We start from the raw sequence: 1,153,433 nt of genomic DNA on the forward strand, positions 1-1,153,433 counted from the left end.
CCAAAAATCAATCAAGTTGGTACTGGAAAATTATATTGATAGTTATCAGAAAAGTAAAATCAGTGCCTTTCACATCCTCCCCAGCAATAAATGATACTATGATTCTACACGTCTAAAAAACATACTTCTAAAAAGAAATCAGGGGAAAAATAACCTTAAATACCTCCCAAATCCCATTATTCATGACTTTATCATTAGTACCTATAGTTTTTAAAATGCATGTGAGAACATAGTCATGTGCTCACTAAAAACGTTAACATCGTTCTGACCAAAGTAATTTCATGATGCACCTACCAGAACCACCCAAAGCCATACACACCAAATCTACTAAGGATAATGTGCTAATAGTTTCCATCTGCCTCCTCGAAATTTTCAATACAATATTAATTTTACATATATTTATCAATAATATTTTTCAGTGGGAAATATTTAAATCAATGAGTTGGCATTAAGTTATCCAGACTAATTAACCATATGTAGTGAAACTAATATACTCTCCAAGCACTCAAACTGAAGTGATAAATTCTTTTAAAAGGATAATCTGAAATTATAAATTTCTTATGTATTACACCCAGAAGACTCAAATACTACTGACTATCCTTACAAATGTTTGTGTCAGAATTCTGAAAACCCCTAATAAATGCCATTACTTTAAAATATTAGTAAAATGTTACAATCAGCAATTCTGAAAACTAGTAATTAAAACCATTAAAGCATAACACTGACCTAACAGGACAAGAATTTTATTTTTGTAATCTTTATTAATATATGATCATCCCCCTAGGGTCACAACTGCTAGCCTTTTAAAACAAGTTTCAAAGGCAATTTTACAGTTCATTTAATACCACACATTCCTACAACCTTAGCCACTTTAGAAAACAAAGGAAAAATTGCTTCAAAAATGCAGCCTTAGAAATGTTACTGTAATTAAGAGCAGCTCTACATTAGCTCCTTCCATAATCAACCAGTGTGTCTTAGATTGCCATGTATATCTTGATTGTGACATGCAAAATGGGTTCTGCTTTGGGAACTGGCTAATTGGCATGCAGATTTCTGCAGAGATCCACAGTCCCAAAGACAAAACAGAGGAAATAAACATTCTAGGGCTGACTCACACAACATATACTTGAGAGAAGAAACCCTTCACAATAGTGGATATGGGAAAAGGGAAAAGGACAAGTGACCAAGTACTCAGACTCTCAGCCCACCACTATATAAATTTAACAGCATTCAAATGGTTATTAGCCCCCATGTGTGACAAGACACATTCTCAAAGTGGAAAAGGAGTTAAACTGATTCAGACCATTGGCAATGGTCTTGCATATGATGCCATTGTAATTCAAGTTCATCTTCAACCATTTAAAATTTTTAAGAATGTATTCCAAGGTAAGAATTCATTTCAAACCTACTTTAATAAATTACACATGCACTAATTTGCGTGTATATATTTTCTATCTGTCATTTGAAAGCATTTTAAACCTCTTTTGATAATGAAAAAGAATAGCCATGTTGAAATTAGTAACTTTAGACAAACTGTCACTGACTTTTATGTATTATTGATCAAGAAAAAGTAGCCCAGATCTTTAACTTTGAATGAACTGATAAAAACATGTCAGGACACCTTTGAGAAATTTGTCCTTGCTACCTGACCACCTTTCTATTTTCTGCAGTGAATTCATAAGAAGGGAGTATTTTTAACAAAGTAGTATACCCAGTGCTTTGAAATGAAAAAGTGACCTAAAGCCTATTTCGGTAAAGGCAGAACACAAATGAACTTTCAGGTCAAAATTAGCGTCTGCCAAAGTGGAGATTAAGTGAAACTGGATACAATTAATCCCAATTAGTTAGCATTAAAAGCACTAGGGGAAGACATGTCACAGAAAACTAAAGAATTAAAAATGGAATGTGTACTTGGATCATCTGTAGTCTATAATTCTATAAGAGTTGCTAGAATTCAAACATTTTTAAATAATATTTCTGGTAAACTCAAATTCAAAATATAATTAATACCCAGGATTCCTCCTTCTCCAAAGAAGAAATTAAACTAATTCGGTAATTTGTTCTCTGAGATACTCTGCAAATTCCAATTCACAAGAAGTATACAAAATAGGGTAATAATAAAAGGTGTTTATAGATGAATAGCTACAATAATTCCAATTTTTGCTACCTCAGCAAGGTACTGTACATATACCACATCAATATAATAGAAATGGCACGGTTTCTGAGGACACGTTCCACATTTTATTTACATTTTAAGACTAACTTTAATCTCAAAATCACATATCCATACACCTATTTCCTTTTTTTGTTGATTTCACTTAAATGCATGGTTTGTCAAACAAAGACTGTAAACAAATATTTACCATGTCTGTTACATGTAACACACAGGAACGGCTTTTAACAGATACTCATCGGCCTCCCCCACGACATTTTTTTATCATAAATACAGGTATCAAAACAATCCTGAACATATTTTTGATACTACTAGTAGTCAGCACCCACACCGCTTCAAAAATTAACACAATTTGTGACAAGATTCATTGTACCTGCTACTTTAGACAATTTCAACTTGAAGCTCTTTCGCTAAGCAAGATGGATAAAGCATGCCATTTCTGTTTTTCCTTCTTGAGATTTTTTTACTTTTCAGAAACACACATGCTTCCACAGCATCTGACTCTTCTCTCCATGCTTTCATCTTGTAAACCTGAATTCTATTTTGAGTACTCCAGGTTTATGCTTAAATGACAGTGCCTTAACAAGAGAAAAAAAATGGTGCTGCATTTTTCCTCCTGTAAGCTGAAAACATAATGGTGTACATATATTAAATATATTCTTACAAATGTCCAGGTCATGTTTACCAGCTGGAATTCTTTTACTTAATGTGTGGGTATTTTGCATCGTGATATTTAATCAAGACATTAACATGAGTAGAAGGCTGTTGATTTAAGACAAGTTTGAGATCCACTAAAATTAATTGTTGTATGTTTGTCCTTCTGGTGGCTGTGGAAGCTTCATATTTTCTTTGGACATCATTAGACGTCTTAGCTCTTGAAGTACAACTTTAATGCTATATGAGTTTTGCCATTTTGCTAACACTGGTATGCTCCGTGCATCCACCTGAAATGGGGGGAAAAGAGCAAAATTAACTACGAAATTTAAAGTACTATGGCACCGACTTACTATACATACTTCTATAAGAAGTGCTTTTAAAATTCATAGCCTGGCTCTACTTTCACAAAAGAAACACTATGACACTACAAGTTCATAATACAGGAAAAATAATCCTTTTGTAACAGGTATTTCCTAAAAATTTGTCTTTTTTGTGTGTATGCTTTTTTATATCTTACACTAAACATGTAGTGAACTTTGGACAACAGACATAAACAAATGTTACATTAAATAACTACACTGTAAACATAGTTGCCAAATCCTTCTTGATGAGACAACGTCTGAAGGTTCCTCTCCATTTCCAATGCCACTACCCAGAATCTGGGTAATTATCTCCACTGGAATTTAGAAAAGAGCTGTTAAACTGATCTCTGCTTTTGGATTTTTCTTATCAATGTCTTCTCTGCACTATACTAAATTAACCTTCCACTGTAGAAGACTGACAGAATGGGGCTGGAGCAACTTCAAAGCCTAATTCCCAGGTAACTGACATCACATGACCTGGCTGGCCATTCCCCAGAAAACCCCACTCACAGGCATGTTTGTTTGTTTGTTTTTAAGTTTATTTATGTATTTTGAGAGAAACAGAGACAGCATGAGTGGAAGAGGGGCAGAGAGACAGAGGGGGTGGGGGGGAATATGAATCCCAAATGGGCTCCAATGCTGTCAGCACAGAGCCCGACATGGGGCTTGAACTCAGGAGACCATGAGATCACGACCTGAGCCGAAACCAAGAGTCGGATGCTTAACTGACTGAGCCGCCCAGGGGTCCCTCAGGGTTTTTTCTTTATCTGACCTCAAAAGTCACCCACTGAGTACTGCATATTCCTCCTCCCACCCACATCCACACCTACCCCAGGCATTTTTCAAAAATAATCAGTGTCAATTGTTTTAACATCTCTGCTGCCTGGGGAGACAGTAACAGGTCAAACAGGAAGGTGTTCAAAACATTTCAGAGGAATAATTGGGAAATGAGATGTCCACAGGGGCTTTGAAAAGTTCCAACATATGCCTGTGAATCTAGAAGACCACACATGTACAGAATTGTACAAGGGCTCAACAGAAGAATTGATATGCTCTCACCTGTGGCTGACCTTGAGCAACACATAATAAAGATTACAAAGTAGGATTTATCCCAGAACTGTAAGTTGGCTCTGGATTTTAAAAAGCCAGTCAACATAATATACGATATTAACAGAATAGAGAACAAAAATCATAATTATTTCAATAAGCATAAGAAAGCATCTGATAAAAATCCAACAACTTTTCTGATAAAAAACACTCAACAAACCAGGAACAGAAGGGAACTTCCTCAACTTCATAAAGGGCATCTCTAAAAACCTCTAGTTAACATATTTAATCATCACCGCTATTCAAGATTGTACTGGAGGTTTCAGCCAGGCAATCAAGCAAGAAAATGAAATGAGACATCAGATTGAAAAGAATGACTAAATCAATCTCCATTTGCAGATGACATGATCTTGTATACAGAAAATCCTAAGGTATCCGTTAAAGAAACTAGTAGAGCTAATAAACAAATACAGCAAAGCTACAGGATACATGATCAATTTATAAAACCATGTTTGTAGGGGCACCTGGGTGACTCAATTGGTTGAGTGTCCGACTCTTGATTTAGGCTCAGATCATGATCTCAGGGTCAAGGGATCAAGCCCACACCAGCTCCATGCTGAGTCTGGAACCTGCTTGAGATTCTCCCTCGGCCCCTCTCCCCCAGTCTCTCTCTCTTTTTAAAATAAAAAATCAATTAATTTTAAAAAACCCACGTATGTATACTTGCAATAAACAATCTGGAAATTAAGACAACGATGCCATTTATAATTGGGTAAGAATAAAATACATAGGTATAAATTTAACAAAAGAAGCGTAAGACTCATATAACGAAACTATAAATTACTGTTAAAAAAAAAAAAGACCTAAATAAATGGAAAGACATCCCCCATACATGGATCAGAAGACCTAATATTGCTAAGATGACAATACTCTTTAATGTAGTCTACAGATTTAATAAAGGCCCTATCAAAATTTCAACTACATGAGTTTTTTTTGTTTGTTTTGTGTTTTTGTAGAAATGAACAAGATTATTCTAAAATTTATGTGGAAATGTAAGGAACACAGAATAGCTAAAACAAAAAAAAATAACAAAGGTTTTCCAATGTTAAAACTTACTACCAAGGCAGTTATCAAGAAGGGTGGTGCTTACTTACATAAGGATGAACATCACATCAATGGAATACAATGGAGAGCAGAAAAGTCAAGTAATCTTTTGACAAGAGTGCCAGGAATACATATACAATGGGAAAAGGATAGCCTCCTCAATAAATGGTGTTGGGACAAATAGATATCGACAAGCAAATGAATGAAGTTGAGCCCTTAACTCACATCACACACAAAAATGAACTCATACACATAAATTAAGAGCTAAACCTATTTAAAAAAAAAAAAACCTCTTAGAAGAAAACAGGAGTAAATCTTCATTACATTGGATTTGGTAATGGTTTCTTTAATATCTACTGCCATAAACACATTCAACAAAAAGATAAATTGGCTACATCAAAACTTAAAATTCTGAATTGCAAAACATAACCATCAAGAAAGCATAGACAATCCACAGAATGAGAGGAAATACTTGCAAATCATATATTTCATAAGGGGCTCTCATTCTATATATAAAGAACTCATACAACTCAGTAATAAAACGCCAAATATCTCTCAATTAAAATGTGAACAAAAGCATATTTGTGGCAGACAGCTGTTACAAACTGTGTTCTCCCCAAATCCATACGTTGAAACTCTAAGACCATAGGGATGATATTAGGAGCTGAGATCTTTGGGAAGTAATTAGGTTTAGATGACATCATAAGGGTAGAGCTCCATGATGGGATTAGTGTCCTTTTTAAGAAGAGAAAAACTAGAGCTTGCTCTCTCCTTCAAGAAAGGGACAGTAAGATGTTAGTCATCTACAATTCAGAATGAAGGTCCTCACCAGAACCCAACCTTGCTGACAATACTGATCTCAGGTTTCTCGGCCTCCAGAACTGTAAGAAATAAATTTCTGTTACTGAAACCACCCAGTCTATGGTATTTTTGTTATGTCAACCCAAACTGCCAAAAATCTTCCAAATCCCAATATTCATGTCCTATATAATCCTTTCCTTTGAGTATGGTGGACCAGACTTTATGACTTGCTTTATGAAGAGAATGTTGGGATGTTTATTTCCGATATTAAGTTACAAAAATACAGTGATTTCACCTTGTTCTTTCTTGCTTTCACTCACTTGCTTCACAGACAGAAGTCAGCTGCCATGTTCCAAACTGCTCTGTTCCACCCTGTCAAGGAACTGAGGGTGGTGTCTGGGAAACAGTATGCAAGAAACTGAGGCCCTCAGTACAAAAACCCAAAAAGAAATGAATCCTGCCAACAACCACATAAGTGAGGTTAGACTGGATGCTTCCTTAGTTGATCTTCACATGAGACCATGGCACAGGCTGACATCTTGATTGCAACCCTGGGAGAGTCCCTGAGCCATAGGACCCAGCAAAGCTGTACCTACATTCTTAGCCCACAGAAACTATGAGATAATTAATCTGTTGTTTTAAACCACTTAAATTTAAAAAAAAAAAAAAAAAAGGCCCTGAATAGACATTTTTCCAAAGAAGATACGCAAATTACCAATAAATATGTGAAAAGATGCTCAACATCATTAGCTTAATCCAGGAATTGCAAATCAAAACCACAATGAAATACCACTCCACGCCCACTTTGGATGGCTATAATCAAAAAGACACAGTAACAGGTGTTGACAAGGATGTGGAAAAGTTGAAACCCACACACACTGTTGGAAAGAATGCAAAATGTTATGTCCATTTTGAAAACCAGTCTGGGAGAAGGGCCAACATGGCGGAACAGGAACAGCATGGAAGGTTTTTTTAAATCTCTCGTCCCTGAAATGCAGGCAGATCAACACTAAACACCTAGAAAACTGATTTGAGGATTAACACAACAATCTGCACAACCTGAACGACAGAACTCAGCAGGAACATGGCACAGAGAGGTGAACTGGGAGAGAGAGAAGCCGTGGAGGGCAGAGAGCTGTTTTTGCTTGCAGAGAGAGGAAGGAGACAGGGGAGAGAGTACAGGAAAAGCACTCCTCCCCTGGCAAAGCAGCTGGAGAGAAAAAGGAAGAGTGGAAACAGCCACAGGGACTGAACAAAAAAGGAAGAAAGGAGAAAGAAGAAAGTTTAAATTCCATTAAGATACTATAAACAGGGGGGGTGGTGTAGAGTCTGAAATTCCACAGATTGATACCTGGCAGTGCTCTGGTGGGAAAGGCAAATCCCTGGGAGCAGAGAGCAAGGTCCTCGGGGTCCTCGGGCCGCATGGAGGCAGACATTTCCCCTGCTGGGAGGGCATTTGGTGGAAGCAGTGTGCCCCCCACCTCCAACCCGCAACAGGCAAAGGTCCCAGCAGACCCTGAAGAACAGCCACATTCACTGGTGTTGGAGCGAGGATGTTAAGGGTGAAGCCTGGCACCAGATGTGTGTTGTGATTTGCCATAATCCCTGAAATGCTGCTGCTACACAATCACACCACTTCTGGGGTGGACTGGCGCGCCGCCACAGTCTCTGGGCATCGGCAGCAACACAGTCTTGCGAACATTCCTGGGGGCGGGCTGGCACCCAGCCATATCTCCATGAGACCCTCCCCTACAGAGTCAGAACAGGTAAAAGCTACAGTCTCTCAGAAGTGAAGGGTTGGGAAACAAAGACGCACCTGAGATACAACTCAGGAGGAAGGTGCCACCTGGCAGCCTGAAAGCTTAGTCACAGACAGTGTAAAAGCAAAGAGTGGTTGGAAGCAAGAAACAAAGGAGGGGTGCTTGATTGCCAGTCGGGGAGACCACAGAGCTCTGATACTAGAGCATGGGTAGCTAGGTGACACCATTTTTGTCCATCCCATGCAGGCACATACATGCCTATACATGCCACAAAAATCAATGCAGTATGCTAAGCAGTGCCACCTAGTGGAAAATGGAGCTGTTACACTAAGCCCCACCCAACTGGGACAACCTTGCTCTTGAGGACCACAAGTCCCTCCATCTGCTTGGCTTACACACTATAAAGTGCTTCACAGTTTGACTTCTAGGGGAAACTAGATGTAATTTCAATCATATTTGATTCTGTTCACTGGGCCATCATTCAATTTTTTTTTTTCCTTTTCTTATTCTTGGGCATAGAGAGAGAAAAAATTTACTTGTATTTTCCATTTTTATTAAAAGATTTTTCTTTAATTTTTATCCACTGTATTTTTTACTGTCCTGTAAAATCTTTACAATCTATTTCCTTCCATCATTTCATTTTATTCTATTTTATTGTATTCATTTTTTCAAATTTTCAAACGTTTTCCTTTTTTCTTTTCCCTTTCCTTATCTTTCCCTTTTTCCTCTAATCTATCAAATTTCTTTCAACAACCAGAACAAAACACGTCTAGGATCTAGCATCCTTTATTTGATTTTTTTGTGTTGTTTTAATTTTTTTTTTTTTACTTTATTCCTTTTCTTTCTTCAAAAGGACAAAATGAAGGAATACACCCCAAAAGAAAGAACAGGAAAATGATCGCCAGGGATGTAATCAACACAGATACAAGCAAGACGTCTGAATCAGAATTTAGAATCATGGTAATAAGAATACTACCTGGGGTTGAAAACAGATTAGAATCCGTTTCTGTGGAGATAAAAGAAATAAAAGCTAGTTCAGTGTGAAATAAAAAATGTTGCAACTGAGCTGCAATCTTGAATGGATACCACGGCAGCAAGGATGGATGAGGCAGAGCAGCGAATAAGCGATAAAGGACAAACTTAGAATAGTGAAGCAGAAAAAAAGAGGGAGAAGAAGGCAAAAGAGCATGATATAAGAATTAAGAGAACTCACTCATTACAAAGGACTAACATCAGAATCATAGGGACCCCAGAAGATGGAGAGAGAGAGAAAAGGGTAGACGGGTTTTGTAACCAAATCATAGCAGAAAACTTTCCTAACCCGGGGAAAGATACAGACATGAAAATCCAGGAAGTACAGAGAACTCCCATTAGATCCAATAAAATCGGACCATCAACAATCATAGTCAAATTCACAAAATAGGCAAGGAAAGAATCATGAAAACAGCAAGGGAAAAAGAGTTCATAACCTACAAGGGAAGACAGATCAGGTTTGCAGCAGACCTATCCACAGAAACATGGCAGGGCAGAAAGGAGTGGCAGGATATATTCAATGTGCTGAATCGGAAAAAAATGCAGCCAAGAATTCTTTATACAGGAAGACTGTCATTCAAAATAGGAGTAGAGATTAAAAGTTTCCCAAACAAAAATTAAAGGAGTTCATGACAACTAAACCAGCCCTGCGAGAAATTTTAAGGAGGACTCTCTGAGGGGAGAAAAGATGAAAAAGAGAAAAAGAAAAAAAACCAAAAGACCAAAGCAACAAAGACTAGAAAGGACCAGAACACACCACCAGAAATTACAATTCTACAGGCAACATAATGGCAATAAATTCATATCTTTCAGTACTCACTCTAAACGCCAATTGACTAAACACTCCAATCAAAACACATAGGGTAACAGAATGGATAAAAAAATAAGATCCATCTATATGTAGTTTACAAGAGACCCATTTTATTTATTTTTTAATTTATTTATTATTTATTATTGAGAGACAGAGACAAGCGACGCATTTTAGACCTATGACACCTTTAGATTGAAAACAAGGGGATGGAGAAGCATCTATCATGCTAATGGTTGCCAGAAGAAAATCAGAGGCTCTATACTTATTTCAGACAATCTAGATTTTAAAATAAAGACTGTAACAAGGGATGAAGAGCATTATATGATAATTAAGGCGTCTATCCACCAAGAAGATCTAACAATTATAAACATTTATGCTCCAAACATGGAGGCACTCAAATATGTAAATTAATTAGTCACAAACATAAACTCATTGATAATAATACCATAATAGTAGGAGACATCAACACCCCACATACAGCAATGGGCAGATCATCTAAACAGAAAATCAACATTGAAACAATGGCTTTGAATGACACACTGGACCAGATGGACTTAACAGATTTATACAGAACATTTCATCCTAAAGCAGCAGAAAATACATTCTTCTCCATTGCACATGGAACATTCTACAAAACAGATCATACTGGGACATAAATCGGCCTTCAACAATTACAAAAAGATCAAGATCATACTGTGCGTATTTTCAGACCACAACACTATGAAACTTGGTATCAACCACAAAAAAAATTTGGAAAGATAACAAATACTTGAAGACTAAAGACCATCCTACTAAAGAACGAAGTTAACCAAAAAGTTAAAGAGGAAATTAAAAAGCACATGGAAGCCAATGAAAATGATAACAACACAGCCCAAAACCTCTGGGACACAGCAAAGGCGGTCATAAGAGATTAAGTATATAGCAATCCAGGCTTTCCTAAAGAAGGAACAAAGGTCTCAGATATACAACCTAACCCTATACCGTAAAGAGCTGGAAAAAGAACAGCAAATAAAACCCAAAACCAGCAGAAGACAGGAAATAATAAAGATTAGAGAAGAAAGCAATGCTATTGACACAAAAAAACAGTATAACAGATCAATGAAACCAGAAGCTGGTTCTTTCAAAGAATTAACAAAATTGATAACCCCCAGGTGAGTCTGATCAAAATGAAAAAGGAAAGGACCCAAATAAATAAAAACAAGATTGAAGGAGGAAAGATCACAACGAACATGGCAGAAACACAAACAATAAGAGATTATGAGCAATTATATGCAAATAAATAGGCAATCAGGAAGAAATAGACAAATTCATAAAAACATATAAACTACCAAAACTAAACAGGAAGAAATAGAAAATCTGAACAGACCCATAACCAGTAAAGAAATTGAATTAGTAATCAAAAATCTCCCCGAAAAGCAAGATTCAGGGGCGACTGGCTACCAGGCGAATTCTACCAAACATTTAAAGAAGAGTTAACACCTATTCATTTAAAGCTGTTCCAGAAAAAATAAAGGAAAACTTCCAAACTCATTCTATGAAGCCAGCATTACCTTGATTCCAAAACAGAAGACCTCAACAAGATATTAGCCAACGGTATCCACCAATACATTAAAAAAAATTATTCAACACGACCAAGTGGGATTTATACCTGGGATTCAGAGCTGGCTCAGTATCTGCAAATCAATCAATGTGATACATCATATTAATAAAAGAAAGGATAAGAACACATAAACCTCTCAATAAACGCAGAGAAAGCATTTGACAAAATACAGCATCCTTTCTTGATAAAAACCCTTAAGAAAGTAGGGAGAGAAGGATCATACCTCGAGATCATAAAAGCCATATATGAAAGACCCAGTGCTAATATCATCCTCAATGGGGAAAAACTGAGAGCTTTCCCCCTAAGGTCAGGAACAAGACAGGGATGTCCACTCTCACCAATGTTATTCAACATAGTATCCAAAGTCTTAGCCTCAGCAATCAGACAACACAAAGGAATAAAAGACATCCAAATCAGCCAGGAGGAGGTCAAACTTTCACTCTTCACAGATGACATGATACTCTATATGGAAAACCCAAAAGATTCCACCAAAAAACTGCTACAACTGATCCATGAATTCAGCAACATCACAGGATACAAAATCAATGCACAGAAATCGATGGCATTCCTATACATCAAAAATGAAGCAACGGAAAGGGAAATCAAGGATTCGATCCCATTTACAATTGCACCAAAACCATAAAATACATAGGAATAAATCTAACCAAAGAGATGAAAACTCTATACACTGAAAATTATAGAAAGCTTATGAAACAAACTGAAAAAGACATGAAAAAAGGAAAAATATTCCACGCTCCTGGATTGGAAGAACAAATATATGTAAGATGTTAATACTACCCAAAGCAATCTACATATTCAATGCAATCCCTATCAAATAATACCAGCATTCTTCACAGAGCTAGAACAAACAATCCTAAAACTTGTATGGAACCAGAAAAAAAACCCAAATAGCTAAAGCAATCTTGAAAAAAAAACCCGAAGCTGGAGGCATCACAATCCTGGGCTTCACAATGTATTACAAAGCTGTAATCATCAAGACAGTATGGTTCTGGCACAAAAACAGATACTCATATCAATGGAACATAAGAGAAAACTCAGAAATGTGCCAACAAATGTATGGCCAACTAATCTCTGACAAAGCAGGAACAAATATCCAATGGAATAAAGTCTCTTCAGCAAATGGTACTTAGAAAACTGGCCAGCAACATGAAGAAAAATGAACCTGGACCACTTTCTTACACCATACACAAAAAGTCAAAATGGATGAAGGACCTAAACATAAGACAGGAAGCCATCAAAATCCTCAAGGAGAAAGCAGGCAAAAATCTCTCTGACCTTGGCCGCAGCAACTTCTTACTCAACATAGTTCCAGGGGCAACACGTCTAAAAGGCATCCAATGGAATGGGAGAAGATATTTGCAAATGACATATCAGATAAAAGGTTAGTATCCAAAATCTGTAAAGAATTTTATCAAACTCAATACCCAGAAAACAACCCAGTGAAGAAATGGGCAAAAGACACGAATAGGCATTCTCCAAAGATATCCAGATGGCCAACCAACACATGAAAAAATGTTCAACATCACTCATCATCAGGGAAATACAAATCAAAACCATAATGAGATATCACCTCACACCAATCAGAATGGCTAACATTAACAACTCCGGCAAGAACAGATGCTGGTGAGGATGGAGAAAGAGGATCTCTTTTGCACTGCTGGTAGCAATGCAAACTGGTGCAGCCACTCTGGAAAACAGTATGGAGGTTCTTCCAAAAATTAAAAATAGAACTACCCTACAACCCAGCAATTGCAGAACTAGTTATTTATCCAAGGGATACAGGTATACTGTTTCAAAGGGGCACATGCACCCAAATGTATACATAGCAGCACTATCAACAATACCCAAAGTATGGAAAGAGCCCAAATGTCCATCAACAGATGAATGGATAAAGAAGATGTGGTGTGTGTGTGTGTGTGTGTGTGTGTGTGTGTGTGTATACATACCTATATATATATGTATGTGTGTGTGTGTATATATATACATACCTATATATATATATATATATATATAGGTACGTATACATACACACATACATACAATGGAGTATTACTCAGCAATCAAAAAGAATGAAATCTTGCTATCTGCAACTACATGGATGGAACTAGAGGGTATTATGCTAAGCGTAATTAGTCAGAGAAATACAAGTATCATATGACTTCACTCATATGAAGAAATTTAAGATAGAAAACAGATGAACATAAGGGAAGGGAAGCAAAAATATAAGAACAGGGAGGGGGATAAAACATAGGAGACTCTTAAATATAGAGAACAAACACAGGGTTGCTGGAGGGGTTGTGGGAAGGGGATGGGCTAAATGCATAAGGGGCATTAAGGAATCTACTCCGTGAAATCATTGTTGCACTATATGCTAATTTGGATGTAAATTTAAAAATTAATTAATTAACTTTTAAAAAAAGAAAGAAAGAAACACAGTCTGGCCATACCTCAAAAAGTTAAACATAGAGCCACCATATGACCCAGCAATTACAATCCTAGGTATACATCCAATAGAAATGAAAGTTTTAACCATACAACCTTGTACACAAATTTTTGCTGCAGCATTATTCATGACAGCAAAAAGTAGAAAAACCCAAATGTCTATCAGGCGATGAATGGATTAACAAAATGTATAGACAGATTTATATAATGAAATTATTATTCAGCAATAAAATGTTATAAAAGTTACAAAGTACTGATACATGCTATAATATGGATGAACCTTGACAACATGTTAAGTGAAAGAAGCTAGTTGCCAAAAAACACATATTATGATTTCATTTATATGAAAAGTCCAGAATAGGCAAATCTATAAAGACAGAAAGATTAATGGTTGTTTAGGGTATGGGACGGTGGAATAGGAAGTGACAACCAATGGGTAGGGGGTTTCCTTTGAGAGGGACAAAAATATTCTAAAACTCGACTGTGGTAATGGGTCCACAACCCAATGAAAACTAAAACACCACTTAAGTATATACACTTTGAATGAACTGTACGGTATGCAAATTATATCACAATAAACTGCTTAAAATAGAAGAGGAAAATAATTTTCAAATAATTCTCTTACAAGTAACTGAAGCAATAAGAAGAATGTTATAACGTTAAGATGTACTTAAAGGGCTTCCTCTAATGATTTAACTTCAGCAGTAGCAAGCCCCTTAGCCTGTTTTAAATAGAGTCCACTAGCAAATAAGAGTTTTCAAGTGGAGAGAATACCAAGCTTTTCCCAAAGCAGAAACAAACACTTCTAGCTGTAAAGTTACATGATAGTTAAATAAACATAAGCAATTGCAACTCCTGTGAAATACCAACAGGGTACGTACACACACACACACACACACACACACACACACACACAATGGGGAAAAGAAGATGAAGAAGAGAGAGGAGGAAGAAAAGAACATGGGAAAATAAATATCATGTCAGAACAAATCTTCATCTTATCATTCTATAATATACAATAACTTCCAAAACTTGAGACTTCACAGCATAAAGCACTACAATTTGTGCTTTCCTGTGCTAACCACCCGTAAGGAATAATTTTGCCTTGTTGTATTACATAAACATAAACCAAAATTACTAAAGCAACACTCAAAATTCATCAGGTACTTAACCTCAAAATGATATAAAATTATTCTGGCACATGACCAATGGTCAGTGTGAAGTTCTGGGCATCTATTTACTAGTTATGAATGTAGTATTTTAAATTCTTAAATATCCATCAAGAGAAAAACTGATGTCCAGTGTACTCACCCTATTTCTAACCTTCTATATACACAACCTATGCTCTAATAATTAAAATAATTATTTCTTTTTCTTTTCAAATCCCCATCCCAGGTTGGCCATATGAGCATTGGTGAGAACGTACGATCACAGGATACTGTTACACACAGCTAGCAGGACAGATGCAGATACAACCCTGTGGAGAGTAGCTGGCAATTTTCAATCAAGTTGAAGGCAAGCCCTACACTTCAGCACACATTCCACTTCTAGGTGGATGTCCTGGAGCAGTGCTATGTTCCATGGAACAGAGTACGTTCCATGGAATGACGCCATGCCTTGAGCTAATTTTTTACTGGTCCACCACAAGACAGACACAGAAATGTGTTTCAAGATTTCTATGGTAATTTGACAGAGAAATTCTTGTTTTTTTTGTTTTTTTTTTTTTTTTTTAAATTTTTTTTTTTTTTTCAACGTTTATTTATTTTTGTGACAGAGAGAGACAGAGCATGAACGGGGGAGGGGCAGAGAGAGAGGGAGACACAGAATCGAAAACAGGCTCCAGGCTCTGAGCCATCAGCCCAGAGCCTGACGCGGGGCTCGAACTCACGGACCGCGAGATCGTGACCTGGCTGAAATCGGACGCTCAACCGACTGCGCCAGCCAGGCGCCCCGAGAAATTCTTGTTTTAAAAACCTGAGCTTATACAGTAAAACCTTGGCTTTTGAGCCTAAATCGTTCCGGAAACATGCTTGTAATCCAAAGCAATTGTATATCAGAGCAAAGTTCCCATAAGAAATAATGGAAACTCAGATGATTCACTCCACAATCTAAAAATATTCACATAAAAATGATTACAACAATATAATATGAAATAATAAAGAAAATACAAAATATAAATGAAAATAAACAAATTAACCTGCACTTACCTTTGAAAACCTTCGTGGCTGATGTGAGGGAGACAAGAGAGGAGGGTTACTGTGTAGGACAACCTTCACTATCACTAACTGATGTTGACTATAGTACAGTATTAATAAACTCTTATCATTTACTGTATTTAATGTAACTGGCAAAAAGGCAGCAGAGGAAAGGGTCTGTATCTGCAGGCAGCCTGACCTAGAATGAAGCAACGCATTCCTAAGCTTACTCTTGTCTGGAAAAGCAAAGGACTGTCCACAGGTGCCAAAGTGACAAAAAGACACTAGTGCCAATTGTGGGCACCTTCCAACATTCTGAAAAATCACTGATTTCTGCCAAACACCGCGGCCTGAGACCAAGCATCTGAGCATGGGAGATGATCACCCACAATCCCGCAGAGAAAGAGAGAGAGAGAGTGAGAGTGAGAGAGAGAGGGAGAGAGAGAAGAGAAAGAGAGAAAAGAACCATGGCTCAGTGGTGATCATATGACGTTCAATGTCACATAATACCCGTATTGCAAGACATCAATCATTTATCACGTTATGATTTATTAGAAACGTTTGCTCGTAGGGGCGCCTGGGTGGCGCAGTCGGTTAAGCGCCCGACTTCAGCCAGGTCACGATCTCGCGGTCCGTGAGTTCGAGCCCCGCGTCAGGCTCTGGGCTGACGGCTCAGAGCCTGGAGCCTGTTTCCGATTCTGTGTCTCCCTCTCTCTCTGCCCCTCCCCTGTTCATGCTCTGTCTCTCTCTGTCCCAAAAATAAATAAACATTGAAAAAAAAAAAATTTAAAAAAGAAACGTTTGCTCGTCTTGCAGAACACTTGCAGAACAAGTTACTCACAATCCAAGGTTTTACTGTATTTTCTTTTTTATTTCATTTTCTTAGTAATTTTTATTGTATTTTACACAAGTACTGATCTACAACATATTGGATACCAACAAACCAACCATTAAACACTCAAGTCTTAAGAAACACTGCCCTAGGGTAGAAGAATACTTATATAAGAATGTCCATTGTAGCAATCTTTTCAGTGAAAACTGAAAACGGCCTAAATGCCCAGCAAGTGAAAAACAGAGTATTAAAAGGAACAATCTAATTTAAATGACTCAACACGGATGAAACTCAAAACTCTGACGTGATTCCACACAAAAGTAATACAATATAGAGGTATACACACACGTGCATAGTTAAAGCATAACAATCATGCATGGAAATGATAAACATCAAATTCAAGATGAGATTACTTCGGAGGAAAGTAGAAGGGGAAACTGGGGAAAGGTACACAGAGTTAACTACTTATAATGTAGTCTTTCTTTTAAAAAAGGCTATTACAAACAAGACCAAAATGCTAAGACGTGACAAGGGAAAATGGACGATGTTGGTTATATCACTTTTCTAAAATTTGTCTATGTATCAAAAATATTTCTTTTAAAAACACCAAAAATGAAAACAAAGAGAAAAGTAGTAATAAATTAATAGAAACTGCTACAAAAGGAAAAGATTATCAGAGTAAAAAAAGGGACAGAATTCAAGAAAAGACTTTTTGAAGAAAGTGACTTTTACACAGAAAAGGGAAGGATCTGTAAGGATTAGCCAGAGTGGGGGAGATGTCCAGACAGGAAGAACAGTGCACTGATCCTGAGGCAAAATGAAAGGCATGCAGGGCAGTGTAGACCCTGTGAGTCCCAATGAACCATGGCAAAAAGCATGCACATTGTGGTTGAAGTCATTAAAGGATCTTAAAGCACAGAAGTGACGTAACACAATTTGTATTTTAGAAAGATCCTTCTGGGATACATGACCCCAATGTTTATAGCAGCACTATCAACAATACCCAAAGTATGGAAAGAGCCCAAATGTCCATCGATGGATGAATGAATAAAGAAGATGTGGTCTATATATACAATGGAATATTACTCGGCAATCAAAAAGAAGGAAATCTTGCCATTTGCAACTATGAGGATAGAACTGGAAGGTATTATGCTAAGTGAAATTAGTCAAAGACAAAATCATATGACTTCACTCAGATGAGGACTTTAAGAGACAAAACAGATGAACATAAGGGAAGGGAAACAAAAATAATATAAAAACAGGGAGGGGGGACAAAACAGATGAGATTCATAAATATGGAAACAAACTGAGGATTACTGGAGGGGTTGTGGGAGGGGGGGATGGGCTAAATGGGTAAGGGGCATTAAGGAATCATTGTTGCACTATATGCTAACTAATTTGGATGTAAATTTTTAAAACTAAAAAGAAATTAAAAAAAAGAAATTCCCTAAACAATATCCTTCTGTATGTTCAAAATGTTTTATAATCCTGCTTCTATCACATCTCTTAATATTATTTATCATAGAAATACTTAAGTATGCACACTGTAATTTCTAGAATAACCACTGAAAAAACAAAAATAGAATGAAAAATTTTGAGAACCATTTCAAAAGCAGAAAAGCAGCAAAAACCACATGGAAAATGAGAAACCACAAAATAAAATGATTCATTAAACCTAAACATATCAATAGTATATTAAATGTAAAGGGACTAAATAGTCCCAATAAATTACAAAGACTGACAGACTGACAGGAAGGACTCTCAGAACCCAGCTTTTAGGTGGCATGCATCAGATAGGGAGATTTGTAAGTGACCAGCAGGTTCAGAGCTGAGACTTCCAATGACCTGTCCACCTTCTTCCTGTCAGGGTCATGCTTTCTTCTAGCACATCCAGCAGGGAAGCACTTGCCATTGTGGGGCCTAGCTGTGGGTCTGCATACTAGACTGAGTTGGGGGCTAGAGGGCTAGTTCTGTGTGTCCAGGGTTCAATTTGTTACCAGAGGGAATTACAAATGTGAAACAGATGAAATATGGAATAAATCCTACTGTGATGAAATAGTGTGTTGGTATAAACTCACAGTTTTTAACAGATGATAGGTAAGGCAGGTATATAAATAGATAAATAGGAAGGAAAGAGGGAGGGAGGCTAGGTATACACACATGATACATTGGGTAAGATAAAAAAAAAGTATATAAAAGAATATTTTTAAGATGTTAATTACTACTAGTGAGGAAAAGGAATACAGGAATAGGATGAGAAGGAGCACACAAGAAGTTAAGGACATTGATAACATTCTATTTCCTAAGATGGATGATGTTCATTTTATTATTATTGTGTTATTACACTTTCTAACATGTATTTTGCATGTGAGTGTACTCTCAACATGGCATATCAAGAGCCTGGATTTAGAAGTCTTAACATGAGCCCTAACAACCTAATCATAATGGAAATTCAGCCTTCCCACTAACTTCCAGGTAGAGCATGTCATTTTGGTTTATTTGCTTTAAACACACAACAATGCTCAACCATGACTATTTGTTCTAATACAGACGCACTTGTTCCTCAAAGCCTCCCCTTCATGAATATTCATTTTTTTAATCTCACCAAATGTACCTTAACCTTAAAGAAAAATAACAAAGAGAATGTTATCTTTTTACCAAATAAGGATTCAACTCAAATATGACTACTGAAGCAATTAATAAACCCTGAGAGAACTGTTGTCATCACATCTATCTAGGCTGGTACATAAAGGTTTTTTAAGGACAGATTGATTTATAAGAGAAAAACAAGACATATTTCTTTTAGACTTCCAACTAAACAAAGGTCTGTTTTATATTTTAACTTTCTTCTGACTATATATTATTTTATAAAAATAAAATGACTATTTTACTTACCATTCCACTGGAATTATTAATTCCATTCATATTAATTTTGGTTACAAATCTAACTGATGGAGGAGCTTCTGGGTATTTAGGTCCACATTCTACTTTCAGGCTATATATTCTGTTTTCATAATTTGTCTGGAAGGCAAAAATAATAATATTCAACTGCTAATGAAGAGGAAAGGTACAATATTAATGTATTTGATATTACTTTATGATCAATAATTTATATTTTTGTACATTCACATTTACATGATAAGCTAACCAGCTACAGATTTCACTTACCCAAACCGATCCACAACTTCCTTTCCCTTAAGTAAGAGCTATTCCCAAGTGGAGGTCAGAGCTGGGATACTAAACTACTGTAATTTAAAATGTATGCAACAATCTTGTATATATATTACTAATTATTTCAACACTTTGAAAAGAAACACCTGTATAAAAGTCAACCAAGGTTAACCGCACAAATCCATTAACACGCCCAGCAGTTTGGATGTGTACAGTAAGGACTAACATCACGGAGATCGCAAGGAAATCATCCAGTCTGTGGTACTCAATCTGGATGAACAGTAACCTATCTACAAGACTTACATTAACAAGTAAGAATAATAGGGCCGCCTGGGTGGCTCGGTTGCTTAAGCGCCCAACTCTGGTTTTGGCTCAGGTCATGATCTCACAGTTTGTGGGTTTGAGGCGCAGGTCAGGCCCCATGCTGCCAGAGCAGAACCTGCTTGGAATTCTCTCTCTCTGCCCCTCCCTGCTCACTCTGTCTCTCTCAAAATAAAAAAAATAAACATTAATAAATAAATAACAAAAATAATAGTAATAGCCCCCAACAAACTCTATAATGTTAAATATACTCAACGTATATGGGAACAACCAGAACTCTCACACTTTACTGGGAGTAGAGGGTGGTATAACCATTTAGGAAACAAACTGGCATTTTCTTATAAAGATAAATAAGTGTGTACCTACCTACCCTATGATGTAACAATTCCATTCCTAGACATTTTATCCAAAAAAAATGGAAACAAGCATGTTCTCAAAAGACTTTTAAAAGACTGTTCATCGGGGCGCCTGGGTGGCGCAGTCGGTTAAGCGTCCGACTTCAGCCAGGTCACGATCTCGCGGTCCGTGAGTTCGAGCCCCGCATCGGGCTCTGGGCTGATGGCTCAGAGCCTGGAGCCTGCTTCCGATTCTGTGTCTCCCTCTCTCTCTGCCCCTCCCCCGTTCATGCTCTGTCTCTCTCTGTCCCAAAAATAAATAAAAAACGTTGAAAAAAAAAAAAATTTTTAAAAGACTGTTCATAGCAGCTTTATTTCAAATAGCCTACTATCAAATAGTAGATAAAATCCAAATACCATGAACACAGTGAAAAATACATTATGGTACAAATCCATACAGTAAAATACTACTCAGTAACATAAATATTAAGAACCATAAATAAAAAGAACCGCTACCACTACTGTGTGGAACAACACAACTAAATCTCTGAGACATCGTGCTGAGTCGAAATAAGCAGACCAGTAAATACACACACTGCATGATTCCACTTACACGAAATTCTACCACATGCAAAACTGCTCCAGGCTGGGTGGGGGTGAGAAAGGGCACACGTGACTGAACTGTTCTATATCTAGACAGGAGCATAGGCAACAAGGTGTATTTGTGGAAACTCGTGGTGAGATTTGTGCATTTCATTGTATGTAAATTATACCCAACTTTTTAAAATTAAATTAAAAAACTCTAAACCAGCGTTTTAGAGTAAACATCATCTTAACTTTGGACCAAGGTCTAATTTAATCACTCCCATTAAAAAAAACAAAAACAAAAAAAAACAGCCACATCTTTCTGTCATCCAATCAATAGCAAAATACAAAAAGGGGAAAAAGGGGCGCCTGGGTGGCGCAGTCGGTTAAGCGTCCGACTTCAGCCAGGTCACGATCTCGCGGTTCGGGAGTTCGAGCCCCGCGTCGGGCTCTGGGCTGATGGCTCGGAGCCTGGAGCCTGTTTCCGATTCTGTGTCTCCCTCTCTCTCTGCCCCTCCCCCGTTCATGCTCTGTCTCTCTCTGTCCCAAAAATAAAATAAAAAACGTTGAAAAAAAAAAAATTTTAAAAGGGGAAAAAAAGGAATATTTACAAAATATGTACTATAGTCAGGTACCTTCCTATTGTCTAATTATTAAGTCATTTAATTCTCCAAACTAAATGGGCAAAGCAGATCCATTTACACATAAGGAAAACTTGGAAAAGTTACTAAATCTCTAATGCTAAAAAAATATTGCTTCAGAAAATTTAAAACACATATATGGAAAAACAAAATTGCTGATTATATAAATCCAAAGTACTAGAATAACATAAAAAAAATCAGGGATGTTAATAATGTATTAAAAAAATTAAAAACCCCTAACCAAGTAACAGTATGGTAAGGCAAAATTTTCCCATTATGCTGGTTAGATGTGGATACCTGAAGCTGGGGACAAACTGCTCTAAATATGGCACCTCCTAAAGAGAAAACAATTAAGGGGAGACAGTAACTCCTGCAGGTTTTATTACAAGGCAACTGAATGAGTGCACAAGTACTCACCCTCACTGGGTCTCAGTGAAGGAGGAAGGCGGGAGATGGTGACAGAAGGCAGAAAGATCATTGGCTGGCCGGAAAGATGCTGTGCCTTTGTAAGGTGCTCCCCTCTTGCCCCTTCCTGGCTTCCAAAGAAAGTAAGAAGAGGCTCCAACACCACTACCCTGAGAAAGGGGAAGGCCCAGGGTGCCTGGGTGGCTCAGTTGGTTAAGTGCCTGACTTCAGCTCAGGTCATGATCTTGAGGTTTGTAAGTCTGAGCCTTGCATGGGGCTCTGTGCTGAGAGCCCAGAGCAGGGAACCTGCTTTGGATTCTGTGTTTCCCTCTCTCTCTGTACCTCCCCTGCTTGTAATGTCTCTCTCTCTCTCTCTCTCTCTCTCTCTCTCTCTCTCTCAAAAACAAATAAAAGTCCAAAAAATTAAAAAAAAATAAAAGAAATAAAAGAAAGAAAAGGAAGGAAGGAAGGAAGGAAGGAAGGAAGGAAGGAAGGAAGGAAGGAAGGAAGGAAGAGAGGGAAGGCGGGAGGGAGGGAGGGGAAGGCCCAGTGACCAGCCGTCCAGCATGTCCAGTGGCCCAATGGCAGCATTGTGTCTACACAGCTCTTTTGAGCAAACCAAACCCACCCCCGCAAGCTAGAGCAGGCTTCACTATGCACTGGACACAGCCTGGACACAGAGAGGCTTCCTGCAATTCGGTGACACCAGGAAAGGCAGCTAGTCTGCATGTGAGATCAACTGGGAGCTGCTCTTCCATATTCGGGAACTATGCTCCAGGCCGGTCCACAAAATCACTGAGGAAACTCACACACAAGCTCTAAAACATTCCTAAAGTTTAAAGTCCATTGGAGGTAGTGGCTGGAGAAAAACTAAATCTAAATTTCAAACTTATACTCTAGTATAAATAAATATAGTAGATATCTAGTAAATAAATATACTACATACAGTAAATATCTAGTATATATAAATATAAATTTATACTCTACTCAAGTTCAGACTGTCAAATCTTCAAACTATTCATTAAGAATGTTGTTCATAAATTAGGGGGCGCCTGGGTGGCTCAGTTGGTTAAGCATCTAACTCTTGGTTTTGTCTCAGGTCATGATCTCACAGTTTCAAGCCCAATGTCGGGCTCCGTGCTGGCAGCACAGAGCCTGCTTAGGATTCTCTCTCTCCCTCCTCCCTCACTCCCTCCCCCACTCACACTCTCTGTCTTTCCCAAAGTAAATACATAAAAACTTAATTAAAAAAAAAAGTTCATAAACTAAAGTCCTTTCTTTTTTAACCAAACAGACCATGTTAATAATGTTCACAAGCAGTGAAAATCAAGGTTCTCATTACAAATACCAAGTTATAAAAAAACACATCAAGAATCTTAACCATCAAATTACATTTCCTTCCTCAAATATCTTACGGGAAAACCAAAGCAGAAGAAGGAAATAGGAGTTTGTCAGGTTAGTAGTGTGCTCAAATTCTGCAAAGAAATACCAGAAAATATAAAACATATGGTGATTCACTCTCTAAAGTTAACACTGCTGATTACTTGATCCATTTTTCTTTTGTAAAAATCAAGAGGCAATCTAAACTCCACCCAAAAGCAAAACAATTGAAATGCTCTCATCAGGTAGCCAATAGCATATAAAACCAAAGACTAAAAAAGAAAACCTTCAAACGGGTGCTCTTTGCAGAAGTCAAAAACATTATGGAATACATATTTCAAAGACTCACTGCCAGGAGTGCAGTAAATGGGATCTTTGAGTAAGGAATGCAACGTGGAAAAATATTTCCCAGTCTGGAAAAGATTTTGAGTAAAAATAAAACTTCTTAAGCTTGAGAAAGACCTAAATAAAATGAAACACAACGGGTCTGTTGCCAACAATGCTAGAAAATATACAAAAAGCATAGACTTTTCTCTGTATTTTATAAATGAAAAAATTGAGGCCTATAGTATATACAAGACAAGTCACATGTCAAGAGGGCAAACAGCAGTGTGCATTCAATACAAACCAATTTAGAAACCCTTGGTTACACCTTGGTTACACACATAGCGAGCGGGTTAGTAACAGGTTATGTCAAAATATACTGTTTGCTCTTCCCAAGTAACCCCTCCATTTCCTCACCTTTTCTCCTCTCTATCTGGAATGTTCTCCATCCCCATCACCACCTTCTGAAATCCTACCAGTCAGTCCTTTAAGGCTCATTCCAAAGGCAACTTCCTCCACTGTTCAGCCTTCCTCAATTATTCCAGCTAGAAGAAACATATTCTAAAGTCCCGTAGTGAACTTTCTCTGCCATATTTAGAATCTGTCATTTGTAATTATTTTTTCTTCTCTGCTCAACTGCAAACACCTTGACGGCAATGACCGTATCAGTATTTTCCCCCCAGTCCTCCACAAAATCAAGCATTATACCCTACACACAGGAAGCATCTCGATAAATGTATACAAAATGAATTAAAAGGGAGGAATTGTTTCAGTTAAAAGTGATAATTACTTTAATATCAATATTAAATAAAATAGTTACTCTAAAATGACAATAATATTAATAGAAAAAAATATAATTTATAGCACTGACCCTTGGTGGCCCAATAATCATGCCTGTCCACCTTGTAAGTGTCATATCTTCATCATCTTCAAGGCCCCAGCTAACCGTACCATCGCCTACTCCTTTTTGTCCTTCTTCAAGTTCTTCCAACAAGCGAAAATTACGAGGAACTTTAACTCCTATACAAAAGAATGTAAATGTAAAAAGCCCATAATTACAAGAGTTGCATATATTCAAATTGAGCTTTTTCCAGTTTAAACTTTACAAATTATTTCCCAAAATGCCAAATTCCCTTTAAGCATTCTCCCCCAGAAAACGCTCAATCTAAAACCACTCAAAATGAAAACCCTGAAGAAAACACCGTAACCAATATTAGCTGCAGCATAGAACATGTAGATAAATTCCTAACAAATCAATGTTATCCTGGCATAAATCAGTCATAAGGAAATCATTATAAAATGAATATTTTCCATAACTGAGATTTCTGTTCCAAGCCTAGAACACTTCATCAAGTAAATAGGCAGGACCAGAAAGTTCAAATTCATTAACATGTCCTCTCTAATGCTTTTTAAATAACAAAATTATGTTCCATCTTTAAAAAAGCACTAGAGGGCACAATTTTTTTCAAGAATGCTGAAGCAGCCCCATCCATGGCCCCCAGTCAGTCTCCTTTCTTGTCCTCATCCCTAACTAGAGGGTCTTACCTCTCCCCATGTCAGCATGGGGTGTCATCATCCCTTGGGGAGCTCCTTGATTTGAGAATAACTCTCCTTATGGATATAGCAGTTTCCTAGGACCCGCCCTTCACCTCTGGGCCCAACCCAGCAAATTTTGCACGATCCACTAGCCCTTCTCATACCTCCCCCTCTTTAGACTTCATCACCCCTACTTTATTTCTAAAATCTTAACACAGAAGTTTGCCTCTCTGCCCAGAACCTAGCATTTCACAGTTCTCACTCCTTCGTCCTCAACAGACCTGGTCTTTGCCACCATTGTGACTTCCAACCCCTGGAATCCAACCATGATTCTTCCAACTGACCACAACCTTTCTTACAATTACTGGTCTCACGTCTCCAAAGAACGGACCTTGTGGTCTTTCATGTTCTCAAAAGCATCTAGATTGAAACATCCCCCAGCCCCACCACACAAGTCTTGAAAAACATTAGGTAAATGCCCTCAGAAGCCTCTCTTTGGCTCTAGAGCTTGTGCACATGTGGCCGTGCACTCTCTCTCTCATGCATGCACACACACGATTATGATTTTTTTTTGGGGGGGGGGGGTGGGATGACATCTCTTCTAAAGTGGCCATCAGCGGGGCGCCTGGGTGGCGCAGTCGGTTGAGCGTCCGACTTCAGCCAGGTCACGATCTCGCGGTCCGTGAGTTCGAGCCCCGCGTCGGGCTCTGGGCTGAAGGCTCAGAGCCTGGAGCCTGTTTCCGATTCTGTGTCTCCCTCTCTCTCTGCCCCTCGCCCATTCATGCTCTCTCTCTCTCTGTCCCAAAAATAAATAAACGTTGAAAAAAAAAAAATTTAAAAAAAATAAATAAATAAAGTGGCCATCATTTTGTATAACTTCTCTCTTGGTGAAACCAAAACATCTTTCACTTACTAATTGACAGTAACCCTTCTGGACATGTAACGAAAAAGCAATAAAAATACTGTAAATTAAAAGAACACTAGCCATTTTGTGCTTCATGAAAAAATGCTTGAAAATCTTGGGCCACAGAAATACAGAGCTTTTACAAATCACCAAAAAAAAAAAAAAAAAAAAAAACAAAAAACACAAAAATAGCCATTATTACAACTACTATGATTATTAAAACCATTTGTTGAGCATATATTGTGTTCTATTTTAAATAAATCATCCCCTTTAATCCTAAAAGCACCCATTTTACAGTTGTGGAAACTGGGCTATGAAGAAGTTATGTCACACAGCTGTAAGAGGCAGATCCAGTACTGAAGTCCAGTTTTCTAGACCAAAGTCACTTTTACATCAAGTCACACAGCAGTACAAACTACACAAGTGGCATATCCTGTCACAGATCTAGAAATCAGACTGCCCAGGTCCAGATCTGCTAACCACTTAACATGTGACTCCCAGCCCTGCTTTCTCACCCGTAAAACTGAGGTAACAATAGTTCCTACCTCACAGAATCACTGTGAAAATTAAACAAGGTAATCCACCTTAAACACAATAAATGTTGACTATGATGACCATTTTAGTGTTTGTATTAGATGGAATTACATAAAACTTCCATTAGCCTCCATCTATGCTACGTGAGAATAAAAGCTCTTTATTCTTTAAAAGAATAATATTCTATATATGAGAATATATTCTATGTATTAGAATATACTTTATGAAATGATATATATACTCTATAAAAGCTCTAAAAACTGTAGGGTGGCCCCTAGAAATTTTACCCTAAGCTGTTAGTTTCTATTCACCTAACATCGGGACAGCTGCTATTTTCCTGTAGCTTATACAGTCATGACCTCCACAATGCATTGCTACTGAACTCCTTTTTAAAATAACCTTAAATCAGCTTGATTATCCTTGCCATTTAAAGCCATTCCCCAAGAATTATTCTAAAAAAAATTTTTTTTTGATGTTTTTATTTATTTTTGACACAGAGAGAGACAGAGCATGAGCAGGGGAGGGGCAGAGAGAGAGGGAGACACAGAATCTGAAGCAGGCTCCAGGCTCCTAGCTGTCAGCACAGAGCCCGACGCGGTGCTTGAACTCAGGAACCGCAAGATCATGACCTGAGCTGAAGTCGGACATTTAACCGAACTGAGCCACCCACACGCCCCTCCCCAAGAATTATTCTAAATTTGCATTGAATTCTGTTGCTGATTTATAAACAATTCAATCAAGTGACCTTTATGAGCATCCAAAACTACAAAGGGAACTAGAAAATTAAGGTTTCTTCTTATATAAGTGCCGTAAAAGTGATAAAGATAGTTACTACTAAACTTTTCACCATTTCTTTATATTGCATTTTGGGAAAATAATTGTAAGACTAATAGATAATTACTGATAGTACTAACATTTAAAAAATTATAGCAGCTAAGACGATTTTGCTTTTAAAGTATAAGACAAAAAAATACAAGATTAACACTGAGTCATATTTTCAAATTCAGGGTTAGAGTACGCTGGTTTTATTTCAACCAACCACTAATATCTGTGAGGAAATAAAAGCCACAAGGTGGGGATGTTACTCCATGAAAATTGAAGTATTTACGTAGACTGCCCTCTGGATCTCTTGCCATATATGAGCCTTTTTCTATAGTTCTACTTGTCTTTTTCCTGTATGTCTGTGTGTGTTATTAAGTTTAAACTATTTTGTTCTGTTAGTCTTGAATCTTCATTAAAAGAAAAAAAAAAAAGTCACCCATAAATCCATCCTTCCTAGCTGAAGCTTTTAAAATGATGTCAATTTTTGGTCCAGAAGAATACCAAAGATCATCCAGTCCAAAACCTAATACTTTAGAGGAAATAAAATTATCACCAGTAAAAGTGGAGTGATAATCCTAAAGTCACTTAACTATTAATTGACAAACCAAGTCAAAAACCTCTAGGCTTCTCCACTAATCTAGTTTCTTCTTTAGTATGTTACAATGAACCTATACTCCTGGGAAATAAGACCAAAAATAATGACATTCATAACCAAAACTCTGAATGCAAACAAATACATTCTAGAAAAATGCTTCCAGTTTTAAATGTGAAAGATATCAAATTGCACATCACTTGCCTTTAATTCCCATGATACCAAAAATAAAGGCATAAAGACTGCCAAATAAAGCCCAGAATGAATCTTGTCATGCAATGTTTATTAAGAAAAAAGATTTCCCAACTTTAACTCATACATTTTGACCTTTTTCAAGTTACAAGGAAAAAAAGGCTAAGAACTTGAATAGTAATAAATCTATCCAATCAGCCATACAAACATGAGAAACAACAGCAAAGCAAATTTACTATCAGTTTGCAATTAATCATCTAAATTAAGTAAGTTCTACCACAAAAAAAAGACAAGAGGTGGTATAGTTTTAGAGAGGGCAGTATAAATTCCAGTTCTACCTGATGGTGAACATTCTAAGATGTACAAAAGCCCCTAAAATTCAAAAAATAATTATTGTTACCATTTTAGTGTATTTCTCTTCAGATTATTTTCCATACAAAATATATGTCTTCCATGCTTTTTTCCCCAAAATGAGTTCATGCCTCAAAGTTTTGTAACTTCCTTTTCCCCCACCTACGAACTTATTTCTGTGGCAAACATAATCAGGTGCCATCTTAAAATGCCCCAATGAATAATATTAGTCTTGCTTGGGGGGCAGGAATAGGAAGACTTGACTAGGGGAATCATCACCTACTCAAAACTTAAAGGAGGGGTGCCTGGGTGGCTCGGTCGGTTGGGCGTCCGACTTCGGCTCAGGTCATGATCTCACCGTCCATGGGTTCAAGCCCTACATCGGGCTCTGTGCTGAAAGCTCGGAGCCCGTTGCATGCTTTAGATTCTGTCTCCCTCTCTCTCTGCCCCTCCCCCACTCAAGCTCTGTCTCTGTCTCTCTCAAAAATAAACATTACAAAAAAAATTTTTTTAATTAAAGGAAAATATCTGTAGAAATGGAATAAACGTTTTCTGTTTTATGTGCTTTTCAACCCTCCTCTAGCTGATCCTCACAAACACCCAGGTCCCAGGTTGGCTATGGGTCCCCTCCCCTCACCCCACTACCCAGAGGGTCTACAAGGTTCAGGAAGAGAGTGTATGGGGCATGTGTGCTGCGGGATGTGGCCAAGGCTGCTTACGTGTCCCCTGCAGAGTCCTTGGGCAGGGATTTCAACAAACATGAGTGGACACACTGTTAAGATGGCACTCATGAAAAGCCCCACCTTTGATTTTAGTTCTCTGATTGTGCACCCCCCCTGGGAGTTCTGAGTTCTCAACCCCCAACAAGCTGACTTGATTAAAAATAACATATTTACTGAGCACCTCCCATGAGACAAACATTTGCTAAAAGCTTTACAGGCAGAAGTCCTTCATTAAATCACCTCGTAAGCTGATATAACATCACCATTTCACTAGATAAGAAAATTAAGGCTTAAATTATTAGGCTGAAGCTTATAAAATCAAAGTACAGTTATTCAGGCATCTTTTTAACCAGAAGAAAGAGAAATCTCATAAAATTCAATCTAATTACATGGCGAGTAAGTCAGGGTTGAAGCTCTTAGCCAGTATTCTCCACTGCCTACTCATGGAACCTACCAGTCCCGAATGGAGCTCCTTTCCCTACCTCCTGCTAATTTGTCCCCAATCCATGCAAATCTAATAGGGATGAGGGACACATCTTGACCAAGTATGTAAGCAACTCTGATCAAATACATACTGTTCTGAACTCCATTAAAAGGACTCTTCCCAGGGGTGCCGGGTATCTCAACCAGGTAAGCACCAATCCTTGATTTGGGCTCAGGTATTGATCTCATGGTTCGTGAGATTGAGCCCCACTTCCAGTTCTGCGCTGACAGCACGGGGCCTGCCTAGGATTCTCTCCCTCTCTCTCTGTCCCTCCTCCGCTCACGCAGGGCCTGCTCGCTCCTTCTCTCTCTCTCTCTCAAAATAAATACACATTACGGAAAAAAAATCTCTCTGTATGTCACATACTAGGCATGCTCAAAGCAAAATACTCCTATCCAGGGAAATAACATAGCACTTTATATTTTTCAAGTTACTTTCTCATACTGCCACCTATCTGAATATAAAAAAAGTCTTTTTGAGGTACGATGGGCAGCTATACCCACATTTTACAAAGACCAAAGACATAAAGTAACTTATTCAAGACCACTGCAAGCTAGTAGCTTACTCAAAACTAAAATTCAGCTTTCCCAACACAGGTACAAACTGTCACCGTACACTGTATCTCAAAAGCCATAAAACTTTCTTCATTTTTATTCTTTTAGAGTGAGCCCAATGTGGGGCTTGAACTCACGACCCTGAGATCAAGAGTCACATGCTCTACCAACTGAGCCACCAGGCACCCCAGAATCCAGAAAACAAAAAACAAAGCAAGGGGTGCCTGGGTTGAGGGCATCAGTCAGTTGAATGTCTGACTCTTGGTTTTGGCTCGGGTCATGATCCCAGGGGGTCGTGGGATCAAGCCCTGCATCCAGCTCAGCACTGAGTGTGGAGATCCCCTCTCTCCTTCTTCCCCTCTCCCTACTTGTGCTCTCTCTCCCTTTCTAAAATTAAAAAAAAAAAAAAAAAATTAAAATTAAAGCCCCATGGATTAAAAAAAAATGTAGGGAGATTACAGAATATGTACAACTTAAAATAAAATACATATTTTCCAAACACGACTCGTTGTTGAAATTTGCCACAAGCAAAAATATTGTAAAGGAAGTGTTAAAATTTAAGTCCAAGAAATTTATGGTTTTGCAGTGCTTAAAATCATATATTAATAAAAACATTTATAAAAGCTCTCTGAATAATACTTCACAATTTTCCATAAATTTAAGAGTCAGATATTTGTTGAGTTTTAACATTATTATCTATCTTAATGGGACAAAAAATTATGAAAACACCATGTAGAGAAACACACATAAAACAGCAAAGTATCAGGAGACCTATATTCTGTCATCCATTCACTATTGTATTAATTCATGCCTTCACTCAATAATCATCTGACTGCTACCAGATGCAGTTACTATAATAGACACTTGAAACCAGGAGACTAATAGCTTAGTTTGCTCTCAAGAAGTTTACGAACTAGGACAGGAAGATGATTAAAGAGACAGCACAATACAATGTGAAAAATCCTCTGGAATTATCTAGAAAGGACAACTTACCCCAAAAGAAGGGACAAGGAAAGTCTCCTAAAAGAAGAAACTCACCAGATGCACCATAAAGAACAGAAACCATCCAGGGTGAAGAATGGGTGAAAATATGTAAGTCATCAGTGGAGAAAAATTACAAAATATAAGTAAAGAACATCAAAAACCTGAATAAATAAAGCAATCAGCCTACATGACAAACTTATTGCAAAGGTTAAGTACTCAAATTAATCTAGAGATTCTTTCCATGTAAACTGAAATTCAAATAGCATTGTTCCTGGAACTTGACAAACAGTCCTAATATTCTTCTGGCAAGAGTTTGGAGAAAATTTTTAAAGAAAAAGAAAACAGAAGGAATAATTTCCCTAGATATTAAGATTTTCTCATCAGCCAAAGAAACTAACATAATGTGAAATTAGACTAACAGACTAATGGGGAGGAGCCCCAAAACAGATACATGCACATATGAACAGGATATATATACTCTGAAAACTACAGAAGACTTATGAGAGAAACTGAAGAGGGCACAAAACAGTGGAAAAGCATTCCAGGCTCATGGGCTGAAAAAATGAACACTGTTAAAATGCCTATACTACCCAAAGCAATCTACACATTTAATGCAATCTCTATCAAAGTAACACCAGCATTTTTCACAGAACTAGAACAATCCTAAAATTTGTATGAAACCACAAAAGACCCCAAATAGCCAAAGCAATCCTGAAAAAGCAAAACAAAGCTGGAAACATCACAATTCCAAATTCCAAGCTGTATTACAAAGCTGTAGTCATCAAGATAGTATGGTACTGTCACAAAAACAGACACATAGATCAATGGAACAGAATAGAAAACCCAGAAATGGACCCACAACTATATGGTCGACTCATCTTTGACAAAGCAGGAAAGGACATCCAATGGAAAAAAGACCATCTCTTCAACAAATGGTGTTGGGAAAACTGTACAGCAATATGCAGAAAAATGAACCTGGACCACTTTCTTACACCATACACAAAAATAAATTCAAAATGGATGAAGGAACTAAGCATGAAACAGGAAACCATCAAAATTCTACAGAAGAACACAGGCGGCAACCTCTTTGACCTCAGTTGCAGCAACTTCTTACTAGACACATCATCAAAGGCAAGGGAAACAAAAGCAAAACTGAACTATTGGGACTTCAGGATAAAAAGCTTCTGCACAGCAAAGGTAACAATCAACAAAACTAAAAGGCAGCCTTTGGAATGGGAGATACTTGCGAATGGCATATCTCATAAAGGGTTAGTATCCAAAATCTATAAAAAACTTATGAAACTCAACACCCAAAAAACCCAGTTAAGAAATGGGCAGAAGAGATGAATAGACATTTTTCCAAAGAAGACAACCAGATGGCAACAGACACATGAAAACATGCTCAACATCATTCATCATCAGGGAAATATAAATCAATACCAAGATGAGACACCACCCCCTGCCTGTCAGAATGGCTAAAATCAACAACAAAGGAAACAACAGATGTTAGTGAGGATGCGGAGAAAGGGGAACCCTCTTCCACTGTTGGTGGGAATGCAAAGTGGTGCAGCCACTCTGGAAAACAGTATGGATGTTCCTCAAAAAGTCAAAAATAGAACTACCCTACAATCCAGCAATGGCACTACTAGGTATTTACCCAAAAGATACAAAAAAAGCAGATTCAGAGAGGTACTGCACCCCTGTGTTTATAGCAGCACTATCGACAATAGCCAAACTATGGAAAGAGCCCAAAACTCCAACGACTGATAAATAGATAAAGAAAATGTGGTATAAATATATATAAGGGAATATTACTCTGCTATCAAAAAAGTGACATCTTGCCATTTGCAATGATGTGGATGGAGCTAGAATGTATCATGCTAAGGGAAATAAGTCAGTCAGAGAAAGGGAAATATATGATTTCACTCATGTGGAATCTAAGAAACAAAACAGATGAACAGAAAGGTTAGAAGGAAAGAGGGGGCAGGAAACAAGGGTGGTGGCGGGGGGGGGGGGCAGGAAACAAGGCTCTGAGCTGTCAGCAGAGCCCGATGCCCACAGTTTGTTCTCTATCATTAAGAATCTCTTAGTGGCTCAGTCAGTTAAGGATCCAATTTTGGCTCAGGTCATAAAAAATTCTTAATGATAGAGAACAAATTGTGGATTGATTGGGTAGATGGGTGATGGGTGTTAAGGAGGGTACTTGTGATGAGCACGGGGTGTTGTATGTAGTGATGAATCACTGAATTCTACTCCTGAAACCAATATACTGCACTGTATATTAACTAAATAAGAATTTAAATAAAAATTTCAAAAAAATAAAAAAACAAAATTATTATTAAGCCTGCTAATATCAATAACCAGTTCCTTGAACAAGCAGTAAATGGCCACACACATATTTATGACAATAAATGAATTATACATATTTAGACATGAAATACAAATGATAAAACAAGCAAAAAAACTAATAAGAAAATTTGTAAAAAAAAAAAAATGCACACTGAAAAATGATGAAATTATACACTCCTCAAAATTTAACTTAAAACATGCTAAACACAATGCTGGTAGAATTATGGGAAATTTTCATTTATACATAATTATACATTCCTGGAAATCAATTCCATATTGCTCAAGAGGTAATCTGATAAAATATAACAAGAATTTTTTATTCATATTTTCTGACTTCAAATTCCACTTTGTGAAATTCACCCTCAAGGAGTGTGGACTGCCTCCAAACAGCTATGAACAATTTTTCTCCATCCAGGCACAGCCCCCTACCCCATCAAGGGATAGAGACTATCTCCCATCCCCTTGAATCCGGTATGGCCTTGCCACTTATTTTGACAGAATATGGTAGAAGCGATGCTGGTGCAGTTGTGGGAGGCCTGGTAGCTTCTGTTTAGCTCTCTTGGGAGCCAACCACCAATTACGACACTACTAGGATATGAAGAAGTCAACCAGGCCAGAGAATGGCCACTCCTAATTGAATCAAGGCACCTGGGCAACAGGCCCAGCCCATCATCATGTGAGACCAGCAGAACCACCTCGTCGATGAGAAATCATGAGAAAGAATGAATCACTGTTTGAAGCCACTAAGTTTTGAAGTGATTTGCTGTTTAAGGACAAAGATGAGAAGGGCAGGTGGAAAAGTAGTTTAGAAGTGCAAAAACTCAAATTGGCATATATTCAGGTAACTACATCATACATTTAAAATATTATATAAAATCATTTCCAAATTCATGAATTATATCCCACAGCGAACATCATCTTTAATGGGGAAAAACTGAGAGCTTTCCCCCTGAGGTCAGGAACAAGACAAAGATGCCCACTCTCACCACTGTTATTTAACATAGTACTGGAAGTCCTAACCACAGCATTCAGACAACAAAAGGAAATGAAAGGCAACCAAATTGGAAAGGAAGAAATAAAACTTTCATTATTTGCAGATGACATGATACTCTGTCGAGACAACCCGAAAGACTCCACCAAAAAACTGCTAGAACCAATACATGAATTTAGTAATGTCACAAGAAACAAAATCAACGTACAGAAATCTGTTGCATTTCTATACACCAATAATGAAGCGGCAGAAACAGAAATTAAGAAAACAATCCCATTTACAACTGCACCAAAAATAAGATACCTAAGAATAAACCTAACCACAAAGGTGAAAGACCCGTACTCTGAAAACTATAAAACACTGATGAAAAAAACTGAAGATGGCACAAAGAAACAGAAAGACATCCCATGCTCATGGATTGGAAGAACAAACACTGTTAAAATGTCCATACTACCCAAAGCAGTCTACGTGCAATCACTATCAAAATACCAACAGCATTTTTCATGGAATTAGAACAAACAATTCTGAAATGTGTATGGAACCACAAAAGACCCTGAATAGCCAAAGCAATCTTGAAAAAGAGAAACAAAACTGGAGGAATCACAATTTCAGTTTTCAAGTTATATTACAAAACTATAGTAATCAAAAACAGTATGGTACTGGCACTAAAAATAGACACAGATTAATCCACCAAAATTAGAAAAACAGAAATAAACCCACAACTATATGGTCATTTCATCTTTGACAAAGCAGGAAAGAATATCCAATGAAAAAAAGTCCCTTCCAGAAATGGTGCTGGGAAAACTAGACAGCAACATGCATAAGAAAGATATTAGACCACTTTCTTACACCATACACAAAAATAATTTCAAAATAGATTCAAGACCTAAATGTGACACCTGAACCCATAAAAATCCCAAAAGAGAACACAGGTAGTAACTTCTCTGACATCGGCTGTAGCACCTTTTTTCTAGATATGTCTCCTCAGGCAAGGGACATAAAAGCAAAAACTATTGGGACAACATCAAAATAAAAACCTTCTATGCACAAAGGAAACAATCAACAAAATTAAAGGCAACCTATGGAATGGGAGAAAATATGTGCAAATGGCGTAACCAATGTTAGGACCCAAAATATACAAAATAACTTACAAAACTCAACACCCAAAAAACAAATACAGTAAAACCTTGGAATGCGAGTAACTTGTTCTGCAAAGTGTTTTGCAAGACCAGAAAACATTTCTAATAAATTTTAATTTGATAAATGAGCAATGTCTTGCAATACAAGTAGTACATGACACTGAACGTCACATAATCAATCACAATTGAGCCAATGGTTCTTGAAATTTGCTTTGATATATGAAGACTTTGGATTACAAGCATCTTTCCAGAAGGAATTATGCTTGTAAACCAAGACTTTTCTGTAATCCAATTTAAAAATGGACAGAAGAGGGTGCCTGAATGGCTCAGTCAGTTAAGCTTACAACTCTTGATTTCGGCTCAGATCGTGATCCTGCGGTTGGTGGGACGGAGCCCAAGTCAGTGCAGAGCCTGCTTGAGATTCTCTCTCTTCCCTTCCCCCACACTCTCTCTCTCAAAATAAATAAACTTAGACAAAAATGGATAGAAGACATGAAGAGATATTTCTCCAAAGAAAACATACAGATGGGCAACAGATACATGAAAAGATGCTCAAAAATCACTTACCATCAGGAAAATACAAATCAGAAGTACAATTAGATATCACCTCACACCTGTCAGAATGGCCAAAATTGGCAACAAAAGAAACAGGTGTTGATAAGGATATGGTGAAAAACTCTCTTGCACTGTTGGTGGGAATACAGACTGCTGCAGCCACTCTGGAAAACAGTACAGATGTTCCTCTAAAAGTTAAAAATAGAACTACGCTATGATCAGCAATTACACAACTGGGTATTTACCCAAAGAATACAAAAACACTAATTCAAAGGGATACACGCACCCCTATGTTTATGGCATCATTATTTACAACAGCTGCGATATGGAAGTAGCCCAAGTATCCATCGATTGATAAATGGATAAAGAAAATGTAAAAGAGAGACAGAGAGAGGTAATGTGAAATTATCCAGCCATAAAAAAGAAGTCTTGCCATTTGCAAAAACGTGGAGCCACAGAGTATTATGCTAAGCAAAACAAGTCAAAGAAAGACAAATAACATATGATTTCACTTATTAGTGGAATTAAGAGGCAAACAAGCAGGGGAGCCTGGGTAGCTCAGTCGGTTAAGCCTCCGGCTTTGGCTCAGGTCATGATCTCATGGTTCGTGGGTCTGAGCCCCGAGTCAGGCTCTGTGCTGGCAGCTCAGAGCCTAGAGCCTGCTTCAGAGTCTGTGTCTCCCTCTCTCTCTCTCTGCCCCTCCCCCCTTTCTCTCTCTCTCTCTCAAAAATAAATATTTTTTTTTTAAAAAACAAGAAACAAACAAGCAAATGGGAAGTAAAAAGGAGAGAGAAACCAAGAAACAAGAGAATCAAGTTCTCTTAACTATAGAGAACAAACTGATCGTTACCAGATGGGAGGTGGGTGTGGGATGGGTGAAGTAAGTGATGGGGATTAAGGAGTGCACTTGTCGTGATGAGCACCAAGTGACACTTGGAACTGTTGAATCACTACATTGTACACCTGAAGCTAATACAACACCGTATGTTTACTAACTGGAATTAAAACAAAAACTTAAAAAAAATAAAGTACATGAATTATATTAACTGTATAAACAAAAAAACAAATCTAGTAACACATACACATTGCTAATATTTAACAGAAACTTTCATATGTTCATCAACATGGACCCAAAGATAGGCTACAACTGGGGCTTTAAATTCACTAGGCCTTTTTACCTTACAATGTTATTAACAGCAGAATACTTTAGAAAAGTAAATGAAATCATCCAGTGTGATCACTTTACTAACCTGTATTTTGTACGAGGTATACTTACTGTCTCTTCCAGGCAACCATCAGTGGAATTCCTAGCTGCGTAGGCCTCACCATTCATTATCTCTGACCATCCATTCAGCAAAGGAACAAATCTGACTGAATCATTAATCCTTATTCACACTTCTTTGCTCAGGAAAACCCATCCCACAATTGTAAATGGGCCTATAAACCCCACTAGCTTTTCAAAACCAACAATCACAACCCACTATAAATACTATCAACAAGAATGATGTCAAAAAGATCAAGAATACAGAATTACTGACATCAAGGCATATAAATTACATTTAGAACACTTCAGAACTGAATATTCATCAGACAGTATGAGCTGACACAAATACTGATTTAATATTAAAAATATTTACAGATAAGTCTCAGAAATAATCAAAATATTCTGTTTAGTTTTTGAGAGAGAGGGAGGGAGAGAAATTATCCCAAGCAGTCTCCACACTGCCAGCACAGAGTCCGAGCAGGGCTAGAACTCACAAACCATGAGATCATGACCTGAGCCGAAATCAAAAGTTAGATGCTTAACCTACTGAGCCACCCAGGCGACCCAAAAATAAGAATATTCTTTTGTTGAAATAAAGACTTATCATGTACAGTAATTTTAACTTTTGTCTCTATTTCAAGAAACTGCAGGAGATTAAAAATGATTTCACTAAAGGGGAGGAACCAAGATGGCGGAGCACCATGGAAGTTTTTTTTGCGTCTCACATCCATGAAATACAGCCAGATCAACATGAAACCATCCTGTACACTTAGAAAACTGATTTCAGGATTAACACAACAATCTGCACAACCTGAACCACAGAACTCAGCAAGTATGTGGTGCAGAAGTGAACTGGGGGAGAGAGAAGCCACGGAGGGCAGGGAGCTGTTTTTGCTTGTGGAGAAAGGACAGAGACGGGCAGAGAGTACGGGAAAAGCACCCCTCCCCCCAAAAGCAGCTGGAGAGAAAGTGGAAAATTGGAAAAACAGCCACAGGGAATGAACTAAAATGGGAGAACAGAGAAAGGAGAGGGTTTAAATTCCACTAAGACTATATAAACAGAGAGAGCGCAGAGTCTGAAACTCCGCAGCTCCATACGTGCCAATGCTCTGGTGGGAAGGGGAAATCCCCAGAAGCAGAGTGAGGTCCAAGAGTCTTCGGGCCACACAGGGAGAGGCAGTTCCCCTGCTGGGAAGACATTTGGTAGAGGCTTTACAACCCCTGAACAGGCAAAGGTGCCAGCAGACCCCGGAGAACAACCACATTCGCTGGTGCTGAAACAAGGTCAGTAAGAGTGAAGCCAGGTGCCAGATGTGTGTTGAGATTTGTCACAATCCCTGAAACGCTACCACTACACGATCGCGTGAACATTTCCTGGGGCAGGCAGGCACCCAGCCGCAGTCTCTGGGCATCAGCAGCAGCACAGTCCCGAGAACGTTCCTGGGTGCGGCCAGCACCCAGCCACTGCTCAGTGAGACCCGCCCCCAGAAAGTTTGAGCAGGACAAAGCCACAGTCCCTCAGAAGTGAGGGGTCGGGAAACACAGCCTACTCAGACGTAAAATTCAGGAGGGAGGTGCCACCTAGCAACCTGAGAGCTTGGTCACGGACAATTTAAAAGCAGGGAGTAGACAAACGCTGGAAACAAAGGACGCGTGCCTGACTGCTGATCATGGAGAACAGCATTCAGATACTAGAGACTAGGTAGCTGGGTGACGCCATTTTCACCCCTCCCGTGCATGCACAAAAACACCTACAAGCGGCACAATACACCTCAGTAAGCTAAGCAGCGCCATCTAGTGGAGAACAGAGCCGTTTCACTAAGCTGTGCCCAACTAGACCAACGTCACTCTTCAGGAACAACAGAAGTCTCTCTGCCTGCTTAGTTTACAGACTATAAATTGCTTCATGGTTTGACTTCTAGGGGAAAACGGTGTAATTTCAATCTTATTTCATTTGTCCATCTATTAAATTTTCTTTTTTCTCTCTCTCTTTCATTTCTTCTTTTTCTTAAATATAGAAAGAGACAAAATTTTTTATTTTCAATTTTTATTAAAAATATTTTTTTTCTACTATACCGTTTACTTTTTGGCAATTTTCCCAAATTCTATTTTGCTTCCATCATTTCACTTTATTTCATTGTATTCATTTTTCAAATTTTCAACGTTTTCCTTTTTTTCCCTTTTTTCCCTTTTTTCTCTAATCTATCAAGCTCCTTTCAACCACCAGACCAAAACACACCTAGGATCTAGCATAATTTACTTGATTTTTGTGTGTATGCATGTTGTTTTTAATTTTTTAATTTTAATATTTTTGTCATTACTTCCTTTTCTTCCTTCAAAATGATGAAATGAAGGAATTCACCCCAAAAGAAAGAGCAGGAAGAAACAACAGCCAGGGACTTAACCAACACAGCTACAAGCAAGATATCTGAACCAGAATTTAGAATCACAATAATAAGAATGCTAGCGGGGGTCGAAAATAGATTAGAATCACTCTCTGCGGAGATAAAAGAAATAAAAGCTAGTCAAGATGAAATAAAAACTGATATAACTTAGCTGCAATCTTAAATGGATGCCACGGCAGCAAGGATGGATGTGGCAGAGCACTGAATCAGCGATATGGAGGACAAACTTATGGAGAATACTGAAGCAGAAAAAAAGAGGGAGACTAAGCCAAAAGAGCATAATTTAAGAATTAGAGAAATCAGGGGTGCCAGGGTGGCTCAGTCAGTTGGGTGTCCGACTTTGGCTCAGGTCATGATCTCATGGTTCGTAAGTTTGAGCCCCGTGTCGGGCTCTGTGCTGACGGCTAGGAGCCTGGAGCCTGCTTCGGATTCTGTGTGCTCCTCTCTCTCTGTTCCTCTCCCACTCGCTCGCTCTCTCTCTCTCTCAAAAATAAAGATTAAAAAAAATTTTTAAAGAAAAAAAGAATTAGAGAAATCAGTGACTCATTAAAAAGGAACATCAGAATCATAGGGGTCCCAGAAGATGAAGAGAGAGAAAAAGGGTTAGAAGGGTTATGTGAGCAAATCATAGCGGAAAACTTTCCTAACCCAGGAAAAGACACAGACATGAAAATCCAGGAAGCACAGAGGACTCCCATTAGATTCAACAAAAACCAACCATCAGCAAGGCATATCACAGTCAAATTCACAAAATACTCAGGTAAGGAAAGAATCATGAAAGCAACAAGGGAAAAACAGTCCTTAACCTACAAGGGAAGACAGATCAGGTTTGCAGCAGACCTATCCAAAGAAACTTGGCAGGCCAGAAAGGAGTAGCAGGTTATATTAAATGTGCTGAATCGGAAAAATATGCAGCCAAGAATTTTTTATCTAGCAAAGCTGTCATTCAAAATAGAAGGAGAAATTAAAAGTCTCCCAGACAAACAAAAGTTAAAGCAATTGGTGACCACTAAACCAGCCCTGCAAGAAATTTTAAAGGAGACTCTCTGAGGGGAGAAAAGATGGGGAAAAAAAGAGAGAGACAGAAAGAGACCAAAAGAAACAAAGACCAGAAAGAAACAGAACACCACCAGAAACTCCAACTCTACAAGAAACATAATGGCAATAAACTCGTATCTTTAGGTACTCACTCTAAACGTCAATGGACAAAATGCTCCAATCAAAACAATGGATAATAACACAATGGATAATAAACTAAGATCCATCTATATGCTGCTTACGAGAGACCCATTTTAGACCAAAAGACACCTTCAGATTGAAAGTAAGGGGATCAAGAACCATCTATCATGCTAATGGTCAACAAAAGAAAGCTAGAGTAGCCGTACTTCTATCACTCTTAAAAATAAAGAGATGAAGAAGGGCATTACATCATAATTAAGAGGTCTATCCACCAAGAAGACCCAACAATTGTAAACATTTATGCTCCAAATGTGAAAGCACACAAATACTTATAAATCCATTAATCACAAACACAAAGAAACCCATTGATAATAATACCATAATAGTAGGGGACCTAATACCCCACTTACAACAATTGACAGATCATCTGAACAGAAAATCAACAAGGAAACAATGGCTTTGAATGACACACGGACCAGATGGACTTAACAGATATATACAGAACATTTCACCCTAAAGCAATGGAATACACATTCTTCTCAAGTGCACATGGAACATTCTCCAGAAAAGATCATATACTGGTACACAAATCAACCCTCAACAAGTACAAAAGATCAAGATCACACCATGCATATTTTCAGACCACAACACTAAGAAACTCAAAATCAACTACAAGAAAAAATTTGGAAAGATAACAAATATTTGGAGACTAAAGACCATCTTACTAAAGAATGATTGGGCTAACCAAGAAGTTAAAGAGGAAATTAAAAAGCACATGGGGGTCGCCTGGATGGCTCAGTCTGTTGAGCTTCTGACTTCGGCTCAGGTCATGATCTCGCAGTCTGTGAGTTCAAGCCCCGTGTCGGGCTCTGTGCTGGGACAGCTCAGGGCGTGGAGCCTGCATCGGATTCTGTGTCTCCCTCTCTGTTTGCCCCTCCCCACTCATGCTCTGCCTCTGTCAAAAATAAACAAACATTAAAAAAAAAAAAGCACATGGAAGCCAATGAAAATAATAACACCACAGCCCAAAACCTCTGGGACACAGCAAAGGCGGTCATAAGAGATAAGTATATAGCAATCCAGGCCTTCCTAAAGAAGAAACAAAAGTCTCAGATACACAACCTAACCTTACACCTTAAAGAGCTGGAAGAACAGCAAATGAAACCCAAAACCAGCAGAAGACAGGAAATAATAAAGATTAGAGCAGAAAGCAATGCTATTGAAACCAAAAAAACTGTAGAATAGATCACTGAAACCAGAAGCTGGTTCTTTCAAGAATTAACAAAACTGATAAACTCCAAGTGAGTCTGATCAAAAAGAAAAAGGAAAGGACCCAAATAAATAAAATCAAGAATGAAAAAGGAGAGATCACAACCAACAGAGCAGAAATAAAATCAGTAAGAGAATATTGTGAGCAATTATACGCCAATAAAATGGGCAGTCTGGAAGATACGGACAAATTCCTAGAAACATATAAACTACCAAAACTAAGAAAGAAATAGAAAATTTGAAGAGACCCACAACCAGTAAAAAATTCAAATCAGTAATCAAAAATGACCCAAAAAACAAGAGTCAAAGCCAGATGGTGTTCCAGGCGAATTCTACCAAACATTTAAGGAAGAGTTAACACCTATTCACTTGAAGCTGTTCCAAAAAATAGAAATGGAAAGAAAACTTCCAAATTCTTTCTATGAAGGCAGCATGAGCTTGATTCCAAAACCAGACAAAGACCCCACTAAAAAGAACTACAGAGCAATTTCCCTGATGAACATGGACGTAAAAATCCTCAACAAGATATTAGCCAATGGTATCCACCAATACATTAAAAAAAATTACTCACCACAAGCAACTGGGATTTATACCTGATATCCAGGGCTGGTTCAATATCCGCAAAACAATCAATGTGATACATCACATCAATAAAAGAAAGGACAAGAACCACAAGATCTTCTCAATAGATGCAGAGAAAGCATTTGACAAAATACAGCATCCTTTCTTGGAAAAAAAAAAAAAAAACAACCCTTAAGAAAGTACGGAGAGAAGGATCATACCTCGAGATCATAAAAGCCATATGAAGGACCCAGTGCTAATATCATCCTCAATGGGGAAAAACTGAAAGCTTTCCCCCTAAGGTCAGGAACAAGACGGGGATGTCCACTCTCGCCACTGTTATTTAACATAGTATCCAAAGTATTAGCCTCAGACAACACAAAGGAATAAAAGACATCTAAATCAGCCAGGAAGAGGTCAAACTTTCAGTCTTCACAGATGACATGATACTCTATATGGAAAACCCAAAAGATTCCACCAAAAAAACTACTAGAACCAATTGATGAATTCAGCAACATCACAGGATATAAAATCAATGCACAGAAATCGATGGCATTCCTATACATCAAAAATGAAGCAACAGAGGGGCGCCTGGGTGGCTCAGTCGGTTAAGCATCCGACTTTGGCTCAGGTCATGATCTCACAGTTTGTGAGTTCAAGCCCTGCGTTGGGCTCTGTGCTGACAGCTCAGAGCCTGGAGCCTGCTTTGTGGATTCTGTCTCCTGCTCTCTCTGCCTCTCCCCCGCTCATCTCTGTCTCTCTCTCAAAAATAAATAAAACATTAAAAAAAATTTTTTTTAATTTAAAAAAAAAAAAAAGCAACAGAAAGGGAAATCAAGGATTCAATCCCATTTACAATTGTACCAAAACCATAAAATACGTAGGAATAAATCTAACCAAAGAGGTGAAAAATCTATACACTGAAAACTATAGAAAGCTTATGAAAGAAATTGAAGACACAAAAAAAGGAAAAATATTCCATGCTCCTGGATAGGAAGAACAAATATTAAAATGTCAATACTACCCAAAACAATCTACATATTCAATGCAATATCTATCAAAATAACACCAGCATTCTTCAGAGAGCTAGAAAAAACAATCCTAAAATTTGTATGGAACCAGAAAAGACCCTGAATAGCCAAAGCAATCTTGAAAAAGAAAACCAAAGCAGGAGGCATCACAATTCTGGACTTCAAGCTGTATTACAAAGCTGTAATTATCAAGACAGTATGGTACTGGCACAAGAACAGATCAATGGAAAAGAATACAGAACCCAGAAATGGACCCACAAACGTATGGCCAACTAATCTTTGACAAAGCAGGAAAGAATATCCAGTGGAATAAAGACAGTCTCTTCAGCAAGTGGTGCTGGGAAAACTGGTCAGTGACATGCAGAAAAATGAACCTGGACCACTTTCTTACACCATACACAAAAATAAACTCAAAATGGATGAAAGACCTAAACGTAAGATAAGACAGGAAGCCATCAAAATCCTCGAGGAGAAAGCAGGCAAAAACCTCTCTGACCTTGGCTGCAGCAACTTCTTCCTCAACACATCTCCGGAGGCAAGGGAAACAAAAGTAAAAATGAACTATGAGGACCTCATCAAAATAAAAACTTCTGCACAGCAAACAATCAGCAAAACTAAAAGGCAACCAATGGAATAGGAGAAGATATATGCAAATGACATATCAGATAAAGAGTAACTTTCCAAAATCTATAAATAACTTATCAAACTCAACACCCAAAAAACCAATAATCCAGTGAAGAAATGGGTGAAAGACATGAAGAGACACTTCTCCAAAGAAGACATCCAGATGGCCAACCGACACATGAAAAAATCTCCACATCATTCATCATCAGAGAAATACAAATCAAAACCACACTGAGATACCACCTCACACCTGTCAGAATGGCTAACATTAACAAGTCAGGCAACAGATGCTGGCGAGGAGGATGCGGAGAAAGAGGATCTCTTGCACTCCTGGTGGGAAATGCAAACTGGTGCGGCCACTCTGGAAAACAGTACGGAGGTTCCTCAAAAAATTAAAAATAGAACTACCTACGCTACGACACAGCAATTGCATTATTAGGTATTTATCCAAGGGATACAGGTATGCTGTTTCAAAGGAACACATGCATCCCAATGTTTACTGTAGCACTATCAACAATAGCCAACGTATGGAAAGAGCCCAAATTCCCATCAATGGATAAATGGCTAAAGAAGAAGTGGTGTATATATATACAATGGCGTATTACTCAGCAGTCAAAAAGAATGAAATCTTGCCATTTGCAACTACCTGGACGGAGGGTATTATGCTAAGCGAAATTTGTCAGTCAGAGAAAGACAAATATCATATGACTTCACTCATATAAGGACTTTAAGATACAAAACAGATGAACATAAGGGAAGGGAAACAAAAATATTATAAAAACAGGGAGGGGGACAAAACATAAGAGACTCTTAAATATGGAGAACAAACAGAGGGTTACTGGAGGGACTGTGGGAAGCGAGATGGGCTAAATGGGTAAGGGGCATTAAGGAATCTACTCGTGAAATCATTGTTGCACTATATGCTAATGTGGATATAAATTAAAAAAAATAATAAATTTAATTTTAAAAAATTACTTCACTAGAATATACTTAAGAAATGAGAACATATTGGGGCGCCTCGATGGCTCAGTTGATTCAGTGTCTGACTTCGGCTCAGGTCATGATCTTGCAGTCCATGAGTTCGAGCTCTTGCATCAGGCTCTATGTTGACAGTTCAGAGCCTAGAATCTGCTTCAGATTCTCTGTCTCCCTCTCTCTCTGCCCCTCCCCTTCTCATGCTCTGTGTCTCTGTCTCAAAAAGAAAATAAACATTTAAAAAAAACTTTTTCAATAAATAAACATTAAAAAAAATTCCTTTCAGGGCACCTTGGTGGCTCAGTTGGTAAACATCAGACTTCAGCTCAGGTCATGATCTCATGGTTTCTGAGTTGGAGGCCCGCATCAGCCTGTGTGCTGACAGCTCAGAGCCTGGATCGAGCTTCAGATTCTGTATCTTCCTCTCTGCTCTTCCCCTGCTCGTGTGCTCTTGCTCTCTCTCTCTCTAATATAAATACACATTTTTAAAAATTTTTTTTAATTTTTTTTTAAAGAAATGAGAACACATGTTAACATATTTGTAGAACCTTGTACTTTAAAATCTGGTATATATTCACCTCACTAAATGTTTTATAATAGACTTTAAATATTTTCTTTCATCAAATCTAAGATAGCATAAACTATATGATGAACCATTATTAAGAAACTAAAGGTGAGGGGCGCCTGGGTGGCGCAGTCGGTTAAGCGTCCGACTTCAGCCAGGTCACGATCTCGCGGTCCGTGAGTTCGAGCCCCGCGTCGGGCTCTGGGCTGGTGGCTCGGAGCCTGGAGCCTGTTTCCGATTCTGTGTCTCCCTCTCTCTCTGCCCCTCCCCCGTTCATGCTCTGTCTCTCTCTGTCCCAAAAATAAATAAAAACGTTGAAAAAAAAAAATTTAAAAAAAAAAAAAAAGAAACTAAAGGTGAGACTGGATGGCTCAGGTGGTTAAATGTGTGACTCTTGATTTCACAATCGTGATTTCACAGTTGTGAGATCAAGCCTCTCTCTCTCAAAACAAATAAATAAAACTTAAAAAAAAAAAAACCTCTCTCCCTTTCCCTCTGCTCCTCTCCCACTTGTACTCACCCTCTCTCTCAAAAAATAAATTTTTCTTAAAAGTTTATTTCTTCACTTTCAGAGAAAGGGGGCAGGCAAACAGGGAAGGGACAGAGAGAGAGGGAGAGGAAGATTCCCAAGTAGGCTCCATGCTGTCAGCGCAGAGCCCGACAAGGAGTGTGATCTCACAAACCGTGAGATCATGACCTGAGCCGAATCAAGAGTCTGACGCTTCACTGACTGAACTACCCAGGTGTCCTGATAAATAATTTTTCTTTAAGTAAAAAATACTACCATTAAACTATATGACATATATCTATTTCGGACATTAAAATGTGTCTTAGAAGTGATGAAACATGGTAAATAAAAACATCTGAAAAAATTTCATATCAAATATTTTACATCTGAAGCATCTCTACTATACCTTCAAATACAGGTGGAAAAACTTCTGGAATACAGACTCTGTCAGTGAAGACAACCATGAAAGCAGATACATTCAAGATTCAAATACAATGCAGTGAGTTATTAGAGAAGTCTTTGCTCAGATACACTATAGATAGCTCAGTAAGATAGGTAAACCAAGGGAGAATATATTAGTTACTTAATATTCTCCAGGAAAGCAGCTAACAATGTTTATTCCAGAAGTAGGAAAGGACATTTTCTTTAGAATAAACTAAGAAGTGGAGATCCAACAAGGTGGAGCAGCAGGGGGACCCGAAGTGCCCTCGTCCCTCAAACACAGCAGTGTTGAGGCCAAAGGACTTTGAATTCCAAGAGTCCGGGCTCCAGAGTGACAAAGACGTCTCTGGGGGCCCACGGGGACAGACTGGCAGGCCACAGGTAGGCGAGTGCGAACTGCAAGATTAACCAAATCGCACAGGCACGGAGGGGCGGGATCCCCTTCTGCAGAGAGACAAAGGAAGAGGAACGGAGGCTGCAGAAGCACAGGAGTGTATCTGGGGGAGAGAAAAACCACCGACCCGGCGACAAAGACCCAACCCCTGACTGCGGGGCCTCCTCCGGACTGGGGCCGGCCGCCCTGCCCTGTTCGTGCACCTGGGGAGAGGGGGGCCAGCCCGGGGCTCGGGAACTAGTTCGGAAGCCCAGTCTGCGGTGGAAGAGAGCGGTCCCCTGCCCTGGAGTGCCGTGGGAAGAAGGGGCTTAGCCGTTCAAAGGCAAGCAGCTCTGCCTGCGACCGCCAGCCAGAAGCCATGTATCAGGCCATGTATCGGGCCAAAAGCCGGGTGCAGGGAGCGGGCTCCTTGAAGACATCAGCATGTGAATCCCAGCCGAGCACCAGGGGGGCACGGGAGTCGTCTGAGCGGGACAAACCGCCTGGACGGAGCCCGCGGCACTGCGACGATGGCCTGAACAGAGTGGTGTGGGACACCCAGTCCGTGGAGGAGTCGCCATTTTTCCCCCCCATCACCAAGCTGGGGCCTCAGGGAAGGGACAGCGGGACCCGCCACACCAAACTACGCCCCTCCGCACACCCCTCCGCGTGTGCTAAGCTAACTGTGGTTCTCCTGGAGCTATATTGACGCTGATGAACCAGACGGCCCCTCCTCCAAACCAGCACTGCCACCGCTTCCAAGGCACCCAGTGGTTTTACATTTATTCATTTAATTATTGGACAATTAATATTATATATATATATATATATATATATATATATATATATATATTTCCTTCCTTTTCTCCTTCTTATTTCTTCCCTTCTCTAGTCTGGTTATTCTGGTTGTTGGTTTGTTTGAGCAGACACCTTCAATCTATCGCCTTACGCCTGTTCTACACCTCCTTCTGTATTTCCCCTCTCCCTTCCCCGCCTTTCTCTCTCTCTGCATTAAGCCGTTTAGTTTCTCTGCCTGGTCAATTCTGTTTTCCTTTCTTTTTCCCTGCCCCTCATGTCTCTCTTTGTAAGGGATAAGTCCTCTTCTATCAAGAACAGCCTCACCCTATTTGTTGTTCTGCTATAGCTGGTGTTTTGGGTTTTTTTCTGTTTTGTTTATTTGTTTTCTTTTCCAGGACTACTTCCACGAACAACTCAAAGCACACCTGGTGGAGGGTCCAAACCATCACTCCGAGTAGGGAGATAAAGCAGCCAGAGTCAAAACAACAGAGACCAAGTAACACACTCTAAAAAACAGCCCCTGAAGGGCCAGGCCCTGGACAGCGTTACGACCCCTCTTTAATACAGTAGTGTTCGCAGGAGCAGGACATGCAACAAGCTTTTAAAACACATAAGGGACAGAAAACTAGCCAAAATGACAAAACGGAAGAATTCTCCTCAAAAGAAATTCCAGGAAGAAATGACAGCTAAAGAATGACCAAAACAGATATAAACAATATAACTGAACAAGAATTTAGAATACTAGTCATAAGATTAATCACTGGGCTTGAAAAAAGCATACAAGACAGCAGAGAATCCACTGCTGCAGAGACCAAGAAACTAAAAAATAGTCATGATGAATTAAAAAATGCTGTAAATGAGGTGCAAAGTGAACTAGAGGCAGTGACAGCGAGGACTGAAAAGGCAGAGGGGAAAATAAGTGATATGGAAGATAAAATTATGGAAAAATATGAAGCTGAGAAAAAGAGATAAAAAACTTCTGGACCACGAAGGGAGAATTAAGAGAACTAAGGGATTCAATGAAACGTAATAATGTCTGTATCATACGAGTTCCAGAAGACCAGAGAGAAAAAGGGGCAAAAGGTGTACTTAAAGAAATGACAGCTGAGAACTTCCCCAATCTGGAGAAGGAAACAGACATTGAAATCCAGGAGGCACAGAGAACTCCCTTCAGGCATAACAGGAATTGATCTTCTGCATGACACATCACAGTGAAACTGGCAAAACACAGAGAATTCTGAAAGCAGCTAGGGACAAATGGGCCTTAACCTACAAGGACAGACACATAAAGGTAGTAGCAGACCTATCTACTGAAACTTGGCAGGCCAGAAAGGAGTGGCAGGAAATTTTCAATGTACTAAGCAGGAAAACTATGCAGCCAAGAATCCTTTATCCAGCAAGCCTGTCATTCAGAATAGACAGAGAGATAAAGGTTTTCCCAAACAAAACTGAAGGAGTTCACCACCACTAAACCAGCCCTACAAGAGATCCTAAGGGGGACTCTGTGAGTGGAATGTTGCAAAGACCACAAAGGACCAGGGACCTCACTACAGGGATGAAAGCTACAGATAACACAACAACTCCAAATCCCTATCTTTCAATAACAACACTGAATGTAAATGGACTAAATGCTCCAATCAAAAGACATAGGGTATCAGAATGGATAAAAAAAACAAGACCCATCTATTTGCTGTCTACAAGAGACCCATTTTAGACCTGAAGACACCTTCAGATTGCAAGTGAGGGGATGGAGATCTATCATGCTACTGGAAGTCAAAAGAAAACTGGAGTAGCCATACTTATATCAGACAAACTAGATTTTAAACTAAATGCCATAACAAGAGATGAAGAAGGGCATCAGATAATAATTATGGGGTCTATCTATCAAGAAGAGCTAACAATTTTAAATGTCTATGCAATGAATTCGGAAGCACCCAAATATATAAAACAACTACTCACAAATGTAAGCAATCTTATTGGTAAGAATGTGGTAATTGCAGGGGACTTTAATACTCCACTTACAACAATGGACAGACCATCTAGACAGAAAATTCAAAAAAGAAACAATGGCCCTGAAGGGTACACTGGACCAAATAGACTTGACAGATATATTCAGAACTTTTCATCTTAAAGCAGAGTACACATTCTTCTCGAGTGCATGTGGACCATTCTCCAAGATAGATCACATACTGGGTCACAAAACAGCCCCCAATAAATATACAAGAATTGAGATCATACCATGCACACTCTCAGATCACAATGCTATGAAACTTGAAATCAACCACAGGAAAAAGTTTGGAAAACCTCCAAATGCATGGAGGTTAAAGAACATCCTACTAAAGAATGAATGGGTCAACCAGGCAATTGAAAAAATTAAAAAATATATGGAAACAAATGAATATGAAAACATGACAGTCCAAACCCTTTGGGATGCAGCAAAGGCAGTCCTAAGGGGAAAATACATTGCAATCCAGGCCTATCTTAAGAAACAAGAAATATCCCAAATACAAAATCTAACACTACAGGGGCGCCTGGGTGGCGCAGTCGGTTAAGCGTCCGACTTCAGCCAGGTCACGATCTCGCAGTCCGTGAGTTCGAGCCCCGCGTCAGGCTCTGGGCTGATGGCTCAGAGCCTGAAGCCTGTTTCCGATTCTGTGTCTCCCTCTCTCTGCCCCTCCCCCGTTCATGCTCTGTCTCTCTCTGTCCCAAATAAATAAACGTTGAAAAAAAAAATTAAAAAAAACAAAACAAAAAACAAAATCTAACACTACACCTAACAAGAAGCAGAACAACAAAGGAACCCCAAGACCGGAGGAAGACGAGAAATATTAAAGATCAGAGCAGAAATAAACAATATAGAATCCAAAAAAAAACAGAACAGATTGATGAAACTTAGAGCTGGTTTTTTGAAAAAAAAAAATGATAAGCCCCTAGCCAGACTTCTCGAAAAGAAAAGAGAGGACCAGGGTACCTGGGTGGTTCAGTCGGTTAAGCATCTGAGCCATGACTCTGGCTCAGGTCATGATCTCGCGGTTCATGGGTTTAAGCCCCACATTGGGCTCTGTGCTGACAGCTCGGAGTCTGGAGCCTGTTTGGCATTCTGTGTCTCCTTCTCTCCCTGCCCCTCCCCTGCCTGCACTCCATCTCTCTCTCAAAAATAAACATTAAAAAAGAGAGAGAGAGAGGACCCAAATAGATAAAATCACAAATGAAAATGGACTTATTACAACCAATCCCTCAGAGATACAAACAATTATCAGAGACTACTATGAAAAACTGCATGCCAAACAGGGCAACTTGGAAGAAACGGACAAATTCTTAAGACACCCACACACTACCGAAACTCAAACGGGAAGAAATAGAAAATTTGAACAGACCCATAACTAGTAAAGAAATTTAATCAGTAATCAAAAATCTCCCAACAAATAAGACTCCTGGGCCAGATGGCTTTCCAGGGGAATTCTACCAGATGTTTAAAGCAGAATTAATACCTATTCTTCTCAAGCCGTTCCAAAAAACAGAAACAGAAGGAAAACTTCCAGAATCATTCTATGAAGCCAGCATTACCTTGATTCCCAAACCAGACAGAGACCCCACAAAAAAGGGGAATTACAGGCCAACATCCCAATATATATAATTCAACAGCATATAAAATGAATTATTCACCATGATCAAGTGGGATTCATTCCTGGGCTGCAGGGCTGGTTCAATATTCGCAAATCAATCAATGTGATACATCACATTAATAAAAGAAAGGATAAGAACCACATGACCCTGTCAATAGATGCAGAAAAAGCATTTGAAAAATACAGCATCCTTTCTTAATAAAAACCCTCAAGAAAGCTGGAATAGAAGAAACACACCTAAAAATCATAAAAGCCATATACAGAAAGCCCAGAGCTGACGTCATCTTCAATGGGAAAAAACTGAGAGCTTTCCCCCTGAGATCAGGAATACAACAGGGATGTCCACTCTCACCGCTACTGTTTAACATAGTGTCAGAAGTCCTAGCATCAGCAATCAGACAACAAAAGGAAATCAAAGGCATCAAAATTGGCAAAGATGAAGTCAAGCTTTCATTTTTCACAGGAGACATGATACTCTACGTGGAAAACCCAAACAACTCCATCAGAAGGCTGCTAAAACTGATACATGAATTCAGCAAAGTTGCAGCATACAAAGTCAATGTACAGAAATCAGTTGCATTCTTATACACTAATAATGAAGCAACAGAAAGAAAAATCAACAAAGTGATCCCATTTACAATTGCACCAAGAACCATAAAATACCAAGGAATAAGCCTAACCAAAGATGTAAAAGATCTATATGCTGAAAACTACAGAAAATGTATGAAGGAAATTGAAGAAGACACAAAGAAATGGAAAAACATTTTATATTCGTGGATTGGAAGAATAAATATCATTAAAATGTCAATACTACCCAAAGCAATCTACACATTCAGTGCAATCCCAATCAAAATTGCACCAGCATTCTACTCAGAGCTAGAACAAACAATCCTAAAATTTGCATGGAACCACAAAAGACCCCAAATTAATTATTGGGGTACTACTGAAAAAGAAAAAGTACTATTGGAAAAGAAAACCAAAGCGGGAGGCATCACAATCCCAGAGTTTAGCCTCTACTACGAAGCTACAATCATCAAGACAGTATGGTACTGCCACAAAAACAGACACATAGGCCAATGGAATAGAATAGAGAACCCAGAATTGGATACACAAATGTATGGCCAACTAATCTTTGACAAAGCAGGAAAGGGTAGCCAATGGAAAAAGACAGTCTCTTTAACAAATGGTACTGGGAGAACTGGCCATCAACCTGCAGAAGAATGAATTTAGACCACTTTCTTACACCATTCACAAAAATAAACTCAAAATGGATGAAAGACCTAAATGTGAGACAGGAAACCATCAAATCCCTAGAGGAGAAAACAGGCAACAACCTCTTTGACCTCAGTTGCAGCAATTTCTTGCTCAACACATCTCCAAAGGTAAGGGAATTAAAAGCAAAAATCAACTATTGGGACCTCATCAAGATAAAAAGCTTCTACACTGCAAAGGAAACAATCACCAAAACTAAAAGGCAACCAACGGAATGGGAGAAGATATTTGCAAATGACATATCAGATAAAGGGTTAGTATCCAAAATCTATAAAGAACTTACCAAACTCTACACCCAAAAAAACAAATACTCCAGTGAAGAAATGGGCAGAAGACATGAATAGACACTTTTCTAAAGAAGACATGCAGACGGCCAACAGACACATGAAAAGATGCTCAACGTCACTCATCATGAGGGAAATACAAATCAAAACCAAACTGAGATACAACCTCACACCAGTCAGGCTGGCTAAAATGAACTAATCAGGAAACAACAGATGCTGGCAAGGATGTGAAGAAACAGGAACCCTCTTGCACTGTTGGTGGGAATGCAAACTGGTGCGGCCACTCTGGAAAACAGTGTGGTGGTTCCTCAAAAAATTAAAACTAGATCTACCCTATGACCTAGCAATAGCACTGCTAGGAATTTACCCAAGAGATACAGGATGCATAGGGGCACTTGTACCCCAATGTTTATAGCAGCACTTTCAACAATAGCCAAATTAGGAAGGAGCCTTAAAGCTCATCAACTGAACAAAAGATAAAGAAGACGTGGTTTATATATACAATTGACTACTACTTGGCAACGAGAAAAATGAAATCATGCCATTTGCAGCAACGTGGATGGAACTAGAAGGTATTATCCTAACTGAAATAAGTCCAGTCAGAGAAAGACAGAGACCATGTTTTCACTCCTATGTGGATCTTGAGAAACTTAAGAGAAGACCATGGGAGAAGGGGGGAAAAAATAAAAGAATCATTAAGGGAATCATTAATCAATAAAAGAATCATTAAGAATCATTTGCCTGCAACACCAAATTTGTGCTCACAAAAAAATCTGTGTAAACGTATAATGAGATTTAGCTATTAATATCAATTTTCTTGAGGCGCCTTGGTGGCTCAGTTGGTTAAGCATATGACTTTGGCCCAGGTCATGATCGTAAAGGTTCAAGAGTTGAAGCCCTGCATTGCCTCTCTGCTGTCAGCACACAGTCTACTTCAGAATCTCTGTCCTCTCTCTCTGTCCCTCCCCCACTCCTGTCATGCTCACACTCTCTCAAAAATAAACATTTAAAAAACACACATATCAGTGTTCTTAAATTTTTTGTTATTCTTTCAACGCAATCATTTACATCTTAAAACATGTAGTGTTAAGTACTTACAATGTCATTAGACCCTATGAACTGTCTTCTCTTCATCCTAATGGTATTTATTTATGAAATCACATTGTTAGGTTCCCACAAAATGAAAGCAAACAACGTTTATACAGTGCAATACAGAACCAGTTATCAAAGAACCTGAAATCAAGAAACTACCTCTGGACTCAACATCTAGCTAAGTAATCTTGAGAAAGTCATTTCCTATCTAAATTTCCATAGCTCATCTATAAAGTGAAGCCTAGATGATCCATAATGTGCTTTCCATTACAATTATTATTTCAACATATGTAAAGACCTACACAGGCTTTCTCTCCTGTGATCCGAAACTTTGCTGAGTTCTAACTTAAACTGAATATAACATTTGCTTTTATACAAATCAGCTACGACTTTGTAAAGAAGAATAAATCACTCCCAAACCCAGTCCTACAACTGTAGGACTTTCTTACCATATTATCTCAAAGATTTATTTATAAAAACATCTCGGGGCGCCTGGGTGGCTCAGTCGGTTAAACGTCCGACTTTGGCTCAGGTTATGATCTCGCTGTTCATGAGTTAGAGCTCCGCAATGGGCTCTGTGCTGACAGCTTGGACCCTGGAGCCTACTTCGGATTCTGTGTCTCCCTCTCTCTCTGCCCCTCCCCCACTCATGCTCTGTCTCTCTCTCTCTCTAATATAAAACACAGAAAAAATTTATTTATATAAAACATTCATTCCTTTTAAAAAAGTCCAATACACTTGAAATAAACTTTTGAACACTGAACTTTATTCCATTTATTCTAGTCTACAAGCCTCACATATCCACTTTGAAGTTTTGTGTCAAACAGCTCCCCAAGTAATCGGTCAAGTGGATGTTTCCACTAAGGATAATCTTTCCTTTTCATAGTTTCCATTTGTATGGCTTTCAGTCAGCATGGTTTAAATACTACCAGTCCCCCAACATCACGGATGAAGCTTCAGTTAGCACAGTCCCCTAACCATGAGTAATCACATTAAGTACAAATTCTGTTGCAAGCTCCCCAGTCCACAAATCACTATGTAAATAATAGGTGAGCATCCTAACCAGTGGCCAATCGCTTCACATCTTTCAAAGTCAGTTGGTGATGGGTCCCTGCACATCTGTGAGTCACATACAGACAGCAAAGCTCATAGTAGTGTGCCGGTAGTAAACCCATGTGACATTCTATAAAAATAGCCAGAAAAACAAATTAGCCAACAAAGATCAAAGTGCAGCAAAGAAAAAACTGGTAACACTGATGTGAAATGTGAATCAAATGTAAATGCAGTTATAGAAAAAAACACGCAACTGGAAGTGTTGGGAAGACTCTAGATGAGCAAACACTCAAACTGTGTGAATGGGGGCTTATGGATGTAAATGAGGAAGGCAGTTACAAGAAAAGGATGGCCATGTTCCACACGAAGTGAAAAACTTCACAATAAAGGAAATCTGAGATTATTTCCAACATCGAAAGCACAAAGGATAAAATACTGGAAGTGATTCAAACTGAGGAGTACGACAATTATCAAAGCACAGAAAAGATGCTTGCTCCACATCGTAAGTGTACGATGAGAAGAAAAAGTCAAGCATTGTTCAAACTACTCTTGACAAATTTTTTACAAATAAAACATTCCAATTCTTAACGTCTCGTTTTTAAATTACAGTACTGAACAAATATTAGTTTTACTATTTTTTTTCATTTTCCTAAATACTTATAACCACAAAGAGTTTTTAATATCTAAGCAAACATTTTCAAAGGTCACGGACTAACAGTTTTTCTTAGTAAGACTGCTTTGAACAGTCTCAGTCTGCATGGTCATTTTTACCATCCTGCAGTATTGTGCAAAGGGATGAATGCACGTACAGCAAAGGCTGTACGATTTAATCATATTGTCAAAAACAAACATGTATCAAGAGGATCCAGGTTGCTAACAGACACAGAAAAATCTATCAAGCCAGTTATTAAAGTCTCAAGAGGGAAATGTACTAGACTACTACAATTTGGCTCTTATATTGTCCAGGTCCCGGGTTCTATGTTATGATTTACACACCACGCACACCTCTTCTGATGCCACTCCCAAGTTCTGCCTGCATATGATCATCTTGAAGATAGGGAAAACAAAATCATGTGGTCCAAGCTTTCACAGAAGGGATGGGGAAAGCAAGGTTTAAGAGATTCAGCGGCAGGCCTAGCATGCCACACTAATCTGTCCGAGGCAGCAGCGGAATTAAAGCACTGCTAATCCAGTTCTTGTTCCAGTATGCACAATGCTGCCCACTTCTGAAGAAGGTAGTAAGTTTTACTCATCGTTTCGTTTTTCAACCTTATGGCTTACACAGACCTACTATCAAAGACAAAAATATTCCGTTCTTTTCTGAGTCTCTCGTTATTTAAAGATATTTTACAATCATCTGCATTCAGAGATTAGAACCCCACTAGTGTAACTCAAGTGATGAAAAATTTTATTTTTTTTCCTTTTTTATTTTTTATTTATCTTTTTAATATAATTTATTGTCAAGTTAGCCAACATACAGTGTGCTCTTGGTTTCGGGGACAGATTCCCAAGATTCATCACTTACACAACACCCAGTGCTCATCCCAACAAGTACCCTCCTCAATGCCCATCACCCATTTCCCCCTCTCCTACGCCCCCATCAACCCTGTTTGTTCTCTGTATTTAAGAGTCTCTTATGGGTTTGTCTCCCTCTCTGTTTGAAACTATTTTTCCCCTTCCCTTCTCCCATTGGTCTTAAGTTTCTCAAGTTCCATATATGAGCGAAAACATATCTTTCTGTGACTTATTTCACTTAACATAATACCCTCCGGTTCCATCCACGTTGTTGCAAATGGCAGGATTTCATTCTTTCTCGTTACCAAGTGGTATTCCATTGTATATATAAACCACAACTTCTTTAAGTGATAAGAAATTTTAAATTTTCATTTAACAATGTATCCTGGATGGGATCCTGAGACAGAAAATGAACATCAGGTACTCCCATGTACAATCTTCTCTGTACTATCTTCACAACTTTACTGCAAAATTAAAATTATCCTAAAATTTTAAATTTATTTTTTAAGAAAGTGTGGCACGTGCTTTTTCATCTAACAGTAACTCTTTTATTAGTAGTGGGATCTAATTAAATTTTTGAATCAAAGGTACTAAATGTACTAATAAATTTCTATTCCTTAAAGTAGTGGTTCTTAAGCCATGTCCAGTGAAATCCTCTTGACCTCCAAAGGTGACTCTGCCTCTTGGAAACGGGGGAGCTAGCCAGTGGGTCTCCACCACAGCCCAACTTCCATCCACAAGAAACATCTAAGTGTGAAACAAAGATTCTGCTAGAAAGAGAAGTGTGAAAGCCACTCTCAAGCCTAAAAGGGAGTAAGATTCATGATTGAGGAATATTTCAAACTGCACAGTTCCTCATAACAGAAAGAACACAAGACTGAGAACAAAATATAAACAAAAACGCATATTTTAACCTTGAATCCATCACTAACCAACTGTATAAAATCTTATAATATTTTAGCCATCATTTTTCTCGTCTGCAAAATAAGAAGACCAAGGGCACCTGGGTGGATCAGTCAGCTGAGCGTCCAACTCTTGATTTTGGCTCAGGTTATGATCCCAGGGTCCCAGGATTGAGCCCCCATCGGGCTCTGCACAGAGCATGGAGCCTGCTTAAGATTCTCTCTCTCTTCCAGGGCACCTGGGTGGTTCAGTCGGTTAAGCGTCCAACTTCAGCTCAGGCCATGATCTCATGTCAGCTGTGCTGACAGCTCAGAGCCTGGAGCCTCTTTAGGATTCTGTATCTCCCTCTCTCTCTGTCCCTCTCCCACTCATGCTGTCTCTATCTCTCATAAATAAATAAACTTTAAAAAAAATATTTTTTAATAAAACTTAAAAAGAAAGAATCTCTCTCTTCCCCTCTGCGCCCTCCCCTCTTACATAAAAGAGGATCAAATGGTATGGCAAAGTATGTTTCAGCTTAAAAATCTCAGGCTAGCTGGAATTTTTTCTCCCCAATTTTTCTTCTAGTAAGAGGAAGGATAAAAGTATATGACTTAGATAATGTACATTAAAATATAATGCCTTAATAAGGATCAAAAATATTTGTCAGCTATCTCTTCTTTTTAGCCTAGCAAATAACTATTTTTATCAAGATTATTTCGTCTTAAATAAAAAACATGTATATTATTCTTTAATGATTTTTTTTCAAAGTTTATTTTTTTCTTATAATCTCTATGCCCAAAATTGGGCTCGAACCCACAACCCCTAGATCAAGAATCCCATGCTCCTCAGAATGAGCCAGCCAAGCACCCCAAAACATGTACATTACATGACCTAGCTCATCTCATTTTAAATTTTAAGCTATATTTATTTCACAAATATACAGGTACTATTTCCCCACAAAGAATACAAAAGTATAGCTAACAGAAAGTATAATTTAAAAAGTCCAAAGCTGCTTCTGCACTCGTCTTCCTCTCAGTTCAACAATACTGTGAATTATGTAAGGCATACAAAATGAATAAACAGAATACTGAAATTGACCAAGACAAGTTTTGAGCAATAGTTTCAAAATAAATTTCATTGAAAAAACTTCAAATGCCTAAAATACATCCTTATTAGTTATGCTAAGGTATCATATTTCATAAATCTGAAAACAGGATGAAAATATAACAATTGTGATGATGAAATATAAACTAGAAAATACAGGCTTCCAAAGTATAAGGAAATGTGCCAACAATCAGCAACATCTTTATAACTTATATTCGACTTCTGTAAAAGATAACTGAAAGTGGATAACGAAAAGTATCTGCCACCAGTAACAACTAATATTTGTTCTTTTCAAAATATTTCCACACTCTCATATGTATAATGTTGGGGGGGGAACATGTTTAAATAAACAATGCAATCCACAAAATGAAAACTATCAAATTAAAATGTACCATTTTATTACTAAATTTTCAAGAACCCATAGTACCAAGCACAACAAGAGGGATATGGCCCGATTCGCAAGCACGCTGGATTTCCGACAGCAAGTACAATAAAGTTGTAACACTAAAATCTCATTTTTAAAATAATCCTTTTTACTAATACCTCAAGTATGCCGAAATACTCCCCAACGCTAAAACTGGTAAAGATCCTATCACCTATGACACCTGTACACATTAAAGATTAGACTTAAAAGACATAACTTTCCATTAAAATGTATATTGAATGTATCCCAAGGTATAACCTTACAAATTCCAATAACATATACTGCAACCTTCCACTTTTTAGCACATATACATTTAAAATTTTGTTTTATTATGCAATGATGGCATGAAATATTAAATCACACTGTTCTATAGCCTGGTTTCAATTGTAATTAGGAGAAATGAAAGATCAGACGTTAAGTAGTAAAACTTAACATTTTCATTTTAACATATCGTAAAATGGTTAAGTTTCGAAAATCTCAGTATTAATATTTAACTTCAAAGTCTGTGCTCGTTGGACACCAAACACTGTACTCAGTACGAAGAGAGGAGTTGAACAGTCTAAGAAACAAACCACTTCTTAAATTGGCGTTTTCTTGCTCTATGGTTTTATTTTTCTTGCACTACACTTTTGCCCTTAAATGAATAAAAATAACAACACGTATTCAGCCAGGTAAGAATGATCATCATTTCTCCCTTATTACAAACAGCAACAGTCCTCTTAGTCCTCTCCTCCTCCACCCATATAAAGGCAAGTCCAACAGAACGGGACCCCCCTCGATCCAGGACGCCCCTTACCCGAAACCCTTCCGTGCCCGAGGTTGACACTGCCCACCTTGGGCCTCCTCTCCTCCCTCCCACACTGCCCTCCGCTCAGCGATCTGACCCGCACCCGCTAGCCCCTGCGTGTACGCCCGCGCCGGAGCCACCCCGCCCCCAGCTCGCCGGCGCGCGGCCGACGCGCAAGCACGACCCGCCACCCCCGACGGCCGCCCCGGGCCCTCGGCGCCGGCGCCCGACCCGCCCAGACCCTCCCAGCTCCCGGGCTTCGCTCCACGGGTAGCACGGTGTCCGAGAAGGCGCACTCTGGATTCTCCCACACGATCAGTGCCCGGCCGCCAGCAGCAGGCGGAGGGGCAGAGCCGGGTTGGAGTGGGAAAGCAGGCAGCCCAGCCCGGGAACCGACCTGTGGAGACCGCCATCTTCTCCTGCAGCCCGACGCAGCCGCCTGCACGCACAGCGACGTAACGCGCCACTTCCGGGAGCGCGCCGCCCCGCCCCCCGCCCCGCGGCTTCCCGGCCTACGTCACCATAGGCTCCGCCCCCGTCGGCAAACGCTCTAGCCACCTAGCCCAAGGGCGTACAGGGCCTTGCTGTGGTCTGGATGTCTTCCTAAGATTATACGTGGATTCAAAGCAAAACTTAAAGTTCATTAGGAGACCGAGTTGTGGCGGTCACCATAATGTAAAGCAAAAAGACAACGGGAAATCTTTTTTTTTTTAAGGCATGTTCTGTGAAGGGAGGGGGAAAAAAAATTTTTTTTTTTTTAAATAATTTATTAAAAGGTGTGTGCAGGGGCGCCTGGGTGGCGCAGTCGGTTAAGCGTCCGACTTCAGCCAGGTCACGATCTCGCGGTCCGTGAGTTCGAGCCCCGCGTCAGGCTCTGGGCTGATGGCTCAGAGCCTGGAGCCTGTTTCCGATTCTGTGTCTCCCTCTCTCTCTGCCCCTCCCCCGTTCATGCTCTGTCTCTCTCTGTCCCAAAAATAAATAAAACGTTGAAAAAAAAATTAAAAAAAAAAAAAAAAAAAAAAGGCGTGTGCAGGGGTGCCTGGGTGGCTCAGTCGGTTGAGCGTCCGACTTCGGCTCAGGTCACGATCTCGCGGTCCGTGAGTTCGAGCCCCGCGTCGGGCTCTGGGCTGATGGCTCAGAGCCTGGAGCCTGCTTCTGATTCTGTGTCTCCTTCTCTCTCTGCCCCTCCCCCGTTCATGCTCTGTCTCTCTCTGTCTCAAAAATAAATAAATGTTAAAAAAAAATTTTTTTAAATAAAAAAAAATAATAATAAAATAAAATAAAATAAAATAAAAGGCGTGTGCAGCGAGGCTTCAGTCCCAAATACGGCAGGCATGTGTCCTAATAGTTCGTAGGTGATGTGCTGTAAGGAAGACCGCGCAGGTTTGCAAAACCTTAATATGTTAGCCAATATATATATAGAGAGAGAGAGAGAGAGAGAACATAAACAATGTTTTATATTGACTAAATATTGAAACTATTTATTTTGATATTGAATTAAGTGAAGTATACTATTAAAAGTCATAACTAGGGGCGCCTGGGTGGCTCAGTGGGTTAAGCCTCCAACTTCGGCTCAGGACATGGTCTCACGTTTTGTGAGTTCAAGCCCCACTCCCCCTACCCCTGTCTCTCAAAAATAAGTGTAAAAAAAAAAAATTAAGTCATAACTAAATAGGGCATTGGCAATTCTCTGTTTAAAAATGATTCAGAGGGGTTGGACAAAAAAATCGAAAGAACCCCTTGGAATTAAATGAATTTATATCATTCATACTTTTGAGATAATGCATGGTAATGAAACATTAAAATATTTATCTAAGTCTGAAAAGTTATTTCAAAATCGTATAAAATAAAATTTGTAAGTAGTTAGAAAGCACCATGTGTTTCAAAAAACAAAGATTTTGCATCCTTAGTTTTCAGTAGAGCGGCACAGTAGAACTATGTTGCCATCTAGTATTGTGTAACTATCATGGCTCTAAATACCTGTCTCACAAATATAGGTAGTAATATTTCATACTATCATCCCCATTTTATAGGAAATGAAAATAAACCCCAAAGAACTTAAATGACTTTCCTAAGAATGTAAATCTACCAGTAGTTACAAGAAAGCTGGAATTCTGATGAAGTCTGATTGCCAAGTCAATGTTCTTTTCATTCCTGGTTGCCCTTAAAATGCTGGGCCTAAGAGTAAATGCTGATTCTGCTATAGTAGTGGGTGTGTGAAGTTTTTACTTTTAGTGGTCCTTAGTTCTTTCCATCCCACATACTTGTTTACCCCATCTATTACATGTTCTGAAACTTTGGGAAGAGAAAGACCCTATTCTTAGTTTTTGAACTTGGAGTGCCAGCTGCTCTTTCTTCCTTGTCAGTCCCAGTTCTGTCCTCTAATATGAAGTGATGCTAGGCAGCATTAAGTTAGTGTTAGTTTCACTCTCTGTGCTAGGCAAACCTCCAGGATGGCTCCCAATGATCCCCTCCTGGTGTTCCTGCCCTTGTTTTTTATAATCCCCTTGCCTTTTGTGGGTTTACTAACTGGCTTTCAAAGAACAAAATAAGACAGAAGTGCTGGGATATCACTTTGGAGATTATGTTTTAGAAAGACGAGATTCCAACTGCAGCACTCATTCTCGCTTCCCCCAAAGGTAGCCAGCTCCCACACACAAGACCACCCTACAGAGAAGCCCAGGCAGCAAGGAACTGATATCAGCTTCTGGCAAAACAGCCTTGGAGGAAGTTAGGCCCACAGTTCAACAGCCGTGAAGAACCGAACTCTGTCGACAAACGTGGGGGTGAACTTGAAAGCAGACTTTGCCCTGGTCAAGTCTTTAGATGATACAGTAGTCCTGGCCAGCACCTTCATTGCCTCTCCGCTAGGATGCCCAGATTCCTGACCCACAGAAAATAAGATAACAAATGTTTGCTGTTTTAAGCCACTAAGTTTTGGGACAATTTGTTGTGTGGCAATAGGAAACTAATAACATTCACCCTGCTTATTCTGTTAACTATTCTTAAAACATTGTTTGAATAACCGTTACCATACATTTTTCACAAATGTCCACTTACATTTGGATGTTGATGAACTTCTGCTGACATATATTTACCATCTTATTAGGCCAGAGAGATGGATAATGGCAAAATTAAATAGTCCTCCTCACAACAGAATCAAAATTAACAACTAGCAAAACATTGACCAAATTCAATTTTACTCAGGAAATGTTTAACTCTTAAAATATGTAAATATTGCTTCACATTTTGTAAACAAGACTTGCAAAGCCAATAGCAGTCCTGCCGTCTCTATTGTTAATTGAAGAATAAATTGCAATACATGGGAGGAAGTCAGATATTGTGTAACTTGAAAACAAAAATGCTCAATTTTTGCCTATTCGCAATAGTGTATAAAGCAACAAGCCTCAATGACAACCGGGGAAAAAATTACCTCAAATTTCTTAGGAACCAAAATGGAAGAAAATAGAAAAGAAAAATAAATGAAAGAAGAATAAAATCAAATTTTTAAAAATGGACTCATCTAATAGAACATTGATCAATATGGAAATGAAATTGAAGGAAGAAGCAAATCAAAAGGTAGTCTGGAGTGTTAGAAACAGTCAAAGAACAGCTGTGCAAGCAAAGTCTGGCGTTTGTAGGGTACCAGCATGAGGCAGGAAGCAGCATGAAGGGCTCAAGGACAGAGGAGAGGCAGGAAAGGCCAAGGAAAGCAACAGGTGCAGTTTTCCCCATCACCTACCCACCACAGTTCACTCAGGCCCACAGCGTGCAATGGAGAAATGATGGATTTGGAACCAGAGAGATCTCAGTCCAACCTCTTGTTCACCTTGTGACCTTAGAAGATACGTTTAATCTTGTAATCTCCAATTTCCCACCAGTGAAATGGAGGTAATGTTAGAATTTGTACTTAACATATTAAACATAGTGTCTGGCCCCATTAAATGTGCACAACAAATGGTTGCCATTATGATGATGACACCATCAGAGAAAATTATTCTTTTTACTAGTAGGCAAATCATTTTTTTGAAAAAAAAAATTTTAATGTTTATTTATTTTTGAGACAGAAAGAGACAGAGCATGAGTAGGGGAGGGGCAGAGAGAGGGAGACACAGAATCCGAAGCAGGCTCCAGGCTCTGAGCTGTCAGCACAGAGCCCGACGCGGGGCTCAAACCCATGAACCGTGAGATCATGACCTGAGCCGAAGTCAGATGCTTAACCGACTGAGCCACCCAGGCACCCCAGGCGAATCATTTTTATAGGCATTTTGTGTTTTCCTCTGGCTCTGGCTGTGAAGAAACTCAAAACCAAATCTGTAGCACATCTTTAATAAATGTTTATGGTATATAATGTATGCGCTGACCTCACCAATCAATTCACTTTGCGTTCTTATTTCTCCCTTATCACACTTCACACTTATTTGATTCCTTATCGTGGTATTTAATATATCTCTGTAAGCTACCACAAATTCTCATTCTTTAGAAAGAAGGACAGTATTAACAAATGATAAGTTAGCTATTTATAGGCTTTTGATTTCTATATAACCACTGGATAACTGGTATGTGTCGTTTCCTAATCCCTCCTTAAAATGCCCAATCATGTGCTCTAGTGAAAGACACCCTAAACTGTTCCTTGAACAAAAGTGGTTCAGCTACAACAGTTAAACCACCTCCTTCCAGCTAGGGGTAGTATATGAATCAAGGGTGTCCATTCTGTAGACTGGCCTATGTGACGATCTGTCACAACAAACATCTTTGTCAAACATGAACATCTCTCTCTGTCTCTATTTTTTTTAAGTTTATGTATTTATTTTAAGAGAGAGAGTGAATGCACATGAGTGCACCCACACATGAGCAGGGGAGGAGCAGAGAGAGGGAGAGACAGAATCCCAAGCAAGCTCTGCACAGTTAGTTCAGATCCCAATGCAGGGCTCAACCTCATGAACCACAAGATCACAACCTGAGCTGAAATCAAGAGTCAAACTCTGAACCAACTGAGCCACCCAGGCACCTCCTCTCTCTCTCTCTCTCTCTCTCTCTCTCTCTCTCTCTCTCTCTCTCTCTCTTCCTATCGCTATCTCTCTCCCCATCTGTCCAAGAACATGCAGAAAACACAGCCATGGATGGAAGCAGAAAGAAACGAATGACATACAAGAAGACACATAGACACAAAGTCACAGAATCCCTTTAATGGCAATTTGAAAGCATTAAGGTGACAGGTCCTTAGATCCATGCTGGGTCCCTCTAGTTGCCAAAATAACTGTTCCTCTTCTTCCAACAGTAGAGGTACAACTCCCATGAGGTTTCTGCCTCCCTTAGTGTCTGTGGTGGGTAGTCTGAGACAACCCATGATCCCACCTTCTGGTGTTCATTCCTTAGTGTTATCCCATCCCCTTGAGCTTAAACAGGACCTATGGCTTCCTTTTTTTCAAGCTTTATTGAGGTGTTACTGATAAATTAAAAACGTGTACATTTAAAGTGTACACGATGTGGGGCGCCTGGGTGGCGCAGTCGGTTAAGCGTCCGACTTCAGCCAGGTCACGATCTCGCGGTCCGTGAGTTCGAGCCCCGCGTCGGGCTCTGGGCTGATGGCTCAGAGCCTGGAGCCTGTTTCCGATTCTGTGTCTCCCTCTCTCTCTGCCCCTCGCCCGTTCATGCTCTGTCTCTCTCTGTCCCAAAAATAAATAAACGTTGAAAAAAAAATTTTAAAGTGTACACGATGTTTTGATATATTTATGTATGTGAAATGATTGCCACAATCCATCACCCACATAGTTCCCCTTTGTGTGTGTGTGTGTGTGTGTGTGTGTGTGTGTGTGTGTGTGTGGTGAGAACACTTAAGATGAACTCTTTTTAGCAAATTTCAGGTGTATGATACATTACTATTAACTATAGTCATCGTGCTGCACACCGGGTCTACAGAACTTACTCATCCTATTACTGAAAGTCTGTAACCTTTGATGAGCATTTCCCCACTACCCCTCCATCCCAGCCCCTGCCAATCACCATTTACTCTCTATTACTATGATTTTTGTCAATACTTCACACAGAATTGAGATCATACAAAATGTTTTTCTGTGTCTGGTTTATTCCATTTAGCGTAACGTCCCTTAGGTTCATCAGTGTTATCAGAAAACGCAGGATTTTCCTCGTTTTTTTTTTTGAAGAAGAAAAGTATTCCACTGTAGGTATACACACCGCATTTTCTTTGTTTGTTAATGAACGCTTAGATTGTTTACATGTACTGGCTACTGGTAATAATGCTGCAGCGAACGTGGAAGTGCAGATATTATTTAAGATGGTCATTTTATTTCCTTTGGGTATGTACCCAGAAGTGGGACTGCTGAATCATATGGTAGTTCTATTTTTAATTTTTTGAACAACCTGTATATTGTTTTCTATAGTGGCTGCACTGGAACTTGTCTTTAATCGTTAGAGAATATGGTGAAATGATGGGATGTTACCTATGCAATTATGATACCTACAATTGTGATGATCGTCTTACAAGGAAGCTTTTTCCTTTGCTAGATTCGAAAAAGCAAGCTTCACTTTTGAGAGGGCCATGTGTCAAGAAACTGAGGGCCACCTCTGGCTTATAGCCACCAATAAACTGAGGCCCTCAGTCTGATGGTGAGCAAGAAACTGAATGCTGCTAACAACCACATACACCTGGAGGCAGCTCCCTCCCCCATCAAGCCATGAAATGAGACCACAGACCCCGAACTGACACATAGATTGAAGCTATGCAGAGCACCCAGTTGGGCCATGCCCCAGCTGTGAAAAAATAAATATGTGTGTTTAAGCCACCAAATTTGTGATAATTAGTTATACAGCAATAAAAACTAATACCATATCTTTATATAAAGTCCCTGTGATTTGGCAAAGCCTGAGGGAGTCTTTTTTTTTTTTTTTGAAAGGAGCCTGACATAATAACCCAACTGGAATTTCTTACCACTGTGGAGGGGAAAAAAAAAAAAAAAACCTAATATCATCAAATTATTAAATACAGTTTCCCCAAACTTGTTTTCTTAATTTCTACCAACCTTAGCATTATATTGCATACCTAGATTGCAACAGCCTCTCAGCTGAACTATCCTAAAAGTCAATATTTCTTAAGCATTGCTTTTATTCTATCCTTTCTAGTGGAGAAAATCTACATTTGCCCCCTTTTGCTTCCCACTGGGCTGGCAATGAGTTTCATATTTATTGTCATTTCTAAGAAATTCATAATGGCTACCTGAAGAGCTATTTGGAGAATTCTAAGCCTAGCAGAAAAAGAAGTGCTGTCATCAAAACTGGAAGTCTGCCTTAGGAAGTTACAGCAAACAACTGTCCACTTAACAACCAGGCCAAGGATATCAAGCCCAAATACCATTGCCTGGCCTTCACAAACTTCCAAAATCCAGCCTCCACTGACGTCTCCTAAATTATTTCTCATCGCTCTCCAATGGACACCTTGCACTTTAATCAAACCATCTCTCAGGTATGCTACTGCTATGTGCTAATGGCCACTTTCATGGTTGTATCTCTACCTTAGGATTCCCCTCTCTCCTCTACCTTTCAATTTCTTGTCCTTCCTTAGGCCAAATTCAAATTCTACTTTCCTGAATCCTTTCTTGATTAATTTTTCTTGTCCCTTCATTAAACTGCTCTGCCTCTTTTCGTCTGTACTAGGGAGGCAGTAAAGGAAAATGCAGACATGTTCTGTCTGCAACATAAAAGATCCAATTGAAGCCAACTAACTTGTTGATTCAGGAAGTTGTAAGGCCTCAAAAACCAATACATTCATAGACTTTATCACAAGTAGGAAGCTCAGTACCTGTGACTGAAACACACTTATGCACATATATACATGTAAAACCTCATTATTCATTCTGGGAGTATTTCTTTCTTCTCAACATTGTAATGCTATCACCTCTGTGTTGCCCTTTTGTAGCTGGGCTTTTTTTCCCCCTTGTTTGGGACAAATTTCAACCATTTATTTTAAAAAATCTTTTTTGATGTTTATGTTTGAGAGAGAGAAACAGCATGAATGGGGAGAGGGAGGGACAGAGACAGACAGAGACACAGAATCAGAAACAGGCTCCAGGCTCTGAGCTGTCAGCACAGAGCCCGACGTGGCTCTCAAACCCACGGACTATGAGATCATGACCTGAGCTGAAGTCAGACACTGAACTGACTGAGCCACCCAGGCGCCCCACAGATTTCAACCACTTAAAGTCTTTGCTCCAAAGCTTACCTTTCTCCACTGTTGTTATCTTTTCCCTTAAAGGCCTTCCAATATTGAAATGCTGTCCAATTATGGAATTTGATGGTCAATTGCCAGCGCTCATCCTACTTGACCTGTATGTAGATGATAACATAATTAACTATTATGTTATCTGGGGATTAATTTTTTCATTTGGCTTCAAACTCACCACACTTTCCTGGTATTTTAAGGGTAACTGTGATTCGTTTTAATCAGATATGGTAAGACACATAGGTACAGAAATGACTCTCATGAAGGAAGAAATCTGTTATACTCAAAGTTCCCTAGGAAAAGTAGGCATGGTATACCATTTTGGGCCACATGGGGAAGCACCAGGGTCAGTTAGGAGGCAGAGTAGCTGAGGGGGTAGTGTAGGAAAGAATCTTTACTGTGGATTCCACAAGAAAGAATGGAAAAGGCAGGATAAGCAGGCTGAGGATTGGCTAATCTAAATAACAGTGGGTTCCAGGACATTAATCCTTCGCTCGGGAGTGATTAAGGCAAGGAATAGTGATCCAGAGTGTGAGAGCATGATAAAGGAGGTGATGGAGGTGTAAACTCTGGATGGCTTGGTTTGCTTTTGAAAGGCACAATCTCCAGAGAGGCATTTACCATTTTTAGGAATTGGCTAACCCTGTAGGAGCTATACCTCAGGTCCTAGCAAAGACAAAGGATATCAAAGCATCAAAATACAGAAAATAGGAGCACTTGGGTGGCTCAGTTGGTTAAGCATCCAACTTCGGCTCAGGTCATGATATCATGGGTCGTGAGTTCAAGCCCCGCATCGGGCTCTGTGCTGACAGCTCAGAGCCTGGAGCCTGCTTTGGATTCTGGGTCTCCCTGTCTCTCTGCCCCTTCCCATTCTTGCTCTGTCTCTGTCTCTCTCTGTCTCTCTGTCTCTCTCAAAAATGAATAAACATTACGGTGTGCCTGGGTGGCTCTGTCGGTTAAGCATCTGACTTCAGCTCAGGTCATGATCTCACAGTCCGTGAGTTTGAGCCCCGCATTGAGCTCTGTGCTGACAGCTCAGAGCCTAGAGCCTGCTTCAGATTCTGTGTCTCCCTCTCTCTCTGCCCATCCCCTGTTCATACTGTGTCTCTCTCTGTCTCAAAAATAAATAAAAACATTAAAAAAAATTTTTAATAAAAAAACGAATAAACATTTAAAAAAACATTAAAAATACAGAAAATAAGATATGGTTAATACTCCTCATCTTCCTCCTTCATCACTGGCCATTCCTTCTGAGTCTCCTTTTCTGATTTTTCCTTTTCTGTATGAATCAGAGCATTGAGGGCTAGTTCTCAGTCCTTGGAAGTTTTTTTCTCTCCACATTCACTTAGCAATCACATCTAAGTTCATGATTTTAAGTGGTGTCTATATGCTCTGACTCCAAAAAGTTTTTCATTTCTCCTTCTCTTACATCATGTATTCAGTCCATCTGGAAGATCTGCTGGCCTTACCTTCCAAATATATCTGAAATGCTACACTCTTAATGGTGTCCACTTTTCCTGCCCTGCTGTAAGCCTCCATTATCTCTCACCCGGTTTATTCCAAGAGCCTCTGTGCTGCTACCTACCCTTACTCCAAATAGCTCATTCTTACCATAGTAGCTAGTTATCATTTTAAAGTATAAATCAGATTAAATTATTCCTCTGCTCAAAAGTGTCCACGGATTCCCAAAATCTGTGGAGACTGAACAACATACTTCTAAATAACACAAGTTAAAGAAGTAATCTCAACATAAAACTATAAATAATTTGAAATAAATGAAAACACAACTTATTTGTGGGATCCCTTATTTGTGGGATACAGTAAAAGCAGTGCTTGGAGGTAAATTTATAGCATTGAAAAATGTATTAGAGAAGAAGAGACCTAAACTCAGTAACCTAAGCTCCCATCTTATGAAACCAGAAAAAGAAGAGCAAATTAAATCCAAAGTAAGCAGAAGAAATAAAAATAAAAATTAGAGCATAAACCAATGAAATTGAAAATAAGAAATCAATAGACAAAATCAACAAACCCAAAAGCTGGTTCTTTGAAAAGATCAATAAAATCAATAAGCCTCTAGCCAGACTAGCTAATACAAAAAGAGAAAGAGAACACAAATCACTATTATCAGAAATGGACATTAAAAGTATAATAAAAAAAATACTAAGATTAACTCTATGCCCCAAATTCAACAACTAATTCCCTGAAAGACACAATCTGCCAAACTCACAGAAGAAGAAATAGACAATATAAAGAGGTCTAGATCTATCTTCCAAAACAGAAAGCACCAAGTCCAGATGGGTTCAATGGTAAATCCGATCAAACTTTTAAGAAACAGGGGGTACCTGGGTGGCTCAGTCAGTTAAGCATCCAACTTCGGCTCAGGTTGTGATCTCATGGTTTGTGGGTTCGAGTCCCACATCAGGCCCTGTGCTGACAGCTTGAAGCCTGGAGCCTGCTTCGGATTCTGTGTTTCCCTCTCTCTCTCTGCCCCTGCCCTGCTCATGCTCTGTCTCTCTCTGTCTCAAAAATAAATAAACATTAAAAAAAAAAAAAAACATTTAAGAAACAATTTATACCAATTCTCTACAATCTCTTTCAGAAGATAGAATGGAGGGAATACTTCTTATTTCATTCTATGAGGCCAGCATTATCCTAATACCAAAACCAGATAAAGACATTACAAGAGAAGAAAACTACAAACCAATATGCCTTTTTAACATAAATGCAAAATTTTAGCAAATAGAATCCAACCATGTATAAAAAGAATTACACAATAACTAAGTGGGATTTATCTCAGGAATGCAAAGCTATTTCAATATTCAAAATTCAATGAAAGTAATCCATCACATGAACAGGCTAAAAGGAAAAGCATATGATCATATCAATAGATGCAGAAAAGCATTTGATAAAATTCAACAATCATTCATGATAAAAACTGTAAGTAAAATAGGAATAGAGGGGAATTTCCTTGACTTGATAAAGAATATCTACAAAAAACCAACAGCTGACCTGATACTTAATGGTGACCAGCTGTAAGATTTTCTACTAAGATCAAGAATAAGACAAGGATCCCTTCCCCACCACTCCTCCTCAACATTGTACTGGAGAAGAAAGAAACAAACTGTTTGCCAAAGACCTAATTGTTTATGTAGAAAATCTGAAAAAACAACAAAAAAATATGAAGCTAACAAGGTTGCAGGATAAAAGGTTAATGTACAGAGGTCAATCATTTTCCTAAATAACAGCAATGATCAAGTGGAACTTGAAATTAAAAACACAATACCTTTTACATAAGCACCCTAAAAATTAAATCAAGTATAAATCTAACAAACTGTGTATAAGATCTATATGAGTAAATTTAAAAAACTCTGATGAACAAAATCAAAGAAGAACTGAATAAATGGAGAGATATTCCATATTCAAGGGTAGGAAAACTCAATATTGTGAAGATGTCAGTTCTTCCCAACTTCATGTATAGATTCAATGCAATCTCAGTCAAAATCCCAGTAAGTTACTTTATGGATATGGATAAACTGATTCTAAAGTTTATGTGGAAAGGGGCACCTGGGTCACTCAGTTGGTTGAGCATTCAACTCTTGGTTTTGGCTCAGGTCATGATCTCATGGTTTGTGAGATCCAGCCCCATGTCAGACTCTGCACTGACAGCACAGAGCCTGCTTGGGATTCTCTCTCCCCCTCTCTCTTTGCCTCTCTCTCTCTGAAAATAAATAAATAAACATTTTTTAAAAATAAAGTTTATGTGGAAAGACAAAAAAAAAAAATAAAACAAACCAGAATAGCCAACACAATATTAAAGGGGAAAAACAGGGGCACCTGGGTGGCTGTCAGTTAAGGGTTCAGCTCTTGATTTTGGCTCAGGTCATGATCTCACAATTCATGGAATAGAGCCCCACATCAGGCTCTGTGCTGATGGTATGGAACCTGTTGGGATTCTCCCTCTCCCTTTCTATCTGCCCCTCCCTGCTCTCTCGCGCTCTGTCTCTCTCTCTCTCTTCATCTCAAAATAAATAAACTTTAAGAAAAAATAAAAGCAGGGGCGTCTGTGTGGCTCAGTCAGTTAAACATCCAACTCTTGATCTTGGCTCAGGTAATAATCTCGTAGTTTGTGAGTTCAAGCCCCATGTCAGGCTCCACTCTGACGGAGTAGAGCCTGCTTCGAATTCTGTGTCTCCTCTCTCTCTCTCTCTCTGTTCCTCCCCTACTTTTATGCTCTTCCTCAAAATAAATAAATACTTTAAAAAAAATTAATTAAAAATTTAATTATTTAAAAGCAAAAAATTAAAGGAGAAACAGTTGGAAAACTGACACTACTCAACTTCAAGTCTTACTACTAAGCTACAGTAATCAGGATAGTGTTGTATTGGTGAAAGAATAAATAAATACATCAATAGAACATACCAGAGAACCCAGAAATAGATCTATATAAATATAGGCAACTGTCTTTGGTAAACAGCAGAGGCAATACACTGGAACAAAGATAGTTTTTTTCAACAAATGATACTTGAACAATTCATATCCACATGCAAAAAAAAGAAAAAGAATCTAGACACATATGTACATCCTTCACGGAAATTAACTCAGTATGGATCATAGACTAAGATATAAAATGCAACACTATAAAACTCCTAGAAGATAACAGGAGAAAATTTAGATGACCTTGGGTTTGGCAATGAATTTTTAGATATGACACAGAAGGAATGATCCATTAAAGAAACAAATAACAAGCTGGAGTTCATTAACATTAAAATTTTCTGCTGTTTGAAAGACACCATCAAGAGAATGAAAAGACAAGCCACCTACTGTGAGATATACTTGCAAAAGACACATCTGTTAAGGACTGTTATTCAAAATATAAAAAGAACTTCTAGAACTCTACAAAAAGAAAACAACCGACCCAATTTAAAAATGGGTGAAAGACCTTAACAGATATCTTACCATAAAAGATATACAGATAGCAAATAAGCATATGAAAAGATACTCCACATCACATGCCCTCAGGGAAATGCAAATTAAAACAATGATAAGATATCACTATATACCTATTAGAGTGGTAAAAAAATCTGGAACACTGACAATACCAAATACTGATGAGGATGTAGAACAACATGGCTCTCATTCATGGCTGGTGGGAATGCCAAACAGCAAGACCCCTGTGGAAGTCAATTTGGTGGTTTCTTACAAAACTATTATATGGTATATTCTTACCATATAATAGGCAGCTGTGCTTCTTGCTACTTACCCAAAGGAGTTGAAAACTTACATCCACACAAAGACCTGCATGTGAATATTTACAGCAATTTTGTTCATAGTTGCCAAAACTTGGATGCAACCAAGAAGTGCTTTAGTAGAGAATTGGATGAACTATGATACATCCAGACAATGGAATATTGTCCAGCACTAAAAAAGAAATGAGCTATCAAATCATGAAAAGACATGGAGAAAATTTAAATACTAAATAAAAGAAACCAATCTGAAGAGGCTACATGTTGTATGACATTCTGGAAAAGTCAAAATCACGGAGACAGTAAAAAGATCAGTGGTTGCCAGAGATTACGGAAGAGGAGGGATGAATAGACAGAGTACAGAGGATTTTTAAGACAGTGAAAATACTTTGTGTGATACTATAATGGTGGATACATGTCATTTACATATTTGCCCAAATCTATAGAAGGTACACCAATAGTAAACCCTAATGTAAACTATGGATTTTGGGTGATTATGATGTAACAATGTGGGTTTATCAATTGTAAAAAAATGTACCAGTCTGGTGGGGGATGTTGATAATGGGAGAGGCTAGGTGTGTTTAGGGGCAGGGAAGATATATGGGAAACTCAATTTTGCTGTGAACCTATGCTGGGGGAAAAAAAAAAAAGAGGTCTATTTTTTAAAAAGTCCTCTGGTGGCTTCCATTTTACTCATGTTCTTGCACTGCCAGCATTCTTGAAATGGGCCTAGAAAGCTCTATATGGTCTGTTCCCATGCCTAACCCATTATCTCCCACCCTCATCTACTCCTCTCCTGTTTGCTCTTTTATATCCAACCCATGGGCTTCCTCACTGTCCCTAAAACAACGTAGATTCCAGGGTCTTTTCACTGGCCATTGAGTCCACTTGTCTTTTCTCCCTGTCCTTATCAGCTGGGTATCAGCCCTGCCCATTGTCTCTTGGCAGTACCTCTGGCCAAAGTCCATAAACGTTCACCCATTATCAGTCACAATGATCAGATCCATCACCTGGGATCTGGACAGGGATTATTGCTGACTATGTTCCGTTAAGGGAAACTCCCACAGGAAAGTCTACGCATTTTTGCTGCTCATTCTAAACACCCTTGGATGTTGAGGTTTTTTTCTGAAGAGTCCACACATGACAAAGCTGTTAGGGGAAAGTAGAGTCATTCTTGACCATCTACTGAGAGGTGATTATTCAAACCCAGAACCCTGAAAATAAGCATTTTCACCACAATGCCAAGGTTAAACTGCATAGCACTCTCAGTTCTCCTTCTCTCATCTGATAGAATACTGATTGATCGTCACAGTGTTAAGTCCAAATTCAGCGGTCCATTCTTCTTCCTCCTCATATTCAGCATCTGAAGTATTCTTAAACCTAAATAAACAAGAGATGATGAAACCCAAGATAATACAGATTTTGTTGTTACTCTCTTGTTGTTTTTGTTGTTGTTGTTTTCTCACTATGTAAGGGAATTCTTAGGAATAGAGGTAATTTTTGAAGTTTTCAATTCCTTAGCTGGGAAGAATGGATGGCTACTGAAATAACATGAACTAAAAGTATGCTAAAAGTAGGGGGCTGACTCAGTTAAGGCTACACAGAATTCACTGAGAGGGAGGGTCTGACAAAAAAACCATTTCCTACATATCCAAATTCCATTTTTTTAAGAAAAGAGACAACGACATTAAATATTTCTTAATAATTCTAGTGTAATAACTTATTTATAACTTTATCACTTTAACACATACACTTTTGGTTCTTGTATGTCTTTCACATGAACATGTTTTCTTATTGCCATAGATTATTTGCCACTTCCAATAAAAATATTTTTCCATTCAGTCTTCATAGATACAAGTCTAAAAGCTTTAAAATACATATCACATTATCAAGCCATTCTCTTAATGTTTCAGATTTGTCAGCTGCTTCCAATATTCACTATTGTTGACAAGTCTTTAGTCAGCACATTTTGCTTATTTTGAACCATTACAACAGGATACATTTTTAGGAATGTAATAGTTGGATCAGATAATACAACCTACATAGCTCTGCCTATATAATTGACATTAGATATTAAAATTTTAATTGTATGTTGCTACAAAGAGCTGCGGTATGGCAGTCTGTGCCAATATAGTCATCATAAAATAATTCAGTGAGCTTAACAACACATAGTACATTCTAAGATTTTTATTCTCCACAAATTCTCAAATTTCTGAGTGTGTTATAAAGAAGAAATACTTTAAATTATTAATTTGATTATAAGTCAAAATTTTAAGTGACTAGAATGCCTCAATATTTTCAATAAACAAGGCTTCTATGCTTCTCTCATTTAAATTAAGCTGATAAAATCTATAGTTGGAGATCTTGGTTTGGAAAGTAACCTGACTGATTGAAGATGACTCCGTCATTCCTATCAAGTTTTCCATCTCTCTGCATTATGTTAGGTTTTTATTTCCTCCTTTAAAATTATTTATTTTAACCAGCAGAACATACTTGAAATCCAGACCTGACAACAAGATTTTACATATAGGACCCTTTTCAGAAAAGTCTTATCACCAAAATGCATCCTGAGGACCCAGTACATTTATTAACTTCTAATTACCACAAACATGGGCACTCCTTCCCTGGTTGAGCAAATCAAAGGATTGTGTACTAGGTCATGATCAGGGAAATCAGAGGACTGGTTGGCTGTGTTTCACAAGGGAAAACCTCCCTAGAATGTTAGTAGAAAACAAAGTGTGCTACATAGCAGATGATTATAGTGACACTTCTCATACAGTATCTAAGTGGTATCATTTCGGGTGCACTGTGAACACTCAGAGAATGCTTAGCAGTGTGTCCAGAAACATAAATAAGTCTACTATTTGTAAATAATTTTCCAATAACATGATTTTTTATTTTATTTTTTTAATTTTTTTAACGTTTTTTTATTTATTTTTGAGACAGGGAGAGACAGAGCATGAACAGGGGAGGGTCAGAGAGAGGGAGACACAGAATCCGAAACAGACTCCAGGCTCTGAGCTGTCAGCACAGAGCCTGACGCGGGGCTCGAACTCACGGACCACGAGATCATGACCTGAGCTGAAGTCGGCCGCTTAACCGACTGAGCCACCCAGGCGCCCCTAACATGATTTTTTAAATGGACCTTTGGTGCCTTCTGGCCATAAGATTATCTTGCCTTTAATTAGACAATTGTTGGTTGGGGCACCCAGCTGGTTCAGTCAGTAGAGCATTCAACTCTTGATCTCAGGGTCGTGAGTTTGAGCTCTATGTTGGGCATAAAAAATTAAAGGGACGCCTGGGTGGTTCAGTTGATTGAGTGTCTGACTCCTGATTTCAGCTCAGATCATGATCCCAGGGTTGTGAGATCGAGCCCTGTGTTGGGCTCTGCACTGAGCATGGAGCCTCCTTATGATTCTGTCCCTCTCTCTCTGCCCCTCTCCCCTGCTCAAAATCGTGCCCTATCTCTAAAACAAAGTTTTCTAAAAATTTAGAAAAAGAATTAATCCAAGCCACTTATGAGTAAATTAGTCTAGGTCTATGTGAGAAATAAGCCCACTGACCCAATAAAATAAGGGATGTGGAGACTAGGAACACAGTGAAGTGAGGCTTTAATCAACATTCTTGCCGAGAGCGTGTGATGGACAGGCACACTGGGGACAGTTACAGCAGGCAATTTATCTCTTAGAATGCAAGTCTCCCCCCCATTCCTCATTGGCTGAGCACTACAGAGGCAAGTCCCTCCCCTGGTTCCTCATTGGCTGAGCACTACAGAGGTTACAGCCTTACCCAGAAGTCCCCTAAGCCCATGTAAGGTACAAAGTAATCTGATTGGGACAAATATACATTCCTTGAGGTGACACAGGGACTTCAGCTCTTTGGTGCATGCTCATTTCAAAGCCCGCAAAAATAAGCCCACAAAATGGAGAGGAGAAGAAGAACCAGCAAGTGAACTGTCTAAGGGTTTGGGACACTCATTCTCCATTGTTGGGGTGGGGGTGGGGTGTTATACACATCTCCAATAGGTTGTAAACCTATTGTTAACTAGACCACACAGCTTTTATTTGGTATTTCTGAAAATGAATCATCTCACTTCTCACAGTCTATACTAGAAAGACTATTGTACTATTAATAAAGTGTGAAGATTACTAATTTAATATTTTCTCTACAAGTATTTATTGAGTTCTTACTATTTTTATTAATAAATAATATTGTAGGAAAGAAAATTAAAGAATAAGAAAATTTAAAAAATTTTTTTGCCTGAGGAGTTCCCAGCTCTGAGATAAGAACAGACGACATGTGAAAATAAAGATATTAGAAAACAATTTTCACATACTAATAATACCATTCAAAAATATTAGCACTCAAACCTAAGGTACATAATTTTAGGTGCATAGACCTGAAGTATATAATGATACTTTCCCCCTTCCTGGCAAATTCCTTCAGAATGTACTATTATAAAATTTTTTTTTAATGTTTATTTATTTTTGAGACCAAGAGAGACAGAGCATGAATGGGGGTGGGTCAGAGAGAGGGAGACAGAATCTGAAACAAGCTCCAGGCTCTGAGCTGTCAGCACAGAGCCTGACACGGGGCTCAAACTCACAGACCGTGAGATCATGACCCGAGCCAAAGTCAGATGCTTAACCGAATGAGCCACCCAGGCGCCCCCAAGAATGTACTATTATATAACATCACCAAAAGCTCTTGGCATGGTAGGGCTCCTCAGTGGAAACAGTGAGCCTGTTAAAGCTACATCTTGTCTTTGTTTCCAGTTCCTGGCCCAGAGCTTCAAACATTCTTGGAATTTCCAGCACGTTAGGAGTGCCTTTGCTATGTTAATGAGGTTACTCCCAACCTCTGGGGAGGGAAGGGAGGCTGGAGACTGAGTTCAATCTTATGTCCAATTGCTTAGTCAATTATGCCAATATAATGGAACCTTGATAAAAATCTCTGGACATGAGACTCCATGGAGACTCCTAGTTGGTGAACACATTGGTGTAATGGAGGATACGATGCCTAGACTCCATGAGGGGAGGACATGGAAGCTCTGCTCTGCCACCTCCCCAGACCTTGCCATATGTGTGTCTTCATTCGACTGTTACTATCTGTATCATTTGCCAGAGTTCTCCAGGGAAACAGAACCAATAGGATGTTTATACAGGGAGAAAGATATTCGTTATAAAGAATCGGCTTACACGGTTATGGAGGCTAAGAAGTCCCAAGGTCTGAGTCAGCAAGCTGGAGGCACAGGAGAGCCAATGATGTAAGTTCCAGTGCGAAGGCTAGCAGACCCAGAAAGAACTGATGTGTCAGTTCAAGTCTGCAGGCTGCAAAAGACCAATGTCCCGGTTCAAAGCAATCTGGAAGAAGGAGCTCCCTCTTACTCATGGGAGGTCCACCAGTGAGTTCTATTCAGGCCTTCAACTGATTGGATGTGGCTGAGGGAGAACAGAAGACATGACCCCAAAGTATGCCAATTTGGCATGTGAATAATTTTGAGCTGAAGGCAGTGAGGATCCAGTCGACTCAAGAAACACATTTACCTCTCTATATACTACCTAAAAGATTTCAGATAGTGGGGCTGGCTCAGGAAGAGAGCTATTATCAGATAACTGTAATCTGAATGACTTGTGCATATGGCAAATCACGCATGTAATTATTATACACCTGTTCTTCTTATCAGCCTGTGAATCACCTCCTCTTCTTTGAAGCTCCAGGCCCCTATCTCATCCCTTCGCTCAGGATGGTATAGAAGCCTCAACTCCTCAACCTGCCCTTGAGTTTCATATTACTATGGGTTTCCCAAATGTATGAAATTAAATCTGGTTTTCTCCTATTAAACTGTCCTATGTCGATTCGATTATTAGAGCAGCCAAAGAACATAGAAGGGTAGAAGGAGGGGTGCCTGGGTGGCTCAGTCAGTTAAGCATCTAACCTCTCAGCTCAGGTCACGATCTCACGGTTTGTGGGTTCAAGTCGCATGTCAGGCTCTGTGCTGACAGCTCAGAGCCTGAAGCCTGCTTCAGATTCCGTGTCTCCCTTTCTCTCTCTGCTGCTCCCCCACTGTCTCTCCCTCTCTTTTTCTCTCCCAAAAAAACACATTAAAAAAATTAATAAGAAGGATAGGAGGAAAAATATTCCTTCCCTACAGAGCCTACTCACAGTAGGGAGAGCAACCTGCTTTACTCAGTCTAACAATGAATACATTAATCATTAATCTTATCCAGAAACACCCTCACAGACACATCCTCAATAACGTGTAACTAAATATCTGAACACCCATGGCTTAGTCAAGTTGATAACATAATATTAACTCTCACGGTATTCTTGGTAATGAAACTGCAATCATAAGAATAGCACTTTTCGTGAGTTCTGTGAGCAGCTCTGGTGAATCATAAAGCCTGAAAGGATTGAAGGAAAACCCACATTTATAACTGCTTGTAGGAAGTGCAGGTGGCCTCCAAGGCTCAAAGGTGGCGTCTCAAGTGGAGACAGTTTTGTCACAGGCTTTGTCTTTCACCTGTGGGATCTGTGCTAAGTCTGGTAGTTAGTACCAGAACTGCACTGCAGTCCCCCCAGATGGAGTGGAAACATAGCATTTCGGAATTTGTAGCAAGGTGGGCAGAAGTGCGAGAGGCTTGGGGACACCCACAGGTTGCAAACGACGTCTGAAATGGAAGCGGTCTTGTTGTGAGGTCTGTGTTAACTCTGGGTAGTTAGTGTCAGAGTTGAATTGAATTGTGGGACACCCAGTTGGTGTCAGAGGTGGTGTTTGAACACTGGTAGTCTGCAACAACCCTTTTTGTATAGTCCTAGTCACTCGTCAAAAGACAAGGCATGCTTAGTGCTGATCACACCTTGGTGTTTTCAGCTTTATGGTAGATCGTTAAGTCATCTTCCATGGAGTCACCTCCAGCAGCAATAATGACCATACACTAAGAACACTGCAACATGACATCACCCTGAAATGTGGTGTTGCAAGGGTAGTATTGTAAAAAAGATCTTTTGGTGGGCCAGAAGTACAAGAAATGATATTCCAAAATCTCACATAGGCATTTGTCACTGTCAATATATCTAGACCCTTGCATCCTCTTTGTAAGTTTGGTTGCATTTATAAGTAAATTTAAGTATTCAAGTGACTCTATAATGGCAAGAATAGCTACATCACCAACGAAAATCATAGTGTATGTCCAGTTAAATTATCTCTTTTATTTTTGAATGGCTAATACTTTCCCAGTGTTCACAATTGAACTATAAGAAACTATAGCAAAAAGTCTTACTTCCATCTGTGTACCATCTGCCCCATCAACTCTCCGAGTAACCACTTTTATTAGGTTTTTATATATCCTTCCAGAGATTTCTTATGCATTGTAGCAAATTAGAATGTAGATTCTTACTCCTCCCCAGCGTTTTTTATACACAGGGAGGATAATTAAATACATTATGTTAGACCTTGCTTTTTCTTCTTAGCAATATTTCCTAGAGGTCTTTCCATGTAAGTACATTGAGAGCTGCCTCATTCTTTTTTATAGTATTATTTACATAATGTTCCATTGTATGGATATATATAATTTATTTAATCAGTTTCTACTAATGTGTATTTGGGTTGTTTTTAATTTTTTGCAGTTGTAAGCAATATACAATAATCTTGTATATAAGTCCTTTCTTATGTCTGCAAGTATTTAGACAAAATAGTTTTGTGCAAACAGTCACAGTGATACATTATGGCAAGTTACACCGTAACAATTATTGACCACTAATAGTTGCTTCAGGTCTCAGGACAAGCAGTTAGTAAAATATTTTAAGAAGGAGGAAAATAAGATTCTGAGAAGTCAAGGTGTCTCCCTAGGATGCTGAGCAGTTCTACAGCCCAGTCACCACCTCCTGATTCCAATGTCTGAATTCCTTGTTATGGAAGGCGATTTCCGTTTGTGTCCCATCACTCAGAAATCCTTTCCAGTTAAGCCTGGAAGCCTCATCAAGTCTAGTGATGGATTATGTTTTCAGAATCTAATCAGACAAAAAATCTTGGCAATACTTCATGTTTCAAATTTTGCACATTCTATGCTTTTCAAATGCTCTCTTACACAAAATTTTAATTCCTCTTTATTTTCAAACCTTCTGTTAAACTGGTTCCCCTGTAGGAAGAACACTCTGGGGAAGAGTGTGGGGGAAAAAAAACCCAAAACATGTTTTTGCAATATATCCTTTGGTAATGTTTGAAATTTTAAACCAGATATTACCTTGTTCTGTTCTCTTTTCTTTTCTTTTCAAATGCTGTCAATTTTACTTATTTTTGAAAGAGAAAGAGACAGAGCAGGAGTGAGGAAGGGGCAGAGAGAGAGGGAGACACAGAATCTGAAGCAGGCTCCAGGCTCTGAGCTGTCAGCACAGAGCCCGATGTGGGCTTTGAACCCATGAACTGTGAGATCATGACCTGAGCCAAAGTCAGACACTTAACCAACTGAGCCCCCAGGTGCCCCTATCTTGTACTTACAAAAAATAATTTTAATAGGCAAATAAAATTGCTCCCAAAATCTTTTCTTTAAACTACAGCTATCCCAGGAAGTATTTCCAACTAATCACACATGGCCACTTTCAAACTCCTCCCCCACTACTTACCATCTGTATACATGATGTTTGTTATTCAGCAGGATATGGAAAATCATTTTTGAATCTTCCTGTTTAATCCCCAAAGTCTTTTGATTTCCTTTCCAAAAAAAAATCTATTCTAAATAAGGTCACGTGCACCAATACTGGGAGTTAGAATTTGGACACAAACCAACCCACAATGGCATGTATTCATTATTTTATAATCTTTTTCTTTCTTTTTTTAAATTTTCTTTTTTTTTTAAGTTTTATCTATTTATTTAGAGAGAGAGAGTGCAAGCAAGCGGAGGAGTGGCAGAGAGACAGAGGGAGAGAGAATCCCAAGCAGGCTCCACACGGTCAGTTCAGAGCCCAATGCAGGGCTCAAACCCACAAACCATGAGATCATGGCCTAAGCTGAAATCGAGAGTCAGACGCTCAACTGATTGAGCCACCCAGACGCCCCTATGACTTTTTCTTAATAGAAAAGTAAAAAGTTAATTGTAGAAAGGTTAAAAATAAGTAAAATTGTATAAAATATGTCTGGAAGAATACATAAAAATATGGCAACCTTGCTCAGCTCCTAGGAAGGGAGCCGGAGGGACAAGAATAAGAGAAAGACTTTTCACTGTGTGTCATTTTATATCCTTAGTGTGTTTCACTATATGCATGCATTCCCTAATCAAAAATATAGTTTAAGTATCTTTAAAAGGTAATGCGAATAGGGGCACCTGGGTGGCTCAGTCGGTTGAGCGTCTGACTTCAGCCAGGTCACGATCTCGCGGTCCGTGAGTTCGAGACCCGCGTCGGGCTCTGGGCTGATGGCTCAGAGCCTGGAGCCTGTTTCTGATTCTGTGTCTCCCTCTCTCTCTGCCCCTCCCCTGTTCATGCTCTGTCTCTCTCTGTCCCAAAAATAAATAAACATTGAAAAAAAATTAAAAAAAAAAAAGGTAATGCGAATAAAGAGGAAAAGTAAAATTACCTATAATTCCAGAGACCACCCTGTATCATTTTTAGATGCATCCTTTTCAGTATTTTTCTCTGTGTGTATGTGCATGTGCAGCATGGAGCCCAATGTGGGGCCTGAACTCATGACCCTGAGATCAAGGCCAGAACTGAGATCAAGAGTTGGGCGCTTGGGGTACCTGGGTGGTTCAGTTGGTTAAGCATCAGACTCTTGATTTCGGCTCAGGTCACGATCTCACGGTCGTGAGCCCAATATTGGAACGTGCTTGGGATTCTCCACACTGCCATCTCTCCCTGAGCCCCTCCCCGCTGCTCTCAAAAAGAAAAAAACAAAAGAGTTAGACACTTAACCAAATGATCCACCCAGGTACCCCTAAGATGCATAAGTTTCATCACGTGCAAATAAGTGTCCTGGGAGATCATCTTCCTGACATGATGGTGAAGAGCAATCACTTATCAAACTCTTACTCGGTACCAATCAGTACTTTATATACATCATCATTTCTACCTGTGCAGGTAAATTTTCCGATCTGCTGGTGGGCTAGGTGGGTACTGGCAGTGGATACCTCTTGTTTTCCTTCAAGCATCCATCTCCGTTCCGGTCACAGCACCCTGCTTTTCCTCTGGAGAAAGACCTCTGCCCCGCTCTCAGTCTGACTTGCAGGCAAGGCTGTGCCTACTTCACCAAGACTTAGGTAGACAAGGGACTGAAGCTGGGGCACCCGCATATTCCAGCCACCCACTGTGAATGGGTACAGAAAGTTCTAACTGTGAAAGGAAGTCTGTCTTTGGGGTTGGTGACTTCTGTGGTAGCCACCTAGCCTCCACCCCCAGAGAACCTGCCTGAACAGAGGAGACCACAGAAAGCAAAGCTGTGCAATAGAGACAGAAGCCAACCACATCAGTAGGCCTCTACACCTGGCCAAGACTGAAACCCATACGCCCATAAACATTCTAGTTATGCAAGCCATATATTTCCTTTTTTTAAGCCAATTTATGCCAGGTTTTTTCCTTTGCCAACTAATTTGGTAGCATTACCTCTATTCTACATATGAGAAAACTGGGGCATGGAGGGGTCAAGTAATTTGCCCAAGACCATACAGCTTTCAGGTAGTAAAGCCAGACTTAAACCTGGGCCTGACTACCTGAATGTTTAAAGCAATATACTATATCGTGAACAAGTGTACCTACCAGTGCCTCCGTTCATAAGATACAAACAGGTTTCATTGCTTTGTGGAAAGGCAATTTAAGTGGCTCTGTATAAATGAGCCGATTTTCTCACCTGTTCTGTGCAGGTGACCTCATTTAGACACATTTTCCCAGAGCAAATCAATAAGACTACTTATTCCACAAAATAATGCAGTAATACAAGAACACTTTCTAAATAATCACAGCTAGAACACCACATTCTTTATAAAACCAAACGCAAGTTTTAAGATACAGAGTGTCTTTTCTAGGTTTTACCAGCACCAAAGGACAGAAGACTGGAACTCTCTTAATAATGAAATTGAAGTGGGGGCGCCTGGGTGGCTCAGTCGGTTAAGCGTCCGACTTCGGCTCAGGTCATGATCTCACTGTTCGTGAGTTCAAGCCCCGCATCTGGCTCTGTGCCGACAGCTCAGAGCCTGGAGCCTGCTTCAGATTCTTCATCTCCCTCTCTCTCTGCCCCCTCTTGCTCATACCCTGTGTCTCTCAAAAATAAATAAACGTTAAAAAAAAAAAAGAGAATGTCTAGTAAAAGTGACTTCATAGGCAAATATAAAAGCCAGTAATATTGACATTTTAGTCTGTAACTTCACTTTTTATTTTCTACAGGATTTTAAAGAGAAACGCTTACAAATTACATATCTACGTCATTGGGCACGCAGCGTATGAAAATAGAATTTGTGACATCAATAACATAGAGGAGGGAATGGAGACATGTAGAGTTTCCGTATGTGAACAAAGTTGGAATTGATTTAAAGTAGACTGTTACAACTTTAGGATGATATATGTAAGCCCATTATAACCCAAACAAAATATATCTATATAATATACACAAAAGAAAATGAGAACAACAACAACAACACAAAAATCAACTGAACTCAAAAGAAGGAAGTAATAGAGGAAATGAGAGGCAAAAGCTGTAAGACAAAAAAAAAACAAACAGCAAATGGCAGAAGTAAGTTCTTCCTCATCACAAATTGCTTTAGGGGCGCCCGGCTGGCTCAGCCAGTGGAATGTGCAACGCTTCATCCCAGGGTCATGAGTTTGAGTGCCACTTTGGGTGTAGAGATTATTTCAAAATAAAATCTTTTTAAAAAATAAATTTAAAAAAGGAATTACTTTAAATTTAGATTAAATTCTCCAATCCAAAGCAGAGATCAGAAGAATGGATTTTTAAAAACACAACAGCCTTATTTGAGGTCTAAAGATACAAATAAGGGGCACTTGTCTGGCTCAGTCAGTAGTGCGTGTGCCTCTTGATCTCAGGATTTTAAGTTTGAGCTCCATGTGAGCTGTGGAGATTACTTGAAAATAAATCTTTAAAATACATGCATACATACATGTATACGTACATACAGAATACATTAATAAATTGGAAGCAGAAGGATGGAAAAAGATATTCCATGCAAATAGTAACCAAAAGAACTGGGATAGCTATAGTAACATCAGACAAAATTGATTAAAATTTTTTAAAAAAATTTTTAAAAATTTAAAAAATTTAAAAATTAAAAAAACTTAAAAAAAAATTAAAAAAAAATTTTTTTTAATTTTTAAAAATTATTTATTTTTGAAAGAGAGAGAAAGAGAGAGAGAGCACAAGCAGGGTAAGGGCAGAGAGAGACACACACACAGAATCCAAAGCAGACTCCAGGCTCTGAGCTGTCAGCACAGAGTCTGATGTGGAGCTCCAACTCACAGGCAGTGAGATCGTGACCTGAGCCAAAGTTAGACGCTTTGACCAAATGAGCCACCCAGGCGCCCCAGACAAAATTGATTTTAAGTCAAAAGCTGTTACAAGAGACAATGGATATAATATATTGATAAAAAGATAAATTCACCAAAAGATATAACAATTACAGACATATATGCACTGTCTTAGTTTCTTCAGGTTACTATAACAGTATATCACAGAATGGATGGCTGATATACAACAGAAATTTATTTCTCAAAGTTCTGGAGGCTGGAGAGTCCAAGATCAAGATGTTGGCAAATTTGACGCATAGCAAAATCTTGCTTCCTGGTTCATATATGACCATCTTGTTCCTGTGTCTTCATGTGACGGAAAGGTCAAGGGAACTCTCCGGGTCATTTTTCATAAGGGCACTAACCACATTGCCCCGTCTCCTTCTACCATCACATTGGGGGTTAGGTTTCAACATGCAGATTTGGGGGGAACACAAACATTCAGTGTATAGCATTCACCAAAAATTAAAGTTCACAAATACATGAACCAAATACTGACAGAACTGAAGGGAGAAAAAGACTGTCAAAGGACATAGACAAAGACAAGAGAGAATCTTGAAAGCAGAAATACAAGCATACCTCAGAGACATCGCAGGTTTGATTCCAGATCACCACAATAAAGCCAAATAGTTTTTCTGTTTGTTTCTTGGTGCATATAAAAGTTACGTTTACACTCTACTATAGTCTATTAAGTGTACAACAGCATTATGTCTAAGAAAAATTTCTCTGTAGCATGTGATGCTATTTGATAGCATTTTACCCACAGTAGAACTCCTTTCAAAATTGGAGTGAATCCTCTCAAACCCTACTGCTTCTTTATCAAGTAAGTTTATGTAATATTCTAAAACATTTCTTGTTGTTTCAGCAATCTTAACAGCAAACAGCATCTTCACCAGGAGTAGTTTCCACTGCAAGAAACCAGTTGCTTTGCTCATCCCTAAGAAGCAACCCCTCATCCGTGAAAGTTTTGCCAGGAGATTGCAGCCATTCAGTCACATCTTCAGGCTCCACTTCCAATTCTAGTCCTCTTGCTGTTTATACCTCACCTGCAATTTCTTCCTCCACTTGAACCCCTCAAAGTCATCCATGAGGATCGGAATCAACTTCTTCCAAAATCCTGCTCATGTTGATATTTTGGACTCTTCCGTGAATCCTGAATGTTCTTAATGGCATCTAGAATGGTGAATTTTTTCTGGGTTTTCAATTTACTTTGCCCAGATTCATCGGAGGAATCATTCTCTGTGGCATCTATAGCTTTATGAAATGTATTTCTTAAATAAAAAGACTTGAAAGTCAAGGCACCCGGCTGGTTCCATGGAGCATGTGACTCTTGATCTCGAGGTCGTGAGTTCAAGCCCCACATTGGGAATAAAGCTTATTTATTTTTTTTTATTTTTTTCAAAAAAAATCCCTAAATTTTTATTTTTGGGATAGAGAGAGACAGAGCATGAACGGGGGAGGGGCAGAGAGAGAGGGAGACACAGAATCGGAAACAGGCTCCAGGCTCTGCGCCATCAGCCCAGAGCCCGACGCGGGGCTCGAACTCACGGACCGCGAGATCGTGACCTGGCTGAAGTCGGACGCTCAACCGACTGCGCCACCCAGGCGCCCCAAAGCTTTTTTTTTTTTTTTTTTTTTAAAAAGACTTGAAAGTCAAATTTACTCTTGGATCCATTAACTGAAGAACGGATGTTGCGTTAACAGGCATGAAAACACACAATGTCATGGTACCTCTCCGTCAGAGCTCTTGGGTGATCAGGTGCATTGTCACTGAGCCATCATATTTTGAAAGGAATCTTAGTTTCTGAGCAGTAGGTCTCAACAAATACCACAAGCACTAGAATCATCACTTTGGGCATTACATTTTCAACATAGGAATTTGAGGAGGAGATAAATATTCTAAACACAGCCATTGAAGAGTTGGATGAGGACCTCAACCATCCCAGGGAATTCGGATTTTATTAACAAGGTTGTGAGAACTGTTGAAGGACTGTAAGTGAGCTAGTCACATACACAAAAAGATGTTTCTGCAGGCCAGGGATGACGCCTTTTCCTCAGAGGTAGGAGGAGTGTGCAGCTGACCAGGAAGCCATGTACGTCTGCCTAGATGCCTCACCTCTCTCAGACTGCTCAAGCTGCGATTTCTGCCTTCCAGAGTAGTCTGACAATTCAGAGGCACAGGGCACTGCCTCAAAGTGGCGTTAGAGTTGGACACAGTGGGGGAAAAAATTCTGTTTTGCCGTTTCTTGACATACGTTTTATTTTAAGTTTATCTGAGAGCTTTCATGTCTTCATATGCAGGAGACACAAGATGTAAAAATGAAATATTATTTTAATCAACCATGCTTATCAACACCATGAATTAGTCTTTTCCTGGTGGATAAAGTTCTATTGTTTTTTTCATAACAGCTACTAATTAAGCAATAGAATAATTTAACATGACAGTAAATTTTTCATCCTAAGAGAATCATTAATATGTAAAATCAGTTTGAAAAGTACCTAGAACTCCACGTTCATAGCCTATTTCATTAAAATGTCTGTTCTTTGTCCATAAGAACTAGAGTTTGTATATGATTATCTACAATCTGGAAATCAGATATTGAGAATTAGTAAGCAAGTTGTTTAACATACTTGAAAATTGGCTCACCCAGCATTTTTTCCTCTGAAGCCTTACTAACTTATAAACTCATACAAAGTAAAATTTCACATTTGATAGTGGTTTGATGTATAACCCTTTAGAAATATTTTGCATTTTGACAGCAAACTTCAATGTTAAACTCTAGGCACGAATGATTTCATAATGTTAGGATCTGTGACAAAGCCACGGAGAGAATTATTTGGGTCATAAGGCAAAATTGTTATAAATGTTTGTAGATGTTTATTGAATAAGCAAACAAGTATATACTACATCTGGTTCTAAAGCTTTTTTTTTTCTATGTTTGTCCATAATTTTTATTTCTTTACCTACCTTTATTTTATCCTTTTTTTTTTTAATTTCCAAGAGTCTCATGAGAAACAGACATTAAATTTTAATCTTCAGTCAAATATTGCTTTGCTGTAATAGTACCAAAAGCTGTGAGGAGGAGTGTTTGCTAATTAGTTATTTAATTCTCTAGAGCTTTTAGCCCTTTCCAAAGTTCTATGATTCAGCAGGGAAGAGACTTTAAAATACAGCTTTGCTGAGCTTAAGTTGACCATGTGGTCTCTCAAATGTTCGGAATGTCTCTGATAACAAAGAAGTAAACTAACTATAATGTTCAGGAAATCTTTTGCTGTAACCCTGTTTTTAATAATCACATCAGATAGCTTATAGACATTGTCATGACAGATGGTATATGCAATTTTCAAACTGATTTAAAAATTTTTAATTAACTATGATATTACAGTATACTCTTCCAACTAAGGACTGTTTTCGTTTTTTAAGATGGTGCATTCAAGTTTCTTAGCGCTGAAAGACATCAGAAGGCATACTTTCCTTTTGAAATCCCATTAAAAGAGCAGGGAGTCCGTGCTAGGAGAAGTAACAGGGCATCTGAGGGCATCTGAGACTTGAATTTTATCAGCAGCAAATGTCTTCTAATTAGAAATTTCAATCTAAAGGCTGATGCTATTTTATTGATGCAAAGGAAGGGGGCCCATCTAGTCTAACTGCTCTCAGGTGGTAACATAGCGTTGAACATATAAAAATTCCTTTGGAAACTTCCTTTATCTCAACTCCCCCAAGATATATGCAGGCAATCATACCCCAAGCTTATGGTCCCCGATAGACATCTAAAGGGTCTCATGACTGAGGTTTTACTAAACAATAATAAATGGCATGTTTCTAACAGCACCTAGCCTCTCAAGGTCCTGGAAACCTTGCTTCCAAAATTCCTCAGAGACTTATTCTATCCCTAATCCTCTCTAAACCTGAGTATATATAATCAGTTACGCATCACAAGCCCAGTGCAGCTCTTTTCGCCCACAGGTCCTGTCCCTGTACTTTAATAAAATTACCTTTTTGCACCAAAGATGTTTTCAAGAATTCTTTCTTGTCCATCGGCTCCAGACCACCCCACCATCACCCCAAAAGCCCATCACTCTGCACTGTCAGCGCAGAGACTGATGTGCGGCTAGAACTCACAAACCTCGAGATCGTGACCTGAGCCAAAACCAAGAGTCGGATGCTCGACTGACTGAGCCACCCAGGTGCCACTTAACTTTTTCTCAAAGAGCAAATTATGTGAGCCTCTAATTAATATGTGGAAATAAATGAAGGCCACCCGAATGAGAAAAGCTAGGGCTATTTATTCATAGCTTGGTATGTTGCAAGGGAGTCAGCTGCTGTCACTTTCAATACTTTCTTTTGTCAGAGACTCAAAGCCAGGTAAAGGAGTGGGCAAGTTTTATAGTGGAAAAAAGTGAAGGTTCCTATGCCCTGATTATTGGTGATAGGACACTGTAACAGGGCTGTGATGGGTTAAAGGAATGTGTTTGACTTTCTCCTGTAGATCCTCTGTAGGGACGGATACTAGGGAAGCTGGCCATTTTGGACTGTTAGGGAAGCTTAGCCACCTAGATTGTCACTAGAGATAGAAATCTGACATTCTGCAGGTCTTACAGCACTCGGGCTTCCTGGGCTGTTTATTGTAGATGAAGGACTGGTTTCCTGCACAGGTTCTTGCAGGTTATGGGTCAAAGTTGTACTTTTATATATAGTCTAGCTGTTGTCCCTCTGTATATTCAGTCTCTCAAATAATATTAAAATAAAGGTATATTCTGTTGCACAGAAGTACATGTTTAAAACATTTTGTTCTGAAAATGCAGTCATCACTATCCGAAGAATTAGGTCAACATACAGAGTTCAAAGGATAAACACCCATGATTTTTCTTTTCTTTCCTTTTTAATTTTTTTTTTAAAGTTTATTTATTTTGAGAAAGGGAGAGAGAGAGAGCATGAGCAGGGGAGGGGCAGAGAGAGGGAGAGAGAATCCTAAGCAGGTGCTACACGGTAAGTGCAGAGGGTGGTCGAACTCCAGAGCCGTGAGATCAGGACCTGAGCCGAAACCAAGAGTGAGATGCCCAACCAACTGAGCCGCCCAGGCACCCCCCCTTTCCTTTTTAAAAATTCCGCATGTGAGATCATACAATATTTGTCTTTCTCTGCTTCACTTAACTTTATGCCCTCAAGTCCATCCATGTGGCTGCAGATGGCAGAATTTCCTTATTTTTACAGCTGAGTAACATTCCATTGTATGCGTACCAGACATCTTCTTTATCCATGCACATGTCGATAGATGCTAGGTTGTTTCGATGTCTTGGCTGTTGTAGGTCACGCTATGAGCAGGGGACCCAGGAGATTTCATAAATTGCTGAATGAGCCATAGGCTCCCAGAAGCAGAGAGGGGTCAGATCCAGTAGTGTATTAACTATGAATGATTAGGAGTTTCTGTTTTAATTAGAATCAGAAACCTTGGAAAGGTTTTAAGAAATGAGATGCCAATTTGTATGGCACAGTAATGTGATTTGTTTTAAAAAGATCAATTCCAGTATTAAAGGGTAAATGGGATCATGTGTGCAGCTTACTCACAACATTTGATAGGAAACAGCACTTAGATACCCCAGATTATCTCCCCACAGGATACTTAGAATTACTAGGGGAAAAAAAAATAGTAATTTACAATGAAGAAACCTGGCGGACACCACTTTATTCAAGTGATCAAGGCTAACCATCAGTAAAGGATCAGGCTTACGACCCTCCTGATATGATGCACTGAGGTCACAACGTTCCTTCTGTGGTTCCTGTCAGAAATGGATACCCAGAATCTAATCACAAAGACATCAGACAAACACAAATTGAGGGGCATTTTAAAAAGAACTGGTTTGTACTCTTTAAAAATGTCAAGGTTTTGAAAAGAGAAATAACCGAGAAATACTCCAGACTGAAGGAGATGAGACATTGAAAGGAAATACAACTTATGAACCTGTAACAGAAATAGGTATTTTTTACTTTTACTCCGAAAAACATGATTGTGACCACTGATGAAATTTAAACATTTGTAGATTAGGTAATAGTGTTCATGTTTATTATTTATTTATTTTTAAAGTTTATTTACTTTGAGAGACAGAAAGCGAGCAAGCAGGAGAGACAGAGAGAGAGAGAGAGAGAGGAGAGAAGATCCCAAGCAGGCTCTGTGCTGCCAGCTCAGAGCCTAACGCAGGGTTCGAACTCCTGTGAGGTCAGGACCTGAGCCGAGATGGAGAGTCAGACGCTTAACTGAGCCACCCAGGTGCCTCTACAGTATTCATTTTTAAAATTATGTTATGAAATTGTTCTGAGGTTACATGAGGCAATGTCATTGTTTTTAGGCTATATGTGGTTTTTAGGAGGTTTTTAGAGGTAAAGAGGCATCCTCTCTGTAACTTACTCTCAAATGATTAAAAAAACATTTATAGAGAATGATAAAAGCAGACTTGATAATATGTTAACATTAAAGGAATTTGAGTGAAGAATATATAGGAATTATTTTTACTATTCTTACAACTTTTGTGTAAATCTGAAATATATTTCAAGAAGTTTTAAAAATTGGATTGAGGCATTTTAAGAAATTATCTTAGATTTAGTAAGTAACAGCACTCTCTTAAAGGACATATGTCCTGACCTGTGTGCTAAGAGTCATTAAGTTCTGATTTCTTCATTCTTATTAAATTTTGACTCCTTTGGATGGAATTGGTTATATTTATGATGTATAATGGAAGGAGAATGGCATGTGTATATTTGCATAAATCAAATAAAGCCACTCTAACCAGCAAGTTTGGATATCTTCCAGGGTCAAAATCAGAGAGAATTCAAGTGGAATATATTGTACTGTCATGTTTTTAAAAACAAAACAAAACAAAACATACACATTCATAGGAATTAAGCTGAAACTGTATTGTCCTAGTTAGAAAAACCCACATTGTCCTTATTTTGTTCACAGTAACAGTACTGAGCATTTATGGCGCTAGTGTCCTATGCACTGCACGTTGGCAGTAAGCCATGGGCCAGGATTTGAGCCTGGCAGCCTGTGCTCTCTTAAACCATCTGATATAAAAAGAAGACGCTCTTCAGTCCAAGGCAGCGTTTCTCGACCTTTCCTTCCCCATACTCGTGAGGGGTATGATGTGCTGCAGCTGAGTCATGAGGCACACCTCCCAGGAGCACCTGTCAGAATTCAGGGGGGCAGAGCTCTAAGTTAGCACATCCTCTTATTCTTCCACTCTACATCCTAAGAGTTCACAGATTTCGAGAATGTCCTCTGGTAAGCATTGCACAGAGGTTGTCGCCATTCCTGCTTTCAGAGACCTACAGACCATTGGAAAGTCATAGATGCAAATAAGAAATTCACTGAAATAAACTTAAATTAACTATGATGGAACCAGCCAGCAACAGGATATCCACATTTTCGTTCAGCTAAAATTCCCTTAAAATCAAACTATGTATATATTTCATTTACATTGTATATAATTTCCATCTTGGTATTGAATGACAAGGTTTAGAAAAAAAATCACTAATGTATAAACTCCAGGGAGAAAAACGTTAAGTCAACAACTATTTGAGTATACATTATTTCCCAAGCAATTTCAGGTACTACAAATACACATTATTCAATTTCAAATATGGCTTCCAGTATTCTAGTCATTGCTGTAGACTAAGAATTTGGAGAAAGAACCTGCCTTCATTTCCTGTACCAATTCTAACTCTACAGAAATGAATAAAGGAATCAGCTCTGGAACTTTATGAACCTTGATTTCTAGCTATGTAGTAGCAGCAATGTAATGTTTTTAATTAGTTTACAGTTGTGCAAGGGACTCATTTCTTTGTGACTTTATTCTGTATGCAATTTAGGGAAAAAGTCAAGAGCTCTTTCTCAGCGGCCATGGGACAGTTTGCTACTGCTTTCAGGTAACTGCCTCACAAGACTCTACATAATGTAGTTTCCATAATGATGATGTATGCTATTTACAGCATGTCAGTGGCAAGCTCAAATACAGCCTAAGAACCAGTTATCTCTGAGTAACTCAAGGGATGTGAATAAAACACTTCTAGTCTGAATAACACGTGGTGACAAGAACACAGTTTAACAGATTCAAGCTTCTCAGGAAAGCATTTAAGACGTACGTATCACGTGACGGGCAAGGGGGAAACTTCTCCGCCTGGTTTGAGAAGAGTAAGCAGCATGTCCAAAAGCCCTGAACCGTTCCAAACCTGAGCAATAATAGCCAGAGTGTGGCATAGTTACATAAAGTGAAATTTGGAAAGTCTGAAGCCTTGACTGTAATTCCAGCTTCATCTCTTGCTTTGTGTCTTCAGGCAAGAGATAAGGCTTCTTGCTTCCTTCATCTATAAAAGATTGAGCCTACGGAGTGGATGAGGATTACATACAAAAGGGTGTCCTACACAGGTGAATTCCTTGAGGAAACCTCACTAGTAAGGTCACTTGGCGGGCGGTTGACCTGGGTCCTGTGTTGACGCCCCAACCTAACCACTGCCTCCTTCAACATTGGAGGTGTTTTGCAAACCTGGCAAGAACAGCACAAATAAGAATGCCGACTCACAAAAAAAAGTTTGATGAAAATGGCCTCCAGGCGGAAGGCGGCGCGCGAAAGCACCTGGAGCCGAGGCCGCGGCCGGCCGTGGGAGGGAAGCGGTGGCGGGGCAGGCCGCGGCCATGGGAGGGAAGCGGCCGCGGGGTTCGCCATGCGACGGCCCTGACCTGGCTGGGCACCGGCGGCTCCAAAGCCCGGGGGCCTGAGGCCCTTCGCCTCGGCGGCGGGGGGTGGAGGCGGAGCCCCGGGGTCGGCAGTCGCTGAGCAAGCTTTGGTGCGGCCGCGAGGCCGCGTCCGGTCCCCCTTCGCATTTAGGCGCCACGGCTCCAAGTTCTGTGATGAGGAAGGGGAACGGCTCACGAGGAGACAATCGTCACCAGGACCGGGCAGAAGCGGGCCAAGCCGAGGCGGGTACATAAGAACCTGCTTCCTCAGGGCCTCGTGAAGCTGGATCCTCCCCGCGTCCACGTGGATTTTCCTGGGATCCTCTATGAGGTGTGAGCCTGGGGAGTGGCAGGGGTAAGCACTCCCTACCCCAGGAAGAAACCCCCAGGCTCGAGGAGTGGCTTCCAGTAAGGAACGTAAGCTGGGGCCCCGACCCCGAATAAACCGCATTGGCCGGGAACCTTCAGTTGTGAGCCGGGCGGTCCTGCAACGTTGGTTGGGTGTTGGTTTGTAAGTGGACAAGAGGTGTCTGGTGTCTGGCGGGGGCTAATGGCAGAGTTACCAGCCCACCTTGCCCAGCAATCCCCACAAGGAGCACGGCAGGGCATAGGCCGGTCAGTGACATATGCCGGGTCAGTGACGCCTCCTTCCTGCACCCTTGCCTGGTCTGCTTTCTTCCAAGCTGGCCCAGGGCCCAGCCCCGCTAGGGGCTACTGCACTTTACGAGCAAGATCTGCCTTCCTCCAGCCCCTGGGCTGTGGGAATTGTATTCAGGTGGGCACTTCTTGCCCTCATTTCCCTTACCGCCGTGTTTGCTACCTTGACGACTCCTGTGTTGGACAGAGGTTGGGGGCAGGGCAAGCCTGATTCTTCCTGCCTACCTGCTCATCTGTTCCCACTCCCAGATGGATGGGCAGTTGGCCAGCTGTTTGTAGAAGATGGGACTGGTGTAGAATTCTCCCTCCACCCAGGGTTGGGCTGATTCCTCCCCACTGCAACGAAGTCTTTCCCCCAGAGCCCCGTCCCCCCTCCCCCCAGGGCTGGTGCCAAAAGCTGTAAGGAGCCCACCACCCCTTCCCGTAAGTATACCCATCCCTTCAAGATCGGTCAAGGGAAGGTACTGGAGCCCCTGGGTAGGGACAGAAGGGAGAGATCAACCATAAAAGAATACTTAAAAGGTGAAAGTTTGTAAATAGTCTAGTCCATGACGTTGGGGCAGAGTCTGATTTCTACTTCTAAATGATTTTTTTTAATCCCTAACTGTGCAAGCTCTGTGCTTTTAAGAGTGTGGGAAATGGCTTGAGAAGGGTGGCCCCCACTCTAAGAAGCCTGTTGTGTTGTTTAGTTTCAATAAGATTATTTGTAGACCCTGCAAAAAAAAAAAAAAAAAAAAAAAAAGCCTCCAAATATCATTCCAAGGTTAACATTTTAATGCTATTTAGCCATTCATTTGGACCTATCATTTTCTTTGCATTCTGTATTAATGAATGTTGATCCTACATTATAAAAAGAAGGCCTACTCATACAACAATTTAGGTTTTTCATGGATTATTTATTATAATCCTATTTCCATATAAGACTTCAGCTTATGGTGGTTTTGTAAGAATGCCTGTGAGGATTGAAATAAATTTTAAATACAACAGAACTTATATCATAGGGATTTCTTTTATGACTTCTAAAGCACTATCATGAATTTCCATGAATAGAGTGTTTACTAAAGCTTTTTTTCCTGATGAAAAATTATACCAGGTAACCCAGTATTACTTACTCAATCATTTATTTAGGAAAAAGTTTACAGATTAGGATAAAGTAGAAATTAACCTAGAACCTAACCATTTCCAACCATCTTATTTTTTTTTATCATATGGGAGCCATGAGAACAAGCCTCTGGAAGGAATGACACTTGAGAGTTTTAACAGGGAGAAAGGCTCTGGTCCTTCATTACCTTACACTGAATGATATGCCCTGGCTAAGTTTTATCTCATATTGCAAAAACCTCAAGCATATTCCCTGATTCCCTTAGGAAATCCAGCACTGACATCCTGTGATATATATAAATACAGATTAAAAATCCTGGTGCTATAATAATGGCACTTACAATACCTTTTACTGTACGTTTGTCAATTGGCACAGAAATTTTACTTATAATGTTAAACAAGCGAAAACACACACTTCACTATGAAAACTGAATCCAGGTTAGAAAATTTTTATGGAGCCAAAAAGATGACTTTAAGGAATCTATTTCCACTGACGGCAGCAGTGGCAGCTGACTGGCCCCTATGCTGTACACATATGCAAGCAAGTGCAACGACCAAGTGCAGACAAGCCACAAACAGCGCTGTCCCGGAGAGCTTCAGAGCAAGCGGACGGTTTTGCCAGTTACTGTCAAGAAGTCGTCATCAGCCAAGGCACGCAGGGCTTCTTCAAACATATCTTTGGTAATCGCCTTTGGGGAAGAGATGAAAACAATTATTTTACATGTCACGTACTCCTTACCTGTAGAGATACAATGATTTCAATTTTTTTTTAATGTCTTTTATTTATTTATTCATTTATTTATTTATTTTTAATGTTTATTTATTTTTGAGGGAGACAAAGACAGAATGCGAGTGGGTTAGGAGCAGAGAGAGAGGGAGACACAGAATCCGAAGCAGGCTCCAGGCTCTGAGCTGTCAGCACAGAGCCTGACGTGGGGCTCGAACTCACAAGCCATGAGATCATGACCTGAGCCGAAGTCGGACGCTCAACCGACTGAGCCACCCAGGTGCCCCTTAAATGTTTATTTTTGAGAGAGAGGGAGAGATTGAGTGGGGAGGGGCAGAGAGGGAGACACAGAATCCAAAGCGGGCTCCAGGCTCTAAACGGTCAGCATAGAGCTTGACGTGGGGCTTGAACTCTTGAGCCCTGAGATCATGACCTGAATCAAAGTCGGACGCTTATCTGATTGAGCCACCAGGAACCCCTACGATGATTTCAATGTTGAAGAACTACTAGTCTCTTTCCTTTCTGATGGCTGTATACATTCCTTAGGTTCTTTTTTCTTTTTTTTTAATTTTTAAAAAAATTTTACTTTTTGATAGACAGCGAGCAGGGAAGGGGCAGAGAGAGAGGGAGAGAATCCCAAGCAGGCTCCACAAACCATGAGATCATGACCTGAGCCAAAACCAAGAGTCCGATGCTTAACCAACTGAGCCACCCAGGTGCCCCTACATTCCTTAGGTTCTAACTCAGGACGGGCAACTATTTCCCGTAGAGGGCCAGATGGCAATACACAGGCTTGACATCTGCCCATATGATGTAGAAATTACTCAACTCTGCCCCTGTGGTGCCAATGTAGCCGAAGATACACAAGTGAAGAAGCATGATGAAAGCAGGCAAAGGGCTGGACTTGGACCCTGGAGTTCTTTTCACTGGACAACTCAACTCTACTTACATCAGGGAACCTGAGCATTTCATCATTAAATTAAGATGCAAGACTGTTAACACTATGTACAATAGCAAAACACTGCAAACATCCTAAATGTCCGACAACTGGTTAAGTAAACGATGGAATAGGCATAAATTTTATGATTATTTCTTGATGGGTTTATGGATGATTTTACTTTTTAAAATATCATATCTACATTTAAGAAAAAAAATTTAAAAAAAACCCTAAAAGCAGTATTAAAGAAAAAAAAAAGAAAAACTCTATTAAGCAAAAAATTAAACACTTACTATGTCAGATTGTCCACGGATATCTTCAAAAAGTTGCTGATATTTTAGAGCTGGTGTTTTGCCCTTAGATAAAATAAGTCTTTTCAATGCTTCAGCTAATTCTTCTTTCCGTTTACGAGAGGTGGCACTCATTCCTGATTTAAAAGAAATTAATGAAAATATTTCTGCTACAGGGAAGTGAAATATTTCAAATTTCCATAAGTATTTTAGTAGTATTGCCACAAAAAGGTTAGGGGACAGTTGGGTGAATGCCAAAATATATTCAACATTGTGAGTTCTGAATTCTCTGTTGTTTCCAATTTTCTATAAGTGAGTAGCCGTTAGTTTCCACTAAAACACTGTCCATATAATCTGAAAGGCAAGCAGTGCTCATTAAGAAATGAATTACTTCTTTAAAATGGGCTAACACAGGTGCCTACAGAACAGAATCCCTGTGAAATTAGATACAACACTGTGTGCATGCACATGTGCTAGTGCATTTTTTTCTCGGAAGTTAGTGTATATTTTTCTCACAATTTCTAATATATTCTCAAAGAGGCCCTGATCTGAAAAAGGTTAAGAACCCCTGCTGCTTCAAGCGATTTGTTAGCTCAAATGTGAAATACTAATTACGTGTACGCTCAGTGCACACAGACCTGTAGTTAGAATGGAGATGTCCACAATGCCCGTCCGGGGGTCGGTGGCAGACTGCTTTAGAGCTTCCCGATGGAGGCGCTTTGCTTCTTCAACATCAATTGCTTCAACTTTGTTTGAAAATCGTACTTTAGCATGGGCTTCTGCTAACCGAATTAATGATTCCAGCTGTCGAGGGTATGCGGAAACCATTCCTCGGCTGCTGCCAATCTTTCTCATGTCTACATAAGCCTAGTGTAGACAGGAAAAAAAACCCCAAAACTCCTTTTAACAATAACCTTACTTTCGTGGTTGAACTTTGAACAGTTAATATTCTGTTAAATAAACTACCAGCTGCCAGGTGCAGCACCGAGGGGAATTAAAATCAGATCTAGCCATGGCCCTTGAAGCTAGCTCAGCAAGAAGGTGGTATCTGATGTAGCTGTGAAGAATGGGAGCGGGCAGTGGGGTGCCTAAGGGTTGGCACTCAGGGGACACAGTGTACTGGGGGTAAAGCACAGGCCACAATTACAGCAGAGGACTAATCAGGGTGCCTGTCTGAAAAAGATGCTCAAGGCACCGTCTCTGATTTACGCCCCTGCTGAGGGTTCATTTAATGAGCAAGGCGGGCAGACTACTGGGATAATGTTACAAAGGTGAGTTGTATTAAACTCACATTTTTATGACATAATTTTATTTCTTTTTGAGCAACCCTCAAGTATATGATACAAATGGAAAATTATGCATCACTTATAACTTTCATTGAAGCATTTTTCGGGGGTTTAGGATATACAGCCCATCAAAGCACGAGGAACCTTCCTAATATCATAAATAACTTATCTATCATTATGCATTGTATACATGTGAAAGGACACTGAAAAGTGAACATCAGATACTTGCAATTCATTTTATGTTTTAGAAACAAGCAAATGGAAGCTCAGAGAAATTAGATGACTTCTCCAGAGTTACAAAGTTAGTAAGCAGTATCTCTTGTACTTCAAATCAGGTATTCTGATCTTAAATTCACTGTGCTTACAAATATTTAATTACGGAAAGGTTTTACAACATATACAAATGAATCCTTTCCCCCCTTTTACCTTCAGAAAAGTTAATTTTGCAACACAGGAGGAAAAATGAGTTATAGAAAATAGTATGTCATTAACTAAATTACTGTTCTAAAGGAGATGACCAGCCAATTCCATTGATGCAACCGGCTACCAGCTCGACAGACACATTTTCAGGGTTTTAACAGGGACCTGTGTTACCTCGATGAGAGCCTGGCTGGCTTCCTGGCTCAGCCGAGGCACGACCGCGCCGTGGGCGTAAGCGATGTAGTCCTTCAGCACTGCCATGTCCATGAACTCCTCTTCCACTTGTTCCTCACTCTGGTAGTACAGAGACACAAGATGGTGAGCCAGACGCCTGTCGTATGCTTCGTCCTGAGGGTCCAGCATGAGGAAGATCAAATCAAACCTGAGAAAATATTGTGAAAAAAACCTGTTTTCCTGCTCGGGACACCGACGTACCCACAAATTTAAATTTGCTCCCGAGCCACGTAGACACGCAAAGCGTGTGCGCATGTAGTCAGGGTTGCCAAGGGACAATTAAGGGTCTGCTGTCCCGTGGTCCGGTGAGCCTTCAGTTCAACCCCTTCTCCCTGTTCTGGCCCCAGCAGGTGCCTGTTCTTCTGGCCCTTAGCTCTGCCCAGGAAAAGGCTTGTCACCAAACAGCCGAGTCAAAGAAGTACAATTCCTCCAAGGGAAATGTTATGGTAATTTGGAAGACTGGAAGATTTAAAGGAAAATGCAAAACAAACAAACAGAACAAAACAACTTTGGTTAGAAAAAAAAAGTCTAGGGGCACCTGGGTGGCTCAGTCGGTTAAGTGTCCAACTCCTGATTTTGGCTGAGGTCATAATCTCACAATTTGTGGGTTCAAGCCCCACATCGGGCTCTGCACTGATAGTACAGGGCTTGCTTGAGATTTTCTCTCCTCTTGTACCCTTCCCCCAAATAAATAAATAAACTTAAAAAAAAAAAGTTGAGTAATTAAAATCTCAAAATCCATTTATGAAATACATCAATACTTGTAGTAAGGGGGTTGAGAAAAAGCATGGACCACAGAACTCCACTTTCACAAATTTAATTTTTCAGAACCTTATCTGTCACGTGAAGCCATTCCCTGTACTTAATATTATATAGTGGCTTTAAGACTGAGATGAGCAGTGACTGATGGACAGGTATCTTGAGTGACGTCAAGGTGAAATGTCCCAATAGTTTCAATGTTAAGATGCCACTCGCAGCTGAGTAGAGAAGCACAGTCCTTGCCACGAAAACACTGACCAACCATATTAGAAAACTTTGCATTAGAATGAAGAATTTGATACTAGTAGCTGCTGAATGCTATTATTATTATTATTACCATTACTATTATTATTGTTATTTATTTAGAGAGAGAGTATACACAAAGGTGGGGAGAGGGGCAGAGGGACAGGAAAGAGAATCCTAAGCAGGCTCCATGCTCAGTGCAGAGCCCAATGCGGGGCTCGATCCCATGACCCTGGGATCATGACCTGAACTGAAATCAAGAGTTGGACGCTTCACCGACTGAGCCACCCAGGCGCCCCTATTATTTTATCTCACCCTGAAAATTCTACAAATGAGCAAAGTAAGAACATCTCTTTTATGTTCTCATACCTTGATAATAATGTGTGAGGCAGCTGGATATTTTCAATGGTAGTTTTTTTTGGATTCCATTGAGACTCAATAGGATTTGCTGCTGCCAGGATAGACGTGCGTGCATTGAGCTGGCAAATGATCCCAGCCTGTCAGAGAAAACAGTGCAGTTAGAAGCTTCACCCTAACGCTGGCAGGAACAGTGTGAGCGATTTTCCGCTGGCACGCCCTCTGCCATGTACCCACTGTCACCAACAGCCATGCAACAGCACCTTGTAAGGGTGATGTCAGCAGATCCACCTGGGACAATCCCATCCTCAGATTCATGCCAAGAACAGAGTTTTAGATAAATGCAAGCCGTAACTGCATTTTTGTCACAAACTAAACCCCTTGCAGGACATTTTGGACAAACTCAAGTTCTACAAATTCCACACATTAGTGAGCCAGTACAGCAAACAAAAGATGATCTTGCGGAAAATACTTTTTCAAAAGCATTTAGCTGACACCTAGCAGGAAAAGTACTGGAAAGTATTCACGAGTTTCCCAAAGTTCTAGATTTCTAAGTGTACCCACGTTAAGCATGCAGAACGGGCCTCACCTTTGCAATGGAAAGAGTCTGCTGTTCCATGACTTCGTGTAGTACTGATCTCGTACTTTCATTCATCTTGTCAAACTCATCAATACAGCAGATACCATTGTCACTCAGAACAAGGGCACCAGTCTGCAAGACAAGCTGCCTCGTCTCAGGGTCTTTCATCACGTATGCGGTGAGGCCAACTGCACTGGAGCCTTTCCCAGACGTGTACTGGCCCCTGGGGACCAGATTGTACACATACTGCAGCAGCTGAGACTTGCTGGTACCAGGGTCACCACACAGCAGGATGTTGATCTCAGCACGAAATTTGCCTCTGCCTGTGTGACTAAAATCCTTTCTTGTTCCACCAAAGAGCTGAAGCAAGATTCCCTAAACAAACATGTTAAACATTCACTTACTACATAGTAACTGAGATCCAGTATAAGCGTTAGTGGGATTTTCTTACTCTGTGAATACAAAAATCACAATTAAGAAATTAAAGGAAGGTGGAAACGACACAACAGTGCTTTAAATGATCACTAACCAATTTGTATAGAAGCACATGCCACTGTGCCAGAATAGTGGCCATGCAAATCCCTATTCTGACCCCATCTGGTTATGTTGAGAAACATCCAAGTTCAACATAGACATGAGGAAAGGGACAATGATGCTGTGATTCTTGTCGACCAATAACTAAATCAGACTGCGAGCACCTGCTCTGTGGAACAGGCAACAACTCTTATCCTTTATGGGCTGGGGGGCAGGGGGGATGTTTATACCTTTTGATCTCAAAGAACTACAAATCCTGATCAAAGTTAAAAATCCATTGTTACCTTCTTTATATCTTCGTGTTCATAAATGCTTGGAGCCAAGGCTGAAGCAAGTCTCTCATAAATGTCTGGTTTTCTGGAAAGTTCCTTAAGCAACTCCACACGCTTCTCTGAAAACAGTTTCTGCTCTGCTTCTTCATCAAGGCCATGTAGACGTTTTGCATCAGTTTTCCGATAGTGAATGACATCAATGTGGGTTTTGTAGACAGACTTCACATTACTCACACGTGAGTTGACTCGAATAGGAACAGCTCGATAGATGCCTGAGGACACAACCAAGACACCTGCTTTTATCTTCTCCTCAATGGCTCATAAACCAGCATGGACAACAGCGAGCACCGCAGAGATCTGACGGCTGGCAGGGGAAGTGAGCCTCCACGCACACTGCCTTCGCGGCCCTCCTAGAATCAAGGGCTCAGGCCTTTGCTACAAAGCTCCCCACTGAAGGGGGCAAGGCAAGTTGGGAAGAACACAGGTTTTTGAAAAAAGCAGACCCAAAAATGTGTTCATCTGTGACTGTTAGCTCTATGACCTTGAGCACCTATCTGAGTATAACCACTGCATACAATCATCCTGAGATTAAATGAAATTATTTTGCTTTTAACACAATGCTGGCTGATGGCTGTGTTCTGTAAATAGTATTCTGAAATAGTTATTTTCATTTCTCTTAAGCTTAGTGTACTGAATCTGCTTAATAATTATTTGACAAAGTACTATTATTTAGAACAAAGTCCTAAAATCCTGTACCAAAAATTTGGAAAGAAAGGAAATCCTAAAAGCTCTTTTACAAATTACTCAACAATTACTTAGACATGACAGCCTACAGAGTCAAAGGTGAAGATATGATATAGGAAAAATAAAAGTGTTTCTAGGTGAATGGCCATGCCCCAGTGTGCTTCTTAAATATAATTTAAGAACATTAGAGGTAAATGAACAATCAGCACTTCAAACATACCAACTCATTTGTTCTTTAAGAAGTGTTTCCCGGGGTGCCTGGGTGGCTCAGTTGGTTAAGCATCCAACTACAGCTCAGGTCATGATCTCATGGTTTGTGAGTTTGAGTCCTGTGTCAGGCTCTGTGCTGACAGCTCAGAGCCTGGAACCTGTTTCGGATTCTGTGACTCCCTCTCTCTGCCCCTCCCTCACTTGTGCTCTGTCTCTATCAAAAATAGATAAACGTATTAAAAAAAAAAAAAAAAAAAAAAAAAAAAAAAAGAAGTTTCCCAACCTGATAGGTCTGTTTATGTTTCTTGACTTTCAAGCTAGAAGGCTTGGACTCCGGGACAATCCACTTTCCTGCTGCTTGAGGAGCAAGCATCTGTGCCCTCTACCAACAGCCTTCACGACAAGCCTCCATAGATTGCTGGTCCTTCTGTTTATTAGCAGGTCACGTAATTCTTTTTCAAGACGTAAAAACCAATTTGAATGCAGTATTCTGAGACTACACACCCTTCTTCAGGCAAGCCAGATTAGGGATGGATGATGATTTAAAGTGGTCTAGTTATCTCTACTGGTGCTTGCAGGGATTCACTGCCTTAGAACAGAACAATACTTACTTTACATTCATACGGTGCTTTCCACAGCACCCCCCCCCCCAATACATTCACCTGTATCATCACATTAATTCCACTTGGAGGTTGAGGAAATTAAAATAGCAGACTAAATACTTTACCAAAGATTTCAAAGCAGTAGGGGCAGAACTAGTCATCCACATTGTTATCAGGTTGCCAGGGACAATGCTGGGCTTCATACCGGGAGACACGAGATGAGAAGTCCTAACTCACTGAACACAACCCAGAGGCTGCCCTGGGAGCCATGGCCACTCCCTGGACTTAGTCCCCTCACTGCCCTCAATGAAGAACTGTGCTTGCTGTCCAAACACACCCCCTTTGAGAAACCAGGTGCTCATGCTGCTCGGAAGCAGAGAAAAACTGGCATGTGTGCGTGGCGCAGTGACATAGCACTCTCGTGGCCAGAAGAGGGGAGGAGCCCTGTGCCACAAATTAGAACCTCAGCTACAGTGATCTGCAAGTCTCAGTGTCCACTCCCTCCAAAAATATCACGTGACTCGTGCGTGGAAGCAAAGTGCTCTGACCCATTCTTCTCTATGACAGGTGAGTGTTAACCCTTGGCTGTGCATTTGGGAAATAAGTAGCAAATTACTTAAAATTCCAGAGTTGGTGAGTGCTGTTTCCTGGAGCTGCTCGTATGATTTCAATCTTAGCAACACCAGCCTTGTCTGAGCCGTTTTCTCAAGATACCAACACTATCAAGTCAAAATACACTCACAGCTCTGGAACACAGAGATGTCAAAAGCAAGCAACTGCAAGGACAATGACTGGAAAGGTTCTATCCTGCTAGGTAGAAAGGTGATTAAAGCAGGACTCATTTCCTCAAGACTCGAATGACTCCTGCAGGCAGGACCAAGCCAGAGGACTAAAAAGTGTCAAAAAAACAAAAACAAAAAAAAACAAGACAGACTTCTCTCATTAATACAATTTACGTTCTTACCTGTAACGTTCACTCGGTCTCCAGGCTGAACCTTGTCAACAAGATCATTGTGAGCAAAAAGGATGACAGTGTGAGGCGTCTGCCCTGCAGGCATATCTTCAGGAGACTCTTGAAGTTTGATCTGAAAGAGCAGTAGAAACCGAAATCTCAACAAATGACAAGCATAATTTGCACAAAACTGCCAGAGATAACTACTTTTGATGTTTACCGTGTTTTTTTTTGTTTTTTTTTTTTAATTTTTTTTTTTTTTCAACGTTTATTTATTTTTGGGACAGAGAGAGACAGAGCATGAACGGGGGAGGGGCAGAGAGAGAGGGAGACACAGAATCGGAAACAGGCTCCAGGCTCTGAGCCATCAGCCCAGAGCCCGACGCGGGGCTCGAACTCACGGACCACGAGATCGTGACCTGGCTGAAGTCGGAGGCTTAACCGACTGCGCCACCCAGGCGCCCCTACCGTGTTTGTTTTTAAAACACCATTCTTTGCTTTTATCTCCAGATAGCTAACATTTTCTTAAAAGCTTTTCATGTGACACGATCACATTTTTGGAAGGATATTGTTTATTTACACATTACCCTAGTTGGGGGAAGTGTCTGGTGACTTGTCACCATTTTTTTTTTTTTTTTTGCCATTTCAAGGTTGTAGTCGATATTTCTTGGTTTAAATGTCTGCCTATATTTCTAGTTACGTTTTGAGAAATGACTTCTAATAGATTTCCTAGGTGGAGAAGTACACTTTTCAGATTCATGGTTAAGCACTTCTGTGCATCTCTGCTAGTCACAAATACTTGCCTATTTACTCATCTAAGAGGTATTGGCTGAGTACCTGCCATGTGCTGGACCCTGGTTCTAGGTACTGGAGACTGCAGTGAATGAAGTTCCCTCCCTCAGAGTGGAGGACAGACAATACACAAACATACAAGTGAGTACGTAACATCTGACAGTGACAAATCCAACAGACAGAAGAAAATACAGAGTAAGGAGCACAGGTGGTGGGGGTGAAGAGACGCTTTTTGTAAAGCAAGGCTAGGGAAGGCCTTTCTCAGATCAAGCAACCTCTAGGCAGAGGTGTAAGGATGTTAGAGAGGAAGCCACGTGTTCTGAATGGTAAGAACATTCACTGCAAAGGTCCTGAGGCAAACTTATGCTTGGCTGAGGAAGGAAATGGTTGTATAAGGAAATGGTTGTATAAGGAAATGGTTGAGACGCTGTCACTGAGGTCTGTGGGTACACAAAGTGTGTTGTGGTGATGTGGGGCCACATAGTTTAGAGGCTACTCTAAGACATTAAAGGTTTTATTTCAAGTCAGTTTGGGAATCTTTAAAGCATTCTAAAAATACTAAAGCACCTAGGGAGCAGGGTTGCCAAATTTTTATCTCCAACTCAGCACCACGCTGGCATTGAGTTGAGGTATATTTGCTTATATTAGATAAAAATTTACCAATATTCACCAACATTAAACATTTCTATCTTAATTTTCAATTCTTTGGTTAGTAAAAAGTTGAACACTTTTTCACATTTGCTAGTATTTTTCTCACTGACTCCCCATACAGGAAATTACCTTTTGTAGTATTTTGAACACATTCTCTACTTAAATTTTTAAAACTTGTTTAAATATTGTTTTTTTTTTTCTTTTTTAACCATGTTCTTTCTTTTTTTTTAAATCTTTTTTTTTTTTAAACGTTTATTTATTTTTGAGACAGAGAGAGACAGAGCATGAACGGGGGAGGAGCAGAGAGAGAGGGAGACACAGAATCGGAAGCAGGCTCCAGGCTCTGAGCCATCAGCCCAGAGCCTGATGCGGGGCTCGAACTCACAGACCGCGAGATCGTGACCTGGCTGAAGTCGGACGCTTAACCGACTGCGCCACCCAGGCGCCCCAAAAGTTGTTTAAATATTGTAACAACAACAACAAAAAAACAGTCCTTGACCCTGTGTGTGCCTTTATACCATCATAATCGTAGCAAATAAATTATTTTGCCTTTTCCTACTTATTTGTAAGTCATCTTAATAACTTCACCTTAAAATGTCTAGGATTAAAGAGGCAAAAGGCCAAACTTCCTTTATAATAAAATCTGTGAGAAAAACTTTAGAAAACCTGTCAATTCATTCTGTACCACTGGCACAGCCGAAAAATGACAAAATCAAACCAAATAATGTTTACCAATCTTTTAAAAAAGATTTTTTAAGTAACCTGTATACCCAACGTGGGGCTCAAACTTACAACACTGAGATCAAGAGTCACATGCTCTACTGACCGAGCCAGCCACAAGCTCGGTTTTTACTGATCTTGGAACACTGCCATCCCAAAGCTGAAGGCTTAAGTTTCAAGTACCCAGCCCAAAACCCTGTAACAAAATCTAGTGTCAAAGAAGGAATGAAATAGCTGGATTCCATTTAGGAAGCCAGGTTTTAGAGCCTTACTAACGGACGTGTTAAATTTGGCTTTTTGAGGATCCAGAGATGTAGAACAAACATGCCAAAGGGGCCTCCCAGGGCCCCAAGAAAGCACACACCATCTGCTTGTCGGAGAACACAGAGCGATTATGGATCAGTGCCATGCTGTGGGTGGTGTGGCAACGCTCACAGACGGAGGGCTCAGCGATGCGACCACGGTCAATCTCCACCCGGGTTGTGTGGGCGCACACTTGGCACTGGAAGAAAGCTTCTTGCATCTCTGGAATCAGCTGGGATGTCCTGATTACCATGCCACTGATGGCGATGAGCTGGTCGATGTCTGCAAGGGGTTGGGGAGAGAGATCAGCTTGTCCATCAGCCACTGTCCACAGCCCAGCCAGACGTGGTCTTCCCTGAGCTATACGCCTGCCAGGGCAGGTCTGGGCATGCTGTGAAGCCCAGGAGAATGCTACTGGGAGATGCAGAGGTAGCTGGGGATGGCTGGGGTCGCAGACAGGTGCTGTGGCCAGGGCACAAATGTTTCACTGGGTACCCTCAGGTCTGGCTTGGGATGCCCTTCCTGTGTTGTCTTCCTTCTTCTCTGCTCTGATGGACCTCTGGCCCTATGTCCCAGGGCCCCGTCTCCAACAGGCCTCTACCACGTCCCTGCTCGTCTGCCTCTTGTTCTGCTCCACCTTCCGATTTTGGATTAGAAGGTTTACACTTTTGCCTCCTTTGTGCCACGGCCCCCCACCTCACTCACTGTATCTGTAGAAGTCCTGCTGTGTCATTTTATGTGAAAAGCATGGGCCCTGGAGCCAGATGATCAGGACTGAGAACCTGTGTGACCTTGAGGATATCCTTAGCCACTCTGTGCCTATCTACACATGGCAGTGAGGATGGCACCTACCTTATGAAGTTGTTGAAGATTAACAGCCTGCATACATCAAGCTTAATAAGAACAGTACGTTGCAGTAATAAGCACTATAAAACTTAGGCAATCTTTACTGCCATTTATACAAGAAAGCTCTTATACAGAATATTTTTCACTCTTGTTCCTAGTTCCTCTACAATTTGGGCCTTCCCTGGCAAAACTTTTACCCAACTAATTCCCACTGGTGGTTCCAAATGAGTAACACTGTTATCTGTAGTCAATAGAACTCAGCCCATAGTCAGCCACTGGTGGCCGTGTAGATTCTTTTAGCCTTCCAGTACTTACTAATGATTCATGAGGTCTTTCGCACTTGGCCCAGTCCTCCCTTCCACCTACTTACAAATCTTCCTTTCTTTTTTTACCTTAGGTTTTTTACCTACCAATCCTTTTACCTTAACAAGTAACCTCTGTAACTAGTTACACAGATAAACGTAGAAGTTAGAACACTTTTGAAATTAGTTGAGTATCTGGCAATTCCTCTTCCTCCAAAACTGTGATAATCTTCTATCTTACCCCGAATTCTTCATGTACCAGCGCTCTGCCTCTGGAAACTTAACTGTAGCACTCTTACTCAAACAGCCTCCTACTTCCTTCTGCGTCACCACTGAATGGCCGATCATAGCAGTGAGGTCAGGAACCAATTTCATGATACACATATACGTATATATATTCCTTTAATCAATAGTGAACTCCAACACTTGCTTGCTTATTGGCCGTTGTATTTTCTTTTACCGATATTTGTGTCTTTTGCATGTTCGCCTACAGGGGTATTTACTCATTCTCCATACTTTATACACCTCAATTTTTACACATGGCAAATACTATATTTGTCCTGTATTTTCACTCCTATGGCCACTGTCCAGCTTAGGACCCTGCTGTTCCACACTGGAGCTACTGTTAACATCTCCTAACTGAATTTCAACATACCTTGCACACCAGACCGACCCACCATAAACTTCTCAAGAGTGCAAAAGCCTTCTTGCTTTCTCCTGAAAAAGTATCAATGGCTCCCTATTGACTTTGGAGTAAAAATCTGTATTAAATTGGAATTCCAAGTTCTTCAGGACCCAGGCTTTCCAGCCCTCACACAAACATTAACTCCCTGCTTCAGCCAGCATTTGCTATTCATGCTCAGCTCTGGTTCACTTCTGCCTACATCCCCCTTTGTGCTGTATCGTGATTCCTTCATGCTTGCTTTCCAAATCCTTACTATAACCCAAATTTCTCTCTCAACATGAACTCTTTCCACCTGGGCCTAGAACTCCTGCCCTCCCTCAGCTGAGACATCTCCTGCACTGATCTCCTGTTCTACATTTTTCTTTTATTACTTTCGGAACTAGAGTTCTTTCCTAAGCTCCAAGGCAGGGATCATATTTTGCATTTGTTTTCTACAGTGATTTTGAAAAAAGTGCTTATTTAGTAACTGTGAAATTTATATTTGGGCAAGTTCTTCTTAAGATAGACAGTTGTCAAGAGTTATAACATTTTTTATGTAATTTCAGTTAAGTTAAAAAAAGGTACAGTGGGTTCAAAGGTGTATAAGGTAAATGAATTTGCCACATAGTCAATTTATAATCCATTATCATCACTATCACATACACCAACTCTTTTAAAGTTCCTTGATAGTGAAATAAGATTTTGTTTATGTATTTTCTTATTAAAAACATTACCTTCTGGATTCAGGTTTCTCATATTTTTTGTCTTCAGTGCGTTGAATGGTCTTACTTGAATCTGATGTTCTAAGATTGAGTCAGGGTAACGGTCAAAGAAGATCTCATTGACAGCCATGTCAAAGGTTGGGATAACTTCCTATAATACATAGAAAAAAATACATAGAAACAAAGGTATGTTTATATTTCCATCTTAGAATTAAATACAAAAAATAGACCATTTCATATTGGCAATATAAAAACAAACACACAGCATAATCCAAAAATATCACCTGTATATAATCACAACATGCATTTTACAAAACCTTGGGTACATTGAGACTGAGCTATCTCACCTTTGCATATTCTCATTTGGGTTAAGTGTGACCACGCATATGAAATCTTCACAATGTACTGCCTCGTCTTAGGCTTTTAATTAGTAACAAAAGGATTTTAAACTTTTGTGTCTTATTATTTTCCCCATAACGATACCAGAATAAATAAATCATAATTACCGCAAATTTGTTAACATTTGTTTTCCATTTTACAGGTGAAAAATCAGCCTCTGAGAGGCTAGAGAACTTGACCAAAGTCACACAGCTATTATGTAGCAAGATCAAGATATAAAACCAAGTCAGCTTGCCCCAAAACTACAATCATAATCAATATAGCTCAGGGGCCCCTGGGCAGCTCAGCTGGTTAAGCGTTCAACTTTGGCTCAGGTCATGATCTCGCGGTTTATGAGTTGAGCCCTGCATCAGGCTCTGTGCTGATGGCTCAGAGCCTGCTTTGGATTCTGTGTCTCCCCCCCTTTCCGCCCCTCATGCTCGTGCTCTTTCAATAATAAATAAACGTTAAAAAGAAAAAATCAACATAGCTGACACTTCAATAAAATCTGACCTAAAGCTTCAAAAAAAGTTAACATAATCTGTTACAGATGGCACAAATATGTAATGCATTTATTTATAAAATATTTTCACTTAAGATCATTTATTTCATCCAACCCAAGGAGCTATCAATTTTAAGATTCACCATTATTTTATATACTGTTAAATATTGCCAATTAAACTATGACATGCCACTAACAATAATACATATCCCTATTTTGGAAAGGTAAAAGTATGAGAAAAATGTTCATCTTAAAGGAGAAGAAACATGATTTTCTTAAGTTTTTGTGCTCTGGAAGCCCATTTTGGAGACCCATGAAATTCAGCTATTAAAAAATCCTCTAGATATTCTGGATGTTTACTGTAGTTCATCAAGGTCAAAATCAAATTCTTACCTGTGGGTAGCAGATGAGCTGTCTGTATAGATTTTTGTCAAATGATTTTATGTGTTCACAGTTTACATTTAAAAATGGCTCCCCAATGACATTAATCTAGAAAAGAAGACAAGTTATGTTCTGCTAACTGTTTTAAAATACATAATTTGAATTTATAAGACTATTTGATTACCTCTCCAAGTCGCTGCATGTACAGAGGTTCCGTAATATCTATGCCAATATTTTCTTCTTCTTTAGCCAGAGGGTCAATAAAACGCTGAAGGAACCTCTTGATGTAGAGAGAAAAACATGAAATCTGATGCATTTAGGAATAAGCAACTACTCAAAATGCAAAAAATTATGAGCCCATCACTATTTGGAGGCATATGTATTCTTATACAGCCAAGTGTTATGGCTACTTATAGTTCATAAACTCTTTCTCCCAGCACTTTCAGAGCCATATTAAAGTACAGCTTACCTGAAAATTTTCTTTGCATGTTGCTACATTTACATCTGTTCCCCAAATCACAAGCTTTTGGCCTAGAGACTGCTCACTCGCCACTATATCTTCTGTTGCTGGCTATACACAAAAACACCATAGAACAATGTTAATGGGGAATTACCCATCCCATGTCCCCCAAAACCTCTATCAGAAAACCGTACTGTGTACTCACCACATCGGACTGCAAATCCACCTGCAGGCCTTTCCGAGCAGACCCCAGGTCAGGCCTCTGCCTCACAGGCGTGCCTCTAATAGCACTCCTTGGGGTTCCCTCTACCCGAGAGCTGGGAGTGCCATATGTCAGTGGTGAACTAACGTCAAAGTCAAGGGGTATTGCTACAAAAACAAAGTTTGACAATCTACAATAAAATTCTGGTAGCCTATCAAATAAAAAACTAGAGCATGTTATTGGTTGATCTAAGTCATCTAAACACAATAGCAAATAACGTTCCTTGCGACCTGAAGTGATGAAGATCCCAGGACTATTAAACCTTCTAGTAAAAAAGCACCAAAACTTTCTTTGTCTGCTCATGAAGCCCTAACACCTACTATCTTGTACTCTTGCTGAACATACAGTTACATTAACCACCCGTTAACAAACCAGCACATCTGACCAGCAGAAGCATCATCATATATTAACCACAGTATAACTTAGAACGCCAGAAACACACTTGAAGAATGTATCTGAGCAGGGCTGGAAAATAACGTGTCCTGAGCGGCAGGGCTCTGCAGGTCAGCTCCAGGCGAGGTCGGCATAGGCTGCAGCTCTCCTGTAGAGGTAGAATCTTCGCCTCTACGTCTCTGATACGGTGATGACCTGGCATCCTCACTTCGAGCTTGTGACATACAAAACAGAAAAGATGGCCATTAATTCTCACGTTTGGTCTTCCTCGAGTTCCATCAAATCTTTTGGGAACAAGCAACAAACCAAACAAAAAGGAGACAAATGGGCATGGACATATTTACAAATAAAAAACAGCTTGGCAAGGGTGGAAATGAAGGCCCAGCGCTGCCTGCCCCACAAACAAAGTGCCTGCACACTAGAACTGGCAGAACACCGGGCAAAGGGCTCGCAGTCCGCCCATCTTACTCCATGCCAAGACTTAAAGACACCGCTCCGAAACTGAAACCCGCGGGGCCCTGCGCACAGACCAGGGCGGCGGGAAAAGGCCAAAAGAGAGGCCAGGGTAATGCGGCGAGCCCGACCCACGGGAAGGGACTTACGCGTCTGCGCGGGAGTGATTCGCCCGCGCCGGCTGCCGCGGCGGCTCGGGGTGGACGCCGGGGACGACATGGTGCTCGGGGTACCTGCGCAACGAAAAGGGAGGTTCACGCCGCGTCCGCCTCCGGTTTTCCCCTTCCCCACCGCACAGACAACCGCGCTGGACACCGCGCCGCACCGCCCCCGCCCTCTAGCTGCTGCTGGGGAAGCGCGGCCACCTTCGAGGCGCGCAGGGGTCCCAGACGCACCTGGAGGCTAGTGTCCCGAAACCACGGGGGCTGGGCCTAGATTTCGCGCCAGCGGCACTGTCGTCCACGCCCTCGGCGGTGCGCCACCAATCACAGAGGCGCCCATGTATGGCCCCGCCTCCGGGAGACGCCACTGCGCACCTACAGGGGAGATTGAGCAGCCTCCCTCGGCGCCTCACGGCAACAGACTCAAGCCTCGCTCGGTGCCGCCCCCTCCGTTTAGGTGGTCTGACCCCCTAGAGACGGCGTTTTCGCGGGAAAACTGGGGTGTCCGGCCAGACCAGGTTTACGGAGGGGTTTTTCTACACTGTAGTGTTGGCTAAGAATGTTTTTCTGTGTCCGTTAGGCACTTCATTTTTAAAGACATTACACATGCATTTTTCACTCTTTATCAAGGGACAACTTTGTCGATCTTGACCCAAGCCTCTAGCTTGTTTTTTCTTTTTCCTGCCTTTGATTGACCCCAAGTCACCAACATTCCGCCCCATTTATTTCGAGGCCAAATTGTTGAATTCCTGTTTCTCCCTAGGCTTCGATGTAAGCGTCCTAAGTGTATTGTGTGTAACACATTCGTTGGCTTTCTAATATCTTAATTCACATCTAAGCGGCTCTTCTTCCAAAAAAGTCTCCATTCAAGGTCTCCCCCAAGAGCCCAGTCACTGCGAGCCCCGCCTCTGCCCCGGAAACCCCAGCCCCGAACCCGTGAGCCCCGCCTCCGAGCCCCGTGGCATCTCGGGATCCCGGCAGAGGTTGCGCACGCGCAGTGCCGGGTTTGGGCATCATGGCTGACTCCGGGTTAGGCGTGCAGGGCTCCCTACTGCAGCTGCAGAAGTCCTTGTCTGCCGGGGACCGCTGCAGCGCCGCGATGGCCAGTTACCAGCTGATCCGGGGCCTGGGGCAGGAGTGCGTGCTGAGCTCCGGCCCCTCAGTGCTGGGTGGGTACTGTCCCGGCCGTGCCGAGGGGGGCGCAGACGCGCGTGCGCGTTTGGGGTTGCTGGAGCCCGACAGCCTAGCGTTTCTCCCGCCGTGGGTGCATATAGCGGTATTTTGAAGTCCAGCCTTTTGATTCTGGATTGTCGGAATTTCTGTGGAAATTTTTGTGGAAAAAAAGTGACTTGTCATGCGGCTTTTTTTTTTGTTAGGAAAGATGTTTTAAAAGTAAAGTTGGTGAAAATGCCTTAAGTTTAGCAATCCTTACTATGCAAAGTGGGCAGAGAGAACCAAAGGAAAGTATTTTCCTTCACCTTAAACGCACCTAAACCCTCCAGTACCTTTCTCATACCCTCAGGTTTGAAACCTCAGAAGGAAGGTTCCTACTTTTGAGAAGCATTGCAGAAATGTAACCGAAAAGTCACATCTTTGTGAGCAATCTCTGAGTGAGAACTTTTTGTTCCTTTGTAGTAAAAGTGCTTCTTTTCAGCACTTTAAAAATATATCATTGCTTGAAAACTTACGATGCTATCTAATACCTATCTATTGCCAAGGGTGTATTATCAGCGTGAAAGTAAATTTTAAAAACTAACCTGTAAATGTTTTCTAGTCTCAGCGTTTCTAAGTTAGAATTCCTTTTTCATTCCTTTAGTTAACTTGTTGATAAAGCCGTTCCAAGTTTATTCTGAATATTTAGTATGTGTTCTTTTACGTGAGAGACTATAGGGGAGTGTATTAGTTTTCTCTTGTTGCGGTAACAAATACTACAAGCTTAGTGGTTTAGGTTTGTTAATCTTACAATTCTGTAGTTGGAAGCCTAACATGGGTTCACCAAATTAAAACCCAGGCATCAGGCAGGGTCATGTGGAATTCATTTCCTTTTTCATTCAGGTTAGCACAATTCTGTTCTTGCAATTGCAGGGCTAAGGTCCCTTTTTCCTTCCTGATGTTCCCTGCTTGTAGAAACCACCCACATTTCTTGGATCATGGCTTCCATCTTCAAAGCCAGCAACCATGGGTCCAGGAACCCCTGTGCTTGAAATCTCTCTTCTCTCCTGCCCCCCTCTTTCCAACACTCTTCTTTCTCTCTCCTCCACTGTTAAGGGCCCGTGTGATAATATTGGGCCCACGGATAATCCAGGATAATTTCCCCTCTTTAAAGTCAGCGATGAGCAACTTTAATTCCATTTGCAACCTTAATTTCCTTTGGCCATGTAAAGTTAGCGTATTCACAGGTGTGACGTTGGGATTAGGGCTCAAGTATCTTTGGAGCCATTATTCTGCCTGTGTCATCTCAATGGAATATCATCTAGAATTTCCTGTTTTCTTTATTTAAATACAGCATCCTTAAGTTAGTGTTTAATTGTTTATAAGGCTGAATTGAGAAATATGCAACCCATTTAGGGTGGGTTTATGGAGTGCTTTTTGGCAACTCTCTTACCTTACTTGTTTTTTTTTGTCCAGCATTACAGACTTCCTTAGTTTTTTCCAAAGATTTCGGTTTGCTTGTATTTGTTCGGAAATCACTTAGCATTGATGAAGTAAGTTGAAGATCTTTATTTTCCTTTTCGTGTGTATTCCTAAATGTTGGAGTGACTCTTCTTCTTACCCATATTTACTATATTTTTTACAGTTTCGTGATTGTAGAGAAGAAGTCCTAAAATTTTTATGTGTTTTCTTAGAAAAAATTGGCCAGAAGATCACACCTTATTCTCTTGATATTAAGGTAAGGAGAAAAAACATATGTCAATATTGATTGTAATTTATGGTGTAAGTTGAACTTGAGTTTGTATTTTATTCTTGTCTTTCTCATCGAGGAGTTTACTTATTGTGCATGATTGTGTTAGAAATGAAGCGGGTTATTCTTTTTAGATTTAATAAGCTAAGACCCTAATCAAAAACTACTTTGATTTGTGGCATATAAGGTAAATAATGTCTTTTATAAAAAGTCATACATAATAAATTTGGTTTTTTGAATTGTGGGTAGATTTCAAAACACTTTAAAAAACAATTTTAAAGAATTCTCCCTCTGGGTAAGATTCATATTTCATGTAGTTCGTGTGTTCCCTTTGGCCATAGTCTGAAAAGTTTGCCTTTTGCCTCCGATTTTCTTCCAACCTGCCTTCCTCAGGTTTCCTAGTGATTTACTATGGAGCTAGTAATCATAAATTAAGTTGTTAATTTTCTTTCTCAGACTTGTTTGCACTTTCAACAAGTGCCAAGGTAAGTTGTTTTTAGTTGGTCCTGAATTGCCTTTAGTTCTTGGATATTCTAAGATTTGAAGTATTCAATCTGGAGGTAATTTATAAGAAGTTATTTTATTAATTATAGTTGAGTCTAATATATAAAGTAATCATCAGTCTTTTTTTTTTTTTTTAATAGGTTTTAATTTTATTCTCTTTGGATTTCTAGTCTTGCTGGTTTAGAATCCTAACACAGTTGACCCATGAACCTGGGGGCTTCCGGGCATTGACCCCTCCCCCATCCTCCTGCATGCAGTTGAAAATCCATGTGTTTGACTTTTGACTCCCCCAAAACTTAACTACCGCTAGCTAGCGTACTGTTGACTGGAAGCTTTACTGATAAACATAAATAGTTGATTAACACAAATTGTGTATGTTATATTCTTATAATTGAGTAATAAAGAGAAAAAATATTACTGAAAAAATTATAAGAGAAAATACATTTACAGTACTATACTCTATCAAAGAAAATCTGGGTATAAATGGACCTACACACTACACAGTTCAAGCCTGTGTTGTTTAAGAGTCACTGTGTTTTAAAAAAATTACCTCAGTATAGGAATAACCAACGTTTGTAGTGTGCTTCATAGTTTACAGAGTTCTTTAATGTACAGTTTGTCTTACTTAATTTTACCAAAACTCTATGAGGTAGGTATTTTTAATCACTCTAGCTTACAAATGAGACTTAGAAGTTGAGAAACTCACCCAAAACTTGGAGCCAGATGGCCTCTGTCCAGAGTGCCTGCTGGTTTTGTGAGACTGAGCTGTCCTCCTATGGAGTCCCAACCATTCTTCTCTGGATTGCTTTAGTTACCTTTTAAAATTTTTCATGCTTGCTTTCTTGACATATGACAAGTGCAATGGGAGGTGTGCAAGAAAGTGTAACTTTTTTTTTGTTTTTGATCTTGCTGAGATGTTCATTTACTTTGTGTTTTTGTGATTGTTGACATCATTACCATTGCATACTGCATAAATACCTTCAGTAATTAAAAAAATTTTTTTAAATATTTTTATTTATTTTTGAGACAGAGACAGAGCATGAGCAGGGGAGGGGCAGAGAGAGAGGGAGACACAGAATCTGAAGCAGGCTCCAGGCTCTGAGCCATCAGCACAGAACCCGACACGGGGCTCGAACTCACAGACTGTGAGATCATGACCTGAGCTGAAGTCGGATGCTTAACCGACTGAGCCACCCAGGCGCCCTCTTCAGTAATTTTTAGTCTATATGTTTATATACTCTAATATATTTTAAATAACTGAATGCTAAATTATAGTATGTCATGTTGGTATTGCTCCTCTCAGAAGTGTAGTTTTAGCTCTTGGGAGGTTTTCTAAGAAATAGAATCTTATTGATGACTTTGGTATGTCTCTTTTTAACACCTAGAATACTTGTACCAGTGTTTACACAAAAGATAAAGCTGCTAAATGTAGAATCCCAGCCCTGGATCTTCTCATTAAGGTAATTTTATTATTTCTAGGTATGTATGTTTTGTATTATACATATAACTTAAAAAGCAGAAAATTAGAGTTTTAAATTGTGTTTGGGTGAGAGATGTTGGAGGCTAGGCTTTGGTCACATTGATGTATGGACAAGATTTTCCAACTGTCACCTGGTAATTCCTTGGCCTTTTGCTCTCAGACTCTTCTGGAAAGTAGTGGAAGGACTGGGTTGTGAGGGGAATTAAGAGGACAAGTAAGCAAGGAATTTACTGCTCCTCTGTTAACTCTCATCACCCTGCCTCTTAAAACTTAATGTTACAAAAAGTTGCTGGAATTTGCATCATTTGTCGTTCTGAGTTCTTTCCTAAACCTTACCTTGAAAATGGGTCTATACGTTGTATTTAAGTGCTTCTTGGGGCTTACTCTCACCTGTTTCTCTCTCAGATGCATCTCTTGTTTTGCATCTCTATTTGAGAATTTGGGTCTTGTTAGTCCTTCCCTTAAGTGCCCTTAGAACCTTATGGTTCTAACCATAGTATTGGTTTCTTGGGAAGGTAAAATAAAGTCTACACCCTCTTCCCCTTGGTAATCCTTGTGTTCTTCTACCACCCACCTCTTAAATAATCAGGCTACATAGGTGTCTTGAGAGGCCAAGGAAGTCCCCTAGAGGCACGTGACTTTGGAGCTTTGTTGTGTAGAAACAGTGCAGTACAGGAAGCTTTGTCATTATTTTCCTGTTTAGACAATGCTGGTTTGTATCATTTTAGTTACTTCGGACTTTAAGAAGTTCGAGACTCATGGATGAATTTGGAATTGGAGAGTTATTTAGCAAATTCTATGGAGAACTTGCATCAAAAACAAAAATACAGGATACAGGTGAGGTGCATTTAAATGTTATTTTTAAGTATTTTGACAAATTGATGTTAAAAAAATCAGTGTAAAAACTAGGATTTCTCAACGAAAGCACTTATATGTTTCACAGGTGAATCCTTTTTGTTGAAAACAAACCCAAATGAAAGCAAACAAACATGTGAAGTCTTCTGCTTATAAAAGTTTAATCTTTACAAAATGATTTCTTAAGTAGATTCCACAATTCCACACCCGATATTGGGCTTGAACTCATGACCCTGAGGTTAAGAGTCACACCTCAGTCAGACCCTGAGGTTAAGAGTCATGTATTGACTGAGCCAGCTAGGCACTCCATGAAATAATTTCTTTAAAATAGAAAACTCACAACACGTGTCAAATGTGACTTATAATAGTAGCTTGGCATAAAATTATCAGGGAAGGTTCTAGTACATAAAACTATATTTTTATGTCTTATTATAAAATTACTTTTGAACTAAACGTCTTCTTTTGTTATTCATACATTTTTGTTTAATTTATGTAAATGTAATTTTAGGTCTTCATTTATCTAAAATTTATTTTTTAGTTTTAGAAAAAATATATGAGCTCCTAGGAGTATTAGGGGAAGTTCATCCTAGTGAGATGATAAATAATTCGGAAAACCTGTTCCGGGCTTTTCTGGGTGAACTTAAGACCCAGGTATGACAAACTTTATGCTATTCTGATTCCATAGATTTGATTGTGTTTTTCTCTTTTAATGGTATCTTTTTTTAAAACTCTCCTTCTAGATGACATCAGCACTAAGAGAGCCCAAACTGCCTGTTCTGGCAGGGTGTCTGAAGGGATTGTCTTCACTCATGTGTAACTTTACCAAATCCATGGAGGAAGGTATTGATTGACTTCACTTGATTTTCTTCCTTAGTTCAAAAACTATAATTCTAAAATGGATTGCATGTTTCGTTTTTGGAACCTTTAAACCAATTGTGGATTCACATGCAGTTTGGAGAAATAATACAGAGAAGTTCCATTTGTTCCTTACCCACTTTCTACTTTTGTAACTAGTGATGACCTCTTCTATAACTAGTACAAATAAACACAACCAGGATATTGACATTGATAAATCTACCAACCTTATTCACATTTCACTAGTTTTAGGTGCACACCTTTGCATGTGTGTATTTCATTCTAGGCAGTTTTATCATGTATACATTTGTGTATGCACCACCACAGGCAAGGTACTGAACAGGCTCACCATAAGGAGTCTTTCTGCTACCTTTTCATAGCCATAGCTACCTCTCTTCCCCACCTCCACCCCAAAACCACTACTTTTTGACTATTGTGATTAATGCTGCCGGAAAATGGGCATGCCAATATCTGTTGGAGTCCCTGCTTTCATTTTTTTTGGAATTTCTGGATCATATTGTAATTCTATGTTTAATTTTTTGTCATACGGTTTTCCACAGCAGCTGCAACTGTTTTGTATTCCCACCAGCAATGCATAAGGGTTCCAGTTACTCCTTATCTTTGCCAGTACTTGATATTTTCTGTTTTTTTTTTTTTTTTTAATTTTTTTTTTTCAACGTTTATTTATTTTTGGGACAGAGAGAGACAGAGCATGAACGGGGGAGGGGCAGAGAGAGAGGGAGACACAGAATCGGAAACAGGCTCCAGGCTGTGAGCCATCAGCCCAGAGCCTGATGCGGGGCTCGAACTCACGGACCGCGAGATCGTGACCTGGCTGAAGCCGGACGCTTAACCGACTGCGCCACCCAGGCACCCCAGATGTTTTCTGTTTTTGATAATAGCCTTCAAAATGTGAAGCAGTAGCATTGTGGTTTTCATTTGCATTTCCCTTATGACTGGCAATGTTGAATGGCTTTTCATGTGCTTCTTGGCTATTTATATATTTTCTTTGAAGAGATGTGCATTTAAGTTCTCTGCCTGTTTTTTAGTTGGGTTGTTTGACTTTTTGTTGTTGAATTGTTGAAGTTCTTTATGTATATGTATCAAGTCCTTACCAAATACATGATTTGCACGTATTTTCTCCCATCTTATGGGTTGCCCTGTGTCCTTTGATGTGTAAAAGTTTTTTATTTTGATGAAGTCCAGTTTATCTGTTTTTAATTTTGTTGCTTGTGCTTTTATCATGTCCATGAAATTGCCATATTCACTGTTGAATTGTTTTTGTGCCTTCATAAAAAGTCCTTGGGCACATATGTGCGAGTCTGTTCTATTGGTCTATGTATGTATCCTTCTGCCAAAACCACGCTGTCGTTCGTTCATTCATTCATTCATTCATTCAGAGCCTGGCATAGGGGTGAGGGGCAGCAAGACAGGAGAGAGAGAAAATCCCAAGCAGGCTCTGTGCTGTCAGTGCAGAGCCTGACGTAGGGCTGCATCTCACAAACCATAAGATCAAGACCTGGGCCGAAAGTTTGGACTCTCACCCAACTGAGCCACCGAGGTGCCCCCATGCTGTCTTTTTGACTGTGACTCTATAGTAAGCCTTAATGTAAAGTCTTCCCATTTTATTTTTCTTTTTCAAAATCATTTTAGTATTTTAAGTGCTGTGCTTTTCCATGTAAATTCTGGAATAAGTGTGTGGATTGGATTTGCTTGGATTTTGATGGTCATTGCATTCAATCTGTATATTAATCTGGAGAGAATTGACATCTTTGCTATGTTGAATTTTCCAATCCATGAACATAATTTCTCTCTCCATTTATTTTAGGTCTTTGATTTCTTCCATCAGCATTTTGTAATTCTTGGGATGCAGATACTTCCTTATCAATTTTAAAGTCTGTTTAATATATTTTTCTTTATAGCTATCGATAATGTTTCCTTGTAGTATCAACATGAAAGGTTTGGAGGGTAATCTATCTTGGATAGCATTATATGCACTACGAAATTCATTTCTTTTTTTTTTTTTTTCAACGTTTATTTATTTTTGGGACAGAGAGAGACAGAGCATGAACGGGGGAGGGAGAGAGAGGGAGACACAGAATCGGAAACAGGCTCCAGGCTCTGAGCCATCAGCCCAGAGCCTGACGCGGGGCTCGAACTCACGGACCGCGAGATCGTGACCTGGCTGAAGTTGGACGCTTAACCGACTGCGCCACACAGGCGCCCCGAAATTCATTTCTTTTTAAAAAGCAAATGAAACTTTTAACGCTAAGAACAATTACCAAATTCTTCTATCTCCTGTGCGTTGCTTTTATTAGGTTGGAACATGAAATTCTGGTTGTCTCCAATATTTTTATATTTCAGTATCTAATGAGTTTTGATCTACAAAAACAGCAATTTCATGTTTTAATGTAATATTTTTACTCACCCCTTTCTTGCTTCTTACCAGGGATGTTGTAGTAGCTCTATGATATTTCTCTTCCTTTATTTTCTCACTTTTCTGTCCCATATTCTGTTGCCAGCTTCCCATTCATCAGGTTCTTGCTCACAAGTCACCCATTTGAAGCCCTTATGATGCCCCTGAGATGAGTCACTTTCTCTGGCTTCTATATTCTCTATAGAATATTCCTCTATGTTTTTCTATGTTCTCCTATTATAGCACTTCCTGTGAGGTATTTTTTAATTTTTTTTCAACGTTTATTCATCTTTGAGAGATGGAGAGAGACAGGCATGAGTGGGGCCGGGGCAGAGAGAGAGAGGGGGACACAGAATCTGAAGCAGATGCCAGGCTCTGAGCTGTCAGCACAGAGCCTGATGCGGGGCTGGAACCCACGGACTGCAAGATCATGCCCTAAGCCACCCAGGTGCCCCTTATGAGGTATTTTTAATTTATCAGGTTATATGTTTGTTTTTGCCACTTGATACTGGCGGGTAATGTTGCTGAATTGTCTTTGTACTTGATTGGTATATTGATTGATATTCAGTGAACACATGCAGGTTAAGAAAAATAACAGTGCTTATTGCTCATTTACCATATGTTAGAATAGTTGCAAGGAAAATTCCGGTAATAACTCTCTAAGATAGACAGTCATATTCTGTTTTCTAAATTAGGAAGCTAGAACTGAGACAGGTTGCTCGCCCAGAGTAACACAACTGATGCAATAACAGAGTAATGGCTCCCAAAGATGTCCTCATTCTGAACCCCTGAAGCCTCTAGAAAGGAGGCTGACACCCTGATTTTATCTCAGTGAGACCCGTTTCAGAATTCTCATCTCCAGAACTGTACAGTAACCAATTTGTATTTTTAAAGCCACTCTGTGATAGTTAGTTGCAGCAGCAATAGAGTATATAACCAATAAGTGGCAAAACTGTGATTTAAGCCTTGGTCTGAGGCTGTAATTTATAGTTTTTCTGTCATGCCATGATCATGTGACTTCAAGCACTAAATGCTAATACTAATGTTTTCATTAGTACGTGTTTCCTGGGTGCCTTCTATCTAAAGAGTAATGAATTAGATGTGTTGGATGTAGTGATCAGAATTACCAGGTTCCTTCCATCATTAGCTCAGTCAAGTAGAGGAAACAGACCTTAAACAGCTGAAAAAGCTATTACAGATTTCAGGGTTTAATCATGCAAACAGGTTGGGTACAGTGAATAGGAATATCAGAGTGTGGAGAGGGTGGAAGATGTACCCAGCTTGCTGGTTCTTTCTGAGGAGACAACCAGAAGCTAAGGCCTAAGGCCAAGCTAAACTGTGGCAAGGAGCCAGCTGGGAAAGAGCTCAAAAGAGCATTCCAGGCAGAGGGACCAGCAGGTAACCAGGCCTCCAGTCTGGCCAGCGCACAGTGGTCAGAGGGGTTCAAGAGAGTTGGCGTGTCTGTAGCTCGGTGGCACACAAAGAGTGCCTGGAGGAAAGATGGCACAGGACGTAAGGTCAGTGGATGAGGCCTCCTGAGCTGGAATTTCACTCCAGATGGAAGGGGAAGCCATGTTTTTTCTCTAGTGAATAGGTATGAGCTAGTTGGTGTTTTAGAAAGGTCTACTTGACTGCTGCCATTGTATGTGAGATTTGTTTTAGTGTAGGATTAACAGACTTTGCTCTTGAGTGTCGCTGCAGTGGTGACTAAGCTGGGCGGGATGGGAGAGGATGGGTTTCAGGCAAAAATCTGGCTTGTTTGGGACATGTGTGACATGTTATGGCACATCTCAGATGTTAAGTGTGCAGTTGTAAGACTGAATCTTGTAGGAGAAATTAGACATCGATATATAAATTTGGAAGTCTTCAGCTTAGAGGTAATATGTGAGGCTGTGAGTGTGGGCCAGATCACCTAGGGAGTGGGTGCAGGTCACAGATGTAAGGTGCTTTGCCCTGGGAGGAGTCTGAATGCTAAGAGCTGCAGAGTGGACCCAGCTCAACAAGGGCAGCTTCAGTTGAGTGTCAGGACAGGCCAGACAGAGCAGTGTCAGGGTTAATAGGGTAAAGACAAGGTTGGAATGGAAGGGAGGAAGTGGAGGCTCTCTGCAGAAAACCCTTTAGCGAAATCTTAACAACAGAGACCAAAGAAATGTGGTACAGCTGATGGGAGACATGGTGGTAAGAGAGGGTTTTTAGAAATAGATGCCAGAGTTTATACGCTTACATTCTAGCAGAAAAGGGAGAAACAACACGTATTCATCAACACATGAATGGATAAACAAATGTGGCATATGCACACAACAGAATATCAGTCAGCCTTTAAAAAAAGGAAATTGGGGCTCCTGGGTGGCTCAGTTGGCTGAGTGTCTGACTTCGGCTCAGGTCACGATCTCACGGGTTGTGGGTTTGAGCCCCGCGTCGGGCTCTGTGCTGACAGCTCAGAGCCTGGAGCCTACTTCGGATTCTGTGTCTCCCTCTCTTTCTGCCCCTCCTCCACTCTCACTCTGTCTTTCAAAAATAATTAAATGTATAAAAAAATTAAAAAAAAGAAATACTATCCCATACTACAGCATGTGAACTTGACATTACATTAGGTGAGGTAAGCCAGTCACAAAGGTATAAATACTGTATGAGGTAGCAGGGACAGGGACGTTCATAAAGTAGAATTGAGGTTACCCGGGGCTGGGGGGCAGGGGAGTCCGTCTCTAACAGGTACATCCTTTCTGTAGGGGATGATGAAAACATTTTGGGTGTAGATAATGGTGGTGAGTACACAACAATGTGAATGTATTTGATGCCCCTGAATGGTACACTTACACATAGTTAACATGGTAAGTACTGTTACATATATTTGACTACAACAAAAACATAAATACAAGAGCATGCTTGTAGAGGGAGTGGTCTGCCAGAAAGCAGAGATGGAGGGGCACTTGCGTGGCTCAGTCAGTTGAGTGTCCGACTCTTGATACCTGCTCAGGTCATGATCTCAACGGTTTGTGAGTTCGAGCCCCGAGTGGGAAACTGCGCTAACGGCGTGGAGCTTGCTTGGGATTCTGTGTCTCCCTCTCTCTCTGCCCTTCTTCTGTACTCAGTTGCTCCTTCTCAAAGTAAATAAATAAACTTAAAAAAAAAACAAAAGCAGAGGTGGACACAGGAGAGTGGACTGTGGGAGGCAGAGCCTGGAGGTGGTGTCCATTCCTGCTCCTTAGAACTTAGGCCCTTCCATCCCTGGGCCTCACTGTGTTCACCTGAGTCTATACATTCTACACCAACTGTGCGCTGACAAGTGCCTGGTATCTTGAATCTGCACATCTCTGTTTACACGGTTACTTTCTATTAGAATGACCTTTTTTACCATGAGTTTCCATTCTTTTAGGCCCAGCTCAAGTGCTGCCTTGTCTGTAAACCCTGTCTTGCATCCTCACACCCAGAAGAAATCTCTCCTTGTACTGAATTCCAAAGGAACTTTTAAAATATCTCTTTTCTGGCATTATCCTACAGATATGATGTTTCTGTCCTCTTAAACCCTCTCTGACCCCTTCTCCGTCTATTTTCTGTCACAGTTGGGCTCTGTTTTCAAATGTATCAGTCCTGTCCATCAAAGCAAACACTTTTTGAGTGTCTCTGGTTTGCAAGTCACTGTTACAAAGGCAGAGAACTTAGTGATGAGAAAAGCATGGTATCTGGACAGCTGCGGTGAATACTGGTGGGAGACAGTTAAATAATTGTGACGTCCATCAGGTCAGGATAAGAGCTTTGGGTTATACTTGGGCACCTGTTTTGTCGTCTCTTTTAGGTGATAAGTTTGCTAAGGTCAAAGATCATATTTTATTCATATTTGTAATGTATACAACGTGCTGAATGAATGCCTGGGAGTACTGGGAGGATGATCATGTGTGTGGCCTTATGTAATCCTCCATACAACTCTCAAAGAAGCTATACAGTGTCCCTTTTTATAGATAAGAAAACTGAGGCTCTGAGAGATTACCTAACAGAGCTTGTAAGTGATGAGTTGGAATTGAAACCCGTGTCGTGAGTCCACATTTTCTTCATATTTCACTGCAGTAATAACTGTTGCAGCCGTAGCTTACAGCTCACCAGCTGCAATGAATGATAGCAGACAGGATTCCTTAATTCAGGCTGCCTGAAACAAATTCAGGCTGTCTGAAACAAAGCTGTTGGTTGTAAAGTGTTTCCAGGTTTGTCAGATGATGCTGTTGGGATTTGTAACAGTCTTCTTTCTGTTTTTACCCAGACCCCCAGACTTCAAGGGAGATTTTTGATTTTACATTAAAGGCAATCCGTCCTCAGGTAGGATTAATATTACTCCAATTCTTCCATAACTGAGACTTGTGATTGTTAAACATTGATGGTAATTTTTTTTTTAATAGATTGATCTGAAGAGATATGCTGTACCCTTAGGTAAGATTGTGTAATTAATAACGTGGAATATTAGAGATTATTAAGTTAATGTCTTGAGTAAACTTTTGCTTAAACTGTGCGTGAAAGTAAGTATGTGATGTTTCACATGCGGTTACTTACAGGGAGGCTTTTGGTGACTTTTGTTTTTAGCACACAAACTCCAGTTAGATGGTCACACTTAGATTACATGATTTTAAAAAAAATTGCTTTAGAACACCTTTCAGAGGATCCAGATTGTTTGGTTCTGACTTTATCTAAATAAACCCTGATCCTACTTCTGAACTTTATTTGGGGGCGGGCGGGGGGGGGTCATTGGCCTGTTGATTCAAATGGACGTTGGCAGCATTAGAACTCTGATTAGGATCTGTAGGTTATTGTAAAGATAGTGGATCTTCATGAACAGTTTTAGTTTTGACATATACCTGAAGCTTTCTTAGTTTTTTTGTTCTGCCTTTGTTGTTCTTTTTTTAAATATAATGGTTTTTGCAATTGCAGCTGGCTTATGCTTGTTTACCCTGCATGCATCTCAGTTTAGCACCTGCCTCCTGGACAACTACATTTCTGTATTTGAAGTATTGTCAAAATGGTGTAGCCATACGAATGGAGAAATAAAAAAAGCTGCACATTCAGCTCTGGAATCTTTTCTGAAACAGGTATTCATTCAACTTTTGTTTAAAGATATTTTCTTCCATGCAAAAAATTAAATTCCAATCTTGTGCATGCACATTTGAAAAATGAAGACAGGTTATTTTTTAGCTCCTGTAGTATTTAAATAAAAAAGCCTGGTTATTAATCAGCTGCATGGGTGGCAGCAGGACTGAGAGATAGAAGATACCAGATCTGATCACAGCCTCAGAGCGAAGACTGGGAGGCCTAATGGACATAAAAGTGGCAAAGAGGAGGTGGAAGGAAGAAGGACTGGAAGGTCACGGATCCTCTGAGTCAGGTTGGGGTGAGAAAACATATTTCCTTAGAGGTGAGGGCCAGCTGTCAATGTTAAGATGTTTGTGTTGGTTTCACATTACTTCAAACAAGGAGAGTCCATTTGCCCTTATATATTTTCTGTCTAGATAGGATTGATTGTAGAATTGAGCCTGCAAATTTGGAAACATGTTGGCTAGGGAGAATGTGCTATGGCTCTCAGCATCCAGAGGTGTCTAGAAATACCTGCTGTTCAGGCCAGGTGTTACAGATTTAGACTGCTTGGGTGGGCTGTGATGGAAAACTCTGAAGATTCACCAAAAGTTTTCTTTGGAGCAATGTTGTAAATGGTAGTTAAATTTGCAAGCTAGTCCATGAAGACCTACCTGAAATGTGGCACAGACAGTATCCTGTTGTAGGGATATAATAGTCTGTTTACAGACACTCTGGTTGTTTCCATTTAGGGGTCCTTTTAAATAAAACAGTTAAGAACATTTGTGACCAAGTGTTTTTGTGGACATACGCTTTCACTTCTCTTGAGTGAAAACCTAGAAGCAAGATTGCTGGGTCGTGTGGGAGGTAGATATGAAACAGTAAGAAACTGCTAAACTCTTTTCAAACTGGTTGTGCCATTTTATATTCCCAGCAGCAATGCGTGGGAGTTCCTGTCAGCCCATATCCTAATCAACACAGGGTTTTGGTGGTCTTTTCAATTTTAGCACTTCTCATGGGTGTATGATATTGCCTTACTGTGGTTACAAATTTGAGTTTCTATGGTGACTGTTGATAATGATGTTCTTTTCCTGTAATTACTAGCCATTCTTTTTTTTTTAATTTTTAAATTTTTTTAATACACATCCAAGTTAGTTAGCATATAGTGCAACAATGATTTCAGGAGTAGATTCTTTAAGCCCCTTACCCATTTAGCCCATCTCCCCTCCTACAACCCCTCCAGCTACCCTCTGTTTGTTCTCTATATTTAAGGGTCTTTTATGTTTTGTCCCCCTCCCTGTTTTTATATTATTTTTGCTTCCTTTCTCTTCTGTTTGTCTGTTTTGTATCTTAAATTCCTCATATGAGTGAAGTCATTATGATATTTATCTTTCACTAATTTCACTTAGCATAATACCCTCTAGTTCCATCCACATAGTTGCAAATGGCAAGATTTCATTCTTTTTGATTGCCGGAAAAATGCTGGTATTATTTTGATAGGGATTGCAGCCATTCTTATATCTTATGAGATACTCAGATTATTTCGCTCATTTTAAAATTAGATTGTATGTCTTTTTATAAATGAGTTGTAAGAGTTCTCTACATCATTTGATACAAGTCCTTTTCTAAAAGTATTGCAAATAATTTCTGTGGCTTGGCTTTTCATTTTCTTAGCATCTTTGAAAGAGCAAATGTTTTAAAGTTTACATCCAGTTTACCAGTTTTCCAATTTTTTTATTAAAAAAATTATTTTTAATGTTTATTCATTTTTTTTTAGTGGGGGAGAGAGAGAGGCAGAGAGACAGAGATAGAGTGTGAGCAGGGGAGGGGTAGAGAGAGAAGGAGAAGTTGTTGAAGCAGGCTCCAGGCTCTGAGCTGTCAGCACAGAGCCTGATGCAGGGTTTGAACTCATGAACTGTTAGATCATGACCTGAGCCAAGTTGGGTGCTTGACCAACTGAGCCACCCAGGTGCCCCTACATTTTTTAATTTAAACATTACTTCTGAGGGAAAGAAATTTTTCAATAGCTTTATGTAAAGTTTTTATGAAAAACATTATAAGATAGTAGCATATAAGTATAAAAAAAATGTAGAAGGGTACAAACAACATTTAAAATATCCTGAAATCCTACCATTAAGAAAAAAATCACGATTTCAGTGGCACTGCTTCTAAACCTTCCCCTCCCTTTCTCTGTCCCTCACTCTCTCCTTCTCTTTCTTCTCCCTTAACCTTCTTTCATTCCCCTTCTTCCCAGGGGGAAGGTAGGGGGATAAAAGAAGAGAGATATCTTGACCAAAAGGAATATTCATAATTTCTGTGACCTTAAGGTTTTCTGCTATGTTGTGTGTGTTTCCCTGATAGCACAATGAAATCTACATGATTAACTTATAATGGCAACATAGTTGATATATATAATTGTATTTATGTTTAAGTTAGAGTTCCATTTATCCTCTACTGTTGGATAATTGTTTGCAACTTTTTGCTACTGTATCAGAAAATAATTGGATAATAATGTATAAAAAGGATGTTTGCTGAAAGCATAATAATAAATTAGAAAGTTTTAAAAAAATTTTTATTTAAATTCTAATTAGTTAATATATAGTGTAATGATGGTTTCAGGAGTAGAATTCAGTGATTCATCACTTATGTGTAACACCCAGTACTCATCATAAGTGACCTCCTTAACCCCTCCCCCATCCACCTCCCTCCGTCAACCCTCAGTTTGTTCTCTATGGTTGAGTCTCTTATGGTTTGTTTCCCTATTTTTTTAATCTTTTTTTTTTCCTTTCCCATATGTTCATAGGTTTTGTTTCTCAAATTGTCCACATGAGTGAAATCATATGCTATTTGTTTTTCTCACTTATTTTGCATAGCATAAGATACTCTAACTTCATCCACGGTGTTGCAAATGGCAAGGTTTCATTCTTTTTGATGACCGAGTAATATTCCACAGTATATATACCCCACATCTTCTTTATTCGTCAGTTGGTGGACATTTGGGCTTTTTCCATAGTTCGGCTATTGTTGATAGTGCTGCTGTAACCGTCGGGGTGCATGTACCCCTCTGAATCTGTATTTTTGTATCTTTTGGCCAATACCTGGTAGTGCAATTGCTGGATTGTAGGGTTCTATTTTTAACTTTTTGAAGAGCCTCCATACTGTTTTCCAGAATGGCTGTACCAGTTTTCATTCCCATCCATGGTGTAAGAGGTTTCCCCTTTCTCGACATCCTTGCTAACATCTGTTGTTTCCTGTGTTGTTAGCCATTCTGACAGGTGTGAGGTGGTATCTCATTGTGGTTTTGATTTGATTTGTATTTCCCTGATGATGAGTGATGTGGAGCATCTTTTCATGTATCTGTTAGCCATCTAGATGTCATTGGAAAAAAGTCTATGTCTTCCACCCATTTTTTACTGGATTGTTTGTTTTTTGGATGTTGAATTTGATAAGTTCTTCATAGATTTTGGATACTCGGCCTGTATCAGATATGCCAGTGGCAAATATCTTCTCCCATTCCATCGGCTGCCTTTTAGTTTTGTTGATTCTTTACGGTGCAGAAGCTTTTTATCTTGATGAAGTCTCAGTTCATTTTTGCTTTTGTAGAAGCAGTGTATAAATGTGAAAACATTAAAATATATTCATAAAGTGAAAAAGTATTTGTTTACTTCTTGACGGAACATGTTCTTTTTAAAAAAAAATTTTTTTTAATGTTTATTTTTGATAGAACATGAGTGGGGGGATGGGGCAGAGAGAAAGGGAGACACAGAATCGGAAGTAGGCTCCAGGCTCTGAGCTGTGCACATAGAGCCTGATCCAGGGCTTGAACTCCCACACCATGAGATCAGAGGAACATGTCCTTGATGTGCGTGAAGAAGGAAATTCTGAGGTAGTATATGTGATATCCCATTCTTCTAAAATAAACTGTTTTGTGTGGGATTGGGGTGTGTGTTGGTAGTTTGGCAATGGAAGTGTGGATACCTGTTTTCTGCTTCTGATAATTATCTAGATTCTCTCTGTTCTTGTCTTGGACAGTCTTTGTGTTGAAATTAGGAATGCTTTCTTGAATACCTGTGTTAGTTCTTGCATTTAGGTTACTGTCCCTTGGTAGATGGAGATCTACTTGCTTCTCAGAGTACTTTTTCCCCTTGCCTCACCCAATTCAAGCTTCAGTGTATAGCTTATTTTTTTGAAAGGTGAGTTACACATGTGTAACACAGTGTAACACACTGTGAGTTACACATGAGGTCTAACTAGGCCTCCTGCTACATTGGGAGACCTAAATGCAAAACCTTGTTTTTGTGCATATGGCTTTCTACATTTGCCTGATCATCTTCGGTCCCTTTCTGTAGGAACAATGTGTCCTGTATAATAAAGCCTTGTTTAAAGAGAGTGTCTTTTCTGAACTTGATGCAGACTAAGCAGATTAGAGCAGTAGTCCTTTGTCAGTAAAAGCAATTGTGTAGAATTACAACAACATATTGATAATATCTAGTTCAACAATCTACCCTTTTTACGTTTTTATAGATTCTTATTCTTTTGTTTTGCTGTTAAATATTCCTAAAAAGTAAATATTATGCCGTTGCAGATTTCTTTTATGGTGGCAAAAGATGCAGAAATGCATAAGGATAAACTGCAGTACTTTATGGAGCAATTCTATGGAATCATCAGGAACACGGATTCAAACAGCAAGGATTTATCCATTGCAATTCGTGGATATGGACTTTTTGCAGGAGTATGGCCCATTAATTTACTCTGATCTTTTTATTTTCATTTGAGTGTTTAAAGGAATATAATTTATTGTGTTTTTGAACAGCGTCTCACACTTGTGACAGTATTGTTACTTGCTTTGTTGTTAACTTGATTTTTCAGTGCCAACTATGTACTAGGATTTTGTGCACATATTACCTCAAATTCTCATAACTCTCCTATAAGCTTTTAGGAGTATCATTCCACTTTACAGATGAGGAAACAGACCCACAGGAATTAGGTAACTTGTCAAAGGACATAGTAATTGACAGAGCTATGATATAAATTGAAGTCATTTTTTCAGTTACGCTATGCTGCCTGTTATTTATGAAGTAAAATTTTAATTGCTGTTACACAGTGTTTTAGAAAGGTTCTTATGACAGGAGTGTATTTAAGAATATTGATGGTAACTATAGTTATTTCCCTCTTAGTGGATCTCTATGACTTCTACTTTATAGAGAAAACGGCTTGCTACCTCTCTTTCTACAGATCTGCCCAATCAGTGTCTTCTCTTTTTCAGGGAAGGAGAGTCCCTCTTCCCAGCTTTCTACTCTTACTACTCATTCCATTTCTGATAATTTCCTCACTTGCTTCCAAATCACCTTTCCTCCTCTTGCTTTGTTTAAATCTTCATTTCCATTTGTCTCTGTTGGGTCCTTTAAATATATTTAGGGCAGAAGAACCTGTATGTGAAGAGGCTCAGATGTAAATGAAAACAAGGAATTTTTTTTTTTTTTTTTTTTTTTTTTGAGAGAGTTTTGCATGCATGTACATGCGTGAGCAGGGCAGGGGAAGAGGGAGAAAGAGAGAGAATGTTAAGCAGGCTCTATGCCCAGTGCAGAGCCTGACTCAGGGCTCGATCCCACCACTGTGGGATCATGACCTGAGCCAAAATCGAGAGTTAGGTGCTCAATCCCGACTGAGCCACCCAGGCACGCCAAGAACATGGAATTTTCAACTTTATACACTGTGGTCTGACCAACTTCAACTTGTTCACTGTGGTTAGATACGTTCACAGTGTAGCTGGAGCGTGATAGTCAAGAATGAAGGGAGAGGGACTCCACAGAGATGAACTAGTCAGATCCTCAGGGAAGCTAGATTAGGTCTGAAGTCCAAAGAGGCCTTTGAAAAATCTGAAGCTCGATAGTAGCATTATCAGACTTGTGAGTGACACAGGTGGCTCCAGATGTAGTGTGCAGCACGGTGTAGTAGTGAATTCCAGCTTTGTGTTTACTTCTCAGTCTCCCCTTCTAGGTGGCCAGCCTCACGGTGCAGAGACCACATCTTACTGGTCTTTGGTAGCTGCCATCTAAGCAATATCTAGGATAGTCGACAATCAGTAGATGTTTTGTGTATAAATAAATATTTAGAGTGACAGATTATTTTTAAAAGCATCTTTATGAGATATATTTTATAACTGTGTTTCATCTCCATTAAAAAGTTTGTTGATATTCAGTTTATAATCACATGGTTTAACATGATACTTTAAATCTTATTATTTTGACATTGACGAGATTGATAGACTTTTGTTTACCTTTCTGAAAGCCTTGCAAGGTTATAAATGCAAAAGATGTTGACTTCATGTATGTAGAGCTCATTCAGCGGTGCAAACAGCTGTTCCTCACCCAGACAGACACTGTTGATGACCACATTTACCACATGCCAAGTTTCCTCCAGTCTGTTGGAAGTGTTTTGCTTTACCTTGATACAGTAAGTGAAATTAATTAAACTGAGCACTATTTTAATTAGTTAATCTCAGTTCTTCAGATAATTCGATGGTGTCATAGGAATTGTATGCATTCAGTATAGGCACTGTTGTGATCAAGACATTTTTAATTAGTATTTTGTGTTAATTACTGTCATGAAGCTTGACTTCTTGTTATCCAAAGCAGGAAAATTTGTTATTTGTTCCATTTTTATAAAAAGATTAAGATTGCTGCTTGGGGTAGTTTGCACCGTAAGTATCAGACAGTTTTACTCTTGATTTTTTTAGGCAGTCACAGTGTTAAGCTTATTAGTAGATTAGGTATAAACCAGGTTTTTCATTTATCTAACATGTGTCTACTTGAGTTGTAATTATTTTAGATATTTATATCATTCCTATATTTATTTATTTCCTTCTCTAACTTTTAGTTTGCTTTCCATTTCTGCTAGGTTCCTGAGGTGTATACTCCAGTTCTGGAACATCTCATTGTGGCACAGATAGACAGTTTCCCACAATATAGTCCGAAAATGCAGTCAGTGTGTTGTAAAGCCATAGTAAAAGTTTTCCTAGCCTTGGTGGGGAAAGGACCAGTTCTCTGGAATTGCATCAGTACTGTGGGTGAGTTTGGAACTCACCCTTGTTTTTATGATGATGAATGATGAATACCTAGCATGTTGTTTGATGTAGATATCTTTTGTATCTTTTGATGCCTGTTGGGGAACTAATGTTTTGGTGGATCAAAATCTCCTTTTTCATCCTTTTTTTTTGAATCTTTTTTTTCTCCCTTTTGCTCCTGAATCTTAATGGTCTAAAATTTTACACTGCGGATATTAATAGACTTGAGAGGGAAAATTGAGAGGTGTGGTTATGTTTAGTAAAATAGTGGCTGTCATTTTCACTGAGTGGGTGTACTTTTTGATGTTTCCTTCATTTTTGTTTTCATTTTGTTTTTTTCAGTGCATCAGGGTTTAATCAGAATATGTTCTAAGCCTGTGATCCTTCAAAAGGTAAAGTCTGAATCTAATGTTTTGAAAATTAGTCTTTTGTCACTGAAAGTTAGAAGTGATGCTGGGATTTTTAGTCTGTAAATATACAAAAATGGCCTTTTTAGTTATCAGCCATGCCTTGCATTGTGAAAAGTGTAGGACATAATGCCTCTATAGTTTTTCAGGTGAATAAATTCATAAGTTATGGGACATCCTTAAATGTAACTTTACTGTCATGTACACATTTTTACAAGAAGGGGGTGGCTTCTCTTGAAACTCTGAGACAGAATGCTTAGGCGTATCATGGGAGACATATCTTAATTGCTTGAAGTTGTAGGAAATAGGAGGAGGTGGGAGATGGACCTGAGTAGGAAAATGAGACAAATGACCCCTCGCAGATTCCTTGGGCATTGTTTTGAGATATTTTTTAATTCATCACTATTTTAGTCCCAGTTAGAAAAATCATGATTTTTTTTTTTTTTTAGCTTGCTTTCTTATTATGCTTTCATGCTATACTATCTTTCTCAATCAAATTAGTATCTGACTAGTGAATGTTTTAGCTTAGGCAGTTCTGAAAATCAGAACATTCTGGCAGCCATGCTTATTTTGTGAATCCACCAGTAAATATTGGTTTGTTGTCTTCCTGCCCAGGGTGCTGAATCTGAATCTGAAGACTATCGTGCATCAGGGGAAGTTAGAACTGGCAAATGGAAAGTGCCCACGTATAAAGATTATTTGGATCTTTTTAGAAGTCTCCTGAGTTGTGACCAGATGATGGTAAAAATGACTCATTTAAAACCATGAAAGTATTCTAATTCTTCTTTATTAGTCTCCATACTTTTACCCTTAAGACTTGCTAATTTCAGAATTATGTTTTACTAACTATTCAGTTGTTTTATTGCTAAAGTACTTCATGTAATAAAAAATTAAAGTGGTATCAGGAACAAAATCATAGAACTCATATAAACTTAATAATTGCCATAGCTGAGTCCTTATTTCATCTGTGAGTAGCCAGTGTAGTATGTTTGATGCTAAATTATTTTTCCTGACAGATCAGCCTCTCAGGTAGCAAAAGTGTAACAGTATTATCACCATGGAAGAGCTATTCTCTTTTTATTTGTTAAAGATGAAGATTTAAAAAAAAGATGAAGAGAAATGTCACTGACTCAGTAGTGTGAAGGCAATTGGTATATGGTTTTTTACGTCATTTATGATTAGAATAATGCCTCTTGCTTAATGTTTCTGATAGATGTTTCTCTAATGTCTCCTTTAAGCCAGGTTCTGGCCACCATTTCAGCATAGACTTTGACAAAGCATTATACCCTAGGAAAAACAATTTGTGTCCATAGATAATTTCTGTTCTCCTATCTTAGGAGTTTTTAGTTGTTTTCTTACTGAAGTAAAATAGTATAGCAGTGTTAGTACTTTTACCTACGATATTTCTTTTTTATATATGATGTTCTTTTATATACAATGTTCTTTTTTATATATGATGTTTTGTGGTTAAGTTCCATAGAATATTTGCCTGAGTAAAGGCAGAGTCATTGGCCTATTTTTTGGAATAGTAGAATAGTTTCACTTAAAAAAAATGTTTACTTATTTATTTTGAGAGAGAGAGAGAGAGAGAGAGAGCAAGCAGGGAAGAGGCAAAGAGATGGAGAGAGAGAGAGAATTCCCAAGCAGCCTTTGTCTGCCAGTGCAGAGCTGACATGGGGCTTGAACCAATGAATTGTGAGATCGTGACCTGAGCCGAGACCAAGAGTTGGATGCTCAACCAACTGAGCCACCCAGGTGCACCAGAATAGTTTCACTTTTAAAGAAATGATAAATTGTATTTTTAAGTCCATTCTGAGGATAGGTGTGCATTTATCCACGTGTATGTATGCTTGTATGTGTGTATATACAGATATGTTTGTAAGCATGCTTATTTACACACATATATATAAATGTACATACATGTGTATTTGTACAAACGTGTATGTAATATATGTGTGTGTGTATATATACCTAAGTGTTTTTACACACATGCATTAGGTGGGATAAATGCTTTGATGAGGATTGGCCTAAATCTTCTCATTTGCCACTTTGTACTTAGTAAGTATCTGTTACATGTATGGGTTAAGTCCTATCTGACTGAAATGATACTGTCCTAATAATTTAGGAAAGTGTCTACATTTTGCAGCTGAAAACTTCCAGGTAAATCTCCAGTTTACACAGAAGTTGCTATAATATCTGAATATGCAAGTACACATGTGCTTTGTAATTTAATATGGATACTGCTACCTTTTTGCATAAAATTTTGAAGCTTATTTTCTTTATTTTAAAGGATTTTCTTTTAGCAGATGAAGTATTTCTCTTTGTGAATTCCTCCCTTCAAAGTCTGAATCGTTTGCTATATGATGAATTTGTCAAATCAGTTTTGAAGATTATTGAGAAACTGGATCTTACACTAGAAAAACAGAATGTTGGGGGACATGAGGTTAGAAGTTTTTGTCAGTAATAATTTTGCATCATTTTTATAGCAGCTCTTTGTATGTAAACATCCAGGGGAAAATAGCACATTTGTAGAATATTGTAGGAAATTGATTTCTGCAGCATTCATGTGTGTCATTGATGCTTTGCTAACTGAATAGCTCAGTGTGTAGAAAATGTTATCTCTAGATTGTTCAAAAAGTAATTTATATGTTTAATATTTCAAAACCATTTATTTTAAAAAAATTGTTTCCTAGGCTTGTTACTCATTTCTTAGCAATAGTAAAGAGTCAGATCTTACTTTGTGTAGGGGTGACTTACTATAGTAGGATAGGGAAACCTGGGATTCTTCTTGTTTATAGCTAAGGAAACGCTGAACTCTGGGTTCAAGGTTAAATGTGTTCTTGAGAGATAGTAGAATATAGGCAATAGGGAGAAAAGGAAAATACACCCTCCCTTTTTCCTGTACTCAGATTTCCTGGCCTGTGTGAAAAATAAGTCATGGTTTAAGGTTGCCAGCTAGAAGCCACTGTGCTCTTATCTGAGGGTGTGTTTTAGGAAAGCACGATGGGAATGACACTAGTGTCAAAGGACTTGAGTTCCAGTGGAAAATACTAATTTGCTTTTCAGCCCAGGGATTTTTTTCTGCGACTAGATTCTGCTCGTTAGTGCATACGTACTTGCACTGTAATACCATGAAGTTAGACAAAAGATAGTGGAGTGATTATGCAGAGGATAGATAAAGGAAGCAGTAACTGTATTGCATTTGCATTGTTCTGTTTTTTATGCTGGTTGATGGGAACAGCAGTATTTTTCATGCTTTGCGTGTGTCTAAAATAATTTCATTGAAAAACTTGCCAACAGGGACTTCTAGAACTATGTCCTCCCAACAAACCTGCTTTTTAGGACTTGCATCTTTGTCACTTTTGTTGTCTTCAGTGGCTTCCCTTGTACTTCCTTTCTCTTCTTGTTTTCTCTCTTCTGTTTCCTGCCCTTTTTACTTCACCTCCAGCAGGGCAGTGGTCACCTCTGCGACCATTTCCCATGTAAACCTAGAATTCACCCTAATCCTCCTTTATAGCTTCCAGTGTGTATTTCTGACTGCTTGTTTTACATTTCCACCTGAGTTTGATGACACATAGTCTGTTCATAGTGAGTTGCTGTTACTTAATACTTTTAATGATTCCTGTTTCTCAGTTTGAAACCTCAAAGTCCTTATGGACACGTTCTAATGTTCTGAACTTGTACCTCTGTCAAGGCATCATTGCTAGTTCCTTCAAGAAGGTATAGCCCTCCCTCTTCATATTTTTGTATTCGTACTATTCTTTTATCACTTCACTTTGTCACTTCCTTTGTCTTTTTCTTTAATGTTTTTGAGCTTTGTCATCTTTATTAAATTGTAAACTTTATTAAATTGTATTACTTGTAATTGAGGACCCATATATGCCTTTCTCACTTTGATAAAGTCTTTGGATACATCTACTTTCAAGGATGAAAACGAAGCTACTGGTGTTTGGGTGATCCCGACCTCTGATCCAGCTGCTAACTTGCATCCTGCTAAACCCAAAGATTTTTCAGCTTTCATTAACCTGGTGGAAATTTGCAGGTATTTAAAAACATTCTAATTATTTAACGGTGGAAATCACCAGCTATTGGCTGTAATATAGGAAAAACACTTCTATGGATGTATGAGATGAAAAAGTAAAAGACTTAAAATCTAAAATTGCTTATATGAATCTTTATATCTAAATGTACCAGCTTAGAATTATCGTCGTTTTCTGTTTAAAAGATCCTCAGGTAGGGAGGGGTGTCTGGGTGGCTCAGTCAGTTAAGTATCTGACATTTGATTTCGGCTCGGGTCATGATCTCATGGTTCCTGGGATCAAGCCCCATGCTGGGCTGTGCACTAAAAGCGTGGAGCCTGCTTGGGATTCTCTCTCCCTCTCTTGCTGCCCCTACTCTGTGCTTGCTTGTGCACATGCTCTCTCTCTGTCTCTCTCAAAATAAATAAATAAACTTAAAAAAAGATATCCTTGGGAAAAGAGGAACATGAAAATGTTTACATAATGGAATCATATACCTTTTTGATTATATCCCTTATAATTTTGAAGCAGAATAAAAATATTATGATAAAAACTTCTACATTAAGCTTTTAATTTGTTTTTACAGAGAGATTCTTCCTGAGAAACATGTAGAATTTTTTGAGCCATGGGTATATTCATTTGCATATGAATTAATTTTGCAGTCTACACGGTTGCCTCTCATCAGTGGTTTTTACAAATTGCTTTCTGTTGCTGTGAGAAATGCCAAGAAAATAAAATATTTTAAGGTGAGTGTTTTTTTTGTGCGGAAATGAATATTCCTGCGTTTTTTAGGTTGCACGAGTGTGTATAAGTGCATTATAAAATCGTATAGTATATTGCAGTTTTAAAGTCTCATTTTCTGTGCTTTTAAAAATAGTGTGAGTGGCAATTGGATGACACTGTAAAAAAAGTTAATGGTATTTTCTGCTCTGCTTTACAAGCATCTGGCTGATAAGGTTAGATTACCAGAGGTTCCCAAAGTGTGGTCCTAGGACCAGCAGCATCAGCATTACCTGAGAAATCTGTGCCCTCTCCAGACTTAGCTAATCAGAAACTCTGGGCAAGGCCGCACAGTCTGTGCTAGTAGACCACCCAGGTGATCTGGTGGCTAGTGACATTTGAGAATAACTAGGTTAGTGCACCTAATGCTCCAGTTTATCCTGAGCAGTCCAATCGGTTGATCACAGGGTGGGCAGGGTCTCTCGGTTTGTAGGTGTATGTACTGGAAGACAGGAAAGGGAAAGGGGAAGTGGACTTACCCAGGCCTCTGGCTTTTGACTAGTCATTCACCTGTTACCTTAACGTTTTGTTTCTCTCTGGCCTCTGCCTAAAGTGTTATCAGAGCTGGGTTTTTTTCCCCCTCCGCGCAAGACGTTGGCAAAGTGAAAATGGATTCACTCCTTAGAAGTAAGACTGAGGGGCCCCTGGGTGGCTCAGTCGGCTGAGTGTTCCACTTGGGCCCAGGTCATGATCTCACGGTTCATGAGTTCGAGCCCTGCGTTGAGCCATGTGCTGACAGCTCAGAGCCTGGTTCTGATTCTGTGTCTCCCTCTCTGCCCCTCCCTGGCTTGTGGTCTCTCTCTTTCTCCCTCTCTCTCAAAAATAAATAAACATTAAAAAAAAAAAAAAAGGAAGTAAGACTGGGAACTGCTAGATTAGGACACAGAATTACATGATGTTGTTCACTTTACTAATTTACTGCTTTATTCAACAGGGAGTTGGGCTAAAGAGTCAGATACAGTCTCCTGAGGACCCAGAAAAGTATTCTTGCTTTGCTTTGTTTGCAAAATTTGGTAAAGAGGTAATTTTTAAATGATTTATCCAGTGTTTTCATGGGCTATTTAAAAATGAAAGTATGTTGATAAAAAAGTCTTAGTGATCATAAATTATCTAATGACTTAAAAATTGGTTTGCTTAATCCAGATTGGGATTAAGGGATTAGGAAGCACTAACAGAGGAAATCATTGTATTTCAAAAGTCCCTTGAGTTTTCATTAAATAGTTTGTATGATGTCAACTCAAAACTAATGGATTCTTTAGCTCTCCATATAATGAGAATTAAGTACTTCAACAGATGAATTTTTCCTGGAGATCAGTGCTTACTTTGTAAATGACAGTAGCCATATCATATAAAAGCTGCGCGATCAATTTTTGTGTTTGAGAATAAGGGTAAATATTTTTTAGTTGATTCTCAGATTATAGGCTCTATTCAGGTACACAGCTCCGTCTTTTTCTTTTTCTTTTTTGTTAAGGTTTCAGTTAAAATGAAGCAATACAAAGATGAACTTTTGGCCTCCTGTTTGACCTTTATTCTGTCCCTGCCACATGACATCATTGAACTTGATATTAGAGCCTATGTTCCTGCATTGCAGGTAAATACATTGTCTTAAGCAAATCCATTTTTTTTCCCACATAATGTTATGTTTTCTAGAAAACATGGAACTGTCAAGGTCTTGCCACTATAGTTATAGCAGGTGCTTACCCATCAGACACCCCTGGTTCAAGTTGTACTTCTGCCACTTAGTAGCCTTGGGACTTGGGACACTTGGCTTGGCCTCTCAGAACTTCCCTGACAGGTGGATGTGAAGATTAAACTTTCCTTGTGTTGAAAGTTTGCAGTAGAACACCAGCTACATAGACTGGTGGTGCTCCTTTTCCCAGGAATGACCTTGGATGCCCCTACTTAACTCCAGCAGTATCTGTCAGTAGAAAGGCTTATTCACTAGAAACCACAACTAATTGGTGGTTTTTTCTTTAAATGTTAAATTCCCTGTGTTTCAGTTTACCTTGTTTGTATTGATATGTAGATGGCTTTTAAACTGGGCCTGAGCTATCCCCCACTGGCAGAAGTAGGCCTGAATGCCCTAGAAGAATGGTCGGTTTACATCTGCAAACATGTAATTCAGCCCTATTATAAAGACATTTTACCCAGCCTTGATGGATATCTGAAAATTTCAGCCTTATCAGGTAAGGTTTGGAAGAATTGTGATTTGTATCTTAAATAAAATGGCAATGTAATAACTTTAGTAAGACTATTTGTATTTCTGCAACTTCTGTAATTTGAGCCTAACGTATTCAAAATATGTTTGATTGAGATTTTTGTAATATTCCCAATTTAGTCAATATAATTGGGACATAAGAAAATACTTGAGATATTAAACCTTGTTTTCATTTTATTCACTTATATCCTACCAAGATTTATAAAATCTTCAAGGGCAAAACTCTAATATATTGAACTCCTTATAAATCCTAATACACTGCCTTGCAAATAAATAAATAGTTAAATAAGTAGGGATTAAAACTATGAAAATTTAACAGTAATTTTATATTTTGTTAATTTTTATTGGTTTTCCAAATATAATTGATGAAACACTAATGTTAGCCAGTTAAGAAGAATTGCCATAGTCGGTTTGGGAAAAGATTCAAAGGAAAAAAATGATTGGGCCAGGCAAAAGTGTGACCAGTCGAGAAAAGTAGTAATTAGAGTTCAGGGGAACAGATTTACTTGAACCAGAATGAACATGGGCACTGTTCTTAGATGGAGCAAAAAGAAAGATTCAGACTGGAGAAAGTGAAACATTGCTAAGACTTTACAAGTTAGTGTCATGAAAAATTAAGTGAATTAAGTATTAAATTTGTAAAATTTTATCTACATGAACTGTTTTATTATTCAACTTAAGTATTGTTGATTTGGAAATAGTAAGTGAAAGTTGTGTGACACATTTTGTTCACTAAGTCGGTTTTTCTGACACCCTTGATGTATATTCAGAGTGCAAGAAGAGTCACAATTTTGGGAGATTTTTCTGTAAATGTTAGCAATAACAAGCTTATTTAGAGACAAAAAAAAGTAAATTAATGTTTATAGGTTACTTAGGCTTTTAAAATTGGGGCGCCTGGGTGGCGCAGTTGGTTAAGCGTCCGACTTCAGCCAGGTCACGATCTCGCGGTCCGTGAGTTCGAGCCCCGCATCGGGCTCTGGGCTGATGGCTCAGAGCCTGGAGCCTGTTTCCGATTCTGTGTCTCCCTCTCTCTCTGCCCCTCCCCCGTTCATGCTCTGTCTCTCTCTGTCCCAAAAAAAATAAATAAAAACGTGGAGAAAAAAAAAAAAATTAAAATTCACATCATATAAGGATTGCTGTATTTGAGTAGATCACTAAAAAACATGGACTTAGTTAAAAAAAATGAAGATATCTAATAGCAAATACCTTGTTGGTACTTTTTGTTTTCTAGAATTTAGTTCTGTCAATTAGCTCATTGAAAAGAATTATGTCGGGGCTCCTGGGTGGCTCAGTTGGTTAAGCATCCAGCTTAAGCTCAGGTCATGATCTTGTGGTCTGTGAGTTCGAGCCCTGCGTCGAGCTCTGTGCTGACAGCTCAGAGCCTGGAGCCTGCTTTGGATTGTGTGTCTCCCTCTCTCTCTCTGCCCCTCTTCCACTCATGCCTCTGTGTGTGTCTCTCTCTCTCAAAAGTAAATAAAATTTTTTTAAAGAATAAAAAAAGAAAAGATTTATGTTTTTTAAAAAATTATAAGGGAAAGTACTGTGATTATTTTTTTAAATTGTTTTGAGAGAGAGCATGTGTGCACACAGGCATGCAAGCAGGGGGGGGGGGGAGAGAGAATATTAAACGGGTTCCACACCTACCACGGAGCCTGAAGTTCACGACCACGAGATCATGACCTGAGCTTGGACTCAGGAGTTGGACACTTAACTGAGCCACCAATGCACCTTGATACTGTGATTCTTTTAAGCAAAAGGCTATTGCTATTCATAAATATGTGTACTTTAGACAATTAGAAGATAGGGAAAAACAGAGAGTAGGTAAAGCAAATAATAAAAGAAAATCCATAAACTTAAAGACAACTCCTATTTTTAGTAATGTTTTATTTGAAATTATATCAGACTTTCAGGACAGTTGCACTAATAGTGAAAGGAACTCCTGTATACTCTATGCAGATTCCACAAGTAAGGTTTTGTTCCCTGTTTTATTGTTGCATGTATTCTCCTTATATTAGGTGATAATATGTGTGTGTATTTATACATGACATTTTTTTCTGAACCTTTTATAAGTTGCAGACATCATGGATGTTTATGCCTAAATGTTGCAATGTGTATTTCTTAAGAGTGAGGACATTATTTCATACAACCATGGTATCATTATCAAAATCAGGAAGAATAACAGATACGGTATTTTTTTCTAATCTATAATCCATATGTAGATTTCAGTTGTCCCATTAATTTCTTTTATAGCTATACTTTTCCTGATACAGTATTCAATCTAGGACTATGTGTTGGATTTAATTATCATAATGCCTTAGCTTTCTTTAATGTGGGTAGCTCTTCAGCCTGTCTTAGTTCTCATGTGTGGGCTTGTCTGTTTTCTCATGATGAGGTTCAGGGATGCTATTTTGGCAGAAACACTCAGAACTGATGCCATGGCCTCCTCATAGCATCATGATAGTAATTGGTGCCATTACCAGTTATGTTCATTTTGACAGTTTGGTTAGTGAGTTTCTGCTCCACCTTTATGTAACCCTAAAGTTATAGTTTTACCTTTGTGGGAGTTAGTCATTTGAAATCCTCTTCCTTTCTTCTCCTAAAGTATTCAGTCCTAAGGCCTTTAGGCAGCACAGAGCAAGTTAGGTGTTAGGGTAGCAGTGGTCGTCCCCAGGAACATAAGGGGGGCAACTTGGAGGGGCAGCCTGGCATGGAGCTGGAGCAGGGTGGGGGGTTCCCGCATGTTGGGCTTCATAGGGTGTGGGAGGTCAAGGCGGGATGGGGAAGGTGACATATGGGTGATTGATCAAATAAATAAATGAAGGTTATTGGAAGCTAGATTTCTCTTTGTTAGAGAAGGGAGTTACAAATAGAGAAAGAGAAAACTAAAGTGAACCCTATGGTATTGGATAGTAAATGGATATATTGGTGTGAGATCATGGTACTTCCTCTTTCCCTCTCCCCGTCTTTTTCTCTGCCTTTCTTCCTCTCTGTCTCTCTCGCTCACACACACAGACACTTATATACATACATACATATGGGTAAATTAAGGTAAAAATAGAGACGACAGAATGAGTCAAGAGTTGGGTAAAAATAGAGATGACAGAGTGTGTGTGTGTGCGCGCATGCACGCATGTATTCCAAATCAGTCCATTGAAAGGGCCTGCTTTGGAATAGTGATGAACAAACCTAATAGTAATGAACAAACCTAGTGCCCAGATCATGGTTTCTAAATGTCATTTTACATTGAAAGGAACCAGAACTCCTTGGAGAGATGACTGGCTCCAGCCTGGGACAGGGAAAATACAAGATGAACCTAGAATGTTATATTTTCTGAGACATCAGGAAATTAAGAAGATGTTCAAAGAATGATAGAGAAATGTTACAGGCAAAATTGGGGATAATTTGGATCAGCAAAAAAAGATAATCATGGGAGGATCAAGACAGTAGAGTAGGAGAATCCTGAGCACACCTCCTTCTGTGAACACACGAAGGCTACAACTACATATAGAGCAACTCTCGCTCACAATGACCTGAGGCTAACAAAAGAGCTCTTTTGTGGCTAAAGATCAAGAAAAAGCCACATTGAGACACATAGAAAGGGCAGAGATGCAGACTGTTGAGACCCTTACCCCTAGTGCAGTGACCCACAGCAGGAGGGTTATCACAGGCATGGAGGAGTGAAGGATTCAGGCCACATTGGGGACCTGTATCAGGAAGATGAGCCCCATAACATATGGCTTTGAAAACCAGTGAGACTTAATTCTGGAAGAGCTGGAGGGCTGTGGAAAACCAAGACTGCATTCTTTTTTTTTTTTTTTTTGATTTAACTTTATTTTTTATTTTTTAAAATTTACATCCAGATTAGTTAGTATACAGTGAAGCAATGATTTCAGTAGATTCCTTAATGCCCCTTACCCATTTAGCCCATCCCCCCTCCCACAACCCCTCCAGCAATCCTCAGTTTGTTCTCCATATTTATGAGTCTCTTGTTCTGTCCCCCTCCCTGTTTTTATATTATTTTTGTTTCCCTTCCCTTATGTTCATCTGTTTTGTATCTTAAAGTCCTCATATGAGTGAAGTCATATGATTATGTTTTTCTCTGACTAATTTCACTTAGCATAATACCCTCCAGTTCCATCCACATAGTGGCAAGTGGCAAGATTTCATTCTTTTTGATTGCTGAGTAGTACTCCATTGTATATATAGACCACAGCTTCTTTATCCATTCATCCATCGATGGACATTTGGGCTCTTTCCATACTTTGGCTATTGTCGATAGTGCTGCTATAAACTTGGGGGTGCATGTGTCCCTTCGAAACAGCACACCTGTATCCCTTGGATAAATGCCTAGTAGTGCAATTGCTGGGTCGTAGGGTAGTTCTATTTTTAGTTTTTTTGAAGGCCCTCCATACTGTTTTCCAGAGTGGCTGCACCAGCTTGCATCCCACCAACAGTGCAAAAGAGATCCTCTTTCTCCGCATCCTCGCCAACCTCTGTTGTTCCCTGAGTTAATGTTAGCCATTCTGACAGGCGTAAGGTGGTATCTCATTGTGGTTTTGATTTGTATTTCCCTGATGATGAGTGATGTGGAGCCTTTTTTCATGTGTCGGTTGGCCATCTGGATGTCTTCTTTGGAGAAGTGTCTATTTATGTCTTTTGCCCATTTCTTCACTGGATTACTTGTTTTATGGGTGTTGAGTTTGATAAGTTCTTTGTAGATTTTGGATACTAACCCTTTATCTGATATGTCATTTGCAGTTATCTTCTCCCATTCCATCAGTTGCCTTTTAGTTTTGCTGATTGTTTCCTTTGCTGTGCAGAAGTTTTTTATTTTGATGAGGTCCCAGTAGTTCATTTTTGCTTTTGTTTCCCTTGCCTCCAGAGACATGTTGAGTAAGAAATTGCTGCGGGCGAGATCAAAGAGGTTTTTGCCTGCTTTCTCCTTTTTTTTTTTCTTAATGTTTATTTTTATTTTTGAGAAGGAGAGAAAGTGCGTGAACAGGGGAGGGGCAGAGAGAGAGGGAGACACAGAATCTGAAGCAGGCTCCAGGCCCTGAGCTGTCAGCAGAGTCCAACGTGGGCGTCCGACCACAAACCATAAGATCATGACCTGAGCCAAAGTTGGGCGCTTAGCTGACTGAGCCACCCAGGTACCCCAAGACTGTACTCTTAAAGGGCCTATGCAGAAACTTACTCACTCTGAGACTAAACAAGGAGGCAACAGTTTGAAAAGCACCTGGGCCACATATGAGGGAGATTTATTGACTGATTTTAGAGTGTGCCAGAGGGGCAGTGCTGTTAGTAACTTTCTATGGGAATAGAAGTGTTGATGGATGCCGGGTCTGACGCCTTGTCTGTCTTGCAACACTCATGCCACCCCGGTGTTCCCTGCAAACCACCTTTGTGCGACCTACCCACCTCAGCAGGCACCATTCCAAAATGGCTCCCACCCTGCTGTACTGGCTGGTGGCCTTGATCCCACCCTAAACAGATGCAACTCCACCACATCCTGTGGGCAGCCTCAGCCAGGACTGCCCCCCACCCATCAGCTTCTGCCCTGTGGGGGCAGCCCAACCACCAGTGTACCTAGAACAATCACAGCTGGGCTTCAGAGCCAGCAGATTAGATGATACAGAAGAATGGATCAGTGACTGGAAGACAGAGTGGTGGAAGTTACCCAAATGAAACAGGAAAAAGAAAAATGAATTTTTACAATTAGAATAGATTAAGGGCCCTTTGGGACAACATCATGCATACTATCATTGGCATTATGGGAGTCCAGAAGAAGTAGACAAAAGAGCAGAAATTTTACTTGAATAAATAATGGCTGAGTACTCTCCTAACCGGGGGAAGGAAATGAATATCCAGGTACAGGAAGCACAGAGAGTTCCAAACAACATGAACCCAAAGAGGTCCATATCAAGCCACATAATTAGAATGGCAAAAAATAAAGGTAAAATCTAAAAGCAGCAAAAGAAAAGCAACTAATTATATGCAAGGAAAGCCCCATAAGGCTCTGCGCTGATTTTTCAGCAGAAACTTTGCAGGCCAGAAGAGTGGCATGATATATTCAAAGTGATGAAAGGGGAAAAAAACCCTAAAATCAAGAGCACCCTTCCCAGCAAAGTTATCATTCAGAATTAAAGGAGAGAGAGTGTCCCAAACTAAAGGAGTTCATCACCATTAAACAGGCCTTATAAAAGAGACTTCTTTAAGATGAAAGGAAAGGGTATTAATTAGTAGCAAAAAAATGTAAAAAGTATAAATCTTCCTGATCAAGGTAAATACATAGTGAAGATAGTGGATTAATTGCTTTTAAAGTTTATATGTAGGTTAAAAAACAAAAGTAAAATCAGTGATATCTACGATAATTAGTTAAGGGGTACGCAAAAGAAAGATAAAACATGTCGGGGGAGTAAAAATATGGCACTTTTAGAATATGTTTAGATTTCAGTAATGATTAACTTAAAATAGAATGCTGTATATGTAGGGTATTATATATGAAACTCACGGTAACCAGAATTCAAAATCCTGTAATAGGTATGTAAAAAATAAAGAGAAAAGAATCTAAATATTAACACTAAAGAAAGTCATCAAATCACAAGGGAGGAGAACAAGAGAAGAGGAATGGAACAAGAAGAACTAAAACACATCTAGAAAACAATGAACAAAATGGCAATAAGTGCATACCTATCAATAATTAAATGTAAGTGGACTAAATGCTCCAATCAAAAGACAAAGGGTGAATGGATTAAAAAACTAAATTAAGACCCATTAATATGCTGCCGGTAATGACTCATGTCAGACCAGAAGACAAAAAGACACATACAGACTGAAAGTGAAGGAGTGGAAGATATTCTATGCAAATGGAAATGAAGAAGAAAAAAAGCCAGGGTAGCAGTACTTATTTCAGACAAAATAAACTTTGTTTTAATTATATCTTTAAAAATTTTTACTTTTTGTCTCTTTTATGTGAGGCACAATAGTCTTAAAAATAAAGACTATAACAAGAGACAGGCTAACTGGATAATGATAAAGGGATGAATTCAATAAGGGCACATAATAGTTGAAAGTATCTGTGCACTCAGTATATGAGCACCTAAATATGTAAAGCAAATATTTACAGACAAAAGGAGAAATAATAATACTAGGGGATTTACTTTAACACCCTACTTACATCAATGGATAAATCGTTTAGATAGAAAATCAGAAAGGAAACAGTGGCCTTCAGTGACACACTGGGCCAGATGGACTTAACAGATATGTACAGAACATTCCATCCAAAACCAGCAGAATATGTGTTGTTTTCAAGTGCATGTGGAGTATTCTCTAAGACATTCTTTAGGACAGATCATGTGTTAGGCCACAAAACAAATCTCAGTAAAGGTAAGAAGACTGAAGTTGTATCAAGCATCTTTTCTTACCACAATAGTACAAAACTAGAACTCAATTACAAGGAAAAAGAATTGGAATAGACAAACACGTGGAGGCTAAACAACATGCTCCTAAACAACTAATGAGTCCATAAAGAAAGCAAAGAGAAAATTAAAAAATATACTTTGAGACAAATGAAAATGGAAATACAACATTCCAAAGTCTATGGGACACAATAAAAACAGTTCTAAGAGGGAAATTTATAGCAACATAGGCCAGCCTCAGAATACAAGGATAATCTCAAACAATCTAACCTACACCTAAAGGAACTAGAAAGAGAAAAGCAAAGCACAAAGTTAGTGAAAGGGATAAGGATCAGACCAGAAATAATTGGAACAGACCAAAAAAAAAAAAAAAAATCAATGAAACAGAGCTGGTTCTTTGGACACTTTAAAAAAAAAGAAAAAAGATAAATCTTTAGCTAGACTCATTAAGAGCCCAAATCAAATCCATAATAAAAGAGAAGCTATAACTAATACCACAAAAATTTTACAAGGGATTATGAGAGACTACTACAAATAATTATATGCCAATAACTGGACAACCTAGTAGAAATAGATAAATTCTAGAAACATGTTGAGGTGCCTGGGTGGCTCAGTCGGTTGAGTGTCCGACTTCAGCTCAGGCCATGATGTCACGGTCTGTGGGTTCGAGCCCTGCATTGGGCTCTGTGCTCACAGCTCGGAGCCTGGAGCCTGCTTCAGATTCTGCGTGTCCTCTCTCTGCCCCTCCCCTGCTTGCATTCTGTCTCTCTCTCTCTCTCTCTCAAAAATAAATAAACATTAAAAAAAAATTTTTTTTAAATTCTAGAAACCTGCAATCATCCAAGACTGAATTAGGAAAAACTAGAAAACCTGAACAGACCTATTACTAGTAATGAAATTGAATTGGTAATCAAAAACCCCCCTCACAAACAAATGTCTGGAACCAGATGGCTTCACAGGTGAATTCTACCTCACTTTTAAAGAAAAGTTAATACCTATCCTCAGACTGTTTCAAAAATTGAAGAAGAAGGAATGCGTTGAGATTAATTCTGTAAGGCCAGCATTGCTCTGATACCACAACCAAAGACACTACAAAAGAAGGAAATTACAGGTCAGTGTCCGTGATGAACATAGACACCAAAACCCTCATCAAAATATTAACAAACTGAATTCAAAATACATTAAAAGGATCATACACAGGGATCAAATGGGATTTATTCCAGGGATGCAAGGATGGTTCACCATCCACAGATCAATCAATGTGATACACTCCATTAACCAAACGAAGGATAAAAATCATAAGATCATCTTAATAGATAATAGAAAAAACATTGGACACAATTCATCTGTTTTTGATAAAAAATCTCAAGAAAGTGGGTATAGAGACCTATCAACATAATAAAGTCTGTGTATGACAAAGTCACAGCTAATCTACTCAATGGTGAAAAGCTGAAAGCTTTTCCTCTAAGATCAGCAACAAGACAAGGAGGATGTCAACTCTTACCACTTTTATTCAACATAGTACTGAAGTCCTAGCCAGAACAATTAGATCTAAAAATAAAAAGGCATCCAAATTGGTAAGAAGTAAAACAAAACTGTCACTATTTGTAGATGATGTGATAGGAAATCCTAAAGATGCCACTAGAAACAAAAATAAATTCTGGGGCCCCTGGTGGCTCAGTCAGTTGAGCATCCAACTTTGGCTCAGGTCACAATGTCACAGTTCGTGAGTTCAAGCACCACGTCGGGCTCTGTGCTGACAGCTCAGAGCCTGAAGCCTGCTTCGGATTCTGTGTCTCCCTCTCTCTCTGCCCCTAACCCATTCACATTCTGTCTCTGTCTCTCAAAAATAAACAAACATTAAAAAAAATTTTTTAAAAATCAATAAATTCATTAAAGTTGCAGGATTAAAACTAATATATGGAAATCTGTTGCATTTCTGTATACTAATAATGAACTGTCAGAGGAATTAAGAAAATTCCATTTACAATTGAATCAAAAAGAGTAAAATATTTTGGAGTAAACTTAACCACAGCGGTGAAAGACCTGTACTCTGAAAACTATATGACGTTGATGAAAGAAATTAAAGATGACACAAGCAAATGGAAAGATGTACCCTGCTTATGGTTTGGAAAAATTAGTATTGTTAAAATGTCCATACTATTAAAAGCAATCCATAGATTCCGTGCAATCCCTATCAAAATACCAATGGCACTTTCACAGAGCTAGAACAAAGAATCCTAAAATTTGTATGAACCACAAAAGACCACAAATGGCCAAAGCTATCTTGAGAAAGAAGGACAAAGCTCGAGGTAGAATATATAATGGGGAAAGGACAGTCTGTTTGATAAATGTTATTGGGAAAATTGGAGAACTGCATGTAAAAGAATGAAACTGGATCATTTTCTTACACCATACACAAAAATAAAATCGATTAAAGACCTGAATATAGACCTGAATTCATAAAATGCCTAAGAAGTAAACATATGTAGTAAATTCTTGGACATTAAACACTTTTTTTTCCTGTGCCCTCAGGCAAGGACAAAAAAATAAGCACAACCTTAAAGAAGCAGTTCGTCTCAGGGAGTTCATAAAATCACTGTTCAAAGTAACACTAACATCTTAGGTGGCATGCATGTTAACGTGATCTTCAATTCAGTAAGTCTTAAAAAAAATAGTATTTGCTTTTACTATGGTAACTATTACTAGTTCAAACCCACATAAGCAAAGATATGTGGGGTCTTACTAAGACCCAGTTGTGAAAAGTGTTCTAGACACCAAAAAGCCCAAGACTGTGCTTTGTGAGAAAACTGTCCTTAAGAGAGAAGCATACCCCAAATTGTATTTCTGCAGTATTGCTTCTACAGTAGCTTCAACAGCTTATCGAATATAACTTACTACCAAACAAATTTCTTTTTTACCAAGAAAACTCAGAGTGGATAATTGAGAATTGTCTTCCATACTCACGGACTTCTCAAACTCAGTTTGTGAGCACACATGACACCATTGTCTTCAGCCATGTCCATCCCTATACAACTCCAATTGGCAGCATATACACATTCATTAACATGACCCCGAGGTCCTTTCTTGTTATATCCTATAAACACAAACAAAAGCACACAAACTTAAAAGTGATGCTGACTGATCCTCGTTTCAGAGATTTTATTTTACTGAGTAATTATCTGCATGTGTAGTGATTTTCTATTAATTCACTCAGTCCAAGGTTTCAAGTTGCCTAAAGAGCTTAGAAGTTATCTTCCAGGGGCGCCTGGGTGGCGCAGTCGGTTAAGCGTCTGATTTCAGCCAGGTCACGATCTCGCGGTCCGTGAGTTCGAGCCCCGCGTCAGGCTCTGGGCTGATGGCTGAGAGCCTGGAGCCTGTTTCCGATTCTGTGTCTCCCTCTCTCTCTGCCCCTCCCCCGTTCATGCTCTGTCTCTCTCTGTCCCAAAAATAAATAAATGTTGAAAAAAAAATTAAAAAAAAAAAAAAGTTATCTTCCAGCTGCTGTCATGCTACAAAACATAAGTATTGGGGAAATAAAAAGTTTGTCCAAATCATGGTTCAGGTTTAGTTGTACATAAATTTATAATGTTTTTCATAACTTAAAATTTACATAGGACTGTTTGTGATAATGAGAAAGTTCTCGAGGTAGATGGTGGTGATGATTAGGCAACATTGTGAATGTAGTTAGTGCCACTTAAATGTACACATAAAAATGGTTGAAAGAATACATTTTATGTTATGTGTCTTATATGGCAATAAAAAATGTTATGAGAAGTATGTTAGCACATTGGCTTAGTAAGCCTGAATAAGTATAGGGAATAACAAGCCCAAGTACAGTAATGTACACTTGTATTGTAATTAACACTAATAGATAAAAAGACATGTTTAAAATTTAAACCAAGCATCCAAGTCTTGATTTTGGCTCACGCCATAATCCTAGGATTGTGGGATTGAGCCCCGCATGGATCCTGCTTGAGATTCTCCCTCTGCCCCTTCCCCACTCTCGCATGCGCTCTCTCTCAAATAAAAAAAAAAAAAGTTAAAAATAAAATTAAACTTAAAATTATTAAACTTGTCTCATTTAACAAAGATATGCCTTAGTTATGTAATATGGATTCCTGAAATGTTTCTGCGTTAGTTTCTCTTTTTTTTTTTAGTATGGTGCATCTAAAGCATTATAGTAAACGTTGAAAGCATTTTCAGAGAATTATAGGAACATTCATTTTATATTTTATATGTACGAGGCCCAACAGAGCTCCTTGAAGATACTTTATAATCTAATCTATTAATACCTTTCAGATACAGGAGAATATTATGCACTTTAGGAGAAGTAAAGGCCTTTGTCAGTTCAGGCACATCGCTACAACAACAGATGGAGAGCATAGTGCTTTAGATCTGCAATTTGAGTCCTAGCTCCAGAGACACAATAGTAAGGTAAAACATTGACCAATTCAGATATCAAAGAGCTCTTGTTCCCATTGTACAAAATTCTGAATTAGTCTGAGCTCAAAAAACAAACAAATCCTCTTTTCATCTCTGGCCCATCAGAGAGTAGATCTCTAACATCTGTACACAAAAGGTCACCAAATGGTCAGCAAACAAATTCTTAGTTATTGCTACCACCCATGGAGACTTGCTTCTTGGGCATAAGCAAACCAAAAGCACAAAATTATAGAGAGGGAAACTAGACAAAGTAGAGGTAAGGTTTTTTGTCGTTTAGGTTTCATTTCTGGAGCCAAGAAAAGACGTGCTGGGATTAAATCACCTGTGAGGTGTCTTCCAACGAAGATAGCTTACTTGGCTCTGTCAGCCAATCTTCTGGGCATCTGCAGAACTCATGAAAAATAACTTTATAGCTTTACAATTAGGGCTCTACACTGGTAATAAAGTGTACATGTGTCAAAGAATTTATTTAACTCAGTAGTTAATAAAGGCATTGGTAAAATGTTATAACTGGCTTCTATACCCTGAATCGAATCACAAGAAAACATTAGACAAATCCAAATAAAGGAACAGTATACAAAATCCCTGGCATATAATTTTTTGAGTGTTCATTAAATTCAAAGGAAGACTAAATTGTTTCAGTTTAAAGGTTACTAAAAAGACAGGACAGCTAAATATGACGTGTGGTTTTGAATAAAGACATTATTAAGCTCAATGCTGGAACCTGAGTGGGGCTGAAGGTTAATTGTGGGTCATGTCTCAAGATAATGTCCTAATTTGGATAGTTGCAATGACTGTCATGTAGGAGAATGTCCTTGTATCAAACATAGCTAAAGTATTGAGGAGTGGTGGGGCATCAGGCTGGTAACTTACTCTTAAATGGTTCAGGAAAGAAAAGTATGTTTTTTCCATACTTCAAAATTTTCTCTAAGTTTGTAATCATTTTTAAAAAATTTTATGGAGAGATACTTCACAACTGTAAATATTCTTGCTCCTCACGAGTATCCCTTGATTATTCTTCCTGAATCTCTTACTACTGTGATGGTTGGAAAATAGTGATTTTCTGACTCCATCATTCCATCATACTAGTTGGCATTCTATTGTAAGAAGTTACTTCATTTTCTCACTTCTTTATATTAGTAGGAACTTGTGGATTCTTATTTTTCCAGTGGCTCTAGTCTTTTATCTTTGTTTTTCATTTTTATGCTCAGATTGTTCCAGATTTGGCTTCCATATAAGGAGTGGGAATTGGCTGCTTCAAGCAGCTCCTTCCTAGAACCAAAAAGGTGATTCAGGCTCCTCTTATAAATATAGGTCTACCCAATGTCTGGAGTTAGCCACTTCTTCAAGGAACCATGTTTCTTTTAGTAGACAATGATATTTAAAACCAGGACAACATTATTAATTATTTTTGTTGTAGAAACTTAATATTTTAATCATAATTAAAATTAGGATTTTAATGTCTCTATTTGGCAGTATTCTGTGTACTCCCTAGTGTGCATCAAATAAATGAGTGGATGCTATTTGAAATTTATTTTTGTTTACTGTTGATAGATGAGACCAAGAACTGGGAAGTGTCAGCACTTTCTCGGGCTGCCCAGAAAGGATTTAATAAAGTTGTGTTAAAGCATCTGAAAAAGACAAAGAACATTTCATTGGTAAGAAATCCTTTGTATATTCTTTACCTTAAACAATGGAGAGATCAGATTCTAAACTTATGAAGAGTAAAAATCTTTGTTTAAAATGTTAGTTATTCTTATCTATAAAGTAGAGAACAGTATAGAAATAGTTTCAGTGTATTTTTAGCCATAAAAATGTAAGAAATATTAACTATCTGGTTTATTGTCTTGATTGTGTTTTCTTGTTTTCTTTACCTTCAAATATATTTAGTGGCTGAAAGAAAGTAATATGGATCATCTTCAGTAAGCAATCATAATATCGATATTATGGATATGTAAGATTGATTCATTTAGGCCTTAAATATATTTTTTTGTCAAGTTTAATTGATGCCAGGGTTTATGTTTTTTTGGTGATGATTTCTTGAGATTAGGTTTTTGAGATGTGGCTTATGATGTAATAGGAAACAAAGAATAAAGAGAGAAAAGGGACTATAGAGAAAATACCTATTTTAGGTATGGAGTGAAAATTAAAATTTGAAAAACTTTTAATGTCTAGAACTGATAATGTAAGCTCTAGGGTAAATTCCTCCACCTCGTTATTTTTGACAGCTTTTGATTGAGACACTGCGTAGAACTGGAGATGGCTGCCTAAAATATTTAAATTCTTTTATCGCATATAAATAAAACAAAATAAAATTACTTGAGCATATTTCTGGTTTTACAAATAAAACTTCTTTACAGATATACAATTTCTCATTAGGAGAGTGGTTCTTGATGTGAGGACTCTGTGGGTTCCAGGGTGCAAGGCCAAAGCTATTTTTACTCATTGACATTTGCACTATGGTGTAATGACGGGTAACACTGTTCATTCCTAAGCACTTTATTAAATCTTGACCCTTGAACACATGTCTTCTTAATGTTCTGTGTGATGAAACAGAAAGTGTGCATAAAGCAGTCTGTTGCATAGTGCAGTGTGGCAGTTGTCTTTAGGAAAAGCACTTTGTGATGTTTTGAGCTGTGAGCTAAAGTAGGCACTTTTTCAGGAACACCATTTTTACTTGAAAGAACAACTGACAAACTGTGGCTGTTCGGTATTTGGCAGAGATTTTATCTAAAATAGAGCGAGACTGTCACTTCAAAGAAAACATCTGAGAGTATTTGTTGCCAATGATAAAATTGTAAGGTTTTAAACAAAAATTAAATTTTGGAAAACTTGAAACCGTCACCGTGAACTTGACAGCTTTTTAATACTTAAAGAGTTTTCTGATAATATTGTTGATATTAACCAATGTGATTTTTTTGCATATATAATGAAATGTGTCAACATTTGTAAGATCTGCATAACCCAGTAAACCAGTATTTTCACATCACCCAGTACATTATGTTACCAAGTCATGCATAGGTAAAAAAAATCCACTTGAAGTGCAGGATAGACCAGTGGATTTTAATATAACAGACTACATCAAATTCATTGGTAAGGTTTCAGATTCCACATTGTAACTAAGAAATAACCGGGGCGGGGGGGGGGGGGGGTGCGTCTGGGTGGCTCAGTCAATTGAGCGTCTGATTCTTGGTTTCAGCCTAGGTCATGATCTCACGGTTCATGACTTCCAGCCCCGCATCAGGCTCTGTGCTGACCATGCAGAGACTGCTTGGGATTCTCTCTCTCTCTTTCCCTCTCTCTCTGCCCCTCCTCTGCTCATTCTCTCCCTCTTTCAAAGTAAATAAGCTTAAAAGAATTTAAAAAAAAGGAGAAATTTTGACTTGTTCAATTTGTATCAAGCTGTTATCTAAAAAGACTATGAAAACACTCCTCCATCTTACAAGTGTGGCCTAACAACATATCACTATAGTTGTTTCCTAGTGAGACACACAGTAAAGAGATTTGCACAAGTGTGAAACAGTGTCACCTTCCTGAGGTTTTTTGTTTTATTTGGAAAATGTAATTACTTTTCCTAAAAATATGTCATTTGTTAACATGTAATGGGTTTCAGTGGGGGTTTTTTTGTTTGTCTATTTGTTTTGCTTATTTACTTTGAGACAGAGAGAGAGGATGCGAGCAGGGGAGGGGCACAGAGAGGGAGAGAGAGCATCACCAGCAGGCTCCACGCTGTCAGCACAGAGTCCAACGTGGGGCTGGATCTCACAAACTGAGATCATGACCTGAGCCGAAATCAGGAGTCAGACTTTCAACCAGCTGAGCCACCCAGGCACCCCTGGGTTTTGTATTTTTAAATAAAACAATAAATAATTTCAAGGTTTTAACTCCTAGTAGGAGAAATTATCAATAAACGTGACCCACTTAAACAAAAGTCCTTTGGGGATCCTCAGTATTTTTTAAGGGTGTAAAGGATCCTGCCAAAACTTTGTGACCACTGGCCTTGGAAATGGACATCTGACTGCAAAACTGGAAAAGATGTGACTTCTTTCCATGAATTTGCAGTAATATTTACAGCAGTACTGTATAGGATATAATGAACCATTGAAAGAAATTAATAACAGAGAGGGTCATAAAATCGTTTTTTTTCTTCTCATAATTCTCTTAATCTTTAATTCCGTTATCATCACATGTGTATTATTGTTCAAATTTGCAGAATGAAGTACTGTCCTTAGAAGAAATAAGGATTAGAGTAGTACAAATGCTTGGCTTTCTGGGAGGACAAATAAACAAAAATCTCCTAACAGGTAAACTTTCCTTTAAAATAAATTTATCTCTGTAGATGTATTTGTACTTTGAGTATATACAGATCATGGTATATTTTAGTATTTGCTCCTATATGTGATTTATATATTTTCAAGTGAGATTACAAAGAATAATATTTTGCCAAATGAAATGTTTTGACAATACCCATGCAATCTGGATAACTCAATACTCGTTGACAAGATGTTCTAGTCTGGTTTGTTAAACACATTTTCCATTTCGAAACAGAATCTAATGTGACACTTTTAATATTATACATTGTGTCAGGAATTCAAAGTTAATCTTTGAAACTTCTGATGTTCTTAATATTTGGATATTTATTTAGAGTGTTTTTTTTCTATCAGAATCAGCATTTTAGATTACTAAAAATTCATCTGTATTTTTAGTTTTGATCTTTCATATTAAGTATACTAATGACTTTTGGTTATTTAGGAAGTTAGAACCTACATTGGGAAAATAAATGTTTACAAAGGGGAGATTTTTATTGTTCATTTATCATTTTTCCACATAACACCTAAAATAATTCTTACTAAAAATGGAAACTAAACATTCCGGACTATTAAACTTGCTTAAAAATAATTTTACTTTAAATCAAAGTTAAAAATAGTATGTCAGTGATAATGTAATGGCATGTACATGTCTGAAGTAAAAACAAAAAAGGAAAGATGAATGATGTGTTAAAAGTATAAAAGCATTCTACTTTCACTAATGAATTGTAGAGCAATTGATGTTAGAAAGATTTTGAATGAAAACATGCTCTTCCTGATTTTTTTTAACAGCCACATCCTCAGATGAAATGAAGAAGAAATATGTGGCATGGGACAGAGAAAAAAGACTCAGTTTTGCAGTACCATTTATAGAAATGAAGCCTGTCATTTATCTGGATGTGTTCTTGCCTCGGGTCACAGAGTTAGCTCTTTCAGCTAGTGACAGACAAACTAAAGTACTTTCATTTTTTATTATTTTATTTATAATCTATGCTTTTTAAGACCTGTATTTGTTTGGAAATAGATAATATATTTCAGACATCCCAATATTATTAATTCTGTATATTCTGTAATATAGCAGTTAGTGACCTAATTATCAGAAGTAGATGTTACTAATAAAAAATAGACGTAAATCTTAGTAGATAATAACCTGGCAAAACACTAATATACCAAAAAACTGTCTAGAATAGAAAATGCAGTACAAAGGGTACTTAAAACTTATTTCCAATTTGTGCACCATTATTATCACCTTAACTTGGGAGGTTAGAAACAGATAATCTCAAGTTTTTATGAAATTCATTTGTAAATTTCCAAAAAATGTTTTAAAAATATATTTACTAAAAGTGAAGGTTAAAAATGTGCTGACAAATGAAGTAAAGTTCTGTGATAATGGTAGCAATGAAACATATTTCTTTGAAGGTACCATTCCCAGTTTGTCTAAATCGTTTAAGTTTTCATTCTTACCTCTTGGATGCAGATCAAAGTGCACAGAAGCATTAGTTTTATGCAAGAAGTGCTGCTTCCAGTTAATTTATATTTGGGAATGATAGTTACCTGCTACAGAAGTTTTTGTTTTTAAAGGGCTAAGTTGAGTAACATTTCAAAATATTCTTCTCTTGTAAACCTGGAAACTTAAACTTGTTGAACTCCTGGCTTGTTTTAGGTTGCAGCTTGTGAACTTTTACACAGCATAGTTATGTTTATGTTGGGAAAAGCCACTCAGATGCCTGAAAGTGGTCAGGGTTTCCCACCCATGTACCAGCTCTACAAGCGAACTTTCCCTGTGCTACTTCAACTTGCATGTGATGTAGACCAGGTAAGTGAGTGACATTGAATCTGGCACAGTTGCAAAGCTTAAAAAAGTTGGATCTTGTTCAGTGATCATCAAAGCTTGCTGCGGGTTGGAATACCCTGGGGATCTTAACATAAATGCCGCTGCCTGGCCGCTGCCCCTTGTAACTGTGATTTAATTCTTCAGGGGTATGACCTGGGGATCAGGACTTTTAAAAGCTCTCCTGGTGATTTTTAATGTGCCACAGTTTGGGAATGAATCACTGATCTAGTTTATAGTTGCTGATAGTATAGGCATCTAAAGCTGAATTTGCAGTCTGCCCTCATGTAGGGACTTAACAGTCTCTAGGAATGAAGAAGAGACAAGTAACCATGTACAAGAGTGGAAATAATGACAAGTGGCCTCTTTCTGATGACTTTGTGGCAAATTCTCCATTGCTGCATGAAGCAGGAAAAAGTAGAATTCTCAGTTCATTTCATGAAGCTACGATATCTTCGGTACCAGGATGCACACACAAAAGAGGAAGCTAAATGAAAGATCATTTATTAAAAACAAGAAAACTCATTTCTAAATATAATGGAAAATTCTTCAACATATATGAATGAATACAATCCAGCAATGTATTCAAATGTGCTGTGATTAAATAGGATGTTTGGTTAAAATTGGAAATTTACCATAGAAACGGATTTCAGAAGCAGTGATTCCCTCCATAGAACCCTCAAAGGTGTTTGTCCTGCTGAAACTATTAGTAGTTTAGTGTTCTCTTTAATATGAAAAGAATGTCTCCCTGAATTCTAGAGTTGAATCATCCCCAGGCATGAAGCACTAATGCCGCCTTGTGCCCGGGCCAGGATAGAAGCCCAAGGTGTGAAGTGAGTTGGCCTGTTGAAGGGCAGTGCCTGCAGTGTGGAGTGGTTGCTCAGTATTGCTTCATGTGCATTCAGTTAGTTATTTGCAGTGGTTAGTATTTGGGCCTCTCACCAGGCCGTGAGTTCCCTGAGGGCAAGGGCATTAGAAAGGAAGAAGAGATTATTATTTTGAATGTAATTTTTTTTAAACCTGGAAAGTCCAAGAGTGTCAACCGATAAACTGTAGGAATTAACAAAGGAAGAAACTGACGAATTACAAAACAAAATTCTCATATATCAGTGTTCTCATTTATCTTAAATATTAGGATTGATCACTTTGAAAATAGGTCTACAGTATCTTACTCATAGCAGTATCAAAAATATATATAAAATGTCTATAAATGAACTTTAATATGTCAGGTAAATATATGTTTTATGAATACAAAATGAGCATGCTCTGTATCTGAGATAGAAGAATCAGTATTGAAAAAACACCAGCTGTTCCCTGATCAGTAAGTGTGGTACCATTCCAGCAGAAAGCTCATAATTAATTTCATTTTGAACCTAAAAAGTAATCTGAAAGAATAATTGCTTGAGCCTCACCAAGAACAATTTTGAAAGGGTAGAGTAGTGAAGGAAGTCTTGCTTTAGCAGATGCTAAAGCCATGTTATTTATAATAGGGTTGAGCTAGGCAGAGATAGACCAGTGGGAGGGTCTTGTGGCTGCCAAGTGGGTTCATGTGTGTACATCAAAATTGTATATATGGTAGAAGAGGCTTTTAAGTTAGAAGTGGATCATTTAATAAATAATCTTAGGCCAGTCAACTAACCTGAAAAATTAATTCAAATTAAGAGAAGGATAAACAAACTATGAATATATTACAGAAAAATGTAATTAGTTACAGCATGCTGTCTGTCCATGTGTATCTTTGGATTGGAATGGTCTTTTTCATGATAAAATATGTTTTTTAATATAGAAACACATGAAACTAAAAGTGAACCTCCATCTCATCACCCCTTTCCCAGTCTTATTTCTCTGGAAAATCTACTTTATCCTCTATTGAAAATTTCCTGAACATATGCCCAGATCTTTGTGAAAATACGTTTTTACAAATGTGCATATATGCTTTACTTATAAAAAGGATCATAGCATTCAGAAACTCTTTATGTACAGGATGTGATTTCTGCTACTCGGATGGATTTTATTATCGTTACAGTGTAGACAGCCTTCCATGCCTTTCCCTAAAGTTTTGCGTAGAAGTGGAGATTTTCCGACAAAATACAGAAAGCAGATATATAGAAAAAAATGTTAATGTCTTGATAGTTTTGACTTTATAAATGTTTAAAAATACTGAATGGCACAAAACTCACAATTGTAATGTATACATAATGTGGGGAATTTTTTTGTAACATTCTACTGAAGATACAAAAGATTTAAAAATGAGCAAATAGGTAAAGAACAAAAATAGGCAGCTTATAAATGAAGAGATACATATGGCCAATGAAATATATTTTAAAATATTCAATCATTTTAGTAAATAAGGAAATTAAAATTAAAATGCTATTATTTTCAGCTGTTGTAAAATATTTTAAAAATTGACAATGGTAAGTGTTGCCAAGCATGATGGAAAGGACCTTGGGAGTTGTGGCTGTAGAGAATGTGGGTGGGCACAGGTTCTCTGTGAGCAGAACAAAACGCTGGGTGACCTGCAGCCCTGGTCAAGCACTTTCCTGACTAGAGATGTGCTCAGACCAGTGTATATTGGACTTTGCCATGATTTCTTTAGAACAGTCACAAATTAGAAATGCCTGCATCTCTAGGGGCACCTTGATGGCTCAGTCAGTTGCGCGTCCGACGTCGGCTCAGGTCATGGTCTTGTGGTTTGAGTTCGAGCCCTGTGTCGGGCTCTGTGCTGACAGCTCAGAGCCTGAATCTGCTCTGGATTCTGTGTCTCCCTCTCTTTCTGCCCCTTCCCTGCTCGCACTTTCTCTCAAAGTAAATAAACGTTAAAAAAAAAAAAAGAAAAATACCTGCATTTCTAATAATAGGATTTGGGCAACTGGTCATGGTATGTCTATATAAAAGATACCAGATAGCTAGTAAAAATGCTGTTATAGCTTATATATTTATACAAAAATATTCAACATTAAGAGGAAAAGTGGTTATAAAAATGTGTATTTTTTTTTTTTTTTGGGACAGAGAGAGACAGAGCATGAACGGGGGAGGGGCAGAGAGAGAGGGAGACACAGAATCGGAAACAGGCTCCAGGCTCCGAGCCATCAGCCCAGAGCCTGACGCGGGGCTCGAACTCACGGACCGCGAGATCGTGACCTGGCTGAAGTCGGACGCTTAACCGACTACGCCACCCAGGCGCCCCAAAAATGTGTATTATTTTTTAAGTGTGCATATACATATATTTAAATGTGTTTAAAAAATTATTTTGAAAGTTAACAGTGATACTGAATGTTCACAGTGGTTACCTTTGGGATATAGGGTTGCAGATGGATAGTTTTCTACATTTTCTATAATTTGTGTAAGGTGTGTGTACATATGTGTTGTATGCATGTGTCTACGCATATATATGTACACACAGACACATATATATGATTTTGTGAATAATTGTGTGAATTCATATGTAGTATGAATAAGAGTGTATAATTCTTTTGGGGAAAAAAAAATAATGCTTTAAGACCAGTTAAACTTTCAAACTGAAAGAAAGGTAAGAGCTTTTACTTTGATTAATCCTTAAAATGGCTTCAAAGGTTAGAAAGCTATTCTTTTGGGGAAAAGTATCCAAGTGCAAGAGGACTCTGTGTTTAGTCTGAATCCCAAGACATTTCACCTGATTTTTGGCCTGGTATACACACCAGTGTGCTTCATTCTTGAGCTCAGTGTCAGTGGGGGAGATAAAACTCCCCTAGATTTCTTGGTATTCTGTAGGAGCCTTAGTATTTTGAGACACAGAAATGTTTAGGATATAAAGATAGGGAATGTTTGCCTTCACTTCTGCTATAAACTTTTTACTTTTCATGTATAATGAGGATCTGATGTGTAACCGTTTGTCTAGGTAATTGCTGTGTTCCAAAAAGATAAGAATACTTCTTTTATCTCCCCAAGATGTTCACATGGTCACACCAGATGAGGCCACTGGGTTAAGTTCCCCAGGTTCCAGGAAGATAAGTACTGTCTCCCTGGTTATTTCCCTTCAGAAGGAAGGAGTCCAGGCCTGTCAGACTCCTTGGATTGTAAAAGCCAGGGACCCACGAGGCTCTCTGCCCCTGGAGAAACTCTGTTTATATTCTAGAACGTTGGAGTAAGAACCCAGGGTCCTTTCCATCCCAGCTCCAAGTAGTAAAGATTTTACTCCTTCTTTTTTGGCAGGATGGGAGAGGTGCTTTTTTCTCCCGTATCTCTTCTGTGAAATAGGTTTTGAAGTTTGTCTGTGTAGGGCATTGATCTGATTTACTTTTGTCACCACAAGGGTGTGAATCAGGATGTAGGGAGTAACATGATCATTATTTGCTTTGTAGCTGAATAATGATAATGTCTCTGATCCAGAATACCTTGTATGCATGTTTAGGATCAAATAAAGATAAATATTAAAAAAACAACAATATCTGCCTCCATATTAGAAGAACAGTAAGTTTTAATATGCATATTTTTCTCTGCTGGATTCTAGGAAAAAGAGAAAAAGCTAGAAAGAGCATGTTCCTCATTGAATTTTAACAAGAAAACTAATAAAAAACCATAGGAGTATTATCACTTAATTTTTCCTGTCATTTAAACAGAACTCTATCCAATGTAAAATTACTTTAACATGAAGAAAGTAAACTCTAATGGTATTGTTTCTTTAGGTGACGAGGCAACTATATGAGCCACTAGTTATGCAACTGATTCACTGGTTCACTAACAATAAGAAATTTGAAAGTCAGGATACTGTCGCCTTATTAGAAACAATATTGGTGAGTAATGGTTGATTCTTTTCCTGATGTTTGCATTGTCTAGTTATATGTGATCTATGTTTATAGTTTTATTTATTTATTTATTTTGATAGAGAGAGAGAGAATGAGTGAGTGTAGGGGGGAGGGGAGAGAGAATCCCAAGCAGGCTCTGCACTATCAGTGTGGAGCCTGACATGGGACTTGATCTCATGAACTGTTGAGATCATGACCTGAGCTGAAGTTGGGCGCTTAACCAACTGAGCTACCCAGGCACCCTTACTTGATCTACATTTAGAACTTTAAGAAAAGTTACCTGTCCAAATATCAAAATGTAGCAGATAGTTAGGTCATATTGTCTTTTTTCTTTTGTTTTAGCGAATAGGTGAAATGACATTTTAACAGACAGGATGCTGTAATTATTTACTGAAGTGTTGCTTTTATTTTTTATTTATTTATTTATTTTTTAAGTTTTTTTTTTAATGTTTATTTATTTTTGAGAGAGAATGAGTAGAGGAGGAGGGGCAGAGAGAGAGGGAAACACAGAATCCAAAGTGGGATCCAGGCTCGGAGCTGTCAGCATATAACCCCACGTGGGGCTCAAACTCATGGACCATGAGATCATGACCTGAGCCAAAGTTGTACGCTTAACCAACTGAGCCACCCAGGTGCCCCTACTGAAGTGTTACTTTTAAATATTTGCAAGCAGTGTGCACATCTTTTTGTTCTGTCCTCTTTTTTTTGGAGAATAGTTATAAATTGAGAAAGTTCATCTAGATTAAGGCTGTGTGTGTATGTGTGTGTGTGTGTGTGTGTATGTGTGTGTAGAATAGGAGTGAGTAAGAATGTGCTTGGACTTTCATTAGAGTTGCAGAACGCTCTTTTTAAAAAAACATCTGTAGTACAGTAATTAAGAGTAAAGGCAATTTGTTTGAGCTTATCCAGTTTTCTCCTGCATTCAGATTCAACAAGTGAGGAACCTTAGAAACAGTGGCCATTTCCAACAACTGTCCTGAGATTGTAGAGGTAGAATCATTAGGATTGATCACTGGTTCACTGAAGACAGAAGCAGGGAGGTCAGCTTAAAGCCTTAGTGTCATTCGACACTGATTTTATTACAGTTTTCTGAGTTTTTGCAAATAAGTTTACTTTGATTCCTTTAAATGTCATTTTACTTGATTTTTACCTGTTACTTCATCCCTGATTTGGTCTCGTTGTATACTGACTCTGGAATCAGAAGCCCCAGTTAAATGCATAGCAAGTTTGTCCAAACAGAAGTTGTGTGTTCCTTGCACGGGAGCATATTGTGAGGCGGCCTGGGAAGACACGCTGTGCAGAGCAGCAGAACACATGCTCCAGATCCCCCAGGACAGTCCTGATGGTACCGTCCTGATGACAGTCCTGTTGTGTGTGTAATTACAATAGGGCTCTTCCCACTCTTAGAGTTACCCTATGTGGATGCTGTGTTGTGGTAGTGGAGTTACTGAACATTTTGAATTAGGATAGTGACCTGATGTCTGTGGTTTAATTCCCTACAGTGTCTACCAGAGAATCCTGCCTAGAATAAATACGTTTAGGTAAATTTAACTTGTGGCTTATTTGCAATTCAGATGGATTTATTCTAATGTTTCCATTCTGAAGTTTCTTTCTTAGTTGTTTCTCTTCCCCTCTTGATCATCGAAGGGGGCTTAAGTAAGGGTTTCAGAAAGAAATCAGATAAGGTCATGATAATGTAAAGTAAGATAGGTGAGAAAAGGAAAGGTAAAGGAGGAAATGTGAAGTTGGTATAACACTCAAGTGAAAGCATGTCTATAGGTTTCCCGGTAAGAATTGCTAATTCCCTGATATCAGCACATGCATTACTCACCACTGCTCTGAGAAGCAATAAATATCACCTCTTCACATTTCCACAGTTAATTGCTTCTTGAATTCTAATAAGCACTGTAATCAGAGATTTTGCATGTAGCAAATAACTGGGGGTGTTAGGTAGAAGAACTCCCTTATTTCAGTGTTCAATGTAGTTTTTCAAGTTAGATCTTTCCTATACATATCTAAGAGGGAATTATGTCTAGAGGGAAATAAAAATATTCAAATTTCCTTAGCTGTTTTTTTCAGGTATTTAGAGACTATGCCTTTTATGGAGACTGCTTTTACAGAAAGTTATATTTTCAGACCACATCTCCATCTGATTTTTATGTAGCATTACAATTCCCTTGAAACCTAGAGGGATCTTACTTTCTTTAACCTCTGTAAAGCATCACAGATACTGTTATGAGGCAAAGTCAGCAACAAAAACTCTTAGGATGTAGCCTTTGGGTTTCTTCAGGGAAAGGAGAGACTGTTTTGTTGCTACATAATTAAAATATTGTCTCCTTTTTTCATGGATTTATCAGTTTGTTTAAAGGAAAGTGTTTTCATTTCGTCCAAAAGACATTGTTATTAGAGTCTAGATTCTAGACAGATTGGTTTTCTAGTGCTTATTTTTTCTTGAGTAGTGCTCTAAATGAATTTTCACCCAGAGCAGACCAGGGTGTTCAGTTGTTGTATACGTTTTGTTGTAGGATGGAATTGTAGACCCTGTTGACAGTACTTTAAGAGATTTTTGTGGCCGGTGTATTCGTGAATTCCTCAAATGGTCCATTAAGCAGACAACACCGCAGCAGCAGGAAAAAAGTCCAGTAAACACCAAGTCACTTTTCAAGCGACTGTACAGCTTTGCACTTCACCCCAATGCTTTCAAGAGGCTAGGAGCATCACTGGCCTTTAATAATATCTACAGAGAATTCAGGTAAGTAAGCCATGTGACAGGGAAGAGTATAAAAAAGTTCTTTAAATTTTTAGTAGTGATTTTGAAAAGTGACTGGTGTTTATGTATCAATGTATTCATATATCAAACATTTAGTTAATTATGTGTCAGATGCTGTGCTGTTTTCTGGGGATTAAAAAATGAATTGAAATGCAGTTTGCATTCAGGAAGCTCAGAAACTACTGAGAAATACATACAAATACATACGTACAGCAATACGTACATACAGAAATACATGCAAACAGCAGTCTTGTAAATGCAAAAGAAGACAATCCAGGGTCTTTTGGAGCACAGAAGAGGAGTATCTAATCCAACTTGAGTAGCTTAAAGAAGTCTTCCTATAGCATTTATACTTAGATGAAACTTAAAGGATAAATGGGAATCAGCCAGAGCATTTCATATCAAAGGGATGGGGTAGAGAGAAGAAATAGGGTGGTATATAAGGAGATGAAGACATTTTATATTTCTCAACTGTGGAGTTTGAAGTTTGGAAGGGAATATAGTGAGACTGGCCAGGAGCCTTGGTTTGTAGAGTTAAAAAACGTAGGTCACTTCTAGTGACAACAAGTCCTTGGAGCAGAGAGCTGCATGGTTAAATTTCCTTCTAAAATTCACCTGCCCATAGCTATATGGAGAGTGGATCTAAGTGACATAAAATGGGGCCAGGACACCAGAGAAGGGGATGTTTCAAGAAGTCCAAGAAAAAGATCATTCGTCCCTGACCTAAGGTTGTAGTAGCGTTTATTCATTCATCTATTATTACTTACTAAGAATATTGTATGCTAGTGATGTAAAGACATAGCTAGTGATATGCTATGCTAGTGATATAAAGACATAGCCATTCATGAGGGTTGCATTTGAAAAAAGAGGTAGATAATAATTAATCACATAATTATAAACTTGTTGCTGAAGTCAGTTCTTTTAAGTAGTGGTAGATGATTACTACATAATCTTATAATGAAGAACCTAGCTTTGTTTGGTCCAGATTGCTTCTCTCAGGAAATGGCAGTTAAGATATGAGGGAAGCAATTGTAAAAATAAGATAGATGATAGAGGTAGAGACATGATGGATATAGATGGATGAATAGGAATCTCTGTTTGTGTTTATGTGCACATGCACACTTATATGAAAATTGACTAGAGTTTGAAGCCACTAGGTGATTTTTATCATTTTAAACTGTGAAGTCTATAGGTACAGAAGAGCGTTTAAAAATAAGTGTGAATCTATCACTATTTTCAGACGACATGATACTCTATATAGAAAACCCTAAAGACCACCAAAAAACTATTAGAGCTAATAAATGAATTCAGTAAAGTTGCAGGATACAAAATTGATATACAAAAATCTGTTGCATTTCTATACTTCAGTAACCACTTACCAGGAAGTGAAATTAAGAAAACAATCCCGTTTATAATTGCATCAAAAAGAATAAAATACCTAGGCATAAATTTAACCAAGGAAATGTAAGACCACAGAAAACCGTAAGACGTTGGTGGCAGCAACTGAAGAACACACAAATAAATGGAAAGATATAGCATGTTCATGGATTGGAAGGATTTATATTGTTAAAATGTTCATACTCCCCAAAGCAATCAATATTTAGTGCAATCCCTATCAAAATTCTAGTGTCATTTTTCACAGAAACCAAACAAATGATCCTAAAATTTGTGTGGAACCACAAAATACATTGAGGAGCCAAAGCACTCTTGAGAAAAAACAAAGCTGGAGGCGTCATGCTGCCTGGTTTCAGACTATACTACAAAAGCTGTAGTAATCAAAGCAGTGTGGTATTGGCATAAAACAGAAAGATCAATGCAACAGAATAGAGAGCCTAGAAATAAACACAGGTAATCATGGTCAATTAATTTTGACACAGGAGCCACGAATAAACAGTGGGAAAAGGAGAGTCTCTTCAGTATATGTTGGTGTTGGGGAAACAGGACAACTGCATGCAAAAGAATGAAACTAGACTGTTATCTTACACCATACACAAACATTAACTCAAAATGGATTAAAGACTTGAATGTAAGACCTGAAACCATAAAATTCCTGGAAGAAAACATAGGTGGGTAAGCTGTTTGACGCCAGTTTTGGCTCTGACTCCAAAAGCAAATGCAACAAGTGCAAAAATAAACATGTGGGACTACATCAAGTAAGCTCTTGACAGGAAACCATCAATAAAATTAAAAGGCAACAAAATGTGCTCCGTATCACTAATCATCAGGGAATGCAAATTAAAACCACAATGAGATATCACTTTACACCTGTTAAAATGGCTACTATGAAAAAGACAAGTAACAAGTGTTAGGAAGGATGTAGAGAAAGGGGAACTCTTGTGCACTGCTGGTAGGAATGTAAATTAGCATAACGACTATGGAAGACAGTATGGAGGTTCCTCAATAAGAATAGAAGTACCATATGATCCAACAATTCCACTTTTGGGTATTTATCCAAAGGAAATGAAACACAAATTCAAAAAGATATATGCACTCCTATGATTATTGCAGCATTATTTAAATTAGCTGAGATATGAAAACAGCCTAAGTGACCAACATGGATGAATGGATAAAGAAAATGTGGTAAATGGATATGATGGAGTATTATTCAACCATAAAGAAGAATGAATTCTTGCCATCTGCGAAAACATGGATGGACCTTGAGGGCATTATGTTAAGTGAAATAAGTCAGACAGAGAAAGACAAATACCATATGATCTTACTTATTTGTAAAATCTAAAAAAAAAAAAAAAAAAAGGACAAGCTCATGCAGTTGGTGGTTGCCACAGGCCAGGAAGAGGGGTAGGCAAAATGGATGATAGAGGTCAAAAGGTACAAACTTCAGTTATAGAGGCATACCTCATTTTATTGTGCTTTGTTTTATTGCTCTTTACAGATACTGCATTTTTTAGAAATTGAGTTTAACTATTGGCTCTATTTTTCCAACAACATTTATTTATTTTGTGTCTCTAAGTCATGTTTTAGAAATTCTCATGTTATTCAAACTTTTTCATTTTTCCTGTATTTGGCATGGTGATCTCTGATTGATGATCTTTGATGTAACTATTGTAATTGTTTTGGGGTGGCAAGAACTGCCATATAAGACAACTTAATTGATAAAGTTGTCTGTGTTCTGACAGCTTCACCAACTGGCTGTTCCCCCATTTCTCTCCCCCTCCTTGGGCCTCTGTATTCCCTGTGACACAACAATATTGAAATTAGGCCACTTAATAACTCTATAATGGCCTCTAAGTGTTCAAGTGAAAGGAAGAGTTGCATGTCCCTTGATTTAACTCAAAAGTTAGAAATCATTAAGCCTAGTGAGGAAGGCCTATCAAAAGTCAAGATAGGCTGACAGCTAGGCCTCTTACACCTGTTAGACAAGTAGTGAATGCCAAGGAAATGTTCTTGAAGGAAATTAAAGCTGCCACTTCTGTGAACACTTGGATGATAAGAAAGTGAACTCGGGTTATTGCTGATATGGAGAAGGTTTAGTGGTCTGGATAGAAGATCAAACCAGCCACAAAACTCCCTTAAGCCAAAGCCTAATCCAGAGCAAGGCACACTCTCTTCAGTTCTGTGAAGGCTAAGAGAGGTGAGGAAGCTACAGAAGAAAAGTCTAAGCTAGCAGAGCGTTTGTGAGGTTTAAGGAAAGAAGCCATCTTCATAACATTAAAGTGCCAGATGAAGCAGCAAGTGCTGATAAGTTATCCAGAAGATCTGGCTAAGATAATGAAGATGCCCACGCTAAACAACAGATTTTCAATGAAGATGAAACAGCCTTCTATTGGAAGAAGGTGCCATCTAGGACTTCTGTAGCTAGAGAGGAGTCAATGCCTGGCTTCAAACAACAGGCTGACTCTCCTGTTAGGGGCTAACCTAGCTGGTGACTAAGTTAGAGCCAGTGCTGATTTACCATTCCAAAAATCATAGGGCCTTGCAGAGTTAGGCTAAATCTACTCTTACCTGTGCTCTCTAAATGGAACAGCAAAACCTGGATGCCAACACATCTGTTCACAATCTGGCTACTGAATGTTTCAAGTCCACTGTTGAGACCTACTGCTCAGAAACAGATTCCTTTCAAAATATTACTGCTCAGTGACCATGCACCTGGTCACCCAAGAGCTCTGATGGAGAGGCACCATGAGATTATATGTTTTCATGACAGCCACACAATATCCATTCTGCAGTTAATGGATCAAAGAGTAATTTTGACTTTCAAGCCTTTTTTTTTTTAAAAAGCTTTATGCCCAGTTTGGGGCTTGAACTCCCAACCCTGAGATCAAGAGTCACATGCTCCATTGAGCCATCCAGGTGTCCTGACTTTTTATTTAAGAAATAGATTTCATAAGGCTATAGATGTCATAGAGAGTGATTTGTCTGATGAATCTGGGCAAAGTAAATTGAAAGCCTGGAAAGAATTCACTATTAGTGAATTCGCATTGCTTTATTAAGAACATTCGCAATTCTTGGGAAGAGGTGAAAATATCAACACTCATAGGAGTTTGGAAAAAGTTGGTTCCAGCCCTCATGGATGAGTTTGAGGGGTTCAGGACTTCACTGGAAGAAGTAACTGGATGTGATAGAAATAGCAAGAGAACTAGAATTAGAAGTGGAGCCAGAAGATGTGACTGAATTGTTGCAATCTCATGATCAAACTTGAATGGATGAGGAGTTGCATCTTAGGGATGAGCACAGAAAGTGGTTTCTTGAGATGGAATCTCTTCCTGGTGAAGATGCTGTGAAGATTGTTGAAATGACAACAAAGGATTTAGAATATGACATACACTTAGTTGATAAAATAACAGGCTTTGAGAGGATTGGTTCCAGTTTTGAAAGAGGTCCAACTACCTCTTTCAAACAGCATCACATGCTACAGAGAAATTGTGTCTGAAATGAAGAGTTAATCGATGCAGCAAACTTCATTGTTGTCTTATATGAAGAAATTGTCATAGTCACCCAGCCATGAGCAGCCGTGACCATGACCCTGACTGTAGCAGTCAACACTGAGACAAGACCCTCTACCAGCAAAGTAATTATGACTTGCTGAAAACTCAGAAGATGGTTAGCATTTTTTAGCAATAAAGTATTTTTAATTAAGTTATGTACAATTTTTTAGACACAACACTATTGTGCTCTTAATATATAGTACAGTATGAACATAACTTCATATGCCCTGGTGAACCAAAAAATTCACTTTACTCCCTTTATTGAGATCATTGCTTTCTTTTGGTTGCCTGGAATCAAACTCATAATACCTGTGAGGTGCCATACTGTAGAGTATGGTGACCATAGTTAATAATACTGTATTGCATATTTCAAAGTTGCTAGGAGAGTAGATTTTAAATGTGCACGTCACAAGGAAAAAGACTTTGTATGTTATGGATGTTAACTAGACTTACTGTGGTGATCATATTGTAATATACACAAATCTGGAGTCATTATGTTGTGCTCCTAGAAGTAATATAATGTTGTATGTCAGTTATGCCTTACTTAAAAAAACTGTGTAAGTTTGTTGAATAATAATAAAGCAAGTTCTTGTATACTCCTACCTAGGTTAAGAAATAGAGTATTTTCAGAATTTTATACCCTCCTCTGCACTGAACTAATCATTCTTCCTTTATATTACTTATTCCCCTTTCTTTTTTGTTTCATTTTGTGTGTATGTGCCCTAACGGATATACTCTTGCATTTTGAAAAGCTGTGAAGGTCAGTGTTTTCATTGTTAGGTGAAGTATCCTGGGATAATCCGCTCTGTGGAGACTAGTTGGCTGTAGCTCCATGAGAGATTACAGGAGCCCATTCCAAGGAAACAGAGTGACAAGGTTCATGTCAGTTTTAGAAAGCACAGCTCTCCCGAATGGTGTGAAGTAGACCGCTAGCTGACATCAGGGAGAAATATCATCTGAGGGTGTGGACTGCCCTTGAATTGCAGCATCTCACTTCCCAGGAGTCCATCCCCCATATGTTAGGAGCATGTCAAAGCAAAATTCTCTTGTGGGATAAATGAGCACTGTCAGCTGATCCAGGCTGAAATTGGACAGAAGAACTTCACCTGATCATGGCAGGCCAGGTTAAGAGTGGAATTTGGGCCATATTCCTTCCAGGTTGAAAACCCATAGGCGCGCCTGGGTGGCTCAGTCAGTTAAGCGTCCGACTTCAGCTCAGGTCGTGATCGCGCGGTTTGTGAGTTTGAGCCCCGCACCGGGCTCTGTGCTGACAGCTCAGAGCCTGGAGCCTGCTTCAGATTCTGTGTCTCCCCCTCTCTCTGCCCCTTTCCTGCTCATGCTCTGTGTCTCTCTGTCTCTCAATAATAAATAAACGTTAAAAAAAAAAAGAAAAAAAAAAAAAGAAAAACCCAGAATAATGGTGTTTTGGTGGAGATGGCCGTTAACCAGTCTCTTTCTTGGGTCTCATGTCTGAATCAACTTGTGTCTCCTCTTGAATATCCCCTTTACTTCTTTCCTGTGTTTGATCTTTTGTTTTCTTTTCCTCTGTTGTCTTCTTTTTTGGATATTCTCATTTGTTGGATCACATTCCAAGAGGCTTTTTGAGAGAGGTACATGAGAGACAAATTTTTTGAGACCTTGCATGTTGAGTAATATAAAAACAAGTTCTGTCTCCTTTCTGCATGCTGGTAAACTGTTTTGCACACCTTTCTTTGGAAGCACAGTTCTGAGTTATCATTTTGTCATGCCATTTCTCTACTTACCTACTTTTACCTCATGTTGATACCTAAGATCAAAGCTATTGAACTCAGCCCGGCCTTCCAAGACCTCCCCAACTTTTTCAGTGTCATCCCCAAACTGCTGTTCCAAATGAACCTCTTTACTTACAGTTCTGCTCATTTGCTTGCTGTTTCCTGTGTTTTCCATCTTGCTTCCACGTCTTTGCCCCATAGCATACATTTATTGGTACTGTCCTTTATTTTCAGTGTCAGGTCTGGGTGTGCAACACTGGGGGAGATGTGGAGCTTGTAGAGTTCTGACGGGCCCTGCCCCTCCTAGGATTCAAACTTGAAGGAAGGAAGGGAGGGAGGGAGGGAGGGAGGGAGGGAGGGAGGGAGGGAGGGAGGGAGGAAGGAAAGAAAGAAACGAGTTCAGTACTCCTGCCAAACCAAACACCAGTTAGTAATTCTTACTGTAAGGGTTCCATCTTCTAGCACCTCGCTCCAGTTCGTTTGCTCCAGGAACGCGCTTCTTCCCAGTGGGCGGTACAGTGACCCAGCACTTCATCACACAAGTAGAACTTGCAATTCATACTTTTCTCTGAACTCCTCTAAGATTTAGTGCCTAGCCCTGTCACTTGATACTGAATCATTTACTGTCCTGTGTTATTAAGGGACAAAATTTCCAGGGAGAGATCTGGCCTCTGCCTTTCACCCGCCCATGAGTTTACCCTTTATAAGAAGATGGTCCACAGACACTGTTGACTGAATTAATTATTTCCATTTGCCTGACGTGGTTCTAAAAGGCTTAGTGTTTACTGTTGATGTTAACTTACTTTTGGGTTGGATGAGAGCTTTTGAAATTCTTTGATTTTGAAAGAATGTGGATATGGTATGAGATCTTCTTTTCTATTAATTTTAATGAGGTGTGTGGAAGTGTGGTCAGAACAGTGGTTCCAAGGTTATGTGCTATGAGCAGTTCCACAGATGGAAGGGTACTTGTATGCAGAGAAAAAGCCAGTACCGCGTCTTTTGGTTTATGTAGTTTTTGATCTGCTCTTGAGGAAGTTTTCTTCTTTGAAAAGCATTTGTTGTCACAGGTTTTAAAACATTTGAGCCATTTTTTTAAAGACAAATTTAATTTGTGTATTTTTTTGGTAACACTTTTTTCCTTTGTCACTTCTGCTTTATTGTTTTTCCTAGAATATTGAAGTTCAGTACTCTTTATTTTACAGGGAAGAAGAATCTCTAGTAGAACAGTTTGTGTTCGAAGCATTGGTTATATATCTGGAAAGTCTGGCCTTAGCACACACAGATGAGAAATCCTTAGGTAGGTCTTACCTGAGCTTTTTGTTTGCATGCCACTTGTTAGCCTGACAAGTTTTCAAGAGCTTTTCCATTCAGGAGTTAAGCCTCAGGTAGTTCTTCATAAGATGATGCTTTTTTTCCTCCCGTCTCCTCATTTAGGATGATAAGTGTGAAGGGGGGATATGCCCCTCCAGTACCTCTAATGCAGTTTGTGTAAGTCTTCAATGCTCACCGCCTCTAAGACTCACCTTGTGCCCTTGGTGGCCACTGAGCTTCTCCCCTGGCTGGTCAGAGATCCCACCCAGGGCAGGTGGGACAGTTTTATTGTGCAGCTCCAACGAAGCCAACCAGTTACTATGATGACACAAAATGTGAGAATATACGATTGCACCATGTAAAGAAAGCTGGTTGTAATAGCCACTGAAAAGGGGAATATAGATCTCATTACAAGAATGTGATAAAGCTATTTCTACCATAATTAAGAAATAATGTAAAATAGTCAGAAATAGACTTACTATGAGAGTAATAGATGGTCGTTTTTACAATTATATTCTGTCCTGTAGTCAGTATGAGTATTGTGGAATTTCTGGGCTGGAAGGCTTCTTAGACATCTTACCAGAGAACGTAAGTGACTGCTGTAGCTTACATAGCTGTGTGTGACAGAACTTCTCTTTGACTTACTCAGATTTTATTTTCTGTTGTTTTCTGTTTTTTTGAAAGACAGGTTGAGCTCTATTATCCTTCATGTTGATAGCCTGCTATGGGTAAAAATGCTTAAAATTTGGCCCTTGCGATCAAAGAGCTTAAAATTGCTCTGTTTATCTTGACATCTTATATAGGTGTATTTGTCAACAAGTGAAACTTGACTCTTAAAAATCACTGTCATGTTTTCAAAGCATAGAAAGAAAACCTTTTCTTAGTAATAGAACTCAGGTTGGGTAAGGCTCCTTTCCTAAATAACCCAAGATGTTTGTGAATGGTTTTACTCATTTGCTTTGATTCTCCTTCAGCGCCTGTATTATTAAGCTATAATACAAGTGGGGTTTTTTTTTTTATTTAAAAAAATTTTTTTTTTAATGTTTACTTTTGAGGGAGAGAGTGTGAGTGGGGGAGGGTCAGAGAGAGAGGGAGACACAGAATCCAAAGCAGTCTCCAGGCTCTGAGCTGTCAGCACAGAGCCCGACACGGGGCTCGAACCCACGTGAGATCATGACCTGAGCCGAAGCCGCATGCCTAACCAACTGAGCCACCCAGGTGCCCCTAAGCTATAATATGGTTTAAACTACATACAAAGAAGGCAAGGTCAAGGAATTTATAACCCCTAAATAATAGCCTTAAGTTGAGGTACACAGGATCTGGCCTGGCATGTGGATTTTGTAATGCCTGTACAGTCCTCCACCTCAGATCCATTATGTGAGTCTGTGCTTTGACTGGCTGAGGGCTGCTGGAACAGTTTCTTAGTAGGTACAGTGTTGCTGTGTGTGAGTGTGTTTGTGTGTTTGTGCATGTGCACTATACTCTCCTGCAGTCTTAAATGTGGGTTTCGGTTTTGTTTGGGGACAGTGAAAGTTGTTTATTTAAATTTTGTTTTCTGAGGGATGAAACGATATTAACTCTATTGTAAAATTACCTTTTTAGTTAAAAAATTAGGTCGATAAATGTATAATACCAATTTATTAACAATAACCAGCTATATAACTCCTTTGGAAATCTATTTTTATACTCGAGAACAGGTACAATTCAGCAGTGTTGTGATGCCATTGATCACCTGAGGCGTATCATTGAAAAGAAGCATGTATCTTTAAACAAAGTTAAAAAAAGACGTAGGCCACGGTAGGTGATATTGCTTCCTTTTTAAATTTTTTTTCCAGCATAAAACTAATTCTCAGTTAACGAAAGAAAATCTGGAAGGAATGTGTGGAAGCATAGAGAATTTAAGGAATGTGGAAATGTGGAATGTGTGGAAATAGGTGTAGTCAATTTCTAGGACACTAAAAACTTTGTGTTTGAAAATGCTTGGTTTAAGGTATAAACTTGTAACTGAAACATTTATTTTGAGTACAGATTTGGTGTGGAATTAACTTGACTAGAAAATGCATGAACTATTGTAGAGTAAATTTGAAATATAAGAACTGAAATATTGAAATGGTAGCATTTTAACAGTCATCGAAATTTAGAATTATGAAATGAAGCTACCTAAAGCTAAGACTGGCTTATTAACCAGTGGTAGCCAGTCTTCTCTCTTTCCATTCTAGCAAGGTCTCCCATCAGGATGGGATGTGCCATGCATCAGCCCCTCTAGATCTGTGGATCTGTGTGGGGTGTCCGGGATGTCCACTGGCTGCTACCACTGTGTAGAAGTATTGGCACATGTAAATTGGATATTAGTATTTCCTCTGTTGTTTTAAAATTGATTCTTTCAGATCCTGTTGTTAACTTTTGACCTCTCTAGATCATTGGTTCTCAATCTGAAGCAGTGATCAGAATTACTTGAATGTTTTGTTAAAACACAAGTTGCTGGGCCCTGGCCCCAGAATCTTCCAGCAGGTCCGGAACAGGGCCAGTAATTTGCATTTCTGCCAAGTTTACAGATATATTGATGCAGCCAGGTCAGGGGCCACAATTTGAGACGCACTACTTTAGGTCTCAGATCCCCTTTTGTTTTAAGGTACAATTGAAAAGGAAACATGAAAATATTGGTGCTGTTGTTTTAAGAAATGTTTTTTAAATTTTTTCCTCAAAAAAAATTGAAGGTAAGCAGCATTTAGGACCTATTTAACCTGTGCCATTTTGATTGTATGCTAATGATAATACATTAAAAATAAATTGAATGCCTTTTGATGAGGTTTCTACATGTATTAGTATGGCAAAATTGAGTTTATGATTTCTAGATTCTTGGGTTAGCTAAATGCTAAATGTTGGGGCATGCATTAAATATAGTGTGTCATCTCCACATAGAGGATTTCCACCCGCGGCATCATTGTGTTTACTAGATGTGGTCCACTGGCTGTTAGCCCACTGTGGGAGGCCCCAGACGGAATGTCGACACAAATCCATAGAACTGTTTTATAAATTCGTTCCTTTACTGCCAGGTATTGTGATCTTTAAGTCTTATAAATTATGGGTTTTGCTTTTAGCAGTTGTTTAGAGATGTGTACTTATTTAAAATGTAAGCTTTCCATTATTCAGATGAAAGTAACAAATGTTCCTAATAAAAAGATAAGTATGTTCAATAACCATTATGGATCGTTTGCATGGTAAAGGGTAAACTATGGGCTGTACGTTTCACAAAGATTTACAGAAAGAAAGAAAAAAATGCTAATTTGATGTCAAATGATACAAAGGAAATAAATTTAGAACATCCCAGTATCTTTTTTATTCTACTACATTTTTGCTTTTCTATCTCATTTAAAAGAAATGAAGAAGAGTTGGATAACCATTGCGGTTGTCAACATGATATTCAGTTAAGATTTAGAAATTTTATTTATAGTTAATGAAATACTGCAATGCTTTTATTTCACCATGTGATTAATGAGAAATTGTTAGACTCCTAAATCTGAATGATCTCAGATTACTGTGAGATTAAAGGAAAGCAATGAGCTTGTGCTTATTAAATAACTATTACACTCAGTCATTAAATTGTACTTATAGTCTTGAAATAATTACTAAATTTCTTAGGAATAAATGTATTGTTCTGTTTTCTCCAGTAAGTCCAAACCGAGGTTTGGGAGCGTGGGTGTAGGGAAGCTGTGCCTCAGGACAGACCCAGGCCCTGGCTTCCCCCTGTAGAGTGCACTGTGCACGAGTCCAGAACCAAGATGTGCTGTGGTGTGTGTGTCTGGATAAGAAAAGTGATAGTGCACTACAAGTCATGAGAAAGAGCCGGTCTTTTTAGAAAATGGGGTAGAGTACTACTTTGGGGCTTTTTCCTCATGGAAGAAGAGGTGAAAATTACTTGGTATAGTTCTAAAACTTAGAAGATTATACATTTTTTATACTATGGAATATATTATGTTATATACTATAGATTTATATAGCATATATTACAATTCTATTTGTACTACATATAGTATTTGGTATACAAACATGTAGTATATATTTGCTTATTGCCTCTAGTTAACAAAGTTTCTTTTTTTTTTTTTAAGTTTATTTTGAGAGAGAGAGAGAGAGAGAGAGAGAGAGCATGACTAGAGGAGGGGCAGAGAGAGAGGGAGAGAGAGAATCCCAAGAAGGCTCCATGCTATCAGTGCAGATCCTGATGTGGGGCTTGAACTCACAAACTGCAAGATCTTGACCTGAACCGAAACCAAGAGTTGGCCACCCAGGTGCCCCTGCAAAGTTAGTTTTCTTACGTTGTCATTGTCACAACAGTCCTGTAAAGTCCATGAAGATTGGATGAGGTGGAGGGGTGGGGCATGTTTTCCTTATTTTTCAAGGAAACTTCAGCCCAGATATTATGTCAGTGGAACTAGTTGGCAGACCCGTCCTCCCTCCAGGTTGGGTCTCTGGCTCTCCTGTAGCCCACACGATTTCCAGTGACATCAGCTTGACTGATCCCATACATTTCTGTTGTTCTTAACTGCCTACAACAGGGACCTCACATATTTTCACTGAAGTAAGTGGAGCTCTGCCTCTCAGAATTGTTTCCGTTACACAAAGCATGCCAAGTAGTAGGTGAACCTTGGCCTATTGCTGACATATACTTTGCATAAAAGCGATGAGCATTCCTTGGCCTATCTCCTCTGTGCCCTCCACCTGTGCAGTAGTGCTTCCACCTCTCTCTCTGCTATATTTAACTCCTAGTGGTGTTTTCGGTTTTTGTGAAGGTTTTTTAAAATTCCAGTTAGTTAACATACAGTGTTGTATTAGTTTCAGGTGAATAATATAGGGATTCAACACTTCTATATGTTACCTGGTGCTCAGCAAGCCAAGTATACTCCTTACCCGCCACCTGTTTAACTGATCCTCCCTCCCCACTTCTGTCTGGTAACGTTTGTTCTCTGTAGTTAAGAGTCTGTTTCTTGGTTTGCTTCTCTTTTTTTCTCCCCTGTGTTTATTTGTTTTGTTTCTTAAATTCGACACTTGAGGGAGATCATATGGTATTTATCTTTCTCTGACTTACTTCACTTGGCATAATAGTCTCTAGCTGCGTCCATCTCATTGTAAATGGCAAGATTTCATTCTTTTTTGTGACTGAATAATATTGATACCACAATTGCTTGCTTATCCATTCATCAACCAGTGGACACTTGGGCTGCTTCCATATCTTGGCTGTTGTCAGTAAAGCCGCCTCCAGTGATTTTTAAGGGACAGTGTTAAGTGTCTCTTTATTGATTGATTGGTTGGTTGATTGACTGAGAGAGTGATGCAGTGGGGGCAGAGCAGAGGGAGAGAGAGAATCTCAAGCAGGCTTCACACTCAGTGTGGAGCCCGATGCGGGGCTCGATCCCATGACCGTCAGATCATGCATGATCTGAGACAAAATCAAGAGTCAGCTGAGCCACTCTTTAGTGCCCTACAGGAGTACACTGTCACCAGGTGTGCTAGGTAATGACATGTGCAGGCATGTCCCTATGACATGTGTCAGGGGCTTCTGACTTCTGATGTTCATGTTGGATGGAAAGCCAGGGTCACAGCAGCTATAGTTTTGAGGAGGAGACTGAGGAGGCAGGGATCTGGGACAATTCCCAGCAGTCGGAATATGCTTTCCCAGGCCCATCCATTCTCTGTGTTCCCTTGTCCTCTCCTTTCTCTATGCCTGCCTGTCTTTCTCTGTCCTTCCTGTACTTTCTCTTCTATGACTCTTAGCTAGCGTGTGAGAGAGAACTTAAATATTATTTTTACCCATTATTAGTTTTATTTTCTTTGTCAGTTTTTAGTGAAAATAATGGAAAGTTTGATGTTTCTGTCTAAAACAAACCCTGAAAACATGATATTGAATCTTTGCTTATATAGCTAATAGGTATTTTTTTTAGCACAATAGGGAAACTGTTTCTTACTACATCAGAAATACTTTATTGTTTTGCATTCTTCCTTAACTTCATTAGAATCAGGATGATTTGACCTTTTGAGAGTCCCTGATTTCAGAGCATGGAAAATAAAATTTAATGTTCTTTCATTTTCAGTTTAGAAAATGATTGATACCTGAAAGAAAAGATGTCTTTTAAAACAAATAATTTGAGTCTTTTATTTAGCAAAAACTGCCCTTACTGTGTGATATTATAAGCACTTTTTCAAATATTAACTACTTCACTAATCTTTGAAGGAACCTCAAATGTAAATATTGTTAAGATGAGAAAACCGAGACACAAGAGAGGCAAGGTCCACACAGCCAGGAAGTAGGATAGGAACTTGAGAGTGGCAGTGCTCTTTTTTTTTTATTCTTTAAATTACTCCTGAGAAAAGGGACAATAGTTTTCAAGAAAAAAGGCAAGGGAAAGGATAGGACATTTATAGCTGTGCAAATGGTATCCAGCCATTTTTATAATGTTTAAAATAACTGAAGAGAATGGCTTTGGTGGAAAGACCTTGGCAGTAATTACAGTGAACCAAGTTATGATTACTATGGTTAAAAAAAAAAAGATTATCCCTTATCATTCTGAAATGTTACTGCTCTGGTAGATGCTTCATATGGGACTTTTATGGAAACTATATTTGAAATACTCTGATATTGCCAGCCTGGTTCTGCTCTGGTTCTTTTTGTTAACATATCCTACTTAATTTTAGCTTTATTATTGTTTATTGTTATTATTATTTATTACAGTGATTAATTTTAATCATGTGAAAGTCATTTGTATGTGTGTTTTAATCTTGTTTCTTTCTTAAGGCAACAAATCACCTTCTTTGTGGCTGAAAGAGATTCTCAAGAGCAAAGATCCTTCCTTTCTCATAAACATGTTTGAGGGGGGTGGAGGAGGCTGTGGTCGGCCGTCAGGCATCCTTGCTCAGCCCACCCTCTTCCATCTGCAAGGGCCGTTCAGCCTGCGAGCTGCCCTGCAGTGGATGGACATGCTTCTGGCGGCGCTGGAGTGCTACAACACCTTCACTGAGAAGAAAACCCTCGAAGCACCTGAGGTCCTGGGTGGGTAACACCTATGCACGTTGCTGCGGTCCAGTTCTGCCCGGAGCCATTCCGGGCAAAAGTGCAGCGGGGTCTTTGACTGACAGATGCCCCTGTCAGCATCATAGTTAACAAGGGCGATAAGAGGAGCGTTTATTCAGTCGCTGCGTTATCCTTTAAGCTCACGTGAGGGCGAGAGTCTGGTGCACGCGACTGAGGCCGTGGACACCTGTCTGGCGTCTGTACTTCTTTTGTGTCCTGAACAGGTTCTTGATGGCCCTCTTACCAAGTGGCCTTTTGAGGCTGTCGTTTGCTTTAGCACATTACAGGAGTTCTTCCTGGGCACCTGGCTGGCTCAGTCAACAGAGCATGTGACTCTTCGTCCCGGGGTTGTAGGTTCGAGCCCCTTTTGGGTGTAGAGATTACTTAAAAATAAAATATTTTAAAAAAAAGTGTTTATCGGGGCGCCTGGGTGGCTCAGTCGGTTAAGCGTCTGACTTCAGCTCTGGTCATGATCTCACTGTCTGTGAGTTCGAGCCCCACATCAGGCTCTGTGCTGACAGCTCAGAGCCTGGAGCCTGCTTCAGATTCTGTGTCTCTCCCTCCCTCTGCCCCTCCCCTGCTCATGCTCTCAGTCTGTCTCAAAAATAAATAAAAACATTAAAAAAATTTTTTTTAAAAAGTGTTGATAAAATAAAAGAGTTCCTCCTAACATGAGGCTCTGTGATCTTATGTTTCTGAGTAGCATGTCTTCATTTTTCTTGCATTTTCCTATTCCTTAGTGTTTTTACTGTAGTATGATGATAACAGTGTTGTTTGCAAAGGATAGAATGCAGGGTGGAGTGTTTGGTGTGCTCCTTGGCCCGTGCTGGGAAGAAGGAGATGGCAGCCTCCGTCCTTCACGTGATCTAAACGGGACCTGGGAAAGCAGGGGGTGGTTCCTGGGAGGTGCATCTCTGAGAATACAGCATTTGGAGCCAACCGTAGCTGACAAATGCGCTCTAGGCTTCGAGGTTCTCTGAGCAGGCTGTTCGGGGTGTCCACCGAAAATCCTCTCTCATGGGCTAAATATCCAGCTTGCCACTCAGAACATGATATGTTATTTCAATGATTTTCAGTGTAGACAGAGCATCCATTCTGGTAGTGGTGCTGGTTGGCTAAAGGAACTACCAGTCTCTCTTTAATTCTGTCAGAGGTGAGGTCTGTGTCTTGGGGATTTGGGAAAAAGAACCAGGTTGTCTTGTTGTCTTTCTTTTAGCTTGAGAAAGTTGGAACCAAACATGGTGGGGTGTGTGTAATGTGTGTGCATGCACACACACTGGGGTTCCGGAAAACAGATTTTATACCATTTTGAGAAGATCTGACTCTCTAGTATGGGATTCTGCATGATTCTAGTAGGGGATTCTCAGAGGGATAGGTCAGAAAAGTTCTGAAACTTTAAAAATAGCAATAGTAGCTATTCAGTTGCAAATAGTACCTTAAATTTGTTGTTGTTTTATTTTATTTTATTTTTTTTTAACGTTTATTTTACTTTTGAGACAGAGACAGAGCATGAATGGGGGAGGGTCAGAGAGAGAGGGAGACACAGAATCGGAAGCAGGCTCCAGGCTCTGAGCCGTCAGCACAGAGCCCGACCCGGGGCTCGAACTCACGGACCGTGAGATCATGACCTGAGCCGAAGTCGGACGCTCAACCGACTGAGCCACCCAGGCGCCCCCTAAATTTGTTGTTTTAAGAGATCTCGTATATCATTTTGAAAATTTAAGAAAACAAAAAAAAGTATAGGAAATATGTAAAACCTAATTGCATTCCCTAGTGACAGACACTAAGTTTAGTGTCTACTTTTTAAAACTTTTTCTATGTGTATAATATATATATTTAAAAATTTTTTTATTTTTTAACATAATGGGTCATATGCATGCTTTGCTATAATTTGATTTTTAAAATGAAACTTAACTTTAAAAAAAGTTTTTTTTAATGTTTATTTATTTTTGAGAGAGACAGAGACAGAATGTGAGTGGGTTAGGGGGAGAGAGACAGGGAGACACAGAATCTGAAGCAGACTCCAGGTTTGAGCCCGATGCAGGGCTCGAACTCACTTGCTGTGAGATCATGACCTGAGCTGAAGTTGGACGCTCAACCGACTGAGCCACCCAGGTGCCCTGAAACTTAACTTTTAAACAGAAAGTTAACATACTGGATGTCTTTTTATGGCAGTGTATATACCTTGAACTAATTTAAATGACCGCGTAATACTAAATAATGCAAATGTGTCACAATTAAGCAGTCTTCAAACTGTTTTATTTATTTACCTTGTGAGGAGTGGGAGACATTAAAAACAACATACCTTCTTTCAAACTTGACCAAAAAAAATCCTCTTTGCTTTAAGTAATTGAAAAAATTAATTTCTGGTGTGTGTCGTAAATGTGGGCATTTAACATAAAATTGTTAACATTACTTAAAAAATGTATTCAGTGGAGGCTAACTACTGTAGAGATTTTTTGTTTAACATCTTTATTTTATTTAATTGCTTTAAAATAGTTTTTTATGGCAATTTTGCAAAGCTCCTGAATTATTATTACTATTCCATACCCTTCACATTTTTTATCCTAAGTATCATGTTATTATGCTTATGTTTTTATTTACTTATAACTCTACGTCTTTGCAACAAAACGGTCTACCTGTTACAAGTTTCTTCTGTGTTGGGTTATCGTGGCCTTTGTTATTAGGGCACATTTTGTGTATTACCACCATAACAATATAAATATAATGTTTTGATAAATAATTATTATATATAAGAAGTAAAATTATATGGTTAGAATTTTGTTTTTGTTTTGTATAGGTTTTACTAAGAAAAACTTAACTAAATGAGTGCCATATTTGAATAATGCTAAACTGTTCATTTTTTTTTTCACATTTAACATACCTGTTAATTAGAATGTGTCATACAGCACATTGTTCGTTGAATTTAAGGCTATTTGGTGTTTGAGAATGAGATTCTTAATATATTTTCTCTCATTTCTTTTGAATAGATAGTGACCTGTCATCAGAATTATTTTTAATGATCTGTCAAGTTGGCAATTTGATGAACTAAAATTTTATGAAAACAAAGAATTGGAAACCCTTAGACTTATAAAAGGATTTCTTACTCGTCCTTGTCTTTGCTCTCTCTTTCAACATGTACACCACTTTTTAAAATTGTCCCTTTGTTTGGGAGGTCTTTACACCTGGTATAAAAACTACAGTGGGACTGAGGAGAGGAGAAGGGTGTTTTACCTTCCTTCCTGTAAGCAAGACTGGGGTGATCATAAAAGGAGTGGAGATGGGAGAGGAGAGCCAGCACCTTTGTGTTTTCAGAACGGCGACTTTTATGAAAAAGTCCGTTTGGGAGTTCATGCAGTTGTTCCCATAAAAAGACCACTGCCGTGATTTGTCTCTCTTGCCCCTTTGAAGGATATTTAGGTTGTTTCTGTTGTCTCATTATTAAAAGCTGCTAAAATGAAAATCCTTACAAGCACATCTTTATAATTCTGCCATTATTTCATTAGGATAAAATTTTGATGCTGGATCAAAGCATATGAGCTTTTTAAACATTTGATAGAAATTGTCATAATCTTCTAAAAGCTTTGTAAGTTTGAATTTTGACTAAATGTATATCATGCCTATACTTAAAGAAGGAATTTTACGTTAATTTTAGTGGATTTGGAAAGAAGCATATGTTAATATTTGAGTGTAATTTTTATTTCTAGGTACTGAAACACTGTCTTCGCTTTGGAAAGCAGTGACTTTCTTTTTAGAAAGCATTGCTATGCATGATATTACGGCAGCAGAAAAGTGCTTTGGCACTGGGGCAGTAGGTCACAGACCCAGCCCCCAAGAGGGAGAAAGATACAATTACAGCAAATGCACAATTGTGGTCCGGATTATGGAATTCACCACAACACTGCTCAGCATCTCCCCAGAAGGCTGGAAGGTAGGGTCACTGGCTGCTGGTCTTTTAGTTTGAGGTCAGCACCTGGCACTGGAAGAATACTTTCCGGTACCTATTAAGAGTGGTTTTGGCTTCCTTAGAAGTTCCCATTGCTGTAGGAGTTATGTGTTCTCGAAAGTAATAAAATGCAGCGTTTTTATCTTACTGTGTGAATAAAGTACAAAATAGTTTCTCTAAATGTTCTATTGGATATTGCAGTTTATGCTATGATCGATCAAACATTTGCCTTAGGAAATGTACATTAGCAAATATTTGTAAATGTATCTGTGAAGCTTATTATATAAACAAAGTCCAGTCCATCCAGTTAATACATACTGAGTGCCTACTGTATGCAAGGCTGTCTGCAGGTACAGCATTGCCCTAAACCAGGAGCCATAGAACTATGGTCCACAGCCCACTTCCCACTTGCTGCCTGCTTTTGTAAGGAAGGTTTTATTGGAACACATCCGAGTCCATTTGTCCATGTATTGTCCATGGCTGCTTTCATATTATAATGGCAGTTCGTTAAGTAGTTGCGGTGGAGACCATTGGGTCCACAAATCCTAAAACATTTATTGTCTGACCCTTTACAGAGAAAGTTTGACAACCCCTGCTTCAGCCAGGCAAAAATTCCCAGCTTCATGGACCTTACACTAGTGAAAATCTAAATGCTGACTCATGGATGTGTTTTTATTCAAATCATCTTTTGCAGCTCCTTGAGAAGGATTTATGTAATAACACAAACCTTATGAAACTCTTGGTGAAAACCCTATGTGAGCCCTCAAGCATAGGTTTCAATATCGGTGATGTCCTAGTTATGAATCGTCTTCCTGATGTTTGTGTGGACCTGATGAAAGCACTAAAGAAGTCCCCGTACAAAGACATCCTGGAGATGCACCTCAAGGAAGAACTAACAGCACAGAGGTGGGCATTCAGATCGTGCTTGGGATCAGTGTTGTGCACTTTAAGGTTGCAGCGTATTCTGGCAGCCACACGTGTGGCTGCTGTAGTCCCATTTCCTAAAGTAAAGGATCTCATCAGTGGGGTGTTTGACGCAGAGAATCTCATTAGTTGTTTGAAAATCATCTATTTAACAAATGCCTCCCCTTCGCCTTATGGTAAGCAAGTCTCAGGTGTGGCTCAGCCCCATGTTGATTTCCATGGCTGGATTAGTGCCTGGGCCCCTTGTTCAGTGTTAACCTGTGTTTGCTTTCCCAGGTCACGTAATGAATTTGAGTGTTAGGCAGTTAACACATTTATAACAGAACACACACGGTTTTTTGGTGTATCCTGCTAATTTGGTGAGCTAGCACTCATCTAGTTTCTTTTTGTTTTTCTCACATGGCAGCATTGAGGAGCTTTGTGCCGTTGATCTGTATGGCCCTGATGCTTCTGTGGATAGGGCCAAGCTGGCTTCTGTCGTGTCGGCTTGTAAACAACTTCACAGAGCTGGTTTTTTGCATGTTGTCTTACCATTTCAGGTAAACAGAGCCAATGCGTTTTTACGTTTCTCTTAGTTGATTAACATAAGCAGTCCATTTCCTTGTATATATGTGTGTTTCACACATCCTGTATGTATGGGATATGCTGAAATGGGAATTACATAATGACTTGTTCCAGACGTGCTGACTTAGAGTACAGATATACAAATTTATAAGTGTAAAATGAAAATAAGGACATGTGTATTTCCCACAGCCTTCTGAAGAACTTTGGAGACTGCTATTGTGCCCTGTGGCTAGGCAATATAAATGAAAAAATATAACATGCAAAGCAAAGTTGAGTGAAAATTTTCCTGACAATTAGAAGGTAGTTGTCACTGTTAATGACCATGGATATTTTTAATTAATGAAAGGTATGAAATTGTGTGTTTTTATAAAATATCCTAGTGCTGGATGTTTTAGTATTGACTTTATTTTAGTCTGCAGATCAGTATTCTGTTGGCACAAAACTTCTTTCCCTGGTTTATAAAAGCATTGCACCTGGGGACGAACGACAGTGCCTTCCTTCACTAGACCCCAGTTGTAAGCGACTAGCTGGCGGACTTCTGGAGTTGGCCTTTGCTTTTGGAGTACAGGTAGGAACAGCAGCTGCACGCTGTGCTATCCTGCTGATGGAAATATATAGCTCATTCGTAACATGTTTCTAAAAACAGGAATTTAGTTGGAATTTAGTTAAGTTCTTAGCTCCATAAGTACTGTAATAGATTTACATGATCTGACTTAACTTTCTAAAAGGTTTTTTAGATAAAAGAAATAGGATAAGATTCTTCTTAAACTGGGGTTTTGTCCCACTTTGTTTCCAAAAAGACTTTAGAGGGCAGAGAACATTTTGTGTCTATAAAGCTGGACTGTTAACACAGTGGCTTCCTCTTCCCCTGTCCTTAGTGATCTTCAGATGGCTGATTTGGGAGCACCCCTGGAGCATAATTCCAGAGGCACCACAGAAAGATATCTTCATGGCTTTTTGAACCATATAGGGCTGGCCTCAAACAGTCTCTGCTGTAGCTGAGATCTGTTGACCAGGCCTATGTGTTCATTCCTTCCAATCTGTCCTCCCTTCTCCTGTAGCCGAAAGCTCTTCTTTGCCCCTTTGTTCACTTAATGTCAACAAGTTACGTATTTAAATCGTCTAAAAGTACTCTTACTATCCTGTCTCCTCAAAGAAACAACAAGATTCTCTGGGAATTTGGGGGAAACATGAGTCAGGGAAGATTTCTTTCCCAAAATGAAACCTAGAAAGTACAGGGTCATTGAAATGCATATAATTCAGACTTGAACCTAGACCTTCAAATATGAGGTTCTCTTTAGACCTTACCGTGTGATTTTCCACTCTCAAAGTTAGCAGCTTCCCAGGAGTCTTTCTATAGCAGGTAAGATACATACTCTTATCATCGTACCTTTCCTTGCTTCTTCACAGTGCGAGCACCTTGTGAATCTTCTCCTGGATACAGCAGTGTTGTCTCTGCCACCCTCAGGAGTGTCCCAGAGAAACATGGCCAGCTTCTGTCACGGGGAGTATTTTTATAGCTTGTTCTCAGAGACCGTCAACGCTGAATTGTTGAAAAATTTAGATCTTGCAGTATTGGAACTCCTGAAATCGTCTGTGGATAATCCCAAAATGGTAATGAAATTTTTATTTTTTATCTTTATTATTTTTACTATTTTTTCTTGTAGCGAGAATTACCATCAAACTCCACACATTGGTCCAGAGACCCTTGTGGTGTTAGCTAAAGACTTGCTCCTGTAGCACACTACCTGCACTTGTGAGTTCTTTGTGGAATTTTTATTTAAATGAAGTATATTTTCTTATATAATGCTTATAAAAAGATTGCCATGTTCTTGAAAAATGTCATTAGAACAAAACAGGATCTCTTCCTGGAAGGTTTAAAACTTTTGCCAGTGTTTGAAAACAAAATCAAAGGGAAGAAAACACAGCTTTTATGAACAGTTAATAATGTTAAATGGATGTTGAAACGTGGATTATTGTTTCTAATCTCTCATTCCCCCAGAATTTCTAGGCCTAATATTACAAGGCACAGCTATGTAGGATGTTGACTTTTGTGAAGAAATGGCGTTGGAGCTCCTAAGCCCATCGTGAGGCCTGAGCCCGCCTTTGTGTTTGCACCAGCCGCCAGTTGGTCCTGTACATTCAGTCTCCTTTCTATAGTTATGGTCCTTTCACAGGTTGGCACAGAGAGCCATCATTTCCTGTGCGATCCTACTGTAGCCCACTAGGCCCCCTCACATTGAACCTTGGAGCTCAGTGTTTAGTATATGTTGACTTTGGTTTGTTAAACTTGTAAAATTTTTAAATTTAACCCATCCTGTAGACAGTCAGGAACTGGGAACTATTGGGAATGGCCATTTTAAGGGAGAGTACATAATTTCCTATTGAATTAAGCTTTTATTCCAAACAGTGTTTGTCTGTTGTAGGAGAGTACTTTGTGTCAGATTGTACTAGGTATTTATGTTTTTTAAAGTTAGAAATGAACTTTTAATAAGTAGAACATTTTGATCTCCGAAGCTATTGAGGCTTCTGGTGAAGGTGATGGATAAAAGCCGTACACATTTATCTCCACTTCCTCCTCAGCTCCCTCTAAAGTGACAGAAATGGGTTTGTGGTTTTTCTTTTTTTTAAACACAGTCTTAAAAGACACAGATTAAAGGAGAAAAGAGAAGAGAGACAACACTTTGGAAGCTATTTCTAGCAAAAGGGCAAGTCGTAACAGACTTTGGGATCCAAGAAAGTTGCAGTATGACATAGCAGTGGGGAGACAGACAGCTGATCTGTGCTGTAGAGCCTAGGCTTTCTTGGGTCTGGCAATAGAGTCCCAGGCCTCCAGAGTACCAAGAGCAGGATGTGAAGGAGAGGCCAAAGAGGGGAGGACTGTGTGAAAGGTAGCTGTCCCCTGCCCCCCTGCCAGGTTACCTGGCCTTGCCTTGTCCTCAGGGGATTGATCCTTCCCCACTTGAGGACACTCGGGGCAGCCAGATTTCTACAAGGGATAGGTGTCTCTGTGCTGGGGCACCCTAGGCAGAGCTGAGTGGAGGATGTCTTTTTTGTTGTTTATTAGGGAAAGACCTGTAATTAAGAGTAGAGTCATGTTCTGTATGTAACACCAGTATTAGAGTAATGAGGTAAAGTTTGAAATACTTGGCACCATACGAAAAACATTTTATTATTCCACAAGTGAAAACTCTGTTTTGTATTTTAATCTCTCAAGTTTAATGTCAGTTCTCGAACTCTTCTGACCTTTGTCTCCCACTAGTATTTTTTTCTTTTTTTAACATTCACTTATTTTTGAAAGAGAGAGAAAGGACAAACAGGGAGGGGCAGAGGGAGAGGGAGACAGAGGATCCGAAGCAGGCTCCTTGCTGGCAGTGGAGAGCCCAATGTGGGGCTTGAACTCATGAACCGCAATATCATGACTTGAGCCAAAGTTGGATGCTTAACTGACTGAGCCACCCAGGTGCCCCTCCCACTAGTATTTTTGAACAACCAAAATGTTTCTGGTGTGTGCTGATGTTTTGTATTTTGCTCATTTTTCTGTTGGGGTGAACCTTCTTATTAGTTTTTAAGGGGTTTTTGTATATTAAGGATAGTAGACCTTTTCGCAAAAGTCCTTTTTCCTACTGGCCATTAATCTTTCAATCTTACTTGGAGTGTTTGTTCTCTACAGAAGTATTTAATTTATTATAATTAAATTTATTAATCTTCTTTTCTGAAAAGCACCAGTCTGTTCTGTGTATCTTTGAGTTCTATTTTGTAGATTCCACGTATAAGTGATATCTTTTTTTTAATCTTTTTTTTTTTAATCATTTTTTTTTTTTATCTTTCTCTGTAGGACCTATTTCACTTAGCGTATTGTCATCAGGGTCCACCCCATGTTGTGACAATTGGCAGAATTTTCTTTTTTTTAGTGGCTGAATAATATTCCATTGTATATGTATATGCCATATCTTCTTTATTCATCTGTTGGTTGGCACTTAGATTGTGTCCATGTCTTTGGCTATTGTACATAATGCTGCACTGAACATGGGGGTGCAGATATGTTTTCTAGGTTGTGGTTTCCTTTTCTTCAGATGTATACCCAGAAGTAGAATTGCTGGATCAAATCATACTTCTATTTTTAATTTTTGGAGGGACTGTCACACTGTATTCCATAGCAGCTGCACCAGTTTGCATTCCCAACAACAGTGCACAAGAGTTTTTCTTCATATCCTCGCCAACACTTTTGTCTTTTTGATGCTAGCTGTTCTTACAGGGATGAGATGATATTTCATTTACATTTTCCTGGTGATTTTGATGCTGAGCACCTTTTCATATACCTTTTGACTATCTGTCTTGTTTGGAGAAATGTCTAATTCAGTTCCTCTGCCCATTTTTAAATCAGATTGTTTAATTTTTTGCTGTTTAGTTGTAGGAATCCTTCATGTATTTTGGATATTAACCCTTATCAGATGCATGATTTGCAGATATTTCCTCCCATTTTATAGCTTGCCTTTTCATTTTGTTGATGATTTCTTTTGTGTGCAGAAGCTTTATAGTTTGAATGTAGTTCCACTTGTTTATTTTTGCTATTGTTGCCTTTGCTTTTCATGTCAGATCCAAAAAAAATCATTGCCAAGACCAAAGTCAAATAGCTTATGCCCTAAATTTTCTTCCAGGAATTTTATGGCTTCATATCTTAAGTTCACGTCTTTAACACATTTTGTCTTGATTTTTCTGTATGGTGTAAAATATGTGGTAAGTTTCATTCTTTTACATGTTGCTGTTTAGTTTTCCCATCACCATTTATTGAAGAGAGTATCCTTTTTCCATTGTATCTTCTTAGCTCCTTTGTCCGTCATCATCGTATGGCTCCTTGCACATGTTCGTTCCTGGCCTCTCTATTCTGTTCCATTGACCTATGTTTTTATGCCAATACTATACTGTTTTGATTACAGCATAATGCCTCCAGCATTGTTGTTCTTTCTCAAGATTGCTTTGGTTATTCAGGGTCTTTTGTGCTTCCATACAAATGTTAGGATTGTTTTATTTTTGTGAAAAATGCCATTGGAATTTTGATAGGGATTGTATTGAGTCTGTAGATTGCTTTGAATGGCATCAACATTTTATCAGTATTATTTTATTCCATGAGCATGAATATCCTTCCATTTATTTGTATCTTCAGTTTTTTTTAATCAATGTGTTCTAGTTTACATCGTATAGGTTTTCAACCTCCTTGGTTAAATTTATTCCGGGCGCCCGGGTGGCGCAGTCGGTTAAGCGTCCGACTTCAGCCAGGTCACGATCTTGCGGTCCGTGAGTTCGAGCCCCGCGTCGGGCTCTGGGCTGATCGCTCAGAGGCTGGAGCCTGTTTCCGATTCTGTGTCTCCCTCTCTCTCTGCCCCTCGCCCGTTCATGCTCTGTCTCTCTCTGTCCCAAAAATAAATAAACGTTGAAAAAAAATTTTTTTTTAATTTATTCGTAAGTATTTTATTGTTTTAGTAAATGCTTATATATTCATTTTTGAGAGACAGAGCACGTGTGTGCATCTGCAGGTGGGAGAGGGGAAGACAGAGAGGGAGAGAGAGAATCCCAAGCAGGCTTTGCATTGTCAGTGCAGAGCCCAACACGGGGCTCGATCTTGCAAACCATGAGATCGTGACGTGAGCTGAAATCAAGAGTCAGACTCTTAACGGACTGAGCCACCCAGGCACCCCAAGGTATTTTATTCTTTGTGATGCAATTGTAAATGGGATTGTTTTCTAAATTTCACTTTCTGAGAGTTGGTTATTAGTGTATAGAAACGCAGCAGATTTTTGTATATTGGTTTTGTATCCTATAACTCTACTGAATTTGTTGAGTAGTTTTAACAGGTTTTTTGGTGGAGTCTTTAGGGTTTCCTATATATAGTATCATGCCATCTGCAAATAGACATAGTATTACTACTTCCTTTCTGTTTTTGATGCCTTTTATTCCATTTTCTTGTCTGATAGCTCTGGGTAGGACTTCCAGTACTGTGGTGAATAAAAGTGAGAGTAGACATCTTTTCTTGTTTCTGACTGTAGGGAAAAAGCTCTTCAGTTTTTCACTATTGAGTATGATGTCAGCTGTACATTTGTCATATATGGTCTTTATTATGTTGAAGCATGTTCTCTCTGTACCCAATTGTTGAGTTTTTTAAAAAATTTTTTTAGTGTTTTTATTTATTTTTGAGAGAGAGAGAGAGCGCGCACACATGAGCTGGGGAGGGACAGAGAGAGGGGGAGACACAGAATCCGAAGCAGGCTCCAGGCTCTGAGCCGTCAGCATATACCCTGACACAGGGCTTGAACTCACAAGCCATGAGATCATGACCTGAGCTGAAATCAGACTCTTAACTGACTGAGCCACCCAGGTGCCCCCAGTTTGTTGAGTTTTAATCATGAGTAGTTGTTGAATTTTATCAAATGTTTTTTCTGCATCTATTAAGATGAGTATATGCTTTTCATTCTTTATTTTGTTAATGTAGCTTATCACACCAATTGATTTGTGGATGTTGAACATCCTGGCATCCCTGAAATAAACCCCGCTTGATCATGGTATATGATCCTTTTAAAGTATCGTTGAATTTGATTTGCTGATATTTTGTTAAGGAATTTTACATCTATGTTCATCAGGGATACTCTCCTGTAATTTTCTTTTCTTGTAGTTTCCTTATCTGGTTTTGGTACCAGGGTCATGCTGGCCTCAAAGAATAAGTATGGAAGTGTTGTCTTATCTTCTAGCTTTTTTAGAAGAGTTCGAGAAGGATTGGTGTTAGTTCCTCCTTAAATGTTTGGTAGAATATACCAGTAAAGCCATTCTGCTCTAGACATTTGTTTGTTGGGAGGTTTTTGATTATTAATCCTACCTCCTTACTATTAATTGGTTTGTTCAGATTATCTTCCCATGATTCAATCCTGGAAAGTTGTATGTTTCTAGGGTATCCATTTCTTCTAGGTTGTCCCATTTGTTGGTGATTGTTCATAGTGGTCTCTTATGATGCTTTGTATATCTTTGGTGTAGGAATACCTTCTTGAAACAAGGAAGTTGAGTGAAAACCTCCTTGAAGTCTGAATTTTGAGGCTATTAGCTCTTTCCCCCCAGTTTGGCTCCCAGAATATGGTCAATTAGGTATATACCTTCAGGCAGGGTATCAGAATATTTTGACAAGCCTAAGAGAAAATAAAGATTAAGTATCATCATTGCCCAGCCAGATCAACCTACAGAGATCTTTACTGCCAGTGAACCCTGCCCACTGCACAGTACCTGTAGCCAGTTCCTCAATATTTGTCGACAGCCAAGGAGCACCAGCCTTTGAGGAAATGGATTTTAAAAGGGAGAGGCAACTAAAAAGCCACTTGACACAGAGACTGTTCAGTGAGATAGAAATGTAAAGAGAAAAGAACCTCAGAAAGATGAGACAGTGCATTGACAAAATAAGAATTGGTACTGAAAAGAACACCATACAAAAAAAACTTTTGGGAATTAAGCATAGGCATCAGAAATTAAAAATGAAATGGGTTTGGAAGATAAAATTTAGGAACTCTCAGAGAGAATAAAGTAAAAAGACAAAACAGAAAATAGTAGAGAGAATGTTGGGATCCATCGATAAGGTGTAACACCAGGACCTCCACCCCAGAGGGAAGACAGGCCCAAGGAAAGGCCTTTATGCATAACACAGCTCAGGAGAATGTGCCCAAATTGAAGGCCTTGAGTCTCCAGATGGGAAAGGGCCATTGAATATCCAGCACAGCGTATGAAAGCAGCTCCACATGGAGTAAATTTCTTGAAAATTCAGAACCCAGGGGTTCACCATGAGAAAAGATTCTAAAAAGTTTCTGCAGGAGACAACCTGATTACATTTAAAGGGATCAAGAGATCAGATGCCGTTTGTCTTTCCAACTGCAAAGAGGACACTGGAAGACTGTAAGCCAAATTTCTTTCACAACTCAGCGAAGAAGATTCCAACCTGGAGTTCTGGCCTGGAATCTGGCCAAACCATCAGTCATATGTGAGAGTTGAATGCAGATGTTTCAGATGTGCCAGATCTCAAGGAATCTTCTCTCCCCTGCACTCTCATCAGTCAGTCAAGAAAGAGGAAGATGTTGGATCTGGGAAGTTGGCTCAAACACAGAGAAGGGGACCAGTCTCCTGGAGGATGCTGAGGTGACACCCAAAGAACAGTGACCTTAGACATTCCAGAGTGGGAGCTGTGCTGCCACTGAGATGGAGCTGATAGACTTCTTGTTGTGTGTAGATGTCTTGAGGAGGTTTCATTAATTTGGGAGAATTTGATGACAAATAATGATAGGCACATTGAAAACAGGAAAGAAAGCAGGGAAATATTAACTTCAGGGAGATCAAAATGTTGTGCAAAATGTTTACATTGTCGTAATGATAAGAATATTGAATAGTAATCTAACCAAAATTAGGATGTCACTATTGGGAAGGTGGTGGGACAGGAAATGTGTGCGTGCAAGCCTGTTGTGTATGCTTCTGTGCATGTACATATGCAACAGAAGAGCGCTAATTCTTCCTCTCATCGAGAATGCCCCCAGCTAAGAAAACAAGAGACAGGATGAGCATGATTTCATAAAGGAGACCACCTGATGCTTTTGTGGGAAAATTTACATGTTAAGTTGCTCTTCTCAAATCTGAGGAGTTGTGAAATAAACAGCTGTTATAGAAATAGTATCTTTATTTCCCAAGAATAGCTTTGAACCGAAAGTAAATTTTGTTCTATACCTGCCAGTCTTGATGTTGAGGATTTTTCTTCAAGCACCATGCGCTTGTTTCAGGTGAGCGCCATTTTGAATGGTATGTTAGATCAGAGCTTCAGGGATCGAGCCAGCCAGAGACACCAAGGACTGAAACTTGCGAGTACAATTCTGCATAACTGGAAGAAGTGGGACTCGTGGTGGGCCAAAGATTCTGCTCCTGAAAGTAAAACGGCAGTGCTGACCTTACTGGCAAAAATTTTGCAGGTATCTTGAGAAACCTATTAAAAATGCAGTTGTTTTGGAATCTCTAAGTTGTATCTTTAAAAATTTGATGGAGGTTTCTTAAGAGCTCATTGGTTTGATAAATAAAAAGTATTTTTATTGGATAGTTGCTGATTACATTTTATACTTTTTTCCTTTCTGATACTTTATCTTATACGTTATCTTTTCAGCGTTTTTGCATATGTCATCTTGCCAGATAGATTCAAAATATTTCAGGATAAGAATTGTTAAAATATTATTGAAGCCCAAGAACAAATTTATAGGTTATTTCTGAAGTTAAAAAACTTGGAAAACGTGTTAAAAGAAATTAGAGGCATAATATAGAAATGTATCATGTTTTTATTTACCCTCCTTTAGATTGATTCATCTTTTAATACAAATCACAGTGCATTCCCTGAAGTTTTTACAACATATGCTAGTCTACTTGGTGATTCAAAGTTGGGTTTACATTTAAAGGTAAGTGGTGAAAAAGATTTTTCTTTTAGATTACATTCTCCATTATTTTCCCATTTTATATTTTTGCATATCTGTGATATTTTCTGTTTTTTATTATGGCAAATTTCAAACATACTCAAAAGCAGAGAATAACCCCTACATACCGGTCATTCAGCCTCAATAGCCGTCTGTCTATGGCCATCTCTCTTCAACTATGCAGTCACTCCCATCCTTGAAGGAAACCCCTGGTACCATTTTATCTGATCTGTGCATACTTTTATATGTCTCTAAAAGATAAATATAATCACAATGAGCTTACCATACTTAGAAAAATTAACATTTATCTTTGCATATGTATGATTTAAATTGGCTTTTTTGAGAATTGCTGTATTAGCAAATGACAGAATTTAAACTATTACTCAATTATTTTTCTATTAATAAATATATCTTGGTAATTTTTAGGGTCAAAAACTTAATATTATAATTTTGAAGTCCTATAATAATTAGATTTTATGCTCTAATAAAATGTGGCCTTAATGAAAGCCATCTTTTTACTACGTCATGAAGATGTTTCTTTTGGAATTTTCTGTTTCATGATTAATCAAATTTCTCATTTCTCAATATGAGAGTCTGAGAACTTACTTTCCACACAAGGGAGATAGAAAACAGCATCTAGTTTCTCCTAGTTTCTTTAACTTTTATTATGAAGTTCTGAATTAGTCCTGTGAAGGAATACTTATAAATTACCTCATAGGTGTTCGGGATGTACTTTCCACACCAAACTTTTCCAGTTTATCTCTACTAGAGTCTATATTTGTAGAAGGAAAAATCACACACAGAGTCATATACAGTATCCTGTTTAATTACACATTAATTAAATTAACATTGGCCTGAGTTGGCCCACTGGCCTCTAGAGTAGAAGCTGAGATACAGCATCACCTTCAGGTTGGTCTTCAATGTAATCTAGAAGGTATTCTGAAGTCATTCATTGAATCCACACAGTGCTTTATTTGCAAAACCTTGAGAAAGCAGTAATTTTATTTATTCTGTAGGATTCGTAAGCACCAACTGGTGCAGTTTCATATGTCTGCGTTGCTCCCACAGGGTCAAGCTGTAATTCTTCTTCCATTCTTTACCAATCTTACTGGAAGCAGTCTTGAGGACCTTAAGCATGTTCTGGAAAAGCTTATTGTTTCTAATTTCCCCATGAAGTCTGAAGAATTTCCCCCGGGAACTCTGCGTTACAATAATTATGTAGATTGCATGAAAAAGGTTAGTTTTTAGTAGTACTAAGTAAAATTAAAACAATGCTTTTCTGTTACATTTCTTGATGAAAAGAAGTGAAATATTCTGAGTCAGAGAAGTATTCTAACTGTAAGAATTCAGTTCAGTTCATTTTGAAAGCTGGGTAGCTGTGGAAGCAGGTGCATATCCAAATCTTTCAGAATTCATCCTCCTCCCATTTTAATTTGAAATATTTTATGCAGAAAAATATTGTGAAGTATTTTATGCATAATATATACTTTTAGAAAAATAATGCCAAAGAGCTAAGAAATGGAATATTACCAATATGGTTCAATTTCTAAAATTTAATTAAGTAGTGATTATTTGAAAATTTAATTAGTTAGTGATTATCACCTATATTATTTAATGTACAGCTGAAGGTCTCTAAAATATCAGTGGCTTAAACAAGGTGGTGGATTATTTGTTTCTCCTGTATAGTACTAGATTGTTGTTTTTTTCAGCAACTAGATACAGGTTTCCCTTGCTATCCAAAAGTAGAGCATTTCTGTGAAAGCTTTTATAAGCCTGAATGGCATAAAGCAAAGAAGCATTTGCCATTAACTTATATGGAAATTTTTTGAGCATTCCTAGACCCAAAAAATATCGTCTCTTAGGTGCTTCTCATACCAAAGGACACATCTTGTGTAGAATAAATTGAGATAAAGCACAGATGCCCACAGACACAGTTACTTCACAGCTACGGCAGTTTGATGCTGACTGAGATGCTAGCATAGTTCTTGGGGAAAGAGCTTGGTGGTGCTGCTCTCATTACTCAGGGTATATGCTGCCTGTATAACAGCTTACTGCAAAACAAATGCAGAATGCTATTTTTGCTTTTTTTTTTTTTTTTTTTTTTCATAAAAGCAAAAATCCTCTGGATTTCTTCAGTTAGTGAAAATAAGTTCTAATATAGGTCTTTCATAAGAGCAAGGTGGTATATCGCAAACTTTTGAAAAGCAGATGATATGGGTACTTGACTGGAACTTGGATTCAACCCATAAAAAATTAAGAGAATGACCATTGGAGGGTGGATAGTGGTCTGCCATACTTGTGATGGATTGAGCCCTGGGCTAATGTCTGAATACTCAAAAATGATGAAGATATTATCTTAGAGTAAAACAAGGAAGAAACTGAAAGAAACAGATGATTCAAATACACTAATGCTAAGGTAGAGATAAACATAGGGTATAGGTGTGGCAGATTATATTTTCCAAAGATGACTGTACCAATATATTTTGTCCCACATGTTCTTTTTACGGTGTGACTCTTCCATTGAGAGACAAAGTCTAATTTTCCCCCTGTGGATATGGGTTGGCCTTGAAGACTCACTTAAAACAAAACAAACAAAAATGCAGTGGAAGTGTTGCTATGTGACTTCCAAGGCTAGTCACAAAAGGCTTAATACTTTTCTCTTGACTCTGTCTTTCTTGGATTTCTTATCTGTGGGACCCATCACCATCCTGTAAGGAAGCAAAGTAGCTACATGGAAAGGCTATTTTACAAACACCATCCATCCACCCAGATGGGTCTGTTTTATATAATTTTCCCCAAACATACAGAAAAATGGAAAGAACAGTCAAGCATCTGTATAACCATCTTTTGTCATTTTGTCATACTTGCTTTATCTGTATATGTATGCATGTGGTATGTTAGTTACTGAAATATTTGCAGGTTAGTTTCAGATATCAAGATACTTCACCCCTAAATACCTCAGCATACATGTTCTAAGAATAATAATAATAAGGCACAATAATGTTTTTATACCTAAGAAAATTAGCCCTCCTCTGACACTATGTGTTATGTAGTGCGTATTCACATTTCTTTAAACGTTCCCATGTTTAGCTGTTTTTTTTCAAACCAGTACCTAATTAATGATTGCATCAAATTGTCATGTCTCTAATATCTTTTAATCTAGAACTAGTTCACCCCATCCCTTTTATTTTTCCATGACATTGTGTTTTTGGAGGAAACTTGATATACTTGAAAACTTGATACTCTTGAATACTTCTCTTGGATGTTGTCCCCTGTTTGATTGTTTCCATGAGATGTTCTTTAACTTGTCCACCATCCCCTGTATTTCCTCTGAACTAGAAGTTAGGCTTAATCTGTGGTCATGAGATTCAGGTTAATCTTTTTGGCAACAGTAGCGTATCAGGAGGCAAATACTGTCATTGTCCCACTGGTAGTGGCCTCAAATCTGGAGGCCTGGTTAAAGTGGTGACTGCCTCATCTCTCTTGAATGGTGCATTTCTGCAATTAGCAGATCATTGATGTAGTGATACCATCTAAGTATCCAGTTCCCAAGCAGTCTGTTACCTAATGATTATTGCATCCATATTACTTTCTCTTAATGTAAATGCTCTAATATAAATATAAGTGCAGTCACTAAACATTTGAAGAAAACTTCCAGCCTAAAAAGATGTAAACCAACAGGAAGAAGGAACTGAGAGGGAACTGAGTCAACAAAGGGAGATGGGAGATGAGAACATATAAAAGAAACTGTAAGAGTAATTTCAGAGAGGAGAGAAGGTATTGTGTCCATGAAGTAGAACAAGTAAGTGCTCTTGGAAATTAAATATATAAAAGCAAAATTAAAAAAAAAAAAACAACTTTGCAAAACAGAAGATAAAATTGAGGACATTTCCCAGAAAGTAGAACAAACGGATGTCAAGATGAAAGATGGGAGAGTAGAGATGAGAACATTGGGTGAGTAGCTAGAACAGCTGCTGTGCGATGAAGGTCATGTGGAAAAGACACAGGTCTCCAAACTGAAAAAGCCCCAGAGTACCTGGAATGGTGAAGACAAAGTCCTCAGTGAAGGCACATCATCGTGGAGTTTCAGAATCTGGGTTCAGATCTTTAGAAGATCCTGACCGCTCGAAGAGGGAAACATATCTGCAAAACCTTAAAAGGATCAAAACTCAAATATTTATTAAACATTTATTATGTGCCAGGTATTCATTATAGCTGCAGAAATGGTGGAAGTATTAGCATTTGTTAATTCTTTGTGAAAGTCTGTTTTAATTTTGTTAGAACTGTTCAAAACAAAAATAAAAACCCAAGGAAATTATTATTATTGTTGTTTCTTCTAGTTCCTAGATGCATTGGAATTATCTCAAAGTCCTATACTGTTGCAGTTAATGACAGAAATTCTTTGTCGGGAACAGCAACATGTTATGGAAGAATTATTTCAATCTACTTTCAAAAAGATTGCTGGAAAGTAAGTCATAGTATTCTAGTCTGGGACCCCAGGAACCATATACATTTTATTTCTTTGGGAAATTATCTTCTCTGTTCCAAAAAAAGGTTGAGTGGCAATTGCAGTCAACTCTTACAACTAAATTTTATTTTGTTTTTCTTGGAGGAAAAAAGAACTTATTGTGAGAATTTTAAGCACAGTCAAAGCTAAAGGGTAAGACTGTAACTGAGCATCCAAATCAAACACACTCCAGCATTTTCCGGCCTCATCACCCCTGTTTTAGCCTCTTTTCTCTTGTGCTGTAGTTATTGTAACAAAGCAGATCCCTGATGTCATTTCACCTCTAATAACTTCTGCATGTATATTTAAAATTATACTGTTATTCTTGGGTTGCTATATAGTACTGTTATCAACGGAGAAAAATTATCAGTAATTCTGTTTTCAGATTTCTCCAGTTGTCTTAAATGCTCTAGACTGTTGGATTATCTTTTTACATGGCATTTCACTGTTGTATCTCAGTCTGTCTTCATCTAGAACAGTCCCCTACCCTCTTATTTTTTTGTTGTTGTTAAAGAAACCTGGACACTTGGCCTACACGGTTAGTTACATCCTCGATTTACCTGATTTTTGTCTCTGTTCTTTTCATTTAACTCGTTCCTCTAACCCCGGTTTCCTGTAAGTGGAAAGTTAGGTCTAAAAGCTTAGTTAGATTCAGGTTCAAGTTTTGGCAAGATTACTTAATAGTGGATGCTTTGTATTTCGTGTTCATGGCATTTGGCACATGGTGTGAAGTGGTCTTAATTTTAACGATGCTAAGATTAATCAGTTAATGTTTGGCGTGGGCTTTTCCTGAGGTTCTAGCATCCATTTATGATAGTTGCCCCAAATCATTTATTTTATCAGGAGTTGCAAATGGTCATTTAAAAAATCCTTTTATTCCTTCTAAATTTAAGAGCTAGAATTATGTTGTAATGAACTTGCCTTTATTACTAGGACTATTTGGTTACCCAAATATAGTTTTTGTGTTGTAGGAAATCACAGTGGACAAAATGGAACAAATTTGATCATTAATTTTTTAATTAATTTTTAAAGTTAGGGCTTGACGCTGTGGCTACTTCTAATTGTGGCCAGTGAGTCTTTTTTTAAAAAATTTTTTTTAACGCTTGTTTGTTTATTTCTGAGAGACAGAGATAGCGTGAACAGGGGAGGGGCAGAGAGAGAGAGAGAGAGGGAGACACAGAATCTGAAGCAGACTCCAGGCTCTGAGCTGTCAGCACAGAGCCCGATGCAGGGCTTGAACTCATGAACCGCAAGATCATGACCTGAAATGAAGTCGCATCCTTAACTGACTGAACCACCCAGGTGCCCTGTTTTGTTTTGTTTTGTTTTTTTATCAACATTATTTATATTGATTTGTAAACATCCATGGTATTTTATCTTACTGAGTTGTATTTTACATATCATAAAATTCACCTATTTTAAGTATAGAATTCAGTGATTTTTAGTTACTTTACTGAGTGGTACAGCCATCACTACAGAATAATTTCATCCTCTTGATAACATCCTATATTAACTCACATTTCCATTCCCAGCCCCAGGCAATCACTAATCTACTTTCAGTCTTTATAACTTTGCCTTTTCTGGACATTTCATATAAATAATCATAGAATATGTGATCTCTTATGTCTGGCTTTTTTTTTTCTAGCAAGTTTTTGAGGTTCGTGATGTAGCGTGAATCAACAATTCATTCCTTTTTATTGACATTTTAAAAAACCATAACTAACCAACTATAGAACATTCTATACAATGGGAGAATACACATTCTTTTGAGCACATATGGAAGCCATAAAACAAGTTGTAATAAATTTAAAAGGAATGAAATCTTACAAAGTATGTTCTCCATCCATAATGAAGTTATTTATATGTTAATAATGGAAGAAAACACTTCTAAATAACCAACTAATTAATACATTTGTAAGTAGCCCTTGGGTCAGAGAAGAAATTACGAGTGAAATCAGATATTTGATCTGATATTTGATCAGATCAGATCTGAGCTGATATTTGATCAAATCAGAATTTGATCTGAATGAAATACGAATAAAGCATATCCAAATATATGAGATAGAACTAAAACAGTGCCTAGAGAGGAATTTGTATTTTTTAATACCTGTATTATAAAATAAGAAAAAGTTACAGAGAGGGAAGGAGGCAAACCATAAGAGACTCTTAAATACTGAGAACAAACTGAGGATTGATGGGGGGTGGGGGAGAGGAGAAAGTGGGTGATGGGTAGGGAGGAGGGCACTTGTTGGGATGAGCACTGGGTGTTGTATGGAAACCAATTTGATAATAAATTATATTTAATAATTAAAAAAAGAGAAAATAAGAAATATCCTAAATCAGTAATATAAACCTGTACCTTAAAATCAAGAAAAAGAAAGCTAAACTGAAGAGAAGCAAAAGGAAGAAATAATAAACATTAGAGTGAAAATTAATGAAATCGAAATTAGAAAAATGGTGGAGAAAAATCAGTGAAACTGAAATTTGTTCTTTGAAAAGGTAAATGAAGAACCGGTAGCTAGACAAACTAGGAGTAACAAAGAAGGTACAGTTCATGAAAATTAGGAAGGAAAGAGGGAGTGTTACCACTGACCTGTCAGAAGTTAAAAAGATTATAGGGAACTATGAATAACATTATGCTAACAAATTCAACTTAACTAAAATGGGCAAATTCCTAAAAAGTCACAAAATACCAAAGTGACTCAAGAAGAAATAGAAAATCTGAATATAACCTTTAGTAAGTAAATAAATAGAATTAAAATCTTCTCACAAAAAGAAAAGAATAAAATCTCACAAGGGAAAGCCCAGACCCAGATAGCTTCACTGGTGAATTTTCATCAAATATTTAAAGAAAAAATATCAACACTTGATAAACTCCTCAGAAAATACAGAAGAAAGGAATCCTTCTCACCTTATCCTATGAGGCTAGTATCACACAGATAAAGCCAGAAAGAAACATTGCAAGAAACCTATAGACCAGAATCCTTTGTGAATATAGACACACAAATTTTCAAAAATGTATTAGAAAAACACATCCAGCCAAGGGAACCACCTGGGTGGCACAGTCGGTTAAGCGTCTGACTTAGGCTCAGGTCATGATCTCACTGTTTGTGAGTTCGAGCCCCATGTTGGGCTCTGTGCTGACAGCTCAGAGCCTGGAGCCTGCTTCGGATTCTGTGTCTCCCTCTCTCTCTCTACCCTGTCCCCATCAGATTCTGTCTTTCAAAAATTTAAAAAAACAAAACAAAACACATTCAACAACATATAAATATTACACACTGTTGCTAATTGGGATTTGTCCTAGGAATGCAAAACTAATTTAACATCTGAGAATCAATGAATAGTATATAGTATATTAAAAGAATAAAGGACAGAAATCACATTCCCATTTTAGTGGATGCAGATAAATTTGTGACAAAGCCCAACATCCATTCATGATGAAAAGGACAAAAGGTCATCTATGAAAAACCAACAGCCAACAGAATATTTAATAGTAAAAGACTGAATGCTTTCCCCCTAAGTCTGAGAACAAGGCAAGGATGTGTACTCTTTTCAGTTCAACACAGTACTGGAGGTTCTGGCCAGTGCAGTCAGGAAAGAGAAAGAAATAAAAGGCAACTAGATTGGAAAGAAAGAAGCAAAACTGTCCTTATTCACAGATGGCATGAGGGAGAGAATCCTAAGATCTACAAAAAGCTTTCAGAACTAATAAGCAATTATAGGAAGTTTGTAGGATACCAGATCAATGTTCAGAAATCAACTTTTCTGTATATGAGCTGAGAACATTTCAAAGCTATAACTAGGAATATAATTGTTTTCTTAATAGGATCATAAAAACAAAGTAATAAATTTAGTAATAAATTTAACAAAAGCGCAAGACCTGTGCACTAAAAATTATAGTCCACTGCTGAGGGAAATAAAAAAATAAAGATTTAAATAAATGGAGAGCCATCCCATGTTCATGAATTTGAAGATTCAACATTTGTTAACATGGCAATTCTGTTAACTTGATATATAAATTTAATGTGAACGCTGTCAAAATTCCAGCAAGACTTTTGTGTGTGTGTGTGCAATTTAAAATTTTCATTTTAATTATAATTTACTTAGAATATACTCTCTGTGAGTTTTGTGTTCCTAAATCATTTGGTAAAGTTTTCTTCAATACGTAGCTGTTATACCAATTAGTTAGGTATGCTTATTTTAATTATCAGATTTTAGAAATGTTTATGTTTTTTCTTTTGATTTAATTTTCTTTTTGAACATGTAAAACATTTACATGATTTGAAGGTCATATCTGTATAACGAACTATATTCAGGAGTCTTATTTCTGTCTCTGTCCCCTCTCTTATTCCTTTTCATCTCCCTTTTTTTCCATCTCATGTCTTCTACAGATCACTACATGTTGGTACCAAGAGATCTTCTTCAATCCTTTTTTATTTAAATAACTGTATAATTATTCACTATAGCATACTATTTTGAAGCAGCCCCCTTGGGCTCAGTCTTTTGCTGTTAAAAATAATGTCACAGTGAATAGCCACGTGTATATGTCATTTTGTATTTTGCCAGTATGTCTTTGGAGTGGATTCCTTATACGTAATTCAAAAATTAAATGCATTTGTAATCTTGCTAGCTTTTACCACATCCCTTATTTTGAGGCTGTGATTATTTACATTCCCTCGACAATGTATGAGAGTGTCTGTCTCATCACAGTCTTGCCAACAGAGTATATTGTCAAACACTTGGATTTTTTTCCAATTATATAGGTGAGAGGGGATCTCTCAGTGTTGTTTTAGTTTATATTTCTCTTATTATGAGTGAAATAGAGCATATACTCATATATTTAGAGCTCATTTGCATTTATTTTAAGTAAACTATCTGCTGGCCCATTTTTTGTTACCAGATTTTTGCTCTTTTTCCTTTTCTTTCCCTGCTCCTCTTTTTAACTTTCTGTGTAATAGTTTTAGGGCTGTGCATCTCTGTTGTGCTCAGTATCAGGAAGCTCTTCAGAAGAATTTAAATCTAAGACCGTGCCCAAATAAATGTTACAGAAGCCCATGTAGCATCTGTCCTGCAGCCTTACAGTTTTGTGACTGAATTACCTTCATCTAATATTTTTACTCTGGTTCCTATTTACCTTCGGAGTATCAGGATTTTAGAACCGGAAAAAGATTTTAATAATCATTTAGTCCTAACCTCACATTTTTATAGGTGAAGAAACTAACTGTATTCTTAGTTTATAGATTTATAGACAGAATCTTATAGATGATCATTCAAGTATCTTTCATTCCAGATAAGAACATAAAGGGCCAGATGAATGTATCTCTGTATAGGAAATATGAATGGCAGTTTGTTACTAGGAAGAGACTAGAATTTGTAAATTATGATCCATGAGATTCAAATTCTGGAATTGTGATCATCTTCAGGCCTGAGACTCTCCCATAGCCTCAGCTGTTTTCTAAACAACATCAGATTTGAAAGTAAATGAAAACTGTTCTTAATGCCTAAATTTGGCATGAAGATTTCTGGGGATGAGTATAATAATAATGATTTATGTACAGATGTTTCTTGTTTTTCATGGTGTGTATATATATATATGTATATATGTATATATATACATATATATATATAATCTTTAAAGTTATTTTTTTAATTTGTAGTCATTGGTATTTATTTTGCTTGTTTTATGTGTGGGCACTCAAAATATTTGTTCAAAGCAGGGATGTTCATATAATTTTCTTTTTTTCTTAGGAGTTCATGTGTCACACAATTAGCCCTTTTGGAAAGTGTGTACAGAATGTTCAGGAGGGATGACCTACTTTCAAATGTCACTCGCCAAGCATTTGTAGATCGCTGCCTTCTCACTCTGCTGTGGCACTGTAGCCCGAATGCCTTGATAGAATTCTTTAGCAAAATTGTGGTGGATGCCATTGATGTGTTGAAGTCTAGATTTACAAAGGTATTGTACATCTGTTATTAAATGTACTATTAAAATTTTTTTAGTGTTTCATTTATTATTCTTGAGAGTAAGACAGAGTGTGAGCAGGGGAGGGAGAGAGAAAGAGAGGGAGACACAGAATCTGAAGCAGGCTCCGTTCTCTGAGCTGTCAGTACAGAGCCTGATGTGGGGCTCAAACTTATGAACCGTGAGATCGTGTCCTAAGCTGAAGTTGGACACTTAACCAACTGAGCCACCCAGGCGCCCCTTAAATTGACTATTAATAAGAATTGATAAATCTCCTTGGCTGGTGTTCTTAAAAACTTCCATATGTTCAGTCAGAAGATCTCTGTTGCTCAAGGAGCATTACTTCAACAGTTTGGTAACAACTTGTAGTTACATGGGATCTGCGTTAGTTTCCTGAGGGTGCTATAACAAATAACCGCCACCATGGTGTAGAACAACAAAAACTTATCCTCTCATAGTTCTGCAGGCCAGAAATCAGTTTCCTTGGGCTGAAATCAAGGTGTTGCAAGGCTCCGGAGGCCCTAAAGGAAAATCCGTTCTTTGCCTCTTCCAGCTTCTGGCAGCTGCCAGCATTCCGTGGCTTGTGGCCACATCACTCCTCTCCCTCCTTCTGTGGTCACATTACCTCCTCCTTGTCCGTCTAATTTCTCTCTGCATGTGTTGTATTGAGGGCCCACTTGGATGATCTCCCCATCTCAAGATCCTTTACTTGATTTCATCTGTATAGTTCTTTTTTGTCATGTAAGGTAACATTCATGGTTTCAGTGATTAAAATGTGGGTATTTGTATGTGGATATTATTCAGCCAAATACAGTCCACCTGCACCAAATGTTCCCTCTTGCAAAATACATTTATCCCATCCCAACATCCCCCAAAGTCTAAATGCATTATAGCATCAACTTTTAAGTCCAAGGTTGCATCTGAATATCATCAGCTCAGAGTCCTTTTTCATCATTCAAATCATATGAATCAGGTATGGGTGGGATTCTGGGTATGATCCATCATGGGGCAAAATTCTTTCCATTTGTGGACCTGTGAAACTAGGAAACAAATTATTTGTTTTTCTTGCCTGTAGAATTCAGGGATTATAACAGCCTTTTTTCATTTCATTTTGTCTCTGTCCCTTTCAGTCCAAGCTGGTGGTGTTTCTTCTGGTATGACATTCTCAAAAACTGCAGCTCTCCTATGTATGCCTTAGAGGTTTACTAACAGGAGAGTCCTCCACAGATCTTTGCTGGATAATTCCATCTCTGTTCCTGGTTCTGATGAAATAATTGAGGGCATCCATGAGTCCCATGCTTAATTTCTTTAGCAGTAGTCCAAGATTGTCCAGCTACACCCTTGTTGTCTTTGGAGCCACTTTTTTAACAGTGAATCTCCTAATGTTAGCATCTTTTACAGTCTGGACAAGCTGAGAATTTCTCAAATCAAGTTTTGGTTCTTTTTGCCCAGCAGTTCCTAACTCAATTTATCTCTTGCCCCTCACATTTTATTTTAAGCAGCAAAGAAGAAAGGGGGTAGCACCTTCTAAAAATTTGCTTGGAAATTTTTAGTTAAATATTCAAGTGCATGGCTTGTAAGTTCTGCTGTGTGTGCAGCCATAGAACACTATTTAGCTAAGTTTTCTGCCACTGTATTACAAGGATCTCCTTTCCTTCAGTGTCAAAAAATATGTTCTTTATTTCCTTCTGAGACCTCACCGGCAGCTACTTTAACATCCATATTTATACCAAAGATGTGTTTATGATGATTGAGATGTTCCCTAAGACAATTTGGTTTTGCTAGTATGCTTTTTCACTTCCTTCTGAGCCCTCACCAGCAATGCCTTCAGTGCTGGTATTTCTACCAGCAGTCTCTGCAGGCAGTTTAGGCTTTTTCTGTCATGCATGGCAAATTTCAGCCTCTACCCATCATCCAATTCCAAAGTCACTTTCATATTTTTGGCATTTGTTACAGGAGATTAAACTCTTAATGCCAAAATGTGTGTTGTTTCCTGAATCTTCAAGTAATAAATTACCATAAGCTTGGTGGCTTAGAACAACAGAGATTTATTCTCTCCCAGTTTTGGAGGCCAGAAGTCCAAAATTAGTTTTACTGACCTAAATTTATGGTGTTGTCATGGCCACGCTTGCCCCTGTGGCTCTGAGTGTCTACTTCCTGTCTCCTCCAGCTTCTGGTGGCTGCTGGCATTCCTTGTATGTGGCTGTGTCACTCTGACCTCTAATTCTGTCATCACATTGCCTTTTCCTTTCTGTCTCATCCCTTTATGTATCCTCTTATACGGTTACATATGATTTCATCTAGGGCCCACATGACCAATCCAAAATTGTCGCCCAATCTCAAGATCCTTAACTTAATCACATTTGCAAAGTCCTTTTTTTGCCTTATGAGAACTCATAGGTTCTGGGAGTTAGGACTTGGATACCTTTAGGAAATACCATAAATAGTTGAAAATCTTGTTTTTTAATACATTGAAGTTTCACCTGTTGTCATCATGACTTTGATAAGATTTTGTGTAAAAGTCCTATATTGATGCCCTAAGTTCTCTATTTGGATATTATGTGTTATTTCCTGCCACATTCAACGTAACACATCAATATACCCATGTTTCTGACCCTTGGCAGTCTCCTATTGAAGTGATTCAACATGTTTGTTAAAATTATTTTCTATGTAAAGAGCATTGAGTATTAAATTGAACATTTGATATATTAAAAAACTATTTTTCTTGTTTGATGAGACCAAAGACAATTACTTGTTACTTTTCCTTAGCTAAATGAATCTACCTTTGATACTCAAATCACCAAGAAGATGGGCTGTTACAAGATCCTAGATGTGATGTATTCTCGTCTTCCAAAAGATGATGTTCACTCGAAGGAGTCTAAAATTAATCAGGTTTTCCATGGCTCATGTGTTACAGAAGGAAGTGAACTTACAAAGACACTTATTAAGTAAGATTTTTAGTTAATTTGGGGTTGTATTTGATTCGTTAATATTTTTGATGCATGTATTTTATGCATGTATATAATGTGAATAAATGTTTATTTAAATATGAGTTTTTATGGTTTTCTTGTTTTTTTTTTCTTGTGCACAAACTACTTAGGTGTACTTTAATTTAGCAGGTTGTGGGTAACGTGTTTTATCCTATACTCATCTTTTATAAGGAATAAAACTTCTTTTCTTTTATTGTTTTTTTCTACCATTTTCCTCCCTTAATAGGTTGATATATTTTTAGTGGCATGATTTACAGCACGAAGGGATTTATGTATTATATTTTTCCTGACCTCCATTTGAAATTAAAGGAATATTGCATGTTTAAGCAGGTTTTCTGTAAAATACAAAGCAGTCCAATACATTTTCTCTAAAAGTGGCCTTCTCATGAAGTTCCGTCTTAGTTAATATTGACACAGACATTGCCAGGCCTCATTTGCCTTTCCCAAGCAAGCTGTTCCGTACTGTCCTCTTACCCTCACCCTTCTTTTACCTCCTCGGGGAATGATGTGCCCGGCATCCATTCATCTGCACTAACAAGAGACTTGGGCGTCCTGTTTTATTTCCCTTCATCTTCATCTCTCTGGCCTGCATGTCCACCCTGTCAGTCATCACATCTGGCGGGGGTTATCTCCTCAGCACTCCCAAGACTGGTGCCCTTTTCTCATCCTCCTTCCTTCACCTAGCGTTATAGCGTCTGGTGTTCTTTGGGGAACCACTGCAGTGTAGTCTCCTTCTCCGTTATTCTCCCCGCTCCTGGGCTTGTCTCTATCAGTTTTGTCTGTGCTGCTGCTAGTCTGATAATACCTCTGCAGTGTGAACCTGATTGTTTCATCCTCCTACCTGATGAAACACTTCAAAAGAACCTCATCTTCAGTAACAGGGACCAGCAAACTTTTCCTGTAAACGTCCCACTCGATAGTAACTATTTTCAGGTTTGCAGGCTATATGGTCTCTTGCAACTACTGCAGTGTACTGGGAAAGCAGTCATAAACAATGTGGAAACGAAGGGGCATGGCTGTGTTCTGACAACACTGTTTTCAAAAGTAGTTGGCCATCTGGGCATTGTTTGGAGATCGCATTGTGCAGAATGCACTCCAGGCTCCTTAGCATGGCAGGCGAGCTCTTCCGGGAACGCCCGCCTCTCCACCTTCGGCTCACTGCCAGGCACTGCCAGTTCCCACCTCATCTTCTGAACACGCAGTGTGGCTTATGCCTTGCTGGAAGTGACACTCTTCTCTCTGCTCATAATCTTCACATAACTTAGAAATCAAAATTCGGTTCCGATAATTTCTCTTAAAACTTCGTTGGCTCCTTCGCCTGGGTTACTGTCCATCTTCCTTGTTTCCATGTCTTAACTTACCGTGCTTGTTGCTGTTGCTGTGCATACCACAGTGTGGTGAAATCCCTAGGCACTGTCTTCCCTCGAGGTGTGCATGAATATAGTGACTTACTTGACTTTTATTTTTGGTACCTGGTACTGTGCTGGGCACAAACCTGACACTCGGAAAAGGCTAAACTGAATTGAGATCCTGTTGTCGGGCATTGTTGGGCTCTAGGGATGATTTCCCTGTTAGGTGAATTGATTTTTCACCTGGATCTACTCTGCAGATTGTGCTATGATGCATTTACAGAGAACATGGCGGGTGAGAATCAGTTGCTAGAGAGGAGAAGACTGTATCATTGTGCTGCGTACAACTGTGCCATTTCTGTTATCTGCTGTGTCTTCACCGAATTAAAATTTTACCAAGGTTTTCTGTTGAGTGAAAAACCTGAAAAGGTAGGCTTCTGAAATTTTCACTGTGCTGCCATTGTAGGATTGCAAGTTAGATTATATGAATTAAAATTGTATCATAATTTGCACCTTCTTATAATATTAAAGATGTAGTTCTTTGAGTTCTGTATGTATATATTTTAAAGCCAAAATGCTTCCCCATGAATTATAAGTAGCTTTAACTCTATAGTAGCATCAGCAATAACAATTTCCACTATTCAGATATTTTTATTACGACTTTTTGGACTTACAGAACTTGCTTATTTTTGAAAATCTGATTGACCTGAAACGCTGCTACACATTTCCTGTAGAAGTTGAGGTGAGTCAAATTTTTAATGGTGTTCCTAAGTTTAAAAAATTTACCAAGAGCTTATAGAAGAAAAAGCAATATGTTATGATGAACAAAAACTCCCAGTATCAAGTCTGCTTTGAACTATAAAATCTGGTAGTTTAATGTAGCTCAGCCTCTCAGGCACCTATAAAAACATGATCATAACTCGACTTTTGCTCTTTTAGCTAGGAAAGGATAGAAAATGGCAATAAAAGGAGCTGGGAGGACATATGCCAGCAGTGTTTTGCTGAGTTAATTTATCTGTTCTGTGAAATTGAGATCCATCCAGATACAGAATTATAACGCTCTGGCCCTGCTTGGGTGATTTGGCAGGATAATGGGGGTGCTGTGAGCTGACGTCATGTGGATAAGTGGAAAACTTGCTGTGGCAAACGTGACAAGCTTGACTTTAGCCAAGCTGAGTTTGACACGCCAACCTCAGCGATTGGTAGGAGATTGTCACTGCAGCTTTTCACAGCCCATTGGAAATGGGAATTGGGCGGGCAGAGTGCCAGAGCTCTGGGTTGTCTGGGTCAGGAACTCATTCATGTTCACCTGCCTAGCTGCTGACCTCGACCACATCTAAGTCGTTCATGAGTTCATGTAAATGGTTGCTTCCTGCCTTGTGCCCTTTTGGAACAAGACTGGGAACTTTTCTCAAGGTGTAACACTGTTCAAAGAACTAAAAATCCAAAAAATAATAGCACTAGTGTATTAAGCATTCAGACACTTGGTATATGTCACTTCTAAACTTTGCAACAGCACTGTGAGGTGCTATGATATACCATAACCATGCAGTTGAGGAAACTGAGCTCGTAAGTAAAGTACAGACTGTTAGTAATTTGGGCCTGTGGCTGCCACATCTTAGCCCACCTGGGTCCCCAAGCAATTTGGCAAAAAAATTATTTTTGCAGGTTGGCAAAGTTTTATTTATTTTTAAATGCTTATTTATTCATTTTGAGAGAGAGAGGGAGCACGAGCAGGGGCACAGAGAGAGAGTCCCAAGCAGGCTCTGCACTATCAGCACAGAGCCCGACTCGGGGCTTGATCTCAGGAACCGCAAGATTATGACCTCAGCTAAAATTGAGTTGGATGCTTACCCAGCTGAGCATCCAGGTGCCTCAAAAAATTAATTTTTAAACAAGACTTTTATCAAATTTAAAAGCATTAAAAAATATCCACAAAGAAATACAGGTAAGTGCCCTTAAGGAGTGCTTTTCCCACAGATTCTCACAGAACCCCACTGAGGCAATTGCTACTAAACTAGAAAATCGTGATCAGGATTTTACAAAGTTTTAAGTGGTGTATTTGTTTTGCCTCATAGGTTCCTATGGAAAGAAGGAAAAAGTACATTGAAATTAGGAAAGAAGCCAGGGAAGCAGGAAATGGGGATTCAGGTAGGTTGTTTTTAAAAGATGAGAAAGATTCTAATAGTTGGTATTTGTTACGTAAATAAAAAATATTTTAAGTACACCAAAACATTGAAATAGAGTTTGAAAAGGTTTTATGTGGCAAGTAGAATTTTACTTTGAAAGAAATTTAATCAGCTAAACTTTTACCTATGTAGAAAGATCTCAGAATGGCCAAAGAGGGCTGAGAAATGGTATGCTTTTTCTTAAAAGTGCAGGATTGGTTGATAGTTATCTATGTTTGTATATGGATTATGTCTGTATGTTGTTTAAATACATTCAAGAATCTGTGTTAAAATACAGATCTCATCCTGCCATTCCTCTGCTCCAAACCTCTGTCAACTCCCACTTCCCTGAAGACAGAGCTGCCTAAGACCCCTGACCCACCTGCTGCCCCCCTGCTACTCTCCTGCTCACTCTGCTCCAGTAGCACTGCCCCCCTGCCTGTACCTATAGGCACCAGGCTCCTTTTGGCCCCAGGGCATTTGCACATGATGTTTCCTCAGCCTAGAATAATCTTGGTCCCAGATATCAGCGTTTTGTTTAATGCCAGCCTTTGAAGGAAGTTGTCTGGCTTCCTGTTATAAAATTATCTGTCTCTTGCTCCACATGCTCCTTGTTTCATTTTTTTGCTTAATTTTTCTTCATACCTTTTTTTTTTTCCTGACTTGAGGATAAATTTTGGACCAGTTTTGTAAATTCTTTACATTTGTGAATTGGTTGTTTTTCAGTAGTATCTTTTCCCACATTTATGTTAGACTTTTTATGCAGAATGTACCCCGTCAAAATTTTAACTGCAAAGAAATTCTGTTAACATCATATTCAAAAATTGTATGTGGTTTAACTTAATTTTTTTGTCCATGACAGTATAGAATAACTGCTCACTAATGACAAAAGCAGGAGGAGGTGTCTTTTCCCCATTTCCTTTTTGCTTTGTTAATCTGGATTATCAGTGGAGAATCACAGGATTGATAAAAGCCTTAGTTAACACAGTCTTTTAATTTTATTAATATCATTTGAGCTTAGAGAAATACATTTTTTACTAATTTGAATAAATGTATTTTGTTCTTTATATCTTAGGTGGCCCTCATTATATATCTTCCTTGTCGTATTTGGCAGACAGCAGCCTGAGTGAGGAAATGAGTCAATTTGATTTCTCAACTGGAGTTCAGAGCTATTCATACGGTTCCCAAGACCCTAAATCTACCACTGGTCATTTTCGGAGACGGGTGATCACATGTCACATATTAAAAAATATCGTTGGCATTTATAAAGGAATGGGGCTTCATACTTGGGGGAAACTAGTTCTGTGTCAGTAGTCCTCAGAGAATAGCGTGCAGAGAATTTTCCAAGATCTGAGTCCCAGCTTTCCATCCCCTAGACTCAGCAATTGGATTTTGTCAGTACAGGAAAGAAAGCTGTCTGCAAGGGCTGATTCACAGTAACCAGTCTCCATGAGATTACTGTTTTAAATCAGAACTGCCTTTAAGGGTTTCCAGTGAGAAAGACGACTACCATACTCAGAGGTCTTGCTGGTATGACTGTTGCATTCTCTCTCTACAGAAAACGAAGAAGCTGTTTGAATATTTGATGTTATCTAACTGAGATAACTGAATGCATCTGTATTCACAAATAATAGCTTGACCTCATAAACAGACAGGAAACTTATAGGTAGACAGACACCTGTGCACCTACACAGACACACACATGTGTACATATGTGTAAAAGCATGAGTTCCACAGATACATCTGATTCCTGTCCAGGGTTCATTCAAGTTTTTTCCCTTTCCAGTTTCTTTGATATGCACTAACTTCTTTCTCTCAACCCTTTTTCTTTCCTCCATACTGATGTCCTCCCAGAGTGGGTCCTGACCCACAGGCGGGCACCTCACTCTTTCCTTCTCCATCCCCAGACATTGCCAGGCAGCTCTTGCCCCCTCTGGTCTGCCCAGCGGCTTTTTGCCCGAAGAGGGTGGGAGCAGTGCAGCGTTTTTGAAGTTGAATTTGTCTGTACCTTACGTTGCCTCTTGGGTTGGCTTCTCTCTTTTTTAATGACTGTTTCAAAGAGGAGCCATTCATTAGTTCTTTCACCTAGATTATGTCATACATCTCTGCTGGGCAATAAAAGAGTGTGACTTTGTTCTGTTATGGCTACACTGGCTAGTGAGACTCCTCTTTTGTGAACAAAAGAGGCATCTTGGGTTCAATCCTCGTGCCTTCAGTTTGATCGCATGACTGAGTCCTAGTTCAGATGTATCTAGTCCTTGTGAGCAGCATCTTGATATACAATAATTTTTACTGAAAAACCTGTTGAGTAGATCTGAATGCAGTCAAATATTGTAACTCCTTTGACACCTTACCAGGTATGTGGAAAAAGGGACATTAAGATTATTCTAATTGATTTTTGTGGCTGATTGAATGTGGTTTTTTCTTGTCTCTTATAAACCTGATAGTGTGTAAAATTTACTGTTTCAGTGCTCATTTAGCACTGTTCCTAGTAGAACATAACATCACTTCCTGTCATTTCTAAAACCCCCAGTTTATAGAAATTATCCATTGTCTTTGGGAGGAAAGAGACCATACCCACAATGGTTGTAAGAAGACTCCTTTTCCAAATACTGTACATCTTTGGGAAGTGATGTTCTGAAATAGTTCCTGCTACCAGGGCAGACAGAATTACAGAATTATGTAGGGCCATTTTATTCCTCTTTCTACTCAGTTTCTGTAAGTACTTTAACTGTCTAAAAATTTCTTCTTGGGATTTCTCAAATCTTTCTTTTCTGAAAATTATCTTCCTGGGAAATATCCAGATAAATTGTTCAGCTCTGTGTGTGTGTGTGTGTGTGTGTGTGTGTGTGTGTGTGTGTGTGTGTAAAATTTACTATGTATATAAAACCTCAATTCATTACATTTATAAAATAATTATCTCTGCCATAATTTCTAAGAGAATTTTAGGGTCAACAGTGGTTTAAAAATTTTGTTCTTTTATTAAAGTATCAAAGAAAATTAAGGACTTTATGAAGTTTTTCAGAGAAAAACTCATTTTCAGTTTACTGAGAAAAGAAATGTTGGTAAAAGTTTATCTTAAAATTATGTGTCAGTAGCTCCACTTTCTCCATAACATGGCAACTAAGAATCATGGAGACTATTGTTCTCAAGATATTGAGCATTCTTGGGCCTCCTAGACAGAAACATTTGGAAAGATCTTTGTGTTTGTACAAAGCAACACATGTCTGCATGGATGCTATAACCTGAGTATGACCCCCAAGGAGATCTCTCCCCATGAGGAGATCAGAGGAGAATTATGTATCTATAACTTAAGGAAGATATGAGGTCCTGTAATTTTTTCTAAGTTGTTTAATAAGAAAACCTAATAAGTATATTTAATATTATTACCCAAGTATCGTTGTTACCTAAGTGTGTGTTTTGTGATATTGCCCCCAAAGTCAGAATATCACATGCACTGAAATTTTATTATTTTTAATTTTTTATTTATTTTAGAGAGAGAGAGAGCACAAGTGGGGGAGAGGGGCAGAGGGAGAGAGCGATAGAATCCCAAGCAGGTTCTACACTCAGTGTGGAGCCTGACAGAGGGCTTGATCCCATGACCCTGGGATCATGACCTGAGCTGAAATCAAGAGTTGGATGCTCAACCAACTGGCCCACCGACCCAGAGGCCCCTGTATACTAATCTAACAGTGTACTCTGCATCATCAGGTTCTTCCCTTTTCCTAGGATTATAAAGATCCCGTGATCCAAGATGCTGTCCTGGAGTTAGAAATGGATGAGCTTAATCAGCACGAATGTATGGCAACCATGACAGCCCTGATTAAGCACATGCAAAGAAATCAGATCCTACCTAAAAGAGAAGAGGTTTGTTTCTGCTAATCTGATGGTGTCTCATTTAATACTGTTTATTGCTATCACAGTAAGAATGAACACTTAATGTCAAATACCAAATTCTGTATCTAATAAACGTGATTTTTGTTGCTTGTGTGTTAAATTTTTTAAACAATTTTAATGTTTGTTTATTTATTTTGAGAGAGACCAGGGGAGGGGCAGAAAGAGAGAGGGAGAGAGAGAATCCTAAGCAGGCTCCATGCTGTCAGCACAGAGCCAGACATGGGGCTTGATCTAACGAACCCTGAGATCATGACCTGAGCTGAAGTCAAGAGTCAGATGCTTGACTGACTGAGCCGCCCAGGAGCCTTTTGTTACTCGTCTCTTATTTTGTCATCTCATGATATCAAAGTGTGAAGTTATTTTATTCCACTTTTTAAGGTAACTTTGAATGGATTATTTCAGGGTTCAGTGCCAAGCAGTCTTCCCCCTTGGATGAAATTTCTTCATGACAAACTAGGAAATCCATCAGTATCATTAAATATCCGTCTCTTCTTAGCCAAGCTTGTTATTAATACAGAAGAGGTAAGTAATTTATTATTTCTTTAAAAATTCTTTGCAGTTTTATGTATGTACTTAAAACTCTTAATAAAGAAATGATGTAAAGGAACAGAGCATGACGTTTTTGTTCTCTGAACAAATTTGTTCAACATCAATCTTTTAATCATTTTTTCAACTTGAAAATTAAATTTTATTGTGTTAGAAATGATCTTTTTATAAAGCACATGTGTTGGCACTTTCTAATGGGTTCCAGCCTAATTAGTTTATAGGAGCAAAAATGGTGAAAATATTCCTATTAATGATATTTGAAAAAGACCTGACTTTTAGATAATTGCTGAATTTATCAGTTGGTTTATGTATAGCACCACATCAGGGGAGACCTCTTCCACCGGTGGCAGTTAGGGAAGAGAGCCCTTGAGTGATGTGAAAAGTGCAGTGGGAATTTATATTCTGTGTATAAAGAACACTGTGGACAGAGACGGCATCTGACAGAGCCAGGCATGTCTCCATTGACAGCACAGACCATGGGCACATGGTCCAGAGAAGTGTGGCCACATGGCTTGGGTGGGTGAGCTAGGCCAGGTCATCAGGATTCATGTAGAGGGTGCAGCTCATTTGTTGAGCAGTAAGGAGCCACTGATGGGTGCCAGGTGGAATGATGTGATCCACGTTGCTCCATACAAAGTCCTTTTAGGCAGCACTGCAAATTGAGGGGCTGCAGCAGGGCCTGTGTTCCCCAGGGTCACACCTGATTTCTAGCTCCCAGGGCTGCTGTAACAGTGGAACCACAGACCGGGTGGCTTAAACAACAGAAACTGATTGCCTCGTGGTTCTGAAAGCCAGAAGCCTGAGATCAAGGTGTTGGTGAGGATGGTTCCTTTTGAGGGCTGGGATTGAGAATCTGTTCCAGGCCTCTCTTCCAGTTTATGGTGGCCTCAGGCATTTTTTTTTTTTTCAGCACATAGATGCTGTTTTTCTTGAGTCTTCACATTGGCTTTCCTCTTTGCATCTGTCTCAGTATGTACAAATTTTCCCTTTTTTTTTTTAAATTTTTTTTTCAACGTTTTTATTTATTTATGGGACAGACAGAGACAGAGCATGAACGGGGGAGGGGCAGAGAGAGAGGGAGACACAGCATCGGAAACAGGCTCCAGGCTCCGAGCCATCAGCCCAGAGCCTGACGCGGGGCTCGAACTCACGGACCGTGAGATCGTGACCTGGCTGAAGTCGGACGCTTAACCGACTGTGCCACCCAGGCGCCCCAAATTTTCCCTTTTAATAAGGATATTGTCATTGGATTAGAGCCCATCCTAATGACCTCTCATAACTTGATAATCTTCAGAGACCCTATTTCTAAATCAGGTCACATTTATAGATGTTGAGAATTAGTACTTCAGTATCCTTTTGGAAGACACAGAACAACCCATAACGCTTGGGGTCACATGTAATTTCTAGCTCATGTTCCTGAGTGCTGACTTGATGGCTACCAGAAAGGGAGCTGGTGTCTTTATTTCTGGGTCATTTCTTGGTAGCCTGGGAGTGGGTAAGCAGGTTGACAAGGAAGCATGCTGAACTTGTTCACACATGTGGATGTGAGTTGCCTCTGAGACATCACTGAGAGATTTCCTGGGGTGTTGTGCATGACGGGGGCTCAGGAGTGACTAGGGGAATGGTTTGCAAAAGATGTTCCAGAGGCTCCATTGTCTTACAGAAGAAAAGATTAGAACTTGCGTTTACATTTATTATTAAAATTTCAACATTTATTTATTTTCTTTATTGATATATTTTTAAGTTTTTATTTAGATTCCAATTAGCATACAGTGTAATATTAGTTTCAAGTGTAGAATTTAGTGATTCAGCACTTAAATACAGCACCCAGTGCTCATCACAAGGGCCCTCCTTAATACCCTTCACCTATTTAACCCATCCTCCCCCACCCCCCCAACTTCCCCTCTGGTAACCCTCAGTTTCTTCTCTGTAGTTAAGAGTCTATTTCTTGGTTTCTTCCCTTTACCACCCCCCAAGTTTTGTGTGTTTTTTTTTCTTAAATTCCACACATGAGTGAAATCATATGGCATATATCTTTCTCTGACTAAATTATTTCACTTAGCATATTACTCTCTAGCTCCGTCCCCATTGTTGTAAATGGCAAGATTTCATTCTTTTTTATAGGTGAGTTTTATACACACACACACACACACACACACACACACACACCCCATCTTCTTTACCCATTCATCAATTGATGGACACTTGAGCTGCATGTATTTCTTGGCTGTTGCAGATAATGCTGCTAGAAACATCAGCGTGCACGTATCCCTTTGTTTGGGTTTTTTTTTTTGTTTTTGGTTTTGTTGTCTTAAGTAGGCTTCAAACCCATTGTGGAGCCCAGTGCGGGGCTTGAACTCATGACCCTGAGGGTCAAGACTTGAACCAAGATCAAAAGTCAGATGCTTAACCAACTGAGCCACCCAGGAGTGCCTGCATATATCCCTTTGATTTAGTGTTTTCATATTCTTTAGTTAAATACCCAGTAGTGCAATTGCTGGATCATAGGGTAGTTAGTTCTATTTTTAATATTTTGAGGAACCTCCATACTGTTTTCCAGAGTGGCTGCACCAGTTTGCATTCCCACCAAAAGTGTAAGAGAGTTCCCCTTGCTCCCCATCCTCTCCAACATTTGTTTCCTTGTTGTTGTTTTTTAATGTTTATTTATTTATTTATTTGAGAGAGAGAGAGAGCATGTGTGAGCTGGGGAGAGGGAATCCTAAGCAGGCTTTGTGCTGTCAGCTCAGAGGCAGACATGGGACTCGATCCCACGAACCGTGAGATCATGATCTGAGCTGAAACCAAGAGTCAGACTCTTAACCAACAGAGCCACCCAGGCACCCCTCTGTGTTGTTAACTTTAGCCACTATGACTGGTGTGAGGTGATATGTCATTGTAGTTTTGACTTGTACTTCCCTGATTGATGAGTGATGTTGAGCATCTTTTCATGTGTCTGCTGGTCTTCTGTAGATTTCCTTGGGAAAAAAAGCCTATTCATGTCTTCTGTCTATTTTTTAACTGGCTTATTGTTTTTTTGGGTGAATTTGAGAAGTTCTTATAGACTTTGGATTCTAGCCCTTTATCAGATAAGTCATTTGCAAACCTCCATTCTGGAGGTTGCCTTTTAGGCATAGGTTGCCTCAACAAAGCTAAAAGGCAACCTTTGGAATGGGAGATAATTGTAAATGACATAGCTGGTATCTAAAGTCTATAAAGAACTTCTCAAAAAACAACCCATTTCAGAAGTGGGCAGAAGACATGAATAGACACTTTTCCAAAGAAGACATCCAAAAGGCTTTTTAGTTCTGTCGATTGTTACCTTCACCGTGCAGCAGCTTTTTTTATTTCAATGAAGTCCCTGTACATTTTTGCTTTTGTTTCCCTTGCCTCTGGAGATAATATCTAGTAAGAAGTTCCTATGGCCGATGTCAGAGGTTACTGCCTATGTTCTCCTCCAGGATTTTAATGGTTTCCTGTCTCACATTTATGTCTTATATCCATTTTGAGTTCCATTTTTGTGTATGGTGTAAGAAAGTGGTCCAGTTTCATTCTTCTGCATGTTGCTGTCCAGTTTTCCCAGCACCATTTTTTTAAGAGACAGTCTTTTTCCTATTGAATATTCTTGCCTCCTTTGTCAAAGATTAGTTCGCCATATACTTGTGGGTTCATTTCTGGGTTTTCTATTCTGTTCCATTGATCTTTGTGTCTGTTTTTGTGCCAGTACCATACTGTGTTAATCACTCTTTCTTTGCAATACAACTTGAAGTCCAAAATTATGATGCCTCTAGCTTTGCTTTTCTTTTTTACAGATTGTTTTGGCTATTCAGGGACTTTTGTAGTTCCATACAGATTTTAGGATTATTTGTTCTAGCTCTGTGAAGAACACTGGTGTTATTTTGTTAGGGATTGCATTGAATGTATAGATCGCTTTGGGTAGTAACGATATTTTAACACTGTTTGTTCTTCCTATCCATGAGCATGGGTGGAATGTTTTTCCATTTCTTTGTGTCTTCCTCAGTTTCTTTCATTAAGTTTTATAGTTTTCAGAGTACAGATCTTTTCCCTCTTTGGTTAGGTTTATTCCTGGGTATCTTGTGGGTTTTGGTACAATTGTGAGTGGGGTCAATTGCTTGATTTCTCTTTCTGCAAGTTCATTATTGGTGTATAGAAATGTAACCGGTTTCTGCACATTGATTTTGTATCCTGTGACTTTACTGAATTCATTTATCAGTTCTAGCAGTTTTTTTGGTGGAGTCTTTTGTGTTTTCTATGTAGAGTATCATGTCATCTGCAAATAGTGAAAGTTTGACTTCTTCCTTGGCTGATTTGGATGCCTTTTATTTGTTTGTGTTGTTTGAGTGCTATGGTTAGGACATTCAGTACTATGTTAAATAACAGTGGTCAGAGTAGACATCACTATCTTTTTCCTGAACATAGAGGAAAAGCTCTCAGTTTTTACCCATTGAGGATAATATTAGCTGTGGGTTTTTCATGTATGGCCTTTATTATGTTGATGTATGTTTCCTCTAACTCTACTTTGTTGAGTTTTTGTCATGAATGGATGTTGTACTTTGTCCAGTGCTTTTCTGCATCTATTCAAAGGATCATATGGTTCTTATCCTTCCCTTCATTAATGTGATGTATTACATTGATTGAGTTGTGAAAATTGAACCACCCTTGCAGCCCAGTTATAAATTTCATTTGATTGTGATGAATCACAATTTTATTGTATTGTTGGATTCAGTTTCCTGATATTTTATTGAGTATTTTTGCATCCATGTTTATCAGGGTATTGCCTTTTAGTTCTCTTTTTTAATGGAATCTTTTTCTGGTTTCAGTTAAAAATTTCAACTTTTAAACTTATTCATTTATCATACAGATCTTCCTTGACTTATGATAAAGTTATATCCCAATAAACCCAGCATAAGTTGAAGCTATCATAAGTCGATAATGCATGTAGTACACCTACCTTGCTGAATGAACATCATAGCTTAGATTCACCTACCTTAAACATGCTCAGAGTGTTTATGTCCATCTGTAGTTGGGTAATATCATCTAACAAAAGCCCATTTTATAATGAGGTGCTGAATATCTCATGTAATTTATTCAGTGCTGTGCTGAAAGTGAAAGCCAGAGTGGATGTATGGGTACAGGATGGTTTTAAGTGTATCAGTTGCTCACCCTCGTGATAGCATAGCTGACGGGGAGCTATGGTGCAGGTGCCGCTGCCCCTGCTCAGCGTCTTGGGGCTATCATCCCACACACTGCTGGCCCAGAAGGTAAAAGTTCAAAGTACAGTTTCTACTGAAAGTGTGTGGCTTTCACAGCATGATTAAGTCCAAAAATCTTAAGTTGAACCATTGGAAGTCAGGTACTGTCTGTAGTTTAATAATAAAGAAGTTTGTGGAGATCGGAGGAAGATGGCGGTATAGGAGGACTCTGGGCTCACTGCGTCCTGCTGATCACTTAGATTCCACCCACACTTGCCTAAATAACCCAGAAAACCGCCAGAAGACTAGCAGAACGGAGTCTCCAGAGCCAGGCGCAGACGAGACGCCCACGGAAGAGGGTAGGAAGGGCGGAGAGGCGGTGCACGCTCCATGGACTGGCGGGAGGGAGCCGGGGCGGAGGGGTGGCCCGCTGGCCAAGCAGAGACCCCGAGTCTGGCTGGCAAAAGTGAAAGGGCCGGATGGAGTGTGTTCCGACAGCAAGAGGGACTTGACATCTGGAAGGTTATAAGCTAACAGCTCTGCTAGGAGAGCAGGAAGGTTGGAGGACAACGGAAGGGAGAGTGGCTGAGCCCTGTGACTACAGAGCTCAGTTTGGCGGGGAACAAAGGCCCTTGCCAGCGCCATCTCCCTCGCCCATCCCCCTCGCCCATCCCCCAGCCAAAATCCCAAAGGGAACCAGTTCCTGCCAGGGAACTTGCTGGCACCATGCAAACACCCAACGCTGTGCTTCTGCGGATCCATCCCTCCGGAGGGTCTGACTCCCTCCCGGTGCCGCAGGGCCCCTCCGGAAACGGATCTCCGAAGGAAAAGCGAGCTGAGCCTCCCCCTCCCGCCCCTGTGCACCTTGCCGATCCACCCCAGCTAATACGCCAGATCCCCAGCACCACAAGCCTGGCAGTGTGCAAGTAGCCCAGACGGGCCACGCCACCCCACAGTGAATCCCGCCCCTAGGAGAGGGGAAGAGAAGGTACACACCAGTCTGACTGTGGCCCCATTGGTGGGCTGGGGACAGACATTGGGTCTGACTGCGGCCCCACCCACCAACGCAAGTTATTCAAGATGGCACAGGGGAAGTGCCCCACAGTTCTGCACCACTCCAGGGACTATCCAAAATGAGGAAACGGAAGAATTCCCCTCAAAAGAATCTCCAGTAAATAACGACAGCTAATGAACTGATCAAAAAGGATTTAAACAATATAACAGAAAGTGAATTTAGAATAATAGTCATAAAATTAATCGCTGGGCTTGAAAACAGTATAAAGGACAGCAGAGAATCTATTGCTACAGAGATCAAGGGACTAAGGAACAGCCAGGAGGAGCTAAAAAATGCTATAAATGAGCTGCAAAATAAAATGGAGACCACCACAGCTCAGATTGAAGAGGCAGAGGAGAGAATAGGGGAACTAGAAGATAAATTTATAAAAAAAGAAGAAGCTGAGAAAAAGATAAAAAAAATCCAGGAGTATGAGGGGAAAATTAGAGAACTAAGTGATGCACTAAAGAGAAATAATCTATGCATAATTGGTATCCCAGAGGAGGAAGAGAGAGGGAAAGGTGCTGAAGGTGTACTTGAAGAAATAATAACCGAGAACTTCCCTGATCTGGGGAAGGAAAAAGGCATTGAAATCCAAGAGGCACAGAGAACTCCCTTCAGATGTAATTTGAATGGATCTTCTGCACAACATATCATAGGGAAACTGGCAACATACAAGGATTAAGAGAAAATTCTGAAAGCAGCTGGGGATAAACGTGCTCCAACATATAAAGGGAGACCAATAAGACTCGTGACCGATCTCTCTACTGAAACTTGGCAGGCCAGAAAGGAATGGCAGGAAATCTTCAATGTGATGAACAGAAAAAGTATGCAGCCGAGAATCCTCTATCCAGCAAGTCTGTCATTTAGAATAGAAGGAGAGATAAAGGTCTTCCCAAACAAACAAAAACTGAAGGAATTCGTCACCACTAAACCAGCCCTACAAGAGATCCTAAGGGGGATCCTGTGAGACAAAGTACCAGAGACATCGCTACAAGCATGTGGGAATGCAAACTGGTGCAGCCACTCTGGAAAACAGTGTGGAGGTTCCTCAAAAAATTAAAAATAGACCTACCCTATGACCCAGCAATAGCACTGCTAGAAATTTACCCAAGGGATACTGGAGTACTGATGCATAGGGGCACTTGTACCCCAATGTTTATAGCAGCACTCTCAACAATAGCCAAATTGTGGAAAGAGCCTAAATGTCCATCAACTGATGAATGGATAAAGAAATTGTGGTTTATATACAGAATGGAGTACTACGTGGCAATGAGAAAGAATGAAATATGGCCCTTTGTAGCAACATGGATGGGACTGGAGAGTGTTATGCTAAGTGAAATAAGCCATACAGAGAAAGACAGATACCATATGTTTTCACTCTTATGTGGATTCTGAGAAACTTAACAGAAGACCATGGGGGAGGGGAAGGAAAAAAAAGAAGAGGTTAGAGTGGGAGAGAGCCAAAGCATAAGAGACTCTTAAAAACTGAGAACAAACTGAGGGCTGATGGGGGGTGGGAGGGATGGGTGGGTGGGTGATGGGTATTGAGGAGGGCACCTTTTGGGATGAGTACTGGGTGTTGTATGGAAACCAATTTGACGATAAATTTCATATATTGAAAAAAAATAAAAAATAAAAAAAAATTAAAGAAGAAAAAAATAAAACTATACAACAACAACAAAAAAATAACGAAGTTTTTGTTTGTAATTTATAAATAAATCAATACATACATGGAGAGTGTTCGAACTTTTTTTTACTTATGGGGTGTATAAACAAAGATTTGAGACCACACAGATTTAAGCTGTGAGAGTAGTCCCTGAGGAAACATATTTAATAAAAACAAAGTGGCGAAAGTTAAGAAGATAGGTAGCTTGAATTATATCTTAATCTGTTCGTTTGCATCAAAATAGCATTATCGTGTAGTTTCTAAAATAAACTAAATTGAATTTAGAATATGGGTACATTTTCTTTAGATTTCAGAGGTCTTGAGAAAATGAAGTCAATAACACAATGACTTCTATAAGAAATGAAAGAACATTAGCCACATGCATCTACCTAATTTTTATATTCTCGTTTTTCATATACTCTATGCATTTGCATAAAATAACAGTTCTCTAGAGCTGCATACTATTCAGATAGGATGAGATTGATAAAGAGTACTTTCATTTTGATTTTTAAGAGCATAGTTATATCAGGTTTTCAACAAAGAAAAGATCAGAAGTCCATTTCTCTTGAATTGTGGTTTCAAGGACCCATGAGGAGAGAATTCAACAGAGAATCTGATCTGATGAAGCAGGGTACTTGTTGGAATTTACATCTGTTTTGGATTTAGGTCAAATCATAATATTAAATTTTAGCTGATGGAGGATATGTTCCTAAATTAATAATTTGGTTATTCAAAATAATTGTTTTGCTGTTTGACTTTTAAATTCTCTTCCAGGTCTTTCGCCCTTATGCGAAGTATTGGCTCAGCCCCTTGCTGCAGCTGGTGGTTTCTGAAAACAATGGAGGAGAAGGAATTCACTACATGGTGGTCGAGATAGTGGTGACTCTTCTTTCATGGACAGGAATAGCTACTCCTGTGGTAAGAATGGACACGTCTTTTATGGAGTGCTATGTCAGTCTCTTGCTGATATCATAAACAAATTGATGACAGATAATCCAAGCTCCTCTTAATGACTTAAGAGTCACCATTTTTAACATTAATCGTCATATTGCTGTGGTGCTGTTATACTAAATGGCTTCATACTGCTTCAGGTCTGTTTTCTTAGATTTCTGATTTCTTAGATTTCTTTTGATAATGCCTCTGACTTTGCTTTTATTTTTAAGCTATCAGGTATTTATTTTGTTTGTTGCTTTTATTTGCTAGGACCTTGGAAACTAGACTAATGATTTCTTAAAAAATAAGTGTGAAATAAATGTCAGTAGACCCTGAATATTAGGTCTTGAAAACTTCTGTTGTAACTAAAGTCCGTGGATGTTTTGGCATTTGTTTTGCCAGCTTACTTATTTCCCTAGTATTGACATGGGCCCATTAATGGTTGAAATTGCCAAAAAAGTAACCACCAGGTGAATGATACTGTGTCACCCTGAGGCAGTCTCCTGGCTTCCACCAGTACAGATTTGTGTGCTCTGGAGCTTTGCCATTCACATAAAAACATTAGCACTAATAAGGTATAAGAGTTTTCATGTAGTAATATTCTGAGAACATTCCTTACTAAACATAATATATGGACATAGAGCTTTTACATGCGTTTATATCTGGATGTGCCTGTCTTATTTCACAGTAAACCAAATTTAGATTTCTTAGCTTTAAGGTGATAAATGTTTTCATGTTATTAAGCAGAGTAAAATTATTTTAGTATTTAGTTTAACTTAGGAACCATTGGGAAAGATTGAGTTAAATGTCCGGTGCATGGCTGAGTTTGAGAGAGCCAAACTGCTAGGTGTCAGAATAGCTGCATAAAGCAATGAGTCAAAGTAAGAATCAAGTGAAGCCTTTTGTCACTTGCGGTAGAAGCTAAAGCCAGAGGAAGTGGACTCCCCTTGTCCATTTCCCCCATGGAACATTGCAACTTAGTCTGGTCGAGGGTCAGGTGGTTTAGCACAGATCTGGGGGGTCATCTCACTGTTGAGGGACCCCTGAATTAAAGGCTCCAGCAGTTTTATGGGACCATAAAAGGAGTCAGAAGAACAGTGTTTTCACAGTCGCCCTTCCTCTTATAAGGAGCTCTCTCAGCAGAGAAGCCTGGAGAAGATGAAGAGAAATGAAGGTGCCGGGGTTACGAGTACAAATATGTGACAAGCATGACCAGTCTGGGGGGTGGAGGGTGGATGGCTAAGGGTGACTGTATCTACCCTTGGAGACTGCAGAGCCCTGGCTGTGTTCCAGCCTGGTGCCAGAGGGCAGCTTGCCCATAAGGCCTGCCAGCAAAGCCTTTGTCATTGCCTGTGGTTGTCCTTGAAAAATCACACATAGGTTTTACACCAGAAGCTTCAGTATACTGGCAGGTTTCTTTTATAAATGGACTGTTGGATTAAAAAAATGCTTTTCCAGAGTGGAATGCTACATATTAATACAGAATTTCTATACCTTTTTAGGGGGTCCCTAAAGATGAAGTGTTAGCAAATCGATTGCTTCATTTCCTAATGAAACATGTTTTTCATCAAAAAAGAGCTGTGTTTAGACATAACCTTGAAATTATAAAAACCCTTGTTGAATGCTGGAAGGATTGTTTATCTCTCCCTTACAGGTACAAATTTACTACATTTTGCAGTATTGCTTAGACATTTTTAAAATGTAGCATGTTGTAAATGGTGATTACAGTGAAGTTTACTTGAAATGATAGAAGGAATATAATTTGAAATTGAATCATTTGTAAGGGTACAATATTGCTGCTAGTACAATCCTAGCCTCCAAAGTTTGACGAAGCACCTCTGTGCGGGTCATTGCCTCCAGGTGGTCTGCTCCGTCTCCCAGCTCACCTCTGGCCCAGCAGACACTGGGCATATGGGGTACACTCTGCCCTTCATTGTCCCAGCGCAGGGGTAAACTGTCGGACTGTGCAGCCTGTGGCAAGCTATAACTTTCCAAAGGTTTCAGAATCAACTAACAGAGAATTGGGGCAAATAGATCATAAGAAATACAGACTTGCTAGAATAACTTGAATGTATACAAACAGGGTATTAGCAAGAAGGGTGTTAGTCGTGGGGAAAGATAAAGTATTTCTCACCCTGCAAATTATCTTCTTGCTGTGCTTATTTTATCATATGATAATCTGTATTTGTCCTTTATGCTTATGTTTCAGGTTAATATTTGAAAAGTTTTCCAGTAAAGATCCTAATTCCAAAGACAATTCAGTAGGAATTCAATTATTAGGCATTATAATGGCCAATAACTTGCCCCCCTATGACCCAAAATGTGGCATAGAGAGCATAAAGTGAGTATCAGGGGAGTTTTGCTTTGCTTCTTTCTTAGATTAAAGTATATGTGAATTGGATTGATGGACTGGAGTATGGTCTAATTTTTTCATAAGTTTATTCATTTTGAGAGAGTGCATGTGCGAGTATGAGAGGGGCAAAGAGATAAGGAAAGAGAGAGAGAATCCCGAACAGGCTCCACACTGTCAGCGCAGAGCCTGATGTGGGACTAAAACCCGTGAACCATGAGCCCGATGTGGGGCTCAAACCCACAAACCGTGAGATTGTGACCTGAGCTGGAACCAAGAGTCCGACGTTTAACCAACTGAGCCACCCAGGTGCACCTAGTTTTTATAAATTTAAAGACCTAGACCCATGTTAAAAATATTTCTACCAGAATTTAGTAAGTTGGGCTTAGAGGTCTTTTGGGAGAAGAAATATGTTAATGGAATGAATGAGGGAAGTTAAGTTTTTCAAAATTAGTATTTTTTTTTCAATTGTGTTTCACCAAATAGGTGTTAGGTATTTTCTTTCTTATTTTCTACAACTGCATTTTCAGCATTTGCCCCCAAAACAGCATGAGCTCTGTGGGACCATTCATGACAGGATCATGGATGGATGCCTGGGCCCTGGTGCTGCCCTGTCGCTGTGCTTTTTGCCTCAGCTGCAGCCCCTGCTCCCTCCGTCGGGGCCTTTTGTGGGTGGGGGTGAACGCAGCCCGGCGTCTGGAGGGAGGGCGCTAGTGAGCTAATCCTCTACCATCACTGACCGGTACTTCATTGTCCTACTGTGTTAGGAGTTCTGAAAAGTCAGCATTCACATTATGGTGACTGTAGATTTCAGCATGTCCCTTCCAAGCTTTTCCCGTTTCTTTGGAAGTGTCTCACTCCGTCTGGTCGGTCCTCCTGTGTTAGCCTCCTGGCACCAGTTCCTCCATTTGCCTGCTATCATAGACAAACAGGTGGCTCCATGAAGATTCCATGGGAAATAGTTTGCTTTTAGATGAGTTACTTTTTTTGAGCTTTGATTCCCCCAGTGACAAGCGTATAGAGCTTCTCTGGAACTGGAAGCTAACATTCTGTGGCCTACAGAGCCTGGAAGCGTGGACTGGTGCTCACTCTCCTTCTCATTTATTGTCCTCCTCTTGTCACAGCAGTCAGGAGGTGTCAGGAAGTCATGAGGCTTTCAAGGGGTGTCAGTAAGTCATGATCTTGGTTAGTATCTTTTTTTTCACTGCAGTGTTTTTTATAGTATCCAGCATCGTGTTTTGCTTTGACTACAGCAGGTCCTGTGTGATTGAACTGTGGACTTCCATGTGCCTTCCTGGTCATGATGTCAGAGCCTTAAGTACATCTTGATATATGTTTTCACACAAATAATTTGGATCATGTTCTATGTTTAGTATTTTCTCAATTTATGCTCTTAATATGGCATGAGGAGCAAAGTTGTTATATTTTTATGTCAACAGAATGTATTATTTGATGCATATTTTCTGTATTTGTTACAGATACTTTCAAGCTTTGGTCACTAACATGTCTTTTGTAAAATATAAAGAGGTGTATGCAGCAGCCGCAGAAGTTCTAGGACTTATTCTTCAATATGTTACCAAGAAAGAAAATGTAAGTGTGTTATACAATTTTAAATAAATAGTGCTTTTTCAGTTTTGATTTTTTCTAACACTTGTTATTTATATCCTCTATACTGTAACAAACCAGAGTGGGCATTCTGCATTTATTAATACTTGGCTTTTTCCTAGCGTATATAGTGCTCAATTTTTTTAAAGAGGACATAGGATTTTTAAAACACTTGGAAACTTGGTAAACATTTAAAGATGGGTAACTTAATTATATTGTGAAAGCCAGGAAAGGATTATTTAACCAGCTTTCATTCCTCTGAAAGTAGTGTCAGGGTTTCTTTTGGAGCAAATTATTCTGGTGGATACTTGCTATGGTTAGGGCTATGTTAACTAATAAAATACTCCATTTCCAATCTGGGACGTAATATAGTTATCAGACAGGACAGGGCACTTGTGGGAGCCTTTCTCAGTCTTGGGAGCCCTGCCCACTTTCCAGGATTGTTAGAAGAACCCAACTGAATCTTTCAGTGCAGTGTACGTTCAGAGTACTACAGGTCTCCATAGAATGTAATTATTACAGATGTATGTAAATTACATGTTCTAACTTACTTGAAAGTAGGGTAGTGGAGTGATGCTTCCTGCTACACTGCTGTTCTCCTGTGGTTGGTTAGTGAGGGGCTGTGTGTTTTGGAGCCTCCAAAACCGCTGTCACTCATTGTGATGATCCCTTCTTGCCAGGTCTCGTTGCAGTGACACAGTTGATCATTCCTCCTGATTCCCTTTGTCACTGCTTCTAGGACACTCTCTTGGCTCTCTTCCTATTTTCCTGGCTGTTTCCCTTCCTTAGCTTCATGTTTCCCGGCTACCTCTCCAGCTCTGATGTTGGTCCTCTTCTTCCTTGCTCCCCTGCCAACCATCTAGCCTCCTGGCTTTGAAAACTGCCTATGTGTTCATGATTCCCAACTTCCTATCTCCAGTCCACTTCCTCTCCTGAAAGAAAAGGTGGAGAGTGGAGAGTGGGCTACTTTCACTGTCTGAGTGGATGAGGAGTAAAGGATTAGGGAAGTTGGGAGGTCCCGAGGGCACCCAGAGTACCCCAACACAGTGTATTGGGCCCCTGCCCATTTTGTCAGTTAGGTATCTATTTGGGTTTAAATTTTTTTTCTAATGCTTATTTATTTATTTTTGAGAAAGATGGAGGCAGAATGTTCATGGGTTAGGGGCAGAGAGAGAGGGAGAAACAGAATCTGAAGCCCGCTCCAGGCTCCGAGCTCTCAGTACAGAGTCTGACGCGTGGCTCGATCTCACGAACTGTGAGATCACCACCTGAGCTGAAGTCGGACGCTCAACCAGCCGAGCCACCCAGGCACCTCAGGTATCTATTTGGGTTTAAAAGAAAATTAAATGAAGGGAAATAGACCCACTTGGGGAGGTCAGTCTTCGCTTATAATTTATTTTAGGAATTACCAGCTATTTTTGTAAAATAATTTTTTTTTTTGAGAGAGAGTGTGCGCAAGTGGGGAGGGGCAGAGAGAGAGAATCTTAAGCAGGCTCTACACTGTCAGTGCAGAGCCTGACATGCAGGGTTCAATCACAGCGACCCTGAGATCATGACCTGAGCCAAAATCAAGAGTTGTACACTTAACTGACTGAGCCACCCAGGCACGCTTAAAAATTTTAAATTCCGAATTACCTTATTTTTACATGATTCTAATATCCTTAGATGTTGGGTTTCAATTTACATAGTATGCTAAGTTTTCAGCACAGATGGAACAAATTACAGTAGATCCCAAGTTTAATGTCTCTTCACTTAAATTTCAAGTTAGTGGTAATGATAAACACTTTGGTTTTACATTGTTCTTTTCTGAATATAAAATGGTATTGATTTAGTGTAGAAATTAGAAGAACAGAGTAAAATATAAAGAAGTTGGTGAGAATCAGTCCTATTCCAACCACTGAATTGCTCTTGGCACCTGAGAGGTAGTCTCCAGTTGTCAGTATATATGTGCATGCGTTTGTCTTCTGTTGGTTACCTGTATTATAATGTTGGTTATGTATGTTGGTCAGTTACATATGTTGGTTATCTTATTGGCTGGTTCTGGGCTCTGGGGGTGTAGCCAGAGCAGTCCTGGCCACCCGCCCTTCTCAGGAAGCTAACATTTGATGAAGAGAAGCAGACAATACATAGACAAATCGGTCATCATTGATAGTAGTACATGATAAAGAGAAAACAGGATATAGGGAGGTAGACAATGGTGAAGGTGGCTTTTTAGATAAAGTTGCCTGAAAATTCTGGTTTGTGTGAATATTTGACCAGGTATGTGAACACTGGCATCATAAAATGTATTTACACAGCGTTTGATCACTGATTTTAGTTCAGCTTCTCAAATGACTTTTTAGCAATATTTTGGGTGTGAAAAGGAAGCACCAATCTTTATCAGCCTGCCATCTGACAAGAGCTAGATGCCACCAGTGGTGACAGCACAGAGCAGTCATGGCTATGGCCTGGCCTGCCTGAACTCACAGCCCCAGAGCCTCTTGTGTCCAGTGGTTAATGTGCACACTCCTGGCACTGTACCTTGTGAACACCTTTACCTTGTAGGTGATAGCATTGGACATCTTCCATGGGTTCAATTAACTATTTAAGACAAACCTGTTTTCAGTAACTAACGTAAGTTTCGCATTTGTGTATTTGACAAGAAACTTAATTTTTCAGATACTGGAAGATTTGGTGTATGAACTGATTGTAAAACAGTTGAAGCAACATCAAAATACGATGGAGGACAAATTTATTGTGTGCTTGAACAAAGCTGTGAAGAACTTTCCTCCTCTTGCCGATAGGTAGGATATCAGTCATGGTGGACGTCCTGTTGTGGGAGAGGGTCTGCGACGGCCCTCTCCCTCATTGGCCATGTCCACTGGTTAGGTTCATGAACACTGTGTTCTTCCTGCTGCCCAAATTTCATGGGGTGATGAAGACTCTCTGTCTGGAGGTGGTGCTGTGTCGTGCAGAGGAAATAACAGATCTCTACTTACAGTTAAAGAGCAAGGATTTCATTCAAGTTATGAGATATAGGTGAGTGCAAAGCCAGCCCTGTGTTCTCAGATGCAGCTGGCACATAAAATTTTGATTTGTTCAACTGTGTCCTTCAACTCAGAACTTGTAGGTTTTCATAAAATATGTATTCGTTATATATGACTATGTGTATGTGTACATCTCAAGATAGATAAACTTAAAAATATGTACTTGTTAAATTTTAATCAGAATTAAAAGTGGTGGGGCCTGCCCCTCCTGCCTTCTTTAACCTGGCACCTTGGGGAAGCCACATCTCAAGTGTTACCTAAGGCTCTTCTCAGATTTAAAATGCATGATTTTGAGTTCTGTACCATTTTTTCCAGCTAGGAGGCATCCATTATTTGTTAAAATTGTTCATTTATTTTCAAAATCACATTATACCAGTTTTTAATATTTTTTTTAAAGCCTATTCATCCGTTTTGAGAGAGGGAGTAGGGGAGAGGCAGAGAGAGGGAGAGAGAAAATCCCAAGCAGGTTCCATACTGTCAGCACAGAGCCTGATGTGGGGCTCCATGCAGGGCTCGAACCCATGAACTGTGAGATCAGGACCTGAGCCAAAATCAAGAGTTGGACACCCAACCAACTGAGCCACCCAGGTGCCCCCCATATTATACTATTAAAATAGGTATGAAAAGAGATGCTGTTGCTCACAATATTTTTATTTCTCTGTACTGTTTTCCAGCCTTGTCTGTGGACGTATTTTTTTACATGGGGATAAATTATTGATAAATATAGAGTGTGCCAGTAACAAAGAATATATGTTATGGTGCCGTGATATCCTTCATTAGACATTTACTGAATATCAACTGCATGTGAAGCATTAAGCTGAGAGCTGTAGGAGGAAAAGATACATAAAATAAGGAAATAGACGTGCACCTTATTGGGGGCTCAGACTACCCTTGACTCGTTGTATGACCTGCCAGGTAGCCTGAATAGCACTTGAAATCATTGTTTTAAAATCATGAAATCCTTTATATTTAGTTTATGTTGTTTGACATTTCGGATTTTTAAAAAATGAACTTTTATTTTGGAATGACTTAATATTTACAGAAAAGTTGAAAGACAATACAGAAAATTCCCACATACCCTTAACCCACTTTTTCCATGTCACATAATTGTGGCATATTTGTCAAAACTAAGAAATTAACATTAGTACATTTACTAAACTAGATTTTATTTGGATTTTATCAGTTTTCCCACTAATGTCCTTTTTCCATTCTAGGATCCAATACAGGGTACCATATTGAATTAATTTGTTTATTTTTAATACTGTAGCTCATGATAATTTTTTAAGATGTAATTTTTATATTTCCATTGTAACAAATTTTGAAATACAGAACAGCACAAAGAAGAAAAAGTTACCTGTCACATCTGAAAGTATAATAAAAATTATTAAATTGGTATGTTTTTAAAACCCTCTCTTACTGTAGAGATGATGAAAGACAGAAAGTGTGTTTGGACATAATTTATAAGATGATGGCAAAATTGAAACCAGTAGAACTCCGAGAACTTCTGAATCCTGTTGTAGAATTCATTTCTCATCCTTCTCCAGTGTGTAGGGAACAAATGTATAATATTCTTATGTGGGTTCATGACAATTACCGGTAAGCTCTACATTAATTTTTATATTACTTTTTTCAAGGGAGCATTTGGGTGCCAATAGCAATCTGGAGTAGATTATAATAAGTAATAAAATGTTTAAACATTTTTAAACGTAGGATTATTAATTAAAACAAGTTTATTTTGGTATATTGACATGTATCCTTATTTTAATTCATTTCATGTATTCGTGAGAAATATTCAGAATGTGCAGTTTTTGGTTGAGTTAATACTGTAATTTGTTTTTACAGTTCTCCTTTTAAGATCTGACAAAATTAAGAAAATGAACTCTGTGGGATGTCTTCATCCTATAGGACTGCCACCACAGCACTTCCCATGGGGTCTGAGTCCATCCTAGGACCTCTTAGCGTTCCCAGGGAACCCCTGCAGCCCTACTCCCATTACCCACCCCCCCCCACGCTGTCCTGTGCACGTGAGCCCTGTCACACTGTAGGAAGGGTGATGACAGTCACCTGGATGGGCTTGCAGAGGCACCAAAGGAAGGTGTCAGGGTATGTCCGTATGAGGGTAGGTTTTGCTATGGTTTGGGAAGTTAAAGTTCCACGGGAAAAGCCAGATTATTTTACTTTAATCTGGTTGGTGTTATGACGGTTGAACAAAAGTGGTAAGAAGACAATATTAATGTTTTGTCATTTTGTTATTTTTCTCAGAGGTCCAGAAAGTCAAGCAGATGAGGACTCCAGGGAAATATTTAAGTTGGCAAAAGATGTGTTGATTCAAGGGTTGATCGATGAGAACGTTGGGCTTCAGTATGTGTTCCTCGAATAATAAGGCCAAGACAAATAAATTAGGGATGTTTCTTTCTAGACTAGCATTGAGTATTTGTCCACAGTTTTAGAATTATATTTATAGTATTAGCATTTTCTATGCTTTCTGCATTCATGATGTTTAATAAAAATGTATTTTGAATCACATTAAGACTTAAAAATTCTGACAAGTGATTTTAATAAAAAATTCTTGAAAAACTGTGGGTAAAGCTCTCTCTGCTCACACAGTGAATTAAAGTTTCAAAATAAAAAAATCTTTAATGCTGATTATTATGTTTCTCATTTAACTCATGGTTGAGATCACACCATACATATTAATATTGAATGAAATGTTTGAAACTTCAGAAGTAGGAGGAAACTATAATGATTATATAGGAAAATACAAATGACGATTGTTTTTCTCTAAAATGTCTATTCTAAATTTTATGAGTGTTTTGTTAAGTACTAATTATAAAAGAAGGGTCATAAGCTTTTTGTATGATTCTGTATATCAATTAATTTTCCATTCTGTCACAATTTTAAACTCATTTTTGCTTTTCAAATTACATTTGGATTTCATAAGCATTCATAAATTGTAAAGCCTAACCTGGCTCTTAACTAGTTTAAGTTTTGAATATTTTATGGCACTAATTTTTGGAGTGAATTGTTTTAGCAAGACAGTGAAGGATTTTATATAATTTCTTAAGGTGTTTTCTCAGTTTCAAAATAGCTAATATTGTATACTCATCATTGAAAACTTCCCAGATAATAGAGATAAGAATAAAATCATCTAGTTTTTCACTGATGCTGAAGTTTGGAATATTCCCTTCCTTCAGTGCATATTAGTGTTCATAACTCATGTTACACTCTTGATACAATTTTGAATGTGGTTTTCCTCATGTTAAGGTTTATAGGGGTGAAAGACTATCTTCTCGACATGACACCATGTGTAGGGCATTCTTCCTCATTTGACAATATCTGAAAAATCTTTCCTCTCTGCTTTTCAGGTTAATTATCCGAAATTTCTGGAGCCATGAAACTAGATTACCTTCAAATACGTTGGACCGATTGTTGGCACTAAATTCCTTATATTCTCCAAAGATAGAAGTGCATTTTTTAAGTTTAGCAACAGATTTTCTGCTTGAAATGACCAGCATGAGCCCAGATTATCCAAACCCTGTGTTTGAACATCCTCTGTCAGAATGTGAATTTCAGGTGAAGTATTTGTCTCTACAATAATAAATATTATAGGGGCGTCTGGGTGGCTTGGTCGGTTAAGCGTCCGACTTCGGCTCAGGTCATGATCTCACGGTCCGTGAGTTCGAGCCCCGCATCGGGCTCTGTGCTGACAGCTCAGAGCCTGGAGCCTGTTTCAGATTCTGTGTCTCCCTCTCTCTGCCCCTCCCCTGTTCATGCTCTCTCTCTGTCTCAAAAATAAATAAATGTTAAAAAAATAATAATAATAATAAATATTATAAGCTTTTCCTATCTGTTAGTCAGCAAACATTTTCTAATAGAGTTAAACTGGCTGTCTTTGTTTTATTGAGATATAAGTGACATGTTAGTTTCAGGTATACAACATACTGATTTAATATTGGTGTGTACTGTGATGTGATCACCACGATAAGCTTAGCTAACATCCATCACCATGGAGTTACAGACTTTCTTTCCTTGTGACCAGAACTTTTAACATCTTCTCTTTTAGCAACTTTCAAATATACAATACATTATTATTATTATTATTATTATTATTATTATTATTATTAATTACATTATTATAACTACACGTTATATCCCCATGACTCATTTGTTTTTTTAACTGGAAGTGTGTACCTTTTGGCTCCCTTCACCCATGTCCCTTTCCCCATCCTCTGCCTCTGGCAGTCCCCAGTCTGTTCTCTATATGTATCAGTTCAGGCTTTTTGTTTTGTTATTGTTGTTTTTTGGATTCCACATGTAAGTGAGATTCATGTGGTATCTGTCTTGCTCTTTTTGATGTATTTTACTTTGCATAATGCCCTCAAGGTCCATCCATGTTGTCACAGATGGCAAGATTTCCTTCTTTTTTATGGCTCAATAATATTCCATTGTGTGTATGTGTGTATGTATGTATATATATATATATATATATATATATATATATGTACGTACACACGCACATATATGTATCTATGTATGTATACACACGCACACACACACATCACGTCTGTATCCATTCATCCATTGATAGACCACAAAAGTTGCTTCCATGTGTTGGTTATTACTAATAAGCTAGCATAGAGATGCATATATCTTTTCAAGTTAGTGGTTTTTTTACCCAGAAGTAGAATAGTTGGACCTTATGATATTTCTATTTTTAATTTTTTGAGGACTTCTATACTGTTTTCCATAGTGGTTGCACCAATTTACAGTCCCACCAGCAGTGCATGAGGATTCCCTCTTCTCTACATCCTTGCCAACACTTGCTATCCCCTGCGTTTTTGAGCATAGCCATCCTGACAGAAGTGAAGTGATGACTCATTGTGGTTTTGATTTGTGTTTCCCTGGTGATTAGTGATACTGGACTTCTTAGTTTATTTGGAATACTCACACATCCTTTCTGAAACACTTCTCTTTGCTTTAACCTCATCTGCTCACACTCTCTTCACATGCTCACACTTGTCCCCCTTTCAGCCTCCACTTGGATTTTCCTTTCGCCATAATACCATCCCCCTTCCCCATCAGCACCCCCCAATCCATTTGGTAGATGCTAAGGTTGTGCTATCTCTCGGCAGCCTTAATGGCCTGTGATGATTGAAATAATAACAGTTGTGCTCAGTTCGTCTATGCCGAGCCGGGCAGCATAGCCTGACTTCTCAGCTTGCTGCAGCTGTGGTGCCATTATTGGGTGTGGCATTAAGCCATTTCATGCAGAATGTGATGGAGGAGAAAAATGGTTTTCCTCCCCCAATACTAATTAGTATATTCTAATTGGCAAATAATTTATTTAAAATTTTTAAATTTGAAGGGGTTCTTCTTCAGCTGTTTCCCACACAGATATATGAAATTATATACCTGTCTGCTAATGGCACCATTGGATTTTAAATAAAATTATTTCAGTGTTGCTAAAGAAGGACCATGATTTCATTCGGAACTCTCTTACGTGCAGGAATATACCATTGATTCTGACTGGCGTTTCCGAAGTACTGTCCTCACTCCAATGTTTATTGAGACTCAGGCCACCCAAAGTGTTCTCCAGACCCGGACCCAGGAGGGATCCCTCCCAGTTCAAGGAGCGATGGCTAAGCAGATACGGGCCACCCAACAGCAGTATGACTTCACACCTACACAAACTGCAGGTACCTGTCAGCCTGAACACGTGCCTGCTTTGCACCAGGCAGTATGATCTATGGAAGCAGCCTCCACTGCAAGAACATTGGCTGTAAGAGTAGTGAAACAGTAATAGAAAAAAGTGGTAAGAACCACAGAAAAGTCATGTCAGTCAAAGGAGAAAAGGATTGAAGTTCCTAGAGGTGTCAAATTCTTAGAGTTAGAAAGTGGAAGGGGGCCTCTAGGGGTTGGGTGAGAGGCAATAGGGAGCTAGTATTTAAAGGATATGGATTTTAGGGCATCTGGGTGGCTCAGTCAGTTAAGCATCCAACCCTTGATTTTGGCTCAGGTTCATGGTTGTGAGATCGAGCCCCCCATCGGGCTCCAGCTTAAGATTCTCTCTCCGTCTGCCTCTGTATTTCCCCCTTGCAGGCTTGTGAGTACATGCACATGCATTCTCTCTCTCTCTCTCTCTCTCTCTCTCTCTCTCAAAAAAAAAAAAAAAAAAAGATACGGAATTTTGTTTGAGAAAGTGGAAAAGCTCTGGAGGTAAATTGTGGAGATGGTTGCCCAACTGTGTGAATATACCTGATGCCATAGAAATGTACACTTCAAAATGGTTAAAATAGTTAATTTGGTGTTCTCTAAATTTTACCACAATAAAAAAAGTTGAAAAGGATTGTTTTTGACTGGAAAAAGCAAAAGTTACAATACATTTATGTTTTGCTTTGGTTTTGTCCAGAAAAGTCTGTTTAATGCAACAAAATTAAAATCCTTTATCTCAAAAGCAAGTACTGAAGAGCTAAACCAAAATCATTTACTGTGTTTATAGTTATTAAATTTTTCTTTCTTAAATTGTTCACCTGTTTCCTTTGATCAGAAAAGTACAAGTTGTAGAGTAAAACACGTAAATCATTTCAATTTTTTTTTTATTTTTTTTTTTAACATTTATTTATTTTTGAGACAGAGAGAGACAGAGCATGAACAGGGGAGGGGCAGAGAGAGAGGGAGACACAGAATCTGAAACAGGCTCCAGGCTCTGAGCTGTTAGCACAGAGCCCGACGCGGGGCTCGAACTCACGGACCGTGAGATCATGACCTGAGCCGAAGTCGGACGCTCAAATGACCGAGCCACCCAGGCGCCCCGTAAATCATTTCATATAAATATTTCACATTTTTCCTTTATATCAATTTTTTCATGTCTGTTCGTTCTGGAAGTAGGATTGATTTGAATAATTACCATGGATATTTTATGATATTGATGTTAGAAGACATGGATCTTAGTACCTTATAACACAGAAAAGGTGTTACTGCTTGAAGGAGCAGGTGGAGTATTTTCCTGCTTCACAAATGAGGACCCTGAGGCCCAGACACCTGAGCTGCCTCGGGTCGCTCACTAGTAACTGATAGAACTTCTGCCCAGTGTCTCAACCCTGACATGACTGTCTCCCTGGAGGAGCTGTCCCCATTCCTATGGCAGGTGAGCACACAGAGGCCCCAGGTGTCATGCCCAGGATGAGGCACACCTTGTGTCCCACAGTGTGGCTCCCAGTGTGGCAGGTGCAGTGGTGTGGTGTGGGTATGGCAGGTTGTGCAGAGCTGAGCATGCTGTGACATTTGCAGATGGCAGAAGCTCCTTTAATTGGCTGACTGGGAGCAGTATTGACCCGCTGATGGATTATACAGTCTCATCCTCGGATTCCTCATCTTCCTCCTTGCTGTTTGCCCACAAGAAGAGTGAAAAGGCACAGAGATCACCCTTGAAGTTAGTGGGCCCTGATTTTGGGAAAAAAAGACTGGGACTTCCAGGGGACGAGGTGGATAACAAAGCAAAAGGTAAAGTAAGCTTGCTGAAATGTATTTAAAATAAGTTAATGCGGAGGCTTAGATAAAGTGCATTTCTGACTGCATTCACATTTCCTTGTAACCTGTAAATAAAACCATTAAAATTTAATTCAGGGGCATCTGGCTGGGTCAGCGAGTACAGCATGTGACTCTTAATCTTGGGTGTTGTGAGTTTGAGCCCCATGTTGGGGGTAGAGTTTACTTTAAAAAAAAGTAATAATAGTAATAGTAAAATTTAATTTAATAAATGGGCATTTGCCATGTTGAAAGCCTAATTTTAGGTGGACCAGAAAAAGCTATAGAATAAACTGGACTCAGTCTGTTCATGTGGTGACTCTCTGAACATCAGGGCTTGGTAAGGCAACAGGTAGGTGATGCTGAGATGAGGCAGAATTAGCAAGTCTCAGAGAGAGAGTGAGAGAGCACCAGAAAGGACCTGAGGAAGAGGCCACCTTTGGGACTAACCTTGTGGACTTGGGTGTGGGAAGAGGGAGGGTGAACAAGGACCAAGGCAGGAAGTATGGAGCATGTTTGGGAAGTGGAAGGGACCCAGGTCAGCTCGAGAACATGTACTGACTGGCAGGCCCTGTGGCAGTCTGACCAAAGTGGTGGTGTGGGACATGCCCACTGGGAGCATAGAGCAGACAGCTGGGGATATGGAGGCAACCACAGTTGTCTGTAGTGACCCAGACAGACAGCAGGGGTGTCTCCTTAAGGGATGACTCCTTAAGGGGCCCGCATGGAGCAGCATGTGGGTTGCCCGAGGGGGCCTGGGAGGTTGAGGTCACAGGCACCCTCCCGCATACACCCAGGGTCCCAGTGGGGAAGATGAGGGGAGACGCGCCATGGGGGCTGCAGGGAAGTGCTGGCAGAACACGCAGACCCCATGCTGAGGGCCAGGGTTCAAGTCAGCTCTTTGGGAGAAGGGCAGCTCTGGGAGTGAGTGAAAGCCCAGAGGAAGAAGGTGGAGAGACAAAAGGTCCCAACATAGAACCTTGGGCAAATGCCAACCTTATGAATTCAGGTATAAAGAAGTAAAATCAGGAGCAAGGGTAAATTCCTTTCATTTTTAAAAATGTTTTTATTAAGTTTTTGATTTTATTCCAGTGTAGTTGACATACAGTGCTGTATTAATTTCAGGTGTCTACTATAGTGATTCAGCAATTCTGTACATCATTACCCAGTGCTCGTGATGTTTTAAGTACTCTTAATCCCCTTCTCCTGTTTCACCCATTCTCCCCACCTCCCCTCTGATATGCTTTCTTTTATTTAAGATTTATTTTTAAGTAATCTCTACACCCAACTCACCCAAACTCACAACCCCAAGATTAAGAGTTGCATGCCCTAGTGACTGAGCCAGCCAAGTGCCACTGGTATGCTTTATTTTAAATAAGGGTAAATTCGGGGCGCCTGGGTGGCGCAGTCGGTTAAGCGTCCGACTTCAGCCAGGTCACGATCTCGCGGTCCGTGAGTTCGAGCCCCGCGTCAGGCTCTGGGCTGATGGCTCGGAGCCTGGAGCCTGTTTCCGATTCTGTGTCTCCCTCTCTCTCTGCCCCTCCCCCGTTCATGCTCTGTCTCTCTCTGTCCCAAAAATAAATAAACGTTGGAAAAAAAAAAAAATTTAAATAAGGGTAAATTCCTTTTAATGGAATCATAGGAACTGAACACATGCATGAAATGCTTTCCTCGCTTCCAACCACTCTGTTTTGCATTTAGTCGCAAATCTGTAGCCATACACAACTCTCTGGATTGCAGGAGAGCTAAATCCAGCCTTCTTTTGCTTAGCACTCTGGGTTTGAAGGGAGCTCATGAGCGCATTCCTGGTATGCCCTGACCCTGCTCGTCTGCCTCCCACCAGTCTTCTTTCTTTTATATCTTCTTCCTCTGCTGTTTCTTTGCCAAACTGTCTTCCAGCCAGAGTGCATGGCTCTCTGTCCTTCTGTAACTTTGACAATGAAAGCCCCAAAGTTAAAATGAAGTCCCAGAGTGACTGTCACCTTCCCATGGTTCATGAATTGTCTTTCACACCCTTTGTACTTGCTCACCCCAAACCCATGGCCGTGCACCTTCCCATAGGATTGTCGAAGAGGTAGGTGTGCATCTGGGGCAGCCTCCAGTCCTGCTAATGCATGGTGACTGCCTGTGGCCAACTCTGCTGAACGGGCAGGAGGCTCAGGAACAGGGAAATGCTGAGGATGCATAGTCCACAACTCAAGCTGTTGAGCAGTGTTTCCCTGTCTTCACTGACTTTGTATAGAAATTAAGGCGGTAAGAGGTGAAACCTAAGCTTTAAACCATTTTCCTTAAAAGTTTTATATATGAATTTGAAAAAGCTGGAACTGAGTAGGTAAAATGAGTACTATTAGCTGTCCATTTTAACTTGATTAATGTATTTGAATCTCCCCTTGTACCTTTGTTGATGTAAAATATTTTGCACACTGTCTTCTTTGGGGTTTATGTATTTTCTTGCCTAGAGAGGAATATTAGAAATTCATTAAAATATGGTGGGGGCACCTGGATGGTTCAGTCGGTAAAGCACTGGACTCTTGATATTAGCTCAGGTCATGATCTCACTGTTGTGAGATCAAACCCTGCATTGGGCTTTGCACTGACAGCGAGCAGACTGCTTGGGATTCTATGTCTCCCTCTCTTTCTCTGCCCCTCCCCTGCTCACACACTCTCTCAAAATAAAGAAACTTTAAAAAAAAATGGTAAATTAATCCTTATTGTGATACTATTTATTATCCTTAAAACTTAAAAATTTGAAATTGTAACCTAATTAAAATACCATCATTTTCAACCATTATTTTAATTCTTTATTTCAGTTTCCTTTAGTTATTTGTATTAGAGTAATACATGCATGTAGTTTAAAGAGCCAAATACTTTGCCGAAGCTTGTTAGAAGAAATAGTAACCCATTCACTCCTGAAATCATCGTTGTGCTATATGCTAACTAACTTGGAGGTAAATTTAAAAATTAATTAATTAATTAAAAAAAGGAAGAAGGAGAAGAAGAAACAGTAACCATACCCGTTTCCCCAATTCCAGACACAACCACTTACACCCTTCCATAGCTCCGAACACTATTTGCATATTACCACCCTGCCTTTTTCCTCCCGTCCAGTATGAGTCGTTCTCTTTTGGCTTTTGCATTATGGACATCGAGGTCTTGGCTCCAGCTTGTCTGTTACCCCCGTGCACCACACACACGACAGTGAATTCGTCCTGTGCTTTCCTCCTGGAAAGGGTTATGTCTTGGTCTTGGTTTCATCATATTTTCCTCTTATTTTGGCTACATAAATATTATTTGTGTTCAAGCCGTAGTGGTACTATGACTATTTTTCTTGTACAATAATTTTTTCTGGGCATTAATAATTATTTTGGTTTAGATTCCTACATATTTATCACTTGTTTTCCTCTGAATTATCTTTTAATGTGTCCCAACGTATAAATGTTTTATCTTAAAAAAAACCAAAATCTTCCTGGAGCTTTTGGGTTGCCCTGTTCCAGGCTGCTTGCTCTCGGAGTCTGTTCAGCCATGGTCTGGACACCCTGCTCATCCTGAGGGTCTCTTCACCTCTCCTGGATCTGATTCTCCTTCCTTGGTGTGTTCCTCCTTTCTAGTGGATCACCTCCCTGAGTAGCTTCCTGAGAAAAAGGGTCAGAAACAGTAAGCTGTTGGGTCTTTTGGGTTTGTTTTTTTTTTAAGTTTATTTATTTTGAGACAGAGTGTGAGCAGGGCAGGGGCAAGAGAGAGGGAAAATCTCTGTATTGTCAGTGCAGAGCCTGGGGGGCTCAAACTCACTAAACTGTGAGATCTGTCCTGAGCTGAAGTCAAGAGTGGGATGCTCAACTGATTGAGCCACCCAGGCATCCCCCCCCACCCCACCCCCTTCCCCCGCCCCAAGCTGTTTTTGAAGCCTTGATGCCTTACGTTGCTTTTGATCACACTCACCCCTGCTGGGTAATTTAGCCATAGAATTCTGAGTGTGAACATGTAGTCAGGGTTTCCTAGTCCCCAGGGTTGGGTAGGGAAACCTGGTGGCATTCTTTGTGTTGATCCTTTGTAAGAATTGTATCCTTTCTCTGCAGTAGATCTTAAGAGTTTTAGGAAATTTCACAAAAGTGTCCTTTGGTGCATGCAGGTCTGTTTCAGTCCAGTTTTCTGGGCACAAGGAGGGTCTTGTCACATTGCTAACTCATTTTCCAGTTTTGGAATATTTTTTCTTGGATAATTTTGTTGATGATTTCCTCATCCCAGTTTTATATTTGTAATCCTTTTGCTTGGATAGCAGACCTTCTGGATTACCTTGGTAAATTTCTCGTTTTTTTCATTTTGCTTTGTATTCTGGGAAATCACTTCAACCTTACCTTGTAATTCTTGCTTTTAAGTTATGATGTCATATTTTTAGTTTCCATGAGTTTTTTATGTTCCCTGAATGCCCTTCCAGTCCTTGATCCAATGTTGCAATTTCTACTCTTTTTGATAAATGATAAGTTTTTGAAAAATTTTTTTTCCTGGATGGGCTGCTTTCAACGGTTGCTCTTTGCCTATTATTTATTTTCATTTCTGTCTTTCATGTTTGAAGGTTTCCTCACAATGTCTGGTGACTTGGCTTTTCGCTTATATTCCCAGAAGGGGCATTCAAAAGGCATTTGGAATAGCTGCATGTTGGGCGTGTGGAGGTCAGCCTAGACCAGGACGTGGAACCCCCTGATGTGTTGATACTTTGGTCTGTGCTTTTGTGCTGGTGGATTACCCAGAGGCAAAATCTCCAGTCTCTTGCCTGCAGGCTTTAGGCCAGGGTGCCAGCACTCTTGGAGGCCAAGAAGGGGGAGGCACTGCAGGTTCCGGAAGCCCTTGTGGTCGCTGGTGGAGTAGTTGCTCTGCCTGCAGCCATGCCGCCCTGTGCACCCATGGGCCCTGTGTCCTCTCCCAGGCTATCTACCTGCAGCATGGTGGGCAGGGGGTGAGGGCATTGCTTTCTAACCACACCTCCTGCTGTAGCTTCACTTTCCTCCCTTACCCTGGAGGTGCCGGGTGCTGCCAGACCCTGAGCCTTCCAGGTCTTCTCCACTGTCATTGCTTTGTCCCTCGTTCTCTGCATGGTGGCAGTGGGTTCGGCTGCGTAGTTATAACTTTCTATTCTCTAGCTTCCAAAACTGATTAGTGGTCTCCTGTGCTGTTCTCTGTCATTAAAACAAACAAAACAGAACAACTGGATGAAAGTAAAAAATGGAGATAAGCAAACAATTCCACTTTTAGAAGATTCTAGAAAGGAGGTAAAGCCAACTGCGAATTGGCCATCTGTAACAAACCTGCTTTATATTCTTCAGGTACAGACAGTCGGGCAGAAATATTAAGATTACGCAGGCGATTTATAAAGGACCAAGAAAAGCTCAGTTTGATTTATGCCAGAAAAGGTGTTGCTGAACAAAAACGAGAGAAGGTTTGTATCTGTTTTGAGAATTTGGTCAGAAATACTTATTTTATATCAAAGAGTATATACTAAGGAAATAAGCTTCCCATCAGATATTTGTTCCAAAACAAAATTACAGAAGCAGCCACTATATGAATTAAAAGTTCCTCTGAACCAAAGATTAGTCCTCTAACGTAGATGCAAAGGACAGTCATGACTCACTGATGAAGTCACAGGAATCTTGGAATGGGACCTGTGTGGGTAGTCCCATGTGTCTGCGGTATGGTGTGGCTCACAGGCACTGCCGCGACCTCACCTCTGCCCTTTATCTCGGACTCTCACTGCAGTCTGGCTTTGTTCTTCTCTGTGTACAGACTGGCTTTCTCCATGTGGTGGAGACGGACGCAGCCCCCACTCATTCCTGAATCATCTTACAGCTTTAGCCTCTGGGAGGGATTGGCCAGAGCCTTGACCCACCTTTGGTCTGGGGCTACTGTGGAATCAATAAGCTGTAGTGAGAGGGGTGAGGCCACATTACAACCAGCCCCTGTCATGGGGGTGCCTGGATGAAGAGGGAACGGTGAGCCCAGAGAAAGGGGTGGGCAGGTTGGTGGATGGTTCAGGGCTATCTGCTGAAAGCAGGAACTTGAGGACCTTGTGTGGCATGAATTAAACATTTCTCAAAATGTGGAAATAATGAAAGAGGTTGTTTAGCCATAGCTTCAGTATTACTTATAAATCAGTAATTAAGACAGAATTTTCAAGAAAGATGAGATTGTGAGTTAACAAAAAAAACTGGCTTTGTATTAATTCAGTTTAAATCCTCAATCACTTAATTAACTTCCACATCTGAGTATGAAGTGGCCGAATGGTTCCACTATATTGTCTGTGGTAAGAAAATGCACTTTGCATCTTTCTCTTGTCTCTGTAAGTACAGCGATTCTCTTGAAGAGGGTTCAAAATATCAGTGCCCCGGGATCCTCCTACGCTACCTGTCAGTGGCCCCTCCCCACCTGCAGGGCATTCTGCTTCGTCCACTCAGAGAGGTAGCCACTGCCCCTAATTAAACCTGAAACCCAGCTGGGCTTGCCTGAAGGAAGTAAGAGGCAGACTCTGAGCAGAGGGAAGAGAGAAAACCAGTATCATTGGGCAGAAATCACAGGGAGATATTTTGGTCTGACACAAAGAAAGTCCTTTTAATAATCAATAAATGTGGAACGGCCTGCTGTGTGGGGCTGTTCATGCCCTGTGATGCACGTGTTCTCATCTGAAGGGGCTGACCTCTCAGTAAGGATGCGTGGTGGTGATCAGGCATCGGAAGGCCATGCACTTCATTTGTTGGGAGCATTGTGCTCAGTGTCCGGCCCGACTCTGAATGCTAGGGGTACAGAGGTAAATATGATGTAAGCGCTCGCGGGGCTACAGCCCAGCGTGTAAAACAGAACAAGCCCAGAATGAGTTAAGATTATAACAGGTGCGGTGTTGGAAATTAACCAATGTAATGAGCACGTAGGGGAGACTATTAAGAGGAAGTGGGAAAGGAAGCCTCTTTGCAGATGATGTCTGCAGTGGGAACCAAGAGTGAAAAGCTGTGGAAAGACATTTTAGGCAGAGATGAGCAGGTCCCACAGCCCTGTGTGGTGGGGAGTGGGGGTGACTGACTCAAGAGCAGGTGCAAGGTCAGCCTGGCCTGAGCAGGTGAACAGGCGTTGGAGGCTGTGGTGATCTCACTGGGCCTTGGAGCCCAAGATTTTCTTAGAAGAATTAAAAGGAAAAACGAGCTCCTGGGTGGCTCCATCAGTTAAGTGTCCATCTTTGGCTCAGGTCATGATCTCACCGCTCGTGAGTTTGAGCCCTACATGGAGCTCTCTGCTCTCAGCACGGGCCTGCTTCGGACCCTCTCCCTGCCTCTCTCTCTCTCTTTCTCAGAAATAAACATTTTTTTTAAAAAAATAGGAAATACAGCCCCCTGAGATAGCTTTAAAAAGTTTTAATTCAAGTTCTCTGATTTTAGATATTCCCATTACTCTGTGATGCATATTTAATTAATCTTTTTGCTGTTCATTTACCAGTGATTTTTATTTTGGATTTATTGTCTACCATAGATTGGTAAAGCATAGTGACCAAACTGTTTTGGATAAAAATTGTCATCAAGTTCACCTTTATGTTAAGGATCATATTTCATGCACTACTGATTTTTTAAAATAAGAATTCTAATCTTCCTTTTTTGGTTCTAATGATTATAGGAGATCAAGAGTGAGTTAAAAATGAAGCACGAAGCCCAAGTCATTTTGTATAGAAGTTACCGTCAAGGAGACCTTCCTGACATTCAGATTAAATACAGTAGCCTGATCACCCCCTTGCAAGCTGTGGCCCAGGTTGGTCCTTGAATGCTGCATTCTTCTTTTGACAGATAAAAACTATTTAACAGTTCCACGGATCTACTAGGTGTAAGAAAAAATGGCTGCTGCTACTCTGTAACATAACTGAGGTGTTGATTTGTCTTAAACAGTGGATTTGGTTAAAAGACATTGGTCCAAGTCTTGGCCCTAAACCTTCTTCTCGCTGGTGCAACTTACTTCAACTCATCCAGAAGATAGCCCTGCACTTGGGGTCCTTGTCAAGACACTTAATGCTCTGAGCCATAGTGTCTTCATCTGTAAAACCAGGGAGCAAAATCTGTTCTTCTTACCAATAATGTCGGTCAATGAAATAATGTATAAAAAAATTACTATAAACTTTAAAGTGCTAAGCCACTTAAATCATTGCTTACATGGGATCCTTTTGGTATGGGGGGGGCGGGAATCCAGGGAGTATCAGTTTATGGGCGGGATTAGTATTCTTCCTTCTCTGTTAATTTTCTTAATAGTAGAGGATTGGAAATATTTTTCTAAGTCATTAGGGTATAAAAGTATTGAGAGTGAATGAAGTTTCTAGCTGAGTTCTCTGAAAAAAACAGGTATATATTCCCCAAAAGGCCAATTAAGATTCTTTGACTTTTATCAAAATAATTTTTAAAGTTGAAGAGTACTATAATATATATGTGGCATTATGCTAGGTGCTGAAATATAATGCCATAAATTTTATTGTAATTAAATTTTCAGAACTAATGTTGCATATAGTAGGTATGTCTGCATCGCCTTTTATTCTTTTTTAAGCTTTTTATTTAACCTAAATAATTATAGATTGACAGGAATTTGCAAAAATAGTACATATTCCCATGTACCCTTCACCCTCATGGGTGGTATCTTATATAACTGTAATACGTTATTTCGATCTAGAAATTGACGTAGGAACAAGAGTATTGACTGGACTGCATTTTTCCCTGCATTTGTGTGTGCGGGTGCGTGCATGTGTGTAGAGAGACAGAGTCTATGCGATTGTATTATACACGCTGATTCATGTAACTACTGTCACAGAAGAAAGAACCCTTGTTTGTTACAGAGTGCTTTCACATTTCTCTCATTAGATCCTCTCAGTAATTTTGTGACATAAAGGCAGTTGTTAGACACATTTACAGATGAAGAATTGAAGTTAGCAAAGAATGGATGTTATGATTTAAAGCAACATGTCTTGCTGGGTGTGAAACTAAGACAAACCCCAGCCCTGTGTTCTGATTCCCGGCCCCGTGTTTTTCTCCCCGCCACCACTTCCCAGTTTTTCTCGTACCTTGCACACATGCATTCACATCACTGCCTCAGAAGCGGTGCTACCACCTGCTCTCCTGGGCATGGTTTGCACCTGCCCATGTTGGAGAGGTATGTGGTGTGTACGGATGGGAGCAGGTTAAAAGCCTGATGCTGCGTAGAGACCCACGTCCAAGTCAGTTCACCTCATTGGTGCTTGGAAAAAATTAAGATGCTGAATAGTGTTTCAAAAAAAGGACTACATTTTTTCTGTTCTTTGAGGAGGAACGTGTTTCCTATATTTCTCAAATTCCAATACTTTATTTATTCAACACATGTTCTGTATGGAGCATCCTTCTGGATGCCAGGGACTCATCTAAGCACTGAGGTGCAGCTGTGGACAAAACAGATGAGGCTTCCTCTGCTGTCCGGGGGCTCCCCTTCTTCATCATGAGCCTTGCGTGTGAGAGAACTAAAGGGGAGCCTGTAAACCAGCCGGGATGGCACACGTCCAGCAGCAGCATTCTGTTCTCTGAAGATGTTATTTATCTTAATCATCACTGCGTTACTGTAACAGCAGGAGCATCTGGGACTCCCTGGGAAATGAGAGAATTTGTGCATAAGACTCAAGAATTGGGGTTGTAGACCTGGGAGCCTGTCTGCCACGGGTTAGGTGAAAAAAGCAAGTTCGCGAACAGCAGACGTGTGCATGTCCATAAGAGACCAACCTGTGCGGTGGCTGTCTTCATGTAGTAGAATTATGAGTGATACTTTCTTTTTTCCTAATCTGTATTTTCTGAAATTTTACATTGCAACCATACAACTTTCTGTAAGACAAATACATTACTTAAAATAAATAACAAAGAACAGATCAAATTGTACTTTTTATTCAGACAGTTTTATCAAGCAAAATAATTTTTAAATTTTATTCATGCATTCGTGCCTTCATTTAAAAAATATAGACCCTGCATGCCAGGACTGTTCTTAATACTGCTGTCATAGGCACAGATACAGGATAATGTTCCTGTGGTCATGGAGTGTGAGGGTTAATGCCATAAAAGATGCCTTTAAAGGTAGCATGCTTTTAGGGCTGAAGCCACCAAACATGAAAAGCACAAAAATGGCTACTGATGGTTTTTAACAGTTTCAATTGTCATAATGATGGGACTTTGAAATTTTAAGTTGGCATTTTATTTAAGCTTATTGCTTATTCTCTTAAGCTTTGCAGTAATGCTGATGTGAGGATAGTACCTAAAAACCTCACTTAACCTCTCTGAAAGACCTTCCCAATTACGGCACTGATCGCTTGATGTGTATCATCTTGGCTAATCCTCACTACAACCCTGAGATGTGTTGTGTTATGCCCACGTTAAAGATAAGGAATCCAAAGGTCCAGACCCACTCGTGAGTTAAGCTAGGTCTCCGTATGTGATTAAGTCAGCTTATATACTTGTGGGCCCCAAATCCATGGTACCACAGATATATTTGGTTAAATTTCAAATACTCCCCACGTCAGTGCCTGATAAAACTTTCTAAACAAAACTGAGATGTAAATTAGATATGTTTGCAGGAGTTTGTATTTTCAAATAAACTCTGATGGTAGCAGTAATTTCTATAGCATTTTTACTTCAGATCCTAATTTGTCTGTTTTGAATATTTTACAGAGAGACCCAATAATTGCAAAACAGCTCTTTGGCAGCTTGTTTTCTGGAATTATAAAAGAGATGGATAAACACAAGACCATGTCTGAGAAAAACATCATTACTCAAAAGTTGCTCCAGGACTTCAATCGTTTTCTTAACACCACGTTCTCTTTCTTTCCACCTTTTGTTTCTTGTATCCAGGTGAGCGTCTACACATGTGCTTCATAAACTGCATTATCTACTTTGCCATGACCTGACTGTGTCACAATAACTTCATTTGTTCCACAGGCCAAAGCACAAGGTGTTTAACAATTTAGGTGTATTCTGTATGGTTACCTCTTCCCTGATGAGGTGTAATTTATTCGTTTTTTTTGTTTTTTAAACAAACTTATATGGCCACCTGGGTGGCTCAGTCGGTTAAGTGTCCGACTTCTGCTTGGGTCATGGTCTCATAGTCTGTGGGTTCGAGCCCCACGTCGGGCTCTATGCTGACAGCTCAGAGCCTGGAGCCTGCTTCAGATTCTGTGTCTCCCTTTCTCTCTGCTCCTCCCCTGCTCACGCTCTGTCTCTGTCTGTCTGTCTCTCTCTCTCTCTCTCTCTCTCTCTCTCTCCCCCCCTCTCAAAAAAATAAACATTAAAAAAAAAAAAACTTATATATGGCAGGATAATTAGAAATCAACCTTGGTGTAAAATGTTCTGATTTTTAATATGCCAGTCCCTTTAGTGTTTTGGTTAAACCCTGTGTGTTGTTAGTAGTTTTTCCTTAGGTACTATTTCTCCAAATTATTTCCTGCCTCCTGAGTGCCTTTAAGAAATGTGGACTGAGCACATTCCTGACTTTGTTGTAAGTTGTGGGGACAGTGAGTGATGGAAGAAGCACAGATTTCTGCCCTCCTAGAATTACAGTGGGTGACAAACAATAAACAAATACAGAAGATAACATAACATAGTAGTGTCATCGAACTTGAGTACTGCGGGAGTACTAAAGTAATGTAGGGTAGTAATGAAGCAGGGAGGGAGACAGCCTCTTGATCAGGGTGGGGGCTGTGTACTTAGACTGAGTGGTCAGAGAAGTCATGCTAAGGTAATACAGTTTGAGCAGATGTTAATAGAGGCATACTTTGAGTTACTACTTAAACATGCCTATTGGAAGGTTACTTTTTCATATAAGAAATGTTTCCTTTGCCGTTCAAAACACGATCATTACAAATTCCCTAATGGAAAGCCTTTTTTTATTTTTTATTTTTTTAAGTTTATTTATTTTGAGAGAGAGAGGGAGAGAGCAGGGAGGGGCAGAGAGAGAGGGAGATAGACTCTCAAGCAGGCTCTGCACTGAGAGCACAGAGCCCAATGTGGGGCTCAGACTCATAACCCTTGAGATCATGACCTGAGCGAAATCAAGAGTTGGACGCTCAACCGACCGGGCCACGTAGGTACCCCCAACAGAAAACCTTTTCAATTCATTTTAGTATTTTTATAACTAGTAACCTCTCTGGGGTAATTTAAAATACATATATATTCTTGGGGCGCCTGGGTGGTTCAGTTGGTTAAGCATCCGACTCTTGATTTCAGCTCAGGATATAGTCTGATGGTTCATGAGATTGAGCCCTGTGTCAGGCTCTGCACTGAAGGCATGGAACCTGCTGGGGATTCTCCCTCCTTCTCTCTCTGCCCCTTCCCAGCTTGTATGCTCTCTCTCTCAAAGTAAACAAATAAACTTTAAAATAAAATAATGTTATTTAATATTATTTATCAGTAGCTTTGGTTTGCAAACTAATTGGGTAATAATTCCCTGAGATGAAACACTTGGTTTTCCTGTTTTGTTCTTTCTGATGTAGCATGAAACTATTAATATAGTTTCTTTTTATATATTAGTTCTATTTTTATTGGTTTATAATTTACAAGTAGAATTCCTTCATTATTTTCCTCCTGGCTACACTAAAGATAAGATTTGAAAAATTGCATTGAATCAGTCAGTGTTTCAAAAGAAGATTCTCTTTACACTGTATTCTGAAGTGATTTTTTAAAATCTGAATTCCTAGTTTTGTCCCTATATTTCTTTTTAAAAGCTGTTTTTTTCCATTGTTTTTTAAGAGAGTCATTAACCGTCATTAAGGAAATAAATTACTTCTACTCGCTCTAGAGCTTGCAATTTGGCATTGCCTTTGGAAAAAGCAACATGATTGCAAGTTAGTGCCTGCAGTTTGCAGCATTTGCTGTTACGACTTTGTTTGTGGTTCATTTCTGAAACTATGATTTTTTTCCCTCTCTCCATGACATCTTAGCACATTTGGCATGGCATTTATGTGACTTCTTGTTCTAGCAAAGGGTAGGGTCTCTTTGAGATGCCACTGCCCCACCATGACATCTCAGAATGATTTTCTTGTCTGCTGCATATCCTGTATTTGTCAGACTATCCTGATTGTATCCCAGTCAGTGACTGGCAAACAGATGTTAATTTGGTTTAATTTAACAGATGTTAAATACATTTATGCTATTCATCACTTGTTTGAACTTCATATAAAATTTTAACTTTCTTGGGGCGCCTGTGTGGCTCAGTTGGTTGGGCATCTAACTTTGGCTCAGGTCATGATCTCCTGGTTTGTGAGTTTGAGCCCCACATTGGGCTCTGCACGGACAGTGTGGACCCTGCTTGGGATTTTCTTTCTTCCCCTTTTTCTGCCTCTCTCCTGCTTGTTTTCTCTGTCTCTCAAAATAAATAAACTTAAAAAAACTTTTTTTGGCTTTCTTAAATTTTTTTTTTAATGTTTATTTATTTTTGAGACAGAGACAGAGCATGAATGGGGGAGGGTCAGAGAGAGAGGGAGACACAGAAGCAGAAGCAGAAGTGGGCTCCAGGCTCTGAGCCGTCAGCACAGAGCCTGACACGGGGCTCGAACTCATGGAGTGTGAGATCATGACCTGAGCCGAAGTCAGAAGCTCAATCGACTGAGCCACCCAGGCGCCCCTTGGCTTTCTTTACAAAACACCTAATGAGGATATTTTATGTGTAAATCTTTATTTAACAACTATGGAATATTTGAAATGAAGAAATGGCCCTTGCCTTCACCTACTACAGTGAGATAAGAGTCCAAACAAAAAATATTGTTATTAATTCTATTAGGCAGTCATCATTTTACAAATTAGACTTCATTACTTTATTCTCTTTTGGAATTTATAAGAAGTGTAATCAGCTGAAGTTTTTTTGGCTTAGCAAATCACTCTTTAGAAAGTAAAATGATACTGTCAACAAGATTATACAGAAGAGTCAGTCTTCTTGAAAATATACTCGCAGAACTCAACTTAAATTGTGAGAATGCATTTACATATAGAGGAGTAATATCCCAGTAATAGTTGTTTACTTATTTACAACTATTTCACAAAAGACTTCTATTGGCAATGGGAATAAATCTTAATGTCAGGGGCAACATTGTTTACTACAGTGTCTAGAATATAGAAGGCATTCAATAAATATTTATAGAATGAAATGATTCCTTGAAACTTAAAAGTATATTTATTTTAAAATAGTCTTGTGTAACTCAGGGTTTCTCTCTCTAAATTAGCAGATGTTATCTCAAAATCTGACACCTCAACTAAGACTGAGGCTTCGCTGTGTTATTAATTAATTTTATATGGATTTTTTTCCTGTACCACCAGTTCCTTCTAATAGACATTTTTGTTTGCTAGCTTGCTTTGGAGAATCTGTATTCTTTCAAGACCTCTAATGTAGAATTTAAGTTGGCTTAGTTAGACTTAGTAAGTAGTCCATGCATGGCACAGCTGGGAAGAAGGTGGTGTGGATGTGGCTTAGTGGGGACTGTCTTCACTGACTTTTCCAGATACCTGCGTATATGTGCATACACAGACGTACACACCCACACAAGAACTATATGCATACATTCAGCTGTGTTGTTGTTTTTTTTTAATTTTTTTTTGACGTTTATTTATTTTTGAGACAGAGAGAGACAGAGCATGAACGGGGGGAGGGGCAGAGAGAGAAGGAGACACAGAATCGGAAGCAGGCTCCAGGCTCCGAGCCAGCAGCCCAGAGCCTGACGCGGGGCTCGAACTCACGGACCGCGAGATCGTGACCTGAGCTGAAGTCAGACGCCTAACCGACTGAGCCACCCAGGCGCCCCCATTCAGCTGTGTTTTAATGAAGATGCTGCCATACTGTTTTTTTTTTAATCAAATGTATTTTTTTTAAGTTTATTTAATTTTGAGAGAGTGTGTGTGCATGTGCATGTGAGTGGGGGAGGGGTAGAGAGAGAGGGAAAGAGAGCATCCCAAGCAGGCTCCATGGTGTCAGCACACAGTAGAATGGGAAGCTCAATCCCACCAACTGGGAGATCATGACCTGAGCTGAAATTGAAAGTTGGCTGCTCAAATGACTGAGCCACCCAGGTGACCCTGCCATACTATTTATATTGTTCTGCATATTGATTTGTAGTTTATTTTTAATGGTGTATATAGGACTCTCAAATTGAGAGTTACAAAGTAAAGGCCAATATAATTCCTGAAATCCTCTTATTCAATATTATTGTGAATCGGTTAGCCCCTGGGTGGAAGGAGATGGAAAAAAAGATGTTAATTAGAGTAATGGAAATAAGTACCTACTTTCTGGTGTTTGGATATGAAATCTGAAAGCAGTTTCAGCTGCTTTTCTCACCCGTTCAGGCTAAATATTCCTGGAAACTGCAATTGATGCCTAGATATACAGAGTATATAATTTTTCATAATTTGCTAGTACTTTTCTTTAAAGTAATGTCTAAATTGATAGTGTAAAAATCAAAGGTCATTTCCTCCTTTGAGCAAGCTGAATGTTGAGGAAATTTTGTTAATAGAATTACACAGAGAAATTTTCTGGTTCTATCACTACTTACATCAAAATGTTCTTTCATGTTTAGTAAAATGAGTTACTCACTTGTGAAGATACGGTCAAAGTATCACAGCCTAAATAGCTGCATATGTTTGTGGTTTCATAGGAAATCAGTTGCCAACACACAGACTTGCTGAGCCTCAACCCAGCTTCTGTCAGTGCTGGCTGCCTGGCCAGCCTGCAGCAGCCCGTGGGCATCCGCCTCCTTGAAGAGGCCCTGCTCCAGCTGCTACCACCAGAGCCACCTGCCAAGCGGTTTCAGGGGAGGACTCGCCTCTCACCTGATGTCGTCAGATGGATGGAACTTGCTAAGTAAGCTTTGTGATCCACTGTTGGGACAACAGTGAATTTGACTAAAGTAATACACAAAAATTGTTTCATTTTGGCAGAAAATGAGCAAATAAAGTTGATCGTAACACTTCTGTGAAATTTTTTGAAAAATCTCTCTGGCTAAGTACCATTCCATGAGTTAAGAATAGTTGTCACAACAAGGAATGTCTTGCTCCAGGAAAGATTAATTAATTAAACATACACAGTCCTTTTAAAAGGACTCAGGGTGTTAACTACCAAGTTTAGTTTCCTGTAAAGTGTGGCCGTTACTTAGTTTTGTATGTTTTTACTGCTTTACTTAAACGGAATTGAGGATAATTTATTTTCAGCAGGACTCAAACTCTTATATAGACAATTTAATCCAATTACTTTATTTAGGAAAAACAAGTTCCATTTTGTCATTCTATGCCATTTTGCATTAGGTATGTTTTTTTCCTTACTTGTAGTTTCATTATAAAAAAGCCAGTGTCTAATTCTGAGAAGGATGTTAGATTAGGTTAAAATTAAATTTGAACTTATATTTTTAGTGCTGATTTTTAGATCTTCAGGTTCTAGGAAAAAAGAGAATAAAAGTAAACTTGAGGAATCCTTGTACTATTCATATCTTAAATGAGCATTATGTGTGAACAAGACATTATGTCAGGTGCTAAGAAGAATTAAACATATCTCCCAGACTCACAAAAGTAGCCAACCAGTAGGAAATATATGTACTTTCCTGTATAACTAACCATAACATGAAATGGGAGGTGGTGAGATCTCTGAGAGGCAAGACAGAGGGCAGTTCAGAGGGTGCGTCTTGGCTAATACTGCTTCTGTCTAAGGAGCTGTTGTTATCCTGTTCCAGATGTGTAGATGAACAGTCAGTAACAGTTTGTATATTTAATATTTTCAGAGAATGAGAAACTCATGTGTATTTTCTGGGTAAATGAAGCACACAACTTTTAGAGCCTAAACTTTAAACACTGTTTTCTAACTTTATTTAATACTTCTTCATAGTTTACATATAATATTTTACATTCCTTTCAAACAGAGTAGTGAGAACATAATTTTGCCTGTTGATGATTTGGGTCATCATTTTGACCATGTTATAGTGCGTATCATCCTGGGACCATGGGGCCAGTGCAAGGTGGATGTGAGACTAATCTCTTTTCCAGCTACTGAAAAATGTTTGTAATTCTCATCTCCTCTTGAGCTCTTGGACTGTGAGCTGTTGTCCTACCTCCCATCTCCCCACCTCTGCCTCTGACTTGTTACTCATAAGCCTCTATGAGCAGGGCAAAGAGAGGGCCATGTCTACTAGATTTTTATCTAAATTTGGAATCCTTAGGCTCTGAGAGAGCTAAGGGCTTTTTTGATGTAATAAGTACATGAGATTTCATACCTGCGAAAGGACCAAACTGCAGGAAAGCCAAGGAGGAAGCAGTCCTCACTGGCTGGCCAGGTGACTGCAGCATCAGGAAGAGATAACATTTGTGTTGAAACTTAAAAGAGGGGGAAAAAATTGTAGGGGAAGGGAACAAACTTATTAAAAATTTTCTTGAGAATGTCTTAACAGAGGAAGTTTGTTTGAAGGGGTAAAGTAGATTTTTGTTAATGTGAAGAGAAGAATGGGTGCTCAAGTATATAGTAAGGCTGTAAGAAAATTACTTGTCAGTAGAATCAAGATGGCCCATAGAATGTGGATTAAAACATGGCTTTATTAGAACCAGGATTAATTTTTACTCACTCTGGACTCTTGGCTACGTTCCAAATTTTAGGTCTAGACAGGATTTCAAATAGGTCACCCACTGGTATGTGCATTATTACTGTAATGGATTAACACAGAATGGTCTTATTTAATGACACAATTTATCCATTGTAAACTTACAGTATTTTCAGATTTCACTTTAAATGCACTTTAGAATAATCTCTGCTTCCTGTATGACTAAAGTAGTAAAACCTAATGGTAACTTCATAGTGTGTAAGATTTTATATTTATAGAACAAAAATAACATATATCCTTTTTGGCTAAGATAATGTGACATCTGGATTTATTATCATTTCATTAGAATAAAAACTTTAAAAATATTGACGTAGTCATTGATTTGGACTTTCTTTTTGGCTTGTTTTTAGACTGTATAGATCAATTGGAGAATATGACGTCCTCCGTGGTATTTTTAGTAGTGAGATAGGAACAAAGCAAATCACTCAGAATGCGGTATTAGCAGAGGCAAGAAGCGATTACTCTGAAGCTGCTAAACAGTATAATGAGGTAAAACTGATCACTAGCAAATATGCCAGTTGCTTAAGCACTTTTGTTTTCTGATTGGAAAAACTGTTACCTTTAGAATTTAGAGTTTTGTAATGTTTCAACTTTATTCCTTGGTTTTTACACAAAAATTAGTGGGAGAGAATAGTTTCATAATAACAAAATGTGAAATAACTATTGCTTTATCTTTTACTCTTTTTAAGAAAACATCATTGAATAAAGGAGAAAGCATTTCATACCAAATGCTGTAAAACTGTTAAGATGTTATTTCAGTATCTGCTGTTATTATATAATTTCTCTTAGGGTAGATTGTTTTCCTTCAGTAAGTAAAAACTTTATAAAGAGATAGGTAAAAATTGGTTTGGAGATGACTAAGTTCAGCTTTGTACAGTTTGTATTTTGAGTTGCCAGTGGCTATCTAGGTACAGATGTCTAGTAAGTAGCTTAAATTCAGAGTCCATGACCTATGAGATTCTTGAATGAGCAGTCCAGATTGTAAAGTCCTTTGCAATTTTCTGTAAATGTCCTATTTTCTAATTTTCAATCTAAGAGCTCTTTAAGTAGTAAATAATCCACAGTATTGATTCAGATCAAATTTTGGGTCATTCAGAATCTTCAGTTTATTAATTGGCTTCATTGGTAAGTTTCTCAGAGAAATCATTTCCTCTTGGTTTTTATGTTGATTTGTTCCTGTGAGATTTCTTTTGGTTTTTTTTCTTCCATTTAGTGTTACTCTGTTTTCTCTTTTCTCTCCCCTTGTCATAAATTTGAAAATTATTGTCCTTAGCATGAATAGTTTACTACCTATAATACAAATGTTTTCATTTATATTCCTTCCAACTTTTAAAATAAATGTATGAACTTTTCTTCATGAGGCTCTCAATAAACAAGAATGGGTAGATGGTGAGCCTACTGAAGCTGAGAAGGATTTTTGGGAACTTGCATCCCTTGACTGTTACAACCAGCTTGCTGAGTGGAAATCATTGGCATACTGTTCTATAGTCAGCGTTGACAATGAAAACCCTCCAGATCTAAATAAAATGTGGAGTGAACCATTTTATCAGGTGGGTAGAATTACATTTGAAGTCACTGAGATAAATATTATAGATAGCTGTTTTCTAATTAATGAAATTGTTTAAAACTTTTCAAAAACAAGGTAGTAGTTATAAAGCATAGAACATTTGTATAACCTGACTCCCCCCAACAATTCCATAGTATTGTCAAATCTCTTTAGCCATTCTTTTTATCTCTTTTTTTTTTTTTTTCAACGTTTATTCATTTTTGGGACAGAGAGAGACAGAGCATGAACGGGGGAGGGGCAGAGAGAGAGGGAGACACAGAATCGGAAACAGGCTCCAGGCTCTGAGCCGTCAGCCCAGAGCCCGACGCGGGGCTCGAACTCACGGACCGCGAGATCGTGACCTGGCTGAAGTCGGACGCTTAACCGACTGCGCCACCCAGGCGCCCCGTCTTTTTATCTCTTTTTTAGCCACTTTTGGCCACTCCTTTCCAAGTATATGGGATGCATTTAAAAATAAACATTAATATCCATAGTATAACTACATGGAAGAATATTTCTTGGTGTCTCTGCCCTGAGACACAGGATACACATGGGGTAGCCCTTACCCCTGGGGTGACATGGTTCCCCTCTCATGGGATCACCCCAACTCTTGGAGGGAAATGACTCACCTGGTCCCCACAAAGCAACTGTCTTGGCTGTGCTTGTAGATTCCTCACTTGTGTGTAACATCCAAAGATCTTTCAGCTAAAAGTAGCTCCCATTTTCCATAGAACATGTTTCTGTGTATTTTGTGCTTACAAAAATCAGTAATTTTAAGTGAATGTGTCCTAAGAATTGTAGTTTTATGTTGGAAACATCAAACATTGTCACTTTGGATCTAAATCTGGACCTACAAAATTATACTAATGGATATTGTAGTACTAAAATACTCATATTGGCTTTCCGAAGTTACAAGTAGTCTTCTCTTCCTTAGGAGACCTATCTACCTTACATGATCCGCAGCAAGCTGAAGTTACTGCTTCAAGGGGAGGCTGACCAGTCCCTGCTGACATTTATTGATGAGGCTGTGAACAAGGAGGTTCAGAAGGCTCTTATTGAGCTGCATTATAGTCAGGAATTGAGTCTTCTTTACATCTTACAAGACGATGTTGATAGAGCCAAATATTATATTGAAAATTGCATTCAGATTTTTATGCAGGTAATACAGATACACCCATCTGAAATGTACCATTTCTATGATACTTTTAAGTCCATAAACTCATGAACAAAAAAAATCAACACACAAAAAGTTTCTTCTAAAATCTTTTCACTTTGTCCTTTGTCTTAATGCATTTTTTTAAATTTTATTTTTTATTTTTTTTAAATTTACATCTAAATTAGTTAGCATCTAGTGCAACAATGATTTCAGGAGTAGATTCCTTAAGCCCCTTACCCATTTAGCCCATCCCCCTCCCACAACCCCTCTAGTAACCCTCAGTTTGTTCTCCATTATTTATGAGTCTCTTCTGTTTTGTCCCCCTCCATGTTATTATAGTATTTTTGTTTCCCTTCCCTTATGTGCATCTGTTTTGTCTCTTAAAGTCCTCATATGAGTGAAGTCACATGATTTTTGTCTTTCTCTGGCTAATTTCACTTAGCATAATACCCTCTAGTTCCATCCACGTAGTTGCAAATGGCTTAATGCATTTTTAGTCCCTTTTGTTTTTCTGTTTAAGAAGTTCTTTTTTTGTTTTTTTGTTTTTTGCTTTTCCTTGGGTTTTATTTTTTTCTTCCAAGATTTTGTTTAAATTCAAGTTACTTAACACATAGGGTTGTGCTGTTAAAGAACACTTGAGAGTAGACTTTTCATCTAGAGTGGCTGAATGGAAGTTTGGTTGCTTTGTGGAGGGTATGAACTAATCTTCCCTGATCATTTTCCACCATTATACCTTCTTTCCTTTTTGCTTTTATGAGGATCTTCTGATATTTGGTTTTAAAGTCAGTGTCTTTATAGAGCCTATTAATTAACATTTATCATTGGCTGATAATTGATCATAGAAGCATATTCATTCGTTATCGTTATTTTAAAAAATTTTTGAATTTGTTTAGTAGAGGAAGTTTATTGGAGAAGAAGGAGTTGGCTTCTGTAGTTGGCAGTTTTACTTTATAGGATGTTGTGATTTTTAAAAACTGGTGGTCAATAGAGGCAACAGTAGCCCAGTTGTATTGATTTTATTGACTTCATTGAGCCAAAATGTGATTAAAAACCTGAATTATTTAAAAAATTTTAAACCGTTTGTTAATTGCTTCTATGAGCTAATTATTAACTATTCTGAGACACATTTTTGTAATTGATGTAAGGTAGTTGCTATATTTCATGTTTTAGGGAACTGTATTAAAATTTAAAGTAGGAAATTGATTTATAAACAATGTTAAATATCTTTTTTCTAGAATTACTCAAGTATTGACGTTCTCTTACACAGAAGTAGACTCACCAAAGTGCAGTCTGTACAAACTATTATAGAAATTCAGGAGTTCATCAGTTTTATAAGCAAACAAGGTAATTTTTTTAGACTACCTTTTTTTCTCTTATACTTATGGAAAGGTTTTGGTATGATTATTTTGCTTAGTGAAAGTGAAACATGTACTGAATGTGTGGGTTAGAAAATACTTTGAGTTCATGCTGCAAATACATATTTTGAAGTCATTGAAATAAATGTTTAAGATGGACAAGCACTATTCTAGGCACTGGGGATGCAAAGCCAAATAAAACATATTGCCTAGCTTGAAGAAACTTTCAGAAGAGTGGGGTAATCCCCACACGATATGACCCATACTGAGGCAGAGGGATTTCCCATGTCAAATATGTAAAACAGAATCTGCCCTGGACTGAACGGTGCAGGAGGCTCCTGGAGAAACGGCCTGAGTTGATGGTGGAGAAACAGAGGGGCTCACAGAGGACCTTTCTTATCGAAAGCCTGCAGTGTCTCAGAGGGGCTAGAAGTTCAGTGACTGGGTACCACATACCCTGGCCTGAGGGGAGGTGAAGCTCCTGGTGGCAGTGTGCAGACCCTGAAGGTCTTTCTGCTACAAACAAGTGGATTTTATCCTGGCCCCTGTGAGAGGCCACCCAAAGTCAAAGGGAAAGAGTACATCTTTGCAATGGTAATATGTCTTAGTCATAAACTGGAATTTCAACTTGTGTCCTAAATAATTTTAAATAATTGTGAAAGACCCTCTCAGAGTACTGATAAAAATTGATATTCGTATATATCTACAATTAATCATTCTCTGCTTTAAATTTGGAGAATTCTTTTTCAAGCGCATATTATTAATGACAGATCATTCATTAAGTGTTTTCTACTTTCTAGGACGTATGTTAATCTTTTTTTTCTATAATGCATAGTTTTTTTTTTGTTTGTTTTGTTTTTTAATTTTTTTTTTTCAACGTTTATTTATTTTTGGGACAGAGAGAGACAGAGCATGAACGGGGGAGGGGCAGAGAGAGAGGGAGACACAGAATCAGAAACAGGCTCCAGGCTCTGAGCCATCAGCCCAGAGCCTGACGTGGGGCTCGAACTCACAGACCGCGAGATCGTGACCTGGCTGAAGTCGGACGCTTAACAGACTGCGCCACCCAGGCGCCCCTATAATGCATAGTTTTTATGACAGCCTTATGAGAGGTAGATTCCTTGCTTTTTCATTTTATAAATAACTTACCTAAGCTAATATGTGAAAGATTCAGATTTTGAACCCAGGACTGTCTGATTTAAGCTTATGCTCTTAACCACTACTTTCCCACCAGCAGAAAGAAACTAAAGCTTTAAGCATTATCAATGTGAAATTTAAATTTCCTGGGGGTTGTCATGAATCTCTTGAGTCCCGATTGCTTTGGTTATTATTATTACCATGTAACCTTGTACAGGTACCAAGGTCGGAGGCAGTATTTCGTCATTCAACACAATGATGCGTCTCCGGCTTAAGTGATGAAAATTCACAAAAATTGCATAAACTAAGACTATAATATAAGTATCCCTATGCTGATTCAGATCAGATTTTGCCAACAAGAAAATTGGCTGCAGCCCTATGAAAGCTTTTCAGGTTTCGATCCTTTATAGATTTTGGAATTGTAGATGAAAGACTGTGGATCTGTGCTAAATGTAAAAATTGTGTATGTTTATTTCCCCATTTTTACTCTGTGTCTTAAGAAATTGAGTTGTAATGACAAACTGTATTAGGTTTACTATGGTAACTTTGTATTCCTGTTGTGAAAGACAAAACAAAAATTTTTAATTTGGTCAAGAAATTTGAATTAAGTTTTTATTTACTAATGGCAGCCCTACTTTGTAAGTTGCTCTTATCATTGAGCTGTGGATATAGCCATCTTCTAATATTTTTAGGTAATTTATCATCTCAAGCTCCCCTTAGGAGACTTCTAAAAACCTGGACAAACAGATACCCTGATGCTACAATGGATCCAATGAACATCTGGGATGACATCATCACAAATCGGTAAGATGTGATCACTTTTTTTTTTTTAATATTTATTTTTGAGAGAGAGACAGAGTGCGAGTGGGGGAGGGCAGAGAGAAAGGGAGACAGAGTGTCTGACGCAGGCTCCAGGCTCTGAGCTGTCAGCACAGAGCCTGATGCGGGGCTCGAACCCACAAACCATGAGATCATGACCTGAGCCGAAGTCGAACGCTTAACCCACTGAGCCACCCAGGTGCCCCAAGATGTGATCTTTTTGAACTGAATGTGGATTTTTAGGAAATTGCCAGAATGGTTTGTCTCCAAAATGGGTGTTTAGGAAAATGTGGGGTTTGAGCTTAGTGTGTATAGATCAGGCTCATCTTGCTGATTTCTCGTGTAAGTTGTTCTCATACAGCTCTCCATGTCAGCAGTGTGTCCTTTGTCCCAGCTTATCCCCTGCCTGGGAATTGCTGCCCACTGACATTGAATTCATCGTGTGCTGGGAGGTTGATTGCGAACACACTGTTGGCAGTGAGAGAAAGCAGGGGAGCAGCGGGGGCAGTGGTCCACCTGCTTCTGTCTCAGGGCCAAATGTTAGCAACTGAAATGGCAGCAGAGAAAACACTGCTTCGTGATTTGTTACTATTCTAATTTGGATTTTTGACACTTGTGCCTCCTGCCTCTTGACTCTTATTTCATAACTGTATGTATCACTTTACCAGATTTGAGATCATTTTCATACACTCAGCTTTTCCTTGCCCTGTGGAAACCCAGGTAATCCCTGAGGCAGATACTAGCCATGTATTTCAGAGATAAGGCACCAGAATCAGAGAGGTCGTGAATTATTTTGTGCAAGTATGCACAGGAAGTGGGACTCAAGGACTGTGGCCCCGTGTGGTGTTCTTGCCATTATATCCTATTTCCTCTGCTACTACAGGTGTTTTGTTTGGTTTTGTTTTGTTTTTGCTTTTTATTTTTTGTACTTTTTTTTTTTACTCTTTATTTTGAGGTAAGTTCTTATCTATAGAAAAGTTGAAAGAAAAGTAGAACTCCCATGAACTGCGTACCTTTTACACAGTCCAATGTTTTCAAACATTTTTAACACGTTACCACATTAGCTTTTTTATTTTCTCTCCCGACACACACATAATTATGTTCTGAACCATTTGAAGTTAAGGTACATATATGTGTCTCTTTATCAGTGTGCATTTCCTAAGAGAGTATTGTTTTATATAACACCAGTACAATAATAACTTCACTGTTTTCTTTTTTAATACAGCCCCAATTTCAGTTTTGTCAGTTGTCCCATTAGTGTCCTTTGAAGCATTTTCTCCCCTTCTAAGACGATATCCAGCCCATAATCTCATATTGCATTTAATCGATATGTCTTTCTGGCCTCTTAATCTGGAACACTTTCCTAGCCATCTTTTATGACATTGACATTTTAGAGAAATGTTCCTCAGTTTGCGTTTGTATATTCTCACGGTTAGGTTCAGGTGGTACATCCATAGTTAAAATACTACTTAAGTGAAATATTTTCAGGGTATTACATCTAGAAGCAGGATGTACATGTGCTTTTTACTGGTAATAGTAATTTTGATTGCCTGGTTAAAATATTGTCTGGTCTTTCACACGAAAAGATGCTCAATGTTAGTGATCGTCAGGAAAATACAAATCAAAACTACAATGAGATCCTACCTCACACTTGTCGGAATGACTAAAGTCAACAACGCAAGAAACAACAGGGGCTAGTGAGGATGTGGAGAAAGGGGAGCTCTATTACACTGTAGGTAATACACTGCAAACTGGTGCAGCCACTCTGGAAGGCAGTATGAAGGTTCCTAAAAAAGTTAAAAATAGGGGCACCTGGGTGGCTCAGTTGGTTGAGTGTCCAACTTCGGCTCAGGTCATAATCTCACGGTTCATGGGTTCAAGTCCCCCAGCGAGCTCTGTGCTGACATCTCAAGAGCCTGGAGCCTGTTTCATATTCTGTGTCTCCCTCACTCTCTGTCCCATCCCACTCGTGCTGTGTCTCTCTGTCTCTCTCTCTCAAAAATAAAACATTAAAAAAATTATTTAATAAATTAATTAAATAATAAAAATAGAACTGTCCTACAACCCAGCAGTTGCACTACTAGTATTTACCAAAAGGATACAAAAATGGTGATTCGATGGGGCACATGCACCTCAGTGTTTATAGCAGCACTATCAATAATAGCCAAATTATGGAAACAGCTCAAGTATCCATCAACTGATGAATGGATAAAGAAGATGTGGTATATATACACACAATAGACTCAGCCATAATAAGAATGAAATTTGCAACAATATGGATGGAGCTAGAGGATATTATTATGCTAAGCTAAAAAGTCAGTCAGAGAAATACAAATACAAATGATTTCACTCATACATGAAATTTAAGAAACAAAACAAATGATCAAAGGGAAAAAAAAAGAGAGGCAAACCAAGAAACAGACTCTTAACTATTGAGAACAAACTGAATTACCAGAGGGGGTGGTGGGGGGAGCAGGGCATGGGTGAAATAGGTGATGAGGATTGAGGAGGGCACCTGGCTTGATGAGCATGGGGTGTTGTATGGAGGTGTTGAATCACTATACTGTGCACCTGACACTAACATAACACCATATGTTAACTAACTGGAATTAAAGTACAAACTTAAAATACATACATACGTACATACATACGTACATACATACATAATAAAAAATGAGAACTCAGAAAAAATATTATCTGGTGTTCAGTGTATAATGCCTGTTTTTGTTTTAAGCCTGTTTTTTTTTTCTTTGCAACTAACAAAAAGGGTGGGAGAAGCTTTGAAACGTGCATATATCCTGCTTCTCCTAAGACTTAGCCCTCTGTGTTTTGTATCTGTGGATGACTTTTAGCCCAAACCAGTCTTAACAATGATAGTTGCAAGGTGATGATTTTCTAACTCCAGCCCTTGTTCCATATTTATCAGAATACATCTTAGTGTAAGGAAGAGCCTTCCCTTCTCCATCTATTTGTTTATTCATTTACTTGAATTTAGCTATCAATACAGAATCATGGTTTCCAGTTTTACTTAATGGAATGTAATCTGTTGCTATTCTTATTTATTTCATGTTCAAATTGTCTCAGATTTGCCCAGCAGGAGCCCCTCCAAACTGACAGTACAGGCACATCTTGCAAAATTATTCTGCATTTTTTCTAGCAATGTTATAGTCTTAGTTCTTATATTAGGTCTATGATCTAAAGGAAGATAATATTTGTAGATGGTGTGATGTGGGGGTACATATTCTGATGGCTTTTTTGTATGGCTGTCTGGTTGTTTAGTCCCATTTGTTCAAAAGTCTTTTCATAATTGAATTGCCTTGGCACCTTTTTTGAAAATCAATGACCATATATGTGTGGGTCTGGTTTTGAATGCTCTGTGCTATTCCTTATTTATATATACATATATATTTTTTTCATATATCAAACTGTCCTCATTACTGTTGCTCTAAAATAGTCTTGAATCAGATAGGGTGTGTACTCCAATTTTTTCTTTATGAAAATTGCTTTGTCTATTTTAGGTTCTTTGTATTTATATGTACATTTTTAGAATCTGCTTGTCAATTTTATTTATTTATTTTGAGAGAGAAGAAAAGCGAGCATGCGCAGTAGAGGAACAGAGATGGGGAGAGACAGGATCCAAAGCAAGCTCCATGCTGTCAGCGCAGAGCTCAGTGCAGGGCTCAAACTCCTGAACCATGAGATCATGACCTGAGCCGAAATCAAGAGTCAGACACTTAACCTACTGAGCCACTCAGGTGCCCCTCTGCTTGTCCATTGCTGCCAAAAACAAAAACTCAGAGTTTGGGATTTTGTTTTCACTATAGAGCAAGTTTGGGAGTTGCCATCTGGACAGTATAGAGTTCTCTAATATGTATATAGTTCTTCCATTTATCTAGGTTTATTTATTTAGGTTTCTTTTCTTTCTCTTTTTCTTTTCTTTTTCTTTTTTTTTTTTAGTGCCCATCATGATAAGTGTACTTTTAAATTCCCTTTATCTGTTTCACTCATGCCCCCACCTGCCTCCCCTTTGGCAACCACCAGTTTGTTCTCTGTATTTAAGAGTCTGTTTTTGGTCTGGTTTTTCCTTTGTTCATTTGTTTTGTTCCTTAAATTCCACATATGAGTAAAATCATATGGTATTTGTCTTTCTCTGTTTATTTCACTTAGCATTATACTCTCTAGGTCCATCCCTTTTGTTGCAAATGGCAAGATCTCATTCTTTTTTATGGCTGAATAATATTCATTCCATTGTGTGTATATGTGTGTGCGTGTGCACACACACACACACACACACACACACAAACACCACATCTTTATCCATTCATCTATCAGTGGACACTTGGGTTGCTTCCATAGCTTGGCTATTATAAATAATGCTACAATAAACATAGAGGTGCATATATCTTTTCAAATTAGTGTTTTCATTTTCTTCAGATACATACCCAGTAGTGAAGTTGCTGGATCACATGGAAGCTGTATTTTTAATTTTTTGAGGAACCTCCATACTGTTTTCCACAGTGACTGCACCAATTTACATTCCCACCAACAATACATGAGGGTTTCTTTTTCTCCACATTATCACCAATGCTTGTTATTTCTTGTCTTTTTTATTTTAGCCATTCTAACAGGTATAAGGTAATATCTCATTGTGTGTGTTTTTTTTTTAATGTTTACTTTTGAGAGAGAGAGAGAGAGAGAAAGCGTGAGCAGGGGAGGCACAGAGAGAGGGAGACACGGAATCCAAAGCAGGCTCAGGCTGTCAGCCCAGAGCCTGACGCGGAGCTCAAACTCATGAGCTGTGAGATCATGACCTGACCCGAAGTCAGATGCTTAACTGAGTGAGCCACTCAGGTACCCCTGTCGTGGTTTTGATTTGCATTTCCCTGATGATGAGTGATGTTGAGCATCTTTTCATATGTTGGCCATCTGTGTGTCTTCTTTGGAAAAATGTCTATTCAGGTCCTACTCCCATTTTAAAAATCAGATCATTTGCTGTTTTGGTGTTGAATTGTATAAGCTCTTATATATTTTGAGTATTAACTCCTTATTGGATATATCATTTGCAAACATATTCTCCCATTCAGTAGGCTGCCTCTTAGTTTTATTGATTGTTTCCTTTGCTATGTGAAACCTTTTTATTTTGGTGTAGTTCCAGCAGTTTATTTTTTCTTTGGTTTCCCTTGCCAGAGGAGACATATCTAGAAAAATGTTTCTGTGGCTGTTGTAGGAGATATTACTGCCTATGTTTTCTTCTGGGAGTTTTATGGTTTCAGGTCTCAGATTTAGGTCTTTAATCCATTTTGAGTTGACTTTTGTGTATGGTCCAGTTTCATTCTTTTGCATGTAGCTGACCAGTTTTCTCAGCACCATTTGTTGAAGAGACTGTCTTTAACCCATTGTATATTCTTGCCTCCTTTGTCATAGGCTAATTGACCATATGATAAGTGTGAGTTTATTTCTGGACTTACTGTTCTGTTCCATTGATCTGTGTGTCTGTTTTTGTGTCAGTATGATATTGCTTTGATTACTACAGCTTTGTAGTATGGCTTGAAATCTGGGATTGTGATAACTCCACCTTTGTTCTTTCTCAAGGTTTTGAATATTTGGGGTCTTTTGTGGTTCTACAACACATTTTAGTGTTATTTTCCTAGTTCTGTGAAACATGTTGGTATTTAGTTAGGAATTGCGTTAAATCTGTAGATTGCTTTGGGTAGTATGGGGATTATAACAATTTTGTTTCTTCTAATCCATGAACATGGAATATCTTCCATTAGTTTGTGTCATATTCATGTTTTTTAATCAGTGTTTTACAGTTTTCCGAGTAAAGATCTTTCACTGTTTTGGTTAAGTTTATTCCTAGGTATTTTACTCCTTTTGATGCAATTGTAAACAGGATTGTTTCTGTAACTTCTCTTTCTACTACTTCATTATTAGTGTATAGAAACACAACAGGTTTCTGTATATTAATTTTGTTTCCTACAGCTTTACTGAATTTTTTTAATACTGCTAAGAGGGTTTTTTTGATGGCATCTTTATGGTTTTCTATATATGTGTCATGTCTTCTGCAAATAGTGAAAGTTTTACTACTTTAATTGCAATGACTTTTTTTTTTTATGGATGTGTTGGGTGTCTTGTTACATTCATTCCTAGGTATTTTATGTTTTTCAGTACCCTTCCAATTATTTGCTGTTCATATTTTCTGAAAGTTTTATTTTGTTTTAGCATGCATGGGTGTTGAATTTTGTCAAATGCTTTTTCCTGCATCTGTTTGATCATGTGCCTTAGGTATGTAGTCTACAGTTTTGTTCACATCCACTGGTTACTTATTGATTCTTTGTCTGGATGATCTGTCCATTTTTGAATGTGAGACACTAAAGTCTCCAACTATTATTGTCTTGCTGTCTAATTTTTCCATTTAGTGTTTGCTTTATATATTTAGATGCTTCAATGTTAGGTGCACAAATATTTATAATTATTACATCTTCTTATAGGATTGACCACTTTATCATTATATAATGACCTTTTTACCATTTTTAGCTTAAGGTGTATTTTTATTATTTATTTATTTATTATTTATTATTTGTTTGTTTGTTTATTGCTACCATTTGCTTGAAATCATTTTCCATGCCCTCACTCTCAGTGTTGTCTTTATTTTTTTTTAATTAATTAATTAACCTTTTTTAAAACTTATATCCAAGTTAGTTACCATACAGTGGAACAATGATTTCAGGAGTAGATTCCTTAATGCCATTTACCCCATCCCTCCCTTCCATATTTACCCCATCCCTCCCTTCCATAAACCCTCTAGTAACCCTCTGTTTGTTCTCTATATTTAAGAGTCTCTTATGTTTTGTCCCCCTCCCTGTTTTTATATTGTTTTTGCTTTCCTTCCCTTATGTTCATCTGTTTTGTATCTTAAATTCCTCATATGAGTGAAGTCATATGATATTTGTCTTTCTCTCACTGAGTAATTTCGCTTAGCATAATACCCTCTAATTCCATCCACATAGTTGCAAATGGCAAGATTTTATTCTTTTTGATTGCCGAGTAACACTCCATTGTATATAGAGACCACATCTTCTTTATCCATTCATCCATCGATGGACATTTGGGCTCTTTCCATACTTTGGCTAATGTTGACAGAGCTGCTATAAACATTGGGGTGCATGTGCCCCTTTGAAACAGCATACTTGTATCCCTTGGATCAATACCTAGTAGTGCAATTGCTGGGTCATAGGGTAGTTCTATTTTTAATTTTTTGAGGAACCTTAATACTGTTTTCCAGAGTGGCTGCACCAGTCTGCATTGCCACCAGCAGCGCAGAAGAGATCCTTTTTCTCCACATCCTCGCCAACATCTGTTGTTGCTTGAGTTGTTAATGTTAGCCATTCTCAGTGTTGTCTTTAAAGCTAATGTAAATCTCTTAGTCACATATTGGATTTTTGTTTATTTTATCCATTCAGCTGTTCTGTCTTTTGATTGGAGAATTTTATCCATTTACATTTAAAGCAATTATTGATAGGTAAGGACTTATTTTTGCCATTTTGTTGTCTGGCAGTTTTGTAGATCTATTGTTCCTTGCTTCTTGCTGTCTTTTCTGATTTGATGACTGTTTGTACTGATATACTTTGACTTCTTTATCATGATCTTTTATGTACTTACTAAGGCCTTTCCTTTGTGGTTACTATGAGGCTTACATAAAATATCTTATAACACCTTAGTATAAGCTGATAACAACTTTAATGCAATAGCATTTTTAAACTTTATGCTTTTACTTCCCCATGCCCCTCACATATTAGATTGCTGATGTTACAATTTATGTTTTTTTATGTTGTGTTCTAATAGCAGATTCTTGTAGTCAAGGTTATTCTTAATACATTTGTTTTTTAACTTTTAAACTAGCATTATAAGTGAATTATGCACTGTCATTACCATATTAGAGAAACTGACTTGGGCTACATATTTACCATTAACAGTGAGCTTTGTACTAACTTCATATGTTCTCATATTAATTAGCAGTGGTTTATTGCTGCTTGAAAACTCCCTTTATCATTTCTTATAAGCAAGATCTAGTGGTGATGAACTCCCTTAACTTTTGATAGTTCAGGAAGTCTTTATTTCTCCTTTATTTCTGAAGGACAGTTTTGCCAGGTATAGTAATCTTTGGTGACAGTTTTTGTTTCTTTGCTTTTTAAATTTTTTAAAAATGTTTATTCATTTTTGAGAGAGAGAAAGAGAGAGACAGAGTGTGAGCAGGGAGGGGCAGAGAGAGGGGGAGACATAGAATTTGAAGCAGACTCCAGGCTCTGAGCTGACAGCACAGAGCCCAACTGGGGCATGAGCTCATAAACCGCAAGATCATGGCATGAGCCAAAGTCAGACACTTAACCAACTGAGCCACCCAGGTGCCCTGACATGTTTTTCTTTCACTATTTTGAATATATCATCTCATTCTCTTCTGGCCTGAAAAGTTTATTTTGAGAACTCCACCTCTAGTCTTATGGAGGTTACTTTGTATGTGATGTGCCACTTTTCTCTTGTTGCTTTCAAAAGTCTTTGTCTTTGATTTTTGACAATTGAATTATAATGTGTCTTGTGTGGCTTGGTTTGGATTCAACCTGTTTAGGGTGCTTTGGGCCTCATTAATCTGGAAATCCATTTCTCTGCCCAGTTTTGAGAAGTTTTCAGCCATTATTATTTTATTTTATTATTTATTTATTATTATTTTTTTAATATATGAAATTTATTGTCAAATTGGTTTCCATACAACACCCAGTGCTCATCCCAAAAGGTGCCCTCCTCAATACCCATCACCCACCCTCCCCTCCCTCCCACCCCCCATCAACCCTCAGTTTGTTCTCAGTTTTTAACAGTCTCTTATGTTTTGGCTCTCTCCCACTCTAACCTCTTTTTTTTTTTTTTTTTTTCCTTCCCTTCCCCCATGGGTTTCTGTTAAGTTTCTTAGGATCCACATAAGAGTGAAACCATATGGTATCTGTCTTTCTCTGTATGACTTATTTCACTTAGCATCACACTCTCCAGTTCCATCCATGATTATTATTTTAAATATACTTTATGTCCCTTTTCTCCTAGGATTCCCGTAGTGGGTATTATTGTTTCATTTATGTTGTCCCATAGACTCTCTTCACTCATTCTGTTTTTTATTTATTTTATTTTATTTTTACTTATTTTTATTTATTTATTATTTATTCATTTATTTTTGGTCCTCTCACTGGATCATTTCACTGATTATTTCTTCTGCCCAGTTGAGTCTGCTTTTGAAGATTTCTATTGAATTCTTCAATTCAGTCATAGAATTCTTCAGTTCTAGGATTACTGGTTTTTTGTTTTGTTTTATGGTTTCTATTTTTTTTGTCGTTGTTGAACTTGTTATTCATACATTTGTTTTCCTAATTTCGTTTAGTTGTCTGTGTCTCTGTTCTTCTGGTTCACTAAATTTCTATAAAAGTATTTTGAATTCTTTTCCTGATGGTTCATAGATCTCCATATCTTTATTGTCATTCATTATAGCTTTATTATTTTCCTTTTATTGTTTTCCTCTATCTGAGGATACCTTTATTTCACTTTTTTTATTTTCTGTGGATATGAAATTCTGGGTGGATCCCTCCTTCCTCCTCAGCACTATCATTTGGCCTTCATGTTTCTGAAAAGAAAGTCATGATTAATCAAATGGTTGTTCCCCTGTGTTTAATCTATCATACTTTTTGACTGGTTTCAAGATATTTGTTCATTATCCTTGGTAATCAACAGTTTGATTATGATATGTTTAGGTGTAGTTTCCTTTGAAGTTACCTACTTAAGGTTCACTGAGCTGCTCAAATCTACATTTTTGTCACTAAATGTGGAGGCTTTTTGGTTATTGTTTCTTCAAATACTTGAGCTATAATTTTTCTGTCTTTGTAGGGTGCCCATTACACATATATTATGCTTTTTGACATTGTCCCACATATCCCTGAAGCTCCATTCATTTTTTATTCAATCTTTTTTCTCTTTATTCTTCAGATTAAATCATTTCTATTGAACTGTTTTCAAAGTCACTGTCATTTTCCTGTATTTTCTTAATTCCTAAGTCAGTGTAGTGAATCTTTTATTAATTAGTGGATTTTTTGGTTGTAAAATTTACATTTGTCTTTTTTTCATACTTTCTACTGAGATAGCTGCCTTTTCATTATTCATGGTTTTGTTTTGCTCTCTTGGAGCATCATTAAAATAGCTGCTTGATCATTCCAGCGTATGGGTCATCTCAGAGTTGACATCTGTTGTCTGTCTTTTTCACTGACAATGGATACATTTTCCTGGTTCTTTGTATATCAACTAATTTTGGATCTAGAAATTGTTAATATTATCTTGTGTATACTCTAATCCCTTTTATAATTCCCAGGAATAACTGCTTTAGCGAGCAATCAGTGCAGTTAGATTTGGACAGTGGACTCTGTCTTGCCTTCTTGATTCACATCTCAGTTGAGTACTCAAGTCTTTTCTTCACTGTCTCCAGTCAGTGTTGAACATGCATACTTCAGGAGGCAGGCTGAAACTTGTATGGCTTCATATACAGAATTAGAGGATTCTCACTGCAGCCTTTGGTCTGCCTAGGCTCCCTTCTAGGTTTCTCTGGGCACAATACAGCAGGGTTTCTGTCAGAATCTTAGTCACTCAGGCTACCATAGCCCTCAGCAGCTAAGGTTATCCTCAAGGCAAAACCGGAAAAAGAAAGAGAAAACCAGAAACTCATCCAAATGGCAGCACCTTCTCCTAGCTTTGACTTCCCTGCCCATGCTGTGTTTACTTTCCGTGGCTTCAGGTGGTTGTGTTTGGTATTTTATCTAGAGCTTTAATTATCAGCAGAAAGGTGGTCTGTAAGATGTTTACATTGCCATATAAGAGGGGGACTCTTGTTACTTGTGGAAAGATGGTTCTCTCCCTGGTTCTATCCTCCCCAGTCTGATAGAACAACATGTCATACACCACAGCACTTGTCTGCCTTTTTTAATTTGTTTCCTCTATCGGAACTTCCTTACCTCCTCTAATACCTGAAATCTAAATCAAAATCAAAAAATACCTGGCTATTTTTCAAAGCCCAGGAAAAAGTCCATCTCACTTTGTGAAAACGTATCCACCTCCCCTTTTTGCCACCTCACTCCTCCATTTCTGAGAGCCAGAACACTTGACTCATACTAATAGTGTAACATTCATGTTTCATTCATAAATTATTTCCTCAAATGTTTATCAAGTACTTATACAACTTTTGCTTGTTTATTCTTTCAACTAAAACCAGTGAAAGCTTAAAAAGCAGTAGCAACTAAGGGAGCCTGGGTGTCTCAGTCAGTTAAGCATCCGACTCCAGCTCAGGTCATGATCTTGCAGGTCATGAGTTAGAGCCCCACATCAGGCTCTGTGCTGACAGCTCAGAGCCTGGAGCCTGCTTCAGATTCTGTGTCTCCCTCTCTCCCTCTGCCCCTCCCCCGCTTGCATTCTGTCTCAAAAATAAATTAAAACAATTTTTTTTAATTAAAAAAAATTTTTTTTTAAACTGTAGCAGCTCTTGGGAAGGCAGGGACCCTTTTAGATTAGGTAGGGAGCCAGGAACGCAGAAGCAGATGACTAGAAAGACCTGTACGTTGGGAATAACAATAACAACAAAACAAAAGAAAGATGTGTGGGACATGCTAGTCTCTCTGGCTACAGTGTTTCTAAGAAAATTGAAATTAGGGGTGCCTAGGTGGCTCAGTCGTTTAGACATCCAGCTCTGGCCCAGGTCACAATCTTGCAGTTCCTAAGTTCAAGCCCTGTGTCGGGCTCTGTGCTGAAAGCTCAGAGACTGGAGGCTGCTTTAGATTATTCTGTGTCTCCCTCTCTCTCTGCCCCTCCCCCACTTGTGCTCTGTCTCTCTCCCAAAAATAAATAACCATTAAGGAAAAAAAAAGAAAATTGATATTAATCGCTAGATGAACAAAAACTTAATTGATATTGTAGCAGGATTCTCGCAGAGTCGTGACACTGAGGCTTTTCTTTCCAGAAAGCAACTTTATATCTGCCAGCACTGCTCAGTTGGGTTCCTACCCAAAGAACTGAGCCCCGAGTGCCACATAATGTAGTTTTTAATGTATTTTCTACTTCTTTGTCTCCCATATATGGTAACACACAAACATGCAATCTCATTAAGTGGTCTCATGTTACAAGGTCATGAGGGATGCACGCATATAACCAGGTTGCCTTGTGGGTTTTTTTTTTTTTTTTAATGTTTATTAATTTTTGAGAGAGAGAGAGACAGAGTGCGAGTAGGGGAGGAGCAGAGAGAACGGGAGACACAGAATCCAAAGCAGGTTCCAAGCTCTGAGCTGTCAGCAAAGAGCCCGACATGGGGCTTGGACTCATGAACCATGAGATCGTGACCTGAACTGAAGTCGGACGCTTAACTGACTGAGCCACCCAGGTGCCCCTGATTTTTGTTTTTTTCCCTTAGGGAGGGGACCCTATCACATTCCCACCTCTGATGCTTGGACCCCCTCTATTATTTTGGGTCAAAGAGTATCATCTTTGTTTAGAGGTTTATATTTTCATAACATCATTACATGAGTGGCTATGTTTTTTGTTTCAATCATGGCCTCAATGAGACTGGAGACAGACCATGTAACCAGGGGAGCTAGGCAGGGTAGGATTAAGTAACCTCCCAGAATTAGGAGAATAATTTTTATGAGAGTTTTGAGTCCCCCAAAAGTTGAAAATCATCCTCCAAATAACTCCCCGGGGTTTTAACTGTTCTAGGTCTGGATGGGGATATGAGCAATCCTTTTTATTTGATTTGTGATCTTCTCTATGACTTTTTACTCATTATCTATCTGTAGGCAGTAGTTGCTCAGACTAAACTTTCTATACTCTTTTCTCAGAAGCAAGCAGATAATCTAAGGCCAAGAGATTTTGATAGATAGCTTTGCGCATTTTGGTTTGCTGCTTGGCTAGTAAGTTAAGAGCTCTGGCAGTTTTATTGGGTATAATTTTTATAACAGTTACATTAGAATTTCTTAGATGGCAAACTATGAATCAGTTAAGCATGAGGCATATTTTCCAAGAGATCTCAATATCCTTAGTTTCTCTGCAACAAGTCAGAACCACAAACCTACATCTGGTAATTAGTGCTTTAGTCTCTTATCTCGCATGATATCCAGTGAATGTAATCCTAATTTATCATGCAAGCAAAAACTTTAACATTTTACGTTACTAAAGACTTTGAAAGCTATCTTAACAATTACCTATGAAAACTATGAGACAGATAAAGTTAACCATTACTTTAAGTCATTCTTTAGCTGATAAATTGGAACAGAGATAACGAGCTTATTTGACCTTCAGCAAATCTAGGTAGAAAAAAAAATTTTGTAATTAATGTTGATAAAATTGTCTGAAACCAATAAACTTAAATTAGCGTAAACACTGAATACGTTTTACTTGGGTCCATGTAAGACAGTTTGTTCCCCATGGTTAATTTTTACCTAGAGAACTGGTGGGGAAATCTGAAATGGGTGGTCTTTGCTCCACAACTTCTATCTCTAGAGTGGGAGGAGGAGCCAATTATGTAGGCCTCACCCTAGGTGGTGCAGAAATAGGAGGGGGGGGTAGGAAGGGGGTAGGTAGGGTGGTAAGGAAAGGCAGAAGAGACGAGGTGCCAGCAGAAGGAAGAGAAAGAGAATTCCCAGTTTTAAATCTGGTCAGCTCAGACAAAGGAGCAGACTCCAGGTTTCTTTTGTTCTCTTTTCCACTAGTGGAATTAGGCAGTCCATGTCAGTTTGGAGGAGACAAGGAATTTCTCCAAAACAAAGGGAGTTTCAGCAGCTCTTTGGGAATATTCCTTAAAGTCCCTGTTCTGAGGTAGAATAACCAGAGACAGTTGGCTCTAATTATCATAGTCATTGACCCAGGAAATGAATGAGAGACAAGTCCCCACATACAGTCACACAGCAACTCCAAGCCACCACCCTACATTCAGCGCCTGAGAGTTGTGGCTTTGTTCCTCATTCCTATGGAATGATTAGGGCAACTCTGGGAGGTGATCAGGCTCCCCTTCTGCCTCTTAGCGGAGGTCTGCCAGAACGAACCCAGGTTCTTACCAGTCTGATGGGCGGCACTCCCTGAGCTGGTTCTTAGGACTCACGGGTTCCGTTGGTGTACACGGCATCCTCGTCCTGACACACCAGGAGGGCTGGCCTCCTGTGGATCTAGCGGTCTGCTAGCCCCTGGTGAGGCTGCCTCCCCCGGCACTCTGAGGTTCGTATCCCCAGTGGCAGAGGAGGTGGAAACACACCATCTCCAAATCCCGGATGAGCCTCCAAGTAATGTCACGGGATTCTCACACAGGGAGTCGTGACACTGAGGCTTGTCTTTCCAGGAAGCAACTTTATTCATGCTGGCACAGCTCAGTTGGGTTCCTACCCAAAGAACTGAGCCCAGAGTGCCACGTGGTGTAGTTTTTTTATATATTTTCTACTTTATTGTCTCCCATATATGGTAACACACAAACATGTAGTCTGATTAGATTAAGTGGTCTCATGTTACAAGGTCGTGAGGGATGTTGTCATGTACACATATAACCAGGTTGCCTTGTTGTTTGTTTTTTGTTTGTTTTTTCTTAGGGAGGGGACCCTACCACAATATTGATCAGGGATGGATTGTATATGTTAAGGGCCTTTGTCAGTGTTTACTAACATGAAAATAATGAAAATGAAATCACTGGAACAGAGTCAGATATGTAAATTACAATACAAATAAAAATAATTTTGTAGCAATATAGCATTATCTTTTCATATTCCCAGTGATTATAACCTGTTTGCTGCTTTACAATTTTCATCTTTGGGGTAGGACCTTAGATTGGGAGATATGAAAAGGGAAATGGCTTCTGAGCCAACATAGTCATGTCACCCATTCATGGAGAGAACATTGTGCGTTTAAATGCTTTGTTTTGTGGAGGTATATGCAGTAAATGATATCTAGAAAAATATCTTTTAAAGAGTTGGTTAATTAAAAATAGATATTAAATCTGGTGCCTAGAGTGTACATTTACAGTCTAAAAAATGACCAAAAATTTAATAGCTGTAGAATTTCTATTAATACCATCCAGTAGCTTACTGTATGTCCAAGATTTCTTTCATGAATCTATGGCATTAACTCTCACTTTTCTTTGTTTTTTGTAGCTGTTTCTTTCTCAGCAAAATCGAGGAGAAACTTATTCTTCCTCCAGATGATCATAGTATGTCCATGGATGGTGATGGAGATCCCAGTGATGGGATGGAAGTCCAGGAACAGGGAGAAGAGGTCTGTTCTCTGATTAAGAACTGTATGTTTTCTATGAAAATGAAGATGGTAGAAAGTGCAAGAAAGCAGGTGAGTACTCATGTTTGTAGTCCTCTATTTCTTTAAATTAGCTGGTTTTTAAACTTCTCCTTAAAATCTGAAGCTCAAAGATAATTGAGTACTTAGTATTTTTGTTCTCTTTAAAAGAAAGTAAACTTGAAGAAACACTTAAAATTATCCAGAAAGTTCTAAAGTTTATTGCATACTTGTTAATCATTAGAAAATAATTATTTTCTGTTATTAAAAAAAGAAAATAAACCCAATATCAGATTGGATCCTGTTTAACAAGATGAATGTTTGCCAGTTAGTTACAAATTATGTTTAGGTTTATTTCATGGAGATAAAAATATTTATTTATAAAATAAAATATAAAATATATTTAGGTTTATTTTTTGTATATAAAATATTAAATCATATTTTTCATGTACTTAAATCATATTTGAATATACTAGGGGAGCTTACTCTTTTAATGACCCTATATTGATAGATTGCTATTATAAAGCAAAGAATGTTATTCTAGTAGAAATAATTAATATTTCTGTAAGTTTAAGTGCTAGTTTCTCGGTTTTTCTTTGAGATGGGTATTTTATCAGATAGGGATTTGTATATTTCAAATAACAGAAAACCCAACCCAGAGCAGTCTAGGTGAATAAAAGAAATCTGTTAGTTCCTATGAGTAAAGTCTAGAAGATCTGGCTTTCAGATACTCTGAAATATATTGTCAGCAAGGGCCTGCTTTCTCTCCCTCAGTTCTCTCTTCTACCATACTGATTTTGTCGTCAGATTCTTTTTTTTTAAGTTTGTTTATTTTGAGAGAGAGAGAGAGGGAGGGAAGGAGGATGAGAGTGTGCATGAGTGGGGAAGGGTCAGAGAGAGAGGAGAGAGAGCTAATCCCAAGCAGGCTCCTCACTGTCAGCACAGAGTCCGATGCAGGGCTCAATCCCACAAACTGTGAGATCATGATCAGAGCTGAAATCAAGAGTTGGGTGCTTAACTAACTGAGCCACCCAGGCACCCCTGTTCTCAGATTCTTAGGTAGTAAGTCTGTCTAGCAGCCCCAGGCTCACCCTTTGTAGTTGGAAATGGCTGTGGATGTTTCATATCTTCCTTCCTCCATACTACATCTTCTTGGAATTAGAAACAGTTTCTATTTCTTGCAGAAAAAAGGAAGATTCTTTTCATTAGCTCTACTTGCAGCTGGGGCCATCTTCTAAGGCACATGGCTAAAGAGGAGTGCATGTGGCTTCTCAGCAGGAAGTTAGGGTGCTTGGGCCAGATGGAGAGACATGTGTGCTCCCTACTACTGCTCAGACTTCTCCAAACTGGGGGAAGGTTCTGGTGAGAGAGGGGAAGGAAGTGAGCTGCAAGTGCATTACTTAGAAATGTGTAAGAATTACTAAGATGGCTAAAACCCTTCCATGTGGCACGCTGGCTTTTCTTAGCAAGTTGTCAACAATATGTTCCCATATAAATAAGGGCTAGAGAGAGGTAGTACCAGTACCAGCAATATTAGACATGAAGAGAGAAAAATAGTTCTAGTGTGAAGATCACATAAAGCTTTCAGTGCATTTCAGTTTACCTGCCCATGCTCTTTGAAACTCTCCAAAAGTAGCAGAACTGAAATTAGAGTTTTGCCTTTTTTTCATTCCCAAGCACACCATTAGGTGCTGGAGATACTAAATTGAATAAAATATAGACATACAGACGAGCAGTTATAGTACAATAATACTAAAGGACAGTCACATGGGAAGGACACCTGACCCAGCCTTATGGAAACAGAGAAAGCTTCCTGGAGTAGGAGGTCATAGCTAAGTTGGGAATTGAGAGGTGAGATGGGTGGAGGGAATAACAGATAAGACCCAGAAGTGGCTCGGGACAGTTGGTGTTTTGAGTGGAGCAACGGTTGAACTTTAGCCCCTACTTAAAGGCCGTGCTTCTTTGTGCAGGAAGCCCTGGGATCGAGGTGACCAGATATGCAGTTTTAAAACAGTATTCTGATTGTAGTGAGGAGAAAGATTGGAGGAAGGGCAAAGGCTTTGCCCAGTATCAATCCACGTGATTGATACGGGTAGCCAGTCTAGGTTCTCCTCCAAGAAAAAGGAGGAGGCGTGGATGAGGCAGTGTGACTGGTTCTGCTTCCACCTGTGTCATTTGGTGGATGGGGTGCAGGAGGAGGAGTGTTTTGTGTGGCCGATGGTGCATTCATTTCAAGACATCCTGAATTTGTGAGGCATTTAAGACAAGCAAGTTGTGATTTCTATGCGATAATTTGTACGTAGGAAATCTAAAGTTCTGGAGAAAAAGAATTATGCTAGGGGCGCCTGGGTGGCGCAGTCGGTTAAGCGTCCGACTTCAGCCAGGTCACGATCTCGCGGCCCGTGAGTTCGAGCCCCGCGTCAGGCTCTGGGCTGATGGCTCAGAGCCTGGAGCCTGTTTCCGATTCTGTGTCTCCCTCTCTCTCTGCCCCTTCCCCGTTCATGCTCTGTCTCTCTCTGTCCCAAAAATAAATAAACGTTTGAAAAAAAAAAAGAAAAAAGAAAAAGAATTATGCTTCCGATAGAGGTATGATGTGTGACTGGCATGTGGACTGTCTGGAGTGGATATGGCGACCAAGACGAGTTGCCAAAACAGACCTATGGCTCTGGGAGGAGCAAAGGGAGAGGTGCCCACAAAGGAGCTGAAACCAAATGGTGACATTAGATGATGACCCCGAGGGGCTGAGCCCACAGGAAGGGGCAGAAGTCATTACCTGGGAGAGCAAAGGTGTGCAAAGACCAAAGTGCCCTTGCATTGAGGGGAGGCTTGTGTTGACTTTGGTGAGAATCATTTCACGAGAGCAGAAGTCAGATCATAATGGGTGGAAGAAGAGATGAAGGTAGAGATTCAGGGACAGTGAGCGCAGGCTGTCCCTAAGGAGGCCAAGATGCAGAGGAGCCAGTGGGTTCAGGGAGGAGTTTGGTCTTTAGGGTGGAGGTGCCTGAGGGTGTTTAAAGCCTAATGCTAGGGAGAGAGAGGACGTCACTGGGGAAATCGGATTTCTTGTGGAGTTTGCGGGGACAGGATTCAGGCAAAGGTGAGTGGGAGAGCTCATCTGTTCTCTCTGAGAACTGGCCGTGAGGCCCTCTGCAGAGGTTGAGCTGAGGAGAGCTGAGGACAGTGAGAGAGTGGTGGGCTATTGTGGACTGTGGTGGAGGGCCTGGAAAGCCACGGAAGGACTGTTGGGGCACACAGAGAGCCTGGCTACTGTGTCTCTGGTGCATCTGTAAGTGTATAGGAGCGGACGAGGCATGCCCTCGATATACCCAGAGTGTGGTTTTGCCAGGTGGGTGTAACACAGGGACAACGGCTGATGATCTTGCTATGAAAGTGGTGGCTGGCTTAACTGCACATGGAAGGAAGCGGAAGCGGAAAGAAGGCAGGTAAAGTTACCAGAGGTCTTAAGATTATAAAGCAGACATAACAGGAGTTTGGTGAATAGACTGGGTTTGTGGTCATAATGGGGTGATTTGACGTTAGGAATTTGGTGGGGAGGAAGTTGTGAGTAGTGATGAGTAGCACGGTGCGGCTCAGAAACTGTACCCAGCAATGTCTGGGTAAAGGCTACTGTTCCTTCTCTCGTGGTCACCGTCTGGCGAGAGAACAAGAGCTGCACTTTGACCCAACAAAAGTTCAAGGTGGGCAAAGAAAAGAGAGGTCACCATGCTAGGAGAGCCCAGGGAACAAGAGAGATTCTGCCTGGTAAGAGGGCTTCCTGGAGAAGGAGGCATTTGGGCAAGGCTTTATGGAAACAGCAGGGTTTGCACGTGAAGAAAAGAGAAGGATGTTATAGATACAAGATAAATTCAAACAAAATCATGGAGGTGAGAAACTGGGAATTGAAGTCTGCTCTGAACATGTTGACTACGTCAGAAGCTGTTTGGAAGATTGGCTGCTCAGGGAAAAGGCAGAGAGACTGTGAAGTCTCAATGTAGGGAGGAGGTGGTGGGAACGCAGACAGCGTGCGAGATGCTCTGTTAGTGATAGAAGAAGCCCAGAGACGCTGGGAATGATGGAGAAGGTGCAGCTGAGGATGCCTCGGAATTTTAGCCTTTGTGGTTGGAAGGGGGGTAATTACGAAGGCACCAGTTTGAGGAAAATGTCTTTGAACCTTGATAGGGAAGATTTAAAAGACGTTCACACAACAACCAACATTTATACACCAAAATTTAAAAACTCCTGTGCCGTAAATAACACACTACAAAGAGTGATGAGACAACTCCTACAATGTGAGAAAATACTGGGAAATCATATATTTGCTGTGGATCCACTATGCAGAACACCTAACGGACTCTTTATAACTGAACAACAAAAACTCAAACAACCCAACAAAAAAAGGGCAAAGGATCTAAATCGACATTTCTCTAAAGTAGATCCACAGATGGTCAACAAGCACATGAGAAGATGTTCAACATTATTAGTTATTAGGAAAATGCAAATCAAAACCACACAAGACACCACTTCACACCCACTGTAATCAAAGAGACAGTAACAAGTGTTGGTGAAGATGTGGAGAAATTGGAACCCTCATATGCTGATGACAGCGTAAAATGGTGCGGCCGCTGTGGAGAACAGTCTGACAGTTCCTTGAAAAGTTAAACGTAGAGTTAGCATGTGACCCAGCAGTTCCACTCCCAGGAGAAAAGAGAGTGTGTGTCCACACAGAAATCTGTATGCACAGAAATCTGTATGTATCTGTATTCAAGATAGCCAAAAGGTGTAAACAGCCCAAGAATCTATTGGTAGATGAATGGGTAAACAAACTGTTATATTCATGCAGTACAATGTTATTCAGCCATGTGAAGGAATAAAGTACTGATGCAAACTGTAACATGGATGAACCCAGAAAATACTATGCTAAGTGAAAGGAGACAGGTAAAAATCACCACATGTTTTCTGATTTCACTGACATGAAATGTCCAGAATAGGTAAATCCACAGAGACAGAAGTAGATTAGTGGTTTGGCCATGGCCAGGGGGAATGGGGAGCAAATGCTCATGGACAAAGGGTTTCTTTTTGAGTTGATCAGACGTTCTGGAACTGGATAGTGGTGATGGTCGCCCAACTTTGTGAATATACTAAGAGACACAGAATTGTACACTTTAAATGTGAATCTATCCCCACGATGAATAAGAACACATCTACATAATTTAAGGGGAGGAGGGGTTCGCTGCTCTAAGGTGAGTTGTGTCATGCAAAAAGGAAAGCAGGCCAGTTAAAAACTTACATTAAATAGTTTTATTTCTAAGCTACCACCTGTATGTCATCGTATCTCTTTCTCTCTTCTGTAGCACAATTTCTCACTTGCCATGAAGCTACTGAAGGAGCTGCATAGAGACTCCAAAACAAGAGATGGCTGGCAGGTGAAGTGGGTGCACAGCTACTCCCGGCTCAGCCACAGCCGGAGCCGGGCCCAGAGCTGCCCGGAGCAGGTCCTCACGGCGCTGAAAACAGTCTCCTTGCTGGGTACCAGGATGCTCTTCCTACCTAAATACGTGCAGCAGCACTGTTTTATCTTACGTCTCTGTGTCTATGAGAACTCTTCTTTTGCTGCTTTGTCTTATATTTGCGAATTAAATCTTGTGATAATTTTACTAACTCTTTGGAGCCAAGGTAGTTTTTATCTTAGTAATGCTACTGAATGTGGTATTTGGAGATTTTATTTCTTTATCGATCAAATAAAATTGAAATTAAAATTTTTTTCTTTAATACTTATGCAAATTATGAATCTAATAGCTTAATTATTTTGAAAACCTCATTTACTTATAAGAATTGCCTTGTAAAAAGTTGAACATGAACTGCCTTTTTTTCTCTCAGCTCTTCTCTTTTTATAATAACATAGCCTTTAAGGCTGAGGGGAGAAAACCTTTCTCTTTGAGAGTTTTCGATCCACTCCACCTGCTCTGCTGCCCTGTGTCCAAGGGTACATGGCACTGTTTACAATCCGATTCCCAAATCTGACTCTTCAGTAGCACAGGGTGTTATATCAGATATCAGTCTCAGTCAAAATGCAAATAGGGGAAACAGGACTTCCGTTTGATCAGGGTTAGAACATCACCCTTATGATTGCTTAAATATTTTTAGGGTTTTTTGGTGGGGGGAATAGGGGAGAGGAGGAGGAGTTTGCTGATCCTGAGAAAACATTAGTGCTCATAATAATGACCCAGTTTTAGTGTCCTAGGTATGGCGGTGGTTTGTAACAGTCTTGTGAAATAACAGGGCCAGTAATTTTGATTATGTATCTGAGGGAAATCTGGCAGAGAATTTTCATGGACAGATGAACATGGCAGTGTAGTTGACGGGACTTGCTAGGTGACGGCCCTTTCTCTTGCTTGCGTCCCTTCTCACACCTGTGCAAGCTGCAGGCTTGACCAGGGCTAATAAGTTCCTTTCCTAGAACCACACAGTAAGACGTAGAACTAGACCTTTGAATGTAGTAGCATCTGTGGTGTTATCAGCTATAGGCCACATTATCAACTTAAAAATGTACTCTGCGCTATTAAGATACACGCACAAATCACATTAAAAAGAGCCATTTTCTTTATAAGAGAATTTGGTGCCAGTTCTGCATGATTAGAGAATTTGGTGCTTTGACAAAATGCAGAACGATGGTGCTTGAATAAAAGTTTATTCAGCGTTTTAATTGCTTAGCTTCTGTAGGCGTTGATACAGCCACTGCTAACAAAGAACATTTTTCATTAATGTGAATTCAAGAAATTCCCTAACCAATGTTTGAAGTCAGTTTCTTATCCCTTCAAGATTTATTTTACTTTTTTAATAGAAAACAACTTTTGTATGCTATGAATATCTTTTTTTTTTATTTATGGCATTCATTTATTTCTGAGAAAATCATGTGTGTTGTATGTTTTTCATCCAACAGGTGAGAGCATATCAAGTTACTTAAGCAAAAATGTTCTGGCTTTCCATGACCAGAACATTCTCTTGGGTACAACTTACAGAATCATAGCTGATGCTCTCAGCAGGGAACCAACCTGCCTTGCTGAAATCGAGGAAAGCAAGGCTAGAAGAATCTTGGACCTTTCTGGATCCAGTTCAGAGAATACAGACAAGGTAATGAACACAGGAAGAGTGAGCTTGTTATGTTTGTGTGTTGTGTGTCTATAATGTGCAGCCTTCTGGCTACATGAAAGAAATAATGAAGAATGATGATTGCTTTGTGTTTGGAAATATATTTGACAGTTATGCACAGCCAAGTTTCTTATGTGGAAAACTGACATACTCCATGTGTTTCCTGTTTATTTGAACAATACAGACTGTTTTAGTATTAAAAATCAGAAATTTGTGTCAGATTGATGGGAACAGTTCTTCCATGGATTTTTTTAATGAAATTTCACCACCAACCGCCATTCAGACATCCCACTAGCTTGTGGGGCAAACCAGGCTTTTCTGCCCTTTTTTTTTTTTTTTTTTAATTTTTTTTTTTCAACGTTTATTTATTTTTGGGACAGAGAGAGACAGAGCATGAACGGGGGAGGGGCAGAGAGAGAGGGAGACACAGAATCGGAAACAGGCTCCAGGCTCTGAGCCATCAGCCCAGAGCCCGACGCGGGGCTCGAACTCCCGGACCGCGAGATCGTGACCTGGCTGAAGTCGGACGCTTAACCGACTGCGCCACCCAGGCGCCCCGCTGCCCTTTTTTAAGTAGTGTCTGCTTTGCTTAGCTTTTTAAAAATGAATTTGTATTTTCCATAGTTAGCAGCTTCTCATCTCACTGTGCCCATCTCACTTCAGTTGTTAGCCTTGCCTTCTTCCTCCACAGTGTTAGCAATATCTGTGCAGGGTGGTGAGGTTAAAGTACCATCTTCTGTCTCTCCTTCGGACAGGCTATATGACCCCCAGTGACCTTTGGTGCCAGTTCTGCATGACTAGTGGACCATCTGATTTTTAAAAGTACTGAGGATCGTACTGGAATCACTTACTGTTTCACAATCAGGGCAGACAAACTCCCTTTTCCATTTAACCAGCTTTCTGTGATATCTCACGACTCAGAAATCACAAGTAATCTTTCTGTATCATCACAAGTAGAAAGTAGAGTTCTTCGAGAAAACTTCAGCCGTACTCACAGACCTCTGTGAATTCTAGGTGATTGCAGGGCTATACCAGAGAGCATTCCATCACCTTTCTGAGGCCGTACGGACAGCTGAAGAGGAGGCCCAGCCTTCCCTCGAGGGCCAGGGGCCTGTAGCCAGCATGACAGAGGCTTACATGACACTGGTGGATTTCTGTGACCAGCAGCTTCGCAAGGAGGAGGAGAGTGCCTCAGGTGAATCACAGAAGGAAAAGCCATTTAGTTTGTCACACTGTGTTAACCAGTCTTAAGACTTTTGTGGATATTTTAGGTTTCCAGTTTGCTTGTTTGTTTTTAAGTGGCAGTTATTCTGAGAAAAGTCTTGCCCTTTTTTTTCATGTTGATTTATTTTTGAGAGTGCACACACACACACACACACACACACACACACACACACACACGAGTGGGGGAGGGGCAGAGAAAGAGGGGAACAGAGGATCTGAAGTGGGTTCTGCGCTGACATCAGAGAGCCTGACGTGGGGCTCAAACCCACAGGCCTTGAGATCATGACCTGAACCAAGGTTGAACATTAAACTGAGCCACCCAGGTGCCCCAAGGTCTTGTCTTTTTAAGAGGCAGTGACATCTTCAGACAACACAGAGTCTAGCTATCATTTGTCTTTCTGTTTGTTTAGTTTATACTTTCTACATTTTGCTTGTTGCTTTGGTAATATTGGCTACATGGCCTGCCTCTTGCTCCTGAAATAAATTCAGTGACCAGAAGCTGCCCTGTGTTCCCACCCAGCCCAGGAAGCAAACTGCGCTTCATGCAGAATGCATGATCTAACAGAAGAGTAAGGTTCAAGATGGACGCTTTCACATATGGCCCAAAACTACGTCTGGTGTTGGTTGATCTAAATACGTGTGAAAAAGAGAACAGTGACATAATACAAAATATAAACCAAAAAGGGAAATATAGTCATTTGTTAAATTTTACAGTTTATATAAGTGGATATATTGACCATTTTTTCTTCTCTCCTGTCCTTGGTAGTTATTGAGTCTGTAGAACTGCAGATGTATCCAGCCCTTGTGGTGGACAAAATGTTGAAAGCTTTAAAATTGCATTCCAGTGAAGCCAGGCTGAAGTTTCCCAGACTGCTGCAGATTATAGAGCTATATCCTGAGGAGACCCTGAGCCTAATGACAAAAGAGGTTAGTATTTGAATTCTGGTGAAGACAACTTTACAGTACGTGAAGACATGTTTCTGTTTATATTTAAACACGTTAGTATGTGTGGTGCACAAGTTACACTTTTTCCTAACCAGATTGAATTTTACTACATTCCAAAAACATATAGAACTTAAAGTTGTATACAGCTATATAAAAGAGTGTTCACATTTACCAGTTTTCCTTTGTGGGTGTTGATAAGAACACTGTCTGAACAAGGACCCCAGGAAGAGGAGGAGTTATGTTTGGGACAGAGGCGGGAACTTTCTGGAACACAATTTGCTGCCCATAACGAGTAAGCTGTAGTCTGGAACATCTGTTGGTGCCTTATGCTCAGTTTATGATTTATCTCAGGGAGAGGGAGTACATTTCAGCTGGCTTCCCACCCCCGTGACCGTAGTGCCTTCTGGCAGCACCGTGTTCACAGGATCCTGAGTCCTCTGAGCGCGCGGCGAACAGCCAAGGTGCGCGGGCACTCCCCCACACGGTCTGCTCACCATTCGTGTGTCCCATGAAGGCCTCCCCCACAGGTCTGCATCAGCCTGCTGCCTTCCTGTCATAGGGGCCATCTGAAAGACTCCTTAATGACTTTTCTAGATGTTTAACTAGAAAATAGGGCCAGGCTTTGAGTTAATAATATGATAGTTTAAAAAGGGTAGCATAGTACTCTATTAGCTTTACATCGTATATTTTTAAACAATGCTGGTATCTGAGCTGTGGAGACTCCGTGCCTGGCAGGGCTTTATACTACACCCTCTGACCCTCTTGTGGTTGTGGAAGAGTAGGGATTTTTCCAAAAGATCCTAAAAAGGAGATGAAAGTAACTTCAGAAATGTAGTGTATATATATGTGTATGTGTTTTCCTTAAAGACAAATGAAGAAATCATTAAATAAGTTATGATTTTAGTTTTTCCAAAATAATATTTTATTTACATATGATAAAAATAGCATTTCGAATTTGTGAGGAAATAAATGGAATGTTCAGTCAATGTTGTTATGGCACCAGGGATGAGGAGCTAACCGTTATTAAGCACTCCCTGTGGCTATATGGACTGATGCCTTTTATCCCCACACACTTTGCTCTTTCCTCATTTAATAGTTGAAAGGAGGAAGCTTGCCTAGTTCACTCTTACACCAACATTCCAAGTGCATCAGATTTTATCTTAAAACTAGCACATTAAAAAGCATGGGGCGGGGGCAGGGGCGGTGGGGAACATGAGCAAATTTAAAAATGGCCTTGGAGGGGCGCCTGGGTGGCGCAGTCGGTTGAGCGTCCGACTTCAGCCAGGTCACGATCTCGCGGTCCGTGAGTTCGAGCCCCGCGTCAGGCTCTGGGCTGATGGCTCAGAGCCTGGAGCCTGTTTCTGATTCTGTGTCTCCCTCTCTCTCTGCCCCTCCCCCGTTCATGCTCTGTCTCTCTCTGTCCCAAAAATAGATAAACGTTGAAAAAAAAAAAAAAAATTTAAAAATGGCCTTGGAGTGAAGCTATACAAAAACCAGAAGCTATAAAGGAAAATAATCAACACTTCTATCCAGGGGAACAAACAAAAAAAGAGCTGATGTCTGCCTCTATAAAATAAATAGACACTAGAAAATGGTCAGAGGAAACACATGTATGATTAAATATGTAAGGAAAATAAACAGACTGTGTACCCTCACTAATAATGAAATGTGAAAATTAAAATTAGGTATTTTTCACCTCTCAAATTGACAATAAATTTAAAAAACTGATTGTCTCCAGAATTGGAAAAGATTTTGGAGACTAGTCAATCTAATACATTTTTTTAAATTGAAGTTTAAGTTGACATAACAATGTGATATTAGTTTTAGGCATACAGCATAATGATTCAATAATTCTGTGCATTATTCAGTGCTTATCACAATAAGTGTAATTCCCGTATGTCACTATACAGTGTTATTACAGTATTATTGACTGTATTCCCTATGCTATACTTTACTATCCCATGACATACTCTTTTATTTCACATATGAAGAAATTACTTTTATTATGTTAGAATATTCCTTAATGAGCTAGCAATTATTCATGTAAAAGAGAGTTCAGAAAATAAATCCATGACTGTATTAGCTTTGTCCTTGATTAGAGATTTATGAATTATATGCAACATAGTGTTCCCCAGAGTAGGTTACTCTAGAAGTAGTAGTAGAGAAGGTCTAAGAGACTAAACTTGGAAGAGCTTCTCCCTGCTTGTCTTGCTGTTCCAGCTGGACCAGCAGACTTAGGTGCAAGGATGGACGTATTTTTCTCTGTTGAATTTAAAGCTTTACAACAGTTTGGGGTGCTTGGGTTAAGCATCAGTTAGTTAAGCTCAGTCAGTTAAGCATCCGACTTCGGCTCAGGTCGTGATCTCACGGTTCGAGAGTTTGAGCCCTGGGTCAGTCTCTGTGCTGACAGCTCAGAGCCTGGAGCCTGGCCCAGATTCTGTGTCTCCCTCTCTCTCTGCCCCTCCCCCGCTATGCTCTGTCTGTCTCTCTCAAAAGTAAGTAAACATTAAAAAAATAAATATTAAAGCTTTACAATAGTTTGAATGCTCTTTTCTGCATCTATCAGTTCAAAGGCTTTGTTAATTTGGTCAAACGACAAATTGTGAGTCACAAATTCATCAACTTTTACCTTTTTGGACATATATTCACACCAACTTTGGGACACTTTCCACACCCTTCCATCTTCCAAAGGCAGTGCCTTTCCACATGCGGCCTCTTACCAGCTGAAATGGGTGAGTGGCGATTTCTTCACCCAAAGCAGCTACTCCAACTGCTACGCCGATGCCCCAACCTGTGTGGCACGCCTCCAGTGCTGCTCTTGTGACTTCCGGGTTACCAGTACACCCAAAGGCATAGTTCACTCCTCTGCCAGTCATTTCAGTGAACACTTCTTGGATGGGTTTCCCGAAGTCCTGGGGGTCTAGACTCCTTGGCCCTTGTGAATCCCACAAATAACCGCCGATCCAACTCCTCCTAGGCCAAGATGGCACTGTTCATAGCAGCACCATAACCAGTTGAAATGCAATAACTCAGAAGGCAGACGTCATCCAAAGTTGTCGAAGGGTCCATTTTAGTAACAGAGATACCAGCCACAACTGTATTTTCAGAAAACTTGTTGGTTCCCATGTAATGTAAAGTTGTCTTTCCTTTGCAAGTAAATCGGCTAGTAGCACCTGGCATTAATCCTTTTCCTTGAGTAACTCTTGTCTTCTGGCAAAGGTTTGTTTTAGGGTTTAGACAAAATTTGCATTCTCCACACTGTGCAATGTAAGTGGGATAACAGTATCATTGGCCTTCAGCTTCATCACTCCTTCGCCAACACTTTCCACGATTGCAGCACGTTCATGTCCCAAGATCCCTGGAAAACTCCCCTAAGGATCAGCCCCACTCGTAGGCATTGGTGTGGCCAACTGCAGTGGTGATAATCTTAATTTGAACTTCATGAGCCTTTGGGGGTGACACCTCTACGTCTGCTATAGACAGGCTTTTCTGCCTCCCAGGCAACTGCAGTCTTGCACTTGATAACCTGGTTCACCACGTCCTCGGACTCGGGTCAGTGAGGGGCAGGCATCCAGAGTGGGCTGCACGGGGCTGGGGATCTCATTTTATAACTGGAAATTTGTACCTCTTAATCTCCTTCAACTATTTTGCTCATCCTGCCACACCTCTCCCCTTTGGCAACCACTAGTTCTCTGTATTTATGAGTCTGTTTCTGTTTTTTGTTTGTTCATTTATGTTGTTTTTTAGATTCCACGTATATGTAAAAATCATGTAAGTAAAATCTTTGTCTGGCTTACTTCACTTAGCTGTATACCCACTGGGTTCATCTTTGTTGTTGCAAATGGTGAGAATTCATTCTTCATGGCTGAGTGATAACCCATTAAATGCATATATCACATCTCCATTATCCATTCATCTATCAGGGGACACTTGGGTTGCTTCTGTATTTTAGCTATTGTAAATAATGCTGCAATAAACATGAGGGTGCAGATATCGTTTTGAATTAGTGTTTTTGTTTTCTTTGAGTTAATATCCTACAAGTAGAACTACTGGATTGTGTGGTGTTTCTAATTTTAACTTTTTGAGGACCTCCCTACTGTTTTCCATAGTGGAAATTTACATTCCCACCAAATTTACATAGCGGAATTTACATTCCCACCAACATGCAGGAGGGTTCCCTTTTTTCTACATCCTCGCCAACACTTGTTTCTTGTTTTTTTGATACTAGCTATTCTGACTAGCTAGTGAGGTGAGATTTCATTGTGGTTTTGATTTCTGTTTCCCTGTTGATTAGTGATGTTGAACATCTTTTCATGTGTCTGTTGATCATCTGTATGTTTTCTTTGGAAAAATATCTATTCAGCTCTCCTTCCTATTTTTAAAAATGTATTTATTTAAATTCAAGTTAGTTCACATACAGTTGTAGCGGTTTCAGGGGAAGAACCCAGTGATTCATCACTTAAATGTAATACCCAGTGTTCATCCCAACAAATGCCGTCCTTAATGCCCATTGCCCATTTACCCTATCCCCTCACCCACCACCCCTCCAGCAACCCTCAGTTTGTTGTCTGTATTTAGTCTCTTATGGTTTGCCTCCCACTTTGTTTTTCTGTTTTTTACTTCCCTTCCCATATTCTCATGTTTTGTTTTTTTTTAATTCCACATGAGTGAAATCCTATGATATTTGTTTCTCCAACATATTTTGCTCAGCATAATACACTCTAGTTCCATCCACATTGTTGCAAATGGCAAGATTTCATCGCCATTTTGATCCCAAGTAATATTCCATTTTATACATATACCACATCTTTATCCATTCATCAGTCAGTGAACATTTGGGCTTTTTCCATAATTTGTCCATTGTTGATAGTGCTGCTATAAACATTGGGGTGCATGTACCCCTTTGAATCAGCATTTTTGTATCCTTTGGAAAAATACCTAGTAGTGCAATTGCTGAGTCATAGTGTAGTTCTATTTTTAATTTTTTGAGGAATCGCGATATTGTTTTCCAGAGTGGCTGCACCAGTTTGCATTCCCACCAGTAGTGCAAAACAGTTCCCCTTTCTCTACATCCTGCCAAAATCTGTTGTTTCCTGAGTTGTTAATTTTAGCCATTCTGACAGGAGTGGGGTGGAATCTCATTGTGGTTTTAATTTGTATTTCTCTGGTGATGAGTATTGTTGAGCATCTTTTTATGTGTCTGTTAGCCATTTGGGTGTCTTCTTTGGCTGTCTATTCATGCCTTTTGCCCATTTCTGCACTGGATTTTTTTTTTGGGGGGGGGTTGAGTTTGATAAGTTCTTTGTAGATTTTGGGATACTAATCCCTTTATCTAATAGGTCATTTGCAAATATCTTCTCCCATTTCTTGCCTTTTATTTTTGTTGATTGTTTCCTTTGCTTTGCAAAAGCTTTTTATCTTGATGAGGTCCCAATAGTTCATTTTTCCTTTTGTTTCCCTTGCTGCTGGAGATGTGTCTAGTAAGAAGTTGCTGTAGCTGAAGTCAAAAAGGTTGATGCCTGTGTTCTTCTCTAGGATTTTGATGGTTTCCTGTCTCACATTTAGGTCTTTCATCCATTTTGAATTTATTTTTGTGAATGGTGTAAGAAGGTGATCCAAGTTCATTCTTCTGCATGTCACTGCCCAGTTTTCAGCACTGTTTGCTGAAGAGACTGCCTTTTTTCCATTGGGGATTCTTTCCTGCTTTGTCTAAGATTAGTTGGTCATTCGTTTGTGGGCCATTTCTGCATTCTCTGTTCTGTTCCATTGATCTATGTGTCTGTTTTTGTGCTACTACCATATTGTCTTGATGATTACAACTTTGCAATACAGCTTAAAGTCTGGAATTGTAATGCCTCCCACTCTGCTTTTCTTCTTCAACATTACTTGGGCTATTAAGGGTCTTTTCTGGCTCCGTACAAATTTTAGGGTTGTTTGTTCTAGCTCTGTGAAAAATGCTGGTGTTACTTTGATAGGGATTGCACCGAATGTATAGATTGCTTTGAGTAGTATAGACATTTTAACAATATTTCTTCTTCCAATCTATGAGCATGGAATGCTTTTCCATTTCTTTGTGTCTTCTTAAGCTTTTTTTCATAAGCTTTCTATAGTTTTCAGCATACAGCTCTTTTACCTCTTTGGTTAGGTTTATTCCTAGGTATCTTACAGTTCTTTGGTGCAATTGTAAATGGGATCGATTCTTTCTGCTGCTTCATTATTGGTGTGTATTGGTGTGTAGAAATGCAACCACCACCATGGATTTCTATACATTGATTTTATATCCTGTGACTTGCTGAATCATGGATGAGTTCTAGTAGTTTTTTGGTGGAGTCTTTCGGGTTTTCCACATAGAGTATCATGTCATCTGCAAAGAATGAAAGTTTGACTTCTTTGTCAAGAATGAAAGTTTGTCTTTGTGTGCTTTGTCTGCTTTGTATGTCTGCTTTGTATGCTTTGTATGTCTTTATCTTTGACATTCTTTGTCAAAGAATGAAAGTTTGCCAATTTGTATGCTTTTTTATTTCTTTTTGTTGTCCGATTGCTGAGGCTAGGACATCCAGGACTATGTTGAACAACGGTGGTGAGAGTGGACATCCCTGTTGTGTTTCTGACCTTAGGGGGAGAGTCTCGGTTTTCTGAGCTGTGCTGTCCATTTTTTAATCAGATTATTTGGGTTTTTGGTATTGAGTTATAGGAGTTTTCATTACACTTTTAAAAATGAAAATTTGAAAAATCTTTTTGGAGGGAAATCTAGCAACGTTTTTTTACAATTATTAATGTTCACACAGTAGTTTTATCTGTAGGAATTTATCCAGTGGGCACACATAGCACAAGTGATAAACGTGTAGGGATTTCCATTATAGCATTATCTATAATAGAAAAACTTGGAAAATAATGTAAAAATTGATTATATAGCAGTAGTTAAGCAAAATGGAGTACTATATAGCTGTTAAAAGGAATGGGGTGAATCTCTGTCAGACAGTATATGGAGTCTGATTCCATTCAAGTAAAGAAAGAATATGGGTGCACTTGCAGGCAAAACATCCAAAACAGTGGAATGGTTGCCTCACTGGAATAAGAACTGAGAGGACTGAGGGAGAGAAGATGTTTTGTTTTAGACTTATGCCTGTTTTTATACTTCTGTATATAGATACATATTTTTTTATATGAACACATAATACTTTTATAATAAAACTGTTAAATATTTTATTCATCATTAAGTTACACTTCTCTGTGTTTTAGATGTCTTCCATTCCTTGCTGGCAGTTCATTGGCTGGATCAGCCATATGGTGGCCTTACTGGACAAAGAGGAAGCTGTTGCTGTCCAGCGCACTGTGGAAGAAATTGCTGATAACTATCCACAGGCGATTATCTACCCATTTATAATAAGTAGTGAAAGCTATTCCTTCAAAGATACTTCTGCTGGTCATAAGAATAAGGAGTTTGTGGCAAGGTGGGTTGGTTAAATATGATAGGTTATTTTAAAAAGTGTATGGTAGGGGCGCCTGGGTGGCGCAGTCGGTTAAGCGTCCGACTTCAGCCAGGTCACGATCTCGCGGTCCGTGAGTTCGAGCCCCGCGTCAGGCTCTGGGCTGATGGCTCAGAGCCTGGAGCCTGTTTCCGATTCTGTGTCTCCCTCTCTCTCTGCCCCTCCCCCGTTCATGCTCTGTCTCTCTCTGTCCCCAAAATAAATAAACGTTGAAAAAAAAAATTTAAAAAAAAAAAAAAAGTGTATGGTAAAAGCAAACACGTGGGGGCCTTCTAGCTGGCTCAGTCAGGGGAGCATGTGACTCTTGATCTTGGGTGTACAGCTTATGTAAAAAAAAAAAAAAAAAAAAGCGAACACATGGAAGCTTATGTTTGTCTTCAAATTAATTAGAGCCATCCTTGGAGAATAGAAAATCTTAGACATCTGTTTGTTGAATGTGCCTACTCCTGGTATGTTGTTACAGAATTTCTTTCGTTTTTTTTAAATTTTCTTCTTTTTTTAATTTTTTTTTCCAATATTTATTTATTTTTGAGAGACAGAGACAGAGCATGAGTGGGGAGGGGCAGAGAGAGAGGGAGACACAGAATCCAAAGCAGGCTCCAGGCTCTGAGCTGTGAACACAGAGCCCGATGAGGGGCTCGAACCCACAAACTGTGGGATCATGACCTGAGCCGAAGTCAGACACTTAACCGACTGAACCACCCAGGCGCCCCAAATTTTATTTATTTCTTTTGAGAGACAGCGTGCTTGAGTCAGGGGTAGAGGTGGTGGGATGGCAGAGAGAGGGAGAGAGAGAATCCCAAGCAGGCTCCACGTTGTCAAAGTAGAGCCCAATGTGGGGTTAAACTCATGAACCCATGGGATCATGACCTGAGCCAAAATCAAGAGTCAGAAGCTTAACCAACTGAGCCACTCAGGCGTCCCTCTTTCCTTTTTTAATTTTTAAGTGCACTCTATGCCCAGTATGGGGCTCAAATTTACAATGCACAGTCGCATGCTCTACTGACTGAGTCAGCCAGGTACCCCCAAATTCCTTTCTTTTAATGTTTATTTATTTTTGAGAGAGAGGGAGACAGAGCGCCAGTGGGGTAGGACAGAGAGAGTGGGAGACACAGAATCTGAAGTAGGCTTCAGGCTCTGAGCTGTCTGCACTGAGCCTGACACAGGGCTTGAACCCACGAACTGTGAGATCATGACCTGAGCCAAAGTCGGACACCTAACCAACTGAGCCACCCAGGTGCCCCTTTCCTTTTTTAAAATAAATTTCATCTTTGGGGTACCTTAGCTGGCTCAGTCAGTTAAGCATCCGACTCTTGATTTCAGCTCGGGTCTGATCTCACGTTTCATGAGTTCAAGCCCTGCATTGGGCTCTGCACCAATAATTCAGAGCCTGTTTGGGACTCTGTCTCTCTCTCTCTACCCCTCCTGTGCATGTACATACACTGTCTCTCAAAATAAATAAACTTAAAAAAATAAAATATGCTTCATCTTAGAATTTTATTCATGAGACATTCTGTCCTTGTAATAGTTGACAGTAATTTGTTGGTTGAGACTAGATGAGATACTTTTTGAAATCAGTTATTGAAATTATTCTTTAATTCGAAGATTCAGTAGACTGCCTGAAGTGTCATCCTTTTCATTTTTCCATTTGATTTATAAGTGGAGACTGTTGATATAACTAGCAATAGTGGATTACTTTTACAGGGAAACTTGGAAAAGGAATGGTGTTCTAGTTGACATTCTCTGTTACGAGCTTTTTTTTTTGTCATGACCTCATTTGTTTCATTATTTAGAGTGTTTGTTTCTGAGAAGACAAGAGTAAGATACAGCTTTTGTCATGATTTGTGGGTGGGTTGGCTGTGCATATCCCATTTGCCACTGCTGGTGCCCTGCCTACCACCCCCCTACCTGTCTCTCAACACAGTCTACTGCAACATAATTCATTTTTTTTGAAAGAAAGAAAAGAGAAAGGTTTGAAAGTGCGTTGAGAATGTGGCCTTTTCTTTTATAATATAACTTCAGAAACTATATGTATCAGATTATGTGCATCAAAATGTCAGCATCATTGGCAAGGGTATTTGCTTTTACCTTATCTAAGAACCTCATTTCTTGGCACAAAAACAGACACTCAGATCAATGGGACAGAATAGAGAACCCAGAAATGGACCCACAAACATATGTCCAGCTAATGTTTGACAAAGCAGAAAAGAATATCCAATGGAATAAAGACAGTCTCTTCAGCAAGTGGTGCTGGGAAAACTGGACAGCGACATGCAGAAGAATGAACCTGGACCACTTTCTTACACCATACACAAAAGTAAACTCAAAATGGATGAAACACATCAATGTAAGACAGGAAGCCATCAAAATCCTCAAGGAGAAAGCAGGCTAAAACCTCTTTGATCTTGGCCGCAGCAACATCTTACTCAATACATCTCCAGAGGCAAGGGAAACAAAAGCAAAAATGAACTACTGGGACCTCGTCAACAAAAAAAGCTTCTGCTCAGTGAAGGAAACAATCAGCAAAACTAAAAGGCAGCCGACAGAATGGGAGAAGATATTTGAGAATGATGTATCAGATAAAGGGTTAGTATCCAAAATCTATAAAGAACTTTTCAGACTCAACACTCAAAAAACAAATAATCCAGTGCAGAAATGGGCAAAAGACGTGAATAGACACTTCTTCAAAGAAAACATCCAGATGGCCAACCGACACATGAAAAAATGCTCAACATCACTCATCATCAGGGAAATACACACCAAAACCACAATGAGATACCACCTCACACCTGTCAGAATGGCTAACATGAACAACTCAGGCAACAACAGATGCTGGCGAGGAAGATGCAGAGAAAGAGGATCTCTTTTCCTTTGTTGGTGGGAATGCAAATTGGTGCAGCCAACTCTGGAAAACAGTATGTTGGTTCCTCAAAAAATTAAAAATAGAACTACCCTATGACCCAGCAATTGCACTACTAGATATTTATCCAAGGGATACAGGTGTGCTGTTTCAAGGGGCAGATACACCCCCATGTTTATAGAAGCTCTGTCAACAATAGCCAAAACATGGAAAGAGCCCAGATGTCCATCGATGGATGAATGGATAAAGAAGATGTGGTGTATATATACAATGGAGTATTACTCGGCAATCAAAATGAATGAAATCTTGCCATTTGCAACTACATGGATGGAATTAGTGGGTATTATGCTAAGCGAAATTACTCAGCAAAAGACATATCACATGACTTCACTCACATGAGGACTTTAAGATGCAAAACAGATGAACATAAGGCAAGGGAAGCAAAACTAATATAAAAACAGGGAGGGGGACAAAACATTAGAGACCCTTAAATATGGAGAACAAACAGAGGGTTACTGGAGGGGTTGTGGGAGGGTGGATAGGCTAAATGGGTAAGGGGCATTAAGAAATCTACTCCTGAAATCATTGTTGGCACTATATGCTAACTAATTTGGATGTAAATTTAAAAAAAGAAAATTAAAAAAAAAAGAAAAAGAACCTCACTTCTTGATAGAATACATACTTTGTTCTTCATCTAATATTGAACAGAATTTTAAAATTGCTCCTTCCCTAGACTATTTGTGTGTGTGTGTGTGTGTGTGTGTGTGTGTGTGTGTGTGTGTGTAGTTTTATATATAAATATAAGTAATTGTCATATACAAAAACCATAGGCTTTGATCTTTGGAAGATGTTTGATTATCTAAACTTGGTAATTGTTTTATAGGATTAAAATTAAGTTGGATCAAGGAGGAGTGACTCAAGATTTTATTAGTGCCCTAGAGCAGCTCTCTAATCCTGAAATGCTCTTTAAGGTAATGTAATAGCTTCCAGTTCATAAAACATAGAATTTGGATAAAATCTACTTGTAGTCAACTTGATTTTTCCCTTTTTTTTTTTTTTTTTTTTTTTTTTTTCCTGCACAGGACTGGACTGATGATATCAAGGTTGAACTAGCAAAAACCCCTGTTAATAAAAAACACATTGAAAAGATGTATGAAAGAATGTATGCAGCCTTGGGAGACCCAGAGGTTCCAGGCCTTGGAGCTTTCAGAAAGAGGTTCATTCAGGTATGGGTAGTCTGCTTTTATGATAATGGAACCATTGTGAAGATTAGTTTGTACATTTTCTGGCTTGTTAATAATTCTGGTTTTAAAATGTCTGTTGAGTTTGTAACCTTTTCTTTAGATCTGATACTTTCTGTGAGATAGTGATACATGTATTTATGTGAGATGGTGGCAGGTGAGGCAATAGAAAAACCATGGAGTTTTTATTCCATTATTTTCTTCATGCTCAGATTTTTAGATTTGAAGGTTGTGTGTAGTTTAGTAATTATAATTTTCATAATGATGTGTATGTTGGATCAAGAAAATATTTGCATTTTATAGTTGATAACCATTTTGAGCACTTAATATCTGTCCAAGGCATACTCCTGAGTGCTACAGGACATACAAAGAGAAGACAGACCCAGTTCCTGAATTCAAAGGGATTGGCTGACAAATACAGTATATAAAGAACTGTGGCTTGAGGACAAGTGTGGATACATGAGAGCTGTTTCTAAAGTTGCCCTTTAGTTCAGGAAAAGCTCCTGGGAGCCAGTGGAGATCAAAATGAAACTTGAAATGTCCAGATTTCATACTGCCATGCCTTGTGTTTGTTGTTCCCTCTAAGTGGGTTTACCTTCTCTCCCTTGTCCATCTCGAGAACTCACTTTTGAGACTTGACGTATGCATCATTTCTTCTGTAGAGCCTTCCCTGAACCTCCTTCCCGGACAACAATTAGATATTCCTTCTCTGTTGTGTAACACACCTTATGTACACCTTTGTTAGCATTAATCACACTGATTTTTGTTGTAACTTTGGTCAAATTACCTTTGTTTAGTAAACTTTAAAAGCATGTGGAGAAGTCCTGGGACTCATACTGCCAGAGTTCTCAGTTTCAGTCTCTAGTGCAAAGGAGAATCTTTTTATTCATTCATTCATTCATTCATTCATTCATTTATTTAGGACATTTTTTTAAAAGTTTATTTTGAGAGAGAGACAGCATTAGTGGGTAAGGGACAGAGAGAGAGAGAGAGAGAGAGAGAGAGAGAGAATATCATAAGCAGGCTCCGCACTGTCAGCATATAGCCCAATGAGGGACTCGAACCCATGAAACTGCAAGATCACGACCTGAGCTGAAACCAAGAGCCAGATGTTTAACCAACTGAGGCACCCCTAGTGTTTTTTTAAGTAACCGCTTTATTAAGATATAATTCACACACCCTATAATCCATCTATTTAAAGTGTATAATACTGAAGGGGCGCCTGGGTGGTTCGGTCGGTTAAGCATCTGACTTCAACTCCGGTCATGATCTCATGGTTTGTGAGTTCGAGCCCCCCATCAGGCTCCACGCTGACGTTGTGGAGATTGCCTGAGATTCTCTCTTTCTCCCTCTCTCTCTCTGCCCCTCCCCAACTCTCATGCACGCTCTGTCTCTCAAAATAAATAAATAAACTTTAAAAAGCAAAAGGGTACAATACTGTAGTTTTGTTATACTCAGAATTGTGTAAATATCACCACATTTTTGAACATTTTCATCACCCCAAAAAGAAAGCCCATACCTGTTAGCAGGTGCTCCCAATCCCCCACCCCCACCCGCTGCTTCCACTCCCAGGCAACCACCGAAGTGCCTTCTGTTTCTGTGCATTGCCTCTTTTGGACATTTTGTATAAATGGAATCTTACAGTATGTGACTGGCTTCCTTCAGTCAGCATAATGTTTTCAGAGTTCATCCATGCTACAGCATGTGTCAGGACTTCATTCCTTTTTATTGCTGTATGCTATTCCACTGTTAGGGCCTGCCACATTTTCTTTATCCTTTTGTCAGCTGATGCACATTTGGAGTATTTCCACCTCTTAGCTGTTATAAATACTGCTGCCGTGAGTATCTGTGTATGGGTTCTTCTGGGGAGATCCTCAGGAGTAGGAAACCATATTTAATTCTTTCTTTAATTTATGCCTCCTGATTTAGACTTGTGGACAGGGATTTTTCTTTCCGCCTACTAAATACTGCCTGACATGAAACTGGCATCTTGAATTAGATGAATAATTAATATAGTTTTGGTAAGTAGAGATAGATTTTGGTGGGTACTTCCTACTTAGGGTAGTTTTAGTTAATGGTATGAATGTGGGAACGTACAGGACTATCTGTTGCCTGAATGTGACCAGGGATGTATCCTGAAAGTGAAGGTAAAACCCTAACTTCTCTATATTCCATATTATGACATATATTAGGCTCCACATTGTATGAAGTCTGTCTCACAGTACTGAATATGCAAGAGCCTCATAACAGAAAGTATACATACTTTACTTAAAATCAGTGAAGTTTTACTTAAATTAAAAAAGTTTTACTTAAAATTAATGAAGTTTATAGAATTGTAGAATCCTAGATTTGGAAAAGTATTTGTGTTGGTTTTGTCTTAAACCAGTAGTCTGCATGCATTTTCTGTAAAGGTCCAGATTTTCCACTTTCAGGCCATTCCAGACTCATGTTCCAAGCACTCAGATCTGCCACCCTAGTACAAAAGCAGCCCTAGACGGTGTGTAAGTGAATGGATATCGTTGACAGGATCCCAATAAAATTTTGTTTACGAAAACAGGCAGTGGGCTTTGACTTGCAGACTGTAGTTTTTCATGCCTTGTTCTACACAGAGAAGCTAGATCTGAAAAACAGAGACTCGCCCAGTGTCAAATGGAGAGAGTGGCAGAATGGCAACTGACACCAGGTCGCCCAGCGTAGTGGAACCAGTCCATCACCTGGGAGAAGACTTCGTTTCAGCAGTACCGTTCTTCTGCAGCCTTCCCCCATCTGCCCTGCTCTCAGGGTGCTGTGACGCCTGCCCTCACCCCCGTTTGCTGCCTGTCTGTCTCCTCAGTGTGAGAATGTCTGACCTTGTTTATCACCTGTGTCCCCAGTGAAGACTGTGTGTTGTCCCTTGAATTCATGGCCACTTTTCCCTGCGTGCTGGGAAGGCTTTACCCTGGAAGTCTGTTAGGGTGGACCACTTCTTCCCAGCTGCTGCTGAGCACAGCCTCTGCCAACTCTAACCGAGGGAGCGTGTCATAGCGGCAGAAACGAACCTCGATCATTCCTACCAGGCATGATACTTGTTTTGAGGTTGATTTCTAGTACCTTGGAAAACCAGTCTAGAACTTTATGCTTCATACCAAATCAGCATACTATTTGCATTAATTGATTAAAATAATGATCTGTCAAAACAGAATTTCACTTCAGAGGGCATTATGCCATTCACATATGTTGCTGGTACCGATTATGTTTGGGAAATACATAATCTTTCCATGTATTCTAAGAATTGCAGATTGTTTCTATACTTTTAATCTATTTACAGATTAAAGAATAAGTTTGTTTTATAGATGTCAATTTTACTATAATGGATTGTCTTAAAATAGAGCAAATATTTCATTTATACCAGATTTGTGTTTTGGGGTGAGTTTGAAATTTTGTAAAAAATTTCTAATTAAAGACGAGTAGGTAAATCTTGATGACTATTATTAAGTCACTATTAATGATTCTCTTGAGTTTTGGTTTTGTTTTTTTTATTTTATATCAAAAATATAGAGACTATACAATTAGAGACTAATACAAAGAAATATTTGTTAGGTTCCAAGATAAAGGACTTACAATTATTGCTTTTAGAAATATAAATTATCTAAATGTTTGTACTGGTTTATGATCCAGAATAATGGCTTGAAAAACCCTTATTAAGGAAAGGAGTATTTTTATATTTTGTTCTTCAGCTGTGATGAAGAATCATGGGCTTTTCATTTTGATTGAATTACTCTAGTTAGTACCTCATTCCTTCATTTTTAAAAATATTTATTTTTGAGAGAGACAGAGACAGAGTGTGGGTGGGGGAGGGACAGTGGGAGAGGGAGACAGAATTGGAAGCAGGCTCCAGGCTCTGAGCTGTCAGCACATAGCCTGATGCGGGGCTCAAACTCATGAGCTGTGAGATCATGATCTGAGCTGAAGTCTGGTGCTTAACCACCTGAGCCACCCAGGCACCTCAGTACCTCATTCCTAAGTATTCTTCTTGTCATAACGATGTAGACCAGTAACTAGATAATGAACACAAAGAGGTTGAAAGGTTTTTAAGCCCTTATTAGAATTTATGATTAGAATTTATGACTGTAAGTCCCCACTGACGCCTTTCTGTCTTTTCAAAGGAACACAAAGAAACAAACAAAAGACAGGCTTCTCATGTTTAGAGTATTGAAACATTCAAGGAAAGCAAAACTATAAACCTTAAAAACAGAAAAAAAGCCTAAATAATTGGATACTTGTTATAAACATAAGCCTAGAACCTTCCTCAAAGTTTAAACTAAACATTAATATTTAAGGTAAATTATTATTAATTTCAGGCTTTTGGAAAAGAATTTGATAAATACTTTGGAAAAGGAGGTTCTAAGCTACCTGGAATGAAACTCCGTGACTTCACCGACATTACCAACTCACTACTATCTAAAATGTGCAGAGACTCAAAGCCACCTGGGAATCTGAAAGAATGTTCACCCTGGATGAGTGATTTCAAAGTAGAATTCTTGAGAAATGAGCTGGAGATTCCTGGTGAGTTAACCCTTAGGGTGACAAAACTGGACTCTAAGGAGAATAGTAGGGTAGCAAGGACTTTTGATTTCTAAAATAGTAATATTGGGATCTTGATAGTTACCTTGTTTTTTTAAAGAATTTAATAAATTTATTAAGAATTTAAAATTTTGCCATACTTTTTTGTCATTAGGAGAATCTATAATTACTTTGAATTAGGAGTCTACTCCATTAATTAGGAAGCTAACTTCCATTAGTCAAATTGAAAAATAATAGCATTATTTTTAAAAAGTCAGATTTTTTTAAATGACAACTTTCAGTAAAAAATTTTATTGTATAACTTTTTAAAATTAGATCAACAGGTATGTGTTAAAATACAGGGTTCTGTAACAAACTGTACCTAAAGAAAGCTTCTATGGTTTGTCTTAGGTCAGTATGATGGCAAAGGAAAGCCAGTGCCAGAATACCATGCACGAATCACCGGGTTTGATGAGCGGGTAGGTACCGGTGTGTGGATTGCAAGTGTGGTATTTAGTTCTTCAGGTATGAGAATGATGTATTTGTCTTTACCAAACAAAGACAGTTTCCCACCTTGGTTTCAAACGCAGTTTTCTGATCCTATTATTGATCCTATTATTTGCTGAATTTCTTTTTTTTTTTCAATATATGAAATTTATTGTCAAATTGGTTTCCATACAACACCCAGTGCTCATCCCAAAAGGTGCCCTCCTCAATACCCATCACCCATCCTCCCCTCCCTCCCACCCCCCATCAACCCTCAGTTTGTTCTGTTTTTAAGAGTCTCTTATGCTTTGGCTCTCTCCCACTCTAACCTCTTTTTTTTTTTCCTTCCCCTCCCCCATGGGTTTCTGTTAAGTTTCTCAGGATCCACATAAGAGTGAAAACATATGGTATCTGTCTTTCTCTGTATGATTTATTTCACTTAGCATAACACTCTCCAGTTCCATCCATGTTGCTACAAAGGGCCATATTTCATTCTTTATTATTGCCATGTAGTACTCCATTGTGTATATAAACCACAATTTCTTTATCCATTCATCAGTTGATGGACATTTAGGCTCTTTCCATAATTTGGCTATCGCTCAAAGTGCTGCTATAAACATTGGGGTACAAGTGCCCCTATGCATCAGTACTCCTGTATCCCTTGGGTAAATTCCTAGCAGTGCTACTGCTGGGTCATAGGGTACGTCTATTTTTAATTTTTTGAGGAACCTCCACACTGTTTTCCAGAGTGGCTGCACCAATTTGCATTCCCACCAACAATGCAAGAGGGTTCCCGTTTCTCCACATCCTCTCCAGCACCTATAGTCTCCTGATTTGTTCATTTTGGCCACTCTGACTGGCGCCAGCACCATTTGTTGAAGAGACTTTTTTCCATTGGATGTTCTTTCCTGCTTTGTCAAAGATTAGTTGGACATACGTTTGTGGGTCTAGTTCTGGGGTTTCTATTCTATTCCATTGGTCTGTGTGTCTGTTTTTGTGCCAATATCATGCTGTCTTGATGATTACAGCTTTGTAGTAGAGGCTAAAGTCTGGGATTGTGATGCCTCCCGCTTTGGTCTTCTCAAAATTACTTTGGCTATTCGGGGCCTTTTGTGGTTCCATATGAATTTTAGGATTGCTTGTTCTAGTCTCGAGAAGAATGCTGGTGCAATTTTGATTGTGATTGCATTGGATATGTAGCTTTGGGTAGTATTGACATTTTGACAATATTTATTCTTCCAATCCATGAGCATGGTATGTTTTTCCATTTCTTTGTATCTTCTTCAATTTCCTTCATAAGCTTTCTATAGTTTTCAGCATACAGATCTTGTACATCTTTGGTTAGATTTATCCCTAGGTATTTTATGCTTCTTGGTGCAATGCAATTGTGAATGGGATCAGTTTCTTTACTTGTCTTTCTGTTGCTTCATTATTAGTGTATAAGAATGCAACTGATTTCTTCACATTGATTTTGTATCCTGCGACTTTGCTGAATTCATGTATCAGTTCTAGCAGACTTTTGGTGGAGTCTGTTGGATTTTCCATGTATAATATCATATCATCTGCAAAAAGTGAAAGCTTAACTTTATCTTTGCCAATTTTGATGCCTTTGATTTCCTTTGTTGTCTGATTGCTGATGCTAGAACTTGCAGCACTATGTTAAACAACAGTGGTGAGAGTGGACATCCCTGTTGTGTTCCTGGTCTCAGGGAAAAAGCTCTCAGTTTTTCCCCATTGAGGATGATATTAACTGTGGGCTTTTCATAAATGACTTTTATGATGTTTAAGTATGTTCCTTCTATCCCGACTTCCTCGAGGGTTTTTATTAAGAAAGGATGCTGAATTTTGTCAGATGCTTTTTCTGCATTGATTGACGTGATCATATAGTTCTTATCTCTTCTTTTATTAATGTGATGTATCACATTGATTGATTTGCAAATGTTGAACCAGCCCTGCAGCCCAGGAATGAATCCCACTTGATCATGGTGAATAATTCTTTTTATATGCTGTTGAATTCTATTTGCTAGTATCTTATTGAGAATTTTTGCATCCATATTCATCAGAGATATTGGCCTGTAGTTCTCTTTTTTTTGCTGGGTCTCTGTCTGGTTTAGGAATCAGAGTAATACTGGCTTCATAGAATGAGTCTGGAAGTTTTCCTTCCCCTTCTATTTCTTGGAATAGCTTGAGAAGGATAGGTATTATCTCTGCTTTAAACGTCTGGTAGAACTCCCCTGGGAAGCCATCTGGTCCTGGACTCTTATTTGTTGGGAGATTTTTGATGACTGATTCAATTTCTTCTCTGGTTATGGATCTGTTCAAGCTTTCTATTTCCTCCTGTTTGAGTTTTGGAAGTGTGTGGGTGTTTAGGAATTTGTCCATTTCTTCCAGGTTGTCCAGTTTGTTGGCATATAATTTTTCATAGTATTCCCTGATAATTGCTTGTATGTCTGAGGGATTGGTTGTAATAATTCCATTTTCATTCATGATTTTATCTATTTGGGTCATCTCCCTTTTCTTTTTGAGAAGCCTGGCTAGAGGTTTATCAATTTTGTTCATTTTTTCAAAAAACCAACTCTTGGTTTCGTTGATCTACTCTACAGTTTTTTTAGATTCTATATTGCTTATTTCTGCTCTGATCTTTATTATTTCTCTTCTGCTGGGTTTAGGCTGCCTTTGCTGTTCTGCTTCTATTTCCTTTAGGTGTGCTGTTAGATTTTGTATTTGGGATTTTTCTTGTTTCTTGAGATAGGCCTGGATTGCAATGTATTTTCCTCTCAGGACTGCCTTCGCTGCGTCCCAAAGCGTTTGGATTGTTGTATTTTCATTTTCATTTGTTTGCATATATTTTTTAATTCCTTCTCTAATCGCCTGGTTGACCCACTCATTCTTTAGTAGGGTGTTCTTTAACCTCCATGCTTTTGGAGGTTTTCCAGACCTTTTCCTCTGGTTGATTTCAAGCTTCATAGCATTGTGGTCTGAAAGTATGCATGGTATTATCTCAGTTCTTGTATACTTATGAAGGGCTGTTTTGTGACCCAGTATGTGATCTATCTTGGAGAGTGTTCCATGTGCACTCGAGAAGAAAGTATATTCTGTTGTTTTGGGATGCAGAGTTCTAAATATATCTGTCAAGTCCATCTGATCCAATGTATCATTCAGGGCCCTTGTTTCTTTATTGACCGTGTGTCCAGATGATTTATCCATTTCTGTAAGTGGAGTGTTAAAGTCCCCTGCAATTACCACATCCTTATCAATAAGGTTGCTTATGTTTGTGAGTAACTGGTTTATATATTTGGGGGCTCCCGTATTCGGCGCCTAGACATTTATAATTGTTAGCTCTTCCTGATGGATAGACGCTGTAATTATTATATAATGCCCTTCTTCATCTCTTGTTACAGCCTTTATTTTTTTTTTTTCAACATTTATTTATTTTTGGGACAGAGAGAGACACAGCATGAACGGGGGAGGGGCAGAGAGAGAGGGAGACACAGAATCGGAAACAGGCTCCAGGCTCTGAGCCATCAGCCCAGAGCCTGACGCAGGGCTCGAACCCACGGACCGCGAGATCATGACCTGGCTGAAGTCGGACGCTTAACCGACTGCGCCACCCAGGCGCCCCTCTTGTTACAGCCTTTAATTTAAAGTCTAGTTTGTCTGATATAAGTATGGCTACTCCAGCTTTCTTTTGACTTCCAGTGGCATGATAAATAGTTCTCCATCCCCTCACTCTCAATCTGAAGGTGTCCTTAGGTCTAAAATGAGTCTCTTGTAGACAGCAAATAGATGCGTCTTGTTTTTTTTATCCATTCTGATACCCTGTGTCTTTTGGTTGGCGCATTTAGTCCATTTACATTCAGTGTTACTATAGAAAGATATGGGTTTAGAGTCATTGTGATGTTGGTAGGTTTCATGCTTGTAGCAATGTCTCTGGTACTTTGTCTCACAGGATCCCCCTTAGGATCTCTTGTAGGGCTGGTTTAGTGGTGACGAATTCCTTCAGTTTTTGTTTGTTTGGGAAGACCTTTATCTCTCCTTCTATTCTAAATGACAGACTTGCCGGATAGAGGATTCTCGGCTGCATATTTTTTCTGTTCATCACATTGAAGATTTCCTGCCATTCCTTTCTGGCCTGCCAAGTTTCAGTAGAGAGATCCGTCATGAGTCTTATCGGTCTCCCTTTATATGTTAGAGCACGTTTATCCCTAGCTGCTTTCAGAATTTTCTCTTTATCCTTGTATTTTGCCAGTTTCACGATGATATGTCGTGCAGAAGATCGATTCAAATTACGTCTGAAGGGAGTTCTCTGTGCCTCTTGGATTTCAATGCCTGTTTTTTCCTATTATTTCTTCAAGTACACCTTCAGCACCTTTCCCTCTCTCTTCCTCCTCTGGGATACCAATTATGCATAGATTATTTCTCTTTAGTGCATCACTTAGTTCTCTAATTTTCCCTTAATTCCCCTGGATTTTTTTTAATCTCTTTTTCTCAGCTTCTTCTTTTTCCGTAATTTTATCTTCTAGTTCCCCTATTCTCTCCTTTGCCTCTTCAGTCTGAGCCGTGGTGGTCTCCATTTTATTTTGCAGCTCATTTATAGCATTTTTTAGCTCCTCCTGGCTGTTCCTTAGTCCCTTGATCTCCGTAGCAATAGATTCTGTGCTGTCCTTTATACTGTTTTCAAGCCCAGCGATTAATTTTATGACTATTATTCTAAATTCACTTTCTGTTATATTGTTTAAATCCTTTTTGATCAGTTCATTAGCTGTCGTTATTTACTGGAGATTCTTTTGAGGGGAATTCTTCCGTTTCCTCATTTTGGATAGTCCCTGGAGTGGTGCGGGACTGTGGGGCACTTCCCCTGTGCTGTCTTGAATACCTTGCGTTGGTGGGCGGGGCCATAGTCAGACCTGATGTCTGCCCCCAGCCCACCACTGGGGCCACAGTCAGACTGGTGTGTACCTTCTCTTCCCCTCTCCTAGGGGCGGGATTCACTATTGGGTGGCGTGGCCCGTCTGGGCTACTTGCACACTGCCAGGCTTGTGGTGCTGGGGATCTGGTGTATTGGCTGGGGTGGATCGGCAAGGTGCACAGGGGCGGGAGGGGGAGGCTCAGCTCACTTTTCCTTCGGAGATCTGTTTTGGGAGGGGCCCTGCGGCACCGGGAGGGAGTCAGACCCTCCGGAGGGATGGATCCGCAGAAGCACAGCGTTGGGCGTTTGTGCGGTGCAAGCAAGTTCCCTGGCAGGAACCGGTTCCCTTTGGGATTTTGGCTGGGGGATGGGTGAGGGAGATGGTGCTGGCGAGCGCCTTTGTTCCCCGCCAAGCTGAGCTCCGTCGTCCGGGGCTCAACAACTCTCCCTCCCGTTGTCCTCCAGCCCTCCCGTTCTCCGAGCAGAGCTGTTAGCTTATAACCTTCCAGATGTTAAGTCCTGCTTGCTGTCAGAACACTCTCCATCCGGCCCTTCCACTTTTGCCAGCCAGACTCGGGGTCTCTGCTCGGCCGGCAGGCCGCCCCTCCGCCCTGGCTCCCTCCCGCCAGTCCGTGGAGCACGCACCGCCTCACCGCCCTTCCTACCCTCTTCCGTGGGCCTCTCGTCTGCGCTTGGCTCTGGAGGCTCCGTTCTGCTAATCCTCTGGCGGTTTTCTGGCTTATTTAGGCAGATGTGGGTGGAATCTAAGTGATCAGCAGGACATGGTGAGCCCAGCATCCTCCTACACTGCCATATTCTCTCCTGCCTTCCCAACAGTCTACTGAATTTCTTAATATAATGTTTTGGTGTATCAACATCTGTCATATTTAAGAATGTAACAAACTCAAAACGTAAACTGTGTGTATGCATGTGTATGTATGTATCTTCTATAAAATATATGTGGGGTTAGGTTAAGTAATTTTAGGAAGTTAACATGTATATATGTTGCTCATTATTAAGGATATCCACATTTATAAGCAATTAAATGTAGCAAGGAATATGAAGTTCCGGAGGCACAGCAGTAGGGCTTGAACAGGTAACACATCTTTTGCTGGTCCTAGATTCTGTTATTTTTCTGTCGCTTGACTCTGTCTTCAAAGAGAGGTCTCTTTTTGAGGAATGAGTACCAACCAGCCTTACTTTTCCTCTTTTGATAATATGATCGGTTTTTTTGTCAGTTTTTTAGACTGCACCTAAAATATTTTAATAAATCTTAAAGGTAAAAGTAATGGCTTCTATCAGAAAACCGAAGCGCATCATCATCCGAGGCCATGATGAGAAAGAGTACCCCTTCCTTGTCAAGGGGGGTGAAGACCTGCGCCAGGACCAGCGGATTGAGCAGCTCTTCGAGGTCATGAATGTCCTCCTTTCTCAGGATGCTGCCTGTAGCCAGAGAAACATGCAGCTGAAGACCTACCGTGTCATACCCATGACCTCCAGGTGAGACCAGTGCACATGGTCATTCTAGAACAGACTTACATGAACGGAAATTCTGGCACTCAGCCCAATCTCCATTTAAGGTTACAGAGCTGGGCTTGAAAGTCACCTGACAATTCAGTGTTTTATTTAGCGTTCACAAAGAGCTAAACAGAATAATAAGCACTTGTAAACCTCTGCTTTTCAGACTTAATGTGGAGATGGTAAGTGAAGAACTGACATGAAGAAATCTGCTTTTGCTTCTGCAGGACTAGAAAGAACAGTGTGGGTTTGTGTTCATAAACTGTTCATTCTCCTTTTCAGATTAGGACTAATTGAGTGGATTGAAAATACTTTTACCTTGAAGGACCTTCTTTTGAGTCACATGTCACAAGAGGAGAAAGCAGCTTATACAAGGTGACTTAGAGCCCCAATACTCCGTCTTCAGCCCTTCCCTGGGTACTTATGTCCTGCAAGCCTGTTACTCCCCAATCATAATACCTCGGAGTAACGTTGTTTTAGATCACGTTTCCTCTACCTCGTGTTTCCAGTGTCATTTCTGGGCCCTCTTATTTATTTATTTGATTTTTTTTGTTTAATTAATTTTTTGAGAGAGAGATAGAGTGAGAGCAGGGGAGGGGCAGAGAGAGAGAGGGAGAGAGAGAATCCCAAGCAGGCTCTGCTCTGTCAGCACAGAGCCCAGTGCAGGGCTTGAGCTCACAAACTGTGAGATCACGACCTGAACCAAAATCAAGAGTCGGACACTTAACCCACTGAGCCACCCAGGTGCCCCTGGGCACCTTTTCAACTGGGCCTCTGAGCCATACCTTGGCCAGTTGTTTACTCTGCCTCTGGCTGGGTGAATAAACTAAAGGGAGTAGAGGGTTCCAAACAGTAGTTGTGTGCGTTTTACCACAGTGAACCGAAGTATTAGCTTTGCAAACAACAACAAAAAACTCGAAGGAAATAAATAATAAGATTAGCAGCTAACATTTAATTAAAAATTTTCTGCATTCTAGGCAGTATTCTAAGTTCTTAATGTGAATGAAGTCATTTCTTTCTTACAAAAACCTACAAGTTTTTGTTAACACCTCTGTTCAGATAAGGATGTTGAGGCCCAGAGAGGTTATGTAACTAGTCCTAGGCTGCCCAGCATGCAAGTGTGCTAGCTAGAATTATTAGTGAGTAATTCTAGGTTATGATACTGGTAGTTTTTATTTTCTTTATCCTTTCATATTTTCCAAATTGCCTACAATGAACACATGTTTTTTAATCACAAAGGATTGGGTGTTTTTATTTCTGTGAAGAATAAAAAGGACCACATGGAAAGACATTTTGAAGGAGTTGATAAGTTTTGGTGACTAGCTGTATGATGAAGGAAGAGGAAACAGCCATAAATCTGGGCCATTTCTCTTCATTATACCCTTTTCTGTCCTGAAAGTATTTACATAGGAGCAATATTCTCATCAGTCAGAAATGATTTCTGTGCAATTAAGCATATTCTTATTCATACTCTTGCTGTTGTTACATAGGCTTTGTTCACGAACTTTTAATTCCAGTCATTTGAGTCCTTTCCATAGTTGTTTCTGCCTTCCCTGGGAGACAGGGAAACTGATGGACAGTACTTTCCGGGGTCAGGCAGCCCACATCTCACTCCAGTGCCAACTGACAGTGGTCCTAACACATAGTAGGACTCTTGAAAAAGTGACTTGCCTTTCCCTTGGTCCCATGCCTCCATTTCTAAGATGGGATAGTAATGTAAAATACATAAGGTAAACATAGGTATCAATGGAGTTTAAAGTACTCTTCAAATATATACATATATATACATATATGTATATATTTGAAGTATATAAAGTATACTTTAGAAGTATATAAAAGTATATATATAAAGAAGTATATATAAAGAAGTATATAAAATTCCTTCCTGCTACCTTTTTAAAAAAATGTTTTTGATGTTTATTTTTGAAAGAGCACAAGCAAGGGAGGAGCAGAGAGAGGGAGATACAGAGTCTGAAGCAGGCTCCAGGCTCTGAGCTGTCAGCAAGAGCCCAACACAGGGCTCAAACCCACAGACCATGAGATCATGACCTGAGCCGAAGTTGGATGCTTAACTGACTGAGCCACGCAGGCGCGCCTCCCACTGCCTTTGTAAAACAAGGCACTTCCGCCCTCTACTAGTAAAATCGTTGCTATTTTTTTTCTTAATTTATATGTTGCCGTTTCCTGGCCTAAACATCCCATTTGAAACTAGGAGAGAATTTTGATTGAAATGGAGAGCTCTGTTGTGAAATTAACTTAGTAGTAACTCAGAAAAGATTCACCTTAAGTGATTGAAATTCTAAGTAACATATGATATAGTTCTGTCTTCAGATTTCTTTTTAGGAAAACTTAAAGATTTTGACACAACCCCAAAGTGACTGAACGTGCAAAAAACATGTTTCCAACAGCCCAATACTGCGTTTTGCCTGTGAAACATTACTGAAAACAGCTTTGTAAATTCAATTCAAAACCATTGTCATTTAACAAAATACTGTATTGGGGCACCTGGGTGGCTCAGTCGGTAAAGTATCCGACTTTGACTCAGGCCATGATCTCACAGTTCATGGGTTTGAGGTCCATGTCCGGCTCTGTGCTGACAGGGCAGAGCCTGGAGCCTGCTTCAGATTCTGTGTCTCTGTCTCTCTTTGCCCCTCCCCAGCTCACACTCTGTCTTTCTCTCTTTCTCTCTCAAAAATAAACATTAAAAAAGAGGGGGGGCACCTGGGTGGCTCAGTCGGTTAAGCGTCCGACTTTGGCTCAGGTCATGATCTCACAGCTGGTGGGTTCGAGCCCCGCATCGGGCTCTGTGCTGACAGGTCAGAGCTTGGAGCCTGCTTCAGATTCTGTATCTCCCTCTCTCTCTCTGCCTCTTCCCCGCTCGCACTCTGTCTCTCTGTCTCTTAAAAATAAATAAACATTTAAAAAAAATAATAATAATAAAAAAAGAAAATACCTTATTGTATTTAATATTGATTTTGTTTGTATCTGCATACTGGAAATGGCGACAAAAGAGTGTGGCAAGCCAAAAAGAGCCTTATTGTTAAGGCTCTCTTCCACTACCAGATTTTTAGAACTGTATGCCTGGCTCATTAGCACTTACATTTAATTCACCTTGTTCCTCTCTATGTGAGGTGGGAAGTTTATTGTATCTGATCACTTTGTGCCTGAATTTTTGCATAGGAAATAGCTTTTGTCTCTTTCAGAGTAACTAAGAATAAATGACAATATATTGAGATTCTAGATCCAGAGTAACATGGGTTCAGTATTAATATTAAATGTGATTGAAAGTCATATTTATTTCCCTGCCTTTTCACTATTTTTCAATTAATTCTTGGTGATCTTTGCCTCTGAATTTACAATGCTAAATATCTTCCTGCTGCTGGTTCCCTTTTTCCTACTTGTTAGTGATCCCAGAGCACCACCACATGAATATAGAGAATGGCTGGCAAAGATGTCTGGGAAACATGATGTGGGCGCTTACGTGTCAATGTTTAAGTAAGTTTTGTTTTGATTTTCCTTTTTAGTGACTAGTTCGTTCTTCTCAAAGTTGTGTATTTACTTTTGTTTCTTAGAACGTTTTGCTTCCGAGAGATCATCAAAATCTAGCTGTTTGATATTTGAGCTTCAGTGTAAATTATTTCAAATTTTAAATTTCAAGTCATAGGAATTTGTTCTAATTAGGTATTTCCTATTATTAAATCATAGGGCAGCTAGTCGTACTGAAACAGTCACATCTTTTAGAAGAAGGGAAAGTAAAGTGCCAGCTGATCTCTTAAAGTGAGTATCCTTCTGACTTCACAAACTAGCTGGTGGTGTAGCAGAGACTACAGAGATCATGTCTCCCTCCCCCAGGCGGGCCTTTCTGAAGATGAGCACAGGCCCTGAGGCCTTCCTGGCACTCCGCTCCCACTTTGCCACCTCTCATGCTCTTCTGTGCATTAGCCACTGGATCCTGGGCATTGGAGACAGACATCTGAACAACTTCATGGTAAGCATGGAGACAGGCGAAATGATTGGAATCGACTTTGGACATGCATTTGGATCAGCTACTCAGGTATGCTCACTTTGCTCTCATTGTTCTTGCCTGATTCAGAACCATAGTCCTAGGACCTTCTGGAAATGGATAGATTTTAAATCAATTAGATTGATTTGTCATGGTCATTAAATTTGACATTCGTGCAGAATAAAGGATAATCTCAACTTTGTTTTGACCTTGTTCAGACAGGTTATAGAAGGTATGATGATGCTCATTTGTGGAATTTAAGAAATAAAACAGATGAACATATGCAAGGGGGAAAATAAAGAGGGAAGCAAACCATAAGAGACTCTAAAAGACAGAACAAATTGAGGGTTGATGGAAGGAGGTGGGTGAGAGATGGGCTAGATGGGAGGGCATTTGATATGCGCATTGGGTGTTGTATATAAGTGATGAATCACTAAATTCTACTCCTGAAACCAATATTGTACTCTATACTAACCAACTAGAATTTAAATAAAAATTTGAAAAAAGAATATAAACAACAAAAAAAGGTGTGATGAGTTATATAACTAGAGCCAAGAATAAAATGTGTTCCTATTAAAAGGGAAGACTATAAGGTTTTATGAAGCCCCATAATCAAAATGTCTTGCACAAGATGTGATACAAATCTTTTCTCTGACATTAAACCCTGAATATTTTCAGCTGCACTTATAAATCTCTGCAGGCTGTGTGGTCCTACACACACACACAGGTTTGTGCAAAGATGATTGTGTTGGGTACTCTTGGGTGCAGTGGGTTCACATCTGTGCAGCCGATATCATTTCTTACTCACTGTGAACAATAACTATGAGAAGATGCTCTGTGCCTTTTCCCTGAGGTTTCTTTCTAGTTCATAGGTCCTCCTTCTTGTCCATGTTTTTCCCTCCTTAGTTTCTGCCTGTCCCTGAGTTGATGCCTTTTCGTCTGACTCGCCAATTTACCAATCTGATGTTACCAATGAAAGAAGCAGGTGTTATGTGCAGTGTCATGGTGCATGCACTGAGAGCCTTCCGCTCACACTCAGACCTGCTTATCAACACCATGGACGTGTTTGTAAAGGAACCTTCCTTCGACTGGAAAGTAGGGTTATTTGTTCTTTTTACTTTCATTACAACATACCAGTGACTGATCTGGCATCTCCTGTCATATGTTGGAAATGTATCAAATTTTGTTTATTAAAATATTTACATTGTTTTGTGCAGTATTTCTTAAAGTTAACATTTGGGGTCAGTTGACCTATAAACCAGATAAGAGACATAATCGTCATTTGGAGAAAACTGTTGTTTCAAATGAGTATATTTCTAATGAGGAGTTAATGTAGACCTATTGGTGATTTAGGTCTGATTTCTGAGACAACTTTTAGCTTAAAATCTGTTTCATGTGAAGTCTTCCTTGATTATAAAGATACATGATGCTTTCATAAATAGTAAGTCCCAAAAGAATGAAGCTTAGTGATGGCATCCTTGATAGGGATGTCATTGTCCCTGTTAGGTGTATTACTACTATTAGAATGTGTATAAAAAGTTATAAAGCTCCCCCTAGTTATAGATATTTATCTTAAAATCATTATTGGTTCAGTGTTTTAATGTGATCATATATACTGTTATAATAAGCAGAGAACATCATGTTCTTTTCCTTTAGAATTTTGAACAGAAAATGCTAAAAAAAGGAGGATCATGGATTCAAGAAGTAAACGTAACTGAAAAGAATTGGTATCCCCGCCAGAAAATACATTATGCTAAGAGAAAGTTAGCAGGTGCTAATCCGGCAGTTATTACTTGGTAAGATGGTTATTTGTGAACAAAACACCAACATGCTACTATTTACTAAAGAATGACTAACATATAAAGCATGGCTTTATGAAAAAAGCATGGCTTAAGGAGGTGAACTTCTGCAAGGCTGGGCAGGGTCTGTATCTCTGAAGCCTGTGTACTTGGCCTCTGCCCTCTTGGCACAGTCTTCAGGCTTCAAGTCGGTACCTGGAATAACCAGTACCAATGTGAAGAACAGCAGGAGCATTTTTAGGCATTACAATAATATTGGTATGTAAGAGGAGATTTAGATTTTAAAATTGCTTTTGTCCTTTTTAGGAGAAAATATGATCTGGGTTGGCACAGAACACAGATGTGGAGAATCCACGTTGTTGGCAAGAATCCAAATTGAGTTAGCCTTTAGGTTAGCTTCAAAAATTTTCTTGTTGGGACGCCTGGGTGGCTCACTTAAGCATCTGACTCTTGATTTTGTCTCCAGTCATGATCTCGTGGTTCGTGAGTGCATCAGGCTCTGCACTGACAGCTCGAAGCCTGTTTGGGATTCTCTCCTCTCTGCCCCTCCCCAGTCACACGTGCGTGCATGCTCTCCCTCTCTCTCTCTCTCTCTCTCTCTCTCTCTCTCTCTCTCTCTCTGTCTCAAATAAACGTAAAAGAAAATTTTTCTCATTGAGGTCTAAAGCAAATAGAAATTTATAGAGATGTTTCACAAGAGGGATAAAAGTTGGACTTCACAATTAAGTAATAGTAGCTGGCAATCTGTGGTCAGTTGTTTTTTTGACAGGGGTACCAGTGGTCTTTCCAACAAATGGCTCTGGCAGAGGAACAAAAGTTGATCCCTATCCCACACGATACACAAAAATTAATGCAGAATAGATCAGAGACCTAAATGTAAGAGCTAAAACTATAAAAGACTCAGAAGCACAGGGGTAGATCTTCATGACCTGATTTGGCAATGACTTTTGTCATTCTTAAGTATAACACCAAAAAGCACAGCAAAAAAAGAAAAAAAATAGGTAAATTCATATCAGAATTTAAGTTTTGTGCTTCACAGGATACCATCAAGAAAGTAAAGTAAAAAGACAACCCACAGAATGGGAGGAAGTATTTGAAAGTCACAGCTGATACAGGACTTGTATCTAGAATACATTAAAAAAAACTCTTACAACTTAATAAAAAGACAAACACCCCCCTTTAAAAAATGACCAAAGGATTTGAGCAGGCATTTCTGTAAAGAAGGTGTACAAATGGCCAATAAGCATATGGAATGATGCCTGACATTATAGTTATGAGGGAAATGCAGGTGAGGTACCACTTCAGACCAACTAGAATGGCTCTAATAAAAAAGTGGAATATAACCTGTGTTGGGAAACGTGGAGAATTTGGAGCCCTTGTATGTTGCTGATGGGAATGGTAAACGGTGCAGCTGCTATGAACAGTCTGGCATTTCCTCAGAAAGTTAAATATAGAATCACCATTTGGGCTTGTAATTCCAGTCCAGTCTTATGCACACACCAAAGAGAAATGAAAGTATACATTTACACAGAAACTTGCAGTCAGATGTTTACATATATAGATACATATTTATTTCTTTTAGGATTTTTTAGTAGATGAGCTTTGTTTATTTTTTTTTTTTAAATAATCTCTGTGCCCAACATGGGACTCAAACTCATGACCCTGAGATCAAGAGTCACGTGCCCTACCAACTGAGCCAGCCAGGCACCTGTAGACAAATGTTAATAGCAACATTATTTGTGTTCTGTGTTCCTACAAATCCAGTCTCTTGATTTCAAGATCATAAACCACAGAAAATGTTCTATAAGTGATGAGAGGAAACATTTGGATAGGATAGCTAGGAATGCAGGCAACAAAGGAAAAATAATGCATGGTTCATGATTTTGAGTTTGTTTAATCTTTTTTCCAGTGATGAGCTCCTCCTGGGCCATGAGAACGTACTTGCCTTTGCAGATTATGTGGCTGTAGCACGAGGGAACAAAGATCACAACATCCGTGCCCAGCAACCAGAGAGTGGACTGTCAGAAGAGGCTCAAGTGAAGTGCTTGATTGACCAAGCAACAGACCCCAATATCCTTGGCAGAACTTGGATAGGATGGGAGCCCTGGATGTGAAGACTATGGGAGTCAGTGGATAAAAAGCATGAAAGTGTTTAAAGAATCTCAACTCTCACCTACAGCAATCAATGTGCTGATTTTCCTGATGCACTAAAGAAATCTATTTAGTGGTAAAGTCTTGTAGCAGGAGTTTAATCAAGATCATGATGAATAAGTGAATATTGGTATAAATGAATGATTAGATTTTAAACAACGATTAGAATTATAATAGAAAATATACCTAAGCTTGTATAAGTATTAAATCAAGAATATAGCATATTACAAGTGCTATGACTTAGATAAACCAGCTATCTTAATAAATGGTTTAAGTACGAACATCCCATGCAGTGTTGTCGTTAGTAATTTGGCGCATTGGAAGTAACACCCAGAAGACTTCATCACTAAGATTTTACGATACGATGTTACATTATGTTAGCAATACAGGAATAATAAGGAATGGTATGGCTTATAATATTTAGAAATGGTTTCATTTGCTATTTTACGATGTTTTTCTAGTTTTTTTTCTCATTTTATTCTCTTCTTAGACATTTTATGATAGAATTGTTCTCTAGAAGAGAAAGTATTTAGGAGAGAGAAAAACATTGGTCTTAGCACTCACTTTTGCTACGCTGATCCACAACAGGAAGATAGATGAATGTGCTTTGCATCCAGTAGCTTCAGAAATTGCAAGTGTGATGATGGGGTAGCACAGAGCATTGCAGTGGTAGGGGAAAAAAGAAATCCCTATTGGAAATGAATTCCTTATTTGGAGAGAAAACATGCATTTTATTTATTTTTTTAAAAATTTTTTAATGTTTATTTATTTTTGAGAGAGAGAGAGTATGAGCAGGGGAGGGGCAGGGAGAGAGGGAGACACAGAATCCAAAGCAGCTCTAGGCTCTGAGCTGTCAGCCCAGAGCCCGATTCGGCCTTGAACTCACGGACCGTGAGATCATGACTCGAGCTGAAGTCGGACGCTCAACCGACTGAGCCACCCAGGCACCCCAGGGAACATGCATTTTAAAACAGCAAGATCAAATTATGAAACAAAAATGGCTTTCTTTCCTTCATAGAATCACTGCCCCTCCTCTAATCCGGCAAACCCCTGAACTGTTTTCAGGTTGGCTCTGAGCTTTTTGTTACTATTTCTTTAAACATTTATATTTGGAAACTCTTGTTATATAGCTATATATATAGCTCTCAGGCAGTTTCAAAAACAACATGTTCATTTATAAAATGTACTTGACAAAGTCATTCTGATAAATACAGGTTGAATGCATTACGTCATTAAAAATAAACCATTATGGGGGCACCTGGGTGGCTCAGTCAGTTAAGCGTCCAACTTCAGCTCAGGGCATGATCTCTCGGTTTGTGAGTTTGAGCCCCACGTAGGGCTCTGCGCTGACAGCTCAGAGCCTGGAGCCTGCTTTGGATTCTGTCTCCCTGTCTCTCTTCCCCTCCCCTGCTCACGCTCTGTCTCTGCCTGTCTCAAAAATAAATAAACATTAAAAAAAATTTTTTTTTAATAAACCATTATGTTTTCAACAAATGGTGTCAGGTTCAACTAAAGAAATTTCATCTCTAAAGAAAAATAAGTGATCACGTGTGTGAAAAATCCAGTATACACCTGATCTAGTAAATGTTTTTTGCTAAGCACAAAAACAACCAAAACAAACCTACCTTGGTGTTGAGTTGATTCTAATATATTGTTTTCTGTAACAACTAATTAACCATAATATTTGCTTGAGTCCTGATGATGTGAGATATACTCATTAACTAGATTCTCATGTTATGAGAAATTCTGTTTTTTAAGGACTACTTTCATATCAGTAAAAGTTCATTGTTGCAAGATGAGTCCAGTTTCATAGCTGTCTGCTTCAAATTCTATCTGAACCCATGAGAATGTGGTAAAAAGTTACTGTGTGTAGTATTCAGAGACACTTGCACAACCACTGAGGATGGTAAAGGACCTCATTACACACAGGAGACTACATGTCTAACCCATACCTCATCTCCAAACTTCAACCCTATGGTTTTTGCTGAATAAAGATATTTGGTTTGGAAACCAGGAAATAAAAGAAGACATCTGTGCTATTATAAGGAAATATGAATAATATCAATATGAATATTTGGGGGATTTTCTCTACATAAGATCATGTCCTCTGATAATAGATATAGTTTAACTTCTTTTGCAATTTGAGTGTTTTTATTTCTTTTTTCTTGCCTAATTACTCTGGCTAGAACATCCAGTATAATGTTGAATAATGAGCATCCTTCTCTTGTTCCTGATCTTAAGGGGAACATTTTCATCTTTCACCATTGAGTATTGTGTTAGCTGTGGGACATTTACATAAATGTCCCTTTATCATATTGAGAAAGTTCCTTTCTGTTCTTAGTTTGCTGAGGTTTTCATCATCAAATAGTGTTGTTTTGTCAGTGTTTTTTTTGTTTTTTGCATTAATGGAGTTGGACCTGTTTTTTCTTGTCTATGAATGTGTATTAGAATGATTGATATTTAGATGTTGAAACATCTCAGCATTGCTGGGATAAGTCCTTCTTGGCCATGGTGAGTAAGCCTTTTGATATGCTGTTGGGTTCTGTTTGCTGGTAATTTGTTGAGGATTTTTGCATCAGAGTTCATAAGAGATACTGGTCTCTGATGAATGAGTTAGGAAGTTTTCCCTTCTGTGATACCTCCTAGAAGAGTTTGAGCAGGGTTGGTGTTAATTCTTCTGTACGTGTTTTGTAGAATTCACCAGTGAAGTCATCTAGGTGCTGGCCTTCTCTTTGTTGGGAGATTTTTTTTGTATTTATTTTTGTCTTGGTTTTCTTTCTTTCTTTTTTTTTTTCTTAATTGAATACAATACGTTATATTAGTTTCAGGTGTACAATTCTGTACTTTCTGAGTGCTCATTAAGATAAGTGTATTCTTGATCCCTTTTGTCATTTTACCCTCCCCCCAATCCCATCCCCTCTGGCAACCACCAGTTCTCTGTATTTAAGAGTCTGGTTTATTTGCCTTTTTTCTTTTTTTTCTTAAATTCCACGTATGAGTGAAATTATATGGTATTTCTCTTTCTCTGACTGACTTCACTTAGCATTTTACCCTCTAGGTCCATCCATGTTGTTGCAAATGGCAAGATTTTGTTCTTTTTTACAACTGAGTAATATTCCACTGTATATACACCACGTCTTCTTTATCCATTCATCAATCTATGGACACTTGGGCTGCTTCCATATCTTGGCTATTGTAAGTAATGCTGCAATAAACATAGGGGTGCATATATACTTCCAAATTAATGTTTTTGTCTTCTTTAGGTACATACAAGTAGTGGAATTACAGGATCATAGGGTAGTTCTATTTTTAAATTTTTGAGGAAACTCCATACTGTTTTCCACAGTGGCTAGACCAGTTTGCACTCCCACCAACAGTACACAAAGGATCCTTTTCCTCTACATCCTCGCCAACACTTTTTTCTTGTGTTTTTATTTTCGCTGTCCTGACAGGTGTGAGGTGATATCTCATTGTGGTTTTGATTTGCATTTCCATGATGATTAGTGATGTTGAGCATCTTTTCATGTGTCTGTTGTCCATACTTAAGTCTTTTTTGGAAAAATGTCTATTCAGGTCTTCTGCCCATTTTTTAAAAATGTTTATTATTTTGAGAAAGAGAGTATGCGTGAGTTGGGGAAGGGCAAAGAGAGAGAGAGACAGAGACAGAGACAGAGAGAGAAGGAGAAGGCGAGAATCCTAAGCAGGCTCCACACTGTCAGCACAGAGCCCGACATTGGGCAAACTCAGGAACCGTGAGATATGACCTGAACCGAAATCAAGAGTCAGACACTTAACCAACTGAGCCACGTAGGCATCCCTGCCCATTTTTAATTGGATTACTTGGGGTTTTTTGGTGTTGAGTTGTAGGAGTTCTTTATATATTTTGGATATTAACCCCTTATTGGGTATATCATTTGCAAATATCTTCTCCCATTCAGTAGGTTGCCTTTTCCTTATGTTGATTGTTTCCTTTGCTGTGCAAAGCTTTTTATTTTGATGTTTTCCCAACAGTTTATTTTTGCTTTTGTTTTCCTTGCCTCCGGAGACATTTAGAAAAATGTTTCTGTGACATGTCAAAGAGATTACTGCCGATTTTTTTCTGGGAGTTTTATGGTTTCATGTCTGTTGGGAGGTTTTTTATGCTAGTTCAATCCTGTCAGATAATAGGTCTGTTCAGATTTTCTATTTCTTCTTGAGTCAATTATGATAATTTATATGTTTCTAGGAATTTGCCCTTTTGAATTACATTATCTGACATGTTAGTATTTTTATATTTGTAAGATTCATAGTATCCTCACCTTTCTCCATTTCTGATTTTAGTTATTTATGTATTTTTTCCCTTAGTCTAAAGGGTGTATGAATTTCTTTGACATCTTCAAAGCCCCAACTTTTGGTTTTGTTGGTTCTTTGTTATTTTTCTATACTCTATCTGTGCTTTAATCTTTATTATTTCCTTCATTTAGTAGCTTTGGGTTTTGTTTGCTTTTTTTTTTTTTTAAGTTCCTTAAGGTGTGGGCTTTGGTTATTCATTTGCAATCTTTCTTTTTTAACCTAGGTGTGAAATGTGACTATTATGTTTTGGTGTATTGTGTTTTTGTTTTCATTTGTCTCGAGCTATTTTCTAATTTCCCTTGTGATTTCCTTTTTAACTCACTGTTTTAAGAGTGTGTTAATTTCCAAATATTCGGAATTTTCTATTCTTCCTTATTTATTGATTTCTAGCTTCATTGCATTTTTGTCAGAGAAGATACTTTGTAAGATTTCCATCTTTTTCAGTTTACTTAGATTTCTTTGGTGCCTAACATGTGGTCTGTCCTAGAGAATATTCCATGCCTGCTTAGAGGAACGTGCATTCTTCTTTTTATGGGTGGAGTGTTCTATATGTCTGTTAGGTCTAATTGTTTTATAGTGCTGTTCAAGTCTTCAATTTCCTTATTATTCTGCCTAGATGTTCTGTCTCTCCATTGTTGAAATTGGGGTCTTGAGGTCACCAACTGTTATTGTAGGTCTGTTACTCCCTTCAATTCTGTCAGTGTTTGCTTCATATTGGGGGAGGGGGATTGCTTTTTGGTGTGTGTATCTTAATGATTTTGATGGATTGACCTTTTTACTGACATATAGTATGCTTTTTTGGGTCTCTTCTCACAGGTTTTGACTTCAAGTCTATTTTCCGATATTAGTAGCCATGTCAGCTTTCTGTTGGTTACTAGTGCATGGAACATATTTATCCATTCTTTCACTTTCAGTCTGTTTGTGACTTTGGCTCTCAAATGATTCAGTTGGATTGGGGGTTCTGGGAAGATGGTGGCGGAGGAAGACACTGGGCTCACCTCGTCCTGCTGATTGCTTAGATTCCACCCACATCTATCTAAATAACCCAGAAAACCGCCAGAAGACTAGCAGAACAGACTCTCCAGAGCCAAGCGTAGACAAGAGGCCCATGGAAGAGGGTAGGAAGGGCGGAGAGGCGGTGTGTGCTACTCAGACTGGCGGGAGGGAGCCGGGGTGGTAGAGGGGCAGCCCACCTGGCAAGGCAGAGCCCCCAAGTCTGACTTGCAAAGGTGGAGGGGCCAGACTGCGTGAGTTATGACAGCCAGTGGGACTTAACATCTGGAATGTTAAAAGTCAACAGCACTGCCCTCCGTGAGTGGGGAGGGAGAGGGGACGCCAGGAGGGAGAGTTGTTGAGCCCCGGGAGACAGAGATCAGCTTGGCGGGGGAACAAAGGCTCTGGCAAGCACAATCTCCTCCCATCCCCCAGCCGAAATTCCAAAGGGAACCAGTTCCCCTCACTGAACTTGCTTGCACCATGCAAACACCCAATGCTGTGCTTCTATGGATCCATCCTTCCGACAGGCCTGCCTCCCTCCCCATGCTGCAGGGCCCCTCCCGCAGAGGACCACCTATAGCAAAGCTAGTTAGGTCTGCCCCTCCCGCCCTGGTGCACCTTGCAGATCCACCCTGGCTAATAGGCCAGATCCCACTGAAGCAGCACCGCAAGCCTGGCAGTGTGCAAGTAGCCCAGACAGGGGCCACACCACTCCATAGTGAGTCCTGCCCCATGGAGAGGGGAAGGTAAGGTACACATCAGTCTGACTATAGCCCCAGCAGTGAGCTGGGGACAGACATCGGGTCTGTGGCCCCACCCACCAACACAAGTTACTCCGAACAGCACAGGGGAAGTGCCTGCAGTTTGGAGTCACCTCAGGGACTACCCAAAATGATGAAACGGAAGAATTCTCCTCAAAAGAAACTCCAGGAAGTAGCGACAGCTAACGAATTGATCAAAACCAATTTAAGCAATATAATGGAACAAGAATTTAGAATAATGGTCATAAAATTAATCACTGGGCTTGAAAAAATATAGAGGACAGCAGAGAATCTATTGCTACAGAGATCAAGGGACTAAGAAACAGGAGGAGCTAAAAAATGCTATAAATAAGCTGCAAAATAAAATGGAGACAACCACGGCTTGGATTGAAGAGGCAGAGGAGAGAATAGGTGAATTAGAAGATAAAATCATGGAAAAAGAGGAACCTGTGAAAAAAATAAGAAAAATCCAGGAGTATGAGGGGCGAATTAGAGAACTAAGTGATGCAAACAGAACAATATCCGTATCATAGAAATTCCAGAAGAAAAAGAGAGAAAGGGGCTGAAGGTGTACTTGAACAAATCATAGCTGAGAACTTCCCTGATCTGGGGAAGGAAACAGGCATTGAAATCCAAGAGGCACAGATAACTCCCTTCAGACGTAACTTGAATCTATCTTCTGCGTGGCATATCATAGTGAAACTGGCAAAATACAAGGATAAAGAGAGAATTCTGAAAGCAGCTAGGGATAAACTACGCTAACATATAAAGGGAGACCCATAAGACAGACCTATCTACTGAAACTTGGGAGGCCAGAAAGCAATGGCAGGAAATCTTCAATGTGATGAACAGAAAAAAATATCAGCTGAGAATCTTTTATCCAGCAAGTCTGTCATTCAGAATAGAAGGAGAGATAAAGGTCTTCCCAAACAAACAAAAACTGAAGAAGTTCATCACCACTAAACCAGCCCTACAAGAGATCCTAAGGGGGATTCTGTGAGTGAAATGTTGTAAGGACCACAAAGTACCAGAGACATCACTATAAGCATGAAACCTACAGACATCACAATGACTCTAAACCCTTATCTTTCAATAATAACACTGAATGTAAATGGACTAAATGCTCCAACCAAAAGACACAGGGTATTCGAATGGATGAAAAAACAAGACCCAATTATTTGCTGTCTACAAGAGACTCATTTTAGACCTGAGGACGCCTTCAGATCTGAAAGTGAGGGGATGGAGAATTATCTATCATGCTACTGGAAGTCAAAAGAAAGCTGGAGTAGCCATACTTCTACAGACAAACTAGACTTTATATTAAAGGCTATAACAAGAGATGAAGAAGGGCATTGTATAATAATTACCAGGTCTATTTATCAGGAATAGCTAACAATTATAAATGTCTATGTGCCAAATACGGGAGCCCCCAAATATATAAAACAATCACAAACATAAGCAACCTTATTGATAAGAATGTGATAACTGCAGGGGACTTTAATACCCCACTTACAACAATGGATAGATCATCTAGACACAGAATCAATAAAGAAACAAGGGCCCTGAATGATATATTGGAACAGATGGATTTGACAGATATATTTAAAAGTCTGCATCCCAAAGCAACAGAATATACTTTCTTTTCTAGTGCACATGGAACATTCTCCAAGATAGATCACATACTGGGTCACAAAACAGCCCTTCATAAGTATAAAAGGATTGAGATCATACCATGCACACTTTCTGACCACAATGCTATGAAACTTGAAATCAACCACAGGAAAAAGTCTGGAAAACCTCCAAAAGCATGGAGGCTAAAGAACACCCTACTAAAGAATGAATGGGTCAACCAGGCAATTAGAGAAGAAATTTAAAAATGTATGGAAACAAATGAAAATGAAAATACAGCAATCCAAATGCTTTGGGATGCAGCATAGGCAGTCCTGAGAGGAAAATACATTGCAATCCAGGCCTATCTCAAGAAACAAGAAAAATCCCAAATACAGAATCTAACAGCACACCTAAAGGAAATAGAAGCAGAACAGCAAAGACACCCCAAACCCAGCAGCAGAAGAAAAATAATAAAGATCAGAGCAGAAATAAACAATACAGAATCTAGAAAAACCCGTAGAGCAGATCAATGAAACCAAGAGTTGGTTTTTTGGAAAAATAAACAAAATTGATAAACCTCTAGCCAGGCTTCTCAAAAAGAAAAAGGAGATGACCCAAATAGATAAAATCATGAATGAAAATGGAATTGTTACAACCAATCCCTCAGAAACACAAGCAATTATCAGGGAATACTATGAAAAATTATATGCCAACAGTCTGGACAACCTGGAAGAAATGGACAAATTCCTAAGCACCCACACACTTCCAAAACTCAAACAGGAAGAAATAGAAAGCTTGAACAGACCCATAACCAGCGAAGAAATTGAATCAGTCATCAAAAATCTCCCAACAAATAAGAGTCCAGGACCAGATGGCTTCCCTGGGCAATTCTACCAGACATTTAGGCTGAGCTAATACCTATCCTTCTCAAGCTGTTCCAAAAAATAGAAAGGGAAGGAAAACTTCCAGATTCATTCTATGAAGCCAGCATTACTTTGATTCCTAAACCAGACAGAGACCCAGCAAAAAAAAAAAAAAAAAAAAAAAAAAAAAAAAAAAAAAAAAAAAAAAAAAAAAAAGAACTACAGGCCAATATCCCTGATGAATATGGATGCAAAAATTCTCAACAAGACACTAGCAAGTTGAATTCAACAGCATATAAAAAGAATTCTTCACCATGGTCAAGTGGGATTCATTCCTGGGCTGCAGGGCTGGTTCAACATTCACAAATCAATGTGATACATCACATTAATAAAAGATAAGAACCCTATGATCCTGTTACTCGATGCAGAAAAAACATTTGACAAAATTCAGCATCCTTTCTTAATAAAAAAACCCTCGAGAAAGTCGGGATAGAAGGAACATACTTAAACATCATAAAAGCCATTTATGAAAAGCCCACAGATAATATCATCCTCAATGGGGAAAAACTGAGAGCTTTTTCCCTGAGACCAGGAACACGACAGAGATGTCCACTCTCACCGTTGTTGTTTAACATAGTGTTGGAATTTCTAGCATCAGCAATCAGACAACAAAAGGAAATCAGAGGCATCAAAATTGGCAAAGATAAAGTTAAGCTTTCACTTTTTGCAGATGATATATTATACATGGAAAATCCAACAGACTCCACCAAAAGTCTGCTAGAACTGATACATGAATTCAGCAAAGTCGCAGGATACAAAATTAATGTACAGAAATCAGTTGCATTCTTATACACTAATAATGAAGCAACAGAATGACAAAGAAACTGATCCCATTCACAATTGCACCAAGAAGCATAAAATACCTAGGGATAAATCTAACCAAAGATGTACAAGATCTGTATGCTGAAAACTATAGAAATCTTATGAAGGAAATTGAAGAAGATACAAAGAAATGGAAAAGCATTCTGTGCTCATGGATTGGAAGAATAAAAATAGTTAAAAGGTCAATACTACCCAAAGCTATCTACACATTCAATGCAATCCCAATCAAAATTGCACCAGCATTCTTCTCGAAACTAGAACAAGCAATCCTAAAATTCATATGGAACCACAAAAGGCCCTGAATAGCCAAAGTAATTTTGAAGAAGAAGACCAAAGCAGGAGGCATCACAATCCCAGACTTTAGCCTCTACTATAAAGCTGTCATCATCAAGACAGCATGGTATTGGCACAAAAACAGACACAGAGACCAATGGAATAGAATAGAGACTCCAGAATTGGACCCACAAATGTATGGCCAACTCATCTTTGACAAAGCAGGAAAGAATATCCAATGGGAAAAAAGCAGTCTCTTTAACAAATGGTGCTGGGAGAACTGGACAGCAACATGCAGAAGGTTGAAACTAGACCACTTTCTCACACCATTCACAAAAATAAACTCAAAATGGATGAAGGTCCTGAATGTGAGATAGGAAACCATCAAAACCCTAGAGGAGAAAGCAGGAAAACACTTCTCTGACCTCAGCCACAGCAGTCTTACTTGACACATCTCCAAAGGCAAGGGAATTAAGAGCAAAAGTGATTATTGGGACCTCATCAAGATAAAAAGCTTCTGCACTGCAAAGGAAACAATCAACAAAACTAAAAGGCAACCAACAGAATGGGAAAAGATAATTTGCAAATGACATATCAGACAAAGGGCTAGTATCCAAAATCTATAAAGAATTCACCAAACTCCACACCTGAAAAACAAATAATCCAGTGAGGAAATGGGCAGAAGACATGAATAGACACTTCTCTAAAGAAGACATCCAGATGGTCAACAGGCACATGAAAAGATGCTCAATGTCACTCCTCATCAGAGAAATACAAATCAAAACCACACTAAGATATCACCTCATGCCAGTCAGAGTGGCCAAAATGAACAAATCAGGAGACTATAGATGGAAAGGATATGGAGAAACGGGAACCCTCTTGCACTGTTGGTGGGATGCAAACTGGTGTGGCCACTCTGGAAAACAGTGTGGAGGTTCCTCAAAAAAGGAAAAAATAGATGTACCCTATGACCCAGCAGTAGCACTGCTAGGAATTTACCCAAGGGATACAGGAGTACTGATTCATAGGGGCATTTGTACCCCAATGTTTATAGCACTTTCAACAATAGCCAAATTATGGAAAGAGCCTGTGTCCATCAACTGATGAATGGATAAAGAAGTTGTGGTTTATAAATTTTTTTTAATGTTTATTTTTGAGACAGAGAGCATGAACAGGAGAGGGGAAGAGAGAGGGAGACACAGAACCTGAAGCAGGCTCCAGGCTCCTAGCTGTCAGCACAGAACCCGACGCAGGGCTCAAACTCATGGACCGTGAGATCATGACCTGAACCAAAGTTCGATGCTTAACTGGCTGAGCCACCCAGGCGCCCCAAGAAGTTGTGGTTTATATATACGATGGAATACTATTTGTCAATGAGAAAGAATGAAATATGGCCTTTGGTAGCAACATGGATGGAACTGGAGAGTGTTATGCTAAGTAAAAGAAGTCATACAGAGAAAGACAGATAACATAGGTTTTCACTCATATGTGGATCCTGAGAAACTTAAAGGGAAAAAAAAACTAGAGCGGGAGGGAGACAAACCATAAGAGACTCTTAAAAACTGGGAATAAACTGAGGGTTGATGGGGGGGTGGGAGGGAGGAGACAGTGGGTGATGGGCATTGAGGAGGGCACTGTTGGGATGAGCACTGGGTGTTGTATGGAAACCAATTTGACAATAAATTTCATATTTAAAAGATTAAAATGATTCCGTTGTATATAGTATATAATTGGATCATGTTTTTATAATCCATTGTGCCAGTTTCTTTCTTTTAATTAATGAGTGTAATTCATTCACATTTCAAGTGATTAAGAAGCACTTCTGTCGTTTTTCTATTTGATTTCTACAAGTATCATCTTTTTCCCCGAATTCTTCCAGCACTGTTTTCTTTTGTGTTTGATGAATTCTGGTAATGTACTATCTGAATTCCCTCCTTGTTTCCTTTTCTGTCTGTTTTCAAGTTTTTTCTTTGAGGTTATTCTGGTGATTATAATTAGCATCCTAATTTTATAACACGGTTTGACTTAATACTTAGTTTTAATAGTGTACAAAAACTTTGCTCCAGGAAATCTCCATCCTCTCTCCCACTTTGTGTTGTTGTTACAGTTTACATCTTTGTATCTCATATCTCCATTAATTTAGTTTTATTTGTATTATTTTAGGAATTTGTCTTTTAAATTATATAAACACAAACTGGATTTACAAACCAATATTTATGTATATAGTTAACTTTACCAGTGTTTCTTGGTAAGCTTTGTGATCTATTTTTTTTTTCAAAACTGGATATTTCGAATATCATAATGCTGGAAAACTCTTTTTTCTCTCTCCCCAAGGTTTACTGTTTTTGTTTCCTGAAAGCTGAAGTTGTCTAATTTTTTAAAAATTTTATTTTTTTTTGAGTGAGAGAGAAAGAGAGCATGAGTGAGGGAGGGGTAGAGAAAGGAGGGAGAGAGAATCCCAAGCAGTCTCCAGCTCCACGCTGTCAACACAGAGCCTGATGCAGGGCTCAAATTCATGAACTGTGAAATCAAGAGTTGGACGCTTAACTGACTGAGCCACCCACACACCCCTACCAGGAGTCTATTTTTAAAGTGACTTTTCCAAAAACCTTTTTTGTGTTGTTTTGCAGAGATTATATTCCTTGTCATGTGTGATCACCAAACTGTTATACTATTTCAGCAGTGAGCCAATGACAGAGATTTCCTTAAATATCTGTCACTAAATAAATAAATAAATAAATAAATAAATAAATAAATAAATAAAATAAAGGAAAAAACCCTCTCCCATACTTTGCAGGTTGGTTTTGACCTGGGGTACTCTTGAATGTTCAACCAGACTACCCGCAACTCTCCCTTAGCCTTCACCTCCTGATTATGTGGAACCCAAGGACTGGCTAGAGGTATAAGTTTTTTGGTTTTTTTTTTTTTAATGTTTATGTATTTTCAAGAGAGAGGCGGAGCACGAGTTGGGGAGGGGCAGAGAGAGGGAGACACAGAATCCAAAGCAGACTCCAGGCTTGAACCCATGAACCACGAGATCATGACCTGAGCAGAAGTTGGATGCTTAATTGACTGAGCCACCCAAGTGCCCAGAGAGAGAGAAGAGAGAGAGAATCCCAAGCAGTCTCTGAGCTGTCAGTGCAGAACCCAACATGGGGCTCAATCCTATGAATTCCGAGATCATGATCTGAGCTGAAATCACAAGTGGCACACTCAACTGACTGAGCCACCCAGGTGACCCTCTGGCTAGAGGTATATGTCTTAGGTTCTCTCAGGTCTTTTCTGAGCATATGTCAGGGCTTGGCAAGCACAGTGCACTCAGGAGCTCTTCAAAGCCCTTATTCCTCCAAGGATGATCCTTCTCAGCCTCCTCCTATCCAGGCTGTTGTTTCTTTTTGCTAACTGCCCCATTACCCTCCCTGGCTGCAGGTACCCATGGGTAGTATGTCTTTAAATTTGTCTGACACCTCTTGCAACGCTGCTGAGGATGCAAAACAAAGGGAAGTGTCTGTGATGGTCCCTCAGGTCATCACCAGACAGGTCAAATGCGCAACTACAATTGTTTTAGAACAAGGTCCGTGTTGCCACCCCCCACTCCTGACCCCAGCACCAGCAAGCCACATCAAGAACATGGCCTCCTGTCCCTATGGTCACTGCTGAAACCTGGGAAGTGGAGGGTGGTGGGCAGGTAAACAAAGCAGTACAACACTTCCATCCAACTTTCAGTCTCTTCAATGAGTCCTACCTTGATTTCAGTAAGTACTTGATTAGAATCCAGAGTTCCAAAAACCGTTGATTCTGCCTTTTTTTTTTTTTTTTTTTTTTTTTTTTTTTTCAGTTTACCGGTTGCTTCAGTGGAGGTACTGATTCTTGGAGAATTCTTATTTATTTTCCAGGTCGTAACTTGGATTATCTTTTTTTTGCTCCTGGTTATTGGGAATTTCTGCAGTTGAGTTCTTATACGCATCTGTTTTTGAAGACCACTAGGTGAGGAATGAAGATGTATTATAGGAGAGGCCAAACCACAGGTGTTCAGAACTCAGGAAATGAAAGTAATATTTTTATACAAAGATCCATAACGTACAGTGAGAAAACACTACATCAAGGGTAGTCCAGAAGTTACTGCCACTAGGAGAAGTGGCCTGTGACCAGGCCTAGAGGATCAGGATTTGTTCTCTGAATATTTGCTAGCCCTCTAGTAATTCTCTAGAATAACTATAAAACAGTACTGTTCAATACTTATTTTGTGCACTGATGGAAATCTTCTATATCTAGTATGTTAGCCACTAGCCACATGTGGCTCTTGAGCCCTTTATATGTGACTATTGCAACTAATACCTGAATTTTAAATCATTTAATTTAAAGTATAGTCAAGTCTTGTTATTCACAGTGATTAATGTTCTCTAAAGTCACCACAAACACTGATTAGTGAATATGGAGCCATTGTTCCCAGGGGAAATAAATAGGATTAGGTTTCTGTAAGCCACTGGTCAGAACATTTTCATCAAATGATTAGTATACAACTTGCTTTATGTGTGTTTGTATTTAAAGCACTTTACTATTTATTCATCATCATGCTGTACATTATGTCCCCAGGACTGACTTAACTAGAAATTTGTACCTTTTGACCACCTTCATCTCTTTTGTGCACCCTTTACCCCTGCTTCTGGCTACCACCAATCTTCTGTTCTATGTATCTGTGAATTGATTTGTTTTATTTTGTTTTACTTTTTAGATTCCACATATAAGTGAGATCATAGGATATTTGCCTCTGACAGATTTCACTTAGTACAATGCCCTCAAGGTCCATCCATGTTGTTACATATGGCAAGCTTCCATTCTGTTTTATGACTGAATAATATTCCAGTGTGTGTGTGTGTGTGTGTGTATATGTGTGTGTGTGTGTACGTACACACCACTTTTTCTTTATCCATTTGTCCATCAGTGGACACTTAGATTGCTTCCATGTCTTGGCCATTGTAAATAATTCTGCAGTGAACACGGGGGTGTTCATATCTTTTCAAGTTGGTGTTTTATTTCCTTTGGATAAATACCTGGAAGTGGAATTGCCAGATTATATGGTAGTTCTATTTAGTTGTTTTTCATAGTTGCTATAGCAATTTACATTCCCACCAGAAGTACACAATGGTTCTTTTTTCTTCATGTCTTCACCAACACTTGTTTTCTCCCATCTTTTTGATGCTAGCCCTTCAGAGAGGTGTGAAATGATAACTCATTTTGGTTTTGACTTGCATTTCCCTGATGATGAATGATGTTGAGCACCTTTTTTTCATGCGTCTGTTGGCCATCTGTACCTCTTCTTTGGAAAAATGTCTATTCAGTTCCTCTGCTCATTTATAAGTCATGTTTTCTAATTTTTTTCCTGTTCTTTATATACTAACGCCTTATTAGATATATCATTTGCAAATTTTTTCTCCTCTTCTGTGCCTTACCTTTTCATTTCCATAGTTTCATTTCATTTCATTTGCATGGTTTCCTATGCTGTGCAGAAGCTTTTTAGTTTAATGTAATCTCACTTGTTTAATTTTGTTTTCATTACCTTTGTTTTGTTGTCAAATCCAAGAAATCATTGCCAAGAGTGATGGTTGCTTTGTCTTCTTCTAGGAGTTTTATGGCCTTATGTCTTATGTTCAAGTCTTCAGTACATTTTGAGTTGGTTCTTACGTATGGTGTAATGTCGGGTCTGGTTTCATTCTTTTGCATGTAGCTGTTCAGTATTCCCACTATTTATTAAAAAGACTATCCTTTCCCCACTGCATATTCTTTGCTCCTTTGTCATAAATTAATTGACCATATTTGCATGGGTTTATTTTTTGAGCTATTATTTTATTGATTTATGTATCTGTTGTTATGCCATACCATACTTTTTTGATTACTATAGCTTTGTAATATAGTTTGAAATCAGAAAGTGTGATGCCTCCAGCTTTGTTCTTTCTTAAGATAGCTTTGGGCAATCAGGATCTTTTGTGGTTCCATGCAGATTTGAGGACTGTTTGTTCTATTTCTGTGGAAAATACCATTAGAATTTTGGTAGGACTTACATTGAATCTGTAGATTGCCTTGGGAAGTATGGACATTTTAACAATATCAATTCTTATAATCCATGAGCACAGAATGTCTTTCCATTTGGTTGTGTCTTCTTCACTATCTTTCATCAATGTTTTACAGTTGTCAGTGCACAGGTCTTTCACCTCCTTGGTTAAATTTATTCCTAGCCACTTTACCCTTTTTCATGCATTGGTTAATAGGATTATTTACTAAATTTCTCTTTTTGATATTCACTATTTGCCCATAGAAACACAACTGATTTTTGTATATCGATTTTGTATTTTGCAACTTTACTGAACTTATTGATTAGTTCTAAGAGTTTTTCCCTGGAGTCTTTCGGGTTTTCTGTGTACGATAAAGCATCTGCAAATAATAGCAGTTTTACTTTTCTCTTTCTGATTTGGATGCCTTTTTTTTTTCTTGCCTATTTGCTCAGCTAGGATTTCCAATACTATGTTGAATAAAAGTGGCAAGAGTGGGCATCCTTGTTTTTTCCTGATCTTCCAGGAAAAGCTTTCAACTTTTCACCATTGAGGAGGATGGTAGCTGTGAGCTTGTCGTAAATGCCTTTATTATGTTGAGATATGTTCCTTTTATAGCCAGTTTATGATAGTGTGCTTTTTTTTTTTTTGATAAGTGGATATTTAATTTGGTCAAATACCTTTTCTGTATTTCCTGAGATGACTGTATGACTTTTATCCCTTGTTTTGTTAAGGGGGTATATCACATTGATTGATTTGTGGATGTTGAACTATCCTTGCAACCCCGGAATATGTCCCACTTGATCATGGTATATGATCCTTTTCCTCTGTTGTTTAATTTGGTTTGCTAATATTTTGTGGATATTATGGGATATTGGCCCGTAATTTTCTTTTCTTTTGGTGTCATTGTCTGGCTTTGGTATCAGGGTAACGCTGGTTTCATAAAATGAGTTCCCTCCTCTTCTCTATTTTTTGGAAGAGTTCAAGAAGTAATGGTATTAGTTCTTTTCAAATATTTGATAGGATTCACTAGTGAAGCCATCGGTCCTGGACTTCTATTTGTTAGGAGATTTTTGATTAGTGATTCGTTCTCCTTTCTAGTAAGTGATCTGTTCAGATTTTCTGTTTCTTATGATTCAGTTTTGGCAGGTTGTACCTTTTTAGGAATTCATTTCTTCTTGTCTAGTTTACCAGAATATAATTTTTCATAGTGGTCTCATGACCCTTTGTATTTCTGTGGTATCAATTGTAACATTTCTTTCATTTCTGAGTTTATTTGAGTTCTCTGAGGTTTTACTGGTGAATCTTGCTAATGGTTTGTCTATTTATCTTTTTAAAACTCAGTTCTCAGTTTCTTTTATCTTTTCTATTATCTTTTCAGCCTCTGTTTCATCTGTTTCAACTCTGATAAAGACACCCTGTTTAATATATATTTTTTATTCATTAACCTTGAACTCCTAGCCAACAGTACTTTCACTGTGCTTGAACAAAACTGATTTACCACACTTATTTTCTCAAAGCACATCACAGCTTTACTGCACATCAGTACTATGCTTGCAGGTCATTTTAAACAGAAAAAGCACCAACAAAAATTCTAAAAACATCACACTAAATAGACGTCAAAAGGAACTTGTTTACAGTATGAGACAATAACAAGAGGGCAGAACTGTGCCTTACCCAACCTCCACCAGGAACATCCCATCTCACATTTTTTTGCTGCTCCATACATGTCCATGAATGACTACAAAGCATTGTGAATATCAATTTGGGGATTAAACATGAATTTTAGCACGTAGGTGAATTTTTGCAAACACAGAACCTGCAAATAATGAGGATCAAGTATTGTTAATTTAAATAGCTGTATGTGGCTAGTGGCTACTATTCCAGCATGTTCTCTACAATATTTCCCATGACAGGTGCCTCATCTCCTTGTATTGTATTCACTTAAGCTTAAGAACAGTTCTGGAAAAAAATTCTGTTTGGCCACCGGTAGATGATATATGATATCATATTTTGTATATGATATATGATACACTCTTTATGACTGGCTGGTTCTTAAAGGTTGAAAATGAGTAGTAGGTCAATAAGGCTCTGAACTTACTGATTTTACTGAATCCAGGTATTAGTATAACTTTGCCTTTGAGGTGTTTGTCAGGCATTTGAGAATCACGGGAAGAGGGAACATTAGGTATAAACTAGGGTGTTCTCTTGGTTTTCTTGTTTCACCCATTTAGGTTCCTTTTCTTTACCCTTTTGGGTTATTTCTTGATTAAATTGTATTTAGTTTCTTATATTGTGTGACTCTGTTAGCAAAAATAGAATTTGATTATGATTGTTTCAATTACGATTGTTAGGAATGGATGTATTTTACTTAAGAAATGAGATAGAAGGGCACCTGGGTGGCTCAGTCAGTTAAGCATCCAACTCTTGGTTTTGGTTCAGGACATGATCTCATGGTTTCAAGAGTTCGAGCCCCATGTTGGGTTCTGTGCTGACAGTACAGAGCCTGCTTGGAATTCTGTCTTCCTCTCTGCCCCTCCCCCACTCATGCAGTCTCTGTCTCTCTCAGTATAAATAAATAAACTTCAAAAATTTTTTAAAAAATTAGATAGAATAACCCTTTGAAATTCTAACTGTAAAACTAAGATTTATGCCAGTTTCATGACCCTTGCTTCCTTATTGTGATAGGATAAGCAAAAGTCACTAGGTATAAAATTAATCTCTGGCTATGACTTTGAAAGAACTCATTGGAGTTCTACTCTACACCCTCAACTTTTAGTCTGCGTTGCCACATTCCCCAGCTAGTCAGTTAAAAGAAGTGAGAGTGTCACTTCAAATGCTGCCACAGATTTTTCTTGAGTGGGCAAGAGGGCGCACAAAATACTATGGAAGCTGCTGGAGCTAGAAACTTTTACAAGCACAATGCTGACACTTTGCGGAAGACATGATTTTAATTCCTCTGTATCATTCAAATAATTCCCTTTGACTTCATGACCACAGTTGTGTAAATGAATCACTTTTATGTGTGTCAAAGTTGCATTGTCAACAATCCATACCTACCTACCATTCTCAGACTATGATGAACCTACCATTTCTCAGGCTAAAGCCAGCTACCTCCCTATTTGCAAAATAAGAAGGAAGTCTTTCTCATTCTCTTTTTCTCTCTTTCTTTCTAAACACCAAACAGTTATTTTTCTTAACATCAGCTGGAAAGTTTCAAGAGGCATCTTTCTTGGAAAGAGGTACTGCTGATGAGTGCAGAAAGTGGAAAGCTAGTCTCTGGGAGCTGGGAAAGAGAAGTAAGCCGCAGTCGTTCCAGTGGTAGGGAAGAACAGAGGAGGATAAGCTTGGGGCGTGCATTTTTAGGATAAGGCAGATGACACCCAGTCAAGTTTAAGTTACTTTTTGCTGGGATTTTTAGGCCACTTAGAAGCCTCTATTTTGCTTTATTAAAAAGTGGTTTTTGTACTTTTAAGAATCATCTTCTACGTTATTAAATTCTTATTCTTAATTTTTCTTAAACCTCTAAAATGTGATGGTATCCTTCAGTAATCAGGTGCAAAATAAATTTTTTTAAGGTAAAAAGGCAGTTTGATACTGAATCTTCCCTGAGATAACCTGGCAGTTTTCCTCTGCTCAGTTACAGCTTGGTCTCTTGTTGGAGAATTTTATTAAAAAAAATTTTTTTTAATGTTTATTTATTTTTGAGAGAGGGAGAGACAGTGCAAGCTGGGGAGGGGCAGAGAGAGAGAGGGAGACACATCACCCGAAGCAGCTCCAGGCTCTGTCTGAGCGGTCTGCACAGAGCCTGACGCAGGGCTCAAACTCATGAACTGTGAGATCATGACCTGAGCCGAAGTCGGACACTCAACCAACTGAGCCACACAGGCACTCCTTGATGGAGAATTTTAAATGTGAATAGTCAGACCCTCAGTTCCATCCTGCACCTGCCAGGCCCTAGTCAGTCAGTTGTCCTGCACTTGCCAGGCCCTAGTCAGTCAGAGAAGCCAAGGTTTTGCCTTCAGCTGATTTTATTCCTTCATGTGGAAGATGTATTAATTGCTTATATTATGGATAAAATATTGTTTCTAATTAACTGTGGGATTAATTCATACATTAACCTCATAACAATAAACTGAATTTGCTTAAACTCTATTGACACACAAAGTAGTGAATGAAAAATATTATTGTGTTTTTTCTTCTTCGAGGTGAAGAAGAAAACAATGGGTTGAACTGATCAAAAATGAAAATCTTGTGTAGAAAGATGTAGACAACAGAAGGCCAAAGGAGTAAACCATTTGGGTGTTTCCTATTTCGTTATGAGGGAAATCAGATGCAATGGTGGGAAATAAAGTAACTAAAATGAAGCCTGAAGGAAATGTTATAAATTATGGCAGATTTAGTAAATTGGAAAGGTTATATAAATGAGAGGAGGGACAGAACTTGCAGCCAGCACCAACACACTTGCCTCAGAAATCCAGAACCACCCGTGGGCGTGCTGGCCCGGCCCCCTGAGAGTCAGAGTCTCTGAAGGTCCTCCTTCCACCTGAGGACAGAAATTGTTCTTGGCCCCCCTGCCTTGGCGGGGTCTTCTGGGCAAAAAGACCAGAAGCATTTGGAGTAAACCGGGGCAGGACGGTCGTAGCAGTGGTAGTGGGAAGGCCCCGGGGTCGTCCCTCCTCACAGGGTGTTCTCCCCGCGCTGCAGGTGCCATCACCCCGACCCCACCATAACCTCCTCCATCTCCGAGCATACCTCAGACTGCCTGAAGCTTTTGAAGAAAGGACACCACAGGGAGCCCAGTTCAGAGGAAGAGGAAGGTCTGCTCCTTCCACAGTCAGCTGGCTCTCAGGAGTGTGGACCCCACCCTATCCCTGTCTCTAGTGGCTGGAGATGGCTCCGTTGTGTCTCCTTGTGGGAGGCTTACAGACGCCACAGTGCTCCTTGTGCTTGAAGACCGAGCTCCTTGCCTCACCCTGTGCCCCCGGGGCTCTACAGACTCCTGGCTAAGCAGCTGGCCCTTATCTCAGGGGCAGAGCCTGGTAGCTCTGGATAGACACAGTTTCAATCCTCCCAGCTTCAGAAAACACAAACTCCAATTAAAGAAAAAACAACCTAAAGACTTTATTTGGGTTTCATTTGAGAACGAAATATACATTACATATAGTTGTCATGCCTAGTCTATTATGATCTGTGACAGTTTCTCAGACTTGTTTTCATGACCTTGCCCGTTTTGACTAGTACTTGTCAGGCAGTTTTTTTTAAAGTCCTTCAATTTGTGCTGTCTGATGTTTTTCTCATAGTTGCATTGGGATATGGGTTTTGGAGAAGACAACAATGGAGGTGATGTGCCCTTCTCATCCTAGTATATCAGGGCTATGTGACATCACCTGACATCACTGGTGATATTGGTCCTGATCACCTGGTAAGTGGTGCTACCAGCTTCCTCTACCATAGAGTTAATATGTTTCCCTTTCCATACTCAATTCTTTGGAAGGGAAGCATTAAGTCCAGCTCATACTCAAGGGGAAGCTCCTGGTGAGGGGACAATCTATAGATAATATTTCAAATTCTTCAGTGCATCATTCAAGGTTCAAGCCGAAAAACACAACCGGTAAGATATACATGCAGGCACACGTACACACGTACGTATACACATATATGGAGAGAGAGAGATTTACTGCAAGGAATTGCCTTATGTGATGCTGTGGTTCAGCTGGGCAAGTCTGAAATCTGTAGGGCAGCAGTCTGGAAGGACAGCTGGAACTCTCAGGCTTGCAGTGAAGCAGTCCCCATGGACAATCTCTTCTTCAGGGATACCTCTTAATCCTTTCAGCTGATTACCTCAAGCCCACCCAGATTACCAAGGATACTCTCCTTTATTTAAAATCAGTTGATTGTAGTGGTGCCTCGGTGGCTCAGTCGGTTAAATTGTTTGACTTCAGCTCAGGTCATGATCTCACCATTTGTGAGTTCGAGCCCTGCATCAGGCTGTGTGCTAACAACTCAGAGCCTGGAGCCTGCTTCAGATTCTGTGTTTCCCTCTCTGCCCCTCCCCCACTCATGCTCAGCCTCTCTCTCTCTCTCTCTCTCTCTCTCAAAAATAAACATTAAAAAAAATAGGGGCACCTAGGTGGCTTGGTCAGTTAAGCATCCAACTTTGGCTTAGGTCATGATCTCATAGTTTGTGGGTTCAAGCCCTGCCTGGGACTCTGTGCTGACAGCTCGGAGCCTGGACCCTGCTTTGGATGCTGTGTCTCCGTCTCTCTTGTGCTCAGTCTCCCTCTCTCTCAAAAATAAACATTTAAACAAATTTAACTTAAAACTAGTAAGTAAATTGAAGCTAATTTGGATGACTTGGAATTAAAAAAAATTTATTGTAGTAATTAATCTCATCTATAAAATACCTTCACAGCAACACCCAGATAGTGTTTGAATAATCATGAAATATAGCCTAGCCAAGTTTAAACAAAACTGACAATCACATGAGGAAAATTTATCCCTCTTCCTTTATTTATTTTTATATGGGATAATCTATATCAGTGTAGACTTACTGTATGTATTAGGTACTTTGGTGTATAATCTGATACCGTGTCATTGGTTGTTCAAATTCACTTTCTTTCTGTCACTACAAGATGTTCCAGCCTCTTGTGTTTCCTGTTTCTCCAAGGAGCCCTAGTTTCTGTTATTAGAAACCAAGATCTGCGTTGGGGGTACGCTCATTGTTCCTATTGTTCCTAAGAAACACTGATTGGAAGCTGCACATGGAATAAAGTCTATTTCTCAGCATCATTTGCAAGTTTGAGGAAGCATCCTGGCGGGGAGAGGCTTTATCCTCATGCCTCCTTCCTGTAGGCTGTCATACAGAGTCACAGCATGCATCAGGGTGAGAGGGTGCCAAAGGTGGAAGAGAAACAACAGTGATGGCTCCCTTACCATGTAGCACAAAACAGCCCCGAATGACCTATCTCTGGACTTACTTTACACGAGAGAGAAAAAGACATTCAGACTTAACTCAGAGGGACATGGCTCTTTAGGAGGGCAATACCTCAATACAATATAATCTCAGAGCATTCACCTAGTAAAAGCCATGTATGTCAATAAATAATAATACAAAAATATGTTCTATAATTGAGGTATCACACTTGATCTAAGATGAAACTGATTATGAGATGCATCAAAATTTTATATACTCTAAGAAAAACAGGTTTCCAATTAAACAGTAACCTGAAGCTTTCAGTTTTCTTTTTAAAAAAAATTGATTATGTTGGGACGCTTTACTCGTTCAGTCAGTGATGGATCGTGCAACTCTTGATCTCAGAGTTGTGAACTCAAGTTCCACATTGGGTGTAGAGATTACTTAGTAATAAAATCCTTAAAAAAAAATTGACTATGTTTATTTCCTAAAGACTCGTGCTCTCCGTTGTTACATTAATGGCTGAATTATAAGCCTTGTGTGTACTTATGTGTATTTACATTTTTATTGAGAAAGAATCCATGTAACATTAAACTCACCATTTTAACCATTTTAAAGTGTATAATTCAGAGGTATATAGTACATTCACAACGTTATGAAATCATTATACCTAGTTCTAAGTTCTCAACACACCAAAAGGAAACCTCTTTCCAGTAAGCAGCCACTCCCCATCTTGCCCTCCGCCAAGCCCTAACAGCCACTAATGGGCCTCCTGTGACTATGGATTTGCCTCCTCTGGACATTTCAAATACACGGATCATCCCATGTGTGACTTCTGGGGTCTGGCTGTTTTTCCACTGAGCATAATGTCTTCAAGGTTCATCAGTACTTTGTTCCTTTTTGCGGCTGAATAAGATCCCACTGTACTGATACATCAGATTCTGTGTATTCATTCATCTATTGACAGCTGCTTGGGTTGTCATCTTTGGGATATTGTGAATAGTGAACATTTGTGTATCAGTTTTTGTGTGAATGCCTGTTTTTAATTCCTTGGGTGCATACAACCAGTAGTGGGGTTGGTGGATCATGTTTTACTTTCTGAGGAGTTGCCAAAACTGTTCTCTGCAGTTCCTGCACTATTTTACGTTCCCACCAGCAATGTGTGATGTTCTCATTTCCCCACATCCTTATAAACACTTATTTTCCTTTTTTACTCAGTAGACATCCTGGTAAGTGTGAAATGATATCTCATTGTGGTTTTGATTTGCATTTCACTTAATAACACTGAGGTTTTTTGTTTTGTTTTGTTTTGTTTTGTTTTGTTGGCATAAACCTGTTGGCCATTTATAGTCTTCTTTGGAGAAATGTCTACTCAAATTTTTTGCCCATTTTCAAAACCAGGTTTTCAGCTTTTTTTTTTTTTTTTTTTTTTTTTTTTTTTTTTTTTTTTTTTGGAGAGAGAGAGCACGAGTGAGGGGCAGAGAGAGGGAGAGAGAGAGAATCCCACAAAGGGCAGAGAGAGAAGGAGAGAGAGGGAAGGGGGGCTCACTCAAAGTGGGGCTAGAGCTCACCCAAAGTGGGGCTCATGCTTTTATTTTATTTTATTTTATTTTATTTTATATTTGAGAGAGAGAGAGAGAGAGAGAGAGAGGGCACAAGTGAGCAAGGGACAGAGAGGGAGAGAGAGAGAGAGAGTAACAGCTCTTTGTATATTCTGGATGCTAGACCTTTATCAGTTATATGATTTACAAATGTTTTCTCCCATTTTCTGGCTTCTCTTTTCACTGTTTTTCAATGGTGTCCTTTGAAGCACAAAAGTTTTGAATTTTGAGAAAGTTCACTTTAGTTTTGTTTTTTTATATATGGGAAAATATGTTTTTATTTTTTAAGTTTATTTTGAGAGAGAAGGCATGAGTGGGGGGAGGGGTAGAGAGAAGGAGAGACAGAACCCCAAGCAGGCTCTGCACTGTCAGCTCAGAGCCCCATGTAGGGCTTGAACTCAAAACACAAGATCATGACCTGAGCCGAGATCAAGAGTCAAGACACTTAACTGACTGTGCTACTCAGGCGCTCCAGAAAACATCTTTTTTTTTTTTTTAAGTTTATCATTTATTTTGAGAGAAAGAGAGCATGCGTGGGGGAGGGGTGGAGAGAGAGGGAAAGAGAGAATCCTAAGCAGGCTCCACGCTCACTGTATAGAGCCCAACTCAGGACTTGATGCCACAAACCGTGAGATCATGACGGATGTCCAACCAACGGAGCTACCCAGGTGCCCCTATTTTTTTCTTTTATTACTTATACTTCTGATATAAAATCCATTGCCAAATCCAAGGTCATGAAGGTTTTTCCCACATATTTTCTTCTGAACTTAGTTTTGGCCTCGATATTAAGTCTTCTAATCCATGATCACAGGATCTTTCCATTTGTGTCCTCTTTAATTTCTTTTGTCAATGTGTTGTAGTTGTCAGTATATAAGTCTTTCATCTTCTTAGTTACATTTATGTCTGAGTATTTTTTTTTTTTGGTGCTTTCATATATGGGATTGTTTTCTAATTTCCTTTTAAGAGTGTTCATTGTTAGTGTATAGACATGCAATGATTTTGTAAGATGATTTTGTATCCTGCAACTTTACTGAGTTCATTGAATCATTCAAATAGGTTTTTTGTTGGAGTGTTTAGGATTTTCTATATATAACATCAAGTTGTCTGCAAACAGGAACAATTCTTCCTTTACAATTTGGATACTTTTTATTTCTTTTTCTTGAATAATTGTTCAATTGCTCTAACTAGGAATTCTACTACTATATTGAATAAAAGAGGCAGGAACGGGTGGGCATCCTTGTCTTATTCCTGATCTTACAGGAAAGGTTTACAGGATTTCACTGTTCAGTGTGATGTTAGCTGTAGGCACGTCATATATGTCTTTATTATGTTGAAGTACATTCCCTGTATACCTAGTTTGTTGAGAGTTTTTATAATGAAAAGATGTTAAATTTTGTCTATCTTCATCTATTGAGATGATTGTACGATTTTTATCTTTCATGTAGCATATCGCATTAATTGATTTGTGGATGTTAAACCATCCTTGCATCGCTAGAATAGGTCCCACGTGGTCATGGTATACGATCCTTAAAATGTATTGTTGAATTTCGATTGCTAATATCTTGGTGAGCGTTTTGTGTCTGTGTTCATCAGGGATATTGACTTGTAATTTTCTTAAGGTATCTTTGGTTTTCATATAGGGCAATAAAGCTGGCCTTGTAAAATGTGTACAGAAGTATCCCCTCTTACATTTTTTGGAAGCTAAAGAAGGATTGGTAGTAATCCTTCTTTAGATGTTTTGGGAAAGCTCACCAGTGAAACAGTCTAGTCCTGGACTTTTGTTTGTTGGGAGGATTTTGATTAGCGATCCAATCTCCTTGCTAGTAACCTGGTCTCTTCAGATTTTCTGTTTATTGATTCAGTCTTGGTAGGTTTTACACTTCTAGGAATTAATCCATTTCTTGTAGGTTGTCCAGTTTGTTAGCATATAGTTGTTCATAGTCATAATGTCCGTTTCTTCCATTTATGGTTATTTTACCTGAGTCCTCTCTCTTTTCTTCTTGGCAATTAAGTCTAGCTAACAATATGTCTATGTCATTTGTGTTTTCAAAAAACAAGCGTTAGTTTCATTGCTCTTTTCTATTGTGTTTTTAGTCTATATTCCATTTATTTCTGCTCTGATCTTTATTTCCTTCCTTCTGCCAAATTTGGGCTCAGTTCGTTATGCTTTTTTTAGTGCTTTGAGGTGTAAAGTTAAATTGTTTGAGATATACTATAGGCTTTTGCTTTCTGGTTACTATGAGGCTTACATAAAACATTTATAATAGTTTATTTTAAGCTGGCAATAGCTTTGAAAACACACAAAACTTCCCCACCCCCAAATTTTATGATTTGGTGTCACAATTTGCATCTTTTTACATTGTATATCCATTAAATTTATTGTATTTGCAGTTATTGTTTAATACTTTTGTCCCTTAACCTTTATACTAGAGTCATAAATGATTTACCTATTCTTATTACAGCATTAGAGTATTTTGAATTTAACTATATATTTACCTTTACAGATGAGCTTTATATGTTTTCCTGTTAATAATTTAGTGTCCTTTTGTTTCAGTCTGAAGAACTCTCTTTCACATTTCTTTTTTTTTTTTTTTTTTTTTGAGAGAGTCCTCAAGTGAGTGAGGGGGAGAGAGAGAAAGAGAGAGAGAGAGAGAGAAGGAGGGAGGGAGAGAGAGAGAGAGAGAAAGAGAGAAAAGCAGGGCACAAACTCACTGGAAGCGGGGCTTGAGTTCACTTGATGTGGGACTCTAACGAATCATGAGATCATGACCTGAGCCAAAGTCAGATGCTTAACCAACTGAGCTGCCCAAGTGCCCTCCCTTTCACATTTCTGGTAAGGCTGGATCAGTGATGAACTCCTCAGCTTTTGTTTGACTGAAAAACTCTTTATCTCTCCTTCAGTTCTGAAAGACAGCTTTGCTGGGTTGAGTATTTTTGGTTGGCAGTCTCTTTCTTTTAGCACTTTAAATATATCATGCCTCTCCCTTCTGGCCTGCAAGGTTTATCCTGAAAAATCTGCTGATGGTCTTATAGGGGTTCCTTTGTCCTTAATTTTTGACAATTATATTTTGGTGCAGGTTTCTTTGGATTTACCTTATTTGAAACTCTCTGAGCTTTCTGCACCTGAATGTCTGTTTCTTTCCCCAGGTTAGGGAAGTTTTCAGCCATTCTTTCTTTGAATAAGTTTTCTTCTTCTTCTTCTTCTTCTTCTTCTTCTTCTTCTTCTTCTTCTTCATCTCTATTATTCATATAGAGAATAATATGGTTTGTTTGATGGACCCTAAAGCCGTCTTTACGCTTTCATTCTTTTTTTCTTTTTACTCCTCTGGTTGGATAAATTCTACTAACCTGTCTTCAAGTTCACTGATCCTTTTGCTGCTTGATGTAGTCTTCTGTTGAACCCCTCTATTCAATTTTTCAGTTCAGTTATTCTTCACCTCTGTGATTTCTGTTTGGTACTTTAAGTTTTTTTTCTTCTTGTTGAAATTCTCGCTTTGTTCATGTATTGATCTCCTGACCTCAATGAGCATCTTTATGGTCATTATTTTGAATTCTCTATTAGGAAAGTCACTTATTTCCATTTAATTCAGCTACATTTCTGGATATTTATCTTGTTCTTTTGTTTGGAACATATTCCTCTGTTCCTTCATTTTCCTTGACTCTCTGTTGGTTGGTTTCTGTTCATTAGAAAAAAATACCACTTCTCATCATCTTTTTTTTTCTTATAGTGTTTTTTTTTTATTTTATTTTTTATTTTTTAAAATTTAAATCCAAATTAGCATATAGTGAAAGAAAGATTTCAGGAGTAGATTCCTTAATGCCCCTTACCCATTTAGCTTATCCCCCCTCCCACAACCCCTCCAGTAACCCTCAGTTTGTTTTCCATATTTATGAGTCTCTTCTGTTTTGTCCCCCTCCCTGTTTTTATATTATTTTTGTTTCCCTTCCCTTATGTTCATCTGTTTTGTCTCTTAAAGTCCTCATATGAGTGAAGTCTTAGGATTTTTGTCTTTCTCTAATTTCACTTAGCATAATACCCTCTACTTCCATCCACATAGTTGCAAATGGCAAGATTTCATTCTTTTTGATTGACGTGTAATACTCCATTGTAGATATATACCACACCTTCTTTATCCATTCATCCGTCGATGGACATTTGGGCTCCTTCCATACTTTGGCTATTGTTGATAGTGCTGCTATAAACATGGGGGTGCATGTGTCCCTTCGAAACAGCACACCTGTATCCCGTGGATAAAAGCCTAGTAGTGCAATTGCTGGGTCGTAGGGTAGTTCTATTTTTAGTTTTTTGAGGAACCTCCATCCTGTTTTCCAGAGTGGCTGCACCAGCTTGCATTCCCACTCATCATTTAAATAGAATGATTTCATGAAGGAGATGAACCTTAGTGGTCAGGCCACCAGGAGCTACTAATTGTCTTTCAAACTTTTGTGATTGTCCAAGCCTCCTCCTTTTTCTTAGTGGTCCCAGTATTTGAGGATGTGCCAAGATCTGCCAGTGAGAAAATGGGGAGGATTGCAGTCAGCACCTATATTATGCAGCCTGATTAGAAGCTGGATCCTCAGGCAACAGCTAGGAAAATATGTAGTTCAGCATCTTCCAGGAAGAACTGAGAGGTGGGAAATTTGCCTGCTTTCTCTGAGGCAGCTGTATTTGTTGACTGCTCTCTCTTTGCTGAGCCAGGAGTAGGGAACTAGGGTGTTTACCAGCCCAAGCTGCCACTGCCATTCTCTACTATTTGGGTAGACTGTGCCAGACCCTTCAGAACTCCAGGACTGGCGAGTAAGATGTCAGTTCTTTGGGCAGCCAAAGAAAAGTTGGGTGCCGGATGCAAGGATTTCTTTTTCTCTCTAGGAGGAAACTCAGAGCTAGGGTTGTTTTTTTTTTTTTAATCTGTACACTCTGTGCTGAGCAGGGAAGAGGATCAATGGCATCTACCAGCCCACACCATCTGTTCTCCTCAGGCTAAACTGTGCTGGACCTGTCAGAAATCCAAGATTGGCAAGACAGAAGCCAGTTGAATGGAGAGCCTATCAGTAGAGTTTGGGCACTGGATACATGAACTAACTACTCCCTTGGGTGAACCAACTTTCTGGATGAAGCTGGGAGTGAGAAGATCTCTTCTTGATTATATGGTGTGTTAGGGGCAGGATTTCCAGCAAGGTTGTTTAAAATCTCCCTACAGGCTATTGTAAGCTTGGTTTTGTGTTGTTTCACGATGCAGGAGCACCTGGAACATTATTTTCTGATTTTTCACATGAGTTTTCACATTTTCACATAATTTCTCCATGAATTGTCTATGAATTTTGCTGAATCAGTGTATTTCTGGAAGGAAGAAGGGTCCAAGGTTTCCTACTCTGCCATCTTGCTTATGTCCAAAATCCTTCACTTTCTTTCTGATTTTAGTAATTTGAGTCATATTTTTTTCTTCCTTTTCTGGTAATATTAGCTAAATGTTTATCATTTTTGGTTAATCTTTTTAAAGAACCAAGTTCTGGATTTTTTAATTTTCTCAAGTGCTTTTCTGTTCTATATTTTGTTTATATTTGGCTCTAATTTTACTATTTCCTGGCTTCTTCCAGCTTTGGGTTTAGCTTACTCTTCTTTTTTAAGTTTCCTAAGGTGTGAAGTCATTGATTTCAGATCTTTCTTCATTCATTTTTAATGTACACATTTATGGCTATAAATTTACCTCTGAACACTGCTTTCACTATATCCTGTAAGTCTGAGCATCCTGCGTTGTGTTGATTTATGTCTAAGTATTTTCCAATTGTTACTATACTTTCTTCTTTTACCCGTTGATGCTTTAACAGAATGTTGTTTAATTTCCACGTATTTGTGAATATCCCAGGGTGTTGTTGTTGTTATGATTTCTAGCTTCGATTCACTATGCTCAGAGAAGACATTATTATTTCAGTCTTTGAAATATTGAAGTATTTTTATGACCTGACATATTTGTCCTCAAGAGTGTTTCATTAGTACTTGATAAGAATGCTGTTGTTGGGTGGAGTGTTCTGTAGATGCTCTTTAGGTTTAGTTGGTATATATGTCCCTCAAGTAACTATTTGCTTATTGATCTTCCTTCTATATTTCTACTCATTATTAAAGATAAGGCATTTGGTATCCAATTATTATTGCAAAGTTGTTGATTTCTCCCTTCACTTCTGTCAATATTTGCTTGCTATATTTTGGGGCTGTATTGCTTTGTTCATGCATCTTTAAAACTGGTGTATTTTGGGGGTGCATGGGTGGCTCACTTGGTTAAGAGTCCAACTCTTGATCTTGGCTCAAGCCATGATCTCACTGTGAGTTCGAACCCTGCGTTGGGCTCTGGGCTGGCAGTGCAGAGTCTGCTTGGGATTATCTCTCTCTCCCTCTCTGTCTCTGTCCCTCCTTCAATCTCTCTCTTTCAAAATAAATAAATAAACTTAAAAAAATAAAATTGGTATATTTTTTTCTGATGGATTGATCTTTTTAATCCACATTTAAATTTAATGTATTTCTTTGTCTCCTATAACAAGTTTTGACAGTCTGTTTTGTTTGATATTAGAATAAATACCCCAGCTTTTGTTATTATTTGCATAATTTTTGATTAGGAAGCATTTCTGTTATTTTGCTATTTTTTTCTATAAGTTTCATATCTTTGTTGTTACTGAATTCTTTCAACACTGCCTTCTTTTCCTCAAATGATCTTTTTCTAATGTACCATTCCCCCCACCCCATGTGTCATCTTTATTTGTTACATTAAAAAGTTATAAGGTACAAAAAGTGAAATGATTTGGCTAAGGTCACACAAAATTCTCTTTATTTCAGAAAATCTTATTGAGTACAAGATATGCAACCAGAAGAGTTAGAGATACTAAAGGAAAAAGTCTCATAGTCCTTAACTCCTAATGTTTGCATGTATTAAAAGACCAAGTTTTCTTCTGTATTTAAATCTCAAGGTTTACCTGCTGCCTTCCTCTTTTTATTTTATATTTTAAAATTAATACACTTCAATTTTTAAATGTTTATTTTTTTTTTAATTTTTTTTCAACGTTTTTTATTTATTTTTGGGACAGAGAGAGACAGAGCATGAACGGGGGAGGGTCAGAGAGAGGGAGACACAGAATCTGAAACAGGCTCCAGGCTCTGAGCCGTCAGCATAGGGCCCAACGCGGGGCTCGAACTCACGGACCGTGAGATCATGACCTGAGCTGAAGTCGGATGCCCAACCGACTGAGCCACCCAGGCGCCCCTATCATTTCTTCTTATGGTAGGAAAAATTGAGATGTAGTCTCTTACCAAGTTTAATGTTTATAATACAGTTTTGTTGTGTGTAATTCCTGTTCTATGTATCAGATCTCCAGACTTATTTATACCCTAAAACAACATCTCTTCTATTCCCTCATCCCCTTCTCCCTGATAACCATAATTCCGTTTTCTGGTGTGTGTGTGTTCAGTGCTTTTCAGACTGCACCTGTAGGAGATGTCATATGGTATTTGTCTTTCTGTGTCTGACTTATCTCACTTGGCATAATGTCCTTGAGGTCTATCCATGTTGTTGCGAGGGCCAGCTTTCCTTTTATCTCATGGCTGAATAGTGCTCCATTGTCTATATCAACTATGTCTTCCTCATCCACTCATCTGTTAAAGGACACTTAGGTTGTGTCCTATCTTGGCTATTGTGAATAATGCTGCAATAAACATGATGGTGTGTATATCTCTTTGATAACCTGCTTTCATTTCCTTTGGATACATACACAGAAGTAGTACTTCTATTTTTAATTTTTCAGGAAGATACATACTGTTCTCCATGATAGCTGAGCCAGTATATGATCCCACCAACAATGCACAGTGTTCCCTTTTTTTTCCCACATCCTTGCCAACACTTGTATCTCTTGTCTTCTTGATGACAGCCATTTTGACAGGTGTGAGGTGATATCTCATTTTAGTCGTGATTTGCATTTATCTGATGAGTAGTGATGTTGAACACCTTTTAATATACCTGTTGACCATTTGGATGTCTTCTTTGAAAAAATTTGACTATGGTTTCTGTTCTCCATTTTAATCAGATTTTAACATTATTAAGTTGTATGAGATCTTTTTGAATTTTGGATATTAACCCCCTTATCTGATACATGGTTTGCAAAAAAGTGTCTCCAATTCCAGAGTTGCCTTTTCATTTTGTCCACTGTTCCTTTTTCAGTACAGAAGCTTTTAAGTTTGATGTAATTCACTTATGGAAATTTTCCTTTATTTTTTTGTGTGCTTTTGGTGTCATGTCCACAAAAGCATTGTCAAGACTAATGTTGAGGGGCTTCTTTATGTTTTCTTGTAGGAGTTTTATGGTTTCAGGTCTTATGTTTCAGTCTTTGATCCATTTCAAGTTAAGTATTATGAGTGGTATAAGATGGGGGTCCCGTTTCTTTCTTTCTTTCTTTCTTTCTTTCTTTCTTTCTTTCTTTCTGCATATGTTCATTCAGTTTCCCAACACTGTTGAAGAGACAATCCTTTCTCCATTGGACATTCTTGGCTTTCTTATAAATATTAGTTGGCCATTTATGCAAGGGCTTAATTCTGGGGTCTCTATTCTGTTCCATTGGCCCATGTGTCTATTTTTATTACAGTACCATACTGTTTTAATTAGTATAGCTTACTAGTATAGTTTAAATCAGGAAGTGTGATCCTTCTGGGTTTTTATTTCCCCTCATGATTGCTTTAGCTCTTTGGGGTCTTTGCCATACAGAATGCCATTGGAATTTTAATACTGATCATATGGTATGTATAAAGTTGGATATATTAACTTTATCATTGTCATTATTTTAAGATCTATCCAGAATTAAAACATTTTACATCGTATTTTTAAATTTTTATGTATTCTGAGAGAGAGAGAAAGAGAGAGAGAGGGAGAGAAAACAATTGTGTGCACAAGCACAGTGGGAGAAAAGAGAGAGGGAGAGAATCCCAAGTGCAGAGCCTGACAGGGGGCTTGAACTCATGACCATGAGATAATGGCCTAAGCTGAAATTAAGAGTCAGACACTCAACCACCTGAGCCACCCAGGTGCCCCTACATTGTATTTTTTTAACAGAAGTATAGTTAACATACAATATTACATGAGTTTCAGGTGTATAGTATAGTGATTTAACAACTCTGTAAACCACAAGTGTAGCTACAATGTCATCATTAACTATATTCCCTATGCTGTGCCTTTTATCCCCATGGCTTATTCATTCCATAACTGGAAGACTGTATCACTCACTGCCCTTCACCCATTCTGCCCATCTCTCCACCCTTCCCCCTCCCCCCGACAATTATTAGTTTGTTCTCTGTATTTATGTGTCTGTTTCTGCTTTTCATTTGTTTGTTTGTTTAGAATCCACATATAAGTGAAATTATATGGTATTTGTCTTTCTCCAACTTGCTTCACTAATGGTTAAATCATGTTGTTACAAGTGTGGCAACGTCTCATTCATTTTTATCGCTGAGTAATATTGCACTGTGTGTGGTGTGTGCACACGAGCGTGTGGGTACACATCATATCTTCTTTATTCATTTATCGATCAGTGGACACTTGGATTACTTCCATATCTTGGCTACTGAAAATAATGCTGCAATAAACATAAAGATGCATATATCTTTTCAAATTAGTGTTTTTGTTTTCTTTCAGTAAATACCCAGTGGTGGAATGACTGGATCAAATGGTATCTCTATTTTTAGTTTTTGAGGAACCTACATACTGTTTTACACAATAGCTACACCAATTTACATTCCCATGAACAGTGCACAGGGGTTCTTTTTTCTCCAGATCCTCACCAACACTTGTTATTTCTTGTCTTTTTTATTCTAGCCACCCTGACAGGTGTAAGGTGATATTTGCATTTCCCTGATTAGTGATGTTGAGCATCTTTTCATGTGTCTGTTGACCATCCATCCATCTTCTGTGGAAAAGTGTCTATTCACGTCTTCTGCCAATTATTAATCAGATTTTTGGTTTTTTTGTGGGGGGTGTTGAGTTGTATAATTTCTTTATATATTTTGGATATTAACCCCTTATTGTATATATCATTTCTAATATATTCCATTCAGTAGGTTGACTTTTTGCTTTGTGGATAGTTTCCTTTGCTATGTAAAAGCTTTTATTTTGATGGAGTCCCAATAATTTATTTTTGCTTTTGTTTCCCTTGCCTCAGGAGACATATCTAGAAAAACATTTCTATGGTGAATGTCAAAGAAATTACTGCCCATATTTTCTTCTAGGAGTTTTATGGCTTCAGGTCTCATGCTTAGATCTTTAATCCATTTTGGGTTTATTTTTGTGTATGGTGTGACAAAGTAGTCCAGTTTCATTCTTTTGTATGTAGCTGTCCAGTTTTTCCAACACTATTTGTTGAAGAGATTGTCTTTTCCCCCATTGTATATTCTTGCCTCCTTTGTCATAGATTACTTGATTATATAAGCATAGGTTTATTTCTGGGCTCTCTTTTCTGTTCCATTCATCTATGTGTCTTATTTTTGTGCCAGTACCAAAAGCTACTGGGATTTTGATAAGCATTGCATTGAGCGTATAGATGGCTTTGAGTATCATGGAAATTTTAACAATATTAACTCTTCCAGTCCATGAACATGGGCTGTCCCTCTGTTTGTGTCTTCTTTAATTTCTTTCAGCAAATCTTATCATTTTCATTGTATACATGTTTCACTTCCTTGGTTAAATTTATTCCTAGGCGTTTTGTTGTTTTTGATGCTATTGCAAGTGGCATAGTTTTATTTTTTATTTTTTTAGATATTTCATAGTGTATAGAAATGCAATTGATTTCTGTGTATTGATTTTATATTTTTCAACTTTATGGAATTCATGGATTATATACAGCAGTTTTTATTTTTTATTTATTTATTTATTTGTCAACGTTTATTTATATTTTGGACAGAGAGAGACAGAGCATGAACGGGGGAGGGGCAGAGAGAGAGCGAGACACAGAATCGGAAACAGGCTCCAGGCTCTGAGCCATCAGCCCAGAGCCCGACGCGGGGCTCGAACTCACGGACCGCGAGATCGTGACCTGGCTGAAGTCGGACGCTTAACCGACTGCGCCACCCAGGCGCCCCTATATACAGCAGTTTTTAAATTGAGTCTGGGATTTTCAAGATATAAGATCATATCATCTGCAAATGGCCATTTTATTTATTCCTTTGCAATTTGGATGCCTTTTCTTTGCCTTGCCTGATTGCTCTAGCTAGGACTTCCAGTACTATGTTGAATACATGGGGAGAGTGGATACCCTTGTCTTGTTCCTGATCTTAGAGGAAAAGCTTTACATTTTTACCATTGGGTACAATGTTAGCTGTTGGTTTGTTGAGTCTGTTGAGTGTTTTAATTATAAAATGATGTATTTTGTCATATGCTTTATCTCCATCAATTGAGATAATAGTATGACTTTTATTGTTCATTCTATTATTGTGGTATATCACATTTATTGATTTGCATATGTTAAACCACTCCTGCATCCCAGAGGTAAATACTGCTTGGTCATGTAGTAAATCATTTTAATGAGTTCTTGAGGGTTTTTCACTTATGTTTATCAGGGATATTGGCCTGTAGTTGTCTTGTAGTGTCCTTATCTGGCTTTGGTATCAAGTTATTACTGTGGGGGCACCTGGGTGGCTCAGTCAGTTGAGTGTCCGACTTTAGCTCAGGTCATGATCTCACAGCTCGTGGGTTCGAGCCCCGGATTGGGCTCTGTGCTGACAGCTCAGGGCCTGGAGCCTGCTTCAGATTCTGTGTGTGTCTCTCTCTCTCTGCCCCTAACCCACTTGCATCTGTCTCTGTCTCTCTCAAAAAATAAATAAACATTTAAAAAAAAGTTACTACTGTGTATTACTGTTATTACAGAACAAGTTTGGAACTATGCCCTCCTTTTCAATTTTTTGGAAGAGTTTGAAAATGATAGGCATTGAGGAGGGCACTCGTTGGGATGAGCACTGGGTGTTGTATGTAAGCGATGAATCATGGGAATCTACCCCAAAACCAAGAGAACACTGTACACACTGTATGTTAGCTAATTTGACAACAAATTATATTAGAAAAAATAAAATGTAAAAAAAAAAAAGATTTGTGTTAATTACTTAAATGTTTGGTTGAATTCACCAGTGGAGTCATCTGGTTCTGAAGTTTTCTATGTTGGAACAATTTTTATTATTGATTCACTCTTTTTACTCATTATTGGTCTGTTCAGAATTTCTATTTTTTCCTGGTTCAGTATTGGTAGATAGTATGATTCTAGATACTTAATCCATTTCTTCTAGGCTATCAAATTTGTTGGCATATACTTGCCCATAGTGATCACCTATGATCCTATGTATTTCTGTAGTGTCTATTGGAATTCAGTGTCTATTGTAGTGTCTACTGGTTATATTTCTGATTTCATTTATTTCTTCTTTATTTCTTCTCTTTTTTCTTAGTTCCATTAAAGATTTGCGAATTTTGTTTATCTTTTTGAAAAACCAACTCTTATTTTTGTTGATCTTCTATTGTTTTTCTGGTTTCTATTTCACTTATTTTCATTGTGATCTTTATTATTTCCTTTCTTCTGCTAATTTTAGGCTTCATTTGTTCTTTTTCTGATCCTTTGAGGTGTAGAGTGTTTATTTTCAGTCTTTAAAATTTCTTAATATATACACATGTCTCTCAGAACTGCTTTTGCAGCATCTCATAAGTTATGGTTTGTTGTGTTTCCATTTTCATTTGTTTTCAGATATTCTTTGATTTGCATTTTGATTTCTTCTTTGATCAATTGGTTGTTCAGGAGCATACTGTTCAGTTTTAATGTGTTTGTGGGTTTTCCAGCTTTCTTCATGTTGTTGACTTCTCATCTCATATCATTGTGGTTAGAAAAGGTACTTGGTATGATTTCAATCTTAAGTTTCCAAAGACTTGTTTTGTGTCCTATCACATGATCTATCTTCAAGAGTATTCTCTGTGTGCTTGAGAATAATATTCTGCTGTTGAATGGAATGTTCTATAGATGTCTGTTAGGTCCATTTAGTCTAAGGTTTGGTTCAAGTCCATGCTTCCTTGTCAATTTTCTTTCTGGGTGATCTATCCATTTGTTGAAAGTGTGGTATTAAAGTCCCTTATGATTATTATATTCTTGTCTGTTTTCCCCTTTATTTCTGTATTTGCTTAATATATTCAAGTGCTCCCATGTTGGATGCATATATATTTATGATCCCACCTTTCATAGTGTGTTATGTACTTTCATATGTTTTCATGTCACTGATTAATGTCTTTTCATTTTGGCCTGAGGGACTCCTTTCAATCTTTCTTGCAAAGAAGGTATAGTGGTGATGAACTCCCCTCAGCTTTTGTTTTTCTGGGAAAGCTGTTATTTCTCCATATCTGAATGATAACTTGGCAGAGAAAGCATTCTTGGCTGGCACTTTTTATGTTTCTGCCCTTTGCATACGTTATTTCACTCTCCCCTGGCCTGTAAGATTCTGCTGGAAGCCTACTGGAAGTTCTCTTGTAGGTTACATTCTTTTTTTTTTTTTTCTTCTAAATGTTTATTTTTGAGAGAGAGAGAGAGAGAGAGAGCATGTATCCTAGAGAGGCAGAGAGACAGAGAGGGAGAGAGAGAATCCCAAGCAGGCTCAGCACTGTCAGCAGAGTCCAACACAGGGCTCAAACCCATTAGCCATGAGATAATGACCTGAGCCAAAACCAAGAGTTGACGCTTAACAGACTGAGCCTCCCAGGCATCCCTGTAGGTTACATTCATTTTTTTTTCTCTCGCTGCCTTTAAGATTCTTTCTATACCATTGATTTTTGACAGTTTCTTTACAATGTATTTTGGAGAAGGTCCTTGTGCATTGAGATAACAAGATGATCTATTCACTTTGTGGAGTTGTATGTTCAGTTCTACTCAGATTTTGGAAGTTCTCAGCTATTATTTCTCTAAGTAAACTCTGCCCCTTCTCCCTCACTTCTCCTTCTGGCATCCTGATTATTCTGATATTTATCTTTTTGATGGAATCCTATGGTTCATGTAGACTTTCTTCACTCCCTTAAATCTGTTCTTTCATCTCTTCTGTGTTATTTCAAAATTCCTATCATTGAAGTCACTTACTCTTTCTTCCATCTGGTCTGCTTTGCTTCAGAGGCTTTCTATTGCATTCTTCATCTCCTTCATTGAATTCTTCAGCTCAGCCGGTTCTTTTTTTATAATTTCAATCTCCTTGGAAAATAATTCATTTTGATTATATATTTCATTCCTGATTTTATTGAATTGCCTTTCTTAATTTTGTTATAATTTGTTGAGTTTCTTTATAATCACTATTTTGAATTCTTTATACATTAGATTGCAAAATTCCATGCCTTTGAGCTTGGTTGCTAGACAACTGTTGTTTTCTTTTTTAGACGCCATATTTCTTTGATTTTTTTATATTTCTTGTGGCTATGCATTGATACTTTCACATTTAAAGTAGCAGACACCTCCTTAACTCTGTGGTGATTGCCTTTAGCAGATGAGGTGTTATGTTCTCTGGTATTACTGTTATCTGAGTTTTCCTCTGTGTTTGTGAAAGTAAACCTGTTCCACTCTTCTTGCTTTCTTGCCAAATTTTTAAACTTTTATGTCTTCTTTGGTTCTTACCAGTCACCAAGCTGGCTATTGGAAACCTCTCCTTTTTTTCTAGAAGGTGGCGCTATAGTTATAGCTCAAGTTTATAGTTTCTACCTTGCTCATTGACTGTGGCTTGCTTTCTGAGTGTGCTCCCCTGTCTACCAGAGCTTGCTCTCAAGTCATACTGTGGAGTATGCACAAGAAACCAGCAGGAGAGTGGGGGGAGGTGTGTTAGCACTTGGCATGTTGGAGGTGCCCTTGTATCCTATAGGGACATCTCCAGGGGGTGGTACTCCCAGAGGTTACTGAGTGAACTTACTTCTACGTAGAGTCCCTCTAGGGCCTTTGAAATTAATCTGCCTCTTTCCCAATGTCCTCCCTCTCCCCAGTGGTAGAGCTCCCACCTTACTACTCCAGGTACTGTTGGAGACAAAAGGGTTCCTGTCTGCCTAAGGTAATGAGGCATTTATTCACTACCTTCCATTTCTCCCATGGGAGAGGGTGTCTCCACCAGACAAATCAGCCATATTCAGTGTTTCCTTAGGGGAGGGATAGTGTTGGGAAAGTTTCTCCTAGTGCTTCCACTGCAACCATATTTGTATTTTTCCCTCCAATAATGTGCTGGAGTCTCCCTTTAGGAAGGCTGGTGTTCTGCAATTTCTGTCTCATGAGTGAGTGCTTGCATAAGTCAGCACTCACCCAATTTTTGTCTGACAGTGATGGGAAGAGTCCAGGCTGCTTTGCTTGCTTAGCTTGTTCTTCAGCCTGTTTGGAGGTTTGTCTGGTTCTAGTAAGGCTGTGATGGTGAGATGCTTCTTGGGTTCCTTGGGAGTAAGGTACTAAGTCCCAAAAGACCATCAAAGTGCTTTTTGTTTACTTGGGAATGTCTTAATTTCTCCTTCATCTGTGCTGGACATATTCTTTATTGGCATATACTTCTTTTATCATGATGCTCTGGCTTCCATGGTTGCTGAGGTGAAATTGACTATGAACCTTATTGAGAATCACTTGCTTGTGATGAGTCACTTTACTCTTGCTGGTTTCAAGATCCTCTTTGTGTTTGGCTTTCCACAATTTGATGACAGTCTTTCTTGATGTGGATCTCTTTGAGTTTCCACTTGGCATTTGTTGGGCTTGTTGTGTAGACTCAGATCTTTCACAAAATGTGGGAAATTGCTGGTCCTTGTTTCTTCAGATAATCTTTCTACCCCTGCCTCTCCCTCTTCTTCTGGGACTTCCACTGTGCACCTGCTGGTGTTCTTGATGGTGTGCCAAGGCCCCTCAGGTTCTGTTCACTTCTCTTCATTCTTTTATTTTTATGATTCCCTGATCAGATAGTTTCAATTGTCCCATTATTCAAATTTGCTGAGTCTTTTCTTCTGCTTGTTCAGTTCTATTGTAACCCTCTAGTAAAATTTTCACTGAATTTCAGCTTCAGGATTTAGTTCCTTTTTGATCACTTCTGAATCTCTTGATAGTCTCTATTTGGTGATACATTATTCTCCTGGTTTACTTTAGATCTTTGTCCACGGTTTCTCTTAGCTCTTTAAACATTTTTAATACAGGTGATTTATGATTATGATTGAAGTATAGTTGATGTACAATATTATATTAGTTTCAGGGGTCCAACAGTGGTTTGATATTTTTATACATTATGAAATGATCACCATTAATCTATTTAACATCTGTCACCAACAAAGTTACTACTGTATTATTGACTGTATTCCCTATGCTTTATATCCCTAGGACTTATTCATTTTATAACTGGAATTTTATACCCATTAATCCCCTTCACTTATTTCACCTATTCCCCCACATCCCCTTTTGGCAAACATCAGTTTGTATTTATGACTCTGCTCCTGTGTTGTTTGTACATTTGTTTTGTTTTTAAGATTCCACATATGTGTGAAATCTTATGGTATTTATCTTTGTCTAACTTACTTCACTTAGCATAATTCCCTCAAGTTCCATCCATGTTGTCACAGATGGCAAGATGCCATTCTCCTTTATGGCTGAGTAATATTCCATTCCATGTGGAATACACACACACACACACACACAACATTTTCTTTATCCATTCATCTGTTGATGGGCACTTTAAAATTTTTTTGTTCATTTATTTTGAGAGAGACAGAGACAGCATGAGTGGGGGAGGGGCAGAGAGAAAAGGAAAGAGAATCCCAAGCAGGCTCTGTGCTGCCAGCACAGATCCCGATGTGGGGCTTGAACTCATGAAACCATGAGATCATGACCTGAGCAGAAACCAAGAGTTGTAAGCTTAACCGACTGAGCCACCCAGGTGCCCTAGTGATGGACAATTTTAAATCACTTCCATATCTTGGCTCTGCTCACTAATGCTGCAGTGAACATAGGGGTACATTAATTTTTCCAAATTAGTGTTTTTCTTTGGATAAGTACTCATAGGTGGGATTGCTGGATCATACTGCAGTTCTATTTTTAACTTTTGAACAACTTCCATACTGTTTGTACCAGTTTTACATTCCCACCATCAGTACAAGGGTTCCCTTTCCTCCATATCCTTGCCAACCCTTTTATTTCTCGTCTTTTTTGATTTTAGCCATTCTGCCAGATATGAGGTGATATCTTGTGGTTTTGATTTGCATTTCTCTGACGATGAATGATGTTGAGCATCTTTTTATGTGTATGTTGGCCATCTGTATGGGCTTTTTTTGGAAAAATGTCTGAGTCTTATGCCCATCTTTTAATCAGATTGTTTTTTTGGTGTTGATTGGTATGAGTTCTTTATATATTTTATTTTTTTTTTTTTTTTTTTTTTTTTTTTTTTTTTTTTTTTTTTTTTATTTATTTTTGGGACAGAGAGAAACAGAGCATGAACGGGGGAGGGGCAGAGAGAGAGGGAGACACAGCATCGGAAACAGGCTCCAGGCTCCGAGCCATCAGCCCAGAGCCTGACGCGGGGCTCGAACTCACGGACCGCGAGATCGTGACCTGGCTGAAGTCGGACGCTTAACCGACTGCGCCACCCAGGCGCCCCAATTCTTTATATATTTTAGATATTAACCCCCTACTGGATATATTATTTGCATGATCTCCCATTTAGTTCCTTTTTAAAAAAATTTAAGTATGGGAATGCAAGCTGGTGCAGACACCTTGGAAAAAAGTATGGAGGTTCCTCAAAAAACTAAAAATAGAACTACCCTAACCCAGCAATTGCACTACTAGGCATTTATCCACGGGATACAGGTGTGCTGTTTCGAAGGGACACATGCACCCCCATGTTTAGAGCAGCAGCATCAACAATAGCCAAAGTATGGAAAGAGCCCAAATGTCCATCGACGGATGAATGGATAAAGATGTTGTGTATACACACACACACACACACACACACACACACACACAATAGAGTATTGCTTGGCAATCAAAAAGAATGAAATCTTGCCACTTGCAACTATGTGGATGGAACTGGAGGGTATTATGCTAAGTGAAATTAGTCAAAGAAAGACAAAAATCATATGACTTCACTCAGATGAGGTTTTTAAGAGACAAAACAGGTGAACATAAGGGAAGGGAAACAAAAATAATATAAAAACAGGGAGGGGGACAAAACAGAAGAGACTCATAAATATGGAGAATAAACTGGAGGGATTGTGGGAGGGGTGATGGGCTAAATGGGTTAGGGGCACTAAGGAATCTACTCCTGAAATCATTGTTTCACTATATGCTAACTAACTTGGATGTAAATTTTAAAAAATAAAAAATAAAATTAAAAAAATAAAAATAAAAATAAAAATAAAAAAAATTTAAGTAGGCTCTACACCCAGCATGGGGCATGAACTCATGACCCCTAGATCAAGAATTGCATACTCTATCAACTGAGCCAGCTAGATGCCCCTCGGTAGACTTTTTTTTTTTAATTAAGTTTTAAATTAAGTTTTTATTCTAATTCCAGTATAGTTAACATATAGTGCTTATATTAGTTTCAGGTATACAATATAGTGATTCAACACTTCCATACATCGTCCAGTGCTCATCACAGCAAGTGTCCTCCTGAATCCCCATCACCTGTTCCACCCATCCCCTCTCCCACCTCTGCTCTGGTAACCATCATTTTGTTCTCTATAGTTAAGTGTCTGTTTCTTGGTTTGTCTCTTTCTCTTTTTCCTTTGCTTGTTTGTTTTGTTTCTTAAATTCCACATGAGTGAAATTATATGGTATTTGCTTTCCTTAGTTCACTTAGCATTATACTCTCTAGCTCCATCAATGTCCTTGCAAATGGAAAGATTTCATTCTTTTTTTTTATGGCTGAATAATATTCCATTGTGTATATATACCACATCTTCTTTATCCATTTATCTGATGGACATGGCTACTTTCATAATTTGGCTATTGTAAATAATGCTGCTATAAACATAAGGGTGTAGGTATCTGTCTGAATTAATGTTTTTGTGTTCTTTTGGGTGGATGGCACAGTAGCACAATTGCTGGATCATAGGGTGCTTCTGGTTTCAACTTTTTGAGGAACCGCCATACTGTTTTCCAGAGTGGCTGCACCTGTTTGCATTTCTACCAACAGTGTACAAGGGATCCTTTTACTCCACATCTTCGCCAACACTTGTTTCTTCAGCTTTTTATTTTACCCATTCTTACAGGAGTGAGGTGATATCACATTGTAGTTTTGATTTGCATTTCCCTGATGATTTGTGATGTTGAGCATCTTTGCATGTGTCTGTTGGCCATTTGTATGTCTTCTTTGGAGAAATGTCTGTTCATGTCTTCTGCCCATTTTTTCAAATTGGGCTGTTTTATGGGTGTTGAACTGTATAAATTCTTTACATATTTTAGATACTAACCCTTTATTAGATATTTCATTTGCAAAATATCTTTTCCCATTCAAGAGGTTACCTTTTTGTTATTTTCTTTATAAATTTTATTTTAAATATTTATTTTTAAGAGAGCAAGAGCAAGCAAGCATGAGTGGGGGAGGGAGGGGCCGAGAGAGAGGGAGACAGAGAGTCTGAAGCAGGTTCTGTGCTGACAGCAAAGAGCCCAAGGTGGGATTTGAACTCACCAGCTGATTACCTGAACTGAAGTGTGATGCTTTACCGACTGAGCCACTTTTTAGTTTTGTTGACTGCTTCCTTTGCTGTGCAAAAGCTTTGTATTTTGGTGTAGTTCCAATAGTTTTTGCCTTTATTTCCCTTGCCTCAGGAGACGTATCTAGAAAAATGTTGCTACAGCTGATGTCAGAGACATTATTGCTTGTGTTCTCTTCTAGATTTTTATGTTTTCAGGTCTCACATAAGGTCTTTCATCCATTGTGAATGTACTTTTGTGTATGGTATAAGAAGGTGGCCCAGTTTTGTTCTTTTGCATGTTACTGTCCGGTTTTCTCAGCACGATTTGTTGAAGAGACTTTCCCATTAGATAGTCTTTCCTTTTTTGAAGATTAATTGACCATACAATTGTCGGTTTATTTCTGGGCTTACTATTTTGTTTCATTGAACTGTGTGTTGATTTTTGTGCCAGTACCATCCTATTTTGGTCACTACAGCTTTGTCATATAACTTGAAGTCTGGAATTGTGATACCTCCGGTTTTGTTTTTCTCTTTCAAGATTGCTTTGGCTATTCAGGATCTTTTGTGGTTCCATACAGATTATAGAACTGTTTGTTACAGTTCTGTGAAAAATGCTGTTGGTATTTTGATAGGGATTGCATTAAATGTGTAGATTGCTTGGGGTAGTACTGGCATTTTAACTATATTTGTGTTATGCCCAGAATTCGTGATCCCCAAATACCGCCAGGGAGCTGAGTCCGATGCAAAAGCAAAAGAGCCTTTATTCGAGCTAGCTCGAGCTCAATCCCCTACCTGCACCGACGCAGCAGTGAGATACCGGACAGAGAGCGAGTTTCAAAAGGACAAAGGTTTTATAGGGGTCTAGGGGCAGTTGGTGAGGTAATGGCTGTGGCCTCAGCTGATTGGCCGGGGAAGGGTCGGAGTCCTGTTATGCAGGTCGCTGGGCGTGTTTTGATCGGGAAGTTTGAACGGGTGAGCGGGAGGTTACTCAAGGGGAGGAGGCGCGATCTGAGGTTTCTGCGATTTTCCCGGAAAAGGGGTCATGCCGGGGACATAGTCACTCAAGGTGGAGAACACAGAACAAGATGGAGTCGGCCGGCGTAGGCCGCCCTTTCAATTTGTTCTTCCAATTCATGAGCATGGAATGTCTTTCCATTTCTTTGTGCCATCTTCAATTTCTTTCATCAGTGTTTTCTGGTTTTTGGAGTGCAAGTCTTTCACCTCTTTAGTTAGGTTTATTCCCAGGTATCTTATTCTTTTCAGTGCAATTTGTAGCTGGGATTATTTTATTAATTTCTCTTTCTTCATTATTGGAATATAGAAATGCAACAGATTTCTGTATGCTGATTTTATATCCTGTGACTTCCTGAATTCATTTGTCAATTCTAGCAATTTTTGGGTAGAGTCTTTTGGGTTTTTTATATATAGTATCCTGTCATCGGCAAGTAGTGAAAGTTTGACTTCTTAGTGATTCAGTTGGTTTTTATTTGTTTTCATTGATTACTGTGGCTTAGGACTTCCAGCACTATGTTAAATAATAATGGTGAGAGTGGACATCCCTGTCTTATTGCTGGCCTTAAGGGAAAAACTCTCAGTTTCTCCCCACTGTATGATGTTCATTGTGGAGTTTTTCATGTAAGACATTTGTTATGTTCCCCCTAAATCTACTTTGTTGAGGGTTTTTTTAAAAATCATGAATGGATGTACTTTGAAAATGCTTTTTTTTTTTTTGCATCTATTGACATGATCACAAGGTTTTTATCCTGTTCCTGATGTATCATGTTGATTCGTGAATATAGTCTGTTTTAATGGTTACCTTAAATGCCTGAAGCCAATATACGTATACAGATATCTCTGTATATGTACACACACACACACACACACGAAAAAAATACACTTGTAGTTTTTGCAGATTGGTTTGTGTGTTGGGATACCCCTTCAATGCTTAGCTAGGCTTTTTAAAATGAATTCTGCCTCAGCTTTCACTTCCCGAATGAGTGGAGCATGAAGTTCAGCCAGAAGTGAAAGACGGGGGCATTCTTCGGTCCTGCGTATGCAGCCCGTCCGGGGCATGCCTGTGGACTTCCTGATTTCCTGGAATATGCAGGGGCTTTTAAAAGCCCTTTCCCCCCACGTATCTCCTTTCCCAAAGTCTTCTTTCCCCAGGGGTTTGGTCTCCCTTTCACTCGTCTTAGGCTGCTACAGCCAGTAGCTTTGCTCCTACGTGCTTTTGGCAAATGCCCAAAGGCCACCCCTCGCCCCAGTCCCTCAGGGGGTCACGGGACAGATCCACAGCTCGTCAGTCCACGGAGAACAGAGTCTGCATCGCTCCTCCGGCACCAGCAGCCTGCACCAGGAGCTCCCACCGCCGTCTTCACGACCGCCAGCGGCCCGGAGGGTGGGGGACAGCACGCGGGGGATGCAAAATGCCACCACGCTCACTTAGTGGCAGCCGAGCGGCTTCTTCACTGCGCTTTCCTCCTGTACAGGTTTTGGGCCAGATTTTAGACTTCCACGCAAGTTGATTCCGACAGTGCACCAGCTGTTATTGTGGAGGGACAGAGCCCTGGTGCTCCCTACTCCACGACTTTTACACACTTGGCTCCTCTCCTTTTCTTAACATCACCAGGTTGTAGTCCTACGAAGAACTTAGTCTCCTACAGACACTGATTTTAATCTGTGGCACAAATGCATGGGTGAACGGGAAAATACAAGCTGGGTACATTGCTTATGACATTTCTACACTTCACGTTCACCGTTTTCCTCCTCTGAATCACTTTTCAATTCAGTCACTGACGCTTGGGCTTTTTACACGACACTGCTGTCTGTCCCACCGTGAGAGTTGGGACGTGGAATTCCTTGCAAGCTCCACTGTCATCCCCGGGACTTCACCCCCAGCCCGACACCCAGGTACAAGCAATGACGAACCCCCTGACCGACTCGTTGGCCGATGCTGATTGTCATGTGAATCCCAATTTCAAGAAAATAAAAAAAAATACGTGTAACAATTGGCACTATGCGGGATGTACTTTTCCGGGAAACCAGATGAGGCACTGATTAATTTGGCTGAAGTAAGTCACAGAAGGCAACAGAGAGGTGCCGTTCGGGAGGGCTAGAGAGTTGATGGGAGGACGCAGCCAGCCAAGCCATAGAGGACAAGCCCCGTCAGCAGAACCGTCGGCATCACCCGCAGGGGGCCAGGCGGGTCTGGAGGATATTCAGAGTTGAGTCACCGGTCAGTTGCTCGTGGTAGGAAATGGATTGAAAAGAGTGGGCTGTGGAGGGTTCACACTCAGAAAGTGACACACTATTGTCGTAGCAAAGAACTTTTCAGGAGATTCTGAGGAACACAGCGATGTGATGATGTCTTCCTCCTCGAAGCCCTCTTGGAGGCCATGTGCAAAACGGATTGATTTGGGGTGGGCAAGCGCCACCAAGGGGGTGGCTGAGGAGCTGGGTCGTGGCAGGGAGGACAGACAGGTGTGGGCTGACGGCGGGATAAGTCCACAAGAAAACAGGCCGAGAAGGCAAACCGCCTCTCCTCTGTGTTTTTATTACTGGGAACGTGAGCAAATATATGGCAGGTTGGACAAATGAGCAACACAATCTGACATAACCAAATACCTGTTTTCAGCTCTGGCTACTGTGTGATCTGGGGGCTCAGTCACCAGAGGCTGAATGCAGAAATTTTTACCAATTGGGGTCGGTTTTTAATAAATATACAGGACTTAACAGCACCAAGGATGTGACTCCAATTCACACGGACCTTGTGTTTTCATTACTTTAACCCATCTTGCCTTTTCAAACTAATATATATTTGAATGAGTTTTACCCAAAAAAGTCTGTATTTGTAACCTCACTGTTGACTGAGATGAAACGCATGAAAATAGACCAAGAAGTTAAAATTAGTCCTAAGGCAGGTCAACAAAATATCTAATGTGACGGTTGAGAATAATAATCTAAAGAGGGCGCTGAAGTCAACAGTCTGTCTCTCGAAACTTCATTTTTACATTTTTGATAGCACCGCTCCCAGAACATTTGCACTGTTCCAGACTTTAATTTGGAGGAGACCTGTTCTTGGCTCACATCTCGTGCCATACGAAGCACCCCAAAATGATCTCTCATCAGAACCGAGTTATGGTCACTCTGTTATGGATGCGCAGGAGGACTTTCTAATTCTGACAGTGCTCAACAATACTCGAGCATATTTTAAGCATTTTCAGCCTCCTGGCTTTTCTAAAAGGCTGATGTGTTTAGAAAGTCCACAGGGAGGGGACTTCATCGGAAAGTCTCAACTATGCGCAACATAGGAGCACCTTCATAAACACGGGGAACCCAAAGCCTCCACGTTTTGAAGGTGTGCTTTCTTACTTGACGCCCTCATTTGGCCCCTTCTGCTCAGAATACTGAAGACTCGAGAAGGCTCAAGTAATTACTTGAAACAGATCCCTAATGACGAGAAATGAACAGATCGGTATTTATCTTGAATAAATTTATAGTAGAGCTGGGAAAGGGCAGAAAGTGGAGGCATTTAAGAAAGGACTACGAACAACTGTCTTTTTGACAGCCCCTCAACCTACAACTGCTCTATTATTTTTTAAAAAGCCTTCAATTTTCCCTCAAATGTCACAACAAATCCATAGTTTGCTGGTCTATGATCTCTCCCCTTCTCCCTTCTTCTGGAAAAGGGAAGAAAAAAATTTAAATCCAAAAGTTATCATTAGTGCATAATACACTAAAAAAATGTTGGCCTCCCATCCCTTTCAAGCTCAATCCTAATCTGATATGTGAATCGACTAATCACCTCACTGAATTATTTTCATACGAATATGGTTCCTCCATATATTCATTTTACATTCTCTGATTGGAGAGAGCTTCGATAGTGTTTCTATAGGTTCCTAAATAAGAACCGAGACATATGTCTTCAGCTTTTTCTTCGGTTAGGCATGAGCCAACACTATATGTGTCCCTGGGTTTTACCCTTCATAGGAAATCAATCAATAGTGTAACATCATGTGCCCTCTCCAAGTAATTCTAAAGCAACATGTTTGTCCTTGTAGAAAACCTATAAAACATCCATAGTATATCATTAGAAATTACCTCTGGAATTGCCTGCATTAACTCCGGTGCAGTTTTTGGAGCGTTAAAAGTCTGGTGAGTGAGAAGCCGAAGCCAAGCACAGATGTGAGAACGAGGCCACGTTGGAATAAGGTCAGTGATTTAATAAGTGCACTTGCCCAGAAACGCCTGCCCCAAATTGCAGGAAACAACGAACAAAATCAATCCATACCGTCTCTTCATGCATTTTACAGTATGAAGAGCCAGCAACGTAATACGCTGTCAGAGCTGCTCGTGTAAATCTCTTTCTCCTAAAGAACACCCACCCGCTTTAGACTCAGAAGGACTTCTTCTTGGAATACCGGGCACAGAGAAAAGAGCCCGGAACTAAACACAGGACTGGAGCAAGACGCCACCGCCAGATGGCACTGCTTTAGCAGTCCGAGCGTGAACGCCAGGGCGCGGGGAGCTCGCGGAGAGCGCGGGGCCGCGGGACTTTGCGGGGGTCGAGCCGGCCGTCGGGCCCGGCGGGGCCTGCGAGCGCGGCAGCCCCCGGCATTTAGCGCGGCCGGCGGCTCCAACGTGCGTCGGGACTCCTCGTCTCCCGTCTGCTGTGCCCCGCGGTCCCTGCGGCCTGAAGCTCCAGCCGCGACGCCGAGCCTCGACCCCTAGGGCCGACTGGGCCCCGGGAACCCGGGGGAGAAGGGCCAAATTGGGCCCCGGGTTTCCGGAAACGTGCGAAGCCCTCCCCCTCCCCCCCACTGAGCCCTCCTTGCCGCTCGTGGCGCTGACCGGGGTCCCCAGGGCCGGAGCCGTGGCTGGAGAACGCCCCAGCGCTCTGTCCTCGGTCCCGCAGTCGCCCTCCCCCAGCTTGCGCTCCCTCTGACGACGGGAACCGGCCCGGGACGCGCGCGCCGCAGCCAAGTCCTGGTTTTGATTTCACTGCCGCTCCGAAGAGCAAAGAGGCTCCAAACCCAACAAACAGGAAGGAGAGAAGGAGCCGGAGTGCGGGCAGAGGGAGGGCCATTCCCAGCAGAGGCGCTCGGGCCGGGCCGCGGACGGGGAGGAAGTGGCGCCCCTTCCCCTCCCGCGCGGGCCGGGGCGTGGGGGTGGGGGCGGGGGCAACGAGAGGACAGCGGCCGGGGGCGGGTGGGGGGGGGGCTCGGGGGCGGCTCCAGGGCCGGGCAGGGTGCTCGGGGCGGGGTCTCCCTGGGCGCCGCCGCCCGCCGCCCCCCTCCTCCTCCCCTTCCCCGCGGCCCCGGGGCGCCCCCGCGGTTCTGGAGCCGGGGCGGGGCGTGCGCGTCAGCTCGAGCTAGAAAAGGCGGCGGGGCCCGGCCCAGCGAGGTGACAGCCGCGCTCGGACACTGAGGCCGGCCCGACGCCGCCATGAGCGCCGCGCTCTTCAGCCTGGACGGCCCGGCGCGCGGCGCGCCCTGGCCCGCGGAGCCCGCGCCCTTTTACGAGCCGGGCCGGGCGGGCAAGCCAGGCCGCGGGAGCGAGCCGGGGAGCCTGGGCGAGCCGGGCGCCGTAGCCCCCGCCATGTACGACGACGAGAGCGCCATCGACTTCAGCGCCTACATCGACTCCATGGCCGCCGTGCCCACCCTGGAGCTGTGCCACGACGAGCTCTTCGCCGACCTCTTCAACAGCAACCACAAGGCGGGCGCGGCGGCCGCCGCCGCGGGAGCCCTGGAGCTGCTGCCCGGCGGCCTCGCGCGCCCCCACGGCCCGGGCACCGCCGCCCCGCGTCCGCTCAAGCGCGAGCCCGACTGGGGCGACGGCGACGCGCCCGGCTCGCTGCTGCCGGCGCAGGTGGCCGCGTGCGCGCAGACGGTGGTGAGCCTGGCGGCCGCGGCGCAGCCCACGCCGCCCACGTCGCCCGAGCCGCCGCGCGGCAGCCCCGGGCCGAGCCCCGCCCCGGGCCCGGCGCGGGAGAAGAGCGCGGGCAAGAGGGGTCCGGACCGCGGCAGCCCGGAGTACCGGCAGCGGCGCGAGCGCAACAACATCGCCGTGCGCAAGAGCCGCGACAAGGCCAAGCGGCGCAACCAGGAGATGCAGCAGAAGCTGGTGGAGCTGTCGGCCGAAAACGAGAAACTGCACCAGCGCGTGGAGCAGCTCACGCGGGACCTGGCCGGCCTCCGGCAGTTCTTCAAGCAGCTGCCCAGCCCGCCCTTCCTGCCGGCCGCCGGGGCCGCCGACTGCCGGTAACGCGCGGCCCGGGGTGGGGGGGGGGGGGGGCGGGAGAGACTCACCAACGACCGATACCTCAGACCCGACGGGCCCGGGAGCGGAGCGCGCCCCGCCCGGACGCCGCGAGAGCCGCTGGGCGCCGGCCGCAGTGTCTTTGGGACGCGCCCACGGAGGAACCTACGACCTGGACTGAACCACCACTGAACTTCGAGAGAAGCTATACGTGTTTCTTTCCCCTTAAATTATTTTTATAATGGTAGCTTTTCTACATCTTACTCCTGTTGATGCAGCTAAGGTACATTTGTAAAAAAAAAGAAAGAAAAAAAAAAGGAAACAAACTTTTCAGACAAACCCTTTGTATTGTAGATAAGAGGAAAAGACTGAGCATGCTCACTTTTTTATATTAATTTTTACAGCATTTGTAAGAATAAAGAAGCATTTAAAACCACCCCCGATTCCCGTATTCAGTGACTCCTGAATGCTGGTGGCCCCAGGACCTCGCTGGGGAAGGGCACGTTCCAGTGCCAGGCGTGCAGCAAGGCACCGGGGAGGCCGTGGGACTCAGGTGTGTGTCCTTGAGGGGGGACCTGAGCTCCCTAGAAGAGGGGATCTGCTTTGCTCTTTGAAACCTGCCAGAGTCTACCTCCAGATGTTTTGTTTGCTTAAGATCGAGGAAGCACGAATAAAGGAACTCGTGCTAGACTAGTAGCTTTCCGGTGGAAGGTGCTCCCAGAGAAGTTCCGGGACTTGGGGAGGAGGCTGGCGGGATGACCGGTCCTGCAGTTGACTTAGGGGCTCCTCTGTAGGCAAGAGCCCCCCCCCCGGGGCTCCCTAACTTCAGTTGGCTGCTGCAGGGGTGAGGGGAGGGATCCGGCTCTCTGCACAGCATGTCTGTCGTCTTTGGCTTCCATGGGACTTTGCTTTCACTTTCCTCAGTCTTAGGTACAGCTTCCAGTAGGTTTTCCGAGTGGGTGTAAACATAAGATAGTTCTGTGGTAGATGCAAAAGACGGTCAAAAAGCTCCTCAAAAGCAGCAGTCCTGCCGGTCGTTGAAATGTTTCAAAGCTTCATCAGGACAAATCAAGCCGTTCACCTTTCCCCCAATTAAAGCGGGTACTCGGCGCCCTTTCTTGCTCTGGACTGCTAGGTCTATCTTATGTAATTTAACCGTGGCCTATCATGATTGTCTTGTTATAAAGGAGGAAACAAAATCTTTATTGTCTAAAGACAATTTATTCATCATTTCGTGTTAATTTAAATCTCTGCCAACAAAGCCAACAATAACCAATCACTCCTCTTGAGTCTGTAATCTCGGCTCTCTGTGCACAGTACCCAGCATGATTAAACAAGCCTATCGGTATAGCGAGAATCACAGCAGGTAACTTATCTATACTTTAGGAGTAACAGTTTTAAACACTTAAAAATTACAAGTGAGCAGAATTTTTTTCTTGCTGTTTTAATACTGCCTAAGATGAAGTACAAAATGAAGGCCTCAAGCTTAGTTAAGTTTTAATATAACATGTTCCTGAATTTGCACAAAGGTCGTAAAATATAACTGTAGAAAAAAGCATTTTGAGGTATAGTTTACAAAATTATCTTGCTAACATTTGCCCTAGAAAAATCCAAGTTCCATTTCAAGATCATACAGTACACTCACTCTGCCCGTAGTTAACAAATAACTACCCCAACAACCACCACCACCTCTGCTGCATCACAAAGTTCACAGCTCCTGTGGCGACGGGCAGTGTCGGGAAGAGGCTCTTCCTGCAGTCAGGAGCTCAATTTCCTCCAATCCAACGCAGCTAGCCGGGTGGGTGGTTACGGACCGGACAAAACAATTCAACAGCCCCACCTCCTTTCCGAGGACACTCTTCACTTCATAACTCTGCAGTGACAGAAGGCATGCTGGTTAAAGCAAATAGAGCTAGCCCTGGACGTCCTGTTCCCAACAACACAGAACACCAAAGAGCAGAGCAGAAGGTCCTTCCCTTAGTCTGTGACCTTCCACTTTTCAAATGGTGAGAACAACAGGGTGAGGAAGAAAAAAAGTGACAGGCTAGATAAAAGCCCTGCTGATTATGGCAAATGAAGGAGCTCCTGTTTTCTGATCTTTGTTAGTGGATGCAACGACAAGGACGTCCCAGCTGGCTGTCCTCGGAGAGGAACTGGGGACTGACATACAAAGGGATGTGCCCCGGTCTCTAGTGGGAAGGCTGGGGGCAGGGCACGCATCATGCTTGCAGCTGTCTTCCACTTCCTTTGGGACACTTCCCCAATCTAGCAACACTTCTGGTCAAAGGATTGCCTGGTACTTTGCCCCAAACTTCCCTCCTTAACAGGATCCCGTTTTTTCTAGAGTAACTCTTCTCAGGCCAAACATGCAGAAAGCTTTTTCTTCACACTGTTTGTCTGAGGAGTATCTTACAGGCAGGTTTCATCTCTAGATGAGAACTCAGGGCACTGGACAGCATGGGAACCAGATGACTGTGCTAGGAAGGTGTGGCAGGTTTCAAACCTCAGAACACTTTCTTCCAGGGGTTGGGGGAAGTGGGACTGAAAATCAAGAGTGGCTCAAACTCGCTGGGATGAATCCCATCTCTGGCTTCAGCAGAGACGGAAGCCCTGGAAGGTAACAGGTTCTTTCAGAGGCTCCTTTGATGCCACTTGCAGAATGCTATCTGAGGTGCATCACCCCTCCTCTGCGCAAGACCCCTTCACACAAGTCTACAGTAGCTCAGGTCTGTATGTTTTAGCTCACTCCTTCCATCGTTAATGTGTCTTCACGAAGGAGATGGAGGCTGGAGGGCTCTGACAACGTGGCAAAAGTAGGCACATGTCTGTGGCTCCCTGGTGCCCTCCCATCGAAGGTGGGCACCTCACTGCCCTTACCCTGGCTTAGTGACTTAGTGACTACTTCCCACGGAAAGTATGGTGGAAAGGACACTGAGTGGCATCCCCAGCTTGGTCAGGAAGGAGCCCAGCTTCTGCCTACATCTCTTGGGATCCAGACACATATCGTGAGAGAAGCTAGACTGTGTGGCCAGAGCCCGAGAAGGTCCCAGGCAAAGAAGCACAGCAGTCAGTTGGGGACTGAAGGGCGTTTTGTGAGTCCAGCCTAGGCTTTGGGGCACCAACTGATGGCCCGCAGAGCTGTCCTGGCAGAGCCCTATCCAAACTGCAGGTCTGTATGCAGAGTAAGTATGGAGGCCACCTAAGCTTTGGGGTGGTTGGTTTTGAAGCAGTAACATGATGTTCAACCTGGGATCAACCTGGGATGTGAACACTGCTCTACCGCCAGTCCACAAGATAGTTCTGCTCTCCCATCTTTGAAGTAAGGCATATTGCAACACACCCAGCCTATTCAATGTGATCAGTAGTTTTGATTTCTTCAGTGGCTTAATGGAGGGATGGGGGAGTAAGAGTTGCAGTCAAAAGAGGTGAAAAGGGGTCAAAGGGCAGCTCAGTTAGTCAAGTGTCCCAACTCTTGATTTCAGCTCAGGTCCCAAGGTCATGGGATTGAGCCCCACAACAGGCTCTGTGCTGAGTGTGGAGCCTGCTTGAGATTCTCTCTCTCTCTCTCTCTCTCTCTCTGCTCCTCTCCCGCTTGTGCACTCTCTCCCTCTCTAAAACACAAACACAAACAAAAAAAGACAAATGAAGAGGCGGAACTAAAGTCTCTCACTGGACAACCGTGGCTGAGGCCTTCCTCAGCCCCAGCTCATCTGTGCCATTGATGTCAGGTTCGTGGCCCACTGCCTTGATCATTCGTCAAGGACTTGCTATAAACCAAGAGGGGTCTGATCCTGGAGAGATGGCAGAGAACCAGACAGCCGCAGGACTGTGGGGTGTGGAGGGCGCCCATAGGGCCGTGCAGAGTAAGGGGTCGCCATCCCCGGCTGGGAGGACTGAGGTAGGCCGGCTGGGTACTTCTTTGCTGTCTCTCACTACTTGTACATTCGTGCGTGGAGAAGTAGGAGGCCCAGGCACTCCTACACTCACTTAGGTGGAGAATTCTGGCTTGTAAACAAAGTCAGGAACAGATCATTCCTTCTTACCACATCAGATTTGGCAGCGATAGATTATAATAACCACATCATAGTCAATAATAACTGTGTCACTGATAAGTGGAAATCAAATGATAATTATGTTTGGGGGGAATTAAGATGGAAAGGTATAGAACAGTCACACTAGCAAATGCAAGTGCACTGTTCGTATGAACGGACTGAATGTACATATGTGTAAAATGTGTCTGTTTTTAAATTTTTTTTTTTCAACGTTTATTTATTTTTGGGACAGAGAGAGACAGAGCATGAACGGGGGAGGGGCAGAGAGAGAGGGAGACACAGAATCGGAAACAGGCTCCGAGCTTTGAGCCATCAGCCCAGAGCCCGACGCGGGGCTCGAACTCACGGACCGCGAGATCGTGACCTGGCTGAAGTCGGACGCTTAACCGACTGCGCCACCCAGGCGCCCCTATGTCTGTTTTTAAAAGGCGCACTACATTTCCCTTCAACTTTTATTTTTCTGAAAGCTAGGAAACAAACTCCAAATTTCGTATCACTATAATGTGACCTTTGACAACTAACATGTACAACAGCAGCCGCTCCATTTCTCACCTCTGTAGCTTGAACACGTCAAAGTTTTGGTATAAAACTTCACACTCCGGTGTCCTAACCAGAAACAGTACATCTGTTCCAGGGAGTGGAGCTATGGTTCTCATGGAAAGACTAATTTGATTCTTTGGATTTTGGCAAATGTGCATTCTCACCCAGAAAATGGACGGAATCCAGACTGCAAAACTCATGCTCATGTCTCCACAGAGGACCTTCTTACACCCCTCTTCTATCAGCTCCTTGCAGGTCAGATGTAAAGCCCTGATTATCCACTGTGGGTAAAGCTGGGGGAGGGGGAAGGAGCTGACTAAAATGTACCTCCAGGCTTGCAATTTACCCTAATTTTACTGGCGTCAGCTCTGATAATAGAGCACCCAGAAAGGTGACACCCAGGACTGTTGCCACCCTGTGCCCCTCACCCAGTGCAAATGTGCACACGTAGGCACACACAGGTGTGTACACACGCTCAAGCACACCCACAGGCAAACCCACCGGCAAACGCACCCACGCTCAGATACACACACGTTTGCACACACACCCTTGAGCTCTTTATAAGTAGGGTTTTGCCTACAGGTGCCCCGTAGTTGAGAGGTGTGATGTATAAGAGGTACAAGTCAGCCTCACTCAGAAGGAAATCAAGTGAAGAGACAGTTCTGCCAGGGCCTCCTCCTGATCCCCAGGTCCCTACAGAGAGGTTGGGGAGTCAAGAGCAGTGCGTGGCTGAAGGCTTCCCAGGGGGAGCACCAGGCTGCTCTCTGGAGGAGCCTGTGGGGAACCGAAGGGAGAACAGGCCTGAGCCTGGTAGGGCCCAGCCAGGGCCACCTGAGGAACTGCGGGGCAGGTGCTGGGCCTCTGTGCCCATGTGGGCCTGCGGGGAGCCGTGCACCATCCCAAGTGCTGGTTCTTGTTTGCTGAGGCTGTGGGTTGGGGTTCATTCGCTATGTGTTTTCCTTAAGCAGAAGTTTTCCCAACACTTCCCAACTTTTTGCCCAGATAACCTAGATCTGCCACGTTTACACCTGTTTAAAGCCCCCTCCAATCCCATCAGCCTTACCCAGGATCACGCCCTTCTTTCTTTGCCTCACCCACCCCAGAGACTGAGAGATAAGGTGACGAGGAATCAGTCAGCAGGTACTGCTGTCTTGTCACCCAGAAACTTCAGGGGGAACAGAAACATACACACAAGGATCCCTGTCACCCTCCCACACTCTGCTAGGTAGTCACTTCTGGGGATAACAATGTACCCAACGAAGACTGTGGCTGCGGGCCCTGCACTCTCGTTTCTTTAGTGGTAAAATGTGGATTCTGCACTACCGAGATGTTGGGGACGTTAAATAAGGCAAAGGTGTAAGAAAAACGGTGAGCACAGTTGGTGGCCCACTGTAGTTACCGACTCACATTTTACTTGGACACAGTCAGGGAGTACTTGCTCATGAGCCCTCCCATCAGTCCCTACACGTGAAGCAGCCCTTGGGATACAGGTTTGGCGTGGGGCTGGAGGTGTCCCCATGCTGCGCTAGGGAGCTATGCCCCCGCCGGTGCGCTGTATCCCAGGGAGAGAGCCAGAAACTCTCTTTAGGGCTCCACGGGCAGTTCCGCCCTGAAACCTGGTCGGACCAGTGATCCCCTAGGATCCTATTCATGGATTTATCCGCGTCCCAGTTTAGTCCAAACTTTGAGAGCCATGGTTTTGAGGGAGGAGTGTGAATGGCTGCTCCACCTCCTGTGCTGCCGACCTCTGCCCCTCAGGAGGGGCTGGCAGCTGCCGGAGGCAGAAGCCCCTCGCACCTCCAGAGGAGCCCCACATTCTGGCTGCAATCAGAGCTGGAATTTGGCCATGGGATCCCATCAGAAAGTTCTGCAGATGACCAGCCCGCTTTTTGCCACAATCTGCCCAGCTGGCCCAAGTCTGCTACTTGGATGTGGACCCCACCACTGGCCACAGATACCTTTTGTGACCTGGGAACTGTGCCCTGGCACCATTGCAGTGGTCAGTCCCCCGTGCTCTTCTCTGGGGTTCAGTGATTCCACGGGCCACTTGTGGTGCTAGCAGATGGTTTTGACCAGACATGTCTAGGACAGACCTTTCCTGTTTATGAGGGCCAAATTTTACAAGGAAGAAACTGTCTCTAGGCCGTAAGTTATGTATGTTTAGGTGGTGGTTTTCTTGAAGGAGCACACCGCTTTACTAAGCCTCACACCACAGCAACTCTCAGGGCAGGCAAAACGGTTCTGAGAAATAACGGTAATGTTCCAGTTCCTCAGACTCTGGAATACCCAGCAATTAACAAACACAAGATGCGTGCCTCAGATATTCCCGTTCTATTAATGTAAAACCATGGCAGGCCTTGAAGTGTCAACTGTCTTACTAAAATCAAAGCCAGGGAGATAGATTCACGGATCTACTGCAAGACTGGTTAGGAAAGAGCCTCAATCCCGCAAGGGAAAGGTCTCGTGAACAGACACGGCCCTTGTCAGGAAGAGACGGCGGTGTGACGTGCCCACGTCTTGGCCTGCTCCAAACACCGAGGACGCGCACGATTACACTGCGGCACTCCGCTGTGACCGAGAGTGCAGGAGGAGGGGGTCTGCACCTGGGGATGATCCACTGACTCGGGCTGAAGCGCACAGGGCTGGACACCTGGGCTGCGTGTCCCTGGACTCACCCCATCTTCGCAGGCGGCGAACCTCAGGAGCGAAGAAATACTGGCCTGGGACAGCTGCAAGGACAGCGGGGCGGGCGGGTTAGACCCCAGGACGGGTGCCAGTGCTCAGGCCCGCGCCCGGGGTTCGTGTCGAGTCTTCATCTCTCCGGTAGCTTCCCTCTCCGAGTCTTAAGTCCAACGTGACTGTAAGTCACAGACATGGGAAGACAGTGTTCCTGAGGGGGAGCCCTTCCCTCCCCTCCCCCAGGGAAGGAAAAACAGAGGCCGCCCTCCCAGCTGGCGGTGCGGCAGAGGGGCTCCGTGACACAGAGTGGGACGCATGCGAGCACCGCCCGCCTCCTACCTTGACCCTCACTGTGCACTGGGGGCGAGACGGGCAGTCCAGGAACACCTGCAAGTGCCTTCTGAGAAGAGGAGAGATGACCACGCGGGAGCAGTCCCCACAGGAAAAGGCGCCTCTGTTGTTTGGAAACACACAGGGAAGATAGGACTTGGAAAGCACAAATCAGAGGAGTCTAGTGGTAGACAATTTTTTCTAAACACGAGTGTTTGCTGACACAGAAAAGGGGATTTACCCTCAGAAATGAAATTCCTGAAATAGGCCAGAAAAAGCTCCAGGCTCAGCCTGTTCTGAGGGACCAGGGTCAGCCTCCCGCTAAGGGCTGAGTAGGTAACTGATGCCCCAAGGGACGGAAGGGACACGGGCAGGGCAGTCTCATTCGAGCTGGGAGGGGGGGACAGCAAACATCCCACGAAGCCAAGTGGAGGCCCTGGGCTCAGCAAGCAGAGGTCAGGGCTTCCCTTCTGCCTCAACAGGACAACCTCCTCCTTGTCACCAGTAGCTATGCTCCTTACTGCCACCAAGTAAGCCTGTGACTCAAACTCTTCTTGTCTCTTAAATATGATCCAGTAATGACTTGTTTACACCTAAGGCCACCGGCCCAGGAGGCGTCAAGGAGACAGCTGTCCTTTACTTATTAAGAAGCAGAAAAGTAACAATCAGGCCTCCTCCTGTCAGGTGACAAAGTCACCTTGGGAGGCTGGGGAACCGGCTCAGAGAACTACATTGATACCCAACCCCCTGGGGCCCAAGGGAGGGTATGCAGTAACGCTGGTCCAGGGAAGGAATGTCTGTTTACACAGATGTTCGCTGGTCTCTGGAAAAGTCTGTACCCCCGCAGAGGACAAGCTGTAGAGTCACCAAGTTTGTCTCATTCATTCACATTTGCCCTGAGTTTTTCTTTTTACTCCTGACCGAAGATAAAGGAGCTGAGCACAAAACCGGGCTCTTTTCTCTTTGGTGAAGTGCAAGGACCAGCAACACGCCCTGCCATGAGGAAGCAAGCTCACCTTGCACCACGGCCTTCTAGCTGCAGAGCCGCTACTTGGCTTCCGGGTGGGAGTCATGCCTGGGCCCTGGCAGGGGAAGCTGGCCCGAGGCAGCGTGGCACTGGGGCCCTAGGACTGGCTGCGGCTGCCCTGGGGTCTGTCAGGACAGCTGCTGCATGCTTACCTGTCTCCCGGGCTCTGCTCCAGTCTCTCGTTGCCACACAGGTCACAGGTGGGCCATGAGAAAGCCGTGCTCTCATCCACACCAACCACAGTGCCTGGGCCCACGTGAAACAAAGATGGAGTCTCAGGGGCAGTGTCCGCCCTCCCAACTTCTCTCTGTCCCTCAGGCCCTAGATGCTAGTGTGAGGTTCCTCAGGTTGTTCTCTCCCTTGTACGTTTATACAAATGTTCCCAAGCTTTTTATAATTTCCATGTACTGCACAAACAAAACTACAACAATAAAAAGTAAGTTGTTTAAAACTTGCCCATATTACTACCTAACCAAGTATTTCCATTCTGCCTCATTGTTTTCAGTTTTTTTCCAGATGTGTACATACTGAAATCATTACAAGCAAGCTGTCGGGGCAGTGTCTCACACTACTTTGTAGGTTGCTGTAGAGCCGTTGCAAGGACTGTCTTATTTGATATTCCATTTAAGTCACGGTTCCCTCCATACTGGACATACAGGTCTGAGGCAGTGGAAATCTTTCCACGTAAGGTCCTTATTGTACTGAGATCTCTTCCTCAGGCTAGATTCATGGAAGCAGAATCACTCTGTCAAGAGTATGAGTGTTGGAGATACAGAAACACCCTGTTACAAGCTGTCTCCCACAAGGAGGTTCACGGTGATTCACACTGTCACCATCCATTCACAGAGTGTTAGCCTCACCTCAGTATTTGCTTCCTTGGTAAGTATAATGGAATTCCTTATGTTCATTTCTACTTCTTTGGTAAGGAAAGAGAAGTATTCTTATTGGTTTGTTATCCTCTTATGTGATTTCTTTGGTTTCCTTATTTCTTTTGTAACCCAATATTTGTGATTTATTTATTCAACAAACAAATGTGTATACAATGCTACTTAGTGTGGGATATACATGTAGCATGAAATATATAATGATGAATACTGCAATCCCCACTCTTGTGGACTCTCCAGTCTGGTTGAGAAGAGAGATGAACAAATAATGAGAAAAATATGAATATGGGAGAAAACATTCACAAAAACATACCAGATAAAGGACTGTTATCCAAAATATACAAAGAACTCTTACAACTCAACAATAACACAGACAACCCAATTAAAAAATGGGCCTAACACCTTCATAGATACCTCACCAAAAATAATATAAGATGGCAAATAAGTATATGAAAGATGTCAAACATCATATGACCAGGGAAATGCAAATTAAAACAAGGAGAACACAAACACACACACACACAAAATTCCAAATAATCCAATTAAAAACGGGCTGAGGACCTGACTAGATATTTTTCCAAAGAAGACATCAAGATGGCCAACAGACACATGAAAAGATGCTCAACATCACTGACTAAAAGGGAAATACAAATCAGAACAACAAGATATCACCTCATACCTGTTGGGATCGCTAAACTCCGAAAGATAAGAAATAACAAGTGTTGGCAAGCATGTGGAGAAAGGGGAGCCCTCATGTACTGTTGGTGGGGATGCCAATGAGGGCAGCCACTGTATGGAGGTGGCTCAAAAACAGTATGGAGGTTCCTCAAAAAATTGAAAATAAAAATACCATATAATCCAGTAATTCCCCTATTGGGTATTTAACCAAAGAATACAAAAAGACTAATTGGAAGATATATACACTCTGATGCTTATAGTAGCATTATTTACAATAACCAATTTATGGAAGCAGTCCAAGTGTCCCTCTATGGATGAATGGATAAAAACAGATGTGATACATACACACAAACAGGGGAATATTATTCAATCATAAACGAGAATGAGATCTTGCCATGTGCAATAAAAAGGATGGACCTAGAGGGTATTATGCTAAGTGAAATAAGTCAGTCAGAGAAAGAGAAATACCATATGATTTTGCTTATATGTGGAATCTAAAAACCGAAACCACCAACCAAACAAACACAAAGTAGAAACAAACCCATAAATACAGAGAACAAAGTGGTAGTTGCCAGCGGAGAGAGGGGTGGGGGATGGGCAAAATGGGTGAAGTGTTACAGGCTTCCAGTCATGGAATAAATGTTATGAGGAGATGATAATAGAGCTGTATGGTGACAGATGGTAGCTACCCTTGCAGTGAGCACAGCACAATGGATAAAGTTGTCAAATCACGATGTTGTACACTTGAAACTCCTGTAACACTGTGAGTCACCTACACTTCAGTAAGTAAAACAAAACAAAATACCCAACAATGAGATAACACTACGCACCTATTAGACGGGCCAAAATCCAGAACACTGACCCCACCAAATTCTGGTAAGGATATGGAACAATAGGAACTCGCAGTCATGGTCGGTGGCATGCAAAATGGTACAGCTACTTCGGAAGACAGTTTTGGCAATTTCTTGTAAAACCAAACATAGTCTTACCATATGACCCAGCAATTGTGCTTGGTGGTATTCATCCAAAGGAGTTGAAAATTTATGTCCACACAAATACCTGTATACAGATGTTTACAGCAGCTTTCTTCTTCTTCTTCTTTTTTTTAAAGTTTTTATTTATTTATTTTGAGAGAGAGGGAGAGAGAATCCTAAGCAGGCTCCGCAATGTCAGCACAGAGCCCTATGCGGGGCTTGAACTCATGAACCATGAGATCATGACCCGAACCGAAACCAAGAGTTGGACACTTAACCAACTGAGGTTAACCCAGGCGCCCCAGCAGCTTTATTCTTAATTGCCACAACTTGGAAGCAACCAAGATGTCCTTCAGCAGGTGAATGGATAAACTGTGGTACATCCAGACAATGGGATATTATTCAGCACTAAAAAGAAATGAGCTATAATACCATGAAAGCATACATGGAAACGGAATTCATATTGCTTAGTGAAAGAAGCCAGTTTGAAAAAGCCACATACTGCATGATTCTAACTATACAACATTCTGGAAAAAGCAAAACTACACAGACAGTAAAAAGATCAACGGCTGCCATGTGTTAAAGGGGAGGGAGGGTGAATAGGTGGAGCAGAGGATTTTTATGTCAGTGAAACTACTCAGTCTGATACTGTGATAATGGATACATGTTGTACATTTGTCTGAACCCATGGAAGTACAATACCAAGAAGGAACTCTAATGTCAACTCTGGGCTTTGGGTGATTATGATGTGACAATGTAGGCTCATCAACTGCGACAAATTTATCACCCTGGTGGGGGATGTTGATAATGGGGGAGGCAGTGCATGTGCAGGGGCAGGAGGTATGGGGAATCTCTGTAACTTCTGCTCAACTGTGCTGTAAACCTAAAACTGCTCTAAAAATAGTCTATTAAGGGGGTGCCTGGCTGGCTCAGTATGACTCTTGCTCTCAGGGTGGTGAGTTCAAGCCGCACATTGGGCACAGAGCCTACTTAAAATAAATAAATATATAGTACATTCATAAATAAATAAAAATAGTCTATTAAATATTATCATAAAATAAATGCTAAATTGAGAAATGGAAAAGACCCTTGAAGGTAGAGAAGAGAGGCTCTCTAGCTAGCTTGAGGTCAGGGAAGGTTTCCCAAAAGAAGAGACACGAGGTGTGGTTGTAGGTGGGTGACAGGTGCTGGTGGGGCTGGAGGCCAAACAGGCATAAAGGAAAGGCAAATGATATGGCTGAGAGGTTGGGAACCCAAGTCACTCAGGGTCTTGCTAGGGATGTTAGACTTGGAAGGCATGAGAAGTCAGTGAGGAATTTTAAACAGGAGACTGAGATGCTCTAATTGTCTTGAAATGTGAAGCATTATAGATATCATCTAGATACATTAGCAAACCATAGACCATTCTTACTGAAAAGTGGTGAGATTAGACATTAGAAAAGGTGTGACCTAAGTTCCCAGAAAAATAGAAGAATCATCCCTCCTAGTCCTGGAACAAAGATTTTCATTCTCTACTAGAACAAGCATTAGGAGAAACGTATCTGTAGGGGATAAAACAATTGTTACAACTAAGTAGGCTTGATTTATTAAAATGCATTCATGCAAGCCTACTTGAATGACTTTTTAAAAATGAAAATAATAGATCTTGATTTTGAAAAGGCTGTCCCAGCTAATTTCATTGTCCTTGCAAATCTAATCAAGATTGAGTCAAAGGGATAAAAAGTAAAGTCAATAACGGCTTATAATACAGCCGGAAAGGAGTGTTGACCAATTCACAAGAGGCGGAGGCATAAGTAGGGCCAAGCGGGATGAGGGGTTCCCATGCCACGGGTGTGTGTGCCCAGTGCCAGCTGGTTCACAGCAGTACTTGCTAAGTGTATGCTACATGAACTAATTAAAAGAAGACTGCTACCAACGAAAGTTCCTTTGTATCCTAAGATATCTTTGGGTGTTAACTGCACTTACATTTAGATGGGATTAAGCAATTTCCTTCCAGCAGGGAACAAGACACAGTTGAAGAAATGTATTTCATCTGGGGTACACACCACTGGAGATGCCTTCCAGTAACTCGAAATAAATTCCAAGGGATGGCTGGGAAGTGTACTATTAAACTGTTAGCATCTAGAACATTTGCTTAAATGAAAACAAAAGGGAAAAAAAAAACCCATTTTTGTTAGAGTTTGAGGGTTGTAACCATACTCATTGTTTGGCGGCAATGCACTATTAGAAGCTTTTACTTTTTGGGGTGCCTGGGTGGCTCAGCTAGTTAAGCATGGACTCTTGATTCCAGCTCAGGTCTTGATCTCACAGCCCTGAGTTCAAACCCTGCATTGGGCTCGACACTGGGCATGGAGTTTACTTAAAACATAAAATAAAATAAACTTTTTACTTTCCCTATCCTATTTACAGAAATCTCTTGTAATCAGGTTTGGGAAAGGTGTATCACAGATCCATTAAAACATGTTTTCAAAAAGGTTCTTTCACAGGCTCCTTCCTGGGAAGTGCAGTGGCTCCTTTCCAGTAGGGGACAGGGCAGCTACAGGCTCCGGTATTTTCTTCAGTGACTTTCAACTCTCTGGCACACCCTCCTCTCCACTCTTGTTTTCTAATGGACAGAAGCTGGGGCTCAGAAGTGAGGCCAAAGCCTGGTCTGAAGACAGGACTTGGCCACACATTTCCAGGGAAGCAGAGTACAAATCTACCCTTGCTGTGTTGGTGCCCCTGGCAGTGAGCGAGACCACCACCCACTAGCAAGGGGAATATAAACAAGTGCTGAGCAATGCAATGAGATAAAAATCAATGCTGCAAAACTTTTTTATCCTAAAAAAAAGTGAACTGGGAAGAGCCCTTGCATAGTGTGGATGCTGATGATTGGGAAATGAGACCAGAAGGCCTGGCAACCCAAGCACGTCAGTGAGCACTGTCCCCCACGGGGGCTCCATTTTCCAGGAACACTTGAGCAGATGGAGCACTCCCGCAGATGGAGGACTCAAGCAGATGGAGCACTCGTGCAGGTGGAGCACTCACACAAATGGAGGATTTGTGCAGATGGAGCGCTTGTGCATGTGGAGCACTCACCAGATGGAGCACTTGCGCAGATGGAGGACTCATGCAGATGGAGCACTCGTGTAGGTGGAGCACTCGTGTAGATAGATGGAGCACTTGAACAGATGGAGCACTCGTGCAGGTGGAGGATTGAGCAGATGGAGCACTCGTGCAAATGGAGCACTCGAGCAGATGGAGGACGCAAGCAGATGGAGCACTTGTGCAGGTGGAGCACTCATGCAGATAGATGCAGCACTTGTGCAGATGGAGCACTCAAGCAGATGGAGCACCCGTGCAGACAGATGGAGCACTTGTGCAGATGGAGCACTCGTGCTAGTGGAGCACTCGAGCAGATGGAGGACTCTAGCAGATAGATGGAGCACTCGAGCAGATGGAGCACTTGTGCAGGTGGAACACTTGAGAAGATGGCGCACTCGAGTAGATGGAGCACTCGTGCAGGTGGAGCACTCGTGCTGGTGGAGGATTCATGCAGATAGAGCGCTCATGCATGTGGAACACTCCTACAGTTGGAGCACTCGAGCAGATGGAGGACTCGAGCAGACAGATGGAGCACTTGTGCAGGTGGAGATGTTTGTTCTCAGTGAAGGACTAGCTCACAGGGCCATACTCTGACTTTGTTCAAGCTCTACTCGGGGAAAATGCTCGATGTTCTGCAAGGTCCACACCACTGTTGGAGACCCTGATGCCCACCTGATTTAGCTGCTGCAGAGAGCTGTCCACCTCCCAGCACTGACCTCCTGCAGATGGTGAAAGAGCCTGCTTGGAGCTCTCTTTGGACAAGCCATCACTGGACTTTCCAGGACAGGGAAGGGCAGAGTAGAGCAAGGCTGAGTTACGGAGAAAGGGGTGTCTGCTATTGTTACCTCACTGAGTAGTAAGGACTCTAGGCTTGTGTGGCTTTGATTGGAGTCAGATCTGGACAAGTCCACAGCTGGCTGGAAAGCAGGGAAGCCTCTGTGGCCCTTTGTCCATCAGTGGGATCTGTTCACTGCCCCAGCCTCTACCTTACCTGGGCTGTTCCTGCATGGGAGACTGGGCCAATCTTTGCTATTTTGCAGCTGGGGTTTTGTTTTCTCTAAATCCCTAGTTAACTGGTTCTTATCAGGGGATCTGGCAGCTCTGTGATAACAGTGTTTACATATCCACCTGACCCACCCAGAGGCCTGCAGGATACCTTCAGATAGAGATCCACAGGGAACTCTACATTAAAGTGGTGGCATGTGAAGAAAAGGATAAAAGTCAGAAACTGGATCTACATAAACTAAAGGAAGAGCATCAGAGAAGGAATAATAAAAATTAATGTAAAACATAATAGTTTGCTTAGGTCATTAATAACAACAATGTATTCAGTGATTATACCTTATGGATAAGTGAATGTCAGCAATGTTCTAAGGAATGGGAGAGAGGAATTGAGAATATCCTTACAAGATACCTGTACTACCCTTGAAGCAGGATAGTGTTATTTCAAAGTGGACTTGGTTAGTTATAAATATATATTGCAGTATCTAGGGCAACCACTAAGGAATGTTAAAAAAAAAAAAAAAGCAAGCGCCTGGATGGCTCAGTCAGTTAAGCATCCAACTCTTGATTTCAGCTCAGGTCATGACCTGAGAGATCTGTGAGATCAACCCCTCTGCACTGTGCTGTCAGCTCAGAGCCTGCTTGGTATTCTCTCTCTCCTATCTCTCTGCCCTTCCCCCCCACTGTCTCTGTCTCTCTCAAAATAAATAAATAAACATTAAAAAAAAAGAATGTTAAGAAAAGTGTAATCAATATGCTGAGAAAGAGGAGAAAATGGAGTCATAAAATACTCAATTACAATGAGAAAATGCAGGGGCACCTGGGTGGCTCAGTTGGTTAAGCGGCCGACTTCGGCTCAGGTCATGATCTCATGGTCCGTGAGTTCAAGCCCCGCGTCGGGCTCTGTGCTGACAGCTCAGAGCCTGGAGCCTGTTTCAGATTCTGTGTCTCCCTCTCTCTGACCCTCCCCGGTTCATGCTCTGTCTCTCTCTGTCTCAAAAGTAAATAAACGTTAAAAAAAAATAATAATAAATAAATAAATAAAATGAGAAAATGCAGGGGTGCCTGATGGCTCAGTTCATTGAGCAGCTTGATTTTGGCACAGGTCATGATCCCAGGGTCATGGGACTGAGCCACTATGTTGAGCCCCACATCGGGCTTCCCACTGAGCATGAAGCCTGCTTAAGATCCCCTGTCACTCTCCCTCTGCCCCTCTCCCCAGCTCGCACTCTAACGTTAAAAAAATAAAAAAATAAAACAATAAAATGAGATAAAGCAGGAGGGTGGAAGACTAGTTCCCTGAATAGAAAACAATTATAAATACGATAGATATTAATCCAATTATATAAATATTCACTTCATATGTGAATGGTCTAAAAACATAAATTAAAAGAGACCGTCAGAGTGGACAAAAAAACATGAGCTAACTCTGTTGTCTACTTCAACTGTAAAGACACATAGAGATTAAAGTAAAATTATAGAAGAAAGATATACCCTGCTAACACTAATAAGTTAAAATAGGTATATTAATTTTAGACAGAGCAGACTTCAGATCCAGGAAAATGATTAGAGAGAAGACAGAAAAGGCATGAAATAATGATAAAGGGGTCAATTCGCCAAGAAGACATAACAATTCTTAATGTGTATGCACCTAACAACAGACTGTGAAAATATGTGAAGTAAACTGATAAAACTTCAAGGAGAGATAAAGAAACCCGCTATTATATTTTATTTATTATTCTTCAAGACTTCAATACCCTTCTATCAATGACTGAAAGGTCCAAAGGCAGACAATCATAAAGACAGCTGAACTGAACAGCATCATCAATCAATTGGATCTAATTGACATTTATAGAATACTCAATCCAATGACAGCAGAATAAACATTCTTCTCAAGCTCACATGGAATATCCATCAAGACAGACCACAAAGTGGGGCATGAAACACATTTAAAAGTATAGAAATCATATAGAAATCAGGGGGACCTGGGTGGCTCAGTCAGTTGGGTGTCTAACTATTGATTTCAGCTTGGGTCATGATCCCAGGGTCGTGGGATTGAGCCCCACGTTGGGCTCTAGGCTGAGCGTGGAGCCTGCTTAGGATTCTCTCTCTATTCCTCTGTCTCCTCTCCTGCTCATGTGCTCTCTCTCTCAAAAAAGGAAAGAAATCATACTAGGTATGTTCTTAGACCACAACGGAATTAAACAGAAGTCAATAACAGAAAGATAGCTGAAAACCCCCAAATAACTGGAGATTAAACAATACACTTCTAACTCACACATGGGTCAAAGAAGAAATCTCAAGAGAAGTTTTAAAATATTTTCAACTAAATGAAAATTAAAACATATCAAAACTTGTGGGATGTAGCAAAACCAGTGCTTAGAGAGAAATTTATAGCACTCTATGCAGATATAAGAAAATATCTAATATATAGCTTTCATCTTAGGAAAAATAAAAAGAGAAGCAAATTACAACCAAAGCAAAGGGAATATAAGCAATAATGAAAATTAGAAGAGAGATCAATACAATTAAAAACACAAAAGCAAGAAGAGAAATTCAAGAAACCCAAATTTGATCCCTTCAAAAGATTAATAAAAATTATCTGATAAACTTCTAACAGTCTAATCAACAGTACCAGAGACAGAAGAAACAAATTAATTTTATCAGAAATGAAAGAGGGGCCATCATTACTGATCCCATGGACAGTAAAAGGATAATAAAATAATGTTATGAACAACTCTACCCACCCCCCAAATTTGCTAAATTACGTGAAATGGATCAATTTCTTGAAATACACAGTCTATCAAAACTCACACGAGAGGAAACAGATGATCTGAATAAGCTAATCTCTATTAAAGAAGTTGAATAAATAATTCATAATCTTCCAAGACAGAAAATACCAGGACCAGAAGGTTCACAGGCAAATTCTACCAAACTTGTAAGTAAGAAATCATACCAATCCTCTACAATCTCTTCAGAAAATAGAAGCAGAAGGAATATTTCCTAAACTCATTCTATGAAGACAGCATTACCCTAAAATAAAACCAGATAAAGACATTACATGAAAGAAAAATACAGAATAACACCTCTCATGAACATAAATGCAAAGTCCTTAACAAAACGTTAGCAAATCTAATCTATATAAAAAAATATATACCATAACCAAACGTGGGATTTATTCCAGGTATACAAGGCTGGTTCAATATTTTAAAAAATCAATTAATGTAATCTGTCATATTAATGGACTAAAGAAGAAAAATCATATGGTCATATCAAAAGATGTAGAAAAATAACTTGGCAATATCCAACACCCAGCCATGATAAAAACTCTCAGCAATCCAGGAATAGAGAAGATCTTCCTTAACTTGGTAAAGAACACCTACAAAAACCTACAGGTGGAAGAAACCAATAAAGAAGTCATATGTAGGAAACAGTGACTCAAACTTAAATGATTAATATGAGGGAGTCCTAGGACAGTAGTTAAGCAAATAGTTAAGACTGTCTTGGTGGGGGAGAAAGCTCTAGGAGGGAAATTATAAAGGAAAAGGATAACTCCAATGATTTGTCATAATTTTTGGAGATTTGAAAAAAAAAAGTGTGGTACAGGCAATGCAAGGAAAATGAAAGTCAATATAAAATTCCATGAGGCAAACCCCATCAAAAAATCCCTATCAGCATTCTTCACAGAACTAGAACAAACAATCTTAAAATTTGTATGGAGCCAGAAAGAAAAGAAAAGAAAGAAAAAACCAAAGCTGGAGGCATCACAATCCCGGACTTCAAGATGTATTACAAAGTTGTAATCATCAAGACGGTATGATACTGGCACAAGAAAAGGCACTCAGATCAATGGAACAGAATAGAGAACCCAGAAATGGACCCACAAACGTATGGCCAACTAATCTTTGACAAAGCAGGAAATATTCCAGCAGAATAAAGACAGTCTCTTCAGCAAACGGTGCTGGGAAAACTGGACAGTGACATGCAGAAAAATGAACCTGGACCACTTTATAACACCACACACAAAAATAAACTCAAAATGGATTAAAGACCTAAACGTAAGACAGGAAGCCATCAAAATCCGAGAGGAGAAAGCAGGCAAAAACCTCTTTGACTTTGGCCACAGCAACTTCTTACTCAACATGTCTCCAGAGTCAAGGGAAACAAAAACAAAATTGAACTATTGGGACCTCATCAACATAAAAACTTCTGCACAGAGAAGGAAACAATCAGCAAAACTAAAAGGCAACAAATGTAATGGGAGAAGATATTGGCAAATGACATATCAGATAAGGGTTAGTACAAAATCTATAAAGAACTTTTCAAACTCAACACTCAAAAAACAAATAATCCAGTGAAGAAATGGGCAAAAGACATGAATAGACACTTCTCCAAAGAAGACATCCAGATGGCCGACACATGAAAAATCATCATTCATCATCAGAGAAATACAAATCAAAACCACAATGAGATACCACCTCACACCTGTCAGAATGGCTAACATTAACAAGTCAGGCAACAACAGATGTTGGCGAGGATGTGGAGAAAGAGGATCTCTTTTGCACTGCTGGTGGGAATGCAAACTGGTGCAGCCACTCTGGAAAAAAGGATGGAGGTTCCTCAAAAAATTAAAAATAGAACTACCCTACGACCCAGCAATCGCACTACTAGGCATTTATCCACGGGATACAGGTGTGCTGTTTTGAAGGGACTCATGCACCCCAATGTTTATAGCAGCGCCATTAACAATACCCAAAGTACGGAAAGAGACCCAATGTCCATCAACAGATGAATGGATAAAGATGTGGTATATATATATATATATATATATATATATATACACACACACACACACACACACACACACACACACACACAATGGAGTATTACTCGGCAATCAAAAAGAATGAAATCTTGCCATTTGCAACTCCGTGGATGGAATTAGAGGGTATTATGCTAAGCAAAATTACTCAGTGAGAAAAAGACAAATATCATATGACTTCACTCATACGAGGACTTTAAGAGACAAAACAGATGAACATAAAGGAAGGGAAACAAAAATAATATAAAAACAGGGAGGGGGACAAAAGAGACTCATAAATATGGAGAACAAACTGAGGGTTACTGGAGGGGTTGTGGGAGGGGGGATGGGCTAAATGGGGAAGGGGCACTAAGGAATCTACTCCTGAAATCATTGTTGTGCTATATGCTAACTAACTTGTATGTAAATTAAACAAACAAACAAACAAAAAAACCCCAAACAAGGAAACAGAAGTACAGTATACTATTTTCCTATTCAGTGAAAAATATTTATATAATCATAACACTAAAAATACCATTTATTGATTTTCACCTTTGAAAATCTAAAAAAAAAAGCAATCTGTAGACAGTGTTCAAGGCTTAATTATGGTTATAGAAGAGAATATCACCCATCTTTATACTATAAAGTACAGAAACAACTGTAGGAAGGTGGCAAGGAAGAGTGGAATAAAAGAAGCACAAAAGAGCTAATATTTTTTCTTGCAAAGTATGGAATAAAGAGATACTATCTTTACCAGAAAGAATGACAAATAAACAAAACCCCTACAGCTGGTTGACTAAGTAGATGCTTTCCCCTTAAGATCAGGAACAGAGCAAGGAAACCCCCTGGCCCCATGTCTGCTCACTTCTATACTGCGGTTCTAGCTGAAACGGTGCTACAGGCGGTAGCAATTCTTATGGTCTTACAATAATAGGGTCCTGAACAGCTTAAGCAGTGTGGGTGCATGGTGGTTCCCCTCAAATGTGGGGCAGAGAACACCGCTCCCACACCCTTCTCTCTCCTCTGGGCCCCGGACCAATCCTGGGCTCTGAGAGAGGTGAGGGGTGGGAGAACAGGAGCAACCGCTGGAGAGAATGAAGGTGCAAGGGGGGCCTCTGGAGGTGGAGGAGATGTGCCAGCGGTAGCACGCTGTGGGCACAGTGACGAGGACAAATGCGCAGCGCATCTATCTGCTCCGGGGCATACATCTGCAGCGTGCACGGTCCTCACAGCCTGTGTGCCCAGGGGCCCAGCGCAGCCAGCGCTCAGATGCCCCAACAGTCCAGTCAGCCTCTGCAGACTCCCAGCCCTTCCTTACCGGCATGCTTCCAAACAGCCTGCCAGCAACCAACCCTGGCTCTGTACCACAGTCTATCTACAGCGCTCACAGAATTGCTTCATTTAAGACAACTGATCACACAGCCTCCGTGGCTGGCATGACTGGGAATAGCAGAATGAGACAGAAACAGCTCCATCCCAAGAGGTCCCTGACTCCTCCAGCACAGAAAGCTTTTACAACTGCCCTTGGCATCTCCGTGGGTTTTCTATATGGCCTTCATCTGTCTGGAAGGCCTTCCCCAACTCTGCCTGACAAATCCTGACGGTCCCAAGGCCACCCACCCACTGCCTCATGGGCTTTTGCTGTCATCCAGCCCTCCTTGTCAGGGGCGGTCATCCTTCTCCACTAGTCGGTGAGCACTCCAAGCCCCCAAAGCCTCATGTGCATTATCTCGTTTAACCCTCAACAATGCTTTAAGGTGGATTCTATTAGCCCTGTGTTAGGTGACAAAATGGAAGAGTCTGCTTTCTTCGGGACAACCAGGCTATACTGCTCTCATTTCTCACTTTGAATCACAACTTTAGTTATGTTTTGGCCTTAACACTAAAAGAAAATGCACAGAAGAGAAGATCCAAATCGCCTGAACACAATGAACAAGTGCTCAACTTCACAAGCAGGCAGGAGAATGTGAATTAGAGCAACAATGGGATCAGAGATTTTGCTGTTTATAAAAATTATAAAAAGACTCAGGAATCTTATGATGGGCAAGGCTGGTGGGAACAGGTCCTCTTAGAAGGCCTTTTGGAAATAGGAATTTCTGTATATTTTTTGGAAATTAACTTAATATCTTTTAATATTAAGAATACACAAGCCAATTGTGTGGCCACTTTGGAAAACACTTTTGCATTTCTTCAAAAAGGCTAAGCACAGGGTTTCCCATATGACCCAGCAATTCCATCCCTAGATACATACCCAAAATTCGAAAACAGGGGTTCAAACAAAAAACTTGTCCATAAATATTCATAGCGGCACTACTTACAGTAGCCAGAAAGTGGAAATGACCCAATGTCCATCAACTGATGAATGGAAAAAACAAGATGTGGTGCCTCCATACAATGAAACATTCAGTCATAAAAAGAAATAAAGCGCTGACCCCATAGTACATCATGGATAACTTTGAAAACGTTATGCCAAATGAAAGAAGCCAATCATGAAAGACCATACAACGTATGACTTTGTGTATGTGAAATATCCAGAAAAAGCAAACCTATAAAGACGGAAAGTAGATCAGTGTTTTCCTAAGACCAGGGGAAGTGGCTGGGGTGGGAGAGCATAATGGCACTGACAATGGGCATGAGGTTTATTTTGGAATGATGACAGTGCCTTTTTTTTTTTTTTTAATTTTTTTTTTTTTCAACGTTTATTTATTTTTGGGACAGAGAGAGACAGAGCATGAACGGGGGAGGGGCAGAGAGAGAGGGAGACACAGAATCAGAAACAGGCTCCAGGCTCTGAGCCATCAGCCCAGAGCCTGACGCGGGGCTCGAACTCACGGACCGCGAGATCGTGACCTGGCTGAAGTTGGCCGCTCAACCGACTGCGCCACCCAGGCGCCCCTTTTTTTTTTTAAATATGGGTCTCAAACTTACAACCTGGAGATCAGGAGTTACATGCTCTACCGACTGAGCCAGCCAGGTGCCCCAACAATGTTTTAAATTAGATTGTAGTGACAGTTGCATATCTGTGAACATACTAAAACATCTTAAATGAATGAATTGTAGTGATGTAAGTTATACCTCAGTAAAGTTGTTTAAAAAATACACGAACCCTAAGACCCTGAAATCTTTCTGCAAAGAAATCAGTAGGGATTGATGTAAAGTGTGTTTATTTCAGCCTTGTTTATAATTGCAAAAACAGGGGAACATGTTTGATGCCCATCAGTGGAGAGACAGTTTATTCATAGAAGGGAATATTATGCAACAATTAATATCTTGAGTTAGATCTTTATCTACCCATCTGGATGGACATCCCTGCTAGAGTCCTAAGTGAGGAAAGCAAGCGCCAGGATAATGTGTTTTACAAAGTCGTGCAGTCGCACACACTCCCTCCGAAGGGGGCAAACGCATGTGCTCCTGTGTGTACAGAGTGCAGCATGGCAGGTGCACAGTAGGAAATAATTTCTCTTTCTCTTTATTCATCTTTCACTAGTTCCACTGGACAGGCACTACTTTTTTCACTAAAAAATTTAGAAAGTTAAAAAGGAGAATATTAATGCTATGTTGAGCCCCAGACTCACATATCCAATCAGCTACTGAAATGTCTTTTCAGATGGATCAAAACATCTAAACTCGTCAAGACATAGCTAAAATTGTGCTCTCAAAGCTGGCCTCATCTGCCACGTCCGATTCCCTTCAACAGCTCTACTATCACCTTGCGGCCTAAACCGGGATCTCAGACGTCATCAGGTATGTTCCCAGCCTTCATCTGTGCCTTGCTTCCTCTGTACTGAATTCACTACCCAACCTGTCAGTTTCCCCCAACTAAACCCTCTTCCATGTTTACTTCACCTCTTCCCTTATCTCATGCCTTGGGACTGCTGCTTGCCCTCCCACTGGCTATTACCCAAGGCCCTGGCCCTTCCACTCTGCTCTGCAGAGACAAACACTGGATCACCCTCCTGTCAATGACAGAGCACACTCTTGCCAGGGCCACCCACTCGGGCAGTGGTTGGCCTCTCAGCCTAGTCTCCAGTCATTCCCTCCATCCAGATGCCTTTCCGGCCCCCTTCCAAACTCTGTGCTCCCTGACACTGCCCTGTCAGCAGCCTTTACGTGTCCTGGTTTTTTCCCTTCAGACATTCTTCCTGCCTCTACTCCTTCACCTACTTAGCTACTTCCTGCTTCAGATTGCAGCACAAAGCTCCTGTCCTTGGGGCAGCTACAGTGACCTCCCTAACAATGTGAGGTCCCAGCAATCAGTACTTGGAGCACTCTGAACGCTGCAGTTCCAAGTCTGATCGTGTGCATAGCTGACTGATGTCTTTCTATATAGACTGTGAGTCGAAGAGGCAAGAACCTCTTCTGATTTTGTTCCTTATGTATCCAAAGTCTGGAACATGTGAGACAACAATAAATACTTGCTTAATGAATGAGGAAACGAATATGAAGTATGATATTTAACAAAACGTAAATACCATTTCCATTTCCACCAGGATTGACTTGACTACCCACCTTGAACGCTGCAAATGGAGTTGACCTGAGTGACAGAATCCAGTTCATTGAGCTTCACAGGGCTGGTCAGTTCACAGGAGGGAGCACTGGAGGCCATACCCAAAAGGGGCTTTTGAAGCAAAAGGACACTTCGTTCAACACAAACAATCTGACCTGCCGACAGAGACACTTCGGATTATGGAAGCACTGAAGAGAAAGTGAGTTTTCCTCCCAGTGAGGACAGTGTCCTTTGCCAGCCTCCTAAGGCTGTGTGGGCAGAGGGCGCAGTTTTGCGCCCCCTCCCTTGTGTCCTACGACACATGCACTGTGCAGAAAGGAAGTCCTAAAGCCACCAGTGTGCTAAGCTGGAAAAGCACACAAATACTAGATTCAAATTCAATTTGGAAAGGTGAATTTTGTGGTATGCAAATTACACCTCAATCAAATAAAAAATATGTAGTTTAGACAGGATTCTAATTTGATTCCTGGAAAAAAAAAGCTGGTTGATCTAAGCATATATTTATAATGTTCCAGGCATTTGTTTGTTTTAAAAAGTGATGTTTCAGGCAATGGCTTCAGGTGGCTTTTGCACCTGTAAAGTGTGCCACCAAGAGACCATCTTTGAGTGACCAACGGCATCTTTCACAGGAGGTGTCAGCACTAAGCGTTCTAGTTCTGTCCAGGTGGCCATGACAGGGGTCATTTGAAGCCCCAGGCTGGTACCACGGGTCTCTTCCACTCCACACACCACGTCCGCAGTTGGCTTCATGAAGGGACGCAGTTCCAAATAAGTCAGAGGCATTGACAAGCCACAATGCCATTCTGTGGCGTCTATCAGTGGCTGCTGGGTCAAAACTGGGAAGAAGAAAGCATACCCTGGGCTCGGAGAGTGTCCCTGAAGAGGAAGCTGTGAGGGGTAGCCTCGGCGAGCGCTTCCACGACTTCCTGGCTCAGCACACATGAGGGGGCCACACAGACTGGTACAGTTTTGGGGAGGCCAGAGTTATTCTCATCCTGCATCTGCAGGGTGACATCAGTCACCATCAGCCAAATCTCCCTTTGCTGCGGAAGAAGCAAATCATTTAGTTACAATTCAAAGACACAGTCAAGTCTATTAACTTTAATAGCTATTCTAACGTCCAAGACTTAAAAGAAAATTAATGTTTTTAACTTATTTTTTGAGAGAGAGAGCATAAGCAAGAGAGGGGCAGAGAGAGAGGGGACAGAGGATCCGAAGTGAGCCAACAGGCTGACAGCAGTGAGTCCGATGTGGGGCTCGGACTCACGAACTGTGAGGTTATGACCTGAGCCGAATTTGAACGCTAAACCGACAGAGCCACCCAGGCGCCCCTAATATCCAAACTTTTAAAAGCAATAATGTTAGATGATTATTACAACACTATTTTAGATATCATTCCCACAAATGTTTTCAAATATGCAATAGAGTCTGCGTGTCTTGGTCACTAGCAAACAATCTAACCTGATTGACATGGCTGAGCCCTGGGAACCCCAACCCTGTACTTGTTTAAAGGGCTCCTTTGCTGGGATACAGTCTGCCCTTCCTTGGCACTAATGTATTGTCCTTGACCTACTCAGGGAGATTTCACTGCTCTTTTTGTCCAGATCTCATGTTCCCATACCCAGAATGTGAATTACCACACTGTCTTATATTTAGTCCATACACATTCTTCTCTCCTGTTAGATGTAGGTTTCCTAGGGATCAGAGATTGTTATAAACTGAATGTTCACATCCACTCCCACATCCTCAATTCATAAGTTGAATTCCTGACCTCCAGTGTGATCGTAATGGTAGGTGCGGTATTCAGGAGGTAATTAGGTCATGAGGGTGTCACCTTGATGGTGGAATCAGGGTCCTTGTAACACATGAGGCAGTTTGTCTCCTCTCCTGCCTTCCACATTGCGAGGATGCAAAGACATATCCTTTTGTAAATCAACAGGAGGGGCCTCACTGAGAACCTGACCATGTTGGCAATTTGAACTCAGACCTGTGAGAAATGAACTGCTGCTGCTTAATCCATAGCAGCCCAAACTGACTAAGACAGGCATATTTATTACTGCCCTCAGACTTTGCATAGGGCCGTGGTATAAAGCAGGAATAAAATAACTGTTGTATCGGCAAAAATTTTTCTTTTTCTTTTTCTTTTTTATTCTTTCAAGTATATAATAGAATCTATGTGTCTTGGTCACTAGCAAACAATTGGACCTGATAATAATTTTCTTTTTTTTTTAAGTTCATTTATTTTTCAGAGAGAGAGAGAGAGAGAGCCAGAAACAGAGAGAGAAGGGGAGAGAGAGAATTCCAAGCAGGCTCTGCACTATCAGCACAGAGCCCAATATGGGGCTCCAACTCACCAACTGTGAGAATGTGACCTGAGCCGAAATCAAGACTCAGACGCCTAACTGAGTCACCCAGGCACCCCTATAATTTTCTTTCATCTGCAAAAGTTGTAATGTCTTTTAAAGTTCATTATAGTGGTATTCTGCCCTTTACCCTTGGTCAGAGTTTAGGATTTAGTAGATCCAATGAGGCCAAGGATTTGCCTGGGAAGACCCTTGTAGTCAGTAGGGCTGGACCATGACAACCTGTCTGGCTTGAGGTTCAGTTGGTGTTGCTTGCGTGGATTGATGGCATGGTCAGTTTGAGGATTCCATTTGGCTGGTTGACAGGAATGGGCAGAGAAAGTGACTTGCATGGTAGGAGCTGTGGGTTTGGGTCAAGGGGGAGCTCACATGGTTGAAATGCTGATTACACATAGGAAATTAGAGTAAATTATATGGAGGAAAATGAGAGCCAGGTTTCTCACTATTAGATAAGGGAGTTATAAATATGGAAATGGGGAAAACCTAAAGTCAATTCTGTGGTAAGGATCTACAGTTGGAGATATTGGTGTAAAATTAAGATTTCAGATATAGATGGAGAGATGGAAAGAAATACAGATTTATGTGTATGTGTGCATGGGTTTACATACGTAATACTTCCTTGTTCTGTTCACTGAGAGGGTCTGAAGGCAATAACATGCCAGTGGCAATGAGCCCATCTAGTTACCAGACCTTTGTTTAAATGCTGTTTTCCATTAAAATCAACCAGGGTTCCTTGAAGAGATGGCTGTTTCCAGAGCAGAGAAAGCACAAGGTGAGTTGAAACATCTTATTGTGTCAGACAGCAAGCAAGTACTTAAAAGGATACAGGAACATGCCCAAAGGGCACATGAGCCAGCCTGAATCTGGTAAATTTGAACATCCAAATAAACAACAGTAAGATTATAACTCATTGAATAAAAACTGAATTCACTGGTCCATACTGATATAAGTAAGTGAATATATAATTAAATCAAGGAAATAAAAAGCTCCTAAGTATAGCTGAATGCAACTAATAAATATAGAAGGTAAGCTAGAGTTAGAAAACTACCATTAGGTCACTATCAGAGTAATAATTCAGGCCAAGAATCATATGGATATTAAAATGAGTAAAAGTTTGATGAAAATAGGATATTTACATAGTCTCAATGTATCTTCCTACATACAAATATCTTTCCACCCCGTCCCACCCAAATATCTTCCTTTATATGGATCAGATAGTTACTAACTTTAGAGTGGAGAAAACTAGAAAACACCATATTTTTTTTTCAAAAGTTTTTCTCTAAATTCCAGTTAGTTAACATACAGTGTATGTTATTAGTTTCAGGTGTAGAAGTTAGTGGTTCATCACTTCTATATAACACCCAGTGATCATCAAAGTGCCCTCCTTAACACCCATCACCCATTAAGCTCATTCCCTGTCCACCTCCCCTCTAGCAACCCTATTTGTTCTCTATAGTTAAGAGTCTGTTTTCTGGTTTGCCTCTCTCTTTTTTTCCCCCCTTTGCTCATTTGTTTTGTTTCTTAAGTTTCATATATGAGTGAAATCATATGGTCTTTGTCTTTCTCTGACTTATTTCACGTAGCACAATACTCACTAGCTCCATCCATGTCATTGCAAATAGGAAGATTTCTTTTTCACAACTAATATTATATATATCAATCACCTCTTCTTTATCCATTCATTAGTCAGTGGATATTGGGCTATTTTCATAATTTGGCTATTGTTGATAATGCTGCTATAAACATCGGGGTGCATGTGCCCCTTCAAATCTGTATTTTTGTATCCTTTGGATAAATACCTAGTAGTGCAATTGCTGGATTGTAGGGTAGTTCTACTTTTAACTTTTTGAGGAGCCTCCACACTGTTCTCCATAGTTCACCAGTTTGCACGCCCACCAACAGTGCAAAAGGGTTCCCCTTTCTCCACATCCTTGCCAACACTTGTTGTTTCCTGTGTTGTTACTCTTAGCCATTTTGATAGGTGTGAGGTGGTTATCTCATGGTAGTCCTGATTTGTATTTCCCTGATGATGAGTGATTTTGAGCATCTTAGATAACACCATTGTAATCAGCTGATAAAATATTACAGCACTGGGACAAATCAGCTGTGTGCTTTCTGATACGAAGACAGTATTTTTATGTGGTATTCCTGACAAAATGCATAGCTTGAATCTAGTCATGAGCTAACACGAGGTAAATCCAAAGGGAGAGATACTCTAAGTAACTGATCTCTATTCTTCAAATATGTTAAGGTCCTAAAAAATAAGCAAAGATGCAGAAACGTTCTATTTGAAGAGGAAAGAAACATGACAGCTAAGTGCAATGCAAGATCCTGTATTGGACCATGGAATTATAAATGATTTTAGGGGAACAACTAGCAAAATCACATTTTAAAAAATGGTAGATATCTCAGGAAGGGCAAAGATTTCTATAAGATTATCTATAGTTGGGACTTCTTCTGACAGCAAAGATTTTAGATACTCTTTGTAAATACCCTGGATTTGGCTTACTGTCTCTTTTTTAATTTCTTGATGGGCCAAAATTGTCTAACTTCCTTTGAAATTAACTACCAATTTATTGTTACCATTGGGGTTATGAATAAAATCAGTAACAAATAATATCCTCTGTAAAAAGACACAAATAACCAACTAATTGAAAGCTGTACTACCATTATTATTACTAAAATTTTATTAAAAATGGATCTCTTCTGGGGCACCTGGGTGGCTCAGACAGTTAAGTGTTTGACTCCTGATCTTAGTCAAGTCTTGATCTCATGGTTGTGAGTTCAAGCCCCGTGTTGGGTTCCACGCTGGGTGTGAAGCCTACTTAAGAACAACAACAACAAAAAAAGATCTCTTCCACACAAAAATGCCCCATTAATTTTTGACAAAGTTGCAAAAGCAATTCAATGGAGGAAGGACAACCTATCAACAAATAATGCTGGAACACTGGACATCTCTAGGCAAAAAAAAAATGAACTTTGACCTAAACTACACACTTTATTAAAAAACCAACTCAAAAATGCAGCATACTCAAATGTAAAATTATAAATCTTCTGGAAAAGAACATAAAGCATAAATTTGGGGGGTACCTGGGTAGCTCAGTCAGTTGCGCATCTGACTCTTGATTTGGGCTCAGGTCATGATCTCACAGTTCGTGAGATCCAGCCCCATCCTGGGCTCTGTGCTGACAGTGAGAAGTCTGCTTGGGATTCTTTTTGTCTCTCTGCCTCTGCCCCTCCCCCATTCACGTGTGTGTGTGTGTGTGTGTGTGTGTGTGTGTGTGCACGCGCACGTGCGCGCGCACGCTGAGCGCGTGCTCTCTCTTAAAAATAAGTAAACATTTAAAAAAAAAAAGATAAACTTTGGGACCTAAGACTAGGCAAAGAGACTTGACTTGTCTTAGACTTAATGACAAAGGCATGATCCATAAGAGGGAAAGTTAATACATTTGACCACATAAAACTGAAAAACTCTGCTCTGCAAAACCCCTGTTGAAAGGATGAAAACACAGATTATAGACCCTGAGAAATATTGGCAAATCACATATCTGACAAAGGCTTTGTATAGAGATTATATAAAGAACTTAAAAAATTCAGCAGTTATATTTGGAATTTAAGAAACAAAACAGATGAACATATGAAAAGGAGGGACGGGAAGAGAAGAAAGGGAAACATACCACAAGAGACTCTTAACGAGAGAACAAACTGAGGATTGATGGAGGGACATGGGTGGGAGATGGGCTAAATGGGTAATGGGCATTAAGGACTGCACTTGTGATGAGCACTGGGTATTATATGTAAGTGATGAATCACTGAATTCTACTTCTGAAACCAATACTGCAGTGTATGTTATCTAACCAAAATATAAAAAATAAAAATATAAATATAAAAGAAAATGCCATATTGAACAAATAAATAAAAATTCAGCAGTAAACAAATAATCCAAACAGAAAATAGGCAAAAGACATGTATAGACATTTCATCAAAGAAGTTATACAGATGGCAAATAAACACATGAAAAGATGTTCAACATTATTAGTTCTCTGGATGAATCTCTAGAGAATTTTATTAATTGGGGGAAAAATAATCCCAAACAAATAGCTCCCAAAGGAGCTGTTACAGGTTGAATTGTGTCCCTCCAAAAAGATCAGTTGAAGTCCTAACTCTAGTATGTCAGAATGTGATCTAATTTGAAACTAAAGTCTTTATAAATGTAACCAAGTTAAGAGGAGATCATTTCAGTAGGCCCTCATCCAATATGACTGGTGTCCTTAAAAGAAAAGGAAATTTGGATTCTGATAGGCACAGAGGGAAGGCCATGTGAAGACACAGATGGCCATGTGCCTGGGGTGATGCGTGTATGTGCCAAGGATTGCCAGCAAACACCAGAAGCTGGAAGAGGCAAGGAGATTTTCCCTGAAGCCGTCACAGAGAGCATGGCCCTGCTGATACCTTCCTTGATTTCAGACTTTTAGCCTCCAGAAGTGTGAAATGATATATTTCTGTTGTTTTCAGCGATCCAGCTTTTGGTACTTTGTGCAGCTGGCCTAGGAGACATCACTGATATATATTGCGTGGTCTCATTTGTGTAACTATCATGAAATGACCTAATTATGAAGATGACACCAGATTAGTGGCTGATGTCACTTTCTTGGTTAGGGTGTTAAATGGTAGCTACTCTGGGTATGAGAAGTTAGTACAGGGCACGCTACATGGGAGGACACTATTTCTTTGCAGCCTACATGAATCTATAATTACTATTAATCTAAAAGGTTAGAATAATTTTATTCAAAATACAAGTCAAGGGGGCACCTGGCTGGCTAAGTTGGGTAGAGCATGCAACTCTTGATCTCAGGGTTGTAAGTTTGAGCCTAAGTTAGGGGCAGAGATTACTTAAAGATAAAATCATTAAAAAAAAGGTAAATATCTTTTTCACCTGCATGACTTGGCCATTTGTATAATGGAGATACAATAGAATCTTCTTTAAAAACTCAGGTTCTTGCAGCGACTCCTAGTGCCCTTCTTAAAGTCAACCAGCACTGTAATGTACAGGTGACTGGCTGGACCACACTGTGGCCCCAGAACCTAGCTTATTTCAATTCCTCCCCGAGGAAGTTGGTTTCTGGTGATTCTCTGCCCCACAAAAGCAGAACACAGGAGGTACAGAGAATTATAACGCATTGAGGAATCTGTTCCTTTGGGTTCCAAGCCCGTCACCTAAGTACTACCAATCCTTCGGTACATACTCCCACTGAAACCCACGCTTGCTGGCAGGCTGCACCTGTGCTAATGGAAGCCTATTTCTTGGCAGAAAACTCAGGACAGGAGGGTATCAGTGTTCTCAACTGGCCAGAAGGCAAGGCTCCTTCATGCAGTGAGGCAGACGACCTGTAGTTTGTCTCTCTCTGTCCACTGGGGCTAGCAGTGAGACTTAGCTATGGTATATCGGACACCTGCTCTCTTTACTTCCCACCTCTGCTGTCAGCTGGGGCTGTGGGCAGGTGAGCCTCTACGGGCACCAACGTGTGCTATATTGCCCCCGAGGACAGCAGTCTATCTGCAGAGTAAATGGCAGCCGCACAGTGAACCACTGTCTATGACACAGTCATACGACCTGAAATGTGTGTTAGAATAATAGGCAATGTGCCAGGTGCCAAGCATGTCTTAACATACTAAGTGTCCTGCAGACGGTGGGTGGGGGAATTTGCAGTCAGCCTTCGGTTTGCTTCAGGGTTGGAAGGTAAGAGGCACCTCAGGTAACCTGGATATCACCCTCAGTGAGGGCCTGTCGCCCTGCCTGTTGAGCCAAATACTGGGTGGCTCATAGGAAGCACTGTGAATGACTGATGTCAGTCACTCTCTTATTCCTCAGGAGGGGTATCAATTCACTGTCAAATGATTAAGAAGTGAACGGAGAAAAGGAAAACGAGGATTGAACAATGGGATGGTCTGTATTCCTCCGGTGACAGATTTGCATGGATGTTCCTCTCTGAGTTAAGGTCCAGCAGAGGTTTTTTTTTCTGGCAGAACTTACAGCAGGTGTTCCGCTTACCAAAAACATCTCTTTCCCTTTTCTGCTCCTAGCTGATTTGTTGAGTGGCAAGGCGGCAAATGAGCATCTCCCCAGGACTGCCAAAGCCTCCCAGGGGCCACAGGGCTTCCTTCACCTGTCGCTAACTCAGAGCTCCTGGACAGTTCTGGCAGGGGCCGAGCTCAGTCCTGAGAGTCCTCCTTTTCCCCCCTTCCTACGACCTGCCTCTGTGCCAGAAAGGAATGCACAGTGCGGGGCTGAGACCTTCTCAGGCAGGCTATGCCTAGGCTGTTTCACACCCAGGACATACCACACTGGCTGGCAGGCTGCACCTGCACAAGAAATGGATACACTGCTGCCTAGGCTAGGAGCACGCACAACTGCATTTTAAAAACGCTTTTCCATTTTAGCACTCCATTAATTTCTATGAGAGGTTATCCTTTAGCAAACTTTTTAACACCTTATCGGAAAGAGAGAGAGAGGGATCGATTACCTGTGATCTTTGATAAATCACTCTGGCATAGAAACTGCAACGTGTACTGTGGTCATCGGTCTGGAAAGGCATTGAAAATGATTAGAACATGACACAAAACACACACATACAGTGAAAGTAGTTAAAGACCCCATAAACACAGACGATACCTGAAGAATTTCTCTTAAGAAGCGGGTAACTGGAGGTTGGTAAAGCTTAGAAATGCGGTCTTCTTCTATGACATCAATCTGTCCCACACTTGGATGAGCAGAGAGGATGTAACAGAAGCTAGGAGGAGGCACACGAGTTTCTACCTGTTTAAAATGAAGGCAAAGGCAAACATAAGTGTGCTGGTAAAGATTCAAATACATTATTAAAATCTACTCTTTAATATATAGGTATTTATTCACAGATGCATTCTATCTCCCTGGAAGGTTATATAAGAAATTGGTATGTTGTTTATCTCTGGGAACCAACATAAGAACTTTTACACTTTTTGAATTTACTACGGATTCAAGATTTCATTAAAAACAAAAATTCTTCAGGAGTACCTGGGTGGCTCAGGTGGTTAAGCATCCGACTCTAGATTTTGGCTCAGGTCACGATCTCATGGATTGTGAGTTCGAGCCCTGGATCAGGTTCCATGCTGGTAATATGGAGCCTGCTTGGGATTCTCTCTCTCCCCCTCTCTGCCCCTCCCGAGCTCTCTCTCTAAGTAAATAAATAAACTTAAAAAAATTAAATAACAAAAACAAAAACAAACCATTCTTCAGAGTATATCTGAAAACACCATTTAGAAACTTCTTCCTCTTTGAGCGCCTGGGTGGCTCAGTCCGTTAAGTGTCTGACTTCAGCTCAGGTCATGATCTCGAGCCCTGCATCAGGCTCCATAATGACAGCTCAGAGCCTGGAGCCTGCTTCACATTCTGTGTTCCCCCACCCCTCTCTGCCCCTGCCCCACTTATGCTCTCTCTCTCTCTCTCTCTCTCTCTCAAAAAATGAATACACATTAAAAATAAATAAAAAAATAAGTACACTTCTTCCCTTTAAAAAAAATGGGTACTGTTGACAACTGTTTACTGGTCTAGCACACTACAGAGTTATAGTCTTAGCAGTCTGCTAGGAACTCGGCTACCACACAAACAAGACAGCCCCCAGTTTTCAGCTTTCAGAGCTATGGCCCAAAGCAGCCGCTGGCCAGTCTGGTGGATATACCTGAGGATGGTGAAGAAGGGACACATTTTAATCAGTCAGTTTTACTACCTGTGAGCAACTACCATAAACAATTTGATGCAGTAGAAGGGAAGTCCCTGGCTAACCGGGTAGTTGTACCAATACCATGGGTTTTATTTACCACATTATATGAGTTTGTGCTCTAATTGGTAACTGAATGTTGGTTCTAACAGTATCTGGGAGGCAGAGGGGAAAACACCCTGTGTCTTATTTAGTACAAGGCTAAGACCCTAATTATTACAATGGCATGCAGTGGTTGTGGTTTTAAGACATCGTCATAAATTAACCTCAAGAAGAATGGAGTGTGGCATAGCAAAGAAAGCAGCCAGAGGCTGGACTTTAGACTGAGGTGAACTAGTCTGAATCTCTGTCCTCCTGGCTGATAGTCACTGGACCTCGGCTTCTCGGGGATGTGAACTGTGGGTGGGGCCTGACTCAGCACCTGGCATGGTGCAGGTGTCAGTCAGGGGAAGCCCCTCAGATGCTGGCTTACCTCTTCATGGGCTTGGCCACGGCCAGGTGCTTTCAGAGGCATGGCTGGAGGCCACATGGTGTCAATCAAGCTGAAAAGCCCTGCTGTCCTGGGAAAAAAAAAGATGCTGTTGATGGTATTCATCACTTAAGTGCCTGTTCATGATCTGGGTATGTGCAGTTTTGCTTAACAGGTACTATCCCTAATGCCAAGGAGACACCATTCAGGATGTGTGCTGATTCGGATGGGGAAGACACTGTCACACAGAGAAATGGGCCTTTGAAATCGCGCAAGAACAGGAAGGAGTTTGTCCATTACATTGTGATACAGCTCCCCAATCAAGTATTTTTTTTTTTAATTTTTTTTTCAACGTTTATTCATTTTTGGGACAGAGAGAGACAGAGCATGAACGGGGGAGGGGCAGAGAGAGAGGGAGACACAGAATCGGAAACAGGCTCCAGGCTCCGAGCCATCAGCCCAGAGCCCGACGCGGGGCTCGAACTCACGGACCGCGAGATCGTGACCTGGCTGAAGTCGGACGCTTAACCGACTGCGCCACCCAGGCGCCCCTCCAATCAAGTATTGTACAGCCATTGAAGTGGTTACATAGAAGTGTTTAACAAAATGGGAAAATGTTTCTGATACCTTGCTAATGGAAAAGCAGGCAACAAACTATAATGTCTTTCTCTATGTATGTATCTATGCACATACCTGCATGTAATAAGCCAAAAGAAAAGGATACTGAAAGATACACAAATGATTTTAGTGGTTATCTGAGTGCAGCTTAGAAGTAACACTTTCTTCCTTTGGCTTTTATGTGTTTCCTATCTTTTTCCAAATAGGTATGTATTACTCATAAGAAGAAAAATTATCAATAAGCTATCTAAAGTAAAAAAGATAGCCAGACGTACAAGGACAAATATTATATGATTCCACTCATGAGGTTCCTAAAGCAATCAAACTTGTACAAACAGAAAGTGGAATGATGGTTGCTAAGGGCTGAGGGGGTGGGAAACAGGCGGTTAGTGTTGAATGGTCATGGAGTTTTAGTTTGGGAAGATGGAAACATTCTAGAGCTGGAGGGGTGTGATGGATGTTGAACAGTGTGAATGTACTCAATGACACTACTAATGGTTAAGGTGGAAAATTTGTTATTTACATTTTATCACACTAAAAAACCCCCCCGTTTTAGTTGGTATGCATGCACGTGTGCACATACACACACATCTCACAAAGCCTTCTTAGATTTTGCTCTCTCAACAAGATAGAATGCATGTGTGAGTAAATATCTATATATTCTTATTTCTTTCAATGTTTAACAGCAAGTTTTAGGTGCTTAGGATCTAGCAGCTAACAAAACTGAACAACTCAGAACCTGAAGATGAGGGTCTTAGCTTGCACTAGACAACACAAGCACCTCCCCACCCCCTTTGGGTTCCTCAAATTAATTTCAATAGAATCGTAGGGCATGGCCTGTGACAAACACCAAGCTCAATAGCATTCCTGTGAATTTTTAGGTTTTGGGTCAAAATCAAGCAAACAAGTAAGCAAAATGTGGGTAACACATGGTAAAAAGGGATTGCCTGTGAAAATTTACTCTCTCCCTCTCTTGATTAATTCTGAGAAGTACCCTGTTGCAGCTGTCTGTGTGAGTGACGGACAGGGCTGGGGGACCCAGGGCTGCCTAAGGTCAGGAAAAGCTGTCAGGGAAGGTGCAGAGGTAAGCTCATTTGACCTCTCACTGCCCTTCCCCAGGACTAAGGAATGGGGTGGGCCCATGATGTCTCTCCCCGGGGGTGGGTGGGGTGGCAGGAAGGACATGGGACATGGACTTGCCTCTTGCTCTCTGTCTGCCACGTGCCCAGTACTTCCTGCTCCTGGCTTGGCTCCTTTCTTTTCCCGGAGCATGCCACCTGACTCATGTTCCTCTGCCGTCCTCTCACTGTTTGATGTGAGCTCCCCAGTGGGTGGGCATCAATTTGTCCTGGTTGCAGAGAAGTGCCAGCCCAGACAAACTGGTCAAGAGACTTGGCGGATGAGGAACTGACACCCAGCTATCACAAACACCTACATACTTCACTGCAGAAATCAGACCTAACACACTTGATATGCTCATTTCCTATTTGCAGTCTGGAGAAATGCGAGGTTGGCGGGCAAACAGTAATTTTCTACACCAATAAATATGTCCATTTCTCACCTTAGACCTGACTACATTTCAAAGGCAAAGCTAAGACTTTGCTCAAGCCCCTCGTTTACGACGGAGTGGGTACAGCATGGGCCTTGCAACAAGACCTGTCTATTGTTCTAGTTCTGCATTTTATATACTGTGAAACCTTAAGAAAGTTTGCTTAATTCTTGCACCTTCCGTCTCCTCTTCTGTAAAGTTGGGAGAGATCAGTACACACCTGTTGTGTTACTGCAAGGGGTGAAAAACATACTGCGAGTATAGCATCTACTAGGGTTTCTATGCTCAGAATAAGTACTCAACGTGTTGGGCATCTGATGCTCTTGTAATTATTCATGTTGCTAATTGTTTAGGCTATTAGCTTCTTTTTTTTAAAGTTTATTTATTTATTTTTTGAGGGGGGTAGGGGCGAGAGAGAGAGAGAGAGAGACAGAGAGAGAGACAGAGAGACAGAGAGTGTATTCCAAGCAGGCTCCACGCTGAACCCTACGTAGGGCTGGATCTCACGACCCCAAGATCTTGAGCTGAGATCAAGAGTCAGGCACTTAACCGACTAGGCCATCCAAGTGCCCTTAGGCTATTAACTTCTATGCTGTTTTCTGTTCAAAAATTTCCCAGTTGAAGACAAGATTTTAACCCCAGAGTGACCTTCTTTGTGAAGGAACAGAGTCAAATTAAAGGTATGATGAAAAGATGATTCTTTATACAGAACAGGAAAATAACACTTTCCAGAGAGTGACCAAGTGTTTATCGATTTTCCTAAATTTTTAGAGTTTCTGTTGTGTGGAGTCCATAAACTCCAAGAAGACAAGGTTCTATGGTGGGTTAGGGTTGTCACATGCAGCCTACCTGTGGCTTAGCCAGACACACTGGAGTGGGAGACTCTGGAAAACCTGGTGTAAAAGATACATGTAAGATCTGTACAAATGGAAGTTTCTTCAATTTATAACCATGAAGTCCTTTTTGGAAGCAGTGTTCCCTTGGAATTTTCTTTGACAAGTGCTATACTATGAATATAGCCTTAGAAAAGTTCTTTTTGAATTTAATGATGCTTACTTATTTAGAGGATGCTAGTGGCTAATTTTAAAAGTTTGGACCGGTTACACATTTATACTTTAATGCATTAAATAAAAAACTTAGTCTTATAAAAAATCAGCTTCTCTACTGTTTTGAAATATAGATATGATTCAGATGGCTCTGTGAACTAGAGCTTTCGTCTCAGGCAGCACGCACATCCCTCGAAATGACTCCAGCCTCTGACTGGGACAGACTTTGTGCCGAAGCTAACTTTTGGCACACAGTGTATTGTTCTTCTCACTTCAGTCCTTCCCATTCATTTTTGTATCAGGTTTCACTTTGTTGCATAGGAAACTCATTCTTTCTAAAAAGCCATCCCTTTAAAATATGTTTAAAACAACAAACAAATTATCTGATGGGTAGATGCCACCAAAAGTTTATATTTTCATTTTTTTTAAAGTTGTAAAATATATGTTTAATTAAAATAGAGGGGGAAAAGGACACACAGAAAAAGTCATCCAGTTTATGGTAAAAAAATATGAAAAAAAATCTGAAAACATCATTTTGCCAGAATAAATTTCTTAGGATATATCTTAATTTATAGATGGCATAAAGTGAATCTGCAGAAAAATTTGGGTCACATCTCAGAAAACTAGAAAGCTTCCATAGCTATTATTTTATTTATAGCAACAGGGTAGTATTTAAATGGGAAGACATCAAGATATATGCACATATTAAAATTATATTTACCAAAATGCACACTTAAAATGGTTAAAATTGTATTTTGTTATATATATACATGCATATGTATATATATATATATGTATACTCATTTTTCATAAAAAAGTTATATTTACCATGAAAATGAGTACCTAGTATTTTGGCTGAGGATTGTTGACAGCTCATGGAAAGAGTTATACTCCCTTCTATGTGAGATGTGATATAATATGAGCATCCCAAATTCTTTACAGCAGAACACAATTTTTATTTTATTTTTCAATTTAGTTTTTAAACTGTTGGTTTATTTATTTATTTAGCGTGTGCACACTGCGTGCTTGTGGGTGGGAGAGGGGCAGAGAGAGAAAGAGAGAGAGAATCCCAAGCAGGCTGCATGCTGTCAGTGCAGAGCCCAACTTGGGGCTTGATCCCATGAGCCTGATCATGACCTGAGCTGAAATCAAGAGTCAGACGCTTAACCAACTGAGCCTCCCAAGTGCCCTTAAATCTAATTTTTAAAACTGAGATATGTCACATACCAAAAAATTCATCCTTTTAAAGTGTACACTGCATGGTTTTTAGTGTATTCATAGACTTGTGGAACTTTCACCACTGTCTACTTCCAGAATGTTTCCTCACGCCAATACCATCCCAGGTACACCCTGTGCTGTGCCTGTCAGCAGTCACTCTTGCTACAGATCTACTTGCTGTTTTTATGGGCATTGTATACAAATGGAATAATATTAAATGTGGTCTTTTGTGTCTGGCTTCTTTTACTCAGCATCATGTCTTTAAGGTTCATCCATGTTATAGCATGTGTCAGTACTGTATTCCTTTTTTGGCTGAATAATCCATGGTATGGATAAATGACATTTTATTATCCATTCATCAGTTCATGGACATTTGGGTTATTTCCACTTCTCAGCTGTTATGAAAACTGTTGCTATGAACATCCATATACAAATTTCTGTGTGGACACATGTTTTCATTTCTCTTACGCAGATAACCTAGGAGTAATTTGCTGGGTCATACGGTAATTCTGTGTTTAACTTTTTGAATAACTACCTAACTGTGGTGCATAGTGCTGGCACTGCACCATTTTACATCCCAACAATGTGTGGGGTTATAAATCCAATTTGGTTTGTAAGTTATTACACATATTTAAAAAAATTTGGAAACATGAAATTTTATATCTGGAATGATTTATAAAAGAACACTTGGTTTTTTTTATCCTATATTCACTTTTATGCTTTTCGGATGCTTTGAAATTTTTTTTTTTTTTTTTTTTTAATTTTTTTTTTTTTTCAACGTTTATTTATTTTTGGGACAGAGAGAGACAGAGCATGAACGGGGGAGGGGCAGAGAGAGAGGGAGGCACAGAATCAGAAACAGGCTCCAGGCTCTGAGCCATCAGCCCAGAGCCTGATGCGGGGCTCGAACTCACGGACCGCGAGATCGTGACCTGGCTGAAGTCGGACGCTTAACCGACTGCGCCACCCAGGCGCCCCCGGATGCTTTGAAATTTTAACAGAACATATACAACACTTTTATAATCTATTTTGAAAACCAAAAAGCTGGGGCTCTGTTAAAACAGTGGTAACCATGGCACAAGAACAGACACTCAGATCAATGGGACAGAATAGAGAACCCAGAAATGGACCCACAGACATATGGCCAACTAATCTTTGACAAAGCAGGAAAGAATATCCAATGGAATAAAGACAGTCTCTTCAGCAAGCGGTGCTGGGAAAACTGGACAGCGACATGCAGAAGAATGAACCTGGACCACTTTCTTACACCAGACACAAAAATAAACTCAAAATGGATGAAACACCTCAATGTAAGACAGGAAGCCATCAAAATCCTTGAGGAGAAAGTAGGCAAAAACCTCTTTGATCTTGCCCGCAGCAACTTCTTACTCAGCATGTCTCCGGAGGAAAGGGAAACAAAAGCAAAAATGAACTACTGAGACCTCATCAAAATAAAAAGCTTCTACACAGCAAAGGAAACAATCAGCAAAACTAAAAGGCAACTGACAGAATGGGAGAAGATATTTGCAAATGACATATCAGATAAAGGGTTAGTATCCAAAAATCTATAAAGAACTTATCAAACTCAACACCCAAAAAACAAATAATCCAGTGAAGAAATGGGCGAAAGACATGAATAGACACTTCCCCAAGGAAGACATCCAGATGGCCAGCCGACACATGAGAAAATGCTCAACATCACTCATCATCAGGGAAATACAAATCAAAACCACAATGAGATACCAGCTTACACCTGTCAGTATGGCTAACATTAACAACTCAGGCAACAACAGATGTTGGCGAGGAGGATGCGGAGAAAGAGGATCTCTTTTGCATTGTTGGTGGGAATGCAAGCTGGTGCAGTCACTCTGGAAAACAGTATGGAGGTTCCTCAAAAAACTAAAAATAGAACTACCCTACCCAGCAATTGCACTACTAGGCATTTATCCACGGGATACAGGTGTGCTGTTTTGAAGGGACACATGCACCCCATGTTTAGAACGGCACTATCAACAATAGCCAAAGTATGGAAAGAGCCCAAATATCCATTGATGGATGAATGGATAAAGAAGATGTGGTATGTATGTATAATGGAGTATTCCTCAGCAATCAAAGAATGAAATCTTGCCATTTGCAACTATGTTGCAATGGATGGAACTGGAGGGTATTATGCTAAGTGAAATTAGTCAGAGAAAGACAAAAATCATATGACTTCACTCATATGAGGACTTTAAGAGACAAAACAGATGAACATAAGGGAAGGGAAACAAAAATAATGTAAAAACAGGGAGGGGGACAAAACATAAGAGACTCATAAATATGGAGAACAATCAGGGTTGCTGGAGGGGTTGTGGGAGGGGGGATGGGCTACATGGGTAAGGGGCATTAAGGAATCTCCTCCTGAAATCATTGTTTCACTATATGTTAACTAATTTGAATGTAAATTTTAAAAAATAAAAAGTAAAATTAAAAAACAAAACAAAACAACAACAACAACAAAACAGTGGTAACCAATGGAGAGAAGTATCTTAAAGTGAAGAGCACATCATCTTTAGTCTCACACAGGTCTGGTCTGAGCCTAGCTGTGATCCACCCAGCCACGGGATTGTGGACATGTTTCCATGTTTCCATACATTCTGTATGGAATGTATCCTTTGTGCCTGACTGTGGCATAAATGGTAACTGCTATTGCTATTATTGGTGTTTTTAGGTACATTCAAATAAAGTCCCCCAAAAGTAATATAATTTAATTCACCATTACTTATTACTATTTTAAACTATTTAATCAGTAATTCATTTGATTTTTCAAAAAACCTTATTTTGAACTAATTATAGACTCATGGAAAGTAGCAAAGATAGTACAGAGATCCTGTGTGGCCTTCACCCACTTTCTTATAAATAGTCTAGGTGTGTAAAGTACTAGCATAGAATAAACTAATGATACAACTATTCATAATTGCAAAGTATACTCTTTTCCTTTCAAAAAAATTTTTTTTCAAGTTTTATTTTTCATATTTGTGAGAGAGACAGAGACAGAGCATGGGTGGGGGGTGGAAAGGGCAGAGATGGAGACAGAATCTGAAGCAGGATCCAGGCTCTGAGCTGTTAGCACAGAGCCCGACACAGGGCTCGAACTCACCAACTGTGAGATCATGACCTGAGCTGAAGTTGGATGCTTAACTGAGCTACCCAGGCGCCCTCAAGGTATATACTCTTTTCGAAGAGACTTACTCCTATGACCAACAGCATAAGCAGGATGTGGGACCAGAGATTTCCTTTAAAATGGTTTTCAACTCTTCCACTCTCTCTAAAGCAAGCACCAGCCCTAACTGGGACTGGTTACAGTATAAAATGTGCCTTCTTAGATTACTTAGGAAAAAGTTCTTGGAGTGACTCCTTAGGAGAGATACAGTAGAATGAAGAGTATCACACTTTTTAAATCTAATTAAGTTCCCAGAGATTGATTGAAATTTAGGATTGCAATAGAGGTGAAGGTTGTTCAGAAGGGAATACTGCCCCATCATGCCTTGGGCTACACATCTCCAATCCCACCAATGCTGCTGGATATGGGATTTGCTTTGATGGAGTGCTGGAGGCAGAATGGGGTATAGAGAGGACACCTTTCATACATAATGTGGGCAAGTCCTGAAATCTCTCTTGAACTCACTTTCCTCCCTTCTAGGATTTGGTGGTTCTCCAGTTTATAATGCTAGCATTCCTTGCTGACGTGTGTCTCTGCTTGAGAAGGAAATGTGATTCCCAAATCTCCAGTGTTAGGTAAAGGTGAAGTTTGCAGTGGCTGATAGAGGAGTGGGAACAAGATATATGTCCTTTCTATGAAAGTGCCACAGTATGGAGCAGCTAGAAATAGCCGACCATCTATGCTAAACGCCTTCCGCAGAATGATCTATAAGCCTGGCTGACTGAAGACTTCTTCTCATGCTGCAAAGGGCTTTGGGTATTGGTTAAGAAGCAAAGTCACTTATTTCTCAGAATGAAAAAAAAATTCATTTTCTTGCCTATAGTTTGTTGTTTGGGGAATATTCTAGAAACTGTTAAAATCTAAGTAGAAGTACACAAAGGAGTTTCTAGGGGGAGGGGACCAACTTGAGGGCATCTCCAGAAAAAAGTCTCATAAATTTGGCATAAGAATCTGAAACGGTGTCCACACTCGGATGTCTCTCCTGGGGTTAGTAAGAGCCAACGTACCCCATCCTGTGCAAGAATGGTGCATGGAATTGAGTAAGCTATGCATGCTCAGAGAACACCAGTGGGTACATCCACTTAGAGAACTTGTGGCTGAGAAAGGCAGCTCTCCGTGCTCTGGGTCATGTGATGCGCTAAAGAGTCCTGGGGTTAGTCCTGTAGCAGCAACAGCAGGCCCTCTGCCTGGCACTGAAAAGGAGGCTGCGAGAGTAAGGAGGGTGGCTGGGGACGATATCAGAAAGGAATGTCAGAAACATGTACAACTGGAACTGGCGTTCCAGCCTCCAGCCTTAGCATTTGAAACAATGCTAAATTTACATAGTTCCACACAAATTTTATAGATGTTTTGCTGTAGCAAATGAATGACTTCCTCTGGTTTCATTATATCCAATCTTCTTTATTTTGACTAGTAGATAATTAACGCTATCTGGAAAACCAACCACTCGAAGCAAGGGAAACGAAGACGTTCATGGCCTCCAGTCCACTGGAAGAAGGCAAAGGGGGCAGGTTTTCCCCTCTGCATACCAGATTGTTAACTGATACTACCTGCCTGCTTGGCCTGTTTTCTTAGTTATTTTCCCCATCTTATATAGTCTCATCTACATACTACTCCCAAGTGTTCCCTGAGTAATCTAAGACTGCCTGAACCACTTTCTTTTGGGTGCGGATAGAGTGGAATTTGCTCCAGGAGATTTAAACTACAATGGTGATATCAACTATAATAGGAAGGCAACATGTAAGGAAGCAACCTGGTCCACTGAGTTAGTTCATACTTAGGGTTTTTTTTTTTTTGTTTTTTTGTTTTTTTTTTTAAATCAAGCATATATTTTGGGTATAAAATGTTCCTGAAATTTGCCATTGGAAATGGCAATTTTTTCCATTCCTACTATCGGTTGGTGATTTCTCCATAGGTACTATTATAGTAGTACTCAAACTCTGCAACACAGATTATCTGAAAAACGGAATACTTCAGACCCATGTTTCTCAAAGAGGGGCTTGGGGATACCCTTTCAGGTGGCCCACATGGCCAGAACTATTTTCTAAGACCTTATTTTCCTTCAAATACGGTAAATTTTAATCAATATAACCCACACTAAAAGAAAATCTCCTTGGGGTCTCATTAATTTTGAAGAGTATAACAGGCTCCTGAGATCAAGAGGTTGCAACTGTTCTTTAAACCTCAGTGTTGGGGCGCCTGGGTGGCGCAGTCGGTTAAGCGTCCGACTTCAGCCAGGTCACGATCTCGCGGTCCGTGAGTTCGAGCCCCGCGTCGGGCTCTGGGCTGATGGCTCGGAGCCTGGAGCCTGTTTCCGATTCTGTGTCTCCCTCTCTCTCTGCCCCTCCCCCATTCATGCTCTGTCTCTCTCTGTCCCAAAAATAAATAAACGTTGAAAAAAAAATTTTTTTTTAAAAAAATAAAATAAAATAAACCTCAGTGTTGCTCAAGATTGAGTCCACTACCTTCCTGGCATGTCTCTGTCTCCCTGTGTGTGCTGGACGATGGCCGCCCACCATGAGAAGACACAGGCCACACATGTTCCACCTCATAGCACTGGCTCTATGTGCCTGACAATAGGCTTCAGGCATTTCTGGTCAGTTGTATGTTTAGATACAATTTCAATGCAGCCTAAGATATAATTTCTTCCTTTTTCCTGAATCCTTATTAATAGTGCTCAACTTAGACAGGAATATTATTTTCAGTTATAAAGATAACTTTCCACTCTTTATAAAATTAGATCAATGCATCTGGTTACTTGCAAATAATATAACAATTCTTATCACTTTATACTTTCTTGTGGCCCAACACCCAACAAGAATATAGTAGTTCTAGGGGCGCAAGGGTGGCTCATTCGGTTAAGCGTCCGACTTCAGCTCAGGTCATGATCACATTGTCTGTGAGTCTGAGTCCTGCATCAGGCTCTGTGCTGACAGCTCAGAGCCTGGAGCCTGCCTTGGATTCTGTGTCTCCCTCTCTCTCTGCCTCTTACCCACTCGTGCTTGGTCTGTCTCTCTCAAAAATAAAAAAATAAAGAATACAGTAGTTCTAGAAGCAGGCCAATTGGCAGTGTTGAGCCAGACCTATGGGGATCCTGAGGAAGATGTCTTCCTGGGGGGTGGGTGCACACCTGCTCACCCAAGGGAGGAGGCCCTGCACTCCACACTGTGAACATCTTGTCTGTGCCAAAGAGAACAGCAAAGGTGAAGCAGTCTTAACGTGACTACTCCTGCAGGGACCATTGTTAACGTCTGTGCAAGAACACAGGTATGAGAATAGGTAGGGGAATATCACTTGTAGGTGTTCAAAACCACTCTAGAAATCCTGGAAAGGCAACAAATCCTCTTTTTAAAAAAAAATTTTTTTTTTAACAGTTATTCATTCTTCAGAGACAGAGAGACAGAGCATGAGTGGGGGAGAGGCAGAGTGAGAGAGTGAGACACAGAATTCGAAGTAGGGTCCTGGATTCGAGCTGTCAGCACAGAGCCTGATGTGGAGCCTGAACCATGAACCTTGAGATCATGACCTAAGCCGAGGTCGGACGCTCCAACAACTGAGCCACCCAGGTGCCACCAAATCCTCTTTTCTTAGAAAGATATTCCCTCTTGAAAATCCAGATATAAGCATAATAGTAACAGCTACTAATAATTACTTGGTAATTTTACTATGGGCCAAGGACTGTTTTAATATGTAAACATATTTACATATATTAAGTTTCACTTACAACCTTCTTTGTACAGATAAAAATCACAGCAAATTAGGGGCACAAATTAGGGTGACTCAGCTGGTTGAGTCTGACTCTTGGTTTCGGCTCAGGTCATGATCTCACATTAAGTGGGTTCAGGTCCCACGTCGGACTCTGTGCTGACAGTGTGAGCCTGGTTGGGATTCTCTCTCTCCCCGTCTATCTGCCCCTCCCCTGCTCATGCTATCTCTCTCCCTCTCTCCCTCTCTCTCTCAACAGAAATAAACATGAAAAAAATGCCCATGGCACGTCCATGCCACGTCCACCACACTCCAGGGGATGTCACCCCCTGCAGACCACCCACGCCACGCCCACCACACTCCAGGGGATGTCACCCCCTGCAGAGCACCCACGCCATTCCATGGGATGTCACCCCCTGCAGACTACCCATGCCACGCCCACGCCACTCCACAGGAGGTCACCCCCTGCAGATCACCCACGCCACGTCCACCACACTCCACGGGATGTCACCCCCTGCAGAGCACCCACGCCACGCCCACCACACTCCAGGGGATGTCACCCCCTGCAGAGCACCCACGCCACGCCCACCACACTCCAGGGGATGTCACCCCCTGCAGAGCACCCACACCAGCCCACCACACTCCATGGGATGTCACCCCCTGCAGACCACCCACGCCACGCCCACCACACTCCAGGGGATGTCACCCCCTGCAGAGCACCCACACCACGCCCACCACACTCCAGGGGATGTCACCCCCTGCAGACCACCCACGCCACGCCCACCACACTCCAGGGGATGTCACCCCCTGCAGACCACCCACGCCACGCCCACCACACTCCAGGGGATGTCACCCCTTGCAGACCACCCACGCCATGCCCACCACACTCCACGGGATGTCACCCCCTGCAGAGCACCCACGTCAGCCCACCACACTCCACCAGAGCACCCACGCCATGCCCACCACACTCCACGGGATGTCACCCCCTGCAGAGCACCCACGCCATTCTATGGGATGTCACCCCCTGCAGACTACCCATGCCACGCCCACGCCACTCCACCAGAGCACCCACGCCACGCCCACCACATTCCACCAGAGCACCCACGCCACGCCCACCACATTCCACCAGAGCACCCACGCCACGCCCACCACACTCCACCAGAGCACCCACGCCACGCCCACCACACTCCACGGGATGTCACCCCCTGCAGACCACCCACACCACGCCCACCACACTCCACGGGATGTCACCCCCTGCAGAGCACCCACGCAACCCCACCACACTCCATGGGATATCACCCCCTGCAGACCACCCACGCCATGGCCAAACCACTCCGTGGGGAGAGCACAGAAGTTCCAGGCGCCACCACCAACAGCCTGAGGCTGAAGCCAACTCCAGATCAAACCAACCTACCAGGATCTGGTGACATTTAAAACTCTCCCGTGACACGTATGATCTGGGTCAAAGTTACCTCTTGCTCCATAAACACGGGCATCACTGCACCCCAGGAGGTCCTAGAAGTGAGAATGGTAACAGGAGAGCCCTGGGAGACTTGTGCTGGACAGGCTGGGAGGAGGGGTGTGTGCGGACATGCCTGCTGCAGCAACAGAATTAGTCATGTGTCATGTTACAGGTGGTAGGGGACGGGAACAACACAGCCCCTCTCCATAAAGGCAAGTGTGCAAGTCACCTTGCACAGGCCATCTTTCTAGGCATGACTGCTTTTATTTGGTACAAGTGAAAATGCTCGAAGAGAAGAAGGAAATGTTAAACCTTCACTACGTATCTCCTACACCCAAAGTGAATACAGCATAAAAAGTGATTCACTCCCTGTCTTTCTCAGACTGTAGAGGGATCGTCAAGTATCTTCAAGGTTCAATAAGAAGGCTCTTTAAAGATGTGCCTTCGTTGTCTAATACGCTGTTTATGCCTGAGGACAGCTTGCTGCTGGGGTGGCACTGGGGGCACTCAGAGCACTGACCTGGGCAGCAGAGCGGAGCCCAGGAGCCCAGAGCACATCATCGCCACCCCACCTAAACCCCACCTCATCCTCTTTTTTCCAAGGCCTGCTGCCATCTGAAATCAGCTTGCTTATGAACAATTCTCAAATGGAAGCACTGAAGCAACTCGCTGTGTGTGACAGGTGCCAGTGTGCTGTGTGCCTTCCCTATGCAGTACTGGAAAGTGACTGGGGAGGAGTTGGGTGCTCCAGTGAGCACGGGGTGGCCAGACCACATGCCTTTACACCACCATCCAGGCATTAAGTGCGTCTTGGGCACATCCCCATCTGGCTGCTGAGGATTCCGCAGAGGACAGACACATCGGGTCCACTCTCAGGAGGCTGGCTTTCTTGTCTCACAATGCTTCCATTTGAGAATTTTTCATGAGCCCTTGACTTTCCTTTTAAGAAACCTATGGTTTCTGATTTTCTTTTGCCTAATCACACCTATTCATTTAATTAATCCAGTGTCAGACTCTGTGCTAATTATAAATACAGTTTTGACCTAATTTAAGAAGAAAAAAGACTGTCTTCCAGAAGGCAGCTTATGTCCCATTATGTCTTTTTTATGTCACCTTCGTACAGTCAAAAGAGAACTTTGAATGAATTAAACAAGCATTTGTCATGACACTCAAGTGCATTTCCTTGAAAAAGGTTTGATCCACTAGAGAAGACCTTATTAGATGGCCCAGGAGATCCTTAACAAATTGATAGGAGCCATGGAAACCTTGAGATCCTAACAAGATTAGGTAACCGGTGATTTAAAATGTAATGCTGGTAAGATAGTAACATTGGGGAAGTCACTTTGGAAAACAGTTTGGCAGTGACCCAGCAATTCTGATCCTAGGTATCTACCCTAAATAGACTGTGTCCGTGCAAAAACTGTATATGAGTGCTCACAGGGTAAGTCATTATTATTCACGATAGCTAGCAAGTGGAAACAACCCCAATGTCCATCAGTTGGTGAAAACATAAGCAAGTCCGGTATATACATGTAATGGCGTATCCGGCAACCATGAAAGGAAAGAAGCACTGCTACCTGCCACAACGTGGATGACCCTCGAAAACATTATACTAAGTGCAAAAAGCCAGGCACGAAAGGCAACAATACACATGGTTCCATTTGTATGAGGTGTTCAGTATATGCAAATCCATATGGACAGAAGGCAGACGATGTTTGTCAGGGGCTGAGTGGAACAGGAAGTGACTGCTAATGGGTACGGGGTTTCTTTCTGGGGTGTAAAAATGTTCTGAAATTAGACAGTGATGATGCTCACACAGCTTTGTGACTATAAAACCCACTGAATGGTTTACTTTTAGAAGGGTAAGTTTTATGGAGGGTAAACTGGATCTCAATAAAGTTGTTATTTGAAAAGTCTAACTACCTTGAGACAAGGATCTCTAGCAAAGAGACCTTCAACCCTGACCTGAAATATGTCCAGTGTCACACCCCCTTCGGCTCTGCTTAATTATTTTGCTACAAATATCATCTTTCTTTCCTTTACTAGAAGCTCTCAGCCGAGCTGATCCCAAAGCTTCTGGAAAACAAAAGGTTGAGTACTTTTGTAATCAAATAGTGATGCTGTCGTCTTCACTGGAAAGTTTACATGGGACCCACTGAGCAGTATGAGAGCTGGGAGGAAAGAGGAGAGAGACTGGGGAAAGCTAGACAATCCTTCACACCCTTCCTTTACAATGCCCGCTCTTCCTTTTCTAAGTCAAGACAGGCAGGACATGGGGCACTAGCTCCATGTTCCCCCACATGGGTGCCTCCATGTCCCAGGTGAGCCAGGCATGCTGCTGACCCACGGGAGGGAGTCCGTGGCCCTGCACAGGCCCACCCTGAACTCTGGGACAGAAGCTGTAAGTGTGCTGAGGCTAAGGAGAACATTAACATTAGGAAAAAGACATATTTTTCATCTGAGTTTACATACACATCTGTAAAAAGACACGGATAGTTTTCAGAAAAGGTTGTTGTGATTGATGGCTGAATTTCAAGAAGCAATTTCAGATTTAAACCTTCTTTGGTGACGAGAGAGATACTGAAAGTAACAATGCATACTGTATAACAGCTTTTTAGTAATGTCGCTGGGATGGTTGTATTTACTGTGGATGTACCCTAGCTGGGCCTGGACCTCAGCACCTGTACACACATACTTATGTAGCCCTCTAGCTAGTCTCCTGCAGGGACATACCTTTCCCAAGGTCAAGTAGCCAGCAAGGGCATCAAATGGGGCACTTTGACCCCAGACACATTTGTCTACTAAGAATATCCCCAAAATACCTTATAGATGTAGGGAATAACATTTTCCAAGGTTAGTCCACAGAATTTCAGGAAGGTACTTTTCAAACTGTAGATTGTTGGAGAAAGTGAAAAAAGTAAATTAAATACACACCTGAAATTAAGCCTTTTGCTCTACTCCTTTCAATCACTGATTAAACTGCTATGATTATGTAAGATAAATTTATAAATATGGAATGCCTCTTAGTTTATAGGATATCTACTTTTATTAAAAAATGTCCTTGGGCGCCTGGGTGGCGCAGTCGGTTAAGCGTCCGACTTCAGCCAGGTCACGATCTCGCGGTCCGTGAGTTCGAGCCCCGCGTCGGGCTCTGGGCTGATGGCTCAGAGCCTGGAGCCTGTTTCCGATTCTGTGTCTCCCTCTCTCTCTGCCCCTCCCCCGTTCATGCTCTGTCTCTCTCTGTCCCAAAAATAAATGTTGAAAAAAAAAAATTAAAAAAAAAAAATGTCCTTCTCAATCTCTATTCTTTCTTCGAGATTTGGACTATAAAAATATTAACTAATGCAGGGGTGCCCAGGTGGCTCAGTTTGTTAAGCGTCTGACTCTTGATCTCAGTTCAGGTGTTGATCTCAGGGTTATGAGTTCAAGCCCTGTGTTGGGCTCCACACTGGGTGTGGAGCTTACTTAAAAAAAAAAATAGGGGCGCCTGGGTGGCGCAGTCGGTTAAGTGTCCGACTTCAGCCAGGTCACGATCTCGCGGTCCGTGAGTTCGAGCCCCGCGTCAGGCTCTGGGCTGATGGCTCAGAGCCTGGAGCCTGCTTCCGATTCTGTGACTCCCTCTCTCTCTGCTCCTCCCCCCTTCATGCTCTGTCTCTCTCTGTCCCAAAAATAAATAAACGTTGAAAAAAAAAATTAAAAAAAAAAATACACACACACACACACACACACACATTAACTAGCACGGTTTTGTATAGAACAAGTTCTTGCATGTTTCTGGTCTACCTTAGCAGGAAATCATGCACACACACCATTATAAGGGAAATAAAAAATTCCTCCAACATGTTGCTGTCTAGAACTCTGCCAAGTTGTAGGTCTTTCTCATGTCCCAGGTGGTATTTCAAAAGTGTCATGTCATCTACTTATTCACCAGTGTGGAGGCAGGAACACCCACGTTTCCACACAAAATCTGTCAGCCCATATTTTTTGATAGATACACATTTTTTACCAAATATTATCACAAGTGTGCTGACACTTAAATGAAAAACTTGCTTCCTTAGCAATCTATTACCATGACTTTACATATCAAGTGGTCTCCCTTCATATACTCTTTATAAGATTGAAATAATTGACAATGGCATGCCAAATAATGAAGAGGAAAACAACAAAATGCTCTTTACCAAGTGAGTGGGCTCCAACCTAGTTGGTAAATCAATCTGCACTACTGCGTGCACAGTTTCAGGCAGAAAATTATGGTGCTGGAAACACAGAGGTACAGGACCTTTCCCCCACACTACTGGGGCAGGAAGCAATGTAAACCCCCAGTTCTGAAACTGGCATTTCTGAGCATATGTCATTGGAGAGGCAGCCTGCACTGGGGGGCTCTAATGCCTTACCTCCACCCCATTGCATCCAATCACAGACAGTAACTGAGGGTAGGGACGGTGGTTTGTCTGTAATTGTGATGGGCCACACCATCCTGTACCCCTAACTGCAACTCAAGTACAATCAAGCTATGCTTCAGGATGCTGTAACAGAAGCATCAGAACTTGCCTTGGAGCCATTTAAAGATGGGTTTAGGGTAAAATATTTACTCTTGATGAGCTTTAAGTTCCTCATCTGTGAAATGGATAAAATAATATTTGCTTTGAGGGGTTATTTTGAGGATTATACACACTGTGCATATGCAGCATGATATGTGACATACGATAAATGGTAACCCTTGTAATTCTAAACACACATTTGACGTCTTTACATTTCATGGTCTCCCTTGGTGCCTCGGTTAATCTCATTACCCATAAGCAGGTTTCTTGGACCTGGGGGAAGGAGACCCAGCCTCCCACTATGCTAGGGGTGGTCCCAGGAGAGCTAAGGGTCATTCCAAAGTCACTTATGATGCTTCGTGTGGCCCTGCCTGTAAGGTCATGAAAACAAGTCTAGTTACGTGTTCTTGGCCTAAGCAGTTCTGCTTTGGAAAAGCTATCCCAAATTGAAGTGTCATTCATGACTTTGGGGTGTGAAAAGATTTCATAAACAAGTAAAAGAAAGCACTAACCATAAAAGAAAAGATTGAGGACTTTGATAAATTAAGTAATTCAGCTAATAAAAAAGAACAAACAGACATACCACCTATATGACACATCAGTCATGTAGAACCACTGACAGACTCCTATTCAGAATATACAAAGCTCCACACTCCAAAGGGAAAACAAGCAACAGACGGGAAAAGACCAAAGAGGAAACAGGAAGTACCAATAAACATAGCAAAAGTTTCTCAGCCTCAGCAAGTAATCAAGGAATTGCAATTTAAACCACAATCACATTCCACTACAGAGTCATCAAGCTGAAAAATAACAAAGTCTGAAAAAAATCGGGAAAAGACATCTAAAGACACCAAATGATGGAAAGTAAGTAGGGCAGCAGGAATACTTCACAATGCTAACAGGTGAGGAGACTGGAACGCAGGGTGAAGAAGCACCCTCCTCCCCTCTACCTCACCAGGATAGGCACTCACCTGTGCACGAGGACCACATGCCACTGTCTGTAATGTCCAGAAATGCTGAGAATGATTATGTGGCCAAGAGACTGTGGTAAATGCATACGTTTAGAATGAAAATGAACAAGCCAGAGTTGCCTACAATCAATGGATGCATCTTACAAAGTTTATTGGTGTAACCAAGTATCAACAACACACAGGTGCTCAGTGTGAGGGACCCCACCCTGAGTCTGATGGCTGCTGCACATGGCTGTGTCCTGTGGCATCTCTTTGGTGAGTGAAAGAAGCACAACTTAAGAATATACAACTATGGTACCATTTCTATAAAGGTCAGAAATAGGCCAGGCTAACCATATTTTTAAGAATGTATTCAAAACGTCAAAACTATAAAGAAAAACAGAAGAAATCTGAAGAATGAAATGATCTCCAGTGGAGGGACAGGAGATGTCACCAGGATGTCACATCCTGGGGGTGGCTTCTGGACACTGATCATGTTTTGTTCTTGAATTTGGTAGTGGCTTCATGGCTGTGCTTTTTTTTTTTTAAAGTTTTATTTATTTATTTTGAGACAGAGAGAGAGAGAGAGAGAGAGAGAGAGAGAGAGAGATAAAGAGGCAGAGAGAGAGAGGGGGAGAGAGAGAATCCCAAGCCAAATCCACACTGTCAGCGCAGAGTGTGACCAACTTGTGAGATCATGACCTGAGCGAAAATCAAAAGTTGGAAGCTTAACCCACTGAGCCGCCCAGGTGTCCCATGGGTGTGCTTTATAATCACTCTACACTCAGGGTGCCTGGGTGGCTCAGTAGGTTGAGTGTCCGACTTCGGCTCAGGTTGTGATCTCACAGGTCACGACCTCACGGTTCCTGAGTTCGAGCCCAGCATCGGGCTCTGTGCTGACAGCTGTGAGCGTGGAGCCTGCTTCGGATTCTGTGTCTCCTTCTCTCTCTGCCCCTTCCCCGCTCACACATGTGCATGTGCTCTCTCTCTCTCTCAGAATAAATAAATAAACTTAAAAAGATCAATAAAGGAGACATGCATACATACAAGGATGTTTGTTGCAGCATAGCTTTCAAGTGGCAAAAACTGGAAACAGCCTGAATGTCCACAAGGAAAGGGACATCCTCATGAGATTATTAAGTGAAAAAAGCAAGTTCTATCTCCTTATTTAAAGATGTGTTGGGGTGCCTGGGTGGCTCAGTCGGTTAAGCATCCGACTTTGGCTCAGGTCATGATCTTACAGTTGGTGGGTTCGAGGCCTGCGTTGACAGCATGGAGCCTGGAGCCTGCTTCAGATCCTCTGTCTTTCTCTCTCCCCCTCCCCTGTACTCTCTCTCTCTCTCTCTCTCAAAAATAAACATTTAAAAAAACAAAATAAGAAATAAAGATATGTGTACATTCATGAAGAAAGGTGTGGAAGATCACACTCACTGGAATGAATAACAAGAGAAAAGGGAGATTATTAATATCCTTTACACCTTTTATACATTAATTATTTGAACAGCAACAGCTAACAGTGGCTAATATTATTATCTCATCTACAGATAATATTGAAAGTCCTAATGTGAGACTTTTTATAAATGTGTGGTCCAGGCTCAATGGCCTTCATGATGATCCATTCCACTGTTGGCAATTCTAGGAAAGAAGCAAATTCTCTTGCCTGTTTCTAAAATGGTAATGAAAATTACCTTTCTCAGAATTGACGTTTTCATTAATAAATATCCAAGTACCTGAAACAGAAAATCTGTAACTAAACCTGAAGCTTTCAGTGTATTTACTATGGATCTGATACTATTCCTGGTTACTCAAGATAATTCTAGCATAGATAGCTTATTGCTATCATTTAGAGAAAACACTGGAAAACACCAAGAATCTAAATTAATACTAACGTCACTGACGAGAAGTAATCAGATTTCTTATTTAAGGGCCAGGGATTATAACCATACAGCAAATGGGAAATTTACAGAAATGAATTCCCCTAAAACTGGAAGTAATTAAATGTCAGCTGCAGTACCAAAAATGCAGGCTTTGGAATCTGATGAACTGGCTTGAGGCCCAGCTCACATACTTGGAGCCAAATTATTTAATTTCAGTGAGTTTCAGGATCTTCATTGAAAACAGAATATCACCTAATTTGGCAGCTAGTTGGAGGGCTAAGTGAAAGAGCGACCTTAGTGACACTGAAACTTTCCTTTTCACTTTCTTTGCCCCATATTAACAGACAGATATTTTCTTGGCACATTCATAAAGATTTAAGAGTATTCTATCTAAAATTAAAACCTATAAGGGGCGCCTGGCTGGCTCCATCGGAAGAGCATGTGACTCTTGATCTTGGGGTCATGAGTGTGAGCCCCATGTTGGATGTAGAGATTACTTAAAAAAAAAACTTAAAAAATTTTAAAAATAAATAAAATTAAAACCTAAAGATTTTCCAAATCTGAAAAACCAGTTAATGGCAGCATATTTAAACTAAGTATTTTTATTTCACATTTGAGATTAACTTAGGAACACACTCCCACTCAGTTTCTCAAGCATACTGTTACCCATACCCTCATGATAATAACTATTATCACAAGCTATTAACCTGAGAAAGGGGGGTAAATATATATATTGATATGTAAAATGTTTATAGGAGCAAAGAATCCTCAACCATTACTTTGAAACTATGCTGCCAGGAGCCCTAAGGAGATGGGTGGAGGCTTGGTGGCCTTGATCCATCCACTTCCCAGTTTTTAACAAAACAGCTCCCACACAGATTTGTTTTAACACTACTTTAGATTTCTATTTTTTTTAAAAATTCAAAAGTTTGAAAACTACTGGCCTCCCACTATAGAGAATTATGATTTTCGTGAGGAAAAGAACAGCAGGGGGAAGAAAGTGAACTGTTGAGATTTCCATGAGAAGGAATGAATAAACAAAACAAAACAAAACAAAACAAAACAAAACAAAACAAAACTCCTGCCCTTTACTGAATTCTAGACTTATTGTGCTGCAATGCAAATTAACTAGATAAACTGCTAAGCTGGAGGGACAGGTACAAGTTATTTTTATGTTCATGTATCGGCTGATCTTCCTTCTGGTTTCTTTGATCCTTGTTTTAACTAAATCTCTCTGTACTTTTAATTCCACTGGTTTCACTATCCATCCTTTCCCATTATGATGGAGCAACTGACAAGGCCTGGCAATTTCCAACTGGATTTCTCTTCTTTCTTAGAAAAAAGTGGACCACTTCCAACTTCTAATTATCATTCTTCTAAATTACTCTATTGCCTTTCTCTTTCCATTGTGTTTGTAAAAACAAGACAACAAAGTCTTAGATCAATTTAGGCCAGATTTGTACTTTTCAGTTAATTAGAAAAGAAAAAATAAAGTAGGAGGAAGAAGGAAAGGACCCTGTTTATATAGTGTTTTAGAGTGTACAAAACATTTTCATGTACTTTTATGTATTATTTCATAAAGTTAACCTAACAACCTTGGGAAGTAAATGTTATTTATCCTGACTGATAACTAAGGCTAGGATCAGTTTCAATCAATCAGCAAACCCAAGAGCTAATATACAACTCAGATATATTGATTCTGAGACCAGTGCCCTTTATTAACAATTGCCAATTAACAATTGCCAAAAAGTGCCAATTGCCTCTACTCAGTGACCAGCAAAGCTCTTGGAAGTGTGGGTTTTGTTTTTAACAAGCAAGTCGCCTGGCATAGGCCTGGCTGCCATCGTTAAACAATTCCAAGTTAACTTGGTTCTACTCTGTCTCTTGGTTATGGGGGAGCAGGTAGTGAAGTGAAGGACGAAGATCAAAGACCGGTTTGAGAGTACTACTAAAATTTTTGTTTTATATGGCCAAGAAATATTTGTGAATGTCTTGGTTCTGACTTTATCATTTATTTGTCAGGTTTTTATTGAAAACTATGTTAACTGCTACTGAGGACACAAGGAAAAATAACACTTGGCTTCTGAATGGTAGTCTGCTTTTGGTCAAAAGATAATGGGAAAATAAATTTATGGCTGAGAAAATGCTCTCTTATGGGTGTTTGCCTGGAAACCTGATGAACCTGCAAGTCACACCCTGAAGGCCTTCTTGGTTGAAGCCTTCCTACTGACCCAAGCAGATGAGGGGAATATCCACCCAATCCAGCAAAAACCTTATGATACTGTTATCACTTATTTTCATTCTACCTGATAGAATATCTTTGAAGACTGGAACTAGGACACTATCCATGTATACACAGTAAGCTGGTGTGTTAATGGATGGATAAGGGAAGAGAAAGAAACATGTAAAAATATATAGTCAAAACAGAATCTATATCTAATGGACAACATTGTGAATTTATGTTTATTCATAAATCATGTTATTTATGTTTATTACTTATGTTATTTAGAACAGGTTTTCTAAAGACTATTAGGGTAATAATCTTAACAATGGTTAATGCTTGGCCTGTGCAGTTCAAAGAGAATCTCTGGGCACCTGGGTGGTTCAGTTGAGTGCCCAACTCTTGATTTTGGCTCAGGTCATGATCCTAGAGTTGTGGGATCAAGCCCCCATGTAGGGCCCCTAGACTTGTGGGATCAAGCCCCCATGTAGGGTTCCACACTGAGCATGGAGACTGCTTGAGATTCCCTCCATCTGTCCCTCTCTCCCACTCAAGCTCTCTTCCTCTCTAAAAATAAAGAAATAAGTCAAAGAGAATCTCTTAGGTGGGTTGTGGTTGTCATCTTCCTGTGATCAACTTGCCAAGGCTCGATGCAATCTGTTGTTTTTTTCTCTTTGTATGCTTTAATCAATGTCTTGATTTTCACTATCACTGATAATAAAAACAAATTAGAGGAGATAGAAAATAGCTTTCTTACATTAAGGATCTTTCTTTCATTGAAAGACAAAGGAAATTAATGATTTAGAGGAATTTCCATTTTAATAAATCTTTGTCCTAAGTTCCCCAAAATAACAGTTAAGAAATAACTGGCATTCCTTTCTGAGCCCCTACTCCCTAGTTGTGTCTTTTTGAGATATGTGAAATTATGCCCAGAGGTTCCATTTAGAAACCTTCTTCAACTGGACTTAGGAAACATCTGTAACTTTTTTTTTCTTTTTTCTTTTAAAGTAGGCTTCTTGACCAGCATGGAGCCCAACATGGGGCTTGAACTAGTGATCAAGAGTCAGACGTTTAACTGACAGAGCCACCCAGGTGCTCCTTGTACCCATTTTCGTAAGTCAGTATAAGCATTTTTTAGGCAATCAGTTAATTTTTCTTTTTTCCTTTTTAAAAATTGAGGTGGGCGCCTGGGTGGTTCAGTCATTAAGCATCTGACTTCGACTCAGTTCATGATGTGGAACTCATGAGTTCAAGTACCACATTGGGTGAGCTTGAGCCTTGCATTGGATGAGCCCTTCTTCTCTCTCTCTGTGTGTCTCTCTCTGCTCCTTGCTCACTTGCACCTTTTCTCTCCCTCAAAAAAAAATTGAGGTAAAATTCATACAGCATAAAATTAACCGTTTTAAATTACACAATTCATTTACTATATTCTCAATGTGGTGCCACCATCACCTCTATCTAGTTCCAGAATATTTTCACCACCCCTAAAGCACCCCATACCCATGAACAGTCGTTCTCATTCTCTCCTCTACCCAACCTCTGGCAGTCACCAGTCTGCTTTTTGTCTTCAGGGATTTGTCTCTTCTGGGCATGTCATATAAATGGAATCATATAATATGTGTCTGGCTTTTTTTCACCTAGCATGTTTTCAAGGTTCATCCATATTGTACCGTGTGTCAACATTTCATTCTTTTTACTCAGTTTACTTCTGACTCACTAAAAACCCTTTTTGTTTGCCACTTCATTCCTTCTTTGGAATACATGCCTTCCTTTATTTCTAATTATATTTCCTTTTCTTTTTTAAGGCTGGGATCATTTATTTATTTTTTTTTTTATTTTGTGTGTAGTTGACATACAACATTATATTAGTTTCAGGTGTACAACACAGTGATTCAATCTCTCTATATGTGATGCTCAACACAGTTGTGGCTACCTTCTGTCACCATACAACACTATTACAGTCTCATTGACTATATCCCCCATGCCGTGCCTTTATTCCTGTGACTTATTCACTATATAACTAGAAGCCTGTACCTCCACTCCCCTTTACCAATTTTACCCATCTCCCCACCCCTTTTCCCACTGGCAACTGTCAGTTTGTTTTTTGTATATTATAGGGCTGATTCTGCTGTTAGTCTGTTTATTCATTTGTTTTGTTGTTTAGATTCCACATATGAGTGAAATCATATGGTATTTGTCTTTCTGTGTCCGACTTATTTCACTTAGCATAATAGGTCCATCCGTGTTGTCATGAATGAAAAGATTTCACCCTTTAAGCAATATTGAGAAAGAAGAACAAAGCTGGAAATATCAAAGTCCCAGATTTTAAGATATACTACAAAGCTAGCAGTCAAAACAGCACAGTACTAGCACAAAAACAGATACATGGATCAATGGAACAGAACAGAGAGCCTAGAAATAAACCCATGCTTATATGGTCCCATTAATCTATGACAAAGGGGGCAAGACTATACAATGGGGGAAAAGATAGTCTCTTCAATAAATGGTGCTGGACAGCTACATTCAAAAGAATAAAACTGTACCACTTTCTACCATCATACACAAAAATAAACTCAAAATGGATTAAAGATCTACATGTAAGATTTGAAACTATCAAAATCCTAGATAAGAAACAGGCAGTAATTTCTCTGACACTGGCCGTAGCCAACACTTTTCTAGGTATGTTTCCCGAGGCAAGGGAAACAAAAATGAAAAACCATTGGGACTACATCAAAATAGAAAGCTTCTGCATAGCAAAGGGAACTATCCACAAAACAAAAAGGCAACATACTGAATGGGAGAAGATATTTGGAAATGACATGTCCAATAAGAGGCTAAGATCCAAAAATATATAAAGAAGTTATACAACTCAACACCAGAAAAACCAAACAGTCCAATTAAAAAATGGGCAGAAGACCTGAAAAGACATTTTTCTAAGGAAGGCATCCAGATGGCCAACAAACACATGCAAAAATGCTCAACATCACAAATCATCAAAGAAATTCAAATCAAAACTACAATGAGATACCACACCTGTCAGAATGGCTAAAATCAAAAAGATAAGAAATAACATGTTGGCGAGGATGTGGATAAAAAGAAATCCTTGTGCACCACCGATAGAACTATAAATGGGTGTAGTCACTGTGGAAAACAATGTGGAGATTCCTCACAAAATTAAAAATAGAAATACCATATGAATCAATAATTCCACTACCGGGGATTTACCTAAAGAAAACATAAACACTAAAAAGTATATATGTATCCCTATGTCTATTGCAGCATTATTTACAATAGCCAAGATATCTAAGCAATCTAAGGGTCCATCAATAGGAGAATATATAAGGAAGACATATACACACATACATACAGTGGAATATTACACAGGCTTGCGATTCAACTTCTGTGTTTGCACAGGGGTAATGTTTTGGGGATGACATCCAGTTTGTTTCTTTCTGGTAAAGTTCTAGCCTTAGCTGGGTAATACAGGAGAGCTTTGGAGAGTGAATTATAGCTGATATTTTGTCCCAACTTGGACAGGAATTGGGCTTTCGTAAGTACTCACTCACTAAGAGTTACCTAAACTAAGGGGGACCCAAATTCTCAGATGCTCCCAGCTGTTTGCACAGGCAGGCAAAGTCGTGTCTGTGGCTGAGGGCAGTCTTTTGAAGACAGGGACAGATGTGGGCCCACAGATGCAAAAGCACAAAGAAGCTGGGGATGGGGGTGGGGTGGGTACAAAAGAAATGGCCGAAGGGCTTTAAGGGGATCTGGGTTCAATATCAACAGCTGTCTGCTACTTATTTATTAACTCTAATTAAATGATTCTCAGTCATTAAATAATTCATTTAGTGATTCTGATCCATTTTTGTTTTAAAAGAACTGTCAGCAGATATACTGTTCAGATACTGGTTTAAGCCAAGGGCTGCACTACAAGACATCTTTCTCCTTACTATTTCTCAAACACACCATACACACTTCTGTCTCACAGACTTTGTACTTGTTTCTTCAGCTAGGGTCTCACTCCACAGAGTGAGAAAATTAGGACTTTGAGATAGAGAAGTTTGGCTGTTCCACCCAGACCCAGCCTTGCCATCACTGACTAGATGTTGTGTGCCTCTTAACGGGATGCAACACGAAGGACACAACATCCTCAGGGAGTATTCTTGCCCCAAACTATTTAAACAGATTCTCATGAAACCTTTCCTAACTTCCAGTGTACAGTGCAAACATGTTTTGTACAGTCGCTGTTCCTCGGGGACACTGGGTTTGCCCACATATTGATCACTTGCTTTGCTCATCCTCCCTTCCTATACCTCATGCATTCAGTTTCATTTAATTGTATCCTTTGGAATTTTATTATTGGTGCAATGCCCCGTATTCTCCTGGCCTGGGCCAATAAATCCCTTCCTGCTTTTCTTTTTTTTTTTTTTTTTTTTTTTTTTTTTTTTTTTTTCAACGTTTATTTATTTTTGGGACAGAGAGAGACAGAGCATGAACGGGGGAGGGGCAGAGAGAGAGGGAGACACAGAATCGGAAACAGGCTCCAGGCTCTGAGCCATCAGCCCAGAGCCCGATGCGGGGCTCGAACTCACGGACCGCGAGATCGTGACCTGGCTGAAGTCGGACGCTTAACCAACTGCACCACCCAGGCGCCCCTTATTTTTATTTTTCTTAATTAAGCCACTGCCTACTCATGATTATTTAGCTGGTGATAAAAATACACTAAGATTGGATGCATGATACTCTGATCAAGTTACCTTCTTTCTTTTTTAAACTTAAAAAAAATTTTTTTTAATGTATAGTCATTTTTGAGAGACAGAGACAGAGTATGAGCTGGGGAGGGACAGAGAGAGAGAGGGAGACACAGAATCTGAAGGAGGCTCCAGGTTGGTGGGGCTCGACAACGTGGGGCTGGAACCCATGAACCATGAGATCATGACCTGAGCTGAAGTTGGACACTTAACTGACTGAGCCACCCAAGCGTCTCTAAACTTTTTCTTTAGAGAGAGAGAGCATGTGAGCAGGGGAGAGGGGCAGAGGGTGGGAGACAGAGAGAATCTTAAGAAGGCTCCACGCTCAGCATAGAGCCTGACACAGGGCTCAATCCCATGACCCTGGGATCATGACCTGAGCCGAACGAAATCAAGAACTGGATGCTCAATCGACTGAGCCACCCAGGTGCCCTGTGGGTTACCTTTTTCTACACATTTCCTTCTTATACTAAAATGAGAAAGTAGGTCTTCATAAGTTAAACTTTTCAGCTTTTCCTATTTTTTCTGTTATTATGCAAAATGTACTGTACCAAAACTATTTTAACAGATTAAGTTATTAAGTATATAAAGATCTCCTTGTATCAGAATTAATTAATGTGATTACAGCAAAACAACCAAATACATAAGGAAGCAATTCAACAGTGGAAGTCGGAGTCATAAATCTAATTATTTAGGTTTGTGTCATTTGGGATTATAAACTCAGACTTCAAAAAATACCTTTCCTCTAAATAAAAAGGTATGATTTCTATTAATCTTTGATTAGAATCTAATAAAAATAACTGTCAGTTCACAGTAACAAAGACACTCAGAAATAAAGTGATTAAAGCAAATAATAATTAGGAAAAGAGCCTTCATCTTCCTGCAATGTTTCTACTCCAGAGAAAGGTTTTATACAGCCTGTTTTGCATTCCCAAATGCTCTACACTGAAAGTCACAATCTAGATGGTTGGAAACCTTACCTCAGTAGAAGGCCCTACAAGGTTCATTATGCTTATTATGCTCAGCCAAAGATGTATGCTCCATACCTACCAAGTAGATGGCAACTTTGCAAACTAATCTGTAAGAAGATTGTTTAAACAACAGATTCAGTATTTCCTTTAAGGAAAAGATGTTCAAATAGAAAAAGTATCTTTGTGTACAAAGCTAAAAATAAAAGCCTCCCATCCTAACCCTGAAAGGGAAAGCAATCACCTCAAACTTAAAGAGGCTTGAAGGTTATTTGGTGTAGTCATTTCATTTTCAGATGCATCGGGGCCAGGGCTACTGGTATTGGTAGCATAGCCAGGAGCAGAATCCAGGTGTCCTAATTTCCAGTTAAGACTCTTTCCAGTCTATGCAGAATGTCCATTTGGGCACACTCAAACTAGAGAACACCATGGGGACAAAAGAAGAGGGTGTTGGCAGCACAGATATACAAGAAATTCTTTAAGAAATAACATAAAGAAATTCATCAGAACGCAAAAACAACACATACACAATATTAACAACCAAGAAAAGTTGAAGGGGGATATAATCTTTTTTTTTTTAATTTTTTTTAACGTTTATTTATTTTTGAGACAGAGAGGGACAGAGCACGAATGGGGGAGGGACAGAGAGAGAGACACACACAGAATTGGAAGCAGGCTCCAGGCTCTGAGCCATCAGCCCAGAGCCCGACGCGGGGCTCGAACTCATGGACCGCGAGATCGTGACCTGAGCTGAAGTCGGACACTTAACTGACTGAGCCACCCAGGCGCCCCAAAGGGGGGATATAATCTTGAAGAGATCTGCTTACTTGAACTTCTATTTACTATTCTATTGTTGCTTATGCTTCCCTGTACCAATTGTTAAATGGAGACCAAAAATAATCCCACTTTAAAGGACAATAGAAACATTTAATTTTGAATTAAAATACTCATTTCAGGAAACACTGGTAGAGAGAAAACAATAAGGTCTATCGGGAAAACACAAAACATACCATAAACTGATTGAGGGCTTGAACTAAGCACGCTTTTCGTTTATAGGGAGCTTTCTTTTGCTTCTTTGAGCATCACTGGTTTCAAGTACATTCTCTTTCACTGGCATTTTGTTCTCCTTCCAGAAACTTAAGTGACCTCCAGGAACAATTTTATTTTTCAAAATCATGGAAGGATGATTAAGAATGTCCTTTAGAGGAGGGTTTCCAACCACAGCAATTACAAAGAGATTCTGGACAAACCTCAAGGGAAGTGTGTGGCTCTTTAAAAGGGTGGCCTTTTTGAAGAGGGAAAATCAAAGGAAGGGAATTACTACTGAAGTTTCTTACCCAAAGACAGCTCTCACCACCACATATTTCCTGTTAAAGGAGCATCTGAAATGGCTCTTCAGTAATAACCTAACCCAACCCAGTTCACTTGCATTGAATAATCCCTAAGGATTCCCTTCTACTGCACTTCTGTGCACTCTTGGTCACACCCAGCTGGAGGGAAGCGTCTCCACAGTAGACTGAACACCCTGGTGCCAACTGCCCAGACTCACGTCACACTGGAGCTTGACCCCTGGCCCACTGTGTAACCCTAGCCAATCATCCTCACCTCTAAGACAGGAGTGAGAACAGAGTTTTTTCCCTCACTGACTCTTATGAGGACTAGAAAGGATAGGAAAATGAAAGTTTTCCACTTTTCCAATACATGGAAAACTTTTTTCTGTGAAATATTAAGTAATGGACATTCCTAGTCTCCCCATCCTTGATAAAGTATTCTCACAGCACAACCCCACACATGTCTCCTTTGACTTTGTGAGGAGACCACAGGTCTGTGTCCAGAGACTCACAGAGAGCATGATCCTCACCTGTACTGGATGCCAAGTCTTGGGACCAAATGGTCTGCATTTTTCCTGCTAAAATGGAGCTTCAATAATTACCACGTATTATGTGCAAAAATCCAAATCTTGTTTAGGAAAATTCTAGGAGAAACCCAAGCAAACAACTAGTGTCCATTTCACAAATATTTTGAACCTACAATGTGCCTTGAAATGAGCAAGAAATAGCACCTGCCCTAATAAAGCCTAACAGTTGGCAGGCCAATCTGAAATACCGGCTACCAGGCATTTTAATCAATGTCGACTTTTACCAATGTCTATACCATGCAAAGGAGTGTGACAATGACCAAGACAAGGTCTGATGTCTTGCTGTGACTCAGAGCCAGGCACATAGTGCAGGCCAGCTTGGGAGAGCCATCTAAGACTCCTCATATAAATGCTGATGTTTGCATATCATTTCTAAAAAAATGGACACCTTCAAACTTATGCCTATGATGTCACTCTTATTTATGTTAGAGTATACATATGCTCTCTGGTGGGACACAGGTCAGCAGGAATCCCACAGTGCCCTGGGCATGGGCACCGAAGTGAGTATCATGATGACCACTGGGTGCCTTGCTGGAGGAGGTGACCCAGCTGTAACTACTGCAGGAGACAAAGGAGGCAGTGCTGGGTGCGGGTGACAGGAGTCTTCATGAAGGAGCACCTGAAGACTGGCCTGTGAGGGAAAGGTAGGTCTTCAATGAGGCCCAGGAGAAAAGCGAAGCATTCTAGGCATAGGACACGGTGCATGCATGAGTGGTGGGACAAAAGGCTACACATGCAGCTGGTTGGGGACCAGCATGGGGGCTTGTAAAAGGTGTTGGTATCCTGGCTCTGGGGTTAGTATTTGAGCATGTTGACTAGGCTTGGCTTCTGGTATAAAATTTATCAGTGATTAATCTGTTACTTTGAAAACAAAAGTTGACATCTAGACAATAACTATTAATTGGGTCACCTGAGTGGCTCAGTCCGTTAAGTGTCGGACTCTTCATTTCAGCTTAGGTCATGATCTCACGGTTCGTGGCATCAGGCCCCGCATGGGACTCTGCATGGATAGCTTGGAGCTTGGGATTCTCTCTCTCTCTCATTCTCTCTGTCCCCACCCCCGCCCCCCAGCCCAGCCCTACTCATGCTCTGCCACACGAGCATGCTCTCTCCCTCAAAAACAAAAGAAAACGAAACAAAACAAAAAACCAAAAACTTATAAAACAATAACTATTAATTGGATCATTTTCTGAAACGCACCTGCTCACACATAGTGCCCACCTCCTTACTCTATCACAAAAGCTGACGGGACAGCCGTGCTTTCCTGATCTCGGGTCTGGCTTCCAAAGGAGGTAAATGGATATTTAGACAATGGAGCCTGTCTTCTCTCTTCCTCATTCTAGTCCTTAGCCCCAGGCCTTTCCTGTTGTCTTCAGGGTTCTGAAATCTTGACCTGCCCTCTGAGCCCCCTTCAAAGGTGGCAGCTATTAGCCCACAGCTTTCTGTATCAGGCACTTGCCAATTTAGTGCCTGCTTGGGTTACCCCTGGCTCTCTTGCTGGCCCATGAGCTCTTGGAGGGAATGGTCTATTTTTATACCCCTGGTAAAGATGCCTGCAGGTACCAGAAATTCAAGATTAGTTCCTAACTAGTTTTTTGTTCTCTTTCCCCTCAACTGCTACAGACGTTTCTAAATTTGTAGCCCTGCCACAAGCTCTCCTTCTATCTTAAATCCATTAGAGGTACAATAGCAGGATCATCTTAACTCCACTTTCATTTTTATGACCTCTTCTCTCAAAATTTCACAGAGGCCCTAATTCTCTCTTGGATTGATGCAGAATCCCTAATAATAGAACCTAAGGCTTTATCTAGCTGACTTTATACCTTAGTATATTCTGGTTTAGGATAAATCCCAAAAATTTAACACAGAGCTCAGTGCTACCTACAGCCACTAGCCAGGGGCATAGCACCAAGAGGCACTAAATAGTTACAGAATAAATGAGTGAATTATCTTTTCAATAAACCCTCTCATTTCCTATTTTGCAAACATCCTTCCTGATCCTATATATATATATGTCCTCACAGATAACACGTTACCAATTTGAAGACAGCTTTTTTTTTTCCTGGCAGGTCAGAATGTTTAAAGCATTTGTTCTGACTACCTTCTTTCATGAAATCTGACATCAGCCAGTCAGGATCTAGTCACTTAAAACATTAACAGCTTCAATACTTGTGCCCGTCTAGTTTTCTGTTCAGTAGGATGCCAGTCAAGGTCAAAGATCATGCCAGCTGCTTCCTCGTCATTCTGGGCACTAAGGCAGAGTCTTCTGTAAATAGTGAGTACTAAGTGCTCTTATATAAAATTTTCTCTTAAAGGGCCAATCCACAGATCTAAATCAAATAGCACCTATAGGTTAATCATTTTAGATACAGAGAGCTTAATGGGTTTTTAACAAGTTGGGACATAAATATAGCAGGATTTTGAACTGAAAGAACTTTCCCTCCCCCACAAAAAATTTGGCTAGCTATATTTTCCATACCTATAGGGTTAACATATATTTCACAAAATTTCCTTTTCAGTATTGCTCTGTCATATAAAAATAAAAACAGATAATAATCAACAATAAAAAGATAAAGGTCATACATAGAATCATGACATCAAAGTCATGTGACTTTTCAGCTTATTTGACCTACTGAACTGCTGCACAGGCCACGTGGGAAGACAAAGGTCAGGGGACATGCCTTAGGAGAAGAAAGTCACTGGAGAAAGAGCAGGAAGAACTCTGGAGGGGAAGAGAGCATAGGCAGAACTCCACATTCTGCTCAGTGAGCATGCCTCAGCAGGGGTTTTTTTCTTTTTTTTTGAAAATAGTGTTTCTTTCCCTTTAAATTCAGGCTATTTTTCTGATGTCTTTTGCTTTAAGCAGTCAGTATGGGCACACAACTCCAAAAATATGTCAGGGAAGTGCAAAATATATGATTGCTCTGTTTTTGCAAGTCTTCTCAAACGAGGCAGGTAAACAGAGCAGTGTCCCCCCCACACTGGTCCAAAACACGTCTGTGTGACTGGACAGCTCTGAGGCCATCAGTCCCCTTCACAGCCTTGTAGGGGAGTAGTGATTTTCCCCCTCACTGGAAGTATGGATTAGATGAATTCTGGTAGCCAAGATCGAAAAGACTTCATGATTTTTCCCAAAAAGCCCCTATTTTCCAACTGGCAAAAAAGTTATTTTCTGTATTAGGTACTGGAATTATATAATTACAATTAATCATTTTAGCTTCAATTTTGGGAAAAAGTACTTTGTTCAGATTTATGAGAAGTATATTTTGTTAGAGTTTACGAGAGTTGCTATGAAACACAATAATTTGGGGGAAAATAAAAGAGACAATTTGTGCTGATGGGGCCATGGATGGATGACTGACAATGGATGATATCACCAACAGGCAATTATAACATCCAGCATTCCTAAATGATCTAATAATTTGTTTTGAAGAAATATAGCTTCTAAAAGACAATCTAAACATTTATTTGGATAGCTGTGCGTCAAAATAAAATTAAATATAGAAGTAAAGGAATTAATTCCAACCTAAAAAATCAAATATTTAGCCATCAACTGAAAAATGGTATGGGTTCCAAAAGTTTGTAAATGAATTATTTGCCACACTCAGTGTATTTCCTGTGGGAAAAAAAAACACAAACATTTTCTATGGGAATGTTGTAGGTAGTAGTAAGGCTCCCAGTGTGACCCTCAAAGAAGTAGATTAAATATTAGGAACACATATGTAGAGTGTATGTCGTAAAAGAGCATGAACGTTACAGAGCCAAAGACTCCTGGATGGCAGTCCTGGCTCTGTCATTCTCCGGTAGAATGCCACGAGAAGTTGTGTGCTATGTGGTCTCTGGCAAGAAGTCAGCCTCCCAGAGCAGCCTCTGTCTGGCCCGTAGCACACAGGAAACCCGGCCCCTGAGCAAGGCTGCTGCCTCGGAGGGAGGATTTCCTGTGATGGGGACCCCGCTTGTATCCTGGTGTTCTCAGGTGGGAGGCTCACGTGTAGAGTTGACGTCAAGGAAGATTACCTCCCACATGGTCCTGATACCGTTAAGGCTGTCAGGTCCACCTGTGAAGGCAGCGATACCGCTTACTGTAACTGCATAGTCTGTCAGGGGTTTGCAGTTCTCAGACTTAGGACTCAGATGAGGTTCAGCCTTAATAAAGACAAGGTTCATGTGATCCAATTAAACTTTTCACACACACAGATATGCTTTCCAAATGAGCACTGCCCCCCACCCATAAGGAAACTGCATGATAATACAGCCACCCTTTCATAAATAAAAAGAAGCATTTGTTATAAGATAAATCTGCATGCTTCAATAAAATGTTCTCGTATCTATCTAACTAGGGCTTATAGGGGATCTTTCAATGAAATACATGTCTTTTAGAAAAACAAGCTCTTGGGCAGAGCCATCTCTCACCTGCACAGTACCATATGAAAGCCAGAGAGTACACAGAGTCGTGGCCAATGGGAATGCTGACTGCTCACAATTTAGTTATTTTTTAAAAATGTTTATTTATTTTGAGAGGGAGAGCACGCACGCAAATGAGTAGGGAGGGGCAAAGAGAGGGACAGAGAGAATCCCAAGCAGGCTCCACACTGTCAGAGCAGAACCTGACAAGGGGCTTAATCTCACAACTGGGAGATCATGACCTGAGCTGAAATCAAGAATTGGGCACTTAACCAACTGAGCCACCCAGGTGCCCCAAATGCTCACAATTTAGAATGACTGTGACTAGAATGTTCATTATGCAAACCAGTGGAAGATGCTATCCATAACTGCTTTAAAATCAGAATATCATATACTCATAATGGTTTTTTTCTCTCTTTCCCAGATACTGGTATAAGCTCAGATGTTCCTACAATTAGACAAAAAATTAACATCAAAAGAGTTAAAATAACACACTATTCAAGGAAGGAGAGATTATAATAAAATAGAGAAAATCCCAAATTTACTGTTTATACTAATTCTCTATATGATTGAATAGTATGATTAAAAATGTTCCTTCTGTTTCCTAATTCATAGATTTCAGATGATTACTGGAGAAATAATAGCCACAGTTTGGACCAGATCTATGTACCATTCTACCTTGCTTATCCAAAATCATATTTTAAGGTAAGGTACCATGAAACTTAACAGAGAACAAAACTTTCTTACTATGGGAAGCAAAAAGATGTGACAACTTAAAGAGTTTTATTTAAAGCTTATAAACTGCCTGTACACTAAGTTATATTTTCGTTTATATAAACTGGCTCATGCGAAGCTGTTTTATTTCTTAATTAGTATACAGAAAATAAATCTTTATGATTAAAACACATATATATAACATTTTGTATATTCTTGATTTTTAATAAAATTAGGAGTCACTAAACCTGTATAACTGTTTTTGTTGCTAATTATAATTTTTTCCCCTAGAAGTACTTTATGGGCTTTATTCAACTCTGACCTAGTTTTATAGACAAACTCTAGGATCCTGGTTTATTGCCCTTAAAACTAAGAGATAAATCACTAATTAAAGAGCCAGTCATTGCAGCAATTACAGAGGGTCCTCACCTTCCTCTGGTGGCCTTCTGTAGAACCTTCATTCCCATCAGGCTGCAGGATTTCCCTTCCAACTGTTGGTCTTTCAAGATGGCGCCCTCAGAGTATACTTCACTGAACATTCCATAGGCATCTTGCACGAGAAGGCAGACTCTACAAAAGAATATTCACATTTTTTTTTTAGAAGATAGTTTTTGATTCACTACAGAGAATAGGATTCCCTTCTTCTTCACTAGGAATCCATTGAAATCATCTTCCTGAATGGATAAATCAGGGTAAATGAAGTTGAATTCAAACATGCGCTTTTAGATTTGTACTTACAGGTGTTTGGATCCGTATCCACCTCATATGGAAGGAAACAGAATTCTCTTTTGGCATAAAACTAAACCCTAAGCCAAATGTGGTTTAAAAGCACACGAAGAAGATCATCCTTTCAAATAAAATATATTGCCACTGTCCCAAAAAGGGTATCCTTCTTCCCCATTTTTATCTTGCCTTTTATAACAGGAAACATTTATATTTTGCATGGATGCTCAACATTGAAAAACCTTCAGTGTTAACATTATGATGAGAACAGTAAGGGGCTTTCTCTGAGAAAGTACATATTCACAGACATGCATATCCCAGTAGGATAAAAACCAGTATCCTTGCTGGCAGCAACAGAGACATGATGGATATTCAGTGACATGATGGGATTCCCCCCAACTTTTAAGTTCAAAGGGCAGTACTTATAAACACCTCTTTTCTTTTTTCTTAAAAAAATCTCTCTCTCTCTCTCTCTCTCTCTCTCTCTCAAGATGAACAAGCAGGGGACAGAGGTTGAGGGAAAGAGAGAATCTTAAGCAGGTTCCATGCTCAGCAAAGAGCCTGACCTGGAGCTCAATCCCATGACCCTGGAATCATGACCTGAGCTGAAATCAAGAGTCAGATATTCAACTGACTGAGCCACACAGGCATCCCTATAAAAACCTATTTATCACTGAATTTCCAATCCTCTCACTTCATAATTCAGGGAAATGAAGTCTTACTTATTATGATATGAAACATTCTCAGAAAATATTTACTGAAGCCTGAAGAAAATTTAGGTAATAAATAACACCACCAAAGAGAGTGTGAGGAACAAAACTATTTTAAAGATGAGGGTGTACAGGAAAGTGCATGTTGGGTAAGAGAAGATGACAAATGAACAAAGGAACACTAAATATGAAGTAGTGAACTATAAACATGCTTAGAAACTAGGCTTCATGATTAAGTCTCCCCTCTCAGGCCCACAGGGCCCCCTTGGTTCACAAAAAAAGCAAATGGAAATCTTGTGTGAAGGAAACCACCTTTAATTTGATCATTACTTGTCATGGAGTAAAGCCAAATCAAATAAATATGCACTCCAATAAAAATCACCTCATAGGAAACAAACCACTACATGGGAAGAGTAAAAAAAATAATAATAACAATAGACCTCTTGAGAACTTGACATATTAGAATTTAAAGATATGAAGTATGGAATAACTATCTTAAAAAAAGGAAATTCATGAAGATGTAATACAAGACAAAAAGCTGTACAAAATGACTTGGCATGTTTGAAGAATAAAATTAGAACTTTCAAAAAGGAAACACTCCACTTACTGAAATAAAAATGTTATTAAATAGGTGTAAACAAATGGTTACATGTACCTGAAGAGTATGGATATGTGAATTGGGTTACAAATTTGAATAAATTACCTAGAATGTATGTTGAGAGCTGAGATAAAAAATGTGAGAGGCTGGGGCGCCTGGGTGGCGCAGTCGGTTAAGCGTCCGACTTCAGCCAGGTCACGATCTCGCGGTCCGTGAGTTCGAGCCCCGCGTCGGGCTCTGGGCTGATGGCGCAGAGCCTGGAGCCTGTTTCCGATTCTGTGTCTCCCTCTCTCTCTGCCCCTCCCCCGTTCATGCTCTGTCTCTCTCTGTCCCGAAAATAAATAAAAAACGTTGAAAAAAAAATTTTTTTTTTAAAATGTGAGAGGAAAGAGAAGTACAGAGGATAGGATGAGAAAGTCTAACATTTGTCTAATAGGAATTTCAGAAGAACAAGAGAGAGGAAGAAGAAGCAATAGTTTGTAGATTTAGTAACTGGGAAATCTAATGTAAGAAATGAATCCAAAGATCCAGGAAGAAAAACAAATACCAAGCAGTACAACTAAAAGGAAACCCATCCTAGGACACACACTGTAATAAAACTAGAGAATATCAAACACGGTGAAAAGATTCTAAAAGCAAAAAGCATGAAAAGACAGACTATCTACAAAGGAATAAAAATTCGATTTACACCAACCTCCTCAAGAGCAATGAATGAAGCCAGATAACAGTGAAATATTTTAAGAATTCTGGAAGCCATCTCAAAACTGTGTACCTGCAAAACTATCTTTCAAGAATGATGGTAAAATAAAGTCATTTTTAGATAAACACTAGCTACATTTTCCACCTACACAGCCTGAAATATTTACTAGTTACTAAGATAATTACTAAAATAATTTCTAAATTATGTAATTTAGGAAGAAGGACATTATTCTGGAAAAAAGGGTCGAAGATACAAGGACTACTGACCAACAATATAAACAAAACAAACACAGTAGAATAAAATAACACCACCATCAACAACATCAATTAATGTGGGGGAGCTGAAAAATTGGAAATGGAGAGCAAGTAGGTCAAATGGGGTGATGAAGTTCAAATGTTTCCAAGTGCTCATATCACTCACAGCAGGATTAAGATATTAACTCCAGATTTCATTAAATATTTACATCTGGTAAAAATTCAAGGATAACCACCAAAAGAAAAGAAATAGGTGTATAAATTCCGAATTACTAGATGGAAAAAAATGGAATGAGAAATATAGACCAAAAAAAAAAAAAAACCCCAAAACAAACAAACGAGAAACAATACAACCTCAAGAAAATGCACACATAAATGCACCCATAAAAAAAGGGCAGGAAAATGTAAGGTAATAAGTATAATGGTAGACATAAGTCTATGTATATTAGAAATGGAATAAAAATGATTTAAACTTGTCAATTGAAAGGCACAGTTTGTCATGGTCGGTTTGAAGGAAAAAAAATGTTAACAGGAAATCTTCTAAAACACAGAAAGGTTTAAAGGGTGAAAAAAAAATGTTTCAGGTAAATATTAACCAAAAGAAAGCCGAGGCGGTAGTTCTGAGACTTAACTAAATAGATTCTAGGACAGAAAGCATTATTAAGGATAGAGAGGTCACTAATATTGATTTCAAATTTTTTTTTTTTCAACGTTTATTTATTTTTGGGACAGAGAGAGACAGAGCATGAACGGGGGAGGGGCAGAGAGAGAGGGAGACACAGAATCGGAAACAGGCTCCAGGCTCTGAGCCATCAGCCCAGAGCCCGATGCGGGGCTCGAACTCACGGACCGCGAGATCGTGACCTGGCTGAAGTCGGACGCTTAACCGACTGCGCCACCCAGGCGCCCCATTTCAAAAAAAGTTTAATTTCCCAGGAAGGCATATAATTATAAATCTTTATGTTCTCAGCATCAAAATATATAAAGTCACACAACTACAGAGAGAAGTGAACAAACCCAACACCATTGTGGGAGAGTTCAACATACCTCTGCCAAGTATTAAGTCAATCTGAGGAAAAAATTAGTAAAGATTTGGAAAACTTGCATATACCTAAAAAGTTTGATTTGTTGGATAGGCAATCAGAAAAACTTCCCACAATTACAGAAAATGCATTCTCAAGCACACATAGGACATTTATAAAATGTGACCAATTGGCCGAAGACAGGTCTGAATGAATTTCAAAGAGTCAGTATTGTATGGGACACATTGTCTGCCTACAATATAATTAAAAGAGAAACCAAGCGAAAATAGGTATCTTTAAAAATCCTCCATTTGGAAATTTCACAGCATCCTTTTCAACTCATAGGTCAAATATGAAATCACAGTAGAAAAGAGACAGTATTTTGAACTACGGGATAAAAATACCAGACATGCCAAAACTTATGGATTATAATGATGCTTTAGGGAATTTGTAGCTTTAAATATAATAAAACATGATCACTTCTCCTTTTCTATGTAGATCTTTTTTTTTAAATGTTTATTTATTCTGAGAGGGAGAGAAGGAAAACACACACACACACACACACACACACACACACACACACAGAGTGCAAGCAGGGGAGAGGCAGAGAGAGACGGAAACACAGAATGTAGAACAGGTTTCAGGCTCTGAGCTGTCAGCACAGAGCCAAAAAAATCTTTTTTAATGTTTATTTATTTTTGAGAGAGAGATAAAGAGAGAGACAGAGAGAGAGACAGAGAGAGAGACAGAGTGTGAACAGGGGAGGGGAAGAGAGAGGAGACACAGAATCTGAAGCAGGCTCCAAACTCTGAGCTGCCAGCACAGAGCCTGATGTGGGGCTCGAACTCACAGACAGCAAGATTATGACCTGGATCGAAGTCAGAGGTTTAACTGAATGAGCCACCCAGGTGCCTCTTTGAATTAGTTTTCTATGTATTTATCATAAGTTATATACCTCTGTCAACTACCAAAGTGTTCCTTCAGGGTGCTGAACCTTACAGGTACTCTGCCTTGAAAGGGCTCTCCTGGAGCCTCTGCTCCTGGAGCCTCTAGAGTCCAGTCTAGACTGGTTAACATCCACCTGTGGCATGGTAGTTAACCTGGGATCGCTTGTCAGAAAATCTGAGGGATTTCCTTTGCTGCTCTAGCATGTTCAGTGTCGTATTTTCCATATCTTATACCTTCCTTTTTAAACTTTTTTTTAAATGTTTATTTATTTCTAAGAGAGAGAGAGACAGAGTACGAATGGAGAAGGGGCAGAGAGAGACAGAGAGAGAGAGGGATACACAAAATCTGAAGAAGGCTCCGGGCTCTGTGGCTCGAACTCACGAGCCATGAGATCATGACCTGAGCCAAAGTTGGACGCTTAACTGACTGAACCATCCAGGCATCCCTCATATCTTCCTTTTTTAATTGACTGTAAGTTAGTAGGTCACATCTTCTAACTTCCTGAAAAGGGGGGATTGGGAGCTAAAATTTTTTTTTTTAATTTTTAAAAAATATTTATTTTTTTTTTAGAGAGAGAGAGAGACAGAGAGAGCAGGGGAGGGGCAGAGACAGAGGTAGACATAGAATCCAAAGCAGGCTCCAGGCTCTGAGCTGTCAGCACAGAACCTGACATGGGACTTGAACACATGAACTGGGAAATCATGACCTGAGCCGAAGTCAGAGGCTAAACTGACTGAGCCACTGAGGCACCCCAGGGAGCTAAAATTTTTTAAACGTTCATGAAATTTTTGTTAAACTATCCTCAAACTTTATGGGTAGTTTGGCTGAGTATAGATTTCTAGATTGGAAATAATTTTTCCATTCCAAATCCAATACTGCTTGTCTTCCTCCTTTCTATAGGGGAGATGAGCTCTGTTCTAGTTCCCAGGGTGCTGACACTGAATAGTGACAATTCCTCAGTACACTGGGTGAGTGGTATCCTTACTGAGCCCCTTCACAGTGGAATCATATCTACTCTAAGTCATTTCATTGATAATTCTTATTTTTTCTTTTCTCTCATTCTGGTTATTGGACTTCCTGGACAAGTTCTTTAATTTTCTTAACTTTTCTCTCTTATTTTCCACTTCTTTCTGGCAGTTTCTTCAACTTTGGCTTTCAATGCTTCTAATTAGATCTTTCATAATTTCTACTTTTCATATGTTTAAATTCTAACAGTTCTCTTTTAAGCTCTGAAAGATGTTTTCTCGCCCCTTGACAGTGTTCTTTTTTGTTTTATGGTTGCAATATCGTAACTTCATTTAAGAAGCTTTCTTCAGGCCTCTGCTATCTGTTCCTATCTTAGGCCAAGTTCTAACAAGCTTTCTGGATTCTCCCAAAGGGTAGGAAGAGGAACTCATCAACCATGGGTTGAATGAGCTTGGTGATTTTATAGTTGGGGAATCTCAGATGTTAATATCTTTATATCTCCTGTTGATGAGAAAATTCCTCAGAAAAGACTTGTGTTTAAATACCCACTACATACCAGGGTAAGGCAGGAACGACCACTCAACAGTGTAGACTAGGGGGACAGGATATGATCGCTTCCTGGACAGACTTGCAACTAATTGTTCTTCTTATTTTAGTCCTTTTTATCTGCCACAGTGGTAGTAGGAAAATTGGATATGCAAACAAAAATAATCCTTAACCGTTATCTCACATTATACACAAAAATTGACTCAAAATGGATCATATACCCAAATATAAAATCTAGAACTTGAGAAAACACAGGAGAAAAAATTGTTGTTAACCTTGGAGTAGGTAAATACTTCTCAATTAAGACACAAAAACACACATTATAAAAGAAAAAAAATTATTTTGACATTACCAAAATTAAAACTTCTGCTCTTCAAAAGACACCATTAAGAAAATGAATAGGCAAACCATAAGCGCTAAACTGACAAAGAGCTTGTGTCTAGATTTCATAAAGAACTACAGAGCTTATTATTGATAATAATAATATAATAATACTCTATATTACGAGGAATAAAAGAAGACAATCCAATCAAAAATGGGTTAAAGATACAAAATATCATGGGGCACCTGGCTGGCTCAGTTGGTTAAATGTCTGACTTTGGCTCAGGTCATGATCTTGCATTTGTGAGTTCGAGTACCACATCGGGCGCACAGAGTCCGCTTCAGATCTTCTGTCCCTTTCTCTGCTCCTCTGTTGCTCATGCTCTCTCTCAAATAAATAAACATTACAAAAATACAAAATATCATGAATTCCATTTCTATGAAATATCTAGAACGGTTAAATCCATAGAGACAGAACAGAGAATGGTGGTAGCCAGGGGGGTAGGAAGAGACAGAAATAGGGAGTAACTGTTTTATATGTATGGGATTTCCTTTTGGACTGATAAAAATGTTTTCAAACAGAAGGAAATGGTGACTGTATACTACTGTAAGTTTTATATCAGGTGAATCGCACTTCAGTGTAAAACAAACTGGACAAATATGTGAATAAATGCTTCATCAAAGAGTATGGCCAATAAACACATGTGGCCAGTAAACACATAAAAAGATGCAGAACACCATTACTCATAAGGGAAATGCAACTTAAAACCACAATGAGATACCACTCTACCACTATACATACATACATACATACATATATATATATATATATATATATATATATATACTGGAAAGAGGGAAATAAAAAAAGGTTGACGGTATCATGTTTTGTTGAGGACATGGAAGAACTGAAACAATCAGATTTTAGGTGGAAATATGTATGTTAAAGCCACTTTAGAAAAAACTTTGGCAGTTTCTAATAAAGTTAGACATATACTAATCACATGGCTAGTCATTCTACTCTAGGATTTTCCCAAAATAAATAAAATAATATATCTGCACAAAAAAATTACAGATAGGTGTTGATGGTAGCTTCATTAAATAATAGCCCCAAACTGGTAACAAGACAACAGCTGAATGGATAAATAAATTGTGATGTATCTTTATAATGAAATACTACTCAGTAGAGAAAAGAAACAAACACCTGACACAGGGATGAATCTTGAAAACAGTGTGCTGAGTGGAAAAAACATAAAAAACAGTTTATATCAAATTATAGAAAAGGCAAATGACTCTACAGTAACAGCAAACAGATCTGTAGTTGCCTGGAACTGGGGCCAGGCAGGATTGACAGCAGAAGGCATATGGAAACTTTTTGGGGTGATGGAAATAGTCTATGACTTCACTATGAAGTGACTCTACATGGTAAATGTATTTGTCAAAACCCAATGAACTATATGCTTAAATGGGTGCACTCTATTGTATGTATGTAAACTGTATTGCATATAAATTGTACCTTCAAAAAGTTGTTTAAAGGAAAAAAAAAGGGTAGAGGAGACAACTTGAAGAAAATTCCACTGGAGAAACATAGGATAACATAGGATAACATAGGAGAAGAGATTGGAAAACTTATTGTTACCTATGGAAGTTGCTACAGTTCTAACTCATTGTGCTAACAACAGGCAAACAATGAGAAAGAATCAAATGCTTAAAAATCCATTAGAAAAATATTATCCTTTGCAAAGAGGCGTTTCCCCTTGTCATTATGAACTTTCAAAGGAAAACCGATATAACTTAAGCACATGTTTTCTTGTGCATCTTCAACAAATACTGAAAATGATCTCATACATACATACATTTAAATTGACTGCTCTCTGCACTGTTTTTAAAAGTAGGCTTCATGCCCAGCATGGAGTCCAACGTGGGGCTTGAACTCACGACCCTGAGATCAAGACCTGAACTAAGATCAAGAGTCGAACACTTAACCAACTGAGCCACTCAGGCACCCCTGAAAACCACTTGCTTTTAGAGACAACTCTCAGAGTATGAAATTATAAATATATTTGGATATTTTTAAAAAGGAAACAAATACATTATTAGTGTTTCATGAAACAAAACTTAAAATCTTACCTTTTTCATGAAATCTCCATTACAAGGAACCACAAGCAAATTAACTATTAATTCCACTCTGAAAACATTAGGGTTGAAAATGCTCCCGTGTTCTCTATCTGAGCAGGCTCTCAATAAAAACTCTTTCCATGCTTGAGAGATTGAATGAGGCTGTGTTGTGAACACACACACAGCAAACTCACATAATACTTAACTGTATACAGTGTTCACAGAAATATTCAATCACTTATTCACTCACTAGTGAGTTCATTTAAAGCTCACTGAGCTTAAACTTTGTAGGATATGTAAGGAGGGAAGGAGTCAAATAGAAATATACTTGAAAATCAAAAGATTTGAGCAACGTTAACACCTAACACTAATATAATGTATTATGGCTAATTACAGCATTGTCATAGTGTCTATTTAATCCTTCACCTGAGGAAACTAGGCACTGTTGACAGATGAGTAAAGTGAGGCTTAGAATGTTTTTAAAAAACCTAGCCAAGACCGTATGGAGATAACTGAACCAGGTCTTAAATGCAAGGCACTTGATTTGGTATTTTTGTGCCATAATATCACGTTACAGTAACAAGTTGTACGAATGTAGAAGAGTGATTAATTTTGTGGAGTGGAACAGAAGAGAACATCTGAGAGCAACTAGCATTCTAGTTTGCAAGGCAAGCACCAAGAATGCAACAAGGAATTAGCTCACGGCAAACTGCATGATGACACTCCAGAATATCTTAATCTAATCTTTATAGAGAGGCAACGATTTTTCCTACTGCTAAGTCAAACTATTTAAAATATACGTAAATCATATCTAGAAGAACTTTATCCACTCTACAACTTTCAAAAGATACTTTTAAATGTTTTGACAAGAATTATATTAGAATATTAAGGTCAGAATGTAAGGAACTTATGCTAATTATTTTCTAAGTCTGCTAGTGTAATAAAATGAAAAAGAAATACTCTTAAATCACTTGAAAATAATTTTATTAACTGTTTGATACTGTATGACTTTAATCCAAGACCCAAGTGGGAAAGAACACAAGATTACTCTTTCATAATATTATCCTATTTAAAACAGTATGCTATGTGAAAGCAAGGATAAAAGTATACATTTTCGTGTTGAATTTATAATGTCTTTTTTGGTCCACAGACCATTTCCTATCATAACCTTTGGGAGTAAGTGCTTTAATGTTTTGTTTTGTTTTGTTTTTTTCCTCAAAGGTCTATTCACCTTTAAATTTTTTTTTTCAACGTTTTTTATTTATTTTTGGGACAGAGAGAAACAGAGCATGAACGGGGTTGGGGCAGAGAGAGAGAGGGAGATACAGCATCGGAAACGGGCTCCAAGCTCCGAGCCATCAGCCCAGAGCCTGACGCGGGGCTCGAACTCACGGACCGCGAGATCGTGACCTGGCTGAAGTCGGACGCTTAACCGACTGCGCCACCCAGGCGCCCCAAAGGTCTATTCACCTTTAATTACCCCATCACCAACTTGCCTCTCTGTTCCATGTCTAATTAGGGAGGCTAAGGCAGAATCTTGGGGAATCAGGCTCCATTTCCTAAGGAGGAAGTCCTAGACTTCCTGTAAGAGTGGTCCTATACGAGTTCAGTTAATGCCTGCTTGACTATACTGATGTGTCCTGCACAGTTTTGTAAGCATTATTGCTTAATAATATATGCAAAAGTCAAGATGAATATAAAAACTTCCGTGGATCTGCTTTATAAAACTAGAGAGATTTGCTTGTGTTGAGGAGAGAAGAGGAATTAACTAATAATACCTTTTCCTTAAATCTGTTCTGGTATTTGCCTTTATCTCAAATAACCAAGGAATGGTGCTCTTACTCTTCTGCCCTAGAGAAGAGCTATTAATGTTTCCCTTCTCCCTTTTTTCTTCATGCCTGGCCACACACGCTTTCCCGCCTTGCCCTGCTCACTCAGCTGAAGCTCAGGCCTGAGGTGGAGTCACTGTCCTCATTAGTTCAAATGGATTGGAACTGTGGCATTCAACAGTCCAAACCAGAGTTAGCTTATCAGCAGCATACAAAAAATTCCACCCACTCGTTGCCGCTTCCTGCTCAGTAGATACCATCTCCTAAAATCAGTGCTAGTGTGATAGGTCTCAGCAGAGAAGGGCCCCCTCCCTGATCAACTTGTTTTTCCTGACTCACCAGAGATGTTCCCCATGAAGCACATCATGTTTTAAGGGAACACAAATGGCTTCCCAGGGAGGAAAGAAATACCATGTGAGTAACTCTGGGACCTTGAAAAAGTTACTTACTGCATGAACTTGAATTTACTCATCTTAACATGGGAATAAGGGATCCTAATTGAGAGGCTGTTGTGAGCATTAAAACAGTAACACAGGGCTTAGCGCAGTGACTGGCACAAGTAGATCAATTTCTCCTTGGCAGGGTCCTTAGGCAAGTTTTATAATAAGATTTTCCCCATACAGTTCTTGAACATTTTTGTTAGATCTATGCCTATATCACTTGCAATTTTGTTTGCTATTTTAAATGTTTTTTTTTTGTTTGTTTGTTGCTATGTTGCTGGTATACACAAATACAGTTGGAGTTTTATACAGAAAATTTTTGTTAATCCCTCAATCTTACTAATAGTATTTGTGATACTTTTTATGAAGTTTTATGTAATCATGTCCTCTGTGCATTATGACAACTTTGCTTCAGGCTTCCTAACCCTTATGGTTTTTTTTTTTTCTTTTTTTAATTTATCTTTTCTGACTGCACTTTAGGACCTTCAGCACAGTGCTGAAGAGAAGCTAGTGACATTGGCATACTTATTCTGATTTTGAATAAAATGTCTTCAGTGTTTTATAATTAAGAATGATGTTTGGTAGATATCGTTCATCAGGTTAAACATTCGTAGTTTGCTGAAAAATTTTTTAAATCATGCCTGGGTATAGGATCTTATCAAATGCATTTTCCATATTAATTGGAATGACTATATGATTTCATCTCCTCTGATAATGTTGTAAATGACAATTATAGCTTTTTAAGTTAAAGCATTTTTTTTTACTCCTGAGATAAAGCCAAGATCCTATTTGCTATGTTTTGTTTGGGATTTTTCTATGTCCATGAGTGATACTGACCTTTAATTTTACTTTTCATAGTAGATTTAATTTCATTTCTCAAAGCAATTGACTATTTATATTATTTTCGTATGATAAGTTGACAGGGATTGTTTTTTTTTTCCTTAAAAAATCTGTATGAGATTTGAATGATTTATCAAAAGTTTGAAAAAATTTAGTAAATACACACACATACACACACCCCTCATATCTTTATCCATTCATCTATTAATGGACACTTGAACTGCTGCTTCCAGATGAGTAAAGTTTACCAGTCAAATCTGAAACATTTCAGCTACTATTTACTCAGATGGTTTTTCTGCACCCTCCTCCCAACTTTCCTGCCATTCTACCACTCCCATTACATGTATGTCAGTGCACTTAATGGTGTCCCACATCTCTATGAGGTTCTGTTTCATTTTCTTCATTCTTAAAAAAAAATATTTTTAAATGTTTATTTTTTGAGAGAAAGAGACAGAGTGCGAGTGGGTGAGGGGCAGAGAGAGAGGGAGACACAGAATGGGAAGCAGGTTCCAGGCTCTGAGCTGTCAGCACAGAGCCAGATGTGGGGCTCAAACTCACGAACTGCGAGATTATGACCTGGGCTGAAGTCGGATGCTTAACCGACTGAGCCACCCAGGCACCCCTCATTTTCTTCATTCTTTTATTTCCCCTCTAAGGATATTTGCTATTTGGGAGATTTCTATAATCGTACAGAAATGATTTATTTTGGTGTGTCCTGTTTCTTCATAAAGATTGAGTATTTATTAATTTAAAATGTATTTATTTTGAGAAAGTGAGAGCAGAGGGGAAGAGTAGAGGGAGGGAGAGACAGAATCGAGTGGGGCTCAAACTCATGAACTGTGAGATCATGGCCTGAGCAGAGATCAAGAGCCAGACACTTAACCAACTGAGCCAAGATTGAGTTATTTAAAAGTCTTCACAAGTACTCTGAATCTCTAAAATACTCTGTAGTCATAAATTGGAGATTGAGTTTTAACATCCTATTGAAATTACCATACTCTTTTTGGGAAGAATTTTAAATTTGATGAAAGTCTTAAAAATATGTAATGTTTCAGGGCGCCTGGGTGGGTCACTCGGTTGAGTGTCTGACTTCAGCTCAGGTCATGATCTCTCTGTTCCCGAGTTGGAGCCCCGTGTCGGGCTCTGTGCTGACAGCTCAAAGCCTGGAGCCTGTTTTGGATTCTGTGTCTCCCTCTCTCTGTCTCTCTCTGCCCTCCCCCTGCTCACGCTGTCTCTCTCTCTGAAAAATAAATAAACGTTAAAAAAATTTTTAAAATAAAAAGATATGTAATGTTTCACAAAGTTGCATGTCATCTTTGTGCAGAGGCTATAGCAGTTTCTGCGCCATTCCAATTTTAGTGTAAGTGCTGCCAAAGTGAACACTCGACATTTTTCCCCCTCTCTCCTTCACATTGTGCAAGCTCAATTACTCTGGATTCATATTCACAACCTTTCTTCTGTCAGCTCAAATCTACTGCTGAGTCTATCTAGTGAAGTTTTCATTTTGGTTATTACACTTTCTAACTTTAGATTTCCCATGTGGTTCTTTTTTATAGGTTGTATCTTTTTCTTCTGTTTATTTTGAGAGAGAGAGAGCGAGAGAGAGAGAGCATGTGAGTCCAATGGTGGAGAGGCAGAGAAAATGAGGGGGGCGGGGAGAGAGAGAGAGGATCCAAAGCAGGCTCTGCGCTGACAGGAGTGAGTCCAATGTGGGGCTCGAACTCATGAATTGCGAGATCATGACCTGAGCTGAAGTCAGACACTTAAACAACTGAGCCATCCAAGTGTTCCTAGAGTTGTATCTTTTTACTGATTTTTTCCATTTGATTAGACACCGTCAACATTCCACCCTTTAACTCCTGAGGTATGGCTTCCTTGAATTCTCTAAACATATTTATAATGGCTGCTTTGAAATTTTTGTCTGCTGGGGTGCCTGGGTGGCTCAGTCGGTTAAGCAACTGACTTCGGCTCAGGTCATGATCTCACGGTTCATGGGTTTGAGCCCCGAGTTGGGCTCTGTGCTGACAGCTCAGAGCCTGGAGCCTGCTTCAGATTCTATGTCTCCCTCTCTCTCCCCCTCCTCCACTTGTGCTCTCTCTCTCTCTCTCTCTCTCTCTCTCAAAAATAAATAAAATGTAAAAAAAATAAAATAAAAAAAAAGAAATTTTTGTCTGCTAAGTCCAACATGTGGGCCCCTTCAGCTGCCTGCACTTTTTTCCTCCTGTGTATAGGTCACACTTCCTTGTTTCTTCAAAAATCTTGTAATTTTTTGTTGACAACTGAGCATTTTTGACAGTGTATTGTGGCAACTCTAGATATGGATAACTTGCCTACCCCAGGGGGTTGGTACTGTTGTTAATCAGTTATTTAGTGACTTGTCTGAACTTTTTCCTGCAGGCTGCAGTATGTGATGTTCCTGCTCCAATTTTTTTTTTTTTTGTTTGGTTTTAATCTTTTCACATGGTTACCTAGGGGTTGCCCATAGGTCAGCATAAGCTACTTTGAAAGGTTGTGCTTAAGCCCGCTTGGAAGTTAGATTTTTACTCTTTGCCGTTGGGTGTATACACCTTGGAGGTTGCTATCATGGTTCAAGGAGGTAGGATTTTGTGCTCCTGCCTCTCCATCGGCCAGGGCTTGTATTACTCCTTCGGAGTCACTCCTGGGAGGGCATGGCCTTGGGCTGCCAAACTGCCAGGGATGCGTCGCCTTTATTTTAAAGTCTAGCTTTCTAGGAGCTGCTCCTGGGTCAGAGCAGCCTACTGTTCACCTAGTATGGTTGCAGGGGTGCTGAGGCCTGCAGTGCCAGTGAGGCTCGCACTCCAAATCTTCCCTGTGGGTTGCTCTGATTGCTCCTGAGTGGGGGCAGCTGAGCACACCCTTCTTGAGTCTGAAAGTTTTACTGTGATACTAGGAGGGTTCTTCTTGGCTACGTCTTTTCCCTGACGCTCTCTGTTAACACTGCTGATTGCTTGGTCATCTCTTTATTGACACAGTATCACAGGGCTATAGGCAGTCTTGGAATTGCTCTCCACCAAGATCCCCATTACTTTCAACAGCACCCTTGAGCAGAGGATTGTACTCTGTTTCAAAACAGGTCAATTCTCTCAGGCAGTGCCGTAGGGCTCTTCTTCCTTATAACCTCTTGTCCTCTGGGCAGAACCTCTGTGCCACTTCACAGACCCGGGGGTGAGGATGGAGTCCCCTTCTCCTGGAGTTACACTTCGGATCCAGAGTGCGTGTTGGGGTGGGGGTGGGGACACTGATCTGGGGCTGCTTCTCTGCTCCGCTGCCTCTGTCCTATGGGTGAGCTGGGATAGGACAACTGGGCCAGTATTCTTGGCCCACCACACTTGGGGTAGAGCTGCAATGTGGGCTAGGAGATCTCCCACAGTGAAACTGTACCCTAGACTGTGAGCTGAGGGGAGCGGGGGCCTCTTCTTGACTGCAGTCCTGGAGCAGAACCCCAGAACAGTCTTAAGACAACTTGGGCTGGTGGGGGCATGGATCATGTCTCAAGGGCCACAGACTCCTTGTTCTTTCTGACACTTAGTAGACTTTCTTGGTTCTATTGATGGAATGTTTCTCCATTTGCTGTATGCCTTTAGGAAAACTTCCTGAGGCTTTAAGTGATTTTTAAAGTTTTCTCCAGCTAAAATATTTGTTAGGGACAGAATTCACTGTGTCCTCACTCTGCTATTCTGAAGGCAGTCTTCTATTTTTTTCTTCAATTTACATCCAGGAGAAATTATGATCCCATGGATATTTTGCATGTGCTATATAGGAAAGCATAATGGCTCTTTAGCCATTATTTATAAGTTTTGAGAGTATTTGGAAAGTTTCCATCCTAAATTTGCAGACGAGTGTGAGTTGTTCTTTTTTCTTAAAAGACATCTTGATTTGTTTGAACACAATTGCTATGTCAGACAAAAGAAATGCAGTGAGGCACAGAGGTCCACAGAGCCATGATATAAATGTCACAAGATTCTTAATAACAATGGCACTTGTGGGTTTTTCACTGTATACCAAAACAGTGCTCTGGCTTTTGGGTGGCATCTAGTAAATCTATGATCCACTTATTTATGTGCTAAATACAGCAGGACTGCTGCTGGCTCAGGCTGCCTGCAAGGCACTAGGAATCTGGCAATGAGCTACATAGACCCTGCCCTCTGTGCCTCCTTTGGGAAACACCTAATATGCATATAAATATACAATCACAAACTGTGGGAGTGCTAGCAAGGCAATACGCAGAGTGCCTTTAGATACAACTTAGGGTGGGATGGTCTAACCAGGGTGGTCAGGGAAGGTTTCTTAAAAGAGCTGAGTCCTGAAGAAGGATAAGCCAATCATGCAAAAGTTTGAGAGAAGAGGACTTAAAACATAGAAAACAACATATACAAAATCCTGTAATGGGAAAGAGCTTTTCCATGACTACGAAATTGAAAGAAAGCTAGAAAACAAGAAAGAAAAAGAGAGAGAGAGGAAGAAAAAAAAAAAAGAAAGAGAGAAGAGATTAGTAAAGTGGTAAAAAGGGTAAAGACTAATAATTGTGATTTCAATTTGCACTGTTCTTTTTTTTCCAATGCATTATTGTAAATTTAAGTTATATTTATAATCAAAGTTATATTAATAATAAAATTAAAATGTTGACAAGCATTTGTAAAGAGAGGAGAAAATGGGACGGGAAGGAAAGGACCAGGTAGGAGTAGGAAAGAGAGGCATTGACCTAGTGGAGGCGTCTCGTGGTTGGACGTGGCTGGTACCGTGACGCCCAGTAGTGGCTGGAGGCAACGGCCATGTGATGACGGCCTGGTGGAGGCTGACCTGAGAGGAAACCAGGGGTGACAAATGACGGGCATGTGTGCCAGGCAGCACACCTACCTCCTGCCATCAATGAGTCAACAACAGGGTGACACCTGATGGGGTTTGATAAAATCACTGTTTCAGAAACAGAAGTCTTGGCACAGGGTGGAGGATGGCTTGAACGGAGAACTTTGCAGTGACCAGCATGAGGTCACTGCTCTGATCAATGGCAACTGTCTCACAGAAAATAGTGAAGCTGCAAAGTGGTGTTCACGGGCCACGTCCAGCTGGTTGATATGTTTTCTTTGGTTTATATAGTGTTAAAACATTTCTAAATTAGTTAACAGATAACAAAAATTGGGAGATTTTATGCAAACCTCAAATTTCCTGTGGTCTTAAGAAACCTAGAGTCTGGCAACACTGAGTGAACACTCGTGGATGAGGCACCAGCTTGTGAGCTCATCCCATGGGCCCTGGCCCTCACCCTTGATCCCCAACCCTTGTACGACTGCTGTTCTCTCTTGGCCTCTGTCAGCATGTGAGAATGCATTAGAAAAGCATTTCAGGGAGGAGACAGAAGAACATGGTCACGATGATGGGTGAGGGTCAGGGAAGGGTCTACACTAGCCTACGATTTCTTTTTCTTTTTCCTTTCGTTTTTTAATTTATTGACAGAGAGAGTGCGCACATGTAAGCAAGAGCACACGCAAGTGGGGGAGGGGCAGAGGGAAAGGGAAGGGGAGGGAGAGAATCGTAAGTAGGCTCCATGCTCAGCTCAGAGCCTGACTGGGGGCTCACTCTCACGACTGCGACACCATGACTGTGAGATCATGACCATGAGACTGTGACCTGAGCCGAAATCAAGATTTGGATGCTTAACCGACTGAGCTACCCAGGCACCTCTCTCTTGCTTACTCGTTGGTGGCCTTCTCAATTATTTCAGTCTAAGGTATATCAGACCAGCATCGGAGGCATCTGAGCAGACACTGTATCGGCATGTGGTCATGCTCAGAGGGAGAACCAGCTGACACTCGCACTGTTCTTAGTAACGTCTGAAATGCTGTGAGCTCAGCTGCTAGCCAAGCCCCATGGAGATTAGGAGATCGGACATTTTAAAGTGATGTGATGGTCAGTGTTAATAAAACTGGGCTTCCACTTTGGAAAAGCAGGTTGAGTACATCCTTTTGCTTTCCTGCCACAGAATACCCACTGGGCAAGGAAGATGTGCACGATCAGTAATCCCAAATCCGTGCAAGCTAGGGCTCAGGTCTAGGTGACTTTTCATACTCCACGTTATCACTGAGCCTTGAGCACTGCTGGTGGGTACCATACACGGAGCCTGAGGGGGGCATTGCTATTCTTAGCAGCGATAAACTTCCAACAGCAGAGAGAAAATGTGTCACAGGGAGGAAATAGGATGTTAGTGGTTTGAATAAGTGCCTCAGAACTGCATTCATTCCATGAGACAGACTTTGCCATTCAAAATTCTTGGAATAAAAGTCTGGCAAGTGGATGCCACTTATTTAAAATCAATGTTCCACCCATGCCTAAAATGTAGACCCTGATCCCACATGAGATCCTTCCTCTCATTTTCGTGATTGGAAGCACGTGGGGCAGGGGAACGGCAGGTCTGGAGAAGACGGGCTCTCTTTTGAGCTCTGCTGTTGCTGGATGTGGGCCCCCGGCTCTACACGGGTACAATGGAGATTAACTGAAGTCTGCTTCACACCTAGTAAATGCTTGCACCTAATCTGCGCTCAAAATCTTGGTGTCCTTTGCTCGCCAGGCAAATTCACTACTACAAATGCACTTCATGGACAAGATTCTTTTCTCTTATCATGTGCCTGCTCTCCTAAGTCTGTAGTAGGCGTGTGCACCTTGGTGAAGGGGCTTGAGGAAAGTGCACGAGAGCAGCACGGGGGTGCATTATCCCACACAGAAAGGGTGTTGCTACACATGAAACCAACTTGTGCCCGGCCTTGCGATGCTGCCCTGGTCATCCACGGGACAGCAAGAAACAATTGTGAAAATGCCCATGGTCTTCAGCTTGCTCCTGCCCCCCATCAGCCACGCTCCACCCCTCCCAGCTGGGAATATAAGACAGTCAAAAAGTAGTTCAAGAATCTCCCGTTTCAGCCATCAGGAGTCATTCAGCAGGACTTTGATTCTATGCATTTCTGAGCCATGAGGGTGAGGCCAGGACCATGTTGGAAGAACTGACTAAAACGGGTGCCAAATGAAACTACATTCCACTGCGCATTCCCAGCAACATAAAATAATACAGATAAGAGGTTCACTGTTCAATCCCATCCACATCATGTTGGAAGTATAAAAGTCCATTATGGAGTTAATATTTATCTTTAAGAATTTCTTTTCCTTCTCTTACCAGCTTAATGGCACATCACGCCAATTGAGGAATACTTTAAGAATTCTAAAAATTCACATATTGTCAATCTGCAAAAGCAACAGAACAAAGCACTAGGAATAAGGAAAGCAAAACTGTTGTAGAGGGAGTTTCAGAGAGACTGTAATTTAATTATTCTTTGAAGTTTTAAATGTCCCTCCCCCACTTTGGAAAAATATTCATTTTTCCCTTTCTTTTCACTCACTGACTCAGTATCACAGAAACACAAATGAAGAAGAGAGAGAAACAGTAGATTCGTGTGTGTCTGCGCGTGCGTGCGTGTGTGTGTGTACGCATGGACAGTGAGAGGGGAGATTACGTGAACATGTGGGATGTTTGCCCGGGTTATGGGAGCAGTTCTTAGCAGTCCACCAAGAATTCCCGGAATCAGAGTCAGTCCAGCCGCTTTCTTCCAGGTCAGTGTCAACTTAAGCAGCCTCTAAAGATCAACAGGATCTTTCTCTCCACATTATGATTTCTTGCTAAGCCTCTATTTTAAGGAAGAAATGGAAGAAATCGGAGGATGAAGTGAGGGGAAAAAAGCAGGAGAAAGGAAGGGGGAGAGGGAAAAGGGAAGAGAAGGGAGGAGAGAGAAGAAGTGTTTGAACATGAACAGGGGGAGGAAAAGTCACAGCAAGGAGGGAGGGAAGAGGAAGAAAAGGAGGAGAGAGGGACAGCAGAGGGCTGAGTGGGTGGAGGGCCTTTCCCCAGCTCCACCAACCCGCTCGACAGACGGGAAACCAGATACAGCAGGACATTGTGTTCTTCTCCTGAAAAACAACCAGACTGCGCTCCTAAAGTAAACAGTTAATCCTGTTGTTTATCTTTGTAACATGACGAGATGTTAACAGGATGATTTCTACTGCACAGAAATGTGGTTTTTATTCATTTAAAAAATGATATTTTCTCTTTGCTAAAATACAAGTGTGACATACAAACTTTCTAATATCAATGAACGGGAAGGAATAACAATCTCTCTTTGGTAAAAGTGACTTAACTAAAGGATGCCAAAAAAGTCTGAGAAAGGCCTTTTCTTTACTTGCACATCCTATTTATTTTTGGAAAATACTGCATTACTGGAATTAACCAAGCCAAACTAAAACAAAACCTGCTGTAAGCTTGGTCCATCCCGGAGTATGATCTGGGGCATTGCTTGTGGAGATAAGACTATAACTGGGCCAAGACAAGAGTAAGAAGTAACCCTGTTAAAATAACACCAGCATTTTTCACAGAGCTAGAACAAACAATCCTAAAATTTGTATGGAACAAGAAAAGACCTTGAATAGCCAAAGTAATGTTGAAAAAGAAAAGCAAAGCGGGAGGCCTCACAGTTCCAGACTCTAACCTGTATTGCAAATTTCTAACAAGGTAACCATGGATTCACATGCAACTATAAGGTATGCTATCGAGCTCGGATGTACACTTTGCCCAGTCTCCCCCACTAGTGTAGCAGTATACTAGCAAATAATAGTACAACATCACAGCTAGGACACTGACATTGATACAATCCACCAGTCTTATTCAGATTTCAGAAAAACACATTTCACTTGTGCTCGTGTGCACGTGTTCATGTGTGTGTTCAGTGCTCTACAGTTTTACTACATGTTTAGGATCCTATATCCAATACCAGTCAAGACACTGAAGAGTTCCAGGGCACCTGGCTAGTTCAATCAGAAGAACATGAGACTCTTGATCTTGGGGTTGTGAGTTTGAATCCCATGTTGGGTGTAGAGATTGCTTAAATAAATTTAAAAAAACACTAAAAAAAAGACACTGACCAATTCTTTATGCTGCCTTTTATAACCCACTTCCCACTATCTCCCCACCCCCATCCCAACATCTAGACGCTATTAATCTGTCTTCCATTTCTAAAATTCTGCCACTTCAAAAAGTTATAAAAACAGAATTGTCCAGTTCATAGTCATTGGCATTGGATTTTTTTTTCCCCTCAGCACAGTTTCCTGGTGATTAATCCAAGCTATTATGCCTTTCATTTCTATAGCAGTTTTGAGACATAATTAACATACCACAAAATTCACCCTGTTTTTATTAACAGGGCAGAATACATATAGCATAAAATTTACCATTTTAACCATTTTAAGGTGTGCAATTCAGTGGCATTAGGTATAGTCACAATGTTCTGCAACCATCAACACTACCTTATTCCAGGACATTTTCATCACCCCAAAAGGAAATTTCAGTCTACTAAGTAGCCTCCTCATCCTCCCCTCCCCCAAGTACCCAGAGACACGTAATCTCCTTTCTGTCTGTATAGATTTGCCTATTTTGGATACTTCACATGAATGGAATCACACAATATGTGTCCTTTTGTGACTGGCTTCTTTCACCTAGCATAATGTTTTCGAGGATAATCCACATGGTAGCATGTGTCAGTACATCATTCATTTTTGTTGTGGAATAATATTCCATCATATGGATATACCACATTTTTGGGTTGTCTCTATTTTTTTTTTTTTTTTTTTACATTACTGAAATAATGGTGCTATGAACATCTGTGTATAAGTTACATGGATAGAGGTGCCTGGTGACTTAAGGGTTGAGCGTCCAACAACTGATTTGACACAGGTCATGATCTCAGGGTTCATGGAATTGAGCCCTACGCTGGGCTCTGTGCTGGCAGCGAGAGGCCTACTTGGGATTCTCTTTCTCAACTATTTTTAACTTTTTACATTCTATTTTCAACTTTCCTATAGGGGCTACCCCAGTTTGCAATCCCAACAGTACATAAGGTTTCCTTTTCCTCTATACCGTTGCCAATACTTGTTGTTTCTTAGGTTTTTTATTTTAGCCATTCTAACAGGTGTGAGGTGATAGCTCATTGTAGTCTTGATGTGCATTTCCCTGGTTATACAGAAATAAACCCACAACTATATGGTCAATTAATCTTTGAGAAAGGAGGAAAGAATATACAATGGGAAAGAGAGAGTCTCTTTAACAAATGGTATTGGGAAAATTGGACAGTTACCTGCAAAAGAATGAAACTGGTCCACTTTCTTATGCCATACACAAAAATAAACTCCAGATGGTTAAAGACCTAAATGTGAGATCTGAAACCATAAAAATCCCAGAAGAGAGCACAGGCAGTAATTTCTCTGACATGAACAGTAGCAACATTTTTCTAGGTATGTCTCCTGAGGCAAGGGAAACAAAAGCAAAAACAAACTATGCAGACTACATCACAATATAAAGCTTCTGCACAACAAAAGAAGTAATCAACAAAACAACAAGGCAACCTACTGAATGGGAGAAGATATTTGCAAATGACATATCTGATAAAGGGTTAGTACCCAAATATATAAAGAATCGATACAACTTAACACCCAAAAAACAAATAATCCAATTTAAAAATGGGCAGAATACAGGCACAGACATTTCTCCAAAGAAGACAAACAGATGGCCAACAGACACCCACGCCTGGAAGTTTCTTGAGGGCAGGGATCATATTTCTTATCCCCTATGTGCCTAAAACAACTCTTAGCCCAGAGCTTTATACTTTATAGGTGGTCAACATATGCTTGTTACACCAAGTTGAATTAATTGATGAGTATTTATTCAGGCTTTTGGGGATACAAGGTATAAGACTTAGTTCCTACCCTCAGGAACAATAACAGGTATTTAAAATGCTTTATACAGGTAATTCACAAGGTGAGACTTCTACATTGTTCTAACGTACAGGTGTGGGAAGGGAAGTATTAGTATCCTAGTGAAATACTGAATTAGAACAAGATAAATGAAGGAAAGGAGAGAGGGAGGAAGGGAAGGAGGGATCTTAGCTAAGAAAGTTTATTACTCAAAACGTACCGAATTAACCCAGCAGCCCTGGGAAGACTGTGGTTTTGTTTTCTCTCATTAATTCCCCAATTCACTCTCGAATGAGGGGTCATTTGGTATTCCCACTTTTCATGTCTACTCAGCACTGAAACCTAAAGAGACAAGGGTCTGTAACTGAGTATAGAGTAAGGAAAAAGGCACCAAGCAAAGGGCATAGTTTTGGTGGTGCCATAGATAAGTTATAGCATCCCATTGCTTCTTCCAGATCACCAAATAATATTCTCAACCAGCGTTCTGAATGGGGATTAAACCCTAAAACTCTATGGCTGCACTGCAAGTAATAGATAAGGACCCTTCATTGCATCTACAATGGCACTGGTTATGTGCAGTCTTAGGCGAAATGAGAAGACAGTCATTTGAATAAGCTTCAGGGTTCTGTACTCCCAATGAGGGAGCCAGTCTAGAGTAAATGGACCTGGTAGTAAACAGCACTACTGTATAGGGCCTGTTGAAACAATGGGGAACAGAGTTTAATCATCATTCTTAGATGACCTGTTTCTGAGTCAGGGTTTCACATTCTAGGTTGCTAATTGGCCTACAAACCAGTCTTGTCCCATGCAATGGCTTATAAATCATCTGTGTTTATCAAGTACATGGACATATTTTACCTGCTCTGACCCTACCAAATAAAACACAAATTACCTAGGCAAAGGCATACACATAAAGCTTGTTTATTATTTTTTTAAATATCAAAGGAAACTTTCTATTTTTTTCTGCAGTCTTAAGAATACCTGTTCTAGGAACAATATCACTGAGAAAAATATTAAGTTGTTTTAAGATATTTTATAATAAGGTAACTTCAGTTTCAAAGACCAAACCATATTTAGTTTACCATTTTGAGAACAGACAAGGGGTCGTTTTTAGAAGACAACTCTATTACTCAGAGAGAAGGAAGGTTCTCACGCATGAATTTGTTCCATTTCCAGCTCGCCTACCTCAGTCCACAGGACCGCAAGCCACATCAGCTGACATTCCTCCCAGCTTATAAACCAGCTTCAACTTCTCACCTACCCTGGGCACCCAGGACACCCACCACCTACAGGTAGGTGTTCGTTTTGCAATGACTACCATCTATCCTACATCTGTTTGCTCTCCAAACACCAGCTTTTGCATGTAGACCAGCAGACTAGCACACTTTGAAAACTTGGAGCAGTCTCCTCTCATCTGGTAGCCTGCACTGCCCTCTTTCCTGTCAACCTTCTAGAAAGTATGGATGTGCCTCACTTACTCCCATTTACTCACTTCTAATTCACTTTTGTGATAATTTAGAGGCTTTTTGAAACAATCCCAAATTTACTAAAAGTTTTAAATACAGTACAAAGCATGTTTTTTCCCGAATCATTTGGGAGTAAGTTTGTACAAACAAGGACTATATCTTACATAACTGTTATACAACCATCAAGGGGAGGAAATGAATATTGACATATCCCTACACCTAATTCTCAAACCCCACTCATGATTCACCCATTGTTCCAATCATATTCTTTGTAGCAAAAGGAGATAATTCAGAATCATGTATTGCATTCAGTTGTCACGTCTCTTTAATCCTCTGCAACCTGGAAGGGTTTCTCAGTCTTTCTTTGACTTTCATGACCTTGACATTTTTGAAGGATACAGGCCAGTAATTTTATAGTACAGAAGCCTTCCATTTGTGTTTGTCTGATGTTTTGTCATGAGGAGATTTAGCCTATGTATCACTGGTAAGGATGACACAAAATTGGTGCTATGTTCTTCTGAATCATTGGCACACTATTTCAATTTGTTCCAGTACTGATAATGTTCACTTACTACTTAAGATGATGTCTGCCAGGCTTCTCAACTATAGGTTACTTTTCCTTCTGAAATTAAAAAAATATTATGTGGGAGATACTTTGAAAATAAGTAAATATCCTATTCCTTATCAAAATTTTCACTCATTCATTTTTATATATCAGTGTGGACTCATGGATTCGTATACTCTGGGCTGCAATCCGTAACTATCATTTATTTTGATGTTCTAATTGTGCCAGATTTTGCTAGTGGCAGCCTCTTGCAAGCTAGCTCCTGTGTCCTTTTGCCATGTCTCCATCATTCTTTGAGAATGTTCTCACTTTCTGACCTAATGAAATGTTCAAAGCTCATCTTATATTTTCTCTCATCCAAACCTGAAATCAGTGATTTCACCAAGGAGCCCTGGTTTCTTTCAGATATTTAAAAGCTAATATCTGGGTGCTAAATGAGCTCATTGATACTGGAGTATTGCTGCCTCAAGACCTCTTAGTAGAGAGAGCTAGGGAATGTACACACACACACACACACACACGAGTAAAACACATTTACTTCTGTTTACTCATCCATTTATCCATCTTGAAAACTATGAGTTTATACTACAACCAGGTTCATTTTAGTTTTCCCCTTTTCTACATTTGTAACTCAGAGGTACCTCAAATTCAGCACATCTAAAACCAAACATAACTTTTCTAGTTCTCCAAATCTGTTCACCCACCTAATTTCCCATCTCATTTAATACCATTTATCTTGATGCCCAAACCTTAGAATCTTTCTAGGTTCTTCCTTTGCCTCCACCTTCCACATCCAATCATTCACGGAGTCCTGCCTTTTCCATTTCTCGACTATCTCCAGGTGTGCACCGTCTTTTTATCCACCAGCTTGTCTTAACGGATGAGTTAGACTTCTCGCTTTTCACACAGGCATTTGTGGCTACTTCCACTTCCGTACAAAAACTTCCAGGAGGTTTTGTATCACACTCAGAAAAAATACCAAAGGCTTTGCTACTATAGCTTTCCAGACCTTCTCATGACCAGAACCCCTATTCCGTCTGCCTTCATTTACAACGTATGGAAAGCCACACTGGCCTCCTTGCTGCTGTGCAAACATGCTAAGCATGCCCCTGCCTCTCAGCCTTTTGCACTCACCCTCTCTTCCCCTGAACACCTGCATGATTTGTTCTCTCACCTCCTTTGGGATTTTTCTCAAATAGTATCCTCTCAGCAAGGCTTTCCTTGATTCTTATGTAAAAATAGTAACCCCTTGACATTCACTATCCCCTTATCCAACTTTATTTACAGTCATAACCACTACAACTTTCTTATATTGTATCTCTTTGCCTGCTACCAGTCTTCCCCAATGTAACATAAGTTCCTTTAGCACATAGATTTCATAGGTTTTCTTTTTTTTCTTGGTCTCATTTATCGTTGTATCCCTAACATCCAGAACGATGTGTGACACAGAGTAGGTACACAGTAAATATTTGGCGAGTGAACATTTCCTCCTGGTCTTAGTTACACTGCACAGTAGCTTACTATTCTATCATGTAGTATGTCATAATTAAATAATTAATTAATTAATTAATTAAATAAATAAATATAAGGAGAAAAATTCTCCTTATAACGGATGTTTAGGTTGCTTCTTTTTGTCCCCCATTGTAAGGCACTACTATCATGAAGAACATGGTGTGTGAATTTTTTTGTTTGTTTTTCATGAATGAAATTTCTAGGAGTTTTGGGGTAAAAGAGTTTATCATTATTGTCATACGTTATGCACTGCTCTCCAAAATACTTGTAATGTTTACAAATTACAAGAGCAATAATTGTGTATAGAAAGTCCTATAGCTTTTCTAAATAATATATATAATTCAAAACTTTAATTACAGAGGCATGTGACGCAAAGTTTCCGTCCCATTCTTGTCCCCCATTCCCCTAGTCCCCCTATACCCTCACAGATACTCACTGTTGTTTGTTTTCATGTATCCTTCCCCAGTTTCTCTCTCTCCCCCTCTCCTTCCTTCCCTGTCTGTCTCTCCCTGTCTCTTTTATATGCTTCTTTTTATCTATGAACTGTGTGTTCATATCCTTTGCTCATTTTTATGTTGGGTATTGGCTTTTTCTCTATTTCTATGGGCACTCTGCATATTAGAGAAATTGGCTTTGTAATATGGATTGCAAAGATATAGTCCCAATTTGCCATACTTTTGACTTTACCATGCAAATTTAATAGAATTTATTATTATTTTCTTTTGGAGGTTTTGGATGCTAAGCCACAGTTAGAAAAACTTCCACCTCAAGATAACTCTCCTATGATTTCTTCTAGAATGTTTTAGTTTTTATCCTTAGATCTTTGATCCACTTGGAATTTACCCGGGTGTGGGATAAGGGACACAGATCCCATTTTATTTTATTTTTCCAGATGACTCATCTATTGTCCTTATGCCACTTATTGATTAATCTTTTCCCAGTTTTCTGAAATACTTGTATTATTTTCAGAATTCCTACGTATATCTGGGATTTTCTTTTTCTGTTCCATTGGTTTATCTATTACATGAAGGGAGAAAAACCCTTTAATTTTAAAAAGTGGCTTTCATTAAGCAAAGGGAAAAAAAGGTAGACAAATCAAAAAACAGACTCTTAACTATAGGGAACAAACTGATAGTTAATAGAGAGGAGGTGGGGGTGGGGGAAATAGGTAAAGGGGATTAAGAATACACGTACACGTATCTTGTTGATCAGTAAGTAAAATATGGGATTGTTGAATCACGATACTGTGAAATGAATGTTAACTACATTAGAATTCAAAAATTAAAAAAAAATTTAAAAAGAAGTGGCTTTCATGAATTTCTGCTTCTAATAGCCAGATGTTACCCATCTTATGTGTTTTTGTGAAAAGTAAAGGAATTAACTCCTACCTGGGAGTTATTTCCCACCGGACTCTCATGTTCTGGTCTCTCTTCCACTACAAGTTCATAACAAATTTACTTTTTTCAGCTCAGTGTTTAATGGCACCTCTATTTCAAGAAAGCCATACTGAACTCTAGACTCCCATCGCTGAGCCTCCCAAGTGCCCACCACCTCAGTTAACTGACAACCACCAAACCAGTAACCTCACAGTCATCCTCTTTCCCTCTACCACCCCACACCCAGTCATCAGCAAATAACATGCACTCCATCTTTAAAACAGATCCCAACCTTTCAGCTGTCAACACCCCCTCACCAGCACTCTGGTCCAGCCACCAGTCCCACCTGCCTGATTTGCTGACACAACCTCCTAACTTGTTTCCTGTTCCTACTCTTGTGCCTCAACATTCCATTTGATCTAGAGCAGCCAGAGCAATCTTTCCAAAGTACAGATCAGATCACATCAATCCAATCCCATACTTAAAACCTTAAAGTTTCCTCATCACACTTGGCATCAAGCTGCCTGCCTCCCCTCTCTACTCATCTTCTGTCATGGAGCCCGACCGTGAGATCATACATAGACCTGAACCAGAATCAAGGGTTGGGCGCTCAACCGACTGAGCCTCCCAGGTGCCCCCAGCTTGTCTCGACACATTTCTTAATATATGGAATATCTATGCACACTAAGATTTGCTTATCTCAGAAAAATTCTTAAAGTGCACCTCAACTGTGCATAACCACTTTTAGCATCTATTAATTAAATTTCCCTTTTAAATCGCAGCTCAATAGCTGTAGTCTACAGCATAAGAGTTTATAGTTTTAACACTTGTTACCAAGTAAGGTATCCAGTAATTTTGGGACTTTGAATTCTTTTAAAAAGACAGAACACTAAGTTAAAAGATAGAAATCTAGTCTTGCATATTCTGCATTCCGTAGCTACTGGCATTCTAAAATGAAATTTTAAGACTGTGGAGATTTGCTGTTTTCCTATACTTCTTTCACGTATTTTTTTTGCCCTCTTCCTAGTGAGCTCTTTCTAACTCTTTTGGTGGATATGAACGATTCCAGTTGCCTTCTATGGGCCTCCCTAAACTCCAGAGACTGGGAAGCAAACTCTTCGTGTCTGGGGTTCCCCTGTGGCTGAAGTCCCCAGTGTGACTCAGGGCCTGTCAATCAAAGTCAGAAGTGATACCAAGTCCGAGCGCCCGATTCTGCCACTTGTGCCAGCAAGCCTAACAGTGACAAAGCTCTCAGGGATTGACGGATTGCTTTGGAGGGTAAAAGGCAAGAATGTGGCATCTGGCTTGCTGATTCAGCTTGTAGCTCACACAGAGTGGCTCTAGAGGGGGAAGCGGTAGTGAGAGTTTTCTGATAATACAGCCGCCTACTGTTAGCAGTGGCTCTGGAACTGGTACAGAAGCGAAGCACCAGGTACCTGGTTGTAGAAGAGACCGCAGCTCCCACGGTGGCCTGGTTCTTCAGTGTTGCTCTGACAGTCTTTCTTAAAAATCCAGTATCACCTGTTTCTTTAGTTTCCCCAATGATTCCACACACCTTCTGAATCCTTAAATAAATATCTTTCTGCTTGAGTTGGATATAGTAGACTTCTTTGTCACTGAGCCTGACTGATTTTCTCTGATATGTACATTCTACTGAAAAGTGGAATTGGGGGGTGAGGGAACTCTATATATTCTTCTCTGGTAAATCATCAACAACTGAAAAGGCAAGAACAAAATCAGGAACAAAATAAACTTGGTGTTCACTTTAGTAGAAATAGTGTATCTCTTTGAGAGGCAGGTGAAATCAGAAATGAACGATTTCACTTATCTAGCCGAGAAAGCAGACACCTAATTAATTTTTTGGACGTGGGCCTCTTACTATATAATTTTGATGACTTGTAAGAAAAAATCTGCAAGAAAACATTATTTAAAATGTGTGTCAAGAATTAAAGAATTTCTACATGGGAATCCATCCTGAAAAAAATGCCAAAATGAGTGACACACACAAAAAAGGAAGAGTACACTCAGATAATTTCTGTTTCTATTTATTGTTTAGTACAGTTTTGATTAGGCAACCACAACTAAAATGCTCCTCAGCTAAGGATCCCACATTTTCATAAAAACAATTTCTGATGTTAAAAATGCTCTCAGTATTTGATAGCCAGTAGCTAAGAATACCTAGTTCCTATCTGACCAAACAATATTTAAAGAAGTATTTGAGAATGCACATTCTTCCAATACCACAGTCACAGATCATAGAAACTATAGCATCTAGGCACCAGAGACTCATAAACAAATGGTAAACCATTCAGGGGAGCCTTCTTTCAAATAGGGACTTTTCGTGCAGATGACCTCCTGAAATGATTTAGAGCATGTGATAATGCTGGCATGTAAAGAAGACTAACAGAGATGAAGGAGAAGAGAGGCCTCCTGGGGATCAGGAATGGCACAGTCACCGAGGCTCACAGACAGAAGTTCATATACAAGCTCCTCCCGAAATGCTTCATGATGACAGTAAATGGTAAAAGTGCCATTTATGATTGTGGTGATACCAAAAACTCTCTGAGCGACAGGAAAGAAATAATAAATGAGTAAAATAATTTTCAAAAGCTCTATCTATAGAACAATTTTGAGTGAAAGATCTTTTCCTTGGGCTATAGACAATCTGTCCCAGTAGTCAGAGCTACATATCAAACGTTCCAAAACAGAGCATTCCTACTTCCAAAGTCTCTATCTGGCCATGATTACTGAAGCTAGTATCAATTCTATAATGCTTTAAAATGAACTTGTATTTAAGCCATTCTTCAACAAAAGGAACCTGAACTCCTTGGAGAAATGGTTGATTCTTGGACTGAGACAGGAAATGTGCAAGATGAGCCTGAGTATCCTGTGGTGCCAGGAAGTAAGAAAGTACTCATAACAAAGCTGAGAACTCACAAGGACAGGGCTAAGGCAAAGAGACAAGGGAGTAGACCGAAAGAGGTTCAGTGGCAAAAGATGGAAGTTTGAGCAACAGAATAAATCAAACAGTATTGAAACATCACCCAAAGTACAAAATAAACATCACAAGTCCATACTGATAAAAGTAGTTAAAAAAGTGGGGGAGAAGAATTCCAAACAATCATTCTACTACATGGAGGGGGATCAGAAACCTTCCCTTCTTAGGTGTGGGCTACACATAGTGACTTCCTTCCAAAGACTTCATGATGGAAAGGGCACAAAAGTGTAACTTTACAGTGGAGAAACCTGACAAGAATACCTCAGCTAAGTGATCAAGGCCAATATCAACAATTATTAATGTTGACAGTATATGCCATTGACATGGTGTGATAAAAACGTCACTTTACCTCTGTGATCTTCCTCCAAGAACCCCAGTGTAATCATGAGTAATGAACCAGATAAATATCAATTAAGGGGATTCTACAGAATACTTGACCAGTGCTTCTCACAACTATCAAGGTCATCAAACAACAAGAGAAGTCTAAGAAACTGTCACAGCCAAGAGGAGCCTCAGGAGACTGATGACTGATGACTACATGTAATGTATTATTCTGGGCAGGACCCTGGGACAATGAATAATAAATAAAACAATAGGTAAAAACCTAAAAAATGTGAAAAAAGCAAGGATTTCAGATGATTAAAAAAAGCACATTGACATATGCTCAAAAACTAGTCCAGGTCTGTGTCAGATATTAGCCCTAAAGCTGAGGCTTCTGGTAGACATTTGGTGATCAGTACACAGGGAAGGGATAATTCTATCATACTCCAGTTTTATTGAGATATAATTGATATTCAACACTGTATTAGTTAAAAGTGTACAGCATAATGGGATAATATTTTTCTTGACTGGCATGACTATTTTACTATTTTGTCACTAATATGTTTCCAAACTGCTACAATTTCAGATTCAATCTTATTTCTTTATTTTACTTTATTTTTATTTTATTTTTTATTTTTTTTTAATCTTTATGTATTTTTGAGAGAGAGAAAGACAGGGCGTGAGCGGGGGAGGGGCAGAGAGAGAGAGAGAGGGAGACACAGAATCTGAAGCAGGCTCCAGGCTCTGAGCTGTCAGCACAGAGCCTGACACGGAGCTCGAACTCATGGACTGCAAGATCGTGACCTGGGCCCAAGTTGGATGCTCAACTGACTGAGCCACCCAGGCGCCCCTTATTTCTTTTTTAAAAATGTTTATTTATTTATTTTGTGAGAGAGACAGAGAAAGAGAATTCCCAAGCAAGCTTTGCGCTGACTGCATGGAGGCTTCTTGTGATCCTCTCTCTCCCTCTCTCTCTGCCCCTCCCCTGCTTGTGCTCTCTCTCAAAATAAATAAATTAATTTAAAAAAAAAAAGAGTTGGATGCTTAATCGACTGAGCCACCCCAATCTTATTTCTTAGTACAGCATTCATCAATTCCTTAGAAAGCATTTCTGGCTAAATTTCTCTACACAGAGGGAAATCATTCCCTTTGTGGGTGGGTTTTCTTGCCCAAGGCAGCACAGACCGCCGCCAACTATGTCTGTCTGATTTTTACCCACTGGGAAGTAGGTGAGCATGTTAGCTTCCTATTCCCTCCCAGAGGTCAAGGCAGCTTGGCCCAAACGATTTCTTCTTAAAGGTAATCTGTTTTTTTATTTGATGCTTGCTTATAGTTCTTTCACAGTTCTTTTACCTGGGGATAGAGCAAACCTCAGGGTCCTACTCTCAGCTAACATGTTACCTGATGATATACTGTATATGCTTTCTGGGTCAAGGTGTTCAAACTTTTATAGCCAGAAATATAAGAGATTCACAGGAAACTTTAGTTATCCTCATGGATGATAAAACTTTTCCTCTAGCTGTTTGCTACTTCGTTATTCTATTTCTGTGGGACTGACGAACTACAAGCAGAAATCAGAAGCAGTGATCTAGTTGACAAATGTTTTGTGAAACGTAAGTCAGTGAATGTTGCATAGACTAGGTGGTACCCGCACAGGTCCTGGGCCAGGTGAGCGCAGTTCCTTTGGGCTGGTCAAGCGCGGGCCCAGCAGTCAGGCTATCCTCTGGCTCAGGCTAGGGAATGATGCTCAAGGAGAAATAGTGTCTTTAATGAATATTTTTGCTGATTTCAGCGTATATAAAGAGTGCAGGTTTTCCCCTTAGGGACACAGTGAGTCAGAATATGAAGTCTTCTGTCTCACTTTTCTATTTGAAAAAAAAATTCTTTTCTCTTTGCTTTTAAGAGCTGCATCTGGGATCTAGATGAGAATCTAGACTAGACTTGAGATTATTTTTAACTTAAGTTCACTATGCTTTTTTCAAATCATACTATTGTGCCATGTACCCTGAATATGTCTCATACATATTAAGCGATAGTAATGATGAATGCAGTTAGTCAAAAGCACACTCTCTGTCTCCTTCCCCTCTCTTTTCAACCACATTTAGTGAGTGTCTGCCATTCACCAGGCCCTGCTTCCTAGGCTAGGGATGCAAACCTCAATGAAACAAATTTCTTATACTGATGAAGTTTGTAGTCTTGGGAGATCTACAGAAAGATAAACTCAGATTTTATTCTAAAGTAGCTCATATGATATGCCCCAAGTGGGGAAAAGTAAAAAAATACCAAAAATTCCAAAACTTTTAGTTTAAAATTCAACACACAGACATGAATCAGAATGGTTAAATAAAAAAATACTGAAAAAAAAAAACAAAACACCAAAACACCAAATACTGTTCAGGATGCAGAGCAACTGGGCCACTCATACTTTGCTGCTGGGAATGTAAACTGGTCCTCCTACTCTGGAAACATTTTGGCAGTTTCTTACTAAACTAAACGTGTAACTACCTCATGAGTCAGCAACTGCACTTTTGGGCCTTTATCCCAGAGAAACGAAAACTCAGGTTCACACAGAAACCTGTACAGGAATGTTCATAGTCACTTTAATCAGTCCAGCTGTCTTCCAACAGTGGAATGTTAAATCAGACTGTAGTAGGTCTATACCATGGAGCACTACTCAGCAAAAGACAAAAACAAAAACAAATCATTGATACTTGCAGCAACTTGGATGAATCTCTAGGGAATTATGCTGGGTGAAAAAAAGCCAATACCAAAAGGTTATGTAGTGTATATTTATATAGCACTTATACAATATTCTTGAAAGGAGAAAATTAGAGAAATGGAGAATAAGCTTAGTGGTGGCCAGAAGGGTAGGGTACAAGGAAGTACACTGGGAGAAAGGTGGGACAAGAGGGAAGTGGATGTGGTTATAAACAGGCAACAGGAGAGAGCATTGTAGTATTGAAGACGTTTAGTGTCTCAATTGTGGTGGCCCATACATGCACTTATACATGTAATAAAACTGCATAAAACTAAACATACAAACACACATACAAGACAAGTACATTATATCAATGTAATATACTGGTTGTGACATTGTACTATAGTTTCACAAAATGTTAACTACAGGGGAAATGAGGTAAAGGAAGCATGGGGTCTCTCTGTATTATTTCTTACAACTATATGTGACTCTACAACTATCTCAATAAAAATTCTAATTTAAAAAAGACAAAAATGGACTTCAAGTTGTATTACAAAGCTGTAATCATCAAGACAGTATGGCACTGGCACAAAAATAGACACTGAGATCAATGGAACAGAATAGAGAACCCAGAAATGGACTCACAAACCTATGGCCAACTAATCTTTGACAAAGCAGGAAAGAATATCCAATGGAATAAAGACAGTCTCTTCAGCACGTGGTGCTGGGAAAACTGGACAGCGACCTGCAGAAAAATGAACCTGGACCACTTTCTTACACCAGACACAAAAATAAACTCAAAACGGATGAAAGACCTAAATGTAACACAGGAAGCCATCAAAATCCTCGAGGAGAAAGTAGGCAAAAACCTCTTTGATCTTGCCCGCAGCAACTTCTTACTCAGCATGTCTCCGGAGGAAAGGGAAACAAAAGCAAAAATGAACTACTGAGACCTCATCAAAATAAAAAGCTTCTACACAGCAAAGGAAACAATCAGCAAAACTAAAAGGCAACTGACAGAATGGGAGAAGATATTTGCAAATGACATATCAAATAAAGGGTTAGTATGCAAAATCTATAAAGAACTTATCAAACTCAACACCCAAAAAACAATCCAGTGAAGAAATGGGCAAAAGACATGAATAGACACTTCTCCAAAGAAGACATCCAGATGGTCAATCGACACATGAAAAAATGCTCAACATCACTCATCATCAGGGAAATACAAATCAAAACCACACTGAGATACCACCTCACACCCGTCAGAATAGCTAACATTAATAACTCAGGCAACAAGAGATGTTGGTGAGGAACATGTGGAGAAAGAGGATCTCTTTTGCACTCCTGGTGGGAAATGCAAACTGGTGCAGCCACTCTGGAAAACAGTATGGAGGTTCCTCAAAAAATTAAAAATAGAACTACCCTATGACCCAGCATTTGCACTACTAGGTATTGATCCAAGGGATACAGGTATGCTGTTTCGAAGGGGCACATGCACCCCAATGTTTATAGCAGCATTATGAACAATAGCCAAAGTATGGAAAGAGCCCAAATGTCCATCAATGGATGAATGGATAAAGAAGATGTGGTCTATATATACAATGGAGCATTACTCGGCAATCAAAAAGAATGAAATCTTGCCATCTGCAACTATGTGGATGGAACTAGAGGATATTATGCTAAGTGAAATCAGTCAGAGAAAGACAAAAATCATATGACTTCACTCATATGAGGGCTTTAAGAGACAAAACAGATGAACATAAGGGAAGGGAAGCAAAAATAATATAAAAACAGGGACGGGGACAAAACATAAGAGAGTCTTAAATATGGAGAATAAACAGAGGGTTACTGGAGGGGTTCTGGGAGGGGGGGAATGGGCTCAATGGGTAGGGGCATTAAGAAATATACTCCTGAAATCATTGTTGCACTACATGCTAACTAACTTGGATGTAAATTAAAAAAATAAATTAAATAAAACGGTAAAAAAAATAAAAAAGAAAATAAATATTTAATATGTTAGTGACAGTTTTCAAATTTATTGATTTAAGTCTCTCAACAATAAAATTGATCACATTCTTTCAAAAAATAAAAATAAAAATAATAAAAAAGACAAAAACACCAAAAATAACACAGCGTTAAAACTTTACTGAACACCTCTATAGCTTTCACTACCAAAACATGCCTGCGGGCTCTGCGTCAGGCAATAATTAAAATTACTATTGTTTCCATCATACACACATCTACCAACAAGACACAAGAAATAGTGAGATTCAAAGTGAGCATCTGTCCAAGTAGTATCTTTCTACCACAACTTTGATTTGGTAATAAAGCAGGTTTAAGCATCTATAATATTTATAGGGACTTAGAACCCAAGATGCTTATTCACAAAGGACATGATGGAACCTTCCCAGTCATGTCCCTCCATGGTATTACATGAGCTGCTTTCATTTACGGCTCAGGAAGGTCTAGGCGATGTGTCCACATGTCTGAGGTAGAATGTGGACATGTGGACTCATCTCTTTCAGTTTTGACCCAAGTGGTAACACTTTACTCTTAAAATATATGAGTAATAGTTCCATGCAGTGATATCTGACAAGAAGTGATTTCCTTCCATCGTTTTCCTTTTTTTACTTTTCCTCTTTACTTCACACTTGAAATCTACTTTTCCACATCTTTATACCTGTTTTGTTTTTTAAATTATCACTTCCATGTCTAACCTTACAAAGAAAAAAAAACAAACTTTCTACATCATCTCATGCACAATAGGTAGCATGGCATGAAGGCTTAACAACATCAAGTAGTAACACTTGGCCCTATTGGTTCTGTTATCACTCCTTTCCCAACGAAAAACCATCTGAGTCCTTTCACTGCTACTCACACAGCTACGAAAAGCAAGAGGTGTGACACTGAAATGTTCAGTAACGTTTACTTTTTTTCTTCATCAAGCGGTCTGAGCAACATTCTGATTGAAAAGATGACTTTGGTTCAAAAATATGTTTTGGGGGAGGGGCACCTGGGTGGGTCAGTTGGTTAAGTGTCTGACTCTTGATTTCAACTCGGGTCATGATCTCATGGTTTGTGGTTAGAGCCCTGTGTTGGGCTCTGCGCTGGGAGTGCAGAGCCTGCCTCGGATTCTCTCTCCCTCTTTCTCTCTGCCCCTCCCCCACTCTCTCTCTCTCTCAAAAAAAAAATGTTTTAGGGGAGCATGGCTGACTCAGTAGAGCATGTGACTCTTGATCTCAGAGTCATGAGTTCAAGTCCGGTGCTGGACATGGAGCTTAAAAAAATAAAAATGAATAAAAATGTTTTAGACATCATAAGACAGTGTTATTCATATTAATTTTTCCAAACACGGACTGACTGTGACTACAGACTGACTGACTGTTTCAGACACCTGTTTCAACATCCAGGTTCTTTACAAGTGGAGCTGACAGTAAATTACTTGTATTTCAAATAAAAAGTCATAACTTTTGTTTTTTCTATTACCTGTACCAGTGCAGGTTTCCATTCTAGTGAACAAGAATAACCATTCTTATGTTCTAGCCAGTGGTTCTATATGATCACTGTTCAAGGAGCTACAGAATGTGAAACAACTTAGCTGCTATATTTATAAAATCAAATTACTCTATGCCCTTATTTGCTTTAAAGGCTCAAAGTCGGGGCGCCTGGGTGTCTCAGTTGGTTGGGTGTCCAACTTCAGCTCAAGTCATGATCTCATGGTCCAAGAGTTCGAGCCCGGTGTCGGGCTCTGTGCTGACAGCTTGGAGCCTGAAGCCTGCTTCAGATTCTGTGTCTCCCTCTCTCTGACCCTCCCCCATTCATGCTCTGTCTCCTCTGTCTCAAAAATAAACATTAAAAAAAAAATTTTTTTAAAAAAGGCTCAAAGTCAAATGGACCTGGTTTTGAGTTCTACCTTAGCCTGAGACGAGACTTCAGCCTCTTGCCCTTTCAGCAGACTACTGAGCAAGGGGTACACTCACACGCACATCTCCAACTTGCTAGCCTTTTCCATTAGTGCAGTGCTGAGTGCCACCAGCAGGTACTACACGGATAGTTTATGTGCTTTCTTTCATTAGTTCCTCAACAAACAAAGAAAAACACAAGCACTTGGCATATCGTAAATTTCCAACCAAATTATCTTCTCCCCACCCAGTACATAGTCAAATTGAAATGTTGCATAGAATGAATGAAGACAATTATAGTTTGCTGACATTGTTTGGGCTAGGAACAAAATGTTTCATGACCTGAACTTAAAAGAAGTAGTATAAAAAAGCCTAGAAGAGGGGTGGCTGGTTGGCTCAGCTTGGTCATGAATTTGAGCCCCACACTGGGTACAGAGATTACTTAAATAAATAAATAATTTTCAAAAGAGACTAAAAGAAGGGTACCTGGGTGACTCAGCTGGTTAAGCATCGGACTCTTGGTTTTGGCTCAGGTTATGATCTTGCAGTTTCGTGAGTTGGAGCCCCACATTGGGCGTTGAGCTGACAGTGCAGAGCCTGCTTGGGATTCACAGTCTCCCTCTCTCTCTGCCCGTCTCCCACTCACGCTGTTGTCTCTCTCAAAATAAGTAAATAAATTAAAATAAATAAGTAAATAAACAGAAGATAACATACAAAATGATTATACATACGGTGGAATTAGAACAATTTTTCTATTTGTGCAAAATTTGAAACTTTCTATAGTGTCACTATATTGCTTTTATCATTTAAGGTTACACTAAAAATATTAATGGACCAGGCTGTCACTTGCATGGTCTTATTACTTCATGCACAAACAGTGAAAGAGTGCAGTGTTGAGCAATGCCGTTTGTATTTTGAGTTTTGCCAAGCCTAGCCTATGCTTGGGTACCATGTGTTAACTCAAATTTCAGAGCAGGCAAAACTTTGTCGTTCGTTTGAAAAAGATGGTATGGTAGTTCGACTGGGTATTTCACTATCAGTAGAGTCAATCACATTGCAGAACATGTCAAAATGGAATTAAAAGGTAAATAGCTGTTATGGTATGTAATGAAAAAAGTTGTGAGAAAACATTTCCTAACCCCCTGCCATTTTTCTAAAAATAGTCCATTCCAAAGGGTTTAACTCAAAATATGTTCCATTTGGGTGTTGGGGAGGGGGATGTGTGTGCAGAATTCTCTTTTACATCTGTGACTCCTGCAAAAATATCTGGCAGTACATTCAGTTCTGTGTCTTAAAACCTCACAGGGCCAATTTAAAAATAATATTATAAATGCTCATGGTTATCATCACTTAACTAATCTAAAGCAAAAAAAACTGTTGGCCCTTTAGTCTTCTCATATCATCCCAAGGTAACGGCTGAATTCTGGCCTCTGGTCTCATTATTAAGACTTAGTTTGTCACAGAGTAAATTTCATATAAACCAAGGAGCTGTATTTCACTGGCTTTCCAGAAAATAAGCTACAATTATCAATGAAAACTGCATTTTGATTCTCTGAATTTTTGATGAATTGTGAACTCTGAAAAATCAAACAAAAATTATTCGTCAATTCTTCATTCCTTTTTTTTATTAAAAAAATTTTTTTTACATTTATTTATTTTTGAGAGATAGACAGAGTGTGAACAGGAGAGGGGGAGAGAGAGAGGGAGACACAGAATCTGAAGCAGGCTCCAGGCTCTGAGCTGTCAGCACAGAGCCCATACGGGGCTCGAACCCATGAACCGTGATATCATGACCTGAGCCGAAGTCGGAGGCTTAACCGACTGAGCCACCCAGACGCCCCTATTCTTCATTCCTTTTATGTATTCTAAGCAAATAAAATCTAAGTCTGTTTTCGAGACACAAATTTCCTTTTTCACCATTTGCCTGATATATTTATTGTGATGATTTGTGAATCCAGTATTCTTCTGTGCTACTTTTTACTCTAAAAATATGCAGTCACAGTTATGTGCTTTTAAAATTCATTAACTAATTCATGAAGTATGCAATATTAGGAGGTAAGACCCAAGTGATTATAAAGAAATGCCTACATTTTAATTTCAAGAGCTGCTTGTAAATTAATCCTAATACAGGTTTTCCTTAAAATCTGTTGTTATAACTAAATTCAAAGCCTTAAATCAAAGACTGTGTCCTTCATTCTCCCAGTATTACCAGGCCCTGGGGCAGTCGCGGTTCTGGTCTGGAGTCTGCCCCAGGGAGGAGCAGAGACTTGGGCTCATACTTACCCTCTACTACCCAGGACCTACATGAGCTTCAGCAGTTTGAGTGCTGGGAAATTTTGGCACTCTCACTGGGGTGCGCCTTGGTCTCTTTATGGCTCCCTCCCTTCCTATGGAGCCCCTCATTCCTCCTGCCTCCCCCTTCCCTGAGGATGCCTGGGGTTGGTCACATTTTCGCTCTTACTAGTCTGTAGGTCTCCCTTTAAGGTCTCATTTCAGACTATGGCACTGTGTCTTCCTTCCACTGGTTACAGTTTTCTATTTTTTCACTCCGAAGTGCTAATAAATGGACTTGATCTATACTCCACACGAATAAGAACCACATAGGCCACACAGGTTCACCCAAGTGCAGGGGGTTACAGGTCAAGTGACATTTGCTGAATAAGAAATTAGTCATCTTTTCTGTAGAACACTTAGCCCGTACGTACCTCTCAAGGTTGGATATGTGAGCCATGATGACACGTGTAGGTAACTAAGAGAAGCTACATTTCCTCTCAAGTTCTACCCCTCTGGAAAGATCAGGTCTACACTCATCAGAAGGCAGCTCCAAATTGCCCTTGGTAAGTACATTGTTACATGTACAATCAATAATGATATTCCACAGCAATCTAAAGCCCACAAAGCACTTTACACATCTCTTCAACACTATAAAACAATGTGTAAATGTGTAATAAAAATATTGTTCTCTCTGCTTAATAGTGAGAAAACTAAAGCTCAGAAGCAGTAATTAAGCTGCCCCGTGTCATAAGACCATGTGGAGTACCAAAGCTGGCACTGGAATTTAGGGACTTTAAATACAAATGCTATTCTTTCCCACCCCTCTCTATTGCTTTTCTCAGGATGTACATTAAAATGCTTTCATCCATATTTTTATACTATTTACACTTTTTCATCATGTGCTTTCCATTTGCCCTGGTGTGTTCATTCTCTCACTTGCAAACCAGAAGTCCCAATATAAAAGTTGTGATTTTTACCTTACTTTGGTTCACAAATTTGGTATACCCTCTGTATCATTTTGTAGTTCAACATATTTGAGAGACAAAGTATGCAGAGAAATCTCAATGTTTCTAAATGTCACATAATTTTACCATATGGGACAGTAGCTATTTTATCTGAAAATTAATACATTAAGTCCTGTAATTTTACACATTCTTTTCTGTATGTAGTTCGAAAACACATAAGCATATACTTGTACCTTCAAGTATTATTTTGATGTGTAGGGTGGGAAGTTGAAACTGTAGTAAACAGTGGCTGAAAATTCTCTTACCCTTCAAAGGAAATACAAGACATAAAAAATTATCTATTTGTATAGGTCATGGGTTGGCAAACTATGACATATGGGACAAATACTGCCTGTCATCTATCTCTGTAGATAAAATTTTATTGGAACACTGCGATGTTCATCTGTTTACATATTGTGTGTCTATGGCTGCTTTCACACTATAATAGCTGAGTTGAGTAACAGAAACTGTGGTATGGCCTACCAAGCCTAAAATACTGTGTTTGCCAACTCCTGGTCTACATAAATGAAAAAAAAATTTAAGACCTACTGTGTGGCAGGCATCTCATCTTTGTTATCTCATTTAATTTCCTAAATAATCCTGTGGGTTAGGTGATAGCTGAGTACCTATTATCAGAGTAACACATGTAATTACTCAATCTCTAATACTGTCATACTCTCTTCTGGGGAGAAAGAAAGTGGAAGGAGAGAGGGGAAGAATCAAGGACAATTTCTTCTTAGGAGACCTATCCAGGCTGGGATCCTATGAGAGGTGGCTGTATCTCTTCAAACAGCTGCTCACTTAAAGAATCTTAGCCCTCAGGGCGCCTGGGTGGCTCAGTCAGTTGAGTGGCTGAGTTGAGGTCATTATCTCATGGTTCATGGGTTCAAGCCCCATGTTGGGCTCTGTGCTGACAGCTTGGAGCCTGGAGCCTGCTTCAGATTCTGTATCTCCCTCTATCTCTGCTCTTCCCCAGCTTGCCCTGTCTCTCTCTCTCTCTCTCAAAAATAAACGTTAAAAAAAAAAAATCTTAGCTTTCATATTTTCATGACTTCATCATTTAGTGCTTTTCAAAGGTCTAAGCTCATTTTTGCATATAAATTAAGTTTAAAAGGAGGATATATTTTCTACTTTCTAATGAGACTGATCTAGGAAGTAGCTGAGCTCCACAGATTCTCGGCCAGTATTAGAATACTGGCTAAATTGGTTTTTACTTTAATCCCCAAACAAGGTACACATGAATTCAAATAAACACTGTCCATTCAAATGTTTTCCATTTCCCATTTCCATATCTCTAGATAGAAATGAATATATAATTAATAAATATAATGTAAATAATATATATTCATTTCTATTTTATTTCTACAATTCTATATTTAACTTTTTAGAAATCATTTAAATAGAAATATGTATAGATAGACATATATACTTTTTCACTTCTATCTAGCTATTAATGATTCCTAAAAAGTTAAATTTTGCCTTTAGTCAAAGTTCAACTTGTGAAAAGCTAAAGCAATATGAACAGTTCTATTTAACTTATTCAGAAATGGTTGGGTAAATTATTTTCCACCCCCTATAGGATGATGATTACTTGCTGTGACTAGAGGAAAAACAACTTCTCCACCCAATTTTTAAGATGCTGATGGGAAAACATTCTAGCTCTCTTCAAAAGTGTCATCCAAGGAAGCAAAATCTGTGAAGGATGGCTAGTTTAATAGGGAAAGCTATCTATATTTTTGAGTTCCTTGTTTGTTTTCAAGGATGGACCTCAGGGAGTTCCTGCATTTTAACAGAGCCATTCTAAATCACATCCCATGACAGACTGAGTGAGTTCATGTAAACACAGTCAGTGGTATCATGAGTAACAAAATCTGTTTCCATCAGAAGCCCTTTATCCTGCGTAAGAGACCTGTACACTAATAGGCGGCCCAGGCTAACATTAACCAGCTACAGCTGGTTCAATGCTATAAAAAGAACTAATGAAAACACAAACACTAAATCTCTACTCCACTTCAGCCAGGACGTCAAGCCTGCACAAAGACAACCCTTTCCAAATATTCTCTGTGAATGAACTGGCTGGGCCTGGTTTTCTGAAGTTGTTTACTGAACAGTGTGTGCAAGGACTCACTGAGCACTGAGGTGGGGGAGGGCAGGAATCCCATGATCTATTAGTGCAAAAAGCCAACTTTCCAGATGATCTTGGATTTAGTTCTATAATAAACAGGGGGCAGAGAAAATTTTCAACAGCAGGGCTAAAGTACTTTGAGCAATTTCTTAAACACACACACACACACACACACACACACACACAAATACACACTTTGAATACTTAGATTTTTGTTATGAAAATGTATCATTAAAGCTGAGATAAACTGATGCCTTATCAGATATTCTAAATTCTTAAGTAACTGTAAATAATTTCTTATTGAGTTACTTTCCAAGAGGAAGCAATCTTTTGATGAAGAAATTATCACTATTTTAATTATACAAGCTAAAAGGTCCAGACTTTTAGTTAGTGCAAGAAGGGATCATGGTGATTTTCTCCCATCTTGTCATCTCACAAAGGGATCATCTGGGGCTCCGAGGATCCTTAGCCCACCTGCCTTAGACCACACTGCTTGGTGGCATAAAAAACCTGGATATCCTGGCACCCCAAACTGTTTCTCTATTCCATCTTGTGCTACATGTGGCTAAATAAACATAGCCAAGAATAAAATGAACAGAGAGCCTGGCTTACTTCATAACATCATGGGTTTTGACCTGAGTCTTTTAATGTATGAGGTTATTTGCAACATCAACTGAAAATTTAGGGAGTTTCCTTGGCACTTCTTCATGGTCTTGAATAGGCTGAAAGTGTTATTCAATAAACTATTCTGCTGGATAAAAGAGTTTTTGCCTTGGATGTGCAGGGCTGATGCTTGTGCCAGAGGCATTAATCTGCAGTGCAGATGCTAATTCATATGTCATCACCACCCCTCCCCAGAACTCCAGTCCTGTACTTCCATCTGCCTGTGTGACATCCCACTAGGGTGTCCTGTCATCGCCTCCATTTCTACATTCTGCTGAGGCACTCACATGCAGATTAATGTCAGACACCAAACCACAGATCCAGGAAGCTCAGAGAACACCAAGCAGGATAAATGTCAAAAAGCCCACCAAAACCCAAAAAACAAAACCCTAAAACCCTGCACCTCTCCATATTATTTCCAAATCACAGCAAATGAAGATAAAGAAAAAATCCTTAAAAGAGCCAGAGGGGGTAAAAAAATAACTAAATAAAAAATAAAAATTAAAAAAAAAAAACTTTACCTATTGATGAACAAAGCTAAGAATTACACCTAACGTCTACCTGAGAAACTGCTCAAGCAAGAAGAGAGTTAAGTGAAATATTTACAGTGTTGAGAGGAAAAAACCCACCAACCTAGAATTCTGTACTCCGTAAAATTATCCTTCACGAGTGAAGGAGAAATAAGACTTTCTCAAACAAAGAAAAACTGGAGTAATTTGTAGCCAGTAGATCCACCCTGTAAGAAATGGTAAAACAGGTTCTTCAGAAAGAAGGAATATAGGTGGGAAACTTGGATCCTTAAGGAAAGGAAGGAACACCAAGAAAGAAATAAGTTAAAAAAATTATGTTAATTCTTAATTAATCTAACAGATAACAGTGTATTCAAAATAATTACAGCAACAATGTATTCAATTATATATGTTTATATATATATCACATGCATATGTATATATATATATGCTCATGTATGCTTATAGATAAGTGAAGTGAATGACAGCAAAGAAGAATTAGGATTATTTTCTTATGAGGTACTCACACTATCTGTGAAGTGCTCAGAGTTATTTGATAGTAGACTTGTATTTGTTGTAAATGTATACTTCAAATTCTTGGGCTATCACTAAAAAAACTTTTTTAATTAAAAAAAAAGAAGTATAGGGGCGCCTGGGTGGCGCAGTCGGTTAAGCGTCCGACTTCAGCCAGGTCACGATCTCGCGGTCCGTGAGTTCGAGCCCCGCGTCGGGCTCTGGGCTGATGGCTCGGAGCCTGGAGCCTGTTTCCGATTCTGTGTCTCCCTCTCTCTCTGCCCCTCCCCCGTTCATGCTCTGTCTCTCTCTGTCCCAAAAATAAATAAACGTTCAAAAAAAAAAAAATTAAAAAAAAAAAAAAAGAAGTATAACTGGCATGCTAAGAGAAAAAAAGGGAATCATATAAAATGCTCAAATAAAACTACAAAACAGAAAAAAACAATGGATATACTAGATATTAATCCAACTATCACTAATCACTCTGAATGTCAATGGTCTAAGTGCACTAATTAAAAGATTATGAGATTAGATCAAAAGAGATGACCCGACTATAAAAAGAACCCACTTTAGGGGCACCTGGATGGCTCGGTGGGCTAAGCATCTGATACTTGGTGTTGGCTCAGGTCATGATCTCACGGTTTCTTGGGTTCAAGCCCCACGTCAGGCTCCTGCTGGAGGCGTGAAGCCTGCTTGGAATTCTGTTTCCCTCTTTCTCTGCCCCTCCCCCACTCATGCTGTCTCTGTCTCTCAAAATAAATAAATAAGTAAATAAACAAACAAACAAATAAATAAACAAAAAAAAAGAAACGTACCCACTCCAAAAAAAATTTTTTTAACGTTTATTCCTTTTTGAGAGACAGAGACAGAGCATGAGTAGGGGAGGGGCAGAGAGAGAGGGAGACATAGAATCCAATGCAGGCTCCAGGCTGAGCTGTCAGCAGAGCCTGACGCCGGGCTCGAACTCACAAACCGCAAGATCATGACCTGATCCAAAGTCGGACGCTTAACTGACTGAGCCACCCAGGCACCCCAAGAACCCACTTTAAATGTAAAGACACGTATATAAGACAAGATAGACCACAGTCCGGGCTATAAAACACTTTGTAACAAATTTAAAAGAATAGAAACTATGCAGTGTTTGCTCTCAGTGGACTTAAACTACAATTTGGTAACAGATAACTTGAAAATCCAAAAATACATGGAGCTTAAAGAACAAACTTCTTTAAAAAAAATTTTTTTTTTAATGTGTATTTATTTTTGAGAGAGACAGAGTGCGAGCAGGGGAGGGGCAGAGACAGGGGAAGACACAGAATCCGAAGCAGCCTCCAGGCTCTGAGCTGTCAGCACAGAGCCCCATGCGGGACTCACGAACCATGAGATCATGACCTGAGCCAAAATCAGATGCTTAACTGACTGAGCCGCCCAGGCACCTCAAGAACAAACTTCTAAATAACACATGGGTCATAGAAGAAATCCCAAGAGAAATTAAAAAACATTTTTAAATAAATGAAAATGGAAACACAACTTACCAAAATATGTGGGATGCTGCCAAAACAGTACCTAGAGGAAATGTATGCCATTGAATGCATTCGTTAGAAAAAAAGAATAATGTAAAATCTAAGTTTCTACCTTAACAAATTAGAAAAAGAGCACACTAAATACAAAGTAAGCAGAAGAAAGAAAATAATGCAGATGGGAGCAGAAATCAGTGAAATAAAAAACAAACAATCAATAGAACAAAATCAATGGAAACAAAAACTGATCCTTTGAAAAGATCAATAAAGTTGATGAGCCTCTAGCCAGGTTAACTAAGGAAAAAAAGAGAGAGGACACAAATTACTAGTATCAGAAATGAGAGAGGGGATATCATTACAGATCCCAAGGAAATTAAAAGGGTACTAAAGGAATACTGTGAACAACTCTATGCCACAAATTTAATAACCTAGATAAAAAAGACCAATTTCTTGAAAGATACAATCTGCCAAAACTCATACAAGGAGAAACAGATAATCTGAATGGGCCTGTATGTATAAAAGAAACTGAATAAATAATTCATAATCTTTCAAAACAGAAAGCATTCAGGCTCAGCTGGGTTCACTGGTGAATCTGCTCAAACATTTAAGGCAGATATTATACCAATTCTCTATAATCTCTTTCAGAGGACAGAAGCAGGGAGAACACTTCCTATCTCATTCCGTGAGGTCAGCATTACCCTAATACCAAAACTGGACAAAGATATTACAAGAAAGAAAAAATACAAACCAATATATTTCTCTAAGATAGATGCAAAAACCCCCATCAAAATATTAGCAAATCATATCCAACAATGTAGAGCAGGAGTTAAATACCATGATCCCACCAAGTGGGATTTTACCCCAGTTATGCAAGACACTTAGTTCAACATTTGAAAATCAATTAACGCAATCCATTACATCAAGGGACTAAAAAAAGAAAAATGTTATCATATCAATAGATGCAGAATTAGCATTTGACAAAATCTAGCACCCATTCATGATAAAAATTCTCCGTAAAGTAGGAATAGAGTTGAGTTTTCTCAACTTGATAAAAGGGTATCTACAAAAAACCTACAGCTAACATCATACTCAATGCTGAGAAACTAGAAGCTTTCCCACTAAGATCAGGTACAAGGCAAGGACGCCCCCTGTCACCCCTCCTTTTTAACATTTTACTGGAAGTTCTTGCTAATGAAATAATGAAAAAAAAAAAAAAAGAAAGGAAGGAAGGAAGAAAGAAAGAAAGAAAAAAAGAAAAGGAAATAAAACTGGCTTTGTTTATAGATGACGTGATCATCTATGTAGAAAATGTGAATCAACAAAAAGACACCTGGAATTAAGAAGTGATTATAGCAAGCTTGCAGGATGGATACAAGGTTAATATACAAACATTAATTGCTTTCCTATACACCTACAGCAAACAAGTGTAATTTAAAATTAAAAACATTATACCATTTACATTAGCACCCCCCTCAAATGAAAATACCTAGTTGTAATTGTAACTAATTATGCACAAATATACATGAGAAAAACTACAAATCTGTGATGAATGAAATCAAAGAACAATAAATGGAAATTTATTCTACATTCATGGGTAGGGAAATTCAATATTGTCAAGATATCATTTCTTCACAACCTGATCTATAGATTCAAAGCAATCCCAATCAAAAGCCCAACAAGTTATTTTATGGATACTGACAACGTGATTCTAAAGTTTGTATATAAAGGCTAAAGACTTAGAACAGCCAACACAATATTGAAGAACAACAAAGTTGGAGGACTGACAGTAGCCAACTTCAAGACTTTATGATATAAAGATACAGTAATCAACACAGTGTGGAACTGGTGAAAGAACAGACAAATAGATAAACAGAACAGAATGGACAGCTGAGAAACAGACCCCCTATAAACATAGTTAACTTCTCTTTCACAAAGGAACAAAGGCAATACAATGGAGCAGACAGTCTTTACAACAAATGATGCTTGAACAACTGAACATCTACATGCAAAAACAGAATCTAAAAACAGACCTTAAATCCTTCACAAAAGTTAAATTAAAATGGATCCAGATCTAAATGCAAAATGCAAAACTATAAAACTCTTAGAAGATAACATAGAAGAAAACCTAGATGATCTTGGGTTCAGTGATGTCTTTTTAGATACAACACCAAATAAATGATCCATGAAAGATATAATTTATAAGCTGGACTTAATTACAATAAAAAACTTCTGACCTGTGAAAAACAATTTATGAAGAAAATGTGAAGACAAGCCACAGACTATAAGAAAATATGTGTAAAAGATACATCTGACAAAGTAGTCTTATACAAAATTTACAAAGAACTCTTACAAACTCAACAATAAGAACAAAAACAACCTGATTAAAATATGGGCCAAAGACCTTAACAGACACCTCACAGGATAAACACACACACACACAGATGGCAAATAAGCGTATGAAAAGATGCTTCACATCATACGTCATGAAGAAAATACAAATTATAACAGAGATAAGAGGAACCACAAAAGACCCTGAATACCCAAAGCAATCCCAAAAAAGAAAAACAAAACTGGAGGTATCATGATTGTGAATTTCAAGCTATATTACAAAGCTGTAGTCATCAAGACAGTATGGTACTGGCACAAACACAGACACATAGATCAATGGAACAGAATAGAAAACCGAGAAATGGACCCACAACTATATGGTTAACTCATTTTCAACAAAGCAGGAAAGAATATCCAATGGAAAAAAAGACCATCTCTTCAACAAATGGTGTTGGGAAAACTGGATGGTGATATGTGGAAGAATGAAGCTGGACCAGTTTCTTATACCATACAGAAAAATAAATTCAAAATGGATGAAAGACCTAGATGTGAGGCAGAAAACCATTAAAAGCCTAGAGGAGAACACAGGCAGCAACCTCTTTGACCTCAGCAGGAGCAAGTTCTTACGTCGCCAAAGGCAAGGGAAACACAAGCAAACATGAACTACTGGGACTTCATTTAGATAAAAAGTTTCTGTACAGTGAAGGAAACAATCAACAAAACTAAAAGGTAGCCTACGGAATGGGAGAAGATATTTGCAAATGGCATACTTGGATATGGATACTAAATATGGATATTGATACAAAATTGGATACTAACCTAGGAAAGGGTTAGTATCCAAAATCTATAAAGAACTTCCAAACTCAACATCCAAAAAACAAACAATTCAGTTAAGAAATGGGCTGAAGACATGGGTAGACACTTTTCCAAAGAAGACATCCAGACGCCTAACAAACACATGAATGATGCTAACATCACTCATCATCATGGAAATACAAATCAAAACCATGATGAGATACCACCTCACACCTGTAAGAATGGCTACACTTAACAACACAAGAGACAGGTGTTGTGAGGATGCAGAGAAAGGGGAACCCTCTTGCACTGTGGGTGGGAATGCAAACTGGTGCAGTCACTTTGGGGAACAGTATGGAGGTTCCTCAAAAAACTAAAAATAGAACTACCCTATGACCCAGCAATTGCACTATTAGATACTTAACCAAAGGATACAAAAATACAGACTCGAAGGGGTATATACCTCTCCAGAGTTTAGAGAAGAATTATCAACAACAGCCAAACTATAGAGATAGCCCAAATGTCCATCGACTGATGAATGGATAAAGAAGATGTGGTGTGTACACACACACACACACACACACACACACACACACACACACACATTTATTTATTATGGAATATTTCACTCAGCCATCAAAAAGACTGAAATCTTGTCATTTGCAATGATGTGGATGGAGCTAGAATGTATTATGCTAAGCGAATAAGTCAATCAGAGAAAGACAAATACCATATGATTTCATGCGTATGTAGAATTTAAGAAACAAAACACGAGGGGTGCCTGGGTGGCTCAGTCAGTTAGTTAAGTGTCTTGACTTCAGCTCAGGTCATTATCTTGTGGCTCTGTGGGATCAAGCCACATGTGGGACTCTGTGCTGACAGCTCAGAGCCTGGAGCTTGCTTCAGATTCTGTGTCTTCCTCTCTTCTCTGTCCCTCCCTTGCTCTCTCTCTCTCTCTCTCTCTCAAAAATAAACATGAAACAAAATAAAAAAAAAAAAAAGAAAACATGAACATATGGGAAGCGGGGAGAAGAGGACAGAGGGAAACAAACCACAAAAGACTCTTTTAAGGATTGAGAACAAACTGAGGGGTGATGGAGGGACATGGGAGGAAGACGGGCTGGACGGGTGATGAGGATTAAGGAGGGCACTTGTGATGAGCACTGAGTGTTGAATGTCAGCGATGAATCACTGAATTCTATTCCTGAAACAATAATGCACTGTATGTTAAATAACTAAAATTTAGATAAAACCCCTAAACAAAAATAAAATAAAATAAAATAAAATAAAATAAAATAAAATAAAATAAAATAAAATAAAATAAATTAAAATGAAATCAGACACCACTACACACTATTAGAATGGCTAAAATCAGGAACACTGACAAACTTAACGCTAGTGAGGGTGTGCAGCAACAGGAGGTCTCATTCATCGCTGGTGGGAATGTAAAATAGTACGGTTACTTTTCAAAAAATATTTTTCTATTAAACATAACATTGCTGTTACAGTAGGACATTTTACTCCATTGTGTAAGAACTTACTGTAGTCTATGCACACATATTTCACCCGTCTAGGTGGTGTCAGGTGATTCAGTTTGGATGATGTTTTTCTTTGTATGTGGTATAACCTATGTTTATTTGAATATTATTATTATTTTATTTTAGAGAGAGGGAGAGTACAAGTGGGAGAGAGGGGCAGGGAGAGAGAGTGAATCTTAAGCAGACACCATGCTCAATGCAGAGCCTGATGCAGAGCTTGATCCCACAACCCTGGGATCCCCCAGTACAGCTACTTTGGAAAACAGTTTGGCTGTTTCTTAAAAACAATTTTTTTTAATGTTTATTTATTTTTGAGAGACAGAGAGAGACAGAGCATGAATAGGGGAGGGGTAGAGAGAGAGAGGGAAACACAGAATCCAAAGCAGGCTCCAGGCTCTGAGCTATCTGCACAGAGCCCAACACGGGGCTCACACCCATGAGCTGTGAGATCATGAGCTGTGAGATCATGACCTGAGCCGAAGTTGGATGTTTAACCGACTGAGCCACCCAGGCACTCCCAGTTTGGCAGTTTCTTGTAAACCTACCCTGACCATAAGATCTGGCAGTCACACTGCTTGATATTTATCTAAATGAGGTAAAAACTTATGTCTACACTAAAACCTACAAATATTTATAGCAGTTTTATTCATAATTACTGAGACTTGGAAGCAATCATGATATCCTTCAGTAGGTAAATGAGTAAAGTAAACAAACTGTAGTATATCCAGACAATGGAATATAATGAAGCACTAAAAAGAAATGAGCTATCAAGCTATGAAAAGTCACGGAAGAAACTTAAATGCCTGTGACTAAGTGAAAGAAGCCAATCTGAAAAGGCCACAACATGGAGATGGTTAAAAGATTGGTGGGTAGGGCAGGGGACACGAACAGGCAGAGTATAGAGGACTCTCAGAGCAGTGACAATACTCTGCATGATATTATAATGATGCATATTGGTCATTATATGTCCCTCTAATCTCATAGAATATAAAATACCAGTGGCGAACCCTAATGTAAGGTATGAACTTTGAGTGATTATGATGCATCAGTGAGAGTTAATCCTTGGTTAAAAAAAAAAAAAGGTACCATTCTGGCAAGTAATGTTAGTAAGAAGGTATATGAGACCCCTCTGTACTTTCCCCTCAATTTTGCTGTAAACCTAAAGCTGCTCTAAAACAGTAATTCTTAAAAAAGAAAGTGGGGAGGAATAATGTAATTGTCAGATGTTAGAATCAGGATGAAAACATGAACTGATTCATGGGCGGAATCTCCAAAAACAAAATTTAAGAGAGATAAGGTGCTCCAACAGTAACTCCAAAGGCAAGTATAAAGACACTCATCAGCAACCTCAGAGGCTTTAATACAGGGGAAGAAGTAGGATTATAATGAGAACCATGTATCATGTGTGTAATATGCAGCATAGTTAGGGCCATCATGCATAAATAAAAGCAAACAGATTCTACATGACCCAAAGAGGAAGTGTCAGTTTCGAGGGTCAGAAGAGCCAGGAAAAGAGACGTAGCCTCAAGACAGGAAAGAAATTTCTTGGAGTGAGAACTGTACACGCGATGAGTGGCCTGTGTCAGAGTCTGGTGTCTGGCACCCGACGAGTTCAATCCTCTGCTGCAGCCGAGACTCAGCTATCAAACCAGTAACTTGCAACCGGTATCTCAGGGCCAATCTAACTCCAAGATTCCATGATTCTGCAACATTTTTATTAAAAGACATTTAAATCCAGAACACCACATTAAACCAAACCAAGGCTGAAAAATCCTACCACCTGGAAACAAATATTCAGAGGTTCATTGTGTTGAGCTGTACCTTACAGCACATAAAGTGGACTCCAGGACTAAGAATAATTGAAAGTGAGGTTCCGCTATCAACAAAACTTAAAGCTGGCAATCGACTTCTGTTTTAGATCATTTATTATGAGAGTTTTTTTTTTTTTAAATAGGTAATACGTTCTTATTCTCCCTCTTCTCAACCACCTGGTTCTCCTCCCATGGGACAACTAAAGTTACCAGCTTCTTGTGTATACTTCCAGAGATATTTTATGCATCTAAAGCATTTAAATCCATTTTGTGCCCAACCGCTGTTTTAACTAAATGGTAGTATATTTTGTACATTGTTTTGGACTTTGTTCACTTGTTTTAATAGTACACCCTTGAAAATCATTTCATATTAATACATAAAGAGCTTTCACATTCCTTATTTCTAAGTGACAGTATAATATTTCATTTTTGACATGGATACGGTTCCTAAAATAGACTATAATTCCTCATGAATAAAGCTGAAGACCAGTGGAATTAAATAATAACCATTACTTTTATTTTTTAAAAATTTGTTTTGTGATGTTAGATTATTTATTTTGTGCACCTGTGGCAATTACTAAGATCTCAGTGGTGGTATGGATTTGACTCAGCTCTGCAACTGAGCATGGCATGAGGCCTAGAAAATGATATCAAGATCCCAGTAAGGAGTGGGGAGGGCTGAGAGCTGGACATCTGGGCTAGCAGAAACATCAAAGCCTAGGAAGGAAGGAATAAGAGTGTAGAGTAGGGGATGCACCCCTGTCTCTTTGCTTCCTCCCTTTTCCTTTCTCTCCCACGGACCCAGGCCCCTGGGATTATGTTAGATCTGTCTCTGAAGCCAAAAGATGGAGGAGAGAGTTGGCTCTAAGGAGCCAGTGTCTAAGCCAGCTTTGTTGGAGATCCTGTATCATATGAGAAGGGTGAGGAGAGGCCATGACTATTTCCTTTTCCATTTTCTATGAAAGGTGAGAAAACAAAGACCTCTCTCTCTCCCAACTCCTCTGGAGGGCATGAGAGGAGAGGGCATGAGAGGAGAAGGGCTGGAAGCCCTGAGGTCTCCCATGAGGCTGCACATCCCACAGCAAGGACTAAGAGTTTGGATTATATAAACACATTACTGGAAGAGCTCTAAGCCAGGATTAACAAGCACAGCTGGGGCAAGATTGCCCAGAATCTGACTGGGACCCTGGCAGTGAAAGCTGGGACTGTTGAAAACCCAACTTAAGCGTCTGGACTCAAAGAGAGAGTGCAAGGGGCCGAGATAACTGGATACCAGGACAGGCAGTTTGGCAGTGAGGACGAGGGGAAGAGACTCAAGATGCCTGGATCCCTGGAGAGAAGAGGATGAGAACTGGAAGGAGAAACGAGGGCTGGGAGAACCCAGGAGCCTGGGTTCTGGCATAGGAGCAAGTCAGAATTCCAGGATCTCTGTGTACCCTCTCCTTTTCCCTCCATCAGGCAGAAGAGAGGGCAGGAGGGGGCTGGAGAAGGGGTCAAACCATGGGTTTAGTCCCCAAGTAGCCACATGAATACATTCAGGGCCAGACAGACACAGGAATGGTGGGGGAGAGAGGAATTTAGCACTGCATTGACCCTGGAGGGGGCTGGGAGGGGTCAGGAGGCTGGGGAGGGTGCTGGGACTTGGTCCTGGGGTTCTACGACACTGTCCTTTGTTGTGGTCTTGCACACAGCAAGACCACAGCCCTTCTCTTCCTCATCACTCTCCATGGAGCTCACACCAAATGCCCGCGGTTTCTCATGAATGACAGCAGCCTTTGATGGGTGGCGCCCCATGTGCTTGTTGTCCACAGTGTCACTTGTCCATTCTACCATCTTCTCTGGCTTCTGTTTCTGAAGTTTGATGGTTAGGCTCCTGTCCTCTGTCTGTCTCTCTGGCTCAGTTCTCTCAGTGACGGTCGCACTCAGCCGGGCCTCATGGCTAAGACTGAGGAGAGGGCGGAGGGGAAGAAGGGGGTGAGACACCCTTCCCTTTCTCTGTGTCTCTGGGTTTAAGACAGTCGGTAGCGACTCAGAGCAGCAGCCAGGATCCTCCACCTTCTTTCCCCTCACCCTGGGCCTCCGTTTCCCCACCCCCGGGGCTAATCTGTCCAACCTGACTTCCAGCTCCAATAACCATTACCATCAAAGTCAGTTATTTTGTTCTTACCTCAAAGCATACAGCTATCTTTAAAAAAAAAAATTATAATTATACAAAATAATATCTACAGCCTTTTAAAAAATAAGGCCTTGTATAGAGTAATAAATTGCTTCCCAATTCATTATGGGAAGATAACACATTTGTTTATCTTGTTTTTGTAAAACATGTTTTGAAAGTTTAGTCACAAAATTAAATCATGAAAAAATATAGCTCTATGAAGAAAAATTAACTCCTGTTAAAAAAAAAATTGGGGCGCCTGGGTGGCGCAGTCGGTTAAGCGTCCGACTTCAGCCAGGTCACGATCTCGCGGTCCGTGAGTTCGAGCCCCGCGTCAGGCTCTGGGCTGATGGCTCGGAGCCTGGAGCCTGTTTACGATTCTGTGTCTCCCTCTCTCTCTGCCCCTCCCCCGTTCATGCTCTGTCTCTCTCTGTCCCAAAAATAAAAAATAAAAAACGTTGAAAAAAAAAAATTAACTCCTGTTCAGTGTGCAGCCTATCATCCTTGGAAACATTGTATTTTATTCATTTTGAGTTAATGCATGCACCTGAAAAGGAACAACACACTTATAACTCAAATGATTCTAATTTGGAATAAATTCAGTTTGGTTTTCTTTCAAGACTGAATAAAAGCCGCTAAAATGTTTTGAACTAATAGGATGAAGGAAAAGTCTTACAGTGATAGATACAGCTTCTTACAAAAGATAAAGAAATGGAAGCTAGTTCATTAATTAAAGAAAAGAAAAAAACAGGGATGCCTGGATGGTTCAGTCGGTTGGGCGTCTGACTTCAGCTCAGGTCATGATCTTGTGGTCCATGAGTTGGAGCTCCGCGTCGGGCTCTGTGCTGACAGCTCAGAGCCTGGAGCCTGCTTCAGATTTTGTGTCTCCCTCTCTGTCTGCTCCCCCCGCCCCCACTCATGCTCTGTCTCTCTGTCAAAAATAAATAAACATTAAAAAAACAGCTGGACAAATAAACTAGAAATGACACAGGGGAGGGATTCTGATTGAAACACAAACCACAAATATAAAAGCCTGTTAACTCTGCAGTGATCTCTTGACTTTGGAGATTTTCATCCAACACTAAATTTTTACTGCTACTCGGTGACTAAAAATACACCGGGCGGCCTAAAGGCAATTTTTCAGGGCAGCTGCCCTGCAGACTCAGGTGCATCTCTGGCGTGCAGGCCTACAAAGCAGCAACGTAGCTCCAGGAGTGTGCGCACAGCTGCTCCAACAGAGACATGACATTCATTCCAACATAGTATTTCCTATCTCTCAAATGGCATTAAGTAATCTAAGGTTAGTGTGTCATCCAGGGCACGTCTTGATATGGAGGTGACTTCTGCTCATATGTCCTAAAACAACTATATTAGGACAAGAGTTCCAGTTTCCATATTCTCTTTCTTGTAAATGCCATTTTTTTTTTTTTTTAAGTTTTGCACTGCAGTGTGATTTGCCACAATAGGAACTAGATAAAGGTCTGCTAATTGAACAATACCTCTTATCTATTACGCTATTTAACCCATGCAAAAATAGGCCTTATTATTCCCATTTGACATTACCAAAGGGTGATGTTGGGTATTCTGATGTCCAGAATAACGTTCTTCTCACTACACACTTATGTTTAAGGAAGAAATCCCAACCTTATACTTTCAATACAGAAATGAACATGAATAAGAAATGACCTTCAAAGACTTGTCAGAAATTTGGCTTGTATGTTACTTCTCTGATCCTGTAAAAATTACAGACGCTCTTGCTTCAGACTCCCTTAGGTACCAACGAAGGCAGCTATGTATGCTCCAGCTTTGCTCCCAGGACTTTATGAAATGGGTGTTAAAACGTACATTAATTTTTTAAAAAATAACTTCACAGTGTAGAAACCTAACAAACACTAACTCGTTAACAATCAAAGTCAACAACAACAGAGATATGCTGTTGATATCATGTTGTATGTACTCTTCATATGTTCCAACGAAAATGGCACTTTACCTCCATGATCTTCTACCCCCAAACCTACACTGGTGTAAACATCAAAGACACACAAATTAAGGGATATTCTACAAAATACCTGGGCAGAAATCCTCAAAGCTGTCTAGGTCATCAAAAACAAAGACTATCTATAAACTTGACAGTCTAAAGTAGTCTAAGAAGAGATGACAATAACATGTAATGTGGTGTCCTGAATGGGATCCTGGAACGTTAAAACAACAGTGGAGAAAACCTAAAGAAATCGGAATATAGTATGGATTTTAGTTGATATGGTATCAATATATTATAGTAATATTATAGCATATAGTATAGCATAATAAAGTACTTTAATATAGTATGGTAATAATATAATATCAATATTGGTTTAATAAGCGTAAGACTTATTAGTCTTACACACTAATGTAAGATGTTAACAATAGGGAAACTGGGTGTGGGGTATGTGAGAACTCTCTATTACTTTTGTGAATCTAAAATCACTCTAAAATAAAAAGTTTGGGGCGCCTGGGTGGCGCAGTCGGTTAAGCGTCTGACTTCAGCCAGGTCACGATCTCGCGGTCCGGGAGTTCAAGCCCCGCGTCAGGCTCTGGGCTGATGGCTCAGAGCCTGGAGCCTGTTTCCGATTCTGTGTCTCCCTCTCTCTCTGCCCCTCCCCCGTTCATGCTCTGTCTCTCTCTGTCCCAAAAAAAATAAATAAAAACGTTGAAAAAAAAAATTAAAAAAAAAAAAAAATAAAAAGTTTATCAAATCTAATTAAATGCAAAAGCAAAGATACATTTATAAACTCCTATTACAGAAAATACTATTGCAAAGAAGGATCAAGCAGAATGGAACGAGTTCCATAACCTGATGACTCAAAACAGTTATTTTTAATAATTTGGTGATAACACACTCTCTACTAAGAATCATCATATGTAACTAACTTCTCTGATTCTTAACCATATAATAATGCATAATACAAAAAACGTGTTTTAGGCTATGCAGAAGAATTTGACAAAATCTAATGTGCTTTCATGATAAAAACACACAACAAAGTAGGACAGGGAACGTCCTCAACCTGACACAGGGCATTTATAAAAAATAAAAAACAGGGGCGCCTGGGTGGCGCAGTCGGTTAAGCGTCCGACTTCAGCCAGGTCACGATCTCCCGGTCCGTGAGTTCGAGCCCCGCGTCAGGCTCTGGGCTGATGGCTCAGAGCCTGGAGCCTGTTTCCGATTCTGTGTCTCCCTCTCTCTCTGCCCCTCCCCCATTCATGCTCTGTCTCTCTCTGTCCCAAAAATAAATAAACGTTGAAAAAAAAAAAATTTTTAAAAATAAAAAACACATTTACACAATGGTGAAAGACTGAAAGTTTTTCACCCTTAAGGTTGGGAATAAAAAAAAGTGCAGTGTTTACTACTACCATTCAGTGTTATACTAGAAATTCTACTCAGAGCAATTAGTTAAGAAAAAGAAATAAATGGCAAATAATTTGGAAAGGAATAAGTAAAAATATCTCTTCATAGCCATCAGGACAGTTGTTATTTAAAAAAAAGAAAGAAAATAATAAGTGTTCGCAAGGATGTAGAGAAACTGGAACCCTCGGATATAACAGTGGGAACATGGTGTTGGTTCTTCAAAAAGTTAACATAGAATTACCATATGACCCAGCAATTCTACTTTTAGGGATATACCCAAGAGAAGTGAAAAACTTCAAGACAGATGTTCATAGCAGCATCATTCATAATAGCCAAAAAGTAGAAACAACTCAAATATCCACCAGCTGATAAATGGGCAAACAAAATTTGATGTATCTGTATGATGAAATATGATTCAGCCATAAAAAGACATGAAGTACTCATACGTGCTACCACATGAATGAACTTTGAAATCACTATGCTAATTGAAAGACACCAGACACAAAAAGACCACCTATTGTAAGATTCCATTTATTTTTTATTTTTTTATTTTTTTAATTTTTTTTTCAACGTTTATTTATTTTTGGGACAGAGAGAGACAGAGCATGAACGGGGGAGGGGCAGAGAGAGAGGGAGACACAGAATCGGAAACAGGCTCCAGGCTCTGAGCCATCCGCCCAGAGCCTGACGCGGGGCTCGAACTCACGGACCGCGAGATCGTGACCTGGCTGAAGTCAGACGCTTAACCGACTGCGCCACCCAGGCGCCCCTGTAAGATTCCATTTAAATGAAATATCCAGAAAGGTAAATACATAGACACAGAAAGCAGATTAGTGGTTGTCAGGGGCTGGGAGAGGGGTTTATAGGGAGGGACTGCTTAATGGGTACAGGCTTTTCTTTAGCATGATAAAAATGTGTTGGAACTATACAGAAATGGAAGTTGCACAGCACTGTGAAAGTACTAAATACCACTCAAATGTATACTTAAATTTTTTTTTTTAATTTTTAATTTGGGGGGGGTGGGGAGAGGAGTAGAGGAAGGGAGGGAGAGAATCTTAAGCAAGTTCCATACTCAGTGTGGAGCCTGATGAGGGGCTTGGTCCCATGACCCTGGGATCATGACCTGAGCCAAAATCAAGGGAGATGCTCAACTGACTGAGCCACCCAGGCACTTTATTCAACCGTATACTTTAAAGGTTAATTTTATGTTATGTGAATTTCATCTCAATTAAAAAATTTTAAAGAAAAGACAATGTGTGCACACACACAAAATTCATATGTTCTAAACAGGTATTTAGGGAGCCTGTCCCACAGCATCCAGTTTCTCCTCAAGAGGCAGGGACTAGAAATAGTCTCTTCTTTTTCATTTTATTTTTTATTTTATTTTGTTTTTATTTTTTAAGTAGGCTCCATGCCCAACATGGGGCTTGAACTCATGACCCCAAGATCAAGAGTCACATGTTCTATTGACTAAGCCAGCCAGGCTCCCCAAACAGTCTCTTCTTATGTAAACTTCTAAGCATTCATAAGGGGGCATGTATGAACATATATATGAAAATGAGCATAGTTGGTGTTTTTACTAAATGTTAACTGAGCAGGCTTCCCCAAACAGAGGAGATGGTGGAGTCACACTACCCCAGGGTCAGAAAGCCCTCGCAGATGGGATTTCATTGCTCCACCCTGACTCCTCAGGCTGTACTCTCCCCCACTTTCCACCCACCCAAAAGACAGACACCAGATACTCTTCTTTAAGAAGCACCTGGAAGAGGGGCGCCTGAGTGGCTCAGTCAGTTAAGCGTCCAACTTCAGCTCAGGTCATGATCTCCTGGTTCGTGAGTTCAAGCCCCATGAAGCCTGCTTCAGATTCTGTCTCCCTCTCTCTCGGGCCCTCCCCTGCTCATGCTCTGTCTCTCCCTCTCTCTCAAAAATAAATAAACATTAAAAAAAATTAACAACAACAACAAAAAGAACCACCTGGAAGAAACTGCCAGAGAGCCTAGTGTGAGGAATGACACTTGCTACTAAACACAGGTTTCCTCTGTTATCTGGAAGTAGAATGTTCCTATGAAAACCTTCATCAAGTGAAGAAGCAATCACCATTAATTTACATGAAAAATTTCTGAGTGTTCTCAGATGCCCAAAATAACCTCTATTAGGTTTTTTGATACTTTGGACACCTTGCTAAGGGATGCACAAAATACATCACGACAAAGCACAGATGCTCACAGACCCAGTTGGAGGCTATGGTGGCTTGATGTTGAGATGCTGGGTGTAGTTCCGAGGAAGGAGCTGTGCAGTGCCCCTCTTGGGGGGCATGTACTACGTCTAGAAGAGCTAGCTGTAGTACAAACGCTGAAGGCTATTTTTGCTTTTCATTTTCACTTTTTTCCGTAAAAGCGAAATTCCTCTTTTGGATTTCTTTTGGTTAGTAAAAACAGGCACTAAAGTAGGTCTTTTGTAAAAGCAAAGAAAAGCGAGGAATACCTGTATACAGTAACCTTTGTGCAAAGTATTATCATTTCAGGGTATGTCATTCTAATCTTTTCTGAAGAAGATTCCTTAATGAGCAGAATAAAAACTGGATTACTTACATCCAAAAGTTGTAGAGATAAGACTTACTAGTGTCCTTGCTGTCACTGCAGTTTTCCACCATTTTTTTTTTTTTTGGTTTCAAGTTTTTATTTAAATTCTGGTTAGTTAACATAATTTTCTGCTTATCTATAGCTCACATAAAGACAGGCCCACAAGACCTTTGGATTTTCCCCATTCAGTGTCTGTGGTTTTCTTGGATAGCCAGTGTTCTTACATTATAAGTCATCTGGGTGCAAAGATTTGAGGTACAGAGTTGAATAAAATAACTTTTAAGTTTTCCAAAAGTGTGTTTAAATGGTAGAACATCCAGGAGATTAAGACATCCATTCCATTCTTCTTCCCACTCCCAAACATACAAGTAAAGTCTGGTCTTTTTTTTTTTTTGCCTCCCTGCCCCCGCTTCCCTCCCTCACCCCCCCACCCCCTACCCCCCGGAGCTTGGTACATCTGCATCAGATTCCATACCAGGATAGTCATGCACTTAAAGGAAACAAAATGGCAGCCCAGGACACAGCTCACACGGCAGCTGTGAGATCTAAGGCTACTGAAGACCTGTACTAAAAACCTATCCCTGCTGTTTTCCGCTGGATGATTCAGTCTTCTTTTTCGTTTAATTCAAATCATCAGTTCCTTCCTTTTCCGGTAATTCAGTTTTGTTTAATGTCAAAAGGTATGTTTTCATCCTTTCATCTTTTACCCATGGCTGCTTAATTTTTTCTTGACCTCTCTTAGTTCTGCATTAATTGTAACATGCTTTAAACTCTTAAGTCACTGTCAACTGGATTCTTCTCCTTTCTTTGTAAACATTCTCAGTCAAGAGCTGCTAATAGTCCTCCTTTGCGATCTCCTCTTTTCTCCTCCACTTCCCTCCTTCTTTTACACTGACTTAACACTGTACAGGGGCCTCTGGTCCAAGTGTCTCATCTTCTATAAGACTGGTGCAGACCAGACTTCACCTTTTTCCTAAAGCAGAGGATTTCTGGCAATTCTCACTGCACTAGCCTCTTTGTCAGTGTCCTTAGAGAAACAACAGCATTGTAGTACATCTCCCTGGACCAGCACATCCCAAGGAAAGGGGGAGAACACACAACTTCACATCGCCCCCTCAGCTCCTCACTCAGCTACTACTTTGCCCCATCTGCATGTACTTGTTAAGTCTCCACTACATTCATGGTCTGGTACCAAAAGATGATGAGTCACAGTGGTTGATTCCAAAAGGTTAAACAGGAAAAGCAAAATTTAAGGAAATATGTACGAGCTTATTCTGAAGGCACTGACAAGTACCCATGGAGTGTGCAATACCTGACCATTACCGTCACTATGTAATCAAGCACCTGTCTAGATATCTTTATCTGTCGCTCTCTTTTTGTACCTATGCGAATAAATGTGAAGGTTCAGAACATTTATGATATCACTGCCAGGCAAAAAGGTCCAGAAAACAAAACAAAACGAAACAAGGGCACCTGCTCCTATATCACAATGTCTTGCTTGTAAAGCAGGACACTCTTGCCAAGAACTGCTGTGGAGGTTCTGTCTGCTCAGTCTTCTATGGAGCATGGGGTTGATTTGGCGCTAGCTAATTAAAACTGTAGAGCCAGGAAACGAGCACAAGGATGAGCTTGCCAAGACGGCCAGCTGGCTGCCCCAAGGGCCCTGGGCCTGGCAGCAGCTGGAAGACAAGGCAGGAACCGGTCACTCAACAGAGCCAGACAGGGTGGAAAGGGGACAGCGAAGTGCAGCAGCCTAGCGAGAGCCACAGCCAACTTGGATACTGCATCCGATCTCACCTTGTCTGGCTTTGGGCTACAGAGCCACGTGCCGCTGTGTGCTTGCACGTGGCTGCCCCTACAGACTCTGCCAGTCTGTGTTCCATCTCGCATAGTTTTTTATTCTGTCGCCTCAGAAAAGTACATTCCAGAACTGCAATCTAGCTCATAGGAAAGTTCTAGTGCGGCCACAGTACTGCTCCAGATTGCAGCTGCAGGCACGGAAGCGCAGGGGTGCAGACCATTAGAGGTCTCCAGCCTCTCTCAGCAACAAAAATTTCCAGGGAAAGGAGGTCAAGAACAGGCAGAAAATTCCATGCCTTCTGTATAGGGTCACTTTGAAATCATTCTCCATCTTGATGAATAACAGGCACTGGAAAATCACTAAGGCCAGGTTGAGATGCAAACTATGGTTGCACATACCATGTCTGGCTATGAATCTGGAAAATTACTTTAGCTATCTTCATCCTGTATGAAAATTTTATTTTCATGAGTGTCTGTACTCATATCACTAGGCTGTTGTCATTTCTTTTGATCTTTTTCTTCAAGTCTACCAATGATTTAATGTATAAGAAAAGAACATGGAAACTTTCATTTCAATTTCACATTATCAATAAACTCATTAAGGATACATATTCAAGCTATGTCCGTTATAAAGATGAATCAAATGACATGGGTTGGTATTAGAAAATAGTTAAGAACTTAAACATGCTGTTTTCAAATTATCTACAATTCTAATTCTACTCAGAAGCATTTAAAATTTCAGTCAGCTAACAAACCTGACACTCCATCAATAAAATATAAAAGTTTAAAGATGAGATAAAGGATAGAAAAATGGGTCCATTTCTGCCATCTAGAATGCGAGAAGTGACACTCACACAGACATAATACGGTGCCAAAAGTTATCCATGTGAAAAAAAGAGACAGGTATAACAGAAATATACTTAGGAACATACAGAGCAGGAACAGCATATGCAGAAAATGCACTGACGAATACTAACACTACTACACATAATCCTTACCGGCAAGGAATTTACAACCTTATAGTAAAAAGGATGACACATCTGTAACTAACTACAATACAAAAAAAAAAAAAAAAAAAATCATCTCATCCACTATCTATTAGTTTGTGTCCCTCACACTGCTTTAATACTGGATCATTTTCACCATCAAGAATCTGGGATGTTTTTATTTTTTCTTCTTTTTAATGTTTATTTATTTATTTTTGAGAGAGAGAGAGACAGAGACAGAGAGAGAGGCAGAGAGAGAGGGAGCAGGGCTTGAACTCAGGAAGCATGAGATCACCTGAGCCAAGAGTAAGAGTCGAATGCTTACTTGACTGAGCTACCCAGGTGCTCCAGGAGTATGGGATATTTTTAAATGCTCTAGACAAAGACAAAAATATACCAACCATAATTATCAGCACTATCCAGTACTGGACCCAGCATTACAGCAGTTTTTTTGCAAGGTGTTTATTACAGAGGAACTTTTATTCCTCCATCATTTAGAAGGCTGTAGTCACATGTCATATGTATGAATTTACATAAATGTTTGTTTTCTCAAGTAAACGGGCAGCAGCTCCTTGTTTATGAGGGGGTGCGGCAAGGTGGGGTGCAAAAGGTTAGAAGTAAAAACCACCTTCAATCAAGCTTCCCCTATAGCCAAGGCAACAGACTCACTGCTAACAAGAATGCTGATTTGTAATAGGATCTTCTTCGTTTATTTTACGTTTCTATAATTATAACAACATTATTTGTCAGTATTTTACGATCTTTAAGTACTTGCACCTGTTTTTTAAAATTTTTTTATTAAAACTTTTTTTTAAGTTTATTTATTTTGAGAGATAGAGAGCATGCACACATGCGAGCAGGGGAGGGGGAGAGAGAGAGAGAGAGAGAGAGAGAGAGAGAGAGAATGAATCCCAAGGAGGCTCCACACCCAGTGTAGAGCCTGACGCAGGGCTTGATCCCATGAACCTTGAGATTATGACCCTAGCTGAACTCAAGAGCTGGATGTTCAACTGACTGAGCCACCCAAGCACCCCCGCACTTGCTTTTAAAGAGCTAGCAAGCCACTTTCCATTGAGTACTTATTATATTAGAAGCATCAGATTACAACGTAATGCTAAACACATTACATACATGACCTCAGTTAATCTTTATCATGAAGCTGAACTGTGGAAAGTATTATAATTCAAATTTCACAAATAAGGAAACAGAATTTGCCCCAAGTCTCCCTACTTAGTGGCAGAATCAGCATTTGAACCCAGCACCAGTCTGATTCCAGACCGTCTTCTGCTCTTCCCATTAATGGCCTGCCTCTACCTCAATGCAGTTTTAAAAATCTTAATTCCAATATATTTAATGTACAGTGTTATATTAGTTACAGGTGAACAATGTAGAAATTTAACAATTCTATATATTACTCAGTGCTTACCACAATAAGTGGACCTCAATGCATTTTCAAAAGAAAAATGGTACCTGTGTCGAAAGTGATAGCCAGAATGCCCTCCCCGGTTTTGTTATTCTGCTGAATGTTTGACTTTCTCATTCCCTTATGCATCAGAAAGCACTTGCTATCAAAATCCGTCCCTCCTCCCCACACCCCATTCACTCTTCATCTCCCCCCAGCTAGCTTCTAGCCTCACTCCCCTGCATCTCCTGTTCATAAAGTTACATAGGAGCCTCTCAGCAATGCACTACATGTTTTCACTCCTTATTTTATTGGCTTCTCTGCACCACCACTCTTGGCTGTCCACTTGCACATATGGGAAATCCTATATTCTAAGTGCCTGTCACAGTACACTGGGTTTCACTCTTCTATCATTAGCCCTTCCTCTTTAGTCTCCCTTGGCTGGCCCCCTCTTTTACCAGTCCTCCAATGCTATAGGACATGTAAGTCCATGCTATCACTTCTTCTTTTCTTTGTGTCTACCTTTTCCCTAATGCGATCTTATCCACTGCTCTGGCTTTAGAGACTTACTAGCTGTGACACAACATACCTAGAAGAGGTGTGGGGAGGAAGAGCAGGGGGCACCACCTGGGATGAGGGCTGGGGGGATGTGCCTTTCACTGTATGCTGTCTAGTGCCTTTAGCGCAGCACCATGGACAAATATAACCTATTCAAGTTAGCAAATAAAATAAGCATACACACAAAACATACATACTGACCAGCTGTAGGCTGACATGTTTATCTCCAACCTAAAATCCTTCTCTGAATGTGAGATCTTTATATCCAATTTTCTCATCTGACACCTCTCCTTAGATGTCTCAGGAATCTCCAACTAAACAGGCCCCGAACTGAATTCTCAAGCTTCCCTCCAAACCTCTTCTCATCCCAGTTTTTCTCACCTCAGTAAATAGCTCATCATTCCATCAAGCAATCAAATTGGGGATCATTCTTAATATTGCCTTCTACTTCACTCGCCCCACACCCAAGCCACCCCTAAGTCATCACATGCCTCCAGATGGTGACCCTTGTCTCCACTTCTCAGTGTGCCATGTGGGAGTCTGAGACTCTGTAACCTAGGCTCACTTGTACTCCTGCAGTGTGCCTCCTCCTGGTCTCTCAGCTCCCACTGGGGCGTGTTCCATGTGCCTCCCCTGCCCTGACCATTTTCCACCTGGCAGCTAAAGTCGTCTTCAAACCCCGTGAACTGTATTTGGGGTCAGTGGGCAGCCACGGCAACACCACTGCGGACTGTGAGTGCAGCCTACGGCTGGCTTGCCTCTCTGGCTCCCCCACTGGCCCACACACTTGGCCACATCCGCTTCCTTCTTCTGCCTAGGAGATTCCAAAGGTATTCTCTCTTCCACTGTAATTCTCTTCCATCTGGTTTTTACCTAACATCCACTTACCTTTCAGGTGCCACCTGAAATAGTACTGCCTTACAATACCCATCCTTGAATCCTCCCCTGGCCTCCCTCATGGCGTCCTACTTTTCTCACCAGAGCACTTATCACAACTTATAATCATGAATGTATTTGTTTTTAATTGTTCTGTGCAGGACTTCCCGACGGCAATATGCTCCATGAGCATAAGGACAATGTTTGATTTTGTTAATCACTGCAGACTTAGAACCCGTCCTAGGACAATGGTGGATTTTTTTCGCCCTTAGTGAAAAGGAGGAAGAAATGCAGGACAAGAGACGAAAGGAAAGGTCAAAGATGAAAAGAGAAAATAAAATACCAAGATACAGAGAAAGAAAAATGTGCTCTTTCCCTGACTTCAGCTCAATGAATTTCCATACAACTATAATGCACAATAGCTATTAAAACTATAAATGGGAGGGGTGCCTGGGTGGCTCAGTTGTTTAAGCGCCTGACTTTGGCTCAGGTCGTGAGCTGACAGGTCTGTGCTGACAGCTCAGAGCCTGAAGCCTCTTCGGATTCTGTGTCTCCCTCTCTCTCTGCCTCTTCCTCCCTTGCACTCTGTCTCTGTCTCTCTCTCAAAATAAATAAGTAAATAAATAAATAAATAAATAACATTAAAAAAAAAAAAAAGATGTTAAAAAACTGTAAATGGGAGGTTCTGTCCTTCCAGCTTTTTGTCCAAACACAAAACCATTGAGCAAGTTGTTTGAATTAAATACCCTCACAAAAAACTCTCCCATTATCAATATTTCTGTAATGACAGGCAAGAAAAAATGTGCATCTTTAAAGGATAAAATTAAATTACTTGTCCCTAAGTTAAATATCTGAAGGAGAAAGGAAGCCAATGTTTCAGAAAGGGAGAAAGAAAAGCAATGTTTATAATGGCAGCCAACATGGACTGGGAGTGAGGTAACATGGTCCAGATTCTGTTCTGCCATGAGGTAGGCAGTTACTAGGGAATTCACTTACTTTTTCTTTTCCTCAGTTTCCTCCACTATAAGTTATCTGCAAGACCAGTGCTCCCATTCCACTAAAAAAAAAGCCTGTTACTTTATTAGTCATGCATTTATGTAACATTCATTCAATATACAGTGGGTCTAGATAAAGGTGGATCTGGGCTCTGAACAGTCCGCCTAGATCATTGGTTAGGGAGTGCCTTTGAAGTTGGGTTTTTGTTACTATTGATTTTAGTGATTTATAAAACTTAAGTTTGTATTGGTTATTCTGACCTGTAACACTTTGAAAAATCTTGTGGAAGTGTTTTCTTTACTAGCCTGAGTTAAAGGAAGTCATCCAGAGGAACAAGGGACAGGAGGCTCTTAGATGTTATATTTCTGAAGTCTAAAGTATATATTTGATAACGTTTCACAGCTCAGAGGAAATGAGCCTCTTGACTGAATCTATGTGACTCTGTTCAGGACTGATTACCTTCAAATAAATTTCCTTTAATTTCAAAGTTGGCAACAATCTGGGGGTCTGCCATCAGAAGATAAGTTGTTACTGATCTTAGAAAAGTGATACTGCTAAAGTATAGGGAACAGACTGAGACTGACATCTATGATTGAGGTGCTAAGTAAAGTCAGATATAAGACTCATTACAGTGCTCCATGAAGAGTCATCTGACCTCATTTGGGCAGAAAAGGGAAACTTGTTGTGGCAAAATATCTACTATATGTCAGTCATTTCTTTTTCTGCAGGCCTTAATTTCTGGCACTTTACAGAAAACACATAGTGACCAAGATTGTCTTTCAGTTCACTGATAGAAAGATCTTTGGATCTTTGGAGTATAGCAGGTTATGACGAGAGAGCAGACCGGGGGCTGCCTTCAGTGTAAGGTGTCACTGTGCAATTTCCTGTCTGCTGCAGTCATGCCTCTGGACAAACTGACTCCCTGGGTTGCACAGGAGTCCACCCAAAGTTACAGGCAGAAGCTGCAAGTAGAAAAGATAGAAATCTTCCAAGCTATAAACCTAAGTCTTTTTTTTAATGTTTATTTATTTTTGGCAGAGAGAGAGAGAGAGAGAGAGAGACAGACAGACAGAGCATGAGCGGGGCAGGGGCAGAGAGACAGGGAGACCCAGACTCCAAAGCAGGCGTTGCCGGCTCCAGGCTCCGAGCCGTCAGCACAGAGCCCAACGCGGGGCTAAAACCCAGAGACCGCGAGATCATGACCTGAGCCGAAGTCGGACGCTCAACCAACTGAGCCTCCCAGGCGCCCCTAAACCTAAGTTTTTTAATAATGTTTTCTCTTATATACATGTTACATGTGTATAAATTAAAAATTCTACATTAGAAAACATATTGCTAACTGATTCTCCAAAGCAGATATTTTGATGTGCTTTTTAAGTAGATACATTAGCAAAGAATTAGTACAATGTTAAGTATAATTTTACTTCTATATTAATTTTGTGTGTAAACTGGAGCTTGATCATTGTTATAGCATTATGAATCTATAAAACATTAATAATCATTATACAATAGTACCTTTTTGTACCCCAAAGACATCTCAGAAGTCTTGTCCTCAAACCCAAGCTCAGATGCCATGATTTTCTGTCCAAAGGTTCATTTTCCTACACAGTCCAGTCAATTCTCCTCAGGGCTGGGTACTTTTACCACTCCTGCTGCCCAGGGTGACCTGACCCCCCCCACCCCCACCCTCCCCCGTCAGCTTTAAACTAGGCAGAGCTTGGTCTAACTCAATTTTATCCTCTTTCTTTCAGCTCCATACTCTCTGCAACCCTGGCATTTTGGGATTCTGGATCTCATGATGTTATTATTTTTGTCCACCTGTGTAACTGTCAGCAAGTAAGAATCTTTCTGAAGCTCAGTTTCCTCATTTGTGATACGACTAATACCCTGTGCCCTCAGCACCGTACGATCTCAAGTGTGCTGCAGGAAACACAGCGCATACGATGCATATTAATGACATCTGAATAACTGAAGGCTATTTTCTTGTTTCTGAGGTTTATGCCTCGCCTTTTTTCAATCCACAACTGAGCCCAGTGTCATGTGACATGTCCCAGTGTATGTTCTCAGGCACAACCCACAGCATTCATAATGCCAACCACCAGCAGCAATTCACCAGACTTTGGTCTCCAATCCTTCTCTGATGTTCATGCTCAGCAAGTAAAACAAGGAGCTGGAGGGACAGACTTCAAGGTGCCACTCATAATTAAGCAAAGCAAACTCACTGTCACTTTCACCTTGCCTTCTCATCATTGTGATTCAGTCTCAACTGTCCCCAGTCTCCTCTGAGGGTGGTCTGTGTGCTGGGCTGGAGGAGCTTTACCAAGATCATCACTGCCTTGCTTACTCAGTAGTTCCTTCTCCAAAGCCTAACGCTGGATACATTCCATGAAAAAAGCAAAACAAAACAAAACCTATGTCTGATCTCTAACTGGCTCAGATAAAGAGTATAAGACTGGTCTATAGCTATAAGTCATGATAAAAACCTTGAAAATGATAAAATCATTTCACACGCACATATTGCAAACAAAATAAATCTTTTCCTATAAATCCAAAAGAAATGTTCTCTAACTACATCTGAAGGAGACTTTGAAACCCGTAGGACTTTCAAATAAAGTGCCCATCCACCTGAGGAGGATTCATAATTAACAAAGAACTGTTTCCTGTTACTGTCTGAATGGCATCAGAAGGCATTATAAAAATAGGATATTGTTGTAGTTACTATTTCTTCAATATGTGTTTTCTTTTAAAATTAGACAGAAAAGAATGATTGATCAATTGATATCCATTCTTTTAATTTCTATTATGTTGTAAATCCACCTCACTGCTTTGAGGGCAATGTCACATAGAAAGAAATATAATCTCAAAAGGTTATGCCAAGGCTCTGACATAAACTCTTCAGTCAAAGACATGACTACAGCTATTTGAAAAAACACAGGAAGGACCTAAAAACGAGTAGAAAGATGTCATTCCCATAGTTGGTATAAACACAGTACTTTGAATTATAGGTTTGGCTCATGTAGCTAGCTAGCTACACTATATACGAAGGTAGCCACTTGACACATGGGGCTATTAAAGTTAATTAAAATTAAATAAAACTTAAAATTTAGTTCCTCAGTTCCACTAGCCATATTTCAAATACTCAGTAACCATATGTGGTCAGTGGCTACCTCACTGAATAGTACAGATATACAACATTTACATCACTGTAGAAAGTTCTATAGGTTAGAATAGCACTCTCTGAAAGCCACGGATTTACTAACTGCCATTTATTAGGTTTTTAAGATATATAAAACTTGATAGACATTGCAGTGGTCTTTTTAGGTATCATGATCACATATCTTGGCTTTTCTAGAACAATACCAGTATTTCTTGTTTGTATCACTTTCAGTAATATGAACCATTAAAGGTAAAAGTAAATGCAACAAATTAAAGTTTTAGTAGGACTTTTTATATTAAGTAAACAGGGGGATTCCTTTGTTACACCACATGTCCCAAATTTTGATGCAAGAAAAAAACCCAAAAAACCCAAAACTCATGTATATGGTGAATGTAGCCAAGATTTTCTGCTTTCTCTAGGAAGGGTCTCTACTTTCTCTAAGTGACTCTAGCACACATGCCTGTGTCTTGTCACTCACCGAGCTCTGGATGGGTCTGGGCCCGGTGGAACAGCTGAGCCACCTCCCTGCTGATACCTGCAGGGAAGAGAGTAAACTCTTTGTACCACCACTCGGACCTTGACTCCTGACCACGGGGCAGCTCCCTGGCTTTCCACTGCATCCAGAAGAGAGTCCCTCAGGGGAGCTTGAGCTGGGAAGCATTGCTTGGTTTCCTCATGTCCACGGGTGCATTCTGTCCTCATGGTAGTGAGATCACTACACATAACCTGGCCAAGACATGCAAAGGAACAATCTCAGTTTAACTAATAACAGCATGGCACACACCAAGTAATGATATTCTCAGGCAATTCTCTGATGTAACTGTACAACACCAAAGGAATGATGAAGATAAAAGACATGGTGTGTGTCTCTGTGTCTGCCCTGTAACTAATGCTGCTGAGGCGGGCAATGTGAGAAATCACATGGAAACAGCAAAAAGTGTTTCCAGTCAGTGGAAGCACACGTTGTCCTGAGTCTTTGAAAACATGCAGAAAGTCCTGCTATTACAGTACTTCATGGTAATCTAGAAAATTCTTGTATGAGGTAGCAATCGCAGCAGGACAAAGTGAAAAACAAAAAATGACTAGGGTTGAAAAAATAAATCATATTATTAAGTGCTTTTTATATGCAGTGTACTATGCTGGGTACTTTATAGGCTCATGTAGCCTCCCAACAACGCTTTACAATAATATTAAATATTGTAATAAGATAACACTTCTAGAACACATCCCAGGCACTCTTCTTTATGTACTGTGCTTACTTATATAACAAACATATTTAACCTCATAGCCATCCAAGCAGGTAGATTATCATTATTACCATTTTAAAGATAAAAATATTGAGACACAGAAAAATTAAGTATTTCATGAATTTAATATCCTGTAGCTGTTTACAACTATATGTTAAAGCAGTAATACACTTTGAGCCATAAATTAAATTGATTAGAGAGCCCTCCTTTTCCCATAATCCCCTTCATACACTTCTTTTGGTTATCAAAGGGGGAGGATGCTTGACGACATTTACAAACAACATGAAAGTCTGTGTACGTTTCTCTTTCTTATGTCCCCTCACACTACCTGTCAGTCTCAGCCTTCTGTTCGGTGCTAACTCAGCTAACTAGGCGAACCTGAGATGGTACACCTGGCGTCACAGACACTTAGAGCCTGGAATGGTCCCCAGAGTGCCCTTCATGCCTGCTGTAAGGGAAATTTAGGGGCTCCCTAAATTCATCTTGATAAATGATCATGATGGAAAGCCAATAAAATTCCAAAAAGCAATGTATAATCTCAGTGTATAATCTCAAGTTTATGTGGTTCTTTTTGTCCCAAGGGATATAGATACTTAGAAAAAGAAAAACATGTGACTTTTTTCGTATTTAAGAACTTAAAAGCTTAAACAAAATTCTTAGACAATTACAAAATAAGAATTAAAAAAAATGAAAACTCATTTATTTTGACAGATTAGGAGAAAGATTAAAAATGAACAATTAGATGAAATACTGTGAAAGCTCACAGCTAAACACTGAACTACAGCAGGCATAACAATAATAACAAGATGTTTGGGCATATATATTTGCTGAATATCTGAAGGGAAACCAAAGGTAAACATCTTCACTTTCAATTCCAATATTATTACGAAGCATAAAACCTCTAAACCAATGAAAGTTTACCTGGCCTTCAGGAGATTTAATTGTTAGATTCTTAAATATAAACATCTGGGCCAAAGTGATACTTCTTCTTGGAAGGGGTGTGTCCCAACAGTGCACTTCACGTATTATTTTTGAATCTTCTTTGGTGACAATTTTCTGACAAAAGTAAGTATTCAGAATAACAGGGCAACTTCCATTTGGGATAACAAGCTTTTGCCTGGAAAAGAGAAAGAAATATAACAGTTTATTTACCGTGTTGGATTCCCCTCATGTTCTTGCTAAATCAGGAATATAAAGGGCAAAGACTCGCCTGCTATGGAAAGACAAAACTAAGCCAGCCCATTAAGTGACAGCAACAGATGAATGGATAAAGAAGATGTGGTTCATATATACAATGGAATACTACTTAGCCATAAAAAGAATGAGATCTTGCCATTTGTGACATAGACTTAAAGGGTTAAGTGAAATAAGTCAGACAAAGATAGGCAAATACCATATGATCTCACTTATATATGGAATCTAAAAGCAAAAACAAACAAACAAAAACAGAAACAGTCTCATAAATAAAGAGAGCAAACTAGTGGTCATCCGAGGGGATGGGCTTGCAGGGATGGGCAAAATGGGTGAAGGGCATTCAGAGGTACAAACCTGCAGTTATAAAATGAATAAGCCATGGGGATAAGAAGTACAGCATGGGGAACATAGTCAATAACACTGTAAAACTTTGTATGATGGCAGATGGTATCCTATCATGGTAAGCACTGTATAATGTACAGAACTGTCAAATCACAATGTTGCATGCCTGAAACTAACAGGATATTGTATGTTGACTATACTTCAATAAAACAAACAAACAAACAAACAAACAAAAGTGAAACCCACCCTCACACACTGAAGAATGAATGTCAATGGAATGAATTCTACTTTTCCAGTGTAAGTCCTGTGTTGGGATAAGGGGAATGGAAGAAGACCATGTCAGTACCTGGGTTAAAGCTTCCTCAGATCTCCTAGTCTAGTAGGTGATGGCCTTAGGATGCTTCATGAAGAAATTAAGGGAGTAAGCAAAGACTATCAACAGGCTCAAAGAATTTCCCAGACATTAAAAGAAATGCTATTTATAAATAAAACGTTTAGACATTTTGGTGGCTCTAATCTTTCAAAGAACATGACATCAAGTCCCAAAGAAGCTTCCACCTTCACTATCAAATGGAGCACAGTCACAGAAATGCCTCATGTTTAAGTAGAAAAGGAGTCTGGGAACATAAAAGACAAAATTTTCCTGGTTCCATTCAAATACCAGATTTGAGAAGACTCGTCAACGCTCATTCCTCAAAAGAGGTAATGCTGCTACACATCAAGGAAAATTTAGGACTTCCACTTCCACTCCATTTAGGAGCAGACATCTTTTTCTCTAATTTGTCCCATTAAGCACAACTAAAATGCCTGACATTAGATATCAACTAAACATAAGAAGATACTGAGAGGTGGGAAGAAGGCATGCCAGCTAGGCCCTAGAGACCTTGGGACCTAAGGAACAACATACTGGTGAGCTTCTGGGTTTTCTGTTTGTCTCTTATATCCCAGACTTCAAACTGAAGAAGGTGGCAACCTAATACAATGATGCGTACAGATAAAAAAGCCCCTGCAAAAGCTACTCTCTCCAACCAAAGGTAGGGAAGGGGCAGCCTGGTGAGACACAAAATTTTTAGAAAATGACTGTTCTATTCTAGGCAAACATCACAGAAGACCTGTGACTCACTACCACACACATGAGAAAAGGATGAGTGGGGAGCCCTGACTTGCACCCTCATCAGGCTGTAATAAAGTCTCTAAAGCCCAGTTGGGGTAGTGTGAGAGAAGGCAGGATAGAGTGTTGGGACTTCCATCCCTGCAGGCTTATAATAGCCTTCCCTGATCAATCCCCGCCCCTGCAACACACACACACACACACACACACACACACACACACACACACACACACTATGACAGTGGAGACCACCTGGGGGTCTGGACTTCCACTCCCACCTGACATCAGTAACAAGTACCCTTCCCTGCCCCTCTGGTGTACAGTCAGAGTAGGCCCAGCAGAGTGTCAGGACTTTCAACTCCACCCAGTGGTACTGTAGCTACCCTCTATCCTCACATTTTCCTCCAGTGTTATCAGTGGAAACCATGTGGGAAGCAGCACCCCTGGCCCTCCCAGCAAGGGTTATGTCAGCTGAGGTCTAGCAGGAAGCTGGAACTCACATCTGCTCAGCAGTAACAATGAGTTCTTCATCCTTCAAGTATCAATGGGGATCAAGAAGAGAATTTAGACTTTTACCTCCACTTGGCAGTAATAAGCCCCCCACCTCCAGCTCCCTCCACTTTTCTTCTCAGAGCAGTGTCAGAAAAATTCCCCTAAAACAGGTTTAAATAAGATCCAGATTCTCATATCATAATACCTCGATGTACAGGTTACCATCTAAAGTTATTTCTTATACTAAAAACAAGGAAAAAAAATCTCAAAAGAAAAAAACATAATACATGGCAATGCTGAAATGACACCGAAACAGTTTTAGAATTATCTGACAAAGATTCTAAAGCAGCCATTATAAACATGCTTCAGTAAGCAATTATGAACACACATGAGACAAATGAAAAGATAGAAAGTCTCAGCAAAAAATAGGTATTTTTAGAATGGAAATTTTAGAACCAATTAATAAAATAGTGAAAATAAAAACTCAGTGGGTTCAATGGCAGAATGGAGGAAACAGAAAGAAATCAGTGAACTTGAAGATAAAAATAGAAATTAAACAATGTGGACAACAACAATAACAATAATAATAACAAAACCAGAATTAAAAAACAATGAACAGAACCTCAAGATCTGTGGGAAGGAAGAAATAAAAATGGAAAGATACAGGTAAGTACAATAGGCTTTCCTACTCCTGCAGGGTTTTCAAAATTGTATTTATAGTTGAAGCAAAAATTATAACAATGTCTGATATAGTTCTAAATGCATGCAAAACCAATATTTTTAAAAAATTATATTCTAATTAAGAAGAGTTAAAAGGATATAAGAGATAAGGTTTATTATATACTTCATAAAAACTGGCAAAATGTTGACCCAGTAGACTGTGGTAAGTTATATGTATAAAATATAATGCCTAGAGCAATCAATAAAATAGCTGTAAGAAAGATACATACAAAAAAAATATATATAGATCAAAAGAAAATTCTAAAAATTGTTTAGATAACCCATATGAAGCCAGAAAAAAAAAAAACAGAAATGAAAATAAAGAGAATAACATGAAGAATACAAAAAGTAAAAAGGTAGACCTATGTCTTAACATATCAATATTTACACTAAGTATGAATGATCTAAATAAACTAGGTAAAAGACAAGGATTAGCAAACTGGATTAAAAATTATGATCCATCTATATGCTGTCTACAAAAAATTCACTTCAAATATAAAGATACAGGTTGAAGGATGGGGAAAATACATAACATAAACATTAAGAAAAATATGAAAATATAGCAGGGTATCAGATGAAGTCAGTTTTAGAGCAAAGAAAATTATGCAACCAGAGGAACATTACATAATAATAAAAAGGTAAGTCTGCCAAGAAGACACAGCCATCTTAATATGCACCAAACAATGTAGACTCAAAATACATAAAGTAAAAACTGATAAAACTGAAAGGAAAAATGACAAATCCACAATTAGAAATACAGACCACACAGCTGTCTCTCAACATCTGATAAAACAACTGGACAGAATGTCTGTAAAGATACCAAAGAGTAAAAAATACCATCGATCAACAGGATCTGATAGACATTTATAGAGCATTCCACCCAACAACAGCGAAAATACACATTCTTTTACTGAGCCCATAAAACATATTCCAAGAAAAACCATATTATAGGACATAAGACAAACCTGAATGAATTTAAAAGAACTGAAACACAGTAAACTAAAAATCAACAGAAAGAAAAGAGAACTAAGAAATAAAGAAATAAAATAACAAACAGTAATAAAAACAACACACTTCTAAGTCATCCATGGGTCAAAGAGGAAGTGCCAAGGAAATTTTTAAAAAATAATAAAATAAAACATTTAACTGAGTGAAAATGTAACTTTAATATACCAAATTTTGTATGAAACAACTAAAGCAATACTGAGAGGAAATTTTTATAGCAATTAAAGCTTACATTAGAGAAGAGGAAAAATCTCAAATCAGTAAGCTAAGCTCTGAAAAAAATGAGCTTATATGAAAAAAAAAAGACAAAATAAACCCACAGTGGATAGAAGGAAATAAATAATAAAGAACAGAAATAGATGAAATTAAGAATAATAGAAAAAAATGCAATGAAGAGTTGACTTTTTGATATGATTAAAAAAATTAACTGACAAAGGAAAGAACAGAGAAGATATAATCACCAAAATCAAGAATGAAACAGAGGATATCACTACAGACTATGAAGACATCACAAAACTAGTATGAGATTACTATTAACTGCTATATATATGAAATTATCAATAACTTAAATGAAATGGACCAATTCCTCGAAAGCACAAACTACCATAACTCAACCAAAATGAAACAGATGATTTGAACAGACCTATAAACAATAAAGATATGTATATATCTTTTATTACATATATAAATATGTAATTTAAAAAGTCCCAGAAAGATAACTCCAGGTCCAGACAGTTCCACTGGAGAATTTTACCAAATGTGCAAAGAAGAATTAACACCAATTTTATACTATCTTTTCAAAAGGAAAGAACAGAGAAGATATAATCACCAAAATCAAGAATGAAACAGAGGATATCACTATAGACTATGAAGACACCACAGAAGAGGAGGAAACACTGCCCAATTCACCTTATAAAAATAGTACTACTCTAATAAGAAAACCAGATAAAGACAGTACAGAAGAAGGAGAAGGATGAGGAAGAGGAGGAGGGAGAGGAAAAGGAGGAAAAGGAAAAAGAAAAACCACAGACCAACATACCTCAGGAATACAGATGAAAAATCCTTAATGAAATACTAGTAAATAGAATTCAGAAGTAAATGTAAGGATCATACAACATGACAAAGGGGTTAACTCCAGGGATTCAAGTCTCATTTGATATTTGAAAATCACCTCGACCACATTAAAAATGAAAAAAAGTCTTATATTTCTTCAGTAGAAGCAGAAAAACTATTTTACAACATTGAACACTGATTTATAACCAAAAAGTCAGAAAACTAGAAATAGAGTACTCCCTCAGCTAGCATTATAATTAATAGTGATGGAGTGAATGCCTTCCATCTAAGAAGGGAAACAAGGCAAGAATAGTCATTCTATTTTTTCTTTTCTTTTTTTTGTTGTTAAAAAGGGGCCTATGTTCTTTCTTCACACATAGGCCATTGAATACTTTTCACAGCATTTTCCACAAAGAATAAGGGAAATGGAAAAAAAAGAGGTCATGACAATTATTTACATTTTACAAATTGAGGGAAGGAGACTCCCAAGGGCATATGAGGTCACCTTTACCAAAGGTAAAGAAGGAGCAAAATTTATACTCCACCGACTTCTGCTGTGCCGGGTTAATGTTGCAGATCCTCTTACGCCCATAGAATTCAAGTGCCCCCAGCCCCCCCCAGATGGCCAAGGCCTGGGGACTCCAGGACCCACTTGACATTTGTCCCCTTGCTGCTCACTGAGCCCATCATCTACCTCCACCTCCCTACCTATGCCTTGGGACAGTGGAAGGGCCCAGAAGAGAAGATGGCATGGCAGGTGATAATGGATGCAGTTTGGCTACATGGCTATGACTACTACCACAACCTGGCAACTCTCACCCTAGCGTATGAATTCTGAGCCAACCTGCAGACTGCCGCTCCTGCAGAGTAGTAGACTGTGTTGGAGAAGGGGGCCATGTTAGGACCTGAGAGTCCAGGCAGTTCTGGAGGGCAGGCTTGCATGCAGCCCATGCCAGTGGGGTCCTCACCCTTCCATGGCACTCCACTGTGTGCCTCCCATGCAGTGTACCTGGAACACAGTTTCCAGAGGGACCAGCTGACTTTCCTGTGCAGCAGTGGGCCACTGGCTCGCCTGCTCTCACCACTTTTATTCAGAGGGCTGGAAGTTCTTGCCAGTGCAATGAGGCAAGACAGGGGTAGGGGAATGACATACAGAACAAAAAGGAAGAAATAAATCATTCCTTATTTGCAAATGACATGATTGCTTGTGTAGAAAATTACAAGAGAGCAATCGACAGAAAAACTCTAGAATAAGTGTGTTCAGCAAGATTACAGCATATAAAAAATGTATTTCTATATACTATCAATGAGCACGTGGACACCAAAATTGAAAATATAATTCATTTAAAAATGCAAATAATGACAAAAAACATTTCATGTAAATCTAAGAAACATATATATTACTTGTGTGAAGCTATAAAACACTGATAAAATAAATCAAGGATCTCATAGAGACATACCATATTTAGTGGCTCGAAAGACTCAATATCATAAAGATGCCAATTCTCCCCAAAAGGATACATAGGTTTAAAACAATTCCCATTGAAACTCCAGCAAGATTTTTTGCAGATGTACATTAGCTTACTCTCAAATTTATATAGGACATTAGCAAGGTGGCAGAATAGAAGATCACTACTCATATTTCCCCTTAAGAGCAATAATTTGGTAGCCATCTGAGTGTGATAAAAGATATATAATTAGTTTGATTGTGGTAGTTATTTAACAATGTATATAAAATCACCATGTATACACCTTAAATATATACAATTTTTATTACCCATACACCTTAACAAAGTTGGAAAAAAATTTATATGGAAAGGCAAAGGAACTAGGACATCTAAAACAATTTTGAAAAAGAAGAATAGAGTGGGAGGAATTACTCTCTTTACTTTCAAGACTTATTATATAGTTACAATAATCACTACTCTATGATATTGTTGGAGGAATAGACATAGATCAATAAAACATTATAGAGAACCTATTAAGTATACTCCACGCTATACTATATGTAAGTATACAGATACATATACAGATCTGCCCAACTGATTTTTCACAAAAGTGCCAAAGCAATACAATAAAAGAAGTAGACTCTGGATATTCATAGTCAAAAAAAGTATGAGCTTCAAACTAAGTCTCAAACTTTATATAAAATTTAACTCAAAATGGATCATGAACATAAATGTAAACAATAAAGCCATAACACTTTTAGAAAAACATAGGAGAAAATCTTCAGTACCCAGGCTAGGCAAAGTGTACTTAGACTTGAGATAAAAAAAAATTTTTACCCATAAAAAGAAAAAAAAAATTACAAAACTGAACTTCATCAAAGCTAAAATCTTTTGCTTTGAGCAAGACCTTTTTAAGAGGACAAAGAGAGAACCTACAGAGGTAAAATATTTGCAAATCACATATCCAAAGAAGGACTATGACCTAGAATATATAAAGAAATCTGAAAACTCCACAGTGAAAAAATGAACAATCAAATAAAACATGGACAGCTGTCACTAATAGACAATTCACCGAAGATATAAGAATGGCAAATTAGCACATCAAAAGATGTTAAATGTCATTAGCTATTAAGAAAACACACATTAAAACCAGACTTATATAGTACCTCTATACTATCAAAATGGTTAAGACAAAACATAGTGACACCATTGAAAGCAGATGAGAATATAAAGAAACTGAATTGCTCAAACATTGCTGCTGGGAATGTAAAGCTATATTATATAGCCAATCAGAGAAAGGTTGGCAATTTTTAAAAACGCTAAACTTGCAATTACCATACAACCCAGTGCACTCTTGGGCATTTATTGCAGAGAGATGCAAACTTATGTTTATATAAAAACCTATGTAGGCATGTCTGTAGCAGCTGTATTCATAACAGCCCTGACTGGAAACCTAAATATCATCAATGGGTATGAATGGTTAAGCAAACTGTTAAATCCATCCATACCACAGTACTATTCAGCAATAAAAAGGAAGGAAGCACTGATACACATGACAACATGGATAAATCTCCAAGGAATTCTGCTGAGTGAAAATCCCTAAAGCAATACAGAAGACACTGGTGCTTGCTAAGGTTTAGGGGTCTAGTATATTCCCACAAACTCTATCCAAAAATAAATTTGTAATAGTGAGGTTTTAAGCCTATAGGCTATAGGTATGGTAACTCAGAAGTTAAGAAGAAATTGTGAGAGATGGAGAGACAGAGACAGAGCTAGACACATACATGCAAAAAGAGACAGGAGGAAGGGAGGAACAGAGACAGAGACAGTAAGAAGAGGCTGTAAGAAAATTAGAGGGTGGGGGTGGGGTACAGTGTCTTGCACTGTCTGGGTACAAATGCAAATATGCTTCACACAGCCAGATGGATGAAAGATGTCACAAACTTCCAGCTTTTGCTTTCAAGTTAATCTAAAAAAATATGATAAAGTAATATTATTTTAAAAACTAAGTTAAGAAGAAGAACGTGCTAGATAAAGTTTTTCTATTTAGAACCTTTCAGTTTACAGGTAAACATTACCAATATTAGGGGCGCCTGAGTAGTTCAGTTGGTTCAGTGTTCAATTCTCGATTTCGGTTCAGGTCATGATCCCAGGGCCATGGGATCAAGCCCTGCGTAGGGCTCTGTGCTGAGTGTGGAGCCTGCTTAAGATTCTCTCTTTCTCCCTCTGCCCCTCCCCCCAGCTCATGCACACACTCTCTCTCTAAAAAACAAAACATTACCAATATTAGAACTATGTTCTGCTCAATTCAGTCTTGTTTAAGGCCGTTAAAGTTAAACTGAATTAAAAACAGCAAACCACTCCAACTAAGTGAAAGCTTACTTTAGCCTTTCTTCTCTGATACCAATAATCACTACAATTTTCAAAGCTATTTTAATGAGTTCAACCTTCTATTTTTTCTATGTAGCTCAAATCCAAAAAAGGATATCTTCCTTACTTAATATAAGCACTATTTCAAAAGAAGGTTAATTCACTGATTTCGATAGCATTAGATATTCCTTGTCTCCTGGGTAGGACCACATGGTTAATTATGAGTAATTTATCTACAAGGTGGCATAATTCACACACACAATGCAAACCCTAAAAGGACCATTTTTCTGATCTCTTGTTGACAAAGTGAATAAACTCATGCAAGATGCAGGATTATTGCATCAAAATGAATAAAAACAATTAATGTATTTGGCTTAGCCCTCAATACAACTACATTAGATAACTGTACAAATATACCCATGATCTCAAGCATTACATTCTTGGTGTTTTTGCTTACTTTACTCCATTTCCTTCTTATTTATGGGCACATAAATAGAAGAGGCCCTTATTTAAGGGCCTCTTAAAGGTTTCAAATTCCTTGCTAATCACTATTATAAAGCTAGTATTTTTATTAGCTATTAGTTTAACACTCCATATTTTAATATTTACCTAATAGGAACATAGGCCTCTTTAATGCTAATAGTTCCCTTATCCTAATTTTAATGTTTAACATTCAGTTCTACATAAAAATATTCAAAACATATTCTTTTTTTAAAAGTTTATTCTGAGAGAGAGAGTGCGCATGTATGTGCAAGTGCATGGGGGAAGGAACAGAGAGAGAAAGGCAGAGAGACAGACTCAGAGAGAGAGAGAATCCCAAGCAGACTCCATGCTGTCAGCACAGAATCTGCCACGGAGCTTGATCCCATGAACCGTGAGATCATGACCTGAGCCAAAATCAAGAGTTGGATACTTTACTGACTAAGGCACCTACGTGCCCCTCAAAACATATTCTTGATAAAAAAATTAACTTCGAAATTTTGTGATTCGTAGTAAGGTTGACTTGATAGGAATCCTTTTTAGCAATAAAAAATAGAACTCTTTTAGTTTCAAATGGAGTTTGCTGATATGCAACTAACAAAAATAAACATTAAAGTGATGCAGTTGGAAAAAGTGGTATTGTTCTTAATTGTGTATCATTTTGCAATATCACAGCATTTCTGTTTACTCACTCAGCTCTCTACCTTGGTGGCTGGCCCAAAGTCAGATCTTCAAGATTCCCAGGGATGGAGATGATAATATGCAGTGTCCTACTAAACAGGCAGATTTTTAAAAGTTTCAAGAACTTTTTAAAATCATTAAAAAAGATTTACCTGGTAACTATAAATCTGGACTTCTTTTATAATTAAACGAATCACTAAAGATTTAGCAAAAAAAAAAAACAACTCTATTTTGAAATGTGGCTGAGTAATTTTATATTTTCAAAAAGCACTTACATATGTATTTCAAACATTGTTAGCTTTGCTTAAAAGAAGGAAAACCCAAGGCAGAAATAAAGGTCCTTTGGCCCAGCTGTGGGGCTCTGAGAGAGACAAGAACTCAGGCCATGCTATTACAGCACGTGGCCAGCTCATTCAGTCCTGTATCTTCTGCAAGAAAATAGGGGGAGCATTTATACTAATGATGACACAAATGTTTATTTAATAATACATAAAACAAAAATGTTGACTGTACACATTTAGTAAAATTCTTCTTGATTCAAGTTAGTCAAACTGAATTAAGTCTAGGAGAGAAAGGATTTGTAAGGAAATTTAGTTCATTACTTCAAATTACAAATTAAAACCATAGTCCTTAGAAAAGAGAAAGTTTTGGAAAGTCTTCTGAAATAGATAGAACTATTTTTCATTATTGGGGTATAATTGATATATCGTGTTATATTGTTTTAGGTGTACAAAATGAGTCAGGATTTGTATATACTGTGAAATGATCATCACAGTAAGTCTAGTTAACATCCCTCACCATATATAGTTACAAAATTGTTTTTCTTGTGATGAGAACTTTTAAAGTCAACTCTCTTAGCAACGTTCAAATATACAATATTATTAACTATAGTCACCATGATGTACATTACATCTCCAAGACTTGTTTTATTACTGGAAATTTGTGCCTTTTGACCCCCTTCATTCATGTTTCCTGCCCCTACCACCCTGCCTCCGGAAACCACCAATCTGTTTTCTGCATCTATGAGCAGACATGACTAATTTTTTACTAGCATATCACTTGCTTCTTTACAAATAGTACTAAGATTTGAAAATAATTGATTCTCTAAGGTAAACATACTTGAAATCTTGTTCAAATTTCTCATATACTCACAAGTACCCTTTACCTTGCAAAAATAACTATACAGGTAAGCATAATCTAACTAGATCCATAGGATGAAAATTTCTGAATTAGGGAATCTGAATAAGGTTTAAAATGATTTACCATAAAATGGGAGGTCTGAAATTTTAGTTACAGATGTTACTCTGAGGGTCTGGGAAATTAATTCAAATAATAACACACCTTGTAAAATATATTTGGAAGGCTAGTTGATATAGGAAAGACCTTAAAACTCTTATCTAGGTCCATTTGGTTCATTTCACTCTTTTTACTGAATACATTTCATGTGCCAGGTAGTAGGCTAGGGAGCTAGGAATCCAGTCAGAGGTAAGAAAGAAGGCTGAGTGGACGGTTTTACTGCAAAGGAAAAGGGTGTTCCTGAGTTAGGACATGCCAACTCAAACAGGATACTAAGTAAGCCCACTGGGGTTAGGGAAGGCTTCCCAGGAGAGGGAGCCAGGTAAGGGCCGTCGTGGGTCAATGAGGGCAAAAGTGCAAAGAGAGGCACGGAGGCTCCCAGAGGCTGCCCAGTGGCAATGACCACAATTTAATTTCAATGTGGTGAGCAAATATGTCTCACTGCCACATCACTGAGTCTCTGCAAAAAAAATTTACACGTTCAATTTCCTTTACTAGTAGGAAGAAGTTAGAACTTTTCAGTATCTATATCTATGATTCCATCATTATTTCTCTAGGTAGTATGACCTCTTGACTTGTTTTTTAATTTTTTTTTTTTAATTTGAGAGAGAGAGAGAGAGAGAGAGAGAGAGAGAGAGAAAGGGAGAGAGAGCACGTGAGCAAGTGGGGGAGAGGAGCAGAGGGAGAGAGAGAATCCTAAGCAGGATCCATGCTTAGCATGAAGCCCGACTTGGGGCTTGATTCCATGACCCTGGGATCATGACCTGAGCCAAAATAGAGTCCTGCACTGAATCGACTGAGCCACCAGGTGCCCCCAGTTTTGTTTTATACTGCAATCCAATATTAGCTGCTGTAGACCTTACAATCACCTCTTGATGTGTCTGCCACAAATGTTATGTGACAACTAAAAAAGGTTTACAGAGTATGTATGTGTTGAGATTAATATTGTACTATATTTAACTAGTATTTCTAAATATCAAACTGAAAATAAAAACAAACCTAAGTGTTAAACGTCACTTGATAAATCACATATACAATGAATGACACCAGTGAACATTATCATGACACTGGGCTCCCACTGATTTTTCTGTTTAAGGAATTTGAAGAATATGCATTTACTTTCCAATAAACTCTCAGAGCATCCCTGAAATAGTAGCAGAATGGACTAAAATATGGGAGAGTTACACACACAAATGAAACACACAAAAACTAGAAAGTAACAGTCTTCAGTGGAGTCCAAGTACTAAGGTTTCTGGTGTAAATGTCTTTTTCTTTTTAATAGAGAATACTGTATGTATAATAAAAATGACAATTTGTCAAAATGTTTTCTGAAAATAGAAATGGCTGCTCAAACACATATGTTTTACATTAAGAACCATTTCCACTTCTCCTCACCTGAGATTGTTCTATATAGAACTCAAGTAAACAGGAAACAATACTTTTGTTTTTAAATGTCATTGGGACCAGAGAAGGAAAATAAAATGAAAAATCTTTTCATTTTCTATATTGCAAATGTTCACAGTTCTATCAATATCAACACTGACAAAGTGTGAAATACCCTGTAAACAACTTTTCAGGAAGTCTGAGGTTTGTGAGCAATGTTTCTTTTTATTTTCCCACTAGTTATGTGTTCTCAGATTTTTTGCCTCTAGCACCCGATTACATAAAAACTGTGCTTTGCACTGAACATGCTGATAAGGATGATTGTGACTGACACACAATTCCCTTAAAAAGCAAACTCTCTATTCCAAACCATAAAATAACATCAGTTTGCTTGTTTACCATGTAGGAAGAATTCATGCAAATCTGTGGTGGGAGCAAAGTGGATTAATGGGATTAATGCAGTGACCCGAAGAAAACAAAGACAAACAGAATTTCCTCTTCTTTCCCTCCTTATTTTAATGGCTAGCTAGCGAACAAGGTTGGACTAGGAACTACAGTTGCCAGAAAAACATAATGTAGGCTTAATTTTTCTTTTCACTGAAGACATGCTTGGGATAAACCAATCAATTTTGTTTACAGTTTAGTCTCAACTCTAAGCCTCACCCACCCCAGGCCCAAACCTGGCCACTGTACAGTCTTTCTTCCACCACCTGGAGGAGAGGCCGGGTCATGACATGAGGAGTTAAGAGGGCTTAAGGGTGTATGTAGGGCAATACACCAGGAAACGGTAAGTGCAGTAAAACACTCTTCGTGCTACAATAGAAGGAACACTGGCTTCTGCACGGAGGCAGAGGACAGACTTCTCCATATTAATTAAGACCCTTCTAAAATGCTGTCTCTGTGAGAAGTCTTGATGGGCTGGTTCAACAATAACGAAAACAAAACAATGTTTTTTGAATGAATGTCAATCCTTCTCACAGGAGAAGCTGTTCTTTTCTCTGTGCTCTGAGAGTGCTTTTCACACTGGTTTGCTTGTGTCTGTCTCTACAATGAAACCCTCAACTACTAGAATATCTCAGCTGTTTCATTTTTATCTTTGTTTTTTAGTGCCAAACAGTACCTAACATCTGCATGGAACCCAACAGATGTTTTCTAAACTAATGGAAAAATATTTTTTATTCCTATTTATCAGATGTATATATAAAGAAGTGAATGTGCCTTTTACATAGATAATCAGACCTAATATAACTGAGTTCCATGAGCTTTAAAGTGGGATTCTGGGGACTGTACAAATTTAAAATAAGGGCTTGGAAAAATGAAAGCTCTAAGGGGAAGGATCCAGGCCCATGCAAGTCCACTGCATGGCACAGAGTGATGTGAAAGGAAGATACAGGTTTTGGATCTAAGACATCTTAGATTTAAATCCTGGCTTTGCCACTTACTAGCTGTGTGACTGTGGACAAATTCAATCTGTGACTCCGCTTCTATGAAATGAGAGTATTAACAGGAGCTAAAGGTACTCCACAGATTTCTTGTGAGAATGAAATGAATGAACTTCACACCCATAAGGGCTCAGTGGGTGAGGCTGTCAGTGCTGCTGCTGCTTCTGTGGTCTGAGTCTCATCTTCAGTCACTTCACATTAGTCACTGTCTACTGTGCAGCCAAGACTAGGGTTATTTAGTGTCATTTCCAAGGCCTGTTTTCTTTCTCTTCCTAAAGATTAATGAGAATTACAGGCCACTAGCAGCAAAAATTACTTCTCCGTTACCTGCTCACATGTTTATTTGCATAATGCCTTATTTGCTATTGATACTCGCTGCTTAGATTCTGTTGGGTCTTATAACGCTAGCCTAAATTCTTACTTAGTCCTCAGGTCTCTCAGCCTTCACTGTACAGGGTAAATACGACTACCCCAATCTTCAGAGGAGGCTAAGTAACAATCATTTCTATACCACTGGTCCATTCCAGGGCTGAAAAACAAACAAACTGGCTTTAAAGCTAGTCTATTGTTTTTCCAAGATACGAAGCTACCTCTCTGGAACAAGAGTGGGACTCACCACTTCGACAATGGCAAGAAAGGTGTTGCCATTATTCCTGGAGGAATCAAAGCACGAGAAAGGGATGTGACCCGTATCAACATGAGCTGGTTAGCCCAGCCCACAGGATTAGATCAGGCTGACAAGAAAGCATGAAATGGGGCCCCAGGGTGCCTCAGGCGGTTGAGCTTCCGATATTGTTTTCGCCTCAGGTCATGATCTCCCAGTTCATGAGTTCAAGCCCTGATTCTGGCTGGCTCGGTGCTGACAACAAGGAGCCTGTCTGGGATTCTGTCTCCCTCTCTCTCTGCCCTTCCCCAGCTCATGCTCTCTCTCTCAAAAATAAATAAATAAACTTTAAAAAAAAAGCATGAAATTTAGGCGGGACTGTAGGAGATTATACTTCCTGTTCACAGCTATCAAGTGTTGGGCAGTGTGACAAGCTGCAATGGAAGGACTTTAACTGCACAAAGGTCTGGTGATAACAGAACATTTAGACCCACTTTCTACTACACCTGTGCCTATAAAGCCACTGGCCCTTGTAGCCAATCAAATTTAAATAAAATAAAATAAATTTTAAAATGCAATTCCTAAATTGTCTGAGCCACATTTCTAGTATTTTCAGTGTGGCAAGTGACTACCATACTGGACAGCATCAAAAAGAACACTTTTGTTACTGCAGAAAGTTCCACGAAGCTATGTGAGAATTCTGATTTTCAGGATAAACAATAAACCACATACTGTCATTAGTAAATGCTTTTTGATCAATTGATTGATTAATTGGATTTGAAAGGGGCCACTATGCCCCAGTGACTTCTAGGGCTAACTTCACAAGCTTAAGCACCACCCATGCTCCCTGCTGTAGACACCTACACCAGCACATGGGCACTAAATCCAAGTTAGTGACAAGACAATGTTAATTATCTTTATTATGAATTTTTTAAAATAGCAAAATATCCTGCCCACCTTCTTACTCATTTAAAGAGTGAATGGGCACTCTTTCTCTCCACCAAAAATCAGATTTACTTTAAGAAAAATTTAAAAACACAAGTCGCAAGAAATTTCTCTAAGCTGAAGAATTAAGCCAAGTTCAGGAATAAGAAATTTCAGGCTTATACTTTATTTTCCAGTTTTTTATTTGACAAGATTTATCTCCTGTGTTCAAATTCCTTTCTTCTAGCTTCCTACCCAAATCAGACCAAGAAACTGATAAAAAAACGCTGAAGTGGAACACTGATATTTATAACTGTGTGTGCTGTTTTTAAATTCCCAGAATACAGTTTGTCTAATTCTCCTTTTATCCCAATATACACAACATTGAGGAGCAATTTATTTGTTTGAAAGTGAATAGTATAGTAAATAACATTAAAGATGAATTCATACAAGAGTGGTATGAAATATGAGAATAAACTTCCTTTGTAAATCAGAAGTCTACTTCTCTTGGCAAACCCATAAATCTTGTATCATTTCCTTTTTTGAGGCACAGGGTCACTGGGAATGGCAACTTAAAGAAAGAACCACCATGTTTCTAGCAGTGGTTATAAATTTTATGTTCAAGGCACAGATCCCGCACTTTTATTGGTAATGAAAATCCTGCCAGAACTTGACAGAAAATACAAAGAACAAAGCAGGGGGAAAAGCCTGGTTTGAAGTCACACTGGCTTGGTTTTAATTCTAGCTCTGCCACTTATTTCCTATTTTGTCTTAATCAAATTACTCCAATGTCTTGAACTTTAACTTTTTCATATCTAAAATGGGGATCATACATACCCAATGGTGTTACTGTGAGATGAGGTACATATATTCATATATACAAGGCACACATGCAGATACTTACATACAGTGCTTGGCACACACACACTAGCTATTCTTTAAAACACTAGCTAGTATATTACTAGAAACTGACTATTTTCTAGAGGCTCTAGAAGCTAATCTAATTTTTCCAATACAAGACAGGATATCTTAGAAAAATTAAGTTTTCTCTGAGTTATTGTAACATACCCATTTCTATACACAACTGGGTAATTAAAGGTCTTAGAAATGTTCACACAGTTTTACTCAATAAAGTCACTATAAAGAATTTACACTAAAACATTTATGTATAAAATATTAATTACACTCATTTACAATAGGAGAGATATAACAAAAAATCTAAATTTCTAATAAAAAGTAGAAAAATCATGAAAACAGTGATACAAATGATAACATTAAAATTCCTAATTCAAAGGGGTGTCTTTGGGTGGCTCATTCAGGTAAGCGTCTGACTCTTGACTGCGGCTCAGGTCATGATTTATCTCATAGTTCATGGGTTTGAGCCCCACACTGGGCTCCACACTGACAGCAAGACAGCAAGGAGCCTACTTGGGATCCTCTCTCTCTGCCCCTCCCCTGCTCGTGCTCTTTCTTTCTCTATCTCAAAATAAATAAATAAACTTAAAAAAAATCTAATTAAAAAAATACACTTAATGAAATCGTGGGTAAAGCTCTTGTTATACATTTGAATTAGGGAAACAGACTGAAGGGGCGCCTGGGTGGCTCAGTCAGTTAAGCATCTGACTTCGGCTCAGGTCATGATCTCGCGGTCCGTGAGTTCGAGCCCTGCATCGGGCTCTGTGCTGACAGCTCAGAGCCTGGAGCCTGCTTCAGATTCTGTGTCTCCCTCTCTCTCTGCCCTTCCTCCGTTCATGCTCTGTCTCTCTCTGTCTCAAAAATAAATAAACGTTAAAAAAAATTAAAAAAAAAAGAATTGAGTGCATAGCACAGTCTGGAAAGAAAACTGGATACCTTAGTTTCAGTTATGACTGGTCTCTATCTTTAAGGATCATTCTGACACTGGCTGTAAGTCATCTTCTGAATACAAACCTGAATGTATTTGCATGCTTGTCAGCACTACTCCTCCCAGGCCAATCTTAAATCTTTATCTTTTGGTCTTTATCTCTCAGTGTGACTCTAGCACAGAAATTTTCAAACCTTAACATGAATCAGAACCATAAGCTTGTTAAAACACAAATTGTTAACCACACCTCCAAAGTTTCTGATTCAATTGGTCTAGGGTGGGTCCTCTTAGCTGGCATTTTTGACAAGTTCCAAAGTAGTGCTGATGCTGTTGGTCCCACAACCACACGGTGAGGATTACTACTGTAGAAAAACACACTCGACCATTTACACAAGTATCTATGATACACCTCAAGCTTACCCTGACAAAACACCTGCTCAGCTATTAGGACTTGGCATGAGTGACAGGAAGCACTTCTAAGCACTCCTTCTAAGGAGGCTTTCTGGTTTGGCCCGTATTGTAGGAAAGTAGCACTTCCTCCTTTGAGTTCCATCACATCTGGTGGAGCTTTGCAATCATTACAGCTATAGTGTTTTACTGCTTTAACTTGTTGACATGAACAGCTTGGCTTTCTCATCCCCCAATTAACAATAAAGATCTTACTCTATGCCGCAGAATAAAGAGATAAAAATTACACGGTAAGTTCTGGGCCTGCAGCTCAATTACTGCAGAAAAAAACTGCAATCTGATAAACACTTTTCTTCACTTGATTAACGAAGCCTCCTATGCATCTCATCTGCAGTATACAAGTCAACAATATACACATTTTTAGAAACATCCAATACACCATTTCACATTTTTTTTTTCTAGGTATAAACTGTCTATTCAGAGCAGCAGGGTGGGATAGCAGAGAGAACAAAGAATATGAGTCTAGAGATTTGGGTTCAAGTCTCAGTTTTGTCCCGTACAAGACTAATGATCTTGATGATATCACCTAAAATAATAGAATCCATTTTGTCTTGTATACGAGTATAGCAACATTTATGTTAGAGCATAAGGGATACGAAAGTATTTGATATACTAAAATGCTTTATATAAAATGATATTTATTATTCTTCAAAGACCTTGGGTTTATAAAAAAAGTTATTCTAGAAAATTTTCAAAATAGTATCTTCTCCATAACAAACCATTTACAACTATCATTTCAATACAATATCATTTAAACAAAACAATGATCCTTTTTTTTTTTAACTGAAATTGAGAAGTCTTTGGTGTAACATTTTTAATCAGAAATATGTACATTTCTAAACACACAGGTACATCAACTCTAGGATGTCAATAACCACAAACCTCAACTATGGGAACCATCTTCAAGGAACACGGAAACTTAGAAACAAAAAGAAGTGCCAATATCCAAGATAAGCAAGGGGTCAGAGTTGGCGACTGAGTTTTAACTTACACTAATTTTTAGAAGAGCTCTGGGAGGAAGAACATGGCTCAAGGTAGGCTGAGCATTTATTGATTTCACATCAGTAAAAACAGCTAGGCAGTTGTTTGTCTAGTTCTCTAGTTTTTAAACTCAAATTGAGATGAAAAGTTGATTAAAAAAATACTTTATCAGGGCACCGGGGTGGCTCAGTGGTTAAGCGTCCAACTTTGGCTCAGGTCATGATCTCATGGTTTGTGGGTTCAAGCCCTAAGTCGGGCTCTGTGCTGACAGCTCAGAGCCTGGAGCCCGCTTTGGATTCTGTTTCTCCCTCTCTCTCTGCCCCACCCCCGCTTGTGTTCTCTTTCTCTCTCTCTCTCTCTCTCTCAAAATAAACATTTAAAAAATTTTAAAAAAACCCACTTTATCAATAAACATCATAGTAACTATTCACATGAATAATTTAATAATCTGCAAATAGAGTCAGATCACTAAAAATCAACAAAGGCAACAAGGTAACAACATACTTTAAAAGGTGTTAAAAAGGAATTCTAGTAATGGTCACCATATATAATGTAGATCAGCTCAACAGAAGACACAATGTTCATAGGTAAACAAGGTTTTAATGGTTCAATCTTTGATTTCACAAGGAGAAATACTACAGGATTTGAATAGTGTACTGAGAATAGAAAGGGATAAAAGTAAATGAAATGGATGGAAAATTGTTTTCCTAAGATCTACAAAATGTCCCAAATTGAAATTCCAGTTGAAAACGTGTGAAATTCAGACAAAAGGATTCACAGTAAATGGCAATTAAAAGGAATCTGGGAAGACAGTGATCACAAGAGCTGTAAAAGAATCAGTAAAATAAGACCAAGAAATATTGTCCTCAAAAATCATGAAGCCTAGGTTTAATTATTACCACAAACAGGCAAATACTAAGCTTAGTCTAGGTTCAAACAAAACAGACCTCAGTTAAACTAGATAAATGTGCAACTCTGGTTAAAGGACACTGCTTTAAATTATACAAGGAATAAGAATTCGAGATCAAAACTGTGTGTTACAGAGGAAGCATAAGTTCTCTTGAATGGCACAGCTCGCTTACACAAACAAAGAAATTAGGGCAAATAAGGACAGCAGACACCTCACCATGACACATAGCAGCCAGAGCAAAACCATAGCAAGGTGTGTCATACGCTAAAAGCAAAATAATACCCCAAGGTGAGCTTCAACCACCTGTAAGAGAGACACTACCCCAACCAGAGTCGGAAAAACAATTTTTGACCCTGAGAAAGTGAGACTGTGTCCCTGAAAAGGAAAACTTTCTCTGAGACTCTGCAACTATTCCAAGTCCTGGTAAGGACTGACTGGGGGAAGGGAGAAACCTCCCAAGTTTAGTTTCTCCTGACTTGCTTCTAGCAGAGTTGGCCCCTCTGACATGTCCTTCTGAGAGCGGCCTGGCTCTGGCCTCAGATGTCATGTGGTCCCCACAGATGTGGGTGTAGAACAGGGGCTTGTTTGGGCAGACACCACCCTCATGACAGACTCAACACACTGTGACACTCCCAGGTTACCCTGGAGGATTCCTAACCATGCCATATCTGAAGGAGATTTCTCTGTGACTACACCATTACACTGTCAACTCTCCAACCTTGAAGGTTAGCCACGTCAGCTTACAACACAGACTTTTAGTTACCATCACCCGCCTCTGCATCCACCCACACTTCCATGTCTCCCCAGGTGTGAGACTGTTCAGAACTGTGCTGAGCCCTCTAGGGGACAATCAGGACAAGGAGCAACTGGACGGACTGCTCTCAAAAGCTCATCATGTAGAAGCAGCCTCACTTCATAATTTAGGTATCTTATTTTAAATAGAACTTCAGCGGCATCCGGGAGGCTCAGTTAAGTGTCTGATTTCAGCTCAAGTCACGATCTTATGGTTTGTGGGTTCAGGATCAGTGTCGGGCTCTGTGCTGGCAGCTCAGAGCCTGGAGCCTGCTTCGGACTCTGTGTCTCCCTCTGTCTCTGCTCCTCCCCTGCTTGCACTCTCTCTCTGTCTCTCAACAATAAATAAAAATGTCAAAAAATAAAAATAATAAAAAAGAACTTCAAGTCATTTTATACTATCGGCTTATCTGTGCTAAACTTATCTAAATAATTACTGTGAATGGCTTTCTGCTTAGCAAATACAAAATGTTGTTTGTTAATACAAAGACAAAGCCCATAAAAATTCGTTTTCATCAATGATAGAGTCATTTTCTTCTATTCATAGGGTATCAATCATTTAATGCTTTTCTCTTTCCGGATGCTATTTAGTGGGCTTCCTTGAGGGCAGGTAATGGCAAAGCTCTAGCTCCATCAGAGACAGTGAGTCAATGTGTGTTGAGAATATGAGAGAGAAACAGACCCAGCTGAATGGAAGCCTTTTTCATATTCAATTTTTGTCTTTAAAATAGTTCTCATTTGTAAAGCAGATCTCCAAAGAAAAACAATATAGGAATCAATTGTACAAGTGTTTGTACCATACCTTCTTTTACAAGTTTATTACTGATAATATCTACTAACGGAATTCTTGGCCTTATAAAACTTATATACACATAAAGATAAATGTACGTTAAGGTTGTAAACTATCACTATAGTGATATGGTGTATATGTCTATACACTATATAGCTATAGTACTTACAGCTCGGTGAAATTTTTAACAGTAAAGATTATCTAGGTTACCTTTGTCAAAATAAATCAAATAGGTTATTGATACTATATTCTAAATAGTCTGTAGCATTTCTCATGAAAACCAAGTAATATCCAAGTATTTTATATTATTTCAAAGTTTAGACTATTGCAATTACATTCTTCTCAAGGACATTTATTGAGCACATATTATATACAAGAAATTACTTAGTATACCAACAGTTATAAATAATAGGATTAGCTTGATAAAAATTTAGTCTGTTAGGAGAGGGAAAGCATAATAATGTAGATTGTTATTCTGTTTATCATAATCCTGTTTAATAATTATGTTTATTATTACACTTTATATTTTATACATTAATTTAAATGAACACTTTATAAATTACTTTTCCTTAAATGACCTGATATGATTCTTATAACTACCCTGGGAGAAAGCTGACTATACAGAATTATCTTCATTTTAGAAGTGAAGACGGCATGATTTGCATAGCAGATCAGTGTAAAGGCCCAGGACTGACACTAAGGTCTCAGACTCCTAAACTGGTAGTGATGATACTATGATATGACAGCCTATGATGGCAACTAAAGGGAGCTAACCACAGCTAACAATCTATGCTTCCTATGTCCCTGATACCTTCCAACTCATTAACTCCTGTACGCCTCATAGAAGATCCTCTGAAGCAAAGACAAGTAAAGTTAATTGCCTAAAAGTACACAGCTAATAAGCAGTGGACCAAGATTTGAATAGAGGCGGGTAAGGGGCACTAAGGAATCTACTCCTGAAATCACTGTTGCACTATATGCTAATCTGGATGTAAATAAAAAAAAAATGTGAAGCCAAAGATTGATTACTGTCATCCTCATTATAAAGATAAGGGGATGGTCACCCAGAGCTATGCAGTATTTTCTGCAGGTCATACAGGTAAAAAAGGGCTGATCAGGGACCAAAAATGAAAATATTCATGAGGCAAACCATAAGAGACTCTTAAATACAGACAACAAACTGAGGGCTGCTGAAGAAGGGAGTGGGTGGGGGGTGGGGAAAATGGGTGATGGGCATTAAGGAGGGCACCTTTTGGGATGAGCACTGGGTGTCATATGTAAGAGATGAATGACAGGGTTTTACTCCTGAAGCCAAGACTACACTGTATGTTAACTAACTTAAATATAAGTAAAATAAATAAATAAATATAGATAGATTTTTTTTTAATTTATAATTTTATTATTTATTTATTTATTTAAATATGAAATTTATTGTCAAATTGGTTTCCATACAACACCCAGTGCTCATCCCAACAGGTGCCCTCCTCAATTCCCATCACCCACATTCCCCTCCCTCCCACCCCCCATCAACCCTCAGTTTGTTCTTGGTTTTTAAGAGTCTCTTGTGGTTTAGCTCCCTCCCTAACTTTTTTTTCCCCTTCCCCTCCCCCATGGTCTTCTGTTAAGTTTCTCAGGATCCACATAAGAATGAAAACATGGTATCTGTCTTTCTCTGTATGATTTATTTCACTTAGCATAACACTCTCCAGTTCCATCCACGTTGCTACAAAGGGCCATATTTCATTCTTTCTCATTGCCACATAGTACTCCATTGTGTATATAAACCACAATTTCTTTATCCATTCATCAGTTGATGGACATTTAGGCTCTTTCCATAATTCGGCTATTGTTGAGAGTGCTGTTATAAACATTGGGGTACAAGTGCCCCTATGCATCAGTACTCCTGTATCCCTTGGGTAAATTCCTAGTAGTGCTATTTCTGGGTCATAGGGTAGATATATTTTTAATTTTTTTGAGGAACCTCCACACTGTTTTCCAGAGTGGCTGCACCAGTTTGCATTCCCACCAACAGTGTAAGAGGGTTCCTCTTTCTCCACGTCTTCGCCAGCATCTATAGTCTCCTGATTTGTTCATTTTAGCCACTCTGACTGGCATGAGGTGGTATCTGAGTGTGGTTTTGATTTGTATTTCCCTGATGAGGAGCAATGTTGAACATCTTTTCAGGTGTCTATTGGCCATCTGGATGTCTTCTTTTGAGAAGTGTCTATTTATGTCTTCTGCCCATTTCTTCACTGGATTATTTTTCAGGGGTGGAGTTTGGTGAGTTCTTTACAGATTTTGGATATTAGCCCTTTGTCTGATATGTCATTAGCAAATATCTTTTCCCATTCTGTTGGTTGCTTTTTAGTTTTGTTGATTGTTTCCTTTGCAGTGCAGAAGCTTTTTACCTTCATGAGGTCCCAATAGTTCACTTTTGCTTTTAATTCCTCTTTGCCTTTGGGGATGTGTCAAGTAAGAAATTGTTGCGGCTGAGGTCAGAGAGGTGTTTTCCTGCTTTTTCCTCTAGGGTTTTGATGGTTTCCTGTCTCACATTCAGGTCCTTTTCCATTTTGAATTTATTTTTGTGAATGGTGTAAGAAAGTGGTCTAGTTTAATTCTTCTGCCTGTTGCTGTCCAGTTCTCCCAGCACCATTTGTTGAAGAGACTGTCTTTTTTCCATTGGATACTTTCCTGCTTTGTCAAAGATTAGTTTGTCATACTTTGTGGATCTAATTCTGGGGTTTCTATTCTATTCCATTGGTCTATGTGTCTGTTTTTGGGCCAATACCATGCTGTCTTGATGATTACAACTTTGTAGTAGAGGCTAAAGTCTGGGATTGTGATGCCTCCTGCTTTGGTCTTCTTCAAAATTACTTTGGTTATTCGGGGCCTTTTGTGTTTCCATGTGAATTTTAGGATTGCTTGTTCTAGTTTCGAGAAGAATGCTGGTGCAATTTTGATTGGGATTGCATTGAATGTGTAGATAGCTATGGGTAGTATTGACATTTTAACAATATTTATTCTTCCAACCCATGAGCATGGAATGTTTTTCCATTTCTTTATATCTTCTTCAATTTCCTTCATAAGCTTTCTATAGTTTTCAGCATACAGATCTTTTACATCTTTGGTTAGGTTTATTCCTAGGTATTTTATGCTTCTTGGTGCAATTGTGAATGGGATCAGTTTCTTTATTTGTCTTTCTGTTGCTTTATTATTAGTGTATAAGAATGCAACTGATTTCTGTACATTGATTTTGTATCCTGTGACTTTGCTGAATTCATGTATCAGTTCTAGCAGACTTTTGGTGGAGTCTGTTGGGTTTTCCATGTATAACATCATGTCATCTGCAAAAAGTGAAAGCTTGACTTCATCTTTGCCAATTTTGATGCCTTTGATTTCCTTTTGTTGTCTGATTGCTGATGCTAGCACTTCCAACACTATGTTAAACAACAGCGGTGAAAGTGGACATCGCTGTCGTGTTCCTGATCTCAGGGGGAAAGCTCTCAGTTTTTCCCCACTGAGGATGATATTAGCTGTGGGCTTTTCATAAATGGCTTTTATGATGTTTAAGTATGTTCCTTCTATCTAGACTTTCTCGAGGGTTTCTATTAAGAAAGGATGCTGAATTTTCTCAAATGCTTTTTCTGTATCGATTGACAGGATCATATGGTTCTTATCTTTTCTTTTACTAATGTGATGTATCACATTGATTGATTTGCGAATGTTGAACCAGCCCTGCATCCCAGGAATGAATCCCACTTGATCATGGTGAAGAATTCTTTTTATATGCTGTTGAATTCGATTTGCTAGTATCTTACTGAGAATTTTTGCATCCATATTCATCAGGGATATTGGCCTGATGATACAGTTCTAAAAAGAGGTATGGTTCTCTTTTTTTACTGGGTCTCTGTCTGGTTTAGGAATCAAAGTAATACTGGCTTCATAGAATGAGTCTGGAAGTTTTCCTTCCCTTTCTATTTTCTGGAATAGCTTGAGAAGGATAGGTATTATCTCTGCTTTAAATGTCTGGTAGAATTCCCCAGGGAAGCCATCTGGTCCTGGACTCTTATTTGTTAATAAATAAATATTTGCTAATAAATAAATAAATAAATAAATAAATAAATAAATAAATAAATAAATAAATAAATTTGAATAGAGGCAGTGTGACTTGACAACCCATGACCTTAATCATCAGGCTTATTGGCACTTACATATCTTTTTTATAGAAATGTCTAATTTATGGTCTTTGCGTTAAAAAATGGATTGTCTTTTTCATTATTGAATTGTAAGAGCTCTTTGTATACTCCACCTACAAGTCACTGATCAGATATGAGTTGCAAATATTACCTCCCATCTGTGGGTTCACCTTCTTTGCTCCCCCAGCTTTACTGATGTATAAATGAGAAATAAAAACTGCATATATTTAAGGTGTACAACCTGATGTTCTGATATTCATACACATTGTGAAATGATTATCATGGTCAAGCTAATTAGCATATCTATCACCTCACATAATTACCATTTTTTTTTTTTTTTGGTGGTAAGAACACTTAAGATATACTCTTAGCAAATTTCTAGTATATGATATACTATTAACTGTAGTCACCATGCTGTACATAAGGTCTGCAGAATTTATTTATCTTACAGTGGAAGTTTGAATCCTTTGACCAATATCTCCCCATTTCCCCCACTCCCACCTCCTGGTAACCACTCCTCTACTCTGTTTTTTGAGTTTGACATTTTTAGATTCCACATATGAGATCAGATAGCATTTGTCTTTGTGTGTCTGCCTTATGTCACTTAACATAATGTAATTTTCACTTTACTGATAGTGTCTTTTGAAGTACCAAATTTCTTAATTTAGATGATGTGCAATTTATCTTTTTTCTCCTTTTGTTGCTTACGCTTTCAGTGACAGATCTAAGACTCCATTATGAAATCCAAACTTATGAGGATATAGTCCTATCTTTTCTCCAAAGAGTTCTGTACTTTGGCTCTTACACATTTAGGTCTTTGATTCATTTGGAGTTTAAACTTGTAACAACCTAGTTTAACTAATACGAACTTAGTTTCAATATTATACAAACACTCTGCTCCTATACATCTCCGTCTTTTCCCCTTTATATAGCTATTGTCAAAGATCACATCTTCATACATTATATGCCAACTTACAAAGATTTATAGTTATTGGTATATGCATTCGCTTCTAATATAGGAAAAAAAGAGAAATTACAAACAATACCAAAAGTACAGTAACACTGGCTTTTATATTTACCTATGTAGTTACCTTTATCAGTGTTTTTCATTTTCTCTTATGGTTTTTCAAGTTGCTGTGTAATATCCTTTATTTCAGGCTGAAGGAGTACCTTTGGTATTTCTTACAGGGCAAGTCAACTGGTAATGAACTCCCTTACCTTTTGTTTATCTGAAAATGTCTCAATTTGTTCATTCTTAAGGTATAATTTGGCTGAATATACAATATTATTCAACATTTTTTTTCTTTCAGTACTTAAAATATGTTATCCCACTGCTTTCTGGCCAAATGATTTCTGATATGAAATCAGCTCTCAGTCTTACTGAGGATCCCCTACATGATAAGCAACTTCTCTCTTGCTGTTTTAAGAATCCTCTCTTTGCCACTGGGTTTTTGACAATTTGACTATCGTGTGTCCCAGTGTGGATATCTGAGTTTATCCTGCTTGGAGTTCATTGAGCTCTTTAATATGTGTTTGTGTTCCTCAGACTTGAGAAGTTTGGTAATGATTTCTTCAAATATATATATTTTTTGTCCCTTTCATTCTTTTTAACATACATACATACATACATTTATTTATTTATGAGAGAGAGAGACAGAGAGAGAGAGAGAGACAGAGGGAGAGAGAGAGACAGAGAGAGCACAAGTAGGGGAGGGGCAGAGAGAGAAGAGAGAGATCCCAAGCAGGCTCTGAGCTTTCAGTGCAGGGTCCAATGTGGGGCTTGAACTCATCAACTGTGAGATTGTGACCTGAGCCGAAACCAAGAGTCAGATGCTTAACTGACTGAGCCACCCAGGTGCCCCTCCCCTTTCATTCTTTTCCATAGATTTCTATAATTCATTTTCCTTTGTTCTTTTTTCTTTCTGTTCTTCAAGAATGAATAAATTCACTTGCCTTATCTTCAAGTTTGCTGATCTGTTGTCCTATAAGCTCTAATCTGCTGTTTAATTTCTCTAGTGAGTTTTTCAGTTCAGTTTTGTACTTTTCCGCTCTAGAATTTCTGCTTGGTTCCTTTTTATATTTCTACTTATTGACATTCTCATTTTATTCAGACATTGTTTTCCTAAATCCCTTTCTTTGTCATGGTCTTCTTTAGCTCATTGAACATATTTAAGACATTTGATTTAATAATTTTCACTAATTCCAATCTGTGCAGTTCATCAGGAATAGTTTCTTTAAAATTCTTATTTCCTTTGAATAGGCCATACTTTCCTATTTCTTTGTACGTTTTTTAGCTTTTTATTGACAGTTGGATATTTTGAGTATTATGCCATAGTAACTGTATGCTGTACTGCTGTCTGTGCTCTAAACACTTTTCGTCCTCATTTCAGCGTATTGTTAGCATTTCTATCTTGCAGATGAGGAAACTGGACCAAATAAAAAGCCCAGAGAGGTGGGAAATGGTTGATCCAGTACACAAGGCAATTTATCATCATATTCATGCTTTTAACTGCTATACTTTTCATCTAGAACTTCAACAGAGCCTTAAAAATCATAAGTCTGAGTTACTCATTTTGTAAATAAGAAAAGTTCAAGGAAGTTAGTGAACTATCCAAAGGTCAAACAGAGTCTATTAATGGTAGTACATGATTATAACTTGGCTTACTAATTTCCAGCCTTTTTCTAGTATACATCCTTATTTCTCTGAACACCTGGGCATTTGGAGTGTGAATGAAAATGTTTTTCTAGGTAGAAGGATCTCCATAAGCAATGGTAGAGTCCAGAATTAATTGTCTTTAGAAATGTTGCCTATATTCCAAAACCAGCTTGATCCTTACTTCCTCCAGGAAACCTGCTCTCATGAGTTAAGTGCAACCAGAAAAAGGCAGTCCCTACTTTGTCTATATTACCTGCATGGAAATCACTGCTTTATACTACAATTATTTATGTACTTATGTGTTTAAAACCTTTTAAAGAAAAAAGAAGTTGTGTTTTCTATTTATCTGTTCCACATCTTTGCAAATAAAATAGAACAAATATTTGCTGAATAAGTAACAATTAAAACTTTGTATCTAAGACCACAGATTAAATCTACCTAAAATACCACTTCTGTTATGTCACATCTACACTAAGATATCCTTGAAGGCTCCAATACACAGAATAAAAGTCCACAGTCCTTAATGTGGTAGTTGAGCCCATTCAGTCTCCAATAGTAGCTTCCATGGTATTCACGGCTGAAACTTTTAAGTCCTACATTTCTCAGTACCTAATGTGCCTTGCACGTAGCAGATACCTATTGACTAGTTATGAAGTGACAGAGGCTTAAACTATAGTAAATGTGATTTAAAATATATCTAAACAGCAAAAGAATGATTTAATATATGTAACTGTTTTCAGAGACATTTGAAATCTCTTTCCCAGGACATCTTCAAAGATAAAAAAGACATATATCGGCCTCAGCTGACTGTCACCCCTGTCTGGAGACAAGAAGCTGGACTCTACAAGTCCTGTCTACTCTTACAATTCTAGGACTATACACTTAAAATTGCATATTAGCCACTCATTTCCCATATGAAATTTTATGATGTTTTAAACTTTTATACCAATATCTTGTTAACAAAATAAATATTAAACAATTAAGCAATGTGAAAGAATATTATATAAGTATTAAAGCTTTATATAAAGATTAGAATCATACATAAAATGTTTAATAAAATATTACATGAAAAAATAATGTTTCATGGAATGGTTAATTGCAATAGTAAAAAATACAAAGTAGTAAAGATTAGATGAAAACATGACAAAATCTAAATAGTTTTATTATAATAGTGGGATAATTAGGTATCTTTTTCAATTTTAAGTACAAAATCATTTTTTCTGCGTTATATCTATAGTACCAAAAATTCAACAGAGTGGAGGATTAATCATATATAAAGCTAGTATGAAAGTTAAAAGATAAAAGTAGTAAGGGACACCCGGGTGGCTCAGTGGGTTAAGTGTCTGACTCCTGACTTCAGCTCAGGTCATGAACTCAATGGTTTGTAGAGATCAAGCCCCACACTGGGCTCTGCTCTGACAGCACAGAGCCTGCCTGGGAGTCACTCTCCTCTCTTTCTGCCCCTCCCCTGCTCATGTGTGCATGCTCTCGTTCTCAAAATAAGTAAATAAATATTTTAAAAAGACAAAAGTAGTAAAAATAAAATAAAATAATTTATTAAGGGATACACAAGATAAAAGATGTAAATTGTGATATCAAAAACATAAAACAGGGGTAAGGAGAGTAAAAGTGTGGACTCTTAGAATGTCTTCAAAGTCTTTTTTTTTTTTTTTAAGTTTATTTGAGACAGAGAGAGAGCATGAGTAGGGGAGGGGCAGAGAGAGAGAGAGAGAGAGAAAGTCTCAAGCAGCCTCTGCACTGTCACTGCAGAGCCTGATGTAGGGCTTGAACTCATGAACTATGAGATCATGACCTGAGCTGAAGTCCAACACTTAACTGACTGAGCCACACAGGTGCCCCATCTTCAAAATTTTTATCAACTTAAAACACTCTATTACAAAAATGTAAGTTATTATATATACAAAAATACAAAAAATAAAGAGAAATAAATCTAAGCATACCATTACATAAAATCATCAAATCACAATGAGAGCAAGAGAAGAAAAAAGGAACAAATGAAGTATGAAATAACCAAAACAATTAACAAAATTGCAATAAGTACATACCTATTATTAATTAATTTAAATGTAAATGAATGAAATTCTCCAATCAAAAGACATACAGTAGCTTAATGGATTAAAAAAAGAAAAGTCCAATTTATATGCTGCCTACAAGAAACTCTTTTCAGATGTAAGGAAACATACAGACTAAAAGTGAAGGAATGGAGAAAAGATACTAATGCAGATAGAAACTAAAAGAAAGCTAGAGTAACTATACTTCTAGCAGACAAAAGGGACTCAAAAAAAGAAAAGACTGTAATAAGAGAGATTGAAGGACATCCATAATAATAAAGGGGTCAGTCCAACAAGATGATATAACATTTGTAAATATTTATGCACCCCACATAACAGCACCTAAATATATAAAGCACATATAAACAGACCCAAAGGGAGAAACAGAAACATACATTAATAATAAGGGACTTTAGCACCTCAGCTTCATCAATGGATAGATAGATCATGAAGAGAGAAAATCAATAAGGCAATATTGGCTTTAAACCACACTTAGACCAAATGGACTTAACAGATATATATACAGAATATTCCATCCAAGGCAAGAGAATACACGTTGTTCTTTAGCATACATGGAACATTCATCATAACAGATCATATGTTAGGTGACAAACAAGTCTTAATAAATTTATGAAGACTGAAATCATACCAAGCATCTTTTCTGAGCACAATGATATGAAACTAGAAATCAATTACAAGAAAACTGGAAAAAATCAAACATGTGGAGATTAGACAACATGCTACCACAGAAATACAAATGGTCTTAAGAATCTATTAAAAATACCAGTCAACAAATTGGACAACCTATAAGAAATTGATCAATTCCTAGACATATACAACCTACCAAGACTGAACCATGATGAAATAAGGTAATCTGAACGAACCAATTACTAGTACACAGATTGAATCAGTAACCAAAACCCTACAAACAAAAGTCCAGGACCAGACAGCTTTACTGGTGAATTTTACCAAACACTCAAAGAATTCATATCAGTTGTTCTTAAACTCTTCCAAAAATTAGAAGAGGAGGAGACACTTCCATATTTCTTTATAAGGCCAACATTATCTTGATCCCCAAACCAGACAAAGATGCCACAAGAAAAGAAAATCACAGGCCAATATCCCTAATGAACATATTTACAAAAATCCTCAACAAAATACTAGCAAACTGTATGTAACAATACATTAAAAGGATCATGTACCATGATCAAGTGGGATTTATTCTAGGGATGCAAGTATGGTTCAACATCTACAAATCAATTAATGTGACTGAGCCACCCAGGCAGCCCGATGTTTCTTTTTACTGCCCAACGTATGCAAATCACCCAAAGAGCAAATTAGCCTTGGTCATTCGATTTCTTTTACACAAAGGTAATAAACCTAAAATAAAAGAAATTTGTACCCCATTTTACTTAATATTCTGACTATTAAGGACTGCTAAACAAATAAATAGCTTAAGTTGAGCAAGGAAATACTTTTAGAAAATTTATCTGAGAAACGATGAAATAATATATTCATTATATGTGTGCAAAACTATTTGATTTTAAGTCCTTGTATTTAAGAAAAGCACATGGACGCAATGAATTATGAAAATATACTTAACTACCAAATTTGTAGCAAGTAAATATTTGAATGTGATTTCCTAAAAGGATTAAGTCTTAGACCGCATTAAATAGGTATTCCTCCCTCTTATTTCCAACAAGAGCAACTAAAAAAATTTTCAAATAGTAACCACCCAGAAATGTCCCTATTGAAATACCTGACTTGACTTTTGGAAACTTGATCAGTCTCTCACAGAATGAGAAAAAAGTTAGATCAACTTAGAGACAGTGAGCTTCCCAGCTTTAGGAGTGTTATTATAAGACAGATAAGTTTTCAGATAAAGATTTGGGTCTTTCCAGATCCCAAACCTTATTTTCTTGTACCATTACCCCCAGCATGTAACTGTCCTGATTTACTGTGGACAGGAGCCCAAAGGTCACATGGAACCCGAAGGCAGAATAACAAGTGCTGTGTTTTAGTAGAGAGAATATGGGTGTTGGAATAAGAAAGACTTGAGCTTCAAGAAGGCCTGTGTGACCTTGACCCATTTTTCCCTGGACTTTTGTGAGAATTTAATGTAATAACACGTTTAAAAGAACAAAAGATGTAATAGTCTTTGATGAGGACGACTTATTTTTTTCCTTCACTGATGAAGGCGGCATACCAGTACTGTTTCTAATTAGCTCAATGATTCTAAATACCAGGAAGCATATTTGCTAAAAACAAAACAAAAAAAAGTCATAATTCCAAAGAGAGTTGAGAAATTCTCTCTCAACTGCAGTCAGAAACTTTCCTGATAAAATGGACAGAGACTCGATGTGAAGTGCATTCAGACTGGATGGTCAGAGCACAGCTGGAGGGATGGTTTATAAGCAGCAGACGATGGATGGGACTGTGACAAGAGTGCAAATGTTTCCTGCAGCTCGATCCTAAAAACAGGAATATTCTGTAACAAACATAAACACTAAAACAACAACCACGTCAACTTGTCTTAAAACTTTTTTTTCCCCTTTAAACAAATCTCTATACATACATGTATGGGGAAAAATAGAAAAATGGGTTCTTTCTCCTTTGAGATTAAAAAGTGGCAAATACAACATCAAGTCAATTCTGGACTGCATGCTGTCTGCAGCCTTCTGACACCTAGCAGTCACCTGAGATGACAATGGCACAGGTTAGCTTTCTCTTTGCCGACCCCAGGGCCTTCTACTGATGTGGAGGGTCCTCTATATTTGGTCCCAACTAGCTGTCTCAACTGGGGGGTGAGGGTGGAGAGAAAACTGTGTCAGTTCTCTAGGAATGGCTACATTTCCAGATCATGTCAACTGTTCTCATTTTACACCTTAAGAAAATTAAGTGTGAAATTGGCCTCTGCTGAAATGGAGAATTCATAGCCTCGCCCATCATCTGTTACATAGGTAGGATCAATATAAACAAAAGTTATTTAAATTGACTATCCTTTTAAATGTTTATTTATTTTGAGAGACAGAAAGAGAGAGAAAGCAGGAGAGGGGCAGAAAGAGAGAATTCCAATCAAGCACCACACTGCCAGCTCAGAGCCCGATGCAGGCTCGATCTAGTGACCGTCAGATCAGAACCTGAGCCAAAATCAAGTTGGATGCTTACCTGACTGATCTACCCAGGTGCCCTGAGTATCTTTTTTTTTTTTTTTCCCAAAAAATTTTTTAACGTTTATTTATTTTTGAGAGACAGAGAGAGAGAGACAGAGCATGAGCAGGGAGGGGGCAGGGTGAGAGGGAGACACAGAATAGCAGGCTCCAGGCTCTGAGCTGTCAGCACAGAGCCTGACACGGGGCTAGAACTCATGGACCACGAGATCATGACCTGAGCCGAAGTCAGATGCTTAACCGACTGAGCCACCCAGGCGTTCCTGAGTATCTTTTTAAATCAATGGAATATTATGGCATCAATAAGAATGGTCACAAATACAACTCAGAAGAATGGAGAAATGTATTTTATATAATGCCAAAAAGAAAGAGAAGAAAGTTATGTCTAAGGCTGCAGTTAAAAATCTAGGTAAATAGTACTTTCATGGATGTGAGTATTCCAAGATATATAAAAAAAAGAATAGAAGAGAGGAAATAAATATCTTTTTCTGGTTATAAAAGTGATAAATGACCATTAAACGAAGGTTGGAAAAATCAAAAAATTAGAAAGGAGAAAAAAAATCATTAGGCAGACAGCAATGAACACCATAGTATAATTGGTTCTCCTCTTTCTTTGAATTTGTTACACAGTTTTAATCATGCTTCACAAAGAAAAATCAGTATTCTACCTCTTGATATTATTACACAAATATTTATTTATAAGTCTGACCTACAGGATCCCTTCCACATGGCATGAGCAGGAGGTGAACAGATTTCAGAAGAGATGAGTTGAGGGGCCTGCCAGACAGACAGACAGACAGGGTAAGGAACTCACAAAGAGAGATAGGGTGTGGGGCCTACAGGAAAGGCAGGGATGAAGCAGGGGAGAGGCAAAGTTGATCACTGCAACTAGAAAGCAATCCGGAAAAAGCCAATGAATCTAAAAATTAGTTGGTCAGGAATTCACTATGGAGGAATCGATCTCAGAAGATAAGTGCAGCTGAAGATCAGTTGCAATGGGCTGAGAACACAATGTAATTCCGTACATGGTAAGAGAGGCTGCTGCCTGATTTTTCAAGTTGCAAAGGGAAGGGGAGGTAAGAGACACAGCTTGAGGGAATATGGCTCATCAGGAGATGGAGAGAGGGAAGGGCCCCAGGTAAGGGATGGAGCAGGCACTGAGAAGGTCTGGGGATTAAATGTCAGGATGTTTCAGTAATTCTGCCTGGATGCACATGGAAACTCCAAAATAAATGCAATACTTCAATTGAGAAACACTGATATGCTGCCATGCAGATATGTTCAACACTTCATAGATCTTGGTAGTGTAACCAGGGTGCATGTCAGGAGCTTGGTATGAATTTTTGTGCTTTTCAAGTCATTATTAAATTCATAGCAAAGATCTTATGAAGCACTTGTTACATGCCAGGCATTCTGCATGCTTTACCTCAATGAACCATTACGCCCATCCTACAAAGTGGTTGTTGTTAGAATTACAAGTTTAAAGTTGAGGAAACTAAGGTGGAGACATTAATTTCCCAAGACTGCAAAAACAAGAACAGAGAAGCTGGGTTTGAATTAACTCTGCTTTAAGCAATTGAACACTATACCTAGAAGGGACACGTTCCAGGCACAAAAGAATTGACTCCATTTTATTTTACAGCCGAGTCCAAACAGACTGTTTAACGTGAAACACTCATTTCTTTGGAGAAAAACAAACACAGGTACTAGCTTTTAAAGTGGTAAAATATGAGGATCACTGTGGACTTAAGAATGGACAGATCACCCCAAGATAAATATAAAGGGAGAACAGGAAAGCAGTAAGAAAAAAATAAGTGTTTTTTCTGATTATAAAAGTCATATGGTAGCGGGCCTCTGGGTGGCTCAGTCAGTTAAGCCTCTGACTTTTGGTTTGGCTCAGGTCATGATCTCATGTTTCATAAGTTCGAGTCCCATGTCAGGCTCCCGGCTGACAGTGTGGAGCCTGCTTGGGATTCTCTCTCCTTTCTGTGCCCCTCCCCCACTCATGCTCACACATCCTCTATCTCTCTTTCGCAAAACAAACTCACACACAAAAAAAAGTCACACGATAGCCATTATAAATAACTTGGGAAAATCGGAAAAGTAGAAAGAAGAAAAAAAAATCAGGAGGCAGCCAACCACAATGAACATGTTGGTGCAAAGCTGTAATTCTGGTGTAATATGCAGAAGTAATTACATTGGACTTCTTGGACTTTTGTCCCTAAGTAAACCCAAGAAATTTTTGGCAAACTGCCCCTATAGTCTGAACTTCTGGAAGGCTTTTCAGGGAACTGAGAATCCCGAAGGGACTGCCAGACACAAGAGGACAGCTGCAAGTTGGACGAGAGAGGAAGGACATGCTGAGTTGTCTGGCACCTAAAGACCCAAGAATAGAACTTAAGTGGCTTAAGTTCTTGAGGACCTCTAGAAAAGATGCTGCACCCTAAGAATCTGTACAACCTGTGGGGAGAAGCCTTCCCCTTGACACATCCGTACCATGTGTGAAAAGATATATTTGAAAGAACAGTCAAGACCATAAAAATGTCTCACAAGGTAAAAGGATAGCAATTCCCATCAGGAGAGTCGGGTAAATGTCAAGTTTCACATTGACATTTGCATTTTGTAGTTTAAGAAAGAGTTAATACCAGGGAAAATTACAAAATCTCTTTAGTTCAGTCAACAAAAATGACCACTTTTGATAAGATCATCTGAAATTTTAATCAGGTATGGCCTATCAATATAACATAAGCAAGGAAACTTTACCCCTTTAAGACTTAGTATCTGTGTCTATTTTCCCCAAAGGCAATAAGCATTTCACTCTAAATAGATAGCATTGCATTAAATGTTATTCTTATCAGAAGGTGGTCAGGTAGATTACATAAAAGTAAAATCAACAACCAAAGTTTCTGTTTGTATTTGGGAAAGTCAACCTGATTGAAAAGAGAAAGCCTGAATTTGGGTCATAGAAGATACAAGATGTTTCCATACCGAGTCTTTCCCACTAAGACATCCTTCATGATTTATTTCATTTCTTCACAAGGAGAGCAAGATCCTGTGAACATGGCAGCATGTGCTGCTGCCCCGAGTCCCCATCTTTACAGCGCTCCAGACACACACAGAGGATGCTGGTGTGTCAGCCTGTACTGTGTCCCCTGTCTGCTCGAATACCAACCACTGTGTAAAAGCTGGAAGACCTCACCAACTGGCAGTACCAGCCCTCCTTAGGAGAACGTGCAATTGTTTCCCTACCTTGTCATGGACGTTTTACAGGCGGGAAAGCAGAGGCACAGAATGATCAGGTGACTGGCCCACAAGGAGTCCCAGAGCTGTGGAAGGGGACGGGCTCAGGTCGGCGGGGCTGTGCAAAGCATCTGTTTCCAGTGGAATGTATGTGTGAAGTTAAGTGAGATAACCACATGTAGGCAGGGTGCCATTACTTTTTACTTATTTATTTATTTGTTTTTGGTGCTCCACACTCTTTTTATTTTTTTTTTTATATTAAATATGATTTATTGTCAAATTGGTTTCCATACAACACCCGGTGCTCGTTCCAGCAAGTGCCCTCCTCAATGCCCATCACCCATTTCCCCCTCTCCCACCCCCCATCAACCCTCAGTTTGTTCGCAGTATTTAAGACTCTCTTATGGTTTGCCTCCCCAATTACTTTTTAAAAATACATGTAGTTTTAGTTAGCACACTAGAATATAGGTGGAGATAATTAAAAGAAACAAATTTGCTCCGTACTGAATTGTTATTGTTCCAAAAACTATGTAACGTAAAAAATGTCCACTATTTATGTAAGTGACTTTTTCAACTCTTTACACCCAAACTTTATTTTCCTTTTGTGTTACAGAGCAAATTGTTTAAAGGAACACTCCACGATAAAGTAGTGACAAACCAGAAAAATGAGTAAGAGCAAACATTCTTCAAAGACTAAAACAAACCACGTCACCAGCAACCACAAAGGATATTAAAGTCTATGATAAGGGTCTATGATAAGGGTCAGATACTGCCCAAGATATACCAGTGCATATTCACTGGATTGTTACAAGGTTAATGGGGAATTCAAACTTTTCCTCGTGTTTTAAAAACATCAAAGTTTGGGGGCGCCTGGGTGGCGCAGTCGGTTAAGCGTCCGACTTCAGCCAGGTCACGATCTCGCGGTCCGTGAGTTCGAGCCCCGCGTCGGGCTCTGGGCTGATGGCTCGGAGCCTGGAGCCTGTTTCCGATTCTGTGTCTCCCTCTCTCTCTCTGCCCCTCCCCCGTTCATGCTCTCTCTCTGTCCCAAAAATAAATAAAAAAACGTTGAAAAAAAAAAAAATTTAAAAACATCAAAGTTTGTTAATTATCTTGAACTGAGTTTGTAATGACAATAATCATCCGTAAGTTCTGAGTGTAACCTTAACTTGCCCATTACCTACTGGTATCTTACTGGAATTAAGACATTGCATGGGACTTTTCCTCTTTGGGGGGAAAATAATTTGTGTTCAGCTGGAGCTAGGTAAAAGCAGCACTTTTCTGCAATAGAAGCAGCAATGTATAAAACTGGTTCCTTAAATCAATTACAGAACTTAGAAGTTTGGTACATATATAAAAAGATGATAGGTGTCTTTAGTAATACATCAAAGATTCATCAACTTCAAACTGAGATGAACCTATACACAATGTTGGCCAACAACAGAAATTAAGAATTTAAATGGTATCCGTGTAGTGGAGCATTCAGTTTATCTAGGAAGAGTTAAGCCAATACTGGTTTCTGCTCTCCTGGTTATTTGCAATTTAATATAGTAGTGCTAATGCAGCTTAAGATATTTAACCAATGAGAAATATATACATTGAAGACTGTATAACCAGTTTCTGACTTGCCTCCAGTTTAGGAAATAACCAAACACAGTGGACAATCAGCAAAAAAGACATTATCCTTCACTCTCTACCATTCATAATTTCTCTGTGACTGCCCTTTTTATTACGAGTTCATAGCAGAGGATCAGTGGCTGGCCTGCTCTAAGAAGGCATAAAGGCTTAGTTTTTGGTGTTCAGGGATATTTTTCCAATTTATTAAGATGTTCCTGCCCCCAAATACCCAGAGTTCTCTTCTCTTCCCTGTCTCTCTCATTCTTCCCATTCTATGGGGGGACATAGGCCCACAGTATCTGAACTTGGGATTCAAAATTCTTGTTCTCACAGAAATAATGTTATAATGTGGTTAAGAAGAGAAGAAGTTTTGTTATCAGTAAAATGTTACAATACATTAGTGTGAAACAGACTTTTGGGAGCTGGCCTGGGAATGAAGCCATGATTTCTATTACTGTTCTTTGGGCAAATGCAGTCTAAGTTCCAAAAAAAGAAGTTTTGGGAAACAACTCATTCATACTTTATGGGTATATACTTTGGGGTCAGGAAGTAAAAAGTAGAAAGGTCAGGGACATGAGGACACTCTAAACTTAACTAATCTTGGGGCACCTAGGTGGCTCCATCGGTTAAGCATCTGACTTCAGCTCAGGTCATGGTCTTGCAGTTTGTGAGTTTGAGCCCCACATCAGGCTCTGTGCTGACAGCTCAGAGTCTGGAGCCTGCTTTGGTTTCTGTGTCTCCCTCTCTCTCTGCCCCTCCCCCACTTGTGCTCAGTCTCTCTCTCTCTCTCAAAAATAAACATTAAAAAAATGAAAAAACAAACTCACTAATCTTCTTTCCTATCACTATAATTACCTGTGAGAACTTTTAGTCCTAAACATTCACTACAGGTTTATTTTTATTTTTTTAATGTTTATTTATTTTTGAGAGATAGAGATAGACAGAGCATGGGGGGGGGGGGGGGGCGCAGAGTGAGAGGGAGACAGAACCTGAAGCAGGCTCCAGGTTCCTAGCTGTCAGCACAGAGCCCAACACGGGACTCAAACCCGTGAGATCGTGACCTGAGCTGAAGTCGGATGCTCAACTGACTGAGCCACCCAGGCACCCGAACCCCACCCCCCAACCTGGAGGCTTAAATTACAACATGTAGTTTGGGCATTATTTGTATATGTGTATGCAGAGGATCTCATTCTTTAAGTAATGTGAAGGCCAGATATGTTACTATAATATACATGTGTTCCGGAAAACAAAAAGCAGGAATTTTTTCAGTCTAAATATCTAGGCCCCAGATGACAGTTCTAGCTGGTGGGGGGAGGGAGGGCTCACCCTGCAGTTGGAGCAGGAGATCATACCCAGCATCTCCCTTGGAGAAGGAGGCCAGTGAGTGGGCGGAGTGGGTGGAGGCAAGCTGGGAATCAGTGCAGGACAATCATAAGGGCGAGTTAAACCAGTGACTCAGAGAAACAGACCCCCTCCCTGGCCCCCAGGAGCCCATCTGAGGTCAGCGTGCCTTCAGATCACAGTTGTGGCTCTACACTTGAGGTCACTAGGCTTATGGGTTAGTTTTCATTAGCTGTCTCTTTTTTGGCCCAGAAGATATGGAAAGTTATCCCTGACTGACAAAAGATAATGTAACAGAAGTGGGTGTGGCCTTCAAGGAGCTTTAGGCTTCAAGGAGCTTCAAAGACCTTATGTGACCTATATAAGGTCACATAAAAACTCGTTAACATGCCTGAGCCATGTCTACTTGTCTAAGAATTTGGCTTCTACTATTTTATTCAGTTTTCATAACAGTCTTGTCAGGTAGATAAGATACTGTTAACATTCTTACTTGATAGATGAGAACTGTCTACAACAGTTTTGCTGTCAGTGACAGTGTGATGTGCTTTCCATGCTACAGTGATTTTTAGCAAATGTAGTAAAAGCTCACATTCACTGAGTGCCTTGAATACCCAATCCCACAAGAGAGACAGACTATTTATAGCAAAGCACAGATTTCCCTTCATGAGGGAAACCATACCATATAGTCCAAAGAATAAATGTGCCAACTCCCATTCCCAACCATTGTCACCTCCATTAAAATGCAGTGTACACAGAAAGGAATCTGACTCTATTATATTCCAACTGTCAGAGAATTATCGCTGGTGGACAAAATGAAAGGTGAATACACCACATCATTATACGGAGGTGTTGATCTCCCCAGGTCCCGCTGTGCAGTGTGCCTATTTCCCCAAGGAGATTTTAGTGATGTGAGAGACTGGAATCACATCTCCTATGTTTTTTTCACATCTTAGGTATGTAGTAAGTGCTGGAGTCCTAGTTGGCACCCACAGATGCACATCGGAATAATTTTTTCTCAGTTCCTTCAGAAAGTCATTATCCTGGAATTGTGGTTTTACATAATGGAGTACTATGGCTGAATTCATTTCTAACGTGTTTTCTGATTGCTTTTTCCCAAGAGCATACATAGAACCTCTTCTGAAATCTGTGCTTTTAGGGCACTGAAATAATGATCCTGAGTGCAGACTGGGAGAAAACAACAGCAAAGAGTAGATAAAAGATACAATAAAAAGGGAACTGATTATACCACTTGTTATTTATAAGTATTATAGATTTAGGAAAAATCTGACTCAAAGAGGAAGTCTCAAAGGAAATTCAAAAATATGCTCTGCTAAAGGAAAATGAAAATAACTCTACATCAAAATTGGTGGGATGCAGCTAATGCAGTGCTGAGAAGAAATCTTATAGCATTAAATGCATATTTGAGGGAAGTCTCAAATGAATAACCTAAGCTCTCTCATCAATGACCCCATAAAAATAAGAGCAAACTAAACCCAAGCAAGCAGAAAGAAGGAAATAATCTAGATAAGAACAGAAATCAATACAGTTAAAAATTTAAAAAAAATGGAGAAAATCAATGAAATAAAGAACGGGTTCATGGGAAGATCAATAAGATTGACAAACCTCTGGCAAGACCAAGAAACAGAACACACAAATTACCAATTATCAGAAATACAACAGGGCATATAACTACAGACTCTATAGACATCAAAAGAGTAATAAGGGTAGCACATAACTCTACACACATAAATATGACACATGACATGAAATGAACCAATTCCTTGAAAAAAGACAAAAGACCACAACTCATACATTCTGAAATAACAACTATCATTCACATGATACCTGATGTTTTTCAGATTTATCTCCTTGTTTGCATTCATTAGCACTCTTAATCCAGGTATCCAAAAGATCACAAATGGTTGAGCACTCATCTACTCACCCCCATATTTCCTCTTTAACAGTCTTGATCATTTAAAAACAGCAGGTAAGGGGACACCTGGGTGGCTCAGTCGGTTAAGCAACCAATTTCGGCTCGGGTCATGATCTCGCAGTCTGTGGGTTCAAGCCCAGTGGGTTTGAGCCCCATGTCAGGCTCTCTACTGACAGCTCAGACCCTAGAGCCTGCTTTGGATTCTGTGTCTTCCTCTCTCTCTGCTCCTTCCTGGCTAATGCTCTGTTTCTCTCTCTCTCTCAAAAATAAATAAACATTGAAAACAGAAACAACAAAAAAAAAGGTAAGACAGTAATGTTTATAAAAGTTTTCTTTCTTAAGAAATTAAGAAAACTTGCTTCAATTTCCTGTTAAGATTTTCTAGACCTTCATTTGATAAAGTTCCCCAGAATTGGGTGCTTGGTTTCTTTCAGTAAAGATCAGATGTAGGTATGTGATATGTGTGCATGTTTTATAATAATTTTAATTACTGTGAAAATTAGATAAAATTGCTGTTTCAGAATCTTTATTTGAATGTGCAATACTGCCGTATACCTAATTCTGAATGTTGCTAATATTAATATAAAGAAAAATGATTAAGTATAGTATTTAAAAAAAATTCTCCTACTCACTACTACATTTTAAATTGTTTCAAAAACATTTCCCTTCACCATCAGAAGATACGTACAGTCCCGTGGTGATGAGCAGAAGCATCTGAATGAGCTGAAGCCAACTGGGCCACTTTTCCCAACCTATGGAATAGGGGTTCTAACATGTAGGATTATTGGGAAGATTAAACGAGATCATTCATGCAAAGAATTCAGTACAAAGACATAATTATGGTATGTTCTTTTAAGTGTTAATTTAGGGGCGCCTGGGTGGCTCAGTGCATTGGGTGCCCAACTTTGGCTCAGGTGATGATCTCATGGTTCATGAGTTTGAGCCCTGCATGGGGCTCTCTGCTCTTAGTGCAGAGCCCACTTTAGATCCTGGGCCACCCTCTCTTTCTGCCCCTCTCCTGCTCACAGGCACTCTCATTCTGTCTCTCAGAAATAAATAAAAACATCTAAATAAAAATAATTAAAACAAAAAAAGTAAAAGTGTTAATTTAGGGGCGCCTGGGTGGCTCAGTTGGTTAAGCGTCAGATTCTTGATATCGGCTCAGGTCGTGATCTCATGGTTGTGAGATCAAGCCCGTGTCCGGCTCTATGCTGAGTGTGGAGCAAACTCAGGATTCTCTCTCTCTCTCTCTCTCTCTCTCTCTCTCTCTCTCTCTCTCTGCTCTGCCCCTGCTCAGGCTGGTGTGAGCTCTCTCTCTCTCAGAAAAAAAAAAAAATCTTAATTTTGACTCTTGTTTTTCACTGTTAACTAAAATCCGAAAATTTTCCATTATTCATTAATTCACTTCGTAATGATTTCATGAGTACCTACTATTTCCCAGACACAAAGTTTCATAAGGCAATCCCTGACATGAAGTTGCCTACCCTCCAGGGACAGTAAAGGAGGTGGGGGCGGGGGAAGGCGGGGGGAGGAGTAAATTTCCATAGAATATGGCCAATGGTATAGGGTAACATTTGTAAATCATGTAGGTAAGAGGTATGTCTTAGAAGTTCTACGAACTGTTGGTCTTAATGCAGAGTGGAGTTAGAGAAAGTTACCAAAAGGAGTGAAGCCAGACCTCAGCCTTGAAATAAAAAGTAGAATGGTAGGCTGGCTACTGGAGCAGAAGAGTGCTGAGGACTGTTGAAAAGAAGTCAAAATACTTTAGTATATTTTTACAATTATAGTTCTTAAGTACATTTCCTCATAATATGAGCTTTCAAAAAAGTCATCCTATAGTTACAGATACTAATTAGGGATACTTTTAAAAAATAAGATTACAAAGGGGGTACTTGGCTGGCTCAGTTGGTGGAGCATGTGACTCCTGATCTTGGAGTTGTGAGTTCAAGCTCCACATTGGGTGCAGAGTTTACTTAAAAATAAAAATCTTATAAATAATAAATAAATTTAAATAACTCTTCTGTTTTCTTTGCCTTTTCCACTTATTTGACTGTAAAAAGCATATTATGTTTTGGATAATGTCAACACTTACTTTCCTCTGTGCTGTAGGCCAGCTTACCCATTCCCAACCAAATGAAAAATCTAGAGAACAGTTTTATTGACTGTTCCATCAGAAAGTTATGGTCATTGGGGCACCTGGGTGGCTCAGTTGGTTAAGCATCTGACTTCAGCTCAGCTCATGATCTTGCAGTTTGTGGGTTTGAGCCCCGCGCTGGGCTCTGTGCTGATAGCTCAGAGCCTGGAGCCTGCTTTGGATTCGGTGTCTTCCTCTCTCTCTGCCCCTCTCCCGCTCGCATTCTGTCTCTCTCTCTCTCTCTCTCGCTCTCTCTCAAAAATAAACATTAAAAATTTTTTTTAAAAAGAAAATTATGGTCATGAATGAGTCTTATGACTTTTTCATGATATTCTTCATAGAGTGTTTAAAACTCAAACATTATCTCAGTACAGTCCCTCATTCAGTCAAACAGGTTCCAAAGGTATTTTTTGTTTTTGTTTTGTTATGACCTCCTATCAAACATTAACTTGGGGGGGAAATAAAACAGTCAATTTACAGTGATACATTCAGCAAAATTCTTCTTACCCGATTCTTTATTCCATAAACAATTCTCCCTTTTTTTAAAAAAAAAACTTACTCTTTTTCATTTTATTTATTTATTTTTTTTTAATTTTTTTTTTCAACGTTTATTTATTTTTGGGACAGAGAGAGACAGAGCATGAACGGGGGAGGGGCAGAGAGAGAGGGAGACACAGAATCGGAAACAGGCTCCAGGCTCTGAGCCATCAGCCCAGAGCCCGACGCGGGGCTCGAACTCACGGACCGCGAGATCGTGACCTGGCTGAAGTCGGACGCTTAACCGACTGCGCCACCCAGGCGCCCCTCATTTTATTTTTTTAAATAATTTTTTTAATTCAAATATAACCTACAATGTTATATGAGTTTCAGGTGTATAATATAATGACTCAGCAATTCTATACATCATTCCTCAGTGTTCATCACGATAAGTGTCCTTTAATACCCCCTCTAGCTACCAATTGTTTGTTCTCTGCATTTCAGAGTCTGGTTTTTGTTTGTATCTTTTTTGTTTCTTTGTTTTATTTCTTAAATTCTACATATAAGTGAAATTTCTCTGACTTATTTTGCTTAGTATTATACTCTCAGGTCCATCCATGTTGGTATAAATGGCAAGATTTCATGTTTTTATGCTGAGTAATATTTTATCATACACACACACGCACGCGCACACACATCTTCTTTATCCATTCATTCATCAGTTGTTGGACACTCTCCTTCTTAATTCTCGCTCTTTCTCGTCTGTAGAATTTTTTACTTCTTCCTTTAAAACCTGGATTAGGATATGGAGAAAGTTGGTCCAGTACATAGTTAGGCACAGGCAGGGTCCCCACCCTGGAAAGAGAATGCAGCTGCTAACAGGCAGTCCTAACTGGGCTTCAGGTCTGAGCCACTAAAAGACAGCTTCCCTTAGGAAAAAGGGATTCTTAAAGTTTATTTATTTTTGAGAGAGAGACAGAGTCCAAGTAGGGGAGAGGCAGAGAGAGAGGGAGACATAAAATCTGAGGCAAGCTCTAGGCTCCGAGCTGCCAGCACAGAGTCCAATGCAGGGCTTGAACTCACGAACCGTGAGATCATGACCTGAGCTGAAGCCGGACACTTAACTGACTGAGCCAACCAGGTGCCTCAGGAAAAGCGATTCTTAAGTACACTGTCTGTTAAGTACCAAACTCCACTTCTCAGGACTGCTGGATAGGAATCTCCAAGGAGGTTCCACGTACCTGTCATTGCACCTGACTCTTCAGACTTCCAGGAATCAGTTTTTTAAAAAGCAGGGAATTCAGCTAGAACATGGCTCTTGCATTTCATGATTAGTTTCTTATTTCATAATTACTAGAATATACAGCTGAGGTAATGCTTTAGTATACATAAGTTTCTTCAGTTGATTCACAAGTTTAATAGTCTAATGATCACACCCTTCCTCCTGGGGAGGGGGAGAAGAGAGGAGTGTGTGTGGTATGAAGGGGCGAGATCACACAGAGTCTGGGAAGGGAGTAAAGAAAGAGAGGGCTGAGGTTAAAGACAGGACTTCACGATCTTTCTTCCCAGCTTCATGATCACCCTTATTATCTTCTGGTCAATGTCCTGAGCCCTTGATCCTTCCCACAAAGGCCCATAGCCCCCAAGCTTGTTATTGTTTTTGCCCTTATATCTGGGTCCAGCTAGGAAAAAAGTCACATGATGGACAAGGCTGGTAATGTAGTAAAATTACCATCTCTAATCTTAATTGTTTCTTTCATCTCCAGTTAGTCCTCTCTGCAAATCCCACAGGAGGGTTCTATCAGGCTTTGCCACGTCCCTTAAGCTTCTTACCCCATACCTCTAACCCTTTCTTTCTCTCAGCAAGAGCATTGTGCACAATTTTGTAGAGGAAAAAGTGAGGCTTAATTTCCATACTCTAGCACCTGTAAGCTTACCTGGACCTAACCAATCTGCCCATTCACTGAAAAAATATCACTTACAGCAATCATGTTCTAGGCTCTATAACAGCTGCCAGAGATATAAAGATGAATAAAATACAGTATGTGTTCTCAAAAAGTCCAGCCCTCCTGTCCTCCCTCCTCCTGACTTGGAAAAGAGATGGTGTTCTTACCCAAGATGAAATTCCTCAGTGTACCGCTGTCTCTGACCTTCTCTTGTAACTCTGCCTCTTCTCCATGTTCAATCTATTCTTATGCAAAAATGTCTTGCTTTCAGGGAGAAATAAATGTCCATGGTTCTCCAAGTTGAAGAAAAGAAAAAGGTCTTCTTTACTGTGATTTCCACTAGTCATCATCCCATTTGTTAGGTTTCTTCTTAGTCAAGCTTCTTCAACGTTTATTTATTTTTGGGACAGAGAGAGACAGAGCATGAACGGGGGAGGGGCAGAGAGAGAGGGAGACACAGAATTGGAAACAGGCTCCAGGCTCTGAGCCATCAGCCCAGAGCCCGACGCGGGGCTCGAACTCACGGACCGCGAGATCGTGACCTGGCTGAAGTCGGGCGCTTAACCGACTGCGCCACCCAGGCGCCCCTTAGTCAAGCTTCTTGAAAGAATAATTGTTTGCCTCAACCTTCAGTAGTATAGCTTCCCCCAAGCCAGTCCATTAAGACACCTCGCAGTCCAGTCTCTGATGAATCCATGGTGGCTACCTAAAAGGGGCACCGTCTTTTCTTGTTTCGTCTTTCTGTCTGTCGACCACCTTCTTTTCCTGAGACATGGGATGACTATCATCCCCTCTGGTTCCTGCTGCCCCCTAACAGTGGCTCATGTTGAGGGTCTTTCCTTCCTCTTCCCCTTCTGCACAGTTCTCTTGCTTGCGCCCTGCAAGCCTCACTCCACACGATGGTCAACCCCATTTGCTTCTCGGCTCCATCCCTACCTGCTGATCTGCAACTTGGGCCTGGACATTGGGCCTCTACTCTGTCCAAAAATTGATTGTATCATACAAATTACAAGTGAACCTGTCAAAATGGAACTAGACGTTTTCACTGTCTTCAGTATTACCTGTCTTGGTTAACACCCCCCATCAACTTGCAACTGTCTCAGTCAGAATCTGGAAATTGTTTTAGACTCTTTCCTCTTCCCCAACCAAACAACCCTAAGGGAGTATTGTCAACTTTAATCACCTTCCTAAGGCTTCTCTCACAACAGCCTTCTCAGTGGCCACTCTGCCTGCCTCTCACTCCCTCTTGCTGTTGCCAGATGCCTATTGTACTTACAAACCTGTGCTCCTCTTACTCCATCGCTGTTCCAAGCTCCCTCCATCAAAGGGTCAGAGAGCCTGCTGTTGAAATATCACTCAGGTATTTAAGCTGCAGCAAGTCTGCAACAATGGATTCACCTACTTCTTGAAATTCTATCAGTTTTTGCCTCACATGTTTCAAAGGTCTGTCGATCTTTTTTTGGAGAAGTGGCCCATTGATCATTACAAAATGTTCCTCTTTATCCCTGATAATTTTCCTTGCTGTGAAGTCTGCTTTGTCTGAAATTAAAACAGCTACTCCAGCTTTTTTTTGATCACTATTAGCATGGTATAGCTTTTTGGATCTCTTTACTTTTTTAAAATTAAGGTGTAATTGACATATAACATTGTATTAGTTTCAAGTATATAACATAATGATTTGATATTTGCATGCATTGCAAAAAGATCACCACAGTGAGTCTAGTTAACATCTGTCATCATATATAGTTGCAAAAAAATTTTTTTTTCTTGTGATGAGGACTTTTAAGATCTACTCTCTTAGGAACTTACAAATATGCAATATAATATTATTAACTATATTCATCATGCTACACATTATATACTCCTGACTTACTTATATACAAAGTTTGTACCTTTGGACCCCCGGTCACCCATTTTGCTCAACCCTTCTAACTGCCACCCCCCGTCCCCCAGCAACCACTAATCTGTTCTCTGTATCTATGAGCTTAGCTTTTTTTTTTTTTTAATATTACACATTTAAATAAAATCATATAGCATTTGTCTTTTTCTGTCTAATTTCACTTAGCACAATGCCTTCCATGGATAACAAGTCTCATGCATGTTACAAATGGCAGGATTTCATTTTTTGTGGCCGAATAATATTCCATCATATACTTTTTTTGTATCCATCCATCCATCCATCCATCCATCCATCCATCGATGGACACTTAGGGTGTTTCTGTATCTTGGCTATCGTAAATAATGTTGCAATGAACATAGGGGTGCATACATCTTTTTGAATTAGTGTTTTTGCTTCCTTCAGATAAATACTCAGAAGTGGAATTTCTGGGTCATATGGTATTCCCATTATTTTTAATGTTTATTTATTTTGAGAGAGAGAGTTTGTGTGTGAGCATGAGCAGGGGAGGGGCAGAGAGAGAGAATCCCAAGCAGGCTCCATGCTGTCAGTGCAAAGCCCACCTTGGGGTTTGATCTCATGAAACTTGAGATCATCACCTGAGCTAAAATCACGAGTCGGTTGCTCAACCAACTGAGCCACCCAGGTGCCCCATGGAACTCCTATTTATAATTTTTTGAGGACCCTCCATAGTTTTCCACAGCAGCTACAACAATTTACACTCCCACCAATAGTGCCATCCTGTTACTTTAATGTGTTTTTATGTTTAAAGTGAGTGTCTAACAGGTAACGTGGTTGCTTTTTCCACTGTCAGTCACTGCCTTGTAATTGGTGAATTTAAGCCACCAATGTTTAAAGTGAATACTGATACAACAGGATTAATGTCTGCTGTATTTGTTACTGTAATCTATTTATTGCTCTTGTTCTTTGTTCCTATTATTGTCTTACCTACTTTCTGCTTTCTGTGGTTTTAAATGAGTGTTTTTCTTTTCTCTTCTGTTAACATATCAATTATACTTCCTTCTAAAACCTTTTCAGTGGTTGCCCTTGAGCTTGCAATACATATTCCCAACTAATTCAATTCACTTTCAAAAAACACTATATCACTTTATGGGTAGTGCATGCACTTTATATCAAAGTATTCCCAATTCCTCCCTCCCATCCCTTATAATATCGCCGTCACTCATTTTTACATATGCATATATATATATATATATATATATATATATATATATATATACACACACACACACATAAGCTAAAATCACTGGATACATTGTTGCTATTGTTTTGAACAAATGGTTCAAAACATTTAAGAATAAGAAATGTATTTAATTTTACCTTTATTTATTCCTTCTCTAATGCTCTTCCTTTATATAGATCTTCATTTCTGACCTTTCCTTATTTCTAAAGAATTTCTTTTAATATTTCTTAGAAGGCAGTCTATGTTGACAAATTCCTTATTATTTTGTTTGTCTGAGCTATTGTTTCTCTTTTACTTTTTTTTAATTAAAAAAATTTTTTAAAAATATTTATTGATTTTTGAGAGAGAGAGAGAGAGAGAGCGAGCGAGCGAGAGAGCACAAGCAGGGGAGAAGAGAGAGGGGGAGACACAGACTCTGAAGCAGGATCCAGGCTCTGAACTGTCACAGCAGAGCCTGATGTGGGACTCAAACCTACAAACCACGAGACCATGACCTGAGCCAAAGTCGGACATTCAACCAACTGAGCCACCCAGACGCCCCTATTTCTCGTTTACTTCTAAAGAATATTTTAGCTGTATTAAGATCCTACACTGATGCCTTTCTTCCTGTCAATACTTTAAATGTTTCATTACACCCTCTTTTTGCTTGCATCATTTCTTAATAGAGTCTGATGAAATTCTTACCCTTGCTTCTCTGTAGGTAAAATGTTTTTCCCCACCCCTCTGGCTTGTTTCAAGGTATTTTTTTTTTTTTCTGTCTTTGATTTGATTTTCTGCATTTGAATAGGATATGCCTAGGAACAGATTTTATTTATCCTGCTTGATGTTCTCTGAACTCCCTGAATCTGTAGTCTGTTGGCTATCATTAATTTTGGAAAATTCTCAGTCATCACACATAGTCCTTCAAATATTTCTTTCAATCCTTTCTGTCTTTGTTCTCTGGTATTCCCATTATGTGTGTGTCATACCTCTGTGGACCATAACTGGTCCACAGTTCTTAGATATTAAGTTCCCTTCATTCTTTTTTGATTTTTGCATTTCATTTTTAGAAGTTTCTACTGACATTTATTCAGGCTCACTGATTCTTTCCTTGTCCATGTCCGGTGTATTGATGAGCCCATCAAAGGCATTCCTCATTTCTGTTATGTTGTTTTGCACTTCTGGCATTTTCTTTTCATTTGCTTTTGGTTCCTCTGAACAACAGGCAGCTGAATGTACCACTTCCATAAAACATCCAGGCAGGAACCTGTTTTTTTTCTTTTTGTTCATATTCTGCTGCTATATGACAGCTGGCTGGCTTTTATTCAAAAGAAGACAGAAGGATCCCTGTGACCAAAATCTGTGCCTTAAATGTTCTGATTCTTTCCTTAGTACCTAGCAAAGCAGTAGTAAGGCAGCAGGATTGTTGGTTCTGTTAGTAAACTCAAAATGTATTGGTATTTATTCAATTAAACATTCAAATGTCTTCCAGTTATATAAAACTAAGTCTAAAGAAAAGGTAATCCGGCTCTAGTTCACTGGGCCAGACCAGAATTGAATAATAGAATCAGGGCAAGAAGAAACAGATATTCTGCAATGTCACCAGGGTAGGACTGTGCCACTGACCCTCAGGCATCATTTCCACACTCGTTATTTCAGTGCCATGTGGCACTACCTCAGTGGGAGGAAGCAGACCTTGGGAGCAACTACCAGACAGGCCAGCCTTCCTTTCTGCTCATTCTCCAAATTAGGAGGCTCTAAGTGTAACTCAGGAGAATAACTCCAAATATAGGATTCCTAGGGGCACCCAGGCTGGTGCCCTTGTATCCTTCTGGAAATCCATCCTTACGTTCAGTGAAGAAATTATCCTTTCTAATACACATTCTGCCAAGTTTCGTCAGGTGTCGTCATGGAGGTGCCTGAAGTGACAGTGAGTGCACTGAGTCATATTCTTTATTACTCCAGGGATGATTAGCCCCACGGATCCTACCCACCAATCCAGAGGGGAGCCTGCATGAACTGGGGTTCCCTCTAGCACCACTCAGTGGGCGCACTCGGGGTGGACGAACCAGCAGTGCCACAGCCCTGCCTTGTGACCTCTCCTTACACAAGTTCTTTCTTTATACACAAAACTTTGAAGACAGGGAAAACATAAAATCTCCTTCCTACTTTTTCACTGCACTTGTTAGCAAAGCTGAGGTAAGTGGGTGATTCAGCTAATGCGAAAACTACAATGATAAGGAAAAAGACCAGCTTTTGTGTTGTTTGGTTTTGGTTTAGGCTCTCTCCTATTCTGGTAAATGGAATATCAGGATTCTCCACAGAATCATGTGACACAAGGCAGCAAACAGCTGCCCTCTGGCACAGTATGTAAATGAACTCAGTCACCCTCTGGGTTTTCCCCTCTTCTTTCCCTGCTCTTTATGGAGGACACAGAATCATAGGGAGGAACTAGATGAAGTTTGCTCTGTACTTTAAGAGCAGGCAGGAAGCCAAACTGCAAATACAATGACTGGATTCAGTTTTACAAGCAAACACTGGAACTGAATTCACCCTAGTCCGGGAAGAATGCCTCGGATCAGAACTAGCAGGAAATCCAATTCAAAATAGGGTGTGTCATTTTTAATTCACAGTATGGCCTTTACACCTTTAATGAAGTCCTTTGGAAATAAATGCTTCCTTCTGTGAAAGGTCCACACAAAAGCCTAAATTTCACTCAATGTTATCAGAAATGCTGTGCAGGAATGTCTGCATTCCCACAATTCGCACCCTTGGCGGAGACGTTAGCTGTGCTCTCTCTCCTTTGGATACTGATTGTTAGTCTTAGAAGACATTAATGATTACTTAACTATCCCAACTCCCTTCCGACCTCTGACCCCTCTCTTACATCATGTAACTATCAACTCCACTCTTGTTCTCTGGGTCACTTGAATACCTGAATATGAGAACTCTTTGAGATCCTGAGAGAATGAGGACAGTCACATACTTTGGCCCAAACATCTCCTTAAATGTGCCAGGAGGTTTAGAAGCCTGTCTTTTATGCCTCTAGCTGGAGGGGACAGCACTCTGATGAGGGAGGGACAGGAGGGACAAACGCAAATGCCAAGAGCCTGCAGTTCCTGCGGGGGAGCATCAGGAGAGGTCACAACTTCACACCCAGTTATCCATGGTGGGGCCTTACCAACACTGTGGTTACAGGAGCCCACAGGGATTGCTGTCAGGCACGTGAAACAGTGAGCTAAATTCCAGTTACAAACATTTTCATTTGGATGTATAGGAGGAGAGAACAGAAGAAATTAAGTATGAAATAAAAGCTTCGCAAACTTAAAGGTTTTAGTGAGGAATAAGAAGCAAGAAGCTGTGTGTGTGGGGGGGGTGGGGGGTGGTGGTGGTGGATATTTCTAATCCTCACAATGGCATTATTTTATGTGAACTCTTAAACATTTTATGTGATGTAGCCTCAGATGTAGAGTTGCCAGATTTACCAAATAAAATATAGGGTGGCCACTTAAATGTGAATTCTAGATAAATGATGAGTAACTTTTTAGTGTAAGTATGTCCCCTATCTTAACTGAAATTCACATTTACCTGGGTACCCTCTATTTTATTTGGCAATCCTACTCAGGTGTCAATTCTACTGAACTGATCCCTAAAATAACTTGTGTCTCAAAACACAAATAAAAAAATGAGTGCTGGGATTCTAGACCCATTGGTTTGTGAATCAAACCAATGCCAGCAAGTTGTACCTGAGCCTTCATGGTATTCAGCCCAGCTATAATGATTTTCTCCCGGGGATGTGGACAAAGATGGCATGTCTTCACCCAAAGACAGGAAAACAGAGGGGCCCACAGTTCTGTAAAAAGACTTTGCAACAGCTCCTGAATACTAAAATTTTAACACCAGAGAAACTAGGTTATGTAATGGCGTGTACCACACTTCTGTTTTCTTGAGGAAGTTAGCACTTCTTATTGAGAAGGCTGTGGCTTCGTTGTGCTGTTATTACTATTAAAAGAAAACACGTTCTTTTGCATTCTCAGACTACAGAGCAGTATGTAATAAAGAGATAAGAGTGGCAAACCCGGACAAAACGTGTTTTCAATCAGGGATCAAATGCCATCTGTGTTACCAACCAACATGAACACAGATATGCACTGAAGTTAAGAGGGCAGCAGCCCCCTGGAACTGCAGCCTGTACTGCTCTGGACTCCACATAATTTACTGAAGTTGGTGGCTATACGGAGGAATTTCTAGACAGCTCAAGTGTTAAAGTTACACCTTTTAAACCTCTGTATTCAGTTGGTTTTTTCTCCCAAAGCACACACAGTTTTCAAACCTCCATGAACAGCGGGAATGTGACTTGCTCTGTTGTATCAGTTCTCAGTCAACACTGGTTCTGTATTTGGCCACAGAACTGACATTCCAGGCTACAGTCCTATTAAAGACCACCTCTGTGTGATGCCTCAATCTTACTGAGTTGGTTAGGGTCAAACAGAACAAAATAAGTTTTCAGTAAAATGCCAAGAAACTTCACAAAAAGGAAATTAGGTGAACATACACCAAAGTAGTACTAAGTTCAAATTCTAAAACTTTTTTTTTTTAATGTTTATTTATTTTTAAGAGAGCACAAGCAGGGGAGAGGCAGAGAGACGGACACAAAGGAGCTGAAACAGGCTTTGCGCTGACAGCAGCGAGCCTGATGTGGGATTCAAGCTCATAACCGCGAGATCATGACCTGAGCTCAAGTTCGATGCTCAACTGACTGAGCCACCCAGGTGCCCCAGGTTCAAACACTAAAACAAAAATCTCGAGGCACCTGGATGGCTCAGTCAGTTAAGTGTCCAACTTCAGCTCGGGTCATGATCTCACAGCTTGTGACTTTGAGCCCTGCATCCAGCTCTGTGCTGACAGCACAGATCCTGCCTCCCTCTCTCTCTGCCCCTCCCCCGCTCTCTCTTTCAAAAATAAACACACACACAAAAAAGAATTTAAAAAAAAAGAAAATCTTAAAAAAACCCCTAATTCTTAATGTTAAATGTTGCTTTCAAAACAACTGGCAAAAACATCATTACGTTATTGTAGATTTCACACATAATACATATTAAAGAGTTTTGTTAGAAGTAGTAATATGGGGAGCCTGGGTGGCTCAGCTGCTTAAACATCCGACTTCTGCTCAGGTCATGATCTCCTGGTTTGTGAGTTCGAGCCCGGAGTTGGGCTCTGTGCTGACAGCTCAGAGCACGGAGCCTGCTTAAGATCCTGTGTCTCCCTCTCTCTCTGCCCCTCCCCCGCTCACACTCTGTCTCTCTCAAAAATAACAAACATTAAAAAAAAAAAAAGAAAAAAAAAGAAAGAAATAGTAATATTAGGGGCACCTGCCTGGCTCAGTTGGTAGAGCATATGACTCTTGATACTGGGGTCATGAGTTAAAGCCCCATGTTGGGAGTAGAGCTTACTTAAAAAAAGAAAAAAATAGTAAGGAAGAAAAGAAGTAGTTTTAGTACCAGGAGAAAAAAAAAAAATCCATCCCAAAACAAGGATATCCAGTAAATAAAACACTTCTTAGAATTAAAAAATAAAGACAAATCATGTTTTAAAAATTTAATAGTCTCCACTTTTAACTGTCTTTTTGAAAAGAGCAAAGCAATAGAATATGCACAGACAACACAATGATATTTTGTGATTTCTGATATGGACACATTTGTACCCTACCTAACCTCTGCAAATGGGGACAGGGAGAAGTGGGGTGGGGAAAGGGGCACTGTTCAGCCTAAGGTCACTCTAGCAGCCAAGAACAGCAGAACTTCCTCTTTCCCTTTGAACTCACAGGCCCTTGCATTTCCAAGTTGGCTCTGACCAAACCTTTGGTAGCTTTTCCTGCTGCTGACAACCAAATGGGGAAAATAAATGAATTTTAAAATGATTATTGTCTTCACAAATTTGGGGAAAGAAACCATGTAAGGAGAAACACATGTGGGTAAATACAGTCACGTATTATTACGGATGCTGCCGGAACCAGAGAGCCAAAGCACACACTGAATCTAAAACAACGAGGCAGGCGGGAACAGGATGATCCTTTTAGTACTAAAATTCTTTTTCTCCTGCTCATACATTTCTAAGAACTAGGAACATCCTTCATTAACACAAAATACTGCCCTATCTTGCTGATTAGATTAGATTTCCATCTACGAAACCTAACGGGAATGCTTCCAAATAGGAAATGCATCTCTCCTTTATTAGAAAAACAAAAAACGTCTGAGCATTTTTTCTAGTATCCTCCTCACAGGATCTGTCTCTATTTTCTTTATCTACAGCCACCACATTCCATAATACCCAAGAAAGAAATTTCTGGTTTTGATTATTTGTTCTTAAGAAGTAAGTAGTAAGGAAAGGAAGATATGTATAACACAGTTATCACTAGTTTATTAGTCAAAGCAACTTCAATCAAATTTCTACAGTAAAACTGAATGAGGTTATTTTCAACTTTTACTTTGGAACCATCCCGCTAGAAACAAGTCAGGTTTTGATGCCTAAGTGGATTCTATGTGATTTGCCTCTGATTTGACACCCCACTCAGGAGCCTCTCTGGTGGCAGATGACTTGGTTCCAACACTCACTCTTGAAATGCTACACACATGCATTGTCCTCTGACGAAGCGAAGCCTTTTTACTCTTCTTCAGAGCAAGGCCATATCCACATTTATATGGAAGCTGCATTGTACTGCAAGACAAGGTAATGCTGTCCTTTCAAAAGGAAAGTTCTGTAGGCATGACCCTGGAAAATTTTTGAGCCTCATCCCGTTTGTTTACATTTTCTCAGGGTCATTGATACTCTCTCCTGTCATTAACAGACTACAGGAGACTCAAGAAAACTTGAGTAGGTTACCTGTGTGTTAAGCACTAATGCAAGTCTGAGATAAAAGTGGGGTTTTCATCCGAAGTCAGTTAACCAGAATACCATTCTGAAGTCTGATATGCCAGTGCCACACAGCTTTGTTACCTCTACTAGTAGTGGGACATTTAGCAAATTATTTAATCTGACTTCAGCTTCCTCATCTGCAGGTTTAAGATAATAATGCCTCCCTTACACTGTATTAGGGATTAAAAGACCGAATAACCTATACAAAGTATTAAATATGACTAGCGTATTTTTTAAGGAACACATTAAGAATTTTCATGCCATCTGTAGCACACTGTTGGGCTGCCAAAGATTAGATGGAGAGAGACGGGAATCTTCTCAGACCAAGAAGGAAAAAGTCAGAGTGCAAAGATTCTTAAGGTTAAAATTTTAAATGAACAAACAAAACAATCTTGAGCCACACTTCTTGAAACTTGCCTGATACAAGCATAAAATTAAACAATTCAAGTTTTGTTCAGTTTATATCAAATACTCAAAAGTGTAGCAGTTTCAATAGAAGTAAAAGATCAACCAGACAGGTCCCTGCTACCCCTGGGGCTCACTCACACAGGTTAAACTAACCATTAGCAAACTAGGGACTCATCAGTGAGGTAGGTGATCACTAGAATGTTTATAAAACATTTGTCTCCCATGATAGTGAGGCATATCACTTTAAAATTCCTTTTCAGAATATTTCAGGAAAACTGAGAAAGAAAACAAACTAAAAATCAAGTAACAGGATACTCCATATTCATAATCCATGCAATAAGTCTGTATTATCTGCAGTAAAGGTTATACTTTGGTAGCTAACTCTCCTCCTTCCACCAGAATTCAAAATGAATTTGTGCTATACTGAGGGTGCAAGGGTTTAATACAATGGCAAAGGGCAAAGTTAAAAAATCTGTCAGACTGCTTATTGACTAGGTTAGTTGTCTTTGTCTTTGAAACTGATCATATACTTTGGGTTTAATTTTTTAAGATCATGTCCCACAATCAAGCATTTACTTTTAAATTATTCATATACACAAGAAACAAGGCACTAATTTAGGGCAAGGTTTACAGACTACCAACACAATGAAACAAAGCAAATAAATAAATCTTTCAATGTATAGGAATACAGTATGTGATAAGAGAGACATTTAAAATGGGGAGGGATTATTCAGAAAGTGATGCTGATAAAACAATTTGGAAATAAATATGAAAATTGATCCCTACCTCATTTTATACATCAATATACAATGTAGATATATTAGAGTTACCTATAAATAATGAGACCATAAAATTACTAGTAGAGAAATGAGCATTTTGTTGATTTCACTATATCAAGATATCCTCAATTTTCTTTTCTAGTTATTTAATGTCTACACATTGTAGCTTTAGATTAAAAGCTTGGTTTATCCAAGAAAACTAAAATCAGTGAAAGTAAACATAATCATTTTAGATACTTATGAATTTGACATAAATAAAGTAAAAGACTATGCTGTAGCAAGATTAGCTAATTAGAGGAGAACTCATCTCTCTCTCTCTCTGAACCCTTACAGAACAGTGGCCATCGAGGGTGACCTGTGGTCACAGATGTGCACATCACATCAAGTAACTGGTGTTTGTGGTCAAAGGGAGGCCTAGAATTGGAGGAAAGAAGGCTTCATGAGGAACTTCTTGTATGTTTGTCCACACTTTTATTTTGCAGGTAACAGTAACTGTTTACCAGGGATATTTCAGAATTTAAAAGTATATTATGTGTTCAACATCATTAGTCATTAGGGAAATGCAAATCAAAGCCCTGATGGGGGCACCTGGCTGGCTTGGTCAGTTAAGCACTGACTTTGGCTCAGGTCATGATCTCAAAGTTCGTGAGTTTAAGCCTGCGTCAGGCTCTGTGCTGACAACTCAGAGCCTGGAGCCTCCTTCAGATTCTGGGTCTCCCTCTCTCTTGCCCCTCCCCTGCTCACACTTTGTCTCTCTGTCTCAAAAATAAACATTAAAAAATAAAAAATAAACTTTAAATAAACAAACAAAGAAACAAACAAACCATGATGAAATATTGCTTCACACCCATTAGGATGGCTATTAAAAATAAATAACAATAACAAGTGTTGGTGAGGAAATTGAGAAATTGGAACCCTTGTGCATTGCCAATGGGAATATAAAATGATACAGCTGCTATGGAAAAACAGTATGGTGGCTTCTCAAAAAATTAAACATAGAATTACCATATGATCTAGAATTTTCACTCCGAGATATAGATTCAAAAGGATTGAAAGCAGGGATTCAAACAGATACCTGTACACAAATGTTCATAGCAGCATTATTCACAATTGTCAGATGGTGGAAATGACCCAAATATCCATGAGCATATGAATGGATAAACAAAAGGTGGTAGTATGTACATACAATGGCATATTAGTTAGCCTTAAAAAGGAATGAAATTTTGATACATGCTATAACGTGGATGAACTTTGAGGACATTAAGCTAAGTGAAACAAGCCAGACACAAAAGGACAAATACTGTATGATTCTACTTATTGGAGTTACTCAGAAGAGGCAAATTTACAGAGATAGAAGGTATAACAGTGATTATCAGGAGCTGGGGTTGCAGGAGATGTGGGAGAACGGGGAGTTATTGTTTAATGGGGGCAGAGTGTCTGCTTGGGATGATGTAAAAGTTCTGAACGTGAACAGTGGTAATGGTTGCATCATGTGATTAATGTACTTAATGACACTGAATTTACCTAAAAAATTAAAATGGTAAATTTTATGTTATGGACATTTTACCACAATTTTAAAAAGCATATCATGGACTAAGTGTGTACATATGTGAGAGTTTACAGAGTAAAGGATGTATTTCTGCCTCAAAGTAGAGCAACTTCAGGTAAACCAGTCAACAAACATATTAAATATCTACATTTATGAGATATACACTGAAAAATAGTTTAGGTAACTTAGTACCTAGAATAGAATCAAGTAATCGGGAACAAAAGACAAAAACACACTAGAATGACAGACACCACAAAGGTGGTGGCTTTGCGTCACTCCTCGCTGCACAGCGATCAGTTCAAAAGGAGGACATGTGTTCTTCCTTTGGTCAACCTTCTAAAGCAAACATACAGGAAAACAGTGTTTGAAAATAGTGTTCTCTGATTCTCTTACTGCTTGCAGGCAGAGCCATTTAAATTCTTCAGAAGTATAAGAGAAAGGTAGACTTCAGAAATGAAGGGCATCATGGCTTCTTTGAACAGCAGTCGTAAATGTCAGAAACTTGGCATGCTGTTTTGTAAGCTGTATGCACGCACAAAAGGATATGGTTTACAATATATATTTGTATTTACTAACTCTTCCTTTAAAGCAGTCTGAATATCCCTGTCATACACATATTTATATTTCCCTCATCTCCCTCATTAGATTGTTTTCTTAGCATTGCCTACTCAAATTACTTTCAATCATCAACTCTGACAGCTTTGGAATCATATCAAAAGAAACTGATCCCACAGAATTTAGCATAGATTTGAATGTCTTTCTCCTGTATGCCTCATTGTACTCTTAGATTTCTACTGCAGCAACTGTAAAGAAATACTATACATATTTATGGACACATATTCCCTCAAATAGAGTAAAAGGAAATCATCTTTACATCCTCAGCACCCACCCTGGCCTGACACGGAGCAAGTTACTCAGTAAGCATTTATAGAATTTATGGGTGAACACATCTGGGATATATTAATAACTCTATGAGACCAGAGATCACTACAGAAGGTGAATTTTTGTTACAGAAAGCCCCTCTGCCCCAAATCTAGCAGTCGTTTCCATACCAAATGAATGAAATAGAAATTTTAATCAGTAATTTTAGATTTAGGGAATTTAACAAATGTAAAATATCCAAGACAGACCCAGGCACATTAAAGGCAAGAAATCCTAGTTTTTCTCTTAAATCTTGCCAAATGATATTTTTAGTTTTTGGATTTAGGGTTTTCTAACCAAAGACTTTTATAAAAGTATATGGCATATGCGAAGTATATGCATACTATGGGCCTTTATCTGGACCAATCCACTAGCTGCAAGCACCACTGTGACTTACATATTATAGACCCTCAGTTAGTCACCACCCCAGACTGTGGTGCCACAGGGTTCACCCATGGGGCATGAGGCAGAAGAGAACAACAGTAGGTGACTATAGCAAAAAACAACGTGTTTTCCAAATTCTAATAACAGACTGTAGAAACACAGATTTAGACACACACCTAACCCTAGAACTTCTAGTCATTTTAAAGCTATTAGTGAGGATCTTATCCCAAGCAACAGTCTCTCCTCCATCCCCACTCCTACGTCTAAAAATAAAATAGTACATAACAGCGGCATAGTTTGCTTGCTTCAGCCAAGAGCTCAGAAAACCCCCTCAAGCCCTACTGTAGCTGGATCAGTCCATTGTATACTATGAGTCAGCACTTCTCCACATTTCTGGAAATTCCTCACCAGCAACAGGAACCCACAACAGGAAGCCAACTTTCCATTTCAATGTATAACAGGAAGTATTCAAACACATTTCACCTAAACCGGAGAGATGTTGTTAATATAACTGCTGTTACGTCAAAATAATTAAAAATCTACAAAAAGGCATCCGTTTAAAAAATAGTTTTTGTAAATCTGGAAATACAAAGGCACAAATTTTGATTTGCTAAACCAGAAAAATGAATTTGAACAAAGGTACTTAAGTGGATAGAAGACAGGAAAATACAAATTAAGTTTAAAATTTAACTCAATTACTGTCCAATTTTCTGTTGCACGACTCTGGCAAAACCTATGTTTATTATATTAAGAGTCTGCTAAATTTTGTTTTGAAAATCTGGCTTGGCCCGTAATGTGATATACAGAAATAACAATAGAAATGTAAATTATTTTGAGAAAAAAACCCTCTGCAGCAAATACTTTAACAGATACACCTCTCCCCTCAAATAATGGCTTGAAGTTATTCAATTAGCACAAAATACATTAGCAGATTCCAGAGATTTTATGTCTCAGAAGCGACTGTTTAGAAGATTGACAGACTCTAAGATAGCCTGTACATGAAGCTCACGCACCAGGGTGTCTTTTCCTCACTTTGCACTCAGAAAGCTGCTTTCGTGGTTAAAATGTCAGCTACAAGAAGTTGTTTTCAAAATGTAAGTTCAGTAAAAAGCCAAATAGCTCAGCTATTACAGTCATTAATAAATGTATTTAACATTCGTGCAGCATCAGAATGCTAGACATCTGGTTCTAATTTCAATTTTGGCTCAGAATAAAAGCGCCTCCCCCACAATAGTTTGATTATAAACTGTTCTTTTCCTCCTCTCTTTTTTTCCTCTTTGGAAGCTGTTGTCCTTCATTCTTGCTGGAAGCCACCTGACCACTGCCAGGAAGAGGAATGCAAAACATTCCCAGGAGCGGCTGTGACGTCAGCACCACATTCCACCTCTCCGCGGTTAGGGCTGTCGGGAAACTCCAGCCTCTAGCAAAATCCCTCAAATGAGATAACAGCTGAGGCCTGCACTAAATCATACTAAAAACTCCTTAATGTTCTGCTTTAAAGATAGACAGTTAAAGAGAGAATGAGAGAGAGAGACACACAGAAGTAGGAAGGGAGGGAGAGAGAACAGAGCTGGCTTTATAAGGCACGTTTACTGTTAATCTTCAAAACTGTTTATTTGTTCCTTGGGGGAGAAAACAAGGAAAAAATGATTTCACATCAATGTCAGCAGACGGATCACATTAGGCATTAGTGTGTAGACAGGGCAAGATGAACAATAGAATAGTCTGGGCTTCAACTGGTAGACATCTCTCAGTTAACCCCCAAACTGGTTTCCAAAGCCCCTTACAGAACAAAGTCCTGCTGAAAGATGCTTTAGACATATTAAGAAAGTAGTAGATGCATTTTCTTTAAAGATAAATAAGATACAAACTGAAAGATTTAAAAAGTCTAAAGAAAATACAAATATAATCCTCTTACATACAATTTTCATTTGTAATTTCCTAAATTCTGTCAACAAGTGTATTTTAACATACTTACAAATATATTACACATGATGTTCTGTACTCTGCTTTCTGCATATACTGTATCATACATTTTCCCCTGGAATACTATGATCTTCTATACTTTATGAAACTCTAAAACTACAAAGTGCTTCTTGGGGAGGTGAGAGGGCATCTATTACAAAAAAAATTGCACATAACTTTTGTAGTTGTTGCTAAATGATATCCTTAGAATAAGTTTGCAGGTATAGATAACTAAATTATGAAATTTCCAATGGCATTAGCTACATGCTGCCACATTAATTTCCAAAAGAACAATACTCAATTATAAGACAATTGTAAGCTTCCTGTATCCATTGTACTTGTAACTTTGTCAGCATTCATATGTATATGCACAAATAGTTGCAGATATACTTGGCACATAATAATTTGTCAAAGATACTTTATACTTTTCTGATTAATAATGAGACTGAAGAGTCTTCCATGAGCTGAATTTTGGGTAATTTTTGTGATTTGAATTTTTAGAAAAAATGTCACAATTGAAGGTATTATCAAAAAACAAATATTAAATTCATCTAATCCATCAAAATGCTAAATAAAGATACACTGAATTTGGGATCTGAATGACCCATCTATGTAAAGGCAGAATAATTATTCAAGTATAGTTATAAAAGATATTCTTATTATGTCTTTTATGGAAAAGATAATGGAGCAGAGTCACACGCTATGGGTTGGTTGAAAATAAATGCTACCAGTTAGGTTTAAGTTGGTGTGGCAAACATATGAGTCTTGACCTGGTAGATACAATACTCTCTCCCTTAGACAGCAAAGGAAAAGTCCAGAAAACAGCAAAGAATTTCTAGGACAGGCCTAGAATGCCTGTCTAAATGAAGACTGATACTCAAAGAATTTGGTATTATTTTTATGAACAGAAAATAGGAAATCTTTCTAGAGACTGCATGGAAAGATTTATAAACACTGAAGGTATTTACTGCAACCCAGAACTTTATTGGTGATGCTGAGAATGACAGAAGCCATATGTGTGAGAGTAGAGGATATATAGGAAATCTCTGTATCTTCAGATCAATTTTCTGTGCAACCTAAACTGCTCTAAAAAACGGAGTCTATTTTTAAAAAATGGAGTTCTCACTAAAATGGCAGAATTTAAAATCTTTAAAAAGTAAATTTAAATTATTTTTAATGTTTATTTGTTTATTTTGAGAGAGAGAGAGAGAGAGAGAGCGAGCACATGCGTGAACATGCAAAGTGGGGGAGGGGGAGAGAGAGAATCCCAAGCAGGCTCTGCGCTGTCAGTATAGAGCCTGATGTGGGGCTTGAGCCCATGAACTGTGAGATCATGACCTGAGCTGAAATCAAGGGTTGGATGCTTAACTAACTGGGCTACCCAGGAGGTCCAAATTTAAGTTCTTCATAAAAAAATCTTAGGGGCGCCTGGGTGGCTCAGTTGGTTAAGCAAATGACCCTTGATCTCAGCTCAGGTCATGATCTTGGCTCAAGTCATGATCTCAAGGCTCGTTGAGTTCGAGCTGGCTATGGGCTCTGCTGGTGGCTCAGAGCCTGCGTGGGATTCTGTCTCTCCCTTTCTCTGCCCATCCCCTGCTCCTGCAGGCATGCTGTCTCTCAAAATAGATACGTGAACTTAAAAAGGAAAACAGAAAGAAGTATTTAATGATTTATCATTCCTTTCTTTTTCTCATAAGAGCCCTTTGGAGAGTTTTTCACCAAAAAACAGAACTGTGGAGGTGTAGCAAAAATGTTATATCCAAAGTCAGAGTCATTTGAGTTCATTAAAAAAAAAAATCATAAAAAAATACATACATATATAAACAACTGATGAAAACAGCAAATACTGCCTAAAAATGAACCACAACACCCAAGCAGTTGGTACAAGAGACAGCCCTAACATATGTGTCCAGAATCCCATTGTCCTCATTCACCTGGTGTCACAGAGCCCAACCACTGAGGTATTCATGGAGGGCCTTATGAGGACCATGTTTCCAGTGCAAGGAAACAGCCAGGAGTGAGAAAAAGCTACAGCTGGCCTAAGAGAATTTGGAAAAAGTCTTCTCAGAGTTGAAGATGCTGATATATATGAGTTACCTAAGAGCTAACTGCAAGACATGTATGCATTTCACACACATGAAAATTTTTCTTTTTTTCTTTTTGGCTCCCAAACGAAGTTTTTTCTTTTTTTTTTTAAAGCCCCCCCCCCACACACACACACACTACACTAGAGAGAACCAGTGGGGGAGGGACAGAGAGAGAGTGGGGACAGAGGCTCCGTGCTGACAGCAGTGAGCCTGATGCGGGGCTCAAACCCACAAACCACAAGATCATGGCCTGAGCCAAAGTCGGACACTTAACCAACTGAGCCATCCAGGTGCCCCCTCAAAATAAAATTTTAAAGAATAGTTCTGTTATTTACTCCTCCCTCTCTGTTTTTTGAAGGGAATATTACATTCTTTTAAAGGGATGGTCTATTTAATAACAAATGAAGCTTTATATTAACTTAAAAACAACCCAGACTTTTGTTTTTAATTCCAGATAATAAATATCTAGCTACTAAAGGACCAAAATCTTACAATAAAGACCAGAATCTTAAAACTACCAATTCCTAGATGAAAAGTGTTTTTAAGTAGTTGTCAGTAGATGGGCCATTTTAAATCCAATGATACAATGGGAAAAAATACAATTTCCTCACCATCTGAGCACAGTGAGTGGGTCCCCTGCATGCTTACGACTGGGCAGGCTGCTGGCCTCTATCAGGCCCCAGGTCTGTCCTCAGGACTAGTATGAGTTTTCAGCTTTTATTTTGTAGTACTGCTGAAAAATAAATAGGCCTGAGAAATGTTGGGAAGAGAAAGAAAGGCAAGTCTCAAAATTAACACTTAACACGTCCCTATTTGATTCTGAAGTGTTAAAAATAAAGTATAATACTTTAAGAACAATCTATTTTTGGAGTCTCATAGCATTACTTTTCTGTCTTAAATGTTTTCCAGGAAATACAATTTTAAAACCTATTTAAATTATATCTCAAAATAGCTAATTGTGGCATTTGTGCATTAACTCTGTTTTTGTTGTTGTTGCTGTTGTTTTTTGGTTATAGGTTTAAAGGTAACAAACACCTTTCAACCTACATGGAATAAGTGAGTCTTTCTACAATATCATTCCAAATTATAGCAACTTCTATAATTGAATACTTGTTCTGTATATGGCAATATGCTATATCCATAGTTCCTGCTCTTAAGGAGTTAGCAATCTACAAAATAGGAAGATAGGAGAAACCTATGTAACAGCTCTTATATTAGGAGAATATGGCAGATGCTAAATGAGAGACACTAATTAAAAAAAAACAAGCAAACAAATAAAAAAAAAACACAAAACTATAAGGGTTCAAACACTGGGGAGAGCTCATCCAGCTGGAAAGAATCAAGACAGACTTCATGAGGAAGTAGAATTTGAGATGTCTTAAATGAAGAGTTAAGACATTCCAGGAAGAGTGAGGGTTGAAATGCCAGGAATATTGAGTTGGTTCATTAACTGGGCCACAGAATAAGTAACAGAGCAACAGAAATACGCTTTGGAAAAGTTCTATGAGGGAATCATAACTTGTGCACTGAGAAGCATAGTCTATTGTACACTACAACGAACTACCTAAGGATTGTGAGTATATGGGCAGCATGGCCAAAGCTATGTTTCCAAAATTTATATCAGGACTATGGCAATGTCACTGGTAAGATACAAAATGGTTTGAAGAAAACAGGAGTAAAAAGGTAGCAGTGAAAATGAAATAGAAAGAGAACTACAGAGCCATTCTGGAAGGACAGTCTATGAAAGCTTAGGCACTTATTTGTCCCTTATAACTTGGTATGCCATGTTAACCAGATTCTCCTAATCACCAGGAACAAGGAGTAAATTCATTGGGGCTAAAATGCACCATGGCTGACCTATTTCTCAGAGATGAGAGAGCGGACAGATTTTTAAAACTAACCCCTATGTAAAGGTTTTCCTTGGTTTGTTTATTTTGCAAGATACTTGTTTTTATAATTTGGGAAGAATAAAATTAGGTGTGTGGGCAGCATGGGCCACTCTTACCATACCGTGTCCTGTTTCTTTAGTTATCCAGGTTTAGTTACCCAGACTTCATGTATCAAGTTAGGAAGCAAGGGCTCCTGGAGATCTATCCTTGGAACTATCCAGGGAAGGAGTCAGACTGGTTAAAGGTGGAGACCTTGCTACCTCCTAAACTTCCTGGCCTTCTGTGGTCTGGTTTCTTTCAATCATTTTGCAGGTGGTTGTGTGCTATGAGACCTTGATATGGAATTACTTTAAAAAACAAAAGGCTCAATAATAGGCTACCTGAAATCTCAGCATGCCCACATCTCATACCCTTCTGGGAACACTAATATAAACAGCAAAGAACAGCCACTCTGAATAGTTGCCCCAGGGCCTCCATGTTTATATTTAAGTCTCATTCTTTGCTCTCTGAAACTAGGTTCTGTGACTTCCCAAGATAGCCACTCTGCTTCAAAGTTTTATTTGGAAATATTCTCAGACTTTCAGAAAATATGCAAGAACACTCTTGTACTATTGATTATATTTGTGAACGGTGAACCTTTCATCACATTTGCTTTGTCACCTTTTCCAAACACATATGCACCTACATATTACCACTGTGGTTGTTAGTTACTATCATCATTTTGCTGAATGACAGAGAGTAAACTACAGACATCATGGTCATTTAATTAAAAAAAAAATGTTTTTAAAGTGTTAGGTCATAGCAAAATTGAGGGAAAAGTACAGAGATTTTCCATATATGCCCTGCCTCCACACATGCATAGCTTCCCCTGTTATCATCATTCCCCCAACAGGTACATTTATTACAATTGATGAACCCACAATGACACATCATAATTGCCAGAGTCCATAGCTTATAATATGGTTCACTCCTGCTGTTGTATATTCTCTGAGTTTAGACAAACATACAATGAGTGATACATACCCCATCATTACAGTATTATTATACAGAGTATCTTCACTGCCTACAAATTATCTGTGCTTTTCCTCCCTTTTATAACCCTTGACAACCACTGATCTTTTTACTATGTCCCTAGTTTTGTCTTCTCAAGAATGCCATACAGCTAAAATCATACAATGTGTGGCCTTGTCAGATTGATTTCTTTTCCTTAGTCATATGCATTTAAGGTTCCTCCATATCTTTTTATGGCCTGAAAACTCATTTTCTTTTAGTGTTGAATATTATTCCATTTTTTAGATGCACTATAGTTTATCTGTTCACTTACTGAAGGACATCCTGGTTGTTTCCAAGTTTTGGGAATTATGAATAAAGCTGATATAAACATCCATGAGCAGGTGTTTATGTGGACATACGTTTTCATATTTTAATATTTATTTATATGTTTATTTATTTTTGAAGGAGAGAGAGACAGAGTGTGAGTGGGGAAAGGGCAGAGAGAGAAGGAGACACAGAATCCGAAGCAGGCTCCAGGCTTTGAGCACAGAGCCTGAGGTTGGGCTCAAACTTATGAGGTGTGAGATCATGACCTGAAGTCGGACACCCAACTGACTGAGCCACCCAGGTGCCCCTTAAATTTTTTTTTAATGTTTACTAATTCTTGAGGGAGAGAGAGAGAGAGAGAGAGAGAGAGAGAGAGAGAACATGAGTGGGGGAGGGGCAGAGAGAGAGGGAAACAGAATCTGAAGCAGGTTCCAGGCTCTGAGCTGTCAGCATAAAGCAAGATGTGGGGCTGGAACCCACGAACTGTGAGATCATGACTTGAGCCAAAGTCAGACGCTTAACCGACTGAGCCACCCAGGTGCCCCTCTTTTTTTTTTTTTAAGTTTATTTTTATTCTGAGAGACAGACAGCAAGTGGGGGAGGGGCAGAGAGGAGGAGACAGAATCCCAAGCATGCTCTGCCCTGTCAGCCCAGAGCCCAAGGCGGGGCTTGAACTCACAAACGGTGAGATCATGACCTGAGCCAAAGTCAAGAGTCAGACACTTAACTGTCTGAGCCACCCAGGGCCTCATATGTGGATGTATGTTTTCAATTACTTTGGGTAAATACTAAGGAGAACAACTGCTGGACTGTATGGTAAGAGTATTTTAATTTTTATAAGAAATTATTAAAGTGTTCACAGCGGTTGTACCATTCTGCATTTCCACCAGCAACAAATAAGAGTTGCTCCACAGCCTTTCATGTTATCGGTGTTCTAGATTTTGGCCATTCTAATAGGTGTGCAGTGATGTCCCACTGTGATTTTAATTTACATTTTCCTGATGACATATGACGTGGACTGCCATCTGTATATCTTTTCTGATGAGGTGTCTGTTAAAGTCTTTGGCCCATCTTTTAATTGGGTTTTCTTGTTGAGTTTTAAGAGTTTGTTGTATATTTTAGATAACAGTCCTTTATCAGATGTGTCTTTTATTTTTTTTAACTTACATATTTAGAGAGACAGAGAGAGATGGAGAGAGAGAGTCCCAAACAGCAAGCAGTCTCTGCACTCCAGCATGGAGCCCGACATGGGGCTCAAACTCACAAACCGTGAGATCATGACCTCAGCGGAAATCAAAAGTCAGACACTTAACCGACTGAGCCACCCAGGTGCCCCAGATGTATCTTTTGTAAATATTTTCTTCCAATCTGTGGCTTGTCTTCTCCTTCTCTTGATATAGTCTTAGGCAGAACAGAAGTTTTTATTTTTAACGAAGTCCAGTTTATTAATTGTTTCTTTCATGGATCATGCCTTTGATGTTTTATCTAAAAAGTCACTGCCACACTCAAGGCCATTTAGTGTTTCCCCTATATTATCTTCTTGGACTTTTATAATTTTACATTGAACATGTAAGTCTCTGACCATTAAGTTAATTTTGTGAAAAGTATAAGGCATATGTCTAAATACATTTATTTACCTACTTTGCTTGTGGATGTCTGGTTGTTGAAGAATTTATCTTTGGTGCATCATATTGCCTTTGCTCCTCTGACAAAGATCAGTTGATTTTACTTATGTGTGTCTATTTCTGGGCTCTCTATTCCATTCCATTGGATCTATTTTTCTGTTAATTCACTATTACCATATTGGCTTGATTAGTATAGTTTTATAGTAAGTCTTCAAGTTGGATAGCATTAGTCCTCCAATTTTGTTCTCCTTCAATATTGTGTTTGGTATTTTGGGTCTTTTGTCTCTCCATATAAACATTAGAATCAGTTTGTTGAATGATCATTTTATTTTAAATACTTCTGAATGTATTCCCTAAAAACAAGGTCATTCCTTAGAAAACGATGGTACAATGAACACATTCAGGACATTTGACATTGTTATTATAATCTAATATGCAGTCCATATTCAAATTTCACCAAGTATCCCAATAATGTCCTTTAGAGCAATTCTTTTCTAATCTACGATCACAACTGTGGCTAGTAGCAGTATTTTGATACCGAGTGTTGACTCTTTATCTTTTATACATTCAAAACTGTAAGGCTTTTTCTCCCAGCGCACATCTGTCTGGGACGATTGAGCCTTAGGTGACTCGACATCAAGAGGCACTGCATAAGGAGAACAAAGAGCCAATGTCATTGGTCTTCTTCCACCATGTTCTGCCCTGGGGAAAGGGCAGTGCTGGTGCTGGATTTGCCTTGATGGGAGCACTGCACACAGGATTATGAGGTTCATCCTCCACAGCCAGGAGCAGCTAAGCCTATCCTAGGTAAGCAGGACCATCTCACTTAGTCTTACTAACAAATTCACAGCAGTTCCAAAGAGCAATAAAAGCAAAAGACCTCCCCATATTGAGTGCTGTTGAGGGACTGCTTCATTTGCCCTCAAAGTTACTACAGTAGGTCCCCCTTATCCACGGGGTATATCTTCCAAGACCCTAAAGGACACCTGAAACCATGGATAGTACCAAACTCTATATATGCTGTTTTCCCCCATACATATGTAATTATCATAAAATTTAATTTATAAATTAGGCATAGTAAGAGATTAACAATAATAATAAAACAGAACAATTACAACAATATACTGTAATAAAAGTTATATAAATGTGGTCTCTTTCCCTCAAAATATCCTATGCTGTATTCATCCTTTTGCTCATGATGATGAGAGATGATAAAATGCCTCTGTGATGAGCTAAAGTGAGGTGACGAGGAGTGCTTTGTGAAGTAGTGTTAGGCTACTATTCCCTTCTGACAGTAAGTCAGAAAGTGGATCGTCTACTTTTGGATGGGGGTGGACTGTGAATAACTGAAACCACAGAAAGTAAAACAACCAGGGTAGAGCCAGACTACTGTTATTATCGTTGCTACTTTTGTAATTCTATTCGGTTCCTGACTTTGGTGAAGAGAATAGCAGATTCCCCAAGGCAATCCCCAGCTATAGAAATTCATTCTTGAAAACCAGTTGAATCAAATTATTCTACACATGACAATCACAGAAATAGTTTGCTAATTTCACAAAGAAGTACCAGTATTTTTAGTGGGAGGCTCTACATGATGATTTACCAGATTCAAATTTGGTTATCAAAATACCCAAGATAAAACTCCAACTCTATCCTATCTCCATCCCAACACTCTCCTAACCATACTTCCAAGAATGCAAATGAGCCACTTGATTGATCAGAAAGAGGCAAATAGTTTTAGATCATAACTCTATAATTATAATATGCCTTGGCCTTATAGCAGCAGTTATTGATTTAATTTTGGATCACAGACCATTGTGAAAATTGGATAAAGGGACCCTCACCCTAGAAAAAGTAACATACACATGAATTTCACAAATTGTTTTAGAGACAAAAGAGTGGTACTGTTCATCAATTTCCTTGTCTTGTCTTTGGAGTTCAGCTTCTCACTCATGTCCTTTGGGCATCATCTACGTGACCAGCTATCCTAACTGGTCTATTCATTCCTCGAGGCCCACTGCTTTTGGGATGGCAGTTACTCCCAAGGATCAGCACTTGGTACCACACAGAATATTATTCAGGACTTACTAGTGTCAAGAAAAGCAGTTAGCCTGCCTGTTTGGGGTATGGACTGGCTTCATAGCTTATCTGTTATGCTGACATTTCCTATGAACTCTGTTGAATGGCAGGAAGTAAAAAGGATAAGGTTAATATAAGCTAGATGATATAAACTATAAGGACTTTTTAAAAAAGATTTTATTTTTAAGTAATCTCTCCACCCAACTTGAGGATCAAAGTTACAACCCCAAGATCAAGAGTTGCACGCTCTACTGACTGAGCCAGCTAGGTGCCCCAAACTGTGAGGATTTTTAATAGATTTAAGAAAAAAAAAAAAAAAAAGGAGCTAACATTAAAAGAAATAACTGAACAAAGATCTAAAGATATAATACAATCTGTTCAAAAATAAGACAAGCCTGGGGCGCCAGGGTGGCTCAGTCAGTTGAGCGTCTTCTTGATTTCAGCTCTGGTCATGATCCCAGAGAAAGATTCTCTTTATCTCTCCCTCTGCCCCCTCTCCTTGATTCACCCACTCTCTTTCTAAAAAAAAACAAAAAAAAACAAAAAACACAGACAAACCCAAGAATATAATAAAAAGCACACACAAATGCAACAGTGATTTAAAAAAAAAATCAAGTAGTATGGCCTCTTGAACAGGTAAGATCTTTAAGGCTGAGGCAGCCAAAGAACAGCAAAGCTGGACTTGCTACCCTGACCCTGGACAATGTCCCACTGCAAAGGGGCCCTGAGGTCTGTATCCTTGGCAAAAAAGCTCTAGAAGAAGCAGCTTTCACATTCACACATACGTTACCATAAGCCACATATGACATTTGTTTTTAAATACATTTAGTTGTCTTCTCTTTTTATGTTTTCAACATTCATCGCAATCTACAACCTGCTTTCTAAAAAAAAGGAATTATTTATTATCCAATAAACCATCAACCAAATGGAAGTTTTATAGGGTTAGAGATGACATGCTAAGATTTATAGGACTAAGGAAGAAAAGGTGCAAAAAAACTTCCTAAAAAATGGCTTCCCATAAGACTCAGCTGATCAAAGGGGCAAACAAATCCAGAATAGGAAGTTCAGAGGAATCAAGGGGCTGAGCCTTTCTTGATTATTAATCTCTTCATTGTTAGGAAGCATCTTTAAAGTCTATATCTGGGATCAGTGCTCCAGTAGAGCCCAACATAAAACACTCTTAACAACATCTGTCACTTGTAATTGCCTATTCCATTATTCTTTCCCTCACTAGTCAGTAAGGTGCACACCCATGTACCCTATACAGAACAGTTACCCATGAATGTTTGCTGGTCTTGTACACGAGAATGAAAAGCAAAGGCACTAGCAGGAGATGAGAAGTAATAAGAAATTTAAGGACTTACAGGAGCTTGAAGAGAATAAGACTGCCACGGGGTAAAATGAGAGAGGTCAGCAGAGTCAATTAAAGGGTATCTGGGTCTTAGAAACAAATAAATGTCTAAAATAAAATTTCAAAGGGTAAAGGTAAACATGGGATGGAGCTGCAAATTTCAGGTGCCACAGTAATCTGGACGGGCATGAGCAACAGAAGAAAAATGCATAATTTAGATTCAAATATCTGTGTGCCACATTCACCTTGTACATTACATAAACTATAAACTGAGTACTCACATTAAAGGTGACAGACATTGGGCATAAAGAATCACCCCAAAATATTTATCTACACTGAGGAGAGTAATATGATCATTGTTGGTTTCGCTTACATTAAAAGTGACATTGTCATCCATTTGCAATTACTGTTCAAAGGAAGGAAGATCACTGCCATACCTAAAATGTACTTGATATATTAAGAATGAAGAGTAATTTCATGTAGTCCCATTTGTTGATTTTTGCTTTTGCTGTTTGTGCTTCTGGTGTTACATAAAAAAAATCATTGCTGGGGCGCCTGGGTGGCTCAATTGGTTAAGCGTCCAACTTCGGCTCAGGTCATGGTCTCAAGGTTTGTGAGTTTGAGCCCTGCGTTGGGCTCCGTGCTGACAGCTCAGAGCCTGGAGTCTGCTTCAGATTCTGTGTCTCCTCCTCTCTCTGCCCCTCCCATGCTCCTGCTCTGTCTCTCTCTGTCTCTCAATAATAAATAAACGTTTAAAAAAAATTTTTTTTTAAATAATAAAAAAATCATCGGTAAAACCAATGTTGAGATGCTTTTTCCCTATGTTTTCTTCTAGGAGTTTCAGGATACCAGGTCTTTGATACATTTTGAGTCAATTTTTGTGAGTAGCATATGACAGGGGTCCAATTTCACTTTTCTGCATGTGTTATTAACACATTAGCAGTTTTCCTAAAATATTTGTTGAAGAGATTATCCAAACTTAAAGTTTCTGCACACCAACAAAATAAAAGACAACACCTACATAATGGGAGAAAATTTTAGCAAACCATATACTGAATAAGAAGTTAATATTCAAAATACATAGAGAACTCATACAACTCAACAACAAGAAACACCTGATTAAAAATGGACAAAGGAGAGGGGCGCCTGGGTGGCTTAGTCGGTTAAGCATACAACTCTCAATTTCGGCTCAGGTTACGATACAGTTGTGAGATAAAGCCCTGCGTTGGGCTCTGTGCTGGGGTGTGGAGCCTGCTTAAGATTCTCTCTCACTCCCTCTCCCTCTGCCCCTCCCCTGCGTGCACATACTCTCTCCAGCTCTCTCTCTCTCAAAAATAAATAGATAAGTAAATAAATAAATAAATACATAAAATAAAATAAAATGACAGAGGAACTAAATAGAAATTTACATAAAAAGATGCTCAACGTCACTAATCATCACGGAAATGCAACTAAAATACTAAAATGAAATAACACCTCATACCTGTTAGAATGACTATCATTAAGACAAAAGATAACAAGTAATGGATTTAGAGAAAAGGGAACCCTTGTACACTGCTGGTGAAAATGTAAATTGGCTCAGCCACTACGGAATACAATGTGCAGGTCCCTCAAAAATTAAAAATACTTCCACTTTGTAAGCCAGCAATTCTACTTCTAGGTATATACTCCAATGAAATAAAAACAGCATTATGCAGAAATATATGCACGCCCATGTTTATTACAGCATTCACAAAAGCCAATGTATGAAAATAATACATATGCATCTAGATATGTCTATATATATCTACCTCTCCCCCACAAATCTCTCCCTCTCTCTCTTTCTGTATGTATGTGTATATATATGTACATACCCTCTCTCTCTAAATCACACAGAGGACTATTATTCAGTCATGAGAAAGGAAATCCTGCCATTTGTGACAACCATGGATGGACATTGAGGACACTATACTAAAAGAGATAAGTCAGAGAAAGACAAATACTGTATGATAATACGTGGAATCTAAAAAAACCCAAACTCTGTAAAAGCAGAGAGTAAAATAGTGGTTACCAGGGGCTTGAGGGTAGAGGGATAGGAGAGATAGTGTTTAAGGGTACAAACTTGCAATGAGTAGTAAATAAGTCCCAGAGATCTACTGAAGAGTAAAGTGAATATAGACAACAATACTGTATTATGATCATCAAATTTCCCAAGAGACTGATCTTAATTATTGCAACCACAAAAAAGAAAGAATAATTATGTCAGGTGATGTAGGTGCTAACTATTCCAACAATAATCATAATACAAATATATAAATGTATCAACTCAACATGCTGTACATCTTAAATTTATAAATATATTTCAATAAAAAAAGAATGAAAAACTGGGACTAAGAACTCTATTTCCAGAGACTTCCTCTTAACCAACTTCAAATGGTCCTTTTATACATTTTTTAAAAACTCAATTATGTATAGTTAGCCTTGTGGATCATATATTCAGCCCAGTTATTCACATATGCTCGTCTCCCCAAACTGCTTTCTTGCCTCTAACAGTTCCTTTTCACCTTAGGTGAAATATAGGTAGGGCACAAACTATAAAACAGGAAATATGCTAAAGGTCAGAAATTCAGTGGTAAACAAAATTATGCCACTGACAGAACAAACTTCACAACTAGAGGGAGAGAAGAGGCCACATCGTGGAAGTCAGGACTTGCGGATGTGTGATTTCGGGGAGAAAAGAATCACGGGTGCTGCAGAAGGAAGGGAGCCCTCTCAGAGAGAGGCAAGACAAAGAGAGGCAAGACAGAGGCACACACAGCAGATCACACAAGAAAAACACTTCCCCAAAGCCAGTGAGTTGGAAAATGAGAGGGACTGATTGTCGTGAATTTTTACAACGAGCAGGGCTTAAAGACTAGAGTTTTATAGGTCCATGCTGTGGCCAGTGTGGAGCCTGCCTGTGCTGCAGTGCTCCTGTGAAGGAGTCACTGGGAGAGATGATTCTCCCTTTATGGAGCTCAACTGGCAGAGGGGGCACTGCCTTTCAAGGGGCAAAAGAGTGGGCAGGTGTCATTATTCCCCCACCCCCCCTTCCCCTTAGCATAGGCGCAGAGACACCTGCTGAAGGTGGCTAACCTGGTAACTGGTGATTTGCTGTGCTTTACTCCAAACTGCAAGTTCCTGTGCATGGTGCAACTGCACTTCTGGGAAAACCCTGCACCCACCCCAGCACAATGAGACCCTCCTCCAGAAGGCCAGTGTGGGTCCATGCCAGGCCAGCTCCCTAAAGTTTGGAGTTTTAAAACTAAGTCGGTCTGCCTGGGATAAAACACAGGTTGCGCTGTGTGACTAGGCAGGCAGGCAGGCAGACAGCCTGGACACAGACAAGGTGAAGACAGGGATCTGAGGGGCACCTGGAACACATAAGCAGAGATTGTTTGCTCTTCTATTAGAGACTCCCCAACAGCGGCAGGCACAAATTCTCCTTTCTGGGGATGAGGGAGGGCCATTTCCCTTCCCCATCACCCAGCATAAACAGCACAGTGCCCATAGTGGTGGCCTAAACCACTTATACCAAGCCTCACCTCCTTGTGCTCTGCAGGTGCTGCTTTCCTAGAGCTAGTGTGCATGAGAACAAGAGTAGTGGGCCTCTCCCCCAGAAGACCAGCACAAATTCCCCACACACTACAACTACTGCCATAGAGTACTGCAAAGCTTCAGCATCAGTAGAAATAGCATCAGGTCTCTTTTAACATGCAGACTAGAGCACACCTAGTTAAAACTTGCCACACTCTGACCAAGGTCAAACATTCCCCACTACAGGCAAGGAGAAACTCTGAGAGGACTGATTTGAGGGAAAGAGGAGTCAAAACCAACAGTAGCAGACTGCACACAGCATACGCCAGAAACACTTCCTGAAGCCGCAGGCCTGGACAGTATATGACCTTTTTTTCATAGAGCCATTACTCTCAGGAGCAGGAAACATAATAGGCTTTCCTACACAAAGAAGACAGAGACCTACACAAAATGCCAAGATGGAGGGATTCATCGCAAAATAAAGAGGTCACGGCCAGTGATCTAATCGAAACAGATATAAGTAATATGCCTGATACAGAATTTAAAGTAACAATCATAAGAATACTAGCTATCCTTGAGAAAAACATAGAAGACACCAGGGAATCTCTTACCACAGAGATAAAAGACCTAAAAACTTGTCAGACTGAAAAAAAATGCTATAATCAAGATGTGAAAATGACTGGTATAATGACCACAAGGATGGAAGAAGCAGAAGAATGAATCACTGATATAGAAAATAAAATTATAGAAAATAATTAAGTTGAAAAGAAGAGGAGAAGAAAAATACTGGATCACAAATATAGACTCAGGGAACTCGGGGACTCCATAAAGCATAGTAACATTTATATCATAGGAGTTCCAGAAGAGATGGGGGAAAAGGGCAGAAGGTTTACTGAGGAAATTATAGCTAAAAACTTCCCTAATCTTAGGAAGGAAACACATAATCCAAATTTAGGAGGCACAGAGAACTCCCACCAAAATTAACAAAAGCAGGTCAACACCAAGATATACCATAGTTAAATTTACAACATATAGAAATAAGGAAAATAATCCTAAAAGCAACAAGAGAAAAGAAGTCCTTAACTTACAAGGGAAGACAAATAAGGTTAGAAGCAATCTTCTCCACAGAAACTTGGCAGACCAGAAGGGAGTGGCATATATTCAATGTGCTGAATGGGAAAAATATGCAACCAAGAATACTCTCCAGCATGGTTGTTATTCAAAATAGAAGGAGAGATAAAGAGTTTCCCAGACAAACAAAAACTAAAAGATTCCATGACCTAACTAAACCAGCCCTGCAAGAAATATTAAGGGGACTCTTTGAGTGGAAAGAAAGGCTAAAAGAGGCGAAGACTAGAAAGGAACAGAGAAAAACTGCAGAAACGACTTAACAAGTAATATAATGGCACTGAATTCATATCAATAATCGCCCTGAATGTAAATGGAATAAATGCTTCAATCAAAAGACATAGGGTATCAGAATAGATAAAACAAGCAAACAAAAAACTAAAAACTAAAAACAAGACCCATCTATCTGTTGCCTACAAGAGACTTATTTTGGACCTAAAGACACCTGCAGGTTGAAACGATTTATCATACTAATGGACATCAAAAGTAACTGGGAGTAGCCAGATTTATATCAAACAAGATTTTTATTACAGTCTTTATTTTAAAATCTACTATGGCTACTCCAGCTTTCTTTTGGTGACCACTGGCATGACAGATGGCTCTCCACCCCCTTACTTTCAAACTGACGATGTCTTTAGGTCTAAAATGGGTCTCTTGCAACCACATATAGATAGATCTTATTTTCTTATCCATTCTGATAGCTTACGTCTTTTGATTGGAGCATTTAGTCCATTGACATTTTAGAGTGAGTACTGAAAAATATGAATTTATTGCCATTATGTTGTCTGTAGAGTTGGAGTTTCTGGTGGTGTTCTCTGGCCCTTTCTAGTCTTTGTTGCTTTTGGTCTTTTTTGTTTTGTTTTGTCTTTTTTCTCCTCAGAGAGTCCCCCTTAAAATTTCTTGCAAGGCTGGTTTAGTGGTCACAAATCCTTTAGTTTTTGTTTGGGAAACTCTTTATCTTTCCTTCTATTTTAAATAATAGCCTTGCTGGATAAAGAATTTTTGGCTGCATATTTTTCCAATTCAGCATGTTGAATATATCCTGTCACTCCTTTCTGGCCTGGCCAATTTCTGTGGATAGGTCTGCCACAAACCTGATCTGTCTTCCCTTATAGATTAAGGACTTTTTTTTCCCTTGCTGCTTTCATAATTCTTTCCTTCTCTGTGTATTTTGTGAATTTGACTATGATATGCCTTGTTGATTGTTGGTTTTGTTGAATCTAATGGGAGTTCTCTGTGCATCCTGGTTTTGATTCTGTATCTTTCCCTAGGTTAGGAAAATTTTCTATGATTTACTCATATAAACTTTCTTCCCTTTTTTCTCTCTCTTCATCTTCTGGGACTCCTATGATTTGGATGTTACTCCTTTTTAATGAGTCACTGAGTTCTCTAATTCTTGTATAGTGTTCTTTTTCCTTAGATTCCCTCTTTTTTTCTGCTTCATTATTCTCCATAATTTTGTCTTCTATATCACTAATTCGCTGCTCTACTTCATCCAGCCTTGCTGCTGTAGCATCCATTCATGATTGCATCTTAGTTATAGCATTTTTAATTCTGTTCTGACTAGATTTTACTTCTTTTATCTGCGCAGAAAGGGATTCTATGCTTTTTTTCAACCCCAGCTAGTATTATTATCATTATTCTAAATTCTAGTTCAAACATATTGCTTATATCTGTGTTTATTAAGTGTCTGGCTATTATTTCCTCCTGTTTTTTCTTTTTGGGTGAATTCTTTCATTTTGTCATTTTGGAGAAAGAAAAAATTAATAAAGTAAAAAAAAATTAAAAAATTAAAAACAACAAAAAATCAAACAAAGGGAGCTAGATCTAAGTGTGTTTGGACTGGTTGTTGAAAGAAGCTTGATAGAACAGAGGAAAAAAAAGGAAAGAAAAAAATGTTTAACATTAAAAAAAGTATACAATAAAATAGAATAAAATGAAATGAGGAAAGGAAAATAGAATAAAACAACTTACAAAACATATAGTAAAATGTTTTAAAAACTTAAAAAAATGGAAAATAAAAATAAATTTTTCTCTTTCTGTATGGAAGAATAAAAGAAAAACAAAAAACAAAAACAAAAACAAATGAATAGATGGATCAGCGAACAGAATGAAATCTGAACGAAATTACATCCAGTTTCCCTAGAAGTCTAACTATGAGACACTGTATAATCTGTACACTAAATAGGCAGAAAGACTTTTGCTGGTCCTCTAGGGCCTGAGCTTGGTTGGCGCAGTTGGACCAGGCTTGGTGTAACAGATCCATTCTCTGCTAGGTGGCGTTACTTAGCTTACTGTGGTGGACCAGTGTTCACGTGTGCATGTATGCACATGAACGGGAGAGATGAAAATAGCATCACCCAGCTTTCCAGTCTCTGGCACTGGAACTCTGTGCTCTCACCAATCAACAATTAAGCATCCCTCCTTTGTCTCTGGCTTCTGTCCACTCCCTGCTTCTAGACTGTCCACATCCAAGTTGTCAGCGTGTCAGGGGGCACCTCTCTCCTTATGTTATATCTCATATGGGGCTGTGTTTCCAAACCTCCCACTCTGAGAGCCCTGTGGCTTGGACCCACTCTGACTTGCTGAGGGAGTGTCATCCCGGGCAACGGCTGGGTGCCAGCTTGCCCCCAGGAACATTTGAGCGGCCACGCTGTTGCAGAGGTTCAGAGATTGTGGCCAGGTACTTGCCTGCCCCAGGAAAAGTTCATGCGATCATGCAGCAGCAGGGGTTCAGAGATTATGGCAAAACACAACACAGAGGTAGCAACAGGTTTCACTGCACTGTGGCATCTTTGTTCTAATGCCAGCAAATGTGCTGTTCTCTGGGGTCCCCTGGGACCTTTGCCTGTGGGGAGGCCGCACAGTCTCTACCAAATGCCCTCTTATCAGGGGAACGACTTCTCCCCGTGTGGCCTTTGGACCCCTCAGACCTCGTTGCCTGCTCCTGGGGATTTTCTCTTCCCACCAGAGCTGCAGAGCTCAGAAGCTCAGAGCTTCCCATCTGAGCTGCAGAATTTCTGACTCTGCTCTCCCCTGTTTATAGACTATTAATGATATTGAAACCCTCTCCTTTCTCCATTCTTTTTCAGTTCCTTGTGGGTGTTTACACTCTTTCTCTTTCTCTCCAGCTACTTTTGGGGAGGAGTGCTTTTCCTCTACTCTCCCCCCTTTCTCTGTCCTCTCTCCGAAAACTCAGCTCCCTATCCTCTGTGGCTTCTCTCTCCCCCAGTTCATTTCTCTGCGCCATGTACCTGCTGAGTTCTGTGGCTCAAGTTACAGAGATTGTTGTGTTAATCCTCAGATCAATTTTCTAGGTATGCAAAATGGTTTGGTGCCAATCTAGCTGCATTTCAGAGACAAGAGAAGCCAAGAACTTCCATGCTGCTCTGCCATTTTGGTCCCTCCCTTCCAGACAAACAATATTTTAAACCAAAGATTGTAACAACAGATGAAGAACACTAAGGATCTGTCCAACAAGATTTAATGATTGTAAATATTTATCTCCAACCTGAAAGCACTGATGTGTATAAAACAATTAATAACAATCATAAAGGAACTCATTGGTGGGGCACCTGGGTGGCTCAGTTGGTTAAGAATCCAACTCTTGATTTTGACTCAGGTCATGATCTCACATTTCATGAGATCAAGTCGCAGGTGGGTCTCCACACTGAGCGTGGAGCCTACTTGGGATTCTCTCCCCCCCCTCTCTCTGCCTCCCCACCCCCACTCCAATCTCTCTCAAAAATAAATAAATTGATTAAAAAAACCTCATTGGTAGTAACTGGTAATAATATAGCTGGTAATAATTGGTATTAATTGGTAATAATGCATTAAAAGTAGGGGGCTTTAACAGCCCACTTATAGAAATGGACAGATAATCTAAAGCAGAAAAATCAACAAGGAAACAATGGGTTGAACGATATCTGGACCAGATGGACTTAACAGATATATTCAAAACATTTCATACTAACGCAGCAGAATACACATTCTATTCAAGTGCATATGAGACATTTTCCAGAACAGATCACATACTGGGTCACAAATCAGGGCTCAACCTGTACAAAAAGACTGAGATCATAGCGTGCATATTTTCAAACCACATTACTATGAAACTTGAAGTCAACTGCAAGACAAAATTTGGGACGGACAAAAATACATGAAGGTTAAAGAATACCCTACTACACACTGAATGGGTCAACCAGGAAATCAAAAAAGAAACAAAAAAAATACATGGAAACAAATGAAAATGAACACACGACAATCCAAAACCTTTGGGAGGCAGCAAAAGCAGTTATAAGAGGGAAATATATAGCAATACAGGTCTACCTCAAGAAGCAAGAAAAGTCTTGAATATGCAATCTAAACTTACACCTAAATGAGCTAGAAAAAGAACAATAAATGAAGCCTAAAGCCAGAAGAAGTGAAATAATAAAGATTAAAGCAGAAATAAATTAATATAGGGAAAAATACCAAACACATCAGTGAAACCAGAAGTTGGTTCTTTTAGAGAATTAATGAAATTGATAAACTCTAGCAATACTTACCCAAAAGAAAACAGAAAGAACCTAAACAAAATCACAAATGAGTGAGGAGACCACAACCAACACCACAGAATTACAAACTATTATAAGAGAATATTATGAAAAATTATATGCTAACAAATTGAGCAATCTGGAAGAAATGGATAAATTCCTAGAAACATATAAACTACCAAAACTTAAACAGGAAGAAATAAAAAACTTGAATAGACTGGTAACAGCAAAGCAATTGAATCTGTAATAATCTCCCATCAAACAAAAGTCCAAGGCCAGATGGATTCCCAGGGAGATTTTACTAAACATTTTAAGATGTATTAATACGTATTCTTTTCAAACTGTTCCAAAAAATAGAAATGGAAGGAAAACTTCCAAACTCATTCTATGAGGTCAGCATTACCTTGATTCCAAAACCAAACAAAGACTTAACTAAAAAAAAAGAATTACAGGTCAATATGCCTGACGAAAATGAAGCAAATATTCTCGATAAGATATTAGCAAATAGAATCCAACAGTACATTAAAGAATCATTCATGACAATCAAGTGGGACTTATTCCTGGGCTGCAAGGGTGGTTCAATATTTGCAAATCAATCAATGTGATATACCACATTAATAAATGAAAGGGTAAGAACCACATAATGCTCTCAATAAATGCAGAAAAAGCATCTGACAAAGTACAGCATTCATTCTTGATGAAAACCCTGAACAAATTAGGGATAGAGGGAAACACCTCAACATCATAAAGGCCATATACGAAAGTTCCACAGGTAGTATCATCCCCAATTAAGAAAAATGAGCTTTTCCTCTGTAGTCAGGAACAAGATAAAAATGTCCACTCTCACCATTGTTACTTAACATAGTACTGGAAGTCCTAACCTCAGTAATCATACAAGAAAAAGAGAAAAAAAAAAGGTGTTCAACTGACAAAGAAGAAGCCACACTTTCAGTATTTGCAGATGACATCATACTCTATATAGAAAACTTGAAAGACTACACCAAAAAATTGCTAGAACATGGATTCAGCAAAGTCGTAGGATAAAATATCAATGCATAGAAATCTGTCACATTTCTTTAAAAAAAATTTTTTTTAGTATTTACTATTTTTGAGAGAGAGAGAGAGAGAGAGGCAGGGAGACAGAGGTTCTCATGTTGATACTATCTGCTGATAGCAAAGAGCCCGATGCAGGGCTTGAACCCACAAACCGTGAGATCATGACCTGAGCTGAAGTCAGACACTCAACCACTGAGCCACCCAGGCACCCCAGAAATCTGTTGCATATCTATACACTAGTAATGAAGCAGCAGAAAGAGAAATTAAAAGTATCAATCCCATTTATAAATGCACCAAAACCCATAAGAAACCTAGGAGTAAACCTAAACAAAGAGGTAAAAGATTTTTACTCTGAAAATCATAGAACACTGATGAAAGAAACTCAAGATGACATAAAAAAATGGAAAAACATTCTATGCTCATGGATTAGAAGAGCAAATGCTGTTAAAATGTCTATACTACCCAAAGCAATCTACACTTTTAATGCAATCCTTATTAAAATATCACCAGCATTTTTCACAGAGCTAGAACAAACAATCCTAAAATTTGTATGGAACCAGAAAAGACCTCGAATAGCCAAAGTAATGTTGAAAAACAAAAGCAACGCGGGAGGCCTCACAATTCCAGACTTCAAGCTGTATTACAAAGCTGTAGTCACCAAGACGGTATGGTACTGGCACAAAAACACACTCAGATCAATGGAACAGAATAGAGAACCCAGAAATGGACCCACAAACCTATGGCCAACTAATCTTTGATAAAGCAGGAAAGAATATCCAATGGAATAAAGACCGTCTCTTCAGCAAATGGTGCTGGGAAAACTGGACAGCAACAGGCAGAAGAATGAACCTGGACGACTTTCTTACACCATACACAAAATCAACTCAAAATGAATGAAAGACCCAAATGTAAGATAGGAAACAATCAGAATCCTAGAAGAAAAAACAGCAACAACCTCTTTGACCTCAGCCACAGCAACTTCTTACTAGATATTTCTCTGGACGCAAGGGAAACACAATAAAAAATGAACCTACTGGGACTTCATCAAGTGAAGGAAACCATCAACAAATCTAAAAGGCAGCCTATGGAATGGGAGAAGGTATTTGCAAATGACATGTGATAAAGAGCTAGTATCTAAGATGTATAAAGAACTTATCAACTCAATACCCTGAAGCCAAATAACCAAGTTAAGAAATGGGCATAGGACTAGACACTTCCAAAAAAGACATCCAGATAGCTAACAGACGCATGAAAAGATGCTCAACATCACTCATCATCACAGAAATACAAATCAAGATGACAATGAGATATCACTTCATATGTGATGGCTAATATTAACAACACTGGAAACAACAGATGTTGGCGAGGATGTGGAGAAAGGGAAACCTTCTTACACTGTTGGTGGGAATGCAAACTGGTGCAGCCACTCTGGAAAACAGTATGGAGCTTCTTCAAAAAGTTAAAAATAGAACTATCCTACAATCCAGCATCTGTACTACTAGGTACTTAATCAAAGATACAAAAATGTTGATTCGAATGAACACATGCATCCCAATGTTTATAGCAGCAGATCAACAATAGCCAAATTATGGAAAGAATCCAAATATCCATCCATGGATGAGTGGATAAATAAGAGGTTGTGTGTGTATGTGTATACACACACACAATGGAATATAATATATAATGTATGTGTATATATACATATACATACAATGGAATATTAGCCATCAAAACAAAAGAAATCTTGCCATTTGCAGCAATGTGGATGGAACTAGAGTGTACTATGCTAAGCAAAATAAGTCAGTCAGAGATAGAAAAATACCATATGCTTTCATTCACAAGTGGAATTAAAAAAACAAAACAGATGAACCTGGGGGGGGGGGGACAAAGAAAAAGCAGGTAAACCATAAAATAGAAAACTACAGAGAACATAAACCATAAAGCATAAAAATATAGACAACAACAGGGTTGCTGGAAGGAAGGTGGTGGGGGAGTGGGTTGAATGGATGATGGATATTAAAGAGGGCACTTGTTGTGATGAGCAATGAGTGTTATATCTAAGTGATGAATTTCTAAATTCTACTCCTGAAACTAACATCTGGGTGGCTTAATTGATTATGTGTCCAACTCTTGATTTTGGGTCATCATGATCTCAAGGTTGTGAGATCAAGACCCATGTCTGCACTGAGTGTGGAGCCTGCTTAAGATTCTGTCTCCCCAGACTGGAGAGAGGGAAGATGGTGGCGTAGGAGGACGCTGGGCTCACCGCGCGCCCTGCTGATCACTTAGATTCCACCTACACCTGCCTAAATAACCCAGAAAACCACCAGAGGATTAGCAGAACGGAGCCTCCAGAGCCAAGCGCAGACGAGAGGTCCACGGAAGAGGGTAGGAAGGACTGCGAGGCGGTGCGCGCTCCACGGACTGGCGGGAGGGAGCCGGGGCGGAGGGGCGGCTTGCCGGCCAAGCAGAGCCCCCGAGTCTGGCTGGCAAAAGCGGAGGGGCCGGACGGACTGTGTTCCGACAGCAAGCGCGACTTAGCGTCTGGGAGGTCATAAGTTAACAGCTCTGCTCGGAAAGTGGGAAGGCTGGAGGACAAAGGGAAGGAGAGCTGCTGTGCCCCCGGACGACAGAGCTCAGTTTGGTGGGGAACAAAGGCGCTCGCCAGCGCCATCTCCCCCGCCCATCCCCCAGCCAAAATCCCAAAGGGAACCAGTTCCTGCCTGGGAACTTGCTAGCTCCGCGCAAACAACCAACTCTGTGCTTCTGCAGAGCCAAACCTCCGGCAGCGGATCTGACTCCCTCCCGCTGCCACAGGGCCCCTCCTGAAGTGGATCACCTAAGGAGAAGCGAGCTAAGCCTGCCCGTCCTGCCCCCGTGCACCTTGCCTACCCACCCCAGCTAATACGCCAGATCCCCAGCATCACAAGCCTGGCAGTGTGCAAGTAGCCCAGACGGGCCACGCCACCCCACAGTGAATCCTGCCCCTAGGAGAGGGGAAGAGAAGGCACACACCAGTCTGACTGTGGCCCCAGCGGTGGGCTGGAGGCAGACATCAGGTCGGACTGCGGCCCCGCCCACCAACTCCAGTTATACACCACAGCACAGGGGAAGTGCCCTGCAGGTCCTCACCACTCAAGGGACTATCCAAAATGACCAAACGGAAGAATTCCCCTCAGAAGAATCTCCAGGAAATAACAACAGCTAATGAACTGATCAAAAAGGATATATATAACAAAAAAGTGAATTTAGACTAATAGTCATAAAATTAATTGCTGGGTTTGAAAACAGTATAGAGGACAGCAGAGAATCTCTTGCTACAGAGATCAAGGGACTAAGGAACAGTCACGAGGAGCTGAAAAGCACTTTAAACGAAATCCAAAACAAAATGGAAACGACGACAGCTAGGATTGAAGAGGCAGAGGAGAGAATAGGTGAACTAGAAGATAAAGTTATGGAAAAAGAGGAAGCTGAGAAAAAGAGAGATAAAAAAATCCAGGAGTATGAGGGGAAAATTAGAGAACTAAGTGATACACTAAAAAGAAATAATATACGCATAATTGGTATCCCAGAGGAGGAAGAGACAGGGAAAGGTGCTGAAGGGGTACTTGAAGAAATAATAGCTGAGAACTTCCCTGAACTGGGGAAGGAAAAAGGCGTTGAAATCCAAGAGGCACAGAGAACTCCATTCAGACGTAACTTGAATCGATCTTCTGCACGACATATCATAGTGAAACTGGCAAAATACAAGGATAAAGAGAAAATTCTGAAAGCAGCAAGGGGTAAACGTGCCCTCACATATAAAGGGAGACCTATAGACTCGTGACTGATCTCTCTTTTGAAACTTGGCAGGCCAGAAAGAATTGGCACGAGATTTTCAGTGTGCTAAACAGAAAAAATATGCAGCTGAGAATTCTTTATCCAGCAAGTCTGTCATTTAGAATAGTAGGAGAGATAAAGGTCTTCCCAAACAAACAAAAACTGAAGGAATTCGTCACCACTAAACCAGCCCTACAAGAGATCCTAAGGGGGACCCTGTGAGACAAAGTACCAGAGACATCACTACAAGCATAAAACATACAGACATCACAATGACTCTAAACCCGTATCTTTCTATAATAACACTGAATGTAAATGGATTAAATGCGCCAACCAAAAGACACAGGGTATCAGAATGGATAAAAAAACAAGACCCATCTATTTGCTGTCTACAAGAGACTCATTTTAGACCTGAGGACACCTTTAGATTGAGAGTGAGGGGATGGAGAACTATTTATCATGCTACTGGAAGCCAAAAGAAAGCTGGAGTAGCCATACTTATATCAGACAAACTAGACTTTATTTTATTTTTTTTTTAATTTTTTTTTCAACGTTTATTTATTTTTGGGACAGAGAGAGACAGAGCATGAACGGGGGAGGGGCAGAGAGAGAGGGAGACACAGAATCGGAAGCAGGCTCCAGGCTTGGAGCCATCAGCCCGGAGCCCGACGCGGGGCTCGAACTCACGGACCGCGAGATCGTGACCTGGCTGAAGTCGGACGCTTAACCGACTGCGCCACCCAGACGCCCCAAGACAAACTAGACTTTAAATTAAAGGCTGTAACAAGAGATGAAGAAGGGCATTATATAATAATTACAGGGTCTATCCATCAGGAAGAGCTAACAATTATAAATGTCTAGGCGCCGAATACCAGAGCCCCCAAATATATAAAACAATTACTCACAAACATAAGCAACCTTATTGATAAGAATGTGATAATTGCAGGGGACTTTAACACCCCACTTACAGAAATGGATAGATCATCTAGACACACGGTCAATAAAGAAACAAGGGCCCTGAATGAGACATTGGATCAGATGGACTTGACAGATATATTTAGAACTCTGCATCCCAAAGCAACAGAATATACTTTCTTCTCGAGTGCACATGGAACATTCTCCAAGATAGATCATATACTGGGTCACAAAACAGCCCTTCGTAAGTTTACAAGAATTGAAATTATACCATGCATACTTTCAGACCACAATGCTATGAAGCTTGAAATCAACCACAGAAAAAAGTCTGGAAAACCTCCAAAAGCATGGAGGTTAAAGAACACCCTTCTAACGAATGAGTGGGTCAACCAGGCAATTAGAGAAGAAATTAAAAAATAAATGGAAACAAACGAAAATGAAAATACAACAATCCAAATGCTTTGGGACGCAGCGAAGGCAGTCCTGAGAGGAAACTACATTGCAATCCAGGCCTATCTCAAGAAACAAGAAAAATCCCAAATACAAAATCTAACAGCACACCTAAAGGAAATAGAAGCAGAACAGCAAAGGCAGCCTAAACCCAGCAAAAGAAGAGAAATAATAAAGATCAGAGCAGAAATAAACAATATAGAATCTAAAAAAAACTGTAGAGCAGATCAACGAAACCAAGAGTTGGTTTTTTGAAAAAATAAACAAAATTGACAAACCCGTAGCCAGGCTTCTCAAAAAGAAAAGGGAGATGACCCAAACAGATAAAATCATGAATGAAAATGGAATTATTACAACCAATCCCTCAGAGATACAAACAATTATCAGGGAATACTATGAAAAATTATATGCCAACAAATTGGACAACCTGGAAGAAATGGACAAATTCCTGAACACCCACACTCTTCCAAAACTCAATCAGGAGGAAATAGAAAGCTTGAACAGACCCATAACCAGCGAAGAAATTGAATCGGTTATCAAAAATCTCCCAACAAATAAGAGTCCAGGACCAGATGGCTTCCCAGGAGAGTTCCATCAGACATTTAAAGCAGAGATAATACCTATGCTTCTCAAGCTATTCCAAGAAATAGAAGGGGAAGGAAAACTTCCAGACTCATTCTATGAAGCCAGTATTACTTTGATTCCTAAACCAGACAGAGACCCAGTAAAAAAAGAGAACTACAGGCCAATATCCCTGATGAATATGGATGCAAAAATTCTCAGTAAGATACTAGCAAATCGAATTCAACGGCATATAAAAAGAATTATTCACCATGACCAAGTGGGATTCATTCCTGGGATGCAGGGCTGGTTAAACATTCGCAAATCAATCAATGTGATACATCACATTAAGAAAAAAAAAAGATAAGAACTATATGATCACATCAATCGATGCAGAAAAGGCCTTTGACAAAATCCAGCACCCTTTCTTAATAAAAACCCTTGAGAAAGTCGGGATAGAAGGAACATACTTAAAGATCATAAAAGCCATTTATGAAAAGCCCACAGCTAACATCATCCTCAACGGGGAAAAACTGAGAGCTTTTTCCCTGAGATCAGGAACACGACAGGGATGCCCACTCTCACCGCTGTTGTTTAACATAGTGTTGGAAGTTCTAGCATCAGCAATCAGACAACAAAAGGAAATCAAAGGCATCCAAATTGGCAAAGATGAAGTCAAGCTTTCGCTTTTTGCAGATGACATGATATTATACATGGAAAATCCGATAGACTCCACCAAAAGTATGCTAGAACTGATACATGAATTCAGCAAAGTTGCAGGATACAAAATCAATGCACAGAAATCAGTTGCATTCTTATACACTGACAATGAAGCAACAGAAAGACAAATAAAGAAACTGATCCCATTCACAATTGCACCAAGAAGCATAAAATACCTAGGGATAAATCTAACCAAAGATGTATAAGATCTGTATGCTGAAAACTATAGAAAACTTATGAAGGTAATTGAAGATTTAAAGAAATGGAAAGACATTCCCTGTTCATGGATTGGAAGAATAAATATTGTCAAAATGTCAATACTACCCAAATCTATCTACACATTCAATGCAATCCCAATCAAAATTGCACCAGCATTCTTCTCGAAACTAGAACAAGCAATCCTAAAATTCATATGGAACCACAAAAGGCCCCGAATAGCCAAAGTAATTTTGAAGAAGAAGACCAAAGCAGGAGGCATCACAATCCCAGACTTTAGCCTCTACTACAAAGCTGTCATCATCAAGACAGCATGGTATTGGCACAAAAACAGACACATAGACCAATGGAATAGAATAGAAACCCCAGAACTAGACCCACAAACGTATGGCCAACTCATCTTTGACAAAGCAGGAAAGAACATCCAATGGAAAAAAGACAGTCTCTTTAACAAATGGTGCTGGGAGAACTGGACCGCAACATGCAGAAGGTTGAAACTAGACCACTTTCTCACACCATTCACAAAAATAAACTCAAAATGGATAAAGGACCTGAATGTGAGACAGGATACCATCAAAACCTTAGAGGAGAAAGCAGGAAAAGACCTCTCTGACCTCAGCCGTAGCAATCTCTTACTCGACACATCCCCAAAGGCAAGGGAATTAAAAGCAAAAGTGAATTACTGGGACCTTATGAAGATACAAAGCTTCTGTACAGCAAAGGAAACAACCAACACAACTAAAAGGCAACCAACGCAATGGGAAAAGATATTTGCAAATGACATATCGGACAAAGGGCTAGTATCCAAAATCTATAAAGAGCTCACCAAACTCCACACCCGAAAAACAAATAACCCAGTGAAGAAATGGGCAGAAAACATGAATAGACACTTCTCTAAAGAAGACTTCCGGATGGCCAACAGGCACATGAAAAGATGTTCAACGTCGCTCCTTATCAGGGAAATACAAATCAAAACCACACTCAGATATCACCTCACGCCAGTCAGAGTGGCCAAAATGAACAAATCAGAAGAGTATAGATGCTGGAGAGGATGTGGAGAAACGGGAACCCTCTTGCACTGTTGGTGGGAATACAAATTGGTGCAGCCGCTCTGGAAAGCAGTGTGGAGGTTCCTCAGAAAATTAAAAATAGACCTACCCTATGACCCAGCAATAGCACTGCTAGGAATTTATCCAAGGGATACAGGAGTACTGATGCATAGGGGCACTTGTACCCCAATGTTCATAGCAGCACTCTCAACAATAGCCAAATTATGGAAAGAGCCTAAATGTCCATCAACTGATGAATGGATAAAGAAATTGTGGTTTATATACACAATGGAATACTACGTGGCAATGAGGAAAAATGAAATATGGCCTTTTGTAGCAACGTGGATGGAACTGGAGAGTGTGATGCTAAGTGAAATAAGCCATACAGAGAAAGACAGATACCATATGGTTTCACTCTTATGTGGATCCTGAGAAACTTAACAGAAACCCATGGGGGAGGGGAAGGAAAAAAAAAAAAAAAGAGGTTAGAGTGGGAGAGAGCCAAAGCATAAGAGACTGTTAAAAACTGAGAACAAACTGATGGGGGGTGGGAGGGAGGGGAGGGTGGGTGATGGGTATTGAGGAGGGCACCTTTTGGGATGAGCACTGGGTGTTGTATGGAAACCAATTTGACAATAAATTTCATATATTAAAAAAAAAAATTCTGTCTCCCTCCCTCCCATTGCCTCTCCCCTCCACTCAACGTGCTCTTTCTCTCTTCAAAAAAAAAAAAAAAAAAAAAAAAAAAAAATACACTGCCTGTTAACTAACAGGAATTTAAATAAAAACCTGAAAGAAAAAGCAAACAAAAACAATATAATGCCCTAAAGGAGCTTACTGTCTTGAGCACCAGCTTTTGGTGTTCCTTGGGGCCCTGTCCTTAGCCACATGGATGACCTCCACTACCTCCCAGGGATTTATGGCTTCAAATTTCATTTGTAGATAAAACCATCTCCCAGCATTACTTACTAGCTAAAACACTGACCATAAAACATCTCTACTTTTCCTGTTTTCTGGACATCCTCAGTTAAAAAATAATCACTTCTATTGCTTTTATTAGGAAAATTTCAAATATGGAGCAAAGTTGAAATAATCTTACAGGCAATATCTATGTACCCACTGCTTAGACTCCACCATTAACATTTTACCATATTTAACACATCATCAGTTAACTTACCTCTGATGCATTTCAAAATAAATTACAGACATCAGTAAATATCTGTTTCAAATACTTTAGCTTGCATATCACTAATGACATTCAATAGTTTAAAGTTTCTTTAAAGGTAAAATTTACTACAATGCAATGCATAAATTTTAAATGAAACTTCACTGAGTTTTAACACATGGACATGCTTGCATTCTTCAAGCACCTATCAAGGTACAGAACATTTCCACCATCCCCAGAAAACACCCATCAGGCTCTAAGTCCTCCTTTTCACCAGTAATCTTGGAATCTAAGAGCTGTATTACAATTCTCTATTTTTCACTTGGCATATGAAACAAATATCAAATTCGGTTTCCTTAGATTCCTCAATTTCCTCAGATCTCTCTCATAACTAAAACTCCAAATGAAATGTAATGATCAAAAATAGCACTACATCTTACATTAGTCGTAACATCATGATGTTGTTAAAAGGAAGTAAGTGATAGGCACCTGGGTGGCTCAGTCGGACTCCTGATTTTGGCTCATGTCATGAATTTACAGTTCGTGAGTTCAAGCCCCATGTCCCCATTTCGGGTTCTGCACTCACAGCATGAAGCCTGCATGGGATTCTCTCTCTCTCCTTCTCTCTTCCTCTCAAGATAAACGTAACCTTTTCTTTTAAAAAAAGGAAGTCAGAAGATAACAGCACCCAGCACACATTACAGAGCAATGTTCCAAGATAGCTCCAGTGCAGATGATTCTTGTGGTAAAGTCTTTTCTGCAATTACCATGCATCCTGTTCAATAATCCCATGAATGCAGGTGGCTGCAGATCCATCATTGCCAGTCATATTGAATTAACTTTTGCTTTTAATTTTTTTTAATGTTTATTTATTTTTGAGAGACAGAGAGACATAGCACGAACGGGGGAGGGGGAGAGAGAGGGAGGGGGAGTCACAGAATCTGAAGCAGGCTCCAGGCTCCCAGCTGTCAGCACGGAGCCGGACGCGGAGCTCGAACTCACAAGCTGTGAGATCGTGACGTGAGCTGAAGTCAGACGCTTAACCAACTGAGCCACCCATGCGCCCCAACTTTTGCTGTTATAACAAAGATAGGTTGTATTTATCAGCATTCCATTAGAAAGGTACTGACAAGTTTAATAAAATTAGTATTAAAGCCTCTAAAGTTCGGACATCAAATGATCTGGTGAACACTTGAGTAGTTTTCTTCTGACAAACCTGCACCATTCCCAAACAAAAGGATTAATCACTGTGAAGAAATGAAGAGGACTCCTCTCAAATGACTCAGGACTCAGGTATTTGGACCTTTCCTGCTCATTCAGCAAGCATCAGTAACAAGAGACTGAAATCCAAGCTAGACCACATGGGGAAGCACACACAGGCTTCCTGCAGATCAGTGGAAACAGCTAGGACATTGATGGAAGATTGTACGTTTTCAGTTTATGTGAATGAAGCTGTTCACCATTTCAACATTTGATGTCATCCACCAGCTAGACATTCACTGTCTGTCATGCAGAATGCTGGAATTTCTTCCTTTTAAGAGCCACAGAATTCATGGACAAACCATTCACTTTAATAAAATGATGTGTGCTGTTACATACAACATTTCCTACCTTAGGTAATTAAATGAGGACATACTTATTTAATCAAATACTTAACCCACACAGAAAGAGATACATGTTTGTGTGTAAGATACAACATTTAAGCAACTCTATAAACACTGCTTGATAACACAAATAAAATAACCACTTAAATCACCTTCTTCCTCATTTTCTACATTGGATATTAAAATCATCTTGTCTTTTCTTTATATTCACCTCTGTGCCTAGCACAGTGTCTAATACCAAGCAGCTCTCATTAATAGTGAATGGATGTATTTTGATTCCTTAGATAGATGCAAAACAGGCAACTAGTGGTAAAACAAGGGATACATTCTTCAAGATATTTTTTCTTCTGCCCTTTGGCTCAAATGAAAGCTGGTGTCAAATTCATTTTTTACTGTGATTTACTTTACAGTTCAAAGCATAGTGAGACACAATGGTCTGGAATTTGAAATGCCTTTACACCAGGTAGTCAAAACATGCATCATTTTAAAAACACAGAATAGTAAACAATAAAGAAACTATCACAGTCCTCATAGCACTATGGACTTAAACTGTTTTATTAAATGCTGTTCAAGTCTTGAACACAAGCTATTGTTTTTTCTTCTAAGATTTTTTTTAAATTCAAGTGAATTAAAATATAATGTAGTATTAATTTCAAGACTAAAATTTAGTGATTCATCACTTACATATAATACCCAGTGCACATCACAAGTACCCTCTCCTTCCCCCCAACTCAGTAACCCACAGTTTGTTCTCTGGTTAAGTCTCTTATGGTTTCCTTCCCTCTCTGTTTTTACCTTATTTTATTTTTCCTTCCCTTCCCATATGTTCATCTCTTTTGTTTCTTAAATTCCACAGATGACTGAAATCTTATGGTATTTTTTTTATACCTGACTGACTTATTTCGCTCAGCATAATACACTCTAGTTCCATTCACATTATTGCAAGTGGAAAGATTTCATTCTTTTTCATCGCTGAGTAATATTCCATTTCTCCCTATACCACATCTTCTTTATCCATTCATCAATCAATGCACATTTGGGCTCTTTCCAAGATTTAGCTATTGTTGATAGTGCTGCAATAAACACCGGGGTTCATATGCCTCTTCAAATCAGTATTTTTGTATCCTTTAGATAAATACCTAGAAGTGCAATTGCTGGGTCATAGGGTACGTCTATCTTTAACTTTCAAAGGAACCTCCACAGTTTTCCAGAGTGGCATTTCCACCAACAATGTAAGAGGGGTCCCCTTTCTCCGCATTCTCACCCACATCTGTTATTTCCTGTGTTAATTTTAGCTATTATGACATATGTGAGGTGGTATCTCATTTTGCTTGATTTGTATTTCCCTGATGATGAGTGATGGTGAGCATTTTTTCATGTGTGTTAGCTATTAAGAGTATAGATCTTTTTACCTCTTTAGTTAGGCTTATTCCTAGGTATCTTATGGTTTTTGGTGCAATTATACAGGGGAATGATTACTTGATTTCACTTTCTGCTGCTTCATTATTGGTTTATAGAAATGCAATAGATTTCTGTATGTTGATTTTTTTATCCTACAACTTTGCTGAATTCATGTAATGGTTCTAGCAATTTTTTTTGGAGTCTTTTGAGTTTTCCATGTAGAGTACCATGTTGTCTCTAAAGAGTGAAAGTTTAATTTCTTCCTTGCCAAATTCATATGCTTTTTACTTCTTTTTGTTGTCTGATTGATGAGACTAGGACTTCTATCTAGTACTATGTTGAACAACAGTGGTGAGAGTGGACATTCCTGTCGTATTCCTGACCTTAGGGGGCAAGTTCTCTGTTTTTCCTCACTGTGGATATTAGCTCTGGGCCTTTCATATATGGCTTTTATGATATTAGGATATGTTCCCTCTATCCCTATTTTCTTGAGTTTTCTTTTTTCACGAAATGATGCTATACTTTGACAAATGCTTTTTCTGCATCTATTGAGAGAATTATATGGTTCTTACCCTGTCTTTTATTAATGTGGTATATCAGGTTGATTAATTTTCAGATATTGAACCAGTCCTGAGCCCAAGAATAAATCCCACTTGATTGTGGTGAATAATTCTTTTAATGCACTGTTGGATTCTATTTGCTAGTATCTTATTGAGAATTTTTGCTCAATGCTCATCAGGGATATTGGTCTGTAACTCTCCTTTTCAGTGGAGTCTGTCTGGTTTTGGTAATGCTGACTTCACAGAATGAGTTTGGAATTTTTCATTCCAATTCCTTCTGTTTCTGTTTTTTTGGAACAGTTTCAAAAGAATAGGTATTAATTCTTCTTAAATGTCTGGTAGAATTCCCCTGGGAAGCCATCCAACCCTGTACTCATTTGTTAGGAGATTTTTTATCACCATTCAATTTCTTTACTGGTTTTGGGTCTGTTCAAATTTTCTACTTCTTCCTGTTTCAATTTTGGTAGTTTATATGTTTTTAGGAATTTATACATTTCTTCCAGATTATCCATTTTGTTGGCATATAGTTGCTCATAATATTCTCTTATAATTGTATTTCTGCAGTGTTGGTTGCGGTCTCACCTCCTTCATTTGTGATTTTACATATTTGCGTCCTTTCTCTTTTCTTTTTGTTAAGTCTGGCTAGGGCTTTATCAATTTTAATTCTTTCAAGGAACGAGCTCCTAGTTTCACTGATTTGTCCTACTGTTTTTGTTTTTAATCTCTACATTATTTATTTCTATCATTTTGATATCCCTCTCCTTTGGTCTTAGACTTTATGTGCTATTCTTTTTCCAGATCCTTTAGGTGTAAGGTTAGGCTGTACATTTGAGACTTTTCTTCCTTCGTGACATAGGCCTGACTTGCTGTATACTTCCCCGTTACGACCGCTTTTGCTGGATCCTAAAGGTTTTGGACTGTAATGTTTTCATTTTCATTGGCGGCGGCTGCTGCTGCTTTCTCCTCCTCTTCCCCTTCTTCTCTTCCTTCTCCTCCCCATCCCCCTCCTCCTCCTTCTTCTTCTTCTCCTCCTTAGGACTTCTTTAATTTCCCACTTAATCCATTCATTCTTTAGCAGGATGTTCTTTAACCTCTGTGTATTGCTAGTCTTTCCAAATTTTTTCTTGTGGGTGACTTCAAGTTTCATAGTGTTGCAGTCTGCAAATATGCATGGTATCATCTCAATCTTTTTGTACTGGTTGAGGCCTGATTTGTGGCCCAGAATGTGATCTATTCTAGAGAATGTTGCATGTGCACTCAAAAAGAATGTGTATTCTGCTGCTTTAGGGTGAAATGCTCTGAATATATCTGTTTAGTACATCTGATCCAGTGTGTCATTCAAAGTCATTGTTTCCTTTTTGATCTTTGGCTTAGAAGATCTATCCATTGCTGTAAGTGGGATGTTAAAGTCACTTACTATTATTATATTATTATCAATGTTTCTTTAAGTTTGTTATTTCAAAATAATTTTGTAATATGTATTTATTTTTGAGAGAGAGACAGACAGAAAGAGAATGAGAGAGAGCAAAAGCGTGGGAGGGCAGACAGTGAGGGAAACACAGAATCTGAAGCAGGCTCCAGGCTCTCAGCCGTGAGCACAAAGCCCAATGCAGGGCTCGAACTCATGAACTATGAGATCATGACCTGAGCTCAATATGGACACTGAACTGAGTGAGCCACCCAGGCACCCCTCTTTGTTATTAATTGACTTCTATATTTGGCTTTCCCAAGTTGGGGGCATAAATATTTACAATTATTAGATCTTCTTGTTGGATAGACCTTTTGATTATGAAATAGTGCCCTTCTTCATCTCTTATTACAGCCTCATGGGATAGAACCTTAAGGACTTCACTCACAGTGCCCATGTGTTCAGGGTAAACCCAAAATATCTCTTTGAGGACAACTGTGGTTCTGCTGCAGGTATGACCCTATGCCTGCTACCGACTGAATGTCTGTGTCCCCCTCAAATTCACATTTCACATCCTAACGCCCAATGTGATGGTATTTGGAGGTCAGATCTTTGGGGGTCATTATGTCACAGTGGTGGACCCCTTATAGGTGGGATTAGTTAGTGGTCTTATATAAAGGACCCCAAAGGACTCCCTCTCCCCTTTGCCATATGAGGACACTGAAAAGGCACTGTCTGTGAACTAGGAAGCAGGCTCCCACCAGATGCCAGGCCTTGATCCTGGCCTTCCCAAGCTCCAGAAATCTGAGACATAAATTTCTGTTCTTTATAAACCACCCAGATTATGGTAACTTATTATAGAAGCCTGGATGGACTAAGAAAGCACTCTTCTGTACAGAGCCGACTGGGCACTCCATTTAGACACATATCACTTTTAGACTCCTCACTTTCACCAGTCTCAGTTCAGCTGGCTTTTAAAGTATAGATGGCCAATTTCTGCCTAACCAAGAAACAAACAATATCTTGAACCTGTTCCTCATGTCTTCTCTATCTTTGTGAAGGTGCAACCAACTATGCAGTTATAAAAACCCCAAACTTCCAAGCTAAAAAAATTCAATCTCCCTTCTAATCCTTCATCCTCCTGGATGCTCTCAGGACCCAGCTGCTTCTGCCACCACTATTGTCTCAACTAGCTGGCATGTTCACTGCCCTTGACCTGGTCACTGTAAGAGCTTCTTCACTGCTATGCTTGTTTCTAGCCTTGATGCCCTATCCTGCTCCCAACCCATTCTTCACATTTTGAGTGAATTTTCAAAACCACAGACGTAATAATGTAATCTGTGTCCCCTCTGCCCCCCAGACTGAGTCTTGACTTAGCACACAGCACAGGCCCCTCAGACTCTGGGTGTTGACAGTTCTAGCTTCATCCATGGCCACACTCTCTCTTCTCTGTACTGAGCCTCTTTCACTTTCCTCAAATGAGTTATCTTGCTACAAATAGTTTTACTTGCTGTCCCCAATCCTGGCTGGATCCTTCAACTCATTCTTTGCATATCAGCACAGCTCCACCCTCCTGAGGCTGCTTGTGTCAGGGGCTCTCTCTGCCTTCCCAGGTTCCCTGTGTGGTTCTTGGTACTCTCTCCACCCATCCTGCTTTAGCTGGCTGCTTACGGGACTGTCAGCTCCATTAAGGTACTGACATGAGAGTATCCCCTGTACTTGGCACTCTAAAAAACATCTGTTGAATGAAACAAAAGAAAGCAGAACAACTTTAAACTCACTGCCACCTAACAGTTACCAAGAGATAGGCTAAAAGAAATATCTGTTGAGAATTAGCTTTAAGATTTTATTCTTTTATACTTTCCTCTAGATATCCTAAAGAGTACTCCTGGATTAAGTATATGAAGACCACAGGCTTTTTTTTTTTTTTAATCTGTATGTAAAAAGAATCAGGTTAATGTGAATTAGTTTAATGTGAAATAAGTTAATGTGAATAATTAAATAGTTAAATTTCATTAAACATCTATTATACAGACACTGACTCTTTTATTAAATTTAACATACTTGAAATATTTTTATCTTCATTTCACTCAGGAATTATGCTCAGAGATGCTCAAAACATTCCCATGCTAAGACAGCCAATGGACAGTATAAAATCCACAATCTCTTGGAGTAACCTCGAGCCCTTATGCCGGCAGCTTGCACCAACAGATATTAAGAGGAATAATTCCTACTAACCCAGTTGTTATATTTGTTATACTACATTATTTTATTTCTGTATTACAGCTTTGTCCTTATAAGGAAAATGTCCTAAGGTATCACTAGCAGATAATCGTAGTGCTTTTCAAGTGTGCTGGATCCGTTTGCATATACAGCCTTGAGCCTTAACACTGTTTCCTCCTTTACCACTGTTTGCTTGCTTCTCTTCCATGTAGATTTCCATACTTGAAACTTTATATTTTTTAAGCCATCTAAAATCCATTTTGGAATAAGATAGGATATATAAACAAACAAATAAATGTGATTTGCTCACTTACGTCCATGAAGAATGAGAAGTACTGGGCAGAGGTGGTGGTCTAGGGGTAACAAGTCCCTAGGCAGGCAAGTTAAGTGAGGTGCAAAGTGTTTGACAGGCAGAAGAAACAGAAGGCAGTAAGTGGGAAACTTAATAACTCAGAATGTCACTGAATGGAGCTTCCAACTTAACAACTGTAGTTCAACTTCAGTTACTATTTGCTGAGCTTCTGCTACTCACCGGCATCCTTCTGGGTGCCATTTTCATAAACTCCTTGAACAAGCTAGTGACATAGCTATTAATGCTCTGTGTCACAGCTATGCAAAAGAAAAATCATGGCAATCAAAGAGCCTGTCCATGCACATGAAAGTCCTGACTTTTCCAGCTGCTGCCTGAAATTTAGGCTTTCAATTAGCCTGCATTAGGGAGCTGATGGGGCAGGCAATTCATAGTCTTCTGAGTCTGAAAGGCATATGGTCATTTCTCACACTTTTGGGACACTAATGGGTTTTGGCACACCCTCAAAAACTGAAAGCCACTGAAAGCCAACAATGGTGGCTTAGAAATCACAAAAATTTGAGAGATGACTTGGAGCTCAGGCCAGGCTGACTGGCAAAGTACATTTCCATGAGGCCAATTTGTTAAGATTGGGAGGGGTGGCTATTTTATCTACTGCATAGAACCCAACACAGAGAGTCAAGAAAAATGAAGAAATGAAGGATACATTCTAAAACAAAAGAACAAGATAATGTTCCAGAAATTAACCTTAATGAAATTGATATGAGTGACTTATTGACGAGAGTTCAACACAATGGGTATATAGATACTGAGAACAACGCACGAACTGAGTGAGAATTTCAACAAGAGATAGAATATATCTTAAAAGTACCAAACAGACAACAAAAAGCTGAAGGATATAATCACTAAACTGAAAAAATTCACTAAAGGGGTTCAAAGAGTCTAGTTAAAGTGGCAAAAAGGATCAGTGAATTAAAAAACAGAGCAGTGGGGGGTACCTGGGTGGCTTAGTTGGTTGAGCAACCAATACCTGATTTCAGCTCATGTCATGATCTCACGGTTCATGGGTTCAAGCTTTGCATCAGGCTCTGTGCTGGCAGTGCAGAGCCTGCTTGGGATTCCTCTCTCTCTCAAGATAAATAAACTTAAAAAAAAAAAAAAACAGGGCAGTTGGGGTCGGGGTGAGGGGAAAACCAGAATAGTGGAATTTATCCAAATAAAATCACATTGATCCAAATAAAGGAACAGGGGCAGCTGGGTGGCTCAGTCGGTTGAGCAACTGACTTCAGCTCAGGTCATGATCTCACAGTTTGTGAGTTGAAGCCCTGCGTCAGGCTCTGTGGTGACAGCTCAGAGCCTGGAGCCTACTTTGGATTCTGTCTTCCTTTCTCTCTGCCCCTTCTCCGCTCATGCTATGTCATGTCTTTCTCTCTCTCAAAAATAAATAAACATTAAAACAAACAAACAGAGAAACAAAAAGGAAAAAAGAATGAAAAAGAGTAAAGATAGTTTAAGAAACTTCTAGGATACCATCAAGTGGATAACATATGCATAAGAGTAGTCCCAGAGGGAGAAAAGAAAGAAAGAAAGAACAGAAAGTATATTCACAGAAATAATGGCTGACAACTCATCTAACCTGGGGAAGGGAACAAATACCCAGATAAACAAAGCCCAAAAAAATTAAAACAGGATGATCAAAAGAGACACACAATGAGGCACATTATAGTTAAACTGTCAAATGTTAAGGACAAAGAGAATCTTAGGAACAGCCAGAGTAGCATAGTATAGCAAGGAAATCACCCATAAATGGTGTTTTCAACAGAAACCTAGTATGTCAAAAGGGAGTGAATGATATATTCAAAGTGTTGAAATAAAGCAATTGCCAACCAATAATATTCTACTTGTCAAAGTTCTCCTTCAGAACTGAAGGATATTTAGAATTTCCCAGACAAACAAAAGCTGAAGCAGTTCATCACCACTAGACTGGCCTTGTAAGACATAATAAAAGGAATTCTTTAAACTGAAATGAAAGCACTCTAGTTAGTAACATGAAACCATATGAAAGTATAGAATTCAGAGGTAAAAGTCAATATATAGTTAGTTCAAAATAATCTAAAACTAATTATTGTAGATAAATTAGAATTCTAGTACAAAAATTAAAAAAAGTTATTAAAAATACCTACAACTACAGTAATTTGTTAATGGATACACAATATAAGAAGATGCAAACTGTGACATTAAAAGCAAAACTGGAGTGTAAACATTTTCTTTTTCTATATGTTCAAGCTAAGCAGTTATCAACTTAAAATGGACTGTTGTAACCATGACATGTTTATGTAAGCTTCATGGTAACTACAAAACAAAAACCTATAGTTGTTAAACCAAAGGTAAACAGAAAGGGATCAGGACACAATACTGCAGAAAATTATCAAATCACACAGCAGGAGCAAAAGAGGTAGAAAAGAAAAAAGCAGCCTGAAAACAGTGAACCAAAAAGGCAATAGTAACCAATCAAAAATAACTTTGAATGTAAGTGGACTAAATTCTCCAATCCAAAGACCTAGAGTAGCTGATAAAACAAACAAAGAAAAACAAACATCATGTTGTATACAAGAGACCCACTTCAGCTGTAGGAAACAGACTAATGAAGCGATATAAGATGATACTCCATAAAAAATGGAAAGCAAAAGAAACAGGGCTAGCTACACTTACATCAGACAAAAAAGACCTTAAAACCAGAAACTGCAACAAAAGACAAAGAAGGTCATTATATAAGGATAAAGAGGACAATCCAAAAAGAGGATAAAATAATTGTTAATATTTATGCACTTTTATGAGCACCTAAAAATACAATGTAAACATACATTAAACATTAACAGATTGGGGCGCCTGGGTGGCTCAATCGGTTAAGTGTCCGACTTCGGCTCAGGTCATGATCTCGCAGTCTGTGAGTTCGAGCCCCGTGTCGGGCTCTGTGCTGACAGCTCAGAGTCTGGAGCCTGTTTCAGATTCTGTGTCTCCCTCTCTCTGACCCTCCCCCGTTCATGCTCTGTCTCTCTCTGTCTCAAAAATAAATAAACGTTAAAAAAATATATATTAAAAAAAAAAAAACATTAACAGATTATCCAGACAGAAAATCAGTAAGGAAACTTTGCACTTAAATGACGTGTTAGACTAGATGGACCTCAGTATATATAGGATATTCCGTCCAACAGCAGCAGAACACATATTCTTCTCAGGTACATGTGAAACATTCACCAGGACAGATCATATGTTCGGCCACTAAGTATGAAATGATATATAGCATCTTATGATCCTAGAAATCAATTAGAGGAAGAAAGCTGGAAAAATTCACAAAAGTGGAAATTATGGACAACACGCTACTGAATAACCAATGGGTCAAAAAAGATACCAAAGAGAAATTTGAAAAATATCTTGATACAAATGAAAATACAAAACACCAGAACTTAAGAATGCAGCAAAAAAGCACTTCTAAGAGGGAAGTTCAGAGTGTAAATGCCTACATGAGAAAAAAAAAAATCAAATAAACAACCTAACTTTATAACTCAAGGAATTAGGAAAAGAACAAATTAAGCCCAAAATTAGTAGGAGGAAGGAAGCAACAGAGATTACAGCAAAAATAAATGAAATAGAGACTGAAAAGACAATGGAAAAAAAATCAATGAAACTAAGAGCTGTTTTGTTGAAAAGATTTACCTAGATTTATCAAAAGAAACAAAGAGAAAGGAATTAAATAAAATCAAAATAATAAAGTCAGAGATGTTATACAACTGATACCATGCAAATACAAAGCATCGTAAGAGACTACTGTGAACAATTTTATGTCAATGAATAGAACAACATAAAAGAAATGGATACACTTTAGAAATGTGCAACCTACCAAGACTGAATCATAAAGAAACAGAAAATCTGAATAGGCCAATTACTAGTAAGGAGATTGAATCAGTAATTAAAAACATCTAAAACAAAAGTCCAAGACCAGATGGCTTCATGGGTGAATGCTACCAAATATTTAAAGAATCACTACTAACCCTTTTCAAACTCTTCCAAAATATATAAGTGGAGGGAACACCTCCAAATTCAGTATATGTAGCCAGCATTATCCTGATACCAAAATGAGACAAGGACACTACAAGAAAAGAGAATCATAGGCTAATATTACTGATGATCATAGATGCCAAAATCCTCAATAAATATTGGCAAACCCAGTTCAATAATTCATTAAAAGGATCATATGTCATGATCAAGTGGGACTGATTTCAGGAACGCAAGGATGGCTGAACACCCACAAATCAATCAACACCATGCACCACATTTACAAAGGAAGGTGAAAAACTCTTACGATCATCTTAGTAGATGCAGAAAATGAATTTGACAAAATTCCTAATCTATTCATGACAAAAACTCTCAACAGACTGGATATAGAGGGAATGTACCTCAACAAAATAAAGGCCATATATAATAAATAAGCCCATAGCTAACATCATACTTAACAGAGAAAAGCTACAAACTTTCCCCCTAAGATCAGAAACTACTCTCACTAATCTTATTCAACATGTACTAGAATTCCTAATCAGAGCAATTAGGGAAGAAAAAGAAATAAAAGATATCCAAATCAGAAAGGAAAAAGTAAAACTGTCTCTATCTGCAGATGACATGATTTCATATATAGAAAACAGAAAGGATTCCACCAAAAAGACTGTAACGAACTAACAAACAAATGCAGTAAAGTGGCAGTATACAAATCATTATACAAAAATCAGTTAAGTGTTTTACATTAACAACAGTCATTCCAAAAGAGAAATTAAGAAAACAATCCCATTTATAATTGTATCAAAAAATAAAATACCTAGGAAGAAATTTAATGAAAGAGGTGAAAACTCTCTAAACTGAAAACTGTGAGACATTAAAAGAAATTGAGGAATGGGGCGCCTGGGTGGCGCAGTCGGTTAAGCGTCCGACTTCAGCCAGGTCACGATCTCGCGGTTCGTGAGTTCGAGCCCCGTGTCGGGCTCTGTGCTGACAGCTCAGAGCCTGGAGCCTGTTTCCGATTCTGTGTCTCCCTCTCTCTCTGCCCCTCCCCCGTTCATGCTCTGTCTCTCTCTGTCCCAAAAATAAATTAAAAAATGTTGAAAAAAAAATTAAAAAAAAAAAAAAAAGAAATTGAGGAATATACAAATAAATACAAAGATATTCCATGCTCACGGACTGGAATAATTAATATTTTTAAAATGTCGATATTAGCCAAAGCAGTCTATAGATTCAATACAATCCATGTCAAAATTCCAATGACATTTTTCACAGAAAGAGAAAAAAAAAATCTTAAAATTTGTATGAAACCATGAAAGACTCCAAATAGCCAAAGAAAACTGGAGAAAGAACAAAGCTGGAGGCATCACACTCTCTGATTTCAAACTAAATTAAAGCAACAGTGGAAACAGTATGGTATTGGCATAAAAACAGACAAGTAGATCAATGGAACAGAATAGAAAGGCCAGAAATGAACCAAAATTGGACCCCTATCTTACACCATGTTCAAAAATCAACTGGAAATGACTTAAAATTTGAATGTAAGATCTAATACCATAAAACCCTTAGAAGAATAAGATTTGAATATAAGATCTGTTACCGTAAAACTACCACAAAAATGAGTAAGTGGGACCACACCAAACCAAAAAGCTCCTGCACAGCAATGGAAACCATTAACAAAATGAAAAGGGAGGCTACAGAATGGAAGAAAATATTAGCAAATCCCACATCTGATGAGGTGTTAATATGCAAAATATATCACAAACTCCTATAACTCAATAACAACAACAACAACAAAAAAGCAATTAAAAAATGGGCAGAGGAAATAAAGAAACATTTTTCCAATGAAGGCATCCAAATGGCCAAGAGGTATAAAAAGGTGCTGGGCATCACTATTCAAGGGTCCCCTTTCTTCACATCCACACCAGAATTTGTTATCTCTTGTCTTTTTCATGATAACCATTCTAATAGATGGGAGGTGATACCTCACTGTGGTTTTGATTTCACTTCCAGAACATAAAGTTGCTTCCTCAAAGATCTAAAGTAACTTAGCAAATATTAAAGACTTCTTTTCTATAAAAGTGTCTGTGACAGGGGCAGCTGGGTGGCTCAGTTGGTTAAGCTTCACTCTTAATCTCAGCTCAGGTCACGATCTCATGGTTCATGGGTTTGAGCCCATATCAGGCTCTGTGCTGACGGTGCAAAGCCTGCTTGGGATTCTCTCTCTCTGCCCCTCTCCCATTTGCACGCATGTTCTCACTCTGTCTCTCTAAAAATAAATAAATAAACTTTAAAAAAAAGTGCCCATGACACTACTGTAAAAACAATACTAGATACAACTCAAGCAGATCTGAAAGCCAGGAATTTTGAATTTTAATTATAAGCCAGCCACAGATGACTCAGTTGGTTTCATCAAACTATACTTAAATTGTTTAAACTCTGCATTCTCATCTGTAAAGTGAAAGTGAAAATTCTACCCGCATCGCATAAAAAAGAGCAAGTAACAAACTAATTCTCTGTTGGACCGGATTCTCATTTCTTAAATTAAAACAATTATTTCTAAGATCCTTAGGATTCTAGATGCCAGAACAAAATCAAATAGGCATTTATATTTTTTGTTGCCAGGGGACTAAGGTAAACTTCGCAAAGGGAATATAGATTTAGAACTCTGTTTTTACAATTATTGACTTGTCTGAAAGAGAAAATATGCAAAATGGCAACCTGACCTATTTCACAGATCTCCCAAAGGCAAAGAGCTGACCTTCAGTTCCATCGGAAAGAGGCTCAATGCTGAGAATCAGCACTGGCAATGTGATAAAGTGACTGGGGTCGGCATAATCTTTTAGGCATTGACACTCCCACTATTTCACTCTTCGGATTACTCTTGTAAGATTGTATCCCTAAGGATGGTAGCTTCTGTGCCTGGACGCTGCTCTCCAGAGGTGAATTCAGAGGAGGGGAATGACCTCTCCCCTGCTCTGTAGGAGTGGGCATCTTTGCAAATGTGCATGAGTCACTTTTGCAAGTTGCAAGCATTGTACTAAAGAGAAAGGTCCTGTGTTGCCGAATCCAGCCCTTGTCACAAGCACCTGGAGGGTGGAGTGGGTGCAACCTGGCACAAATCCTGGCTCTTCTCCCAGAACCACAACCTGGGACCACAGGCAGGACACAGCCTCAGCTTCCTCCCCTGCAAATGAGGTCGTCTTGCCTCACACAAGGTTAGTGGGCACTAAATGGACTTGTGTGATTGAAGCACCAGCACAGAACCTAGTCTGCACAGGTGCTTAATAAATAAGAGCTACTGCTCTGCACTGGCAGAGACTTTATAGTAGCCACATATGAAACAAGGTCAAGTGGCCAGTTTGTGGGGGTCTCCGGGAACCTGCTCAGGTAATGAAGCCTGTATTAGGCTAAACACACAATTGTTTCTTGGACAAGTGAGTGGAAGGTAAACCTCTTTTACTGAGTGCTAAGGGCCAGCTGTGGCACCAGCTCATATAAATTCCACATAAGTCATCTCCATTAATTCTGTCCACAAGCTTGTGGGTCTTCCGATCAATTTTCTTCACTCAATAAGGAACGCTGATGCTGAAGGGACTTTTCACAGTGTCACCATCTAAGGCCGTGCAAGAGAATGTCTCCTGTAAAATCAACTGGAAGCCCGGTGATCATGCCTGCTTGTACTTACTTTCCTTGTCTGTTTGGCAATAATTTAGCAGGAGAGCTCTATTTTTAAGTGACAACTACCTGTCTCTGCCACTATTCTATACACCATACTACATACTACTGCTGTATACTATGTAATCCCTCTGTCCTATAAGGCTGTGGACAGAGGATGAAAACTTCCTGAGAATTTTTATCTTAGCTGAGGATGAAGATCTACTATGAAAGCACATACTATGAAAGCACTATGTGCTTTCATAGCTGCAAATACTAGTGTACATATCCCCACCCCCACTTCTGCTTCCTCAAAAAATGAGTTGGTTTTCCAATTTCACGGGGATCATGTATGGTCATACAGGTATTGTAAAGCCAATTTCCACTTAGGCTATAAACACCAGCCTTGCACTCAAGACACTCACAGTGAAGAAGGAAAGACAGGTGTACATTGTAGGTGGTTTTTCTATTGAATGTGCTATAATGGAGGCATATGGAAGGAACCATGACGGCACACAAGAGAGAGCTACCAAGTTTGCCTTGAGTTGGGAAAAAGATGGCAAGGAAGGTGCAAAGAAAAAGAGCGGGAGAAGTATGTTTTGTCGTGTACCAGGGGAGTGTGAAAAAACACTCCAGGCAGAAAGGACAGTGCCCACAAAGAGTAGGAAACAGTGTAGATGCTGAGTGACCACAATAAGTCATTATCATTTAGACAGTAAGACCAAAAGCCACCTCTATTCTAACCTTTGTGTTATCTTCTAGGTTACTATGTTGAAAATAATAAAAAAGAAAAATTAAGAAATCCTTCTTTATTCTAGCTGAGGCCTGTATGGGTATAGCATGTTATACTTCTATAATGTAAATACCCAGAAGGTGAAGAACATGAGTGTATCCAAGATGTTTTAAGCAAGAAGAAATCTGTAAACTGTGAAATACATTTTTGTTCATATATATTATTTAACCTGATGGTTGCCAATGTGTTTGTGATTCTGAAAGAATTAGTGTGCTCAGTGGAGTGTTCTTAAAGAGGGACACACACTAGGAGAGCAATGCAGTGACATCTATCACCCCTTCTCTGCACAGGAGCTCGCAGGTGAGTGTACCTTAGTGGCAGGGAACTCAGGGGCCATGCTCACTAACACTCCACCTTTGAAAGACCATGGCCAGAGAGCAGAAATTTTTTAAACAGTGAAACTCTTTGTTTGCTCTTCCAGTCTTTACTTTTGCGATAAAAAGTACTCATGGGCCAATTGGGAGACTGCATTAGATATGAAACATTCCATTCATTCAATAATGTTTAATATTTAACTACAAGTTGATTCCTTTAACTGTAATGTTTTTAACAGGGCTTCAAAGCTAGATCAAATTTGGCTTGTGTCTCGGGCAAGTAGCCACTCAGGTTGCATCAAAGTTACTTATGCTAAGATCAGTGATGTCAAGCCTCTCTGAAGTAAATAAACCTTGCTCTACATAGAAAAAAAAGTACAGAATCCTCTGACTTTAATGCATCACACATTTTCAGAAACAAGTCAATAGTATATCTCATCTCTAGGACTTCATGTAGTTTGCCCCACATGTATATTCTCAGTAGCAGTGCCGTAGTTGATCCTTTGATACTTATATAATATTCTGCAAAATAATTTCACAGTTCTCTATGAAATTTTCACCTGAGTTTTACATGATTTTCATATTCAATCACCACATGAAAGTTGAAGCCTCCAAATCATACAGTTAAACAGCTGACCCCTGAAGAACACAGGTTTGAACTGCAATGGTCCACTTATCCATGGGCTCTTTTCAATAAATATGTTGAAATTTTTTTGGAGATTTGTGACAATTTGAAACAACTTCCAGACAAACCATCTAGCCTGGAAATATCTAAAAACTTAAAAAGGTATGTCATGAATGCATAAAATATATGTAAATATTAGCCTATTTTATCATTTGCTACTGTAAAATATATACAAATCTGGGGCGCCTGGGTGGCGCAGTCGGTTAAGCGTCCGACTTCAGCCAGGTCACGATCTCGCGGTCTGGGAGTTCGAGCCCCGCGTCAGGCTCTGGGCTGATGGCTCAGAGCCTGGAGCCTGTTTCCGATTCTGTGTCTCCCTCTCTCTCTGCCCCTCCCCCATTCATGCTCTGTCTCTCTCTGTCCCAAAAATAAATAAACGTTGAAAAAAAAAATTTTTTTTAAAAAAAAATATATACAAATCTATCACAAAAAGTTAAAACTTATCAAAACACACACACTTTTACAGATTGTACATGGTACCATTCGTAGTTGAAAGAAATGTAAACAGACATAAAGGTGTAGTATTAAGTCATAACTGCGTAAAGTTAACACTAATACATGCTGTTCTACTGTAATAATTTCCCAGCCACCTCCTGTTGCTATCGTGGTGAGCTCAAGAGTGTCCACTTAAAAGGCTGTGTGATGCTAATTACCTGCACATGAGCAGCTGGTATCTCCAGTAAATTGCCGATGGCAGTAAAAAGTGAGCTCTCACAGTTCTCATGTATTTTTCTTCATGGTTAGGGCAATATTGTAAACCTTAAATAACACTAGGAGACCCATAGGAAGTGCTACTAGTGATGTTGGAAGTGCTCCCAAAAAGTAGAGAAAAGTTATGACATTATAAGAAGAAGCTGAATTGCTTGATATGTACCCCAGACTGAGGTCTACAGCTGAGGTAACTCACTATTTTAAGAACTATCGTAAAAAAAAAAGAAATTCATGAAGCTGTCACTGCAGCCATGCCAGTAGGCATGAAAATCTTGTACTTTTTGCAAGACACCTTTCTACCTTATATTGAAAATGCAGTTTTTATGTGAGTGCAGGATTGCTTCAAGATAGGCATGCCTATAAATTCTAATATGACTTGAGAAAAAGTCATTATATGACAACTTAAAGCAAAAGGAAGGTGAACGACCTAAAGCTGGACAATTTAATGCCAGGAAAGAATGGTTCGATAATTTTAGAAAGAGGTTTGGCTTAAAAAAATGTCAAGATCACAAAAGAAGCAGCTTCTGCTGACTAAAAGACAGCAGATGAGTTCTCAGATACCACTAAGAAAATTATCAAGGAGAAAGGATATCTGCCTGAACAGGTTTTTAACACAAAAGTGCCCTATCCTTGGCGGGGGGGAAGCCACCAGGACATTTATTAGTAAGGAAGAGAAGTGAAAACCAGGATTTAAGACAGGAAGGGGCAGGCTAATTCTACTGTTCTGTGCAAATGCAGTCAGGTTTATAATCAGGACTACCTTTATGTATAAAGCTACTAACCCCTGATCTTTGAAGGGAAAAGATAAACACCAGCTGCCAGTCTTTTGGTTGTCCAAGAAGGCCTGGACAATGAACTCGTTTCCTGGATTGGTTCCATTGATGCTGATGTCAGGAAGTACCTTGCCAATAAGGGACTGCCTTTTACAGTTCTTTTCATATTGGAAAATGGCTCTGGCCACCTAGAACCTCATGAGTTCAACAATGAAGGTCTGAAGTAGTCTACTTGTCCGCGTATAATATCTCTAATTCAGCCTCTAGACCCTGAAGTCCTCATGTCCATTAAGTCTCATTACACAGGGTGCTCTATGGAAAGGATTGTCAACACAGTGGAAGAGAACCCCAAAAGAGAGAACATCACGAAAGCCTGTAAGGATGACACCATTGAAGATGCCATCAATGTTAGAGAAAAAGCTATGAAAGCCATCAAGCTGAAACAATTAATTCTTGCTGGAGAAAACTGTATTCAGATGTTGTATATGACTTTACAGGATTTATGACAGAGCCAATCAAGGAAATCATAAAAAAAGATTGTGAATATAGCAAAAAAGGTGAGCAGTGTTAAGGGTTTCAAACTATGGATCTTGGAGAAATTAAAGAGCTAACAGACATGACACCAGAGGAATTAACAGAAGACCTGATGGAAATGAATGATTCCTAATCAGCATCAGATGATAAGGAAGAAGACATAGAAGCAGCAGTGCCTAAAAACAAATTGACATCAAGCAATCTGGCAGAGGATTCTGATTACTCAAGACTACTTTTACAACATGGACCCTTCTATGATACAGGTACTGAAACTAAAGCAAATGGCGGAAGAAGGACTGGCACCGTAGAAAACATTTTTAGAGAAGGAAAAGGCAAAAATGCCCCACGGATAGTATATTTATTTCCACAAAGTTACATTAAGCATGCCTGCCCTTCCCTCTTTCCTTTCCACCTCCTCCACTTCCTTTGCCTCTGCAACGTCTGAGACAGTAAGACCAAACCCTCTTCTTCCTCCTTGGCCTACTCAATGTGAAGAGAATGACAATGAAGACTTTATGATGATCCAGTTCCACTTACCGAATAACAAATGTTCATCATGTTGTATGGTTAATAACCTTAGCTGGTGTGTATGTGTGTATCTTTGTATGAAAATCTATTAAGCATACAAGACATTTTTGTGTCATCATCATCACTACTGCCTAAATACACATTGTGGAGAACATCAACCTGCAAGACTCATATGGAAGAGGAAAGCCTATTCTTACATAGGCATAAAGTGAATGATATTTAATATAAAATTAATAATGTGCTAGTTTTCATACTGCTTTATAACTTTTCTTTCAAAGAATTCTATTACTGTACAGTATGCCTCTTTCTCTAATAATTGGAGATTTCATTTTAGCCTATCATCAGAGGTGAGTTTTTTTTTATAAATGATCACTGTCTCTAATACTGCATTATAAATATGACTATAATATGGTACACCATCAAGATTTTATAAGGATTCACTCACTAGTGTATATAGGCTAGCCTACATGAAGCAATCCTATCCATTATAGTAGGTCACCAAACTGCAATTGTATTGTGGCTTGTTATCAATATGTGAATTGTTAAAACCATAATAAATGTGAATTTTTTCCATATTGTCTTTTCATTTTTGATATTTAGTGTTAGTAAAATGTATAACATCTACAATGTTTTATATCATATAAGACAATATTGATGTAGGTTCTGACAGATGACCCATTTGTAAAAAGATGACTTAAATTTATGGTATTGATAAGTACAATACTATAAATGTATTTTTCTTCTTTATCATTTTTTAATAATATATTCTTTTCTCGGGGTGCCTGGGTGGCTCAGTCGGTTAAGTGTCCAACTTCGGCTTAGGTCATGATCTCGCGGTCTGTGGGTTCAAGCCCTGCATTGGGCTCTGTGCTCACAGTTCAGAGCCTGGAGCCTGCTTCAGATTCTGTGTCTCCTTCTCTCTCTACCCCTCCCCCTCTCACACTCTGTCTCTGTCTCTGTCTCTCAAAAATAAATAAACATTAAAAAAATAAAAAATAATACTTTTCTCTAGCTTACTTTATTATAAAAATATACAGTAAATAATACAACAAACAAAACATTTTAGTTGTTTAAGTTATTGGTAAGGCTTTTGATTAACAGTAGGATATTACTACATAAGTTCTCAGGGAGTCAAGCATGCAGATTTTTGACTGTGTGGGGAGTCGCCCCTAACCCCTTCATTGTTCAAGGGCCAACTCTAATTCAAGAGTCAACATTGTTCAAGGTTTCTGTAGTGTCACAAAGAAACCTAAGTGGAAACAGTGGGATTCATAATGGGCTATTTATCATTTACCCTCAGTCATCTTGTGAAAAGGCACAGATGATATCATCTGTCTCATGTTACAAACAAACGTGATGACATCTCAAAGATATGACCAGAAATGTAGTGTTGGGCTTTAAACTCTGGCAAGTGCAAGCTCAGTACTCTTGCCACCAGCACTCCTTGAATCTAAGGAACTGACATATCTCTTTGTTCCCACAGGCCACTCAACTCAGCAACATTCTCCTGGATCCTGGTCACCACTCCTCTCTCTGCTGCCACCTCATCAATAACACAGTCTATTGCCAGGTCATATCAATTACAAACTCTTCATTAAAGCTTCTTGAGCCTCATGATGGGACTCTGCAGGGTGACAATCCATTATTCCAGTCTCTTCTCAGAGAGGGATAGTGGGGTGGGAGGGGTAAGCCCTGTTCGATATTTGTACCTAAAACAGTACTTGTACAAGCAGTTTTGCAGAGTTCTGCTTTGTGAGACAGAAAAAGGTCTTACCATGGGCTTTTCTCATTGAGCATAAAACTTTATGCTTAAGTTTTTTGGGATAGAAAATGGGGGAAGAAAAAGAGCAACAATCCTGAAGGGCTACTGTGAAATTACATAAGATTCAGGAACTGAGTACTGTACCTGGTATATAATGACCACTTACATAAGTGTTAGCAATGATCATGTTCGTACTATTTATAAGTTAATGATGAATTTGTTGGGACATCACTGGAATTTGGAATCCTATGAACTTATATATTTAGACTTTACAATGAAGGGATTAATTGACCTTAACTCAATGTACACATTCTTAATATTAACATCAAATTAAGTTTTACTAACTACTCTACTTAAGTTGGGTATGTGTGTGTGTGTGTGTGTGTGTGTGTGTGTGTGTGTGTGTGTGTATATATTATATATTTTGTAAATGTTTATTTGTTTTTGAGAGAGGGGGAGAGAGAGATAGAGTATGAGCGGTGGAGGGGCAGAGAGAGGGGAAGATACAGAATCTGAAGCAGGCTCCAGGCTCTGAGCTGTCAGCACAGAGCCAAATGTGGGGTGCAAACTCACAGACCACGAGATCATGACCTGAGCCGAAATCAGATGCCTAACCGAGCCACCGACACGCCTGGATTTATGTATTTTTAGATACAATGTGCCTCCACATCCACATGTAAAATAATTAATTTATGAACTAAAACAAACACTAGAGAATAAGTTAACTCATTTAGCAGTTCTTTTTAAGTTCATTTTTATTGTGGTACAACACGCATGAATGTTACCATTTTAACCATTTTTAGGTGGACAATTCAGTGGCACTAAATATGTGCATACCATATACCATCATAACTATCTACTTCAAGAACTTTATCAAGATCCTAGGGCGCCTGGGTGGCTCAGTCAGTTAAGCGTCCGACTTTCAGCTCAGGTCACGATCTCGCGGTCTTTGAGTCTGAGCCCCACGTCGGGCTCTGGGCTGATGGCTCAGAGCCTGGAGCCTGCTTCCGATTCTGTGTCTCCCTCTCTCTCTGCCCCTCCCCCGTTCATGCTCTGTCTCTCTGTCTCAAAAATAAATAAACGTTAAAAAAAAAATTTAAAAAAAAAAAAAGAACTTTATCAAGATCCCAAACATAAACTCCGTACCTATTAAACAGTAACTCTCCATTCCTCTTACTTCTTGGTAATCCCTATTCTACTTATAGATACTACTCCCTTAGCAAATCTTTTCTCACATTTTGTCAGTTGTCTTTTCACTTTCTTGATACTGTCCTTTGATGCACAATGTTTTTAGCTTTCGATGAAGTTCAATTGATGTATTTTTAAAAAAATTTCCTGTGCTTTTGGTGTCATATCTATGGAATCACTGCCAAATCCAATGTTATGAAGATTTTCCCCTGTATAGTTTTAGCTCTTAAGTTTAGGTCTTTGATTAATTGTTAGTTAATTTTTGTGTACAGCCCAACTTCCTTCTTTTGCATATGGCTATCCAGTTTCCCATCACCATTTGTTGAAAGAATTTAGTACCCTTGTTAGAAATAATTTCACCATATATATACGGGTTTATTTTGGGTGTCTGTATTCTATTCCACTGTTCTCTATCTCTGTCTTAATGCAATACCATACAGTTTTAGTTACCGTAGCTTTGTATTGTTTTCAAATGAGGAAGTGTGAGTTCTTCAATTTTGTTTTCCTTTTTCAAGATTGTTTTGGCTGTTTTGGATTCCTTGATATTCCATATGAATTTTAGGATAGGTTTTCTCCTCCCAGAAAAAAACTGCTTTTGGAATTTTGATAGAAATTATACTAAATCTGTAGATTTCTTTGGGGAGTGTTGTCAATTTAACGATATTAAGGCTTCCAACTCATGAACATGAGATGTTTTCCATTTATTTACGTCTTTCTTAATTTCTTTCAGCAAAGTGGACTGATGTGGGGATCCAACTCAGGAACCATGAGATCATGACCTGAGCCGAAGTTGGATGCTTAACTGAGCCACCCAGGCACCCCTAAATTTCTTTTTTAAATGTGTATGTTTACACTTATGAATTTCTAATGCAGTGTTTTCACATTGTAAGTTTAGGCATGTTTTGTTTTTATTTTCATTTGTCTCAAGGTATCTTCTAATTTCTGTTTGTAATTCCCAGCTTTATTCCATTGTGAACATAAAAGACACTCTGTAACTTGAATCTCCTTAAATTTGGATTTGTGTATTCGTTTCCTAGGGCTACCATAACAAAATATCATAGACTGGGTGGCTTAAAAAATAGAAATTTATTTTCTCATAGTTCTGGATGCTGTAAGTCCAAGATTAAAGTACCAGTAAGTCTGGTTTCTCCGGAGGCCTCTCTCCTTGGGTTTGCAGATGGTCACCTTTTCACTGCATCTTCATAACACTTTCTCTCTGTGTACGTCCATCACTCCTGGCTGTCTTAATACACCATACCTATCACATTGATCTGGGGTCCACCACATGACTTAATTTAACCTTATTATTAGCTCTTAAAGGCCCTATCTCTACTGTCAAATTTTAAGTTGCACAGGAGTGGTTATGAATTTTGGAGGAACACAATTCAGTCCATAACAACTTGCTTTGTGGCCTAACAATATTGTCTAGGTTGAAGAATGTTCTATGTGCACTTAAGAAGAATGTGTGCACTCTGCAGTTTGGGTGTGGTATTCTATATATTAGGTCTAATTGGTTTATTGTGTTGTTCCAGTCCTCTTGTGTCTTATTGATCTTCTGTTCTGTCAATTATTGGAAGTGGGATACTGAAGTATTTTAGGCCTTTTTCTCCCTTCAAAAATTTTCAATTTTGCTTCATATATTTTTGGGGCTACTTTATTAGGTATGTATATGTTTAGAATTGTTACATCTTATTGTATTGAACCTTTTATCAATATATAATATCTGTCTTTGTCTCAGCTTTTTAAAATTTAAAGTCCATCCATTTTGTCTGACAATAATATATCCACTCTTGTTCTCTTTAGTTACAACCTGTATGGAATTTTATATACTTTTTATCCTTTTACTTTCAACCACTTTGTGACCTTATATTTAAATTGAGTCTCTTGTAGACAACATATAGATGGATCCTGTTATTTTTTTTTTGAAATTCAAAAAAAAGTTTTTTTAATAGTTTTTTCCATCCATTTACATTTAATGTGATTATTGATAAAGAAGGATTTATTTTTGCCATCTATGGATTGTTTTTGTATACCTTATTGTTTTTTATTTTTCAGTTCCTTCAACATTTTTTGTATCAAAATATTAATAATTAAATATTAATGTCAATAATATGTATATAATATTTAGTTGATTTTTTTGTAATGTAACATTTTATTTTTTTATTTTTTTTATTTATATATGAAATTTATTGTCAAATTGGTTTCCATACAACACCCAGTGTTCATCCCAAAAGGTGCCCTCCTCAATACCCATCACCCACCCTCTCCTCCCTCCCACCCCCCATCAACCCTTAGTTTGTTCTCAGTTCTCAACAGTCTCTTATGCTTTGGCTCTCTCCCACTCTAACCTCTTTTTTTTTTTCTTCCCCTCCCCCATGGGTTCCTGTTAAGTTTCTCAGGATCCACATAAGAGTGAAACCATATGGTATCTGTCTTTCTCTGTATGGCTTATTTCACTTAGCATCACACTCTCCAGTTCCATCCACGTTGCTACAAAAGGCCATATTTCATTTTTCCTCATTGCCACGTAGTATTCCATTGTGTATATAAACCACAATTTCTTTATCCATTCATCAGTTGATGGACATTTAGGCTCTTTCCATAATTTGGCTATTGTTGAGAGTGCTGCTATGAACATTGGGGTACAAGTGCCCCTATGCATCAGTACTCCTGTGTCCCTTGGATAAATTCCTAGCAGTGCTATTGCTGGGTCATAGGGTAGGTCTATTTTTAATTTTCTGAGGAACCTCCACACTGCTTTCCAGAGCAGCTGCACCAATTTGCATTCCCACCAACAGTGCAAGAGGGTTCCCGTTTCTCCACATCCTCTCCAGCATCTATAGTCTCCTGATTTGTTCATTTTGGCCACTCTGACTGGCGTGAGGTGATACCTGAGTGTGGTTTTGATTTGTATTTCCCTGATAAGGAGCGACGCTGAACATCTTTTCATGTGCCTGTTGGCCATCCGGATGTCTTCTTTAGAGAAGTGTCTATTCATGTTTTCTGCCCATTTCTTCACTGGGTTATTTGCTTTTCGGGTGTGGAGTTTGGTGAGCTCTTTATAGATTTTGGATACTAGCCCTTTGTCCGATATGTCATTTGCAAATATCTTTTCCCATTGCGTTGGTTGCCTTTTAGTTGTGTTGGTTGTTTCCTTTGCTGTGCAGAAGCTTTGTATCTTCATAAGCTCCCAGTAATTCACTTTTGCTTTTAATTCCCTTGCCTTTGGGGATGTGTCGAGTAAGAGATTGCTACGGCTGAGGTCAGAGAGGTCTTTTCCTGCTTTCTCCTCTAAGGTTTTGATGGTTTCCTGTCTCACATTCAGGTCCTTTATCCATTTTGAGTTTATTTTTGTGAATGGTGTGAGAAAGTGGTCTAGTTTCAACCTTCTGCATGTTGCGGTCCAGTTCTCCCAGCACCATTTGTTAAAGAGACTGTCTTTTTTCCATTGGATGTTCTTTCCTGCTTTGTCAAAGATGAGTTGGCCATACGTTTGTGGGTCTAGTTCTGGGGTTTCTATTCTATTCCATTGGTCTATGTGTCTGTTTTTGTGCCAATACCATGCTGTCTTGATGATGACAGCTTTGTAGTAGAGGCTAAAGTCTGGGATTGTGATGCCTCCTGCTTTGGTCTTCTTCTTCAAAATTACTTTGGCTATTCGGGGCCTTTTGTGGTTCCATATGAATTTTAGGATTGCTTGTTCTAGTTTCGAGAAGAATGCTGGTGCAATTTTGATTGGGATTGCATTGAATGTGTAGATAGATTTGGGTAGTATTGACATTTTGACAATATTTATTCTTCCAATCCATGAGCAGGGAATGTCTTTCCATTTCTTTAAATCTTCAATTACCTTCATAAGTTTTCTATAGTTTTCAGCATACAGATCTTGTACATCTTTGGTTAGATTTATCCCTAGGTATTTTATGCTTCTTGGTGCAATTGTGAATGGGATCAGTTTCTTTATTTGTCTTTCTGTTGCTTCATTGTCAGTGTATAAGAATGCAACTGATTTCTGTGCATTGATTTTGTATCCTGCAACTTTGCTGAATTCACGTATCAGTTCTAGCATACTTTTGGTGGAGTCTATCGGATTTTCCATGTATAATATCATGTCATCTGCAAAAAGCGAAAGCTTGACTTCATCTTTGCCAATTTGGATGCCTTTGATTTCCTTTTGTTGTCTGATTGCTGATGCTAGAACTTCCAACACTATGTTAAACAACAGCGGTGAGAGTGGGCATCCCTGTCGTGTTCCTGATCTCAGGGAAAAAGCTCTCAGTTTTTCCCCGTTGAGGATGATGTTAGCTGTGGGCTTTTCATAAATGGCTTTTATGATCTTTAAGTATGTTCCTTCTATCCCGACTTTCTCAAGGGTTTTTATTAAGAAAGGGTGCTGGATTTTGTCAAAGGCCTTTTCTGCATCGATTGACAGGATCATATGGTTTTTCTCTTTTTTTTTGTTAATGTGATGTATCACGTTGATTGATTTGCAAATGTTGAACCAGCCCTGCATCCCAGGAATGAATCCCACTTGATCATGGTGAATAATTCTTTTTATATGCCGTTGAATTCGATTTGCTAGTATCTTACTGAGAATTTTTGCATCCATATTCATCAGGGATATTGGCCTGTAGTTCTCTTTTTTTACTGGGTCTCTGTCTGGTTTAGGAATCAAAGTAATACTGGCTTCATAGAATGAGTCTGGAAGTTTTCCTTCCCCTTCTATTTCTTGGAATAGCTTGAGAAGCATAGGTATTATCTCTGCTTTAAATGTCTGATAGAACTCTCCTGGGAAGCCATCTGGTCCTGGACTCTTATTTGTTGGGAGATTTTTGATAACCGATTCAATTTCTTCGCTGGTTATGGGTCTGTTCAAGCTTTCTATTTCCTCCTGATTGAGTTTTGGAAGAGTGTGGGTGTTCAGGAATTTGTCCATTTCTTCCAGGTTGTCCAATTTGTTGGCATATAATTTTTCATAGTATTCCCTGATAATTGTTTGTATCTCTGAGGGATTGGTTGTAATAATTCCATTTTCATTCATGATTTTATCTATTTGGGTCATCTCCCTTTTCTTTTTGAGAAGCCTGGCTAGAGGTTTGTCAATTTTGTTTATTTTTTCAAAAAACCAACTCTTGGTTTCGTTGATCTGCTCTACAGTTTTTTTAGATTCTATATTGTTTATTTCTGCTCTGATCTTTATTATTTCTCTTCTTCTGCTGTGTTTAGGCTGCCTTGGCTGTTCTGCTTCTATTTCCTTTAGGTGTGCTGTTAGATTTTGTATTTGGGATTTTTCTTGTTTCTTGAGATAGGCCTGGATTGCAATGTAGTTTCCTCTCAGGACTGCCTTCACTGCGTCCCAAAGCGTTTGGATTGTTGTATTTTCATTTTCGTTTGTTTCCATATATTTTTTAATTTCTTCTCTAATTGCCTGGTTGACCCACTCATTCGTTAGAAGGGTGTTCTTTAACCTCCATGCTTTTGGAGGTTTTCCAGACTTTTTTCTGTGGTTGATTTCAAGCTTCATAGCATTGTGGTCTGAAAGTATGCATGGTATGATTTCAATTCTTGTAAACTTATGAAGGGCTGTTTTGTGACCCAGTATATGATCTATCTTGGAGAATGTTCCATGTGCACTCGAGAAGAAAGTATATTTCTGTTGCTTTGGGATGCAGAGTTCTAAATATATCTGTCAAGTCCATCTGATCCAATGTCTCATTCAGGGCCCTTGTTTCTTTATTGACCGTGTGTCTAGATGATCTATCCATTTCTGTAAGTGGGGTGTTAAAGTCCCCTGCAATTACCACATTCTTATCAATAAGGTTGCTTATGTTTATGAGTAATTGTTTTATATATTTGGGCGCTACGGTATTCGGCGCATAGACATTTATAATTGTTAGCTCTTCCTGATGGATAGACCCTGTCACTATTATATAATGTCCTTCTTCATCTCTTGTTACAGCCTTTAATTTAAAGTCTAGTTTGTCTGATAGAAGTATGGCTACTCCAGCTTTCTTTTGGCTTCCAGTAGCATGATAAATAGTTCTCCATCCCCTCACTCTCAATCTAAAGGTGTCCTCAGGTCTAAAATGAGTCTCTTGTAGACAGCAAATAGATGGGTCTTGTTTTTTTATCCATTCTGATACCCTATGTCTTTTGGTTGGCGCATTTAATCCATTTACATTCAGTGTTATTATAGAAAGATATGGGTTTAGAGTCATTGTGATGTCTGTATGTTTTATGCCTGTAGTGATGTCTCTGGTACTTTGTCTCACAGGGTCCCCCTTAGGATCTCTTGTAGGGCTGGTTTAGTGGTGACAAATTCCTTCAGTTTTTGTTTGTTTGGGAAGACCTTTATCTCTCCTTCTATTCTAAATGACAGACTTGCTGGATAAAGGATTCTCGGCTGCATATTTTTTCTGTCTAGCACACTGAAAATCTCGTGCCAATTCTTTCTGGCCTGCCAAGTTTCAAAAGAGAGATCAGTCACGAGTCTTATAGGTCTCCCTTTATATGTGAGGGCACGTTTACCCCTTGCTGCTTTCAGAATTTTCTCTTTATCCTTGTATTTTGCCAGTTTCACTATGATATGTCGTGCAGAAGATCGATTCAAGTTACGTCTGAAGGGAGTTCTCTGTGCCTCTTGGATTTCAATGCCTTTTTCCTTCCCCAGTTCAGGAAAGTTCTCAGCTATTATTTCTTCAAGTACCCCTTCAGCACCTTTCCCTCTCTCTTCCTCCTCTGGGATACCAATTATGCGTATATTATTTCTTTTTAGTGTATCACTTAGTTCTCTAATTTTCCCCTCATACTCCTGGATTTTTTTGTCTCTCTTTCTCTCAGCTTCCTCTTTTTCCATAACTTTATCTTCTAGTTCACCTATTCTTTCCTCTGCCTCTTCAATCCGAGCCGTGGTGGTTTCCATTTTGTTATGCATTTCGTTTAAAGCGTTTTTCAGCTCCTCGTGACTGTTCCTTAGTCCCTTGATCTCTGTAGCAAGAGATTCTCTGCTGTCCTCTATACTGTTTTCAAGCCCAGCGATTAATTTTATGACTATTATTCTAAATTCACTTTCTGTTATATTATTTAAATCCTTTTTGATCAGCTCATTAGCTGTTGTTATTTCCTGGAGATTCTTCTGAGGGGAATTCTTCCGCTTGGTCATTTTGGATAGTCCCTGGCGTGGTGAGGACCTGCAGGGCACTTCCCCTGTGCTGTGGTGTATAACTGGAGTTGGTGGGCGGAGCCGCAGTCAGACCTGATGTCTGCCCCCAGCCCACCGCTGTGTCCACAGTCAGACTGGTGTGTGCCTTCTCTTCCCCTCTCCTAGGGGCGGGATTCACTGTGGGGTGGGGTGGCCTGTCTGGGCTACTTGCACACTGCCAGGCTTGTGATGCTGGGGATCTGGCGTCTTAGCTGGGGTGGGTAGGCAAGGTGCACAGGGGCAGGAGGGGCAGGCTTAGCTTGCTTCTCCTTAGGTGATCCACTTCAGGAGGGGCCCTGTGGCAGCAGGAGGGAGTCAGATCCACTGCCGGAGGTTTGGCTCCGCGGAAGCGCAGAGTTGGGTGTTTGCGAGGAGCGAGCAAGTTCCCTGGCAGGAACTGGTTCTCTTTGGGATTTTGGCTGGGGGATGGGCGGGGGAGATGGCGCTGACGAGCGCCTTTGTTCCCCACCAAACTTAGCTCTGTCGTCCGGGGGCTCAGCAGCTCTCCTTCCCTTTGTCCTCCAGCCTTCCCGCTTTCTGAGCAGAGCTGTTAACTTATGACCTCCCAGACGCTAAGTCGCGCTTGCTGTCGGAACACAGTCCGTCAGGCCCCTCCACTTTTTGCAAGCCAGACTCGGGGGCTCTGCTTGGCCGGCGAGCCGCCCCTCGTCCCGGCTCCCTCCCGCCAGTCCGTGGAGCGCGCACCGCCTCGCCGCCCTTCCTACCCTCTTCCGTGGGCCTCTCATCTATGCCTGGCTCCGGGGACTCCGTTCTGCTAATCCTCTGGCGGTTTTCTGGGTTATTTAGGCAGGTGTAGGTGGAATCTAAGTGATCAGCAGGACGCGAGGTGAGCCCAGCGTCCTCCTACGCCGCCATTTTCCCTCTCTGTAGTGTAACATTTTAATTCCTTTCTTCTTTTCCTTTGTCTCTATTTTTTTATTTTCTTAATGTTTACTTTGCAAATTACAGTTAAAATCTTAAACTTATAACAACCTATTTTGGAAAAGACCAATTAAGTTTCAATAGTATACAAATACTTTGTACCTGTAGTACATCTCCTCCCCTCCCTCTTTACATTATATTGTCACAGATTACATTTTTATACACTGTATTCCCATTAACATAAATTTTAAAATCTTGGTGCATGCATTTTCCTATTAAATCATAGAGAACATTACAAACAATACCAAAAGTACGCTTTTATATTTCCTTTTGTAGTTACCATCACCAGCGTTCACATTTTTCTTAGGTTCAAGTTGCCAAACATTGCAACATGGAGGACTGCCTTTACTATTTCTTGTAGGACAGGTCTATTGGTAATCAACACCCTTGGCTTCTGTTTATCTATAAATGTCTTAATATCTCTTTCATTCTTGAAAGATACTTTTAAAAGACATATAATTTTTCGTTGACAGTTTTGTTTTGTTTTTTTCCTTTCAGGATTTTAAATATGTCATCCAACTCCTTTCTGATACCAATTTTTTTTTTTTAATGAGAAATTATCTCCTAATATTTTTGAGGATCCCTGGTACCTAACAAGTATTTTCTCTCTTGTTTCTCTTTGTCTTTGGATTTTAACAATTTTACTAGAATATGGTTTAGTATGGATCTCTTTCAGTTTATCTATCTTGGGAGACTGTTTAGTTTCTTAGATATGTATATTTATGTTTTTCCTCATGTTTGGAACATTATTGGCCATCATTTCTTCAGATAGTATTTTTTTTTCCATGTTTTCTCTTTCTGTTTTCCTTCTGGTACTCCTATAATACATATGTTCTACATTTGACGGTGTCCTTCAGGTGCCTCAAGCTCTGTTCATTTTTCTGCATTCTTTTTTCTTTCTGTTCCTTGGACTATATAAGTTCAACAGTCTTAACTGCAAGTTCATTGATCTAAACTGTCACCTGTTTAAATATGCTATGGAGGTTCTCTAGTGAGTTTGAAAATTTAAGTTATTGTACTCTCGGTTCCAGAATTTTTTTTGAAAAAAAAATTTTCTATATGTTCACTGAAATTTTCATTTTGTTCATATATTTTCCTTATTTCCTTTAGTTTTCTATCAATGGTTTCCTTTAATTCATTGTACACATTTAAGACAGTTGACTTCACATCTTTGACTAATAATTCCAATGAGTGGGTTTCCTCATTGATGGTTTCTGCCAAATTATTGTTTTTTTTCCATTAACAGGCCATTGTTTCCTGTTTCTTTGTGCGTTTTGTAATTTTTGTTGAGAAGTGGACATTTGAGTATTATTTTGTGGTAAATGTGGAAATTTAATTGTCCTATTCTTCAGGGATTGTTGAACCTTATTTGTCGAGGGCTGGATTAATCTGTTTTGACTTTTCAATATTATTTTTTCAAGATGTGTGTTCCTTGTCATTTGTTGTGTCTGTTTTTTCTGTTCCATTATCTCTGTGGTCAGCTAGTGAACTGATAACGATTTCTTAAATGTTTGGCTCCCAAAAGGGGGAAAGTAGACAAATACTGTCTCCTTAAGTGTCTTGGAAACCACGTCAGCCTATGGAGGTTAAAAAAACATCTACTAACCTCTTTGCCAGTTCCTCAGCAATCAAAAGCAGTTCTCAGCAATCAATACACAGCCCTGATATATTGCCCACCCTGGCTCCAGCATTCTGCACCAGGCTTGTGAAGCTGAGAATGTGGAATGGTAGTGCTACCACTTGAAAGGCTGAAACTCCCCCCAATTTACTCTGTATAAAAGTCTTCCCTGGAGCTACAAGCTTTCAACTAGAATCAGTTCTTACCAGTACACTAGTTGTTTAGGTAGAAGTGTGCTTCCTACTCTACCATTTTTTGAGACATCACTCCCCTTACTTGTTCTCTTGACCCACCTGCTTAGATTAGGAAGAATGTGGTCATTTGTTGCTTACATGATCCCCTCTGTTTTGTTTTCCTCTATTGTAGAACATAATGCGCATTTGCTTATTGCACATTAGTCTCTGAGGAGCCCAACAGTATAGTAACCAGTCCACATTTAAGTAGCCTCTCCCAAAGTTATTCGAATGAAAACCTTTTGGTTATATTCCTACGAAGTGGAATATAATGGAATATAATGGAATCCCATGGAAAAGTGTTCTGTGGTGCACTGCTGATATCTGCTTTACTTCTTTCCTCATATAAGCATAAATGATTGATTTCCTTCTCCTGTTTTAGATTTTCTAGATTACCATCATGGTGTTCATTTTTCTCCCTTTTATCACTGCATTAGTTTTCTATTTATTTGTTTTCAGGACATCCTGTAATTGTGTTGGGAAAAAATTGGCTTTCTGGCTGTCACAACTGAAAGACAGTACCACTCAGTAAACAAACCTTTCATCTTTGGCCTTGCTTTACTCCTAGCAATAAGAGTCAGCCATGTCTTCATTTCAAAGAATCCCAGGTAGCAAATATAAAAGAGAAAAAAGCAGCCGTGAACAAGCCTATGGGCTCTACCTTGGCCCTCTGGCACTTACCAAACATAGGTTACACTGAAAACCCAGACCAGCTGACAGAGTTTCTCTTTTGGCATCATAATCTCTCAGGGCTCTAGCTATTGCTGGTGTCAAGAAGGTACTATGGACTATGCCCCCCAAATCAACCCTGTCTCCCCATTTTACTACATGGTGCCATAACTCACCTCCTCCTCAAACCAAAAACTTAGGAGTCTCCCTTCTTTCTTGACTTTCATATAGCACATCAAACCCATCCGGAAATCCTGTTGCCTCTGACTCCAAAACAGATCCCACATCTGCTGTTTACCATCCCAGTCCAAGTCATCGTCTTTCTCACACTTTAGCTACTTCCAAAGCCTCCAAGATGCCTTTACTCCAGCCTTCTACAGTCAGTCTCCACCAACTTCGAAGTGTGAACCAGATCACATTGCTCCTTTCCAGGATGAAGGAAGGATTCAATATCACCTCTTTTTTTTTGTTTGTTTGTTTTTAATTTTTTTTTTCAAACGTTTATTTATTTTTGGGACAGAGAGAGACAGAGCATGAACGGGGGAGGGGCAGAGAGAGAGGGAGACACAGAATCGGAAACAGGCTCCAGGCTCTGAGCCATCAGCCCAGAGCCCGACGCGGGGCTCCAACTCACAGACCGCGAGATCGTGACCTGGCTGAAGTCGGGCGCTTAACTGACTGCGCCACCCAGGCGCCCCCAGTATCACCTCTTTAACACTGTATCCAGGTTCTCCAACCTCACCTGCTGCTACCTCTGCCTGAGAATTTCCTGAGGCATATATCCCCGCACACACCCTACACCACCATACCATTCTGGCCTCTTGGACTTTGCTCACTCAGTCATTTGCTACTTCAAATGCCCTCACAGTCCTTTCCTTTATTCTTTCCAACTTAGCCTCCATAGCTTGGATAGGGGATCACCAACTCCAGGAAGCTACCCTTGACACTCTCAATCTATATTCTCCCCAGCATGTGGTATACACACACACACACACACATACACACACGCACACGCACACACACACACACACACACACACCCCTCTACTGATCTATCAGTTGTACTGCCCTCCTCACTGTCCTCATATCCCTTGTACAGAGACCTATTGGTATACTTTCTAAAGTCCTTTATAACTTGTTTATATTACCTTTCTCTTCCACCACTGAGTTCCTCAAGGGCAGAGATGATTTGTCATTTTGAATACTGTAACCCCGTCATCCAGCACAAGGCTTATTATAGCATATGTAAACATTCAATAAATGCTTCCTAATGAATGTACAAATCAGCAAAATATACTGATACATCCTGTCATCCAAATAGGGAGTGGGGCATCTAAGTGGCTCAGTCGGTTAAGCCTCAGACTCCTGATTTCAACTCAGGTCATGATCTCAGTTTGTGAGATCAAGCCCTGTGTCAGCCTCTGCACTGACAGCATGAAGCCTACTTGGGAATTTCTCTCTCCCTCTCTGCTCCTCCCCTGTGCTCTTCCTCTCTCTCAAAAAAAAAAATAGACAAATAGGGAGCATAACAAAACTGACAATGTCTTGATGATTATTTAATACTCAACACTAATCAAATATTGAATGTCCTAGCATTCTAGCATAAAATTATGCTAGCATAACAAACCTAGCATAAAACTATGTGCCTAGCATTATTCTAGTCATTGGAAATACTGTAGGAAAAAAAGACTGATTTAAAAGTTTTAGCTAATGTAATAAGACAGAAACAAGAGATATAACTATTAGGAAGGAAACAACAAAAGTATTATCATAAATGATATAACTATAAACAGAAACATTTTACTTTACAAAACAGGCATCAAATTGATAAGAAAGTCTGCAGAACCCCAACAAATGTGAGTAAAAGTTAAGAAAACCAACTCTCAAAAGATAACCTGTCATAATATATATAAGCAAATATAAGATTATCTTTTCTTATATATAAGAAAATATAAGAAAAAGTATTCAATGACCAGCTGCAGATACTCTATGAAGTTTATAAGTAACTGTATCAAGACATTATAGCAGTGAGAGCAACAATGCATACCTTTAACCCACTAAAACAGTTCCTAAAATCCACTCTGAAAAGCAATCTAAAATATATACTAAATTATATATATATGTGTGTGTGTATGTCTATTAAAAATTAATTTGTGTTAGAAAAGAAGTGAATATACACTATATGTTGAGAATATGGAAAAGAATAAAGAAATTATATAACCTATAGTCAGTAAAAATGTTGAGTGTGTATTGACGTGACTGCTGAGAAACCGACAGCATTGGGAACATTTATAACCTTCATAGGTGACTACGGTGACAATATATTGAAGAGCTCAAAACCCACCCATATTCTTTAAACAAGAATTTCCACTTTTAGAAATACTCTAAGAATATAATGAGAATGGAATATAAGCACTTTCATTCAGGTATGGTTTCAAGCTGGGAAACAACTTCCCAAAATAGGAAGCAACCTTAAAATCTCAATAGAAGAGACTATTTAAATTATGACATATACATATAGCGAAGTACAAAGTAGTCATTAAAAATGATGATGTGAGGGGCACCTGGGTGGCTCAGTCGGTTGAGCCTCTGACTCTTGGTTTTGGCTCAGGTCATGATCTCACAGTTCATGAGATGTAGCCCTGCGTCAGGCTCAGCGCTGACAGCATGGACTCTGCTTGGGACTCTCTCTCCCTCTCTCTCCGTCTCTCCACCACCCGCATGCACACACGCTGTCTCTCAAAATAAATAAAAAACATTAAAAAATTAAAAAGAAAGAGACAATGATGTGAATTTACTGATACAGAGAGGTATTCATTATAATGCAGAAAGTAGGATTTCACTCCTTCCCCAGATTATGATGCATATTGTAAGGAAGGACAAAATTATCTGCCACACAGTGCGTTAACAGATATTTTGAATGAGTGAGTGAGTGGGTGTCCCAGGAGGTGTCCTGGTTGTCCCTTGATACACTATCACATATTCAACTTTTTCTGGTGCTCATCCTGGCTTTAGATTTGGTAGTAGGTCATATTCTATCAGCCAGATGAGTTCTACCTCCCTCTTTCTATAACTAGTATCACAGAAAACTCCTTTCTTCACATAAAAAAAAAAAATTCTGTTCAATTTGCTAAAATGTTTCTCTGGAAACATATTGAAACCTTTCAGTTTCCTTTAGCAATAAATTCTGTTGTTCATTAGTTGATAAACTTTAAAACTGTGGTGGGGGCATGAGATTCACTAGACTACTATATTTTTATATGTTTGAGATTTTATACATTCATGACCTTTTTTTTAGAGGTTGCTTCTGGTAATACAATTCTATCACTGTATCATAATACAATTAATCCTAGGCAAGGCATTTTAGTTCTACCTTCATTCCCAGATTTGCTGAGGTAAGATAACAATTACATCTTATGGGAATTCAATACATAGAGAGGGCTCTAAACTCCTTTGGATAAGTAACCATTATTCAACTAAACTCCATTTATTGCTAAAGGACAAATGGAAGTGTCAGAAGTCTACTGATTCTGCTTTTTATAAATTCTTTTTTTAAAACTCTATGCTTTTATTTTTCTTTTTAAGTTTATTTATTTATTTTGAAATAGCGAGCGAATGAGCATGCATGCCTGCGAGCAAGGGGAGGGGCAAAGAGAGAGGGAGGGAGAGAATCCTAAGCAGGCCCCACGCTGTCAGAGCAGAGTCCAACGTGAGGCTTAAGCCCATGAACCATGAGATCATGACCTGAGCTGAAATCAAGAGTCAGACACTTAACCAACTGAGCCACCCAGGCTCCCCTCTACTGATTCTTTTAAAAACTGTTTCCATGTTGAAAACAAGTTTGAATGAACACAAAAGACTTTTAATGGAAAAAGAGCAAACAGGCTACAAGGACAAAATATTAACTCATTAATTAATTTATTTATTTTTAATTAAAAAATTTTTTAACGTTTATTCATTTTTTTGAGACAGAGATGGAGTGTGAGTGGGGAAGGGGCGGAGAGAGAAGGAGACAAAGAATCCGAAGCAGGCACCAGGCTCTGAACCAACAGCAAGAGCCCGATGCGGGGCTCGAAATCACAAACTGTGAGTTCATGGCTTGTGCCGAAGGCAGACATTTAACCGACTGAGCCACCCAGGCGCCCCCAAGGACAAAATATTTATAATGGAAAGTTTCCACTAAAAGAAAAAGACTAGGGGCAGTGGCTTAGTCAGTGACTTAGTCAGTTGAGCATTTGACTTCAGCTCAGGTCATTATCTCGTGGTTTGTGAGTTCAAGCTTCACACTGGGCTCGCTGTTGTCAGCCTGTCAGCGTAGAGCCCACTTTAGGTCCTCTGTCCCTCACGCTCTCTGCCCCTCTCCCACTAATGCGTTCTCTCGCTCTCTATCTTAAAAAAATTATATTAGGGGCGCCTGGGTGGTGCAGTCGGTTAAGCGTCCGACTTCAGCCAGGTCGCGATCTCGTGGTCCGTGAGTTCGAGCCCCGCGTCGGGCTCTGGGCTGATGGCTCGGAGCCTGGAGCCTGTTTCCGATTCTGTGTCTCCCTCTCTCTCTGCCCCTCCCCCGTTCATGCTCTGTCTCTCTCTGTCCCAAAAATAAATAAACGTTGAAAAAAAAAATAAAAAAAAATTATATTAAAAAAAGACGTCATTTTTGTTATTTTGGCTTTTTTTTCTTTAACTATGAGCTATTTTTAAGTGACATCTAGACTAACTTCAGTTAACATTTGGATAAAAGAAATAAATTCTTAATTAAAATGCAGAAACTTCCAAACTATTTAGATAGATGGCCTAAATCACCTATACATGCATATCAATAAACTCATCTTTTAAAACACTTCCCATTCATCTCTCCTCCTAAAGTACCTAAAAAATACTATTATATTTTCTTTAAATTAAAAAAGTATCTTTTTTTTTGGGGAAAAATCTCTATCTATATATAACAAGACATAATACAATTCAGGAAGCTATTTGGAAGGTGGTCAAGTCCTCTTGGAGACATAGAAACAGAGAAATCAGGCGGTTGATCAAATTCACAAAATTGAAATATCCAGCAGAAAAGTGTTAATATTTATGATAGTGTTATCGGCTGAACTGTGTCCCTTCCAAATTCATATGTTGAAGTCCTAACCTCTAGTAGCTTAGAATGTGACTACTTGGAGATAGGGACTTTAAAAAGGTAATTAAGTTAAAATGAGACCATTAGGAAGGACCCTAAGCTAACTAATATCCTTATAATGAGAGGAGATTTGGGTACACAAAGAAACATCAGGGGCATGTGCCCACACAAAGGAAAAACCACTTGAGGACAGAGCAAGAGTGTAGCCATCTACAAGCTAGCGAGAGGCCTCAGTGGAAACCAACTATTGGTACCTTGATATCAAATTTCCAGACTCCAAAACCATGAGAAAATAAGCTTCTGTTGTTTAAACCACCCAATCTGTGGTATTTGCTTTTAGGAGAGCCCTAGAAGCTAATAACAATAGTGTATCAGTTTGTCTGCTGGGTAATGAGGTGGCCAAGGAAGGAGAAGTGGTAATAGTCCTCCTACCCAAGTGACCCAGACTGCTCCTCCTGTCTCAGTGACCCTGATTGCTGTCTTGTGACCTGCTCTCTGCAAAATAACACTGTGATATAGATATTTTTCTATGAGAGGAAATAAAAATCTCTATCACTATGTTAAATTACCATCCATAGCAGAGATGTGCAGAACCTTATTTAATCCACCTCAGCCTAATAGCTATTTAGGCTGGATTTAGATTTTAAGGTTTAAAGCAAAACATTTATGACTATATTTTCTGTACATATTTGAGTATTTTTATAGGATAAAGTGCCAGTGGCAAAAGTTCTGTATCAAAGTGTATTCACATTAACGTTTGTGACATATTGCCAAAGAAGGTACCAAATTACAGTCCCACCAACATTTGGGAATTATCAGTGTTTTATAATTTTCATCAAGGTATCTTACTTTATATATGTGTATATGTGTGTGTGTATATATATATATATATATATATACACACACACATATACACACACACACATACATACATATATAGACACATACATATATATATGTGTATATATGTGTGTGTGTGTGTGTGTGTGTGTGTGTGTGTGTATCTCCTTCTTTTGAGATGGTCATTTTGAGAAAGGTCACAATGACTCCAGAGAAATATATCAAATTATATCTATTTCAGATATTTTCACTTTTATAGAGGTAATAAAATTCTTAGATAGCATTAATATCTGGTACCATTTGGCTTGGATAACAACACAAGCATTCTAAGTTGTCTTCCTAGAGATCAAAATTCATTTTCCATTGGATGGTATAACATGTAAAAACAGTTAGGTCTCATATATTAAAATGGGCAAATGCAGGATTTCATTTCACTCTTATTCTATAATCTACATTCCATTCACAGAGCAAAACTCCTCAAAGAATGAAAACCAAAAACATAACAGAGAAAAAGAAAATATCCAAATCAAGGTTAGAATTAATAATCTCTGCATATAGTACCACACAGGAAATTCCATACAATTTCACACAGAAGATTTCCCCTCAAAGAATGAAAGAAGCAACCACCAAGGCAGCTTCCTCAACAACCCAAAACTAAAAACCTCCCAAAGTCAAATGATAATAACTCATCCACTTATGAGGTCTAAGGAGCCAGTGGGATTTGAAAATTTTTTGTAAATATATTATCTTTGCAGATAATCTTGATTTAATTTTACTTCTCATGAGCCCAAGAAAGTGTCCCAACTTCAATACCTCTAAAACATCTTTCCTAAAGAACATTCACACTTAGACACTAATTTTTTTTTATTAAAAAAGTATCATTTAATAAGTATGTTTTGAAATACATAGAGGTGCACAAAAATATTAGAAGTTGAGGAGGGAGGAGATTAAAAACAAATACCAACTTGCCCTTCCCATCAGAAATGAACTTAGACTTTATTGAAAGCAAAACCTAAATTATACAACGAAGCAAAAACTAGAGTGAGAAAGGAGAAGATGCTGAATGAGAACAGATTTCTGAGGGAAGACAGATTTAAGGTAACCAATTAGCACCCTGGTGCTCTGATACATGCTGCCATTAATTGCATCAGCATGGGGAAGGGAGGAGTATCCTAGCAGAGCCTTACCCAGAGACTGCTTTTAAGTCCTATTCCAGAAATTCATAAATTTAACATGATGTCAATAAATGCTGATGGGACTCCTGAGCGGTCATTTGAAAAAAATTCATTTCCTACTTAACCTATTACATAAATATAAATTCCAGGAGTCAAAGATTTAAATATAAAAAATCTGAAAGCAATTAATCCATAAAGTATTAGAATAAACACAGGAAAAATTTTAATCTCACAGCAAGAAAGTTTTGACTTCTTTACTATCTATGATATAAAATGCAGAAACTACAAAAGATGGATAAATTCAGCCATGGAAAAGCACACTACCCTGCTTTTCAAAAACAAACAAAAAGGGACACCTCCTGCCTAAAAGCTGAAAGACTAATGACAAATGGGGAGAAAACTCATTGTAATGTATACGATTGACAAGGAGCTATTTTTAGCATTTCTCAAGAGTTGATACAAATCGATAAGATGAAGACCAACAATCCAAGAGAAGAAAGGTCTAAAGTCATCAACAAGCATTTCATAGAAAATAATACATAAATGGTTCTTAAGCACAGGGAATGAAGCCCCAAGCTTATATTACAGTAAAAGAAAAAAAGAAATGTAAAAAAAAATTAAAATGATAAATTCCATTTTCTAGTTTTTAAATTGGCGAAGATCAATACAGTAGATTAATAAAAGGAAAATAGGCACTTTATGCACTGCTAGTGGAAATGTAAAATGGCGCCATCTGACAATGTTTCCTAAAGTTAAAGAGGTATATAACCTCTGATCCAGCAATAATACTTACAGAAATTCATCTTATAGCTCTCCCTCACACATGTTGGTAATGATGCAGTACTGTTTGCAATAACCAAATAGGAGGAGCAACAAATATGTCCATCCAAAGGGGCTGATTGAATAATAATGGTATCTTTAATTCAGAAGTCTATGCAAAACGAATGTAACAATTATTTCTATACTAGCATATTGTTACTGAATACTCTCCAACATGCATTTTTAAAATAGAAAAGCATGGTACAAGGGTATTACGGTTGGATACCATTTTTGAAAAAAAAAAAAAAAAAGAATAATGGCAGGAAATACATAAATGAGTTTATATTATATATGCATATGCACACACATACACAAACACCATCTCTGGATGGTGTGTAAGGACTGGTATCAGTGGTTCCTTTGGGTGATGAGAACTGAATGGCTGGGAAACAAATATGGGAAGGACTCACTGTTCACTGCGTATCTTTCAATACCTTTTGAAATCTGTATCATATGTATAAATACCTACTAGAAAAACTAATTAAATGCTTTTTAAATGAAATGAGAGGGGAAAAATCCATACTAAAGACACAGAGATTTGGAGGCACGATGATGCTTTATGGACCTACATAATGATTCTAAGAGTTTATCTGCTTATTTAAGGAAAAGATAAATCAACGTGATGCATCACATCAGCAAGAGAAAGGATAAAAACCATATGTTCATTTCAATACATGCAGAAAAACCATTTGAAAAAGTACAACATCCAGGGCTCCTGGGTGGCTCACTCAGTTAAATGTCCGACTTTGACTCAGGTCATGATTTCATGGTTCGTGAGTTCAAGCCCCCCATCAGGCTCTGTGCTGACAGCTCAGAGCCTGGAGCCTGCTTCAGATTTTCTGTCTCCCTCTCTCTCTTCCCCTCTCCCACTTCTGCTCTCTCTCTCTCAAAAATAAAAAAATTTTAAAAAAATTAAAAAGGAAAAAAAAGAAAAAATACAACATCCATTCATGATAAAAATCCTCAACAAAGTAGGGTTAGAGGGAATATATTTCAACATAATAAAGGTCATCTGAAAACACAGAGCTAACATCCTACTCAATGGTGAAAAACTGAAAGCGTTTCCCTTAAGATCAGGATCAAGAGAAACATGTCCTCACACCACTTTTATTCAACATAGTATTGGAAGTCCTAGCCACAGTAATCAGACAATAAAAAGAAGTAAAGGTCATCCAAATCGGTAAGGAAGAACTAAAACATTCATTATTTGCAGATGGCATGATTCTATGTTTGGAAAACCTTAAAGACTCCATCAAAAAACGACCAGAATTGATAAGTAAATTCAGTAAGCTTGCAGGATACAAAATCAATATACAGAAATCTATCTTATTTCTATGCATTAATAATAAAGTAGCAGAAAGAGAAATTAAGAAACCAATCCCATTTACAATTGCACCCAGAAGAATAAAATACCTGGGAATAAACTTTAACCCAAGAGGTGAATGACCTATACTCTGAAAACTGATGAAAGAAACTGAAATGACACAAAGAAGTGGAAAATATTCTGTGCTCATGGATTGGAAGAACACATATTGTTAAACTGTCGATACTACCCAAAGCAATCTACAGATTTAAGGCAATCCCTATCAAAATATCAACAGCATTTTTCACAGCACTAGAACAAATAATCCTAAAATTTATATGGAACCACAAAAGACCTTTAATAAGCAAAGCAATCTTGAAAAACAAAAAACAAAAAACAAAAAACAACCTGGAGGTATCACTATCCCAGATTTCAAGATATACTATAAAACTATAGTAAATCAAAACAGTATGGTACTGGCACAAACACAGACACGTAAATGAATAAAACAGAATAGAGAGCCCAAAAATGAACCCACGATTATGTGGTCAATTAGTCTACAAAAAAAAGGAGGCAAGAATATGCGATGGGAAAAAGAGAGTTTTTTCCTCATATGGTGTTGGGAAAACTGGACAGCAACATGCAGAAGAATGAAACTAGACCACTTTCTTACAACATACACAAAAATAAACTCCAAATGGATTAATGAACTAAATGTGAGACTAGAACTCACAAAAACCCTAGAAAAGAGCACAGGGAATAATTTCTCTGACATCAGCTATAGTAACATTTTTCAAGATATGTCTCCCAAAGCAAGGGAAACAAAAGCAAAAATAAAACTATTAGGAGTGTATCAAAATAAAAATCCTCTGCACAGCAAAGTAACCAGTCAAAAAACTAAAAGGCAATCTACTGAATGGGAGAAGATATTTGCAAATGACATATTGGATAAAGGGTTAGTATCCAAAATATATAAAGAGCTTATTCAACTCAACACCATAAAAACAAATAATCCAATTAAAAACCAGGCAGAGGACATGAACAGACATTTCTCCAAAGAAGACACACAGATGGCTTACAGACACTTGAACAGATTGCTCATGTAACCATCAGAGAAATGCAAACCGTCTCACCTGTCAGAATGGCTAACACCAACAACACAAGAAACAGATGTCGGTGAGGATGTGGAGAAAAGGGAACCCTCTTTGACTGATGGTGGGAATGCAAACTAGTGCAGCCACAGTGGAAAACAATATGGAGATTCCTCAAAAAATTAAAACAGAATTACCATGGGATCAGGTAATTCCACTACTGGGCATTTACCCAAAGAATATGAAAACACTAATTCAAAAAGATACATGCCACCCCCATGTTTACTGCAGCAGTATTTACAATAGCCAAATTATGGAAGCAGCCTGAGTATCCACTGATAGATGAATGGATAAAGAAGATGTGGTGTATATCTATAATGGAGTATCATTCAGCCATACAAACGATAAAATCTTGCCATGTGCAACAACATGGATGGATCTAGAGGGTATAATGTTAAGCCAAATAAGTCAGTTGGAGAAAGACAAATAAATACCATAGGATTTCACTCATATGTCGAATTTAAGAAATGAAACAAATGAACAAAGAAAAAGAGAAGACAAACAAAAACAGACGCTTAAATGTAGAGAACTGGTGGTTACCTGAGGGGAGGTTGGTGTGGTGATGGGTGAAATAGATGAAGAGGTTTGAGAGTACTCTTATTGTGATGAGCACTGAGTAATGTACAGAATTGTTGACTCACAATATTGCACACCTGAAACTAATATAACATGGTGTGTTAATTATACCGGAATTAAAAAAAAACAAAATTAAATTTAAAAATAATAATAGATATATAAATAAAATAAAGAAAAGCTATAAGGGCAAAAGCTAGGATCCAGAGTCTACTAATGTTTCTAAATTTAGTTCCAAACATAACTATGTTGGAATCTTCTGTGTCTCACTGTAATAAACTCAGCATAGTTGCAATATACATATTTTTGTTGAAATACAATAAATAAAAACAAAAACTGATATATATTGATAAAGAAGATAAAACTAGAATTCACCGTAAAAATCAAATACTCTCAATATCACTAAGTTTTACTATAAGCTTCCAAAAAGAACTTCCAATAAAACAGTCAAAAGAACACAAGAAATTACAGGCACAAGGCCCTAGACAGGAGGAGCACTGTCTAGGACAGTAAAGGACAAATAAAGTAGGAAAAGGACAATAAAGGGCCTGGAAGGGGATACTTTCCAATTTCAGATATGGAACCTAGGGAAAGACTCTTGAGAAGGTGACAGCTGAGTAAATGCCCAGAGAAGATAAGAAAACTGCAGACCATGCAGACACAGGGAGGGGTGGGACAGAGCACCCCAGCACAGGCAGTGGCAAGAATCCAGGCCCCAGGGGGAGAGTTGCATGGTACCTGAGGACCAGGGTGGAGTGTACTGTGGCTAGGATGGAATTGCGGAAGGAGACAGAGATGGGAGATGAGGCCTCAAAGCTCGGGATGGGTTTGTGCATGAGGTGAGCAGACACTGGGGCATGGAGCGCCAAAAAGCGGTATGACAACTTGCATATTCATAGCTTTGCTCCTTCAATCATCTTGAAAGAGACAGAAGGAGGGCAAAGAAGGAAGCAGGGAGATGAGTTAAGAGACTGCAACAACCCAGAGGAGAATGAGTACCTGGAAATGTCCTGACAGTAGAGGTGGCAAGAAGTCCTGGACCCGTGTGCATTTGGAAGTGGAGCTGCAGAAGTGAGGTTACGAGAAAAAGAAGAGTTGAGGACATGTGCATGTACTCAAGAAGGTGGTTTCCATGTCCTGAGATGGGGAAGGGTGAGGAAGAAGAGGGAGGGTTAGGAGCTTGATTCTGCCACGCCATCAGTACTCAAGTAGAGCCATGGCTGTGGCAGTAAGGGGGCTGTGGGATGCTGCTGTGATGAGGAGGTGGAGAGTGGGCTGCAGACAGTTTTAAGAGGCGTCAGTGATCGGCTAGTATTTACAGCAAAAGATGAAATGGAAGGACCAAAGGGGTGAGTGAGGTAGACAGGGAAGAGAAGAGGTCCAGGACGAGTCTGGTAGCACTTTAGTATTGAGAAGCCAGAGGAATGCACGAGGAGGAGCAAGAGTGAGCACTGTACTACAGGGAGACATGATGGCCACACAAGTAACCACGAGAGGAGCAGCGCGGAGGTGGCTGCAGATGCCGGAGGTGTGGTGTGGGGAGTGCTGGGTGGAGAATGGGGGGCAATTTGGCCACAGTGGGAAGAGGCAGTACCGTCAAGATTAATTAAAAATTTTTTTAACATGGTAGAAAAATAATGGCATGGTTTTAGGATGATGAGAAATTTCAGAAAGAAGAGAATTAAGGGCATTATATTCTCGAGTAAGCCGCAGAGAATGACAGTTGGCCATTACGTTATTCACAATATCCTCAAACTGAAGGCACCTAACTATCTGTCAATAGAAGAACAGATGGATATAATTGCATAAATTAATACAATGGAATACTGTCTAGCAATAAAAATGGACAAACCGTTAAATGCCAAGGAAACTGATGAATCTCACAAGCATAATATTAAGTGAAAGTAGTCAGGCAAAAGAGAATGCATATTTTGTGATTACTGTATGGTTCTATTTATATGAAGTTCTCAAACATCTAAAGGAGTCTACTGCATCATAAATCAGGATGATAGTCAACTGGTGTAGGAGGAAAAGAGGGGAAATGAGAGGGGACTGGGGTGGTCCCAGGTGTGCACTGTATTCTATTTCTTGGACTGGACAGCAATTACATAGTCACTTTGTAATTATTTGAAGAAATGTATACTTATAATTTGTATATGACACTGTAGGTGTCTTATACTGTTCAATAAAAGATACATTAAAAAAAAACACAACAAAGCAAAATGAAATAAAATAAAATGTAGGTTACCCTATGATATCCACAGACTGTGGAAGAATTTAAGTAAACACTGAGAACTCACTATGGACACAGTGAAAATAGATCCCTCCTCTGGGAAGGAAGTTTTACTTTAAAGACCTGTAAGTCAACTTCAAACCTAAGAATTTGACAGATGAATGAAACTCTTAAAAATGTGCCAACAAAATTAATAGTTAGTTCTTAAGGCTGCTCAAACATTCTCTCAAAAATAATATGATTTTCTTCTTCTTGTAGTAAAAAATAACACCCTATGGAAAAGAAAGCAAACATGTATCCTTAAAAATATTTCTGACCCATTAATGACCATTTATGTCCTAAAGATTCAAACCCTATTATGTCTTAATTTATGCTTTTTATCCCTTTCAAAGTGACTAGCAAAGAAATATTAATGTGTATTATCATACGGTCACATTAATGCCTCTTACTAAAATTGAATTTCTAAGAAAAAAAAGCCATATTTCTTAATATACCACTTAGAGAGGAATATTGATATGATTGTTTCTCCCTTGCCTCTCTGCCCTTAAATTATAAAAAATTTCCTGCCAAAAGTACAAACAAGCATTCAAAGACAGTTCAGTGCTTCTGTTACATAAAATTGATGTCAAATCCTGGCTTCTTTCTCCTGGTATTTCTCCATAATAAGGTGACAAAAATGTTCATGATAAAAATACATTTTGAGACAAACTCAGTTAGTGACTGCTACAATCAGTTCTTTCTACTCACCAGGGAGGGTAAATATGGATGATGTCTTGGGGATGTCCCCTGAGATGGCAAGCAGTCTCCTTGGTGAACAGCACCTTCAGTCCAGTCCTGGGGGCCTGACCTAGAGATGAGCTGTCGGCTTGCATCCCTGCTAACTGCTCACACATAGCAACTTGGATGGTGCATTCCTCATGCAGCTCTAGAATTTTCACAACTAATATGCCAGACTTTCTACCTAGAAGGTGAAGAAGAAAAAAACAAGCAAAATGAAGTCTAATAAACATAAGGTCCAACTGTGAATAAAATGTCATGAAAAAAAAGAATCACATTAAGATAGCTTTAGGGGCACCCAGGTGGCTCAGTCAGTGAAGCGTTCGGCTTTGGCTCAGGTCATGATCTCACAGTTTGTGAGTTTGAGCCCTGCGTCGGGTTCTGTACTGACAGAGTTTGTCAGGTTCTGTGCTGACAAGTTGGAGCCTGAGGCCTGTTTCAGATTTTTGTGTCTCTGTCTCTCTCTGCCCTTCCCCCACTCTCTCTCTAAAATAAATAAACTTTAAAAAATTAAAAAAAAAATAAGATAGCTTTCTCCACCTATAGAAAATGGTCTGTATACTTTGCAAAGTAGAGAACAGATAGTAACATACTCACTGTGACATCTTTTAATTAAAATTTTATTTTAAGCAACATAAAAGATAGTCTTCCATCATAAAGAAACATTTTTGTACACACAGAAAACTTAGAGCCATCATTTCACACAGCATGGTTTTACGCCAAATCTTGAACTCTTCTGACAACCACAACAAGGGAAGTATGGGCACTTATTGATTCTTCTTTCTTATATGCTCCCTCCACCTCATTACCTGCTTTGACTCTACAGGAGACGGGCTGGTTGCAACTGTTCTAATGATCATAAAGGTTAAAGGGGAGGATTTCTGAGGAATGTTGAACGCTAGGGCGCTAGGGCTTGAGATTCAAATGGGTGGAGGGGCGCCTGGGTGGCTCAGTCCATTAAGTGTCTGACTTCGGCTCAGGTCATGATCCGTGGTTTGTGGGTTCGTGTCCCGCATCCGGTTCTGTGCTGACAGCTCAGAGCCTGGAGACTGCTTTGGCTTCTGTGTCTCCCTCTCTAGGTATACCTCCCCCACTCATGCTCTCTCTCTCTCTTTCTCTCTCTCAAAAGTAAATAAACATTAAAAAAAATTTTAATGGGTAGAATTTGATCTGAATTTAACTACTGATTAATTAAGGTGGCCAAGGGGCGCCTGGGTGGCTCAGTCGGTTAAGCAGCCGACTTCAGCTCAGGTCATGATCTCGCAGTCTGTGAGTTCGAGCCCCACGTTGGGCTCTGTGCTGACAGCTCAGAGCCTGGAGCCTGTTTCAGATTCTGTGTCTCCCTCTCTCTGACCCTCCCCTGTTCATGCTCTGTCTCTCCCTGTCTCAAAAATAAATAAAACATTAAAAAAAATTTTTTTTTAATTAAGTTGGCCAAGTTAGATAACATTTCAACCCCTCCATTTTCCCACGTGTACCTCAAAGAACATTTTTTTTTATTTAAAAAAAAAATTTTTTTTTTAATGTTTATTTATTTTTGAGACAGAGAGAGACAGAGCATGAAAGGGGGAGGGGCAGAGAGAGAGGGAGACACAGAATCGGAAGCAGGCTCCAGGCTCCGAGCCATCAGCCCAGAGCCCGACGCGGGGCTCGAACTCATGGACCGCGAGACCATGACCTGAGCTGAAGTCGGACGCTCAACCGACTGAGCCACCCAGGAGCCCCTCAAAGAACATTTTTAAGAATTCAGCGAGAGAACTGAGGTTGACAGTGTATGTAACCTAAAACCCAGATGTGTCCCAGAAACTGCCACAAGCACCAGGAGACCTAAACAAGGATGCATACCTCAGGACTATTTATAAGAGCAGAAAAGTGTACCGAACACAAATCAACAGGAGGAAGGGTAAACCATGCTGTGTTCATACAACAGAACACCATACAGAACTTAACACTAGTGGGCCAGATGTCTATGTATCAGCATGTAGAGATCTCACAAACGAGAGGGGATAAACAAGATATTCAGAGCATGATACGCATAATGTTATTATTTTTTGAAACATAGAAAACAATAAATTATTGTTGTAGATATATATGTAACACGAGTATATAAATATGGCCAGCAGGATACATAGAAACACATACCTAAGGAGAAAGAAGAGCATTTCACACTTCATATTGTTTCTATTATTAAAAAATATGGGGGCGCCTGGGTGGCTCAGTTGGTTAAGCGTCCGACTTTGGCTCAGGTAATGATCTCACAGTCCGTGAGTTCCAGCCCCGCATTAGGGTCTGTGCCGACAGCTCAGAGCCTGGAGCCGGCTTCGGATTCTGTGTCTCCCTCTCTCTGCCCCTGCCCCACTTGCACTTTGCCTCTCTCTCTCAAAAATGAAATAAAAACATAAAAAAATTTTTTAATGTGAATCAAAAAAAGACCAAAGATTAAAACACGTTATTAATTCTAGGTGGTGAGTACACTTACGTTTTTCTATTTTCTGTTTTTTAATTAAAAAAAATTAAATGAAATAACAAAAGCTAAGTATCTAACATAGTACCTTGCTAATTATATAATAGATACTGATATTAATTTCTTTACCACTTTAGCCAACTGGTTAACAGTGAATAATGAAAATTAATATTTAAATAACATCAAAGTTTTAGTTATATAATTTAATTTCATTTCCATTTCTTTTTCCTCTTCATTTTTCTTCATTTTCCACTCATCCCTAATTTTCCATTCCTTCCTTTCTCTAAGTGTCAGTAACATGTGTTCGCATATTAAGCAAGGCCACATCACTGCTCCAGAGCACTGCCTTCAACTACTGTTTCCTCAGGTATGTACCTATCTTGCTACTATTTCTTAAGGTAAGGAAGGAAACAGAATGGGGGAAGGATGTGAACAAGCACAATGTCAGGCTGGTACTAGTCACTATGGGGGAGGGAAGTGGAGTAATGAAAACAAGTATTACAGAAAGGCACTAAGTAGGAAGTAAGCATTGCACCTCCTCTACCATGATAGTTGTTTCTTTAGTAAAACGTAGCTCATCCTCAGTTGGTGAGCAGGAAAACAATTCAGGATAACATAAGACATCGCTCTGGTGCACACACCATCTTTCCCATGCAGGGCAGCCAGATCACTGGTTGGAGAATTAGGGTCTTCAGCAGCAAAGGGAAATGCCCTAAGTTTAGGGGCTGCATTAATCACAGGAGCATTTGTGGACGTATTTTAAGAATTTTTAAAACTTGGACCTGTGCTCAGAGCTCATCCTCCAAAACTGTGCAGCACGCGTGGCACCTACCCCATCAACCACTGACAACAGTTGCTATTTGGAGCTCCAGGGCCCATGAGATCAGGTGGCCTGGCTCTGTGTGGCTGAGTGTCTGCCATGGCACCCTCCAGCCACGCTCAGTGGCTCGCCTGAGCAACCTGAGTTTTCTCCTCAGGCACTAATTATTGTCTTGTGTGGCTCTAAAAGTGAGATAGGTTTTCAGTAGTCTGCCAAACTCTATAGTCCCTATAAACCTCCAACAGATTTTATAAAGGCAAGACATTACAGAAACACACAGTTATTACCCCCAGGAATACTTACATATCTGAGATGAATCATATTGCTACTAACCACACTCTCTTTGAAGATTTTTATGATAAATCCTGCCAATATTCCTAAAACTATGATTTCTGCTGAAGATTTGGAGCACTAAATGACTTGTAAAATAAACATGTTTCACGGTATTGGCTATCACCACAGCCCGTGAGCTGCAGCACAGAATAAACATATATATATATATATGTATATATATATATATATATACATATATATATATATACCCACTTTTATTTTAGAGAGAGAAAGAGTGCATGAGTGGAGGAGAGGGGCAGAGGGAGAGAGAGAATTAAGCAGCTTCCATGCTCAGTGTGCAGCCTGATGCAAGGTTCAATCCTACAACCCTGGTATCATGACCTGAGCCACAATCAAGAGTAGGATGCTCAACCAACTGAGCCACCCCAAGAGTAAACACACTCAATGGTACTACCACCACAGCCCTGGTGTACTGTGGATGGAATAAAAACGTGTTGCACGGTATCACTATTACCACAGCCACGGTACACTGCAGTATAGACAAAATAGAAAAAACATGCCTTATGGGACCACCAACAGAACCCTGGTGCACTGCAATGTAGAACAAACATGCCAGATGCTATTGACGATCACTCTTGTGCACTGCAGCATAACAGCACTGACTGTCACCCAAATCCTGGTGCACTCCAACAGGCTTGGTGACTTACATACAGGCTTGGAGAAGATGGTGATCAGTGCCATCCTGGATGTACTACGGGGCTCCAATGTTCTCCAAGAAGCACTCTCAAGTCTCTCATATGGAACACTGTCCAATACAGTTTTAGGGACACACCAGCAGCCTACCCTCCCTCAAGAAAATAAGGCAGTGTAATTTCCTCTTTGTGTGAGAGATAAAAAAGCAAAAAGCAACCTAGGACAAATGGTGAATTTGAAACAAGCTTTAAATCTGGGCATAAGAGATACTGGTTTTACAAACAAAGATTATTTTGTAATTAAATGGATGATACATAAAAGGCATTTCTGTGCTGGCAAAGCAAAATTTTCCAAAAATCTGTGAGTCTCAGCCAAAATATAACCTTGTCCAGGAAGGGTTTACTGAATCCCAGCCAGAAGCAACTACTCCTTCCCTTTTGAAACCCTCAAATACCTTATTTATACCTACCTTCTTTTTAAAAGTGTCCTCATTTCTTTCATGTTTATTTATTTATTTTTAAGAGAAAGAGAGAGAGAGAGAGAGCACACAAGTGGAGGAGGGGCAGAGAAAGGGAGGCAGAGAATCCTAAGCAGGCTCTGCGCTGCCAGCACAGAGCCCGATGCAGGGCTTGAACCCATGAACCAAGAGATCACAACCTGAGCCGAAGTCAGACACCCAACACTATCTTCATTTTTAAATAGAGACAGTATTATCCATCCTCAAGAACACTGCAAATATTGAGAGAGGGAACACAGAAAGACCACAGTGCAGGCCCTAGTCCATCACACATGAAACAACAGCAGCCACTGTCACCATGGTCACTGTCATTGTTACTAACTTTTTCCAAGGCATTTTCAAATCTGTTATCATACTTGACCTACAACAACCCTATGAAATAGGTAAGGAAGATATTAATCTCCATTTTTGGCAGATAAGAAAACTGAAAAAGTTACTTGCTCACATGACTTTCTTAAGGTCAGAGAGAATTACTGGTAGGTCGAATCCTAGAAATCGAGTGTTATCGCAAGACATGGACCAAAATTTCTCTCAGGTAAATACTGGTTAAAGATAGGAAATTGTGAGTGATGCTTTTTTCCTAATTTATTATGTTAAAACATGAGACTTATTTAAAATATAAAGAAAGCATAACCAGCTGAGAAATGGTTGCTCTCGCTTTGGCAGGACATGGTCAGAGTGTCAATATTGATTGCTGCACTGTAACTTGTCATAGTTCTAAACACTGAAGAGTACAACAGAGGTCAACTGGAGAGCACAAATGTTAACATAAAACAGCAAAGACTAAATGATTAGGAAACAGGAATAGCAGGTTCATACGGAAGGTATACTACAGGGTCTTGTAAGTTCTATCTGTGTAGGAACAACAGATAAAACAGTTCTTAGTTAAAAATGGAAAATATTTAAGGCTAACATTTGCCAAATGAGTATGTGAAAGAATGAGTTATTTTATCAGCTAACTGCTCTTAAAAGTATTTGGTTTTAAATGACCAAGAGGCCACAAAAGAATCATGTAAATGATATAAGAACAAAATGTATCTGAGACTACTGGACTTATTTGAAATGTACAGGTTGCCAGGGTCCATTTATATACAAGTCAACTCAAATCCTCTTAAGTAGGTTATGTTGATAAGTTAATAAATACTATGATAACTTTCACAAACATTTACACAAGAAATACTATATAAGAAATTAATCAACACTATATAAGTAAGTACCAGGTGAAATAAATTAGTATGTGGGGAGATACTGAAATGATCCTCCTATAGAAGACAGAAGCATCTGTAAGTTTTTCTAAGAGAAATACTTTACATAATATAATGTTGCACTAACTTTAAGTTACTCCATTTAATTATCCAAACATTGGCTACACAGTAATTTGGAATTTCCCCCTATATTATTACCCTGTCTCTCTTCATCTTCATAGATATCCCAATCTATACAGCATCCTGTCCTCACCCATCATGTACATGCACACACAGACACATGCAGACAGACAGACAGACAGACACACACACACACACACACACAGGTTGGGGGGATAGCACAGCAAGGCTCAGGAATGGACATCAGGAGATTTTAATGTCCACCTGCTTCCAATACAGGTAGGACCTCTGTCCTGAACAGATACTCTGATACAGTTACCACTGGCTATGATTATTATAATTCTCCTTGTTGCTCACTCTGGATTACCATGGTATAATCAGTTTACATTTTACTCTTATTAAAGGTATTTTATAGCTTTTCCCCCCCACCCCCCAAAATGATACATACCTCCAGTACCAAAATGGTCTTATGTGGGTGCGTCTGTTAGTTACCTGTGAAATTTTAAATAATACCTTTAACTAATTCTATGTCCTATTCTATCAACTTCTGATATTTATCCAGGAAATCCCAGCCTTATAAAATGAAGGGCTAGAGTCCTAGGAATACATTTGAATGAGAATATCCCTAGCCTCAAGTTCAAATGATCGGCTATAGTACTTCTTATGCTCAGGCCCTCCAAATGCCAAAAGAAACAGGATGGTTTTCTGGTGGCTTTAATATCCCCATTAGAAGTCTCAGCTTTCCCCAAAGGTTCATTCCACCATTTCAGAGAAGAGTCCACTCCTATTTTGGCTAGGACTAAAAGTAGTCTGCTTGACCCTGAATGGCAGCAGATAGGAGATTAAAGAACAATGGTCAGAAAGAAGACAGGTCAAGGCCACTGTGTGAACTTGGGGTATTTCTGGTGACTGTGATCAGAAGAAGCCAATGAGGAAGGCACATAATTTGCTTTGCTGAGAATAGACTGAGGGCAGAAGGGAAGAAGTAGGGAAACCAGTTAGAAGGCTACTGTGGCGGCGTGCCTGGGTGGCTCAGTCGGTTAAGCGTCCAACTTCGGCTCAGGTCATGATCTCACAGTTTGTGAGTTCGAACCCCGTGTCAGGCTCTGTGCTGACAGCTCAGAGCCTGGAGCCTGCTTTGGATTCTGTGTCTCCCTCTCTCTCTGCCCCTCCCCCACTCTCACTTTGTCTCACTCTGTCTCTCAAAAATAAATACACATAAAAAAAATAATAATAAAAAAATAAAAAAAAGAAGGCTACTGTGGCAATCCAGGAGACGTAATAGTAGCTTGGACCTGGGAAGTGGGGACAGAGGTGATAAGAAATGGTTGAAAACTAGACATATTTTGAAGGTAGAGCCACCAAATTTTATTGATGAACTGCAAATGGGAAATGAGAGAAAGCAGTCAAGAAGGACTCCATTGTTTTGGCTTAAGAAAGGGGAAGTACACAGTTAATGTCTACTGAGACAGGCAAGGTTTCTAGATGACCAGGTATCTTTGTGTGTGTGTGTGTGTGTGTGTGTGTGTGTAGGGGGGTGGCCTTAACAGGGGATACTACTGGTAATGAAGATACCAGTTTTGGATATATTAAGACTGAGATGCCTCTTAGCTAATACAATAGCCTGACCTTAACTGACCTCTCCAGTCCAGTACCTGGCCATTCTAACTATTGTACATAAGGCCCACTAGGGTGCTCTTTTAAGTGTAAATTTATCAATTGCCACCATGCTTGAAGCTTTCAATGGCTATCCACTAGAAAAAATCCAAACTACTTTCCATTACATAGAAACACCTTTGTTACCTGTTATTGTTTACTGCTCTAGCCTCAAATTCTCCAGCTTTACTCTAATATCTTTAAATTATTTCTATAATAAGGTAAAAACTAGACCATACGTTTAAGAAAGAGTTGAACTTTCTGAACACAGTTTTCTTTTTCCATCCAGCTGAGTTTATTACTCTCCTTTATGTCATTCTGCTCCTCTTACCAACACTCTCACACATAAAATGGATACTTTTGTCCATTAAACCATAAACTCAGTGCTGTATCAGGATCAGTACCAATAGATATATATGAGCTAAGTGAACCCTAATTCAAACTGATGTCAAGAACTCTGGGGACTGTTTCACTAGCCTTAATTTCACTGCTGACCAAGATGATTTTAACTACTCCACCTTACCTCAACTGGATATGATCTGCACCTAGAGAATGCAAATTAACTGTGATTCAAGTAATGCTCTAAGAAGAAAAATAAACAAACAATACATTCCAAAATCAAATCCAAATGATCTACTTTATCTATTCACTGTATTTTACAAATGCTTTTTTTATGCACTGAAATATGAATTGTATTTGTTTGTATATAATCATACTATCTTTTCTTTTGAGAGATTATAACTATGCCTAATTTTATCAAGGATTCCCAAACACCTAGCAATATTATGCTCCTGTGAGTATTCAGTGAGTGAGACTCTTATTAATTGCAATATCGCATCATTATTAATGTTTGTTAAGTCAAAACTTTAGTTTCTGAGTAAATATTTTGATAAGCTGCCATCAGATTCATTTCATATATAATTTCACAATAAAATTCAGAAAGCCCCAAGCAGGAAGTCTAGGTTACAATACCTAAAAACTAAATTCTGAAGAAATTCACATCTTTATATTATGTAAACAGTACAATTACTTTTTGTTTAAAATTTATGTTCTCCCATAAAATTTTAAGTCATCTGGCAATGATGAACAGACACATTTCTTAACCACAAGTGCTTACTGAACCATAAACAATTGTGCTTTCACTTCTTGATTCTACATTTTTTTTTGCCTTTTCACCCAGTTGAAAATATTCTTTGCCAAAAACCACAATAATCCTAAGCATGAAACAGAAATCTGAAACCCAACTCTAAAAAAAAAAAAAATACAAAAAAAAAGACTAGACAATACTGACCAGGCCATTGGACTATTCACCACAGTCTATAGCGATGAGAACAATCAGAATTTAGCAGGGCACACCGGCCACCTGGGATCACAGTGTCACAGTGCTACCACCAGGAATGTCACTGTGACTTGTTCTGCAGAGGTAGTCTGAACTGTTTAGGAGAGGGTGAAGAGCCAATAGAAGGTCCAGTTTTTAAAGAATCTAAGTAAGAAAAAAGTATACAAAGGTTCCAGGAAGACAAGAGATTCCTAAGCAAAGTTTATACAAAACTGGACAAGAGGGGGTACTCCGAACTGAATGTGTGTCCCCTACAAATTCATATGTTGAAGTCCTAACTCTCAGTTTTGCTGTATTTAGAGATAGGACCTCCAAGAAAGTAATTAAGGTTGAAGGAGTCCACAGGGTGGGGCTCAGATCTGATAGGATTAGTGTCCGTGTAAGAAGAGACACTAGAAATCCCCGTCTCACTGGGAGCAGAGAGAAAAGGCCACAACAGCACACAGCCAGATAGCTGCTGCCTACAAACAAGGAAAAGCAGAGCTGTCACAAGAAACGGACTATGGCGGTATCCTGATCTTGGACTTCCAGCTTCTGTTGTTGTTTAAACCAGACAGTTTATGGTATTTTGTTATGATAGTTCAAGCTGGGTACTGCTCTAACAAATATCTAAAAATGTGGAAGTAGCTTTAGAGCTGGGTAATGGGTAGAGGTTGGAGTTCTGAGGTACCTGCTAGAAATATGGATGTTAAGGGTAATTCTAGTGAGGTGTCAAACAGAAATGAAGAGATGACTGGAAACTGGAGGAAAGGTAATTGCTATGAACAGAATGTTTATATCCCATCAAAATTCATATATTGAGGTCCTAATCCCTAATGGGATGGCATTTGAAGGTGGGGCTTTTGGAAATAATTAACTCATGAGGATGGAGTTTTTATGAATGGGATTAGTCCCTTACAAAGAGAGACACAAGAGAGATGATCTCTCTCTCTCTTCGCCATGTGAGGATACATCAAGAAGGTGGCCATCTACAAACCAAGAAGTTGGTTTTCACCAGGAACCAAATCAACTGGCACCTTGAACTCGGACTTCCCAGCCTCTAGAACTATGAGACTGAAATACCTGTTGTTTAAGCCACCCAGTATATTTTGTTATAATAATCCAAACTGACTAAGACAGCAATTTTGTTATTAAGTGGCAAACAACTTGGCTCAATTGTGTTCTAGGTGTTTTGTAGAAGATGGAACTTGTGAGCAACAAGATTATGGATATTCAGCAGAAATTTGTAACCAAAATGTAAAAGGCAGAGTCTGGGTTCTCCGGACTTCTTAAGAGTAAAATATGGGAGAGAGATGAATTGAAGAAGGAATTGTTAAGCAAAAAGGAAGCAGCACTTCAATACTTGAAAATTCTCAGCTTGCCCACACTGCAAAATATGAGGAAGCATGTTCTAAGAGAACACCAAGGGTGTGGCTAGACTACCACTTGATAAAGAGATTGTGAGATGGACCAGCAAACACAATACCAGTTTGAAGTAAAGGAGAAAGATACCAGAGAGAATGAAGGAAGGCTGCTGGACTTCTTTCATTCTGCAGGACATGACAACAAAGCTATTCTTTTTCTTTTAGTGTTTATTTATTTTTGAGAGAGAGAGAGAGAGAGAGAGAGAGAGAGAGAGAGAGAGAGAGAGAGAGGGCACAGAGGATCTGAAGCAGGCTCTCTGGCTCCGTGCTGACAGCAGGGAACCTGAGGCAGGGCCCTGACCCACGAACTGCTAGACCATGAATGGAGTTCAAGTCCCCAAGTGGGAAGCTTAATGGACTGAAGCACACAGGCGCCCCTAGAGGTATTCTTTTGCAACTGTGCATCATCCATCGAAAAAACGGTAGGACTCCAAAGGCGATTAGGGGACCATCAGGACTGCCACTCACCACAGGCCCTGGGGGGCAGGGTTGATTATTTCTCCTGGGTTTCAAAGGATGGGTCTTTTTGGTTTAGGTGGGCTAAAATGCCCCCTCCTTCCCTCAGTGGTGGAGGTCTCTGCAGAAAGCCATAAGGGTGAAAGGCCCCACAGAGCCATGAGGGTGACACTGACATCTCAGCAGACCTGGAAGACAGATCACTGAACCAAAGGGAATTTTCCTTGAGCCTTATAATCTAATGGAATTTTCCTTGGTTGTTTTTGGACTTATTTGAGACTTATTACCCCTTCCGTCCTTCCTATTTCTTCCTTTTGGAATGGGAATGTCTATCCTATACCTGTCCCAGCATTGTATTTGGAAACACATTGACTTGTCTGGTTTCACAGGCTCATAGCTGTTGAGGAATTATGCCACAAGGCGAATGGTACCTAGTCTCCCACCCACCTCTGATTTAGATGATATATAGATGAGATTTTGGACACTAGACTTTAGAATTGATGCAGGAATGAGTTAAGACTTTCAGGGCTGTTGGGATGAAATGAATTCATTTGCATGTGAGAAGGGCATGAATTTTAGGAGGCTTGGGGCAGAATGCTTTGGACTGAATGTCCCCCCAAATTCATATGTGAAGCCCTAACCCTAATCTCCAGTGTATCTATAATAAGAGATGGTGCTTCTAAGGAAGGAACTAAGGTTAATTGAGGTCATAAAGATGGGGGAGGGGGGGGCTGATTCTTTAGGATTAGTATCCTTATAAGAAGAGACACCAGCAATCTATCTTTCTTCTTGTGCACAAAGAAGTCATGTGAGCATACAGCTAGATGCAGCTGCCTTCAAGCCAGGAAGAGAGCTCTCACTGGAACTGGATCATGTTGGTTGACAACCTAATCTCAGAATTCCAGCTCGAAAACTGTGAAAAGTCAATGTCTGTCGTTTAAGCCGCCCAGTCTGTGGCACTTTGTTATGGCAACCTGAGATGACTGAGACAGGGGCTATTATAGGTTGGCCTTTCCAAGGTGTGAAGTGTATAGGACCACTGAGTGTACATAACTGCTTCCTTCCACTCTGAGTACTCACAAAGCAAGGTCTTCTTTATTAAAAAAAACTTCCTCATTTAAACCACCTTATTTTGTAGCACTGTAGGTAGTATTTTTAGCTTGGAAGATAGGTTTAAACTGGTGTCCAAAAATCACACTGAAAACAACTTTTAAAAGATCATAAGTCTAAAGAGAAAGTACAGAAATATTTAAATATCTCTTTTATAAATGAAACATCAACTGAAAAATAAGTGTGTTGAGAAAAATTTTAAAAATTATAAAATAGTAAATTACTAATTGTGGACGATTAGAAAAGTGCTCCAGAGATTCAGGGGTTCATACCCACCCTCCTCTAAACAGTCCTGAAGAAGGCCCGAAGTGCACATGCATCTGCACAGAACAGCACACCCTCTGCATGTGGAAATACTATAAATCTGTGTGGCACAAAGAGCTGAAAATACAATCAAGGGTGCCTCTACTGCCATGTTATTTTTGATATTTATTCCAATATCAACCTTCAACCCTCGCCCCTTCTGTTGTTAAACTCTTCATAAAAGATATTCTAATGAACAACCTCTAATTCATTAGTCAAGTCACTTTAAGTTACAGCAAAATGGGCAAAATCTATAATTAGCCAGAGCTGTGCATGTCCCAATAGCAGTACAACAAATTCACAACTACTAAACAAAAGTAGGTATTTTAGTCATGTGTGCTATCTCTTTTCAACAACATTGTAACAAACACTAACAGGGAAGGGGGAAGGAAAGGAGAAGGGAAATCAGCTTAAGGAATAAAATGAGATGATGTCAGGAAAGTGCCTCTCTTGAAAGGCAGGCAGTAAGAGACCAGGGAGTTCTAATCACAGAAAAAGTGCGAGGGAAGTAAAACACTTAAAGGGACTACTTAGCAAAAAACGCCTGGAGTGTCTGTACATGGGAACACCATACAAGACAAGGTAAAACAGCAAAACAGAGTTTTAAAAGTAGAAAGAACGTAAGGTCTAGCAAAGTCCACTCTTATCAGTAAAGAAAGTGAGGCACAGATCACATGACTCACGTATGCTTTTGGCTCTGGCAGAGCTGGGACCAAAACCAACATCTCCCGACTAGGACCATGTTTGCACTCAGATGTCATGTAATGTGTTTAAATTCACCACTGACATCTACAACACTTCCTGAGATAGCAGGCACTCCTCAGAGAGGGTAGGTAAGGCCTGTACATCTTTGCAGCACTTTGCTCGCTACTATTTACTTATACTTTGTATAATTACAGTATAACAGGATACTGGAGGTAAAATTACACACAAAGACAGAAAAGTGTATTAGGCCCAGTTACCAAACATTTCATGAAGGATATAACTGACCTTTGAAGGAGGGACTCAGTGTTGTGCACATGCGTGGGGTAGCACATAAACAGGACAGTGGGAAATGAGTCTACCATTGGGTAGGCTGGGCACATGACCAAGAATACCACACAAGACAGCTTAAAGGTGGCGAACATTTATTCCAAGGACAAGTGGCAGTGAAAAGAAACCTTTTATTTATTTATTTATTTATTTATTCAATATATGAAGTTTATTGTCAAATTGGTTTCCATACAACACCCAGTGCTTATCCCAAAAGGTGCCCTCCAAAAGAAACCTTTTAAAGCAGAAGAGTGAAATTATCAGATTTGCCTCTTTAGGATGATGACCCTGATAGACTGAAAATGAGGAAAGGTCAGTGGCAGGGAGACCAGAAGGAGACTGACACAATCATCCAGGCACAAGGGAATTTGAGCCTGAATAGTAGCAGATGGGATAAATGAAGAGATGTGACTTGAGAGATAGTTGTGAGGCAGAATCACCAGAATCTAGGGTTGAGATGGACTGAAAACATGCATAAGAAAGTCCAAGTGAAGACTGCTCAATTAATGGACCAGGAGTGCAAGTACTAGGGCATGCTGGGTCTATGGGACCTGCAGGATTCCTAGGTGCCAGTAGGGCCAGGGCTGGGCCAAGAAAGGCAGCAAACCTGGAGTTACCAAACCTCCAGGCAGTCCTGGGGGAGACAGCATGAAGAACTTTGATTGCCCACAAAAGGCACATAGGACAGGAAGAGGGCCAGGACAGAAGCCTAAGGAGGCTGAAGTTGCACACAAAAAAAGAGTTCAGCAAAGAACCAAGAAGGCACATGAACACGGGAAGGGGCAATCCATGAGGGAGCACTGTTCTTCTTAAGGGAAGGGTGACCAGCTGTGTGAGCACTGCAGGAAGACAGCAACTAATGGAAATGAAGCATCACTGGGATGAAAAGTGATGTGAAAGTAGGCCTCCTGACTACTCTTTTTTTTTTCTTTTAATGTTTATTTTGAGAGAGAGAGAGTATGTGTGTGGGTGTGTGTGTGTGTGCGCGCGCACAAGCAGGGGAGGGGCAGAGAGAGGGAGAGAGGATCCCAAGCAGGCTCCATGCTGAGCATAGCCCAACACAGGGCCCAATCCCAGGAACTGTGAGATCATGAGCTACAATTGAGAGTCGGACACTTAACCGACTGAGCCACCCAGGTGCCCCTGCTGGTTACTCTTTTAAATCACTATCAAAGTACAAAAGCACAACTTCCAATTTTTACAACTTTACAAGGCATTTTACTAATCCAAGAACTTGTTTATTCAGTTTGCAGGCTGAAAAGGTTCTTATTTGGTCACAGAAAAATTTACAACTGCATCTGTTCAGAAAGATACATAGGACTGTGTGATAAGCCCATTGTTAGAGCACCTTCTTTAAGTAAGATTCACACCACATGGGCTGCCAAGAGCAGTGCCACCTGTCCTGCCAACTTATTCCTCCTTGGCAGTCTCTACCGAAAGATGAGGAAAAGTCAAGTTTGGGCTTGTACTTTGAAACAGGCTTCTCCAGGCAATAGGATCCTAAGTGAAAAACCTATAATCCCTTTGAAAATAAAAATGAGCTGAAGAAATTTGGAAAACTAGATTGGTAGAAAGGTTAAGATGACATAAACAAGATTTCACAGCATGGATACATGCCAGTAGGATACTGAACTAGGATACAGGGTAAAAATGACAATTGGTTCGAGCAAGCCAATGAAAATGTTGCCTTGCCAATGACAATACTTTCCTAATGGTTGAAATCAGGGTTTTTAAGATGTACATAATGTTCTTCATTGACAAGGTCCCAATTTAACACTATGAATTAATTTTTATTTATTGAACCACATATGGAATTCAACAGGAAACATGTTTTACACTATATAATTCATTTAGAATGGGCTAACTGTGCAGTCTTATTTTTGGATAACTTACAACAGAAAACAGAAATAAAGATTCTTTTAAACCTCAGGCCAATGAGTAAACAATCTTAAAACGGTAAACTACTGTTTTTCTTTTCATATAAAAAGAAGTGGAGATTAAGTAAATCTACAGGGAACCCAAAAGCATCACTGAATTCTGCTGTGTCACCAAACCACATTTTATAGATTTTTTTATGTATAAAAAGTCACAAAAAATTATTTACTTCTATTAAATATGGTAAAAATGGATGTGGCAGAAGCAGCCAAGGTGTGACAGATACATTAGCCAGAAATCTGAATTTGGTATTAAGCATTCCTTCCTCTATTTCTCAGATACCATCATTTATTTTTAATAAAGTTATGAAATAACTTGACAACATGAAAGTTAAATATGAACTCTTTACTTCTCTGGTAACTTACACTTAAAATGATTATTGGAAATTATAGTTACTTAGGACATGAAATCACAGCTTTAACAGTAGACAAACTAACATCATAGTTTGTTTCCTAACCTAACTCAGCAAAGAGTATTCCTGTGAATTCTTCTTGAACATCATGGCAAAGAACCATATTAAATACCACGACTACACTAAAATGTGGGTAGGGATTGAAAAGAGAAGAAAAAAATAAAGCTTAAACATGTAATTGGCCTTCTGGTTTTATTGGCTAGAGGGAAGCTGGAGATAATCCAGAGACAGCTCCCTTGACCCCAAAGGAAAGGGGAAGTTAAGAAATGGAACTGCAGCAAACCCTCTCCAGCCAAACTGGACTTGACCCATACTGAGTAGGTCATAGTAGTGTTCCTTCAATTGAAACTAGGGTGGTAAATAAGGTAGATCGGGAGTTTAAGAAAAAAACTCAAAGGACTTTTTAAAGACTCTGAACTATAAAACTAACAACTCTTCAATCCATGTCGTTCTCATCTTGTAAATTTTTTTTTATGTTTACTTTAGAGAGAGAGAGAAAAACAGAGTTCGAGTGGGGGAGGGGCAGAGAGAGAGGGAGACAGAATCCCAAGCAGGCTCCAGGCTCTGAGTTGTCAGCAAGTCGGATGCTCAACCAACTGAGCCACCCAGGCACCCTTCATCTTGTAAATCTAAATAAACATACAGTGTTTTATAAACCTGTCCTATTATACCAAAAATCTCTTATGTCCCCACAGAAACAAAACATTTAAAAGGTATAAAATACTGCTCCAAATCGGACAAATTAAAGTAACAGCTCACCATAGCTCTCTTTCCTAACTTTAAAAACACAACTCTAAGATACTTAGATTAAACCACATGTATTTCCAACAATTATTTTTCATCTAAATAGAGGGCTCTTAGTTTACCAATCAATTTGCTATACTAGAAATAATCAGCCTAACATTTTCGACCCCAAGTTTCTTTAATTGTGAGAAAATATTGTATCAAAGCAATTAGATAAGCCTTTTGGATACACATATCAACAAAGGAACCTTGGCTCTTCTTACTGCTCACACCACTATTTCCAAATAGAAGATATTGGCCCTGACATTCCTTCTTCCTCTCTTGACCACTCAAGGGTGAGTCTGAAAAATGACCTCATTTTCAGGGGTTCCCCAGCCTCAGAAGGGTCCCTTGAAAGCAATGAGAAAGAGGCAGGGGCCAGATTTCTGGCTGCCTGTTCCCAACAAGGCCGATGGGACCCCACTTCTCAAGTCATGCAGCCACCACTCCTGGGATTGGCTATAGGGACCCTGGGGGCAGTGGGTGGCCTCAGGGTCAGTGTTCTCCCAGTCTCAGCCATCCTTTGCATCAGGAGCACAGAAATGCCTATGTGAGGTTTGTGCAGGTAACAAGGAGAGCTCCAGGGGGAGTGCCTAATGGGAACTTATGGTGGCATCAGAGATTACAAAACCAAGCCTTTGAGAATGTTCACTGCTGATCATGCTCAAGGACAAAGAACAGCTTGTACTCTGCATTTTGAAAAACTGTCTCACTGGAAAAACCAGTCTCAATAAATTATTGAATTGTTCACCTCCTGACACAATGATACACATTTTAGGAGTTCATAAGTAAAATCTAAGGTGCTATTTGCTACTTCACATTTTTCTCCCTTCTTCTTTAAAAAAAATTTTTTTATCGTTTATTTATTTTTGAGAGAGAGTGAGAGAGAGAGAGACAGAGAGCGAGCGCACACACGCACAAGCCAGGAAGGGGCAGAGAGAGAGAAGGACACAGAACCCAAAACAGGCTCCAGGCTCTGAGCCATCGGCACAGAGCCCAATGTGGGGCTTGAACCCACAAACTGCAAGATCATGACCTGAGCTGGAGTCGGACACCTCGATTGAGCCACCCAGGTGTCCCCTCCCTTCTTTAATTATAAAAACAATGTATGTGATTTTGACAATTTTTTTCTTCTATAAAAGAAATATTTAAAAAGAAACCTTGTCCTGGGATGCCTGAGTGGCTCAGTCAGTTAAGTGGCAGACTCTTGATTTCTGCTCAGGTCATAATCTCACGGTTCATGAGAGGGAGCCCCCTGTTGGACTTCATGCTGACAGTGCACGGAGCCTGCTTCTGATTCTCTAACTCTCTCTCTTTCCCTCCCCCACTCATGCTTGCTCTCTCTCAAAATAAATAAACAAACATAAAAATTTTCAAGAAAAACAAAAGAAAGAAACCCTGCCCAATATCTTTTCCAATGTCAACCTTTGTTAATGGTTTTCTACAATTTATTTAATAATATTGACTAATACTTCCAAACTGTTATACAATGTGAAGAAAGCCTAAAAGCATTAGTTACAATTGCCTCAGAGCACTATCTGGAGTACTTTATTATAGTTAATCATCAGTATAAGGAATAATATATGGTTTCTTTCAATTTCTCTTGAAATTGTATACATAAATATTCTTCAAGGAGTAATTCATTGTAATCATTCTCCACTACAATTCCTAAGGAGTAACACACTATTCCCTTTGGTTTTGTTTCTTTTGTCTGACTTTCCAAAAAGCACTTCAGTAAGTAAAATTTTACAGACATTATTAACACATCTTCAAATGTAAAATTAGGTTTTCTTCCTTCTAAAGAATAAAGCTTTACTATGTTAAGTAAGGAAACAAGAAAAAATTAATTACAATGCTATGACAGGGTCACATAGCTGTGTCAGTGACAGTAGCATATTTGTTGCTTAAAAAGTCTGAATGAGGGCGCCTGGGTGGCACAGTCGGTTAAGCCAGGTCACAATCTCACAGTCCGTGAGTTCGAGCCCCGCGTCAGGCTCTGGGCTGATGGCTCAGAGCCTGGAGCCTGTTTCCGATTCTGTGTCTCCCTCTCTCTCTGCCCCTCCCCTGTTCATGCTCTGTCTCTCTCTGTCCCAAAAATAAATAAACGTTGAAAAAAAAATTTAAAAAAAAAAGTCTGAATGAATCAAAGAAAAAAGAGACAAAGTAAAACAAAACATCAAATATTATGACTACCTGCCATAAAAAAATGAAAAGATATAAGGCACCAATTTATACTGTCTTCCTCTAGTGAGTAAAAAAAAAAAACTTTTGAATTAATAGAAAACCATCAATTTCCATTCTCTGAGTAATGGTGGTTATAGTGGTACTTGCATTTTTAGAATTTTTTTTTAATGTTTATTCATTTGTGTCTGAGAGAGATACAGAGTGTGAGTGGGAGAGGGGCAGAGAGAGGAGACACAGAATCGGAAGCATGGTTCAGGCTCTGAGCTGTCATCACAGAGCTCAGTGAGGGGCTCAAACCCATGAACTGTGAGATCATGACCTGAGCTGATGTCAGATGCTTAACCGACTGAGACACCTAGGTAACCCAGTGGTACTTGCTTTATATGTACGTTAAGCTGCATATCTACATTTTTTGTTCTTTTTTCTTTGTGTTATATTTCAACACAAAATATAATTTCAGAAAAGCAAATATTCTCATAGTAAAGGCATTTAAAATAACAATTCTGTTGCATCCTGGATTTTACAAAGGTTTAAATTGTACTTTTATATTTCATTGCCTGAATATAATATATGGCAAATAAATTGCCTTTTATTGGACTTCAGTAATAATCTAAAAAAATTTTTCAATTATAATGATTTTGCACAAAAGGAAAAACACTTAAAATATGGGCCATTCAGGCCAACAGGTACATGAAAACATGCACAACATCACTAATCACTCGGGAAATAAAAATCAAAAGCACAGTGACAGATCACTTTACACCTTTTTGAATGGCTAGCATCAAAAAGAATAACAACCAACAAATGCTGGCAAGGATGTGGAGAAAAGGAACACTTTGTGTACTGTTGGTGGGAATGCAAATTGGTATAACTACTGTGGAAAACAGTATGGAGGTTCCTCAAAAAATTAAAAACAGAAGTACCATACCACCCAGCAATTCCACTTCTAGGAGTTTATTCAAGAAAGTGAAAAACTAATTTCAAAGGTATCTGCACCCCCATGTTCACAGCAGCATTATTTACAATAGCCAAGATATGGAAACTACCAAAGGGTCCATCAACAGATGAATGAAGAAAATATGGTATACATATATAAATATATATTATTGATATTATATTATATCATATCATATTATATAAATTATATGTATTTATATATACATATATATTTATAGTAACTATATATAGTATATATATATTATTATTATATACTATATATAGTATATATATATTATATAGTAAATATATATATACTATATATATAGTAAATATATATACATATATATTTATAGTAACTATATATTTTTATATATGGTATATATAGCATTTAATATATATAATATATATGCATTTATGTATATTTATATATAGTATACATATAGTATTTAATATGTATATTTATGCATTACATACATATATATGTATATAAATGCAATGGAATACTATCCAGCTATAATAAGGAAATATCTTGTCATTTGTGACAACATGGATGGACCTTGAGGGTATTATGCTAAGTGAAATAAGTCAAAGAAAGAAAAAATACTGTATGATCTCATTAACACGTAGAATTAAAAAACAAAACAAAACAACCACCCCCACAAAATTTATAGAAAAGGAGATCAGATGTGATTCCCAGAGGTGGAGGGAAGCAAGTGTGGGGGGATGAGGGGAGAGAATTGGATGAAGATTATCAAAAGGCATAAACTTTCAGTTATAAGATAAATTAGTAGTAGGGATGTAACCTACAACATGGTGACTATAGCTAATGCTGGAGTCCTAAGAGTTCTCATCACAAGAAGAAAATAGTTTTTCTTTTTCTTTTCTTTTTTTTTTATATCTATATGAGATGATGGATGTTAACTACACTTATCTTGGAATCACTTTATATTTGCATGTCAAATATTTATGCAGTATACCTTAAACTTATACAGTGCTTTTCTCAAAACTGGGGAAAAATAGAAACAGGAAAAAAAATGGGCTGAGAAAAAATCTCCGTTAAATAAAATATAAGTTTTCTGGAAAACATTAATGAATAACAAAACCTGCAATGTTTCATAACTCATTAGCTATCTTCCTTTGATATTCTGTCCTAGAACCTAGACAGAGGCTATAGGTACCCCCTGTAAACCTGAAGCTATCTTCCATGGCCTGTCCAGTGTGGTGCCCACCCTAAACCCTCCACAAGTCCTTCAGTATGCCAACCTGCACCTATATTCTTTCTTTGCATATCATCTATCTAGTTAGTAAAATAGAAGTTCCATAATTGCAGTGACCAGATTTTGCTTATTCATGGTGCACAGTGTGTGGTGCACGGCAGTTCCTTAATAAGCAGGTATTGAATTAGTAAACAGTTACGTGTGTAGCTCCTCATCCGTGACCTCTCTTGCCACCATCCTGTTTCCACCACCAGATTCTAAACACCAGTAAAGCAGCAGTTTGGGAAAAGGACATATATTTCATATAACTAAAATCAACACAGAAATATAGACACACAAAAAATTTTCCTCCGCATAAACGACGTACATGACAATTTTATAGAAGAAGACACTAAATAGGGACACCTGGGTGGCTTAGTCGGTTCAGTGCCTGACTCTTGATCTCAGCTCTGGTCATGATCTCATCAGGTCATGATCTCAAGGTTTGTGGGATTAAGCCCCAAGTCGGGCTCGTGCTGCCAGCATCAAGACTGCTTGGGATTCTCTCTCTTGCTCTCTCTCTGCCCCTCCTCCACTTGCTGTCTCTCAAAGTAAATAAATAAATTTTAAATAAAAGAAAAAGGGGGGTGCCTGGGTGGTTTCAGTAGGTTAAATGTCTGACTTCAGCTCAGGTCATGAACTCGCAATCTGTGAGTTCAAGCCCCACATCGGGCTCTGGGCTGACAGCTCAGAGCCTGGAGCCTGCTTTGGATTCTGTGTCTCCCTCTCCCTCTCTACCCCTCCCCACTCCCACTCTGTCTCTCTCTCTCTTAAACATAAATAAACATTTAAAAAAATGTTTTTTAAAAAGAAAAAGACACTAAATATTACTTGGTTGTTTACTTTCTATAATACAACTTAAAGGAGAATCAATGTTTTTTAATTAGCTAACTGAAGTGACCTCAAACATCTAAAAAAAAAAAAAAAAAAGAAGGCCTTTTGTTTAACAATAGGCAGTGAAAAACAGAATTTAGAAGAGTAGCAGCCCTGTCTCCCACCCCCAAATCAGCTTCTTCATTTAACAAACAATTTCTAATTTTATGGACTAACAGCAGAACATTCTGGTTCCTTTTGTGGTCTAGGAGGCACAGTGCGGCTCTGGTGGAATGAAGTGTGTGTGTACTGCCTCACTCAGTGTCTGGAAGGGAGGAGCATTCAGCGGGAGCCATCATCTGTATTATCTGCATCAGTCTGAACTGTCTTCCTTATTTGCATCATCTCTGAAAAATTTCCAAGTCTAACATTCAGAAATCCAAGAAGAAATAATAAATGGCAGATTTCCCCCCCTAAATACAGAGACTAGTTTTTGGAGGAGAAAGGAAAAAACCCGTAAAAAAATAACAGAACTGGGGTGCGCCTGGGTGGCTCAGTCTGTTAAGCATCTGACTTTGGCTCTGATTGTGATCTTGAGGTTCATGAGTTCGAGCCCTGAATCAGGCTGGGCTCTCTTCTGTCAGCTCAGAACCCACTTCACATCCTCTGTACCCCCCTCTGTCACTCTCCCACTTGTGTGCTCTCTCTCAAAAATAAATAAACATTAAAAACAACAACAACAAAACCTTTGATGGGGACATGTATCATAAAATGTGGCACTGGAGGGACGCCTGGGTGGCTCAGTCGCTTGAGCGTCCAACTTCAGCTCAGGTCATGATCTCACAGTTCATGAGTTCAAGCCCCCGCGTTGGGCTCTGTGTTGACAGCTCAGAGACTGGAGCCTGCTTCGGATTCTGTGTCTCCCTTTCTCTCTGTCCCTCTCCCCCTCATGCTCTGTCTCCTTCTCTCAAAAATAAATATTTAAAAAAAAATTTTTTTTAATAAAAATAAAAATAAAATGTGGCACTGGAAAAATAATAAGGCAGTGAATGTAATTTTACAAAAATCATGGTGGGAAAATGAAGAAATAATTATTCTCAATGCGAAGATATTAGGAAATTAAAATAATATGACAGAAAGAATAAATGAGAACTCCTGAAATCTGAACATATTTACTCTAAGCAGGTACGCTAACAGTGCATGGTGAGGTTATCTAATAGAGTCTGGCAGTTGAGTAACTGTGGGAATTTGTTTTAAGGAGACTCAGTACCCCTTCTAGGTGAGCCAGCCTGGGCATTCTGTCAACTAGTTGGGGAGAGGCTGGCTAGTGGTGTAAGTGGAAAACAAGGTTTCCCGGGCAGCAGATCAGGATTCTATCGAAGCAGTGTTGGAGAAAGGCATCGACAGATGTTATAGTTTTTTGTGGCTTACAGGTCACAAAGTTTCAGCTGTTCATGACCCACTGGCAAAAAGTAAAAAAAATAAAAAAATTCTACTACAAAAGCTATTAAATATTAATACCAATATGAATAACTAAGTTCACTCTTTGCTCTTATAATACTATTCTAAGTTCAAGACAACATATTTATTACTTTTGAAACACATACATGTGCACAGAAAACTTACAGCATTTTTACCTTTACAGGCATATCAAAGGGTGTTCTAAGATGAGAACTCACACACATGTGCTTAGTGACAACTCTCAACATATAGTAACAAGTTGAGGAAAAAGAAAATTGAGAGAGAATCCTGCTTTGGATGCCAGTAAATGCTACTGTACTTCATTAATTTTACTTGTTTCTCTGCCCCTCCCCCATCTTCTTCTTTCTCAAGTTTAGAATGAATTTTTTAGAACAAAAATCTCAGTGAGGGGCGCCTGGGTGGCGCAGTCGGTTAAGCGTCCGACTTCAGCCAGGTCACGATCTCGCGGTCCGGGAGTTCGAGCCCCGCGTCGGGCTCTGGGCTGATGGCTCGGAGCCTGGAGCCTGTTTCCGATTCTGTGTCTCCCTCTCTCTCTGCCCCTCCCCCGTTCATGCTCTGTCTCTCTCTGTCCCAAAAATAAATAAACGTTGAAAAAAAAAAAAAATTAAAAAAAAAAAAAATCTCAGTGAAAAATTACTTATCTGAAGACCATCTTTTGATTTTTTGGTTTCACTTATCTTTTTTTTTCTCCTACTCTGTATTCTTTTTATTTAATTTTATTTTAATTTTATTTTTTTAAATATATGAAATTTATTGTCAAATTGGTTTCCATACAACACCCAGTGCTCATCCCAACAGGTGCCCTCCTCAATACCCATCACCCACCCTCCCCTCCCTCCCCCCCCCCACATTAGCCCTCAGTTTGTTCTCAGTTTTTAAGTCTCTCTTTGGCTCTCTCCCACTCTAACCTCTTTTTTTTTTTTTTTTCCTTCCCCTCCCCCATGGGTTCCTGTTAAGTTTCTCAGGATCCACATAAGAGGGAACAAATATGGTATCTGTCTTTTTCTGTATGGCTTATTTCACTTAGCATAACACTCTCCAGTTCCATCCACGTTGCTACAAAGGGCCATATTTCATTCTTTCTCACTGCCACATAGTACTCCATTGTGTATATAAACCACAATTTCTTTATCCATTCATCAGTTGATGGACATTTAGGCTCTTTCCATAATTTGGCTATTGTTGAGAGTGCTGCTATAAACACTGGGGTACAAGTGCTCGTATGCATCAGTACTCCTACTCTGTATTCTTAAACATTACAAGGAGCTCACTGGTTTTGTCCATCTAAGAATATCCTTAACAATTTTTAGTTTAAAAACTTAGATACCACATTGAGAAACTTCTTGTCATGCCCTTACTGAACAGAGGATGAACAGGAGAACTGGGAGACAGACTTTGCTACGCTCATGTCTCCAGAACTCAGTCATGCCATGAGCATACGCTCTCAGTGCCTGCCTGGATCTGCCTCCCAACAAACTACCTAGAACAAGATGGGCCATTATCATAGGCCACTGAGGCAGACTGACACGAACACACAGGGCTGTGCCTGTCTCTAAATAGAAGATCCAACTGGAAGGGTTATTGTGAGGATTTAATGGGTCAATAAACACACGAAATGCTTTGGATATCACATAATAAAAAGTGGCCATGGCAAAGCAGTGTTGGAAAACTGTTTCCCTTCAAAAAGAAGAAAAATAGAATGGTTCCTGAAAAGAAATCTAGGAAATATGTTTCTTCTGACTCTGTGATCTTCCATTCCCTATTCCACAGACACCTTTTAAAATACATATTTCGAAGGCATCACACTGGAAGGCGAGATGGGGGGCGGTGGTGATGGGCAAAGTAGAGGAGATTAAGGAGTACAAACTTCCAGTTATAATGTAAATAATTCATGGAAATAAAAAGTACAGCATAGGGAATATAGATAGTACAGTCAACAATAAATATAAGGTAATAACGTTGTATGGTGACTACACTTATGGTGAGCACTGAGTAATGTACAGAATTGCTGAATCAGTATGTTGTACCCCTGAAACTAATACAACATATGTTAATTACACTTCAATAAATTTTAAGGAAATCCAATCACAGACTCCAGGAGCTGAGTGATCAGGCCCCTGCACTCCCTCTTCTCTGCCTGTCATCTCACGTGCCCATCTGCACTAGCCTTCGTGTGTAGCACACGTTTCTCTCTGTTTTCTAAGCAGCTAGGTCAATCCGGCCTTAGTGATCACACAAAAACAGCCAAGGAAATAGACACACATTTAAAATTTATTCAAGTTTGAAGAATCTTGAACTATGTCTTTTATACTGAAATGTACTTGGAGGAACAAACAGGGAAAACAAAACTGATTATTAAATGGTATAAGTGGTTGTTATAAAATAGCCCAGAAAAGTAAGCTATACAAGAGGGAAGAAAAGAAAAAATTAAAATCCACAAAGCAAAGGTGTTAAAATTTTTTTTATTATTTTAGAAATATTCACTGGAATATTTGAAATATGCACTGTCTTATAAAACTAGACATGCCCTTACTATAACACCTGGCAATTGCTCCCTTGATCATTTGTAGCAGAAAAATAAAGGCCTATGTTCACTCAAAAACTTGTACACTGACATTCATAGCACCTTTATTTGTAATAGCCCAAATTTGGAAATGATCAAAATGTCCCTTAGTAGGTGCACAGTTAAACAACTGGTATATCCACATCATTGAAAATTACTCACTAATAAAAGGAAGTTAACTATTGATATATATACAATCAAATCTTGAGGGAATTATGCTGAGTGAAAACAGCCAATCCTGAAAGGTTACACACCATATTATTCCATTTAAAAAATTTTTTTAATGTTTATTTTTGAGAGAGAGAGAGAGAGAGAGAGAGAGAGAGAGAACACACCAGAGCATGATCAGGGGAGGGGCAGAGAGAGAGGGAGACACAGAATCTGAAGCAGGCTCCAGGCTCTGAGCTGTCAGCACAGAGCCCGACATGGGGCTCGAACCCACAAACTGTGAGATCATGACCTGAAGTCAGACGCTTAACCAACTGAGGCCCCCAGGCACACCCCCCCCCATATTATTCCATTTATATAACAGTTTTGAAATGACAAAACTATGGAAATGGTAAGATTCATGGTTTTAAGGTATTAGAGAGAAGGGTGGGAAAGAGATGGCTGTGCGTAGCATGAAGGGATTCTTGTGGTGATGTATGCTTCTGTATACTGACTATAGTGGTGGGCATGTGAATCTATACATGATAAAATTACATAAACAAAATATATACACAAACTGACAAGTACATGTAAAACTGGTAAAATTTGAATAAGGTCAGTGAATTGTATCCTGGAACAATATTTGGGTTGTGCTGTCATAGTACAGTTAGGAAAGATGTCATCATTGGGGGAAAGCAGGCAAAGGACACAGAGAATCATTCTGTATTATTTCTTTTAAATGTATGAGTTACATGTCAATCTACAACTATCTCCTAATAAAATGTTTTGCTTTTTTTTTTAAAGGCAGACAGATATGTTGGAGACATTCACTCAAACATTTCAAATCAATAAGCAAGTTCACACTCCTCCTTGTTATGGATTAATTGGATGATACTCCTCAAATGGAACAAATGTAAGAAGGCCACAAGCTAAATAATTACAAACTACATATTAATTTCATAAACCATTATTTCTCATATCTGAAGGAAATAAAGACTAAGAGAGATGCTACATTTAATTTCTAAACCAAAAATTAAGACCTGATTCATAAAATTCCTAGGTTTCTCAGCAAACCCATCAGAAGAAGGGAAAGCCATGCCCAACGTATTCAGTCAAAATTAATCTAAGATGAACAAGCCACTTCTGTGTGTAAGAAATAAAATGGAACTGTGACTTCAGTACCTTGTTAACCCAAAGGTACATGTAAATCCCAAGGAAGAGAAGGAGAAGCTGATTTTGGTTGCTTCTGAACTACCAGACTGGTATGAAAATGACCTCCGAATAATTCAGTGTCTGTTTATTTTCACCACCTATTGAGTGCTGACTCTGTCTCACAGCTCTTTGTGCTTACATGCAGAATCAGATTCATTGTCAGCACAAGCTCATTAGGTGACGTACTATTACATTCACTTATGATCGGGAAATTAAAAGGCTCAGAGAGTTTAATAATATAGATATTTTAATAAATCCATCACTGAATCTCAGCTGTTTACTAAATTTTTTTTTCTTGGGATTTGGGGGTAGTGGGAGCTATTGCTATTTAATATTTTTAAGTTTTTCTTTTACTTACCCAGTTACTATAAATATATAGAAATAAGAAAATATAATTTTGTATACTGAAAGAAAAAATTTCTTCTGCCAGGCCACAAAGTAAACAGTGAAATATTCTTCCTAACACAATAGAAGTTATATCAAAAAGAACGAAAAAAATGGTACAATGTATTACAAGACACCAAGCAGAGGATCTAAGAGATCTCAAAAGTAAGAAATTCATCTAAGAGAAAGAAACAAAAAATAAAATCCAAATCTAAAGATGTTCAGACTTTAAGACAAAAATCTATTGGAGATGGGCCATTCATATATGAAATTAATGGATTAGTTTTTAGCTCTTTGTTTTTGTTTTCTTTTGCTTTTGTCTTTTATTTGTGGTATAATTTATATAACCTCTATCCCCAAATTCAAAAAGGAAATTATGGAGCACCTGGGTGGCTCAGTCGGTTAAACCTCTGACTCCTGATTTCGGCTCAGGTCATGATCTCATGGTTTGTGAGATAGAGACCTGCTTCGGGCTCTGTGCTGATAGCACAGGGCCTGCTTTGGATTCTCTCTTCCCCTCCCCCACTCCCTCTCTCTCAAAATAAACAGTAAAAAAAATAAAAATAAAAAAAAAAAACAAAAGAAGGCAAATCATAAGGAACATTCCAAATAAGGTATTTGGTGCTTATGAGCCAAATAAAAGGTCATATTCCCTCTCTTCATTCCAGGCACCCAGTCACACTTATTTGACCTGGTATTTTTCTATTTCAACCTCTAGAAGATACTTTCTATTCTGTGCTTAACAATTTGTGGTCAATTCACTATGAGAAGGTAGGACAACAATGTAGAGTGATTTATATTATATGTTAACATGAATAATTAAGAAGACAATCTGCCATCTCCCTATCAAAATAATAAGATTTGAGGGTATCCTACAAAAGATTCATTATTTAGATAACCTTCAAACTTACGTCCTATGCTTAGTGTCGTCTTAAGAATGCAACACGGAACTAACTACATGTTGAAAGACTACCTTTTCCCAAACAAAAATGACATTTGTATGAATATTTCTAATTTTGCTGGTTCCTTAATCACTTGCCTTCTTAATCCTAACTTTCTCCAGCCCAAGCAGATAATCTAATGAAGGCCCACATGGATTAGTGATTAAGAACATGGACAACAGAGATAACATCAAACCTGGGCTTATGCATCTATACCATATATTCAATCTACAAATTTTTCATCTAGAAAATAAGAAAAGCAAACTGAATCTTAGAGCATTATTTTGCATACTAAATGGTTTAATATGTAGTAAGCCTCAGCATTGTACCTGCCATACAGTAAACCTCCAAATGTGATACAACAGTGATAAGGACAAAGTCAAAGGAGAAAAAAAGACAGACAGAAGCTATTTTCCCCCAATAATTTCTTAGGAATTTATGGTTCAAATTAAAGTTTGTCCAAGTCTTCCTCTCACCTTGAGCATATTTACAATATTTCAAGACTATAAAGTCAACAAAAATTCAAAATAGATACCTTATTTGACACATAAAGTTCAACCTGGGGTGTTTGTTTATTCCTCAATTGTAATATCAAGAGCAAATTGGTAGAGGGTCTCCTGGGTGGATCAGTCGGTTAAGCATCTGACTTCAGCTCAGGTCATGATCTCATGGTTCCTGAATTCAAGCCTTGCGTCAGGCTCTGTGCTGACAGCTCAGAGCCTGGAGCCTGCTTCAGATTCTGTGACTCCCTCTCTCTCTGCCCCTACCCTGCTTGCACTCAGTCTCTTTCCCTCTCTCTCTCTCTCTCTCTCTCAAAATAAATAAACATTAAAAAAAGAGAGCAAATTGGTAGAGAAGTGAAAAAAATTATTTTCATGAGGCAGGATGTGGTACCATGGAAAGAGCATGACACTGGCAGTCAGGTGGCTATGGTTTTAGCCCTGTTTCTTCCTTTAATTGAATAATCAGAGCAAGTCACTTCCCTCTTCTAGGCCACATACTGTCTCCATCCCCCAAAGAGGAGCTGAGACTGGAAGATCTCTAAGAACCCTCAAGAATTACCATTCTACCTTTTCATGAGGGAAAAGAAAATAGGATGTGGCATGAACACTAATGTAGCATATAGGTGGTACTTTCAATGTTTTTTTTTTTTTTAAAGATTTTTTTTTTAATGTTTATTTATTCTCGAAAGAGAGAAAGTATGAGCGGAGAGAGGCAGAGAGACACAGAATCCGAAGCAGGCTCCAGGCTCCAAGCTGTCAGCACAGAGCCTGAAGTGGGGCTCAAACTCACGAAGCATGAGATCATGACCTGGCCCGAAGTCAGACGCTCAACCGACTGAGCCACCCAGGGGCCCCACAAAGTTCTGGCTTTTTAAGTGTGCAGTGGCCAGACTCCAAGGAAAAGCTAGATATTCCAGTCACTCTGTTTGCTATCCTCCTGTCCTACATTCTTCCCGTCCTGTCTTTTCCATCCTGTGGCTCATGACCTCATCCCAACCTCTCAATACAAAGTTGGCCTATATCACTAAAATAAAAGTTGCTTCATTGAAATTTACCAAGTCAAATATTTTTTTTTAATTTTTTTTTTTAACATTTATTCATTTTTGAGAGACAGAGAGACAGAGTGTGAGCAGGGAAGGGGCAGAGAGAGAGGGAGACACAGAATCTGAAGCAGGCTCCAGGCTCTGAGCTGTCAGCACAGAGCCTGATGCGGGGCTCGAGCTCACAAACTGTGAGATCATGGCCTGAGCCGAAGTCGGACGCTCAACCGACTGAGCCACCCAGATGCCCCGACCAAGTCAAATATTTATATCAAGTCAGAAAGAAATCCAAGCTTACCATTCTCTTATATAATTACTTCAAAAGAATGGAGGCAAAAGCAGAATAGGAAAGAAGGGTAAGTTTGAGAATTTAGGTGGCATGGCCATATTTTTCTGGTTGAAGCAGAACAAAAGAAATTTATAATGCATAAAACCCCAAATTAAATTTAAAATGATGAGTGACACAAAGTTAAACAGAAACTAGTTAGAGGTGGAAGTGGATAGATTATAGGAGAAAATGATCACTCCAAATCAAGGACATCACATTTGAGAGGTTACGTACGTACAGGTAAATATTTATAAATAGAATATGAGAGATTACTGAAAGGTTAAAATGAAAAAATATATTCTAAAATCACAAAGCATTCTTATTTTTATTAAATAAGTCTTGAAAAAGATCACAAGTTAATTATAGGGCTATTTATTATACTCCACCTCAGTAGTGATTAGTTCAAGGAGGGGTACATGTCTCTGCAGATCAATGAAAATCATTCGTAAAATATTAGAAAAGAAAGCATTCTTTTTATCAGACGTGACGCTGTGAATTACCATGTGGAAAAGACCTACCAATCTTTTCAAACCAATATGCCTGAAGTGAAATTTTCTCCCTGTGGCTTTCAGGTATAAGTCCTATTAAATTCTTTTTGTGCTTATGCCAGAGTATTTATTACTGACTTCCCTGAGTAATAAAACTCATTGTCAATCTTTATGTATACCTGGTTTTCTGACTAATCAAATGAGTTGTGAAGATGATTATTTAATATAATCTTTTATATATAAAAAAGATAAGATACAAAGTAATAAATGTAACAATGGGCTGATTCATAGCATCCTGTAATAAAAAAAAGTATTCTTGGGTCATATGTATCAGGTCATCCTGATAACATATGTCATATTATAATACTCTCTGATACAAGAATGTGAGAGAAGGCAGTTGCTAGAAGATAGCTGGGAAGAATTTTACTTCATTTTATTTTTTAAGATTTTTAAATTTTAAGTAATCTCTATACCCAACACAGTGCTCGAACTTACGTCTCCGAGATCAAGAGTCAAATGCTCCACTGACTGAGCTAGCCAGGTGCCAGCTGGGAAGGATTTTAAAGATAATGAATGAGATCAAAATTAAAAAGTCTTCCAGAGAAAAGTGCAACAGTTGACAACATACTGGTTGAGTATTTTATCTAGCACTGCTGTTCTATTTTGCATGCTAACATGTGCCAAAATAAACTGTGAGCCTATTAAGATGCATATTCCAAGGAACCCCCTGGAGAGAAAACTAATAGATGACCATTCCCACCTACTTTTTCCCCCACTCCTAATGGAAAGACCACTCAAGAAGAAACCATGAAAAAAACCACAGTCTCACAGAAGAGGGAGCTTTTCCAGGTATATGAAATATTCTTAACATCAAACAATTTGTTAAAAAACAAGTTTTCAGTCACTTGCTTGTAGTAGCAACTTCAAACTACATCCTGTAATTTATTAGAAGGGACCTATATCAATTTAGTGAGATTAGGATTATGGGAAAAATAAAAGACAATGCAGAGTATATCACACATATTAAGATTAGTGTTGTTTAAAAAACGTTTCAGGGGTCTGTGCACGCATGTAAATCATATGTGCACTGGGAGATTATATAAGGTGTATTTCTTTTTTTTTTTATTTTTTATTTTTCAATATATGAAGTTTATTGTCAAATTGGTTTCCATACAACACCCAGTGCTCATCCCAAAAGGTGCCCTCCTCAATACATAAGGTGTATTTTTTACTAGGGATCACAGTCACAGAAGTCTGAAAGCTATGAGCAAAAAGCTAAGAGCAAAAGAAAAGCCTAACACAGAGCTCTCCAAATCAGATCAAGAGTATGTCTTCTATTGAACTGTGAGAAGCTCTATAGGGAGGGATAAGTAGACCTTATAAGAATGGACTCATCTTTCAGAACAATTTTTGAGACCCATAGGACACCTGGAGAAAAAGAAAACATCATGAAAACAGTAATGATTAAATTAATATATCTTAACAAAAAATAATTTTGACTAGCATCTTCTTTATCCACAGTCTCAGATGTCAGTGCAGACCTTACCTGAAAGTGTCTTTTGGTAAGAAACACACTGATGTCTCCATAAAGAAATGGCAGATCTCTCTCGATTTTGCAGTCCATTTAGTCTTTCTGCTAGCCCGCCTCTGTTTAATGAATTACAATGTATTAAGTTAGTTAAAAGAAAAGCTTCAGAATAGTTGGAACTCTCTATTTTATACCCTCCAGCCGGAAACAAATAGAACATGCAAATTCTAACTTATTTGGCATCATGTTATCTTCCTAGAGGCCGAATCCTCCTAGATCAATATTCTTTAAGATTTCTTGAAGCTCAGTTTCCTGATTCTTAGAAATACAGGTTACTCTCACGTCAATTTGACTTTCTTCCTATTCTTTCCTAATTTACTTATTCCATGAATATATACTGATCACTTGTTTCCTGTTCTACCTAGCAAAGTGCTAGATACCAGGAATCAAAAGAAGGCAATGAACCATGCCACAGGGGAGCCTCGCAATCTACTCAGCAGACAGGGACAAAACATATAAATTAAAGCATGGTCAGAATTGTAGTCAAGAATAAAACCTGCAAACCATTGATAGGCAGAACACTCAAATAAGAGAATTTAGGTATGGGATCATTATTGGGACCACAGAGACAACTGACTATTAACCACAAGCACACCACAAGGGTACCAACATTATAAAAAAATTTTTAAAAAACCCAAAACCTTCCATGTATGGCAGGAAGATGATTAAAATGGACATACTTCACAAAAACCTTTACCTATCAATGAATAATATATACAACAGTATTATTACATATTATTACACTAATACATTAATTATATTATTACACTAATATTCATGTATTATATATAATATACATTATACATGTTACAATTATACATTATTATATAATTACATTGTTATATATCCTTATATAATAAACATAATGTATGTTGCATATTAACATAATATAATGCTTATATTATGCTAATATATTATTAAATCATATATAATATGTATATTCATTAATATGTATATTATAAACATATATATTATATATATTTTTTTGATTCAGTAAACTACCTAGGGTCAGAGAAGTCAGCAGCTCCTAAAACATCTGTGCTGTCAAGAAAAATCAGGATCAACTGTTAATCACCATTATGATTATATTATACATAATTTATCAATATATTATTTCATATAATTACGTACCAGCTCACTGATCATTTCATTACATTATCTCATTTTATTCTAATAATATACCTTTATTAAGAACAGATATCAATAACTACCTCACAGATGATAAAATCAGAGCTTAGAAAGAGGAAATTCTCCAATATTATGTAACTAGCCAGATGAGGATATAGTTGTTGAAACCAGATAAGACTTAGCATAGTGCCTGGCATTTAAACCTTCAAGAAACACGAGTCATTGGTATTATGATTTTGTCATGATTTTTACTTGTGCCCTACAAGCTCTTTCTACTGAGATGACTGAAAGATCTCATTTTCATACATATTATGTATATTATCATTGTTTTTGTATAGACACTTGTTTTCCTATAGGCACTATTGTTTCTGAATGTGTGGGACATATAACAATTTTTTAAAATTCTCATAATCACAAATATGCCAAAGAACCTCAACTTTACATACATGTCTACCTCTGCTTAATATATGTGTAAGCTCTTCTTCATATCATTCTCTTTACAGAAAGTAGCTCATTATACTCCTTCTCTAAACACTATAAAAGTAGGTACTATTGTCATCCTCATCTTTACACCTGATAAAGTGAGGGAGGCAGTGAGAAATCAAACACCTGTGAAAGGTGACACATGTGATAAGTGGCATACCTGGAGGCATACCTTAGCAGTCTGTCTCCAGAGTTCCTAAACTCAGCGTCAATGATATACTTACTGCCTCTTAAAAAGAAACTCCTGGGGCGCCTGGGTGGCGCAGTCGGTTAAGCGTCCGACTTCAGCCAGGTCACGATCTCGCGGTCCGTGAGTTCGAGCCCCGCGTCGGGCTCTGGGCTGATGGCTCGGAGCCTGGAGCCTGTTTCCGATTCTGTGTCTCCCTCTCTCTCTGCCCCTCCCCCGTTCATGCTCTGTCTCTCTCTGTCCCAAAAATAAATAAAAACGTTGAGAAAAAAAAAAAATTTTAAAAAAGAAACTCCTAATAAACACAAGAAAAAAAGCAAAACACTATTCTTTGTACAATGATCTAGACAGTTACTTGTCAAGTGTTGGTTTTCAATCCTAGGGCTATCAAAAAAAGAAAAAAAGACAAAATGCAATCTGAAAGCAGTATACAGTTAAGGCCACATCCCCAAGTAAACTGTATAATCTCCCAAGTAAACTGTAGGAATTATAAGATGAAAAGGAAGAGTAAAAATAAATGTGGAACAGTTCTCTGCATGTAGAAGTATCTGGAGCCATAAGATAGAATCAGCATTTGAGCTTGTTTTTAGTCATTCGGAGATGTAGTAGTGCTTCACAGAGCATCTCTGCTCCATCTGCCTAGAGAAATTATCATCAGATGGACCAAAGCCTAGAAATGGAAGCACCATGACCTCTGACCAACAATCATAATTCAGTGAAAACCTATCTCACATTATTTAAAAAAAAAAAAAAAAAAAAAAGTCATGCAGGAGGTTCAAGAAGGCCCTGCTTGTATACAAACATGTTCTGTTTTCTGTGTTTACTTTTTCTTTTCTTTTCTTTTTTTTTTTGTTAACAGTTCCATTGAAGTCTAATTGACAAATAAAACAAATATTTAAAGTGTACATTGTGGTGATTTGATATATGTATACATTGTGAAAGGATTCCTCCCATCTGGTTAATTGACAAATCCATTGCCATATATATTTAACTTTTGTGTGTATGAGAACATTGAAGCTCCAGCCTCTTAGCAAATTTCAACTACAAAATACAATGTTATCAACAGTCATCATTGTGTATTCCTTTATTTTCTTTTTACACTAATACCAGATTTTTATTGTTCTTCAAACAATCTGAAAACTACTACAGCTTATCAAAGTTCAAAGGTAGTAGCTATTACTGTATTTTACTTTAAATCTTCAGAACTTATTCATCTTATACCTGGTACCATTTTACCAAATTCTCCACAACTGGCACTGGCAACCACTTTAATCACCCTCTGTTTCTATGAGTTTGACTTCTTTTTTTGTTTTTAGATTCCACTTATAAGTGATACCATGCCGTACTTGTCTTTCTCTGTCTGGCTTATTTAACTTAGCATAATGCCTTCGAGGCCCATCTATGTTGTCACAAATGGCAGGACTTCCAGCTTTCTAATGGCTGTGTAATACTCCATTGTGTGTGTGTGTGTGTGTGTGTGTGTGTGTGTGTGTGTGTGTGTGTGTGCGTGCATGCACCACATCTTCTTATCAATTTATCCACTGGCTGACTTTAGGTTGTTTCCACATATTAACTACTTTGACTAATGCTATGATAAACATAGGAGTGCAAATAACTCTTTGGTATCCTGTTTTCATTTCCTATGGATGACTGAAAGTAGAATTGGTGGATCATACATTAGTTCTGTTTTCTGTTTTGTTTTGTTTTTTGGAGACCTCCATACTGTTTTCCATAGTGGTTGTGCCAATTTACATTTCCACTAACAGTGCACATGGTTTTTATTTTCTCCATATCCCCACCAGCACTTGGTATCTCTGGTTTTTTTGAGGATAACCATTCTAACAAGTGTGAGTGATATCTCACTGAGTTTTGACTTACATTACCCTGATCATCAGTGATGTTGACCACCTTTTCATGTACCTGTTGGCCATTTGTATGTCTTCTTTGGATAAGTATCCATTCAGTTCCTCTGCTCATTTTTAGTTGGATTGTTTTTGGTTTGGTTTTTGAATTGTAGGTGTTCATTATGTATTTTGGATATCAATCTTTTAATAGATACATGACTTACAAATATTTTCTCCTTGTAAGGGAGACATTCTGTAAGAATGTCTTTATCATTGTGTTAATGGTTTTCTTTTGTGGTTTTGAAGCTTTTCAATTTGGTGCATTCCACTTGTTTAATTCTGCTTTGGTTGCCTTTGCTTTTGGCATCAAATAAAAAAAAAATCATTGCCAAGACCTATGTCATGGAACTTACCCCATGTCCTCATCTAAGGGCTTTATGGTTTTTGGTCTCACATTCAAATCTTTAACACATTTTGAGTTGGTTTTTGTGTATGGCATAAGATTGTAGTCTAGTTTCATTCTTTTGTATGTGGCTGCCCAGTTTTCCCAAAACCATTTAATGAAGAGATTGTCCTTTCTCCATTGTATGTACTTGGCTCCTTTGTCACAAAAAAAATTGACCATATATACAAAAGGACTATTATGATCATTGAAATATGTGTCTGTTTTTATACCAATACCATGCTGTTTTGACTGCTACTCCCTTGTAATATAGTTTGAAATAAGGAAGTGTGATGCCTCCAGCTTTGTTCTTTCTCCAGATTGTTTTGGCTGTTTCAAGCCTTTTGTGGTTTCATGAAAATTTTAGGATTGTTTATTCTATTTCTGGGGAAAAAGCCATTGGAATTTCAAAAGGGGTTGCGCTGAATCTGTAGATTGCTTTGGGCAGTATTAACATTGGAATAATATTAATTCTTTCAACCAACGAACACATTTATTTTTGTCTTCCTCTATTTCTTTCATCAGTGTCTTATACTTTTCAGTGTACAGTACTTTTATTTCCTTGGTGCAGTTTCTACCTAGGTATTTTAATCTTTTGATACAACTGTAATTGGGATTATTTTCTTCATTTCTCTTTTGGATAGTATACAGAAATACAACTGATTTTTGTATATGGATTTTGTATCATGCAACTTCACTCAATTCATTTACTAATTCTAACAGTTTATTGGTGGTCTTTAGGGTTTCTACATATAATATCATGCCATCTGTAAATAGAGACTGTTTTACTTTTTCCTCTACAATTTGAATGCCTTTTATTTCTTTTTCTTGCCAAATTGCTGTGGCTAGGACTTCTAGTTATCTGTTGAATAAAAGTGACAAAAGTTGGCATCCTTGTCTTTTTCCTTATTTTAGAAGTATCATGTCAGCTGTAGGCTTACTATATGTGGCTTTTTTATGTTGAGGTACATTCTCTCTGTACTCAAATTATTGGCACTGTTTCTCATGAATTGATGTTGATATTTGTCAAAAGCACTTTATGCATCTATTGAGATACCCTATGATTTTTCTCCTTCATTTTGTTAATGTGGTATGCATATCATGTTGATTGATTTGTGTATGTTGAACCATTCTTACATCCTTGGAATCAACCCCAGTTGACCATGGTGTATGAAACTTTTTTTAATTTGGTTTGCTAAAACTTTATTGGGGATGTTTATGTCTATGTTGATCAGAGATATTAGTCTGTAATTTTCTTCTGGTGTCTTTGATGTTAGTATCAGAGTAATCCTGGCCTTGTAAAATGAGTTTGGAAAAGTTCCTTCTTATTTTTTGAAAAATTTTGAGAAGGATTGGTATTAGTTCTTCTTTAATTGTTAGGTAGAATTCACCAGTGAAGGTACCTGTTTCTGGACTTTTCTGTGTTGAGAGGTTTTTGATTGCTGATTCAATTTCCTTACAAGTAATTGATCTGTTTAGATTTTCATTTTCTTCCTGCTTCAGTCTTAACAGATTGTATATTTCTAGAACTTCTCTATTTCTCTTAGGCTGTCCAATTTGTCAGTGTATAATTGTTCACAGTAGTCTCTCATGACCCTTTGAATTTCTGTGGTATAGTTGTAATGCTTCCTCTTGCATATCTAATTTTATTTATTTGTATCTTTTTTCATTTCTTGGTATGTCTTGATAAGGTTTTGTCTTTTTTTTATCTTTTCCCCAAATCATATGATTTTAATCTTCATAAGTAGTTAAGACTTGCTTTGTGGCCTAACATATGATCTATCCTGAAAAATGTTCCATGTGCTCTTGAGAAGAATGTGTACTTTGCTGTTTTTAGATGTAATGTCCTATAAATGTCTGTTAAGTCCATCTGATATAATGTCTCTAAGTCCAATATATCCTTCATGATTTTGTCTGGATGATCTAGCTATTGTTGAAAGTGCAGTGCTGTAGTCCCCTAATATTGTATTTCTGCCTTCTTTCATATCTGTTAAATTTGCTTCATATACTTAGGTGCTCCTATGTTGGGTACGTATTTATAATTGTTATATCTTCTTGATTAATTGATACCTTTGTGACTACAAAATGATCATGTTTTCGTTATAGTTTGTGTCTCAAAGTCTGTTTTGTCTGATATAAATATAGCAAGCCCTGCCTTCTTTGGATTTCCATTTTCATCGAATGTGGTTTTATATTTTTTTACTTTCAGTCTATATGATCCTGTAAGGAGTGAATTTCTTACAGACAGTATATAATTGGGTCTTGTTCTTTTATCTCTTCAGCCACTCTACGTCTTTTGATTGGAGAATTTAATCTATTTACATTTAAAGTAATTATTGATAGGTATGGAGTTACTGTTGCCATTTTGTTAATTGTTTTCTGGCTTTTTGTAATACATTTGTTCCTTTCTTCTTCTCTTTGTCTCTTCCATTTTAATTTGATGATTTTCTACAGTTGTTTGTATTGATTCCCTTTATCTTTTTTATATCTATTACAGGTTTTTACTTTGTGGTTACCATGAGGCTTATAAGACATCTTATATTTAAGCTGTAACAACTTAAGTTCCAATGCATACTAGAGCTCTATATATCTATTTCCTCTTGTTATGATGTTTTATGTTTTTGATGTCACAAATTACAACTTTTCACCTTGTTTAGCCATTAACACATTTTTGTAGTTACAGATTTTTTAATACTTTTGTCTTCTAATCTTCATACTATAAGTGATTTACCCACCACCATTACACATCATTAGAGTATTCTGAAATTAACTACATGTTTATATTTACCAGTGAGATTTATACTTTCATGCTTTCCTGTTACTTTTGTCCTTTTGTTTCAGCATGAACAAGCCCCTTTAACATTTCTTCTAAGGCTAGGCTAAGGTTGATGAACTCCATTAGCTTTTGCAAGTATGTAAAACTCTTAATTTCTCTTTCAGTTGAGAAAGACAACTTTGCTGGGTAGAATATTTTTGGTTGGCAGATTTTTTACTTTTAGAACACTGATATATCATGCCACTTCCTTCTTGCCTGCCAACTTTCTGCTAAAAATCCACTGCCAGTCTCATGGAGGTTACCTTGCACATATCAAGTTGGTTTTCTCTTGCTGCTTTTAAAATTCTCTTCTTTAGCTTTTGATAATTTAATTACATTTCTTGATGTGGGTTTCTTGGATTCATTTATCTAGAACTCTATAAACTTCTTGGATCTAGAGGCCTGTTTCTTTCCCCAGATTATGGAAGTTTTCAGCCATTATTTCTTTGTTGTTGTTGTTGTTGTTTTTTAACGTTTATTTTATTTTTGAGACAGGGAGAGACAGCATGAACGGGGGAGGGTCAGAGAGAGAGGGAGACACAGAATCTGAAACAGGCTCCAGGCTCTGAGCTGTCAGCACAGAGCCTGACACGGGGCTCGAACTCACGGACCGCGAGATCATGACCTGAGCCGAAGTCGGATGCTTAACCGACTGAGCCACCCAGGCGCCCCAGCCATTATTTCTTTGAACAAGCTTTCTGTTCCTTTCTCTCTCTCTTCTCCTTCTGGGACAACTATAACACAAATATTCATCCACTTCATGGTATCCTTTAAGTTCCTTAAAGTATCTCCATGCTTTTTCATTCCTTTCTCTGTTTCTATGTTTAGATGAATTCCATTGCCTGTCTCTGAATTCACTGATCTTTTCTTCCAGCTGATCTAGGCTTTTGAAATTTCTACAGTCACTATATTGTTTTCAGGTCTGTTGTTTCTGTTTGGTGCATGCTTATATTTTCTATCTCCTAAAATTCTCACTTTGGTAATGCATTATTCTCCTGACCTTGGTGAACATCTTTATGACTATTATTTTGAACCCTTTGTCAGACAAATCACTTCTCTCCATTCCACTAAGGTCTGTTTCTGGAGTTTTTCTTGTTCTTTTTGGAGAACATATTCCTGTTTCTTCATTATCTTGGAGTCTCTGTGTTGATTTCTGTGCATTAGGTAAAATAGCCACCTCTCCGAGTCTTTATAGGGTGGTCTTGTGTAGGTGATGAACCTTATTGTTCAGACTGCCCTGAGCTCTTAGTTGTCTCCCAAACCTTGTGGAAGGCAAAGCTGCATTCTTTGTTCTTAGTACCTCCCAGTAGTTGTGGGTGCCAATACCTGTCAGTGTGCCAAAGAGTAGGATCTCAGTCAGCACCTAGATATAGGCTGGTTAAAAGCTGCTTTTAAAGTCAGCAACTTTTAAAGTATCCAAGCAGACAGACCTCTTTCATGGAAAGACTGGAAGCTGGGCATTTTTCTCTGCTCCCTCTGCTCTGAGTCCTCAAGGGACCATCAGGTAAGAATTGCTTCCTTGTTTGCCACCGTCCTGTGGGACCCACAAATCACAAGTCCCCCTGGCCATCAGGGCCAGGAGATCAAGAGATGTGCCCTCTGGGAGACACTGGAGATCTAGAGTGTACAGGGAGATGTCATCTGCTGACCTCCCTGATCTCTGGGGAGGATGGCAGTCAGCACCTAGGTATGTCTTTTAAATTAGAAGCCTGACCCTCAGTCAGCAGCAGCAGCTTTTAAAGTACACAAATAGGCAGCGTTTAAGAAAAGACTGGAAGATGAGTGTTATCTACTCCCTCTGTGCTGAACCCTGGAGGGAAAACTACAGCAAGTCCAAGCCAGGTTGACCACTATTTCTTTGTTTGCTATAGTCTTGCGGGTCTTATGGACAAAAGCCCTGTTAGCTTTCAGAGCTAGGTGTTTTTTGGAGGCTCATCTAAAGATGAGTAAAAGTCTTAAAAACTGGGGTGTTAGATGTTGGGTTCAAACTCTTTGCTTATGGAAAACCTGGGAGTTATGAATCCCTACCTATTGTATGTCACTATGCCTGGGGTGAAATTTATGGCTAGACTGTGTCTTACCCTTTCCTACCTGTTTCACTGTGGCTATTTTCTAATTCATCCAGTGCATAGGAGTCACTCAGTTTCTGGATTTCTTTCATGGGTAATTGTTTCATGTGTAGCTACAGATTTGGCATGTCCAAGGGAAAAGTAAGTCTAAGAGGTTCTCATACTGCCATCTTGGGTGAGAGCCTCCAAATGACTCTTGTCAATATAGTCAGCAAAGTTATTCACAGATAAAATCCAAAACACCAATGCAGAATAAAAAATTCACTAAGAAAGTTAAGATATTTTAATTATCTTTTACACAAAAAAATTGACGGGTAACCTATCTGAAAAGATTCCTGGCATTAGTTCAACAGGGCTAAACATTGCTACAAAAACCATATGAAGGGAAAAAGAATAACAATTCAAAAATATTCCAACATTTCCCAAAAAAGCTCATTAAAGTATTTTTTTCAGTTTATTTATTTTTGAGAGAGAAACAGAGAGAGTGAGTGGGGAAGGGCTGGGCGAGAGGGAGAGAGAGAATGTCAAGCAGGCTCTGCACTGTCAGTGTGGAGCCTCATGTGGGGATTGAACTCGCAAACCATGAGATCATGACCTAAGCCGAAACCAAGAGTTGGATGCTTAACTGACTGAGCCACCCAGGTGCCCTTCATTGAAATATTTTTAATAAGCTATATAAAGTGAGGAAAAAGAATTTAAATGTAGTATAGTGTATTTAAGTTTTGTTTTCTGTTAGATATAATAGGCATTGTGAAAAATAACTTTATCATAAGAATAGGGAGATATGGCTTTATTATTGACAACATACTTAAATATAAAAACAATTTTGCATTGACTTCCATTAGTTATGACTTAAACAGAATAAAGTCATGAACCAAAAAGATAAAATTTTTTTTAAAAGGGAAGGGGCGCCTTGGTGGCTCACTCCATTGAGCATCCGACTCTTTGATTTTGGATCAGGTCATGATCTCATGGTTTGTGGGATCGAGCCCCGTGCTGGGCTCCGTGCTGACAGTGCAGAGCTTGCTTGGGATTCTCTCTCTCCCTCTCTCTCTCTCTCTTTGACCCTCCCCTGCTCACAAGTGTGCATGTGCACGCACACTCTTTCTTTCTCTCTCTCAAAATAAATACATAAACTTAAAACAAAAAAACAGGTAGCCCAAAGAGTAACATTTCTCTATGGGGCAAACACAAGGGAAAAGTTCAATGTTCTCCAAACTTGAAATGCCAACAACTACTTAACTTGATCCTTGCTAATGAGCCACAATCTGGTTAAAAACAAACAAAAAAGCAACAATTCTTTTAATCACCGCTATGGTCATTCTAGATAAGGAAAATCTATTATTTACACCTGTATTTTTCTTTTTTTTTTTATGTTTATTTATATTTGAGAGAGACAGTGCATGTGGGGGAGGGGCAAAGAGCAAGGGGGACAGAGCATCTGAAGCAGGCTCTGCACTTAAAGCAGTGAGCAGCCTGATGCAGGCCTTGAAGATCATGAAGAACCATAAGTTCATGACCTGAGACAAAGTCGGACGCTCAACCAGCTGAGCCACCCAGATGCCCAGACCTGTATTTTTCTGTACTCTGTCTGACAAAAGTCAGTAACTGGGTTTTGTTTTGTTTCATTTTGTTTTGTTTGGTGATCTTTGTGAGGATTATCAGGACATCAGTATTCTCAGCATTTTCATAGGAGTTCACTTCAACAAACCAAATTTCTTAATGCAAAACTGTTTCTTTGATCCTTATTAGATAACTAGCTAAGAGATTTTTCTAAGCATGATGCTCTAGTGCTTTCATTACAAAACAGCATATGAATCAAAATATATTACCTTTTCCCCTCCTTCAGAAGGAAGTCAAGAAACTGTCATCATGGGCAATCATAAGCTATCCTAGTCAGTTTAGAAAGCTGGCTCCTATTGTCAACAGTCTTCCAGTTTGAATGCCTGAGACTGACAACCCTAATCACATCAAACTCATTTTTAAATTTTTTTTAACGTTTTTTTATTTATTTTTGAGACAGAGAGAGACACAGCATGAACGGGGGAGGGGCAGAGAGAGGGAGACACAGAATCGGAAGCAGGCTCCAGGCTCTGAGCCATCAGCCCAGAGCCCGACGCGGGGCTCGAACTCGCGGACCGCGAGATCGTGACCTGAGCTGAAGTCGGACACTCAACCGACTGAGCCACCCAGGCGCCCCATCATTTTTAACATTTAAACACATTATCAACTTGGAAGGAATGGCCACAAAACAGACATCCCTCACTTAATGTTTATTTATTTATTCTTGAGAGAAAGAAAACATGCGCACATGCCCCCAAAGCGAGGGAGGGGCAGAGAGAGAGGGAGAGAGAATCTCGAGAAGGCTCTGCACTGAATAGTGGGAGCCTGACGTGGGGCTCAATCATACGAACATGAGATCATGACCTAAGCTGAAATCAAGAGTCAGACACTTAACTGACTGAGCCACTCAGGTGCCCCTGTATATCCCTTATTTAGTTATCACTTAGAAATCACAAGAAGAAAACAATCTTCTCCATATTTGTGGAGTTGCTTCAGTCATTAGCAAAAACTCTGTGTCCTCAACTTCTCCGAATGCTCCTTTCATCTTCTTACTCTTCCCCTGAGGGCTCCCTGGCTGTGATCTTGAATGCAACTGCCATCTCTCCTCTCCTTTCCACACAACAGACATGGAGGGCATCCTGCCCTCCTGTGTCTCCTGGGATGTCCACACAACAGACATCCCAGGAAGGGATGGTCTTGCTCTTTACAGAGGCTTCCAATTTTACACCTTCCCTTCTACTACAGCTGTGATGCATAGAGGGAGAGGAACAGCCCATCCCTAATTGTTTTGATGCTATTGTAAATGAGATCATCTTTTTAATTTATTTTTCTGCTAATTAGTTGCTACTGTACATACAGATCTGCTATTGATTTCTGTATGTTAATTTCATATCCTGCTATTTACTGAATTCGTTGATTAGATATAAGAGTTTTTCGATGGGAGTCTTTCGAGTTTTCTATATATAGAATCATGATGAAAAAAAACTGCAGACAACACAAATATATGAAAAGATATCCCATGTTCATGGATTGGAAGAATTAATGTTGTTAAATGTCCACAACTACCTAAAGCCATCTATAGATTCAATGCAATCCCTATCAAGATTCCAATGGCATTTTCACAGAAATAGAGCAATCCTATAATTTGTATGGAACCACAAAAATCCCAAATACCCAAAGCAATCCTGAGAAAGAACAACAAAGTGGGAGACATCACACATGCTGATTTCAAGCTACACAATAAAGCTATACCAATCAAGTAAAAACAAACATATAGACCAATGGAACAGAATACAAAGCCTAAAAAATAAACCCATGTATACACAGTCAACTAAAATTTGATAAGGGAGCAAGGATACCCAAAGAAGAAAAGACAGTATCTTCAATAAATGGTGCTGGGAAAATTGGATATTTACATGTAAAACAATGAAACTAGACCTCTATTCTTATAATACTCACAAAAATTAACTCAAAGTGGATTAAAAACTTAACCCATAAAACCACAAAACTTAAGAAGAAAACAGAGGAAAAAAGTGGCTTGACATGGGTGTTGGCAATAATTTTTTTTGGATATGACACTTAACCCACAAGGAATAAAAAAACAAGTGGGACTAAAAAAAACTAAAAGCTTCTGCACAGCAAAAGAAATAATCAAAATAAAAAGGCAGCCTACAGAATAAGAGAAAATGTTTGCAAATCACATACCTGATAAGCAGTTAATATATAAAATATTCAAAGGAATTTGTACAACTCAATAACAAAACACACGCGAAATAATCTAATTTTTAAAATGGGCAAAGAACCTGAATAGACATTTTTTTAAGGAAGATATTTAAATGATCAACAGGTATAAGAAAAAGTGTTCAACATCACTAATCTTTATGAAAATGCAAATCAAACCACAATGAGGTATCACCTCACACTTGTTAGAATGACTATTATCACAAAGCCAAGAGATAACAAATTCCTGTTAAGATATGGAGAAAAAGAAACTCTTGTGCACTGCTGGTGGGAATGTGAGTCGGTTCAGTCACTACAGAAAACAGTACAGTGGTTCCTCAAAAAATTAAAAATGGAACTACTGTATGATCCAGCAATTCCACTGCTGAATATATATCTGAAGGAAATGAAATCACTATGTTGAAGAGGTCTGCACCCCCATGTTCATTGCATCATTATTTACAATAGGCAAAACATGAAAACAACCTGAGTCCACTGACAGATGAGTAAAGAAAATGTGGTGTGTGTGTATGTGTGTATGTGTGTGTGTTGTATACATACACACATACACACACAGGAGTATTATTCAGCCACTGTAAAGAAGGGACTCTTGTCATTTGTGACAACATAGGTGGACCTTGAGGGGATTATGTTAAGTTAAATAAGTCAGACAGTGAAAGACACTGTATGATCTCACTTATATGTGGAATTCTGAAAAACAACAACAACAACAAAAACAACACAAGCTCACAGAGAAAAAGATCAGAATTGTGGTAACCAGAGGTGGCAACGGGGGGTGGAACTGGAGGAAAGTGGTCAAAGAGTACAAATTTCAGTTATAAGATAAGTAAGTAATGGACATGTAATGTACAACATAAGGAGGATGATGGTTAATTAACACTGCTGCATGGTATATCTGAAAACTGGTAAGAGAGTAGATCCTAAAAGATCTTATCACAAGGAAAAAAACCTTTTTTTTTTTTTCTTTTTTTCTTGGTATCTCCATGAGGTGATGATGGTCATTTCACAATATATGTAAGTCAAGACATTACGCTATACACCTTAAACAGTGCTTTATATCATTTATATTTTCATAAAACTAAAAGAAAAAAACACAATAAATGTAAAAGTAAAAAAAAATTATTACTACTAAAATGCAGACCAACATTCTACTTTTAAAAAGGAATGGGATGGGGCGCCTGGGTGGCGCAGTCGGTTAAGCGTCCGACTTCAGCCAGGTCACGATCTCGCGGTCCGTGAGTTCGAGCCCCGCATCAGGCTCTGGGCTGATGGCTCAGAGCCTGGAGCCTGTTTCCGATTCTGTGTCTCCCTCTCTCTCTGCTCCTCCCCCGTTCATGCTCTGTCTCTCTCTGTCCCAAAAATAAATAAACGTTGAAAAAAAAAAATAAAAAATAAATAAATAAATAAAAAGGAATGGGGGGGGGGGAGGGTGCCTGGGTGGCTCAGTCGGTTAAGCGTCTGCTCAGGTCATGATCTCGTGGTTTGTGAGCACAAGCCCTGCGTCGGGCTCTGTGCTGACAGCTCGGAGCCCGGAGCCTGCTTCGGATTCTGTGCCCCTCCCCCACTTGTGCCCTGTCTCTATCAAAAATAAATAAAATGTAAAAAAATTTTTTTTAATTGTTTAAAAAAAAGTAATGGGGGATGGGTGACACAACATGAACAAGTGATAGAACTAACCACACAAAGTAGACACCTTCATGCATTCTTGCCAAATACATCTACACACATATAAAAGAATTCAATGCCAAACAGAAAGTGGAAAAAACAACGTCAAGTTTTGTTTGAAAGTATAGAAGCAAAACAATAATAAAAACTCAGACCCTAGTATATCAACTGTACAAAAAATGTATATGGTCAATTTACAACAGAGAAAGTAAGAGGCTAACAATTCCCTCCCACAGGGACGGGGAGGGGGGGAGCCTCAGGATATTCTCACCAAGAAAACAAAACAAAACAAAACCATCTGATCCCCTGTATCACCCGCTTGCCTCATCCCAGGCAATGTCAGCTCCACAAAATGTCCTTCCCCACACCTCATGACTAGTCTTGATCCTTTTCTGCTTTCTTTTCTGCTTTTCTTTGACATAAAATTTGTCTCCTTTTGACATTACTTCCACTTTACTTCTTGGGCCCTCATCATACATCCTCCTAACACAGGACACACAACAGTGCCCAGCACATAGTAGGCCCTCAGTAGGGTTGGGGACATGGCTTTCTGTAATTACATGGCATTAACTTCAAAAACAAGGACATTCAAATCCCTCCAACTGTCTTCCTTTCCTGTTCTTTCCAGAGACTATTAAACCACCACCATTTTCTTTTGAGGCTTTAACACACCCACTCTGGGCATAAGACCTTCTGAGTTATTTTGTGTTATAAACATAACATAATATATATGGTGAATAAGTATCAATAAACTCACCATGTTACATCCATCCCAGTAGACTCTGTCACATCCTTATGCTCCTCCCTCTACTCCTATGCTTAAGACAGGACTCTCCTCCCCAGCCTTCCCTCCCCTACTTCCTTTTCCTAGACACTGACAGAGCAATTATTTCCAACCACTCTGTCTCTACTGGGTCCTCCCCATTATTTTCTAAATAGGCCTCACCTTTCATCTGATGTCTCTTTGGACCCAAGATCCCTTTCAAGCCACTAGCAGCTAATCTCCACATTTGACCTCTCACCTCAATTCCCCATCCTAGAAGTCACAGCACTGTCCCCACTCCTATGCCATTGGGTTCTCAATATGCATCACATCCTCTGCCTCATTATTTAAACATTTCCTAAACATATCCAAAACCTGTGCTTTTCATTGCCACGTTTACTCCTTCTACCGAAACTCCTTTTTCCTTGAATCTCTCTACTAAGTTTACTTTTGTGGCACTGCTTCCCACAAGTTCTCACTTTCATTGAAATTTTACTTTCATTGTTTTGTTCTAATTTATTTTTTTTTTTTAATTTTTTTTTTTAACGTTTATTTATTTTTGGGACAGAGAGAGACAGAGCATGAACGGGGGAGGGGCAGAGAGAGAGGGAGACACAGAATCGGAAACAGGCTCCAGGCTCTGAGCCATCAGCCCAGAGCCTGACGTGGGACTCGAACTCACGGACCGCGAGATCGTGACCTGGCTGAAGTCGGACGCTTAACCGACTGCGCCACCCAGGCGCCCCGTGTTTTGTTCTAATTTAAAACACAAAGAGACCATGTATTACACACGGTTGGTATATGGCTCTCATAAGGCACATCCTGAGCCCCTTTCCATGCCCTGCTCCACCCACTATGGCCTGGCCTTTGTGGTTCTCCATACACATACCAGTTGGTTTCTTATCTGCATCTTTGCTCTCTTGTACATCTTTGCATTTGCAAGTGTTCCTTTGGATAATCTCTGTAACTGTACTTGTAAAAGTAATTTGAATATATTTATTTCTGTTTTCCTCTTTATAACTTTTTCAAAAACAGAAATAGTCATTTACTTGTCTTAATTGTCTAAGTATCTGGAACACTGATGCTCAATAAAATTTGATAAACTCTAACAACCCATCCCACTAAGGAAAGTAGTCATGTAAGCTGTTAGGACTGAAACAGTAAATGCTTGACTTAGATAAACAGTTCCTTAACTCATCTCCAGAAATTAGAACTTCTATAATTGCTTACTGAACTTAGAGTTCTATTCTGCCAATTTTCCTCTCCAAGTAAACAAGTTAAGTATTTTTAAGTTAACCTTTTAGGTATTTGGATTTTTAAAAATTTTATTTATTTATTTTGAGAGAAAGAGGGAGACAGCGAGAGAGCAAGAGAGGGAGAGGGAGAGAGAGAGAGAGAGAGAGAGAGAGAGAGAGCGAGCAGGGGAGGGGCAGAGAGAGAAGGGAAGAGAGAGAGAATCCCAAACAGGCTCTGCACTACCAGCACGGAGCCCGATGCAGGGATCAAGCCCATGAACCAAGACCTCAGCTGAAACCAAGAGCTGGACCTTAACCAACCAAGCTACCCAAGTGCCCCAGGGATTAGATTTTTAAAGAAATATAACAACTTTCTAAACAAGTATTTAAAGAGATGTAATTTAACCTTAGAAGCTTCATCTTTGCTGATGGTCCTGGAGTCCTGGGAAACGTCTGCTTCTGGGGCATGTACAAAATGGTCTCTGCAGATTTCACCTTCCGCCTTATTGGTCTCTCCATCACCTCTCTAACATCAGTTCCAAAATCCATGTGGTTTTTGGGAGAGGATTCTGAATCAATGAACAAGGCATTCTCTGAGTCATCTTCCTTTTCACTATCTGATGAGTATTCCAAAATTTCTGTAGAACTTCTCTGAAAAAAAATTAACAGAAATGCAATTACATTTGGAGAAGTCTTTATTCAAGTCCATATTTACATACACCTGTTATTCCATTCTCTTCTGTTTATATTCATTGATATAACTTTGTAAATACAGTTATTTGTAGGTTAAACTTTTATTTTGACATGAGTTCCAAAGTAAAAAAAGCCATATACACAAAGACAAGAGAGTGTTAAGCCAGTTGTAAGCCAGATATTATCTCATAAAATCCACCAAATTCAGTGCAAGTATTTCAATCTTCCTTTGGTAAACTAAAAGAAATGTGCCCCATATACAGTGAGTCTCAAAAACTGAACTAGTAAATGGCTGATGATAGTCACTGTAATCTAACATCTACTGGAATAAAGTATTTTTTGGATTTTGAAATTTAATATGAGATAAATAATGCTATTTGTAACAAACCAAATACAAAGAAAATTGCCTCTTCAGGTGTAAGCTTACCAAAGGACTCTCCAAGGATAAAGACAAAAACTTGACTTTTCCAGCACAATTCCATTATAATATTTTCAAGAGATGAGTTTGAAATGGCTAATAACAACTGTACTTTTTAAGAATATGAGTTATTGCCACTTTTTCCTACCATTTCCTAAAATGTTTTTTATTTTCTCCTACTCAGAATTCTAATTACATTTTTTTTTGAAAACTGGATTATAAAAAAAAAAAAATGCTTTTGCAGTGTCTCCCCACCCCTCCCCACCCCCCGCCAAAAGAAAGGAAAACTGGATTAAAAAATAGTAGATCGGATCACATCGCCAATCCTGGAGAGAATCAAAACTTTTTCTATGATGACTTCTGTCTTTGCCTAGACACACACTAAAATATTTAAGTGTGGTATGTATTTTATTTTCCCAGTACTTGGTTGTACAGGTCAGTCCTGTTTTGTTCTAATGATAGCAATAATTTATCCTTTGACATTCTAATTTTCCAGTGTATTAGTAACATTTTCTAATGGAATACTCATACAATATTTTAAATTTCTTAAATGTAAACAGTACATTCAGTTGAAATGGATCTTCTGTACCTGGTCAGTTTGTAGTGTAGGCATTGGATCCCTCATGAGGAGCCCTATTTTGACAGATCAACAAGGACTGTGTCCCTAGCACTATAGGAGACACTTGGCTAAAGGGAGTGAAGAGAATACAAGTACATGGGGGTTACTATCGATGGTTACAAGTGCATGCATGTGTGAGTGTGCAGGGTGGCACTAGAATGTTCATCATTTGCTAATCTATGTAAAACAAAAAGTTTATTACATTTGGCCTTTTATGAAGATTTTACCTAAATCCTTATTTAACAGCTTAAAAAGGATATCATTCATCCATACACCTCCAAAAACCTGCCTGGGTAGTCACCTGTTCCTAGATACATTTAAAATAAGAGAAGTAGGAAGAGAGGGAAGATGGCGGCGTAAGAGGACGCTGGGCTCACCGCGCGTCCTGCTGATCACTTAGATTCCACCTACACCTGCCTAAATAACCCAGAAAACCGCCAGAGGATTAGCAGAACAGAGTCCCCGGAGCCAGGCATAGATGAGAGACCCACGGAAGAGGGTAGGAAGGGCGGCGAGGCGGTGCGCGCTCCACGGACTGGCGGGAGGGAGCCAGGGCGAGGGGCGGCTCGCCGGCCAAGCAGAGCCCCCGAGTCTGGCTTGCAAAAAGCGGAGGGGCCTGACGGACTGTGTTCCGACAGCAAGCGCGACTTAGCGTCTGGGAGGTCATAAGTTAACAGCTCTGCTCAGAAAGTGGGAAGGCTGGAGGACAAAGAGAAGGAGAGCTGCTGAGCCCCCTGACGACAGAGCTCAGTTTGGTGGGGAACAAAGGCGCTCGCCAGCGCCATCTCCCCCGCCCATCCCCCAGCCAAAATCCCAAAGAGAACCAGTTCCTGCCAGGGAATTTGCTCGCTCCTCGCAAACACCCAACTCTGCACTTCTGCGTAGCCAAACATCCGGCAGCGGATCTGACTCCCTCCTGCTGCCACAGGGCCCCTCCTGAAGTGGATCACCTAAGGAGAAGCAAGCTAAGCCTGCCCCTCCTGCCCCCGTGCACCTTGCCTACCCACCCCAGCTAAGACGCCAGATCCCCAGCATCACAAGCCTGGCAGTGTGCAAGTAGCCCAGACAGGCCACCCCACCCCACAGTGAATCCCGCCCCTAGGAGAGGGGAAGAGAAGGCACGCACCAGTCTGACTGTGGACACAGCGGTGGGCTGGGGGCAGACATCAGGTCTGACTGCGGCTCCGCCCACCAACTCCAGTTATACACCACAGCACAGGGGAAGTGCCCTGCAGGTCCTCACCACGCCAGGGACTATCCAAAATGACCAAGCGGAAGAATTCCCCTCAGAAGAATCTCCAGGAAATAACAACAGCTAATGAGCTGATCAAAAAGGATTTAAATAATATAACAGAAAGTGAATTTAGAATAATAGTCATAAAATTAATCGCTGGGCTTGAAAACAGTATAGAGGACAGCAGAGAATCTCTTGCTACAGAGATCAAGGGACTAAGGAACAGTCACGAGGAGCTGAAAAACGCTTTAAACGAAATGCATAACAAAATGGAAACCACCACGGCTCGGATTGAAGAGGCAGAGGAAAGAATAGGTGAACTAGAAGATAAAGTTATGGAAAAAGAGGAAGCTGAGAGAAAGAGAGACAAAAAAATCCAGGAGTATGAGGGGAAAATTAGAGAACTAAGTGATACACTAAAAAGAAATAATATACGCATAATTGGTATCCCAGAGGAGGAAGAGAGAGGGAAAGGTGCTGAAGGGGTACTTGAAGAAATAATAGCTGAGAACTTTCCTGAACTGGGGAAGGAAAAAGGCATTGAAATCCAAGAGGCACAGAGAACTCCCTTCAGACGTAACTTGAATCGATCTTCTGCACGACATATCATAGTGAAACTGGCAAAATACAAGGATAAAGAGAAAATTCTGAAAGCAGCAAGGGGTAAACGTGCCCTCACATATAAAGGGAGACCTATAAGACTCGTGACTGATCTCTCTTTTGAAACTTGGCAGGCCAGAAAGAATTGGCACGAGATTTTCAGTGTGCTAGACAGAAAAAATATGCAGCCGAGAATCCTTTATCCAGCAAGTCTGTCATTTAGAATAGAAGGAGAGATAAAGGTCTTCCCAAACAAACAAAAACTGAAGGAATTTGTCACCACTAAACCAGCCCTACAAGAGATCCTAAGGGGGACCCTGTGAGACAAAGTACCAGAGACATCACTACAGGCATAAAACATACAGACATCACAATGACTCTAAACCCATATCTTTCTATAATAACACTGAATGTAAATGGATTAAATGCGCCAACCAAAAGACATAGGGTATCAGAATGGATAAAAAAACAAGACCCATCTATTTGCTGTCTACAAGAGACTCATTTTAGACCTGAGGACACCTTTAGATTGAGAGTGAGGGGATGGAGAACTATTTATCATGCTACTGGAAGCCAAAAGAAAGCTGGAGTAGCCATACTTCTATCAGACAAACTAGACTTTAAATTAAAGGCTGGGGGCGCCTGGGTGGCGCAGTCGGTTAAGCGTCCGATTTCAGCCAGGTCACGATCTCGCGGTCCGTGAGTTCGAGCCCCGCGTCGGGCTCTGGGCTGATGGCTCGGAGCCTGGAGCCTGTTTCCGATTCTGTGTCTCCCTCTCTCTCTGCCCCTCCCCCGTTCATGCTCTGTCTCTCTCTGTCCCAAAAATAAATAAAAAACGTTGAAAAAAAAAAAATTAAAAAAAAAAAAATTAAAGGCTGTAACAAGAGATGAAGAAGGACATTATATAATAGTGACAGGGTCTATCCATCAGGAAGAGCTAACAATTATAAATGTCTATGCGCCGTGGGGCGCCTGGGTGGCGCAGTCGGTTAAGCGTCTGACTTCAGCCAGGTCACGATCTCGCGGTCCGTGAGTTCGAGCCCCGCGTCAGGCTCTGGGCTGATGGCTCAGAGCCTGGAGCCTGTTTCCGATTCTGTGTCTCCCTCTCTCTCTGCCCCTCCCCCGTTCATGCTCTGTCTCTCTCTGTCGCAAAAATAAATAAACGTTGAAAAAAAAATTTTTTTAAATAAATGTCTATGCGCCGAATACCGTAGCGCCCAAATATATAAAACAATTACTCATAAACATAAGCAACCTTATTGATAAGAATGTGATAATTGCAGGGGACTTTAACACCCCACTTACAGAAATGGATAGATCATCTAGACACACGGTCAATAAAGAAACAAGGGCCCTGAATGAGACATTGGATCAGATGGACTTGACAGATATATTTAGAACTCTGCATCCCAAAGCAACAGAAATATACTTTCTTCTCGAGTGCACATGGAACATTCTCCAAGATAGATCATATACTGGGTCACAAAACAGCCCTTCGTAAGTTTACAAGAATTGAAATTATACCATGCATACTTTCAGACCACAATGCTATGAAGCTTGAAATCAACCACAGAAAAAAGTCTGGAAAACCTCCAAAAGCATGGAGCTTAAAGAACACCCTACTAACGAATGAGTGGGTCAACCAGGCAATTAGAGAAGAAATTAAAAAATATATGGAAACAAACGAAAATGAAAATACAACAATCCAAACGCTTTGGGACGCAGCGAAGGCAGTCCTGAGAGGAAACTACATTGCAATCCAGGCCTATCTCAAGAAACAAGAAAAATCCCAAATACAAAATCTAACAGCACACCTAAAGGAAATAGAAGCAGAACAGCAAAGGCAGCCTAAACACAGCAGAAGAAGAGAAATAATAAAGATCAGAGCAGAAATAAACAATATAGAATCTAAAAAAACTGTAGAGCAGATCAACGAAACCAAGAGTTGGTTTTTTGAAAAAATAAACAAAATTGACAAACCTCTAGCCAGGCTTCTCAAAAAGAAAAGGGAGATGACCCAAATAGATAAAATCATGAATGAAAATGGAATTATTACAACCAATCCCTCAGAGATACAAACAATTATCAGGGAATACTATGAAAAATTATATGCCAACAAATTGGACAACCTGGAAGAAATGGACAAATTCCTGAACACCCACACTCTTCCAAAACTCAATCAGGAGGAAATAGAAAGCTTGAACAGACCCATAACCAGCGAAGAAATTGAATCGGTTATCAAAAATCTCCCAACAAATAAGAGTCCAGGACCAGATGGCTTCCCAGGGGAGTTCTACCAGACGTTTAAAGCAGAGATAATACCTATCCTTCTCAAGCTATTCCAAGAAATAGAAAGGGAAGGAAAACTTCCAGACTCATTCTATGAAGCCAGTATTACTTTGATTCCTAAACCAGACAGAGACCCAGTAAAAAAAGAGAACTACAGGCCAATATCCCTGATGAATATGGATGCAAAAATTCTCAATAAGATACTAGCAAATCGAATTCAACGGCATATAAAAAGAATTATTCACCATGATCAAGTGGGATTCATTCCTGGGATGCAGGGCTGGTTCAACATTTGCAAATCAATCAACGTGATACATCACATTAACAAAAAAAAAGAGAAAAACCATATGATCCTGTCAATCGATGCAGAAAAGGCCTTTGACAAAATCCAGCACCCTTTCTTAATAAAAACCCTTGAGAAAGTCGGGATAGAAGGAACATACTTAAAGATCATAAAAGCCATTTATGAAAAGCCCACAGCTAACATCATCCTCAACGGGGAAAAACTGAGAGCTTTTTCCCTGAGATCAGGAACACGACAGGGATGCCCACTCTCACCGCTGTTGTTTAACATAGTGTTGGAAGTTCTAGCATCAGCAATCAGACAACAAAAGGAAATCAAAGGCATCCAAATTGGCAAAGATGAAGTCAAGCTTTCGCTTTTTGCAGATGACATGATATTATACATGGAAAATCCGATAGACTACACCAAAAGTCTGCTAGAACTGATACGTGAATTCAGCAAGGTTGCAGGATACAAAATCAATGTACAGAAATCAGTTGCATTCTTATACACTGACAATGAAGCAACAGAAAGACAAATAAAGAAACTGATCCCATTCACAATTGCACCAAGAAGCATAAAATACCTAGGGATAAATCTAACCAAAGATGTAAAGGATCTGTATGCTGAAAACTATAGAAAGCTTATGAAGGTAATTGAAGAAGATTTAAAGAAATGGAAAGACATTCCCTGCTCATGGATTGGAAGAATAAATATTGTCAAAATGTCAATACTACCCAAATCTATCTACACATTCAATGCAATCCCAATCAAAATTGCACCAGCATTCTTCTCGAAGCTAGAACAAGCAATCCTAAAATTCATATGGAACCACAAAAGGCCCCGAATAGCCAAAGTAATTTTGAAGAAGAAGACCAAAGCAGGAGGCATCACAATCCCAGACTTTAGCCTCTACTACAAAGCTGTCATCATCAAGACAGCATGGTATTGGCACAAAAACAGACACAGAGACCAATGGAATAGAATAGAAACCCCAGAACTAGACCCACAAACGTATGGCCAACTCATCTTTGACAAAGCAGGAAAGAACATCCAATGGAAAAAAGACAGTCTCTTTAACAAATGGTGCTGGGAGAACTGGACAGCAACATGCAGAAGGTTGAAACTAGACCACTTTCTCACACCATTCACAAAAATAAACTCAAAATGGATAAAGGACCTGAATGTGAGACAGGAAACCATCAAAACCTTAGAGGAGAAAGCAGGAAAAGACCTCTCTGACCTCAGCCGTAGCAATCTCTTACTCGACACATCCCCAAAGGCAAGGGAATTAAAAGCAAAAGTGAATTACTGGGAGCTTATGAAGATACAAAGCTTCTGCACAGCAAAGGAAACAACCAACACAACTAAAAGGCAACCAACGCAATGGGAAAAGATATTTGCAAATGACATATCGGACAAAGGGCTAGTATCCAAAATCTATAAAGAGCTCACCAAACTCCACACCCGAAAAGCAAATAACCCAGTGAAGAAATGGGCAGAAAACATGAATAGACACTTCTCTAAAGAAGACATCCGGATGGCCAACAGGCACATGAAAAGATGTTCAGCGTCGCTCCTTATCAGGGAAATACAAATCAAAACCACACTCAGGTATCACCTCACGCCAGTCAGAGTGGCCAAAATGAACAAATCAGGAGACTATAGATGCTGGAGAGGATGTGGAGAAACGGGAACCCTCTTGCACTGTTGGTGGGAATGCAAATTGGTGCAGCCGCTCTGGAAAGCAGTGTGGAGGTTCCTCAGAAAATTAAAAATAGACCTACCCTATGACCCAGCAATAGCACTGCTAGGAATTTATCCAAGGGACACAGGAGTACTGATGCATAGGGGCACTTGTACCCCAATGTTCATAGCAGCTCTCTCAACAATAGCCAAATTATGGAAAGAGCCTAAATGTCCATCAACTGATGAATGGATAAAGAAATTGTGGTTTATATACACAATGGAATACTACGTGGCAATGAGAAAAAATGAAATATGGCCTTTTGTAGCAACGTGGATGGAACTGGAGAGTGTGATGCTAAGTGAAATAAGCTATACAGAGAAAGACAGATACCATATGGTTTCACTCTTATGTGGATCCTGAGAAACTTAACAGGAACCCATGGGGGAGGAGAAGAAAAAAAAAAAAAAAGAGGTTAGAGTGGGAGACAGCCAAAGCATAAGAGACTGTTGAGAACTGAGAACAAACTAAGGGTTGATGGGGGGTGGGAGGGAGGAGAGGGTGGGTGATGGGTATTGAGGAGGGCACCTTTTGGGATGAGCACTGGGTGTTGTATGGAAACCAATTTCACAATAAATTTCATATATAAATAAAAAAAAAAAAGAAAAAAAAATAAAATAAGAGAAGTAAATGAAAAAAACTTCTCAAACATAGAGCTTAGTTCCACTATCCTTTTCACAATCTCAGTTGCATGCTTAAATTACTGCAGGTAGCTGATAACCCATTAATAAGCACTAGTCACATGTTTTCCCAACAACACAAATTCTGAATATATATTAACAGTAGGCTACAAAAAAGAACCAAAGCAGTTTAGACTGAAAATTAAGTTGCTTTACACTAAAACTTTGCATACATTACTTGAGAACTCGAAACTCAATTCATCTTTTTGCTATGAAAAGTCTTTTAGTACCCTCAAGTTTTACACTTCATCCTAGAGCAGGGTTTCTCAACCTCAGCACTACTGCCATTTTGGGCTGGATAATGTGTGGGGGGCTCTTTTTTCCCCTGTAGAGCTGGTTAGCAGCATCCCTAGCCTCTACCCACTAGATGAGAGCAGCACGGTCCCACCAGTCATAACTATCAAAAATGTCTCGAGACATCACCAATGTCCCCTGGGGGACAAAATCACCCCCAATTATGAACCACTATCCTAGAAAAATGTCAGCCAATAACCAACCATATTTGGTCTGTGCTGGAGACTCACATGCAGAAGTGAAGGCAACACGGCGATTCACGGGGAGGGAGGGTCAAAATGAAATGAAATAGTACCCCCTTCTCTGTGGGGAAACATTCCAAGACCCTCAGTGGATGCCTGAAACCATGGATAGTACCGAATGGTACAGAGACTATACTTTTTCACATACACGCATACCAGTAATAAAGCTTAATTTATAAATTAGGCACAATAAGAGATCAATAACAGTAACCAGTAGTAAAATACAATTATAATATATTATAATAAGATTTATGTGAATGTGGTCTTTCTCTCAAACTCTTACTGTACTGTACTCACCTTTCTTCTTATGATGATGTGAGATGATAAAATGACTACTTACCGAGGTGAAGTGAGGTAAATGATGTTGGCCTGTGAATGTAGCATTAGGCTACTAATGACCTTCTGATGATAAGGCAGAAAGAGTATCCTCTGCTTTCAGACTGTGGTTGACCATGGGTGATCAACCATGGAAAATAAAACCACAGACAAGAGGGACTACTATAGGTATAAAACAATGTGCTAGAAGTATTGCAACCAAAGTACTGCTCAGGCTCCATGGGGAACATGTAAGAGTAACAAAAAATCCAGGGAGGGCACAGGGAGAAGGGAAGAAGAGCCACCACCTAAAGCTGAATGCTAAGTGTAAGTTAATCAGGCAGAGAGAAGAGCAAGCATGTTCCAGGGAAAAGGAACAGGAGGAGCACTAATAGGAGGCCAGAGAGAACACAGCACATGCAGGAAAACCTACAAGCAGCAGTAAGAGAAAAGGTTGCACGAGAACCGTGCAAACCATAGCAGGGCATCTGGCTTTAATCTGAGGCCGTGAGGGAACCACTGGCAGTTTCCACAAGGACTAACAAAATCAGATGTTAATATGGAGTGATTATCCAAACCACATTCTGAATAACAGACTCTAATATGGGAGAGGGAAGGTACTAAAGCCTGCCAGTGGGAAAGCAGCTAGCTAGAGGGTCTTCATAATCAAAGCAGAAAGCAGAGGATGTGAGTGGGAGTAAGAACAGGAGAGGTGCACTTGAAAGAAAAATGAGGGCAGAGATGTAACTATACTTGAGGATTCTTACACGTGAAAAATCAAAGTGAAGGCAGACTCAAAGAAGACCCCAAGCATGTGTTTGGGCAACAAAAAAAATGTGCTCACCCAGAAAGGGATTTGAGGAAATAATCTGGAGAGGGGTAGCTGCTAATATAATTTGGTTTTGATATGTTAAGGTTGTGATGTCTATGGAATAGCTGAGGTAAAATTGACCAATAGGCAGTTGTCTTTACGGGTCTGGAGTTTTAATAAAGTCATGTGGGATTCAAGAATCATCAAAATAGAAACTGAATGAAAGTATGTGAGTTGGAAAAGACTGTCGCTGGAAATTCTGTAAAAGTGAGAAGAGAAGGTCCAGGCTGGAACTGTGGGAATGTTATCAACATTTAAGCTGAATTCAGATGAAAAGAGACAGAAAAGGGTTTGGGATTTGAGAAAAAAGTGATTGCACAGATATAAGAAACCTATGGGACCTTGGAAATTGTGTGCTATGAAGAATAAATAGGGAAAAATGGTCCAGTCACTTTGGAAGACCGTTGGAGATTTCTTACTAAATATATTCTTACCATACAACCCCACAATCACACTCCTTGGTATTTATCCACAGGAGCTGTAAACTTATGTCCATGTAAACACCTGCACACAGATATCTAGAGCAATTAATTACTCATAACTGCCAAAATATGGAAGCAACTAAGATGTACTTCAGTAAGTGAATGAATAAACTGTGGTACATTCACATAATGAAATATTAGCACTGTAGGTAAGTAAGCTATCAACCCATGAAAAAACACAGAAGAACATTAAATGCATATGACTAAGCAAAAAGAAGCCAACCAAAAAATGTTATATAGTGTATGATTCCAACTATATTACATTCTGGAAAAAACAAAACTATGGAGACTACAAAAAGATCATTGGTTGCCAGTGGTTATGGGCAGGGGCAGATGAATAGGCAGAGCAAAGAGTAATCTTAGACAATGAAAATACTCTGTATGATATTATAATGATGGATATATGTCATTATGCATTTGTCCAAACCCACAGAATGGACAACACCAAGAGTAAACTTTAACGTAAACTATGGACTTTAAGTGATTATGATGCATCAATGCAGGTTCAACAACTGTAACAAATGTACCATTCCAGTAAGCAATGTTGATAATGGGGGAGGCTATAAACGTGTCAGGGCAAGTGAGTGGTAAAGTCCATGCATTCAGACTTGTTTCTATTCCCAACCCCACTAATGAAATGCTCTAACAAATTAAGTTTTGACAACATCTTCATGTACTGAAAGTAATTCAATACACTAAGTGTTAATTCTTTTTTGGCCTACTACTTTAATAATCACTATTCTAAAATTGTTTGGTAACCAAACAGTGCTAATTAAATACGATAGAGGAAGAGTCAGTTGGTTCAAGTGAACCAAGAGGCCAAATTTCTTGCCAGTAAGGATAGTGGTGCTACTAACTGAAATAGAGAACACGTTCAGGAACAAAGAAAGGGAAAAGAAAATATTATTTCCAAGACAGGGAGTTTTAAATGATCACAGAACTAGCACAGAGCTGGGGCGACTGAGTGGCGCAGTCGGTTAAGCGCCCGACTTCAGCCAGGTCACGATCTCGCGGTCCGTGAGTTCGAGCCCCGCGTCAGGCTCTGGGCTGATGGCTCGGAGCCTGGAGCTTGTTTCCGATTCTGTGTCTCCCTCTCTCTCTCCCCCGTTCATGCTCTGTCTCTCTCTGTCCCAAAAATAAAATAAACGTTGAAAAAAAAAAAAAAAAAAGAACTAGCACAGAGAGAGCCATCTGGCAGGAGGCTGAAATGCAGCTGCTTAGCAAAAAAGTCACTGGAGAAGAAATGATCCAAGACTCTGATCTTTAAAATACCTGTGTTGTGGACGTGGGTGAGAACAAACCAGCCACAGCATTCATCCTCCTGAGCTCCTTGAACATGAAGGTATATATTTATGTGACTGTAGCCTCATCATAGAGGCAACCTCCCTCAGGTTGCATGATAGGGACCACAATGACTCCATGACTTCCATTACTTTCAGGGATTCTTTATTTTGATATTCTTTAATACTGTACAGCCAAATGAAGAGAAAAAAGACCCCATTGTTTCTCTCCTTTAAAATCTGCCAGTTATTTGGTTATGCAAGCAACATTTGGGCAACAGGAAGAGTTGGGATAAAATAAGAAGCATGTACACATACTTAGGTAAACTGATTTAAAGAATAGTAATAAAAAAAATCCTACAATTTTCTAAATAGGTGGATATTCCACAATCACTGTCTTTTTCCTTTAAAAATATAAATTTTAAGTAACTATAATAAATTTTAAATTTAAAACAATGCTCTCTGCAATTCATCTGATAACCTTGAAGCCAACTTAATCCTATCTACAAATTTCTTCATGGAATGCTCAGGAAAGATTCTTGTTAGTGATATCCCTGAATAATTAAAGAACTACCCCTGAACTGAAGTGTCCCAATTTCTTGATTTGATGTAAATCAAATCTAAATCTAAATGCATGTCTACATGAGTAGGGTCCTCTTAGATAAAAATTGTGTCTACTAACAAAATCAAAAAGCAGAAGATAAGCAGATTAAGTAGTGCCTCCGTGGTAAATTTACAATGACAAATGAAACAAATCAGCCAGGTAAAAAAACACTGCTCTCTAAAATTTAAAAATTAAAGCTTTTACTTCTGAACTCACCAAAAGCAACAGCACAATACTGGTAATAAATAACTACTTCTTTATTTTTAAATGACACCTTTATAGCTACTTACTCAGCTGGTAAAATAAAGAAAAGGCAATAGGAACTAAACTAAAATCACTCTTTCAGATAACCAACTATAAGTCTAAACGGCTCACCTGACTCATATTTCATGCAAAACAAAAGTCCCAAGCCCTTGTTTTCACAGCCCAGGTGAGAAGGTGTCCATGAGAGGAAGGGAGGCAGGCTGGGAGTGGGGGTCATGGAAGACCCCTCGTATACCTGCAGGTGAGGGGGCAGGTGCTGGCTGCACCCTGACTCGCAGGGCCAGGCGTGTTCCCCATGCCACATCCTGTAGTCATGGTTTCTGCTGAGGACTCTCACTCAATTACTGACCAGGTCCAGGCCTGCCCTTGTAAGATCTCATGAGATCACCAAGAGCCAGGCTATACTAAAGTCACCATGTTTAGCCTGGGTTCAGACTCCCTTTCTTAAAGCCCACTACAAATGAGAACAGTCAATGGCATTTTAAAGAAAGAACAAAAGAATTCTAAGACCCTGACTGCCTAGAAGCTTTTACATCTAATAATAACCGTGAAATGTTTTTTTAAAATGTTTATTTATTTATTTTTGAGAAATAGATAGAGGGAGAGCACAAGCAGAGGAGGGGCAGAGAGAGAGGGAGAGAGAGAATCCCAAGCAGGATCTGCACTTGCAGCAGAAAGCGAGATGCGGGGCTCAATCCCACAAACTGGATGATGATCTGAGGTGAAATCAAGAGTCGGACACTTAACTCACTGAGCCACCTAGGTGCCCCTAACCACTAAATGTTGTTATGAAAGGTGGACAGTGAGGGCAACAGCAAAAATGCCACAGAAAATAAGCCACGGCAGCTGTGGCAAATAAAATCACAAAAACTAAGACAGCTCTTAAAAATTAAAGGGAATGAAAGACGACTGGTGGCTAATAAACCAACAAAATTAGTTAGCAAATGCTTTCATTTCCACTCCCAAGACTAAAATGGGATTCATTCATTTAACAAATTAATTGAGTGCCTCCTGTGTATCATTCTGGGTACAATGGATATAATGGGTGGGGGGGAGGGCACCAAAATTTGTATCCAAGTGGTCTTTAAATTTCAATGCAATCACACACACACACACACACAGACACACAGACACACACACACACACACACACACACACACACACACACACACACACACACACACACACACACACACACCTGAATTGGGCTCTTCTCTGGCTATTAATCAAGAACTTCTCAGCTGTGTGGAAAAGGATAGCAAAACCACCAAAAATGGATTGATTATATATATATCAGACTCCCAGCTAATAGAATTTTATTTTCTATTGGGATTAAAAATCAATGAACACAGTACAATTCTAGACAAGAAGGTCTTAAACTACTGATAGGAGATATACTTTCGCCACTTGCTTGATATATTTGTGATTGAAACTTTATCCATGAAAACTGGAGCCAGCTAGTGAGGAAAAACAAGACCTATAGGTTTTCTCACACACTGAAGAAAAAAAACAAATCCTTTCTGAGGTAAACAGGTTTAACAAGCTACACCCATGGTCACGCCTCTGTAAACCACTTGGCTTGCCTTCCTCAAATATGTTTCCAACCTCAAATTCCAGCCCGATGAGAACAACAGAACTCAAGTCCTATCACCTTGGTTCACAAAAGCACCATTCCAGCTCATCTTAAGGTCCAAAGAGTCTGCTCTTAGGAACCCAAAGAGAAACAGAAACAGCAGGGCAAAGGTGCACTTTAAGAGAAAGGGAGACAGAGAGAAATTACAATGCTCTAGAAGGAACCTGCTGGGTCAGTCACAGTTCACCAAGCAGCAGCTCTGAGCATAGGCCAAAGGGCAGAAATCCGCAGACAAGTGGAGACCTGCTCAGAACAAGGCCGCCGTAACCCGGCTACCGTGATTACAGAGGACAAGAGAAGCACCTCCTTCTCCAAGGAAGACAGCGTATAACTGTGGAAAGTGGAAATGGTCTGTGACACAACCTATTCGGCCATTCTCTGTTTTAAAATATGTTCAGAGACAGACACAGCGTGAGTCTTTCTGCAACACTGCCGTCCAGCACACCCGGGCAGTGGCAGCATACCTTGTTCCTGGTCTGCTGGAGGCTGAAGGGTCTTCAAAACTGATCCTCAAAACCGGGGGCTCAAAATTAAGAGAAGCCCAAATCACAGCACGTTCTAAAAAGTAATCTGTTCATTTATGCGAATGGAACCAGAGGCAGGACACACGGGTCGTTTCTGGTTAGAAGCGAGGCTCTGTTTTTATTCAAGATAAAGAATTGAAATCTTAGACAATGGTGGACTGGGGAGGGAAAAAAAGGGAAGAGATTCAGAGGGGCCTAGAGAAGGCAGAAAGCTTTAACAGAAACAAGCCAGGTAAGTGTCCTGAGAGAACAAAGGCCATAAACAAAAGCAAAAACAGTACAATTGCAAGGACACAGCCCTATACAGTGGACCAGGATATGCACCTCCAAACACAAGTTCCATGAGATGTTAATAGGTATCAAATCAGTTTGAATAAACTAGGCTGGATAAAATTGAATTGCTGTAAGATTTCTCAAGAGCTTTTAAGCATTGTGAACTCTAAGAGGGGGCTGTAATATGCACTGTTTCCTAAACATATCTGACTACTGTTTGCCCAGTTTTTCCCCGAGCATTTTGTGAAACTGAAAATTTTAAACACTTTTTATACTTTAATCATTTTAATGGAAATACCTCAGAAATGAGTTTTCCATAACTTATTCTACTTCTATCAATACAGTTTAATATTTTCTCGACAACTCACAATTATTCTTGTGGATAACCATTATTTTAGACTGTGAAGTAATGTGCTTCTGCATATGCCAGATGGGTTTCCTTCCCTCTGTCTACAGGCTTTTGGCTGGCCTCAACCCTACCTGGCCCAAGTCTGCTCCTAGCAGCCTTTCTGATGGACTATCAAACTCATGGAACTCTTGCTTGCCTGGGGTTTAGAAACCAGGAAACAGCAAGGCTCAGTGTTGGACATCAGAAGACTACTGTAATTGATAAGATACGGATTTTGCCATTTAGAGATTTATATCTGGGTACTTTTTCACACTGAGTTGAGCCACTAATAGCCCAAAATACTAACTGCAAAGCAAATCAACTATCAGTTATTTCAGACGCCCAGGGCCTCCTTCTAGTCCAAGGTTACACGAAAAGGCCCTAATCAGATTTCAGTCAGATGACTCTAACCATAACATATACCTACATGAAGACGCTTCCTTAAAATAATCAAATCTGATCAAATAATCCTCACAAGACTTCTTGTGAGGCAAGGCAAAATAGGCACTCTGAAACAGAGGAAGATTAAATGATTTATTTGTTAATGCCCAGAGCTACACAAGTTAAGGGAATAATCTCAGGAATCCCCACTATCTACACAGTATCCTACACAAATAATACCAGGCTCTGTCTAGAAAATGCCAGCCAAAAGAATAGGGGAAAAATGCTAGACTCATACACACACACACACACATACTCATATATACATATGCATGTATATACATTTAACTTCAGCAAAAAAAGCAAAATTAATGATCTCTAAAGAAGAAATTTGTCTTGTGTACTTTCCCATAACTATGAGGTTCAATAAAGGTGATACATCAAGGATTTTAATACAGGAATTTAAAAGGTATAATGTTTCATAATGCTTATTTCATCATTATTTCAAAAACTAAGAGATAATATTTAATATAGTGTTGGGAATTTTATTGGCCACGATGAGCTAAAACAATATTATGGAGATAAGTCATCTCTGAAAACGATTACTCTTTGACATTCATGCAAGAACATGAACTATGAAAAAGAGTGCCAGATTGTTTCAGTCTCTGTAAAAATGAGGAAGAGCAAAAGTAGTCCTGGACACCTCACTCTTGAGAACATATTTGGTTTAAACTGTAAATTCATACAAAACAATGTTTATTTTGGTGAAACTTTAAAGACCCATGATGTTATAAAGTTATCCTGGGGTTTTTATGAAGTCATGTAGGTAATTTCTTACTTGAAAATAAAAGATAATGCTGACTAAAATAATCAAATCACTAAAAGAATATATTTGAAATTATAACTAGCAGAACATTTACAACTAGCAACCATTTTGTGTTTGCTTCTGAACACAAATTTTGTGTTTTTGAACACTTATTATGGGGTGTTCATGAAGTGTTAACTCAGTAGGTTGAATTGGTACAACCATGTGCATTTTCAGAAGGGCCTATTTTCCTGCCTGGCCCTTGACTGGCACATGTGAATTGATCTGTTGGGAGTATTCTGATAGAAATGTTTTGCACACTCAGTGCCTTGGCCACATTGTACAATTTTGTCTAGACAGTCTGTGCAAACAATGTAATTTATGGTGAACATCTGCTTTCCTTCTGAGGGACTGGAGTTTCAGTCATTGCAGTCAGTCACACAAGCACAGTTACCTACATGATGGAACCCCAACAGAAACCAAGTGAACTTCCCTGGTAGACAACACTTTGCACATGTTGCTGCAAAATTCATTGCTAGAGGAGTCAAGTGTGTACTCTGCAATTCCCCTAGGAGAGGACTCTTGAACACTTGAGCCTGCTTTCCATTTGTGTTGTTTCTGATGTACCTTATCCTTTTGCTAACTTCTTTGTGTCCTTTGCTATAATAAACCTTAAGAATAATGACTTCCAAGTCCTATGATTCCTTCCAGCAAATCCCTAGGCCTGAGGATGGTCTTAGGGATCCCAGACACATAGTTTATAGGATTTTATTAATTTTAACACATTTCCATCACTTGAGTAGAGTCAGGGGTACCAACTAATCTAATCCAGGTAATCAGGGATAGCTGGATACATTTCTTTTAATAAAGTATATTCAAGACCTAGAAAGGTATCAGTCCCCATCCATGGAAGCCATTTAAGGTTAAATGAATATGGTTTTAAAGCAAATCACCATCTACAAATTTTCTGTAAAGGACCATACAGTGGCTATTTTAGACTTTTGGGCCATACAATGTCTTTTATAAATACTGAACTCTGACATTGTAGCATGAGAGCAACCACAGACAACACCTACACTAGTGAGGGTGGCTGAGTTCCAATAAAAATTTGCAAAGACAGGCAGGGGCTTGATTTGGCATGCAAGCTATAGTTTGCCAACCCCACTGCAGAATGATTGTGTTTCAAGAAAAATGACTTTTCTCAATTTCTATTCTAGGTAAAGGAAACCACAGATTAAATAATAAAATGACGACAACAACAACAAGAGAAATGAAACTAAGGAAAATACCAAGATTTCTTTTCTCATCATTCAGTGCACCTTAATATACTGCAATAAACTAAACTGCCTAAATTAGAAGTCTAAAGAAATTTTATTATTTTTTTAATGTTTATTTATTTTTGAGAGAGACAGAGCGTGACAGGAGGAGCAGGAGAGAGAGGGAGACACAGAATCTGAAGCAGGCTCCAAGCTGTCAGCACAGAGCCCAGCACTGGGCTCGAACTCACAAACTGCAAGATCATGACCCGAGCTGAAGTCAGAGGCTTAACCAACAGATCCACCCAGATACCCCAGAAGTCTAAATAAATTTTAAAGTTCAACTTAGTATTTACTTGTACCCACTATGGCCGCAGCACAACATAAGTTATGAAGGGAAAACCCAAATATAAGACTGGTCACTGGCACTGGGATATCCCTAGACTGATTGACATTCTCCTATATTGGTTTTCTATTATTTTATTAACAAATTACCAAAGCACTGAACTCAGTCACTTAAAACAACACCCATTTATTAGCTTTGTTCTATTATTCAACCTTTATCTGGACAAACAGGAGTTCAGGCATGGCACGGTGAGTTCTCTACTCAGTCTCCCAAGGCTAAAAACAAGGTGCTGGCTGGCTGCTTTCTCATCTGGAGCTCAGGATCCTCTTCCAAGCTCATGTAGTTGTGGCAGGCAGGACTCAGTTCCTTGCATTCCTTGTAGTTGTCAGACTGAGGTCCCTGCTTTCTTAATGGCAGTCATCTGGGGGCAGCTCTCAGCTCATATTACTTTCCATAAGAGATAATCTTTTTCCTCTGGAATCCTCATATAGCTTCCTATAACTGGTTCTTATAATCAAACTTTAAAACATTTAATCTGCCCAATAACTGGATTATTACTCAATGAATATCTCAAAGTATGCCTAATAAAATTAAAGCCCCTAAAAATTAGTGAGAGATTTTTGAAATGAGCTTTTTCTTAGAAAGGATCCTATCTTAAGAACATTTAAGATGATAGATTTCCTGTGATTGAAACAGACTTTCTGGAACACTGGACCAACATTAATATGAATCTAAGCATGCAGGCAATACGTAACTTTGTTTTTTTTTTTTTTGTTTTTTTGTTTTTAATTTTTTTTTTTTCAACGTTTATTTATTTTTGGGACAGAGAGAGACAGAGCATGAACGGGGGAGGGGCAGAGAGAGAGGGAGACACAGAATCGGAAACAGGCTCCAGGCTCTGAGCCATCAGCCCAGAGCCCGACGCGGGGCTCGAACTCACGGACCGCGAGATCGTGACCTGGCTGAAGTCGGACGCCTAACCGACTGCGCCACCCAGGCGCCCCAATACGTAACTTTGAATAAAGTCAAACTGAAAAAGCCTTTTTATTATGGTAGGCTCTTAATAACACTTGTAACAATCCAAAATTTATACAATCCCTTCCTTCATCATCCACATCTTACTGATTTAATGACAACCGTCATAAAAGAAATGGAACAAAATAAATTTTTAATAGCTTGAGAATGTAAAACTGTTAGAGATATTTCCTTAGAGGCCCTGCTTAAAAAATTTTTTTTGTTTTCTTAATGGCTATTAATAAATAAAGGAATAAGACCATCCACATTAGACAAAGAGAAGCACATGCCTAGAGAACTGCCTACCAGTTTTGGCTACAAATCCACCTGGCCTCATCTATTAAAAAATTAAACATTGTCTATTTTTTTGTTGTTGTTTATTTATTATTTTGAGAGAGAGACAGACAGAGTGTGAGTGGGGGAGGAGCAGAGAGAGAGGGAGACACAGAATTCGAAGCAGGCTCCAGGCTGAGCGTTAGTTAGCACAGAGCCTGACTCGGGGCTCAAACCCCATGAACTGTGAGATCGTGACATGAGCCGAAGTCAGATGCCCAACTGACTGAGCCAACCAGGTGCCCCAACATTGTCTATTTTTAAAATGGCTTTCTTGAAATGGATGGCTTTGCCTCCTTGATTAAAATAGGTATAATTGAAAGCATACTTGTCCAAAACAAATCAGAAGATTAAAATTCAGCTCTTTAGGAAAGCATCTAAAACTAAACTGTCACAACAAGGACCAGGGTAGAGAAAAATAGGAAGATACTCTCTTTCTGCTAGACACACATTAAAAAAAAAAAAAAAAAAAAGGAGAACAAAAGTCAACCTAGATAGATATTTAGACTTCAAACTGAAATAAATAAGACTTGTAAAATAATTAAACCCAAACAATTTGGAAATATAACCCAAATGGGGAAATTTATATTTTTATTGTTTTCTAGGTAATAAAGTTTAATTGCTTTTGAGTAAATATAGTTTACTTCAGAGTTTATATAGACAACAAAGGATATACACACACACACACACAAAAAATGAGATGGCTGTTTATAATAGAAGTGGTTTCTATTATGCCATTTTTAACTTCTAGAGAAATATTTATCTATTTTATTTTCTTCTTCGGAAATCCTCTTTGGCTCTCCTTACTACTATTTTTAAAAAAAGAAAAAGATGGCTCAGTTGAAGGTACCAACACACCTAAAATGAGTCAAACAAATTAACCTACAAGAGCACATGACAACAAGAACAGGTCAACTTTTATTAAAGAAAAAAAAAAAAACAATATCAAAAACAATAACGTGATTGACAATAGCACTTCAAAAGTAAGCCTCAGGGGTAAGCACTTTCCACAATTTATTTCTCCTAGGCCTATGCCCCTGAACATCTATTGTTATCAGAATGTCATTATCTTTCACAATTTCTCTTAAATTGGAATTTCAAGAAACGGAACTTATGCCAGAAAATGTTTCAACACAATCAAATATTAACATGAGTTCAGTAGAAATTTTAAACAATGGTAACTTGGGCCTACCATTAAAATCCTCCTTATTTTGTAAATTCAATAAAATGACTGACTTATTTTGAATCTATTGAAAATCACTGAATTGATCTGGTTTGGAGCGAATACTTGGAAAGCCTACATAATGAAAAGCATTGACTTTTTTCTAAAAATAAACAAACAATTACTTTCAACTAGACTACGGTCAAATTTTAAACCTGGAAATCTCAAATGCTTTAAATGCTTTTCCCCTACAAACAACCAAAATCAGGCTAATTACTAAAGTATACCAACTCATATATTCACTTTTCTCCACACTATAGGGTAAAACTTATATTTGATTAGATATGTTTATTTCTTTCTTCTCATTCTTTTTTTTACATTTTTACTTAATTTTTTTATTTATATATATATATATATATATATATATATATATATATATATATATATATATATAATTTGTCAAATTGGTTTCCATACAACACCCAGAGCTCATCCCAACAGGTGCCCTCCTCAATGCCCATCACCCACTTTCCCCTCTCCCCCACTCCCCATCAACCCTCAGTTTGTTCTCAGTATTTAAAACTCTCTTATGGTTTGCGTCCTTCCCTCTCTGTAACTTTTTTTTTTTTTTTTTTTTTTTTTACCCTCTTCCTCTCCTCCCTGGTCTTCTGTTAAGTTTCTCATGATCCACATATGAGTGAAAACATATGTATCTGTCTTTCTCTGCCTGACTTATTTCACTTAGCACAACACTCTCCAGTTCCATCCACGTTGCTACAAATGGCCAGATTTCATCCTTTCTCATTGCCAAGTAACATTCCATTGTATATATAAACCACATCTTCTTTATCCATTCATCAGTTGATGGACATTTAGGCTGTTTTCATAATTCGGCTACGGTTGAAAGTGCCACTATAAACATTGGGGTACAAGTGCCCCTATGTATCAGCACTCCTGTGTCCCTTGGGTAAATTCCCAGCAGTGCTATTGCTGGGTCATAGGGTAGATCTATTTTTAATTTTTTGAGGAACCTCCACACTGCTTTCCAGAGCGGCTGCACCAGTTTGCATTCCCAACAGTGCAAGAGGGTTCCCGTTTCTCCACATCCTCTCCAGCATCTATAGTCTCCTGATTTGTTCATTTTAGCCATTCTGACTGGCATGAGGTGGTATCTAAGTGTGGTTTTGATTTGTATTTCCCTGATGAGGAGCGACGTTGAGCATCTTTTCATGTGCCTATTGGCTATCTTCTTTAGATAGCCAATGTCTTCTTTAGAAAAGTGTCTATTCATGTCTTCTGCCCATTTCTTCACTGGATTTTTTTTTTTTCCGGGGGTGGAGTTTGGTGAGTTCTTTATAGATTTTGGATACTAGCCCTTTATCCAACATATCATTTGCAAATATCTTTTCCCATTCCATCGGTTGCCTTCTAGTTTTGTTGATTGTTTCCTTTGCAGTACAGAAGCTTTTTAGCTTGATGAGGTCCCAATAGTTCATTTTTGCTTTCAATTCCTTTGCCTTTGGAGATGTGTCAAGTAAGAAATTGCTGTGGCTGAGGCCAGACAGGTTTTTTTCCTGCTTTCTCCTCTAGGGTTTTGATGGTTTCCTGTCTCACATTCAGGTCCTTTATCCATTTTGAATTTATTTTTGTGAATGGTGTAAGAAAGTGGTCTAGTTTCATTCTTCTGCATGTTGCTGTCCAGTTCTCCCAGCACTATTTGTTAAAGAGACTGTCTTTCTTCCATTGGATAGTCTTTCCTGCTTTGTCAAAGATTAGTTGGCCATACTTTTGTGGGTCTAATTCTGGGGTTTCTATTCTATTCCATTGGTCTATGTGTCTGTTTTTGTGCCAATACCATGCTGTCTTGATGATTACAGCTTTGTAGTAGAGGCTAAAGTCTGGGATTGTGATGCCTCCTGCTTTGGTTTTCTTTGTCAATATTACTTTGGCTATTTGGGGTCCTCTGTGGTTCCATACAAATTTTAGGATTGCTTGTTCTAGCTTCAAGAAGAATGCTGGTGCAATTTTGATTGCAATTGCATTGAATGTGTAGATAGCTTTGGGTAGTATTGACATTTTAACAATATTTATTCTTCCAATCCATGAGCATGGAATGTTTTTCCATTTCTTTGTATCTTCTTCAATTTCCTTCATAAGCTTTCTATAGTTTTCAGCATACAGAACTTTTACATCTTTGGTTAGGTTTATTCCTAGGTATTTTATGGTCCTTGGTGCAGTTGTAAATGAGACCAGTTTCTTTATTTGTCTTTCTGTTGCTTCATTGTCAGTGTATAAGAATGCAACTGATTTCGGGGCGCCTGGGTGGCGCAGTCGGTTAAGCATCCGACTTCAGCCAGGTCACGATCTCGCAGTCTGTGAGTTCGAGCCCCGCGTCGGGCTCTGGGCTGATGGCTCAGAGCCTGGAGCCTGTTTCCGATTCTGTGTCTCCCTCTCTCTCTGCCCCTCGCCCGTTCATGCTCTGTCTCTCTCTGTCCCAAAAATAAATAAACGTTGAAAAAAAAAAATTAAAAAAAAAAAAAAAAAGAATGCAACTGATTTCTGTACATTGATTTTGTATCCTGCGACTTTGCTGAATTCATGGATCAGTTCTAGCAGACTTGTGGTGGAGTGCTCTAAATAAGTGTTACACATGATAGTCTATAACTTTTGAAATAAAAACTGTTAATTTAGGGGATTAGCCCATGGAATTTTTTAAAAACATGTTTTTTTTATTAGGACTTTCAATTAAGAGAAAGTTGTAATCTTCATGATTTATCTTTAATTAAAACTAGCAGCACTATTTGAAATACTACTTCTCTGATGACTGCAGATTTTCAATCAAGTTTTATAATTCCATTTCAGTAATATGTTCCAAAGCAGTGATCTGAATATTTTACTGTTTACCCCCATTTCCCACAATTACATCACTAGCTTGATAAGGAATGCATTCCTGAAGAACCTTATTCTAATTCTAATATCTCTTTCTTTTCATTTTCTTTACACCTACCACAGTACTTAACTCCAGCTAAGAATTTTGGACATTGTGTTAGTTCTTTCAGATTACATATCATTTGGAAAAGTATTATTCCTGGCAGAAAATGACTGACTTTTGACACTGATTCACTTAAAAGAAATTTTAATTCATTGTCATGTACATAAAAAGAAATGCTCTAGTCAATATGGGAAATATACGAGTGAACAAGACATCTTCATATTGATGCAGAGGAAAATGAACTGCCACTTGAGTCAGAGACCTGTAAATTCTGACTTAATTTGTAGTAAATTCTAGCTTCAGTATCTACTAGTGGTATAACCTGGACAAAATTTTTAACCATTCTGAGCCTCAATGTCTCAAATTAGAGAAGAAAAACAATAATATCTACTTCACAAAGTCATCATGAGGATTAAAAGAGCATAAAAAGCACTGTAAGGTATTTAAGAACAGGGACAGTATCCCTGATGCCGAGCACTGGTTATGCAAATTGTAAGACTTTCTATCCTTATCTGCCAAGCAAACTTTAATTACATGTATACTATATACCAGGCATTGTTCTAGGCTGGGGACAAAAAATAAATGAGACAGTTAAGCTTGACCTCAAGAAACTTACAATGTTGAGGAAGGAAAGGAAAAGCAAACATATCAGTGGCATAAAGAGTAACAGGTGTTACAGAAGACATGGGGCAGGGGAGGATACACAGGGAGCAAGAGATCAAGTTTATGGGCAAGGGAAGTTTGATGGGAAAGTCTTCCCAGAAGAAGTGACTTAAAAATGCGTCCATCTTTCACAGGTGACGCAGAGGTTGGTAGGAAGAGAGCACTCTAAGCAAAGTCAACAGCAAGAGCAGAAATATGGAGGAATAAGGAGGCTATCAGGTTTGGGAAGCTGTGATGTAATCAGTATGGCAGAGCCAGAGGGCAAATGATATATGGAATTAGGATAAAAGGTGATTACCATAACCCAGAAAGTTCCAGGCAGAGATTTCTAACCACCTGGTAGAATTTAGCCATTTATGAGTGATGCCTACTCCCACCCCCCTTTGGAAGTAACCTACTATATGCCAGAGGCTTAATTTTCATGATCTCTTTTGATCATTACTATAGTCCCATAAGATAGGTGTTTTGTTTTGTTTTTTATACACACTTTACAGAGAAGGCCCAAAAAGGTTAAGTTATTTGCTTCCAGGTACAGAGTAACAACAACTGGGACTCCAACCTGGCTCACGTGAAACCATGTCATCCATGCTCTTAACTCTTATGTTCTGTTAGAGTTTTAAAATGTCTTCAGGGCACCTGGGTGGCTCAGTCAGTTAAGCATCCGACTTCAGCTCAGGTCACGATCTCACAGTTCGTGGGTTCGAGCCCTGCTGACAGCTCAGCCTGGAGCCTGCTTCGGATTCTGTGTCTCCCTCTCTCTCTGCCCCTCCCCTGCTCACGCTCTGTCTCTCTCTCTCTCTCTCTCTCTAAAAAATAAACACTAAAAAAAAATATTTTTTAATGTTTTCAAACTGCTTTTGACCACAGTATACATTTCAGCTGGCAAGACATACATCTACAATTGAAACAACAGTTTCATGAAGCAACAATTATACTTTCATGGTTTTCATTGTCATCCCTTAAAAAAAAAATCTCTAATTGTACTTTTTAAGGAAGAACAAATGATCAGTAATGTCAATGCTGCTGATAAGCCACGTAGGATGATGATAGATAGTTTGCCTTTGGATTGAACCCTGTGTAGGTCCTTGGTGGCCTTGGGGAATAGCACCATTGGGGAAGGAATAAAGCTACACAGGAGACGGAGGAGAGACATTAGAGAGACATTAGAGACAGCAAACTTAGAGACATGTCTCAAGAAATTTTATGTTACATGGGGTCTGGGGAATGAAGCAGAACCTGCAGGAAAAGCATAGTCAAGAAAGGTGTGAGTTTTGTTTTGTTAAATATGGAGAAAGAACTCTGTCTTTTGCAGGCATAAATAAAAAGCAAACAGTTTGACATTCAAGGCCTTCATGATATTAATTCTCTAATCTCATTTCGTACTGCTCTTCCATAAAAAAACCTAACTCAGTTGCACCAAAATCCTGAATTTCCCCAGAATGCTCTTCCTTTCCTTCCCCTTCTCTTTCCCTTTCCCCTCCACTCCCTTCCTCTCCCTTCTCTTTTCTTCAGCTATTTCTTTTATCTGGAATGTACTTCCTCCTTCTTGCCTACTTGGCAACTTCTACTCAATGTTGAAGATTTTGTTCAAGTATCCTTCATCAAAGCCTTTCTCTCCAACCCCAACATTCTATGAGTAAATTTTATAGCAAGCACCCACCTATCTATCATCTAGATTCTACCACTGATATTTTCCTATACTTCTTTTAGCATGTATCTACCATGGAGTTTTTTCCTAACCCACAGAGAGCCTTTTTTTTTTTTTTTTTTTTTTAAATCACCATACATTGCACCCTTTTCTATGTACTAAAAGTATCTGTATACATGTCTGTTCTTTCTTTGAGACTTTTAGCTTCATGAAACCCCAACTTGGTTTGCATGGCTCTAAGAATATAGATTAACTTAGAGGAATTTACTATAGGATAGAATGTGAAATAAATTAACTTTGGCCATATTACTTACTGAAAACTTCTCTCTATCTGATCTCTGAATAACAACAGCAGAAAAATATGTTTTTTTTTTTCACAAATACCTTTCCCTAATGTGTTGGGAGCCCCAGGGACAACTGTTCCATCTGAATATCAACAAAGGGGAAATAAACTTTATACCACTTCTGCAGTTGATAGAGAAGGAAACTAAAGAGGTTCCTTCTGCTTTGGAGGGTGAGGAGACAGATTTCTTTTTACATTAGATGTCATACACACAAAAGGAGGCCCCAGGAGACCAAAACAGACATTTTAAGAGACTATTCATTTGAAAGGTTGACCACTTCTGTTCTGACCCATTGTTATATCTAGGAAACTACCTTTCCAAAAGATAATAATGAAATCAGCTCCTGCACAGAAAAGACTAACAGTACACAACAGAGTGTGCAGAACACAAGAGAGGATGAAATATAAAATTAATGGAGATCTCTTTCCACTCTGTTAAAGAAAAAGACTCAAAATTGGGAGGGTGAGGAAACACACAAACCATCTGTAAAAATAAAAACAAATAGACAAATCAAAAGTCACTGTTGTAAATTAAGGAATTTAATATGTCCATAAGGGAAAACAGCACTGGAAATAGGATCTTTTTTAGACACTGGTGAAAATATTTTCTTTCCACATGTACTCTGTTTCCCAGATGATTAGCCTCTTAAATATATCCTTAGAAAATAAGTTTTTTTCTACAAAGTGTCCTCTTAATAACTGCCATTCAGAATACCAACTGCCTACCATGACACAGCAACCAAGAAACATGAGGCTTTTGTTGGAGACAGTCAACTTGTGATTTCCTGCTAGACTTTCTCAATTCATAGGATGATGAAATGGAATAGTGTTGCAATGCATTTATGGGTTTAGGTAAAAACACAGGGCATCCAAGACAGAAGTGGCCAAAGAGAACAGCACCCAGCAGGAAGCTGTTCCTACAAAGGAAATTGCAGTTTCTAAGATGAAGAGGAAGTCAAGAGGGAAAATTAAGTGTCTCAAGAACTTGAGAAAATCTGAAAAAACTACTTATGATCTCAAACATACTAAAACATTAAGAAGTATATTCAAGTTATCATTAATTGTAAATATGAAGCTTTCCCAATGCAGTCTGGGGCAAAGTTCACCCACAAAAGCCAAATCATGTCTACATTAACTGTCTTTCTGTTAGGATCTGTCAGTATCTTCTGTTCCTTACAGAAAGATCTTCTGGAAAGATGTCTGATGATGATACCGACTGAAAGGAACAGAGGAAGAACACGCATTCATCTGCTCCTACACACTGTAAGAATCTTAGTCATATTTCTCTTTGTTTTATGATGTCCTGCAATGTCCTCTTCATGTACAAGCCCATCCCATAATAAGCTTCTCGTCTCTGTATACCAAATGGCTAACTTCTCCTAAAGTTTATTTCCACTTGCCCACAAAATGTACCCTATCACAGAGGACACGTTACCAGTCAGTTGTTTGGTGTTATATGAAATAGCCCAAGCTATCGTTTTTACTGTAATACAACTTTCACATAATAAGGCTTAAGGAAACTTTAGTGAGAGTTGTTTCTATCCCTATAATCGGTACGTATTAGGAACTCAATAGGGACTTCATATCCTGGCTGCTTATCTCTCTTTTAATTTTTTTTTATCATGCCCAGAATTCTTTTTCTGATGCTTGTAAATTATGCATAGAGCAGATCTTTTCTACCATTAAGCAGAAACAGTATTACAGGCATGTTTGCTTTTAGTCAATAGTAGCCTCCATATATTAAAAAGAAAGAAACCGCTAACAATTTTTCATAAAAGACCATGTGACTTTCTTTCCTGTGTAAGGGAAGTGAGTGTGAAGTGTATCCACCATGCCACCTTCTCTCTTTACATCAAGACCACACCACAATCACGTCTGCAAGACACTGTGAGGCACTGAGGGTCTGTGGTTAATTATCACTCAAATCTTGTTTTAGCATTCACTATTCTACTATGAACAATCTGCATTCAGGACTGGGAATCTCCCTAGCAAAATCATCTTTTTGACTTCTCAATTCCTTCTGACTCTGTAATAACCACTGATGTCCATCATCCTACAGTTTCTACTTTGGCTTTTGGATCACTGTGTTCTTATGATCTCTATCTTCCTTTCTTCCCATTTTTCTTCAGCTGCCCTTTTATCTCCAACTAGTATTTCCTTCCTTACCTTCATTCATTTAATAAATGCTTCCTGAACACCAAGTACTCTGTTAGATGATCCTACTACAATACTGAGTGAAACTCATGCTGGTTATGGACAAGGAATAATCTGTTACAACATAGTATATTAAGTGCTATTAAAGGAAGGAGCACTAAGTGCCATAGGGCACAAAGCCAGATCCAGGGGGCTCAAATAAGTGCTATATCAGCACTTATCAGCCAGGGGGTCAAATAAGAGGTTTGGGTGGTAGAGATGAACCTGTGAATATGCTAGGACACACCAGGGTGGTAGAATTTTTTTGTCAGCTATTTAACTTCCTTTTATTGACATACTCCCCCTATCTTAAATAGGTAGGTTTTTAAATAAATGTTTGTTTATTTTTGACAGAGAGTGCACACACGTGCACACATGTGAGCAGGGGAGGGGCAGAGAGAGAAGGAGACAGAGGATCTGAAGCAAGCTCTGCTCTCGGAGCAGAGAGCCCGATGCAAGGCTTAAATTCACAAACTGTGAAATCATGACCTGAACTGAAGTCAGATGCTTAACCGACTGAGCCACCCAGGTGCCACTTAAATATGTGGGTTTATACAATGATGTATACCTGTTGTCTCCATCAACTGCTGTTCACAAACACTGTATTAGTTTTCTACTACTGTGTAGACAAGTTACCACAAACTCAGTGGCTTATAGCCACACTCATTTATGAGCTCATCATTCTATAGGCCAGAAATCTAGCATGTTCTAACTGAATCCTCTGCTCAGGGTATCACCAAGTTGAAAATAAGGTGTTGGGTGGGATTAGGTCTCCTTTGGAGGCTCTGGAGAAAAATCCAATCCCAAGCTCACTCTTCTGTTGGCACAGTTCAGCTCCTTGAGGTTTTATGATTATTTCTGTGCTGGCTGTCAGCCAGGGTACACACTGAGCTCCCAGATGCTGCCACATTCTTTGACTTGTGGCCCCTTCCAACTTTAAACCAACAGTAGTACATAAATCCCTCTCCTGCTCTGATTTTCTGTCTCTGACCTCTAGACCCAGATTTAAATGGCTCATAGGATTAGGTCAGACCCACTGAGGATTCTCTTCTTAATGTCTACTGTGCCACACAACAAAATCGAATCATGAGAGTAAACTCCATCCTACACAGTCTCAGGGATTATGCAGGGCACAACAGGGAGTAGGGATGTTGGAAGTCATTTTAGAATTCCACCTACTGCAGTTTATAAAGAAAACACAAGGGGCCCCTGGGTGGCTCAGTCGGTTGAGTGTCCAACTCCTGACTTGGGCTCAGGCCATGGTTCCAGGATTGTGGGATCGAGCCCTACATCAGGCTCTATACTGGGCATGGAGCCTGCTTGGGATATTCTCTCTCTCTCTCTCTCTCTCTCTCTCTGTCTCTCTCTCTCTGTCTCTCTCTGTCTCTGTCTCTCTCTCTTTCTGCCAACCCCCCCCCCTTCTGCCCCTCTCTCCCACTCGTACTCTTGGAATGAAGCAAGAATTTTATAGCACTGATTGGAAATAGGGTATGTGAGTTCTCTTTATATAAGGATTTTATTTTTCAGTCCTTATAGTGCAAAATCCAAAAATTACGGACAACTTTCAAAGTTTCTGCCTCTAGCCCTTTTACACTTAATCCACTCATCTTTGCAAATGCCAAAGAGACATTTATGCTTGAGTATCTCAGTCAATGTCATATGATAAAACTGAACTGATAAATCCCTTCAGAGTTACCCCTTTCTCAGATTTCCATTACCACCAAGTGACCAGTGCTCCAGGATCTCAGCTTTAGTGTGATTATTCTTTTACTCTATAATCTCTTTGATATCAAACTGAACTGAAACTAATTCATCAATAAACTTAACAATTCACTCCTCCCTCCATTCTCAAGTATACTGTGTCTAGAACAAGTTCATTAAAAACTCTGGTCTCCTAACCTGACCTCCCTGACACTGTCTATTCTTTTTGTCCATGTGCACACACGCCCCATCTTAACAGGCCTACCAGTAAAGTCCCCACCCTACATTCAGTGTTATCCACTCTAGAACCACAGTGGCCCCTCATTCCAACACCCAGCCATTCCTTGGGCCCCATACTCACCTTGGAACCCTATCATCCTACTACACAGCACACAGCCACCTCTTGGCCACCTCTCTTTCTCATCCCAGCCACATGCCTCTGCTCAGGGCTCTCGCAGCAAGACACATCTTAGCCTTGGGGGGTTAGCTCCACAAAGGCTTTTCTTACTCTCACCCACAGTCTGCCTTAAGCCCTCCACACCTGTTGCCATCTGGTGTTCTCTTTGTCTCACTCCACTCCTACCACTGTTAAGTAGGGCCATTTACCTTCCCTGCTATTATCAAGACCTGTGTGTGTGTAAAGTACACATACATATATAGCCGACTCATGTCTGAACTGTGCAAGTCCACATGTATTTTATTAATATAGTACAGTATATTTTCTTTTTCCCATGATTTTAATATATTTTCCTCTAGCTTAATTTGTAATGATACAATATATAATAGATATAACATGCAAAATATGTATTAACTGACTGCTTATGTTATGAGTGGGGTTTCTAGTCAACAGCAGGTTATTAATAGTTAAGTTCTAGCAAGTCAAAAGTTATATTCAGATTTTCAGCTGAGCAGGAGGGGGAGGGGGTGCTCAATGCCCCTAACCCCTGTGTTCTTCAAGGGATAACTGTATATTCTTTTTCATATCCCTCAGTTTCTTATGCAGCACACATAAGAAGTTAAGCAAACAGTGGTTTTCTCCCACATTCCAATCTGTATCTCCATTCCTAATTTCATCTCTTTTTATAATCTCTCTCCCCTTGCCTAGAAGAGCAGTCTTTAAAATAGAGATTAATAAAGTAGGCCATCCACTCTGGTCTCTACAGGAATGAGTCACACATAACAGTCCAGAGTTGCATACAAGTCAATTTATCTAATGTTTAAATGGAGGTAATGGGAGTATATGGAAAACAGACTAGGAAAATAAACCACTTCTTCTAGACATAAAGGGCACAGGGTAAAGGAAATTTCAAAGTAGGAAGAGGTATGGTACTTGGAAAAACGCTTCACATGCAGAATGGCATGTGCATAAGAGTAATTAACTCAGCTTCGTTAAGAAAAGATGGGAAATGATCTGAAAGTCCACCCACAGAAGAATGGCTAAATAGATGAGGGTATCACCACATGCTAGAATGCTGCCCCAGGGTGATAAAAGGGAGACTTCCCGTGTCACCATGAAAAGATTTGGGCACACTACACGTGTACTTCAAGTGACAAGCATGCTGCCATTTGTCTAAAAGGGCTGGAGAATAAATCTTCACATGCATCTACTTAAATTTCTGGAAGAATTTAATAATACTGTTTGCCTATGGGGGGAAGGAAACTGGGTAAATGGTGCAGGAGTGAGGAGTGCCATCTGTCCCTATGGCATGCAGACCTTATGAACCTGATACCTAAGGAGGCTGGGGCAAACCTACCTCTGCAAAGTGGGAATGGGGCAAATTTGTCCATAAAGCAATGGCCCAGAAGAAGCTTGATACGTCCAGAAATATGCATATATGTCTTTTCCTGATACAGGTCTTCTGGCAGAAGAAAGCAAGCTATACAAATAATATGCCCCAAACATTTGTGGACTCCTTTAGTTACAAGTGCTGTGCTGTATGTACACAGCACAGACACAAGCCGAGAGAACAAGCCACAGGTGCATGAGGGCAGAGGAGGAAGCTTGCAGGGGGCTCTGCCTAGGTGGCACCCACACACAAAGGGCACCCACCTCACTGTAAAGACTGTCCAATCCTGCCATTTGCAACCACATGGACGGATCTAAAGCACATTATGCTAAGTGAAATAAGTCAGGCAGAGAAAAACAAATACCGAATGATGTCACTTATATATGTAATCTAAAAATGCTAAACTCATAAAAATGGAGAACTAAATGGGGGTTCCCAGGGAATGAGGGGGGACAAGGCAGATATTGTCTAAGGGTACAAACTTACAACAAGTAGCAAATAAGTCCTAGAGACTGAAATGTAGAGTGAAAATAGACAACAACATTGTATTATAATCACCAAACTTGCTAAAAAACTAGAAGCTATCCTAACCTCTAAGAAGAAATGAGAATTACATAAGGTTATAGAGATGCTAACTATCGCTACAATGGCAATCATATTACATATGTAATGTATCAAAGTACCACGTACACCTTAAATTTACACACTGCTGTATGTTGAATGTATTTCAATTTTTTGGTTGAAATTGATTTTAAATTTTTTTCAATTTTGCTTTCTGTACACATTTATATGACATTTTATCTTCTATTTTTTTAATTTACTTATTTAAATTCAAATTAGTTAACATACAACATAGTATTGGTTTCAGGAGTAGAACCCAGTGATTCAGCACTTACATACAACACCCAATGCTCATCTCAACAAGTGACCTCAATACCCATCACCCATTTAGCCCATCTTCCCACCCACCTCCCCTCCAACAGCTCTCAGAATATATTTCAATTAAAAAAATTAAAAACAAGGGGCACCTGGGTGGCTGAGTCAGTTAAGTCTGACTTCAGCTCAGGGCATGATCTCACAGTTTGTGGGTTCGAGCCCCGCATCAAGTTCTGTGCTGACAGCTCAGGGTCTGGGGCCTGCTTTGGATTCTGTGTCTCCCTCTCTCTCTGCCCCTTCCCCGCTCACACACTCTCTCTCTCAAAAATAAACATTAAATATTTTTTTAATTAAAAACAAATTAATAAGAGTATCCATTTGCTACCTGCCTATGTGCATGCAGGGAAAGCTTGGAAACTCACTTGAGGCTCTGAAGTATTTACGGATCCAAGACAAGCTCTGACCATAAAATAAACTCACTTCCTTATTAAAGATGAAGATGAACTTTAATAAACATTCTTGGATAATAAGGTTTGCTTTACTGGAAATGCCACTAAAAAGACTTGCAGAAAAACATACAGAATTTTGGAAATTCAAATCATAGAGTGTAAGATTTGTCAGAACGGAAAGAAATCAAAGGAAGACTGGCTATTTTCCAAATGAGAATTCTATTCGTGAACTGAAGAGAAAGTGGCACCTGCCAATTGGTAATTAAACAACTGAGTGGACCTAGCCAACCAGTGGATTAGTCCCTCATCCAGGAGTAGGTTCTATACCTTAAGTGTAAGAAAAACAAAACTTGCTTTGAAGCTGTAAGATCAAACACACTGCCTGACAGATATTAACTGGACTTATTGTGGTCATCATTTTGTAATATATACAAATATCAAATCACTACATTATGTATCTGAAAGTGATATAGTATTATATGCCAATTATACATCAATTAAAAAAAAGAAAAACAAGGAGTAAAACCAGAACACTGCTTGGAACAATAGCTAGGGTTGTTCTGATAACCTCCAGCCCAGATTAGTCCAATGATGGCAATGGCTCTTCAAGTGAATTTCAACTGAGAGCCGCCAGGAGGCTCAAGCTCCTGAGTCTGGATCAAGGAAGCAAGAGGCACCTACAAGAACACTCAGCTCACAGGACCCTTGGTTTGATGGCCAAAAAAGCAGAAGCCATGCAATAGTTTGGGAGGAGCTAGGGTCAGTTGTAGTTTACAAGGGTTAAGGTGATCACTTACTGTTCTAGGAAAAATATGTAATATACTCTTATCATAAACCAAATGTTTTATTTCATAATTAACCGAAGAACAATTCTTTTATAGGAGCAATAACAGACACTGAGAGCTTATTCCCCCTTTCTCCACGAAATAGTAATCCAAGTATACCTGGAACACAAATTCCTACCTTTGAATGAATGTCATAGACTCTACAGACACATCAGCCACTTTCTTTATGTCCCCTGAATAGCTTGCAGAACTTTGCTGGAAGAGAGTGATTTTCCTTTAACCCAATGAGAGAGAGAGGGAGAGAGAAAGGGAGGTGGGGAGGACTGAGAGAGACAGTACAGTAAATCACCCAGATTCTGGTAGCTTGTCACCACATTCTCATGACTAAATGTGAGTTCTGTGACCCCCACATGGAATTGCTGCACAGAGCATGTTTCTGCTCTTCTGAATAACAAAATCAGAAAGTGAGTGTCTTTTTAAATATTACAGGATAACGTGAATAACTATTATGCTTCCAAACATACACATGGAACATAGCCATCCAACAAGTGTTCTTCTTGAGACACTGCCAGAGGCTAGGGCAGGGGACAAGGAAAAAAGAGAAATCAAGAAGTGAAGAGTCCGAAATATTTTTCTACCTAAATAAACAAAAAATCCTACCTGAAGCTTCTATGTCTTGTAATTCCTTTACAGTTACTTTTTTGCCACATGAATTAGCCTATAGGATTCCCCTAGGGCTTACTGTGACATGACCCCCAATAAACTCACTGCTTTGTCAGCTCATTGGGTAGAGAAGAAGACATGTGAGCCGACCACCTGAAGGTGGGACAGGATTTGGTCTATAATGGCGATCCCCGCCAGTAAAAAAGAACATGGGTAAAGATGGGTGGAAAGAGACTGAATTTCCCTCAATTGTTTTATTTCTCAGGCTGAGTAGATTTGTGGGTGTTTTTCTTTTTACATTTTTTGTGTACCTACTTCATTTCTTAAAAAAAAAAAAAAAGGAAAAACCAATGTATATTCTACAAATAGAATAAATCTGACATGGGGGCACCTTGGTAGCTCAGTCGGTTAAGTGTCCAACTCTCGATTTCAGCTCAGATCATGATCCAACAGTTCATGAAATTGAGCTCCAGTCGGGCTCCACACTGACAGCATGGAGACTGCTTGGGATTCTCTCCCCCTCTCTCTCCTCCTCCCCAACTTGTGTGTGCATGCCTGCCCTCTCTTTCCCAAAATAAATAAAATAAAGCTTAAAAAAAGAATCTAATATGGCTAACATGTATCTACAGAGCACAGAGGAAGACCTACTGGTCAGACTCCCACTAACGCTGTAATAGCATTTGAAATGGGAGCTTTGGATCCTGCTGCACATCACAATCACTGCTGGTCTTTAAAAACGCTGCAAGCAGTTCTGTCAGTACCATGCAAAAGAGGGAGGCCAACTCACTTCACAGCCTCTCAGGCACAACATCACAAGCTGTTTTCTGAGCCAGCAAGGCAGGCCTCTACTATGCCAACATCAGAGGAGTGTGCACGTACAGGCACACTCATCCAGGCATGTATGCACACATACACTCCACACTGCACCCCCAGCACTCCACTTCCACATCTGTCAGGCTACAGGCTACAGAGCCTCCATTACTGTTTTCTATAGTGGCTACACCACAAAAACTGAATTATTAATAAAATGACTTACTGCTATGACAAACTCATGTAATACTTTATCATTTACAAGCACTTTCATCCTTATGTTGCCCCACCTGAACTTGACAAGGAGCTCTGATAGCAGACATTACTAGCCCCTTTTAGAGATGATAAAACTGAAGTCAGAGAGGTTATGAAACTGTGTAAGGTCACAGCACTGGTACTTTAGATACCTGCTTTTATGTAACTGTGGTCATTTCATTCATTTATCAGTTGTATTTTTTTTAGTGTCATCAGTATCACTCATCACCTTTTTTTTGTTGTTCTTAAACGTTTTTATTTATTTTTTTGAGAGAGAAAGAGAGAGCAGGGGAGGGGCAGAGATAGAGGGAGGCAGAGGATCCAAAGCAGGCTCTGTGCTGACAACAGAGAGCCCAATGTGGGGCTTGAACTCACAAACCATGAGATCGTGCGAGCTGTAGTTGGAAGCTTAACCAACTGAATCACCCAGGCACTCCATTCATCACTTATTTTCAATATTAAAAAGCACAAGGGCATTTAAGCAAGGTGTGAAAAAAATATATGTCTCCTCACCGTAAACAATAAATGCTGGCTAATCAGCCTTATCCTACCATGAATGCAAACAGCACCAAAGCCATGTTTATGATCTGACAGTACCAAGAACAAGGCTGATGGGCACCACAAGATATTTTATTTTTTTTTAAATTTTTTTTTTTTCAACGTTTATTTATTTTTGGGACAGAGAGAGACAGAGCATGAACGGGGGAGGGGCAGAGAGAGAGGGAGACACAGAATCGGAAACAGGCTCCAGGCTCTGAGCCATCAGCCCAGAGCCCGACGCGGGGCTCGAACTCACGGACCGTGAGATCGTGACCTGGTTGAAGTCGGACGCTTAACCGACTGCGCCACCCAGGCGCCCCCACAAGATATTTTAAAGCACAAGACAGGGCACCTTGGTGGCTCAGTCGGTTGGACATCTGGCTCTTGACTTCGGCTCAGGTTATGATCTCACAATGGTGGGTTCAAGCTCTGTGTCAGACCACGCTGAGCACAGAGGCTACTTGGGATCCTCTCTTTCCCTCTCTCTCTCTCTCTCTCTGTCCTTCCCCCATTTGTGCTTGTGCACGCTCTCTCTCTCTCTCTCAAAAAATAAAAAAATAAATACATTTTAAAAAAGCACAAGATGCAAACCAGCAACCGGTGGATAAGGCTTTGTTTTTAGTTTTTTCCCTAAAGAGTGTTTCACATGTGGTTTCTATTTTTCATTTGAACTAGTTACATGTAGAAATTGGGAGATTTCACATACAGATCTGGATTGACAGCTTCTCTTGAAATTGAGAGGATGTGGCAAAGCTGGAATCACATTCTTACAAAGCAACAGCTGACTGCAGCTTGTTCATGGTCCTTGTGCTCAGCCAGGGAGGCCCTCTGGGCCCTCCTGGCTTGTACCAGCCACCTGGGTCCACAGGCATTCGCAGGCTTCCTACCCTGGAACTTGTTCTTAAATAGTTAAAATGAATCAATAACAAACAAGGTGAGCAGAATAAACTTCTCCAGGCTTACAGAATTACAGTTTGAGGGTGATATCTGGCTTGGTTGCCTATGGACTACTGAGAAATAACTAGCCACATAGCAATGAAATGGAGCACCTGATTCTTACTGCCTGTCTTCTGGGAGAGCCAGTCTCTCCATTCCTGTAAAACAGAGTGATGAACCACTTCACCCTCTTTCAAACAGTTTTACATATATGCATACGTATATACATACAATATGGTATGAAAGTCAATCCTGATCACACTGTTATGGCTTGTTACTGAGGATCCATTTTTTTGGAGCAGGAAGGGTACCTGGGAGGATAAGGCTAGTGGTATATTCCAAAATGAGAACCACCATTCATGACATATTTTTGAGGCACAAAAGATATACGCAAAACACAATGACTGTATTTTCTTCAGAGAAGGGATGATCTCCACCCTAAATTACAGAACATTTATAAACTCTATAGGGCATAATGTTAAGTGATCAAAATCTCAAGTTCATCTACAGTGGTTACGGTCCAGGAAAATAGGAAAAATAATTAAAACAAATGCATACCCCACCCTGATCACTACAGAAAATGTAAGACATAAAATCACTATCCTGTATTTATCACCTCTCTTTTCATTTTTGCCCCTGTAGGTATAACCAAAAAGAAAGGCTCTCTCAGGCCTCTTTACAAAGTACTCTGGTACACAAAACTAGGACTTGGGACTCCTAAACAGCCTTGACCTGTGGTGCTTTTCAAAGAAGTTGTTGAGGTTTGGAACTAATAGAATGTCCCAACAGAGTGGGACAGAAGTGATAGTGCTATGGTTAATAATATAAAATAGAACCACACTAAAATTTATAGAAGGTCTGAAACCTCTGTGGCTAATTCTCATCACCAGATATCTATGAAATCCCAGTCATACTAGACTTAGTATCTTAAAATGAAAATAAATTACACAAACATGTTACTGCTAATTATCTCCAGCTATACACTATAGAAAGCTTATTATGATTATGAATTAACAATACAGAAAAAATTCAATAAGATGGGTGTGTGCATCCTACATTGTAACTTCTAAATGTAAACATCTATGGGCAGGACGAAAACCCACAAAAAAGAAAGGAACACAAAATCTTTAAAATTTTCCCACTGAATATAAGGATCAAAATGTGAGTGCTCTTGACCTGAGAAATTGTTATCAGACAGTCTAAACCAATGCCACTCCATGTTTAGAGACAACTACAGACAGAAAAAAAAAAAAGTTATTTTATTTAATCATTTTCATTTCATAAGACTGTTGGGGCTGGGGGTGGGTATAGGGAGTTCTAAGCCTCAAATCTTAATGCTGATTGATTAAATTAAGAACATCTGTGTTAGGTCCTGTCTCCTGCCACCACAGGAAAATAGGCCAAACTCAGGAGTAATTGCACATTGTAAAGCTATCATTTTATTTGTTTCGTTTTTTAATATTTATTGTGCACTCACTGTAGGCAACTTGCCAAGTCCTCAAAAATACAAAGCTTTACAACACACAACTTCACCATCAAGGACTATAGAGATGTATTAACTAGAAAAACAATTCTGTGGAAACAAGTGGGAGAGAACAGTAATTTGGGTGAGAAAAAGATGACACTGGAGGGTTTGGGATGGATATTTCAGCATAAGCAAAGATTCAAAGATGTGAATATATGATCCTCAAAAGAATCCCCTGTCCCTTAGCCCCCATGCCTGGAGCTATCTTTTACCTCTGCCTCTTCTATTTCTATTTTTGCCACTTCATATTTTCAGCTTATTCAACTCCCTCACCTCTAGTTCACCCACCTTTCTACCCGCTACAACTTTTCTGGGGAGCATTTCAGGAAAGCTACTTTGTATTTTAATGCTTTCAATTTAAAGCTATCACTTTTGATATACAATTATTTTGGGGAAACGTAAGATAATCTCTCAATATTTAGGTCTTTAAAATTAAAAACATAAAAAAGGTCTGGCAAAAGCCCAATTTACTTGTCAACAGATTTGTTAAATAAGGGTGGCAACTCGTCACTTCTTTTGGAGAACAAAGATTATCAGAATAAAACACATGTAAGTCACATGTATTTTAGTGACTAAATACACACAGATCTGCTTAAACCACAGATAAACATATTTATATTGAATGTTCTGTAATGTCATTTACTCATTTCATGCACCTTTAAAACTCTGTATCAACACATAAGAGATCTTTCTTTTCTTTCTCTTTACTTCCTCCTCATTTCCTTCCCCATTTTTTTCAGAATTCCAAATTCCAGACTGCAAATTTCCTTCTTATAAGTGAAAAACAAAATAAAAGCATATATATATGTAAATATGTTTGAGGCTCAATTTGCATTCCTTCTTAGATGTTCAGCTCAATAAAATAAAAGAACCAGAAATTGTATGGTAAGAAAGAAATGCTATCTTGATACTACAGAAAGAATGTAATCCATAACCACCGTGAAATGATGAAGAAAAAATAAAAGAAATTTGACTTAAGCAAATTTCCTCCTTCTCTTGACCTTCCTAAACCCCTCAACTTCGGTCATTCTTTCAGGTAGATACCCTAGAACTAAGTGGGATGTCTTGAAAAACTACCAGATATACACTGAGCAGAACACAGCACTGTCTCCCACACAGGCAAGATAAGCACAGCCAGTTTTGACACATAGCGAGGGAATGGGTGTTAGGACATGGAACCATGGTGGATGATTTTCCCTCCCTTAGATCCAAATAGTAAAATGTGCCAAGGGCCAGAAATTTGGATGGAAGAGTCTAAGTAAAAGATGAAGATAGAAAATTTAATGTGTTCTCTTAGAAGCTTGGTTGATAAATTCATACTTTCCCCCCTATTCCTTAATTTCCTATTTATTTAAGAATTCAAAACCTTTTACATGAGCACTCAACTTAAACTGACTAGTAGAACACAGGAGATGCTTCTTCTTTTATGATCTAATTCAAAGATTCCATCGGTTGTTCTCATCTGCCCCTTACCAGCAGAGTAATATGCCAGGCAAGTTTTTAACTTGGGATATAGCCATGTTATCCAAGAGGCAAAATGAAGACAGTAATACTCATCTCAACAGGGTCACTGTGAAAACTGAATGACAAAATAGACGTAAAATGGATTCTGCAGCACCCTTACACAAAATACAAGTTTTTAAAACTGAAGTTTAGCATCCAAAATTTTCTAGGGCTTTATGCTGCTGCCCATGACAAATGTGTTGTTTGTTCAGTAATGTTTTTCATCAAAAAATTTTTTTCTGGAAATATAAGTTATACAGATCATAATCACACATTCAACCCATGGGATACATTAGCTTTGTTAATGAGTAGTCTACTTAAAATTTAATTATTACATAAAACCCTGTAATAGGTTTTCAAATCACTGAGCCATGTGATCATGCATGCTTATTACACACTCATTTCTTTAACTATTTTTCCTAATTGGGTACAGAATCTTTTTCCAGTTAATTTTTCTCATGGCTGAAAATTCTTATTATATCAGGATGCATATTTTAAGTATTCTCAACTGTGTATTAATGGACACTCAGAAGAAGCTGTCACTGAATGACAAATTATGTGCCCATGATAGCAACTCCAATCCCTTTACTTTGTAAAGTAAGGAATCATCCTCATTACAGGCATAAAATTATGATAAAAGTAGAGAAATTTAAAGGAATATAGAATAAAAAATATAATATCACCAATTCTATTTCCATAAGACTTGAATATTTAGGTACATTTAGTTATGTATGCTTTCACCATGTATGTAGGTATTTAACTCATGAGTATATAAGTCTTACAAAATCACTGCCACTATCGATCTGCAAGCCTTGCGTCTACTTCACTTATTTATTCACTTATCCATGACGATGCTAGGCCATAAGAAACCTGCAGCCTAGCTGGGAAGAAAGGCAGGTAGAGCAATGATCACTGGAAGCTATGACAAAGTGCACTGTGGAAGCAGGAAGAGTACTACAGTGATGAAATAACCCAAATCCTAACTCTCAACTAACAACTACAACGTGTCTCATCGGGAAGGAGGAGAAGGCAGTAATATACTCTTTCCAATATTTACCACTCTAAGATTTTCTGAGAAATTCGCGCATATTCAATCTACATAAAAAATATTTAATGTTGTTCAGAGGTACTTAAAAGTACAATAAATGATTATTTTTGCCAAAGGAAGACTTAACGGGCAAAAAAATTTCTTCTATTCAAGCTTCACTGCAAGCCCAGCCAACATAACCCATTGCAAAACAATGCCCCAAAGAAATATTCATTTTATAGCTTTTTGATAACATGTTTGGTTTTAAATACTTAGTATGTGTCTGTAAAAGTATATGTTTATGATTTATTTGCTTTATGTATTTTTTATACTATAGAATAGGTTCCCAGACCTAAATGTTCCATCATTACAACTCTGACCTATGACCATTACCCACTGACTAGCCAGGTTATGATGAGTACACAGTGAGCAGCTGAGGACAGGCATCCTGCCAGATTTTAGAAAAGCATTAATGAATAAGAAAGACAGTGGTTAATCACAAAAAAAGAAACATTATCAGACATTAGCGAAGAAATCACATATTCCAACAGACACTAAGGCCTTCTTTAAAACCTTCATCAGTATCCACACAAACTAATCACCTTGGTTACATGTTGCAATGAATAGGAAAAAAGTTATCTTCTGATGATCTAATGAGCTAGTTATACGGCAAGATATGTTTGTTCACTCATTTACACATATGCAAATTAAATATTTGGGGAAAAAATTAGATTAAATATGTATAATTTTCACGCAAAACTGTTCTAATCTTTAGCTTCCTATATACTTACTGCATACTGAACACAACAGAGTGAATGCATTTCTGTGATTGGAAAACAAAGATAGTAAATGAGAAAAATGAGAAAGAACCATTCCTTCCAATAAATGAAGAAATGAATAAAATACTTTTAATATATCTTGATGATATACATCTGTTATCAGGCACTGCATTTTTCCTGCTTCTTAATCCACCTTTCCTAATTTTTAATTCACATATGTGACTGAGAAAAGCACTTTCTGAATATATGTTTTCTTCGGTGGTAAAACCGAATACCTTAAATGCCACAGCAGAGTCCATATAGTGTGTAGTATATACTAGTCTGGCATGGTTAGGTGAGTCGTGGTATTTCAGTGCTATCAGTATCAAGCACTGTTTGCAATATGAAGTCTTAAAACAAAAAAACCATATCCCTGAAAAATAAAACAATTCTCCAGATTCACCTAACATGCAAAGACAAGAGGAGCATTCCTCACTCTGTTCAGAACCTACATTGAAACTTATCTGAATGAACTTGGCCCTGGCTGGCAGCAAGACAGCAATTTTCATCACTGAATGACTTAACAGAACACTGTGTTCCTGACACAGGCACACACACAAAAAAAGGTGCTGAGATCCATGCATGCTAAAAAGAACCTCAGCTTACATTTTAAATATAATTTTTTTAATATAATTTAATTTTTAAATATCATAAAATTATGATTTTTAAATTCATAAATTTTTAAATATAATCATAAAAGATACTTAAATATGATTAGTAATTTTCAGTGTTTGGTACGTATTTATTTCAGGTAACTGTTTTATCCTTACTCCATTTGGGTCACTTTCAGTGTTTCCCTGGACAATCACTGGAACCCTCCCCCAACCACAACGAACCCATGCTCTGGCCTTCCTCCTGCACTTCATCCTCTAATAACGTACCTGGAAAATTCCAAAGCACACTGAGCTGGCATATTAGGGAGGGACAGCAAGTAAATCCAGAAACAATGTATTGAGTCACTTCCGCAAAAAGCCCTGAAGAAAGATGTGGGCCACAGTTCTTTCTCTCACGCGATGTAGTCAAAACAGGTAAGAGTAGTAAAGTTACGTCATTCCCAAACAGGTTATGTTAAATCATCTGCAAAGGTAAGATGCAACTAAAACACAATTTGGCAGGGAGTCTATACACTTTCTCTGTGAAAAAAAATTAGTCTTTTTCTTTAATTTTTGCCATCATCCTTTTCTCCTGCTCCAAAATCCAGCTCTCCAAAAATGCCATCCAGTATACCACTAGGATAGTTGACTCTCACCCTTGGCTAAAAGCAGTCCACACTCACCTCATACTTTGGGGGAAAGCTACCCATGTCCTAGTGTGTTCAGAGTGAACAAGACTGAAACCACAAAACTGTCAGCAGTCTACACGAAGTAACTAACAAAATGACAAACGTTTGGTTTTTTTCACCCTTAAACAACTTAGTTTTTAGTCTTACTTCTTTACTACTTCTACAGGCCTCAGACCTGTGTAATTAACACATATTTGGAGGGAAAATATTTCAAAGTCATACAAATATATCCTGTTTCTCATTAATTTTAAAACTCATTGATGGATCTTGCCTTCAGCAATTATTACTGTCATAAACTAAAGGATGATTTTCTATTTCCTTCATTCCTTCTACATTTGTTGGAATTCTTCTCTAAGGAAAAGCTGGGGTTTTTTACTGTTAATTTATTCAATCATGTATCTGTATCAATATGTATTCATGGATATTTATTTTATTTTGTGGGTTATAATCTAATATTATCATTATTTATTTCATTGCTCCAATCATTCCAGCTTTGGCCCCACAAAACACTTTCAGATTAAATGGGTCCTTTGGATCTTCCCCTCCCAACCTTTTCTGAACACTTCCTTATTTCCTGATAATACAAGATGTGTCAGGCATTTTTTATATTTTCTCTGCCATGGTCACAGCTCCATTTTACCAAGGAGCCCTCGTTTGATTCACTGGAGTGTGCTTTTGGAAACCAAGAGCTAGGCACTAAGTGTGCTTGTTGCTCACTGCTTCTACGCCCCCTCAGTGGACAGACATAGGAAAGTAAACATACATTTATTTGTACATTGCTTGCTTAAATATGTCTACCTGTACATATATATGTATATGTGTGTGTATATAAAGCACATAAGTTCACACTGACAGACTGAACTCCAATACAGCACCACAGAATTCATTTTAGTATTTCCCATTGCTTATCTGTAACTTCATTCTTCCCTGGCTCTCAATTTCTACATTGTGATATATATTTACTTATTTGTTCAAACAACAGTACATATGCAACGTGCTTTCAAAACTGCTAAGCCATGAAGCTATGAGAAACAAATTTACCAACTAGAATAACATGCTTGTATATAGTTTTTTGTCTTTAGCCTTATAGAATTTCACCCAAGACTGCTTTACAAAGTTACTTAGGTAAGCTTCCTTTTCCTCAAACCCTTCAGTGAAGTTATATCATCTACTACAGTCCATATCTGTCTTGAGTTCCCCCTGACATACCCCTTATTTCGTTGATTTATTTAAATGTGCATAGAGTAAAATTCACTCTTTGGGGTGCATAGTTCTGTAGGTTTTAACAAAAGTATGTGTCCACTGCTACAGCACATAAAGGACAGTTCCCTAAAAGCTCATGTTGCCCCTTTGCCATCAATCCCTTAGTCCAACCTTTGTCAACCACTGATCTGTTTTCTATCATGACAAAATTATAATATACTTGGTTCTGACTTCTTTCACTTAGCAAAATACATTTAAGATTCATCCACATTGTTGCATGAATCAATAGTTTTGTTTGTTTTTTTGGTTTTGTTTTCTTTTAACTGAGAATATTCCATTGGCTGAAGGACTTCTGGGCTAATTCCAGTTTGGGGAGGCTATGAGCAAAATTGCTCTGAACTTTCATGTTCAAGATTTTGTGAGAACCTAAGTTTTCAGTTCATCTGGGTAAATGCTTAGAATAAAGACTGCTGGGTCATATGGTGAGTATGTCCTTAATATGTATGTGTGTATGTGTTTATTTATTTGAAATGTTTGACATATAACATCATTAAATTTAAGATATACAGTTAATTTGATACATTTATGTACTGTAATGTAACTGTCATTGTAGCAATAGTTAGTACCTCTACTAAATCCCACACTTATAATTTCTTCTTTTTGTCATAGGAATAATCAAGATCTTAGTCACTTAGTAAGTTGATGATTATAATACAATATGGTTGTCTATTCACTAAACTGTGCATTAGATCTCCAGCCCTTATTTTTGATCTAGTTACAAGTCTGTACCTTTACACATGTCTCCTATTCCTCCACACTCCAGCTCCTGGTAACTAGCATTTCACTCTGTTTTTATGAGTTTAGGTTTTTTTAGATTCCACATATAGGTACTATCACGCAGTATTTGTATTTTTCTATCTGACTCATCTCACAGGCACAATGTCCTCAAGATCAATCCATGTTTTGACAAATGGCAACATGTCCTTATTTCTTGTGGTTGAATAATATTCCATTGCATATATGATACCACATCCTCTTTATCCATTAAACTGTTTCATGGGTTAAGTTGTTTTCCATCTTGGCTACTGTGAATGCTTGAAGTAAACACTGGAGTGCAAATCTCTCTGATATTCTGTTTTCATGTCCTCTGGGTGTATACCTAGAAGTGGAATTATTGGTGCATATAGATTAATTTTAACTCTTTGAGGAATCTCCACACTGCTTTCCACAGTGGATGAAATAATTTACATTCCCATCAACAGTGTACAATGGCTCCCTTTTCTACACATCCTCACCAACACTTGTTATCTCTCATCTTTTTGATGACGGCTATTCTAACAGGTGTGAGGCAATAGCTCATTGCGCTATTTGATTTGCCTTTTCCTGATGATTAGTATTCTTGGGCATCTTTTCATTACTTGTTAGCCATTTGAATGTCTTCTTTACTTGGAAAAATGTCTCTTTAGTTCCTCTGCCCATCTTTTAAATCTAATTGGTTTCTGTTGTTATTCTTGAGCTGTAGGAGTTATTTTTATATTTTGTATATTGGCCCTTATCTGATGTGATTTGCAAATATTTTCTTCCATTCTGTAGGTAGCCTTTTCATTATGTTTAGTATTTCTTTTGCTGTGCTAAAACTTTTAAGTTTGAAGTAGTTCCAATTATTGATTTTTGCCCTCGTTATTTGTGCTTTTGGTGATATAGCCAAAAAATTGTCGCCAACCAATGCTTCTTCCCTATATTTTCTTCAAAAAGTTTTATGGTATCAGGTCTTTTTTTTTTTTTTTAATATTTATTCATTTTTGAGAGACAGAGACTGAGTGGGGGAGGGGCAGAGAGAGGGAGACACAGAATCATAAGCAGGCTCCAGGCTCCAAGCTGTCAGCACAGAGCCCGATGCGGGGCTCGAACTCATGGAGATCATGACCTGAGCCAAAGTCCAACGCTCAACCAACTGAGCCACCCAGGTGCCCCTGGTATCAGGTCTTATATGTAAGTCTTTGATCTATTTCAAGTTAATTTTTATGAGAAGACAGGGATTCAATTTCATTTTTCAGCATGTGGCTATCCAGTTTTCCCAAATCTGTAAAAGAAACTATCCTTTCACCATTAGGTATTCTTGGCTCCCTTATGGAATATTAGTTGACTTATCTAATTATGGTCTCTCCATTCTGTTCCATTGGTATGTGCCTATATTTATGCTAATACCATAGTGTTTTAATTACTAAATGTTTCTAGTATAGTTTGAGATCAGGAAGTGTGATGCTTCTGGCTTTGTTCTTCTTTCTCAGGATTGCTTTGACTATTCAGGGTCTTGCTCCATACAAATTTTCGGAAATTATTTTTTTTCTGTGAAGAATTCCATTGAATTTTGATAGAAATTGTATTGCATCTATAGATGACATTAGAGAGTATGGACATCTTCACAATATTAATTCTTCCTATCTAGGAACACAAGATGTCTTTCTACCTGTTTTTGTCTTTTTTTTTTTTTTATTTCTTTAAACAGCTTTCTTGTCTCATCTTTCATTTCCTTGGTGCAATTATTCATAGATATATTATGTGTTTTGGTGCTATTGTGATGGGATAGTTTTATTTCTTTTGCAAATGTTTCATTATTAGTATATAGAAATGCAACAGATTTCTGTATGTTGATTTTGTATTCTGCAAGATTACTAAATTCATTGTTCTGTTCCAACAGTTTTTTGGTTGTGTCTTTGGGATTTTCTACACATAAAAATAATGTCATCTGCAAATAATGACAAATTTACTTCTTCCTTTTCAATTTGGATACTGCTTATTTCTTTGTGTTGCCTAACTGCTCTAGCTAGGGCTTCTGGTACTATACTGAATAACAGTGGTAAGAGCTGTCTTCATCCTAACATTGGAGCTTTTCACCACTCAGTATGATGTTAGTTGTGGGCTTGCTGGCCTTTATTATACTGAGATATGTTCCCTTTATACATACTTTGTTGGGAGTTTGTATCATAAATGATGTCATATTTTATGAAATGCTTTTTCTGCATCTACTGAGATGATTGTCTGATTTTTGTCTTTCATTTCATTATTGATTTACTAATTTGCATATGTTGAACTATCCTTCCATCCTAGGGATAAATCCCACTTTGTCAAGATGTACAATCTTTTTAATGTGTTTCTGAATTTAGTTTGCTGTATTTTGTTGAGAATTTTTACATCTACATTTATCAGGGATATTGGTTCACAACTTTTTTATATTGTCCATATCTGGCTTAGTGTCAGGGTAATGCTTGTCCTCACAGAATAACGTTGGAAGCATCCTTTCCTCTTCAATTTTTTGGAAGAGTTTTAGTAGGTTTGGCATTAATTCTTTTAAATGTTTGGTAGAATTTGCCAGTGAAGCTATCTGGCCCTAAGGTTTTCTGTGTTGTGAAATTTTTGATTATGGCTGTAATCTCTTTATTTGTTATTGGTCTGTTCAGATTTTCCATTTCTTCCTGATTCAGTCTTGGTAGATTTGCTGAGACATATCAGTTTCTTCTAGGTTATCTGATTTCTGTCATATAATCATTCATAGTAGTCTCTTAAGACCTTAGTTATTTCTTTTTTTATTTAAAAACATTTTTTTACTGTTTGTTTATTTTTGAGAGAGGGAGAGACAGAGCACAAGTGGGGGAGGGGCAGAGAGAGAGGGAGATACAGAATCTAAAGCAGGCTCCAGGCTCTGAGCTATCAGCACAGAGCCTGACGTGGGGCTTGAACCCACAAATCATGAGATCATGATCTGAGCTGAAGTCAACTGCTCAACTGACTGAGCCACCCAGGTGCCCCAGGACCTTAGTATTTCCGTAGTATCAGTTATATAATGCTCCCAATTTCACTTCTAATTTTATTTACATGCATACCTCATTATATTGCACTACATTTTATTGCACTTCACAGATACTGCATTTTTTAAAGATTGAAGGTCTGTGGCAATCCTCTGTCAAGCATCTATTGGCACCATTTTTCCAAAAGCACTTGCTCACTTCATATCTTTGTGTCACATTTTAGTAATTCTCACAAATTCAACCTTTCTCATTAGTTATAGTTTTTACACTGATCTATAATACTGATTATGACTCACTGAAAGCTCACATAATGATTAGCAACTTTTAGCAATAAAGCAGTTTTAAATTAAGGTATGTACAGTTATTTTAGACATAATGCTATTTATTGCACATTAGACTGCCAGTATACTGCAAACATAACGTTTATATAAATGTCTTGAGAAATCAGAAAACTCATTTGACTCACTTAATGGCAATATTGGTTTTATTGCAGTGGTCTAGAACCAACGTTGCAATACCTCTGAGGTATATCTTTATTTCAGTCTTCTCCTTTTCTTACTCTAGCTTAAGTTTTGTCAATTTTATCTTTTCACAGAACCAGCTCCTTAGTTTCACTGGTCCTTTCAATTATTTTTCTGACCTTTATTTCATTTATTTCTGCCATGCTATCTATTATTTCCTTCCTTCTGCTAACTTTGGCTTAATTTGTTTTTATCTAGTTCTTTGAGGTACAAAATTAGGTTGTTTATTTGAGATCCTTCTAATATTTAACATATGCACGTTGCCATAAACTTTCATTTCAGAACTGCTTTTGTAGCATCCTACAGGTATTGGTGGTTGTGTTTCTATTTTCATTTATTTTGAGATAATTTTTTTGATTTCTTCTTTCACTCACTGGTTGTTCAAAAGTGTGTTTAGTTTCAACATATTTGTAGACTTTCAAACTTTTCTCTTGTCAATTTCTAGTTTCTTTCCAATGTTGTCTGAAAAAATAATTTGTATGATTTCGGTCTTCTTAAATTTGCTAAGACTTGTTTTGTGTCCTGTCATGATCTTAGAGAATGTTATGTGCACTTGTGGGGACTGTGGATTCTGTTGCTGTTGGATGAAATGTTCTTCACATGACTGTTAAGTCCATTTGGTCTAAAGTATGTTTCAATTCCAATGTTTTCTTGTTGATTTTCTGTCTGGATGATGTATTCATTGTTAAAAGTTAGTGAAGCCCCGACTATTATTGTATTGTTGTTTATTTCTCCCTTCCAATCTGTTAGTATTTGCTTAATATATTTAGGTGCTTTGATGCTGGGAGGATATAAAATTATACCTTATATAACGAAACTTTTATTGTGATAAAATGTCCTTCTTTGTCTCATTATCATTTTTGGCTTTAAATATATTTTGTCTGACAGAAGTTTGGCTACTCCACTTTCTTTGATTTCCACTTGCATGGAATATCTTCTTGCATTCCTTCACTTTGAGCTTATGCGTGTCTTCAGAGCTGAAAAGAGTCTCTTATAGGCAGCAAATGGTTGGGTCTTGTTTTTTGTTTTGTTTTGTTTTGTTTTTTACTCTTCCAGCCACTCTGTTCCATTTGATTGGTGAATTCAATCCATTTACATGTAGAATGATTACTGATACATCAAGAATTACTACTACCATCTAATTGTTTCCTTTCTGGTTGCCTTATAGCTCCATTTGTTCTTTCTCCCTCTGTAACTTTGTAAATTGGTGGCATGCTCTGTCCCCCACCTCTGGTGGGTTTTGTTTGTTTGTTTTTTGGTTTATGTTTTGTGAATCCACTCTTAGATTGTTGCTTTGTGGTTACCATGAGGTTTACATAGAACCTCTCAAAATAAAACAGTCCAGTTTATGCTGAAAGCAACATATCTTCACTTGCTCATAAAATCTTCACCCTTTTATTCCTCCCCTTTCATATTTTTGATGTCACAATTTACCTCTTTTTATACTGTGCATTTAACAAATTATAGTTAACTGTAGTTATTTTTAAGACTCTTTGCCTTTAATCTTATACTATAGTTGTTAATACATTAACCTATTACAGTACTGGAATTTTCTAATCTGACTATATTTTCATCTTTACTAGTATGTTGTATACTTTCATATATTTTCTTGTTGAGTAGTATCTTTTTTATTCCATTGGAAGAGCTCCTTTCAGCTTTTATTTTAAGGCAGTTCTAGTGGTGATGAACTCCCTCAGCTTTTGTTTCTCTGAGAAAGTCTTTATCTTTCATATCTGAAGGATAACTTTACTAGATAGAGTACTGGTGGCTGTGAATTTTTGTCTTTCATCACTTTGAATATGTCAGTCCTCTCTCTTGGCCTTCATGGTTTCTGCTGACATATCTACTGATAACCTAACAGGGATTCCTTTGTAGATTATACTCTTTCTCCCTACTTCTCCCCAGTTGGCTTTAGTAGGCTTTATCGCTTTATCTTTGATTTTTAGTAGTTTCATTATGATATGTCTTGGAGAAGGTCTTTTGGCATTAATAATCTATTAGCTTCTTGAACTTAGATGTTCAAGTCTTCCCCCAAGCTTGCGAAGTTCTCAGCTATTATTTCCTTAATTAAATGTCTACCCCCTTCTTCTCATCTCCTTCTGGAATCCTAATTATTTTGATGTTTGCCTTTTGATTGAGTCCCATAAAATCACACAGGCTTTCTTCATTCATTTTCATTCTTTTCTCTTTGTTCTCTTCTAACTAGTTCTTACCAAATTCCTACCCTATAATTCCTTTATTCAATTTTCCATTTGCTCTACTTTATTACAGACACTTGTTATTGTATTGTCCACCTCATTCACAGAGTTCTTCAGCTCCAGAATTGGCTATTGGTTCTTCTTTATGGTTTCTACCTCTTTTGTAATGAGTTCATTTCTTCTTCCTAATGTCATTGAACAGTCTTTCTGAGTTTTCTTGTACCTTGCTGAATTTCTTCAATACAATTATTTTTAATCCTTTATAAACTAGGTTATAGTATTTTGTATGTTTGGGTTCAGTTAGAAAATTATTGATATCTGGCACAAAAACAGACACTCAGATCAATGGAACAGAATACAGAACCCACAAATGGACCCACAAACGGACCCACAAACGTATGGCCAACTAATCTTTGACAAAGCAGGAAAGAATATCCAATGGAATAAAGACAGTCTCTTCAGCAAGTAGTGCTGGGAAAACTGGACAGCAACATGCAGAAAAATGAACCTGGACCATTTTCTTACACCATACACAAAAATAAACTCAAAATGGATGAAAGACTTCAATGTAAGACAAAAGCCATCAAAATCCTTGAGGAGAAAGCAGGCAAAAACCTCTTTGATCTTGGCCACAGCAACTTCTTATTCAACAAGTCTCCAGAAGTAAGGGAAACAAAAGCAAAAATGAACTACTGGGACCTCATCAAAATAAAAGGTTTCTGCACAGCAAAGGAAACAATCAGCAAAACTAAAAGGCAACTGATGGATGAGAGAAGATATTTGCAAACAACCTATCAGATAAAGGGTTACTATCTAAAATCTATGAAGAACTTATCAAACTCAACACCCAAAAACCAAATAATCCAGTGAAGAAATGGAGAAAAGACATGAATAGACACTTCTCCAAAGAAGACATCCAGATGGCCAACCGACACATAAAAGAAAAAAAATGCTCAACCTCAGTCATTATCAGGGAAAAACAAATCAAAACCACAATGAGATACCACCTCACACCTGTCAGAATGACTAACATTAACAACTCAGGCAACAACAGATGTTGGCAAGGATGTGGAGAAAGAGGATCTCTTCTGCACTGCTGGTGGCAATGCAAACTGGTGCAGCCACTCTGGAAAACAGTATGGAGGTTCCTCAAAAAATTAAAAATAGAACTACCTTACGACACAGCAACTGCACTACCAGGTATTTATCCAAGGGATACAGGTATGCTGTTTCAAAGGGGCACATGCACCCCAATGTTTATAGCAGCACTACAACAATAGCCAACATATGGAAAGAGCTCAAATGTCTATCGATGGATGAATGGATAAAGAAAATATGATATATATATATATACATATATATATTTACATATATATACACACACATACACACACACACACATACAAACAATGGAGTATTATCTGGCAATCAAAAAGAATGAAATCTTGCCATTTGCAACTACGTGAATAGAACTAGAGGGTATTATGCTGAGTGAAATTAGTCAGAGAAAGACAAATTTATGACTTCACTCAAAGAGGACTTTAAGACACAGAACAGATGAACACAAGGGAAGGGAACAGAAGCAAAAATAATATAAAAACAGGGAGGGGACAAAACATAAGAGACTCTTAAATATGGAGAACAAACAGAGGGTTACTGGAGAGGTTGTGGGAGGGGGGATGAACTAAATGGGTAAGGGGCATTAAGGAATCTACCCCTGAAATCATTGTGGCACTATATGCTAACTAACTTGGATGTAAATTAAAAAAATAAAATTTTTAAAAATTAAAAATTTAAAAATATAAAAATAAATAAATAAAATACATTGGAAAAAAGAAAATTAATGACATCTGGTGATTACATATATCCCCCCTTTTTTTTTCAGTACCTTATATTTTTGTGTTGCTGTTTTCACACTCTAAGTATCTTTATTGGGGGAGGTACCTGGCTGGCTCAGTCTTGACTTTGGGGATGATAGTTTGAGCTTCATGTTGGGTGTAGAGACTACTAAAAAATAAAATCTGAAAAAAAATTTCAATAAATAAATAAAATAAAGTGTCTTTGTTGGTTATCTTTAGATTAGGTTTCTGTTTCTTGGTGTTGCTTCACTGGGGTTTCCTGGATTTATCATGGATAGATCTACTCCACTCTTCTTGCTCCCTCTTGTGGCAGAATTTCTAACTTTTGTGTTTCCTCCAGTTCTTATAACTCAGCAGGCTGGCTGCAAGAAATCTCTTTATTTTTCAGAAGGCAGTGCTATAGCCCAAATTTGCGGTTCCCCCCCTGCCCACTAACCCTGGTTGATTTTTCTGATACCTGCTCTCTTTTTTTTAAGGTTTATTTATTTTTGAGACAGAAAGAGAGAGACAGAGCATGAGTGGGGGAGGGGCAGAGAGAAAGGCAGACACAGAATCTGAAGCAGGCTCCAGGCTCTGAGCTGTCAGCACAGAGCCCAATGTGGGGCTTGAACCCACGAACCGTGAGATCATGACCTGAGCCGAAGTCGGATGCTCAACCGACTGACCCCCCCAGGTGCCCCTGATACCTGCTGTTATTGCCACACTTACACGTACATTTTAAAGAGTTGGCTGCATAGTTGGGGAAGGTGTGGGTTTAGCACTCAGGGCACTGGGGGTGACTGTGTGCCTGGTCGGGAGACCCTCAAGTGGAATACTTCATAAAAGCTGGTGGGGAATTCCCACTGAAGTACTGAAGCAAATAACAAGAACTACGTTCATTGAATACTCTGTGATATTCTTACCTGCTTCCTTCTCTTTCTCCTCCCTCCCCCCTCACCATGGAGGTCCTGCCTCAAAGTAAGGGTGCCTGTATAGAGAAATGGGTTTAATTGGCTGCAACACACACAACTGGGATAGCTGTGTATTCACTCACCATTTCACCCACCTCTACATAAGTCTCCACTTCCAGATAGCTTACCAGTGTCACCTTGAGGAGAGAGGAGGTTCTGGCAGAGTACCTGTCCTTTGCATGCAAACTTGTCTCTATACAGCTCTGACACTGTGCTGGAATGTCCTCTCAAGCAGACAAAATTTCTACAAATTTTTTTTTGCTCATGGGTATCTGCCTAGGTAAGCAGTCTCCAGATTTTTTCCCTGGCCAAGCAAGTCAGAATGGGGCACATGCACTGACTATCTTAGATCCATAGTCCTTATGGAGGTCTTGTTTATTTTCAGATGCACAGGTGGGCTAGAAATCTCCCAGGGCCCTGGGCATGGGTGCTGGAGGCACTTGTGCTTGTGAATGGATGTCTAATTATCTGTTAAAATAATTTGTTAAAATTATTTTGTTAAAAGTAAGGAAGAATGACCCATATGCCCATGGTGCTGACATTACTCATTAATATATCCTTAACTTTGTAAGAAACTGCCATAGTGTTTTCCAATATAGCTGTATGACTTTGTATTCCCAAAAGCAATGTATGAGCACTCCAGTAACTCCTCAGTCTCATCAGCATTATGTGTTGCCAGTTTTTCTGTTTTTTATTGGTTTTTCAGCCATTCTAACACATGTGTTGTAGCAAGTGTATTTTACACATGCGAAATCACATATATGAATCTTATATCTTATTTTCTCCTAGAGAATCAGAAGTTCAGATAACACTGTATCAGCATTCCTATAAGGCAACAACCAGTTAGAACTACTGCTACCTTTATATAAACATATTCTTTCCATTATATCACAACCCTACCACTCCCAATTGTCTATGTCAGTCTGCTTCACATATTCAAGCTATCTGTCTGATCTGCATAGCCACCTGAGTTTGAGACCCACCATACAAGTATTGGTGGAAGTCTAGTGTGCCACACCCAGCCAAACCCCCAAAACTTAAATCCACATACTCAGGTCCCTTCACAATCTTGTCCCAAACCACTTTTATAATTTCATCTTGTAACACCTCCATCCTAGAATCTTATACTCTAGCTTGCAATGATACTTAAATATACTTCTCAATCCCTAACTCTTATGCCTCTGAATCCCATATTTCCTACTTTATGAAATCTTGCTCAGTCTTCAAATCTAACTCTGTTTCCTCTCTGAATTCACCTAGTTTCTGCACATTTCTTTTGATGGCTGGGACCTTAATAAGAATCAATTTATTAAAAAAGTTATTTCTCAAATGTTATACAATTGCTTTCAAATTTAAACTTTCACTTAAACCAGTAATCCTCAACCATAATATGATGTAGGATGTGGTCAACAGCAGTGAAGTAATGTAAGATACAGCCATTATTAATATAGTTCAAAGGTTTACATTTGTCCCCTTATTTAAGAAATTAGAATAGAATTACATCACATATTCTCCCTTACATTCCAACAGGCTTTCTTGAGTAACAAAGTCAGGCATGAATTATTAGCTAGTACCAGGAACGCACATAACTTTGAAAGTATGATACATAAATTATATTAAGTGTTATCCTTCATATGTATCAAATTTAAAAAGTAGTTTAGAACCACCAATCTTAGCCATTATACTATAAACATTTCCACAAGTAATCCATTTCCATTCAGAGTTTCTTCTTGGGAATATGTAAATTCTCTTTGTTATAATTTACTTAATCTCTCTTCATTCAAATTTCATTCTTTAAGATGGGGATGATAATAATAGCAAAGTTCCTGGATTATTATTAAAAAAAAAAAACAAATAATATACATGAAATGACCTAGCAGAGTGTTTGCTACAGACAGATTAAATATGTAATAAATGTACTAGAAGCATTTTATTTTCCCTCCACTTCATCAATTCATTGATTCAGTCAACATTTGCTGAGTGTCTACCACATGTCAATCTCTGTGCTAGGTATTAAGAATGACAAATAAAACAAGGGTCAGACTAATGAAGGGATTTAATCTCTTCCTGAATATAAAAAAATCTAATTCTCAAATACCTGGAAGCCAAAAATAGTGGAGATAATAAGACCACTTTTATTTTCCTCTTTATTTCTTAGTTTTAATACCATCATCACATTTTTATATTGGAAATAATTTATTTACGGAAACCTGTACAGTGAAGATACTATATCCACAAATACTATAAAGCAGTTTTAAAAAGTGAAGAAAACAAAGATCTAACCTAACAAAAAACAAATCAAGGCTACAATCTTTAAAAAATTTCCTAATTGAGGAATTGACAATAGATAGCATAGCATCCACTTAATTAGACATAATATCAAATTACTAGCATAACAAAGTTAGGATAGCTAGATAATGATCCTGGAGTGCATATGCCTTAACAATTTCCAATCAGTGGAACCCTAGATGAAACCAATAAATGTATTCTTTACAACTTACCTATACATTCTGAAATGTCTGTTCATAAGTATGACCAGTCTGGTTTTATGAACATGAAAGGATTAGGCCCACAATATTATGTTAATACACTATTGCCTAATGGTAGAAGGGAAAGGAAGGCAAGAAAGACATCTGCACTAAAGATAAGTAAATATTGCAAAGCCAGGAGGCATAAGAAAGGCTGTTATTGCCCCAGGGGCACCTGGGAGGCTCAGTCAGTTAAGCATCCGACTCTTGATTTCCGCTCAGGTCATGAACTCGTGGTTTATGAGACCAAGCCCCACATCAGGCTCCATGCTATCAGTATGGGATTCTCGCTTGGGATTCTTGCTCTCCTTCTCTGCCCCTCCTCCACTTGTGCTCTCTCCCTTCTCTCTCCCTCTCAAAATAATTAAATAAACGTTAAAAAGGCAATAACAAGAAAGGGAATTTACAATGTATTCCCAAAAATATCTTTAAAAAATACAAAATCAAGGGGCGCCTGGGTGGCTCGGCCAGTTAAGTGTTGAACTTCAGCTCTGGTCATGATCTTGCACTTCATGAGTTCAAGCCGTGCTGTGCTGACAGCTCAAGCCTGGAGCCTGTTTTGGATTCCATGTCTCCCCCTCTCTCTGCTCCTCCCCTGTTTGTGTGCTCTCTCTCTCTCTCTCTCTCTCTCTCAAAAATAAACATTGAAAAAATTTTTTTGAAATATAAAATCAAGACTTATTTCAAAGAGAATAGAGGATAAATTAGGAACATGAGAAAGAAATTCTAATTTATGCTTGCATTATGACTAGATAACATATAGAAGAAACTCTAGAAAGGAAAGCAGTGAGGACAAAGAAAAATCCATGAGGTAGCCAATCCACTTCTAATGCTGGACTTCCTCTTTGTCCAGATAACTCCTGGGTCTTTTAGAGTTTACTTTCCTAATATTCAGATGATTCTAAATGAAACTAAGCATATAGAGAAGTTCAGGTAAGATGGCAAAGTATAAGGAGGCTGAGCTTACCCCATCCCAAGAATAAACAAGATAATAGCTACATATATGCAACTAACTCTGAAAACAACCTAAAGACTAGCAGAACAGACCTTCCACAGTTGATCACACAGAAGAGGCCACAATGAAAAGGGTAGTAGGGGCAGAGACAATGTTGGGAACCAAATCTTCTGCTGAGACTAACCAAAAGTGAGAGAGCCACAACAAGCACAGAGAATCAAAATGATTAGGCCCCACACCAGGGACCCCAGGCACTGGGGACTGGCACTGGAAAGACAAGTCCTCATAATATCTGGCTTTGAAAAACAATGGGGCTTAACTTTGGGAGCTTATAAAATCAGCAGGGCTTAACTCCAAGTACTTTAAAATCATAGAGCTTAACTACGGAAGAACCAGAAGTTGATAGGAAACTGAGTACCCAATCTTAATCAGCTATCATAATAAATAACTTGGCCCAAGACACAGCACAGAAGCAACAGTTTGGAAAGGACCTGGGGTATATATGAAGGAGACCTGTTTATGAAATCTCAGAACATGAGCTGGAGAGGCAGGGATCTTCAGATCTCCCCAGGAACAAAAGGGCTGGCAGGTGCCCTTTCTCTTCCCCTCCCCCAGCCTATATAGCTAAACACTTGCAGGGGCCAAAGTGAACACTCTCCATTTACCTTGCAGATCCACTGCATTCAACATGATGAATTCTGTAGGCTTCCTCCAAAGTGGCTTCTACCCACCATACCTTGTAAGCAGCTATGGCAGAGACCAGTGTAACTCCAAAGTGACTCTTGCCCTGGGAAGAAGGGAAGATAATTCCACATACCAACATACCTGTGGTTCCATCAGCCAAGCCTCTTAGCTGGGTGCACAGGGATTATGCCCTGCTATTTGGTGAGCCCAAAACTGTGGCAGAGAGGCTGCATACAGACACCTAATCTGACTGCTGGCCCTCCACACATCAAGGCGGTGGTAGCTTTAGACTGGCTTCCCAACAGCACAGTGATCAAACCCTACCCAGTACACCCAAAGCAGGCAGAGTGGATCACTGCAGCTGCCTGGGCTGAAGGCAAATGCAACTTAGCCACAACAGTAGGGCACAAGCAGCCAACACAGGAAACACCCATAACCACCAGGTTCTAGTGACCAGAGGGGATTGCATTACAGAGCACAATTGGACTTCTACACAAAGGCACTACTACATCACTACAAACATGAAACCTACAGACATCACAATGACTCTAAACCCATATCTTTCTATAATAACACTGAATGTAAATGGACTAAATTTTCTAACCAAAAGACATAGGATATCAGAATGGATAAAAAAACAAGACCCATCTATTTGCTGTCCTACATGAGACTCATTTTAAACAAAGGCACTACTTTCCAGACCAGGATATGTAGCTGACCTCACTAATACATTGAAACTGACAGAGAGTTAGACAAAATGAGGACACAGAGGACTATATCCCAAGTGAAAGAATAAGACAAAATCACAACAAAAGAGCTAAATGAAATGGAAATAAACAACATGACTGATAAAGAATTTAATGTAATGTTCATAAAGATGCTCACTGGAATTGACAAAAGAGTGGATGAACTCAGTGAGAACTTCAACAATGAGTTAAAAAATTTAAAAAAGAACCAGTCAGAGATAAAGAATTTAAAAACTAAAAGAAAAAGTACCCTAGAGGGAATCAGTAGCAGATTAGAAGAGGTAGGAGTCCAAAACAGCAATCTGGAAAACAGGATAGTGAAAAGCAACCAAGCTTAAGAATGAAAAAGATAAAAAATAATAACAGAAACAAGAAAAGGTTAAAGAAACTCAGAGACATCATCAAACAACATTTGCACTATAGGGGTCCAAGAAGAAGAGACGAAAGAAGGCAGAACACTTCTTTGAAGAAATAATAGCTGAAAATTATCCTAATCTGGTGGGGGGGGGGGGGGGTTGGGGTGGAGGGGACAGATATCCAGGGCCAGGAAGCACAGAAAGCCACTAACAAGATTAACCCAAGGAGGTCTACACCAAGACACATAATAATTAAAATGTCAAAAAATAATGATAAATAAGAGAATTTCAAAAGCAGCTAGAAAATGAAAACAATTACATACGAGGGAAACCACATAAGGCTATACACTGATTTTTCAGCAGAAACTTTACAAGCTGGAAAGGAGTGGCATGATATATTCAGAGGGCTGAAAAGAAAAACCCAGCATCTAAGAATACTCTTACTACCAAATTTATCATTTAGAATAGGAGAGAAAGAGTCTCCTAAACAAACACAGGTTATAAAAGTGCATCACAACTAAACCAGCCTTACAAGAAATGTTAAAGGAGGGGCACCTGGGTGGCTCAGTCAGTTAAGCATTGACTCTTGGTTTCAGCTCAGGTCATGATCTCACGGTTCATGGGTTCAAGCCCTGCATGGGGCTCCATGCTGACAGTGGGGCCTGCTTGGGATTCTCTCTCTCTCTCTCTCTCTCTCTCTCTCTCTCTCTCTCTCCCCCCCCCTCCCTCCCTCTCTCTCTCTCTTTCTCTCCCTCCCTCCCTCCCTCTCAGTCCCTCCTGGCTCATGCACTCTGTCTCTTTCTCAAAATAAATAAATAAACTTAAAAAAAAAAAAGTGTTAAAGGAAATTCTGAGTGTAAAGAAAAGGCCCTAAGTATAAGAAAATTATAAAAGACAGAAATTTCACATGTAAAAGCAAACATATAGTAAAGGTAGTAAATTAGTCACTTATAAAACCAGGATGCAGGGGCGCCTGGGTGGCTCAGTCAGTTGAGCGACCGACTTCAGCTCAGGTCATGATTTCAGGGTTTGTGAGTTCGAGCTCCGCTGATAGCACAGAGCCTGAAACCTGCTTCGGATTCTGTGTCTCCCTCTCTCTCTGCCCCTCCCCAACTCATGCCCTGTCTCTGTCTCAGAAATAAACATCAAAAAAAAATTTAAAAAAATAAACAAATAAAGCCAGGATGCAGCAGAAAACAGAAAAATAGTCAATCATATCTACAAAAATCAGATACACAAAAAGATTTAAAATATTAAGGGGAAAGTAAATTTCCCCAGATTTTAGAATGTGTTCAAACTTAAGCAACCATTAACCTAATATACATATTGTATAGGAACACAATGGTAACCATAAATAAAAAATAAAACAAATAAAAACCTTTAGTAGATAAGCAAAAGAGAAAGGAAGCTAAGCATAACACTAAAAAAAGAAGCCATCAAACCACAAAAAAAGAAAGCAAAAGAAGGAACAAAGAAATACAAAAATAACCCGAAAACAGCTAACAAAATATGGCAATAAGTGCATACCTATCAATAATTACTCTGAATGTAAATGGACTAGATGCTCCAATCAAAAGACACAGGGCAACTGAATACATAAAAAAACAAGATCCATCTACATACTGACGACAAGAGACTCACTTCAGACCTAAAGACACGTACGACTAAAAGTGAAGGGATGGAAAAACATACCAGGCAAATGGAGACAGGAAAAAAAAAAAAAAAAAAAAAAAAAAAAAGCTGAGTTGCAATACTTGTATCAGACAAAACAGACTTGAAAACAAAGTCCAGGGGTGCCTGGGTGGCTGAGTTGGTTAAGTGAGCAACTTTGGCTCAAGTCATGATCTCACGGTTTGTGAGTATGAGCCCTGCATCAGGCTCTCTGCTGTCAGCACAGAGCCTGCTTTGGATCCTCTGTCTCCCTTTCTCTCTGACCCTCCCTGTTCGTACTCACTCTCTCAAAACTAAGTAAACATTAAAAAAAAAAAAGTCTTCATAGGAAGAGCCATATAAGGACACTACATAATGACATAGGGATCAATCCAACAAGAGGATATAACAATTATAAATATCTATGCATCCAACATAGAAACACCTAAATATGTAAAGCAAATATTAACAAAGGGAGAAAATTACAGTAATACAATAATAGTAGGGGATTTAAACATGCTACTTACATCAATAAATAGATCATCCAGACAGAAAATCAATAAGGAAACAATGGCTTTGAACAACACATTAGACCAGATGAACCTAAAAGATATATATAGAACATTCCATCCAAACAGTAGAATACACGCTGTTTTCAAGTGTACAAAGAACACTCATTCTCCAGAATACATCACATCACTCCACAAAACAGGTCAAAATATTCAAGAAGACTGAAATTATAACAAGTATCTTTTCTGACCGCAATGGTATAAAACTAGAAATAAATCACAAGAAAAACTTAGAAACAACACAATATAGAGAGGCAAAACAACATGCAACTTAACAACTAACAGGTCAGCCAAGAAATAATTAGAAATTTTTTAAAAAGTACATGGTGACAAACGAAAATGAAAATGCAATGGACCAAATCTTTGGAACACAAAAGCAGTTCTAAGAGGGAAGTTTATAGTGATAGCGGCCTACCTCAAGAAAAAAGAAAAATCACAATAGACTAGCCCTCCACCTAAAGGAGCCAGAAGAACAAACAAGGCCCAAAGCTAGTAGAAGGAAGGAAATAATTAAGATTAGAACAGAAATAAATTAAATAAACACTAAAAAACCCAATAATAGAAAATATCAATAAAATCAAGAGCTACTTCTATGCAAAGATAAACAAAATTAATAAACCTTTAGTCAGATTCATCAAGAAAAGAATGAGACAAGACTCAAATAAATAAAATCAGAAATCAAGTAGGAGAAATAACAACCAACACCACAGAGATACAAAGGATTATAAAAGAATATTATGAAAATGTATATACCAAAAAAGTGGACAAACTGGAAAAAAATGGATAAATTCATAAAAACATAACAATCCTCAAAAACTGAATCAGGAAGGGGCACCTGGGTGGCTCAGTTGGTTAAGTGTCTAACTTCAGCTCAGGTCATGTTTTATCTCATGGATCGTGGGTTCAAGCCCCATGTTGGGCTTTGTGCTGACAGCTCATAGCCTGGACCCTGTTTTGGATTCCGTGTGTGTGTGTGTGTGTGTGTGTGTGTGTGTGTGTGTCTCTCTCTCTCTCTCTCTGTTTCTCCCTTACTTGTGCCCTCTCTTTCTCTCAAATGAATAAACTTAAAAAAAAAAAAACTGAATTGGGAAGAAATAGAAAATTTAAACAGACTAATTATTAGTAATAAAATTGGATTAGTAATAATTAAAAAAAAATTGTCAACAAAGTCCAGGACCAGGTGGTTTCACAGGTGAATTCTACCAAACAAAAAGAGGAGAAAAAACTTTTCAGATTCATTCTAAAAGGCCAGCATTACCCTGATGCCAAATTAAACAAACACACTATGAAACAAGAAAACTACAGGTTGTTACCTCTGATAATCATAAATACAAAAATCCTCAACAATATATTAGCAAACCAAATTCAACAATACATTAAAAAAATCATTCACTATGATCAAATGAGATTTATCCGGGGATGTAAGGGGGGGGTCAATATTTGCAATTCAATCAATGTCACATTAATGAGAAAGGATTAAAAACAGAAGATCATCGACATAGATGCAGAAAAAGCATTTGACAAAATATAATGCCCATTCATGATAAAAACTCTCAAAAAAGTAGGTAAAGAAGGAACATACCACAACACAATAAAGGCCCATATACAATAATGGCTAACATCATACTCAATGGTAAAAATTTAAAGCTTTTCCCCTAAGTCAGGAACAAGACAAGGATGTTAACTCTTATCACTTTTATTCAACATAGTACTGTAAGTAGTTGCAACAATCAGAAGAAAAAAAAAAACAAAATGCATGCAAATTGATAAGAAAGAAGTAAAACTGCCAATATTTGCAAAAGACATGATACTACATACAAGAAAACATTAGACTGTACAAAAAAACTGTGAGAACTGATAAATGAATTTAATAATGTTGTAGAATACAAAATTAATACACATGAATCTGATGTATTTCTATATGCTAGTAACAAAGTAGCAAAAAGAGACATTAAGAAAACAATCCCATTTACGATTGCACCAAAAGAATAAAACGCACAGGAACAAATTTGACCAAGGAGGTGGAAGACCTATCCTTTTAAAACTATATGACACTGATGAAAGGAATTGAAGACAACACAAACAAATGGAAAGGTGTACCACATTCAAAGACTGGAAGAAATATTGTTAAAATGTCCATACTATGCAAAGCAACAACAGATTCAATGCAATCACTATCAAATTAGTAATAGTTTTTTTTCACAAACTACAACAAACAATCCTAAAATTTGTATGGAAACACAAAAGATCCCTAATAGCCAAAGCAATCTTAAAAAAAAGAACAAGGCTGGAGAAGAAGGCTTGTATTAGATTCCAAGATACACTACAAAGATGCAGTAATCCAAACAATGTGGGACTAGTACAAAAACAGACATATAAGTCAATGGAACAGAATAAATAGCCCAGAGATAAACCCAAACCTACAAGTACAATTAATCTATGACAAAGGAGGCAAGAATATATAAAATGGGGAAAAGACAAGCTCTTGAACAAATGGTGCTGGAAAAACTGGTCAGCTACAGGTAAATCAATTAAACTGGACCACTTTCTTATACCATACAGAAAAAAGAAACTCAAAATGTACTAAAGACCTAAATGTGAGACATGAAAACATAAAAATCCTAGAAGAAAAAGTAGACAGTAGTTTTTCTGACATTGACCTTAGCAACATTTTTCTAGATAAGTCTCTTGAGGCCAGGAAATAAAAGCAGAAATAAACTATTGAGACTACACCAAAATAAAAAGCTTTTGCACAGTAAAGGCAACCATCAACAAAGCCAAAAGGCACCCCAGGAAATGGGAGAAAATATGTGCAAATGATATATTCACTAAAGAGTTAATATTCAAAATATATAAAGAACTTACACAACTCAATACCAAATAAAACAAACAATCCACTTAAAAAAATGGTCAGAAGACTTTAATAGACACATTTCCAAAGAAGACATACAGATGGCCAACAGGCACATAAAAGGATACAAAAATGCTGACTCAAGGGGGCACATGCACCTGAACCCAAGTATATCAAAGAATTTTAAATGTTTTCAAATCCAAGTATTCTAAAAAAGATTAACAAAATAGAATATTTATCTCAGCAATTACCTTAACTATGAAAAAAATTATGAAAGAACCTTCCATAGTAATATTACAACTTTTTGTGCCACTGTGCCACTGTGCATACTTTTATAAGATAATTTATATTTTAAAGTATTTATCTAAATGTGTCATAATTCTCCATATATATCTCCAAATGAGTATATAAAACATAATGAGAAATCAAAAAGCAAACAAAAATTTCACGTTCACTAAACTTTTAAAAATACTTATCAAAACAACTATTGCTACATTCTATGTCTGTTAAATGAAAAAAAGAAAGAAAATTATTTTCACTGCCACTTCCAACCTAGAAGAATAGGGCTGATCTATGGTGCTTTCTGGTCTTACCCACATACTTTCAGGGATTTCCTTTGTTGAGGGCACTGAATGGGTTAAGATTTAATGAAATTTGGAGTTGCATACATTAGTGGATCTACTTTATTTTAAAAGTCATAATATTCTATATAAAAATAAGTATACAGAAATCACTCCCTAACTATATAAAATCCTCCTCCTCATGCAAAATTTTGGTATGGATAATAGACTTCTCTAATATCCAGTTGATCAAAGTAGCCCAAAATGAAAGGACCACTGCCTTTGGGCAAACATACAGAACATTCTTTCCCCAAAATGTTCAATCGGTTAGTACCTATTTACCTTTCACTTGGATCCAAAGCCTCATTCTCTGGAATGCCTTTCTAGTCACTCTCAATCTATTGAAGTGCTTTCTTTGCTCAACTTTTCTACATCTCTCCTTTGACTATAAATCCCCTAACAATCATCTGTGTATTATTCATTTCTAAATAATACTTATTGGTATAATAAAAATGCCAAATAAGATATGTAACAGACATAGATGGATAACAGGATAAAAAAATACACAAACAAGGAGAGGTTACAGAAAAATACTTATGATGTGTCTGATACCCTAAGGTATAAGTTCATTCACAGTCCTGTCTCTATTCTCACTGGTTCTACTCTAAGGAAATAATTAACAAGAAAAGAGATAAGCACACACATATATATATACACATACACATACACATACACACACACACACACACACACACACACACACACACACACCTCTATGCAGACATCTTTAATAACAGTGAAAAATGGAAAATTCAGTCCAACAAATATTAATTTAACAATTATTTATTAAGTACCTTGGGGCTGGGAATAAAGTACTGAATAAAAATGGACAAATTCCCCACTCTTATGAAATTGATTACTCTAGGGGAAAAATATATTATACAAATAATTTCTTAATTACAGTGAGAGAATAATGCTTAAGTTAAAAATGGCTTATTAATGTACAACAAGTATTTAGAATAAGCCAAAAACTGAACTTGAGACACTTGGTCATATCATCCCTCCAGAACTTCCAGCCATGTAAGACAATGCCCCAAATATATGCATTCACTAGTCAAGCCCCATGTCCCCTTTTGTGATACAAACTGTTCATCCAGTTGGAAAGTAAAGAATGAAGGCATAACAAAATTTTAACCATCACTAAAAACGACACACATGAAAATGGGAAAAAAAACCCACAAAATTATACCACAACTAGATTATAATTATGCAAAGACTACATTTATTCATGGATAAAAATTAAAACAACAGTAAAAGAATATAAATACTTATGTTACACTCAAGAGGTATTGAAATTAAACTTTTTTTGTTTTGTTTTATTTTTTTTTAATTTTTTTTTTCAACGTTTTTATTTATTTTTGGGACAGAGAGACAGAGCATGAACGGGGGAGGGGCAGAGAGAGAGGGAGACACAGAATCGGAAACAGGCTCCAGGCTCCGAGCCATCAGCCCAGAGCCTGACGCGGGGCTCGAACTCACGGACCGCGAGATCGTGACCTGGCTGAAGTCGGACGCTTAACCGACTGCGCCACCCAGGCGCCCCTGTTTTGTTTTAAATAAAACCAGTGGGTTGCTTGTATCACCCCTTTAAATAGATCCTAAAAATGGTAAAGAATACCTATTCTGTGGTTGTTTAAATAAATATCCATTTTCATAGGCCTCAGTATTAGATCTAATGATCTTCAGATGAATGAGAAAAATGTGGAAATCATTAAGAAAAATAAAAGCTAACTTCATAAAAAGTATTATGGATAATTGTCACCTTCAAATATTGGTTTTTCTCTGGCTAAAATCATAGAAACATCATGGGTAAATTAATTATCAACAGACATGGTTTATCAGTTCCCAATAAGACCATGACCAGTTAGTTCTTGATAAAAAAAAAGATAAGTTAATGCTAAATAGGATCATGGTAAATAAGCTCTTGATAGGAATATGGTAAATTAGACACAAGAAGTAATCTTATCAAAGCACAATCTGAAATATTTTTGGTTTCTTTTTTATTTTATTAAAAAAAATTTTTTTAATGTTTTTATTTATTTTTGAGACAGAGAGAAACAGAGCATGAGCAGGGGAGGGGCAGAGAGAGGGGGAGACACAGAATCTGAAGCAGGCTCCAGGCTCTGAGCTGTCAGCACAGAGCCCGACGTGGGGCTCAAACTCACAGAGTGCGAGATCATGACCTGAGCTGAAGTCGGACGCTCAACCGACTGAGCCACCCAGGCACCCCTCTTTTTTATTTAAAAAAAAAGGGGAGGTGGGAACCTGGGTGGCTCTGTTGGTTAAGCGTCCAACTTCAGCTCAGGTCATGACCTCATAGTTCGTGGGTTCAAGCCCCTCTGTGCTGACAGCTCAGAGTCTGGAGTCTGATTTGGATTCTGTCTCCCTCTATCTCTGCCCCTCCCCCACTCACGCTCTGTCTCTCTCTAGCTCTCTCTCAAAACTAAATAAACATAAAAAAAAATTTTTTTAAAAAGGGGGTAGTAATGGGGCGCCTGGGTGGCCAGTCATTTGAACGTTAGACTTCGGCTCAGGTCATGATCTTGCAGTTCCTTAGTTTGAGCCCCGCATGGGGCTCTGTGCTGACAGCTCAGTGCCTGGAGCGTGCTTCGTATTCTGTGTCCCCCTCTCTCTCCGCCCCACCCCTGCTTGTGCTCTGTCTCTCTCAGTCTTTCAAACATGAATAAACATAAAAAAAAAAAAATTTAAAAAGGGGGGTAGTAGTAACAAAATTTCTAAAGTTCTAAAATATAATCCCATGATATTATGTCAAATATTAATTATGAGTGGTAAATCTCCTACAAAATGTTTAAAATAGAAATAAGCAAAATACTACATTTGAAATTATTTTAGCATCTGTGTTAAATCTGTAAGTCTATTGAAGGTTGTAATTATTAATATCCTATAATAGTTCCTTTTCTCCATAGTCTAGGACCCCTCACAGGCACTCACACTGAGATAAGGTTCACAGATCTAGTTAAGAAAATTTTTACTTCCAAGGGGCTCCTGGGTGGCTCAGTGGGTTAAGTGTCTGACTTTGGCTCAGGTCATGATCTCACGGCTTGAGGATTCGAGTGTCGCATCCGGCTCTGTGCTGACAGTAAGGCGCCTGGAGTCTGGAGCCTGTTTCAGATTCTGTGTCTCCCTCTCTCTCTGCCCCTCCCCCTCTTACGCTCTGTCTCTCTCTGTCTCTCTCTCAAAAATAAATAAATATTTAAGAAAATTTTTACTTCCTCACAGTGAACAAATCACCCACGAAGGTTCACTCTTCATTCAAAGTAAGTAATACTTTTATGTAAAGTAGAACAATTCAAGCTCAACTGATTTTATTAGTTCTGTCCTTTACAAACATTCCCTATTCTCAGTTGGCTACAATTTAGGTTAAAAGCATGCCAATGCTGATATCCCACCAACAACTTGGATCATATCTATTAAATGTACCCTTAAGCAGTGTTACCCTTAGGATACGGGGAGGCCATGGGAAAATAATTTTTATCTGTCTGAATAAATAATCTGATTTTTAAAAATCCATGGGCTCATGGGAGCTATAGCGATTCATCAATGAAGTTTTAAAATATTGGGTGGAAATACTTATTGCTTATTTATTGTCTAATCATATCCATGAATATTCTTTATTCGTCTAAACACCATCTCTGTGTTCTTCATTATCATGTTCCTTCATTATTATATGCTATTCCTGATTAATTTTGTAACACCCACACAAGAAAAAGGTAACAATACTGTTGTTACTCAGGATGCCATGACTCTTAGGACATGTTAGCATTAAAACAACATACATCTGTTGAGTTCCTTAATACCATTTATTTAATGTTGGTTACATCATTACTAAGGACACTGTTATCTTTCCTTATAATGTCTATGAACACTAATTTCCATTGTCTCTGTCAAAGTTTGTGAGATTTTTGTTTATTTGAAAATCTCAAGTCTTAACTAAATATACAAGAATGTATGAATGAGAACTTGCTTTCTGGTCATGTTAAATTTACTAACAGTAAACAGGATTTCATAGCACAAAAGTAGAACACATCTTCTAACCACGTCCACTCTTAAACTCTTCACACCAGGGGCGCTTGGGTGGCGCAGTCGGTTAAGCGTCCGACTTCAGCCAGGTCACGATCTCGCGGTCCGTGAGTTCGAGCCCCGCGTCGGGCTCTGGGCTGATGGCTCGGAGCCTGGAGCCTGTTTCCGATTCTGTGTCTCCCTCTCTCTCTGCCCCTCCCCCATTCATGCTCTGTCTCTCTCTGTCCCAAAAATAAATAAACGTTGAAAAAAAAAATTAAAAAAAAAAAAAAAAAAAAAAAACTCTTCACACCATTACTAGAATGTGACCTCTTTCAATGTGGAAAGTCTGCCTCTCACACATCACCACCAGGAGGAGGACATGGGTCTACTCACCCACAGGAGGGGTATGGGACAAGAGGACAGAAATTGAAAGGCTAATTCTAAAATACTTACAGAAATGTAAGAAACCTACGATAGCCAAAACAATCTTAAAAAAACCAAACAAACAAACAAACAAAAACACAAACTGAAGAACTCTTAACTTCCCAATTTCAAAACCTACCACAAACTATGGAATGAGCATAAAGATGCACATACATATGCACATACAGAATGGAATACAGAACCTAGAAATAAACCTCAAAATAAGGCTATACATGTATGGTAACCTGATTTCTAACAAGTGTGCTATAATATTTAAATGGGTAAAGAATAGTCTTTTAAGCACACGATGCTGGGGCAACTGTATATCCACATGCAAAAGAATAAATTTGGACCTACCTAACACCACCTGAAAAATCAACTCAAAATGGACCACACATTTAAGAGCTAACCCAGGGGTACCTGGGTGGCTCAGTCAGTTGAGCATCCAACTCTTGATTTTGGCTCAGGTCGTGATCTCACGGTTGTTGGATCGAGCCCCACAATGCTGAGTGAGCATGGAGTCTGCTTGGGATTCTCCCCCTCTCCTCTCTTTGCCTTCCCTCCCAAATAAGTGAACTTCAAAAAAAAAGAGCTAAACTCCAAAACCCTTAGAAGAAAATATAGATTAAATATTCATGACCATATATTACACAACGGTTTCTTACATATAACACAAAAAACACAACCACCAAAGAAAAATAGATAAAATAAACTGTTTAAAATAAAAACATCTGTGCAACAAAATACAGTACCAAAAAGTAAAAAGACAACTCTAGCATATGGGAGAAAATATTTCCAATCACATATCTGGTAAAGCTTATTTATATACACAATATATTCAGAACTCACACAGTTCAACACTAAAACCACAAATAAGCCAAGTGAAAAGTGAGTGAAAGATGTGAATAGACATATCTCCAAAACAGACATACAAGTAGTCAAAAAGTATATGTAAAACAATAAGCTAAACATCATTAGCCATTAGAGAATTATAAATCAAAACCAAAATGAGGTAACACTTCACACCCACCAGGAGGGCTGTTTACAAAAACAAACAAACAAACAAACAAACAACTTGGAAAGTGGGGAATAGCTGCTTTGTCAAGGATGTGGAGAAACCAGAACATTCATAAATTGCTACTGAGAAGGCAACATGGTGCAGCCACTCCAGAAAGCAATCTGATGGCTCTAAAAAAGGTTAAACATAGAGTAACCACATGAATCAGCAATTCCACTTCTACAGAACATAAAACAGATGGTCATAGAAAAACTGGTACCTGAATTACAGAGAAGCAGCATTCCTAACAACCAAAAAAGTAGAAAAAATCCACATGTAGATCAACTGAAAAATAGAATTTTTAAAAAAAAAAAAGTGGTACATCTATACAATGGAGTATTCTTCAGCCACAAAAAGAATGAAGTACTAATACCTGCTACAACATAGATGAACCTTGAAAGTGTGCTTAATGAAAGACCACATACTTTATAATTCCATTTACATGAAAATTTTAGAATAGACAAATCCATGGAGACTGAGTGTATATTAGAGTTCTGCAAATAAAGAAAGGGAAGAATGGGGATTGACTAGTAATGAGTATAGGGTTTATTTCTCAGCTGACAAAAATGTTCTAGAATTAGAAAGTAGTGATAGTTCCACAACCTTACCTGATAAATATAACTAAACACTTCTGAATTGTACATTTTAAAAAGGAATTTTTTTTGTTGTTGTTGGAATTATATTTCAATATTTTAAATGCAAAGATAGGTATGATGAAAATGTCTCATCAAATGAAAACTATCACTGAAGATAAACTATAAAGTACAACCAAATAGAAATCCTATAGCTGAAGGGCACCTGGGTGGCTCAGTTGGTTAAGCATCTGACTCTTGATTTTGGCTCAGGTCATGATCTAACAGTTGTGAGATTGAGCCCCACAAGTGTGGAAACCACTCTGGATTTTCTCTTTTTCTGCCCCTCCCCTGCTCATGCATGCTCTCTCTCTCAAAATAATAAATAAGCACAGAAAAGAAAGAAAGAAAGAAAGAAAGAAAGAAAGAAAGAAAGAAAGAAAGAAAGAAAGAAAGAAAGAAAGACTATAGCTGAAAAACACAATAACTAAAATGAAAAATTCACCAGAAGGGCTTAACAGTAGAAATACGCTGGAAAAAGAATTGATGAACTTGAATAATATAGATTATGCAATATAAAGAACAGATTTTAAAAATGAAAATAAACAGTCTGAAAACTATGGACTCTTTTAAATGCATCAGCATATCTGTAATGGGAGTACAAAGAGAGAAAAGAAATGAAGGAATAGGAAATATTTAATAATATTTAATACAAAATATAAAACTAGGAAGCTCCAGAAATCCCAACAGGATAAATACAAAGACATACACATCCAGATGCATCATACTAAAAATGGTGAAAGAGAAAGAAAAAAATCCTAAAAACAATAAAAGAATCACTATCATATCAAGTGAACCCTCATATGATTAAGAGCTGACTTTTCATCAGAAACAAAGAAGACCAGAAGGAAGAGTGATGACACACTAAAAGTGCTAAATTAAAAACAAAAACAAAAACAAAAAAACTATCAACCAAAATTTTCATATACAGTGTAGCTACCAAATAAAGGGAAAATAAAATATTCTCAGATAAAAATAAACTGATCAATGGTAGCAGACTCACATTACAAGATATGTTAATAGAAGATATTTAGGCTGAAAGCAAGCGACCTCAGAACACTCACAAACCCACATGAAAAAATATTGTCAATGAAAGTAATTTTTTAAAAATATAATGTTTATTCTTTCTTTTCACTGATTTGAAAACCAAATGCATAAAATAGTCTGTATATAATTGTACTGCTGCACCTGTAACATATAGAAATGTAACAGATGTTTCAATAATAAGAAGATGGTAGATACAAACAAGCTGTACTGAACCAAGGAAATGTTCACCACATGATAAGGTGATTCCATGGAAACAAATGAAGAGAACAATAAATGATAAGAGAGATCATATTACACTCTATAAATATATTCTTGCTCTCCTCTCCACTTCTATAAAATACATAAAACTACATTAATTCATAATTGGAAAAAGGTATTAATGGATTTGCAACATAGACAAATATATGTAACAATAACAGCACAACAAAGGGTGACAGGAAATAGAGCTATATGTATTTCTGTCTCACTGGAATAAAATTATTATATATCTGAAGGACATTCAGCTAAACTAATATATATATGGTAAACATTAGAGCAATCTCTGAGAATGTAAGAACACTTAGAGAAAAAAAATCATTAAAGGAATTATGTTACAATAGAAAACATCACTTTCATGCAAAAAAAGAAATCAAGAAAAAAACAGAGAAAGAATTAAAAAAAAAAAAAAAACCCTAGAACATAAAAAAAATAAAAAGTAAAAGAGTATAGGGGCTGCCAGGGAAGATGGTGGAGTAGGCTCACCTCGGCCCACAGATACAACTAGGGACTACTCACACCACTGTACATAACCCAGAAAACAACCCAAAGACTGGCAGAATAAACTCCACAACTAGATGTAGAGAAGAGGCCACATCAAAGAGGGTAAGAAGGGCAGAGACAAAGTGGGAAGCTAAATGAGCAGTCAGGACTGGGGCTGGGGGAACACCTGGGGCATGGAAAGAGAAAAGAAACAGACTCTCATATTGGGGTGCCCACAGGGGAAGACAAAACCCCATACCATTTAGATTTGAAGACCAGAGACATCGAATTTCATGAGTTCTTACAACCAGCGGGACTTAACACCTAGTCTTTAAAAATCAGCCAGCTTGGCTCCGGGAGAACTAGGAGGACAAGAAGAAGCTGGGTCCCTGTCCTTAATTAGCATAACAAACAGTCCCCTGGAGATGTAGCCTAGAAGCAGCAGTTGGAAATGTGCCTGGGGCAAATGGAAGTGAGAGTTATTTACTAATCTCAGAGCCTGACCTGGAAGGGACAAAAATTGCTGGGAAATTCCTCCAGGAACAAAGGAACAGGTAGGTGCCACTTCTCTCCCCTACCCTCCAGTAGGCTTAAACATATGGTCACCTAAGGGACTTGCTACATAACTTGTCAGCACTACCACCCCACTCCCCCTTTTCCCCCCTACCAGAGCCCCTACTGTGCTTACATCAATTTACCCCTCTGGACAGCTTCATTCTGGGCATGGCAGGCCCCCTCTTGCAAAGGAACAACAACATACAAAGTTTCCTAGCACTGCCAGCCAACCCAATGCCAACTGCCTCCACCTCACCCCCCACCCTCCCACTCTCAAGGTCTGTGCTTCCTGGGATCAACCCTCTCCAATATGCATTTGGTGAGAGCCTGTAGAGTGGTGCCACAGGCCTGGCAGTATGCAAACAGTCCCTGCAGTGGCCAAAACAACTCTAAAGTGACTCCTGCCCTGGAGAGAAGGAAAGATAACCACACACCAGTCAGAAAAAGGCTCCAGCAGTGGACTGGAGGCATACAAGTGGTCTGACTACAGGTCCCGCACACCAATCAATCAATCACAAGAAAAAAAATCTGGAAAGACCACAAATACGTGGAGGTCAAATAACATGCTACCAAATAATGAATGCGTGAACCAAGAAATCAAGAGGAAATAAAAAAATACATGGAGACAAAATGAAAACACAATGGACCAAAATCTTTGGGATGCAGAGAAGCTGTTCTGAGAGGGAAGTTTATAGCAATGTAGGCCTACCTCAAGAAGCAAAAAAAAGCTTGAGTAAACAAACTAACCTTACACATAAAGGAGCTACACAGAGAAAAAACAAAACTCAAAACCAATAAAAGGAAGGAAATAATAAAGATTAAAATTGACATGAACAAAATAAAAACTAAAAAAAGAATAGAACAACTCAATGAAACCAGGAGCTGGTTCTTTGGAAAAATCAACAAAATTGATAAAACTGTAGCCAGACTCAAAAAAAAAAAAAAAAAAAAAAAAGAAAGAAAAGAAAAGAAAAGAAAAGGAAAGAGAGAGAGAAAGAAAGAAAGAAAGAAAAAATAGAGGACTCAAGTAAAAATCAAAAGGAAACCGAGAAATAATTGGCACAATACAAAGGATTATAAGACACTATGATGCAAAGTATGCACCAAGAAATTGTACAATATGAATGAAATGGAAAAATTCCTAGAAACACATTACCTCCCAAAACTGAATCAGGAAGAAATAGGAAATTTGAACAGACCAATTACCAGCAATAAAACTGAAGAGTAATCAAAAACATCCAACAAACAAAAGTCCAGGAAAAGACGGTTTCACAGGTGAATTCAACCAAACATTTAAAGAAGAGTTTATATATATACTTCTCAAGCTATACCAAAAGATAGAAGGGGGAGGAAAACTTCCAAATGCATTATAAGGTGGCTGCATTACCCTGATATCAAAACCAGGTTAAGACACTATTAAAAAAGAAAACCACAGGCCATTATCTTTGATGAACATAGATGCAAAAATCCTCAACAAAATATTAGCAAACCAAATCCAACAATACTTTACAAAAAATCAGTCACTACAATCAAGTGGGATTTATTTACAGGAAACAAAGGCGATTCAATACTTGCAAATAAATCACTGTGATACATCACATCAATAAGAGAAAGAGTAAGAACCAAATGATCATTCCAAGAGATGCAGAAAAAGTATTTGAAAAAATACAACATCCATTCATGACAAATACCCTCAAAGAAGTAGGGTTAGAGGGAACATACCTCAACATAATAAAGGCCTTACATGAAAAACCCACAGCAAACATCATACTCAGGGAAAAACTAAGAGCTTTGCCCCTAAGATCAGGAACAAGACAAGGATGTCTCCTCTCACCACTGTTATTTTTATCATACTACTGAAGTCCTAGCCACAGCAATCAGACAAGAAGAAACAAAAGGCATCCAAATTGGTAGGAAGAAGTAAAACTTTCACTATTTGCAGATGACATGATGCTCGATCTAGAAAACTTGAACAACTCCACCAAAAAAACTGCTACATTGATAAATGAATTTAGTAAAGTTGTAGGATACAAAATCAATGTACAAAAATCTGAAGCAATTGTATACAACAGTAAGGAAGCAGCACAAAGAGAAATTAAGAAAACAATCCCAATTATAATGCACCAAAAACAGTAATATACATAGGAATAAACCCAACTAAATGGAAATAAACTAATAAGGTAATAAGGAGAGGATGTAGCATGCAAACATAAACCAGAAGAAAGCTTTAGTGGTTGTAATAATATCAAACAAGAATAACTATTAAAAAATATTACTAGTGGGGCGCCTGGGTGGCGCAGTCGGTTGAGCGTCCGACTTCAGCCAGGTCACGATCTCGCGGTCCGTGAGTTCGAGCCCCGCGTCGGGCTCTGGGCTGATGGCTCAGAGCCTGGAGCCTGTTTCCGATTCTGTGTCTCCCTCTCTCTCTGCCCCTCCCCCGTTCATGCTCTGTCTCTCTCTGTCCCAAAAAAATGAATAAACGTTAAAAAAAAAAATTTTTTTTTAAAAATATTACTAGAGGGGCACCTCGGCGCTCAGTTGGGGTAGGCATCTGACTTTGGCTCGGGTAATGATCTCGCATTGGGTTCAGCTGGGAGCCTGAAGCCTGCTTCATTCAGATCCTGTGTCTCCCTCTCTTTATGCCCCTCCCCATTCATGCTCTGTCTCTCTCTCAAAAATAAGACATTAAAAAATAAATGAATATTACTAGAAATAGAGGTACATTTTATAATGATACAAAGTAGTTCATCAAGAAGATATAAAAATTATAAACATTTTTGTACCAAACAACAAGGATCAAAATATATGAAGCAAAAAATGACAACTGAAAAGGGAAAATAGTACAATAATTGTTGGAGACTTAACTACTCTACTTTGAGTAATGGATTAGAAAACTTGGCACAAGATCAACAAGAAAACAGAAGAATTTAACAGCATTATAATATCTATACATCTATACAACTCTTTACACAAAAGCATCAGTATACACATTCTTTTCTTTTGCACAAAGAACATTCTCTAGGACAGACTATATATTAAGCACAAAACAAGGCTTGATAAAGGTAAAAGGACTGAAATCTATGTATGCTATTCAAACAAGAATGGAATAAAGTTAAAATACAATAACCACTAGAAATCTGGAAAAATTGCCAGTATAGAAAAAATAAACAACACAGTCCTAAATAACAAATGGTCAAAGAAAAGATGACAAGAGAAGGTAGAAAATCATTAGAAAGTAATCAAAATGAAGACACAACATACCAAAACCTATAGGAATATAGCTAAAACAAGCCTTATCAGAATTAACCTAACCCAATAAACCAACAGAAATTATAGTTTCTAGCTAGAAATGTATATATTAAGAAAAAGAAGAAAATTAGAAGCAAGGAAGGAAGGAAAGAAGGAAGGAAGAAAGAAGAAAGTTCTCAAATCCATAACCTAACCTTTGACTTTAAGAGCATATGAAACCTAAACTAAGTAGAGAAAAAAACAGAGAAGATTAATACAAAAATTAATCAAATAGTGAAGACAAGAATACTACATGTCAGCAAAGATAAAAGTTGATTCTTGGGAAAGATGAATACAATTGACAAACCTTTAGCTAGACAGATGAAGAAAAAAAGAGAAAAAGGTCAAATTGCAAAAATAAGGAATGAAAGCTGAGATATCAATGCTGACCTTACAGAAATAAAGAGTTAAAAAGATATAGCATAAAGACATGAATGCAAACAAATTAGATAACTTTGAAAAAGACAAATTCCTAGGAAAACATGAACAACCAAAACTGAATCAAATGGAAATAAAAAATTGGGATAGAACTATAAGAAGTAAATAGATTGAATAAATAATTTTAAAACTTCCCAAAAAGAAAACCCTAGTATATCCTGTCTTCCCGGGTAAATTCTACCATTTACAGAAAATACCAATTCGTTACAAAGTCTTACAAAATTTTAAGAGAAACACTTCCAGTTGTGGGTTGGATTTTGTCTTGCAAAAATACATATACTGAAATCCCAACTCCCAGTACATCAAAATGTGACCTTAATTGGAAACAGAGCCATTGCAGATGCAATTAATCAAGTTAATATGAAGTTATTCTGGAATAAGGTAAGCTCATAACCCAATATGACTCATGTCATTATAAAACAAGGAAATTTGGACATACACCCACTGAGAGAAGGTCATATGAAGACTGGAATTTTCTGCCACAAGCCAATGAACTACCAGAAGCTTGGAGAGAGGATGGAAACAAATCTTCCACAGTACCTTCAAAGGGCTCTGCTGACACCTTGATCTTGGACTAACATCATATTTTGGATTACAAAACAAATCTATACTTTTAAAAAAGACTGAAATTATACCAAGCATTTTCTCAAACCACAATAGAATTACTAGAAATCTGTAACAGAAGAAAAAATAGAAAATTCATACATGTAGAAATTACATTTTTTAAAAATGTTTTATTTATTTTTGAGAGAGAGAGAGCACAAGCGGGGCAGGGGCAGAGAGAGAGACAGGGATAGAAGATCCAAAGTAGGCTTTGCACTGATAGCAGCAAGCCCAATGCAGGGCTCGAACTCACGAACCATGAGAACATGACCTGAGCTGAAGTCAGACACTCAACCGACTGAGCCACCTAGCCACCCCCGAAATTATACACTTTTAACCAACTTACATGTCAGAGAAGAAATCACAAGAAAATTAGAACACACATCAAGACAAATGAAAATAATAACAACATACTGAAACTTGTAAGATTCGGTGAAAGATGTTTTCATGGGAGATTTAGCACTGCAATGTCTGCATTTAAGAAAAAGAAGAATAGGGGCGCCTGGGTGGCGCAGTCGGTTGAGCGTCCGACTTCAACCATGTCACGATCTCGCAGTCCGTGAGTTCGAGCCCGGCGTCAGGCTCTGGGCTGATGGCTCAGAGCCTGGAGCCTGTTTCCGATTCTGTGTCTCCCTCTCTCTCTCTGCTCCTCCCCCGTTCATGCTCTGTCTCTCTCTGTCCCAAAAATAAATAAACATTGAAAAAAAGAAAAAGAATAAAGATGTGAAATAAATAATCTAACTTTGTATCTTAAGGAACTAGAAACAGAAGAGCACACTAAACCCAAGGTTAGCAGAAGGAAAAATAATAAAGATTACATTAGAGGAAATTAAAATAGAAAAAAAATAGAATTAATGACACCAAAAGTTGATTCTTTAGAAGATCATTAAAAATGACAAAATTTAGCTAGATCACCCTAAATAAGTCAAATAAAGACAAAAAAGCAAATAAATCAGAAATGAAAATGGGAGAAGTACTACCAATCGCAAAGAAATAAAATGAATTATAAGAGAATACCATGAATCAGGACACCTGGTTAGCTCAGTCAGTAGAGCATCTGACTCTTGATTTCGCTTCAGGTCATGATCCCAGGGCCATGGGATAGAGCCCTGCATCAGGCTCTGTGCTGAGCATGAAACCTGCTTGGGATTTTATCTCTCCCTCTGCCCTTCCTTCTCCCCTACTTGCACTGTCTCTCCAAAAAAAAAAAAAAAAAACTTAAAAAAAAATAAGAATACCACGAACAAGCTGTACACCAAGTTAGATAATCTGTAAGAGATGGACAAATTCCTAGAAACATACACACCACCAAATGAAAACTGACTCAACAGAAAAATCTAAGCAGAATTATAACAAGTAGAAGTTAAATCAATAATCAAAAAGTGCTCCTGTTAAGAAATGCAAGGCCTAGATGGCTTCACTGGTTATTATTTCTACCAAACACTTAAAGAAGAATTAACAACACCAATCCTTCTAAACCCCTTCAAACAACAGAAAAGGAAGGAAAACTTCCTAACTTACTCTATAAGACCAGAATTACCCTGATACAAAGGCCATACAGAGACCCTATCACAGAAAAAGAAACCTACAGATTAATATCCCTTAAAAATAAATCCAGCACCATACTGAAAGAATATGCACCATGATCAAGTGAGATCCATCCCAGCAATCAAACAGTGGTATATATATGAAAAACAATTAATGTAATACACTACATCAATGGAATGAAGGGGGTAAAGTAACATGATCATTTCAATTAATGTAGAAAAAGCACTTTACAAAATCCAACACCCTTTCATGATTAAAAAGAATCTAGGAATACAAAGGAACTTCCTCAGGGCACCTGGGTGGCTCAGTTGGTTGAGCATCCGACTTCAGCTCAGGTCATGATCTCACGGTTCTTGAGTTTGAGCCCCACGTTGGGCTCTGTGCTGAAAGCTCAGAGCCTGAAGCATGCTTTGGGTCTGTGTCTCCCTCTCTCTTGGCCCCTCCCCTGCTCATACTCTGTCTCTCTCTATCTCTCAAAAAATGAATATATGTTAAAAAAAAAAAAGAAAGAAAGAAACTTCCTCATCCAGATACAGAATATTTATAAAAAGCTCAAAAGCAATATCATATCCAATAGAGAAAAACTGAAAGCTTTCCCCTTGGGTGAGGAATGAGGTAAAAATGACCACTTTGCTACTTCTACTCAATGTTGTACTGGATATTCTAACCAATGCAAACATGAAAAAAGAAATAAATGGCAAACAGAACAGAACTCTCTTATTTGCTGGTGGCATAATCTTGTATACAGAAAATCCTAAAAATCCATAAAAAAGGGCATCAGAAAGAATACATGAGAAATAAATTTAAACAACGAGGTAAAAGGCCTATATATACATTTGAAAATTAAAAAATATTGCTGGAGGGGTGCCTGAGTGACTCAGTTGGTTAGGCATTCGACTTTGGCTCAGGTCATGATCTTACAGTTGGTGTGCTGACAGCTCAGAGTCTACAGCCTGCGTTGGATTCTGTGTCTCCCTCTCTCTCAGCCCCTCCCCAGCTTGTGCGCACGGGCCCTCGCGCTCTCTCTCAAAAATAAACAAACATTAAAAAAAATTTAAAAAAACATTGCTGGAAAAAAATCAAGGAGATCTAAATAAATGTTAAGACACTCCATGTTCATGGATTGGATAATTTAATACTGTTAAAATGGCACTATTACCCAAAATGATATATACATTAAATGCAATCCCTAAAACTTCCAATAGCCTTTTTCACCTAAATGGGAAAGTTCTCAAATTCATATGGAATTGCTAGAGGCCCTGAATAACCAAAATAATATTGAAAAGAAGAACAAACTTAGAGGACTCATACTTCTCAATTTCAAAACTTACTATACAGGTACAAGTAATCAAAACATTCTGGTTCTGGCATAAGGATATACAGACTGTTTTATTGTTTTATTAAACAGAACTGAGAGTCCAAAAACAAACCAACACATCTATGCCAAATGATTTTATCAACAAGGGGTTCATGACTTTTCAGTGCAAGAAAAGTCTTTTCAACAATGAAAAGAATAGTCTTTTCAGCAAATGGTGCTTGGACAGTAGGATTTTCACAGGGAAGAATGAAGGTGGATCCCTGCCTCACGCAACACACAAAAATTAACTCAAAATGGACCAATTACCTAACTATATGAGAAAAAACTATAAAACTCTTAGGGAAAAAACACAGCTGTAAATCTTCAAGACTGTGAATTTGGCAACAAATTCTTAGATATGACACCAAAAGCGTGAGCAACAGGAGAAAAAATAGATAAAAACTGGGCTTAAAAATTTTTTTTTTTTTTTTTTGCTTCTAAGAACGTTATCAAGAAAATAAAAAGGTTCTGAGTAACATCAGCATCATTGTGCCATGAGTCTTTCCCTTTGTCTCCCTCCTTCAATATACAACCAGTAGTATCTCCATAGACCAACAAAGGATCCTTGGCACAGCATGCCAGAATTGAGAGATCTATACACATGTGCATCTGAATATGGGTGGATTGGACCTGTGGAGGCAGCAGAACTTGGAGAAGAGCAGAAGCAGCACCTGGTGACCCCAGTGATTCCAGGAATGGCAGTGCCTTTGACCCTGGTATCCCTAGCAGTGGTAGCTGGCCAGTGACTCCCTTATCCCCATGCCCATGACCCCAGCAACCCTGGAACTGGGACTGGGCCTGCAACCTTGAGACCCCAGCAGCACAAGAAATGAGAAGGGTGCTAGTGACCTTATGGCAGAGGGGATAGGGGTGGAAAACATGCTCCCAAATATAGCCAGAAGGCACGCCAGGTAAGAGAAACAAAAACTTGTGCTATAGTGCCACCTGACTGCAGAAAAGCTTTTGACTGCCAACCTGTTAAATTGTTAAAAATTAAAGCAAAAACAAAACTTTACTTATATAAGAAAGGTGTTCACTACTTTTAGAGTGCCTGGATGGCTCAGTTGGTTAAGCATCCAACTCTTGGTTTCAGCTCAGGTCATGATCTCAGGGTTTGGAGGTTCAAGCCCTGCATCTGGCTCTGCACGAACAGCATGGAGCCTGCTTGGGATTCTCTCTCCCTCTCTCTGCATCTCCCCTGCTCACTTGCTCTCTCCCTCTCAAAATAAATATTTTTTTTAAAAGGTGTTCACTACTTCAAATGCACTGGGAGAGGCACATTTTATGAAACATAATGAAAAATCACAGCAATATGGTATCACAAACATAAAACACCAATTCCAGAACAACCAAACACAAAGTTATGTAAGAATGGGATCTAATAGAAATTTCAGAATAGCTATAATGAAGAAATCAATAAACTACAAGAAAAGTCAGAAAGGCAATAACGGAACTCAAATGTCAATAAAATTAATAAACAGAAGTACTTTACCAAAGAGATTAAAACCCTATAAAAGAACCAAGAGAAATTCTTAAGATGAAGAACTCAATCAATGAGAAGAATGCATTAGAAAGCATTGGTAATAGAGCAGATGAGATGGAAAAGAGACTAAGCTCTCTGGAAGACAGGAATCTAGAAATGATTCAGGTAGAAGAAAGAGAACTAAAAATTTTTTTTAATGAGGAAATCCTAGAAGAACTATCAGACTCCATTAGGAGAGCTAACATTAGAATAAAATGGGGGTGCCTAGGTGGCTCAGTTGGTTGAGCATCCAACTCTTGATTTTGGCTCAGGTCATGATCCCACAGTCATGGCATTGATCCCTGTGTCAGGCTCTATGCTGAGCACGTAGCCTGCTTAAGATCTCTCTTTCCCTCTTGCCCTCTCCACCGTTTGTGCTCTCTCTCTCTAAAATTAAAAACAGAATAAAATGTATACTAGAAGGAGGAAGAGAGGCTATTTATTTTTTTTTATTTATATATGAAATTTATTGTCAAATTGGTTTCCATACAACACCCAGTGCTCATCCCAAAAGGTGCCCTCCTCAATACCCATCACCCACCCTCTCCTCCCTCCCACCCCCCATCAACCCTCAGTTTGCTCTCAGTTCTCAACAGTCTCTTATGCTTTGGCAAGAGAGGCTATTTAAAAAAAAAAAAATTTAGTGTTCATTTTCAAGATAGAGAAAGAGAGAGAGAGAGAGAGCACTAGTGGGGGAGAGACAGACAGAGAGAAACAGAGAATTTGAAGCGGACTCCAGGCTCTGAGCTGTCAGCACAGAGCCGGACACGGGGTTTGAACCCATGAACTGCAAGATCATGACCTGAGCTAAAGTCGGTCGCCTAACCAACTGAGATACCCAGGCTCCCCAGAGAGGTTATTTTTAAAACAGTTGAAAATTTACTAAACCTGAGAAAATACAAGTAGAAATAAACAGTCCACAAAGCTAAAAGATCATCTTACTATCTCAATATAAGAGACCTTCTCCAAGACACATTATTATGAAACTGTAAAAAGTCAATAATAAACAAAGAATCTTAAAGGCAGCCAGGGGGAAAAAAATTAACCTACAAACGAACCCCCACTAGATTATGAGATTTCTCATCAGAAACTCTACAGGTCATGGGGTGCCTGGGTGGCTCCGTTGGTTGAGCGTCCAACTTCGGCTTAGGTCATGATCTTACGGTTTTTGAGTTCGAGCTCCATGTCAGGCTCTGTGCTGACAGCTCAGAGCCTGAAGCCTGCTTCGGATTCTGTGTCTCCCTCTCTCTCTGTCCCTCCCTGCTCACACTCTGTCTCTCAAAAATAAATATTAAATAATAATAATAATAAAAAAAATTAAAAAAGAAAAAAAGAAACCCTAGAGGCCAGGAGAAAGTAGAGTGACATATTCCAAAGTATTGAAAAATAAAAACTGCCAGGCAAAAATACTCTATCCAGCAAAGTTATGCTTCAGATACGAAGGAGAAATGTAGGACTTCCCAGACAAAAACTGCAGAAGTTCACCACAATTAAATTTGCCTTACAAGAAATGCTGAAAGGAGCTTTTCACCTGAAATAAAAGACAAAGGATCCCCAAATTTGAGAAAGGTGATAGACAGAACCAGAACATTTTAACTCTGTTTTAGAATAGGGCATTAAACAATTACAGCATACATGTTGAAGGGAAAACATTATTAACAATAATTATAGCTACTACATTTAGTAACAAATTCAAAAGCATAAAAAGGGATAATTTGTAGCAACAAAATTAAAAGAGGAGAAGAAAAGTGATGTAATTTGTATAGAAAAATGAAGAGGGGTGTCTGGGTGGCTCAGTCAGTTAAGAAGCCGACTCTTAATTTCCACTTAGGTCATGATCTCACAGTTCACTGGATCAAACCCTGCATCAGGCGCTGCACTGATAGCACAGAGTCTGCTTGGGATTCTTTCTCCTCTTCCTACCGCATGCCACCCCGCCCCTTCCCTGCTCATATGCACACTCGCTTGCTCCCTCTTACTCTCTCTCAAAAATAAACATTAAAAATAATAAAAAGAAAGATAAATTGTCATCATCAGAAAAAGGATTATTTTACCTATGAGATATTTTATACAAACCTCATGGTAACCACAAAACAAATATCTAGAGCAAAGACACAAAATGTAAAAAAAGGGGATACTCTGAGAAATCAATCTTAGAAAACCACCAACTTAAAAGTAAACAGAAACACAAAGAAAAAGAAAGAATGAATATATGAAACAACCAAACACAAAACATAAAATGACAGCAGTAAGTTCTCATACATCAATAATTACCATAAGTGTAAATGGATTAAAGTCACCAATGAAAAGGCACTGAATAGTTGGATGGATTTAAAAAAGAAAAAAAAAAAAAAAAAAAAAAAAAAACAGCCCAAATATATGATGCCTTCAGGAGACTCATTTGAATTGAAAAGACAAACACTCAAAGTGAAGAGCTGAAAAATGGTACTCCAAGCAAATGATAACCAAAACAAAGTGGGTGTAGCCATATTTGTAACCATATTTATATCACATAAAATAGACTTCAAGCCAAAACGGTAACAAGAGACAAAGAATGACAGTATATAATAAATGGATCAATACATCAAGAAGATATAACAACCATTAATATATATGTTCCCAATGTGTAAGCACAAAAAATACTTAAGCAAATAAATACTAACAGGATCTTAAGAGAGAAATAGACAATACAATAATAGTAGGGGACTTCAAGACCCCACTATTGACCATGGATAGATCATCCAGAAAGAAAATCAAGGAAACACTGGAATTGAACCATATTTTAGAATAAATAGACTTAACAGACTCATGTAGAACATTCCACTCAACAGAGCAGAATACATATTCTTCTCAACTGAACATGGAACATTCTCCAGGATACATCAAATAATAAGCCACAAAACTAATCTTAGCAAATTTAAGAACACTGAAATCATACCAACTATCAGAGAAGATAGTTGTGGTCTTCTCTGACCACAAGGTATAAAATTAGAAATCAACCAGAAGAAAGTGAGTAGATCTTCAAATATGTGGAAACTAAACAGCACATTTCTAAACAACCAATGAGTCAAAGAAGAAAGCAAAAAGGAAACAAAAAGTTATCTCAAAACAAATGAAAATTAAAATACAATGTATCAAATTTTGTGGGATCAGCAAAAGCAGTTCTGAGAGGAAATTTTATAGCAATAAACTCATATATTAAAAAATCAGATCTCAAATAAACAATCTAACTTTAAACATTAGGGAATTAAATAAAGAGCAACAAATTAAGCCCAAAGTTGGGAGAAGGAAATCATAAAAAATCAGAGCAGAAATAAATAAGACAGGGACCAGAAAAACAACAGAAAGGATCAATAAAATTAAAAGCTGATTTGCTTAAAATATAAATAACTGGCAAACCTTTAACTAGACTCAAATAAATAAAATTAGAAATGAAAGAGGAGACATTACAGTTGATATTACAAAATAAGAAAAAGAAATGGATAAAGTCTTACACTATTGTTCTTAACTGAAAGGCTACTTATGGCCAGTGACCTGCACCATGTCCTTGGTGAGATAAGCAACTTTAATACAGTACTATTTTAATATGTGTTATATATTTATCATTTTGATATTAAACAACTAACATACTTTTACTTGAGACAAAAAATATAATCATCTCATTGACCCCAGTATATTATTTATTTTTTAAAGAAAGTCAGGAGCAACTGGAGTGCTAACAACTAAAACTGATGATTACGAAATAATGTTTTTCACCATTTATATAGATTAAGTACTAACCTTTAGAAATAAACCGATTGCCTTGTATCAGACTAAATGACCTGACATCAGAGAACTTTCTGAATGAAGCGGTACACATAGGATTTCATAAAAAGAACTTCAAAAAGTAGAATAATAATTTCAAATTCAGAAGGTGGCACTAGTGTTAATGAGTCTCCCATATATCACCAGTAATTGCCTCCACTCGTTCTACCCTGACTTCTTTGACACTTATTGTCAGCTCCAGCTTACTCCGCTCAGTAATTAGTTTCTCCAGCTGTCTGCTGAAGGGCTAGTTTTAAATTGTAGTCATAGCAGCAGAGCCCTGGAATCTCCTCTTTTAAACCATAACAGGCAGCCCTTTCCAGCCCTATCAGAAGGCAATACCTGAAAAACCTGGAATGTTTAGGAAAATAAAATCCATAGTGTGATTGTTCTAAGGATAAACAGTCAGCTAACTTAGTCTTTAATTTGGTGAACCTGGGACCAGTTCTTAAATTTATATTTAAATGCTGTACTACTGGAAAAGGGTTCATTCAGATGGAAAGCAAACACTTGCACTTTATTGTATAAAAGAAAGTGAGTGGATGTAGCTTAATTCTTTTGTGCAAAGATACAGAAATGGTCAAAAGAAGAGAGATAGTAAAGTCATTTGACCATCATCTTATTATTAACTTTAGTTCTACAAGAAGCTGCCTTTCTTCTCCTTGGATAACCTCTGAAATAGAGCTGAGAGCCATGGAAAGTTCAACAACCTAGAGGTCTCAGAGGCGTTTAAGGAAAAACAGAAAAAGACAGTGCTCCTACATCAGCACATCAGGGGACCCAAGACTGGCAGAGTCTTCCAGTCTTATGGAAAGAGCACAAATCCCAGATGCCTCAGTCATAGCTGTCGTAACTAGAGCAGCAAGGGAAAAAGGGAGGGGTGGGATTTTTCTGGAGCACCACAGAAGATGTCTTTTTGGCTCTGGTACTCAAAATGTTTGTTTAATCAGAAGTAGGTAAATCCTTCCCAAAACATTTATAATCTGAAAAACATTTTCATTATAGTTAATGTTTTAAAAATTGCTGGCATTTGAAAAAGGAAAAATAAACTGTGAAAAAACTACTGAAATAAATCCATGAATAACAAATATTATTAATTTCTCTTGTGGGCTCAATTCTTCATACATTCTAAGAATTTTTACATTATTTATGCTATTTTTTCCTCTTGCTCCCAAAAATATAGATTCAGACTGAAGAGAAAAAGAAATTTCCTTATGTTCTTTATTCTTTAAGTTTATTTATTTTGAGAGAGACAGAGCACACTAGTGGGGGAGGGGCAGAGAGAGAGGGAAAGAGAATCCCAAGCAGGCTTTGTGCTGTCAGCAGGGACCCTGATGTGGGGGGTCAAACCCACAAACCATGAGATCATGACCTCAGCCGAAGTCAAGAGCCCCCCACTTAATGGACTGAGCCACCCAGGTGTCCCCCGTTATGTTCTTTTCATTTTAATATAGTACCTCTAAGCAACTGCTCTCCAAATCAGCATCCAATGCTGTGTTCTTTCCCAAACACTCCAAGCGACATCAACAACCCACTGTACATTTTTTTAATGTTTTGTTTTTTTTTTTATGTTTAGAGAGAACAGGGTATGAGTGGGGGAGGGGCAGAGAGAGAGAATCCCAAAAGCAGGCTGTCAGCACAGAGCCCGAAGTGGGGTTTTATCTCACCAACTGTGAGATCATGACCTGAGCCGAAATCAAGAGTTGGATGCTAACTGACTGAGCCACCCAGGCATCCTTCCACTGCACATTCCCAACCCAACATTCTAACTGAAAACTCATATACTTAAGAATAACCAGTTCTCTGTTTATCAAAACTACAATGAGATATCACCTCACACCTATCAGAAGGGCTAAAATCAACAACACAAGTAACAACAGGTTTTGGCGAGGATGTGAAGTACATTCCTGCACTGTTGGTGGGAATGCAAATTGGTGCACCACTCTAGAAAACAGTATGGAGGTTTCTCAAAAAGTTAAAAATAGAACTACCCTATGATCCAGCAATTGCACTACTAGCATTTACCCAAAGAATAGAAAAAACACTAATTCAAAGGGATACATGCACCCCAATGTTTACAGCAACATTATCTATATTAGCCAAATCATAGAAACAGCCCAAGTGTCCATCGACTGGTGAATGGGTAAAGAAGATGCAGGGGGCGCCTGGGTGGCGCAGTCGGTTAAGCGTCCGACTTCAGCCAGGTCACGATCTCGCGGTCCGTGAGTTCGAGCCCCGCGTCAGGCTCTGGGCTGATGGCTCGGAGCCTGGAGCCTGTTTCCGATTCTATGTCTCCCTCTCTCTCTGCCCCTCCCCTGTTCATGCTCTGTCTCTCTCTGTCCCAAAAAAATAAATAAAAAACGTTGAAAAAAAAAAATTAAAAAAAAAAAAAAAAAAGAAGATGCAGTATGTACGTGCATACATACATACACACACACACACACACACACACACACACACGGATTATTCAACCTAAAAAAAATGAAATCTTGCCATTTGCAACTACATGGATGGAACTAGAGAGTATTATGCTAAGCAAAATAAGTCAGTCAAAGAAAGACAAATACCATATGATTTCACTCAAATGTGGAATTTAAGAAACAAAAAATATGAGCAAAAGGAAAAAAAAAAAAGAGAGAGAGAAAATCCAAGAAACAGACTCTTAACTATAGAGAACAAACTGGTGATTACCTGAGGGGAGGTGGGCAGGGGGATGGGTATTAAGGAGTGTACTTGTGATGAGTACCGGATACTGTATGTGGTAAGTCACTACACTGGACACCTAAAACTAATATTACACTGTATATTAACAACTAGAATTTAAATACAAACTTAAAAAATAATATTATTTTTTTATTTCTCTTTATAAAACTGCTATGGGCTGAAATGTGTCCCCCCCAAAATTCATATGTTGAAGTCCATTATACTCACTGACTATGCACATAGCATCATTTATGAAGCATCTGTTGTAATATTTCTCCAGTGGATTAAGTAGTCCTTTTATTGTTGTAGGGGTTCTCTGTACAGTCTGGATACAAGTACTTTACAGATAAATGTTTATTATTTTCTCTATCTGTTAATGGTGCTAAAAATTTTTTTTGTTGTGATGGATTTTAATTTACAGTGCTTTTTTAAAAAAAAATACTTGGGGCACCTGGGTGGCGCAGTCGGTTAAGCGTCCGACTTCAGCCAGGTCACGATCTCGCGGTCCGGGAGTTCGAGCCCCGCGTCGGGCTCTGGGCTCATGGCTCAGAGCCTGGAGCCTGTTTCTGATTCTGTGTCTCCCTCTCTCTCTGCCCCTCCCCCATTCATGCTCTGTCTCTCTCTGTCTCAAAAATAAATAAACGTTGAAAAAAAAATTAAAAAAAAAAAAAAAATACTTGTGCTTTTTGTAGCCTACCAAAGAAAGCTTTGCTATTCTCTACTTTTTCTCCCAGAAGTTTAATGGCTGAACTTTTACATTTTGATCTATGATCCATCTTAACTTTTATGTATATGAGATAGGGCGTCAAGGTGACTTTATTTATGTGAATATTCAATTGCTCTGGCATTATTTATTTAAAAGCCTTTGTTTTACCCCATTGGATTGCTTTCTTCATCAAAAATAATTTTCAGCTCTCTATTCTGTTCCACTGAGCTATCTGTATATCTTTATCCACTATCTGTATATCATTTACACTATCGCTATCTTGATTACTTCAGGTAGTATAAGCCATCCACTTTGTAATTCTTCAACACTGCTCTACAAGTTTCACAATCAACTTGTCAATTTCCCCCTGAAGAGAAAAGGCCTGCTAAAATAATGACGTAGCCACACCAAGGTGGGTGGGAGAGGCAGTAATGCAGTCTTGCCATAAACCGGACCCCAGTGCAGCAAACCATAATTGGGAGGGAACTAACAAACCCAGAGCTTCTCCCTGAGGAGCCAGTGGTTCATACCCCACATCAGGTACCCCAACTCTTCAGACTTGCATCTGAGAGATGATAAAACGTGGCTTTGACAAACAACTGGACTTGGATCCACAAGACCGACAGAGCTGTACCAAACTGAGAAACATCTCCTAAAGTGGTCATGCTCGGACTCACTCACCCCACCACCCAGCCCAGACACAGCTGTTTGAAAAGCACCCAGACCTGATGTCAAAGAAATACATTTGCTAATCTTTGAGTGTCATCTGAGGGGCTGGGGCCTACTGGGATACTCTCAAAATAGGGAAGTGCTGCTGCTGGGTGCCATTTTTAAGTACTCCCTCAACCTTGCTATAAAGCAAAGTTCCTATCTTATTTTTTTAACACTAGAATTTTTTTGTTCATGGTGAGTGCCATTTTAATCCTCCAACAAGTAGGTACCATCTGTGTGCTCTCCCTCCGCCTTACTAAAGCCATTAGGAGCCATTTTTCTTTTTCCTTAGAGGGTACCATCTTAGCACCCTCACTCTTCCACTCTCTGCAGCACTACTATCTCCTGAAGGGGAGTTTTTACACACATCTCGTGCCTCAGTTTTTGTAGTTGCACCCCAGGGGTGCTCCTTGATAGCCTGGCTCTTATGGTCAAGGAGATTTGTGTTCCTAGATCGCAAGGCACTCTACAATTGGAGGCAGTTCTTGGCAGAATACTACCCTGAGGGCTCTGCACACATAGCAGAGTAAAACACACACTAGTGTTTCTGAGAAAGTGGTCTATTTGCTTGTCCAGGAGCTTTGGCTTGACGGACAGGTTTCTGGTCTAATATACATGTAGGTCCCTATAGACATGCTTTCAGGAAACAAAAGCCATTGGGTACAATCTTTGTATTCTCCCTCTGCCTTGCTCTAGCTTACTGGTATCTCTCAGATACTAGCTTCTCAGAGAGAAGCTTATATTCTTGTCTGGCACCTTTACAGCTGCTGCCTGGGAATATGTCTACATCACCTGCTTCAAGTGGCCAATGGGGCTTATGTTCACAGGTTTCATAAGACTATAACCAATGGTGAAAGAGTTCTTAAACAGCTCAGGGCACAGCAAGAGGCAACAGACCCAGGAGCTAAGTCCATCTATGAAAGAGGCCTATAAGCATATCATCATAGTTGCAGCCTGAGGGACAGGCTGCTAATTAAACACACATCTAAGGGCTGACTGCAAACCTTACCAGATATCTCAGAAGGCAGGTGCTATGTTCATGCTCGCCTTCTGTTGCAATCCAGAGCAACAGTCTCTTAGAAGGGAGCTCTTACATGTTTGTGTCCCACTTCTTATATCTGGTGTCCCGGTGTTTATGGCTGCCACACAGGGCAGGGCCCTTGAATGCTTGGCTCTGGTCAGGCTCTGACTCTGGCCGGGGGTGCCTTTATTCCTGAGTCTCATGGGACTTTTAACAATTTGAGGGGCAGTTCTTGGCAGGGTGCCAAACCACAGGGCACTGTATAAACAATAGAATAAAACCCCCAGTCTGTTAAAAGAGACCTATTTGCTTGTCCTGGTGCTTTAGACTGATGAACAAAGTCAAGTTGGGCATACATCTAGAGGATACGGGTACTCAAACAGAACATAAGTAGGTGGACACCATCATTCGGCCCTCCCTCTCCCTCACTACAGCTTGCCAGTATCTCCCCAAAGGAAGCTTATACACTAGCCTGGAGTATTGAGTTTTACAACTGCTATCTAGAGGACTACTATAGATCTCCTGCTCTGGTGGCCAGGAAGGCTTACACTTGTTGTCCCTCAGAACTGTCTATATTTGCATACTTGAAAAGCTCCTGCCTAAAGATCTGGCTTCCAATCGGCCTGGATTTCGTGCTAGCTGAGATATTCCCCTATGGGAACTGACCAGTCTTGGCACATCCTGAGTAACTTATTAAAAATAAGTTAGGCTGGGGGCACCTGGTTGGCTCAGGCAGTTGAGCATCTGACTCTTGAGCATCTCAGCTCTGGTCTTGATTTCAGCGTCATGAGTTCAAGCCTAGTGTTGGATTCTGTGCTGGGCATGAAGCGTACTTACAAAATAAATAAATAAAATAAAAATTGGGCGCCTGGGTGGCGCAGTCGGTTAAGCGTCCGACTTCAGCCAGGTCACGATCTCGCGGTCCGTGAGTTCGAGCCCCGCGTCAGGCTCTGGGCTGATGGCTCAGAGCCTGGAGTCTGTTTCCGATTCTGTGTCTCCCTCTCTCTCTGCCCCTCCCCTGTTCATGCTCTGTCTCTCTCTGTCCCAAAAATAAATAAACGTTGAAAAAAAAATTTAAAAAAAATAAATAAAATAAAATAAAATAAAATAAAATAAAATAAAATAAAATAAAATAAAATAAAATAAAAAATTAAAAAATAAATAAAATAAATTAGGCTGCTTGGACAATCATAAAAAAATCAAGAGACAACAAAGGACTAGGATAAGGTTGAATGTCAAAGTTCATTTCCTACAAGAGACCATTCCTTCAAGACTGGGAGAGGTGACTGTTTCAGCTAATATACAGCAAAATGAAGAAACAGGAATGTGTTGTAAGTGAAAAATTAAGATAAAGCCTCAGAAAAGAATCCTTATGAAACAGAGGTAGGTAACTTACCCGATAAAGAATTCAAAGTAATAATCATAAAGATATTTACTGAACTTGGGAGAAGAATAAACACTTTTTTGAAGTCAGAATGTCAAAAAAAGCATTAGAAAATATAAGAAAGAACCAAACGAAAGTCATAGAACTGAAGAATGCAATAACTGAACCAAAAAAAATGCACCAGAGGGGTTCAGCAGCAGACTGAATAAAGCAGAGGAATCAATTGAACTCAAGACAGGGCACTGGAGATCACCCAATCAGAGCAGCAAAAAGAGAATGAAAAAAAGTGAAGACAGCCTCAGGAAGTAACTGGAAAACAGACTAACATTCACATTATATCTGTTGCAGAAGGAGATGACAGAGAAAAGGGTAGAAAACTTATTTGAAGAAATAATGGCTGAAAATTTCCCTAGCCCAGAGAAGGAAAGAGACATCTTGGTCCAGAAAGCCCAGAAAGTTCCAAATAAGATGAACCCAAAGAGATCCACACCAAGACACTTTATAATTAAAATGTCAAAAGTTAAAGACAGGGAGAGAGATAATCTTAAAAGCAGCAAGAGAAAACTATAAGTACAAAAAAACTAAAACAAAAACAAAACACAACCCAGACTATAAGCAGATTTTTCAGCAGAAACTATTCAAGAAGATATATTCAAAGTGCTGAAAGGAAATAAACTTCCAAGCAAAACACTCTACCAGCAAAATCATCATTCAGAATTGAAGGAGAGATAAAGAGTTTCCCAGACAAAGAAAACCTAAAAGACTTAATCTAAACCAGCATTACAATAAATGTTAACAGGACTTCTTTAAGCTGAAAATAAAAAGTGCAAATTCAAAACAAGAAAATATATGAAATCAACCTTGGGGTTGTCTGTACCAGCAGTTCTCAGGTGGCTTGGAAGGTGACAAAAGCTGTGACAGCAGAGAACAAGATCCATATCATTAGGAACCTCCACCTATGCAGTTTCACTGTGAAATAGAAGGGGAACAACCCACATCTGAAAAAGGGTCACCATTTAGTAGGAGCAAAAGTGTTTCTGTTTCCACTGCACCAGGAGCGGCTGGGCCACCACCAAAGTAGCCATGAGGATGAGAATCATTTCAGTGTGCATGGCTTCATGGCCACAGTACTCAGTATACACACGTGTGCTCAATCCTCCACTGCTCCTCTGGGGAGAGGTCTGACATATCAACCTCTTCCAGCTCCCGTTCCCCGGCAACACTCCTCCAACCTCGACCTCCACCACTGCCACCGTCTTCATTGCTAGTACAGACAACTCCAAGGTTAGTTTATAAGTGGTTCCTGTTAATCTATAAAAGCAGCTATACCGCCATCATTGTTGGCTATGTGGCTTCATGTTTACCCTCTTTGATCTCAACTTATTATTCAAAATCAAATCAGAAGATGCCATGGACTTTGGCATTTCTCTCCTCTTCAGTGGCCACTACTATGGGGTACTTGAAGAAGACTCTGTAGAAACATATTCAGATTACATGGCATCTACCGTAGGGTTCTACAGTGAGTTGGGCATGCCTATTAAACACCTCTCTGACAGTGTATGTGCCGTGTGTGGGCAGCAGATCTTTGTGGATGTCAGTGAAGAATGTGTCATCAAGAACATATATAAGCTGTCTTGCAATCACGTATTCCAGGAGTTCTGCATCCTTGGCTGGTGCATTATGGGAAATAAGCAGACATGTCCCACTGCAAAGAGAAGGTGAACCTCAAAAGGATGTCCAGCACCCACTGGGAGAGGCCTCACATCATGTATGGGCAACTGCTGGATTGGCTTCAATACTTGGTAGCCTGGTAGCCTGTCATCATTGGCCTGGTGTAGCCATCAACTACATCCTGGGCATGGAATAGTCATGAAGACAAGCATCCATCCACTATGGACCTCAGGGCACTCTCCTTCCTGCCCTCCAAGATGTCCTGGGTAGGAAAGATGCAAAGGCACTTGGGCCGCTCAGGACCCCTCCAGCTATGTCCAGACTGGGGAGGGAGATGATGGAGAGCCAGCCAGTGGGGCTGTCAGCAGTAGGAGCTTTTTAAAAGAAAACTATTTTGATAAATTAAAAAAAAAAGAAAGAAAGAAAAGATATGAAAGTATAACTCTCATTAGTAAACGTAAACATATGGTAAAAATGGTGGATTTATCACTCATAAAGCTAACATAAGGTTAAAAGACAAAAGTACTAAAAATAAGTATAACTATAATGATTAGTTAAGGAATACACAAGATAAAAGTATGTAAAATGTGACATCAAAACCATAAAACATGGGGTAGAGGAAGTAAAAATGAGGAGTTTGCGAATGCATTTAAACTTAAGTTATCAACTTAAAATGCAGTTACAAATGGAGGTTGCTATACTAAGCCTCATGGGAACCACCAAACAAAAATCTATAGTTGATTTCCAAAAAACTGTGAGAAAGGAGATTCTTCTCCAAGCAAACAAATGGCAGATGATGTCAGTGCTCTAAAAGGGGCTAGGGGCCCTGGAATGGGAGGTCGCAGTGGCTTCCATGGAAGTTTCAGCTGCAGCAACTGGACCAGGGACGAGGCCATGGAATTCACAGAGGACGAGGAGTGGTTGCTCATCACCAACCTGGGCCACGTGGTCACAAACATGAAGACTGAGTCCCTGGAGGAGATCTATCTCTTCTCCCTGCCCATCAAGGAATCTGAGATCATTATCTTCCTGGGGACATCCCTTAAGGTTGAAATTTTGAAGATTCTGCCCATGCAAAAGCAGACCCCTGCCGGTAAGCAGACTAGGTTCTAGGCATTTGCTGCCATCAGAGATTATAATGGACACATTGAGCTGGATGTTAAGTGCTCTAAGGAGGTAGCTACTGCCATCTGTAGGGCCATCATCCCGGTCAAGTGATCCAACATCCTCATGCAGCAAGGCTACTGGGGAAACAAGACCCGCAATCCCACACTATCCCATGCAAGGTGACTGGCCGCTGTGGTTTTGTGCTGGTGCGCCTCAGCCCTGACCCCAGAGGCACTGGTATTGTCTCAGCCCATGCCCAAGAAGCTACTGATGATGGCTGGTATTGACAACTGCTACATCTTGGCCAGAGGCTACACTGCCACTCTGGGCAACTTCACCAAGGCCACTTTTGATGCCATTTCCAAGACCTACTGCTAGCTCAATCCTGACCTCTGGAAAGAGGCTGTGTTCACCAAGTCTCCCTATCAATAAGGAATTCACTGACCAGCTTGTAAAGACCCATACTAGAGTCTCCATGCAGAGGACCCAGGCTCCAGCTGTGGCAACCAAACAGTTTTATACAAGAAAATAAAGTGAATTAAAGCCTGTTTACAAAAAAAAAAAAAAAAAAAAAGATTGTGAGAAAAGAATCTAAGCATACCACTAACAAAATCACAAACCACAAAGGAAAAAACCAAGAGAAGAAAGGAACAGAAAAAGAGAAACTACAAAACAGCTAGAAAACAATGAACAAAATGGCAATAAGCACATACCCATCATAATTACTTTAAATACAAATGGGCTGAATTCTACAATCAAAAGACACAGAGTGGCTAAATGGGTTATAAGCGGGGAGGGGGGCACCTCTATATACTGCCTACAAGAGACTCATTTCAGATAAGGACATACACAGACTGAAAGTAAAGGGATTAAAAAGATATTCCATGTAAATGGAAACAAAATGAAGGCTGGAGTAACTATCCTTAGATAAAATAGACTTTAAAGCAAAGATTATAATAAAAAAAAAATAAACAAAAAGGCATTAGATAATGGGAGAGGGATCTATCCATAAAAAAGATGTCACATTTGTAAATATTTGTGCACCCAAACTAGAGGCATCTAAATATATAAAGCAAGAATTAATAGACCTAAAGGGAGAAACAGACAGCAATTCATTAATAGTATGGAACTTTCATACCTGATTTTTATAACAGATCATCCAGACAGATCAATAAGGAAACACTGGACTTCCACAACACATTTACCAGATTAATTGAACAGATATATACAGAATATTCTATCCAGGGCAGCAGAATACACATTCTTCTCAAGTGCATTTGGAACAACCTCCAGAATAGATCATATTTTAGGCCACAAAACAAGTTCTACTAAATTTAAGAAGATTGAAATTATATCAATCATTTTTTTCCAACCACAATAGTATGAAACTAAAAATCAATTACAGGGGCACCTGGGTGGCGCAGTCAGTTAAGCGTCCGACTTCAGCCAGGTCACGATCTCGCGGTCCGGGAGTTCGAGCCCTGCGTCAGGCTCTGGGCTGATGGCTCGGAGCCTGGAGCCTGTTTCCGATTCTGTGTCTCCCTCTCTCTCTGCCCCTCCCCCGTTCATGCTCTGTCTCTGTCTGTCCCATAAATAAATAAAAACGTTGAAAAAAAAATTTAAAAATCAATTACAGAAAGAAAACTGGAAAATTGACAAATATGTGGATATTACAACATGCTACTGAACAACCAATGGGTCAATGAAGAAATTAAAGGAGAAATAATCAGATACCTCGAGACAACTGAAAATGGAAATACAACGTACCAAAACTTATGGGATACAGCAAAAGTAGTTCAAAGAAAGTTCATAGAGATAAATACTAATCTCAAGAAAGATGAAAAATCTAAAATAAACAACCTAACATTACACTTTATGGAACCAGAAAAATAAGAACAAGTTAGTTACAAAGTTAGTAGAAGAAAGGAAACAACAGAGTGAGTAGAAGTTAAATAGATATGATCAATGAAACTAAGAGCTGGTTCTGTGAAAAGATAAATAAAATTGGCAAACCTTTAGCAAAACTCAGCAACAAAAAAAAAAAAAAAAAAAAAAGAGGACTCAAAATCAGAAATTACAACTAAATACAAACAAGCACAAACTACTACAAGGAACAATTATATGCCAACAAATTTTACAATCTAGAAGAAATGGATAAATTCCTAGAAAAACATTCAACCATCCAAGACTGAATCATGAAGAAATAAAAAAATTTAACAGACTGATTACTAGTAAAGAGATTGAATCAGTAATCAAAAATCTCCCAACAAACAAAAGTCCAAGACCAGATGCCTTCACTGGTAAATTCTACCAAATATTTCTCAAACTCTTTCAAAAAAATAGAAGTGATAGGTACACTTTCAAACTCATTTTACACAGTCAGTATTACCCTGATACAAACACTACACAAGAATACCACAAGACAGTTATAGGACAACATCCCTAATGAATGTAGATGCAAAAATTCTCAGTAAAATATTAGCAAACCAAATTCAACAATACATTAAAGTTCTCATTCACCACAATCAAGTGGGTATTGTTTCAGGGATGCAAGGTGGGTCAACATTTACTAATTAATCAACGTGATATACCATATAAACAAAAGAAAACAAAAATCCTATGATCATCTCAAAAGATGTAGAAATAACATGACAGAATTCAACATCCATTTATGATAAAAATAATAAAGTGGGTATATGTTATGTACCTGAACATAATGAAGGCTGTATGACAAGCCCTACTAACATCATACTCAATAGTGAAAAGCTGAGGGGCGCCTGGGTGGCTCAGTTGGTTAAGTGGCCGACTTTGGCTCAGGCCATGATCTCACAGTCCGTGAGTTCAAGCCCCGCGTCGGGCTCTGTGCTGACAGCTCAGAGCCTGGAGCCTGTTTCAGATTCTGTGTCTCCCTCTCTCTGACCCTCCCCTGTTCATGCTCTGTCTCTCCCTGTCTCAAAAATAAATAAACGTTAAAAAAAAATTTTTTTAAATAGTCATAAAATTAATTGCTGGGCTTGAAAAAAGCATAGAAGACAGCAGAGAATCTATTGCTACAGAGATCAAGGGACTAAAAAATAGTGATGAAGAATTAAAAAATGCTATAAATGAGATGCAAAATAAAATGGAGGCTGCCATAGCATGGATTGAAGAGGGAGAGGAGAGAATAGGTGAATTAGAAGATAAAATCATGGAAAAAGAGGAAGCTGAGAAAAAGAGAGATAAAAAAATCCAGGAGTATGAGGGGAGAATTAGAGAACTAAGTGATGCAATCAAACAGAACAATATCTGTCTCACAGGAATTCTAGAAGAAGAGAGACCAAGGGCTGAAGGTATAATCAAAACAGTATAGTGCTGACTTAAAAACAGACACATGGATGAAGAGACCACATCAGAGAGAGCCCAGAATTAGACCCAGGTATATGTGGTCAACTAATCAATTAACTTACAACAAAAATGTCAAGAATATAGAACAGGGAAAGGATAGACATTCCCTTCAATAAATGATTGTGGGGAAATGACCACCACATGCAAAAGAATGAAATTAGACCTACAATCTTACATCATACACAAAAATCAACTCAAAATGGATTAAAAACTTGAATGTGAGACCTGAAACTATAAGACTCCTAGAAGAAAACAAACATGGTACATTACTCAATACTGGTCTTGGCCTTTGAGTTTTTGGATCTGACTGTAAGAGTAAAGGCAACAAAAGCAAAAATGAACAGGTACAACTGTATCATGCTAAAAATCATCTGCACAGCAAAGGAAACCATCCATAAAATGAAAAGGCAATACACTAAGTGGGAAATCCTGTATTTCATAAATGTTAATATCCAAACATATAAAGAATTCATACAACTCAATAGTAGAAAAACAACCTGACTAAAAACTGAGCATTTTTCCAAAGAACATACTGATGGCCAAGAGACACATGAAAAGATGCTCATCATCACTCATTATCAGGGAAATACACATCAAAACCACAATGAGGTATCACCTCACACCTGTTAGAATGGCTGTAATCAATACAAACAATAAGAAGTACAGTAAAATCTTGGTTTGCAAGCATACTTTGTTCCAGAAACATGCCTGTAATAAAGCACTTATATATCAAAGCAATTTCCCCATAAGAACTCAGATGATTCAATCTACAGCCCAAAAATATTCATATAAAAATGATTACAATACTGTAATACAAAATAAAAAACAAAATACAAAATATAAAGGAAAATAAACAAATTAGCCTGCACTTACCTTTAAAAACTTTCGTGGGTGGTGTGAGGGAGACAAAAGAGGTGGATTATTGTGTAGGACAACTTTCACTAACAGAATCACTGCTATCTATTGGCTTGATGGAACGTTTTTCTTTTCATGTAACTTTAACAACGAACCTATTCAATGATACTTCCTTTTGCCTCCTTTTGAAGATTTCGTGTAAATGTAACATAGCATTGTCATTAAACAGATTCATCATTCACACTTCTACAGCCTTATTTGGGTGGTGCTTTTCTACAAAATTTTGCACTGTTTCCCACATTTTATACATCTCCCTAATCTCATTTGAAGTGAGGGATTCGTCTGCCTTCTTCTCTTCCTCTTCTGTAGACTAGATGCAGACGTAGACTTCTTATAAAATCTTATAATTTTGGCTGCTCACATACATCATTTGTACTTCTCAATGATTTCCTTATTAACTTCCACCATAATCATCTCCTTCTTCTGCCTTTCTTTTCAACCTTTTTCTGCATGGGGGCCATTGTATATGCTCACACGCATGTTGACTACAGTGCAGTATTAATAAACTCTTGTCGTATACTGTACTTAATGTAACTGGCAATAAGGCAGCAGAGGAAAGGGTCTACATCTGCAGGCAGCCTGACCTAGAATGAAGCAGAGCATTCCTAAGCTTACTCTTGTACACAAAAGTAAGGGACTACCCATAAGTGCTTTGAAGTGACAAAAAACACACTAGTACCAGTTGTGGGTACCTTCCAACGTTCTGAAAAACCACTGATTTCTGCCAAACACTGCAGCCTGAGACTGAGCATCCAAGCATGGGAGATAATCACCCACAATCCCTCAGTGAGAAAGAGAGAAGAACCACTGGCTCAGTTGTGATCATGTAAAATTCGGTGTCATCTACTACTCATGTTTCAAGACTTGCTTGTTTATCAAGTTAAAACTTATTAGAAATGTTTGATCATTTTGCAAAACACTCGCAGAACAAGTTACTTGCAACCCAAGGTTTTACAGTATTGTCAAGAACGTGTAAAAAAAGGAAAGAAACCCTTTGCACTGTTGGCGAGAATCCAAATTGGTACAGGCACTATGGAAAACAGTATGGAAGTTCCTCAAAAAATTAAAAACAGATCACCATATGGTCCAGAAATTCCACTCTTAGGTATTTATGTGAAGAAAACAAAAACCACTAATTGGAAAAAATATATGCCACCCCAACTTTCACTGCATCGTTATTTTCAGTAGACAAAATATGGATGCAATCTGTCCATCAACAGATGAATGGATAAAGATGTGGTATGTATATACAATGGAATAGTGTTCACAAAAAAAGGAAATCCTGTTATTTGTGACAACATGGATGGACTGTGAGGCCATTATGTTAAGTGAAACAAAGAGAGAAAGACAAATACTAAGTCTTATATGTGGAATTTTAAAAAACAAAAAACATCATCAAGCTCACAGATACAAAGAATAGGCTGTTGGTTGCCACAGGCAGCACTTTGGGTGGGAAAAAGCAGTAAAGGTTTAAGTTTTCAGGTATAAAATAATGAATTATGGGGATGTAATGTATAACGTGTTGACTACAGTTAGTAATGTTGTACTGTATATTTGAAAGTTGCTAAAAGTAAATCTTCAAAGTCCTTATCACAAGAAAAAAAGGTTTTTTTCTACATACATGGTGACAGATGTTAACTAGACATTGTTGTGATCACTTCACAATATACACAAATTTAGAATCATTATGTTGCACACCTAAAAGTTATATAGTGGAATATGTCAATTATAACTTAATAAAAATGTAGACATAAGCAGGGGCCAACATGGCAGACAAGTAGGGGGATCCATTCTTCCCACATCTCTCAAACAAAGAGGTGTAGAAGCCAAAGGACTTTGAACACCAGAGCCTGGTGGAAAAGAGGAAAAGAGACTGAATCTACTAGGAAGAAAACGGGAAAGCTAACAAAAGATAGGTGGGTGACTGCGAACTGGGGGATATAAAAAAAAAAAGGCCGCATGGGCATGGAGGGGAGGGCCCCCCTTCTGCAGAGAGACAAAGGGAAGAGAAAGAGCGGCTAGGGAAGTGCAGGACCTTATCTAGACAGGAGAAAGACTGGGACTGAGACTGAGAGGGATCCGATCTCTAACTGCGGGGCTTTCTTCGGACTGGGGCCGGCTCCCTGTTCCTGCACCTGGGGAGGGGGGTAGCCAGGGGCCTGGGTGTGGTGGTAAGCCAGGGGCTCAGTCTGCAGTTGGGAAAAGTGGTTCCCTCCCTGGAGGGCTGCACAATAGTACAGAACCCGCCTGCGTCCCCCACCCAGGGTGCAGTGGCTGGGCCAAGGGTGCAGTCTTCAAGAGGAAAAGGCTGCCGTCTCCCTGAAGTGCTGTGGGAAAAGACAAAGCCTGCCTGCCTCCGCCACTCCAGGGGCTTGTGGCGGCAAGGGCAGTGGCTCTCAGTCTGCAATAGGAGAAGGCGGTCCTCCCTGAAGTGCCTCAGCACAGACAAAGCCAGCCGGGGGGACCACATATGGCAGTACTGAGAGGTGCTTCCCCAGTGTCTGAGCGCACGGAGCAGGACTTTGACTCGTAGCCAAGCACAGGGTCAGGGAGTTGGCGGAGAGAGAAGGACCACCCTGTCTGCACCCCTGGCACAGTGAGGACGACTCACCGGGTCTGGCTCCAATGAGATGACTGGGGAATCACCATTCTCCACCCCCCAACCCACCACCACCACCACCACCACCACCACCACCACCACCACCACCAAGGAGGGGACTCAGGGATCACTCCCGGGGACCATAGTGGAGGTGGGTCCAGATTACACCAAACCACGCCCCTTCGCACTGGGTAACTGCATATCCACCTGAGCAGCACAGACCCTGCAGACAGCTACTCCCGACAAACTCTGCAGCATGGCCTGGATTGACTCTAGATCAATTCTTGATATGTAGATATATTCTCCCCACCCCCCCATTCTCCTCCTTATCTCTTCCCTCCCCTAGGCTGGTTACTCTGGTTACTGTCTGTCTAAACAGACATATTTAATCCACTGTCTTGCACATGTTCTACACCTCCTTCTTTGCACTCCTTTCTCTCTCTCTGGAATAATCAAGCCATATGGTTTCTCTGTCTGGGTAGCTTTCTCTTCATTTTGTTTTCCCCGCCTCCTTCCTTATTTTCCTTTCTCTCTCTCTGGATTAAGCATTTTAGTCTCTCTGCCTAATCAATGTTTATCCTCCTGCCCAGCTCCTGTCATTTCTCTCTTTATATGTGCTCTTCCATCAGCACCGCCTCCACCTTCTTCTTTACTTGCAGTCAGTGGTTTTGGGTTTTTGTTTTTAATCTTTAGTTTTTTGTTTTTGTTTATTTGTGTTATTTGTTTGTGTGTTTGTGTGTTTTGGTCTCGTGTTTGTCTGTTTTCCTTTACAGGACTACTCCAAGGAACAAATCAAAGCACACCTGGTGTAGGGTCCAAAATATCACTATGTAGGGCAATAAAATAACCAAAGTGACAACAACAGAGAGCAAGTAACAATCTCCGAAAAAACACCTCCTGAGGGGCCAGGCCCTGGACAGTGCATGACCCTCCTTTAATATAGCAGTGCTCACAGGTGCAGAGCACACAACAAGCTTTTAAAACACATAAGGGACAGGGGCGCCTGGGTGGCGCAGTCGGTTAAGCGTCCGACTTCAGCCAGGTCACGATCTCGCGGTCCGGGAGTTCGAGCCCCGCGTCGGGCTCTGGGCTGATGGCTCAGAGCCTGGAGCCTGTTTCCGATTCTGTGTCTCCCTCTCTCTCTGCCCCTCCCCCGTTCATGCTCTGTCTCTCTCTGTCCCAAAAATAAATAAAAAACGTTGAAAAAAAAATTAAAAAAAAAAAAAAAACACATAAGGGACAGAAAACTACCCAAAATGATGAAACGGAAGAATTCTTCTCAAAAGAAATTCCAGGAAGTAGTGACAGCTAATGAATTGATCAAAACCAATTCAAGAAATATAACTAAACAAGAATTTAGAATAATAGTCATAAAATTAATCGCTGGGCTTGAAAAAAGCATAGAGGAAAGCACAGAATCTACTGCTACAGAGATCAAGGGACTAACAAATAGTCATGATGAATTGAAAAATGCTATAAATGAGGTGCAAAACAAAAGGTGGCTACAGCACGGATTGAAGAGGAAGAGGGGAGAACAGGTGAATTAGAAGATAAAATCATGGAAAAAGAGGAAGCTGAGAAAAAGAGAGATAAAAAAAAAATCCAGGAGTACGAGGGGAGAAAATTAGAGAATTAAGTGATGCAATCAAACGGAACAGTATCCGTATCATAGGAATTCCAGAAGAAGAGAAAGGGGCTGAAGGTGTACTTGAACAAATCATAGCTGAGAACTTCCCTGATCTGGGGAAGGAAACAGGCATTGAAATCCAAGAGGCACAGATAACTCCCTTCAGACATAACTTGAATCAATCTTCTGCATGGCATATTATAGTGAAACTGGCAAAATACAAGGATAAAGAGAGAATTCTGAAAGCAGCTAGGGATAAACGGGCCCTAACATACAAAGGTAGACATATAAGGGTAGTAGCAGACCTATCTACTGAAACTTGGCAGGCCAGAAAGGAATGGCAGGAAATTTTCAATGTGATGAACAGAAAAAAATATGTAGTCAGGAATCCTTTACCCATCAAGTCTGTCATTCAGAATAGAAGGAGAGGTAAAGGTTTTTCCAAACAAACAAAAACTGAAGGAATTCATCACCACGAAACCAGCCCTGCAAGAGATCCTAAGGGGGACTCTGTGAGTGAAATGTTGCAAGGACCACAAAGTACCAGAGACATCACTACAAGCATGCAACCTATAGATATCACAGTGACTCTAAATATATATCTTTCAATAATAACACTGAATGTAAATGGACTAAATGTGCCAACCAAAAGACATAGGGTATCAGAATGGATAAAAAAACAAGACCCATCTATTTGCTGTCTACAAGAGACTCATTTTAGACCTGAGGACACCTTCCAATGAAAGTGAGGGGATGGAGAACTATTTACCATGCTACTGGATGTCAAAAGAAAGCTGGAGTAGCCATACTTCTATCAGACAAACTAGACTTTAAATTAAAGGCTGTAACAAGAGATGAAGAAGTGCATTATATAATAATTACAGGGTCTATCCATCGGGAAGAGCTAACAATTATAAATGTCTATGCACCGAATATGGCAGCCCCAAAATACATCAAACGATTAATCACAAACATAAGCAACCTTATTGATAAGAATGTGTTACTTGCAGGGGACTCTACTTACAACAATGGATAGATCATCTAGACACAGAATCAATAAAGAAACAAGGGCCCTGATTGATTCATTGGATCAGATGCACTTGACAGATATATTTAAAACTCTGCAAACCAAAGTAACAGAATATACTTTCTTCTCGAGTGCACATGGAACACTCTCCAAGATAGATCACATACTGGGTCACAAAACAGCCCTTCATAAGTATACAAGATTTGAAATCATACCATGCATACTTTCAGACCACAATGCTATGAAGCTTGAAATCAACCACAGGAAGAAGTCTGGAAAACCTCCAAAAGCATGGAGGTTAAAGAACACCCTATGAAAGAATGAATGGGTCAACCAGGCAATTAGAGAAGAAATTTAAAAATGTAAGGAAACAAGTGAAAATGAAAATACAACAATCCAGATGCTTTAGGATGCAGCAAAGGCAGTCCTGAGAGGAAAATACATTGCAATCCAGGCCTATCTCCAGAAACAAGAAAAATCCCAAATACAAAATCTAACAGCACACCTAAAGGAACTACAAGCAGAACAGCAAAGACACCCCAAAGCCAGCAGAAGAAGAGAAATAATAAAGATCAGAGAAAAATAAACAATGTAGAATCTAAAAAAATAGTAGAGCAGATCAATGAAACCAAGACTTGTTTTTTTGAAAAAATAAACAAAATTGACAAACCTCTAGCCAGGCTTCTCACAAAGAAAAGGGAGATGACCCAAATAGATAAAATCATGAATGAAAATGGAATTATTACAACCAATCCCTCATAAACACAAACAATTATCAGGGAATACTATGAAAAATTATATGCCAACAAACTGGACAACCTGGAAGAAATGGACAAATTCCTAAGTACCCACACACTTCCAAAACTCAAACAGGAAGAAACAGAAAACTTGAACAGACCCAGAACAAGTGAAGAAATTGAATCAGTCATCAAAAATCTCCCGACAAATAAGAGTCCAGGACCAGATGGCTTCCCTGGGGAATTCTACCAGACATTAAAGCAGAGATAATACCTATCCTTCTCAAGCTGTTCCAAAAAATAGAAGGGGAAGGAAAACTCCCAGACTCATTCTATGAAGCCAGCATTACTTTGATTCCCAAACCAGACAGAGACCCAGCAAAAAAAAGAGAACTACAGGCCAATATCCCTGATGAATATGGATGCAAAAATTCTCAACAAGATACTAGCAAATTGAATTCAACAGCATATAAAAAGAATTCTTCACCATGATCAAGTGGGATTCATCCCTGGGCTGAAGGGCTGGTTCAACATTAGCAAATCAATCAACGTGATACATCACATTAATTAAAGAAAAGCACCCTATGAACTTGTCAATCGATGCAGAAAAAGCATTTGACAAAATTCAGCATCCTTTCTTAATAAAAACTCTCGAGGGGCGCCTGGGTGGCGCAGTCGGTTAAGCGTCCGACTTCAGCCAGGTCACGATCTCACGGTCCATGAGTTCGAGGCCCGCGTCGGGGTCTGGGCTGATGGCCCAGAGCCTGGAGCCTACTTCCGATTCTGTGTCTCCCTCTCTCTCTGCCCCTCCCCTGTTCATGCTCTGTCTCTCTCTGTCCCAAAAATAAATAAACGTTGAAAAAAAAATTAAAAAAATAATAATAATAAAAAAAATAAATAAAAACTCTCAAGAAAGTCTGGATAGAAGGAACATACTTAAACATCATAAAAGCCATTTATGAAAAGCCTACAGCTAATATCATCCTCAATGGGGAAAAACTGAGAGCTTTCCCCCTGCATTCAGGAACACAACAGGGATGTCCACTCTCACCGCTGTTGTTTAACACAGTGTTGGAAAGTTCTAGCATTAGCAATCAGACAACAAAAGGAAATCAAAGGCATCAAAATTGGCAAAGATGAAGTCAAGCTTTCACTTTTTGCAGATGACATGATATTACACACGGAAAACCCGACAGACTCCACCAAAAGTCTGCTAGAACTGATTCGTGAATTTAGCAAAGTCGCAGGATACAAAATCAATGTACAGAAATCAGTTGCATTCTTATACACTAACAATGAAGCAACAGAAGACAAATTAAGAAATTGATCCCATTCACAACTGCACCAAGAATCATAAAATACCTAGGAATAAACCTAACCAAAGATGTAAAAGATCTGTATGCTGAAAACTATAGAAAGCTTATGAAGGAAATTGAGGAAGATACAACGAAATGGAAAAACATACCATGCTCATGGATTGGAAGAATAAATATAGTTAAAATGTCAATACTACCCAAAGCAATCTACACATTCAATGCAATCCCAATCAAAATTGCACCAGCATTCTGCTCAACATCACTCCTCATCAGCGAAATACAAATCAAACCACACTGAGATATCACCTCACGCCAGTGAGAATGGCTAAAATAACAAATCAGGCGACTATAGATGCTGGCGAGGATGTGGAGAAATGGGAACCCTCTTGCACTGTTGGTGGGAATGCAAACTGGTGCAGCCACTCTGGAAAACAATGTGGAGGGTCCTCAAAAAATTAAAAATAGATCTACCCTATGACCCAGCAGTAGCACTGCTAGGAATTTACCCAAGGGTTACAGGAGTGCTGATGCATGGGGACACTTGTACCCCAATGTTTATAGCGGCACTTTCAACCATAGTCAAATTATGGAAAGAGCCTACATGTCCATCAACCGACGAATGGATAAAGAAGATGTGGCTTATATATACAATGGAATGCTACTTGGCAATGAGAAAGAATGAAATATGGCCATTTGTAGCAATGTGGATGGAACTGGAGACTGTTACGCTAAGTGAAATAAGTCAGGCAGAGAAAAACAGATACCATATGTTTTCACTCATATAAAAAAAAAAAAGTTACAGAGAGGGAAGGAGGCAAACCATAAGAGAGTCTTAAATATGGAGAACAAACTGAGGGTTGATGGGGGGTGGAAGAGAGGGGAGAGTGAATGGTGGGCATTGAGCAGGGCAGCTGTTGGGATGAGCCCTGGGTGTTGTATGGAAACCAATTTGACAATAAATTATATTTTAAAAAGTTACATAAGCATATACAACTATGCTATAAAAGACAAAAAATAAACAATAAATAAAAATTTAAAGCTATATCAAGTGGTGTTCCTAGAACTTGAAATAAGAGAAAAATCATTATTACAAACATGGACCTGATCTTTTACAATTAATGTAAGCTTAGAGTGCCTTAAAGTAATATAATGAAGAGAGTCACACACACTTTTAAAAATGCTCTAGGGAAAAAAATGATTTTGATTGCATTAAACCTGTAGATTAACTAGGGAAAATTATATCGTTTTAATTCCAAATATTTGGATTTTCCATGCATATCATATTGTTAATGATTTCTACTTTAAATTCTATCAGGGTTAGAAATTACATTCTCTAGAACTTCAATCTTTTGAAATTTACTGAAAAGATTTATAGATCAATATATGATTTACCTTGGTATGCATATCATGTGCACTTGAATGGAATGTGCAATCTGTTGTATTCCAGTTACATGTGATGTTCTGAAAATGTCATTAGGTCAAAGTGGTTGATACTATTTTTTAGATCTTCTATGTTCAAAGTGATAGCTTTTTTCTAGGTTTTCTATCATTTATAGGCAGCATGGTGTTAAAATTTCCGCCTATGATTACAGATCTTAAGCACTTACAAATTTGTAGCTGATGTCTTCCTGGTAAGTGTTATCATTATGAAATGCCCTTCTTTATCTCCATTAATACTGGTTGAAATCGACTTCATCTAATATTAACATAACCACTCTAGCATTCTCATAATTACTATTTGCATGCTACATCTTATTTCATACATTTATTTTATTTTTTTGAAATGTGTTTTGTCAATTCAAGTTAGTTAACACACAGTGTAATATTGGTTCAGGAGTAGAACCCAGTGACTCATCACTTACATTTAACATCCAGTGCTAATCCCAAGTGCCCATCCCTTCATGCCATCACCCACTTAGCCCATTCCCCCGCCCACCAATATTTCAACTTTGATTTTATTTCCCTTCCCTCCAGAGACAGATCTAGTAAGAAGTTGCTGCAACCGAGGTAAAAGAGGTTGCCGCCAGTTTTCTCCTTTAGGATTCTGATGATTTCCTGTCTCACATTTAGGTCTTTCATTCATTTTGAGTGTTATTTTTGTGTATTGTATAAGAAAATGGTCCAGTTTCATTCTTTGGCATATCACTATCCAGATTTCATAGCACCATTTGCTAAAGAAACTATCTTTTTTCCAATGGATACTCTTTCCTGCTTTGTCAAAGATTAGTTGGCCATACATTTGTGGATCCATTTCTGGGTTCTCTATTCTGTTTCAATGATCTATGTGTCTTGTTTTTGTTCCAGTATCACACTGTCTTCATGATTACAGCTTTGTAATACAGCCTGAAGTCCGGAATTGTGATGCCTTGAGCTTTGCTTTTCTTTTTCAACATAACCTTGGCTATTCGGGGCCATTGCTAGTTCCATACAAATTTTAGGATTGTTTATTCTAGCTCTGTGAAGAATGTTAGTGTTATTTTGATAGGGAATGCACTGAATGTGTAGATTGCTTTGGGTAGTATCAACACTTTAACAATATTTGTTCTTCTAATCCATGAGCATGGAATATTTTTACACTTCTTTGTGTCTTCAATTTCGTTCATAAGTTTTCTATACTTTACAGCATACAGATATTTTACCTCTTTGGTTAGGTTTATTATTAGATATCTTATGGTTTTTGGTGTAATTGTAAATGGGATCAATTCCTTGATTTTTTTTCTGCTGCTTCACTATTGGTATATAAAAATTCAACCGATTTCTATACATTGACTTTGTATCCTGCAACTTTGCTGAATTCAGATATCAGTTCTAGAAGTTTTTTGGCCGAATCTTTGGGATTTCCATGTAGAGTGTCATGTCATCTGCGAAGAGTGAAAGTTTTATTTCTTTCTGTTGTCTGAATGCTGAAGCTAGGACTTCCAAAACTATGTTGAACAACACTGGTGAGAGCGGGCATCCCTGTCATATTCCTGACCTTAAAGGGAAAGTTCTCAGTTTTTCCCCCTTGATGATATTAGTTGTGAGCCTTTTACATATGGCCTTTATGATGTTGAGGTATGTTCCTTCTATACCTACATTCTTGAGGGTTATCAAGAAAGGATGTTGTATTTTATCAAATGCTTTGTCTGCAATTATTGGAAGGATCATATGGTTCTTATCCTTTCTATATTAACGTGATGTATCATATTGACTGACTTGCAAATACTGAACCAGCCCTGAAGCCCAGGAATAAATCCCACTTGATCATGGTGAATAACTCTTTTAATGTACTGTTGAATTCAATTTGCTAGTATCTTGTTGAGAATTTTTGCACCCGGGTCCATCAAGGATATTGCCTGTAATTCTCCTTTTGAGTGGGGTCTTTGTCGGGTTTGGAATAAAGGTAATGCTGGCTTCATAGAATGGGTCTGGAAGTTTTCCTTCCAGTTCTATTTTTTGAACAGCTTGAGAAGAATACGTATTAATTCTTCTTTAAATGTCAGAATTCACCCTGGAAGCCATCTAGCCCAGGACTCTTGTTTTTTGTGAGAATTTTGATAAGTGAGTCTATGTCTTTGCTGATATGCATCTGTTCATACTTTCCATTTCTTCCTGTTTCAGTTTTGGTAGTATGCAAATTTCTAGGAACTTGTCCATTTCTTCCCAATTGCCCAGTTTGTTGGCATATGATTTTTCATAGTATTCTCTTAGAATTGTTTGTATTTCTGTGGTGTTGGTTGTGACCTCTCCTCTTTCATTTGTGATTTTTATATATTTGGGTCCTCTCTTCTTTTTGATAAGTCTGCCTAAGGGTTTATCGATTTTGATTATTCTTTCAAAGAACCAACTCTTAGTTTCATTGATCTGTTCTATTGTTTTTTGGGTTTTTTTTGTTTTGTTTTGTTTTTTGTATCTGTATAGTTTATTTCTGCTCTAACCTTTATTTTTTCCTTTCTTCAGCTATCTTTGGGCTTTTTATGCTGCTCCTTTTCTATGTCTGATAGGAGTAAGGTTAGGTTGTATATTTGGGACTGTTCTTGCTTCTTGAGTTAGGCCTTAAGTACAATGTACTTTCCTCTTAGGACTGCCTTTGCTGCATCCCAAAGGTTTTGGACTGTTGTGTTTTCATTTTCATTGGATTTCATGTATTTTTTTTTTTTTTATTTCCTAATTTCTTGGTTAACCCATTCATTCTTTAGTAGGATTTTCTTTAACCTCTGTGTATTTGAGGGCTTTGCAATTTTTTCCTTCTGGTTGACCTCAAGTTTCATAGCATTGTAATCTGAAAATAGGCATGGGATCATCTCAAAGTTTTTGTACCTATTGAGGACTGATTTGTAACCCAATATGTGATCTATTCCGGATAATGTTCCATGTGCACCTGAGGAGAATGTGTCTTCTGCTGCTTTAGGATGAAATGTTCTGAATGTATCTGTTAAGTCCATCTGGTCCAGTGTGTCATTCAAAGCCATTGTTTCCTTGATTTTCTGCTCAGATGATTTTATCCATGAGTTTATGTTTGTTATTAATTAGTTTACATATGGGTGCTTCAAGTTGGGGGCATAAATATTTACAATTGTTTTATCATCTGGATGGGTAGGCCCCTTAATTATGATACAATGTCCTTCTGAATCTCTTGTTACAGTCTTTGTTTTAAAATCTAGTTTGTCTGATATAAGCATGACTATTTAGCTTTCTTTTGACTTCTATTAGCATGATAGATGGTTCTCCATCCCCTCACTTTCAATCTGCCTGTGTCCTCAGATCTAAAACCAGTCTCTTACAGACAACATATAGATGGATATTGTTTTTTTTAATCCATTCTGATACCGCATGTCTTTTGATTGGAGCATTTATCCCATTTACATTCAGAGTGATTACTGAAAGATATAAATTTAATGCCATTGTGTTTCCTGCAGAGTTGGTATTTCCGTGATGTCCTGTGGTTCTTTGTAGTCTTTGTTGCTTTGGTCTTTTTATCTCTACTTAAAAAAATCCCCCTTTAAAATTTCTTGCAGGGCTTGTTTGTTGGTCATGAAGCTCTTTAATTTCTGTCTGGGAAACTCTTTTATCTCTCCTTCTATTCTGAATGCCAGACTTGCTGGATAAAGGAATCTTGGCTGCATACTTTTCCCCATTCAGCACACTGAATATATCCTGCCACTCCCTTGTACCCTGCCAAGCTTCAGTGGACAAATCTGCTGCTAACCTCATGTGTCTGCCCCTATAGATTATGGACCTTTTGTCCCTAGCTGCTGTCAGAATTCTCTCCTTATCTTTGTATTTGCAGGTTTCACTATGATGTGTCATGATTCTGACCTGTTTTTGTTGATTTTGAGTGGAGATCTGTGTGTCTAGGACTTGAATGCCTGTTTCTTTCCCCATATTAGGTAAGTTCTCAGGTATAATTTGTTCAAACAAACCCTCTGCCCCTTTTACCCACTCTTTCTTCTGGGACTCCTATGATATGGATATCGTTTTGTTTCACGGAATCACTTAAGCTAAGTCTCCCCTCGTGACCTAATAATTTCCTTTCCCTCTTCTTTTTTCATATCCATTATTTCCCATAATTTAATCTTCTATTTCACCTATTCTCTCCTCTGCCTATTGAGTCATCATTGTCACTCTATCCAGTTTGTTTTCCATCTCAGTTATAGCACTTTTTATTTTATCCCGACTAGTTCTTAGGTCTTTGATCTCAGCAGCAAGGGTTACTCTGGTGTCTTCTATGCTTTTTTTAAAGCCCAGCTAGTAGTCTTATGACTGTTGCTATAAATTCTTCTTCAGATATATTGTTTAGATCTGTTTTGAGCCAGTCCCTGGCTATGATTTCTTCTTGACCTTTCTTTTGGGGAGAATTCCTCTGTCTTGTCATTTTTGTTAAGTTTCTATCCTTTTTTTTTTTTTAAAAGCCTGATATGTGTCCTTACCTGAGAGTACTGCTATATTAAAAAGGGGTCATACACTGTCCAGGGCCTGGCACTTCAGGATGTGTTTCTGGTATATGCTGTCTGTACTGTGCAGTTATATTTTGGGTACGCTTTCCCACTTGTCAGTCCTCTGCAGTGTTCATCCTTGCTTGCAGTGGTGGAGTGTTTGGACTGTTAACTAGGTGTGCTTTGATTTGTTTCTCGAAGTAACCCTGGAAAACAGGGGAGGGGAGGAAGCCTGATCCCCAAAAAGAGAAAAGGAAAGGGAACAACAACAACAAAAAACCCAGAATTTAGGGCTGATTCTAAAGAAAGGGAGTGGGGGAGGAGAACAAAAGGAAGAAAAGAATGAAAAAGCCTGATCCAAAAAAAGAGAAAAGGAAATCAAAAGAACAGACACTGTGAGCCTGATTCCAAAAGAAAAAAAGAAGAAAGAAAGAAAAGAAAAGAGACCTGATGGTGTTGTTTTGAGGCGCTCAATTTTCAGTGCACTTGGTGCAAGGGAAGTGCTGGCTATGCTGGTCTGGAGGAGAGGCCTGCTGTGTTGGCTCAGACTCAGTCTCACCTCAGTAAATAAGCAGTTGCCAGGCACGGGGGGCAGAGCTTGGTTTAAGAGCTTGGTGTAAGTTCTCCACTGGGAACTGCTGTGCTGCTTTCTGAAGTCCTATCATGTTGGTGTTGGAGAGAAAATAGCGCCACACCTATCTCTTGTCCCCAGACAGGGGATCTCACACCTACAGTGTTCAGGCAGCCCTCACAGAATAGCAAGGGAAGTCAGCCTGTCTTGCACCAAATCTGTCTTGTGTTTTTTCTTTGGTGCGTGGCTGGGATTCAAAATGCAAAGTCTTAAAGGCCCTGGCATGGCGTGGATCTGCTCCCCTTCTCTGGAGTAGACCCTCTCCACCCTCCATCCATAGCACATTCAGGACTTTTTTTTGTCCTTGGGGAGGGAATAAACCGTCTTCAAAAGTACTCCAGGAAGGGGAATGTTCTCTCCCAGTGTGCCCTGGAGCTCTCTACACCATCCTATGCACTCTGGGGCCAGCTCCTTCCTCCCCAGGAGTGCATACCATGGCTCTACTGCGGAGAAAGTCACATACTTCCAAAACCTCAGAGTTGGAGCTCCAAATGCTATTTGCAAAAAAAAAAAAAACAACAACAAAACAAAACAAACAAACAAACAAAAAAACTGGGACACTCAGTACTTTTTGCTCCCCAGTCCATGGTCCAGAGACGTTTTCCTCTTGTGTGAACTCAATGCCACATTTTTCAACCCCTCTCTTTCTCTCCCTTGGTCTCTCCACAGAAAGGGTTCCTTCCTCTCCAGGGCACTGCTGTTTTTCTCTCTCCCACTTCACTTCCACATACCTCACACCTGCCAAGTTGTCTCCCTCTAGCTGTGGAAATCCTTCTGGCACTCTGCAGATTAATTTCCTGGGTCTCCCAAGTGACTGGACTTCATTACAGCCATGTTAGAGAAATGAGAAAAGCCCAGGATCCCCCTACTTCTCTGCCATTTTAACTCCACCTCCTCATGCATTTACTTTTGATCTATCTATGTCATTACATTTAAAATGAATTTCTGGTAGACAGCATATGTGAAGGTCTTGCATTTTACCAATGTGTCAATCTCTAACTTTTCAATAAAATACTTTATCTGTTTTCATTTAATATAATTCTTGAGAGGGTTAATCTAGGTCTATAATTTTGCTATTTGTTTTCTTTTCATCTCATCTTTATATTAATCTGTTACTACCTTTACATCTCCTTTCATATTCTCTGGATACACTTTTAATTCTACTTTGATTACTCTTTGTTTTCAAGCTGTATTTCTTTGTATACACTTTTCTTTTGGGGGGGTTAGCTGTAGGAATCATAACATGCACCTTTAACATTTCACAGTGAACTTAGAGCTACTATTCTACCACTTCACGTAAAATAAGAAACCAATACGGCACATAATTTCACCTACCTGGCTCAATCCCTTATTCTACAGTTGTAATATTATATCAACGTATGCCATAAATGCCATATCATAAAGTAAATTTTGCTTTAAATTGACAGGGTTTTTTTTAATTGGTACGGAGGAGACTTTTTATTTATCCACATATTTATCAATTGCAGTATCCTCTACTGCATCCTGAAAATCTGAATTTTCATCTGGTATTACTTCCCTTCAGCCTGAAGAACTTCCTTTATCATTCTTGTAGTGCATACCTGCTGCAATGAAATCTTTTAATTTTTATTTCTCTGAAAAGGTTTTTGTTTTGTCTTCATTTTTAAATGATATTTTCACTGATAATAGAATTCTGGGTTGACTTGTTTTTCCAGCAATATAAAGGTGTTCCTTGCCTGGTGACCAGCACAGTTTCTGTTAAGTATTCAGCTATCATTTGTTATTATTGTATCAGTTCTCAGGGTACCTTCAAGATTCTTTCTTCATCTGACATTTCAACTGCTTAACTATGATGTATGTGATTTTCTTGAACTTAGCTTGTTTGGAGTTCACTGAGCTTCTTGAACACGTAAATTTATGCCTTTCACCAATTTGGGGTTAATTTTCGACCATTATTTCTCTAAAAATTTTTGCTCCAATTTCTCCTTTCTTATACTTCTAGGACTCCCATTGAATATGTGCTGTTGGATCTTTTGATACTATCCTACCAGTCACTAAGACTAATTTCTTTTTCTAAAATCTTCTTTTTCACTTTTTGGATTAAATAATTTCTATTCATATATCAAGTTCATTGACTTTTTTCTCAATCTTCTTTGATCCTATATAATGATTTTTTTTAATTCAGGCATTGTACGTTTAAATATAAAATTTCATTTGGCTCCTTTCTTGTAGTTTCTGTTTTTCTGTTAATGTTGTTGTGTTTTCATTCGTTATATGCCCATTTTCCTTTATGTCCCCAAACAGTTACAACAGATGCTAATGCACATATGAGTCATATCAGGGACCATCTCAATTAATCGCTTTTTCATTTAAGTCATACTTCTCTGGATGTGTGTGTGTGTGTGTGTGTGTCTAATAAATGTGGATTGTATCCTGGACCCTACAAATGATACATCTTTAGACTCTGGATTCTATTACGCTCTTCTGAAGAGTATTTACACTCTCCAAACTCTCCCCTGTGGTAGATAGCAACTGAAACCTGTTTAATTCTCTTAGCCTGTATGATTTATATGCAGAATTTGGGGGCACATTCCTCTGGTACTACTTTATATTAACTTTCCAGCTCCTAAAGCCACTCCAAACTTTGTGCTGATTTCTATACAACTTTTAGTCACCTTGTACAACATTGATGGAGCCCTACCCTCAGGCAAAAAGCTGTGAAAAATGAAAAGCTCAACCTTGTGAAATGTTCCAAATGTCAACAACCTCCAGTTTCTGCATATGTCCTTTCACTGCACCTCCAAATAGTTTTCTTTTTTTCTTTTTTTTTTTTAATATATGAAATTTATTGTCAAATTGATTTCCATGCAACACCCAGTGCTCATCCCAAAAGGTGCCCTCCTCAATACCCATCACCCACCCTCCCCTCCCTCCCACCCCCCATCAACCCTCAGTTTGTTCTCAGTTTTTAACAGTTTCTTATGCTTTGGCTCTCTCCCACTCTAACCTCTTTTTTTTCCAAATAGTTTTATATCCTTTCTATATTTCTGTATATACTTATAAAATATAATTTATATATTTTATATTTGCATTTTTACTTTTTTTTTTAATTTTTTTAACGTTTATTTATTTTTGAGACAGAGAGAGACAGAGCATGAACTGGGGAGGGGCAGAGAGAGAGGGAGACACAGAATCGGAAGCAGGCTCCAGGCTCTGAGCCATCAGCTCAGAGTCTGACGCGGGGCTCAAACTCACATACCGCGAGATCGTGACCTGAGCTGAAGTCGGATGCCCAACCGGCTGAGCCACCCAGGCGCCCCTCATTTTTACTTTTTAATTGTGTCCCAAATTTGTCATTGTTATTTGTGATTAATGAAAGCAGAACTCCTAAAGATTGTTTCTAATATTAGAAAACTAGAGGACTCTGAAAGTCATGCTTGTAATGACATATCATTACTTTTTTAAAGTTTATTTATTTGTTTTGAGAGAGAGTGCACACATGAGCATGAATGGGGGCGGGGCAGAGAAAGAGGGAGAGAGAATGAATCTCAGGCAAGCTCTACACTGTCAGTGCAGATACCAAAGTGGGGCTTGAATTCACAAACCTTGAGATCACGACCTGAGCCAAAGTCGGAGCCCTAACCAACTGAGCCACCCAGCCACCACTATATCATTACTTTTTAATATTACATAGTGGTGATAATATTTCCTAGAGATTCCTTTTTCTATTCCACTCCTTGTATCAGAAAATATAAGTTACTGACAAACAAAAGGAAGGAGAAGAAAGAGGAGAGGAATTGGGATAATAGGGTGACAGTGAAAGAGGAAAAACATTTATACTAAGAGAAATTGATAGTTACTGTCCTGGCATCTCATTAGGTAAAGTTTAGACAAGAAGGGAGATTTTGGAAAAACAAGGATGAAATTCTGAAACAGATGCTACAAATGATATTAGCACATACTCACTTTCATAAAAAGAAACAACACCAAAATATACTTTGTCATGAGATCAGGAATAGACACCAGATATCTATCATAGATATAGTTTGACAGATCACCCTATGTAGGGATACAAAATTGTGTTTATCCTTACTTTGTTGAAATTTTTCCGTATTTCATCTTCTATGAGATATTGAATCATTTGTCCTACCAATACTGTTAAGTATACAAAGAAAACATGTTTCATAACAATGACTTCACATTTCAAATTTGAAAACCACATTTGCTTTCTCTTTAAAAACTTCATGAACTACTTTGAGATCTTTCTTTTGTGCCAGCCAGCTTCTGTTACATAGCTTCAACAAAAGCCTGAATCTTAATTAGGTCAACTGATATTTACTACGCCTGTTAACCTGTATCTGCATAGGAGTCACTACAGAAAATACACGAGAATTAACAAAGGTCATCTAAATCCAACTTCCTTCATACTTCCTGAAAAATGTAGGTTATGAGGAGACATCACTGCTGTGTCTCTGCTGCCCTCTACATAAAGGGTTCTTGGAAGACACTGATAAATTGTGAAAACCCAGATAGCAATATTAAATAGTATGGACAGTCACATCAATAATCAACTACATTTGTTAAATATACTAAAAGACAACATTACAAAGAGAAGTTATTGCTATTTATTGTCTTTGATTTCCATCATGCTTTTCCTCCAATTGGTTGAACATGTAGTCATGTTATACTCCAAGGAATACAAGAGAAGCAATTAAGATAATTTGGAATCAGACTATATGAGATAAAATCTTATTCTACCATTTATTAGCTATATTTCCATTCTCTCATCTGTAAAATGGGGTTAAAAATAACACCTACCTCACATGATCAGCACTTAGCAAACTGCCTGACATACAGTAAGAACACAGGGTTATCATGTTGTCGTTAATGTTACTGTTGCTATTACTATTTTTGATAGTAACAAAATGGCCAGGACCACAGCTCAGAAGCCAGAGTGCCTGAGTTAAAATCCCAACTGAGTCACATACTACTTTATGACCATATAAAAATTCCTTAATCTCTCTGTGCCTCAAAATCCTCTGAAAATTAGGGATATAGAACTCCCACCTCACAAAATTATTTTGAGATTTAAACAAGCTAATGTACATAGCACAGCACTCAGAAGAATGCACCACAAGGAAGAACTCATAATGTTAGCTGCTACTATCATGATGAGTTCAGTTGCCATTACATAAGCACTAGAAGAACTCTGCTCTAGAGAACTGGCAGAATTATGCTCACAAGCAAGACTATTTCCTAAATCAACAGCATCCCTCATGCCATCCTGGGCAAGGGATTCAAGAAAGACCTGAATTATAATCAATGCTTCCCACTGAATAGAAGTATGGTATTCCCATAGAGTAAGTATCCACACACCATATATCTTCTATTTGTACAAATGTGAATGAGAGACAAATGGCCTCTCATTCATAAAATAATAATTACTCAATAGTGGAAGTATTAGGGAGAATTTGCTTCTGGAGAGCTAAGTAATAGTTAGAAAATTACTAATTATAGTATAAATCTTCCTCTCTTCCATTTTATTCAATGTACATGGCTCATTTAAACATTATAGCAGAAGATGGTGAAGGAGTAAGAGGATGCTACCCTTGTCTCCTCCCTTGAACACAGCTAGTTATCAAATCATTCTGAACACCCAAGAAATCAATCAGAGGTCTGAGAGAACAAAAACTGCAAGTCCTCCAGTAGAAAAGTGACCACCTTTGGGAAGGTACGAGCTGCAGAAAGTTTCCTTGGGTAAGATGAAGCTATGGCTACTGCGGTGGGAGGATGCATGCTTACAGAGGATACCACAAAGTAGTATAAGCAGTGGAGTGCAAAATCTGAATTTTATGTCTGCTACCCTAGCGGGCATGCCTGGCTTACAGGTGCTCAGGTGGTGAAGCAGGGCTGAATCCTACGAGTGAAAGTATGGTCTGAAGATCCCCTGGATGGCAAGAAAAATGGGTGGCACCAACGTGCTGTGCTGTTACCAAGCATAGGTGCAGGGAAGCTGACTGAGAGAAGCTCAGTGCTGGCTTTCTGCTCTGTTTTATCATAAACTGTGAAATGCTGTGCACTCGCGCAACGGTTCTCCTGCGACCAGCCAGCAAAGGGGGACTCTGCCCCTCGCGCCCCCCAGGGGAACCCGCCCCCCCCCCCCTCCAGGGGAAAAATGCAGGTCCACTCCTGAGAGTCTCTAAAAATTGGGAGTTTTGAAACTCAGTCGCACACCTGAGATAAAAAACCTCAGACACGGGCAGGATGAACACAGCGTTCAGATGGGAACCAGGGACACAAAAAGGGAGACGGATGAGTCTTCTGTGAGGGCTCAATGAACAGTGGGTGGAGAGAGGAAGACGCGCAAACTTTCACCTCGCCGAGAGTCCAAGGCCATATTCATGGCGTCCATCAGCACAGAAGGCAGCAAAACAGCGCCACCTAGTGGAAGCTGGAGCTGATTACATCAAGCTCTCCCGACCCAACACCCGCGCCCTAGAGGTGCATTTCCACTGAAAGGAGTCAGCCCAGCAGGAGCTCCCCCAGAGAACCAGCACAAACAGCTTGCTGGCCAAGTCTATTGCTCATAGAGTGCTGCAAAGTTTCAGCTCTGAATAAAGAGGGACTAGCTCCCTTTTTGCTTTTATTCTTTACTTTATTACTTTTTTCATTTATTTTTTCAATTCCCTTCCCTTTTTAAAATTTTTATTAATTTTGTAGTAATTATTTATATATATATATATATATATATATATATATATATATATACTTTACATATTTCTATTCCTTTATTTTCACTTTATTTTAGGGAATGCAGTGACTCACTGAAACAATAACATTCGTATCATAGAAGTACCAGAAGATGAAGAGAGAGAAAAAGAGGCAGGTTTATTCAAACAAATTATTGTTGAAAAGTTCCCTACTCAGGGGAAGGGCACAGACATCAAAATCCAAAAAGCACGACAACTCCCATTAAATTCAACAAAAGTCAACCACTGCAAAGGCATGTCACAAATTCACACACACACACACACACACACACACACAACAGAAGAGGAAAGAATCCTGAAAGTAGCAAGGGAAAAAAAAGTCCTTAATCTACAAGGGAAGACAAATCAGGTTTGCAGCAGATCTGTCCACAGAAACTTGGCAGGCCATAAAGGACTGGCAGGAATATTCAGCATGCTGCATGGGAAAAACAGCCAGTGAAGAATTCCTTAACCTGTCATTCAGAAAAGAGATAAAGAGTTTTCCAGACAGACAAAAACTAAAGAGGTTCATACCCACTAAACCAGTCCTGCAAGAAATTTTTTTACTTATATCAGACAAACTAGATTTTGAAACAAAGAATGCAACAAGAGCTGAAGAAGGGCATTATATCATAATTAAGGGTCTATCCATCAAGAAGATCAAACAATTATAAATACTTATGTCCTCAACTTGAAAGCACCCAAATATATAAATCATTACATAATAAACACAAAGACTCTCATTGTTAATATCTTAATGGTAGGAGACATTAATATGCCACTTACAGATATGGACAGATCATCTAAGCAGAAAATCAACAAGGAAACAATGGCTTTGAATGACACACTGGACAGATGGACTTAACAGATATATTTGGAAGATTTCATCCTAAAGCAGCAGAATACACATTCTTTTCAAGTGCACATGGAACATTCTCCAGAATAGATCACATATTGGGTCACAAATGAGGCCTCAACCAGTACGAAAAGATCAAGATCATACCATGCCTATTTTCAGACCACAACTCTATGAATAAACTTGATGTCAACCACAAGAAAAAATCTGGAAAGCCCTCAAATATATGGAGGTTAAAGAACACCCTGCTAAGAAATTAATGGGCTAATCGAGAAATGAAAGACATTAAAAAATACATGGAAGCCAATGAAACTGAAAAAAGGATTATCCAAAATCTTTGTCATGCATCAAAGGCAGTACTAACAGGGAAGTATACTGCAATACAGGCCTATCCTAAGGTCTCAAATACACAACCTAACCTTACACCTGAAGGAGCTAGAAAAGTAACAGCAAAAAAAGCCAAAAGTCTGCAGAAGAAGGGAAATAATAATGATCAGAGCAAACATAAATTATATAGAAATCAAAAAAACAGTTGAACAGATCAACGAAACTAGGAGCTGGTTCTTTGAAAGGATTAACAAAATTAATAAACCCACAGCCAGATTAATCATAAAGAAAAGAGAAAGGACCCAAATAGATAAAATCACAAATGAACAAGGAGAGATTACAACCACCACTGAAGAAATACAAACAATTGTAAGAGAATATTATGAAAAATTATGTGCCAACAAATTGGGCAATCTAGAAGAAATGGACAAATTCCTAGAAACCTACAAACTACCAAAACAGAAACCGGAAGACATAGAAAATTTGAATAGACCCATAACCCAGCAAAGAAATTCATTCAGTAAAGTCTCTTTAACAAACAGAAGCCCTGGGTCAGATGGCTTCCTGGGGGAATTTTACCAGACATTTAAAGAAGAGTTAATATCTATTCTTCTCAAAACGTTCCAAAAGAGAGAAATGGAAGGAAAACTTCCAAACACATTCTATGATACAGCATTATCTTGATTCCAAAACCAGACAAAGACCCCACTAAAAAAGGAGAATTACAGGCCAATATCCCCGAATAACACTGATGCAGAAATTCTCAGTAAAATACTAGCAAACTGAATTCAATGCTACATTAAATGAATTATTTAACATGATCAAGTGGGATTTATTCCTGAGCTGCAGGCCTGGTTCAATACTCTCAAATCGATCAATGTGATACACCACATTAATAAAAGAAAGGGTAAGAACCATATGATCCTCTCCATAGATGCAGAGAAAACACTGGACAAAATACAGCATCCATTCTTGATACAAACCTTCAAGAAAGTAGGGATAGATGGAACATACCTCAACATCATAAAGGCCGTATATGAAAGACCCACAGGTTATATCATCCTTAATGAGGAAAATCTAAGAGCTTTCCCCTACTGCCAGGAACAAGACAAGGAGGTCGACTCTTACCATTACTATTTAACATAGTACCGGAAGTCTTAGCCTCAGCAATCAGACAACAAAAAGAAAAAAAGGCATATAATTTGGTTGAGGAAGAAGTCAAACTTTCATTATATGCAGATTACACAATACTCTATGTAGAAAATCCGAAAGACTCCACCAAAAAAACTACTAAAATTAATACATGAATTCAGCAAAGTTGCAGGACATAAAATCAATGTGTGGGAAATCTGTTACATTTCTATACACCAATGGTGAAGCTGCAGAAAAATCAAGAAATTGATCCCATTTGCAACTGCACCAAAAACAGTAAGATACCTAGGAATAAACCTAACTAAAGAGATAAAAGATCTGCATGCTAAAAACTACAGAACACTTGTGAAAGAAATTGAAGAGGACACAAAGAAATGAAAAAGCAGGGGCACCTGGGTGGTTCAGTCGGCTGAGCGTCCGACTTCAGCTCAGGTCATGATCTCACAGTTAGTGAGTTTGAGCCCTGCATCAGGCTCTGTGCTGACAGCTCAGAGCCTAGAACCTGCTACGGATTCTGTGTCTCCCTCTCTCTCTCTGCCTCTCCCCCACTTGTGCTCTGTCTCTCTGTCTCTCAAAAATGAATAAATGTTAAAAAAAAAAAATTAAAACAAAAAAGAAATGGAAAAGCATTCCATGCTCATGGACTGGAAGAACAAACTTTGTTAAAATGCCTATATTACCCAAAGCAATCTATACTTCTAATACAATCCCTATCAAAATACCACCAGCATTTTACACAACGCTAGAACAAACAATCCTAAAATTTGTATAGGACCCTGAATAGCCAAAACAATTCTGAAAAAGAAAAACAAAACTAGAGGCATCACAATTCCAGACTTCAATTTAAACTACAAAGCTGTAGTCATCAAGACAGTATGGTATTGGCTCAAAAACAGACACACAGATCAATGGAATGGAATAGAAAACCGAGAAATGGACCCACCACTACACAGTAGGAATCTTTGACAAAGCAGGAAAGAATAGCCAATGGGAAAAAAGAGTCTCTTCAACAAATGGTGTTGGGAAAACTGGACGGCCACAAACAGAAGAATGAAACTGGACCATTTTCTTACACCATATACAAAAATAAATTCAAAATGGATGAAAGACCTAAATATGAGATAGGAAACCATCAAAATCCTGGAGAACACAGGTAGAAACCTCATTGACCTCACCCAGAGCAAATTCTTCTTAGACGTGTCTCTGGAGGCAAGGCAAGCAAACATGAACTATTGGGACCTCATTAAGATAAAAATTCTCTGCATGGCAAAGGAAACAATCAACAAAATAAAAAGGCAGTTATGGAATGGGAGAAGGTATGCAAACGACATACCTGACAAAGGGTTAGTATCCAAAAATCTGTAAAGAAGTTATCAAACTCAACACCCAAAATACAAATAATCCAGGAAAAAAATGGGCAAAAGAAAGAAGACATTGAGGTGGCTAACAGACCCATGAAAAGATGTTCGATATCACTCATAATCAGGAAAATACAAATCAAAACCCCAATGAGATACCTCACACATCTCAGAATGGCTAAGATTAACAACACAAGAGACAACAGGTGTTGGCCAGGATGCGGAGAAAGGGGAACCCTCTTGCACTGTGGGTGGGAATGCAAACCTATACAGTCACTCTGGAGAACAGTATGGAGGTTCCTCAGAGTTAAAAATAGAACTATCCTCTATTCAGCAAATGCCCTTTAGGTATTTACCCAAAGGATACAAAAATACAGATGTGAAAAGGTACATGCACCACGATGTTTATAGCAACATTATCAACAACAACCAAACTATTGAGAGAGCCCAAATGTTCATCGACTGGTGACTAGATAAAGATATATGGTATATTACTCAGCGATCAAAAAGAAAATGAAATATTGCCATGTGCAAGACGTGTATGGAACTAGAGTGTATTATGCTAAGTGAAATAAGTCAGCCAGAGAAAGGCAAATACCATATGATCTCACCACATGTGGAATTTAAGAAAGAAAACAGAACATATGAACATATGGGTAGGGGTCAAAGAAAATAAGAACAGTGGGAAACAAGCCATAAGAGACTCTTAACAATAGAGAATAAACTGAGGGTTGGTGGAGGGAGATGAGGGAGATAGGCTAGATAGGGGTATTAAAAGAGGGCACTTGTGATGAGCAGTGAGTGTTATATGTAAGTGATGAATCACCAAATTCTACTCCAGAAACCAATATTGCACTATATGTTAACTAAAATTTAAAAACATAAAAAGTTAATATATGCTAAAAAATAAATTTAAAAAATTTTTTAAAATAATAAAATTAACAGTATAGCAGACGCTGCTGACACCCTACTCATATCTTCTGCCCTATCTTCAGTGTTGCTGGCCCCATTTCCAATTTGCAGCACTTCCATTTCTTTGCTTTAGGGATTTCTCTGGTGCTGGAAGCCATTTTTCCACTTGTGCGGTGGCCTGCAAGAACTAGGAAATACTCCATTCCCCAACTCCAAGGACCAGCCTACAACCAACGAATGAAGGGATCTACATATAAATAATCCAGCTACCTTGCCCCTTCCTCATCCCTCTGATGAGATAATTCACAGTCTCCCAGTGTTTTCCAGCAGTGCTAAACTCCAGGTGCCCATGATGGTTAACTGCTAGTGAATGATCCCTTAATCAGCTGCTATCCCTTCCCAGGTTCACTCGCTCACCACTAGGTGAGCAGGTGTTCTGAGGACATGCTTCTATGCAAATTCAAAGACAAACAATAAACTGTGAGAGAGGCAAGTCCACAAAAACCACACATCACATATTTTACTCTTTTCAACCTACCTGAAATGTTGAATAAACAGGAGAGAAAGGCTTAGGTATTAGTTTAAGTATTAGGAAGGAAGTGCTAGTGTGACTGCAAGATGCTGGGCAGAGTGTACAGTATGAGTTAGTCTCCTGAGAGGCAGATGCCAAGACAACATCAGCTATAGAAGAGACTTACTGAAGGAAACACCTGCAAAGGATAAAAGGGTCAAGGAGAGCTTGCAGTGCAGGTCTGAAAACTATGAAAGGAGGACAAGAAGGAAAGATAGGGTAGGAAGAGTTTCAGACTACAGAGTAGCCCATTAGTGGTATGGTCCCGATATAAAAAAATGATGGATCCTGAAGGATGGTAGGTGGGGCTTTCAATCAACTGTGTTCCTTGCAACTGAAGATATAAGTGCACATTTCCACAGATGCACTGCAGGGAATGATGACGTAAAGTGACATTATCTCAGCAACTTGAAAAATGTGTCTAGAGAAAAACTTCCTCTCCTCCAAGACTGTTCGTTACCAATACATACTATGGTTTTGCATGTTTATACACTTCTTATAATGTATCAAACTGTACATATCCTTTGGCAAACTGGCTTACTTCTTCATTATCATATAAACAACAATTTTCATATGTTCATATAAAATTAGGTTACATCCCAAAGACTTTTCTCTTATAAACAATGCTACCAATGAATATTCATGTACATATATTCTTCTAAGTCTCATTCATTTGATGGACCTGAGGCCAAACTGTGAATGTTAAGTTATATGGATCTTGATTTTTAAGCAATAAGGAACCATCAAAAGTGTTTCAGTAAGTGAGTGACAAGGTCATAATTTTTATTAAGATATATCTAATAAAAAGACATACGCTAAGAAATCAATTATGAAGCAATTGAAACAACACAGAGAATTAGTGAAAGGGCCCAACTTAGGGCAGAAATTGTAGGGATGTTATAGTTTAGAGGCCAAATCTCCATGACATGGTAATGGCATAGACTCAGGCAATGAAAAAGGAAAGTTATTAACTACGACCAAAACACACAAAGAAGATGAGCTTAGGTTAAAAAGAAAAGAAAGATATGGTTTGGGACCCTTTTGACTTACAGTAACTTTAGGACATTCATGCAAAGATGTCAGTAGGCAGCAGGAAATCCACATGGAGTTCAGGATAGTAACCAGTTTATAGGAAGATTTAACAGTTATCAGCATTTGGAAGAGAATGATGCTTGAGAAGAAAATAAAATTGAATCCCATGTGAGAAAAAGAATGGAAGAAAAGGAGACGGGGGGCATGTGGGTGGCTCAGTTGGCTGAACGTCTGGAGCTTGATTTTGGCTCAGGTCATGATCCCAGGGTGTGGGATCAAGCCCCACGTTGGGCTCCATGCTGTGTGGAGCCTGCTTAAGATTCTCTCTCTCTCCCTCTGCCCCTTTCCTCCATTGCTTACTCTTTCTCTCTCTCATAAATAAGTACATAAATAAACAAACAAACAAACAAATAAGAAAAGGAACAGGAATTAAGGTCATAGAGAATATCACTGTATTTAGACCACAAATCCAGAAGGATTTTTGTTATATTGTAGGAATGCTTCTCAATATCTACTTGGAGAAATCCATTTTTGAGTCAATGGATTCAATTCATTCATTTCCAATGACAATGCAGTATGTTATGCTTTAATGTACAAGTTTATTAAGAAACACAGCATACTTCATGATGACTTACATGGAAGAAGTCTTGAATTTTTTACATACAAAGCAAGCCAAAGTCTTCCCTTTTCTATGACCATATCTTTCAAAGTTCTGACCATTTGCATGCTTCTTCCAATATAAGAAAGCAATCAATGTAGATTTGGAGGCATTCAACCAACACCTGAAGACTTCTATGGCAAGCTTTCAATCACAGCTGCCTTACTACATGAGTAACTTGTTCGTAGTTACATTATCTTTTCTAACAATTTCCTTGTCTGAAAATTGGGCATAGCCACATCTACTTCACAAGTGTTTTAAGGCTCAAATAGAAAATGTACTGCTATAAACTGAATATTGAAACCTAATCATATATTGAAACCTAATACCTAATGTAATGGTATTTGGTGCCTTTGGATCGGCCCTCATGAATGGGCCTTTAAAAAGGCCCCAGAGAGTCTTTCTCTCTCTCACCATGTGAGAAGTCAGCCTTCAACAAACTAGGAAGTGGGCCCTCAACAGACATCCTATCTGCCAGCACCTAAATCATGGAACTTTCCAGCCTCCAAAACTGGGAGAAATAAATTTCTGTTGATTCAGCCACCCAGCCTATGGTATTTTTGTTACAGCAGCTCAAACAGGCTGATACATGTACATAAAGAAACTAGTAAAATATAAGGTTCAGTGTATGTTCAATATATGTGATCTGTTCCTCTCTGTTCTGTCTTTGAGGAAGAAACTACTGACTGCCATTTTGCTTGTTTTATATTTTAATTCTGAAATAAATAAATCCAATAAAGAAGAAAATAAATTTCTCCAATAATTCTACTACCCAGAGATATGTTGTTTACCTTTTGAAGAACTATTGGATGCTTAACATTTACTTCTTATAACTACATATTTTATTATTCAAGAGCTTCCCTGAAAAACCTGTGTCATACTGTAATTTGTAATTTTAACAAGGTATGAAATGAACTGCAAGCACCACAAAACCTGAGTGCAAGAGTTTCTCAGGTAGTGAACACAACCAATCACCCAGCATCTCGATCAATGCGGCAGTAGTCTTTCTAAAAGTCGTGGTTATTTACAGCAGACTTCAAGGGATAAACATATCCTCAGTTCACAGAGTATTTCTCCCAAAAAAAGCCAACAAAAAAATTAAAAATACTAATAAACGGTTATTTCCTAATAAAAAAATTCAAGTTTCTGATAAGAGTAAAATACCAGATTTTTATTTTGGTGATGGCAATAATCTATAATAAAATTTATGAATCCATCATATTAAATGCTTTATTATCCTATCAATACAGAACCTGCTCATCAAATATCAGATAAAACTCTAAAATTATAAAAACAGGTAGCCTATGATATGAAGCTATGAACAAAAATCCCATCTTTCTGAACAGAATTGAGGTGCTTTAAAAAGCCAGGCACATGAGGTAACAGATATTTCAGTGACTGAAACCACTACCACAATAAGTAAATATTAGGAAAAAACTTTATGGAGTATGTTTTTAGTATAATGTGACATAAGATCATGCTATCACAGAAGGCCTTCTTTCACACTGTAGAAGTTAATAGAAGTAAAGGGTTACTAGTCCGGTCTGTAAACTGAAAGGTTAACAAAAAATTTTAGGTCATGGCACAACACTTCCTGGTCTGGTTAGATATGATTTATCCCAAGGGGAGTTTGGTGGCAGTCTCGGGACTCTCAATGATCCTTTGTGATCCCTTAGTTAAGATTTTACTGTATATACAGGTTGGTATTTTGCTTTATCATTTAGCATTTTCTCCACAAACATTTTTACCACACCAACAATAAAAGTTCTAAAAAACAAAAATTTTAATAGTAGAGAAATACTTTAAAGTAAAGATATGTTATAGTTTTTTTTTTTAATTTTTTTATTGTGGTGAAATGTACACAGCAAAAAATTTACCATATTAACCATTTTTAGATGTACACCTCGGTGGCATTAAATGCATTCATGATGTTTATAAATGCGCCACTAACCATCTAGAACCTTTCATCATCATCCCAATCAGAAACTATTCACATTTAAACAATAACTCCCCTTACTCCTCAGCCCCTGGTAACCTCTATTCTACTTTCTGTTTCTATGAATTTGCTTATTCAAGGTACTGCTTATATGTTGAATTACACAGCACTTGTCCTTTTGTGTCTGGCTTATTTTATCTACAATAATGTTTTCAAAGTTCATCCATACTGTACTTGTATCAGAATTTCATTCCAGGGTGCCTGGGTGGGCTCAGTAGGTTAAGCATCTGACTCTTGATTTTGGCTCAGGTCATTATCTCACAGTTCATGAGATCAAGCCCCAAGCTGGGTTCTGCACTGACAATGGGAAGCCTGCTTAGGATTCTCTCTCTCCCTCTTTCTCTGCCCCTCCCCCGCTCTCATGGCCTCTCTCTCTCTCAAAATAAATAAATAAACATTTAACATTTTAGAAAAAGGAATGAAATTCTTTTTTATATTTTAGAGAGAGAGTGCACAAGCAAGGGAGAGGGGCAGAGGGAGAGAGAAAAGAATCTTAAGCAGGCTCCACACTCAGCATGGAACCTGACAGGGGACTTGATCCCACAACCCTAGGATCATGATATGAGTTCAAATCAAAGAGTCAGACACTTAACCAACTGAGCCACCCAGGCACCCCAGAATTTCATTCTTTTTTAAGGCTGAATAATAATCCACTGTACATATATACAACATTTTGCTTATCCATTCTTGTTGATGGACATTTGGATTGTTTCCACCATCCAACCATTGTGAATAATGATACTATGAACATTGATGTACAAATATATTTGAGTCCCCACTTTCAGTTCTTCTGTGTATATATATTCAGAAGCAGAATTGCTGGATTATGTGGTAATTTCATGTTTAACTTTTTGAGAAACCATCAAGCTCTTCCACAGTGGCTGTACCATTTTACATTCCCACCAGCAATGAATAAGGGTTCCAATATCTCAATGTTGTTGTTTTTTTCCCATTTATGGATAACAGCCATCCTAATAGGTGTAAAGTGGTATCTCATCATGGTTTGGATTTGCAACTCCTTAGTGACTAATGATGATGAGCATCTTATCATGTACTGGACTGCATAAAAGATCAGAAAGGTGGCCAAGATGGAATAATAGCAAATGGATTTATCCTCCCACCTAAAACACCAAAAACAGTAACAACAAAATGAAAAAAACAAACAACAAGAGAGAGAGAGAGAGAAAGGAAGGCAGGTAGGAAGAAAGGAAATAATCCTGACAAAATATATGAAACAATGGTTTTCAAGCACTGAACATCAGACAAAAACACTAATGCCTGAAAGTCAGGAAATAAAAAATTGAGCTCTACAATTGCCCTAGCTTACTTTCTTGAGAGAATTTCCAAACCACACAACAGAAAAGAGGAACTGAGGTTGAGTCCAGTGGGTTCCCTGAGTTGAAGAGACAGAGCTGAGTGTCCAGGCAGACAAATGTAGCTAGAGTTCGTAGGACAGAGTAACAGAAAAACCAGAGCTACACAAAAAACTCCAGCAATCCACCTCAAGTATTCAGCTGAGTACTGATCAGTATGTGCATAAAAATAAAACTACTCTAGACCAGGGAAAGAACCATCTAGAGAACAGTTCCCAATGCCACACCAGTGTCAGGCCACGGCAGCTACTCCTGCCAGCCAGACCAGAAAAACCCATAATTAGGAGTATTACATAGAATGCTCAGGAGGGTAGTGACATAACACTCCCCAGACCCACCTAATAAATCATAAAGCAACACCCAAAAGGATGAAACTGTTTCCAAATAACGGCACCTGAGAACAAAGTTACAAAATATTTAAAGAAATTTTTTAAAATCCAGCAACGAACAACATAGAATTCACAATATTTGGTATCCACTGAAAAATGTCTAGGCATGCAAAGAAGGAGAAAAATACAATCCACAATAAAGAGAAATATTAATCAATTGAAATAGACACAAAAATAACACAAATGATAGTTATAGAAAAAGTCACTAAAACAACTATTATAAATACACTCTATATTTTCAAAACATAGAAAAGATATGATGAGGTTAAGACAAGATAATACAAAAAGATTCATATCAAACTTTAAGAGATGACAAATACACTGGATAGTATTAACAGAAAATTAGACACAGAGAGCAAAAAGATATTAAACTTTGAAGATATAGCAATAAAAGCCAGCATAAATTAAAAAGAGAGGGGGGAAAATGAATATAGCATCAATGATCCCATGATATAACATGGAGCAGCCTCATTAATATACATATAATTGTAGTCCAAAAGGAAAGGAAAAGGGAAGTCAGAAAAAAAATTAAGGCAAAAAAACTTTCTAAATGTTATGAAAACTTTAAATCCATACAAAGAAGAAAGTTAACATAGCTGACCTGAGGGTATACTCAGAAAGGCCTGCTTGCAATGTTGGTCCTTGTCTACCTCTGCTTACTTAGACACCAAGAGAGTTCCCAACCTCCCCTAAATGGTGAAAGTGTCTCCCTCTGCCTAAACCGTGCTAACAATATGGCTTAGTTTGAATACCTGTTTTCCTTCTTGAAATCTAAAATTTTGGTACATGCTTTTGGTACTAAAATTTTGGTACCAGCCCCCCAATAAAAACTCTGGGCACTGAGTCGCTAATGAGCTCCCCTGGCGGGCAATGCTTTACAGATGTTGTCAAAACTCATTGTTGAAGCAATTAAGCGTATCCTATGTGACTCCACTAGACTAGGATTCTTGAAAAATTGCAGATTTTGCTTTGTATCATTTCACTGTAATACATCATAGTCATGAGTATGACCATATACTAAGTTCTGAGTGTCCTCCTAGTGAATTACCAAACCTAGGGGTGGGCTTGGGGACCTCTGATTCCCCACATACCCAAAAAGCTTGATAAACTCCAAGCAGAAAACCACACATAGGCATATCACAATCATGCTGCTAAAAGAAGTGACAAAGAGAAAATCCTTAAAAATCAAGAATGAGAATAGCTTCACACTTCTTGACAGCAAATCTGGAACTAGAAGACAATGAAGCAATGTCTTCAAAATACTGAAGAAAAATGATTTCCAAACTACAATTCTACATAAATGGTTAGCCACTTATCAAAGTATGATAAATACATCTCTGGCATGCCATTTATCTTCCATAAATCCTTTCCTAAAAGATGTGCTTAATCAAACTGAGAATAAAAACCAAGAAAGAGGAAGACATGGAATCCAGGATAAAGTTGCTCTGCACAGAAGAGAAGTAAAGGGAATTACTGGAAAATGGTGAGGAGTGACCAAAGGGTGGCTACATCCACAAAGCAGTGGAACAAATTAGAGCAGCTAGGAGGCCGTGAGAATGAGTTCTCCAAGAAAACAAAACTGACAGAATGTCTGCTATGCCTAAAAACCTTAACAGGAGAGCCAAATGAGGACAAAAAGTTAGAGTTTTAATATCAATAAATAAAGCTAGGCAAACAAAAACCCAAAATAATTAACTCCAAGGAAAATGAAAAGTTTTGAAGGAAAAATAATCATAATTAATATTTGCCATGGCTATGAATATTACGTAATGCTGAATACTAATCTAAGCAAACCATGACACATGTGTCCTGGGAGAATGGAGGAATGGGAAAAGTGCAAAAGTGCAGGTGGAGGAGTGGGTGAGGAGAGTTACTGTGTTTATAAGTACATGACAAGCATGTTATTTAGAGACAAGGAAGTAAAGAATAAAAGAATCCCTAAGAATCAAAAGTGTCCTGGAAAAAAGAGTTAAAACTCAAACACTAAACGGCTATGATTGACAAATGTGACAAACAGAATGAAAAATTTTGAGACAACTGGTTCTTACCTTCAAGAGCTCAGAGAACCCCTCTTCACTAGTCGAAGAATGATTGCTTGAACAAGAAGCACAGTCTGATATTTCCACAACACTCTCACAGTCTTCAAATTCATTATACTCACTAGTATCTTCCCTGTCACTGTCAATCTCCCAGTCAATAAACTGTAGTTCATCTAAAAAATACAATTTTAAACAATTTAAAATCCTTAATATTTATTAATCCATTTTTTTAATTCTCAGTAGTTAAAAACATCCATATTGCTGAGTCATTTTTTAAAAATATATTACAAGACTGTGAAAACTATATTCCTACTCTTATCTCTAGCCATCCTGTTTCTCCTACTGCCCCTACTCCAATTCTCAGGTAACTACTTTCATTAGTTGTTTTTGTATCTTTCTAGAGTTCTCTAGCATATCCAAGCAAATAAAATATATTATTATTTTTTCCTCTTTTCCAATACACTTTGATTTCTTTTTACTTAACAGAGGTTTTCCCACATCAATTAACAGGCAACATCCTCATTCTTTTTAATAACATAGTATTCCATTACACAGTTAACCTACAGTTTATTTAATCAGTCTTCTACTAATAGACTTATTCAAGGATTTTCACCTAAAACTTTTTCTATATATTTCTCATCAATAAAGAAACAAGTAAATTTACTTTTTGGTTTACTTTATAAGCATTTTTATCTAGGTAGTACTTCTGCAAAATTTAATTTGGAAGTTAAATTATTTTCATATATTAAATAACCAAATTTAATCTGTATTTAAAGAAATAAAATTAGTTATTAAGGATAAATTAATCTCTGAGGTATCTCTGAGGAATATAACATAAACCTTTCCTACAGTACAAAACGCAAGTATTCCCCCTTACAGCTACTTCAGCAACTCAGAGGACAAGTAAGATATCTCAGCCCATTTCAGAGGTTTGACAGCAACAATCTTATTTCCACATAGAAGTCATATTAAAATAAAATAACTTACTAGCTTTAATAATTGAAGAAAATTCAAAATAAAAACAACAAGAACAACAAAGAAAAATTTCAGCTAAAGTTAAAAATATGGAATAAAGTAAACAAAAATGGAAGTCTTCTTTTATCTAACACTGTTGTTCCAGAAAATAGAAGTCCACTAGAGTAATTATAAAAGACTAGAGGTCAGACCAGTCTAAGAGAAGCAGGTGCATAATGGCAATTATTTCCCACATGTAACAACACATTTACTATGGAAGCCAGGCACTGGAATGCATAAGAAATTCTCCAGGTTGCTGAAGCATCACAGCAGAAAGCCACAGAAAGGCAGAGGAGGAACACAAGTGCCCTCAAAGCTACTGTACTTTTGTAGCATTTGTTCAATCATTCTTCATTTATTCAGTAGAATCAGTGCCTACTGAGGGGCTACTGTACCATTCTAGACACTCACAATACCAAAACAAGCAAACAAATAAATATAGGAGATAATACAGAACACTGTTCCTACCCTGAAAATGACAGACCACAACCAAAACTAATAAGACTTCATTGTTCACAATGTTTTTATGAAGCAGTCAAGACAATTAATGTTAGACTCAAATTTGCATTTTATAGATGAAGAAATTGAGTCTTCAAAAAGTTAAGAAGTTTTCTCCAAGTTATATAAAAGACAAACGGAGGGGGAAAGATTTTTTAAAGACGAAAATATTTTGACAATTTTAACTCAGAGCTCTTCCCTCTCAATCCCAATTCTGGCTTTAAGGCCCAGACAGTCTAATCCAATACAGCTGGAAGGAGGTCTGAATATATTGTTTTTAATTCATTCATTCATTCATTCATTCATTCATTCATTCATTCATTCATTTAGAGAGAGGCAGAGGGAGAAGGAGAGAAAGAATCCCAGACAGGATCCACGCTCAGCATAGCTCAATCTCACGACCATGAGATCGCTGAGCTGACACTTAACTGAGCCACCCAGATGCCCTAGGTATACTGTTTTAAAAGTTCACTTGGAAATTATGATAAGAAGCCAGGTTTGGTAAGCACCAGAACAGTGTTGAAGCATACAGCATTGAAGTTACACATCCCAACCAATAATATCAATTGGCATACTTGTTAAATATGTGACTCTGGGCAAGCCATTTGACTTCTCTGAGTCCCAATTTCCTTCTATAAAACAAGGGTACTCTGCTTACAGGATGTAGTTGATATAAAAGGAAATAATATACATATGCCCCAAGTGTCTGGGGTAAAATAAGAAACTGATAAATGGTAATTAAAGGTAAAATGAGGGAGGGAGGAGGAGAAGGAAAAGGAAGAGAAAGATAAGCCAGCATTTACACACATGATAAGATACACTCCAAGGGATCATTTATTTTTTACCCAACAGTCAACTTGCTTAACAGAAGTCAACAACTTGTGAACTTATTTAAAAAAAAAATTTTTTAATGTTTATTTATTTTTGAAAGAGAGAGAAAGAGAGAGCAAGAGACAGAGCATGAGCAGGGAAGGGGCAGAGAGAGAGGAAGACACAGAATCTGAAGCAGGCTTCAGGCTCTGATCTGTCAGCACAGAGCCAGACTCGGGGCTCAAACCCTCCCACTGCGAGATTATGACCTAAGCCAAAGTCGGATGCTTAACAGACTGAGCCACCCGGACACCCCATGTGAACTCATTTTAAAGTAGTTAACTCAAGGAGGAAGAGTTAAGATGGTGGAGGAGTAGTGGGACCCTATGCTTGTCTCCTCCCTTGAATAGAGATAAATATCAAATCATTCCAAACACCCAAAAAATTGATCTGAGAACTAAGGTAACAAACTATACATCTAGTGGTGGAAAAATCGCCACATCATGGAAGGTAGGAGCTACAGAGAGTTGATTTGGAGGAGGAAAGAACTGCAGATGCCATGAAAGGGAGGGAGCCATGATAATGGAGAAAGGAGCAAAAGAAAAAAGAAAGAGAGAGAAAGCAGCACCCAGGGGACTGCACAAGAAAAACTCTTCCCCAAAATCACTAACTGGGAAAAGGAGAGGGGCTGAATTCTGCAGAAGTTTTAGAAAGCCCCACCATTGCAGGGGTCATGCCTGGTGGGACTAGCAGTGCTCCTGTGGGGAAGGACGCAGAGCCTGGAGAGCAGGAAGTGTGGTCTGAGGATTCCCTGGGTCACAAGGGGAGAAACAGTTCCCTTTCTTGGGGTGCAGCTGGAAAGGTGGCACAGCCTCTCAAGGGATAAGAGAGCTAACAAGAGCCAACATGCCGCCCTGTACACTAGCATAGAACAGAGACATCTATTGAGGGCAGCAGACCTTGGTTGCCAGCTTCTTTGCTGTGCTTTACCATAAACTCCAAACCACTGTGTGGTTGTGCGACTGCTTTCCTGGGACAAACCTGCACCAGCCACAGCGTGCTAAGACCCTCCCCCAGAGGATCAGTGCCGGTCCATGCCACGTAGATCGGTAAAATCTGGAGATTTAAAAGCCAGCTGCATGCCTGAGATAAAACACAGGAGGTACTGGCAGGCACAGACAGATGCTTGGACACAGACAGGGTGAAGTCAGGGATCTGACAGACACCAGGGACATAAGAGAAGTGAGAACTTCCTGAAGAGTAGTATGCACGAACTCTCTGCTCTAGGGATAAGAAGGTGGGGTGACATCATTTCCTCTGCCCATCAGCACTGACCAACTTCAGTGAGCAAAACAGTGCCACTAAGTGGTGGCCAGAGCCACTTACACCAAGCCCCGCCCCCTGTGCCCTGCAGGGGCATCTCCACTAAGCAAATCTGCCTGAGAATCAGCCTAGCAGGCTGCTCCCCCGGAAGACCAGCACAAACCCCTCGCACACACCTAGTCTACTGATCATAGAGGCTGCAAAGCTTCAGCTCTAAGGGAGATAGGCTCTAGTTTCATTTAACAAGCAGACCAAAATACAGCTAGTTAAAACGTGCCATACAGTGGACAAGGTCCAAAAACCCCGCACTGCAGGCAAGGAGAAACTATGCAGGAGACTGACCTCAGGGAAGGTGCAGCCAAAATATAACAGCAAAGTGCACACGCAAACACTTCCTGTAGCACCAGGCCCAAGATAATATAGGACCTCTTCTTAATATAGCCATTACTCTCAGGAGCAGGAATAGAAAAGGCTTTCCAGACAGTCATACAAAAAAAAAATTAACCTAGACAAAATGACAAGATGGAGGAATTCACCCCAAAGGAAAGAACAGGAAGAAGTACTGGCAAGGGATTTAATCAAGATTGACATAAGTAAGATGCCTGAATTAGAATTTAAAACAACAATCATAAGGATACTAGCTGGGCTTGAATAAAGCATAGAAGATACTAGATAATCCCTTGCTACAGAGATAAAAGAACTAAAAACTAGTCAGGATGAAATAAAAAATGCTAGGGGCACCTATGTGATTCCTTTGGTTAAGCATCCGATTCTTGACTTCAGCTCAACTGAGTCATGATCTCAAGGTTGGTGGGTTCAAGCCCCATGCTGGGTTCTGCATTGACAGTGTGAAGCCTGCTTGAGATTCTCTCTCTCTTCCTCTTTCTCTGCCCCCCTCCTCTCGCTCTAAATAAATAAATAAACTTCAGAAAAAATTTATTGAAAGAAAATGCTAGAACTGAGACACAAAACTGACTGGATGCAATGACAATGAGGATGGGCGAAGCAGAAAAATGAATCAGTAATATACAAGATAAAATCATGGAAAATAATAAAGCTGAAAAGAAGAGGGAAAGTAGTGGATCATGAATGTACTCAGGGAAATCAATGGCTCCATAAAGAGTGATAACATTTGTATCATAGGAATTCCAGAAGAAGAAGAGAGACAAAAAGACGAAGAGGGTTTATCTGAGCAAATTACAGCTAAAAAGTTCCTTATCTGAGGAAGAACACAGACATCCAAATCCAAGAGGCACAGAGAATTCCCACTAAATTCAACAAAAGCCAGCCCACAACAAGACAGATCATAGTCAAGTTCACAAAATACATAGACAAGGAAAGAATCCTGAAGGCAGCAAGGGAAAATAAGTCCTTAAACTACAAGGGAAGACAAATCAGGTTCACAGCAGATCAAAGTACATCATGTAAGGGAAAAATATACAGCCAAGAATTCTTCATCCAGCAAGGTTGTCATTCAGAATAGGAGAAGAGACAGAAAATTTCTCAAACAAAAACTATGATCACTAAACCAGCCCGCAAGAAATTTTAAGGGGGACTTTATGAGTAAGAAAGACAGACCAAAACCAATAAACACTGGAAAGGACCAGAGAATATCACCAGAAACACCAATTTTATGGGTAACACAATGGCACTAAATTCATATCTATCAATAATCACTCTGTATGTAAACGGACTAAATGCTCCAATCAAAAGACATAGGTATCAGAATGGATAAACAAATTAAAAAATTAAAAAAAGACCCATCTAGATGCTGCCTACAAGAGACTCATTTTAGACCTAAAGACACCTGCAGATTGAAAGTGAGGGGATGGAGAAACATCTATTATGCTAATGGACATCAAAAGAAAGCTGGAGTAGCCATACCTATATTAGACAAACTACATTTTAAAACAAAGACTGTAACAAGAGATGGACACTATATCATATTAAGAGGTCTATCCTCCAAGATCAAGCAATTGTAAATATTTATGCCCCCAACTGGACAGCACCCAAATATATAAATTAACTAATGACAAATATAATTAGCTCAAAATACCTTTCTAGTCTTAAATAGTTTTGAAAACTACTATCTCTTTTAATAAAGGACATAAACAGTTTTTATTTCTTTTAATAGCAGCTTTAATGAGATGTAATTCACATACCATACTATCCACCCATAAAAAGCATAGTTTTTAATATAAATGAAATTATGTTCTGAGATGTGTAAAGACAAACCAAGAGTTACATAACAATGAATATCATTTAATATGATTGAATTAACAATATAAGAGCTGCCAGCTTATGTATAACCTTAAAATACCACTTCATCTGTTTATTACTAGAATGTCAATTGGTAGTTACCAAGATGACATACAAAGTGGTCAAAGGAATAAAATGACCTTCCACAGAGTTTGTCTGCATAAACTTAACCTTGACCAAGTACCTAACTCATATGAACTTCAAAGAGTTAAAAGTCAAAGTTTATTTTGAAAGCATTAAGACTTTTAAATACTCTGGATAAGCTATATTTTAAAAATTGTAAAACGACTGATTTTCCTAATTCTAAAAGTCTGTGGTTCTCAACTGGGGATGTCCTTCTGGGGATATCTTACAACATCTGGAGACATTCACAGCTGTCACAAATGGGACTGGGGGAACTACTGTCATCTAGCAAAAAAAAGGCTAGAGATGCTATTAAACACCCTACACTACACAGGAAAGTCCCTCTCCCCCCAACAAAGAATTTTTTGGCCCCAAATGGCATTAGTGCCAAGGTTGAGAAACTCTCCTTCAAATTGTCAAAAACATAATAATACAATATGGGCACCCTGAATGGCTCAGTTGGTTGAACATCTGACTCTTAATTTTGGATCAGGTCACGATCCCAGGGTTGTGGGATTGGGCCCATGTCCATGCTCAGCATGGAGCCTGCTTAAGATTCTCTCCCTCCTTCTGCCTCTCTCCCCCATTCACACTCTCTCTCTCAAATAAATAAAAAAAATTTTTTTAAACCCACAATATAAAATGCCATCAGAACAGAAACTTGTATTACACTTCTACCACACATTGGCTATCACAGTATTTACCCAAATCAGGTCAGCAAGGAGGCAAAATAGGTGCAGCACTATGCAGTAGTTGAAAGACCTGGCTTTGCTGTCAGAGACCCTAAGTGGAATCCCAATCAACTCTACATGTTCAAGCTTAAGTTGTTAGCTGTAAAAATAATACTTGTAATACTTATCTCTTAGAGTTGTTGTGAGAAATATTAAATGAGAAAATGTTTCTAAAGGGCTGAGCATAGAGGCCAAGACTCAGTATAGTCATCACTAATACTAAATGTTATAAAAGGATTGATGTTTTTTCCAATACTGAACCCAATATATAACAGAAAGAGGTAAGAAACAAATTTCATTTTACCTTCACTGGCCCCATCTTCTGTACATAAAATATTCTTGTTCCTATTAGAAAATCTGTCTATCCTAGAACTATGTCCATTATCTCTTTGTGATTTAAAAAGTGTTTTATCCTCATCTGACACATCACTTCCACTGGAACTCCATGTTATATCTGTAAGTCCACTGGTACTCTTAGATGCAGCAGTTTCTGTTAAAGAAAAAAGAAAATACATAAACACAATTAACTGATAGTTCTTTATCAGAATAAGATTTTATGCATGTTACTTTGCTGAAATCACAAATAATAAAATTCTAATGATAATGAAAGCAATGTCTTATGCCAAATCTTCCTGCCTGAAGTTCTATGTGAAGCACAAGATTCTTTGAATTAAAACCAAATTATAAGAAGAAAAAGAAGTAGAACAAATTGAGTTAAGTTATAAAAGACAAGGAAATTGGGGCACAAAGAGAAACTCAAAAAATTAACCGTGAAATAACTACAGAAGTATAACTTCCTAGAATATTTTATGAACCAAAAGAAAAACACAAAACAAACCATAAATCCAATACTTCTGTACAACAGAAATGCTTCTATGTGCCTCCTTTGCCATACTGGGAGCCCTGGTAGCAGTATTGTGCTTAAAAACACTTAACAGCAAACTTTTATTTAACTAAATTTGTTATTTTGAGGTAATAATAGATTCACCTATAGGCATAAGAAGCAATAAAGAGAGCCCTTGTATGCTTTACCCAGTTCCTCCAATGGTAACATTTTGCAAAACGTAACATCACAACCAGAATGTTGATTCTGATACACTCAAGACATAGAACAATCCCATCACCATGAGGATATCTTGTTACCTTTTCATTTTATTTATCTATTATTATTTTTCAAATAGGCTTCATGCCCAGTGCAAAGCCCAATGTGGGTTTGAACTCATGACCTGGAGATCAAGACCTGAGCTGAGATCAAGAGTCAGACACTTAAGCAACTGAGCTTCACAGGTGCCCCTTGTATTACCTTTTTTAAAGCCACATCATAGCTACCCTCTTTTCCCCAATTCTGAACCTCTGCAAATGAATCAGTTTTTACACTTTTGTAATTTTGTCATTTCAAGAATGATATACAAATGGAATCATACTATGTGACCCTTCAGGATTGGCTTTTATGTGGCATAATTCCCTGCACATTCATCCAAGTTGTTCTATGTAGCAACCCTTTCTTTCTATTACTAAGTAGTATTCCATGATTTGGATGCACCAGAGCTTGTTTATCCATTCAATAACTAAAGGGCATCTGTGTTGTTTCTAACTTGGGGTTATTATGAATAAAGCTGCTATAAATATTGCACATGGAGTTTTATGTGAATGCAATTTTCATTCTCTAGGATAAATGTCAAAAGGCAATTGCTGATTGTACAGTAATTGCATGTTTAGTCTTCTAAGAAACTCGGGGCGCCTGGGTGGCGCAGTCGGTTAAGCGTCCGACTTCAGCCAGGTCACGATCTCGCGGTCCGTGAGTTCGAGCCCTGCGTCAGGCTCTGGGCTGATGGCTCGGAGCCTGGAGCCTGTTTCCGATTCTGTGTCTCCCTCTCTCTCTGCCCCTCCCCCGTTCATGCTCTGTCTCTCTCTGTCCCAAAAATAAATAAAAAACGTTGAAAAAAAAATTTAAAAAAAAAAAAGAAACTGCCAAACTATTTTCCAGAGTGGCTGTACCATTTTACAGTTCCATCAGCAATGTATCAGTTTCTCCATATCATTTACAACATTTGATGTTGTCACCACTTTTTATTTTAGCCATTCTGATAGATGGAAAACCTAGAAGGAATGGGGCTACTCCATCTTGGTGTAATAGGAAGTTCACAGAAAATTTTTCTGATAGTGATCAGAAAAGGAATATATACTTCATAAAAATCAATTTTTCTACTTATATTTATCTAATTGAGTTATAATGTTAAACTTAAAAAAAGTACCTTAGACACATTACAATGAGATTAAGAGATTAGATATTATAATTCAAGTTTTACAGAAGAGGAAACAGGCTCAGAAATTAAATGGCTTCGGGCGCCTGGGTGGCTCAGTCAGTTGAGCCTCCGACTTCAGCTCAGGTCATGATCTCACAGCTTGTGGGTTCGAGTTCCGTGTTGGGCTCTGCGCTGACAGCTCAGAGCCTGGATCCTCCTTCAGATTCTGTGTCTCCCTCTCTCTCTATCCTTTCTCTGCTCATGCTCTGTCTCTCTCTGTCTCAAAAATAAATAAACATTAAAAAAAAGAAGTTAAATGGCTTCATTTAATACATATTTACATAACAACTCTGATATAGTAAACCTTGAGGAAACAGAAAAATAAGAAAACTCCTCCCTCAAGTAATGCATGGTCTGAAAGGTATGAAAAAATGCAATTGCTCCACTTTGTGTTGATCAGGAAAGGAGATTCGCTGACAAGATGATGTCTGAAAATACAGTACTTACAAAGGCACAAAACCAGAAAATAATTATATACATTTATTGACACTTACTTTGTGCCATGAACACCCAGAATTACTAAAGTTGTCTACCTTCAAGATACAAAATTAAAAATAAACTAAAGTTCATCCATATAGATTTAAATAGCTAATAAAAACTAAACTGTGTATATATTGCAAAAGACATTATCAAACCCTTATATTATTATGCATCAGGAAGAGTAAACTGAAAAGGAAGGAGTGGAATGCTATAGACTGAATGCTTATATCTCTTAAAATTTACCCTGTTGAAACTTAATCCCCAATGTGTGAGATTAAGAGGTGGGGATTTGGGGGTGATTAGGTCATGAGGGTGAAGCCCTCATGAATGGCATTAGTAGTCTACAAAAGAAGCCCCCAGAGAGATTGCTGACCCCTTCTTCCATGTGAGTCCACAGCAAGATGATACTGTCATGAACCTGAAGTGAGTCTTCACCAGACACTGAATATACTGGACCTCCAACCTCCAGAACTGTGTGAAATAAATTTCTGGTGTTTATAAGCCACCTAGTCTGTAGTATTATTGTTATAGCAGCTTGAACAGACTGAGACAGGAAGTAAAGCTACTGCTATTTTCAGATTCTATAATGAATTTATGGAATTCATAAACCCCTGAATTATAGGTACTTTATATAATTTATATAGATAAAATCACTACAGATAAAATGACTTCTAGGAAGAACATTAGCTAGACTGAGAATAGTTACAACAGGTAAGCATTTTGGGTAACCACTGCATGCAGGCATTGTGCTAGCACGTGGTGTTATGGACTGAATTGTGTTGCCCCAAAGGTCATTCATATGTTTAAGTTCCAACATCCCAGCATCCCAGAATGTGATTATTTGAAGACAGGGTCTTTACAGAGGTGTCAAATTATTCTAATATGACAAGTGCCCTCACAGGATACAGTCAGGACACCAAGGGGCCAAAGGAGATCCCTGAGGTCCCAAGCCCTGACTCTCCCTGCCCACCCACAGGGTAACTGAGTACGGCAGCAGTCAGCAGCCTCCCTGATATCCATCCCCTTTTTTTCCTTACTAACAAAACCCCAATTTTATTTGAGAAGCAACATACATATTTAAAAATCTTTAATTTCACTGAAGTCCCTTTAGTAGAAGTGACCCTATATAACAAGTTCTGGCCAAAGGTTGAGGTCCAGGGGGGGCGGGATTCCTTTCCAGACAAAAAGTATACCTGGAGAGAATCCGCAAAGCCCACACTCCTCTTGAGAATTGGGCCCGGAGAATTCAGCTTCCACCTCATGACGGCAAGAACAAACTCCACACTAAGGCTGCCGGACTCAGAACAATTCTGACTCCCTGAACTTCTTGTTGCAGGAGATAAATTCAACTCCATTTCTTCACACACTCTAACAGTTTCTATGTATCTGCAACTGAAAGCTTTCCCTAACTAATTCACCAAGTTAAGAATTCCACTGCCTGAAATAGTACAGTCCTTATATAATAGGTCATAACTTTATTTCCCAAATCAGAAATTTTAAATTCTGGGGCTGTGAGCCTAAGCTAACCTACCGGGCTCTGCTCATTAAGAGTAAATCCAGGAAGGACACATGAAAAATTTTAATAATTACTTATAGGAAGAAAGACAAAATGTGATAGATGGTGACAAAGATTAGAGAGAGATTTCTCAAAAATATGTTTTTTACATTTTGGAAAACACAAATATACAGTCTACCCAAACTATGTTAAATAACTTTTTAAAAGAAAGTAAATAAATCAAAGAAGGATATATTAGTCTTATACCTTTTCTGTCAATAAATCAACAAAAATATTACCTTCCTTGGGTCTCAGGGATAATTCAAGGTGCTTCTCTGTAACAATCTTCTTTTCAGCCGTTAACAACTGCAGGAAGAAGGAGAAGGAGAAGGAGGAGGAGGAGGAGGAGGAGGAGGAGGAGGAGGAGGAGGAGGAGGAGAAGGAGAAGGAGAAGGAGAAGGAGAAGGAGAAGGAGAAGGAGAAGGAGAAGGAGAAGGAGAAGGAGAAGGAGAAGGAGAAGAAGAAGGAGAAGAAGAAGGAGAAGAAGAAGAAGAAGAAGAAGAAGAAGAAGAAGAAGAAATTTATAACAAGGGCTAAAACCAAAACTATTTTGTAATACTCAAAACCTTAAACTATACCCTCCTTAAAATATCCCTGTTTTATTTATATTTACCAGTAAGTATTTTCAAAGCACATACTCCTCATATATATATAAATATTTTTATATTTTCCCAGAATCTAAACAGAGAACCATTAAAAGTTTATAACAGTATTCTATTTTGTACACATTTATATTATCAGTATTTCAAAATCTGCACATATACAAAAATTAACTAGAATATCTTGTTGCCAAAAGATTCTAAGGATATAAAAGCATTTCATAAATATATTTCTTGTGAAGAGCAGGATGCTCAAAGATTTTATCTTCTGAGAAACTTCTCAGCATGTAACCTTCATTTACAAAAAAGTACAAAGGTTGTGCCTAGCATAAAGAAGTGGCAAAAATGAATTCAAGGTTGAGCAAAGAAGAATGTAGTAATTACTGTATCCTGAAATAAGGAAAGGAATTCCAAAGAAATATAAATACAGTGGCCTGAACACTCAGGAATCTAAGATTTATCTCAAATTTGGCACTCAAGGAAACAATTTTACAACTACTTTACCAGGGTCCCAGAAGTGTCCTGAAATCCTTCTCCACACCTGAGCCATGCTTCAGAGAGAGAGGCAGTTGCCCCCACTGTCCTGAGACCTGCTCTTCTGAACTTCAGTGGACTCCCTCCAGGTAAGGATGGGTATTCTATATCCCAATTTCTTTTTCTCTGTGGAGATTGTTTTTAAAGAAAAACAAAAAAAACAAAAATGAAATCACCTTCATAAATATATATTAACTTGACAATTAACAATGTGGAAACATAGGAATGGCAATGGTGAAGGCATAGTTTTTAAATGTCTCTGAATCCCCATGTAAAAAAGAGTAACAAGAAAGCAAAACAAAAAGCACAGAAGCATGTACAACTAGAGAATAAATTCCAAAATACAAATGGGTAAGGACAAACATTCAACCCTGCAAAGTCCTACATATGCTCCTATTTGAGAGCAAAGCTGTGAGAAGTGAAGGAGCAAAGGAGAATTTGAGCACAGAGACATGTGGTGTTCACTAGGAAGTGGGGCAGGCGATCTGAGAATGAAATGGTACCTAAAACAGGGTGAGGGCAAGAGTTCCACTCAAGAAGATCCAAAGGAGTGGGGGCAGTCTAGGGATACTCAGTACTTGTGAGCCAGGACTACGTTCTTGGACAGGACCCCATACTGTGGAGAAACTGCTAGCAGTGGAATCTGCTAAGCAGCACAGGGATGGTACAGACAAAAAAGAAAAGGTCCAAGTGGAGTTGAGGAAAAGAAATGAGCCAGGAAATATCTAAATAACAAATTAACAAGTGGCCATAACTTGCAAACTACAAGAAAACAACAGAAATTAGAAAAGTTATTTTGAATCCTGCCTTCTTCTAAAAATTCACAAAAACTGTAACATAAAAATAAGCAATAGAAAGAGATCAAGTTCAAATCCCATACAAAATTATTATTACAAAAAACAGAAAGGAGTAGAATAACATCCCAACACACAAAGAAAGCACAACAAAGACATATTCATAAAACAGAAAAAGTGTAACCTACTATTTGAAAATAAGACATTCAGATTATAAAAACTCAGAAATGAAGTAACAAAACCTAAGAGGTAGAACAAAGTTTAAAAATCAGCTCAGGGAAAGAGCCCAAATGTCCACTGACTAATAAGTGGATAAAGAAGACGTTGTATATACACACAATGGACTATTATTCAGCCATAAAAAAAGAATGAAATCTTGCCATTTGCAACAACATGGATGGAACTACAGTGTATTATGCTAAGTGAAATAAGTCACTCAGAGAAAGACAAATACCATATGATTTCACTCATATGTAGAATTTAAGAAACAAAACAGATGAACATGGCAGAGAGGGGAGAGAGAGAAACACAAACCATTAAGCAGACGTTTTTTTTTTTTTTAATGTTTATTTTTGAGAGAGAGAGCACATACACGAGCGAGTCGGGGAGGGGCAGAGAGAAAGGGAGACATAGAATCCACAGCAGGCTCCAGAGCCCAATGCAGGGCTCAAAACCACAAATTACAAGATCATGACCCGAGCTGAAGTCAGACACTTAACTGACTGAGCCATGCAGGGACACCAAACAGACTCTTAAGTATAGAGAACAAGTTGAGGGTTGGTAGGGAGGAGATGGGCGGGGGATGGGTTAAATGATGGGGATTAAGGAGGGCACTTGTAATGAGCACTGGGTGTTATATGTAAGTGATGACTCACTAAATTCTACTCCTGAAATTAATATTACACTATACATTAACTAAAAGCTTAAAACAAAAAATAAAGTGACATATTCTCTTAACATGGAAAAAAAAAAAAATCCGCTCAGGAAAAAAAAAGACTAAACTGGAAGGAATCCAAGAACAAGTAGCTATCACAGATAATATCTTAAGAGATATAGAAAGTAATAAGGTAGAAATTTTAAATTTCACCCACCTCCGGTGAAGAAAATAAAAGGATTCAAGAGAAAGAGTGATTAAATCTCTCTTAGGATCCAACATACAGATAAGAACAATCCTTGAAGAAGAAAACCAAGATAATGGGATAGAACAATTTTTTTAAAAGACTTAATACCTATTTTCTCAAACTGTTTCAAAAAATAGAAATGGAAGGAAAGCATCCAAACTCATTCTATGAAGCCAGCATTACCCTGATTCCAAAACCAGACAAAGACCCCACTAAGAAGAATTATAGGCCTATATCCCTCATGAACCTGGATGCAGAAATCCTCAACAAGATATTAGCAAATCGAATTCAACAGTACAGTAAAAGAATTATTCACCATGATCAAGTGGGATTTATTCCTGGGCTTCAGAGCTGCTTCAATATTCACAAATCACTCAAGGTGATACTCCACATTAATCAAAGAAAGGATAAGAACCATATGATCCTCTCAGATACAACATTTGACAAAACACAGCATGCTTTCTTGATAAAAACCCTCAAGAAAGTAGGGATAGAAGAAACATACCTCAACATCATAAAAGCCATAAATGAAAGGCCCACAACTAATATCATCATCAATGGGGAAAAACAGAGCTTTCCCCCTAAGGTCAGGAACACGACAAGCATGTCCACTATCACCACTGTTGTTCAACATAGTATTGGAAGTCCTAGCCTCAGCAATCAGACAACAAAAAGAAATAAGAGGCATACAAATTGGCAAAGAAGAAGTCAAACATTCACTCTTTATACATGACATGATACTCTATATGGAAAACCTGAAAGATTCCACCAAAAAACTACTAGAGCTGATACAGGAATTCAGCAAAGTCACAGGATACAAAATCAAAGTACAGAAACTGGTTGCATTTCTATACACCAATAATGAAGCAGCTAAAAGAGAAATCAAGGAATCAATCCCATTTATAATTACACCAAAAATCAGAACATAGCTAGGAATAAACTTAACCAAAGAGGTAAAAGATCTGTATGCTGAAAACTATAGAAAGCTTATCAAAGAAATTGAGTAATACACAAAGAAATGGAAAAAGATTCCAAGCTCACAGATTGGGAGAACAAATATTGTTAAAATGTCTATACTACCCACAGAGAACAAACTAAGGGTTTGGGGTGGGAGCGGAAGAGAGGAAAAAGAGGTGATGGGCATTGAGGAGGGCATTTGTTGGGATGAACACTGGGTGTTGTATGTAAGTGATGAATCATGGGAATCTACTCCCGAAATCAAGAGCACACTGTATACACTGTATGTTAGCTAACTTGACAATAAAATATATTTTTTAAAAAATGTCTATACTACTCAAAGCAATCTACACATTCAACACAATCCCTATCAAACTAAAACCAGAATTCTTCACAAAGCTAGAACAAACAATCCTAAAATGTGTATGGAACACGAAAAGGCCCCGAATAGTCAAAGTAATATTGAAAAAGAAAATCAAAGCTGGATGCATCACAATTCCAGACTTCAAGCTGTTTTACAAAGCTGTAATTATCAAGACAGTATGGCACTAGCACAAAAACAGACACGTAGATCATTGGAACAGAATAGAAACAGAACAAAGAACCCAGAAATGGACCCACAAATGTATGGCCAACTAATCTTCAACTAAGCAGTAAAGACTATCCATTGGAAAAAATAGTCTCTTCAGCAAATAGTGCTGGGAAAACGGGCCAGTGACATGCAGAAGAATGAACCTGGACCCCTTCCTTACACCATACACAAAAATAAATTCAAAACAGATGAAACACCTAAATGTGAGACAGGAAACCATCAAAATCCTACAGGAGAAAACCAGCAGCAACATTTTTTTTTTTTACCTTGGCTGTAGCAACTTCTTATTTGACAAGTCTCTGGAGGCAAGGGAAAGGAAAGCAAAACTTAACGATTGGGACCTCATTAAGATAAAAAGCTTCTGCAGGGACCCCTGGGTGGCTCAGTCAGTTAAGCATCCGACTTCGGCTCAGGTCATGATATCGCAGTTCACTGGTTCAAGCCCTGCGTTCAGCTCTGTGCTCAGAGCCTGGAGCCTGCTTCGGATTCTGTGTCTCCCTATCTCTCGCAAAAATAAAAATAAACATTAAAAAAAAAAAAAAAAAAAGATTCTGCATAGTGAGGAAACAATCAACAAAACTAAAAGACAACTGATGGAACGGGAGAAGATACGTGCAAATGACATATTGGATAAAGAGTTAGTATCTAAAATGTATAAAGAACTTATCAAACTCAACACTCAAAAAACAAATAATCCAGTGAAGAAATCAGCAGAAGACAATAGACACCTTTCCAGAGAAGACATCCAGATGTCTAACACACATGAAAAGATGCTCAGTATCACTCATCATCAGGGAAATACAAATCAAAACCACAATGAGATACTACCTCACACCTGTCAGAATGGCTAAAATTAACAAGTCAGGAAACAACAGATGTTCGCAAGGATGCGACCTTTTGCACTGTTGGCAGGAACGCAAACTGGTGTAGCCACTCTGGAAAACAGTGTGGAGGTCCCTCAAAAAATTAAAAGTAGAACTACCTTATAACCCAACAATTGCACTACTAGGAATTTATCCAAAGGATACAAAAATGCTGATTCGGAGGAGCACATGCACTCCCAATGTTTACAGCAGCTCTATCAAAAACAGCCAAAGTATGGAAAGAGCCCAAATATCTATCGACAAATGGATAAAGAAGATGTAGTGTGTGTGTGTGTGTGTGTGTGTGTGTGTGTGTGTGTGTGTATCTACATATACATACATATACACATATGCATATATATACATATATGCACATGTATATACATATGCATATACGTACGTATGTATATAATGGAACACTACTCAGTGATCCAAAAGAATGAAATCTTGCCATGTGATACAACGTGGATAAAACTAGAGTGTATTATGCTACGCAAAATATGTCAGTTAGAGAAAGACAAATATAATTTCACTCATATGTAAAATTTAAGAAAGACAACAGATGAAAATAGGGGAAGGGAAGGAAAAATAAGAAAACAGAGAGGGAAGCAAACCATAAGAGACTCTTAAATATAGAGAACAAAATGAGGGTCGCTGGAGTGGAGGTCAGTGGGGGGATGGACTAAATGAGTAATAGGCATTAAAGAGGGCACTTACTGGGATGAACACTGGGTGTTATATGTAATAGATAAATCCCTGGGCTCTACTCATGAAACCAAGATGACACTATGTTTACTAACTTGTATTTAAATATAAAAAAAAAGATGTGAGGGGTGTGTGTACATATATATATATGTACACATATATGTAATGTGGACTATTACCCATCAAAAAGAATGAAATCTTGCCATTTGCAGCAACATGGATGGACCTAGAGGATATAATGCTAAGCGAAATAAGTCAGAGAAAGACAAATACCATATAATTTCACTCATGTGGAATTAAAGAGACGAATGAACAAAGGGAAAAAAGGAGAGACAAAACAAGAACCACACTCTTTTTTTTTTTTTTTCAACCTTTATTTATTTTTGGGACAGAGAGAGACAGAGCATGAAGGGGAGGGGCAGAGAGAGAGGGAGATACAGAATCGGAAACAGGCTCCAGGCTCCGAGCCATCAGCCCAGAGCCTGACGCGGGGCTCGAACTCACAGACCGCGAGATCGTGACCTGGCTGAAGTCGGACGCTTAACCGACTGCGCCACCCAGGCGCCCCAAGAACCACACTCTTAACTATAAGAGAACAAACTGATGGGTACCAGAGGGAAGGTAAATTAGGGAATGGGGGAAATTGTGGATAGGACTTAAATAGTACATTTACTATGATGAGCAATGAGTAATATATAGAATTGTTGAATCATAATATTATACACCTGAAACTAACACACACTGTATGTTAACTGTAGCTGGAATTAAAAAAAAAACAACCTACCTTAACAAAAAATAAAGTGAGAAGTGTTACTCTACCCAATGTTAAGGACTATCTTATGGCTACAATAATCAAAACAGTGATTTTCACAAAGAAACTGAAACACAGATGAGTGGAACACTTCAAAAACCAGAAACAGACACTGACAGAAGTATTCAATTGTTTTTTGACAAAAAAACAAAACTTTATGTGTGTGTGTGTGTGTGTGTGTATACATACAGTACTACACAACTGAATATCCATAAGCAAAAAAATAACAACAATGAGAAGGATTTCAACCTAATGTCTTATACAAAAATTAACTCAAAATACAAAACAAATTTGAATGGTACTAAGATTCATCTCCTAAACCAGGACACTCTATCAATAATGGTAGCAGTAGCTTTTTGCCTATCACATAAACACAAAAACAGAGTCAAGAAAAATGAGGAATCAGAGGAATATATACCAAATGAAAGAAGATAAAACTTTAGGAAAAAATGAAACAGGAAAAATTCACCTGATAAAGTATTCAAAGTAATGGTCATAAAGAAGCTCATTGATCTGGGAAGAAAAATGGACTAAGCAGAGTAAGAACTTCAAAAAAGAGCTTAAACAAGGGTAAGAAAAGTACCAAATTGAAGTCTCAGAGCTGAAGAAATAACTGAACTGAAAAATACACTAAGGGCTCGACAGACTAGATGAAGCAGAAAGATTAGTGAATTGGAAAACAGAGCAAATGAACTCACCTAATCACAGCAGGAAAAAAAAAAAAAATGAATGAAAAAATGAAGATAGCTTACCTATAAGACAACATCAAGTGGTATAACATTTGCACCATAAGGGTCTCAGAAGGGGAAGAGAATGAAAGAGATTAAAAAAAAAAAAAAAAAAAAAAAAAAACTGTTTGAATAAATAATGGCTGAATATATCACTAGTTTGGGTAAAGAAAGACATCCAGATCCAGGAAACCCAGAGAATTTAAAAAAAAAAAAAAAGATGAGCCAAAAGAGCTGCACCAATACACATTAAAAACAAAATGTCAAAAGCTAAAGACAATGACTCTCAAAAGCAGCAAGTAAAAAACAACTTGTTATGTACAAGGAAACCCCCATGGGAAATCAGCAGATTCTTCAGCCAGGAAAAGGGAATGATATGATATATTAAAAGATACTATACTATACTGTAATATATATAATAAATGATAAAAGAGACAATATATTAAAAGAACTGGGCGGGGGGGAAGCACTTACAACCAAAAATACTCTAGCCAGCAAGGTTATCATTCAGGATTGTAGGGGAGATAAGGAGTTCCCAGACAAAAAAATTAAAGGAGTCCATCGCCATGCAACCAGTAATAGAAGTAATATTAAGAGACTTCTCCAAGCTGAAAAGAAAAGGCATAATTAGTAACAAGAAAACATAAAAGTAAAATTCTACTAGGAAAGGTATATATGTAATAACAACAGTGGATTGATCACTTATAAAGCTAGTGTGAACATTAAAAAACAAAAGTAGTAACAAGATCACTAAAACAGGTAAGGCAAACACAAAAATATGTAAAATATGACATCAAAAAAAAAAAAAACAAAAAAAAAACCAGGGTGGGGGAGTGTGTGTGGAATAAAAAGGTAGATTGATTTGTTTGTTTTTTAAGTAGTCTTCACACCCAGCGGGGATCCCAATGCGGGGCCTGAACTCACAACCATGAAATCAAGACCTGAGCCAAGATCAAGAGTTGGACATTCAACCAACTGAGTCATGCAGGCACCCAAAAATGTAGTTTTAAAATGCATTCAAACTGAAGCTGCTATCAACTTTAAATAGACTGCTATATGCACAGGCTAATATATATATATGTATGTATATATATATATATATATATATATATATATAGACACACACACACACATATATATATATTATATATATGCACAGGCATATATATATATATGTAACCACAAAGCAAAAACCTATAGTATATACACAAAAGATAATGAGAAAGGAACTTAACATAACGCTAAATAAAATCATCAAACCATAGGGAAGAAAGTAAGACAAGAAAAAGGGGACAGAGAGGAACTACAAAACAGCCAGAAAACAAGTAACAAAAGAGCAGTAAATACATAACTATCGATGATTATTTCAAAGGCAAGTGGACTAAATTCTATCATAAGACACAGAATGGCTGAATTGGTTTAAAAAAAAAAAAATCCGTAGTACCTACAAAAACTCACCTTAAGTGTGAAGAGACATAAAGACTGAAAGTGAATGGATAGAAACAGATGTTCCATGAATTGGAAACCAAAAGAAAGCTGGGGCGACTAGTTATACCAAACAAAATAGACTCTAAAAGAGTGTAACAAAAGACAATAAAAAAAAAGGATATTACATAATGATAAAAGTGTCTAATCCAACAAGAAGATATAACATTTGTAAATACTTATGCACCCAACAAAGAAGCACCTAAATATAAATGAATCTAAAGAGAAAAATTGCCAGCAATACAATAATAGTAAGGAACTTTCATAGTCCTCTTAAATCAATGGATAGATCGTCCAGACAGAAAATCAATAGGAAACATCAGCCCTAAAAAAGACATTAGACCAGAAAGACCTAATGGATAAATACAGAACATTCCAGCCAAAAGCAAAAGAATACACATTCTTCTCCAGTGTACCTCGAACACTCTCCAGTATAAATCATATGTCAGAACGCAAACAAGTTTCAATAAATTTAGAAATATTAAAATAACATCAAGCATCTTTTTCAACCAAAATGGTATGAGCTCTTTCACACAAAATAGGTATCAATTACAAGAAGAAAACTGGTAAACTCACAAATATGTAGAGCTTAAACATGCCACTGAACAATTGATGGGTAAATGAAGAAATCAAATGTGAAATCAGAAATAACTTGAGACAAATGCAAATGGAAATACTACATACCAAAGACAGGATGCAGTAAAAGCAGCTCTAAAAGGAAAGTTGACAGTGATACATGCCCTACTTGAAGAAACATGGAGAAAGGATAAATATCACATACACCATAGACATCTCACACACACACACCATGGAATACTAGTCTGCCATAAAAAAGATAAAAATCTCACCATCTGTGATAACATGAATGGACTTTATGCTAATATTATATAATATGCTAATATAATATGCTAATATGCTAAATGAGATAAGTCAGACAAAGACAAAAACAAATACTGTATGATTTCACTTATATGTAGAATCTTTCAAAAAAATTAACAAAACAAAACTTGTACATATGGAGACTAAAACGGTGGTTACCAGAGGGGACAGGGGTTGAGGGTAGGTAAAATTGGTGAAGGGGGTCAAAAGCTATAAACTTCCAATTATAAAGTAAATAAGTCATGGAAGTGTAATGTACAGCATGGTGACCATAGTCAATAATGTACTACACATTGGAAAGTTGCCAAGAGAATAAATCTTAATCACAAGAAAAAAAGTTTTTGTAATTTTGTATCGGGATGAATGGTAACTAGATTTATTGCACTGATCATTCTGCAGTATATGCAAATATCAAGCCATTATGCTATATACCTTAGACCTATATATTGTTAATTATACATCAATTTAAAAAAATAAGTAAAAGACATGAATGGATATTTCACCAAAAAGGATAGATTTGGCAAATAAACACATAAAACAGATTCAATATCCTTAGCCATCATGGAAATATAAATTAAAATAATAATTAGTTAATAACACACACCTATCAGAGTGACTAAAATAAAAAACGTGATGGTCAAACTTGCAGAATAATCTCTTATTAGAGGTAAGGACCTCTAATAACCCACTCCTTCATAAAAGGAATAAGAAGAGTAGCAAAAATAGTCCATCTAATTTTTCACAACTATAGGCTTGTAACAATCTGAATAGAATTTACCCAAGAAAACAACTGAATCTCAACATAAAAAATAAACTTCGTGTGTTTCAACTTGCCCTAGTTTCATACCCCCCTCTCTAGTTTCATGGCAGCTTTGAAAAGCAGTAGCCTCATAACCAGAGTAGCTGTGTAAACCAGCAGCCTAGCAGTCACAGAAGAGAGGAAATTGCATTTAGAGCTCCTCAAAAGGCCCTATCCCCAGAGTACTATCATAATCTGACCTGCCTGGCAGCTTTTAGGAAAAAACTTATAAACAAAATTTATAATTTGATTCAGCAGCTCATTCAATGGGAAAAGTCCTATCCCCAGGGCATGTCTCTAAAAGAGTCAGCAGCAATTAATTATTAATTAATTATTGCTAAACAAATTATTATTGCAGATGTGTGAAGCAGCAATAGTGGTTTAAGGAACCAAGACTGGCCAAATATACCTAAAAGGAAGATCTGGAGAATGCTGTCCATAGGCAGCTTGAAAAGAGCTGACATATTCCTGGGGATCTAGAATGCTATTTGCATGTACAAAACTGTATCCATGCTGAGGAAAAAAACTAAGAAAGCCCAAATCTCTCAACTCTGGATAACCATGAAGCCCTCCCTGCACAAGGAGAAAGTAATAGTTGATTATATACTGCCAGAGTATAGAACGCATGCCTCAAAAACACAGAATCCCTTGGTAAAGGATGAAAGACTTGTTGGCTCTAGGTACTTAAAGAAATCGCTGTGCAATAATTCACAGGCAAGTAAACTAACCATGTAGTGTCTTTAGTAACTACACACAACAGGATATACGAACTTTACAAAATTAGCCTAGGAAGGTCATTAAACAAACAAAACAAATTGCAACAACAACAAAAACACCACTCTGAGGAGGAAGTGGGGGAACTTAATGTCCACATTATATTATTTAAATCTTTACTTTTCAACAAAAAAATTGAAAGACAAATGAATAAATAGGAAAAGTATGACAAGGAAAAAGCAAGCAAGAGAAAATGTACTTGAGGGAGCCCAGAAGTTTGAATCAGTACACAAAGCTTTAAGTCAACTATTACAAATAAGCTCAAAATTAAAAATATGGAAGTTATGTCTAAAATACTTTAATTATAAAAATGCCTCACCAAATAGAAAATATAAATACATAGCAATTATTTAACAACAACAACAACAACAAAAACGCCACAAATATTACAATCAAATAGAAGTTTAGGAGTTGACTAATACAAAAACTAAAATGAAGTCACTAGATAGGCTCAACAGATTTGAACTGGCAGAAAAATCAGCAAACTTTAGACAGGACAAAACAGACTATCTGAACTGAAGAACAGAAAGAAAAAAGGCTGAAGACAAATGAACACAACCTCTGAGACCTGTGGGACACTATCAGGTATACAAATATATGCAAATTAAGAATTTCAGAAGAAAAGGAGAGAAATAAGCAACAGAAATTTTACTTGAATAGAGCCCTAAAACCTCAAATTTCATGAAATATCATACATCCAAAAAGCTCAAAGAACTTCAACTAAGATAAACTCAAAGAGACTCACCACAGACACATCACGCCAACTGGTGAAAAACAAAGAGAAATCACAAAAGCAGAAAAACATAAATGAATTATCATGTAAAACGAGCCTCAATAAAATTAACAGCTGACTTCCCATGAGAAATCATGAAGATGCCCTCAAACAACATAATACACATTCTTCCCACATAAACATGAAATATTCTTTTGGACAGATCATATTTTAGGCCATAAAACAAACCTCAATAAACTTAAAAAGAGTGAGATTAATAACATTCTTGAACAAGAACACAATGAAATTAAAAACTAAAAAGAAATAAAACTGAAAAATCACAATGTAGAGATTAAACAACACATTCCTAAATAATAACAGATAAAAGAAAAAAAATCACAAGAAAAATTAGAAGATGCTTTGGGAAGAACAAAAATATACCAAAACTTTTTTTGAAAAAGGTCTATCAAAAAGATTTATTTGCTTTAAAATGCATTCATTTCCAGAAGCATTGTTAATAAAACATTACAATTTCTCATCCTCTGTAATAAAGTATTGAAAATGAGTTGTGGTATGGTAGCAAACACTGCAGGTATTAAGTGCAATGATCCTGTGATGCCTTTATAAATCTGAAACCCATGTAGGACAATAAATTAACAATGAAAAAGACAAGAGCATCTAACTGCTGTCTGGTTATCTCCTTGCAATGCTTCAGCTTATAAGTTGTGCTCATTCAACATAAAATTAGGTCTTTCAAATTGTAAGGCGGATTTTTGCTGATATATTCCTAGTGTGAAAAAAATAGTACCTTACCACAAAAATATTTTTATGGCACAAAATTTAAGTTGTTCCATAGTGGTTCACATAGGTGTAATAACAAATAGGCATAGGGCGCATGGGTGGCTCTGTCAGTGGAGTGTCAGACCTTGATTTCGGCTCAAGTCTTGATCCCAGGGTCATGGGATCCAGCCCCGTGTCAGGAGCTGCCCCTCTCCCCTGCTCGCATACACTCGCTCTCTAAAATAAGAAATAAAAAATAATAAATAGGCACAAGAAAATAAAATTCCTGTAAACTATAAAGAAGTAAATTTCACCTTCTTCTGCCCGTAGACAATGCCAAGTAAGCATCGTTAAAGTCTCCCCTCCCACTGCTGTCATATCTAAGTCAGAATCTCCCAAAGAGCCCGAACAGCTGCGGAAGCTTTTCATAGGAGGTCTGAGCTTTCAAACAACCGATGAGAGTCTGAGAGTCCGATGAGAGTCCCCATTTTGAGCAATGGGGAACACTTATGGACTGTGTGGTAATGACAGATACAAATACCGAGCGCTCCAGAGGCTTTGGGTCTGTCACGTTTGCCACTGTGGAAAAGGTGGATGCAGCCATGAATGCAAGGCCACACAAAATGGATGGAAGAGTTGTAGAACCAAAGAGGGCTGTCTCAAGAGAAGATTCTCAAGACTTGGTGCCCACTTAACGGTGAAAAAGATTTTTGTCAGGGGCATTAGACACTAAAAAACATCATCTAAGAGATTATTTCGAACAGTATGGGAAAACTGAAGTGATTAAAATCATAACTGATCAAGGCAGTGACAAAAAGAGAGCCTTTGCTTTTGTAACGTTTGATGATCATGACTCTGTAGACAAGACTGTCATTCAGAAATACCATACTGTGAATGGCCACAACTGTAAAGTAGAGAGAGCTCTATTTAAGCAAGAGATGGCTAGTGCTTCATCCAACCAAGGAGGTCAAAGTGGTTCTGAAAACTTTGGTGGTGGTTATGGAGGTGGTTCTGGTGGGAATGACAACTTTGGTTGTGGAGGAAACTTCAGAGGGTGAGGTGGCTTTGGTGGCAGTCAACAGGGTGGTGGAAATGGGGATGGCTATAATGGATTTGGTAATGATGGAAGCAACTATGGAGATGGTGGAAGCTATAATGATTTTGGAAATTACAACAATCAATCTTCAAATTTTGGACCCATGAAAGGAGGAAATTTTGGAGACAGAAGCTCTGGCCCCTGTGGTGGTGGAGGCCAATACTTTGCCAAACCACAAAACCAAGGTGACCATGGTGGTTCCAGCAGCAGCAGTAGCTATGGCAGTGGCAGAAGGTTTTACTATGTTTACTGCCAGGAAACAAGGCTTAGCAGGAGAGGAGAGCCAGAGAAGTGACAGGGAAGCTACAGGTTACAACAGATTTGTGAACTCAGCCAAGCACAGTGATGGCAGGGTCTAGCTGCTACAAAGAAGACATGTTTTAGACAATGTACATTGACAAAAAATCTGAGGACTGTATTTGTGATTAATTGTATAACAGGTTATTTTAGTTTCTGTTCTCTGGAAAGTTTAAAGCATTCCAACAAAGGGTTTTAATGTAGATTTTTTTTTTTTTGCACCCATGCTGTTGATTGTTAAATATTAATCATAGTCTGATCATGACGCTGAATAAATGTGTCTTAAAAAAAAAAAAGTAAATTCTTTCGCTGCATCTATTGAGAGGATCATATGGTTCTTATCCTTCCTTTTATTGATGTGATGAATCACGTTGTTTTGTGGATATTGAACCAGCCCTGCATCCCAGGTATAAATCCCACTTGGTCGTGGTGAATAATTGTTTCAATATATTGTTGGAGCTGGTTGGCTAATATCTTGTTGAGTATTTTTGCATCCTTGTTAATCAGAGAAATTGGTCTATAGTCCTTTTTACTGGGGTCTCTGGTTTTGGAATTAAGGTAATGCTGGCTTCATAGAAAGAGTTTGGAAGTTTTCCTTCCATATCTATTTTTTGGAACAGCTTCAAGAGAATAGGTGTTAACTCTTCCTTAAATGTTTGGTAGAATTCCCCTGGAAAGCCATCTGGCCCTGGACTCTTGCTTTTTGGCAGATTTTTGATTACTAATTCCATTTCCTTACTGGTTATGGGTCTGTTCAAATTTTCTATTTCTTCCTGTTTCAGTTTTGGTAGTGTATATGTTTCTAGGAATTTGTCCATTTCTTCCAGATTGCCCATTTTATTGGCATACAATTGCTCATAATATTCTCTTATTGTTTTTATTTCTGCTGTGTTGGTTGTGATCTCTCCTCTTTCATTCTTGATTTTATTTATTTGGGTCCTTTCTTTTTTCTTTTTAATCAAACTGGCTAGTGATTTAACAATTTTGTTAATTCTTTCCAAGAACCAGCTTCTGGTTTCATTGATCTGTTCTGGTTTTTTTTGGTTTCAATAGCATTAATTTCTGCTCTAATCTTTATTATTTCCTGTCTTCTGCTGATTTGGGGTTTTATTTGCTGTTCTTTTTCCAGCTCCTTAAGGCGTAAGGTTAGGTTGTGTATCTGAGATCTTTCTTCCTTCTTTAAAAAGGTCTGGATTGCTATACACTTTCCTCTTATGACCTAACAACTCAGGCAACAACAGATGTTGGTGAGGATGAGGAGAAAGAGGATCTCTTTTGCATTGCTGGTGGGAATGCAAGCTGGTGCAGCCACTCTGGAAAACAGTATGGAGGTTGCTCAAAAAACTGAAAATAGAACTACCCTATGACCCAGCAATTGCACTACTAGGCATTTATCCACGGGATACAGGTGTGCTGTTTCGAAGGAATACATGCACCCCATGTTTAGAGCAGCACTATCAACAATAGCCAAAGTATGGAAAGAGCCCAAATGTCCATTGATAGATGAATGGATAAAGAAGATGTGATATATATATATATATCTTACCACTTATATATATACACACACACATACACACAATGGAGTATTACTTGGCAATCAAAACGAATGAAATCTTGCCATTTGCAACTACGTAGATGGAACTGGAGGGTATTATGCTAAGTGAAATTAGTCAGAGAAAGACAAAAATCATATGACTTCATTCATATGAGGACTTTAAGAGACAAAACAGATGAACATAAGGGAAGGGAAACAAAAATATTATAAAAACAGGGAGGGGGACAAAACAGAAGAGACTCATAAATATGGAGAACAAACTGAGGGTTACTGGAGGGGCTATGGGAGGGGGGACGGGCTAAATGGGTAAGGGGCATTAAGGAATCTACTCCTGAAATCATTGTTGCACTATATGCTTACCAACTTGGATGTAAATTTTTAAAAATTAAAAATAAAATTTAAAAAAAAAGTAAATTTCAAATCACAAATTACAGAACCTAGTTATTAATAGGCAATGTATTAAAATACACAACATGTAATGGGAACATGTTTAGAACACATAAGTAAATTCAACAAGTTACTTTATTTTTTTTTTTTAATTTTTTTTTCAACGTTTATTTATTTTTGGGACAGAGAGACAGAGCATGAACGGGGGAGGAGCAGAGAGAGAGGGAGACACAGAATCGGAAACAGGCTCCAGGCTCTGAGCCATCAGCCCAGAGCCTGATGCGGGGCTCGAACTCAGGGACCGCGAGATCGTGACCTGGCTGAAGTCGGACGCTTAACCGACTGCGTCACCCAGGGGCCCCCAACAAGTTACTTTAAAAAACTCATGGAGGGGCACCTGGGTGGCTCAGTCAGTTAAATAACTGACTCTTGATTTTGGCTCAGGTCATCAACTAGTGGTTCGTGAGTTCGAGCCAGCATCAGGCTCTGCGCTGACAGTGTGGGGCCTGCTTGGGATTCTCTGTCTCCTGTCTCCCTTTCTCTCTGCCCCTCCCCTGCTCGCTCACTCTCTCTCTCAAAAATAAACATTAAAAAAAACAAAAAAAAAACTCATGGCAAAGAAAGCTATAGTTACATACAGGGAAATCTATAGTTGTAAATGCCTATTTTTTTTAAAAGAAAGATCTCAATTTAATAAATCTTTCATCTTGGAAAATTTGAAAAGAGCAAGCTAAATCCAAAGCAAGCAGAAGGAAGGAAATAAGAACAATTATGCAGAAACAGGTAAAACAGGATTAAAACAAAATAAACAAAATCCAGAGTTGGTTCCTTGAAAAGATCAACAACATTGACAAATCTTTAGGTAGACTAACCAAGAAAAAAAGAGAAAAAATTCAAATTGCAAAAATCAAGAATGAAAAATAGAAAGGAGTCCTATCAAAGTTACAGAAAGGATTACAAGGGACACTATAAGAACAACTGCCTGCCAACAAACTAGATAACTGAAATAAAATGAACGACACAAACCAGCAAAACAGACTCAAGTAGAAATAAAAATACTCATGTATGAATAAATATAATAGCTTGAATTCATAATTTAAAAATTTACCACAATGAAAATCCAAGGCTCCAATGGCTACACTGGTTATTTATACCAAACATTTTAAAAAGCATTAATACCAATCTTTCACAAATCCTTCCAAAAAATAGAAGAGGGAATATCTAATTCATACTATGAAATCAAATGCCCTCATAACAAAATCAAAGACATCACAAGAAAACTATAGACCACTTACAAATATAGATTAAAAAAAATCCTCGGGGCGCCTGGGTGGCGCAGTCGGTTAAGCGTCCGACTTCAGCCAGGTCACGATCTCGCGGTCCGTGAGTTCGAGCCCCGCGTCAGGCTCTGGGCTGATGGCTCGGAGCCTGGAGCCTGTTTCCGATTCTGTGTCTCCCTCTCTCTCTGCCCCTCCCCCGTTCACGCTCTGTCTCTCTCTGTCCCAAAAATAAATAAAAAACGTTGAAAAAAAAAAAAATTTAAAAAAAAAAAATCCTCAACAAAATACTAGCAAAATGAATCTAGCAACATAAACTACGGGTTATACACCATAATCATTAGGGTTTTTCCCCTAGGAATGCAAGATTTATGTAACATCCAAAAGTCAATGTAATAAACTATATTAAGGGGAAAATAGGATTATCTAATTAAATTGTAAAAAAATAACTAACAAAAGTCAACAGCCTCCCACGATAATAATTCTCAACATACTAGCAACAGAATACTTCTTCAATCTGATAAAGAATATCTGCAAAAAACTCACCTAACATCATACATAATAGTGAAACACTGAAAGTTTTCTTCCTAAGGATCAAGAAAAGTATGTCAGCTCTTACCACTTATATTTAATATTGTACTAAAGGTTCTAGCCAATGAAATTAGGCAAGAAAAAATAAAAGACATGCAGATTGGAAAGGAAAATGTAAAATTATCTCTATTCTGAGATGACATGATCTTATATGTAGAAAATTCTAAGGAATACACACACACAACTATTAAAATAAATGAGTTCAGCTGCTGCAGGCGGGAGCTCAGCCTGCATGTCAAATCATGTTCTTTGGTGGCATAAGCCCCAGTACATACATCTATGGCCACTTCCCACCCCTCCCTGCCCAATGTGCTCAGGCTACCACAAGACCAGAATGGCCACCCCATCCAAGACGAGACGCCCATCTCCCATGACCAGCTCTGAGGGGACCTGCACCAAGAAAACTGTCATCGAAAGGAACATTGCTTCAGGGAAGACATTTGTGAATATTCTTAAACAGGTCTGCAAAGATTGGGAAGTGGTTCCTGAACCTGCAGCCAGATGGTGCAATGCTCAAAGTACTCAAGACGACTTTGAGGAACTAACATTTTAAAAAAGTGGTGGGAATGTTCTTCAGATGATATATGAGAAACCTGAATGACAGTCTTTTACCTTCCAATCATATGCCTGCCTCAGTCGAATATGAGCCTAGCTTGCTTGTCTCAATAGCACGCTCAAAGATGCAGAAAAGCCTGTATCAATTTTTGAACAACCTCTGTATAGGTATAGGCATAGTTTTGCATCTAGTTTGTATCAGTATGACTACATGAATGAAACAGAGTAGGCAATTTATCAAGACTGGCATGACTGGATGAATCTAAAGTTTGGCCAAAGCTCTGAACTGGATGGAATCAGTTAGCTTCGAGCCACTGCAGAGAAATGCTTGAATAGAATATGGGAAAGAAATGAAGACCAAGGCATTCTTGAATATATACAGAAGCTTCACTATAAGCATGAAAGCTGAGTCCTGCATAGAACACTGAAAATCAACTTTGATTTTCTACAAGAAATCCCTATCTTAACACTGGATATTAATGAAGACTTTCAAGGCAAATATGGTTGAAAAGGCCAAAGAATCTTTGAGTACTTTGTGATCTTGCTGAAGACTACAGGCAACCAAATGATTCCAGGTACTTCAGCTTTGTGTACCCTTCATAGCTTCATATTCATTCAAGTCTCTAGAAAACCCAGGATTTCTACCATTTTTGCTCCAAGAAAAAAAAATTTTTTGATGAATTCTACATAAGAGTTTATGAGCAGTTTCTTTTCTTTTTTGCTTAAAAAAAATAAAGACATTTAATTATCTTTCACAACAGAGAGTCTGGAGGAAGATGGTTCCAAGTAAGTACAGGCTAAATTCTGTCATAAAGGACCCAGTCTCCTCCTGTCTCTCCCCTCCATTATTCTCAACAGGCTGGCCTTTATTTATTTGTTTATTTGTTTTTTTCCTGGTGCTTCTTATTGCACTAGTGACCAGTTTCTTCACTGGGAACTTTAATGTTACATAGTAAATGGTAATGTGTCCTGTGTAAATTAGCACACCTATTAAAAGTTGAAAAGTGGAATTTAAGGAATCCCTACAAAAGAGTTTTTATGTTTTATTTTAAATATTTTTCATTAAGTGCTTCCCCTTCCATCTTAAGTTATATGGAAGATAAGACCAGTTTAGTATTTAATTACTTCATTGATATTTACTAATGTGTCTATAACACATTAATAAGTAAAGGAGCAGGTCAGACTTTGTTCCCATTTTGTAATGGCATAACCTAGCTTATGAGTCATTTAATCTTTTTCTGCTTTTGTTTCTACATCTGTGGCATGGGTGAGACTAGATTCATCTCCTTTTGCATTGGATTTTAGAGGATTAAAGAGGAAATGATAACTTAAAATGTTTTTGTCCTTAAAAGACAAATGAGTATAAAGATTCAATGCACATGGAGCTTACTATAGCTGCCTACTTTCTCCATTCTCAGACAATTCTTTTAGAATAGAATATTACTGCTATAGTTAAAGGATTGGCTTAAAATTTAATTGTCTTTAATTCACTTAAGGTGAAAGTATAGATTTCCTTAAATTGCTTCCCATTTTTATAGGTAAAACATTAGTGGAACATAGCAAAAGATAAGTTTTTCCATTTTACTTTTTATTGACCCTGTACTAGGAATGAGTAGTTTTTCTTTATCTTTGTACTCAGTGAGAAGTCAAAAGAGATACTAAAGACAAAGAAGATTATTTTCTTAGCAGTTTAGTCTCTTTTGTCCCAGATCTTACTTCCTGTCCCATCCTGCTTTCCCTAGGGTCTAGATTAATTAGGTGGCCTATTTTTTTTTTAAGTTTTAATTTTTTTTTTTTTTTCATAGTAATCTCTACACCCAATGTGGGGTTTGAACTCATGACCTTGAGATGCAGAGTCACATGCTCTTCCAACTGAGCAGGTCAGGCAGCCCAGCAGCCTGCCATTTTAAAGTTTAAATAAAAGTCACACATTTCTACTTTGAGACCATCATGGTCACCCTTTGCTTCAGAGCTTGCTTTGCGTCTCTATAGAGTTATACTTTAGGGGTTTTTCTCCTTTAAATTACTGATAAAAATGACCTTGTTTTACATATTCTGTATCTTGAAAGCATTATCATTTTTGTTAAATATATATTAGGAAATATATAAAATAATAAAGACAAGGTAGAATAAGTTTTTAAAATCTGCATGGATTCATTTTAGGTCTATAGGTAAAGACTTTCTTCACGTTTGTTCAGTTAGGGTATGCAATATTTAACTTTTCTATTTGACATTTTTGAAAAAAAATCTATGCTTTTGAAACTAATTATTTTCCTTTCTTTTTAAAATGTCATTTTTTGTTTAGTTTTGTTTTGATAATCAAAGATTATAATTTTGTAGGCTAACCAATCTAGATGCACTAATCTTTGAAAAGGAGACTTTATTTCAAATGCTATATTCCCCATGTATATTAAAACTGTCTCATGTTATTGTATGGGGTTTTTTTGTTTCTGTTTGATACAAATGAATTTGTTTACTAAATATTAGCTTAATGAATAAGTATAAATCTCAAAAATAAAATAAAATTAAGTTCAGCAAAGCTGCAAAATGCAATCTCAATATAAAAAATCAATTGTATTTATATATACTAACAATGAACAATACAAAAATGAATTTTTTTTAAAAACTGCATTAACAGTATGAAAAAGAATAAAATACTTAAGGAATAAATGTAACTAAAGAAGTACAAGATTTTCACGGTGAAAACTATAAAATACAGTTGAAAGAAATTAAAGATCTAAATAAAATGGAAAGACATCCCACATTCATTAATTGGAAAACTTAATATTAAGATGGCAATACTCTACAATTTATTTACAGACTTAATCCAATAAATATCTCAGGTGGCTGGTTATAGAATCTGACAAGCTGATGCTATTATTCACATGGAAATTCAAGGAACCCAGAACAATTTAAACAATCTTAAAATAAATTAAAAAAAAAAAAAAGAGAGAGACTTCACAAGCTACCATAATTAGGAAAACTATGGTAATGGCAAAAGGATAACACATAGATTAATGGAAGAGAATTTATAGTTAAGAAATAAAGGGCGCCTGGGTGGCGCAGTCGGTTAAGCGTCCGACTTCAGCCAGGTCACGATCTCGCGGTCCGTGAGTTCGAGCCCCGCGTCAGGCTCTGGGCTGATGGCTCGGAGCCTGGAGCCTGTTTCCGATTCTGTGTCTCCCTCTCTCTCTGCCCCTCCCCCGTTCATGCTCTGTCTCTCTCTGTCCCAAAAATAAATAAAAAAGGTTGAAAAGAAATAAACTCTTAGGGGTGCCTGGGTGGCTCAGTCAGTTAAGTGTCCGACTTCAGTTCAGGTCATGATCTCATGGTTCATGAGTTCAAGCCCTGCATTGGGCTCTGTGCTGAAAGCTCGAAGCCTGAAGCCTGCTTCGGATTGTGTCTCCCTCTCTCTGCCCCTCCTCTGCTCACGCTCTGTCTCTCTCTCAAGAATAAATAAACATTAAATTTTTTTTTTTAAAGAAAGAAAGAAACTCTTACATTTATGGTCAATTGAATTTCAAAAAAACAAACAAACAAACCAATACAATTTAGTGGGGAAAGAATAATCTTTTCAACAATTGGTGCTGGGACAACTGGATATCCACATGCAAAAGAAGGAAGCTAGACACCTTACACCACACACAAAAATTAACTCAAAATGAACGACAGGTTTAAATGTAAAAGCTAAATAATAAAACTCTTAGGCAAAAACTCTCTGAAATAAATCTTCATGATCTTGGGTTAGGTAATGATTTCCTAGATATGACACCAAAAGCATAAGCAACAAAAGTAAAGATAGATTGTGGACTTCAAAATTTTTAAACACTTGTGCTTCAAATGATACCATCAAGAAAACAGAAAGTGCACAGAATGGGAGAAAATATTTGCAAATCATATATCTCATATAGGAGTGGTATGAGAACTTATAAAGAACACTAACAACAGTAAAAAGATAAATAATCCAACTAAAACATGGGCAAATAGCTTGAATAGATATTTCTTCAAAGAAGACATAAAAATGGCCAAGAAGCACTTGAAAAGGCATTCAAAATCATTAGTCATTATGGAAATGTAAACCAAAACCAAAACAATTTTACCCATTAAGATGGCTAAAATCAAGAGATAGGCAATGACAAGTGTTAACAAGGATATGGAGAAATTAGAATGTTCATTCCTTGCTGGTGAGACTATAAAATGATGCAACCTCTTTGCAACAAAGCTTAGCAGTTCCCTAAAATTTAATCATAGAATTACCATATGACCCAGCAATTATAATAGTAGGTTTATATCTAAGAGAAATGAAAACTTATGTCTATCCAAAAATTGGTACGCAAAGGATCATAGTAGTATTCTTAATAGCCAAACAGTGGAAATCACCCAAATTTCCATCTACTAATGGATTTTTTTAAGGTGATATATCCATACAATAGAAAATTATTTTACCTTCAAAGAAAAATAAAGTATTGATACATGCAATAACAATGGGTGAACCTTGAAAACGTTATGCTAAGTGAAAGAAGCCAGTCATAAAGACCACATATTATTCCATTTATATGAAATATATACAGTAGCCAAATCCATGAAGACAGAAAATAGCTTTTGGTTGCCATGGGGTTTCTTTTCAGGGTGATGAAAATGTTCTATAGTTAGAAATATTTGCCCAACTCTGTGAATACACTAAAAATCAGTGAACCTTATACTTTAAAAGGATAAATTTATTATCTATGAAACTGAATCATTCATACATTGCCAGTGTGACTGTAATACTGTACAGTCACTATGAGAAACAGTTTACTATAAAACTAAACATCCAGGGGAGCCTGGCTGGCTCAGTTGACAGGGCATGTGACTCTTGATCTCTGGGTTGCAAGTTTGGGCCCCACGTTGGGTGTGGAGATTACTTAAGAATAAAATCTTAAAAAAAGAAAAAAAGAAAACTAAACATCCAATTACCATATGACCCAGCAGTTACATTCTTAGGTATTTATCTTAGAAAAAGAAAAGCTATGTTCAAACAAAAATCTGCACATAAGTGTGCACAGCAGCTTTATTCATAATAACCAAAACTGGAAATAGCCCAGATGTCCTTCAACAAGTAAAATGTTGAGCCAAACTGTAGTACGTGCATTCCATGGAATACTACTCAGCAATAAAAATGAACACTACTAATACACAAAACAACTAGTACTAATCTCCAGAGTATTATGCTGAGTAAAAAGAAAAAAAGAAAAAGAAAATGATCCCAAAATATTATAAACTGCATGGTTTCATCTCTGTAACACTTTTGAAATGATGCAATGTTTAAAATGGTGAACAGATTAGCAACTGCCAGGGGTTAGCAGTGGGAAGCGAGTAGGTATGATGGATTATCAAAGGGATTCTTGAGCTAACAGAATGTTCAGTATCTCTAGTGGTGGTGGCACATAAATCTATACATGTGTAAAAATGTACCAACGTAAATATACACACCTCCAGGGAAATCTGAATAAGATAATTAGATTTAGATTGTATTAATGTCAAAATATTGGTGGGATATTGTACTACAGTTTTGCAAAATGTTACTACTGGAGCAAACTGGGTAAAGGATACATAATATCTCTATTATTCCTTAGAACTTAATATAAATCTACAGTTATCTCAATTTAAAAAAAAAATGCCTCTCAGGCACAGAATTAAGTACAGGAAAGAACAGGGCAGTGATTGCTGGTTTTCATGAGAAACTATTTTGTACTATTTTATCTTATTTGTAAGCATATATTATTGATTAAAAAGAAAGAATATCTTCTCCCTTAAATAAGGTATATGTGTGAAGTACCTGACATATAGAACATCTTTGATAACGTTAGCTCTCTTTCCCTTCCATTTGAAGAACAAGACAATGTAGACAGACTAAGATGTCAATACTAAGTAGCCTGATTCTGAGTAGAGCCACCAGTAAGCCATCTGATGAGATTATCAAGGGCTAAAATTGGAACCGTAAGGTATTCCTACCAAGATAACTATGAGAGAATCTCTCACCATGACTGAACAACTTTAAAACAAAGCCCTCTTTCCAGTCCTTCTTCAGCAAGCTAAGAGTAATTCCAGGGAAATCTAGAGGCAAAGTAGTAGAGCACATACAATAGATTTGCCGTCATATAAAAAAATCCTTTCATGATCATGGTTTTATTATTAACTGCTTTCATCACCACTAACATTAATTGAGTGCTTTTACGTTCAGTACATCATTTCATGCATTCTCATCATTTAGTATCCATGCTAATGCTGGAAGATATAGGTATTATCCCCATTTTATAGACAAACTACAACTTAGAAATGTTAGGTATATTGCCCTAGTCAGAGAGATAGTCAAGGGCACCATGTCAAGATTTTCCTCATGTATTTCCTCATGCTAGGAAATACATTCTAGCCACTAACTCTGCATGGTCTTATTTTAACAAAAGTGCCTGACAATAACTATCATGTGCACCTTTCACACAAAGAAGGTACCCTGGCCTTGTTTCTGACTGAGTATCTGTGAATCTGGGAATACTCAATATCTGGGAATTCACTGAGACTTTAAGTCTCAAGTCCATTCATTTTATCATAATGTCTGCACTCTATGCCCAACGACTCCAATGTTGCCTTTCAAGCATTAAAATTCCTTTCCTTCCACCAACTCACTTTACCAATCAGCAATCCACAGGGCTATCGTAAAAAGACCCACAAATGAGAACTTCCTATTTTCTTATTACATGTCCTTGGCCATTGCTGGTAAATACTCTTAATCATTCCCTAGTCCTCTGCTTACACACATTCTTCTGTACACACATACACACAATCACATACATTCATGAATTCCATACTCACTCTTCCCTTTACCTCTCCATGTCACTGTCATAGCTCAAGCCATCATATCTTCCCCAAGGTTAAAGTCTGCCATTGTAAAAATCAGCCAACCTCCCATCTATTGACCTCTCCTTCCCTATGGTCTCAGAGGAAACATGTTCCTGTTCTCCATACTAACCTTCTGTAACAGAATCCAATCTCTGTAGTAAAGGGTCCTTAGTTTCTCCACGGGCTCCATCCCTCTGGCTTCAAAGAAGCAAATGTCTCCCTTTCTTGAGAAACACTTTCACCTGAAATGGAGCCTTGTGTACTCTTCAGTTCAAACTGACATATACATTATATTTAGTTAATATCTATCATCATGCCCACGTCATTATGCAAGAAGCACCAGAAATTAAGTTTTTGTGATGATAACGCAAAGGATTAGGGAAGGAAGGTGCCATCAGGAAGATGTAATTCTCCTTTTCTCTTTTTTAGGATGTTGCCGACATGGTTTTTCCTTCAGTGGGAAAAGAGGTCTACGATTCAGGGAGGAGAGCTATAATTCGGTCTGGGGAGGCAAAAGGAGTGAGGGGGTGTATCGGGAAATCTCAAAAGCTAAGCAACTAGGAAAGGGGAGTATTAGCCAGTCATTCGTGGCTATTTAGCAAGGAAAGGAAACAAAGGATAAAAGAAAAAAGAACTTGAAGTGAGGGGCCTAAGGCAAGAGGAAGAAAAGAACTAAAATAGTGCCAGTCTTTGAAGCAACTGCCTGCTCTCCAACAGCCCAATCTCTCCCTTGGGCTGAATTTTCACCTACCTGTATATCCTAACATCAGGTAAGAAGCAACTAATTAGTTAATTCCCCTCAACTTTTCCGTTTTTCAGAAGTTCAATTTCTGAGTCACCACTGATTCTCCTCTTTTCATCTTTCAATGTCAGGTGCATAAATCTCATCTTCTTTTTATAATTAATCAACTCAGTCCTCTCCTAATACCATTCGCAACTCTACCACTTTAGTCCATGACCATATCAGCTTTCGTCTTAAGAGTCCTGAAAGATCTATATGGCTTGTCCAAAATTACAAAATTACTCAGTTGCAGAGCTGAGGCTAGTACTCATGTCTTCTGAATAAGGTATTTCCTTATGTTTCTTCAGATCTAGAATACTTGCAAATCTTTTAAACTAGTACCATTTTCATTCCTTCATCAGATACTTATTAGGTACCTAATATGTACAAGGTATTATGGCAGGTGCTCTGGGGCACATGGGGTGAACATAATCTTAAAATGTCTACATCATAAGAATAAGTACAAGTAAACCTAGTAATATAAGACATGAAGCTATTAAGAATAATACAAAGTTCCACAGGAATACAAAATAAAGTTCATTTACAACTGGGATGATTAGAGATAATAGATGATTATAGATAGATGATTTGAGGTGGTACTTGACAGATAATTAAGATTCCAGTAAGCAAAAATGGAAGAAATGGCATTACTCCAAACTAAGAACATGAGCAAATACCAAGAGGCAATTGAAAACAGCCATTTACTTACCTAAAGGATAAATAATGAACGAAGTTATAAAGTTAAGGAATAAGGTATGGCCACATTATGGAAGCTGTGAATAAAAGGCTATAAGAGCCTAAACAAAAAAAGCAAGGTCTGGAAGTGACTACATGAGTGCAAATCCTGGTTTCTTCACTTAACTGCTGTGTGACTTTGGAAAAATTAGTTAACCTCTCTACTGTGCCTCAATTTTCTTGTCCATAAAATGAGACTAATAATAGTACCTAATAGGATTGCTGAATTAAATGAGTTAAAAAAAAAAAAAAAAAGAGCCATCTGTAGGGGCACCTGGATGGCTTAGTTGGTTAAGTGTCTGACTCTTGATCTCAGTTCAGGTCTTGATCTCAGAATCATGAGTTCAAGCTCTGTGCTGGGTGTGGAGCCTACTTAAAAAAAAGAGAGAGAGAGAATCATCTATAAATGAATTAATACATCTATAAGGCTTTTAGCACAAGTTAGGTCCAAAATAATTGATTATGTAGACAATAAGAAGTGAAATGCTTAAGCAGAGGAACAACAATATTAATTAAAGTGGTGTCTAAGGGAAAGTCATCTCTGAAGATGGAACAGAAGCCACATGGCTGGTACCACAAAAAAACTCCAAACACAAAGTACTTTGGGCCTGACCTAGGGTGACAGAAAAGAAAAGGAAAAAGGAAAAAAGTATTGGGGGAGCTAGCCTCCAGGATCACTTCCTATCATTCCTACCTCTTGGCATTCACATCCTCTGTAGCCCCTCTCACACTGTACATGGTTGATCTATGTGACAAAAAGAATAGGACAGAAGAGGTGCGATGTCACTTTTGAGACTGTTATAAAAGACACCAGGGCTTAGCCCCTCCCTGTCTCTTTCTCTTCGGAAAGCCAGTTGCCATGTTGTGAGAACTGCCCTACGAAAGTGGCAAGGAACTGACACTCGCCAACAAACACATGGGTGAGTCTGGAAGTGGATCCCCAGGCTCTGGGACCCTTTATTTGACTGTACCTTGTAGAAGACACTAAGCTGGACCCAGCCAGTTGAGCCATTCCCAGATTTCTGACCTTCAGAAACTATATGAAAAAACAAGCACTTATTTTAAGCTGCTTCAGTTTTGAGACAATCTGTTAAACAGCAATAGATCACTAATATAATTATTGACAAGAAAAACTGGTAAGTTCTTGAAAACTAATAGAATCAGAGGGCAGAACTGAGTCTCAAGTCAAACACTAGGATTTCTAAGGATGTACTGTGAATGCCTGACATTAATTTTTGGTTGCCAAGGCATCCATTTCAGAAGACATCCATCTTGAACAAACATAGCACCAGTTATATGACACAAACCAACAAGATCAGGAATTAAGCTGCCCCTACCCATGAAGGTCCCTCTTTCAGAAAACCCTCGGTAACCTACATAACTGACTATCTGAGTGACTTCACTTCTCCCTTCTGGTGCTCTAATTCCCACCCTTAGGCTTTAAATTAGCCAATAAAGAATGAACCTCCAAAACCCTAGACACCCCACCCTCAGACCTCAGGTTTTCTTGCTCTCCTCTTCCCCCAGCCCCCCTCCACCTCACTGGGTAGCACGTGGGTGTGCAACGTACCCTCCAGGACCTGGGAGTTGTAAATCTTGCTCCTCAAACGTCCCTGATGTTTGTTGCTGAAGTGCATCCTGCAATCATAACAATAACCACAAGGTCTGGTCCAGCCACAACATTGGCCCTGGTCAGGGAAAACGGCTCAGTACAAGTAACCCAGGGGCCCAGGCAAGTGCCTCGGGCATTCCTAGTCAAGCATCACTGTCAATAGACTGAGACCAACAACTTGCAGGAGAAACTGTCAGGGCTTAGTGGATTAAGGGTAAGAAATTGATAATTTCATGATACACTGAGTTTAAACGGAGCTCAAGGAAAAGGTCAAATACACATCTGAAAGTCAGCTATATAGCTGTGACAGTTAACGTCAAAGTATGAGCTTGCCAAGAATAAATGTGTAAAGTAAGAAAAAGCACAAGATCAAAACTTAGAACATGGCAGGAACAGAGTAAAGAGAAGTAAACGAGCAGATGCCAGACAGGGAGGGAATCAGGATAAGCAACAGACAGGGATGCTCCTCCCCCCGCCCACCCCCCCCCCCCCCCATCAATAAAAGCACGTGATAAATGTGTCAAATGCTAGAGTGACCATGATTTAACAAATTCATATATTTCCTTGATTTTTTTTTTTTTTTTACATTTGACTACATCTGGAATCAGGATGTCTCATAATCAATAGGTATGTTTGACATAGGTTTCTTTTACTCCACACAGTTACAAAATTGAGACTGACAATCTTTCTCTGCTTTCCAGAAGCAAAGAAACATAACAATGATAAGGAAGCTGAACCAGTGTATGTGGACTCTTTTTTGCCAAGAAGTTTTTGGTAAAAGGAAAAAGTCAAAAAAGGAGGCCCTGTGTTTGCTTTTTTAAATTTTAGTATGATGAGACAAGCATGTTTGTAAGCAAGGAACTTAGAAACAGCTTTTTTAAATTTTTTTTTTAATATTTCAATTTATTTTTGAGACAGAGAGAGACAGAACACAAGTGGGGGAGGTGCAGAGAGGGAGACGCAGAATGTGAAGCAGGATCCAGGCTCCCAGCTGTCGGCACAGAGCCCGATGCGGGGCTCGAACCCACCAACCGTGAGATCACGACCTGAGGCAAAGTCGGATGATTAACGGACTGAGTCCCCGAGGCGCCCCAGAAACAGCTTTAAAAAGGCCACGGCAAACACAATTTTCGGAAGGAAAAGATGTACTCACAAATGCAAGTACAATCATTTACATATCATTAATGTAATATTCCTACACACGCACTCCGTGCCCAGATACTGTGGTATAATTTGGTATACACAGCTTGGCAGCGGTTGGCTTCGGACTCCTCTCCCACCGAGGCAGGAATAGAAAGATTCAGAAACAGTTTGGGATAGAAAGGAAAAGTGTGGCAACACAGATAACGGGGGGTGTGGGGGGTGGGGGTGGGGGGGCGGATGGCACATCCATTCCAACATCCACCGCTGTCTTCATGTGTTCTACGACAGTCAAGAAGAGACAAACAATGCCAAACGCTAGCGAGGGTAAATACAGCTCACACGCTAGTTCCAGATTCAACTCCGGTCGCTCACTTCCGTCACCTCGCCAGCTGCGACCTCTCCGCTCCGCACCTCCAGCGGTTCCCCCTGCCCTCCGCATCTCACCGGGAAGGCGAGACGCCAGACGGCCGGCGGGGGGCTGCTTCCGCACACCTGGGCGAGACCGACCTCAGGAGAGGCACACTGCGAGGCAGGCTCCATCCACGCTCACCGACAGAACCAGCCGCAGCCTCGCCAGAGATCACCAGCCAGCACAGCGCCTGCCTCTCACCCCTCATAGCCTCTGGCCAGCCCAAGCGCTCCCTGCGCCCCGCCGGCCTGGCCGATGGGGAACTGGAGGGGGTAGGACACACTGGCGCTGGAGGGCTACCGGGAGACCGCTGAAGACAAAGCAGAGAGAACAGGCCTGGCGTGGCACTGGTTCCCAGTCTACAACTTACCTTCCGGGTACACGAGGTACCGCCGCCAGGCATCTCTAGACGCTCAGCCACCTCCCGCGCGGAGCCTTCGCAAAGGCTGGCTGTCTCCTCAAGGTGCCGGAAAGCAGCGCGCCACGGAACTCGCTCCGCGCGCCGCACTGTGCGCTACAATTGGCGGGTGCTCGGGCGAGGGGCGGGGCTTTTCCGGACACAAGGCCCTCCCCGCGCTGCGCGCCACGCGCCACGCGCGCGTTGGGATTGGAGCGCTGTCGGCGGTGGGGCGGGGCTTCTCCGCCACTCCTTGCTTTCTGGGCACAAATGGGTTTAACAAAGCTGGGCTGTGAACGTGGGTAGTCGGTGACTCACCAGCTCTGAAAGGGAAGGGGTTAGCGCCGTTTATCGCACTTTCCTTGTTGGGGTAGAGGTTGTGCAGAGCGAACTCTGGACAGGCTACAGTGCTGTCCTTGAGTTCCTGGTTGGGAGCTGCTATGCGGGTGCCTCTCGCGGGGTCAGCCGCCAAGTGTTTTTTCAAAAGAAGCTCATATGTGGTCTGTTTTGTCAAGCAACAACTGACCTTACATGAAAACTCGCAGTACGCTACAAATTCAATAATCAATACTTAAGGAATGGTTCTAGCTGCCTAACTCCCAAGAAAGGAGTGTTCTTTCCCTATGTATCGGGGCGGGGCCAGGGATAGGTTAGGTATCCTGAGCAGAAATTCTCAAATATAGGAGACATTAAAATCGCCAAGATTTATTGTAACGAGGCATGACTGGATTTCAGATTCTGTAGGTCTAGGGTGGTGCCAGAGAACGTGTGTTTCTGACAAGTTCCCAGATGATATTTGATGTGGAGAACGAAGGTAAAAGAAATATAGGGGGAAAAAATCCTTAAATTTACAGCCCATTGACAAATACTTGAGACAAGCAGAGTGACCTTCCTCAAGGAGCTTGGCTGCCTCTATGTCAATTCTTTGTTAGAGGCAAAAGGCAACCTTAGCTTGTCATTAGCCAGACCTCCAGGATCCTGTAAGTTTTGGTTAACATATGAAACTCCCTTTGGAAACTTCCTTTTTTCTATCCCCAAGACACATGCTAGCAATCATCCTCCAAGCATATGGCCCACTGATGCGTATCTGAAGGGTCTCATGACTAAGGTTTTATTAGATAGTTAGTAAGTGATCTTTTCCTAACAACAGGTAGCCCCTTAAGGTCCTGGAAACCTTGTTTCCAAATTCCTTAGAGACTTAAACTATCCCTAGCCCACTGCTAACTTGAAATTATATAATCAGCCACTCCTCCTCACAACCCCAGTGCAGCTCTTTCTGCTCACTGGTTCTGTCCCCGTGCTTTAATAAAACCACCTTTTTGCATGGAAGACATCAATATTGTTGGTGTTGGTCCTATAATTCACCTTGAGAGCGACAGGCAACCGCCATTTCTTAGATCCCACAAGTGAGTATACTTAAGTGTCTCATCACTTTGAGAAGTAAATTTAAAACGGAATACAATGGGAAGGGGAGCCAGGACTGAGTAGAAACCCAATTAGATCACAAAGTCTAACCAGGTAGGAATGTTCCAAAATAAAAGCGTCTGTTGTAGAAAAAACTAAAACAATGATTTCAGTAAGTTGACAAAGTATCAGCTAGGGAAAGAGAAAAGGATTCTTCATTGTACCCTCATAAGTATAGTGGAAGCGGAGTTTGGTCTTCTGCTTCAAAGAAGCACTTTTTTTTTTTTTTTTTTTTTTTTTTTGCCTTTGTAAGAATACATTGCTTTGCAATTTATCCATTTTCCCTATTCATTTGCCATTATTGCCTCAATTAGGCCTTCTGACACAGTTTGACCATTTATTGTGTCTATCCTTTGGATCTTTATTATATATCTCCACCAGACTTCTCTATGCCACTCAGCTATAGCCTCATTATACTACCTGTCTGTAATCGCCACTTGAATGTCTGAGAAACTCTTCAACCTAAATTTTTCTCCTCCCCAAATAAGATAATTCTCCATCTCAGTAGTGGCACTAACATCCACCCAATAGCTCATGCTGAAACCTGGGATTTTCGTGAACACTTTTGTGTCCCTTATCCCAGTCCTGCCTGTCCCACTTTCCATTTGTAAATTTCTCATCTAACCACTCATTCTCGGCTGCCACTGCCATATTCCAGGTCATAATTTCTTTTGCCCAAACTACCCAGTAGCTTCTAATCAGTACTTCCTCATCTACTCTTGCCCTCATCTACCACATACACAGAATCCATTCTCCATGTAAACATTCTAATGATGTCTATGCTGTCCATATTAGTCTTCCTTTCAGTTGCCAAATGTACTCTGAGGCCTCAGGGTATATGGATTTGCTACTCCATTTGCCTGAAAGGCTTTGGCCTCCTTCTGCCATGTCACTTCATACACAGCTATTAAAAATTGTTCATGCTGACAGATGGATACAAGGAGGTTTATAATATTATTCCTTACTATTCATATGTTTAAAAATAAAATTTTAAGTTGAGATTTTCAAAAACCAAAAACCAAAAAAAAAGAAACAAACAAAAAACCCTGAATCTGATCTTAGTTTCTTTGAACTCCCAAAGCTAGAACCCCCTGTTCATTTTTACATATCCTATGATACTTTGAAGATGTTCTAATAAGCATAATTTAAACAATTATTATAATTATCATCTGGCTCCACCTCTGAACCGTAAAGTAGTAACATTTCTTTCTTCTTCACATTCATATCCCCAGCACTTAGCACAATGTCTTCCATGTACAAAGCACTCAAATAAATATTTGCTGTGATGAACTAATAATTATGAAATAATTATTTCTAATAATTTGTCTGAGGTCTCACAGCTACAAAGTGTTTAGGATTAGAACTGTTGTGAAACAAAGGTTCATGTTTTCTCCACTATATCATTCATAACATAGTATAATTATGAGGAATTTTCAGTTGAACAGAGACTCAGCAAAAGTGAATTACCCATAAGAAAGATAAGCCTGTGCTAGAATGGATTTTTGATTCCTACCCAGTCCTGTCTTATCAACAAATATTCAATGCCAAAACATAAAAACAAGTGGGAAAAATTTTCTATTAACTCTTCTCATCAAAATTTTTGCCCTAGTTCTTGTTTTGCAGATATCTGTGGTTTTCACTCTGCTTACAAGGATCCTAAGGATTCCATGAAAGGAACATGGAGTCTGTTGAGGGTAAGAGTCACAACAGGATCTCTCCTATATCACCAGGGGAGGTCTTCTTTCCTCTGTTTTAAAAATAGGGTGAGATTTCACTTAAAAAATAATAAATTTGGGGAAAGAATGTTCGAAATCCACTAGTCTAGTCTATATCTTTTTCTAGCCTAGTAGTTAAGAGTGCAGTGGGCTGCAAGTGAAGACAAGATTTGAATGTGAAAAAATGAAACTGTAAATGTATTAGAATAAACCTGATCAAAATTCATTTATAATTTTTTTTGGGGGGGTTCTAACTATGACTCAAAATTCACTACTCATAATAGAAAATATTGATAAATTCAACTGCATAAAAGCCTTAACTTATGCATGGCAAAAACTACAAGCTAGTAAAAGACAAATGACACAATAGGAAGACTATTTGGTACTCCTCTCATATAAAAAGATTACTCCCCTAAAGTATAAATCGCCCTTGAAGTCAGGAAAAAATTACCAACAACCCAGTAGAACATGGGCAAAAGACTTAAAGTGTTCACTGAAAAAGGGACACAAATGGCCTTTGTACCTATGAAAAACGTGGCACCTCAGTAGTGAGAAATGCAAATTAAAACCGCACACCTAAAACATTGGCTGAAATCTAAATACTTGACAAAACACATTAGGGTAAAGGCATTCTCATAAATTGCTAGTGGAAGTACAAAATCATGGCATCCCTGTCAAAGGGAATTTGGTAATATTTTTTCAAAATTACAAGTGCATTTATCCTTTAAGCTAGTAATCTCACTGCTGGGAATTATTTCTACAGATATACCTGCACCTACATGAACTGATAAGTATAGAAGGATATCTACTGCAGCATTATTTGCAATAGCAAAAGACTAGAAATAACTGACATACTCATTTACATAAAGTAGACTGTTAAATAAACCATGGTATACCTTCACAATGATCTCTAGGATATATTCAATGAAAAAAAGCAATGGACAGACTAGGGTTCATAGTGAGTTGCCTTTTTAGTGTATGAAAGCAGAGAAAGAAATATATTTGTGTTGCTTGTGTCTGCATGAAGAAATACTAGAAATATAGAAGAAAAAAATGAACTTGATACTGAGTTTTATTCTGTAGAGAGGAGAGAAACCAGGTAATTGGCATGAAAGGAATAAGACTTATGCATTTTGATTTTTTTAGATTTATTTATTTTTTTTTTTTTAATTTTTTTTTTCAACGTTTATTTATTTTTGGGACAGAGAGAGACAGAGCATGAACGGGGGAGGGGCAGAGAGAGAGGGAGACACAGAATCGGAAACAGGCTCCAGGCTCCGAGCCATCAGCCCAGAGCCTGACGCGGGGCTCGAACCCCCGGACCGCGAGATCGTGACCTGGCTGAAGTCGGACGCTTAACCGACTGCGCCACCCAGGCGCCCCTAGATTTATTTATTTTTGAGAGAGAGAGCACAAGCAGGGAAGGGGTGGGGGGTGGGGGGTGGGGCGCCAGAAGATCTGAAGTGGGCCCTGCACTGACAGTAGTGAGCCCGATGCAGAGCTCAAACACATGAACCATGAGATCATGACCTGAGCTGAAAGTTGGACACTCAACCGACTGAGCCATCCAGGTGCCCCTATATTATTTTGATTTTTGAGCTGAACATATACTCATTCAAAAAATATAGATTGAAAATTTAAGAAAAATGTGCACTATGTTCTGGAGTGATGATGGTTGCACAACTGTAAATATAGTGAAAACCGCAGAATAGTACACTTTAAAGGGTGAATTTTAGGCTGTTTGTCTTATATCTCAATAAAACAGTTATTTTTTAAAATGTGGTCAGGGACTGGCAGCATCAGCATCATCTGGGGAATTGTTAGAAATGAAAATTTGGGGGCCCTCTCCTAGACCTAAACTGACTAAATGAGAAATTTTATGGGTGGAGCCTGGCAATCTATTCTGACATGCCGTCCAAGTGATTCTGAAGCATGCTCAATTTTGAAACCTCTTGACTAGATGGCAGTTGGTAGAGGTAACAAGTTCTTGCACAATAGTAATCTGAAAGCATCTTACTACTACATCCATGCACTCAGGATAGGAAGAGAAGTCCTTCTCAAACTTCTTAAAATCATGAACAACAATAATGTCAATAATCATAATAATATCTAACATATTTGTGCAGGCACTGTATTTTTTTTTAAATTTTTTTTTCAACGTTTTTTATTTATTTTTGGGACAGAGAGAGACAGAGCATGAGCGGGGGAGGGGCAGAGAGAGAGGGAGACACAGAATCGGAAACAGGCTCCAGGCTCCGAGCCATCCGCCCAGAGCCTGACGCGGGGCTCAAAATCCTGACCTGGCTGAAGTCGGACGCTTAACCGACTGCGCCACCCAGGCGCCCCTGGCACTGTATTATTTATTAATCTCTTTACACGAAATGAAAATAAGTGTCTAACCTCCTACATTAGGACATAACCAGATAAGTGCTCAAAAGCTGTTAGCTATTTGTTTACCTAAGATTTATTATTATTATTTTATAATTTATTATTCGCCTTAGATCTATTTTAGCATCTCTTTTTCCAGTTTTATTAAGATATAATCGACATGTAGAACTGTATAAGTTTAAGGTGTATATCATACTAATTTGACTTACATATATTCTAAAATGGTTACCATAATAAATTTAGTTAATATCAATCATCTCATATAGATATAAAAGAAAAAAGAAAGAGAAAAAATTGTTTTTTTTCTTTATGGTGAGAACTCTTAGGGTCTACATTCTTGAAAGCTTTCAGAATGCATCTCCAGTATTTATTTGTCTTATAACTGAAAATTTGTATCTTTTGACCACCTTCATCCAATTCTCTCTCTTCCCACCCCCTACCTCTGTAACCACAAATCTGATCTATATTTCTATGAGTTTGGGGTTCCTTTTTTTAAGATTACATATAAAAGTGAGATCATACAGTATGGTCGTTCTCTTCTGACTTATGCCACTTAGCATACTTCCCTCAAGATCCATCCATGTTGTTGCAAATGGCAAGATTTTCTCCTTTTATGTGACTGAATATTATTTCATATATACACACATACACACACGTAATATACAGTATATATTCCATATATATTCCAATAGTCTATATATACACCATATATGTGTGTCTGTGTGTGTGTGTATACCATATCCACCATAGCTTTTTTATCCATTCACCTGTCATTGTACACTGCCCTGAGGTTGCTTCCACTTTTGGCTATTGTAAATAACACTGCAATGAACATGGAAGTGCAAATATCTCTTTGACATAATGATTTCATTTTCTATATGCCCAGTAGTAAAACTGCTGGATCATGTGGTATTTCCATTTTCCATCTTTTGAGGCACTTCCATACTATTTTCCACAGTGGCTGTACCAAATTACACTCTCACAATAGTGCACAAGGGTTCTTTTTTCTTCACATCCTTGCCAGCACTTGTTATCTCTTGACTTTTTGGTGATAGCCATTCTAACAGGCACGAGATAATATCTCATTGTGGTTTTAGTTTCACTTCCCTGGTGATTAGTGATGCTGAGTAACATTTCATGTATTTGCTGGCCATTCACATATTTTCTTTGGAAAAATGTCTGTTTGTGTCCTTTGCCTATTTTAAATTGGATTGTTTGTGTTATTTTGCTGTTGAATTGAATGAGTTCTCCATATATTTTGGATATTGAATATCCCTTATCAGATATATGATCTGAACATATTTTCTCCTATTCTGTAGGTTGCCTTTTAATTTTGTTGACTTTTTTCTCTTGCTCTGCAGAAGCTTTTTAGTTTGATGTAGTCCCACTTGTTTACTTTTCAGTTTGTTGCTTGTGCTTTAGATGTCAGATACAAAAAAATCACTGTCAAGACCCATGTCAAAGAGTTTTTTCTCTAAGTATTCTTCTAGAAGTTTAATGGTTTACAGTCTTGCATCTAAATTGTTCATTTATTCTGAGTTATTTTTGTAAGTATTGTACAATAGGGATCTAGTTCATTCTTTTATGTGCATGGATTCTTATAATCCATGAACAGGGGATACCTTTCCATTTATTTGTGTCTTCTTCAAAGTGTCTTTCATTGATATCTTTTATTCCTTAGTGTCATGTATTCTCCCACATCCTTAATTAAATTCATTCCTAGGTAAGCAGTGTGGAGGTTCCTCAGAAAATTAAAAATAGACCTACCCTATGACCCAGCAATAGCACTGCTAGGAATTTATCCAAGGGACACAGGAGTACTGATGCATAGGGGCACTTGTACCCCAATGTTCATAGCAGCACTCTCAACAATAGCCAAATTATGGAAAGAGCCTAAATGTCCATCAACTGATGAATGGATAAAGAAATTGTGGTTTATATACACAATGGAGTACTACGTGGCAATGAGAAAAAATGAAATATGGCCTTTTGTAGTAACGTGGATGGAACTGGAGAGTGTGATGCTAAGTGAAATAAGCCATACAGAGAAAGACAGATACCATATGGTTTCACTCTTATGTGGATCCTGAGAAACTTAAGAGAAACCCATGGGGGAGGGAAACAAAAAAAAAAAAAAAAAAAAAAAGAGGTTAGAGTGAGAGAGAGCCAAAGCATAAGAGACTGTTGAGAACTGAGAACAAACTAAGGGTTGATGGGGGGTGGGAGGGAGGAGAGGGTGGGTGATGGGTACTGAGGAGGGCACCTTTTGGGATGAGCACTGGGTGTTGTATGGAAACCAATTTGACAATAAATTTCATATATAAATAAAAAAAATAAATAAATAAATAAAAAATAAATAAAAAAAAAAATAAATTCATTCCTAGGTATTTTGTTGTTTCTGTATTATAAATAGGATTGTTCTTACTATTATAATTGAGATAATTTTTATCTATTTCTTTTTCATATAATTTGTTGTTAGTGTATGGAAATGCTACTGATTTTTGTATGCTATATTTTGTATCCTGTGACTTTACTGAATATATTGATTAGATATGACAGTTTTTTGGTAGCATCTTTAGGATTTTCTACATATAAAATCATGGCATCTGCAAATAGAGGCAATTTTATTTCTTCCTTTCCAATTTTGATGCCTTTTATTTATTTTTCTTGCCTGATTGCTCTGGCTAGTACATCCAGTAGTATGTTGAATAAGGAAAAGCTTTTAGCCTTTCACCATTGAGTATGATGTTAGCTGTGGGTTTGTTGTATTATAGCCTCGGTATGTTGAGGTCCATTCCTTTTATAACTAATTTGTGAAAAGTTTTTTGTTTTTGTTTTTTTATCATGAAAGGAGTTGGGTGTTTTTTTGTTTTTTAGTAGGGTTAACGCCCAGCACAGGGCTTGAACTCATGACCCTGAGTACAAGACCTGAGCTGAGATCAAGAATTGGATGCTTGGGGTGCCTGGGTGGTTCAGTTGGTTGGGTGTCCAACTTCAGCTCAGGTCATGATCTCATGGTTCATGAGTTCGAGTCCCGCGTCAGGCTCTGTGCTGACAGCTTGGAGCCTGGAGCCTGCTTTGGATTCCATGTCTCCCCCTCTCTCTATTCCTCCCCAACTCACTCTCTGTCTCTCTCTCTCAAAAATAAATATACATTAAAAAAAAATTAGATGCTTAACCAACAAAGTCATCCAGGTGCCCTTATCATGAATGGATGTTGAATTTTATCAAATACTTTTCTTACATCTATTAAAGTGATTATATGATTTTTTTCTTTCATTCTATTAATGTGATATATCATATTTATTAATTTGCATATGTTGGGTCATTCTTGCATCCCAGAGATAAATCCCACTTGATGAAAGTGAATAATCCATTTAATGTGCTGCTGAATTCAGATTGCTAGTATTTTACTAAGAAATTTTGCATGTATATTTATCAGAGATATTTTCTGATAGTTTTCTTAGAGTGTTCTTTTCTGGCTTTGGTATGAGGGTAATGCTGACCTCATTAAATGAGTTTGGGAGCGTTCCCTCCTCTTCTAGTTTTTGGAAGAATTTGAGAATGATTGCTGCTAATTCTTTAAATGTTTGGTAAAATTCACCAGGGAAGCCATGCTTTTCTTCATTGAGAGATTTTTAATTGCTGATTCAATCTCCTTACTAGTAATTGGTCTGTTTCAATTTCCTATTTCTTGGTAGGTTTTACCAAAGTTGGTAATCTTGCAGGTTGTATGTTCTAAGAATTTTTCTCTTTCTTCTAGGCTGTACAGTGCATTGGCACATAATGGTTCAGAGTAGCATTTTATGATCCTTACATTTTGGTATGATTTGTTGTAATATCTCTTCTTTCATTATAATTTTGTTGATTTGGTTCCTCTCTCTTTTGTCAATGTTAGCTAAAGTTTTGTGAATTCTATATATCTTTTCAAAGGATCAACTCTTGGTTTTGTTTATCTTTTCTCTTTATATGTGTGTTTGTACATATCTATGTGTTATTTCCTTTATTTCCATTTTAGCCTTTATTATTTCTTTCTACTAACTTAGTGCTCAGTTTTTTCTTTTTCTACTTCCTTGGGTCACAGAATTAGGTTACTTATTTGAGATTTTCTCATTTTTAAAGGCTTTATTTTTTTAAGTTTTTTTTATTTAAGTAATCTCTACACCCCATGTGGTGCTTGAATTCACAACCCCAAGATCAAGAGTCACATGCTTTTCTGACTGAGCCAGCCAGGCATTTCTTAATGTAGGCAATTTCTCTCATTTCTTAATGTAGGCATTTATTGTTGTGAAATTGCCTCCTAGAACTGTTTTTGCTGTGCTATAAAGTTTAATGTTCTATTTCCATTTTGATTTGTGTAAAGATACTTTTAATCTCCTCTTTTTCATTGATTCAATGGTTGTCATAATGGTGGGGGTGTTTTTTTGTTTGTTTGTTTTAATAGTGTTGTTTTTTATCAGTGTATTTGTGAGTATTCCAGTTTTCCCCCTGTTACTGATTTCTACTTCATATCATTGTGGTCAGGGAAAATATTCTTAAATTTGCTAGAATGTTTTTGTGGGATAACCTGTGATCTATCCTAGAAAATGCTCCATGTGCACTTGATAGAATATCTGTATATATCTGTTAGGTCCATTGATCTATGTTGTTCAAATTAACTGTTCCTTTGTTGATTCTCTGTCTGGATGCTCTATCCCTTGTTGACAGTGGGATATTAAGTTGCCAACTCTTATTGTATTGCTATTTATTTCTCCTTTTTGTTTTATTAGTTTTTACCTTATATATTTGGGTGCTTCAATATTGGGTGCATAAATATTTACAATTGTTATATCTTCTTGGTAGATTGACCCTCTTTTTCATTATATAATGATCTTCTTTTTCTCTTTTTATAATTTTCAGTTTAAAGTCTATTTTGTCTGATATAAGTGTAGCAACCTCTGCTTTTTTTTTTTTTTTTTTTTTTTTTTGCTGCCATTTGCCTAAAATATATTTTTCCATCGTTTCATTCTCAGCCTATCACTGTTTAAGGCTAAAGTAGTAAGCAATGTATCATTGGGTCTTTTTTGTTTTTAATTCACTCAGTTGTTCTGTATGTCTTGATTGGAGATTTTAATCCATTTATCTTTAAAATACTTATTCATAAATAGGACTTAATACTGCAATTTTGCTAATTTTACTTCCCATATGTTCATCTTCTTTGTTTCTTAAATTCTATATATGAGTGAAATCATATGGTATTTGTCTTTCTCTGACTGACTTATTTCACTTAGCATAATACCTTCCAGTTCCATCCACATTGCTGCAAATGGCATGATTTCATTCTTTCTCACTGCTAAGTAGTATTCCATTGTATTTATAAACCACATCTTCTTTATCCATTCATCAGTGGATGGACATTTAGGCTCTTTCCATAATTTGGCTATTCTTAACACTAATCCTAATCATTACTCAACTCTCAAGTAAACCTACCCTCATCCTGACACTGATTTATACCTGAGCTTGACTCATCTACTGAACTCTGACCCTGAAACTGACCCTGATCCCAATCTTTAGCTTTATTTTATTTATTTTTTAATATGAAATTTGTTGTCAAATTGGTTTCCATACAACACCCAGTGCTCATCCCAACAGATGCCCTCCTCAATGCAAATCATCCACTTTCCCCTCCCTCCCACCCCCCATCAACCCTCAGTTTATTCTCAGTTTTTAAGAGTCTCTTATGGTTTGCCTCCCTCCCTCTCTAACTTTTTTTTTCCCTTCCCCTCCCCCATGGTCTTCTGTTAAGTTTCTCAGGATCCACATATGAGTGAAAACATATGGTATCTGTCTTTCTCTGCCTGACTTATTTCACTTAACATAACACTCTCCAGTTCCATCCATGATGCTACAAAAGGCCATGTTTCATTCTTTCTCATTGCCAAGTAGCATTTCATTGTGTATGTAAACCACAATTTCTTTATCCATTCATCAGTTGATGGACATTTAGGCTCTCTCCATAATTTGGCTATGGTTGAAAGTGCTGCTATAAACACTGGGGTACAAGTGCCCCCATGCATCAGCTATCCTGTATACTTTGGGTAAATTCCTAGCAGTGCTACTGCTGGGTCATAGGGTAAATCTATTTTTAATTTTTTGAGGACCATCCACATTGTTTTCCAGAGCGGCTGCACCAATTTGCATTCCCACCAACAGTGCAAGAGGGTTCCCGTTTCTCCACATCCTCTCCAGCATCTATGGTCTCCTGATTGGTTCATTTTAGCCATTCTGACTGGCGTGAGGTGATATCTCAGTGTAGTTTTGATTTATATTTCCCTGATGAGGAGTGACGTTGAGCATCTTTTCATGTGCCTGTTGGCCATCTGGATGTCTTCTTTTTTTTTTCTTTTTTTTAATTTTTTTTTTCAACGTTTATTTATTTTTGGGACAGAGAGAGACAGAGCATGAACGGGGGAGGGGCAGAGAGAGAGGGAGACACAGAATCGGAAACAGGCTCCAGGCTCTGAGCCATCAGCCCAGAGCCTGACGTGGGGCTCGAACTCCCGGACCGCGAGATCGTGACCTGGCTGAAGTCGGACGCTTAACCGACTGCGCCACCCAGGCGCCCGTGGATGTCTTCTTTAGAGAAGTGTCTAGTCATGTCTTCTCCCCGTTTCCTCACTGGATTATTTGTTTTTCAGGTATGGAGTTTGGTGAGTTCTTTACAGATTCTGGATACTAGCCCTTTGTCCGATATGTCATTTGCTAATATCTTTTCCCATTCCATTGGTTGCCTTTTAGTTTTGTTGATTGTTTCCTTTGCAGTGCAGAAGCTTTTTATCTTGATGAGGTCCCAATGGTTCACTTTTGCTTTTAATTCCCTTGCCTTTGGAGATGTGTCAAATAATAAATTGCTGCAGCTGAGGTCAAAGAGGTTTTTTTCTGGCTTTCTCCTCTAGCGTTTTGATGGTTTCCTGTCTCACATTCAGGTCCTTCATCCATTTTGAGTTTATTTTTGTGAATGATGTAAGAAAGTGGTCTGGTTTCATTCTTCTGCATGTTGCTGTCCAGTTCTCCTAGCACCATTTGTTAAAGAGACCGTTTTTTTTTCCATTGGATATTCTTTCCTGCTTTGTCAAAGATTAGTTGGCCATATGTTTGTGGGTCCAATTCTGGGGTTTCTATTCTATTCCATTGGTCTATGTGTCTGTTTTTGTGCCAATACCATGCTGTCTTGATGATTACAGCTTTGTAGTAGAGGATAAATTCTGGGATTGGGATGCCTCCCTCTTTGGTCTTCTTCTTCAATATTACTTGGGCTCTTCGGGGTCTTTTGTGATTCCATAAAAATTTTAGGATTTCTTGTTCTAGCTTTGAGAAGAATGCTGGTGCAATTTTGATTGGGATTGCTTTGGATAGCATTGACATTTTAACTATATTTATTCTTCCAATCCATGAGCACGGTATGTTTTTCCATTTTGTTGTATCTTCCTCAATTTCCTTCATAAGCTTTCTATAGTTTTCAGCATACAGATCTTTTACATCTTTGGTTAGGCTTATTCCTAGGTATTTTATGATTCTTGGTGCAGTTGTGAATGGGATCAGTTTATTTGTCATTCTGTTGCTTCATTATTAGTGTATAAGAATGCAACTGATTTCTGTACATTGATTTTGTATCCTGCGACTTTGCTGAATTCATGTGTCAGTTCTAGCAGACTTTTGGTGGAGTCTATTAGGTTTTCCATGTAGAGTATCCTGTCTTCTGTGAAAAGTGAAAGCTTGACTTCATCATTGCTAATTTTGATGCATTTTATTTCCTTTTGTTGTCTGATTGCTGATGCTAGAACTTCCAACACTAAGTTAAACAACAGTGGTGAAAGTGGACATCCCTGTCGTGTTCCTGAATGTAGGGGGAAAGCTCTCAGTTTTTCCCCATTGAGGATGATATTAGCTGTAGGCTTCTCATAAATGGCTTTTGTGATGTTTAAGTATGTTCCTTCTATTCAGACTTTCTCGAGGGTTTTTATTAAGAAAGGGTGCTGAATTTTGTCAAATGCTTTTTCTGCATCGTTTGACAGGATCATAGGGTTCTTATCTTTTCTTTTATTAATGTGATGTATCACATTGATTGATTTGCAAGTATTAAACCAGCCCTGAAGCCCAGGAATGAATCCCACTTGATCATGGTGAATAATTCTTTTTATATGCTGTTGAATTCGATTTGCTAGTATCTTATTGACAATTTTTGCATCCATATTCATCAGGGTATTGGCCTATAGTTCTCTTTTTTTTACTGGGTCTCTGTCTGGTTTAGGAATCAAAGTAATGCTGGCTTCATAGAATGAGTCTGGAAGTTTTCCTTCCCTTTCTATTTTTTGGAATAGCTTGAGTAGGATAGGTATTATTTCTGCTTTAAATGTCTGGTAGAATTCCACTGGGAAGCCATCTGGTCCTGGACTCTTATTTGTTGGGAGACTTTTGATAGCTGATTCAATTCCTTCACTGGTTATGGGTCTGTTCAAGCTTTCTAATTCTTCCTGTTTGAGTTTTGGGAGTGTATGGGTGTTTAGGAATTTGTCCATTTCTTCCAGGTTGTCCAGTTCGTTGGCATATAATTTTTCATACTATTTCCTGATAATTGTTTGTATTTCTGAGGGATTGGTTGTAATAATTCCATTTTCATTCATGATTTTATCTATTTGTGTCATCTCCCTTTTCTTTTTGAGAAGTTTGGCTAGAAGTTTATCAATTCTGTTTATTTTCTCAAAAAACCAACTCTTGGTTTCACTGATCTGCTCTACAGTTTTTTTTTTTTTTTTTTTTTTTTAGATTCTATATTGTGTATTTCTGCTCTGATCTTTATTATTTCTCTTCTTCTGCTGGGTTTGGGGTGTCTTTGCTGTTCTGCTTCTAGTTCCTTTAGGTGTGCTGTTAGATTTTGTATTTGGGATTTTTCTTGTTTCTGGAGATAGGCCTGGATTGCAATGTATTTTCCTCTCAGGACTGCCTTCACTGCATCCCAAAGTGTTTGGATTGTTGTATTTTCATGTTCATTTGTTCCCATATATTTCTTAATTTCTTCTCTAATTGCCTGTTTGACCCACTCATTCTTTAGTAGGCTGTTCTTTAACCTCCATGCTTTTGGAGGTTTTCCAGACTTTATCCTGTGGTTGATTTCAAGCTTCATAACATTGTGGTCTGAAATTATGCATGGCATGATCTCAATTCTTATATACTTATGAAGGGCTATTTTGTGGCCCAGTATGTGATCTATCTTGGAGAATGTTCCATGTGCACTTGAGAAGAAAGTATATTCTGTTTGTTTGGAAAGCAGATTTCTAAATGTATCTGTCAAGTCCGTCTGTTCTGATGTATCATTCAGGGCCCTTGTTTCTTTATTGATCCTGTGTCTAGATGATCTATCCATTGTTGTGAGGTATTAAAGTCCCCTGCAATTACCACATTCTTATCAATAAAGTTGCTTATGTTTGTGATTGATTGTTTTATCTATTTGGGGGCTCCCATATTGGCGCATGGACATTTATAATTGTTAGCTCTTCCCAATGGATAGACCCTGTAATTATTATATAATGCCCTTCTTCATCTCTTGTTACAGCCTTTAATTTAAAGTCTAGTTTGTCTGATAGAAGTATGGCTACTCCAGCTTTCTTTTGACATCCAGTAGCATGATAGATAGTTCTCCATCCCCTCACTTTCAATCGGAAGGTGTCCTCAGGTCCAGAATGAGTCTCTTGTAGACAGCAAATGTATGGGTCTTGGTTTTTTAAACATTCTGATACCCTATGTCTTTTGGTTGGAGCATTTAGTCCACTTACATTCAGCGTTATTATAGAAAAATATGGGTTTAGAGTCATTGTGATGTCTGTAGGTTTCATGTATGTAGTGATGTCTCTGGTATCTTGGCTCACAGGATCCCCCTTTAGAATCTCTTGTAGGGCTGGTTTAGTGGTGATGAATCCCTTCAGTTTTTGTTTGTTTGGGAAGACCTTTATCTCTCCTCCTATTCTGAATGACAGACTTGCTGGGTAAAGGATTCTCAGCTGCATATTTTTTCTTTTCATCACATTGAAGATTTCCTGCCATTCCTTTCTGGTCTTCCAAGTTTCAGTAGAGAGATCCGTCATAAGTCTTATCGGTCTCCCTTTATATGTTAGAGCACGTTTATCCCTAGCTGCTTTCAGAATTTTCTCTTTATCCTTGTATTTTGCCAGTTTCACTATGATATGTTGTGCAGAAGATTTATGCAAGTTACGTCTGAAAGGAGTTATCTGTGCCTCTTGGATTTCAATGCCTTTTCCTTCCCCAGATCAGGGAAGTTCTCAGCTATGATTTCTTCAAGTACACTTTCAGCACCTTTCCCTCTCTCTTCCACTTCTGGAATCCCAATTATGCCTGTGTTATTACCTTTAATTGTGTCACTTAGTTCTCTAATTCTTGCCCTCATACTCCTGGAATTTTTTATCTCTCTTTTTCTCAGCTTCCTCTTTTTCCCTAATTTTATCTTCTAATTCACCTATTCTCTCCTGTGCCTCTTCAATCCGAGCTGTGCTTGCCTCTATTTTATTTTGCAGCTCATTTATAGCTTTTTTTTGCTCTTCCTGACTGTTTCTTGGTCCCTTGATCTCTGTAACAATAGATTCTCTGCTGTCCTCTATACTTTTTTCAAGCCCAGCGATTGATTTTATGACTATTATTTTAAATTCAATTTCTGTTACATTGCTTAAATCATTGTTGACAGGTTTGTTAGCTGTTACTACTTCCTGGAGTTTCTTTTGAGAAGAATTCTTCCGTTTCATCATTTTGGATAGTCCCTGGAGTGGCACAGAACTGCAGGGCTCTTCCTCTGTGTTGTCTGGAGTAACTTGCATTGGTGGACGGGGCTGCAGTCAGACCTGATGCCTACCCCCCAGCCCACCGCTGGGGCCACATTCAGACTGGTGTGTACCTTATCTTCCCCTCTCCCAGGGGCAGGACTCACTGTGGAGTGGTGTGGCCCCTGTCTGGGCTTCTTTCACACTGCCAGGCTTGTGGTGCTGCTTCGATGGGATCTGGCTTATTAGGCAGGGTGGATCCGCAAGGTGCACAGGGGCGGGAGGAGCAGACTCAGCTAGCTTTGCCTTCAGTGGTCTGCCTCAGGAGGGGCCCTGAGGCACCAGGAGGGAGGCAGACCCATCGGAGGGATGGATCCACAGAAGCACAGTGTTGGGTGTTTGCAAGGTGCAAGCAAGTTCCATGCCAGGACTAGTTCCCTTTGTGATTTTGGCTGGGGGAAGGGTGAGGGTGATGGCTCTGGTGAGTGCCTTTGTTCCCTGCCAAGCTGAGCTCTGTCCTCCGGGGCTCAACAACTCTCCCTCCTATTGTCCTCTAGCCCTCCCACTCTCGGAGCAGAGACATTGACTTGTGACATTCCAGATGTTAAGTCCCACTGGTTGTCAGAACACGCTGCTTCTGGCCCCTCCACTTTTGCTAGCCAGACTTGGGGGCTCTGCCTTGCCGGTGGGCCGCTCCTCTACCACCCCTGCCAACTCCCGCCAGTCCGTGTAGCGCGCACCGCCTCTCCACCCTTCCTACCCTCTTCCATGGGCCTCTCGTCTATACTTGGCTCTGGAGGGTCCATTCTGCTAGTCTTCTGGTGGTTTTCTGCACTATTTAGGCAGGTGTAGGTGGTATCTAAGTGGTCAGCAGGATGCCGTGAGCCCAGCATCCTCCTACACCACAATCTTCTGAAATCTGTCTCAACCACAACTCCTTTGTAATGGTTCAGTGTCCTCTTCAAATTTCAAACTGATTGTCCTCTATGTCAACGTGATTTTGAGTTATTGCAAAGGGATCTTCTGTTCACCTCTAGGCGTTTTTCCTCTACATCTGTGGCCTTGGATGAGCACATATTTGTGTGGCTGCATTTGTGTGTCTAACTGTAATGGAAGAGGATTATCTTCAGATCCCTAAACGTCCTTATTCTCATACTTATCTTTTCCTTCTTTGTAAAGTAGGACCTGAATTTTAATAGAAAACACAAAGGGGCCTTTGTTGTATCTTGTGAAACAGGAATTGCCAATCTCTCAGCCTCAGGTATTATACCCTTAGTTTCATGAAATTGAATGAACATGTGTTGATGATCTGTGTGTGGATACATTCATTTCCACACTGAGAAGGGTGAGTGCCCACTCATCCCATATATTTTACAAATTACTTGTGTGCTTAACCACCTCTTCATCTCACTGACCTCAGAGGTCAACATTATCCCTGCTTTTCAGATCACAAAGCTGATGCTCTGAGTTGAGGCTCTCCCCACTGAGAGTTGGCATTAGGCCTGAGACAACAGGAACACAAACAAAGCCTCAGAAAATTGTGAGGAAAGTTTCAGAGATGCAAACCTTCAGGGAGGGTGGTGAAAGCAGGTTCAGGGTTGCAGTGACAGGAGTCCAGCAGGGGAGTTTCCTGGTCAACCCTGAATTCCCTGCTAAGAGTCTGACTCAGGCTGAAGGCCAAGGAAGCCACACAGCTGATCTACACCTTTCATCACATTTGGTCTCACAGACATACACAAACTTAGGCCGACAAGCTTCCCATAAGAACCAAGTTAAACTACAATTCTCCAGGCCATTCTTTCACACAGATCCAAAACCTTCAGAAAACCAAGGGAAACAACAGTCTTTATTTAGATAATGAAATAGGTACACTTTGGCCACAATGACATTTCAGAGTTGATACCTGTATGAACTGTCCTTGAACCCACACAGCAGCTCTGTGTGGACCTCACGTTGCACTCACTCTCCCTGCCTAGGTTGTGGGCCCTACCAGGAATGGCCTCCAACTCCCTCTCACTGAGTCCAACACACTTCCCTCTGCACCATCTCAGCTCTTCCTCCAACTCATTCCCATGAGATTCCTGTCTCCGTTTCTTGTACTTGAGGACCCATTACTGGAGCTTCCACTATTGTAGATCAGAAGCTGCATGTCATTTAATGCATGTAACTCTCTCCGCGTTAGGACAATTGAAGCCCCTGAGGGGGGTGTGCCTCATCTCTCACAGAGCCTGCTTTTCTATAAAAAGACTCTTTCCTTCTCCACAAGAGACACCTGCAGCCCAGCTCAGTAAGGGAAAATGACACAGCCCAACCTATGTATGTTCTGAGAAACTTGAGGAATCTTTAAATTTTTTTTAATGTTTATTTTTGAGACAGAGAGAGACAGAGCATGAACGGGGGAGGGGCAGAGAGAGAGGGAGACACAGAATCCGAAACAGGCTCCAGGCTCCGAGCTGTCAGCACAGAGCCCAATGCGGGGCTTGAACTCACGATCCGAACCACAAGATCATGACCAGAGCCGAAGTCGGCCACTTAACCGACTGAGCCACCCAGGCTCCCCAGAAACTTGAGGAATCTTAACAGTGTCCTCAGCCAGCAGCACCCTTGCATTGTAAAGCCTGTGAGGCCATCTCTACATCTTCTCAAAGACTCAACAAGACAGAAGATGAACATGCTGAACATGTTAACTCATACTGTTCAGATCATCTTACAAATAGTCGAGGTGGAGGTCACTGTGGACACCAAGGAGCTGGTGGTGGCTTCTAGAGTCCATGGGCAGTGATAAAGGGGATCTCTTCAGAAGGGCCTGCAGGGTGGACCTGGTAAAAGAGGAGGTCCTCTTGCATCCATAGGGACCTACAGAACAGGGGTGACAGGTATGTTGGTATGATAGACAGAAGCAGAACGCCCACAAGAGCTGAAACACAATGGTGTCGGCACCTGGCCCCTTAATCATTCACGGGTTCTAGTAGAACACAGCCTCAGTGCCAGAAAACTCTACCCTCCTAAGAGGTCCCACCTACAGCCTGAAGGTACCAGATATCACAAGGAGAAACTACTGTCTCCACACATCACTGCCCATGTTTACAAATGCAGAAAGCCAAGGAATCCTATTCTAGAAGATTGATGGCAGTAATGCCAGTCTAATAAGGAGCGTATTCCAGAGAGGCAGGCATCTGTGTCCATGACCTGTCTGGTGTCCTCTTCCACCAGATCTGCAGACTTTTTATTTGCACATTGAGAAAAGACAGAACATGAAGGAATGAAAGAAAAGCCAATCACCACATAGAGATTCAGGGCCACCCCAGTGCCATAGCTCAACCTGCCATCCCATGCCTGTCCTAACTCTGCTTCCCTCCCTGACAGAGACATCTTCTGCACAAGGCCACAGAGACCTCTGAGGAGATGGAGACTCCTGAAGTCCTGCAGGGGGGCTGGAAATGTGTTTTCTGAGAGAAACACATTACTTGTGTGCATTCACTGGTCTCAGGTATGTTTATCTTAATTCACAGGTAATGCAGTTTTTAAATACAATATGAGTTGCAGAGCTAGTTTGTCCTATTGTAAAAGGGAAATAGAAATTCTACACAAAAGAATGAACAGAAACATCTCTTAATTTCAGGTGTAAAACTCCCATAAGGCATCACTGCATAGACTGTGTGGAAGAAAAACAAACCATCCACAACATGTTTCATTATATTCAACTCTTTCATACTCTCACATCCCGTACCAGAGGCAGAGGGTTTTTCAGGTGCCTCAGATGACCCTTGAGGACAAGAGGGAGATCTGATCCTATCCTTTGACGAATGTCTACATGGCTCTGGTTCAGGTGTTTTTATAACTAATCAAGCAGCTGTGAGCAGTTCAGGTCTCAACTTGCTAGAAATAAGGTCAGGGGTGTGTCTCATCCCTCAGAGAGCCCAGCACATGGTCTCTGTACAAGCTACATCCTAGGGAGTGCTATGTCTGTCAGCATGTATAAGGCCTCTTTCCTTCTCTATCAGACACACGTGTTGACCAGCTCACTATGTGGAAATGACTGCTCATTTCATGCATGTCCTGAGAAACTTGAAGTACATTACAACGTCCTCACTCAGGCTGACCTGAAACCCTGTGGTGCCATCACTGCATCTTCTCCAAACACATAACAAGTAAAAGACAAAACATGTTTTAAAAGTCAACTCATACTGGTTATATCATCTTCTACATGGTGGGGGAGGAAGGTAAGGTTCAAGAGGACCCCAGAATGGAGAAGGTGGAGGTGGCCCTAAGCCCACGGATAGTGATAAAGGGCAGCCCATGGGGTATGACATGGAGGGCACTTCTGGGAAAGGAGGAAATATCCTGGAAACCACATTGACCTGCAGGACAGAAATTAAACTTTTGAGATGTGTTAGGGTAAAAGGTGAAAAATCCAACACCAACACTAACATACCTGAACCCCAATGAAGCCAGAATGGTACCTGTCTCCTTCCCCTCCACCTGGTTTCAACAGGGCAGCATCAGTGGCACAAAACTCCACCCTTCCCACTGGGTCCCACCTAGAGCTTCTAGGAGTTGGAGGAGACAAAGCAGTTCATTGCTGGCAGCAAGCATGGTACTAGCTGTGACTGAAAATGTAGGGAAGGAAATGGCTAGTCTTAAAGGATCAGAGGGATAATTCCAGACTACTAAAGAAAGTCTGTTTCACACACACAAGCTTCTATTTCTGGGTCTTCTCTCCATCCGGGCCTTCACCACCTCAACAGCTTCATCTTGGCATAATAAGAGCTGAAATGATGAGGAAGAATTTTGTTTTTGTATCATTCATTTACATCTTTAATCCATTTCAAGTTAATTCTTGGAGTGGTGTAACACAAGGTGCTAAGCTTTAATCTTATACATGTGAATATCCATTTTTCCCAGCACCAGTTATTCAAGAGACTACCCTTCTCCACTGTGTATTCTTTTTTTTTTTTTTTTTTAACGTTTATTTATTTTTTTGGGACAGAGAGAGACAGAGCATGAACGGGGGAGGGGCAGAGAGAGAGGGAGACACAGAATCAGAAACAGGCTCCAGGCTCTGAGCCATCAGCCCAGAGCCCGACGCGGGGCTCGAACTCACGGACCGCGAGATCGTGACCTGGCTGAAGTCGGACGCTTAACCGACTGCGCCACCCAGGCGCCCCTCCACTGTGTATTCTTGACTCCCTTGTCAAATACTAGTTGACTGTGAATGCATGGGTTTAGTTTGGGCTCTCAATTTTCGTTCCATTGTCTTGTGTTTGTGCTTGTGCCAGTGACATAACTGATTTCTTTGTGTTAGAATGCAGCTTGAAGTCAAGAAGCGTGATGCCTCCTGTTTTGTTCTTTCTTGCTTTGGCTACTTGGGGTATTTTTTGCTTCCAAATGCATTTTAGGATATGTGTTTCTAATTTCTTAAAAATTACATTGGAGTCTTGATAGAGATTGCACTGAATCTCTAGAGGGCTTTGGGTACTATGGGCATTGTATCTATATTAATTACTCTGAAAGATGGACATGGGATGGCTTTTCAGTGACTTGTGTGTTCTCTTGTTTCTTTCACCCACATTGAATTTCTTCCATTTCTGCACACAGGTTTCATAGTTTTCTGTAGAGAGATCTTTCACTTCCTTGGCTAAATTTATTCTTATAAGTTTATTGTTTTTGATGCTATTGGAACTGGGATTGTTTTTTTTTTTCTTCTTAGATAATTTGGTTAGTGTATAGGAATGCTACAGAATTTGATATGGTGACTTTATATTGGAAATTTACTGCATTTCTTGATTAGATTTTAACAGGTTCTTTTTTTTTTTTTAATTTTTTTTTCAACGTTTTTATTTATTTATGGGACAGACAGAGACAGAGCATGAACGGGGGAGGGGCAGAGAGAGAGGGAGACACAGAATCGGAAACAGGCTCCAGGCTCCGAGCCATCAGCCCAGAGCCTGACGCGGGGCTCGAACTCACGGAGTTCTTTTAACATTTAACATTTAACATTTAACATTTAACAGGTTCTTTTACATTAAACTTTTTATTTCATTCCTTTACCTTATTTAAAAAATCATGTTATTTGGAATAGCTGACACAGTATTTTACATTAGTTTCAGATGAACAACATAGTTTTTGGACAATTGTATACATTCTGCTACACTAACACCGGTGTAGCTATCATCTGTCACCATGCATCACTACGCCAGTACCATTCTCTATGTTCCCTATGCTATATCTTTTACATATGATTTATTCATTCCATAACCAGAAGCCTGCATCAACCAATCCCCTTCAAATATCTAGGGCATCCTTGTCTTGTGCCTGATCTTAGAGGGAACTCTTTCACAATTTCACTATCGAGTATGATATTAGCTGTGGGTTTCACCTACATGGCCTTTCTTATGTTGAGCTATGTTCTTTTACACTGAATTTTAAAGAGTTTTTTTTTTTTTTTTTTTAGCACAAATGGATACCAAATTTTCTCAGAACTTTTTTTCTGTGTCTATTGACATCGTTACATGAGTTTTCTTTTTAAATTTTAAAATGTATTTTTTTTAGCTTAAATTTACTTATGTATTTCTTTAGCATTTATTTTTTAAAGGTTTTATCTAAATTCCAGCTGGTTAATATACAGTGTAACATTAGTTGCAGGTATAGAATGTAGTCATCCATCACTTACATACAACATCCAGTGATCCTCACTACTAGAGCCCTCCTTAGCACATCACCAATTTAACCCATCCCCCTGCCCAACTCCCTTCTAGTAACCCTCCATTTGCTATTTATACTTAAGAGTCTGGTTTCTGGTTGTTTTTTCTTTCCTTCAATTATGTGAGAGGTCACATTTATTGATTTGCATTTCTGAAACATCCTTCCTTCACAGGGAAAAAACACTTCATTACAGTCAATGATCCTTGTAAGGTGATGCTGAATTTAGTTTGCCTGTATATTATTGGGAACTATTCATCTATATTCATCACAGGAATACTGGCCTATAGTTTTTAGTTCAGGTAGTATCCTTTCTGGCTTCTTACCAGGGTAATTCCAGTCTCATGAAATTAGTTTGGAGGTGTTTATTCCTTTTTAATCAGTGAGAGGACTGCTGTTATTTTCTTCTACAACGTTTGTTCAAATTCACCAGTGAATCCACCTGGTCCTGGGCATTTCTCCCCTGAGAGAATTTTGATTACTGATTCAATTTACTTGCATTGGTTATCTTCTCGTTTTCATACAGTCTTCCTTTAATGGGTCTGTGCAAACCTTCTCTTTCTTCCTGATAGAGTCGTGGTAGGTTGTGTGTTTCTAAGAACCTATCCATTTCTTCTAGGTAGGTAGTTTGCTGGCATCTAATTTGGCCATAGTTTCCTCTTTGTCTCCTTTATGTTTCTTTAGTATCAGGTGTAATGTCTTCTCTTTTATTTATAGTTCTTTTGAGTTGGGTCCTCTCTCTGTCTTAGCATAGTTTATGTATAATCTTGACAAGTTTGTTTCACTCTTCAGAAAACCCACTTTAGGACTTCTTCATATTTTCTATTGATTTCATGGTCTCAGTTTCATTGGTTTCCACTCTCATATGTATTACTTTCTCCCTCTTGAGAACATTGGACACAGATTGTTGTTTTTTTCTAGTTCTTTAAAGTTAAACGTAGGTTGTTCATTTGAGTCCCAAATGTATCCTCCATGCATGCAAATTCAGTGACTCATCAGAGAACCTTCAATAGGTCTTTCCTGTCCTATTTCTCATTCTCAGATTTCTGAGAAATAGAACCAAAAAATTTATTTGAAGACACAATAGATAAAAACTTCCCTAATGCAGGGAAGGAAACAGATCCAGAAGCAGGAGGAACAAAGAACCCCCAATATGTTCAACAGAAGCAGATCCACAAGTCGTATAATAATTAAAACGCAAAATGTTGTGATAAAGAAAAATTTTAACAGCAAGAAAACAAAAGATGACAGTTACCTACAAAAGAAACTCCATAAGGTTATCACTGGATGTTTTTCAGAAGAAACTTTGAAACCGTAAGTGAGCAGCACGGTATGGTAAAGTTGCTGAATGGAAAACATCTGCAGCCTAAGAGAGTCTATCCACAACATTATCATTCAGATGGAAGGAGAGATCAAGAGATTCCCAAATATATACTAAGCAAGTTCACAACCAACAAACCACACCTGCAAGAAATGTTAAAGGGGACTCTTTAAGTGGAAAAGAAACACCTACAGTCACATTATTAAAGTGTGAAACCCAAAAGCAATAAAAATGAGTATATGTGTACAACATCATCCAAGGTATTCACTATATGAAAGGTTTTGAAATAGGAACACTACATAGCTACAACACGGGAAGGAGAGGATTAAAGAACTGGTTCAAACTTAAACAACTATCAACTTAATATAGACTTCTGTATGCACAAGTGGTTAGTTACAAATCTAATAGTAACCACAAATCAAACACCACTAATACATATGCAGAATATAAAGACAAGCAATTTCAACTGTGCTACTAAAGAAACCCAGCAAACCATAAAAAAGAGAAAGAGAAGAAAGGATCAGAAAGATCAGAAACAACCAACATCAAGTAATAAAAGGACAAGTACATGTCTATCAATTACTTTGAATGGAAACAGAATAAATGCTCAAATCAAAGACACTGGGTGACAGATAGGGGCACCTGGATGGCTCAATTGCTTGAGATTTTAACTCTTGATTTCGGCTCAGGCTATGATCCCAGGATCCTGGGATTGAGCCCCAACTGGGCTCTGCACTGAGCTTGGAATTTGCTTAAGATACATTCTCACTCTCATTCTCTCTCGCTCTCCTTCTATCTTCCCCCATTCCCCCACCCCGCCATCCCATGCCTGTACTCTCTCTCTTCATAATAAAAGGCACTGGATGATAGAATGAATAAAATATAGGACCCATCTATCTTCTACCTACAAGAGACTAATTATAGAACTAAAGTATCAAAAGAAAACTGCAGTAGCCATACCTATATCAGAAAACATAGATTTAAAATGAAAACTGTAACAAGAGACAATGAAGGACACTATAATAATAAAAGGTACACTCCAAAAAAAGATAGAACAATTGTAAACATATATGCGCTCAACCTGAGAGCATCCAAATACACAAAACAGTCAAAACCTAAAGTCAATAATTGATAGTCATACAATCATAGTAGGGCACTTTAACACCCCAATGACATCAATGGAGAGATCATTCCATCAGAAAATCAACAAGGAAGTAGTGACTTTGAATGATAGAGTACACCAGATGGACTTAACAGATATATTTAGGACATTCCATCCTAAAACAGCACAATACACCTTCTTTTCACGTGCACATGGAACATTCCCCACTCTCGATAAAATATTAGGTCATAAAACAAGTCAAAACAAAATCAAACCGATCACATCATACCATGTGTCTTTTCAGACCACAATGCTATCAAAGTAGAAATCTACAACAAGAAAAAAATCTGGAAAAGGCACAAAAACATGGAAGTTTAATAACATGCTCCTAGACAATTAATGGGTCAACCAAGAAATCAAAGAAAAAATCCAAAATGACATGGAAACAAATGAAAATGAAAACACAACAATCCAAACTTCTGTAAAGCAAGAAAACTGGTTCTAACAGGGAAGTTTATAGCAATACAGGTCTGCCTCAGGAAAAAAAGAAAAAAAAAACAAAACTGAAGTAAACTCCATAACCTTATAACTGTAAAAGCCAGACAAAGGACAACAAAACCCCCAAACAGCAGAATGAAGAAAATAATTAAAAGCAGAGGAGAAATAAATGATATAGAAATTAAAACTACAGTGAAACAAGGTAAATGAAATTAGGAGCTGCTTCCATGAAAAGAACAATAAAATTGATAAGCCCTAGCCAGACTAATCAGAAAACAGAAATGATGCATATAAATAACAATGACAGAGAAGAACAACCAACACCACAGAAATACAAACAATTGTAAGAGAATATTATGAGAAACTATATGCCAACAAGCTGGACAAACTGGATTATATGGATCAATTCCTAGAAACATGGAACCTACCAAAACTGAAGCAGAATGAAATAAAAAGTTTGAACAGATGGTTTACTAGCAAGGAGACAGACTCAGTAATCACAAATCACCTAACAGACCAGGACCGGACAACTTCACAAGCACATTCTATCAAACATCTGAAGAAAAGTTGATGCCTATACTTGTCAAACTATTCCAGAAAATAGAACAGGAAGGAAAATATCCAAATTAATTCAGCAGTACCCTGATAACAAAATCAGATAAAGACACCACGAAAAAACAAAACTAGGGGTCCATATTGTTCAATCATACAGATGCAAATGTCCTCAACCAAGATTTGGCAGAGTCTAACAACGTATTCAAAAAATAGTCCACCAGCATAAAGTGGGTGGTGAATGTAAAACTGAGGCAAGTCTACGAATCTCTGAAAGAGAAAATGGGCAAAAAAAGGAACATAAAAAAAAAGTGGAAATGTATCAGACAGGGGATCTAAGCATCCATTTTCGTAAAGACAAACTATCTTTGGGCTTTTTCTTGTAAAATTGATTCACAATGCTTGCTTAGTATAATCTTGCTCACACTGAGAAGTGGTCTTTGTAAGTTCTTGGACCAGCAGCAGTCTCAGAGGGATGCCGTGAATCAGCTTTTAGTAAAATATGCAATTTAAAAGTATTCAGTTTTTCACAAGTTCATGAGAAATTAGAAAACATGCCAAATCTCAACTGAAAAAGAGATAAGGTAACTAGTATGTTCTTAAGATATTATTGATGAGATTCCTTCCAACGAAGACAAGAAAGGATAACTGTAACAAATTCTGTCACAGGAATAATATTGAACAAATAACGGGAGGTACCTGACACAAGGCACCTGTCAGATTTTCAGTTGTTTTCAGCGACTACAACATTGTTGGTGGAAAAATACCCACTGAAAATTAATAAAAGCATGTATGATGTGGAGGGCACCTTGTGTTTTTACCTCTGGCTCTGGTTCCAGCAGGACTCGGAGAGTGGGTCCCAGCTGATTCTTCTAGAAGGTCCCGAGAGTCAACATTTGGTGTCTTTACTTCCAAACTGAATGCGACTCCTGTTCCTCTGAATTTGTGACAGGATTTCTCTCCCAAAACAAACCTGAATCTGAAACAAAAAAACCCCAGCCTCTGTGACGTGGCATCGCGGGACCCTCTGAATCCACAGATCCTTGACTGAAATACATCTTGTTCACATACTGGCAGGGGAAATGAGGAAAAAACCACGGAACAGCCCTGAGAATGCAAGGGACTGTGCTGCCCACTGACCATCCAGCCCTTCTTGGAAGCTGCCCAGCTCCCCTCCCTGGTACTCAGCCCCACCACTGAGGAGACACCAAGTGGCTGGGAAGCCTCCAGAGTCTCCCCCCCAGGCCCAGGGGCGGAGCCTGCTGGTAACCCAGCTCTGGGTCTTTGCCCACACTCAGAAGCACTGGGTCCTCAGTATCAAGGAAACCTTTCCAGCTCTGAGGCACCCTGGATCAGAAAAGCCTAATGGACGCCTTGTCTGGCCATCGCTGAGCCTGCAGAGGACCCGCCCCTCCATGGGCGTGCTGTGTGCGCTCCCTCTGATGGCCGCCCTGGGAATTCCTGCATTGTTCAAAGCCATGGCCGCTCAGCTGGAGGTACTGAGGGTGTAGCTGGTCCAGGTAAGCCTGTCCTCCAGATTGGGAAGGGTCTTAGTGACAGGGCCTGGGACACAAAGAAATCTTTTCCTTCTCCTTTTTACTGAATGAGGAATGAAACCGAATTTATTGATATAATGATGTAATTTGTAATGCTTTAAGCAGCATTCCCAGAAATAGAGACTGCAAATTGACACATGCTGAATGAACCACAAGCAGTGGTGTTTACCATGAAAATACTTGGGTTGAATAAAAAATTGACACCCTTGAGAAAGAGATACAGGTTTCCAGCTATGGAATGAATATGTCATTGGGATACAATGTACAGATTATGGGATATAGTCAATCCTGTAAGAAAGTGTTGCATGCTTTCTCATGATAGCCACGCTTGTCTAGGTATATAGAGAGCATATTGTATACACACGGAATCACTGTTATTCACCTGAAACTAATACAATATGATGTGTCTACTATATGTCAATAAAATTTGACAATACTTTAACTTTCTCCTCCACCATTAAAATTTATTTCTAATTGAGAACACATGAAATTCCTTTGACACCATATTCTCTAATGTTACCATCTTGATGTTGAGAGCTTATTTTTCACGTTGTCAGTAACGTATTCGATGACACAAATGTGACAAGGTCAGAATGCATACCTAGAGGGAGCTACACATCTGTTATGAGTTTCCTGCCTCTATATGGGTAATATTTTCTATGAAAAGTGCTTTAGGGATGAAGATGGATGAAATAATTTCCATCAGACTCATAGGTAGATAATTGTGCCTTCAAATAATAATTGCCATGTCTTCACAATCAGAGGAAGCCTGGGTGAAGACATAGGTTTCTCTTTTCATGTAAGAGAAGGCGGTGGTGTTTTAAACTGCTCACTTACAATCCAGAATCCAGAGATCAGCAGTACATGTAATAGCAACATACTATCATGTTGCACATAACTAGTTCTGTTGGAGAAGTGGAGAAAGGACACTAAAGATGGCTGGTTGGACTAAAACAAACTCTAGTCTCTAGCTTAGAGACCCCCTCCTCTGGGTTCTTCTTCCTTTGCTGCACATTTGAAAACCGCCCCTCCACACACACAAATATGGAGGCTGATAACTATAAATTACCCTTCCTGCTCGCATTCGGGGCTCAGATCTTTGGAGAAATATGGTCTCCTTTGAGCCTGCTGGTGTTAAATAAATCTCCAATACCTCAAGGTCTCTGAGTGCCACTTGGTTTTACTGCCAGCGTTCCAGCCTGGTCCCGTAACAAATTTGGTTCCCTGCTCAGGAAACCCAACCACGCTGGCTCATTGTTACCACGGGTTTGGGAGAACAGCGAGGTGGTGACGGAATGAGGGATCACAAGGTAGAGTCAGCAACCTGCCTAAATGTCAGCAGTCTCCTTCTCTGTCCCCTTCAGGCCAGCACCTGTCCGCTGTTCCCACTGGACTCGAGGACACTTGGCAGGTGAGGTACTGGGCCCAAAGGTCGGAACCGGTAAGGCTGGAACCCAATCTAGTCAGGGCCACTCACAAGAGTGGAAGGGTGACCTAATCACTCCCCAAGACTTCAGAAGTCTCATAGGTAGGGATTCTATGGTAGGGAATATAATAACCTCTGGTATGTATGTGAATGTGAATGTGAATGTGTGATTCGGTCTAGCTTGCCTGCTGAGTAAGATTCTGTGGCTCCAAAGACAGGTACCCTTGGGGTCCCCAGGGGCCCATGGAGACTGAGTGGGCCTGTCTGGGATTCCATAATGAATGGCGCTTGGTCTGTGGTGGTATCAGAATGGTTTCTGATCGTGTGTCACAAGGCTGGGACCTGTGGGGCTGAGTGTCACCTTGGTTCCTTCAGGACATGGCCAGGCAGGCATCTGGCTGGTCTCCTCTTGGAGGGGGTGCCCCTGTCCCTCTTTGTGACTCCACCTCACAGGAGAATTGTGGAGTTGGGATGGAGCAAGGAGAACCAGGCAAAGGTTTTAGCCACTTTATCCAGAGACTCACCCAGGGAGCCAAGGAAGCGACAGACTGCTCCCCTAATGTTCCCCTCTTCATGACACTTTAGGCTCCCCCCCTCCCCTGAGCTTGAAACTCCTCCCCTGGCAGGCTGGCTGCTGCCACTACTGCAGCCTCCCCAGCCAGGGTGCTGCCCCTGCAGCCGCCTAGTTTTTCCGCTTCCATGCCAGACAACCCTCCCCCACAATGCCCTGTGGCCAGATTGTGCCCCGGCCTGGCGCAGGTGCTCTCCAGATGCAGGTCCTCATCTGCTGATATCAAGAGGGTCTCAGGGAGATCACAACAAGGGGCTTATAAGGCCATAATTATGCCCAGCAGCAAAGGGGAAGGCGGAGAACCTCCTTAGCAAGGGGTCAATGATCCTACTGCCAGGGGGAAGGACATTAGAATAAGTGTCCCAACCAGGGAAAGTCCCAAAAACACAGCAGATATCAGGAGGAACCTCCAGAAAGGCCCTTACTGGTCTAGCCGAGATAGAAGCTGACTAAAAGTGGACACTGCCTCTCTCTCCCTGTTCCTCTGCTTAATAGATGTGAGGGATTCTCCCTCATTTCCCAGGTTAACAGCTACAATTGGAGTGTGCCATGGGGCATACTCTGGACGTTACCTGCTAACGAGCTGCGCACTGAAACTGGGCCCTGAAAAAGCAGACCTAGGGCAGCCGACTCCGTCTTGTTCTGTAAAGAAGTTCCCGCTCAGGCCTCAGACCACGCCTCCTCCCCTTGAGTAACTTCCTGCTCACCTGTTCAAACTTCCCGATCAAACCATGCCTGGGCAACCTGCGTGACGGGACTCTGATCCTTCCCCAGCCAATCGGCTGAGGCCACGACTCTTCCCCAGCCAATCGGCTAAGGCCATGATCCCTATAAAACCTTTGTGCTCTTGAAACCCGCTCTCCCTCCCCAGTATCTTACCACTGCATCAGCGCAGGTAGGGGATTGAGCTCGAGCTAGCTCGAATAAAGGCTCTTTGCTTTTGCATCGGACTCTGCTCCCTGGTGGTCTTTGGTGATCACAAATTCTGGGCATAGCATTTGGGGGCTCATCTGGGATCCCAAGACCCCTGAGAGACCCCCGACCCGGAGAGGCTGATTGGCCACGGTTAGTGTCTGTTTGTTCCCTGTCTCTTCTGTGTGAGCTCATTTCTGAAATTCTGGTGGTGCCTGGCGCGGTCTAAGTGAATGCACTGGAGGACCACGGGCTGGGAGTTTTGGAAGACGTTCCGATCCTCCCTTCTGGAGGGACGTGGAATCCCCTCAAAGGTCTGAGACGAGGTGGGTCACTCCCGCCGGTCGGCGTGAGGCCATCATCTACCTTTTGGTTTTGCTTCCACAGAGTTGGAAGACTGTTTCTTTTTTTTTTTTTTTTAATATGAAATTTATTGTCAAATTGGTTTCTTTTTTTTTTCTTTATATATGAAATTTATTGTCAAATTGGTTTCCATACAACACCCAGTGCTCATCCCAAAAGGTGCCCTCCTCAATACCCATCACCCACCCTCTCCTCCCTCCCACCCCCCATCAACCCTTAGTTTGTTCTCAGTTTTTAACAGTCTCCTATGCTTTGGCTCTCTCCCACTCTAACCTCTTTTTTTTTTTTTTCCTTCCCCTCCCCCATGGGTTCCTGTTAAGTTTCTCAGGATCCACATAAGAGTGAAACCATATGGTATCTGTCTTTCTCTGTATGGCTTACTTCACTTAGCATCACACTCTCCAGTTCCATCCACGTTGCTACAAAAGGCCATATTTCATTTTTTCTCATTGCCACGTAGTATTCCATTGTGTATATAAACCACAATTTCTTTATCCATTCATCAGTTGATGGACATTTAGGCTCTTTCCATAATTTGGCTATTGTTGAGAGTGCTGCTATGAACATTGGGGTACAAGTGCCCCTATGCATCAGTACTCCTGTGTCCCTTGGATAAATTCCTAGCAGTGCTATTGCTGGGTCATAGGGTAGGTCTATTTTTAATTTTCTGAGGAACCTCCACACTGCTTTCCAGAGCGGCTGCACCAATTTGCATTCCCACCAACAGTGCAAGAGGGTTCCCGTTTCTCCACATCCTCTCCAGCGTCTATAGTCTCCTGATTTGTTCATTTTGGCCACTCTGACTGGCGTGAGGTGATACCTGAGTGTGGTTTTGATTTGTATTTCCCTGATAAGGAGCGACGCTGAACATCTTTTCATGTGCCTGTTGGCCATCCGGATGTCTTCTTTAGAGAAGTGTCTATTCATGTTTTCTGCCCATTTCTTCACTGGGTTATTTGCTTTTCGGGTGTGGAGTTTGGTGAGCTCTTTATAGATTTTGGATACTAGCCCTTTGTCCGATATGTCATTTGCAAATATCTTTTCCCATTCCGTTGGTTGCCTTTTAGTTGTGTTGGTTGTTTCCTTTGCTGTGCAGAAGCTTTGTATCTTCATAAGCTCCCAGTAATTCACTTTTGCTTTTAATTCCCTTGCCTTTGGGGATGTGTCGAGTAAGAGATTGCTACGGCTGAGGTCAGAGAGGTCTTTTCCTGCTTTCTCCTCTAAGGTTTTGATGGTTTCCTGTCTCACATTCAGGTCCTTTATCCATTTTGAGTTTATTTTTGTGAATGGTGTGAGAAAGTGGTCTAGTTTCAACCTTCTGCATGTTGCGGTCCAGTTCTCCCAGCACCAGTTGTTAAAGAGACTGTCTTTTTTCCATTGGATGTTCTTTCCTGCTTTGTCAAAGATGAGTTGGCCATACGTTTGTGGGTCTAGTTCTGGGGTTTCTATTCTATTCCATTGGTCTATGTGTCTGTTTTTGTGCCAATACCATGCTGTCTTGATGATGACAGCTTTGTAGTAGAGGCTAAAGTCTGGGATTGTGATGCCTCCTGCTTTGGTCTTCTTCTTCAAAATTACTTTGGCTATTCGGGGCCTTTTGTGGTTCCATATGAATTTTAGGATTGCTTGTTCTAGTTTCGAGAAGAATGCTGGTGCAATTTTGATTGGGATTGCATTGAATGTGTAGATAGCTTTGGGTAGTATTGACATTTTGATAATATTTATTCTTCCAATCCATGAGCAGGGAATGTCTTTCCATTTCTTTAAATCTTCTTCAATTACCTTCATAAGCTTTCTATAGTTTTCAGCATACAGATCCTTTACATCTCTGGTTAGATTTATTCCTAGGTATTTTATGCTTCTTGGTGCAATTGTGAATGGGATCAGTTTCTTTATTTGTCTTTCTGTTGCTTCATTGTTAGTGTATAAGAATGCAACTGATTTCTGTACATTGATTTTGTATCCTGCAACTTTGCTGAATTCACGTATCGGTTCTAGCAGACTTTTGGTGGAGTCTATCGGATTTTCCATGTATAATATCATGTCATCTGCAAAAAGCGAAAGCTTGACTTCATCTTTGCCAATTTTGATGCCTTTGATTTCCTTTTGTTGTCTGATTGCTGATGCTAGAACTTCCAGCACTATGTTAAACAACAGCGGTGAGAGTGGGCATCCCTGTCATGTTCCTGATCTCAGGGAAAAAGCTCTCAGTTTTTCCCCGTTGAGGATGATGTTAGCTGTGGGCTTTTCATAAATGGCTTTTATGATCTTTAAGTATGTTCCTTCTATCCCGACTTTCTCAAGGGTTTTTATTAAGAAAGGGTGCTGGATTTTGTCAAAGGCCTTTTCTGCATCGATTGACAGGATCATATGGTTCTTCTCTTTTTTTTTTGTTAATGTGATGTATCATGTTGATTGATTTGCGAATGTTGAACCAGCCCTGCATCCCAGGAATGAATCCCACTTGATCATGGTGAATAATTCTTTTTATATGCCGTTGAATTCGATTTGCTAGTATCTTATTGAGAATTTTTGCATCCATATTCATCAGGGATATTGGCCTGTAGTTCTCTTTTTTTTACTGGGTCTCTGTCTGGTTTAGGAATCAAAGTAATACTGGCTTCATAGAATGAGTCTGGAAGTTTTCCTTCCCTTTCTATTTCTTGGAATAGCTTGAGAAGGATAGGTATTATCTCTGCTTTAAACGTCTGGTAGAACTCCCCTGGGAAGCCATCTGGTCCTGGACTCTTATTTGTTGGGAGATTTTTGATAACCGATTCAATTTCTTCGCTGGTTATGGGTCTGTTCAAGCTTTCTATTTCCTCCTGATTGAGTTTTGGAAGAGTGTGGGTGTTCAGGAATTTGTCCATTTCTTCCAGGTTGTCCAATTTGTTGGCATATAATTTTTCATAGTATTCCCTGATAATTGTTTGTATCTCTGAGGGATTGGTTGTAATAATTCCATTTTCATTCATGATTTTATCTATTTGGGTCATCTCCCTTTTCTTTTTGAGAAGCCTGGCTAGAGGTTTGTCAATTTTGTTTATTTTTTCAAAAAACCAACTCTTGGTTTCGTTGATCTGCTCTACGGTTTTTTTAGATTCTATATTGTTTATTTCTGCTCTGATCTTTATTATTTCTCTTCTTCTGCTGGGTTTAGGCTGCCTTTGCTGTTCTGCTTCTAGTTCCTTTAGGTGTGCTGTTAGATTTTGTATTTGGGATGTTTCTTGATTCTTGAGATAGGCCTGGATTGCAATGTATTTTCCTCTCAGGACTGCCTTCGCTGCATCCCAAAGCGTTTGGATTGTTGTATTTTCATTTTCGTTTGTTTCCATATATTTTTTAATTTCTTCTCTAATTGCCTGGTTGACCCACTTATTCGTTAGTAGGGTGTTCTTTAACCTCCATGCTTTTGGAGGTTTTCCAGACTTTTTTCTGTGGTTGATTTCAAGCTTCATAGCATTGTGGTCTGAAAGTATGCATGGTATGATTTCAATTCTTGTAAACTTATGAAGGGCTGTTTTGTGACCCAGTATATGATCTATCTTGGAGAATGTTCCATGTGCACTCGAGAAGAAAGTATATTCTGTTGCTTTGGGATGCAGAGTTCTAAATATATCTGTCAAGTCCATCTGATCCAATGTCTCATTCAGGGCCCTTGTTTCTTTATTGACCGTGTGTCTAGATGATCTATCCATTTCTGTAAGTGGGGTGTTAAAGTCCCCTGCAATTACCACATTCTTATCAATAAGGTTGCTTATGTTTATGAGTAATTGTTTTATATATTTGGGCGCTCCAGTATTCGGCGCATAGACATTTATAATTGTTAGCTCTTCCTGATGGATAGACCCTGTCACTATTATATAATGTCCTTCTTCATCTCTTGTTACAGCCTTTAATTTAAAGTCTAGTTTGTCTGATAGAAGTATGGCTACTCCAGCTTTCTTTTGGCTTCCAGTAGCATGATAAATAGTTCTCCATCCCCTCACTCTCAATCTAAAGGTGTCCTCAGGTCTAAAATGAGTCTCTTGTAGACAGCAAATAGATGGGTCTTGTTTTTTTATCCATTCTGATACCCTATGTCTTTTGGTTGGCGCATTTAATCCATTTACATTCAGTGTTATTATAGAAAGATATGGGTTTAGAGTCATTGTGATGTCTGTATGTTTTATGCTTGTAGTGATGTCTCTGGTACTTTGTCTCACAGGGTCCCCCTTAGGATCTCTTGTAGGGCTGGTTTAGTGGTGACAAATTCCTTCAGTTTTTGTTTGTTTGGGAAGACCTTTATCTCTCCTTCTATTCTAAATGACAGACTTGCTGGATAAAGGATTCTCGGCTGCATATTTTTTCTGTCTAGCACACTGAAAATCTCGTGCCAATTCTTTCTGGCCTGCCAAGTTTCAAAAGAGAGATCAGTCACGAGTCTTATAGGTCTCCCTTTATATGTGAGGGCACTTTTACCCCTTGCTGCTTTCAGAATTTTCTCTTTATCCTTGTATTTTGCCAGTTTCACTATGATATGTCGTGCAGAAGATCGATTCAAGTTACGTCTGAAGGGAGTTCTCTGTGCCTCTTGGATTTCAATGCCTTTTTCCTTCCCCACTTCAGGGAAGTTCTCAGCTATTATTTCTTCAAGTACCCCTTCAGCACCTTTCCCTCTCTCTTCCTCCTCTGGGATACCAATTATGCGTATATTATTTCTCTTTAGTGTATCACTTAGTTCTCTAATTTTCCCCTCATACTCCTGGATTTTTTTATCTCTCTTTTTCTCAGCTTCCTCTTTTTCCATAACTTTATCTTCTAGTTCACCTATTCTCTCCTCTGCCTCTTCAATCCGAGCCGTGGTGGTTTCCATTTTGTTATGCATTTCGTTTAAAGTGTTTTTCAGCTCCTCGTGACTGTTCCTTAGTCCCTTGATCTCTGTAGCAAGAGATTCTCTGCTGTCAGCTATACTGTTTTCAAGCCCAGCAATTAATTTTATGACTATTATTCTAAATTCACTTTCTGTTATATTATTTAAATCCTTTTTGATCAGCTCATTAGCTGTTGTTATTTCCTGGAGATTCTTCTGAGGGGAATTCTTCCGCTTGGTCATTTTGGATAGTCCCTGGCGTGGTGAGGACCTGCAGGGCACTTCCCCTGTGCTGTGGTGTATAACTGGAGTTGGTGGGCGGAGCCGCAGTCCGACCTGATGTCTGCCCCCAGCCCACCGCTGTGTCCACAGTCAGACTGGTGTGTGCCTTCTCTTCCCCTCTCCTAGGGGCGGGATTCACTGTGGGGTGGGGTGGCCTGTCTGGGCTACTTGCACACTGCCAGGCTTGTGATGCTGGGGATCTGGCGTCTTAGCTGGGGTGGGTAGGCAAGGTGCACAGGGGCAGGAGGGGCAGGCTTAGCTTGCTTCTCCTTAGGTGATCCACTTCAGGAGGGGCCCTGTGGCAGCAGGAGGGAGTCAGATCCACTGCCGGAGGTTTGGCTCCGCGGAAGCGCAGAGTTGGGTGTTTGCGAGGAGCGAGCAAGTTCCCTGGCAGGAACTGGTTCTCTTTGGGATTTTGGCTGGGGGATGGGCGGGGGAGATGGCGCTGGCGAGCGCCTTTGTTCCCCACCAAACTGAGCTCTGTCGTCCGGGGGCACAGCAGCTCTCCTTCCCTTTGTCCTCCAGCCTTCCCGCTTTCTGAGCAGAGCTGTTAACTTATGACCTCCCAGACGCTAAGTCGCGCTTGCTGTCGGAACACAGTCCGTCAGGCCCCTCCGCTTTTTGCAAGCCAGACTCGGGGGCTCTGCTTGGCCGGCGAGCCGCCCCTCCGCCCCGGCTCCCTCCCGCCAGTCCGTGGAGCGCGCACCGCCTCGCCGCCCTTCCTACCCTCTTCCGTGGGCCTCTCGTCTGCGCTTGGCTCCGGCGACTCCGTTCTGCTAATCCTCTGGTGGTTTTCTGGGTTATTTAGGCAGGTGTAGGTGGAATCTAAGTGATCAGCAGGACGCGCGGTGAGCCCAGCGTCCTCCTACGCCGTCATCTTCCCTCTCTCCGGAAGACTGTTTCTAAGGGCCCTCTGTTTGTTTGTTTCTGTTTCTCTGTTTTGTTCTGTGGACTTACTGGATGGATATTATGGGACAGACTCAGACTACTCCTCTAACCATTATGAATGATCACTTTAAGGTTGTCAGCTAAAGAGCTAACAATCTTAGTGTGGAAGTCCAAAAGGGTCGGTGACAGGTGTTTTGTTTTAGCGAGTGGCCAGCTTTCAATGTCAGATGGTCACCAGAGGGAAACTTCGACCTCCCTACCATCAACCAAGGCAGGGGTATCATCTCTCGGCCAAAGATGGGACATCCTGATCAGCTCCCTTAGATTATCACTTGGCAGGACCTTGTAGAAGACCCACCCTCTTGGCTTAAGCCTTTTCTAGACCCATGCCCTCCAGAGCCAAAACCCATTCTTGCTTTGCAGGGGACAGAGAAGAAGGAGAACAAGAAAAGTCTTACCCAGCCTTCAGCATCCCTCTACCCTGTCCTACAAGGGGGGACTGAAGAAGAATTAATTTTTCCTCCCCTGTATAACCCCCTAGGATGCCGGAAGAACACCATCCTCCCCCTCTGGGGGAGGCAGACACTGTTCCAAGAGCGCGAGGTGGTAACACTCCGGTGGGAAGCCTGCCCTTTACCAGACAAAGGGCTCAGAGGAAGCAATCTGCCTCTGCCGCAGACTCCACTATTCTGCCCCTGTGAGCCACTGGACCCCCAGATGCAGAGGGGAATCAGCCCCATCACTGTTGGCCTTTCGCCACTAGTGACCTCTACAATTGGAAAACTCAGAATCCTAAGTTTTCCGAGAAACCGGCAGGGCTTATTGACTTATTAGACTCTGTTCTTTTCACCCATCAGCACGTGGGACGATTGCCAGCAGCTTTTGCAGGTCCTGTTCACGACTGAGCAAAGAGAAAGAATCCTCAATGAGGCCCGAAAACTAGTTCCAGGTGCAGACGGGAATCCCACCACCAACCAGGCTCAGATAGATGCCTCCTTACCCTTTACTTGGCCCCAGTGGTATTTCGACACAGCAGAAGGTAAGGAGAGGCTCTGGGTCTACCGCCAGACTCTCATGGGGAGTCTCCAAAAGGCTGCTAGAAAGCCAACCAATTTGGCCAAGGTAGGAAATGTACAACAGGGAAAAGATGAATCTCTGGCTGCCTTTTTAGAACGGATCATGGAGGCATTCTGTACCTATACCCCCCATGGATCCAGAGGCTCTGGAAAGCAAAACAGCTGTTATCATGGCCTTTGTAAACCAATCGGCCATAAACATTAGGAAAAAATTACAGAAAATAGATAGGCTAGGAGAAAAAAGTCTGCAGGACTTACTAGTGGTAGCCAAAAAGGTATATAACCAGGAGCCTCCTGAGGATAAGCAGGCTCGCGGCATGGCGGCTGCCAGCAGGAAGCAGACTCAAGACCTGGCCAGAATACTACTAGCTACCACCACTGACTCCCCCGAGGAATGAGTCTGCCATCTCCGGCAGCTGGCGGGCGACTCAAGAGGAGGTAAAGGAACCACCAAGGGGGGTGGGGAAGCGGAGGCTGCAGAAAGATCAGTGCGCATACTGCAAGGAGATAGGGCACTGGGCTCGAGAATGTCTGAAAAACGCCGGTGGGAAGGGAAGCAAGACTGATCGAGTAAAAGTCTTAGAGCTAGATGAGCTGAGTGATTAGGGGAATCAGGGTTTGGACCCTCTCCCTGAGCCCAGGGTAACTCTTAAAGTGGAGGGGACGCCTGTTGACTTTCTTGTCAACACTGGAGCGCAACATTCGGTCCTCTGCACCCCACAAGGAAAGCTAGCCAGCAAGAAGTCCTGGGTACAAGGGGCAACTGGTATGAGCCAGTGTTCATGGACTACCCAAAGAATGGTAGATTTGGGGATGGGACGGTATCCCACTCCTTTATGGTAATACCGGAATGCCCCTACCAACTGTTAGGATGGAACTTACTGACCAAGATTGGAGCTCAGATAACTTTCAGACAAGGGGGGGCCTCAGGTCACTGATGGCAAGGGCCATCCCATCCAGGTCCTGACCATGAAACTAGAGGATGAATACTGCCTCCACCGGGAAGCGCTCCCGAGAGAGGATAATATAAACAGACGGCTACAAGAATTCCCCTTGGTTTGGGCAGAGACGGTGTGGGGGGGGGAATAGGATTAGCCACTCATAGGACCCCGGTCCTGGTAGAGCTCAAGCCAGGAGAAGGTTCTGTAAGGATCAAACAATACCCCATGTCTCAGGAGGCCCAGAAGGGGATCCAGCCACACATCCGGAGACTACGAAGCCTAGGGGTACTAGTTCCTTGACAGTCTTCCTGGAACACCCCCCTACTGCCAGTCAAAAAGCCTCACACAAATGACTATCGACTGGTACAAGACCTCCCGGAAGTAAATAAGACGGTTACAGACATACACCCAACTGTTCCCAACCCATATACTCTCTTGAGCTCCTTGGCAACCTCCAGGGTCTGGTATACTGTACTAAATTTAAAGGACACCTTAAGTCTGCTGCTGGCACCCCAAAGCCAACCCTTGTTTGCCTTCAAGTGGCATGATCCAGAGGAGGGCTACAGCGGACAACTCACCTGGACACGGCTGCCTCAGGGGTTCAAAAATTCACCCACCATCTTCGAAAAGGCACTACACGAGGACCTGGGTGAGTACAGAAAGGAGCACCCTGGCCTCACCCTTCTACAGTATGTACATGACATCCTGGTTGCTGCTGACACGGCCAAGGACTGCGAGCGAGGGACCCAGGACCTGCTGGCTACCCTGGGGGCCTTGGGGTACTGGGCATCCGTGAAGAAGGCTCAGATATGCAGGGAGAGGGTAAGTTACCTGGGATACATCCTGGAGGGCAGACAGCGGCAGTTATCAGATGCCAGAAAAGAAACTGTCCTAAAGATCCCTACTCCCACCACCTGAAGGGAAGTAAGGGAATTCCTAGGATTTGCTGGCTACTGCTGCCTCTGGGTTCTGGGTTTTGCTGAGATCGCCAGGCCCCTATATGAAGCTACCAAAGAGGGGAAAACATTTAAATGGACTGAAAAAGAAGAAACTGCCTTTAATCAGTTAAAAAAGGCCCTCCTAAGTGCCCCAGCCCTGGGTCTACCAGACATTACGAGGCCCTTCCACCTCTTTGTAGACGAACACAAGGGAATAGAAAAAGGGGTTCTAACTCAAGCCTTAAGCCCCTGGAACTGCCCGGTGGCTTACCTGTCCAAGAAGCTAGACCCAGTAGCTGCCGGCTGGCCGCCATGCCTAAGAATTATTGTGGCGACAGCACTCCTAGTCAAGGACGCAGACAAACTGACCCTAGGACAGATCTGGATCATGACCCCAAACGCCATTGAAGGGGTCCTGAAACAGCCTCCTGACAGATGGATGAGCAACACACATATGACTCATTACAGAGCCTCCTACTCAACCCTCCACAGGTGCGGTTCCACCCCAGTGCGGCCCTCAATCCTGCAACCCTGCTGCCCGACCCTGAACTAGATGCTCCACTACATGACTGTGCCGGGATCCTGGAGCAAGTACATGGATTCCAGACGGATCTGACCGACCGGCCCCTCCCCGATGCCGAGGCTACTTGGTTCACTGATGGCAGCAGCTTTGTGCGAGACAGACACAGGTATGCGGGTGCAGCGGTGGTCACTGAAACGGACACTGTATGGGCGGAGGCACTACCCTCCAGAACATCAGCCCAGTGAGCAGAGCTCATCGCCCTTACCAAGGCGCTAACGCTGGGAGCTGGAAAACAGCTTAACATCTACACAGACAGCCGTTATGTGTTTGCCACAGCTCATATTCATGGGGCAATTTATCAGGAGAGGGGGTTACTGATGGTAGAAGGATGGACTATAAAACATGGCTTTTGGCTTCCTGCCAAGCTGGCCATTATCCACTGCCAAGGGCACCAGAAAACTGATAACCCAGTAGCTAGAGGCAATCGAAAGGCTGAGCAGACAGCCAAGGCAGTAGCCCTTACCTCAGTCCCCACCATGACAATACAACTACCAGACCCAGGAGACCCAGATTTACCAGACCAGCCCAAATACTCCCAGGAGGAGTTACAGAGGATCAAGAAACTCCCCATGGCCCAAGAGATAAAGGGATGGTGGTATACACCTAACAAGGAGCTGGTGCTGCCAGATCGGCTTGGAGTCTCAGTATTAGAACACATGCATCGGTCTACTCACATGGGGGCACAAAAATTAAGACTTAATCCGACATGCTGGAATCAAGGTTCACCAACAGAAAACCAAAATAGATCAAGTTGTATCTGCCTGTGAGACCCGCCAACTCACCAATGTTAGAGCCACATCAAATAAAAAAGGAACCAGGCTTGGAGGCACCAGACTGGGAACCCAATGGGAGGTCGACTTCACTGAAAAACCAGGAAAGTATGGTTATGAATATCTTTTAATATTTACAGACACCTTCTCTGGCTGGGTGGAGGCATACCCAACCAAGCATGAAATGGCTCAGATGGTGGCTAAGAAGCTACTAGAAGACATCTTACCCAAGTATGGTTTTCCTTCCATGGTAGGATCAGATAATGGACCAGCTTTTATCTCGCAGGTAATGCAGGCAGTAGCCAAGGCTATGGGGGCAAACCAGAAATTACATTGTACTTATAGGCCCCAGAGCTCAGGACAGGTAGAATGAATAGAACCGTAAAAGAGACCCTTACCAAATTAACTGTGGAAACTGGCAGGGACTGGGTGACTCTCCTACTGTACACCCTTTACGAGGTTAGAAACACTCCTTACACTCTGGGTTTTACTCCCTATGAGATCATGTTTGGCAGGCCACCTATTATTCCCAAACTTCGAGCTGAACTTCTTGCGGAGTTTAAAGATCAAGAACTTTTTCTTTCCTTGAGAGGGCTCCAGAGGGCACACGAGGACATTTGGCTGCGCCTCCGTGCCATCTACAAGGCTGGCCCAACTCCAACACCTCATTAGTACAGGCCAGGAGACTGGGTCTACATAAAGAGGCACCATTGAGAGACCCTCGAGCCACGCTGGAAGGGACCCTACTTCATGGTGCTGACAACCCCCACCGCTCTCAAAGTAGATGGCATCGCGACCTGTGTCCATCATACCCACGTTCAGCCAGTGGACCCCTCCTCAATCCAGAAGGACTTCATCACACAATGGGCCATCAATCGGGACCAACACAACCCACTCAAGGTCAAGTTACAGCACATTCGACCCACCTGATATTGGTAACTCTGTTAACTCTGCTTGTCATTGTTCATGCTTCCGGGAGTCCCCACACCCCCCAAAACATTACCTGGCAGATCACAGACACCAGCTCAGGGACCGCGTGAGGGCCGTCCAACTATTGGTCCTCTGTGCTCAGTACAAGCCCCTAATAACAGGAGAGGACAAAATAGAAATGCAGCCAGTCCCATGATTGGGTCCGCAAGCTACATGACAAGGGGGGAATGAAAGAGCAGACCTAGGCCGGCCGACTCCATCTTGTTCTGTAAAGAAATTCCTGCTCAAACCTCAGACCATGCCTCCTCCCCTTGAGTAACTTCCCACTCACCTATTTAAACTTCCCAATCAAACCACACCCGGCAACCTGTGTGAAGGCACTCTGATCCTTCTCCAGCCAATTGGCTAAGGCCACGATCCCTATAAAACCTTTGTGCTCTTGAAACCTGCTCTCTCTCCCCGGTATCTCACTGCTGCATCGGTGCAGGTAGGGGATTGAGCTCTAGCTAGCTCGAATAAAGGCTCTTTGCTTTTGCATTAGACTCGGCTCCCTGGTGGTCTTTGGCGATCACGAATTCTGGGCATAACAGGCCCCAACATGCCAGGCAAAATGTGGGGCACGCATCTTCCCAAAGGCAATGGCATGTACAGAGGTTGCCCCAGTGAGGTTGGAGCCTTGCACTCAGGGAACTGTCATACCCAGGGTTCCTACACTTTCTGTCTCCAACACTAAGAGCATCGTCACAGAGCCCCTCCTGCATGGCCCATCTCCCCCTCCACACACTGTGACCAGCTCCATCCTTTCCTCCTTGCCTCCTCTTTGTCTCTGCTTCTCTCTACTCCTGTCTCCCTCTGTTTCTTCCTCTCACTCTCTCGGACATGCCCAATTCCCCCATCACTGACTCAGTGTTTCTCTCCCTGTCTCTTTCTCTGCTTCTCCCCAGACCTTCATCCTTCTGTTCTATGCAGCCTTGTCCATGAAGCATGGCACCACATATCCTGTGTCCTCCTCTCTCCTGTCATGTTTAGCCCAGGCACTCATCACAGTGTATGCGAATCCTGTTACTGAAGTTGCTCATGCTGCATTGTTGTTCCAAGCCACTCCTGGGAAGCATCTGGACAGCCAGACCTTGACCCCTTGGTGGCCCAGCCATGACACCAAAGTTGCTGGAGGGCTGGTTGCCTCCACAACCTGGGAGGAAGGAGGGCCCTGCAGGCATCAGGGGCTCAAAAGCAGAATGCATGGGCTTTGAAGACCTGGAAAGAGCCTGATGCTTACAAAAAAACCCTGCCTTGGTGATGAGGGAAGAAAGTGTATCATGTCTTCGACCTCTGCCCTGCTCAGCTGTCACTAAGAAAACAGTTGGGGGGGTACCTGGGTAGCTCAGTCGGGTAAGTGTCTGACTTCGGCTCAGGTTGTGATCTCATGGGTTATAAGTTTGAGCCTCTCATCAGGTTCTGGGCTGACAGCTCAGAGCCTGGAGACTGCATTGGATTCTGTGTCTCCCTCTCTCTCTCTGCCCCTCTCTCACTTGTGTTCTGTCTCTCTTTATCTCCTGCTCAATAAATAAACAACCATTGCAAAGAAAATAAAAGAAAAAATAAACACTGGGAGGAATATGAGACACCATAAGTCTTACCCCAAAAACTACTACCATAAGTCTACCTCAGCTCCCACCTGGATTGGTGCTACTGCGAGGTAGCTGGTGGTTGGGAAAAGTCCACAACATCTGGATTAATGCAGGGTTTCCTCACTGCAAACATTGCAGTATTCTGCAAATATGTCTTCCCTGAGAATTCATAATATTTTTACTACATGAACAGCTGCAGTGACTCTGCAAAAGCACATTTCCCAGAGAAGGGAAAAGTGATGAATTATGAAATTTGGAAAAAAAAATAACCTTTGACTAAGAGCATTCAAAATTGCTAAGCACATCTCAGAAAGTAGGACTTTTCATGTTTTTCAGTTAGTGAGGATCACAACCAATGTTCTAACCAGGTTAATGACTAACTGTACAGAAAAGGAGTAAAATAACAACAATTAAACTGTTTCAGTTTTCAGGAATATTCCCATGAAAAGAGGTCTGGAAGAAGCGAGTCAGGCCAGGAGACGTAAATTTGGAGTGAGATGTCATCCTCCTCATGTTATTTCCACAAACGCACAGTGACTGCCCTGTGGTCCTCAGCCTCTAAACACTTATGGCTTCTGGAGGCACCACCAAAGATGACAAGCTAAAAACAGAAAGGTCTGTAGGCTCTTGGGAAAGAGTTTTATTCTTGGTAAAGTAAATAACACCATCGAGTAAATACACCAAGTAAATACTTTACCAAGTTATTTACTTGGTAAAGTAAATAACACAACCTAGAGACAACACCAGGAGAGAGTGCTGTATAAAGAGATAAAAGATTCCAGAGAGAGAGTTACAACTGAAAATTGTCGCATCATTTCCCTTGACCTTCTCTGTGTCCATAATAGGGACTGAATTCTTGTTACTCACAGAAGCTGCACCAGGTTCTGCATTTGATAGAGGCCAAAGAAGGGATGGAGGTTTATTCCAGTTTGCATAGACTGCATGAAAAAACAAACAGAAGAAACCTTTGTGCCTTCCTCCACCATCTTGCACTGCTTCCTACAATCAGGTCCCTTACCAGAAACAGAGGGTTTCTGTTAAGAGGGTTTCTGAGTCTCCTTGGGACTCAGGGGAGCCTTGAGGAAGGCACCAGAAGGCTTGTTTGGATATTTTTTAATCAGCCAACTGCGGACAGGTCAGGCTCAATTCAGTGGAAATCAACACTAAAAGAAGGGTTTCCTTTTTTTTAATATATTTTTTAATGTTTATTTATTGAGAGAGAGAGTGAGACATGGAGCATGAGCAGGGGAGGGCCAGAGAGAGAGAGACACAGAATCCGAAGCAGGCTCCAGGCTCTGAGCTGTCAGCACAGAGCCTGACACGGGGCTCGAACTCACAAACTGCGAGATCATGACCTGAGCTGAAGTCTGACGCTCAGCTGACTGAGCCACCCAAGTGTCCCAAAAGAAGGATTTCCTAATACACATCATGGGAAATGTCAATTTGTCAGATTAAAAATTAAAATATGAATGGCTTAGGATAATGTCTGCAAATGTCACCATGAACAGCACACTGCCCTTTTCTGCAAGGCATGGGTGGGATTTTTCAAGTGGTGTACTGTATATATCATCTGCCTTATGTATCTGACAAGGGATTATGTAAGTATTCATGAAAAGAAATGACCTTGAAGAGACTAATACTGTAGTAATAAGGAAGGGAAAGGTTAATGCTATGTGGAATGAGCTGCAAAGTTTCAGAGTTACACTAATAAAATAACATTACAGGAGAGAAATTTCACAAGACTTTTCTTTACTAATGGAGTACTATTGTTCACAATACAAAAAATAATTAAAGAATAAAGGGACCTCTAAACAGAGGAAGAAATGTCTGCTTTCTTTATACAAAGCATATTTTCTATGGGACATTTATCCAAAAGCCAATTCAAGAAAGCTCATCAGGACATACAGCTTCCAATTCATGCTGTTGTTCACGTTATTCATGAGAAACAAAATAAACAGCCTTCAACATTTTCTCCAGGTGGAAGGGGCGCTGACCCACAATCGTTCTAGCACCCTCGCTCTGGTTAAGTGTAATTGGGAGGTGGCAGGGGGACCTACAGTCAGTGGAGGGGTGTGAGCCTCACCACACGCAAGAGACAGACCCAAAGAGCTCTGCTAGCTGGTGCGTCTGAGGGAACTAGTGTCATGTCACCACTGTGAGATAACCTGTGCCCTCTATAACCACCTGGGACTCTGCATGAGACCAATGACACCCACTCGAAAAAGAAGCCGATTGTGCGGATATTGCTGCGGAAGTTAAGCTACTGCATTTCACAATGTGCTCTGTACCTCTCCATGGAGGGATCTCCTTGTCAGGTCCTCGTGTCATTGGTTTGTGCTTCCCAAATTCCTCTGGAAACCTCTGTCTTTGGATGACTTCCAGTCTTGAAGATCAAGATGAATCAGTTTCACTAAGAGTTACCACAACCAGGCCCTTATTGGACACCAAACGGTTTAGCCTTTTTTAAAAACATCACGCTCTCTCCCCGGTATCTCACCGCTGCGTCAGTGCAAGCTTGTGTAAAAACTGCATTCCATGCCAGGCCTGAATTGTTCCAAAGCTCAGTTCGCTATCAGCATCCCAGGTGGTGCAATTAATAAAGAGCTAGCGTGGGGCCACTGGCACAAACAAGACAGCTCCTTAGAACCTGAACTTCCTATTTGTTCCATTCCTTGGGTAGATAACGCCTGTTAATTACTCTGGAGAAATTATTTTGGTGAGAAGAGAGGGAAGATGGCGGCGTAGGAGGACGCTGGGCTCACCGCGCGTCCTGCTGATCACTTAGATTCCACCTACACCTGCCTAAATAACCCAGAAAACCACCAGAGGATTAGCAGAACGGAGTCGCCGGAGCCAAGCGCAGACGAGAGGCCCACGGAAGAGGGTAGGAAGGGCGGCGAGGCGGTGCGCGCTCCACGGACTGGCGGGAGGGAGCCGGGGCGGAGGGGCGGCTCGCCGGCCAAGCAGAGCCCCCGAGTCTGGCTTGCAAAAAGCGGAGGGGCCTGACGGACTGTGTTCCGACAGCAAGCGCGACTTAGCGTCTGGGAGGTCATAAGTTAACAGCTCTGCTCAGAAAGCGGGAAGGCTGGAGGACAAAGGGAAGGAGAGCTGCTGTGCCCCCGGACGACAGAGCTCAGTTTGGTGGGGAACAAAGGCGCTCGCCAGCGCCATCTCCCCCGCCCATCCCCCAGCCAAAATCCCAAAGAGAACCAGTTCCTGCCAGGGAACTTGCTCGCTCCTCGCAAACACCCAACTCTGCGCTTCCGCGGAGCCAAACCTCCGGCAGTGGATCTGACTCCCTCCTGCTGCCACAGGGCCCCTCCTGAAGTGGATCACCTAAGGAGAAGCAAGCTAAGCCTGCCCCTCCTGCCCCTGTGCACCTTGCCTACCCACCCCAGCTAAGACGCCAGATCCCCAGCATCACAAGCCTGGCAGTGTGCAAGTAGCCCAGACAGGCCACCCCACCCCACAGTGAATCCCGCCCCTAGGAGAGGGGAAGAGAAGGCACACACCAGTCTGACTGTGGACACAGCGGTGGGCTGGGGGCAGACATCAGGTCGGACTGCGGCTCCGCCCACCAACTCCAGTTATACACCACAGCACAGGGGAAGTGCCCTGCAGGTCCTCACCACGCCAGGGACTATCCAAAATGACCAAGCGGAAGAATTCCCCTCAGAAGAATCTCCAGGAAATAACAACAGCTAATGAGCTGATCAAAAAGGATTTAAATAATATAACAGAAAGTGAATTTAGAATAATAGTCATAAAATTAATTGCTGGGCTTGAAAACAGTATAGCTGACAGCAGAGAATCTCTTGCTACAGAGATCAAGGGACTAAGGAACAGTCACGAGGAGCTGAAAAACACTTTAAACGAAATGCATAACAAAATGGAAACCACCACGGCTCGGATTGAAGAGGCAGAGGAGAGAATAGGTGAACTAGAAGATAAAGTTATGGAAAAAGAGGAAGCTGAGAAAAAGAGAGATAAAAAAATCCAGGAGTATGAGGGGAAAATTAGAGAACTAAGTGATACACTAAAGAGAAATAATATACGCATAATTGGTATCCCAGAGGAGGAAGAGAGAGGGAAAGGTGCTGAAGGGGTACTTGAAGAAATAATAGCTGAGAACTTCCCTGAAGTGGGGAAGGAAAAAGGCATTGAAATCCAAGAGGCACAGAGAACTCCCTTCAGACGTAACTTGAATCGATCTTCTGCACGACATATCATAGTGAAACTGGCAAAATACAAGGATAAAGAGAAAATTCTGAAAGCAGCAAGGGGTAAAAGTGCCCTCACATATAAAGGGAGACCTATAAGACTCGTGACTGATCTCTCTTTTGAAACTTGGCAGGCCAGAAAGAATTGGCACGAGATTTTCAGTGTGCTAGACAGAAAAAATATGCAGCCGAGAATCCTTTATCCAGCAAGTCTGTCATTTAGAATAGAAGGAGAGATAAAGGTCTTCCCAAACAAACAAAAACTGAAGGAATTTGTCACCACTAAACCAGCCCTACAAGAGATCCTAAGGGGGACCCTGTGAGACAAAGTACCAGAGACATCACTACAAGCATAAAACATACAGACATCACAATGACTCTAAACCCATATCTTTCTATAATAACACTGAATGTAAATGGATTAAATGCGCCAACCAAAAGACATAGGGTATCAGAATGGATAAAAAAACAAGACCCATCTATTTGCTGTCTACAAGAGACTCATTTTAGACCTGAGGACACCTTTAGATTGAGAGTGAGGGGATGGAGAACTATTTATCATGCTACTGGAAGCCAAAAGAAAGCTGGAGTAGCCATACTTCTATCAGACAAACTAGACTTTAAATTAAAGGCTGTAACAAGAGATGAAGAAGGACATTATATAATAGTGACAGGGTCTATCCATCAGGAAGAGCTAACAATTATAAATGTCTATGCGCCGAATACTGGAGCGCCCAAATATATAAAACAATTACTCATAAACATAAGCAACCTTATTGATAAGAATGTGGTAATTGCAGGGGACTTTAACACCCCACTTACAGAAATGGATAGATCATCTAGACACACGGTCAATAAAGAAACAAGGGCCCTGAATGAGACATTGGATCAGATGGACTTGACAGATATATTTAGAACTCTGCATCCCAAAGCAACAGAATATACTTTCTTCTCGAGTGCACATGGAACATTCTCCAAGATAGATCATATACTGGGTCACAAAACAGCCCTTCATAAGTTTACAAGAATTGAAATCATACCATGCATACTTTCAGACCACAATGCTATGAAGCTTGAAATCAACCACAGAAAAAAGTCTGGAAAACCTCCAAAAGCATGGAGGTTAAAGAACACCCTACTAACGAATAAGTGGGTCAACCAGGCAATTAGAGAAGAAATTAAAAAATATATGGAAACAAACGAAAATGAAAATACAACAATCCAAACGCTTTGGGATGCAGCGAAGGCAGTCCTGAGAGGAAAATACATTGCAATCCAGGCCTATCTCAAGAATCAAGAAACATCCCAAATACAAAATCTAACAGCACACCTAAAGGAACTAGAAGCAGAACAGCAAAGGCAGCCTAAACCCAGCAGAAGAAGAGAAATAATAAAGATCAGAGCAGAAATAAACAATATAGAATCTAAAAAAACCGTAGAGCAGATCAACGAAACCAAGAGTTGGTTTTTTGAAAAAATAAACAAAATTGACAAACCTCTAGCCAGGCTTCTCAAAAAGAAAAGGGAGATGACCCAAATAGATAAAATCATGAATGAAAATGGAATTATTACAACCAATCCCTCAGAGATACAAACAATTATCAGGGAATACTATGAAAAATTATATGCCAACAAATTGGACAACCTGGAAGAAATGGACAAATTCCTGAACACCCACACTCTTCCAAAACTCAATCAGGAGGAAATAGAAAGCTTGAACAGACCCATAACCAGCGAAGAAATTGAATCGGTTATCAAAAATCTCCCAACAAATAAGAGTCCAGGACCAGATGGCTTCCCAGGGGAGTTCTACCAGACGTTTAAAGCAGAGATAATACCTATCCTTCTCAAGCTATTCCAAGAAATAGAAAGGGAAGGAAAACTTCCAGACTCATTCTATGAAGCCAGTATTACTTTGATTCCTAAACCAGACAGAGACCCAGTAAAAAAAAGAGAACTACAGGCCAATATCCCTGATGAATATGGATGCAAAAATTCTCAATAAGATACTAGCAAATCGAATTCAACGGCATATAAAAAGAATTATTCACCATGATCAAGTGGGATTCATTCCTGGGATGCAGGGCTGGTTCAACATTCGCAAATCAATCAACATGATACATCACATTAACAAAAAAAAAAGAGAAGAACCATATGATCCTGTCAATCGATGCAGAAAAGGCCTTTGACAAAATCCAGCACCCTTTCTTAATAAAAACCCTTGAGAAAGTCGGGATAGAAGGAACATACTTAAAGATCATAAAAGCCATTTATGAAAAGCCCACAGCTAACATCATCCTCAACGGGGAAAAACTGAGAGCTTTTTCCCTGAGATCAGGAACATGACAGGGATGCCCACTCTCACCGCTGTTGTTTAACATAGTGCTGGAAGTTCTAGCATCAGCAATCAGACAACAAAAGGAAATCAAAGGCATCAAAATTGGCAAAGATGAAGTCAAGCTTTCGCTTTTTGCAGATGACATGATATTATACATGGAAAATCCGATAGACTCCACCAAAAGTCTGCTAGAACCGATACGTGAATTCAGCAAAGTTGCAGGATACAAAATCAATGTACAGAAATCAGTTGCATTCTTATACACTAACAATGAAGCAACAGAAAGACAAATAAAGAAACTGATCCCATTCACAATTGCACCAAGAAGCATAAAATACCTAGGAATAAATCTAACCAGAGATGTAAAGGATCTGTATGCTGAAAACTATAGAAAGCTTATGAAGGTAATTGAAGAAGATTTAAAGAAATGGAAAGACATTCCCTGCTCATGGATTGGAAGAATAAATATTATCAAAATGTCAATACTACCCAAAGCTATCTACACATTCAATGCAATCCCAATCAAAATTGCACCAGCATTCTTCTCGAAACTAGAACAAGCAATCCTAAAATTCATATGGAACCACAAAAGGCCCCGAATAGCCAAAGTAATTTTGAAGAAGAAGACCAAAGCAGGAGGCATCACAATCCCAGACTTTAGCCTCTACTACAAAGCTGTCATCATCAAGACAGCATGGTATTGGCACAAAAACAGACACATAGACCAATGGAATAGAATAGAAACCCCAGAACTAGACCCACAAACGTATGGCCAACTCATCTTTGACAAAGCAGGAAAGAACATCCAATGGAAAAAAGACAGTCTCTTTAACAACTGGTGCTGGGAGAACTGGACCGCAACATGCAGAAGGTTGAAACTAGACCACTTTCTCACACCATTCACAAAAATAAACTCAAAATGGATAAAGGACCTGAATGTGAGACAGGAAACCATCAAAACCTTAGAGGAGAAAGCAGGAAAAGACCTCTCTGACCTCAGCCGTAGCAATCTCTTACTCGACACATCCCCAAAGGCAAGGGAATTAAAAGCAAAAGTGAATTACTGGGAGCTTATGAAGATACAAAGCTTCTGCACAGCAAAGGAAACAACCAACACAACTAAAAGGCAACCAACGGAATGGGAAAAGATATTTGCAAATGACATATCGGACAAAGGGCTAGTATCCAAAATCTATAAAGAGCTCACCAAACTCCACACCCGAAAAGCAAATAACCCAGTGAAGAAATGGGCAGAAAACATGAATAGACACTTCTCTAAAGAAGACATCCGGATGGCCAACAGGCACATGAAAAGATGTTCAGCGTCGCTCCTTATCAGGGAAATACAAATCAAAACCACACTCAGGTATCACCTCACGCCAGTCAGAGTGGCCAAAATGAACAAATCAGGAGACTATAGACGCTGGAGAGGATGTGGAGAAACGGGAACCCTCTTGCACTGTTGGTGGGAATGCAAATTGGTGCAGCCGCTCTGGAAAGCAGTGTGGAGGTTCCTCAGAAAATTAAAAATAGACCTACCCTATGACCCAGCAATAGCACTGCTAGGAATTTATCCAAGGGACACAGGAGTACTGATGCATAGGGGCACTTGTACCCCAATGTTCATAGCAGCACTCTCAACAATAGCCAAATTATGGAAAGAGCCTAAATGTCCATCAACTGATGAATGGATAAAGAAATTGTGGTTTATATACACAATGGAATACTACGTGGCAATGAGAAAAAATGAAATATGGCCTTTTGTAGCAACGTGGATGGAACTGGAGAGTGTGATGCTAAGTGAAGTAAGCCATACAGAGAAAGACAGATACCATATGGTTTCACTCTTATGTGGATCCTGAGAAACTTAACAGGAACCCATGGGGGAGGGGAAGGAAAAAAAAAAAAAAGAGGTTAGAGTGGGAGAGAGCCAAAGCATAGGAGACTGTTAAAAACTGAGAACAAACTAAGGGTTGATGGGGGGTGGGAGGGAGGAGAGGGTGGGTGATGGGTATTGAGGAGGGCACCTTTTGGGATGAGCACTGGGTGTTGTATGGAAACCAATTTGACAATAAATTTCATATATAAAGAAAAAAAAAAGAAACCAATTTGACAATAAATTTCATATTAAAAAAAAAAAAAAAAACAGTCTTCCAACTCTGTGGAAGCAAAACCAAAAGGTAGATGATGGCCTCACGCCGACCGGCGGGAGTGACCCACCTCGTCTCAGACCTTTGAGGGGATTCCACGTCCCTCCAGAAGGGAGGATCGGAACGTCTTCCAAAACTCCCAGCCCGTGGTCCTCCAGTGCATTCACTTAGACCGCGCCAGGCACCACCAGAATTTCAGAAATGAGCTCACACAGAAGAGACAGGGAACAAACAGACACTAACCGTGGCCAATCAGCCTCTCCGGGTCGGGGGTCTCTCAGGGGTCTTGGGATCCCAGATGAGCCCCCAAATGCTATGCCCAGAATTTGTGATCACCAAAGACCACCAGGGAGCAGAGTCCGATGCAAAAGCAAAGAGCCTTTATTCGAGCTAGCTCGAGCTCAATCCCCTACCTGCGCTGATGCAGTGGTAAGATACTGGGGAGGGAGAGCGGGTTTCAAGAGCACAAAGGTTTTATAGGGATCATGGCCTTAGCCGATTGGCTGGGGAAGAGTCGTGGCCTCAGCCGATTGGCTGGGGAAGGATCAGAGTCCCGTCACGCAGGTTGCCCAGGCATGGTTTGATCGGGAAGTTTGAACAGGTGAGCAGGAAGTTACTCAAGGGGAGGAGGCGTGGTCTGAGGCCTGAGCGGGAACTTCTTTACAGAACAAGACGGAGTCGGCTGCCCTAGGTCTGCTTTTTCAGGGCCCAGTTTCAGTGCGCAGCTCGTTAGCAGGTAACGTCCAGAGTATGCCCCATGGCACACTCCAATTGTAGCTGTTAACCTGGGAAATGAGGGAGAATCCCTCACATCTATTAAGCAGAGGAACAGGGAGAGAGAGGCAGTGTCCACTTTTAGTCAGCTTCTATCTCGGCTAGACCAGTAAGGGCCTTTCTGGAGGTTCCTCCTGATATCTGCTGTGTTTTTGGGACTTTCCCTGGTTGGGACACTTATTCTAATGTCCTTCCCCCTGGCAGTAGGATCATTGACCCCTTGCTAAGGAGGTTCTCCGCCTTCCCCTTTGCTGCTGGGCATAATTATGGCCTTATAAGCCCCTTGTTGTGATCTCCCTGAGACCCTCTTGATATCAGCAGATGAGGACCTGCATCTGGAGAGCACCTGCGCCAGGCCGGGGCACAATCTGGCCACAGGGCATTGTGGGGGAGGGTTGTCTGGCATGGAAGCGGAAAAACTAGGCGGCTGCAGGGGCAGCACCCTGGCTGGGGAGGCTGCAGTAGTGGCAGCAGCCAGCCTGCCAGGGGAGGAGTTTCAAGCTCAGGGGAGGGGGGGAGCCTAAAGTGTCATGAAGAGGGGAACATTAGGGGAGCAGTCTGTCGCTTCCTTGGCTCCCTGGGTGAGTCTCTGGATAAAGTGGCTAAAACCTTTGCCTGGTTCTCCTTGCTCCATCCCAACTCCACAATTCTCCTGTGAGGTGGAGTCACAAAGAGGGACAGGGGCACCCCCTCCAAGAGGAGACCAGCCAGATGCCTGCCTGGCCATGTCCTGAAGGAACCAAGGTGACACTCAGCCCCACAGGTCCCAGCCTTGTGACACACGATCAGAAACCATTCTGATACCACCACAGACCAAGCGCCATTCATTATGGAATCCCAGACAGGCCCACTCAGTCTCCATGGGCCCCTGGGGACCCCAAGGGTACCTGTCTTTGGAGCCACAGAATCTTACTCAGCAGGCAAGCTAGACCGAATCACACATTCACATTCACATTCACATACATACCAGAGGTTATTATATTCCCTACCATAGAATCCCTACCTATGAGACTTCTGAAGTCTTGGGGAGTGATTAGGTCACCCTTCCACTCTTGTGAGTGGCCCTGACTAGATTGGGTTCCAGCCTTACCGGTTCCGACCTTTGGGCCCAGTACCTCACCTGCCAAGTGTCCTCGAGTCCAGTGGGAACAGCGGACAGGTGCTGGCCTGAAGGGGACAGAGAAGGAGACTGCTGACATTTAGGCAGGTTGCTGACTCTACCTTGTGATCCCTCATTCCGTCACCACCTCGCTGTTCTCCCAAACCCGTGGTAACAATGAGCCAGCGTGGTTGGGTTTCCTGAGCAGGGAACCAAATTTGTTACGGGACCAGGCTGGAACGCTGGCAGTAAAACCAAGTGGCACTCAGAGACCTTGAGGTATTGGAGATTTATTTAACACCAGCAGGCTCAAAGGAGACCATATTTCTCCAAAGATCTGAGCCCCGAATGCGAGCAGGAAGGGTAATTTATAGTTATCAGCCTCCATATTTGTGTGTGTGGAGGGGCGGTTTTCAAATGTGCAGCAAAGGAAGAAGAACCCAGAGGAGGGGGTCTCTAAGCTAGAGACTAGAGTTTGTTTTAGTCCAACCAGCCATCTTTAGTGTCCTTTCTCCACTTCTCCAACAGAACTAGTTATGTGCAACATGATAGTATGTTGCTATTACATGTACTGCTGATCTCTGGATTCTGGATTGTAAGTGAGCAGTTTAAAACACCACCGCCTTCTCTTACATGAAAAGAGAAACCTATGTCTTCACCCAGGCTTCCTCTGATTGTGAAGACATGGCAATTATTATTTGAAGGCACAATTATCTACCTATGAGTCTGATGGAAATTATTTCATCCATCTTCATCCCTAAAGCACTTTTCATAGAAAATATTACCCATATAGAGGCAGGAAACTCATAACAGATGTGTAGCTCCCTCTAGGTATGCATTCTGACCTTGTCACATTTGTGTCATCGAATACGTTACTGACAACGTGAAAAATAAGCTCTCAACATCAAGATGGTAACATTAGAGAATATGGTGTCAAAGGAATTTCATGTGTTCTCAATTAGAAATAAATTTTAATGGTGGAGGAGAAAGTTAAAGTATTGTCAAATTTTATTGACATATAGTAGACACATCATATTGTATTAGTTTCAGGTGAATAACAGTGATTCCGTGTGTATACAATATGCTCTCTATATACCTAGACAAGCGTGGCTATCATGAGAAAGCATGCAACACTTTCTTACAGGATTGACTATATCCCATAATCTGTACATTGTATCCCAATGACATATTCATTCCATAGCTGGAAACCTGTATCTCTTTCTCAAGGGTGTCAATTTTTTATTCAACCCAAGTATTTTCATGGTAAACACCACTGCTTGTGGTTCATTCAGCATGTGTCAATTTGCAGTCTCTATTTCTGGGAATGCTGCTTAAAGCATTACAAATTACATCATTATATCAATAAATTCGGTTTCATTCCTCATTCAGTAAAAAGGAGAAGGAAAAGATTTCTTTGTGTCCCAGGCCCTGTCACTAAGACCCTTCCCAATCTGGAGGACAGGCTTACCTGGACCAGCTACACCCTCAGTACCTCCAGCTGAGCGGCCATGGCTTTGAACAATGCAGGAATTCCCAGGGCGGCCATCAGAGGGAGCGCACACAGCACGCCCATGGAGGGGCGGGTCCTCTGCAGGCTCAGCGATGGCCAGACAAGGCGTCCATTAGGCTTTTCTGATCCAGGGTGCCTCAGAGCTGGAAAGGTTTCCTTGATACTGAGGACCCAGTGCTTCTGAGTGTGGGCAAAGACCCAGAGCTGGGTTACCAGCAGGCTCCGCCCCTGGGCCTGGGGGGGAGACTCTGGAGGCTTCCCAGCCACTTGGTGTCTCCTCAGTGGTGGGGCTGAGTACCAGGGAGGGGAGCTGGGCAGCTTCCAAGAAGGGCTGGATGGTCAGTGGGCAGCACAGTCCCTTGCATTCTCAGGGCTGTTCCGTGGTTTTTTCCTCATTTCCCCTGCCAGTATGTGAACAAGATGTATTTCAGTCAAGGATCTGTGGATTCAGAGGGTCCCGCGATGCCACGTCACAGAGGCTGGGGTTTTTTTGTTTCAGATTCAGGTTTGTTTTGGGAGAGAAATCCTGTCACAAATTCAGAGGAACAGGAGTCGCATTCAGTTTGGAAGTAAAGACACCAAATGTTGACTCTCGGGACCTTCTAGAAGAATCAGCTGGGACCCACTCTCCGAGTCCTGCTGGAACCAGAGCCAGAGGTAAAAACACAAGGTGCCCTCCACATCATACATGCTTTTATTAATTTTCAGTGGGTATTTTTCCACCAACAATGTTGTAGTCGCTGAAAACAACTGAAAATCTGACAGGTGCCTTGTGTCAGGTACCTCCCGTTATTTGTTCAATATTATTCCTGTGACAGAATTTGTTACAGTTATCCTTTCTTGTCTTCGTTGGAAGGAATCTCATCAATAATATCTTAAGAACATACTAGTTACCTTATCTCTTTTTCAGTTGAGATTTGGCATGTTTTCTAATTTCTCATGAACTTGTGAAAAACTGAATACTTTTAAATTGCATATTTTACTAAAAGCTGATTCACGGCATCCCTCTGAGACTGCTGCTGGTCCAAGAACTTACAAAGACCACTTCTCAGTGTGAGCAAGATTATACTAAGCAAGCATTGTGAATCAATTTTACAAGAAAAAGCCCAAAGATAGTTTGTCTTTACGAAAATGGATGCTTAGATCCCCTGTCTGATACATTTCCACTTTTTTTTTATGTTCCTTTTTTTGCCCATTTTCTCTTTCAGAGATTCGTAGACTTGCCTCAGTTTTACATTCACCACCCACTTTATGCTGGTGGACTATTTTTTGAATACGTTGTTAGACTCTGCCAAATCTTGGTTGAGGACATTTGCATCTGTATGATTGAACAATATGGACCCCTAGTTTTGTTTTTTCGTGGTGTCTTTATCTGATTTTGTTATCAGGGTACTGCTGAATTAATTTGGATATTTTCCTTCCTGTTCTATTTTCTGGAATAGTTTGACAAGTATAGGCATCAACTTTTCTTCAGATGTTTGATAGAATGTGCTTGTGAAGTTGTCCGGTCCTGGTCTGTTAGGTGATTTGTGATTACTGAGTCTGTCTCCTTGCTAGTAAACCATCTGTTCAAACTTTTTATTTCATTCTGCTTCAGTTTTGGTAGGTTCCATGTTTCTAGGAATTGATCCATATAATCCAGTTTGTCCAGCTTGTTGGCATATAGTTTCTCATAATATTCTCTTACAATTGTTTGTATTTCTGTGGTGTTGGTTGTTCTTCTCTGTCATTGTTATTTATATGCATCATTTCTGTTTTCTGATTAGTCTGGCTAGGGCTTATCAATTTTATTGTTCTTTTCATGGAAGCAGCTCCTAATTTCATTTACCTTGTTTCACTGTAGTTTTAATTTCTATATCATTTATTTCTCCTCTGCTTTTAATTATTTTCTTCATTCTGCTGTTTGGGGGTTTTGTTGTCCTTTGTCTGGCTTTTACAGTTATAAGGTTATGGAGTTTACTTCAGTTTTGTTTTTTTTTTCTTTTTTTCCTGAGGCAGACCTGTATTGCTATAAACTTCCCTGTTAGAACCAGTTTTCTTGCTTTACAGAAGTTTGGATTGTTGTGTTTTCATTTTCATTTGTTTCCATGTCATTTTGGATTTTTTCTTTGATTTCTTGGTTGACCCATTAATTGTCTAGGAGCATGTTATTAAACTTCCATGTTTTTGTGCCTTTTCCAGATTTTTTTCTTGTTGTAGATTTCTACTTTGATAGCATTGTGGTCTGAAAAGACACATGGTATGATGTGATCGGTTTGATTTTGTTTTGACTTGTTTTATGACCTAATATTTTATCGAGAGTGGGGAATGTTCCATGTGCACGTGAAAAGAAGGTGTATTGTGCTGTTTTAGGATGGAATGTCCTAAATATATCTGTTAAGTCCATCTGGTGTACTCTATCATTCAAAGTCACTACTTCCTTGTTGATTTTCTGATGGAATGATCTCTCCATTGATGTCATTGGGGTGTTAAAGTGCCCTACTATGATTGTATGACTATCAATTATTGACTTTAGGTTTTGACTGTTTTGTGTATTTGGATGCTCTCAGGTTGAGCGCATATATGTTTACAATTGTTCTATCTTTTTTTGGAGTGTACCTTTTATTATTATAGTGTCCTTCATTGTCTCTTGTTACAGTTTTCATTTTAAATCTATGTTTTCTGATATAGGTATGGCTACTGCAGTTTTCTTTTGATACTTTAGTTCTATAATTAGTCTCTTGTAGGTAGAAGATAGATGGGTCCTATATTTTATTCATTCTATCATCCAGTGCCTTTTATTATGAAGAGAGAGAGTACAGGCATGGGATGGCGGGGTGGGGGAATGGGGGAAGATAGAAGGAGAGCGAGAGAGAATGAGAGTGAGAATGTATCTTAAGCAAATTCCAAGCTCAGTGCAGAGCCCAGTTGGGGCTCAATCCCAGGATCCTGGGATCATAGCCTGAGCCGAAATCAAGAGTTAAAATCTCAAGCAATTGAGCCATCCAGGTGCCCCTATCTGTCACCCAGTGTCTTTGATTTGAGCATTTATTCTGTTTCCATTCAAAGTAATTGATAGACATGTACTTGTCCTTTTATTACTTGATGTTGGTTGTTTCTGATCTTTCTGATCCTTTCTTCTCTTTCTCTTTTTTATGGTTTGCTGGGTTTCTTTAGTAGCACAGTTGAAATTGCTTGTCTTTATATTCTGCATATGTATTAGTGGTGTTTGATTTGTGGTTACTATTAGATTTGTAACTAACCACTTGTGCATACAGAAGTCTATATTAAGTTGATAGTTGTTTAAGTTTGAACCAGTTCTTTAATCCTCTCCTTCCCGTGTTGTAGCTATGTAGTGTTCCTATTTCAAAACCTTTCATATAGTGAATACCTTGGATGATGTTGTACACATATACTCATTTTTATTGCTTTTGGGTTTCACACTTTAATAATGTGACTGTAGGTGTTTCTTTTCCACTTAAAGAGTCCCCTTTAACATTTCTTGCAGGTGTGGTTTGTTGGTTGTGAACTTGCTTAGTATATATTTGGGAATCTCTTGATCTCTCCTTCCATCTGAATGATAATGTTGTGGATAGACTCTCTTAGGCTGCAGATGTTTTCCATTCAGCAACTTTACCATACCGTGCTGCTCACTTACGGTTTCAAAGTTTCTTCTGAAAAACATCCAGTGATAACCTTATGGAGTTTCTTTTGTAGGTAACTGTCATCTTTTGTTTTCTTGCTGTTAAAATTTTTCTTTATCACAACATTTTGCGTTTTAATTATTATACGACTTGTGGATCTGCTTCTGTTGAACATATTGGGGGTTCTTTGTTCCTCCTGCTTCTGGATCTGTTTCCTTCCCTGCATTAGGGAAGTTTTTATCTATTGTGTCTTCAAATAAATTTTTTGGTTCTATTTCTCAGAAATCTGAGAATGAGAAATAGGACAGGAAAGACCTATTGAAGGTTCTCTGATGAGTCACTGAATTTGCATGCATGGAGGATACATTTGGGACTCAAATGAACAACCTACGTTTAACTTTAAAGAACTAGAAAAAAACAACAATCTGTGTCCAATGTTCTCAAGAGGGAGAAAGTAATACATATGAGAGTGGAAACCAATGAAACTGAGACCATGAAATCAATAGAAAATATGAAGAAGTCCTAAAGTGGGTTTTCTGAAGAGTGAAACAAACTTGTCAAGATTATACATAAACTATGCTAAGACAGAGAGAGGACCCAACTCAAAAGAACTATAAATAAAAGAGAAGACATTACACCTGATACTAAAGAAACATAAAGGAGACAAAGAGGAAACTATGGCCAAATTAGATGCCAGCAAACTACCTACCTAGAAGAAATGGATAGGTTCTTAGAAACACACAACCTACCACGACTCTATCAGGAAGAAAGAGAAGGTTTGCACAGACCCATTAAAGGAAGACTGTATGAAAACGAGAAGATAACCAATGCAAGTAAATTGAATCAGTAATCAAAATTCTCTCAGGGGAGAAATGCCCAGGACCAGGTGGATTCACTGGTGAATTTGAACAAACGTTGTAGAAGAAAATAACAGCAGTCCTCTCACTGATTAAAAAGGAATAAACACCTCCAAACTAATTTCATGAGACTGGAATTACCCTGGTAAGAAGCCAGAAAGGATACTACCTGAACTAAAAACTATAGGCCAGTATTCCTGTGATGAATATAGATGAATAGTTCCCAATAATATACAGGCAAACTAAATTCAGCATCACCTTACAAGGATCATTGACTGTAATGAAGTGTTTTTTCCCTGTGAAGGAAGGATGTTTCAGAAATGCAAATCAATAAATGTGACCTCTCACATAATTGAAGGAAAGAAAAAACAACCAGAAACCAGACTCTTAAGTATAAATAGCAAATGGAGGGTTACTAGAAGGGAGTTGGGCAGGGGGATGGGTTAAATTGGTGATGTGCTAAGGAGGGCTCTAGTAGTGAGGATCACTGGATGTTGTATGTAAGTGATGGATGACTACATTCTATACCTGCAACTAATGTTACACTGTATATTAACCAGCTGGAATTTAGATAAAACCTTTAAAAAATAAATGCTAAAGAAATACATAAGTAAATTTAAGCTAAAAAAAATACATTTTAAAATTTAAAAAGAAAACTCATGTAACGATGTCAATAGACACAGAAAAAAAGTTCTGAGAAAATTTGGTATCCATTTGTGCTAAAAAAAAAAAAAAAAAAACTCTTTAAAATTCAGTGTAAAAGAACATAGCTCAACATAAGAAAGGCCATGTAGGTGAAACCCACAGCTAATATCATACTCGATAGTGAAATTGTGAAAGAGTTCCCTCTAAGATCAGGCACAAGACAAGGATGCCCTAGATATTTGAAGGGGATTGGTTGATGCAGGCTTCTGGTTATGGAATGAATAAATCATATGTAAAAGATATAGCATAGGGAACATAGAGAATGGTACTGGCGTAGTGATGCATGGTGACAGATGATAGCTACACCGGTGTTAGTGTAGCAGAATGTATACAATTGTCCAAAAACTATGTTGTTCATCTGAAACTAATGTAAAATACTGTGTCAGCTATTCCAAATAACATGATTTTTTAAATAAGGTAAAGGAATGAAATAAAAAGTTTAATGTAAAAGAACCTGTTAAATGTTAAATGTTAAATGTTAAATGTTAAAAGAACTCCGTGAGTTCGAGCCCCGCGTCAGGCTCTGGGCTGATGGCTCGGAGCCTGGAGCCTGTTTCCGATTCTGTGTCTCCCTCTCTCTCTGCCCCTCCCCCGTTCATGCTCTGTCTCTGTCTGTCCCATAAATAAATAAAAACGTTGAAAAAAAAATTAAAAAAAAAAAAAGAACCTGTTAAAATCTAATCAAGAAATGCAGTAAATTTCCAATATAAAGTCACCATATCAAATTCTGTAGCATTCCTATACACTAACCAAATTATCTAAGAAGAAAAAAAAAAACAATCCCAGTTCCAATAGCATCAAAAACAATAAACTTATAAGAATAAATTTAGCCAAGGAAGTGAAAGATCTCTCTACAGAAAACTATGAAACCTGTGTGCAGAAATGGAAGAAATTCAATGTGGGTGAAAGAAACAAGAGAACACACAAGTCACTGAAAAGCCATCCCATGTCCATCTTTCAGAGTAATTAATATAGATACAATGCCCATAGTACCCAAAGCCCTCTAGAGATTCAGTGCAATCTCTATCAAGACTCCAATGTAATTTTTAAGAAATTAGAAACACATATCCTAAAATGCATTTGGAAGCAAAAAATACCCCAAGTAGCCAAAGCAAGAAAGAACAAAACAGGAGGCATCACGCTTCTTGACTTCAAGCTGCATTCTAACACAAAGAAATCAGTTATGTCACTGGCACAAGCACAAACACAAGACAATGGAACGAAAATTGAGAGCCCAAACTAAACCCATGCATTCACAGTCAACTAGTATTTGACAAGGGAGTCAAGAATACACAGTGGAGGGGCGCCTGGGTGGCGCAGTCGGTTAAGCGTCCGACTTCAGCCAGGTCACGATCTCGCGGTCCGTGAGTTCGAGCCCCGCGTCGGGCTCTGGGCTGATGGCTCAGAGCCTGGAGCCTGTTTCTGATTCTGTGTCTCCCTCTCTCTCTGCCCCTCCCCCGTTCATGCTCTGTCTCTCTCTGTCCCAAAAAAATAAATAAACGTTAAAAAAAAAAAAAAAAAAGAATACACAGTGGAGAAGGGTAGTCTCTTGAATAACTGGTGCTGGGAAAAATGGATATTCACATGTATAAGATTAAAGCTTAGCACCTTGTGTTACACCACTCCAAGAATTAACTTGAAATGGATTAAAGATGTAAATGAATGATACAAAAACAAAATTCTTCCTCATCATTTCAGCTCTTATTATGCCAAGATGAAGCTGTTGAGGTGGTGAAGGCCCGGATGGAGAGAAGACCCAGAAATAGAAGCTTGTGTGTGTGAAACAGACTTTCTTTAGTAGTCTGGAATTATCCCTCTGATCCTTTAAGACTAGCCATTTCCTTCCCTACATTTTCAGTCACAGCTAGTACCATGCTTGCTGCCAGCAATGAACTGCTTTGTCTCCTCCAACTCCTAGAAGCTCTAGGTGGGACCCAGTGGGAAGGGTGGAGTTTTGTGCCACTGATGCTGCCCTGTTGAAACCAGGTGGAGGGGAAGGAGACAGGTACCATTCTGGCTTCATTGGGGTTCAGGTATGTTAGTGTTGGTGTTGGATTTTTCACCTTTTACCCTAACACATCTCAAAAGTTTAATTTCTGTCCTGCAGGTCAATGTGGTTTCCAGGATATTTCCTCCTTTCCCAGAAGTGCCCTCCATGTCATACCCCATGGGCTGCCCTTTATCACTATCCGTGGGCTTAGGGCCACCTCCACCTTCTCCATTCTGGGGTCCTCTTGAACCTTACCTTCCTCCCCCACCATGTAGAAGATGATATAACCAGTATGAGTTGACTTTTAAAACATGTTTTGTCTTTTACTTGTTATGTGTTTGGAGAAGATGCAGTGATGGCACCACAGGGTTTCAGGTCAGCCTGAGTGAGGACGTTGTAATGTACTTCAAGTTTCTCAGGACATGCATGAAATGAGCAGTCATTTCCACATAGTGAGCTGGTCAACACGTGTGTCTGATAGAGAAGGAAAGAGGCCTTATACATGCTGACAGACATAGCACTCCCTAGGATGTAGCTTGTACAGAGACCATGTGCTGGGCTCTCTGAGGGATGAGACACACCCCTGACCTTATTTCTAGCAAGTTGAGACCTGAACTGCTCACAGCTGCTTGATTAGTTATAAAAACACCTGAACCAGAGCCATGTAGACATTCGTCAAAGGATAGGATCAGATCTCCCTCTTGTCCTCAAGGGTCATCTGAGGCACCTGAAAAACCCTCTGCCTCTGGTACGGGATGTGAGAGTATGAAAGAGTTGAATATAATGAAACATGTTGTGGATGGTTTGTTTTTCTTCCACACAGTCTATGCAGTGATGCCTTATGGGAGTTTTACACCTGAAATTAAGAGATGTTTCTGTTCATTCTTTTGTGTAGAATTTCTATTTCCCTTTTACAATAGGACAAACTAGCTCTGCAACTCATATTGTATTTAAAAACTGCATTACCTGTGAATTAAGATAAACATACCTGAGACCAGTGAATGCACACAAGTAATGTGTTTCTCTCAGAAAACACATTTCCAGCCCCCCTGCAGGACTTCAGGAGTCTCCATCTCCTCAGAGGTCTCTGTGGCCTTGTGCAGAAGATGTCTCTGTCAGGGAGGGAAGCAGAGTTAGGACAGGCATGGGATGGCAGGTTGAGCTATGGCACTGGGGTGGCCCTGAATCTCTATGTGGTGATTGGCTTTTCTTTCATTCCTTCATGTTCTGTCTTTTCTCAATGTGCAAATAAAAAGTCTGCAGATCTGGTGGAAGAGGACACCAGACAGGTCATGGACACAGATGCCTGCCTCTCTGGAATACGCTCCTTATTAGACTGGCATTACTGCCATCAATCTTCTAGAATAGGATTCCTTGGCTTTCTGCATTTGTAAACATGGGCAGTGATGTGTGGAGACAGTAGTTTCTCCTTGTGATATCTGGTACCTTCAGGCTGTAGGTGGGACCTCTTAGGAGGGTAGAGTTTTCTGGCACTGAGGCTGTGTTCTACTAGAACCCGTGAATGATTAAGGGGCCAGGTGCCGACACCATTGTGTTTCAGCTCTTGTGGGCGTTCTGCTTCTGTCTATCATACCAACATACCTGTCACCCCTGTTCTGTAGGTCCCTATGGATGCAAGAGGACCTCCTCTTTTACCAGGTCCACCCTGCAGGCCCTTCTGAAGAGATCCCCTTTATCACTGCCCATGGACTCTAGAAGCCACCACCAGCTCCTTGGTGTCCACAGTGACCTCCACCTCGACTATTTGTAAGATGATCTGAACAGTATGAGTTAACATGTTCAGCATGTTCATCTTCTGTCTTGTTGAGTCTTTGAGAAGATGTAGAGATGGCCTCACAGGCTTTACAATGCAAGGGTGCTGCTGGCTGAGGACACTGTTAAGATTCCTCAAGTTTCTGGGGAGCCTGGGTGGCTCAGTCGGTTAAGTGGCCGACTTCGGCTCTGGTCATGATCTTGTGGTTCGGATCGTGAGTTCAAGCCCCGCATTGGGCTCTGTGCTGACAGCTCGGAGCCTGGAGCCTGTTTCGGATTCTGTGTCTCCCTCTCTCTCTGCCCCTCCCCCGTTCATGCTCTGTCTCTCTCTGTCTCAAAAATAAACATTAAAAAAAATTTAAAGATTCCTCAAGTTTCTCAGAACATACATAGGTTGGGCTGTGTCATTTTCCCTTACTGAGCTGGGCTGCAGGTGTCTCTTGTGGAGAAGGAAAGAGTCTTTTTATAGAAAAGCAGGCTCTGTGAGAGATGAGGCACACCCCCCTCAGGGGCTTCAATTGTCCTAACGCGGAGAGAGTTACATGCATTAAATGACATGCAGCTTCTGATCTACAATAGTGGAAGCTCCAGTAATGGGTCCTCAAGTACAAGAAACGGAGACAGGAATCTCATGGGAATGAGTTGGAGGAAGAGCTGAGATGGTGCAGAGGGAAGTGTGTTGGACTCAGTGAGAGGGAGTTGGAGGCCATTCCTGGTAGGGCCCACAACCTAGGCAGGGAGAGTGAGTGCAACGTGAGGTCCACACAGAGCTGCTGTGTGGGTTCAAGGACAGTTCATACAGGTATCAACTCTGAAATGTCATTGTGGCCAAAGTGTACCTATTTCATTATCTAAATAAAGACTGTTGTTTCCCTTGGTTTTCTGAAGGTTTTGGATCTGTGTGAAAGAATGGCCTGGAGAATTGTAGTTTAACTTGGTTCTTATGGGAAGCTTGTCGGCCTAAGTTTGTGTATGTCTGTGAGACCAAATGTGATGAAAGGTGTAGATCAGCTGTGTGGCTTCCTTGGCCTTCAGCCTGAGTCAGACTCTTAGCAGGGAATTCAGGGTTGACCAGGAAACTCCCCTGCTGGACTCCTGTCACTGCAACCCTGAACCTGCTTTCACCACCCTCCCTGAAGGTTTGCATCTCTGAAACTTTCCTCACAATTTTCTGAGGCTTTGTTTGTGTTCCTGTTGTCTCAGGCCTAATGCCAACTCTCAGTGGGGAGAGCCTCAACTCAGAGCATCAGCTTTGTGATCTGAAAAGCAGGGATAATGTTGACCTCTGAGGTCAGTGAGATGAAGAGGTGGTTAAGCACACAAGTAATTTGTAAAATATATGGGATGAGTGGGCACTCACCCTTCTCAGTGTGGAAATGAATGTATCCACACACAGATCATCAACACATGTTCATTCAATTTCATGAAACTAAGGGTATAATACCTGAGGCTGAGAGATTGGCAATTCCTGTTTCACAAGATACAACAAAGGCCCCTTTGTGTTTTCTATTAAAATTCAGGTCCTACTTTACAAAGAAGGAAAAGATAAGTATGAGAATAAGGACGTTTAGGGATCTGAAGATAATCCTCTTCCATTACAGTTAGACACACAAATGCAGCCACACAAATATGTGCTCATCCAAGGCCACAGATGTAGAGGAAAAACGCCTAGAGGTGAACAGAAGATCCCTTTGCAATAACTCAAAATCACGTTGACATAGAGGACAATCAGTTTGAAATTTGAAGAGGACACTGAACCATTACAAAGGAGTTGTGGTTGAGACAGATTTCAGAAGATTGTGGTGTAGGAGGATGCTGGGCTCACGGCATCCTGCTGACCACTTAGATACCACCTACACCTGCCTAAATAGTGCAGAAAACCACCAGAAGACTAGCAGAATGGACCCTCCAGAGCCAAGTATAGACGAGAGGCCCATGGAAGAGGGTAGGAAGGGTGGAGAGGCGGTGCGCGCTACACGGACTGGCGGGAGTTGGCAGGGGTGGTAGAGGAGCGGCCCACCGGCAAGGCAGAGCCCCCAAGTCTGGCTAGCAAAAGTGGAGGGGCCAGAAGCAGCGTGTTCTGACAACCAGTGGGACTTAACATCTGGAATGTCACAAGTCAATGTCTCTGCTCCGAGAGTGGGAGGGCTAGAGGACAATAGGAGGGAGAGTTGTTGAGCCCCGGAGGACAGAGCTCAGCTTGGCAGGGAACAAAGGCACTCACCAGAGCCATCACCCTCACCCTTCCCCCAGCCAAAATCACAAAGGGAACTAGTCCTGGCATGGAACTTGCTTGCACCTTGCAAACACCCAACACTGTGCTTCTGTGGATCCATCCCTCCGATGGGTCTGCCTCCCTCCTGGTGCCTCAGGGCCCCTCCTGAGGCAGACCACTGAAGGCAAAGCTAGCTGAGTCTGCTCCTCCCGCCCCTGTGCACCTTGCGGATCCACCCTGCCTAATAAGCCAGATCCCATCGAAGCAGCACCACAAGCCTGGCAGTGTGAAAGAAGCCCAGACAGGGGCCACACCACTCCACAGTGAGTCCTGCCCCTGGGAGAGGGGAAGATAAGGTACACACCAGTCTGAATGTGGCCCCAGCGGTGGGCTGGGGGGTAGGCATCAGGTCTGACTGCAGCCCCGTCCACCAATGCAAGTTACTCCAGACAACACAGAGGAAGAGCCCTGCAGTTCTGTGCCACTCCAGGGACTATCCAAAATGATGAAACGGAAGAATTCTTCTCAAAAGAAACTCCAGGAAGTAGTAACAGCTAACAAACCTGTCAACAATGATTTAAGCAATGTAACAGAAATTGAATTTAAAATAATAGTCATAAAATCAATCGCTGGGCTTGAAAAAAGTATAGAGGACAGCAGAGAATCTATTGTTACAGAGATCAAGGGACCAAGAAACAGTCAGGAAGAGCAAAAAAAAGCTATAAATGAGCTGCAAAATAAAATAGAGGCAAGCACAGCTCGGATTGAAGAGGCACAGGAGAGAATAGGTGAATTAGAAGATAAAATTAGGGAAAAAGAGGAAGCTGAGAAAAAGAGAGATAAAAAATTCCAGGAGTATGAGGGCAAGAATTAGAGAACTAAGTGACACAATTAAAGGTAATAACACAGGCATAATTGGGATTCCAGAAGTGGAAGAGAGAGGGAAAGGTGCTGAAAGTGTACTTGAAGAAATCATAGCTGAGAACTTCCCTGATCTGGGGAAGGAAAAGGCATTGAAATCCAAGAGGCACAGATAACTCCTTTCAGACGTAACTTGCATAAATCTTCTGCACAACATATCATAGTGAAACTGGCAAAATACAAGGATAAAGAGAAAATTCTGAAAGCAGCTAGGGATAAACGTGCTCTAACATATAAAGGGAGACCGATAAGACTTATGACGGATCTCTCTACTGAAACTTGGAAGACCAGAAAGGAATGGCAGGAAATCTTCAATGTGATGAAAAGAAAAAATATGCAGCTGAGAATCCTTTACCCAGCAAGTCTGTCATTCAGAATAGGAGGAGAGATAAAGGTCTTCCCAAACAAACAAAAACTGAAGGGATTCATCACCACTAAACCAGCCCTACAAGAGATTCTAAAGGGGGATCCTGTGAGCCAAGATACCAGAGACATCACTACATACATGAAACCTACAGACATCACAATGACTCTAAACCCATATTTTTCTATAATAACGCTGAATGTAAGTGGACTAAATGCTCCAACCAAAAGACATAGGGTATCAGAATGTTTAAAAAACCAAGACCCATACATTTGCTGTCTACAAGAGACTCATTCTGGACCTGAGGACACCTTCCGATTGAAAGTGAGGGGATGGAGAACTATCTATCATGCTACTGGATGTCAAAAGAAAGCTGGAGTAGCCATACTTCTATCAGACAAACTAGACTTTAAATTAAAGGCTGTAACAAGAGATGAAGAAGGGCATTATATAATAATTACAGGGTCTATCCATTGGGAAGAGCTAACAATTATAAATGTCCATGCGCCAATATGGGAGCCCCCAAATAGATAAAACAATCAATCACAAACATAAGCAACTTTATTGATAAGAATGTGGTAATTGCAGGGGACTTTAATACCTCACAACAATGGATAGATCATCTAGACACAGGATCAATAAAGAAACAAGGGCCCTGAATGATACATCAGAACAGACGGACTTGACAGATACATTTAGAAATCTGCTTTCCAAACAAACAGAATATACTTTCTTCTCAAGTGCACATGGAACATTCTCCAAGATAGATCACATACTGGGCCACAAAATAGCCCTTCATAAGTATATAAGAATTGAGATCATGCCATGCATAATTTCAGACCACAATGTTATGAAGCTTGAAATCAACCACAGGATAAAGTCTGGAAAACCTCCAAAAGCATGGAGGTTAAAGAACAGCCTACTAAAGAATGAGTGGGTCAAACAGGCAATTAGAGAAGAAATTAAGAAATATATGGGAACAAATGAACATGAAAATACAACAATCCAAACACTTTGGGATGCAGTGAAGGCAGTCCTGAGAGGAAAATACATTGCAATCCAGGCCTATCTCCAGAAACAAGAAAAATCCCAAATACAAAATCTAACAGCACACCTAAAGGAACTAGAAGCAGAACAGCAAAGACACCCCAAACCCAGCAGAAGAAGAGAAATAATAAAGATCAGAGCAGAAATACACAATATAGAATCTAAAAAAAAAAAAAAAAAAAAAAAACTGTAGAGCAGATCAGTGAAACCAAGAGTTGGTTTTTTGAGAAAATAAACAGAATTGATAAACTTCTAGCCAAACTTCTCAAAAAGAAAAGGGAGATGACACAAATAGATAAAATCATGAATGAAAATGGAATTATTACAACCAATCCCTCAGAAATACAAACAATTATCAGGAAATAGTATGAAAAATTATATGCCAACGAACTGGACAACCTGGAAGAAATGGACAAATTCCTAAACACCCATACACTCCCAAAACTCAAACAGGAAGAATTAGAAAGCTTGAACAGACCCATAACCAGTGAAGGAATTGAATCAGCTATCAAAAGTCTCCCAACAAATAAGAGTCCAGGACCAGATGGCTTCCCAGTGGAATTCTACCAGACATTTAAAGCAGAAATAATACCTATCCTACTCAAGCTATTCCAAAAAATAGAAAGGGAAGGAAAACTTCCAGACTCATTCTATGAAGCCAGCATTACTTTGATTCCTAAACCAGACAGAGACCCAGTAAAAAAAAGAGAACTATAGGCCAATACCCTGATGAATATGGATGCAAAAATTGTCAATAAGATACTAGCAAATCGAATTCAACAGCATATAAAAAGAATTATTCACCATGATCAAGTGGGATTCATTCCTGGGCTTCAGGGCTGGTTTAATACTTGCAAATCAATCAATGTGATACATCACATTAATAAAAGAAAAGATAAGAACCCTATGATCCTGTCAAACGATGCAGAAAAAGCATTTGACAAAATTCAGCACCCTTTCTTAATAAAAACCCTCGAGAAAGTCTGAATAGAAGGAACATACTTAAACATCACAAAAGCCATTTATGAGAAGCCTACAGCTAATATCATCCTCAATGGGGAAAAACTGAGAGCTTTCCCCCTACATTCAGGAACACGACAGGGATGTCCACTTTCACCACTGTTGTTTAACTTAGTGTTGGAAGTTCTAGCATCAGCAATCAGACAACAAAAGGAAATAAAATGCATCAAAATTAGCAATGATGAAGTCAAGCTTTCACTTTTCACAGAAGACAGGATACTCTACATGGAAAACCTAATAGACTCCACCAAAAGTCTGCTAGAACTGACACATGAATTCAGCAAAGTCGCAGGATACAAAATCAATGTACAGAAATCAGTTGCATTCTTATACACTAATAATGAAGCAACAGAATGACAAATAAACTGATCCCATTCACAACTGCACCAAGAATCATAAAATACCTAGGAATAAGCCTAACCAAAGATGTAAAAGATCTGTATGCTGAAAACTATAGAAAGCTTATGAAGGAAATTGAGGAAGATACAACAAAATGGAAAAACATACCGTGCTCATGGATTGGAAGAATAAATATAGTTAAAATGTCAATGCTATCCAAAGCAATCCCAATCAAAATTGCACCAGCATTCTTCTCAAAGCTAGAACAAGAAATCCTAAAATTTTTATGGAATCACAAAAGACCCCGAAGAGCCCAAGTAATATTGAAGAAGAAGACCAAAGAGGGAGGCATCCCAATCCCAGAATTTATCCTCTACTACAAAGCTGTAATCATCAAGACAGCATGGTATTGGCACAAAAACAGACACATAGACCAATGGAATAGAATAGAAACCCCAGAATTGGACCCACAAACATATGGCCAACTAATCTTTGACAAAGCAGGAAAGAATATCCAATGGAAAAAAAAACGGTCTCTTTAACAAATGGTGCTAGGAGAACTGGACAGCAACATGCAGAAGAATGAAACCAGACCACTTTCTTACATCATTCACAAAAATAAACTCAAAATGGATGAAGGACCTGAATGTGAGACAGGAAACCATCAAAACGCTAGAGGAGAAAGCCAGAAAAAAACCTCTTTGACCTCAGCTGCAGCAATTTATTATTTGACACATCTCCAAAGGCAAGGGAATTAAAAGCAAAAGTGAACCATTGGGACCTCATCAAGATAAAAAGCTTCTGCACTGCAAAGGAAACAATCAACAAAACTAAAAGGCAACCAATGGAATGGGAAAAGATATTAGCAAATGACATATCGGACAAAGGGCTAGTATCCAGAATCTGTAAAGAACTCACCAAACTCCATACCTGAAAAACAAATAATCCAGTGAGGAAACGGGGAGAAGACATGACTAGACACTTCTCTAAAGAAGACATCCACGGGCGCCTGGGTGGCGCAGTCGGTTAAGCGTCCGACTTCAGCCAGGTCACGATCTCGCGGTCCGGGAGTTCGAGCCCCACGTCAGGCTCTGGGCTGATGGCTCAGAGCCTGGAGCCTGTTTCCGATTCTGTGTCTCCCTCTCTCTCTGCCCCTCCCCCGTTCATGCTCTGTCTCTCTCTGTCCCAAAAATAAATAAACGTTGAAAAAAAAAATTAAAAAAAAGAAAAAAAAAAGAAGACATCCAGATGGCCAACAGGCACATGAAAAGATGCTCAACGTCACTCCTCATCAGGGAAATATAAATCAAAACTACACTGAGATATCACCTCACGCCAGTCAGAATGGCTAAAATGAACCAATCAGGAGACCATAGATGCTGGAGAGGATGTGGAGAAACGGGAACCCTCTTGCACTGTTGGTGGGAATGCAAATTGGTGCAGCCGCTCTGGAAAACAATGTGGATGGTCCTCAAAAAATTAAAAATAGATTTACCCTATGACCCAGCAGTAGCACTGCTAGGAATTTACCCAAAGTATACAGGATAGCTGATGCATGGGGGCACTTGTACCCCAGTGTTTATAGCAGCACTTTCAACCATAGCCAAATTATGGAGAGAGCCTAAATGTCCATCAACTGATGAATGGATAAAGAAATTGTGGTTTACATACACAATGAAATGCTACTTGGCAATGAGAAAGAATGAAACATGGCCTTTTGTAGCATCATGGATGGAACTGGAGAGTGTTATGTTAAGTGAAATAAGTCAGGCAGAGAAAGACAGATACCATATGTTTTCACTCATATGTGGATCCTGAGAAACTTAACAGAAGACCATGGGGGAGGGGAAGGGAAAAAAAAAGTTAGAGAGGGAGGGAGGCAAACCATAAGAGACTCTTAAAAACTGAGAATAAACTGAGGGTTGATGGGGGGTGGGAGGGAGGGGAAAGTGGATGATTTGCATTGAGGAGGGCATCTGTTGGGATGAGCACTGGGTGTTGTATGGAAACCAATTTGACAACAAATTTCATATTAAAAAATAAATAAAATAAAGCTAAAGATTGGGATCAGGGTCAGTTTCAGGGTCAGAGTTCAGTAGATGAGTCAAGCTCAGGTATAAATCAGTGTCAGGATGAGGGTAGGTTTACTTGAGAGTTGAGTAATGATTAGGATTAGTGTTAAGAATAGCCAAATTATGGAAAGAGCCTAAATGTCCATCCACTGATGAATGGATAAAGAAGATGTGGTTTATAAATACAATGGAATACTACTTAGCAGTGAGAAAGAATGAAATCATGCCATTTGCAGCAATGTGGATGGAACTGGAAGGTATTATGCTAAGTGAAATAAGTCAGTCAGAGAAAGACAAATACCATATGATTTCACTCATATATAGAATTTAAGAAACAAAGAAGATGAACATATGGGAAGTAAAATTAGCAAAATTGCAGTATTAAGTCCTATTTATGAATAAGTATTTTAAAGATAAATGGATTAAAATCTCCAATCAAGACATACAGAACAACTGAGTGAATTAAAAACAAAAAAGACCCAATGATACATTGCTTACTACTTTAGCCTTAAACAGTGATAGGCTGAGAATGAAACGATGGAAAAATATATTTTAGGCAAATGGCAGCAAAAAAAAAAAAAAAAAAAAAAAAAAGCAGAGGTTGCTACACTTATATCAGACAAAATAGACTTTAAACTGAAAATTATAAAAAGAGAAAAAGAAGATCATTATATAATGAAAAAGAGGGTCAATCTACCAAGAAGATATAACAATTGTAAATATTTATGCACCCAATATTGAAGCACCCAAATATATAAGGTAAAAACTAATAAAACAAAAAGGAGAAATAAATAGCAATACAATAAGAGTTGGCAACTTAATATCCCACTGTCAACAAGGGATAGAGCATCCAGACAGAGAATCAACAAAGGAACAGTTAATTTGAACAACATAGATCAATGGACCTAACAGATATATACAGATATTCTATCAAGTGCACATGGAGCATTTTCTAGGATAGATCACAGGTTATCCCACAAAAACATTCTAGCAAATTTAAGAATATTTTCCCTGACCACAATGATATGAAGTAGAAATCAGTAACAGGGGGAAAACTGGAATACTCACAAATACACTGATAAAAAACAACACTATTAAAACAAACAAACAAAAAAACACCCCCACCATTATGACAACCATTGAATCAATGAAAAAGAGGAGATTAAAAGTATCTTTACACAAATCAAAATGGAAATAGAACATTAAACTTTATAGCACAGCAAAAACAGTTCTAGGAGGCAATTTCACAACAATAAATGCCTACATTAAGAAATGAGAGAAATTGCCTACATTAAGAAATGCCTGGCTGGCTCAGTCAGAAAAGCATGTGACTCTTGATCTTGGGGTTGTGAATTCAAGCACCACATGGGGTGTAGAGATTACTTAAATAAAAAAAACTTAAAAAAATAAAGCCTTTAAAAATGAGAAAATCTCAAATAAGTAACCTAATTCTGTGACCCAAGGAAGTAGAAAAAGAAAAAACTGAGCACTAAGTTAGTAGAAAGAAATAATAAAGGCTAAAATGGAAATAAAGGAAATAACACATAGATATGTACAAACACACATATAAAGAGAAAAGATAAACAAAACCAAGAGTTGATCCTTTGAAAAGATATATAGAATTCACAAAACTTTAGCTAACATTGACAAAAGAGAGAGGAACCAAATCAACAAAATTATAATGAAAGAAGAGATATTACAACAAATCATACCAAAATGTAAGGATCATAAAATGCTACTCTGAACCATTATGTGCCAATGCACTGTACAGCCTAGAAGAAAGAGAAAAATTCTTAGAACATACAACCTGCAAGATTACCAACTTTGGTAAAACCTACCAAGAAATAGGAAATTGAAACAGACCAATTACTAGTAAGGAGATTGAATCAGCAATTAAAAATCTCTCAATGAAGAAAAGCATGGCTTCCCTGGTGAATTTTACCAAACATTTAAAGAATTAGCAGCAATCATTCTCAAATTCTTCCAAAAACTAGAAGAGGAGGGAACGCTCCCAAACTCATTTAATGAGGTCAGCATTACCCTCATACCAAAGCCAGAAAAGAACACTCTAAGAAAACTATCAGAAAATATCTCTGATAAATATACATGCAAAATTTCTTAGTAAAATACTAGCAATCTGAATTCAGCAGCACATTAAATGGATTATTCACTTTCATCAAGTGGGATTTATCTCTGGGATGCAAGAATGACCCAACATATGCAAATTAATAAATATGATATATCACATTAATAGAATGAAAGAAAAAAATCATATAATCACTTTAATAGATGTAAGAAAAGTATTTGATAAAATTCAACATCCATTCATGATAAGGGCACCTGGATGACTTTGTTGGTTAAGCATCTAATTTTTTTTTAATGTATATTTATTTTTGAGAGAGAGAGACAGAGAGTGAGTTGGGGAGGAATAGAGAGAGGGGGAGACATGGAATCCAAAGCAGGCTCCAGGCTCCAAGCTGTCAGCACAGAGCCTGACGCGGGACTCGAACTCATGAACCATGAGATCATGACCTGAGCTGAAGTTGGACACCCAACCAACTGAACCACCCAGGCACCCCAAGCATCCAATTCTTGATCTCAGCTCAGGTCTTGTACTCAGGGTCATGAGTTCAAGCCCTGTGCTGGGCGTTAACCCTACTAAAAAACAAAAAAACACCCAACTCCTTTCATGATAAAAAAACAAAAACAAAAAACTTTTCACAAATTAGTTATAAAAGGAATGGACCTCAACATACCGAGGCTATAATACAACAAACCCACAGCTAACATCATACTCAATGGTGAAAGGCTAAAAGCTTTTCCTTATTCAACATACTACTGGATGTACTAGCCAGAGCAATCAGGCAAGAAAAATAAATAAAAGGCATCAAAATTGGAAAGGAAGAAATAAAATTGCCTCTATTTGCAGATGCCATGATTTTATATGTAGAAAATCCTAAAGATGCTACCAAAAAACTGTCATATCTAATCAATATATTCAGTAAAGTCACAGGATACAAAATATAGCATACAAAAATCAGTAGCATTTCCATACACTAACAACAAATTATATGAAAAAGAAATAGATAAAAATTATCTCAATTATAATAGTAAGAACAATCCTATTTATAATACAGAAACAACAAAATACCTAGGAATGAATTTATTTTTTTTTTTATTTATTTTTTATTTATTTATTTATTTTTTTTATTTATATATGAAATTTATTGTCAAATTGGTTTCCATACAACACCCAGTGCTCATCCCAAAAGGTGCCCTCCTCAGTACCCATCACCCACCCTCTCCTCCCTCCCACCCCCCATCAACCCTTAGTTTGTTCTCAGTTCTCAACAGTCTCTTATGCTTTGGCTCTCTCTCACTCTAACCTCTTTTTTTTTTTTTTTTTTTTTTTGTTTCCCTCCCCCATGGGTTTCTCTTAAGTTTCTCAGGATCCACATAAGAGTGAAACCATATGGTATCTGTCTTTCTCTGTATGGCTTATTTCACTTAGCATCACACTCTCCAGTTCCATCCACGTTACTACAAAAGGCCATATTTCATTTTTTCTCATTGCCACGTAGTACTCCATTGTGTATATAAACCACAATTTCTTTATCCATTCATCAGTTGATGGACATTTAGGCTCTTTCCATAATTTGGCTATTGTTGAGAGTGCTGCTATGAACATTGGGGTACAAGTGCCCCTATGCATCAGTACTCCTGTGTCCCTTGGATAAATTCCTAGCAGTGCTATTGCTGGGTCATAGGGTAGGTCTATTTTTAATTTTCTGAGGAACCTCCACACTGCTTACCTAGGAATGAATTTAATTAAGGATGTGGGAGAATACATGACACTAAGGAATAAAAGATATCAATGAAAGACACTTTGAAGAAGACACAAATAAATGGAAAGGTATCCCCTGTTCATGGATTATAAGAATCCATGCACATAAAAGAATGAACTAGATCCCTATTGTACAATACTTACAAAAATAACTCAGAATAAATGAACAATTTAGATGCAAGACTGTAAACCATTAAACTTCTAGAAGAATACTTAGAGAAAAAACTCTTTGACATGGGTCTTGACAGTGATTTTTTTGTATCTGACATCTAAAGCACAAGCAACAAACTGAAAAGTAAACAAGTGGGACTACATCAAACTAAAAAGCTTCTGCAGAGCAAGAGAAAAAAGTCAACAAAATTAAAAGGCAACCTACAGAATAGGAGAAAATATGTTCAGATCATATATCTGATAAGGGATATTCAATATCCAAAATATATGGAGAACTCATTCAATTCAACAGCAAAATAACACAAACAATCCAATTTAAAATAGGCAAAGGACACAAACAGACATTTTTCCAAAGAAAATATGTGAATGGCCAGCAAATACATGAAATGTTACTCAGCATCACTAATCACCAGGGAAGTGAAACTAAAACCACAATGAGATATTATCTCGTGCCTGTTAGAATGGCTATCACCAAAAAGTCAAGAGATAACAAGTGCTGGCAAGGATGTGAAGAAAAAAGAACCCTTGTGCACTATTGTGAGAGTGTAATTTGGTACAGCCACTGTGGAAAATAGTATGGAAGTGCCTCAAAAGATGGAAAATGGAAATACCACATGATCCAGCAGTTTTACTACTGGGCATATAGAAAATGAAATCATTATGTCAAAGAGATATTTGCACTTCCATGTTCATTGCAGTGTTATTTACAATAGCCAAAAGTGGAAGCAACCTCAGGGCAGTGTACAATGACAGGTGAATGGATAAAAAAGCTATGGTGGATATGGTATACACACACACACAGACACACATATATGGTGTATATATAGACTATTGGAATATATATGGAATATATACTGTATATTACGTGTGTGTATGTGTGTATATATGAAATAATATTCAGTCACATAAAAGGAGAAAATCTTGCCATTTGCAACAACATGGATGGATCTTGAGGGAAGTATGCTAAGTGGCATAAGTCAGAAGAGAACGACCATACTGTATGATCTCACTTTTATATGTAATCTTAAAAAAAGGAACCCCAAACTCATAGAAATATAGATCAGATTTGTGGTTACAGAGGTAGGGGGTGGGAAGAGAGAGAATTGGATGAAGGTGGTCAAAAGATACAAATTTTCAGTTATAAGACAAATAAATACTGGAGATGCATTCTGAAAGCTTTCAAGAATGTAGACCCTAAGAGTTCTCACCATAAAGAAAAAAAACAATTTTTTCTCTTTCTTTTTTCTTTTATATCTATATGAGATGATTGATATTAACTAAATTTATTATGGTAACCATTTTAGAATATATGTAAGTCAAATTAGTATGATATACACCTTAAACTTATACAGTTCTACATGTCGATTATATCTTAATAAAACTGGAAAAAGAGATGCTAAAATAGATCTAAGGCGAATAATAAATTATAAAATAATAATAATAAATCTTAGGTAAACAAATAGCTAACAGCTTTTGAGCACTTATCTGGTTATGTCCTAATGTAGGAGGTTAGACACTTATTTTCATTTCGTGTAAAGAGATTAATAAATAATACAGTGCCAGGGGCGCCTGGGTGGCGCAGTCGGTTAAGCGTCCGACTTCAGCCAGGTCAGGATTTTGAGCCCCGCGTCAGGCTCTGGGCGGATGGCTCGGAGCCTGGAGCCTGTTTCCGATTCTGTGTCTCCCTCTCTCTCTGCCCCTCCCCCGCTCATGCTCTGTCTCTCTCTGTCCCAAAAATAAATAAAAAACGTTGAAAAAAAAATTTAAAAAAAAATACAGTGCCTGCACAAATATGTTAGATATTATTATGATTATTGACATTATTGTTGTTCATGATTTTAAGAAGTTTGAGAAGGACTTCTCTTCCTATCCTGAGTGCATGGATGTAGTAGTAAGATGCTTTCAGATTACTATTGTGCAAGAACTTGTTACCTCTACCAACTGCCATCTAGTCAAGAGGTTTCAAAATTGAGCATGCTTCAGAATCACTTGGACGGCATGTCAGAATAGATTGCCAGGCTCCACCCATAAAATTTCTCATTTAGTCAGTTTAGGTCTAGGAGAGGGCCCCCAAATTTTCATTTCTAACAATTCCCCAGATGATGCTGATGCTGCCAGTCCCTGACCACATTTTAAAAAATAACTGTTTTATTGAGATATAAGACAAACAGCCTAAAATTCACCCTTTAAAGTGTACTATTCTGCGGTTTTCACTATATTTACAGTTGTGCAACCATCATCACTCCAGAACATAGTGCACATTTTTCTTAAATTTTCAATCTATATTTTTTGAATGAGTATATGTTCAGCTCAAAAATCAAAATAATATAGGGGCACCTGGATGGCTCAGTCGGTTGAGTGTCCAACTTTCAGCTCAGGTCATGATCTCATGGTTCATGTGTTTGAGCTCTGCATCGGGCTCACTACTGTCAGTGCAGGGCCCACTTCAGATCTTCTGGCGCCCCACCCCCCACCCCCCACCCCTTCCCTGCTTGTGCTCTCTCTCTCAAAAATAAATAAATCTAGGGGCGCCTGGGTGGCGCAGTCGGTTAAGCGTCCGACTTCAGCCAGGTCACGATCTCGCGGTCCGGGGGTTCGAGCCCCGCGTCAGGCTCTGGGCTGATGGCTCGGAGCCTGGAGCCTGTTTCCGATTCTGTGTCTCCCTCTCTCTCTGCCCCTCCCCCGTTCATGCTCTGTCTCTCTCTGTCCCAAAAATAAATAAACGTTGAAAAAAAAAATTAAAAAAAAAAAAATAAATAAATCTAAAAAAATCAAAATGCATAAGTCTTATTCCTTTCATGCCAATTACCTGGTTTCTCTCCTCTCTACAGAATAAAACTCAGTATCAAGTTCATTTTTTTCTTCTATATTTCTAGTATTTCTTCATGCAGACACAAGCAACACAAATATATTTCTTTCTCTGCTTTCATACACTAAAAAGGCAACTCACTATGAACCCTAGTCTGTCCATTGCTTTTTTTCATTGAATATATCCTAGAGATCATTGTGAAGGTATACCATGGTTTATTTAACAGTCTACTTTATGTAAATGAGTATGTCAGTTATTTCTAGTCTTTTGCTATTGCAAATAATGCTGCAGTAGATATCCTTCTATACTTATCAGTTCATGTAGGTGCAGGTATATCTGTAGAAATAATTCCCAGCAGTGAGATTACTAGCTTAAAGGATAAATGCACTTGTAATTTTGAAAAAATATTACCAAATTCCCTTTGACAGGGATGCCATGATTTTGTACTTCCACTAGCAATTTATGAGAATGCCTTTACCCTAATGTGTTTTGTCAAGTATTTAGATTTCAGCCAATGTTTTAGGTGTGCGGTTTTAATTTGCATTTCTCACTACTGAGGTGCCACGTTTTTCATAGGTACAAAGGCCATTTGTGTCCCTTTTTCAGTGAACACTTTAAGTCTTTTGCCCATGTTCTACTGGGTTGTTGGTAATTTTTTCCTGACTTCAAGGGCGATTTATACTTTAGGGGAGTAATCTTTTTATATGAGAGGAGTACCAAATAGTCTTCCTATTGTGTCATTTGTCTTTTACTAGCTTGTAGTTTTTGCCATGCATAAGTTAAGGCTTTTATGCAGTTGAATTTATCAATATTTTCTATTATGAGTAGTGAATTTTGAGTCATAGTTAGAACCCCCCCAAAAAAAATTATAAATGAATTTTGATCAGGTTTATTCTAATACATTTACAGTTTCATTTTTTCACATTCAAATCTTGTCTTCACTTGCAGCCCACTGCACTCTTAACTACTAGGCTAGAAAAAGATATAGACTAGACTAGTGGATTTCGAACATTCTTTCCCCAAATTTATTATTTTTTAAGTGAAATCTCACCCTATTTTTAAAACAGAGGAAAGAAGACCTCCCCTGGTGATATAGGAGAGATCCTGTTGTGACTCTTACCCTCAACAGACTCCATGTTCCTTTCATGGAATCCTTAGGATCCTTGTAAGCAGAGTGAAAACCACAGATATCTGCAAAACAAGAACTAGGGCAAAAATTTTGATGAGAAGAGTTAATAGAAAATTTTTCCCACTTGTTTTTATGTTTTGGCATTGAATATTTGTTGATAAGACAGGACTGGGTAGGAATCAAAAATCCATTCTAGCACAGGCTTATCTTTCTTATGGGTAATTCACTTTTGCTGAGTCTCTGTTCAACTGAAAATTCCTCATAATTATACTATGTTATGAATGATATAGTGGAGAAAACATGAACCTTTGTTTCACAACAGTTCTAATCCTAAACACTTTGTAGCTGTGAGACCTCAGACAAATTATTAGAAATAATTATTTCATAATTATTAGTTCATCACAGCAAATATTTATTTGAGTGCTTTGTACATGGAAGACATTGTGCTAAGTGCTGGGGATATGAATGTGAAGAAGAAAGAAATGTTACTACTTTACGGTTCAGAGGTGGAGCCAGATGATAATTATAATAATTGTTTAAATTATGCTTATTAGAACATCTTCAAAGTATCATAGGATATGTAAAAATGAACAGGGGGTTCTAGCTTTGGGAGTTCAAAGAAACTAAGATCAGATTCAGGGTTTTTTGTTTGTTTCTTTTTTTTTGGTTTTTGGTTTTTGAAAATCTCAACTTAAAATTTTATTTTTAAACATATGAATAGTAAGGAATAATATTATAAACCTCCTTGTATCCATCTGTCAGCATGAACAATTTTTAATAGCTGTGTATGAAGTGACATGGCAGAAGGAGGCCAAAGCCTTTCAGGCAAATGGAGTAGCAAATCCATATACCCTGAGGCCTCAGAGTACATTTGGCAACTGAAAGGAAGACTAATATGGACAGCATAGACATCATTAGAATGTTTACATGGAGAATGGATTCTGTGTATGTGGTAGATGAGGGCAAGAGTAGATGAGGAAGTACTGATTAGAAGCTACTGGGTAGTTTGGGCAAAAGAAATTATGACCTGGAATATGGCAGTGGCAGCCGAGAATGAGTGGTTAGATGAGAAATTTACAAATGGAAAGTGGGACAGGCAGGACTGGGATAAGGGACACAAAAGTGTTCACGAAAATCCCAGGTTTCAGCATGAGCTATTGGGTGGATGTTAGTGCCACTACTGAGATGGAGAATTATCTTATTTGGGGAGGAGAAAAATTTAGGTTGAAGAGTTTCTCAGACATTCAAGTGGCGATTACAGACAGGTAGTATAATGAGGCTATAGCTGAGTGGCATAGAGAAGTCTGGTGGAGATATATAATAAAGATCCAAAGGATAGACACAATAAATGGTCAAACTGTGTCAGAAGGCCTAATTGAGGCAATAATGGCAAATGAATAGGGAAAATGGATAAATTGCAAAGCAATGTATTCTTACAAAGGCAAAAAAAAAAAAAAAAAAAAAAAAAAAGTGCTTCTTTGAAGCAGAAGACCAAACTCCGCTTCCACTATACTTATGAGGGTACAATGAAGAATCCTTTTCTCTTTCCCTAGCTGATACTTTGTCAACTTACTGAAATCATTGTTTTAGTTTTTTCTACAACAGACGCTTTTATTTTGGAACATTCCTACCTGGTTAGACTTTGTGATCTAATTGGGTTTCTACTCAGTCCTGGCTCCCCTTCCCATTGTATTCCGTTTTAAATTTACTTCTCAAAGTGATGAGACACTTAAGTATACTCACTTGTGGGATCTAAGAAATGGCGGTTGCCTGTCGCTCTCAAGGTGAATTATAGGACCAACACCAACAATATTGATGTCTTCCATGCAAAAAGGTGGTTTTATTAAAGCACGGGGACAGAACCAGTGAGCAGAAAGAGCTGCACTGGGGTTGTGAGGAGGAGTGGCTGATTATATAATTTCAAGTTAGCAGTGGGCTAGGGATAGTTTAAGTCTCTAAGGAATTTGGAAACAAGGTTTCCAGGACCTTAAGGGGCTACCTGTTGTTAGGAAAAGATCACTTACTAACTATCTAATAAAACCTTAGTCATGAGACCCTTCAGATACGCATCAGTGGGCCATATGCTTGGAGGATGATTGCTAGCATGTGTCTTGGGGATAGAAAAAAGGAAGTTTCCAAAGGGAGTTTCATATGTTAACCAAAACTTACAGGATCCTGGAGGTCTGGCTAATGACAAGCTAAGGTTGCCTTTTGCCTCTAACAAAGAATTGACATAGAGGCAGCCAAGCTCCTTGAGGAAGGTCACTCTGCTTGTCTCAAGTATTTGTCAATGGGCTGTAAATTTAAGGATTTTTTCCCCCTATATTTCTTTTACCTTCGTTCTCCACATCAAATATCATCTGGGAACTTGTCAGAAACACACGTTCTCTGGCACCACCCTAGACCTACAGAATCTGAAATCCAGTCATGCCTCGTTACAATAAATCTTGGCGATTTTAATGTCTCCTATATTTGAGAATTTCTGCTCAGGATACCTAACCTATCCCTGGCCCCGCCCCGATACATAGGGAAAGAACACTCCTTTCTTGGGAGTTAGGCAGCTAGAACCATTCCTTAAGTATTGATTATTGAATTTGTAGCGTACTGCGAGTTTTCATGTAAGGTCAGTTGTTGCTTGACAAAACAGACCACATATGAGCTTCTTTTGAAAAAACACTTGGCGGCTGACCCCGCGAGAGGCACCCGCATAGCAGCTCCCAACCAGGAACTCAAGGACAGCACTGTAGCCTGTCCAGAGTTCGCTCTGCACAACCTCTACCCCAACAAGGAAAGTGCGATAAACGGCGCTAACCCCTTCCCTTTCAGAGCTGGTGAGTCACCGACTACCCACGTTCACAGCCCAGCTTTGTTAAACCCATTTGTGCCCAGAAAGCAAGGAGTGGCGGAGAAGCCCCGCCCCACCGCCGACAGCGCTCCAATCCCAACGCGCGCGTGGCGCGTGGCGCGCAGCGCGGGGAGGGCCTTGTGTCCGGAAAAGCCCCGCCCCTCGCCCGAGCACCCGCCAATTGTAGCGCACAGTGCGGCGCGCGGAGCGAGTTCCGTGGCGCGCTGCTTTCCGGCACCTTGAGGAGACAGCCAGCCTTTGCGAAGGCTCCGCGCGGGAGGTGGCTGAGCGTCTAGAGATGCCTGGCGGCGGTACCTCGTGTACCCGGAAGGTAAGTTGTAGACTGGGAACCAGTGCCACGCCAGGCCTGTTCTCTCTGCTTTGTCTTCAGCGGTCTCCCGGTAGCCCTCCAGCGCCAGTGTGTCCTACCCCCTCCAGTTCCCCATCGGCCAGGCCGGCGGGGCGCAGGGAGCGCTTGGGCTGGCCAGAGGCTATGAGGGGTGAGAGGCAGGCGCTGTGCTGGCTGGTGATCTCTGGCGAGGCTGCGGCTGGTTCTGTCGGTGAGCGTGGATGGAGCCTGCCTCGCAGTGTGCCTCTCCTGAGGTCGGTCTCGCCCAGGTGTGCGGAAGCAGCCCCCCGCCGGCCGTCTGGCGTCTCGCCTTCCCGGTGAGATGCGGAGGGCAGGGGGAACCGCTGGAGGTGCGGAGCGGAGAGGTCGCAGCTGGCGAGGTGACGGAAGTGAGCGACCGGAGTTGAATCTGGAACTAGCGTGTGAGCTGTATTTACCCTCGCTAGCGTTTGGCATTGTTTGTCTCTTCTTGACTGTCGTAGAACACATGAAGACAGCGGTGGATGTTGGAATGGATGTGCCATCCGCCCCCCCACCCCCACCCCCCACACCCCCCGTTATCTGTGTTGCCACACTTTTCCTTTCTATCCCAAACTGTTTCTGAATCTTTCTATTCCTGCCTCGGTGGGAGAGGAGTCCGAAGCCAACCGCTGCCAAGCTGTGTATACCAAATTATACCACAGTATCTGGGCACGGAGTGCGTGTGTAGGAATATTACATTAATGATATGTAAATGATTGTACTTGCATTTGTGAGTACATCTTTTCCTTCCGAAAATTGTGTTTGCCGTGGCCTTTTTAAAGCTGTTTCTGGGGCGCCTCGGGGACTCAGTCCGTTAATCATCCGACTTTGCCTCAGGTCGTGATCTCACGGTTGGTGGGTTCGAGCCCCGCATCGGGCTCTGTGCCGACAGCTGGGAGCCTGGATCCTGCTTCACATTCTGCGTCTCCCTCTCTGCACCTCCCCCACTTGTGTTCTGTCTCTCTCTGTCTCAAAAATAAATTGAAATATTAAAAAAAAAATTTAAAAAAGCTGTTTCTAAGTTCCTTGCTTACAAACATGCTTGTCTCATCATACTAAAATTTAAAAAAGCAAACACAGGGCCTCCTTTTTTGACTTTTTCCTTTTACCAAAAACTTCTTGGCAAAAAAGAGTCCACATACACTGGTTCAGCTTCCTTATCATTGTTATGTTTCTTTGCTTCTGGAAAGCAGAGAAAGATTGTCAGTCTCAATTTTGTAACTGTGTGGAGTAAAAGAAACCTATGTCAAACATACCTATTGATTATGAGACATCCTGATTCCAGATGTAGTCAAATGTAAAAAAAAAAAAAAAATCAAGGAAATATATGAATTTGTTAAATCATGGTCACTCTAGCATTTGACACATTTATCACGTGCTTTTATTGATGGGGGGGGGGGGGGGTGGGCGGGGGGAGGAGCATCCCTGTCTGTTGCTTATCCTGATTCCCTCCCTGTCTGGCATCTGCTCGTTTACTTCTCTTTACTCTGTTCCTGCCATGTTCTAAGTTTTGATCTTGTGCTTTTTCTTACTTTACACATTTATTCTTGGCAAGCTCATACTTTGACGTTAACTGTCACAGCTATATAGCTGACTTTCAGATGTGTATTTGACCTTTTCCTTGAGCTCCGTTTAAACTCAGTGTATCATGAAATTATCAATTTCTTACCCTTAATCCACTAAGCCCTGACAGTTTCTCCTGCAAGTTGTTGGTCTCAGTCTATTGACAGTGATGCTTGACTAGGAATGCCCGAGGCACTTGCCTGGGCCCCTGGGTTACTTGTACTGAGCCGTTTTCCCTGACCAGGGCCAATGTTGTGGCTGGACCAGACCTTGTGGTTATTGTTATGATTGCAGGATGCACTTCAGCAACAAACATCAGGGACGTTTGAGGAGCAAGATTTACAACTCCCAGGTCCTGGAGGGTACGTTGCACACCCACGTGCTACCCAGTGAGGTGGAGGGGGGCTGGGGGAAGAGGAGAGCAAGAAAACCTGAGGTCTGAGGGTGGGGTGTCTAGGGTTTTGGAGGTTCATTCTTTATTGGCTAATTTAAAGCCTAAGGGTGGGAATTAGAGCACCAGAAGGGAGAAGTGAAGTCACTCAGATAGTCAGTTATGTAGGTTACCGAGGGTTTTCTGAAAGAGGGACCTTCATGGGTAGGGGCAGCTTAATTCCTGATCTTGTTGGTTTGTGTCATATAACTGGTGCTATGTTTGTTCAAGATGGATGTCTTCTGAAATGGATGCCTTGGCAACCAAAAATTAATGTCAGGCATTCACAGTACATCCTTAGAAATCCTAGTGTTTGACTTGAGACTCAGTTCTGCCCTCTGATTCTATTAGTTTTCAAGAACTTACCAGTTTTTCTTGTCAATAATTATATTAGTGATCTATTGCTGTTTAACAGATTGTCTCAAAACTGAAGCAGCTTAAAATAAGTGCTTGTTTTTTCATATAGTTTCTGAAGGTCAGAAATCTGGGAATGGCTCAACTGGCTGGGTCCAGCTTAGTGTCTTCTACAAGGTACAGTCAAATAAAGGGTCCCAGAGCCTGGGGATCCACTTCCAGACTCACCCATGTGTTTGTTGGCGAGTGTCAGTTCCTTGCCACTTTCGTAGGGCAGTTCTCACAACATGGCAACTGGCTTTCCGAAGAGAAAGAGACAGGGAGGGGCTAAGCCCTGGTGTCTTTTATAACAGTCTCAAAAGTGACATCGCACCTCTTCTGTCCTATTCTTTTTGTCACATAGATCAACCATGTACAGTGTGAGAGGGGCTACAGAGGATGTGAATGCCAAGAGGTAGGAATGATAGGAAGTGATCCTGGAGGCTAGCTCCCCCAATACTTTTTTCCTTTTTCCTTTTCTTTTCTGTCACCCTAGGTCAGGCCCAAAGTACTTTGTGTTTGGAGTTTTTTTGTGGTACCAGCCATGTGGCTTCTGTTCCATCTTCAGAGATGACTTTCCCTTAGACACCACTTTAATTAATATTGTTGTTCCTCTGCTTAAGCATTTCACTTCTTATTGTCTACATAATCAATTATTTTGGACCTAACTTGTGCTAAAAGCCTTATAGATGTATTAATTCATTTATAGATGATTCTCTCTCTCTCTTTTTTTTAAGTAGGCTCCACACCCAGCACAGAGCTTGAACTCATGATTCTGAGATCAAGACCTGAACTGAGATCAAGAGTCAGACACTTAACCAACTAAGCCATCCAGGTGCCCCTACAGATGGCTCTTTTTTTTTTTTTTTTTTAACTCATTTAATTCAGCAATCCTATTAGGTACTATTATTAGTCTCATTTTATGGACAAGAAAATTGAGGCACAGTAGAGAGGTTAACTAATTTTTCCAAAGTCACACAGCAGTTAAGTGAAGAAACCAGGATTTGCACTCATGTAGTCACTTCCAGACCTTGCTTTTTTTGTTTAGGCTCTTATAGCCTTTTATTCACAGCTTCCATAATGTGGCCATACCTTATTCCTTAACTTTATAACTTCGTTCATTATTTATCCTTTAGGTAAGTAAATGGCTGTTTTCAATTGCCTCTTGGTATTTGCTCATGTTCTTAGTTTGGAGTAATGCCATTTCTTCCATTTTTGCTTACTGGAATCTTAATTATCTGTCAAGTACCACCTCAAATCATCTATCTATAATCATCTATTATCTCTAATCATCCCAGTTGTAAATGAACTTTATTTTGTATTCCTGTGGAACTTTGTATTATTCTTAATAGCTTCATGTCTTATATTACTAGGTTTACTTGTACTTATTCTTATGATGTAGACATTTTAAGATTATGTTCACCCCATGTGCCCCAGAGCACCTGCCATAATACCTTGTACATATTAGGTACCTAATAAGTATCTGATGAAGGAATGAAAATGGTACTAGTTTAAAAGATTTGCAAGTATTCTAGATCTGAAGAAACATAAGGAAATACCTTATTCAGAAGACATGAGTACTAGCCTCAGCTCTGCAACTGAGTAATTTTGTAATTTTGGACAAGCCATATAGATCTTTCAGGACTCTTAAGACGAAAGCTGATATGGTCATGGACTAAAGTGGTAGAGTTGCGAATGGTATTAGGAGAGGACTGAGTTGATTAATTATAAAAAGAAGATGAGATTTATGCACCTGACATTGAAAGATGAAAAGAGGAGAATCAGTGGTGACTCAGAAATTGAACTTCTGAAAAACGGAAAAGTTGAGGGGAATTAACTAATTAGTTGCTTCTTACCTGATGTTAGGATATACAGGTAGGTGAAAATTCAGCCCAAGGGAGAGATTGGGCTGTTGGAGAGCAGGCAGTTGCTTCAAAGACTGGCACTATTTTAGTTCTTTTCTTCCTCTTGCCTTAGGCCCCTCACTTCAAGTTCTTTTTTCTTTTATCCTTTGTTTCCTTTCCTTGCTAAATAGCCACGAATGACTGGCTAATACTCCCCTTTCCTAGTTGCTTAGCTTTTGAGATTTCCCGATACACCCCCTCACTCCTTTTGCCTCCCCAGACCGAATTATAGCTCTCCTCCCTGAATCGTAGACCTCTTTTCCCACTGAAGGAAAAACCATGTCGGCAACATCCTAAAAAAGAGAAAAGGAGAATTACATCTTCCTGATGGCACCTTCCTTCCCTAATCCTTTGCGTTATCATCACAAAAACTTAATTTCTGGTGCTTCTTGCATAATGACGTGGGCATGATGATAGATATTAACTAAATATAATGTATATGTCAGTTTGAACTGAAGAGTACACAAGGCTCCATTTCAGGTGAAAGTGTTTCTCAAGAAAGGGAGACATTTGCTTCTTTGAAGCCAGAGGGATGGAGCCCGTGGAGAAACTAAGGACCCTTTACTACAGAGATTGGATTCTGTTACAGAAGGTTAGTATGGAGAACAGGAACATGTTTCCTCTGAGACCATAGGGAAGGAGAGGTCAATAGATGGGAGGTTGGCTGATTTTTACAATGGCAGACTTTAACCTTGGGGAAGATATGATGGCTTGAGCTATGACAGTGACATGGAGAGGTAAAGGGAAGAGTGAGTATGGAATTCATGAATGTATGTGATTGTGTGTATGTGTGTACAGAAGAATGTGTGTAAGCAGAGGACTAGGGAATGATTAAGAGTATTTACCAGCAATGGCCAAGGACATGTAATAAGAAAATAGGAAGTTCTCATTTGTGGGTCTTTTTACGATAGCCCTGTGGATTGCTGATTGGTAAAGTGAGTTGGTGGAAGGAAAGGAATTTTAATGCTTGAAAGGCAACATTGGAGTCGTTGGGCATAGAGTGCAGACATTATGATAAAATGAATGGACTTGAGACTTAAAGTCTCAGTGAATTCCCAGATATTGAGTATTCCCAGATTCACAGATACTCAGTCAGAAACAAGGCCAGGGTACCTTCTTTGTGTGAAAGGTGCACATGATAGTTATTGTCAGGCACTTTTGTTAAAATAAGACCATGCAGAGTTAGTGGCTAGAATGTATTTCCTAGCATGAGGAAATACATGAGGAAAATCTTGACATGGTGCCCTTGACTATCTCTCTGACTAGGGCAATATACCTAACATTTCTAAGTTGTAGTTTGTCTATAAAATGGGGATAATACCTATATCTTCCAGCATTAGCATGGATACTAAATGATGAGAATGCATGAAATGATGTACTGAACGTAAAAGCACTCAATTAATGTTAGTGGTGATGAAAGCAGTTAATAATAAAACCATGATCATGAAAGGATTTTTTTATATGACGGCAAATCTATTGTATGTGCTCTACTACTTTGCCTCTAGATTTCCCTGGAATTACTCTTAGCTTGCTGAAGAAGGACTGGAAAGAGGGCTTTGTTTTAAAGTTGTTCAGTCATGGTGAGAGATTCTCTCATAGTTATCTTGGTAGGAATACCTTACGGTTCCAATTTTAGCCCTTGATAATCTCATCAGATGGCTTACTGGTGGCTCTACTCAGAATCAGGCTACTTAGTATTGACATCTTAGTCTGTCTACATTGTCTTGTTCTTCAAATGGAAGGGAAAGAGAGCTAACGTTATCAAAGATGTTCTATATGTCAGGTACTTCACACATATACCTTATTTAAGGGAGAAGATATTCTTTCTTTTTAATCAATAATATATGCTTACAAATAAGATAAAATAGTACAAAATAGTTTCTCATGAAAACCAGCAATCACTGCCCTGTTCTTTCCTGTACTTAATTCTGTGCCTGAGAGGCATTTTTTTTTTAAATTGAGATAACTGTAGATTTATATTAAGTTCTAAGGAATAATAGAGATATTATGTATCCTTTACCCAGTTTGCTCCAGTAGTAACATTTTGCAAAACTGTAGTACAATATCCCACCAATATTTTGACATTAATACAATCTAAATCTAATTATCTTATTCAGATTTCCCTGGAGGTGTGTATATTTACGTTGGTACATTTTTACACATGTATAGATTTATGTGCCACCACCACTAGAGATACTGAACATTCTGTTAGCTCAAGAATCCCTTTGATAATCCATCATACCTACTCGCTTCCCACTGCTAACCCCTGGCAGTTGCTAATCTGTTCACCATTTTAAACATTGCATCATTTCAAAAGTGTTACAGAGATGAAACCATGCAGTTTATAATATTTTGGGATCATTTTCTTTTTCTTTTTTTCTTTTTACTCAGCATAATACTCTGGAGATTAGTACTAGTTGTTTTGTGTATTAGTAGTGTTCATTTTTATTGCTGAGTAGTATTCCATGGAATGCACGTACTACAGTTTGGCTCAACATTTTACTTGTTGAAGGACATCTGGGCTATTTCCAGTTTTGGTTATTATGAATAAAGCTGCTGTGCACACTTATGTGCAGATTTTTGTTTGAACATAGCTTTTCTTTTTCTAAGATAAATACCTAAGAATGTAACTGCTGGGTCATATGGTAATTGGATGTTTAGTTTTCTTTTTTTCTTTTTTTAAGATTTTATTCTTAAGTAATCTCCACACCCAACGTGGGGCCCAAACTTGCAACCCAGAGATCAAGAGTCACATGCCCTGTCAACTGAGCCAGCCAGGCTCCCCTGGATGTTTAGTTTTATAGTAAACTGTTTCTCATAGTGACTGTACAGTATTACAGTCACACTGGCAATGTATGAATGATTCAGTTTCATAGATAATAAATTTATCCTTTTAAAGTATAAGGTTCACTGATTTTTAGTGTATTCACAGAGTTGGGCAAATATTTCTAACTATAGAACATTTTCATCACCCTGAAAAGAAACCCCATGGCAACCAAAAGCTATTTTCTGTCTTCATGGATTTGGCTACTGTATATATTTCATATAAATGGAATAATATGTGGTCTTTATGACTGGCTTCTTTCACTTAGCATAACGTTTTCAAGGTTCACCCATTGTTATTGCATGTATCAATACTTTATTTTTCTTTGAAGGTAAAATAATTTTCTATTGTATGGATATATCACCTTAAAAAAATCCATTAGTAGATGGAAATTTGGGTGATTTCCACTGTTTGGCTATTAAGAATACTACTACAGCTGTTCTTGTGTTTCTTCTACTCTTCTCCTGGGCGTGCAATGGCTTTCATCAGATGAAGCACCATGTTGAGGGTGTTGTTTGGCCCAGGTTCCCATTATAAGAACTGAATTCTCATACACATGACCCAATCATAGAAGATACATTTCACGTGAGGAGGAGAGTACAGAAAGCTCAAAGCCATCGCTCCATCATCTTGGATTTATCATTTAATGCCTGTGGGGCTCCATGTTGACACGGTCTTAACTGTGGTGACAGCTAATTCTGCAGTGAGGATCTTTCGTTGTAAAGTTCAAATCTTCTTTACCTTGTATCCTTATATTTCTTATGGTTACAAGTGGGTCTCTAAAATGGGATCTTCATACTTGTTGCTGTGATTTGTCCTCGACCAAACTGCTTCCTGAGGTTTGTAATCATTTCCAGCACCTCCAGAAACATGTTCAGGAACCATTTCCACATAGTCTGGCCAGGATGGAGGATCAGGAAATCTTTAGTTACTTAACTTGTTTAGATTAATAGTTTTAACTTAACATCTGGAAAATGTCACATATCTCTTGAAGTCTCTATAGAAATGAATGTCTCCTGAATGTTTGTGTACATTTACGTGCTACATGGCTCTAAACACTGTACAAAGATTCAATGTAATACAATGGCCGTCGTGTGAGCTGCTGGTAGGAGCTGAACTCACTTGTAGTTCCGAAGCTCTTCTGCAGCTAATTTCCCTTTCTCCTCTGTATCTGATAGCTGCTTCTCCCCTTCCACTGCTCCCATTCTTTCAGTCCCAGCTTCCTATGAGGGGAAAGAAACCTATATTACCTGGTAACCCATGTAAAATTCTGCCTTTATTGCCACTCCCTGAAATCTAAAGGCAGGATTTAAATGTCCCCTCTCTCCTTCCCTGTAAATGCACAAACCAGGGGGAAGCAATGACGCCCCCCATTAAGGATCTAAACAAACGCAACTCCAGCATGGGGGCAAGACTTTGGCATCTCTGAACTTCTCTTCACAGCTCTCTATTCATACTCATCAATACATCACATAAATATAAAAAGCCCACATGAGATGCACTAAGAGCCCTTCCAGTCTCAGGCTCTTGTGATTGGGATGGCAAAATTGTATTTCTTTTCAATGTACAAAACTGAGCCTGGCCAACTCATCACAACTAAACACATAAGGATGATGCAGGGGTTTCTGACTTGACTGATTTCTCCAAAGAGCCTTGAACTTTCAATCAAGGCTCGGGCCATGACATTGCCATAGAGACATCTTTCCAGGACATGGTGACATTGACAATGTACAATGACCTCCTGGATATTTCTACAGTTCACGAGGGAACTCCTGCCTCCTGCCTCAAATACACCAGTTGAGAAGAATGTAAAATACACTGATGAAAAGAAAATGATGTGAATTGCACACCTTCATAATATTGTCTGCTGGAAAAGGAATGTGGGGAAGGGAAGGGAAGGGAAAGAGGGAAAGGAAGGAAAACTGAGTTCACAGGTTTCAGTAATGCTGGCACTCCTGATCTCCTACCAGAAATAACTCCCATATCATCTGCAGCAAGATACCATCACAGTACACCTGAATTTTCCTCCCAGTATTTCCTACCTAATGTCTAGAGTTTAAACAAAAAAAATATATACATATGGCAGTCATGTCGCTACGATGGGGCTGAAATGTAAGAGACAATGAAAATGAACCCTGAGGTTTCCACAAAGTGAAGGAAGGTGCAGATCACAGAAATCAAGGCAGAAGGGAGAAACATAATTCTTTACTGATTACTACTGTAAAAGTATGGTTGGTGTTAAATGTGCTCAACGAAAGAAAATTATCCCCACTGTCTGACACATTCGTTCTTACAACAGTGTTTGTAACAATTAACTCCTGAAAATCTTACTCTTTTGAGAGCCTCTGTCTTTGTCCACACATTCCATCACGAACGTCTATATTCCTCTTCAGCGTGTCCCATTTGGTGTCCTTTGCCCCTTTCACACACCTAAGTGCATCACAGTTGTCCCCCAGTTGCCTTTTGCTGACTGTCAAGCACAAAACAGTTTACTTGAGTGTGCACACCTGTTTCCACGAGTGTGGCCATGAAGGGGGTGAGGAGAAAGGACAAGATTCCCAAAACAGGAAGCCACTTTTTACCTTCCCAGAGCAAACTCATTCTACCAAGTGCGGTTTTCTCCTACCCAAAGCAACACCTATTTCAGGTTACATTATGAGACGTCAAGATTCCCTGCATCAAATCCTAGATGCATGCAGTAGTATCTCCTGACTTTAAGACATATTTGAGAAAGGTGGAATGACTATAGAAGAACGTACAGTATAGCGAATGTACTTACCAATACTAAAATGTGCACTTAAGTGTTTATGATAGGAATCTTTCTAATGCATGTATTTTACCATAAAGAAGAGAAACTTAAGAAAGTAATGATATTCAGTTCTTTGATTTATATAACATTTGATAGTAAATTATGTTACCTGATTCCTTTGGATCTTAAGCTGAGCATTTTCTTTCTGCAGAGGCTCTTTTCAGATTTCGATTTCACTTCGCTGGTATCAACTTCATTAAGGGAGAGGTGAAACTGAACAAAATATTCTCTCTAGTGAATTCTTCCCAAGATCACTCAGTAGATCACATATAAATCGAATATTCTAAGACATGAAGATTTGTTTTTCTTCAAAGCTAAAGTGTACAATGGAAATTCTTCAGGAAATAGAGGGAATTTACTTCTAAAACTTCTGAAGTATTTACTAAATTAGCACCTTTCAAGTTCTTTGTAGATTTTTCCTTTCCCTGATTTGCAAGTAAGATAGAAACAAAACGTGTACTAGGCTTTCCAAACATACACTGGACAATGTGTCACGAGGAAGCATTGTCAATAGAACATGCCCCACAGTCAGTCTCTGTATCATTAAAAACAGTCGATCCAGTTTGAGACAAAGGGAAAAGCCAGACACATAAATAAATGAAGGACGAGGAGAATGGTGGAAGGTGTAAATGTTTCAGAGCAACAGTCTTGATTTTGAGACAATGGAACTGTGACTGGATGACAATGAAAAAGCGAAGAAAGTGTAAAATCTTTCAAGCCAAACAACTCCAATGAATGACTTTTCTTTACAGAAGAGAAATTTTGTCACCAGATTCACTTTCAAAATTCTCAGAATTAAGAGGAACACAACTGTTCAACATGGCGAGAAACCTCTAGTGCTCTCTCCTGGAAGAAATGAATGATATAAAACTTAAGCCAGGGTTATGAAAACAAATTCTGCCTCACTCCTACCTAAAAGAGGTACTGTAGTGTTACTGCTTGAAACAGCAGTGAACAGCATGGAAGGTTGAAGGGCTCAATTCACCCAATGACCAAAAGGGCTGAAACATCAAATTGTGGTAGGTCAGGAAGCCCTGATTCTTGACATTCTGATTTCTCTCAGACTGCAACAAAGTGTGCACACTTGGAACGATGTCCTAAAAAATTCATTAGTGGACTCAAGTGTCTCACGGTTATTCTTCAACAAAACACATAGTCACCAGGAATACTTATTACTTTTACTTCCATTTTTAAAGGACAAAAAAGGGATTTTTATACATTTTTAAATTTATTTTTTGAGAGAGAGACAGAGCGAGCAAGCAGGGGAAGGGCAGACAGAGACAGAGGGAGAGAATCCCAAGAAGGATCCCCACCATCAGCATGGAGCCTGATGCAGGGCTCAAACTCATGAACCATGAGATCATGACCAGAGCTGAAATCAAGGGTTGGATGTTTAACCAACTGAGCCACCCAGGCACCCCAGGACAAAGAAGGGATTTTTATCTTATATCTACGTGCTTCATAAGAGGGAAGATTATTTTTCCATATGGTTTCTTGAGCACATTTCTTTGCTCCATTGATCTACACAAATATGCAATAAAGGATTCAGAATTCAAAAACATTAATTATGCTGACATAAAAACCTATCTCTTGTGGGTAAGTCATTACAGAAATAAAGGATGTGGTGATAGGATTGCTTTGAATTTAGCCTGGTAGAGAATGGGTTGAAATCGGACATCAGGATAAAAGAGGAGATGGCAAAATCAGTGAACCATAAGTGAACGCACTTCAAGATGAAATCATGAAAATGAAAAAAAGGGGGGGGGGGATGGTTATACGTGCTGTTCACAAATGGATATTTTTTTCTGAACGTTTTGCATTTTCCTTCATGTAATACTTAATGTTCTCAGAAATTTGACCTAAATTAACCAAAAAGATTAATAAAGCAATTTCTTAAGATGATTACCAAAACCAGTAAAATCAAATTACCCATTGTGTCAACAGAAAGGCACATGATCCGGCACTTTGGTCACATATAACATTTTGGCATTTCTGTGGTCCCTGAAGAAAGCAAGTTTTAGTGGCATTTTATTTTTCTTAATCTCTTTCTCTCCTCTCTCTGTCTCTGTCTCTCTCTCTCCTCTTTCTTTTTCTTTCAGAGAGAGAGAGAACACATGAGTGGGTGAAGGGTAGGGAGAGAGAGAGAAAATCTTAAGCATATTCCAGACTCAGCGGGAGTCCAAGTCAGGGCTCTATCCTATGACCCTGGGATCATTTCCTGAGCCAAAATCGAAAGTCAGATACACAACGGGCTGAGCCACACAGGTGTCCCCTAATATACCATTATTAAGCAAGATTATTCTTAGAATATATGAACACTTCAAATATCCCTGATTTCACTGGAGGAGAAATGGAGAAAATAAAGTATCAAACATACTTATATTCTGTATTTCATGACCAAATAAACAAATCAGTGCAAATACTTTAAAAACAAAAGTCAAACAGAAAAAATAACCTACCTAATTTCATCCAGGTTTTCCCCCACTTTCACTCACACTTTAAAAATAAAGAGACTCCTGGGTGGCTCAGTCAATTGAGATCCAACTTCAGTACAGGTCATCTTCTTACCACTCACCAGTTTCAGCCCATATCAGGCCCCCTTCTGTCAACACATAGCCTGCTTCAAATCTTCTGTCCTCCTCTCCCACTGCCCCCTCCTCACTTGCACCCTCACTCTCATAAATAAATCTTTTAAATAAATGGATACATAAATAACTATAACTATAACTGTAACTATAAAAACAACAATAGAGTCAGGCTTCTGGGTGCATGATCAGTTGATTTTGGCTCAGGTCATGATCTCACTGTCGGTGAGATTGAGCCCCATGTGAGGCTCTATACTGAAAACATGGAGGCTGCTTGCGATTCTCTATCTCTCCTTCTCTCTCTGCTCCTCCACCACTCGTGCACACGCTTTCTTTTTCAAAATAAGTAAATAAGCATTTAAACAAATACTGAGAGAGAAATTATTCTAAATGTCACTTTTTTGGCACTAGAGGCCTCCAATGTTTTTCTGCTGTTCCACAGGGTCCCGTCCATGGGACCCAGGGTGGGATGTTCAGGTGCATATGTCCTTGGAATCAAACACACTTGGGTAAAAATCTCAGCTTGACTACTTAGTAGCTAGAACCCTGGATAACTCCTCATGTCCCCAAATCACAAGATGATGAAAGCCCAAGATGCAAACCTTACCATCTGCGTTATTGGTAAAAACAGCATGCACGCAGGAAAAACTCACCTTACACGTGGATAGCATATGGAAAGCACCTAGAACAGGGCCCAGTACTCCAGAATCTTCTGACAGCCATTGAATTCTATTGTTTGGTCCTAAGCTGCAAGCTTACCTTCTATTTGTACAATGTGACAGCTCTGCTGCCCTGAGATCACCCTTGTCTATACCAGCAGTGCTGTATTCTCCATAGCAACACCAGCAGTTGAGGACCCAGTATATGCCGGGTCACTAAATCAGCACAGTCCATGAAGCCCATACACAATCCATTAGCCCCATTTTGCATCTTGTTCACTTCCACTCACTTTCCACTGGCATTAAAGGCTCTCTCCACCTAGCACTCATAACACATGTTTACACCTCGCTAGTGACACACATGTGGCCTGGCAATATCTGACCTCTTCTCTAAGCCTTGAGCCTCTTGACAGGCTCAGATAGTACCTTAATCTGTATATTTCCCCCAGTAGGCAGGTCATGTCAAAATACTCCTGCCACTGGATTCTTAAACATTTCTGACCAGAGTTAAATTCATCCACTTCTTTTTGTCTGATTTTTTCCTCTACTTTGTCACCTGTCTCAGTTGCTGGCAAGTCAATCTGTGTTATCACATAGGATGCAAACAAGGAAAAGTCACTGTAAAGAGTTAAGGGACTAACTAGACCAGATAAGTCAATGTCTTTACTTCTAGCTGAATTAGAAACCACGGTGAACAGCTGTATTAAAAAAAAGTTTAAGGGGCACCTGGGTGGCTCAGTCTGTTGAGCATCAAACTCTGTGGCTCAGGTCATGATCTCATGGGTTGTGAGATCGAGCCCCGCGTCAGGCTTTTGAATCTTTTAAAAAGAAATTTAAAAACAATAGATTACAAGGAAAATAGAAGCCTGAAATCTTACCTTCATATACTCGATTCTACCTAGAAGAGAGATAAAGAAAATTAAATTTGATGTAGAAACAATATTTTTTATAAAAGTATAACTCATGACAACAATGTCAAAATCATAATCCAGTGTGCATTAAAATAAAGGGTGATTCAGCAAAATAATTTTTGTAACTGTTGCAAATGGTATAGTTAACATACAGTGTTATATTTGATTGGGTGCACATATCGGGATTCAACAATGCAGTACCTTACTCAGGGTTCATCCTGGTAAGTGTACTCTTTAATTCCCATCACCTATTTCTCCCATCCCCCCCACCCCCCTCCGCTTTGGTAACCATCACTTTGTTCTCTAAAGTTAGGAATCTGTTTCTTGGCTCGTCTCTCTCTCTTTTTCCCCCTTTGCTCATTTGCTCTGTTTCTTAGATTCCACATATGAGTGAAATCATATGGTATTTATCTTTCCTGAGCATTATATCCTATCAGTCTGTGTTGTTGCACATGGCAAGATTTCATTCCTTTTTTTTGGCTGAGTAATATTCGTGTGTGTGTGTTTGTGTGTGTGTGTGTGTGTGTGTGTGTGTGTGTGTGTGTGTGTGTTAATGTATATATCACCTCTTCTTCATCCACTTATCTATGGATGGACACTTGGGCTGCTTCCACAATTTGGCTATTGTAAATAACGCTGCAGTAAACATAGGGGTATGTCATAGACTCTAAGTCTATACTTCTCTTTTGGCCAGCAAAAGAGCAGACGCAGGATTCAAACTAGAGATGGCTAATGTCCAGGAAAAGGACAAGAGCCCCGAATAAGGGTGCTTGCGCCACATTTATTCAGATCAGAAGGATTGCAAACGTGATGGGTGTGTACAAAGAGACAAAGAAACTAAGAACATTAACTGGTGGATGTGAGGGGGAAAAGGGGATTTTGAGGATATATAGTGTTTGGGGTTTGGGTCGACATAAAACAAAATCCAGGCACTGGGCAGATGGATAGATGGTTGTTAACAGCAGACAGGAGGTGCTGTGCCTGTTTATCTTTGCCAGGCTAGGGGATGAGACAGATAGGGAGAATAACCTCAGAGTTAATAAGCTGCCTTTTTTTTTTGTTAACCATCTCCACTCCAGGCTGCTTTGCCTGCATCGCAGTGGTCCAAAGTCCAATTCACCAATGTACCTATCCTGGCCCTATTCTGCTAGGAAAGCAGCTTTCTGCTATAGTAATAAATTTGGGGTGCTTCACCCGGAATATCTAATATTGTTATTTCTGTGTATTGGCCATCTTTGAGCCATTTCTGTTTCAGTCCTCTGCCTCTATATATTTTGGGGGCTCAGCACCCCCTCCCTATTTTGGGATACTTTTGCACCTTCATATTACCGGCACCTTTGTTCCTCCCTATTCTCAGGGTGTCTTTGCACTGCCCCCCCCCCCCATTCTTGGAGTGCCAATCTGGTTTACCCAAACTCAGTTGTATTCTATTGACTGTATTTCTTTGTGCCTTGTTAACCCATTGGCATAAGCCCAGGGGATTCCTAAGCTTTTCCCATACAGGGGTACTTATATCCTGTAGAAGTAGTTTTTTTTTCCTTCTTTTGTATTCTTTGGGTAAATACCCAGTAGTGTAATTACTGCCTCACAGATTAGTTCTATTAATTATCAGAGGAAACTCCATACTGTTTCAAAATGGCAACAGCAATTTGCATTCCCAGCAGAAGTGCATGAGTGTTCCTTTTTCTCCACTTCCTCGCCAACACTAGTTTCTTTCTTTTCTTATTGATTTTAGCCGTTCTGACAGGTGTAAGGTGATATCACGTGGTGGTTTTGACTTGCATTTCCCTGACCATGAATGATGTTGAGCATCTGTTCATGTGTTTGTTGGCCTTCTAAATGTCTTCCTCGTGGAAATGTCTGTTGGTGACTTTAGTCCATTTGTAGATTGTATTGTTTTCTGGCTGTTGAGTTGTGTAATTTACTCGTATATTTTGGGTACTAGCCCTTTATCACCTATGTCATTTGCAAATCTCATCTCCCATTTAGTGGGTTGTCTTTCAGATTTATGATTGTTTCCATCGCTGAGCAGGAGTGATTTATTTTGATGTAGCCCCAATAGTTTAATTTTGTTTTTATTTCCTCTGCCTCAGGAAACACTCTAGAAAAGTGTACCCATGACCTAGCATACTAAAACATTAGATGTAGAATAACCTATAGAAATAATTTCCTTTCTACTTGCTGATATTTCCACAACCATTTCTATGGAAGAGAATTAAGGTAGATATCTTATTTTTGACCACAAGCTCTGTTTCCATTCTATGAAACAGATACAAAACTACTAATCTTCAATAATGGAAATGGCAGACTTATTTTAATAACCAATGCACCATTTACTTCCAATTCTTTTTTGTCAAGTCCAGTAGCCGTAATAAAAACAAGAACCACAAATATCTCAGAGATTCAGACAAAACAAAAGTAAAAATGTTTGGACTAAGAGATGCCTCTGACTCACCAGAACACTGGAGAAGTGTCTGCTGCAGTTGGCTATTTTCTGAATTGACAAGCAATTCTGTCAAATCAGGTCCTATGATTTTCCCACATCACAAACAACAAAGGTTTTCAAATCAGAAAGGAAGTAGGAGATGGCTAGAGAAAACACACAAGCAACAACAGAAATAAAAACAAACGTTTCCAGAAAGTGCAAAAGGTGCTTCCCTGACTGGAGTCATTCCCTGAAGACATTATAAAATTAAACAGGTACTTGAGACGTTATCGAGTGATCTGAACAAAGTAAACAAAATCATAGGAAATATGTTCTCAGACCACAAATCACTCAAGTTAGAGATCAAAAACAAAAAGTTCTTAGTTGGACAATGACAAAAAAATGAGATTAAACAACCTTCTTAAAATGACATGGATTCTAGGGGAGTTGGGTGGGGGGATGGCAGAAATAGGTGAAGTAGATCAAGAGTACACTTGTGAAGAGCACGAGAAATGCATGAAATCACTGAATCATATGGAACACCTGAAACTAATATTGCACTGAATGTTAATTATAGTTAATTTTTTAAAAAGTCCATATATTTCAAAGAAGACATTTCTGCAGAAATTTTAGCATATTTAGTCTAAATAATAATGAAAATTGAACTTATTAGAGGGAAATTTGTAATACTGAGTGAATATAAAAGGTCCAGCTAGTATAGAATTTTCTGCTTACTTATGATTACAGGTCTATCTGTAAGGCACTTTGGTATACACACAGCAAAACCAGTTCACCAGAGGTAAATTAGACAAGCATTAGTTCCCATGGAGGCAGGAATAATGCTATGTTTCCAGTGAATTTCAAACACATCACAGACAAGAGGAAAATGGTCAGGCAAAATATGGACAGGCTGAAATAATATTGGAGATGATGAGGAATCTTAAAGACGTTTACAATATATCTGTCATAAATATTCATCCTTATAAACCCTCTACCAGCCTCCAGGAGGTTAATAAGCACACCTCTCAAATGTCTCCTCATGGAAGAGCCAGAGGACAGATGGCTTACAAAGGAACAGGAACAAACTTATGGGGGTGACGACTGCGTTTGCTATCTTACTGTGGTCATGGTTTCATTGCTGCTTACCATTTGTCAAATATCAATGAATTGTATTCTTTAAAAAGGTATTGTTATTCTATACAAAGTATATGACACTGAAGCTGTAGGAAAGATATAATTGGCAACACTGAGACGTTTTATTTTGCTGACAAACATATTGCAACTCTGTTTTAATAGTAAGAATTTGTAACCCAATGTAAAGTAGAATAATTAAGAAAATGCAAATTTATAATAGATAAGAAGTCAATGACTTCTATTGTACATTCACGAAATACTTGGATAAAATCCTTTGGAATATCTCCAAACTATGCCCCAAATTCATGGAATAATGGAAGAAAGTAAAAACAAAAAATGTACTAGTGAGGCAAATGAGATTGTTCTAGAGAAAGATGTTTACAGATACGGATATATCTGAGAGAGATGGGCAACTGCTATTATACTGATATGTGATTATTTTTCCAAGAAGAGGAATTACACATTATGGTTCACTTTTTGATGTTTTCTTTCAATGTTCACTTTGATTCTGAATCACAGCTGAAAATGTCAGATTTCCGGGGCGCCTGGGTGGCACAGTCGGTTAAGTGTCCGACTTCAGCCAGGTCACGATCTCGCGGTCCGTGAGTTCAAGCCCCGCGTCAGGCTCTGGGCTGATGGCTCAGAGCCTGGAGCCTGTTTCCGATTCTGTGTCTCCCTCTCTCTCTGCCCCTCGCCCGTTCATACTCTGTCTCTCTCTGTCCCAAAAATAAAATAAACGTTGAAAAAAAAAATTAAAAAAAAAAAAAGAAAGAAAATGTCAGATTTCCGAGGTAAAAAAAAAGATTTGCCTAATCAAGTTGTATATTTTGATAATATATGTGGGAATTTAAGTATCCTGAACACACATCTCCAGATAGCCAGTGAAAGGAATTCATGTTTCTATTTCATGGTACTGTGCTAAAATCAATCAATAGCAACTCTGAAAATTGATCTCTAAAAGAACATAGGGGCGCCTGGGTGGCTCAGTTGGTTCAGCAACTGACTTTGGCTCAGGTCATGATCTCACAGTCCATGAGTTCGAGCCCCACATCAGGCATTGTGTTGACAGCTCAGAGCCTGGAACCTGCTTCACATTCTGTGTCTCCTTCTCTCTCTGCCCCTCCCCTGCTCACACTCTGTCTCTTTCTCTCAAAAATAAATAAACATTAAAAAAAAATTTAATAAAAAATAAAGAATACAAAATTCCAGGATATGGTCACCAAAACAACAGAACACTATCATTCTACAAAAACTGGACTTAGAAGAACTTTAGGAGCAAAACACTCACAATGCAATTCACACTAATTCTCAAACCAAGTTAATTTTGTTCAAATGAACATGTCTAGAAAGAAGCCTCTGAAACCTGTAACATTTTCATCTTCAGCTGTCAGAGGTGAGGTCACAAAAATGTGTAATGGTGGGAAATATACACTGTCTTTGTCTAGCCAGTGTCTGAAAGAAAGCAGTAGCTGTCAGCACAATGGTTGGTCATGGGGCTCAAATGCACCAAAGACACAGGCCATCTTGTCACGAAGGTAAATCATCTTCAGCTGTGGGCACTCTTGGCGCATCTGGCCACTGTCTGCCTACTGATAGCGGTAGTTGACAGTGAACTAGATTAGATCCATTGGAGCCAATAACACTAGGTTCTCATAGTCAACGGCCATGAGTAGTTGGAGGTGGGAAATGCAAGACAAGTTAGTTGGTGGAAGAGTTCAGAGATGAGGTAAGGAGAGAGAGTTGAACCTATCTGTGAGAGGCAGGTACAGGGGGGAAATTCTAATAAAGACGATCAAGAATTTTCCTGCGTCGCAGTCTCAAAAGAAAGAGAATTGATTCCGTTTAGATTGGAGGCATTCATGTGGAATGATTCTGTCTCAGTGCTAGGGTTATTCCTGACTACTGGGACTTTTCAGATCTCTCTCTATGGATCTGGTACATGCCAATCTAAAGAAATCTACTTATCTCTATGGTGTTCCCTGTCTGCCTCTCTCACTCTCCTAGGGGTACGAGTTTTGATTAGTCACACTGGGAACCAGGTATTTCATTTTATTTGGACTATCCCAAGGACATTCAAAATCCTTCTTGTTTCGAGTAAATCAACACTCTGCACATACTTAGCTAAAGAAAGGACAACAATTTATTCACTTCCTGATCATGTTGCTCCTAGCGATTTTCCTACTGCAAATGTCCAAGCAAGATGCAGTCGCTTAATTTCTGCTGGGCTTATAAGGCTCCCAACACATTTGGACACAGAGTCCCTGGGGGAAGCTTCTAAGACCAGAGGCAAAGGGATGACTCAGAAGTTGCTAAAAGTCAACACACCGGGACGTACAGAGCCCAAAGTCATTACACTTTTTAACACTCTAGTACTAACACCAATCCAATGATCATTGTTCCCAAGCCTACCAAACATCACAAATATGAACAATGTGTTGAAAGGAAAATGAACTACATATAAGATGGACCCTAAGCTTACAAAGCTTGAAGCAGGATATTAACAGGGTTTTCAGGAGACAGTCCCACACCCTTAGTTCCTATTAAAGAAGAGTTTTGACATTTTTTAAAACAACTTTAATGAAATAATTCATATCATAAAAACACCTATTTCAGTCAATCAACTCAATAGCTTTTAGTATCTTCACAAATCCTTCCTTTTTGACACTATAAACCTACTATGTTCGGGTTTACATCCTGTCCATATGCTCTTTTTGGACCAAGAAGCACAGGCAGGACCCAGAATTTGATGTGGACAGCTGTGGCCAACAACCACTTCAGGCTGGTGGAGAAACCTGCCCTGTGGTCCTCAGTCTTCAGGAAGAAATGAAGTTCTTCTGAAGTTCCCATCAAAAGCCCCATAAAAAAGCTGTTGTTTAACCAAGGTGAAAGAACCCAATAGGAAGGAAGAATCCACCGATGTCCCATGTTTACTCACATTTGTGTCTGGGGAACCCGGACACCCAAGCACAAGGAGCTAGAAACACAGCCTCTACACCTTCTTGTCCCTGTCCTTTAAGGGGACTCTAGGGTTCCAGGCAGGAGGTGGACATGGGGGATGGGGTGTCTGTGGGAAAGGGAGGAGTGGGGAAGGGTGGGAAACAGGGGAGGGTGGTATTTGGGGATGTGGGAGGAGTGTAAAAACAGGGTGGGGTTAGGGAAGGGGAGTGGCAGGAGAGGAAGGGGGTCAGAGACAGTACCAGGATCAGATCAAGTACAAGAGGGGAGGGAGGAAGGTTCAGACAGGCTAGTAGGTTAGCAGGTCAGTAAATCACTAGGTGAGCAGGACACATACAGCAGGTTAAGTGGACTCTCAAAATCAGGTAGAGCAGAGGAAGATCCTTGTTATTCCAAGCTCTGACCTTTTTGGGTGTTGCCTTAGCAACCCAGAACCTTTATACTCTCTGGACAACCCGGTAGAGCAATAGAGACACCCCATGTGACCTCATTTTTAAAAAGCAAGCAGACTTCCCACCTGGTGCATCACCACGTGCCATCCCAACGACAGTTCCTCTCTGGAAACTTGGCTGACCTTCTGGTTACCGGGCCCTCCTAACCCAGTTCCCTCTCACCTCTTCTGAGTGCTCTCTCGGTCCTTTCTGAACTCCCATCTCCCATGGGCAATAGTTGAACCACCGAGGAAGCAAAGGAGGACAGAACTGCGAGAACAATCAAATACGCAGACAGGAAGGTTTAACCCTCTCTCAGTAAGTCAAAGCAGATAGAAAATCCATAAGACAGAGATCTTGATAGCAAACCATCTGAATCCCATAGCTATATCCATATATGTGTACACATGGACATAACATTGCAGAGGACACATTCACTTTAGGCACAGAGCATACAGTTACATTCACCCTATTTATTATGGCCATAAGGGAAATTTCAAAGGAATATAGTGATTTGAGAAGAAGGAAATCACACAAAGCATGGTTTGGTATTAGAATGTGCCAGAAATCACTAATAGAGAGGTAACTAGAAATTCCCATATGCTTAGAAATTGAAAAAATTCCTCTAGAAGTAGAATATGAGTCAAGAAATCCCAAAGAAACAGAGCTCTATTTGACCTGAATGATAGAAGCATGATAAAATTGTAATCCAAAATGTCTCCTGGCCTGCAATATTCTGGAATATTGGTGGGAGAAGACTGTCTCGTCCCCAAATCATCTCTGACCTAGACATTTTAACACACCACAAACAGTGGTAGATTTGTCACTTATCTGTGTGAGCCTCCTACCTATTGGCATGGGCTGTAAATTATGAATTTTACAGGGGTGGAGGGGTCGTCAGAAGGGGTCATCAACTGACTCACAAGGGATCTCCTGCGATCTCCAGGAATGACAGCATTTTAAGAGAAATAGTTCATCTGCTTCTCTCTTGGGGGACCCACAACAACACCCAGATTGTTGGCAGCACCAGGTGTGATGGGCGGGAAGGGCCAAGCAGGTGGGCAGGGGCCAGGGACCCAGATGGCTAGACAAACTTACTGTGGTCATCTCTCCTGGGCTCTGTCCTGAACTCAGCTTCCTAGTTTCTCTACATGATTGACTCAATGATTACCCATCTGAAAATCATTGTTATAATCCCTTCACTTTAAATGAGGTAAATTGTAACAGGAATCACTCTGGCGCTGCTAAAAGAGCAAAGCAAGGTCTCAAACCTAAGTATAAAGAAAAGATACAAAACAAGCGAAACCAAAACCAAAACAAAACAGGAGTGAAAAACCAATAGTGTTACATTCCCTTTAGATCCTGCTGTCTGCCTAAAGAGCCCCAGTGTTGGGCTGTCCTGGTTATACAAGGAGAGGCCAGTTCCAGAAGGGGGGGAGTCCGCCTGGCCCAAAAGTAAATGGGAGAGAGGCCTTGACTATAAGGGGACCTAGGGAATTCCAAGAGGGGTGGCCAGGGTCACCCTGATTATAACTAGAGGAGGTAACAGGGAAAGTAGAGGCAGTGAACAGAGTTGTGGCAGCCTTGAACAAGTGAGATCATTCATGGAGGTGTCCCCAAAGCCAATGTCAGCCTCCTATCTGGGGAGCCTCTCATTGCCCCTGGCAGCAGGGCCAGGAGCCTAGAGTTTGAGATCCAGTGTGCAGCTTACCATCTGTGTGAGCCTGGGCTGGTTTCCTTCAGTAAAATGGGAGTGTCCATGTCTATGTCCAGAACTGTGCTGGGGACAAGATGAAGCCACGTGCTGAGCACTAGTGGATATCAACGACATCACCTCCCTGGGGCCTGTGTCTTCCCAGTCTGGTGCCTTAAAAAATTGCACAGCTGTTAAAGGCAACAAAGGTGAAAACCGCAGTTCCCTCCAGTTGCAGGCCTGTGCCAAAACTTTGCCTTTGCAGACATCAGCGCTCAGGGCCCAGCGGCAGTACCATCTCTAACCCCTTGCACAGATGAGGTGTGAGACCCAAGGAATTTAACAAAAATTCCCTATCCCTTGACAAGCAGAGCAAGACTAACTCCATTTTGTGCTACACCCACCATCTTATGTATAACCCCCACATGACCTTATTGCTTAAGACACTCCCCCACCCTAGTCAAACCGCTGAGCACACCCTTACTGGAAACTGGTTCATATAGGAATGCGGAACCCCTAACCTCCAAAGAATGTAAACCCCGCCTCTTGCCTGCCAAACCTGCACGCCAGTTCTTAAACCCCGCCTTTTGCCTGCCAAACTTGCATGCCAATTCTGACCAGAGTGATAGGCTAGTTCAAACAGTTAGTATAGGGTAAATTGTAATTCAATTGGCCACCTGCATGTGGACAGACATGACTATGCAACTTTCTCTGTGTGTTACAATCTCATTGGCCACAGGCCCCTAAACAACTGCAACGCCTCTTAATCTAGGGTCCAAGTCCCTGCTCCACTGTGTCGGGTATACTTGGGCCCAAGCTCGAGCTTGTAAATAAACCCTCGTGCGTTTGCATCGTATCGGCTCTTTGGTGGTCTCTCGGATTCAAAATCGGGGGCATTACAAGTGCAGCCCACTTTGACACACCCAAGGATTCTGGAGAGGCTTGTCTGTCTCCCTCACTTGACCTGGCCCCATGCAACACCCCCACTCTAAGTGTACCCTGTCTCTACCCTGTCCCCTGTCCCTGTGGCCACCCTACCCTGGCCAATCTCTGGAATCCAGGCCTGGGCACAACCCTCCATAAAGCACTGACATGGGGCTGATGCCCAGCCCAGAGTTGGAACCAGGAAAACACCCTTTTCCATGACAACTTCGAGAGGACAGGTCATGCCAGGGTCTGGACCCCCTTCTTGTAATGTCCTGTCCTGGAGCGCCAGAGCTGTCCCAGAGAGAGAGAGAGAGCGTGTGTGTAATCTGCATTATGCACCTGTGAGTCTGAGTTCTGTGTGGGTATATTGACTGTGGACATGAATTTCCTGTTATCTGGTTGTTTCCATGTTTTCTGACGAGGTTTTGGATGACAATGGGGTTCGTAGTGTCTGGAGCTGACGGCCAAGAAAGAATTCTTGGTCCTCTTTGTTGCAAAAAGGTGATTTCATTAAACCTCTGGGACAAGACTCTTGGCCAAAGGGCTGGCCAGACACCATGAGGAAAGACTAGTAATACATGGATCTGGGGGGAAGTCAAGTCCAGGGAAGTTTCCAATGAGACTTTCATATGCTAAAGGAGACTTCCAGGATACTGGAGGCCTATCTATTGTCAAACTAAGGTTGTTTGCCCTCTAGCAAAGCATTAGCATCAAGACAAAGGGAGATCCTAGAGAAATGTTTTAGTCTGTAGGCCTCAAGTATCTGTCAATTGGCTGCAGGGTATAAGGAAATTTCATTCTCTCTGCCATTTCCTTTTGCCTTTGTTTCCTACATCACTATGGAGGGATGATGTTGGGGTTCTAGGAAACCAAGTCCATAGATTTCTGGAGATTAGTCTATTAAGATTGTGTTTTTCTCGTGATTTATTAAGTTATTTGTAAATAGATGGAGAAAGGCCCTGCAGGACTATGATCTCTATCAGTTAACCATTTGTTTTTTCCTTTTCCTTTGTTCTTGGGCAGCCAGCAGTGCCCAGGGATATCACACATATACCACCTGGGGGTGGGAGCTGTGGTTTGAGGCCGTGCAGCTTGCCTCATGCTCCCTCATAATTTTTCTGTTGTTTGTATGCCTGTGTATCTGTGCCTGTGTCTCTGAATGAGCATATATCCACTATGCAAATCTCTGCATCTGTGACAGTACTGTCTCTTTTGGGTACATGTATCCCTGTGGGAGTATCTGTGTGTATCTGTGTTACGTGTCTCTGTGTGTATTGGTTGCATGTGCGAATTTGCTCTCACTTTGGGTGTTTCTGATCAACAACCCTGTGTGTGTGTGTTTTCTGTGTGTCCAATGTGTGTAGGGTGTGTTTCATGGGAGAGTTGCCCATGTCCTTGAATGTGTGTATCTGTGTGTGTGTGAGAGAGAGAGAGAGAGAGAGAGAAAGAGAGATCCTCTCGGTGTCTATGTCTGCAGTGGGGGTCTGTGTGTGAGCCTGTCCACGAGCCCCATACCTGAGTCCTCAGAGAAGGCTGTGTGTGGTTCCATGGCTGTGTGACTCTGTGCTTGTGGTGTCTGTTTCTTTCTCTGTGCATGTGTACTTTTGTGCACCTCAAAAATGAGCAGCTGCAGAGGGGACACCTCAAGAGTGACTCCTGGGGTGGGTGAGCAAGAGACAATATGTTCTTCCCCAACCTCAGGCTCAGCTCCCTCTTCCCATTTTTCTCTCATCCTCCCATAATCTCAGTCTTCAAGGATAGACGGAGTGAAGGGTCAGCTCAGGATCACAGGCCAGCAGCTGGGAGAGCTGCAGATGGCAGGAGGAGGTTGTAACGTGTGTGTGTGTGTGTGTGTGTGTGTGTGTGTGTGTGTGTGTGAGAGAGAGAGAGAGAGAGAGAGAGAGAGAGAGAGAGTGTATGTGTGTGTGGTTATTCCCCCTTCCCCATCCACCCCAATAGCTCTGGCCCTGGCTTTACCCTCTGTTACTGTCAGGCGTTGTGCGGGGTGAAGATAGGAGTTGGAGTACAAAAGAATTTTTGCAGTTTAAGGCTTTATTGGGAACTAAGGTTCCGGGCGAGGTTCCGTGACTCAAGGAGGGAGTCAGGGAAGTCGCGCTCGGGTATTTAGGGGTAGGGTTTTTAAGCTGTAGCAGTTCCTGGTTTAGGCTCGGGTGGGTCTTTCGTGCCATGTGCTGTTGCTCGGTAATTGGTTGACCTTCAGTTCGTTCTGGAGAGACGCTCGGGGCTTTCCGTTGGATTGTGCTGGTGCTCGGTGATTGGTTGACCTTCAGTTTGTTCCAGCGCGCTGTTCAGGGATCTCCGTTGGGTTGTGCTGGCGCTTGGTGATTGGTAGCCCTTCAGTTTCTTCCGGCGCGCTGGCGAGAGGGTCGTCCCCTTCCAGGGACATCCTAACACCCTCCATCAGGGCATGGGAAAGCCAGGCAGAGCCGGACACAGGAGTGTACCCCCTGACCTCTTTGTCCTAGTTTTTGTACAGGCATAAGGAGTCAGCCAGGGACCTTGGAACCAGGAGGGAGATTCTGGTCCCAGAGTCTTCTCCAATGGGGTTAGGAAGAATTGAAGGACAGCATTTAGTGCCAGTTCATTCACAGAATCAAAGCACAAGGTCACCTTGGCTGCTGATGTCAGTGTTTTCTTGCCCAGGCCACATTTGACCACTTACCCAGGGACTTGGAGGACTTAGATGAAAAAGAACTTAAAATTCAAAACTCTCAATAAATTTGATATAAAAGGAATTTACTTCAACATAATAAAGGGTATTTATGACAAGCCCACAGCAAATATCACTTTCAGTAGTCAAAGCTGTAAGCTTTTGCTATAAGATCAGGAGCAAGACAAGGGTGTCCACTCTCACCACTTCTACTCAACGTAGTATTGGAAGTCCTACCACAAAAATCAGGCAAGAAAAATAAAATCTTCCAAATCAGGAAGGAAGAAGTAAAATCACCCATTTGTAAATAATATGATCTTATTATATAGAGAAATCACAAAGGCTCCAGCAGAAAAGAAAGAAAGAAAGATAGTACATGCTGTTCATACATTTACCAAGTCACTGTATTTTAAGGGCAAATCCTGGCAATATGCCATTCCATCCATTCCAAGGCTCTACAGTAGTTGCACTTAATCTGCTGTATGTACTGCAGAGTCAGTTGCTAGGGCTTATACCCAGGCTAGGGATCAGCCTCCTGATTGCCAGAGGGTGTCAGTGCGTTATGGCCTTGAAGGAGAGGGACACCAGCAGCTTTAGGAACTTAACCTGGTTTTGCATTCCATACATGTCGGCAGAGGGAAGCAGCACTGTTAGGCATGAGAAGATAGACTGGGGCAGAATATGCCAGACGAGGACCCCCATATTCTCCCCTCTTTCAATGTGGTATGCTTCATTACAGGTATAGTGAATTTCCATAGGTCTGCCTTTCAGCAGAACAACAGAATCCCATTAGAGATTGAGTAGATTCCCCTCACCCAGGGGTACAAAGTAACTCACCTATTATATGGGACATCCCATGGCAATTTCCAGTAGACAACACATTTTGGTGTTCTCAGCAGCATAGCATATTAATCCACAGTGAGATTGGAGGCCATAACTATCTCCCTAGACTTCTATACCTTTAAAATATTGGGTGCCTCAGCAGGGGTTCCTAGTCTGGCATATGGGGGCACGGACCTTACTGTTTGATCATTCAAATGCATTAAAGTCTATGACAGAACATTAGTACACTGGGCCAACGTCGTTTTACCCATTAATAATTTAATCTTCTCCTTTAATATTCTGTTTTTCCTTTCTACCAACCAGGGTTTTATGAGCCAGGACTTGGAAAACAGTGAGGATCATGTCAGACTCTTGCAGGTGAGCCCAAATGTCCTGATACCATATCCTGATACCACTGGGCTTAGTTAGAACCCAGTGTTCTAGATGTTTAGAACATCTACCTATCAGTGTAAAGGGTTAATTACTATAGCTGATGAGTGATCACCAGTGAAACCACTCTGAGTTCAGCCCAGTGACTGCTTAGCTTGTTCCTGTTTCCATCTAGATGCTGTCAGTATTGGCTTGAATAACAACTTGAGTTCCTCTGTGTAGGTTTCCCCAACTATACCTGTCTGTATATTAGGCATCAGAGGAAATGTCCCCCATTTCTTCTTTGGCCACAGGGGCCACTACATGAATAAGAGTGGGACATTTGAAGGATCTACATATTCTATAGGACCCAGTAGCACCCACATTTCTGGAGACAGTGGGCTGTACACAGAAACTTATAAAACTTTGATGAAAAATTATTGAAGACAGAAACAAATGAAAAGATATCTCATGTTCATGGATCAGAAGAATTAATATCATTGAAATGTCCATAGTACCTAAAGCCATCTTTAGGTCAATGCAATCTCTATCAAGGTTTCAAAGGCATTTTCACATAAGTAGAAAAAAAAACTTATAAAATTTGTATTGTTGCACAAGTGAATAAAGTATGCCAAAGAAAGCTAATGGGGCTAAAATGGACTCTGTCTGGTCTCTGGCTTGGACACCTTTCCTCTGTGTTCTTCTTCCTTTGTTTGCTGCTCACAGGAAAGCTCCCACAGATGTGGAAGGTGAGGACTATAAATTATTCTCCCCACTTGCATTTGGTGCTCAGATTTTTGGAGAAAATCTCCTCTGAGCCCGCCTGTTTAAATAAATCTCCAATCCACCAAGATCTCAAAGTGTTGCTTGGTTTTTCCTCCAGCGTTCCAGCCTGGTTCTTTAAGAGTATGGAACCACAAAAGGTTCCAAAGAGCCAAATCAATTTGAGGAAGTATATAAAGCTAGAGGCATCATGCTTCCTTATTGAAATTGTATCGCAAAGTTACAGCATCAAAACATTATGGTACTGGCATAAAAAAAGACACATAGACCGACAGAATAAAGAGCCCCAAAATAAACCCATGTATATGTGGTCAATTAACTTATAACAAAGAAGGAAAGAATATACATTGGGTAAAGGAAAGCCTCTCCCATAAATGGCGCTGGAAAAACTAGCTACACGCAGAAGGATGAAATTGAACTCATATTTTATACTAGTCACAAAAATTAATTCAAAGTACTTAAATTTTGTACATGAAACTGTAAAACTCCTAGAAGAAAACCAACAGGAAAAGGCCCTTAATATTGGTCTTGACAATATTTTTTGGATGTAACACCAAAAGCACAAGCAATAAAAATTAAGTGGAACTACATGAAACTAAGAAGCATCTCACAGCAAAGGAAACTGTCAATAAAATCAAATGTAAACATACAGAATGAGAGAAAACATTTACAAATCATATGTCCAATTAGGGGTTACTATCCAAAATATATAAAGAACCCCTTTCACTCAATAGCAGAACCCACAAATAATCCAATTTAAAAAAGGGCAACGAACTTTAATAGACATTTTCCCAAAGATATTTCCAAAGATACACAATGGTACATGAAAAGTGCTCAACATCATGAACATCAAGAAAGTGCAAATCAAAATCATAATGAAATATTGTCTCACACCTGTTAGGATTCTTATTACAAAAAAAGACAAGCAATAACAAGTGTCGATGAGAATGTACAGAAAAGGGAACCATTGTGCACTGCTGGTAAGAATATAAATGAGTATGTCCACTATGGCAAACAGTATGGAGGATCCTCCAAATATTAAAAATAGAACTACCAGGGCACTTAGCTTACTCAGTCATTGGAGCATCCAACTCTCCAACTCTTGATCTCAGGGTCATGAGTTTGAGTCCCATGCTGGATGTAGAGATGGCATAAAAAACAAAAAACAAACAAACAAAAAACAAACGAAAAAACTTAAAACAAATAGAACTACCACATGATCCAGCAAACCCACTCTGGATGTACAACTAAATCTGTTTATTTTCTTAGGAAACAAAATCATTACTTCAAAGAGATATCCACCCCTATATGTTCATTGCAGTATTACTCAAAATAGCCAAGACATGAATGGATAAAGAAGATGTGATGTGTGTATATGTATGTATGTTTATATGTACAAATGTATATGTACACGTATATATGTGTGTGTTTAAATATATGTGTGTGTATGTGTGATTTATATATATATATATATATACATACATATAATATGTCATATTATATACATGATATATCATATGGATATATGATATGTAATATGAGTATCATATATAAAATGAAATATTCTTCAGCCATAACAAAGGAAATCCTCCTATATGTGACAACATGGATGGACCTTGAGAACATTATGCTGAGTGAAAAGTCAGAAAGACAAGTCTTGTATAATACCACTTATTTATGATTCTCAAAAAGTCATATTCACTCATAGAAAATGAGAGAAAACTGGTGATTGCTAAGGGCTAGGGATGGAAAGATGTTGGTCAAAGTGCACAAACCTTTAAGTATAAGATTAGTAAGTTCTGGGGATTGTCCCACATGGAGACAATGGTTAACAATATTGTACTGTGTACATGAGAGTTGCTAATAAAGTATTTTTACCACTCCTACATACACAAACAGGTAATGATGTGAGGTGTTGGATGTGTTGACCAACCTTACTATGGTAATATATGTTTCACAATATATATATGTACCAAATCATCACATTGTACATCTTGAACCTACCTGTTATTTGTCAATTTTATCTCAATAAGGCAAGAAAAAAAATCAGGTCAATCATCTAGGGTCAAAGACTAGCAAGGATGGGGGCAGATACTATAAGATCTCATAGGCCACAGGGTAATGACTTTGGGTTTTACTCTGAGAGAGCTGGAAGACAATGCAGAATTATGAGTGGAAGAGTCACATAGTCATACTTCAGTTTTTAAAGGACTATTTTGGTTTCTGGGTTAAAATTATGATCAAATTATGAGTCAAAAAGGATAAAGCAGGATCACAGTGAGAAAGCAGCTACAATGCTCTAGATGAAGAATCTAGCTTGGACCAGGGTGGTCATTTCAGAGAGGATGAAAAGAAGTCTGATTTAGATATATTTTAAAGGTATGGCAAACAGTACCTGCTGACAGACTGGATATGAGGGTAGGGTATAAAACAAAGTGGGGAGTCAAAAAAACTACAAGATATTAAAACCCTACACATGGAAAAATAGAATTTGTATATTTTTAAAATTTTTGTAATGCTTCTTTATTTTTGAGAAAGAGAATGACAGACAGAGTGCAAGTGGGGGAGATGCAGAAAGATGGAGACACAGACTCCAAAGCTGGTTCCAGGCTCTGAGCTCTCAGCACAGAGCCCAACATGGGGCTTGAACTGACGACCAAGAGATCATGACCTTAGCTGAAGTCGGATGCCTAACTGAGTGAGCCACCCAGCTGTCCCAGAATTTGTATTTACTATGGGAAGAGGAATTTGGAACAAGAAGGTTGTAAGAGGATCACGATTTTGGTTTTGAATATAATGTGTTTGAGAGGTTTGTTAGCCATACAAGCAAGGGCATCAAGTGGAGAAATAGGAGATGGCAGTTTACGGGGAGGTCTGAGCTGGTGATTTAAATTTGAGGATCATCAGGGGAAAAAGTATTTAAGAGAGTGATAACAGTGAAAAGAAGAGCTGTAAGGTTTGAGATGGGGTTCTTCCAATATTTAGGGTTTGGGGAGACAACAGGAACCAGTAAACCCTGAGGTAGAAGGGACTTGATCGATGTGGTATATTGCAAGCTAAGTGATGAAGCTGATTCAAGGAGAGTGTCTTAGTCAGTTCTGATTAATATAACAGAATACCACACATGGGTGGCTTATAAACAATACAAACTTATTTCTCAAAGTTCTCAATTCTAGAGGACCAAGATCAAGGAGCATTGTGGTCAGGTTCTGGTGAGAACTCTTTTCTAGGGTACATATTTCTCTTTGTATCCTCATGTGGCAGAAGCAGAGGAAGGAGGCAGGCTCTCTCATTACTCATTACAAGGGCACTAATCCCATCTCTAAAAACATCATCCTCATGACCGCATCTAATCCTAATTACTTCCTAAACATCCCATCTCCTAATACCATCTTATTGGAGAGTAGAGTTTTAACATATAAATTTAGGGTAGGACATAAACATTCAGTTCCTAACAGTGAACATTTGCATTGATCTAAATATTATTGATAGGTCAAGTAAGATGAAGACTGGGAATAAAGAAAGAAGTCTAGTATTGCCCAAGGGACTTAGCAATATGGAGGTCTTTGGTGATGTTGAAAAAAAGAAGCCTAATTTGACTAGCTTTTAGAGGTCATGGATGAGAGAAACTGGAAAAAATGAATGTATCTCTCTGGTTTTGGGCAGAGAAAGGGGAATAGAAACATGGAATGGGATCTAAGAATGACCAATGGGATCAGGAGAGGAATATTTTTCTTAGGGGAAAAGCAATAACATGTTTATATGCTTTGGGGGATGATGCAGTCAAGAGGGGAAAATTGACCATGCCAAGGAGGTGAGAGTTGCCAACATCCTAAGGAAAGGGGAAGGAATTGAAGGTCGTCATGAATCTAATGGGATCTAATGTAAGGCTGGAGGAGTTGGCATCGGGCAGGAGCATGGACAATTCCTCTCTAGGAGCAGCAAGATATACATACTAACTAATCTGCTTTTTCAGTGGAATAGAGAACAAAGGAATCAGCTGAGACGAATGATCAAGACTGATGTATTAGAGGGACACCTGGGTGGTTCAGTGGGTTAAGCAACCGACTTTGGCTCAGGTCATGGATCTCACGGTCCATGAGTTCAAGCCCTGTGTTGGGCTCTGTGCTGAAAGACCACAGCATGGAGCCTGCTTCAAATTCTGTGTCTTCCTCTCTCTTTGCCTCTTTTCTGCTTGATCTCTCTCTCACTATCTCTCAAAAATAATAAACATTAAAAAATAAAGACTGATGTATTAGAGATTGGAGGAGTGAAGGAAGGCTATGGATCAGTCATGTAGGTGAGTGGAAGAGAGAAATGCAGTAGGATAGCAGGGCGGCACCACCCCCTCTTTAATATTAGCACGTAGGAATTTCAATGAGACCAAGCAGCTTGAAAAGACGGGGAAGGAACAGGCGAGAGTAAAGAGTTGGAAGATTTGTTGAACAGTATAAAACCCTATTAAGTATTTTATCCTCCAACCTACGAGATAAAGGGAAGCTAATCCTGCTTGTCAAGCAGAGCAATGGTATAATTTAATTGGGCTTACAAGAGAGAAAACTCTGCTGGGTAAGAACATGGGCTAAAAGTTTTTAGTAAAGATATGGGCTTTGTGGTATCTAAACCTTATGCTTATGACAAAAAAATTACAAACTTTGCTCTTTAAACCTAGCCAACTAGGGGAGGAGCCTAGATGGCGGAACAGCATGGAAGTTTTTTTGTGTGTCTTGCATCCATGAAATACAGCTAGATCAACACTGAAACATCCTGCATGCCTAGAAAACTTATTTGAAGATTAACACAGTGATCTGTATAACCTAAATAACAGAACTCAGCAGGTACACAGTGCAAATAAGTGAATGGGGGAGGGGGAAGTTGCAGAGTGCTGGGAAATGTTTTGGCTTCTGGAGAGAGGACAGAGATGGGGTGAGCTTATGGGAAAAGCAGCCCCTTCAAAGCAGCCAGAAAGATAGAGGAAAAGTGGAAAGCATCACAGGGACTGAACTACAAAGGCAGAAATGAGGGGGCTAAAATCCATTAACACTCTATAAACAGGGGGAGTGCACAGTCTAAACTCCACAGCAAAATACCTGGCAGTGTTATGGTGGGAAAGGCAAATCCCCAGGAGCAGAGTGGGGTCTGGGAATTCCTCGGGCCACCCATGGAGAAGCGGTTCCACTGCTGGAAGGACATTTGGTAGAGGCTGTGTGGCCACTTGGTCCCAGCAGACCCCAGTGAACAACCACATTCGCTCTTGCTGGAACAAGGTCATTGAGGGTGAAGTCTGGTGCCAGATGTGTGGTGATTTGCCATAATCCCTGAAATGTCGCTGCTACAGGATTGGGTGAACATTTTCTGGGGTGGGTTGGCACCCAGCCACAGATCTGGGCATTGGCAGCAACATGGTCCAGGGTGTGGCTGGAAACAAGCCATTGCTCGGTGAGACCATCCCCCAGAGGATCTGAGCAGATCAAAACTGCAGTGCCTCAGAGTGAGGGGTTGGGAAACAAAACTGCATCTGAGATGAAACTCAGGAGGGAGGTGGTGCCTGGAAACTTAAAGGCTTCGTCATGAATAATGTTAAATGGGGAGTAGTGAGAAAATAGAGAGAAAGGATGGGTGTGCAATTGCCGGTCGGGAAGAGCACAGAGTTCCAATACTAGAGACTGGGTAGCTGGGTGAGAGCATTCTCAAATTTCACATGCATGTGCATACACACCAATAAGCGCCACAATATTCCACATCAGTAAGCTAAGCAGCACCATCTAGTGGAGAACAGATCCGTTACACTAAGCCCTGCCTGACGGGGCCAAACTCACTTTTCAGGAACAACACAAATCTCTCCACCTGCTTAGTTTATGGACTACAAAGTACTTCTTCGTTTGACTTTTAAGGCAAAACAATATAATATCAATTGTATTTCAGTCTATTCGCTGGTCCATCTATTCAATTTTCTCTTTTTTAGAATCTTTTTTTTTCTTCATACAGAAAGAGAAAAATTTATTTTTGTTGTCATTTTTATTAAAAATATTTTTCGCTAATTTTCTGCTATATTTTTTAATTTTTGTAACTTTTTTCAAATTCTATTTTACATCCCTCATTTCATTTTATTTCAATATATTCATTTTCTCAAATTTTCCAAAGATTTCCTTTTTCTCCTCATGTTTAATCTAATCTATCAAGTTCAATAGCCAGAAAAAAACACACCTAGGATCTAGCATTTTTTTTGATTTGTGTGTGTGTGTGTGTGTGTGTGTGTGTAGTTTTTAATTTTTTTAATTTTAATTTTTTACCTTATTAATTCCTTTTCTTCCTTCAAAACAACAAAATGGGAATTCACCCCCAAAGAAACAGCAGAAACAAAAGACAGCCATGGACGAAATCAACACAGGAACAAGCAAGATGTTTGACCCAGAATTTAGCATCACGATAATAAGAATACCCGTTGAGGCCGAAAATAGGTTATAATCCCTCTCTGTGGAGACAAAAGAAGTAAAAGCTAGTCAGGATGAAACAAAAAAATGCTTTAACTGAGGTGCAATCTCCAATGGATGCCATGGCGGCAAGGATGGATAAGGCAGAACAGGAAATCAGCGATAGAGAGGACAAACTTATGGAGAATCCTGAAACAGAATAAAAAAGGGACACTAAGGCAAAAAGACATTAACAATTAGAGAAATCAGTGACTCATTAAAAAGAAACAACATCAGAATCATAGGAGTCCCAGAAGATGAAGGGAGAGAAAAAGTGGTAGAAGGGTTATGTCAGCAAATCATAGTGGATAACTTTCCTTACATGTGGAAAGGCACAGACATCAAAATCCAGGAAGAACAGAGGACTCCCATAAGATTCAACAAAAACCAACCATCAAAAGGCATATCATATTCAAATTTACAAAATACTCAGGCAAGGAAAGAATCATGAATGAAGCAAGGGAAAAAAGTCCTTAAACTACAAGGAAAGACAGACCAGGTTTGCAGCAGTCCTATCCATAGAAACTTGGCAGGCCAGAAAGGAGTGGCAAGAAATATTCAATGTGCTGAATCAGAAAAATATGCAGCCAAAATTCCTAATCCAGCAAGGCTGCCTTTCAAAATAAAAGGAGAGATTAAAATTTTCCCAGACAAAAAAAATTTAAAGGAGATCGTGACCACTTAACAAGCCCTCAAGAAATTTCAGAGGGACTCTCTGGGGGGTGAAAAAATGAAAAAAGAAAAAAAAAATGACCAAGAACACCAAAGACTGGAAAGCACAAGAAAACACCACCACAAACTCCAAGTCTTCAAGAAACATAATGGCAATAAGCTCATATCTTTGAGTACTCACTCTAAAAGTCAATGGGCTAAATATTCCAATAAAAATACACAGGTAACAGAGTGGGGGAAAAAAAACAAGATCCATCTATATGCTGTTTACAAGAGACCCACATTAAACCTATAGACACCTTCAGGTTGAAAATAAGGGGATGGAGAACCATCTATCATGCTAATGGTCGCCAAAGAAAGCCAGAGTAGCCTTATTCATATTAGACAATCTAGACTTTAAAATAAAGAATGTAACAAGAGATGAATAAAGATGTTGTGTCATACTTAAGGGGTGTTTGTCCACCAAGAAGACTTAAAATCTGTAAACATTTATGCTCCAAATGTGAAAGCACCCAAATATATAAATGAACTAATCACAAATATAAAGAAGCTCACGGATAATACCATAATACTATGGGACTGCAATACCCCACTTATAGCAATGGAAAGATCATCTAAACAGAAATTCAACAAATGAACAATGGCTTTGAGTGAGACACTGGACCAGATGGACTTAACAGATATATTCAGAATATTTCCTCCTAAAGCAGCAGAATATATAATCTTCTCCAGGATACATGGAACATTCTGCAGAATAGATCACATACTGGGACACGGATCAGCCTTCTCCAAGTACAAAAAGATAACGATCATACCGTGCATATTTTCAGACTACAAGGCTATGAACCTTGAAATCAACCACAAGAAAATATTTGGAAAGAGAAATACTTGGAGACTGAAGAACATCCTACTAAAGAATGAATGGTTGAAAGCAAGCTGATGCAGCCACTCTGGAAAACAATGTGGAGGTTCCTCAAAAACTACAAAGAGAACTACGCTATGACCCAGCAATTGCACTGCTAAGCATTTATCCAGGGATACTGGTGTGCTGCTTCAAAGGGACACAAGCACCGCCATGTTTATAGCAGCACTATCAACAATAGCCAAAGGATGGAAAGGACCCAAATGTCCATCGATGGATGAATGGATAAAGAAGATACGATTATATGTATATAATCTTCTTTATATATCTATATATCTATATCTATATCTATATCTATATCTATATCTATATCTATATGAGAGAGAGATAATTACTCGGCAATCAAAAAGAATGAAATCTTGCATTTTGCAAGTACATGGATAGACCTGGAGGGTATTATGCTAGGTGAAATTAGTCAGTCAGTGCAAGACAAAAATCTTGCAGGTGAGCTAAGCCTGCCCTTCCGCCCTGTGCACCTTGCGGATCTGCTTCAGCAAATATGCCAGATCCTGCAGTAGCATCACCACAAGCCTGGCAGGGTGCAATCAGCACAGACTGAGGCCACACCACTCCACAGTGAGTCCTGCCCCTGGGAGAGGGAAAGATAAGGTACACAATAGTCTGACTGTGGCCCCAGCGGTGGGCTGGGGGCAGATATCAGGTCTGACTGTGGCTCCGCTCACCAACACAAGTTACTCCAGACAGCACAGGGGAAGTGCCCTGCAGTTCTGCGCCACTCCAGAGACTATCCAAAATTATGAAACGGAAGAATCCTCCTCAAAAGAAACTCCAGGAAGTAGTGACAGCTAAGGAATTGATCAAAAACGATTTAAGCAATAAAACAAAACATAAATTTAAAATAATAGTCATAAAATTAATCACTGGGCTTAAAAAAGCATAGAGGACAGCAGAGAAACTATTGTTACAGAGATCAAGGGACTAAGAAACAGGAGGAGCCAAAAATTGCTATAAATGAGGTGTAAAATAAAATGGAGGTGACCACAGCTCAGATTGAAGAGGCATAGGAGAGAATAGGTGAATCAGAAGATAAAATTATGAAAAAAGGAAGCTTAGAAAAAGATAAAAATCCAGGAGTATGAGAGGAGAATTAGCGAACTAAGGGACACAATTAAATGTAATAGCATACACATAATTGGGATTCCAGAGGTGGAAGAGAGAAGGAAAGGTGCTGAAGTTATACTTGAAGAAACCATAGCTGAGAACTTTCCTGATCTGGGGAAGGAAAAAGGCATTGAAATCCAAGAGGCACAGAAAACTCCCTTCAGATGTAACTTGAATCGATCTGCATCACATATAGTCAAACTGGAAAATACAAGGATAAAGAGAAAATTCTGAAAGCAGCTAGGGATAAACATGCTCTAATATATGAAAGGAGACCGATAAAACTAGTGACAGATTTATCTACTGAAACTTGGCAGGCCAGAAAGGAATGGCAGAATATCTTCAATGTGATGAAGAGAAAAACTATGCAGCCGAGAATTTTAATCCAGCAAGTGTCATTTAGAATAGAATGAGAGATAAAGGTATCCCCCCCCAAAAAAAAAACCAAAAAAAAGAAGGAATTCATCACAACTATACCAGCCCTACAAGTTATCCTAAGGGGTATTCTGTGAGTGAAATGTTACAAGGAAAACAAAGTACTAGAGACATCACTACAAGCATGAAACCTACAGAGATCATGACTCTAAACCCATATCTTTCTATAATAACACTGAATGTAAATAGACTAAATGCTCCAACCAAAAGACATAGGGTATCAGAATGGATAAAAAAACAAGACCCATCTATTTGCTGTCTACAAGAGACTCATTTTAGACTTGAGGACACCTTCAAATTGAAAGAGAAGGGAAGGAAAACTATCATGCTACTGGAACTCAAAAGAAAACTGGAGTAGCCATACTGATATCAGACAAACTAGACTATAAATTTAAAGGCTGAAGATTAATTTAATAAATTTAATTTAAGTTAATAAATTAAAGACTATTATTTAATAAATTAATAAATTAAAGACTATAAATTAAAGGATGAAGAATGGCATTATATAATAATTACAGGGTCTATCGATCAGGAAGGCTAACAATTAAAAAAGTCTATGTGCAAAATACGGGAGCCCCCCAAAAGATAAAACAATTCATCACAATCATAAGCAACCTTCTTGATAATAATGTGTTAATTTCAGGGGACTTTAATACTCCAGTGACAACAATGGATAGATCATCTAGACACAGGATCAATAAAGAAACAAGGGCACTGAATGATACATCAGAACAGATGAACTTGACAGATATATTTAGAACTCTGCAAACCAAAGCAACACAATATACTTTCTTCTCGAATGCACATGGAACATTCTCCAAGATAGATCACATACTGGACACAAAACAGCCCTTTATAACTATACAAGAATTGAGATCATACCATGCATAATTTCAGACCACAATGCTATAAAGCTTGAAATCAACCACAGGACGAAGTCTAGAAAACCTCCAAAAGCATGGAGGTTAAAGAACACCCTACTAAAGAATGAATGAGTCGGGGCGCCTGGGTGGCGCAGTCGGTTAAGCGTCCGACTTCAGCCAGGTCACGATCTTGCGGTCCGTGAGTTCGAGCCCCGCGTCGGGCTCTGGGCTGATGGCTCAGAGCCTGGAGCCTGTTTCCGATTCTGTGTCTCCCTCTCTCTCTGCCCCTCCCCCATTCATGCTCTGTCTCTCTCTGTCCCAAAAATAAATAAACGTTGAAAAAAAAAAAATTAAAAAAAAAAAAAAAAAAGAATGAATGAGTCAACCAGCCAGTTAGAGAGGAAATTAAGAAATATATGGAAAAATATACATTTATATATATATATAAATATAAATTTTACCTCAGTTCTTTCTTAGCACACATAATTATGACTTTTACTTATTATGTATTAGTTACTTAAACAACTCAGAATTTCACCAAATTAAAAGCAACAATTATATCAGATATATGAAACCCAAAGTGAAACAGATAATGTAAATAACCTTCCACAAGGAAGTCTCCCTGTAGTCATATGACGGCCATGGGTTTACAGTAGGAATCACTAAGTTTCCTCTTGGAATAAGGTTTCCACTGAGCACTAAATTATTTTCAAAATGTCCATAATAAGGTGGTTCCAGGCCTGGACTCATAATAAGACTCCTGAGTAAAGTTCGGTGCCGCTGTCTCTCCACAAGAAGTTTTGTATTGCTCTCTGACAGTCTCTCATTAGTCTGAAGATTAAAAACCACAAATACATTTTCTTTTTCCCAAAATATTTCCTAAATGCCTTATATTTTTTAAGTTTCTGTAATAGTAAATAGCATTTGCCATTGAACAGTGTTTTAACACTTAACATGTGACAGAGCACACCTAGTATCTAAAATTATACTTTGAAAATTGTTCTAAAGAAATACTTATGTTTCCAGGGGGATTCCTAACTAACAATTCAAATCAGGGAAGGGAGAGAAGTGGCTATCAGTGATGTACATGGCTTAACAAATAATACTTGCTGTCTTCTGGAATGGCTGTACTGACAGGATCCTTCAGGATGCCATTATATATACATATATTTATAAACCTGTTTACAGATGTAAAACTAAACCATCCCTCAAAGACATTTTCAAGCGTTTGCTTTCACCACTCTTGTACTGAGCATTTGACACTGAGGAATCATTGAGACCAACAATCTCTAGGGGAGATAGTAGATGGCAGAGGTGTGATCAGAAAGAACTAAAACAGCCACAGAGGCAATTAGCTTATAACAGTTACCGAGGCACTGGAGGCACTGGAGGCACTGGAGGCCCTTTCTGTCTTCAGTCTTCCAAATACCTCCCTCCCACCATGGTGCTCTTTTTAGCCACTTTGGGAATTATACTACCCTTCAGCCCTGTGTGAGTCTTTCTGTATTTCACCTGTATGCCTTTATGTAAAGTAGAAAAAGCATAAAGCATAGTTTGTCTCAATCCCACTCTAGTAATCATACCAAAGATCACAATCAAGAGAATAAATGTACCAAGCTGCCAGGATGAGTAGTAGTAGTACTTGACCTTTTAGGTTAAAGATGTAATCTTCCAAAAAGAAACTCATTGACATTTCTATTTAGGGTAATTCTGACAAGCAATTTTATAATAATATGCTTCTAAATGAGAAAGCTTCAAACAATGCACTTAAAGACTAGCAGATCTGATCAATGGAAAATATACAGGGCGGGGGGTGCGGGGGTGGGGTGGGGGAAGAGTCCCTGTAAAACCGAAAAAAAAGAGGAGTGATGCAAACTGTCCTGGACTAACATTTCAAAGGTGAGTTCACTTAGAAACATCATTTTCCAAAATGACACGATCTAGTTGGCTTTCACTTCCTACTCATCTCATGATGTTGGCTCCACAGAAATTATGCTTTAGAGGCAAATTAATAAGCTAAATTTCTTGTCTATGATTCTGTTTTGACTTACCTGTTCAGCTTATTTCTCAAGGACTTTCTAACTTTTAATTCTTCTAAGTAGAGTTGCCTGTAGGTTTCCAACTCTGTTTTAGTAGAATCTTCTTGAGAAGTCTTCATTGTAGAGACCTGAGATTCCAGATCTTTAAATTTTTTTTTTTAACGTTTATTTATTTTTGAGACAGAGAGAGACAGAGCATGAACGGGGGAGGGGCAGAGAGAGAGGGAGACACAGAATCGGAAACAGGCTCCAGGCTCTGAGCCATCAGCCCAGAGCCCGACGCGGGGCTCGAACTCACGGACCGCGAGATCGTGACCTGAGCTGAAGTCGGACGCTCAACCGACTGCGCCACCCAGGCGCCCCTCCAAATCTTTAATTCTAAGTTCCATTTGACGTCTCGTTGAAGCATGAACATTTTCTCTTAACTGGTCCAAGTTTTCTCAATCTGCTGCTTGTGCCTAATGAAAATTAACAGGATAGTTTCAAAATAGGTATAATCTGAATAATTAATTATACCTGTTTCCTTTAGTTCTGAGTCAATGTTTCAGAGAGCAATTTTATTTTTTATTTAAAAAAAAATTTTTTTTTAACGTTTACTTATTTTTGAGACAGAGAGAGACAGAGCATGAACGGGGGAGGGGCAGAGAGAGAGGGAGACACAGAATCGGAAGCAGGCTCCAGGCTCTGAGCCATCAGCCCAGAGCCTGACGCGGGGCTCGAACTCACGGACCGTGAGATCGTGACCTGAACTGAAGTCGGACACTTAACCGACTGAGCCACCCAGGCGCCCCATAGAGAGCAATTTTAAATGAAAAAAAGCTCAAGTATAAAATATTTATCATCAATGTCAACTGAATTAAATATGATTTATAAAATTAAAGTTCAATCATTCTTGTATTAGTATTCACGCAATCTGATAATTCAAATAATAGAATCAATGACAAAATTTTAAAAGTCAACAATAAACTTAAGAATAATCCAAGTACAGTGCAATTTTTAAATCACAATTTTTCTTTTCCTCTTAATAGTGAGACTAGTTGCTTAAATCATCATTTTTTCTTATCCTCTCGATTTAGTAGGAATAAAGATGAAAGCAAATTTTTAAAGGCAGGAACAAATGCCTCCAGAAATCTACAAATTACCATAAAGCAAGTAGAGGAAACACATACAATACATATATCCAAAATGTAATTTTCAGTGAAATGAATTGAAGCACATTACAGATCAATAAATTAACCTGTAAAAACAGGTTGACTTCGTGTAATTTTTCTATGTAATTTTTCTGGACTATGTCCAGTCATGCTCTTTCTTCAATATCCCGTTTATACTGTTCCACTTGACTGCATTCTACCATATTCATTTCCATAAATTGTTTCCATTTGACTACTTCTTGCTGTAACTTCTTGTTATTGCTCACTTCTTGTTATTGTTCTCTAGTTTTTCACGTTCTTCGAAAGATTTCATTGGTAATAACTCTTGTTGAAGAACTTGATTTTTTGCATCGAGGTGCAAAACTCATTTTTATGATGTAGTTTCCAGTTCTGTTGTAAAGACATCAGCCTGCATGAATAAAACACTATAGTTTGGAATTGGAGTGAAACCAGTCTCTAACTCAAAACTACTATCAAAATTTTTTCAGATTTTAAGTAATCTCTACGCCCACTGTGAGGCATGAACTCACAATCTCAAGATCAAGAGTAACTGAGCCAGCCAGGGACTCAAAATTTAAATAAACTCATTTGCAACAAAATTTTACCTGTGTTAGAATGTGGAACCTTAAACAACTCAGAAAATCAAGAGACACGTTAAAGCCATCAGGTGTTACTGAAATAGATCTTTGCTATCATTGTCTTTACTACACAATATTTGCACTTCATTCTATACTTTTATTTTTCTATGATTTTTTCATATCTTTCTTTCATAAAATAAGTCCCCTCTTAGCCCTTCCCCCATCTTAACACTCCATAATTTTTAAAGAAGTTTTAGCAATATCATATTGACTTATGTATGCCCAAGTCAAAAAATACGTCCCAAGATAAGACTCTGGAAATAAGACTAATTCATGAATCTATAAGTAATGATTCTAATGCCACGACCTGTTTCTGAACTGCAAATGTTTATGCTAATTTGAACTGCATTCCCAGGAGAAATGATTCTCCGGGATGTGTTAAGAAATCACATCTCCCAGTATAAAACTTTAATTGGATGATCCACATTTGTTTTTGAGGCAAAAAAAAAATTTTAATTCAATACTGTTATCTTGTAATCCTTTGTTACTTTCTAGAAAATAAGAGATCATACTAAACAAAAACAACAACAACAAAACTGGCTAGAGTTTCAGTGATGCTGAGTTGGGAAGGACTTCCATCCATTCTACATGATTGGTAAGACAAGGTGAGTGGATGTGGTGGTTTTATAAATTCGTTGATACTTCTGTGAAAATCCCTCCCCTTAAATATATGCTGGCTTCAGTAACTCATTTCTAGTGAACAGAATATGCAGAACTACTGTGATTTTTAAGGCCAGCTGAGAAAATGTGATACAGCTTCCATCTGACTTTCTTTCTCTAGGGAACCTCACACTTAGAACGCAGCCACCACGTTGTGAGGAATCCCAGGCTACCTAGTGAGTCTTCATGTAGATACTCCAGCTGAGACTAGCCAACGTCCTAGCCAAAGGCCAGCCTCAACAGCCAAACACGTGCATGAACAAGCCTTTAGATGATTCTAGTCTTCAGCTTCCAGTTATGCCAGCTGATGCCAAATGAAGAAGAAATGAGTTGCCCTACTCTGCTTTGCCTAAAGATTGGTGAACAAGATAAATGTTGTTTTGAACTACTAGGTTTTGAGGTGGCTTATAATGCAGCAGTAAATTGCTACCACAGATACTGATACTAAAAATGGTGTGCTGCTATTCAAAAAAAACTAAAACTAAACTTCCTTTGAACCAGGAGGTAGATGGAACCTGGAAAGATGTAGAAAAGCGTAAGAATGAGCCCCAAAAAGGGCCTCCACAAGACTCTTAGTGGAAACCTGATGGCCTGTGAAGAGACTGACAGCAAGGGTTTCTAAGCAAGTGAAGAAAATGACACTGGAGGAAAGGGAAGTCATGCTACAAAATACCTGAAAGTAAAACGGATAGGAAAGAGAAACTAAAGAAAGACTATGCAACTGAAAAGAACCAGGACTTACTGGGTTCAAGTATCTGTTTCTCATTTACAGCCTCTCTACATGTTGAACTGTCAAATAATGGTAAAATAAAGAAATGGCTTTTGGGTTCAGAGAAAATCCAGGGTGCTACCAGGAAAACAGAAAGATTTAAGGTATGCCTCCAATTTCTTTAAGGATCTTAAAAGTATAAGATTTTTTTTAAAGTGGGTTCCACACCCGACACGGGGCTTAAACTCAGCACCCAGAGATCAAGTGTCACATGCTCTACCAACTGAGCCAGCCAGGAGCCCCAAGAGTAGACGAAGTTTAAAGGCATTGTCCTATAAGAGCTTCACAGGAAACCTGAAGCGAAAAGCTTATCTCAAAAGGTCTTGGGAGGGTCGCTTTGCTAAAACACGGCATGAAATCTAGTAATATTTACAGAAAACTAAAAAAAAGGTAAGAGATTTATAGTAGCAAACATACTATTTGCTACCTTGGACTAAAAGAGACCAAATAGTGCAAAATGAAAAGAGGCCTTTGGGTCTTAGAAGTCCCACAGAGAGGAAACAGGATGAAAAAACAGCTGCAAATACAGGTCATTCCTTATGAAAAGGAAGGAACCAAGAGCTCAAAGAGTAAAGAAAGGGAAGAGACATGGAGAAAGTATTCCCGTGGTTAGGACTAAGTCCTAACTTAAGAACTGACAGCATGCAACAGGCTATATTTCAAAACTCTTATGGACTAGGGTGCTTCCCATCTTCTTTTTCTGAATGGGAGAGTCTTCAGCAGTTGACTAGAATGTTGCATTTGTGAGTGGTAAATAACTGTCTCTTTCGTTCTCAAGTCCTCATATTGAGAACCCTTGCACTCAAGGAGCTATACTTTAGATACCATAACCCAGGCAGCTTATCCCCACTGCACCTGATTAAGATGGTAAGATCTTGGACTCAAGCCCTGAACCTGATGCCATGATAACTGAGACTTGCAGGAGGTATTGCAGGGGGAGGGGAGTGAATGTATTTTTCAGGTGGGAGGAATACAAACAGTTGTGGCCAGTGGGTAAATTATACTGCTTTTTAAAGGTGTCCATAGGTTTTAAATATTAATTCCATTAAAAAAAAAGGCCATGGAACCACCTTAGTGACTTGCTCCTAATGAACAGAATATGTGACTATGATCCTGTGTGTATTCCAAGCCTAGGTGACAAAAGGCAATACAGCTTCTGCCTTGCTCTGTATCTCAGGCTGCTTACTTGGAATCTAGCTCCCCATCTAGTGAGGAAGTCTAGGTCACAAAGAGGGTCTAGGTCTGTCAGTTTAAGTGTTTCTGCTGCCTTCTGAACTGAAGTCCCAGGCAACAGCCAGCATCAATCACCAGACATTAGTGAACAAATCTTCAAATGGATCCAGCCCCAAACCTTTCAGTTGCCCCACCTGAAGCTGAGCGGGGAAGAGACTAGGTGTCCTGGCCACACTTTTCCTAACAGATTTGTGAACAAAAGAAATCTAACCTTTGGGGAGTTTGTTAAGAAAAAAACAAAAATGATAAATTGAAAAGTGGATGAAAAAAAAAAAGAGAGAAGACACATAAACCTGTATAGGAGAAATTGGTCTCCATTAAAGTAGGATGTAATGAATGTTAAGATTAATTTATTAACAATCAATGGTGCTAATGAGAAGAAGCAGATAACTAGAAGCAAGATCTAAGAAGTTTTTCTTTCAGTTTTTCCCCAGTTAAGATCATATTAGCTGCTCAATTTCCATATATGGCCTTTATTATGTTGAGGTATGGTTCCTCTAAGCCTATTTTGTTGAGGTTTGTATCATGAATGGATGTTATAGTTTGTCAAATTCTTTTTCTGCATCTATTGCAATGATATTATTTTATTCTTTTTTGAAAATTAATATGAGGTATCACATTCATTGATTTCCAAATATTGAACCACCCCTTCAAGCCAGGCATAAATCCCATTTGGTTATAGTGAATATTTTTTTTTTAATATTTATTTATTTTTGAGAAAGAGCACAAGCAGGGGAGGGACAGAGAGAGAGGGAAACACAGAATCTGAAATAAGCTCCAGGGTCCAAGCTGTCAACAGAGCCTGACACTGGGCTCAAACCGACGGACCATGAGATCGTAACCTGAGCTGAAGTTGGATGCTTACCTGACTAAGCCACCAAGCTGCCCCTGCCCCCTGTGAATGATTGTTTAATGTATTGTTGGATTCAGTTTGCTTATTTTGTTGAAGATTTTTGCATGTTCATCAGAGATGCTGGCCTGTAATTCTCTTTGTGGTGTCTTTATCTGGTTTTGGTATCAGGGTAAAGCTGGCATAGAATGACTTTGGAAGTTTCGCTTCCTTTTATGTTTTTCTGGAACAAGTTGAAAAGGACAGGTTAAACTTTCTTTTTTCTTTTCTTTTTGTTTTCCTGTATTACCTCTTCTTTACATGTTAATATTTATGTCTGAAGTCATCTGGTCCTAGACTTGTGTTTGTTGAGAGTTTTCTGATTCCTGATTCAGTTTCCTTGCTGGTTATTGATTTTTTTTTCAAATTTTCTATTTCTTCTTGTTTTAGTTTGGTAAGTTTTATATTTCTAGGAATTTATTCATTTCTTCTAAGTTGTCCAAATTTATGGCATACATTTTTTCACAATACTCTCTCATAAATATTTGCATTTGTGTGGTGTTGGTTCTTATTTCTACTCTCACATTTGTGGTTTTATTTTGGTATTTTCTATTTTCTTGATTACTCTGGCTAACACCTTATCAGTTTTATTAATTTTTACAAAGAACCAGCTCTAGGTTTCATTGATCTGTTCTAGTTTTATCTGTTTTTTGTTTCTCTATCATTCTTTTCTGCTTTAATCTCTTTTTTAAATTTATTTTGAGAGAGACCACAAAAGAGTAGGGGATGGGCAGAGAGAGAGAGAGAGAGGGAATCCCAGACAGGTTCCATGCTGCCAGCAGAGAGCCTAACACGGGGCTCGATCTCACAACTGTGAGATCATGACCTGAGCCAAAATCGAGAGTCAGACAACCAGGTAAGCCACCCAAGGTCCCCCTGCTCTGATCATTATTACTTGCTTTCTTCTGCTGGCTATGGGCTTCATTTGTTGTTCTTTTTCTAGCTCCTTTGGTGTAAGGTTAGGTTGTTTGAAATTTTTCTTGCTTCTTGAAGTAGGCTTATATTGCTATGTACTTCCCTCTTAGGACCACTTTTGCAGCATCTCAAAGGTTTCAGAGCATTGTTTTTTCATTTCCATTTGTATACATGTAATTTTTTAAATTTCTTCTTGTATTTCCTGCTGAACCCATTCCAGTGTAGTAGCACGCTATTTAACCTGCGTGTATTGTTTTTAATAATTAAGGCCTTTTTTTTTTGTTTGTGATCCATTCTTGAGAGTATTCCATGTACACTTGAAAACAACGTGTATTCTGTTTTAGGATGAAACGTTCTGAAAAAATCTCTTAAGTCCAATCTTGTCCTCTCTGTCATTCAAGCCATTGTATCTTTTCTTTTTTTAAAAATATATGAAATTTATTGTCAAATTGGTTTCCATACAACACCCAGTGCTCATCCCAACAGGTGCCCTCCTCAATACCCATCACCCACCCTCCAATCCCTCCCACCCCCCATCAGCCCTCAGTTTGTTCTCAGTTTTTAAGATTGTCTTCTGCTTTGGCTCTCTCCCACTCTAACCTCTTTTTTTTTCCTTCCCCTCCCCCATGGGTTCCTGTTAAGTTTCTCAGGATCCACATAAGAGTGAACACATATGATATCTGTCTTTCTCTGTATGGCTCAAAGCCACTGTTTCTTTGGTGATTTTCTGTTAAGATGTATTTTTTGTGATTTTTTAAAGATCTATTGATGAAAATAGGGTGTTAAAGTACCCTATTACTGACTTATCAATTAGTTCCTTTATGTTGGTTATTGTTTTATGTACTTGAGTGCTCTCGTGGTGGGTGCATAATTTACAATTGTTAGATCTTCCTATTGGATTTTACCCTTTATTATGATATAGTAGCATTCTTTGGCTCTTGCTACAGTCTTTGTTTTTGGTTTTTTATTTATTTTGAGAGAGACAGAGTTGGGGAGGGACATAGAAAGGGGGAGAGAAAATTTCAAGCAGCTTCCATGCTGTCAGCCTGGAGCCCAACATGGGGCTCAAAGCCACCAGCCATAAGATCATGACCTGAGCCAAGACCGAGTCGGTCGCTCAAATGACTGAGGCACCCAGGTGCCCCACAGTCTTTATTTTAAGGACTCTTTTGTCTAACAAAAGTATTGCTATTTTTTCTTTTAACGTGATAAATGTTTCTCCATCCCCTCGCTTTCATTTTTTTAAATAGAATTTATTGTCAACTTGGCTAACATACAGTGTGTACAGTGTGCTCTTGGTTTTGGGGGTAGATTCCCGTGGTTCATCACTTATAGACAACACACAGGGCTCATCCCAACTAGTGCCCTCCTCAATGCCCACCACCCACTTTCCCTTCTCACCCACCGCCCCCCCATCAACCCTCTGTTTGTTCTCTGCATTCAAGAGTCTCTTATGGTTTGCCCCCTCCTCTGTTTGTAACTATTTTTCCTCTTCCCTTCCCCCACGGTCTTCTGTTAAGATTCTCAAGTTCCACAAATGAGCGAAAACATATGATATCTGTCTTTCTGTGACTTGTTTCATGCAGCATAACACCTTCCAGTTCCATCCACATTGCAAGAGATAGCAGGATTTCACTCTTTCTCCATGCCAGGTAGTATTCCAGTGTATATATAAACCACATCTCTTTATCAGTTGATGGGCATTTAGGCTCTTTCCACAATTTGGCTATTGTTGAAAGCACTGCTAGAGACGTTGGAGTACATGTGCCCCTATGAATCAGCACTCCTGTATCCTTTGCATAAATTCCCAATAGTGCTATTGAGGGGTTGTAGGGTAGTTCGATTTTCAATTGTTTTGAGGAACCTACACACTCTTCCACAGCAGCTGCACCAGTTTGCATTACCACCAACAGTGCAAGCATCCCCTTGCTTTCAGTCTGCAGGTGTCTTTGTGTCTAAAATGAGGTTTTTATAGGCAGCATACAGATGGGTCTTGTTTTTTAATCCATCCTGTCACCCTAGGTCTTTTGTTTGGAGTGTTTATTCCATTTATATCCAAATTATTGACAGGTATGTATTTACTGTCATTTTACTACTTGTTTTGTGGTTGTTTCTGGAGATTTTCTCAAATCCTTTATTGTTTTTCTCTTGTTAATGTCTTTCTAATTTGCTTTAAGGACATATTTGGATTTCTTTCTCTTTATTCTTTGCATGCTTATTAGTGGGTTTTGGTGTATGATAGGCAATTTGTATATCACCTCTTCTGCGTGTAGCAGTCTATATTAAGTTGATGGTCACTTAAGTTAGAGCTCATTTTTTTTCTCCTCCCCATGTTTTGATAAGCTATTATATTGTATATCCTTTTTTGGGGCATTCCTTGACGATTTTTTTTTTACAGAAATACACATTTTTACTGCTTTTACATTTCCTGCCTTTATACTGTCACTTTTGATCTCTCCTTTCCACTCAGAGTCTCCGATAATATTTCTTACAGGCGGATTTAGTGGTCACAAACTCCTTCCATTTTTGTTTGAGAAATTCTTTATCTCTTCTTCTCTTATGAATGATAGCCTTACTGGATAGAGTATATTTGGCTGCAGATTTTTCTCATTCAGCACTCTGAATATATCATGCCAATTCCTTCTGCCTTGCAAGGTTTCTGTTGAAAAATCTCCTGCTAGCCTTGTGGGTTTTCCCTTGGAAGTTAATGACTTGATTTGCTACTTTTAAGATTTGTAGCAGTGGGGCGCCTTCGTGGCTCAGTCGGTAAAGCACGACTTGATCTTAGCTCAAGTTGTGACCTCACATTTTGTGGGTTTAAGCCCTCCAGTGGGCTCTGCACTGACAGCACAGAGAGTGCTTGGGATTCTCTCTCTTTCTCTCTGCCCCTCCCCTGCTTGTGTCTGCATTCTGTCACGGAAAGAAAAAACAAAACACTAAAAACAAAGATGTTAGCAGTATATTTTGCAAATTTAATTACAACATGTCTTGGGTGTTGATTTTGATGGAAGTTCTCTGTGCCTGCTGGATCTGGATGTCTGTTTTCTTCTCCACATTAGGGAATTTTTCAGTTATTGTGTCTTCAAATCAATTATCTGTCCCCTTCTCTCTGTCTTCTTCTTCAGGGACTCCTATCATATGAATGTTTTTACATTTGACAGAGTCACCGAGTTCCTTAAGTCTATTCTTGCATTGGATAATTCTTCTTTGTCTTCTTCAGCCTCACTGCTTTCCATTACTTTGTCTTCTAGGTCATTAATTTGTTCCTCTGCTTCTTCCAGCTTGCTGTTCATTTTTACTACACTCTTCATCTCTGATTCTTGAACTATTTTATGTCTGTAGTAAGGGTCCCTCTGATGTCTTCCATTCTTTTCTCAAGTCCAGTGAATATCCTTATGATCATTGTGTTAAATTCCCATTAGGCGTGTTATTTACATATGTCCCATTTAGGTCTCTGGCCATGGCCTTATCCTGTTCTTTCATTTGGGATAAATGCCTCTGTCTTTTCATTTTGTCTAAGTATCTGCCAGATTCTGTGTGTTAGAGAAGCCAGTTATGTCACCTGCTTCAGAAAGTAATGGACTTAGGAAAAAGACGTCATGTAATGCCCAGGGTCTAGCACTTCAGGGAGTGTCACCAGTGTGTGCTGCATGTGTTCTGCTCTTGTGTTCTGGCTATGCTATCCTTCAGGCCAGTCGTCTGCAGAGGCTTTCCTTGCCTGGTCTGGTGAGTGTTTGGTCCCTGACCTGAAGGTAGCGAGTTTTAACTAGGTGTGCTCTGGTCTGCTTATGAAATGAGACCTGTCACCACCTCTACTGGAACTGAGGCCAAGGGAAACTCTCTGGCTGGGAGAGGTGGTGTGGGCAGGCATTTTTCTTGGTTTGGGGGACGGGTCTGCTGTGCTGGACCTCAAGCAAGAGTGATTGAAAAATGTAGTTCCACCAGAGTGCAAGGGAGTAGTGCTTGATGTAAGCAAGCTAGGTAGCCAGTGTTAGCAATGCACTGCTTCCTGCAGGTGGCTTTATATTTGTGGTGACGGGCAGGAGAAGGAGATGGTGCCAGCTAGCAGCTTTGTTCCTACAGACAGGTCTCTCTGAACTTTGCCTCTGAGGGACGTGCTCTGAGAAGAGCAACTAATCTCCTCACTGTGTGCCCCAGGCACTCTTCAGACCACTGTATCCATGCTGTGTGTTCCCACGTTGTTTGCCTGCCCTCTGTCGAAGAGCAGTGCAGTACCTCAGGGCTCTAAGCCATCTAAACCCGATGCCCTTTTAAACTCCAGACTTTAAGCACTACTGGTTGCAAGAACTCACGAAATGCAGCCCTTCTTGTTTTCCAAGCCAGTGGGTATGGGGATACGTTCTCTTTGTGCATTCCCCTGTGCGTTCCTCTCTCTCATCCTTACCCACAACCTCGACTCCCTCCCGCCTGCAGCAGCCAGGATTTGTTTCTCTTCTAGGCGACATTTCTGTATCAAGGACCTTCTTTGATGTGGCCTCTTTTCTCCCTTTTGTTGTGGAGTTTGTTCTGTCAGTCTTCAGGTCGATTTCTGGGGTATTTAGGGTGAGCTGACTGTTACCTAGTTGTATTCGTGGGATGAGGCAAGCCTAGAGTCCTCCTACTCCTCTGCCATCTTCCTGTCTCTAAGATCTTTTGCTAAGATTCCCTTCAATTCCAACAATTCTTACAGGTAGGCAGGAATGCCTCTTTAGAATTTCCCAAGGTAGAATCACAGAGACATACGATTTGAAGCACAATAGTTGAAAAACTAGTAAGAGTCAATTTGATAACCAAAATTGGGCCTTTGATCTGATTTCAATTAAAGGAAATAGGCAGCTTTGAGTATTTTTTAATCCATTGAATACTCAATCTTCATTCTCCTTTCCTCAGTGAGGAAATAAAGAGAATGTTATGGAATCATTTTTCATCTTTTCAGTAGCAAAACAAATGTACTGTCCTTTAGTACTACTTAAATTAACTGCATGTTCTCTTTTACCTTATTCCAACCTTGTTTGTGTGGGGAGGTAAGACCATTTCCTCTTTGTGTTGTCCCACAATGCTTCTCCATATCATACAAGTTGGCTTCAAAAGTTTGTTGTCATTCAAATTACCAATCTACTATCTGTCTCTGATAAATCAACTTAATACTACCTCACTTTGTACAGCTGTATTATTTGAATGATGTAATGATTATTCCATTAATTATATGCTGAGCTATAACGTATAGCTATGCATATCTTTCTATTTAAATGAAAGAAGGGGATACAGACTACTGTGTTTTCCAAGAATGTAGGATCTGTGCCAAGAACAGGATTAACACCAGTGTTACACACAAGAACCAGGTCAGAAGAGGATCTCATTGTGAATTGCAAGATAATGGATTAGCAAGATTGCTTAACAGGAAAGAGGAATAGCTCAGAGTTAATTTTTCCTTCCTAGACGGTGAAAACTATGGATGAGTCTATGCATTATAATGAGATAATAAAACATGATGAAGTAAATGGTAGACTGAGTCAAGAGATCCTATGGCCAAGATTTGATGGAAATGAAAGTGGGCAGCACTGACTGAGACACTAAAAGTTTGCACAGGCAGGGAACCTGGGTGGCTCAGTCAGTTGAGCCTCAACCACTCAGGTCATGATCCCAGGATCATGGGACCAAGACCCCTGTCAGCCTCCACACTAAGTGTGAAGCCTGCTAAAAATTCTCCTTTCTCTCTCTCTCTCTCTCTCTCTCTCTCTCTCTCTCTCTCTCCCCACACACCCCCTCGTCCTGCTTGTGCATGTTCTACAAATATATATATATATATATATATATATATATATATATATATATATATATAAATAAATGTCTGAACACACTAAAGAAACAGCATTTTATCTTTTTGAGCCTGACTTCACATCGAGTCATGGGGTCAGCAAGGCATAGGCTGGCAAAAGGGTCCTTCAAGAAGCAAAAATCTCTATAGGAGAAAAGTTAAGTTCTACTACATTGACTTTTTATTATTACACAAGTGACTGGTAATTTGCAAGATAACTAGGAAAAAGTTTTCATAAAATTTGATGTGGTACTGGCATAAAGACAGACATATAGATCAATGTATTAACATTGAGAATCTAAACATAAACTCTCACGTTATAGTGAACTGATTTTCCACAAGGGTGCCAGACAATTAAATGGAATAAGAATAGTCTTTGTAACAAACGGTACTGGGACAAATGGATATCCACATGCAAAGTAATAAAATCAGACTTCTACCCCATAGCATATATACAAAATTAACTTAAAATCCAAGAGCTAAAATGATAAAACTCTTACAAAAAAGCTTACGTGTATATGTTTGTGACTGGATTTGGCAATGATTTCTTAGACATGACACCAAAAGACAAAAGAAGATTAAGTTTACTTCATCAAAATTAAAAAATACTATGCTTCAAGTATCATCAAGAAAGTGAAAAGGCAAGTGACTAAATAGGAGAAAATACCTGAAAATCCCATATCTGCTAAGGGATTTGTATGTAGGATATTTAAATAACTCTTCCAATAATGAAAAGACAATCCAATAGAAAAACGGGCAAAAGAATGGATTAGTTCTTTAAAGACGATACAGAAATGGATAATAATCACGTTCAAAGGGAGATGTTCAGGGTGCCTGGGTGGCTCAGTTAAGCTTCTGACTTGGGCTCAGGTCACGATCTCACGGTTTTTGGGTTCGAGCCCCGCATCAGGCTCTGTGCTGACAGCTGGGAGCCTGGAGCCTGTTTCAGATTCTGTGTCTCCCTCCCTCTCTGTCCCTCCCCTGCTCACACTGTCTCTCTCAAAAATAAAAGAGACATGTTCAACAGCATTAGTTCTAAGAAATTGCAAACCAAAAACCACAAGATGCCATTTCATACCCACTAGAATTGCTATCATAAAAGTAACAGATAATGACAAATATTGGCAAGAATCAGGAAAATGGGTACTCTCAAAAACTGCTGATGAAAATGTAATGTTGCTGCCACTTTGGAAACAGTCTGGCAGTTCCTCAAAAGGTTAAACTAGAAAAACAACTGTTCTAAACTTATTTGAGAGAGAGTGCACAAGTGGGGTAGAGGAACAGAGGAGAGGGAGGGAGAGAATCCCAAGCAGGCTCCATGCTCAGAGCAGAGCCCAATGTAGGGCTTGATTCCACAACCCTGAGATCATGACCTGAGCTGAAATCAAGAGCCGGCCACGCAACTGGCTGAGCCACCCAGGTGCCTGCCCCTTCTCAAAAGGTTGAAAAAACAAAAACAAACAGAAAAGTTTATTTAACAGAGTTACCATATGAACCAGCAACTGTATTTATAGGTATATACCCAAGAGAAATCAAAACATGTTCACATAAAAAGTTGTTCATTACACAAAAAATAACCTCAAAATGGATGAAAAACCTCAATGGAAGACAGGAAGCTATCAAAATCCTCGAGGAGAAAGCAGGCAAAACCCTCTTTGATCTTGCCTGCAGCAGCATCTTATTCAAAATGTCTCCGGAGGCAAGGGAAACAAAGGAAAAAATGTACTAGGGGGACCTCATTAAAATAAAAAGCTTGTGCACAGCGAAGGAAACAATCAAAACTAAAAGGCAACCTACAGAATGGGAGAAGGTATTTGCAAATAACATATCAGATAAAGGGTTAGTATCCAAAATCTACAAAGAACTTCTCAAACTCAACACCCAGAACACAAGTCATCCAGTGAAGTAATGGGCAAAAGACATGAATAGACACTGCTCCAAAGACATCCAGATGTCCATACAAATCAAAACCACACTGAGATACCACCTAGCGCCTGTCAGAATGGCTCACATTAACAACTCAGGCAACAACAGATGTTGGTGAGGATGCAGAGAAGAGGATTTCTTTTCCATTGCTGGTGGCAATGCAAGCTGGTGCAGCCATTCTGGAAAACAGTATGGAGTTTCCTCAAAAAACTAAAAATAGACCTACCCTACGACCCAGCAATTGCACTACTAGGCATTTATGCAAGGGATACAGGTGTGCTGTTTCGAAGGGACACATGCACTGCCATGTTTATAGCAGCACTCTCAACAATAGCCACAGTATGCAAAGAGCCCAACTGTCCACCGATGGATGAATGGATAAAGAAGATGTGGTATGGGGCGCCTGGGTGGCTCAGTCGGTTAAGCGGCCGACTTTGGCTCACGTCATTTGATCTCATGGTCCGTGAGTTCAAGCCCCGCGTCGGATTGTGTGCTGACAGCTCAGAGCCTGGAGCCTGTTTCAGATTCTGTGTCTCCCTCTCTCTGACCCTCCGCTGTTCACGCTCTGTCTCTTCTTGTCTCAGAAATGAGTAAAACGTTAAAAAAAAAATTTAAAAAAAGATGGGGTATATATATATATATTCCATGGATTATTACTCAGCAATCAAAAAGAATGAAATCTTTCCATTTGCAACTACGTGGATGGAACTGGAGGGTGTTATGCTAAGTGAAATTAGTCGGAGAAAGACAAAAATTATATGAATTCCCCCGTATGAGGACTTTAAGAGACAAAACAGATGAACAAAAGGGAAGGGGAACAAAAATAATATAAAAACAGGGAGGAAGACAAACACAGGAGACTCATAGAGAACAAACTGAAGGTTGCTGGAGGGGTTGTGGGAGGGGGGATTGCTAAATGTGTAAGGGGCATTAAGGAATCTATTCCTGAAATCATTGCTTCACTAAATGCTAACTAATTTGGATACAAATTTGAAAAAATAAAAACTAAAGATACAACAAGAATAACGCCCTGCGCACCACCAAAAAATTTCTCAACCAAGGAAACCTCTGGTTTGGGATTCAGGAGATAAGGACCTTCTAGAGAAGTCAGAGCTATGGACTGAGTTGGCTGAAAGCTATCTAAGTTTTTGTTTCACAAGAAAGACCTTAAAGTGGCAGAAAATTTCATGCCATAACCCTAATTCCTTTCTATAGGGATCTACAGAAAATCCCTCGTTATTCTTTAATAAGCTTCATCAGTTTTGGATAATCTTACAAATTTTAGTTTTTGAGACCTTAATGATTTCTTTAGGACATAGCAGCAGGACAACGCCTAGCACTCTCCTTCATAGAAGACTGATCAATAGATTGTCATGTTACTCGCATGAAAAGCTCCCTAATACAATGTGACTTATTAGACCTCTAGAAAAGAAAACAATTTTCAATGTCTCTTCGGCCGCAAAAAGGACAAGTCAACAGAATGTTCTAGTTCCCCTGACGGGTATAGCTCTAATGAAACTTGTATGTATATTATATAGCTTGTGTGACTGACAGAAACGAGTTGGTCAGTGTATTTACCTCATTGCTCCCACTTAGGATTTACAGAGTGATTCCTACAAAGGAGGGTGAGAGTGGGATGACATTAACTGTTCCGCTTGGAAAACAGTTGGGGTTTCACTACATATCAATAAATTAGAATCCTGAATGGCACATTAGTCTTTTCTGAGATTGAATTGTGAAATCTCTGAAAGGCTGATTAACTCAAGTGAGTGAAAACTCTGAACTTGCAATGGTAGGAGCACTATGTTACTAGGTAAGGCCCTGAGTGAGCACACATTTCTAAATTTTTACTGGCATTTCTTTTCCTTTACAAATCCAAAAAGTCCATTCCTTTGAGAAGGACATTTGCATAACGACCTGCTAGTCATTCTTGATGAAGACAATAAATTGCAAACGTGTAATTACGAATTACAACTAATCATCATTGACATAACCCTTTCTCAAACTCTCACTGAAGGGTTGAGACTACAAGAGAAAGTCAAAATTCAAGATGAAATGATCACTCAAAGTGTGCGGAAGTTTGAAACACGTTGAAAAATATTAGCAGGGACTCACACATCTGTATGCCAACGTTCACAGCAGCATTATATACAGTAGCCAAAAGGAGGACTAAACCAAATGCTCATTGTAGTATATATAAAATGTTGCTTTTATTAGATTCTCACAATATTTTTATTTAAATCTCACTACAAACAATGCTTTATGAATTCAATCAGCTTCATCTCTATAGAAGAATTACATCACTAGTAGCAAGGAGGAACAATATCAACCAAATAATTTGGTCAGTGAGATTTTCCATATGATTAGTGAAATAAGGATTCCTTTTCAGTAGGACAGGCATTAAGAGATCGACTTACCAATCTTGCCTTTAGCATGTTGCTCTGAAGATCTTGAATTTGGGCCGCTTGATGTTTGATGGTTTCTTCTTGCCTGGCATTTTTAACCTTTAGCCTAAAATGCAGATCTTAAGATAATTTTTCTCACACATAATTTTAAAACAGTACCGTGTAATTTCTCAACAAATGAAGGTATTTCAGAAATTCTTAAAATTGTATCAAGAGGAAGTTTTGGGAATTGTGCCAATTTTCTCGTGTTTTGTGGTAATGGTGCAGAATTGAGAGATAAGATGCCAAAATTTTGCATTTCAAAATAGGTCAAAGCTGGAATTTGTATCCAGCTTAACAATGATATACTGGCATAACTAATACATTTCTCATAGTACACTGCTTATCTGCTTTAAAAATAATCAAGCTATTTTCTGTTAGGTTTAAATTATACTTTAGCATATGATCTTTCATCTTAGCGTACCTTATGGCCTCGGCATGTCATTCCTGTGCTTCTTGCAACTAAAATAAAGAAAAATAATTAAAAAAAATTTTTTTTTCAACGTTTATTTATTTTTGGGACAGAGAGAGACAGAGCATGAATGGGGGAGGGGCAGAGAGGGAGGGAGACACAGAATCGGAAACAGGCTCCAGGCTCTGAGCCATCAGCCCAGAGCTCGACGCGGGGCTCGAACTCATGAACCGCGAGATCGTGACCTGGCTGAAGTCGGACGCTTAACCGACTGCGCCACCCAGGCGCCCCAAGAAAAATAATTTTAAATACGGACAATCTAGTAGAACACCATCACCTGTTTCTGTAACTAAATTTTTTTTTTTTAACTTTACAGACAGAGAGGGAGAGAGCACAAACAAGTGGGAAGGGAGTCAGAGGGAGAGACAGAGAAAATGGTAAGCAGGCTGCAAGCTCAGGTTGAAGCCTATGTGGGGCTCGGTCTCATGACCGGTCTCATGATGTTGGGTTTGGTATCATGACCTGAGTGGAAATTAAGAGTCAGGACGCTCAACCAACTAAGCCGCCCAAGTGCCCCTGTAACTAAAATCTTATTGGCCCCAGCCACACCCTCCTCTACATGCTGATCGATGGCTAGTATGATGTCATAACAAAAGAGTTCAGCTTCTACAACAGAGACTATGGCCTACAAAGCCGAAAACATCTCAATACAGTTACAGAATAGTTTACCAATCTTACTCTCCTACAAAAACATAACGTTGTTAATGTTTTTAAATTATATATGATCAGATGGACATAAAAATGTATCTACTGGTCAAATGGAGGAAATATAGGAATTTATCTTATGGTAAACATTTCAGTTTTCATATTCCAAGCACCATATCAACTATGATTTTAAATATTCACATAGGTGAATGACATTGCTATTCTCGTGATTATGAAACTGAACATGCTGTTTTCAGTGACTACAAGATATTTCATGGAAGAGTTTGACAAGCAGTATCTTCGTAGGAGCCAGAAATCCTGGGTCTGAATTCCCAATTCTGTTGGTTATGAGCTGTATGACCTTGAGCACACTACCTAAAATTTCCGTGTCTCAGTCTCTGCATCTGTAAAATGAAGGTAATAACAGCACCACTGGGGTACCTGAGTGGCTCAGTCAGGTCAGTGTCTGGCTCTTGATTTCGGCTCAGGACATGATCTAACGGTCATGTGATTGAGCCCCACATCGAGCTCTGTGTGGATAGCGAGGAGCCTGCTTGGCAATCTCTCTCTCTCTCTCTCTCTCTCTCTCTCTCTCTCTCTCTCTCCCTCTGTCTCTCTTTCTCTCAAAATAAAGAACCTTATAAAAGTGATCTCAAACATAAATAATAATAGGATCTACCTCACTGGGATCTTGGGAATATAAAATTAGGAAATAATACATGAACTACTTAGAAGGGTACATGCACAATGTCAGTTCTAAGTGTATGCATTTAGTTAGCATGATTACTGTGGCTGTATTTTGCGTTCCAATACAATGAGATAGTTTAGGCAGGTGGCATGCCAATATAAGTGGTCCCCTACACAAATTATACTGAAGTCATTCTTCATACCATCGCAAGTGGCAGCAAATGGGGAGAATGAGGCCCAGAATCTCTCCTCAGTACTTCACACAACTTTCGCCAATGCCACCAACAAACAGTATTTTTTTCCCCACTTATAATACTTTTAACTAACTCCCTCTCTATACTACACAGTGGACAATACTCACAGACTACAGTACAAATAGCACTTCCTAGATTGAGTAATAGATGCTTTACATGACCAGTAGAGGCAAGGGAAAGCACTGACATGGAAATAATGGAGTCTTGCTAAAACAAAGTTCCTCAATCATTTCATGTCCATACTGTTTATGTTAGGCTGCTTTAGCAGGTACTCTGATGAAGGAATTAAGGCTTTGTGGTAACAGCATATCAGAAAAGCTCTCTTCAGAGCTTTGCAGTTGGTAAAGTGCTATAAATCTGTAAATCCCAGCACTGGCTGCATAAGGAAGAAAGATTTCAATTTCTCCTTTTCTATTAACCATTTGCTTAATTTTGAGGCTTTGTCCATCTATCACACTGCTTCTCCTTTTGCAGTGGACTCGAACATTCTTTAATGTATTGTCTCATTCACAGATTCAAGTTTTCTTCACCTATTTCCTTCTTTTACACTAAAATCTAACTTTTACTCCTACCATTCCACTATTATATTTTGAGGGTCATCAAGTACCTCTTTTTTTTTTTTTTTAATTTTTTAAGGTCTTTATCCTGCTTCGCTTCTCAGCAGCAGCTGAGTAAAATGACCATGCCCTCCCTCTGCTCTTCTAACCCCACCTTATTTCTAAAGGATGGCAACCCCTGATATTAAGTCCTTGCCCCTTGCTATGTTTTGAATTGCTCTTAAGGCTTCAAAACCAGATTCTCTAATTCACATTTCCAGCGTTGACCCCTTTACCTAGGCCCTGTGTACTTTTCGTTCTTGCATCTAGGTGCTCATACACAACATCCTCAACCGCACACTCAAAAATCATTATTTGACATGGATTATCTTTGTAGACAGCTATTCGTGTACATTTTATTTAGACTCTTTCAGTGTTACTTTGAGTGTGTTTTTCTTATTGAGTCTTGGGGGACACCCTTGCCCTTAGAATGCTGACCAGCATACTTTGTCTCGCTTTTCTTTATAACACGACATTTATCACAAGGGCTGGATGATCACTGGTTTGCCTTTGTTTCCTTTTGAGTAATTTCTTAGTACATAGAGATTTGAATTTACGGAAGTCTTTTTTTTTAATTTTTTTTCAACGTTTTTTATTTATTTTTGGGACAGAGAGAGACAGAGCATGAACGGGGGAGGGGCAGAGAGAGAGGGAGACACAGAATCGGAAACAGGCTCCAGGCTCCGAGCCATCAGCCCAGAGCCTGACGCGGGGCTCGAACTCACGGACCGCGAGATCGTGACCTGGCTGAAGTCGGACGCTTAACCGACTGCGCCACCCAGGCGCCCCTACGGAAGCTTCTGAAGTTCCTTTCGGATGCATACTGGACTATATTGTTAGGAAGGTTAAGTTGGCTAGAGCTACTTCTTCTTCCCAATCCGGAATCTTCACCTCAAAATTGTGTGCATCAAATATCTTCACCCTGGTAGCCCCTGGTTGGGGGATTCAGGAGATAAGGACCTTCTAGAGAAGTCAGAGCTATGGACTGAGTTGGCTGAAAGCTATCTAAGTTTTTGTTTCACAAGAAAGGCCTTAAAGTGGCAGAAAATTTCATGCCATAACCCTAATTCCTTTCTATAGGGATCTACAGAAAATCCCTCGTTATTCTTTAATAAGCTTCATCAGTTTTGGATAATCTTACAAATTTTAGTTTTTGAGACCTTAATGATTTCTTTAGGACATAGCAGCAGGACAACGCCTAGCACTCTCCTTCATAGAAGACTGATCAACAGATTGTCATGTTACTCGCATGAAAAGTGGCTCATTTATAAGACGTCTAGAAAAGAAAATAATTTTCAGTGTCTCTTCAGACACAAAAAGGACAAGTCAACAGAATGTTCTAGTTCCCCTGACGGGTATAGCTCTAATAAAACTTGCATGTATATTATATAGCTTGTGTGACTGACAGAAACGAGTTGGTCAGTGTATCTACCTCATTGCTCCCACTTAGGATTTACAATGTGAATCCTACAAAGGAAGGTGAGGGTGGGATGACATTAACTGTTCCGCTTGGAAAACAGTTGGGGTTTCACTACATATCAATAAATTAGAATCCTGAATGGCACATTAGTCTTTTCTTATATTGAATTGTGAAATCTCTGAAAGGCTAATTAACTCAAGTGAATAGAAAAAAATGAGTTTCTGAACTTGCAATGGTAGAAGCACTATGTTACTAGGTAAGGCCCTGAGGGAGCAGATATTTCTTTTTCACTGGCATTTCTTTTCCTTTACCAAATACAACAAAGAGAAAAGTCCATTCCTTTGAGAAGGACGTTTGCATAATGGCCTGCTGCTTATTGTTGATGAAGAGAATAAATTGCAAACTTGTAATTACAAATTACAACAAATCATTATTAAAATAACCCATTCTCAAACCCTCACTGAAGGGATGAGATTACAAGAGAATATCAGAATTCAAGATCAAATGATCACTCAAAGATTGGGGACGTTTGAAACACGCTGAAAAATATTAGCAGGGACTCACACATCTGTATGCCAAAGTTCACAGCAGCATTATTAACAGTAGCCAAAGGTGGACTAAAACTAAGTCTCACAGTGGTATATATAAAATGTTGCTTTCTTAAGACTGTCACAATGTTTTTATGAAAGTCTCACTATAAACATCATACTTTATGAGTTCAATCAACTTCATCTATATAGAAAAATTACATCACTAGTAGCAAGTAGGAAGAATATCAACCAAATTTTGGAGCAGTCAGATTTTCCATAGGATCCAAAACATTCTTATGTACTACTAATAGTGAAATAAGGATTCCTTTTCAGTAAGACAGACATTAAGAAACCAACTTACCAAACTTGTCTTTATCACGTTACTCTCGAGATCTTGAATTTGGGCCGCTTGATTTTTGATGGTTTCTCCTTGCCTGACATTTTTAACCTGTAGCCTAAAATGCAGATCTTAAGATAATTATTCTCATACATAAATTTAAAAAAAAACAGCAAATACTTTCTAAAGAAATGAGCGTATTACAGAAATTCTTAAAATTTTGTCAAGAGGAAGATTTGGGAATTTTGCCATTTTTCTCATTGTGTTTTGTGGATAAGGTGCAAAATTCAGAGATAATATGCCACAATTCTGCATTTAAAAATAGCTCTATGGTGGAATTTATATCCAGATTAACAATGATATACTGGCATAATTCATACATTTCTCATACTACACTGTTTATTTGATTTATAAATAAACGAGTTATTTTCTGTGAGGTTTAAATTCTACTTTTGCATATGATCTTTCATCTCCTCGGCATATCTTATAGCCTCTCCGGGTCATTCCTGTTCTTGCAACTAAAATAAAGAAAAAAATTACTTTAACTACTGAAAATCTAGTAGAACACCATCACCTGTTTCTGTAACTAAATGTTTTTTTTGACTTGAGAGAGAGAGAGAGCATGCAGAAGTGGGCAAGAGAGACAGAGGGAGAGACAGAGAAAATGGTAAGCAGCCTGCAAGCTCAGGGTGAAGCCTGATGTGGGGCTCGGTCTCATGACTGGTCTCATGATGTGGGGTTTGGGATCATGACCTGAGTGGAAATTAAGTCAGGACGCTCAACCAACTAAGCCGCCCAAGCGCCCCTGTAACTAAAATCTTTTTGGAGCCAGCCACACTCTCCTCTACATGCTGATTGATAGCTACTTTTGGTAATAACAAAAGAATTCAGCTTCTACAACAGAGACTACAGCCTATAAAGACGAAATATTTCAATACTCTTACAGAATAGTTTACCAACCCTATTCTCCTACAAAAGCATAACACTGTTAATGTTTTTAAATTATATATGATCAGATAAATGTAAAAATGTATCTATAGGTCAAATGGAGGAAATATAGGAATTTACCTTATGGTAAACATTTCTATGTTCATATTCCAACTACGATTTTACATATTCACATAGGTGAATGACGTTGCTATTCTCATGATTAGAAAACTGAACATGCTGTTTTCAGTGACAAGATATTTCATGGAAGAATTTGAGAAGCAATATCCTAGTAGGGGCCAGAATGCCTGGGTCTGAATTCCCAGTTCTGCTCTTTATGAGCTGTATGACCTTGAGCAAACTAAAACTTCCATGTCTCAATCTCTGCATCTGTAAACTGAAGGTAATAATAGTACCTACTGGGGCAACTGAGTGGCTCAGTTGGTTCATTGTCTGGCTTTTGATTTCAGCTCAGGACATGATCTCAGGGTCATGTACTTGAGCCCCACATCGAGCGCTCCATGGACAGTGAGTAGCCTGCTTGGGATTCTCTCTTCCCTCTCTCTCTCTCTCCCTTTTTCTCTCTCTCCCTACATGCCCTTCCCCACAATCTCTCTCTCTCTCTCTCTCAAAACAAAGGACCTTAAAACAGTGATCTCAAAATAAATACTAGTATCTACCCCACTGGGATGTTGGGAAGATTAAATTAGGAAATAACATTTAAACAACTTAAAAGGGTAGGTGGCACGTTGTCAGCTCTAAGTGTCTGCATGTAGCATGATTACTCTTGCTGTAGTTTGCGTTCCAATACAATGTGATAGTTTAGGCAGGTGGCCTGCCAATACAAGTTTTCCCCTGTACAAATTTTACTGAAGTTATTCTTCATTCCACTGCAAGTGGCAGTAAATGGGGAGTATGAGGCCCAGAATCTCTCCTTAGTAGTTCAAACAACTTTGCCAGTGCCACTAGCCAACAGTATTTTTTCCATTTATAATCCTTTTAACTTCCTCTCCATACCACTCAGTGGACAATGCTCACAGACTACGATACAAATAGCACCCACTTGACTGAGTAGTAGATCCCTTACATGACCATCAGAGATAAGGGAAAGCCACTGACATGGAAATAATCGAGTCTTGCTAAATTTCCTCAATCATTTCATGTCCATACTGTTTACGTTAGGCTGCTTTAGCATGTAATCTGATGAAGAGATTAAGGCTTTGTGGTTACAGCATATCAGAAAAGCTGTCCCCAGATATTTGCAGTCGGTAAAGTGCTATAAATCTGTAAATCCCTGTCCTGGCTGTGTTTGGAAGAAAGAAAATTTAGCGTGCTTTATCATAGTGAGAAGGAAACAAAAACTGAACATTTGATTGAACATTTCTCCTCTATTTGATAAAGTACTTTCATTAATAGTTTTACTTATATAAGTTTTTGTGTGTTTATAGAGATGTATCCACATTTTTTTAACCTTTATTTTTTGATACAGAGTACGAGTCTGAGTGGAGCAGAACGTGAGGGACACAACGGATCCAACGCAGGTTCTGCTGACAGCAGAAAGCCCAATGCAGGGCTCCATCTCAAGAACGTGGAGATCATGACCTGAGCCAAAGGCAGACTCTGATTCGACTGGAGCCAGTCACCCCTCAATTTAGTATTTCATTTCTTAGCATATATTTAGAAAAAAAATCTTTGTTATACCAAAGTTTCCAAGAAGAATTTATTGATATGGTATAAAACACTTAATTTTATTGGAAAAACTGTTAAGTTAAAATATTTTCAATTTATACAAGGATAAGTACCACACATATCAAATATTATTATCCCTTAAATTTATACTTAGGAAGACGAAATTACCTGTCATGAAAAAAATAAAAACAATGTCAAATAAAGGACTAAATTGTTCTGCACAGGCTAGATGACAAGTGTCAAGAGAGTTAAAGCTAATGGGAGTTAGAACAGTCAGAGAAAGTTCATTGGAAAGGAGACTGTGAGCCAAGTCTGAATAACATAGGTTTACTCAAGAGGAACAGAAACTAAAAAGACAGTAAGGACAGCATGAGTAACGGCTGAGAGATGGTGAAATCAGCACAATTAACTCAGGATAAATCTGACGGCAGAGACATTGAAAACGGTTGTCCACACAAGAACTACGTGAATGTTCATAAGCAGCAGTATTAATAGGCAAGAAGTGGACACAACCCAAAGGTCCATCAACTGATGAATGAACAAGGGCCTTAGCCCACAATGGAGTACTGTTTGACAATAAAAAGAAATGAAGCACTGATATAAGCTGTAAACAACACAGATGAACCCAGAAAACATTAAATGAAGCTAGCTAGTCCCAAGGGACCACACGTTGTGTGACTCCATTTATATGAAATATTCACAAGAGGCAACTCCACTGAGAGACCAAGTAGTAGACTGGTGGTTGCCTGAGGCTGGGGGCAATGGGTAAGGGTTTCCTTTCAGGGTGAGGAAAACATTCTACTTGATGGAAGTGATGGTTGCACGAGTGTACACAGAGACAGTGAACTGTGCGTGGCAAATGGGTGATTTTTATTGTATGTGTATTTTACCTCAAAAATGCTTTAAAAAAAACCAATGGCAGGACACAGTGTTCTTAATTCTCGCTTTTGGGCCTCCATACTATACATGATCTGAATATTTCCGTGCTTTGACAATATGTCTAAAAGAAAATGAAGGAAATGCCTAAGTTCAAGTGATTTGTTAAGTGATCTTTCTGTACAAGTCATCCTGAAATCAATACATATTCTTCCCAAAAGTGAAGATGAGAACTAAGACAGTTATCTGAAACATTCCATTAAACATTATCTTCTGATTTGATCTAGCTCGCCTCATCATGGTAATAGAGATATTGTTAAAAAGCATTGTTTAGTAGGGGACAAAAGTCTCTTGGGTCACCTTGGCCGCTACATCAGTTAAGCATCCAATTGTTCTTTCAGCTCAGGTCATGATCTCACGGTTCATGAGACTGAGCCTCACATTGGCTCTACACTGACAGCATGGAGCCTGCTTGGCAATCTCTCTCTCTCCTCTCTCTGCCCCTCCCCTGTTAACATGCATGCACACGCTCTCACTCTCTCTCAAAATAAATTAAAAAACTGAAAAAAATTTAAATTAAAGAACGAAAGAAGTCTCTCAATTTCTGTGAGGAAGGATAAAAAAGCCTCAACTTTCTTTTTTTTTTTTAATTTTTTTTTCAACGTTTATTTATTTTTTGGGACAGAGAGAGACAGAGCATGAACGGGGGAGGGGCAGAGAGAGAGGGAGACACAGAATCAGAAACAGGCTCCAGGCTCTCAGCCATCAGCCCAGAGCCTGACGCGGGGCTCGAACTCACGGACCGTGAGATCATGACCTGGCTGAAGTTGGACGCTTAACCGACTGCGCCACCCAGGCGCCCCAAGCCTCAACTTTCTTAAGAGTATAATAAGAAAACAATGTATAACACAAATAGTAGAAGGAAAGGGAGAGTTTATGAAATAAATGCATTGTAAAGATACTAAAATCATAATAAATTAATTATAATGAAAATACCAAAGAAAGCGGTCCATGGACATTAGTATCCTAAAACACTTTATATTATTTAACCACCTATAAGTTAGCTGTTTACAGGTTACATTTATTACATACCTGATTTCTGATTTGACCGAATTTCTTGTTGAGATCCTGTGTTTCATCTTCCAGAAGAAGATGTGACATAACCTCTGGGGAAGCCTCCGACATAGACTGTTTTTTCAGAGTATCAGCCAGTTCTTGTTGAAGTTGTCTCACAACTACCTAATAAGACATTTCTTTACTGATTTTCTAAATCCTCTTATTAAATTATGTTAATAATAGACAACTCGGGGCGCCTGGGTGGCGCAGTCGGTTGGGCGTCCGACTTCAGCCAGGTCACGATCTCGCGGTCCGTGAGTTCGAGCCCCGCGTCAGGCTCTGGGCTGATGGCTCAGAGCCTGGAGCCTGTTTCCGATTCTGTGTCTCCCTCTCTCTCTGCCCCTCCCCCGTTCATGCTCTGTCTCTCTCTGTCCCAAAAATAAAAAAAAAAAAAAAACGTTGGAATAATAGACAACTCTCAGATACGTACTTTGAGAAATATCAACACATACATCAATTCACCGTCTTTTTGTAAAACACACATTCCTGTTCACTGAATTCAGTTAAAGACACAAAAGGTGTTATCTGATTCTGATAACACTTTTATCTGATTTTTTATGGTGTCTGTCTCCGGTCTTAACATGACAATTTCATCCTGCAACATGTGTTTTTTATGCAAACGATCTTGTGTTTTCTCATGATTATCAGAACTCTAAGTAAAACAAAGCACATTTTCAGATACCACTCAAAATGGCATTATCATGATTTTCTTTGAAATGAAGGTATAATCTATGTTTAAACAATGAAAAGTTTGCAGGGCGTGCCAGGGTGTTTCAGTTGGTTGTGACTGACTCTTGATTTTGGCTCAGGGAATGATCTCACATTCTGTGGGTTCAAGCCCTGCATCAGGCTCTGTGCTGACAGTCAGGAGCCTGCCCAGAATTCTCGCTCTCCCTCTCCCTGTCCCTCCCCTGCTTGTATTCTCTGTCTCTCTCTAATGAATAAAGAAACATAAAAAGAAGGAAGGAAGGAAGGAAGGAAGGAAGGAAGGAAGGAAGGAAGGAAGGAAGGAAGATTACAGTAAGTGAATATCCAACTGGAAAAAAATAACGTTGGCTCCAAATCTCAAATTTTATACAAGCATAAGTTCCCAAAAGTTCAGAACTTTAACTGAAGATAATGAAGGCATGAAAGTAAAAAAGAATTTGTGAGAAAAGTGTTCAGAATCTCAGAATTGGAAAGCCTTTCTCTGATTTACAACAAACCAGAAGGTTTTATTTTATAAAAGATTAATAAATCTGACTACACTTAAATATTGAGTTTATGGTATATATCGAACACAGGTACCCCACAGTAAAATCCTTAGCTCTGCGTATACTCGGACAGATTAAATTTCCTAAAATTCTTCTTTCCTGAGAATATTTCAGAGATATCTACTTTGCTACCATTTCTATAGTCAGTTATAAGAATTTTATCTATTGATAACTGAAAAATCTAGGCACTGTAGTATAATACAAACACTTCTACATACGTCAATGAACTCATTTGGTTATCACAATTCTAGAATGGAGAGATTAAAACAGTGAGCTGCAGGACTCTCCCCAGGTCTTCTCACTCCACAACTAGTGCTCTTGCACCAACCATTGCCACTTCTCTAGTGTAAATACACAAGTACGAAAGAAGTCTTGTATTTCAAACTACTCATAGGAAATAAGGTGAAATTTATACATCTCTTAGAAAATCATGAGAGGATTTACTGCTGCAATAACTTGTATTTCCTCTTCATGTTGAAAACAGTAATAAATACAAAAGTGGGGAAATACACTCAACCATTTTATTAGGAATAAAATACCTATCAATATATTATCATTAAGTATATGCCACAGCATACCATTGTTATCAAAAGTTCCTTGTAATGAAATAGGATGCTACTTGAAGCAAAACTGTTACTTTTCTCAAAAGTAGGAGACTTGATGCCGAAAATATGACCAGTGAACTGGCTACACTCGTCCTCCTGTCCATTAGCGGAAGTGTTCAACTAACCTAGTAATATATCAAGGCAGTGAAGTAACTGTTCAAACCAAAACACATATTGCCAGTAGAAATAGTTTTGAGATTAGGGAAAGCTCATCAATGCCTAAAGAAAGTAATAAAAGCCTTTCCTTTGGATGAGGACATTATGAATGTCACTAGTTGTTGCAGACAAATGCATTTAATCAAGACTATTATTTTATCCAGTGAAGCAAAAATGCCACCGTCCCCCATGCCCCTCCGCAAAATATATGTGCTTTTAAAATCCTCTATACTTTCCATGATGAACAGAGTTCAGTTTCATATATACATATATATATATTTATACACACACACGGAGAAAAAAGTAATAATAACTAAAAAATAGAATGTATACAAATACATACACACATGTACTTCAAAATAACTAAAGAAGATACCTTAGAATTAGTTTTCTTATGAGCCATTTCTAGCTCCTTTTGCTTGTAAAGGTGATTGTTTAGACTTCCATCTTGTAAGACTCTGGCCTTCTGATCTGGAGAAAGTTGTCACTGAGTGTCACTGTGCTCTTCTACAACCTGGAGACACATTTCATTATGATTCTGGTCTCATACCGTTAAAAAAAAAAGGTCAAAAACTGAAGAGGAGAACTTTAAAAAAATGCTCAAAAGAACATGATCCCATGTTTTAATTTATTTTAAACCTAAATAATATATATTGAGTCAAAGGGATACTATAAAATATATATGTATTGCACTATGTAATATTGATGGAAATACAGGTTTTATCAAAAACTGATTTACCTGATTTTTTTGTGGCCTTCAATTCCATGTTTAGCGTTCTAAGAGCGAGTTCAACTTGTTGTTTTGTTTCAACTTCTTTCTTATATTCGTCTTCGTTTCTTCTTAACTTTTCCCTGATATTTTCATATAACATATCAGCATTTCTTCTTTCTTCTTCTTTTTCTTGTTTTAAGGTACATCTGCAATTACATGTGCTTCTTTTATTTTTTTAATTCCTTTTTAACATTTATTTATTTTTGAGACACAGAGAGAGAGAGAGAGCATGAACGGGGGAGGCACAGAGTGAGAGGGAGACACAGAATCGGAAGCAGGCTCCAGGCTCTGAGCCATCAGCCCAGAGCCCGACGTGGGACTCGAACTCATGGACCCCGAGATCGTGACCTGAGCTGAAGTCGGACGCTCGACCTACTGAGCCACCCAGGCGCCCCTACATGTGCTTCTTTTATTTTTTTTTATTTTTTTTTTAAATTTTTTTTTTCAACGTTTATTTATTTTTGGGACAGAGAGAGACAGAGCATGAATGGGGGAGGGGCAGAGAGAGAGGGAGACACAGAATCGGAAACAGGCTCCAGGCTCTGAGCCATCAGCCCAGAGCCCGACGCGGGGCTCGAACTCACGGACCGCGAGATCGTGACCTGGCTGAAGTCGGACGCTCAACCGACTGCGCCACCCAGGCGCCCCTACATGTGCTTCTTTTAAAATTTGTTTTGTTAGACATAAAAAGTTCATTTTATGATCTGGTTCCACATCAGTTGGCTTATTATCCAAATGAAAAATTTCTATGTTCTCCAATTGTTTTCCTTGTAGGGCTCACGTTTTTAATTTGTCACTTCAATCTCTTCCAAACCATATATACAGTTGAAAAAAAGCCAGGAGAAAGCATTATGCAACTTAGTTTTAGTCAGTAATAACTCTGGTAGATGTTGTAGGAAAGGAAGTTTGAAATTATTCAGGAAAGTTAGAGTTGAAAATTACCCCCTTTCCCACAGGTATAATTATTCCTCCATAGGACAGATAATTCAGTTTCTCATTAAAAAGAGAATTTGCTGTTTATAAGCAAGTTTATCAATTCACTGGAAATAAAATTTCCACTTGATGAAACCTTACAGGTACCTCCAAAAATGATGTGCAGTGTAAGAGAGCATCTGTGGATGTTGTTTGCACAACATACACATGCAGATTACTGTCATCCAAGACTACGCTGACGAGTCTAATATCTGTTGCCTATACTTTTTGTTTCTTCTTCCACAACACTTGAAACTTACCTTGTTGAGGGTGATTACCTACTTTACGAATCACTTAAACATCCCTTTTAGAACAACACAGGATACGTATTAATTAAGTAAACAATAAAGAGTAATATGACCTTTCAGCATACACTTTTGAATTAATTTTATCTACCTATGACAGAGATGTTGAAAAAACTTATCAGTAATCACTTTCCGTATTACATTTCTTTAATGTTTATTCATTTTTGAGAGAGAAAGGGAGAGCCCATGCAAACAAAGGAGGGGCAGAGAGAGAGAGAGGGAAGCAGAAAATCTGAAGTGGGCTCTGCACTGACAACACACAGCTTGATGTGGGGCTCGAACTCATGCACCCTGAGATCATGACCTGAGCCAAAGTCGGACGCTTGACTGACTGAGCCACCCAGGTGCCCCCATTTTACTTTGTTTAAATTTTTTATTGAGACAGAGATGATGCAAGTGAGTGAGGTCAGAAAGAAAGAGAGACAGAATCCCACGACGGGCAGACAGAGAGGGAGAGACAGTGAGAGAAGAGGAGCTCACCCGAAGCGGGGCTCGTGCTCACCCAAAGCAGGGCTCGAGCCCACCCAAAGCAAGGCTCAAACTCACGAGATCATCATCTGAGCCGAAGCCAGATGCTTAACCAACTGAGCCACCCAGGCACCCCCACTTTACCTTTTAACCCCTGCATGTTAAGAAGCAAACGGAATCAATTTGGGGGAATTTTATTGTCTTGAGAAAAATGACCATTTTATAATCTGTTGGTAGATACACAAAGTAATATAAACTTTCCTGAGAACAATTTAAAAAATACGGATCAAAGACCTTTTTAAAAATTTTTATACTTTAACCAGATTATATTATATTGAAGAATTGATTCCAAGTAAGTAACCAGACATGTAGAAACAGATTTATATAAAAGACATTCCTGACAGCATTAATTAAAATACTGAAAGATGAAAAACAAGCAAAATTCAATCTCTTAAATAATGATGTTTCTTGGACTATGGTGGACTTTTATATGGCCATTAAAATTGCAATTTGGAATACACATTAAATTATTATAAGTATTCACTGTTAAGAACTTGCTGTGTTATTTCCAAGAATCGCACACCTCACAACACTAAACAAGAATTCTTTCCAGGAAAATCCCATAAGGTAAGTCAGCAATTACAAAACTGCCCCTACACATCTGTAGTATAAAAGGAAACAGTTGAAACATTTCCTTAAAGCCAAGATGCTATACCTCAAACTGCAGAATTCACGTTCCCATTTCACTTTTTGATGCTCTAACCGTGATATCATGTCTTTGGCTTCTCATAGCTCGTTTTGTAGTGCACTAACCATTTTGTCCATTTTTGTCATTTTTCCCATAAGAAGTTTACAGTGATTTTTGTTAAGTTTCCTTAATTTCTCATAGGAAACACGTATATCTTGGATTTTCAAGAAGCCAGCATAATCTGCATCAGAGAAGAAACAGAAATAAAATACATGAGTACTTTTTGCATATACAGGACTGTGCATCCTCATTTCACTCAATCACACATTGAATAAATATATACCTTCAATGGAAGATGTTATACTCAGCTCTACAGATACAATAGAGAAGACCCCTGGCTCTCGATTAGATTAAAGTCTAGTGAAAGAGAAAGACAACTCAAATGGTAATTCTAAATTCAGATAGTTCCTATTAGAAGACAGAGTTCTGTGATCATAACTTGATCTAGATTGGGCCCAAGGAAGATAGATGTCCCTGAGGAAGAGATAACTATACTGAAGGATGAAGGATGAGCAGGAGGCAATTAGGCAAAGGAGGAAGACAAGCACTCTCGACAGTCTAGAGCATGTGCCAAAGTTCCACTGTAATCTGCTTCTGGCCAAGATGGGGTAACACGTACTGATTGATCTTCCTACCTGAAGCAAGCAAAAACAGAACAGACAAAATACAATTTTAACATGATTTTCAAGACACAGAACTTCAGACAATGAAAGACAATGATCCCTGAAAACAAAACACGTTAGCCTAACACAGGCCCAAGCTCACTGCCTTGAGAGAGTTTTCAGGCTATGACACAAGATAAATAAATTATTTAAGTAGATTTCACCAGACTCCTTGAGTCGAGGTGGCAAAACTGAGAGTCTGGTGAAGTCAAGGCAGATAGAGATGACAGGTCAGCATCCAGGAGAGGAGAAAGCAGGACACAGAAAGAACCCTGGGCATCTGCACAGGGTCCCCTTTGGCTATTCAGCAGAGTAACAACCAGTGCATACATGGAAGGAAGTCATCAAGGGAAAAAAATTCTGAAAAGAGTAGAGGAAACACTGCCTGGTGCTCCCACAGCACGAGGGACAGTATCTATTCACATTAGCTAAGACAGAAAAACTCATAATTTGCCTTAGGCTGATCACCACTCTGGATTCATCCAATAATTTGTAAGAGCAAGACTAAAGGATCCAACTGTTTGTAAGTAACTTAACTATATCTCCAAACAAAGCATGAAAAGATAACTAGAGGCATAAAAGCTATTGTTTTAAAAACCAAATAGCACTTACAGAGATGTAAATTATGTTAGCCATGAACAATACAATGGGTAGGAATAAACACATATTAGACATCACAAAACAAAAGACTGAAGTTTAACATTGGAAATCTGGGAGAAAACTTCAACTGGGAAATATACAATTTCCCAAAGAGGCAGGGGAAAGGGACAGGAAAAAAAAATGGCCCAAATGTTCCTAAACTTCATGAAAACTATATTCCCACTGACCCAGGAAGGATATGTCTAGGAAAGAAGAAATGGAAGTCGACTCTTGTAATTTGCCTAAACTATATACGATGTGGTATAACATTACTGGAAGGGAGACTGCAATTCTGAAGCCATGGACTATAAACCCTAAACCAACCACTAAAGCAGCAAAACTGAAAATTTCTAGCTAGGAAGCCTAAATATATAAGTGAATAAATGAATACATGAATAAATGAATACATGAATAAGTAAATAAATGGATAAAACTGAATCATAAAAATTCCTCGATTAAAAGAAAGCGGAAAAAGAAGAGAACGGGAACAAGGAGCAGATAGGACAAATGCAAATCAAACAGCATGATGACAGATTCAAATCAACTATCTCAAAAATCACAGTAAATGAAAACGGTCTAAAAGCCTCAACTAAAACACAGACTGTCAGAATGATAAAAAAAGAAGACTCAATTATATGCCACCTATACAAAATGCACTTTAAATGTCAAGACAGAAATTTGTTCAAAAGACAGAAATATGATATACCACACTAACACTTTACCAAAGAAGGCTGAGCTAGAGTGGCTATATGAATACCAGACAAAACAGTTTCAAGCAAAAAATTATTACCAGCAATAAACAACAGGTCATTGTATAATCATAAAAGGGTCAATTAAGAGCAATCTTAAATGTTCCTGTATCTGTTAATAGCTTCAGAGTAAATGAAGCAAAAATTGATAGAACTGAAAAGAGAAATAGGCAAATTCACAATTATAGTCTGATATTTCAACACGCTCAACATCAGCAGGGCATAGTAGAATTGGCCGCCACTATTCTTCTCAAGGATCTATGGAACACTTACCAAAAAAGAGTATGTCTTGGGTCAAAAATAAATCTTAATAAAAGGAAGAAGTCAAGAGGCCTGAAGTCATAATAGTGTGTTCCCTGACCACAAAGCAATCAAATCAGAAATCAAGCACAAAAATATCTCTGGAAAATACTCAACTATTTGTGAACTACAGAACACATCAAAATATCCCCTGGGTCAAAGAAGTAATGGAAAAAAAAATTAGAAAGGATTCTGAACAGAATGAAAATGAAAACATAGTAGAATTTGTAGAGTCCTGCTTTAGTAGCACTCGCATGAAGACTGATAGCACTGAATGTATACATTAAAAAAGAAGAGCGAAGTGCCGTGCTTCTTGCTGCCTTTGTGGCTCCTCCCCCAGCTTCTTGAGCGCCCCGCCATGCCCCGACCAACCCTGGCAGTGACTGGAGAGCAGGTGCTTTGTTCACACGCGCACAGCAGGCACTTGGACGGGTGGGGGCGTGGTCCGCCCCCTGCCGGGAATTGAAGGTGGGGGAGTAGCTGTAGGAGGCGACCCCCCTAGACCCCGGGCTCTGCTGGAGCCGGAAGCGGCGGCGGTGACAGAGTCATGGGCCCTTCTGGAAGGGAGAGCCCAATGCCTGTGCACCTATCTCCCCCTCCCTTCCTCTCCGCCCCTGCCAAGAGTTGTGTGTTCTAGCTCCCCATCTTTTTCTCACTACCTACATCATCACCCTTCTTCCGACTTCGCTTCCCAGCTTCTTGCGACCGTTTCTCTCACTTAAGCCTCAGTTACTCAGGCTCTTTTCACCCTAGTCCTGCCGGAGGCTTCATATGCCAGCAGTCTCTTTCATGGGATGTCCCCATCCTTCCCCTCTCCCCACATCCTATTCTGGGCTGATGGCAGCCAGAAATCCTTCATATTGCGTTTACCGGCAGTTTCCACCTGGCCCTGAAGCTTGGCGCAGATCAAGTCCACCACACCCACACTGAGAAGGACTCCTAGGAGAACCACTTGTCCCATGGTGGTATTGGACAGTATGTTCTCGATTTTCCTCTGGTTGTTTATTTTAGTCTGAATATTTGTTACTCTCCACCACTATAATTTACAAAGGTATGTTTTGGTTGCATGACAAGGAGTTAGAAATGAGCCAGAGACCATTTGCAGGTAAGGAGAAGATTTAGACATTTAGTATTAAAGGAAGAAAGGAGAGGGGCGCCTGGGTGGCGCAGTCGGTTAAGCGTCCGACTTCAGCCAGGTCATGATCTCGCGGTCTGTGAGTTCGAGCCCCGTGTCGGGCTCTGGGCTGATGGCTCAGAGCCTGGAGCCTGTTTCTGATTCTGTGTCTCCCTCTCTCTCTGCCCCTCCCCCGTTCATGCTCTGTCTCTCTCTGTCCCAAAAAAATAAATAAACGTTAAAAAAAATTTTTTTAAAAAGAAAGGAGAAACAGAATGTTAAGAAGGTTAGATTCTTCAAAGTATTTTGATATCTTTTGTGATCTGAGGAAGTGGAGATTACTGAACCTACACAGATTGACATTTTGGGAGAAAATTTCTTTATGCTTGATTCGCTCTTGGAGTAACATGAACACAAATTCTCAAACCTGCATATTCTCTCAGTTGGAACCAGCTGTATATCTGAATGTTCACTTCCATCAGAACTTGTATAAGAGAAAGGATGGGAGTCTGTTTCAACAAAAATGACTACGTCCGGGACCTGAAAAGGGTAATTCTGTTTCCTAATAGTGTATATGGTTGTTTTAGTGGGCACAGATTAGAATTTTTACAGTTTACTTGGAGTATCCAGCACTGCAAGCAGTAGAGAAATAAGACAAGCTTTCATGAAATTGGCATTGAAGCTACATCTTGATAAAAAACAAAAAACAAAAATAAATAACCCGGGGCGCCTGGGTGGCTCAGTCAGTTGAGTGTCCAACTTCCGCTCGCTTGGGTCATGATCTCACAGGTTGTGGGTTGGAGCCCGGCGTTGGGCTCTGTGCTGATGGCTTGGAGCCAGGGGGTTGTTTTGGATTCTGTGTCTCCCTCTCTCTCTCTGCCCCTAACCCACTTGCATTCCATCTCTGTCTCTCTCAATAGTAAATAAACACTAAGTAAATAAATAAATAACCAACCAACCTACCAACCAAAGGATAATCCTAAGGTACAGAGTGATTTTCAAAAATAGAGCATATGAAGTACTCAAAGATGAAGATCTGTGGGAAAAGTATGACAATTACGGAACAAAGGGACTTGCAGATGACCCAGAAGGTGGCCCATATGAAACCTGGGATTATGATCATTATGATTTTGATACTGATGATGATCCTGAAAGCATGACATTGGATAGAAGAGAATTGGATGCTTCTAATTCTGGAGAACTGTGGTTTGTGAACATTTACTAACCAGGATGTCACACTGCCATGAATTAGCTCCCACATGGAGAGACTGTGCTAAAGAAGTAAATGGATTACTTCAAATTAGTGCTATTAACTGTGGTGATGATAGAATGCTTTGCCAAATGAAAAGAGTCAACGGATATCCCAGCCTCTTCCTTTTTAGGTCTGGAACGGCCACAGTGAAATATCCCAGGGACAGATCAAAGGAAAGTTTGGTGATTTTTGCCATGCAGCACTTTAGAAACACAGTGATGGACAGGAAATTTTTTTCACTCCATAGAAACTGCTTTTGCTGCTGGCATTGGCCAGCTGATCACTTTTTGTTGCAAAGGAGGAGATTGTTTAACTTCATAGACACGACTCAGGCTTAAGAGCATGTTGGATGGTCTTGTTAAGGTAGGAAGGATGGCCTGTGCCACCCAGGACAAACTTTGTAAAAGTCTGGATATTATGACAAGTACTACTGCTTATTATCCTCTGGCGCCACATTAAATAACAGAGAAAAGCAGCGTTTTGTTCCTTAATTCATTGGATCCTCGAGAAATATATTTGGAAATCGTTCATAGTCTTCCAGATTTTGAGCTACTTTTGGCAAAATCACAAACGGATCGATTCGTTCATCATTGGTGGCGCTTATGATTTAATTTTGGAAAACATGAAAATTCAAATGATCCTGAGTTGAAGGAACTAAAATCTCTACTCAAAAGTGAACATATTCAAGTTGGCATGGCTGACTGTCCCCCTGCATCAGACATCTGTAGTAATCTCTCTGTATTTCAGCCATGTCTAGCAGTATTTAAAGGAGAAGGAACCAAAGAATATACTGTTGTAGTACTTGGGATACTTATAAAGAAAGATAGCAACAGAAAAATATCTTCACGAAAAATGGAAAACATATTTGGATCTACATACTTTCAGATTTTTTTCATACTAACATTTCATCATAGGAAAACAAGTCACAGATATTCACTAGCTTAACTCTTCTGTAATTTTTATGCACTCCACCAGCAGAAGTCAAACTCATTAACTGTTTCCTCAGGTGGCACATTTTCAATAATACCAACACCATATTCCTTTGTTTTCATTGCTGACTTTGCTGTTCCTTCCTAGAAAAAGAGCACAAAACAAAAACTCAACTTCAGAAAAATATCACATTAATTCATTTGGTCATGCACTCACCCACTAAGAAAGACAAGAACGTACTGTATGTGCCAAGTAATACCCACGATCCGGGGAAGAGCTGGAAATTTAAATAAAAGACTGAATCTCTTCTATATGCTAGTAGTGGTAGAGATGCATGAAAACATGTAAGGACAAAAAAATACCATCCACTAGTTCTGCAAGGGAAGTGAATAACGTACAGTGAATGCAAAAATGAGGAAACACATTTGGGAAGCTCAGCAAAGCTGGGAAGATAGCTCTGTATCTTAAAAGACGGATAAAGTGCACAGGGAGGGTGTGAAGGGCATTCTAGAATGAGCAAAATGATCAAGTATGAAATAATATAGTAAGTCACAACACCTATGCAATATGGCAAAACTGGAACAGCGTTATTGGGAATGGGATAGAGAGATATTACTGGGACATCAGGACGAAACCAAAAAAAAGGGGGGGAGCTGAGTTTTGCTAGAACATGAATTTTCTCCTTCAGGTAATGGGGAACCATTGAATAAGCAGAGGAGTGATATCGTCACAAGTATATTTTAGAAAGGCCACTTTGGCAGCAATGTAGGATGAAGGTAAAAGAAGCAAAACCAGAAAAGTACTGCAAAATTTTAGGTGAGAGAATGAATTACAGGAATAACATATGAAAAATGGTAAGGAGGTACAAAATATCGAATGTGGTGATTGGATGCGGTGATTTCAGGGAAGTTCAGAGTCCAGGACTTTTCTTGTTTCAGGGCTGCTATTTATTAGGCTAGGGAACACAAGTGACAAAGCAGATTACAAAGTGTCAAGCAAGAGGAAATGAAAGCTTCAGAAACAGTCTTTAAACTAGGGCCTATTAAATTTAAAGTACCCAGGGAACCTACGAAGAAAATGTTAGGGCCGCCTGAATGCCTCAGTCAGTTAGCACCTGACTCTTGATTTTGGCTCGGGTCATGATCGTTCATGGGTTCAAGCCCCCCTTCTTGTTCTGCAAAGTGCAGAGTCTGTTTGGGATTTTCTCTCTCACTCTTTGTCTCTCTGCCCCTCCCCACGTGTGCTTTCTCTGTCTCTATCTCCAATTAATAAATGAATAAAATTTGAAAAAAAGTCAGAAAATTCAGATCAATACAGTTCAAGTAAGAAAAGCCCATTGTAACACTCTATGAAACATATTAAACTGATATAATAATGCAAACCTACACAGAACTGTGAAACTGTGAAAAGGAAAGTAAAAGGAGGTGGGAAGAGAAAAGATGGCAGTGGAGGGGGATCAGAATTTCCCTTGTCCCTCAAACACAGCAGTATTGAGGTCACAACACTTGGAATACCAGAAATACAGGCCACAGAGGGACAGAAATATCTTCACAGGTGCAAAGAGACAGCTTGGCGGGACGAAAGGGTGTGTATGCGAATTGGGAGAAATAAAATGGTCTGCACAGACATAGAGTGGGGGAAGCACTTTGGTGGAGAAATGAAAGAGAGAGAGAGAGAGGCTGTGGGAAGTTTATTTGGATAAGAGAAAACCTGTCCGGACCACAGACCAAAGAGAGGTCCAGAGAGCCAGTTTCTACTTTGCAAAACAGCCTTGGAAGCTAAAAAACAGAATTTTCAAGGTTGCCAGACTTTCTCTAGAAAAGAGCTGCCACCTCCCATAACTGGTGGGGAGGGAGCCGCCCCTAGGCTTGATAGCAATCTCAGAGCTACCCTGGGAGAGAACATCTTGAGTATGGTGGAGAGGGGAAGTATTGCCCTGCCCAAGGGAAAAGACCCTGCAGGCACGAGCCAGAAGCCCTCTGTTCACTGGGCAGAGTGGTGCAACTCCACTACCAGGTCCGAGCAAAGCGGGATACTACAGGGTTTTGAAACCCAGCTCAAGGCTCAGGGAACACAGGGGACTGTGCACCAAGGCAAGCCTGCCCTCCAGGCTATTCCATGAGGACGACCTAAACAGTGAGTTTTGAGACACCTCGTGTGGGCAGGAGAGATTGGGGTGTCTCCATTTCTCTCCCCATGACCAACATCGTGCGGCTTCAGGGAATGGACAGTGAGCCTCTGTGGAGGCAGGCCCATTATACCAAACCCTGCCTCTCTGTGCCTGGTAACTGCTTCTCTATGGGAGTGAGACTGACATTGATGAGACCAGACAGCCCCTCCTCTAGACCGGGACAGACACCAGTACCAGACACCAGTAGACAACTCTCCCCTGGTTTTCTATTTTAGTTTGTTTTCATTTGTATTATTTTTTTATCTTTTCTTTTTTAATGTTTATTTCTTTATTTTGAGAGTGAGTGATCAAGCAGAAGAGGTGCAGAGAGAGGGAGAGAGAGAGATTCTGAGCAGGTTCCATGCTCTTACTGCAGAACCTGATGAGGGTGTTGAACCCATCAACAGCAACATGACCTGAGCCAAATTCAAGAGTCGGACGCTTCACCAACTGAGCCACCCAGGCCCCCATCTTTTCTTACCTTTGATTTCCCTTTCTTCTCTTTTCCCTTTTTTCTCTTTCTACTCTATTTCCTCTTCTCCCTTTGAAATCACCCTAGTAGTATCAAGTTGACTTTGAGTCAAAGTTAATTATATATATATATATATTTTTTTTTTCTTTGTTCCTCTGTTCTGATTGTTTGATCGAACATTTTCTCTATACTTTTCCAGATCTCCTTCTTCATTTTCTTCCCTCTCTTTCTGGATTAAGCCCTATAGCTCCTTTGAGTCACTGCCTGGTCTTTTTTTCCACTCTTGTCATTTTTCTTTTTGGGCTAAGGATTCTTCACCACTCTCTTTTATTTTCCAGGATTACTTCAACAAACAAATCAAAGCACACCTAGTGGAAGGCCAAAACCACCACTCCAAGTAGCGAGAAAAGGAGCCTAAGACGCACCAAAAGAGTGCACACAACACACTCCAAAAACTTTTGTTTAACTGCCAGGCCCTGGACCGTGTAGGACCTTTTTTTTTTATAGTAGTACTCACAGGTGTGGGATACAGAACAAGCTATTAAAACACAAAAAGGACAGGAATCTAACCAAAACGACGAAATTGAAGAATTCTCCTCAAAAAAATTCCAGGAAGAAAGGACAGCCAGAGAAGTGCTCAAAAGAGACAGAAACAATATATCTGAGCACGTTTTTGGAATAACACGCATAAGACGCATAGTTGCACTTGAAACCAAGCATAGAAGACAGCAATCTACTGCTTCAGAGATCAAGGACATAAGGATTCGTCACGATGAATCCTGAAAATAAAATGTAAACGAGATACAAAATAAATTAGATACAGTGACAGCAAGGAAGGGAGAAGCAGCAGTCAGAATCGGTGAAACAGAAGAGACAATGTGGACAAAGATTAAGCAGAGAAAGGAAAGAAAGGAAAATACTAGACCACAAGGCAGGTACTAGAGACCTAAGTGATTCAGTGAGATGAAATAATGGCCACATGATAGGAGACTCGGAAGAAGAAGAGTGAGAGAAAGGGGCAGAAATTTTATTTCAACAGCTTATAGTTGAGAGATTCCCTCATCTGGGGAAGGAAACAGGCATCCAAGTCCTGGCGGCAGAGAATTCCCTTCCAAATCAACAAAACCAGGTCCACACCGTGACAGGTCATAGAGAAACCAGAAAAATACAAAGATAAACAGAGAATTCTGAAAGCATGTAGGGACAAACAGGTCTTAATCTGCAAGGGAAGACAAGGGTAGCAGCAGACCAGTCCAAAGAAACTTGGCAGGGCAGAAGAGAGGGGTAGAAAACAGTCAATGTGCTGAATGGGAATATATGCAGCAAAGAATCCTTTCCCCAGCAAGCCTGTCATTTAGAATAGAGAGAGAAAGGCTTTCCCAGACAAACAAAACCTAATGGAGTTCATGAACACTAAACCAGTCCTGCAGGAGATCCTAAGGTGCGACTCTATGTGTGGAAAGCAGCAGAGATTACAAAGGACCAGAGACCTCACCAAAAGCATGAAACCTTCAGATAACACAATGACACTAAATCCATATCTTTAATCACTCTGAATGTGAATGGACTCAATGCCCCAACCAAAAGACACAGGGAATCAGAATGGATAAAAAACAAAACAAAACCAAAGAACAATATCCATCTATATTTTGTCAACAAGACACTGATTTTAGACCCCAGGACACCTCCAGATTCAAAGTGAAGGTATGGGGAACCACCTATCATGCTACTAGAAGTCAAAAGAAAGCTGGAGTCGCCACACTTCCACCAGAAAGACTAGATTTTAAACCAGAAACTGTAGTAACAGATTCAGAAGGGCATTGGATCATAATTAAGGGGTCTATCCATCAACAGGAGCTAACAATTGCAAATGTTTATGGCCCCAAAGTGAAACGCCCACACACATGAATCGATTAATCACAAACATGATTAAATGTATACATACAAATACCATGATTGTAGACAACTTTAAGACTCCACCCATGGCCATAGGCGGATCATCAAGGCAGAATATCAGTAAGGACACACAGATCCAATGTGTCATTGGACCAGATGTATTCAGATATACATAGATATATATTGGCCTAATATATACATTTATATACATGGATATCAACACCGATATATTAAGATCTTTTCATCCAACAGCAGTAGAATGCACATTCTTCTTAAGTGTACATAGAACATTCTCCAATGTCTCCAAGTGACATCCTGGGTCACAAAACAGCCCTCCACAAATAAAAAACGACTGAGATCATACCTTGCATATTTTCGGATCACAACGAGCACTTGCTCATTCTTTCTCTCTCCCTCCCTTTCCAAGAGAAATACAAACATTACAAAAAAATTTCTCTCAGCTTCTTCCAGGAAAGACAAAAAAGAATAAACCTTGTGGGGCAATGAGTCCTGGATGAAAACCACACACAGACAGTAGAATTCCAAAACCAATATGTTGACAATGGAGCTGACAGAAAGTGATGAACTAAAAGAACAGATACTAAAGAAATGGTTTCTGCAAGGAAAAATTAAAGTAGGGGTAAACCATTAAAAAAGAGCATGGTGCGGGGAACACGTAGGTGGCACAGTCAGTTCAGCATCCACCTTTAGCTCATGAGTCATGATCTCAGGGTTTGTGGGTTTGACCCCACATGAGCTCTGTGTTGACAGCTCAGAGCTTGAGGCCTGCTTTGGATTCTGTGTCTCCCTCTGTCTCTGCCCATACCCCACTTGCACTGTGTCTTTCTCTCATGCTCCAAAAAAAAATAAACTTTAAAAACATCAAAAACACCTTAAAAAGCATGGGGGGAGAAGAGGAAATAGGAAAAAAAAATAAGACATGACCAATCAAGCATGAGCTTAAGACAAGGAAGAAAATGGGAAATGTGAGCCAAGTAAGGTAACTGGAAACAAAACACATTTTTCAGCAGGTTCATAAGTATTACTGGGAATATACAATGAACAATAGTCTCTTTTAAACCTTTTAAAGATATATATAATTTATACATAAAACAGAGGCTTTGATCCGGAGTTTACCCCTAATAATACTGACTTTTATCGTTCTACAGTTATCTTGTTATAAATACTGAAATAAAGAATTTAATTTTTTTCACTATAAAATAAACTGTTCAATTAATGGCATCTATCACTTCCGAAAAGCTATAAATTATTACTAGACTAAAAAAAAAAAAGAAAAAGAGAGGTTCCTAACACATCATCTTTCACTATGGAGAAAGAATTGGGAATGAGAATTCTAGGAAGAAATAGGAACATTCAAAGGTTGTATGTAATGGGACACAGAAGAGGTGAAAAAAACAAAGGCTGAGGACTTTTTCTCTGCAATTCTAAGCTCACAATAGGAGGATACTAAAAATATACTGTAACCTTCTTTCTTATGTAACTCCTGATTTCCTCAATAGAATTCATTTGCGTTTATACATGTGAAACACTAAAACGGAATATAAACTGAAGCCTTACTTTTCAAATTCACATATTTGTGATACATCATGCGTACTTTGTTACTTTTCAAATTCCATTCTAATTCCATTTCCCTACTCGTTTATTCACATTCAACAACTGTGACATTATTTCCTCCAAGCAAGACTTTATTCTAGGAGCCCCAGGAGTCAAACAAGTGTGTTTCCTCACCTCCAGGAGCTAATAATGATTTAGGGGCTTTGAAGTGAATATTGAAATAAATATCAGGTGTCTGAAACTTTAAATTTCAGAATCTGACACAAGGCCCAGGAGGTCCCAGTCACCGAATGCACAACAGGGCAGTAGTCTCCCCGAAGGTGTGAGTTGAGGGCAAAAGGGAGGGTGCCGGTCAGGATCAGTCTTTGGCTGCCAAGGCCACACACATCGAAGGGCCCCTGGTTGAGGAGGCCTCCAGAATCCTCTCGGGCACCTGCAGCCGGGCCTGGGAAACCACATGCTGAGCTTCCAGCTTCCATGCCAATTGAGCCTGCACCGCTTCTGGACCCCAGGTGTGTGGTGTTGTCACACGTTGGAATTGGGTCCCCTCGGGGAGACAGCCTTAGCTAGGATTAGGGTTCAGCACAGGGGCGTCAACAGAAGAGTAGTGAGTCTGGTCTCGTGATCACCCTTGAGGGCTGAAGTGAGGACCCATGCGACAAGGCGGCTCAAGTGCAGGGCTAGGGTTCGAGGCAGGCTTAGGTTTTGGTTGAGGGTCCAGTTAGGGGTAGGGTTAGGGTTAGGGTTAGGTCCAGGTGGCTCCAGGCTCCGAACGCACAGCAGGGCAGTACTCTCCCCGAAGGGATGAGTTGAGGGCACAGGGAGGGTGCCGGTCAGGATCAGTCTTTGGCTGCCAAGGCCACACACGTCGATGGACCCGTGGTCGAGGAGGCCTCCGGAATTCTCTCGGGCAGCTGCAGCCGGGCCTGGGAAACCACATGCTGAGCTTCCAGGTTCCATGCCGAGTGAGCCTGCACCGCTTCTCGAACCCAGGTGCATGGTGTTGTCACACGTTGGAATTTGGTCCCCACGGGGAGACAGCCTTTTTAGTGTTAGGGTTCGGTCCAGGGAAGTCGCCAGGGCCGAAGCGTCTCTGATCTCGTGATCTCCCTTGAGGACTGAAGTGAGGGCCCATTCGAAAGGGGGCTCAAGTGCAGGGTTAGGGTTCGAAGCAGGCTTAGGTTTTGTTGGAGGGTCCCTTTTCGGGGTGGGGTAAGGGTGACGGTTAGGTCCCAGGAGGCTACAGGCACCGAACGCACAGCAGGGCAGTAGTCTCCCCGAAGGACTTATTTGTGGGCACAAGGGAGGGAGCCAGTCAGGATCAGTCTTTGCCTGCCAAGGCCACACACGTCGATGGGCCCCTGGTCGAGAAGGCCTCTGGAATCCTCTCTGGCAGCTGCAGCCGGGCCTGGGAAACCACATGCGGAGCTTCCAGCTTCCATGCCGAGTGTGCCTGCACCGCTTCTGGACCCGAGGCGCGTGGTCTTGTCATACGTTGGAATTTGGGCGGCATGGGGAGACATACTTAGCTAGGGTTGGGATTTGGCCCAGGTACGTCGCCAGGGCCGATGCGACTCTGGTCTCGTGATCTCCCTCAAGGGCTGAAGTGAGGACCCATGGGACAAGGCGTCTCAAGTGCAGGGTTAGGGTTTGAGGCAGGCTTAGGTTTCAGTGGCGGGTCCCGGTTCGGGGTAGAGTTAGGGTTAGGGTTAGGTCCCAAAGGCTCCAGGCTCCGAATGCACAGCAGGGCAGTAGTCTCCCTGTAGGGCTCATTTGTGGGCACAAGGGAGGGAGCCAGTCAGGATCAGTCTTTGGCTGCCAAGGCCACACACGTCGATGGGCCCCTGGTCGAGGAGGCCTCTGGAATCCTCTCTGGCAATTGCAGCCAGGCCTGGGAAACCACATGCTGAGCTTCCAGTTTCCATGCCAAGTGAGCCTGCACCACTTCTGGACCCCAGGCACGTGGTGTTGTCACACGTTGCAATTGACTCCCCACGTGGAGACAACCTTAGCTAGGGTTAGGGTTCGGCCCAGGGACGTAGCCAGGGCAGAAGCGACTCTGGTCTGGTGATGTCCCTCGAGGGCTAAAGTGAGGGCCCATGTGACAAGGCAGCTGAAGTTCAGGCTTAGGGTTTGAGGCAGCCTTGGGTTACGTCAAGTGTCCCGGTTCGGGTAGGGTTAGATTTGGTTTAGGGTTAGGTCCCAGGAGCCTCCAGGTGCCGAACGCACAGCAGGGCAGGAGTCTCCTCTAAGGGTGAGTTAAGGGCACAATGTAGTGGCCGGTCACGATCAGTGTTTGGTTGCCAAGGCCACACACGTCGATGGCCCCCTGGTCGAGGAGGGCTCCAGAATCCTCTCGGGCAGCTGCAGCCGGGCCTAGGAAACCACATGCTGAGCTTCCAGGTTCCATGCCGAGTGAGCCTGCACTGCTTCTGGACCCCAGGCGTGTGGTGTTGTCACACGTTGGAATTGAGTCCCCACGTGGAGACAGCCTTAGCTAGGGATAGGGTTCGGCCCAGGGACATTGCCAGGGACGAAACGACTCTGGTGTCGGGATCTCCCTCAAGCCCTGAAGCAAGGGCCCATGCTACAAGGCGGCTCAAGTGCAGGGTTAGGTTTAGAGGCAGCCTTGGGTTCTGCGGAGGGTCCCGGTTTGGGGTAGGGTTAGGGTTAGGGTTAGGTCCCAGGAGGCCTCTGGAATCCTCTCGTGCAGCTTCAGCCCGGCCTGGGAAATGACATGGTGAGCTTCCAGGTTTCATGCCGAGTCAGCTTGAACCGCTGCTGGACCCCAGGCACATGGTGTTGTCACACGTTGGAATTCGGTCCCCACGGGGAGACAGCCTTAGCTAGGGTTAGAGTTCGGGCCAAGGGACGTTGCCAGGGCTGAAGCGACTTTGGTCTCGTGATCTCCCTTGAGGGCTGAAGTGAGGGGCCATGCGACAAGGTGGCTCAAGTGAGGGGTTAGGGTTGGAGGCAGGCTTACACTTCCCTGGAGGGTCCCGGTTCGGGGTAGGGTTAGGGTTAGGGTTAGGTCGTAGGAGTCTCCAGGCACCGAACGCACACCGGGGCAGTCGTCTCCCCAAAGGGCTCAGTTGAGTGCCCAAGGCAGTGTGCCGGGCAGGATCAGTCTTGGCTGCCAAGGCCACACACGTCGATGGGCCCCTGGTTGAGGAGGCCTCCGGAATCCTCTCGGGCAGCTCCATCCAGGCGTGGGAAACCACATGCTGAGCTTCCAGGTTCCATTCCGTGTGAGCCTGCACGGCTTCTGGATCCCAGCCGCGTAGTCTTCTCACAGGTTGGAATTGGGTCCCCACCGGGAGACAGCCTTAGCTAAGTTTACAGTTCGGCACAGGGACGTCACCAGGGCCGAAGCGACTCTACGCTCGTGATCTCCCTCGGGGGTGAAGTGAGGGCCCGTGTGACAAGGCGGCTCAAGTGCAGGGTTAGGGTTCGAGGCAGGCTTAGGTTTCCCTGGAGGGTACTGGTTCGGGGTAGGGTTAGGGTTAGGGTTAGGTCCCAGTAGGCTCCATGCGCCGAATGCACAGCAGGGCAGTCATCTCCCCGAAGGGCTGAGTTGAGGGCACAAGGGAGGGTGCCGGTCAGGATCACTCTTTGGCCGCCAAGACCACACACGTCGATGGGCCCCTGTTCGAGGAGGCTTCCGGAATCCTCCCGGGCAGCTGCAGCCGAAAATGGGAAATAACATGCTTAGCTTCCAGGCTCCAGGCCGAGTGAGACTGCACCGCTACTGGACCCCAGGTGCGTGGTGTTGTCACACGTGGGTGTTGGGTCCCCACGGGGAGACAACCTTAGCTAGGGTTAGGGTTCGGCCCAGGGACGTCGCCAGGGCCGAAGGGACTCTGGTCTCGTGATCTCCCTCAGGGCTGAAATGTGGGCCCATGTGACAAGGCGGCTCAAGTGCAGGTTTAGGGTTCGAGGCAGGCTTAGGTTTCCCTTGAGGGTCCAGGTTCGGGGTAGGGTTAGGGTTAGGGTTAGGTCCGGGATGCTCCAGGCACCGAACGCACAGCAGGGCAGTCGTCTCCCCGAAGGGCTCAGTGGAGGGCAGAAGGGACAGTGCCGATCAGATTCAGCCTTTAGCTGCAAAGGCCATACAAGTCGATGTGCCCTGGTCAAGGAGGCCTCCGGAATCCTCTCGGGCAGCTTCAACCGGGCCTGGGAAACCACGGGCTGAGCTTCCCCGTTCCATGCCGAGTGAGACTGCACTGCTTCTGGACCCCAGGCGCGTGGTGTTGTCGCACGTGGGTAGTGGGTCCCACGGGGAGACAGCCGTAGCTAGGGTTAGGGTTCGGCACATGGACATCGCCAGGGCCGAAGCGACTCTGGTCTCGTGATCTCCCTCAGGGCTGAAGTGAGGGCCCATGTGACAAGGCGGCTCACGTGCACGGTTAGGGTTCGAGGCAGGCTTAGGTTTCCCTGGAGGGTCCCGGTTCGGGGGAGGGTTAGGGTTAGGGTTAGGTCTCAGGAGGCTCCAGGCGCCGAACGCACAGCAGGGCAGTCATCTCGCAAAGGGCTGAGTTGAGGGCCCAAGGGAGGGTGCCGGTCAGGATGACTCTTTGGCCGCCACGACCACACACGTCGATGGGCCCCGGTCGAGGAGGCCTCCGGAATCCTACCGGGCAGCTGCAGCCGGACCTGGGAAACCACACGCTTAGCTTCCAGGTTCCAGGCCGAGTGAGACTGCACCGCTCTTGGACCCCAGGCGCGTGGTGTTGTCACACGTGGGTATTGGGTCCCCACGGGGAGACAGCCTTAGCTAGGGTTAGGGTTCGGCCAAGGGACGTCGCCAGGGCCGAAGCGGCTCTGGTCTCGTGATCTCCCCCAGGGCTGAAGTGACGGCCCATGTGACCAGGCGTTCAAGTGCAGGGTTCGGGACCGAGGCAGGCTTAGGTGGCCCCAGGAGAGTCACGGTTTGGGGTAGGATTAGGGTTAGGGTTACGTCCCCGGAGGCTCCAGGCGCTGAACGCACAGCAGGGCACTTGTTCCCCGAAAGGCTGAGTTGAGGTCACAAGGGAGGGTGCCAGTCAGGTTCAGTTTTTGGCCGCCAAGGCCACCACGTCGATGGGCCCCTGGTCTAGGAGGCCTCCGGAATCCTCTCGGGCAGCGGCACACGGGCCTGGGAAACCACATGCTGAGCTTCCGGTTTCCATGCCTTTGAGCCTGCACCGCTAATGGACCCCAGGAGCGTTGTGATGTCACACGTTGGCATTGGGTGCCCACGGGGAGATAGCCTTAGCTAGGTTTCCGGTTCGGCCCAGGGACGTCGCCAGAGCCGAAGCGTCTCTGGTCTCGTGATCTCCCTCGAGGTTGAAGTGAGGGCCCTTGCGACCAGGCGGCTCAACTGCACGGTTAGGGTTCGAGTCAGGCTTAGTTTTCCCTGGAAGGTCCCGCTTCGGGGTAAGTTTAGGGTTAGTTCCCAGGAGGATCCAGGCGCTGAACGCAGAGCAGGGCAGTCTTTCCCTAAGGGCTGCGTTGAGGGCACAAGGGAGGGTGCCGGTCAGGATCAGACTTTGGCCGCCAAGGCCGCACACGTCCATGGGTCTTTGGTCCAGGAGTGCTCCGGAATCCTCTCGGGCAGCGGCCCGCGGGCCTGGGAAACCACCTGCTGAGCTTCCACATTCCATGCCGAGTGATCCTGCACCGCTTCTGGACCCCAGGCGCGTGGTGTTGTCACACGTTGGAATTGGCTCAACACGGGTGACATCCTCATCTAGGGTTAGGGTTCGGCCCCGGGACGTCGCCAGGGCCGAAACGACTCTGGTCTCGTGATCTCCCTCGAAGGCTGAAGTGAGGGCCCATGCGACCAGACGTCTCAAGTGCACGGATAGAGTTCGAGGCAGGCTTAGGTTTCCCTGGAGGGTCCCGGTTCGGAGTAGGCTTAGGGTTAGGGTTAGGTCTCAGGAGGCCCCAGGCGCCGAAGGCACAGCAGGGCAGTCATCTCGCGAAGGGCTGAGTCGAGGGCCCAAGGGAGGGTGCCGGTCAGGATCACTCTTTGGTCGCCCAGACCAAACACGTCGATGGGCCCCTGGTCGAGGAGGCCTCCGGCATCCTCCCGGGCAGCTGCAGCCGGACCTGGGAAACCACATGCTTAGCTTCCAGGTTACAGGCCGAGTGAGACAGCACCGCTTCTGGACCCCAGGCGCGTGGTGTTGTCACACGTGGGTAGTGGGTCCGCTGGGTTGACAGACTTAGCTAGGATTAGGGTTCGGCCCAGGGACGTCGCCAGGGCCGAAGCGACTCTGGTCTCGTGATCTCCCTCAGGGCTGAAGTGAGGGCCCATGTGACAAGGCGGCTCAAGTGCAGGGTTAGGGTTCGAAGCAGGCTTAGGTTTCCCTGGAGGGTCCCGGTTCGGGGTAGGGTTAGGTACCAGAACGCCACAGGCTCCGAAAGCACAGCAGGGCAGTCGTCTCCCCGAAGGGCTCAGTGGAGGGCGGAAGGGACAGTGACGATCAGATTCAGCCTTTGGCTGTCAAGGCCATACAAGTCGATGGGCGCCTGGTCAAGGAGGCCTCCGGAATCCTCTCGGGCAGCTGCAACCGGGCCTGGGAAACCACATTCTGAGCTTCCCCTCTCCATGCCGAGTGAGACTGCACCTCTTGTGGACCCCAGGCGCATGGTGTTGTCACACGTTGGAATTTGTATCTCTCGGGGAGACAGCCTTGGCCAGGGTTGGGGTTTGGCCCAGGAACGTCGCCAGCCCGAAGCGACTCTGGTCTCGTGATATCCATCGAGGACTGAAGTGAGGGCCCATGCGACCAGGCGCTCAAGTGCAGGGTTCGGGTCCGAGGCAGGCTTAGGTGGCCCCAGGAGGGTCCCGGTTTGGGGTAGGGTTAGGGTTAGGGTTACGTCCCAGGAGGCTCCAGGCGCTGAACGCACAGCAGGGCACTTGTTCCCCGAAAGGCTGAGTTGAGGTCACAAGGGAGGGTCCCGGTCAGGATCAGTCTTTGGCCGCCAAGGCCACCCGTCGATGGACCCCCGGTCTAAGAGGCCTCCGCAATCCTCTCGGGCAGCGGCACACGGGCCTGGGAAACCACATGCTGAGCTTCCGGTTTCCATGCCGATGAGCCTGCACCGCTTCTGGACCCCAGGAGCGTGGTGATGTCACACGTTGGAATCGGGTGCCCACGGGGAGATAGCCTTAGCTAGGTTTCCGGTTCGGCACAGGGACGTCGCCAGAGCCGAAATGACTCTGGTCTCGTGATCTCCCTCGAGGTTCAAGTGAGGGCCCTTGCGACCAGGCGGCTCAAGTGCACGGTTAGGGTTCGAGTCAGGCTTAGGTTTCCCTGGAAGTTCCCGCCTCGGGGGAGGGTTAGGGTTAGGGTTAGGTCTCAGGAGGCTCCAGGCGCCGAACGCACAGCAGGGCAGTCGTCTCCCTGAAGGGCTCAGTGGAGGGCAAAAGGGACAGTGCCGATCAGATTCAGCCTTTGGCTGCCAAGGCCATACAAGTCGATGGGCCCCTGGTCAAGGAGGCCTTCGGAATCCACTCGGCCAGATGCAACCGCGCCTGGGATACCACAGGCAGAGCTTCCGCGTTCCATGCCGAGTGAGACTGCACCTCTTCTGGACCCCAGGCGCATGGTGTGCTCACACGTTGGAATTGGTACCTCACGGAGACAGCCTTGGCTAGGGTTAGGGTTTGGCCCAGGGACGTCGCCAGGGCCGAAGCGACTCTGCTCTCGGGATATCCGTCGAGGGCCCATGCGACCAGGCGCTCAAGTGCAGGGTTCGGGGCCGAGGCAGGCTTACGTTTCCCTGGAGGGTCCCGGTTTGGGGTAGGGTTAGGGTTAGGGTTAGGTCCAAGGAGGCTCCAGGCACTGAACGCACAGCAGGGCACTTGTTCCCCAAAAGGCTGAGTTGAGGGCACAAGTGAGGGTGCCGGTCAGGATCAGACTTTGGCCGCCAAGACCACACACGTCGATGGGTCTTTGGTCGAGGAGGCCTGCGGAATCCTCTCGGGCAGCGGCCCGTGGGCCTAGGAAACCTCCTGCTGAGCTTCCACATTCCATGCCGAGTGATCCTGCAGCGCATCTGGACCCCAGGCGCGTGGTGTTGTCGCACGTGGGTAGTGGGTCCCACGGGGAGACAGCCGTAGCTAGGGTTAGGGTTCGGCACGGGGACATCGCCAGGGCCGAAGCGACTCTGGTCTCGTGATCTCCCTCAGGGCTGAAGTGAGGGCCCATGTGACAAGGCGGCTCAAGTGCAGGGTTAGGGTTCGAGGCAGGCTTAGGTTTCCCTGGAGGGTCCCGGTTCGGGGTAGGGTTAGGGTTAGGGTTAGGTCTCAGGAGGCTCCAGGCGCCGAACGCACAGCAGGGCAGTCATCTCGCAAAGGGCTGAGTTGAGGGCCCAAGGGAGGGTGCCGGTCAGGATGACTCTTTGGCCGCCACGACCACACACGTCGATGGGCCCCGGTCGAGGAGGCCTCCGGAATCCTACCGGGCAGCTGCAGCCGGACCTGGGAAACCACACGCTTAGCTTCCAGGTTCCAGGCCGAGTGAGACTGCACCGCTCTTGGACCCCAGGCGCGTGGTGTTGTCACACGTGGGTATTGGGTCCCCACGGGGAGACAGCCTTAGCTAGGGTTAGGGTTCGGCCAAGGGACGTCGCCAGGGCCGAAGCGGCTCTGGTCTCGTGATCTCCCCCAGGGCTGAAGTGACGGCCCATGTGACCAGGCGTTCAAGTGCAGGGTTCGGGACCGAGGCAGGCTTAGGTGGCCCCAGGAGAGTCACGGTTTGGGGTAGGATTAGGGTTAGGGTTACGTCCCCGGAGGCTCCAGGCGCTGAACGCACAGCAGGGCACTTGTTCCCCGAAAGGCTGAGTTGAGGTCACAAGGGAGGGTGCCAGTCAGGTTCAGTTTTTGGCCGCCAAGGCCACCACGTCGATGGGCCCCTGGTCTAGGAGGCCTCCGGAATCCTCTCGGGCAGCGGCACACGGGCCTGGGAAACCACATGCTGAGCTTCCGGTTTCCATGCCTTTGAGCCTGCACCGCTAATGGACCCCAGGAGCGTTGTGATGTCACACGTTGGCATTGGGTGCCCACGGGGAGATAGCCTTAGCTAGGTTTCCGGTTCGGCCCAGGGACGTCGCCAGAGCCGAAGCGTCTCTGGTCTCGTGATCTCCCTCGAGGTTGAAGTGAGGGCCCTTGCGACCAGGCGGCTCAACTGCACGGTTAGGGTTCGAGTCAGGCTTAGTTTTCCCTGGAAGGTCCCGCTTCGGGGTAAGTTTAGGGTTAGTTCCCAGGAGGATCCAGGCGCTGAACGCAGAGCAGGGCAGTCTTTCCCTAAGGGCTGCGTTGAGGGCACAAGGGAGGGTGCCGGTCAGGATCAGACTTTGGCCGCCAAGGCCGCACACGTCCATGGGTCTTTGGTCCAGGAGTGCTCCGGAATCCTCTCGGGCAGCGGCCCGCGGGCCTGGGAAACCACCTGCTGAGCTTCCACATTCCATGCCGAGTGATCCTGCACCGCTTCTGGACCCCAGGCGCGTGGTGTTGTCACACGTTGGAATTGGCTCAACACGGGTGACATCCTCATCTAGGGTTAGGGTTCGGCCCCGGGACGTCGCCAGGGCCGAAACGACTCTGGTCTCGTGATCTCCCTCGAAGGCTGAAGTGAGGGCCCATGCGACCAGACGTCTCAAGTGCACGGATAGAGTTCGAGGCAGGCTTAGGTTTCCCTGGAGGGTCCCGGTTCGGAGTAGGCTTAGGGTTAGGGTTAGGTCTCAGGAGGCCCCAGGCGCCGAAGGCACAGCAGGGCAGTCATCTCGCGAAGGGCTGAGTCGAGGGCCCAAGGGAGGGTGCCGGTCAGGATCACTCTTTGGTCGCCCAGACCAAACACGTCGATGGGCCCCTGGTCGAGGAGGCCTCCGGCATCCTCCCGGGCAGCTGCAGCCGGACCTGGGAAACCACATGCTTAGCTTCCAGGTTACAGGCCGAGTGAGACAGCACCGCTTCTGGACCCCAGGCGCGTGGTGTTGTCACACGTGGGTAGTGGGTCCGCTGGGTTGACAGACTTAGCTAGGATTAGGGTTCGGCCCAGGGACGTCGCCAGGGCCGAAGCGACTCTGGTCTCGTGATCTCCCTCAGGGCTGAAGTGAGGGCCCATGTGACAAGGCGGCTCAAGTGCAGGGTTAGGGTTCGAAGCAGGCTTAGGTTTCCCTGGAGGGTCCCGGTTCGGGGTAGGGTTAGGTACCAGAACGCCACAGGCTCCGAAAGCACAGCAGGGCAGTCGTCTCCCCGAAGGGCTCAGTGGAGGGCGGAAGGGACAGTGACGATCAGATTCAGCCTTTGGCTGTCAAGGCCATACAAGTCGATGGGCGCCTGGTCAAGGAGGCCTCCGGAATCCTCTCGGGCAGCTGCAACCGGGCCTGGGAAACCACATTCTGAGCTTCCCCTCTCCATGCCGAGTGAGACTGCACCTCTTGTGGACCCCAGGCGCATGGTGTTGTCACACGTTGGAATTTGTATCTCTCGGGGAGACAGCCTTGGCCAGGGTTGGGGTTTGGCCCAGGAACGTCGCCAGCCCGAAGCGACTCTGGTCTCGTGATATCCATCGAGGACTGAAGTGAGGGCCCATGCGACCAGGCGCTCAAGTGCAGGGTTCGGGTCCGAGGCAGGCTTAGGTGGCCCCAGGAGGGTCCCGGTTTGGGGTAGGGTTAGGGTTAGGGTTACGTCCCAGGAGGCTCCAGGCGCTGAACGCACAGCAGGGCACTTGTTCCCCGAAAGGCTGAGTTGAGGTCACAAGGGAGGGTCCCGGTCAGGATCAGTCTTTGGCCGCCAAGGCCACACGTCGATGGACCCCCGGTCTAAGAGGCCTCCGCAATCCTCTCGGGCAGCGGCACACGGGCCTGGGAAACCACATGCTGAGCTTCCGGTTTCCATGCCGATGAGCCTGCACCGCTTCTGGACCCCAGGAGCGTGGTGATGTCACACGTTGGAATCGGGTGCCCACGGGGAGATAGCCTTAGCTAGGTTTCCGGTTCGGCACAGGGACGTCGCCAGAGCCGAAATGACTCTGGTCTCGTGATCTCCCTCGAGGTTCAAGTGAGGGCCCTTGCGACCAGGCGGCTCAAGTGCACGGTTAGGGTTCGAGTCAGGCTTAGGTTTCCCTGGAAGTTCCCGCCTCGGGGGAGGGTTAGGGTTAGGGTTAGGTCTCAGGAGGCTCCAGGCGCAGAACGCACAGCAGGGCAGTCGTCTCCCTGAAGGGCTCAGTGGAGGGCAAAAGGGACAGTGCCGATCAGATTCAGCCTTTGGCTGCCAAGGCCATACAAGTCGATGGGCCCCTGGTCAAGGAGGCCTTCGGAATCCACTCGGCCAGATGCAACCGCGCCTGGGATACCACAGGCAGAGCTTCCGCGTTCCATGCCGAGTGAGACTGCACCTCTTCTGGACCCCAGGCGCATGGTGTGCTCACACGTTGGAATTGGTACCTCACGGAGACAGCCTTGGCTAGGGTTAGGGTTTGGCCCAGGGACGTCGCCAGGGCCGAAGCGACTCTGCTCTCGGGATATCCGTCGAGGGCCCATGCGACCAGGCGCTCAAGTGCAGGGTTCGGGGCCGAGGCAGGCTTACGTTTCCCTGGAGGGTCCCGGTTTGGGGTAGGGTTAGGGTTAGGGTTAGGTCCAAGGAGGCTCCAGGCACTGAACGCACAGCAGGGCACTTGTTCCCCAAAAGGCTGAGTTGAGGGCACAAGTGAGGGTGCCGGTCAGGATCAGACTTTGGCCGCCAAGACCACACACGTCGATGGGTCTTTGGTCGAGGAGGCCTGCGGAATCCTCTCGGGCAGCGGCCCGTGGGCCTAGGAAACCTCCTGCTGAGCTTCCACATTCCATGCCGAGTGATCCTGCAGCGCATCTGGACCCCAGGCGCGTGGTGTTGTCGCACGTGGGTAGTGGGTCCCACGGGGAGACAGCCGTAGCTAGGGTTAGGGTTCGGCACGGGGACATCGCCAGGGCCGAAGCGACTCTGGTCTCGTGATCTCCCTCAGGGCTGAAGTGAGGGCCCATGTGACAAGGCGGCTCAAGTGCAGGGTTAGGGTTCGAGGCAGGCTTAGGTTTCCCTGGAGGGTCCCGGTTCGGGGTAGGGTTAGGGTTAGGGTTAGGTCTCAGGAGGCTCCAGGCGCCGAACGCACAGCAGGGCAGTCATCTCGCAAAGGGCTGAGTTGAGGGCCCAAGGGAGGGTGCCGGTCAGGATCACTCTTTGGTCGCCCAGACCAAACACGTCGATGGGCCCCTGGTCGAGGAGGCCTCCGGCATCCTCCCGGGCAGCTGCAGCCGGACCTGGGAAACCACATGCTTAGCTTCCAGGTTACAGGCCGAGTGAGACAGCACCGCTTCTGGACCCCAGGCGCGTGGTGTTGTCACACGTGGGTAGTGGGTCCGCTGGGTTGACAGACTTAGCTAGGATTAGGGTTCGGCCCAGGGACGTCGCCAGGGCCGAAGCGACTCTGGTCTCGTGATCTCCCTCAGGGCTGAAGTGAGGGCCCATGTGACAAGGCGGCTCAAGTGCAGGGTTAGGGTTCGAAGCAGGCTTAGGTTTCCCTGGAGGGTCCCGGTTCGGGGTAGGGTTAGGTACCAGGACGCCACAGGCTCCGAAAGCACAGCAGGGCAGTCGTCTCCCCGAAGGGCTCAGTGGAGGGCGGAAGGGACAGTGCCGATCAGATTCAGCCTTTGGCTGTCAAGGCCATACAAGTCGATGGGCGCCTGGTCAAGGAGGCCTCCGGAATCCTCTCGGGCAGCTGCAACCGGGCCTGGGAAACCACATTCTGAGCTTCCGCTCTCCATGCCGAGTGAGACTGCACCTCTTGTGGACCCCAGGCGCATGGTGTTGTCACACGTTGGAATTTGTATCTCTCGGGGAGACAGCCTTGGCCAGGGTTAGGGTTTGGCCCAGGAACGTCGCCAGCCCGAAGCGACTCTGGTCTCGTGATATCCATCGAGGACTGAAGTGAGGGCCCATGCGACCAGGCGCTCAAGTGCAGGGTTCGGGTCCGAGGCAGGCTTAGGTGGCCCCAGGCGGGTCCCGGTTTGGGGTAGGGTTAGGGTTAGGGTTACGTCCCAGGAGGCTCCAGGCGCTGAACGCACAGCAGGGCACTTGTTCCCCGAAAGGCTGAGTTGAGGTCACAAGGGAGGGTCCCGGTCAGGATCAGTCTTTGGCCGCCAAGGCCACACGTCGATGGACCCCCGGTCTAAGAGGCCTCCGCAATCCTCTCGGGCAGCGGCACACGGGCCTGGGAAACCACATGCTGAGCTTCCGGTTTCCATGCCGATGAGCCTGCACCGCTTCTGGACCCCAGGAGCGTGGTGATGTCACACGTTGGAATCGGGTGCCCACGGGGAGATAGCCTTAGCTAGGTTTCCGGTTCGGCACAGGGACGTCGCCAGAGCCGAAATGACTCTGGTCTCGTGATCTCCCTCGAGGTTCAAGTGAGGGCCCTTGCGACCAGGCGGCTCAAGTGCACGGTTAGGGTTCGAGTCAGGCTTAGGTTTCCCTGGAAGTTCCCGCCTCGGGGGAGGGTTAGGGTTAGGGTTAGGTCCCAGGAGGATCCAGGCGCTGAACGCACAGCAGGGCAGTCGTCTCCCTGAAGGGCTCAGTGGAGGGCAAAAGGGACAGTGCCGATCAGATTCAGCCTTTGGCTGCCAAGGCCATACAAGTCGATGGGCCCCTGGTCAAGGAGGCCTTCGGAATCCACTCGGCCAGATGCAACCGCGCCTGGGATACCACAGGCAGAGCTTCCGCGTTCCATGCCGAGTGAGACTGCACCTCTTCTGGACCCCAGGCGCATGGTGTGCTCACACGTTGGAATTGGTACCTCACGGAGACAGCCTTGGCTAGGGTTAGGGTTTGGCCCAGGGACGTCGCCAGGGCCGAAGCGACTCTGCTCTCGGGATATCCGTCGAGGGCCCATGCGACCAGGCGCTCAAGTGCAGGGTTCGGGGCCGAGGCAGGCTTACGTTTCCCTGGAGGGTCCCGGTTTGGGGTAGGGTTAGGGTTAGGGTTAGGTCCAAGGAGGCTCCAGGCACTGAACGCACAGCAGGGCACTTGTTCCCCAAAAGGCTGAGTTGAGGGCACAAGTGAGGGTGCCGGTCAGGATCAGACTTTGGCCGCCAAGACCACACACGTCGATGGGTCTTTGGTCGAGGAGGCCTGCGGAATCCTCTCGGGCAGCGGCCCGTGGGCCTAGGAAACCTCCTGCTGAGCTTCCACATTCCATGCCGAGTGATCCTGCAGCGCATCTGGACCCCAGGCGCGTGGTGTTGTCGCACGTGGGTAGTGGGTCCCACGGGGAGACAGCCGTAGCTAGGGTTAGGGTTCGGCACGGGGACATCGCCAGGGCCGAAGCGACTCTGGTCTCGTGATCTCCCTCAGGGCTGAAGTGAGGGCCCATGTGACAAGGCGGCTCAAGTGCAGGGTTAGGGTTCGAGGCAGGCTTAGGTTTCCCTGGAGGGTCCCGGTTCGGGGTAGGGTTAGGGTTAGGGTTAGGTCTCAGGAGGCTCCAGGCGCCGAACGCACAGCAGGGCAGTCATCTCGCAAAGGGCTGAGTTGAGGGCCCAAGGGAGGGTGCCGGTCAGGATCACTCTTTGGTCGCCCAGACCAAACACGTCGATGGGCCCCTGGTCGAGGAGGCCTCCGGCATCCTCCCGGGCAGCTGCAGCCGGACCTGGGAAACCACATGCTTAGCTTCCAGGTTACAGGCCGAGTGAGACAGCACCGCTTCTGGACCCCAGGCGCGTGGTGTTGTCACACGTGGGTAGTGGGTCCGCTGGGTTGACAGACTTAGCTAGGATTAGGGTTCGGCCCAGGGACGTCGCCAGGGCCGAAGCGACTCTGGTCTCGTGATCTCCCTCAGGGCTGAAGTGAGGGCCCATGTGACAAGGCGGCTCAAGTGCAGGGTTAGGGTTCGAAGCAGGCTTAGGTTTCCCTGGAGGGTCCCGGTTCGGGGTAGGGTTAGGTACCAGGACGCCACAGGCTCCGAAAGCACAGCAGGGCAGTCGTCTCCCCGAAGGGCTCAGTGGAGGGCGGAAGGGACAGTGCCGATCAGATTCAGCCTTTGGCTGTCAAGGCCATACAAGTCGATGGGCGCCTGGTCAAGGAGGCCTCCGGAATCCTCTCGGGCAGCTGCAACCGGGCCTGGGAAACCACATTCTGAGCTTCCGCTCTCCATGCCGAGTGAGACTGCACCTCTTGTGGACCCCAGGCGCATGGTGTTGTCACACGTTGGAATTTGTATCTCTCGGGGAGACAGCCTTGGCCAGGGTTAGGGTTTGGCCCAGGAACGTCGCCAGCCCGAAGCGACTCTGGTCTCGTGATATCCATCGAGGACTGAAGTGAGGGCCCATGCGACCAGGCGCTCAAGTGCAGGGTTCGGGTCCGAGGCAGGCTTAGGTGGCCCCAGGCGGGTCCCGGTTTGGGGTAGGGTTAGGGTTAGGGTTACGTCCCAGGAGGCTCCAGGCGCTGAACGCACAGCAGGGCACTTGTTCCCCGAAAGGCTGAGTTGAGGTCACAAGGGAGGGTCCCGGTCAGGATCAGTCTTTGGCCGCCAAGGCCACACGTCGATGGACCCCCGGTCTAAGAGGCCTCCGCAATCCTCTCGGGCAGCGGCACACGGGCCTGGGAAACCACATGCTGAGCTTCCGGTTTCCATGCCGATGAGCCTGCACCGCTTCTGGACCCCAGGAGCGTGGTGATGTCACACGTTGGAATCGGGTGCCCACGGGGAGATAGCCTTAGCTAGGTTTCCGGTTCGGCACAGGGACGTCGCCAGAGCCGAAATGACTCTGGTCTCGTGATCTCCCTCGAGGTTCAAGTGAGGGCCCTTGCGACCAGGCGGCTCAAGTGCACGGTTAGGGTTCGAGTCAGGCTTAGGTTTCCCTGGAAGTTCCCGCCTCGGGGGAGGGTTAGGGTTAGGGTTAGGTCCCAGGAGGATCCAGGCGCTGAACGCACAGCAGGGCAGTCGTCTCCCTGAAGGGCTCAGTGGAGGGCAAAAGGGACAGTGCCGATCAGATTCAGCCTTTGGCTGCCAAGGCCATACAAGTCGATGGGCCCCTGGTCAAGGAGGCCTTCGGAATCCACTCGGCCAGATGCAACCGCGCCTGGGATACCACAGGCAGAGCTTCCGCGTTCCATGCCGAGTGAGACTGCACCTCTTCTGGACCCCAGGCGCATGGTGTGGTCACACGTTGGAATTGGTACCTCACGGAGACAGCCTTGGCTAGGGTTAGGGTTCGGCCCAGGGACGTCGCCAGGGCCGAAGCGACTCTGCTCTCGGGATATCCGTCGAGGGCCCATGCGACCAGGCGCTCAAGTGCAGGGTTCGGGGCCGAGGCAGGCTTACGTTTCCCTGGAGGGTCCCGGTTTGGGGTAGGGTTAGGGTTAGGGTTAGGTCCAAGGAGGCTCCAGGCACTGAACGCACAGCAGGGCACTTGTTCCCCAAAAGGCTGAGTTGAGGGCACAAGTGAGGGTGCCGGTCAGGATCAGACTTTGGCCGCCAAGACCACACACGTCGATGGGTCTTTGGTCGAGGAGGCCTGCGGAATCCTCTCGGGCAGCGGCCCGTGGGCCTAGGAAACCTCCTGCTGAGCTTCCACATTCCATGCCGAGTGATCCTGCAGCGCATCTGGACCCCAGGCGCGTGGTGTTGTCGCACGTGGGTAGTGGGTCCCACGGGGAGACAGCCGTAGCTAGGGTTAGGGTTCGGCACGGGGACATCGCCAGGGCCGAAGCGACTCTGGTCTCGTGATCTCCCTCAGGGCTGAAGTGAGGGCCCATGTGACAAGGCGGCTCAAGTGCAGGGTTAGGGTTCGAGGCAGGCTTAGGTTTCCCTGGAGGGTCCCGGTTCGGGGTAGGGTTAGGGTTAGGGTTAGGTCTCAGGAGGCTCCAGGCGCCGAACGCACAGCAGGGCAGTCATCTCGCAAAGGGCTGAGTTGAGGGCCCAAGGGAGGGTGCCGGTCAGGATCACTCTTTGGTCGCCCAGACCAAACACGTCGATGGGCCCCTGGTCGAGGAGGCCTCCGGCATCCTCCCGGGCAGCTGCAGCCGGACCTGGGAAACCACATGCTTAGCTTCCAGGTTACAGGCCGAGTGAGACAGCACCGCTTCTGGACCCCAGGCGCGTGGTGTTGTCACACGTGGGTAGTGGGTCCGCTGGGTTGACAGACTTAGCTAGGATTAGGGTTCGGCCCAGGGACGTCGCCAGGGCCGAAGCGACTCTGGTCTCGTGATCTCCCTCAGGGCTGAAGTGAGGGCCCATGTGACAAGGCGGCTCAAGTGCAGGGTTAGGGTTCGAAGCAGGCTTAGGTTTCCCTGGAGGGTCCCGGTTCGGGGTAGGGTTAGGTACCAGGACGCCACAGGCTCCGAAAGCACAGCAGGGCAGTCGTCTCCCCGAAGGGCTCAGTGGAGGGCGGAAGGGACAGTGCCGATCAGATTCAGCCTTTGGCTGTCAAGGCCATACAAGTCGATGGGCGCCTGGTCAAGGAGGCCTCCGGAATCCTCTCGGGCAGCTGCAACCGGGCCTGGGAAACCACATTCTGAGCTTCCGCTCTCCATGCCGAGTGAGACTGCACCTCTTGTGGACCCCAGGCGCATGGTGTTGTCACACGTTGGAATTTGTATCTCTCGGGGAGACAGCCTTGGCCAGGGTTAGGGTTTGGCCCAGGAACGTCGCCAGCCCGAAGCGACTCTGGTCTCGTGATATCCATCGAGGACTGAAGTGAGGGCCCATGCGACCAGGCGCTCAAGTGCAGGGTTCGGGTCCGAGGCAGGCTTAGGTGGCCCCAGGCGGGTCCCGGTTTGGGGTAGGGTTAGGGTTAGGGTTACGTCCCAGGAGGCTCCAGGCGCTGAACGCACAGCAGGGCACTTGTTCCCCGAAAGGCTGAGTTGAGGTCACAAGGGAGGGTCCCGGTCAGGATCAGTCTTTGGCCGCCAAGGCCACACGTCGATGGACCCCCGGTCTAAGAGGCCTCCGCAATCCTCTCGGGCAGCGGCACACGGGCCTGGGAAACCACATGCTGAGCTTCCGGTTTCCATGCCGATGAGCCTGCACCGCTTCTGGACCCCAGGAGCGTGGTGATGTCACACGTTGGAATCGGGTGCCCACGGGGAGATAGCCTTAGCTAGGTTTCCGGTTCGGCACAGGGACGTCGCCAGAGCCGAAATGACTCTGGTCTCGTGATCTCCCTCGAGGTTCAAGTGAGGGCCCTTGCGACCAGGCGGCTCAAGTGCACGGTTAGGGTTCGAGTCAGGCTTAGGTTTCCCTGGAAGTTCCCGCCTCGGGGGAGGGTTAGGGTTAGGGTTAGGTCTCAGGAGGCTCCAGGCGCCGAACGCACAGCAGGGCAGTCGTCTCCCTGAAGGGCTCAGTGGAGGGCAAAAGGGACAGTGCCGATCAGATTCAGCCTTTGGCTGCCAAGGCCATACAAGTCGATGGGCCCCTGGTCAAGGAGGCCTTCGGAATCCACTCGGCCAGATGCAACCGCGCCTGGGATACCACAGGCAGAGCTTCCGCGTTCCATGCCGAGTGAGACTGCACCTCTTCTGGACCCCAGGCGCATGGTGTGCTCACACGTTGGAATTGGTACCTCACGGAGACAGCCTTGGCTAGGGTTAGGGTTTGGCCCAGGGACGTCGCCAGGGCCGAAGCGACTCTGCTCTCGGGATATCCGTCGAGGGCCCATGCGACCAGGCGCTCAAGTGCAGGGTTCGGGGCCGAGGCAGGCTTACGTTTCCCTGGAGGGTCCCGATTTGGGGTAGGGTTAGGGTTAGGGTTAGGTCCAAGGAGGCTCCAGGCACTGAACGCACAGCAGGGCACTTGTTCCCCAAAAGGCTGAGTTGAGGGCACAAGTGAGGGTGCCGGTCAGGATCAGACTTTGGCCGCCAAGACCACACACGTCGATGGGTCTTTGGTCGAGGAGGCCTGCGGAATCCTCTCGGGCAGCGGCCCGTGGGCCTAGGAAACCTCCTGCTGAGCTTCCACATTCCATGCCGAGTGATCCTGCAGCGCATCTGGACCCCAGGCGCGTGGTGTTGTCGCACGTGGGTAGTGGGTCCCACGGGGAGACAGCCGTAGCTAGGGTTAGGGTTCGGCACGGGGACATCGCCAGGGCCGAAGCGACTCTGGTCTCGTGATCTCCCTCAGGGCTGAAGTGAGGGCCCATGTGACAAGGCGGCTCAAGTGCAGGGTTAGGGTTCGAGGCAGGCTTAGGTTTCCCTGGAGGGTCCCGGTTCGGGGTAGGGTTAGGGTTAGGGTTAGGTCTCAGGAGGCTCCAGGCGCCGAACGCACAGCAGGGCAGTCATCTCGCAAAGGGCTGAGTTGAGGGCCCAAGGGAGGGTGCCGGTCAGGATCACTCTTTGGTCGCCCAGACCAAACACGTCGATGGGCCCCTGGTCGAGGAGGCCTCCGGCATCCTCCCGGGCAGCTGCAGCCGGACCTGGGAAACCACATGCTTAGCTTCCAGGTTACAGGCCGAGTGAGACAGCACCGCTTCTGGACCCCAGGCGCGTGGTGTTGTCACACGTGGGTAGTGGGTCCGCTGGGTTGACAGACTTAGCTAGGATTAGGGTTCGGCCCAGGGACGTCGCCAGGGCCGAAGCGACTCTGGTCTCGTGATCTCCCTCAGGGCTGAAGTGAGGGCCCATGTGACAAGGCGGCTCAAGTGCAGGGTTAGGGTTCGAAGCAGGCTTAGGTTTCCCTGGAGGGTCCCGGTTCGGGGTAGGGTTAGGTACCAGGACGCCACAGGCTCCGAAAGCACAGCAGGGCAGTCGTCTCCCCGAAGGGCTCAGTGGAGGGCGGAAGGGACAGTGCCGATCAGATTCAGCCTTTGGCTGTCAAGGCCATACAAGTCGATGGGCGCCTGGTCAAGGAGGCCTCCGGAATCCTCTCGGGCAGCTGCAACCGGGCCTGGGAAACCACATTCTGAGCTTCCGCTCTCCATGCCGAGTGAGACTGCACCTCTTGTGGACCCCAGGCGCATGGTGTTGTCACACGTTGGAATTTGTATCTCTCGGGGAGACAGCCTTGGCCAGGGTTAGGGTTTGGCCCAGGAACGTCGCCAGCCCGAAGCGACTCTGGTCTCGTGATATCCATCGAGGACTGAAGTGAGGGCCCATGCGACCAGGCGCTCAAGTGCAGGGTTCGGGTCCGAGGCAGGCTTAGGTGGCCCCAGGCGGGTCCCGGTTTGGGGTAGGGTTAGGGTTAGGGTTACGTCCCAGGAGGCTCCAGGCGCTGAACGCACAGCAGGGCACTTGTTCCCCGAAAGGCTGAGTTGAGGTCACAAGGGAGGGTCCCGGTCAGGATCAGTCTTTGGCCGCCAAGGCCACACGTCGATGGACCCCCGGTCTAAGAGGCCTCCGCAATCCTCTCGGGCAGCGGCACACGGGCCTGGGAAACCACATGCTGAGCTTCCGGTTTCCATGCCGATGAGCCTGCACCGCTTCTGGACCCCAGGAGCGTGGTGATGTCACACGTTGGAATCGGGTGCCCACGGGGAGATAGCCTTAGCTAGGTTTCCGGTTCGGCACAGGGACGTCGCCAGAGCCGAAATGACTCTGGTCTCGTGATCTCCCTCGAGGTTCAAGTGAGGGCCCTTGCGACCAGGCGGCTCAAGTGCACGGTTAGGGTTCGAGTCAGGCTTAGGTTTCCCTGGAAGTTCCCGCCTCGGGGGAGGGTTAGGGTTAGGGTTAGGTCCCAGGAGGATCCAGGCGCTGAACGCACAGCAGGGCAGTCGTCTCCCTGAAGGGCTCAGTGGAGGGCAAAAGGGACAGTGCCGATCAGATTCAGCCTTTGGCTGCCAAGGCCATACAAGTCGATGGGCCCCTGGTCAAGGAGGCCTTCGGAATCCACTCGGCCAGATGCAACCGCGCCTGGGATACCACAGGCAGAGCTTCCGCGTTCCATGCCGAGTGAGACTGCACCTCTTCTGGACCCCAGGCGCATGGTGTGGTCACACGTTGGAATTGGTACCTCACGGAGACAGCCTTGGCTAGGGTTAGGGTTCGGCCCAGGGACGTCGCCAGGGCCGAAGCGACTCTGCTCTCGGGATATCCGTCGAGGGCCCATGCGACCAGGCGCTCAAGTGCAGGGTTCGGGGCCGAGGCAGGCTTACGTTTCCCTGGAGGGTCCCGGTTTGGGGTAGGGTTAGGGTTAGGGTTAGGTCCAAGGAGGCTCCAGGCACTGAACGCACAGCAGGGCACTTGTTCCCCAAAAGGCTGAGTTGAGGGCACAAGTGAGGGTGCCGGTCAGGATCAGACTTTGGCCGCCAAGACCACACACGTCGATGGGTCTTTGGTCGAGGAGGCCTGCGGAATCCTCTCGGGCAGCGGCCCGTGGGCCTAGGAAACCTCCTGCTGAGCTTCCACATTCCATGCCGAGTGATCCTGCAGCGCATCTGGACCCCAGGCGCGTGGTGTTGTCGCACGTGGGTAGTGGGTCCCACGGGGAGACAGCCGTAGCTAGGGTTAGGGTTCGGCACGGGGACATCGCCAGGGCCGAAGCGACTCTGGTCTCGTGATCTCCCTCAGGGCTGAAGTGAGGGCCCATGTGACAAGGCGGCTCAAGTGCAGGGTTAGGGTTCGAGGCAGGCTTAGGTTTCCCTGGAGGGTCCCGGTTCGGGGTAGGGTTAGGGTTAGGGTTAGGTCTCAGGAGGCTCCAGGCGCCGAACGCACAGCAGGGCAGTCATCTCGCAAAGGGCTGAGTTGAGGGCCCAAGGGAGGGTGCCGGTCAGGATCACTCTTTGGTCGCCCAGACCAAACACGTCGATGGGCCCCTGGTCGAGGAGGCCTCCGGCATCCTCCCGGGCAGCTGCAGCCGGACCTGGGAAACCACATGCTTAGCTTCCAGGTTACAGGCCGAGTGAGACAGCACCGCTTCTGGACCCCAGGCGCGTGGTGTTGTCACACGTGGGTAGTGGGTCCGCTGGGTTGACAGACTTAGCTAGGATTAGGGTTCGGCCCAGGGACGTCGCCAGGGCCGAAGCGACTCTGGTCTCGTGATCTCCCTCAGGGCTGAAGTGAGGGCCCATGTGACAAGGCGGCTCAAGTGCAGGGTTAGGGTTCGAAGCAGGCTTAGGTTTCCCTGGAGGGTCCCGGTTCGGGGTAGGGTTAGGTACCAGGACGCCACAGGCTCCGAAAGCACAGCAGGGCAGTCGTCTCCCCGAAGGGCTCAGTGGAGGGCGGAAGGGACAGTGCCGATCAGATTCAGCCTTTGGCTGTCAAGGCCATACAAGTCGATGGGCGCCTGGTCAAGGAGGCCTCCGGAATCCTCTCGGGCAGCTGCAACCGGGCCTGGGAAACCACATTCTGAGCTTCCGCTCTCCATGCCGAGTGAGACTGCACCTCTTGTGGACCCCAGGCGCATGGTGTTGTCACACGTTGGAATTTGTATCTCTCGGGGAGACAGCCTTGGCCAGGGTTAGGGTTTGGCCCAGGAACGTCGCCAGCCCGAAGCGACTCTGGTCTCGTGATATCCATCGAGGACTGAAGTGAGGGCCCATGCGACCAGGCGCTCAAGTGCAGGGTTCGGGTCCGAGGCAGGCTTAGGTGGCCCCAGGCGGGTCCCGGTTTGGGGTAGGGTTAGGGTTAGGGTTACGTCCCAGGAGGCTCCAGGCGCTGAACGCACAGCAGGGCACTTGTTCCCCGAAAGGCTGAGTTGAGGTCACAAGGGAGGGTCCCGGTCAGGATCAGTCTTTGGCCGCCAAGGCCACACGTCGATGGACCCCCGGTCTAAGAGGCCTCCGCAATCCTCTCGGGCAGCGGCACACGGGCCTGGGAAACCACATGCTGAGCTTCCGGTTTCCATGCCGATGAGCCTGCACCACTTCTGGACCCCAGGAGCGTGGTGATGTCACACGTTGGAATCGGGTGCCCACGGGGAGATAGCCTTAGCTAGGTTTCCGGTTCGGCACAGGGACGTCGCCAGAGCCGAAATGACTCTGGTCTCGTGATCTCCCTCGAGGTTCAAGTGAGGGCCCTTGCGACCAGGCGGCTCAAGTGCACGGTTAGGGTTCGAGTCAGGCTTAGGTTTCCCTGGAAGTTCCCGCCTCGGGGGAGGGTTAGGGTTAGGGTTAGGTCCCAGGAGGATCCAGGCGCTGAACGCAGAGCAGGGCAGTCGTTTCCCTGAAGGGCTGCATTGAGGGCACAAGGGAGGGTGCCGGTCAGGATCAGACTTTGGCCGCCAAACCACACACGTCGTTGGGTCTTTGGTCGAGGAGGCCTCCGGAATCCTCCCGGGCAGCGGCCCGCGGGCCTGGGAAACCACCTGCTGAGCTTCCACATTCCATGCCGAGTGATCCTGCACCGCTTCTGGACCCCAGGCGCGTGGTGTTGTCACACGTTGGAATTGGCTCAACACGGGTGACATCCTCATCTAGGGTTAGGGTTCGGCCCCGGGACGTCGCCAGGGCCGAAACGACTCTGGTCTCGTGATCTCCCTCGAAGGCGGAAGTGAGGGCCCATGCGACCAGACGTCTCAAGTGCAGGGTTAGAGTTCGAGGCAGGCTTAGGTTTCCCTGGAGGGTCCCGGATCGGGGTAGGCTTAGGCTTAGGGTTAGGTCTCAGGAGGCTCCAGGCGCCGAACGCACAGCAGGGCAGTCGTCTCCCTGAAGGGCTCAGTGGAGGGCAAAAGGGACAGTGCCGATCCGATTCAGCCTTTGGCTGCCAAGGCCATACAAGTCGATGGGCCCCTGGTCAAGGAGGCCTTCGGAATCCACTCGGCCAGATGCAACCGCGCCTGGGATACCACAGGCAGAGCTTCCGCGTTCCATGCCGAGTGAGACTGCACCTCTTCTGGACCCCAGGCGCATGGTGTGGTCACACGTTGGAATTGGTACCTCACGGAGACAGCCTTGGCTAGGGTTAGGGTTCGGCCCAGGGACGTCGCCAGGGCCGAAGCGACTCTGCTCTCGGGATATCCGTCGAGGGCCCATGCGACCAGGCGCTCAAGTGCAGGGTTCGGGTCCGAGGCAGGCTTAGGTTTCCCTGGAGGCTCCCGGTTTGGGGTAGGGTTAGGGTTAGGGTTAGGTCCAAGGAGGCTCCAGGCACTGAACGCACAGCAGGGCACTTGTTCCCCAAAAGGCTGAGTTGAGGGCACAAGTGAGGGTGCCGGTCAGGATCAGACTTTGGCCGCCAAGACCACACACGTCGATGGGTCTTTGGTCGAGGAGGCCTGCGGAATCCTCTCGGGCAGCGGCCCGTGGGCCTAGGAAACCACCTGCTGAGCTTCCACATTCCATGCCGAGTGATCCTGCAGCGCATCTGGACCCCAGGCGCGTGGTGTTGTCGCACGTGGGTAGTGGGTCCCACGGGGAGACAGCCGTAGCTAGGGTTAGGGTTCGGCACGGGGACATCGCCAGGGCCGAAGCGACTCTGGTCTCGTGATCTCCCTCAGGGCTGAAGTGAGGGCCCATGTGACAAGGCGGCTCAAGTGCAGGGTTAGGGTTCGAGGCAGGCTTAGGTTTCCGGGGAGGGTCCCGGTTCGGGGTAGGGTTAGGGTTAGGGTTAGGTCTCAGGAGGCTCCAGGCGCCGAACGCACAGCAGGGCAGTCATCTCGCAAAGGGCTGAGTTGAGGGCCCAAGGGAGGGTGCCGGTCAGGATGACTCTTTGGCCGCCACGACCACACACGTCGATGGGCCCCGGTCGAGGAGGCCTCCGGAATCCTACCGGGCAGCTGCAGCCGGACCTGGGAAACCACACGCTTAGCTTCCAGGTTCCAGGCCGAGTGAGACTGCACCGCTCTTGGACCCCAGGCGCGTGGTGTTGTCACACGTGGGTATTGGGTCCCCACGGGGAGACAGCCTTAGCTAGGGTTAGGGTTCGGCCAAGGGACGTCGCCAGGGCCGAAGCGGCTCTGGTCTCGTGATCTCCCCCAGGGCTGAAGTGACGGCCCATGTGACCAGGCGTTCAAGTGCAGGGTTCGGGACCGAGGCAGGCTTAGGTGGCCCCAGGAGAGTCACGGTTTGGGGTAGGATTAGGGTTAGGGTTACGTCCCCGGAGGCTCCAGGCGCTGAACGCACAGCAGGGCACTTGTTCCCCGAAAGGCTGAGTTGAGGTCACAAGGGAGGGTGCCAGTCAGGTTCAGTTTTTGGCCGCCAAGGCCACCACGTCGATGGGCCCCTGGTCTAGGAGGCCTCCGGAATCCTCTCGGGCAGCGGCACACGGGCCTGGGAAACCACATGCTGAGCTTCCGGTTTCCATGCCTTTGAGCCTGCACCGCTAATGGACCCCAGGAGCGTTGTGATGTCACACGTTGGCATTGGGTGCCCACGGGGAGATAGCCTTAGCTAGGTTTCCGGTTCGGCCCAGGGACGTCGCCAGAGCCGAAGCGTCTGTGCTCTCGTGATCTCCCTCGAGGTTGAAGCGAGGGCCCTTGCGACCAGGCGGCTCAACTGCACGGTTAGGGTTCGAGTCAGGCTTAGTTTTCCCTGGAAGGTCCCGCTTCGGGGTAAGTTTAGGGTTAGTTCCCAGGAGGATCCAGGCGCTGAACGCAGAGCAGGGCAGTCTTTCCCTAAGGGCTGCGTTGAGGGCACAAGGGAGGGTGCCGGTCAGGATCAGACTTTGGCCGCCAAGGCCACACACGTCCATGGGTCTTTGGTCGAGGAGTGCTCCGGAATCCTCTCGGGCAGCGGCCCGCGGGCCTGGGAAACCACCTGCTGAGCTTCCACATTCCATGCCGAGTGAATCTGCACCGCTGCTGGACCCCAGGCGCGTGGTGTTGTCACACGTTGGAATTGGCTCAACACGGGTGACATCCTCATCTAGGGTTAGGGTTCGGCCCCGGGACGTCGCCAGGGCCGAAACGACTCTGGTCTCGTGATCTCCCTCGAAGGCTGAAGTGAGGGCCCATGCGACCAGACGTCTCAAGTGCACGGATAGAGTTCGAGGCAGGCTTAGGTTTCCCTGGAGGGTCCCGGTTCGGAGTAGGCTTAGGGTTAGGGTTAGGTCTCAGGAGGCTCCAGGCGCCGAAGGCACAGCAGGGCAGTCATCTCGCGAAGGGCTGAGTCGAGGGCCCAAGGGAGGGTGCCGGTCAGGATCACTCTTTGGTCGCCCAGACCAAACACGTCGATGGGCCCCTGGTCGAGGAGGCCTCCGGCATCCTCCCGGGCAGCTGCAGCCGGACCTGGGAAACCACATGCTTAGCTTCCAGGTTACAGGCCGAGTGAGACAGCACCGCTTCTGGACCCCAGGCGCGTGGTGTTGTCACACGTGGGTAGTGGGTCCGCTGGGTTGACAGACTTAGCTAGGATTAGGGTTCGGCCCAGGGACGTCGCCAGGGCCGAAGCGACTCTGGTCTCGTGATCTCCCTCAGGGCTGAAGTGAGGGCCCATGTGACAAGGCGGCTCAAGTGCAGGGTTAGGGTTCGAAGCAGGCTTAGGTTTCCCTGGAGGGTCCCGGTTCGGGGTAGGGTTAGGTACCAGGACGCCACAGGCTCCGAAAGCACAGCAGGGCAGTCGTCTCCCCGAAGGGCTCAGTGGAGGGCGGAAGGGACAGTGCCGATCAGATTCAGCCTTTGGCTGTCAAGGCCATACAAGTCGATGGGCGCCTGGTCAAGGAGGCCTCCGGAATCCTCTCGGGCAGCTGCAACCGGGCCTGGGAAACCACATTCTGAGCTTCCCCTCTCCATGCCGAGTGAGACTGCACCTCTTGTGGACCCCAGGCGCATGGTGTTGTCACACGTTGGAATTTGTATCTCTCGGGGAGACAGCCTTGGCCAGGGTTAGGGTTTGGCCCAGGAACGTCGCCAGCCCGAAGCGACTCTGGTCTCGTGATATCCATCGAGGACTGAAGTGAGGGCCCATGCGACCAGGCGCTCAAGTGCAGGGTTCGGGTCCGAGGCAGGCTTAGGTGGCCCCAGGAGGGTCCCGGTTTGGGGTAGGGTTAGGGTTAGGGTTACGTCCCAGGAGGCTCCAGGCGCTGAACGCACAGCAGGGCACTTGTTCCCCGAAAGGCTGAGTTGAGGTCACAAGGGAGGGTCCCGGTCAGGATCAGTCTTTGGCCGCCAAGGCCACACGTCGATGGACCCCCGGTCTAAGAGGCCTCCGCAATCCTCTCGGGCAGCGGCACACGGGCCTGGGAAACCACATGCTGAGCTTCCGGTTTCCATGCCGATGAGCCTGCACCGCTTCTGGACCCCAGGAGCGTGGTGATGTCACACGTTGGAATCGGGTGCCCACGGGGAGATAGCCTTAGCTAGGTTTCCGGTTCGGCCCAGGGACGTCGCCAGAGCCGAAGCGTCTCTGGTCTCGTGATCTCCCTCGAGGTTCAAGTGAGGGCCCTTGCGACCAGGCGGCTCAAGTGCACGGTTAGGGTTCGAGTCAGGCTTAGGTTTCCCTGGAAGGTCCCGCCTCGGGGGAGGGTTAGGGTTAGGGTTAGGTCCCAGGAGGATCCAGGCGCTGAACGCAGAGCAGGGCAGTCGTTTCCCTGAAGGGCTGCATTGAGGGCACAAGGGAGGGTGCCGGTCAGGATCAGACTTTGGCCGCCAAACCACACACGTCGTTGGGTCTTTGGTCGAGGAGGCCTCCGGAATCCTCCCGGGCAGCGGCCCGCGGGCCTGGGAAACCACCTGCTGAGCTTCCACATTCCATGCCGAGTGATCCTGCACCGCTTCTGGACCCCATGCGCGTGGTGTTGTCACACGTTGGAATTGGCTCAACACGGGTGACATCCTCATCTAGGGTTAGGGTTCGGCCCCGGGACGTCGCCAGGGCCGAAACGACTCTGGTCTCGTGATCTCCCTCGAAGGCTGAAGTGAGGGCCCATGCGACCAGACGTCTCAAGTGCACGGATAGAGTTCGAGGCAGGCTTAGGTTTCCCTGGAGGGTCCCGGTTCGGAGTAGGCTTAGGGTTAGGGTTAGGTCTCAGGAGGCTCCAGGCGCCGAAGGCACAGCAGGGCAGTCATCTCGCGAAGGGCTGAGTCGAGGGCCCAAGGGAGGGTGCCGGTCAGGATCACTCTTTGGTCGCCCAGACCAAACACGTCGATGGGCCCCTGGTCGAGGAGGCCTCCGGCATCCTCCCGGGCAGCTGCAGCCGGACCTGGGAAACCACATGCTTAGCTTCCAGGTTACAGGCCGAGTGAGACAGCACCGCTTCTGGACCCCAGGCGCGTGGTGTTGTCACACGTGGGTAGTGGGTCCGCTGGGTTGACAGACTTAGCTAGGATTAGGGTTCGGCCCAGGGACGTCGCCAGGGCCGAAGCGACTCTGGTCTCGTGATCTCCCTCAGGGCTGAAGTGAGGGCCCATGTGACAAGGCGGCTCAAGTGCAGGGTTAGGGTTCGAAGCAGGCTTAGGTTTCCCTGGAGGGTCCCGGTTCGGGGTAGGGTTAGGTACCAGGACGCCACAGGCTCCGAAAGCACAGCAGGGCAGTCGTCTCCCCGAAGGGCTCAGTGGAGGGCGGAAGGGACAGTGCCGATCAGATTCAGCCTTTGGCTGTCAAGGCCATACAAGTCGATGGGCGCCTGGTCAAGGAGGCCTCCGGAATCCTCTCGGGCAGCTGCAACCGGGCCTGGGAAACCACATTCTGAGCTTCCCCTCTCCATGCCGAGTGAGACTGCACCTCTTGTGGACCCCAGGCGCATGGTGTTGTCACACGTTGGAATTTGTATCTCTCGGGGAGACAGCCTTGGCCAGGGTTAGGGTTTGGCCCAGGAACGTCGCCAGCCCGAAGCGACTCTGGTCTCGTGATATCCATCGAGGACTGAAGTGAGGGCCCATGCGACCAGGCGCTCAAGTGCAGGGTTCGGGTCCGACGCAGGCTTAGGTGGCCCCAGGAGGGTCCCGGTTTGGGGTAGGGTTAGGGTTAGGGTTACGTCCCAGGAGGCTCCAGGCGCTGAACGCACAGCAGGGCACTTGTTCCCCGAAAGGCTGAGTTGAGGTCACAAGGGAGGGTCCCGGTCAGGATCAGTCTTTGGCCGCCAAGGCCACACGTCGATGGACCCCCGGTCTAAGAGGCCTCCGCAATCCTCTCGGGCAGCGGCACACGGGCCTGGGAAACCACATGCTGAGCTTCCGGTTTCCATGCCGATGAGCCTGCACCGCTTCTGGACCCCAGGAGCGTGGTGATGTCACACGTTGGAATCGGGTGCCCACGGGGAGATAGCCTTAGCTAGGTTTCCGGTTCGGCCCAGGGACGTCGCCAGAGCCGAAGCGTCTCTGGTCTCGTGATCTCCCTCGAGGTTCAAGTGAGGGCCCTTGCGACCAGGCGGCTCAAGTGCACGGTTAGGGTTCGAGTCAGGCTTAGGTTTCCCTGGAAGGTCCCGCCTCGGGGGAGGGTTAGGGTTAGGGTTAGGTCCCAGGAGGATCCAGGCGCTGAACGCAGAGCAGGGCAGTCGTTTCCCTGAAGGGCTGCATTGAGGGCACAAGGGAGGGTGCCGGTCAGGATCAGACTTTGGCCGCCAAACCACACACGTCGTTGGGTCTTTGGTCGAGGAGGCCTCCGGAATCCTCCCGGGCAGCGGCCCGCGGGCCTGGGAAACCACCTGCTGAGCTTCCACATTCCATGCCGAGTGATCCTGCACCGCTGCTGGACCCCAGGCGCGTGGTGTTGTCACACGTTGGAATTGGCTCAACACGGGTGACATCCTCATCTAGGGTTAGGGTTCGGCCCCGGGACGTCGCCAGGGCCGAAACGACTCTGGTCTCGTGATCTCCCTCGAAGGCGGAAGTGAGGGCCCATGCGACCAGACGTCTCAAGTGCAGGGTTAGAGTTCGAGGCAGGCTTAGGTTTCCCTGGAGGGTCCCGGATCGGGGTAGGCTTAGGCTTAGGGTTAGGTCTCAGGAGGCTCCAGGCGCCGAACGCACAGCAGGGCAGTCGTCTCCCTGAAGGGCTCAGTGGAGGGCAAAAGGGACAGTGCCGATCAGATTCAGCCTTTGGCTGCCAAGGCCATACAAGTCGATGGGCCCCTGGTCAAGGAGGCCTTCGGAATCCACTCGGCCAGATGCAACCGCGCCTGGGATACCACAGGCAGAGCTTCCGCGTTCCATGCCGAGTGAGACTGCACCTCTTCTGGACCCCAGGCGCATGGTGTGGTCACACGTTGGAATTGGTACCTCACGGAGACAGCCTTGGCTAGGGTTAGGGTTCGGCCCAGGGACGTCGCCAGGGCCGAAGCGACTCTGCTCTCGGGATATCCGTCGAGGGCCCATGCGACCAGGCGCTCAAGTGCAGGGTTCGGGTCCGAGGCAGGCTTAGGTTTCCCTGGAGGGTCCCGGTTTGGGGTAGGGTTAGGGTTAGGGTTAGGTCCAAGGAGGCTCCAGGCACTGAACGCACAGCAGGGCACTTGTTCCCCAAAAGGCTGAGTTGAGGGCACAAGTGAGGGTGCCGGTCAGGATCAGACTTTGGCCGCCAAGACCACACACGTCGATGGGTCTTGGGTCGAGGAGGCCTGCGGAATCCTCTCGGGCAGCGGCCCGTGGGCCTAGGAAACCACCTGCTGAGCTTCCACATTCCATGCCGAGTGATCCTGCAGCGCATCTGGACCCCAGGCGCGTGGTGTTGTCGCACGTGGGTAGTGGGTCCCACGGGGAGACAGCCGTAGCTAGGGTTAGGGTTCGGCACGGGGACATCGCCAGGGCCGAAGCGACTCTGGTCTCGTGATCTCCCTCAGGGCTGAAGTGAGGGCCCATGTGACAAGGCGGCTCAAGTGCAGGGTTAGGGTTCGAGGCAGGCTTAGGTTTCCCTGGAGGGTCCCGGTTCGGGGGAGGGTTAGGGTTAGGGTTAGGTCTCAGGAGGCTCCAGGCGCCGAACGCACAGCAGGGCAGTCATCTCGCAAAGGGCTGAGTTGAGGGCCCAAGGGAGGGTGCCGGTCAGGATGACTCTTTGGCCGCCACGACCACACACGTCGATGGGCCCCGGTCGAGGAGGCCTCCGGAATCCTACCGGGCAGCTGCAGCCGGACCTGGGAAACCACACGCTTAGCTTCCAGGTTCCAGGCCGAGTGAGACTGCACCGCTCTTGGACCCCAGGCGCGTGGTGTTGTCACACGTGGGTATTGGGTCCCCACGGGGAGACAGCCTTAGCTAGGGTTAGGGTTCGGCCAAGGGACGTCGCCAGGGCCGAAGCGGCTCTGGTCTCGTGATCTCCCCCAGGGCTGAAGTGACGGCCCATGTGACCAGGCGTTCAAGTGCAGGGTTCGGGACCGAGGCAGGCTTAGGTGGCCCCAGGAGAGTCACGGTTTGGGGTAGGATTAGGGTTAGGGTTACGTCCCCGGAGGCTCCAGGCGCTGAACGCACAGCAGGGCACTTGTTCCCCGAAAGGCTGAGTTGAGGTCACAAGGGAGGGTGCCAGTCAGGTTCAGTTTTTGGCCGCCAAGGCCACCACGTCGATGGGCCCCTGGTCTAGGAGGCCTCCGGAATCCTCTCGGGCAGCGGCACACGGGCCTGGGAAACCACATGCTGAGCTTCCGGTTTCCATGCCTTTGAGCCTGCACCGCTAATGGACCCCAGGAGCGTTGTGATGTCACACGTTGGCATTGGGTGCCCACGGGGAGATAGCCTTAGCTAGGTTTCCGGTTCGGCCCAGGGACGTCGCCAGAGCCGAAGCGTCTGTGCTCTCGTGATCTCCCTCGAGGTTGAAGCGAGGGCCCTTGCGACCAGGCGGCTCAACTGCACGGTTAGGGTTCGAGTCAGGCTTAGTTTTCCCTGGAAGGTCCCGCTTCGGGGTAAGTTTAGGGTTAGTTCCCAGGAGGATCCAGGCGCTGAACGCAGAGCAGGGCAGTCTTTCCCTAAGGGCTGCGTTGAGGGCACAAGGGAGGGTGCCGGTCAGGATCAGACTTTGGCCGCCAAGGCCACACACGTCCATGGGTCTTTGGTCGAGGAGTGCTCCGGAATCCTCTCGGGCAGCGGCCCGCGGGCCTGGGAAACCACCTGCTGAGCTTCCACATTCCATGCCGAGTGATCCTGCACCGCTGCTGGACCCCAGGCGCGTGGTGTTGTCACACGTTGGAATTGGCTCAACACGGGTGACATCCTCATCTAGGGTTAGGGTTCGGCCCCGGGACGTCGCCAGGGCCGAAACGACTCTGGTCTCGTGATCTCCCTCGAAGGCTGAAGTGAGGGCCCATGCGACCAGACGTCTCAAGTGCACGGATAGAGTTCGAGGCAGGCTTAGGTTTCCCTGGAGGGTCCCGGTTCGGAGTAGGCTTAGGGTTAGGGTTAGGTCTCAGGAGGCTCCAGGCGCCGAAGGCACAGCAGGGCAGTCATCTCGCGAAGGGCTGAGTCGAGGGCCCAAGGGAGGGTGCCGGTCAGGATCACTCTTTGGTCGCCCAGACCAAACACGTCGATGGGCCCCTGGTCGAGGAGGCCTCCGGCATCCTCCCGGGCAGCTGCAGCCGGACCTGGGAAACCACACGCTTAGCTTCCAGGTTACAGGCCGAGTGAGACAGCACCGCTTCTGGACCCCAGGCGCGTGGTGTTGTCACACGTGGGTAGTGGGTCCGCTGGGTTGACAGACTTAGCTAGGATTAGGGTTCGGCCCAGGGACGTCGCCAGGGCCGAAGCGACTCTGGTCTCGTGATCTCCCTCAGGGCTGAAGTGAGGGCCCATGTGACAAGGCGGCTCAAGTGCAGGGTTAGGGTTCGAAGCAGGCTTAGGTTTCCCTGGAGGGTCCCGGTTGGGGTAGGGTTAGGTACCAGGACGCCACAGGCTCCGAAAGCACAGCAGGGCAGTCGTCTCCCCGAAGGGCTCAGTGGAGGGCGGAAGGGACAGTGCCGATCAGATTCAGCCTTTGGCTGTCAAGGCCATACAAGTCGATGGGCGCCTGGTCAAGGAGGCCTCCGGAATCCTCTCGGGCAGCTGCAACCGGGCCTGGGAAACCACATTCTGAGCTTCCCCTCTCCATGCCGAGTGAGACTGCACCTCTTGTGGACCCCAGGCGCATGGTGTTGTCACACGTTGGAATTTGTATCTCTCGGGGAGACAGCCTTGGCCAGGGTTAGGGTTTGGCCCAGGAACGTCGCCAGCCCGAAGCGACTCTGGTCTCGTGATATCCATCGAGGACTGAAGTGAGGGCCCATGCGACCAGGCGCTCAAGTGCAGGGTTCGGGTCCGAGGCAGGCTTAGGTGGCCCCAGGAGGGTCCCGGTTTGGGGTAGGGTTAGGGTTAGGGTTACGTCCCAGGAGGCTCCAGGCGCCGAACGCACAGCAGGGCACTTGTTCCCCGAAAGGCTGAGTTGAGGTCACAAGGGAGGGTCCCGGTCAGGATCAGTCTTTGGCCGCCAAGGCCACACGTCGACGGACCCCTGGTCTAAGAGGCCTCCGCAATCCTCTCGGGCAGCGGCACACGGGCCTGGGAAACCACATGCTGAGCTTCCGGTTTCCATGCCGATGAGCCTGCACCGCTTCTGGACCCCAGGAGCGTGGTGATGTCACACGTTGGAATCGGGTGCCCACGGGGAGATAGCCTTAGCTACGTTTCCGGTTCGGCACAGGGACGTCGCCAGAGCCGAAATGACTCTGGTCTCGTGATCTCCCTCGAGGTTCAAGTGAGGGCCCTTGCGACCAGGCGGCTCAAGTGCACGGTTAGGGTTCGAGTCAGGCTTAGGTTTCCCTGGAAGGTCCCGCCTCGGGGGAGGGTTAGGGTTAGGGTTAGGTCCCAGGAGGATCCAGGCGCTGAACGCAGAGCAGGGCAGTCGTTTCCCTGAAGGGCTGCATTGAGGGCACAAGGGAGGGTGCCGGTCAGGATCAGACTTTGGCCGCCAAACCACACACGTCGTTGGGTCTTTGGTCGAAGAGGCCTCCGGAATCCTCCCGGGCAGCGGCCCGCGGGCCTGGGAAACCACCTGCTGAGCTTCCACATTCCATGCCGAGTGATCCTGCACCGCTTCTGGACCCCAGGCGCGTGGTGTTGTCACACGTTGGAATTGGCTCAACACGGGTGACATCCTCATCTAGGGTTAGGGTTCGGCCCCGGGACGTCGCCAGGGCCGAAACGACTCTGGTCTCGTGATCTCCCTCGAAGGCGGAAGTGAGGGCCCATGCGACCAGACGTCTCAAGTGCAGGGTTAGAGTTCGAGGCAGGCTTAGGTTTCCCTGGAGGGTCCCGGATCGGGGTAGGCTTAGGCTTAGGGTTAGGTCTCAGGAGGCTCCAGGCGCCGAACGCACAGCAGGGCAGTCGTCTCCCTGAAGGGCTCAGTGGAGGGCAAAAGGGACAGTGCCGATCAGATTCAGCCTTTGGCTGCCAAGGCCATACAAGTCGATGGGCCCCTGGTCAAGGAGGCCTTCGGAATCCACTCGGCCAGATGCAACCGCGCCTGGGATACCACAGGCAGAGCTTCCGCGTTCCATGCCGAGTGAGACTGCACCTCTTCTGGACCCCAGGCGCATGGTGTGGTCACACGTTGGAATTGGTACCTCACGGAGACAGCCTTGGCTAGGGTTAGGGTTCGGCCCAGGGACGTCGCCAGGGCCGAAGCGACTCTGCTCTCGGGATATCCGTCGAGGGCCCATGCGACCAGGCGCTCAAGTGCAGGGTTCGGGTCCGAGGCAGGCTTAGGTTTCCCTGGAGGGTCCCGGTTTGGGGTAGGGTTAGGGTTAGGGTTAGGTCCAAGGAGGCTCCAGGCACTGAACGCACAGCAGGGCACTTGTTCCCCAAAAGGCTGAGTTGAGGGCACAAGTGAGGGTGCCGGTCAGGATCAGACTTTGGCCGCCAAGACCACACACGTCGATGGGTCTTTGGTCGAGGAGGCCTGCGGAATCCTCTCGGGCAGCGGCCCGTGGGCCTAGGAAACCACCTGCTGAGCTTCCACATTCCATGCCGAGTGATCCTGCAGCGCATCTGGACCCCAGGCGCGTGGTGTTGTCGCACGTGGGTAGTGGGTCCCACGGGGAGACAGCCGTAGCTAGGGTTAGGGTTCGGCACGGGGACATCGCCAGGGCCGAAGCGACTCTGGTCTCGTGATCTCCCTCAGGGCTGAAGTGAGGGCCCATGTGACAAGGCGGCTCAAGTGCAGGGTTAGGGTTCGAGGCAGGCTTAGGTTTCCCTGGAGGGTCCCGGTTCGGGGGAGGGTTAGGGTTAGGGTTAGGTCTCAGGAGGCTCCAGGCGCCGAACGCACAGCAGGGCAGTCATCTCGCAAAGGGCTGAGTTGAGGGCCCAAGGGAGGGTGCCGGTCAGGATGACTCTTTGGCCGCCACGACCACACACGTCGATGGGCCCCGGTCGAGGAGGCCTCCGGAATCCTACCGGGCAGCTGCAGCCGGACCTGGGAAACCACACGCTTAGCTTCCAGGTTCCAGGCCGAGTGAGACTGCACCGCTCTTGGACCCCAGGCGCGTGGTGTTGTCACACGTGGGTATTGGGTCCCCACGGGGAGACAGCCTTAGCTAGGGTTAGGGTTCGGCCAAGGGACGTCGCCAGGGCCGAAGCGGCTCTGGTCTCGTGATCTCCCCCAGGGCTGAAGTGACGGCCCATGTGACCAGGCGTTCAAGTGCAGGGTTCGGGACCGAGGCAGGCTTAGGTGGCCCCAGGAGAGTCACGGTTTGGGGTAGGATTAGGGTTAGGGTTACGTCCCCGGAGGCTCCAGGCGCTGAACGCACAGCAGGGCACTTGTTCCCCGAAAGGCTGAGTTGAGGTCACAAGGGAGGGTGCCAGTCAGGTTCAGTTTTTGGCCGCCAAGGCCACCACGTCGATGGGCCCCTGGTCTAGGAGGCCTCCGGAATCCTCTCGGGCAGCGGCACACGGGCCTGGGAAACCACATGCTGAGCTTCCGGTTTCCATGCCTTTGAGCCTGCACCGCTAATGGACCGCAGGAGCGTTGTGATGTCACACGTTGGCATTGGGTGCCCACGGGGAGATAGCCTTAGCTAGGTTTCCGGTTCGGCCCAGGGACGTCGCCAGAGCCGAAGCGTCTCTGGTCTCGTGATCTCCCTCGAGGTTGAAGTGAGGGCCCTTGTGACCAGGCGGCTCAACTGCACGGTTAGGGTTCGAGTCAGGCTTAGTTTTCCCTGGAAGGTCCCGCTTCGGGATAAGTTTAGGGTTAGTTCCCAGGAGGATCCAGGCGCTGAACGCAGAGCAGGGCAGTCTTTCCCTAAGGGCTGCGTTGAGGGCACAAGGGAGGGTGCCGGTCAGGATCAGACTTTGGCCGCCAAGGCCACACACGTCCATGGGTCTTTGGTCGAGGAGTGCTCCGGAATCCTCTCGGGCAGCGGCCCGCGGGCCTGGGAAACCACCTGCTGAGCTTCCACATTCCATGCCGAGTGATCCTGCACCGCTGCTGGACCCCAGGCGCGTGGTGTTGTCACACGTTGGAATTGGCTCAACACGGGTGACATCCTCATCTAGGGTTAGGGTTCGGCCCCGGGACGTCGCCAGGGCCGAAACGACTCTGGTCTCGTGATCTCCCTCGAAGGCTGAAGTGAGGGCCCATGCGACCAGACGTCTCAAGTGCACGGATAGAGTTCGAGGCAGGCTTAGGTTTCCCTGGAGGGTCCCGGTTCGGAGTAGGCTTAGGGTTAGGGTTAGGTCTCAGGAGGCTCCAGGCGCCGAAGGCACAGCAGGGCAGTCATCTCGCGAAGGGCTGAGTCGAGGGCCCAAGGGAGGGTGCCGGTCAGGATCACTCTTTGGTCGCCCAGACCAAACACGTCGATGGGCCCCTGGTCGAGGAGGCCTCCGGCATCCTCCCGGGCAGCTGCAGCCGGACCTGGGAAACCACATGCTTAGCTTCCAGGTTACAGGCCGAGTGAGACAGCACCGCTTCTGGACCCCAGGCGCGTGGTGTTGTCACACGTGGGTAGTGGGTCCGCTGGGTTGACAGACTTAGCTAGGATTAGGGTTCGGCCCAGGGACGTCGCCAGGGCCGAAGCGACTCTGGTCTCGTGATCTCCCTCAGGGCTGAAGTGAGGGCCCATGTGACAAGGCGGCTCAAGTGCAGGGTTAGGGTTCGAAGCAGGCTTAGGTTTCCCTGGAGGGTCCCGGTTCGGGGTAGGGTTAGGTACCAGGACGCCACAGGCTCCGAAAGCACAGCAGGGCAGTCGTCTCCCCGAAGGGCTCAGTGGAGGGCGGAAGGGACAGTGCCGATCAGATTCAGCCTTTGGCTGTCAAGGCCATACAAGTCGATGGGCGCCTGGTCAAGGAGGCCTCCGGAATCCTCTCGGGCAGCTGCAACCGGGCCTGGGAAACCACATTCTGAGCTTCCGCTCTCCATGCCGAGTGAGACTGCACCTCTTGTGGACCCCAGGCGCATGGTGTTGTCACACGTTGGAATTTGTATCTCTCGGGGAGACAGCCTTGGCCAGGGTTAGGGTTTGGCCCAGGAACGTCGCCAGCCCGAAGCGACTCTGGTCTCGTGATATCCATCGAGGACTGAAGTGAGGGCCCATGCGACCAGGCGCTCAAGTGCAGGGTTCGGGTCCGAGGCAGGCTTAGGTGGCCCCAGGAGGGTCCCGGTTTGGGGTAGGGTTAGGGTTAGGGTTACGTCCCAGGAGGCTCCAGGCGCCGAACGCACAGCAGGGCACTTGTTCCCCGAAAGGCTGAGTTGAGGTCACAAGGGAGGGTCCCGGTCAGGATCAGTCTTTGGCCGCCAAGGCCACACGTCGATGGACCCCTGGTCTAAGAGGCCTCCGCAATCCTCTCGGGCAGCGGCACACGGGCCTGGGAAACCACATGCTGAGCTTCCGGTTTCCATGCCGATGAGCCTGCACCGCTTCTGGACCCCAGGAGCGTGGTGATGTCACACGTTGGAATCGGGTGCCCACGGGGAGATAGCCTTAGCTACGTTTCCGGTTCGGCACAGGGACGTCGCCAGAGCCGAAATGACTCTGGTCTCGTGATCTCCCTCGAGGTTCAAGTGAGGGCCCTTGCGACCAGGCGGCTCAATTGCACGGTTAGGGTTCGAGTCAGGCTTAGGTTTCCCTGGAAGGTCCCGCCTCGGGGGAGGGTTAGGGTGAGGGTTAGGTCCCAGGAGGATCCAGGCGCTGAACGCAGAGCAGGGCAGTCGTTTCCCTGAAGGGCTGCATTGAGGGCACAAGGGAGGGTGCCGGTCAGGATCAGACTTTGGCCGCCAAACCACACACGTCGTTGGGTCTTTGGTCGAAGAGGCCTCCGGAATCCTCCTGGGCAGCGGCCCGCGGGCCTGGGAAACCACCTGCTGAGCTTCCACATTCCATGCCGAGTGATCCTGCACCGCTTCTGGACCCCAGGCGCGTGGTGTTGTCACACGTTGGAATTGGCTCAACACGGGTGACATCCTCATCTAGGGTTAGGATTCGGCCCCGGGACGTCGCCAGGGCCGAAACGACTCTGGTCTCGTGATCTCCCTCGAAGGCGGAAGTGAGGGCCCATGCGACCAGACGTCTCAAGTGCAGGGTTAGAGTTCGAGGCAGGCTTAGGTTTCCCTGGAGGGTCCCGGATCGGGGTAGGCTTAGGCTTAGGGTTAGGTCTCAGGAGGCTCCAGGCGCCGAACGCACAGCAGGGCAGTCGTCTCCCTGAAGGGCTCAGTGGAGGGCAAAAGGGACAGTGCCGATCAGATTCAGCCTTTGGCTGCCAAGGCCATACAAGTCGATGGGCCCCTGGTCAAGGAGGCCTTCGGAATCCACTCGGCCAGATGCAACCGCGCCTGGGATACCACAGGCAGAGCTTCCGCGTTCCATGCCGAGTGAGACTGCACCTCTTCTGGACCCCAGGCGCATGGTGCGGTCACACGTTGGAATTGGTACCTCACGGAGACAGCCTTGGCTAGGGTTAGGGTTCGGCCCAGGGACGTCGCCAGGGCCGAAGCGACTCTGCTCTCGGGATATCCGTCGAGGGCCCATGCGACCAGGCGCTCAAGTGCAGGGTTCGGGTCCGAGGCAGGCTTAGGTTTCCCTGGAGGGTCCCGGTTTGGGGTAGGGTTAGGGTTAGGGTTAGGTCCAAGGAGGCTCCAGGCACTGAACGCACAGCAGGGCACTTGTTCCCCAAAAGGCTGAGTTGAGGGCACAAGTGAGGGTGCCGGTCAGGATCAGACTTTGGCCGCCAAGACCACACACGTCGATGGGTCTTTGGTCGAGGAGGCCTGTGGAATCCTCTCGGGCAGCGGCCCGTGGGCCTAGGAAACCACCTGCTGAGCTTCCACATTCCATGCCGAGTGATCCTGCAGCGCATCTGGACCCCAGGCGCGTGGTGTTGTCGCACGTGGGTAGTGGGTCCCACGGGGAGACAGCCGTAGCTAGGGTTAGGGTTCGGCACGGGGACATCGCCAGGGCCGAAGCGACTCTGGTCTCGTGATCTCCCCCAGGGCTGAAGTTAGGGCCCATGTGACCAGGCGTTCAAGTGCAGGGTTCGGGACCGAGGCAGGCTTAGGTGGCCCCAGGAGAGTCACGGTTTGGGGTAGGATTAGGGTTAGGGTTACATCCCCGGAGGCTCCAGGCGCTGAACGCACAGCAGGGCACTTGTTCCCCGAAAGGCTGAGTTGAGGTCACAAGGGAGGGTGCCAGTCAGGTTCAGTTTTTGGCCGCCAAGGCCACCACGTCGATGGGCCCCTGGTCTAGGAGGCCTCCGGAATCCTCTCGGGCAGCGGCACACGGGCCTGGGAAACCACATGCTGAGCTTCCGGTTTCCATGCCTTTGACCTGCACCGCTAATGGACCCCAGGAGCGTTGTGATGTCACACGTTGGCATTGGGTGCCCACGGGGAGATAGCCTTAGCTAGGTTTCCGGTTCGGCCCAGGGACGTCGCCAGAGCCGAAGCGTCTCTGCTCTCGTGATCTCCCTCGAGGTTGAAGTGAGGGCCCTTGCGACCAGGCGGCTCAACTGCACGGTTAGGGTTCGAGTCAGGCTTAGTTTTCCCTGGAAGGTCCCGCTTCGGGGTAAGTTTAGGGTTAGTTCCCAGGAGGATCCAGGCGCTGAACGCAGAGCAGGGCAGTCTTTCCCTAAGGGCTGCATTGAGGGCACAAGGGAGGGTGCCGGTCAGGATCAGACTTTGGCCGCCAAGGCCACACACGTCCATGGGTCTTTGGTCGAGGAGTGCTCCGGAATCCTCTCGGGCAGCGGCCCGCGGGCCTGGGAAACCACCTGCTGAGCTTCCACATTCCATGCTGAGTGATCCTGCACCGCTGCTGGACCCCAGGCGCGTGGTGTTGTCACACGTTGGAATTGGCTCAACACGGGTGACATCCTCATCTAGGGTTAGGGTTCGGCCCCGGGACGTCGCCAGGGCCGAAACGACTCTGGTCTCGTGATCTCCCTCGAAGGCTGAAGTGAGGGCCCATGCGACCAGACGTCTCAAGTGCACGGATAGAGTTCGAGGCAGGCTTAGGTTTCCCTGGAGGGTCCCGGTTCGGAGTAGGCTTAGGGTTAGGGTTAGGTCTCAGGAGGCTCCAGGCGCCGAAGGCACAGCAGGGCAGTCATCTCGCGAAGGGCTGAGTCGAGGGCCCAAGGGAGGGTGCCGGTCAGGATCACTCTTTGGTCGCCCAGACCAAACACGTCGATGGGCCCCTGGTCGAGGAGGCCTCCGGCATCCTCCCGGGCAGCTGCAGCCGGACCTGGGAAACCACACGCTTAGCTTCCAGGTTACAGGCCGAGTGAGACAGCACCGCTTCTGGACCCCAGGCGCGTGGTGTTGTCACACGTGGGTAGTGGGTCCGCTGGGTTGACAGACTTAGCTAGGATTAGGGTTCGGCCCAGGGACGTCGCCAGGGCCGAAGCGACTCTGGTCTCGTGATCTCCCTCAGGGCTGAAGTGAGGGCCCATGTGACAAGGCGGCTCAAGTGCAGGGTTAGGGTTCGAAGCAGGCTTAGGTTTCCCTGGAGGGTCCCGGTTCGGGGTAGGGTTAGGTACCAGGACGCCACAGGCTCCGAAAGCACAGCAGGGCAGTCGTCTCCCCGAAGGGCTCAGTGGAGGGCGGAAGGGACAGTGCCGATCAGATTCAGCCTTTGGCTGTCAAGGCCATACAAGTCGATGGGCGCCTGGTCAAGGAGGCCTCCGGAATCCTCTCGGGCAGCTGCAACCGGGCCTGGGAAACCACATTCTGAGCTTCCCCTCTCCATGCCGAGTGAGACTGCACCTCTTGTGGACCCCAGGCGCATGGTGTTGTCACACGTTGGAATTTGTATCTCTCGGGGAGACAGCCTTGGCCAGGGTTAGGGTTTGGCCCAGGAACGTCGCCAGCCCGAAGCGACTCTGGTCTCGTGATATCCATCGAGGACTGAAGTGAGGGCCCATGCGACCAGGCGCTCAAGTGCAGGGTTCGGGTCCGAGGCAGGCTTAGGTGGCCCCAGGAGGGTCCCGGTTTGGGGTAGGGTTAGGGTTAGGGTTACGTCCCAGGAGGCTCCAGGCGCTGAACGCACAGCAGGGCACTTGTTCCCCGAAAGGCTGAGTTGAGGTCACAAGGGAGGGTCCCGGTCAGGATCAGTCTTTGGCCGCCAAGGCCACACGTCGATGGACCCCCGGTCTAAGAGGCCTCCGCAATCCAATCGGGCAGCGGCACACGGGCCTGGGAAACCACATGCTGAGCTTCCGGTTTCCATGCCGATGAGCCTGCACCGCTTCTGGACCCCAGGAGCGTGGTGATGTCACACGTTGGAATCGGGTGCCCACGGGGAGATAGCCTTAGCTAGGTTTCCGGTTCGGCCCAGGGACGTCGCCAGAGCCGAAGCGTCTCTGGTCTCGTGATCTCCCTCGAGGTTGAAGTGAGGGCCCTTGTGACCAGGCGGCTCAACTGCACGGTTAGGGTTCGAGTCAGGCTTAGTTTTCCCTGGAAGGTCCCGCTTCGGGATAAGTTTAGGGTTAGTTCCCAGGAGGATCCAGGCGCTGAGCGCAGAGCAGGGCAGTCTTTCCCTAAGGGCTGCGTTGAGGGCACAAGGGAGGGTGCCGGTCAGGATCAGACTTTGGCCGCCAAGGCCACACACGTCCATGGGTCTTTGGTCGAGGAGTGCTCCGGAATCCTCTCGGGCAGCGGCCCGCGGGCCTGGGAAACCACCTGCTGAGCTTCCACATTCCATGCCGAGTGATCCTGCACCGCTGCTGGACCCCAGGCGCGTGGTGTTGTCACACGTTGGAATTGGCTCAACACGGGTGACATCCTCATCTAGGGTTAGGGTTCGGCCCCGGGACGTCGCCAGGGCCGAAACGACTCTGGTCTCGTGATCTCCCTCGAAGGCTGAAGTGAGGGCCCATGCGACCAGACGTCTCAAGTGCACGGATAGAGTTCGAGGCAGGCTTAGGTTTCCCTGGAGGGTCCCGGTTCGGAGTAGGCTTAGGGTTAGGGTTAGGTCTCAGGAGGCTCCAGGCGCCGAAGGCACAGCAGGGCAGTCATCTCGCGAAGGGCTGAGTCGAGGGCCCAAGGGAGGGTGCCGGTCAGGATCACTCTTTGGTCGCCCAGACCAAACACGTCGATGGGCCCCTGGTCGAGGAGGCCTCCGGCATCCTCCCGGGCAGCTGCAGCCGGACCTGGGAAACCACACGCTTAGCTTCCAGGTTACAGGCCGAGTGAGACAGCACCGCTTCTGGACCCCAGGCGCGTGGTGTTGTCACACGTGGGTAGTGGGTCCGCTGGGTTGACAGACTTAGCTAGGATTAGGGTTCGGCCCAGGGACGTCGCCAGGGCCGAAGCGACTCTGGTCTCGTGATCTCCCTCAGGGCTGAAGTGAGGGCCCATGTGACAAGGCGGCTCAAGTGCAGGGTTAGGGTTCGAAGCAGGCTTAGGTTTCCCTGGAGGGTCCCGGTTCGGGGTAGGGTTAGGTACCAGGACGCCACAGGCTCCGAAAGCACAGCAGGGCAGTCGTCTCCCCGAAGGGCTCAGTGGAGGGCGGAAGGGACAGTGCCGATCAGATTCAGCCTTTGGCTGTCAAGGCCATACAAGTCGATGGGCGCCTGGTCAAGGAGGCCTCCGGAATCCTCTCGGGCAGCTGCAACCGGGCCTGGGAAACCACATTCTGAGCTTCCGCTCTCCATGCCGAGTGAGACTGCACCTCTTGTGGACCCCAGGCGCATGGTGTTGTCACACGTTGGAATTTGTATCTCTCGGGGAGACAGCCTTGGCCAGGGTTAGGGTTTGGCCCAGGAACGTCGCCAGCCCGAAGCGACTCTGGTCTCGTGATATCCATCGAGGACTGAAGTGAGGGCCCATGCGACCAGGCGCTCAAGTGCAGGGTTCGGGTCCGAGGCAGGCTTAGGTGGCCCCAGGAGGGTCCCGGTTTGGGGTAGGGTTAGGGTTAGGGTTACGTCCCAGGAGGCTCCAGGCGCCGAACGCACAGCAGGGCACTTGTTCCCCGAAAGGCTGAGTTGAGGTCACAAGGGAGGGTCCCGGTCAGGATCAGTCTTTGGCCGCCAAGGCCACACGTCGATGGACCCCTGGTCTAAGAGGCCTCCGCAATCCTCTCGGGCAGCGGCACACGGGCCTGGGAAACCACATGCTGAGCTTCCGGTTTCCATGCCGATGAGCCTGCACCGCTTCTGGACCCCAGGAGCGTGGTGATGTCACACGTTGGAATCGGGTGCCCACGGGGAGATAGCCTTAGCTAGGTTTCCGGTTCGGCACAGGGACGTCGCCAGAGCCGAAATGACTCTGGTCTCGTGATCTCCCTCGAGGTTCAAGTGAGGGCCCTTGCGACCAGGCGGCTCAAGTGCACGGTTAGGGTTCGAGTCAGGCTTAGGTTTCCCTGGAAGGTCCCGCCTCGGGGGAGGGTTAGGGTGAGGGTTAGGTCCCAGGAGGATCCAGGCGCTGAACGCAGAGCAGGGCAGTCGTTTCCCTGAAGGGCTGCATTGAGGGCACAAGGGAGGGTGCCGGTCAGGATCAGACTTTGGCCGCCAAACCACACACGTCGTTGGGTCTTTGGTCGAAGAGGCCTCCGGAATCCTCCCGGGCAGCGGCCCGCGGGCCTGGGAAACCACCTGCTGAGCTTCCACATTCCATGCCGAGTGATCCTGCACCGCTTCTGGACCCCAGGCGCGTGGTGTTGTCACACGTTGGAATTGGCTCAACACGGGTGACATCCTCATCTAGGGTTAGGGTTCGGCCCCGGGACGTCGCCAGGGCCGAAACGACTCTGGTCTCGTGATCTCCCTCGAAGGCGGAAGTGAGGGCCCATGCGACCAGACGTCTCAAGTGCAGGGTTAGAGTTCGAGGCAGGCTTAGGTTTCCCTGGAGGGTCCCGGATCGGGGTAGGCTTAGGCTTAGGGTTAGGTCTCAGGAGGCTCCAGGCGCCGAACGCACAGCAGGGCAGTCGTCTCCCTGAAGGGCTCAGTGGAGGGCAAAAGGGACAGTGCCGATCAGATTCAGCCTTTGGCTGCCAAGGCCATACAAGTCGATGGGCCCCTGGTCAAGGAGGCCTTCGGAATCCACTCGGCCAGATGCAACCGCGCCTGGGATACCACAGGCAGAGCTTCCGCGTTCCATGCCGAGTGAGACTGCACCTCTTCTGGACCCCAGGCGCATGGTGCGGTCACACGTTGGAATTGGTACCTCACGGAGACAGCCTTGGCTAGGGTTAGGGTTCGGCCCAGGGACGTCGCCAGGGCCGAAGCGACTCTGCTCTCGGGATATCCGTCGAGGGCCCATGCGACCAGGCGCTCAAGTGCAGGGTTCGGGTCCGAGGCAGGCTTAGGTTTCCCTGGAGGGTCCCGGTTTGGGGTAGGGTTAGGGTTAGGGTTAGGTCCAAGGAGGCTCCAGGCACTGAACGCACAGCAGGGCACTTGTTCCCCAAAAGGCTGAGTTGAGGGCACAAGTGAGGGTGCCGGTCAGGATCAGACTTTGGCCGCCAAGACCACACACGTCGATGGGTCTTTGGTCGAGGAGGCCTGCGGAATCCTCTCGGGCAGCGGCCCGTGGGCCTAGGAAACCACCTGCTGAGCTTCCACATTCCATGCCGAGTGATCCTGCAGCGCATCTGGACCCCAGGCGCGTGGTGTTGTCGCACGTGGGTAGTGGGTCCCACGGGGAGACAGCCGTAGCTAGGGTTAGGGTTCGGCACGGGGACATCGCCAGGGCCGAAGCGACTCTGGTCTCGTGATCTCCCCCAGGGCTGAAGTGAGGGCCCATGTGACCAGGCGTTCAAGTGCAGGGTTCGGGACCGAGGCAGGCTTAGGTGGCCCCAGGAGAGTCACGGTTTGGGGTAGGATTAGGGTTAGGGTTACATCCCCGGAGGCTCCAGGCGCTGAACGCACAGCAGGGCACTTGTTCCCCGAAAGGCTGAGTTGAGGTCACAAGGGAGGGTGCCAGTCAGGTTCAGTTTTTGGCCGCCAAGGCCACCACGTCGATGGGCCCCTGGTCTAGGAGGCCTCCGGAATCCTCTCGGGCAGCGGCACACGGGCCTGGGAAACCACATGCTGAGCTTCCGGTTTCCATGCCTTTGACCTGCACCGCTAATGGACCCCAGGAGCGTTGTGATGTCACACGTTGGCATTGGGTGCCCACGGGGAGATAGCCTTAGCTAGGTTTCCGGTTCGGCCCAGGGACGTCGCCAGAGCCGAAGCGTCTCTGGTCTCGTGATCTCCCTCGAGGTTGAAGCGAGGGCCCTTGCGACCAGGCGGCTCAACTGCACGGTTAGGGTTCGAGTCAGGCTTAGTTTTCCCTGGAAGGTCCCGCTTCGGGGTAAGTTTAGGGTTAGTTCCCAGGAGGATCCAGGCGCTGAACGCAGAGCAGGGCAGTCTTTCCCTAAGGGCTGCATTGAGGGCACAAGGGAGGGTGCCGGTCAGGATCAGACTTTGGCCGCCAAGGCCACACACGTCCATGGGTCTTTGGTCGAGGAGTGCTCCGGAATCCTCTCGGGCAGCGGCCCGCGGGCCTGGGAAACCACCTGCTGAGCTTCCACATTCCATGCTGAGTGATCCTGCACCGCTGCTGGACCCCAGGCGCGTGGTGTTGTCACACGTTGGAATTGGCTCAACACGGGTGACATCCTCATCTAGGGTTAGGGTTCGGCCCCGGGACGTCGCCAGGGCCGAAACGACTCTGGTCTCGTGATCTCCCTCGAAGGCTGAAGTGAGGGCCCATGCGACCAGACGTCTCAAGTGCACGGATAGAGTTCGAGGCAGGCTTAGGTTTCCCTGGAGGGTCCCGGTTCGGAGTAGGCTTAGGGTTAGGGTTAGGTCTCAGGAGGCTCCAGGCGCCGAAGGCACAGCAGGGCAGTCATCTCGCGAAGGGCTGAGTCGAGGGCCCAAGGGAGGGTGCCGGTCAGGATCACTCTTTGGTCGCCCAGACCAAACACGTCGATGGGCCCCTGGTCGAGGAGGCCTCCGGCATCCTCCCGGGCAGCTGCAGCCGGACCTGGGAAACCACACGCTTAGCTTCCAGGTTACAGGCCGAGTGAGACAGCACCGCTTCTGGACCCCAGGCGCGTGGTGTTGTCACACGTGGGTAGTGGGTCCGCTGGGTTGACAGACTTAGCTAGGATTAGGGTTCGGCCCAGGGACGTCGCCAGGGCCGAAGCGACTCTGGTCTCGTGATCTCCCTCAGGGCTGAAGTGAGGGCCCATGTGACAAGGCGGCTCAAGTGCAGGGTTAGGGTTCGAAGCAGGCTTAGGTTTCCCTGGAGGGTCCCGGTTCGGGGTAGGGTTAGGTACCAGGACGCCACAGGCTCCGAAAGCACAGCAGGGCAGTCGTCTCCCCGAAGGGCTCAGTGGAGGGCGGAAGGGACAGTGCCGATCAGATTCAGCCTTTGGCTGTCAAGGCCATACAAGTCGATGGGCGCCTGGTCAAGGAGGCCTCCGGAATCCTCTCGGGCAGCTGCAACCGGGCCTGGGAAACCACATTCTGAGCTTCCCCTCTCCATGCCGAGTGAGACTGCACCTCTTGTGGACCCCAGGCGCATGGTGTTGTCACACGTTGGAATTTGTATCTCTCGGGGAGACAGCCTTGGCCAGGGTTAGGGTTTGGCCCAGGAACGTCGCCAGCCCGAAGCGACTCTGGTCTCGTGATATCCATCGAGGACTGAAGTGAGGGCCCATGCGACCAGGCGCTCAAGTGCAGGGTTCGGGTCCGAGGCAGGCTTAGGTGGCCCCAGGAGGGTCCCGGTTTGGGGTAGGGTTAGGGTTAGGGTTACGTCCCAGGAGGCTCCAGGCGCTGAACGCACAGCAGGGCACTTGTTCCCCGAAAGGCTGAGTTGAGGTCACAAGGGAGGGTCCCGGTCAGGATCAGTCTTTGGCCGCCAAGGCCACACGTCGATGGACCCCCGGTCTAAGAGGCCTCCGCAATCCAATCGGGCAGCGGCACACGGGCCTGGGAAACCACATGCTGAGCTTCCGGTTTCCATGCCGATGAGCCTGCACCGCTTCTGGACCCCAGGAGCGTGGTGATGTCACACGTTGGAATCGGGTGCCCACGGGGAGATAGCCTTAGCTAGGTTTCCGGTTCGGCCCAGGGACGTCGCCAGAGCCGAAGCGTCTCTGGTCTCGTGATCTCCCTCGAGGTTGAAGTGAGGGCCCTTGTGACCAGGCGGCTCAACTGCACGGTTAGGGTTCGAGTCAGGCTTAGTTTTCCCTGGAAGGTCCCGCTTCGGGATAAGTTTAGGGTTAGTTCCCAGGAGGATCCAGGCGCTGAACGCAGAGCAGGGCAGTCTTTCCCTAAGGGCTGCGTTGAGGGCACAAGGGAGGGTGCCGGTCAGGATCAGACTTTGGCCGCCAAGGCCACACACGTCCATGGGTCTTTGGTCGAGGAGTGCTCCGGAATCCTCTCGGGCAGCGGCCCGCGGGCCTGGGAAACCACCTGCTGAGCTTCCACATTCCATGCCGAGTGATCCTGCACCGCTGCTGGACCCCAGGCGCGTGGTGTTGTCACACGTTGGAATTGGCTCAACACGGGTGACATCCTCATCTAGGGTTAGGGTTCGGCCCCGGGACGTCGCCAGGGCCGAAACGACTCTGGTCTCGTGATCTCCCTCGAAGGCTGAAGTGAGGGCCCATGCGACCAGACGTCTCAAGTGCACGGATAGAGTTCGAGGCAGGCTTAGGTTTCCCTGGAGGGTCCCGGTTCGGAGTAGGCTTAGGGTTAGGGTTAGGTCTCAGGAGGCTCCAGGCGCCGAAGGCACAGCAGGGCAGTCATCTCGCGAAGGGCTGAGTCGAGGGCCCAAGGGAGGGTGCCGGTCAGGATCACTCTTTGGTCGCCCAGACCAAACACGTCGATGGGCCCCTGGTCGAGGAGGCCTCCGGCATCCTCCCGGGCAGCTGCAGCCGGACCTGGGAAACCACATGCTTAGCTTCCAGGTTACAGGCCGAGTGAGACAGCACCGCTTCTGGACCCCAGGCGCGTGGTGTTGTCACACGTGGGTAGTGGGTCCGCTGGGTTGACAGACTTAGCTAGGATTAGGGTTCGGCCCAGGGACGTCGCCAGGGCCGAAGCGACTCTGGTCTCGTGATCTCCCTCAGGGCTGAAGTGAGGGCCCATGTGACAAGGCGGCTCAAGTGCAGGGTTAGGGTTCGAAGCAGGCTTAGGTTTCCCTGGAGGGTCCCGGTTCGGGGTAGGGTTAGGTACCAGGACGCCACAGGCTCCGAAAGCACAGCAGGGCAGTCGTCTCCCCGAAGGGCTCAGTGGAGGGCGGAAGGGACAGTGCCGATCAGATTCAGCCTTTGGCTGTCAAGGCCATACAAGTCGATGGGCGCCTGGTCAAGGAGGCCTCCGGAATCCTCTCGGGCAGCTGCAACCGGGCCTGGGAAACCACATTCTGAGCTTCCGCTCTCCATGCCGAGTGAGACTGCACCTCTTGTGGACCCCAGGCGCATGGTGTTGTCACACGTTGGAATTTGTATCTCTCGGGGAGACAGCCTTGGCCAGGGTTAGGGTTTGGCCCAGGAACGTCGCCAGCCCGAAGCGACTCTGGTCTCGTGATATCCATCGAGGACTGAAGTGAGGGCCCATGCGACCAGGCGCTCAAGTGCAGGGTTCCGGTCCGAGGCAGGCTTAGGTGGCCCCAGGAGGGTCCCGGTTTGGGGTAGGGTTAGGGTTAGGGTTACGTCCCAGGAGGCTCCAGGCGCCGAACGCACAGCAGGGCACTTGTTCCCCGAAAGGCTGAGTTGAGGTCACAAGGGAGGGTCCCGGTCAGGATCAGTCTTTGGCCGCCAAGGCCACACGTCGATGGACCCCTGGTCTAAGAGGCCTCCGCAATCCTCTCGGGCAGCGGCACACGGGCCTGGGAAACCACATGCTGAGCTTCCGGTTTCCATGCCGATGAGCCTGCACCGCTTCTGGACCCCAGGAGCGTGGTGATGTCACACGTTGGAATCGGGTGCCCACGGGGAGATAGCCTTAGCTACGTTTCCGGTTCGGCACAGGGACGTCGCCAGAGCCGAAATGACTCTGGTCTCGTGATCTCCCTCGAGGTTCAAGTGAGGGCCCTTGCGACCAGGCGGCTCAAGTGCACGGTTAGGGTTCGAGTCAGGCTTAGGTTTCCCTGGAAGGTCCCGCCTCGGGGGAGGGTTAGGGTGAGGGTTAGGTCCCAGGAGGATCCAGGCGCTGAACGCAGAGCAGGGCAGTCGTTTCCCTGAAGGGCTGCATTGAGGGCACAAGGGAGGGTGCCGGTCAGGATCAGACTTTGGCCGCCAAACCACACACGTCGTTGGGTCTTTGGTCGAAGAGGCCTCCGGAATCCTCCCGGGCAGCGGCCCGCGGGCCTGGGAAACCACCTGCTGAGCTTCCACATTCCATGCCGAGTGATCCTGCACCGCTTCTGGACCCCAGGCGCGTGGTGTTGTCACACGTTGGAATTGGCTCAACACGGGTGACATCCTCATCTAGGGTTAGGGTTCGGCCCCGGGACGTCGCCAGGGCCGAAACGACTCTGGTCTCGTGATCTCCCTCGAAGGCGGAAGTGAGGGCCCATGCGACCAGACGTCTCAAGTGCAGGGTTAGAGTTCGAGGCAGGCTTAGGTTTCCCTGGAGGGTCCCGGATCGGGGTAGGCTTAGGCTTAGGGTTAGGTCTCAGGAGGCTCCAGGCGCCGAACGCACAGCAGGGCAGTCGTCTCCCTGAAGGGCTCAGTGGAGGGCAAAAGGGACAGTGCCGATCAGATTCAGCCTTTGGCTGCCAAGGCCATACAAGTCGATGGGCCCCTGGTCAAGGAGGCCTTCGGAATCCACTCGGCCAGATGCAACCGCGCCTGGGATACCACAGGCAGAGCTTCCGCGTTCCATGCCGAGTGAGACTGCACCTCTTCTGGACCCCAGGCGCATGGTGCGGTCACACGTTGGAATTGGTACCTCACGGAGACAGCCTTGGCTAGGGTTAGGGTTCGGCCCAGGGACGTCGCCAGGGCCGAAGCGACTCTGCTCTCGGGATATCCGTCGAGGGCCCATGCGACCAGGCGCTCAAGTGCAGGGTTCGGGTCCGAGGCAGGCTTAAGTTTCCCTGGAGGGTCCCGGTTTGGGGTAGGGTTAGGGTTAGGGTTAGGTCCAAGGAGGCTCCAGGCACTGAACGCACAGCAGGGCACTTGTTCCCCAAAAGGCTGAGTTGAGGGCACAAGTGAGGGTGCCGGTCAGGATCAGACTTTGGCCGCCAAGACCACACACGTCGATGGGTCTTTGGTCGAGGAGGCCTGCGGAATCCTCTCGGGCAGCGGCCCGTGGGCCTAGGAAACCACCTGCTGAGCTTCCACATTCCATGCCGAGTGATCCTGCAGCGCATCTGGACCCCAGGCGCGTGGTGTTGTCGCACGTGGGTAGTGGGTCCCACGGGGAGACAGCCGTAGCTAGGGTTAGGGTTCGGCAAGGGGACATCGCCAGGGCCGAAGCGACTCTGGTCTCGTGATCTCCCCCAGGGCTGAAGTGAGGGCCCATGTGACCAGGCGTTCAAGTGCAGGGTTCGGGACCGAGGCAGGCTTAGGTGGCCCCAGGAGAGTCACGGTTTGGGGTAGGATTAGGGTTAGGGTTACATCCCCGGAGGCTCCAGGCGCTGAACGCACAGCAGGGCACTTGTTCCCCGAAAGGCTGAGTTGAGGTCACAAGGGAGGGTGCCAGTCAGGTTCAGTTTTTGGCCGCCAAGGCCACCACGTCGATGGGCCCCTGGTCTAGGAGGCCTCCGGAATCCTCTCGGGCAGCGGCACACGGGCCTGGGAAACCACATGCTGAGCTTCCGGTTTCCATGCCTTTGACCTGCACCGCTAATGGACCCCAGGAGCGTTGTGATGTCACACGTTGGCATTGGGTGCCCACGGGGAGATAGCCTTAGCTAGGTTTCCGGTTCGGCCCAGGGACGTCGCCAGAGCCGAAGCGTCTCTGCTCTCGTGATCTCCCTCGAGGTTGAAGTGAGGGCCCTTGCGACCAGGCGGCTCAACTGCACGGTTAGGGTTCGAGTCAGGCTTAGTTTTCCCTGGAAGGTCCCGCTTCGGGGTAAGTTTAGGGTTAGTTCCCAGGAGGATCCAGGCGCTGAACGCAGAGCAGGGCAGTCTTTCCCTAAGGGCTGCGTTGAGGGCACAAGGGAGGGTGCCGGTCAGGATCAGACTTTGGCCGCCAAGGCCACACACGTCCATGGGTCTTTGGTCGAGGAGTGCTCCGGAATCCTCTCGGGCAGCGGCCCGCGGGCCTGGGAAACCACCTGCTGAGCTTCCACATTCCATGCTGAGTGATCCTGCACCGCTGCTGGACCCCAGGCGCGTGGTGTTGTCACACGTTGGAATTGGCTCAACACGGGTGACATCCTCATCTAGGGTTAGGGTTCGGCCCCGGGACGTCGCCAGGGCCGAAACGACTCTGGTCTCGTGATCTCCCTCGAAGGCTGAAGTGAGGGCCCATGCGACCAGACGTCTCAAGTGCACGGATAGAGTTCGAGGCAGGCTTAGGTTTCCCTGGAGGGTCCCGGTTCGGAGTAGGCTTAGGGTTAGGGTTAGGTCTCAGGAGGCTCCAGGCGCCGAAGGCACAGCAGGGCAGTCATCTCGCGAAGGGCTGAGTCGAGGGCCCAAGGGAGGGTGCCGGTCAGGATCACTCTTTGGTCGCCCAGACCAAACACGTCGATGGGCCCCTGGTCGAGGAGGCCTCCGGCATCCTCCCGGGCAGCTGCAGCCGGACCTGGGAAACCACACGCTTAGCTTCCAGGTTACAGGCCGAGTGAGACAGCACCGCTTCTGGACCCCAGGCGCGTGGTGTTGTCACACGTGGGTAGTGGGTCCGCTGGGTTGACAGACTTAGCTAGGATTAGGGTTCGGCCCAGGGACGTCGCCAGGGCCGAAGCGACTCTGGTCTCGTGATCTCCCTCAGGGCTGAAGTGAGGGCCCATGTGACAAGGCGGCTCAAGTGCAGGGTTAGGGTTCGAAGCAGGCTTAGGTTTCCCTGGAGGGTCCCGGTTCGGGGTAGGGTTAGGTACCAGGACGCCACAGGCTCCGAAAGCACAGCAGGGCAGTCGTCTCCCCGAAGGGCTCAGTGGAGGGCGGAAGGGACAGTGCCGATCAGATTCAGCCTTTGGCTGTCAAGGCCATACAAGTCGATGGGCGCCTGGTCAAGGAGGCCTCCGGAATCCTCTCGGGCAGCTGCAACCGGGCCTGGGAAACCACATTCTGAGCTTCCCCTCTCCATGCCGAGTGAGACTGCACCTCTTGTGGACCCCAGGCGCATGGTGTTGTCACACGTTGGAATTTGTATCTCTCGGGGAGACAGCCTTGGCCAGGGTTAGGGTTTGGCCCAGGAACGTCGCCAGCCCGAAGCGACTCTGGTCTCGTGATATCCATCGAGGACTGAAGTGAGGGCCCATGCGACCAGGCGCTCAAGTGCAGGGTTCGGGTCCGAGGCAGGCTTAGGTGGCCCCAGGAGGGTCCCGGTTTGGGGTAGGGTTAGGGTTAGGGTTACGTCCCAGGAGGCTCCAGGCGCTGAACGCACAGCAGGGCACTTGTTCCCCGAAAGGCTGAGTTGAGGTCACAAGGGAGGGTCCCGGTCAGGATCAGTCTTTGGCCGCCAAGGCCACACGTCGATGGACCCCCGGTCTAAGAGGCCTCCGCAATCCAATCGGGCAGCGGCACACGGGCCTGGGAAACCACATGCTGAGCTTCCGGTTTCCATGCCGATGAGCCTGCACCGCTTCTGGACCCCAGGAGCGTGGTGATGTCACACGTTGGAATCGGGTGCCCACGGGGAGATAGCCTTAGCTAGGTTTCCGGTTCGGCACAGGGACGTCGCCAGAGCCGAAGCGTCTCTGGTCTCGTGGTCTCCCTCGAGGTTCAAGTGAGGGCCCTTGCGACCAGGCGGCTCAAGTGCACGGTTAGGGTTCGAGTCAGGCTTAGGTTTCCCTGGAAGGTCCCGCCTCGGGGGAGGGTTAGGGTTAGGGTTAGGTCCCAGGAGGATCCAGGCGCTGAACGCAGAGCAGGGCAGTCGTTTCCCTGAAGGGCTGCATTGAGGGCACAAGGGAGGGTGCCGGTCAGGATCAGACTTTGGCCGCCAAACCACACACGTCGTTGGGTCTTTGGTCGAGGAGGCCTCCGGAATCCTCCCGGGCAGCGGCCCGCGGGCCTGGGAAACCACCTGCTGAGCTTCCACATTCCATGCCGAGTGATCCTGCACCGCTTCTGGACCCCAGGCGCGTGGTGTTGTCACACGTTGGAATTGGCTCAACACGGGTGACATCCTCATCTAGGGTTAGGGTTCGGCCCCGGGACGTCGCCAGGGCCGAAACGACTCTGGTCTCGTGATCTCCCTCGAAGGCGGAAGTGAGGGCCCATGCGACCAGACGTCTCAAGTGCAGGGTTAGAGTTCGAGGCAGGCTTAGGTTTCCCTGGAGGGTCCCGGATCGGGGTAGGCTTAGGCTTAGGGTTAGGTCTCAGGAGGCTCCAGGCGCCGAACGCACAGCAGGGCAGTCGTCTCCCTGAAGGGCTCAGTGGAGGGCAAAAGGGACAGTGCCGATCAGATTCAGCCTTTGGCTGCCAAGGCCATACAAGTCGATGGGCCCCTGGTCAAGGAGGCCTTCGGAATCCACTCGGCCAGATGCAACCGCGCCTGGGATACCACAGGCAGAGCTTCCGCGTTCCATGCCGAGTGAGACTGCACCTCTTCTGGACCCCAGGCGCATGGTGTGGTCACACGTTGGAATTGGTACCTCACGGAGACAGCCTTGGCTAGGGTTAGGGTTCGGCCCAGGGACGTCGCCAGGGCCGAAGCGACTCTGCTCTCGGGATATCCGTCGAGGGCCCATGCGACCAGGCGCTCAAGTGCAGGGTTCGGGTCCGAGGCAGGCTTAGGTTTCCCTGGAGGGTCCCGGTTTGGGGTAGGGTTAGGGTTAGGGTTAGGTCCAAGGAGGCTCCAGGCACTGAACGCACAGCAGGGCACTTGTTCCCCAAAAGGCTGAGTTGAGGGCACAAGTGAGGGTGCCGGTCAGGATCAGACTTTGGCCGCCAAGACCACACACGTCGATGGGTCTTTGGTCGAGGAGGCCTGCGGAATCCTCTCGGGCAGCGGCCCGTGGGCCTAGGAAACCACCTGCTGAGCTTCCACATTCCATGCCGAGTGATCCTGCAGCGCATCTGGACCCCAGGCGCGTGGTGTTGTCGCACGTGGGTAGTGGGTCCCACGGGGAGACAGCCGTAGCTAGGGTTAGGGTTCGGCACGGGGACATCGCCAGGGCCGAAGCGACTCTGGTCTCGTGATCTCCCTCAGGGCTGAAGTGAGGGCCCATGTGACAAGGCGGCTCAAGTGCAGGGTTAGGGTTCGAGGCAGGCTTAGGTTTCCCTGGAGGGTCCCGGTTCGGGGTAGGGTTAGGGTTAGGGTTAGGTCTCAGGAGGCTCCAGGCGCCAAACGCACAGCAGGGCAGTCATCTCGCAAAGGGCTGAGTTGAGGGCCCAAGGGAGGGTGCCGGTCAGGATGACTCTTTGGCCGCCACGACCACACACGTCGATGGGCCCCGGTCGAGGAGGCCTCCGGAATCCTACCGGGCAGCTGCAGCCGGACCTGGGAAACCACACGCTTAGCTTCCAGGTTCCAGGCCGAGTGAGACTGCACCGCTCTTGGACCCCAGGCGCGTGGTGTTGTCACACGTGGGTATTGGGTCCCCACGGGGAGACAGCCTTAGCTAGGGTTAGGGTTCGGCCAAGGGACGTCGCCAGGGCCGAAGCGGCTCTGGTCTCGTGATCTCCCCCAGGGCTGAAGTGACGGCCCATGTGACCAGGCGTTCAAGTGCAGGGTTCGGGACCGAAGCAGGCTTAGGTGGCCCCAGGAGAGTCACGGTTTGGGGTAGGATTAGGGTTAGGGTTACGTCCCCGGAGGCTCCAGGCGCTGAACCCACAGCAGGGCACTTGTTCCCCGAAAGGCTGAGTTGAGGTCACAAGGGAGGGTGCCAGTCAGGTTCAGTTTTTGGCCGCCAAGGCCACCACGTCGATGGGCCCCTGGTCTAGGAGGCCTCCGGAATCCTCTCGGGCAGCGGCACACGGGCCTGGGAAACCACATGCTGAGCTTCCGGTTTCCATGCCTTTGAGCCTGCACCGCTAATGGACCCCAGGAGCGTTGTGATGTCACACGTTGGCATTGGGTGCCCACGGGGAGATAGCCTTAGCTAGGTTTCCGGTTCGGCCCAGGGACGTCGCCAGAGCCGAAGCGTCTCTGGTCTCGTGATCTCCCTCGAGGTTGAAGCGAGGGCCCTTGCGACCAGGCGGCTCAACTGCACGGTTAGGGTTCGAGTCAGGCTTAGTTTTCCCTGGAAGGTCCCGCTTCGGGGTAAGTTTAGGGTTAGTTCCCAGGAGGATCCAGGCGCTGAACGCAGAGCAGGGCAGTCTTTCCCTAAGGGCTGCGTTGAGGGCACAAGGGAGGGTGCCGGTCAGGATCAGACTTTGGCCGCCAAGGCCACACACGTCCATGGGTCTTTGGTCGAGGAGTGCTCCGGAATCCTCTCGGGCAGCGGCCCGCGGGCCTGGGAAACCACCTGCTGAGCTTCCACATTCCATGCCGAGTGATCCTGCACCGCTGCTGGACCCCAGGCGCGTGGTGTTGTCACACGTTGGAATTGGCTCAACACGGGTGACATCCTCATCTAGGGTTAGGGTTCGGCCCCGGGACGTCGCCAGGGCCGAAACGACTCTGGTCTCGTGATCTCCCTCGAAGGCTGAAGTGAGGGCCCATGCGACCAGACGTCTCAAGTGCACGGATAGAGTTCGAGGCAGGCTTAGGTTTCCCTGGAGGGTCCCGGTTCGGAGTAGGCTTAGGGTTAGGGTTAGGTCTCAGGAGGCTCCAGGCGCCGAAGGCACAGCAGGGCAGTCATCTCGCGAAGGGCTGAGTCGAGGGCCCAAGGGAGGGTGCCGGTCAGGATCACTCTTTGGTCGCCCAGACCAAACACGTCGATGGGCCCCTGGTCGAGGAGGCCTCCGGCATCCTCCCGGGCAGCTGCAGCCGGACCTGGGAAACCACACGCTTAGCTTCCAGGTTACAGGCCGAGTGAGACAGCACCGCTTCTGGACCCCAGGTGCGTGGTGTTGTCACACGTGGGTAGTGGGTCCGCTGGGTTGACAGACTTAGCTAGGATTAGGGTTCGGCCCAGGGACGTCGCCAGGGCCGAAGCGACTCTGGTCTCGTGATCTCCCTCAGGGCTGAAGTGAGGGCCCATGTGACAAGGCGGCTCAAGTGCAGGGTTAGGGTTCGAAGCAGGCTTAGGTTTCCCTGGAGGGTCCCGGTTCGGGGTAGGGTTAGGTACCAGGACGCCACAGGCTCCGAAAGCACAGCAGGGCAGTCGTCTCCCCGAAGGGCTCAGTGGAGGGCGGAAGGGACAGTGCCGATCAGATTCAGCCTTTGGCTGTCAAGGCCATACAAGTCGATGGGCGCCTGGTCAAGGAGGGCTCCGGAATCCTCTCGGGCAGCTGCAACCGGGCCTGGGAAACCACATTCTGAGCTTCCCCTCTCCATGCCGAGTGAGACTGCACCTCTTGTGGACCCCAGGCGCATGGTGTTGTCACACGTTGGAATTTGTATCTCTCGGGGAGACAGCCTTGGCCAGGGTTAGGGTTTGGCCCAGGAACGTCGCCAGCCCGAAGCGACTCTGGTCTCGTGATATCCATCGAGGACTGAAGTGAGGGCCCATGCGACCAGGCGCTCAAGTGCAGGGTTCGGGTCCGAGGCAGGCTTAGGTGGCCCCAGGAGGGTCCCGGTTTGGGGTAGGGTTAGGGTTAGGGTTACGTCCCAGGAGGCTCCAGGCGCCGAACGCACAGCAGGGCACTTGTTCCCCGAAAGGCTGAGTTGAGGTCACAAGGGAGGGTCCCGGTCAGGATCAGTCTTTGGCCGCCAAGGCCACACGTCGATGGACCCCCGGTCTAAGAGGCCTCCGCAATCCTCTCGGGCAGCGGCACACGGGCCTGGGAAACCACATGCTGAGCTTCCGGTTTCCATGCCGATGAGCCTGCACCGCTTCTGGACCCCAGGAGCGTGGTGATGTCACACGTTGGAATCGGGTGCCCTCGGGGAGATAGCCTTAGCTAGGTTTCCGGTTCGGCACAGGGACGTCGCCAGAGCCGAAGCGTCTCTGGTCTCGTGATCTCCCTCGAGGTTCAAGTGAGGGCCCTTGCGACCAGGCGGCTCAAGTGCACGGTTAGGGTTCGAGTCAGGCTTAGGTTTCCCTGGAAGGTCCCGCCTCGGGGGAGGGTTAGGGTTAGGGTTAGGTCCCAGGAGGATCCAGGCGCTGAACGCAGAGCAGGGCAGTCGTTTCCCTGAAGGGCTGCATTGAGGGCACAAGGGAGGGTGCCGGTCAGGATCAGACTTTGGCCGCCAAACCACACACGTCGTTGGGTCTTTGGTCGAGGAGGCCTCCGGAATCCTCCCGGGCAGCGGCCCGCGGGCCTGGGAAACCACCTGCTGAGCTTCCACATTCCATGCCGAGTGATCCTGCACCGCTTCTGGACCCCAGGCGCGTGGTGTTGTCACACGTTGGAATTGGCTCAACACGGGTGACATCCTCATCTAGGGTTAGGGTTCGGCCCCGGGACGTCGCCAGGGCCGAAACGACTCTGGTCTCGTGATCTCCCTCGAAGGCGGAAGTGAGGGCCCATGCGACCAGACGTCTCAAGTGCAGGGTTAGAGTTCGAGGCAGGCTTAGGTTTCCCTGGAGGGTCCCGGATCGGGGTAGGCTTAGGCTTAGGGTTAGGTCTCAGGAGGCTCCAGGCGCCGAACGCACAGCAGGGCAGTCGTCTCCCTGAAGGGCTCAGTGGAGGGCAAAAGGGACAGTGCCGATCAGATTCAGCCTTTGGCTGCCAAGGCCATACAAGTCGATGGGCCCCTGGTCAAGGAGGCCTTCGGAATCCACTCGGCCAGATGCAACCGCGCCTGGGATACCACAGGCAGAGCTTCCGCGTTCCATGCCGAGTGAGACTGCACCTCTTCTGGACCCCAGGCGCATGGTGTGGTCACACGTTGGAATTGGTACCTCACGGAGACAGCCTTGGCTAGGGTTAGGGTTCGGCCCAGGGACGTCGCCAGGGCCGAAGCGACTCTGCTCTCGGGATATCCGTCGAGGGCCCATGCGACCAGGCGCTCAAGTGCAGGGTTCGGGTCCGAGGCAGGCTTAGGTTTCCCTGGAGGGTCCCGGTTTGGGGTAGGGTTAGGGTTAGGGTTAGGTCCAAGGAGGCTCCAGGCACTGAACGCACAGCAGGGCACTTGTTCCCCAAAAGGCTGAGTTGAGGGCACAAGTGAGGGTGCCGGTCAGGATCAGACTTTGGCCGCCAAGACCACACACGTCGATGGGTCTTTGGTCGAGGAGGCCTGCGGAATCCTCTCGGGCAGCGGCCCGTGGGCCTAGGAAACCACCTGCTGAGCTTCCACATTCCATGCCGAGTGATCCTGCAGCGCATCTGGACCCCAGGCGCGTGGTGTTGTCGCACGTGGGTAGTGGGTCCCACGGGGAGACAGCCGTAGCTAGGGTTAGGGTTCGGCACGGGGACATCGCCAGGGCCGAAGCGACTCTGGTCTCGTGATCTCCCTCAGGGCTGAAGTGAGGGCCCATGTGACAAGGCGGCTCAAGTGCAGGGTTAGGGTTCGAGGCAGGCTTAGGTTTCCCTGGAGGGTCCCGGTTCGGGGGAGGGTTAGGGTTAGGGTTAGGTCTCAGGAGGCTCCAGGCGCCGAACGCACAGCAGGGCAGTCATCTCGCAAAGGGCTGAGTTGAGGGCCCAAGGGAGGGTGCCGGTCAGGATGACTCTTTGGCCGCCACGACCACACACGTCGATGGGCCCCGGTCGAGGAGGCCTCCGGAATCCTACCGGGCAGCTGCAGCCGGACCTGGGAAACCACACGCTTAGCTTCCAGGTTCCAGGCCGAGTGAGACTGCACCGCTCTTGGACCCCAGGCGCGTGGTGTTGTCACACGTGGGTATTGGGTCCCCACGGGGAGACAGCCTTAGCTAGGGTTAGGGTTCGGCCAAGGGACGTCGCCAGGGCCGAAGCGGCTCTGGTCTCGTGATCTCCCCCAGGGCTGAAGTGACGGCCCATGTGACCAGGCGTTCAAGTGCAGGGTTCGGGACCGAGGCAGGCTTAGGTGGCCCCAGGAGAGTCACGGTTTGGGGTAGGATTAGGGTTAGGGTTACGTCCCCGGAGGCTCCAGGCGCTGAACCCACAGCAGGGCACTTGTTCCCCGAAAGGCTGAGTTGAGGTCACAAGGGAGGGTGCCAGTCAGGTTCAGTTTTTGGCCGCCAAGGCCACCACTTCGATGGGCCCCTGGTCTAGGAGGCCTCCGGAATCCTCTCGGGCAGCGGCACACGGGCCTGGGAAACCACATGCTGAGCTTCCGGTTTCCATGCCTTTGAGCCTGCACCGCTAATGGACCCCAGGAGCGTTGTGATGTCACACGTTGGCATTGGGTGCCCACGGGGAGATAGCCTTAGCTAGGTTTCCGGTTCGGCCCAGGGACGTCGCCAGAGCCGAAGCGTCTCTGGTCTCGTGATCTCCCTCGAGGTTGAAGCGAGGGCCCTTGCGACCAGGCGGCTCAACTGCACGGTTAGGGTTCGAGTCAGGCTTAGTTTTCCCTGGAAGGTCCCGCTTCGGGGTAAGTTTAGGGTTAGTTCCCAGGAGGATCCAGGCGCTGAACGCAGAGCAGGGCAGTCTTTCCCTAAGGGCTGCGTTGAGGGCACAAGGGAGGGTGCCGGTCAGGATCAGACTTTGGCCGCCAAGGCCACACACGTCCATGGGTCTTTGGTCGAGGAGTGCTCCGGAATCCTCTCGGGCAGCGGCCCGCGGGCCTGGGAAACCACCTGCTGAGCTTCCACATTCCATGCCGAGTGATCCTGCACCGCTGCTGGACCCCAGGCGCGTGGTGTTGTCACACGTTGGAATTGGCTCAACACGGGTGACATCCTCATCTAGGGTTAGGGTTCGGCCCCGGGACGTCGCCAGGGCCGAAACGACTCTGGTCTCGTGATCTCCCTCGAAGGCTGAAGTGAGGGCCCATGCGACCAGACGTCTCAAGTGCACGGATAGAGTTCGAGGCAGGCTTAGGTTTCCCTGGAGGGTCCCGGTTCGGAGTAGGCTTAGGGTTAGGGTTAGGTCTCAGGAGGCTCCAGGCGCCGAAGGCACAGCAGGGCAGTCATCTCGCGAAGGGCTGAGTCGAGGGCCCAAGGGAGGGTGCCGGTCAGGATCACTCTTTGGTCGCCCAGACCAAACACGTCGATGGGCCCCTGGTCGAGGAGGCCTCCGGCATCCTCCCGGGCAGCTGCAGCCGGACCTGGGAAACCACACGCTTAGCTTCCAGGTTACAGGCCGAGTGAGACAGCACCGCTTCTGGACCCCAGGTGCGTGGTGTTGTCACACGTGGGTAGTGGGTCCGCTGGGTTGACAGACTTAGCTAGGATTAGGGTTCGGCCCAGGGACGTCGCCAGGGCCGAAGCGACTCTGGTCTCGTGATCTCCCTCAGGGCTGAAGTGAGGGCCCATGTGACAAGGCGGCTCAAGTGCAGGGTTAGGGTTCGAAGCAGGCTTAGGTTTCCCTGGAGGGTCCCGGTTCGGGGTAGGGTTAGGTACCAGGACGCCACAGGCTCCGAAAGCACAGCAGGGCAGTCGTCTCCCCGAAGGGCTCAGTGGAGGGCGGAAGGGACAGTGCCGATCAGATTCAGCCTTTGGCTGTCAAGGCCATACAAGTCGATGGGCGCCTGGTCAAGGAGGCCTCCGGAATCCTCTCGGGCAGCTGCAACCGGGCCTGGGAAACCACATTCTGAGCTTCCCCTCTCCATGCCGAGTGAGACTGCACCTCTTGTGGACCCCAGGCGCATGGTGTTGTCACACGTTGGAATTTGTATCTCTCGGGGAGACAGCCTTGGCCAGGGTTAGGGTTTGGCCCAGGAACGTCGCCAGCCCGAAGCGACTCTGGTCTCGTGATATCCATCGAGGACTGAAGTGAGGGCCCATGCGACCAGGCGCTCAAGTGCAGGGTTCGGGTCCGACGCAGGCTTAGGTGGCCCCAGGAGGGTCCCGGTTTGGGGTAGGGTTAGGGTTAGGGTTACGTCCCAGGAGGCTCCAGGCGCCGAACGCACAGCAGGGCACTTGTTCCCCGAAAGGCTGAGTTGAGGTCACAAGGGAGGGTCCCGGTCAGGATCAGTCTTTGGCCGCCAAGGCCACACGTCGATGGACCCCCGGTCTAAGAGGCCTCCGCAATCCTCTCGGGCAGCGGCACACGGGCCTGGGAAACCACATGCTGAGCTTCCGGTTTCCATGCCTTTGAGCCTGCACCGCTTCTGGACCCCAGGAGCGTGGTGATGTCACACGTTGGAATCGGGTGCCCACGGGGAGATAGCCTTAGCTAGGTTTCCGCTTCGGCACAGGGACGTCGCCAGAGCCGAAGCGTCTCTGGTCTCGTGATCTCCCTCGAGGTTCAAGTGAGGGCCCTTGCGACCAGGCGGCTCAAGTGCACGGTTAGGGTTCGAGTCAGGCTTAGGTTTCCCTGGAAGGTCCCGCCTCGGGGGAGGGTTAGGGTTAGGGTTAGGTCCCAGGAGGATCCAGGCGCTGAACGCAGAGCAGGGCAGTCGTTTCCCTGAAGGGCTGCATTGAGGGCACAAGGGAGGGTGCCGGTCAGGATCAGACTTTGGCCGCCAAACCACACACGTCGTTGGGTCTTTGGTCGAGGAGGCCTCCGGAATCCTCCCGGGCAGCGGCCCGCGGGCCTGGGAAACCACCTGCTGAGCTTCCACATTCCATGCCGAGTGATCCTGCACCGCTTCTGGACCCCAGGCGCGTGGTGTTGTCACACGTTGGAATTGGCTCAACACGGGTGACATCCTCATCTAGGGTTAGGGTTCGGCCCCGGGACGTCGCCAGGGCCGAAACGACTCTGGTCTCGTGATCTCCCTCGAAGGCGGAAGTGAGGGCCCATGCGACCAGACGTCTCAAGTGCAGGGTTAGAGTTCGAGGCAGGCTTAGGTTTCCCTGGAGGGTCCCGGATCGGGGTAGGCTTAGGCTTAGGGTTAGGTCTCAGGAGGCTCCAGGCGCCGAACGCACAGCAGGGCAGTCGTCTCCCTGAAGGGCTCAGTGGAGGGCAAAAGGGACAGTGCCGATCAGATTCAGCCTTTGGCTGCCAAGGCCATACAAGTCGATGGGCCCCTGGTCAAGGAGGCCTTCGGAATCCACTCGGCCAGATGCAACCGCGCCTGGGATACCACAGGCAGAGCTTCCGCGTTCCATGCCGAGTGAGACTGCACCTCTTCTGGACCCCAGGCGCATGGTGTGGTCACACGTTGGAATTGGTACCTCACGGAGACAGCCTTGGCTAGGGTTAGGGTTCGGCCCAGGGACGTCGCCAGGGCCGAAGCGACTCTGCTCTCGGGATATCCGTCGAGGGCCCATGCGACCAGGCGCTCAAGTGCAGGGTTCGGGTCCGAGGCAGGCTTAGGTTTCCCTGGAGGGTCCCGGTTTGGGGTAGGGTTAGGGTTAGGGTTAGGTCCAAGGAGGCTCCAGGCACTGAACGCACAGCAGGGCACTTGTTCCCCAAAAGGCTGAGTTGAGGGCACAAGTGAGGGTGCCGGTCAGGATCAGACTTTGGCCGCCAAGACCACACACGTCGATGGGTCTTTGGTCGAGGAGGCCTGCGGAATCCTCTCGGGCAGCGGCCCGTGGGCCTAGGAAACCACCTGCTGAGCTTCCACATTCCATGCCGAGTGATCCTGCAGCGCATCTGGACCCCAGGCGCGTGGTGTTGTCGCACGTGGGTAGTGGGTCCCACGGGGAGACAGCCGTAGCTAGGGTTAGGGTTCGGCACGGGGACATCGCCAGGGCCGAAGCGACTCTGGTCTCGTGATCTCCCTCAGGGCTGAAGTGAGGGCCCATGTGACAAGGCGGCTCAAGTGCAGGGTTAGGGTTCGAGGCAGGCTTAGGTTTCCCTGGAGGGTCCCGGTTCGGGGGAGGGTTAGGGTTAGGGTTAGGTCTCAGGAGGCTCCAGGCGCCGAACGCACAGCAGGGCAGTCATCTCGCAAAGGGCTGAGTTGAGGGCCCAAGGGAGGGTGCCGGTCAGGATGACTCTTTGGCCGCCACGACCACACACGTCGATGGGCCCCGGTCGAGGAGGCCTCCGGAATCCTACCGGGCAGCTGCAGCCGGACCTGGGAAACCACACGCTTAGCTTCCAGGTTCCAGGCCGAGTGAGACTGCACCGCTCTTGGACCCCAGGCGCGTGGTGTTGTCACACGTGGGTATTGGGTCCCCACGGGGAGACAGCCTTAGCTAGGGTTAGGGTTCGGCCAAGGGACGTCGCCAGGGCCGAAGCGGCTCTGGTCTCGTGATCTCCCCCAGGGCTGAAGTGACGGCCCATGTGACCAGGCGTTCAAGTGCAGGGTTCGGGACCGAGGCAGGCTTAGGTGGCCCCAGGAGAGTCACGGTTTGGGGTAGGATTAGGGTTAGGGTTACGTCCCCGGAGGCTCCAGGCGCTGAACCCACAGCAGGGCACTTGTTCCCCGAAAGGCTGAGTTGAGGTCACAAGGGAGGGTGCCAGTCAGGTTCAGTTTTTGGCCGCCAAGGCCACCACTTCGATGGGCCCCTGGTCTAGGAGGCCTCCGGAATCCTCTCGGGCAGCGGCACACGGGCCTGGGAAACCACATGCTGAGCTTCCGGTTTCCATGCCTTTGAGCCTGCACCGCTAATGGACCCCAGGAGCGTTGTGATGTCACACGTTGGCATTGGGTGCCCACGGGGAGATAGCCTTAGCTAGGTTTCCGGTTCGGCCCAGGGACGTCGCCAGAGCCGAAGCGTCTCTGGTCTCGTGATCTCCCTCGAGGTTGAAGCGAGGGCCCTTGCGACCAGGCGGCTCAACTGCACGGTTAGGGTTCGAGTCAGGCTTAGTTTTCCCTGGAAGGTCCCGCTTCGGGGTAAGTTTAGGGTTAGTTCCCAGGAGGATCCAGGCGCTGAACGCAGAGCAGGGCAGTCTTTCCCTAAGGGCTGCGTTGAGGGCACAAGGGAGGGTGCCGGTCAGGATCAGACTTTGGCCGCCAAGGCCACACACGTCCATGGGTCTTTGGTCGAGGAGTGCTCCGGAATCCTCTCGGGCAGCGGCCCGCGGGCCTGGGAAACCACCTGCTGAGCTTCCACATTCCATGCCGAGTGATCCTGCACCGCTGCTGGACCCCAGGCGCGTGGTGTTGTCACACGTTGGAATTGGCTCAACACGGGTGACATCCTCATCTAGGGTTAGGGTTCGGCCCCGGGACGTCGCCAGGGCCGAAACGACTCTGGTCTCGTGATCTCCCTCGAAGGCTGAAGTGAGGGCCCATGCGACCAGACGTCTCAAGTGCACGGATAGAGTTCGAGGCAGGCTTAGGTTTCCCTGGAGGGTCCCGGTTCGGAGTAGGCTTAGGGTTAGGGTTAGGTCTCAGGAGGCTCCAGGCGCCGAAGGCACAGCAGGGCAGTCATCTCGCGAAGGGCTGAGTCGAGGGCCCAAGGGAGGGTGCCGGTCAGGATCACTCTTTGGTCGCCCAGACCAAACACGTCGATGGGCCCCTGGTCGAGGAGGCCTCCGGCATCCTCCCGGGCAGCTGCAGCCGGACCTGGGAAACCACACGCTTAGCTTCCAGGTTACAGGCCGAGTGAGACAGCACCGCTTCTGGACCCCAGGCGCGTGGTGTTGTCACACGTGGGTAGTGGGTCCGCTGGGTTGACAGACTTAGCTAGGATTAGGGTTCGGCCCAGGGACGTCGCCAGGGCCGAAGCGACTCTGGTCTCGTGATCTCCCTCAGGGCTGAAGTGAGGGCCCATGTGACAAGGCGGCTCAAGTGCAGGGTTAGGGTTCGAAGCAGGCTTAGGTTTCCCTGGAGGGTCCCGGTTCGGGGTAGGGTTAGGTACCAGGACGCCACAGGCTCCGAAAGCACAGCAGGGCAGTCGTCTCCCCGAAGGGCTCAGTGGAGGGCGGAAGGGACAGTGCCGATCAGATTCAGCCTTTGGCTGTCAAGGCCATACAAGTCGATGGGCGCCTGGTCAAGGAGGCCTCCGGAATCCTCTCGGGCAGCTGCAACCGGGCCTGGGAAACCACATTCTGAGCTTCCCCTCTCCATGCCGAGTGAGACTGCACCTCTTGTGGACCCCAGGCGCATGGTGTTGTCACACGTTGGAATTTGTATCTCTCGGGGAGACAGCCTTGGCCAGGGTTAGGGTTTGGCCCAGGAACGTCGCCAGCCCGAAGCGACTCTGGTCTCGTGATATCCATCGAGGACTGAAGTGAGGGCCCATGCGACCAGGCGCTCAAGTGCAGGGTTCGGGTCCGAGGCAGGCTTAGGTGGCCCCAGGAGGGTCCCGGTTTGGGGTAGGGTTAGGGTTAGGGTTACGTCCCAGGAGGCTCCAGGCGCCGAACGCACAGCAGGGCACTTGTTCCCCGAAAGGCTGAGTTGAGGTCACAAGGGAGGGTCCCGGTCAGGATCAGTCTTTGGCCGCCAAGGCCACACGTCGATGGACCCCCGGTCTAAGAGGCCTCCGCAATCCTCTCGGGCAGCGGCACACGGGCCTGGGAAACCACATGCTGAGCTTCCGGTTTCCATGCCTTTGAGCCTGCACCGCTTCTGGACCCCAGGAGCGTGGTGATGTCACACGTTGGAATCGGGTGCCCACGGGGAGATAGCCTTAGCTAGGTTTCCGCTTCGGCACAGGGACGTCGCCAGAGCCGAAGCGTCTCTGGTCTCGTGATCTCCCTCGAGGTTCAAGTGAGGGCCCTTGCGACCAGGCGGCTCAAGTGCACGGTTAGGGTTCGAGTCAGGCTTAGGTTTCCCTGGAAGGTCCCGCCTCGGGGGAGGGTTAGGGTTAGGGTTAGGTCCCAGGAGGATCCAGGCGCTGAACGCAGAGCAGGGCAGTCGTTTCCCTGAAGGGCTGCATTGAGGGCACAAGGGAGGGTGCCGGTCAGGATCAGACTTTGGCCGCCAAACCACACACGTCGTTGGGTCTTTGGTCGAGGAGGCCTCCGGAATCCTCCCGGGCAGCGGCCCGCGGGCCTGGGAAACCACCTGCTGAGCTTCCACATTCCATGCCGAGTGATCCTGCACCGCTTCTGGACCCCAGGCGCGTGGTGTTGTCACACGTTGGAATTGGCTCAACACGGGTGACATCCTCATCTAGGGTTAGGGTTCGGCCCCGGGACGTCGCCAGGGCCGAAACGACTCTGGTCTCGTGATCTCCCTCGAAGGCGGAAGTGAGGGCCCATGCGACCAGACGTCTCAAGTGCAGGGTTAGAGTTCGAGGCAGGCTTAGGTTTCCCTGGAGGGTCCCGGATCGGGGTAGGCTTAGGCTTAGGGTTAGGTCTCAGGAGGCTCCAGGCGCCGAACGCACAGCAGGGCAGTCGTCTCCCTGAAGGGCTCAGTGGAGGGCAAAAGGGACAGTGCCGATCAGATTCAGCCTTTGGCTGCCAAGGCCATACAAGTCGATGGGCCCCTGGTCAAGGAGGCCTTCGGAATCCACTCGGCCAGATGCAACCGCGCCTGGGATACCACAGGCAGAGCTTCCGCGTTCCATGCCGAGTGAGACTGCACCTCTTCTGGACCCCAGGCGCATGGTGTGGTCACACGTTGGAATTGGTACCTCACGGAGACAGCCTTGGCTAGGGTTAGGGTTCGGCCCAGGGACGTCGCCAGGGCCGAAGCGACTCTGCTCTCGGGATATCCGTCGAGGGCCCATGCGACCAGGCGCTCAAGTGCAGGGTTCGGGTCCGAGGCAGGCTTAGGTTTCCCTGGAGGGTCCCGGTTTGGGGTAGGGTTAGGGTTAGGGTTAGGTCCAAGGAGGCTCCAGGCACTGAACGCACAGCAGGGCACTTGTTCCCCAAAAGGCTGAGTTGAGGGCACAAGTGAGGGTGCCGGTCAGGATCAGACTTTGGCCGCCAAGACCACACACGTCGATGGGTCTTTGGTCGAGGAGGCCTGCGGAATCCTCTCGGGCAGCGGCCCGTGGGCCTAGGAAACCACCTGCTGAGCTTCCACATTCCATGCCGAGTGATCCTGCAGCGCATCTGGACCCCAGGCGCGTGGTGTTGTCGCACGTGGGTAGTGGGTCCCACGGGGAGACAGCCGTAGCTAGGGTTAGGGTTCGGCACGGGGACATCGCCAGGGCCGAAGCGACTCTGGTCTCGTGATCTCCCTCAGGGCTGAAGTGAGGGCCCATGTGACAAGGCGGCTCAAGTGCAGGGTTAGGGTTCGAGGCAGGCTTAGGTTTCCCTGGAGGGTCCCGGTTCGGGGGAGGGTTAGGGTTAGGGTTAGGTCTCAGGAGGCTCCAGGCGCCGAACGCACAGCAGGGCAGTCATCTCGCAAAGGGCTGAGTTGAGGGCCCAAGGGAGGGTGCCGGTCAGGATGACTCTTTGGCCGCCACGACCACACACGTCGATGGGCCCCGGTCGAGGAGGCCTCCGGAATCCTACCGGGCAGCTGCAGCCGGACCTGGGAAACCACACGCTTAGCTTCCAGGTTCCAGGCCGAGTGAGACTGCACCGCTCTTGGACCCCAGGCGCGTGGTGTTGTCACACGTGGGTATTGGGTCCCCACGGGGAGACAGCCTTAGCTAGGGTTAGGGTTCGGCCAAGGGACGTCGCCAGGGCCGAAGCGGCTCTGGTCTCGTGATCTCCCCCAGGGCTGAAGTGACGGCCCATGTGACCAGGCGTTCAAGTGCAGGGTTCGGGACCGAGGCAGGCTTAGGTGGCCCCAGGAGAGTCACGGTTTGGGGTAGGATTAGGGTTAGGGTTACGTCCCCGGAGGCTCCAGGCGCTGAACCCACAGCAGGGCACTTGTTCCCCGAAAGGCTGAGTTGAGGTCACAAGGGAGGGTGCCAGTCAGGTTCAGTTTTTGGCCGCCAAGGCCACCACTTCGATGGGCCCCTGGTCTAGGAGGCCTCCGGAATCCTCTCGGGCAGCGGCACACGGGCCTGGGAAACCACATGCTGAGCTTCCGGTTTCCATGCCTTTGAGCCTGCACCGCTAATGGACCCCAGGAGCGTTGTGATGTCACACGTTGGCATTGGGTGCCCACGGGGAGATAGCCTTAGCTAGGTTTCCGGTTCGGCCCAGGGACGTCGCCAGAGCCGAAGCGTCTCTGGTCTCGTGATCTCCCTCGAGGTTGAAGCGAGGGCCCTTGCGACCAGGCGGCTCAACTGCACGGTTAGGGTTCGAGTCAGGCTTAGTTTTCCCTGGAAGGTCCCGCTTCGGGGTAAGTTTAGGGTTAGTTCCCAGGAGGATCCAGGCGCTGAACGCAGAGCAGGGCAGTCTTTCCCTAAGGGCTGCGTTGAGGGCACAAGGGAGGGTGCCGGTCAGGATCAGACTTTGGCCGCCAAGGCCACACACGTCCATGGGTCTTTGGTCGAGGAGTGCTCCGGAATCCTCTCGGGCAGCGGCCCGCGGGCCTGGGAAACCACCTGCTGAGCTTCCACATTCCATGCCGAGTGATCCTGCACCGCTGCTGGACCCCAGGCGCGTGGTGTTGTCACACGTTGGAATTGGCTCAACACGGGTGACATCCTCATCTAGGGTTAGGGTTCGGCCCCGGGACGTCGCCAGGGCCGAAACGACTCTGGTCTCGTGATCTCCCTCGAAGGCTGAAGTGAGGGCCCATGCGACCAGACGTCTCAAGTGCACGGATAGAGTTCGAGGCAGGCTTAGGTTTCCCTGGAGGGTCCCGGTTCGGAGTAGGCTTAGGGTTAGGGTTAGGTCTCAGGAGGCTCCAGGCGCCGAAGGCACAGCAGGGCAGTCATCTCGCGAAGGGCTGAGTCGAGGGCCCAAGGGAGGGTGCCGGTCAGGATCACTCTTTGGTCGCCCAGACCAAACACGTCGATGGGCCCCTGGTCGAGGAGGCCTCCGGCATCCTCCCGGGCAGCTGCAGCCGGACCTGGGAAACCACACGCTTAGCTTCCAGGTTACAGGCCGAGTGAGACAGCACCGCTTCTGGACCCCAGGCGCGTGGTGTTGTCACACGTGGGTAGTGGGTCCGCTGGGTTGACAGACTTAGCTAGGATTAGGGTTCGGCCCAGGGACGTCGCCAGGGCCGAAGCGACTCTGGTCTCGTGGTCTCCCTCAGGGCTGAAGTGAGGGCCCATGTGACAAGGCGGCTCAAGTGCAGGGTTAGGGTTCGAAGCAGGCTTAGGTTTCCCTGGAGGGTCCCGGTTCGGGGTAGGGTTAGGTACCAGGACGCCACAGGCTCCGAAAGCACAGCAGGGCAGTCGTCTCCCCGAAGGGCTCAGTGGAGGGCGGAAGGGACAGTGCCGATCAGATTCAGCCTTTGGCTGTCAAGGCCATACAAGTCGATGGGCGCCTGGTCAAGGAGGCCTCCGGAATCCTCTCGGGCAGCTGCAACCGGGCCTGGGAAACCACATTCTGAGCTTCCCCTCTCCATGCCGAGTGAGACTGCACCTCTTGTGGACCCCAGGCGCATGGTGTTGTCACACGTTGGAATTTGTATCTCTCGGGGAGACAGCCTTGGCCAGGGTTAGGGTTTGGCCCAGGAACGTCGCCAGCCCGAAGCGACTCTGGTCTCGTGATATCCATCGAGGACTGAAGTGAGGGCCCATGCGACCAGGCGCTCAAGTGCAGGGTTCGGGTCCGACGCAGGCTTAGGTGGCCCCAGGAGGGTCCCGGTTTGGGGTAGGGTTAGGGTTAGGGTTACGTCCCAGGAGGCTCCAGGCGCCGAACGCACAGCAGGGCACTTGTTCCCCGAAAGGCTGAGTTGAGGTCACAAGGGAGGGTCCCGGTCAGGATCAGTCTTTGGCCGCCAAGGCCACACGTCGATGGACCCCCGGTCTAAGAGGCCTCCGCAATCCTCTCGGGCAGCGGCACACGGGCCTGGGAAACCACATGCTGAGCTTCCGGTTTCCATGCCGATGAGCCTGCACCGCTTCTGGACCCCAGGAGCGTGGTGATGTCACACGTTGGAATCGGGTGCCCACGGGGAGATAGCCTTAGCTAGGTTTCCGCTTCGGCACAGGGACGTCGCCAGAGCCGAAGCGTCTCTGGTCTCGTGATCTCCCTCGAGGTTCAAGTGAGGGCCCTTGCGACCAGGCGGCTCAAGTGCACGGTTAGGGTTCGAGTCAGGCTTAGGTTTCCCTGGAAGGTCCCGCCTCGGGGGAGGGTTAGGGTTAGGGTTAGGTCCCAGGAGGATCCAGGCGCTGAACGCAGAGCAGGGCAGTCGTTTCCCTGAAGGGCTGCATTGAGGGCACAAGGGAGGGTGCCGGTCAGGATCAGACTTTGGCCGCCAAACCACACACGTCGTTGGGTCTTTGGTCGAGGAGGCCTCCGGAATCCTCCCGGGCAGCGGCCCGCGGGCCTGGGAAACCACCTGCTGAGCTTCCACATTCCATGCCGAGTGATCCTGCACCGCTTCTGGACCCCAGGCGCGTGGTGTTGTCACACGTTGGAATTGGCTCAACACGGGTGACATCCTCATCTAGGGTTAGGGTTCGGCCCCGGGACGTCGCCAGGGCCGAAACGACTCTGGTCTCGTGATCTCCCTCGAAGGCGGAAGTGAGGGCCCATGCGACCAGACGTCTCAAGTGCAGGGTTAGAGTTCGAGGCAGGCTTAGGTTTCCCTGGAGGGTCCCGGATCGGGGTAGGCTTAGGCTTAGGGTTAGGTCTCAGGAGGCTCCAGGCGCCGAACGCACAGCAGGGCAGTCGTCTCCCTGAAGGGCTCAGTGGAGGGCAAAAGGGACAGTGCCGATCAGATTCAGCCTTTGGCTGCCAAGGCCATACAAGTCGATGGGCCCCTGGTCAAGGAGGCCTTCGGAATCCACTCGGCCAGATGCAACCGCGCCTGGGATACCACAGGCAGAGCTTCCGCGTTCCATGCCGAGTGAGACTGCACCTCTTCTGGACCCCAGGCGCATGGTGTGGTCACACGTTGGAATTGGTACCTCACGGAGACAGCCTTGGCTAGGGTTAGGGTTCGGCCCAGGGACGTCGCCAGGGCCGAAGCGACTCTGCTCTCGGGATATCCGTCGAGGGCCCATGCGACCAGGCGCTCAAGTGCAGGGTTCGGGTCCGAGGCAGGCTTAGGTTTCCCTGGAGGGTCCCGGTTTGGGGTAGGGTTAGGGTTAGGGTTAGGTCCAAGGAGGCTCCAGGCACTGAACGCACAGCAGGGCACTTGTTCCCCAAAAGGCTGAGTTGAGGGCACAAGTGAGGGTGCCGGTCAGGATCAGACTTTGGCCGCCAAGACCACACACGTCGATGGGTCTTTGGTCGAGGAGGCCTGCGGAATCCTCTCGGGCAGCGGCCCGTGGGCCTAGGAAACCACCTGCTGAGCTTCCACATTCCATGCCGAGTGATCCTGCAGCGCATCTGGACCCCAGGCGCGTGGTGTTGTCGCACGTGGGTAGTGGGTCCCACGGGGAGACAGCCGTAGCTAGGGTTAGGGTTCGGCACGGGGACATCGCCAGGGCCGAAGCGACTCTGGTCTCGTGATCTCCCTCAGGGCTGAAGTGAGGGCCCATGTGACAAGGCGGCTCAAGTGCAGGGTTAGGGTTCGAGGCAGGCTTAGGTTTCCCTGGAGGGTCCCGGTTCGGGGGAGGGTTAGGGTTAGGGTTAGGTCTCAGGAGGCTCCAGGCGCCGAACGCACAGCAGGGCAGTCATCTCGCAAAGGGCTGAGTTGAGGGCCCAAGGGAGGGTGCCGGTCAGGATGACTCTTTGGCCGCCACGACCACACACGTCGATGGGCCCCGGTCGAGGAGGCCTCCGGAATCCTACCGGGCAGCTGCAGCCGGACCTGGGAAACCACACGCTTAGCTTCCAGGTTCCAGGCCGAGTGAGACTGCACCGCTCTTGGACCCCAGGCGCGTGGTGTTGTCACACGTGGGTATTGGGTCCCCACGGGGAGACAGCCTTAGCTAGGGTTAGGGTTCGGCCAAGGGACGTCGCCAGGGCCGAAGCGGCTCTGGTCTCGTGATCTCCCCCAGGGCTGAAGTGAGGGCCCATGTGACCAGGCGCTCAAGTGCAGGGTTCGGGACCGAGGCAGGCTTAGGTGGCCCCAGGAGAGTCACGGTTTGGGGTAGGATTAGGGTTAGGGTTACGTCCCCGGAGGCTCCAGGCGCTGAACGCACAGCAGGGCACTTGTTCCCCGAAAGGCTGAGTTGAGGTCACAAGGGAGGGTGCCAGTCAGGTTCAGTTTTTGGCCGCCAAGGCCACCACGTCGATGGGCCCCTGGTCTAGGAGGCCTCCGGAATCCTCTCGGGCAGCGGCACACGGGCCTGGGAAACCACATGCTGAGCTTCCGGTTTCCATGCCTTTGAGCCTGCACCGCTAATGGACCCCAGGAGCGTTGTGATGTCACACGTTGGCATTGGGTGCCCACGGGGAGATAGCCTTAGCTAGGTTTCCGGTTCGGCCCAGGGACGTCGCCAGAGCCGAAGCGTCTCTGGTCTCGTGATCTCCCTCGAGGTTGAAGCGAGGGCCCTTGCGACCAGGCGGCTCAACTGCACGGTTAGGGTTCGAGTCAGGCTTAGTTTTCCCTGGAAGGTCCCGCTTCGGGGTAAGTTTAGGGTTAGTTCCCAGGAGGATCCAGGCGCTGAACGCAGAGCAGGGCAGTCTTTCCCTAAGGGCTGCGTTGAGGGCACAAGGGAGGGTGCCGGTCAGGATCAGACTTTGGCCGCCAAGGCCACACACGTCCATGGGTCTTTGGTCGAGGAGTGCTCCGGAATCCTCTCGGGCAGCGGCCCGCGGGCCTGGGAAACCACCTGCTGAGCTTCCACATTCCATGCCGAGTGATCCTGCACCGCTGCTGGACCCCAGGCGCGTGGTGTTGTCACACGTTGGAATTGGCTCAACACGGGTGACATCCTCATCTAGGGTTAGGGTTCGGCCCCGGGACGTCGCCAGGGCCGAAACGACTCTGGTCTCGTGATCTCCCTCGAAGGCTGAAGTGAGGGCCCATGCGACCAGACGTCTCAAGTGCACGGATAGAGTTCGAGGCAGGCTTAGGTTTCCCTGGAGGGTCCCGGTTCGGAGTAGGCTTAGGGTTAGGGTTAGGTCTCAGGAGGCTCCAGGCGCCGAAGGCACAGCAGGGCAGTCATCTCGCGAAGGGCTGAGTCGAGGGCCCAAGGGAGGGTGCCGGTCAGGATCACTCTTTGGTCGCCCAGACCAAACACGTCGATGGGCCCCTGGTCGAGGAGGCCTCCGGCATCCTCCCGGGCAGCTGCAGCCGGACCTGGGAAACCACACGCTTAGCTTCCAGGTTACAGGCCGAGTGAGACAGCACCGCTTCTGGACCCCAGGCGCGTGGTGTTGTCACACGTGGGTAGTGGGTCCGCTGGGTTGACAGACTTAGCTAGGATTAGGGTTCGGCCCAGGGACGTCGCCAGGGCCGAAGCGACTCTGGTCTCGTGATCTCCCTCAGGGCTGAAGTGAGGGCCCATGTGACAAGGCGGCTCAAGTGCAGGGTTAGGGTTCGAGGCAGGCTTAGGTTTCCCTGGAGGGTCCCGGTTCGGGGGAGGGTTAGGGTTAGGGTTAGGTCTCAGGAGGCTCCAGGCGCCGAACGCACAGCAGGGCAGTCATCTCGCAAAGGGCTGAGTTGAGGGCCCAAGGGAGGGTGCCGGTCAGGATGACTCTTTGGCCGCCACGACCACACACGTCGATGGGCCCCGGTCGAGGAGGCCTCCGGAATCAACCGGGCAGCTGCAGCCGGACCTGGGAAACCACACGCTTAGCTTCCAGGTTCCAGGCCGAGTGAGACTGCACCGCTCTTGGACCCCAGGCGCGTGGTGTTGTCACACGTGGGTATTGGGTCCCCACGGGGAGACAGCCTTAGCTAGGGTTAGGGTTCGGCCAAGGGACGTCGCCAGGGCCGAAGCGGCTCTGGTCTCGTGATCTCCCCCAGGGCTGAAGTGACGGCCCATGTGACCAGGCGTTCAAGTGCAGGGTTCGGGACCGAGGCAGGCTTAGGTGGCCCCAGGAGAGTCATGGTTTGGGGTAGGATTAGGGTTAGGGTTACGTCCCCAGAGGCTCCAGGCGCTGAACCCACAGCAGGGCACTTGTTCCCCGAAAGGCTGAGTTGAGGTCACAAGGGAGGGTGCCAGTCAGGTTCAGTTTTTGGCCGCCAAGGCCACCACTTCGATGGGCCCCTGGTCTAGGAGGCCTCCGGAATCCTCTCGGGCAGCGGCACACGGGCCTGGGAAACCACATGCTGAGCTTCCGGTTTCCATGCCTTTGAGCCTGCACCGCTAATGGACCCCAGGAGCGTTGTGATGTCACACGTTGGCATTGGGTGCCCACGGGGAGATAGCCTTAGCTAGGTTTCCGGTTCGGCACAGGGACGTCGCCAGAGCCGAAATGACTCTGGTCTCGTGATCTCCCTCGAGGTTCAAGTGAGGGCCCTTGCGACCAGGCGGCTCAAGTGCACGGTTAGGGTTCGAGTCAGGCTTAGGTTTCCCTGGAAGGTCCCGCCTCGGGGGAGGGTTAGGGTTAGGGTTAGGTCCCAGGAGGATCCAGGCGCTGAACGCAGAGCAGGGCAGTCGTTTCCCTGAAGGGCTGCATTGAGGGCACAAGGGAGGGTGCCGGTCAGGATCAGACTTTGGCCGCCAAACCACACACGTCGTTGGGTCTTTGGTCGAGGAGGCCTCCGGAATCCTCCCGGGCAGCGGCCCGCGGGCCTGGGAAACCACCTGCTGAGCTTCCACATTCCATGCCGAGTGATCCTGCACCGCTTCTGGACCCCAGGCGCGTGGTGTTGTCACACGTTGGAATTGGCTCAACACGGGTGACATCATCATCTAGGGTTAGGGTTCGGCCCCGGGACGTCGCCAGGGCCGAAACGACTCTGGTCTCGTGATCTCCCTCGAAGGCGGAAGTGAGGGCCCATGCGACCAGACGTCTCAAGGGCAGGGTTAGAGTTCGAGGCAGGCTTAGGTTTCCCTGGAGGGTCCCGGATCGGGGTAGGCTTAGGCTTAGGGTTAGGTCTCAGGAGGCTCCAGGCGCCGAACGCACAGCAGGGCAGTCGTCTCCCTGAAGGGCTCAGTGGAGGGCAAAAGGGACAGTGCCGATCAGATTCAGCCTTTGGCTGCCAAGGCCATACAAGTCGATGGGCCCCTGGTCAAGGAGGCCTTCGGAATCCACTCGGCCAGATGCAACCGCGCCTGGGATACCACAGGCAGAGCTTCCGCGTTCCATGCCGAGTGAGACTGCACCTCTTCTGGACCCCAGGCGCATGGTGTGGTCACACGTTGGAATTGGTACCTCACGGAGACAGCCTTGGCTAGGGTTAGGGTTCGGCCCAGGGACGTCGCCAGGGCCGAAGCGACTCTGCTCTCGGGATATCCGTCGAGGGCCCATGCGACCAGGCGCTCAAGTGCAGGGTTCGGGTCCGAGGCAGGCTTAGGTTTCCCTGGAGGGTCCCGGTTTGGGGTAGGGTTAGGGTTAGGGTTAGGTCCAAGGAGGCTCCAGGCACTGAACGCACAGCAGGGCACTTGTTCCCCAAAAGGCTGAGTTGAGGGCACAAGTGAGGGTGCCGGTCAGGATCAGATTTTGGCCGCCAAGACCACACACGTCGATGGGTCTTTGGTCGAGGAGGCCTGCGGAATCCTCTCGGGCAGCGGCCCGTGGGCCTAGGAAACCACCTGCTGAGCTTCCACATTCCATGCCGAGTGATCCTGCAGCGCATCTGGACCCCAGGCGCGTGGTGTTGTCGCACGTGGGTAGTGGGTCCCACGGGGAGACAGCCGTAGCTAGGGTTAGGGTTCGGCACGGGGACATCGCCAGGGCCGAAGCGACTCTGGTCTCGTGATCTCCCTCAGGGCTGAAGTGAGGGCCCATGTGACAAGGCGGCTCAAGTGCAGGGTTAGGGTTCGAGGCAGGCTTAGGGTTCCCTGGAGGGTCCCGGTTCGGGGGAGGGTTAGGGTTAGGGTTAGGTCTCAGGAGGCTCCAGGCGCCGAACGCACAGCAGGGCAGTCATCTCGCAAAGGGCTGAGTTGAGGGCCCAAGGGAGGGTGCCGGTCAGGATGACTCTTTGGCCGCCACGACCACACACGTCGATGGGCCCCGGTCGAGGAGGCCTCCGGAATCCTACCGGGCAGCTGCAGCCGGACCTGGGAAACCACACGCTTAGCTTCCAGGTTCCAGGCCGAGTGAGACTGCACCGCTCTTGGACCCCAGGCGCGTGGTGTTGTCACACGTGGGTATTGGGTCCCCACGGGGAGACAGCCTTAGCTAGGGTTAGGGTTCGGCCAAGGGACGTCGCCAGGGCCGAAGCGGCTCTGGTCTCGTGATCTCCCCCAGGGCTGACGTGAGGGCCCATGTGACCAGGCGTTCAAGTGCAGGGTTCGGGACCGAGGCAGGCTTAGGTGGCCCCAGGAGAGTCACGGTTTGGGGTAGGATTAGGGTTAGGGTTACGTCCCCGGAGGCTCCAGGCGCTGAACGCACAGCAGGGCACTTGTTCCCCGAAAGGCTGAGTTGAGGTCACAAGGGAGGGTGCCAGTCAGGTTCAGTTTTTGGCCGCCAAGGCCACCACGTCGATGGGCCCCTGGTCTAGGAGGCCTCCGGAATCCTCTCGGGCAGCGGCACACGGGCCTGGGAAACCACATGCTGAGCTTCCGGTTTCCATGCCTTTGAGCCTGCACCGCTAATGGACCCCAGGAGCGTTGTGATGTCACACGTTGGCATTGGGTGCCCACGGGGAGATAGCCTTAGCTAGGTTTCCGGTTCGGCCCAGGGACGTCGCCAGAGCCGAAGCGTCTCTGCTCTCGTGATCTCCCTCGAGGTTGAAGTGAGGGCCCTTGCGACCAGGCGGCTCAACTGCACGGTTAGGGTTCGAGTCAGGCTTAGGTTTCCCTGGAAGGTCCCGCTTCGGGGTAAGTTTAGGGTTAGTTCCCAGGAGGATCCAGGCGCTGAACGCAGAGCAGGGCAGTCTTTCCCTAAGGGCTGCGTTGAGGGCACAAGGGAGGGTGCCGGTCAGGATCAGACTTTGGCCGCCAAGGCCACACACGTCCATGGGTCTTTGGTCGAGGAGTGCTCCGGAATCCTCTCGGGCAGCGGCCCGCGGGCCTGGGAAACCACCTGCTGAGCTTCCACATTCCATGCCGAGTGATCCTGCACCGCTGCTGGACCCCAGGCGCGTGGTGTTGTCACACGTTGGAATTGGCTCAACACGGGTGACATCCTCATCTAGGGTTAGGGTTCGGCCCCGGGACGTCGCCAGGGCCGAAACGACTCTGGTCTCGTGATCTCCCTCGAAGGCTGAAGTGAGGGCCCATGCGACCAGACGTCTCAAGTGCACGGATAGAGTTCGAGGCAGGCTTAGGTTTCCCTGGAGGGTCCCGGTTCGGAGTAGGCTTAGGGTTAGGGTTAGGTCTCAGGAGGCTCCAGGCGCCGAAGGCACAGCAGGGCAGTCATCTCGCGAAGGGCTGAGTCGAGGGCCCAAGGGAGGGTGCCGGTCAGGATCACTCTTTGGTCGCCCAGACCAAACACGTCGATGGGCCCCTGGTCGAGGAGGCCTCCGGCATCCTCCCGGGCAGCTGCAGCCGGACCTGGGAAACCACATGCTTAGCTTCCAGGTTACAGGCCGAGTGAGACAGCACCGCTTCTGGACCCCAGGCGCGTGGTGTTGTCACACGTGGGTAGTGGGTCCGCTGGGTTGACAGACTTAGCTAGGATTAGGGTTCGGCCCAGGGACGTCGCCAGGGCCGAAGCGACTCTGGTCTCGTGATCTCCCTCAGGGCTGAAGTGAGGGCCCATGTGACAAGGCGGCTCAAGTGCAGGGTTAGGGTTCGAAGCAGGCTTAGGTTTCCCTGGAGGGTCCCGGTTCGGGGTAGGGTTAGGTACCAGGACGCCACAGGCTCCGAAAGCACAGCAGGGCAGTCGTCTCCCCGAAGGGCTCAGTGGAGGGCGGAAGGGACAGTGCCGATCAGATTCAGCCTTTGGCTGTCAAGGCCATACAAGTCGATGGGCGCCTGGTCAAGGAGGCCTCCGGAATCCTCTCGGGCAGCTGCAACCGGGCCTGGGAAACCACATTCTGAGCTTCCCCTCTCCATGCCGAGTGAGACTGCACCTCTTGTGGACCCCAGGCGCATGGTGTTGTCACACGTTGGAATTTGTATCTCTCGGGGAGACAGCCTTGGCCAGGGTTAGGGTTTGGCCCAGGAACGTCGCCAGCCCGAAGCGACTCTGGTCTCGTGATATCCATCGAGGACTGAAGTGAGGGCCCATGCGACCAGGCGCTCAAGTGCAGGGTTCGGGTCCGAGGCAGGCTTAGGTGGCCCCAGGAGGGTCCCGGTTTGGGGTAGGGTTAGGGTTAGGGTTACGTCCCAGGAGGCTCCAGGCGCCGAACGCACAGCAGGGCACTTGTTCCCCGAAAGGCTGAGTTGAGGTCACAAGGGAGGGTCCCGGTCAGGATCAGTCTTTGGCCGCCAAGGCCACACGTCGATGGACCCCCGGTCTAAGAGGCCTCCGCAATCCTCTCGGGCAGCGGCACACGGGCCTGGGAAACCACATGCTGAGCTTCCGGTTTCCATGCCGATGAGCCTGCACCGCTTCTGGACCCCAGGAGCGTGGTGATGTCACACGTTGGAATCGGGTGCCCACGGGGAGATAGCCTTAGCTAGGTTTCCGGTTCGGCACAGGGACGTCGCCAGAGCCGAAATGACTCTGGTCTCGTGATCTCCCTCGAGGTTCAAGTGAGGGCCCTTGCGACCAGGCGGCTCAAGTGCACGGTTAGGGTTCGAGTCAGGCTTAGGTTTCCCTGGAAGGTCCCGCCTCGGGGGAGGGTTAGGGTTAGGGTTAGGTCCCAGGAGGATCCAGGCGCTGAACGCAGAGCAGGGCAGTCGTTTCCCTGAAGGGCTGCATTGAGGGCACAAGGGAGGGTGCCGGTCAGGATCAGACTTTGGCCGCCAAACCACACACGTCGTTGGGTCTTTGGTCGAGGAGGCCTCCGGAATCCTCCCGGGCAGCGGCCCGCGGGCCTGGGAAACCACCTGCTGAGCTTCCACATTCCATGCCGAGTGATCCTGCACCGCTTCTGGACCCCAGGCGCGTGGTGTTGTCACACGTTGGAATTGGCTCAACACGGGTGACATCATCATCTAGGGTTAGGGTTCGGCCCCGGGACGTCGCCAGGGCCGAAACGACTCTGGTCTCGTGATCTCCCTCGAAGGCGGAAGTGAGGGCCCATGCGACCAGACGTCTCAAGGGCAGGGTTAGAGTTCGAGGCAGGCTTAGGTTTCCCTGGAGGGTCCCGGATCGGGGTAGGCTTAGGCTTAGGGTTAGGTCTCAGGAGGCTCCAGGCGCCGAACGCACAGCAGGGCAGTCGTCTCCCTGAAGGGCTCAGTGGAGGGCAAAAGGGACAGTGCCGATCAGATTCAGCCTTTGGCTGCCAAGGCCATACAAGTCGATGGGCCCCTGGTCAAGGAGGCCTTCGGAATCCACTCGGCCAGATGCAACCGCGCCTGGGATACCACAGGCAGAGCTTCCGCGTTCCATGCCGAGTGAGACTGCACCTCTTCTGGACCCCAGGCGCATGGTGTGGTCACACGTTGGAATTGGTACCTCACGGAGACAGCCTTGGCTAGGGTTAGGGTTCGGCCCAGGGACGTCGCCAGGGCCGAAGCGACTCTGCTCTCGGGATATCCGTCGAGGGCCCATGCGACCAGGCGCTCAAGTGCAGGGTTCGGGTCCGAGGCAGGCTTAGGTTTCCCTGGAGGGTCCCGGTTTGGGGTAGGGTTAGGGTTAGGGTTAGGTCCAAGGAGGCTCCAGGCACTGAACGCACAGCAGGGCACTTGTTCCCCAAAAGGCTGAGTTGAGGGCACAAGTGAGGGTGCCGGTCAGGATCAGATTTTGGCCGCCAAGACCACACACGTCGATGGGTCTTTGGTCGAGGAGGCCTGCGGAATCCTCTCGGGCAGCGGCCCGTGGGCCTAGGAAACCACCTGCTGAGCTTCCACATTCCATGCCGAGTGATCCTGCAGCGCATCTGGACCCCAGGCGCGTGGTGTTGTCGCACGTGGGTAGTGGGTCCCACGGGGAGACAGCCGTAGCTAGGGTTAGGGTTCGGCACGGGGACATCGCCAGGGCCGAAGCGACTCTGGTCTCGTGATCTCCCTCAGGGCTGAAGTGAGGGCCCATGTGACAAGGCGGCTCAAGTGCAGGGTTAGGGTTCGAGGCAGGCTTAGGGTTCCCTGGAGGGTCCCGGTTCGGGGGAGGGTTAGGGTTAGGGTTAGGTCTCAGGAGGCTCCAGGCGCCGAACGCACAGCAGGGCAGTCATCTCGCAAAGGGCTGAGTTGAGGGCCCAAGGGAGGGTGCCGGTCAGGATGACTCTTTGGCCGCCACGACCACACACGTCGATGGGCCCCGGTCGAGGAGGCCTCCGGAATCCTACCGGGCAGCTGCAGCCGGACCTGGGAAACCACACGCTTAGCTTCCAGGTTCCAGGCCGAGTGAGACTGCACCGCTCTTGGACCCCAGGCGCGTGGTGTTGTCACACGTGGGTATTGGGTCCCCACGGGGAGACAGCCTTAGCTAGGGTTAGGGTTCGGCCAAGGGACGTCGCCAGGGCCGAAGCGGCTCTGGTCTCGTGATCTCCCCCAGGGCTGACGTGAGGGCCCATGTGACCAGGCGTTCAAGTGCAGGGTTCGGGACCGAGGCAGGCTTAGGTGGCCCCAGGAGAGTCACGGTTTGGGGTAGGATTAGGGTTAGGGTTACGTCCCCGGAGGCTCCAGGCGCTGAACGCACAGCAGGGCACTTGTTCCCCGAAAGGCTGAGTTGAGGTCACAAGGGAGGGTGCCAGTCAGGTTCAGTTTTTGGCCGCCAAGGCCACCACGTCGATGGGCCCCTGGTCTAGGAGGCCTCCGGAATCCTCTCGGGCAGCGGCACACGGGCCTGGGAAACCACATGCTGAGCTTCCGGTTTCCATGCCTTTGAGCCTGCACCGCTAATGGACCCCAGGAGCGTTGTGATGTCACACGTTGGCATTGGGTGCCCACGGGGAGATAGCCTTAGCTAGGTTTCCGGTTCGGCCCAGGGACGTCGCCAGAGCCGAAGCGTCTCTGCTCTCGTGATCTCCCTCGAGGTTGAAGCGAGGGCCCTTGCGACCAGGCGGCTCAACTGCACGGTTAGGGTTCGAGTCAGGCTTAGGTTTCCCTGGAAGGTCCCGCTTCGGGGTAAGTTTAGGGTTAGTTCCCAGGAGGATCCAGGCGCTGAACGCAGAGCAGGGCAGTCTTTCCCTAAGGGCTGCGTTGAGGGCACAAGGGAGGGTGCCGGTCAGGATCAGACTTTGGCCGCCAAGGCCACACACGTCCATGGGTCTTTGGTCGAGGAGTGCTCCGGAATCCTCTCGGGCAGCGGCCCGCGGGCCTGGGAAACCACCTGCTGAGCTTCCACATTCCATGCCGAGTGATCCTGCACCGCTGCTGGACCCCAGGCGCGTGGTGTTGTCACACGTTGGAATTGGCTCAACACGGGTGACATCCTCATCTAGGGTTAGGGTTCGGCCCCGGGACGTCGCCAGGGCCGAAACGACTCTGGTCTCGTGATCTCCCTCGAAGGCTGAAGTGAGGGCCCATGCGACCAGACGTCTCAAGTGCACGGATAGAGTTCGAGGCAGGCTTAGGTTTCCCTGGAGGGTCCCGGTTCGGAGTAGGCTTAGGGTTAGGGTTAGGTCTCAGGAGGCTCCAGGCGCCGAAGGCACAGCAGGGCAGTCATCTCGCGAAGGGCTGAGTCGAGGGCCCAAGGGAGGGTGCCGGTCAGGATCACTCTTTGGTCGCCCAGACCAAACACGTCGATGGGCCCCTGGTCGAGGAGGCCTCCGGCATCCTCCCGGGCAGCTGCAGCCGGACCTGGGAAACCACATGCTTAGCTTCCAGGTTACAGGCCGAGTGAGACAGCACCGCTTCTGGACCCCAGGCGCGTGGTGTTGTCACACGTGGGTAGTGGGTCCGCTGGGTTGACAGACTTAGCTAGGATTAGGGTTCGGCCCAGGGACGTCGCCAGGGCCGAAGCGACTCTGGTCTCGTGATCTCCCTCAGGGCTGAAGTGAGGGCCCATGTGACAAGGCGGCTCAAGTGCAGGGTTAGGGTTCGAAGCAGGCTTAGGTTTCCCTGGAGGGTCCCGGTTCGGGGTAGGGTTAGGTACCAGGACGCCACAGGCTCCGAAAGCACAGCAGGGCAGTCGTCTCCCCGAAGGGCTCAGTGGAGGGCGGAAGGGACAGTGCCGATCAGATTCAGCCTTTGGCTGTCAAGGCCATACAAGTCGATGGGCGCCTGGTCAAGGAGGCCTCCGGAATCCTCTCGGGCAGCTGCAACCGGGCCTGGGAAACCACATTCTGAGCTTCCCCTCTCCATGCCGAGTGAGACTGCACCTCTTGTGGACCCCAGGCGCATGGTGTTGTCACACGTTGGAATTTGTATCTCTCGGGGAGACAGCCTTGGCCAGGGTTAGGGTTTGGCCCAGGAACGTCGCCAGCCCGAAGCGACTCTGGTCTCGTGATATCCATCGAGGACTGAAGTGAGGGCCCATGCGACCAGGCGCTCAAGTGCAGGGTTCGGGTCCGAGGCAGGCTTAGGTGGCCCCAGGAGGGTCCCGGTTTGGGGTAGGGTTAGGGTTAGGGTTACGTCCCAGGAGGCTCCAGGCGCCGAACGCACAGCAGGGCACTTGTTCCCCGAAAGGCTGAGTTGAGGTCACAAGGGAGGGTCCCGGTCAGGATCAGTCTTTGGCCGCCAAGGCCACACGTCGATGGACCCCCGGTCTAAGAGGCCTCCGCAATCCTCTCGGGCAGCGGCACACGGGCCTGGGAAACCACATGCTGAGCTTCCGGTTTCCATGCCGATGAGCCTGCACCGCTTCTGGACCCCAGGAGCGTGGTGATGTCACACGTTGGAATCGGGTGCCCACGGGGAGATAGCCTTAGCTAGGTTTCCGGTTCGGCACAGGGACGTCGCCAGAGCCGAAATGACTCTGGTCTCGTGATCTCCCTCGAGGTTCAAGTGAGGGCCCTTGCGACCAGGCGGCTCAAGTGCACGGTTAGGGTTCGAGTCAGGCTTAGGTTTCCCTGGAAGGTCCCGCCTCGGGGGAGGGTTAGGGTTAGGGTTAGGTCCCAGGAGGATCCAGGCGCTGAACGCAGAGCAGGGCAGTCGTTTCCCTGAAGGGCTGCATTGAGGGCACAAGGGAGGGTGCCGGTCAGGATCAGACTTTGGCCGCCAAACCACACACGTCGTTGGGTCTTTGGTCGAGGAGGCCTCCGGAATCCTCCCGGGCAGTGGCCCGCGGGCCTGGGAAACCACCTGCTGAGCTTCCACATTCCATGCCGAGTGATCCTGCACCGCTTCTGGACCCCAGGCGCGTGGTGTTGTCACACGTTGGAATTGGCTCAACACGGGTGACATCCTCATCTAGGGTTAGGGTTCGGCCCCGGGACGTCGCCAGGGCCGAAACGACTCTGGTCTCGTGATCTCCCTCGAAGGCGGAAGTGAGGGCCCATGCGACCAGACGTCTCAAGTGCAGGGTTAGAGTTCGAGGCAGGCTTAGGTTTCCCTGGAGGGTCCCGGATCGGGGTAGGCTTAGGCTTAGGGTTAGGTCTCAGGAGGCTCCAGGCGCCGAACGCACAGCAGGGCAGTCGTCTCCCTGAAGGGCTCAGTGGAGGGCAAAAGGGACAGTGCCGATCAGATTCAGCCTTTGGCTGCCAAGGCCATACAAGTCGATGGGCCCCTGGTCAAGGAGGCCTTCGGAATCCACTCGGCCAGATGCAACCGCGCCTGGGATACCACAGGCAGAGCTTCCGCGTTCCATCCCGAGTGAGACTGCACCTCTTCTGGACCCCAGGCGCATGGTGTGGTCACACGTTGGAATTGGTACCTCACGGAGACAGCCTTGGCTAGGGTTAGGGTTCGGCCCAGGGACGTCGCCAGGGCCGAAGCGACTCTGCTCTCGGGATATCCGTCGAGGGCCCATGCGACCAGGCGCTCAAGTGCAGGGTTCGGGTCCGAGGCAGGCTTAGGTTTCCCTGGAGGGTCCCGGTTTGGGGTAGGGTTAGGGTTAGGGTTAGGTCCAAGGAGGCTCCAGGCACTGAACGCACAGCAGGGCACTTGTTCCCCAAAAGGCTGAGTTGAGGGCACAAGTGAGGGTGCCGGTCAGGATCAGATTTTGGCCGCCAAGACCACACACGTCGATGGGTCTTTGGTCGAGGAGGCCTGCGGAATCCTCTCGGGCAGCGGCCCGTGGGCCTAGGAAACCACCTGCTGAGCTTCCACATTCCATGCCGAGTGATCCTGCAGCGCATCTGGACCCCAGGCGCGTGGTGTTGTCGCACGTGGGTAGTGGGTCCCACGGGGAGACAGCCGTAGCTAGGGTTAGGGTTCGGCACGGGGACATCGCCAGGGCCGAAGCGACTCTGGTCTCGTGATCTCCCTCAGGGCTGAAGTGAGGGCCCATGTGACAAGGCGGCTCAAGTGCAGGGTTAGGGTTCGAGGCAGGCTTAGGGTTCCCTGGAGGGTCCCGGTTCGGGGGAGGGTTAGGGTTAGGGTTAGGTCTCAGGAGGCTCCAGGCGCCGAACGCACAGCAGGGCAGTCATCTCGCAAAGGGCTGAGTTGAGGGCCCAAGGGAGGGTGCCGGTCAGGATGACTCTTTGGCCGCCACGACCACACACGTCGATGGGCCCCGGTCGAGGAGGCCTCCGGAATCCTACCGGGCAGCTGCAGCCGGACCTGGGAAACCACACGCTTAGCTTCCAGGTTCCAGGCCGAGTGAGACTGCACCGCTCTTGGACCCCAGGCGCGTGGTGTTGTCACACGTGGGTATTGGGTCCCCACGGGGAGACAGCCTTAGCTAGGGTTAGGGTTCGGCCAAGGGACGTCGCCAGGGCCGAAGCGGCTCTGGTCTCGTGATCTCCCCCAGGGCTGACGTGAGGGCCCATGTGACCAGGCGTTCAAGTGCAGGGTTCGGGACCGAGGCAGGCTTAGGTGGCCCCAGGAGAGTCACGGTTTGGGGTAGGATTAGGGTTAGGGTTACGTCCCCGGAGGCTCCAGGCGCTGAACGCACAGCAGGGCACTTGTTCCCCGAAAGGCTGAGTTGAGGTCACAAGGGAGGGTGCCAGTCAGGTTCAGTTTTTGGCCGCCAAGGCCACCACGTCGATGGGCCCCTGGTCTAGGAGGCCTCCGGAATCCTCTCGGGCAGCGGCACACGGGCCTGGGAAACCACATGCTGAGCTTCCGGTTTCCATGCCTTTGAGCCTGCACCGCTAATGGACCCCAGGAGCGTTGTGATGTCACACGTTGGCATTGGGTGCCCACGGGGAGATAGCCTTAGCTAGGTTTCCGGTTCGGCCCAGGGACGTCGCCAGAGCCGAAGCGTCTCTGCTCTCGTGATCTCCCTCGAGGTTGAAGTGAGGGCCCTTGCGACCAGGCGGCTCAACTGCACGGTTAGGGTTCGAGTCAGGCTTAGTTTTCCCTGGAAGGTCCCGCTTCGGGGTAAGTTTAGGGTTAGTTCCCAGGAGGATCCAGGCGCTGAACGCAGAGCAGGGCAGTCTTTCCCTAAGGGCTGCGTTGAGGGCACAAGGGAGGGTGCCGGTCAGGATCAGACTTTGGCCGCCAAGGCCACACACGTCCATGGGTCTTTGGTCGAGGAGTGCTCCGGAATCCTCTCGGGCAGCGGCCCGCGGGCCTGGGAAACCACCTGCTGAGCTTCCACATTCCATGCCGAGTGATCCTGCACCGCTGCTGGACCCCAGGCGCGTGGTGTTGTCACACGTTGGAATTGGCTCAACACGGGTGACATCCTCATCTAGGGTTAGGGTTCGGCCCCGGGACGTCGCCAGGGCCGAAACGACTCTGGTCTCGTGATCTCCCTCGAAGGCTGAAGTGAGGGCCCATGCGACCAGACGTCTCAAGTGCACGGATAGAGTTCGAGGCAGGCTTAGGTTTCCCTGGAGGGTCCCGGTTCGGAGTAGGCTTAGGGTTAGGGTTAGGTCTCAGGAGGCTCCAGGCGCCGAAGGCACAGCAGGGCAGTCATCTCGCGAAGGGCTGAGTCGAGGGCCCAAGGGAGGGTGCCGGTCAGGATCACTCTTTGGTCGCCCAGACCAAACACGTCGATGGGCCCCTGGTCGAGGAGGCCTCCGGCATCCTCCCGGGCAGCTGCAGCCGGACCTGGGAAACCACATGCTTAGCTTCCAGGTTACAGGCCGAGTGAGACAGCACCGCTTCTGGACCCCAGGCGCGTGGTGTTGTCACACGTGGGTAGTGGGTCCGCTGGGTTGACAGACTTAGCTAGGATTAGGGTTCGGCCCAGGGACGTCGCCAGGGCCGAAGCGACTCTGGTCTCGTGATCTCCCTCAGGGCTGAAGTGAGGGCCCATGTGACAAGGCGGCTCAAGTGCAGGGTTAGGGTTCGAAGCAGGCTTAGGTTTCCCTGGAGGGTCCCGGTTCGGGGTAGGGTTAGGTACCAGGACGCCACAGGCTCCGAAAGCACAGCAGGGCAGTCGTCTCCCCGAAGGGCTCAGTGGAGGGCGGAAGGGACAGTGCCGATCAGATTCAGCCTTTGGCTGTCAAGGCCATACAAGTCGATGGGCGCCTGGTCAAGGAGGCCTCCGGAATCCTCTCGGGCAGCTGCAACCGGGCCTGGGAAACCACATTCTGAGCTTCCCCTCTCCATGCCGAGTGAGACTGCACCTCTTGTGGACCCCAGGCGCATGGTGTTGTCACACGTTGGAATTTGTATCTCTCGGGGAGACAGCCTTGGCCAGGGTTAGGGTTTGGCCCAGGAACGTCGCCAGCCCGAAGCGACTCTGGTCTCGTGATATCCATCGAGGACTGAAGTGAGGGCCCATGCGACCAGGCGCTCAAGTGCAGGGTTCGGGTCCGAGGCAGGCTTAGGTGGCCCCAGGAGGGTCCCGGTTTGGGGTAGGGTTAGGGTTAGGGTTACGTCCCAGGAGGCTCCAGGCGCCGAACGCACAGCAGGGCACTTGTTCCCCGAAAGGCTGAGTTGAGGTCACAAGGGAGGGTCCCGGTCAGGATCAGTCTTTGGCCGCCAAGGCCACACGTCGATGGACCCCCGGTCTAAGAGGCCTCCGCAATCCTCTCGGGCAGCGGCACACGGGCCTGGGAAACCACATGCTGAGCTTCCGGTTACCATGCCGATGAGCCTGCACCGCTTCTGCACCCCAGGAGCGTGGTGATGTCACACGTTGGAATCGGGTGCCCACGGGGAGATAGCCTTAGCTAGGTTTCCGGTTCGGCACAGGGACGTCGCCAGAGCCGAAATGACTCTGGTCTCGTGATCTCCCTCGAGGTTCAAGTGAGGGCCCTTGCGACCAGGCGGCTCAAGTGCACGGTTAGGGTTCGAGTCAGGCTTAGGTTTCCCTGGAAGGTCCCGCCTCGGGGGAGGGTTAGGGTTAGGGTTAGGTCCCAGGAGGATCCAGGCGCTGAACGCAGAGCAGGGCAGTCGTTTCCCTGAAGGGCTGCATTGAGGGCACAAGGGAGGGTGCCGGTCAGGATCAGACTTTGGCCGCCAAACCACACACGTCGTTGGGTCTTTGGTCGAGGAGGCCTCCGGAATCCTCCCGGGCAGCGGCCCGCGGGCCTGGGAAACCACCTGCTGAGCTTCCACATTCCATGCCGAGTGATCCTGCACCGCTTCTGGACCCCAGGCGCGTGGTGTTGTCACACGTTGGAATTGGCTCAACACGGGTGACATCCTCATCTAGGGTTAGGGTTCGGCCCCGGGACGTCGCCAGGGCCGAAACGACTCTGGTCTCGTGATCTCCCTCGAAGGCGGAAGTGAGGGCCCATGCGACCAGACGTCTCAAGTGCAGGGTTAGAGTTCGAGGCAGGCTTAGGTTTCCCTGGAGGGTCCCGGATCGGGGTAGGCTTAGGCTTAGGGTTAGGTCTCAGGAGGCTCCAGGCGCCGAACGCACAGCAGGGCAGTCGTCTCCCTGAAGGGCTCAGTGGAGGGCAAAAGGGACAGTGCCGATCAGATTCAGCCTTTGGCTGCCAAGGCCATACAAGTCGATGGGCCCCTGGTCAAGGAGGCCTTCGGAATCCACTCGGCCAGATGCAACCGCGCCTGGGATACCACAGGCAGAGCTTCCGCGTTCCATGCCGAGTGAGACTGCACCTCTTCTGGACCCCAGGCGCATGGTGTGGTCACACGTTGGAATTGGTACCTCACGGAGACAGCCTTGGCTAGGGTTAGGGTTCGGCCCAGGGACGTCGCCAGGGCCGAAGCGACTCTGCTCTCGGGATATCCGTCGAGGGCCCATGCGACCAGGCGCTCAAGTGCAGGGTTCGGGTCCGAGGCAGGCTTAGGTTTCCCTGGAGGGTCCCGGTTTGGGGTAGGGTTAGGGTTAGGGTTAGGTCCAAGGAGGCTCCAGGCACTGAACGCACAGCAGGGCACTTGTTCCCCAAAAGGCTGAGTTGAGGGCACAAGTGAGGGTGCCGGTCAGGATCAGACTTTGGCCGCCAAGACCACACACGTCGATGGGTCTTTGGTCGAGGAGGCCTGCGGAATCCTCTCGGGCAGCGGCCCGTGGGCCTAGGAAACCACCTGCTGAGCTTCCACATTCCATGCCGAGTGATCCTGCAGCGCATCTGGACCCCAGGCGCGTGGTGTTGTCGCACGTGGGTAGTGGGTCCCACGGGGAGACAGCCGTAGCTAGGGTTAGGGTTCGGCACGGGGACATCGCCAGGGCCGAAGCGACTCTGGTCTCGTGATCTCCCTCAGGGCTGAAGTGAGGGCCCATGTGACAAGGCGGCTCAAGTGCAGGGTTAGGGTTCGAGGCAGGCTTAGGTTTCCCTGGAGGGTCCCGGTTCGGGGGAGGGTTAGGGTTAGGGTTAGGTCTCAGGAGGCTCCAGGCGCCGAACGCACAGCAGGGCAGTCATCTCGCAAAGGGCTGAGTTGAGGGCCCAAGGGAGGGTGCCGGTCAGGATGACTCTTTGGCCGCCACGACCACACACGTCGATGGGCCCCGGTCGAGGAGGCCTCCGGAATCCTACCGGGCAGCTGCAGCCGGACCTGGGAAACCACACGCTTAGCTTCCAGGTTCCAGGCCGAGTGAGACTGCACCGCTCTTGGACCCCAGGCGCGTGGTGTTGTCACACGTGGGTATTGGGTCCCCACGGGGAGACAGCCTTAGCTAGGGTTAGGGTTCGGCCAAGGGACGTCGCCAGGGCCGAAGCGGCTCTGGTCTCGTGATCTCCCCCAGGGCTGACGTGAGGGCCCATGTGACCAGGCGTTCAAGTGCAGGGTTCGGGACCGAGGCAGGCTTAGGTGGCCCCAGGAGAGTCACGGTTTGGGGTAGGATTAGGGTTAGGGTTACGTCCCCGGAGGCTCCAGGCGCTGAACGCACAGCAGGGCACTTGTTCCCCGAAAGGCTGAGTTGAGGTCACAAGGGAGGGTGCCAGTCAGGTTCAGTTTTTGGCCGCCAAGGCCACCACGTCGATGGGCCCCTGGTCTAGGAGGCCTCCGGAATCCTCTCGGGCAGCGGCACACGGGCCTGGGAAACCACATGCTGAGCTTCCGGTTTCCATGCCTTTGAGCCTGCACCGCTAATGGACCCCAGGAGCGTTGTGATGTCACACGTTGGCATTGGGTGCCCACGGGGAGATAGCCTTAGCTAGGTTTCCGGTTCGGCCCAGGGACGTCGCCAGAGCCGAAGCGTCTCTGCTCTCGTGATCTCCCTCGAGGTTGAAGTGAGGGCCCTTGCGACCAGGCGGCTCAACTGCACGGTTAGGGTTCGAGTCAGGCTTAGTTTTCCCTGGAAGGTCCCGCTTCGGGGTAAGTTTAGGGTTAGTTCCCAGGAGGATCCAGGCGCTGAACGCAGAGCAGGGCAGTCTTTCCCTAAGGGCTGCGTTGAGGGCACAAGGGAGGGTGCCGGTCAGGATCAGACTTTGGCCGCCAAGGCCACACACGTCCATGGGTCTTTGGTCGAGGAGTGCTCCGGAATCCTCTCGGGCAGCGGCCCGCGGGCCTGGGAAACCACCTGCTGAGCTTCCACATTCCATGCCGAGTGATCCTGCACCGCTTCTGGACCCCAGGCGCGTGGTGTTGTCACACGTTGGAATTGGCTCAACACGGGTGACATCCTCATCTAGGGTTAGGGTTCGGCCCCGGGACGTCGCCAGGGCCGAAACGACTCTGGTCTCGTGATCTCCCTCGAAGGCTGAAGTGAGGGCCCATGCGACCAGACGTCTCAAGTGCACGGATAGAGTTCGAGGCAGGCTTAGGTTTCCCTGGAGGGTCCCGGTTCGGAGTAGGCTTAGGGTTAGGGTTAGGTCTCAGGAGGCTCCAGGCGCCGAAGGCACAGCAGGGCAGTCATCTCGCGAAGGGCTGAGTCGAGGGCCCAAGGGAGGGTGCCGGTCAGGATCACTCTTTGGTCGCCCAGACCAAACACGTCGATGGGCCCCTGGTCGAGGAGGCCTCCGGCATCCTCCCGGGCAGCTGCAGCCGGACCTGGGAAACCACATGCTTAGCTTCCAGGTTACAGGCCGAGTGAGACAGCACCGCTTCTGGACCCCAGGCGCGTGGTGTTGTCACACGTGGGTAGTGGGTCCGCTGGGTTGACAGACTTAGCTAGGATTAGGGTTCGGCCCAGGGACGTCGCCAGGGCCGAAGCGACTCTGGTCTCGTGATCTCCCTCAGGGCTGAAGTGAGGGCCCATGTGACAAGGCGGCTCAAGTGCAGGGTTAGGGTTCGAAGCAGGCTTAGGTTTCCCTGGAGGGTCCCGGTTCGGGGTAGGGTTAGGTACCAGGACGCCACAGGCTCCGAAAGCACAGCAGGGCAGTCGTCTCCCCGAAGGGCTCAGTGGAGGGCGGAAGGGACAGTGCCGATCAGATTCAGCCTTTGGCTGTCAAGGCCATACAAGTCGATGGGCGCCTGGTCAAGGAGGCCTCCGGAATCCTCTCGGGCAGCTGCAACCGGGCCTGGGAAACCACATTCTGAGCTTCCCCTCTCCATGCCGAGTGAGACTGCACCTCTTGTGGACCCCAGGCGCATGGTGTTGTCACACGTTGGAATTTGTATCTCTCGGGGAGACAGCCTTGGCCAGGGTTAGGGTTTGGCCCAGGAACGTCGCCAGCCCGAAGCGACTCTGGTCTCGTGATATCCATCGAGGACTGAAGTGAGGGCCCATGCGACCAGGCGCTCAAGTGCAGGGTTCGGGTCCGAGGCAGGCTTAGGTGGCCCCAGGAGGGTCCCGGTTTGGGGTAGGGTTAGGGTTAGGGTTACGTCCCAGGAGGCTCCAGGCGCCGAACGCACAGCAGGGCACTTGTTCCCCGAAAGGCTGAGTTGAGGTCACAAGGGAGGGTCCCGGTCAGGATCAGTCTTTGGCCGCCAAGGCCACACGTCGATGGACCCCCGGTCTAAGAGGCCTCCGCAATCCTCTCGGGCAGCGGCACACGGGCCTGGGAAACCACATGCTGAGCTTCCGGTTACCATGCCGATGAGCCTGCACCGCTTCTGCACCCCAGGAGCGTGGTGATGTCACACGTTGGAATCGGGTGCCCACGGGGAGATAGCCTTAGCTAGGTTTCCGGTTCGGCACAGGGACGTCGCCAGAGCCGAAATGACTCTGGTCTCGTGATCTCCCTCGAGGTTCAAGTGAGGGCCCTTGCGACCAGGCGGCTCAAGTGCACGGTTAGGGTTCGAGTCAGGCTTAGGTTTCCCTGGAAGGTCCCGCCTCGGGGGAGGGTTAGGGTTAGGGTTAGGTCCCAGGAGGATCCAGGCGCTGAACGCAGAGCAGGGCAGTCGTTTCCCTGAAGGGCTGCATTGAGGGCACAAGGGAGGGTGCCGGTCAGGATCAGACTTTGGCCGCCAAACCACACACGTCGTTGGGTCTTTGGTCGAGGAGGCCTCCGGAATCCTCCCGGGCAGCGGCCCGCGGGCCTGGGAAACCACCTGCTGAGCTTCCACATTCCATGCCGAGTGATCCTGCACCGCTTCTGGACCCCAGGCGCGTGGTGTTGTCACACGTTGGAATTGGCTCAACACGGGTGACATCCTCATCTAGGGTTAGGGTTCGGCCCCGGGACGTCGCCAGGGCCGAAACGACTCTGGTCTCGTGATCTCCCTCGAAGGCGGAAGTGAGGGCCCATGCGACCAGACGTCTCAAGTGCAGGGTTAGAGTTCGAGGCAGGCTTAGGTTTCCCTGGAGGGTCCCGGATCGGGGTAGGCTTAGGCTTAGGGTTAGGTCTCAGGAGGCTCCAGGCGCCGAACGCACAGCAGGGCAGTCGTCTCCCTGAAGGGCTCAGTGGAGGGCAAAAGGGACAGTGCCGATCAGATTCAGCCTTTGGCTGCCAAGGCCATACAAGTCGATGGGCCCCTGGTCAAGGAGGCCTTCGGAATCCACTCGGCCAGATGCAACCGCGCCTGGGATACCACAGGCAGAGCTTCCGCGTTCCATGCCGAGTGAGACTGCACCTCTTCTGGACCCCAGGCGCATGGTGTGGTCACACGTTGGAATTGGTACCTCACGGAGACAGCCTTGGCTAGGGTTAGGGTTCGGCCCAGGGACGTCGCCAGGGCCGAAGCGACTCTGCTCTCGGGATATCCGTCGAGGGCCCATGCGACCAGGCGCTCAAGTGCAGGGTTCGGGTCCGAGGCAGGCTTAGGTTTCCCTGGAGGGTCCCGGTTTGGGGTAGGGTTAGGGTTAGGGTTAGGTCCAAGGAGGCTCCAGGCACTGAACGCACAGCAGGGCACTTGTTCCCCAAAAGGCTGAGTTGAGGGCACAAGTGAGGGTGCCGGTCAGGATCAGACTTTGGCCGCCAAGACCACACACGTCGATGGGTCTTTGGTCGAGGAGGCCTGCGGAATCCTCTCGGGCAGCGGCCCGTGGGCCTAGGAAACCACCTGCTGAGCTTCCACATTCCATGCCGAGTGATCCTGCAGCGCATCTGGACCCCAGGCGCGTGGTGTTGTCGCACGTGGGTAGTGGGTCCCACGGGGAGACAGCCGTAGCTAGGGTTAGGGTTCGGCACGGGGACATCGCCAGGGCCGAAGCGACTCTGGTCTCGTGATCTCCCTCAGGGCTGAAGTGAGGGCCCATGTGACAAGGCGGCTCAAGTGCAGGGTTAGGGTTCGAGGCAGGCTTAGGTTTCCCTGGAGGGTCCCGGTTCGGGGGAGGGTTAGGGTTAGGGTTAGGTCTCAGGAGGCTCCAGGCGCCGAACGCACAGCAGGGCAGTCATCTCGCAAAGGGCTGAGTTGAGGGCCCAAGGGAGGGTGCCGGTCAGGATGACTCTTTGGCCGCCACGACCACACACGTCGATGGGCCCCGGTCGAGGAGGCCTCCGGAATCCTACCGGGCAGCTGCAGCCGGACCTGGGAAACCACACGCTTAGCTTCCAGGTTCCAGGCCGAGTGAGACTGCACCGCTCTTGGACCCCAGGCGCGTGGTGTTGTCACACGTGGGTATTGGGTCCCCACGGGGAGACAGCCTTAGCTAGGGTTAGGGTTCGGCCAAGGGACGTCGCCAGGGCCGAAGCGGCTCTGGTCTCGTGATCTCCCCCAGGGCTGACGTGAGGGCCCATGTGACCAGGCGTTCAAGTGCAGGGTTCGGGACCGAGGCAGGCTTAGGTGGCCCCAGGAGAGTCACGGTTTGGGGTAGGATTAGGGTTAGGGTTACGTCCCCGGAGGCTCCAGGCGCTGAACGCACAGCAGGGCACTTGTTCCCCGAAAGGCTGAGTTGAGGTCACAAGGGAGGGTGCCAGTCAGGTTCAGTTTTTGGCCGCCAAGGCCACCACGTCGATGGGCCCCTGGTCTAGGAGGCCTCCGGAATCCTCTCGGGCAGCGGCACACGGGCCTGGGAAACCACATGCTGAGCTTCCGGTTTCCATGCCTTTGAGCCTGCACCGCTAATGGACCCCAGGAGCGTTGTGATGTCACACGTTGGCATTGGGTGCCCACGGGGAGATAGCCTTAGCTAGGTTTCCGGTTCGGCCCAGGGACGTCGCCAGAGCCGAAGCGTCTCTGCTCTCGTGATCTCCCTCGAGGTTGAAGTGAGGGCCCTTGCGACCAGGCGGCTCAACTGCACGGTTAGGGTTCGAGTCAGGCTTAGGTTTCCCTGGAAGGTCCCGCTTCGGGGTAAGTTTAGGGTTAGTTCCCAGGAGGATCCAGGCGCTGAACGCAGAGCAGGGCAGTCTTTCCCTAAGGGCTGCGTTGAGGGCACAAGGGAGGGTGCCGGTCAGGATCAGACTTTGGCCGCCAAGGCCACACACGTCCATGGGTCTTTGGTCGAGGAGTGCTCCGGAATCCTCTCGGGCAGCGGCCCGCGGGCCTGGGAAACCACCTGCTGAGCTTCCACATTCCATGCCGAGTGATCCTGCACCGCTGCTGGACCCCAGGCGCGTGGTGTTGTCACACGTTGGATTTGGCTCAACACGGGTGACATCCTCATCTAGGGTTAGGGTTCGGCCCCGGTACGTCGCCAGGGCCGAAACGACTCTGGTCTCGTGATCTCCCTCGAAGGCTGAAGTGAGGGCCCATGCGACCAGACGTCTCAAGTGCACGGATAGAGTTCGAGGCAGGCTTAGGTTTCCCTGGAGGGTCCCGGTTCGGAGTAGGCTTAGGGTTAGGGTTAGGTCTCAGGAGGCTCCAGGCGCCGAAGGCACAGCAGGGCAGTCATCTCGCGAAGGGCTGAGTCGAGGGCCCAAGGGAGGGTGCCGGTCAGGATCACTCTTTGGTCGCCCAGACCAAACACGTCGATGGGCCCCTGGTCGAGGAGGCCTCCGGCATCCTCCCGGGCAGCTGCAGCCGGACCTGGGAAACCACATGCTTAGCTTCCAGGTTACAGGCCGAGTGAGACAGCACCGCTTCTGGACCCCAGGCGCGTGGTGTTGTCACACGTGGGTAGTGGGTCCGCTGGGTTGACAGACTTAGCTAGGATTAGGGTTCGGCCCAGGGACGTCGCCAGGGCCGAAGCGACTCTGGTCTCGTGATCTCCCTCAGGGCTGAAGTGAGGGCCCATGTGACAAGGCGGCTCAAGTGCAGGGTTAGGGTTCGAAGCAGGCTTAGGTTTCCCTGGAGGGTCCCGGTTCGGGGTAGGGTTAGGTACCAGGACGCCACAGGCTCCGAAAGCACAGCAGGGCAGTCGTCTCCCCGAAGGGCTCAGTGGAGGGCGGAAGGGACAGTGCCGATCAGATTCAGCCTTTGGCTGTCAAGGCCATACAAGTCGATGGGCGCCTGGTCAAGGAGGCCTCCGGAATCCTCTCGGGCAGCTGCAACCGGGCCTGGGAAACCACATTCTGAGCTTCCCCTCTCCATGCCGAGTGAGACTGCACCTCTTGTGGACCCCAGGCGCATGCTGTTGTCACACGTTGGAATTTGTATCTCTCGGGGAGACAGCCTTGGCCAGGGTTAGGGTTTGGCCCAGGAACGTCGCCAGCCCGAAGCGACTCTGGTCTCGTGATATCCATCGAGGACTGAAGTGAGGGCCCATGCGACCAGGCGCTCAAGTGCAGGGTTCGGGTCCGAGGCAGGCTTAGGTGGCCCCAGGAGGGTCCCGGTTTGGGGTAGGGTTAGGGTTAGGGTTACGTCCCAGGAGGCTCCAGGCGCCGAACGCACAGCAGGGCACTTGTTCCCCGAAAGGCTGAGTTGAGGTCACAAGGGAGGGTCCCGGTCAGGATCAGTCTTTGGCCGCCAAGGCCACACGTCGATGGACCCCCGGTCTAAGAGGCCTCCGCAATCCTCTCGGGCAGCGGCACACGGGCCTGGGAAACCACATGCTGAGCTTCCGGTTTCCATGCCGATGAGCCTGCACCGCTTCTGGACCCCAGGAGCGTGGTGATGTCACACGTTGGAATCGGGTGCCCACGGGGAGATAGCCTTAGCTAGGTTTCCGGTTCGGCACAGGGACGTCGCCAGAGCCGAAGCGTCTCTGGTCTCGTGATCTCCCTCGAGGTTCAAGTGAGGGCCCTTGCGACCAGGCGGCTCAAGTGCACGGTTAGGGTTCGAGTCAGGCTTAGGTTTCCCTGGAAGGTCCCGCCTCGGGGGAGGGTTAGGGTTAGGGTTAGGTCCCAGGAGGATCCAGGCGCTGAACGCAGAGCAGGGCAGTCGTTTCCCTGAAGGGCTGCATTGAGGGCACAAGGGAGGGTGCCGGTCAGGATCAGACTTTGGCCGCCAAACCACACACGTCGTTGGGTCTTTGGTCGAGGAGGCCTCCGGAATCCTCCCGGGCAGCGGCCCGCGGGCCTGGGAAACCACCTGCTGAGCTTCCACATTCCATGCCGAGTGATCCTGCACCGCTTCTGGACCCCAGGCGCGTGGTGTTGTCACACGTTGGAATTGGCTCAACACGGGTGACATCCTCATCTAGGGTTAGGGTTCGGCCCCGGGACGTCGCCAGGGCCGAAACGACTCTGGTCTCGTGATCTCCCTCGAAGGCGGAAGTGAGGGCCCATGCGACCAGACGTCTCAAGTGCAGGGTTAGAGTTCGAGGCAGGCTTAGGTTTCCCTGGAGGGTCCCGGATCGGGGTAGGCTTAGGCTTAGGGTTAGGTCTCAGGAGGCTCCAGGCGCCGAACGCACAGCAGGGCAGTCGTCTCCCTGAAGGGCTCAGTGGAGGGCAAAAGGGACAGTGCCGATCAGATTCAGCCTTTGGCTGCCAAGGCCACACAAGTCGATGGGCCCCTGGTCAAGGAGGCCTTCGGAATCCACTCGGCCAGATGCAACCGCGCCTGGGATACCACAGGCAGAGCTTCCGCGTTCCATGCCGAGTGAGACTGCACCTCTTCTGGACCCCAGGCGCATGGTGTGGTCACACGTTGGAATTGGTACCTCACGGAGACAGCCTTGGCTAGGGTTAGGGTTCGGCCCAGGGACGTCGCCAGGGCCGAAGCGACTCTGCTCTCGGGATATCCGTCGAGGGCCCATGCGACCAGGCGCTCAAGTGCAGGGTTCGGGTCCGAGGCAGGCTTAGGTTTCCCTGGAGGGTCCCGGTTTGGGGTAGGGTTAGGGTTAGGGTTAGGTCCAAGGAGGCTCCAGGCACTGAACGCACAGCAGGGCACTTGTTCCCCAAAAGGCTGAGTTGAGGGCACAAGTGAGGGTGCCGGTCAGGATCAGACTTTGGCCGCCAAGACCACACACGTCGATGGGTCTTTGGTCGAGGAGGCCTGCGGAATCCTCTCGGGCAGCGGCCCGTGGGCCTAGGAAACCACCTGCTGAGCTTCCACATTCCATGCCGAGTGATCCTGCAGCGCATCTGGACCCCAGGCGCGTGGTGTTGTCGCACGTGGGTAGTGGGTCCCACGGGGAGACAGCCGTAGCTAGGGTTAGGGTTCGGCACGGGGACATCGCCAGGGCCGAAGCGACTCTGGTCTCGTGATCTCCCTCAGGGCTGAAGTGAGGGCCCATGTGACAAGGCGGCTCAAGTGCAGGGTTAGGGTTCGAGGCAGGCTTAGGTTTCCCTGGAGGGTCCCGGTTCGGGGGAGGGTTAGGGTTAGGGTTAGGTCTCAGGAGGCTCCAGGCGCCGAACGCACAGCAGGGCAGTCATCTCGCAAAGGGCTGAGTTGAGGGCCCAAGGGAGGGTGCCGGTCAGGATGACTCTTTGGCCGCCACGACCACACACGTCGATGGGCCCCGGTCGAGGAGGCCTCCGGAATCCTACCGGGCAGCTGCAGCCGGACCTGGGAAACCACACGCTTAGCTTCCAGGTTCCAGGCCGAGTGAGACTGCACCGCTCTTGGACCCCAGGCGCGTGGTGTTGTCACACGTGGGTATTGGGTCCCCACGGGGAGACAGCCTTAGCTAGGGTTAGGGTTCGGCCAAGGGACGTCGCCAGGGCCGAAGCGGCTCTGGTCTCGTGATCTCCCCCAGGGCTGACGTGAGGGCCCATGTGACCAGGCGTTCAAGTGCAGGGTTCGGGACCGAGGCAGGCTTAGGTGGCCCCAGGAGAGTCACGGTTTGGGGTAGGATTAGGGTTAGGGTTACGTCCCCGGAGGCTCCAGGCGCTGAACGCACAGCAGGGCACTTGTTCCCCGAAAGGCTGAGTTGAGGTCACAAGGGAGGGTGCCAGTCAGGTTCAGTTTTTGGCCGCCAAGGCCACCACGTCGATGGGCCCCTGGTCTAGGAGGCCTCCGGAATCCTCTCGGGCAGCGGCACACGGGCCTGGGAAACCACATGCTGAGCTTCCGGTTTCCATGCCTTTGAGCCTGCACCGCTAATGGACCCCAGGAGCGTTGTGATGTCACACGTTGGCATTGGGTGCCCACGGGGAGATAGCCTTAGCTAGGTTTCCGGTTCGGCCCAGGGACGTCGCCAGAGCCGAAGCGTCTCTGCTCTCGTGATCTCCCTCGAGGTTGAAGTGAGGGCCCTTGCGACCAGGCGGCTCAACTGCACGGTTAGGGTTCGAGTCAGGCTTAGGTTTCCCTGGAAGGTCCCGCTTCGGGGTAAGTTTAGGGTTAGTTCCCAGGAGGATCCAGGCGCTGAACGCAGAGCAGGGCAGTCTTTCCCTAAGGGCTGCGTTGAGGGCACAAGGGAGGGTGCCGGTCAGGATCAGACTTTGGCCGCCAAGGCCACACACGTCCATGGGTCTTTGGTCGAGGAGTGCTCCGGAATCCTCTCGGGCAGCGGCCCGCGGGCCTGGGAAACCACCTGCTGACCTTCCACATTCCATGCCGAGTGATCCTGCACCGCTGCTGGACCCCAGGCGCGTGGTGTTGTCACACGTTGGAATTGGCTCAACACGGGTGACATCCTCATCTAGGGTTAGGGTTCGGCCCCGGGACGTCGCCAGGGCCGAAACGACTCTGGTCTCGTGATCTCCCTCGAAGGCTGAAGTGAGGGCCCATGCGACCAGACGTCTCAAGTGCACGGATAGAGTTCGAGGCAGGCTTAGGTTTCCCTGGAGGGTCCCGGTTCGGAGTAGGCTTAGGGTTAGGGTTAGGTCTCAGGAGGCTCCAGGCGCCGAAGGCACAGCAGGGCAGTCATCTCGCGAAGGGCTGAGTCGAGGGCCCAAGGGAGGGTGCCGGTCAGGATCACTCTTTGGTCGCCCAGACCAAACACGTCGATGGGCCCCTGGTCGAGGAGGCCTCCGGCATCCTCCCGGGCAGCTGCAGCCGGACCTGGGAAACCACATGCTTAGCTTCCAGGTTACAGGCCGAGTGAGACAGCACCGCTTCTGGACCCCAGGCGCGTGGTGTTGTCACACGTGGGTAGTGGGTCCGCTGGGTTGACAGACTTAGCTAGGATTAGGGTTCGGCCCAGGGACGTCGCCAGGGCCGAAGCGACTCTGGTCTCGTGATCTCCCTCAGGGCTGAAGTGAGGGCCCATGTGACAAGGCGGCTCAAGTGCAGGGTTAGGGTTCGAAGCAGGCTTAGGTTTCCCTGGAGGGTCCCGGTTCGGGGTAGGGTTAGGTACCAGGACGCCACAGGCTCCGAAAGCACAGCAGGGCAGTCGTCTCCCCGAAGGGCTCAGTGGAGGGCGGAAGGGACAGTGCCGATCAGATTCAGCCTTTGGCTGTCAAGGCCATACAAGTCGATGGGCGCCTGGTCAAGGAGGCCTCCGGAATCCTCTCGGGCAGCTGCAACCGGGCCTGGGAAACCACATTCTGAGCTTCCCCTCTCCATGCCGAGTGAGACTGCACCTCTTGTGGACCCCAGGCGCATGGTGTTGTCACACGTTGGAATTTGTATCTCTCGGGGAGACAGCCTTGGCCAGGGTTAGGGTTTGGCCCAGGAACGTCGCCAGCCCGAAGCGACTCTGGTCTCGTGATATCCATCGAGGACTGAAGTGAGGGCCCATGCGACCAGGCGCTCAAGTGCAGGGTTCGGGTCCGAGGCAGGCTTAGGTGGCCCCAGGAGGGTCCCGGTTTGGGGTAGGGTTAGGGTTAGGGTTACGTCCCAGGAGGCTCCAGGCGCCGAACGCACAGCAGGGCACTTGTTCCCCGAAAGGCTGAGTTGAGGTCACAAGGGAGGGTCCCGGTCAGGATCAGTCTTTGGCCGCCAAGGCCACACGTCGATGGACCCCCGGTCTAAGAGGCCTCCGCAATCCTCTCGGGCAGCGGCACACGGGCCTGGGAAACCACATGCTGAGCTTCCGGTTTCCATGCCGATGAGCCTGCACCGCTTCTGGACCCCAGGAGCGTGGTGATGTCACACGTTGGAATCGGGTGCCCACGGGGAGATAGCCTTAGCTAGGTTTCCGGTTCGGCACAGGGACGTCGCCAGAGCCGAAGCGTCTCTGGTCTCGTGATCTCCCTCGAGGTTCAAGTGAGGGCCCTTGCGACCAGGCGGCTCAAGTGCACGGTTAGGGTTCGAGTCAGGCTTAGGTTTCCCTGGAAGGTCCCGCCTCGGGGGAGGGTTAGGGTTAGGGTTAGGTCCCAGGAGGATCCAGGCGCTGAACGCAGAGCAGGGCAGTCGTTTCCCTGAAGGGCTGCATTGAGGGCACAAGGGAGGGTGCCGGTCAGGATCAGACTTTGGCCGCCAAACCACACACGTCGTTGGGTCTTTGGTCGAGGAGGCCTCCGGAATCCTCCCGGGCAGCGGCCCGCGGGCCTGGGAAACCACCTGCTGAGCTTCCACATTCCATGCCGAGTGATCCTGCACCGCTTCTGGACCCCAGGCGCGTGGTGTTGTCACACGTTGGAATTGGCTCAACACGGGTGACATCCTCATCTAGGGTTAGGGTTCGGCCCCGGGACGTCGCCAGGGCCGAAACGACTCTGGTCTCGTGATCTCCCTCGAAGGCGGAAGTGAGGGCCCATGCGACCAGACGTCTCAAGTGCAGGGTTAGAGTTCGAGGCAGGCTTAGGTTTCCCTGGAGGGTCCCGGATCGGGGTAGGCTTAGGCTTAGGGTTAGGTCTCAGGAGGCTCCAGGCGCCGAACGCACAGCAGGGCAGTCGTCTCCCTGAAGGGCTCAGTGGAGGGCAAAAGGGACAGTGCCGATCAGATTCAGCCTTTGGCTGCCAAGGCCACACAAGTCGATGGGCCCCTGGTCAAGGAGGCCTTCGGAATCCACTCGGCCAGATGCAACCGCGCCTGGGATACCACAGGCAGAGCTTCCGCGTTCCATGCCGAGTGAGACTGCACCTCTTCTGGACCCCAGGCGCATGGTGTGGTCACACGTTGGAATTGGTACCTCACGGAGACAGCCTTGGCTAGGGTTAGGGTTCGGCCCAGGGACGTCGCCAGGGCCGAAGCGACTCTGCTCTCGGGATATCCGTCGAGGGCCCATGCGACCAGGCGCTCAAGTGCAGGGTTCGGGTCCGAGGCAGGCTTAGGTTTCCCTGGAGGGTCCCGGTTTGGGGTAGGGTTAGGGTTAGGGTTAGGTCCAAGGAGGCTCCAGGCACTGAACGCACAGCAGGGCACTTGTTCCCCAAAAGGCTGAGTTGAGGGCACAAGTGAGGGTGCCGGTCAGGATCAGACTTTGGCCGCCAAGACCACACACGTCGATGGGTCTTTGGTCGAGGAGGCCTGCGGAATCCTCTCGGGCAGCGGCCCGTGGGCCTAGGAAACCACCTGCTGAGCTTCCACATTCCATGCCGAGTGATCCTGCAGCGCATCTGGACCCCAGGCGCGTGGTGTTGTCGCACGTGGGTAGTGGGTCCCACGGGGAGACAGCCGTAGCTAGGGTTAGGGTTCGGCACGGGGACATCGCCAGGGCCGAAGCGACTCTGGTCTCGTGATCTCCCTCAGGGCTGAAGTGAGGGCCCATGTGACAAGGCGGCTCAAGTGCAGGGTTAGGGTTCGAGGCAGGCTTAGGTTTCCCTGGAGGGTCCCGGTTCGGGGGAGGGTTAGGGTTAGGGTTAGGTCTCAGGAGGCTCCAGGCGCCGAACGCACAGCAGGGCAGTCATCTCGCAAAGGGCTGAGTTGAGGGCCCAAGGGAGGGTGCCGGTCAGGATGACTCTTTGGCCGCCACGACCACACACGTCGATGGGCCCCGGTCGAGGAGGCCTCCGGAATCCTACCGGGCAGCTGCAGCCGGACCTGGGAAACCACACGCTTAGCTTCCAGGTTCCAGGCCGAGTGAGACTGCACCGCTCTTGGACCCCAGGCGCGTGGTGTTGTCACACGTGGGTATTGGGTCCCCACGGGGAGACAGCCTTAGCTAGGGTTAGGGTTCGGCCAAGGGACGTCGCCAGGGCCGAAGCGGCTCTGGTCTCGTGATCTCCCCCAGGGCTGACGTGAGGGCCCATGTGACCAGGCGTTCAAGTGCAGGGTTCGGGACCGAGGCAGGCTTAGGTGGCCCCAGGAGAGTCACGGTTTGGGGTAGGATTAGGGTTAGGGTTACGTCCCCGGAGGCTCCAGGCGCTGAACGCACAGCAGGGCACTTGTTCCCCGAAAGGCTGAGTTGAGGTCACAAGGGAGGGTGCCAGTCAGGTTCAGTTTTTGGCCGCCAAGGCCACCACGTCGATGGGCCCCTGGTCTAGGAGGCCTCCGGAATCCTCTCGGGCAGCGGCACACGGGCCTGGGAAACCACATGCTGAGCTTCCGGTTTCCATGCCTTTGAGCCTGCACCGCTAATGGACCCCAGGAGCGTTGTGATGTCACACGTTGGCATTGGGTGCCCACGGGGAGATAGCCTTAGCTAGGTTTCCGGTTCGGCCCAGGGACGTCGCCAGAGCCGAAGCGTCTCTGCTCTCGTGATCTCCCTCGAGGTTGAAGCGAGGGCCCTTGCGACCAGGCGGCTCAACTGCACGGTTAGGGTTCGAGTCAGGCTTAGGTTTCCCTGGAAGGTCCCGCTTCGGGGTAAGTTTAGGGTTAGTTCCCAGGAGGATCCAGGCGCTGAACGCAGAGCAGGGCAGTCTTTCCCTAAGGGCTGCGTTGAGGGCACAAGGGAGGGTGCCGGTCAGGATCAGACTTTGGCCGCCAAGGCCACACACGTCCATGGGTCTTTGGTCGAGGAGTGCTCCGGAATCCTCTCGGGCAGCGGCCCGCGGGCCTGGGAAACCACCTGCTGAGCTTCCACATTCCATGCCGAGTGATCCTGCACCGCTGCTGGACCCCAGGCGCGTGGTGTTGTCACACGTTGGAATTGGCTCAACACGGGTGACATCCTCATCTAGGGTTAGGGTTCGGCCCCGGGACGTCGCCAGGGCCGAAACGACTCTGGTCTCGTGATCTCCCTCGAAGGCTGAAGTGAGGGCCCATGCGACCAGACGTCTCAAGTGCACGGATAGAGTTCGAGGCAGGCTTAGGTTTCCCTGGAGGGTCCCGGTTCGGAGTAGGCTTAGGGTTAGGGTTAGGTCTCAGGAGGCTCCAGGCGCCGAAGGCACAGCAGGGCAGTCATCTCGCGAAGGGCTGAGTCGAGGGCCCAAGGGAGGGTGCCGGTCAGGATCACTCTTTGGTCGCCCAGACCAAACACGTCGATGGGCCCCTGGTCGAGGAGGCCTCCGGCATCCTCCCGGGCAGCTGCAGCCGGACCTGGGAAACCACATGCTTAGCTTCCAGGTTACAGGCCGAGTGAGACAGCACCGCTTCTGGACCCCAGGCGCGTGGTGTTGTCACACGTGGGTAGTGGGTCCGCTGGGTTGACAGACTTAGCTAGGATTAGGGTTCGGCCCAGGGACGTCGCCAGGGCCGAAGCGACTCTGGTCTCGTGATCTCCCTCAGGGCTGAAGTGAGGGCCCATGTGACAAGGCGGCTCAAGTGCAGGGTTAGGGTTCGAAGCAGGCTTAGGTTTCCCTGGAGGGTCCCGGTTCGGGGTAGGGTTAGGTACCAGGACGCCACAGGCTCCGAAAGCACAGCAGGGCAGTCGTCTCCCCGAAGGGCTCAGTGGAGGGCGGAAGGGACAGTGCCGATCAGATTCAGCCTTTGGCTGTCAAGGCCATACAAGTCGATGGGCGCCTGGTCAAGGAGGCCTCCGGAATCCTCTCGGGCAGCTGCAACCGGGCCTGGGAAACCACATTCTGAGCTTCCCCTCTCCATGCCGAGTGAGACTGCACCTCTTGTGGACCCCAGGCGCATGGTGTTGTCACACGTTGGAATTTGTATCTCTCGGGGAGACAGCCTTGGCCAGGGTTAGGGTTTGGCCCAGGAACGTCGCCAGCCCGAAGCGACTCTGGTCTCGTGATATCCATCGAGGACTGAAGTGAGGGCCCATGCGACCAGGCGCTCAAGTGCAGGGTTCGGGTCCGAGGCAGGCTTAGGTGGCCCCAGGAGGGTCCCGGTTTGGGGTAGGGTTAGGGTTAGGGTTACGTCCCAGGAGGCTCCAGGCGCCGAACGCACAGCAGGGCACTTGTTCCCCGAAAGGCTGAGTTGAGGTCACAAGGGAGGGTCCCGGTCAGGATCAGTCTTTGGCCGCCAAGGCCACACGTCGATGGACCCCCGGTCTAAGAGGCCTCCGCAATCCTCTCGGGCAGCGGCACACGGGCCTGGGAAACCACATGCTGAGCTTCCGGTTTCCATGCCGATGAGCCTGCACCGCTTCTGGACCCCAGGAGCGTGGTGATGTCACACGTTGGAATCGGGTGCCCACGGGGAGATAGCCTTAGCTAGGTTTCCGGTTCGGCACAGGGACGTCGCCAGAGCCGAAGCGTCTCTGGTCTCGTGATCTCCCTCGAGGTTCAAGTGAGGGCCCTTGCGACCAGGCGGCTCAAGTGCACGGTTAGGGTTCGAGTCAGGCTTAGGTTTCCCTGGAAGGTCCCGCCTCGGGGGAGGGTTAGGGTTAGGGTTAGGTCCCAGGAGGATCCAGGCGCTGAACGCAGAGCAGGGCAGTCGTTTCCCTGAAGGGCTGCATTGAGGGCACAAGGGAGGGTGCCGGTCAGGATCAGACTTTGGCCGCCAAACCACACACGTCGTTGGGTCTTTGGTCGAGGAGGCCTCCGGAATCCTCCCGGGCAGCGGCCCGCGGGCCTGGGAAACCACCTGCTGAGCTTCCACATTCCATGCCGAGTGATCCTGCACCGCTTCTGGACCCCAGGCGCGTGGTGTTGTCACACGTTGGAATTGGCTCAACACGGGTGACATCCTCATCTAGGGTTAGGGTTCGGCCCCGGGACGTCGCCAGGGCCGAAACGACTCTGGTCTCGTGATCTCCCTCGAAGGCGGAAGTGAGGGCCCATGCGACCAGACGTCTCAAGTGCAGGGTTAGAGTTCGAGGCAGGCTTAGGTTTCCCTGGAGGGTCCCGGATCGGGGTAGGCTTAGGCTTAGGGTTAGGTCTCAGGAGGCTCCAGGCGCCGAACGCACAGCAGGGCAGTCGTCTCCCTGAAGGGCTCAGTGGAGGGCAAAAGGGACAGTGCCGATCAGATTCAGCCTTTGGCTGCCAAGGCCACACAAGTCGATGGGCCCCTGGTCAAGGAGGCCTTCGGAATCCACTCGGCCAGATGCAACCGCGCCTGGGAT

The 1,153,433-nt window shown here is 41.5% G+C and overlaps 6 protein-coding genes, 3 long non-coding RNA genes, 1 other non-coding gene and 7 pseudogenes across 18 annotated transcripts; 10 read left to right on the forward strand and 7 right to left on the reverse strand.

Moving 5' to 3' along the window:
• Positions 1–727: 727 nt before the first annotated feature.
• On the reverse strand, positions 728–61,277 carry UBE2V2 (ubiquitin conjugating enzyme E2 V2). Of its 4 annotated transcripts, none has more exons than XM_025922486.2 (4): positions 61,141–61,277; positions 24,871–25,019; positions 19,733–19,858; positions 728–3,117 (listed from the first exon to the last, which is right to left on the reverse strand). In XM_025922486.2, exons 1-4 carry the CDS (start codon positions 61,154–61,156, stop codon positions 2,971–2,973), a joined length of 438 nt encoding a protein of 145 aa, XP_025778271.1. In that variant the 5' UTR covers positions 61,157–61,277; the 3' UTR covers positions 728–2,970. The 4 variants fall into 4 exon arrangements, with proteins under 4 accessions (XP_025778271.1, XP_086551633.1, XP_086551631.1 ...); XM_086695507.1 differs by lacking the exon at positions 61,141–61,277 and adding an exon at positions 60,753–60,771; XM_086695505.1 differs by lacking the exon at positions 61,141–61,277 and adding an exon at positions 31,729–31,771.
• Positions 61,278–95,297: 34,020 nt separating this feature from the next.
• LOC112859374 (tumor suppressor candidate 2 pseudogene) lies at positions 95,298–96,499 on the forward strand (annotated as a pseudogene).
• A 730-nt stretch (positions 96,500–97,229) lies between these two features.
• Positions 97,230–115,246, reverse strand: MCM4 (minichromosome maintenance complex component 4). 3 transcript variants are annotated; one of them, XM_086694934.1, is made up of 17 exons: positions 115,192–115,246; positions 114,348–114,431; positions 113,795–113,959; positions 113,296–113,459; positions 113,100–113,201; positions 112,815–112,910; positions 112,643–112,738; positions 111,382–111,520; positions 108,897–109,117; positions 106,382–106,502; positions 103,874–104,133; positions 103,065–103,430; positions 102,488–102,615; positions 101,057–101,264; positions 99,815–100,043; positions 99,180–99,313; positions 97,230–97,911 (listed from the first exon to the last, which is right to left on the reverse strand). In XM_086694934.1, the coding sequence occupies exons 1-17, from the start codon at positions 115,223–115,225 to the stop codon at positions 97,819–97,821; spliced, it is 2,640 nt and encodes an 879-aa protein (XP_086551060.1). In that variant the 5' UTR covers positions 115,226–115,246; the 3' UTR covers positions 97,230–97,818. The 3 variants fall into 3 exon arrangements, with proteins under 3 accessions (XP_086551060.1, XP_086551061.1, XP_025778499.1); XM_086694935.1 differs by lacking the exon at positions 115,192–115,246 and adding an exon at positions 114,594–114,658; XM_025922714.2 differs by lacking the exon at positions 115,192–115,246 and adding an exon at positions 114,564–114,631.
• Positions 115,247–115,342: 96 nt separating this feature from the next.
• PRKDC (protein kinase, DNA-activated, catalytic subunit) lies at positions 115,343–324,361 on the forward strand. Of its 2 annotated transcripts, XM_086694932.1 has the most exons (86): positions 115,343–115,528; positions 116,988–117,064; positions 117,157–117,249; positions 119,151–119,225; positions 119,974–120,082; positions 120,639–120,751; positions 120,841–120,940; positions 127,627–127,682; positions 127,763–127,793; positions 128,289–128,446; positions 133,012–133,158; positions 134,718–134,882; positions 135,327–135,495; positions 135,835–135,884; positions 136,515–136,640; positions 138,190–138,342; positions 139,826–139,941; positions 140,505–140,664; positions 141,633–141,719; positions 142,170–142,289; positions 142,725–142,884; positions 156,335–156,438; positions 158,994–159,084; positions 159,880–160,043; positions 160,751–160,903; positions 165,583–165,690; positions 168,228–168,454; positions 176,372–176,466; positions 178,178–178,277; positions 179,403–179,536; positions 183,271–183,525; positions 187,254–187,477; positions 188,187–188,398; positions 188,823–188,955; positions 189,393–189,548; positions 190,391–190,594; positions 197,782–197,967; positions 198,343–198,441; positions 199,525–199,692; positions 202,797–202,924; positions 208,712–208,919; positions 211,695–211,873; positions 213,525–213,693; positions 213,941–214,006; positions 215,343–215,415; positions 216,508–216,656; positions 219,162–219,299; positions 219,732–219,851; positions 228,583–228,726; positions 230,244–230,395; positions 230,951–231,082; positions 232,570–232,681; positions 235,355–235,479; positions 235,565–235,714; positions 237,145–237,318; positions 237,985–238,083; positions 239,088–239,295; positions 241,229–241,418; positions 243,013–243,225; positions 248,571–248,683; positions 250,900–251,031; positions 253,944–254,123; positions 258,908–259,113; positions 261,244–261,382; positions 262,255–262,443; positions 263,374–263,598; positions 264,831–264,939; positions 266,780–266,891; positions 282,110–282,299; positions 287,597–287,771; positions 289,186–289,376; positions 290,409–290,589; positions 291,385–291,545; positions 298,806–299,017; positions 302,797–302,884; positions 302,996–303,139; positions 307,495–307,699; positions 308,108–308,175; positions 314,371–314,591; positions 314,892–314,984; positions 318,015–318,104; positions 318,315–318,386; positions 318,462–318,663; positions 319,519–319,707; positions 320,269–320,408; positions 322,321–324,361. In XM_086694932.1, exons 1-86 carry the CDS (start codon positions 115,375–115,377, stop codon positions 322,523–322,525), a joined length of 12,393 nt encoding a protein of 4,130 aa, XP_086551058.1. In that variant the 5' UTR covers positions 115,343–115,374; the 3' UTR covers positions 322,526–324,361. The 2 variants fall into 2 exon arrangements, with proteins under 2 accessions (XP_086551058.1, XP_086551059.1); XM_086694933.1 differs by lacking the exon at positions 237,145–237,318.
• LOC112859650 (alcohol dehydrogenase class-3 pseudogene) lies at positions 294,085–295,426 on the reverse strand (annotated as a pseudogene).
• A 48,507-nt stretch (positions 324,362–372,868) lies between the features above and the next one.
• CEBPD (CCAAT enhancer binding protein delta) lies at positions 372,869–373,932 on the forward strand. Its single transcript, XM_086694923.1, has one exon. The coding sequence runs from the start codon at positions 372,968–372,970 to the stop codon at positions 373,787–373,789; it is 822 nt and encodes a 273-aa protein (XP_086551049.1). The 5' UTR covers positions 372,869–372,967; the 3' UTR covers positions 373,790–373,932.
• A 1,052-nt stretch (positions 373,933–374,984) lies between these two features.
• Positions 374,985–879,855, reverse strand: SPIDR (scaffold protein involved in DNA repair). Its single transcript, XM_086694922.1, has 20 exons — positions 879,706–879,855; positions 849,989–850,144; positions 849,125–849,191; positions 844,849–845,034; positions 837,796–837,959; positions 704,988–705,232; positions 688,105–688,205; positions 655,707–655,920; positions 516,876–517,071; positions 515,186–515,433; positions 444,504–444,644; positions 408,934–409,021; positions 407,378–407,521; positions 407,229–407,288; positions 399,198–399,384; positions 398,344–398,496; positions 382,564–382,657; positions 381,394–381,508; positions 381,051–381,104; positions 374,985–375,656 (listed from the first exon to the last, which is right to left on the reverse strand). Exons 1-20 carry the CDS (start codon positions 879,736–879,738, stop codon positions 375,492–375,494), a joined length of 2,811 nt encoding a protein of 936 aa, XP_086551048.1. The 5' UTR covers positions 879,739–879,855; the 3' UTR covers positions 374,985–375,491.
• On the reverse strand, positions 457,369–457,472 carry LOC147572151 (U6 spliceosomal RNA). Its single transcript, XR_015247091.1, has one exon. It is a non-coding gene; the product is annotated as a U6 spliceosomal RNA (small nuclear RNA).
• LOC147572152 (uncharacterized) lies at positions 463,533–514,269 on the forward strand. 3 transcript variants are annotated; one of them, XM_086694924.1, is made up of 3 exons: positions 463,533–463,709; positions 468,072–468,187; positions 513,302–514,269. In XM_086694924.1, the coding sequence occupies exons 1-3, from the start codon at positions 463,626–463,628 to the stop codon at positions 513,516–513,518; spliced, it is 417 nt and encodes a 138-aa protein (XP_086551050.1). In that variant the 5' UTR covers positions 463,533–463,625; the 3' UTR covers positions 513,519–514,269. The 3 variants fall into 3 exon arrangements, 2 of the variants coding, with proteins under 2 accessions (XP_086551050.1, XP_086551051.1); XM_086694925.1 differs by lacking the exon at positions 513,302–514,269 and adding an exon at positions 472,842–473,419 and having other exon boundaries at positions 463,548–463,709; XR_015246483.1 differs by lacking the exon at positions 513,302–514,269 and adding an exon at positions 472,884–473,419 and having other exon boundaries at positions 463,556–463,709.
• On the reverse strand, positions 639,172–643,836 carry LOC147572153 (uncharacterized). The gene is made up of 2 exons (XR_015246578.1): positions 642,455–643,836; positions 639,172–642,203 (listed from the first exon to the last, which is right to left on the reverse strand). It is a non-coding gene; the product is annotated as an uncharacterized LOC147572153 (long non-coding RNA).
• Positions 796,414–799,333, forward strand: LOC112859651 (E3 ubiquitin ligase RNF121 pseudogene; annotated as a pseudogene).
• LOC112859652 (small ribosomal subunit protein uS5 pseudogene) lies at positions 799,924–800,776 on the forward strand (annotated as a pseudogene).
• On the forward strand, positions 860,314–863,497 carry LOC112859378 (heterogeneous nuclear ribonucleoprotein A1 pseudogene; annotated as a pseudogene).
• On the forward strand, positions 867,556–868,315 carry LOC112859625 (deoxycytidine kinase pseudogene; annotated as a pseudogene).
• Positions 879,856–964,007: 84,152 nt separating the features above from the next.
• Positions 964,008–1,029,325, forward strand: LOC147572154 (uncharacterized). Its single transcript, XR_015246534.1, has 5 exons — positions 964,008–964,147; positions 968,957–969,068; positions 991,647–991,700; positions 1,007,285–1,007,394; positions 1,028,801–1,029,325. It is a non-coding gene; the product is annotated as an uncharacterized LOC147572154 (long non-coding RNA).
• Positions 1,029,326–1,030,973: 1,648 nt separating this feature from the next.
• On the reverse strand, positions 1,030,974–1,036,448 carry LOC147572155 (uncharacterized). Its single transcript, XR_015246648.1, has 4 exons — positions 1,036,239–1,036,448; positions 1,033,746–1,033,924; positions 1,033,383–1,033,520; positions 1,030,974–1,031,115 (listed from the first exon to the last, which is right to left on the reverse strand). It is a non-coding gene; the product is annotated as an uncharacterized LOC147572155 (long non-coding RNA).
• A 3,788-nt stretch (positions 1,036,449–1,040,236) lies between these two features.
• On the forward strand, positions 1,040,237–1,041,785 carry LOC112859379 (endoplasmic reticulum disulfide reductase DNAJC10 pseudogene; annotated as a pseudogene).
• Positions 1,041,786–1,153,433: the final 111,648 nt, after the last annotated feature.

The sequence above is a fragment of the Puma concolor genome, chromosome F2, assembly GCF_028749965.1.
Source record: "Puma concolor isolate L17-30 chromosome F2, mPumCon1.1.hap2, whole genome shotgun sequence".
NCBI lineage: Eukaryota > Metazoa > Chordata > Mammalia > Carnivora > Felidae > Puma > Puma concolor.

Coding starts and splice junctions, on each gene's coding strand:
- UBE2V2 (XM_086695505.1), bottom strand. CDS start 31,756: ATGGTTTCTGTTCTTTATGGTGCATCTG. Junction 25,020..31,728: donor TGTTCTTTATGGTGCATCTG/GTGAGTTTCTTC, acceptor TCTTTTGTATAG/GAGTTAAAGTTCCTCGTAAT. Junction 19,859..24,870: donor TGATTATTGGGCCACCAAGG/GTCAGTGCTATA, acceptor TTTGCCTTCCAG/ACAAATTATGAAAACAGAAT.
- MCM4 (XM_086694934.1), bottom strand. CDS start 115,225: ATGGAGACTTTTTTGGAAGAAGAGCCGCTTAGAT. Junction 114,432..115,191: donor GGAAGAAGAGCCGCTTAGAT/GTGAATTAAGAT, acceptor TTCGTTGCGCAG/GTACCCCGAGCACCATGTCG. Junction 113,960..114,347: donor AATCACTCCCGCGCAGACGC/GTAAGTCCCTTC, acceptor GTATGTCACAAG/CTCGAAGTGAGGATGCCAGG.
- PRKDC (XM_086694932.1), top strand. CDS start 115,375: ATGGCTGACTCCGGGTTAGGCGTGCAGGGCTCCCTACTGCAGCTGCAG. Junction 178,278..179,402: donor AAAAAAAGACGTAGGCCACG/GTAGGTGATATT, acceptor ATCTCCACATAG/AGGATTTCCACCCGCGGCAT. Junction 302,885..302,995: donor ATCCTGAAATGCTCTTTAAG/GTAATGTAATAG, acceptor TTTCCTGCACAG/GACTGGACTGATGATATCAA.
- CEBPD (XM_086694923.1), top strand. CDS start 372,968: ATGAGCGCCGCGCTCTTCAGCCTGGACGGCCCGGCGCGCGGCGCGCCC.
- LOC147572152 (XM_086694924.1), top strand. CDS start 463,626: ATGTTTGCCCGGGTTATGGGAGCAGTTCTTAGCAGTCCACCAAGAATT. Junction 463,710..468,071: donor GTCCAGCCGCTTTCTTCCAG/GTCAGTGTCAAC, acceptor TTCCATTTCCAG/CTCGCCTACCTCAGTCCACA. Junction 468,188..513,301: donor AGGACACCCACCACCTACAG/GTAGGTGTTCGT, acceptor TCTTTCTTTCAG/CTCCATACTCTCTGCAACCC.
- SPIDR (XM_086694922.1), bottom strand. CDS start 879,738: ATGCCTGGCGGCGGTACCTCGTGTACCCGGAAG. Junction 845,035..849,124: donor ATCCCTGAGACCCAAGGAAG/GTAATATTTTTG, acceptor TTTCTTTAACAG/AAACTGCTGCATCTAAGAGT. Junction 837,960..844,848: donor AGAAGATGGGGCCAGTGAAG/GTAAAATGAAAT, acceptor TGTATTTTTTAG/ATGAACTACAGTTTATTGAC.